At 35.2% G+C, this 1,153,433-nt stretch overlaps 1 protein-coding gene, 1 long non-coding RNA gene and 1 pseudogene across 4 annotated transcripts; all 3 read left to right on the top strand.

The window, feature by feature from the left end:
- Window positions 1–12,183: 12,183 nt before the first annotated feature.
- Window positions 12,184–29,549, top strand: LOC129136980 (uncharacterized). The gene is made up of 3 exons (XR_008539001.2): window positions 12,184–12,283; window positions 13,068–13,181; window positions 27,000–29,549. It is a non-coding gene; the product is annotated as an uncharacterized LOC129136980 (long non-coding RNA).
- Window positions 29,550–245,457: 215,908 nt separating this feature from the next.
- On the top strand, window positions 245,458–1,078,993 carry MDGA2 (MAM domain containing glycosylphosphatidylinositol anchor 2). Of its 3 annotated transcripts, XM_001151973.8 has the most exons (17): window positions 245,458–247,005; window positions 619,212–619,351; window positions 703,710–703,884; window positions 775,050–775,246; window positions 787,441–787,573; window positions 822,230–822,499; window positions 857,845–858,174; window positions 884,103–884,396; window positions 961,395–961,664; window positions 998,897–999,045; window positions 1,035,725–1,035,902; window positions 1,040,435–1,040,455; window positions 1,043,738–1,043,893; window positions 1,044,348–1,044,506; window positions 1,062,779–1,062,909; window positions 1,072,054–1,072,159; window positions 1,075,849–1,078,993. In XM_001151973.8, the coding sequence occupies exons 1-17, from the start codon at window positions 246,726–246,728 to the stop codon at window positions 1,075,935–1,075,937; spliced, it is 3,078 nt and encodes a 1,025-aa protein (XP_001151973.1). In that variant the 5' UTR covers window positions 245,458–246,725; the 3' UTR covers window positions 1,075,938–1,078,993. The 3 variants fall into 3 exon arrangements, with proteins under 3 accessions (XP_001151973.1, XP_016781528.1, XP_063648971.1); XM_016926039.4 differs by lacking the exon at window positions 884,103–884,396; XM_063792901.1 differs by lacking the exon at window positions 245,458–247,005 and having other exon boundaries at window positions 703,715–703,884.
- On the top strand, window positions 720,718–721,424 carry LOC134808294 (large ribosomal subunit protein uL13-like; annotated as a pseudogene).
- Window positions 1,078,994–1,153,433: the final 74,440 nt, after the last annotated feature.

The following is a 1,153,433-nucleotide window of genomic DNA, read 5'->3' as shown; positions in this document are numbered from 1 at the left end:
ACCTACAAAGCCTAAAATATTTACTATCTGGCCCTTTATAGAAAAAAAAACATAGACTCCATTTATAGTATTAAATATTAGGCCAGTTTCTCATTTTTCTAAAAGTTTTTAATATAAATTTCATCAACTCCTCTGCCTTCAGTTTGTATCTATAAAGAGATGACTCAAATTTATTTAGTAAGTCTAGATGGCAATTCAGGGTTTTAAATCTATATATCCACTTGCACTTTCACTAGTTCTAATGGGATGTCTCACAGATATTTCAAAGCCCGATTCACAATTTATAATTTTGAATTTAAATTCACACACAGACACACACACACACGTTCACACACAAAACTGCCCTCATTAGCTCCTTTCCTTAGTGAATGGTGCCACCATTGATCCAAGTGCTAAAATCCAAAGTCTGCCATTCACAGCATCTCCCTTTCTCTACATTTCACCAAAGGTAAGCAGTAGCAAGTCCAAGCAATTCTACATTTTAATGTATCTCATACGTGTCTGATTGTATCTGTACATATTAACTCAATTTTTGTTATCTCTCATCAGGACAAATGCAATAAACCCTTCGCTGGTCTCCCTGCATCCATTTGTATTTCTACTCTATCTCCTTTGTATCTAAAAAAAAGAGGGGTGAGGAGTGTCTTTTTTCAAAATGCAAAAGGTGTTAACTGTTCTCTGTGAGAGGTGGTTGTAGTTAACATATTTATGGTATGCTGACCCACATGCATTTCAATTTGCTCTCTCTCTCTGACTCTTTATTTTTTGCTTCTACTTTAAAGGAATACATACAGTTTATATAGCTTAGATATTTAGGCAATCTCTAAAATATTTATGCACTGATAATCAGATCTTTTAAACTCCTACCTAATGATACATACCTATATACAAAGTTGTAAGTTCTGTGTATAGCTTACATCTCATTCCTGGCAGAATGCTTTATTTATAAAGCAGAAATACTGCTGCAAATTATAAATTTCCCAAATTAAATCTTTCTGAATTAACCTTAGCAAGTCTGCTCTTTTAAACCTGTATTTCTACAGTAAGCTAGTGCATATCAAATATGAATGTAAAAGACATAAAGACCTCCCCACCTCCCACCACACACACACACATCATTTTGTGCAGTACTGGGCCAAGCTTTTGAGCAGACTAAATCGGGTACTCAGTCCAGCCACCCCCTTATCCCTGCCTGGGTCCTGGCATGTAACTTTATCTGTGTCAGCCTGATCTTGAACTCCCACATCATTATCACAAAATGGCTGGTTTTAAGTCACACACTGAGTTCTAGGTGAATTCCCCCAGTAATGACACAAAATAATACTCCATTCTATGTCTAGTGCAAGTAAGTAATTTATCATTTATAGAATGAATTTGAATGTTTATTCTTTGTTACCTACTATGCAGGTCCATCAAACCCTCGCTCCCTTCTGTCTCCAAATTTATCCTAGTTCCCGCTAATCCCTGGGAGAGAAGTGCTGCAATATTCAAATGACATAAGCCTTTTACTGTGCCTTCAGCAATCAGTTCACTTGCCTCTCCAATTGCCTGACTTAAAATACATGCCTGGTGTTTGGAAAACCAATAGCAGCTACAGGAAGTGGGCTGGGATCAATTAAGCCAGCCATAGCAATCAGTGGCTCTAAGCCTCTATATTAGTTTAATTAATTAATTATTCATTCATTCACTTACAATTTGTATGTCAAGTTCTACTGTGTACCAAAATCCTTACTAAAATTGAGGAATGCAGCAGTAAAAATGAAAGTGAAAAGAGATAAAACATCCCTAACTTCATAGAGGAAAGGTACAGATAAAGAAACATACATAACTGCAAAATGGAGTATGCAAATTGGAATGATTGTTTTGAGGAAACACAAGACAATAAGGAAGAGGGGTGAGGAGTGTGTATTCTTAAATGGTTGATTAACACATTTCTCATTAATAAGTTTATATTTGAATAGGGATATGAAGAATAAAGGGGACAAGTGATGTTATTAGAGAAAAACATCCTGGTCAGCAAAGCACAGGCAAGCTGTGGACACTTTAGGGTGTTCAGGAATACCAAGGAGGTTGGTAAGTCTAGAGCAGATTGAGCAAGAAGGAGAGTAATGAAAGACATCACCAGAAAGGAAATAAGGAAAGAGTTTTTATAGAGCCTTATAGGGTGTTAAGGGGACTTTAGCTTTTCTTTTGAGTGAGGCGAGAAGTTATGGGGATTCTAAGCAGAAGAGTGACACAATATGACATGTTTTTAAAAGGATCACTCTAAAGTCAGTGTAGAGAAGAGAATATAGAAAGACAAGGGTGGAACCAAAAGAACAGTAAAGATGTTTTGCAAATTTCCATTGAGAGATGATAGTGGCTTATACTATGTTACAGTGGTGGAAATGATGTGAAGTGTTCAGATGAATGCCTTTTGAATGTTGGGTTGATGAGATTTGCAACCAGAATGGATATTAAGTAGGAAGTACAAACGAGTGAAAGATGTTTTTGGTATGAGTGAAGTGGAAAAATAAATTTAGCACTGAGTTTATTCTGGGAAGTACAAGCTTTAGGAACAGGGAAGAGTTTTGGACATGTTAATTTTGAGACAGCTATTAAATCTTCAGTAGAGATGCTGTATGTACTTTTGGATATGAAAGTGTAGAGTTCATGTCACAGCATCTATATGGAGATATAAATCAGAGAGTCATTAAAGTACAGTTGGTATTAAAAGCCATCTAACTAAGTGAAATTGCTGAGGGACTTCGTATGGATAAAGATGATAATGGTCTGAAGACTGGGCTCTAACCACGAAAATATTAAGAGTTTGGGGAAATAAGAAGGAACCAGCAAAAGAGATCGACAAAGGAGCAACCAATATAAGAGGAAACCAGACAAACATGGAGCCTCAGAATACAAGTGAAGAACATGTATCAAAGAGAAAAGAGCAATCCCTTCTTTTAAATCATCCGATAGGTCAAGCAAGATAACAATACAAATCACCATTGGATTTACCAATATGGAAATGATTAGTGATGAAGAGTATTTTTCTTTTTCTTTCTTTTTTTTTTTTTGAGACAGAGTCTCACTGTCTCCCAGGCTGGAGTGCAGTGGCCGGATCTCGGCTCACTGCAAGCTCCACCCCCTGGGTTCACGCCATTCTCCTGCCTCAGCCTCCCGAGTAGCTGGGACTACAGGCTCCCGCCACCACGCCCAGCTAATTTTTTTGTATTTTTAGTAGAGACGGTGTTTCACCGTGTTAGCCAGGATGGTCTCGAATTCCTGACCTCGTGATCCGCCCGCCTCGGCCTCCCAGTGTGCTGAGATTACAGGCGTGAGCCACCACGCCTGGCCGATGAAGAGTATTTTCATAGAGCAGTGGGGGAAAAAATGTCTAATTTAAGTAGTTTGTAAGAAAGAATGTCCAGGCATGACTTTGGAGGAGTATTTTCTGTACAGTGGTGGAGAATAACAGGTCAGTAGTTGCAGAATATATGGGGTATTAGGAGATAATTTTTTCCTTAAAAATACTGAACAATACGTAATTACTGATTAAAATGCTATTGTGGAGACGGAATAAATGATAATGTCAAAATTAGAATAAAGAATTCCGTTTCAGTAGGTAAGAGGGAACTAGTAGAAATATTGTCAGGAGAAATGGCAGAGTATAAGGATATGAGAGAAGATACATGGGTGATATGTGTTAATATATTAGGGGAGACTATACAAATTCCCTTCTCAGTGAAATAGGAAGAAAAATGGTCAGCTGAGGATAAAATAGGAAGAATGTATAAACAGCTTACGTAGAGAGCATATGACATGAAATGGTTTTCTTATAAAATAGGAAAGTAAGACAGTAACATTATCTCATGGCACTAAATACCTCCTGGTAATTAGTATTCGGTTTCTTCCAAGGTTGAAATTTTGCCATATGCATATGATAAAGGAAGAAAAGGGCAAGGAAGTTATTATTGTGCAAAGAAGTGATTATAATGATGGACCATGGAAACCGAGCTGTGCACAAGGGGGAAATTTTATTTTTTCTCATCATTTTACATCAAGAGTTAAAATTAACCAATTTATTTATTTAGCAATGCCATGGTGCTTATGCACTAGTAAGTTTCTAGTAGACAAAGCAAATTTAACAAAATAATCAAACAAATAATTTAAAATTACTCTTGTAATAAGTATAACAACGGACAGGTGCATGATATAATAGAGGGATTTGAACATTTTAGATGATCAGATAGTTCTTAATTAGGGAATGTAGCACTCAATTTGTCATCTGAAGAATAAGGAGAGGTAGCCTCTGGCATATGAAAGAGTTTATGCAAATACGTTGAGTGGAGAGGTAGTGTGGCATAGACCAAGGAATGAGCAAAAAGCTGGAGCTATGAGAGTGAGAAAGATCAAGATTCAGAATGAAGCTTAAGAGGAAGGGAGAAGGTAGATAATAAAGGGCCTTACAGTTAGGGTAAGCATAAAATTTATCATCAAATTTTGTACCCTTATGAATGAAAGGGCTGCTACTGAAAATTATGCCACTAAGATAACAGATATAAACTGAAACTGCCTTGGCAATGTAGTATGTACTAGTCATTTTATTCATAAAGCATTTTAAGGACTTAAATTTACCTACAAGTCACAGTGAATTATTGAACATTTTTGTGCAGGGAAGTGAGACAATCAGACAAATTTTGAAATAATCACTTTGGCCACAGGGTAGAGATTAAAATGGATAAAATTCAGATTGACTCTTTAAAGAGTAATTTAAAGAGGCCATACAGAAAATAACAGAAAGATAAATATAAATTGAGAGAAAGGATTAATTCAAGATATATTTATCAGGTGAAGTTTACCCAACTTTGCAATGTTGTGGTAATGGAAGGTGCTAGGACAGACTTGTGTATTTGAGGCTTTAATAACTGAATGGGTGATGAAAACATATTCGGAAATAGGGAATACTGAAAGAGAATAATATTAGAAGAAATATCATGGGCTCACTTTTGAATATATTAAGTTTGGAATACTCTTTTTTATTTTTTTTTAACAGTTGACTATAGGCACAATGTTCTACAGCAGACCTCTACAACCTGCTCACCTTACATAACTAAGAAATCACACTTGTTAAACAGGAACCATTTGTTTTACCCTACACTCACTCTCTGACAACCATCACTCTACTGTCTGTCTCCATGAGTTTGCTTATTGCTTATTTACCTCATGCTGTGGTTGAATGTTTCCCCCAAAACTCATTGGAAACTTAATTCCCAATGCAACAGTGTCAAAAGGTGGAACCTGTTAAGAGGTGATTAGGTCATGAAGGCTCAACTCTCATGAATAAATTAATGCTATTATTGTGGGAGTGGGTTTCTTATAAAAAATATTTGGCCCTCTCTTGTCTCTCTCTCACCTCACCCTTTCTTTGTCCTTCAGCCATGGGATGACACAGCAAGAAGGTCCTCACAAGATGCCAGTGCCATGCTCTTGGACTTCCTAGGCTCTAGAACAGTGGACCAATAAACTTGTGTTCATTAAGAATTACCAAGCTCAGGTATTTTGTTATATCACAAGACAGACTAAAACACAACGTATAACTGGATTCATAAAGTATTTTCCATGACTGACTTGTTTCACTTAGCATAATGCCTTCCACATTTACCCATATGGCAGGGTTTTCTTCCTTTTTATAGTTGAATAATATTTATTGTGTGTTTATTCCACATTTTCTTTATCCTCTCATCAGTTGATGGACATTTAGGTTTTTTCCAAATCTTGACTATTATAAATAAAACTACGATGAATATGAGGTTGCAGACATATCTCAATTTTTTTTATATGTACCCAGAATTGGAATTACTAGATCACACAGTAGTTTCTCCTTTCATTTTTTGAAGAAACTCCATGTTTTTCATATCAGCTGTGCCAACTTACATTCCTACCAAGTGTTCCATTTTCTCCATATCCTTGCCAAAATTTATTATATTTTATTTTTATGCCAATAGCCTTCCTAACAGGTATGTTGATATTTCATTGTGATTTTGATTTACCTTTCCCTGAGGATTAGTGATGTTAAAGATCTTTTCATATAACTCTTGGCTGTTCTTATGTCTTCTCTGGAGAAATGATCCATTCTAAATTGCCAAATGTTATAATTAATGTATTTGTATTAACTCTTTAGTTTTTTTGAAAAATATCAACTTAGACATTTACCTAATATCTAAGATTTTTGTAGTATATTTTTCTAAGTAAAGCTGCACAAAATTTTGAGGGAAATTGAATTGACTAGTGACTATACAGGAAGGAGTAAGTTGTAAGTTCAAAAGGGATGAAACAGGTAATAAAGATAAAAAATGGTAAATTTGACAGTAAAAATTAAAATGTAGTGTGAAAATAAAGATAATTTGATAGTAAGTTAAAATAACATTTATACAAATTATTATAAAAGCATTTTGTGAAATATAACCAATTCACAACATAAGAAATAAAAAATTTGGTATATGGTAAATTATACTGGCCATGTAACATGTAATTAAAATAAAAGTAGAGCAATATTGTCTATTACATAACAAACACAAAAATAATAGTAATAAACTTTTTTTTCTTTTTTTTATTATACATTAAATTTTAGGGTACATGTGCACATTGGGCAGGTTAGTTACATATCTATAAATGTGCCATGCTGGTGCACTGCACCCATTAACTCGTCATCTAGCATTAGGTATATCTCCCAATGCTATCCCTACCCCCACCCCACCACAGTCCCCAGAGTGTGATATTCCCCTTCCTGTGTCCATGTGATCTCATTTTTCAATTCCCACCTATGAGTGAGAATATGCGGTGTTTGGTTTTTTGTTCTTGCGATTGTTTACTGAGAATGATGAGTTCCAATTTCATCCATGTCCCTACAAAGGACATGAACTCATCATTTTTTGTGGCTGCATAGTATTCCATGGTGTATATGTGCCACATTTTCTTAATCCAGTCTATCATTGTTGGACATTTGGGTGGGTTCCAAGTCTTTGCTATTGTGAATAATGCTGCAATAAACATACATGTGCATGTGTCTTTATAGCAGCATGATTTATAGTCCTTTGGGTATATACCCAGTAGTGGGATGGCTGGGTCAAATGGTATTTCCCATTCTAGATCCCTGAGGAATCACCACACTGACTTCTACAATGGTTGAACTAGTTTACAGTCCCACCAACAGTGTAAAAGTGTTCCTATTTCTCCACATCCTCTCCAGCACCTGTTGTTTCCTGACTTTTTAATGATTGCCATTCTAACTGGTGTGAGATGGTATCTCATTGTGGTTTTGATTTGCATTTCTCTGATGGCCAGTGATGACGAGCATTTTTTCATGTGTTTTTTGGCTGCATAAATGTCTTCTTTTGAGAAGTGTCTGTTCATGTCCTTCGCCCACTTTTTGATGGGGTTGTTTGTTTTTTTCTTGTAAATTTGTTTGAGTTCATTGTAGATTCTGGATATTAGCCCTTTGTCAGATGAGTAGGTTGCGAAAATATTCTCCCATTTTGTAGGTTGCCTGTTCACTCTGATGGTAGTTTCTTTTGCTGTGCAGAAGCTCTTTAGTTTAATTAGATCCCATTTGTCAATTTTGTCTTTTGTTGCCATTGCTTTTGGTGTTTTAGACATGAAGTCCTTGCCCATGCCTATGTCCTGAATCGTAACGCCTAGGTTTTCTTCTAGGGTTTTTATGGTTTTAGGTCTAACGTTTAAGTCTTTAAGCCATCTTGAATTGATTTTTGTATAAGGTGTAAGAAAGGGATCCAGTTTCAGCTTTCTACATATGGCTAGCCAGTTTTCCCAGCACCATTTATTAAATAGGGAATCCTTTCCCTATGGCTTGTTTTTCTCAGGTTTGTCAAAGATCAGATAGTTGTAGATAAGCGGCATTATTTCTGAGGGCTCTGTTCTGTTCCATTGATCTATATCTCTGTTTTGGTACCAGTACCATGCTGTTTGGGTTACTGTAGCCTTGTAGTATAGTTTGAAGTCAGGTAGTGTGATGCCTCCAGCTTTGTTCTTTTGGCATAGGATTGACTTGGTGATGCGGGCTCTTTTTTGGTTCCATATGAACTTTAAAGTAATTTTTTCCAATTCTGTGAAGAAAGGCATTGGTAGCTAGATCGGGATGGCATTGAATCTGTAAATTACCTTGTGCAGTATGGCCATTTTCACGATATTGATTCTTCCTACCCATGAGCATGGAATGTTCTTCCATTTGTTTGTATCCTCTTTTATTTCCTTGAGCAGTGGTTTGTAGTTCTCCTTGAAGAGGTCCTTCACATCCCTTGTAAGTTGGATTCCTAGGTATTTTATTCTCTTTGAAGCAATTGTGAATGGGAGTTCACTCATGATTTGGCTCTCTGTTTGTCTGTTGTTGTTGTATAAGAATGCTTGTGATTTTTGTACATTGATTTTGTATCCTGAGACTTTGCTGAAGTTGCTTATCAGCTTAAGGAGATTTTGGGCTGAGACAATGGGGTTTTCTAGATATACAATCATGTCGTCTGCAAACAGGGACAATTTGACTTCCTCTTTTCCTAATTGGATACCCTTTATTTCCTTCTCCTGCCTAATTGCCCTGGCCAGAACTTCCAACACTATGTTGAATAGGAGTGGTGAGAGAGGGCATCCCTGTCTTGTGCCAGTTTTCAAAGGGAATGCTTCCAGTTTTTGCCCTTTCAGTATGATATTGGCTGTGGGTTTGTCACAGATAGCTCTTATTATTTTGAAATACGTCCCATCAAATACCTAATTTATTGAGAGTTTTTAGCATGAAGGGTTGTTGAATTTTGTCAAAGGCATTTTCTGCATCTATTGAGATAATCATGTGGTTTTTGTCTTTGGCTCTGTTTATATGCTGGATTACATTTATTGATTTGCGTATATTGAACCAGCCTTGCATCCCAGGGATGAAGCCCACTTGATCATGGTGGATAAGCTTTTTGATGTGCTGCTGGATTCGGTTTGCCAGTATTTTATTGAGGATTTTTGCATCAATGTTCATCAAGGATATTGGTCTAAAATTCTCTTTTTTGGTTGTGTCTCTGCCCGGCTTTGGTATCAGAATGATGCTGGCCTCATAAAATGAGTTAGGGAGGATTCCCTCTTTTTCTATTGATTGGAATAGTTTCAGAAGGAATGGTAGCAGTTCCTCCTTGTACCTCTGGTAGAATTCGGCTGTGAATCCATCTGGTCCTGGACTCTTTTTGGTTGGTAAGCTATTGATTATGGCCACAATTTCAGATCCTGTTATTGGTCTATTCAGAGATTCAACTTCTTCCTGGTTTAGTCTTGGGAGAGTGTATGTGTCGAGGAATTTATCCATTTCTTCTAGATTTTCTAGTTTATTTGCATAGAGGTGTTTGTAGTATTCTCTGATGGTAGTTTGAATTTCCGTGGAATCGGTGGTGATATCCCCTTTATCATTTTTTATTGTGTCTATTTGATTCTTCTCTCTTTTTTTCTTTATTAGTCTTGCTAGCGGTCTATCAATTTTGTTGATCCTTGCTCATCAATTTTGTTGATCCTTTCAAAAAACCAGCTCCTGGATTCATTAATTTTTTGAAGGGTTTTTTGTGTCTCTATTTCCTTGAGTTCTCCTCTGATTTTAGTTATTTCTTGCCTTCTGCTAGCTTTTGAATGTGTTTGCTCTTGCTTTTCTATTCCTTTTAATTGTGATGTTAGGGTGTCACTTTTGGATCTTTCCTGCTTTCTCTTGTGGGCATTTAGTGCTATAAATTTCCCTCTACACACTGCTTTGAATGCGTCCCGGAGATTCTGGTATGTTTTGTCTTTTTTCTCATTGGTTTCAAACAACATCTTTATTTCTGCCTTCATTTTGTTATGTACCCAGTAGTCATTCAGGAGCAGGTTGTTCAGTTTCCATGTGGTTGAGTGGTTTTGAGTGAGATTCTTAATCCTGAGTTCTAGTTTGATTGCACTGTGGTCTGAGAGATAGTTTGTTATAATTTCTGTTCTTTTACATTTGCTGAGGAGAGCTTTACTTCCAAGTATGTGGTCAATTTTGGAATAGGTGTGGTGTGGTGCTGAAAAAAATGTATATTCTGTTGATTTGGGGTGGAGAGTTCTGTAGATGTCTATTAGGTCCGCTTGGTGCAGAGCTGAGTTCAATTCCTGGGTATCCTTGTTGACTTTCTGTCTCGTTGATCTGTCTAATGTTGACAGTGGGGTGTTAAAGTCTCCCATTATTAATGTGTGGGAGTCTAAGTCTCTTTGTAGGTCACTCAGGACTTGCTTTATGAATCTGGGTGCTCCTGTATTGGGTGCATATATATTTAGGATAGTTAGCTGTTCTTGCTGAATTGATTCCTTTACCATTATGTAATGGCCTTCTTTGTCTCTTTTGATCTTTGTTGCTTTAAAATCTGTTTTATCAGAGACTAGGATTGCAACCCCTGCCTTTTTTTGTTTTCCATTGGCTTGGTAGATCTTCCTCCATCCTTTTATTTTGAGCCTATGTGTGTCTCTGCACGTGAGATGGGTTTCCTGAATACAGCACACTGATGGGTCTTGACTCTTTATCCAATTTGCCTGTCTGTGTCTTTTAATTGGAGCATTTAGTCCATTTACATTTAAAGTTCATATTGTTATGTGTGAATTTGATCCTGTCATTATGATGTTAGCTGGTGATTTTGCTCGTTAGTCGATGCAGTTTCTTCCTAGTCTCGATGGTCTTTACATTTTGGCATGATTTTGCAGCGGCTGGTACCGGTTGTTCCTTTCCATGTTTAGTGCTTCCTCAGGAGCTCTTTAGGGCAGGCCTGGTGGTGACAAAATCTCTCAGCATTTGCTTGTCTGTAAAGTATTTTATTTCTCCTTCACTTATGAAGCTTAGTTTGGCTGGATATGAAATTCTGGGTTGAAAATTCTTTTCTTTAAGAATGTTGAATATTGGCCCCCACTCTCTTCTGGCTTGTAGGGTTTCTGCCGAGAGATCCGCTGTTCGTCTGATGGGCTTCCCTTTGAGGGTAACCCGACCTTTCTCTCTGGCTGCCCTTAACATGTTTTCCTTCATTTCAACTTTGGTGAATCTGACAATTATGTGTCTTGGAGTTGCTCTTCTGGAGGACTATCTTTGTGGCCTTCTCTGTATTTCCTGAATCTGAACGTTGGCCTGCCTTGCTAGATTGGGGAAGTTCTCCTGGATAATATCCTGCAGAGTGTTTTCCAGCTTGGTTCCATTCTCCCCATCACTTTCAGGTACACCAGTCAGACGTAGATTTGGTCTTTTCACATAGTCCCATATTTCTTGGAGGCTTTGCTCATTTCTTTTTATTCTTTTTTCTCTAAGCTTCCCTTCTCGCTTCATTTCATTCATTTCATCTTCCATTGCTGATACCCTTTCTTCCAGTTGATCGCATCGGCTCCTAAGGCTTCTGCATTCTTCACGTAGTTCTCGAGCCTTGGTTTTCAGCTCCATCAGCTCCTTTAAGCACTTGTCTGTATTGGTTATTCTAGTTATACATTCTTCTAAATTTTTTTCAAAGTTTTCAACTTCTTTGCCTTTGGTTTGAATGTCCTCTGGTAGCTCAGAGTAATTTGATCGTCTGAAGCCTTCTTCTCTCAGCTCGTCAAAGTCATTCTCCATCCAGCTTTGTTCTGTTGCTGGTGAGGAACTGTGTTCCTTTGGAGGAGGAGAGGCGCTCTGCGTTTTAGAGTTTCCAGTTTTTCCGTTGTGTTTTTTCCCCATCTTTGTGGTTTTATCTACTTTTGGTCTTTGATGATGGTGATGTACAGATAGGTTTTTGGTGTGGGTGTCCTTTCTGTTTGTTAGTTTTCCTTCTAACAGACAGGACCCTCAGCTGCAGGTCTGTTGGAATACCCTGCCGTGTGAGGTGTCAGTGTGCCCCTGCTGGGGGGTGCCTCCCAGTTAGGCTGCTCGGGGGTCAGGGGTCAGGGACCCACTTGAGGAGGCAGTCTGTTCCTTCTCAGATCTCCAGCTGCGTGCTGGGAGAACCACTGCTCTCTTCAAAGCTGTCAGACAGGGACCTTTAAGTCTGCAGAGGTTACTGCTGTCTTTTTGTTTGTCTGTGCCCTGCCCCCAGAGGTGGAGCCTACAGAGGCAGGCAGGCCTCCTTGAGCTGTGGTGGGCTCCGCCCAGTTGGAGCTTCCCAGCTGCTTTGTTTACCTAATCAAGCCTGGGCAATGGCGGGCGCTCCTCCCCCAGCCTGGCTGCCGCCTTGCAGTTTGATCTCAGACTGCTGTGCTAGCAATCAGCGAGACTCCGTGGGTGTAGGACCATCCAAGCCAGGTGCGGGATACAATCTCGTGGTGCGCCGTTTTTTAAGCCCGTCGGAAAAGCGCAGTATTCAGGTGGGAGTGACCCGATTTTCCAGGTGCCGTCTGTCACCCCTTTCTTTGACTCGGAAAGGGAACTCCCTGACCCCTTGTGCTTCCCAGGTGAGGCAATGCCTCGCCCTGCTTCGGGTCGCGCAGGGTGCGCGCACCCACTGACCTGCGCCCACTGTCTGGCACTCCCTAGTGAGATGAACCCGGTACCTCAGATGGAAATGCAGAAATCACCGTCTTCTGCGTCGCTCACGCTGGGAGCTGTAGACCGGAGCTGTTCCTATTCGGCCATGTTGGCTCCTCCTTCATAAATTTTTAAATGTTATTGTGACATTAGTATATTAAATGCTGCTTGCAGAAATATAATTTAAATGTTTTTAATACATGATAATGTATATTTCTAGTTTGAACTAGTAATTTAATTTTTGTGACTTCACTAGAGCAATAGATCTAAAATATTAAAAGTTAAATGATAATGTTATCTGGTCTATACTATTCAAATTACTTTGCTATTTATTCATATTAACTTTATGATACAATATGTCACTCTTTATCAATATTCCATGTGCTTCTGAGAAAGATGTGCCTTTTTTGGGGGAAATAGAGAATTCTATATATGTTGTCCTGTCAAATGTATTGATGTGTTACTTCCTCCATACATTAATTTTTATCATTTTGATCACTTGATTTCTGAGGAGGTATATTAAACTTTTCTATTTTTGTTTTATTTGTTTTGTTTTGTACAGACAGGGCCTCATTATGTTGCCCAGGCTGGTTTTGAACTCCTGGGCTCAAGTGATCCTCCCACGTAGGCCTCCCAAAGTGCTGAGATTATAGACATGAGCCACCACACCTGGCAGGTACTATAATTTTGTAAAAAATTCTTATACTTCGTAAACAGTTTCTTCAAATGTATCTCATAACTTTGTTGGTAGTACTAAAATTTTTTTTTTGTCTCTCGTTTCTCCCTTTAATTTTTTGCCTTGACTTCTCCTCAGTCTGCCGTATTGTTATATTTCTATTTTTGTCATTCATTTAGTATGCTTTTTATCCCTTCATAGTCAATATTCTTTTCTAATTTTGTTTTATTGGGGCCCTCATCAATTGCCTTTATTTGTTTCTCTGTTGTTGTTGTTGCAAGCTTGTTGGTTTTTACTGATATAATCATGTCTACTTTTTAATAGGTGAGTTTGAGGTATTTACACATACCATGATTTGTGATATACTTTAATACATGTTACCATTTTATTGTTTTCTATACCACAGGCTTTCTTTTCATGGGTTTTCTCATTCTTGTGTCTTCTTACGCAAGTCATGTTAACTTTTTGTTCTATTACTCTACTTTCTAATATTTTAGAAGCTGTGTTTTTAATATCTATTTCCCTAATTATCCTTAAAAATATTAACATTACGGGGTCAATGAGTGTCTGATTTTTCTATTCAGAACTAGACCAAGGCTTAACATTCTTTCCATGCTCCCCGCCTTTTTCCGCTTCTCCACCTCCGATAATGATGCTATATAAATGTGGTATTAAAACTATTATTATGTTTTTATAATCACTATTTAACTTGATTTAATTGATATTAATAATTTATAATTGTTTATTTTATACCATATTAATATTGATTCATTTTAATATTTAATACTTAAATATTTATTGGCATTTATCTTCATTTTGTAATTCTTCTAGATTAAGTATGGTAAATTTTCTGATAATTTAAATGTCCAAAAGTGTCTTTATTTTGACCTCACATTTAATAGTAGAGTGAGTACATAATTTTATTTTTAAAACTAGTTTTGTTCATAACTTTGGCAATATCTTACAACATATATTTTCTCTTTGGAAGCATTTAAGATAGTCTCATCACACCTTATATGTTCTGATATTTCTCCAGAGACTGTACTGATTTTTTTAATGTTACTTATAACTTAGGAGGATTCTTCTAGTTTGAGGATGTGACATTATTTAGTTTTGAACACTTTCCCTCGATTGTTTCCTTGAGGTTTACCTTATGTTCATTTCTTGTTTTGTCTTTTGAAAGTTCTATTTGCTGGATATTGTCATTTCTAGAATTATCTCTCAGGCTCTTGACTTTCCTTCCATGTTTTCTATTTACTTTTCTCATTGTTGGCACTTGGAAAGAATTTTTCCTGTTGACATAACTGCTAATTAATTTCCTCTTCAGTTATGCCAGTTGTGCTAGTGAGCTCTTTATTTTGCTGCTGCTGCTGCTGCTGTCGCTGTTTAATTAGAGAAAATGTGAATCATGAGACAGACATGATTAAGCCACTGGAAAAAATTATGAGACCCCTATAATCCAATTCAGGAGAAGGACACAGAGAATTTCCCAAGATAACAGCAGAAAAATTTCCCAGGATAATAGGTGTGCAACATACCCCAGAGAAAGTAATTCAGATAGAAGAATTGAGATTCCCAAAGGAAAAGTTTCCAAGAGGGAAAAAAATGAACATTTATTGTTATGGATTAAATTGTGTCCCCTCCCCACTCTCAAAGAAAAATATGCTGAAGTCCTAACCCTCAGCACCTCAAAATGTGACCTTATTTAGAAATAGAGTTGTTGCATATGTAGTTAAGTTGAGGTCATACTGAAGTAGGGTGGGCCCTTAATCCAATATGACAAGTGTCATTATACGAAGAAAAGAGACACAGACACAGGAGTGGCAGGTTTGGGGGAGAATGCCCTGTGATGAAGGAGGTAAAGTTTGAAGTGCTGCAGCTGCAAGCCAAGGAATGAACACAAACCCCTAGAAGCTAGGAGGAGGCAAGGAAGGATTCTCTCCTGTTGTTTTTTCTTTATAAATTTCTGTTTTAAGTTCAGGGGTACATGTACAGGATGTGCAGGTTTTTGCATGGTTAAACTTGTGTCATGGAGATTTGTTGTACAGATTATTTCATCACTCAGGTATTAAGCCTAGTACACATTAGTTATTTTTCCTGATCCTCTCCCTCCTTCCACCCTTCACCCTCCAATATGCCCCAGTGTGTGTTGTTCCCCTCTATATGTCCATGTGTTTTCCTCATTTAGTTCCCATTTATAAGTAAGAACATGCAATATTTGGTTTTCTGTTCCCTTGTTAGTTTGCTAAAGATAATTACCTCCAGCTCCATCCATGTCACTGCAAAGGATATGATCTCATTTTTATGGCTGCATAGTATTCCATGGTATATATATATCACATTGTCTTTGTCCTGTTTATAATGAGTATTTATGTTGATTCCATGATTTTGCGGAGTATTTGGGTTTATTCCATGTCTTTGCTATTGTGAATAGTGCTGAAATGAACATACATGTACATGTGTTTTTATAATAGAACTATTTCTATTTCTTTGGGTATATACCCACTAATGGGATTGCTGGGTCAAACAGTATTTCTGTCTTTAGGTCTTAGGAATCGCCACACTGTCTTCCCCAATGGTTGAACTAATTTACACTCCCACCAACAGGGCATAAGCATTCCTTTTTCTCCACAAGCTCATTAGCAACTGTTATTTTTTGACTTTTTAATAATAGCCATTCTGACTGGCATGAGACAGTATCTCATTGTGGTTTTGGCTTGCATTTCTCTAATAATCAATGATGTTGAGCTTTTTCGATATGCTTGTTGGCCATGTGTATGTCTTCTTTTGAGAAGTGTCTGTTCATGTCCTTTGTCCACTTTTTAATGGGGTTGTTTGCTTTTTCTTTTAAATTTGTTTAAGTTGCTTATATTAGATCCAGGTATTGACCTTAGTTTGCAATTTTTCTTCCCATTCTGTAGGTTGTCTGCTCATTCTGTTGATAGTTTCCTTTGCAGTGCAGAAGCTCTGTAGTTTAATTAGATACAATTTGTCAGTTTTTGCCTTTGCTGCAATTTATTTTGGCATCTTCATCACAAAATTTTTGCCTATGCCTATGTCCTGAATGGTATTGCCTAGGTTGTCTTCCAGGGTTTTTACAGTTTGGGGTTTTATATTTAAGTCTTTAATCCATCTTGAGTTAGTTTTTGTATATGGTGTAAGGAAGGGGTCCAATTTCAATTTTCTGCATATGGCTAGCCAGTTTTCCAAGCATCATTTATTGAATGGTGAATCTTTTTCCCATTGCTTATTTTTGTCAGGTTTTTTGAAGATCAGATAGTTGTAGGTGTATGGCCTTATTTCTGGGCTGTCTAGTCTGTTACATTGGTCTGTGTGTCTGTTTTTGTACCAGTACCATGCTGTTTTGGTTACTGTAGCCCTCCCTACAGGTTTTAGAGGGAGCATGGCCCTGAGGAAGGAATGCTTGCTTTTGAATTTCTGGCCTCCAGAACTGTGAGACAATACATTTCTGTTATTTTAAGCCACCTAGTTTGAGGTAACATTGTTATGGCTGACCTAAAAAATTAATACATCCATCAATTTTCACTGGGTGCAAAGATATTGACTAAATTATAAAACAAGGCAAGTATTAGCTAAACCAAAAAGTATTAAAGAGACATAATTGCAGCACACTAAAGTGTTCAGCTATGAGTAATATTTGAGCAAACATGATAGTATAGGCATTCAATATTGACTTTACTAAAATTTAATATAACTGTAGAAGTATAATGGGAAAATAAAAGTAGAAAGAATGACATCAAAGATCTAGATACTTATCTACCATCACAGAAAGTCAATATTCTTTTCCAAAATTGATGAATCAAAAGATAACAGTATATGTTATTCAGATATATGGAAATATGAAAATAAAAAGCTGAGTCTATGCTGCAGATGAGAGGTGAGCCTCTGGAATAGTGAAAAGGCATCACTAGAACATTCTTGACTTTTTTGTTTTAAATATTTTATTTCCATTAATTTAGAAAATGCTGTTCATATATTGCTTATATTGCTTGATAAAAGTAAAGCAAAGATATAAAAATTTACTGCCTATGCAATAAAAAGTAAACATACAAAGAATGTTTAGACTCTCAGAAATTAAAAAGATGACAATATCCTTAACAGAATAAAAGATACGAGATAAAATCTCAAAACTCTCCCAAAAGTTAAAATAATATTTGAAAATACAAAATTAAATAATTAAAAACACATACGATTATTTTTTAAAGTTCATCATATCAATTCCAGAAAAATATAAAACAGATAAAAGGTACAGAAATAGATAACTAAAGATACCATAGAAGTCAAAATATACAAAGTCTTCTTTTGAACTCTTTCTCTTTTCAGGTCAGTCTCCTGAAAGCCTTCATCCTCTCATATACAACTCTATAATCCAGTCTCACTGGGTTTGTTTGTTTTTTGTTTTCATTTCTAAAACTCTCTTGCTCTTTTTCACATCTGGATGTTCTCTTATGCCCTTTTCTGTACACGGAATTTAATCTTTGATTTTGTTTATATGTCAGTTTTGATGCCTCTTCTTTCTGGAAACTTTCACTAGTGCCTTCCTACTTGTCTTCTGGGTAAGGTTTCCTCTGGGCACTCTTATAACTCTAATACCCATATTTGAGCACTTATTAAGCTCCCAATATTATATAAATATGTATTTCAACATTTTCATTTTCATCATGTTAGTCCCAAACCTATAGGTTCTTTGTGTTATACAAATAAAGAGTAATCTACATTATTAGGGAAACTTGAATGTATATGTGATTTCTGTCTAATGTTTATTGTTTAAAGGTAGACTATATTATTACAAAATAGCATCAGCCAGATGATAGTATTGTTAGACATTTATAGGTCTTTTTTACAGAACTGCCGTGAGCTATTTTTTCCATGCCATTCCTTAATTTTCAAATCAGTAGTCCAAGACCATTTGTTTGAAAATTATTCAGACATTCTATTTTCTAAATTTAAAACTATAATACTCATGTACAATTACTGAGAAAAAATATTAGAAGTGATAATATCACATATAGCTGAATCACATTCAGTATTGTTCTTCAATTCATAGCATAAAATAACATTTTTAATTTTTAGTCTATATCTAATGCATTTTTATTAATTATTCAAAGACTATGCCAAATAACCTAAGAAATACATTCAAGAATCATAATTACTATTTTCCTATTGCCTGATAATGATGAATATCATATACATATGTTTATTAATTTCTTTGAACAAAAGTAATGTAACAAAAATAATATTTTATTTTTGCATTTCTGTGAAAGCTTTGTAAGTCTGGTAAATCAGATTTAAATTCAGCGCAAATTCTTAGAATGTCTGCTTGCCAGCTGGGAATGGAACTGCTGGGGATTCTGCAGGCATACTGAAGGATTGATACAATGATAAAGTGCTCTGAAGATCTCCAAAAATATTCTTGGATGAAAATAAAAAGAAAAAGATAACCAAATGATACCTGTTTTAAAAAAAAAAAAAAAACAGCATTGAGATTGCATTTACATCCAAGCAAGTAAAATGTACCCCAATTATTTGTTATTCTTTTGCATAACTAATTCAATAGTTGAGAAACAACTCAAAAGTCTAAAGACCCAGAACTCCTTGTTTATCAGAGTTCTTTTTATTTGTTTGTTTTGTTTTTTTGAGACAGAGTTTCGCTGTGTCCCCCAGGCTAGAGTGCAGTGGCGCGATCTCAGCTCACTGCAAGCTCTGCCTCCCGGGTTCACGCCATTCTCCTGCCTCAGCCTCTCAAGTAGCTGGGACTATAAGCGCCCGCCACCACGCCTGGCTAATTTTTTGTATTTTTAGTAGAGACGGGGTTTCACCGTGTTAGCCAGGATGGTCTCGATCTCCTTACCTCGTGATCCACCCGCCTCGGCCTCCCAAAGTGCTGGGATTACAGGCGTGAGCCACGGCGCCCGGCCCATCAGAGATTTTTAATCACTATCTCTATTTCCCTTACTAGTCTGCCAATTTTTTGCTCAACACTCAAATGTATCCGTAACATGGATAGCATTTTAAGAAAAAATACCTCAAACAATGAATATATTTTTGATGATTTCCTTTTAAAGTATGTTGTTTATTTTTTAAAAGTTTTAATTATTATGAATACATAATAGTTGTACATATTTATGGGGTATATGTGGTATTTTGATACAAGTATATAATGTGTAAGAATCAAATCAGAGTATTTGGGGTATCCACTACCTTATGCATTCATCAATTGTATTATGATAGGGACATTCCAATTCCATTCTTTTAGTTATTTTGAAATATACAATAAATTATTGTTAACTATAGTCACTTATTGTGCTACCAAATACTAGATCTTATTCCTTCTATCTAACTGTATTTCTTTTTTAACCATTACCATCTCCTCTTTATCTCCCTCTCCTCATTACTGTTCCAGGCTTTTGGCAACCATCATTTTACTGTCTATCTCCATGAGTCCATTTTTTTTTCTGTTAGCTCTCACATATGAATGAGAACATGCAAAATTTTCCTTTCTGTGCCTGGCTTATTTCACTTAACATAATGTCCTTCAGTTTCATCCATGTTGTTGCAGATTACAAGATTTCATTCTTTTTTACGGCTGAATAGTAATTAATTATGTATATGTACCACATTTTGTTTTTTTCTTTTTTCTTTTTTTATTATTATTATTTTCGGTGGCACAGGTGATTTTGGTCACATGGATGAGTTTTTTAGTAGTGAATTCTGTGATTTTAGTGCGCCTGTCACCTGAGTAGCGTACACTGTACCCAATATGTTGTCTTTTATACCTCACCCCCTTCTCAACCTCCCCTCAACTGAGTCCCTACAGTCCATTATATCATTCTGTATGTTTTTGCATCCTCATAGCTTAGCTCCCACTTATAAGTGAGAACATGACAGTATTTGGTTTTCCATTCCTGAGTTACTTCACTTAGAATAATGTCCTCCAGTTCCGTCTATGTTGTTGCAAATGACAGGATTTCATTCTTTTATGGCCAAGTAATATTTCACTGTGTCTATGTACCATATTTTTCTTCAATTTTTATTTTAGATTCAGGGTTTACATTTGCAGGTTTGTTACCTGGGTATATTGCATGATACCGAAGTTTGAGAATGAATGAGTACCATCACCCAGGTACTGAGCATAGTACTCAATAGCTGATTTTTCAACCCTTGCCCCTTTTCCTTCCTTCCCCATCTAGTAGTCTCTAGTTTCTATTGTTGCTGTCTTTATGTCTCTGAGTACCCAAAGTTTAACTCCTACTTATAAGTGAGAACATGTGTGTACCAGATTTTTTTGGATTCATTCATCTGTTATTGGACACTTAGGTTGCTTTCATATCTTGACTATTGTAAATAGTGCTGCAATACACATGGAAGTGCAGATATATATTCAATATACTGATTTTCTTTATTTTGGCTATATACCCAGAAGTGGGATAACTGGATCAAATGGTAGTTCTATTTTTAGTTCACTGAGGAAGCGCCATGCTGTTCTCCATAGTGGTTATACTAATTTATATTCCCACCAACAGTGTATGAGGGTTCCCTTTTCTCCACATCCTCACCAGCATTTGTTTTTGCTTATCTTTTGGATAAAAGCCATTTTAACTGGGGTGAGATGGTACCTCATTGTAGTTTTTATTTGAATTTCTCTGATGACTAGTAATGTTGAGTATTTTTTTACATACTTGTTAGCCATTTGTATGTCTTATTTTGAGAAATATCTATTCAGATATTTTGCCCATTTATAAAGTGGATTTTTTGGGTTTTTCTTCCTTATTGAGTTGTTTGAGCTTCTTATATATTGTGGTCATTAATCTCGTCAGATGGGTAGTTTGCAAATATTTTCTCCCATTCTGTAAGTTATCTCATTCTTTTGTTGATTGTTGTATTTGCCAAAAAGCAGAAACTTTTTAACTTGATGTGATCCCATTTTACCATTTTTGCTTTGGTTCCCTGTTTTTGAGGTCCTATTTAAGAAATACTTTGCCCAGCCCAATGTTCTGGAGAGTTTCCACAATTATTTCTTTCAGTTATTTCATAGTTTAAACTCTTAGATTTCAGTTTTTAATCCATTTTCGTTGGATTTTTGTATATGGTGAGAGATAGGAGTCTAGTTTCATTCTTCTGCATATGGAAATCCAGTTTTCCCAGCACTCTTTATTGAAAAGACTGTCTTTTGGCATGTTCTTGGTGCCTTTGTCAAAAATGAGTTCACTGGAGATGGATGGATTTATTTCTGAGTTCTCTATTCTGCTCCATAGGTCTATGTGTCTGCTTTTATGCCTATACCATGCTGTTTGTGTTACTATAACTTTGTAGTATAATGTGAAGTCAGGTAATGTGATGCCTCCGGTTTTTTTGCTCAGGATTACTTTGGCTATTCTGTCTCTTTTGTGGTTCCACATAAATTTTATGATTACTTTTTCCATTTCTGTGATGAATTTGATTGTTATTTTGTTGGGACTGCAATGAATCTGTAGAACTTTTTGAACAGTGTGTACCTTTTTTTCAGATAGTGTGCATATTTTAACAATATTAATTCTTTCAGTTCATGAACATAGAATGTCTTACCATTTGGTCTCTTCCATTTCTTTCATGAGTATTTTAGAGTTTTCATTGTAGAGATCTTTCCCTTCTTTAGAAAAGTTTATTTTTAGGAATTTCATTTTATTTTCAGCTAGTGTAAATGGGATTACTTTCTTGGTTTTGTTTTCAGATTGTAAACTGTTGGCATGTATAAATACAACATTTTTTTGTATGTTGATTTTGTGTTCCTCAACTTTACTGGATTTCTGTCAGAAGATGCAAGAGTTTATTCATACTAGTCATGAAATTAGTTTTCTATAAATTTATGGGTAAATGTTAATGAACTAAATGTACACATTTACTATTATTACCTTCTAAATATATTATTAAATAGTTTGTGTTTTGAATATATTCAAGTGACATTTGTTTCCAGGATAAGACACACATATTCAACACTTCTTAGGCTATGCTTTTAATCAATTGCTACTAATCTGTGGCCAAAAAATCTAAAATCTACACTCCCTTATATGCTTATAAATACTGTGGACCACAATTAATACTGTGTTATTTCCCCAATTTAAATTGAAATGTAGCAAATAATTTTATAAGCTATCTCTCTTCAGGAAATTCTGCCTTTAAAAAGTCACATTAAATCTTATATATTTTTAGATTACCAGGCCTATTTATTGCTCCGTTACTGCCATCTTTTTATCTTATGGGGTAAAAAAAAATCACACACAAAAAAATGTGGATTCTTAAATGTGCTGCTGGCCCTTGTATATTTATCTGAAAGGTAGGGGAAAGTACAAATTGACTACTTAAATGAGCCACTTGGGAAAGCAACAGGGACTAACCTCAAATAATAAGAGGTCAAATCCTGTCAAGGAAATGTGTTTGCTATCCAATGTTTTTTAAAACTCACTTAAAAAACTGCCTGTTAGATTGGGAAGCATGCTAAGTGCGAGAGCTGCTGTGAGAGGCACAGACAGTGGTGAACTATAATTTCAACTAAATCTGTGTATGAAAGAAAACTGACACTACAACCCATATCCTTTGCCCTCAGAGGTTACAACATTTAAAAAGCACTTGAGATGTTCAGTGCAACATTTATATCAGTAAGAAATGTTAAATTGTTGAATAACTCGATTTTCTTATTGCTGTGGGAATTTAGTTAAATGCCCATTAATTCTCAAGATTTTGCGTGTGTGTGTGTGTGTGTGTGTGTGTGTGTGTTGGAGTTTCACTCTTGTTGCCCAGGCTGGAGTGCAATGGCACGATCTCTGCTCACTGCAACCTCCCCCTAGCAGGTTCAAGCAATTCTCGTGCCTCAGCCTCCCGAGTAGCTGGGATTACAGGCACGCATCACCATGCCTGGCTAACTTTTTGTGTTTTTAGTAGAGACAGGGTTTCACCCTGTTACCCAGGATGATCTCGATCTCCTGACCTCAGGTGATCCACCCACCTTGGCCTCCCGAAGTGCTGGGATTACAGGCGTGAGCCACCATGCCCAGCTGTCTGAGTTTTTAAAAAGCCTCAAACTTAAAACTCATATCCACTTACATTCCCTGGTTAATTAATCTACAGTTAGGATAGCATTTCTCATTTTGCAAAGTCATCATTTCCACAAATTTTACTTTCTTCAAAATCTATAATGTTTTACCTTTAAAAAAAAATCCTTAGCATTTGTGTACATGAGAGCAATGTAATTTTAGGGCTGAGATCTCAACTGCAGCCAGTTGTGCCATTTTCTCCTCTGTGGACATTCATGTATATAACATGTCAGTGGGCTGTATTTAGGATGACATACACTATCAGATAGATTTTCAATATTATTTTGTTCTTTATTCAGTTGTTTTGTTAATATTGATATTAATCAAGTTTTCTTCAAGCATAAATGCCTTTAGCAAAATGCAATTGGCAGATCATTGGGCTACAAACTCTCAATGATAATCCATATTTTATAAAGGTTATATATTGATCATACACATCAAGAATCAGAATGTGCTGGTTGAACCTAGTTCTTTTTTTTTACTGTGCTGTGCAAATTATGAGTAGCCCACATGTTCAGGCCTCACCAATCTAAATAAATATAAAGTCACGTTTTCATATTACAGAAGCTTGTGTTCCCTCCTCATAATTGCTGCATCTCAAACTTCTCAGCAAAACAGAATGCTCCCAAGTTATTACTGAGAGTTCACAAAAGAGAGTGTCACTTGTTCTTACAATGTAGTATGCCTTCTATATTTGCAACACAGGGTCTTCCTTTGTTGCTACTCCAGCTACACCTGCCCAGTGTCGCTTCAATCACTTGAAAGGGATGGGCTATTTCCACCTGGCAGTGGAATTTCTTAAGAGACAAGCAATGTGCTTGTCCAGCATATTCTCCCTGATACTCCAATATTCCCACTCTCTGTGCAGTGCCGGGTTCTGAGTGTAAACAGAGAGAATGGCTGTCTTCTCAACTCTGAGCTAAAATTATTCATCCGTTCCTCAAATCAACAGTACTTAGGCCCAAAGTTTCAAAAAGTTTCTCATGAAAGTAATTTTTCCTGCATCTCCCCTCAGCTGCTCAAATCCTGCAAGTAACTCTCAAAAGTAAAAATCAATAATGAAAACCACTCATTACAAAAATAACCTCTCTTATTCAAGCACACAGAAAAACATATTTATCCTGCTTCCTCACTCCAGCCCACAAGCAAATAAAGCAAACTTCTTCAGGAATATAACTCCAGCACATCTTCACCAACCAATATATGTTACCTTCTAGTATACAAATTAACTTCTGGTTAACTTCTTCCCTGACAACTGACTACATCCCAAGCCCATTAAGATGATTTGCCAAAAATGAAGAAGCATCCTGCACCAATTGAAACAGTTCCATTAGCTATGACTATGTCCCAGAGCAGAAGTCTGCCAAACACATATTTGCCCTTGAATTAGATATAATAAAACACCAGTTCTAGTCATTTGTTGTAAATGGTTGTGTTGGAATGCAATATACCTAACAACTTGATTATTTTCTGGAGGATGGTACTAAAGAAATAAAATAGTATTCATCAAATATTTAAGCATGTGCCAAACACTATTCTAAGGATTTCACAATATTAAGAAAAATTCTAAGCAAAATGGAAATGAGTATATACAGAACCCTAAATTCAAAAGGTATGAGAAATTAGAAGTATTGTCAGCATGCCAGAAGCAAGAACAACACAAATAGAGTAACTACAGAAACCAACAGAAAAACCACATGCAAGTGAACTTGTGGTTGTTGTCCCTAACTCAACTGCACCATCGGCAAATGTGCTACGCCTTGTATAGACTATGGACTATTCGCGATTTTTTTTTTTTTTTTTTTTTTTTTTACTTAATAAATGTCATACCAGCCCCCTTCCTCAAAGCACCATCTCTCAGAGCTTAACTATGAAACACTGTTTTCAGTTTGTTCCACAGCACTCTCTGATGCTCTGTTCTTGCTATGATCTTTTTGTTTTTGCATCTGTTTCTGTTTTTTAAAAGAGATAGAGTCTGGCTCCGTTTCCCAAGCTGGAGGACAGAGTGCAGTGGTGCAGTCCTAGCTCACTGCAACCTGGAACTTCTGGTCTGAAGCCATCCTCGCATCTTAGCCCCCTGAATAACTGGGACTACAGGGACATGCCACCACACCTTGCCCAGCTAATTTTTTAAAAGTCCCCTTTCTCTGTTTCATTTTATATTGGTCTTGTTGTCGTTTTCAATTTTATTAACGTTTACTTCTACGATGTCTAATTTACCACTTATATGTCCAGCATATATTTTACTTCTCCCATTGTAGTTTTTATCTTTAAAAGTTCAGTTTGGGTTGCATTTATTTATTTATTTAATTTAGGGACAGAGTCTCGCTCTGTGGCCCAGGTTGTAGTGCAGTGGCAAACAGCTCACTATAACCACAACCTCCTGGGTTCAAGCAATGTTTCCCCCTCAGCCTCCCAAGTAGCACACCCACCAGGCCTGGTTCATTTTTAAATTTTTTATAGAGATGGAGTCTCACCATGTTGCTCAGGCTGGCACTGAACTCCTGGGCTCAAGTGATCCTCCTGTCTAGGCCTCCCAAAGTGCTGGGATTACAGGTGTAAGCCACTGCGCCTGGCTTGGGTTGCTTTTAAATCTCCCCTTTCTCTACTTAACAGGTTCAAATCATTCCCCAAATTTCTTAAACATATGGAATGCAAGTATATGAACTATTTTAATGACGTTTGCTACTAATTTTATCATTGTTAATTGATTTTAATTGACTAAATTTTCTTCATGTGAGGGGTCATAATTTTCCTTTTTTGGGGGAGGGGGGCTGCCTGTAACTTTATTGAATGGTAGACATTGTAAATGTTGCTTTGTTAGGTGATGGGTTTTTTTTTTGTATTTCTTTAAGTATGTTTTATTCTTATCCTGAGATATTTTAAATTAGTTGAAAACAGTATAATCTTTTGGGATCTTGGTCTTAAACTTTGTTGGGTGGGACCATAGTAACATTTATTTGAGGCTTAATTTTTCTCCACTATTGAACATGCTACTAAATATCCTATCAATTTTGAAGTTTTCCACTATGATTTGTGAGAAAATGAACTATTTCTGGCCAAGTGTGAGCTCTGGGGATTTTCTTCCTTCTAATCCTTTCTGAACTCTATTCCAGGTTTGTTAGTTTCCTCATCCACATCCTGATTAGTGCTCAACAGAATACTCATGAGATAGTTGCATCTTTGGAGTTCTCTCTCTGTGTAACTCTCTCATCACTGATACTCTGCCCTGGAAACTCTGGCCATCTTGGCCTTCTTAGACCCCCAGTTCTGTTTTTTGTACTCATGTAGAGTAGCAGACTCCATCTTGCTTTTTTACTCAGTGCCACAAGCTAGTATCTCTCTCTAGGTAGTAAACTGGGGATATTGTAGGGCTCATCTACCTGTTTTCCTTTTTTTAGAGATCATGGTTCTTTGCTGTGATATCCATTGTCTTGAAAAGCATTGACTCATGTATTTGTATTGTTTTTGAAAATTGTTTTAGGCAGTTTTATGGACAAATTTAGTGTCTCCCCAAAATACATATGTCAAAGCCCTAACCACCACTGTGGCTATATTTGGACATGGGGCCTCTAAGGAAGTAATGAAGGTTAAATGAAGGCCTAAACATGGGGTTCTGATCTGAAAGGATTGGAGTGTTTGTGAGGAGAGACATCAGAGTATATATATTCTTTATCTCTCTCTCTTGCCTCCCTTCCTCTTCCTTTGTCTCCCTACCCATACACAGGAAAGGCCACTCACTTGAGAATACAGTAAGAAGGCAGCCATTTGCAAGCAAGAAAGATGGCCCTCACCAGAAAATGAATCTGCTGGCCCCTTGATCTTGGACTTCTGACCTCCAGAACTGGGAGAAAATAAGCCAAGACACAAATTTCAGTGATACAGAGAACATAGAAGTGAAAGCATGGAGCTAATATCAGCAAAGTCCAGTAATATTAATACTAGTAACATTTATAAAGTATTTACTCATGTGTTAGCTACACGTGTGATAAGTACATCATAAGCTAAGTGTTTCTTTTCAGGATTATGTAGAAAAGCTCAGAACTCCTAATCAGAAAACCAACTCTCTCTAGACCTCTAACCCATTATAGAAAGTAGTGAGGAGGGTTCTTGAGAACTCTGGGTGCTTCAGTGACCTAGCAAGAACTTCATGCTTGCTTGTATTTCTCCTTCTTAACACCAAAATTCTGCCTTGTGACTTAGGAACTAACATCACTGGTCATCCATTTTCACCAAATAATTCCAATTTATTTAAAAGGCCAAGTGAACATATTAGAACTAAAAATAATATGGTTGGAATTGGGAAGTCAGCAAATGGAATTAACAGCAAATTGGATACAGCAAAGGAGTACATTTGAAATCAGATCAATAGAAAATATTCAAATAGCAGTAAAAAAGGGGAAAAATGGAAAATATGGAAAAATAATACAAGACATATAGAACATAGTAAAAGTTTTATATGTATGCACATAAAAAGAGAGGTAAAAGACAGTGGATCAGAAGAATTATATAAAGGAAAAACATCTGGAAATATTCCAAAAGTCATGAATAACATCAATCTGTAAAGTCAAGAAACTGAAAGTCCTGAGAATAAATGCTCAATAAAAGTCCCAAGAAAACCATTATAATAAGCATCCTAGTAAAACTGATGAAAACCGAAAGCAAAAAGAATATATAAAAGCAGGATGAGCACTAGGCTTAATACTTGGGTGATGAAATAAACTGTACAATAAACCCCCATAACACAAGTTTACCTATGTAACAAAGCTGCACTTGTACCCATGAGCTTAAAATAAAAATTAAAAATAAATAAATAAATAGAGATGGTGATGAAAAAAGAATATATTAAACCACAAATAAAATGGATATGTTCTCTTCAAAGAAGCGAGGATAAGAAATTTCTCAATAGAAATAATTGCAGACAAAAGCTAATGGAATGACATGTTTTAGTGGAGAAAGAAAATAATTGCCATTCTAAAAGTTTATAATAAAAACAATCTTCAAAACTGTATGTAAAATCTGCATGCTTATAGCAACACAATTTGCAATTGCAGAAATATGGAACCAACGTAAGTGCCCAACAACCAATTAGTGAATAAAGACAATGTAATATAAATAGACCATGGACTACTACTGAGACATAAAAAAGGAATGAAATAATGTTATTTGTGGCAATTTGGATGGTGCTGGAAGCCATTATTCTAAGTGAAGTAACTGAGGAATGAAAAACCAAATATTGTATTTTCTCACTTATAAGTGGGAGCTAAGATATAAGGATGCAAAGGCATAAGAATGATACAATTGACGTTGGGGACTCAGGAGGAAGGGTGGGAGGCAGGTGAGGGATAAAAGACTACAAGTTGGGTACAATGTACACTGCTCAGGTGATAGGTGTACCAGAATCTCAGAAATCACCACTAAAGAATTTATCCATGTAACCAAAAACCACCTGTACCCCAAAAACTATTAAAAAAATTTTAACTATATATGAAATAAATACAATTCCAGACAAATAAAAAGTGAAAGAATTTTTTCCAGAAAACTTGCATTTAAAAACAAACAAACAAAAACCCAGTAAAGTGAATTCTGCTGGCAGGAAGAAAGTGATCCAGAAGGAAACAAGAGAATGAAAGAAGAAAAGAGGAACATAGGTAATGATAAATGTGTGTGCAAACACAGATGAATACTGACTATAAAAACATCAATAAGCATGTATTCATTGCATATGTATGTGCATGTACATGTATTGCTTCCTGGTGACTCTCAAATATTGTCTTCAACTTTGACCTCTCATCTGAAATGAGCACCCATATATTAAACTTTTGTTTCAACGTCTCCTTTTTTAAGTCTAATGTACATCTCAAATTTAGTATGTTCAAAATTCAAATTGTGGCCTTCCCTCCTAAATGATTGCATTTTCCATAGTTGTCAATTTCTTGATGAATGGCCAGTTTAGTTTTCCAATTACTCAGGTAAAATATCTTTAAGTCAACTTTTACTCGTATAGTTTTTCGTAGATAGATATACTTTCAGCAAATTCTGTCTTCACACTATTGCCAGAACCAGATAACACCATCTCCACTGCAAACATTCTGATCCATCTTTCCCTTGGATTACCCCAATTGCCTCCTGAGTGGTATCCCTTCTCCCTTCCCTCCACACAGGTTATTCTCAAAACAGCAACTAGAGACATCCTTTTCAAAACCAAAATCAGACCTTGCCACTGTTCAAAATGATCCAGTAGATTCTATTGCATTCAGAATAGAAGTAAAGTTCTTTCAGTAGTAAACAAGGCTATCCTAAATATGCCTCCTGTTATCTATCTGACTCCGTCTCATACCTCTCTCTGCCTTTTGCTAACTCTGCCTCAGCCATAATGTTTTCCCTGCTTTTTCTCAAAATTCCAAGCCTGTGCCTCACGAAGAAACTTTGTAATTGCTATTTTCTCTACCTAGAATGCTCTTCTTCCAGGCATTTGCACCTTTTCTATTTCATCTCCCTCGCCTCCTTCAAATCTCTTCTCAGATATCTCCTTATTTATCAGGCCTTTCCTGACTACACAATTTTTAACATTAACCATACCCAGCACTCCCGATTTTTTTCCATATGGCACTTACCACCATCTGATAATCTATACATTTTACTTTTTTTGTCCATATTTTTTTTTTCCCAAATGAAAGCTAAGTAACATGAAGGCAGGTATTTGGCAGATATCTTATTTCAGTGAGTGCATCCACAGCATAGAAATAGCCAGAAACATTTAGACACCTAATCTTACTTGTTCAGAGGAACATGTAGCAATACTGGACATTTAGAATACACATTTTACAGATGGGAAACAAAGTAACTACTTTTGTGAAGCTCATCAACAAATAAGTGCTGAAATCAGGAGTAAAACCCAAAATACACCAACTCTGTCCTTTCTGTTTGCCATTGAGCCATCTTCAAACCTTGCTTCAAACCACTGAGGAGGAGGATTTAATCAGTCTTTGTGTTCCCACTGGAAAGACCTTGAGCTAATGTACACAAGGAATTTTTAAGACAGCAAAGCCGAACCTATATGTTTCTTTCAATAGGTTGGATCTCAGAAAGTGATTATCTTACAGTATCTCTGGCAAAACTAATGTTTATTCCTTGGAGCCTTTTAAGATAAAATTAATAGAAAGTATTTGAGGGACTCTAACCGCCTGCTGAATTAATCATTATTTTTCACTGGGATTCTTGAACTTGAGATGTAGTGAATGGAGTCTAGAATTTTAAGTGAGAAGTCTTCGGAGAGACAGCACCCATGTTTCCCACAAGAGAAGCAAAGGGAGATGGTCTTCAGAAGCAAAGCTAATGATGAAGCAGAATCAGGAGAGGAGAGAATAGGAGAAAGAGGCTTTTGATCATTCTTCTAGTGCACTTTTTTACTGACTTTTAGTAGAAATGCATAAACATTTTCTACCATAATATAACCTGAAAGTTTTCAGCGTTTCTTTTCTATGTTTCTCTTTATTTGAAATCTGTTCTCATTGCAAGAAATGAGGATATAATTTTGTATATATGTGAACATCAACTGCCAAAACATCATGCATTGAATTGTTTCTATTTTTCATAGTGATTTGGGATCACTTAATCAAAACAATCTGTATAAAAATAACTTTAATACATTTTAATGAGATATGCTTTCTAGATGCAAGCTAAAATACTGGTCAGTAAGAATGTTAAAGATCAGACATATCCTTGAGTATAATTCAAGGGCCATTTATTGCCCTGAAAACCTCAAAATTCATGTGTAACATGGCAAAATATATTTCAAGATTACTATGCTATAAACACATATTATGAAGAACAATCCATCTTATTTCTGTGCTGTTTAATAATGAGATTATATGGTTAAATGTTTTCATTAATACAAATAGGTAGATAGTAAAATAAACATTTTTTTAAATAAATTGTATAGTAACAAATACTTCCATAACAAATTGGCAAAAACTTAGTACTTATTAAAAATTGGTATCATTCAACAGTTATATAGAAATGATAGGCTTGTTTCTATGTATAGGACTGACTTTTGATAAAATCCACATTTTCTTCCACTGGAAAAAATTATCTACTTTCTCTTTTACCAAGACATGATGTTTTTCAAGTGTCAATTATACAAGGAACTAGTACAAAGAGTTTCATATGTTCATGTATTTGGTACATATCTTACATGTTTTTATTAGAAAATAAAGTCTAGTCATAATTTTTTAAATATTCCCAGGTTTTTATAGCTTTAATATTGACACCCATTATTCTCTATTTGGAAGTGTTTACTATTATTTTAAAAAGTGGTCACATTTTTAAGAAGGAACTGTCTTTCTAGGAAATAAGATTACTTCCTACACGTCACTCAGGAAAATATTTATCTGAGTATACGTCTAATATTTAGATGACACCAAACGGTACCAAATTGGCCATGACTCATCTCATCTATAGTTGATCTCCATATCTCTTACTACTGCCTACTTATATTTTATTTTAAACATAGTAGAAGTGTATTTCAATGTTCTTAATATGAAGAACAATTGATATTCCAGTCTTGTGTGGTGCTTCTCTCTTACTTTTTTAACTTCTCAAGGGTTACATGTGTTTCTCTGTTTTTATAACATTGAATAAATCATATATTACTTGAAGATTTAGTTTCCATTTGCATCACTTCCCAGATCATTAATAAAACTTATGCTAAGATCAATCCCTATATGAGCTCCCTTTAACTTGACAGTCTACTGTTTTTCATGATTCTTTGTTTGCTGTCCTTCAGCATGTTGTCAGTCTTGCTGACAGTCCTCATGGCACAGGGACTGTGAGTTAATTTTTCAAGCAAGACAGTCTGAGAAATATGAAGCAATTTTGAAAGACTTGCAATGATGGATTCTCCTAAAGCAAAATTCTTCCATTGCTTATGAAAGTTATTTACGAAGTTATTTATCATTAATATGAGATGAGAATAATCACAATTCTTTTTTTTAATTTATAAAGGAGAGCTTTACTTCTCATACAGGGTTGCAGCCTGCAAGGTGGCCATTCTGACAGGCTGGAAAGCATAGCCTCAGGTCAGAAGCCAAAAACAGACACTTCTAAAGAGGGACAAAGGGAACTGGAATTTATGCTGAACAGGGAGGTCAAATATGCATTAATCACAATTCTGGTTTTTGTTTTGTTTTGGTGTGGTTTGGTTTTTGAGGCAGGGTCTCACTCTGTCACTCAGGCTGGAGTCCAGTGGTGCCATCACAGTTCACTCTAACCTCCACCTCCTCAGCTGAAGCAGCCGTCCTGCCTCAGCTTCCCAAGTAGCTGGGATCACAGGCATGTGCCACCATGTCCAGCTGTTTTTAAAAATTTCTTGTAGAAATAGGGTGTCCCTGTGTTGCTCAGGCTGGTCTCAAAACTCCTTGGCTCAAGTTATCCTCCTGCCTCGGCCAGCAAAGGTGCTGGGATTACAGGCATGAGCCACGGTACCAGTTATGATTGTTGATATAATGTATTTTAGTGCTGTCTCCTTTAATACATGTATAGTAAAATAGTAATAAAATGTGATTACAAATTGTATCAGGCCATTTAAACCATTATATGTAAAAGCTTTGCTCCTATTTATTTGTACTTGTTCTTAAATGAAAATCTGGATCATTTTTGTGTTCCATTTATGAACCAGCCCCAACTACTTCAATATGATTCTTCAATTATCTAAAATATTTGTCAGTTTGCTAATCGTGTATAAAAATGGTATCATTCATTCCACAGAGAGACTCACAAAAAGAGCAGTTGAAGCAATGCAGTATCTCTCATCTAGTTTATAATAGGAGATATATTTCATGATGAATACATTGACAGTTTCCTTTAAGCATTTTCTACAGCCTTCAATCAATATTCCTTAGGTTTTGTGAAATTTGTATAATTTTTTTCGGATATCCCCTTAACAGTCAGTCTCCTCAAAGATACCTGTTTTGTTAATTATAAAAGAATGTCTTTCATTTCCTGTTTTACAGATATAAGATTTGTATTAATTTCTATTTATATTGTCTAGGTAAATTTTTCTAGTTTATCAAAGAGGAGAGACACTGGTTATACTTGATTTAACGGTATTTGAATGATAGCAATGCCTAAAATCTTGATGACTTTGATTCACAAATATACAACAACAGTTTCCTGAAATCTAAATTAATGGCATTAGCCCAGGTGTTGTCAAATGTTTTACAGAAATAAAACACCTTTTTTTCCAAATGAAATCATAGGAATATCTCAAGATATATAACAGATAAAAGCAGATATCTTTATGTGAAACAGGTGCAAGGGTCTGGAAGCTTTTTCCGTCTGTCTCTAGACCCCCAGGATTTTCCACCTCACACCCTAAGTCACCTCCAGAGAATTCTAATATGGTGAGAATATCATTCTGTTAATTGGGAAAGTTGGCATGGAGATGATGTACAATCAAGAGATACACATTCAGAGGCAAATCAATGGCCTATGCAGATATTAGCGAGTAAGGGTTAAACACCCATTCCCCCACCACACACACACTCACACATGCACACACATTTGCTCTGAAAACCTGCAAGTGTTCTATAGAAACACAGGTGATCACAAGGAAGATTCTACTCTATTGGCTGAGATGTGCCAGATGTATACCAGGTTTGTAGCCTAGGAGTAGTAGGCTATCCCATATTGCCTAGGTGTGGGTAAGTGCACTCTATGATGTTCTTATGAACACGAAACTGCTTGACACATTTTTGTGAACATATCCTTGTCATTAAGTGATAGATGACTATATTTATAAATGTGATACAGGAATCCCTCTCTGTATTCTAGCCCCGGGCACCTGAAAATCAGACATGAACCTGATTACAATGACAGTCTACTTAGCAAATAAAGGAAGAAAACACTCAGGAAAGCCATCTTAATAAACAACTAATTGGAATAATTTAATTTCCAAATATTTGATTTGTTTTTAGCTTGTTTCTCCCCCTTTGGGTGAGCTGAATTGACAAGTTACCTGGTCTAAAAAAATGGCATAAATAGACACATTGACCAATTTGTCATTCTATTTGTAAATGGGTGAGAATTAAATGAATAACACAAAATAATTCTTGGTCATACACGGTGGCTCATTCCTGTAATCCCCACACTTTGGGAGGCCAACATGGGCGGATTGCTTCAGCCCAGGAGTTTGAGACCAGCCTTGGACGACATGGCAAAACCCTTTCTCTACAAAAAATACAAAAATCAGCTAGACATGGTGATGTGCATCTGTAGTCCCAGCTACTCGGGAGGCTGAGGTGGGATGATCGCTTGAGCCCGGGAGGTGAAGGTTGCAGTGAGGGTTGCACCACTACCCTCCAGCCTGGGCGACAGAATGAGACCCAGCCTGAAAAAAAAAAAAAAGCGTCGTTTTCCATTTACAAATAAGTGTAGATACAAAAATCCTGAATAAATTATTTTTTAGACAATGTTTTATATCTTTAATTTTTATAAACATACATCATCAAATATACTATATGTATGTCATACACATGACATAATATACATGTGTGTTATATCTTTTTGAGAGCCTAGTACACTTTAGAATAAATTCATCATAAATGCTTTGGTTTAAAATTCCAAATTTAATTGTTTTGATTTAAATGCTAAATGGCACTGAGAAAAAAACTGCACGTTACATGAATTCTTGAATAAAAAGGTAATATCTATAAATTTATAGTAATATTATAGTAAAAGTCTATTTATAAAATTAGGTATTACTCAAGTGTCCCAGAAGAAGTCAAGTTATCTTTTAGAAAACAGAAATTTTTCATATATTTTCTTAGAAGTTATGCATGAAGTAAAATGTTTTATTAACCTAAGAAATCTGAATGATGATGTACTTTTTTGGTCTGAAAGTTTACACATTTATATTTTTATTTCCTGCTATTTAAAAAACATTTATTTATGTTCAGGGGAATATATGCAGATTTGTGACACAGGTAAATTGCATATCACCGCAGTTTGGTGTACAGATTATTTCATGACCCAGGTGATAAGCATAGTACCTAATAGGTAATTTTTCAATCCTCACCTTTCTGTCACCCTCCACCCCCAAGTAGGCCCCAAAGTCTTTTGTTCCCTTATTTGTGTTCATGTGTACTCAATATTTAGCTCCCACTTGTAAGTGAGAATATGCAGTATTTGGTTTTGTCTTCCTGTGTTTTTTCACTTAGGATAATGGCCTCCAGCTTCTTCCATGTTGCTGCAAAGGATGTGATCTCTTTCTTTTTTATGGCTGTGTAGTATTCCATCATGTATATGTACCACATTTTCTTCATCCAGTGTATCATCAATGTGCATTTAGTTTGATTCCTTGTTTTTGCTATTGTGAATAGTTCTACATTGAAGATATGCATTCATGTATCTTTATGATAAAATGATTTCTATTCGTTTGGGTATATAACCAATAATGAGATTGCTGGGTTGAGTGGTACCTTTCTTAAACTTCTTTGAGAAATCACCACATTGCTTTCTATAATGCCTGAACTAATTTACATTCCCACCAGCAGTGTATAGGCATTCTGTTTGCTCCATAACCTTGACAGCATCTGTTATTTTATTTTTTGACTTTTTAATAATAGCCCTTCTGACTGGTGTGGGATGGTATCCCATTGTGGTTTTGATTTGCATTTCTCTAATGATTAGTGATGTTGAGCATTTTTATACACTTGTTGACCATGTGTATGTCTTCTTTTGAAAAATATCTGTTCATGTCTTTTGCTCACTTTTTAATGGGGTTGTTCTTTACTTGTTAATTTGTTTATATTCCTTATAGATTCCTGGATATTAGAACTTTATCAAATGCATAGTTTGCAAGTATTTTCTCCAATCATTTGGTCGTCTGTTTACTCTGTTGATAGTTTCTTTTTCTGTGCAGAAGCTCTTTAGTTTAATTAGGTCCCATTTCTTAATTTTTGTTTTGGTTGCAATTGCTTTTGGAGTATTTGTCATAAAATCTTTGCCAGGGCGTATGTCCAGAATGGGATTTCCTAGGTTATTTTCCAGAGTTTTTATAGTTTCAGGTTTTATATTTTAGTGTTTAATCCATCTTGAGTTGATTTTTGTATATGGTGTAAGAAAGAGGTCCAGTTTCAATGTTTTCCATGTAACTAGCCAGTTATCCCAGCACCACAATACTAGGATTTTGATGATCACAAATTATATGTGATTATATTTTTATGGAATTTATCTGAGCACCAATCTCATGTGTGACTGATTTTCAAAATGTGTTAAATGAAATATACTTTCAAGGTCCATTTATTCAAGATGAGGTTCATGTCATATAAAATATAAATAATTTCTTAAAAATTATAGAGACAAAACAGTCTTCTAAACACCAGCGTTCACATGGATTCCTAGAGTAGAGAGAATGTTTTTCATTAAATGATACAATAGTTTTAATCAGTGCTTCTACAGAGTGTGATACATAGCTCAAAAAAAGTTCAGTATATTCTTTAATCCGATTTTTCAACTTTATTTCCTCAATCAGCAGACAAGGAAAAACATTTTTCTCCAAACATTTCTGTAATGAATAAGTGTATTAAACTACCAAGTTCTCATTCATTCACTCACTAATTCATGTATACATTTATTTATTCAACAAATTTTAATTGAGAGCCTACCACATGGCAGAGACTATGCTAGGAGTTAGGTTATGAGCATGCACACAAACACAGACACACACCAATTACTATAAAAGGAAGTTAATAATATATAGAGGATGACAGATACATAATTGGATTTAATGTAGATTGCTAAACTTTGTGTTAGAATAAAAATTTCCTCCTTGAATATATCTGCTGAAGGTTAGCAAGGTAACTTTATCTCCATGCAGTGTGGACAATATGATTTCCTTCAGTATATTAAAGTTAATTCATGGTTGTATATGTTCTGTATTTAGATTCATACACCACTTCCCCCAAAACAAATCAAAATTTGGAACTAACTGACTAAGAATTGACATTAATGTTAAAATTAAGGGAAAAAGCCTGGATGAGGTGGTTCACGCCTGTAATCCCAGCACTTTGGGAGGCCAAGGCGGGTGGATCACCTGAGGTCTGGAGTTCGAGACCAGCCTGGCCAACATAGTGAAACCCCATCTCTACTAAAAAATACAAAAAGTTAGCTAGGCGTGGTGACACATGCCTGTAATCCCAGCTACTCAAGAGGCTAAGGCATAAGAATCGCTTGAATTCGGGAGGCGGAGGTTGCAGTGAGATCGTGCCACTGCACTCCAGCCTGGACAACAAAGTAAGATTCTGTCTCAAAAAAAAAAAAAAAAATCAGACAAGGACAAGAAAACAGTTATAAGAACCCTATTTGATATGTTCAAAAGCTTAGTAGAACATAAAGATACAAAAAACACAAATTTGTAATGATGAAAATTCTAATACCTGTTATTAAAAAACTAGATGGAATTAATAGTAGATTAGACTTTGCAAAAGAAAAAATAATGAACTTGAAGACATGGTAGTCCAAGTGAAGCACAAATTGAAACAATACGGAAAGAAAATTAAGACAGTAGCATTAGAGAGTTTTGAGACAAATGCAAATGACCTAGAAACTAAAATTGGAGTCCCTAATGGAGAAAAAGTAGGATGGAGGGACAGGAGAGAAAAAGTATATGCATATTTTTCTAATTGGAAGAAAATTATAAACTTAGAAATCCCCCTCCAAATCTAACAAACGTCAAGCACGAAAAAAATGAAGAAAAAATATATCAAAGCACATTATAATCAAATCACTCAAAATTGGTAATATGGAGAAAGTCCTAAGGCAGCAAAAGAGAAAAAGCACAAATTACATACAGAAAACCAAAAATAAGGAGAATGGCATATTTCTTTTGAAAACATTGCAAGTGAAAAGATAATGAAGTAGCATTTTAAAAGTACTGATTTTTTTTAAATCCCATAAACCTAAAATTCTATATCCAGTGAAAAATCTCTTTCAAAAACAAAGATGAACTAAAATCCTTTTAGATGTTGAAAAGCTGAAAGAATTACTCACCAGAAGGTCTGAACTATGAGAAATATTAAAGGAACTCCTTCATGCAGAAAGAAAGTTATACCCAATGGAAATATAAATCAATGCAAAGGAATGAATAGCACTGAAAATGGTAACTATGTAAGTCAATATATTTTTGTATTATTTATAAGTCTTTAAAAGAGAAATAATTGTTTAACAAAAATAATGTGTTGTGAGATTTAAACATATGTAGATTTAAAATGTATAACAATAAGAGCAAATGGCTTGGGGAGAAAGAATGGAATTATATTGTTGAAAGGTTTAATAATTTATATGAGGTAATATCATATCATTTGAAAGTAGACTTAAATAAGGTAATTATACATATGCTAAACCTTGAAGCAACCACTAAAATAAGAAAACAAGATTTATAGCTAGTAGGCCAACAAAAGACGTAAATGGAATTATAAAATGTACTTCCTTGATCCAGAAACAAAAAAGGCAAAGAAAGAGAAAAACAAATGAAGCATAAATGGAATGAACAAAAAGCAATAGAAAGATTATAGATTCAAATGTAACCATACTGATAGTCATGTTAAATGTAAAAATCGCCTAACCATCACATTGAAAAGGCAGAGAGAACCAGACTGGATAGAAAAGTAAGAGTCACCAATATGCTGCCCAGCCAAAAAGCAAACAAACAAAAAACACTTTAAAGACGCAATTAAATAAAAGATAAAAGCAATAAATATTATTGGCTCTTCTGAAACTCAAAGGTTTAATAAAATTAGTCCTGTTTTCCATCAAGTAACATGGAATCAGCAGTTCACTCTGGAACATATTCCCAACGGTCAAGGTCAAGAACATTACTGTCAAGCAGATAATTGTGTCCCTTTATTTATTGTTACAGGTGGAGTTAAATAGATTTATGTATATTCTGGGTTTGGCTCTGCAAACTAGTGACTGAAGCCAATGCTATTGAGATGGAGTCTCACTCTGTCACCCAGTCACCTCCCATATTTAAGCAATCCTCCCACCTCAACCTCCCGAGTAGCTGGGATTATAGGTATGGACCACCATGCCCGGCTAATTTTTGTATTTTTGTTTTTTTCTTTTTGTGACGGAGTCTCGCACTGTCGCCCTTACTGGAGTGCAATGGCACAATCTTGGCTCACAGCAACCTCCACCTCAGGGGTTCAAGTGATTCTTCTGTCTCAGCCTCCCGAGTAGCTGGGATTACAGGTGCCCACCACCACACCTGGCTAATTTTTTGTATTTTTAGTAGAGATGAGATTTCACCTTCTTGGCCAGGTTGGTCTCGAACTCCTGACCTCAAGTGATCTGCCTGACTAAATTTTTGTATTTTTAGTAGAGACAGTGTTTTGCCATGTTGGCCAGGCTGGTCTCAACCTCCTGACCTCAAGTGATCTACTCGCCTTGGCCTCTGAAAGTGTTGGGATTACAGGTGTGAGTCACTGTGCCCGTACTCTTAGTTGCATTTCATCAAATCAAGGCACTCACTTCACTTCCTACTTGGTATGACAATGGAATAACAAATATTACCTTCACTGGACCAATCATATTCCTTATTACCCTCACAGCAATGGGTTAACAGGAAATGGCAATAGATAAGTGAAAATTGGCTATAAAGGCTGGCAAAGGGGACGAAGTCACAAAGAATTAAAGAGCTGGTTCACAAACTCCAGTATTGTTTTACAACTTAACGTGAAGGCAACTAAAGATATATCTCCATTATATAAGCTATTATACTTTTAGGGGAAATTGTGAAACAGGAACTGAAAGATGACAAGGGAATTTAATAGAAATCTTTCCTGCTTTACCATAACTTTTAAATTACAAGTCTAATAGTCACTAGACTGGCTACAATTAAAGATATCAGATGCCACAATTTTTCAAAAGGAATACTTTATCTATTAAATTGAACTAGCATTCTAGATGTACCCTAATTTATAAAATAAGGCTTTTTTAAAATTTTTGAATCTAATCATATACAACACAATCAAATTATTGCTAAGTGAAGAAATATCTACCTAGCCAAAAAAGAGTGACAAAAAGTCATAACACAGCATTTTTTATGGAGCTTGGTCTGCAGTTTACACAACAGTAAAAGAGCATGGGGCTTTGGAATGAAAACACTCTGGTGATGGTTCCAATCTATCTGCTCAGTAGCTCTTTTGGTAAAAATTAAAATTGTAACATTTTATTTAGCCAACTTTATTGTCCAAATGCTGTCAGCACAGTATCTCACATTCCACATGCTTTTTCAATGTGACTTTACCACTTCCCCTTCAAGATGTAGAGTGTCATCTCTCTTTCCTTGAATCTGGGCCGGTCTTGGTGACTTGCTTGTAACCAACAGAATGTGGCAGTAGTGATGCTATATGACTCTTCAGACTAGGTCAGAAGGAGGTTTACAGGTTCTGGCTATGTCCCTTGGAACACTTGTTCCCCAGAAATGCAGTTATCATTCTGTGTGAAGCCTGAATCTCATGAAGTCACAACTGAGGGTCTCCAAGTGACTACCTTACATAGCCTAGCCTTAAATTCATCCCAGCCCAGGCATCAGACATTTGAGGTAAGTTCTTAGATGATTTTAGCCCACAGCAATTCAAATAACTCCTGCTATTCCAGTGGGAAGCCAGTAGGCTTGCAGACATGGAACAGAGACAAGCCCTCATATATGCTGTCTGAATCGCTGACTCAAGGAAATCATAAGCATAATATAATAGTTGTCGTTTTGTGTCATTAAATTTGGATAACTTTGAGGTTTGAAGAATTAAGGAAGATAAGGTATAAAGACGACTAATTTATTAAACAGTCCATTGTCAGCCCTCACTAAGGGTAAATTTCCTTCTTTTATTTACCTTTAGATCAAGAGATCAGACAATTAAACTAGAATTGATCATGTATCAAAACTTTACAATGCCCTAATTAGGAATGATAATAATGACATAATATACACCTTTGAATGAAGTATTGAACAATTTTTTGAAAAAATTGTTCAGTTGAACTAAACAAATTTTTAGTCTCATTTTAATAGCTAATATGCCTCTTATTTTAAAGTTATATAGTGTGAGTGAAATAAAAATTCAATCTAGATTATATTCAATTTTCCTATGTAGTTTAGTTTCTTTTTCTTTAAGGAATGGCTTTGCTTTCTTTTGAACGTTAACACCCAGTAATAATGATGACTTTATTAGTTACACAGATAGGGGAGTAAGTCTTGATTCATAGGAAGAGTCAGGGCTAAGTTGGGAGCCTGCAGTCTTCTCAGCATGATTTTCGTGTAGTGAACTCTTTGGGACAACAGGCTATTTCGTTAAATCATTCCTCTTCTAGCCAGTTTTTACTACTACTTCCCCACACAGCTCTCCCTAACAACGCTATCATTCTCTTACTTCCAATTGTATCTACTACTAACTGTATAATGTTTTGTATTTTGCAGAAAAAGCATATTAGGTGACACTAATTTCGTTCAGGAAAGAGCGCTAGTTCTAGGACAAACATGAATTATTCTTGCTGTAAAACAAAAGATGACTGCCTGTAAGTTTACTTGTTTTATCCTGGAGGTGCTGTTGAGTTTGCCCAGCCTGGAAGAATCTTACAGCAGATCTGAAATTATTAATGTTTTAAAAATATAAATGTTAGCATTTAAACATGTTTGAAAAACTTTAATTTCCTAAAAATGGATTAAAGGAAATGGCAAAAGATTAAAATTGATATAGAAACATATAATGTTGTTTAATAAATATTCACTTCAATTTTACTGATTCATATCATCTGGGGATAAAAACCAGACCATAATAATAACTACTATTCTTATTGATATAAAGCATATTTCAAAGAACAGTGGTAACACGAATACCTTAAAATTATTTCAAATGATTCAGAATGATACCATATGCTTTTTGGCTATGATGTGACTTCTAACTTTTCTTCTTAATTATGTCAGCTGTTATAATGAATTCAATGACACCTTTTTCCAGCCTAGATTTTGCAACAATATATGTTTTGCAACATATCTATAAAAGAGCCTTATGTATCTTTATCTTTATTGGGAATATACTCCCAATAAACAGGGTATCCATTAGACAAGTGGTAAATTTAATTTTTCCTCAAAATTTAAAATAGGGCTGGGCGTGGTGGTTCACACCTGTAATCCCATAACTTTGGGGGACTCAGGCTGGTGAATCACTTGAAGCCCAGAGTTGGGACCAGCCTGGCCAACATGGTGAAACCCCATGTCTACTAAAAACACAAAAAAATTCACTGGGTGTGGTGGTACACACTTGTAATCCCAGCTACTCGAGAGGCTGAGGCATGAGAATCGCTTGAACCCGGGAGACGGAGGCTGCAGTGAGCTGAGATCGAGCCACTGCACTCCAGCCTGGGCAACAGAGCAAAACTCCATCTAAAAAAATAAAAATAAATAAATAAATAAATGATTCTCATTTAGTTCTATCTGCACATCTAGAAGTTCATTTTAAAACAATTTAATATGAAGGAAACATTTTATCGAGGTAAAGCTCACTTGAAGAATTTGTGTCTGATTCCTTACTGTGGCTTCCTCCTTGTCTTTTCACATACTCAATAAACTTCATATTTGTTTTCCCTGTGTGTGTATAATATCTAGAGAGAGTAAAGTCATTTATGTTCAAGTGTGTGAGTTTATATTAACATATCTGTTTGGTTTATGTTTTTAAAAATATTTAGGTCAGAGTAAGTAAGAAAAGGGAAAGACCTCATTTACTATAATTTTTTGGGGGGGCCAGCTAACAAGTACAGTTGTATGTAGGTAATAAGAATTAACTACAGTTAGAAGTTTCTTTTGTAGCAGGAGGTTTCATGACTCTAATGAAGATATCCTTCTTTGTGTGTTGGTTTTATTACTTGTTTTACTGTAGGCTTACATTACTTGAGGCATTAGTTTCTTTCTGTAATTTGCAAAACTGACATTATTAGGAATCACTGTATCAGAGGTCATCATGCCTGCCCACCCGCTGTCAATACATGCATGAGCAATAAATTTAGTTAACTTATCTTGAAGCCTAGGCCTTGTTGGAAATGAGGACTGCTGAGTCTTTTGACCTCTCACAGTATCCCTCTTGCTTTAAGTTTCAGGCTATTAGTTTCTGCTAGTAAAATTATAGCTTCAAATGTTCATATTCAAAAATTTAAAATGTCTAAAATTGAGTATCCAAGTTTCTGCCTTAAACAACTAAAAAAGAAGAGTAAAATAAGTAAGTGTAAATAAGAAAAAATTAAAAAGTAAAAAATAGTAAACCAAAAAAATGAGAAAAACAGTGAAAACAAGCTATTTCTTTTAAAAGACTAATAGCATTGTTAAATCACTAGGAATAGTAGTAAAAAAAATGTAGAGAAAAGACAGGTTTTCCAGTACCAAGATTGAGTGTGGATAAATTATTATAGTTTCTTTAGACATCAAGTAATACATTGTTAACGTTATGAGCAACTTTATGCCAATCAATTAAACATCTTTGATGACTTGGAGAAATTTCTTGAAAGGCACAAGTTAACCATGAAGGTTCAAAAAATCAGTAAGTGGAACTAACTGTATATCAATTAAAAAATTGAATTCATAATTTAAAACAGTTCCACAAATAAGGCATGCACATCTGCTTACATTGCTTGGATTCTACACTGTACCGGAGATGCTAGTCAGTGCAATAAAGCACATAAAAAATAAAAGACATACAGCGTGGAAAGGAAATAGAAAACTGTCTTATTCACAGATCACTTGATTGACTATAAAATCCCAGGAGTCTACCCCAAAATCCTCTATGACTAGGACATGAAATTAGAAAGGTACAGTGTACAAGATCCAGTATATATTTTTATACTAGCAGAAAAATATTAAAATACAATATTGAGGGGAAAAGTGGAACTTACAGTAACATCAAAATTGAAACGAATTCCCCTTCCTGTGTCCAAGGGGAACATCACACACCAGGGCCTGTCGTGGGATGGGGGGAGGAGAGAGGGATAGCATTAGGAGATATACCTAATGTAAATGACAAGTTAATGGGTGCAGCACACCAACATGGCACATGTATACATATGTAACAAACCTGCACGTTGTGCACATGTACCCAAGAACTTAAAGTATAATAAAAAAAGATTAAAAAATATTGAAACGCATTTATCAGAAGGCTTGTGAGCCTCAAACTGAAAACATGAACAATTGCAAAGATAAATTAAGTAATATTTAAATGTATGAGAAATTATAGTATGTTCATGGGTGGGAAAATTAAATTTTAAATATATAAATTTTCTGCAAATAGCTCAATAGTATCAATACAATATCATTCAAAATATCAAGTCATGCTTATGGACAAGCTCATTCTAAAATTTCTGTGGCTATGAAAAAGACCTGGATAGATAAAAGTGTCTTGGGCTGGGCACGGTGTCTCACGCCTGTGATCCCATCACTTTGGGAGGCCAAGGTGGGCAGATTACCTGAGGTCTGGAGTTTGAGACCAGCCAGGGTGGCATGGTAAAACCCTGTCTCTACTAAAAATACAAAAATTAGCTGGGCTTGGTGGCACACGCCTATAATCCCAGCTACTCAGGAGGCTGAGGCAGGAGAATTGCTTGAGCCCGGGAGACGGAGGTTAAAGTGAGCCGAGATCCTGCCACTGCACTCCAGCCTGGCTGACAGAGCAAGACTCTATCTCCAAAAAAAAAAAAAAAAAAAAAAAAAGTCTTACAAAATGAAAATGTAAAATATTATTTCCACTCACTATCTGATTTCAAAACTTAAATAAAGCAACAACATTCAAGACAGTATGATAGTGGCATGAGGAAAGATAAATGTCAATGGAACAGAACATAAGAGTCCTTAAGTTAACCTCCACATATAATATAAATAGATTTTTGACAAAATCTCCAAGGCAATTCAGTGGAATAAAGAAACTCTTTTCAGGTTGTGTTGCTGGAGCACTTGCATAAATTCAGGAGATATATTGACCCTGATCTCACATCATAAAAGTAAAATAATTTGAAATTATTCATAATCCCAAATAAAAAGCTAAAACTATGAAGCTTCTGAAAGAAAACATAGTATACACTTTATAGTAAACAAAGTTTTCTTAGAAAACTGAAATGTCAGAAAAAGCACTAACTACAAAACGTGATAAAACTGAACTCCATTAATACCATAAACTTCTGCTCATCAAAAGTCACCATTAAGGAAATAAAAACATAGAAGCCACAGACTGGGAGAACATATCTGCAAACTCACATATGTGACAAAATACTTCTTTTATTCAATATATATGAACAACTCCAATAAAGCATTTTAAAAATTTCAACCAAATTAAGACAAAAAAATCAGAAAATTTAAAGAAAGACATAAATTGGAAATAAGTGTATGAAAAAGTGCTCCATATCTTTAGTCATCCGTGAAATGGCATTAAAAATACAATGACATACCACTTCTCATCTATTAGAATAGTTAAAATTAAATGTCAGCATCAACATTGGAAAGGATATGGAGCAACTGGAACATTCCTACATTGCTGGGGCTGTGTAAAGTTGTACAATCTCTTCGAAAATTGTGTTTTTAAAATTAAGCTAAACATGTTTAGCATATGACACCACAGTTTCACTTGTTAGGCTATCCCCTCAAGTAAAACATATGTACTGTTAAATAATTACAGATAAAATATTTGGTAGATTTATTATTAGTTGCCAAAAAGCCAACTGTCAATCAACAGGAGAATGGTTTTTAAAAATTCTAATATGTTCAGAGTGGAATATTATTTAGGAAATAAAAATGAATTGCTGACTTATGCAACAACAGGCATGAACCTCAATATAATGTTAGTATTATCTTAAGCATTGTCATATATGGCAAAAGTAACATATGTTAGTATAATCAGAAGTGTGATTGTTTATGGAGACTGGGATTAATCTGAAGAGAAAAAGAAATTTTCTGAGTTGATAGAAATATTCTACATTGTAACACTTGTCAAATTTCATCAAGGGGTGTACAAGATATGAATTTATCACTTTATATAAGTCTTACCTCAAAAAGAAAAAAGTTCAAGAAGTTCAAGTGTTGATGAGGATACAGAATAGCTATACTTTTTATACATTGTTGATAGGAGTGTAACATGGAATAACCTCTTTGGGACACCTGTTGTCAGTATCTACTAAAACTGAACATACATATATCCTGACAACTAGCATCTGTGCACCTAGGTATTTATCCAAGAAATATAAATGCCTATGTCCCCAGGAAGATATTAAAAATGCTCAGACTGCATTATTTATAATTGCCATAAACAGGAAACAAGCCAAATTTCCACCAAGAGGAGAAAATAATCCAGCTTATTTAGGAGTGGCAATATTGACATTTTGGATCAAATAATTATTGTTGTGGGAATTATCTTGTGGATTATAGGATTTGACAGTATCCATGGCCTCTATCCACTAAATGTCACTAGCAATCTCACAGTTATGACAATCAAAAATATCTCCAGGCATTGCCATATGTACCATCAGGGCACGAAAACTACCTCCATTTGAGACCCACTGAGATAGAATAACATGGTATATTAATTTTCTGGTATATTACTCAACAATAAAAATTAATGAACCATTAATCAACACAACATAATAAAACTAAAACAAGGTAGTGTGTTGATAAATGTTTAACAACATGTTCTCTGAGGCGAAGGTGACGGGGAGGCGGATATGGAGCATTTGCCATGGTTTCTACAACTATTTCAAAGTCTAGGTTTTAGATGGTAATAGATTTATGTTTTTTGGAAAATATTCTAATATTTAGGCTATCCCAATGTATCTGGATATGTGGTATACCTTCATTAATTAGTTTATAGGTGCCATTTCACAATGTATTAAAGGTATTATATAAAAGTTTGCGAATCTATAAACTTTGAAGTCTTCTAATGTTGAGATTCTATAGTATTTATAAGATTGACATTTGTCCTCAGAATCTATTGCTTGTTTGTGGTTTTTAAAATGAAATGGACCTAAATTTTTAGTGATTTTTTAAATAAATGTTCCTTTTGCGTTTATTTGTAAATTCAAACGTGTCTTTTTATCAGTCACTAAGAAGAAATTGCTTTATATTTTCAAAATTTAATGTATTTACATATGTATATGTGTATGAAAGATCCCTTTAATATATGCAAATAAGTAAAGGTCAGGCCTTACTTAGAAGTTAAAGATGATATTGGGACCACTGACATTTTTTTTATTGAGCCTGTGGTTCTGAATTGCTGATAATATGGATATTAAATGTGACATTGAATTCTATCGAAAGATGCACTCACAGGAGTAATTAAGAGGGGGTCAAGAAAGGAAGCCTGGCTTTTGATTCCAAAAGAAAACATTTGATTTCTAGATCAAATCAAAGGACCAACCAATCATGCCATTACAAATTCTGTAACATGGCTATAATATCTAGATTTCAAATAAATAGCACAAGTGAATTCTTGAAATTTAACTTTCTATCTTCATCCCCATTTCACTACTCTTTTTCTCTGCAGACTCAAGATGAAAGCTGATTACAGACTGTACTTGATCACTAACAAATGAGTCAGCATCTTTTTCAGATTTGAAAGATTCCTGGATTGAGTCCTCAATTAATACCTCACATACTAATACAGTCACTAAAGCTATCAACATTTCTTTGCAAAGCAAGGAGTACTTTGTTATATCACTCCAAATCAATGTCATTCAGTAATTTGGGGAAAACATTATCTGTAAACTACATCCACTTCTATCACAAAATGTACAAGTTCTTAGAAAGCAAAGGAGGGTAAACACTGGGCTTCATTCTTCCTCATGTTAGTTTAAAAATGTAAACTAAATTAGTATTAGTAAAACACACTTGTGAATGCCACTTGAACATCTCTTTTGCATCCTTCACTAGAGTTCGAGATAATTTCAAAAGCATTTCACAAAAGTTGTTTACACTTTCAGTAATGGCTTAGGTGCGTATAATAGAAGTAAGTTTGTGTCACTGAGTAACTGTATCTATTCTCATGTACATTTATCTCTAAATTTCACCAACTCCACATCAACCTTCCTGATCATAATTCATCTCAGGGACACTAGATAAAAATCCAAAATGTTTTTTAAGGAAGGAAATTGGTATTTGTCTTGGAAGCAATACTTAATGTATGTCATTTGTGAATATTTAGTTACAGCAAAGTTATGTTTGTTGTGAAGAGCAAAGCAACTGCCCCTTTCAAAAATGAGAACATAAATTACTCTTGCCCATAAATGTAAAAGCATGCCCTTGCTAAATAATACATGGTCAGTACCAAACTATAACTGCAGTGAGTAAATTGATTTCTTTGAGAAATTTAGCCAGTGCCAGGTGTTAAGAAATCTTATTTCATGTAACTTATTATAAATTATAAATATAAACTTACACTTTAGCCATTACATGTCTAATGCAATTATTTGTTGTCTCTTAAAAGTTTATAAAACTCACAATATTAAAATCATCTCCAAACATTCCCAAAGATATGAAACACATTGAACTTCCTTGTAATTAAGAACGAAATGCAGTTTGCTTTATTTAGGCTCTTTCTGCCTCAGTTCTTCAGAATATGACCATAATCTCCTATAATTAGGAAGTACTTCATACCTTAAGCAAGTTTTACAACCCACTAAAAAGCTAATTAATTTTAAGTTCGAATTGGTTCTCTTGCACTGACATTGCTGTGAGTAGTTGGCTTGGCTCAAATATAAAGTGCACTTATCTTTGACCTTATATAACTGAGTGCAAGGGTAGCTCATTAGAAGAATTGTAGCATTTCTCTTGCATGGATATATTACTAATGGTTGGTTTTCAGATGGAAAAAAATGATACGGGGCTGCAAACTAGTGAAAATTCAGGCAAGGTCAAATACCACATGCAGTTTAAGGCCTCTTTTCACTTGCTGGTGACGTTGGGAGGGAAGCAAGCATCTAGAAGTCAGATAGAGTGTTTATGCCTTCTTCGCTGTGCTAATCTTTCTAATTTTGGTTTTAAAGCATTCAACCTAAGGTTATTTAACCTTACTGGGCATCTTTACAAAGCAATGTTCTTGCATTTTCAGAGAAATATATGTATTTACCTATGTGCATAAGATGCCTCTTATAATCACCTCAAATCCTTCTGGCTCCACCGCTTCCTAAGCCATTGTTCTGGTCACCATGTCCTTGCAAGCTTTGACCAGCTTTGTGAAGATGCACTTGGAAATGCGGCAATGCCTTGGCTCATGCCAGTGTCCTGTATTTTTTCTCTTCTGCCCTCAGATACATGGGTTGCCAAGAAGTATGGAGAGTTAACAACTATGAAACTGCTCTCAACTAATGGAGATCAATGTTTCCCCTTCTTCCAACTGTACAGTTCCCTGAGCTAATTTACTAAAACTCCTTGGGAGGTCCACCTGTATAAAGCTCAGGTGGCTAGTAACAAATGCCAACTTGATTGTTTGCTCATTTTCCTGTTTTATTACTTAACTCCTGCTCCCTGAGATCATTTCCCAAGTAAACTACCTGCATGCCAAACCCTCCCTTAGTCTTAGCTTTCAGGAACCTGAGACAAGACAGTAAACAAGACATACAACAATGAACACATTGAGAGTCTTTTTTGAATATAATTGTCTCCTACTTTATAACATGATAAATATTAAGAGACTAATTTCTAGGTTTCTTAATTTCACCAACAGGCAAAATTTTTTTAAAAAATAAAGGACTAATGTAGCATTGACAACTATTTTTTTAACAAGTATGAACATTTAAAACAAGATAATCATCTTCTTATAATCCTAGGTTCGAAAATTTAACCTATATCTGGATGTAAAGAATGTGACTTGTTAGGGCATTGGGTAAGTTATTAGGACTTTAGTCAAGTTATTAATATCTTGAGCCTCAGTTCCTTCATCTGTAACATGGAGATAATAATAGCTTAATAAAAAGTTCTAATAGTAGCACAGTAGATAATCGATAATAAAGTGTATCAGATATTTCTTGTGGCATAACAAACCAGCCTCCATCTAAGTAGCTTAAAATATCAACCATTTAATTTTCTCAGGATTCTAAAATGTGGGCTGGAATCAACAGGCCTGTTTCTACTGCTTTCTCTCTCTGGGGTCTTTCATGTAGTTGTCACAATCTAGAAGTTTCACAAGAGTTAGGTAGTTAGTTCCAGATGGCCTCACTCACATATCTATCTGGTGGGTTAGCTGGGTACCTTGGATCTCCTCCAGGAGGTCTAGTGAGAGGACTGCTGGGGTTTCTTACATTGAGGCAAGCAACATTCCAAGTGGGAGAGAGGGGAATCTGTAAAAACCCCTTGAGGCTGAGACTGATAAGTAACAAAATGTTAGTTCTTTCTCATTGGATTGGTCATAGCAAATCATAAGGATTTGGAAACGAAAGAAATAAACTCCACATCTTAATGAGAGAAGCAGTAAATAATTTCTGGCCATTGTAAGGTATCTACCTCAGGAGTAGTACTTGTAAAGAACTAAGTACAGTGCCCAGCACAGTCTCTACTATTTAAAAAATAGCTTATTTTCATTACATATTGGTATTTTGTATTCCTGTTTTATAAAAGAGGAGTTAAATTCACTTTTCTTGGATGTGCAGAAAATGTATTAAGCTGAAGAATAGTACTTTATATGTAATAAATCTAGCCTAAGAGAAACTAAACATATTTATTTTTCTCATTTCACACAAAATATCAAATCAATGTATATGTAGATAAATATCACTAGTTCCAGCACCACAGCATCAGCATTTAGTAGTTACTTGTGAAAAACACCATTTTTTTTTATTTATTTATTTTTGAGGTAGAGTCTCACTCTGTCACCCAGGCTGGAGTGCAGTGGCACGATCTTGACTCACTGCAACCTCTACCTTCCAGGTGCAAGTGATTCTCTCACCTCAGCCTCCAAAGTAGCTGGAATTACAGGCACCCGCCACCACACCTGGCTAATTTTTGTATTTTAGTAGAGACAGGGTTTCACCAAGTTGGCCAGGCTGGTCTTGAACTCCTGACCTCAGGTATTCCACCTGCCTCAGCCTCCCAAAGTGCTGGGATTACAGGCATGAGCCACCGTGCCCAGCCATAACACCATTTTTCTTTTACAATCCAGTCATATGGAATCCAGTTTGCATCGTTTTTGCCCAAAAGTTCTTACCAAAATATGACCATAACATGATTTCCATGTAATTTTCTGCCCCATCAGACCTACAGCATCCAAATATAAGAACATATCTATTCTGCTTGGGAACAAATTACAAGGTTAGGATTGTGTGGTTCCCTTTCTACAAATATTCCTAAACTTCATGTGTAAATTAAGGCAGAAACTTAATTATAGCAATGGACACAAAACAAGTACAATCATCCCTCTATATCCATGAGGGATTGGTTCCAGTATTTGTATTGGAATTTGATATTTTCCCCCACATGTACCAAAATCAATGGATGCTTAAGTCTCTTATATTAAATGGCATAGAGTATAACCTACACATATGCTCCTGTATACTTTAAATCATCTCTAGATTTCTTATAATACCTAACACAATGTAAATACTGAGTAAGTCATTTTCATACTGCCGAGACCAGCTCGGTCATGGAGACCCTAACCCAGCAGTGCTAAAGGAATTAGACACACACACAGAAATATCATGTGTGGAGTGGGAAATCAGGGTTCTCACAGCCTTCAGAGCTGAGAGCCTCAAACAGAGATTTACCCACATATTTATTGACAGCAAGCCAGTGATAAGCATTGTTTCTATAGATTATAGATTAACTAAAAGTATCCCTTATGGGAAATAAAGTGATGGGCCGAAATAAAGGGATGGGTTGGGCTAGTTATCTGCAGCAGGAGCATGTCATTAAGGCACAGATCGCTCATGCTATTGTTTGTGGTTTAAGAATGCCTTAAGCACTTTTCCGCCATGGGTGGGCCAGGTGTCCAGGTGTTCCTTGCCCTCATTCCAGTAAACCCACAACCTTCCAGCATGGGTGTCAAGGCCATCACGAGCATGTCACAGTGCTGTGGAGATTTTGTTTATGGCCAGATTTTGGGGCCTGTTCCCAACACATACTGTATTTTTAATTTATACTTTTTCATCATTATATTATTATTTGGGATTTCATCCAAATATTTCTGATCTGCAATTGGTTGAATCCACAGATGTGGAATCCATAAGTAACCAGGGCAAACTATATAAAGATTTCGCCTGGGAATATATGTCCAAGTGTCAACTCCATTCTTGTTACTTCAGTAACCTCCTGTTACTCTCTTCAATATAAGAGTAACATTTTCCATAGGTGGTTTTAAGTATTAGATGAAATAATGAATGTGTATGATGCCTTAGAGCAAAAGTCATTATTTATAATACACACACACACGCACTCAAATGTAAGCTATATTTACTATGTAACAATAATGCACTTCATATCTAGTTATAAACTACTGAGTGCCAAGACTTCCACATTAGTCTTTGATTGTGCGAAGAATGTTGGTCCACAAATCACTTTCATAGGAATTTGATTTCTGCATCACTTGGTTTGCTGAATGTCACACCTCATCTCTGTATGCCTGAGTGCCTGACCACTACTCCTTGTCCTGTAGACCTACACCCTAGGCAAAATAACTAGGATTATCTGCTAGCTTCCCTTCAGTTAAATCAAATACACTTCCTACCGGATGACTTGGCATTGTAGCTGCTCAAGACCCATAGTGAAAGGATTAGAAAGTGATAATCAAAGTAGCTAACCTTGCTGCTCTACTACTTGTCCATTTTAGGAGAATTAGATCAGCTACACCAAGATAGTCTCTAAACAGCAATAAGATTCCACCAGACACTCTAATTACTATCATAAGATCTCAGTACATTGTGATCTTGGTAGGATTGACTTAAAATCTTCCATAACCCAAAGAAGCTATCCTCTAATTTCCTGATTTAGAATTTTCTCAGGGCATCTCTGCCTGCCTTCTGGAATTGATACAAGTTGATAATATATAAACAAAAGACTTACACCTATTGCACCCAGGCCTTGCAAAAGACCAAATCAGTTATGTTATTTTCTAAGGTACACTAAGTATGCTTTTTATTTTGATGAGTTACTTAGCAGGACTTGCTTATTCAAACAAACTTTCTGAAAACCCTTTAGAATTTCTACAGTTTTCAATGATTCTTATTTTGCCTAGTATATATTCTCAAAATTCACAGAAATTATATGAATCGGTTTGTTCTAAGCATAATTTGTATCAAAGAGGAAATAATTAGGAAATATTTATTATGTTCTATCCCTAGAATAATACTTATTCTAGCGTCTTTTCAGAGAACAAATGAGCAAAAAAGGTGAAAGAGCAAGGAATTCAAATAATATAAACACTCAGGTTAAGAAATCTAGTTATTTAAAATCTGTACTTGGGAGAAAATATTCACAAATTATGCATCCCACAAGGTCTAATATACAGTATCTATAAGAAACATACACAAATCAACAAGAAAAAAATATTAAAAAGTGGATAAAAGACATGAACATAATCCTATCAAATGACCAACAAATATATGAAAAAATGCTCAACATCACTTATCATCAGAGAAATACAAATTTAAAGCACCATATAATACTATCTCACACCAGTCAGAATGGTTATTATTAAAAAGTTTAAGAATAACAGATATTGGTGAGGTTGTGGAGAAAAGGGAATGCCTATTCACTGTTGGTGGAAATGTAAATTAGTTCAGCCACTGTGGAAAGTAGGTTGGCGATTTCTCAAATAATTAAGAACAAAACTACCATTCTATTTTTAGCAATCCCTGTAATGGATATATACCCAAAGGAAAATACATTGTTCTACCAAAGAGACACCTGTATTCATATGTTTATTGCAGCACTATCCACAATAGCAAAGTCACGGAATCAACTTAGGTGCCCCTCAATGGTGGATTGGATAAAGAAAATGTGGATGTGGCACATACATATCATGGAATACTAGACAGCCATAAAAAAGAATGAAATCATGTCATTTACAGCTACATGGATGCAGCTGGAGACCATTATCCTAAGTGAATTAACATAGGAAATACTGCGTGTTCTCACTTATAAGTAGGAGCTAAATATTGAGTACACATGGCCATAAAGATGCAAGGCAATAGATAGTGGGGACTCTACAAGGGGAGAGAGAGGGAAAGGACAAAGTTGAAAAACCGCCTATTGGATAATATGTTCACTATTTGGGTGATAGGATCAATAGAAACCCAAACCTCAACATCACACAATATAGCTATGTAACAAAACCATACATATAACCTCTGAATCTAAACTTTATAAAAAATTAAAATTAAAAATAATAAAAATTATTCTTGGTTTATCAATAGTGAAGTCTTAAATGGATTTTAGTTATTGAAAACAAAATAGTATTGTTTTAGTCCATTTGTGCTGCTATAACAAAATATCTAATGCTGGGTAACTTATAAATAACAGTAATGTATTCCTCACAGTTACGGAGGCTGGGAAGTCCAAGATGAAGGCACCAGCAGGTTTGATGTCTGGTAAAGGCCTATTGCTCATAGGTGGTGCTATCTGCATGTTCTCACATGGCAGAAGGGAGGGAAAGGGCAAAAGAGGACAAATGCTGTATCTTCTCATGGTAAGAAAGTCTAAGAACAAAAAGGGCCTATTTACTTCCCTCCAGCCCCTTTGTAAGGCACTAATTATTTCATGAAGACACTACCGTGATGACTTAATCACTTCCCAAAAGTCCCTACCTCTTAACACCACCACGATAGGGGTTAAGTTTCAACACATAAATTTTGGAGGGTACACATTCAAACTACAACAATTATTTAACAGCACTGTATTATTTTCTAAACCTAATTACCAAGGTAAACCAAATAATTTATATCATGAAGAGTCATGTAGTTTAATGTAAGGTGAACACATGTAAATGTGGGTGAGCAGTGGAAGATTATAAGTCAAATTTACTAATTCATCATGTTGGCATTCTTTCTAACAATCTTTGAGATGCTTATGTAAATGTTCTTTTGAGCAGAAGGTGGTTTAAATTTGAGGAGAAAAAGATTCACAGTGAAGACATTTGTGATGTTTTCAAGAGTATTTGTTTTCCTCATGGGGCTTACTCGGGAATAAGATGTTTCACTCTAAACGTTGAGGTCTTTAAAGCAAAAGAAATGATCCTTTACATGACGACTGGAAACAGAAAATAAAATACCACTACAGGAAGCAAAGTAATAGTAGGAGTAAATGGTTGTAGAATGGAAAACAAGAAATGAAAGTGAATCATAGGCTGTGTGGAGAAGATGAAAGAAACATAGAAAAAAGATTATTCAGAAGAAATGGAAGTCAAGAAAAAATGAGTCTGAAAGAATATGTTGCTGGTGTAAGAAAGTCTTAGAAATACCGGTGATAATAGGACAGTGAGATATTTGTGGGAGCAGCATTTTAGCACTTTGAAACAAGCCAAGGGGAAAGACTAAAGAAGATAAATCAATCCAATTCTTGAGGGAAAATTACCACATTCCCAATGAACAGCAATTAGAGGCCAAAATTTAACTCACCCCTGAGTGCTTATGTAATTAGATTTGGAATATTTGCAGTGATAAATAGTCTAGTAAAAATATTGATTGGAAGAATGGTACAAAATGAAAAGATCTTGGAATGTATAATATGACAAAAAAAAAAAAAACTGTGGTTTAACTTTCAGCTTGAGCTCTTAATAGCAATGTGACCCTGGGCAACTTATTTCAGTTCTATCAAGATAATTTTTTTGATATATTTATTGAGATAAACCTCAATTTCCTTATCTGTGAAAAGACATTTTAACTGTCTCATTCTGTTGTGTGTAAAATTATTAAATCTAATGGATTGTAATAATTAGAATTGCCTTATCTGGGCACTGCTTGGGAGAGAAATACTTATTTTTGAGAGACAATAATATTCCTTTAAATCAACACCCTCATGTCCAGCACTGTATATCTTCTCTTCCCTCTTATTTCTTTAAATTAGGAAAGGTTAAATAGAAATGATGGAAGTGGCTGGATCTAATATCATTAATATCGTTAGAGTAGTTAAATTTATAAAATCATAACTTCATTATGGAATTTAAGAGCAGTTTTAGCAGTGCTAGGAAAGAAACTACTTAAGCATTTATTCTTTTTATAGTTCAGCCTATAACACAGCAATTTGCTATTTTATTTTCCCTCTGTTTTATGTATTCTTAAAAGACAAGTGAGCATAAAAAATCCTATTAAATGTTGCATAATTGATGTTTGAAGGTTATAGTCCCACTTTCTTCTGTAAAACTTTTAAAATCATAAACCTTAAAATAATTAGAAAAAATTCATGTTTGTCCAAATTCATAAACCAGATTTTAGCCTTATGAAGAGTTTCTTAGAGCTTCTCTTTTCTCATCACCTATCAGTGTAGCATATTCAGAGTTCAGAGATTTTCCTGCAAGAGAAGGTACTTTTCTTTTTCTCTATTCACCACCTCTCCCAAGAACTTCCCATTGAGAAAATAAGAAACATTAGAACAAGTTTCATGCTATTTATTCAGCCATAATGGAACTTTGGTGATTTAAGAGAGATACCTGCAAAGATGATTAGGATATGACATGATCAGATCTTTATCTTGGACTATATTTCACTCAAATATAAAGTACCTTATATCATTCAAAATGAGCATCTGTTTTCAACAGTTTGTACATATAATGTTTATGTCTACCTCTATAAATATTATTCCCATTATCCCTCCTTCTGACAATTTTTATGTAAATTTGGTGACATTCTTCTAGCATTCTTATCTCCAGGATAATTCAGACTGCTTCCAGAATGGGTAAAAGAGGGCAAGAAAAGATGTGACTACAATAGTCTGGGACCCAAACAGATTAAAGTATGAGATATTTCATAGCATAAGCAGTATATTATTAATCATATTTCCTAGTACATAATAGATGCTCAATAAGAAGTTATTGCATTAATTTAACTGAAGACTGAACTAGAATTATCTGAGTGAAATTGCACAGGATCTAGGAGATTTAAGAAATGGTGGAAGGCTTGCTAGCACTATCTGACACTTGATTGGCCATACAGATTCATCAAATGGGAAAGACAGCTGATACAAGGAGGAACACATGACTGGGAGAATCATGTGAACTAAGAGACTAGGTTTTAAAAAAGAGAAATCGGAGCACATTTGGGGATGGAAGATGAACTATTTTTATTTTGAAATGTTAAAAATTAGACGCCTTTATTGCGTTAAAATATCCTTCATGGAGTTGGAAAAAGTTTAGGAGTTGGAAAAAGTTTAAGACTGTAGAAATGTCCTTACAATGTTAATTTATCTGGATCTGGGGATTTAAATCCATTTAATATGGCTCAATTCTGTTGAGCAATCTCCTTAACTGTCTTGGGATTCATTCCCCTGTTATCATGATTCGTTTCAGACTGTGAGTTCCTAACAGAGAAGTCAGAAGAAAATGGGAACTTAATCTCAAATAATATAATAGATTTCTTCAAGCTATACAACTTTCTCTCCCAAGTTTTTCTTCCTGTACCAAGTCCAAAGTATGAACATGCCTTGTTTCCCTGTTTAGCACTTTTAAGGTTTTACTCAAATATAAAGTAGCTTATATCATTCAAAATAAGTACTCTTTTTCAACAGTTTGTACTTATAATGTTTATGTCTACCTCTATAAATACTATTCCCATTATTCCTCCTTCTGACAATTTTATGTAAATTTACAATTTATATAAAGCCTTCTATCCCGAGACAAAATTCTTTACCACTCGGAGGTTACAACCACTCTGCTCTACATTACATTTAAAGATTTTTATGAACTTCAAAACTCCCATTTCCTAAAACTTCTACTTCCTCAATCAATTACTCCTGGTCAGTTTAAATAAAATATAGCAGCAATACCTTTCTCATGACTTTCTCTATCTTCTAAAATTACTGTTCTCAGAAAAATGGGTGTGGCTTCATTTGATTTCTGCTTTTGCTGAGTGTAACCTCTAGTAAACATACACTTTGCAGCATGGTACAGTGTTTAAGACCATTGTCTCAGAGCCAGACTGTCTGGGTGCAAACCTTGAGTCTACCACTGGTTTAGTAGTTGTGGCACTGATCAAATCACTTAAACTTCCTGATCCTCAGTTTCTTCATCTGTACCTGAGTAGAACAGTAGTTCCTATTTCATAAGGCTTTGTGCTGTGTATCTTATATTTGCCCACCAGATTCCCCTCTGAACCTAGTTCCAGTCTGTTCTGCGCTCAGGAGGGTCTATTCATATGAATGGAATCATTGAGTTCTCGTGCCTGATAGCTTCCAACTGGACCAAAGATGAAGGAGGAGGAGTGTGAAGTAAGAGTATTTATTCTCCTTTCTTCTTGCCAGGTTACTGTACATTGGCTGCATTCACCCATCAAGGGCTATAGCTTCTGGTTGGCAACAATTCATATAACTATAGCTTCCATTAATTCCTCCTTTCATTTGCCCTTTCAGGTCTAGGGATGGTAAAAGACTTCCACTATGCTAGCCCCATGCTATCAGTGCCCTTCTTGAGGTAGATTCAACTGTCCTTATATCATTTGTTTAAAATATGCCATTATTTTCCTGTTGGCACCCAGAGAGTAATTGAAGAAATTAAAGGAGGTAATATGTGTCCAGTGCATAGCAGAGTCAGTTCTATAGAAAGGGTTAGATATTATATTATACTATATTATTATCATTATTATTCTATTATCTCTGGATATTTGAAGTTTTTATGACATAATAACATGTATCATTTACATACAACTGGTAAGTTCAAAGTGCTTAATGTAAATCAACTAATTTAATAACCCAACCCTGCTGAGTAGCCACTATCATTATACTTTACCAGAAGAACTAAGGAATAGAGATACTAAGTAACCTGCCAAAGATCCTACCTGTAGTACGTACCAGAACTGGAATTTAACCTGTCAATCAGCCTTTGCATTATTTGCTCTTAGCAATCTATATTGCTACCTTCATATCTTCTCTTGAGCCAGTAACCCTGAAGTGTATTTTTACTCTGACCTGTCTTTAATATCACTCTGTTTCTCTCTTCTGCTCTCTTTTATGGAAATTTATTTCCATAAAATTTATCTTGTTCTTGCCCTCATAGTTGTGCATGTTTGTGCTGATATAAATTTTCTCGCCAACTACTAATTTATCTTGCCTCCTAAAAATCAATTGAGGTAAATGATGTACATATGCATTCACAAAATAGAAGCAAAATGATGTACACATGCACCAAAAAATAGAAGCAAAGTGAAGAACTTAAGTGAACATGTTTTAATGATGGAGCTTAAATAGAGCAAACAAAAATCATATAATCATAAATAATGCTAATACAGAGAAAAAATGATAAGCATGGGATTACTACATCAAGCATCATAGAGATAATAGAAAAAAGTATCCAGATACAAAACACTTTTGCCATTTCAAAATATTAAACATAATAACATAATTTTAAATGTAATCTGAAACCTAATTCTAATCCTTTACTGTTTTGAAATGAGTACCACTAAATTTAATTGGATTTAGTTTAAATAAGATGTAATCATCAAGTAATAGCATATGTTTATAGTACATATTCATCATGTTATTAATTTTAAAATATAATTCTTTTATTTCCTATGTCTTATACTATTTTTATATTTCCTAACAATGGTACTTTTCATGTTTATCTCAGGAGGAAACAAATTTATATTTTAAATATGAAGTGATACTTGCTCTTATGAAATAACACTCAGAAATATAAGTATTATTTACTTTGATTTACTATTTGATACACATAAATATATATTATTATAATCTTTAATGAAAATAAATGTATATCAAAGGCCTACTATATTCCAGATACTTTGCTAGTTACTGTGATTTGGAGAAAAATTAAGATTCTGGATCTACTCCAGGAAGCTTAATATACAGTAGAGAAGATTAGCTTTAAGAATAAAATATTTCAATAAAAAGAACAAAATATCCTGAGGAAACCCCCAAGTGAAGGAAAAGAATAGTGATTATAAGCTATCAAGGAACGTTTACAGGAGAATTAATCATTCGAGCTAGGTGTGATTATTTTAAAAGCTTTTAAAAAGGAGAGATCATGAAGTTGAAGAAAGAATCATTTCCAGTAGAGAGAAATGCTTAAGTACAGGAGAGTGACTGGAAAATTAAGCATATTTTCAGCCTAACCAAACTCATCTTCCTCTGGAGTGTACTGTATACCAAGTGTAATAGTAAAAAGTAAGACATGAACACCAGGGTGGTGGCAACTCATGTAGATTATTGAATGTTAGTCGAGGAGTTTAGACTTCCTTGTTGAAAAACTGAATGTCACTCCTTTAGAAAATGTATGATGTCATCAGCATATGGGCTAAATTTAGGGTAAGAGAAAATAATGGCAAAGAGACCAATAAGAAAGCCATTGAAATAGTGAATGTAGAGTATATTATGCATTTGAATTCTTACAATATCTTTGTGAATTTAAAGCAGGGGAAACATATAAAAAACATTTGCTGTGTCCTGTTCATGATCACTCATAGAGATTACATAGAATAGGTTCACACATTTCCTCTCAAAGGCATTTATTATTTGACTAGATGACTTTCTACATCCTTTATGAGAACCTTTATGAGTAAGTAGTTTGTATTTACTAATGTAATAGTAAAGAAAAGTAGGATAAGAAAAGAGAGCAAGCTGTTTTGGTTCCTGTGGCTTTATAGTATAGTTTGAAGTTGAGTAGTGTTATGCCTCTGGCTTTGTTCTTTTTTAGGATTGCTTTGGCTATTCAGGCTCTTTTTGCTTCCATATACGTTTTAGAATAGTTTTTTCTAATTCTGTGAAGAATGACATAGTTCGATAGGAATAACATTGAATCTGTAAATTGCTTTGGGGAGTATGGCTATTTCTATGATAGCTACTCTTTTAGTCCATTAGCATGGAATGTTTTTCTCTTTTTATTTTTATTTTTAGTTCTGGGGTACATGTGCAGGATGTGCAGGTTTGTTGCACAGGTAAACGTGTGCCATGGTGGTTTGCTGCATCTATCAACCGATCACCTAGGTATTAAGCCCAGCATGAATTAGCTATTTTTCCCAATGCTCTCCCTCCCCCAACCCCCCGACAGGCCCCACCCACTATGTGTTGCTCCCTACCCTGTGTCCATGTGTTCTCATTCTTCAGCTCCCACTTGTAAGTGAGAACACGCGGTGTTTGGTTTTCTGTTCCTGCATTAGTTTGCTGAGGATAACAGCTTCCAGCTTCATCCACATCCCTGCAAAGGATATGAGCTCATTCCTTTTTATGAATGCATAGTATCCCATGCTGTATATGTACTACATTTTCTTTATCCAGCCTATTGTTGATGGGCATTTGGGTTGATTCCATGTTTTTGTTATTGTGAATAGTGCTACAATGAATATATGCATGCATGTATCTTTGTCATAGAATGATTTATATTACTTTGGGTATATAACCAGAAATGGGATTGCTGGGTCAAATGGTATTTCTTTTTCTAGATTTATGAGGAAGTGCCACACTGTCTTCCACGATTGTTGAACTAATTTAAACTCCCACCAACAGTCTAAAAGTGTTCCTATTTCTCCACAATCTGTCCAGGAACTGTTGTTTCTTAACTTTTTAATAATGGTCGTTCTGACTGGGGTGAGATGGTATCTCACTGTGGTTTTGATTTGCATTTCTCTAATGATCAGTGATGTTGAGCTTTTTAAAATATGTTTGTTGGCTGCATGAATGTGTTCTTTTGAGAAGTGTCTGTTAATGTCCTTTGCCCACTTTTTAATGGGGTTGTTTGTTTTTTACTTGTAAACTTGTTTGAGTTCCTTGTAGATTCTGGATATTAGCCCTTTGTCAGATTCATAGATTGCAAACATTTTCTCCCATTCTATAGATACCCTGTTCTGATGATAGTTCCTTTTGCTGTGCAGAAGCTCTTTCGTTTAATTAGAACCCATTTGTCAATTTTTGCTTTTGTTGTAATTGCTTTTGGTGATTTCATCATGAAATATTTGCCCATGCCAATGTCCTGAATGCACGTACACCTAGATTTTCTTCTAGGGTTTTTATAGTTTAGGGTTTTACATTCAAGTCTTTAATTCATCTTCAGTTAATTTTTGTATAAGTTGTGAGGAAGAGTTCCAGTTTCACTTTTCTGCATATGGATAGCCAGTTGTCCCAGCACCATTTATTAAATAGGGAATCCTTTTCCCCATTGCTTGTTTTGTCTGGTTTTTGCTTGTTTTGATGGTTGTAGATGGGCAATCTTATTTCCGAGTTCTCTATTCTGTTCTATTGGTCTATATATCTGTTTTTCAACCAGTATCATGCTGTTTTGGTTACTGAACCCTTATAGCATAGTTTGAAGTCCCATAGCATGATGACTACAGCTTTGTTCTTTTTGCTTAGGGTTGTCTTGGCTATACGGGCTGTTTTTTGGTTCCATACAAATTTTAAAATAGTTTTTTTTTTTAATTCCTTGAAGAATATCAATGGTAGTTTAATGGGAATAGCATTGAATCTATAAATTACTGTGGGCAGTATGGCCATTTTTATGATATTGATTCTTCCTATCCATGAACATGGAATATTTTTCCATTTGTTTGTGTCCTCTCTGGTTTCCTTGAGCAGTGGTTTGTAGTTTTCCTTGAAGAGACCCTTCACTTTCCTTGTTAGCTGTATTCTAGGATTTTATTCTCTTTGTAGCAATTGTCAATGGGAGTTCATTCATTATTTGGCTCTCTGCTTGTCTGTTTTGGGGTATAGGAGTGCTTATGACTTCTGCACGTTGATTCAGTATTCTGAGACTTTGTTGAAGTTGCTTATCCACTTAAGGAGCTTTTGGGCTGAGACAATGAGGTTTTCTCGATATAGGATCACGTCATCTGCAAAAAAAGACAATATTACTTCTTCCCTTCCTATCTGAATACACTTTCTTTCTTTCTCTTGCCAGATTGCCCTGGCCAGAACTTCCAATACTATGTTGAACAGGAGTGGCAAGAGAGAGTATCCTTGTCTTGTGCCAGATTTCAAGGGGAATGCTTCTAGCTTTAAGAGAGAGTATCCTTGTCTTGTGCCAGATTTCAAGGGGAATGCTTCTAGCTTTTGCCCATTCAGTATGATATTGGCTGTAGGTCTGTCATAAATGGCTCTTATTATTTTGAGGTAGGTTCCTTCAATACCTAGTTTATTGAGAGTTTTTAACATAAAGAGATGTTGAATTTTCTCGAAGGCCTTTCCTGCGTTGATAATCATGTGGTTTTTGTCATTGGTTCTGTTTATGTGATGAATTACATTTATTGATTTGCATATGTTGAACCACCTTGCATCCCGGGAATTAAGCCAACTTGCTCGTAGTGGATAAGCATTTTGATGTGGTACTGGTTTCAGTTTGCCAATATTTTATTAAGAATTTTTGCATTGATGTTCATCAGGGATATTGGCCTAAACTTTTCTTTTTTTGTTGTATCTCTGCCAGGTTTAGGTATTAGGATGATGCTGGCATCATAGAGTGAGTTAGGGAGGAGCCCTTCCTTTTCAATTGTTTGGAATAGTTTCAGAAGAAGTGTTATCAGCCCCTCTTTGTATTTCTGGTAGAATTCAGCTGTAAATCTATCTGGTCCTGGGCTTTGTTTGGTTGGTAGGCTATTTATCACTGCCTCAATTTCAGAATTCATTATTGGTCTATTCAGGAATTCAAGTTCTTCCTGGTTTAGTTTTGGGAGGGTGTATGTGTTCAGGAATTTATCCATTCTTCTATGTTTTCTAGTTTTTTGCATAGCTATTTATAGTATATTCTAATGGTTATTTGTATTTCTGTGGGGTCAGTGGTAATATTCCTTTTATCATTTTTTATTGTGTCTATTTGATTCTTCTCTCTTTTCTTCCTTATTAGTCTAGTTAGCAGTCAATCTATTTTATTAATTTTTTTCAAATACCAGCTCCTGGATTCATTGATTTTTTTTAGAGTCTTTCGTGTTTCTATCTTCTTCATTTCCTCTCCAATCTTGGTTATTTCTTGTCTTTTGCTAGCTTCAGGATTTATTTGCTCTTGGTTCTCTAGTTCTTTCAGTTGTGATGCTAGGGTGTCAACTGAGATCTTTCTAGCTTTTTGATGAGGGCATTTAGTGCTGTAAATTTCCCTCTTAACACTGCTTTAGCTGCATACCAGAGATCCTGGTATGTTGTCTCTTTATTTTCATTGGTTTCAAAGAACTTCTTGATTTCTGCCTCAATTTTATTATTGCTCAGGAGTCATTCAGGAACAGGTTGTTCAATTTCCACACAATTGTGTGGTTTTGAGTGAGTTTCCTACTCTTGAATTCTAATCTGACCACATTGTTGTCTGAGATACTTTTCGTTATGATTTCAGTTCTTTTGCATTTGCTGAGGAGTGATTTACTTCCAATTATGTGATCAGTTTTAGAGTAAGTGCCATGTGGCACGAGGAGGAATGTATATTTTGTTGTTTGGGGGTGGAAATGTCTGTAGATACCTATCAGGTCCACTTGATCCAGAGCTGAGTTCAATTCTTGAATATCTTTGTTAATTTTCTGTCTCAATGATCTGTCTAATATTGACAGCATAATATTAAATTCTTCCACTATTATTGTATGGGAGTCTAAGTCTTTTTGTAGGTTTCTAAGAACTTGTTTTATGAATCTAAGTGCTCCTATATTGGGTGCATATATATTTAGGATAGTTAGCTCTTCTTGTTGAATTGTCCCCTTTACCAATATGTCTTTTTTGATCTTTGTTGGTTAAAAGTCTATTTTGTCAGAAACTACCATTGCAAACCCTGCTTTTTTCTGTTTTCCGTTTGCTTGATATATTTTCCTCTATCCTTTTGTTTTCAGTCTATGTGTGTCTTTGCATGTGAGATGGGTATCTTGAACAGCACACCCATGGGTTTTGACTCTTTATCCAGCTTGCCACTGGGTTACTGTAGTTGTAATTGGGGCAATTACAATTACTGTGTAATTGTAATTGAGGCAAATGTAACTGGGACATTTAGCCCATTTACATTGAACATTAATATTGTTATGTGTGAATTTGATTCTGACATCATGATGCTAGTTGGTCATTTTGCAGACGTGTTTATGTTTTTGCTTCACAGTGTCACTGGTCTGTGTATTTCAGTGTGTTTTTTTGTAGCAGCTGGTAACAGTTTTTTCCTTTCCATATTTAGTGCCTCCTTCATGAGGTCTTACAAGGCAGGCCTGGTGGTGATGAATTCCCTCAGCATTTGCTTGTCTGAAACAGAAAAAAAGATTTCTCTTTCACCTATAAAGCTTAGTTTGGCCGGATATGAAATTCTAGGTTGGAAATTCTTTTCTTTAAGAATGTTGAAAATTGGCCCCCAATCTCCTCTGGCCTGCAGGGTTTCTGTGGCTTCTGCTATTATTCTAATGGGCTTCCCTTTATAGGTGACCTGACCCTTGTCTCTAGCTGCCATTAACATTATTTCTTTCATTTCGACCTTGGAGTATCTTATGATTATGTGTCTTGGGGTTATTCTTCTTGTGGAGTATTTTACCAGAGTTCTCTGGATTTCCTGAATTTAAATATTGGCCTGTTTTTCTAGGTTGTGGAAGTTCTCCTGGATGATATCCTGAAGCATGTTTTCCAACTTGGTTCTGTTCTCCCTGTCTCTTTCAGGTACCCCTATCATACTTAGGTTCAGTCTTTTAATATAATCCCATAGTTCTAAGAGGTTTTGTTCATTCCTTTTCATTATTTTTTCTCTAATCTTATTTGACTTATTTCAACAAGATAGTCTTCAAGCTCTGATATCCTTTCTTCCACTTAGTCTATTTGGCTATTGGTACTTGTGTTTGCATTTTGAAGTTCTTGTGTTGTGTTTTTCAGCTCCATCTGATCATTTATGTTCCTCTTCAGACTGGTTATTCTGGTTAACAGCTCCTGTAATGTTTTATCGTGGTTCTTAGCTTCTTTGCAGTGAGTTAGACCATCATCCTTTAGCTTGGCAAAGTTCATTGTCACCCATCTTCTGAAGCCTGCTTATGTCAATTCTTACATCTCAGCCTCAGACCCATTCTAAGCTCAGCTGGAGACTTGTTGCAATCTTTTGGAGGAGAAGAGGCACTCTGGCTTTTTGAGTTTTCAGCATTTTTGTGTTTATTCTTTCTCATCTTCATGGGTTTAACTACCTTTGATCTTTGAGGCTGCTGACTTTTAGATGGGGTTTTTGTGGTGTCTTTTTCATTGATACTGTTGCTTTCTGCTTTTGTTTTCTTTTAGTAGTCAGGCCCGTCTTCTGTAGCACTGCTGTGGTTTGCTTGGGGTCCACTCCAGCCCCTATTCACCTGAGTCTCTCCCATCCCTGTAGATATCACCTGTGGAGGCTGCAGACCAGCAAAAATGGCAGCCTGCTCCTTCCTCTGGGAGCTCTTTCCCAGAGGGCCATGGCCTGATGCTGGCTGGAACATTCTTGTATGAGGTGTCTGGAGACTCCTGTTGGGAGTTCTCACTCAGTCAGGAGGAGTGGGGTCAGAAACCCACTTAAATAAGCAGTCTATCTGCCCCTTGGCAGGGTGGGTATGCTGCACTGAGGGAAATCCCCCTCTTCTGGGCTGCCCTGACTCTCCAGACCCAGCAGGCAGAAACGACTAAGATCACTGATCCAGGATACTGCAGCCAGCCCTCCTCCCAGGGGCTCCTCTCAGGGTTATCAGTGTTCTATCCATAAACCCCTGGCTGGGGATGCTGAGATTCCCACAGGGATGCCCCACCCAGTGAGGAGTGGATCTGAGTCCCACCCCATCTCGCTGGCACCAGCGGCAAGGGAAAGCAGCCACTGGAGCCATGGTGATGGCAGCCACCCCTCCCCCCAGGGAACTCAGTCTTCTTAAGCAGTTTCTAGCCAGCCGTGCTGGCCAGCAGAGATACCAAACTGGTGGGTATTAGCTTGTGGAATTCCTTGAGAGCGAGGCTGCTTGTCTCCCTGTCTTCAGCCCCCTTCCCACAAGAGTGGATGGGTCTCCTGCCTCATGGGAATTCCCGGAGCAGGAGTATGCAAATACCCCTGTGTCTCAGTGCCTGCCCAAAGTGGCCACCCGTATGAGCAGTCCACCTGAGCAGTTACCATGATTCTCCACAGCTTTGTGCTTGGGAACCAAGGCTCTGGAAGCGTGGCTCAGGAAGTGACCTCCTAATCCATAGGTTGCAAGGATCCCTGGGGAAAACCTGGTTTTCAGGGAGAGGAAGCACAATTCCTCACCGTCTCCCTTGGCTGGGGGAGAGAGTTCCCTTTGGCACCGGCAGTTCCCGGGTGGGCGGGTGGGGTCTTACTCCACCCTGTTTTTGCTGACTCTCAGTGGGTCACACCAACCACCTAGTCAGTCCTAATCAGAGAGCTGTTGTACCTCAATTGAAGATGCAAAGTGCACTCACAGTTTTTTGCTTTTTAGTGGGAGCTGCAGAATGGAGCTTACTCTATTTGAACGTATTGGCTCCACCAAATGTTTTCCCTTTGTGTTGTCCCTGATTCCTTTTAGCAGTGTTTTGTAATTCTCCTTGTAGAGATCTTTTACCTCCTTGGTTAGGCAAATTTCCTAGGGATTTCATTTTCTTTGTGGTTCTTGTAAGTGGGATTTTGTTCTTGATTTCACTCTCAGCCTGAACATTGATGATGTATAGAAATGCTACTGATGTTTGTATATTGATTTTGTATCTTGAAACTTTGCTAAAGCTGTTTAACAGTTCTAGGAGCCTTTTGGCAGAGTCTATAGGACTTTCTGAGTACAGAATCATATTGTCAGCAAAGAATGATAGTTTGAGGTTTTTTTTTTTCCTATTTGGATGCCTTTTATTTATTTCTCTTGCCTGATTGCTCTGGCTATGATTTCTAATACTATTTTGAAAAGGAATGTGAGAATAGGCATAAAAACAGACACACAGACCCAAAGGAAAGAATAGAAAACTCAGAAATAAAGCTACACACCAACAAACATCTGATTTTTGACATGGCTGATAAAAGCAATAGGAAAAGAACTTCCTATTCAAGAAATGCTGCTGAGATAACTAGCTAGGACCCCTACTTTTCACCACATACAAAAATTATCTCAAGATGTGTCCAAGATTTAAAGGGCAGGCCTCAAATTATAAAAATCCTGGGAAACAACCTAGGAAATACTCTTCTTGACATTAGCCTTGGCAAAGAATTCTCAACAAAGTCCACAAAAGCTATTGCAAAAAAAAAAAAACAAAACAGACAAGTGGAACCTAATTAAACTAAAGAGCTTCCGTACAACAAAAGAAACTATCAACAGAGCAGACGGACAAGCTACAGAATGGGAAAAAGATATTCTCAAACTACGCATCCAACAAAGTCTAACATCCAGAATCTATAGGAAACTTAAACAAATCAACAAACACAAAACACATAACCCCATTAAAAAATGGGCAAAGGACATGAACAAACACTTCTCAAAAGAAAACATACATGTGGCCAACAAACATGAAAAAATGCTCAACATCACTAATGATCAGAGAAATGTAAATCAAAACCACAAAGAGGAATCATTAAATAGTCAAAAGACAACAGATGCTGGTGAGGCTGCAGAGAAAAAGGAATGATATAAACTGCTGGTGGTAATGTAAATTAGTCCTGTCACAGTGGAAAGCATTTTGGAAATTTCTTAAGGAAATTGAAACAGAGCTACTATTGTACCCAGAAATCTCATTATTGAGCATATACCCAAATGAAAATAAATCACTCTACCAAAAAGACACATGCACTTGTATGTTCATCACTGCACTATTCACAATAACAATGACATGGGATCAACCCAGGTGCCTATCAATGGTAGATTGGATAAAGAAAATGTGATACATAATCACCATGGAATACTACACAGCCACAAAAAGGATAAAATTATGTCCTTTGTAACAATGTGGATGGATCTGGAGGCCATAATACTAAGTGAATTAACATAGAAACAGAAAACCAAATACCATATGTTCTCACTTATAAGTGAAAACTAAACATTGAGCATACATGGACATAAATATGGAAAGAATAAACACTGCAGACTACTTGAGGGTGGAGGAAGGGAGGGGGAATATGTTGAAAAACTACCTATTAGACACTGTGCTCACCATCTGGTGATAGGATCCATACCCCAAACCACAGCATCATGCAATATTCCCATTTAATAAATCTGCATGTGTGCCCGTTGTATCTAAAATATTGAAAATATTTTAGAAAAATATTGAAAATATTGAAAAAGAAATGAAAAAAAGAGCAAACTTTTAGGAATGAGGAACAGGCTACAGCAAGGGAATAATTGTTAAAAAGGAGTATTATGGAATTTACCCAAGAAATGAAGAGCTCCCTACAAAAAAGGGAAAAACTTTGCTATCAGAGGGGCTATACATTAATAGAGGCTGACCCCCATCCTCTGGCATTGAAAGTACAGCAGCCTGAAAGTTGCCATAGCACTCTGAAAGATTCCATCCAGACCTTCTGTCCATCTTTTGAACTAGCACCTCACCTTTTCACAGCTAGCAACCTCGAGCCCACATGCCCTACACAAGCCCCATGACTCATTTCGATCCTGTATGCCTGCTCTCAAAACCCACCCAAAGTTATTTTTTCAGACATCTCTTTCAGCATTTAAGCATTTGGGGTTTTCATGATAAGTATTTGGGGTTTTCATGATACCAGTCATCATAGTGGTTAATGCTTTGTTCTTAACAAGTTTTGTTAAGATATACTTAGCAAACTTACATCCTTTAAAACACAAAAATGATTAAAAACAATATTTACTATAGTTAATAGGTAAGCACATTCTTGACAACCAGACAAATTTATATTTCTCAGAAGGGCAGTATGTGGGAGTTTAAAACCGAGTTTAGAAAAAATTTTAAAAAGCACACTGCTATTTTTTATTTACCTACGCAAATTTGTTTACAATTTTACCTGTCGTTTTAGACTTACCTATGTAAATTTTTTAAATGACCCCAAACTTTAATGTTTATGGAAAATTTGTTCTCATTTTATTATACTAATAGTAATATGATGTTTGTAACTGTTTAGTCATTAGACACAATTGGTTGCTGATCAGTCTGCAAATAAATGTGAAAAACTATAGTGCTGCTTAAAGATGTCAATGACTAAGAGAATAGCATACACACTAGTATTAAAAAACCCACCAACCAGAAAAACCTCTGGACCAAATGGATTCACAGCCAAATTCTACCAGATGAATGAAGAGGAGCTGGTACCAATCCTACTTAAAGTATTCTAAAAACTCAAGGAGGGGGCATTCCTCCCTAACTCATTCTATGAGGCCAGTGTTATTCTGATACCAAAACCTGGCAGAGACATCATGAAAAAAGAAAACTTCAAACCAATAACCCTGATGAATATAGATGCAAACATCCTAAACAAAACACTGGCAAACCAAAACCAGCAGCATATTAAAAAGCTAATCAGCCACAATCAAGTAGGCTTTATTCCTGGGATGCAAGGTTGTTTCAACACACACAGATTAATAAACGTGATTTATTACATAAGCGGAACTAAAAACAAAACCACATGATCATCTCAATAGACACAGAAAAGGCCAACAAACTAGGCATCAAAGGCACATTCCTCAAAATAATAGGAAATATCTTCAACAAACCCACAGCCAACATCACACTTAATGGGCAAAAACTGAAAGCATTCCTCTTGAGAACCAAAACAAGACAAAGATGCCCCCTCTCATCACTCATATTCAATATTGTACTGGAAGTCCTAGCCCAGGCAAAGACATCATGATGAAGTCTCCAAAATCAATTGCAATAAAAACAAAAATTGACAAATGAGACTTAATTAAACTAAGGAGCTCCTGCACAGCAAAAGAAACTATCAACAGAGTAAACACACAACCTACAGAATGGGAGAAAATATTTGCAAACTCTGCATCTGACAATGGTCTGATATCTAGAATATATAAGAAACTCAAAGAAATCAACAAGAAAAAACAAAAACAAACAAACAAAAAATAACCTCATTAGAAAATAGTCAAAGGACATGAATAGACACCTCTCAAAAGAAGACAAACACATGGCCAAAAAGCATACGAAAAAATTCTCAATATCACTAATCACTAGGGAAATGCAAATTAAAACTACAATGAGATATCATCTCACACCAATCAGAATGGTTATTATTAAAAAGCCAAAAAATAACAGATGTTGATGAGGTTGCAGAGAAATGAGAATGCTTATACACTGCTAGTGGGAATGTAAATTAGTTCAGCCACTTTGGTAAGGGGTCTGGAGATTTCTTAAAGAATTTAAAATAGAACTACAATTAGACCCTGCAATCCCATTACTGGGTATATGCCCAAATAAATGTAAATTGTTCTACCATAAACACAGATGCATACATATGTTCATCACCGCCCTTTTCACAAGAGCAATGACAAGAAATCAACCTAGATGCTCATCAGCGGTGGGCTGGATAAAGAAAACTTCGCACATATTTACAATGGAGTACTATGCAGCTATTTAAAAAAAAAAATAAGATCATGCCCTTTGCAGCAACATGAATGGAGCTAGAAGCCACTATCCTAAGTGAATTAATGCAGGAACAGAAAACTAAATACTGCATGATGGAGCTAAACATTGAGTACACAAGCACACAAAGATGGGAACAACAGACACTGAGGCCTAGTTGAGAGTAGAGGGTGACAGGAAGATGAAGATTAAAAAAACTACCTATAGGATATTATGCTGATTACCTGTGTGACAAAATTACCAGTACACCAAACTCCTGCTACACACAATTTACCACATAACAAACATGCACATATATCCCTTGAACCTAAAATAAAAGTTAAAAGAAAAAAATTAAAATTAAAATAGCATGATACTAGCCACTACTAGAATATCTTACAAATAATTAAAGAATAAAATAGAAAAAGATTTTGTAAATACAGTCAGAGGGAGTAAATGCAAGGAATATTAAAAAGACAAATACATAAAATAATAGAGAAAGTACTCAGATTGGTCTAAACACTAAATCTATACACATCGTAAAAGAGCAGACCTAACCATTATAGGATTATATCACTATGAAACAAAACAGAATGAGATACTTAATGCAAATAAATTCGTTATGATACCTCCACAAGATATATTCATTGAAATTATGTTATTGAAGAAGATGTAAGGTTATAGAAAAAGCTTGAAATAGGATAAGTAAAATAGATATTCTAAAAATTATACGTTATATATGGACCGGGTGCAGTGGCTCATGCCTGTAATCCCAGCACTTTAGGAGGCCGAGGCGGGAGGATCACCAGGTCAGGAGATCGAGACCATCCTGGTCAACACGGTGAAACCCCATCTCTACTAAAAGTACAAAAATTAACTGGGCATGGTGGTCCTCACCTGTAGTGCCAGCTACACGGGAAACTGATGCAGGAGAATCGCTTGGGCGGAGGTTGCAGTGAACCGAGATCATGCCACTGCACTCTAGTCTGGCAACAGAGCAAGATTCTGCCTCAAAAAAAAAAATTATACATTATACATACAGATATTTTATTATATAAAAATATTTACTTAGATATTAGAGATGGTTAAATATAGAAACATATAGATATATATTTACAACAACAAAACCAACAAAGATACACACCAAAATATTAATGGTAATACTATCTGAATAGTCATAATATCTGAATTATGTGATTAATGTTAATCTTCAAATTTTTGGTAGTTTTCAAACTATGCCTCAAATTTTGTTTTTATAAAAGAGGAAAAGGCATGAAAAGCACAACACAAGTTTCCTTGTTTCCTTTTGTTAAAAAAGAACAAAATGACCAATTATTTGAAGAAAGAATTATATCATTATCACCTGAACTCAAAATTTCATTGACATTATTTTGTTTTGTAGAAAAACATTACCTAATATTTAAACAGTTTGAAAGAAACAAATTACATGTTGTCATTTTGCCACAAATTTTTGTATCTGAATGTTTGGGAAATTTGGATTCCATAATATATATTGCATTAACTGAACCCTCTAACTTGATCAAGATCTCTAGAAATCATATAATCATGTTGAGGTTTGAATTTTGATTTGAGGAACTGAATTTGCCTTGAAGATCTCTTCCTGCTTCAGATAGAGTTCCCATGTGAAAGAGCATCAAAAAATATGGTAATAATAGAGAATCATGTTATAAAGTATAGTTTAATATAAACCACCTCTTTAAGAATTGCCTGTAGTCAACAGATAAGTCATGTATAAACACTAATGTTTGAGGACCATTACTTTAGAGTTTCCAAAGGTCTAGCCACTCCATCAGCTTACTGAAGAACTCTAATTTTATGTAGTTGTCCTAAAATACTTTTAGAAGGCTTTTTCAGAAAACTTGGCAGGGCCTCCAAATAGATTTGGAAATGAATCTCATTAAAAGATATAGATCACAATAATCTAAGTAGATTTTACTGCTGACACTAGTCCTTTTGTGCCTTTTGTTGATGTTTTGATGTTATTTGAGAAGCTCTTCTAGGATTCAGAGCATCGATCAGCATATAGGTGATTCTGAGTTTTTAACTATGGAAACATATCCCCCCAAAAAAATATCTTCTATATGCCTACTTATATTTGTACAAAGGAACAGTCACTGTAAATGAAGAAATTTCTGTGACAAAAATTTTAACAGAAGAGCCTCCTAATAGTTCACTATTTCTTCACTATCCCCTTAAAGCAAATTGTCATGCAGAGTAGATATGTGGCATGTTTGTCTATTCCAGATAAATTGAAAGGAAGTTTAATGTAGTTTTTGTACCCAAACTTCTTTGAAGTCTTCTATTTTCAGAGAATATGGAAAACTCATATGGACATTTGGCTCCTTCCTCCAAGGCAGTCCTACATATACAATATAAATAAAAAGACATTGATGGATCAAAGAACAAAATGTAAAATTATGAACTTTTGGCGAAGAAGAAAGTCATTGTTTCTCCATGTGTGTGAAAATGGGCAGTTCAGATAAGTTCATTGGACATCTTCGATGGGGAATGCTTGGGGGATCTTTTCTCTTCCCTATTTACTAGGTAAGTCAGTGCCTCCTTAAAACTGGAAAGGTAGCTGTGATAGTCAATTTTATATATTAACTTGGCCAGGTCACCGTAACCAGTTATTTAATCAAATCAAACCTACTAGGTGTTGCTATGAAAGTGTTTTATACATGTGGTTAAGATCTACAACCTTTTGACATTAAGTGAAGGAGATTATCCTCAATAATGTGGGTGAGGATCATCCAATCGTTGAAAGCTTTCAGAGGAAAACTTGAGGTTTCCCATTGAAGAATAAATTTTGCCTCACGACTGCAGCATTTAACTGCTGCCTATTTTCAGTATATTGGACTGCCTTACAGAATTTTAGCTTGCCAGCCCATACAACCTCATAAGTCTACAACCACATGAGCCACTTCCTTATACTAAATGTCTCTCTGCTTGACCCTTTATATATAAACTTTTTATATAGTTTTACATATAGTTTTTATATTTTATATATAGACAAAGGATAGAAAATTCAAGTTTTATGTAATCTTTTATATATATATATAAGATAAAAACAATCCAAAAAGATTTATCAATATGCACACATACATCTAGATAAATTATAAATTATAGTGAAATTCAAGCAAGAGTATCTAAAATACCATGACATTTCCCAAAGCTTCTAGAGAAAGCTTTTGCCCTAAATGAGCAAGCAACCTATTGACATGAGGAATCACTTACACTGCAGGCAAGAAAACAGTGTTACATCATTTTCAAGTTATTAAGGAAAAATAACTTAAATAAATAAATGCCATAATTTTATACTAGCAAACTAATTTTAAATAAACATATAATATAAAGTTATTTTTAATAACACAAAAAGTCTCAAAAGTTTTACAACAAAAGAACCTAATCAAAATTATAAATGGAGGAAATAACCGAATAAGGATTGTGATAAATCTAAGAGGATGCTGATACGTAAATTGTGTGTAAGGGTCAGTAAATAACTTACTGAATTATACTATTATCTAAATGTATAATAAAAAAAATTCAAAAGAATGCATAACTGAATAAAACAATACCAAATGATGGTTTTGGAGGTTGGAGTACTGAGGGAACAATCAGGAAATGAATATATGCCAGGTATTTTGACAGGAAGGAAATTTTCATTATGTCAAGAAAGTAATAGAGGAAAAGGTTTTAAATGACCTTTATAAATGACATGTTAAGTGAAGCACAAAAAGTCAAACTTACACAATTTGCATATGTACAGAAGAATATTGTATCTATTCACTGATTAAAATAAATGTAAATAAGTTAAATTCATTTACCAAAAGAGAAATCCTAAAAGTTTGTAAAAACAAGATCCAGCATTATGTAACAACCATGAACACATTTTGAAAGAGGACAGTGGTAGATAAAGAAAGCTTGATAGTAAAGGAATGGAAGAAGATATTCTAAGATAAATAAACCTAAGGAAAGCAAAAGTGTAACTTCGAACACTAGGTGAAATAAAATTTATTTTAATGGAATTGTTTATTATTTATAATTGCTAAAACATCAAAAAGGACCGATAATATAAGTGGCCACTAAATATAAAACTTTTATAAGTAAACATTGGATAAAATCTTTGTGACCTTGGTGGCACAATTTTCTCGACAGGTCATAAAAATTGCTAATCATTAAATTTAAAATCTAGAGTATATTAAGAACTTCTGCAAGTCAGTTAAAATAATAAATAAATAATTTCAATAAAACAAATAGGCCACATCTTAAATGGACACTTCAAAAGAAAAGATAGAAGAATGGCCAGTAAGATTATGAAATATTGCCCAACATCATTAGCAATCAAGAAAATCAGCTAAAGCTACAATAAGATGCTACATCAAATCCACTAAAATGGCTAAAATTAAAAAGATTTATAACACTGAATGTTAGCAATGATTAGCAGCAACCAGACTCTTAAATTTATGTAAAATATCCTACTATTTTGTAAAATAGTCATTAAACAACTATTATATGACTGGGCAATTCCACTCCTACATATTTACACAAGAAATTTTTTTAATATATTAAAAGAAGATTTTAAAAAGATGCTCATAGTAGTTTTATTCATATTGCCCCAAACTGAAAAGAGCTTAAATGTCAATCAATAAGAGAATGAATAAGAAAATTGTGGTGCATTTATTTAATTAATACTATCTGGCAATAAATGGAACAAATTACTAATATATACAACAATATAGATGATTCTCAAAAATGTATATTGAACAAAAGATGTAAATATAAAAATTAACATACTGTGTAATATATCTTTGTGTGTCTACTACCTCAAGTGACATATTAACAACTTCAGACAGGAGAGGAACAATCTTGTCAGATAGGGAAGGGTTGTTTCTGCTGACAAGAAAGGCTGAGTGGAACTTAGACTTCAGATACTGAGAAATACCTGATTACACCAAAGCACCACATATCAATTCTTAGAGTCCCACTCTTTTCCAACAGATGTCCTAAATTTAAATAAGATATTTTCAGAAGCAATCAATACAACTTATTTTGTAATTTGGCAACCCAAAGAATCAGACTCTTTTCCTAATTTTTTGTATAATAGCATTGTGCCTTCAAGAGATAGATTCTACTAAGAGGCAACATGGATCTCTCATCCTCTGACAATTCATTGAGGAAGAATTTTAGTCTCTAATCTAATCATTTTATTTTTTCTATAAGTAAGTGGAAAAGAGCCTAACACACAGTCTTACATTACATGTTACGTGATAAGCACTTTATTCTAAGCAACTACACATAGAACTATAAGTACCTCTTCACAACTATGGACTATGTGCTGGGGCATTGCCTTGTTCTCTGATATTTAATTCTAGGATCTATCTAGAAAGATATTTATTACTTTCAAACCCAACCAGATCAATTTAGCAACTTAGGCCTTCCCTTTTCTTGAGATTCTCTGGCCTTCCATATCTCCGTGTAATATTTAATCTATCAGTCTGTGTTCTGCACCAAAAAAAGATAATCCCTTCTAGCTAATTTAGGGATTTATTTCGAGGTAGTAATTTAAAGGATTTCTGGAAGGGCTGATGAAACATAACAGAGTGTGAGCTGGTAGGAATGCACCAAAAGCCACCCCACAGAATTTTATCTTCAACTGTTGCTCTAACCCACATCAGGAGGCTGCCTGAGAAGTTGGGAAGCCACTTCTATGGTATCCTCTGCTATGATGAATCCTTTCATTACATGAATTAAATTATATATGAGTGCTAAATGACATAAAAAGAACATAGTGTATAACTGCATTGGTTTGTAAGAAAGCTTCCCAGTTTGTTCACCTTTTATACTAAGTAATAACATCTGAAGGCACAGTACACTAATATAGTCTATGCAGCAAACACCAATAGTTGTCACTTTCTCCCTAAACATGATATCCATTCACCGTCACCTTTCTCCTGGGCCCAGTTTTTGAAGCAACCTTGGAGGTATTTAATATGCAGTTTGAACTATATTAGAGTTTGAGTTTCCTATTTTATTATGTCAGATTGGCCAAAACATAGGGGATATGCATTTTATTTCACCCAGAGATAGGAGAGGTTTATGGAAAGCCCAAGACCTGAAGTGAGAACAAAATTATTTGCCTTTTGATTGAATCTTACTGCATACATCTCATTCAACAAACCATTTAACTTCAATGATAGACTTTCCAACTCTTCACTTGTCTCTGATATAATTATACAACTATAGCCATAGCTTCATTATTGGCAAGGTGTACTTGCCCTCATCTTGACACTGAACTTGAGCATGGAATTTCTCTGGCTAATGAGAAGTTAGTGTAAGTTACTTAAGCAGAGTCTCAAAGTGTATTTGTGGAGTTCAGTTTGCCTTCTTCAACCCTGGTGATTCACCATGAGAAGAAAATGACCCCACTGATCTTCTACGTGGATCACAGAATAAGATGCATGGAGATGGGCACATGCACTGGGTGATTGCTAGACCCAGAAGATTGAGCATCATAAGCAGCATACCTGAATCCAATCTGTAGTCTACAGCTGGAAGCCTGGAGCCTAGATGTTAGAGTACATCCTTGGCCAGCCACAATGTGGTCACCCCATGACCCATGAGTATGAAAATTACTTGCTACTATTTTAAACCACTGATTTTTAGGGTGACTTGTTACATAGCATTACTGTAGCAATAGCTGACTGATACACATTAATATTTTAATTATATACTTGTATTCCTGTGTGTAATAAATTGTTATGATTCATCTAGCTTACCCAAACTAACATATTCTAGATAAGATGTGGTTGAAAGATGTTAAAACTATTATAGAAGAAATAATTAGAAAATGATAACTTTTATAATTGAAATAAAATATATATTAAGATTTTAGCACACATCTAACAATACATTTTTTTAACCTTGCAAAAATCTTTCTTCTTTTTGCAGAATATTTCTTTTTGTTGTTAGTTTAAGGCTAGTTGAAAGCATATTCATAGATGGAGAAAAATCTAAACTAATAGAAGTAGCTCTAGGGAGGAAATTCAATGTTTGCTAGAATGAATTTTATCAAAAATAGTCTAAGTAGAACTCATTAATTACATCAATTATGAAAAATATGTATGAAGTACAAATATGGGTAAATTCCATGTATAAATTAAATTTCAGATATTATCTCATTTGGTCCCTAGTATAATGTTGAGAAATTCTTTTTTAATAATTATTCCTCTTTTACAGATAAGAAGACCAAAGTAAAGTTTCTTGTTGAAAATATTTATAAACAAAATTTACTTAGTAACTATTTAAGTAAGCTGTGCTTGTAATAAGTTAAATCAATATAATACAAATATGTAAACATTTAGGAATTGATAATATTATGTTCCCTCACCATTTTAAACCAGCTGTTTGGCTGGGCACAGTGGCTCACGCCTGTAATCACAGTACTTTGGGAGGCCGAGGTGGGCAGATCACTAGAGGTCAGGAGTTTGAGACCAGACTGGCCAACATGGTGAAACCCAGTCTCTACTAAAAACACAAAAATTAGCCCAGCGTGGTGGTGTGTGTGTGTGCCTGTAATCCTAGCTACTCCAGAGGCTGAGGCACAAGAATCGCTTGAACCTGGGAGGCAGAGGTTGAAGTGAGCTGAGATTATGCCACTCCACTCCTGCCTGGGCGACAGATCAAGACTCCGTCTAAAAATAAAAATAAAAATAAACCAGCTATTTTAGCCACTTACCTAAAATCCAATACTCTACATGTGTCAAAGTGATAATGGGTAAAATTTCCAAGGTAATCGGTTAAGTTTCCTTTAAATATTTCCTAGAAAAACACTTCAAAGAATATAATGCTTCACCTTTAAAATGAAGACCAAAAAATCAGGCTATTGAAATTAGTTCCCTCAAAAACATGAGTGCCCCCTAATGTACAGAAAACATATTTTAAGGAAATAAATACTGCTGAAGTCCCTACTCCTCTTTATTGCAAGATAACATAAGTGATTTAAAGTTAAAAAATACATTAAATTAATTAAATTTTGAAATTTATGAGAAAGATGTAAAACCTGAAGGGCAAATGACTGCAAATAGCAACAGCAGACTAATAGCAAAGAAAAAAAAGAGCAAGTTATGTAGGACTAGCATATTAGGTGTGTGTGATCTAAGAACAGTGAAGTCCTTTGCCTTTGAAATGTGACTACAGCCCTGTCATGCTCTAATACTCCACAGGGCAGCAGAATGATTGGAGTGAATATTAACTCAGACAGTTCTGGGGAGTCTCTATTTAGCAACAGCTGTATGACTAGCACAAACCTAATATTGTAGAACAGGATAGATAGTAAGACACCACATAATCTTTTGGTCATGGGGCACTGTTACATAAATACATCTGTGTTGTTCATTTGAAGACTGCTAGCAACAGTTTATTAGATTTAAACAAAAGGACTAAAGTCAAAACTACACAATATGCAATTGTAATGATCTTCCCTTACATTCTAGGCAGGTGTGTTAGTGTGAGGCATCAATCCATCTGTTAAAATCACATTTATATTTCACAGTTTGTATTTCCTTGTAAAGAAAGATATAATTCTTAGGATCAAAAGTTTGCAGAACTACAGATCTAGGTGAAATTCTCAACTGAGTTACTTAGTACTGATCTGAACTAAGCAAATATCAGCTTTAGAAACAACCATACAGTCTTCAAAGAGTGTTTGGAGATATGTCAACTAATATATATTAAACCATTAAGCCCTTAAGACAGTAATTAAAACATGGTAAGTACTGAGTATATGTCTTTTTTTTATTGTCAATATTATTGATCCATTTTCTTATGCTTTTTCTGTTCTCACTTCAAATTTTAGAACACTTAATTTGAAGACACAGTCTAATGTGCTTAGTGAAAATATGAGATGGACAGGAATTATGACAAAAGTTGGGAGAGATGGAATCATTGTAAAAAGAATGTCAGTATGATAGCCACTAAAGTTTTGCTGTGCTCAGAGTTAAGCTGGTGTAGCAGTTTAACAAGTCTAGAAATCAATCAGAGAACACGGCTTGTTCTTCCTGCTGCAGAAAGTAGAAAACTATTACTGTGTTCATGTAGATCAGTGGTCTTACATTCTCTAATATTTTCTAAAATTTCCTACACTGTACATCCTTATCAGTTCAAGCTGCTGTAACAAAATACCATAGACTGGATGCGTTATACACAACAGAAATTCATTTCTCACAGTTCCGGAGGCTGGAAGTCTAAGATCAGGGAGCCAGCATAGTTAGGTTCTGGTGAGCGACCTCTTCTGGCTTGCAAACTGTGTACCTATTACATCTTTCAATGGTGGGAAGAGGGTGGGAAGAGACCTAGCCAGCTTTCTGGTCTCTTCTTATGAGGGCACCAGTTCCATTCCTAAGGGCCCCACTCTTATGACCTAATTACCTCTCAAAAGCCATCACATTGGGATGAGGTTTTATCATGCAAATTTTGGGGGGAACACAGTCTATTGCACAGCTTAAAATCACATTTATAGGAAATATAATCTAAGGGCCAGGCACGGTGGCTCACTCTTGTAATCCCAGCACTTTGGGAGGCCAAGGCGGGCAGATCACGAGGTCAGGAGATCGAGACCATCCTGGCTAACACAGTGAAACCCCATCTCTACTAAAAATACAAAAAATTAGCTGGTTGTGGTGGCAGGCGCCTGTAGTCCCAACTACTCAGGAGGCTGAGGCAGGAGAATGGTGTGAACACAGGAGGTGGAGCTTGCAGTGAGCCGAGATCGCGCCACAGCACTCCAGCGTGGGCGACAGAGTGAGACTCTGTCTCAAAATAAAAAAAAAAAAGAAAGAAAGAGAGAAAGAAAGAAAAGAAAATATAATCTAAAATAAGTCATTAGAATAATTCAAAATCACACATTATTGATGCAAAAATCTTATATTATATTGATTCAAAAGTATCAGTATAGCTCATAACCAAAAGAAAAGAAACAAGATTTATTGCAAAATAATTAGCTATTATAAAAGACCTTATGAAGTCATTACATTCCTGCACCTTCTCAAGGTAAGTTTGAACATAAGAGAAGGAGCTTAATATAACTAGTGCAGGAAAATAAAAAAAGAGACGTGTGTCCAGATACTAACATAAAAACTGTATTAAGCTAATTAATAGTTGTCAGTAAGATAGCTAATAACAGTAATAAATAACAGTACAGCCCAGTGTTGTCTAATATGATAACCCCTAGCCTGGTGTGATTATGGAGCATTTAAAATGTGGTCAGTGCTACTGAAAATTGAATTTTTAATGTTATTTATTTTAGTAAAGTTAGATTTATATTAAAAACTAAGAAAATGTACAATATCTCAATAATGTTTACACTGATTAATTATAGGTTTGAATTACAGTTAGGAGATGCACTGTGTTAAATATAGTATATAATTAAAATTATTTTTTTCTGTTTTTTTCTACTTTTTGTAATGTAGCCACTAAAACATTTCAAATGATAAATGTGACTTACATTTGTATCTCCATAGCACAGTGTTGCTCTTGTCAAAGTGAGCGCTAGACCTCTGAGCGTATAGCAGGATAAAATTGATTAATGATAAATTATCTCTCTAATTTGTTTCAATATGTGATTTTTATAACTGAGACATATTATTTCAATATGTGATTTCTGCAACCTAGATTTATGCATGTTACAAAAAATTAAATTGCATACATATGTGTGTGCATATACATATATATAAGATTTTAAAACAATCTTTATTCATTAAATTCAGTGAGAATTCTGAATTTTATGTGTTCTGTTGAAGTTGCTTAAAGTGTGTTAAAAGGAATCTCATGTTTCCTCTGCTACACAGACCCATCAGTAATCTTGCTTTTGCCAGAATTAAATTGTAACCCTGACAGCCTTTCACCAAACATGTTCATGGAAATTCCAGAGCAAGTTAACTTTCTGCTTTCCAAAGAAGTGTATATAAGACATCAAACACCTTGCATAATTAGATTGATTAAAGTGTGCTTTGGTCCCTGAAAACATTGATTTTCAGCTCAATTAAATTTTTCAGAAAATTTTTGGCTAACAATGTTCTTCCTCTCTTTCAAATAAATTAATTACTCAGTCCAGTTTTGTAAATTAAACTAAAATTTAAAAAAACTAATCATGTTCTCATTTTAGCAGCCATTCAAAAAAAGCAATCTACTTGGATTTATCTAACTTCTGCAAAAATAAAAGCTGTAAAAATGTTTGATGCTCAGGCTACTTTTAAATAATATATGTTTGCTTAAATATCCCATGACAATTCTGGTTACTATAAGATTGATCTTATTTTCTAGCAGCTTATAAAGGATATCATTTAACTATACAAATATATAAAGATATCTGAAAGATATATCATATCATTTTGTGATATTTGAAATATGATGCTTAATTTTTCATTTAATGAATCAAAAATTTTTTAATAATTTTATATAATTAAAAATTAAATATACATTAAAAACTCATCTGAATTCCAATTTCAAATGAATGCAATTACCATTGCATAGTTGATTTTTTATTTTGTTGGTAACACTGTGATATGCTTTGGCTGTGTCCCCACCCAAATTTTATCTTGAATTGTAGTTCCCATAATCCCCATGTGTTCTGGGAAGGGACCCAGTGGGAAGTAATTGGATCATGGGGGTGGAGGTAGGAAGATGTGGGGAAATTTGGAACTTCCTAGAGACTTGTTGAATGACTTTGGCCAAAATATTGATAGTGATATGGACAATGAAGTCCAGGCTGAGGTGGTCTCAGATGGAGTTGAGGAACTTGTTGGGAACTAAAGCATAGGTGATTTTTGCTATGCTTTATCAAAGAGACTGGCAGCATTTTGCCCCTGTCCTAGAGATCTGTGGAACTTTGAATTTGAGAGAGATGATTTAGGGTATCTAGCAGAAAAAGTTCATACGTGGCAAAACATTCAAGAGGAAGCAGAGCATAAAAATTTGGAAAATTTGCAGCCCGATGATGCAATAGAAAAGAAAAACCCATTTTCTGGGGAGAAAGACAAGCCTACTGCAGAAATTTGCATAAGCAACATGAAGCTGAATGTTTACAACCAAGATAATGGGAAAATGTCTCCAGGGCATGTCAGAGACCTTCATGGCAGCCCCTCCTGTCACAGACCTGGAGGTCTAGGAGAAAAAAGTGGTTTAATGGGCCAGTCCCAGAGCCCCCCACACCTTTGCTGTGTGCAGCCTCGGGACCTGGTGCCCTGCATCTCAGCTGCTCCATCCATGGCTAAGAGGAACCAAGATACAGTTCAGGCCATGGCTTCAGAGGGGGCAAGTCCAAAGCCTTGGCAGCTTCCAGGTGGTATTGAGCCTGCAGGTGCATAGAAGTTAAGAATTGAGCTTTGGGAACCTCCACCTAGATTTCAGAAGATGTGTGGAAACACCTTGGTGTCCAGGCAGAAGTTTGCTGCAGGATGGACCCCTCATGGAGAACCTCTGCTAGGGCAGTGCAGAAGGGAAATGTGGGGTTGGAGCCCCCACACAGAGTCCCCACTGGGGCACTGCCTAGTGGAGCTGTGAGAAGTGGGCCACCATCCTCCAGACCCCAGAATGGTAGGACCACTGACAGCTTGCACCATGCAACTGGAAAAGCTGCAGACATTCAACATCAGCCTGTGCAAGCAGACAGAGGGGCCTGTGCCCTGCAAATCCACAGGGCAGAACTTCCCAAAGCCACAGAAACCCACATCTTTCATCAGCATGCCCTGGATGTGAGACATGGAGTCAAAGGAGATCATTTTGGAAATTTAAGGTTTAATGACTGCCCTATTGGATTTTGAACTTCATGGGGCTTATAGCCCGTTTGTTTTGGCCAATTTCTCCTATTTGGAATGGCTGTATTTACCCAATGCCTGTAACCCCATTGTTTCTAGGAAGTAAGTAACTTGCTTGTGACTTTACAGGCTTATAGGCAGAAGGGACTTGCTTGTCTCGGGTGAGATTTTGGACTTGGACTTTTGAGTCAGTGCTGGAATGAGTTAAGACTTTGGGAGACTGTTGGAGCGGCATTATTGTGTTTTGAAATGTGAGGACATGAGATTTGGGAGGAGGCTAGGGCAGAATAATATGATTTTGCTGTGTCCCCACCCAAATCTTATCTTGAATTATATAATAGTTCCCATTAATCCCCATGTATCATGGGAGGGACCCAGTGGGAGGTAATTGAAACATGGGGGCTGTTCTCATGACAGTGAGTGAGTTATCATGAGATCTGGTGGTTTTATAAGGGGCTTTTCCCTCCCTTTACTGCATACTTCTTGCTGCCACCATGTGAAGAAGGGCATGTTTGCTTTCTCGTCCACCATGATTGTGAGTTTCCTGAAGACTGACTTCCCAGCCCTGCAGAACTGGGAGTCAATTAAACCTCTTTCCTTTGTAAATTACCCAGTCTCAGGTGTTTCTTTGTAATGGCCTGAGAATGGACAAATACACTGAATGCAACATTCATTGATTTTGAAGCATCCCTTTAACATCCTTAATGCTTTCATATTGTCACTTAATAATGCGTGAATTACTAAAGTACCTAGAGCTATTAAAGTTGACTCTAAATCCATTTTGTTGACCCATCATTGCTGATAGCCAAGTAGTGGTCTTTGAAAGTGAATATGTTTTTCTATGAGATATTTTTTAAGGGATTTGCAAATTGACAATCTCTTTGTATCTATTCTCAGTACTTTTGAAAGTAACATTTTTTCATGTTATTTAATCTTTATGAAACATTTATAAGCAGCATTGAATCATTTTCATATAGGATACTTTCATCTGCTGTATGAAAATGTGCTTAGCTGCAGTTCATTGCACATTTTCATAGAAGTGTCAATGATCTTTGACATTTTTCACAATTTCCTCAAGCCTTCTTAATACAATATCATTGCTTAGTGAAATACAAATTTTTTTATTTGAATTTCTTTCTAACATAAAATAACAATGTTTCATACAGCTGGAAGTATTACTATTCTTTAATATTTTGGCCTTATGTATCTTATAATGCATTGTGCTATCCTGTAAGAAATAATGAGACCTTTATTTCTCCAATTAGGACATATTTAAAACAGTTTGGTAACAGTAATACAGTTTTCAAACTTTTCTCATAAATTTCAGAAACATGATATTATATCCTTGCTAATTTAATCAGTGTGCTCCTTAGAAAAATTTACATTCAATCTTGTGGTTTTATTGTTTCATTTAAAAATCTGTTGCTCTGTGGTGGCTCATGCTTATAATCCTAGCACTGTGGGAGGCTGAGGTGGGAGGATCGGTTGAGGCCAGAAATTCAAGATCAGCCTGGTGAAACCTCCTCTCCACAAAAAACAAAAAAAAATCTGAGTGTGGTGGTGTGCAACTGTAGTGCAGCTACTCAGGAGGCTGAGGTGGCAGATGGCTTGAGTCCAGGAAGTGGAGGCTGCACTGAGCCTTGATCATGCCCCTGGATTCCAGCTGGGGAGACAGAGTGATATCCTGTCTCAAAATTAAAAGTGTTGGCAGACTAGTCATATGATAAATGGTTCAATTATTAGATAAGCTATAAAACTATGTTAAATAACCAGCTAAATATAATTGATACCTTTTCTTTGTATTTGACATTTTAAAATATTTTTAAATTTATATTTAAAATTTTCATAAATATATTATAAATGCAAACATACACAGGTATGTTACATTGATAACTCAAATATCATTCGCAACTTTGACATTGTAACATCATTTTCCAAAATAGGCAACAACTTTTGGTAAAAGTTGAGCAAAACAGTAGAAAACATTCCCTTGATTTATAGATGAATTCCAGGAAAATTCAATGTATATTACAACCACTAAAAATATTTTGGTTATATGTATAATGGAGTTAGATTCTAGGCTCAGATGATTTTAAATGGCAATGAGGAAAATTCAAAATTTGTGCAGCATTGGAGAATTTTGTTTGTGTTGCAGGACAGCTCCATGGTTTATAAAATGTCTAATATTCTTGGTCTTCATCTACTAATGCAGCAACATCCCCTAATATTTTAGCAATAATCAAAGAAATGCCTCCAATAAATTTCTAAACGCCCTGAATGGTTGTGGCTCTGTTATCAAGGAGAGCAGACTCGTTATAAAATAGTGAATTCTGTTATCCATGGGAAAACCATTGCAGACTTGTGCCACATTTCCCTCTCATCTGCTATTCCGTGTCCTTTTATATTAAATCAGTAATCTTAGTTATATCATAATCTCCTTCATAAAAGCAGCTATTATTAAAAACTTAACCTTTGCAAGAGACTTTTGGGTTCATCACAGAAAGATGATATTAGGGGGCTTTTTAACAAGTTCACAAGAATTAATTTTTTTTTATATTTCTGACACGAAATTTCTGTTTCTGTATGCTAGACACATAGTTTTACATTAAACATATAATATACAGATTCATCTTTACATATCCTTTATATAAATATAGTCATTTAATAAATGTTGTAGTGACCACAATATATATTTTAAATGAAAAAATAACATAGCTTTGCCCTCTGAAACACAAATGAAAGTGATCATTGACTTGCTTTTGCATACAATATTTGTGTCTTTATTTCAAACGAAGGAAGGACTTCGTGTGCATTTAATATTATCAAAATATTAAAATACACATTTAATCCTCACAACAATCCCAAGAAGCTATTAAAGATGAAGAAACAAATATCAGATTAAATGACATTGTCAAAGTCATAGTGAAAGTCAAGTTTGGTTAAGCCTTTCTACTCTACCACCCTGCCTTCCATCTCAGCTTGTCTGTGCATGGAGTGTTCCAAACTTTTCCTTTTAAAAGGCCCACTTGTTAATGATAAATAAATATCATAATGACTTAGTGCTCCTTTTTCCCGGAATATAAAAATAATTTTGGAGTATGTTTTAATGCATCTAGTTTTTGTTTGTTTGTTTTGATACTTTGCCTCCTTATTGTCATTATACTCAACTTATTCTGTTCATTTTTAAGGCTATTGAAGCATCTTGCTATTTTTAATTATGTGCTGTTCAATGTAATGAGCATTTTGGTTATTGAATAAGTGTTAAATGCATACTTCCCCTAAAATATGTTTGCTATAGTCTGTAGACTAATAACATGGATTTTGGAAATAAACAAGCCAATGCTACTGTGTTTCATAGCTACACTGAAAGTACTGAATTTCCTTAAACAGGTAAATTTAAAAGTTGTACTTGTATGTGAGGATTTTAAGAATATTGCTAGTTTTATAATTAGAACTGTGAGAAAATCCATTTCAGAAACCTCATCAGAACTATCAGTGTGAATAAATCTATTTACTTCTTTTCAGACTCTTACTCCTCTGTAGTTTTATTTTTCTAAGACGCTTTGTATAGTCACAATTTCTTTGGAATACCCATAAATCATCTATTCCCCTAATATTAGTCTCATTGAAAAGCAGTATTTATGATGGGATGATTGGAAAACTATTTATCATCTCTCTATGGTCACTCAGGCTTTGATCCCAGTCTTACTTGTATCTGCATTTCTTCTCACTTTTAAAGAGACAGTTTCAGCCCAGCCAGGTTATTCATTAGTCTTTGATATAAACTTAGGTTTTTAAGCACTTGTTCCTGTGAAGACTTATGTAGTTTCTCTTGCAGTTTTACGTTGTTAATTGGGACAGTCAGCTATTCTCACAGCTTCGTTTCCAATCATCTCCCATTGAATTTCCCACCGCAGACTAATTTTCCAGAGTTGGAAAATAATAAGCACATTCTCTCTTTGATTCTGATGTCAGTTTCCCAGTACCTGAAATACTCCACATTATTTTCCTAGGCAACTTTTTTTTCCTTTAAAAAACTAGACCTAGCCAGGTACAGTGGTTCATACCTGTAATCCCCAAAATTTGGGAGGTGAAGACTGGAGGATCACTTGAGCCAGGTAGTTTGAGACCAGCCTGGGCAACAAAGTGAGATCCGTGTCTCTACAAAAAAATGTAAAAAATAGCCAGGTGTGGCAGCACACACCTGTAGTTCCAGCTACACAGGAGGCTGACGCAGGAGGATTGCTTGAGCTCAGGAGGTCAAGACTGCAGTAAGTCAAGATCGAGCCACTGCACTCTAACCTGCAACAGAGTGAGACCCTGTTTCAGAAAAAAAGAAAACTGGAACTAGACTCATGGGCAGTAGGGCAAGGTGAAGGAGAAAGTGAAATATTTTCTTCCTAGGCATACTGAGCTAAATATCTGCTGTTGGTATGAGTTTAAGATTGTCTGCAAAACACCTGGTTATCTTCATTATGATGCTCTCTCTTTTTGTGTTTTCTTCTCCACAAACAATACTTTCTAGTATCACAAACCCACAGTATAAATAAATGTAGAAATATTAAATGGGAAAGCTGCATAAAAGTGTCCCTCTTCTTCATTCTTATTATTGATATGTTCTAAATTTCTATTTATATATGTGAACATTATAGGAACAAATCGTTGCTTTTTGTCGATTCTTCACATCCACAAGGTTCTTTCACTCATGGATACCCCCATAAATGTTTGATTTTTATTAAGAAATTAACTTGTAGAACCATTACTGATAAAACTTGAGAACAGCTGATATTAGTTTCCACCTTAAAATAAATACATACTTATAAATTCAAGGTTGTTTATATATTTAGTTTTACTGGATGCTGTGGTGAAAAAAGAAAAGTGATAAATAGAAACTGCAGGAAAAAAGCAATACCTATAATTGTTAGAGATGAGAGAATTAATTAATTTGAAAGTGAAATTGCACTGCTTATTTTGACCAAAATAGAAAGAAAATAGCATGGCTAAAATGGAGAGAATGAGAAGATAATCAGATCACTGACCTTAGAAATGAAGTACACTATCCAATTCTCTAGGGATATGCATTCTCATGCAATTAAGATATATAGTGGAGACTAAATAGAAATTTTGAGAATTAAAATGATATTTTAAATGAAAATCTAATGTAAGGAAACTAAAAGAAAGAATCTAGAAATAACAAGTCATGCACATCGTACAAAAGAAAGGAATTCTTTAAAAAATTAATAAAACAACTTCAAATGCTAATTCGCTTTATATTTATAAACATGTATATTAGGATACTTGTTTTCATATAATCGAACATGACCTAAAATAATTTTAAAACAGTTTATGCTGTAAACAAATAGCTGCTCATAAGAGAATCCTCATAGGAAAACAAACATTCCAGAATGGAGCCTCCTTAAAAATATATTTTATAAAATCATTTCCAATTTCTATATTCAAGTTCCCTGTAGTTTTCATTAATTTCTATGGAGCAGAAATACATTTGCTTGTAAATGTATGCCTTATTACAATGACTTATAGTGTAAGGTGCTTAAACAAGCAAACATATATGACATATTTGAAATGTTTAATCTCACTAAAAAAGTTTTAAAACTCAAGTTTATTAATAATAATTATAAAGATTTACATGTTTACTATCAGAAATAAACAAATACATGTGCATTAAAACAATGGGGCTGGAGCAGAGGAGCAAGATGGTTGAACATAAGCCTCCACTGACCATTCCCTCTGCAGAAACACCCATTTTAACATCTACACACACACACAAAAAACACCTTTATAAGAACCCAAACTCAGGTGAGCCCTTAGTATCTGTTTCTAACTTTATATTTCTTAAAACGAGGCATTGAAAAGGTAGGAAGACAGTCTTGAAATGCCAACACCACCCTTTCCCCCATCACCTAGTAGCAGCAGGTGGTGCAGATAGAGAATTTGTGTGTTTGGGTGAGGGACAGCACAGCAATTGTTGAACTTTGCATTGAACTCAATGCTGACCTGTCATAGTGAAAAGAAAAACTGGGCAGAACTCAGCTGATGCAAGACCATAGAGGGAGCAATTAGACCAGCCCTAGCCAGATGGAAATTGCTCATCCCAGTGATCAGATCTTGAGTTCTGGCAAGCCGGATCAGTGGGGGTTAAAGGCCTCTGGGTTCCTAAATAAACTTGAAGGGCAGTCTAGGCCACAATGACTACAATTCTTAGGCAAATCAGAGTGCTGTGTTGGGCTCAAGTCCAGTGTACATAAGGGACATGTGACTTAGTGAAACATGAGCTGGGGTGAATAAGGGAGTGCTTGTGCCACCCATTCCCCAACCCCAGGAAGCACAGCTTGTAGCCCTAAAAGTGACCCTTTCCTTCCATTTGAGGAAAGGAGAGGGAAGAATAAAGAGGATTTGTCTTGCATCTTGGATACCAGCTCAGCCACAGCAGGATAGGGCACTGGACAGAGTTGTGAGGGTCTCATTCTAGGCCCTAGCTTCTGGACAACTTTTCTAGACACACCTGGGCCAGAAAGGAACCCACTTCCTATAAAGGAAGAACAAAATATTGGAAGATTTCATTTGCCACTCACTAAAGAGCACCTGGGCCCTGAATAACCAGCAGCAATACCCAGGTAGCATTCATCATGGGCCTTATATAAGACTCTAGATTGTGATGGCTTCAGATACTAGCTCAACCACAGTTGGGTAGAGCGCCAAGTGGGCTCTTAGGGTCCCCAATTCCAAGCACTGGTTCTTGGATGGCAATTCTGGACCCACTAGGCCAAAAGGGAGCTTGCTACCCAAAAAGTGAGTCTCAGGCCTGGCAGCATTAACCACAAACTACAGAAGCGCCCTTGGACCTTAAGTGAACACAAGAGGCCACCTGGAAGTACTCTATGTAGGCCTGTGATGGGGGTAGTCACAGGAGAGGCTCCTCTGCCTGTGGAAAAGGGAGAGAAGAGTAGGAAGGACATTTTTCTCATGGTGTGATGGCCAGGTTAGCAGCAGTAGAATAGAGAGAGCGTCTGGTAGAGTTTTAAGGTTTGTGACTCCAGTCCCTGGTTCTTGGACAGCATACCTGGATCCACCTGGGGCCTGAGAGAACTTGCCAACCTGAAGGGAAAGACACAAGCGTGATTGAATTCACCACCTGTTAATTGTAGAGCCCTATGGCCTTGAGCAAACATAAGCAATAGCCAAGTAGTAGTTACAGTGGGCCTTGGGTGAGACCCAGTGCTGTGCTGACATCAGGTCTGACTCAGCACAGTCCACATGGTGGTGGTCACAGGTTTACTTAAGTCACCCCACACCCAGCCCCAGGCAGCTCAGCACACACAGAGATATATACTCCATTTATTTGGGAGAAGGTAAGGGAAGAGAACAAAAGTCTCTGTCTGGTAATCAAGGAATTCTTCTGGATATTATCCGACACCACCAAGGCAGTACATCTATGAATATGCAAGAACCACAGTGGTACTGAACTTAGTGTGCCCCCTAATGCAGATATGGCTTAGATCAGAATGCCCACATCCCTTCAAATACCTGAAAAGCCTTCCCAAGAAGAGCAAGTACATCCAGCCCAGATTGTGAAGACTACAATAAATACCTAACTCTTCAATGCTCAGATACCAGTGAACAGCCATGAGCATCAAGTTGCTCCAGGAAAACATAACCTTACCAAATGAAATAAATAAGGCATCAAAGACCAGTCCCAGAGAAGCAGCTATATATGACCTTTCAGACCAAGAAATCACAATAGGTGTTTTGAGAAAACTCAAAGAAATTCAAGATAACACAGAGAGTGAATTCAGAATCCTATTAGATAAATTTTAAAAAGTGAATAAAATAATTAAAAAGATCAAGCAGAAATTCTGGAGTTCACAAATGCAAGTGACATACTAAAGAATATATGAGTCTCTTAATAGCAGAATTGATCAAGAAGAAGGAATAATTAGCTTGAAGACAGACTATTTGAAAATACACACTCAGAAGAGACAAAAGAAAAAAGAATAAAAACAATGAAGCATACTTACAGGATTTAGCAAATGGCCTTAAAAGGGCAAATCTAAGTTACTGGCCTTAAATAAGAGTTACAGAGAGAAATAGAAGTAGAAAGTTCATTCAAAGGGATAATAACAGAGAATATCCCAAACTTAGAGGAAGAAGTCATCATTCAAGTACAAGAAAGTTATAGAACAATAAGCAGATTTAACTCAAAGGGGACTACCTCAAGGCATTTAATAATTAATCTCCCAAAGGTCAATGATAAAGAAAAAAATTGTAAAAGGAAGAGAAAGAAACAGATAACATACAATGGAGCTCCAACATGTCTGGCAGCAGACTTCTCAGTGGAAACCTTATAGGGCAGAAGAGAGTAGCATGACATATTTTAAGTGCTGAAGGAAAAACAAAACACACTGTTACCTTTTACCATAAAAGAGTATACCCACTGAAAATATCCTTCAAACATGATAAAGAAATAAAGATTTTCACAAACAAACAAAAGCTGAGGCATTTCATCAATAGCAGACCTGCCCTAAAAGAAATGCTAAAGAGATTTCTGCAATCATAAAGAAAAAGGATGCTAACGATCAATAATATACCATCTGAAGTTACAAAACTCACTAGCATTAGTAAGTACACAAAAACCCACAAAATATTATAATACTCTAATTGTTGTGTGTAAATTACTTTTATCTGAAGTAGAAAGGTTAAAAGATGAACCAATCAAAAATAATAACTACAGCAACTTTTCAGGACATATACAGTACAATAAGATAAAAATAGAAACAATAAAAAGTTAAAGAGTGGGGAGACAAAGTTATAGTGTAGAGTTTTTATGAGTTTTTATTTTGCCTGTTTGTTTGCTTAGACAAGCAGCGTTAAGTTGTTATTAGCTTAAAATAATAAGTTATAATATAGTATTGCAAGCCTCATGGTAACCTCAAATAAAAAAAACACAATGGATACATACAGAGAAAAAAGCAAGAAATTAAGTCATACCAGCAGAGAAAATCACCTTCACTAAAAGGAAGACATGAAGGAAGAAAAGAAGAAAGAGAAGACCACAAAACAACCAGAAAACAAATGATAAAATGGCAACAGCAAGTCCTTACTTACCAATAATATCATGGAATTAAAATGGACTAAACTCTGCAATCAAAGACATAGAGTGGCTGAATGGATGAAAAAATGAGACCCCAATGATCTGCTGCCTACAAGTAACACAATTCACCTATAAAGACACATATAACTGAAACTAAAAAATAAATAAATAAATAAAACAGAAAAAGATATTCCATGACAAGGGAGCCAAAGAAGAGCAGAAGTAGCTTATACTTATATAATAAAAAAGGATTTCAAGACAAAAACTATACGAAGAGATAAACAAGGTCACTATCTAATGATAAAGTGATCAGTTAAACAAGAGGATGTAACTATGGCAAATTTACACGCACCCAACACTGGAGCACCCAGATATAAAAAGTAAATTTTATTAGAACTAAAGAGAGAGATAGATCCCAATATAATAATAGCTGGAGACATAGCAACCCACTTTCAGGATTGACCCAATCTTCTAGACAGATAACAAGGAACCATCAGATTTTATTGGCACTATAGACCAAATAGACCTAAGAGATATTTACAGAACATTTTATCCAATGGATACAGAGTACACATTCTTCTCCTTAGCACATTGATCTTTCTCAAGGATAGACCATATATTATTTTGTGCATATAGTGCACAAAACAAGTCTTAAAACATTCAAAAAACAGAAAAAATATCAAGCGTCTTTTCTGATCACAATGCAATAAAACTACAAATCAATAACAAGGGCATTTTGGAAGCTCTGCAAACATACCTCAATATGCTGCTGAAGTAATAGTGGGTCAATTAAGACGGTAATTTAAAATTGTCTTGAAATGATAATGGAAACACAATATACCAAAACCTATGAGAAACAGCAAAAGTAGTACTGAGAGGAAAATTTATAGCTATAAGTGCCTACATTAAAAAGTAGAAAAACTTCAAATAAATAACCTAACAATGCATCTTAAAGAACTGGAGAAGCAAGAACAAACTAAAGCCAAAATTCGTTGAAGAAAAAAAATAATAAATATCAGAGCAGAAACCCTCTGTTGCTGACCTCCACCTGTGGTCCTTCCTTTACTATGGCAATGAAAGTTTTTCTTTTGTTCTTTCAGCCCCAGAACAGTGTATGGAGTCTCACATTGTGAACATTTACTCCTAGAACTACCATAGCAACATACCAGGAAAACTGAAATAATTTTCAGTTTGAAATAAATAGCTTTGCTGCTGCAAACTTTGTTAGACAGCCAAAAAACTGAATGCCCAAAGTGTGAGAGGGGGAAACTTCCCCTCTGAACACACATCCTCACTGGGGAACCTGAAAATCCAAATCATGGGAGAAGGATTTAACCTTACCCAGAGCTGAAATGAATTTAGAGAGCTAACCAAAGTATAAAAGTAGAAGAACAGCAGGAAGAGCCCCATAGGCACTCCCAGTCCCCCCTGGGAAGCCATTTTTTACTTTATCTCACAGGGGTACTAGGGGAGGGCTGCCGGTGGAATTGGCGAAGGATGAAAGGGAGAAGGAAACTTTCAGCTGAACTTTGTAATAATTTTGCCCAAGAGTAAATTTTCCTGGGCAGAATCTGGGGTTAGGTAGCAGGGGGGTGAATAGGAAGTACAGAAAAGAGCACAGAAGCCATGGCAGGGTGGAAGGGGTGAGTCCTGAAAGCCCTGCTTGCTTTCTCAGTGAGAAGGCATGTAGACTGGAGCAAGATCTCAGCCAGATACCTGGATATAAACTCAGTGCTGTTGATGAAGCATGGAGGGAGTGAGACTGACCTTGCTGGTGGCATGGGAGCTGGGTAAGACCTGTCATTGCTGGTGTTATCCCCACTTCCCTGGTGACCTGTATGATGCAGCAGAGGTGGACATAATCCCCCTGGGAACATAACCCCATTGGCCTGAGAACCACACCTCCATCTCTCACAGCAGCTGCAAGAAGCCGCACCCATGAAGAGTCTGAGCTCAGACACGTCTAACCCTGCTCCTAGAGGACTTTCTCTACCCATCCTGGTAGCCAATGACAAAAGACATAATCTCTTGGGAGTTCTATGGCTCTTCCCATTGCCTGAGAAACCAAAATGCCTATCCAAGTGACCTTATGGCAAACTTGTATCCGCACTATACTACTGCAGCTGATGCTGTCTTGAAAGCACCACCTCCTGGCTGGAAGCTAAGCAACTCAAGCCATTACAGCAATTCATAAAAGAATGACCCTGCTCCAAGAAAGGAGAAAACAACAGCTAATTCTACCACTTGTAATATCCTGACTAACCAGAGGTCTTGAGTCTGTCCATGTGACAACTTCACTGCCTGCACAACTAGCGTTTGAGAAAACCAGCATACTAAACAAAACTAAAACCAAGGACCTTCACAGAGTCCAAATCACTCCCCTGCTACCTCCACTGCAGAAGGAGGCTGTATCCACAGCTGAGAGACCTGAAGACAAATCACATCACTGGACACTTTGTAGACACTCCCCAGTACCAGCCCAGGGCCTGATGGCTCCACGGGGTGGCTAGACTCAGAAAAGCAATAAAAATCACTGCAGTCTAGCTCTCAGGAAGCCCCATCTCTAGGGGAAGGAGGAGAGCACCACATCAAGGGATCACCCTTTGGGACAAAAGAATCTGAACAGCAGCCCCTGAATCCTAGATCTTTCCTCTGACATAGTCTGCTCAAATGAGAAGAAACCAGAAAAACAATTCTGGTAATATAACAAAGCAAGATTCTTTAACACCCCTAAAAGATCACACTAGATAACCAGCAATAGATCCAAACTGAAAAGAAATCTCTGATTTGCCAGAAAAAAAAGAATTCAGAAGGTTGATTATTAAGCTACTTAAGGAGGCACCAGAGGAAGGTGAAAACCAAGTTAAAGGAATTTTAAAAATAATACAGGATATAGATGAAAAAAATCTCCAGAGAAATAGATACCATAAATTAAAAATGATCACAACTTCTGGAAATGAAAGACACACTAAGAGACATGCAAAATACACTGGAAAGTTTCAACAATAGAATCAAACAAATAAAAGAAAGAACTTCAGAGCTTGAAAACAAGGCTTTAGAATTAACCCAATCCAATGAAGACAAAGAAAAAAAGAATTTAAAAAATGAGTAAAGCCTCCAATAGTTGTGATTATATTAAATGACCAAACCTAAGAATAATTTGTGTTCCTGAAGTAAAAGAGAAATCTAAAAGTTTGGAAAACTTATTTGAGAAAATAATCAAGGAAAACTTCCCTGGCCTTGCTAGAGACCTAGACATCCAAATACAAGAAGCACAAAGAACACCTGGGAAATTCATTGCAAAAAGAACACTGCCTAGGCACATAGTCATCAGGTTATCTAAAGTCAACATGAAGAATCTTAAGAGATGTGAAGCAAAAGCGTCAGGTAACCTATAAAGGAAAATCTATCAGATTAACAGCAGTATTCTCAGCAGAAACCCTGCAAGCTAGAAGTAACTGGGTCCTGTCTTTAGCCCCCTTAAACAAAACAATTATCAGCTAAGAATTCTGTATCTAGATTCCTTAAACAAGACAATTATCAGCCAAAAATTTTGTATCTAGCAAAACTACACTTCATACATGGAGAGATAAAGTCCTTTTCAGACAAACAAATGCTGAGAGAATTCTCCACTACCAAGCCAGCACTACAAGAACTTCTAAAAGGAGTTCTAAATCTTGAAACAAAACCTCTAAATACACCAGAATAGAACCTCCTTAAAGCATAAATCTCACAGGGCCTATAAAACAATAACACAATGAAGAAAATAACGAGGTCTTCCCACAACAGCTAGCAGGATGAATACAATAGTACCTCACATCTCAATACTAACATTGAATGTAAATGAGCTAAATGCTCTACTTACAAGATACAGAGTGGCAGATTGGATAAGAATTCACCAACCAAGTATCTGCTGTCTTCAAGTGACTCACTTAACACATAAGGACCCACATAAACTGAAGGTTAAAAGGCAGAAAAAGATATTCCATGCAAATGGACACCGAAAATGAGTAGGAGTAGCTATTCTTATATCAGATAAAACAGACTTAAGGCAACAACAGTTAAAGAAGACAAAGAGGGACATTATATAGTGAATGATAAAAGGACTAGCCCAACAGGAAAACATCACAATCCTAAATATATACTGTAACACTGGAGCTCCCAAATTTATAAAACAATTAATATTAGATATAAGAAATGAGATAGACAGCAACACAATAATAGTGGGGGAATTCAATACCCCATTGACAGCACTAGACAATCATCAGGACAGAAAGTCAACAAAGAAACAATGGACTTAAACTATACCCTAGAAAAGAATGGACGTTAACAGACATTTACAGAACATTCTACTTAACAACTGCAGAACCTACATTATATTCATCAGCACGTGGAACATTCTCCAAGATAGATCATATGATAGGCCACAAAACAAGTCTCAGTAAGTTTAAGAAAATCAAACTTATCTTGAGTATTCTCTCAGACAGCAGTGGAATAATATTGTAAATCAATTCCAAATGGAATCCTCAAAATTATGCAAATATATAAAATTAAATAATCCACTCCTGAAAGATTGTTGGTCAATAATGAAATCAAGATGGAAATTTAAAAAAATCTTTGAACTGAATGACAATAGTAATATAACCTATCAAAAACTCTGGGATACAGCAAAAGCGGTGCTAAGAGAAAATTTCATAGCATTAATTGCTTACATCAAAAAGTCTGAAACAGCACAAATAGACAATTAAGGTCACATCTCAAGGAACTAGAGAAACAGGAACAAACCCAACAGAAGAAAGGAAATAACAACGATCAGAGAAGGACTAAATGAAATGCAAACAAAAAATACAAAAGATAAACGAAGCAAAATGCTGATTCTTTAAAAAGATAGATAAAATTGGTAAACCATTAGTGAGGTTAACCAAGAAAAGAAGATGGAAGATTCAAATAAGCTCAATTAGAAATGAAATAAAAGATATTACAACCAATACCACAGAAATACAAAAGACCATTCAAGGATACTATGTACACCTTTATATGCACAAACTAAAAAACCTAGAGGAGATGGATAAATTCCTGAAAATACACAACCCTCCTAGATTAACTCAGTAAGAAATAGAAACTCTGAATAGACCAATAACAAGCAGTGAGTTTGAAGTGGTAATAAAATAATTTCCAACCAAAAAATGTCCAAGACCAGATGGATTCACAGCTGAATTATATCAGACATTCAAAGAAGAATTGGTACCAATCTTGTTGAAAGTATTAGATAAGATTCCATAAGATAGAGAAAGAGGGAATTTTAACCAAATTATTTTATGAAGCCAGTACCACCCTAACACCAAAACCAGGAAAGGACGTAACAAAAAAAGGAAACTACAGACCAATATCCCTGATGAATATAGATGCAAAAATCCTCAACAAAATCCTAGCTAACTGAGTCCGACAACATATACAAAAGATAAGCCACCATGATCAAGTGGGTTTCATGCTATGAATGCAAGGATAGTTTAACATATGCAAGTCAATAAATGTGATACACCACATAAACAGAATTTAAAATAAAAATCACATAATTATCTCAATAAATGCAGAAAAAGCATTTGACAAAATCCAGCATCACTTTATGGTTAAAACCCTCAATAAAATCTACCTAGAAGGGGCATAGTTTAAGGTAATAATAGCTATCTGTGAAAAACCCACAGCCAACATTATACTGAAGGGGAATATTTGAAAGAATTCCCACTGAGAACTGAAACAAGACAAGGATGCCCAACGTCACCACTTCTTTTCAACATAGTACTGGAAGCAATAACCAGACCAATAAGACAAGAGAAAAAAAGAAAGGTCATTCAAATCAGTCAATAACAAGACAAACTGTTGCTGTTTACCCATGATATGAGTGTATGCCTAGAAAACCCCAAATACTCATCAAAAAAGCTCCTAGATCTCGTAGATGAATTCAGTAAAGTTTTAGGCACAAAATCAATCTACACAGATCAGTAGCACTGCTACACACCAACAGTGAGCAAGCTAAGAATCAAATCAAGAACCCGACCACTTTTACAATAGTGGCAAAAATGAAATAAAATAAGTAAAAAAATAAAATACTTGGGAATATCCTTAACAGGAATATCCTCAAAAGGTGAATGACTTTTACAAGGAAAACTACAAAACACTGCTGAAGTAAATCATAGATGACAAAAGCAAATGGAAACACATTTCATGCTCATGGATGAGTAGAATCAATATTGTAAAAATGCCAAAAGCAGTCTACAAATTTAACTCAATTTTCTCCAAATTGCCACCATCATTCTTCACAGAACTAGAAAAAACAATCCTAAAATTCATATAGAACCAAAAAAGAGCCTGCATAGCCAATGCAAGACTAAGCAAAAAGGACAAATTTCAAGGCATCACATTACCTGACTTCAAACTATACTATAATGCTATAGACACCAAAATAGCATGGTACTGGTATAAAAATAGGCAGATAGACCAATGGAACAGACTAGAGAACCCAGAAATAAACCCAAATACTTACAGGCAAGTGATCTTCAACAAAGCAAACAAAAACACAAAAGGACACCCTATTCAACAAATGGTACAGGGATAATTGGCTAGCCACATGGAGAAGAATAAAACTGGATCCTCACCTCTCTCCTTATACTGAAATCAACTCAATATGGATCAAAAACTTAAATCTAGGACCTGATACCACAAAAATTCTGGAAGATAACATCAGAAAAATTCCTCTAGACATTGGCTTAGGCAGAGATTTCATGACGAAGAACCCAAAAGCAAATGCAACAAAAATAAAGATAAAGAGATGGGACTTAACTAAACTAAAAAGCTTCTGCACCACAAAATAAATAATTAGCAGAGTAAACAGACAACCCACAAAGTGGGAGAAAATCTTCACAAACTATGCATTCAACAAAGGACTAATATCCAGAATCAATAAGGAACTCAAACAAATCAGCAAGAAAAAAACAAATAATCCCATCAAAAAGTGGACTAAGGACATGAATAGGCAATTCTCAAAAGAAGATATATAAATGACCAACAAACACATTAAAAATGCTCAGCATCACTAATGATCAGGGAAATGCAAATCAAAACCACAATGTGATACCACCTTACTTCCACAAGAATGGCCATAATAAAAAAAATCATAAAATAATAGATGTTGGTGTGGATGTGGAGAAAAGGGAACACTTTTACACTGTTGGTGGGAATGTAAAGTAGTACAACCATTATGGAAAACATTGTGGAGATTCCTTAAGGAACTAAAAGTAGATCTACCATTTGATCCTGAAATTCCACTACTGAGAATCTACCCAGAGGAAAATTAGTCATCATATGAAAAAGACATTTGCACACATGTTTATAGCGGCATAATTTGCAATTGCAAATATATGAAACCGGCCCAAATGCCCATAAACCAATGTACGGATAAAGAAAATGTGAGATAGATAGATAGATAGATAGATAGATAGATAGATAGATAGATAGATATACATACACACCATGGAATGCTATTCACCCATAAAAAGGAATGAAGTAATGGCATTTACAAGAACCTGGGTGGAGCTGGAGACCATTATTCTAAGTTAAGTAACTCCAGAATGGAAAACTGAACATTGTATGTTCTCACTTATAAGTGGGAGCTAAGCTATGGGATGCAAAGGCATAAGAATGATACAATGGACTTTGAGGACTCAGAGGGAAGGGTGGGAGGGGAGTGAGGGATAAAAGACTATACATTGGGTACAGTGTACACTGCTTGGGTGATGGATGCACTGGAATTTTAGAAATCACCACTAAAGAATGTATCCATGTAACCAAACACCACTTGTTCCCCCAAAAACCTATTGAAATAAAAAAAAATCAGAGCAGAAATAAGTAAATTTGAAATTATGAAAACAATCCAAAAGATCAATGAAACAAAAACGTGGGTTATTTTTAGAGATAAATACAATGAACATATCTTTAGTCAGACTATGAGAAAAGGAGAAAAGACACAAATAAATAAATCAGATTTTAATAAGTATACATTACAATCCATACCACAGAATTTTAAAGGATCGTTAGTGTCTACTATGAGCAACTATATGCCAATAAATTGGAATATCTAGAATAAATATATAAATTCTTAGACACACACAACCTACCAAGATTAAACTATGAAGAAAGCCAACACTTGAACAGACCAATAACAAGTAATGAGAAAGAAGCTGCAATAAAAATTATTCCAGCAACAAAAAGCTCAAGACATGATGGCTTCACAGCTGAATTCTACCAAACATTTAAAGAAGAACTAATAGCAGTCCTACTCAAACTATTCCAAAACATAGAGGAGGAATCACTTCATATCTTACTCTATGAGGCAACTTTTAGCCAAATAACAAAAGCAAACAAAGATACATCAGAGAAAGGAAACTAAAGGCCAATATTCCTGATGAATATTGATGCAAAAATCCTCAAGAAAATACTAAAAAAACCAAGTCAACAACAGAATAAAAAGATCATTAATTGTGTTTAAGTGGAATTTATCCCTGGTATTCAAGAAAGATTTGACATATGCAAATCAATCAATGTGATACACATTATATCAACAGAATGAAGCACAAAAACTGTACAATCATTTCAATTGCTGCTGACAAAGCATCTGATAAAATTCAACATCCCTTTACTATCTAAATCCCATAAACTGGGTTTAAAAAAACATACCTCATCATAAGAAAAGTCATCTACAAGAGACCTACAGCTAGTATTGTACTGAATGGGAAAAAAACTGAAAGCTTTTCCTTTACGATCTAAAATACAACAAGAAAGCCATCTTTCACCACTGTTATTCAATGTAGTACTGAAAGTCCTAGCTGGAGTAATCAGAAAGATGAAATAAATAAAGTCCATTCAAATTGGAAAGGAAAAAGTCAAATCATCCTTTTTTACTGATGCTATGACCTGTTTGTACAAAACTAAATACCCCACCAAAACACTATTGAAATTGATTGACAAATTCAGTAAATTTGCAGGATAGAACATCAATCCACAAAATCAATAGCATTTCTATGTACCAACAGCAAACAATCTGAAAAATAAATCAAGAAAGGAATCCCATTTACAATAGCTGCAAATAAAATATTTAGAAATTAACTAAAGAAGTTAAAGATACCTTCAACAAAAACTATAAAACCTTGATGCATGAAATTGAAGAGGACACAAAAATTGAAAAATATTCCCTGTTCATGGATTGCAAGAATAAATATTGTTAAAATGACCATATTACCCAAGGCAACCTATAGTTTCAATGCAATGTCTATCAAGGTATCTGTGGTATTCTTCACAGAAACAGAAAAAATAATTCTTAAAATGTATATGGAACCACAAAAAGCAGAATAGCCAAAGCTATCCTGAACAAAAAGAGTAAAACTGGAGAAATCACATTATCTAACTTCAAATTACACTGCAGAGCTATAGTGATCAAAACAGCATGGTACTAGCATAAAAACAAACACATAGATGAATGGAACAGATTAGAGAACCCTGAAATAAATCCATCCATCTATAGGATACTCATTCTCAACAAAGACACCGAGAACATATATTGGGGAAAGGATAGTCTCTTCAATAAATTGTGCTGGGATAACTGGATATTATAGCAGAATAAAAGTTGACTCCTATCTCACCTTGTACAAAAATCAAATCAAAATGGGTTAAATATTTGCATCTAGGACCTCACACCTCACCCTATGAAACTATTAAAAGAAAACATCGGGTAATCTCTCCAGAACATTGAATGGGGCTGGAATTTCTTGAGTAATACTTCACCAGCACAGACAACCAAAGTAAAAGGGAACAAATGGGATGACATCAAGTTAAAAAGCTTCTGCACAGCAAAGGAAACAATCAACGAAGTGAAGAGACAACCTACAGAATGACAGAAAATATTTGTAAACTACCCATCTGTCAAAAGATTAATAACTAGAATATATAAAGAGCTCAAACAGCTCTATAGAAAAAATCTAATAATCCAATTTAAAAATGGGCAAAAGTCTGAGTAGACATTTTTCAAAAGAAGACATATAAATGACAGACATATGAAAAGGTGCTCAACATCACTGATCATCAGAGAAATGCAAATCAAAACAATGGGATATTATCTCCCTCCATTAAAATGACCTTTATCAAAAAGAAAAGCAATAACAAATGCTGGCGGGGAGGTGGAGAAAAGGGAACCCTGGTACACTGTTGGATGGAATGTAAATTAGTGCAATCACTATGTAGAACATCTTGGAAGTTCCTCAAAAAAACAAAATTAGAACTGCCATATAATCCAGCAATCTCACTGCTAGATATATACCCAAAAGAAATGAAATCAGTATATCAAAGAGATATCTGCACTCCCACATTCATTGCAGCACTATTCACAATAGCCAAGGTTTGAAAGCAACCTAGATGTTCATTAGCAGATGAACGGATAAAGAAAATGTGGTATATATACAGAATGGAGTACTTTTCAGCCATAAAAAAATGAGACCCTGTCATTTGCAACAACATGGATGGAACTGGAGGTCATCATGTCAAGTGAAATAAACCACGCACAGAAAGACAAATTTCACATGTTCTCACTTATTTGTGGGATCTAAAAATTAAAACAATTTTACTCATGGAGATGCTTGAGGTGGCAGATACCCCATTTACCCTGATGTGAAATGAGAGGTAGCTATAGAAATCCTGAGTAATGATTTCCACATTACATGCCTGTATCCAAATATCTCATGTACTCCACAAATATATGTACCTACTATGTACCCACAAAAGTTAAAAATTAAAAAAGAATGAGATAACAATGAATGCTATAAAATCAATAGAATTAAAAATATAAGTTAGATTATTGAAATTATTTTAATATATGACTCTACATAATATATATTTAAAGTATTATAGCACAATATTTCCATTAACATAAAAAAATTAAATGTCAAATTTATATTATCAGAATAATAAACTGAATCTACAAAATTCATGCCAATGAAAATAAACAATTTTAACATATAATCTAACTGAAAACTATGAGAAAATTATGGTTCTTAAATACATAAAAATAAATTTTAATGTTGCTAATTAAGCAACTCTTTCTTGAGAGAACTTACTTTAATACAAAACAGACTAAAAAACTTTGCAAGAAAAGCCCATAACATCAAACACTTTCTCTGTCTACATAAACCCTGGCACAGAGTGAAGAGAAAGTGATTTCGACAGCCTTTCAGGTACTTCTCGTTACCCCTAGTGGCAAATAAAATTTACCAAATATGTCATGTGCTTCCATATGAAGAGAGAGCCATGAAACTAATTCTAGGCAATGAATCTAGAAGTGAATCGTGCCGCTTCCGGGATAAGAATGGACATGAAGGTGTGCTTTCTGTCTGTACACTTCTCTGACCCATGTGCTCTTCTGAATGGTCTCTCAATGGCTGTGAAGCAGAGCCCCACCATGATGCACATTGGACATGCATCCTCAGAGAACATTAAATGTTGTGCTGACACATTGCAATTCTGAGATTGTTGCCTATCATGAATCAGACTCCCGAAATGAGAAAGGTTTGAAGTCTGCATATTCAGGCCTGCACTATTTCACCAGCCTCACCAACAGAAATGCCTGGCCTCTCCTCTCAAAATACAACACCTTCATAGAGAAGCAAGATAATTGAGATTATTACTATTTCCAGAGGTAGGGTTAGGATTAGACATAAGTTTGGGGTTTAGTTTAAGTCTTAGGTTGAGGTTCTCATTAATTAACATGCTCTCAGGGAGCCACAGCCTAAGAGTTGTATATTATCTCTGAGTCTGGAGATAGCTTATGATATTAAAAATATACATAGCTCAGTAGACAAAATAATAAATGTTGGAGTCAGGGAAGTATGAATTCAAATACTTGTCATTTACTGACCCTGTGAGTATGGACTAGTTACTGAGTATCTGCAACTACGCTTTGTCTGGAAAACAGGATATCGAATCTGTTCCCATAGACCAGTTATTTTGATAGAATATAATACATTATGAAAATACTTAGCACAGTATTTGGCATATGATAATAACTGGTAATTATCATAGGCTTACTAAGTGCTCAGTAAGTAAAAGTTATTATTAACTTGCCTTGATTCTTCTCCAATATCATTCTATAACTCATAGTGTATATGTTGTGAAGAATCATTGTTCTAATCCTGTCTTTTTCTATTTTCTTCTCTTTAAAAATTTGAAAAAATTTGTTCTAATATTCATTTTTATATAATTATTATCTATACTTTTAACCAGATTATAGCATACTTATGATTTAATATTAAATTTTATCAAATATTTGTTTGTTTGTTTGTTGAGACGGAGTCTAGTTCTGTGGCTAGGCTGGAGTGCAGTGGCGCGATCTCGGTTTACTGCAACCTCTGCCTCCCGGGTTCAAGTGATTCTCCTGCCTCAGCCTCCAGAGTAGCTGGGACTACAAGCATGTGCCACCACGCCCAGCTAATTTTTTTTTTTTTAATAGAGACGGGGTTTCACCATGTTGGCCAGGATGGTCTCGCTCTCTTGACCTTGTGATCCGCCTGCCTTGGCCTCCCAAAGTGCTGGGATTACGGGCATGAGCCACTGCGCCCAGCCTATCAAATATTTTTATAAAAATTAATAATTTCGGTGTTGAGCTTCATACCTATGTCTAGTCCGTAGTATGATTCAAAAAATGTAGTTTTATAATTTTGTAACAAATCTTGCAATGTTTTCATTGGCATGCAACTTTAATACATTGACTAGATAAATTGACCTAAATTCTCTTTCATCCTTCATCCTGAACTCAAAATCTCAAGCAAGCTAAGCAATAATACCCCGGACTTCAAGGATGAATGTTGGGGCAAGCAGGAATGATGGTGGAGAAATGAGAGGTAGCTGTAGAAATCCCGAGTAATGAATTTAGTCTCTAATTGTTTGTCCTTTTTTCCTAAGACATTTCTCTCACTGCTTTCAATTGAGCTTACTCTTAAGTCTTGCTCCCCCTCAGAGACCTGGTTTACAACAAACTGGACCTGTCCAACTCATTTTTGTCTTCCTCGCATGCTATTTCCATTTTTGACATTAAATTTTCAGTGAAACGTGCTCTCTTTTTTCCTACAAAGCTAGTTAAATTCCTGCATTATTCTAAATGGTCTTATTTCTCTTCCACAGAACATTTCTCATATTTCAAATGGGGTCTTTGAAAGGGAAGGGTCACAGAAATCCTATTTTCTTCTTTTTCTTCCTTTTTTTTTTTTTTTTGTTAACTATAAAAGCACGTGGATTCTAGATGCCAGTGCATCCTCTCCTGAAAATGTGTTCTATATTGGAGAAACTTAACATCATACAATTTTGTCAACAGAAACTCGCACCACCCTGGGCTGTGTTGGGTGATTGTAGTGGAATACAGTTCTGACACATTTGCAATCACTTGTGCATTGTCTGGCCCAAGCAGCCTGCACTCCATTGGCCCCTCTGTCTCACAGTGCTCACCTGCTGGCTGTCATTTTATGAAGGGCCTTGATTGCAAGTGGCCTTAGCTTCAGGGTACTCTGGAGCTATATATTTTTCTGTTTTTAGCTATTTTTTTAATCTGCCAGTTGCTTTTGAGTCCTGAAAAAGAAAAAAATACAAATACATACATATATATATAAATGTATGCATATATATGTCCACATTATATTGAAATATGATACATTAATATAATCACTGACAAAAGTTTTACTCTTTTTTTCCAGTTTTATAAAATCAAGGCTTTATTTTGTTTGACTCACTTAAACCTGAGTTATTTCACTTCTCTTTTAATACCTTTAGAAGTCACAAAGCTTCCCAAATTTCCCTTAACATTTTTTCAAGACTTTTATGTAGAAAACCTACTCAACTCTGTAGCATTGCAACTAGGTCAGATAGAAATTCCCTGGAGGAAGTAGGGAATGTATCTATCATTTTCATATACTTATTACTAGGAGCTCATCTGAAATCTTATTAGGGTTGAGTACAGGGATTTATTTATTTCCCTTCCCTTTGGCTAATGACTTATTTACATATTGACCTGTTCCATGGGATTTTGGAGGGAATAAAAAACAATAAATAGGCATTTGTCTCGAAAATGAAATAGTATTCAAAATTATATTTTTATGAAAATCCTTCTTTTGTTGCATTAGGGAATTTGAAATGATCATTGTGTCATGAAATAATCACTAAATGACATATGGTCCTTAATCAGCATTGTTCACTGCTGGCAGGATCATAGAGTCATTGGACTTGCAAATTCAGGTTTTAACTTATGGTGGCTTAGTGTATTGTATGAAAATCGGAGATTGGGTATTTTAAGCCAAAAATATTCAACTCTGATTTTATATACGTGGATACTACTGGCCTGCATAGCAAAATGAAGTTTATTATCTGCTTTTATTCCATTATTGTGAGGTTTGCTTAGGATATTTGTGTGAGATTTTATATTAAATGAAAGATACATGCTGCACCTTTTTTTTAAAAAAAGCAAATTGTGTATATTTAAAGATAATTCTGCTAATGATGTAGCAAACCTTATTACAGTGTTGATCCTAAACAACATTCCTCATATGATTTATAGAAATGTATCTCTCTTCAGCAAATATCAGCTCACAAAACTGATCTGCATAAGGACTAAGATTATCATAAATAGAAACACTATTTTTGATTGAAGATGTTATCTCCACAAAATCAAAAATTTTAATCTGGTACAGTAAGAATTAGAAGAAATTAAAATATTATCCTTCCCTAATTACATGGTGCCAAATACAGCATTGTTAATTTTTTAATGACAAGTATATTACTGATATCAATAGCTTTTACTAATAGATATTATTGAGATAGAATATATAATGAAGATTATTTTAATAAAATAGCATTGCATATATATTTATTATGGGTGAACAGAAACTGCTAAGGCATAGATTTCTCTCTATTTACAGCAGAAAGTAAGTTCCAAGATAAAAACCAACTGGCTCTTTTTTAGCATTATATTATGTATCACTGAATTTTTATATATATATAAATACTTCAGGTTATTAATCTACTTTGATGTTACTAAACCTTTGAGGAGAAATAGGAACAAGTACAATATTGCTTCTTTTACAGATAGAGCAAACAAGATGATAATGCATAATATCACAAAATTGCCCAAATAAAATTCTTGTCAAGAAATTTTTTCAGATATACCGGGTATTCTGAATATATGCTTGCTTTCATTTGTTTATCTTATCTAAATTTTAGTTATAACAATCTGAGATTGTTACTTTCTATTTGTTTAGGAAAATAAACTGTCTTATGGAGGTTAAGTGACTTTCAGAAATTCCAACAACTTGTCAACAAAAGAGTTAACATTATGATACTGTTCTTCTGTCTTCTATTCTAAGGTGTATTCCATGTCTATTGCAAATGGAAAAGAATAAAATTAATTCATAATAAGAATATATCAGCTATTTCTATGATAAACAAAGCCTATATTTCCATTGTCTTCTCTAAGAAAAATATTTCTGTGCAGTGAGACAAATTTTGTCTCTTCTGGCTACCTGATTTCCTGGATTACTTTGTTGGAATGGATCCTAAGAACACAGTTCATTGCCATGATTCAGAGTAAGTATTTGGACATAGATGCTGCTCCCTGGATTTGTTTCAGGGCTACAGTTTGGCAGTCTCAGCCCTACCTTTGACTGATAACAAATCAAGATGGCTACTATAGTAAGCTTTACTCCTAAACTTAGGGAAGACAAAGAAAAAATAAATCTGTGAACTCATAGCTTTATGTTATTTATATTTATTTCTAACTAATAAATACCATACTTCAAAAAGATTGATCTTATCTCCAGCAGCACTTGTGCACACAAATCATGGAGTACTGGTTATGTGCTCCTTACAAAGCCTTTCTTTTACCAGTGTCTTTTATCTTTTTAGTTAGGATCTGAGCTTTTTGATACCAGTGATATATTTTATGCCCTTTGCCATTCATAGTGCACTAAGTCAAAGCCTTTACATAGTAGATTCTGGAATTTTTTAAATTTCCTTTTTGATTATTTAATTTATTGTGTTTGACTCCACTTAATATTTGAAAATGTTACAACTTTAGAAACATTGTTATTTTCTTTTTAATTTTGTATATCCAGATAAAATTATTTAAATAATATCCTCTATTTTCCTGATAATTATCTGCATCTCATTTAATTTAAATACTTTTTTATTCCTAATTTTCTTAATGTTAATAATAAATCCTCAATTTAACATTCTTTTTCTTTACTAGTACTTTAGTCACGTAACAGTTCATCAAATTCTGTTAGAAATGAATTCTGTTCATTTATAAAAATTTTTATATGTGTCTTCAGAAATCAGATTTTAATTAAACAAATCACTACGTTCTTTAAAAAAATGCATCTTAGTGCATATTTTTATATATTGTAATTATACATTTTCAAACCGGTATTCATATTTTCTTTTATTAAATGGATTCATATTTATTTATAAACCATTTCTTACAACTGTATTTTGGCATGTCTTTGGAGAAATTACATCTTTTAGAATATATTGTCACAGAAGGGCCTCTCAGGGTTTCTCTTTCTCCTTCTATTTTACAAAATAAAGTGATATTTGATTTAATGTAGCTAAATGTCCAGTGATACTTTTTGAGTCTCCACAAATAATGTCATGAAGATATTCTATTTTTGTCCACAGAAGTCTTTTACTTTTAGCTTTTATGTTAGGTCTATTATTCATATTCTATTAATTTTCAAATGTGATATGGAAGTCAAGGGTTCATATATATATGAATGTGTATATGTGTGTTTGTGTGTGTGTATATATATATAGTTGTTTAAACACTATTTGTTGTAAATAATTTTTGTTTCCCAATTGACTTCTTTGGCTACTGGGTCAAAATCATTTGAGGCTTTTATCTGGAATTTTTAAAAACTTTTTCTTCTATGCCATACCATTCGTGGTCCTTTGTTTCACCAATATCACAATATCCTGATGATTATATATTTTATTGATAATGAATCTTGAAGCGAATTAGAGTAAGTTCTCTAAATCTGTTCTTTTTCTCAGAATTACTTTGTTGTTTTTCTATATAAATTTTTAAACAGTGAGTTAATTTATTTGTAAATTTTTGCTAGGATATTGAGATTGCATTAAATCTATATATCAATTTGGGGAAAATTAAAATATTCATAAATGAAGTGCTTTAATCCATACACATGCTATATATCTTTATTTCATTACTCATTTCCCACCCAGCAGGAAGCTCTGGGCACACAACCACCCTCAAGTGCCAGATGTCTCTTGCCTGGTCCTTGCTATGAGACTCAATGTTAGGCAGATCAAGATATGGGAGATGCAGACGAGGCTCCTGCTTTTGAATCTTTCCAGCCACCAAGATGTTGTAGCAGATCTGAGCTTTACACCCAGTGGCGGTTTGATTTTAGTCTCTGTGTCATGGGGTAAGACACTTCGCATCTGGAACCTGAAGAACCATGATATGGAGGTGAAGGAACTACTTGGCAATTCCAAAAATACTGTATTTGCTCCTTTCTCCACTTTACCAGTGTCATTTTTACCTTAGAAAAAGGACTTTGTTCACTTCTTTTCTATCCCTAAAATACTCTTGGAGTCTACTCAATGAGCTTTCAGAGAAGAAGTCTTAAATATTTTTCATTAAATTTACCATAAAGTATTTTATGTTTTTAAATGTTAGTGTAAATTGTTCTTTTAAAAATTTTGTTTTCTAATTGGTCATTGCTAATGCATAGAAATTAAGTGATTTTTTGATACTAACTTAGTGTCTTAATTCGTTAGTGCTGCTATAACAAAACACCATAAACAGGATACCTTATAAACAAAAGAGATTTGTTTCTCACAGTTCTCGTGGCTGGGCAACCCCATGATCAAGGTGCCAGCAGAGTCAAAGTCTGTTTAAGGCTATTTTCTGCCTCATAGAGGACACCTTCTAGGCGTGTTCTCACGTGGCCGAAGGGACAAGGCAGCTCTCAAGTTGTTCTTTCATGAGGGCACTAATGCCATTCATGAGGGCTCTGCTATCATGCACTAATTAATTCTCAAAGGCCCTACCTCCTCAAACCATCGCACTGTTGATTAGGATTCAACATATGAATAAGAGGGGAATGCAAACACTCAGACCATAGCACTTAGTGACCTGAATTTTTGTGGAATTCACTAATTGCCTCTAGTAGATATTTTTATAGATTTCCTTAATTTTATTTTCCATCATTTAATTGATAGTATTAAAAGATAGAATTAACTTTTGCGTATTAACGTGTTCTGCAACACTGGTATATGTATTTTTAGTCCTAATATGTATTATTTGGTAGATTCATTAGAGTTTTCTACACACAAAAGAGGTCATAGGAGAAAGACAGTTTATTTTTGTCTTTGTAAGCTCTATATCTATTTCTTTTCCTTGACTTATTATATATACTAGCCAGTATCTCCTCATATGTTAAATGAAAAAGTGAGAGAAAAATCATTTGCTATGTTTTTAACTTCAGGGGGGAAATGCACTATGTCATATTCAGTATGATACTAGCTACAGAAATTTTTAATAACTTCATTCATTAAAGATATGTCCTTCTGTTTCTAGTTTGATGAGATACTTTTCATCAGTGGATATTAAATTTAGTCATATTTTTAATACTCTGAAAGGATCACATAATATTTTTCTTTTTTCTATTAATGTGTTACACTAAATAATTTTTGTATATTTTTGTATCTTAAATGAATCCTATGTTATTGGGATAAGCCATATATTTTTTTTAATTTATTAATTTATTTTTTATTATACTTTAAGTTTTAGGGTACATGTGCGCATTGTGCAGGTTAGTTACACATGTATACATGTGCCATGCTGGTGCCCTGCACCCACTAACTCGTCATCTAGCATTAGGTATATCTCCCAATGCTATCCCTCCCCCGACCCCACCACAGTCCCCAGAGTGTGATATTCCCCTTCCTGTGTCCATGTGATCTCATTGTTCAATTCCCACCTATGAGTGAGAATATGCGGTGTTTGGTTTTTTGTTCTTGCGATAGTTTACTGAGAATGATGATTTCCAATTTCATCCATGTCCCTACAAAGGACATGAATTCATCATTTTTTATGGCTGCATAGTATTCCATGGTGTCTATGTGCCACATTTTCTTAATCCAGTCTATCATTGTTGGACATTTGGGTTGGTTCCAAGTCTTTGCTATTGTGAATAATGCCGCAATAAACATACGTGTGCATGTGTCTTTATAGCAGCATGAGTTATAGTCCTTTGGGTATATACCCAGTAGTGGGATGGCTGGGTCAAATGGTATTTCTAGTTCTAGATCCCTGAGGAATCGCCACACTGACTTCCACAATGGTTGAACTAATTTACAGTCCCACCAACAGTGTAAAAGTGTTCCTATTTCTCCACATCCTCTCCAGCACCTGTTGTTTCCTGACTTTTTAATGATTGCCATTCTAACTGGTGTGAGATGGTATCTCATTGTGGTTTTGATTTGCATTTCTCTGATGGCCAGTGATGATGAGCATTTTTTCATGTGTTTTTTGGCTGCATAAATGTCTTCTTTTGAGAAGTGTCTGTTCACGTCCTTCACCCACTTTTTGATGGGGTTGTTTGTTTTTTTCTTGTAAATTTGTTTGAGTTCATTGTAGATTCTGGATATTAGCCCTTTGTCAGATGAGTAGGTTGCGAAAATTTTCTCCCATTTTGTAGGTTGCCTGTTCACTCTGATAGTAGTTTCTTTTGCTGTGCAGAAGCTCTTTAGTTTAATTAGATCCCATTTGTCAATTTTGTCTTTTGTTGCCATTGCTTTTGGTGTTTTAGACATGAAGTCTTTGCCCATGCCTATGTCCTGAGTGGTAATGCCTAGATTTTCTTCTAGGGTTTTTATGGTTTTAGGTCTAATGTTTAAGTCTTTAATCCATCTTGAATTAATTTTTGTATAAGGTGTAAGGAAGGGATCCAGTTTCAGCTTTCTACATATGGCTAGCCAGTTTTCCCAGCACCATTTATTAAATAGGGAATCCTTTCCCCATTGCTTGTTTTTCTCAGGTTTGTCAAAGATCAGATAGTTGTAGATATGCGGCGTTATTTCTGAGGGCTCTGTTCTGTTCCATTGATCTATATCTCTGTTTTGGTACCAGTACCATGCTGTTTTGGTTACTGTAGCCTTGTAGTATAGTTTGAAGTCAGGTAGTGTGATGCCTCCAGCTTTGTTCTTTTGGCTTAGGATTGACTTGGTGATGCCGGCTCTTTTTTGGTTCCATATGAACTTTAAAGTAGTTTTTTCCAATTCTGTGAAGAAAGTCATTGGTAGCTTTATGGGGATGGCATTCAATCTGTAAATTACATTGGGCAGTATGGCCATTTTCACGACATTGAGTCTTCCTACCCATGAGCATGGAATGTTCTTCCATTTGTTTGTATCCTCTTTTATTTCCTTGAGCAGTGGTTTGTAGTTCTCCTTGAAGAGGTCCTTCACATCCCTTGTAAGTTGGATTCCTAGGTATTTTATTCTCTTTGAAGCAATTGTGAAAGGGAGTTCACTCATGATTTGGCTCTCTGTTTGTCTGTTGTTGGTGTGTAAGAATGCTTGTGATTTTGGTACATTGATTTTGTATCCTGAGACTTTTCTAAAGTTGCTTATCAGCTTAAGGAGATTTTGGGCTGAGACAATGGGGTTTTCTAGATATACAATCATGTCATCTGCAAACAGGGACAATTTGACTTCCTCTTTTCCTAATTGAATACCCTTTATTTCCTTCTCCTGCCTAATTGCCCTGGCCAGAACTTCCAACACTATGTTGAACAGGAGTGGTGAGAGGGGGCATCCCTGTCTTGTGCCAGTTTTCAAAGGGAATGCTTCCAGTTTTTGCACATTCAGTATGATATTGGCTGTGGGTTTGTCATAGATAGCTCTTATTATTTTGAAATACGTCCCATCAATACCTAATTTATTGAGAGTTTTTAGCATGAAGGGTTGTTGAATTTTGTCAAAGGCTTTTTCTGCATCTATTGAGATAATCATGTGGTTTTTGTCTTTGGCTCTGTTTATATGCTGGATTACATTTATTGATTTGCGTATATTGAACCAGCCTTGCATCCCAGGGATGAAGCCCACTTGATCATGGTGGATAAGCTTTTTAATGTGCTGCTGGATTCGGTTTGCCAGTATTTTATTGAGGATTTTTGCATCAGTGTTCATCAAGGATATTGGTCTAAAATTCTCTTTTTTGGTTGTGTCTCTGCCCGGCTTTGGTATCAGAATGATGCTGGCCTCATAAAATGAGTTAGGGAGGATTCCCTCTTTTTCTATTGATTGGAATAGTTTCAGAAGGAATGGTAGCAGTTCCTCCTTGTACCTCTGGTAGAATTCAGCTATGAATCCATCTGGTCCTGGACTCTTTTTGGTTGGTAAGCTATTGATTATGGCCACAATTTCAGATCCTGTTATTGGTCTATTCAGAGATTCAACTTCTTCCTGGTTTAGTCTTGGGAGAGTGTATGTGTCAAGGAATTTATCCATTTCTTCTAGATTTTCTAGTTTATTTGCATAGAGGTGTTTGTAGTATTCTCTGATGGTAGTTTGAATTTCCGTGGAATCGGTGGTGATATCCCCTTTATCATTTTTTATTGTGTCTATTTGATTCTTCTCTCTTTTTTTCTTTATTAGTCTTGCTAGCGGTCTATCAATTTTGTTGATCCTTTCAAAAAACCAGCTCCTGGATTCATTAATTTTTTGAAGGGTTTTTTGTGTCTCTATTTCCTTCAGTTCTGCTCTGATTTTAGTTATTTCTTGCCTTCTGCTAGCTTTTGAATGTGTTTGCTCTTGCTTTTCTAGTTCTTTTAATTGTTATGTTAGGGTGTCAATTTTGGATCTTTCCTGCTTTCTCTTGTGGGCATTTAGTGCTATAAATTTCCCTCTACACACTGCTTTGAATGCGTCCCAGAGATTCTGGTGAGTTGTGTCTTTGTTCTCATTGGTTTCAAAGAATATCTTTATTTCTGCTTTCATTTCGTTATGTACCCAGTAGTCATTCAGGAGCAGGTTGTTCAGTTTCCATGTAGTTGAGCGGCTTTGAGTGAGATTCTTAATCCTGAGTTCTAGTTTGATTGCACTGTGGTCTGAGAGATCGTTTGTTATAATCTCTGTTCTTTTACATTTGCTGAGGAGAGCTTTACTTCCAAGTATGTGCTCAATTTTGGAATAGGTGTGGTGTGGTGCTGAAAAAAATGTATATTCCGTTGATTTGGGGTGGAGAGTTCTGTAGATGTCTATTAGGTCCGCTTGGTGCAGAGCTGAGTTCAATTCATGGGTATCCTTGTTGACTTTCTGTCTCGTTGATCTGTCTAATGTTGACAGTGGGGTGTTAAAGTCTCCCATTATTAATGTGTAGGAGTCTAAGTCTCTTTGTAGGTCACTCAGGACTTGCTTTATGAATCTGGGTGCTCTTGTATTGGGTGCATATATATTTAGGATAGTTAGCTCTTCTTGTTGAATTGATCCCTTTACCATTATGTAATGGCCTTCTTTGTCTCTTTTGTTCTTTGTTGGTTTAAAGTCTGTTTTATCAGAGACTAGGATTGCAACCCCTGCCTTTTTTTGTTTTCCATTTGCTTGGTAGATCTTCTTCCATCCTTTTATTTTGAGCCTATGTGTGTCTCTGCACGTGAGATGGGTTTCCTGAATACAGCACACTGATGGGTCTTGACTCTTTATCCAATTTGCCAGTCTGTGTCTTTTAATTGGAGCATTTAATCCATTTACATTTAAAGTTCATATTGTTATGTGTGAATTTGATCCTGTCATTATGATGTTAGCTGGTGATTTTGCTCGTTAGTTGATGCAGTTTCTTCCTAGTCTCGATGGTCTTTACATTTTGGCATGATTTTGCAGCGGCTGGTACCGGTTGTTCCTTTCCATGTTTAGCGTTTCCTTCAGGAGCTCTTTTAGGGCAGGCCTGGTGGTGACAAAATCTTTCAGCATTTGCTTGTCTGTAAAGTATTTTATTTCTCCTTCACTTATGAAGCTTAGTTTGGCTGGATATGAAATTCTGGGTTGAAAATTCTTGTCTTTAAGAATGTTGAATATTGGCCCCCACTCTCTTCTGGCTTGTAGGGTTTCTGCCGAGAGATCCGCTGTTCGTCTGATGGGCTTCCCTTTGAGGGTAACCCGACCTTTCTCTCTGGCTGCCCTTAACATGTTTTCCTTCATTTCAACTTTGGTGAATCTGACAATTATGTGTCTTGGAGTTGCTCTTCTCGAGGAGTATCTTTGTGGCCTTCTCTGTATTTCCTAAATCTGAACGTTGGCCTGCCTTGCTAGATTGGGGAAGTTCTCCTGGATAATATCCTGCAGAGTGTTTTCCAGCTTGGTTCCATTCTCCCCATCACTTTCAGGTACACCAGTCAGACGTAGATTTGGTCTTTTCACATAGTCCCATATTTCTTGGAGGCTTTGCTCATTTCTTTTTATTCTTTTTTTCTCTAAGCTTCCCTTCTCGCTTCATTTCATTCATTTCATCTTCCATCGCTGATACCCTTTCTTCCAGTTGATCGCATCGGCTCCTGAGGCTTCTGCATTCTTCACGTAGTTCTGGAGCCTTGGTTTTCAGCTCCATCAGCTCCTTTAAGCACTTGTCTGTATTGGTTATTCTAGTTATACATTCTTCTAAATTTTTTTCAAAGTTTTCAACTTCTTTGCCTTTGGTTTGAATGTCCTCCGGTAGCTCAGAGTAATTTGATCGTCTGAAGCCTTCTTCTCTCAGCTCGTCAAAGTCATTCTCCATCCAGCTTTGTTCTGTTGCTGGTGAGGAACTGCGTTCCTTTGGAGGAGGAGAGGCGCTCTGCGTTTTAGAGTTTCCAGTTTTTCTGTTCTGTTTTTTCCCCATCTTTGTGGTTTTATCTACTTTTGGTCTTTGATGATGGTGATGTACAGATAGGTTTTTGGTGTGGGTGTCCTTTCTGTTTGTTAGTTTTCCTTCTAACAGACAGGACCCTCGGCTGCAGGTCTGTTGGAATACCCTGCTGTGTGAGGTGTCAGTGTGCCCCTGCTGGGGGGTGCCTCCCAGTTAGGCTGCTCGGGGGTCAGGGGTCAGGGACCCACTTGAGGAGGTAGTCTGCCCGTTCTCAGATCTCCAGCTGCGTGCTGGGAAAACCACTGCTCTCTTCAAAGCTGTCAGACAGGGACATTTAAGTCTGCAGAGGTTACTGCTGTCTTTTTGTTTGTCTGTGCCCTGCCCCCAGAGGTGGAGCCTACAGAGGCAGGCAGGCCTCCTTGAGCTGTGGTGGGCTCCGCCCAGTTCGAGCTTCCCGGCTGCTTTGTTTACCTAATCCAGCCTGGGCAATGGCGGGCGCCCCTCCCCCAGCCTCGCTGCCGCCTTGCAGTTTGATCTCAGACTGCTGTGCTAGCAATCAGGGAGATTCCGTGGGCGTAGGACCCTCCGAGCCAGGTGCAGTAAACCATATTTTCTTGTAATATGTTTTATATGTAGCATTCAATTTGCTGATATTTTTAAAAGAAATATTTGCCTCTTATTCATGAGAGGTATTTGTCTGTAATACTTCTCTGTTTGAGTATCCTTGTCTGGTTTTGGAATCAAAGACATACTTGCCTAATAAAATAAGTTTTAAATACTTCTTTTTCTTCTATTTTCTAATATAATTAGTATATTATCATTTTCTTAAATGCCTAGAATCCACTAGTGAAGCAAAACAGTCCTAGAGTTATCTTTGCAAGAAGATTCCATCATTAAAATTTTATTTTTTTAAATATAAATAATACTGTTGAGATTTTTCTGTCTTGTGCCAATTACGTCTTTCAAAAAATTCAAAACAATTTTTTTCTACTCCATTCACGTTGTCAAACTTATTCACACCGAATTATTTATTGCATTTTCTTAGTAATGTAGTACTGAGAAATGACATCCATTATTTCATTTCTTATTTTGGTAATTTGTAGCTTTTCTCTTTCCAGAGGATTACAAATTTTACTTGTCTTTTCAAGTATTGCCTTTTTACTTTGTTGACATTCTTTACTTTTTGTTCATTTTCATTTTTAATGACTTCCACTGTTATCTTTAGTTTCTTTTTTCTAACTTTATAAATTTGAGACGTATATTATAAATTCCATGTATTTTTGATTTGTAAAGATAGTTACTAAATTACCTTGTAGTATACACTTTAGCTTCATCTCACACATTTTGAAAATTCATGTTGTTACTAATATTCATTTCTAAGTATTTCCTAATACTGATTTCTTTTTTTTTTTTGACTCATGGCAATTTAGAGTATGTTGAGTAATTTTCACAAATTTGGTGTTTGTCAAAATTATCTTTCTGTTATTGATTTCTATTTTAATTCCCACATGGTCAGAGAACATACTCTGTTGATTTCTGTTCTTTAAAACTTATGTTAACATATTTTGCTATATTTATGTCTATGTGCTTCAATGTTTATGCTACTATAATTAGTATTTTTTAAGTTTAAATTTTTTTTTATATTCAGCAATGAAAAAAAGAAAGAATTGGAACATTCCATAATGTTAAGATGTTAATTTTTTCCCAATTCCATCTATTAATTTAACAGAATCTCAATAAAAATCCCAGCAAGATGAGAGGCTGAGGTGGGCGGATCGTGAGGTCAGGAGTTCCAGATCAGTCTGGCCGACACAGTGAAACCCCATCTCTACTAAAAATATAAAAATCAGCTGGGTATGGTGGCGGGTGCCTGTAATCCCAGCTACTCAGGAGCCTGAGGCAGGAGAATCACTTGAACCTGGGAGGCGGAGGTTGCAGTGAGCCGAGATCGCACCACTGCACTCCAGCGTGGGTGACAGAGCTAGACTCTATCTCCAAAATAAATAAATAAATAAAAATCTCAGCAAGCTTTTTGTAGATGTTCTGTTCATAAGATGGTTCAATATTTATGTGGAAAGGTAAAGCTACTAAAATAATCAGAACAATTTTTCAAAAAAAAAATTTGCAAGACTCCTATTACCTGATTTTAAAGCATGTTATTAAGCTTCAGTAATTACAACTGTTTGCTATTAACAAAAAGATAGAAATACCGATCACTGGAACACAATAGAGATTCCAAAAATATACTTACACAAATAGGGTCAAAACACATAAAAACTTACAGCAAAAAGAGTGAAAAAGAAATTCTGCATCTAGAAGAAAACATAGGACAACAATCTACATTACCTAGGGCTTGACTATGTGTTTTAAAGTACAGCATTAACAGTATAACTCATGAAAGAACATAATGAAAAATTAAACTTTAAATAAAATTTTAAAATATTTTGCTCTGTGAAGGATGCAGTTGCAAGAATGAAAAGACAAGTCATAAACTGGGAGAAAATATTTACAAATAATATATCTGATAAAGAACTTGTACTTAATTAATAACAAGGCAAAAGATCTAAATAGACTCTTCACTGACAATTCCCAAACCTGGCAAGGACTCAGAGCAGCAGGACCTCTCATTCATCGCTGGTGGGGATACAAAAAGGCACTTTGCAATGTAGTTTGGCAGTATCTTACTAAATATAACTTAGATTTATCATCCAAGGTAGCAAGCATGTACCTGAATATTTACACAATTGATTTGAAAATATATGTCTAAAAAATACATGCAGATGAATGTTTTTAGCAGTTTTATTCATAATCACCAAAAATTTCAAGCAATGTTGAAATAATATCCTGTAGTTGGATTAATGGATCAATAAACAGTGGTACATCCATATAATGGAATATTACTCAGTAATAAAAATAAATAAGCTATTAACTCATGGAGCTACTTAGATGAACTTTAAGTGGATGTTGCTATACATAAGAAGTCAGGCTGAAAGTCTCCATGTTGAAGTCCATTTGTATGACATTTTGGAGAAGGGAAAACTGTTGGACTGAAAGACAGATCAGGATATTCAAATGACTGTGGAAGGGAGAGTATTTGACTAGGAGAGGCACTAAGATGTTTCAGTTCAATGGAATTAATCCATATTGTAGTGTAGTGGTGGATATAAAATGCTATGCGTTTGTTGAAACCCATAAAGATGTACCACAAAAAGGCCGGGCGCAGTGGCTCACACCTGTTATCCCAGCACTTTGGGGACCGAGGTGAGCGGATCACGAGATCAGCAGTTTGAGACCAGTGTGGCCAACATGGTGAAACCCCATATCTACTAAAAATACAAAAATTAGCTAGGCATGGTGGCGGACTGCTGTAATCCCAGCTACTCCACAGGCTGAGGCAGGAGAATTGCTTGAATCTGGGAGGTGGAGGTTGCAGTGAGCCAAGACCACGCCATTGCACTTCAGCCTGGATGACAGAGCGAGACTCCATCGCAAAACAACAACAACAACAACAACAAAAAGATGTACAACAAAATGAGTAAACCTTAATTTATACAAATTAAAGGAATTAACCAGAAGACTGTATTGTATGCAATGAACATAGTGACGAAAAGATTCTAGCTGTATCACAAATTTATGGAAAATCCTCACTGAAAAGGGTGGGCAGAAAACTAGCTGACAAGTAATTTTGGAAAACGGTGCTTTGATTGGAAACTCTAAGACTAGAAACAAAAGGAACTGTACATAAACACTATACTCTAGTTGTTTTTCACAGCCACCTGGGTTAACAATTCTGAAAAAGCTGTATATGTAGAGTAGGGTTGAACGAATATGTAAATACATGGTGGATGCTGTGAGGCAGGTTTATTTCTATTGGGAGAGCAGTTTCAGATAGGCAAGGACAGGGGAAACTAGAATGAACCATGTGGTAATGGATTAGAGTTAGGGACAGCTGTATGAACTTATGTCTAGCGTAATACAGATACAAATATATAAGTAGGTAAATGATTATATATATTTGTGTAAACATGAGTTAGTACACATATATATGTTCTCTAGTTCTATCAGTTGAAGACCTAGAAGTAGCAACACTACAGTAAAACTGACACACTCAACTACCAGGTCTTTGTTTCTAAAACTGTTCTCCAATAAAATAAATCAAGATTCCTTGGAGAAATGGCCTAATCCAAAGATGAGCAGGGAATACACAAGATGAGCCTAGAGTACAGCTACTCTCAAAAAGATGAGAAATAACGACTCTTGGTGAGGATGTGGAGAAAGAGAACCCCAGTACACTGCTGATGGGAATGTGAATTGGTACAACCACTACAAAGAACAGTTTGCAGAATCCTCAAAAAATTAAAAATAGAACTATCATTTCTGGGTATATATTCGAAGTAAATAAAATCATTAGCTCAAAGAAATATCTGCACTCTCTTGTTCATTGCAGCATTATTTATAATAGCCAAGGTATGAAAACAACTTGAATGCTATCAACAGATGAATAAATAAAGAAAATATAGTACATATACACAATGGAATACTAATCAGCCATAAAAAAGAAGAAATACTGTCTTTTGCAACAACATGAATAAATCTGGATGGATCATGCTAAGTGAAAAAGCCAGACACAGAAAGGTAAATACTGTGCAATCTCACTGGTATGTGGAATTCATAAAAATCCAACTCATGGAAACAGAGAGTAGAATACTGGTTGCTAATGGACAATGGCCTGGGGGTTAGGGGAAATGGATGCATGTTGATGAACGTGCACAAACTTTCAGTTATAAGATGAATAAGTTCTGAGGATCTGGTGTACAGCATGGAGACTAGAGTTAACACAATACTGTATTGTATACTTGAAATTTTGCTAGGCCGGGTGCAGTGACTCACCCTGTAATCCCAGCACTTTGGGAGGCTGAGGTGGATGGATCATGTGAGGTCAGGAGTTCAAGACAAACCTGCCTAACATGGTGAAGCCACATCTCTACTAAAAATACAAAATACTAGCCAGATGTGGTGGCAGGTGCCTGTAATCCCAGCTACTCAGGAGGTTGAGGTAGAAGAATCGCTTGAACCCGGAGGTGGAGGTTGCAGTGAGATAGCTGCCTCACCCCATTCTATCATCTAAGAACACAGCAAGAAGGCGCCCTCTATGAAACAGAAAGTGGACCCTAACCAGACATTAAATCTGCCAATACCTTGAACTTAAGAGTTCCAAGACTCCACAACTGTAAGGAATAAATTTCTGTTATTTTTAAGCCACTCATTTCATGATATTTTGTTATAGTAGCCCAAATAGACTAAGACACTGTCTCTTGGGTTGTAGCAAATAGTGACTTGCTTTCAAAAACTACAGTGTGGAAGAGCGGAGAATGCCTTTACAGTTGAAAAAGCTGTTCAACACTACTTTGGTCAGGTAATCAAAGTTAATATCATCAACAATAAGTCATGCTGTTAGCATACATCCTTATTACAAGTTGATGAAAAAGATACTTTACAATCTAAAGCTCTTTTTATGCAATCTGTTTTCCTTCTCTTTCTAGTTTTACCAGTATTAATACATTGGCAATAGAAATGTTTTCCTGCTATTCCTAATGACCCTCGTGTTTGTTATTCACAGGTGTTACCGTGAGAAAATATCTTGAACTTCTGCTCTGTGTGAGTAAACTTTCTAGAAGAACCAAATGACATTTACTTTTAATGTAATAATTACTATGTTTGAGTTTAAGTCTACTAAAATGGCATTTGTTTTTCATCTCTAGAGTGAATTGATATTTTTAGTATTCCATTTTATCTCTTCTTTTCATTTTTAGTCATGTTTCTTTGTGTTATTTATTTTGTGGTTTCTCTTATGTATCTTTAATTTATAACAGTCTAGCTTCTAAAATAATGTACTACTTTATAAACAATAAGAATTTTACAAAAATATAATTTGAATTATTACCTTCCTGATTTTTGTGTTCTCATCATATATTTAATTACACAAATGTTACAGGATATCACAGTTCATTGTTATATTGCTTTAAACAGTCCATAGTATCTTAAAGACATTTAAAGAGATAGATACAAATATTGATATAAAGTTATGAACATAGATGTAGATATTTAAAAATTTTTTGTAAATATGTTCTTTATATTTACATCTTTCTGATGTTCTAGGTTTATGTGTATTAGATTTATAGATATTCACTTTCTATAGCCTGAAGAACTTATTTTAGTCTTTCTTGTAATGCATTGCTGCAAATTCTTTGAGCTTTTATTTAAACATACCTTTATTTTACCTTTATTTTACAAGATTATTTCTTTGAATATAGAAATTTTTATGCATAATTTTTTTTCCAACAGTATAAATATTTCATTCTAATATTTTTAGGTTTCAATCATTTCTGGTAAGAAATCAGCAATTCTCTCAATGTTATTCCACCTTAAAGAATGTAATGTCTTTTTTTCTCCACCAGTTTTTACTGTTTCCTCTTTCCTTTGTTTTTCAGCAGTTCCACCATGATATGTCCACGTACAGTTTCAGCATACACATTGTGCTTAACCTGTGAATTGATGTAATACCAATTTTGAAAAAACATTTGCTATTCTATCTTTAAATAGTTTCTTCTGTGCAATTTTACTTCAACTTCTTGAGCTTCAATTACTATGTTTCATATTATGTTTTAATTTTTATTCAATATTTGTATTTTATAGCATCCCTTTAATCTTGCAAGCTCCATTTTCTTTTATTTACTCTTTGATATGGTTTGGATTTGTGTCCCCACTCAAATCTCATGTAGAATTGTGATCCCCAGTGTTGGATGAGGAGCCTGGTGGGAAGTGATTGGATTATGGGGGTGGATTTCTCCTGTGCTGTTCTCATGGTAGTGAGTGAGTTCTCATGAAAGCTGGTTGTTTAAAAGTGTGTATCACCTCCCACTGCTCACTCTTCCTTCTGCTCCATCCATGTAGGATGTGCCAGCTCCTCCTTCACCTTCTGCCATGATTGTAAGTCTCCTGAGGCCCCCCTAGCCATGCTTCCTGTACAGTCTGTGGAACTTTAAGTCAATTAAGACTCTTTTCTTTATAAATTACCCAGTCTCAAGTAGTTCTTTATAGCAATGACAGAATGGAATAATACACTCTTTTACTTTTGGTGTTTCAATTTGAACAGCTTCTACTTACTTGCATGTTGGTCACTGACTCACTGATTCTTTCCTCTGCTGTGCAGTCTTCCAATAAGCTAGCTGATCAGAATAATTATTCATTTCTGTTGCCATATTTTTAATTTCTAGCATTTTCCTTTGACCTTATTCTTTATAATATATGCCTGTGCTAGTAGTTCCCATCTGTTCCTGCTTGTTGTCATCTGCTTTTTGCCCAAGGTCAGTTAACATATTCACATAGTTACTTTAAAATAGCTGGCCTTTCCTTAAGACCGTTTAACATTTTTATTACAGTTATTTTTAAGTCCCTGTTTGATAATTCTCACATCTCTTGACTGCTTCTCTCCTGAAGCATTTTCTTTCCTCTTCATTTGTCTAATAAATTTTACTTACGTTCTGGACAATTTGTGAAAAAAAATAGATGCTGACGTAAATATTTTTGGCTATAAAAGGGCATGCTCCTTGTGAGTGAACCTAGCCTATAGTTGACCTAGGTCTAAACTCTGTTGTTGCTTCAGTTAGATTTAGTTCCCTACAGGTTTCAAATTATTTGAGGGTAGTTTTAGAACCTTTATTTTAATAAACTTGGGATCTGAGTGTCTGAGCCATTTATTTTCATGTCATCAGATCTCATGCTCATGCACTTGGGATAGTTTTATTTCATCTTTCTTTCCCCACACCCAGCTACAAATGGCATCTGCCGCATGCTTATTGTCAGACCCAGAGTGCATATAGGGATGCCCTCCATTTTTTTTTTCTCATGGTCCTCAGACCTCAGTAATCTCTGTACCTTTGCACCTTTAGAAGTCATTCTCACCTGTTCTCTAGGCACAGAGAGGTGCTTTTCCCTATTAAGTGTAAGGCACCATGGCCTAAGGGCTTTCTCGCAGTTATACTGCTCTGCCCTCACATTTTAGCAGGCTCATCACATTACCACATGATGAGTATCTGAAGTGTCCAGAGGTTTCTCTCAGTCCTACTTCTTCCCCTCAGACTTCAGCAGCCCCTACACACCTGAACCTCCCATGGAATCTGTCTCAGCTCTCCTGTGCTGCCCACAATCTTTCTCATGAGAGCTCAATAAGGCTTGTGGGAAAGAGTTGGCGGATAGTTGCAGATATTTTTCATCTATGTCTCCTAGGGATTCTGTCATACCAGTCTGTTATTAGTCTTTAACAACTCATTGAGAGTATAACTGTTTTCTTCTTGCTCATAGCTTTGGTGGCTTCTTCATTATTCAGCTGTTTGGCTACAGATTAAAGCATTTGTGGATCACTTCTATTCTAAGCAAATCACTGTGTGGGTTATAATTTAGTAGGTTTCTTTGCATGCTCCCATCTCTAATGAGCTTAAGAAACTATGACTTTAAGTTTCTCGTGGTTAGGATTGAAGAGACAATCCTCTTGCAACTCTATGTTCTAAGTGGAAGAAGAAGATATCACCCATTATTTCTAATGGACTAATTCTCCCAGTAGTATCTTTGTAAAATGATTAATGAAAAATGTTTTGAATTTTTTTTTTAAAAATTACAATTTTTTTATTTCTAAAAGCTTATTTAGGAATAAAAGCTTTTAATTTTTCTAAAAATATTGAGATGCCCATGATATTGGAATTTCTCAGAAAAATAGACAGTTTCAGCCAGGCATGGTGGCTCACACCATAATCTCAACACTTTGGGAGGCCGAGGCAGGTGGATCACCTGAGGTCAGGAGTTCAAGACCAGAGTGGCCAACATGGTGAAACCCCGTCTTTACTAAAAATATAAAAAATTAGCTGGGTGTGGTGGCGGGCACCTATAATCTCAGCTACTCGGGAGGCTGAGGCAGGAGAATCACTTGAACTAAGGAGGCAGAGGTTGTGGTGAGCCAAGATCGCGCCATTGCACTCCACCCTGGGTGACAGAGCGAGACTCCATCTCAAAAAAAAAAAAAAAAAACTCTCTCTCTCTCTCTCTCTCTCTCTCTATATATATATATACTACATATATATATAGTATATATATATAGTGTATATATATAGTATATATATATAGTATATATATATATACACACACACACACACAAACACACACACACACACACACACACACACACAGAGTTTCTATGTCCTGGGCTTACTAAATCCCAGGCATAAATCCAATTTAGAGTAGCTAAAATAACAAACAAACATGGTTAACTGCTAAGAAAATATCATGGTTTTACACCACAAGTTAAAAGCAAAATTCTCCTGTATGTAAAACTAGAACAATATTGCTATGGAACTAAGAATCCTGAAGTGTAAGTATAAAATTCTAGGTGAGATTAAGATAGTTTTGGGAACATAAAAGTCGTGTTGAATACAAAGATTGATCACTTAATAAATTGATTACTTAGACCTTATTTAAATCAATGTTTAAAGCTTAAGAGAGGCAAAACAATATTTTTTACAAAACGTGAATATAAAATATTTGCATTTTAACATACAATCGCCTTGAATATAAATTTGAAAACTCCAGGTTAATATATTCTAAAGTACTAATGAATGGTTTAATCATAAAAATTACTATTATTCAATAAATTCAAAAATGTGCACACTCATCCAAATGTAGTAACAAATTGGTATTGCTCTATTTCAACCATGTATTTCTTATTTAAAAAATGCATAGTTGTCCAATTAATCAGAAAAGTGCTGAGTTACAAATTAGCAACCAGTTAACTCAAGAACAAAAACAATAAAAAAAATTATTGATTAAATCTGAGTATACATATGCAATAAATGTTGACTGAAGACTATATTTATTATTAAAAAGTCCATTAGTTCTTCAATACAAAAGGACAAATTATAACTGCAATATGAGTAAAAGGGAAAGAGATAAACTGAAGTTTATTAAGTAGTTACCATGTGACTGGCACTATTACATCACAACTTTATTTTTTACAATGTGCAGTTTGTGGAACTTGTGGTAAAGAGGTCAGTTTCTTAGCCTTAGTCAAACACTAGTGGGGCTTAGTTTCAAAATCAGGTATGACTGCCTTTTAATTCCATCTCTAAGAAAAAAAAAAACTGGAGGTGATAGGATTAGAAGGATAAGAAGATGAGGCCTAACTTCAAAGATAATAAGTTTTGTGTAAAACCACAGACCGTAGAAAACAGAATGAGGAGGGCCATCAAACAATGAAATTCTCTCAGGGAACATTAAGTCAGTTCTTGGCCACAGAGAAAGGAATACAAATATTCTGGCAGGTCTACACACTGGTTATCTAATAGTGAAACAACTTAGGCAAGGATTTAAAGTATTACCAAATCACCGAGGGCTACGGCTGGAAGAATCAATCAAAGGAGGCATAAAAATGCCTCATAGTTGCAGCTAGGGACTCTTTATAAAATAAAGTTTGGTTAAAACGTAGCTAGAGATCAGCAAATAGCTTGAATATCCTCCAGCAATGCTCAAGGCAATGAAAGAGTTGACTGTGTTCATATACACAGCTCCAAGATATTCAAGTGGTAGAAAGACTGGCAATTTTAAAATACAAAATGACCCTGAAATATCAACCAGCTGGAAAAAGCAACAACTTTCTACTTTTCTGAACAATTGTCTTCTTCAAGCTACTTATTGTCCCCTGGACATTCTTTATGAAATTAACTTAGAATTAACTTTTTACGTATTAATTTACTAAACTCAGTCCACTAGCCATGATCTTTAAAATATGTAATATCTCCAAAGAATGCTTTATATTTGGATGACAGCTTTTATTTAAGCATTAAAGTGTAGATGTTTGAATGACAAAAATTAAGAGCTTTTTATCTGGGCTTTATCATATCACAAAGGGCAGAATTGTGTTTTTGGAACAATTTTATATATTAGAATTTAAACACATAGATAAATACACATACACATATATTAAGTCAGGTATCAAATTAAATAGAAATTGTACTATCATGCTATAAAACTATATTATAGCTATGAAATATGGAAATGGAAATGCTATGTTATAAGGGAGATTACTTTCTTTAAAAGCTCTGCCTATGAAAATCAGCAACAGAGGTCAGTAGGTTTGTTTTCAAATATGATGCTTCAAAATGTACCCCAGAAGTATCAATTCTGTAGGTTATTGGCAGTTCCTTTTCTCCTCACGTAGAGAAATTAATATAACAAATAAGGATAATTATCAAATCTATGGCTATATCTGTGAAGTCTTTATTTTTTATAGTGAACACTTTTCCTATAAGCAACAGAAAAACCAACCATGAGGTAAGAAAATATTTCACTTAACAAGAACCTAAAGTTAAGCAGTCACGCTTTTCCTTACTCATCTCACAAAAATCAGGATTCTGAGTCAACACCAGTATTAGTTAAGATTAGTTTTGGATTTAAGGGACAGAAAATTCAAAATAAAAACTGGCTAAAAATATGGAAATTTAATTATTTACTGTGTAAAAGTTCAGATACATGAACCATGGCTGAAAGATGCCCTACAGAATTGGATATCTAACATGTTCTTTTGTTGTTACATCATTTTTATTTGGAATTCCATTTTCAATTCACCTTAAGGTAAAAAAAAATTGCTTTAGCTAGAGCTGTATGCAACAGGATAAACTAGAAAGAGGAAAAATATCAAAAGTTGCATATCTTTCGTCAGAACTTAATGACCTGACTGCAACTAACATCAAGAAAAGTTGGTACATATATAGACGTTAAGCTGTTTCTATTATAATTTTCTTGTTTTTCCCTGGGAGACCAAAGGATTGTCACAGCTTCAGCCACTGCAGAGTTAGGTATTATTCAAGGGCAGGAGGCAGAAGAAGCAGGAGCTATCTCCATCTGTTATCCCCTTATTATCTAAGAGGATATTCTTTTTCCAATTGCTTCCTCAGGATATCTCCAGTTACAACTCATTGGACAGAACTAGGTCATATGCCCAGCTCTAGCATCCAGGACAGTCATGAAAGCAAGGATTTATCAAGGAGAATAAGATTGGTTTCTATGACCAAAACCAATGATAATGAATCCTCTGCGACTGGGAACTTTGGAGTCAAAACAAGGAGTTTTGTTGGTATGCAAAATTGGAGAACACCTATTAGCTAAGCAAACCATAGTGTTTGCCAGTATAACAATGTTTTGGATTTTAAAAATCCAACAACATTATAAAGCCAAACACAAAAATATTTAGCACAAATTGTTCAGTTTTGGAAAGTGGTATTAGAAAATTGAAAGGAAAAGAAAAGAAGAAAGGAGGGAAGGAAGAAATGGAATAAAGATCAAATGTTTTACATTTCCAAATATTTATTCAAATAAACAGGAAATCAAAGTATGTAATAAACTAGAATTGAACAAAACTGAGAATACAACATATAAAAATGTTACACAATGCAGCTAAAATTTTTCTACAAAAATTAAAAGTCTTAAATGTTATGAGAAAGTAGGAAATAATAAAAATACATATTATTAGATTAAAAAAGAAAACTACAAATATATTTTAAGATATGAAAAAATAATTTGAAATCAGTATGCATTTTTAATTTTTAAAAAACAATCATGTGACAAACTAAGAATAGGACACAAGATATTTACCCTATTGAAGAATATCATGAATCAATAGAAAACCCCTTATTAACAGAGAACAAAGAAATGATGCCCAATTGAACAACTATTATTTATATTATTATTTTAAGAAATATAGTAGAAAATTGAAGAATTTAGTCATCTTAGTAGTGGAATGTTAATAATGATAGCTTTTATTATTAATAATACATAGAAATATAGGTACATTAACATTATATTCAAATTTATGAGAGAATACAGTAACATTCAAGACAAGATATATTATACCTTATGCCATATCCCTGCTGTATACTGTAGTTCTATAATATCAGAAATAAACAGATTTTTTAAAAGTAATGTAAAAGTGTTGATATGGTTTGGTTGTGTCCTCACCCAAATCTCATCTTGAATTGTAATTCCCATAATTCCCACATATTGTGGAAGGGACCCAGTGGGAGTTAATTGATTCATGGGGGCAGGTTTTTCCCGTGCTGTTGTCATGATAGTGAATAAGTCTCATGAGATGTGATGATTTTATAAAAGGGCAGTTTCCCTGCACATGCTCTCTTGCTTGCTGCCATGTAAGACATGTCTTGCTTCCCCTTTGCTTTCTGCCATGATCGTGAGGCTTCCTAGCCACGTGGAACTGTGGGTCAATTAAACCTCTTTCCTGTATAAATTACCCAGTTTCAGGTTTGCCTTTATTAGCAGCATGAAAACAGACGAATACAAGTATCTTTCCCACAATACAAATAAAAGAAGGGTTAAACAACATTAATCTGCAAGACTGTTATGAAGAAAGTAATAAATCTCTACTTAAAAATGTAAAACAAGACCTGAATAATTAGAGAGATATCACATATTCCTAGAAAAAAAGAGTTACCATGGAAAATATTTTACTTATATTCAAATCCAAATAAATACAATACAATCATGTTTCTATAAACCAATAAAATCTGAGTCAATGGACTTCCCTAGAATATTATCTATATAGGATTCTGAAACTCAAATCGGAGGTGCTAGGGAGACCTCAGCTGATCTGAGAATCAACAAAAAATCTACTGGCCTGCTAAATTCAAAAGATATGCATTAAAATACTGTCATTAGGCAAAATAATTCATGGTTTCTATCATCACCCTCACACACACAGAACAATGAAAACCACAAGCTCCACTGATCCATACATATTACATGTCATAATTTGAAATAGTGCTGCTGTTCATGTGAATTATGATGACGTCTTTGGGCCACATGGTATCCATTCAACCTCCAACAGTCCATAGACTAGAGGTCAGCCATGTGGGCAGTCAAACATAGAGTTCCAGTAAAATATCTGGAAACTAAAGTTCTGAGGAGCCTCCTCGGTTAGCAATATTCTCTGCATATTGTCACACATTGATGTCAGGAGGGTAATGCATCCTGAAAATAATAGAAGCCTCACATTTGAAACACCCACACCCCCACTTCATTGAACTCCACCCTGTGCACCTCTTCCCTTGGCAGATTTTATTCTATATTCTTTCTCTATAATAAACCATAACCATGAATATATCACGGCTTTCAGTGAGTTCCCTGGGTCTTTCTAGTGACTTGTTAAATCTGAGAGTGATCTTGGGAAACCCCCAAACATACAACTGGTATTCAAAGTGAGGATGGTCTTGAGTACCGTGTCTTCCAACTTCACAGAAGATATCTCACGTTTCCCCTTACAGATACTCCTTCTTTAATGACATTGTACAGGACACCAAATGCTTGTAAAATCATGACTAACATGAATTTTTAACATGGAGTCAAGAAAGTAATAATGAGTTGTGTAGCTACCAAGAGATCATAAGAGATAAGGAGGTTTTCTCAGAGGTATTTTTCCTAGAAGTACCAGTTACTGAAGGAAAGAAGAAATTCTGGGTCATCGAGGAGACTAAAATAAACTGCTGCCATAACCGGTGCTGCTGGTGTTTGTTGACTGGGGTATCCACTGGGAGGATGTCAATGTGGAAACACACTATGGGCTAGAGGAGCCTGGTGGCCTCTACTATTCCAAGGTGTGAAACCATGAACATCCGGGGGAAATGGTAAAGATGCTTAGTCTATGAAATATTGCATCACAGAGGGAAACCTGACTCTCCAGTAAGCCTGATGAGCTCAGATGAATTGTACACAACCATAGAGACTTGAGGTTGTAGATTATCTCTTAGGTAGCAACAGAAGATGTGGTCTGCTAAGAGAATACTGTAGTGCTATTTTCCAATTGAATTTTATATAAAATTAGAAATTCATTAATCCGGAAAATAATTTACTTCTAAGGTTTACAAATTATTTAACACCTTTTAATTAAACTAAAGTTTAAAATATATATGCATATATACTACATAAATGTCAGAATATAATTTTAATAAATTTGTAACAGTATTTATGATACAGTGTGAACTGTACATTTGGCAGAGTTGCTTAAACATCTAGGTAAAACAATATAAGCTTAAATATAAAAGAAAAAAACACTAAGTTTGTTTTAAATTACCTCATTTACATAACAGAGTGTGACCATAAAGCTCAGTCTTTGCTTGGTCATGTTTAATTGTTTCTAAAATGATTGGTTTTTAGTAAGAAGCAGCTTACCTTGGGCTTAGAGGGGAAATCAGAATGTTGTATCAACAGTAAATAATAAGATGCTAGTACGATAAAGGAGATTAAGGAAAAGTATGAGAAACACTTATTAAAAAACATATGCATTGGCTGGGTGCATTGGCTCACGCCTGTAATCCCAGCACTTTGGGAGGCTGAGGCAGGCAGATCACGAGGTCAAGAGATCGAGACCATTCTGGCCAACATGGTGAAAACCCGAATCTACTAAAAGTACAAAAAAAAAAAATTAGCCGGGCGTGGGGGCACACACCTGTACTTCCAGCTACTCGGGAGGCTGGGGTAGAAGAATCGCTTGAACCCGGGAGGAGGAGGTTGCAGTGAGCCGAGATTGTGCCACTGCACTCCAGCCTGGCGACAGAGTGAGACTCTGTCTCAAAAAAAAAAAAAAAAAAAGCATTTTAAATATGTAAAATTAACCCAAGCAATGAGTATTTAATCAGTTCGCTGCTTAAAAATCTTGTGACAATGAATCCCTTATCATTGTTTCTATATAATAAAGAACACTTGTACCAGTGTTCGTGATAAATTTTTAAAGTGTGGAGACACTAATGAAAGTCATATCAGCTTATTTTCAAAGAATCCCAGAGTATCTAGGCTGAGTGGGGGAAAACAGCCACTGAACTTGATACTCAAGGACATATCAGGAGGGAAAGGGCCGAAAATACATTGGTAATCAGCAGTAGTTGATATTTGAAAATAGGCTAGGAGGCCCTGTACTAAGTGCATTCCATGTGTTGCTTCACAGGAAGCAAAAGCTGATGTCAATTATGATAACTGATCAAAATGGTGAATTATATGAAGCCCGATTTAGTAGCACAGTCCGACCCTTTCTACCACTCTCCAGTGTCAGGAAGAGGGTGTGGAGAGTTTGTATTTGCATATTTAGGAGTTGGAGGTAAAATGATCTTTGTCCTTTGATAAAATTAAGAACTGTATAAATTTCAGTGATACAAGGGATTGCAGCTACCATACCCTGGCTGCTGGAAATTGGTTTATTTTAATTGTGAGATCATATCCAGACATAATACATGTTCCTGAATGAGCATAACTGATTTTTGCCATGTTCTCATACCTAGAAATATAATGCTGTGAATGACAGCAGAATGACAAGGGTGGCTAAAGAATAGCTCACCAAACACGCTCAAGGCAACTGGTGAAGAAATGTGACCCAATATTTTCACCAGGTTCTTAAATTATTGCAGTTTGGCAGTAGACCTGGGGGAGGGAGTGGGCAGGAAAAAGAGGTTTTTTAAAAAAAGAAAAGACGAGAGACAACACAAAGATCTGCAATAATAAAGCTACAGGCATTTCAAGTGATTTAAACAACTCTTTTATCAAATTGCACCTGTGTATGCAAGGCAGTGTTGTTTAACATAACGGTAGAGGAGTAACTGGGAATTATTGATAGCTGTTCAGGCTCTTTCAGAGGAAGGCAGAGCTGAGCACTTCTCCAACCTGCAGCCTTATCTCTGTGTAGCAGCAGCTGTGAGAACATAGTTCACTCCATCTGTGTTATATTCTCTGATCTTAGCAGCTGAGGAACAGCAGGTGATAGACTCCTAACGTCTAGGGAGTTGGAGCAATTAGACAGCAAAGAAATAAATACTCCACACAAATAGCTCACTGCATCACCACTGTTTACCTATACAGAGCTCTTTGGAAATTATTCGTTATCAGTTTCAAATCATACACCTTAAGTTACCTGATGTTTGAAGATGTTGTAATATTTGGCTGGTAGCCTGAATTTTAGTGGGTTATAGATTCCAAGTGTTTTATGAATATTGTGCCTTTGACTCTTGTTTCCTTTCATTATAATGGACAATGCTTGTTATTTAACATATTGCATTATGCAGTTTGTCCTATGTCAGTAAGCCTGATGTTTTGGTGAACATTTTTGTGAACAGTAGAAGGAAAAACTTTGACAGAACTCTGTATTGAAATTTCATATTATTATTTGTTCTGTTGCTATTGTTGCTTCAACAAGCTTGAATTTGGGTTTGTTTGTTTGTTTGTTTGTTGCCTATTGTTTGCTCTGCTTAATGGAAAACAGGAACAGGTAGTTTTACTTCCTACCTAAGTAGCCTGATAAAGTTCTGGTCTGCAACAGGGAAAGGATATTGGATCTCTTGGAATTGATGAGGAATCTATATAATTCTCTAAGGCACTCATTTTACTGAGGTTTACATGGCGTGTAAAAACAGCCAATGTTTTTAAAGGGATACAGATTGCTATTATGTTACATAAAAGTTTTGCCTCCCAAGTCATGGAAAATTAATAAATTAACAAATGAGAAAGGGAGAGGAAAAATAGTAGTGAACTATAAGCTGGTGAGTAAAGAATGTAGTAGCATATGTTAAGAATGTGGTATGGGCTGGACACAGTTGCTCATGCCTGTAATCTCAGAACCTTGGGAGGCCAAGGTGGGTGGATCCAATGGACTCAGTAGTTCGAGATCAGCCTAGGCAACATGGTGAAACCCTGTCTCTACCAGAGACAAGATTGTGCCACTGCACTTCAACCTGGGTGACAGAGTGAGATCCTTTCTCAAAATAAATAAATAAATAAAAAGTGATGTGTCAAGTCTTTTCTCCAGCTGAATATGTGTGTCTCACCGGCTTTTCTGCATGTGCTATCTGTGAAACTGTAGAGGAGAAAAAGCTATTTTTTTTCCTCACCCATCACTAGGTTCATGACTGTGACTCCTGTAACAAAAGACAGATTACAAGAGAAAACCATACAACGTATTTAATATAAATTTTATGTAATATGGAAATTTCAGAGGTGAAAACCCAGAGAAACAGGGAAAACTGTGTATATTTTATGCTAAGCCTGATGAAGAAGTAGACAGCTGTGGAGGAACATGATTGGGAAAAAGGAAGATATGATCTAATAGCTATAAACTGGGAGAAAATTTAGCAAGACCTGTTTGTTCTGACAGAAACCAGGATATTTCACCACAAAATATACTTCTTTGGCATATTTCTATATGGCTATTCAGAAGGGCTGCAACCCACAGAAATACCTCTGAAAAAATTGCCCTTTTGTGTGGGAGATTTGCATTATAGAGAAAATCTGCATTAGTAAAAAAATACAGCAACGCAAACAGACTTTTTCTGAGGGTCCTCTTATCCAGATCCAGGAAAGATTAACTCACAGAAAAAGAGACTAAAATCTAATACCTTCAAAGAAGTTTTGACAGAAAAATGTTACTGCAGGCCACCATGTATTCTTTCTGAGAGTTGCTATCTGTGAGATTTCTGCAATAACAAGTCTGCTTTTGCTCACCATGCCTTTCCTCCTCTCTCCCTCCCATATCCTATCTCTCCCCTATTCCTTCTGTAACCTCAAGATGGTACAAAAACTTCAGCTATCTGGCACTTCCTTTGAGTCTCATACTCTGGGCATGGCTCCTATATCTATATACATGTCAGTAAAATTTGTATACCTTTTTGTTCCTGTTCATTTGTCTTTTTTTTTTTTTTTTTTTTTACACAGGTATCCTAGCAAAGACCTTGTGAGGACTCAGAAAAAATATTTATATTTTCTCCCCTTCAGATTTTTCTTGGTGTTCCTGTGTGACATTCCTTTCTTCTGGGTATATTTCAAAAATCCCCTGAAATGAGAGTCTTATGACCTATTTTCAGGGGAAGCTCAGCTAGGTTTTATGGTCTGCTTCAGGAGACAAGGTCAAGGTGAATTCCTTTTATTAACTGTTTCTATATCCTGCTTCAGAGACATCTTCCTGTTTCTGTTGTTTGATCAATTCCTTCAGCTTAAAATACTCATTGTGTCAAGGTGCTGTATTTTGGATAGCACGTCCTGAACCACATCCCTGTGTAAACTTGGGCAAGTTCCATTATCTTAGAATATACTTAGTTTTCTCATATGAAAAATATGCAAAAGGAGATTAAATAGGACTCTTGTGAAAAGTAAACAAATAAACTATATTAGCAGCCTATTATCATGCCTGGCACATGTTAAGTGCTTAGAAAATATCAATTATTGTAACTACCTAATTAAGTCACCAAGTAAAAAGCCAGTGTATCTAAATTATAAATCCAGTCATTCTAATTCTAATTCTTGAGATTCAATCATGGAAACTGTCCATTTTGTTCACTAAAGATTATTTGTTGTGCTATTAATAAAGTCTGCACATAATACCTATCACTTTATGTTTCTTATATTTTTCAATGTTAGTCATTCAGGTTTCAGGGAATAGGACATGGCATTCACATAGGAAATGAAATCTGTACTCAAATTGGGCAACATTTGGCAGATGAAGAGACTTTTGATGTCTTTTGTAGTGTTGGCACACATTGCCTATTTTGGATTTAATTAAGACTTCAAAAATTTAATTTTCTTGGAAGTAGTCTTTTTAATGTCCACATCCAGAGACATTGTTTTGTAACTAAAACTGTTGACCTTTTTGAAAAAGTTGTTCTGTGTTTTTTTTGTGTTATATATATATTAAAACTGGTTTTTATGTGTAGTTTAAGAAGTAATTGTTAAAAATTTTAAAGGGCTATTGAAAGGTTTCACTTCTTCACCCATGAGTTAATACTTGACATTTAACAGCTAGTGTTTTATTTTAGCTAGCAAAATTTTAATTTTTGTAAAACAGACACTATTTCTGTGCAGTGTGTAGAGCCCACTCAGCTGATTTAAATTTTTTTTACCTCAGAATGAGTTAATTTATTCCACAAATTTCTCAAATGTTTTGAGATGATAAAAAGGTAAAATACTATGAATGTCAGTGAGTGAAAATGGGGGCATACTTTGAAAGGAAAATGATGTAAAGTTGGAAATTGAAGTACTACAGAAACATCTTCGCTTACTTCAGAATTCCCTAGGATCTTATTTCTTTACTCAGCAGGACTTTAAAAGTCAGATTAGGGAATGAAGACCCATGAGGTTATTGTGCAGAGACAGTGCTAGGCAAGTTCAGTTCATTTGGGCCATCATCATGGAGATAGAAAGGACTAGGAAACCCCAGAGTCAAGAAGAATAAATCTCTTCCTCAGTGCCATGACAAGCCATGTCTGAGCCTGATGCAAAGGAAGAAATGGGCTCTGCAATATACACTTATGTAAAATATCTGTAAATTTCATTTGTTGAACCAAATCGAAAAAGGTAATAAAAGTTAATGAAAATCAAAAACCATGAGTATACATAAAGGCCTTCATTGCCTCACTTGTTCCAACACTATTGTCAACCTTTATTGGCCCACCGCATGGGGGATGTGACAGTTTTGTGGCCCTGACTAGGACCTAGGGCTCATTGGGAACAACTTTTTCTCTTGCGCAAAGCACAGGGTTGTAAAACAAACAAGAAACAATAGCCTGTCTTTATAATTTTCTTCACCATGGATTTTTTAAAGTATTTTTTTTAGAACAGTTTTATATTCACAGCAAAAGTGAGAGGAAGGGTCACAGCATCAATGTACCTACCTCCTGTCTCCACACATGCATAGTGTTTCTCATTATCAACATCCCCCACCAACGTGGTACATTTCTTATGACTGATGAACCTACACAGACACATTATTATCACCCAGAGTCCAAAATTTACATTATTGTTCACTGTTGGTGTTATACATTCCATAGGTTTGTACAAATTTGTAATGACATGTATCCATCTTTATAGTATCAGACAGAAGATTTTCACTGCCCTGAATTTGCTCTGTATTTCACCTATTCATCCATCCCTCCCCTCAACACCTAGAAACCACTGTACTGTTTGACTGTCTCAATACTTTTGCCATTTCCAGAGTGTCATATAGTTGAAATGATACAGTATGTACCTTTTCAAATTGGCTTTTTTTTTAGTAGTATGCATTTACGTTTCTTCCATGTCTTTTCGTGGATTGAGAGCTCATTTCTTTTTAGCAATAAATAATATTATATTGTCTGGATATACAACAGTTTACTTATTCATTTACCTACTGAAAGACAACTTGGTTGCTTCCATGTTTTGGGAATTATAAATGAAGCTGCTTTAAACATCCATATGCAGATTTTTGCTTGGACATGTTTATAGCTCCTTTGGGTTAATATTAAGGAGCATAACTGCTGAATTGTAGGATAAGAGTATGTTTAGTTTTGTAAGAAACTGCTAAACTGTCATTCAAAGTGGCTATACCATTTTGCATTCCCCCCAGAATGAATGAAGGTACCTGTTGCTCCACATCTTCATCAGCATTTGGTGTTGTCAATGTTCTGGATTTTGGTTACTGTAATAGACGTTTAGTGGAATTTCTTTATTTTAATTTGCATTTCCCTCATGATATAGGATGTGGAGCATATTTTCATATGCTTATTGCTATTTGTGTATCATATTTGCTAAGGTGTCAGGTCTTTTGCCCATTTTAAAAATTGTTTTCTTATTGTTATGTTTTAAGAGTTCTTCGTATATGTTGAATAACAATCCTTCATGACATATGTCTTTTGCAAATATTTTCAGTCTATGATTTGTCTTTTCATTATCTTAACAATATCTTTTACAGAGTAGACATTTTTAATTTTCATTAAGTTCAGCTTGCCAATTCTTTCTTTCATGAATTATGCCCTTGCTGTTATATATAAAAAGTTATCAGCAAATCCAGGCTCATCTGCAATGTCTCCTATGTTTCCTTTTAGGAGTTTTATAGCTTTGCATTTACACTTAGGTTTTTGAACCTTTTTGAATTGATTTTTGTGATGGGTATAAGGTTAGCATTTAGATTTAGTGTTTTGCATGTACATATCCAGGTATTCCAGCACCATTTGTTGAAGGGACTATCTTCTCCATAGTATGTTTTTGATCCTTTGTTTAAGATTAGTTGAGTACATTCATGTAGCTTTATTTCTGCATGCTCTCTTCTGTTCCTCTGATCTGTTTATCCTTTTGCAAATATTAGGCTACCTCAATTACTGTAGATTTAAAGTAAGTCTTGATGTCAATACTACCAATCCTCCAATTTTGTTCTAGTCTTTCAATATTGTCTTGGCTATTCTGGTTCTTTTCCTTTTGCATATAAATTTTAGAATAGTTTGTCAATATCTACAAAATGACTAGTGAGATTTTGATGAGGATTGCATTGAATTTACAGATCAAGTTTGGAAGAACTGACATCTTGGCAATATTGAGTTTTCCTGTCCATGGACGTGGATTATCACTCTAGTTCTTGGATTCCTTTCATCATAGCTTTGTAGTATTCCTTGTACAGGTCTTGTATATATTTTCTTGGATTTACACCTAAGTTTTTATTTTTGTGGGTTCTAATATAAATGACATTGTGTTTTTAATTTCAAATTCAAATTTTTATTGCTGGTATATAGGAAAGTGATTGACTTTTGTATATTAACCTTTTGTCCCACAACCTTGCTATAATTACTTATTAGCTCTAGGAGGGTTTTTTGGTCAATTCTTTAGGCTTTTCTACATAAATGATTACGTCATCTGTGAACAAAGTTTTATTTTTTCCTTTCCAATCTGTATACCTTTTATTTCTTTTTCTGTTTTATGTCATTAATTAGGACTTTGAGTACAATGGTGAAAAGCAGTAGTGACAGGAAATATTCTTGCCTCTTTCTATTTTGGTGGGACAGCTTCCAGGTCCTCATCATTAAAGATGATGTTAAGCTGTAGGCTTTTCATAGATATTCCATTTCAATTTGAGGAAGATTTCTTCTATTCCCAGTTTACTGAGAGTTTTTGTCATATGTCAGTGTTGGATTTTCTCAAATACCTTTTCTGCATCTATTGATACAATTTCATGACTTTTTAAGCCTCTTGATGCAATGGATTGCATTAATTGATTTTTGATGTTGAACCAGCATTGCATATCTGAGATAAATCCCACTTGGTTCTGATGTATAAATCTTTTTATATATTGTTGGATTAAATTTGCAAATACTTTGTTGAAGTTTTTTTTTTTTGCATCTGTACTCATAAGAGATATTAATCTGCAGTTTTCTTTTCTTATAAAGTCTGTCTGGTTTTGATATCAGGATGATGTTGGCCTCATAGAAAGAGTTGAGAAGTACTCCTTCTACTTCTATTTTCTGAAATAAATAGTAGAGAATTGGTATAATTTCTTCCTTCAGTCTTTGTTAGAATTCACCAGTGAACATCTTTGGGCCTGATGCTATCTGTTGTGGAAGGTTATTAATTATTGAGTCCATTTCTTTCATGGATATAGGGCTATTTGGATTTTGTATTCCTTTTTGTGTGAGTTTTGGCAGATTTTGTTACTTAAGAAATTGATGCATTTCATCTAGGTTATCAAATTTATGGGCATGCAGTTGTTCATAGTATGCCTTTACTATCTTTTTGTTGTCAATGGAGTTGTAGTGATATTCCCTCTTCCATCTCTGATATTAAAAATTTGTGTCCTTTGTCCTCTTTTTTTCAGTTGGCCTGGTAGAGGTTTATCTATTTTATCTATTTTATTTACCTTGCAAAAAATCAGCTTCTGGTTACATTGATTTTATTTATTGATATCTTACTTTCAAATTCATTGATATCTTGCTTTCAAATTTATTGATTTTTTGCTCTAGTTTTCATTATTTCTTTTCTTCTGCTTATTTTGAATTAAATTTTATCTTCTTTTACTAATTTCCAATGGTAGAAGCTTAAATTATTGATTTTAGATTCTTCTTCTTCTTCTTCTTCTTCTTCTTCTTCCTTTTTGATGGAGTCTTGCTTTGTCGTGTAGGCTGGAGTGCAGTGGTGCGATCTCGACTCACTGCAATCTCTGCCTCCTGGGTTCAAGCAATTCTCCTGCCTTAGCCTCCTGGGTAGCTGGGATTACAGACACGTGCCACCACGCCCAGCTAGTTTTTGTATTTTTAGTAGAGACAAGGTTTCACCATGTTGACCAGGCTGGTCTGGAACTCCTGACCTCAAGAGATCTGCCTGCCTCGGCCTCCCAAAGTGCTGGCATTACAGGTGTGAGCCACCTCACTTTTCTAAAATATGTATTCAATGCTATAAATTCTAAGACCTGATTTTACTATATCTCACAAATGTTATAGTGTTTTCATTTTCATTTATTCCCTTTTTTTGTTTTTCTTAACTTTTTTTTATTTATATGTTATCTTGAAATGTGTTATTTTGAGATTTTTCCAGTTATCTGTCTGTTATTGTTTTCTAGTTTAATTACATTGTGGCTTGAGAGCAGACAATTCATCATTCTTTTCTAAAATTTTTCTTAAAGTGTGTTTTATGGCCCAGCATGTGTTCTATCTTAGTTAAGGTACTATGTGAGCTTGAGAAGAAATGTATTCTGCTGTTGTTGGATAAAGTAGGTCTATAGATGTCAATTATATTCAGTTGATTGATGATGCTATTGAGTTCAACTGTGTCCTTAAATTTATTTTCTGCTTGTTGGATGTGTCCATTTGTGATAGAAGGATGAGGTCTTCAACTAAAACAGTGGATTCATCAATTGCACCTAGCAGTTCCATCAGTTTTTGCCTTCCATACTTTGATACTTTGTTTTCAGGCACATATGCATTACAGGTTGTTATGACTTCTGGAAGAATGAACCCCTTTGCCACTATGCAATGCTCCTCCTTTTAAGTTAATATTATTTTTAACTGACAAATCATAATTGTACATTTATAGGGTACAATGTGATATTTTGATATGTGTGTACCATGTGAAATAATTAAATCAAGCTAATTAATATACGCGTCACCTACTTTATCCATCATTTTTCTGGTGAGACATTTGAAATGTACTCTCTTAGTTATTTCAAAATGCAAAATACATTATTGACCATAGTCACACTGCTGTGCAATAAATATCAACACATTCCTCCTAGCTGAAACATTGTACCTTTTGCCTAAAATCTTCCCATTTTCTCTATCCCCGTCACCCACCCAGCCTCTGGCACCTATTATTTTAGTCTCTACTTCCATGATTTCAGCTATTTTAGATTCCAAGTATAAGTGAGATCATGCCATATTTGTCTTTCTGTGTCTGGCTTATTTCATTTATCATAACTTCCTTCAATCTCATCTATGTTGTTTCAGATATTTTTTCTTTTTATAAGGCTGAATAGTATTCCATTGTGTATATGTACCACACTTTCTTTATCCATTCATCCATTGGTGGACATTGAGGTTGAATCTATGTCTTAGCAAATAATGTTGCAATAAACATGAAAGCGCAGATAACCCTTTGACATACTGACTTCATTTCTTTCGGATATACATTCATAAGTGAGATTGCTGAATCATATGCAGTTACATTTTTGGGTTTTTTTTTCTTTTTTTTTTTTTTGAGATGGAGTCTCGCTCTGTCGCCCAGGCTGGAGTGCAGTGGCGTGATCTCCGCTCACTGCAAGCTCTGCCTCCTGGGTTCATGCTGTTCTCCTGCCTCAGCCTCCCAAGTAGCTGGGACTACAGGTGCCCACCACCACGCCTGGCTAATTGTTTTGTATTTTTAGTAGAGAGGGGTTTCACCGTGTTAGCCAGGATGGTCTCAATCTCGTGACCTCGTGATCCGCCCGCCTCGGCCACCCAAAGTGCTGGGATTACAGGCGTGAGCCACCGCGCCCGGCCTAGGTTTTTTTTTAACAGACTAGTCATACTGTTTTCCATAATGATTGTACTAATTTACTTCTCATACCTCTGTTTGCTCTGAGGTCTGCTCAGTCTAAAATTAATATAGCTATTCCTGCTTTTTTATTAGTGAGATCATAGCATGTCTTTCTCTCTCCCTTTATTTTTAGTCTAATGTCTTCCACTTTTTTACACTTCTGTGGTTTTAACTGAACATTCTATATAATTCCATTTCTCTCCTTTCTTAGCATTAGTTATACTTCTTTTATTCCTGTTTTTTGGAGGTTGCCCTAGAGTTTGAAATATACATTTACAAGTCCACTTTGAAATAACACTATACTACTTCATGGTTAGTGCAAGTACCTTATAATAATAATTTTTAAATATCCCAATTCCTCTCTCTCATCTCTTTTATCATCACTGTCATTCATTTCACTTATATATATGTGCACACATGCACATATACACATACATAATAAAGTACATTATTGCGATTAATATTTTGAACTAATCATTATTTCTTAGATCACTTAAGAATAAGAAAAATAAGTCTCTATTTTAGCTTCACTTTTTAAAAATGCTCTTCCTTTCTGTTTGTAGATCTGAGTTTCTGACCTATATTTATTTTTTATCCTCTGAATTTGTCCATAGAATTTAATTTTTTTTTTAATTTTGGCAGACTTCACCATACAAGAATTGAGCCTGGTGTTTTCTTTAAATTATTTTATGATTACTTAAAGCCATTCTTTATAAATTTTGGTAAGTTATATTTATCTATGTATTTGTTAATTATTTTTCTCTTTTCAAAATTTTTAGCAAAGTTTTTCACGGTTCTATTTATTCTAATGTCTGTTTTGGTAAATTGTGTTCTTCAAGAAATATAATCTTATTATATAAGTTGAAAATTTTATTGGGATAATATTGTTTATAATATCCTCTTGTTATATTTTAACATCTTTAGGGTCTATAGTGATATCCTCTTTTATTCTGCATATTTTAAATTTGTGCTTTCTGTGTTTGTTGATCAGTCTTCCTAGGAGTTTATTACTTTGATTCATCATTTCAAAGAATTCGTTGCTTTGTTGATTTTTCACTTTTACATGTTTGTTCTCAAGTTTTTAATGTTGCAAGTTATGCTCCCTGGGAAGCAGACTATAGGTAAAACATAGCACAGTAGGTTGATTGGGTAGTGTTCTTGGAATTAACACCAGGAAGGAAAGGAAAGGAAGCAGAATTGAAAGACAAAGAAGTTTGACTTTGATCGAGACCACCCTGGCCAACATGGTGAAACCCTGTCTCTACTAAAAATACAAAAATTATCTGGGTGTGGTGGTGCACACCTGTAGTCCCAACTACTCAGGAGGCTCAGGCACGAGAATCACTTGAACCCCGGAGGCGAAGGTCGCAGTGAGCCGAGATCATGCCACTGCACTACAGCCTGTGCTACAAGATGAGACTCCGTCTCAAAAAAAAAAAAAAAAAAGTTGGATTTTTATTCATTCACAACAAAAGCTTCTTTTAGAGTTCTGGAACTGGGATAACTTTTTAGCATTTCTCTGATTTATTGCAACCGGACCAGAACTTTTTACTCCTGTATCCACCAGTATTGGATGTGAGATGCTTCAGTAAAAGATGAAAAGATGAAGGACTTCCAGGAAGGCAGTTCTATTAGGCAGCAGCACTCCAACAGTTTATATAATAAGCAGCTTAGGAAATGGGTAGTGAAGCACAGTGTCCACTTCAGTTAATCCATGCTGCTCGAATCCATGTGTACATATATGTTGGGAGCAGCTTCTCCATGATTCTGGTATGTGTGTATTTTTTTCTTTCTCTAGTGGAGACTTATTAAATGAAGAAACCACACAGCTTCCAACTCTGCAGTAGATCTTGGGCTGTAACTGATATTCAACATTACCATCCTTGTTGTAAACTGAATATCATATCCCTCAAAATTCATATGTTGAACCCCTAACTTCCCCTGTGATGGCATTTAGAGGACGAGCCTTTGGGGCATAGTTAAGTTTAGATAAGATCATAGAGGTGGGGGCCCCATGGTGGAATTGCTCTCCTTATAAGAAGTGAAAGACCAAAGCTCTCACTCTCTCCCCACCATGGGAGGACACAGCAAGAAGGCAGCTATCTGATAACCAGGAAGAGGGCCCTCACTAGGAACTGACTGCCAGCACCTCAACCTTGATCTTTCCATCCTCCAGAACTGTGAGAAATAAAGTTTTGTTGTCTAACCCACCCACGGTATTTTTTACAGAGGCCTGAGCTAAGATACTTCTTAGTTACGCATTTTCACCCTCTTGGCCCTTAAACAGCACCTCTGCTGGTCAGGTGGCCTAACTTTGGAAGACTCAGACCTTCATCTGTGACAGTTCTATAGTCACAGTCGCTATGCCTTCTCAGGTCCTGGCTGCTGTATTATTACATTGATTCTCAAAGTTGTACAAGAGAATATCAAAAGACACAAAAGGGGATTAGGATTAGTTACTGTTAAAAATATTCCTCCTGCTTTACGTTCTACAAGAGCTCTACCTTTTTCCGAAGTTCAGGTCAATTATCCCTATCAGGATAGTGACTTCTCTTCAAGTCACTTGGGAAAAGTCCCCTGAAGTACACTGGAAGAAGCCATAACTTAAGTTCATTGAAATTTTTGCAGTGTCCCAGAGTCGATGTATTCTACCTTTGTCAACCAGAACTTCTCCATCATACAGTCCAAACTTGTGGGTCTGGAAAGCGCAAACTCTGTAAATGAGAAACTGGTGATGATGTTAAGTAAGTTATTTATATTTTAAGTCCCTGATTTTAGACTCATGTATTTTACCTACTCAGAAAAAATAATATTATGGTTGTTGATTTAGAATACACATCCTAAAAAGGGACATCCCATCTTTGTATGGTCTGATGTCTGAGCTAGGCATCCCATTGAAATCTTTAACTTAACATGCCATTGTTCCACTACGCACCACCCAGCAGCTAATTGGTCTCCACGCAGAATGGTGCTATTAGGGGGACTCAGTGATTGTCTTGTATGTATGGACATCATGCAGTAACAGGAGATAAATTTGTGTTGGAGACAGGGAACCCATGCTACTGATTTTATGCATAGTCTTCCTTACATCACCATGGTTACCATGTCTACATGCACCTCATGCTCACACTTGGGTTGTGTGATGGTTAATATTGAGTGTCAACTTGATTGGATTGAAGGATGCAAAGCATTGTTCCTAGGTGTGTCTGTGAGGGTATTGCCAAAGGAGATTAACATTTGAGTCCGTGGACTGAGAAAGCCAGATCCACAATCAATCCGGGTGGGGACAATCTAATCAGCTGCCAGCATGGCCAGAATAAAAGCAGACAGAAACACGTGGAAAGACCAGACTGGCTAAGCCTTCTGGCCTCCATCTTTCTTCCATGCTGGATGCTTCCTGCCCTTGAACATCAGACTCCAAGTTCTTCAGCTTTTGGATTCTTGGACTCACACCAGTGATTTGCCAGGGGCTTTGGGCCTTCCACCACAGACTGAAGGCTGCACTATCAGCTTCCCTACTTTTGAGGTTTTGGGACTCGGACTGGCTTCCTGGCTCCTCAGCTTGAAGACAACCAATGGTGGGACTTCACCTTGTGATCCTGTGAGTCATTTCTCCTAATAAATTCCCCTTCATATAGACACTATCCTATTAGTTCTGTCCATCTAGAGAACCCCGACAAACATGGGTTGCTATCAACTGGACAAATCATTGTCAACTAAGTTTTTTAGTGCTTCAGCACTTCTACCATAGTTAGTGTGCACTAATGAATGCAGACATTTGTATTACCTAATACATGGTCTGGTACAGCATCCTCAGATGTGAACTATGCTGCCTCCTGTGTCCAAAAAGGATTACCAAATGTTGTACTTCCATCTTATTGCAGTGCAGTAAGAAATATTTTGTCCTTTATTTTGTAGATGTCCCATCGTGCCCTCAACCACAAAACACCTAAATTTTACGGTTATAATCGCTGTCAGTGGTTGTACGTTGATATTCTATTGTTCCAGCACCATTCTTTTCCTATTAAATTACACTGGCAAATTTGATTAAAAAAAACAACTGACTATATATGCATGTAAACATTTCCAGATTATGTTATTCTTTTAATCTAAATATGTGTCCTTATGCCAATACCCCACTCCATCTATTACTGCAGTGTATGATAAGTCTTGAAATCTAGTAGTGTTAAGTTCTTCAACGTTGCCCTTAATTTTTAAAATCACTCTTGCTATTTAAAATTGTTTGTATTACATGGAAATTTTATAATCAGCTTGCCAATTTCTACAAAAGTCCTGCTGAGATTTTAATTGGGATTTTGCTTGTTCTGCAGCTTAATGCAAGAAAATTATCTTAACAATATTGAATTTTTCAATCTATTAACATGTTATATATTATTGTTTACTTAGGATTTTTTCACTTTTCCTGCCTTGTTTTGAACTGATATTGTGGTTAAGTATTTTTTTTTTATTTCTACTATTGGCTTAGTAACTATGCCCCACTTTTTGATTTTGTAGCACAGTTGACCATTGAACAACACAAGTTTGAATTGTGCATGCCCAATTGTCTATGGATATTTTTCAATAAAAGTTACACTGAGTGCATCAGCCTCTCTCCTTCTTCTCCTTCTACCTCCTCCAACTGTTCCACCTCTGCCACCCCAAAACAGCAAGAACAACCCCTCCCTTCCTCCTCCTCCTCAGCCTACTCAAGGTGAAGCTGATAAGGTAAGGATGAAGGCTTTTATGATGAGCCACTTCTGCTTAATAAATTGTAAACGTATTTGCTCTTCCTTAGGATTTTCCTAATAACATGTTCTTTTCTTTAGCTTAATTTATGTTAATAACACAGAATATAATACATGTAACATACAAAATATGTGTCAATTGTTTATGTTTTTGATAAGGCTTCTGGTCTAAAGAAGGCTAATAGCAGTTAAGTTTTTTGGGAGTCAAAAGTTATACGTGGATTTTTCGACTGCATGGGGGTCAAGTTGTTCAAGGGTGAATTGTAGTTCTTCTCATGTTTACAAACTTACCATATTATGTATTTGAATAATAGCACACTAATATCATATATGTACTTACAACATAAGAATCTTACAATTTTATGCTTCTACTTCCTACCTCTCATCCTTTTTTTTTTTTTTTCGTGCCAGCTCCACCTCCCGGGTTCATGCCATTCTCCTGCCTCAGACTCCCGGGTATCTGGGACTACAGGCGCCCACCACCACGCCCAGCTAGTTTTTTGTATTTTTAGTAGAGATGGGGTTTCACCATGCTAGCCAGGATGGTCTTGATCTCCTGACCTCATGATCCACCCGCCTGGGCCTCCCAAAGTGCTGGGATTACAGGCGTGAGCCACCGTGCCCCGCCTCCTCATCCTTTTATTGTTACAATTGTTATTGTTGACATTCCCTTTATTTCCACTTGTTATAATCTGTTTGCTTTTAACAATTTCTAAATATTTTTAAATGAGGAGAAACAATGCATTTACCCACATAAATATAAACCATATACTTTCATTGTTTTCTGGATTGTAATATTTCAGATGAGAAATGTGCCAATATTCTTATTTTGGTTCCTGAGTAAGTAATGTGTAATTTTTCTTTAGCTATTTTTAAGATGTTCTCTTTTATCACTGATTTTTTCAACAATTTGGTTATAATATGCCTCACTGTGATTATCTTTTTCTTTACATGAGGGCAAAGGTGTGTTAAGTTTTGAAAACTTAGTTGTCTATAGTTTAATTCAAAATGGGACAAATTTGTGGTAATTATTTTTGCAAATATTTTTACATCTTCGTTTTTATATCATCAATCATGTAATGTTTGTGCCACTTGAAATTGCTTCACACATCACTGAGACTCTGTTCAGTGGCTTTTTATTATTTTTCTTTGTGTTTCAGTTTGGATAGTTTTATATCATATGTGTGAGTTCATTGACATTTTCTTCTTCAGTGTCTGGCTACTATTAAAAATCAGGACTTTTCTATTTTATGTATTTTACTTCTTAATTCTAAATTTTGCATTTGCTTCATTTTTATACCTTCCATATCTATTTTTATTCATGTTTCTTTTAAAATTTTTGAACACATTTAAAACAGCTTTTGTGAAGCCCTACTCATATAAATCCACCAATTCTTTCAGTTTCTGTTTCTCTTCACTGATTCTTCTCATGGTAATGGCTCACATTTTCCTGCTTCTTCTCATATACAGTAATTTTAAATTTGGCCCCAAACTATGAGAGCTATATTGTTGATTGTTTGGATTTTGTTGCCATCCTTTTACAATGTCAATTTCATTTGGCCAAGTAAGTATGTAATTGTGGATCAGTGTGATTCTTTAGAGGTTTGCTTTTAAGCTTTTTAGGCTGGACTTAGAGAATTCTTTACCTCGGGACTACTTTAGCACTTATACTAAGGCCTGAACCTTCTCATGTTTCCACTGAATGTTGTAGATGTTCAATCTATTCTAGTTGGTTCAAAAGTAAACATTTCCCCGCCCTACCTGAGCTCTGGGAGTCCTTCAGCTTAAAGCTCCCAGCCCTTTGACTTTTCCCATGCATGTACAACTTAGTACCTAAAACATTCTCAAGGAGACCCCTGTGCATATTCCTGGAGCTCCTCCTTCACCTACTTTCCTTCTCATTGGTAATGTGTCCTACACATTCAATATTCCAGGTAAGTCAGCCTTCCCTAACTCTGATCTCTGTTTACTCAACTCAGTGAGATCATGCTAGTGACCCCCTCTGCACCACAGGTTGGAAAGTAATTCCAGGCAGTTAATAGAGCTCACTTTGTTTCCACTTCCCTTGGACCATAATCCTAAATTGCCTAATCTCCTATATCTGAAAGAATTTGACTCATACATTTTCCAAGTTTTCCAGATATTTATAATGTTAGGAAAGCTCCTGTCTCTGTTAATCAGCATGGCCAGAAGTAAAATTCTGTGTCTGTTCATTCTTGACAACATTTTCGTGTTTACTGATTTTGTAATTTCACCTATTATTTATTTAAACATTTCATATATAGTCATTTTACATTCAATTTCTGATAATTTCTATATCTGAAGCCATTGGGAGTCTTAATTAGATGTTTGCTATTTGTTGTTTCTGCTGTCTCACTCACCATGGCTTTATTTCTTTACTCTTAATCTTTAGGTATCCTAGGGTCAACTTTTTCTCCAGGGTAGAATCTGAAATTATCTCTGCTAGGAGTTTGATGTAGTAAGACCTGGGACCAGGCTTGCTGACATAATGCCAGGTTTCCAGGATCAGCTCCCTCAAGCTTAGTCTCTGGAACACAATGCTAATTTCAACACTTGTCTCAGGCTAGCTCCAACTTTCCCATTTGTGTCTTGCAGGTAGTGCACTGTTCTTTGATTCTATCTCAGGATTCAGGTCATTTTTTGCATGTTTATTAGGTTGTTTATTTAAGGGGTGCTTGGAGATTTACTTATTTCCCTGCAACCACAGCAATGCATTGAAATGTAGATTTTATAAAGAAGCTAGTAGTTTTCCTCATAGGTTATTTATGTTGATTCTGAAGATCTTCTTTATGTCTTGGGTGTTTGGTTTTGGTTTTAGCACTGTGTGTGTGTGTGTGTGTGTGTGTGTGTCTGTGCGTGTGTGTGTAATTTTATCTTATTTTGCACCAGATCTAGTGTGCTTCTCAAATATTAGGTTCATGCTATTGATTTTGAAAAAATCATCATTACCATCTCATTCCCTCTTATTCTTTCATTGAATCTATCCCATTTTAATCTATTATCTTATTTATCACTTAAACTTGCTTTTAGTATCTGTAAAATCCTCAGCTCTTTCTCTCTGTTAATTGCCTGTTGAGAATTATCTGCTTTTTAATCATCGTGTCGGAGTCTATTATTTGCTTTCTCAATATCCATATATTTCATGTAGTAATGCTATTTTTAGCTGAATATGTGTCCATTTACCTAAGTATAACATTTTTCAGCACTTTTTGCAGCTACTTTGGGTCAGATAAATGGTATATACGTGAAATTGATGTACAACATTTGGATCACAGTTTTAAAAGGAAAAGAGTAGGCCTTCCCATTCTTCTTTCCCACTACAATGGAATGTATGTTTGTGGCCCCCTAAATTCATATGTTGAAACCCTAATCCCTAATCTCAATGTGATAGTGTTTGGAGGTGGTACCTTTCAGAGTCAATGAAGTAATACTGTTAGTGCTCTCATGGATGGGATTAGTGCTCTTATGAGAAGAGGCCATAGAGTAGCTAGCTCTCTTCCCCTCATATGAAAATAAGATCTTGGTAGTCTATAAACCAAGAAGTGAGCCTCAACAGACACATAATCTGCCAGCACCTTTATCTTGAACTTCCTAGCCTCCAGCACTATGAGAAACAACTGTTTGTTGTTTAAGCCACCAGCCTATAGTAGTTTGTGACAGCAGCCTAAACTATTAGGTTGGTGCAAAAGTAATCACTGTTTTTGCCATTACTCTCAGTGGCAAAAACCGCGATTACTTTTGCACCAACCTAATAACACCTTCACTGTGGGGGTGCAGACATGATGGCGGATGTGGAGCATCCAAGCTGGACTCTGATTAAAAAGCTAATTGAGGAAGTTACAATAAAGGATCTGGTTTGTTGACAATGTGGAAATGTCTTATCTATCATTGAAGTCCTGAAATGCTTACAATTTATGAAAGAGAAATAGGCCGGGCATGGTGGCTCACGCCTGTAATCCCAGCACTTTGGGAGGCAGAGGCAGGCGGATCATGAGGTCAGGAGGTCGAGACCATCCTGGCTAACACGGTGAAACCCCGTCTCTAACAAAAGTACAAAAAATTAGCCGGGCGTGGTGTCAGGCACCTGTAGTCCCAGCTACTCCAGAGGCTGAGGCAGGAGAATGGCGTGAACCCGGAAGGCGGAGCTTGCAGTGAGCCAAGATGCATCACTGCACTCCAGCCTGGGCGACCAGCGAGACTCTGTCTCAAAAAAAAAAAAAAGAAAGAAAGAGAAATAAACATCTATCTTATTTGAACTACTGTTTATGTGGAATTTTGTCAAAGCCACCCATATCCTGTTCAGGATTTATATATATTATATATATAAATCTATATATTAGAAGGTTTTTCTTATTTAATATATTTTTCATTTTATAACTTCTATTTGGCCTCTTTTCAAATATATCTGCTTTTTATGTCACCTTATCTCTTACAGTAATTGATTTCCTCTTTCCTGCTTCATTCAATTTAAAGCTACTTATTTTATAGTCTCTATGTCAGAGTCTGATCTGAGAAGCAGTACCACCAGATTTGTGTATAATAAGGGATTTGTAATAGGGATTTGCCTTATATATTTGTGGAAACTGTTGAAAAGTCTTTGTGAAGCTATTGTTTCTGTGTCTAGTGCTGAGCCTAAAGTCATCAGCGCACGCAGTCTGAAAGATAAAATGGACGTAAAATGAGGGAAGCAAGACAAACTGGTACCTGCAAGAATAAACCCAAATCTATCAGGACAGAGTTGCAACCCTGCTTCCATGTGTCCAACTTTAAAGTTGGGGTAATCTGCAGGAGGAGCTGCTATGAGCTAAACCATACCTCACTGAAAGTCAGAGTGATTGAAAGTGGGTGTCTGGCAGCTGTGGCATTTCTGAGGGCACAGCTACTGCCCTACTCCAACAACGTGATCCCACAGACAAATGACACCTGTGTGAGCTACAACAGTACCATGTGCCCAGTGCTGACTTTCTGAAATTAAAAAGAATATAGATGCTGTTTCATTTCATCCTTCCAACTCTCATACAAAGTATCTCTCATGGCCCTCACTAACAAAGATGATATGGTTTGGCTGTGTCCCCACCCAAATCTTATCTTGAATTCCCTAGTGTTATGTGAGGGACCTGGTGGAAAGTAACTGGATCACGGGGGCAGGTCTTTCCCATGGTGTTGGGTGGGTGTCATGAGATCTGATGGTATTACAAGGGGGAGTTTCCCTGCACAAGTGCTCTCTTTCTTTGCCTGCAGTCATCCATGTAAGACATGACTTGCTCCTTCTGCCGTGATTGTGAGGCTTCCCCAGCCTCATGGAACTGTAGGTCCATGTTAAACTTCTTTCTTTTGTAAATTGCCTAGTCTCAGGTATGTCTTTATCATCAGCGTGAAAATGGACTAATACCAAAGAACTATGCTTGGAGGGGAATTCTGGGGAATGCAATTCCAGTTTAGTTCATTTGGGATGATACAAATCCACCATAGTCTCTGTAGTAACCAACATTCAATATTTTCCTAGTAAACATTGGCTCCTGGTATTCACACTCCTATCTAATTCCATCCCACAATTAATAGGACTTACATATGTGACAAATAGAATATTGTTGAAGTGAAAGTGTGTGATGTAAGAATTAGGTCATTAAAAAGTTTACAGCCTCCTCTCTGGTCTTCCATTTTGCTCATTTTGGGAGGAGTTAGCTACCGTGTTCTGAGGACACTCAAGTAGCCATGTAGAGAAGATCATATGGAGAAAAAACTGAGGCTGACTGCCAACAGTAAGCACCAATTCTCCAGCCATGTGAAGTAACATTAGAAGCAGCTTCTTTATCCCCAATCAATTCTTTAGATAATTCAAACCAGTCAGCCCTCAAGTCTTCCAGCTGATACGTCAAATAATGTGGAAGTGGAAAGAAATCACCCATCTGCACTGAGTGTGTGACCCTTAAAAACTGAGAGATAATATGATTAGTGTTGTTTAAGCCACTAAGCAACAGTTAAATAACACAATGTTTAGTGCTAGATACTGCTTTGAATGGATTATTTCTTCTCCTGGTTTGCCATTTTGTATTTTGAACTCATTTTGGAAGAGTTTTATTTGGAATGACACTAGATGGTTTGGTTTTAGAGTGTTTACCATCAGAGTGTCTTGCATTTGTTTCTGTCAGATGCATGAGGGGATCCACTGATCTAAGTATAATTTGACACCAATATTTTAGCTTGAGGATGCCCACATCTTATAGACAATTGAAAAAAAAAATGAAGCCCAGATTCACATGACATGAAATGCATTGTCTTAATTTGTATTTTCCTGAAAGCATTGCTTGATACAATGACTTATGTATAGGTGGCATATTTGGGAGGGGGGTCTCAGTAATTCAGAATGAGGCAGGGAAGAACATGATACCAATAAAGAGCATGCTACTGAGCTGTCATCATCGCTGGAGGGAGATGGGGCTCAATCCCTCTGGGGTGTTCTCAGAAACAATATGAAGTATCCCTCAGAATCTTCCTTTGGAAAGGAGTTGAGAAATGTTTTTCCTAACTCCCATCCTCCATTGATTGAAGACTGTCCAAGATGTGTTATGGGCTTTAGAGAAAAGCTGGGGGGTGGGACAGTTACATGAGTTGAGGACTCCACTAAAGGCATAGAAAGTCTCTACTACAGCTGTAGCAGGAATTGAAGATGGACACAGAGCATGTGATATAGAACCTCAATATCATCCGATTACAAATTCTAAGGAGGATGTTTTTTACTCTTTACCCAGAGACCGAGTCACAATAAAAAAGCTTACATGTATATATATATACATCACAATATTATTGTGCCACTGCACTTCAGCCTGGGTGACAAGGTCACCCTGTCACCCAGACTGGAGTGCAGTGGCATAATAGTGGCTCCACACCCTCACATCTCCCTCACATACCCTCAACCTCCAAGGCTGAAGCCTTTCTCCCACCTTAGCCTTTTGGGTAGCTGAGACCACAGGCATGCATCACCATGCCTAGCTCATTATTGTATTTTTTGTAAGGACAAGATCTCTACATGTTGCCCAGGCTGGTCTCAAATTTCTGGCCTGAAGTGATCCCCCTGCCTCAGTCTTCCAAAGTGTTGGGATTACAGGCGTGAGCCACCACGACTGGCTTAAGTTGTCTTACTGTGCCAGCAGGAAAATTATGTTTTCTTATTCTGTCATTCCAGTGAAGGTCTAGCACTTTTGCAGATCTAACACTTTCTGCTTTACCTGAAAAACTCAGTTCCAATTCACTATCAGCACTCTCTACTTCATCTTCTATTCTAATGTGAACATTGGAACCAAGCTACTAAAATTTCTTTCTTCCCTGAGAGTAAAGCTGCAGCATCACCTCCTAAATTTATCGCTCTAATTTTCCATCTCATCATCAATCTGAAACATAAATATTTTATTTACTTTATTGAGAGTTTAGCTGTCCATTTGTAATATTTGTTTTTCAATGTTTTATCCATAATTTTAGGTGCTTTACGATAGAAAGATATTCAGGGTATCTAGTCAAACACATTAACAAAATGGAAATCCCTGGCCTTCTTGCTTGATTGCAGTGTGGAAATTCTCTGAGGAAAGAGATGCTAGCCTTTCTGTCATTAAATTCTAATCATTCTCCAGTGAATTCTCCAGAAGGGATTTTGGATACAATGATCCTTGATAGGATCACTAAAATATGATTTGGGAACTAATGAGATTTGGGTGGGTAGTTGGGAGGGGAAATGCTATTGGAATGCAAGACAAGACTGTGAGCTTTGGCGGCAAAAGTAATTCCCCAATGTTTAGCCTAAGATTGAAACCATTCTTAGTTTCAAGCTAAATTAAGTAAAGCATTGCAGAAATCATCTAAATAATTCATGCCAAAACAAGACATAATTATGTTTTGCCAATATTTTGTAGCTATTTCAGATTGTTATTTATTTTTAGGGAGTAACGAATGGCAAGGGGTAAAACTGTGATATCAGTCAGAATTTCTATAATTATAGTCTGAACATATTATTATATTTTATATGCTTCTATCAGGATATAAACTAAAGAAACATTTACTCTTCTCCACTTCATTTTACATTTGCCTGGGCTCTTTGGCAAGTGCCCATATTCCCCTTTTCCTTCTGTAGTTAAGGAAACAAGTCTTTTTACTTTCTTTGAGAAGTTAACTGATCTAAATTGTTAATCACAGTCGAGTCTCTCCTTTGAAGAAATGTATACATATTTCCTTGATCTTATAAACTGATGTAAATCCACTTATCAGAATTTTTCTACTTCTTACTGCTTCTTAGGAAGTCCTACTGTTCAGAAACATCCAGTGGTTCCCAAGACTGGCCATGCATTACATATCAACACACGAAAGCTTTTAAGAAATAAAGATTGTTCACTCCTGATAGGATTTAGGATTTACAAAGGTGTGGATCAAGTACTGATAATATTAACAAACTTCTCCAAGTGATACATATAAATTCTGCTTAGCCCAGATTCTCAGACTCCAGTGAGAATCACTGAATTAGAATATGTCAATTATTTTCCTCCAGGATTTAGACAAGATCTTCTAGCAACTAATGTACCCTTGAATGAACAAGGAAACTATGGCTTAGAGAAAAGGAACGAAAATTACTATTGTCAAAATGGGATCTGATTACTAATGAAAAGTAAATTGTTTAGAAGAAAACAGTAATGGGCATTTTTAGACAGAGGAGTTAATTTGCTGTTTTATTTATCTCTACCTCAGTAAGACTGAAAGAAATTTATTTTAAATTAGACAAGAACATAAGGAAATACTCCTTCAGAGTAAAGCTACAGGATAATGTCCAGTTATTTTTATAAGATCAAACTGGTTTTATATGTGAGCCCAACATATGAATGTAATTTTTTAGAATTAAAAGGTTTAATATTTTTATTTTCATTGTTAACTGAGGTATAATTGATGTATATCAGTTACACATACTTAAAGTTAAAACTTGAGAAGTTTTGACAGATCCGTATACCTTAAGAACCATCATTACAATTAGTGTAGTGAACATATTCATCACCCCCCACCAGAAGATGCTTCCTGCTTTTATGCAATCCCTCCCTCCTTCTGTGTAATTCCACCCTCCATCTATGTATATCTCCCTCCAACTTCATCGCAGCCCTCCACAGGGAATCACTCTGATCTGCTTGCTGTCTCTATTAATTGATTTACATTTTCTCAAATTTTAGATAAATGGAATCATGTAATATATAAAGATTGTTGTCTGGCTTCTTTAATTTAGTATGGTTATTTTTAGATTTATCTACATTGTTGTTTGTGTAAGTGGTTCATTTTGTTATTGCTGAATAAGATTCCACTGTATGGACATACTACTATTTGTTTATCAATTCACCTGCTAATAGAGAATTGGATCATTTACAGTTTGGGGCTATTACAATAAAGCTGTTATGAACATTTATGTGTAAATCTTTGTATGACTATAGGCTATATATTCACTTGCATAAATACCTACAAATCAATAGCTGGATCAAATGGTAGGTATTTCTTTTTTTTCCATATATTTTTAAAAGCTGCCAAGCTGTTTTTTTTTTTTAAATGATTGCACCATTTTCTAATCTTATCAGCAATGGATGAGAATTTCAGATCCTCCGCATTCTTACAAACAATTTGTATGGACAGTCTTTAATTTTAGCCATCTAATAAGTATGTAGTAATCTCTTATTGTGGTTCCAGTTTGTATTCCTGTAATGACTAATGATACTGATTATTTTTGCATGCTTATATTTTATTCATATATCTTCTTTAGTAAAGTATCTGTTCAAATTCTTTTTTATTTTTATTTTTTGGTTGTTTTCTTATTGAGTTTAGGGATTATTTATATTTTCTCTGTATCTTCTAATAAGTCATTTACAATTTTTTTTCCTACAAGTTTGTAGTATTGGGAACAGGCCCCCCAAAATCTGGCCATAAACTGGCCCCAAAACTGGCCATAAACAAAATCTCTGCAGCACTGTGACATGTTCGTGATGGCCATAACGCCTACGCTGGAAGGTTGTGTGTTTACCTGAATGAGGGCAAGGAACACCTGGCCCACCCAGGGTGGAAAACCGCTTAAAGGCGTTCTTAAACCACAAACAATAGCATGAACGATCTGTGCCTTAAGGACATGATCCTCCTGCAGATAACTAGCCCAACCCATCCCTTTACTTTGGCCCATCCCTTCATTTCCCATAAGGGATACTTTTAGTTAATCTAATATCTATAGAAACAATGCTAATGACTGGCTTGCTATTAATAAATACGTGGATAAATCTCTGTTCAGGGCTCTCATGTGAGACCCCTGATTTCCCACTTCACACTTCTATATTTCTGTGTGTGTGTCTTTAATTCCTCTAGCGCCGCTGGGTTAGGGTGTCCCAACCCAGCTGGTCTCGGCATTGCAGTTTTTCTTTTTATTGTCCTAACAGTGTCCTTTGAAGCACTAAATATTTTAATGTTGATAAATTCAAGTTTATCGATTTTTTATTTCATTATTTTTGCAACATATAAGACCCGAAGTCACCGATATGATTTGGCTGTGTTTCCGCACCCAAATTTCACGTCTAATTGTAATTCCCAGTGTTGACAGAGGGAGCTGTTGGGAGGTGATTGAATCACGGGGGCGGACTTCCCCCTTGCTGTTCTTCTGATAGAATTTCCACAAGATCTCATCAGTTGAAAGTGTGTAGCACTTCCCCCATTCTCTCGCCCTCTCTCTCCTGCTGCCATGTGAAGAAGGTGCTTGCTTCCTCCTCACCTTCCGCCATGGCTGTAAGATTCCTGAGGCCTCCCAGACATGCTTCCTATTAAGCCTGCAGAACTGTGAGTTAATTAAGCCTCTTTTCTTCATAAATTACCAAGTCTCAAGTAGTTCCTTATAGCAGTGTGAGAATGAACTAATACAGTCACAAAGATTTTTTTTCTTTTAGTTATTTTATTTTATTATTTTATTTATTACTATTATTTTTTTGAGATGGAGTCTTGCTCTGTTGCCCAGGCTGGAGTGCAGTGACACAATCTCAGCTCACTGCAACTTCCACCTCCCAAGTGGAACATGATTCCACTTGAATCATGTTCAAGTGATTCTCCTGCCTCAGCCTCTTGAGTAGCTTAGACTGCAGGTGCCTGCCACCACGTCCAGCTAATTTTTGTAGTTTTAGTAGAGACAGGGTTTCACCATGTTGGACAGGCTGGTCTTGAACTTGATCTCAGGTGTTTCCCCAGCATTGGCCTCCCAAAGTGCTGGTATTACAGGCATGAGCCACCAGATCTGGACTTTTTTAGATATCTTATAGTTCTATATTTTACACTTAATTATAAGATCCAATTTGTGTTAAAATTTTTGTATTCATGTAGACATGAGTTCATTTTATAAGGAAATAGGGATGATATTGAGTTTTAAAAAAATTTGTTGTCCATTTCTGAACTCATGTTCTGACCCATTAAACTGTTTGTCAATCTTTATGCAAGTATCATACTGAATCCTATTAAATATTTCAGCTTTATATTTTGAAATCAAGTAATGTTAGTATTCCTGCTTTGTTTCTCTTCAAAGTTATTTTGACCATTCTTGTTTTTTTGCATTGCCATATGCATTTTTACAATAAGCTTGCTAACTTCTACAAAAATAAAACTGATAGGATTTTTATTGGAATTATGTGGAATCTACAGATCTATTTTGAGATAAGTGTTATCCTAACAATACTAAATATTCTTACCTATGAGCAAAATATGTCCCACCATTTACTTATGTTTTCTTTAATTTCTCTCAGCAATGTTGTGTTTTTATTCAGTGTTCAAGCATTGCATATTTTAGGTCAGATTTATTTAAGTATTTAACAGTTTGTGATGCCACTGTAAATTACATTTTTTAATTTTTATTTTTCTATTTTTATTGCCAGCAGATAGTAATACAATTGATATGTTTCAAATCAATATTTTACACTGAAGACTTTCTAAACTCCATTATTAGTTTTAGTAGATTTGTTTTAGATTTCATCAGATTGTTCATATGGATGACTAGGTTATTTGCTAATAAACACAGTTTAACTTATTTTCCCATTTGTATGCCTTTGATTTTATTTTCTTGTCATATTACACTGGCAAGAACCTCCAGTACAATATTAAGGAAAAGTGGTGAGGGTAGTCATTCTTGTCTGTTTCCTGATTGTACGGGAAAAATCAGTCAGTATTTTACAATGAAATATAACATTAGTTGTAATTTTTTCATAGATGCCATTTATAAATTTTGAGGAAGTCTTTTTCAGTTTCTATTTTTCTGATAGTTTTATCAGGATCAAATATTAGATTTTTGCCAAATGCTTTTTCTATATCCATTGAGATAATCATACAATTTTTCTTTTTCAATTTGCAATTATGATAGGTTTCAATAGCTGATTTTCAAATGTTTAAAAGAACCAGGTTGGGGATGGTGGGTCACGTCTGTAATCCCAGCACTTTGGGAGGCCAAGGCAGGTGGATCACAATGTCAGGAGATCAAGACCGTCCTGGCTAACATGGTGAAACCCCATCTCTACTAAAAAATACAAAAAATTGGCCAAGTGTAGTGTCATGCACCTGTAGTCCCAGCTACTCAGGAGGCTGAGGCAGGAGAATCGCTTGAACCTGGGAGGCAGAGGTTGCAGTGAGTCGAGATCGCACCACTGCACTCCAGCCTGGGTGACAGAGTGAGACTCTGTCTCAAAAAAAAAAAAAAAAAGAACCATGCAAGTCTGCATAAATTCACTTGCTCATAACATATTATACTTTTAAAAATATCATTTCATCTGACTTGCTGATTAAAATTTTTGTACCTATGTTTATAATGGGTATAAGTTTATGAGAATATAGGTCTGTGTTTTTGTGTGAGTTTGTTTCTTGTAATGTCTTCGTCCCTTTGGTATTAGGAGAAAGCTGACCTATAGAACAAGTTGAGAACTATTTCTTTCTCTTCAATTATATGAAACAGTTTGTGTAGAATTAGTATTATTTATTCCTTAATGTTTAATAGAATTCACTAGTGAAGGAATATAGGGTCAGAATTTTCTTTATGGGAAGATTTAAACTGCAAATTCAATTTCTTTAGTCGATATAAGGCTATTTTGGTTATCTGTTCTTGTTTCATGACCTTTAGTAGTTTGAGGTTGTTAAATAATGTGCCTTTGTTATTGACATTGTTGAATTTATTTATATATTATTATAACATTGGTTTTAATATTTCCTTAATATCTATAGAATTCGTAGTGATGTCACTTCTTTAATTCCTTCTGCTGTTAGTTTGTATCTTCTCTCTCTCCCTCTCTCTCTCTCTTTCTCTGAACAGCCTGGCTATAGTTTAGTTTGGTTAATATCCAATCAATTTAATGTGAACAAAGTGTTTTACATGTGAGCACAACATAAGCATTACATTTCAGAATTAAAAGGTTTCAGACCTTAGTCTGTGCAGCATGGCCACTGTGTCTGGTCAGGAGGTGAAGCATCTAAAGTTTGGTATGAAGTAGCTTATTAGTGCTGTTATCTCCTCTTTCTAGCCTATCCAGGCTTCAGGATTTTCTCAGCAGTGTGTAAAGAGAAAGATCCAGAAAGGGTTCATTCTAAGGTTTAATTCTTGGAAGTCAGGATTTGACTGGTTACTCATCTGGTTCATGGAATGAAAGGCAAGAGTATCTAAGTTTGTCTGGAGCCACAATTTGCTTCCATGAAGGTAGCCGATCAAATATAGGAAGAGAGAGTTTAGTTTACTGATTACTTTTTGGATAGGTTTTGAGATATTTATATTATGACATTAGTCAGAGCTTTTGCATATGTTTCAAAGCAAAGCCTAGTATTAGGAACAATACAAGTACTGATATAAAGGAGAAGGACAGAAAAATTCCTAGAAGCCAACAAACATTTTGGAGGGTAGTGCTGAGGTATGTGAAAGGACTGGTAGTGAGAAGCAGCTTCAGAGCCTGATTGCCAGGGAAGAAAAGTCAAGGACAAAGAAGAAGCTCTAGTAGGTGGGAATTGAACCACTAGAGACCAGGAAATCTCACTTAACAATGTACCTTAATAAGTTTGCAAGGAAGACAAGAGAAGAAAGGCTAATAGTATTGTCACTATTAATGCCTTGGCAGGCATTAATTTTAATAATTGAATAGGAATTTAGAAAAACGTATGTTGAAGTAAGCAGTGAGAAATCTCTGGGGAAAGCAGAGGCAGGCAAATACAGTAGGACTTGAAGAAATGGATTTTCGAAGAAAATTTGAAAGCACATTGTAGTATTTTGAAAAAGTTGATAGGATTTCATAAGACTTCTGGTATTGTCCTTTCTTAGTAAAGGTGAAGGTTTGGATCAAGTGGTTCTCAGAAGTTCTTCACGGTCTGGTGCTAAACTATGCTGTTCATAAAACTGCAGATATGTTCAACGCCATGAATGATTTACAAAGTATTGTAATATTTCCTTACTTCAAGGTTGGCATCACAAGATTATTTTGAGCAACGAATATTTAAAATTATGTATATGGCATTTATTAGAGAGTTACATTTTCTACCTGATATTATGTTTCAACCTTGCACAGACATGCTTTAGAAATAAAACACTATTTTTTATTTAAGCAAACTTTCAGTTGATCAATTCATCAAAAAAACTCTTCATCTGCTTAATTATTAGATAGCTGCTACGATCATTTCCCACTAAATGTAAAGAAGGCTCTGTGATATTATCGATCCATTCTGTGAAAGAAAAACAAAAACTCAGGATTCCAATTCACTACGCCAATAAATAAATAAATCAAGCTGAAAACTGAGTCATAAAAGAAACTGCCTTTCCTTTTGTTCCTAAGCAGATAGCTACAGATAAAAGGTTAAATGTCTCCATAGGTAGCTACTCTATGCTCACCTTATCTTATGTAAAGTGCCAATTTACTGAGCACAAGATGAATATATAATGGAATATTGCCCTACCTGCTCCTTTTCCCTGACAACATGTGAATTACCAGACCCACCTTATTTCTCCTTCAGCCCATTTTTCCCTTTTACATCTTGAAGCACTCAAGGTCATCTATGGAGAAAGGCACAGACCACAGACTGTTTCTGTGATTTCAGGTTTATTTCTTCCGGGCATGCCCTTAACCTTGGCAAAATAAACTTCTAAACTGAGTGAGAGCTGTTTTGGATACTTTTTTTTTCATTGAGATGGAGTCTCACTCTGTCAGATAGGCCAGAGTGCACTGGAGCGATCTTGGCTCACTGCAACCTCTGCCTCCTGGGTTCAAGCAATTCTCCTGCCTCAGCCTCCCGAGTAGCTGGAATTACAGGTGCCTGCCTCCACAACTGGATAAGTTTTGTATTTTAGTATAGACGGGGTTTCACCATGTTGGTCAGGCTGGTCTCGAAATCCTGATCCCAAATGATCAGCCCACCTCGGCCTCCCAAAGTGCTCAGATTACAGGCGTGAGCCACCGCGCCCAGTCACAATTCTAACTAAATTTTTTATTTAACAAATATTCAGTATGATTCATACTATTAAATTTAATCATTGTTTTTCATTTGTCTTTATCTCTGTATTTCATATAATCATTTCAACTATAATAGTTTTTGAACATATATTTCCAATTGAAAAACACTCACATAGAAAAATCAACAATAATGACAAATATAAAGAAGAATGTTAAATATGTACATGTGGCTCTTGAACAACACGGGAGTTAAAGGCTCTGACATCCCAATGCAGTTGAAAGTCTATGTATAACTTTTTACTCCCCCCAAACTTAACTACTAAGAGCCTACCATTGACTGGAAGCCTTATGAATAACATAAAGCCAATTAACACATATTTTGTATGGTATATTGATGTGATTCTGTATTCTTACAAAAAAAGTAAGCAAGAGAAAATAAAATGTCATTAAGAAAACCATACAGAATAGAAAATATAATTACTATTCATTAAGTGTAGGTGGATTATGGTAAAGGTCTTCATCCTCATCATCTTCACCTAGAGTAGACTGAGATGGAGGAGGAACAAGGGTTGCTCTTGTTGTTTCCGAGGTGGAAGAGAGGGAGGCAGGTAAGCAGGCACACTGGGTGTGACTCTTATTGAAAAAAGTCTTATGTAACTGCGTCCACATAGTTCAAACCAATTATTGTTCAAGGGCCAACTAGAAATATAAGAAATAGTGTTAAAACCACTCAAAATCTCACAAGACAGAAGCAAAGATTTTTAACAGTTTTTCTGTACACATGAACTCTGTCTAGAACCACACTTCTATAGATAAAAATGCAGATGTCTTCCTTTGTACTTTTTTTCCTTCTTAGGGGCCTCTGTTAAGTTTTCCTGTAATCAAGCACATGTTACAACAACAAATATCAAATACCACTTAAAATGTTTTAACGTCTACTGGGGTGAAAATGAGTGTAACATTCCCAGTTTAGAAGTCTTTTGACTGTCCCAGATCCGTATAGATAAATAAGAGGTGAACCTCCAAACGAATTCCACCTATTCAGATAGCATCTCAAAACTGTGCCTGGGAAATGGGGGTAAGGAGGAACTAGAACCATTATCCCCTTCTCTCCTTTTCCCTTCACTACTGAGAATCTCCACCTTTAATTCTCTTGAAGTGTTTTCAATGACTGAGAGTTAAATAAATTTGTAGGTTGCAAATTTGAATCTTGCATTTAACAACCATTCTTCCAAAAGACACCACATTTGAACAATCTTCATTTTCTTTGGATGTTAATTTTAAGCATAAAAAAAAGAAGCTTTCTGTTTTGTTCTCTAATTATAACCCGAAGGTTTGGACAATTTTCCCGAAAGATGTTTATTTTCTTTGGAAAATAAATTAAAGGGGTTTTTCTCCTTAGTTATACACACAAAATCTGTTATTTAATTTATGTTGAATTTAATGAGAAATTAGCAAATATGTTATAACACAGTCTGCACTTAATGGGGAATGGCAATTTCTGTTTAATGATTATTAAATGGTTTTATTGCCAAAATGCATCATTAATACACAATATTAAATTGGCATGGAATCTGAAACACAAACTGCATTAATGGTTTTCTTTTCATCCTCTCCATATTTTCCCTCTGCACCACTGCACACAAGTGACACCCACAGAGAGCTGGTTGCAAAGTCACTAACTTCTTTGAAGCAGATGTCCACCACAGCTTGGTGGGCACAGCATCACTCAGCTTCCCTCACATATAACATTCCAGAAATTAATCACAGAAGGAGGGAAAAGAGATTATGTTTTTTTTCTTCCCTGGAAGATTTAAGTTCAAAACAAGAAAGCCAATGTCAACATTATGCCTTATCCCTGCAAACTAAGAGGGAAGACTAATAACTACATATGCGGTAGAAAGTGAGTTGATTCTGCCCTGCAGCATCATTGATACCAATTTGCAGAAAACTACGTCAAAAACACGAGAGTCAGAACAAAAGGGAGTTGAAATACTAATTTCCTTCTTTTTCCTATTGCATTATCGGTACTTTGTTAGAATTCTCAGTATTTTTCCCAGGGCTGTCATACTTCCATAAAATGAAAGCAAATATGATTCCATCATAATAAAATAAGCAGAACCAAAGAGGGTAGCTAAAATGATATATCAGGAGTGACACAGAAATGTGATTTCAAAAAAAAAAAAAACCTAACTTGATTTTAAGCAGTCATTGCAGAATGTGTTAGCAAATGATGACAGCTTTCCAGTCCTTTTCGTAACTCCCATTATAAACTTTATATGAGCTCTCTAACACTCCCAGTTTTTTCCATTTATTGTTATTCAGGATATTTCCTTATAATGAAAATGGTTTGACTGTATACGACTCTTTATTTTTTTTGAAGATGTAAAAGTACAAAGATAAGGTTATAATTATTTTAAATAAAATAATATAGATAATATTGAGAAACATTTCCTTTTAGGATTCAAGCCTGAAATCCTACACAGGACAAAAGCAGCAGTCAAAAATTGATTGCTGGATAATGGCAAATTATGTGATACTTCTCAGTATGTGTGTGTGTATTATACAGATATATATATAGCACATATGATATATAATATATAATTGTATATATAATAATAACTGTATATATATATATAGTTTCTAACAGTGCTTTCTTTTTATTTGCATATTTCCATTAAAATGAACTAGCATTTTCCCAGAAGACTTTATAGCTTACTAGGAGCTCATAAAATTAGAGACTAGAAAAAATAAGAAAGAAATGAACAGAATTACATTTAGCTTCCATGTATTGCCCATAGCACCGTCACATAATAACAGTGATGAAATAGTGGCTCTTATTTTGATCTCCTGAAATCCTATGTGTGTGCTCTATCTCAGCTTTAGCAAACATGGTTGCATTTGCTAAAATTCATTGGATTCTCTAGAGTAAGTAAATACATTAATTTTGCCCAAAATGTTATGTTACTTTTATTCAACTCTTATTGTCTTCAGTGATATTCTAAAGCCAAATTTTGGAAAGATTTTTTTTGGGGTCATGAATGTCCAAATGGGAACACAGAAAATAATGGGCATATTTGGACATGAGGTCCAGCTCAGTGATTGTATTTCAGATGGCAAGTATACCTTTTTGTACAGAAGATAATATAACTTATCAATGTTACGAACATTTTGATATATAGTTAGCTTAGTTATCATTTTAGACCAGAGATATATTTCTATCTTTAAAAGTAAAATTTGTCTCCTGAGTGATAATCATGTTCTAACATAAAGTAAAGGGAAAAAATTGAAAAAGTTCCTTATTAAGATGAATAAGTGTGATTTTGTATTTACATATATGATATGTACGTACGTGTGTGTGTGTGTTTCTAATCAGTTTTTCAACTTGGTCACTCTAGAATTAACTGTCTACCTGGGTTTAAGTTATTGATCCACATATTGAGATGAATTGAATTGCAATCCAGTGATCAGACTTACCATTTTCCCATATCTGTTTTTGACTGGTATGCTAAGAAGTAGATACTGCTTTGTCCTGGGAATTAAATACTGACTTGGAGCCCTATATTTATGAATGGAGAGATTTATTAAAATCTCTCTTGGTTTAACACATGTCTTTCTGTTGTCAGGCCCTGACAACAGAAATGCTTTTCTCCACCCATGTCAAGGACATCCTTGTTGCCTCCTGACTGATTTGACCAACCTAGCAGCTGAGATTCCACTTAGATCTTATGATTCTCTTTTATTCAGTTGCAGATTGAACCATCCTTTAGAATGGATGTTTGTAGTTTGTTTGTTGAGCTACTACTATGCTTGTTATGATCGTCTCTTATCCTACAAATATGTTTGCCAGAACAGACCTAATGACAATGGGTGATTATGTTAACTATTTTGATTTAAATTATAATTTATTTTGGACAAAAATTTTTTAAGGGTATAATCCTACTAGGGAAGTTCTTAATATATTTGTATGCTTTGTCTCCATATTATATTTCTGCAATTTAAATATAAATACCTTCAAAGAAGAGACCAGAGCAACAGAATATTAAAAAGCACTATATTTTTAATTGGGTTGCATGAAAAAGCAGATTTCAGTTCACATAGGAAGATACTTCCTAATTTAACCTTGAACTACTCCAAAAGTAATTAGATAACCCAAGAACAGAGGAGTGAGTTTGAAGATATTAAAAAACAAATTAGCCTATCACTAGATGGTGATGTCTTATATGCCGTAAAATAACAGAACCAAAATAGTTTAGAATATGATCCCTAAGAGTACTCCCAACTCTACAATTTTATAATACTGTGTAATGGTACAAGTCCAGTGTAACTAAGGTTATAAGCCCAGCTCTTTCTACATGCCATAGGCCCTCATCCAAAATGCTGAACCTTTCTGATCCTCATTCCTCTCAATTTAAAATGAGTATAATAATGTTTTCAGGGCCATGGTGAGGATTAAGGAGAGTGTGTGAAGCTCTCCAGCACTTTATTTGTTGACAATGTTATAATTTCATTATAGTTATTATTAAAATGATGTTTGATAAGACTTTAAAAGCTGTCCAATTCAAATACTCTTTCAAATGCTTAAATGTTCTCTACAGCATTATTGCCAATGCAATTCTGTGATTGTAAAATTTTAAAACATAGCTTTATTATCTTTTCATCTTATAAAATCTGGATATGTAAAATACAAAAATGTGGAGTTGTTTTTCTTAAGTTGAGGTAGAGGTCTCTTGTCCTACCAATTTACCTCCTTAGCCAGAACATCCTCTAAGCCTGAAAATCATGAATTATTAATACGTTTTTATAGCTGCATAAACATCATTACTTTTAAGATAGCTCTTCCCTTATCGAATATCTACCATTATTAGAAAGCTCTTTCTTATAATAGAAAATAAAACTGCCTCTCTGCCCATGCCTATGTCCTGAATGGTCATGCCTAGGTTTTCTTCTAGGGTTTTTATGGTTTTAGGTCTAACGTTTAAGTCTTTAATCCATCTTGAATTGATTTTTGTATAAGGTGTAAGGAAGGGATCCAGTTTCAGCTTTCTACATATGGCTAGCCAGTTTTCCCAGCACCATTTATTAAATAGGGAATCCTTTCCCCATTGCTTGTTTTTCTCAGGTTTGTCAAAGATCAGATAGTTGTAGATATGCGGCGTTATTTCTGAGGGCTCTGTTCTGTTCCATTGATCTATATCTCTGTTTTGGTACCAGTACCATGCTGTTTTGGTTACTGTAGCCTTGTAGTATAGTTTGAAGTCAGGTGGTGTGATGCCTCCAGCTTTGTTCTTTTGGCTTACGATTGACTTGGCGATGCGGGCTCTTTTTTGGTTCCATATGAACTTTAAAGTAGTTTTTTCCAATTCTGTGAAGAAAGGCATTGGTAGCTTGACGGGGATGGCATTGAATCTGTAAATTACCTTGGGCAGTATGGCCATTTTCACGATATTGATTCTTCCTACCCATGAGCATGGAATGTTCTTCCATTTGTTTGTATCCTCTTTTATTTCCTTGAGCAGTGGTTTGTAGTTCTCCTTGAAGAGGTCCTTCACATCCCTTGTAAGTTGGATTCCTAGGTATTTTATTCTCTTTGAAGCAATTGTGAATGGGAGTTCACTCATGATTTGGATCTCTGTTTGTCTGTTGCTGGTGTATAAGAATGCTTGTGATTTTTGTACATTGATTTTGTATCCTGAGACTTTGCTGAAGTTGCTTATCAGCTTAAGGAGATTTTGGGCTGAGACAATGGGGTTTTCTAGATATACAATCATGTCGTCTGCAAACAGGGACAATTTGACTTCCTCTTTTCCTAACTGAATACCCTTTATTTCCTTCTCCTGCCTAATTGCCCTGGCCAGCACTTCCAACACTATGTTGAATAGGAGTGGTGAGAGAGGGCATCCCTGTCTTGTGCCAGTTTTCAAAGGGAATGCTTCCAGTTTTTACCCATTCAGTATGATATTGGCTGTGGGTTTGTAATAGATAGCTCTTATTATTTTGAGATATGTCCCATCAATACCTAATTTATTGAGAGTTTTTAGCATGAAGGGTTACTGAATTTTGTCAAAGACTTTTTCTGCATCTATTGAGATAATCATGTGGTTTTTGTCTTTGGCTCTGTTTATATGCTGGATTACATTTATTGATTTGAGTATATTGAACCAGCCTTGCTTCCCAGGGATGAAGCCCACTTGATCATGGTGGATAAGCTTTTTGATGTGCTCCTGGATTCGTTTTGCCAGTATTTTATTAAGAATTTTTGCATCAATGTTCATCAAGGATATTGGTCTAAAATTCTCTTTTTTTGTTATGTCTCTGCCTGGCTTTGGTATCAGAATGATGCTGGCCTCATAAAATGAGTTAGGGAGGATTCCCTCTTTTTCTATTGATTGGAATAGTTTCAGAAGGAATGGTACCAGTTCCTCCTTGTACCTCTGGTAGAATTCAGCTGTGAATCCATCTGGTCCTGGACTCTTTTTGGTTGGTAAGCTATTGATTATTGCCACAATTTCAGATCCTGTTATTGGTCTATTCAGAGATTCAACTTCTTCCTGGTTTAGTCTTGGGAGAGTGTATGTGTCGAGGAATGTATCCATTTCTTCTAGATTTTCTAGTTTATTTGCGTAGAACACCAAAAGCAATGGCAACAAAAGCCAAAGTTGACCAATGGGATCTAATTAAACTAAAGAGCTTCTGCACAGCAAAAGAAACTACCATCAGAGTGAACAGGCAACCTACAAAATGGGAGAAAATTTTCGCAACCTACTCATCTGACAAAGGGCTAATATCCAGAATCTACAATGAACTCAAACAAATTTACAAGAAAAAAACAAACAACCCCATCAGAAAGTGGGCGAAGGACATGAACAGACACATATCAAAAGAAGACATTTATGCAGCCAAAAAACACATTAAAAAATGCTCATCATCACTGGCCATCAGAGAAATGCAAATCAAAACCACAATGAGATACCATCTCACACCAGTTAGAATGGCGATCATTAAAAAGTCAGGAAACAACAGGTGCTGGAGAGGATGTGGAGAAATAGGAACACTTTTACACTGTTGGTGGGACTGTAAACTAGTTCAACCATTGTGGAAGTCAGTGTGGCGATTCCTCAGGGATCTAGAACTAGAAATACCATTTGACCCAGCCATCCCACTACTGGGTATATACCCAAAGGACTATAACTCATGCTGCTATAAAGACACATGCACACGTATGTTTATTGCGGCATTATTCACAATAGCAAAGACTTGGAACCAACCCAAATGTCCAACAATGATAGACTGGATTAAGAAAATGTGGCACATAGACACCATGGAATACTGTGCAGCCATAAAAAATGATGAGTTCCTGTCCTTTGTAGGGACATGGATGAAATTGGAAAACATCATTCTCAGTAAACTGTCGCAAGAACAAAAAAACCAAACACCGCATATTCTCACTCATAGGTGGGGATTGAACAATGAGATCACATGGACACAGGAAGGGGAATATCACACTCTGGGGACTGTTGTGGGGTGGGGGAAGAGGGGAGGGATAGCATTGGGAGATATACCTAATGCTAGATGACGAGTTAGTGGGTTCAGTGCACCGGCATGGCACATGTATACATATGTAACTAACCTGCACAATGTGCACATGTACCCTAAAACTTAAAGTATAATAATAAAAAAATTAAAAAATAAAAAATAAAAAAACTGCCTCTCTGGCACTTCCTCTCCATGAGAGTGTTGCAACAATTCGCAGCCAAACAGAACAAGTCACCAACAGGCATTCTTAAACATTTGGAAACAAAAGTTAGTTTTACCACTCTTTATTTTTCAAAGGTAAAATTTCCCAATCTGAAGGAACACAGTTTATATATATTTTCAAATGCCTCCAAATCCATTGACACTCTTATCTTATTTTATTTTATTTTATTTATCTTTATGATGTTACTCAAACACCAAGGGTTATTCTGACTAGGGGAAAGTGTTATAAGATTGTGACCTCCCTTATTCTCAGAATATAACCTAAATTTGTATTTTCAAGCAATCATATCCCACTAATGACTAACATTTAGATTTCAGCTGAATAAAAGTTCTAAGGCTTTTTATACACTCTGCTGCTAAAATCAAACTGTCTCATTCCATATAGACAGGTTATTTTTTTTTAATTTTGAACCTAGCCCACTTGATGTTCTCTTGTTAAATCTGTAATCTAATAGGTATGACAAATCATTCATCTAAATTGTTGATTTGAAGTATTGAACAAGATAGATGTAAATACAAACATCATAGTGAAAACCTCTCTCCAGACTGGCAACAAATGATTCTTTAAGTGTCTTCAAATGCAGTAATTCTAGTCAATCCAAAAATACCATGAGCATTCAGTCACTACTTCTTTGTCAAAGGTAATATAGGAGGACATATTCACAAGTTAATTTAAAAAATCGTATATTAAACTGGTTGTCTTTAGCCCAAGTAAAAGCTACTTGTTAACGCTTCATACCTAAGACTAGCACACAGTCAACACATTTATTACAATAATAAAAAGTAAATGTGAGGAACTTTTAGAATATGTAGTATTTGAGGAGATACTACTGGATGATGGTACAAATATATACTTTGCATTACAACACCGAATTTTAAGTTTAACAATTTATTCTTATATTAATAGCTTTGATGAGAAAGGTATGCTGTTTTTCATATGAAGGAATAATATTGCAGTTTGTTCAACTGTAATAAGAACTTCAAGTGAGACAACTGACTTGTTAAAAACATGGCTAAAGATAATTCAATAATAAAAGTTTTTATCAGCATAAAAGGATTAAAAATTATAGAAATGATGGTCATTATGATGTACAAAACAGTGATCAAGTTAACTCTAGTACTGATGAAAATATCAGAAATTTCAGATCTGAATTCTTGAGTAAGAAAATAAGCTATGAGAACAAAGAAATCTGAATTTAGATCTATACAACTAGTTCTCAAACACCATGAACATGTAGAATGTTTTTACAGAACACAGTGCTCCACATTTTGAGCAATAAACATTCATTCTTTATTCTGAGAGAAGTAAAGCAAGCATTTCTACAGAAAATAGTTGTCAGGGCAAAGACATAGGTGTCTGGGCATATGCAAAAATGTATGTCAAAAAGCCAAGGAGAAAAATTAAAGATGTCTGATATCCAAAAAAGTTGTATGCTTTAAAATCATAAGAAGTCAGTGGGTTGATTTAGATTCTCTTTATGCATAATTCATTTCACTAGATCAAAATATCAATCAAACTTAGTATATAGAAATTCTATATTATTTTAAAAATTCAGAATGAGAAACTTTTATAATTTTCAAATCTATATTTAACAAGAATATGTCGGAGATTCTGAATAGAATTTTTTTTTTTTTGAGGCAGAATCTCTCTGTCACCCAGGATGGAGTGCAGTGGTGCAATCTCGGCTCACTGCACCGTCTGCCTCCTGAGTTCAAGCGATCCTCTTGCCTCAGCCTCCCAAGTAACTGGGATCACAGGCATGTGCCACCACACCTGGCTAACTTGGGTATTTGTAGTAGAGATGGGGTTTCATCATATTGGTCAGGCTGGTCTCGAACTTCTGACCTCAAGTGATCTGCCTGCCTTGGTCTCCCAAGTTGCTGGGATTACAGGTGTGAGCCACTGCACCCAACCCTAATATAATTTTAATTAAAACATTTAAATGGTAAATATATGTATTTAATTCATTATTGTTTTCTTTTTCCAAATGAGCTTTAAGAGCAGAAGAAGCATATTTTGAAGAAGTGAATAGTTTCAGAAGTAACTAATATTTGACAACAGTTACCTTTTAATTATACAAGTTTCTGAAAAGTTTTTTTTAATTATTGGCATTATTTTTCAAAAGTCTACCAGTTACTTCACAATTTTTAAAAAGTAAACACAATGGCCAGGTGTGGTGGCTCACACCTGTAATCCCAGCACTTTGGGAGGCCGAGGCCTGCAGATCACTTGAGGTCAAGAGTTCAAGACCAGCCTGGCCAACATGGTGAAACCCCATCTCTACTAAAAACACAAAAATTAGCTGGGTGTGGTGGTGCAGGCCTGTAATCCCACCTACTCAGGAGGCTGAGGCAGGAGAATTGCTTGAACCTGGGAGGCGGAGGTTGCAGTGAGCCAAGACCACGCCACTGCACTCCAGCCTGGGCGACAGAGCAAAACTCCATCTCAAAATAAATAAAAAAAACAAACAAACAAACAAAAAACATAAACACAATAGAATTTCTAAGACTGACTTAATTATTTCTACTATTTTTCTTTTATTAATTAATTTAGATTGAGTCAATAATTTACTTGCTCTTATATGGCTATAAAATTTGAAAAGAATCTATGTCATTTAAAAATTATGGGGCTTTGATAACTGCTTTTTTATTATTTAAATTTTTAGGTGGAATTAAGTATATTAATAAACTTCTTAAAGTAAGCTTTTAACAATTTATCTTTTACCTATAGATAAAAATGTCAGCATATTAATTATTCATCTGGGGTTTCATTCTAAATTCCATTTTATTATGATGGACTATCAATATTAGGTCAGATAAATTGAGTTTTATTAATAGATATGTATATCTTCATGAAACTAGGGTGGCTAAAGGAATAAATGTTATGACATGAATATATGATATTTATATGCAGTAGTTTCAAGTAAACTATTTTATAACCAAAGTGCTTCAAATCGTTCTACTTTGTGGTCTTTTTAACTCTATAAGTAACAATGTAGTATAGTGGACATAGAAAAAATATTTCAGTATCAGAGTACACTTTTCTAAAAATGTTATATGCTTGTGATAATTGATTTCATAATCAATAAATTTATCTATTTAATTCATTAAACAAATATTATTCCTGTCTACTAAGTGCCAGACAATGTTTTAGAATCTGGAGATACCCCAGTGAAGAAAACATTTTAAAATGTCTTCCATCTTACACTGTAGTCTATATATTTGAATAGATGGGCTGAAAGTGGATGTCAACTTCTTTGTGCACAGTAAATATTTTGATGCTGTTGACAACTCCACCTTCTTGATATATTCTATTTTAGTTCCACTTCTTTGCCAAACTACTTTTCTACCAACTTAATGTTAGTCTCCTTTGCCAGCTCTTATTTCAATACTTTAAATATTAGTGTTTCCAAAATTATGTTCCCTGGTTCCTTCATTTCTTTGTTGTCTGGCCATGAATATTAACATTCCCTTCTAAGACTTCATCCACCATCTTTATGTATTTAATATTAACTTCTAATCTCTGATCTATGCCACGCCTTTGAATTCCATACCATTATTTGGAATATGATCATTTCAAATAATGATTATATTCCTGATCATATTCCTGTCTCTATCCAAAGTAAAGTTCAGGCACAAGCATTGTAAAAGGCAAACAGGATAATTTAATTGATGTATAATAACATTAACAGAGCATTAGGTACCAAATAACAGCTTCCAACATAAAATGAAAGTATTATTAGTATTGAAATTATTGTTTTATATACATAAACAAACACAGCAGTACAGATAGCCTTTAAAACACACCTCATTGGGCTACGTTGCAGTGATCAATACAGTTAAAACATCAGAAGACATTAATTAATTATTAGAAAGATGTAGATTTGTCTAATACTGTAATCAAATGAAATTACATGTAAAAATCAGTAACATAATTTTATTATAAAAATTTAAATATTCTTCTAAACAACATCAAAACCATTATCAGGAAACTACAATAATTAATATAGAAAATTTTATATTGAATACTATAAAATTTAACTTGACAAGAATTTAAAATACTAACAGCATCACTAAATAGGGTTCATAATTGAAGTAAAAAAATGTATTCTGTGACAAAATGAATAATAATTGTTGATCAACATGTTTGGCACATCTCATCTCATAAAGTGATGGCTGCAGTCTCTAGGAGTTGATTTGCAAATTCACTAGCTGAAGGAGTATTTGGAGCATCCCAGCCTGGACAGGAAACATAGAGACTGAAAAATGGTGTATTGTGGAGAGTAGCCCCCTCGCCAGGCATCATTCATGCTGAAATATCAAGGAGAGAGACCCTGAAAGCTGAATCTGAGCTTAGTCTTCAAGGGACTCTGAAATACAAGCATAGGATTAATGCTTCATGACATGGGAAAAATGTGTGAGGAAGAGTGAGAGAGTAGAGTTGTTCATGTTTATGCAAAAACACACACACATATATACATATATATATACATATACATATACATATACATATGTCATGTTCTTAGCAGATTGAGAACTCTTAGTGTTTGTGCATTGTTTTAATATCTTAAGATCTTAAATTTTGCAAGCAATAGTAGACAACATTCTTGGCCAGGATGGCAATGTTGTCAAAGCAGACGTTAGACAAAATAGTGGAAGTTAGCACCTATCAACAGCTTCCAGTGAGAAAAAATCATAGCAAATGATATAAGAAAGCTGTAAAACTTTATGCCAAAACATTTTAAAACTTAGATGAAATTTACAATTTCCTACAGAGATTCCAACTAACAAAACTGCCTCAAAAAGAAATAAATAATCTGAATAGTCTGTAACTACTAAAGAACTTAATTCGGCAAGTTTAAATTTTCCCACAAAAATACACCATGCCTAGATGGTTTTATTAGTAAGTAATAAATATTACATAATAGATGATAAAATTTTTTACAAATAGAAAAGAGGAACCATCCTACAACTCATTTATGAGATTATATAACATTGATACAAAAACAGATAAGGACATTATGAAAGAGAATTTTTTATATCCATTTTACTATTTAATATAGATATAAAAACACAGAAGAAAACTCAGAAACAATATATAACTTACTGAAGAATTTGAGATTAACCCAGGATTTCAGTTAGTTTGATGCCAAAGACGATTAATGTAATTTGCCACCTTAGGAGAGTAAAGGTGAATATCTAAATGATCATTTTGATAAACACAGGGAGAAAAATATAAATAAAAAGTCTATAATCTTTCATGTTACCTCCTTCAACACAAGGAAGAAAACAAAACTTTCCAAATATGATAAAGAATATTTACCCAAAACTCATAGTGAAATATATTAAAATCATGTATTCCTTTTAAAATAGAGATTATATTATAAATCGAGACTATGCATACTGTGAGCAATTTTATTCCATCTTTTACAGGATGCTAAAGTCAGTGTAATCAGAGAGGATAAAGAAATAAGATGCAAGATTTAAAAGGAAGAAACAAGTGTTTCATAATAAGCATATTATAAGATACTCTAAATAGCAAACCCCCCAAATCTGTAGATATATAATTAATATATAATTCAAGGTACAGTCAGTTAAAGGGAAATAACAGACAAGAATTTAATGCCAGTAATTGGGTTACAAAATTTCTACGTGGATTAGAGGAACAAAACAAAGTGAAAATAATAACGAGATTAGGAAAAATGGGGGAAGAAATCAGGTACTATAGGGAGATCTGGTGGTCTATGCCAGGGCAGGCACTACTGCAGAAAACTTCAGCCCTTTGCTGGTTACCAGCCTCCAAAACCTGTGCTCTTCTGAACTTACTTCCTTCTGTCCCCAAGTATGACCTAGTCACCACAGAAGGCACCATTCGTTGCCAGTTACCAGCACAAACACCATGATTGCCATAATCAATTGCTATAACCAGTTGCCTAAAACCACCTCTGCTATGGCTGCTGATACTGTGAAAGCCACCAGTTGCCTGTGGAAGCCACAGGCCAATGGCTTCCATCTTCCTCTTCTCTCCTCCTCTCTAATCTCCTGAGAGTGTTGACCTTTGGCAGGAATAATCCCAACCTCGTTCTCAAGGAATTCTAGAAATTCTCAGTTTTAAGTATCTAGCTTCAGCAGTAGAAGGATAGAATTGAAGGTGAGTGTGGGCCTCAGAACCAACAGAAAATATCAGGTGAAATTAATACAAGAAATGGGCAAAATTTCTAAATGCAAAAGCTAGATATAAAATCATTATACAAAAATAAATTAAATTTTCATATAAGTTATCAATCAGAAATTAAAATAGGCCAGGCTTGGTGGCTCACACTTGTAATCTTAGCACTTTGGGAGGCTGAGGCAGGAGGACGGCTTGAGCCCAGGAGTTTGAGACCAGTCTGGGCAACATAGCAAGACCCTGTCTCTAAAAAAAAAAAAAAAACTTAAAAATATTAGCCAGGCATGGTGACATGCACCTGTGGTCCTAGCTACTTGGGAGACTGAGGCTTGAGGATCACTTGAGCCTAGGAGATTGAGGCTGCAGTGAGCCATGATGGTGTCAATGCACTCCAGTGTGAGCAACAAAGTGAGACCCCCATCTCAAACAATAGTAATAAATTACTATGAATGATTCTAAAACAACTAAAATATCTATGACTGAAACTAAAATTATAAAACTTTATTATAAGACATTAAAGAGGCTGGGCGCGGTGGCTCATGCCTGTAATCCCAGTGCTTTGGGAGGCCAAGAGGAACGGATCACTTGAGCCCAGGAGTTCGAGATAAGCCTGAGCAACATGGTGAAACCCTGTCTCTATAAAAAATGCAAAAATTAGCCGGGCGTGGTGGCATGCACCTATAGTCCCAGCTACTCGGGAGGTGGAGGTGAGAGGATCACCTTAGCCAAGGGGGACTAAAAAAAAAAAGACATTACAGAATATGAGTTGCAAATCATAACCAGACTAAGAAGACTCAATATTTCCAATATCAAATCTCAAATTGATATATAAAATCAGAGTACCTCCAATCATCATCACTATATCATCTGTTTTGTTTTTTATGTTTTTGTTTTTTTAACACCAAAATGTATATAAAATGTCTAGCTCCAATATATACCTGAATGACTATGAAATTGCTCTACCATATGTAAAGCATAAGCAATGAGACAATATATATACATATAGTAATTAAGACTGAGTAATGAATAGATAAATTACAGAGACTATAGTACCCAGGCTTACACATTATATCCCAAATGATAAAACTATCATTGCCAATCAATAGGAAAAGTATGGATTGTTAAAAAAAAAAATTGTGCTAACAAAATTAGTTGATCTTATTTTTAAAAATTAAATGAGATTTCTATTTCACATCTTATACAAATCATTTCCAGGAATACTTAATATGTAAGTAGTAAAAGCAAAATTTAGAACTTTTACTTTTTAAAAGTAAGGAATTATGACACCTGTTAATCAAAAGTCACCATAAAGACAATATACAAATTGAAAAAATTTTTCAGCAATATTAGCTGACAAATACTTGTACCTAGAGACTACAAATTTTTTTTTACCATATTAAAGGCAAATAATTACTCCAATAGAAAATGAAAAAAAATACATATTTCACAGAAGAAAAAATTCCTGTCCAATAAAAACATGAAAAAACAATCAGCCTAACTAGTCATTGTAAAATACTTTTTTTTTTTTTTCGAGACGGAGTTTTGCTCTTGTTGCCCAGGCTGAGTGCAATAGCGTGATATCGGCTCACTGCAACTTCACAGGTTCAAGCGATTCTCCTGTCTCAGCCTCTCGAGTAGCTGAGATTACAGGCATGAGCCACCATGCCCGGCTAATGTTGTATTTTTAGTAGAGATGGGGTTTCTCCATGTTGGTCAAGCTGGTCGCGACTCCCGACCTCAGGTGATCCGCTCATCTTGGCCTCCCAAAGTGCTGGGATTACAGGTGTGAGCCACCACACCCAGCCGTAAAATACTTTTTCACAATCACAATATAATATAATTTTACACCCACCAGAGAGGAAATTTTTAAGTCTAACAATACTAAGTGTGAGAATGTGGAACAATTGCTGGTATAATGTAATTTGATATGATACCTTTGGAAAATGACTTGACATTATCTGGTAGAAGTAAGAGATATGTATATCTTATGACACCATAATTCAACTCCTGAATAAATCCTTAAGAAACTGTTGTACATATACATATAAGGAGAAATTATAGTAATGTTAATCATAGCCTGATTTTTCTTAGCAACACCTGAAAACAACCAATATGTTTTCTGAAAGGAGAGCAATTAACTATGTGTTTGTATATTTTAAACCAGTAGATGAACTTGTCACATTTGTTCAAACAGATGATACTGTGCTACAGTGCATTCTATTCACACATTCATTCTAATATAAGACATTACTATTAGGCTTACACAGTTTAAGAAAATAACAGAATCATCACATATTGTGCACTTTTTAATGTATGCAAAACTCACAAAAAGTTCAATATTTTGCTCACAGTAGTGAAAAATATTCATATGTTTGTTTGTTTTTTATAGATAAGAGAAATAAGACCTATATAAGTTATCAAAAACAGAAATGTTTAAATGGCTAGTTGAGAACAAAATTTTATTTTATTTTTTTATTTTTTATTTTTTTCTTTTTTTTATTATACTTTATGTTTTAGGGTACATGTGCACATTGTGCAGGTTAGTTACATATGTATACATGTGCCATGCTGGTGCGCTGCACCCACTAACTCATGATCTAGCATTAGGTATATCTCCCAATGCTATCCCTCCCCCCTCCCCCCACCCCACCACAGTCCCCAGAGTGTGATGTTCCCCTTCCTGTGTCCATGTGATCTCATTGTTCAATTCCCACCTATGAGTGAGAATATGTGGTGTTTGGTTTTTTGTTCTTGTGATAGTTTACCGAGAATGATGATTTCCAATTTCATCCATGTCCCTACAAAGGACATGAACTCATCATTTTTTATGGCTGCATAGTATTCCATGGTGTCTATGTGCCACATTTTCTTAATCCAGTCTATCATTGTTGGACATTTGGGTTGGTTCCAAGTCTTTGCTATTGTGAATAACGCCGCAATAAACACACGTGTGCATGTGTCTTTATAGCAGCATGATTTTAACCTCTGGAAAAAGAGTAGCATTCATCTGAGAATTCTGAAGGTTCTAAAGTACAAACCTCTCAAAATAATTAATAGGAAATATAATCATTTTCTAGAACACTGGATGTTGTGTTTGTCCTGAACTTTTAAAAGGATGTTTGTGGCTATACAGGGAATTATGGACCAGTAGGACTTATATTATATCCCCTCCCCACTTAAGACAAATCACAAGGTAATTGATGAAAGAAATAAAGCTAGCCATAAAATATGTAAATAAGTTTAATTCCTTGGGAATAAACCATTATATTTTCCATGAAAGCATAATAATCTTTGGCCTCTGTAAGTGCAAACTAGTGCATTAGCAGTCTGAAAACTATAAGACATTTGAAAGAGATCAAAACAATTATTGATCAAGAAAGTTCGCCTTTTAAAAGTTAAAAGAAATTTTACAATTCCTTAATGAAGAGATGAAAAAATAATTAACCTTGGCATTACAGAATAGTCTTAACTTGAATATGAAGTGAGCTAAATACAAAACTAAACAAACATTTCTCAAACAAAATAAAATGCCATGCTAACTTTTATAAGAGGGGATGTTCTGTGGATGTCTCAACTTCTGCTCAACTCACTGATAATGAGAAAAAGAGCATAGAGACATATCTCAGTGCCACCTGTCTCTCCACATGGTCACTCAGATTCCACCCCTTCACTGCCAGCCCTACAGACCATACAGTTCTTGCCACCTCCCAAGTTGACAATGCTCACCTACTCTCCCTGGGCTGATCTTATTTTGTGCTTATTTCCCATTAATCAAAGAACATGACTTTTTTTTAATCTTCAAATACATATTTTTCTCCCAAATACTTTTTTAATCAAAAGCTTTGCTATTCAGAATAATTGTACTCATGTGGCCTTCAGAAGCTATTTTGGAGTTCTGAAACAGATTGTTCATTAGGTCTTTCTCTTTGCATTTCTTCCATAATGCACCTTGTTCTTCTACAGATGATGTAGGTGTTTCTGACAATACAGGTAAAGAAAGCTCATAAATATTTCAGTTTATCATCTTACTACACACATATTAACTGATATGGTTTGGCTTTGTGTCCCCATCCAAATCTCATGTCAAACTGTAATCCTCAATGTCGGAGGATGATGCGGGAGGTGATTGGATCACGCAGGTGGACTTCCCCTTTGCTGTTCTTGTGACAGTGAGTTCTCACAAGATCTGGTTGTTTAAAAGTGTATAGCACCTCCTCCTTCACTCTCTTCCTCCTGCTCCAGCCACATATTATGTGCCTGCTTCTCCTTCACCTTCTGCCATAATTGTAAGTTTCCTGAGGCCTCCTAAGCCATGCTTCCTGCACAGCCTGCAGAACTGTGAGTCAATTAAACCTTTTTTCTTTATAAATTACCCAGTTTGAGGTAGCTCTTTATAGCAATGCAAGAACAGACTAATACATTAACCTAATACCTACTCTATGCGAGGGGACTGGACATGCATTGCAGGAATGCCTTCTCAATGAGTTTGTCCTCCTTCACTAACAACATCAACAATACTTATGTGGATCACTTGAAAGGTAAAAGCAGCCAGCCTGCATTTGCCCTACAAGTCACACTTAGAATATGAATAAATGGAATACATTGAGAGTATTCCTCCAAAGAGAAATCTAAAGATCATGTAAGTTGCCATAAAGAGAAATAACTTTAATCACTAAGAACATTATATTTACATTATGAGGTGGTATGCTTTGTTTTTTTTTTGTATTAGCTTCATTTTAGACTTCATTTCGCATTCCTGCCTGTGTTTTACATATCTTTTCCTGTATCACCAATTTCTTCTACAGGCTATTGTTTATTTTATATATTCCTATGAATTGTAAATTTTCTTTCTATCTTTTAGGAACAAGATAGTGCATAAATAACTACACCTTTGACATGTTCATAGGTTGGTTTGGAGAAAGTTAAAGGTATACTCATGCATACTAAGAGTAGAGGAACAGATGGGTGTCAAGTATAACACTAACTAACGTATCTTTGGCATATATTATTCAAGTGATTATTGTCCGTAGGTAATCTATTTATTCCTTCATAAAATGTATTCTCAACCAGAAGTTCTCAGTATGCATAAAAAACAGATTTTGACAAATTCATATGTTCTGAAGCACATAAAATAGGTTGAAGGAAAATGTTTCCACATTGGGACCTTGACAACATTATAGTTGTGAGTATAACCATTTAGATGAGAGTTTAAGTCATGGAAAAAGGGAGGAAAATGTTGATATCAGAGAATTAACAACAGAGAGATCGATGCAGGGAATATACAGGAAGAATTAAATGAGATTCCCAAACTTCTGGCCAGGAGAATGCACAGACTGTAGCTGTTATTTAAAAGATCAGAGTAAGTAGAGGAAAAAAAATCAAGTTGAAATAAGACTAAAATCTCTATTTCTGTGTATTTAATCAAGTGTGGGAGATGTGACACATGCTTTAAATTGGCAATTAGTAATAATTCAAAATATTATAAAGATTGCTGCAAGAAAATGGAAGGAGAATGCAGTTAAAGAGAGAAGAGCATGGGAGAAATATCAAAACCAGCTAAGATGCCACAGGATGCCAGCAGTATGAATAGGAACAAAAGCCTGAGGACACAGTGAGGTCTTCCAGTTGACAAAGAGTTCAAGAAAGCAAACAATATTTTTTAACCTAGACTTGCAGAAGGCATCAAAAAATTACTTCAGTAACAATAATTTCCCTTGAGTGATGCAAGATGTAGCCAAGCTGAAAAAAATATTGTAACTCTGAAAGACATTTAGACACACAAAGCAGGAAAATGGAAGTGGAGGGAACTGCTATTTATTGAGTAACACCTATCTGTCAAGTTCTATGCTAGCTAGAAGCATAGAAGAGTACTTCTTGTGTTCTCTGATTCCCCACTTCAAATATTGTAGCAAGAAGATTTGCAGCCAGTGGAATAAAACAAGGACATATACAAAGCAGGTAAACAACAACAAAAAAGACATTTACAAAGTACAATACTTCAAGTCACCAATCAAGAAGGGATTTAATCATTTCACAAGAAATTTCAGACAAGCAAGGCTGAGGGTCTACAAAGCAATTGGCATAGATTCTTCAAAATGTTATGATGATAAAAGATAAAGATAGACTAGGGAACAGTTCCAGATTTAAAGGGACTAAAGAAATATGACAACTAATAGTATCAGAGTGTGATAATGGAAGTTAAATTAAAATAATGGTATTTTTCAAGATTGTATGATAATGCATATTTCAATCTTTAAAAACTTGTAATTTGTATGATGACTTTTTATTTCTGAATAAATATTGACTGTCATCCTTTTTTATTTGTAATGTTATATAATGTACAGTATAATAATATAAAAACATGCTATTTCTTTTTTATGGGGCCCCTAAAATTGTATGAATTTCAAGCCCCACGAACCCCTGAATTTTCTCCTAGAAGCAGAGGCAGAATTTATACTCAGAAATGAAAGAAAAAGGGGAAATTTTTTTTATAGAGTAAGCATGTGCTATATAGTAAAGAAAAGAGGTAGGAATATTCATCTGAAATGTGCAGTCATCTTCTGGTTGAAGTGATCTCAGACCACTTTAGATGGATATGTTTACATTCCAATACTTAAAATCTATACTCAATATTAAAATGATCAATTAATGTGTACAACAGATTTATGCACACAACAAAGACCCAACTATATTTTTATGATCAGAAAGTGATTTTACAGAAAGACTGGCATTTCCACTGAAGCAGAATGAATCTGCAGAACTCCACTGGAATGTTTAAACTGTGAAAGAAAACTCATTTACGAAATGCTGGAGTTAAAAATGAATAACCTTAAAGCTGGATTACCCTAGATATTTGCATTTAATTCCCTAGGCTCCTTCTTCATCCTGTTCATCTGTTATTAGCTGATTTTATGATGTCAATGTGCACATCTATACGAACAGGCCCCAGTACAAGGGTCTTGTCACCTAATGTTTGAAAAACTTAAAGTTCTCATCAGTGAGTACAATGATCAGGTTCCCCTTTTTATACACGTGTTTGAAAGAAGCAGTCCTGGCTTTCAAATCTCAAGTATTTCATTAAAATCATCATACATGGTCTTTAACCATTTTGGTTCCAATATTGCTCAGTATTTTTTGACTGTTTGGATTCTCAAGCTGGGCCTTGGTGCTGTTGTCCTCAAAACTAGACACTATTTATTACTCATTTCAAGAATCACAAACCTCATAGTATAAAATCCACAAATGTAGGTTATATAGATTTTATTCAATTGTATATTTGTACATAGACTTCCATGTTCCATCCAAGTAAGTAAATATTTTGAGTGTCAGTTGTCACTTCAGTGCTTCAGAATGACATGTAGGCCCCAAAGCAAATTCTTACAAGATATTGTGTGCTAGTCACCTACAGGAGTGTTCAAAAGATTGAGTATAATTTCTTGGTAACAGTTACCGTCATCTTAAATACATGGCGCTTAACTTTAAACTCATCAGCCACTCCATGAACGCTGTGTTGTTTAAAGAATATCTTGTCCCTGGCTTTTCCCCTGAGTTAATACGATATTAACAGGGTATTAGTTACACTTATCTGTGACATCAGCCCGCAGACTCACCAGCCAACTGTGACTATGAAGCAAGAGATGAGCTTTCAGGAAACAAAAACAAAAACAAAAACGTTAAAAGCCTGTCAAAGATCTATCAACTACCGAGTTCCTGTGGGAGAGTTTCCTTCTTAGCATCCATTCCCTGACATTGATTAGAAGCATGGGATCAGAAAGCAGCTCACTATTAGCCCCAAAATTACGCTCTGGAAAGATACACAGCATCTGGCTGAATATGCTGTCAGACATTCTTTTATAGCAGGGCCAGAAAGAGAGAGATTTTGTATCTTATTTCTGTGGCCAGCACACTGTTAATTTCTAATCTGGTACAAAGATCTGATTAGTCAATGAACATATTTTGTTGATAAAAGCTCCAGAAAACAGTTAAAATGCAAACTACTTTGTTTTGGGAATTATTGATACTGTCCAAAAGACTTGCATCTGGCACCCTAGACATTTCAGCTTTCATCAAACTCTGCATGTCCTAGTTTTTGGCCATCCCCGTTCATGATTATTCCCAATTTTTTTGGAAATAACCAAAGGACTAATTAGGTCACTTGCCGCTTGGCTTCAGTGCCAGGTCCAGGATCCCAGCTGGAAGTGAAGGCGCTTAGGAGAGCAATCACCATGTCTAACACTGCTGCTTGGCTTTGGGGATAATTGACATTTCAAGAGCTGAACAAGCTTAACATTGAATGAAATGCACTGAGGCAGAGCTGACACTAGGAAATGAACACATTTGTTTTACAAATATTCTCCAGGCATTTGCTATGCGCCAGCCATTGTGCTAGATGCTGAAGACAGAAAGGTTAAAATTAAATAGCACCAGCCCAAGGAAACTACAGCCTATGGATTTAGATAAGTTGTGATTCACAATATAGTATGATGAATGCCACAACTGAGGCAAAGTAGGAGCATAAAAGGGGTTATAAAGGAAAAAGAAGGAAGGTTTTGAGGAAGAAGAGTCATGCTAGGGGTGACTAGGAAATAACAGCAGATGTAAAAGAAAACATTATAAGTGGAAAACAGATTGTAAATTGAAAACATGGCACCTTCTCAGAAATCAAAATATTTAGAATATAGAGTGCACGCTCATTCCTATGATTCTTAATACTCTGCATTATTACCTGCTTCTTACTTTTTTAGCATTATTTAAATGTTCACTATTCTTTAGTTTCTCATGCTTTGGTTCACATCTCCAACACTCTAAGCTCTTTACGGGTTTATACTCTTTGCCCATTTGGTTCTGCCACGACTGGATCAATCTTAGCCTTTTTCTCAGCTTAGATCTCATCTCCTTAAGGACATATTTAAGTGACCACATCTCCCTTATATTACCATCATGAAAACCTATAGAATCTCAATATTAATAGTTGTAGCAATTTATAATCACTGACTTTCATCATTACATTAGGCCCCTCCTATCCACAGAGGGGTATGTTCCAAGACCCCCAGTGGTTGCCTGAAGCCACAGGTAGTATAAAACTCTAAAAACACTGTTTTTTCCTACACATATATACCAAGGATAAAGTTTAAGTTGAAATTAGGTACAGTAAGAGATTAATAATTACATCTAATAATAAAATCGAAAAACTATAACAATATACTGTAATAAATGTTATGTGAATGTTATGCTCACTCTGTCTTTCCAAGAGTAATATAATACTCTTAGACCACAGTTGATTGCTAGTAACTGAAACATTTGGAAGTGAAACAGCAGATAAGGGGGCACTACTGTATTTGTTTATTGCCTATATTTGAGCATTTCTATCTCTGTTTCAATTTTCATTGTTTGAATGTTATTTCATCAGTATCTAGATCAGTGCCTGGTATATTATAGAGTCTCAACAAATATGTGTTAAACAAGTGAATGAACATTTCCCTCCTCTTCACTCTACGTTTCAAGAGAACATGGATAGTTGGTCATATTTACCTTTGTATCCTCACAGTTTAGGTCAGTTCTTGACGCACAATCGATACTCAAAAGATAGATGTTGATTGATTAAATAAATGAATGCAGGGTGGAGAGCTGTAAGAAACTGGGTTGATGAGGTAAGTCAGAAGCCAAATCCTGAAGGGCTCTTTAAGCCTCATTAAGGAATTTAGATTTTTCTCTGAGGGCAATATAAGCAAATGAATGGTTTCAAAATTGGGAGTGACATAATCAGAATTGTTTAAATAATAAAGGTGTCCCAGATGCAGTGTCACAATGAATCAAAGGGATAAAACTATAGCAAGTCTGGGAAATAAGTCTATAGAAACAATCTATATGATTCCATCTCTGTCCTAGGGATTAAATATACCGGCATAAGAAAGATAATGCTATCAAAAGATATTCTCCACATGGGCCTTTTATCTTTATTTGGTCTTACAAAGCTGATGCTATTTCTTTTACATTTGTGTCCAAATGTTCCTTTTCTTGGACATTAAATGAGTGTTTTTTAAACGAAGCTCATTTATCATTAAACTATGAGGACATATTAGGAGGAGAAAACTTATTTTCTCAGAATCTTATTCATTTAACAATATTTAACATTAGCTGCCTTCCTTTTTTTCAGGTTTTGAGATTTTACTTGAAAATTTATAAAAGCAGAAAACCGTAGCATCTTACAAAATATGTTGAAAATGAGGTTGTATTTACCAATCACTGGGGGAATATTAATTTACAAGAGAGATACAAAACTGAATATGCTGGCTTTCAGTAGTGCACCTCAACCAATTTTCTAAATGCTTCTAACTTAGTAGTATTTAAATAAATTTGGGAACCAGTTTAAAGGTTTCAGATAAAAGCAATTTAATGCCTTAGGAAGTCTGATAGACAAGACATTTCAGTTATATAGTTTACTTAATACTATACGCATTTCATCATTCAATATAAAAATAATGATAGATTTCCAGAAAGTTTATCAATTTTTGAATATCTAGATGATCATGAATAGAAGAGTATAAAGACTGTCATTAGTAATTTCTCTTTAGGAGACAATGTATGTACCACATACGTGCAGCTACCTAACCATAATTACATAGCGTGTCAGCAGCAGACCTCAGATTTGAAAACACAGTACTTGTGCATAAACTTTGGGTTGGTCTGAAACTAGGCTTCATTTCTCTTAATCTCTCTTTGTCTCCCGGATCTCATCAGATGAAGGATAAATAAACGTGTCTCTCAAAGCCATCTTTATTCGAAGAAGTTTCTTTCGCGCTACAAATCTAAAGTTCTTTCTATGAACATCTTGTATGAATTGATACCTGATTAAGCCGCATCTAACTACATATTTGTATATGTGTCTCATTGCCTCATAAAAATCCAGATGTCTTTAAATGTGATTCAAAACCAACAAAAAATCAAATAAACATTTAAATAAATTAGTGAGAAAATGTGATGTAGCAAGTAATAAAGAGTAAAATGTGAACTGCCTATCTAAAACAGGATAAAACTGAAAATGTGTTTAAGAAAATAATATTTTAACAGATTTTAAGGAATAGAAATTTTCTGCTAACTAGAGATACTTATAAATTTATTTATTTGTACTCCTATGATCCATAAAACTGAAATCTGCATTCCTTAAGCTAAAAAGAGACAATAGGGCATTAAAATGCTATGACTGTGCACTTTTGATGTCTTATGACTTCATTAGAACATACTAATTCTAACGGGTCATTAATTTATATTTATTTCTCTTATTTATACATCATTGATTTCACTTGTCAAGATCAAATTCATTGATAAAAATCTTTGCAGAATGGCTGGGAACTTCCTAAGAAATAAAACCTGAAGTTCATCCTATAGTTCTAACACAATGCATATAGAGGAGAGACTGTACCTAAATGTTTAAATATCTTATCCCAGGAACAAAATATCAGGAAGCAGTTTTTCTTGATCTACTGAAACAACAGACCAACTATATTATCCTTTTATACAGAGAGTCCACATTTTATTCTGCCCAAATATCTATGGAACAGTCCACAAGAACAATAACCTCAGTTGGGATTTATGATTTCTTTTCTTTTTTGTTTTCTTTTTTTGAGACAGGGTCTCCCTCTGCTGCCCAGGCTAGTGTGCAGTGGTGTGATCTTGGCTCACTGCTGCCTCTGCCTCCTGGGTTCAAGTGATTCTCCTGCCTGAGCCTCCCGAGTAGCTGGGATTACAGGCATACGTCACCAGCCTGACTAACTTTTGTAGAGACTAGGGGGTTTTGCCATGTTGCCTAGGTGGTCTCAAACTCCTGGACTCAAGTGATCTGCCTGTCTCAGCCTCCTGAAGTTCTGGGATTACAGGTATGAGCCACCATGCCCAGCCAGGATGATCTATTTTCTTATTACATTTATTTTCTGACTTTTTTCATGGTACAATATAACCTTTCAATTCCACTAAATGAATAATAACCTCCCAACTATTTTTAGGAAAAACAATTTGCTGAAAATATTAAGCAAAAGTGATTTTCATTGGATAATTATTTTTCTATGTGTTTAATAATCTTCAGTGTTGTTATTTCATTGAGTATTTAAAAGACACTAGGAAAATCAGTTGATGATGTGGCTTATTCAGGAAGAAAAATCTTAGCATGTTCCTAAAGCCTGTATTATGAGTTAATTTATATGCTACAGTAAAATGTTGTAACTGACAGTATTTACAACTGTTAGTAGTAGAATCTAAGGAGACAGAAGGCAACAACTGGCCAGTCTTCCTGTGAAGTCAAAATTCCATTCTCTTCCCTGGGGAAGAGGCAGAGTCAAATAATGGAGGTGCTCAATTTCTTACTCTCTGGGGTTACTTAATTTCTCAGCCTCGCAACCAACAGAGTGCAATCAAGTCTCTAAAAGAACAGCTGATGCGGCTGAGCACGGTGGCTCACACCTGTAATTCCAGCAGTTTGGGAGGCCGAGGCAGGTGGATCATGAGGTCAGGAGATCAAGACCATCCTGGCTAACATGGTGAAACCCCATCTCTACTAAAAATACAAAAAAATTAGCTGGGTGTGGTGGCGGGTGCCTGTAGTCCCAGCTACTCGGGAGGTGGAGGCAAGAGAATCCCTTGAACCCAGGAGGTGGAGGTTGCAGTGAACCGAGATTGCACCACTGCACTCCAGCCTGGGTGACAGAGTGAGACTCCATCTCAAATAATAAATAAATAAATAAATAACAACTGACGCACATGCACTCCTTTCACAACTGCTGGGCTTGGATGGTGGCTTATGCTGAGTACTCATGGAAACATTAATGTTTACTTCCATAATAGAAGGATTAATAATACACAACCTTCTTTAACTGACCAAAATCATTCTCTTCTTTCAGTATTGAAAAAGCCTAATGGTGAAGTAGAAACAGAGCTTTTTATTTTTTTTTTTTTAAGCAAAAGGAGCATCTGTGACTATCACTTCTGTATTGCTTAATATCAATATATTCTCTTTCTTCCCAACCACCAGCACCAGCACAACAAGAAGAAAGTATACACACATGAATACTCTGTACTATTTTATGACTCATCTCAGATCTCATTAATCAGAATTTTAATGTGGGGCCCAGGGAATCTATAATTTTTTCAAGAAAATAAAATTTTGAAAATGTGCTCTAAACTCTTGATAAACACCACGTTATCTGCCCATACAGATATATTTACTACCGGACACAGATAGAAGCATAATCTTAAGCTCTGAGAACATTCTCAGATGTGTATTACCAATGAAAACTGTAGCAATTAAGCCATGACACAATCAAATTAAATGTACAATTTTAATAATAGCACTACATACATAGTATATATGAAAGTTTTCCCCAAATCATTATTTAATTACATGCCTTTTAAGTTATTAGAAATACAACAGCTAAAGTCTGTCCTAGCTCCTAATGCCTATAAACTAATAAGTGCTTGTCGATTTTTTATTTTGCACAGTTAAATGTGATCACATCCTTTCATCTATATTTCACTATCCACCCCCAATGCAATACACCTAAATGAGCAATGTAAAAATATTATTTTAAATATTTTACCATCACAAAGACTGTTCTATTTGTAACTAGGTTTGTTTTGGTGGCTATAGAAATATCTGTTAGTAGAGATTCAGGATTTCGTAAAACACAGGGCAAATGAGAATTAAAAAAAAACTGGCTTTACATCTACTTGATTTATTTAGACAAATAGGGTATAGTTAAAAATGTTTTAATGAGTTTTATATTTATGTGAATTGACAGACGAGGTAAAAGTTATCTGACATGTTTATCCTCCTTTCTGAAATAGACTGAAAATACGTTGTAGTTGGAATTTAGTATCTGGCAGTTACAACAGGCTCATAAACTGGGGATGACTTCAGTGCTTCACTTAAAGACTGCAAATGGTAACATAAATGTGAACTCTCTTCAGATTTTCAATTTAGACTATAAAAGAGATTAAGAAATGAAAACCACAAATTATATAGGAAGAGAGCAAGAAATTGTATTCAGAAAAAAATCTATTTCAAAGCAAAGTGGATAACTCTCCAAAAAAAGAAAGTGCAAGGGAATAGTTATTATAAAATCAGATAACAGTTATTGCAAATCAGATAACAGCACTGCATATATTATATTTGTGTAATATTGCTTTATTATGTAGACTGCATATTACTGAAATGATCTTTCAGGGAATTGTCATCTTACTTTATTCACCATTGTTCTTTGCTTATTTTTTGTTAGTGCAACTGAGGAAAATGATTGAGCAAACTTAAGTCATTCAGAAATTCAGTAAAAGAACTAAAAATAGAATAGACTTTACTGTTGGAACGTGTTTTTGTTTTGTTTTGTTTGAGAAAGGGTTTCACTCCGTCACCCAGGCTGAAGTGCGTTATCTCAGCTCACTGCAAACTCGGCCTCCCAAACTCAAGCCATCCTTCCAACTCAGCCTCCCAAGTAGCTGGGATTACAGGTGCACAATCCCACACCTGTCTAAGGTTTGGTTTTGCCATTTGCCCAGGCTGGTCCCGAACTCCTGGGCTCAAGCAATCTACCTGCCTCTGCCTCCGAAAGTGCTTGGATTACAGGCATGTATCTTAATTCCACTGTTGGCATTTCTTTTTAACTGTTCTTAAAAAGAGTCAAAATTTGGAAATTGTCCAATTTAATTACAGTATAAAACCATTATTTTGTTCTGAGTTATAAAATTGTGGGTATAACAAAGAATAACTGTGATGCTTGGATTCCTACAAAATCATGTGTTAAAAAATTTTGAAGACCTTAAATCATAGTAGAAAATGAGTAACATGAGAATTATATTTTAGTTTCAAGCCTTACACATAATAAACTTTTCCAATAACGACACTCAGTAGTCAATTTGATTATCTCCCCTTGGTTTGGAGGATATGTCACAGTGCCATCAAAAATGATCCCAAAACATGATCCACATGTGAAAAACAAGTAAATCAGGTTAGCTATTGGTTCCACGTTTTGAAACTCCACATCTGCAGAACTTCAGCCTTCTTTCAAGAAGCTCTCTCCATCTAGAATGTATACAGCCTTGGATTATATGCCCATTGGACCTAAGACTCATCAGGACCAAGGCCAGCTTCACTCAGATTGCTCTCCATAGACTGCCTAGTCCTCTCCTCCAAGCCCTCTGTTTCCCACTTAGACAACTACCAGAATGCCATCTAGGCTTACACTTGTGTTGTTGCTGCATTGCCAACAGATAAAGGTGCTGTTTGAACTCTCTGAAGAAAATAGTCAAATGTCTCCTTTTTATTCTGCTTCTCAAATTAATACAGACTTTAATGACACAACTCTTTCAGCATTTCACACAGTTCTTTATCCCCACAGCACATATCTGCTTCTAGAAAATCTAGGTCAAAGCTGTCACGCAGTACTAGGAACCTCAGGCCCTGTCGTTAAAGCTGTCTCATCATGCCACACTTCACAAGTTCCTTGGTGACATTTTCTCTGATAGCTCAACCTCCTGCCAATTGTCTCCATTTTTACATGCCAATCCATACACCTAATATGTCTAAACATGTCATTCTCTTATGAGGCATTTCAACTTCCATGAAAATCAGAAGATAGATATATATTTATATTTATTTATATTTATATACCATATATAAATACAGTTCTTGGCTCCTACTATATATAAAAATATAGTCCTGGTTCCTACTCTCTCTCTATATGTAATTATTGTATTTATAATATATATAATTACAAATTTATAATATATTATAAATTTATATTTATAAATAAATATATTTATATTGTATATAATTATACAATTACATAATCATATATAAATATATTATATAACTGTCTATCCATATATATATATATATATATATATATATATATATATATATATAGTAGGGGCCAGGGAATGGGGAAGAGAATGATGTTACCTATTTCTATAAGCTATTCATAACATTGAACTTCTCAGTATAAAAGGACTTAGTTGCCCCAGTACACAGAGAATTACTAACAATTGAGTGACATCAGTTTAACAGCGTCCACGCTGTTATATATACACTTTCATAATCTCCCACAAAAAATTCTTTCACAAAAATTCACCTGAAAATTTTGATTTTCATGGTACATTATCATGATCATGATTTTGATCATTGTCTCCAACAACAACAATAAGAATCACAATATCTCAGCCTCACTTTATACTCTGTTCTTTTCATCCATGGTAGTAACATTCTACAGACATTTCATAATTTCCAGGATGCTTCACTTCATCCAACCATTCATGCTAAGGCACTAGGAATGTATCTGGAGTAAAGTGGAGAATTGCGGTGAATATTCGTTGAATAAATAAATGAATAAATTAGTCAGCTTGGGCTGCCATAACAAAATACTGTATAATGAGTGGCTTAAACAACAGAAATTTATTTTCTCAAAGATCTGGAGGCTGGAAGTCTAAAATCAACGTGTTGCCAGGGTTGGGCTCTCCCAGGGCCTGTCTCTTTGGCTTGTGATAGCTGTCCCCTCATTGTGTCCTGACTTGGTCCCTTATTTCTCCATGCTTAAGTCCACTGCCTTTAGGTGTGCCCAGATTTCTTCTTCTTATAAGAACACCATTCAGATTACATTAAGGCCCACCCTAAAGACTTCATTTTAACTTAATCACTGTTTCAAGGCCTTAAGCTCAAATATAGTCACATATGAAGTACTGGGGATTAGAGATTCGACATATGAATTTTAGGGGAACACAATTCAATTCATCTCCTGAACTATAAACACTTACATCATCCACTCAAAACTCAGTATTACAATAAGACAGGCAAATGCCAATTTATGTGAAAACCCCATTGTTATCTGTTTAGTCAGTAAGTATGCATATCCTATAAAAAATTTAAAATAGTTTATTAACGGAGAAGAAACTCAGTAAAAATAATAAATTTTAATAGGAAAAAAATCAAGAAAAGAGTTACAATGTGTGATGGTTAATACTGTCAACTTGATTGGATTGAAGGATGCAAACTTTTGTTCTCGGGTGTGTCTGCGAAAGTGTTGCCAAAGGAGATTTACATTTGAGTCAGTGGACGGGAGAGGCAGACCCACTCTCAGTCTGAGTGGGCACCATCTAATCAGCTGCCAGCACAGCTGGAATAAAGCAGTCTGAAGAAATTGGAAGGAGCAGACTTGCTGAGTCTTCTGGCCTTCATCTTTCTCCCATGCTGGATGCTTCCTGCCCTCACATCAGACTCCCAAGTTCTTCAGGTTTCAGACCCTTGGACTTAGACCAGTGGTTTGCCAGGGACTCTCGGGCCTTTGGCTGCAGACTGAAGGCTGCACTCTTGGCTTCTGTACTTCTGAGGTTTTGGGACTCTGATTTGCTTCCTGGCTCCTCAGCTGGCAGACAGCCTATCGAGGGACTTTACCCTGTGATCGTGTTAGTCAATTCTCCTTAACAAACTCCCTTTCATGTATACATATATCCTATCAGTCTGTCCCTCTAGAGACCCCTGACTAATACACACTGCCAATGTTTGTATAGGGAAACTAGTTAACAGGTTGTGGCTGTTCTTATACAATCCCTTCACATGTGTATTAGGTAAGTAAAGAGGATGTGTGATGAATGAAAAGTACAAGAGAAAAGAAGAAAAATAAAAACAGAACTCTAGAGTTCTAAACCCAAGGGCAACATTTTTAGTTTAAAATTAATTATATTCATGGATTTTGTTAAAAAAAAGAAAAAGAAAGAAAAGAAGAACAAATCGTAAAAGTATTGTAAAAGAGAAGCAGAATTCTACAGTGGTTAAAAACAGAAGCTGGAAGCAAAGCAGACCTATGTCTCTCCCTAACTGTGATTTGAACGACTTATTTAACTTTCTGAATCTGTTTTTTCTTCAGTAAAAAGTATTAATTGGGGATTAAAACAAGGCAAATGAAGAGCTTTGCACAGTGTCTGGAGAACAGTCAATATTCAATAAATGACAGGAAAAAGAAGAAGGATATACACGAAACTGAGTGCTAAATAGTCAACTTACTCGCATTAATATAGGGTTATGGATATGTGATTCATGTGGCACATGCTTAGTTTCCAGGTCAGAGCTAGAAATATAAGATCAAATCATCATCTTTTTCTTCTTGTTCATTATCAACTTTTTGGTAGTTCATATTTGCTGAATGCTGACTTTGCAAAACAATACGCTAGACATTTTATGAGCATGGTCTTATTTAATGTTCCCTATACACACACACACACACTCACACACCCCTAGTATTATTATCCACACTTTACAAATGAAACAAAGCAATTTTTCCAATGTCATGCATTTATATTTAACTTAGGTATTTATAATTCTAGAAACTAAATTTTAGCCCAGCCTACTTATTGTCAATTGTGGTTGCTATTCAGATTGTTTCCAGAGAAGCCAATTGAAGCATGTTAACTAAATTATTTAATGTATATAAGATTAAAATATATTAAAATTACCTATTTATTGCAAATCTCAACCAAAAATAAGGTCAAATGTTTTCTCTTGCATTCTATTTTATAAAGAAGATATGACTACCGAGTAAACAAGTTAACTTTGGACATACATGGAAGAAAGGGGCTCATCTGTAGTCCCTTTCACTTGATAGATATGGGCCATGGGAACCTGCTTCATTGCTCACTTTTCAAAAGAGAGCTTTTACTTTGATAAACAGATGACTGCTAGAAGGTACCCCATGCCCTATCTTCTTGCCTGCCTTGGTCACTGATGTGGAAAGACAGAATTCCTGGAGCAACATGACTGATTTTGTTATCATGAAAATAAAGCTAATAGCCTCTCAGAGGTGTCGAATTTAACAGCTCTGGAACCACATTAGAGCTTTAGGGTATAATTTTTGAATTAGTTGTCCGTATTGCTTAAGCCATGTTTAATTGAGTTTTCTCATACTGAAAGCCAAAAGCCTCCCTGAATGATCCAAGTTCCATTCACTGTGCAAAAACCTTGAATAATCAAATGTGAATTAACTGTGACAATTCCTTATATTGATTTATTTTTTTCTCTAGTACACATACAAGATTACTATTTTTTCCCTGAGGAAAAAATAGATAATAATTTTAGACTAGAAAATATAGAAAGCTGTTCTTACACGAAAACTATTTTTATGTATGACTAAATTAACAAAAAGGCCTTTGGCAAAAAACGAAAAATTCTAGCAAAAATAATTTCACAGATGATATGAAGATTTTCCATGTAGCTCTAATTATGTGTATATTGCCCATAAAACAATTGGCATTTTCTGTATTTAGATCAATACTGGGCCAAAAAATTACAAAATAAGAAATACCTCTTGTCGTCATTGTAAATGTTCGTTTTGCTAAAATATCATTGATTTTTGTTTGTACTGTTTCATCATCAGTGATATAAGAATTCTATCTTTCTTCAACAATTGTAACACAATATATTTTCAGTGCAGACCATTTATTAGGATTTTGGTTGCTTGTGAACGGTAAATGATGCTGTTGCTGATGCTCTCCCTGGTGCTTACTATCCCTGAAACACCTTCCAAAGTTTTCGAGTTATCATCATAGAATCAGTCCACACTAGACTCCAGTCATCTGTACCATCATTGAAATTTCTTTTAAGGGTAATAGAAAGGGCAAGAGAAAACATTCAGAAGCCAAAAAGACTCTTCTGGTCTCCTAAGAGGTTGATGCCACAAGATTCTCAAGCAGAACTGGGTATACACAAATACATAACCTCAGAAATGCAGCACAGATTTGAAGTGTACCTGTACTCACAAGTTAAATAAAATTATTTTTTAACATATGCAATTAATAATATAGTGTTACAGATTAGAAATGCATAAGAATTTGGACACTTTCTCACTGTGTGAAAAGGGCAGACCTTCTTCTCTCAAAACTCTTCACAAACCATATCCATGAAATACTATAAAATCCCTGAAGACAGGTGATATCCTGTAATATAAAATAAAATGTTGTAATAACCTCTCTGCCATAGACATTAAAAAATTTTAGAATATAATTTTATATCAAAGTTTGTCAACTCAATCAAAAAAGGTTTTTCTTTTTCCTATAATTATATTTTCCTATTATGTATTCAAATATAATTTCTCTTTATGTTAATAATGGCAATGCTCGAAGATAGTTTAAGGGAATTGAGGCTTGCTAATAATCAGGTGAACTGATCCTTCACCGCTAAGCCTCAAGATGACTACACGTCTGGCTAACAGCTTGACTACAATGCCATTAGAGACTCTTAGCATAAATCACTCAGCCAAGCTGCTCCAGGATCATGGATCTTCAGAAACTATATGAGATAGTAAATACATTAAGCTGCTAAGTTTTGGAGTAATTTGTTAGAAAGCAATAGATAACTAATACAGATACAAACTAAACAGGAACTATTTATTTGGCCATAGTAGTTGATAAATAAAAAAGGGATTTGAAGACTGATCAGAATCCATTCGCAGGACCGGAATCCACTTGCAGCATCTGCAATTCATGGTGTATGGGTATTGTTAAAAAGTATGTATTTCAAACAGTAGGTTAAGTCATTATTAATGTGTAATTTGCTTTTTTTTGCAACAAAGCCCAAGTTAGCAGGCATTATATATATGCTTATCCATCTAACTATCCATCTATCTTTCCATTGATATACTTAACTATCTAGAGATGGGACTAAATGAAGCCTACTTAAATATTAACAATCAAGGTTATGGGGCCTTAAAAGGGTACAATTTGTTTTACGTGACCAATTCTGTCTTAAAGAGTTTAATTTATTTCTTAATGTGCTGTTTATTCTATAATAATGATACTTCAAGGTATTGAGTGGTAAAATCTTATAGTACAATCTCAGGCAAAGAAAATGAAGAAAGCAATTAAAGGCAAAAACAACACCAACAAAAAAAAAACATGGTGATGGCAGTGATGGCCCATCTGGAGGGACCACTGCAAAGATGCTGACCGCAGCAGGGGAGGTGCAGTGGGGATGTGTGCTTAAGGAGCCAGTGGGGGATGGGAACAGGTTGAAGCCCCACTCCCTACTGAGTTGGTGGGTGCAGCTGCAGCTGCCCAGCCATAACTCTGAACTCAGGCACCCATACGCTCTTGGGGCCCAGGAAGCCCCCCTACCCTTGCAGACTTGGCAGTGCCTGCTCCTGCTCCCTGGCCTCTCCCTGCTCCTGGCACCTGCTCTGATTTTTAAGGAAAGTTGAAGCTAAGCCTGGGCACTGTCTTGACCTGGACAGGTGTGTGTGCGCTCAGGGTGGCGCTGACATGCCAGGCCCCTTTCCCCTTCTGAAACTTTGGGCACTGATGGGGCACCTCCAGGCATGCACTGAGCCACCCTCAGTGCCCCCACCCCGAGCCTCCCTCCCTGAACTCGTCAGTGCCTCGGCCCCATCTGAACCTTTGGGCATTGACAAGCTCAGGGAGGGAGACTCGGGGAGGGGGACTGATGGTGGCTCAGTGCAGACCTGCAGGTGCCCCTCAGCACAAATGACCTGGTCACTGTGGACAGCATGTTGACAGAGGCAGGAGGAGGACAGGCCCCTGGGTGGAAAGAAGTGGGTCCCTGCTGAAATCTCACCTTCAAGCCAGGGACAGCCTGAAGCCTGCCAGTTCTAGGTGGAGTCTGGTGCCCACAGTGAGAACCTATACTGTTTTAAAACCCAAAACCATAAAATCCCTAGAAGAAAACCTAGGCAATACCATTCAAGACATAGGCATAGACAAAGGCTTCATGACGGAAACGACAAAAGCAACTGCCACCAAGGCCAAAATTGACAAATGGGATCTAATTAAACTAAAGAGCTTCTGCACAACAGAAAAAACTATTATCAGAGTGGGCAGACAACCTACAGAATGGGAGAAAATTATGCGATCTAACCATTTGACAAAGGTCTAATACCCAGAATCTACAAGGAACTTAAACAAATATACAAGAATAAAACAACCCCATCAAAAATGGGGAAAGGATGTGAAGAGACACTTCTCAAAAGAAAACATTTATGCAGCCAAGAAACATAAAAAAAAACTCAACATCACTGGTCATTAGAGAAATGCAAATCAAAACCACAATGAAATACCATCTCACGCCAGTCAGAATGGTGACAATTAAAAGGTCAAGAAACAATAGATGTTGGTGAGGCTGTGGAGAAATAGAAACACTTTTACACTGTTGGTGGGAATGTTAATTAGTTCAACCATTGTGGAAGATAGTGTGGCGACTCTTCAAGGATCTAGAACCAGAAATACCATTTGACCTAGAAATCCCATTACTAGGCATGTAACCCACCCCCCCCCCCAAAAATAAATCATTTCACTATAAAGACACATGCACATATATGTGTATTGCACCACTATTTACAATAGCAAAGACATGGAACCAACTCAAATGCCCATCAGTGATGGACTGGATAAAGAAAATGTGGTACACATACACCATGGAATACTATACAGCCATAAAAAAGAATGAGTTCATGTCCTCTGCAAGGACATGGATGAAGCTGGAAGCTATTATCCTTAGCAATCTAACACAGGAACAGAAAACCAAACACCACATGTTCTCACTCATAAGTGGGAGCTGAACAATGAGAGCACATGGACACAGGGAGGGAACACACACCCGGGCTAGTTAGTGGGTAGGGGGTGAGGGGAGTGAGAACATTAGGACAAATAGCTAATGCATGTGGGGCTTAAAACTTAGATTACAGGTTGATAGGTGCAGCAAACCACCATAGCACACATATACCTATGTAACAAACCTACACGTTCTGCACTTGTATCCTGGAACTTAACATTTTAAAAATAAAAATAAATAAATAAATAAATGTTAAAAATAAATAAGGTACAATAAGAGTTTAACAGCAGTAGCTAGTGATAAAATAGAGTAATAACAATAACAATTGTTATGGTAGTTCCCCTTATCCAATAAAATTGAGCAATAGCAATAACAAAACTATAACAATATAACACAATTACGTGAATGTGATGTCTCTTTCACTGTTTCTCAAAATGTCTTATTGTACTTAACTGACCCTTCCTTTTCTTGTAATTTGTAGGTCTGGTAACCAAAACCGCTACTAAGTGACTAAGAGGCAGGTCACATATACATCATGGATACACTGGACAGAGGGGTGATTCACATCCCAGGCTGGATGGAGTAACAGGGCACAAGATTTCGTCATGCTACTCAGAATGGTGCACAATTTAAATCTTACAAATTGTTTATTTGTGGAATATTTCCTTTAATATTTTCAGACCACAGTTGGCCACAGGTAACTGAAACTCCCTAAAGTGAAATTGTGGATAAGGGGACTACTGTATTAATACATAACCAGAGTACACACAAGATGCCTTTTTTATAGCTATACATTGATCTCCAAATATTGTTATTCTCCAATACATACTCTACTGTATCTGCAGAGCTATTGCCCAACTGTGACGATTTTTTTTACAAATCTCAATGACTTTTTTAGTAGTAATCTTAGATGAAAAGACTTTCCTTATAAACTAGTAATCAACAACTGAATTTAAGGAGAAGTTCTATAGCAAGACATAAACTCAAAAACAATAAAAATCTTGATTTATCCAGATATTTAGGAAAATAAACATTCAAGTTAGAATTTTATAGAAAGCTGAATATTCATTCTTTCAAAACACACAAAAAAGATTGTTTTCAAGTTTATTCAAAAGTATAATAAATCACAAATGTATAGGCCAGTGAATTTTCACAAAATTATCAGATTTCTGTAACCAGTACCAGAAACAAAAGAACAAGTATTACACCTACAAAACACCCTTCATTCCTCCTCCAAATTAATTTTTATCAAAAGGAAAAGCATTATTTGACTTTTAATAGCTCAGATTAGCTTTGCCTGTTTTGTACTTTATATAAATAGAATCATTTATTATGTACCTTTTTGTTTCTGGGTTATTTTGTGCATGCTTATGAGATTCACCCATATTATTATTAGTAGTAATTACTTCATTCTTACAACTTTTATATAGTTCATTGTGTGACTTTTTTTAATTTTTCTACATTTTTTTAAATTTTGGATTTTTCTAAAAAAATGTGTTGCATTGTTTATCATTATAAATAATATATACTTAGAGTATTTTCTTCCTGATGCAGGTTCCTAATTTTGAAGATCAGTTACTCTCCTGTGAAGTATATGCTTTTAAGAACACTGAAGTAGTGCAGGGATTTTGGCCCTTCATCCATATTTTCTTTTGATTTTAAGAATTTTGAGTCATCGTCCTTATTTTCATATTCTATCTTTACTTATTTTTTCCAGTTCTCTCTTTTTATCTGTTATGATTTGGGAAATAAGAATTTTGAACTTAATGAAAGTAATGTCAACTCATTTCAAACAGAGTTAACTGAATATTTACAATGGCCTATAAAAACTGGCCCTGGGTTTATGAGGTGGATAAGATAAGAAAGTAATCGGCTTACTCTCAAGGGCAGGGTCTCTCCAATCATGTTCAATAAGGGATGGGTTTTTATTTTTCCCCAAATCCTTGTGGACTGATAGTTTTGTAAAATAAGACAAAAATAAGATACTAGAAAAAAATGAAAAAGTATATAAAACATAAGCCTATATTATTGATTCAACAGGTATCAAATTACTCTGTCAAAATAGTATGTAGTTTTCTAAATATATACTATCAATTTCTGTATTTACATCATTGTAAGTCAGTAATAAACATTTTACAAATCATAACAGTCCATGGACCACTACACCAATCAGTAAATTCTCCACAAAATATTCTAGGTGTAATCCTTGATTACTTCTGGGTTTGTGACTTTATTGATACAGTCATTAATTAAATTTTTATCTTCTTCCCTATTTGACCAAATATACATGAAAAAAATGAAATTTTGCTTCATCAGTATTTCCTTTGCGGCCAAATATAAAGCCTTAAATAACTGTTTAGTAAATTAATGAAAAAATGAATAAATGTATTGATGGGTAGATGGAATGAAATTGCATGAATCGTAAATTCCCTATTAACTGTTCAAAGAATATTTAATTTCAGATTTTTACCTGGGTCCCTAATAACTAACTGATATTGTTGTGTTTTATCTATAGGTAACCTTGTTCTATAGCCACGTTATAGTATAAGTTGTTATTTGTAGACAGGTTTATGTAGTGTATGGTGCTGTTGTCTCCTGCTCAATAGAGACCCTTTCTTTCCCTCTAGCCACTCCTCTAAAGCCATGTACAGTGGAGATATGTATACATCAGTTAGTGCTTTTAACCTTCCCCCAGCAAGTCAATATTTTCCTAAGATTTAAAGAAGTAGCTGTTTCCTCCAAGGCTTTTTTTCTTAGTCTCTAAATCTTAAGTTGCAAATAATGGAATCTAAGTTTAAAACCATGCTTCATCGGAAATACTCTCAATGTACTAATGGAACACATTATCATTGCTGATTATTATTTTCTATAATACCATAAAACCTCTTGATTATTTCTAACACTCATATAATAAAATATATTTTATATTGGTAACATCAGGTAAATAAGTTGTTATGGATATCAAAAGTATGACAAGTACAAGCCAGCGTTTTATATTGCCTCCCACCTTAAAAATTACACTGTTACACATTGATATCCCTGAAAACAAATGTGTTAATACATATCACTCTAAGTCATTCACAATGATATTACTCAATTAATTGTTTATTTAATTACCCTATTTGGTAATCAAAACAGGTGTACAGGAACCATATCATGCAGTGATTAAGCTGCACCCCTGTTAATAAGTGTGTCTAAAGATTTTTTCACACTTTGTTATTTGACTAAGGCTATATCTTAGAGACTTAAATAAAATTCACTCAATATTTCTGTAAAGCTTTTTGAAAATAAATATATTATATGCATAACAGATATTTTTGTATTTGGGGGCCTCCCTAGTATCTGTGCCTTTTCCTATGTTTGGAGACTTCTCCATTATATAAGTCTTGACTGGAAGGAAATTTCTACCACAATTAGAAAAGCCGAAAGCATAAGATTCTAACTTACCAATTTCTTCTGACAGATAGGATTCCAGAATGTTAATCTAGATTTGGCCAAGCTTATGAAGCTCCTCGGTGTGTGAGTCTTGAGCTAATACACAAAGACTTGGGCATCATAAAGAATTCTTTATAGCAGAGACAGTAAGCATAAGGTTTTAAAGACAATAGCATTTGCTGCCCAGTGCTTTTATTTTTGGCAAGATGAACTGTGGAATGGTGTTTTTACCAATGAAAGTAGTAATTCTGTTAGGAAAGAATTTTGGCTCTTTATTCTTATCAATTTTAAGACCCTAGGCTTCTTCTATTCTGGTATTTATGTGAGATCCTTGACATCCTTCCAATAAAGTTATTTTTTATTGTTATTAAGTTGCCAAAGTCAGATTATGATGGTTGCACATAAGAAACCCAACTGATAACTTGGTACCTAAAGTGATGCAGCAGAATCCGAGGAAAGCAAGAGCATCTTGGAATACTTATTTGGCTGGACAAAAGTAAAAATATGGCAGAAGCGACACTGTCTTTAGGCATAGCTCTTGACTGCTTTGAGAGATCTCATTTTCCTTTTGAAAGTTTGCTTTTAAGATGATACCTCTGGGAACACACCTTCCATACTGGAAGCCCAGAAGGTCACATGTAGATACTGTAGTTGAGAGCCCTAAATGCACTCCCAGCATCAACTACTACCCCTGTGAGGGAGCCATCTTGGACATTCGGCACAGTAAAGCCTTCACATGACTGTAGCCACGTGGGAAAAAGTGACATTCCAAGAGGGAATCATCCACTGATGTTGTCAAACCATGGAATACTAATACATTGCTGAGTAAAGCTATGTAGTTTGTGGGTATTTTGCTATACAGCAATAGATACATAGAAGTGACATATCAGTTAGCATCCTACAAGAGATAGAAACCACAACATCAATTTGAACAGGGAAAATGTAATATAAAATCTGTTCATTAGTAAAAAGTGGTTAATCTCAGCTCACTGCAACCTTTGCCTCCTGGATTCAAGCAATTCTCCTGCCTCAGCCTCCCAAGTAGCTGGGAGCCTGCCACCATGCTTGGCTAATTTTTGTATTTTTAGTAGAGATGGGATTTCACCATGTTGGCCAGGCTGGTTTCGAGCCTTATTTCACATTGGTTACGTACATTTCAGGCAAGGAGACAATCTGCAAATCTAAAGCAGTCCTTATTTTTGTTATTGCTCATGAAGAGGTATCTCTGACTTGCTTATCTTAATCTTATTACACATATTAAGTTAGATTTCCTTTCCAAACTCAGCTGGTTGTGGTGTTTTATCTAGTGGGTGAACCACCATTTCTGAAAGGTTTGAATCCTTAATGATTTTGGCTTTTTGATTTTATTGTTGTCATTTTCTATTAACACTTAACATTGGACATGGAAGTACTTAAAGGCACCTGCAAGAATCCCCTGGGTTCCAGACATAATCCTCATTGGCCTATTGTGCAGCAACAAATTCATGTCCCTTGAATTATTAGGATCAATCACTGCACCTAGTGGAGTGACACCATTATTTGTTTACTCACTCAGCAGCATGAAAAACCCCCAAAATATGCAGGCAACACTCTATGCTTCAAAGGGAATTGAAAGCATTGTTGTGTTCCCTGATGAAAGCATTCCCTTTTTGGGAATTAAGACCTCAAGGTTTCCAGGGTGGGAAACAAACATTCTGTGTCTGCATAATTAGGTAAAATCATGAGAGACACCAATCCCTAGCTTTGATATTCCAGCCTATGTTTCTGGCATTAGGGGAAACAGAAATACGTAATATTGTCTCTGACCTAAAGTATATACTTCATCCTATGAGACCACATTTTTTCAGAATAGTGTCACACATTATTACTATAAATGACTCTTCAGTAAAGCATTCTACCTTTGTATTTGGCCAACTACTTCTGAGTGAGAGAGTATGTAACAAGGCTGATGAACTCTGTAAGACCATTGTAGTTTATGTTGAGAAACTAGTGCCTTGATTAGAATCAATGCCCTGAAAATCTCATAACATTGATTAACATATTATGAGACTGCAGATAGTGGTGCTAGGAGAAACATAATGAGCACTGAGGGCAAAGCCATATCCAGGAAATATTTTTGATTATGGTGAAGTTAAATTTCTATCTCCTCCCTCATGTAAAAATGTAATATATCTGCTTCCAAATGGCATGCTGGTCCACATGAGGAAAGGTGCTCTATAGAGAACTCATTGTTGGTCTATGTTACCAGGAGATTAGGCACTCAGCAGTGGCATTATTCATGTCAGCTTTGGTGAAAAGGAAGCCCTCTTATTGAAGTCCATATTTCATCCCTACTGCTATGATCTCTTTGTTCACGGGCCCATTGAGTGAGTACTGGGATGGCTAGGGAAGGAAGCTACTGGTAACCATGGAGTTATTTGCCTACTTTGTAATTTAAGGTATCTTCCAAAGTGCATGCCTTTTGGTAGGCATTCACAAAAAGCAAAAATATCTTCACAATATGTTCCTACTCGAGATATCTGTCCACATGTCTTCCCAAGAATTTCTTCTAACCAATTTGTCACTCCTTTCACATCCCTAATCATCCAGTCAAACTACTAACAGCTATATATCAATCATTGTAGTCCTTAAGTCTAGATATCTCCCATTCCATCCAAAGCAGACAGCAAAATAAATTGCTTGAAGTTCTGCCTAATGGGAGGTCACACTTCACAGCTGCCCTCCAGGGTCATCTTTGTGGGGCTGAAAGTCTGCTGCTGGTCACTTTTAGGTGCCATAAGCATATCATCCAAAACCATCCAAAAAATACTGTTTTCTTGCTTTTAACCCCTCAGTCCATGGATCATAAGTAACTCCTCATGAGGCCAGAAGTGCGGTTTGAAAGAGAGGAAGCAATGCTGCAAGAGTTAGTTCCAAGTAAGTGTGAACCACCTGGTCATGCAACTTATTAGTACCTCTGGGACCTGCCTGAGCCCAGTTTCTAATATACTATGTCCATTTGATGATGATTGCTTTTTCTCATGCCCAACCTTTAGTCTGGTAGATCAGAAAATGACTAGTTCATGATTAAAAGTTCAGACCTCATGGTACCTGATATTCCACACTTAGCACTGAGTCTTTACCAATGCTAAGTAGCAAGCCAGAAGCTCTTTCTCAAGAGGAAAATAGTTATCTGCCAAAGAGGGCATGGGTTTCCTCCAAAATCCTTAAGGAATTTTTAATCCTTTGTACTGCAGTTCTCCAATAGGTTTTTGCCAGGTTCTCCATACAGTATTCCTATTTGCCACAGATGATTAGAGCATCACTGGATTGCCATGATTATAGGCCCAACAGAAAAGTCGGATTGTACTGAAGGGTAGATTGCAACAGAGCCTTCTTTTCCCCTGGGAGACCAAACTTACAGGTAATTTGGTACAGAAACACAGAAATGTGGCACACATTTATTCCAAATTAAAAACAACAACAGCAACCCCACCAAACACTGCCTTGTGTATGTGTGTTGGTGGGGTGGGGGGTGGGGGCAGGGGGTAGTTAGGCAATGTGAAGTAAAGTAACCTGTGTTTCAACTTGAAGAATATATCTTGTGCCCCAGACCATTTGACTTACAGAAACTATACTGACGTGAGAAGCCCCTGAAATTTTGTGGGGTTTATCTCTGTCTCTCTGGCTCATCTATGTATTACTAAGATATCTAAAGAATTTACTGCTTCCAGCTCATCCAATCCAATATGAACAATAACATCAATTTGTAGAAACAATGTGATATTTTGTGGAATCTGGTGATCAATACCTCTGAAGACTGTATTATGCACAAAGGAGGGCAAGAGACGTAACCCTGAGGTATGGCTGTGAGAATGTACCATTGATCTTACTAGATGAGACCAACTTCTGATAGTCCTTGCAATTTTTGCATGGAGAAAAAAGGACTGGTTAGGTCAATATCTGAAAACCAAGTTTTAAGTACTATATTGATTTTTCTACTAAAAATATTATATCTGGATTATTGGCTGCAAACAGAGTCATCAAAGTCATTCTCTAAGATCTATCCAACTTTTGTGTAGGTCAAATAGTCAAGTTAAGTGAAGATGTGATAAGTATCACCACCCTGCATTTTTACAAGTCTTTATGATGACAGTACAAACATTTTCAAAGCCTTCAGGCATTGTTTGTTGTTTAATATCTGAATAGGGAGAAAAAGGCCCAGTGGCTTTCATTTAGACCTTGTTACTATTGTGGCCTTTATGCATGGGCCACAAAGCTAGCATGGATTTTGCCATTTACCAAGTGCGTCTTTTCTAATACATATTCAGAAACTGGAAAAATAGCTATGGAATTGATCTGTAGACCAACTAGGAGCCCACTGTGACAAAATGGGGCTAAGACTTCAGCTTTCCCCTAACTACCATTACCTCCCGCTTTGTCTGGTGAACAATGGCAACAAATTTTGAAGGGTTCTGGGCACAATGGAGTCGAAAAGCTGCTAGAGAAACTTGCTAGAAGGCAAGGGCTCGTAGCCTATGAAAGTTGATGCTGTGATGAATAATAGTAGGCTCCCTCCATAACAATCCACTAACTTTTATGTGGGACAAAGTGTATAGGGAAAAGGAAAGTTCTTTCCTCCTGCTCTGATCTTGCAGTGACCTTCTAGTGGCATCAAGTCAAAGTCTAAAATCTCAAATCCAATCAGCTCAGTAGTCCCCCCAAATCACATCATCTGAATCTGTTAAGTAATCCATTAGGTATAGCACCTGGGAACAATTCCTCTCCATCTATGAATAAGTGACATTAAAAAGACATTTTCTCTACCCAACCACAATGGAGGGACAGACATAGCATAACAGTTACAGACATTATGGTTCAAACAGGGAGGAAATGGAATATAGTAAGCATTCTAAAATAGTTTCAAAATCAAGCCCAGCAAGCTCCATATGTTCCACGACCTGGAGTAATTCTTTGTGGCTCTTGACTCGGTCCTCTGGTCTCTGCTAACCTCACAAATTATCCTTCCTTTTTAGTGATAGTTAGCAGGATTTGCAGGTGAATAGTTTGTTTGTTTGTTTTTTTTAATTCAAAGGTGTAGAAATTTATTTTTAAATGTAAACACAGTCCTAATATTATTTAGAAACTACATGGAAAATGAAAATCACAGAGTGTCAAAACTGCTTTGCAAGTGTTAGTTTAATTTCAGGACTAAAACATCAGGCGAATCAATCAAAATACATGATTTGAAATTCACATTCATGTATTTCCCATGACTTCATTATGAGACTGTATCAGTCAGGATAATCTAGACAAAAGATTAGCAAATAAGGCTCCATGGACCAAACCTGACTTGCCAACACCAACTTTTTACTTTGCTTTTAATATTTTTGTTGTGGTAAGAACATGTAATGTGAGATCTATTATCTTAACAAATCTCTAAATATACAGTATAGTATTGTTAAGTATAAGCAAAATGTGCAGCAGATCTCTAGGACTTACTTACTCATCTTGTATAACTGAAATTGTATACAACTTGAACAGCAACTCCCCACTTCTCCCTATCCCCAGCCCCTGACAACTACCATTCTACTATCTGTTTCAATTAGTTTGACTATTTTAGATACTTACATAAGTGGAATCATGCAGTATTTGCCCTTATGTGACAGGCTTATTTTATTTAACATAATGTCCTGCAGGTTCAGTCACATTGTCACACATGGCAGATTTTTATTTATTAATGGTCAAATAATATTCCATTGAGTGCATATACCACATTGTATTTATATATCCATCCATTGATAGATATTTAGGTTGTTTTTAAATCTTGGCTATTGTGAATACTGAGATGAACATAAAATAAAAATAAATTTTTGAGATTCTGACTTCAATTCTTTTTTTTTGAGATGGAGTCTGGCTCTGTCACCCAGGCTGGAGTGCAGTGGCATAATCTTGGCTTACTGCAAGCTCTGCCTCCCAGGTTCAAGTGATTCTTCTGCCTCAGCCTCCCGAGTAGCTGGGATTACAGGTGCATGCCACCACGCCTGGCTAATTTTTGTATTTTTAGTAGAGATGGGGTTTCACCATGTTGGTCAGGCTGGTCTTGAACTCCTGACCTTGTGATCCACCTGCCTCAGCTTCCCAAAGTGCTGGGATTACAGGCATGAGCCACCGCGCCCAGCCGGCTTCAATTCTTTTAATAAATACCCAGAAGTAGGATTGCTGGATCATATGATAATTGTATTTTTAATATATTTAGGAGCCACTATACTGTTTCTCATAGAGACTACGTTACTGAACCATGAGAGGTTTGGTCTAGGTCCTGCTGCTCCCGCACAGAAAGCCAATCAGAGACAATGATTATTGCCAAGGAAGGAGAATTTAATTAGGTGCACAGTGAAGGAGATGGGAGATCAGTCTCAAATCCAACTCCTTGACCAACTAAAATTAGGGGTTCGTATGACAAGGAAGAAATTAACTATGTATGGAAAAACAGGAACTCAGGAGGAGTAAGAAGGCAATCATAATGAATGAGGGGCCTGGTTCTCATTGTCTAGCTGGGATGTTTCAATTCTTTGATAACTTTTGAGAGGTCTGGTTTTTCATTGTCAGGATCTGCTAAGTTTCAGGCTTAAAACCAGAAGGGTCAATTTCTATGTTTATCAAAAACAAAACAAAACAAAGCTGTCTATGGGACTACTGGGTCGGTTTCAGTCCCCTCTTTGTATTGATTGATTCCTTAGATGACTAAGGGGAATCTGGTTGTTGATTTTTCTGGCTGCTTTATGCTGAGAAGGGGGTGTCCTTTGCAGCTGCATACCATGGATGACCACGTGACCACCCAGGAATCAAAGGTTAATCTAATACTGTAGTTTTCTTCTGAAAAACAATCTTTCTCTCTCTAGTCCTCCACTTCTACCAAAGACTAATCACAGCAGGACTAACTTACTTACCAAATAATCTTCAGTCTCATATACTTGGACTGATTACCCACACAAAGTGCAGCAAGAATCATTGTCCACAAAGGCTCTTCTAAATTGGCTTTGCTGGAACCTCTCACAAGGTCATTTCAGTTAAAACCATGGGAAAATAATCAGTTCTTTTAGCTGTGTCCCATTATAAAAGGAAACAGATTCTTATTAAATGTATGCAAACAAACACATTGCCATAAATTAAGAATCACAAATAGTTTACAAATTCTGGAGAAATTAGGCAAAGAGAGATAAATATGCCTCAAATTCTGTATACTTTACTCAGTATACCTAAAGTGTATTTAAAAGCTATAAATAGCTCAAAAAAAGTTCTCCAGACCCTGAAAAGCAAAACAAAAATAATCACCGATATTTCAAATTTAAAAAGCCATAAAAATTATTTCAGTTCTCCATTAGTTCAGTCTATTTAACAAACTCCTGCTCTGCTTCATATTGGTTTAGTAGTCTTTGTGAACACATTAGTCTTTTAATTAGGGTCCTGGAAGTTTTCTCTCTAATCCAGTGGCACAATTTCCAAAGTTAGGAGAAACTTGCATTCAAGAGTCCTTTCCATGAGCTCCCCCAAAGAAGCAAGCTCTGGACTGTAATTGATTATAAGTCACTTTTGGGAAGAATCAACACAAAACAATTGTGGATGACAAAAGTCTTAAGGCAGCCATAAGTAAAGACACAGTTAACAAGGAAATTTTGTTATTTCTGTTGGCATACAACAATTTAAAATAATAATTGTAATCATTACTGACAATATAAATTAAGACACATCAGAATTTCAGGAATGTTACATAATCCTGGAACATATATTAATAACACATCTATATAAATATAACTCAAATGAAGCTAAATAGCACCTCACATTTGACAATGCTTCCTGTATAATTTTTACATACCAAATAGCCTAATATGTTTCACTCGGACTTCAGGGGACCCAATATCCAAAAACAGTTACTTTGAGGTCAAAAAGACTGAATTTAAAACTTAATATTTTGCTGCTGGAAAATATGTCAAATATTAAAGTTTTAAGATACTTGATACCACAAAATAGAATCACAAGTTATTCTAAAATAGTCATTCATTTAGCCAAGATGATAATATGAAGACATTTACCCTTTGATAGTGAGTAGACTCAATTTCCCAAACAATAAGATCTAATAAAGATAGCATGAGGCCAAATAAATCTTTTTCTCCCCCATCCTCTTTTCTCCTCTGAATTTTACTCATAAGGTAAACAAAAATCTCTTATTATCCCTTACATAAAAATTTTTTTCAGAAAAGAAAACCAAATTGTACCTTTGTATAGTGTATTATTAATGTTAAAGCTAATTTTAATAAAATCTTATAAACAAATTATCTAATTTTAATCAGTTTGACCATAAGGTAAGATTTCCATAAACGTTTTATAAACTTTTACAACTTGCTATTAAAGAGTAGATCAGTGCTTCAAGAAAACCCTGTTATTCTGACATATGGGCTCCAACACTGGCTTTGCATCAGTGTGCTTTTGATATTAATATTTACTTTATAGAAAAGCTCTGATCTAATTTTACCCCTCAAAATTGACCCTTACAATTTTACATGCCCACCTCTTCTGTGATAGTCCCTGAGCCTAGATGGATTGAATGGTTGTAATTTCTGGCCCTGTGTCTCACAAGAGCAGTTCATTTTTATTGTCACTTTCTCACAGGTTTGAAGACAAGACTTTGACTTGTGTCAATGCTCAAGATTTATCTGAAGTAGGTGACTTTTTCTGACCCGGAAGTCAAAGCCTGTAACTTAACAGCACAAGAATTAGTTAATAGGATATTTATATTATAGAAAGTCCTATAATTCCCTCTAACATGTTACAAGTTAAAACATTGTAATTTGGAGTGCAGGAGTTACTGCCTGCAGCACTTCAAATCACTGTATGAAAGCAATTAGGTTACTCATTGCATATATCTAATTGCTAGCATTCTAGTAACAGGACTGTGACAAAAAACATAAAAAATATGATAGGTCCTACGCCAAACTTAGCAAAGTAAGACAACTAATGTTTCTATCCATCATTAAAAAATGGCAAATGCAAATATCAGCTTTGGAAATTCAATAGGAAGATAAATAATCTTTCATTTAAATACCATACAACAAAATGGGGATGAAGTAAGAACAAGCACATGGTAATTTCTTTTCAGCTATTTTGAAAGAGCATCATCACACATTACCAAGATTAGTTTCCAGATACAGTACTGACAACTGATTAGGCAATTTCCACCATTAAAATCTTCAAACCAGTGCAACACTTGCATATATTTTGTTTTCAAGTACATACATGAAGCCACATCAGTGATAAATGTCTTGGGATAAAAAAATCACTAAAAGTCTCACATATGTTTATTACTACTTAATCCAAGTGAACATCACTACATTTCAATATTAGCAAAGACAACAAAATCAGTTTGAGAGAAATCCCAATGAATATAATTTCCTTACAGACAAGGCCAATCTTTGCAGAACACTAACACTGTGTACTTACATCACAGATTTTCTTCATTACTTAAAGGAAAAGATTCAAAAACAACTCAAATTATTGATTAAATTGAATTATCTTGGAAATAAACACAATTTAAACATTTTTATTCTCACCTAACAAATAACAAAATAATGTACTATTTTGGCTTAGAACTTGTAAACATAAGTCTTTTATTTTTATTTTACATTTTGCTGGGAACCTTAAAGCTCATACCCTCTAGATCACCAGAAGTAAACAAAATCAATCAAATTTTAAGTGGCTGGTGTCGTCTATCAATTTTTTGCAGGCTGACAAAGGTAGCTTAGGCATTTTAGATACATAGAACCACTGAGAAGTTGCTGAAAATGCAAAGCGAACAAAATGGCTAATCATAAATAGAACCAAATAAAAGCCTTCCATTAGAACCTAAAAAAATCAATGGTTTCATATATATGTACATGTAAATAAAACTCAAATGATTTTACCTATGCAGACAATCAAGTATAATATTAAACAATGCATTGCAGACATTTATGTGAAATTTGGCTCCATGTTAAATCTGGCTTCATGCCTAACTATGTTTAAAAAGAATCTCCAAACTGCCAATGTATTTTATTACAGTATTTCTTAATTTACCTTCATCAAGACTAAGAGCTTTAGCTATAAGCAGGGTTAATTAGACACTTCTCCAATTTTCTATCAGGTTTTAAGTAATATTTTACTATCTAAACTTTTTCAACTTTTATTTTCTCTGAAAGTGCACAGAGATACACATACAGAGAAACAGGAGAAAAACTACATATGACTTATACAAACTATCTATAACATTCTTGGACTTTTTGTTTTGTCCTAATTTTTTTTTCTTTACAACCTTCCATGCCAAAAATACATCTTCATATCCATAACTTTCTTCACCTCTCTCTCCTCTTTCCTACTGTTTTAATAAATAACCTTTTCAAGTCTGTAATGTGAATTAATCTTTAGATAACTTCTGAATTAGAAAAAAAATTCTTTTTCTCAATAAAACACATCTTTCTGGCACATTTCATATACAGAATTATGTCTTAACTAGAATTCTTATCTTTAGTAACCTTAAATTTTAGTGAAAACCTCGAAGGGAAGAGATCCTAAACTATCAGATGTTCTGGGGGCCTCTAAAACTGTGTATGCATCTTCTCTGGACTTGTTCATGTAAATTCTCCATTAGAGAGATTGTCCTGTTTCTTTTTTCAGAAGTTTGTAATGGCTCCCTCCCTCTGGTGTGCCTCTGCTGTACTGTGGCTTCTGGAGCTGAAGCAATCCCTAGGCTCTCTTATTTCATTATTAGTAGCCTCTAGGCATCTAGATTATGCCAGGTCTTGTCCACATTCCAATACAGGTGAAAATAAAACCAGTCCTCTGGGCAGTCACCTTAAAAGTCTAAACACTGGGCAGATGTTCCAATTGTTTATTTCCCTCCCCTGCGATAAGCCAGGGGCTGAAAGACTTTCCAAGCATGCTACATTGAGCTGGACGTTGGCATGTGAACATGTACTTGAATAAGTCTCCACCTTTGTTCTCAGAGGCCCTCGGGCATCTAAATTTGCCAGGTACTATCAGTTCTCTGTGAGAAGCAGACAGATGTCAGTTTCTTGGGCAACCTCTTGAAAAGTTGGAATATTGGACTCATACTTTAACTCTTTTCCTCTCCAGGGAGAGGCTAAGTTTGGGGAGTTTCATGTGCTTTCTCTGTACTGAGCCAGGATAGGAGCTATGGCAAGGTTGTCCAACCCATGGCCCATGGGCCATATGTTGCCCAAGACAACTCTGAATGCAGCCCAACACAAATTTGTAAACTTTCTTAAAACATTACAAGAATCTTTTGTCACTTTTTTTTTTTTTTAGCTCATCTGATATTGTTAGTGTTAGTGTATTTTATAAGTGGCCCAGGACAGTTCTTCTTTCAGTGTGGCCCAAGGAAGCCAAAAGATTTCACACCTCTGGGCTATAATGAGTGCCTGTGTTTTAGTCCAACTGCTGTCTTTGTTCTCAGCCGTTCCCAATATGGGTCCTTTCCTGTCAGTGTTCAGATTCAGGAAAAACAGAAATCAGTTCCTCATGCAGCCGCCAAAGAAGACAATGTTGGATATACAATCTAGCTCTTTAATTTTCTCTCCAGGAAGAAGCTGAGACCTTGGGATTTCCTCTGGATTTCATTGTGCCAGTGGGATTACAGTACGAAGGATCATCAAATTTTACTAAAACTTCGATCTAACTAGTTTCATTCTTTTCTGGAGTGCTGGAGCCACTCAGCTGGTTTCTTAATTTCTCACCAAGGAAACTGGTTCACGTATTATTGTTGAATCAGTGTGCCCATGGGGAGAAAAGGGGGAGAGAGCCTCTTATTCTGCCATCTTGCTCCAAACTCTACAGATGACTACTTTAATCAGCCTGGTTTTTACCACTAGAGTTTTTGGGGTGAAACACTCTTTCATTTTTTACTCTCTGTCACTTTTAGTCCAACCAGGTAGTTTTACTCTAGACATAAAAATTTGAAGAACTTTCTGTGCCTCCTGTGTATATCACAGGAATTTGCTCCATTATACAAGATACTTAGTGAGAGATCTTACCTAAATAATCCCTTCGTGATTTTTGCTTCTATTGATGTTGCTGAGGAACATTGCCCTTAAGTTTTCTAGAGGTCCTATGGTTTAATTGAGGAGCTCTGTGAGTCACACCCTTAATCTTAAAAAAAAAAAAAAAAGGCTTTTGTGTGGCTAAATACTCGTATCTTTTGATCTTTATGAGGTTTCAGGAGAGAGTTTTAATGTCATATCCCAGCATTTTCTATAGATCACACTTTCCTGATTGTAAATTTCTTCTATCTTACCATAGTTGCAATGTGGATTGGCTGAGAATTTCCAAAAATCATCAGTCCTTTTCCTTTTAGTATAATAATTCTTCTCTCAATTTATCTCTCTCTTCTCAAATTTTACTATCCCCTCCAAGCATAAATCAGGTCACACCTTCAAAACTTAGCTTGGAAAACCCCTTAACTAAGTATCATACCATAGTTCATTGAATCAATCCCTATTAATGTATATTTGCACTGTGCTATATTCTTTCTTTTACAAATAGTACTACATTTTGTTTCCTGTACACATGCCTGTTTGTATATTTTTGCCAGTATATGTTTGGGATAGGAAAGAATTTCCAGATACAAGGGAAAATGTGTATGTGATATTGTCAGGTTGCCTAACTTCTTTCCTTACTTGTTGCACTATCTTGTGCTAAATGAGAATGCCTATTCCCCAAGTCTTACTAACATAATCGTTTCAAACTTTTAAAACTTTTTCCATTACGATAGATGAGAAATGACATTTAGTGCACATTCATTCTGCATTTTTTGCTAGTGCGCATTAGTCTGTTTGCATTGCTATAAAGGAATGGCAACCGGGTAATTTATAAAGAAAAGAGGTTTATTTTGGCTCATGTTCCTACATGCTATATAAGCATGGCACTAACATCTGCACAGCTTCTGTTAGGGGCCTCAGGAAGTTTACAATCATGGCAGAAGAGGACAAGGAAGCAGGTGTATCACACGATGAGAGAGCAAGGGGAAGGATGTCATACTCTTTTAAACAAGCCAATCTCACATGAACTTATACAGTGGGAGCTCGCTCATTACCATGAGGACATCGCCAAGCCACTCATGAGGGATCTTCTCCCATGACCCACACACCTCCCACTGGGCTCACTATCAATTTTGGAGGTCACAACACAACATGAGATTTGGAGGGGACAGAACATCCGAACCATATCATATTGTGATTAAGAATGAGCACCTTTTCCTCTTGTTCACTTCATTTGTGAAGACTATTTTCTCTGTGTATAGAATACTTAACTTTTAATATTTTGAAGATATTATTTCACTGCCATCTGGCTTTAATTTTTTTCTGTTGAGGAATCTGGCTTCAATCCTATTTTAAATTCTTTGTAGGTAACCCATCTTTTTTCCGGGTGCTTTAATGATTTCTCTTTGTTTGTTTTGTTTAGTTTTAGAGCATATTAATCTTATTATGTGGAAGTGCACTTTCTTCATTTGACTTCTTCCTAATAAATATAATGGGTAAATATAATTTCAACTTTTTATTTTACATTCAGGGGGTGCATGTGCAAGTTTATTACATGGGTACATTGTGTGATGCTGAGGTGTGGGATACAAATAATTCTGTCCCCAGGTAGTGACCATAGTACCCAATAGTTATTCAATGCAGAGCCCCCAAGTTCCCTTCCCTCTCTAGCAGTCCCCAATGTCTATTGTTGCCATCTTTACATCCATGAACACTCGATGTTTAGTTCTCACTTATAAGTAAGAATATGCAGCATTTGGTTTTCTGTTCCTGCGTTAATTCTGTGTTCATCCTGTGCTTAGGATAATGGTTTTCAGCTACATCCATGTTGCCTCAAAGAATATAATTCCATTCTTTTTTATGGCTATGTATTATTCCATGGTGTATATGTACCACATTTTCTTTTTCCACCATTGGTTCACACCTAGGTTGATTCCTTGTCTTTGCCATTATGAATAGTGCTGCAATGAACATACAAGTGCATGTGTCTTTTGGGTAGAACGATGTATTTACTTTTGGATATATACCCAGTAATGGGGTTGCTGGGTCAAATGAGAGTTCTGTTTAAAATTCTTTGAGAAATCTAAAAACTACTTTCCACAGTGACTGAACTAATTTATATTGTCACAAACAGCGTATAAGGATTCCTTTTTCTCCACAGCCTTGCCAGCATCTATTGTTTTTCAAGTTGTTTATGATAGCCATTCTGACTGGTGGTGAGATTCTCATTGAGTTTTTGATTTGCATATCTCTGATGATTACTGATGTTGAGCATTTTTTCATGTACTTGTGACTGCTTGTATGTCTTCTTTGGAGAAGTGACTGTTCATGTCTTTTGCCCACTTTTTAATGGGGTTATTAGTTTTTGCTTGTTTAATCATTTAAGTTCCTTATAAATCATTTTTTAGATGCACAGCTTGTAAATAGTCTCTCTCATTATGTAGGCTGTCCATTTATTCTGTTAATAGTTTCTTTTACCGTGCAGAAGTTCTTTAGTTTAGTTAGGTCCCATTTGTCAATGTTTGTTTTTGTTGCAATTGCTTTTGAGGACTTAGTCATAAATTCATTCCCAAAGACAATGTTAAGAATGGTGTTTCCTAGGTTTTCTTCTAGGATTCTTAAAGTTTGAAATCTTACATTTAAATCTTTAATCCATCTTGAGTTCATTTTTGGATATGGTGAAAGGTAGGAGGAGTCAAGTTGCATTCTTCCGCATATGGTTAGCAAGCTATTCCAGCACCATTTACTGAAAAGGGAGTCCTCTCCCTATTGATTATTTTCATCAACTTTGTCAAAGATCAGATGGCTGTAAGTGTGCAGGTTTACATCTGGGTTCTCTATTCTGTCCCACTGGTCTATGTGTCTGTTTTTTGTACAAGTACCATGTTGCTTTGGTTATGGTAGCCTTACAGTACAGTTTGAAGTTGGGTAATGTGGTGCCTCCAGCTGCATTCCTTTTGCTTAGGATTGTTTTGGCTTTCAGTTTTTTTTTGTTGGGGGGTAGTGACCCCGTTTTTGTTTTCCTTTTGTATGACAGATCTTTCTCCAACCCTTTACTTTGAGTCTATGGGTGTCATTATGCATTTGCTTCTTAATCTGAGGCTTTATATTATCATCAGTTTTTAAATTTTTCAGTTATTATATCTTTAAATTTTAATACTTTTTTTCCTCTTTGGAATCCAATAATGTATACATAGACTATTTTTATTAATCTCGTCTCATATGCTCTGTTCTGTATTTTCTATTCCTCTATATTTTTTTGCTATATTTGGGAAATTGTCTTCTGATCTATTATCCAGTTCAATAGTATTTCTTCATCTATATCAAATCTGTTATTAAATCCATCTTTGAGTTCTTGATTTCAGTTTCTCAATTTTCCAGTTATAGAGTTTCTCAGGTTATTATAATAGTTTCCATTTCTGTGTAAATCATTTATTTTAGTTCCTGGAATATTTTAGGTATAGACTTTATTTCCCCTATATATAGACCACAACTATCTGTCTTCCCCATAGATATTTCTATTTTATGTTTCCTTGGGCTTTTATCACTATATTAGTATAACAGTACTGTGATGAGCAAGTACCAGTCAGGTGGCTAACATAACAGAAATATATTTTCTCACAATTTTGGCTTGTAGACGGCCATCTTCATCTGATGTTTTCACATCATTTTCCCTCTGTGTTTGTTTTAATATCCTCCTTTTATAACAACATCAGATAATATTAGATTATAGCTCCTCCATTGTCCCAATTTTATCTAAGTCACCACTTTACAGGCCCTATCTTCAAACAGAATCATTTTCTGAGGTACTGGAAGTTAAAACTTCAACATATGAATTTGGGGGCAGAGGTGGCACAATTCAGACAATAGCAATCAATTTGCCTTATTTCTTCATACATTTGGATATACTTGATTAGGCCACCAGTATTGCTTATTTTAAAATGAATTGTAGAACTTCCAGCCTCAGTAGCATGGACGTATAGTCCCAGCTAGTTTGCAGGCTGAGGTGGGATGATGGCTTGAGCCAAGAAGTTCAAGTTCAGCCTTGGTAACACAGCAAAATCCCATCTCTAAAATATTAAAAATTTAAAAATAATTGGAAAATAAATAAATTGTAGAACTTATTTGAGACTTGAGGCAATATGATATTATCTGGATTACCTTAATCAAATAAGTGCTGGAGTTGATTTAAAGCTGTGATTCAGACCCAGTGAGAGCTAGTCTATTTCAGTTTCATCTTTACTCCTAAATTGCAGATCTTTCAGCTTTCAAATTAAACTTGGTATTTTACCATGCTTTATTTGTTTAGTGTGGCCTAAATCACAACTTTACCCTGCTAGGCCCTTGAATTTGTTGAAATATTCTGCTTTGCTTTTCAGCCTCTTGGCCACATCTTCAGGAACATGCTCATTCTTTGTGTTGAGAGAAAAGGGAAAGTGACCTCAATGCTTGGGTTACTATACTAGGTTTTTTTAATCTCTTAAATATTGGCCCCACAATTCTCACTGGCTTGTTAGTTCTCTGTTGTTTAGATAAACAGACAGACAGACACGTAGATTGATGTCGATATATAGCTATACAGAAATTCTCGTTACAAATTACTGATTTTTCAGTGGCAATTTTGATCCAAATTACATAGACTGTCATTACCAGGAAGAAAGCTCCACCCCACTGATACTTCTTAATGAGCTCAAATTAGCTATGACAGCAAGGATACTGGAGAAAGAACAAACTAAAAATGAGTTTTATTTTTTTATTACATATTTCAAGTGCTTTTAATTATTATTTGAGAGGTAAAACAATTAGTGTTAGAGACATTTACTGTATTACTTCCTTCTTTATTTTTGAAAGCATCCCTGGAAACTTATGCTTTTAAGTATTTTCTTCAAAAATTGATTTAGACAAAATAAATATCTTCGAGCCAAATAATTTTAAGAAATGCATATATTTTAAATGTTTGCTAAATTAGAAAAATAAATGGCAATTATACACTATCTGCAAAATAAAGAAGACAGGTAATTTTCAATTCTGCATGCTGGAAGTCATTGTTTCTGAGTGCGAATTCTTCTGGTAGTTTAAAAATTAAGATTAAAAATAACGGTCATTATAAGCCATATGCAGTGGCTCATGCTGGTAATCACAGCACTTTGGGATGCTGAGGTTGGAGAATTGCTTGAGGCCCGGAGTTCAAGACCAGTCTGGGAAACAAAGTGAGAGCAAGTCTCTACTATATATATATATATATATATATATTTAGCCAGAAGTGATGGTGCATCCCTATAGTCCTAGATAATCTGGAGGTTAAGGTGGAAGAATATCATGAGCTCAGGAGTTTGAGGCTGTGGTGAGCTATGATTACACCATGCACTCCAGCCTGGCCAACAGAAAGAAATGCTGACTTTAAAATTAATAATAATAACAGTAATATTCACTATAAATTATTTTAAATAATCTGTCACGACCTTAGATTTCTTGTACATAATTTTATTTTATACTTATTAGCTTTCAACATTGTGTGAGAAATCAATATTTTGTGTTTACTTGAATGTTTTATTAACTAAATGTGATAATATTATTTGAATAGTGATACTATTTATTTGCACCGTATCATTGAAAGAAGGCAAATATATTGTATTACAAACCTAGACTTTCTCAAAAGTGATAATTACCCAATTATGTTTTCACAATTTCCTGTTTACAACTCTTTCTAACATTATTAATTCAATATGGAAAGTAAACATGAGACTCACTTTATTTTGAAATGTAAAGAAGTAACTTGAAATTCACTATCAGTTCTTTATTTCTTTTTTTTTTTTTTTTTTTTCTTGAGACGGAGTCTCGCTCTGTCGCCCAGGCTGGAGTGCAGTGGCGCGATCTCGGCTCACTGCAAGCTCCGCCTCCCGGGTTCACGCCATTCTCCTGCCTCAGCCTCCCGAGTAGCTGGGACTACAGGCGCCGGCTACCACGCCCGGCTAATTTTTTGTATTTTTAGTAGAGACGGGGTTTCACCGTGTTAGCCAGGATGGTCTCGATCTCCTGACCTCGTGATCCGCCCGCCTCGGCCTCCCAAAGTGCTGGGATTACAGGCGTGAGCCACCGCGCCCGGCCCAGTTCTTTATTTCTATGCTAACAAGAGGAAGGGTTACATTTCAGCAGAAAAGGCAATACACCGAGTCAGATAAGCAATAATTGTATCCTTCGGGCATTTGTTTATCAAATAGAGAAGCCTTGAATAAATATGGAATTACTCTATATTGTGGGGAAAGACAACATATTTTTAAAATATATTGCATTATGTCATCATCAAAATTAATTATTTTAAGCATTTGCAAATTCAAAGCTGGATTTTAAATTAACAGATATGTCCCAAGAAAAAGAAAATTATTCTGAAACACCTCTAGTCATCCTAAAATAAGACTTTCAACATAGATTATGATTTACCCCCAAATAAAATAATTACTTGAAAACTTGGGTTAAAGTTAGGATGTAATGGTATAATCTAAGAATACTATTAATAAAATTGCAGTTTCTTAGCAAAGTGATCCAATTCAAGCTATGAAGAGATAGCAAGTCTCAAAAGTCAGTGTGTGCCTTTCACAATCTTTGAACCTGGGACACTGTTTTTCTGCCTAATTCCAAACCTGTAGAGTGAAAGCATGTATTTTACTCTCTCATTATATATTTTTCTTCAATTAACTAAATCCAGGTTTTGTTCATGTCTAATTAAAGCATTTTTCAACAAAATTTTTGGAAAAATAGTATGCTTGTTAGGAAGGTAAAGCATGGTGTGACTAGAGAGTGGTTTGTCTTTAGATTAGACTTAATAATAAAATGACAGGATGAGTGTTATTTGCTTTAAAAGACTCTTGAACAATAGAATAATATAATATGTTCCTGTGTTGGTGTGGTGAGTGTTAACTGAAAGGAACGTGAATAGGGGAGGAATTTGAAAGTGCTGACAATATTCTGTTTGTTTTGTCTGTGTGCTGGTTACATCAGTGTGTTCAGTTTGAGAAAATTCATTTTACTGTACACTAATGATATATGCACTTATGATATATGCACTTTTCTGTGTATATTACAATTCCATGAAGATTTTAAAAATTAAGTGGGATAGGACACATTAAAATGTATAGCAAATGTTAATATTTATTGAAATTGAATGGCAGGATATATGGGGTCTTATGCTCTGCTTTTAGAATTTTGAAATATTTTGAGATTTTAAAAATAAAAGGATGTTTAAAATAAAGTAAGATGATGCAAGATGGATAACTGGGTTGGCAACAATTACTGACTTCCTGGAATGAAGCTTTTACATGAGAAACTAGCACTATTATATTTATGTAAAACAATGGCTTGGAACAAACATTGTGGTGATGTTTAATTGAATAGAATAAATTTCTAAGAAATTACCTCTTGGACATATATGCATTGATTGACACCTCCAGTAATGATTTGGTATCATATATACAAAGCTTGGAGGTGAATCTGAGTCTAAGAATCACATCTAAGAAAGGGAAATGCTCTCTAAGAAAGAAGGGCACTTCTTAGGTGATGTTTCTCCACAAGTAGTGCCTGATCCCAGAAAGCACGGTTAGGGAAATGAGATAAAAAAGGGGGTAAAGTCAATAAACCGTGTGCTAATAAATGGGCATTGCTGTGAGCAACTGGAGACTCAGATTTGCTGATTTCATACTGAGAGAATTTCTCACCAATGAGTGACAGAGCTGAGGTTTTATCTAACAATCAATATTCGTTATAGTTGCTCCTATGGGCATTAATTTTCCAACACCTCTGGCCTGCTCCTTAAGCAGACTTCATGTGCTTCTACAACTACAGAAAGCCCTCAGGTTGAGGTGTCTGAGGTAGGAAACCATTGGCTTGTATGACATTCTTTACTGAAACTGCAGGTGACCTCCAGGGTGGACCAAAAGAGTAAGGTCAGGGCATTATAAAAATGCTACACATTCCTGAATGTATTTAACCAATGTTTCAAATGTATTAATATTACTACTCATCTAATAACTTTTAATTCATACTTTGTGGTTTTGCTTCCTTTTATTTCATATAAAGTTGATAATAAAAATAATAGTAAGATGCACAATGTATTTGGTTCAGATGTTTTGTATGGGTTCAGGGTTCTAAGAATTTTCTCTGAGATTCTGAAGCAAGAGTTCTTCCACTTTCAAAACAGGTGACCTGTGCTAAATCCATTTCAGTTTAATTTCTGTTGCTGTAGAATGAGATTTATTTATAATACAATCTTATAATTATACTTTGTGATTCTATCATTCTTTTCATCGGTATTTTGTAAGCAATAAGGGAAATTTAACAAAATTCAAAATAACCTGAAGAATACAAGCAAGGCAAAATTTATGAAGGCTACCAGGTAACAATATGCAGAATGGCTGGATTGTTTACAAAAATGAAAGTAAAGATGATGACTTAAACTAAAAGTTTAGAAAATTTAATGTAATAACTCCCATTTTAATGATATGTGGCTATGAGACCCCTAATGCAGCCTTCTCCAGACAGGAAAAAAAAAGAAAGCACAGAAAAAGACAAAAACTAATAAGGAAAAGAGAACCTTAGCCTTAGGCTATAACTGGGGCACAATTGACATACTTAAAATACACAGAAGTAGTTGGAGGGAGAACACAAGAAAGAGGGAAGAAAGGGAGGAAGGGAGGGAAGGAAGAAGGGAAAGGTGGAGAAAAAAGGCAAAGAAAATGAAAGAGAGAAAGAAGGAAGGAAGGAAGGAAGAAAGAGAAAGAAAGAAAGAAAGAAAGGAGGGAAGGAGGGAGGGAGGGAGAGAGGCATGCAGCGAGGGAGGGAAGAAGGAAGGAGAAAGGAAGAAAAAAGAAAGAAGAGAGGGAGGGAGGGAGGGAAGGAGGAAAGAAAGGAAGGAGGGAAGGAAGGAAGGAAAGAAAGAGGGAGAGGAAGAAAGAAAGAAAAAAGAAAGAAAGAAAGAGAAAGGGAGATAGGAGGAAAGAACCTATCTAATTCTGGCAATAGCCTCCACTAAAGTCAAGAGATTGACTGCAAAAAAACACATGAAAGATGTTTTTTTGCATGCCCTAATTCAGAAGCTGTACTAACTAAATATTAGGCAAGCATGCCTCTACCTTTCAGGTGCAGTTTGCAAAGGAAGTCACACCATGCACACTTTCTGGAAAGTATAGTTAACTACAAAGTGAGCACTGAAGAGGTGACAGACATTTTAAAAACCCTGTTGCAGCATGCTGGAAATTATGGAATTTATCTACTATATTGGTTTAGAACCAGAAAATCAGATTCTGCATGTAGTAGAAAAAAAGCCTGAAAATAATAGAGAATTGCGTGGCTTGCTCCTTGCTAAGGCTAAAGCAACTTACCCTCAGCGATCACTCTCAGAAGGGAATTTTACCATTGCAAAAATAATAAGAAAACAGGACCTAAGACAATTCATTTGTTCTGCTAACAAAAATTAAATCCTCATAGATCTAAACTCTCTTTTAAAAGAAAAGTAATTAGCATCAGGCTAATACAAAATTCTGCAGCAAAAGAGTAAGGGAGTGACACTGAACAGAGCGCATCTCTGACAATAATTTACTTCAGGATCTAGAAGAAAATTATAGTTACTTATTTAACAAGGCTTAGGAGCTCCTGAGTGTCAGGGGAGGATATGAGACAAAAACAGGATGAAGAAAAGAAAGCAGTAAGTAAGTTATCAAAAACCTTCAAGGAAAATTATAAATCAGTGATAAAATCTCCATTTGACTCTTGAGCGGTTATTCACTGTTGTGGAAAATCACAGCGGTATATAGACCAGAATCATTAGAAGATTTTTTTTTAAGTATTTGCTTTATACTAAAGCCTCTTTCATATATATATGTGTGTGCCTCTGTGTGTATTCATTTGTGTATATAATATATAATATGTATATATAATATACATGTGTGATATATATACATATAATATATGGGGAATATATGTATATATAATACATGAAGATATATTATATATAATGTATAATATATGTCTTCATATATATGAGGCGATATATATATGTATGTGCTCATTTGTATATATAATATACATACACATGCACATGCACACACGTATATATATGAAAGAGGCTTTAGCATAAAGCAAATAGTAGATGCTCCCAAAAGTGTATGACTAGAATAAACAAGGAAGACATAATTAAGAGACAACATTTCAGAGATGACAAAGGGCTTATTATATTTAAAGTATAATTTCTTAGAAAGTATATATATATATATATATCCTGATGAAATATGTGAATCACAAACACAAAATAAAAACACTGAAAGAATCTGGGGAGAAAAAGCAGATACCTATAGTGGATGAAAAATCGACCTGGCCTCAGATCTCTTCTCTACAATAATGAATGACAAAATAAATTGGTGCAGAAGGCATCAAATTACATCAAGATACAATGCACATAAATAATCTAATTAGGGTTTTTTATATTTATATTTACAAATAAAATTTTTAATCTTACACTTCAGATTACTCACTATTTTTAGAGTATAGAAAATATTTACCTAGAAGAACCCTAAAAGGCCACAATACAAATTTCAATGAACTTAAAAAAGCAGAAGTAATATAGTCTTCATTTTTGTCAGTATGCTATATTTAACGGGGCAGTTATCTAATCAAAAGGTAATTTTTAAAAATTCTTCCTGGCACCCCTAGGTAACCCAGAATTCAAAGCAAAAACTGTACAGTCTACGTGGGAACTAAAAAAAGATAACAGAATCTGTGCAAAATAGAATGAAACAGCAAATTCTACACTCAAAATCAGAGGTATAAATCTAAACATTTCATAAGTAAACACATAAGGATACAAATAATAAACTAACTCCTCAATTTAAGAAACTATAATGGGAATGCCAAACTTAAGGAAACGAAGAGATAGCAGTAATTAGGGATAAAAACAAAAGAAAGACTTAATTAATTAGAAAAAAAGAAACAGGGCCTGGCGCGGTGGCTCACACCTGTAATTCCAGCAATTTGGGAGGCCCAGGCGGGCAGATCACCTGAGGTCGGGAGTCAGAGACCAGGCTGACCAACATGGAGAAACCCCGTCTCTACTAAAAAATAAATGGTGCTGGGAAAACTGGCTAGCCATATGTAGAAAGCTGAAACTGGATCCCTTCCTTACACCTTATACAAAAATTAATTCAAGATGGATGAAACACTTAAATGTTAGACCTAAAACCATAAAAACCCTAGAAGAAAACCTAAGCAATACCATTCAGGACACAGGCATGGGCAAGGACTTCATTACTAAAACACCAAAAGCAAGGGCAACAAAAGCCAAAATTGGCAAATTGGATCTAATTAAACTAATGAGCTTCTGCACAGCAAAAGAAACTACCATCAGAGTGAACAGGCAACCTACAGAATGGGAGAAAATTTTTACAATCTACTCATCTGACAAAGGGCTAATATCCAGAGTCTACAAAGAACTGAAACAAATTTACAAGAAAAAATCAAACAAAACTGGGCAAATGATATGAACAGACACTTGTCAAAAGAAGACATTTATGCAGCCAAAAGACACATGAAAAAATGCTCATCATCACTGGCCAACAGAGAAATGCAAATCAAAATCACAATGAGATACCATCTCACACCAGTTAGAATGGCAATCATTAAAAAGTTAGGAAACAACAGGTGCTGGAAAGGATGTGGAGAAATAGGAATGCTTTTACACTGATGGTGGGAGTGTAAACTAGTTCAACCATTGTGGAAGACAGTGTGGCAATTCCTCAAGGATCTAGAACTAGAAATACTATTTGACCCAGCCATCCCATTACTGGGTATATACCCAAAGGATTATAAATCATGCTGCTATAAAGACACATGCACATGTATGTTTACTGCAGCACTATTCACAATAGCAAAGACTTGGAACCAACCCAAATGTCCATCAATGATAGACTGGATTAAGAAAATGTGGCACATATACACCATGGAATACTATGCAGCCAGAAAAAAGGATGAGTTCATGTCCTTTGTAGGGACATGGATGAAGCCAGAAACCATCATTCTCAGCAAACTATCACAAGGACAGAAAACCAAACAGCGCATATTCTCACTCATAGGTGGGAACTGAACAATGAGAACACTTGGACACAGGAAGGGGAACATTACACACCAGGGCCTGTTGTGGGGTGGGGGAAAGCGGGAGGGATAGCATTAGAAGATATACCTAATGGAAATGATGAGTTAGCAGGTGCAGCACACCAACATGGCACATGTATACATATGTAACGAACCTGCACGTTGTGCACACATACCCTAGAACTTAAAGTATAATAATAATTAAAAAATTAAAAATAAAAATAAAATAAATAAATAAGTAAAAATAAATAAATAAAAAATACAAAAATACAAAATTAGCCAGCGTGGTGGCACATGCCTGTAATCCCAGCTACTCAGGAGGCTGAGGCAGGAGAATCGCTTGAACCCGGGAGGTGGAGGTTGTGGTGAGCTGAGATTGTGACACTGCACACCAGCCTGGGCAACAAGAGCGAAACTCCCTCTCAAAAACAAAAACAAAAACAAAAAACAGAACAAGAAACAGTATAATCAACAAATAAATTTGAAAACTAGTTGATTGTATAGGCCAAAAAATACATCAAACTTGTTAACTCACAAAATATGTATATTAATATACATATACACAAAGAAAATAAAAGTACTAAATTTTGAAAATAAGAAAAGTGATACCAACATATTTAGAGATGTTTATTAAAATTTAAAACTATATTACTTATAAAACTTGATTTAATAAATGTAAAGAAATACATGGCTATGATAATATAAATTGAGTAGACTAATAGAGAATGCCCTTCAAAAACATTCAAATCCAGATAACTAACACGTAAGCTCTTTTGAACCTTTTTGAACAGGTAAGCTTTTTGAAATTATGTAACTATTTCTATAATATTCTGGAACTCATAAAAATTATAAGCTTTCTAATTAACCTAATAAATATGGCACAAAAAATTTGTGTCATATATTTCAAATAGAAATATAAACACAAGAAAATTATAAATAAAATTACTAGTAAATTCAGCACTTTACCAAGGCCTAATGTATTATTATGTGTGGGATTTTTTTTCAGAAATGTAAAGATTTTTCAACATGATAAGTGTTTTCTGCCTCAGTTTCCTCATTTACAAAGTGAATAATGATAAACTCTACCTCATATGGTGATTAGGAAAATTGAATGTATTAAGTTTAAATGCCCTAGAAATTTTGTTACATAACATCTTAAGTAATAGTGTCTATCCATACTAATATAATAGCAATGAACATTGATTAATTACATTAACATTCATCAAAGTGGTTTTGGATCAGACGGATTTGTATTTAGAATTCTATCTAACAATGAATTTAACCTCTTTAAATGTCAGCTTTTTATAGATGCAAATATACAATTATGTTTTTCTTCTAGATTTATTGTGATTAATACATTATGTTTTCATCATAATTTTCACTACAATGAACCTATGTTTAAAATCATTGTGAAATGATTATAATTCATACCAAAATGGCATTGATTAAATTAATTAGCCATGCAGATTGGGTGAGCTAGGTGGGAGAATAGGAAAAATGACTGCAACGAAAAACAACACAAAGAAACCTTTTTTTTTTTTTTTTGGTGACATCTCACTCTGTCACCTAGTTTGGAGGGCTCACTGCAATCTCTGCCTCCTAGGCTCAAGCAATCCTCCCACCTCAGCCTCCCAACTACCTGGGACCTCAGGAATGCAACATAATGACTGGCTAATTTTTTGTATTTTTGGTAGAGAGCAGGTTTCGCCATGTTGCCCAGGCTGGTCTTGAACTACTGAGCTCAGGAGATTCACAAGCCTTGCCCTTCCAAAGTGCTGGGATTACAGGTATGAGCCACCACGCTCAGTGAAACCAATCTTTTATTAAACCAGGAATTGTACATCCATTTGAAACTAACAGTCAGTGTTGTTCTGATCTGTGAAACATTAGAAGCAGTCCAATGATAATCTGAAACATGTTATCAATACCATTTTTCTACTATATAACAGAAATTTCTAACAATAAAATTTTGCAAAAACAGAAGGGTGGAGACTCATTACTACTGGAAAGAAGCAAACACAATTGTCATTATCAGCAGATTATATGATTGCCTCCCTAACTTATAAACTCAAGATAATCAATGAAAATGAAAGACTTAACAAAAAAATTCATCTAATTAACAAATGATTATACAAAAATCAGATAACTTTGCTACTACTATGGACTGAGCTGTGTCCCCTTAAAATTTATACATTAAAGCCCTAACCTCCAATATGGCGGTATTTGGAGATGGGGCCTTTGGTATATAATAAGGTTTAGTTGAGATTATGGGGATTTGGACCTCATGATGGCATTAGTGTCTATTTATAAGAAGAGAATCCAGAGAGGAGGTTGTCTTTCTCTCCCTCTCCCTCCTTGCCCTCAGCTCTCTCTCTCTCTGTCTTGCTCTCTCTTTCTCTCTGTCTCTGTTTCTCTGTCATGTGAGGACTTAGTAAGAAGATGGCTGTCCACAAGCAAGGAAGAAAGCCCTCACCAGAAATTGATCGTACTGTCACCTAGGTCTTGGACCTCTAGCCTCATAACAGTAAGAAAGTAAATTTCTATTTTTTAAGCCACCCAGTCTATGGTATTTGGTTATGGCAACCCGACCTAACTAATACACCTATATACCAACTATAATCAATTCAAAAACGTAATTTAGAAGTTTAGTATTCCTAGAACTAAGGTATAATTTTATAAAAATGTACAAAGCATATACAATTAAAAGTATAAAATAATATTTAAAAACTTATAAAACCTAAGTGAATTTGAAAATAATCCACATTACCAGGTGTGTGTAAATTGTTTTCTAAACCCTGAAATTGACTGTATCATATGCTGATTTCCCAAATCAATTCATTCATATCCATATCCAATATACCCACCGATTATAGGCTGTCTCCTCTCCTGAAGATAGTTTTTGTCTCTCCTCTTCTGGGATGGTTTCTCTTCTGTCTCTACTCTTTATATCTTTATATATCTCCATTTTCTATTTTTCTTGATACTTAGCAGGCCTCTTTATTTTATTTTATTTTTTTGAGGTAAGCTTCTTTTTTTATTATACTTTAAGTTTTAGGGTACATGTGCACAATGTGCAGGTTTGTTACATATGTATACATGTGCCATGTTGGTGCGCTGCACCCATTAACTCATCATTTAACGTTAGGTATATCTCCTAATGCTATCCCTCCCCTCTTCCCCCACCCCACAACACCCCAGTGTGTGATGTTCCCCTTCCTGTGTCCATGTGTTCTCATTGTTCAATTCCCACCTATGAGTGAGAACATGTGGTGTTCGGTTTTTTGTCCTTGCGATAGTTTACTGAGAATGATGATTTCCAATTTCATCCATGTCCCTACAAAGGACATGAACTCATCATTTTTTATGGCTGCATATTATTCCATGGTGTATATGTGCCACATTTTCTTAATCCAGTCTATCATTGATGGACATTTGGGTTGGTTCCAAGTCTTTGCTATTGTGAATAGTGCTGCAGTAAACATACATGTGCATGTGTCTTTATAGCAGCATGATTTATAGTCCTTTGGATATATACCCAGTAATGGGATGGCTGGGTCAAATGGTATTGCCAGTTCTAGATCCCTGAAGAATCACCACACTGACTTCCACAATGGTTGAACTAGTTTACAGTCCCACCAACAGTGTAAAAATGTTCCTATTTCTCTACATCCTCTCCAGCACCTGTTGTTTCCTGACTTTTTAATGATTGCCATTCTAACTGGTGTGAGATGGTATCTCATTGTGGTTTTGATTTGCATTTCTCTGATGGCCAGTGATGATGAGCATTTTTTCATGTGTCTTTTGGCTGCATAAATGTCTTCTTTTGACAAGTGTCTGTTCATATCATTTGCCCAGTTTTTGATGGGGTTGTTTGATTTTTTGATTATTTAATTATAAAATTATAAATGAAAGTATAATTTCTATTTGATTATTCTCTCTTTTCTTCTTTATTAGTCTTGCTAGCAGGGCCACAGAGCACTATCACACACCCTTAGGACAGGTTCTTTCTTCTACCACCACTGCCACTGCTGCCACCGGGGCCAAAGTGTGTTCTCACCAGTGCCTGAAAGCCACACACATGTATGCCTGGAGTCGCTCCCACTAACAGCAACCTCCCCCACCACCAAGCAGTACGGCTGCTGTGCACAAACATGCACTCTGCGAATAGGCTCCTGGTACACTGCTGCAGCTGTTACAAGTGGCCCAAACACACTCTCCCCAGAGACTGAAAGCCTCCCAACTACCTGGGAATTCTCCCATTGGTAGAATTCCTCCAACCCCCACCAGCAGCAGGGCCATTGTACACTTGCATGTGACCTGAGTCCATGCTCTCTCCACCCACCACTATAGGTTGCACTGCTCTACCCATCATGGTCTCTGCCCCTCTGCATCACTGTGGGACCTGATGACAGGTGTGCCCCATCTCGCTGTTACCCACTGCTGCCACTGCTGGCCCTTGAACAAACCATCTAGAGGCCAAAGAATAGACCCACCTTGACCCACCAACAATGGTGCTAAAAATTGACAGGGATAACTCCTCACATATCAATAATAACCTTGAAGGTTAACAGATTAAATTTTCCACTTAAGATACATAGATTGGTTGAATAAACAACAAAACAAGAAAAATGAATCAACTATCTGCTGCCTACAGAAACTCATTTCACTTGCAAAGACATATAGAGTCTAAAAGCAAAGAGATGAAAAAAAGATATTCCATGCAAATGGAAACCAAAGCAAGCAAAGGTAGTTATATTTATATCCAATAAAAGACTTTGAGTGAAAAATAGTGAAAGGACATAAAGAAGGACATTATGACAAAGAGAGAAATTCATCTAGAAGATATGACAATTCTAAACATATAGGCACCCAACACAGGAGCACCCAGATATATATAGCAACTGTTATTATATATAAAGGTTGAGATAGACTCCAATATAATAATAGTGGAGACTTCGACACCACACTCTCAGGAGTCTAGAAAATCAACATAGAAACACTGGATTTAAACTGGACTTTAGACCAAATAATCCTAACAGACATTTACCAAACATTTTATCCAACAGCTGCAGAACGTACATTCTTCTCATCAGCACACAGAACATTCTCTGGGATATACTACTACATGTAAGGCCACAAAAGAAATCTCAACAAATTTTTAAAAATCAAAATCATATCAAGTATCTTCTCAGACCATGAAGGAATAAAACTAGAAATTAATAACAAGAGGAACTTTGAAAACTGTAAAAACACATGGAAATTAAACAACATGCTTCTAAACAAACATTGGTTCAATGAAGAAGTGAAGAAAGAAATTTTAAAATTTTGGAAGAAAATGAAAATGGAAGCACAATATACCAAAACCTATGGGATACAGTAAAAACATTGATAAGAGAAAACTTTATAGCAATAAACACCTACATCAAAATATTAGAAAGATTTCAAAGAAACAACATAACAAGTCACCTCAGGAAACTAGAAAAGGAAAAAAACACAAAACAGAATTAATAGAAGGAAAGAAATAATAAAGATCAGAGCAGAACTAAACAAAATAGACCAATAACAACAAAGGATTAATAAATGAAAAGTTGGTTTTTTGAAAAGATAATTAAAATAAACCACTAGCTATACTAACCAAGGGAAAAAAGAGAAACTCAAGTAAATAAAATCAAAAACAAAAACTTAGACATTACAATTGATACTACAGATATGTGAAAGATCATCAGAGATTATTATGAACAACTATACACTCAAGACTCTCTCTTGAAAACCTAGAGGAAATAAGCAAATTCCTGTATGAATATAACCTACAAGATTGAATCAGAAAGAAATAGAAAATCTGAATGGACCCATAATGAGTAAAGAGACTGAATCAGTATTAAGAACTTTCTCAGCAAAGAAAAGCCCAGGACCCAAAGCCTTCACCAACAAATACTACCAAACTTAAAAAGATGAACTAACTCGAACTGTCCTCAAAGTATTCCAAAAAATTAAAGAGGAGGAAATTCTCTTTAACTCATTCTAGGAGGCCAGCATTACCCTGCTAACAAAGCCAGATAAGGATACAACAAACTAAGAAAAGTATTGATCAATATCCCTGATGAATATAAATACAAATATCCTCAACAGAATACTGGCAAAATGAATCCACAGTACATCGAAAAGATAATACTCCATGTTCGAGTGAGATTTATCACAAGAATGCAAAGGTGGCTCAACATATGCAAATCAATAAACATGATACATCACATCAAGAGAATCAAGGATAAAAACCATATGATCATCTCAGTAGACAGAGAAAAATCATTTGATAAAATTCAACATTGCTTTATAATAAAAACCCTCAATAAACTAGGCATAGAAAGAACATCCCTCAATATCATAAAGGCCTTATATGATAAACCCAGAGTTCACATCATACTGAATGGGGAAAAGCTGAAAGCCATTTTTTTTAAGAACTAGAACAAGACAAAAATGCCTACTTTCACCACTCCTATTCAACATAGTTTTAGAAGTCTCAGTCAGAGCAATCAGACAAGAGAAAAATAAAAGAACTCTAAGTTACAGGAAGTCAAATTGTCCCTTTTTGCAGAAAACATGATGTTATAGTTAGAAAAGCCTAGACTCCACCAAAAATCTCTTAGAATAGATAAACATATTCAGGAAAGTTAGAGGATACAAAATCAGTATGCAAAAATCAGTGGTCTTTCTATACACTAATAATGAACTAACTGAAAAGGAACTCAAGAAGGCAATTCTGTTTACAATAGCTACGATAAAATAAAATACTCAGAATAAATTTAACCAAGGAGGCTAAAGACATCTACAAAGAAAACTATAAAACACTGATAAAAGAAATTGAAGAGTGCAAGAACAGCAAAACATCTCAGGCTAATGGATAAGAAGAATTAATATTGTTTAAATGACCATACTACCAAGAGCAATCTACAGATTCAATACAATTCCTATCAAAATACCAATGCTATTTTTCAAAGAAATAGACAAAAATTCTGAAATTCATGTAGAACCACAAAAGACTCAGAATAGCCAAAGCAATCCTGAGCACAAAGATCAAAGCTAGAGGCAACACATTACTTTGAAATATATTACAAGGCTGTAGTAACCAAAGTAGCACTGTATTAGAATAAAAACAGACACACAGACCAATGAAACAGCAATGAAACAGATAACTCAAAAATACATCCATGTATTTACAGCCAACTGATTTTTGACAAAGGTGCGAAGAATATACATCAGGGAAAGGATAACCTCTTAAATAAATGTTGCTGGGAAAATTAGATATCCATATGCAGGAGAATGAAACTAGATCCCTATCTCTTACCATATACAGAAATTAACTCAAAATAGATAAAAGACTTGAACATAAGTTGGAAATTTACTTAAGTGTAAATTTATAAAACTACAAAACTACTAGCAAAAAACATAGAGGAAATACTCCAGGATATCGATGAAGGCAAAGATTTTATGGTTATGACATCAAAAGCACAGGTGACAAAAACAAAAATAGAGAAATGGGATTATATTAATCTAAAAAGCTTCTGCACAACAAAGAAAACAATACAGTGAAGAGACAACCTGATGAGTGGGAAAAATATTCACAAACTATTCATCCAACAAGGCACTAATATCCAAAATATACAAAGAACTCAAACAACTCAACAGCAAAATAAACCCAAATAATTTCGTTAAAAAGTAGGTAAAAGATCTGAACAGACATTTCTCAAAAGAAGACATTCTAATAGCCAACAGGTACGTCATCAAATGCTCAATATCACTAATCATTAGGAAACTGCAATTCAAAACAATTAAATATCATCTTGTCCCAATTAGAATGACTATTAACAAAAAGACTAAAAATAACAGATACTGGTGAGGATGCAGAGAAAAGAGAACTCTTATGCACTGTTCGTGGGAATGTAAATTAGTAAAGCCATTATGGAAAATGATGTGGAGATTTCTCAAAAAATCTAAAAATAGTACTACCATATATTCTTACAATCCTACTACCAGGTATTTATCCAAATACTATTGGGTATTTATCCAATCAATACTACTGATTAAGGAAATCAGTATATCAAGGGAATAACTTAATTCCTATTTTTAATGCAATACTATTCACAATAGCAAAGATATGGAATCAACCTAAGTGTTCATCAGTGTATGAATGGATTTTAAAAACTGGCATATTTACACAATAGAATACTATTCAGCAGTAAAAAAGATTGAAATCCTGTCATGTACAACAGCATGGATGAAACTGGAGGACAATATATTAAGTGAAATAAACCAGGCACAGAAAGACAGACATTAAATGTTCTTATTAATATACAGAAATTAAAAGAATTGATTTCATGGAGGTAGAGAGTAGAATAATAGTTACCAGAGGTGGAGAAAGATATGTGTCAGCAGCAGGTAGGGGGCGGGACGGGAGAGGTTGATTAATGCATACAACATACTGTTAGATAAAAAGAATAGCATCTATTGTACAATAGCAGAGTAGAGTGACTACAGTTAACAACAATGTATTCTGTATTTCAAAATAGCTAGAAAAGAGGGCTTCAAATGTCCCCGACACATAGAAATGATAAATTCATGAGGTGATGTATTCCTAAATATCCTGACTCGATAATTGCACATCCTATGTATGTATGTATCCCATAAACATGTACAAATATTATGTATCAATAAAATAATCTTTATTTCTTGTCTGCTTTTTTATTATTTGTTTCCTCTCATTAGAATGTAATCTTTTGAAACAAACCAAATGCTAACAAGGGAGGTTAGTTAAATGATTACATTGCGTTTACACATTGGAACGCTATTCAGTCATTAAAAATGTTGCTGGAAATGATCACTTATTGCAATGGAAAGATGTCATTCTGTATTAAATGAAAAAATGAATATAAAATATGTAAGAAAAAAAGAATGTCATTCAACATATATCTTTAAAGCTGGGTGTGGTGTTGCATGCCTATAGTCCCTGCTACTAGGGAGGCTGAGGTGGCGGATCACTTAAATCCAGGAGTTTGAGGCCAGCCTGGGAACATAGTGAGACTTTGTCTCTGATATATACATATATATTAGAGATATGCATATGTTTATATATCTCTTTCTATATATATCTCTCTATATATAGATCTATAGATATATAGAGAAATATATATACATATATGTTAATATCTCTCTATATGTCTTTATATATATTGATATATATAGATATAGATACATATGTATATACATATATACATATATCTCTATATAGAGAGATATACAGATATATATACATATAGATATATACCTTTATAGATCTAGATCTATATTACATATATATATATATGTCTATACATGTAGGCATACACACACACATACACAGATATATAAGTATCCCTCCTCTAAGGCCTAAAAGATTTATTACCTCAGGGCAGAGTGAGGATAAATGTTAAATGTTCTCTTCAGGCTTTTTAGATAGAGGAGTTGCTTTTTTTAAATTTATTTTTGTTTTTTTGGATGTGCACCTCAGCATGCCCAAAACCAGGATTTTTTTTTTTTTTTTTTTTTGAGACGGAATCTTGCCCTGGCACCCGGGCTGGAGTGCTGTGGTGCAATCACAGCTCACTTCAACCTTCACCTCCTGGGTTCAAGCAATTCTCCTGCCTCAGCCTCCTGAGTAGCTGGGATTACAGGCACCGGCCACCACACCTGCTAATTATTTTATTTTTAATAGAGATGGGGTTTCACCATGCTGACCAGGCTGATCTTGAACTCCTGACCACAGGCGATCTGCCTGCCTCGGCCTCCCAAAGTGATGGGATTATAAACGTGAGCCATCGTGCCAGGCCCCAAACCAGGATTTTCACTTAGCATAATCTATGACATACTAAATAGTTATAGAACATTTTTAATATGTTCCAACCACACTTTTTAAAGATAATGCAGAATCAAATGGAATGAATAGAAAGAAACATATCAAAATACTTTACACGTGGTAAGGGTAATTGCTTTGTGAGGGAAAAAATATGTTCTGGATTGTGTGTGCCTGTGTGTGTGTGTGTACTGGTTCACAATATTATTTGGGGTTGAGGTTAAAAAAAATGGCAAGAAAAGACAGTTTGAAAGCTTCTACTCTACATAAATTTTATTTAAAGGAGACAGGAAGAAGAGGGAAATTCCCCTCTTCTGGTCAAAGGAAAGTAAGAAAAAAGAGGAGAGGGCTTGTGAGATTTCCTCAGACCTTTTCTAAGTAAAGTGGTCTTCATCAGATAGATGCAGGGGAATGCTGAGGACAGGGGCACTGCTGCCTTGATTCTTCTCTAGGACATCTCGGGGTACTACACCCCTATCTGGAGAGCAGCCTCATTGAAGTTAACTTGGGCATAGGAGTCCTTCAAGTCTAGTTTTCCTGGTTCTTTCTGGTTCCCTGATAGAGGGAATAATATGTCATCTATGTTTTAAAAAGCGTTATTCCACTGAGCTCTCAAGATATTTTTCTGAAGTACGTTTTACAGATGCAGAAACTCAAGTGCTATCGATTTGTCTAAGCTAGGCAAGTGTGATTCCATAATGATTTAAAAGAAAATTTCCTAAAGACAAGGAACTGGGATAAAGACCCTAGTTATTTGGTCTTAGCCAAATAACTTCTGTGTAGACTCTCACTTAAGGTACAAAATGAGCTCTTGTATTCATTTCCTAGGAATGCTATAACAAGCACCTCAAACTGGGTGGCTTATAACAGAATTTTTTTTTTATCTCACAGTTCTGGAGGCCAGAAGTATGCAGTCAGGATACACAGCAGGACCATGCTGTCTCTGGAGGATCTGGGAGACTGTGTTCTATGCCTTTCTCTTAGCCTCTGGTGTTGCTGGCAAGCCTTGACATTCCTGAACTTGTCAATACATCACTCTAATCTCTGACTCCATTGTCACATGATGTCCTCCCCTGTGTGTGTGTCTTTTGCTGTGCCTTACTAGAGCATGTTGATCCCCATCTGTTTCCTTGCTCTGCTAAGCAATAAAACTTGAAAATGAAAATTAAAAAAGACATCAGTCCTATCGGATTAAGGGCCCATGCTACTCCAATATGACCTCATCTTAACTAATTTCATCTGTTGCGACCATTTTCCAAATCAGCTCACATTCTGAGATTCTGAGAAGGCTGTGAATTTTGGGGGGAAACTACACCCTCTAGTACAGCTCCCTTTGCCACATTTCTTCTTTCCGTATCTATCTTGTCATGTTCTTGCTTGTTGGCCTACATCAGGTGACTCAGCTGCATAGGTTTATTTGGCTGGTCTTATTTTCTTTACTCTTCCAGTTTGATGAGATACACTGGGATACCGGCCTCTCCAAACTCCTAATAATCAATTTCCTTGCTACAGGTTCTTTTCCCCCTTCTTCAAGGTACTTCTTTTCATTGATTCCTCTGAAATCCTCCTACTCCAGCCCTGCATTCCTGTGGATCTCCCCCTGACCTTACAAAAAGAGGTTTTGCCTTCCTAGGCCACCCCAAATAGACAGGTCCTGGTCCTACCACCTTACTAACTTATTTATAGAGGGTTGGGCAATGCAGCCATAAATTGAAAATATCTTATATTCAATTTATTTCTGATTCCCTGTAATTCCTGCTGCTCTATGGTTTCACATTTATTGAAGTCGAGCATCCCTTCAGGGAAAGGGCAAAAGCCAAGGGAAGAAAAAAATGTGTCAGAGCAGATATTTGAGAGAAAAAGGTTTTTTAGGGGAACTCCCAGACTTAAGCTTTAAATTATTAAATTCTAGCTCAGAGGATTCAGACCATGGCAGTCTTTTGTAAACCAGAGAGTAGGGAGAATGCAAGGTTGAAATGAGGTCCATTTTTCCCTATACAAGGAAGGTAAAAACTGCCCTGGTGGGAGGCTTGGGGGACAGTGGAGGAACAGAGAGAGAGAGAGAAAGAGAGACAAAAGAGACAGCCAAGTTGGAAGATAGGTATATGCATGTTCCTTACACTTTAAACATTCTGTGGTATAGAAAGTCTTTTTGCAAATCTTGCCTTAACTCTGATGAAAATGCCTCACAGAGTATAAATTAGAAAATATACAAAGGAGTAGAAATGTCAACATGGTATATCCAGGTACAGAGAATGAAAAGTGGAGCCATTTGGTTTCCCAATGTGGGTGATATGCAAGAGTTCCAGAATTTCTTGATGGCCTCAGAGGAGAATGGGAAATGCTTCCATGGCTGGAGAGCTGGGAAAAGCCTGATGTTTGGAAGAGGAGGGAGCTAAGTCCTTTTTACTCAAAGCCAGTGGGCAAAGATGTGAGCTGTGGGTATAGCAGGGTAAGTGGCAGACACTCACAGATCAAGTGGAGGCCAGAAATATTGGACAAAAAAGGACATCCTTCCTCATTGTCAGGACAAGGGGAGAGGACAAGGAGAAGACTGTGTGAGAGTAACCCAGAAAAACTGGGTAATTACATAAAGAAGACTAAGTTGTAAACCCAGAAGATATTGTGTTTCTCTGACGTCCAAACATTAGCTGATATGAGTAGCTCATTAGCAGACTGAGTTTAATTATGGAGGATGTTAGAAGTTACATTTCTATAAATATCTGTTGTGATGGCAAATTTCAAGCCTATCATCTGGTTAAGACGCAAATATTCTTTTATTTCCTAGTACATGCACATCTGTAAATTGCTCCAAATACAGAATCTTGGAACACATTTTTCAACTCTCTTCTAGTCCTTTTTATCTGCGGGTTAATCAGATCATCTCTTTGTCAGAAACAATAGATGTTTTAATATTTACATCACAAAATTTCTAATCCAACTTTGATGTTGATCTTTAATCTGGTCTATTGGCAATCTAAACGTGTGTGCATTGCTTCATACTGACATGCTTTTAAAAGATAGTAAACCAAGCATAGTGATGAACGGGAACTTCTTCACATTAATATTTAAGCTGTCGAGTTCTCCAAGGCTACATCCAGGGATGTGGCACTTTCAAAAATAATCTTGAAGCAGAATTGCACTCTCAAATTTTCAAGTTTCCAGAAGATATTAAGTGATGCCTAAGTACTGAACTGCCAAACCATTACAGCTAAACCATGGAAAGACTTCAGTATTCGATGTGACTGGACAGAAATGGGGCAGATGAAGTTTGAATGAAAGAAAGTAAAGTAACGCTTTTAGAGAAAAACATGTCATCATACTTATAAAACTAAAGGTTCTAAGCTGTCAGTTCATCCCCAAATGGAAATTATTCAAGTTATTACCCCTATATATTAATACCCTTTAACTAAAAATATTATCAATAAAAATATTAAGAATATTACTTGACCACTATGTGCTAGGTGATGAGTATATCTTACATGTATTATTTTATTTAAAATTCTAGTATTCTTTTGCTCTTTTCCTTTTACGGGATAAGGGGAATGTCAAGGTCATACTGACGTCAACGATCCAGCCTAGGGCAGTCTGATGTCAAAGCTCAGACGTTTACCTACTATGTCACACTGCCCTGCACTGAACATCTTCTACTCTGGAACAAATCAGCCTTGTGTCTGTTCCTGAAATAGTGTCAGAATTATAATAAGAGTTCAAGGTAGACATGCCAGAATAAGAATAAATCTAGGGCAGGGCTACTAAAATTACCCAGGATATGGTATCTAAGGGTAGCCTTTTAAAAAATAATTGTAGGTTCAAGATACAAACTGTATAGAAATCATGAGTGGTACACAAAATCCTGAAAGTTGAAATTAGGGACTAGCGTGTCTGGCTTGAAAAAGGGATGGCATTTACAAAACAAGTAAAAACTCTCAGAAATGTGCTGCTACTTTTAAGCTGAAGATAGAATATCTAGAATACCAAGATCCTTGCCTCATGCTTTCTGCCTCTCCTTCTTTTCTCAGCTAGATACTCTTCACTGGCAGCCACAATATATCTGAGACCTCAGCCCCATCATCTGGTTACAAATTACCTTGGCATCCTCTCAAACAGTATCCAAATATACAGCCTTTCCTGGGTACCTCCTTTTCTATTTGCACCCCCGATTTGCTATTTCCAGGGATTGTTCTTTGGGTATTTTGTTGCTTCCTCAAGTTGAATATCTCTCCTGGACCTCTCTCAGTCCATACAGTGGGGATCTGGGATTTGACCTGCCTCCTTATTTCTAATATTAGAATTAACCATTCTTATTCCTCTCTTTGTTCTCACTAAAGCCCTCTTGAGAGATAATTCTGTTTCCCTAAATGAAATTTTCTCATACCTAACAGGAGTGTCTGCATCCCACTGCTTAGGAGCAACTGCCCCCTATCTGCCTCCTGGAAATAACCAGCACCTGGAATCTCCAGTGCTATTCTGTGCCTCATGGCCTTCACTATCATCTGAAACAGCCAGTTCTATGTGATGCTTGTTAGACTTCTAAAATTAAGTCTTGCATGCTGGAAACTATTACTAAGTACAAAGAAAGAAATGGGTGAACAGGGATTTGGCTAGAAATAATTTACCATCATCACTGATAATTTTCACATTCTTGTTTGGCAATAGTGTGAATAGGAGTTTGTATGACTTAAGGGGCCAGCAGGGAAAATGGAAGTTGATGTAAACAACAAACAGGACCTGAGATTTGTGTTTTGGGATGAGGCTAAATTGGAAAGAAAGACAGATTTGTCCCCAGTGTTCTGAATTTGCCTTACTCAGCTGTATCTCTGGAGATACCAGTTTTTCTCACCTCTGTCCCACTACCTTGGTTGAATCTTGTGCCAACCTGTGACTCTTTCCATGAGAACGTCTCCCCCATGCTATGGAGGTTGGAACATCAAGCTCATACTGGAGAATGGAGACAGAAATTTTAAATAAAACTATAGTCAATAAAATGATAACAGGTTATGTGGAATTTTTTATGCTCTATGCAACACCCATATTCACTGTGAAAAATCCAAGAAACTTGTGATCTCTGAAATTATTTACACTGTTCCTGAAGAAAACTGCTCTAATGGGAGATATAAAGTGTGCTGGGCCAGATTTCATAGTGTTCTCTGGGCCTGCCTTCTATAGCTTTTCCCTTCTCTCTGATGTGAACCATCTCTTGCCTGTCCTTAAGCTTCAGCTCAGGCTCACCACCTGGAGGCCTTCATTAGCCAGTGCTAAGGTGTGGTTATATATATTACGTCTGGTTGGTCAGTGCAGCCTGAAGAATGTTGAATTGCAAGAAGCAAAAAACATCGTTTGATTAAACTGACAATTATTTCCATAAGTAATCTATGTAGTATTTTCATAGGAACAGAAAACCCATATTAAATACAGTGCATTTAAAAAATCTGTTATGTAAGTCATTTAATGATTGCATGTAAAAGTTGCCACTTTGTGGCCTAGGACTTTGTTTATCTACAGCACTTACAGTATCAGTAGAGGTAACGGTGCATATGTTGACCAATGCACTCTGCCCACTAGATTGTGTGCTTCTTGAAGGAAGGAAATATGTCTCATAAAATCTTTAAGTGTACAACAGTCTAGGATAAGGCCCAGCAAAGAGTAGCTGCATCTAGCTATTTCCTCATTTTTAATTTAAACTACAACTGGAATAAATTGTAAATTGACTGGGTTCTCTAAGTTCTCTAAGTTCAAAGATTTCACTCAGGCATTGCTGAGGGCTCACTGGGTGCATGTTCCTTCCTCTGCAGAGATGAGCATTATACAGAAAAGAAAGGTCCTGGGCTCCTGAGGCTCTGTTCTAATGTTGAAGGTTAATAAGAGTAATCTCCATACTGAGTCTGGGCTCCTTTAAAATGATACACCGACGTTTGGGGATGACAAAGTTTTCCAATCTAGAGTCCTTCACACACTCAAAGATCCTATGATTCCATAACTAAGCATTAAAAAGTACAGTACAAATATGGGGGGGGAAGTACTACTTGAACAGAACATGATAAGCTGAAATCAGGAAGAGCCTCATGGACAAGATACATTATGTATGAGCTTTGATCTGAGAAAGGAGGTGCAGTTTATTGCCCCATGAAGCTACTGTGCTGCAAGTGTACGGGAATGATCTACTCATAAAAGGCAGATTTCTAAAATCATGAGACAATTTTTACCCCACAGGTGACCAGTAAGTGAGTGTCACTCATTTTTCTTCAGAAATGGCACATATTGACTTTACTTATAGTATGACGCTTAATTCCATCTAGTTAAAGTGGAATTTCAAAAATAACGGGTTCTCAACACTATGTGAATGATCCTCTGGGGGACCTCTCAAAATGTTTGGTTTTTCATGTCTTGTAAACCCAGAGGGTAAGCACTAAATCGCACCCTATAAAAAATAATATGCATAATTCATTTAAGTGAGGAAAAGGACCTTGGGGGAAAGACTGGGGACTATACATTTTCCAGTGCTTAGGGTCCCCCACCCCCAGCTGAAGTACAGCATGGGGAGAGGGACCTGCAGTGTGTCCTACCAGCCTATTATGGGAGCAGATAAATGAATACTGTGCTCCAGATTTCCCATGGCAATTACTTTTGTAACTCATGTATAAATGTGCGTTTTAAACCAATCACTTCCTACCCATATGCTGTTTGAATAGTGAAGCATATATTCAACAAAGTGGACTGCGTACAGGAAACATTATTATCTCGGTTACAGGAAAAAAAACACTACTATATTCCCAGATGTTCCCTATTAATTTTTAGCGAAGTATTTCCACACTTGTTGCAATGTAAATTAAAGATGCTTTAGATTTTCTAATCCTTTTGTACTTATAAGTTTTTAAAGCCCCTGAAACATTAGAGCTACCTCTGCCCCAACAAAAGAGCCTGTCTTTCACACAAGGAAAAGATTTTCCAAGCAGTTAACTTTAGTAGGAGACATTGCATATAAAATAAACTAATCTTTGAACTCCTAGTGTTTCTTCCCCCAGTGCCTTCATCTACTGTAATGACCATATTTCCTTTAAAGAAGACAGAAATAGAGAAGAAACGTTGCCACTTCCAAATGCTGTGGCCTGTTCTGCCCTCTAGCCAAGCATAACGGATCCTGGAAGACCTTGGGCGGCGGAGAGGGGATAGCGTGTCATGTAATTACCCTGGGTCTAAGGTGGTAGCTGGCCCTTCAGCGTGCAAACGCAGACGGCGGCATCAGAAATACATAACGGGCATTCGCCACCGCGGAGCTCCCCGAGAGGCGAGGGAGCGCTTTGGCGGGGGAGGTTGGAGGCCAGATGCCGCCGGCCTCGCGGAGCCTTTCGGCGTTGTCCATACTGATGAGCTCGGCTGACACAGGAAGGCAGAGCAAAGGAGGGGCAGAGGAGGCGCGGAGGCAGGCGGCAGAGCCGCGCACCCGGCTTTGACGTCGCCCGGCTGCGGCTAGCAGCTCGCGCTCTCAGCACGTAGCGCACAACGTGACCACACACAGCCTTCCTCCCCGGCAGCCCAGCAGCCCAGCAGCCCGGCCGCCGGTCCGCCTGCGCTCCGCGCTTGCCGCTTCGCCCTCCTCCTCCTCCTCCTCCTTCTCTTCTGTCTCCTCTTTCTCCTCCTTCTCCTCCTCCCTCCATTCGCCTCCGCGGCGCGCATCTCCGCGCACACCCAGGGATCCCGGCCGGCGTCGAACCCCAGGCGCCCAGCCGCCCAACCAGGGCACCTCTGCCGCAGCGGCGGCCCCAGCGGACGCCACGCAGCCGGGTGCCCTCCGCAGGCGGCCGCTCCCGCGTTCACCTCTGGATGCCACCACTACGTTAGCTCAAGCGGGGAACCCCTTCTGCGGCTCCCTCCTCTAAACTCCCGCCTGTCCCGACCGTCCCCACCCCCTCCACCTGGCGGGGGCGGCGCGGAAGCGAAGAGGACGCGCGCAGTGCCGGTGGGCACGCGTAGACGTGTGTGCGGATCGGTTATTTGCCTGGCATTCTCCCTCTCTTGCAAGTGGCGGTGCCTGGACTCTGCTTTCGGCTCCGGGAATTGGTGCGGCCGGCCAGAGCACCTCTACGCTGGCGGGGCGCTAAAGGCTATTTTGGAGAGCGGTGGCGGTGGCGGCTGGGCTGGTGTGCCCAAGCGAGCTCCAGACGCACACTCCGCTCCCTGTTGGACCCTTTCCTCCTCCTTCTTCCCCCTCCTCCCTTCCCTCTTCCCCACCCCCGTTCCCCTAGCCCCACTCCTCCTCTTCCTCCTCCTCCTCTTCCTCCTCTCCCCGTTCGGCGATGCGAGTCTGTATCGTGTAACAGGATTGGCGTTGCAATGGCAACTGATGGAATGGGGGAAGGCAAGACAGCAGGGCTGGGGGCTTCGGACTGCGGGCGGGCGGGCCGCTGTCGCCGCTTGACGCCCCTCCGGGGACCTTCGCGAGTTACTTTGTAAAGGCGAATCCAGGCAAGAGAGCCCTGCTCGGTGTCCTGGGTCAGAGGCCACTTCCTGCTCCTTGGCTGTCCAAGCCAGGCTCCTACCGCGCGGCAACCCCGGCCCCCTGCCCGCGCCCGCCGCCGGCCCAGCGCGCCGCCGCCGCCGCCGCAGCTGCGGAGACTCGAGCCCGCTTCCCTGAAGAACACTTCGCCTCGCAGCTCCCCTTCCCATCACCGCCCCCTGCTCCTCCCCGGCGTCTGCGATTTTCCCAGGCACCCGGTGTGAGTGCGGCGTGCGTGTGAGTGTGTGTCAGGGTATTGTGTTGTGGGAGAGTGTGTGAGTGTGTGTGAGTGTGTGTGTGCATGAGTGTGTGGAGTGCGGGGCTCCTGCGCTCCGCTCGCGGCCGCCGCCGGGGAAGGACAGACGGACGGCGCTTCCTCCTTCGGCGAGCGGTTCCCGGGCACCTCGGCTTGGCCCGGGCGCGAGTGGAGCGCGCCTGGCTGGCCGCCGGCCTCCTGAAGGTCCCGTTGCGTCCCCCCTGGGCTGGATATGTTCATGTTCACGTGAAGATGGATTTACTGTACGGTCTCGTGTGGCTGCTGACAGTCCTCCTGGAGGGGATCTCTGGCCAAGGAGTGTACGGTGAGTGGAATCGCGACGCTATCGTGACCTTGTGATTCTTAGGCAAGATAGGCTGGTGAGCGAAAATGCACGACTCGCGCCGTTCCGGGGCCCCTCCCGGCGTGGCATTTGATTTACACTTCATCACGTTATTGGGAGCGATAAGGAGGCAGCGAGCGCGCTGCGGATTGGGCTGCGAGCCGCTCCCCCGGCGCCTGGGCTCTGGCTCGGAGTTGGGTCTAGCCGGCAGCAACGCACTCGTGCGAACGAGTGGCTTTGCACTTGATTTATCCCCGCGGGGAATCCGAGCTCCAGCAGTCTTTGATTTAATAATGGTTTGGCTCCTTGCATGCCACGGTGTCGGTGTCACGGTTTCCCCCCACCCCCCAGGGAAGCTTCCAGTGTGACCCCGTGAGTCTCCCCACCCCTCTCCACCCCCGCCGCCTCCTCCTCTCCACCTTTTCCTTTTTCTGTGAATGCCTACATGCCTTGATTTTCCGGCTCAGGAAGTGGGGTGACAGTTGAGTTGCGTTCTGCACCAGCGGTTGCCATGAGCACTGACTTCGGGAGGGGAAAATAGCAGGCAAGATTCTCGGTGCCAGACACAATTAAGGGACATGTTTGTGTGAATGGATGAGCAAGTGCATGAATGAACGGACTGCTAAGTCCGCGCGTCTGGGTTCCAGGGCAGGACACCAGCTCGCTGCAGCGGGAACACAATCTCATCTCCCCTCTGGAAAACCCAGATTTAGGTTTAGGAACTAGAGAAGAGCAAGCTTGTTAATTAGGAGGTTTTGAAGTCCTCAAAAGCAAATACAGGTTTTTTTGCCTGTCAGCAGTTGGCACCCTTAGCTTTCAGGATGGAAGCACACACACACACACACACACACACACACACACACACACACACACATCCAGGTCATAGTTAATAGTGGACTAAAATGTATGTCTTCTCTTGGGACAAGCAGGTGGTGCCCAAAAAATAACTTCTGTGTTTTTGAGGTCTGGTGGGAGGTTAGAGGTGCACCCCTTGAGGGGACATCAAGCCAAGACCCGCCCACAGCCAGTCCCACCCCTCGCCCCTGAGTCAGTGTCCACAGAATGTGTGCTGAAAATCCAGCCCACTTGCCCTTGGTTTCACTCAGGGGTTTGGACTCCGGTGCTGCAGGACTAAGTCAATGGCTGACCCAGGGCAAAAAGGAATGAATATTTGTGGAAGTGTCAGAGCTTTCCCTGCAGACCCTGGAACTGACTGCAGAGTGGACACAGGTGCCAGTGAATCCTGAGTCCTCAAACTCTCTGGGAACGGAGTGCACAGTGGGTGGGTGTTTGGGGATGAATGCTACAGACCCAGCCTTTACTCTGTCCACTGTGTTCTGTCCAGGGCTGAACAGTGCTGAGGTGAGCTCTGGTACCCACTGCACTCCATCTGCTCCTCCCCTTTCCTGTGTTTCTAGCTCCCTTCTTGGCTCCCAAGAAACCTTCACTTTCTCCCGACTCTAAGGATCAGAATGTCCCCTCTCCCAACCCCTCCTTCCCAAGTGAAAGACAACTTGTCTGGTGGTGGTGATGGTTGTGGTAATGGGGGGACGTGTGTATGAGAGAGATGCTGAGTCTCCTGGCAGACCTCAAGGTTTGACTGACAACAGGAGGTGGGACCTGAAAAGAGTAGGAATTAACTTAGTGCTCTTGTGACTATCCTGGACCCCAATGCCCTCTGAACAGCTGAGAAAAACGGGGATTCTAGGGATGTAGGAATGCTGGAGATAAAGCCTTCTCAAGGGGCTGTTCCTTAGGATGGGAGAGTCTGAATTCTTCTCATCCCATGCCTAACTCTGTATTCCTCTCTCATTGATTCAGATCATCTTAGCTAAAAGGAATTTTTTGTTCTGGTTTGTTTTTTAAATTTGTATGTATGCATGTGTGAGTGTATGTGTGTGTGACGGGGTGATGAGAAGTGAGAAAGGTTGGGGACGTGGGGAGACAGTGGTACATTGCTGGAACTATCTGGATCAGAAGGGCATGGTTCCATTTTCCTGTCACTTTTTGTTATTCAGATTATTTGCCCTGGCAAGTCTCAGATTGGGTAGTGGAAAAGGGTAAGATCTAGTAGAGAAGACAAATAGGAAACAATTGCATTAAAATAATCCTGTGTTTATGTCTGTTAACAATAAACAAGGAGGCAGTTCTGCTACTGAGCTGATGATTGTAATGAAAGTGGGGGTCTTTTTCATTTAGTTTTGTTTTTATATTGATGTGGTTATTAGTCATGTAGCTAGGAATAGAATTGTTTTTGTGTGAAAAATATTAATCAGTATTCCTGGCCATTATAAATGTCACAGCTATGAGGTGGGTTAAAAATTATATATTACTTTTAAGATATGTTTTACCTGTCACAGAAGTTAGGTTCTCAAAGAAGATTAGGCCCCTAATCTTCAGCATTAGCATCACCCTGGAACTTGTTTGAAGTGCACATTTTCGGGCCCCTCTGAGACTTTCTAAATTAGAAACTCAGAGCGTAGGGCCCAGTGATTTGTGTTCATCACCTTGAGTGATGATTACAGTGGACACTGAAGTTGAGAAGCACTAACATAGGCTTACAGTTTCATTGCTTTGATTTTGTAAGTCATGAACTTTCTTAACCTAAAGTAGTTTTGTTTTTATTTGTGGAAGCATTTATAAGGAAGAGAACATTTTTAAAATTTATCAAAAAAAGGAATCAATTGTAAAGGACATAGACATAAGATTTAGTGTAAAGTTAAAAAGTGTGTTTTGAACATTTTATATGAATAACTTTGAGAATGATTAATTTAAAAGGCAGGGTTATTATAAACAGAAACTTCAACAGCCTAGATAGGAACTTTGCTAGCATAAAAATCTGTATTCCTTTATTTGCCTATATTTGCTACATGTAAAGCCATTCATACTACACACAAAGTAATATTTCTCAATAGTGTTTTCTAGTATCATGGTTCAAGAGGAAACACAAATGATTTTCTAGGTTACTCAGGCAAAATCACTTCACTGTAGCCTAAAATTGTTTACATGATTGAGAACTATGTCATTATAAACTTTCTTCCCTGGAATAGCTAGGGTATCCCTTTTCTCCTCTACTTCCTCACTGAAAAACTCTGAGCATGAAATTCAGATTCTATTTTTTAGTGAATTGAGAATATTTGCTGTAACGCATGGATTATGTTGTCTCAAGTATTTTAATCTTCTTCCTGTTATGCCCAATCTGTTTGACAACCCTGTGCAATACTTAAGTATAAAAGTTTCTGCTATAGACCTAGGAACTTACTGTCATTTATCTGGGAATAGTGCTTAGCAAACTAACTGCACAATAGCTAAGATTTATATATGGTGTCACAGTTGGATGAGGGAGATTATCTCTTAACTGCCTGCCTTCCACCAATAATTCTGTCCTATAAATTGTTTTAAGTGGGATTTGTACTTTATATTTATTACATTTTCAATATCAGATGTAACATTATAGTAATATAAATTATTTGAAAATATTTCTGAAGGAAAAATTGCAAGAAAACCTCTTCATAATAGAATAGCACAAACAAATCATATGAACTAACCAAGGCAATTTTAATGGATACTACCCATTTGACATATATATTTGGCAATATATATATGTGCATTTAAAAAATTTTACTTCCTTAAGCTATAGATTTTTGCTTATTGGATTTTAAAAAGTTATTTATATTAAAATAATTCTCCCAAATACTCTTGGAATGTTAAAGTTTTGTTTGAATTTTCCTTTTAGCTTAATTAAACATCACTGGATAACGAAAAGTCATTAAATGAACTGGTATCTATTTTTCACGTTATTGATTTTGTTGCACTCACATTTCATTAGATTTAGGATAACTAATCGATGTAGCTTCAAGAATTGGAATGTAAAACCTAGCTATCTGTATGCTTATTGAAGTACCTAAAGCTAAGTGATCCAATGCATTTTCTTAGTTTTGAAAGTTTTCTTTGTAAGTCATTGTATGGTAGTAAGTCATTTGGGTTAACTGTGTTTTCTAGAGATCCTATTGACAATGACATCATATCAATAATTGTATCTCCTGTAAACTTATCAGTTGGCTTGCTAAAAAAAGAAGAAGTACTCTATTGACATATTCTGTAATTTTACTTCTGGTCATCATGCCTTTAATTTCCAAGGAAGTTATTAAATATTATGAATGCATCAGCACAGACAAATCCCCACTACAAACAAAAAACAAAATACATCTCCAAGTCTGAATAGCTTTTATGGGAACCAAATCAAATGGTGATTTGGTGTCCTGAAATGGTTAATTCACTGTCCAAAAATAGCTTTCAGAATGCATTAGAAGTAATAAATAGAGTAAGCTTAAGAAACACTTGAGAATGACAAATTAGCAAGCTATATTAACTCAATTCAGGTAATATCAGTAAATCTCATACAATTTAAGAATGACAGCCCAGGCAGTAGCTGGACAGAAATGGCCTTGGTGAAATTAAGAACAAGGGCATAAGTGACACAAGAAAGCTCTGGAAGATATTTCACATGGTATTTTAGTGGGTTGAATCTGGATGGATAGGAAGGGATAAGAATGACATGGATGGTCAGTTGGCCGTTACATTCAGTCTCAGGATGTTGCCATTCTCATAGCAAAGCTATCCGAAGGTACATTGATTATGATTTTTTTTTCAGATTGGGTTTGGAGAGGCCGTGTGATGAGATACTGCCTTTGACTAATCCATATTTAGGGTGTTAGTCTGTAGGAAAAGAGGAAGAGATTATTTTAATAAATGCTGTTAAAAAATCAATGTGAAGCTCTATTACATACCATCAGCTCCAACCTCTTTTTCTTCTTCTCACTCCATTGTCCCTACACACTCATGTGCATTCTTATATTGTCACCACCATGGCCACGATCATGAAAGAAAAGTGGCTGGGCTGCTCATTGTATCTTGGGATCATTTTTGCCCATTCAAAAATTGTCCTTGTTGGTCATATTACTGAGATTTCACATGCAAAATGGGCAGATTATTTTATATAGTGTTACTTGTTCATGTCCTATATTTCCCTGGGAAAGCCCCTAAGTGGATTAATAAGTATTTTAGATTGAGCAAGTTGAGCCTAACTTATTTTACAATGAATAAGTCAGTGACAGTGCCAGGGTTTAGACAATTAACAGTCAGAGATAAAAGTTTAGAGATGAAATAATTCCGGTGAATAGATGTCACAAAAGTAATTCCAGGAAGGCATTTTTCATGATCTTGATTTCTTTGCTTAATCTTATTATCTCTGGTTATGCTTCTTTATACTTATATTTTGCCAATATTTTTATTTTTGTTTTATAGTTGTGAAACACCTTAAACCCTGGTTGAGAAGCAGGGTACAAATAAACTTTTCTGAAAGGATGTGCTCTGTACTTCTTTAAAACTTATTATTTTAATGTAACTGCAGTAGGACTCATGGGGATGGGATTATAGCATAAGCCTTGTGAGTTCAATTGTATTTTATTAAAACATTGTCAGGAACCATGGTTTTGGGTTGTGTTCCAGGTGTAGAGGCGATTCATCACTCATATTCTCTGATTTGATCCTCATGCTTTGAGAAGAGTCTTGCAAGGGTGGGGCTCAAGGTTTGTAATCTATAAAGGCAACAGCAAACAGCCAGATACACTGACCTATTCTGGGAACTGAGCTCGAGAGCTTATGCTCTTTGGTAGCTCAGATTAACTAAGGGAATGTGCTGTCATCTCAGTTAAATAAGAGAAGGTCTTCCTTAGGCTCCCTTTTGGCTATTTTGGAAGGATATGCAAAGTATATTGCATATATTTAAAGTATGAAAAGAGTGAACATTTTTAGCTTCTTTGTAATTGACATTAACTTAATGGTCCCACAAAATAACTTTTGTTTCTTTGCTTCAGTGACTGAATGTAAACACTATATTACTTAGAGCAAACAATAAAATATTGCATTCATAGAAAACTATATCCTATCTTTATTTTCAAATCCAATTAATAATCTTTTGGCCCTGTAAAATCATAAAGCTGGAGAAGAGACTTTAAGATATCATTAAATCATCTCACTAATTCAAGGCACAGTGATTTTACCATTATGTCAGGCAGATGGAGGTCCTGCATTGTTTGCGAAACTTATTTTCTCCAGGGTCCAGTCGTATTCATTAGATGGATTTGTTTTTTACAAATTACTAAAATCTCCTATTAAAATAATCTCTTATTAAAATAATGGGGCATGTACTTAATTATTTCCATTTTATACCGGTGCAATTCCATTTTCTTTTCTAACTATACCACCTTGCACTGATCCCATTTCAGCTTTTCTATATCAGTTTCTTGCTACTTTTCCAAGACACTATGCCATTTCTAATCTTATATTTTTAAAAACTGTTTCTTTTCCTGCTGATTTCATTGATTGAATTGAGTAAGATCTATGCTTTCTGTTTCAACATCCAAATGATATATTCCCTAGGAGTTACAGAAGAGGATTTCAACTATTATAAACATATTTTTGGCTATTACACATTTGTTATTTAAATACATATTATGGTATGATGAAAGGCATTAGAAATTATGAAGTAACTTACACTTTGTGTCTCTACAACTTTGCATAAACAGGAACCTCAGTTTCTTGCTGTTCCTGCTCAAATCTATATTAAGGACTGTGGTGTGGCTGAAATTTGGGGTCATGTGTATGACATGTTACAGTATCTTCAAGCAGTATATTTTTTGTCTTGTTTTGTTGTAATGTGAATGGTGGAAATAAAAATAATCAAGTGATCCTGTGGAAGGGGAAACACATCTTCCTGAAAGAGGAAGGGTTTGTTCACAGCTAGGCGTCTCTAAGTCTTAATGGACAGCACGAAAGGCAGCTGAGATCTGAAGGAGGTGAGTAGGAAGTAAAGGCTATTGGAAAAATGTATCTACCCTTTAAATAATGGCAAAACAGCAAAAGCATATATTTTTATCTGAAGCCACTAGAACTTTGTCGTAGTGCATCAGGGTGAAAAAGAAAAATGCCTGCTGTCTGCCTGAAGAAAGACCATCTTGAGGGAGATTTTTCTGGTGTCCTGAAAGGAAAGGATGAGGAGATAAAGGGCTCTTAATAGAGCCTGTGGTCACTCTGAACCAGATTACTCTTCTCACTGATGGATTGTGGGATTTGGGAACACAAGGAAAGGTTGGGTACAGATTGATCATTGGAGCATTCCGTCTTTTAGTCCTGAGTGTAACTGAGTTGGGTTTTTGCCTCACCTGTGCTGGACTCCTTACTAGGAAGGCAAGAAAATACTGGAGGAAGATGTGCTACTTTTCAGAAGTGGTGACCAGTTTGAATTCCCCACAGAAACTCTAGGCCTGTTTAGGTTCAGTTCTCATAAATTCAGTCAACTAATTAATGTATAACTGCTGTGGATGATGCATGTAGCTATGTAGTAATGTGTCCGGAATTGGTGGGTTCTCGGTCTCACTGACTTCAAGAATGAAGCCGCGGACCCTTGCGGTGAGTGTTACAGTTCTTAAAGGCAGCGTGTCCGGAGTTTGTTCCTTCTGATGTTTGGATGTGTTCGGAGTTTCTTCCTTCTGGTGGGTTCGTGGTCTCGCTGGCTCAGGAGTGAAGCTGCAGACCTTCGCAGTGAGTGTTACAGCTCTTAAGGCGGTATGTCTGGAGTTGTTCGTTCCTCCCAGTGGCTTCGTGGTCTTGCTGGCTTCAGGAGTGAAGCTGTGTAGACCTTTGCAGTGAGTGTTATAGCTCATAAAGGCAATGTGTACCCAAAGAGTGAGCAACAGCAAGATTTATTGCAAAGAGTGAAAGAACAAAGCTTCCACTGTGTGGAAGGGGACCCAAGCGGGTTGCCACTGCTGGCTCAGGCAGCCTGCTTTTATTCCCTTATCTGGCCCCACCCACATCCTGCTGATTTGTCCATTTTACAGAGAGCCGATTGGTCTGTTTTACAGAGAGCTGATTGGTCCGTTTTGACAGGGTGCTTGATTGGTGCGTTTAAAATCCCTGAGCTAGACTCAAAAGTTCTCCACATCCCCACTGGATTAGCTAGATACAGAGTGTCGATTGGTGTATTTACAAACCCTGAGCTAGATACAGAGTGCTGATTGGTGCGTTTACAAACCTTGAGCTAGATACAGAGTGCCGATTGGTGTATTCACAATCCCTTAGCTAGACATAAAGGTTCTCTAAGTCCCCACCATATCAGCTAGACACAGAGCGCAGATTGGTGCATTTACAAACCTTAAGCTAGACACAGAGTGCTGATTGGTGCATTTACAAACCTTGAGCTAGATACAGAGTGCCGATTGGTGTATTCACAATCCCTTAGCTAGACATAAAGATTCTCCAAGTCCCCACCAGATTAGCTAGATACAGAGTGCCGATTGGTGCATCCAGAAACCCTGAGCTAGACACAGGGTGCTGATTGGTGTGTTTACAAACCTTGAGCTAGATACAGAGTGCTGATTGGTGTATTTACAATCCCTTAGCTAGACATAAAGTTCTCCAAGTTCCCACTAGACTCAGGAGCCCAGCTGGCTTCACCCAGCAGATCTCGCACCAGGGCCACAGGTGGAGCTGCCTGCCAGTCCTGTGTGGTGCGCCTGCACTCCTCAGCCCTTGGGCAGTTGATGGGACTGGGCACCATGGAGCAGGGGGCCGCACTCCTCAGGGAGGCTGAGGCAACGCAGGAGTCCATGGCGGGGTGGGGCGGGGTGGGGTGGGGGCGGGGGGGAAGGGGGGGCGAGGGAGGGGGCGGGCTGCAGGTCCCGAGCCCTGCCCTGCAGGGAGGCAGCTAAGGCTGGACGAGAAATCAAGTGCAGTGCTGGTGGGCCAGCAGTGCTGGGGGACCTGGCACACCCTCCACAGCTGCTGGCCCAGGTGCTAAGCCCCCCATTGCTCAGGGCCGGCAGGGCCAGCAGTCCGCTCTGAGTGCGGGGCCGCCAAGCCCACGCCCACCCGGAACTCCAGCTGGCCTGCAAGCGCCCAGCGCAGCCCTGGTTCCCACTCATGCTGCTCCCTCCACACCTCCCCACAAGCCGAGGGAGCCGGCTCCAGCCTCGGCCAGCCCAGAGAAGGGCTCCCACGGTGCAGCGGCGGGCTGAAGGGCTCCTCAAGCGTGGCCAGAATGGGTACAGAGAGTGAGCGAGGGTTGTGAGGGCTGCCAGCATGCTGTCACCTCTCAGTAAGTGCTGTAAAATCAAAGAGGTTATGCATGAATCCAGGAGATAGAAACAAATGGAAAAACAAATAAAATAAGGCTATGAGAAATACACAAAGGTGTGTATCTAGAAGAAGAGAGAGGAATTACATTTCCTATTGTGGTTGGAGAAAACTTGAAAAAGCTCGGAACAGTTAAGACTTGAAAGTGGGTAGGCATAATATAGATAAAGAAGGAAGAAAGGGCATTGCTATTGTGTGGGTTCTAGGTGGAGGAACAGTGGTGCAGAAAGAAAAGTAGTCCTGGAATGGGTGTGTAATAAAGCCTCAGCAATTTCTTTAAAGTTTACCCCAACTAGAAAGATGTATCTGTCCTTTAACCTGTGTCATCATACAATTTTATTGTATGATACTCTGGAACTTGCTCAGATATATATGTCCATCAAGATTCTGAAGTGTGTGTGTGTGTTAAATGTGCGAAGCTAACTGACCATTTCTTCAGAAGATAGGACAGTTATCTCTAAAGTTCCTGTGGGGGGCAACTCCTTTTGGAGGTAAACTCAAAGACTTTTTAAAGTCTAAATTTTTAGAGTGCTAAAAAGAAGTGCTGTTTAGCAGCAGCAGACTATGGGTCCAGAATGACTTAAATCATTTCGTTCTTTACGAATGTACAGCCACTGGGATGAAGGCATTGCCCTTGTGAAAAGAGAGGTATGTGCTTTCATTATTGTTTTTTATTACAGTGCAAGACAGCATGATGTAGTTGAAAACTGTTGGGTAACGTGGGCTTTCTTCTTATTCAGCTGCTGCTTTACTGTGTTACTTCAGGCAAAAATCTTGATCTCTATCCCTCAGTTTCCACATCGAGTAAACTCTTAGGAGAGTGGGCTGATGCATAGAAGAAATGTAGATATTAGCAAGAATAAGAAACTATGGCTGCATTTTTATATCTGGAGTAGAAGGGGGAGGGAGCATGGAGAGTTTCCCTTCTGTTCTTAAAAATCTACACTTAGATGCTCTAGCAATTGAACCTCATAATAGGACTATCATTTAGTTTTTAGACCAGAATAAGAAGCTAGGAGGTAACAGAGACCACGTAATTTTTTTTCTGGAAAAAATATTCTGGTTGTGTCAGTCTAGTGGAAAATGACAGAAACTGAGTATTTTTAAACACTTTAAGTATTATAAATATGTGCATGAAAATGCAATTTGATATTGTATTTCGATGCACGTGTAGTTTATATTGTTGCTTATGCTAGTCTCCCTTTCTCAATCCACATAACCCAGGAGTTTCTCCTTCTTCTCCTTAACAGTGGTGGTTAGCAAGGAGCTGGCATCCTCCCCCTCATTTAAGAGCTCCAGAGAACATTAATGTATCCTAAACCTTATGGTTATGGGTAAATTTATGCTTATATAAATCTATAAGTGTGTTCAAATACGTGTATTGATCTTGTTTTTGAATCAAGGAGTAAGAATATTCTTAATATTAATAGTCTTCAAGACTAATTAATAGTCTTCATTTCAAGACTAATTGGAAAACAGCAGTTTATAAAAATCAGCCACCCAATTGGAAAAAATAACCTAGGGATATATTTATTTATAAGAATACTTATAATTGGTAGTTAATACATAAAAACAGAAAATGAGGATAAACCATTAAATGGGGTCATCACACAATTACTGTGTCACATCTTCTAGTTTTGATCCAGAAGTAACCAGAATTGGTGTTTCCCACCCAGTCACCTAATCATTTAAAACATTTTTAAATTAGAATTAACTGAAAAGGACTGAGTGGGACTTTACTCACCATTAAACTGTAACAGCCACATACCTAAGAAAGCGTTTTATACATAATGCAATCATTTTCTTTGGCAAACACTTTCTATTTTTGGAGGGCGGAAGGTAGTCCACTTCCATATTCTCTATTCATATAATTAACTAGATGGCTGTAATTGCTTAATTCAATTATTCTTCTCCATGTCTGAATATTAACTCAATATTAGTCAAGTATATTGGTCAAGTATCTCTTTAACCACATAGAAGGCAATCTTTACTCAGGACTGTGAAAGACAACAAAAATTGTTAGTTGAGAAGATTTTTCCCATTATGTGAAATGAGCAATATTGACTTTGCTAAACAAATCACCTTAAGCAAAGACACACAGTACTGTGTAATATGGACAGATATAACTGCCAAGTAATTTCACAGTTGTCAGTCTAACTTGGTATCTCAGAATGAGTTAAGTTATTATCAAGAATTGGCATAGTTAATGCTTTTATTTCAGTTCTGAACTCGTTCCTTGTTTTTCATGGGTTATTCTACGCCATTATTGTGACTCTCTCTCATCCTTTGAGTAACTTATATTTTTCATTTGGTTCATGTTTCACACTGGTTTGTACCACCTGTACAACAGAGATGCTGTATGCATTTTAGAGTTTTAGATCTTAGTCCCAATTAATCAAAGCTCAACCTTTGACTAATTTTGTTCTTCCTTTGTTGTGCATAGATTTATCTAAATATACTTGTCTAAGGAAGTGCAACCCTTTTCCATTTTGACCATTCCCTACAATATTATAAACTCCATAATGACATCATTACTGTGAAAATCGGGGTTTAGAAACCTCCCAGTCTTTCCCCAAGACTAGAATAACTCCCAGTGGACTGCAGCCTGAAATAATCTGTCTTGTTATTCAGAGTCTGCTTACTCTCTGATTATTTCCTGTGCCTCACTATCAAACATCCCTCCAATTGCAGCAGCTGGTGTGGAAAGTGGCCTTCTTCTTGCTTCCTGTGATTTTGCGGTTGAACTCTATGGTCATTATATCTTTTTGATTCATATTTCAAACAGTGTTTCAGTTTTATTTTCTGTCGTCATTGATACTAATTTAATGCCTTAATTCTCTAAGCTTACTTATGCAAAGAAGTACTTTGACACCCTTATGTTTAACCACCTTCCCTCTTCCAGAGAGAGCTAAAGAAGATACACACACACACATGCACATGTGCATATACATACACACATTCATAATACAAATATATGTTTGTATATAGAGTATTTGCATGTATACTATAAAAAATACATACTACACGTTCAAGTAGAAATCGATTAACTATGTTAAGAGTATATAAGAGTGCGTGTGTGTATTCAAAAAATGCATGGAATAGTAGCTAAACTTTATTTAGGCTAATCCCAAGAAACTGGGTGCTTTTCCCACTTCCCTTGCAAAGCTGACTCTAATTCAGTGTTGGCAGCAGAGTATGCAGTCTCTCACCTAATACTCAGTTTGTGTTTGAATATTTGTGATACATTCATGTTTCTATTGTTCATGTGTTTACAAAATTACCTTTAGAAACTCCAACTACTGTCTGGGTGCGGTGGCTCACTCCTGTAATCCCAGCACTTTGAGAGGCCGAGGCAGGCGGATCACCTGAAGTCAGGAGCTCGAGACCAGCCTGCCCAACATGTGGAAACCCTGTCTCTACTAAAAATACAAAAAATTAGCCGGGCGTAGTGGCGGGTGCCTGTAATCCCAGCTACTCGGGAGGCTGAGGCGGGAGAATCCCTTGAACCTGAGAGGCAGAGGTTGCACCACTGCACTCCATCCTGGGCAACAAGAGCGAAACTCTGTCTCAAAAAAAAAAAAAAAAAAAAGAAACTCTGATTACTTCGTTTTTTGCAGTTGACAAAAGAGAAATATTTCTTAGCTGCCTAACAGCAATGCATGTGCAGTTTATTCTCCCTGCATTACAGTAATGTGTATATTTGAAGCTTAGCATCCCTTGCATATTCAGAAGACCATCCCTGCCGTTCTATTAATCAGGTCTTTTAAGTTGTATTTTATTCTTTATAAGTGAGCTTTCAGTGCACCAGGCATATCTATATTCATGTCTGGATTCTAAAATACATGCACAAACAAAACTTAAGTAACTTGGATTATCTTTCATCTTTTTTCACCTATAATTGAAAAATAATTAAAGATGAGATATAGTAATTTTTCATAAAATAATTGCCATTTATCAAGTGCCTACTGTATGCCACACCTTGTATTAGAAGTTTTATACACATTGTACCATACACTAATCTTTGTATGAGATAGATGCAAAATCTGAAGCTCATGAAGTTTAAATAACCGCCATATAGTTACTGGTGGCTGAATTTGGAATCAAATATGAAATGTATGTAAAAGTAAATACTTGTATTTATACTTATTTATATTATTAAAATTATATTCAGATATGTGTGTGCTTATACTTATTCTAATTAAATCATAAAAGTTAGGTAGCTTACATTGTGCTATGCATGAAAATTATCTTAAACAGTATATACTTGAAATGCAACTTGAGTAATATTACATTTTAGCTTGTCGCATGAGAAGTATATGTAGGTAGCTAATGTCAGCACTTTATACCATATGGTTTTCTTTCTTAGAAAAGAAAGATATGATTTATAATTCTTTTTTCTTTTCAGTATTGAAATGCCCATACTGAGGACTCTCTCTCATATAATTTATTTTTGGAATGATAGGATATTTTAAGCTTATTCATAATTAGTAACCTGTAAAAATGAAGAAATGGTTCTACTACATATTCTGCAGAAGTAGTTATATTCCTCCATGTAAAATAGTAGGTATGTGCTTATAAAAAATAACCACTGTCAGGTGTACTACTTTATTTCTCCCTAGGCTGATTAACAATCCCTGGTCTTGGAAAGATTGATAGTTAAATGTCATATTTGGCCTGATTTTTGTTGAGTTCCCTCCGGGTATTGCTTGGGCATTTTTCGCACAGAGTTAATTGAGGAGACTCTATCAGCGGATTTCTTTTCTTGAAAATCTTGTTGTGTTCAAGAGGACAGTTGATTGCGAGCTCTGCCCTTCTCTTAGCTGACAGTGAGTTCCTCAGACCTCAAAGCTTACAAATTAGTGCAGTTTAGTGATTTGTTTTAGGCTTTTAGCTACAGTATTTGCCACTATAAAAGTCATTTTTCCTATGCTTTTTGAATGCTGTTATTGTGTCCTATAGTATAACCCGGTATCATTGTGACTATTGTGTGATTGATACAGAAACTGCTTCAATAGGAAACCATTTCAAGAGAGAACAGGAAAGGTATTATATTCAGCTGTAGCGCCATGCATTTCTAAGCAGCTGATGTTTTCTTTAACTGATAAACATCCCCCCTCAAATTTTCAGAGGCAATTGAGTCTTTAGAACTTTAACTCTTAATTCAGTCTGGCTGCAAGAGCACTGCCCTGAAATTCATTATACATTCACTTTTTACAATTGGGAATTCATTAATTCTGTAGTATAACTGTTGTTATTGTATTTCAAAGCCAGATCTCTTCTTTAAAAAAAAAAAAGCATGGAGAAGCACTGATTTTGTGAATTCCTTCTTTAAACAATGGCTTTCTAATATCTGACCAAATGCTTGAAACTAATGGGATATGACTTTTTGCACACTGGAAATAGCGCTAATGTTAAATGGTGGAGCCATCATGCATTTTGTAACTAAAAATTTCAAATTAAACTGGAAGCCTTTGTAAAGGATAGAGTAAAAGATGAGTCAAATCCAAGTTCATAAGAGTTTAATAGATTTTGTGATTTTACAATTTACACATTTAGTTCTATATTTGGGAGTACTTATAGAATATAGTACACCTTTTTAAAGTCTTTCTCTGCTTCCAATTTTTGCATTTTGTGATATATTAGATGCATGCTCTATTTTGAGTGAGAGTGGATAGTGACTTCATAATTGAGGTATACACTTATACACCTAAGATTTAAGTACATCTCTATGTTGTGGTTTATCATTTAATTTCACCAACAATAATTAAATAATATCCATGAAACCTGGAATACAGTTTCTTAAGTAAAATAAAAGGTAAAATATCTTATGAACCTAAAAATGCCATTTAAATGTCTTTGGCTGTGACGAAAGCTAATTTAGACTTTCTTAAGATATTTCTAAGTTTGTTCTAAGAATATTTTTAGCGGCTTAACTATTGACTGTTTCTCATTCATTTTACATAGCTGTCACCCTCCCAACAATTATTATGACATTTCAGAGGTTTTCACAGTAGTAATGAAAGACTCAGCATTTCTACAGATGGAAAGTTATTTATAAAGCAAATAATGAAAATAGTAAAGCAGAATTTCAACCTACTATTGTGCTCTGCTCTGGGGATTAGACTTGAAGTTGCATGGGTAGGAGCAGATGTGTTAGCCTGGTCATAATCTTAGCCTAGAGAAATAGGAATAAATTTATTGACATAGCAGGGTGATAGGATTTCATGTCATGAGGATTAATAGAATAGATCAAAGCAGAATGCAGTGTGTTCATGTCATAGGTTGACTTCTCCAGGAAACCGACCCCAAGTGGAAGGTTTACATGCAGGTGGTTTATTAGAGAGTGATGTTGGGAAGAACACCTGTAAGGGAAGAAGGGAGCCTGGGAAGAGCAGAGGGAGAAGGTGAACTCTGATTCACTTGCAACAGAGTCCTAGGCTGAGTGCATGGGATGCTGTAGAGTTGGGATGGACCTTCAGAGACATTCCAAATAGAGAAAGAATTCTGTTTACTCTCTTTTCTACCACTCCTTGGACGTGGGTTGCCCCTTGGGCAGAGCCAATATATTTGGGTTAGGCAGCTCCCTTTACTGGAAGGGAAATTCTGGGAGGAACTCAGTTGTGAGCAATCATCAGGTAACACTCTTGGAAGTTGGGAGAGTGGATGTCTTCTTCATGCAGAAGGAGTTCTGAATGTTACATCCCATCTTAGACAGCTTGTGTTGCTCATATCTGCTTGCTTATCCTATTTGAGAACTGGCCCTCCAGGAGCTGGCCTTTTATCTTAAGGAAACTTACAAAAGAGGATGGTTAGCAGGACAAACGTCAGCCAGCCCTTATGTCTGGTCTCAGAACCGTGTCTGATACTCATCATTCCTCTTTTCTACTACTTCTTCTAGAACCCATTACCCTTAGCTAGCAATTCTAAAGGATTAGATTGTGAACTTGGCAAAGTGAGCTGAAGGGCCTAAGATCTTGGTCACCAAGATCTTCTCAGGTCACAGCTGATGGATTTATCAGTTTTCTACCAGAACTAGGTAAGAGAGCATCAACACATACTTAAAGTGGGTCACTGGGGTGCCAGAGTTCTTCTCCCCTGCTCATGTTACATAACAGCAGCTTTGCCTCCTCCAGACAATCAGGATTTATTATCCCTGCCTGAAAAGTGACTTTGTTCTTGGCCTGCTTGTCTTTTGCATAAGGAGCCCAAATAAACAGGTGACAACTGTCACAGGAGTTTGAGACTTTTGCTATTGTCCCTAAGAAAAGTGTTCCCCCTCTGGGAACCAACACATCTTAGCCACACAGGCCCTGTAATTCTGGGGACAGGAAGCACAGGTACCCTACATATGTCATGAGAGTGAAGATAACTGAGGATACTACACTGTCTCCTCTTGGTTCTTGGACTTATGTATTCTGCCTACTGGGGACACAGCTACATATAATAGTCATTAATTTAGGACTGTGTCATATCCTGCAAGTGTGGGGTCCAACTTTAAGAGTATCATCTCCAAGCTGCTGAATTAATGCTGCTCCTTCAAAAGTTTTCTATTAGATGATGTGATAGAACCAGTAAATTCCATTATCATTGCAGCACCTTCTTTTCTGTTCAGTGGATCCCTTTGGTTAGTACAATGTTAGGAGAGATCCTGTTTTAGGTATATCACATATTCTGAAATCTCTTACATTGATGTGTTTTATGGGGCACTGTAGGCACAAGGTAACTGTCAGTTCCAATCAAGATGAATTTCTAATCTTTCATTTGTAAATGGAGTCCATTGTACTCAATTTCTACCAAATGCCTAGTTAGTTTCCTTGAGGAATGGGGTACATCAGGGTCCCTCCTGCTAGCAGGTTGGACATTTAGCAGCAGCATTAGCTAGTTCAATGCTGATAAATGGGAGCTTTTGCTATTCAGTATATGGATAATGTCTATAATTTTCACTATGGCTTCTTCCCTTTTGTGTCTATTGATGCAACATTGGAGTAGCTGATGGCAAGCTGACTAATGTCAATAAATCAAGTTATTCTGTATTCTGATTCCAATTGCTATTGCTCTGTAACAACCCACCCCAACGTTGTGGTATAAAACACTCCCTTTATTATATTCGTGGATTCTGTGGGCCAATAATTTATATGAGGGATATTCAGAATGGCTTATCTTTGCCCCGTAATTTCTGAGCCCTTACCTGGGAAGACTTGGAGGTGGAGGATGACTTGACATCTGGAGGCTGGAATCATCTGCTGGCATCTTCACTGACATATGTGATACTTGAGACTCTGGCAGATAGCTGGGACTTTGGCTGAATTGAAAAGTTTGGGCTTTCTTACAGCATGGTGTGAGGATTCTAAGAGTAAGTATCCTGAAAAGGTACAAAGGATCGCTTTGAATTTTGCCTTGGAAGTTACATGCATCAATTCCGTGATGCTCTATAGTTTGAGGCAGAGACAAAGGTCCACCAAGGCTGAAAGAAAGGGATTATATATCCCACCTCTTTACACCTCTTTATGGGAATAATGTTAAGTTTACATTTAATGGAGGACTTGTAGAATTGGAGAAATTGTTGTGGCCTTTTTAAAAGAATACAATCTGTCACATGCCTCTTTTGTGGTGGATGCTCTCTGGGGGACAATAACATTGTCTACAAAGATCTCTCTACTTTGTGCCCACTCCCATAGGAGGTACATTTGCATGCCTGTTTTTCTGAGTTATTGTTGCTGATTTTCTGTCACTTCTCTTTGCAGGCATCCAGCCAACAATCAGCTAAGTTATTCACTGCTGCCAATAAGACTATGTTTATTTTTACCGCAGCCACTTCTCTTTCCATACAACTTATATGGTCCCTGAAGCTGTACCCCATTGGGAATATTTTCTCTCATTGCACTCTTTGAAGGCACCCATTAGTGGGGCTGCAGGGCAGGTGCAGTACCTTTTTGGTTTATACCACATGTGGAGCTAACTGATCTGTGAACCTGTCTTGAACTTGGTGGTTAGACAGGACTGCCCATGCAGTCATAGGGATGAGCTGAGGGAAATGAGGCAGTGCAATAGGAAAGATGTAGGGGTTTGCCATTTCTGCATATAACTTACTTGGGCTTTCTCTGTCTACTTGTGCTCAGTCCCAAATGTATCATTTTTATTTAATAATGGATTGCTACAGGACCTACTTGATCTTATGACTTGGCTGACAAAACCTAGTTATAATGGACATTTTTGGCACCATGGTCTCTTAACTGCCTATTTTCAGGCATTCTGCCTAAGTAAGTTCCCAGTAGTACGCCATAAACTGTTTGTCAAGTGATTTGTAATTCTATATTGCAAATGGCACAGGCTTGCTGAAAAACCTTCAGTGGCTAACATTGTGATTTTTCTACAGGGACTTGCCGTAGACTTTACGTGTGGCTTGTCACACTAAAGATACTTCTAATATCATGGGGTGTGTGGGATTATATGGTCTAAGCTTGAGGAATTAATTCTTCAGTTGAACCTATACCTCCTCCAAGGTCTTTAACTGCCCTAAGCCACAGTCCAAGCCAGCATCCTTCTGTGGCACTGGTAAATAGGTCAGAACAGTATTCCCGGCATGGACTGTGTTCTCTCTTAGATCTAAAGTGTTCTGTTATGGATTGTGCTACCTTCTTATTGATGGGGAAAGTGAGCTAATTTGTTCTTTTTTTGGAAGATTGCTTTTTATTTTGGAATGTGCATCAATTTGTCTTTCTCTTTGGAAAGATTGTCTTTCCATGACTCAGGCCATAGACTCCTACAACTCACTGAGGAGGTGTCTATTTTCCATCCTCTGAGCACATGTCTTACCCAGACTTCCAAAGTACTTGCCACTTTTTGCTTATTCGGTTCTCTTACATGATGTCATTGATATTATGTAATGGACCAGGGTAATGTTCTTTCTAATATCCAATACATTCAGATTCTTTCAGACTGTATTATGGCAGAGGACAGAAAAGTTATTATAATCCTGGGTCAGGATGGAAGATGCATACTGCTGTTATGTCCATGTGAATGAGAACTGCTTCTGGTTCACCTTCTTGGTAGAGATGGATAACAGTGTTTTTGCTAGATCAATTGCCAGGTACCATGAACTAAAGTTGCATTAATCTGCTGTAGCAAAGATACTGCAACTGGCCAAGCACTTGCAACTGGGGCTTCTACTTGGTTGAATTTGTGTAGTTCAATTCCAACTTCCAGCATCTATCTGCTTGTTTATCAACAAGAGTGGTGAATAAAATGGAGGGCACAATGAGGACTATAAAATGTGCCTCCTTTAGATCTTTATAAGTGGTACTGATATCTTACATTTTTTCTAGAATGCAATACTGTCTTTATCCTAGCAACATTATCATCAGGGTGTTATTAAATCCTGTATCCTGGGAGGGTCCTCCCACATCAAAAATGCCTCTCTTATCCAACATTATATTCGTTCTCATCTTAATCTAGCGTCCTTAGAATCAATTCATATACATACTCTTCTAACTTCTGCCAGTACTTATTGGCTAAATCTACCTCTTTCAGAGCATAGTCTTTTTTCTTCTTCTTTTCTCCCTTGGTAATCTCAGCACCTTCATTGCTGGGTTAATTTGTAACTCAACCCTGGTGATGAGTTTGGCTGCCAGTAGGAGAGTTGGGGATATATTCTAAGGGGAAATATACTGTCTTGATAGGTGGAGATCTCTTCATAACTGGAACTCTCAGTTATTCAACTTTATGTTCCATTCTCTGGTGACCCAGCATCTTCAGAATTGGTTCCAAAGTTATTCTACTGATTCTACTGGAACATATTGGCTGGGTCCTGTGGCTCTTTTGGGCCATTGTCCCTGTCCTCCTTTTGAAGGGTTAGCACTTCAGCCAGTTGTGACTTACCGTTAGTTATTAGCCAGTTGGCCAGCAGAGGAGGTGGTGGAAAATCCCGGGTGGGACTTACATTCTTTTTCAGGGAAGAGTCATCTTCATTGTCTTCAAGCAGGAAACACTAGTCTCTTAACAGGGAGGAGACTTCTGTAGGCACCTAGTGTCCATAGGAACCTGATGATCGAGATTATTGACTGCATCAAACTAGATTTTGTTATCTCTAGGGCTCTTTATTTTCCTAATTTGCACCCTTACTTTCATGTAGCAAACTTTTCAGGTGAATTCAACCATATCTAGAGCTTTGCTCTTATAATTAAGTTCTGTACCCGAACCTGAGGAATTTTTACGCAATTTGTAGAGGTGAATTTCTTTTTATTTACTCCATGGGAAGATCTTTGGCCTTAAATTGATGGTTGTGTTAGTTTTCTTTTGTTTTTGTAACAAATTACCACAAACTTAGTGGTTTTAAGCAATATTAGTTCTCTATGTAGGTCAGAAGCCTGACATGGGTCTCACTGAGCTAAAATCAAGGGGTCAGCAAAGCTGCACTTCTTTTTGAAAGCTCTAAGGGAGAATCCATTTCCTGACTCTTCCCAACTTCTACAGCCTCCTTTTATGTCTTGGCTTGTGGCCTGTTTGTTCCGTCTCCAAAGCTAACAACATCACATCTCTCTGTGCCTTTCTTCCATAGTTCTGTCTCCCTCTGACTCTCCTCTTTTTCCGCTGTCTTGCACTTTCTGAGACCCTTGAGTACATTGGACCCACCCTGATAATTCAGGATGTCCTCTCTATTTTAAGGTCAGCTGATTAGCAAGTTTAATTACATCTACAATCTTAATTCCACGTTGTCATGCAGTCTAACATATTCACAGTTTCCGGGAATTAGGATGTGTACTTCTTTTGGCGAGGTTTGGTTTGTTACTGGTTTATTACTGCTTACCACAGTAATACATCAGTGTCATCTTTCCATTTTCCATTGGCTTTCTCAAATGCGTGGGTAGCCTCCAGAGATAAACATCTAATTTTGTAGTCCTTGTAATTATTACTTCCCCCAACTCTTTAAGCCCCAGCGACATTTCACATACCTTCCTCTGGTATATTATCCCAGTTCACCTAGAGAAGACAGAATTACATAAAGCTCAAGAGCAATCTCAGTCATAGATCTCAGCAAATCTCAGCAAAGAACTATTGCTTCCACAGTATTCCCTGGATGAATGAAATCTATTCTCCTGGAAAAATCATTGCTATTGTCTTGTTCGTATTTCCTGAGTTTTTTGTGTTCCATAGAAAATTGATTTTTCTATTTTAAAAGACCTTAACTGTGGCAATTTCACATCTTCTTATGGTGAGGATTATTTCTTGTCCATCTAAGATTCTTATGGGATATTGAGGTTCTACTGGGATGGCACTCATATCCACCAGTGGCTCCATGAATTGGTTTTTGGAAGTTAGCAGGATAAAAATGGAGAGAAGATAGTTTGTCAGACAGTGCTTCAGCCTGAATCTGTCTCAGACTTTCAATTACTTCCCCATGGTGTAGTAAGAATCTGGGCCACACAGGTCAGTTCGTCAGGGATTTTGAGATCCTGATTTCTGACTCTGAGTTATAGTTCTTATTCATTTTTACTTTTTTGAAAAAATTAAAATGATATGTTTTCTTTCCACTATTAATTATCAGTTGCTGGATAAATATTTGTGTGTGCCTGGGGGGAGGGGAGCAGCATTGAAATGATCTTTGCAATTTTAAAAATTACTAAAGAGTTATAAGGTACTAATTTTTTATGCAATATCCACTTGCCTGGTTTGCTGATGTTTTACAGTACTTGTTTTAACTCAGCAAATAATTATATAATCCCGAAACTTTAATGAAATTTTAATATCATCTTTATAAGCTTGTTACTTGTGAATCAAAGTTTAATTCTATTTCAACACATATAACAATTATAACTTGAACAAATCAGTATTTTCAGATAAAGGAAACTGACTTTGTAGTTTTGCCATCATTGGAGTTAGTCTCATTTATATAACATTTAAGAACATTCATGTGTTTCTGATACTTTTATTGCTGTTATGTATGTATAGTAAAAGTTCCGGTTTCTCTGTGAATAATTTATAATGTCTATATAAAACTTTGTTCTCAGGAATAATAGATGAGAGGAATATGGGCTGTATATAAATTTTGTGTAAATAATCTTCTTTATTCCAAAATAACTGCTGATGTTCTGATAGTACTTTATAGCAAAAGAAAGTAATAATACTTTCTAGCAGATAATTATATTTGATAACTAATGCTTCTGTATATCTTTTGCTAGTTCTTCCTGTTCTCCTCAATCACGAGTAATCAAGATCCTTATATTTCTGTCCTTGTCCCTCTTTCTTTTCTCACCATGCACCCTCTTGCCTTAGGCAGTTTAAATACCATCCCTGTCTGCCAACTTTTAAACTTACACTTCATATCAGATCTTTGTTCTGAGCTCCAGATCCGTATGTGTAACTGCCTCTTTCACATTTTTACTTAGAGAGCTCAAAGGCATCAACATTAATTTGTCAAAAGCTGGACTCTTGGTCTACCCAACTCTTTCTCCTCATCCTACCTCTTCTCATTAAGTCACCCAGGTCCACATATCATTCGCCTGAAAGTCATGCTTGACCTTGACCTTTCGTTTTTATCCCTGAAAGCAGACCGTCACCTTTATTTGGGGAGAAGTTCTGCAAAATAGATCTCAGATGTACCACTGCCACCACCGTTATCCCTTCCATGTTTCTATTTTGTCTCATCGAATGTAGTATTCTCTTCATTATTCTCCCATTTGCCCTGTGAGTACCCCTTCCTCATGCTTCATATAACTCCCTACATACATCCATACATCAAGCCTGTGTGATGGCTAACAAAACCAGCAGATTACGTCACTCTTCTGCTTTGAAAGCCATTCAGTGGTTTCTCATTCCTCTGAAGATAAATTTGAACCTCTACTATCATTCTCACACACTCCAGATATGGCCCTGCCCACTCTGCTGCCTCATCTTGAATTGCTTCTCCCTTTAAGCACTGTGGTGGAGATACAGTGATTTTTATTTCATCCCACGGAAGCGCTAAGTTCTTTCGTGCCTCAGAGTCTTTGTGTGTGCTTATCCATTGCTCCGAAAATGTCTGCCCTGTATTGGAGCTCTTCAGAGAAACAGAACCAATAGGATATGTGTGTTTAGGTATTTATGGGTATACACACACACACACACACACACACATATGCACACACACACAGAATCTCCCTTAAGGTCATCTACAGGTTCTTGAAAACTGTGACTTTAAGCAAAATGACATATAATGAAACAGACTTTACCATAGGCTAGTTAACATAAATGACAGTTAAGTTCCTGTGGTATATTTTTGGTCACAAAATCATCACTGAATTTCTAAATAAAGACCCAAAAAGCTTCTAATATTAAACATTGAAATAAATGTTAGTTACACATACTTTTAAGAAATAATAACACCGAGTAAGATAATTATTTACCCCATTTTTGGTGAATCATTGAGTGACAGCAGTCATAGTGGCAGTGGGTCAAATCAAGGAATAAAAGTTTGCAAAAAGAAAACTGTCACTACCTACCATCATGCAATTCAAAAGAAACAATAACAAATATGATGGGCTTGCTGAGTGTGTTCATTCCACATTTTTTTTGTGCATTTGTATGATTATCATCTGCTTCACATATTTTTATTTTACAATAATTTGTGTTAATTCATTCATTTATGCATTTTTCCAACCTGCTTATTCCAGTTCAAGGTTGCAGGTGGCCAGACTCTATCTCAGCAGCCCAGGGTGCAAGTTGGGAAGCAACCCTGGACGGGTTGCCTTTCCATCACAGGGTGCATTCACACATACCCATACTTACTCATACTGGGACAATTTAGACATGCCAGTTTGCCTAATGTGTATATCTTTGGGATTTGGGAGGAAAGCTGAGTACCCAGAAAAAACCCATACAGATATGGAGAACCTGCACACTCCACACAGGCAGTGGCTTCTGCTGGGAATTGATTTCTTTTTCTCATCAAAATTATAATGAAAAGATGTTGAAAGAAACAATGTTATTCAAGGACCTGCTGCATATGTAAAATAAGGAATTGGCTCACATGATTATGGGGGCTGATAAGTCCCAAGATCTGCAGTTGGCAAAGTGGAGACCCAGGAGAGCTGAGGACGTAGTTCCAGCCTAAAGGCTGGCATGCTTCAGGCCCAAAAAGAGATGTTTAAGCATGACTCCCAGAGCATGAAAAAACATGATGTCTCAGTTTGAAGGCAGTCAGGCAGGAGGAATTCCCCTTTATTTGGGCAAGGGTCTGCCTTTTGTTCTTTTCAGGCCTTCGATTGATTGGTTGAGGCCCACCCACATTAGAGAGACCATGTGCTTTAATCAGTCTGTTGATTTAAATGTTAAACTCATCTAAAAGCATCCTCATAGAAGCACTTAGACTAAAGTTTGACCAAATATCTAGTATCCTATTACCCAGTCAAGTTAACACATAAAATTAACCATTACATTCTCTACCTCTCTCCCAAATTTTTTAGCCTAATTCATCCTGGTTTTTCAATATTCAGATTAAAAATAGAGCCGCCTCAATAATCACCATCCCCTAAATTTAAATTCAAATCCACTGTTATGTCTCCTATAGCATTACATATTTTCTCTCTGAGTACTTATTATAATTTATTATGCTCTATGTATTTGTGGGTTTTTTTTGTTTTGTTTTGTTTTGTTTTTGAGATGAAGCCTCACTCTGTTGCCCAGGCTGGAGGGCAATGGCATGATGTCGGTTTACTATAACCTCTGCCTCCCAGGTTCGAGCGATTTTTGTGTCTCAGCCTCCTAAGTAGCTGGAATTACAGGCACGTGTCACCATGCTCAGGTAATTTTTGTATTTTTAGTAGAGACGGGGTTTCACTGTTGGCCAGGCTGGTCTCCCAGGCTATGCTGTATACATTTGTGAAATGATTTGTTTAATGTGTAAAATTGGATGACCAAAAGGACAGGAACTACTATGACTTGTTTGCCATTTATACATAAAGCACTTAGCAGTTTGCCTGACACAACACATTTATTTTACTGGAGCCACAGACTTAATGGGTAGATCCATGAACAAACGCTTTAGCTTAAATTTGTCTATAGATAAACTTTTAAGCAGTTGCTACAGTCTCTAAATAATAGAACAGTAAGAAAGTTTTCCAGTAGTAAGTTGCAATTTACTCCCTCATTTATTAAGAAGAAAAAAATACCCAATAGGTTTTTTGGCAAAAATGTAAAGTTACTCTTAATCACTATGACTATGGAAATAATAATTAAAACATTTAATGAATATTCAAATATTTTATATGATGAATTTTAGACATTTAAAAATGTATTGATATTACTAAATAATTATTTCCTCTAGGTACTAGACATGAGGTCAGAATACATATATAAACCATCATTTTTAAGTGTTAATGTGATAGCTGCAGGTACAATTGATGTTAATATAATTTTAGGTAAAAATGTATTATCTCTTCTCCATTTCTGTTTGTATTCTAAAGAAGATCTGTTTAAATATGGTTTAAGAAAGAAGTGTTGAACACACATGAAGAAATTCCAAAGTTAAGTGATTTTATGAACACTTTCTTATGAACTTTATTTTAAGAACACTTCATTAGGTCAAAATATGCTTCTGAAATGTATTCTGCAGAGAACATTGGGTGATTTTATTTATCCAGTCTTATGCTACCTATGAAAGGCTTTTACTTCCCATTCCTGGTCCCCTGTCTGCCATAGATCTTTCTCTGACTATACCAGCCCACTCAGGTATTCTTTGCAGCTGAACTTTGCTTGTGCTTATATTTCAGTACCTTATGGTTTAGCACTTATTGCCCTCTATTTATTTTTGATTACGATTGTTCTTTGAGCAAATCATTATTAGACATTATGTATATAGCAGGCTACTTTCTAGTCATTGAGGGAAACACTCAAAGAACTATAAAAATGGTTTTTGTCTTCAAATGGCATATACTGTCATTGGAAAGATAAGGGAATTTATAATCATGCCCATAATAATACCATTTACTGAGAATATACTATATAGAAAGAACTTGATTTCAAAAATTCTCAACATACTTCTTTAATAGTATCCCAAAATTCAGAGGAAGAGGTTAAGTCTCAGACTGCATAAATAGTGAAAGTTTATGTAACTAATAAATGTGAAAGCCTAGATTAAAAACAGAAGTGTCTCACTTGACAATCTGTATTCATGTCTCTTAACAACAATATAAAATGGCACAGTATGACATAGGCAAACCATTGGAAGATTCACAGGAAGCAAAGTCTGAAGTTGTGTGTGTGTGAGTAGATATTTGCCTACACAATTTGAAGTGGTTAGTCATAGTTTATTGTTGTTTTGTAGGCATTTATTTATTTGTTTGTTTATTATTGATGCATAATAGATATACATATTTTGGTGGCATCTGTAATAATTTAATACATTAATATAATTTGTAAAGATCAAATCAGTGTATTTGGGATAGCCGTCACCTTAAATGTTTGTCTTTTCAAAAATGGATCTATATAAGTTATAACAATAATTTTATAGAATTCAGAAAAAATGACAAAGATACTACAATGTATATAGCTGATTTCATGTTTTATATTTCATGTTTAACCTTCTAAAACTTTTAAAACAGCTATAAAACACATATATTTTGGACATAAGGGTATTAATATTTCCATGTTATTTTGTGGTGGGCGAAAAGTGGCAAGCCACCTGCCCACCCTAATATTACTGTACTGCACAGAATAAGTTAAGTATCAACATGGGTAATGTGAACTACTTTTTTCTACAAGAGGAGATCAATATTGTATACAGTGTTTATAAAAGGTTATGGTTTATGTCTCCAGTTGGGTTTTGATCAACTAGGATGAAAAATCTTATGACATTCAGTCCCTGAGCCAAATGGAGAAGTGGAATTGTGTTTCACATAAATTATCATATTGTTTTTTGCCTTTTTAAAGCTTGTGTCTAATGTTAATGCCTACTATTATAAGGAAAAGTCATCCCAAGGATGACATTACAAAGATTCATACAGTGCAATAAAATGAATAATTCACTTGAAATAGGCCATGTGTGTTACTGCTTATAATCTAATATAACATGTTGCAATTAATAGAAAACTTTTGAAGTTGATTTTGTAAGGTGAGCCTTCAAAATGTTTGAACAGACCTAAAATATGCCTGAATAATTAAAATCTTAGAGTGTTTTTAATCTTCCTGACTTAATCTGCATGACACGTATTTGGCAAATGGATACAAACATTTATTTTTATGAACATTTGACATATTAGAATACCATATATGATGATAGAGCTAAAGATTAATCCAAACAATATTTAGTATAGACAGTAACAATTCATAAGACATGGCAATGTGTTTCATTAATAAACTATCTCTTAGATATTCATGGAAATTATGGTGCAGTAGAATGCTCCTAAATAGTTGAGTGAAACTTGGTCCAAGGGAAGCAGAGATATTAATCACACAAAGGACTATTTACACACACTAAAGAGTGTGGATTTAAGGAGCAAGTAAATCTCACTTTCAAATTACAGATTCACAAACAATTTCATTTTACATAAAATGACTCTGATCAAAATTCAACCCTAAAATTAAATTGTCATCTAATATTTGTGCAGAATGTGCCATATTTTACGCTAAGGGTTGTAGGGCATTAAATGATGCATAAGAAAAACTTTTATTCGTAGAAATTATGCTCATGATTGGGCAAGTATTTCATATGCATTCTCAGCTGCACACCATAATGAAGAATGCACTATTGTTATCCCCACTTCACTGATTATTATACCAAGCTTAGAGAGGATAAATAACATATCCAAGTTCACCCAACTAGTAGGTGGCTGACCAAGGATTCAAGGATCCAGACCCAAGAAGAAAGACTCTGAAGCATGCATTTTCAATCACTTTTCCACTATTTTGGCTTCAGAAGTAAAATTTAAACTGAAAATCTGCTAAGAATTATATGTATAATATATATGCATCTATATGTATTATATATGAGTATTATATATGTTATATGTGTATATGTGTATATATATACATGCATATATGTATATGAAAAGCTTAATGAAGTAATTGTATAGATTCTTGAAGTATGCTTGAAGAAACTAGTTTGGTAATCTATCCTAGACAATCATTAGTAAGTGAAAAAAGCAAAACCTATTGGTATATTGTATATATTTATATCTTTGTATTTAACATTGAGTATATTTCAAAAATGAAAGTTTACGTGACGTAGTAAAACTGAGAAAAATTTTCTTCCTTTTTTTTTTTTTTTTTTGAGACGGAGTCTTGCTCTGTCGCGCAGGCTGGAGTGCAGTGGTGGGATCTCAGCTCACTGCAAGCTCCGCCTCCCGAGTTCATGCCATTCTCCTGCCTCAGCCTCCCGAGTAGATGGGACTACAGGAGCCTGCCACCACGCCCGGCTAATTTTTTTTTTCTTTTGTATTTTTAGTAGAGACTGGGTTTCATCGTGTTAGCCAGGATGGTCTCGATCTCCTGACCTCGTGATCCACCCGCCTCGGCTTCCCAGAGTGCTGGGATTACAGGCATGAGCCACCGCGCCCAGCCAGTTTTCTTCCTCTTTAATATTGGGTGTTATTGTTAATCTGTTTTGTTAAATAGTTACATTTTGGTTAGAGCTTCTTTTGATCAGTTGTAAGCATTTTTGTTAGTGCTGGTACTAGTTCTATGAAATCTTTAAAAAATGTATAATAATGAAACAGTCCGTAATTATAATATTTGTAATTATAAGAATTATTTTTATAAGAATTATACGAATTATTTTTATAAGATTTATAAGAATTGTGAATCATAAAAATTGAATTGGGCCGGGCGCAGTGGCTCACGCCTGTAATCCCAGCACTTTGGGAGGACGAGGCGGGCGGATCTTGAGGTCAGGAGATCGAGACCATCCTGGCTAACACGGTGAAACCCCGTCTCTAATAAAAATACAAAAAAATTAGCTGGGCGAGGTGTCATGCGCCTGTAGTCCCAGCTACTCGGGAGGAGAATGGCGTGAACCCGGGAGGCGGAGCCTACAGGGCGCCGATATCGCGCCACCGCACCTCCAGCCTGGGAGACAGAGCGGGACTCCCTCTAAAAAAAAAGGACTGAATTATAAGAATTGTGTAAAGATGGTAGCTGCATTATTTTTAGAGAAACAGTGTCTTAGTTTCTTATTGCTGCTGTAATGAATTCCCACAAATTCCGTGGATTAAAGCCATTCAAATATGTTATCTTAAGTTCTAGAAGTCAGAAATCTGAAATGAGTCTTATAGGGCTAAAATCAGTCTGTCTGTAGGGCTATGATTTTTTCTGCAGGCTCTAGGGGAAAATCAGTTTCCTTGCCTTTTCCAGCTTCTAGTGGCTGCCTGCATTCCTTAGCTCATGGCCCCTTCCTTCTTTTCCAAAACCAACATGGTAGCATTTTCAAATCTTTCTCCTGCTCTGAAACTCCCACCTAATTATTATTTTAAGATAGATATATATTTTTAAGATTTATTTTTAGTTTTGATTGACATATAATAATTGCATAAATTTATGGAGTAGAGTGCAATGTTTCCATATACATGTGTAGTGATCAAATCAGGGCATTTAGCATGTCCGTCATCTCATACATTTATCATTTCTTTATGAAAAGAACATTCAAAATCCTCTCCTAGTTTTTTTTTTTCAAATTTACAGTACAATATTGTTAACTATCTTCACCCTGTTGTGCAATAGAACACCAGAATTTATTTCTCCTATCTTGACTGTAATTTTATACCCGTGGATCAATCTCTTCCCTTCTCCCTCTCCTTCCTACCCTCTCCAGCGTCTGGTAACTTCTCTTCTGCTGTGTACTTCTGCAGCTTTTTTAGATCCCACATATGAGTGAGATCATGTGGTATTTGTCTTTCTGTGTCTGTCCTATTTCACTTAATGCCCTACAGATTCATCCTTATTCAAAAATGACAAGATTGTAATCTTTTCTTATGGTTAAGATTCCATTTTGTATATATACCACATTTTCTTTATCCATTTTGTCCATCCATGGACACTTAGGTTGATCTTATAAGAATCTTTGTGTTTCCATTGAGCCCAACTGGATGATCCAGGATAATCTTTAAGTCTCAAGATCTTTAATGTAATCACATTTTCAAAGTTCTCTTTGCCATATAAGGCAACATATTCACAGCTTTTAGGGATTAGAGTGTGGGAATCTTTGGGGGCCATTATTCTGCCTACCACAGCCAGATTCTAGTATGTAGACTGAAGTGACTGTTTTTCTATGAAAACCTATCTTTATATATCTTACTGTATGCGTATAGATGCTCTAATAAACTAATTTCAAATTGGCTGTGGAAAAACTCACCTGGTGTACACTCTGATCCACTGAATGACCTTTCAATGGCTTATTTCCTCCTTTTCACTATATAAATTATACTGAATAAGGAGAGTGCTCAGTAATGAGCTTTTAGCTTTTACTGTATTTTTAAGAACTGATTTAATCAGTAACCCTCACAAAAATTTTTCTCTTCTATTTAAATAAAGAAAAGTGGAGAATCTATGCCATTTAAAAATCCTGGCCTTGGTTGTTCCTAAATTTATCTTTGCAGGTAAAATGAAAAAGTAAATACATTTTGTTATTCTATCAAATGAAGATTATTACATAAGGAATGTGTCAGTCAAACTATGACTTCTTGATATTTTTTATGTACACAGCAGACCTTTTAAGAAGAGATTAAGAACTGTTAGGTACGTTAACATTTGGTGCCTCCTTGCTTTCCTACTTGTGAATGGCTGGTGATAGAAAGATGCAAGGTTTTATTTCAGGAACTAGGATGCTATTCTCTTGCATATGAAACTACTACTAGGGGATGGGTATCTAGGAATCACTGGGAAGAAATTGCCATATGCTATTTATATAGGTAATTTCCACATAGCAAATCTGATGGTGTAGAGAAATCATTAATTTACATATGCATGTCCAAAAATGGTGAATGTTAGCGATTGCTGCATCATTTAAAAAATGATTGACAAGAAGCACCATAGATGCTAAAACAGGCTGCTCATTAAATATGTTGTCAACTTTTGATAGACATTTTATTAAAAATGGTATAATGTAATACTTTAAAATATTTTCCTTTTAAAAATTTTTTGCTTATGAATAGAATTAAAAATAAATGAAGATTTACAGAACCTGTTATGTATTTGGCTCTTCCTTTAAGAATAGAATGTGATTTCTCATTAGTATAAGGAAGGAATATAATCATTGTGCTTTATCCAGAATAACAACAGTAATGCTAATAGCGAATGCTTACATAGTGGTTAGTATTTGCCAGGTGATATTTTAAGTGCCTTACATACATACATACATACAAAATACTCTGTTGTTATCCTTATTTGTTGACATATGAGGAAAATTAGGCAAAGACACATTAAGCCCAAGTCCCATTAGTCTTAAATAAACAGCTGGAGTTTGAACCCAATCTATCTCCAGCTCATTAAGAAATAAATTATATTGGATTGTTTAAAATGTTATTAGGGAGTAGTCTTGATGAAATGCGAATAAACCAATCCACTTATTAATCTTCTAGAGGCTAAATTTACAAAGTTAACCTTTTTTAGTTAACAGAAGTTGGGTTATGGAATTTACAATGTTTATGCTTTAATACAGATATTATTATCTGGAGATGGATAGATGATAAATAGATAGATAGATAGATACATAGATAGGGGCTGGTAGAATTGAGGACTCTAGTACTTCTATATAATATGGATTTAGGAACACAGTTTGTTTGCTTGGTAGGATATGAAGCAGTGTTTGCCAAGCAATATGTGTGAGGCTGAGAAATGTAAATTTTTGATCCAAATGTATCTGATAGATAATCTGTGGGAACTAAAGCTCTCTCGAAGCCCTCTTTTGGAATGGTCAATGGATGTATGTTATCGTCTGTTTTTAATATGCTGCAAAGTCATGTTTTGAGCTCATTTTATTGTCTTAAAATGCATACATATTTGTTCAGCATAAAGAGTTATGTACTGTTGATTTATATATCACGCCCTTTTCTAAGTGCCTTGGGAATACCGATTCAGTTAATTCTCATAAGAGTCCAATGAGATAAGTACCAAAATAATTCCCATTTTACTGGTGAGGGAGCTGAGTAGTAAGAAATGGGTACATAGCTGAAGGCTACTGAGATAACAAGTGGCAGAGCTGTCTCCAGAGTTCATTCCTTATTCATAAATAAAGTAGTTCACATCTGTAAGAGCAAGTTCCCCTAGGGAGAGAATCTTCTCCCCTCCTTATTTTACCCCACTTTACAATTTTTCCTACGTTACACATTTGGAATGAGGTAATTAAGCACTGTAACACCCAGTTCCCATTCTTCACCACTTGGGTTCTAGCTTATTTTCATCTGCAGATTGTACTGATTCTCTTCTTTCCCCTTCACTCTCTGCTCTCCTCTTCTCCATTCCTATCCTTGCATCTCTTCCCTATCAAATGAGTTCAATTGATGAATGAACTGCTAAATAAATTAATACACTTCTAAAATGGCATTTTATATGCAGTGCCTGACAACCTTAGCTAAAGCTATTACATGCAGATGAGGTATTACAGCAAAACTTTCTAATTATTTAATATCAAATTGTGTTATCACAAATGTTCAACCTAAAATATATTCTAAGAGGTTGATATCCTCATTATGATAAATAGCAGCTTTTTAGAAGATAGCCACTACTTATCAATCTTTCTTTTGATTTCTTATTGGCTCTCGTCTGGACTTTTGAACTCCTAGCCACCATTCAACTCCCTATTCAAATGCTATTTCTTTTTGGTATCCTCTCTTTCACTGGATCTTCTCTCTCCTTTCCCTTTTTCTCTAATACTTGGATCCTCATTATAGTATTTTCATTAGTCTACTTTTTACAGTCACATTTGGACCTGGACTCATGTAAACAGAAATGGTGAGATGTCTCTAGAGACATTCATTGAATCAGGGATTACAATTGTCCACAGTGGGCAGAGTTGACAATGTAAATGAAGTAACTGATCATGCTTTGGAATCAGACTTGCATATACTTGACTAAGGAACCTGTTTTATCCTTTAGACCAGACGTGGTCATTTAGGAATCAAGCTAATGATCTGTATCCCTGGCAAGCCTATGGACTTCTTGGCTTGACTTCAAGTATAACAAGTTGAGACATACTTAATTTGCATTGAATACATACATATGTATAGGTGTACATATGAATACTTCTGTATTTTTAATTAAATGAGTAATTTAATGAGTGTTTCATTCACTGGGAAGAAGAGGAATATTGCTTCTTGCCATTGAGGAGCTACTTGAGTAGGGAAAACAAAAAAAAAAGGTAAAGAAATCATTGCAAACTTGTTTATTCAGGAAATGGTTGATACGTACTTTCTTGGTGCAAGTCATAGTAAGCTCTGTAATACTAGCTGTGAACCAGAAACAAGTGCTCCTGCCTTTATCAGCCTTACACTGGGATCTTGTGTATGACAGAAAGCAGAAAGGGCTTGATGATAACATAAAGAAAGGAAGGCTTCTTAAAAGAAATTATGTTTAAGTCTTTGTAAAAGCATCAGAAATATTGAGGGACGTGAGGATATTTTGTGCAGAGGGATAAACATGTTCAGTAAGCCACAACTTTTGACACTTGGATGACTAGAAGTGGGACAACTATTGGAGAGTAGATGGATCTTGGAAGGTGAGAGAACAGTCAAGTGTCAAGGAAGATGTACAAAGAAGAGGTAGGATTCTTAACATTTGGGGGTTTTATGATATGCTAAAAATTTAATTTATATGCATTCTAGAGTGATACAGAAATCCCTCCACAAATTTTTAGAAAGGAATATGATATGATGATTTTACCATTAAAAGCCAACAACCACAACAATAAAGAGCAACCATAAGGAAGACTAGTGGGGTAAAATTGGAGGCAGGAAAGACAGTTCAGAAGTCATTGCAGTACATCTGGTAAGAAATAATGAGGGCATGAATTGGCATAATCATGTCAATGTTAAATGAGGGAAGACTCACTGAAGAGACATTTAGAAGAAAAAACCTTCAGAAGTTGAAAACTGGATATACACCATCAGGGAGCAGAAATGATTCTCAAATCCTTGACTCAAGATATAAACTATCCAAGAAGGGGACCATTTGGCATTAAACTTGAGGGTGAGGAAAGAGGAGATGGAGAAATATATGACTTATGTTGTGACCATGTTGTGCATTAAATGTGCGAAGACGCTCCCAGTCAAGAGAGCATATCTAATAGGAAGCTTGCTATAGTTCTGGAAACAAAGGCAAGATGTTACCTAGAGTTACACATTTACTTGAGAGTTCTCATTCATTCAGCAGATATTTACTTACCTTCCATTCTTTACCAAGTACTGGGCTTAAAGCTAGTGATGCAGTAATGAGCAGGTTAAGGCCCCTTTTCTCAAGGAGCTAAGAATGGAAAAGTGAATAATGGGTATTTGAGAGTTTAAGCTATATAGATATTTGAGATTGTCCAGGCAGTGTTTCTACTGTGCAGAAAGGCACATGTGGAGTCTTATACAGTGTTAACATTTTGACGGATTGTTGTTGGAGGAGAGGTACTTGAATGAGAGACTGGGAAGCAGCAGCCTCTGGTAGGAGCTGAACTGGGAAACACATGGAAACATAGAACAGTATACAATATGAAATGCCATAAAAGTCTTAAATAAAAGAAGAATAAAAATAGCATTTTTATTTGAAATCTAAGAGGTTATCTGTGCCCCTTTTGTAAGGAGTTATGACGTACTTGTGAGCAGAATTCAACGTGTAGTGCTTTGATGCAAAAATGCAAAGCACCGTATGCTGGAGCCCATGAGTAATTGTAAAAGCAAGGAGGGCTCATTTCTTAGACAAAATAATTTTTTAAAAAATTACTGTCTCTGTTGTATTCAAAGGGGAAGAAGGTGGAGGAAAGCCAAAGGATTTATCTGTGTCTGGGACAGAGTTTTTCAGAGAGTGAAGTTCATGGCGGATGAGGCATGGTAAGGCGGTAGTGAATATGTTTGTTCATCAAAATTTTAATCAGATGACATTTTCAAAAGATATAAATAGCTGTTCACATGGAGCTTACATTCTAAGAGGGTAAAATAGACAACAAATTTATATCTATATCTATACACACACCTTTATACTCACACATATCAGGTGGTGATAAGTGCTATAAAGAAATATAAAATAAGATGAGAAGATAAAGAAAAATGGCAGGAGGTTCCTAATTAAAGTAAAGTAGCCAGGGAAGACTTTCTGTCGTGACATTTCATCAAAGACCTAAATTATGTGATGAAGTTAGGGTAGAGTATTGCAGGGTGAGGAAATGCTGACTGCCAAGACTCTAATGTATGTGAATGTCTGGTATCTTCAAGGAATGCCAAGAAATTTCACAGAACTAGAGAAAGTAATAGAAGGTGAGACCAGAGAGGTAACCAGGGCCCAGTTGTGTGAGGCTTGACCATTTTAATAATGAATTGTAGGGTCTGAATGGTGATGTGAAATAATCTATCACAGGTTTTAAAGGGATCGCTTTGGTGCATGGGTAAAGACTTGACTATAAAGGGTTAAACCTGTATGAGAGAGGCCTGTTAGAAGGCACTTGCCATAGTTAAGGGGAAGGATGATGTGGTTTGGACTAGGGTAGGAGATGATGCAAAGATTCATGATGCATTTTGAAAGTAGAGGTTTAACAGTTTTGAGTACTGGGTGAGGGGTATGGGAGAAAGAGAGGCGACCAGAACTACTCAGGAATTTTAGTCGGAGTAATGGTGCAGGATTAGGCTGAATAAATACGAAGGTGAAATTGTTTGGGAGATCTGTAATTTCTACTTCTTACCTAACACTGGCAATTGCGTGTTCCGAAGAGCCTGCACATGGTATATATTTAATGAATGTTGGCATTAATTCCATCCAAAAGTAAGGATGGAGAGGCAGTTTTTGTTTGAGGTGCACAAATTACTCTAGGTACTGTTGTTGCTAAGTTTTCTCATAGCAAAACTGGGTTTCTAATTTATTATCTTCCCATGAATTCTCTCTGCCTGTTACTCCTACTGCTCAAATTAAATTTATTTTGGTTGATTTCAACTGCAAAATGGGTTTTATATTTATATCTAAACATTCGTATGTCTGCACACACACCCGTAATGCACACGTGTATTCTGTGGACACGTACAGACTTAGCATGGACCCCTTTTCTACTGAGTATTTCTGACTGTGGATGTCAGGGGCCTCATCTAAATTATTTGCTTTAGGCATCATTAAACCAGCTTCTGTGATTCTGTTGTAGCTTTGAAGACTATAATCACATGTTCAAAGCCTGGCAGGATTTGATTGAGAATGATGGTGACAAAGGAGACAGTAAGCAAATGAATCAGAGTTGTGTCATATCATCTCTTTGGGTAACAGCGTAGACATTTAATCTTAGTGTGTTTTAGTTTGCCTCACCAAAGCCAGTGTAGGAACAGAGCTGTGCAATTAGCATGAAAGTTCATCCAAGAAGAACAATGAAATGAGATCAGCTAAAGTTTAGTATTACGTATATCATATCTGAAATCTGACACTTGACACTATCTAAAAACTAACTTGCACTTACAATTTGGATAACATTTTCTATGGTGAATTCACATGAGTTTTTATTTCTTATAATGTGTTACATGAGGGCATTTTTATGCAGAGCTACATGTATTTACAATATGCAGAATTTAGATTTTTAAGAGGTAGGAGTGGTACAAACTTTTGGGGAGATATTTAAACCTCCAAAAATTATTTCCTTGAAGTTTCACCAGGATATTATTCTTGGAAAATTGTTTACAACTAAATTTTTGTACTAGTTATTTTAAGTGACAATTTGGCTGTATTATCTCAGGAGGAACGTAGCCATTAGGAGAGTGGTTTTCCTCTCAAATTCATTTTCTTATATTTATGCGGAATTTAGTTATTTTAAATAATTTGCTGCCAAAGTTAAATAGTTTTTATTCATAAAATTAAATAACTGTGGGTATCTTAACAACCAACAAAACCAGCATCTCATAATGGTTAGAGTTAGAAGCGCTCGAGTTATTCTACTTGGATTTGTATCCTGTTTGTACCCCTAGCCAACTGGGTGATCTTGGTCAACTCATTCCACTTCATATACATACCCATATCCATAAGTATGTTTTATGACACTCGTGTCCTTATTTATAAAATGCAGATAAAATAGCGGGTCTCATAAAGTTGTTTTATATGTTGAAATGTGAAAAGGGGTGTACATATTTATTATGATGTTTAAAACATTGTAAATACTTATGCACTTTTTAAACTGCTTCAAGTATATGCATACATTTATTCATTTTTTTTTTTTTTGAGACAGAGTCTCGCTGTGTCACCCAGGCTGGAGTGCAGTGGCATGATCTCAGCTCACTGTAACCTTCATTTCCCGGATTCAAGTGATTCTCCTGCCTCAGCCTCCCGAGTAGCTGGGATTACAGGCACGCTCCACCATGCCCAGCTAATTTTTGTATTTTTTTTTTTTCTTTTTGAGACGGAGTCTCGCTCTGTCGCCCAGGCTGGAGTGCAGTGGCACGATCTCGGCTCACTGCAACCTTCACCTCCCGGGTTCACGCCATTCTCCTGCCTCAGCCTCCTGAGTAGCTGGGACTACAGGCGCCTGCCACTACGCCCGGCTAATTTTTTGTATTTTTAGTAGAGACGGGGTTTCACCATGTTGCCCAGGCTGGTCTCAAACTCCTGACCTCAGGTGATCTGCCCACCTTGGCCTTCCAAAGTGCTGGGATTACAAGCGTGAGCTACTGCACCCGGCCCACTCATGCATTTATTAATGCTGGCTTCTGGATGCTAGATATCTTCAGTTGATGTAGCTTTCTGTAGCTACAACAATTTTAGTGTATTTTGCTCTGATGATTAATTCAAACCTGGAAACCAACAAAAACTGCCTTCTTCATTTGCATGAATGAAGGCACAATTAGACAGCTTTGAGGTTTCACACAGTTTATTTCCAGTTATACTGAGAAGTTGTTGCTTTTAATAGTAAAATTAATATTCTTTTACCTTTTTTGCTTAAATTCAAGTTATACCTTATGAAGATATATGTGTTTTAGGAGTTTTTGAGTCTGGGGGGATCAATATTCTTCGATATTCACACACTGCTTGTATTAAACCTACACTCACTGGAAGATAACAAGGCATGAATAATTTTCCTGACAGCAAATCAGCATTATCGTTCCTGAAAGTTTGAGTTGCAAGATTACAAAACATTAACACTTCTGATTTTAAGGACCATTGAATTTGGGGGGTTAATTGTTTTCTCTGAAGACAGATTTAAATCAGATAATGGCCACAGTCCTTTGTACCCAGAAATTGATATTTTTCTAGCCTTGTAGAAAGGTATTAGCACTTTGGCATCAAAGTACATTTAATATGTAAGGGATGATGACAACTCATGGCATTCAGCCTGTTGAAGTTAGTTTTTATAAATTAAATTCATGTCTACTGGAGCAACTTTTTTCGCACAATTATCCCTACTTTTAAAAAGTATTATTATTTGTAAACCATCTGCTCTGTGTTAGATACTACGCCAGGTCATATAAAAATTAGGAGAGAATAAATTGATGATATCGTATTCAATTCTGTTGTATGTCTCATTTAATCATATCTAAATCATAATGTAGGCATTTATCTGATTTTATTAGTGATGAACCTGATACTCAGATAAATAAGTGACCTGCTTAAGGTCAAAACTTTGAGATACAGAATCCTTGGACTTTCTCTTAGAAAAACAACATAAAATTTATTTCTTGCCATGCTTTGTAGAGTACTTTAATATAAAACCTAGCTGTGATTAAAAATGAGTGACGATGATACAACTAATAAATATTTTTTACCACCTGCCATTTACTGATCTAAATGTTTTCTGTCTATAAAAACATTTAATGTTCAGCACAACTCTATTGGGTAGGTATTATTATTATTACCCATGATAATAATCAGATGAACAATTTGAAGCACAGAGATGTTAAGTCACTTGCCTGAGGTCACACAGTTTATTAAAGAAGTGTTAAATTATGATTTTTTAGCCTGCCATTGAAATAGTTTTATTTCATACTAATGTGCTCCTTTGAAAGTGATTCAGTTAATGAACCTGAACATGGTAATGATTGAGATGGAAGACTCTAAGAGCCATAAGCCTTTTGCCTAGCATCCTATAGATTTTTCATTTGTCACAAAGTAAATAAAACAAAAATATTCTTTGTCCTATAGGAACTGGGGCTCAAGAACTCATGAAGTCAGATTAACTGCTACTAAGATCAATCAGTCTAACTAAAGTTTATGGTTTAGGCATATGAAATACAAAGTTGATCATTTTATTTAAAAAAATGTAGCACAAAATATAGCTTAGAAAAGCTAAAAAAGAAAAAACAGTTTTGTTTACTGGAGGCCAGATTTACAAGCGATTTTTCTTTTAGAACAGACAACATTAATAAAATTCTAAGACAGTGTTTTTACATTTGGGGAATTTTTTTAAATGGACACATATAAAAACATGCATATTACACAGAATTTATTAAGTGAGCTTACACAGTTATACAACAAATTATTATTTGTTTTCTTGTCTACTTCTTGATATGATTATATAATTTTTACATAATTGAAATCAGTTTATATCAAATATTTTATATGATATTTTATGATAACATGAAAAGTGCTTATGATATAACTAATTTTAAGGGCTGCATTTGATGTGTCATAATATACAAAATTCATTTTGAATCTAGATAGATTTTAGTTTTTCCCCTCTATTTTGAGAAATACCACACTAAGCAAAAAATTACAACAAATGGTGCATTTGGCTTTTTTCTTTTTATATTTAAGGTGAATTCCTTGAGAGAGGATTACTGGGTCAAACTATACAAACATTTTTCCAAACTACCTCCCAAAAGATATGTACTTTATTTACTTTCTTAAAGGATCCACTTACTGGCTAGATACACTTTGGTCTGTACTTCATCCTAGGAAAGGACAGTCTATTTTTCAAACCTTTCACCTTTATAGTATTTTAATGTAGGGAGTTTGTCATCTAAACATTTCGGACCCAGTTAATAGAGTTTGCACCAATCCTTATGTTACAAAACTCAGGATCCTTTAGCTAACCTACAGGAAGTATTTTTGAAGGTGCTTAGACCCAGGGAAGAATTAGACCCAGGGTAAATGGTCTATCATATATTTAAAGTGGACTACAAACTAAAATTTGTGTTGTCTTTATAGCAGCATCAGTAGAATTCTGCAACTTTCGCACAGCATTTGTAAAATAAGCAAAATGTGCAGTGTAGTTCACTGGAAATTACTGATGTGATACCAGTATTTTGGGATGTATCGGAATTCTTCAAACTGAAATTTGGCGTTTTTTCTTATATGCCCACTTAGTTTTGTCATGTTTACCTATGAATTTATTTATACTACATGTTTACTAAAGTGTTTACAACATAAACTAACATCTCACATTTTAAAAAAGTAAACAGTGTTAGAGATTATCCCTGAATGGTTCAATTTACACACTTACACATGCACAAATACTATGATTATTCCTTCCAGGAGCAGCTTTTAAAAGTGCACAGCCTGTGTAGTTGGAGAGTTCTTTGGAATTCCAAAGCCCCCTGCTCTTTATTGAACTAAGGTTTAACTGGTGTTGTTATGGGCTCATCTCTGTGTCAGGTGTCCGGAATTCAGCAGCAAATAAAATGGGCATAGTCCTGACCCTTAAGAGCTTCAATATAGTGGAAGATTTGGAACAATAAAAAAAGACATCGTCGTTCCATGTAATGGGAACAATGACAGGAGCAGTAGGGGGCATGATGAGAGCAGTTAGGATACTGACCAAAAACATTTCTAGGGTCAATGAAAGTATCCCAGGTGCATGAAAATAATATTTATTGACAACATTTGCCAGGCAGCATGCCAACCACTTTACAAGCATTATCTCATTTAACATTTATATAGTTATATGAGATAACATATTTCCATTATCCTCATTTTAAAGAGGAGGTGGTTGCAAATTAGGGAAGTTAAACAACTCCTTCAGGTTCACACTGTAAGAAATGATAGAGTCCCAGTTCAAACACAGGCCGAGTTAAAAGTATGAGCATTTATTGTTGAAAAAAAACTTGAAAGATAAGTGAAGTGTTAATCAGAAGGAGAGAGAGGTTGGGGAAGGAAGGAAAGGAAGAGCCCCCCCACCAAAAAAAAAAGAAAGAAAAGAAACTATGCCAAGTCTTAGAAGCCAGAAAGAGCATGACAAACTCAAGGAAATTTAAGAAGGTCATTATTTATGTTTCTTTTAATGTGAAAGACAAAATCACATGCTATAAGACCATAAAGGAAAATAATGATCAGTTCATGAAGGATCTTTTAAGATAACAAGTTTGAACTTTATTCTGAGGGAACTGTAGGACCACTGAAGTTTTATTAAGAAACATGACCTTTTACAGTTTGCTTTTTACAGTGTTTCTCATCACTACCATTTGTGTATTGGAGTAGAGGGAATGAACAAAACTGGGAACAGTTAGGAATAGTAATTTAGGTACTAGATAATAGCAGCCAGGCTGGGAAAGTAAGGATGATATCAAGAAGACATATTTAAGGATTAAAAAGACTTAATGATTGGTTTGGACTCAATGATTGGATGTTTGTGTAGGAAGAGAGAGGTTTCAGGAATGCAGGTATGTTACTGGGATGGGAGTGAATTCATGGCACCGTTCATTTCTGTAGGGAAAATGGATGATAAAATTTTGTGCGGGAGGATGATGAGTTTGCCCTTGGACATATTAAGTGACTGCAGACATGTCTAATTTATAGTAGGACATATGAATGCACAGTTCAAGAAAGATTAAACAGGGCATCAGGATTTGTGATTTACATCCCATAACAGTATTCATATGGTTTCATGTCCATGCATAGGTGTCCAATCTTTTGGCACCCCTGGGACACATTGGAAGAAGAACCTTCATCTTGGGTCATACATAAAATACACTAACACTAACAATAGCAGATGAGCTAAAAAAAAAAAAAACTTAAAAAAATCTCGTAATGTTTTAAGGAAGTTTACAAATTTGTGATGGGCGGCATTCAAAGCTGTCCTGGGCCACGTGCGGCCTGCAGGGTGTGGGTTGGACAAGCTTGCATTAGATATTATGAGAAACCCTTGTCTCGCATCAATGTATGCAAGACAAGAAGCTTGCAAAGTGACTAAGAAGGACCTTACAAATCATAGGAGAAAAAGCCTGGAAAGTGCAGTGTTGCAGCAATGAAAATAAACAATTGGGAAAGGAAAATATTAAGAGTCAACTACTGATAGGAGAGATATTGGGTGAAAAGTAATTTTGGTGTGAATAGATTATATTGAGAGTTGAGGTAGAAACCAGGCTAACAGGGTAATGTATGAGTGGCAGGAAATATTGTCATCCGTTATGGATAATTTGGGGAAGAAATTTGGCTTTGGTGGGATAGGATGGGCTGAAAGGTTATGTGACGACAAAGAGGGCTTTTCGTTTTTGTTTTAAAAAATAAGAGAAATTTAATCATTTTAAAATAGCAATGGAAATGTATTCAGGGAGGTTCCTGGAAAGGAGTTTGGGCTGGGGGAAGAGAAGATTCAAAAATTACTCTCCAGTGTAGACCAGAGGAAGGGGATGTGGATAGAAAGTGTCCATTACATAGCATCTACTGTCCTTGAGAAATGAGAAATGAGGTCATCATCTGGTTACACTGATGGGAGTAGAAGAAAACAAGATTATTTAAATGCTCCAGAATAGTGGTTTTCAGCTCTGGCTATGAAAACCAAATATCAGACAATTTATGTTAGAATCTCTAAGAGGTAGCATCTAGGAATTAGTACTGCAAAAGCCTTCCAGGTGATCACATTGTGTATCCATGGTTGAGAACTATTAAGAGGATTTTTTACCTATCTTTTCAGAGGAAAAAAGGAGCTGTCTTGCTCTGTGACCAAGGATGGATTTCTTAGCATTTCTGTTTTGCTTGCAAAATGGGGATAATAGGGCTTAACCTCACTAGGTTGCTGTGAGGAATAGCTGAGCAAAGAGATGTAAAGCAACTACCATACTCTCCGGAATATAGGAAGTACACAATGAATATTGACTGTGTTGTTTTTTGTATCCAGATAGAAAAGAATCTTAGAAATGTGTTTCATTTCTAATATCTGGCTGTTCTATGTACTCAGGACATTGGGATAGTTGTATTGACTTCATTGGAATGCAACAGGTAGAGAATAGATACTCTAGATGTCCTTACTTCCTTTTGTACTATTATAATAATTCATTCTCAGAGTTACAGGATGCATAGCTGCATATGGCTTATTTTGATGATCGCCATTGTTTTTAATATTTAGACAACTGAAAGTATAGGATTCTTTCCAGAAAGAAAGTCTCTGTATTGTATGGATAATTCTGTAAGCACAAAAAGTAAGATTTTTACTGAAGAAACAGACATGAAACCAAAGTGTTTGGATCATCAACTTGTGTTATCTGTCACTGAAATGCATTACATAATCTTTGACATACAAAATTTGAATCTGTGTATGATGCAAACACACACACTTATACACATACATAGACACATACTACATACATATATACTCAAATTACAAGCTAAAGATTTAGTTTCCATAGTATAAAAATAACCTGTTGAAACTTTTATTGCTCCATGTAACCGATACTTATAAAAATATATAACTTTTTGAGGTATGTATTGCAGAAGTGATTGCTAACTAGGCTTTAGTCTATGTGTTCATTTTATAAGTACAACAATTAAGTGCGTGTGACTTTTTTAAAACTTATGCTGTGTGTGTGTTTGTGTGTATTTTTTCCTTCACAAAAATGGTATACATCCTTTTTTGTTTTAGTATCAGAAGTACTGCCTTATATCTAAATCATATTCTGTGAGCCCTCCCCACAAGTTATGTTTTTATACCTTGCTTTTATACCTTGCTATTCAGAGTGTGGTCCATAGACCAGCCGTATCAGTATCACCTGGGTGCTTATTGGACATGCAGAATCTCAGGGCTCACCACAGACCCCCGGAATTAGAATCTGCATTTTAATGAGATCCTTTGGGTGATTTGTGTTCACAGTAATGTTTGAGAAGCCCAAGTGCCTCAAGGGAAGGCTTTTCTTCTCTAGTAGACATTTTCTAATGAGCTGCAGAGGAAGGAGAATGTTTATTCCTTTAGGAAGAAAGGATGCACCTAATTTTAATTGCTTAACTATAAAATATGCATAACTAATGTATAAGGGAGAAAGTAATAAGGGTTACATTTTAGCTAGTCGGCTGCAAAATAATAATTCCTTTATTTTAATAACAAACAGTTGTATCTCCTTTTGTATAAGGCATCTCTTCTTACCCTGAACTAGTTACAACTTCATTCTCCAGTACTTACTGTCTGAACCAATGCCTTTATATGGAAGATCTCCCGTTTTCAGAGAGGTAAACAGAAACCGCTGTGGTATGGCACAAATAGGGCATGCCTGCCCTCCACTATTTCCTTTTTTTGGCATACAACTGTTTTCAATAATGTATTACTTAGCCTGTGTTTATCAGGCAAATGCAGACCATAATAGTTAATAAATTTTTAAAAACCAGAACAATAATACCAATATATCTGTAAACATCCACTCAGCTCAAATGAATCAGAATTGCTATTAGTATAATGCTGTTGTAAGAATCATATGCTGTCCTTCTAGTAACTTATTTAATAATAGCATGTACATCCCCACAACACAGATATGACACAGATTATTTATAAGCCGTTTTTATTCACATACAACCCTAACGTTTTTTTTCTTGTCACCAATGGGAAGAGTTACCCTGGATGTGAGGCGGGCCCTGAGATGGAGGTTAGCATGCAGGATGTTTGTTAGGTGTGGTTATTAGAATCAAGAGAAGTGAAAGAACAGAAAAGCAGGAGTGGGTACAGGGAGGAGTTGAGTGAGGCTACAGTGCCTGTGACAGCCTCTGTGTACTCCATGGAGAGCTCTGGAGGTGGGATGGCTCTTCAGCCTTGTCTCAAGTTGGGATATGGGGCTGACCTTTATATATGTGGAGTATGAGTGTCCCTGCAAGGAGGAAAGTCCTCAAACGCAGCAGTTTCCTTCGAGACTTTCTAAAGCTACGCTTAAGTGTAGCACAAAGTGAGCTGTAACTCTCACACCAGCTGGGGGGAAAAAATCTTCATTCTTGAAGGGGAGTCTGGCTGGTGCATCATAGTATCCGTCATATTTCCCCTTGAGATGTAAGTCTAAAGAAATACAAGGTCCTTCAGTATATCTTGATACTCAAAAAGAGGTTAGTACTGTTCACCATAGTTTTAGTCTTAGGAGTTTTGGTTGGTCTTTGAAAATTGCCCATTTATTAATCTAATACTTAGTGAGAACCCTCTATGGGCAGTTCTGTATTATACAATTTCTTAGTGTTACAAAGTTACATAGAAATCACAATTTGTCAAGAATAATGAAGCTTAATGAAAGAGACTTTAAATTCATTAAACAAATATTTCTAAGCACCAAATGGTGCCAGTCACTGTGCCAGGCCTTGAGTTTAGGGTGGTGAACAAAACCAACGTGTTCTCAGACCTCATGGAACTTATGGAGGATGTAGAGGCAGATATGAAACAAATAGTCATGCAAATAGGCCCATAATTACACATTTTGATAGGAGCTATGAAAGAAAAGCAAAATATGCCATGCAAGAGCAATGTGCATAAAAATGGATGAGGAGAATTATTGAGAAAGTGTCAGGTAAGATGAGACCTGGAGATAAGTGATGGCAAGAGTGGGGAGAAGAGAACTTGAGACAGTGGGAAGAGAATATGCTAAAGCTGGTAAAGAGTTCAGGTTAGCTCCTTTTCTACCTACCTACCCCACCAAAACCCCAAAACTATGGCAGGTGGTACTGTGTCCGGAATTGGTGGGTTGTTGGTCTCACTGACTTCAAGAATGAAGCCGCGGACCCTCACAGTCAGTGTTACAGTTCTTAAAGGTGGCGTGTCCAGAGTTCGTTCCTTCTGATGTTCGGATGTGTGCGGAGTTTCTTCCTTCTGGTGGGTTCGTGGTCTTGCTGGCTCAGGCGTGAAGCTGCAGACCTTCACAGTGAGTGTTAGAGCTCATAAAGGCAGTGTGGACCCAAAGAGTGAGCAGCAGCAAGATTTATTGCAAAGAACAAAGCTTCCACAACATGGAAGGGGACCCCAGCTGGTTGCCACTGCTGGCTGGGGCAGACTGCTTTTATTCTCTTATCCGGCCCCACCCACATCCTGCTGATTGGTCCATTTTACAGAGAGCCGATTGGTCTGTTTTACAGAGAGCTGATTGGTCCGTTTTGACAGGGTGCTGATTGGTGCCTTTGCAATCCCTGAGCTAGGCACAAAAGTTCTCCAGGCCCCCACTAGATTAGCTAGATACAGAGTGTTGACTGGTGTATTTACAAACCCTGAGCTAGACACAGTGCGATTGGTGCATTTACAAACCTTGAGCTAGATGCTGAGTGCTGATTGGTGCATTCACAATCCCTTAGCTAGACATAAAGGTTCTCCAAGTCCCCACCAGATTAACTAGACACAGAGTGCCAATTGGTGCATTCACAAACCCTGAGCTAGGCACGGGGTCCTGATTGGTGTGTTTACAAACCTTGAGCTAGATACAGAGTGCTGATTGGTGTATTTACAATCCCTTAGCTAGACATAAAGGTTCTCCAAGTCCCCACCAGATGAACTAGATACAGAGTGCCGATTGGTGCATTCACAAACCCTGAGCTAGACACACGGTGCCGACTGGTGTGTTTACAATCCCTTAGCTAGACACAAAGATTCTCCAAGTCCCCACCAAACTCAGGAGCCCAGCTGAATTCACCCAGTGGATCCCGCACCAGGGTGCCGGTGGAGCTGCCTGCCAGTCCAGCGCCGTGCGCCTGCACTCCTCAGCCCTTGGGCGGTTCTGGGCGCTGTGGAGCAGGGGGCGGCGCTCGTCAGGAGGCTCTGGCGGCGCAGGAGCCCACGGAGGGTGGGAGATGCTCAGGCATGGCAGGCTGCAGGTCCCGAGCCCTGCCTCGCTGGGAGGCAGCTAAGGGCCGGGGAGAAATCCAACACAGCAGCTGCTGGCCCAGGTGCTAAGCCCCTCACTGCCGGGGCCGACGGGGCTGGCCGCCGCTCCCAGTGCGGGCCGGCCAAGGCCACGCCCACCCGGAACTCGCGCTGGCCCGCAAGCGCCGCGCGCAGCCGCCGATTCCCGCCTGCGCCTCTTCGTCCGCACCTCCCTGCAAGCTGAGGGAGCCGGCTCCAGCCTTGGCCAGCCCAGAAAGGGGCTCCCACAGTGCAGCGGCGGGCTGAAGGGCTCCTCAAGCGCGGCCAGAGTGAGTGCCGAAGCGGAGGAGGCGCCGAGAGCGAAGGAGGGCTGTGAGGGCTGCCAGCAGGCTGTCACCTCTCAGTGTAGCGGACAGGAAGAAGAATGTTGCCAGGCAGGTAAGGCTGAAGACTTAAGCCGGACTATCTCAGGTAGAGCCTAAGGCGGCTGTTGTCCAGAATTCAGGAGACAAGTATTGACTGTTTTTAATGATATGATTAGTTTACCAAAACAAAAAAACCAAAAAACCAAAACAAAAACCTGTCTGCCATGTAGAAAATGGATTCAGCCCAGATTGTTGATAGATAGAATGCAAATATTCAGAGGATGCAGTAAGACCACCCAAGAGGGCATCTAATCAAACAGAGGGTCAGTGCCATGCTTGAGCAGAGACTTAAGTATGAGTGAGTCTCACTGTACCATTGATGGGAAGCAAAGGATTCTAGGTCCAGGAAAACAGTAACTTGGAATTAACAGAGACTGGAAACTCTGTCTGGTGTCCTGAGGTTCCACTTAGAATAATTAGCTGTATAAAGATAGCAAAGGAACATGGGGCAAAAGAGAGGGCAAAGGCTAAGTCATTGGGCTCCTGAGATTAAGGTTAAGAATTTTTCCTTTTTTCTGAAAACTAAAGCACTAATGAAGTCTTTAAAGCAGAAAAATGACCATCAGCCTAATGAGCATATTAGAAAGATAACTTTGTTAGTCCTGAGAAATAAAGTTTGAAGAGTGATTGGTAAGACTTGACGTAGGGAATTGGTTAGACAGACATTTCAGTAATCCAGATAATAAATAAAGAAGGCTTATTTTGAGACATTGAAAATAAAGATTGAGGAACAGAATCTAAAAATGTTTCATGTGAATCTTTATATGTCTATTTTTATTTGCCAGTTTTATTTGATAATCCAAAGTCATGGGGCAATTTTGATAGTTGGAAACCACAGTTACCCTATTTTAGACTGAAAATACAAATATGAATTTTGTGTAACATTGCTGTTAGGGTGATATTGTGAGCATCAGCATTGGTATGTGAGTAGCAGGTACAATTTAATATAAGTTTTAATAGGAGACTAAGTAAAACATTGTTATATAAATATTTTAGTAAAGAATCTTGTATTCTGAAGTTAAATGACATACTTTTTTTTTGTTTTTGCATAAACATTGTTTAGGATCATCTGTGTCCTTTATCATTTCTCTCACTGCAGATCTAAGAAGTTTGACCAACTTTTAATAGAGGCCCTTACAATATGCTAAAGAAAAGCATTCCAAGATAAATAAAAACTTGTCACAGAAACAACTATACTGTAACCTGTTGTGTAAAAGGAACCATAGATTTGTCACTTACTACCTATACAATCTAGGGCAAACTGTTCAATTTTTAGGGCCTGTAAGTTGGTCAGGGCATATATATTGCAGCATTCTACAACATAAAACTTTAAAAATGAGAGTTTCAGTGATTTTTTTAAAATTTAGATGTCAAGTGAATAGTAGAACCAGGTCTAAATGAAGGTTCCATTTAATTATGATACTAATAGAAATATCTATATGGGCAAAGATTAAAATCATATATTCAAAATTCACTTATCCTGCATTTGCAGAGTGTAATGGGGTGCCTGACATACAGTCTCTTTATTTCTATGTACTACAGTTTTTATCTGAGAAGCATTTCTTGTTATGAAGAAGATAAGCAGAAATGTTATGTTTCCCTAGGTTGAGATCAAAGGAACTAAATTGGTTTTGACTTCCACCATTTCAGTGTGACCTCAATTTTAATTTAAAATTAGAAGCACATAGGGAAATTATTTGCCATCTATCTTACAGCCTGGAGCTTAAAAAAAACTGATTAGATATAAGAATATTCATTTATATTCAGGTTCTGGAACCAACCCTTTGGCTCTATTTATATCCTTACAGTTTGATAAAATGTAGAGTTGTTTTCTCATGGGTAAATAGAAAAGAGTTATCATTTATTTATTTGTTTGTTTGTTTGTTTACTTATTTGAGATGGAGTCTCGTTCTCTTGCCCAGGCTGGAGTGCGGTGTTGTGATCTCAGCTCGCTGCAACCTCCACCTCCTAGGTTCAAATGATTGTCCTGCCTCAGCCTCCTGAATAGCTGGGATTACAGATGGCCGCCACCATGCCTGGCTAATTTTTGTGTTTTGAGTAGAGACGGGATTTCACTGTGTTGGTCATGCTGGTCTTGAACTCCTGACCTCAGGTGATCCTCCCGCCTCGGCCTTTCAAAGTGCTGGGATTACAGGCGTGAGCTACCGCACCCGGCCTAGAAAAAGATTTATCAGACAAAAGGAACAAGGACCTTCAACTTTACTACGTTGTGAGCACATCTTTTACAAATTACAATGATTAAATTAAAACAATACTTATAGGGGTAGACATTAAAGGAAAATCAGTGCCTCAAAAAAGGGGATGGCAAGGCTAACATAGATTAATAACCTCCTGAGCATACAATGTAGCTGAACATTTTTCTCACTGAAATTACCAGAAGAAGTCGGCCATTGTTCTTTGGTTTGGGAATTAAACAAAAGAATTTGTTTGAAGTGATGGATAATTTCAGTATATACTTGGGTTTTGCCATATAGATAATCAGCTAATGCTTCTGACTTTTCTGCATAGATTGTTTAAGTGGCACACATCAAAGGGGTAATAGTTTGGGTTTTAATTATAATCCGTTACAAACTCACATTGGGATTTTAGGCAAGTGTTAAAATTTGCTCAAGCCTCAATATTTTTTTTTTCAGTTATAAAATGAGGATATTAATACTGGTTTTCTGTAACTCACACAATTGTAATGACAATTAAATGAGGTGTTTATGATGAATGGGAAAGCATTTGAAATAAAGGGAAGTGCTATGCAAATAAAGTAGTAATACCCCCTTAGATCACTTAAGACATACCTGCCTCTGCTGGTTCACAGAGAGAAGTATTTAATATATCCTGATGATATAGGCTGACAGTACTGCATTAGATATTGTATGTGACCTAATTTTTAAAAAAAATCTATGCATTAGTTTCATTGAGACCACCAGTCCCTTGAAACTTCAGCTTTTATAGTTTCTTGTCAGTAGAAACATCCTGTCTTAGTTCAGTTTTTGTTGCTGCAATGGAATATCACAGACTGGTTAATCTATGTAGAAAAGAAATTTATGTCTCACAGTTTTGGAGAATGAGAAGTCCAATATCAAGGTGCTGGCATCTAGTGAGGGCTTTCTTGTTGCATCATCCCATGGTGGAAGGGTGGACGGGCAAAAAAGCATGTGTGAGAGAGAGTGGAAGGGGACTGAACTCATCGTTTTATCAGGAACCCACTCCTTCAATAACAAACCCATGCCTGAGATATTGGCATTGATCCATTCATGAAGGCAGAGCTCTCTTGATCTAATTGCTTCTGAATAGTCCCACTTCTCAACACTATTGCGTTGGGGATTTTTTTCCAATACGTGAACGTTAGGGACGCATTCAAACCCTACCACACCCTCACCACCATCCTTTAATTTTCCTGACTTAGATAGAATAGTCCACAATGACAGCTACACCCTGGTCAACATCCACAATTCATTTCCTGGTTGGCTTCAGTGCAACCATCTGGCATCAGAAGCTACTCTGGAACAAGCCACCTATCTACTTCCCTATGACTATGACCAATCCTAGTGTTGCTATAGAAAATCGCCCAACTCTGAAGATTCATGCCATTCTGATGACATTTTACAACAGGCTAGCAACAACACCTAGAAGATTTCCGCATCCATGGGTCAGTTTCCCTACTTATTTTCTGTAATGGCTGCATCAGACCTCATGCAACTTCCTAAAGATCAGCTTTCGTCCCCCACCACCTTTAATTGACAACAGATGGTGTTATTTGTTTTCACTGGGAAATCATCATCAGCTGTCTGCTCTACCTGAAACATTCTTTCCATATCAACTTTGTCTACTTCATCTACACACCTCCCATTTATTCTTGAGGTTACAACCTGAGGAAAATGTCCTTGATCCAAGTCAATGTGTTTTCTCACACTGGAGGACACATATGCTTAAAATTGCTGCTTCCTTTTCATGATTTCTCTAACTCAATGAAGGCAGAATTGCCCCCTTCACAGTTGTCTCCTTAATGCCTATCACTGTGTCTGACTCATAGTTAAGTGTTCAATAAATGTTTATTGAGTAAAAAATAGTGATGTCATTCATTCTCCCATCCCCCTCCAAATCTTCTTCTTCTCTCTTTTGTGGCTCTCTTCAGGTTACCTTTTTGTTACCTTTAACTTTGCCTTAATGTAATATGTATTTATTAAGTACCTGTCACTCTTCTAGGCATATCAAGAATTTATAAAACACATAGATTTGTTCTTTGAAGGATGTTAGAAAATGAAACAGATATGTGTGGAATATGTTATAATAGCTCATATGAATTTAATACTTACTATGTTAAAAGCACAGTGCTTATCACCATGCCCATTATCTCATTTAATCATCACTATGTTTAACCAACATTACATGTTAATTCCTATGTAATAATGTATTAGTTTTCTCTACATCATGCTCTGGTGACATAATGCCAGAATTTCAGTTGTTTAGAACAATAAAAGCTTATTTTTCGCTTACAACGTATGTTGGCTGTGGTTCAGCTGGGATTCTGCTCTGTGTCTTCTTCACTTTGGGAACTAAACAGAATGAGCAGCCCCTACTCAAGATATGTCTTAGTCCTTCTTAGGGGTTACCAACATTCAGACCACAGTAGGACTTGACATTCTTGTGTCAGAAGGAAAAGAAAGAAGTGGCAGAAACAGTTAACATCATCCCTGCTCACATTTTGCTGGCCAGAGGAAATCACATGGCCACTCCTAATGCCCATATTTTGATGTGTTATACTTATGAAGAGATGCTGTTTGCTCTGGGGGCATGATCAAGAGAATTACATGAAAAGAGGCAAGAATGTATTATTAAGGAGTGGGAAGCCAATCACAGTGGTGAGCTCCTGTAGTCCTAGCTACTTAGGAGGCTGGCGTGGGAGGATCATTTGAACCCAGGAGCTCCAGTCCAGCCTGGGCAATAGAGCAAGTCCATGTCTCTAAAAAAAAAATTTTTTTTTAAGAAATAGTAAAAAAAGATGAGGGAGGTTGGGCAGAATCTCCCATGCATGTTTGAGTATTAAGAAAAGTGGCATGGAAAGAAGGGAGAATAGTAATTCCTAAAGACTAGACCTTAACTGTATTTAATATAGGGTTTAATAATTTGTGAAGGGACTTGGAATTGTAAATAAAAGGAAAATCAAGTTCTAATATGCAAGAATATGAGTGGTGGTAGTTAATGAGAGTGCTCAGTAATGCCAAATGCATGTATTCAGGCATAAAGATCATTAATCTGGCCAGTGGAAGGAGGGTGACCAAAATTTCAAAGGATTTGCTCTGTTTAAGTAATCTCCAAATATTTGTTATGTTGAAGTATATTACAGGTAAATGGCTGGATCTGATTTTCAGCATTGGAGATGCTCAGTGATTACAGTCGTAATTGGGCTTCCGGTGACAAATAGTGGGCAATTTTGCCAACTCATGCTTTACCTTGTCTTAATTAAAGTGATGTTGTGCCGTTGTGCCTCAGCCAGCCTGACCCAGTCACGGTGAACACAGATACCCAATCATTTACTGCTGGGGAAAGTTCAGGTTTGCTATTCCAAAAGACTGAAAGCCCATTCTTTCAATTTCTCCCTTCTTCCCTCAAAGCTTTATACTGTATTTGAGCCATACAATGGCAACCAGATTCTTAATCTTATTTAAAAATTGTTGATACTCTGAAGGGCAGTGTATAAGCTAATTTTATAATTTGGAAATTGGAATAGACAAAATTTGGGGGCAAAGTTTATGGCCCAATTAGGGAAACAATTAGGTTATCCTGCCCTCTCATCAGTATTTGAAGAAGTATATTTGTACGCATCTACAATATACATCTATTATTAGATGGAAAGTATTCACGTGTAATCAAATCTTTATGATTTAAAAATTTGGAATTCAAATTGAAGAAAGTTTTAACTTGCATTTGCCAAAGATTTCGTCTAAACAACAATTTTCTAAGAGTATCTTTATATATGTTAACAATATCACAGTGGTGTCCACTATATATCATTTTGTTCCATGTGTCCTGGCACAGGCCACACAGTGTCATGACTGCTAGTTATTGCTGTCATTCAAAAACTCAGTTATTAATGTATTCTTGAATCAGAAACAGTGATTCATAGTTTGATAAAATATTCTGTTGCCATTGAGCATTCCTTTATTTCTAAAATGTAGCATCAATTCGATGCCTTGGTTTTCATATTACATGCATGATTAGGTCCTCATATCCATCCTTCAATATTTAACTTCAGATTTAATGTATGCCGGCATTAAGCCAGGGATTATGTGTGCTCCTAGCCAAGAGCTTCCTGTGAACCTTTCATTGGAGCCTCTTTGGTGGCCAAGATGTGAAGGAAAGTTTGAGCTATCGGAATCAAGTGGATGGCTGTGTGCTGGGATGAGGACAACAACAGATCAATCTGTGAGTCAGTCAGGCTCCACTGCCAAGAGTAGAGCAGCCCTGGATATCTAAGTAATAAGTTAAATTTCAATCGCATTTAGAATCAGTGTTAAAAACCTATTCAGATATTGTCTGTGGTGAAAAGTGTCCAACTGGATGACTGAGTTTGTCAAAGGAAACAAAACATAAAATTCACAGCCTTTTAAAACGTCAGTACCAGAATCAAAAAGAGCAATATAGCTCCTTATGCTTGACCTGTGAGTACAGGGAATTACCTACTCATCTGTAAGTTGTGCTACGTGCTCCCTTGAAAGCCCTTAAGGCTTGGTCATTCTGAGATTCCATGTTTGCCATCCGAAAGCTGGAGAGATGTGTCACTGTGCCCTTTATCTGCCTCCTCAGATGCTTTCTGACTGAATACACAGTTCTGAGTCATGGCTACTTCGACCCTTCACTTGATGTATGAAGACTTTGACTTACCTGTGAAATTGTTAGTATTAGTTTTAATGTACTTAAAGCTGTTTGCTAATTCATTCAAAAAAATAAGCTATCCATTTCTTTGTTAGCAGCCCACCTCATTGTGATGATGATGCAGCTAACCACTATACCATAAAGAGTACAATTTTTATTCATGTGGTTTATATTTGGAATATTATTATTGGGCAGTAAAATTATTAGGTACTATTTATGATTGTCTAGTTAGTAGTATCTAACACAATGCTAGGTGCTGTATAGACATTGTTTCCAATCATATTAGCAGTTTTGTAGATAATGTATCTCTGTGTGTGTGTGTGTGTGTGTGTGTGTGTGTATATAATTAAACTGAGGCTCAGAGATGCTATTATATCAATGTATCAAAATCATTATAACCTAGAGATTTGTACTTCAGGGCTGTGTATCAAAACCTTGATTCTTCCATCCTTTCAACCTATAACAAAAAAAAAAGAGGCCTGCGGAAGCTAGAGTCCCTGGATGGGTCACATCTGACCACCATGAAAGGCTTTTTTATTTCCTCCAGTGTGCCTTGTATGTGTGGCCCTTTTCTGTGATTGCTTTGAAGAGAAAATTTGGAAAACTCTAAAGTCTACTAAGTTGTGGTACTGGAATTTCAGCTCAAGTCTGCATGGATCCAAAGCTGTGTTATTTTGCGTCATCATGGCTTAGTTTTTTTGTTTTTGCTTTTAAACTCAATCTAATTTCGTTCATGTTCCAAGCTTACGGACATTTGTAATTTTGTGGCCAGTTAAAAGTACTAGAATAGACATTGTAGAAAAGTAAATGCAAAGAAGAAATGCAAGGTAGATAAAATAAAATATTAGATGCAGCATTCAGAAAAATTGCAAAAATGAGCGACATACAGTGCCTTCTTGTAACACATTTAGAGAACTTAACATGTATTGCAGTAAGAAAAATTGAAGTAGAGAGTTTTAGAGAGTCTTGAGAAAGGACGGGTCACATTCAGGGAGTAGGGGATGATTGAAACATCCAGATAGACATCCACACAGACTTGATGGACAGGTAGGCTTTTGATAATGAGGAGCATGCAGATGGACACTTGGCAAAAGGAACAGATAAACAGAAATGGAGGTACAATGCCTACCAACTTTGATAGAATTCACTTATCTTTCATTCTGAATTTTGCATCTGCAAAAAGTGCACCAAGATAGGTCCTCACTACTTTATAGGCATCGGAATGATATTTAAGACTGACTGTGATACAATTTATGAGTGGAGCATTTTGCTTGATTAGAAGCAGCATCTCAAGCTAGTACAGTTATTTGTATTTATGCATATGTTTATCCTTGTCTCCCTTTTGGCCATAATGATGATAATTATGTTTCTCAAAATTCCTCTGAGTTTTGCCATTTTCACCCCTATTGAACACTGATAGGATGTAGCTAAGAGATGCAAAACCAGTGAATTCTTAGCTGAATTCAGACTCTCAGATTCAGCTTATATTGAAAACTTTTTAATTAAAAAGTTATTTATTAAGAAGCTGTTTGGGTTTTTTCTAAGTACTGCATTTTTTAATATAAATCTTTTATTAATCCACTCATTTATGTACAATGAACATGAATTTACCCACCATTCCCCAATTACATTGTTCTTCAAGCTGTCTCTATCTCCATCTTGGTCTACGTATACTATTTAGTTTGCACATAATATGCTATAGGCAAATATATAAATAATATGCATGTAACCTAAGGAAAAAGCAATAAATATAAATTAGTTTACCAAGCAACTCAGTTATGGTTTTGTAAGACATCCATAAAGAAATTGTGTTAGGAGACAGTTAATAAAGAAACTATATGAAACCTAAGAACTGTAGCAAGCTGGTAGGTTTAGTGCAGAAATTGTTTTTTAAAACTGTACTGACTTGACAGCAGCATGCAAGCTCACCAGTTTTTCATTTAAAAAGGACTAATAGGCTGGGTGCGGTGATTCACACTTGTAATCCCAGCACTTTGGGAGGCCGAGGTGGGTGGATCACCTGGGGTCAGGAGTTCAAGAGCAGCCTGGCCAACATGGTGAACCCCGTCTCTACTAAAAATACAAAAATTAGCCAGGTGTGGTGGTGGGCACCTGTAATCCCAGCCACTCAGGAGGCTGAGGCAGAGAATCGCTTGAACCTGGGAGGCAGAGGTTGCAGTGAGCCGAAATTGGGCCACTGCACTCCAGCCTAGGCGACAGAGCGAGCCTCCGTCTCAAAAAAAAAAAAAGACTAATAAAATTTAAGTGATCTTAGAAATGCTTTATTATTCACCCAGTTTACCAGAATATTCTACTCTTCACTATATATGAGACTGTTAGATCTTTTGTAGGCATATGAGTTGAATCCCTTAAAGTTCTTTATTTAGTAACAAGATCATACCAACAGTGGTGCTCTAAAATCATTGCTGTCCGGTAGAACATACGTGAGTGATGGAGATGTTTTATATTTGTGCTGTCCAATAGGACAGTTGCTAACCACATTTGGTTTTTGAGCACTTGATATGAGGCTAGTAAGAATGAGGAAGTAAATTTTTACTTTTGTTTAATTTTAATTAATTTTAATTTAAATAGTCACATATGATTAGTGACTACCTAGTATATAGCTCAGTTTTAACTGATTCATGTCATATTTCTAATGTTTTTGGACAAATGTATCTTGTGAACATTTTATATATGAGCTCATACAAATATGGAAAATGCATTTATAGTCCATTATCTAAAAAATTGTTCTATTTTTATGTTATGCTTTCTTAGGTGCAAACTTTAGAAATTAGTGAGATTTCAGTTGTCCCTTTTGTGTGTGACAACTTCTAAAAGTAGCCTAAGGAACCATTTGGCCCATTACTTTGTGCTTAAAGCAGACCCAGTAATTCACAGGAGAAGCATATAGAAGAGCGTTTGGAAACTCAAGACAGGCCTCAAGCAAAAGGTGTCTGAGATAAAGAAGTACGTGCTCCAAAACTGTACTGGCAGGTAAGTAATGAGGAAGGAGAAGTTAACATCATTATAAAATTTAGGTCTTCTTCTTTTTTTGGCATTTTAACCCAATACCTAGAACAATAATAAAACAACAATTATCTTACAAATTATATGAGTAGCATAAATGCATAAGCAGACACTGTTAACGTATCTCTTCTAATTGGCTAATTTAGAGTTTACTGCCAGGAACAAAGTAGTCTGGAAATTTTAGCAGCATATCAGAGGAGGAGCAGACAATGTGCAGACACTTACTTTGGTTCTCCTGTCAAATTTGACAGTAATGGCCCTTCATATTTTACTGTCTGCTTCAAAATTGAGAGTCAAATGTATTTTAGTTATAGCACTGAAACTCACAGTGCTTATTGGTCTTATGCTGAGATTTTGTGGTCCTGATCTCTCTTCCTCACTTTCTCTCGCTCCTACTCATTCCTCCCAGGAGACGTGGAGTAACTTTTGTTCTTGGAGAGATTGGAAGGAGGAACAAGGCCTCCCCCTTTAGTATTTCCAGCCCCACCCATGCTAGTGCCAAAGACCCCATTGAAGGGCTCAGGCTCGGATTGTTCCAGTGTGTCAGTGCTGAATGGACATGGTCAGTCCACTCAGTTCTGGGGTCAGTATCAGGAATCCCATTTGCTCACAGATTTCAGTCATACTTTACAATTTCCACTTTATTAATAATCACGGTGAGGTGGGGAAGAGGTTTGTTATTTATTAGACCCCTTTGAAACCTAATAGTTCTCACCTAAGCTGGTGATAAATGAGATTGAGGCTTTAGGATTGCCTATTAGAATATCTGGGGGACTGTGTCAATGTGCATTTGTCCTCTTCCTTCTATCCTCTGTCTAACTGACCTAATTCAACTGCAGTCCCTGTAAATATCTCCACTGAGAACTGGCTTAGGATATTGGAAAAGCCCAGTTACTATTCTACTTAGTGTAGACTTGCACATTCCACATTTCAGACTTTTAACTACACCAGGCTACTATACTGTGAAACATTGTTCTGTATGTGGCCTTGGGCTAGAATCATACACTTTACATTTATCTTGGTCAATCCCTCAATGCTTAACATAGCCATTGATCTGTATAACTGGAATTACTCTTAATATGTTCATGAATTTCAAATTTTATATTAATTTTTAGTAAAATGTTATTATAGAATGGTTAAAATCACTATTTTGGTAGAAATTAAAAGCACCACTAAAATGTTATTTTTAAATTTTCTGAATCTTTTTTTATTAATTCAACATCTGTTGCTCAGGAGGTCAAGGCAAATAAAATAAATGTGTTTGTCTTTTTTATGGCCATACATCTATGAGAAAGAATATAAAGGCAAATAATAATAATAATAATACCACATCAGGAATATGAATCAAATTTGCTATAGGATTTTTAAAAATTAAATAATGAATTCTACCCGAGAAAAAAATAAAGCAAATAGGTGCTTACTAAGCCCACCAATTATAGAATCTACTTTGTGACTGCCAAATACTAATAATAAAGTTAAACTTATGGAACATTTACTGTGTACCAGATACAGAGCCAAATCCTTAATAGATACAATATTCTAAAAATCCAAACCCCACCTGAAGTGGGTACTATTATTGGCACCATATTATAGAAGAGAAAAGTAAGAGATAGAGAAATTATGTAATTACTAGGCCCTGGAAACATGTACCTTAACATCTTACAATGTGGAATTGGTTTAAATCTGAGATGCATACAAATTGCTACACTTCTCATTTTCCCTTTTCTTCAGTAGAGGTTTTATCTGATCAGATAGCAATTTAGATCTTTGTCCCACTGGAGGGTTTTAAATCAGGAAACTTGGCCTTTTTAAAATCTCTAGCCATTTTTAAGAATCACTCATTGGTGAACACTTCTAATTTATATGGCTTCATGGAAGAATGTTGTATTAAAATTAATCTATAATTTATCTGTGAGTTAGCACGAGTATGGAAATAACATTAATGGAAGGCCAGTATTGGGTGTAAGAGAGGTAGGCTTCTGCTCTATAAAACTGAGTGAAATGCATCTGAGAGAAATCATTGATTTAAAAGGTGAAAAAGTGGCCGGATGCGATGGCCCATGCCTGTAATCCCAGCATTTTGGGAGCCAAAGGTCGGTGGATCACTTGAAGTCAGGAGTTTGAGACCAGCCTAACATGGTGAAACCCTGTCTCTTCAAAAAATACAAAAATTAGCGCAACATGATGGCAGGTGCCTGTAATCCAAGCTACTTGGGAGGCTGAGGCAAGAGAACCATCTGAACCCAAGAGGCAGAGGTTGCAGTGAGCTGAGATCGCACCATTGCACCACTTTTTTTTTTTTGAGACACTGTCAAAAAAAAAAACAAAAAAGAAAGAAAAAAGAAAACAGGAATAACCAATCTCTGGGCAAATTTAAACAACATTTTTTATGGGGAAAATTGATTTTTATCCGGGAAAAGTTTATCATAACTTCTAAATAATCTATATAAATTTCTTCTAGAATGGCACAAATTCTGTTGTCAACCCCTCCAATAGAGCTACATAGTAGCCATATTTAACACAACTCCAAATATTGCAAAGATGTTTTAAATGTGTTCATAACTGATGAAAGAAATTTAAAATAGTTCATATAAAAGTATAGGTAAAATGTTTAATAAGTGAATGGGGGTTTATTTTTAGTGTGACATGAAAAGTTAACCACATGAAATCTTTTACCAGCAAAGAAAATTACATTGTCATCACGTGTGATGAATGTTGATAGGACAGATATGTATCATTCACAAAGGAAATCAGGATAGCTATATATAAATGTATGTGCAGATAACGTATTAAATCCATATCCTAGATTGTTTGGGTGTTTTCAGCCCTCATAATATGAAGTGAATCTCTCTTTCACAATAAATAATATTTCTGCAAGTTCAGGATTTGTTTATTTCTGGGATGGTTGGTGGGTGTGCGTGTGCGTGTGTGTGTGTGTGTGTGTGTGTGTGTGTGAGAGAGAGAGAGAGAGAGATAAATGAAGTAAAGTTGCCTGCAAAGAGTAGATTCACTACTTCCTCCCCAAAATATGCATTCCCCTCTTCTGGTAAATGTCTGAAGTCTACCTTGCAGCTTGTTTTATTTCTTTTGTTTAAAACTTTGCTAATGTGTTCAGGTGTAGAATTCATTTGAATAGGATATGTTTTCAGCAGTTTGCAGTCTAATGAACAACGGGGCTTTTGGGGTCAGACAGAGCTGGAGTTGACCCTTGCCAGTAGCTGGCTGAGTGGCCACAGGGAAGTTATTTATACCCTAAGGTCTCCTCAATTATCTCTACAGGAAAATAAGGTAATGGTAGTTACTTCAGAGTTGGTATGAAAAAGAAATGAGAAAACTATAACAATGATCACAATGGCTGGTGTTTGGAAGGTGCTTAAAACTCAATGTGAACGGCTTTCTGAGATTCTTCTCTAACTTCGGTTTTCAATACCCGCAATAAGGGAAAGAAAATATGGTATCAGTAGGTCTCCAGAGGATGCTAAAGTGTTGGAGAGGTGAGGAAGGGGAAATATTAGGTCCTGCTAATAAACTTGATCAGCTTTTAAGTATTGTCAGGTTTAGATGACTGGAGCACATTTGCCTTATCAATAAGTACCATATTTTAAAATAGATATGAATTTTATTCTGTGTATTTTTACCTGGTAGAATATGTATAAAGTACACTTAATTTCTTGTATATAACACATTTCTTATAGAAATGCTATTTTAGCACCTCATGTGGGAAAAAAACAAAGTATAGATAGCTTTTAAAGAGTACCAACAGTGGCAAATTGCTTGGAGAAGGTATAGAAGCATACCCAAATAGTTTCTCATAGCCAGTAATTTAAAAAATTACATCATAAATGCTGTTTAAGAAGTTGAAAGACAAATCACCTTGGAATACTAATAAAATTTAAAATTGAGATGACGGAGGTTCTAACCTTGGACATCCAGAACTTTGAGCAGCTTAAGAAAGTTATATGACTCAAGTTTTTGTTATTGTTGTTAAAGCTTGTATTTGAAAAAAAACATTTTGAAGTATTAGAAACATAACAACTTATTATTTTAGATTGGTAGTTTTTCCATGAGTATGTGTAACCTCCTAAATTACATGAATTCTATTGAATAAGCTTTTATACTGTGACTGTGGGGTGTCACACTTTATGCCAGATGACAGCAATGAATAAAACACAGAAGATCTATCTATCTATCTATCTATCTATCTATCTATCTATCTATCTATCTGTCTATCTATCTATCACATTTGAAATATAATTTGGTGAATGCAGTGATAAAGTAGAATTTGGGTACAGAATAGGGAAATCATATTTCTTGGATTCAGCATCCATTTGGAAACTTGCGAAGTATTGCCAGATAAGATAGCCGGAGTTTCTTCCCTCTAAACATTTTGTTTGAGTCCCAAATAATTTTTTAAACTTGTGATTCTGTGGTATCTCTGCCTTGCTAAACACAACTTTCCACTCTTGGAAAGTAATAGGTTTTAGTGTTTCTCTGTTTACTGAGCAAGTGCTTCACATAGGTGAGTTACTCTGCTGTTGCTCCCCATAATTGCTTTTTGATGTGTTGTGTTATGCTGTTGGCCAATAAAGTGCTTGATCAATATGCGCTACATCCCAGATAATCCCGTTATTTTCATTGGCTCTACTATGCTTTGTTTGGCATGTGGCTTTCCAAGCACTTAAGATTGGGAACATCTCAAACGTAACATCAGAACTGAATGCCTACTGTTTTTTTATTTTTTGATTATGGCCATTTTGGCAGGAGTAAAGTGATATCACATTGTGGTTTTGATTGGCATTTCCCTGATCATTAGTGATGTTGAGTATTTTCTCATGTTTGTTGGCCATTTGTATATCTTCTTTTGAGAATTGTCTCTTCTTGTCCTCAGCCAACTTTTCGATAGGATTGTTTGGTTTTTTGCTGATTTTTTTGAGTTTGTTGTCGATTCTGGGTATTAGTCCCTTGTCAAATATATATATAGTGAAGATTTTCTCCCACTCTGTGGGTTGTCTCTTTACTCTGCTGACTGTTCCTTTTGCCATGCAAAAGCTCTTTAGGTTAATTAAGTCCCAGCTATTTATCTTTGTTTTTATTGCATTTGCTTTTGGGTTCTTGGTCATGAAATCTTTGCCTAAGCCAATGTTTAGAAGGGTTTTTCCAATGTAATTTTCTAGAATTTTTATAGTTTCAGGTCTCAGGTTTAAGTCCTTAATCCATATTGAGGTGATTTTTATATAAGGTGAGAGATGAGGATCCAGTTTCATTCTCCTACCTGTGACTTGCCAATTATCCCAGCACCATTTTTGAATAGGCTGTCCTTTTTCCACTTTATGTTTTTTTTGCTTTGTCAAAGATCAGTTGGCTGTAAGTATTTGGGTTTACTTCTGGGTTCTCTATTCTGTTCCATTGGTCTATGTGCCTATTTTTATACCAGTACCATGCTGTTTTGGTGACTGTGGCCTTATAGTATAGTTTGAAATCAGGTAGTGTGATGCCCCCAGATTTGTCCTTTTTGCTTTGTCTTCCTTTGGCTATGCGGGCTCTTTTTTGTTTCCATATGAATTTTAGAATAGTTTTTTTCTAATTCTGTGAAGAATGATGGTGGTATTTTGATGGGGATTGCATTGAATTTGTAGATTGGCTTTGGCAGTATGGTTATTTTCACCATATTGATTCTCCCCATCCTTCACAATATTGATTCTCCCCATCCATGAGCATGGGATGTGTTTCCATTTGTTTGTGTCATCTATTATTTCTTTCAGGAGTGTTTTATAGTTTTCCTTGTGGAGGTCTTACACCTCCTTGGTTAGGTATATTCCTAAGTTTTTGTTGTTGTTGTTGTTGTTGTTGTTGTTGTTTTTGTTTGTTTTTAGCTATTGTAAAAGGGGTTGAGTTCTTGATTTGATTCTCCGCTTGGTCACTGTTGGTGTATAGGAGAACTACTGATTTTTGTACGTTAGTCTTGTATCCGGAAACTTTGCTCAATTATTTTATTCTAGGAGCTTTCTGGAAGAGTTGTTAGGGTTTTCATGATAAACGATCATATCATCAGCAAACTGTGACAGTTTGACCTCCTCTTTACCAGTTTGGATGCCCTTACTTTCTCTTGTCTGATTACTCTGGCTAGGACTTCCAGTACTATGTTGAAGAGGAGTGGTGAGAGTGGACATCTTATCTTGTTCCAGTTCTCAGAGGGAATGCTTTCAGCTTTTCCCCATTCAGTATTATGTTGGTAGTGAGTTTGTCATAGATGACTTTTATTACATTGAGGTATATCCCTTTTATGCCGATTTTGCTGAGAGTTTTAATCATAAAGGGTGCTGGATTTTATGGAATGCTTTTTCTGCATCTATTGAGATGATCATGTGATTTTTGTTTTTAATTCTGTTTATGTGGTGCATCACATTTATTGACTTCCCTGGTATGAAACCCACTTGATCATGGTGGATTCTGTTAGCTAGTATTGTGTTAAGGATTTTAGCATCTATGTTCATCAGGGATATCAGTCAGTAGTTTTCTTTTTTGGTTGTATCCTTTCCTGGTTTTAGCATTAGGGTGATGCTGGCTTCATAGAATGAATTAGGGAGGGTTCCCTCTGTCTCTGTCTTGTGGAATAGTGTCAATAGGATTGGTAGCAATTCTTCTTTGAATGTCTGGTAGAATTCTGCTGTGAATCCATCTGATCCTAGATGTTGATGTGGATGCGGTGATTGGGGAACACTTCTACACTGCTGGTGGGAATGGAAACTACTACAGCCACTATGGAAAACAGTGTGGAGATTCCTTAAAGAGCTGAAAGCAGAACTACCATTTGATCCAGCAATCCCACTACTAGGTATCTACCCAGAGGAAAAGAAGTCATTATACAAAAAAGATATTAGCACACACATTTTTATAGCAGCACAATTCACAATTGCAAAATCATGGAACCAACCCAAATGCCCATCAATCAACAAGTAGATAAAGAAACATATATATATATATATAATATATATATATTATATATAATATATATGATGGAATACTACTCATCCATAGAAAAGGAATGAATTGACAGCATTTACAGTGACCTGGATAAGAGTGGAGACTATTATTCTATGTGAAGTAACTCAGGAATGGAAAACCAAACATTGTATGTTCTCACAGATATGTTTCAGCTAAGCTATGAGGACGCAAAAGCATAAGAATGATACGATACAATGAACTTTGGGGACTTGAGAAGACGAGTAGGAGGGAGGTGAGGGATAAAAGACAACAAATACTGTGCAGCGTATACTGCTCGGGTGATGGGTGCTCCAAAACCTCACCAATCACCACTAAAGAACTTACTCATGTAACCAAATACCACCTGTACCCCAATAACCTATGGAAAAATAAAAAAAATAAAAATAAAAAAAGAACTGAATGCCTGATTTTCCCTCACTGGACCTGCTCTTCTAGACTTTTGTTTTTTTCTCATTAAGTGATAAATTCATTCTTTTAGTTGCTCAGGTCAAAAACCTTGACTCCCTTTTTTCTCTCCAGACCAAATTCCAACCTGTCAGCATAGTTCTGCTTCTACAAATATCCAGAATCCAGCTGGTTTCCCTGCTACTACCCTCATCCAAGTCACATGTCATCACCTGTCAACTGAATCACAGACAAGATCCTAACTAGTCTCCTGCTTCTTCCCTGTGCCCCTCCAGTCTGTTTTCAGTACAGCAGCCAGAGTGACTCTTTTAAAACTTACTTTTACATCTTTCACCTGCTTAGAACTTTCCAGTGACTCCTTGTCTCATTCAGAGAAAAGCCAAAGATCTTTACAGTGGCATAGCAGTTCTATATGATCAGGCCCTTGTTGCCTCTGAATTTCCTTTTTACAGTGCCTATCTCCTACTGCTGTAGCCACCTGGACTTTCTGCTCAGTGTTCTTCATATATGGACGTGCATTCACCCATTTCACAGCCTTTTTATTTGTATTTGTTATTCCCTTTGTTTGAATGTTCTTCCCTACGAGCCTCACTTAGAATTTTCTCGTGAACATCATATGCTCTCAAATATTTTTGCAAGAATGTATGGATTTAGTGGGACCTACACAAAAGTTGACATATAAGTTGCCTTACTGATGTCTGTCTGAGGATCATGTTACATAATTAGGATTATTTGTTTCTCACAGTTCTGTCCAGAAAAAAGTGGAAAAGTCTTAATAAAAGACGCCCAATTCACGAGGAACTACTTGTGCTTATTCCTAAGCCAGTGTCTATGAGAAATGATACATGCTATGCATCATTCAGTGATATCTTTCCCACCTTGAGTTAAAGGTATTACTCAATGGAGATTAAACTGTTATTTTATTGGGCTTACATTATGTCTCTCAAACCATTACCAGTGACATTGTGGTCATGGAAATGTAAAAGAAAATCATAGTAATTTAAATAATGACAAGTCTTTTAGAGCTTTGTATTTTTTTTTATTAGGAAAAAACAATAAATTTAAGTTTATCAGAAAAAAAAACATGGCTGTGATGCAATTCAAAGTATTACCACAATGCTTGCTTTTATCATATTATGAACACTTTTCCTGTGGGGCTGGATTAGGCCATTTCTAATATACACAAGAGTATTAACCTCTTTTAAGTATTCAGATAGCCATTGACTACTTATTTGAACATACTGAATTAAGTTTGCTTATTAACCAGTTTTATAAAATACATATCCCATATCCCCTCTGGCCTACATGATGCAATCAAAACCACTTACTCTGGATGCAAGGAACTTCCTGCTTTGTCCATTGATCTGATGACCTCACTACCCTATTGCTTGCAAGGACCCTCTAACCCCCTGCCCTCTATGCCCTCAAAATTCAGCTCATTGACTTGTATGTTATGAACCAAAACTGCTGCCATTGATCTTTGGTGTCCAACCATACAATTTGAACCATTTCCCAGTTTAAAATGTTTATTTTAAAACTAAAGGCACAGAAGATTGTATTTAAATTTTTATTTTGCCTAAGGAATAGTTCTGTTGATATATAGCAACTAAAATAACCTTATATTTTCCTTCTTAGCTGCAGTAAAATTCAAGAAAGGTGAAAAATAAGTGGATGAACAAGGTTCATATATCACTAGTTGTAATGTTTTCTTAAACTATAAATGAAATTGAAATACCTATCTTTGTAAATATGCACTTTATTTTCTTCTTTTCCCCACGCTGATCTCTTTCATAGGAGAGTAAAGAAGTTACAGAGATTTGGAAGCAGCACATATCTGGAGATGAATGTCAGGCAATTTGTGTTCTGCTAAAGTGTGCAATATAATAGAGAACCATAGGTTTTTTTCCTTGGGTATTTATATCTTATAACAAATCTTAACTTTCAAAGTAATTTGACTCTTGCTAGTCATTGACCAAATAATCTTTAGCAAACAATAATGCAAATTTTTTAAAATTAAGGTGTTGAAAAATTTTCCTCTACCATTTAAAATTTAGAAGAAATTAGTTACACCAGTGCGTGTGTTTTCTTTATTCAGGCATCCTAATGTTATAACTTTTACCTATACAGGACATTTTTTGTATTACTCATTAAGCTGCTAATAAAATGGCAAAGTTTAAGCAGTAGGGAAAACTGGTGAATTATTTTACAAAATTTTCTGTGCTTCATGGAGCGAGGCATTTCAGTTTTACAGAAGATGCATGCTTTCTGACTCACTCACAGCAGCTCTTTTTGTCCTACAAACCATTTCTTCCCAGTGGGAAACAAATCATATCATACATCTTTATAAGTATACTGTGCACTGTAGGGAAGGGTGGTGCATTTTCAAAGTAATATGGTGGATCTGCTGACACAAGGCAAACAGTACCTTTAGTATTTAGCCTCAGATGTAAGTTTTTAGCTGGAGGCCATGATTCCAAGATTGCTACACACAGTCAGGTCTCAATTACCCCTACTGATGGAGAAATGCAGGTATCTTATGTTCTGACATGTGATAAATATAATAAATACATTTAAACATATAGAATATATATTTAGCTTTTGAATTAAATTGTGTTCCACACAATAGATACAATTTAAAAAGTTTCATTAGGCCCATGTCAAAATTTAGCTTTCTTTTTGGAGTACTGATGTTGATAGAAAAGCAAGAGATTCCAAATTATGTGGCAGGAAGAAATTACGTGGGATTAAATACTTTAGCCTGGCTGGTAGATCAACTTTGCACTTTCTATATCTAGTTCATTTGTCCAGTTCATGCAACAAACACATATGTTCTAGATACTAAGGACATAATAGTGAGTATGGAAAGGAAGGTCCTTGATCTCATAAACTATTAATTTAGTTGGAGGGAAATAAATAATAAATAAGTCAACAAATTAAAATGCAAGGTAATTTCAGCTAATGATATGTGTTATGTAAAATAGTTTATCAGATTAATATTTAACACACTAATTTGGGCAACAGGCACCATTAGATATGGTGTTTGAAGACAGCCTCTTTGATTCAGCACCATGAAGGAAGAGACTTGGATGATGACCAGGAGATGGCCCTTTGTGTGGACTGAGCATATTTGAGATAAACCAAGGCCACACTAAAGAGTGGGAAAGGAGATAAGGAGAGATGGGGAAGGAATTGGATTACTGGAGGCATTACATTATGAAATATGTGTATACCATATGATCAAATGGCAATAGAGATTTTGAAAACCTACTGTAAAATCAAATTTGCCTTTTGTGGGGAATTATCAGTCCTCAATTTTTGGAAAGGTATTCCACAAACGTCCTTCAGAACTTAAAGTGATTTTGAGGAATTCTGATTAATCTTTTTTTTTCACTGTAACCATTATAAAGCTTATCTATAACACTATGGGAACATTGGGCATTGCCTTAATTTTCCTGCCTTGAATATTTGCTGGGCTGATTTGATGTGATTTTCTCCATTCTGGCAAGTGATCTTATTCTATCTGTAATGTTTATAGAAAAATGTGAAAGATACAGCAGTTTCTGATCTTCCGTTTACCAGCTGAGTCATCCATTCCCGTGTGTCCATACATCTCTCTTGTAGTTAGGACTTCTACATTTTAGTACATAAAGTCCTTGTAGCTATAATAAAAAGTGTGTGCATGTGCATCCATATGCACACGTATACAAACACACATATATTGCCACTTAACTATTTTTCTTCTTATCTATAAGTGAAAAAGAATGATTGCCTTCATCTGTCTCATTGAAAATTTAAATGAATTCATGGGGTCCTGGTCAAGTGCTGTGTTACTCATTGAAAAAAAATGATTTGCCAAAGGCAAATAAATAAACCTAAGGGAACTCTTATGACTAGACAAATGTCTGTAGCATTGGTAGCACAGGGCATTTTAAACTATGGGGGAAAAAAAAAGAGAGAGGAGGAGTAAAAGAAAATGAGACACTGAAAATGGAGTCTATCAGTTATGTATGCGTTCACAGCATACACCCCCCCAACCAAGTTTAGTGGTTTAAAAAAAAACCATGAATTTGTGAATGGTGTGGTGGTTCTTCTGCTGGTCTTGCTTGTACTGTGTAATGAGCAGTCCTGTGCAGGCAGGTCAGCTGGGATGGCTGGGCTTTTCTCTATGTGGCATTTCAGCCTCAAAAAGAAAGCCAGAGCAGGCTTCCTGAGAGCAGGTAATCTCAAAGTACCAAAAGGTTGAGAATGAGGTCTTTTTGGAAATTGCAAGATCATTTCCACTGAAAGTCATAGAACCAGCCCAGACTAAAAGGATGTGGAAATAAATTCCCGTTCTTGACAAAAGGGGCTGCAAAGAATATGTGGTCCTTTAAAATTTGAGAGAGAGTAAAACCAAGATTGAAGACTAGGTTGGGTGTGGTGGCTCACACCTGTAATCCTAGCATTTTTGGGAGGCTGAGACTAGAGGATCACTTGAAGCCAGGAGTTTGAGACCAGCCATGGCAACAAAGAAAGATCTTGTCTTTATAGGGGGGTGAGGGTGGGGGGGTGGTGGGGAAGCTGTGAATGGTGGAACACGCCTATAGTTCCAGCTACTTGGTAAGCTGAGGTGAGAGGATAGCTTGAGTCCAGCAGTTTAAGGCTGCAGAGAGCTAAGATTGTGCCACTGAACTCCAGCCTGGGTGACAGAGCAAGACCCCATCTCTTAAAAAAATAAAAATAAAAACTAAAGAAAAATAATAAACATGGGATGAGAGTGGTGGAGGGGAGAGAAAGGGATGGAGGTGGGAAGGAAAGGAGAAAGTGACATTTGAACTGCCAACATGAAGGTTACAAATATTCCTTCCAAGTTTTATTCTGTTAATCAGCCATATGTAAGTTAAGAAAAGTCTTCCAAAGGCTTGGAGGCTGTGTTTGGCTGTTTTCATATTGCTATAAAGTAATACCTGTGACCAGGTAATTTATAAAGAAAGAAAAGACATTTATTTGACTCATGGTTCTGCAGGCTGTGTACAAGCATGGCACCGGCACCTGCTCAGCTTCTGGGGAAGCCTCAAGGAAGCTTTTACCTAAGGTGGAAGGTGAAGAGGGAGCAGGCACTTCACATGGCAAGAGCAGGAGCAAGAAAGAGAGCAGGGAAGGTACCACACACTTCTAAACAACCAGATCTTGCGTGAACTCACAAATAGAAAGCACTCATTACCAAGGGGATGGTGCTAAACCATCCACTGGATCTGCCCCTGTGATCCAATCACCCCTCACCCGGCCCTGCCTCCAAAATTGGAGATTACATTTCAACATGATATTTAGAGGGGACACATCCAAATCATATCAGAGACTATGGGTGCTGGGTAGGAGAAGGAAAGGAGGAAGGGAAGAGAGCAGAAAGAGAGAACAAGAGAAACAGAGAGAGAGAGAGACTATGAGGGATAAGTGGGGGAACTGGAAACAAATCCTCATTCTAATTTTAGTTCAATCATTGGACAAAATAAAAGTATTTTCTAATCAGCATTATGCAGAATATAGGTATGTTGTTAGTTCGGTGGAATGACAGGGCATAGCACTTTGCAGTGTGATATCAAATATGACCCCCTTTGAAGAAGCTAGTCTTTTGACAGTGATGATTTTATGTCTATGGTATACAATTTGAAGATGTACTCTGATGTTTTGGACTGATACATCATTATGTGGAAGTAGTGCAGACTGATCTATTCGTGTAATAAAGCATTCAAATGAAATCCGATAGTTTCATTAATGACTAAGAAAGGATTATAAAAGCAAAGTCAATTAGTAGTGAGACAGGAAAAATTAGGATTCCTTTATTTAAATCTTTGAAGGTGGAAAAAGTAAAAATATTGCATGTCTCTGCATCTTGGCAGACAGACTGTGTTGTTACTTAGAGAGCTGTGGTCCCAATTCTTATTGGGGTAGATTATATATAGACTCATCAATTTAAACCCCTAAATTGGCTAGATGAACTTGTAAGAAGAAGCAGGCTCCCAAGGCTTTGTGTGGGCAACAACTGGAAGTCCTATATAGGCTCTACTTAATGTAGGACTGATGGTCCATCTTGTTTCCTTCTTATTGATAACTTTAGCCATTCAGACGTACCAAGTACTTCACTTGGACTCCAGTGATATATTCAATCAGAACAAAGTTCAGAAGTGTTATGCAGGACTAATCCTAACATTCCGCACTGTGGAGCCATTTCTCTATATAGTACAACGTATTTCACAGTCCTTGAGCCCTGAATAAGGGAAATGTATATGTTGGGCTACTTTTCACCAAGCTCTCTCTTTTGTCTGGTTTGCATGCTACAGACAAACTGGTGGTAAGTTTTCCTGCCATTGGAGGCCTCAAGGAAAAAGTCTAACAATTTTCTGTCTGTCACTTTTATCCTCCAAGGGGGCAAAAAGAAATTCCTGTGCAAACTCTTCCTTACTGTAAATAGTTTTTGATAGAGACATTGCAGGAAACTAAAAATATGCACATTTCAACCTAAAAAGAGAAGGAACATAGGTGGTCTCTTTTTTCCTGTTGTTTTTAGAAAAATTGTGATTTTTTTTTAAATAAAGAGCTTCAGAGCTCTGTAAACACCCTGTAAAATAAAGTTGAATTATTCTACTGTTTTAATGAGTGATTCATCTGATCAGAGTTAATGCTGTTCATTTCTCTTGGCTCACCATGATCTGGAAGCAGGCATTAATTAGTGCTTTTAGTGCACTCACTCCATGCTGGGACTCTAGGTCTTACCCGTGTTTTTGGATTTTAGAATGACTGGCACTCATAGGGCACTTTTGTGATTGGGTCTGTCGATTGGTTGTTTAACATGGTCATTTCATAGAAACATTACATTGCTGGTAGAAGATGGAAGCAAAATATGTGTCACTTACTTTAAAAAAATAGTTTGTTAGCATTCAAAATAGTCACAAGTTTTCAGTCCCGAGAGGAGCTTTCTTAGGTTAATAATGTAGCGTAGATTGTATCATTTATTCTGCATCATAAATGTATCATTGTTTCTGAATGAGTAAATTTCCTATAGTAGCCATACATAAAACAGTGCATAGCGACTCCAGGAAAATAAGCCTAAATCAAAACTCCGAAGCTGGGGGAGAGAATATAATTTTTGTACTTTTATGGATTCAATAGATTTCCTTGTAGTTAAATCAAGTTCAACTTTCATTAAAGAATGTCTTTTAGCATAGGCCCATACATACACAGACTCGCTTTCATATGCACTGGGCTAACAGATCTAAACACTATTCACTAATGTAGCTAAAACATGACCCTTTGACCTTGTCTCAGATGCCACTGAAACGGGAATGAAAAAATCTTTTACCCATATTTTTTAGGAACAAAATTTTAGTTTTATCTCAACTATGTATATAACTCTGACATGCTATTGTCTTTCTTATTTAAAATAAGAAATGTTTTAAATAAAACCATTTCATTTCACTGTTGAATAATGGAAAAGGAAATGAATAGAGCTGTTTTATCCTACACTAGTAATAGAAAATAGCTTTATATGTAAGCATCCTTTATAGTTTAAGGGTCATACCTTAAACTATTTCTTTTTAATCCTTTGTCATCTTCCAGAAAGATAACTGCCTTTGATCAATACAGATTTTTAAAAAAAAATTTGCTTCTAAACCTAGGATGTAGAGACTGGTGAAGAAAGTCACAAAAGTATTCACTTCATGGCCTGTCACCTCAAAGGAGTCCTTGATCTTGCCCTATAACCACAGCTGTTCCAAACAGCCTCTCTTCATTGTTCTCTTTAAATATTAGAGACCTTCACTACTTTCTTCATGCCTCCTATCTCACTCCTCATCTCTATTTAGCTGATGGCACTGACTAGTATTTATTCAACAGAGCAAAAGGAGGTTGCCAATATACAACATAGTCAGCGCTCAAAAATATTTGTTAAATTAAGATGCTTAGGATTTCTGTTTGACTTCATATAAAATATTTTGTCAGCCTGTACTCTAAAAAACTTCTGAAAACATACTTATACTGTTACTCTAGATAGCTATACAGTCTTATAAACAGTAGATATTTTGTACCACATATCTCTGTATGTTGTAAGAAAGTGCTATATTAACAGCATACAATTTTGGCATCACTAAATTTAAAATTCTTGTTAAAGTTGCTCATTAAGTCATGGGAAACCTACTGGCTAACATTACTTTTTTCATTACTTGGAGATGACTTCTGAGCGATCAGACAGAGAGTTGAAAGCTGCCTTTTGGCAGTAGGGATGGATTGATAATTGAAGTGCAGTGCGCTCTTCCCTACTTTTTTTTTTTTTTTTTTAATGATCCGATGAGAAGAGACACAACTCGTGTAGTTTACCAGGACAAGGATGACTGAGGTTGGAGTTGTGAAACATAAGCATCCTCACCTGTGGGTTTGGATGCATTCCTTTTATCTCAACAGCATAGAACTCCAATAAATCAAGACTACAGAGAGTCCTGGAAAAAGTTTGGACACAATTCTTACTACCTTTAAAAGGAACCATGTAGACATTCATTCAATAAGAATTAGGTTAAGTATTAAACTATTTTCCTGGGACAACCATATATGATATTTTGTAAATTTTTTTTGAGACAATATCTTGCTCTGTCATCCGAGCTGGAGTGTGGTGGCGTGATTGCCGCTCACTGCAAACTCTGTCTCCCGGATTCAAGTGTTTCTCATGCCTCAGCCTCTCTAGTAGCTGGGATTGCAGGTGGACGCCACCACCTGAAATCCCCAAAAAATACAAAATACGAAAAAATACAAAAAGTTGCTTTTTTTGTATTTTTAGTGCAGACAGGTTTTCACCATGTTGGCGAGGCTAGTCTCAAACTCCTGAGCTCAAGCAATCCACCTACCTCAGCCTCCCAAAATGCTGGGATTAGAAGCGTGAGCCACCGCGCCTGGCCCATATGCAATATTATAGAAGAGAAAATTCAATGTAGCCATGTCGTCTATATGGCTATAAGTCATGTATGTCACATTTCCTTGAAAATTTGAATTACACTTCTTTATTCTGTATAGTGTAAACTAACAACCAAATCAGCTCTTATTTTGGCTCTGTGGAGTGACATTATTGAGGATATATGAAATATGCAGTAGGTTGTCTATATAAATATATTAAATCTTTAATTTGTATATATTTTATACATTCCAAAAAGACCTCTTCTTCATTTTAAAACACAGAGTTGAAGGGACGATGACACAGAATAATCCATCAGTAGACTTGATTCTGAGCCCTGGCTCTAGCACTGACCCACTCACTGACCAGCAGAGCAACCTTGAGAATGTCATTTACACGCTCTTGTCCTTATTTATCTGTGAAAGGAAGAGATGGGGACACACTTATTTTTAAAAATCTATTCTAGTTCTACATTAGTATAATTTTAGACCAGAAACTCCCAAAATGTATGCAGGAAATGTTGTCAAATGGGGAAATGGAGGCAAAGTCAGTAACTTTTTTAAGGCCTATTGTTTGGTATGGGATCAAATTCATTGGTGGGGTCAGATGAAAATCTCATGACTCCTTATTCTAAGCAAGTGCTACTTTCTACTACTACTTGGAATAAATAAAATATTGAATGCAGTAAATAGCTGTGTGTAAGTGCTTTGAGTTCCATATATTGCCTTTTCCTTTTGTGCCTAAGTATACATCAGTAATTATCTTAATTTGATTTGCTGCCATTTGAATAAAATGCAAAAAAAACCCAGCATTTGTCTTAGTTTCCAACTGACTTCATTCTTTCCTGATAGCAGATTTTCTGTCTAGTTATGTTTTAGATGGAATGGCTTAACAGATTCGTTTTAAGTTAAAATAATTGACTCAATTACAGAATATCTTCTTTGTGCATAATGATATTTTGAGGCATACTAGAAGAGGACAGGCATAATGTCTTCCCAAATGGTCTTAGTATCTAGTTTAGGAGATGAAATAAACTGATGGGAAACAAATAGAGAATGACATATGGTGGTTGTAGCACGCGAGATTCGTAATTTGAACTCAGATACTTTCTACTAAACTAGGTATATATTCACTAGGTATTGTGTCTAGATTTTTAAAATAACACTTCCTTACAATGTATCTCATATCAGTTCTCCTAATTATTGTTTCTGTGGAGAAAGTCTTTGAACCTTATTTAGGTGGGGAAGAGTGTAGAGACAGTTGTAGCTTGAAATACATAGAACATACTGTTTATCATTTTAATTCTTTGTCAGTATACAGATTCAGTGGCATTAAATACACTCACAGTGTTGTGCAACCATCACCACTATCTATACCCAAATCTTTTCAGAAATTATCTCTAACATAAACTGTACCCATTAAACAATAACTTCCCCTTCCCTTTTTCCTCCTAGCCTTTGGTTATCTCTATTCTACTTTCTGTCTCTGTGAATTTGCCTATTCCAGATACCTCATGTGAGTGAAGTCACAGAATATTTGTACTTTTGTGTCTGAATTATTCACTAAACATGTTTTCAAGGTCTATCCATGTTGTCACATGTATCAAAATTTCATTATTTTTTATGGCTGAACAATACTTGATTGTATGTATATATCACTTTCTATTTATCCATTTATCTGTGGATGGATACTTGAGTTGTTTTCAACATTTGGCTATTGTGAATAATGCAGCTACAAACACCAGTGTACAAATATTTGTTCAAATTCCTGCTTTCAGTTATTTTGAATATGTACCTGGGAGTAGAATTGACAGGCTATGTAGTAGTTCTATGTTTAACCTTTTGAGGAAGCACCAGACTGTTTTCCACAGCAGCTGTAATATTTTATGTTTTCACCAACAATACATAAGGATTGCAATTTTTCAATATCCTTACCAACATTTGTTATTTTCTATTCTTTTTAAAATGATAACCTTCATAATAGGTGTGAATTTGTGAAGTCCTAGCTTTGTGGCTCTGGTTTGCATTGCCTTAATGAATAATGATGTTGAATGCCTTTTTGCATGGTTATGGCAGCTTGTTTTTCCAGCATGTATACTAAAGCACACTTTATGACTATGTCTTATAGACACTTTACTTGTAAAGGTTTATACGCACGCTCAATGTCTTAATCAATCAATATTTTTTTCTTGGGTAATTATATCTAGAAGTGGCAAGTCCAGACTCTGTGTTTTGTGTGTGTGTGTGTGTGTGTGTGTGTGTGTGTGTGTGGTGTGCGTCTCTGTGTGTGTTTAAGGAATCTTCCATATATTTAACTCTCTCTAAAATAAACTATAATTGACTATATTTTTTAAAGGAAGCCATAGTAGCAACTACTAAACCCAACCAAAGATGTGTGAAAGTATTTTAAAGTTGTTATAATAATTAGGAGAAAGGTGTTTGGCAAAGGTCTATTGTGATTCAAATGACTATAAACTTGTCATATTTATATTCATAAGCAATGAATATAAAAGAAAGGGAGATATTATAAAGTTATTTTTTACATTTTCCAATTTCTGAGATATAAAAATACAAAGTTAAAAGACTTAATGTATTCCATGACACCCCCGGGGCTAGTCATATTATAGTTGGAATATTTTACCAACATTATTAACTTAAGTTCATTATTGAAAAAGAATTTTGGTGAATTTGCTGGAAAGAAAAAAAATACAGGAAATTGTCACCTATAATATTTTTCCCAATTGACTTCAGTTTTACTGAAGAAAAAAAGTAATTTCTTTAATTAAAATATTCATTTTGTTTAAAAGTTGGATAGATTACTTCATATATATCATTTATTGATTACCCAATCTTGATAAATCTGTGATAAATAATCTTGAATTTATTTTAATGATTCTCTTAGATTTTTTAAACCGATTACCCAGAAAATTTAACCTTTAAGGGGAAATTTTCATGACCAGAGTTTAGTAATGAAAGTGTCTCATAACTGCTTGAACATACCCCTCTAGAGTTTCTGAGACAGAAACTCTCAGTCATCTATATAGTAAGAAGGTTTTGATGGGATTTTGAATGTATGGTCTCAGTGTAGTAACACAGTGAGTCGCTAACACCTTAGCATGAATCCTTGATTTTATTTAGCTACTGATTAAGGCAGAGCAGGGCTCTTACAGAATGGGCTTATCTACCAGGATATATTAGTTATGGATACAGGCTCTTGATTTGGACTTGAATCAAGACTCCATGACTTATTAATTTTTAGGAGTTAGGAAAGCTTCCTAACCTCTACAGGACTAGTTTCTTCATCTGCACAAAGGGGAATAACAAAATACTAACCTCACAAGGATATTTTAAAAATTAAATAAACCACTCCACTTAGCAGAATGCCTGGGAGATGTTACATGTTTAGGTAGTATTAGCTGTTAATCATATTGGTAGTAATTTTTGGTAGGGGTATGAGGATAGAAGGAAAACAGAAAAGTGCAATTTCTAGGCACTTGCTGTTTATTTATGTCACAAGGAGCCCTTCAGGACAGCCAAGGATAAAATGGGCTTCCTGGGAGGAGACAGAGTGGGGAAGGTGAGGCTGAAAGTGAAGCTGGATAATGGTCAAAAGCAAACGTCACGTGCATGATAATTTTACTGTGGTCCCTGAATATATGAAACATCAAAGAAAAACATAAATATGGAAATAAGCCTCTAAAATGGACTTTCCAGAATGAGTCAGAAATGCTTTCTGAAGATGATGAAGAGCTAAATCTTTATCTGTTTTCAGGTTTCAGTTCTTAGGGTGAGTCAAATGCTTAAAGTTAGTTAATTCTCATGAAAGTCCTACTTCTTGACTCTAGAATTACTAGAACAAAACTGTATGTGTTTTGGCTTCCTTTTTATTTAACTTTAAATTTCATTTAGATATAATTAGCATGCAATAAAATGCACTTATTTTAAGTTTGTAGGCCCATGAGTTTTGACAAATGTGTACATCTGTGTAACTACCCTCACGGTGAAAATATAGAATACTTCCATTATATCCCCAAATTATCTAGCTTTCCTTTGCAGCCAGGTTCCCCAACCTGGCCTCAGGAAGCAACTTACCTACTTTCCAGAATTATAGATTAGTTTTCTGTGTTCTATGATTTTATAAAAATGTAATTAAATAGAATATAACCTTTCATATTTGGCTTGTTTCATTCCCTATGGGGATCTTATTAAAGTCAGATTTGTTCCCATAGAAAAAGCATTATACCTTATGCAGATGTCTGTTTCTTTACTTGGGGCTTTGAAAGCTACCTGATCATATAAGAACATTGAGTTATGGGGCAGAGATCACTATATGTCACTATATGCCTATATGCCTTTGCCTAGAGTGGGCACTTTCCCAGTGACTCATTCCAGGTAATAAACATTTAAGATTCATGGCTGAGGGTGACTCCTTCAAAGAATATAATTCATGCCTCTCACTTCATTATGCTGTCATGTCCTTCAGTGAATCCTTCACTTCGATTCAGCTAAAAACATAGTAGGATGAGTTTTTATGGGTTGCTGGGTTTTTTTGTTTTTTGTTTTTTTGTTTTTTGGTTTTTTAAGAAGGAGTTTCACTCGTCACCTAGGCTGGAGCGCGATGGTGTGATCTTGGCTCACTGAAACCTCCACCTCCCAGGTTCAAGCGATTCTTGTGCCTCAGCCTCCCGAGTAGCTGGGATTACAGGCGCCCACCACCGTGCCCAGCTATTTTTGTATTTTTAGTAGAGAAGGGGTTTCACCAAATTGGCCAGGCTGATCTCAAACTCCTGACCTCAGGTAATCCGCCCGCCTTGGCCTCCCAAAGAGCTGGGATTACTAATTTCTTAAAGTATATCAGTTTTTCTTTTTTTTATCTCTCTCTAATGCTATAGATCTGCAAGAAAAATGGCTTGAAAATCTCTCCCCAATTATTACATTAGTCACTTGCCATGTCCAAATACAACAGGCCTTTATAGTATGCAAACTTTTTGTTAGTCTCTTTCAGGGATGAGAGAGTAACTTGTTACAGGCTTTGTTCTAGATAAGCACATGTATATCAGTCTGGGATTTGTGAAAAAAATGTTTAACTGTACCTTGAAAGTGGGGAAGGTTTTAATTACGAGGAGTGGGGAAGCATTCACTGGTGAGGAGAATAAGTACTAATAAAGGCCAAAAGGTTTGAGGGAGATGGAGGAAATCAGGGAGATGATAGATAATTTGTGATCTACACCATACAGTCTTTCTTACCCATTGTGCTACAAGCAACTTAAGAACAAAGATGCTTTTTGGCTCCATTTGATCACCAGCATCTAGCACAGTTCTGGTTACACAGTCGGCACTGAATACATATTGGTTTAGAAATGAAAGGGTGCATGGCGCCTCGCAGTGGGAACTAGGCCTAGTGGGAATGGCTCTGAATCTACAGTACCTACCTGGTGAAGAATCATGGTTAAAGAGTCTTTAAGTAACTAGCACAATTGTGTCTGACTTCTGAGAATACCAGCAACACTTAGGGGGCAGTATTTTCTCCTCTAACTTTTGAGGAGCACTGGACCTAGAGTATTTGATAAGATGAAAGAGTCCTCTTTTGCTCAAACTGAAACTTAATTTGTCTATTAATTTATTATACCTTTCCAATGAAAACAACTCTGTGGGTCCTTCAGAGAAATCTGTACATGAAGCTTTGCTTTCATGGGACTGTTGAATTTATGCACATGCTCTCAAGACATTATGCTAACACTTAATGATGAAAATCACAATAGGATTAGTTATGACCAGCAGTAGCTATTATAAATGTATGGGAGAAAATATGTTAAAATAGAGGAAAATATTCATCTCCATCTCCTCACCATGTTCTAACAAACTGGGTCTTTAACAGTATGACCACCTACTCTAATGTTTGTCCTACACAAAATCAGAAATTCTTTAAAGGGAGCAAGCCTTAATTTAGGAATTAATTATACTTTGTACGAGGACTATTGCTTCACTCTATGCTGAATCTAAATTCTTTTCTGAGGGAGAAAAGTGCGCTGATTGATTTATTTTGAAAAAATTGTAAGTTTTATCCTGAAAAGTCCTAGCACTTCTACAGTTTTGCTAGTCATTCAGTTATATTTTAAATATTTAAAATGTGAAAGTCACTGACACAAATCTCTCTGCAAGAAATATTTGCAGTAACTAACCTCACAAATAGGCAAAGTTTTGTTTTTAACAAGTATTTTTTGTTATTTTATTTTATTTTAAATTACGGGATACATGTGCAGGACGTGCAGGTTTGTTAGGTAGGTAAACGTGTGCCATGGTGGTTTGCTGCACAGATCATCCCTTCACCTAGGTATTAAGGCCTGCATCCATTAGCTATTTATCCTGATGCTCTCCCTCCCCCATCCCCCAACAGGCCCTAGTGTGTGTTGTTCCCCTCCCTGTGTCATGTGTTCTCATTGTTCAGTTCACACTTATGAGTGAGAACATGTGGTGTTTGATTTTCTGTTCCTGTGGTAGTTGGCTGAGAATAATGACTTCCAGCTCCATCCATGTCCCTGCAAAGGACATGGTCTCGTTCCTTTTCTGGCTGCATAGTATTCCATGGTGTCTATGTACCACATTTTCTTTATCCAGTCTATCATTGATGGACATTTAGTTTCATTCCATGTCCTTGTTAATGTGAATAGTGTGGCAGTGAACAAACGCATGCATGTATCTTTATAATAGAATGATACATTCCTTTGGGTATACACCCAGTAATGGGATTGATGGGTCAAATGGTATTTCTGGTTCTAGGTCTTTGAGGAATTGCCACACTGTCTTCTACAGTGTTTGAACTAATTTACATTCCCACCAACAATGTAAAAGCATTCCTATTTCTTCACAGCCTTGCCAGCATCTGTTGTTTCTTGACTTTTTAGTAATTGCCATTCAGACTGGCGTGAAATGGTATCTCACTGAGGTTCTGATTTGCATTTCTCAAATAATTAGTGACGTTGAACTTTTATTCATATGTTTGTTGGCTTTGTAAATGTCTTCTTTTGAGAAGTGTCTGTTCATATCCTTTGCCCACTTTTAATGGATTTTTTTTTCTAGTAAATTTGTTTGAGTTCCTTGTAGATTCAGGATATGAGCCCTTTGTCAGATGGATAGATTGCAAAAATTTTCTCCCACTGTATAGATTGTCTGTTCACTCCAGTGAGAGTTACTTTTGCTGTGCAGAAGTTCTTTAGTTTAATTAGATATCATTTGCCAGTTTTTGCTTTTGTTGCAATTACTTTTGACATTTTCGTCATGAAATCTTTGCCCATGCCTATGTCCCAAATGGTATTGCCTAGATTATTTTTCCAGGGTTTTTATAGCTTTCGGTTTTACATTTAAGTTTTTAATCCATCTTGAGTTGATTTTTGTATAAAGTGTAAGGAAAGGGTTCAGTTTCAATTTTCTGCTATGGCTAGCCAGTTTTCCCAGCACCATTTATTAAATAGGGAATCCTTTCCCCATTGCTTGTTTTTGTCAGGTTTGTCGAAGATCAGATTGTTGTAGATGTATAGTCTTAATTCTGAGATCTCTATTCCATCCCATTGGTGTGTCTGTTTTCATACCAATACCATGCTTTTTTGGTTACTGTAGCCTTGTGGTATAGTTTGAAGTCAGGTAACAGGATGCCTCCAGCTTTGTTCTTTTTGCTTAGGATTGTCTTGGCTATACAGGCTCTTTTTTGGTTCCGTATGAATTTTAAAGTTTTTTTTTATTCTGTAAAGAATGGCAATGGTAGTTTAATGGGAATAGCATCGAATGTATAAATTGCTTTGGGAAATATGGCCATTTTCATGATATTGATTCTTCCTATCCATGAGCATGGAATGTTTTTCCATTTGTTTGTGTGCTCTTTGATTTCCTTGAGCAGTGGTTTGTAGTTCTCCTTGAAGAGGTTCTTCACTTCCATTGTTTGTTGTATTCCTAGGTATTTTATTCTCTTTGCGGCAATAATGAATGGGAGTTCATTCATGATTTGGTTCTCTGCTTGTCTGTTGTTGGTTTATAGGAATACTTGTGATTTTTGCACATCGATTTTTTATCCTTAGATTTTGTTGAAGTTGCTTATCAGCTTAAGAAGCTTTCGGACTAGGATTATGGGCGCACTTCAACTTTCTCTTTCTATTTGAATACACTTTATTTCTTTCTATTGCCTGATTGCCCTGGCCAGAATTTCCAATACTATGTTGAATAGGAGTGAGAGAGGGCATCTTTGTCTTGTGCCGGTTTTCAAAAGGAATGCTTCTAGCTTTTGCCCATTCAATATGATATTGGCTGAGGGTTTGTCATATATGGCTCTTATTATTTTGACATATGTTACATCAATGCCTAGTTTATTGAGAATTTTTAACATGAAGGGATGTTGAATTTTATTGAAGGCTCTTTCTGAGTCTATTGAGATATTGTCTTTAGTTTTGTTTATGTGATGAATTATGTTTATTGATTTGCATATTTTGAACCAGCCTTGCATCCTGGAAATGAAGCCGACTTGATCATGGTAGAAGCTTTTTGATGTGCTGCTGGATTCGGTTTGCCAGTACTTTATTGGGGATTTTCACATCGATGTTTATCAGGGATATTGGCTTGAAGTTTTCTTTTTTTGTTGTATCTCTGCCAGGTTTGGGTATCAGTATGTTGCTGGCTTCATAAAATGAGTTAGGAAGAAGTCACTCCATTTAAATTGTTTGGAATGGTTTCAGAAGAAATGGTACCAGCTCCTCTTTGTACCTCTGGTAGAATTCAGCTATAAATGTCATGCTGTCTTAACTAAACTGCTGCCTTTGCATGGCAGTGAGCTTTTCAGCTTGTTTGAATTTCTGCCAAACTTTAACAAATAAGTGTGAGAGCATGAATGGGAGATGTACAATCCCAGAATTTAAACCTGAATTTTCACATCAGACATTAGCGGTTTTCTTTTGCCATAAGGATGAGCAGAGAGAGAAATTCTCCTTTGTAAAGCTGGTACTAAAATGTTATAAGATTCCATAGACTAGAATCATTTCTTTTGACTTATCAAAGTTCTATTCATTGCCAGTTTAAAGGTGAAATGTCCTGTCCTGTTCCAGAGGTAGGCTGTAATTGGGTTAAATTGACTTTTTTTCTCTAACAATTCATCATTATTTGTTGATTAGTCATCAAATTTAGAAAATATTACTTTGTGAAGTCAATGGAAAATTATCCTTCTGACTGTGGTTGATCAGTGAACATACTGGAAAATATTGTTTAATGCAATGCTAATATAATTCTCCTGAAATACTGCTTATGAAATTTATTTTATTCTATTCAGAACAATTTTTGTGGTTACATAGTAGGCATGTATATTTATGGGGTACATGAGATACTTCAATACAGGCATACAATGTACAATAATCACATCAGCCATCATCTCAAGCATTTATCGTTTGTTTTTGTTACAAACAATCCAATTATAATATTTTAGTTATTTTAAAATGTACAATAAATTATTGTTGACTGGAGGTACCCTGTAGTGCTATCAGATATCTTGACTTAAACAATCTATGTTATATTCTTGGTATTTTAATAATTAAATTTAATAAAATGAAGACAGACCTCCAATTTTTCTGATCTGTAAAAACTGTACCTAATATTCATAATCATGCCCTATCTTTTCTTTCTAAATGTATTTTTTTACACCTTTCCCTCTGCCTAGAATGCGTCTTACTTTGTCAAACTCCAGCTCATCCTTAGGGATCTAGGCCATGGTCTTTTATTTCTACTAATAAGTGATAACTACATCTCCTGAAATGTCTAATTGCATCTTTCTTTTGGCATTTTTTATGTTTTGCTTTTTACAATTACAATAAAAAGTGATATCTGCTCCTACTACTTCTGGTTAACATTATACTGTAGGGTCTGGCTAGAGCAGTTAAGCAAATAAAAGAAAGAAAGAAATTGTATCTAGATTGGAAAGGAAGAAGTAAAGCTATCTCTGTAAATAGACAACATGCTTTTGTTTATAGAAAACCGTAAGGAATACACACACGCACACACACACAAATACACACACACAAAATTAGAACTAATAAACTAGTTCATTAAGTTTGTAGGGTACAAGGTCAATACACAAAAATCACTCATGTTTTTATACACTGGCAAATGAACAATCCAAAAATGGTATTAAGAAAGCAATTGCATTTATAACACCATGAAAAAAGAATAAAGTACTTAAGAGTAAATCTCACAAAAGTGCAAGATTTGTACACTGAAAACTACAAAACATTATTGAAAGAAGTTAAAGAATACCTAAATACATAGAAAAATATCTCATGTTCGTGGATTGGAAGACTTACTCTTATTAAGATGATACTAATTCTCAAATTAATTTATCTATAGCTTCCATATCTACATCAAAACCCCCTCTGCCTTTTTTGCAGAAATTAACAAGCTAATTCAAAAACTCAAATGAAAATTTGAAGGACCCAGAGTAGCTAAAACAGTGTTGAAAAAGACTAACAAATTTGGAGGATTCATGTGACCTGATACAAAAACTTACTACAAAACTGCAGTAATCAAGAAAATGTGATATGATACATAGCACAGATCAATGGATTAGAGTCTGGCAATAAACTCATATATTTTTGGTAAGCTGATTTTTCATAAGGGTGCTAAGACAATTCTATGAGAAAAGCAGTCTTCTGAACTAATAATGGTACTGGGACAAATGGATGTGCACATGCAAAAGAATGACATTGGACTTGTCCTTTACACCATATACAGAAATTAATGCCAAATGAATTATAGACCTAAATGTAAGAACTAAAACTATACGACTTTTAGAAGAAAATGTAGGCCTAAATCTTCATGAGTTTAGGTTAGGCAATGATTTCTTAGAAACGACATCAAAAGCATAAGTGACAAAAGAAAAAATAGAGTGTGATTGTTAAAATAACTGCCCCACAAAGATGTCCACATTTGAATCTTCAAAGCCTGCAATTATCTTACATGATAAAAGGGACTTTGTGGATGTGATTAAGTTAGGGATCTCAACATGGGGAGATAATCCTTGATTATCTAGGTGAGCCCAATGTAATCTCAAGATTACAAGAGAAAAAACAAGGCAGGAGAGTTGTAATCAGAGGAGGAAATGTAAAGATGGAACCAGAGGGTGGAATGATGCAGGGCCAAAAGCCAATACATGCAGCCTCTAGAGCTGAATGGACAAGGAAACAGATACTTTCCTAGAGCCTCCAGAAGTCATGCATTCCTGCCAAATTTGAGTGAGATCCATTTTGCCTAGAACTGTAATATGATAATTCTGTATTAGTTTCAGCCATTAGGTTTGTGGTAATTTATTACAGCAACAATAGAAACCTAATATATATAGATAAATTGGACTTCATTAGAATTGAACCATTTGTGCTTCAAAGGACAACATCAAGCGAGTGAAAGGACAACTTCAAAAATGGGAGCAAATATTTGAAAATCATTATCTGATGAGGGACTCACATGTAGAAAATATAAAGAACTTTAAAACTCAACAAGAAAAAGATAAATTACTCAATTAAAAAATGGTCAAAGAATTTGAATATCTTCTTCAAGGAAGATACACAGATTGTTAATAGGCATGTGGAAAGATATCCAACATTATTGTTCATTAAGGACATGCAATTCACGCACTAGGATGACTGTAATGAAAATGATGAACAATAGCAATGTTGATAAGGATGTTAGAAATTGATACCCTCATACATTGTTGGTAGAAATATAAAATGTTTTGGCCATTTTGGAAAACAGTGGTTTTTCAAAATGTTAGTCATAAAATTACTTATGAGCCACCAATTTGTGTGTGTGTGTATATATATATATATATCTCCAAGAGATTTGAAAATATAGTTTTACACAAAATTTGTATATGACTGTTCATGACAGCATTATTCATAATACTTCAAATGTAGAAACAACAAAATGTTCATCCACCTATAAGTAGATAAATAAAATATGGGCCATTTATATAATTGAATATTATTCAGTAGTAGAAAGAAATGCAGTAATAATATATGCCACAATATGGATGAACCTTGCAAACATGTTAAGTGAAAGAAACCAGACATAAATGGCATTTCTTATATGACTTCGTTTATATGAAATGTTTGGAATAGGCAAATTCATAGGAAAAGACAGTAGATAAGAGGTGCAAGGAGTGTCTAATGGGTGGCAAGGGAAATGGAAAGAGATTGTTATTGAGTACGGAGTTTCTTTTGGGATGATGAAAACATTCTGGAATTAGATTGTGGCAATGGATGCAGAATTCTGCGAATATACTAAACAAAGACTCCTGAATTGTACACAAAATTGTGAAGTTTATGGCTTGCAGATTGTATCTGAGTAGAGCTGTTATTAAAAATATATTAAAAAATAAAATTCAGGGCAATGAATACTTTGAACAGAAACATGCAAGTATTTCCATAACTTAGGAGTGCTACCTCAACATGACTCGGGTTGTTATGAAAGACTTCTTTATAGAAGAGATATCTAAGTAGGAACATAAAATAATTTGTTTACTCATATTCTCTTGTAGCCAGTGACCTCCCTAACAACAAGAAGTGCATTTTTGGGAGACACAGTGTCAGATAAAATAGACAGTTCAAGGGTGTATAAATGGCACAGTGAAGCCAACAGGAATAGCTAGATGCCCTCATTATATATATTTTTTCAATTTTAACATGAATATGTTTATTACTTTTTAAAAAAAAGTAATAAATGTATATTCCAAAAATATCTCAGGTTTTTATTTTAAGTTTTATTTTAAGTTCTGGGGTACACGTGCAGGTTGTTTCGTAGGTAAACTTGTGAAATGGGTCGTTTTTGTACAGATTATTTCCTCACCCAGGTATTAAGCCTAGTACCCATTTGTTATTTTTCCTTATCCCCTCCAACCTCTGATAGGCCCCAGTGTATTTTGTTACCTTCTATGTGTCCATGTGTTCTCATTATTTAGCTTCCATTTGTAAGTGAGAACAGGCAGTGTTTGATTTTCTGGTCCTGATGCCTTCATTATTGTAGGAGCACATAGCATAAATTCAGCTGCGTGGCCAAAACTAAAAAAATCCAAGAATTAATAGCTATTTGTAGTTAAGTCTAAGGTACTGACCTCTGAAAGAAAGACAATGCAATGGACAATGACTACTAAGGAAGTTTGAACATCACTGGAAACAGGGACAGATGTTCATGATGAAAGAGTGCTTGGACAGAGCAAAGCATGTGGAGACCACTTATAGATGATTTTGTGTGGTTCAGCCCATGTCTGCTAGGTACTCAATTTCCTTATGTTGCTGTCCTCCTGCAAGCTTCTGTGACTTTGGCTTTTGAAGTCACCCTCATGGAGGGTGGGTGTGAGGAAATGCTTGGGGACAGACATACCCTAGAGCTGCCCTCAACCACTGCCAAATGAATGCTGGAGGATAAATATTCCCTGATTTTCTATTCTTTGGAAACAACAACTCTCGGAAGAGTGGTAGACCATTTCCCAGATGTGCCCAGTGGACTTGAGTCCTGATGTCTGCAGATATAACCTGTTCTTTGATGCCTATCATGTTGGCTGACTTGCATTCATTGTCTTGCTTTATTTTATTCTAAGCTTTCTAAGATCATCCTAGCAAAGACTCAGCTATACTCAAATCCCAGTATTTTGGGTCTGCATCTGAATAAAAAAAGTTTTAGATACCACTGAAACAGGAACCATGAGTGAAGACATTACAGAACAATCAGAATGACAAACTAAATCTCATTGACTAACATAGGTGGTCAGGTAGAGTGTGAAGACATTGTGTTGTTGGTCAGGGTTATGGTAGTAGTAGTATTAAGTGCAGTCTCGTGTTAACGGTTAATGCTATACACCAATTCTTTAGGGAGTAGTCAATTAAAATGAATCATTGAAACAAGCTTAATTTAACTAAGACCAAGTGGGAAATGGAGATATTATTAAGAAGAATAAAATAATAAATACTATTTTCATCTGTCCAATATACCTCCTTTCCCGTTCTGGTAACAGACATCAGCCTCCAGAACTCAGGAGTAAACATGTGACCTAGGTTGAACAAGTTGTAGTTACTTTTCCTCCCATCTGCAATAATTGCTTCAGAGCTGACCAGTCAGAGGCCTTCCCAGAGACTGTATATACTGAGATGAAGGAAGAAAATGTTTCTTGCCTCTTGTTTTGCTAAGATTGAATGATGTGTAAGCTGAGAGCTCCCAGACTGAGGAAGGTGATACACAGTGGAAGACAATTGGAAAAAATGTACATAGGAATATTAGGAAAATATATTTATGTATAAGGGAAGGATGAAAGGGGAATAGGTAGAGAGAGGGAGATGGGTAGATCGAGTCTGAAAGTGAAAGAGAATTAAGAAATTATGGCAGCCTATTAGACGCCTTATACTTCCTAGTTATGGGAGCCGGTGAATCACTCTCCTTTTGGCTTCTGTTGGCTTACATTGAGTAATCAGTTGCACCTGAGAGACTCTTAACTGTCAATATCTCTCTTTCCTGCGCATTACCGTACGCCATACTTTCTTATAAGCCCTGTGTTTGTATTCTCATGTAATCCTTATAGCACTTTCCGAAATGTGTATTGTTATTATCTCAATTTTATAGATAAGAAAACTGGGGTTAGAGATCAGTAATTTGCTCAAGTTTTTTTGTTGTTATCAGTAGAAGCAGGATCTTAAACATAAAGTACAAGTTCTGTGGTAACCCATCATTATTCTGGAAGCTGAGTGGTGCTAATGCTGCAGAGAAGCTATTGGGTGAACCAACATCTGGAGAGTTGGGGAAAAGGCAGCCATCCTATTTTACATATATTTTTGTTTCCTACAGGACCTCTATACTGTCTTTCAAATAGTCACTCAATATATTTTCATTTAGTGCCAAATTACCTCTTTGGAATAAACAGTTAAGACTGTAAACCTTAGCAAATTATATTCAACCAGGAATAGATACTCCTGTATGCATATATGTTTCTAAAAGTATGTTAGAGTCTGGGCATTACAACTTAAGTTGATATTAACTGTTATAAGGAACATTAAGTAGGAAATAAAGTTTTGCTTGAATGGGGAAGTGGGATTCAGAAAAAGCTTTATTGAGTGTCATCTTGATATGAATAAATGTGTACCATTCAGGTTGAAGAGGAAGGCATTCTAAGGACAGGGAGCAAGTGGGAAGGGTATGAAGCCATGAAACAAAATGAGTGTTATGGAAACTGTAACAGCTTGGCTGAGTTGTGGGGTATTAATGGGATGTAGGCAATGATTAATTCATGGAGGAACTTCTATGGGATTATAAGAAGTTTGAATTTTATTAGTAGGAAAAAAGAAATCACTGAAGATTGGGTATTCACAAAGATGGCATAAGAAGATAAACCTTTAAAAATGGAAGATGATTTTGATTTATGCAATAGGGGAGATTTAGGAGATTTTGTGATAATCCAGGCAGGAGGCTCTAAATTTCTGAATCAGTGCCATAGCAGAAGGAATGGAAAGGATGCGTATGAGAGTTTTTAAGATATTTAAGAAATATGAAATTTGGTTATCTGTACTACAACGACAGAACAGTGCTTTTCTCTACATAAAGCTCTGTCTTATTTATGGTTCTGCTACTTAAATTATATCTACATAACAAAATATAATCAGTCATCAGGTATTGATTGAACAACCATCATGTTCTCAGATTTAAGGTTAATCTGTAGCAAACAGATAGTTATTCACAAGTGTGATCATGTTTTACATTGTATAACATATTACATTAAAAAAATCAGTGACTTTATTGCCAGAAGAGAACACATTTGATTCACATTTGTATCCTCAGTACCTAGCACAATGTGCAGATAATAGAAGGTACATAGTAAATGCTTGTTCAATGGGTGAGTGAAATATTAACAAATTTCATGGAATCACTGAATTAAAAATTAAAGCGTTTTATAAAATATGGATGATTTTATTATTTAAATAAACATTTATAAGTTTCTCAAATATATTGTCATCAGAGGGATAACTGGCTAGGTGCTTACTTTTTACCAGACACTTTGTGACCGTGAAAATGCAGGAGATAGAGTAATCAGAATAAGTAACTTAATTGCCTAGTGCCTCAGTTTACGCATTAGCACAGTAGTGATAAGATTGTCTTCCCTTTACATCACTAAAATGTGTTGAGGATTATGTGGATTTAAAGTAATTAAAAATAAAAGACTAAAGGGACGACTAAGCTCTTCGGAGAAAATGCTGTTTACACATAAGGTAATCATTTCAAATTCTAAAGACAGCTAATAAAGAAGTTGTCTTTAAAAGTAATCACGTATCATCTGGGGACCAGATTCCAGCCTGAAGACAGAAGGAGTTTTAGATGATTTTAATCCAAGATCCAAATACAGAGATTTAAATAAAGAACAGGTAGTTATTAATAAACAGACATAATGTAAAATTTATCATTTTCTCCATCCTCCAGAAAGTTAAAGGCAGATAATTAGCTTTATTGCTGGGTGTTAAGATATTTATCAATTTTTCAAGGTTGAGAGAACTCAACATGCGTATTTGAAATATATTTCAAGAAAATCTTGATTATTCAACATCCCAAAGTCTGACAGCTGAAAGTCTCTGAAAATAAATGAGAAATCAATTAAATGCTTTTAATGAGAATTGTCAAGGTGAATCAAAGGCTCATATTGCCATTTAAATCAGGAGTTGCAAAGTTCTCTGTTCTCACTGGCTAGCTGCTTCTTGTCATTCAGAGCTCAGCTTTAATCTCATCTCCTGATAGACAGGTCCTTCCTGACCATACAGTCTAATCTAGCCATTCTCCCTCACGTCATTCTATCTTAAGTCTCTGCATTACACTACACTTGCTCATTTATTTACTTGCACCTTGTCTGTTTCACCTCAAGCTCTGTGAGAATAGAGACCTTTTCTGTCTGGCTTACTTCTCTCTCTCCAGTGTCAAAAACCATACATTATGTGTTCCCAGTAAAGTTTGATTGAATTAATGAGTTATGAATCAAAATCATAATTTGGATTGTCTTTAGAAGAAATATCTTAAGCTTTTACAATTTGGTGTTATTTACCCATCAAAGAGAGTGCTGTGGCATTCACGATAAGATGTACATTTGCTCACTTGCAGTAATTAGAAGCTTATGCAGTGAGAGACTGAGTTGAACCTGACAAAGAGGTTGAAGTTGTTACTAATTCTGGATTAAGAGAAGATGTTTTGAATAATTCTATATCATCAAAGAGTACTGATGAATAAAGTACAATTTTATTGAGAATATAAACAAACCCCAAGGAAAACTGCTGCTTCCTTTGATTGATTTATCTGGGTAGAATAACGGTTATGTAGCACTGTAGCACAAGCCTAGCATCGATACATCCTGCTCTGATATTTAAGCTAAACAATGGAAAAGATTGTATATGATTTGATTTAGAAGTAGAAGCCATAATGTTTGCTCTAGAATCAGTACTGACACTCTATATTGAAAATACAAAATATTATAATCATTAAAAATTAATAAGAAACTAAGACATGGAGTCATCGAAGATGATTAGGTTTCCAAAAAGTCCATACACTGAACAAGCAAGGTTTAGCATATAAATTAGAGACATTTCCATCAAAAGGACTGAAAATAATTTCAGTGTAAATATCAGATTCAGCCACATGTAAAAGCCATTCTCATCACATTTTTAAAACATGAATTGATTGTGATTCCATCTTTGCTGTTGCATGTTTTATGAAAAATCTTGAATGAAATATAGAGGTCCATTTTCATGACACTATTATGGAGGACTGGCCGTTGGAAGAGCATTCCTTTCTTCCTCCCTCTTTTATGTCTCATATCCTACTTAGACCTTTAAGAGCAGTGTGTGCCATAATACTGTGTCAGGAATTAAGATATAAGTAATGAAAAAACAACAACACCATAGCTAATGTTTAGTGAATCTTTACTGTATATCAAACACTGTACTAAGAATTTTAAGTCTGCTATCTTACTTGGCACTAACAATAACAATATGAGATAGATAATATTATTATGTCAGTTTTACAATTGAATAAGCTTGCAGAAGTTAATTTACTGAAGGTCCATTTTATTTCAGAACTTGCATGCTTAACTGCTGTTTCTTTACCTACAATAATGAATGCAGCACTGGGCAGAATGAGGGAAACAGCTATGTAAAATAATTTTTGAAACCCAGTGTGTATTAGCCAGGTTATATACTAGAAAGCACTAACTAACAACAAAATTTCAGAGACTTATAATGGTAAACATTTACTTTCCTGCATAAATTCAGGTTGTTGTGCCTGTGTTTTCATTTTGGGACCATTGGCCACTGGGGCATGTTCTTTCCACGAAGAAGCAAAAGAGAAGAAGAGTTTTATACCTACTAAAGAAGCCTTTACTCTGAATTGGCAAATGGTCACCTCTGCTCAAGTTCTGGTTATCAACACAAGTCATGTGACCGAGTCCAAAATCAATGGGACAACAAAATATAAGGATTTAAAGTGGGAATATGCACTGTACGTATTTCATACGGTAGAACTTTCTATGTTCTTTCCACGTTACTCAGCTAAGTTCATTCTAAAGTGTATCCCCCGGATTATTTGATTCTTTTTAAAAGACTATATTGGAACATATTTCCATAAAAACTTGATTGTTCACAATTCCCCATTCTTATATCCTCAAATAATCAAAACAGTCATCCTTAACCAGAGCTTGGATTATTGAAAATGAGGATTGAGTGAAGTTAGCAGGCAGAGGTAATGTGGAAATGATGCTTTTGTGTCTGACTCTTATTCTCAAATCCTGTTGAGAACTACTTTCTAAAAATACTACTTTTCTCCAGTCAGTAAGTGAGCTCAAATGCAGAAAGTAATATAGGAGAGGTTGGAGAGAGAATTCTCTTTCCTGTATGTTCATGAAAATACATGCTTAGGGCTTTCATGAGCTTGAAAGCTGGATGAAGGGATAAAAGCTTTTAAAGCAAATTATTGAAGAAATTTAAGGCATTTTGATAACTTGTAAGTGTTTTCCTGATTTCACGTGATTAAAATTTTGCTTTGCTCAGTGTGGTTGAGCTATTCAAACTTATTAGCAATCATTTTTCTTTTCTAAAATGACACAAGTTAGAGAAATCTGGTAAGCCAGCCAACTACTGTTGATATATGCTCCTTTGATGTGTAACCTGTGGAGACGGCCATTGTCACCAAGTTGGCTAAGAGGAAACAGGCAGCATGTTATGTAGTGGAAGCATTATTTCCCATAATTGCAAACCATAGAGTAAGAAAACCAGTGCCTTGTTCTGATGTAAAGCCTCAGGAAATTGTAAATACATATTGTTTCAAAGAAAAAAAAATGACTTCCAAGAGACATACTGGCTTTTTTTTTCTTTGTGCTTTCAAATATATAGAGACTCCATGTAGTCTCCTCTTTTCAGAGATTACTGGCAGGTGGAATATTTCCCCTTTAAATTTCTGTTTCCACAATCTCAGATCTTCTGTTGATAGAGCTTAAAATAGTGGCTCGAATGGAATCTTGTTGATATGTTGACATTTTGTAAAGACTCACTGCTGTGGTCTAGATATTTGTATACCCTCAAAATTGATATGTTGAAACCTACTACCAAATGCAAAATGATTAAGAGATGGAGCCATTAGGAGGAGATTAGATCAGAAGGGCAATGCCCTCATGAATGGGATTACCTCTTTATAAAAGAGGTGTGAGGGAGCTTCTTTGCTCCTTCACCACATGAGGACATAGAAGGCAAAAATCTATGAGGAGTGGGCCCTCACAAGACACTGAATCTGTTGGGTCTTGATCTTGGACTTCCCTGCCTCAGAAACATGAGCAATAAATTTCTGTTGTACATAAATTACCCAGTCTAAGATATTTTATTATAGTAGTAGGAACAAACTAAGACATTAATTTACATGTAAAAACTTGAGCTTTGGAGAGTATTCAATAGAGCTGGGTTCAAGTTTTTGCTCTACCATTTAATTGGGGTGTGAATTTGACAAAGAAAAACAATCTCTTTGGATCTGCTTTCACATGTGTAATATAAGAATAATAATTCCTCCCTCTTTGAACCTACTATGTAAATTAGATGTAAATACATATATTCACATAGCATAGTAACATGTAATAATACTAATAATGGGTATCCAATAGTTTTAGTGATTGCTATCTCTTTTTAAAAAATGTTTTCACCTGGAAAATGGATATGTAGCAAGGACTACCTTCCCTCTGTATAGCGTTGAGTCTACTGGATTCAATTGTAGATTTTAGTGTCTTTTGAGAGCAATCCTAACTTTCTGTAAAGATTGATGTGTCATGATTTTTATTATTTTTAGATGTCTTCCAAAGCACAAAGAGAACACATATTTCATTTTAAAAGTGAGAATAAAACTTACCCTATCTTTTTAAGTTATCATATCAGTCCATTGGCCCTTATTATAAATTTAAGATATATTATGGGATTTTAGCGGTATCATTTTTCCTGTATCTTGAAACACATTGCTGTTTCATCATTCCTAGGGATTATTTCTTTATTCATCATTAATGTTCGACTATCATAAAAATATTAAAAAATACAATTAAAAGGGAAGATAATCTGCAATTATTAAATGAGTGAAAAGAAACAGCAGCACTATAGACTTTGATTATGTTGCTGAAATTTCTAAGCAAAATCTCAAACCATGAATCTTCAGATTACCATATCCTAGATGAATTTTCTCAAAATCAAGAATAAGTGGATGAATAATATCTTTTTAAGGACAAAAATAAATATGGCATTCTCACTTCATTAGTCATTCAACTGGAAGGACATTATCATGTCATACTTTACTACAAAAACTTGATCCATTCTATTTTGATAAAAGGTTATCTTTTGTAATATTTTTATCCAAGAATTCATTTGGAAAAGAGGTTAGTATGTTTCAATATTTTTACAAATTGTAACTTTTCAATTGTCTTTCCTGTTCTATAAATTATTCATAAAACTTAAAAATATATTTAAGATATTTATATTAAAAAATTCAACCCAAATAGCAAATGGTGATGATTATTTTTCCTGGAATGCTAAGGGTAAAATATTCATATGCTTTGACCTAACATGGTACTCCCAGAAGTTTGCCTTAAGAAAATCTTTCAACTAAAGCAAGAATAAATTCATTGCAGTACAATATGTAAACAAGCTAACTGGATAACATAGGGAATGCTTTGATAAATTGTGATGTATCAACAGCATAGCACATCATGTAGCCTCTAACAATGATAGTTATGAAGATCATGCAAACTTAGAAAAACACTTCTGATGTTGACTAAAAACAACATTTAAAGAATCCAAAAGAACTTAATAAGTCAGTACTTTTTGTAGGAATTATGGTAGTGGATGAATTAAAAAGAAAAATATTAACTCTGCTGTTTTTCCATTATTTGAGAAAAAAGACAATTAGTAAAATTAGCAAAGCTTAATTTTGCCCTATTTTGGTGATGTCTCACTATCATCATTGCTTGGCTGGGGAACTGAATTTAGATTTTGATAATTTCCTTAGAGTAAGATGGAAATTCACCATACTTTTGGGACATTGTGTATTGGGACATCATTTTGCTCAAGCAGTTTATTTCTTTTTTTTAATTTTTTATTTTACTTTAAGTTCCAAGATACAAGTGCAGAATGTGTAGGTTTGTTACATAGGTATATGTGTGCAATGGTGTGCTGAGCCTATCAACCTGTCGTCTAGGTTTTAGGCCCCACATGCATTAGCTATTTGTCCTAATGCTCTCCTTCCCCTCAACCCCACCCCCTGACTGGCTCTGATGTGTGTTGTTCCCCTCTCTGTGTCCATCTGTCTCACTTACGAGTGAGAACATGTAGTGTTTGGTTTCCTGTTTCTGTGTTAGTTTGCGGAGGATAATGACTCCCAGCTTCATCCATGTCCATGAAAAGGACATGATCTCATTCCTTTTTATGGCTGCATAGTATTCCATGGTGTATATATACTGCTTTTTCTTTATCCAGTCTATCATTGATGGACATTTGGGTGGTTTCTATGTCTTTGCTATTGTAAATAGCTCTCCAGTAAACAAGTGTGCATGTGTCTTTGCCGTAGGATGGTTTATATTCCTTTGGGTATATACCCAGTAATGGGATTGCTCAGTCAAATGGTATTTCTGGTTCTAGATCTTTGAGGAATCACCACACTGTCTTCTGCAGTGGTTGAACTAATTTACATTCCTACCAACAGAATTAAAGCATTTCTATTTCTAAACAGCCTTGCCAGCATCTATTGTTTATTGAATTTTTAATAATCACCATTCTGACTGGTGTGCAGTTTTGATTTGCATTTCTCTAATGATCAGTGATGTTGAGCTTTTTTCCATATGTTTGTTGGCTGCATAAATGTCTTCTTTTGAGAAGTATCTGTTCATATCCTTTGCCTACTTTTTGATGGGGTTGTTTTTTCTTGTAAATTTGTTTAAGTTCCTTGTAGATTCTGGATACTAGACCTTTGTCACATGGGTAGATTGCACAAATTTTCTCCCATTCTGTAGGTTGTCTGTTCCCTCTGATGATAGTTTCTTTTGCTGTGCAGAAGCTTTTTAGTTTAATTAGATCCGATTTGTCAGTTTTGGCTTGTATTGCAATTGCTTTTGGCGTTTGCATCATGAAGTCTTTGCCCGTGCCTATGTCCTGAATGCTATTGCCTAGGTTTTCTTCTAGGGTTTTTATGGTTTGGGGTTTTACATTTACGTCTTTAACCCATCTTGAGTTAATTTTTATATAAAGTGTATGAGGTGTAAGGAAGGGATTCAGCTTCAATTTTCTGCATATAGCTAGCCAGTTTTCCCAGCACCATTTATTAAATAGGGAATCCTTTCCCCATTGTCAAGCAGCTTATTTCTACTCTTTACTCTACTTTTGTCTCCTGTCTCATATATCTTCCTCCTTTACAGAAATATGCACAGTAACATGATTAACTTTACCATCTTTCTTTAAGAATAGTCTAGGCTGGGCATGGTGGCTCATGCTTGTGATCTTAGCACTTTGGGAGGCAGAGGCAAGAGGGTTGCTTAAACATAGGCGTTTGAGACCAGCCTGGGCAATATAGTGAGACCCCATCTCTATAAAAAATAAACAAAATTAGGGGGGTATAGTGGCACATGCCCGTGGTCCCAGATACTTAGGAGGCTGAGGCAGGAGGATTGCTTGGGCCTGGGAGGTCGAGGCTGCAGTGAGCTGAAATCGCAGCCTGGGTGACAGAATGAGAATCTGCCTCCTAAGGCACTGATACACTGATGCACAGACTAGAGATAGAAAATATATCTTAGATTTTTGAGATGAGCTAAAGAAGTTATCAGTTAAATGAGTATTTGGCCCATAGTAAGTCATTTATACTATTTTTGTTATTATCAATACTAACATTTGTCTTCACCCACAGTAATAAACTAGTATATTTTTGCAAGGCTCCCTTCTCATGTATGCACCTCATTGGCTCCTTTAAATTTGTACTCTTCCAATATTGCCAGATTGACTTTGGAGATTGAACACTGGGGAAATATGGCTGTTTGTTTTTATAATGATTGATTTGACATTTGCACCATCATGCATACCTTAATTCTGAGATATGACAAAAGCAGGGAAATGAAGAGCCAAATTCATGTGGAAGGAATCTCTCTATTTTTAGTTGTTTTTAAAATCATACCAGTAATTCACATTAAAACTCCATTATGGAAGCAGTTTTAACAATACTGGTCTATACTGTAGAAATACATATTGAATTCTTTCTAGAGTAAGCTGATTTTTATGTTTTTTGTTTTTGCTTACAGCTTAAATATTTCATAAAAACTTTGATACTGGTTTAAAAATAGTATCTGTAATGAAATGGGAAAATAGAAATTAAGTTAGAAAATCTGTTTCAAATATATAGAAGCCAAGTTATAAGCATACATATAAACAGTCTCTGTGATTGACATTCAGATTTGTACTTCAGCTTCTAGGAAACTGGAGTTGGGGTTAAGGAGAAAGCAAACATGATGTAATTATGTAATTTATAACACTGATAAAGGAATATATATAATAGTTCTTCAGAGGAAGCCCAGATTTCTTTAGCACTGAATTTCAAAATGCATCATGTGGGTTTTTGTGTGCTAAATATAAATTGATAGGAAATGTCCTAAATTATATTTTTACATAATATCAGTATTAAATTTTATGTATATTTTATGTGACCTTCAAAATTAGGAGCACAATATTAAATTGTCTTTTAGTAAAGTTGATTCTGTGAGGGACAAAATTTATGTAATTGAAATTCAAATCCTTACAGTAGCTGATCTTGATCTCTGATAAAATTTAAAGTACCAAGGGAAAGGGTGGCTCACACACATGTTCCCTAAACATTACTTCTTGTCCTTCATGGATAGTAGATGGCAAAACATCCAAAGTTTTATTTTCTAATGATTACCTATGAGGTTGGCATGGCAAAAGTAATTTTTGCCTGGAAATACTTTAAAACTTGTATTAATAGTCACCATGTTCGGCCAGTCAATCAGCAGTTCCAAGTGACATGGTGGAATTTCTCTCAGAGTCTACACAGTTTTAAAGATAGACCAGATGGTTTTGGTTATTTGCCAGAAAATATGTTTATGCTTTTGATAGAATTAATGTGTGACTCATTTCTTCAAATATTTAGATAATGGGACCAGATTTTTTTGCTTGCTATTTTATATGAAAGCTGTTCATTAAAATGATGAAAATCATATCATCAGTATTTAAAAGGAAATTACTCTTCACTGTAGTACTGGGATTTGATTTTTTTCTGTTTTTCAATTATCTAATAAAATGTCCCCTCCATTATTTTGTGTACTACAGTGGTTCATTTGCAAAGTTAATATATTGATTGCGTTTTGTAAAATGGACACAATGATTAGAAATTATCTACTCAGAAAAGTAATCTGGAAGAGTAAACTCAGAAGTCACTCATACTAAAATAAGCCGTGGGTGTTCCAAAAATAGAAGACACCTACCTATATAAACTTTATACACACAGACCCATGTACACTTTATACACACAGACCCACATATACTCATGCACTTATGCCCCTTAATGATAGAAGATAGAGGGTGTGGGTAGCCCAGGGCCACATAGCAGCTGGAATAGAGCAGTGAGGAGCACAGACTCTGGGGCCAGACTTGCTGGCTTCAAATTCCAGCTCTAGTGACTGGCTTCATAACTTTGGGCAGATTATTTGCTCTTTAGTGCCTCAGTTTTGCCATCTGTAAACAGAGCTAACAGTAGCAACTACCTTACAGAGTTGGTGTTCAGGTTAAATAATTAGTATATGTAAAGTATTAAGAAGTTTTTCTCATTCATAATAAGCACTGAATAAATTTTATCTATTATTTTTATTATTAGTAATAATAGCAGTGGTACTAGACATGAAGGCAAAGAACATTCTTCATTTTAAAGGCAGAAATCAGATATTACAATTGACCTGTCATGACTGGATTAACTAGAATTAGGGTACAATTCATAGTTAAGAATATGAAAGCAAAAAGAATATTTGAAAATTGTATTTAGTCCATCAAACTGAACTAAGAAATACAGAGTTGGAATATAAGGGTGGCTGAATATAAGGGAAGCCAGGGACAAAGCATATGAAAGTTCTGTTGCTGGGCCAAGCCCAGGAACCCAGGAGAGGAAAGATCCACTTGCAAAGCTGGCCAGTGTATAGGATTCTGGCATGGGGACCTTAGCAAGCAGCCCAGGAAGTAAGACCGCAAAGGAGTAGTAAAGTACCTTTACTTAGGCTCGTGATATGGATAGGGCCACAATTGCTGATCTTCAGCAAGGACAATAGTGTTTGAATCGCCTAATACCTACTTGGGTTTAATCTGCTCTCTTCCTTGGTCTGACTCTAGCATGTAAAAAAAGCCACGATCCACAGAACCCCTTTTCTTCTCCATAAGAACTTGCCATATATAACCTAATGTTTTTGCTTGTACTTATATACACCATGTGAAGTTTATTATCAGCATAACAAAGAGAAAAGAGAATAGCGAATAAAGACAAAAAATGTTCATTTTGATTCAAAGCACTTTTGATGCAGTCCATAGAATTGAAAGTATTTTTTTTCTATTAACTTTGAAGTTTTACTCTACTGTTTCACCTTTCTGGAATTTCTGAAAACAGCAGCATTCTACAATGAAATCACTTCTTAATTTTTAAAATAAGGTTAACAAATGCATGAGTTGTAAAACACTCCTTCCATGTCATTTCTTCCAATCAGCTCTTCATATGCTTTTAGCTGATTTTCTCCTGCTTATTAAGAGCAGCTGTGTTTAAGCAGCTGGAGCACAAGTTGGCCAGTAAATGCATGCTATATAGACATTTAATACCACTTGGTGCTTTATCAGGCTTTACAACCTCTAATTAGTTAAACCACAGAACACCCGAGCACATTAGGTAATTATTACTTTTCCCCCATTTCACAGATAAGGAAACTGAGCGTGAGAAAGATTTGTTTTCTATTAGACTCTAATGGTTAAAGACGTGTGTAAGATGAACACTGGGTTTGTGAAAAAACGTGCTGTCTAGTGATATGGCAAGTCCTCAGGGCCCTGGAAATGAGAAATGTAATAACATTGCTGCCAGTATTATCCAAAAGATTATAATGTGGCTGATAGCAAGCTACTTTTTCAGAGCTGGTAATAGTCTATGTATATTATGCTGGATTCTCTAACCAACAGTTCATACTCAACTGCTTGGAAAACACTCCCCAAAAGAATAATGCTCATTTCTTCAGTGTTGTTATCTTAATCAAGTCTCATCTTTTCATTGATATTTTGATGGAACGTATATCTGTTAATGTTTCCAGGGGTGTAAAATGAGTCAGAGAAGCAAATTCCTTAATGGATATATTTGGTTACGGGATTATGCATTAAATTAGAGAAATAATCAGTTGCAGAGGGGTTGGTCGTTGGTATTGTTTCATAGGGATCTGCTAAAAAAAAACAGAAGACTGTGGTAAATGAATTAGATTGTCTGTTTCTTAGCATAATTTATGCCTTTAATTATTGCTTTACACTGAACTAGAAAGAAAATATTAAAATAACCAAAAAATAAAGAGCATTTATATTAAAATTCTAATCAAAGTCGGGTAAATTTGTTTCATATATGAAGTTTAAATTAGTCTGCTGTTCTGATTGGTTTACGCTATTGGATTGTGCTGCTGAGGCCAGAATTTCTGGTTCCATTTATATATGGGCCAGTTAATTTTCCATTGTGAAAAAATATATTACTGTTTCTGAGGTCTGTATTCCTAAGTCCAGCTAGTTGCCTTCCCAGAAACTTGGCTGCCTCTCTTGAGTAGTACCAATGGAGGTAGAGAGTTCCTCCCAGAGGACCTAGAGAAGACATGCTGCCTATTTTAGGATTTGGTGGAATTTCTACCTGAAATATTTGGTCCTTTGTAAGCCAACTCTGCAAAAACCTGAGTATTGACCTAGGGGATACCACCAATTCATCCCTTAAACATTTTTGATGATCGATTCTTATGTTTGAATCGGGTCAGAATTTGTTTAAAATTATGCAATCAAAGTTTAATAGCCTTAATCATATTCAAGCAATTGTTATAATTAATAACATGATCCCAAATATTTCTGATTTAAGCAAAATGTACAGCTAGCAGTTAATCTAATACATAAAATATGGCCCATGATTTAGATAAAGTTTGTGTGGGGACATTAAAAATATACAAGCGGCTTTTATAAAGTAATAAGAGAGCACATGGAAGTCAAAATTGTTGTTCATAGTCACTGTATACACACATACCTTGTATTTTGTAGAGAAGAAAAATCAGCAATGTAATAAATCATAAATGCCACAAGCAGTGCAACAATTTGGAACAGCAAGGGATGGGATTGAATAGCCTCAGATTCTATTTGGAACTTCTTTCTGCAGTAAAACAGACGTGGAAGACATGCTATGTGGAAGGAGTAATAAGAATAAATGGTGGAGACCAAAAACCAGATTCTGTATTCTGACTGCATATACTTTTATTTAACAAATGAGCAAAGTATGTATGTGTGTGCATAAGAATGTACTGTTCAGGTGTGTTTGTGTGAATGTATGCAGTATTTTTTTAATTATACTTTAAGTTCTGGGATACGTGTGCGGAACTTGCAGGTTTGTTACATAGGTATACACGTGCCCTGGTGGTTTGCTGCACCCATCAACCCGTCATCTACATTAGGTATTTCTCCTAATGCTATGCCTCCCCTATCCCCCCACCGCCCCCCGACAGGCCCCACTGTGTGATGTTCCCCGCCTTATGTCCATGTATTCTCATTGATCAACTCCCACTTATGAATGAGAACATGCAGTGTTTGGTTTTCTGTTCTTGTGTTAGTTTGCTGAGAATGATGGTTTCCAGCTTCATCCATGTCCCTGCAAAGGACATGAACTCATCCTTTTTTATGGCTGCATAGTATTCCATGGTGTATATGTGCCACATTTTCTTAATCCAGTCTATCATTAATGGACATTTGGGTTGGTCCCAAGTCTTTGCTATTGTGAATAGTGTCACAATAAATATACGTGTGCATGTGACTTTATAGTAGAATGATTTATAATCCTTTGGGTATATACCCAGTAATGGGATTGCTGTGTCAAATGGTATTTCTACTTCTAGATCCTTGAGGAATCGCCACACTGTCTTCCACAATGGTTGAACTAATTTACACTCCCACCAACAGTGTAAAAGCATTCCTATTTCTCCACATCTTCTCCAGCATCTATTGTTTCCTGGCTTTTTAATGATCACAATTCTAACCAGCATGAGATGGTATCTCATTGTGGTTTTGATTTGCATTTCTCTAATGACCAGTGATGATGAAGTTTTTTTCATGTTTGTTGGCTGCATAAATGTCTTCTTTTGAGAAGTGCCTGTTTATATCCTTCACCTACTTTTTGATGGGGTTGTTTGTTTTTTTCTTGTAAATTGGTTTAAGTTCTTTGTAGATTCTGGATACTAGCCCTTTTTCAGATGGATGGATTGCAAAAATTTTCTCCCATTCTGTAGGTTGCCTGTTCACTCTGATGATAGTTTCTTTTGCTGTGCGGAAGCTCTTTAGTTTAATCAGGTCCCATTTGTCAATTTTGACTTTTGTTCCCATTGCTTTTGTATTTTAGTCATGAAGTCTTTGCCTATGCCTATGTCCTGAATGGTATTGCCTAGGTTTTCTTCTAGGGTTTTTATGTTTTTGGGTCTTATGTTTCAGTCTTTAATCCATCTTGAATTAATTTTTGTATAAGGTGTAAGGAAGGGATCCAGTTTCAGCTTTCTGCATATGGCTAGACAGTTTTCCCAACACCATTTATTAAATAGGGAATCCTTTCCCCATTGCTTGTTTCTGTAAGGTTTGTCAAATATCAGATGGTTGTAGATGTGTGGTGTTGTTTCTGGGGCTGTATATTTTTAAGAGAAAATATACCTTTGGTTGATAATATGAAATGGAAATACAGAAAAAAGTATCACTTACAAAGTAATATATCATTTAATCTTCTAACAACTCCATGAAAGGAAAATTATTATCCTCATTTTGCACATGAGTATACTGACTTAAAGAGGTTAAAGAACTTGTCTAAGTTGAACATATATCTCTAACTCCAAAATCTGTGCTTATTTGAATATGATAGTAGCAGCTTTGGTTTAGAGAATGTTCACGTTAGGTTGGTTTTGCCATTGAAAGTAATGGCAAAAACCGCAATTACATTTGCACCAAGAATATAATATATTGAGGATACTAAGTGGGTCCTATGTCTATTATTTCTTTAAGTAGAAAAGCATTCTTTCTTTTAATTTTAGTTTTTGTAATTAATTCTGTGGCATATTTGAGAAAGAAGATAACATTTTTAAGGTTAATATTTTATGGCATCTTATCTGGACACATTCTAATATTATATATTGATTTTAAAAAAACCTTTTCCTTTATTCATTAGATTTGATCAATGTGTGAGGTTACACTTAATTCCAGTTTAAATATTTTCCTATCTTCAACAATGAAGATTTATTTTGCCTAAACATTTTATTCAATACTTCATTAAAGTTTTTGCTCTATGAATGTAACCATAGATCTTTAAAAGCAGATTTACAGTTCCTCATGCTTAAGATGAACCTTTCTTTAAAAGTGACCTTTTTGAAATTAAAACATTAGAAGTTATTAATTGTACGTAAGTGGAATACAAAACAACAAATGAATAATCTGTACCTGAAATATACTTAAGTTTGATTTATCCATTGGATTATTCTTTTAGTAAACTGAATGAATTAGGACACTGTGAGCTGTAGTAATGGAAATTCTGACAGGACTGGCCTAAATAAGAAGAGAATTTCTTATCTCCAGAATTTCTCAGTGCTCGATAATTGATTGTTGACTGAACCATAGCATCAGGACCTCTCTACTTACTGCCCTACCATTTTTGGTGTATAGTTTCTTCCTTTGGCTGGTTTCCATTGTGCTTGCAAGATAGCTGAGAACTTGACCTGGGACTGTGTTGGGTTTTTCTTCATAGTCAATGAGAGACAGAAAATCTGTTCCCCAATCACGAAATGTAAATAATTTTTTTAACCTGACTGGACCAGATTAACTGCAGTTGCCATGTTAATACCATGCACTGGTGCAAGCCAGCAGTACTCAAGATCCATCCCCTGGAGGCAGTTGTGGGGAAGATGCATGAACAAAATTGTGGATTAAAATGAGGAGAATGATTATTAGATTTTGGCCCTGGACACTAAAAACACATATTATTTCATAATCCAGTATTAATGTGAGTTTCAACCTTAGTTTTTATATAAGATCTCTGATTATCAAAGAGTTGAATTTTGTTTTGTTTTTTCTCACCCTGTCTTATGGTGCTGACAGAGAGTGTTATTTTGAAAAGCAAATAAAGGTATTAAAAACAAAAAACTCCACAAGTTTAGATATATTATTTATTTCAGTAATCAGCCGATTTTTTATCAAAAATGACAATAAATGTGATACTAAGTTCAAAACTAGCCTGGGCAACATACTGAGACTCTGTTAAAAAAAAAAAAGACATTAATTTTATGTTTTAGTAAGATGTGAGGGAAGAAATTACCCTACCAAAAGAAAGTTAAAAACTCTCCAAATAGAAGCTTACTTCATAAACATCAGTGCAAACTTAAAAAAAAATTGGAAGTACATGTTTTATAGCCAGCAAAGTAAATGTCATCAAAAGTTGATCATGAGAAAAATTCTGCATTAAAAAATATTCTGACCCCAGCAACAATTTACAGTATAACAGGATTATTTTTTATATACTATAACGATTGGCAGAAAGATAATTTTACCAATCTACAAATATTTCTTAACAGAAATTATTTAAATACTCTTTAACTTTATTCTCCTTAGAGAATATAAGCTTAATAGTGTTTGGGGCAATATCTATGAAATTTAAATTGGAATAAATGATCAGTTAAACAGACTTTAAGTGGTGTAAATCATCCATGCCACCTTCTCTAAAGACATATTTGAAATTTCTCTTTACTGTGAAGAAAATGCTCTTTTATCTTGGTGATGTATTTTTGCTAAAAATTGGTTATTAATCCGTAGTCCATGCAGTCATATTCAGTATTTAGATGTACTTGTCAAAAAATGAATTCCAAAATAACTGCATTTTGTTATATTTGTATGATTCATTAAGTTTTATATGTTATATTAAAAGAATGACTGCTGATGAATGCTTTAAGTGGACAGGAATAAGGGATGCTGAAGAGCTTTAACATTCTTACTTGCGGTACTGGAGTAAAATCCCCCAGAACAGCAGTTGGTTGATGACTTTAGTCTATATAGACAGCATGAGTTCCATAAAATCCACATGTGATTTTAAAACTTCCAACTTTAATAACCTCACTGTGTCATAATTCAGGCAAGCTGGAACATAATCCATATTATTAGGGCCCCAGCAGTACTGACTAATGAAGAAAAGAAGGAAAATGGGATTTGGTGGACACATGGGAGTGAGCCCAGGAAACCTGTAAGGCTAGATTCTTATTGGGAGCTAGCATGGGAGTAGCCCAGAACGTCCAAAAACATATCCAGGTGTTTGGAACATGCCAGCAAGCAGAGGAATACGAGGTTTTAGACAATCTGACAATTCATAGTGAATTTCAGCCATGCCTGGAAGTACAACAAATAAAATTTTGTACTTTTTGTTGATGAGGTGAAAGTTAAAATCAAAATAAACAAAAACTATACATAGAGTTAAGGCCGTAGTTTAGTGGAACACTCTTAGATCAGGTTCCCTGGCCCAATAAGAAACAGGGGTGTTAGGGAAGTGGAATTGGAAATCTAGGCATTTTCTGGGTCAAGCAAATGCAGATGATAGCAGCTACCCCAGAGGAGCATGTGTTCAGCCCTCCCACAAATGCTGTAGACACTGGATCTCATAACGGAAGACTTAATTTTACCTTACCTACAAGTGTTTTGCATATGAAGGCATTCTCTGTCATCTTTCATAGCTCAGAAAGATGAAATTTAGTTTCTAGACAAACAGTATTGCTGCTTGTTTGGGCAAGCAAATGTTGAATGGTTGCTAGAGTGTGTCATTCAACATGTAGCATTTCTAGGATAATGTATGATAAGTGTTTTTCCTTCAGTTGTTATGTTCCTCATTTTAGCTTGCCATAAGTAAAGCTTACCATCTTATTCCGTTACAGATACTTTTTGTCACAGGTTCTATAATAAACATGAATTGCAAATAATTACATATGATAGATGTTTGGATGGATATCTTCTAAAATATTTTAAAATAATACTTTATTGGGCTGGGCATGATGACTTAGGCCTATAGTCCCAGCACTTTGGGAGGCTGAGGTGGGAGGATCACTTGAGCCCAGGAGTTCCAACCTGGGCAATATAGTGAGACCCCATCTCTACAAAAATTAAAAAAAAAATAGCTGGGCATAGTGGCACATGCCTGTAGTCCGATTTACTCAGGATGCTGAGGCAGGAAGATCACTTCCAGGAGTTTGAGGCTGCAATGTGCTGTGATCACGCCACTGCATTTCAATCTGGGCAACAGAGCAAAACCTTCTCTCAAAAAAAAGAAAAAAAAAAAAGGAAGATGGATGACTAGATGCAACAAGGAGGAGAGTCTACCACCAAGGAACTGGGACACCAGGAAGACTAGCATACTCCAAGCAGATCTGCACACGGAAGGCATTGAGAGTGGACAGAGGGAGGACACAGATGCTGGGCTGAAGAGGGAGGAAGCTGGGAACTCTGCAAGGGGCTACCACACACTAGGACTAGTTCCTGGCCCCCAGTGACTCCTGGGGAATGAGTGTGTTAAGCAGGCATGGTGCAACCTGCTCATGCCACAGACCTCTGGAACCCTGGCAGGAGAAGTCTCCCCAACCCCCATGGAAACTTGAGGGAAACTGGCAGGAAGAGCTACTTAGAGAAGTGACAAGTGCAAGACTCCAGCCTGTGTGCAGCCCAGAGGGTTTAATGTGGGAACATGTGCCGGGGAGCACATCCAGGGACATTCATCCCCTAGGATTGCCTTGCTCCCCTGGGATACTCTAGCTTTAAGTGAACTGTCAGACCTGAAGAGACCAGGGTGATCTTGCCTGTGAGACAGGGCCAGTCTGACCTGAGCATGCTTCTGTCTGCTGACCTCTCCTGGGACCCCAGCCTGGATGTGCCTGCTTGCTGTACAGCCTTGGATGCCCAATTGAGGTGCCTTTCAAGGGCATACATCATAGCTCCTGTACTAGCAGACCATACCTTACCATCAGAGAGCTCTAGTAGAGCAGCCCCTGCTGACACACACCAGCCTACACATGTCCTTCTTCCACCGCAGCTGCCCGTGTTACTTCACTGGCACACACTCATCCACAGTCATCACCCATCACTTTGCTTGTGTGCATATGTGCAGGCAAACCTTGCCTCTCCTTCCCTGCTGGCATGTGGATGTATGTGCACCCACCATGCCATTGCTGCTGTTGTGAGTGCACCACCTGCCCTGCATCACGATGCTGCCATTGCTGGCGCAAACACATGCACAGACACCAGCAACACCACCCCCACTCCAAACTACCATTGCTGCCAGAGTGAATGAACACAAGGACATCCGCACCCCCATTCCCTGCCCCACATTGTCACAGCTGCTGGCACGAACGCCTGGACAGAAATTGCCAGCCCTACACCTGCCAATGCCCTGTCCCCATGCCAGCACGGCCATGGGTATGAATGTGTGCACATGGACCCCAGTGGATTCAGCCCCCAGGGCTGCCTATGCCACCACTGCCAACAACCTTATGGAGACTGGTGCCCAGGACCCACCAGAATCTCACCCCATCCAATGAGCATGCACTCTGTCGTATGGCCACAACTGGTGGCACAAGAAGCAAGGAAGTCAGATCCTGCTGCTACTACTCAACAAAGAACTTTGTCTGGCACCACCCTCAGAGAATTGTGACCAACGGTTTGGGAATGCGGACTCACTCGGCCCCTCCAGCTCAGCAGGTTTCCAACCTCCAGCCAGAGAACAAAGCTAGGGGCCTGATAACAGCCCCCCAAAGTTAAAGTACACAGCCCAATAATACTGAGCTGAACCTTGGCCCTCAAAAACCTACAAGAAACAAAGCCAGTCAACTGGACCTACCTTATGCCACAAACTGCCAAGGACATCAAAGAAGATAGAAAAGCAAACAAAACAAAACAAAATAACAACAACAATCCAAAAGGCAGCAACTTGAAAGATTGAAGGAACATCAGCCCACACAATGAGAAAGAACCAGCACAAGAACTCTGGCAACTCAAAAAGCAAGAGAGTCTTCTCACCTCCAAATGACTGCACTACTTCCCCAGAGCAGTGGTTCTTAACTAGGCTGAAATGGCTGAAATAACCAAAACAGAATTCAGAATACGGATAGGAGCAAAGATAATCAACATCCAGGAAAGAGTTGAAACCCAATCCAAGGATTCTACAGAATACAATAAAACTATACAGGAGATGAGAAAAAAAAAAAAGTGGCCATTTTAAGAAAGAGCCAAACTGAGCTGATGGGAGTTGAAAAACTCAACAAGAATTTCAAAATACAATCACAGGTATTAACAGCAAAATCCACCAAGCTGAGGAAAGAATCTCAGAGCTTGAAGACCAGCTCTCCTCGATAACTCAGTGAGACAAAAAATAAAGAATAAAGAAGAATGAACAAAACCTCTGAGAAATATTGGATGATGTAAAGAGACCAAATCTGTGACTCATTGACATCCCTGACAGAGAGGGAGAGAAAACAAGCAATGTGGACAACATATATTGTTCATGAAAATTTCCTCACTACAGAGGCCAGCTGATATGGTTTGGCTCTGTGTCCCCACCCAAATCTGATCTTGAATTGAACTTCCATAATTCTCACATGTGGGAGGGACCTGGTGGGAGATAATTAAACCATGGGAGCAATTTCTGCCATACTGCTTTCATGGTAGTGAATAATTCTCCTGAGATTTGAGGGTTTTATAAGGAGAAACCCCTTTTGCTTGGCTCTCTTTGCCTGCTGCCATCTGTGAAAGACGTGACCTGCTCTTCCTTGCCTTCCACCATGATTGTGAGGCTTCCCCAGCCTTGTGGAACCATAAGTAGATTAAGCCTCTTTCTTTAGCAAATTGCCCAGCCTTGGGTATGCCTTTGTCAGCAGCATGGAAACAGACTAATACATCAACAGTCAAATTCAGAAAATTCAGAGAACCCATGTGAAATACTACAAAAGACCATCCCCAAGACATATAGTCATCAGATTCTCCAAGGTCAAAGTGAAAGAAAAAATGTTAAAGACAGCTAGAGAGAAGGGGCAGCCACCTACAAAGGGAACCCCATCAGGCTAACAGTGGACCTTTTAGCAGAAAACCTACAAGCCAAAAGAGATGAGGGCCTATATTCATCATTCTTGAAGAAAATAGTTTCCAACCAATAATTTCACAAACAGCCAAACTAAGCTTCATAAGTGGAGAGAAATAAGATTCTTTTCAGACAAGCAAGTGCTAAAGGATTTCAATACCACTAGAATTGTCTTGCAAGAGATCCTGAGGGGAGTGCTAAACATGGAAGGGAAAGAACATTACTCACTGCTACAAAAACACATACAGTACATAAACCAGTGATACCATAAAGCAACCACACAAACAAGTCTGCATGATAACCAGCTAACAACATGATGACAGGAACAAATCTGTATATATCGATATTAACTTTTAATTTAAAGGGGCTAAATGGCCCAATTAAAAGGCACAGAATGGCAAGTTGGATAAAAAAGCAAGATTCAGTGGTATGTGAGACCCATCTCACGTGTGGTGACATCATAGGCTCAAAGTAAAGAGATGGAAAAAAGAAATCTACCAAGCAAAAAAAAAAAAAAAAAAAAAAAAAAACAGAAAAAAGCAGGGGTTGCTATTCTAATTTCAGACAAAACAGACTTTAAATCAACAAAAAATTTTTTAAAGGTGAAGAGGGGCATTGCTTAATGGTAAAGGAATAAATTCAACAGGAAGACCTAACTAACCATCCTAAATATATATGCACCTAACACAGGAGCACCCAGATTCATAAAGCAAGTTCTTAGAAACCTATGAAGATACTTAGGTAACTACAAAATAATAGTGGGAGACTGCAGCATGCCCATTGACAGTATTACAGATCATTGAGGCAGAAAACTAACAAAAATATTCAGGGCCTGAATTTGACATTTGACAAAATTGACCTAATAGACATCTAAAGAACACTCCACCCAAAAACAACAGAATATACATTCCTCTTATCTGCACATAACACATATTGTAAAATTAATCACATAATCAGACATCAAGCAATCCTCAGAAATGTTTTTTTAAAAAATGAAATCATACCAACCATGCTTTCAGACCACAATGCAATGGAAATAGAAATTGATACTAAAAAAAGACTCAAAACCATAACATTATATGGAAATTCAACAGCCTGCTCCTGAATGACTTTTGAGTAAATAATGAAATTAAGGCAGAGATCAAGAAATTCTTTAAAATTAATGAGAACAACGATAAGATACAATATACCAGAATTACTGGGACACAGCTAAGGCAGTGTTAAGACGGACATTTATAGCACTAAACTCCCACCAAAAAAAGATAGCAGAGTCTCAAATTAACAACCTAACATCACAAGTGGAGGAATTGGAGAAACAAGAGCAAACCAACCCCAAAGCTAGCAGAAGACAAGAAACAACCAAAATCAAAGTTGAACTGAAGGAAATTGAAATGCAAAAACCCACACCAAAGCAACAAATTCAGGACTTTGCTTTTTGAGAAAATTAAGATAAACAGAACACTAGCTAGACCAATAAAGGAAAAAAGATTCAACTAAACGTAATCGGAAATAAAACATGAGACATTACCACCAATCCCCCAGAAATACAAAAATCCTCAGAGGCTGTGATGAACACCTCAATGCACACAAGCTAGAAAACCTAGAAGAAACTGATGAATTCCTGGACACACACAACCTTCCAAGACTGAACCAGGAAGAAATAGAATCCCTGGATACCAATAATGAGTTCTGATATTGAATCAGTAATAAAAAGCCTGCCAACCAACCAACCAAACAAACAAACAAACTCCCAGGACAAGATGGATTTACAACCAAATTCTGCCAGCTGTATCAAGAAGATCTAGTACCATTCCTACTGAAACTATTCCAAAATATTGAGAAGGAGGGAATCCTCCCTAACTCACTCTATGAGGCCAGCACCATGCTGATACCAAAACCTGGCAGACACAACAACAAAAAAATACAACTTCAGGCTGCTATCCTTGAAGAACTTAGATGCCAAAACCCTCAACAAAATACTACCAAACTGAATCCAGCAACACATGAAGAAGTTAATCTACCATGATGAAGTAGACTTTATCCGTGGGATGCAAAGTTGGTTCAATATTTGCAAATCAGTAAATGGGATTTATCCTGTAGACAGAACTAAAAACAAAAATCACATGATCATCTTAATAGACGTGGAAAAGGTTTTTGGTAAATTTCAACATCTCCTCATGTTAAAAACCCTCAACAAACTAGGCATTGAAGGAACATACTTTAAAATAATAAGAGCCATCTATGACAGATTTACAGCTAACATCATGCTAAATGGGCAAAAGCTGGAAATATTCCCCTTCAAAACTGGAACAAGACAAGGATGTCCTCCCTCACCACTCCTGTTCAACATAGTACTGCAAGTCCTGGACAGTGCAATCAAGCAAGGTAAAGAAACAAAAGGCATCAAAATAGGAAGAGAGGAAGTCAAACTATTCCTGTTTGCAGACTATATGATTCAACACCTAGAAAATCCCATGGTCTCTGCCCAAAAGCTCCTTGACTGGATAAACAACTTCAGCAAAGTTTCAGGACAAAATCAATGTACATAAATCAGTAGCATTCCCATACACCAACAACGTGCAAGCTGGGAGCCAAATCAAGAATGTAATCCCACTCACAAAGCTTAGAAAAAGAATAAAATAACTAAGAATACAGTTAACCGGGGAGGTGAGGGATCTCTATAATGACAATTACAAAACACTGCTGAAAGGAGTCAGCGATATGAACAATTAGGAAAACATTCCATGCTCATGGATGGGAAGACTCAATATCGTTAAAATGGCTATGCTGCCCAAAGTAATTTACAGATTCAATGCTATTTCTGTAAAACTACCAATGACATTCTTCACAAAACTAGAACAAACTATTTTAAAATTGATATGGAAACAAAAAAGAGCCAGATTAGTTAAGGCAATCCTAAGCAAAAAAAAACAAAAAAACAAACAAAAAACAAAGATAGAGGTATCATGCTAGCCTATTTCAAACTATACTATAGGGCCAAAGTAACCAAAATAGCGTGGCACAATACAGAATCAGACATGCAGAACAATGGAACAGAATAGAGGGCCCAGAAATAATGCTGCACACCTATAACCATCAAATCTTCAACAAAATTGACAAAAACAAGCAATGGAGAAAAATTCTGTATTCAATAAATGATGCTGGGATAATTGGCTAGCCAAATGCAGAAGATTGAAACTGAACCCCTTCCTTACCCCATATATAAAAAATCAATTCAAGATGTACTAACAACTTAAATGTAAAACCTAAAACTGTGAAAACTTTGGAGGATTACCTAGGATATAGGACCTGGCAAAGATTTCATGATGAAGATGCCAAAAGCAATTTCAACAAAAACAAAAATTGACAACTAGGATCTAATTAAACTAAAGAGCTTCTGCACAGCAAAAGAAACTATCAACAGAGTAAACAGCCTACAGAATAAGAGAAAAATATTTGCAAACTGTGCACCTGACAAAGGTCTAATATCCAGAATCTATAAGCAACTTTACAAAGCAAATTTACAAGCAAAAAACAAACAACCACATTAAAAAGCGGGCCAAGGACATGAACAGACACTTTTCAAAAGAAGACATAAACATGACCAAGAAACATGAAAAATGCTCAATATCACTAATTATAAGAGAAATGCAAATCAAAACCACAATGAGATACCACCTCACAGCAGTCAGAAAGCCTATTACTAAAAAATCCTAAGATGGGCTGGGCGCGGTGGCTAACGTCTGTAATCCCAGCACTTTGGGAGGCCGAGGCGGGCAGATCACGAGGTCAGGAGGTCGAGACCATCCTGGCTAAAACGGTGAAACCCCGTTTCTACTAAAAATGCAAAAAAAAATTAGTCGGGCGTGGTGGCGGGCGCCTGTAGTCCCAGCTACTCGGAAGGCTGACGCAGGAGAATGGCGTGAACCCGGGAGGCGGAGCTTGCAGTGACCCGAGATAGCACCACTGCACTCCAGGCTGGGCGACAGAACGAGACTCCGTCTTAAAAAAAAAAAATCCTAAGATAACAGATGCCAGTGAGGTTGCAGAGAAAAGGGAACACTTATTCACTGTTGGCAGAAGTGTAAATTAGTTCAGCCATTGTGGAAAACAATGTTGCGATTTTTCAAAGAACTTAAAACAGACGTGCCATTTGACCCAGCAATCCCATTGCTGCATATATTCCCAAAGGAATATAAATCATTCCACCATAAAAATACTTGGCTGGGCATGGTGGCTCATGCCTGTAATCCCAGCACTTTGGGAGGCCTAGGCGGGTGGATCACCTGAGGTCAGGAGTTTGAGACCAGCCTGACCAACATGGTGAAACTTCGTCTCTGCTAAAAATACAAAAATTAGCTGGGCGTGGTGGTGGGCACCTGTAATCCTAGCTACTCGGGAGGCTGAGGTAGGAGAATTGCTTGAACCCGGGAGGCGGGGGTTGCAGTGAGCCGAAATCGTGCCATTGCACTCCAGCCTGGGCGACAGAGTGAGACTTTGTCTAAAAAAAAAAAAAGAAAAAGAAAAAAAAAACTTGTACTCATATGTTCATCACAGCACCATTCACAGTAGCAAAGACAGGAGATTAACCCAAATGCCCATGAATAGTAGACTGGATAAAGAAAATGTGATGCATATACACCATAGAATAGCCATAAAAAAAGAACAAGATCATGTCCTTTGCGCTTTGCAGGAGGAACATGGATGGAGCTGGAAGCCATTATCCTAAGTGAACTAACACAGCAACAGAAAACCAAATACCACTTGCTCTTATAAACCACAGCTAAACATCAAGTATATATGGACACAAAGAAGGGAACAACAGACTACTGGGACCTACTTGATGGTAGAGGGAGGGAGGAGGGTGAAGATTGAAAAACTGTCTGCCGTGTACTATGCTTATTACCTGGGTGAAAAAATAATCTATACACCAAACCCTTGCAACACGCAATTTACCTATGTAATAAATCTGCACGTGCACCCTTGAACCTAAAAGTTTAAAAAAAGATTAAAAATTCATCTCAACTTTTCATCTAAGGTCTTATTGATTAATGTTTTAAAGTACTTTATTATTTGAGACTCCTGTATAAAATCTCAAACAATTTAATATAAAGCTCTTTTGCAGAATCATATGTGTATCGTATGTATATATTCAAAATTTTAAGAAAATATAAAATTTACAGATTATAGCTGCCTATTTTACTTCTTTAAAAAAAATCAAACAGGAATGATAGAAAATTATCTAATCAGCATTCTGTGAGAAGCTCTATTGTTAAAAATAATCATTTCTCATCATAAATACACCCCCAAGATTTTATTATAATTGTCATTATTTAATATGTATTTCTTCTCTGCCCTTGGTGAAAGGGTTAAATTTATATGCACTTATAAAAAGGATAAGCATGTTTTCATTGACTGGCAGGAAACAGTTATTTCATAAAAGGCAGAAAACTTGTCAAGATGGACAAAGAGGATGTGCACGTGTGCTCTCCCTGAAAGCAGAGGCTAATTATGAAATCCACTACTTAAAAGCCTGTTTTATTTTGTCAATTTACATCACTTATTTATTTCTGAAATCCAGAGATGTTTACTTATTATTTTTGGAAACTTGACTGTTGTTCTTCATTTGTTGAGGTACAAATAATGTACTCCCCCAGAAAACTGCAGAGTGAGTCAGTCATTTTCAGTAAGCATTACTTTTATATTGAAAATATAACTTCCTCCAGATGCTGGGTTAAAATCAAAACTAACATTATATTAGCCTAGACCTAAAATTTCTCCAGGATATCAAAGTGGACTAATTCTTTTCTTACCCCTGCCCAACCCTATCACAGGTTATTTTAAACCAGGATTGGATACTGTTTGAAGAGTAATGTTATTTTTAGAAAACATTACATTTGTATCCATAGGCATAGATGGGAATAGAGTCTTCACCCAACCATAGTCTTTTTTTCTAGGTGCTCTGGCATTATGGTGTCAGTCATACCTTCTTCCTGCCACACTCCCCACTTGCCTTCATTTTCACTGTCGACTATTCCACAGGATTCTACTTTTTAAAGTCATGATGACTCATATTTATTAGAAAGTAGACTATTCACACTGATATCTCAACTATGTAAGATAAGTAAAGTATTTATAATGACAAATGTGGATAATCCAAAAATCTATTTACCCATCTTATGGATCTGTTTGAAACTCTTTTGTATAACAATGTGGAGAGGTGAGTTTTGAATGTACAAATTAATAAAGGGAGGCCAAATCAAATGTTTGTTAAAGATGACTCATAAGTCAATCATATACATTTATAATACAAGTTATAGACATAGGGCTAAGGATACTATTCCTAACAAATCTTTTATTCACATTATATCTATAGTGCCTGACGTAGAACATGATGCCATATAGCAGGTACTTAGTAAAAGGTTTTTGATTGAGAAATGGATTTAGTTTGATGCAATATAACATTTGTGAAAATTTTTCTCTATTTTGAACTGTTGAATGTTGACTCAAGCTTTTTAACATTGTATCTGCCTCCCCTCCCTTTCCTACCAGATGTTGGAAATCTCTCACTTTCTCTGGTTCTTAAAGACCTGTCATGAAAGGGTCTTTTCTCACAATTGATTTGTCAGCCTAGACTACTGGGATGTTCTGGAGACCTAAGGAACTGTAGAACCAAACCTATTTATTTGATAATTGCAAATTACACCCTTAAATTTTCCCAGAGATAAAATGACACACCAATTTCTGACATGTTCCTGATTTTATCATGATCTTTAGAATCATTTGAATACTAAAACGTGCCCATCCTCAAAGTTCTGTAAATTTTACTTCCATTAGATTTGTAAATCTTGCCTCCCTTATAGTGCCATTTTTCTTCCTTGGTTAAATTAGTCCAGGAAACACAGTCATTCTGGGGATAGTTCAATTTTACTCCTGAATAATAATTTGTGAAATGTGTATTATGTACCTACTTTCTACAAAAATAAAATGAACTATGCGCCCTGGGGAATGGAAAGATTCCAAATGCATGGTTGTTCCCTCCCAAAGAAGCTATGCCATTGTGGAGCTTGCTGAGGCTAGTGTCAGAGAGTGTGGCATTCACTGGATACATGTGTCTTTGGATCAATCACTTTGTCTCTCAGTCTTTTCTTTATTAGCAAACTGGGGAGAAATCCTCGATTACAGAGCTATTGTGTGCATTAAATTTTTAATGCAGAAATTTTAGCAAATAATCAAACACCACATAAAGATACTAAACATCCCAGAAAAGCTTACAGAAGGAGCGAGGAACTGTACCAATTAAACGTTTTAGTTTTATTTTAGTAAAAGTGCCATAGAGCTATAATAGCAACTATTTACTGAGCTTGTATTATATGCCAGGCACTTTTCATTTTAAACTCAGATAATTTTCCAATAACTGTATGAAGTTGCAACTATTATTTTCTCCATTCTGCAGACTGGGATGCAAAGGTTAAAGAAACTTAACTTGACCAGGCTGTTCCAGCTGGTGTATTAGGGATCCAAACTTACATAATCTAGTTTCTCAAGGTGTTCTGCTCAAGGTGATGAAATTTTGGAAGCTGAGTTTACTTCTGGCTGTAATCCAGAAAAATTGTGTTTAAAATGCAACCCTGGAAAATACATAGAATTCTAACAAGTGCAGATGAATTTCTGAGAAGATCATTCCTGACCCAGGGGATTGTGTGAAGAAAGGATAAGGAGTGGGAATGTATTGGGCAGGATTTGGAATGACTTTTGCAGATGTCTGGAGAGAAGTGAAGAGGCAATTAATTACAGGTTCTGATAGTTGGGATAGATCAGATTGTGGAGTCTTAAATGTCACTATCTGGAGTTTGTGTTTGATTAAGTGGGCAACAGGGTCCTATAAGCTGTGCTATGTGTCACTTGCAATGACAGAACCAACTTAGAAGCCAGGCACAACCTAAGGTCTGATGCTGGGAAATTTGAGTGAAGCTACCCACCCGAATATAGCCAGAAAAGCTTGAGCAAAAGAACTGGGGGTCAGGTGTCTGGAAGGGAGTCACTCAGTAAGAGTGAATGTTAAGAACCTAGCTCAAGATAGGCCCTAAATTCAGAAATGTCAAAACTTTTAAGCAAAGGAAACTTTAAAGCCCAAGCAACAATTTTGTTTGTTTGCAGCCTGTTTGAAGAACCAGTTTGCTCTCACTGATGGCTAGGGGGATGGAGGAGCTTTCTCAGGGTTTACAAGCAGGGCTTACATGGAAAGGAATGTAAATGATAGAGTTGTGTTTGTGGAAAAAATAATTACCAAAGGGTCGAGATGGATGGAAGAGACTGAAGATAGAAGGAGCAGTTTAAATGAAATCCACTGGAGTTTTTGTCAACTTAATTATTTAATTGTGGGAGGTGGAGAAGATCTAGTGACTAATTTTTGCTGATTCACTATTGCTCTATTTTCTTATCTTCATTTCTCTGGGAAAATGTCTCTTGCAATGTAAATATTTTTAACTCTTAAAAATATGATTGTGGTGGATTGTTACTTACATTCCTGCCTCTTGAGTCTTCCTCCTGAGGATATGGGATGATTATGACTTTAAGTTGAACATACATGGCAACTTAATGACAACATTGAGTATGGCATCATCAAATATCCCCAGCACACATATTGGTCAGAATAAAATGCTGTGTCTTTCCCAGACTCAGGAGTGTATAGTCTTAGTTCCATTCTATGTCCAGTTTCATCAGTCTCTCTTATACACAACTTACAAACTCTCCACAGCCACACACTCCCAGTTCTTATAAGAATGAGACTCCAGTGACTGAGAAAGTTGCAGCTTTGTTGAATATAAAGCAATTAAAAGTCAAAGTTTCTGAGTTCTAATTCTAGTACTACTGCTAGATAGTTGTACGACCTTGGTTAAAAAAATTGGAGAGATATTTGCCTTCAACTTGGCGAAGAAAGCCAGAGAAAGCATTGGTAATGCTTTTTTTTGGTCAGTGAGAACACACACAATAGGAATTGTATCTCTTGTTGCCAGCTTGTACTTTGACAAAGGTAGCCATTCTGTTCTAATAATCTCCTTTCCCATAACATTTATAGGCCACAACTCAGGATTCAGAATGTCATTTTGGCTTAGTTGAACTTATTTGCTTGTCTGGACTTTGCCTTATTCTGTAACTCCACTGGGAAAAATTAGAAAAGAGAAATATGGGAATAAGGAAAAGAGAGGTCAGATAGGTCCATAACAGCTAGTGGTGAATAACTTTTGTTCTCAGTTTCCGCACTGATAAAAGAAAGCATTTGAAGGAAGTGATTGCTAAAGCCAAAGTGTAAAGACTCTGTATTCTAAGTCTTCTAAGACTCTGTATTTGAATGTAACCAAAGTTTAGAGGTAGTGGATTAGAATAGAAAGAGTCCAGTCTCAACCAGAGACTCTTAGGTGACATGGAAAACTATTTTTTGTCATTAAAATTAGGAAATTGGATCAACTCATTATTCAAACAAAACACGTAACATTAAAAATTATTTATCATGAATACAATTAGGGAAACAGATTTATTAAAAAATGTACTAGTAATAAAATTACCCTGTTCCTTGGAAATTTTCCCAAGAATTATTACCAACTTCTAAGCTGTTTAGTATTCCTATCCACCAGATATTCATTCATCCAGAATGAGTTAGTTCTTATGTTGTCAGGGTAGTCTCTGAAGACAAGATAATTTTTCAAGGTTTTGCCATTATTTGAGTGCATCACACAAAAACATAAGAGAAAACGAACAAACATGCATTTCAAAAAATATCTTCAAAGTTATTTTTCCTAGCAGCAAAATTCATATCCATATATTTGCTTTTCTGGGAAATAAAATAGAGACAAACTACTAGGTATGTGATATACTCATCATCAGAGACAGTCAGATGGCAAATGCAGACTGCAGCTCAGAGAAAGGAACACAGCCCAAATCAGTATCACCTCTAATGGAACTCCCACGCCAAAATCCAGGACATAGGCATCCAGAGAATCAAATGCTCTTCCATAATGGAGAGTGATTTCAGCAACTGAACATTCATTGAAAGAAAATGGATTTCTTAAATGATAACGGGGGGTGGAGGGGGAAAGGAGGAAGGATTAAAACAACAAAACCCAGACAAAAATACATAGAACTGCTGTTTTCCCACCTGAAAAATAAACAGAATGCTTCATTTCATTTCACCTGTGACTTAGCTATTAGGAAAGTATAGGTAGTTAGATATTATCTTCATTACTGATAAATATTTATTGAACACCTAACGTGTGCAAAATATTGGCAGTTTCAGAGATGCAATAAAATATAAGACAACATATATACTTTTATGCCATATTTTTTCTTACATTATGAACTATATCCTATAGTATTGTTTTTATAAGTATATATACACATACACACATATATAAATACATTACAGTCACACACATATGTATACACATACTTGTATGTATGCAATGTATATGTAGGAAAATATCAGGAATAAATATTTCAAAATGTCAGTAACATTAAAATAGAGGTGACATTTTCTTTTACCTTTTAGTGTTTTCCAAAAGCTTTCAGATGTCCACACTATTATTTGAAAAAATTAGCTATTTAAACATTAAATAAATAATAAAGATATAATTCATTTCAGATATTACTTAATAAGTTAATTATCTATTCATGTTACATAATAATAGAAATTGTTGAATGCCTAGAAGGAGTTCCAAGGAACTGACCATAATATACTAGTTGATTTCTAGACATCACATGTCATAGCCATAGTTATAATGTTTTTTAGACATCTATTCTGGCCGAACACTTTTCTTGTTGCCAGAAGCAGTGAAAAAGTACACAAAATTCTTTGCCCTCAGAAAGTTCACATTCTAGCGGGGAGAGTTAGATAATGATAATAGAAGCCAATAAATATGCAGTACATCAGATGATAATAAATGTATAGATAAAATAAATCAACGAAGTGGCACAGAGTGCCAAAGCAGAGGTTAGGGCCGCCTCAGGTTAGGGCCGCCTCAGGTTAGGGCCGCCTCAGGTTAGACCTGCCTCAGGTTAGGCCTGCCTTAGGTTAGGGCTGCCTTAGGTTAGGCCTGCCTTAGGTTAGGCCTGCCTTTTAAAATAGGTTGATGAGTGAAAGTCTTCCTGAGAGGGTAATATTTGAGTAAATATCTGAACGAAGTCAGGGAACCAGCCAGCAGATAGCTGAGGGAAAAGCAATCCATGGGGAAGGAACGTAAGTACAAAGATGATGTAGCAAGAGCTTGCTTAGTGTGTTTGAGGTATACAAAGGAGTCACATGGAGACTGAAAAAAGGCAAGATTAGGGGTAGTAAGAGATGTTATTGTGCTTTTAGTAAGAAATAAAAAATTTGACTATTACTTTGAATTTAAAATTTTTTAAAAAGCCATTGGTGGGTTTTTACCAAAGGAGTGACATGATCTGACTTTTTCTCTTACATTTTTTTTTTTTAACAGAGAGAAAGAAAAAGACCAGTTAGGAGGCTGTTGTAATTCAGGGGTGAAAAGATGGTGATGGTTTGGACCATTATAAAAGTGGTGGAAATTATGAGGTGTGATCAGATTCTAACTGTATTTTGACATTATAATAAATAGGATTTGCTGAAAGATTGGATACTGTAGTATAAGAGAAAGTAATCAGAAACTTCCTCAATATTTTTGGCCTGAACAATGGAAAGGACATAGTTGCAATTTCCTAAGGAGGGTTAAACTGTGGAAGAGCTTTAGCTCAAAGCCAGTTTTGGACATACTAGTTTGGAAATGCCCATTTAATATCCAGGTGGAGTCATTGAGTAGACAGTTGGATAGTCAGGTCTGGAATTCAGAAGAAAGCTTGAGGCTGGAGGGATACATACGACAGTCAAAAGTGGTATTTAAGTCTGTGGACCTAGGTAAGATCTCTGGCAGAGTGAGTGCTTATACAGTAGAAATGAAGGTCAAGGGCTAATCCTGGGAGAACTACAATATATAGGGTCGCTGAATTGAGATAAAAGCAGGGTAATATGAAATGGCAAGGGAGGAGGAAAGAAAACTAGAAAAGTTGATATCTTGAAATATTATTTTTAGTCTGGTTTAAAATAAGCCCCAAATGATCATAAATCTTTCAGAAATAAAGTATCCTTTCTTGCTGGAAAACAGAAAAATAACTGGAGTCCTTTTCTAAATACTATTGTTGATGTTATTTCTCCTACTGTTTTTCACTTTCCTCTTTCACATACATAATTTCCTCTTACCGCTCCAAAAATAATAAAGATAAGATCTACCGGGAAAGGACTAATGGGAATTGATTTGTATCTCGTATTACATGAAAAAAAAATTCTTAAATATGGCTACAAATTCTTTCGAACTTGTTTGTTTTGTGTTCCAATATGTCAAGGAATAGATATCCACATGTAATACTAAGGTCTTGGGAGACCTGGCTTTGCATCTATTAATATTTCTATTGCTTTTTATTTTGTGTGAATTCTTGGGAGATGCAGGATTGATATATAAAATGTCTGATAATGCAGAGATGTCTATCAGTGATTAATAAGAGATCAAATTGAGGGAAAGGTTGAAATTATTAATGTAGGATGGCATGGACATCCTTTATTTAAATAAAATGTCAGGGTGTTTCATGGAAACCCAGAAGAACAATATGTACGTATTTAGGTATGGTGTGAAGAAGTGAGAACATCATGATATTTAGCCTGAAGTGCAGCTGCATGCAGTAGATATGTTTTGATAGAACAGAAAAGCATAGAAAGCAAAAGTGTTTATCCCCAGGCAAAGAACAGGCTTCAGTTATTTCTGAGCTGGTCATCAGAAATCACCCTAATAAGTTAAAGGCTGGTCTGTGATAAAAGGCTAAAGGAAAACCACCCACCTAAGCAGTCTAGAGGCAGAATTTAGAGCTATGCATTTCAAAATATTTTTTTAATCAAAAACAATATTATCCTCTTAATTATATTAAACAATTATTAAAGTTGATTTGTATTTTAACTTAATATTTACATATATACTAATACATTAATATTACACATATCTTTCTCATTTTAATAAGTACTTTCACCTTTATGAATGCCCTTCAAAAGTGCAAATTAATAAGACTCTATTTGTGCTTTAAAAAGGCTAGGTTGGTTTGCCTCCTACATGTTCCATAGAGATCAATTCAGCCTGGTGGCCGCAACTTGACTTGGACTCTGCCACTCTCTCAGTGTGAATGCTGGGCCAACCTCTGCTCTTTAAGTTAAACAAGGGAGTGTTTTCCTGTGTGTTACCCGGTTATCAAAAATAAGACTCCCCTAAACAGAACTGATTATAACTGGTAACAGAAGCAAAACCATTGTCCCATCTGGCAATATTCATATAATTTCAGGAATTCTGCTTTATTATTAAATGCAGGGGCAGTGTTTACAAAGATGCAGTCTCATATAGTGAGACAAGAATTTGGTCTTTTCTTTTTTTCAGGATAGTGAATTTAAAAGTGAAAAAAAAAACAGTGAATGAATCATGTATTAACTTACATAACATCTAAGAATTTCTGTGATTTTCTTCACCAAATCATCTACTCTACTGATAGGTTGTTCAACAGTACTGTAGAGTCATTTAGTATCACATACACATTCTCTGCAATATCAGTGTCTGTGATAGTGGTTTTATATTTATAGAGCATGGCTTTTATATGCTTGATACTGTTGATTCCGAAATAAGTGAAGGAATATTAACATATTGAAGTGGTTTGCCAAACATATTGTACTGTATCCTATAGCCACAGCCACAGTAGGATTATAATCATTTTATTCACAAAGAAGTCACTAGTAAAGAAAATAAAATGCTATTTAGCCTTAAATATCTAGTTTAGAAATTGTCACTAAATATCTTTGAAAGACATTTTATAAAATTAACTTTACTAGAGTATATGAACCTGAGTACCTGGGAGTGTGAATCATTAGCTCAAATTAGGAAAGACGCGGGGGCAGGGGTACTGATTTAGTTATGAGTTCTTTTTGGAACTTGTTGAAATTATGAGGACAAAAGAACATCAATGAAGCAATACCCAGCAGAAAGTTTTTTTAAAGTATGCTAACAATTCACAAGTGAGCTTAGGAGTTGAGAAGGAGATTTGGGGATAGTAGCTGTGCTTGTCAGCTTGGGCTGCCATAACAAAATACCACAGATTAAATGGCTTAAACAACAGCAAAATTATTGTCTCACAGTTCTGGAGGCCAGAAGTCGCAGATCAGGGTGCAGCATAGTCGCTTTCTGGTGAGGGCTCTCTTCTTGGTTTATAGACAGCCACCTTCTTGCTGTGTGCTCATAGGGCCTTTCCTTAATGCATGCATATGTGGAGGGTTGGCAGTATGAGAGCGAAAGAGTGCTCTTTGGTGTCTCTGCTTATAAGGACAACCAGTCCTATCAGATCAGGGCTCTTCACCCTTATTACCTCATTTAACCTCAATTACATTCTTATAGGCCGTATCTCCAAATACAGTCACATTGAATATTAGGGGTTCAACCTATGAATTTTGGAAGGAACTTAATTTTGTTCATAATAGTCAGCAAAGCCAAGGAATAGGTAGAATTGCTGATGCTTTGCATACTGAAAATATAAGAGTATAAGAGCCAAAGGAAAAGTCTGATAGTAAAGAATGATGAAGACTAAGGGAAACCATTGACTCTGGGTAGTAAAGTGCCATCATGAGAGAACCACACTGGAATGGTGGAAAAAGGACCTCCGAAAAAAACTGTTCTTCAGAGAGAGAGAGAGAGAGAGAGAGAGAGAGAGAGAGAGAGAGAGAGAGAGAGAGATAATACTGGTGAAACCTATCAACATGAACTTTTTTAGAATTCTAGAAGTAACTCAAAAAGCTGCAACAATCCAGAGTATTTATTTGAGAAAAATCATTGAATTTCAAAAAGAGCAAAGAACTTTGTGGCATTTTTTTGCTTTCTCTATGTTCATCCCACTCTCCCTTACCAACCAGCAGCTTCCTGAAAGCAGTAGCTATGGAAACCAGCAGGGTATCATCCATTGGTGAGAGACAACAGATTTGGAACCCCTCAAAAAACTCCATCCTCACTGATTTGTCACTATTTGACCGGTCTGGCAGATCCCTGAAAAAGCCCCATTCACAAGTTCTATGTTTTTTTACCTCACGTAGAGCTCATTCAGTGAGGAAAGGCCTATCACTCAGGAGTTTGTTGAAAAAAATAAATAACCTCAGCTGCAGTTGTGAACATTGTTGCTGTCTGAAGTAGTGATACCATTTGGGCCAAACAATAGACTGACCACAACTTTAAAGGAAAATTTAAGGAAAGAGAAGACCATAGGAGATATGATAATCTCCGCCATACTTCTGGAGATCTAGAAGGCCGCAGGCATGTGCACGCTGGCCACATTCAGGGTTGTGTGCATGCCCAGAAAGGAATTCAGAAGACCTTAATTTCTCACCCTTGACTGATCTCGAGGCTTTGCACAAACAAGAAGTGAAGTCTAAGACAGTTTTTAAATGTTAGAATTTTGAAAACACACCTCCAATACACATAGAGAGCTCCTATTCAAAAGCTAAGAAACTTACTGGTTCAATGCATTTAAGAAATCTCTGTCTCATCATTTGCTGCTCATATGCTAACTAAGCAGAGACTTCTATGGATGCATGTAACAAAGTATATAGACTTTCTGGATTAGTCCTTAAGCAAAAAAATTAGTCATTAAGCAAACAGCAGCAACAACAAACTATGGGGATGGAGGAATCTGTTTCTTAAATTGTCCCGTTTTCAACCAAAAAAAAAAGAAAAAAAATCGCAAGAAACAGGAAAGCAATGCTCATACAGAGGTTTAAAAAAAAAGTCAAAACAAACTATTCTTGAGGAAGTTCAGATGATGGGTTCAATTGAGAAAGACTTCAAGTTAGTTATTTTACATATGTTCACCAAACTAAAGGAAACTATGTAATAAACTAAATGAGAGAGCTCTAGACACTAACCTGAGACCACATGAAGAAATAAAGAACGCAGGTAAAAGTTACTCTACACATGCATGTAAAAGAGAGTACAAATATATTTTAGTTTGTAACTTTTTTATCTGATTTAAAAGGCAACAGTATAGTTTTAGAAATTGGGTTGGTGGATTTATCATATATAAGGATGTAATTTGTGTGACAATAATAGCAGAAAGCAGGGGAGGGGCGAACATAGTTATATTGGATCAAAGTTTTTGCATGGAAATTAAGTTGTTATTAATTTTAGCTAGATGGTTAAGATTTTAGATTAATCGTATTTAATAATAACAACCACATCTAAACCTAGGGATATAATTTTTATGCATTTACAAATGCTCAATTGATGCTTTACAGAATTTACAGTTATAGAATTTAACTAACTTGTTCGTGGTCATACCAAGAGTAAGCACAGAGTCAGATTTTAAATCCAAGACTTCTTATTTGAGAATCTCTGTGTTTAACATATTTTAGGCTTTGAAAGAATTTTATAAAGCAGTAAGCAACTTTTATGCTTTTACCTGGACAAACCTGGGAATGTCAAGTAGCTGTGAAAAATGCTATTTCTGTCTTAGCTGCAGCCAGTTTCTCTGACTGTCACCCTTACTTGGCATGACTGATTCCCAACTCCTGTCCTCCCCACTTTGTATTCCGTTCAGACCAAACCCTGGATGGAAACACATAAAACCTAGGAAAGGAAAACAGGAAGATGAGGAAGTTGGAGAAATCATGTTCTTAGGATCTCCCCTTCAGTTTTTGATTCTGTTGAGCACAAACAGTGATACAAAATAGAGGTGCAAGGATGAAAAACCAAGGGGCTAGTGTTCAAAGGTTTCAAAGCCTGTAATGAACGCATGTGGCAACTGATGACTGCAATTCTGCCCGTTACCTTTTATTGTTGCCCTGGCCCTCTTCTGTATATATACTGGATGCAGTCTTTCTTTCATGTATAGAAGAGTCTTAATTCAATCTTGTTGTGCTGTCACTGTCTTATCAATAATGAAAAAATTAGGTTAGGACTAAAGTAGAGCTGTTTTAGTCTAGATTTCCTTTTGGTAATTCATGTGAGACACCCTCATTAAAAACTGAATGGGCCTAAATAACATGCTTCAGGAAAATATACACTGGGGATAATTTTTTTAAAAAATCAACTTGTTTTGTTCCTTTGTGAATCATGGAGGATAAATAACCTTGGTTAAAATAAGTTACTGACAGCTTTAACATTAATTCATTCCATTTACTGTGTGCCTAAAATGAATCAGGTACTGTTCTAGGCATCAGGCTCTAAAGTGAACAAGATTTAACTCCCTGACTTTCTGGAGATCCACTGAAGGTAAAAAAGGGAATAACCCAGGAGCTAGAGAGACCAAGAAACATTCTCAAGGTTTTAAATTAATATGAAATCCCAGACACTCAGCCCCTGTTTCTGGAGCTCCCACAACCCTTCTTTGATGGCCAGATCCCTGGTCAAAACCAAAGGGATTTTCCTGTGTGTCTCATTTTGGAGACTTTCCATTTCTCATGTTCTTTGGATAGAGTTAGTGGCAAAGCAAAACTTCTACATTTGTATGGAATTACTTCCTGATGGTCCAAATACAGTCCTTGAATTTGTTTTCCCATAGAAATATGATGGTTCTCTTCATATTCAATATTCAGTAAATATTGTAGCCTGCTTCAATAATACTATGATGGGTAGATTCTGTAGGTAAACATATACCTGTATGTGTGTGGATATTACACAAAATTAGTCCACATTATTAGTTGATTAATAACTGTGTCTTCTAATCTTTCCCCAGAGCAACCACCTGACCCCCTTGAGTGTTTTCCAGCAGGACTCCTTTCTTCGCAGCATACCTAGTTACATGCTGCTGTCACACTGTATCTTATTAGTTTCTATTTCCTATCCTTACTAGATTCTCATGCCTGTTAAGCTATATCATTCTGCTTAAATCATGTTTTCCAAGTTCATGTTAAAATGAAGCTTCTATATAAAGTATTTTTCTCCCCATCTGTAACTTCTCTTCTTCTGAATTATCATAAAATTATGTTTGGATTTATTTTAGCATACCAATATACTACTTGGCATAATAGTTTTGTTTTTCTCCTAAATACAGTACTTTTTTCTCCATTCCACCATTAAACCAGTCATTTAAAAGGCAGAAATTCTGCTTAAAGCATCTAAATATTTCCCAAAAGTGCTTAGCACAGCACTGCATACTGAGATGAACACTTAAAATACAACCTGTTCATAAAGTGGGCTACATTAATTCCAGCCAGGCATCTCAATAAACACTATTTTTAAATTGATCAGATGCACTTGAAGGGCATTGCTTTCACGCCCCCACACTATCTCCTTGATTTCTTTTTGTAGCCCACCACTGTACATGAGACTGCTGCTGTTTTTTTTTCTTATTATCATTATTAAATACTTGATGTTAGAATCCAAGCAGCTTCTTTTTTCCTTTGACCATGACGATTTCTTAAATGTCATTGATTGAAACCACAGAGTTGAAATGTGTTTTAGGGAATAAAGCTTTGTTGGAAGAAAGTCACCTGTGTAAATAAAACATTATAAGTAGAACCCTGCATAGTTTTCCTTTGCTTTTGGTATGTGCAGACCTTTAATCTATAGCTTTCATTCTTCTTTATAATGTATATCAAATCATGAACATGTTCTTTTTTGAGAAATAAAGTGTATTCTACCTCTCTCACATGATCCCTGCCCCTCTTTCTAATCTTTTGTGATCTATAGAAACATGAGATGTTTTCAAACCAAATATTGAGTCTATCTGACCACAAAATGGAGATTTCTTCTTTAGTGAAAGTGTGTGTTGATGGATTTTATGTTGTGCAGTTTAAACTGCTTCTCAACCATTAAATATGGACACTTAAATGCATTTAGGATTTAGACATCAGCTTTTAGTGGCATCAGCCTTCCTATTTTGTTCTCTTTTTTTGCACAAGTATTAAACACAGCCAACAGTGACTTCAGATTAATTCATGGATATGAAACTCATTTGTCACAGAACCTGACAGATTTTCACAATACCAATAGAAGGCCAGCATTTTTCATTTAAATATTGAACTTGGTGTTGCATAGTTGAATAATGAAAATGATTCTTCTTTCTTAAAAAATTAAAATTAATTTTGGTTGGCACAGAATTTAGATAATAATTTTATACTCACTTATCTTGGTATCATTCTGTTAGTAAATTAGATTAAATTTAGAAAAGATTGTTTTACTTTTAAAAATAAATCCAGTCTGAAACTGCAGCCATCTTTGGTGATCTAAAGGGTTCTGGGAATAAGCTATTTCATATTGGCCCTGTAATATTACTGTCATGGTATCTACAGGTTTGATCCCATTAGACAGTCTTCTTTGTATTATCTAGTACAGACTGGATGGGAGAAACAATGTGATTGGCTTTGCTAATTAACCTCACCTCTGGTGGGAAGACAGAGTCCTCACAGCCCAGCACTTCATAGGTCATTAACCAGTTGACCTGGTATTCAGTGTACTCCTCTGGACCCATCAGTGACTACCCTCTGTACAAAAAATAAACCAACCAATAGCATTAACAACAAAGCAAACACACACAAAAAAACAAACAGCATAGCACTATCTTACAAGGAAGCATCTTTGCTGGAGAGGGGAGTATTAGGCTTGGCAGACACATGATTGACATATCCCATCCACCCATTCATTCAGAATTGGATTTGAAGAGGCAATGATTACCTCACATTGAGCTTTCCTGGCGATTAAAAAAATATGCAATTTAGGAAGCATATATTTTATTATAGTTGTTAGCCCATAACTACAAGTTTTAAATAGGAAAATTGTATATTTTACCTTAGGAAAGCAAGTTAGTAAAGTGCACTTTAACCTGCTAATGGCTTTTTTAAAAATCAGGGAGCTTACACATGTAGTCTTATGACTGGTTAGGCATGAACACAATTTGACTTTTAATAACAGTTATTTTCTCACTGGTGATATTAATCTTAACATTTAGTCTCTGACATACTTTCTATAGTCTTTATATTTCAAATGTGTGGACATTATCTTTAATTCTTTTGACTATATTTAGTATTAGAACTTTATAAGACCCGTTCTCAAAGCTTCAAGATATGCCTGAGGAGGACCAAAGAAGTTTGGCTAAATGTTTCCTAGTAAATATAATGGAAAGACACTGGATTAAACAAAGTTAATCAGGTTTTTTGCAATACATGTTCTCAAAGCCTTTCTATGTTACATATTTTGGCACTCTGGACTCTGGCAGAGAAGGTTAAGAAACCAACCCCTGCTCTTCTTTATACTTAGAAAGCTCACTGGACTAATGCTCTGTAGTTTTCACTTTGCCAAATGATATTTTAGTGCTTAATCTCTTAGATAGCATCTTTCAAAACATCTCCCTTGATGATTTATAGATTTTTATGAAGTCTGGTGACTAGATTAGATGATTTATGACTATACCTCTAGCAGGGTGCATGAGTGAACACAAGATATTTTTGAATTATCTGAGTATATTCATTTGAAGTGGCAAGAACAAGGGTCATTAACTTATTAACCATGGGGAAAAACTAGAAAATTGATGGTGTCATCTGCTCAGAAGTTATATTCAGTTCATTGCTTTGGATCATGCTTATGTCCTAAACTCTTTTATACTGAAGTGTCAACGATTTAACCAGCCATCTCCTTATTTCAAGGTTAGTGTTTACTTTCTGCTTGTACATCTTAATAAGGCAAATTATAATAATCCATGAGACAGTGAACTCCGTGCCTGATGTTGTTTGTCACACTTTGATAATTGCAATTATTATTTTCTGCATTTTAAAAATATTTTTCTACTTCCCATTCTTTTTGTTTTTTTAGAGTGCGTGCGTTACTCTATAACCTAAAAGATAAAATACTTTTATAGATCTATTTTCTTTGTTGTTGTTGCTGGGACAGGGTCTTACTGTGTTACCTAGGCTGGAGTGCAGTGGTGCAATCATGGCTTACAGCAGCCTCGACCTCCCAGGCTCAAGTGATTGCCCCACCTCAGCTCCCAAGTAGCTGGGACTACAGATGTGCACCACCATGCCTGGCTAATTTTTCTATTTTTTGTAAAGACAGGTTTTTGCCATGTTTCTCAGGAAGGTCTCAAACTCTTGGGCTCAAGCAATTTGCCTAGCTTGGCCTCCTGAAGTGTTGGAACTACAGGTGTGAGCCAGTGCACCCAGCCTATACATCTATTTTCTAATTCAACACAGTGTCTGACACATCTTTGTATTATCCAGTTGTCAATATCCACAAATTAGTTAATGCCAAATATAAGAAGCAATTATTGCTTGTTAATTAAAATAAAACAATACTAAAATGTATATAAAGTAGCATTTTTATAATAGCACCTTAGAATTGTTTTGTCAAAATTTTTTTAAAATCTGATTTAACTGGTTTATTTTTACTCCAGTTGACTTATAGGTACATAGCAATTTTTCTTAAACCTTTTTCGTGAACACAAATTTATTGTTGTTAAACAAAACCTAAATGATATTATTATGTCTTCAACCTACTAATGACTTAAAATACTGTCTCTCTTTAAACTATACTAGAGTGTAAAGGATATAGTAACAGTCTTGACTCTGAATTTACCAGTAAGAGTATAAATATCGCTAAAATTAAATAAAAACTGAAAAAGCATCAACTACACTAATCATAATCAACCTCTGACTTATATTGTGTACCAACCGATTCATCGAATTGCTTCTCAGGGGTTTTTACAAAACTCACAGGAAGTTGTCCAAATACAAATCTTTTCAGAAATAAAGATGAGTTTTTAAATGTCTGTGAAAGGCATAATAACAGAAGATATTGTGAGTAGAATATCCTAAGGAGAAATATGTGCTTTTCAAAAAATAAATATTTTGGTTCCCTATAAAATACAATCTTAATTATTTATTATGACCATGTAGTCGCAGAATCATGGAACACAAGTGGTGCTTTAAGATTATGCTTTAAGGCTACATCATCCATTCTTTTGCCTTGAATGAGGGATAATTCGTAACAAAATAATAATTGTTTCTTATTCCTTATCCTCCTCCTTCATGGTTTTCCTATCTTTGTGTCTTTCTCTTTTCCTAACTCTTTCTCTCTCTCTGTCTCTATATTAGTCAGTTTCTTCTTCTTTCCCTTTTGTGTTAGACGAAGTAAGGAAAGTAGATGATAATGCGTTGAGAGAGCAGTTCAGTAATCCAGAATAGTATGTGGTAAAATGAGTGACAGCACCAGTATTTTACTTTCCGAAGAAGACAAAGGAGCCTTGTGTGATTCTCCCTATAAAGCAGAAGACAGATTCAGGCTGCTCAGGGGAGGAGCAGCCAGAGCCCTGGAGGACAACCTAAGAACAGTATTGGGAAGTGATTGCAAGGCTTAAGAAGAGGATAAAATGGAGTGGTTTCCAGGGGAACTCAAACACTGTAAGAAAATTAGAGATTGTAGATGAAGACATTTCTCCAAGCTCTCAGAGCGATTAAGAGGTAAAACTATAATTCAACTGTCCCCTCCCCACTTTTTTTCTGATTCCAAAGCAGATGTTCCTTCTGAAAATTTATTATGTGTGGGCTACTGGCAGAAAAGGCTGAAAGAATAGAGAATATAAAGAGGAAAAAGGGAAGAGACAGTGACGTCTTTATGGGGACAAGAGCTTATGGGTAAGAGAGAGAACTGCAACATTAAGAGTTTGAGCATCAGTACAGAAAGGGTAAATTTAGAAACCAAACAAGGAATTAAATTAATATACCCCAAGCATGGGAAAATTATGTGGCCTCCTAACTGCTGTGACTGCTTTCTGCCTCTGGACATATTTCGTTTGTCTTGCAAAGTGTTTTGGTTTTATTTTTGGATTCTTCTTGTTCTTAAATTGAATTAGTGCCTACATTTACAGACTAGATTATACCCCAAAGTGCTCATTTTATTCCACTTTTGAAAAGTCTGAAAATGACAATACATGATTCTTATTCCTGTATGGTCACAATTTTCAGTAGAGATCATAAATAATTACTCTTTTCAGACACACATTCATCACTTCACTCAGGGACTCACCCCAGCCTGCTTCAGTCATTTGTCTGCCTTGGTATCTAGGTGGATTTGAATTTTTTGAAATCTGAAGTAAGGAGCAAGCAATAATCTAATCTTAGATTGTAGGATGAGTCATTTGACATGTATTTACTGATCAGGCAGTAATCTAGGACATAAAATATAATATAGTGAAGAAACCAGAAAAAAATTCCTTCATGGTGATTGTGTTTTAATGTGCATGGCAGATAATTACCAATCAAATAAAATATATAGTGTGGTTGGGTGTAGTAGTTCATACCTGTAATCCTTGCACTTTGGGAGGCCAAGCTGGGAGGATTACTTGAGATCAGGAGTTCAAGACCAACCTGCACTACATAGTGAGACCCTGTATCTAAAAAAATACATGTTTTTAATTAGCCAGGCATGGGGGTGCATACCTGTGGTCCTAGCTTGGAAGGTTGAGGCAGGAGGATTGCTTGACCTCAGGAGTTTGAGGTTACAGTGAGCTATGAGCACACACTGAACTCCAGCCTGAGTGAAAGAGCAAGATCCTGTCTCTCTCTCTATGTGTGTATATATATATATATATATACACACACACACATATACATATACAAACACACACACACGTATACACACAGAAAGAAAAAGTAGGGGAGGGACGGAGTGTGTGTGTTGGTGATAAATGCTTAAGAGAAAAAGCAGGAAAGGGGACAGGAAGTATCAGTGGCTTGCTATTTTAAATAGGATAGTTAGGAAAAGCCTTACTGTGGAAGTACCACTTGAGTCACTTTAAAATAAGTGGATGGGCCGGGCGCGGTGGCCCACGCCTGTAATCCCAGCACTTTGGGAGGCCGAGGCGGGCGGATCACGAGGTCAGGAGATCGAGACGATCCTGGCTAACACGGTGAAACCCCGTCTCTACCAAAAATACAAAAAATTAGCCGGGCGAGGTGGCGGGCGCCTGTAGTCCCAGCTACTCGGGAGGCTGAGGCAGAATGGCGTGAACTCCGGGGGGCGGAGCCTGCAGTGAGCCGAGATCGCGCCACTGCACTCCAGCCTGGGCGACAGCGAGACTCCGTCTCAAAAAAAAAAGAAAAAGAAAATGAGTGGATGATCCCTGTGGCTCTTTTAAGGAAAAGTGTTCTGAGCAGAGGGCAAAACCAAGGGCAGATGCCCTGAATGGATTTGCTAGTGTGTTCTAGGAACCTTGACGAGGCCAGTGTGGTGAGCATGGAATGAACCAATGGGAGAAGTAAGAAGGGTCCAGATTTGGAATGCCTTACAGGTGACTGCTGCTACTTCAGCTTTCACTGACTGTGGTATGAACCATATATAACTGTAAATATTAGGCTGTAAAGAAAGTGAGTTTATGCCAAATCTACTCTAAGCTACACCATGACGCTGGATATGATTTACCTTATATAACTATCCCCCACTTCTCTCAGATACAAGTAAGGGTAAACTGTGCTCTTTAAACAATCTGTATAGTTCACTGTGATCGATTGTTTGGAAGAAAGGATGCAGGTAGGTCCCAAAAATAACAGAATAGAAATGATAAGGTCTTAAAATGGGTGCTTGTTGAGTACAAATTCCTCTTTTGATTGTTGAGTGATGTTCTGGGTATCTATTCACTGCCTGTCAGCTCCATAGCCACCCTTCATTATCTGCTCCGCTGTAATGGAGTTAGACCCTCCAAGTGTTTCTCCTTTGTACATCTTAAAATTAAGCTTTGTCAGTAGAGGGCACTAAAGCAACATTGCAGAAGGAAAAGGGTTTCTCTTCCTGGTTCTGGTGTGATTTGGTTTTGCTTTTTGCTACTATTGCAAGAATGCCTGCATGGGAACATCCGGTGGCACTCTGCTTTAGCCACACACCCAGTGCATGCAGTCCGGGGCACCAGGTTCTTGCTGTGGCTGTCCCTGGTTTATAGATGGTCTCCTATGTACAGTTGGTCTCCTGCTGCTCTGCTGGTGAGCAAGCTCCAATGCTCTGACTCCATTTGTGTGTGCACCAACCAGCCCTCACCAGCCTGTACCCTGAGGGAAGTTTCCACTAGTCTAGACAAATGTGGATCAATTCTGGTCTGGACAATTCAACAGACTTCTCCACTATCTACCGGGCTGCAGCCATACCTTCTCCAGTGATCTGAATCCTAGACTTGGGGAGGTCTCCCACTTACCCAAGTTGTTCCTTCTTAGGTACTCCGTTACCCCTGAGATATATAATGAGCCCTGATTTATATAATATATATGGGAGAGAGAGAATATGTATATGCATACGTGTGTATCACTAATTAAGTGCTGGCACCCAGATACGTGCTGTATAATTGCTATGCTAATCACATAGGGTAGAGTAGACAAGGGGATTTTTACCTTTCAAATATCTTAGAGTTCAGTAGGAGAGAGAGAGAAAAAGAAAGAAACATATACACACACAATCACATCATATGGTAAGACCTATGATGGAAGTGACAGAGTAAATGTAATAGGAAAGTCAAGTACATCTGACAGGGAGAGTTAGAGATGTTTTGAGTGTGAGAAAACGCTGCCTTTAAGGACCACCCAATCAAGAGTTGTTGTGTTGTTATCTTTGTATATAACACGAATTCTCAACACAAAATATAATTTCTAAAGATGCTTAGTCTTGTTATAGACTGAAACACTTTGACTTACCCATTATTGTTCCAGAACTATAATTTACTGGGAATCACCTGGTAGTTGAATAATGAAGTCGACTTTTTAGATGCTTACTTAACACTCATGAAATTATGCACTGACCAGATTCTCCTAATTGTAGAAAAAATAATAATTCACAAATTTGAAAGCTCATGTCAATTATTTAGTCATACTTTAATAAAATATTGGGGCAGGAAAAGCTCTCAATTTTATTTTATCACTAAGCCATATATATCCAGGGCACATATTTGCATATGGTTACAACGTGCTAGCACAGATTCAAAACATCATACATTTGTTTAACTACTGCTTCTTTTAAATAATTAGGACTTAAAAGAGTCTAGCAATTATAGTTTAAATTGCAAATGGAAAAACATAGAGGTTCTATTTATCTGAATCTGTATTGTCTTAAACATCAGTGCTGGTAGAATTACTTTGCATTTAGCAGTATTTTTCCTTATCATATAAATAATACATTAAGGTATAAAACTGCCCACCTGTGCTGTACATGGTTATTGTTCATTATGTTGTCCTTGGGAAGTCTGGTTCCTAAATATTTATTACTATGAACTCATCCAGTTGCTTTAATTCATAAGGAATATGTGGAAATCCTAATCTTGTTCTTTTGAAATGCAGCGAACCCTGGAATTAATGTGGTAGCTGAAGTAGGGGGAAGTTTAAACCACAATTCTTTTGCACAGGATCAATGGATCAGTTCCAGTGTAAACAAAGGTTGGTTTAGTCAAATTAGCCATCTGTCTCTGATGAATTTAAACAGTAATGTGACACATTTAGTACTGTAACAAGCTTCAAGCTTTTGCTTATTTTTTTTTTTTTTTTTTTTTTTACAGAGAGAAGGTAACAGTGGATAATAGCAGCCCTGGGTTTCCTCTTTAGATTAACTCTTGAGCTGCATAGTAGCATCTTTCTTTCATGTACAACAGTTGGCAGAATTTTTTCTTATTATTATACTCTAAGTTTTAGGGTACATGTGCACAACGTACAGGTTTGTTACATATGTATACATGTGCCATGTTGGTGTGCTGCACCCATTAACTCGTCATTTAACATTAGGTATATCTCCTAATGCTATCCCTCCCCCCTCCCTCCACCCGACAACAGGCCCTGGTGTGTGATGTTCCTCTTCCTGTGTCCATGTGTTCTCATTGTTCAATTCCCACCTATGAGTGAGAACATGCGGTGTTTGGTTTTTTTGTCCTTGCGATAGTTTGCTGAGAATGACAGTTGGCAGAATTTGTAACGGTTGCATGTTTGAAGGAACTTCCATTTCTAGCTGCTACAGTTCTCAAATTTTTTCACAGTCACTTGACATCTGTTCAAAGTCTTTTTTTCTTCATGGATTAACCAGTTAAGTCTGCCATTCTTCCATGAAGTGGTCTATAAGCTTTAATTACATGCATGAATTTAGTGTCGTATTTTACTTTTGAACAGACAGAAAGATGTCTACTTCTTTTGTTATGTGGCTAACTTTAAGGCAAGATCATATATTTAGGGAAATTGAACCTCTGAAATCTCTTGATGGCAAGGCTATATGGAATATATATGCTTAGCTATTAAAACTATTGGTTATTTAACCCATTTCCTGTTTAGAAAACAGTGCAGCCTGCTGCCAGTACTCAAATTTATCAGGGCAAAGGGGAAATGGTTTAAGTAAAATCCTTTTACTATTCATAGAAGTTAGTAGTAGTGCAATAGAGCGAGACTCCATCTCAAAGGAAAAAAAAAGTTAGTAGTAGTTCTGGATTGTCTTGCTGGATAATTTTCACTTCATTACAAACTCTCAATTATTTCTTACAACGGTATAAATATATTCTGGTACTTATTCTTCTCCAATGTTAAAGCTGGTATGATGGTTGATTGGTGTGATTAACAAGTCAATAGAGGACTTGTAAACTCTTAACTCTTAAGTGACAAAATGCTTCGAAACTCCCATCTGCTGCAGCAATGTAAGACTCAAAATTACCCCCATACTTCAGAATAGACAGAACATAGGACAATTATTACTTATTCACTTCTTTGTGCTAATATTTACATCACCTTTGTACATACAATCCCCCAGATCACAGATGTGCTCTATAAATACACAACCACCATCTGGAGGAGAAATATACCTTTAAGTTTGTTTTTAATGATTCATTTGTACATATTTCATTTGGTAATTAGTATTTGCTTGACTGTGTCTTTGTGATAGATTGAATTTTCCACCCTAATTCTTCACCCTACCTTACATCCACACCCATTGTTTTGGGTCTTTGTAGTTTCTCCACCTAGAGGGAGGGTTCCATTTCTTGATTTGAGTTCAGCCATGTTACTTGGTTGGATCAATGAGATGTTAACAGATGTGGACACACTTAATGACTTTCAAGGTGTGCCTGGGCTTGCCCTCCTAGGTTCTGCCATTGCCATGAGGGCTCAGTTAACCTCTTCCGCCAAGAAGTAAAAGAGATATGTGAAGCCCGCTTGGAAGGCAAGACTAGCTGACAGCAGCCTGGACCAGCCAATCCCCAGCCAACTGGCAGTCATGGGAGTGAGAATAAACAATTGTTGTTTTAAACCACTGAGTTTGTGGGTGGTTTGTTATGTATCACATTTGTGTCTAAAATTTTGATTGATTCAGTGGCTTTTATTATGAAGAACATTGCCTTTAGAACTATTGTACTGGAAGTTAAAGAAGATGAAAAATTTCAGTCTGCACCTATTTCATGTTTATTTGTGTCCTCCTTTTTGTTTGAATTTATTTATATCAAACATCACCACTTCTAAGTTCCATTATCTGCTTCTATTTTTAGCCTGTCACTTTATTATTGAAATGCACTCCTTCCCAACTCAGAGCCACTTCTTCCACGTCCTTTCTAACACAGAGCTGACTAAACCCTGGCCTGTAGTCTTGGAGAAAAATGGCAAACTCCTCACAATGACTGCCAGTTACCTCTCAAAGTCTTTCACAAAAGCAGCCCCTTTGCTTGACTGCTAATATAAGACATGACATTACTTCCATTCCATTTAAACTGTTTGCATTTGACTTAATTTCCCAAAGTTAGGTGTTAACCTAAATAAACTAGTACCTAACTTACATCTGCATGCCCAAGAAAGGAAAACAAAATGGCTTCTTCCAGAACAATGAATTTGCCCTAAAAAGGACATCGTGTTTCTGCTCTTAGAACCATCAAAAGCAAGTAATTGTCCTGTTATATGAAAGAAATTGTGTAAGTGATATAAATGGAATGTACATAGCTGCTTTTTAATTTTTTTTTCATTTTGTTAGGAATTAAAATACAGACTGAATACCCAACACCTGGAAATCCTAACGATGACAAATAGGTTCTGAAGAAACAGAAGTAAAAAACATGTTGACGTATTAAAATAGAACTTTTCACAATTCAGTTTCTAATTTTGAGACACAATCTGGATTTTCCTAGGATTTAGCTGAGTGGCATTCAAAAACAGCTGCAACAGGAGCAGCAATATTGTGTTCCCTCAGCTCTGTCCAAACGGATCTGTGAGACATTTAGGTGCTTCAGTTTCTCTCCAGATAGTCTGGGAGTTACTGGGGAGGTTTTCCATTATATGTTTCACTGTAGTTCTAAAATTTGTCATGTGTTATCTGATATTGTCTACCTTTTCTGCTGTTGGTGCCCCAATATACCAGACTTGGTTCAGAGTGCCAGGACAACCTGTGCTTTTGAAGCTACTGATACGGTTAGGCTCTGTGTCCCCACCCAAATCTCATCTCAAACTATAACCCCCACATGTGGAGGGGAGGACTTGGTGAGAGGTGATTGGAGCATGAGGGTGGTTTCTCCCATGCTGTTCTTGTGATAATGAGTGAGTTCTCATGAGATCTGATGGTTTCGTAAGTGGCAGTTTCTCCTGGCTCTCTCTCACTTGCTGCTATGTAAGACATGCCTGCTTCCCCTTCCACCAGGATTTTAAGCTTTCTGAGGCCTCCTCAGCCATCCAGAACTGTGAGTCAATTAAACCTCTTTTCTTTATAAATTACCCAGTCTTGGGTAGTATCTTTATAGCAGTGTGAGAATGGACTAATACAGCTGCTATTGTTGTTGGCACCAAAGCTATTGAATCTAAAGCCAGCCCTTTTCATTGTTACTTGATCTTTTATTGAAGCTACCAGCTTCTCCCTCAATCACACCTTTACTCCGGGGTTTAAATATTATGAGTTCATGAAGACTGGGTTATAAATCAACCCGAGTAATAGATGTTTCCCCTATTTTAAAGCACTCTTACCTAACCAAAATTAGCTCACTGTCTTTGAACTTCTATTGAGCCCAATGTCTCACCCATTGGATGCTTTTTTTCCCAGTAGTTTTCTAAGTTACACGAGGCTCCCTACACATATCCAGACCCATTTAATTATTCTAGTGGAAAAGGTTTAGGCTGCTTAAACTAGGACCTCATGTAGATTATAAAGAATATTTTATAGTGATGAATTTGACCTTTTAAGCTGCATTTATCATGATAAGGGAATGCCATATTTGTACTTTTTGCTTACTGTCTTTACTAATCAAGTAACAATATAATAATTAATGCTATTTAACAAATAGATATTTGGGACCTACTGTGTACCACATCTTTTGCTAAACTCTGGAGCTAATAAAATGATAAGTCAGAAGTTACTTATTTTTTCTAAATAAGTGTCCAGTCTACTAAAGACACACATATCCATTAAAAATACACAGGAGTGATAGGAGGATACCATGACACAGTCAGTGTAATGAGGTCACTATTCTTAAAATTCCAAATTAGGACATAGGCATGATAGCATATGCTGATTTTAAATTATATTCTAATATGTGGTGGTGTTTTGAGCCTTCTCCATATGTGTGTGGAGGCAGACAATACGTGTGGAAAGAGACATCATCTCCTATTTCTGTATCTTCCAAGCCTCTTAGTCCTAGATGAATTTATGTAAAATGTTTGATCCAATATGTGTCTTTCAGATTGGAATATTACTTGTTGATCAATCAATAAATCCCAACATATATACTAAGAATCAGCTGGTGGGTCTTCCACAGTGCTGGATATTGTGGGAATGGAAGGGCAGACAAGAATAAGGAAGACTGGAATGTATGCAACATGACCTGTGCTCAGAGTTTGTAATCTAATTGGCACATGTCTCAGACATATGTTGCTTTCTTTCCCAGTGCTTATTTCTCCTTCCTCCAGCACCCTGATATTCCTTTGAAGGATTCATCCTGCCACCATTCTAAGCTATGTGTAGTGGGAAGATTTGAGGACACCACTGACTCAATAGAACCATCTCTGGTCTCAGTGATTGACTTTAATGATGGATATCTGACCTAAATCAGGACAAGAAATAAATAATCCCAGGATTAAGTGGATGCTGTCAGAAAAGATGCTGACTTCAACGGAGCTGTAATATGGGGATTGGAGAACTAGGGCTGATGCAGCCATGTTGCTACCATAAGGGAAGGCATGATGTTTTGGAGGCCATAGGATGGAGCCTAAGATGCAGCCTATTCCAAGGAAGGAAGAACAGGAAAGCATAGCAAAATCAGATCACTGATAACATTGTTTGAGGCACTGGATAAAACCTAGAATTGAACCTAATCTGTACTACATCTGGATTTTAATTTGCTTGAGCTAATTATTCCCTTAAAAAATGACTTTGGATTGGTTCTACTGTTACTGGCAGCAATAAAAAGTTTTAACTGATACAAAGAAAAAAATATTCAGTGGTATGACTTGTGAAAAAGAGCTCAGTAGCAAGAAAATTAGAAGAAAGTAGTATCACTGAAAAGCACAGATTAATTCTAATGCGATAGTGCAAGGAGGTGAATATGATGTAGTGGAAATATACTAAACTTGATTTGCTCTATTGGTCCCTGGAATTACTGGACTGAAATAGAAGAGAGAGCAGGGCTAGAGGTATGGCCCTATGGGTAACTATTAAGATGACAGTTAAATTCATTAGAAATGAACTCACAAATAATAAACAGTAAAATGCAGTGGACTTAGTGAGAAAAATTTATTGTTAGGGCAAAATTGGTGGGTGAGAAGATAATGAAGGCAATAATAAAGAAGGAAAGACCAAGTCAGGACCTGTCAAGGTTATAAAAACCAAAGAAAGAGAAACATTTATAATGCCAATTAAAATGGATAGATCTAATGCATTTCTTTAATGCTAATGACTGCAATCATAATTGACTTGGAAGATGAAAACTGGAAATTTTTCTCTGCCTTTAAAGGGCTTGGTAATTAATCATAAATATGTAGAGGCGAAGACTGCTGTTTGATGCAATTATAAGAGTCTGTAGCTCATCTCCCCTCACTTTGCACTGTTAGCCTCAAATTATGTGAAAGACTTAGCACTCTTATAAGGAGCTCCTGAGGTGGACTAGAGACTCTAGATGTGGTGGTTTCTGTTGAATAACCCTTATGGTGGTCAATTTTCTACAACATTTGCTTTGATCGTAGTAATATGTTTGTTGGTCTTTTCCTCATTAAATTATTTTCAGAATCTTTCTCCCTTGATTTTATAGACTTCTAAATATAAATGCACACAATTCTCTGAACCAAATAGAATACATGTTTTCAAATTTATATGGTTTTTACCTACATAGAAATAAGTGCTTCAAATAAGAAACCATTATTTCCTTAATTTCAAAGGGTAAATGCATTCAGTGTTGCAGTCAACATTTGACAAGTCTTTACCAACATGTCTTAGGTTTAAGGAAGATTCTCCCCGACTAAGATGAAAGAATACTGCTTAGTTTAGTGCTATAGAATGACAACAGTGAACATGCTATGCTCCTAGAGATAAATTCATTTAATTCTCGCAACAATTCTATGTGCAGATGTTATTATTATCCACAGTTTACAAGCAAGGGATTGAAGTTCAGATAGGTTAAGTCACATATATAATAATACTACATTTTCTAATGGCTGCCTAAAATAGGTCAAATACTTCCTCTCCCTTTTAATATGAGCCGCTGCTAGTATTGTCTTTTGAAGGACCATAAAACACATACACATTTTATGTGATTGTACGTCTTGTATCCTCATTTTGAGAGTGATCATATTTGAAGTCTTTCTAAAAGAGAAATACCAGATCCAAAGAATTATATCCTCTACTGGGAATGTAATGTTAATTAGGTGGTTTTTGTTTGTTTGTTTGTTTGTTTTGAGGTGGAGTCTCGCTCTGCCGCCCAGGCTGGAGTGCAGTGGCATGATCTTGGCTCACTGCAAGCTCTGCCTCCCGGGTTCACGCCATTCTCCTGCCTCAGCCTCCTGAGTAGCTGGGACTACAGGCGCCCACCACCACGCCTGGCTAACTTTTTGTATTTTTAGTAGAGACGGGGTTTCATCGTGTTAGCCAGGATGGTCTCAATCTCCTGACCTTGTGATCCGCCCACCTCGGCCTCCCAAAGTGCTGGGATTACAGGCATGAGCTCCTAGGTGTTTTTAAATCTTATACGGTAAATTAACTTTAGTCTAAAAACTTAAAGGTGTGCAGATTACATGAACTTAATTTACTTATAATTTAGGTAAGGTGAACACTAGAAAAAATATTTGTTTTATTTTACCTATCATTTTGATGTTGCTCATTCATGTTTCTAAGTAGCAAAAAATTCAAGTGAAAATGTGATTTGTCTGTGGGATCTAGCCAGCAGCCTGCAATGCAACATGACTCTTTCTTTGTTCCCAGGCAGATTGGCAGGTCGAGAAGTAACAGACACACACAAGATAGTGGGTCCAGGGGGGTCACTGCCTTCTGGTCCTGCGATGCCGCCAGTGCACTTGGTATACCGGCATTTATTATTAAGTTTAGTGAGGATGGGGGTAGGTTAATGAGGGATTTAGGATCGTTTGATTATGAGGTGAGAAGTTCACATGGGGATGAAGTAATTCTTTAGCATAACATCTGTATGCAGAAGTACAGTATACAGAGATAAGAATTTACAATATAGTGTGTATATCAGTAATTTCTAACAGAGCCTTAAAACAGAAACAGACTTTCCATAACCTATGATTAGCAAGATATTAATCAGCAGTAACAGTGGCAGCAAAAGCTGGTTACAAACAATCAATAGAAACAGGACGTGAAGCTAGACAACTGGGTAGACCAGAAATTCTCCGAAGGGAGTATGCCTTAACCCTAAAGAGGCCTAGAAGAGCCGTGGCAAGATGAGGGCATTTATAGCCCTATCTTATCCATATGAACAGGTGCCCCTCATGCATCTGTTTATAGGCTCTCCACAAGGGTTGCATTCCATTCCCAGAGCTATGAACATCTGCTTTCCTGGGATAGGAATCTTGGTGATGTGAAACCTCCCTGACTACACGTCTGTTCATAGGCTCTCTGCAGGGGGAAGCACATCATGCACTGTTGGCTCATTCTGGCAGCCCAACCTGGCATTGTTTTTACACAATCCTGCATGCTATTTTGTATTTACAATAATCAGGAGCATTTCATCTTTTATTCCATAGCAGTAGTTTCAGGGGGTCTCCCTACAGTCTAACCACTATGGCAAACAGGAATGGTGAAAAATGCTTGGAACTGTATAAATGTCATATTCATACATATCCTACAACTTCTAAAAAGTCTTCAGGAAAGTTTCTGACTGTGACATGCATAACGGCATTTAGCCAAACATGTAACTTACCCCTACCCATCAAAACAACTGCTTCTCCAGGTATAGTTCTAGCTGACCATTCTCAGTATGTTTCATGAAATAAAATAATTCAGCAGTTTAAGTCAAGGGTTCAGAATGCTGGAGTAGAGTTCTTTGTTAATGATCACTAAGAATGTTTAAAAAAAATTAGAAAGGGAGATTTTTAATTTTACCTTTACAAGAATACATGTTTTTCTTTATTATTATTTAATTAAATCTTCTCTATTAGAATAAAATAACTAAAAGTATATAATTGGATTGTTTGTAACACAAAAGATAAATACCTGAGGGGATGGATACTTCATTTACTCTGATGTGATTATTATGCATTGCATGCCTATATCAAAGTATCTCATATACTCCCATAAATATATGTACCTGCTATGTACTCACAAAATTAAAAATAAATTTAAAAAGTGATAATTGCTCATGATAGAATTTCTAAGAAAGGATAGAGTTGATATCTGTCTATGATTTATAGAAGTTTTTCTGTGATGGTTATCTGAAAATAAACTCACTAAAGTTATGCATCAATGAGTTTTATTGCAGATGTAGTTTATAAAAAAGTTTGTAAAAAAAAAAATTAGCCAGGTGTGGTGGCGGGCACCTGTAGTCCCAGCTACTCAGGAGGCTGAGACAGGAGAATGGTGTGAACCCGGGGGGCGGAGCTTGCAGTGAGCCCAGATCGTGCCACTGCACTCCAGCCTGGGAGACAGGGAGACTCCATCTCAAAAAAAAAAAAAAAGTTTGTAAAATCTCCCTTGACACTCACTATAGGAGATAATGATCTATGTCCCTTTCCTAGAAAGTTTTCTGAAATTATTTTTTGGAATATATATAGTTTGTACCTGAGAGTAGATATTTAGATTATTTTCTTGGTGTAGTAGATAGATTGTTTTACAAGATAAAATATATTGATGATCTTATTCATGAGTTTCACAATCAGATGCAAAAAGAGAGAATTTATTTAAGGCTATGTAAAGTTAGAAGAGAATTATTTGATTTGATCAATTTGGTCTAAAAAAACTAATGCACCCCAAAGCAAATAAATATTAATCTAATCAATACTTTCCGTTATATAGATCATTTAAAAACTGGTTAAATGTAGCTTTTAAAACATTTGTTTTACTTAATGTTGTTGCCATAATATGTCTATACTTTTTGTGGATTATTATTTTCTAGTCTTATTTGCAAATCTACTGGAAATCTATTCTCAGGCAATGACAGAAGAGACCATGATCTCCTTCTTTTATTGGAAGGTGGAAAGTTGTCACAAGTTTTCACAGCCACTGACCAAAGAACTTCCATATTTTGGATTCTTATCAATATGTATGATGACTGTTTGATGAGATAATATATCATGAGCTGTAAACAACTAGAAGATAAGCTCTCAGAGGGCAGAAACGGCGTTCATTTTGTACTGCTTTATTCTGCATGCTAACATCATGCTCTGCCTATGATAAGCACTGATTAAATTTGATTGAATGAGAGCATGGTGGGTCGGAGGTGTGACTGTTAGCAGTGCCGTGTTTAGGTACAGGAGAAAAGCTTCTAGAGGACTTAGGCACTGAGAAGAACAGGCCTGACCTGGCCTCAGTTCTTGTGAAAAGGATGTGGTGGTTTTATTTGGCCTTAAGTTTCATGTGTGCTTGCTCTGAAATGTGGATACAAAAAAGGTCAAGGGTAATCGTATTACATATTATAACATCTAAAGAAGGAGTCTTATTTTGTTAGCTTCATGCTCTTGCCAGCATTTTCTGTTTCTGCCTTCTGTTTACTCCTTGCCCTTAGTGTGTAAACATGCTGAAGTTTCTCCAGCATTAAAACTAAAGAACTTATTTGGCTTTTACCCACTCCTTTTATCTCTTTCCTCTCTCTCATGTCCAAATTATTAAGGAGGATAATTGGTAGTGGATGTCTTCAATTTCTCCTTTCTCATTTCCGCTTAACCTCTCTGCAGTCTGGCATTGCCACCACTGCTGTGCTCAAAATAGTTCCATTGAAGCCTCCAAGACTGATGTTATGAGGGTCAAATGCAGAGGGTATTTCTAAGAAATTCTTGCTGCATTTGAGGCTTCTCCTCATATCCACTTCTTGAAACTCTGTTCTCTTGCTCCAGACTTCAGAGTTTCCTTTTTTCTAACTACCCAACCTCACGCCACATCACTCCTGCTGTATACTTTAGCTTTCCCCAAGGTTCTGCCCTCAGTTTTTGGCTCACTTGTTTTCTCATGTACACATGCTTCACAGATTATCCTTTCCACTGCAAGTATTTTTAACACAACCTCTATAATAACTGTCTTTTCCTTTCTTTCCTACCTCCTGCCCTTCCTTTTTCTACTCCTTCCATCCTCCTTTCTTTTGTTCCTTCCAAGAATCCATCTATAAAATTCTTGACAGATACACAACAAAACAATGGCTGTTTCCTAGTGGGAACCAAGAGATTGTGTCTAGTTTATTTTTATAGTTTTATTTATTTTCTGATTTATTTTACAATGAATGTGAATTAGCTTTAAAGTCAGAAGTAAAAAACAAAATTATTTCCAACTAGAAACAAACAGAAATAGTGATTATTCTCAAGAATAAATACCCTGTTTGACTCTCCCGTAATCATCTCACACATTTGACCTTACCCTCTGTGTGAATTAAGTGAAGGGCAGGAACCATGTCTTAATCACCTTTGTAGGTTGTTCAGTATGGTGCTTGGGACTTAGTAAATACTCAGTGAGCATGCTGATACTGTGATAAGCTCACTGCACTCTCTACAATTAAAATTACATACCAAAATCTTGGGAGACGTGGGTGAAAACTCAAAGCAGATGGGGCTTGGAACAACATTCTGGAGAGGAGAGTGCACCATGGTGATCTCAACAATTGTTCTACTTTTTTCTTACCAAAATCTGTCTATTTTCAGCATTAGAAGAGAGCCTGAGGAGGAAGTATAAAGTCAGACGCTTACAACAGACTTGCTGGGTTGGAGAGAGAGACTGTCACAGCCAGGGCTGCCAAGTAAATCAGGACTTGAGGGTGAAGAAGAAATCTCAGAGAACTAAACCAGAAATAATATGCAGTAGGTGATTTCCTCTGAAGGCATTTGCCAATTCTTACACTACACAAGTGTAGGGTGAAACTCCTTGAAATCAAGCAGAAACCTGTTCCCGGGAGACCAAATAGCTGAGCAAAGATATCACCGTCCAGTCGTCCTGGGGAGAGAGAAGTTAGAGTTTAGTGCCTAGGAAAGTGGAGTGGTCCTTTTAAATACCACTAGCTTACAGTTTTGATCCCAAAAGTACTATGATCCAAGAATAAGAGCAAACTGGAAGAAAACACCATCCCTAACAAATCCCAAAACTCACACTTAACTGAAGATATCAGTACCTTACCTGCCTTCTAGAATAAAATAAAATTCTATTTGGAGAAAAATCAGACCAACCAGAGCTTTTGTGCAATATCTTGTGTACTATTTATAATATTCATTTAAAATTACCTGGCATGCTGATAAACAGGTTCAGATGACCACAAATGAAAAAAACATATTTAATAGATTATTTAGATTTTGGAGTTATCAGGAACGCCTAAGTATGATTAATATTTTCAAGAAGTAGAGAAAAAGATGGAGAATTTTCTTAAAGAACTGGAATCTGAAAAATGCAGTGATTGAAAATTAAAAATTCAATATATGGATTCATAACAGATTTGGCAAGTCAAAGGAGAGGGTTAGTGAACTGAAAGATCAGTGCCTAGAAATATCCAGATTAAAGCTCAAAGAGGGAAATGCCTAGAAAATGAAGAAGAATATTTAAAAACTGGTGACATGTGCCTACATATATATAATTTAGAGTTCTAGAAAGTGAAGAGCAAGAGAATGGGACAGAATCAATAAAAAATTTAAACTGAAGATTAAGCCACAAATCCAAAGTCTGTACATTCCAGGAGGGTAAATATAATGGAAAAAAAACACATCTGGACACACCATAATAAAACTGCTGCAAAAAAGAGAGAGAGAGAGAAAAAAAAAAAACTTAAAATCAATTAAGCTTTTTTTTAATTATTTTATTTTATTTTATTTTTTGAGACGGTGTCTCACTGTCGTCCAGGGTGAAATGTAGTGGTGCAATCTCGGTTCACCGCAACCTCTGCCTTCCGGGTTCAAGTGATTATCCTGTCTTAGCCACCTGAGTAGCTGGGGCCACAGCTGTGTGCCACCATGCCCGGATAATTTTTGTATTTTTAGTAGAGGCAGGATTTTACCATGTTGACCAGGCTAGTCTCAAACTCCTGACCTCAGGTGATCTGCCTGCCTTGGCCTCCCAGAGTGCTGGGATTCCAGGCTGAACCACTGTGCCTGGCCAGCCAGGCTCTTTTAATTTTGTTCATTTTGAGTTCCACATTTATAGAAAGTGACTGAAAAAGTAGAGAATATCCAGTGGCAAGTGTCCAGAGATCATAAAAGACCAAGAGACTGGACCTGGAAACCAGAAAACCATAAAAAAGTGAGAGATGTGGGAACGTTAAACCAGAAACGAGTAAGTGAGACAATTACCGTAGTCTTAAAAAATTTCGAGTGTTGTCAGGATGAAAAGGCAATTTTCTTGTTCTGTGTTATCCAGAGGACAGAGTTAGGATGCAAGCTGCAAGGAAGCAATTTGTGACTCAACATAGGCAAGTTTAACAAATGAAGCTGAATGAAAATGGAACAGTGAACTTCCAATCATTGAGATTTTTAAACTGGGATTTAGAGGACAAAGCTTCACAAATGTAGAAGGTATTCTTAACTTGAATGTGAGTTTAATGAGCACTCCGGTAAGACTCCTTGTAACTCGAAGGTTAAATAATTCTATAATGTGCATTCTAGTGACTGATGGTTGTATTTTCATGACCACAACTCGCTTAAGAAATCATTCATTTAGTCATTAACTTAGCAAGTGTTACTGAAGACCCACCTCATGGAAGGCCCCCTCACAGGCATTGGAGCTACCAAGAGGCATAAGACACAGTCCCTGACATTATTTTGATTGTGCACATGAGAAAGCCTATTCTGGAGAGTTTATAACTTATTCAGGTCACTATAATGTAACTTAGTACGAGAGAAGACAGGACATATATTATTAAAATGGAGCTGAATAGTGTAAAAGATAATTCATCGCCACTAAATGGGTATTTTATTCCTTTTTACAGAGGAGAGTACATGCTGTTTGTCATATATTGAACAAAACTGCTATAAATGTAACCCTTTTCAGGACACTCAGATGATCTTAGCATACTGTAGCTTAATTCTCTAGAAGCCATACTTGGAGCCTCAATGTTCTTATCTTAAATTATCTTTCATTTCTTCAATGATCTCTACTTTCTGTTTCAGTTGTCAGTGTAATGATTCCAATTTTCTGGCGTGAAGTGATCAAATAAGTCTTTATGTAATGGTAGAAGAAAGATGTTATTAATAGTAATTTTTAAATGTATTTTCTGTGCCATTAAAGTAAAATCCTCTGCACTTATTTCCTGCCCCAAACATTTTCTCCTACTCAGTCTAATAGGTTTAATACTCCTTGATCCCATTATTTTAATAATCTAGGCTGAAGGGTTGGCTTACATTGTAGTTTGAAATAAGGATACAAATCTTCAAAAATATGCTTTTCATACTAAAGTCTATTTTAAAAACTATCATCTAGTAGAAAAGATGCTTTACATTTAAAAGCACCTTTAAACTGGAGGAGGAAATAAAAGAAATACCACATACCTCAGTTCTGTTCTATCTGTCCTTGATTTTGCCCTCAAGCGTTACTGAAAAGTATTGTCAGTTCCACTGCCTGAAGATCGTTTTTGGAGGAAAATAAATGTTTCAACTGTAACGCTGTGTTCCCATTTGATACACCTTTCAACTTGCAAGCTGCTGAAGGAAGAAATAGGGACATTTTGTTTCAGTGACAAACTAAGGCAAAAGCAGCTTCTAATATGATGGATAGCAAAATAAAAACAGATATCTCTGTTGTGATCGTGTGCTGAAGGCTTAATGAACCCACCCCTAGTCTAGCTATAAGCTCACATACAGGCAGACAGACAGGCCTGGAGTCACCTGGAGACTGAGCCCACCTGGGGATTAGAGCAAAGTGCAGGTGCCTTTGCTTCATCTGTTTCCCTGAATGGTCCTTACCTGTTGTCATCCCTCACAGTTTCATTTGAATTTATATCGAGACAACCTGAAGATTCCATGGATCGATTACAGATGTTAACCTCTAAGTATTCTGAATTCCAGTCTCTTTGTCATCACTTTTTCCACTTCAAATAGATTTTGCTAAAAGCATACTAACACATAGAACTAAGGGCATTCTCCAAATCACTTTAAAATTTAAAAAAATTAAAATTAAAATAATAGATAATAATTCAGGGTCAATATCAATTAAATTGTATTTAACCTCTATTTTTTGTGTTGAACTTCTAATGTATATCCAGAACTATTTTGGTGATTCTAATTAACGTAGGTTTTACCATAATAACTTGGTGTACTTACTGGGTGTTTTGTGATGTGAAACCTGAATAAGCAAGAAATATGGACTTGATTATATTTTCATTATTTTTCTTTCGTCCTTCTTGGCCTTTGCTTATTTGGCATGCCTAGATAGGGAGGACAGGCTGTTTCCTATTTCAAGAGCATGTTGTTAATGTTTGATAACTATATAAATGTACACAACAATACTGATGAGCCAAAGAAATTAAGCTTTGCAAAGGGCAGCTTTAATTTGTTGATCTGGAGCTTGGAAATGTGGGTTATTTTGTGATTGAATAACGTTATTGAATGTTTAATGCATGGCCCTATTTACCTTGATTAGCTCAGCAATTCGCGACACATTATTTCCAAAGATGCTAATCAATTTTAAATCAAAATAGATTGAATTGCCTCTAAAATTGTGGAGATTACCCGAAAGTGTCAATCTTTTTGGGAAATTAAAATTCTGGCATCTTAATGAATGCAGCCTAGTTATGGAAGTACTGTATAAGAATAATGGGTTTTCGAAATACTATAAAGTAGGGATAAACTTCTGAATGTAATAGTTACTTTTAAATTAATTTAGCACTAGAATTATTTTATCTATTACATTTGAAGGAAATACCTCTGCTATTATTGCTGATTCTATTCCTTGTAACTGTTAAAATTTGAAACTTAGAAATATCACCCTCACTAGTTATTATCTACCTCATTCACTTCTTCTGGATTGTTCTAACTTTATAGTTTCAGACATTCTCTGTGGTCAGATGGTAGTAAAACTACTCAGAACTGCATGTATAAAATTATTTAAAGCAGAAAGAGAAGGCAGTTTCTTTAGAGAACACTTCCAACTGAACGTAGCATTTCTACTGATATTTAATTGTGTGTGTGTGTGTATATATACACATATATACACATATATACATATATATACATATATACACACATACACAAATATATACATATATATACCCACACATATAAATATATTCTAGATATTTAATTAAAACACAACATTATGTTGTTTTGATTAATCTATTTCACATGTTAACTTGCATTTCTATTGCAAGAGAAAAATCATTGGCATACCTGTATAAAGAAACTGAAATGCAAAGTTTTCTAACCATTGGTTTATATTAGTTAATGTGTTTAATTTTAGTTCAGTGGAGTATTTAAAATAAGGAGAAATAGAAAAGGAAAGTGTTTTCCTTTTAGAGTCATTCAGGGGCTTAATATATTGAGAACTAGAAGGACAGTTTTTTGTTTCGTTTTGTTTTGTCTGAAAAGTAAGTATAAACATGCCTATGGGCTGGGTGCGGTGGTTCACCTTTGTAATCCCAGCACTTTGGGAGACTGAGGTGGGCGGATCACCTGAGGTCAGGAGTACGAAACCAGCCTGGCCAACATGGTGAAACCTCGTCTCTACTAAAAATACAAAAATTAGCCAGGTGTGGTGGTGGGCACCTGTTATCCCAGCTACTCGGGAGGCTGAGGTAGGAGAATCGCTTGAACCCAGGAGACAGAGGTTGTGGTGAGCTGAGACCGTGCCATTGCACTCCAGCCTGGGTGACAGAGTAAGACTCCGTCTCAAAAATAAAAATAAAAAACAAACATGCGTATGGAGATAAAAATCACAATTTTTAATAACATAAAGATATTTTGAAGAGTGGTCATAGCATTTTGGAATTTGTATGATCCCATCTCGTATTGAGCTCCTACCATTACTACCTTTGGTGCTTTGGACAAATTATTAAACTCTTTGAGCCTCAATTTTTTCATTCATAAAATAAGCCTAATTACTACTGCTCTGTAGAATTTTCTGTTTATTTGTTTGTTTGTTTTTTGGAGAGGGCAATGGCAAGGTCAGGATTTAATAAGATATATGTAAATAACTTAGCAGTGCATCACTGCACCTGGTAAATGTTCTTGTTAAAACTGCTCTTAATGCATGAATGATGAGTCAGGGAACTTTGCAAGGTACCCTGAGAAAGACTGAAAGAAGTACATGTGATATCATCTAAAAACTGATCACCCACATCCAGATTCTAGTTTCTTATTCAATAATTGAATATAAAAAATTACAGTCATTGAACCAATGACTAAGATGCTCTGGAAGGAGGAAGCCAGTCTTCCCTTAAAAAGACTGGGGTCAGGGAATGTGGGAAATCAATTTTAATTTCTGTGTATGTGTGTGCCTTCAAAGTGGAAGTTATTTTCACTAATTATTTTATCCATGACAGGTTTTGCTATCCTTGGATTTAAATCAATGACAAAATATCAATGTCTTCAATAAGCATTAGAAAAGAAATAAAATTCTCGTGTAAGTTGAAATTCATCCTGTACTGATATTGTTTGACAAATTATTGTTCCTTAATTCTGAATGACACCATTCCTGTACTTTGAGGAAGGTCAATATTAGTTTAAATCTGAATTTATCTTTAACTCAAGTGAAGTTTATTCAAGTTTTTCATGTAATGAATCTAATTGATTGGAATCATATTTCAAGGAGTGGTCACTGGTTCCTTCAGTGTTCTAAAGTGTACATTCATTTCCAACACGTCAAGTGCTTAATTTAAAACACTTATTGATTCTTGATTTTTTCTTGGACGTGAGCTCATTTATTTTAATGGAATTGTTAATAAAATGTCAGCTTTCTCCTGTTCTGTGTTCTGTATCTATTTTCTGACTACACTTACTTGTGATGTGTCATAGAAAAAAATGACTAATATAATTTCTCAGGCCTTGAAAAGTACTTACACTTTAATGTCCATATTATAGATTTTTACGTTAGAAAGTTCACATGGGTTCATAATATGCAGTTTTACTTATCATTGACATCAGCCTCTTCTGGGAAATCAATCTCATGAGTTGCTTGTAGTGGGATAATAGCAGCAACTGTGCTTTTGGATGATCATTTTCAGTGTTTTATGATTTTAGGCAGCATTTTTGTTGCAGGTATCCATTGCATTTAGCTTGATTTCTCAAAGTGTATATTTGTTGAGTCAGAAGGATAGAGTGACTTTTCAAAAGAGAGGAAAGCATCATTAAAGAGAGAATAGTACATTGTGAATGCAAATCCTTAGGGAGCTCATAGTGGCTACTGAGAATAAGTGAAGTAGGTGATTTAATGATGTGATGCTTCCTAGGGAATATGGCTCAGAGGTCTGCACTTCATAATATCTGAGATCTGGAATTACTCTATCTGTTAAGCCAGGTGTATAGACATGGCATTTGCCAAATAAGAAATGACTTTAAAAATATGAGGTTGTTCCAAAATAGTTCCCCTTGTTCTCAAGCAGTGGCTCTACTGATTTATTATCTGGCTTCATGGAGAGGAGAGAGTTTATTATCAAGAAGCATAATGACCTTCTAGTTCAGTGCACTTTATTTACCTGAAGTAATACTGAGATGGGGGAAAATGTCTTTGGACTCTTGGTTTATCTCTTAATTCCAAAAAAGAGGAGAAAATAGTCCTTACTCATTTGGATATCATTATCTCACAAATTATAGCTTATTAAGGTAAGAATGCCCATATATGGTGTAAACTCATAATTTTTTTTCCAAATGAAAAGATGACTCCAGAAGATTAAAACAATGTGACTTAGAAAGTAATTAGGGAGGGTAAAGAGGGATAAAATCTTTCCACTTGCCTCTGACAAAATAATCAAATAAAAACTTGGGAGAATTTAACCTTTGCCGTTTTTATACTTGCGTTTACTCATCATTTTTAAAAGAAAACTGTCAACTATTTCCATTAAGCATTACATGTAAATTCAAACTCTCTAAGATAGAGTAACAATGTAATTGACCACATGAGTTGTATTTTTGAGTCATATGCTGCATACAAAATTGCAATTTAAAATAATTGCATGGAGGGGAAAACAAAACAGGTGACTTAAGACATGTGGACCTTCCATCCTATGAAGAGAACTGTGGAGAAACAAATAACAATCAGCTGCTTAAATTAGAATGTAGGTATGCATGAAATATAAAATAGATTAAGAACTAAAAACAAAATAAAAATATTTTAATTGGTAGTGTTTTTTATTTGTTTGTTTGTTTTGTTTTGTTTTTGAGACTGAGTCTTGCTCTATCGCCCAAGCTGGAGTACAATGGTGTGATCTCGGCTCGCTGCAACCTCCGCCTCCCGGGTCTAAGTGATTCTCCCTGCCTCAGCCTCCCAAGTAGCTGGGATTACAGGCACCCACCACCACTCCTGGCCGATTTTTGTATTTTTAGTAGAGACGGGGTTTCACCATGTTTGCCAGGTTGATCTCCAACTCCTGACCTCAGGTGATCTGCCCGCCTCAGCTTCCCAAATTGCTGGGATTACAGGTATGAGCCACTGTGCCCAGCCTATAACTTGATTTTTTAACAACCAAGGGCATATGGCCTCCAAAAGAGGCAAAAGTTGGAAAATGAAAACAGTAAAAATTATGATAGCCTAGCACTTAGCTAATTATCTATGTCTCCTGAATGTGTGTTTGACAGCTTCTAGTGTCACCAGACTTTATATAAAGCAGACTGATGCTATAGATGGCTTATGGCTCCTAAGTAGCTTTATTGTCAGATTCCTGTAAGAGGCTTAAACATGTTAGTCATCCAACTTTCTTTTTAAAATGTTTCCCTATAAAGATATCTAATGTTACAGAATATTAGATAAGAAGAAAAAGCATAAAAGTAGACATAAAATAACAAAATGTTTTTTGGCAAATGCTTTTTGCATATTGTTGCAAATTATGAGCATATTCTTATCTGTTTTGTGTGTGATGTGATATGTAGATCAATAATAAAAAGCTTAATGTTTTGTTTTATTCTAAGCAATTAATTAGTATCTTATAACAGTTTATACCAAGTTTTATATATTTATCAACACACATATGCATATATAACATTAACGTGTGTTTTTTTCAGAAATTATTTATCTCTATATAGATATTTTTTAAATTGCATTATTGTTTTCTTCTTATTAAAAAGAAATTTAGCACGTTTGTTTTCCTGCAGTATCTGTGAAGCCTGGTGAACTCACTACCACCCGCCCATCCTCCACCCTCGCAAATTTAGCAAGTTTTTCTGGTTACAGTATTCTGCGTCTAGAAATCTAGAGTACCATCAGTCAGTTGCTGTGAAAGAATTATTTCTTTGCCTACCTTAGTAATATACATATACATGCCCAGTTAGCACACCCATACCTCTTCGCTCTTTACTGCTCCAGTCACCTACAACATAAAAAAATCTCTTTATTTCTATTACATAACCACCCCCATGACCACACACGATAAAGCATATACATTTTACTCTCCTCATCATGGGCACTCATCACTTTAATTTTTTACACTATTGATATTTTTAAAAGAAAGAAGAATTACAAAGTGAGGAACTTTAAGACACACAACATTTAAGACACACTTTTTCTTTATATTAAAATTTTCAGCTTTCTAGTTGAAAAAACAGTTTCATAAATAGGAACAAATGAACTCATGTAATTAGGTTATTAAACATTTTTTGTCAGTTTCGTGTATTTAAGTATAAGCTATTCTTCATGATGTTTGAGTAATGTCAGTTCACTCTAGCCTTATGCACAAATATGTGGGTAACTGAAGGACGGAGGTGTCTATGAGCTGCCCAAGTTCATTGAGTTGATTGCATGGGAGAATCTAAGAGTACATTGCCTCTATCTTTCTGGAATAGACTAATTTTATACTGAGTCATTTAACATCATATTTTGCATTTAATATAAATTTACATATATATGGTTTTTTTTCAAATCTCATCTGTGATTTGCATATTGCTTTTTTAAAATGAAGATTAAAAATAGTATTTTTGGAAGTTATAACTTACTTTCTAAATATTTTGCTGTAAATATCCTTTGTTTTCTTCTGCCATTTTGTACTTTTGCTATGAGTGTTCACATGATGGCATGCTAATATCTCTGCGTTAACTTTTACTGAAGGATATATTTTAACATCATAATTTTCCTTCGGAGCTCTGGGGTGTTTTAATCTTGACTTCTCTTGATTTTAGTCATCAAAAGACTCCCACATTGAGAGTTAAACTATAAAAGTCAGATGAAAGCATTTTTTGCAGGCATGATATTTTCCTTGCACTAATTTAAAAAATTCAATCTAAGATTCATTTTATCTGACTGGTATTTTCAGTCTAAAAGGAGGATAAATAATCATATGTGAAAACATTTATTGACATATATAAACTATTTGTTAATAATACAACTATGCTGAGTCTCAATCTGTGATTCCTTCCAATTGTTTCTTCTGATTGTTTCTCTAATGAATGTATGTATAGTGCATGGGGCAATTTTTTTATTATCAATAAAGTGTCCACTTTTTTTGTTCTTATGGATAACAATATATTTTCTAATCATTTTCTAGCTTACCCTTGAATTAGAAATCTTTCAGTTACATGTGGTAGAAAACTTAACCAAAATGGGCTTTAAAAATTAAAAGATCATAATTCTGCCTGCGTATCTGCAAAATAAGATTTTTCTAACTTGATATACATCTTGATCTAAAGGTTCCTGATATCATCTTTGAAGTTTGGCTTTGCTTATCTGCAGTGCTTCAGCTATGCCCGACCCTGTGACCAGGGACAATGTCCAGGTCAGCTTCCCACATGGCAGCTGAAGTTCAGAGGAAGATTAGCATTTCTTCTGGTACTTCCCCTTAAAAAGATGGTGAGATTACTCTACTGCAAAACCCAACAAATATCTTCTTATGGCTTATTGGCTTCATCTGAGATACTCATCCCTGAATCAAACTCTGTACTCAAGAATATATTCAAGTCTATTACTCAGTAGTAATTTAGTACCTGGTTTAAACATGTGTCCCTTTGAATCTAAGGCTTCACACGCTAAGAATAAGTTCAAAGGAATGCGGCAGAGGAATATCTGGGTGCTACTGGTGAAAGAAATGGGGATTACATGCTGAGAAGGTGACAATAAATGTCTGCTACAGGTCATTTGTAAAAGACCATTTTACAACACTCCTTATGAAAAATGATCACTGGTTTGTTTTTAATTTCCTGTAAACTCATGGTTTTACTTGGTAAAATTTAATGCACAGGAAGGATATGGTTCCAGGATATGTGCTATAAAGGACTGATGAGTATGCAAACAGGGGACATAAGCATCACCTGCAAGTCAGTTCTTATTTCCAGAAAACTATGCATAAATTGACTTTGTGCCTAAGAAAATGTACTAAGTCTTTGAACTGGGGCTAATGATTGAACTATGGTTATTTTCCACTGGCTTTAGAAATAAAGAGTCTCATTCTCTTTGATATAATTTCCTGACAGTGGAATGCAGGCAGTCTTTAACTTAATAACTGATTATGATTCAAAAATGTATTTGTTGTTTCAGAATTTGAAATAAACATGTAGATGTTGGTTCTGTACTATTTGCAGATGAGAAAACTGAGGTGCAGAAAACTCAGTGAATTTGACCAGGGCCACACAGCCAGTAAGTGACAGAAATGGTATTTATACCTGTACAGTCTGTGTTCTTAATTGCTGCATATACTGTCCTTCAAAGTTGGGCCTTTTTTTATTCCTAAAAATATATTGTGGTACCTGATAACTTATGTTTCTAGACTTGCCCACCGTGGCTTATTTATCTTTTTGTACTGCTGAGCATATTATTCTGAGAGTTAAAACTAACCCCCTTAGTTTTAACTAGGGTGTTAGATTAGATTCACCTCTCATCTCTGTCTTAAGTACTTGTTGATATTTGGCACCCAGCCACTGGATAGTCATTGATTCTATTTTCAGTGTGTGAAGATTCCAGAAGAATCAGGAAGCAATGCCCCACTGATCTCTATACAAAGATAGCAGACACTCTGCTCACTGACTGCAGTGATGTCAACATGCGACACAAGCTTGGCCTATCAGATGTGAACTTTACATCTTGATATGTGCAGGGTACTCACAGGTTATTCACAGTAGTGGTAACCAAATGGAGAGTCCAGCAGCATTACTGAAAATTACTGTGATGTTGCCAGGGGAAGCATCTTAAATATTCATTGCTGTGGCATCATCTTTATAATCAACTAGCCAGCCCCTCATCCAGGCGTAATTCTCTAGTCTGCTGTGCAAGTCTAGGAGTCACTCTAAATGCTGAAATAAATTCCTTTTCTGCAAAAGCTCTTTACCATTACTTTCTAACTATGACTGGCAGAGCCACTTTTCTACTCTGTTCTTCAACTAATTTGTTTATTCAGTAAAGTTTATAAGAAAATACAAAGTGAGCATAGGAACAAAGGTAGAACTTTGTGTATATGAAGAGACAAAACATAGTTAATCTATATTTTAGAGATAACTAGGCTTAAATTACACAGAGCTTCTTATCACAGGAGATGGGACAGGGCCACTGGTCCCCTGCTGGCATACGAATATCTAGAGAGGTGGGAAAGAAGAAAGAACTTAGCATTGTCATGATGTGACCCCCTTGTAATCAGATGTTTTGGCTGACAAGCAGTATCTAAGAGTATCAAAGAAATAAATGAGTTGTCTTTTGCTAATCATTGGAGAGGAGGGATAAAATAAGGGGAGGGATAGGAAGCACCCTTAGTTGGGACTATTATTCCTATGTGATCTTTCAAGTATAAAGGACAATTTACTTTATATGTGTATAAAATAAGACCCCGTCTGTATAAAATGGACTGCAAGGCATGAGATATAATGGAAGTATACTGATGGTAGAATTACTGGGTATCATTCTAGTCCCAGGGCTGGTGTCAATAGGTTTGTGATTTATGGAAAAACATCTCAAGAGTTTCCTGTGTTCTTGTTTGTAAAACAAAGATTAGAGACATCTAAATGCCCCTCCTTCTCCAATTATTACTACAGAAAACTCAAAGGGCAGAATTCCAGGAGTTAATTTTAGTCTAGAGTGGCTTTCTGATCTAATTTTACTTGCTTCTTAAGCCCAACTAGGAGGTCACAAATGAAAGATGGCTCGTCAGTGTCACATTTCTCAGGAACTTGGGGGCATTGCCCATCTCTCTTTTAGACTTAAAAAATGAGGCTGGTTGTTTAAAGGAGAAAAAAAATACGCCAAGTGGAGTTTTCTCTTCAACTGCAGCTAGTAATTGTAGTAAGTCTTCCCTCCACCTTTCTCAAAAACAAAACAAACGAATTGAAAACAGTAAAAGGCTGTCAAGGTGGTCACCTTGTTAAAACCAAAACTCCTTGTTGTTAAGTCTGCTGTTGGTGGCTTTGTTGTCAACTTTTGAGTTTCAACTCCCCACTCCGGTGTCACTACATTCTACATAATGTTTTAGCCTACTAGCCTATTCCTAGAAATCAACAAGATTTGTTGAGCTTTTGCATTATTTCAGATGTTACATATTCATCTTAGACTATTCCAATAGTATCTGAGTTCTTACGAGGGAAGGTACATAATAAATGTTGTTGAATTGATTCATATGTGAGTTACTTACTGAATTTGGAGAAACCATTTAATATTAATTTTTACAGCATTAGAAACAGAGGTCAATTAATTTTTAACTCAGAATATATGATAGGGAATGCCAATTTAATGTACTTTTAGTTTCTTAAATTTCACTCTCCAGCTATCATTTATTTATGGTTCTTAGCCTTAGGAACAATATGTATCAGAATTTATATCCTAAGAAATGTTTACATTGTGATTGATTCTGCTATTACTGGTGAAATGCTTATTTACCCATTCATTTTTCCAGAATGGGTAAATAAAATTATGTATTTTTCTATGTGGGTAGAAAAAAATCACTAAAAATTGCTGGTGAAATGCTCATTTAGCCATTCATTCTTCCAGATGAATGAGTGGGTAGGAAAAGTCACTAAAAATACTCGTGGGAAAGAATTAAATGATTCAACATTTTCCACATCAGGAGATCTTGCACAAAATATTAAATTGTCCCATGTATATATTAAAGTGATTGTTTAGAATATTTCTTTCATTGTAAGCACCATTAGTACATAAACTATTACTGCTTTGTTCACTACAGTATCAGCCATATAAAAAAATGAAAGAAAGTCTTCAATAAACATTTGAGCAATTAGACTGAATACTTCTCCTATATAATTTGTAATAGTTCCTATTTTATTAAGGTGATGCTTTCTTTCATCATGAGCTTTACTTCAGTAACACTGCTGTATAAGAAACATTGTTTCTGTAAAAGTCATCAGTATTTTAGATTTGTTAGAAAAAAAGCATAAGCTATTGACATGGAATGACTATATATAATAGCAAATGGTGAAACAGTTCTTATCTTGAAGATGAGGTACATGAAGTGTACATCAAATAAATAATACAATAACTAACTTTGGGAATGTAAGGATATTATTAAAAGTTTCCTTGAATACTATTTAGTCAATTTTTTATGGCATTGTGTATAAACGCAGCAGAGTTTTGAAGTTCACCTCTGAATGGTGGTTGAGAGCTAGAAAAGATCGTGTGTTAAATGAGGATGATAAAACATGGGACCTATTTTCTTCCCATTCTTTCATCTAGCTCAAAGATGGCTGACACCCTCACAGTGAGAAAAAGCCATGGATTTTGAGTGGCTCTATAGGGAATCTACTTTATAAGAGACTGACATCAATAATTTCAAGATTATGCTGTCATCTCCTAAGAAAATCATTGAACTGTGGATTTAAATTAGTATTTCACAGTTAAAATACTATTAAGTATGGACCTTGGCATGGACTACGATAGATTTATGATGTCGATAGAACAAAGCTTCTCTCAATAAGTCATTCAAATCTTTGGCATTTGAAAGGTGATATCATTTCAGTAAGTAAAATGGAGAATATGATTTCTGATTTTATAGTCCCCCAACTCTGGGGTCTATTTGAGTCATTATGAGTGATTTTGAACTACAGTTGAATTGAGATCACATTAAATGTTTATAATGAGGAAATTATCATATATACCCAAAATTTTACTGAAAATTTCCTAATGCAGAAAAATGAGAAGAAAAAGCTACAATGGGTAGTTTCAAGGTCACTTTTTAAAAATTCTGACACTTATTTAATTTAAATTCATTGTTGGACATCAAAATCAGATATAAACAGGAAACATTTTACACTCTAATATGTTTATGTGTCCACATATGCCACCTGAACTTAGAAAGAAAATAAAATACTAAGTCAGTTGATATGCATGGTGTTCAATGGGCAGTTTTCAGTAATTCTCATGGTGCCCCATGAGACAGTAGCACATGCCAGCTCTGTGATCCTTGACAAAGACTTTACTGAACCAAAGTTTACTATTTGTGGGTTACTGTGCTTAGGTATACAAAATGGCTAGAGCAATTTGGAATATGTAGGCCTGCAAGTGTTTAACATTAAATACACACACACACAAACCCCTGTTTCTTTGAGCGGTAGACCTGACTCTCTGTTGCCATAAGTTGTTCACCTTCACCATTCCTTTTTCACTGTCTTCCTACTCTTCCTTTCTCCTCAATTCAATGAAGATAGACTTCCTGCCTGAACTGGCTGCCTTACCAGTTGCATTGATATTTCTAGTTTAAAAGTGTTTTTGTCTGTGTATCTGTCTTCATTTGCTACCTTTCCTCTCTTAGGTGTGTGCAATATACAAAAATTTTAAATAATAACTTGAACGAAACAATTTTTATACTCAGGAAAATATAAGTCCTGTTTTAAGTCCATTAGAATTGAAACAATAGAAAAAGGGCAACAAACAAACAAAACAACCCTCTTGCACATTAACTGTTTCCACAAAAAGAAACTTTAAAACAGTTTAGTTATTTAATAGATACTTTCTGTATTATAAACAAAACAATCTCTTCCATGTATACTATTTAAATATAAAATAATTTTAAATGTTTAATTATTTAATAGATTCAGTATATAAATACAAGAACCTCTTATGTGTTAGCTGTTTCCACATCATATAAATTTTTAAATGTCTAATTATTTAATAGATATGTTCTGTATTAGAAGTGGTTATGTTTTTTTCTATAAACATATTTAATGCTGAACTTATGACACAGTCTTTCAAAATTCAATTTCATTTCCACCAGTAATGAGGTTTCTTTTGGGCCAAAGTGTAAGTTGTCTTCCTTCATTCATTAATTCGTTATAGTAAGGTTTGTTTACTGAAGGTCTTCTTCCTGATAGGTACTGTTCCAAGATCTGAAGGAACACTAATGAATGAAACATAGTTTTTGCCTTCATGGAGTTAACATGTGTAGGTAGGTTGGTAGACACAACACAAACCAATAAAAATAAGAAAACTGTGGATTACAATATCTGCCATAATAAAGTTGAGACAGGGCAACAGAATAGAGAACAACAACTTGTAGGGTAAGGCTGTTTTTGCCAAGATACTTAATGAGGCCTGTACTAAAGAAAAAACATTTGAGCTGAGATCCACACTATGGGAGCAAAGCACTCCCATTCTGGGCTGAGTAAATGACCACTGCAAAGTCTCTCAGGCAGGCATATGTTGGAGCAGGACAGAAAGAATCACTATTGATGGGAGGTTAACTGTGATGAGATCAGAGAGACAGGAGCCAGCTCCTGTAAGGACTTATTGACAACCACAAGCAGTTTGGATTTTATTGTAATCACAATGGAAAATCACTGGAAGGCTTCCCATTTATCCTTATATCACCTAGGTGATATCAGTCTTCCATTTCAGGAAGAAAAGGGAGGGGAGGAATAACTAAAAACAGCAACATGACTATTCAAGGATGTTCTGATTACCTCAGATTTTTTTTAAGACATTGAGTTAAACAATCACAATAAATAAAATTAGGCAGAACTCTCAAGCTAATATCCAAAGGCTAAAGGCCAAGATAAGTTAAGGTTTGTAGAATTGCTTAAAAGGGCTTTTCATGTCTTATTTAGAAAATGTTAAACAAGGAGAACTCTCTTTAGTTCTCACTGTATATTTCTGTCTTAGTTTGGGTTTCTATAATAAAGTTCTATAGACTGGGTGGCTTATAAACAACAGGAATTTATTTCTCACAGTTCCGGAGGCTGCAGGCTTGAAATCAAGGTTTTAATATGGTTTCTGGTGAGGGCTCTCTTCTAGGTTGCAGACTGCTGTCTTCTTGCTTCATCCTTATGTGGTAGAAAGGGTGAGGGAGCTCTCTGGGGCCCCTTTTATGAGGATGCTAATCCCATTCAGGAGGGCTCAGCCTGCATGGCCTAATCACCTCCCAAAGTCCCACCTCCTGTTACCATCACAATTGAGAGTTAGGAATTCGACGTACGAATTTTCATGAGACACAAATATCAGACTATAGCATTACACACCTGTCCCCCCAAAATTCATGTTCTTCACATATACAAAATAAATTAACATTCCCACAGCCCTAAAAGTTTTAACTCTTCCCAGCATCAACACTAAAGTCTAATCTAAACATCATTTGATCAGACATGGATGTAACTCAAGGTACGATTCATCCCTAGGCAAATTGCTGTCAAGCTGTGAATCTGTGAAATTAAACATGTTATGTTTCCAAAATACAAACACTGGAGGCAGTCATAAGATAGACATTTCCTGTCCAAAAGGGAGATAGAGAAAAGAAGACGTAATGGATCCTAACTCCAAACTGCAAGACAAATTTCATGAGATCTTAATCCTTAGGAATAATCCTCTTGATTTGATACTCTGCTTTCCAGGCCCACTGGGGTGAAAATGTCATCCACATGGCTTGGTAGGAAGGCCCCCGACCCCAGTGGCTCTCTGTCTAGGTCCCACAGCTATTCTGGGCTGCAGTCCCACACCTGTGGCTGTGCCAGGTCGTCATATCCTTTGAAAGGTAGGTGGAGGCAGCCATGCCCCCAGTGCTCTGCTGGGCACAGCTCCTTTTGCCTACATACTTCAAATAAAAGAGCTCCCCACACTTCCCCCTTCTGTGCTTTCATACCACTTTCCTTCAATGATCCGATCCACTTTCATGGATAACCACTTATGATCTCCAAACTCATTTTTTAACTCATTGTCCTTAGTTCCAGAATAAACATTTCAAGGGTTTTACAAAATATACTCACGCACAATACTATCCCATCCCATCTCAGCAAAGGTGCTTCTAGCATTCTATCTTTTTTGTATTATAGTTTACTTAATTACTCAATGTAGACTAAATTCTGTCATCTAGACATGTCTGTTTTTCACGGCATTCTGGTACAAATGGCAGCTACTTTCTCATGTTCTCTTGTGTGTGTGTGAAGTGTGTGAACGTTGAGTAACCCAACTTTCTTCATAGAAACCTGTCTGTATCTGCAACCATCTTAACTCTTTGCCTATATTCTCATAAGAAGGTGTGTTCCTTGGCCGGTTGCAGTAGCTCACGCCTGTAATCCCAGCACTTTGGGAGGCCGAGGCGGGCAGATCACGAGGTCAGGAGATCGAGACCATCCTTGCTAACACGGTAAAACTTCGTCTCTACTAAAAATACAAAAAAAATTTTAAAAATTAGCCGGGAATAGTGGTGGGTGCCTGTAGTCCCAGCTACTCGGGAGGCTGAGGCAGTAGAATGGCGTGAACCTGGGAGGCGGAGCTTGCAGTGAGCCGTGATGGCACCACAGCACTCCAGCCTGGGCGACGGTGTGAGACTCTGTCTCAAACAAACAAACAAACAAACAAAAAAGTTGTGTTCCTTTATGCACAAGACTTATTTTCATGTCTGTGTTTATCTTATTGCCTCCTATATTGTTCTAGTCAGGATATCTAAGCTACGCACTAGATTTCGTATCCATATGGAAATAACCACCAAAAACAATCAATGCAACAGCAACAAATAACCTTTCTTACTTATACGTGGAGACTTTGTTTTTATAACAACAATGGGAGTAAGTGTTATTCTTTTTTTCCCTTCTGTTTCTCATTCATATTTTTAAAAATTCAGAAAAACTACTGGTAGCAAATATATATATATACAGAGAGAGAGAGAGAGAGAGAGAGTCAATCAACAAATTAGGAAATATGTGGCTGCCACTAATTAACTCTACATTACTCAGATATTTTTACAGGAAGCATGCTCCTTAATAAAGGACCAGTATAGTAAAAATAGAGCAAACAGCTATATAAGAAATAGTGTAAGGAACTGGAAATATTTAGTGTGGAAGTAAGATTTATAGGAGAGATAACTTTCTTCGAATATTTGAATTGTAGCCTTGTTGAAAAGTAGCTATCCTTATGTTGGAAGTCTTCCATAGAGAATGGAAATGATTACACTACTATATCAGGAAGACTTCCTAACAAATAGAGCCATTCAAAAATAGAATTCTTTTTCACTGATGTCAGGAAGTACCCAGTGATATTTAGATAGAGGCAAGACTTGTCAAGAGAGGCATAGTGGGATTCATGTATGAGGATGAGCTGGACTACATTAAAGTTGCAGTCGTTTTTTCAGTCCCTGCTTCAGTTCTCAGATTCTGTGTTGCAGCAGAGTATAAAGAGTAACCCAAGCAATCAACTGAAAGATCTTAAGCCCAAATTTAATTTTCTTCAGTTATTGACATAATCTCAGCAGAAACAAAATTTTGTATGAATTGTTTAGGCAGTTCTGACACTGAAGATAAGATCCATAGAAGTATTATCTGGGAGGAATTCTTTAAGTATAAAGAAAAATACTAAGAGAATAATGCATTACCTATATCACTAGGGACAAGTTGAAATCACTATTCAAAACCTTTCGTTTTCTAGTGTCTGATAATTTATAGCCAACATGTTATAGCTACTTGAAAGGGACTAAAAGTGAGAGGTTTATCAGCTCTTTTTTAGTTAGGATCAAACATGGCTATGTGAAATCTTGTTCTCTCTCCTTTTCAGATCTGGTCTGTTTTGTACACTCTTTACAACTGATATTACATTGAGCTTATTTTCCCAATTTATTTTTATGCAAATGGCTTTCTAAACTGATGTGTCAGTCCTGCTCTCCTGGTAGTTCATCTTCTGAATGTTTAAATCACCATTGAATGTATTTTTTTTCACAAACCATATTCATAATTCTGTCTTCTAAATCCTCTTCCTTATTCCATTACCTAATTTGAAAGTAACCAGTCTCCATTATCTCCTAGGTTACTATGGCAGCTGGATAGTCCTTTGTTATAACCATGATTCTACATTCTCTGAAATTTATCTCTCTGTTCTCTCTTTTATATTTTCATTTATGATATTAAGTAGATTTGATATTATCATGTATCCTCATTTCAATCCATTATATGCTCAACTGCCAACAAGTGCTTCTTATCAAATTCTAGTGAAGTAACTTGGAAGAGCACAATGATGGTACATGGTAAGTGTGCAAAAAAAAAAAAAAAGTAAGCAGCCTTTTTGTCTCTTCTTCCACTACCTCCTAGTGACCATAAAAACAGAAAAAAAAAGTCTAAACTCACGCTGGCATCCAGAGCCATAAAATAAACTCTGGATTTTAGAGATCTAGGCTGGCTCTGCTGCAGGAAACCATCCAGGGACCTCAGTTCCATCCTTTGTTTGACTTCACACCTTCTGACCTCAAATGATCCTCCCGCCTCAGCTTCCCAAAGTGCTGGGATTACAGGCGTGAGCTGCCCCGCCCGGCCTGCATTCTTTTTTCATGCTAAGTGTTGGAAATTCCTGTGTGTATTTTATATTTGCAACACATCTCAATTAGGACTTGTCTTCAATAGCCACCTGTTTGGCTAGTGGCTACCATACTGGACAGCACAGGACAGGCCTGGAATGGTGGCCACTGTTGCAGAGGCAGTGACCTTAACGCATTGTTCTCACATGCATAGTGAAGCCTAGTCAAGTGTCAGAAACTTCCAGCCTATAAGGGAAAAGAGAGAGAAACATACGAAGTCCAGGGCAAGCAATTTAATTTAAAATACTGAGAAGAAATTTGCACACGACACTTGCATTTGTGTACCATGACAAGAAGTCGTTCATGTGGCCATATCTGGGTGTAAACAAGGTTGGGAAATAAAGCTTCTAAATGGGTGTTTGTAGGAAAAATAGATTTTTTTTAGAGGAAAATTAGCTGTTTTTTTAATCAGTTCCATTTTTTCATATTTATTTTATCTTATGTGTCAGCCTTAGTTATGTGCCTTTGCTCAAACTGGTTACCCCATTTGGATGTCTTCTCTGACATCCAAACTCCATTTGCCTAAACACTTTGTGCTCAAAAAATTACTTTCTTTATAGAGAAGATGCTGATCATTCCAGACAATAGGAACTTACTGAACTCTCATAGCTCTTTATCTATACTGTCATCACTAGTAACTGTATTTTAGTAGTTATTTATGTGCATGTCTTATCTCTCCTACAAACTTTTTGTCCACAGAGAATAGGACCTGTGTCCTATTCATAATTTTCTCCTGCTTCACTGTGAAGAATGTGCTTTGAGCATCATTTCTTCTCAGTACTCATTTGGTGAATGTGTGAGTAAATTGATTATTACTTTTCTAAATTTAGGTCCAACCAAGTAAAAAAATCAATAGACAAGACTCATAATGGATATATGCCGAACACATGAAGGTCTTACCATAGATTATGAATTATTCCATAGATAAATTAACTCTGGATTTCAATTCAAATTATATTTTTTATTGATTTTGTATTATTGTTGCAAGAAATGGCAGTGTAAGTTGAAATTTGGGGGTTAACTGAAAACTAAGGGAGAATTAGGACACATTTTGCAAGTAATGACATAAAAATAGTGTATTTTTTACTAGAATGGATTATTAAAAACTTGATTAATTATACATTAATTGGTTCATTTCTTCATTTGACAAACACTTGAGTACATAGTGATGCAACACGCATTTAAAAAAAATATTTTGACACATCTTAATTGTACTTATTTATGAGTATAATTTGATGTTTTTATACAGATCTATGTTGTGTAATGAGTCAGTCAGGGTAGTTAGTGCATACATGACCTCATGCAGTTATTTTTTTGTGGTGAGAACATTCAAAAGCCCCTTTTCTAGCTATTCTGTAATATACAACATTTTACTGCTAATCTTAGTCATATCACTATGCAATAAAACACCAGAATTTATTCCTCCTAATTGTAAGTTCACACCTGTTGAGCAACCTTTCTCCATCTTTCCCTTCCCTCTCCCCTATCTGACAACCACTGTTCTACTCTCTGTTTCTGTGATGTCCACTTTTTCTTTTTTAAAGATTCCACATATGAGTGAGATTATGTGGTATTTGCTTTTCTGTGTCTGGCTTATTTTACTATTTTACTTAACCTGATGTCCTGCAGGTTCATCCATGTTATTGTAAATGACAGGATTTCATTCTTTTTCATGGCTGAATAGTAAGTCCATTGTGTATACAGCACATTTTTTTTATCCATTAATTTGTTGGTGGACAGCTAGGTTGATTCCATGTATTGGCTATTACAAATAATACTGAATGAACCATGGGAGTGTGGTTATCTCTTCAGCATGTTGATTTCATTTACTTTGTATGTGTAGCCACTACTAAGATTGCTGGATCATATGATAGTTGAATTTTTAGTTTTGTGTGGAACTTCCGTACTGTTTTCCATAATGGCTGTACTAGTTTACTATCCCACGAACAGTATAAACAGTTTGTTAGTGTTCCCTTTTCACACATCCTCGCCTGCATTTTTTTTCTTTTTTTTATAATAGCCCTTCTAAATGGAAGGAAGCTGTATCTCATTGTGGTGTTGATTTGCATTTCCCTCAGGATCAGTAATGGGCATTTTCGAATATACCTGTTAGCCATTTGTATGTCTTCTTTTAGAAAATGTCTATTAAGATCTTTCTGCAACAGACATTCTCGAGACTTCGGATATAGCATGAAGAAGTCAGACATCATTTTTGTACTCCCTCTTGTAATATTACAATATAATTCACTATAATGTGATGGAGAAGAAAAGCATTGAAAAAAATATATATATATGTAAAATTACCCACCAAGTGTTGTAAATGTTATCAAAACTGGTCACCTATAGCAGGTTCCTAGTCCATAGCTCAGTATTCAAAATTAACATCTGCATCCAAGGAATAATAATGGAGAAAATTAACAACGGCATACAAAGAATAATTATGGTTTAAAAAACCATTTTTAGAATGAAAATATGGCAATATGGATTACTGAGCAATTAAAACACCAAAGTTTTGAAAGAGTTCATTTAGATTTTTTTAGAGCAATTTGATCCTTGGTCTCCCTTCACGTTTAACCCCAGATATATTCGTTTTATTACAATGTAATCAATAAGTATTGTGTCACCTAGCTGTATAAAAAGCATCATAAAGTTGCCGTGTATTCTAGGTTATTAAGGAGATATTAGGGTTACACATTTTATACATCTATTTTTGGTACTAGGCTCTATAAAAGACGAGAACCCTTACTTAGAGAGGGAAGCTAGGACTAAGCATTCACAAACTAGATACAGGTTAACCACATTTTAAAAGAATGTCACAGGTACATAGTGAAAAAGGAGAAAGTAAATGTCATCTTGAACATCAATACCACTCAACCATATTCCAGAGAATATGCATTGGTATTGGCAACCAGGAAAATTGTATTGGTATTGACAACAAAATAAAGGGATAAGAAGCAAGGGTAAAGTTAAGATAGTAGATGAGGCCGGGCGCGGTGGCTCACGCCTGTAATCCCAGCCCTTTGGGAGGCCGAGGCGGGCAGATCACGAGGTCAAGAGAGAGAGACCATCCTGGCTAACACGGTGAAACCCTGTCTCTACTAAAAATACAAAAAATTAGCCGGGCGTCGTGGCGGGTGCCTGTAGCCCAGCTACTAGGGAGGCTGAGGCAGGAGAATGGCGTGAACCTGGGAGGTGGAGCTTGCAGTGAGCCGAGATCGCGCCACTGCACTCCAGCCTGGGCAACAGAGCGAGACTCCGTCTCCAAAAAAAAAAAAAAAAAAAAAAAGGTAGTAGAGGATAATGTAGTGAGAGAGTGGTGAATCAATTAATTTTGCTAATCATATGACTTATCTAGGACTGCTTTTACTCAGCCACCTAAATATGCCTTTTTTTAATGATACCTAAAGCATGTTTTACTCTCTGACCTCTTGGCTTTTCCTATAACTAATTTTGGACATGGAACCCAGCTATATCCACTGTACTGATCATCAACAGATTTATATTTCAAGTACATGTTTTTTAAAAAAGTAAAATGGTCTAAAGTGTCTCATTGCAGTCCATACTATAATGGAGAAACATCAGATAACCAAGTGCTACTTTGAAGGGTGAATTTGAATTTTTAAATGTTAAACGGGGCATTTGTGTATGTGTGTTTAAACTTTTTCTGAAGCAGGATGATTTTAATAACATAATGTATATTGAAAAGTATCGTTTAGCTGGACACAGTGGCTCAAGCCTATAATTCCAGCACTTTGGGAGGCAGGAGGAGGATCACTTAAAGCCAGGAGTTTGAGACCAGCCTGGGCAACAAAGCCAGACCCCTTCTCTACAAAATAATAATTAAAATAATTTACTCAGGCATGGTGACAAGCATCTGCACTCCCAGCTGCTTGGGAGGCTGAGGCAGAAGGATTGCTTGAGTCCAGATGTTTGGAAGCTGCAGTGATCTATGATCACGCCACTGCACTTCAACTACAGACTGGGTGACACAGTGAGACTCTGTCCCCCCCCAAAAAATACAAATAATAAAACAAAAAAACCCCCAAAGGATTATCTTTGAGATTTAAAATGTTATACTGGATTCACAAACTATTTCAGTTCTTTGTGTAGTATTTAATAAAAACCTTCTCAGAAAGTTAGTTATTAGAGTGGGCTTATCAATATCCTAAAAGGTATGGATTGAGATACAAATCTTCATGATAAAACTGATGAGTGGCATTTCTCTGGCTAGATTCTTTGGTTTATGTTTTGGTGTTGTACACATGAGACAGAATTTAGTTCTGTGAGGGAGCCTTAATTTCATCAGTGTGATCATTGAGTATATGCATTTATTCTTTCTTCATTTGTTGGTTTATTTGTAATTTTTAGAAATGAGGGTCTCACTCTGTCACCCAGTCTGGATTGCAGTGACATGATCGTAACTCAAACTCCTGGCTTAAGAGATCCTCCTAAAAGTAAGGGATACTTTTTAATATATATTATGTAATTAAAAACATTCCTGGATGCTTCAGAAAAAGTTCCTTAGCCTCCTGAGTAGCAGAGGCTACAGGCCCAGCTATTTTGTCTTTTTTTAAACCTTTCAAATGGACCTTTTAAGTCAATTTGTAAATTAATATAGCATAATTAATTCTATGTATCCATAACTCCAGTAATTATGAGGCTCTCATCTTATTTCTTCTCTTTCACTTTTTTGCTAGATAATTTTACTGGAAATCTTGCACATGTTGTTTCATGTATAGATACTTATATAATGTATTTCCAACTAATATAGACAATTGAATGGTGTATTAGTTTGCTAGGGCTGCCATCAAAAAGTACTGTAAACGAGATGGCTTAACAGCAGAAAAGTATTGCCTCACAGTACTGGAGTTTACAAATCTGAAATCAAGGTTTCAGCAAGGCCATGCCACTTCTGAAAGTTCTGGGGAAAGAGCTGTTCCTTGGATTGTAGATCGCTGTCTTCTGGTGTCTCTCCACATCATATTACTTTTACTTGTGTCAATCTTTGTATCCAGATCTTTCCCTTTATGACATCAGTCATACTGGATAAAGGCCCACTCTAATGACCTAATTTTAACTTGAGGTTAATTGACCTCATTTAACTTTACCTCTGTAATGACTTTCTATCCAAATAAGCCCACATTCTGAGGTATTGAGAGTTAGGACTCAAATATATCATTTTGGGGTGAGACAGTTCAACTCATAATAAACATTAATTCTATCTAACACCATTATTTACAAAATCCTTAACACTATCTAATACCAGTTCTTATTCAGGTTTCCTTGATTTGCTCTAAAATATCTTAGTAGATATCTGAAATATTGGAGCCAAAGAATATCTGCTCATTATATTTATTTGTGATGTCTTTTTCATTCTGTAAAGGACTCTATCTCATCCTCTTTTTTGGAAATGCCCTTGAGTTGTCAAGAAACTGATTTACTTGTCCTATAGAATGTTCTGCATTTTGAATTTGACTGAATCATTTCTTATGAAGTCATGTAACCCATTCTACTATCATCTCTTACCCGTAAACTGGTAGTAATATTCAGAAGTTTGATCATATTTAAGTTCAGAATTTTTAAATGTTACATCATATCATGAAGCACATAATATCTGACTATTCCACTTTCAGTGAGGATAAAATTCATCAGTGGTTTCAGGGATGGTTACCCTTATTTTTGCATTATAAAATATACATTAATATGTAATCTGACAAAATTCACTGATGATCATTACCTAGATCTATTATTATTTCACTGGGGTTTCAAAATAGTAATTTTTATTACCCTTTTTGTATTTTTAGCTATAATCTTTAATAGAGAAGAACTCTCCCAAATTATTCAGAAAAAGCAGGGTGAATGTTTGATATTTTTTCTTTTTTTAACCAACTTTGAATATAAGTTGCTTCTAACTAACTACAGTTGTAATGAATTGGTTCTATTAACTTTCGTTAGTCTCCTTGTGAATATATGGATTTTAAAATGTCTGATGTGTTTTGATCAATTGTAGTCATGATTATTTCTAATGCTAAAATTGTTGCATTCTGGACCCATTGGAACCCCTTCTGCTTGGTTCTGGCAACTTCCAAGCCTGTCAGCACATGCCCCAGGTTCATCTTTTATGTATCCTCCCAAGAGTCCAAAAGTCAGCTATTTCTCTGGGAAGCGCTGGTTCAAGTGAGAATTAGTATTTGGATACCACAAACTTGATGCTAGTTGTTAAATTTTGAATTTTAATGAAATTTCATTTCAGATTTTCTGGCTCAGCTATCTAAATCAGTATATATTTTTCATGACCAGTTTTCTTTCTGTTCTTTTGTAGTCTTGATTTTCTTATTACCAATGAATAGAGAAGACCCCTGGTTACAACTGTAATCATATACAAAATAACCTAAATAGGGAAAGAATTCCTGTTACTGGCTGAGGCCTCTAAATGGTCAATTGTTCAGTCACAGGATTAATTGACCTTTTGAAAGACTTTTAAAATATCCAAGGAGTTCAGTCAACAGGAGCAGATGAGGAAATGTGTTCAACATAGTTTTGACCGAATTGAAGGGGTATGAGCCACACAGATTCATGTGTGGAGATTATACATGTTTTCAAGTATACTTTATCATACTGTTTTGTGAAAATATGCAAATGATTTTTCAGGGGAAGTAGACATGCAGTTTTTTTTTAAATCGCTTTAAACACTTTTAGTATTGGTGTATTTTCCAACAATGTCTACTACTAAATTTCACATTTTTTTCATCTTCAAATTAAATATAGACACATATATCTGTGGTTATCTGGACGAAGATAAATGCCTGGACACAAAATGAGAGAATGCACAATTATAGTAGAATAAATTAGATCTGATTGAAAATGAAAATCTATTTGTAAATTCTCAAGCATGGAATCGCAGTGCCTACGAACTGCCCCTTCTAGGGAGACAGAGCCTGGATGTCATGATTTAGTAAGTACAACAACTCATCAAAAGATAAGTTCTGCTTCTGTTGTGCCTCTTATTCCTCTTATTATCTTTGGAATAGCCAGTCTTTGCTCATCTCTATTGCTGGAAGCTGTAGGTATATAAGCTGATAGTGGTAGGGAGCTATAGGACAACTGCACTGTTCAGATTCTAGCAATGCACATAAAAATAAATTAATTGCCTATTTACAATTTATGAAATACTTTCTTGGTCTAGAAGAATAGGGAATAACAGTGTTTATGTATATTGTGACTATTGGTAGAAGGGCATTAACCTGGTTAAATTTTAATTCTGTATCAATGGGGGGAGAAAGAACTATATTTGCATAGACATATAAACTAGTTTTCAATGATTTTCCAATGTTAACAAATATATAGGCAAAATCTACAATAAAGGATAAAGCTCACCTTTATAGCAAATCCTGGAGTATTGATATCTCCAATATGCTAAGATTTGCTCGGGATTTAAGATATCTCAGTCTAACAAAGACCAGTAAGTGGGAAGACAGCCAGGTACATTTTATGCAACTTTGTTCCATTATATTATATTATGGACTAGTTCCAACTGAAATAATTAGGAAGAAATACACCTAAAAAATGAACACACACCTTTGGTTTCAAATATGGACTAAGATTAGCTGATTAGCTATCCTGGAGTGATATGAACATATTGGCATATAATACAAGGAAAATAAATATTGTACAATAAAAAAGTGCCAGAATAGCTAAGTATTAAAATATTGAGTGACTACTTCCCTGCTACATGATTTATAAACTGTAGTTTCATAAATTATAAATGGTGATGTCAGAACAATAAATAAGGAAACTGCTTTTATAAAAAGTTTTTGGACCAAAATATCTAATAATACACAGGGTATATATATATGCCAAAAACTGCTATGCCAAAATCCTTCCCATTAGTACTATATGCTTTTCCTTTTCAGTGCAAGAATTGAAATATTTTTTCCTAATGTTTTTATTTTGTTAAGTGTTGGGCCCCTTTATTTCATATACATTGCTAATGTGGAAATACTTGTTCCAGTGCATTCGATAACAATTTAAGTAATGCCATTATTTTTTTCCTGACTTGAGTGTGTTAGAAATATAACCTTTGTTGGTGAATTCCTGAAGGAAAGTTTTCGTGTGTTCACTCAAAGTACGATTTCTCTTGTACCTATAATGATGGGAAAGACACTGTGAGCACATATATATACTAACAGTAGATTAGAATGAGGATGCCTTCATAATAGCACAGTCTAACAGCAAAAATCAAGGTCTTCTATGCCTGCCTTGTTCCAGTAACAGCTTCATGAAAAAAAAATATTTATCCTTTGCTCAGCATTTTGTTGTAGGAATATTAGCTCAGTGAACAAGTTGCAACACATATAATTAGAGTTGATAAGAGAGGGTAACTGCCTCAGAATAGTCTATGGAAATGAAAAGAATTATATTACAGCAAAGAAAGGTACATGAGGAAGATTCTGGTATCTGGATATTGATAGAAAAGTTAGATATTTATAACTAACATGCCAGGTTTCCTGTCCAGTAGACCTAGTTTCATCTCTGCTCCTTCTGCTGTTTGCTTTCTGCCTCCCATGTGGAGCCTGTTAGATGATTACTTAACTTTCAGAAAAAGTACCCAAAATAGAGTATTATACCTAATCCTTACTTAAAGGAATATTTATCAGAAAGTAACATACAAAGTGAATTTTTGTGAATTACATTGTATTTTTCCATTGACTTATGTTAACATTTCAGACATAGTGTTTGTGATTTATTTTTAAATTTCAGTAGCCTCTGACAGTGCAAATTTTATTGCCTCCCAAATTTGTAGACGTCAGAAGTTACTGATTGGGTAACAGAAATTTCTTAGATTATAGATAATCACAGTTTAAAGGAAATGTTCTGATAAAGTAGTTATAAAGGGAAAATACCCCAATAACACTAATAATTACACACTAATATGTTTATTTTTAAATTTTATTATGTTACTTTAACTAGAGCATAATCTATTTATGTAATGTTCAATTTTTAAACCCTCTATTAAATTGACATACAAGCAGATTCAGTAAATTATCCAGGATCTCTCACCAAACCAATCAGCGGTAATGTTTAACTAGTTTATTAACTGAATTTGTGTATTAAAAGACTCAATATTGGCCAGGTGTGGTGGCTCATGCCTGTAATCCCAACACTTTAGGAGGTTGAGACGGGCAAATCACATGAGGTTAGGAGTTCGAGACCAGCCTGGCCAACACGGTGAGACCCCTTCTCTACTAAAAAATAGAAAAATTAGCTGGGCGTGGTGGTGCATGCCTGTAATCTCAGTTACTCAGGAGACTGAGGCAGGAGAATTGATTGAGCCAGAGAGATGGTGGTTGCAGTGAGCCGAGATTGGGCCACTGCCCTTCAGCCTGGGCAAGACAGTGAATCTGTCTCAAAAATGAAAAAGACTCAACATTGAAAATCTTAAGAGTAGTTAAATCTCGTTCTCAATGAACATTTTTAATGGTTTCTAAATTTATGAACATAAATAACCTGTGGAAAAAATAACTGATGTGAACTTCAGTCCTTTTTCAGGGGTCTCCAACCCGCAGGGTCACAGATTGGCACCAGTCCATGGCCTGTTAGCAACTGGGCCCCACACAGCAGGAGGTGAGCAGCGTGTGAGTGAGCATTACCACCTTAGCTCCACCTGCTGTCAGATCAGCACAAACCCTATTTTAAACTGCACGTGCATGAGAGGGGTCTAATTTGCCTGCTCCTTATGAGAATCTAATGCCTGATGATCTGAGGTGGAACAGTTTCATCCCCAAACCATCCCCCTGCCAACACCAGTCCATGGAAAACTGGTCTTCCAGAAAACTAGTCCCTGTTGCCAGAAAGGTTGGGGACCATTGTTTTATTTTACGGAGCATATATGTATAATATATTATATATATTATAGTAAAATGTATAGGTTACTGAGCATATTATACATATTATAGTAACATATATGTATGCTCAGTAATATATATATATTATAATTAATTAAACAGTATATCAGCATACTTAATCTCTAATTCCAACACCAATCAGATATCTTTCTTTTAAAATTTCTTTGGTAAATTCTTCACATTCATTTTTCCACAACTGAAAGTTAAAATTTTGTATAAAAAAGGTGGGGAATCAGGGGCCTGGGCAAGGTGGCTCATGCCTGTAATCACAGCACTTTGGGAGGCTGAGCCAAGGGAATTGCTTAAGACCAGGAGTTTGAGACCAGTCTGGGCAACATAGCCTGACCCCATCTCTACAAAAATATTTAAAAATTAGCCAGGCTTGGTGGTTTGTGCTTGTAGACCCATCTACTTGGGAGGCTGAGGTGGTAGGATTGTTGGAGACTAGGAGTTAGACATTGTAGTGAACCATGATTGCACCACTGCACTCCAGCCTGGACAATAGCATGAAACTCTGTCTGTAAAAATAAATAAAATTTTGTAAACATATGGATAGGTACAAAAGATATTATTTTTCCTTCTTCCACCTGCTTGTGGAAAATTTATCACAGCATTAACTCATTCATTCATTTGGTTCAAAAATTTTTGGTCCATTATAAAAATATGACAATCAAATTATTAATATATTCAGTGTGTAGAATGAAAAAATATATTTTAATTATTAAATGTACTAAGTATGTGAAGAGTCAATTTACCCAAAAATGCAAATATCCAATAGCTTTGAAAAAAATTCAATCTCACTGATTTTCAAAGAAATTAAAATAAAATTAGGGTGAAATAATTTTTCAAACATCAAATTAAGAAATGTTTTTAAATAAGAGATAACCTAGTGATTTTGAAAGAACAATGAAATGGGTATTTATGTATACTGCCACTGAAAATGAAAATTTGTTCTTCTTTGAAAAGCAACTTGGAAATATCTGTGTGAAGCAATGATAATTTCTGTCCTTCTATTAAATGATCACCATCCTCAATACACATGCACTGTGAGAAATACTTGAATAGTTATTCAACAGCATTAGACATAACAATAGCGTTTAATCACCACAAATAACATTCCTTGAAGGTAGGTCTATCACATTTTGCAGATAGAAAATTGAGGCTACGAGGAGTAAATAAAACTGCTCAAAACCATGAAGATGGCAAATAGGGGATATATAATTTGAAAATAGAGTTGTCTGAGGCCAAACCTGGTTGATTTGATTTATTAGACTATTACCTGTGGGGGAATTATAAATAAAGTAAAAGCAGCATGATTTCTAATTTTCCATAACAATATTGCCAAATTTCTTTCTTTTATTTTTTTTTCTGGATTTAGGGATACAAGTGGAGTTGTGTTACATGGATGTATTGTGTAGTGGTAAAATCTGAACTTCACACAAATAGTGTACATTGTACCAAATAAGTAATATTTTTCCCCTCATGCCACCCAACCATCCACCCACCTTTTGAAGTCACCAGTGTCTATTATTACACTCTGTATGTCCATGTGTATGCATTATTTACTCCCACTTATAAGTGAGAACAGGTGGTTTTTGACTCTCTGCTTCTGAGTCATTTCACTAAGGATAATTGCTTCCAGTTCCACTCATGTTGCTGCAAAAGAGACAATTTTATTCTTTTTATGGCTGAGTAGTATTCTATGATGTATGTATGTGTGTATATACCCATACAAATATCTAATCTATTATCTAATGTATACATACACTATAGAATACTACTGAATAAATGTGAAAATGTGACGTGTGTATATATATGTGTGTGTATATATAAAATATATATACACATATACACAATATATATAATATATTATATATATATATATATAATCACATTTTAAAATCCAGTCAACTGTTGATAGATGCCCCATACCTACAGCCAACTGATCTTTAACAAAGAAAAAATATACACTGGAGAAAGACACCCTATTCAATAAATGGTGCTGGGAAAATTGGATAACCATATACAGACAAATGAACGTGGACCCCTCTCTCTCACCATATACAAACATCATCTCAAGTTGGATTAAAAAACTAAATGTAAGACCTGAAACTATAAAAATTCTAGAAGAAAACCTAGGAAAAACTTTTCTGGGCATTGGTCTAGACAAATAATTTATGGCTAAACCCTCAAAAGAAAATGCAACAAAAACAAATGGGACTTAATTAAACTAAAAAGCTTCTGCACAGCAAAAGAAATAATCATCAGAGTAAACAGACAACCTACAGAATGGGAGAAAATATTTGCAAACAATGCAAATGTGTTTCTAAAGGCTTTGTTCTGCATGCTTTGAGGGAATGTAGCTTTGGCTGTTAGCCTTAATTTTAAAATAGTAGGATAGCAGCCAAACTATGGTGATTATAGAATGAGTTTCAGGAAGATTAAGTTTATATACCAATCCCTGCACAAACATTTCTATAAAACTCAATTTCATATGTTACACAATGTATTAGTCTGATCTCATGCTGCTATAAAGATCTTTCCAAGACTGGGCAATTTATAAAGCAAAGAGGTTTAATTGATTCACACAGTTCAGTATGGCTGGGGAAGCCTCAGGAAACTTGCAATCATGGTGAAAGGGAAAGCAAACATGTACTTCTTCACATGGCGGCAGGAAGGAGAAGTGCAGAGTAAAGAGAGTTAAATCCCCTTATAAAACCATCAGATCTCATGAGAACTCACTTACTATCACAAGAAAAGCATGGGGGAACCAACCTTATGATCTAATCATGAGGTCCCTCCTCCAACACTTGACGATTACAATTCGGGTTATAATTCAAGATGAAATTTTGGGTGGGGACACAGCCAAACCATACCACACAGCAATCTATATCTATATCTATCTCTTGAATGACTGCTAGAATGACTTTCTAGAAGTTATATTATATTGAAAAATTATAAATCAAAAATTCCATTTGTTATATGCATTGATAATGACAAAAATAAGACAAATGTTTAAATAATATACTTAATTATCTATGGGAGAGAAAAATACTCCAAAGTGGAATTTTAAAAATATTCGATAGTTACTTTTTGGGACATAATATTATTCAAACAGATACTTAAAAACTATTTTAGATGATTTAGGCCAGGTCCGGTGGCTCACACCTGTAATCCCAGCACTTTGGGAGGCCGAGGTGGGTGGATCATTTGAGGTCAGGAGTTCAAGACCAGCCATGGACAACACGGTGAAACCTCATCTCTACTAAAAATGCAAAACTCAGCCCAGGCAGTAGTGGTGCGCACCTGTAATCCAGCTATTCAGGAGACTGATGCAGGAGAATCGCTTGAGCCTGGGAGGCGAAGGTTGCAGTGAGCCAAGATCACAGCATTGCACTCCCATCTGGGTAACAGAGTGAGGCCTTGTCTCAAAATATATATATATTTTATATTATATAAAATTATATATAAATATATTTTACATGATTTTGTTATAACAGTCCCAGAAATATTTTTAGTTAATAATATTGTACATGTCTATTCAATTCTTTCAGAGATGGGGAATAACTGGATGGCTTAAGTACTATATATCTGCTTATTATTACGGGTCTTACCTTAAAGATTGCAAAGATAGTTTAAAATGTAGAATTAACAAATGTTAGGAAGCCACATTCATGATACCTATGCACTGTATTATTTTGATACTGGTAATAAGTATTATTAGAATGATTTTTTAAATTTTCTTCAAGAATATCAACAATAATTAAAAGATAGATGTAGCATTACAGAAAATAATAAAATGAAACAAAATTTCCCTAGATGCATGTAAAGTAAGTATTCTTCTGGTTTTTGGCTTGATACTTTTAAGATATAACTGTCTTACCTTGAATTATGAACTAAAAGACTGTATATATTGCACAACTCTGTCATGGAAATAATACTTTTATTGTTGCTCATATAATTTAGCAAGGTCATGGGTGGGGTTTGGGACAGTAAAAAAAATTTCTTGTATGTTCTTGATAATATTACAGACTGAACTATATTTAATGCAGTGCTTTAAAATACTTAACTGTCCTGTCAAAGTAAAAATTAGCACAGAAAATGTGATCTGAAATTGATCATATTTTAACTTGTCTATGGTGATGAAAATTAACTTATAAGATTTATGATCTTTTCCTCTGCTAAAGTACAAAACAGTTTCTCTGAATTTCTTTTGTCATTTTTCTCGTTTTCTGTCCTGAATCATAATTTTAGATATATATATGTATATCCATATATATATCCACACACACAAACACACACACACGTATATAAAATGAGCACTCATTATAAACTCATTGAGAGTGTGATATCTGTCTGATTAATGTTTTCATTGTCTGCAGAACCAAGATTGAACATTGTACTTAAACAGAGACTTAAATCTTTGTCTAATGGATGATTGAGTGAATATATCATCTCCACCTTCTGTTTATGTCCATTGTGTTAGTTGTTGACACCAAAAACCATGGCAAATTTGATACGCACTTTGGGTTCATTCTGCATCGAAATCAACTTCAACATATTAATAGTGGAAAATTAAAGATTAATTAAAGTTGTAAGCAAATGCACAATTGGGTTCATTTGAGGGTTCTTGGAATGAGGAAGCTTTGAAAGAAAAGAAGAATTTATATTTGTGTTACGTGGTTCAAAGAGAATAAATGTTCTCGAATGGTCACAGATTGCTGGAAGCTCTATAGACAAATATATTTGCTGACCAAATTCAGATTCTAGGCAATGTCATTGCCATAAATAGAAAAATAATTTATTTAATTATAGAATGAAAAGTGTGTATTACCAGGATGTATGAAAACACTACCCCAACACCGTGGTCAAATGTGATAACTTTATGTTAGAATTTTTTTTTAGGAATAACTATTGGACACTTTGAAAATTAATAATAGCTTTAATGTCTTTTTTTTTTCAATCAGATTTGTCACATAACTACCGTGGCGTACACGTAAAATAACAATTGTCCAAAGTTAGTATTTATTGTTGACAGGTATTTATCATCCTGGTGGTATTCTTGGGGAGAAAAAAGATAATTATTTCTTAATCATGGCTGTATATCTGGGATACCAGTTCAGCTTAAAAAAGCAAAAACAAAACAACTACACCTTCTCAGGCCTCCATTTTGATCTTCATGGTTTTTATTATGAGTTCTGCATACTTTGGCTAAGGAGTAAGTCTTTTGCTTAAGCAGAGATTCTGGGAGATAAAGTACTATCTAGTCTTTCCTTCCTATAGGCATTCTTAATCTTTATTGTTGATATCTTGGTGCCTCTTTCATATGGCTTCAAATAGGATAAAGTTCAACACGCCCGTTATTCTTATAGAGGAAAGGAAATCTTTAAAATGTTTGTGATTTTACGGCAAAATCTGTACTCCTAAGACCTTCAGAGAAACTCTCAGGAGGGGTTGGTTTATTGGTGTTCAGTGGTTTTAGGGCCAGTTGTGCCCTTCTTAATCGATTCTGTAGAAGGCATTTGGTCACAGCTTGAGGGTCTCACACATTGCTTTAGGATGTAGACTTATTAATGAATTTCATGTTTAGCTATAAGCCTTAGTGATAATTTTAGGATAACAAAAAAAAATTCTACTTAACATTTTGTTATAATTATTTCCTAAAAATCCATTTGTCCTTGGCATGTGATTAGATTTGTTTATCTATCTAATCCTCTATCTGTTCGTCTACCCACTGTCCGAGTATCAAAGGCCAATTCTTCCAGTTCTTCAACAGGCAAAAAAGAGGACTTTTGACAGCAATCTTGTCACAGGTTCTGTGAAATGTTGTTCCCTCTTATTGCATATACACAGCTCATCACTGAAAGAGATACCTACACCAGGCCTAGCCAACTGATTCCCGTAAGAAAGTGAATTCATTCTACTGGAGGATCAGGGAATCATACAACCCTTGGAGGGGATTCTTCAGAGTTCCCTGTAACTAGATGACATTTCACTTATTACAGCTGATATAATATTTTTTATTATCACTTATGTTTTTAGATATTCAAAGTTTCTTCCTTTGTAAATTCTTACATCATATTCCTGTTCTCTTAAAATTCTACAATTTAACACCTTTAATGTTACTTCTATTATAGCTTTTTAGCACCTCCTTTTTGCTCACCAATATGTATACGATTGTGAAAGTGAGACTTGGCAATTACTGAGTTAATGTGATATGTGTAGAGGAGACAGACTACACCACCTGATTTGATTTCAAAATGAATCTTCATTTAGTCCTCAAAGAGTTATTAAATGATGCTGTCAGTCACTAGTTATTGAACAGCGGCTTATTTTCTTGAAGTGTCTTCAGAATAAGATTCTTTTCTCAAATATTTCATTTAATTAGGTTCTTTGGTAGTATTTGCTTTAAATAAAATGTTTTCAAGTTACTGAAAGTGATTTCTCTATATATGCATACTAGTGCTGGGGTAGTCAGTAGAGTTCAACTTTTCTGCAAGTAAGAAAGTGATTTTGAATAAATAACAGTAACAAGCACAGAAAACTAGAATGCAAAAATACTTTATATGAGCTAACCCCAAGAGTTGGAATCTTTACACAGTTTATTAGCAAAAAGGCTGACTAATCTCACTATTGTAGGCATTCACTTGGGGAATAAATTTTATTCTACTGCTGACACACTATATCTCATTAAGGCAGCAATCACTGTCTCAATTTTGTTGTTCAAATTCAAAGTAGGTGCATATAGTCATTCTTTATTCTTTGTTAGAATCCTGTAGAAAACAGGCTTCCCACAAAAGTATATATGAGTATGAAGACTACCAAGTAACTTCTGATCTTGAGAGTAACCTTGTTTTCAGAAAGTGATTCACTAGTATGCAAAGGAATGCTGGTGATTAGTTTGAGCTATGTAAGAAAAAAAAAACTCATGGGGAAAAAGTGAACTGAAGATATATTGAAATGTAATAAACTGTGAAGAGAACCAAGTGCTACCCAGCTCTTTCATTGAGTACTTGCATGACATTGGCAGCATTCCATTTGCTGCCTTGATTTTCCCTTTATAAGATGGTGATGGCAACAGTTCTGAATGCTTAGAGTTTCTATCAGATAAATAGCATTTTAAAAACCTTGAACAATTTAAAATTTTATCATGCAAATTTTATATAGTCCATATACTGTTTGGATTATCAGTGCCATTTGCTTCTTTTCTTTTGACTACCTGGTTTATGCATTTCACAGACCACTATGATCTCCCCCAAATAAATGGGGAGCAGAAAGTAAAACGGGCCACCAAAAAAAGATAGCATGTAGGAAATATCTTGTTTATTCCTGTCAGTTAGTTTAATTAGCTGTCAATTCTTTGAGTACGATGTTCAGGGATAAAACATAAACTAAAAAGCCTATTTCATTTAGTAATAAATGAGTGCCATGAAAAAGTTATCATAAATTCAGTATACAACCATAACTTAATGAATTTCATTTATAAATTTGGAGAGAAAAACATTTAAAATGTGTTTGAGAGTGCTAGTTGTGATTAAGATTTTAGTTCAAATTTTTTTAGTGTCAGAGAAGCACTAATTTCTCTTTATCCATTTATATGTTTATTAAATCTTTTCAGTCCTCAAAATTATTATAGACTAACAAGGAACTTAAATTGTCCACATCTTTTTTTTAGAAAAACCTACATCATCATAAATACCAGGACTGATATGCATAACTGAGAGGGCCCTCAGAATGGTATACAAGAAGATTAATTTTTTAATTATGTTGTTTAATTTTAATTATGTTGATTAATTTTTTAATTATGTTGTTTTGCAAACTATCAGATCATAACTTTGTCTTACCTGTTATATGAGGGACACTTCCTCTTATCTAAGAGGAAAACTATAGTAATTTGTCTGTTTCTCCTGGTTATGACAAACATGTTTCCCATAGCACATTTTTCTTTACTTTTCTAGTGAACCTCTGTTGTGCAGAGTGTTATGAATTATCATCCTTGATTCCTTGATTTATTACATACTCTCAATAGTTCCATACGTGGCCTGCTTTTATTTGTTTATTGTTTACTAACTTTTGGATTTACTTATAAATCTCTAATAAACAATCAATAATGACAGTTAAAATGAAAACTAAGATCTTACTTGCATTTATGTGGTGTTTCTTCATCCATTCCTTGCTTATGCTCATTTTTCAATTGCTCTTTTTTATACAGTTTTAATTCATCAACATATATCCCTTAAAATCTATTATGCTAATCATTGTTAACTTTATAAAAGAAGTGGCATTCATTTCTATGATACATTGTTAAGACTAAATCAGTCACAAAGCACACAAAGTAGTAGAAATATAGGAGGTGGGATGTCAAAGAGTATAATAATTTCCCTGAATCTGGTGCATGAACAAAATGCACAGACCATTTGCTTCCTTGGGAGAGGTAGCTAGTCAGCTTATGTCTCTTGCTTTGCAAAAACTGGTTTTGTAAAGAGATTTTACTTACTGTAGTTTGGATATTTATGAGGTTCTATTCGTTCTCTAGCCTAAGTACATCATCTTAGTTTGAAATCTCATATGTCGACTCATACATCTAACTGACAATACTCCTTATAGGGTGACCTACTCTATTCAATAAAATATTCATTTAAACTTAAAATGCCCAATGATCTAACCAGGGTCGAAAACAAGTGTCTTGGAGCATTGAGATAACCCAGAGAGCCCCAGGGCTGTGTAGCATTAAATAGTTCCTACAAGACAGCCTGCATTCAAAAAACCATTCCTAACCCACCAATAATTTTATTTTCCTACTGCTTCGCAATGCTTCATAGGCAAGAAAATTCTGGTATGATACATAAAAATAAATGATAATTTAAAATCTAAATCATTTCCCAAAAAGCCACATAAATATAGACTTGTTATAATGGACATTTTGGGGGTTATTGCCAAGACTAAGAAAAGGAATAATTCTTGGAAAATCTAAGAAGAAAAGTTAATTTTCAATAAATTAAGATTTATTAAACAACAAGGAGGTATTATGCATTATCTATGTATGCTACTGCTTCCAAATTTAGAAATAAGCAACCAATAAATTTAAAACGTAACATTAAGAGATGTCAGGCTCAAATAATTACCTGATATTCTTTTCCATTCTTCCATTCTGTAAAGAAGTCATTTAGATGACATAATAATAAAGCCAAAGTGCTAGGAATATTGAATATTAATAATTATGACTATTCAGTGAAGATAGTGATAATGAAAGTTTTCATTTTCTGTGAGTCTTCTCTGTGCCATAGTCTTTCACTTTATTTCATTCAACTCATACAACTCTGTTGCTTATGGTTTATAATTTTTATTTTACAAATAAGGTGTAGAAAAATTTGGTAATCTGCCCAAGGTGTTTTATTAATGTATGACTCATATTCCTCATTATGGAAAGATACTAAATCTTCTTTAAATCAGATCCAGATGGATTCTAGTTTTTTATCTGATTGAATGTGGTCTATAAACTCTCCATTGGGATTATCCACAGTAATGTTGATACAGCTGAACATACATCAGGAAGATATGAATAAAGCAGTGTTTCATAAAATACCTATGTCCCTTGTTTCGAACGGGGCCTGTGATACTGCTTGTTTACTCAAGGTTTGGCTAAGGAAAAGTGATTGCAGTGAAATTAGGAATCATTCAAAATGAGCAGTTATTTTTCATAGCTAAGGGAAGAGATTTTTGTGTTTCTGATATTGTGAATTGATAATAAATGCATAAACTATCTGAAACTTATTTATACATAAGAATGATAAAGGAAAACAACCCACAGTATTAATTTGCCGTCCCCTTGTGTATTAGTCTTTTTTCACGCTGCTGCTAAAGACATATCTGAGACTGGACAAGGTACAAAATAAAGAGGTTTAATTGGATTTACAGTTCCACATGGCTGAGGAAGCCTCACAATCATGGCAGAAGGCAAGGGGGAGCAAGTTATGTCTTACATGGATGGCAGCAAGCAAAGGAAGAAAGCTTGTGAAGAGAAATTCCCATTTTTAAAACCATTAGATCTCGTGAGGCCCATTCGCTATTATGAGAACAGCATGGGAAAGACCTGCCCCAATGATTCAATCTCCCTCCCACCGGGTCCCTCCCACATGTGGGATTTATGGGAGCTGTACGATGAGACTTGGGTGGAGACATAGAGCCAAACCATATAATTCTGCCCCTGGCCCCCCCCCCCCAAATCTCATGTCTTTACATTTCAAAACCAATCATGCCTTCCCCACAGTCCCCTAAAGTCTCAGCTCATTTCAGCATTAACTCAAAAGTCCAGAGTCCAAAGTCTCATCCAAGAGAAGACAAGTCCCTTCCACCTATGACCCTGTAAAATCAAAAGCAAGTTAGTTACTTCCTAGATACAATGGAGGTACAGGCATTGGGTAAATACAGTGATGCCAAATGGGAGAAATTGGCCAATACAAAGGAGCTACAGGCCCCATGCAATTCTGAAATGCAGCAGGGCAGTCAAATCTAAAGTTGCAAAATGATCTCCTTTGCTTCCATGTCTCACATCCAGGTCATGCTGATGCAAGAGGTGGATTCCCATAGTCTTGGTCAGCTCTGCCCCTGTGGCTTTGCAGGGTATAGCCTCCCTCCTGGCTGCTTTCACAGACTGCCATTGAGTGTCTGCAGCTTTTCCAGGTGCATGGTGCAAGCTGTCCGTGGATCTACCATTCTGGGGTCTGGAGGACAGTGGCACTCTTCTCACAGCTCCACTAGGCAGTGCCTCACTAGGGACTCTGTGTGGGGGCTCCAACTTTACATTTCCCTTCCACACTGCCCTAGCAGAGGTTCTCCATGAGAGCCCTCCCTGCCCCTGCAGCAAACTTCTGCCTGGACATCCAGGGATTTTCATACATCTTCTGAAATCTAGGCAGAGGTTTCCAAACCCAAATTTTTGACTTCTGTGTACTGGCAGGCTCAACACTAAGTGGGAGCTGCCAAGGCTTAAGGCTTGCATCCTCTAAGCCATGGCCCAAGCTCTGCATTGTCCCCATTCAGCCGCAGCTGGAACAGCTGGGACACAGGGCACCAAGTCCCTAGGTTGCACACAGGGACCCTGAGCCCAGCCCAAGAAACCACTTTTTCCTCTTAGGCCTCTGAGCCTGTGATGGGAGGGGCTGCTGTGAAGACCTGTGACATGCCCTGGAGACATTTCCTCCATTGTCTTGGGGATTAACATTTGGCTCCTCCTTACTTATGCAAATTTCTGCAGCTGGTTCGAATTTCTCCTCAGAAAATGGGATTTTCTTTCCTATCGCATTGTTAGGCTGCAAAATTTCCAAACTTTTGTGCTCTGCTTCCCTTATAAAACTGAATGTCTTTAACAGTAGTCAAGTTACCTCTTAACTGCTTCGGTGCTTAGAAATTCCTTCTACCATATGCCCTAAATCACTCTCTCAAGTTCAAAGTTCCACAGATTTCTAGGGTGGGGCAAAATGCAACCAGTCTCTTTGCTAAAACATAACAAGAGTCACCTTTGCTCTAGTTCCCAACAAGTTTCTCATCTCCATCTGAGACCACCTCAGCCTGGACCTTATTGTTCATATCACTATCAGCATTATTCTCAAAGCCATTCAACAAGTCTCTGGGAAGTTCCAAACTTTAGCACATTTTCCTGTCTTCTGAGCCCTCCAAACTGTTTCAACTTCTGCTTGTTACCCAGTTCCAAAGTCACTTTCACATTTTTGGATGTCTTTTCAGCAGCGCCCCACTCTACTGGCACCGATTTACTGTATTAGTCTGTTTTCATGCTGCTGATAAAGACATACCTGAGGCCGAGCAATTTGCAGAAATAAAAAATAATAACAGGCTTAATTGGACTGACAGTTCCACATGGCTGGGGAGGCCTCACAATCATTATGGAAGGCAAGGAGGAGCAAGTCACATCCTACATGGATGGTGGCAGGCAAAGAAAGAGAACTTATGCAGAGAAACTCCTGTTTTTAAAACCATCAGCTCTCGTGAGAGCCATTCACTATTACTAGAACAGCATGGGAAAGACCTGCCCCCACGATTTAGTCATCTCCCATGGGGTCCCTCCCACAACATCTGGGAAGTATGGGAGCTACAAGATGAGATTTAGGTGGGGACAGAGATGCAAACCATATCACTGTGTGAAATTCGAATAGCTGTTTTGGACTGTAGAAATCTCCATGAATTTTGCACCAAGCAGGAGAGCAAAATTAATCGATGATATTGAATCCATTAGCAATTTTAAGAAAATCTTCAGTTAGTGAATCCTCCCTAACATTAACAAACATCTCTGCACTTCTGATGAATCTTTCCCCTGCTTTTAAAGCACTAATTTAGCAATTATTCATTTCAATTATCCCATTGTCATCAAGGGCTGCTCTATTGGATGGACTTGACTTTATTTTGCAACCTTGTAAAATATCCCTCTATACTTGTATGAAAACTGAAGACCAAATGTATTTCACATCTAGTTGTGTCCGTGGAAGTAATTCCTATATATATATATTTTTTTAATTCCTGGCTTATAATTTTTATATCATAATTCTGATATGGCTTTATAGTATAAAGCTAAACCTTTGTAAAAAATAGCTATCTCAAAAAATATCAAAAAGTGATAAATCTGTGAAGGAAATAGAAATATGCATGTAGCCATATACCTACTATTAATTTTGAGGTTTCTCCAACTTATTTACCCTTGAATATGTTTTACTAAATTAATTAGACAAAACTTATTTTTAAAACTATGAAAATGAGGATGAAACAGTTTCTGATTAGAGAAAATTTGTATCTCAAGAGTTTTGACACCACAGGTACTTTTTACCAATACTGGGTAGACAAAAGTAAAAATTGCTGAGGAGTGGGAATACTCCAGCACTTCTTGGGGGTTAGAATATGTCCTCAGCTCTTGTCTTTATAATATCATGCTGTTTAGAAAATGGAGACTCAATAACTACTACAAGATGAAAATAGATGCCAACCACTCACTGCCTGCTGAGATTTGCCAGTGTGAGTGGAAAGTAGAGAGGAGTACTTGTGGGAAAATGAGGTAAATATGAATATGTTAACAGATGGAAAGCCACTGTTATTTTGACTTCTGTGATGTACTCATGAGCTTTCAGCTTTGTCTGTCACCATCTGTACTTCTCTTTACATACATGGTGGACCTTGATGCTGTGTGAGACAGGATTTAGAGCAGTTTTCTGTTGCAACTGTTGGAAATGTAAGGTCTCAGATAAATAATTAGAGTGAGTCTCAAAATTGAAGCCTCTCAAAGTTGAAAGTCAGCTTTGAACATGAGAATGACGGGACAGGAGGAACGAAAAGAAATAAAAAAGGCAAGTCTAGTGATCATGATTATGATGATTGTATGTGTCTCTTTGAATGAAGCAGGCTCTTGCTCATCAAAGTTTCTGATTGAAAGCTTGACAAAGGCAGGGAAGTTAGTGGAAATGGAAGAGGAAGAACAATATGGAATATCTGAAATATATGATCACTTAAAGTAAAAGTAATGTAGAATAGCAGTAAGTACAAGTTACCAATTTTAAACAATAGATATTAAATGTTTTGGAATTGTGGAAAAGAAAAGATAGGGTCAATAAAGATACTCCAACTGATGTTTCTGAGTGTCATGGTCTGAAAAAATATAAATGAAAAACTTTTTTTAAAAAAGATTACTTATTTTTTAAAACTTGAAAGTATGTCATAAAATGTCAGTTCAGTAAAATGTTTTCACTGTGGTATTTTAAACTTGAACAGGAAAAATAAGTGCATTAGAAGGGCATGGTATAAGGATGTAGAAACAAAAAATGCAAAACGTCTCTTTCCTTCCTTTTCTCTCTCTTTTTTTTTTTCATTACTCCACCATCCGATCCTTCAGAAAATCTTCTTGCCTATATTTTTAGAATATATCTAGAATCTGACCTCCAGAATACATCTAGAATTTTTATCACCTCTGCTAGTGACATCTTGGTACAAGCCAAATCTCTTAATAAGTCTCTCTGATCTTACCTTACTTACTATAACTTATCAACATAGGAGTTAGAATGATAATTAGAAGGTGGTCAATAATATTGAGTGAATAAATGAATGAATGAAGAAGGAAGAGAGAGGTTTCATGTCTTTGACACAGGTTTCCTTGTAGTATAATCTAGAAATTTAGATTCAATTCAGTTTTGTAAAATAAACATTAGGTTTTAAAATTAGATACATCTGCATTTTTCAGAGTCAGAATGAACTCTAGTCCATTGCTCTCTGTGCTGAATGAGGCAGCTGAAGCCCGGTGAAAGACAGAGGTTATATGTTCTATGTCGTAGTTTTACTTAGACCTGGAACTAATTTCCGTTTGGTGTTTCCTCCAGTATGAAGATAAAAACTGTTGAGAAGAAATTGAATGATGTCCAGAGTCATGCAAAATGCTGCTTTTTGAATGGCCCTGTAGCAGAAACTTTGTAATTAATTCTTTGCAACCTTTTTTATATTAGGGAAACTTCCCTCCATTCCTCTTTTCCTAAATTTCTATCATCCTGGGACCATATAATTTTCTCCCACACCTGGGAGTCTAAGAATCAAGAGCTAAAGCCTCCTTTTTTGTTTTCTTTTCACCTGGAAATTACAATGTCTTTAAGAACGAACTGTGAAGCTACATTTCACTCACTGTTGTCAACCCATGATAAATTCTAACTGGAAAATCTAGCTTCAAACTTCAGACTGCTGATTATTTACAATATCTTACTAAAATGTCAAATAAGACTTCTATATCACGGTGCCTGTGTACCTGTAACATTACTGAATTGGGGGTAACAATATCCTCCTGTTTTTAACTGTTTCTTTACTTCTGACTACTTAAATAGTAACTCAAATATAGGACACTTTGGATAGTTGGGATTTTTTATTTTTCAGAAATAATCTGTGGTGCTTCTAGTGAAAACTGCATTTTTTTGTAGCATTTTAATTTTCACCAATGGAGAAATAAGCGTGATACGATAATTTTACTGCCAAATTTCCAAGTCAAATATAAATCATTTCTGGCCCATAAATGTTTTTGTCTTTGAATGCCTCCTACCTAGGATGGAGAAACTAAGCAAAACATCATTTCTCACATGTGACTTAATTTAGTGGATCATAAAAAGTCCTCGAGCCATTTGGTCACTGATAAGTGATTATATGACTATGGTATAATTTGATTACTTTTGTCTGTAGGCAAAGATTGGATATTTTTGAAGCAGAGCTACTTTAAATCTGTAGCAAGACACAGAGAAACATTACATTAGCAGTTCAGGATATTAGTGTCTGTAAGAACTCATTCCTCTTCGCTATTAATATGTTGGACAAAATACCTTGCATCTATAAAACTTATTTTCCATTACGAGCAGACCATATCATTTGCAAATTTCATTTCCTGTAAACCGGTGTATCACGTAAATGTTGTCAAACAAAACTCTGATAGTCTACTCAGTTAGATGTTGGTTTAAAAGTTTCTAAGTTGAAATTATTTTTTTCCTCTCTGGAAATAGTACTGATTCTTTGCCAAGTCAGATTTCCTCCTACGCTTATCACTTTATATGTGGAAAATGGAGTAAAAGAGTAGGAGGAATAAGGCTGGTATCTTTTCTTAGCATCACAATAACTTAGGCAAGAACTGGATCTGGTTAACTCGTATTTGCTATGGCAATGTCATTATTTATGTACTGTTTAGCGATATTACTTGTTCTTAAGTGTTAGCGTGTTCTTATATAAAGACATAATTTCTCGGGGATTTTTGCCCCTTCTTTCTCCATTTCTACTCTCGTACAAGATGAAGATTACCATTATAATAGCAAGGTAATTATTACTATCAGAACAATTCTCCAGGGTGCTTCTCCCTATCAGTGTAAAAATGAATCATATAATCATTCTATAATTTGAGAATTTTTACAATAGCACATTGTCCTGACTATTACGGAAGAATTTACAATATCTCATTCTTCTTAGAGATTCATATTATAGCACACCACAAAAATATTTTGCTGAATCTTCAATGCTAGGTTTCAGAAGCCGCTAGAGGTATCTGAGGACCACTTCTGGTGGACTAAGTTTATTCTTTCTTCTTTTGTGAACAATAATTAGAAAATGAAGTGCATCTTCATCACTTTTGAAAAAAAGGCAAAAATGCAAGAAAATAGTATTTTTAAAAATAATATTAATGTCTAGTAAACAATATGTTGTATTTTAATAGGAAAAAATATGGAATTATTGATATTTGTTGCTTGAAATCTTAATTCTTGTAATTATTTTTGCCAAGTCATAAAAGCAATTGGGAACTAAATGTTATTGCTATTGGTGAAAATTGCTTTATTGTAGATAAATCATTAAGTATTACTTTTATAGTATTATTGCTGCTTAGACTTAGAAGACATGCTAGGAACAATTTCTTTGACATATTAAAATAGTCATCCAATGCTTATGTAAAATACCACTAGAAACTATTTTAACATTGTGCAGTTCTTAGCTTAACTGTAAGCTAAGAATTTGTAAACCTTGATATATTTAGTTCTTCCCTCTGAAAATGTTTGATTTTGTGTGATTATGAATTAATTTTACACATGCCAAAGTTTGAGCTATACATTAGAAGTTTTTAAATAAATATTAAGGAAAAACTTAGGTGTGAAATAATTTCTAAATAATCGAAACATTGAATTTTTTTGTAAAGGAACCACATTATTTATGATATTTGTGCCCAGTTTAGCATATGAAATTTGAAAGGGATGAACCTGGAGGAAGAGAGAATAGAAAGGATATTATTGCATAACCTTTGGAAGGTAAGATGTGAACCTATACAGTGGCAAGGAAAGTAGAAATGGAACAGACATGATTGACTTAAGAGGTATTGTAGGAACTGGAAGCAGTAAATTGTTGGTGTAAATATAACTGAGGTTTTGTGTGGTTAGCTGGGAAGGTGATGCCATCACTAAGGGAATGAATATAGGAGATGTTATAAATAATCAGTATCTGGAAAAGCTTGTTTTTTTTTTCCTTACTCATCAGATATTGAATGATTACCAATGGTTATTTAGAAAAACATTTCACCAAAAGTAATCAATAAATGTGTAGGTCACTAAGTGCCTCTATGAAATATCCCTGTAATGAAGGTTAGATGCCAAGAAGAAGCAGGAGATCCTTCATTAGATTGCACAGTTTACACCTTTGGGTTTATGGACTATAGCATTAAAAGTATGTAAGTAGTCTTCACTGTAAGTCCTTGGTTTTGAAGTGATTTAAGCCTTCTTTGAAAATTAAGCAATTATGTTCAGACTGAATGTTATTATTTAAATCATCATCATTTCACCCTGAATCTCAAAAGGGAAGATGTTACCTATTTCAAATTATTTCTGACTTTATATCAGGATTTAGTAAGGTTAGATGCCAAGAGGAGGCAAGAGATCCTTCATTAGATTGCACACTTTGCACCTTTGGGTTTATGGACAATAGCATTAAAAGTATGTAAGTAGTCTTCACTGTAAGTCCTTGCTTTTGAAGTGATTTAAGCCTTATTTGAAAATTAAGCAGTTATGTTCAGATTGAATATTATTATTTAAATCATCATCATTTCACCCTACATCTCAAAAGACAAGATGTTATCTATTTCAAATTATTTCTGACTTTATATCATGATTTAGTAATTATTATATGCAGATCACCTTGCAAATTAAGTTTGAGAAAAAATTTAACATGTTTATAAGATTGTTACCACAAAGAGTCTGCTACTGTTACTCTCAGAACTAATTGTTTTAAAATAAGCATTGTGGATATTTTCTTTTGATGGAACTATTGCAAAATCTGACTTGCCCATGAAAAGCCCAAAGTGAGGCTCCTCATAAACTACTTATCATTTCAAAGGCTTCAAGATGTCAAAAGATTTCTAATTCTTCAAAGCCATGTCTTTCACTCATCTATTTAGTGTTATCTGTCATCCATTGGTCAAACATTCTCCACTTAATCTCTAACTCACAGGAGATTTTTCTCAATGTGTTTTCCCTCATCAGAGAAGGGTCACTAGGAGAGATACTGCTCTTGTATATTAAAACATATATAAAACAATGTTTGCAGCCAGGTGCAGTGGCTCATGTCCGTAGTCCAAGCACTTTGGGAAGCTGAGGCAGGTGGATCGCTTGAGCCCAGGAGTTTGAGACCAGCCTGGGCAACATGGTGAAACCCCATCTCTGCAAAAAAATACAAACATTAGCCAGTCATGGTATCGGGCACCTGTAGTCCCAGCTCTCAGGAGGCTGAGGTGGGAGGATCACTTGAGCCAGGAGGTGAAGGCTGCGGTGACCTGTGATAGCGCCATAGCACTCCAGCCTGGGTGACAGAGAGAGATCCTGTCTCTAAATAATAATAATATTTGCAAATACAATTTAATTTTTAATAAAAATATCATGGAATACAACATTTGATATTGAATAACCTTTTGTTTTGGCCATCAATGTGTTCTTTTAGAATACATGCAATATGTCTGCATGTTGAAAATATGTCTCCTTCAAGTAACACAAGAAAGCTCTGCACTGAAGTTTGGCTAATAAATCATATTGAAGACTAAATTTCTACTAGTCAACTGAAACTTTTTAAGGTTAAACTTTTATTTTCTTTAGAAAAAGTATGTAAGGTTGAGTTTTGCCTTTGGCATTGTGAACTAGAATACAAGAAGTCTTGTCCATTTTAAGAACAAAAATAATATGTTCCAGCAGCACTGAGTCTATTTTTAAGTACCTTAAAAGCAGCAAGATACGGTGGGAAGGGCAGTAGTCTGGGAATAAGAAGGTCTGAACTGAGTTCTTTTACTAATTAGCTGTTTTGGCATGGACAGATGCCTTAACCTTCAGGGGCAAAGTTTTCTCCTCTATAAAAGAAAGAGGTTTGCTTGATGATCTGACAGGGTTCTTGACACATGTAAGTGGGAATCTCTCTGGAATGTCACAGTTTTTTTTCTCGATTAAAGCTAGGCAATATCCTTCTCACATATTTATTCTATTAGAATTTCTCTCTTATGAATGAATGAATATCATTCTTATATCTCAGACAGAGGGTTAGCACAAAGAAACTGAAATTGTCATGCTGGAGGGCCTTTGGTCAAATATTACATATAATTTGGCATTCAGGAATAACTTAAGTCCAAGATAGAAATCAAAGTTGAGAACCAGTAATTACTTAAATCAGGTAAAGACAAAAGCTCCATAAAGCAAAAATCAGAGTTAGATTCATAAATTAAAACATGGGTAAGGACTTGGCAAAATCAGAAGAATCAGCGTATGGACTCTGGTTGAGACATTAATGAAGTGGGAGCTTGCTTTCCATATCGTGCGTTCAGTCTTCTTTCCATTTCACAATGAATTACTTTCTACTTGACACTACTTTAGGTTCCAAAGATATTAAAATTGAAATACATGTTTTCTAACATCTTGAATCTTAAAGCTCTTACAAATAAAATGACTAAAAACTGAAAAAAAATGTATTTATTGAATACTGATTGAATATCAATCCTTGTCTCAAGCACTTTACATGAACTATTTCATTTAATATAATAATTTTGAAATGTGGATGTTATTTTTATTTATTTATTTTGAGACGGATGCTCACTCTGTCACCCAGGCTGGAGTGCAATGGCACGATCTCGGCTCACTGCAACCTTCACCTCCCGGGTTCAAGTGATTCTCCTGCCTCAGCCTCCCCAGTAGCTGGGATTACAGGCGTGCACCACCACGCTCGGCTAATTTTTGCAGTTTTAGTAGAGACGTGGTTTCACCATGTTGGTCAGGCTGATCTCGAACTCCTGACCTCCGGTGATACACCCGCCTCGGCCTCCCAAAGTGCTGGGATTACAGGCATGAGCCACCACGCCCAGTGAAATGTAGATGTTATTATTAGATGAAAACATTGAATGTTAAAGAGATTTAGAAGATCGTTGATGTCAGAACTGGCTTTCAGTGCTAGATTTGACTGTGTACAAAAGTCGTGTTTTTATATTTTCAATTATATTTTCTCTATTACATACCCATACACGTATGTCCATATTTGTTACTGAAAATTTATAAAACATGAATTAGGGAAAATAAGACTAATTTAAATATATATAATCTCATGCTAAATGATAAACTCTGTGTCCTTCAGATTTTTTCTAGGCACACATTTATATAAAATGTATCCATAAAAAAAAATTTCACTGTGTATGTTTTCTATTTTTTTTCTTCACTCAGGAATATATTTATAGGCCAGTAAATACTTTTGAGATCAAATTCAATGACATCATATGATATTTGATTAACAAATATATTCATTTCCTTAACAAATTTCTTATCAGTAAGCACTTATTTTGTCTCAATCTTTATTTTACAAAAAAAAAAAAACTAAATTGTTTATGTGTGTCTCTAAAACTTATTTAACATTATTTTATTGTTTAGGATATTCTAGATTAAATTTATAAACATTTATGAGAGTTTTGTTACGTTTTGTTGAATTGTGCACCCGAATATTTTTGACATTTTATACTCCTAGCAAGTGTGACTGCCCTTTTCTTCATGTCCAACACTAGATTTCACATATATGTGCATATTGTTATACTTTTGATAATTTGGCAAGTTGTTTATATTCATGGATCTTTGCCTAATACTCAGCTTGAACATTTTTATGTATGCTTTTTAGCTATTAAAATTTGTTAAATTGATTTTAAATTGATTTTTTTTACTTTAAGTTTATTCTTTTATTTTATTTTTATTCTTAAACTTTTAAGTTCCAGGGTACATGTGCAGGATGCACAGGTTTGTTGCATAGGTGAAAACATATGTCATGGCTGTTTGCTGCACAAACATGTCAAACATGACAAACATGATATATGATCAACCCATCACCTAGGTATTAAGTCCAGCATGCCTTTTCTGTTCTTTCTGACGCTCCCCGATCCCTGACAGGCCCCAGTGTGTTTTGTTCCCTCTACTACTGTGTTCATGTGTTCTCATGGTTCAGCTCCCCCTTATAAGTGAGAACATGCAGTGTTTGATTTTCTGTTCCTGCGTTAGTTTGCTGAGGGTAATGGCTTCGAGCTCCATCTATGTCCCTGCAAAGGATGTAATCTCATTCCTTTTTATGGCTGCATAGTATTACATGGTGTCTGTGTACCACATTTTCTTTATCCAGTCTATCATTGATGGGCTTTTGGGTTGATTCCATGTCTTTTTATTGTCAGTAATGCTGCAATGAACATACACGTGCATGTATCCTTATAATAGAATGATTTATATTCTTTTGGGTATATAGCCAGTAATGAGATTGCTGGGTCAAATGGTATTTCTGCTGTCTGCATCCCTGAGGAATTGCCACACTGTCTTCTATAATGGTTGAACTAATTTATATTCCCACCAACAGTGTTAAAAGTGTTCCTTTTTCTCCACAACCTCGCCAGTATCTGTTGTTTCTTGACTTTTTAATAATTGCCATCCTGACTGGCACAAGATGGTATCTCATTGTGGTACTGATTTGCATTTCTCTAATGATCAGTGAAGTTGACCTTCAATATGTTTCTTGGCCACATGAATATCTTCTTTTAAGAAATGTCTGTGCATGTCCTTTGCTCACTTTTTAACGGGGTTGTTTTTTCTTTAAATTTGTTTATGTTCCTTATAGACTCTGGATATTAAACCTTTGTCAGATAGATAGATTGCAAAAATTTTCTCCCATTCTGTAGGTCATCTGTTTACTCTGTTGATAGTTTCTTTTTGATGTGCAGGAACTCTTTAGTTTAATTAGCCCCCATTTGTCAATTTTTGCTTTTGTTGCAATAGCTTTTGGCATTTTCGTCATGAAATCTTCACCCACGCCTAAGTACTGATGGTATTGCCTAGATTTTCATCTAGAGTTTCTATAGTTTTGTGTTTTACATTTAAGTCTTTAATCTATTTTGAGTTAATTTTTGTATAAGGTATAAGGAAGGGGTCCAGTTTCAATTTTCTGCATATGGCTAGCCAGTTATCCCAGCACCATATATTAAGTAGGGAATCCTTTCCCCATTGCTTGTTTTTGTCAGGGTTGTCGAAGATCAGATGGTTGTAGGTATGTGGTCTTATTTCTGAATACTCTATTCTGTTCCATTGGTCCATGGGTCTGTTTTTGGACCAGTACCATGACGTTTTGGTTACTGTAGCATTGTAGTATAGTTTGAAGTGAGGTAGCATGATGCCTCCAGCTTTGTTATTTTTGCTTAGGATTGTCTTGGCTCTACAGGCTCATTTTTGTTTCCATATATATTTTAAATTAGCTTTTTTTTCTAATTCTGGGAAGAATGTCAGTGGTAGTTTAATGGGAATAGCATTGAATCTATAAATTGCTTTGGGAAATATGGCCATTTTCATGATATTGATTCTTCCTATCCATGAACATGGAATGTTTTTCCATTTGCTTGTGTCCTCTCTGATTTCCTTGAGAAGTGGTTTGAGTTCTTCTTGAAGATGTCCTTCAGTTCCCATGTTAGCTGTATTCCTAGGTATTTTATTCTCTTTGTATCAGTTTAGAATTGGAGTTTATTTATGATTTGGCTCTCATCTTGCCTTTTATTGGTGTATAGGAATGCTAGTGATTTTTGCACATTGTCTTTTGTATCCTGAGAGTTTGCTGAAGTTGTTTATCAGCTTAAGAAGCTTTTGGGCTGAGACAGTCGGGTTTTCTAGATATAGGATCATGTCGTCTGCGAACAAATATAATTTGACTTCCTCTCTTCCTATTTGAATACCCTTTATTTATTTCTCTTGGCTAACTGCCCTGGCCAGAACTTCCAGTACTATGTTGAATAGGAGTGGTGAGAGAGGGCATACTTGTCTTGTGCAAGTTTTCAAGGGGAAGGCTTCCAACTTTTACCCATTCAGTATGATATTGGTTATGGTTTGTCATATATGTCATACATGGCTCTTAATATTTTGAGGTATGTTCCTTCAATATCTAGTTTATTGAGAGTTTTTAACATGAAGGAATATTGAATTTTATTGAAAGCCTTTTCTGTGTCTATTGAGATGATAATTATGTGGTTTTTGTCTTTAGTTCTGTTTATATGATAATCTTATTCTTTTTTTATTGGAGTATTCATTTTGGGAATTTTCTTTGTAAGCCTTTTTACATATCATAATATTAATCTTTTCACTCTTTATTTTGCAGTCCCCGTCTTTTGCTTTTCAATTTTCTTCATAGTGTTTTTTACATTTAAAAGAGGTTAATATTAATTTATTGAAGTTTATTGGTGCTTCTCTTTTTTACTTCGGCCTTTGTTTTTAAAAAATTTCATTTTAAAACACGAAAGGCCTTGCTCTCTCAAAAATTGTTTTAGAGAACAATATATTCTCTTAGGCACTGCTAAGGCTATGATAAATCCAAGTTGTTTATTAGTATTGTTATTGTTTATGTAATAAGTGAGAGTTGTTATATCCATGGCATATTGTTGGAGCCTGTCATACTCTGTGACTTGGAGGGAGACCCCTAGCTCTAACAACTCAAAATGAGTGGAATTAGAACCACAGAGCAGGGCTGCCAATGGACTGGGCCAATGGGGTCTGTGCCCCTGTGACCTCACACTTGCTCTGATTGGTGACTCTTCCTATTGTAGCTGCTTCTTCATATCCTTCTATTTATCCTCATAAACTCAAGGCACACCTTGCTCCCAGGTGTCCTCTATTATGAATAACCTGGATCATGCAGGTTTTTCCTCCCATTGGGCATTCATGTGCTTCTACTCGCATTTCCCCAAATCAACCTCCTGGGTTCTAACCCTCAGTTATACAGCTGTAGAATTGTCTTTTTAATTGGTTGGAGAATACTATCAACAACAAGTAACATTTTTGAGTTTTTTTAAAAAAATGCCAGACACTCCTGTAATCACCCTTCATGTATAAACTCATTAAGTCATACAACCATTCCATGAAGTAGGCATCATTATAATTTTCTCCATTCAACAGCTGAGGAATTGGAGGCTCGGGCTTTTAAAGTTATCCAGCTGGTAAAAGAAGGAGCCCTCTCCACAGCTTCTTGCGTTAAACATCTTCACCCCTTCCCTCTATACTTCATGATAGTCAAGTTCCCCCACCTTATTTTCTTCTTTCTTTGTTGCCACCATGTCTAGGACATGGCTGGCTAATATACGAAATCCACTCCAACCATTTCATTCTAACCTCTACTGGCATTAACTAAACCTACATTACCTTGTCGTGGAAGCAGACAAGGTCTGCTTGTGGTCCCACAAGACAGTGGCCTCATAAGATTAGAATACAGTATTTTAGTATACCTTTTCTTTGTTTAGATATGTTCAGATACACTAATGCCGTTGTGTTATAATTGCCTGAAGTATTCAGTACAGTAACTTGCTGCACAGATTTGTAGCCTAGACATGATAGGCTATGCCATATAACCTAGGTGTGCAGTAGGCCAGACCATCTAGGTTTGTGTAAGTGTAGTCCATGATGTTTGCACAATGACAGAATTGCCTAGTGATGCATTTCTCAGAATGTGTCCCTGTCATTAATCAACACATGACTGTATATACTATGAATATGACCATTTATTTTATAGCTAAAATATGTATATAGGAGTAACTCAAAATGCAATAACTAATAATGAATTAATTGTGCTGGGGTAGTGGATTGTGTATACTTTTTCTCCCTTTTTCTGGATTATCATTAGTTTTGATATTTTACTCTTACAATTAAAAGGAAGAAAAAGAATCACATAGTTCACATTATTGTTTTCTATTTATTTCCTGTTCCCCACTGTATTACATTGCCTTGAATGAAAAGCATTTTATCCAGTATTCCCTGAAAATATAATAACACCATAAACATTCTATTTGTACAAGCCTGGTCTTGTAACAAGCTTAAAGTTATTTGGAAAGTGATATAAATGATTTTTCAGCTATTAACTTCCAATTTAGTTAATTATTATTATTATATAAAATTGGAACTCTTAAAGAACACAAGAATTATTTTGCTTTCCAAGCTTTCCATGTTTTTTTGCTTTCATAGAGTTTATTACTAAATTAATTCCCAATGAGTAAATATGCCACTAAGAGGATTGAGGCAATGTTGAAATTTAGAATTATTTGCACACTAACCAAATAACAACATCTATTATCAGTTATTTTATTTGAATTGAGTAAATCCATGTAAGCAAAACTAGATGTTTTAAAATTAAAAATAGAAAGCATTTTGCCAGAGAAGACTAGTTCTAAAAATGGGGGAAAAGGCTGTCATGATATAATTGTTCCTTGAATAAATAAACATTTTCCTAAAATTGTATGTCTTAGATTGGTTCATATAATAATTTTTCTTCCACGTTTTGATTTACTTGATTTTAAAACATGTGTAACTAGTTTAATCTAGAGTAGAAATAAAGTGCTATTTTTTAAATGTCAAGACAATTTTACAACTTTCTCACTACTAAGTGATTTAGCATAGACTGTGCAAAAATGGTAAGGTGACAACATCCAGAGTCTGTCAGTGAAAAAAAAAAACTCCATTAATACCATTAGTCACAAGAACAGAAGAATGCTCAAGAATATCTCCCCTTCATCTTTAATTTTTATTCTAACAGCCATCTACCACGTACCTGGCAAGATACAAAAGAAAAAAAACGGACACACTTGTTTCTTGCACTATCAACTCACAATATTTGGGGACACTAAAACAGTGGTGAGTATAATTTACAACCTCACCTCCAATACCACCCCAAGTAGAGAAGTCCATAATCTTCCCATATTTCTGCCCATTGCCACCAACCTTCAGATAACACTTATAAGTGAATCCACTGTTTCTGGTAAATCATAATATGTAAATTCACTCCTGGTAATACATAATATGTAAATTTATATGATAATTTCCTATAAACTTTAAGGGAAAAATAGTCTCATTACTAAGCATAAAATCAACATCACTTCCATGCTTTCATTAATTGATGACAATTTGGCCACTGGAAATAGCTACTCCTGGGATAATTTTTCATTCTTAATTTTGACAGAAATGGTGGGTAATCCTTTAGTGGAAGTCCCATTAAACCTATCCCACAGGGATTGTAAATTAGTTCAACCATTGTGGAAGACAGTGTGGCTATTCCTCAAGGATCTAGAACTAGAAACACCATTCTACCCAGCAATCCCACTATTGGGCATATATCCAAAGGATTATAAATCATTCTACGATAAAGACACATGCACACGTATGTTTATTGTGGCACTATTCACAATAGCAAAGACTTGGAACCAACCCAAATGTCCATCAATGATAGACTGGATTAAGAAAATGTGGCACATATACACCATGGAATACTATGCAGCCATAAAAAAGGATGAGTTCATGCCCTTTGCACGGACATGTATGAAGCTGGCAACCATCATTCTCAGCAAACTGTCACAAGATCAGAAAACCAAATACCGCATGTTCTCACCTATAAGTGAGAGTTGAACAATGAGAACACATGGACATAAGGAAGGGAACATCACACAGTGGGGCCTCTCATGGGGTGGGGGGCTGGGGGAAGGATAGTATTAGAGAAATACCTAATGTAGCTGACAGGTTGGTGGGTGCAGCAAACCACCATGGCACGTGTATACCTATGTAACAAAACTGCACGTTCTGCACTTGTAACCCAGAATTGAAAGCATAAAAAATAAATAAATAAAAATAAATAAATAAATAAAAAGATGAAAAAAAAAAACCCTATCCCACAGGAAGCCTCACAAAATCTCCTAGCTGCCACTGTGATGGAGCTGACCTTACAGTGAGCCTGCCTGTGGGATTACTGACTGTTTCAACTCCTTGGACATTGTACCTTTCTTTTATACAGAGAAGAGATGTGGAGAAGGGGATAGCAGATACCCAGTTTCTGTATCTTTATAGATTTTAGCTTTCAGGCTGCCCTTCTAATATAACATGAAAGTGCTGACACCAGTTAGAATGGCGATCATTAAAATGTCAGGAAACAACAGGTGCTGGAGAGGATGTGGAGAAATAGGAACACTTTTACACTGTTGGTGGGACTGTAAACTAGTTCAACCATTGTGGAAGACAGTGTGGCGATTCCTCAGGGATCTTGAACTAAAAATACCATTTGACCCAGCCATCCCATTACTGGGTATATACCCAAAGGATTATAAATCATGCTGCTATAAAGACACATGCACACGTATGTTTATTGCGGCACTATTCACAATAGCAAAGACTTGGAACCAACCCAAATGTCCAACAACAATAGACTGGATTAAGAAAATGTGGCACATATACACCATGGAATACTATGCAGCCATAAAAAATGATGAGTTCTTGTCCTTTGTACGGACATGGATGAAGCTGGAAACCATCATTCTCAGCAAACTATTGCAAGGACAAAAAACCAAACACCGCATATTCTCACTCATAGGTGGGAATTGAACAATGAGAACACATGGTCACCAGGGCCTGTTGTGGGGTCGGGGAGTGGGGAGAGATAGCATTAGGTGATATACCTAATGTTAAATGATGAGTTAATGGGTGCAGCACATCAACATGGCACATGTATACATATGTAACAAACCTGCACGTTGTGCACATGTACCCTAAAACTTAAAGTATAATAAAAAAAGAAAAAAAAAGAAAATGCTGATTTCTTTCCAAATCTAATCCAAAATAATGTTAAATAAGCCTCTTGACTTAGCAGTTTTTGAATATTTATATTATGCTATTATGTAGGTCATCATATATAATTTTCATATTTCTTTGGAGTATATCATGTATATAGCAATCAGATAGAATAGAATCATACTTATTTCTAGAGTTTCCCCATTCATGTAAAACCTGAAAAAATATTTTTTTCAAATTTTCAGCCCTCAGTATGGAGCAGATTTGACATTTTAAAGGCAATTTAAATGATTATTATTTGCCTAGTAAATTCTCAAGATTCCTTGTATGCTCACACAGTTTGCAATGAGATGAAATCATGTGAAAAGCAATGCACCTGGCATTTATATCCATTATATCCAAAAGAGGTGTCGAATTTAACTAAAATAGACTTTAAAAAATTTCCTCACTGGTTTAAGCTTGATTTTAATACTATTTAACTCCTTATTTAAACAAAAAAATAACCATAAGAAATTCAATTTATGAGGTCTGAAGAAGTTTTGCTGGGCACAGCTAACGATTCCAGCCTATCTTTGTGTTCGCTGACTTATTAAGTGTCCTTTAGAATTGGATTAATTTTGGTCTCAACTCTTAGTCCTCATCACAATCAGAGTTGCTATTCACATAAGTCTTTCTTTGAATAGGCTTCAGAAACAAAGACTACTTATTCTACTCAGCTCTGATTAAGAATTTTATAGCACACAGGGACAAATAATTGGGGTCAGACTTTTCAACTGCAGCACAGGATGAAGAGCAACAAAACCAACATGTGTCCGTCTACTTTGAAGCTGCCATAATTATATTCAGTTTTTAACTCCCATAAAGAAGAAATCTATTCATTACTCTTTTCTTTCTTTGAGACATTTTTTACGATTACGGATAGTCAGGACCTTAGATAACTGGAAAAGGGCCCACGAAGTTGGTTTGAGGCTATCCTAAGACTGTCTATGTCACTGTTACTCACCTAGAAATACTTGGATTGTTAGAGGATTGCAACACTGTACTGATTGCCTTCCACTCCTCAGCTGTCTCTGTCCTGTACTTACCTTGTAGAAATGCAAAACCCACATCACTGTCAATGTGTCACTTCTGTAAGCTACTAATTTCCATAACTACCCATTATTATAGGACAAGGTCTTGTTTCTTTAACTTCTTACCCAGTGTTTCCCATTTTCTGCTCCATCTTCATACAGACATTTCATTAAGTAATGGCACTGTGTTAACTGATTTTTCATTTTACTGTTGTTTTAAGTACAGAGTTAAAATGTATGGGTCATTTTGTATAAGACCAGTCAACAAGGTTAAAATATTAAATAATACAAAATGATGTATTGGCATCAAAAATGCACTAGGCTCTGTTTTAAACACACACACACATACTTATTGAATCATCAGAACAACTTCATTTATCCCTCATTTTACAGAGAAGGAAACGGAGGCACAGAAAACTAAATGATTTTCCCAAGGTCAAAGAGCTGGTAGGTAGAAGAGTGAGGATTCATACCCAAGCAAAATGGCTCTCAGAGACTTTCAATGTACCCACTACATTCTGCCGTCTCTTTATCTACTTCTGGGTGTTGAAAATTATGACAAGCTATCAAAACCTTTAAAGAATGTCCTCATTCATGCAATTGTAGGGCATATTAATGAACGGAGGAGGGTGAAAGGTGACAGTCTCCTTCCCCAGAGGCCTTATCAAGAACTTTTATTGGATATCATGCTACAAGATTTGTGTCTCTCTACTTTCAGATTTCCTTTTGCTTGAAACTTTTATAGTTACTTTTTCATTCCTGCAGCACATGCAGTTTGCATTCTAGCATAGCAATCTCAGCTACCCATAGTCAGCCATTGGTACATAATAATGCTTAGTCTTTGATGAGGGTAAAGGAAACCTTTCTCACATACTAAGAGGCTCTATTTTTCCTCCTCTAACTTCCAGCCTTATTTTGGCTTCTCCTTTTTAGTGTTTTGGCAAGCATTTGTCATAAATCTTTGTGACTTTTGTTGAGAAAGTAGTAATTTATGATTCTGGTTCCATTTTAAAGAATAGAGTTACTTCCTTAGTGGCACCTTCACTATCTTCCTTAGTTACAATTACTTCAGTTCACTGCCTCTGAGCTGGTGGTGTGTCTCAAACACTTGGCCTTGTTTTTTCTAGAAGTAATTCAATTACCCTTCTTGTTCTCTCTTCAACTCCTTCTATTACTTACATTGTGCCCGGTAAAGTGCAAGGGTCAGAAAGCGAAACTGAAGGTACCCGCAGAATGAATGAATGCATATATAATTTTGTATTATAATATGTTATTAACATGAGAGTGATATATTATCAATATATTAATATCCAATATATCATGTGTATGTGTATGTACAGAAAGCCTCACCCACCCCGCTGCTCTAAACATCTATTTCAGAGGAGGATTTTGTAGACTTCACTTTGAAATAACAGTCCTCTTGAAAGGTATCCCTGTAATTCAAAGAATGAGAACGCATTCATTACAATGTGAGTTGAAAGGTGGCATCAAGTTATCCCATGGACATCCCTGTATTGTAAATGAGGCACAGCTTTGTCACAGAGAGGCTGGAATTGAAATTGGAAAATTGGAAAAGAAGTTTCTTCTCTGTTTCTTGAGGATAAACCTGGTGTGTGTTGTCTCCCTGTCTCTCTCATCTGCTTATCTCTATTTTATCTCTCTCCATCTGTCAATTCAGTATTCACATAGACCCAAATAAGGATGTAAATCCCAGCCTCAGTTATATAACAAGAATCACTTAATTGTTCCTAATCCAATTTTTTTTTTTTTTACTTTTATATTCCGTGTGGGGGTCCTGCAAATCTTTGTTACGTGGATAAACTCATGTCACATGGGTTTATTGTACAGATTATTTTACCACCCAGGAATTAAGCCCAGTACCCCGTAGTTATATTTTCTGCTCCTCTCCCTCCTCCCACCCTCCACCCTCACATACACCCCAGTGTCTGTTGTTCCCTTTTTGTGCTTATAAGATCTCATAATTTAGCTCCCACTTATAGGTAAGAACATGCAGTATTTGGTTTTCTGCTCTTGTGCTAGTTTGCTGAGCATAATAGCCTCCAGCTCCATCCATGTTCCCACAAAAGACATGATCTTGTTCTTTTTTATGACTACATAGTATTTCATGGTGTATATGTACCTTGTACAATCTGTCATTGATGAGCATTCAAGTTGATTCCATGTCTGCTATTGTGAATAGTGCTGCAGTGAACATTCACCTGCATGTGTCTTTATGGTAGAACGATTTTTATTCCTCTGGGTATACACCTAGTAACGAGATTTCTGGATCAAATGATAATGCTGCTTTTAGCTCTTTGAGAAATCGCCATACTGCTTTACACAATGGTTGAACTATTTTCACTCCTAGTAACAGTGGATAAGTTTCCCCTTTTCTCTGCCACCTTGCCAGCATCTGTTATTTTTTGACTTTTTAATAATAGCCATTCTGTCTGGTGTGAGATGATATCTCATTGTGGTTTTGATTTGCATTTCTCTAATGATCAGTAATAATGAGCTTTTTTTCATATGCTTCTTGGCCACATGTATGTCTTCTTTTGAAATGTAAGTGTTCATGACCTTTGCTTACATTTTAGTGGGGATGTTTGTTTTTTTTCTTGTAAATTTAAGTTCCTTGTAGACTCTGGATATTAGACCTTTTTCAGATGAATAGATTGCAGAAATTTTCTTTCATTCTGTAGGTTGTCTGTTTACTCTGTTAATAGTGTCTTTTGCTGTGCAGAAGCTCTTGAGTTCAATTAGATCTCACTAGTCAATTTTTCCTTTTGTTGCAATTGCTTTTGGTATCTTTGTCATGAAATCTTTGCCTGTTTCTATCTCTAGGATGGTATTGCCTAGGTTATCTGCCAGGGTTTTTGTGAGTTTGGGGTTTTACCCTTAAGTCTTTAATCCCTCTTTATTTAATTTTCCTGTATGGTGTAAGGATGGGGTCCAGCTTTAGCCAGTTATCCCAGCACCATTTATTGAATAGGGAGTCATTTCTCCACTTTTTTCTGTCAGCTTTGTCGAAGATCAGGTGGTTCTAAGTGTGTGGACTTATTTCTGGGCTCTCTATTCTGTTCCATTCATGTAGGTGCCTGTTTTTGTACCAGTATCATGCTGTTTTCATTACTGTGGCCCTTTAGTATAGTTTGAAGTTTGGTAATGTGATGACTCTGGCTCTCTGGCTTTGTTTTTATTTTTTTGTTTGTTTTGTTTTGTTTTGTTTGCTTAGGATTGCTTTAGCTTTTTTGGTTCAATATGAATTTTAAAATCGTTTTTTCTAGTTCTGTGAAGAATGTCTTTGGTATTTTGATAGGAATAGCATTGAGTCTGTAAATTTCTTTGGGCAGTATAGCCATTTTAATGATATTGATTCTTCCTATCAATGAGCATGAAATGTTTTTCAATTTGTTTGTGTCATCTCTGATTTCTTTGAGCAGTGTTTGGTGATTCTCATTGTGGAGATCTTTCACCTCCCTGGTTAGCTGTGTTCTTGAGTACTTTATTCTTTTTCTGGCAATTATGAATGGGATTGCCTTTATGATTTGGCTCTCATTTGGCTGTTGTTGATGCATAGGCAGGCTGATGATTTTTATACATTGATTTTTTATTCTGAAACTTTGATGTTTTTCAGCCAAAGGAGCTTTTGGGCCAAGATTATGGGGTTTTCTAGATACAGAATAATGTCATTTGCAAAGAGAGATAGTTTGACTCCCTCTCTTCCTATTTGGATATCCTTTATTTCTTTCTCTTGTCTGATTGCTTTAGTTAGGATTTCCCTTAATTCAAATATTAATTTATATATTTAATTCAAATACTTGTGAGAAAGAGAATTTGATTAATTTTTCCTATCCCTTGTGTTATTTTATCCTGGATCTCACATCCACCTTTGGTCCATCTCAGGTCCAGTCAGCTCTGATTTATGTCTGCTGATACCAACAAAGCAACAGAGGCTCTGTGTGTGTGTGTGTGTGTGTACATAGTAAGTGAGAAATGAATTTTAAAGCTAAATTACCCAGTTTTTCTTTCATTAATTGTTCTAGAGAGGTTTGTGAGTATCATAATAACATTCTTAGATTATACCCATTGGTAATCCATCCTAATCAGTCCTCTCAATGAGTATTTGGCCATTAATTATACTGTGATGAAGTAAAATACTATATTTAAAGTTGTATCCATTACAAACTAAAGTAATGCCATTACATAAGGAGTAATCAGAAGAACCTTTGAGCCTCTACATTATTATAGGAAAGCAATCAAAACAATAACAAAAAGCAAAAACAAAAATATGATGATTAAATGAGATGAAAGGTGCCTGCCACAATGTTTGACACCTAACTGGTGATTTTAAAATGTTATCTATTATTTTAATAATACTAAGTATATGACCCTGTTCCCAGAAGTTTGCTTGGAAATTAAGAACTCTTACATCCAGATAATCCCCTACCCCTCTCTTTACATATGTGAATTTTCTCATTTTTCAAAGTTCTCCTCAGTCACTACTTCCTATGTGAAGGTAGAGCTTATCAATCAAGGCTCACACATGAAACCCAATTGACTTTATTTTTCATCAGGTGCTTCATTTGCATGATACACAATATTTATATGTTGTAAGATGTACAATTATTTGTAATCTTGCATATTATTTATTTTATTATTTGCTATTTTATTTTTTGTATGTCTGTGACCCCTCATTCTATACCTAAATTGTGAATATCCTGTAAACAAGGGCTAAGACATATAGTCCACACAATATCCATCATTGCACTATATGTTTGGGTGCAAGCATTCATATGATTTCTAGCAGGAATTTGTAGATAGCTAATTTTAAAAGGAATTTTTTCAGTGGAATGGGACAATGAAATAAAGTAATTTTAATAAAAATTTAATTTGAGATATAAATTTGCTAAAAACTATTTTCTGTGACATAATGTTTGTTGCCCTCAGTTATATAGCTGGGTTTTTAGGAATTATAGGACTACTGAATAACTGAATGCTCTTGTTCCTTTCCAAGTCTTAGATTTTAGTTTATTTCTGCAATACACACACATGCACACACACACACACACACACAAAGATTTCTTTTCTAAAATGATCATTAACTCCTCCACAATTTTTGTGGCAAGCCACAATGATACATAAATGTCTCAATTTTGCTAGTAAAGTTCAATTTTGAAACTTTATGTGCTTTGATCATCTGATGTTTATATGTTGCTAACGTGTTCAATCACTTCCATATGAGAGATGGATGAAGAAGAAGTCCAAATAATTATTTAGTTTTGAAACATTCTAGGCAAAAATGTCACTTATTTTAGTCATTTGTTTTTTTATGTTCCATTAAAAAAAAAAAAGCTTCATTGTTCGCATGACGTCAGTGTTTCCAAAACTTCTACATTGATAGTAATCATTGGGAACACGGAGTTTCCTGTCTTTCCCTGGGAGATTGTGAGTCAGCGACTCTTAGGTGGAAGTTGTAATTTTAACAACAGTTTGTATTTTTAAATGTAACTTATATTCTGGCAGAATTTTAAAAAATACCTAAGGCAATTGTTAACATCCAGGAAGTTTGGAGAAACATCCGTATGAAGCAGTTATTCTTTTTGTCTGTTTCCATCATTCCTAGTTACCAACCTTTGTGGGCTTCACTTAACATAATCACTAGTTGTATTGAGAACACCTTTTTTTTCTTTTTTTTTGAGACGGAGTCTCTCTCTGTTGCCCAGGCTGGAGTGCAGTGGCACGATCTGGGCTCACTGCAAGCTCCGCCTCCCAGGTTCCCATCATTCTCCTGCCTCAGCCTCCCGAGTCGCTGGGACTGCAGGTGCCCACCACCACACCCGGCTAATTTTTTGTATTTTTAGTAGCGACGGGTTTCACCGTGTTAGCCAGGATGGTCTCAGTCTCCTGACCTCGTGATCCACCCGCCTCGGCCTCCCAAAGTGCCGGGGTTACAGGCGTGAGCCACCGCACTTGCAAGTTGGATTTAAAGGTACGAAAGCAATTAGAGTGTATTAAGCTTCTTTTAATGGCAAAGAAAATCACTCACCTGAAAGTATTGTTAGCTGTTGAATTGTCTTCATTGCTTTTAAGATATTTCTAATTAGAACAATTTACTGTCCTCAATCAATTACGTAGGGATCCTACAGATTTTATTTCAGGGACTATCCTGAAAGCACATTACTCATCTATGGGTTTCTTTTGTTATTGTTGTTTCGATCCTTTCAAAGTGCACTTTGAAATTAAATTGGGTTTCTGGGAAAAGTGGAAAGCTTTGAACTTCAGTAGTATCGTTCATGTCACATAAAAATAAAATGGGGATCATATGTTGCTCAGTTCTTTTCAATACATACCTACCTCTGGTCTTTTTTTGTTTTTATTTTTTTCGTTTTCATTTTTTTCATTTTTGATGCCTACTTATGGTTCACTCTGTAATCCACAATCTTTACAGGTATTCTTGGGGCTTGAATATATTTGAACTGCTGAGCACAGAGTCTGTAAAGGAGAGGATGCTCACAGTGGGAAACCATTTTCCTGAGAAATAAATGTACTACAGAAAATTTAAATTGCTTCCATTTTTTCACAGTGCTATTCTGTTAGTAAAACTAAGACATGTTCTTCGTTGTTATTTCTAGGTTTGAATCCCCTCTGTTCTAAGAGCTTTACAATTCTCTTTCTTATTTCTATTTTGAGTAACAAGTTTGACCAAATGTTCTTCCTGGTGCAGCTGCCTGGACCCTACTGTTTTGGCTTTGTGCTTCCATCTCACAGTAGATATATAAATATATACACACACACACACACACACACACACACAGACACACACACACACATTTTTTTAACTTGGACTACATGGAATGATGAGAGTATTTAATTTTGACTCTTTCATTGAAGTAATTAGGAAACTCTAGGGTTATTCTGATTTGACTCCATGTCTAGCCTCCCTGGTCCTATCCTCTTAGCTGTTAATGATTGCCATTTGTGTAAGATGAGTTCTTAAAACAGAGTTGTTACTAATAAGCAGCTTTACACTTGTACAAAATTTATTCCCTCGGGTTTCAAAAAACAATATTTGAAGATATTCTTTTAAAAAAATCAAACTGAAAGGAATTCCTTTATAGGATGTAAAACTCTGTGAAATAAATAGCGTTCTATACCTTTCTTATTTAAAGGTTTATAATTAATGTGTTTAGACAACAATGCACAACATTAATATATGCTCTCAGGCTTGAGCTGTCTGCATTTCTGATGATGGGACTTATTGGCCTGTATGGTTTTAGAGTCATTCCAAGGCGAACAGTGGATCAGGGATACTCATATTATCCTTTGTCATAGTCTATTTGACAATCACCACCTAGAACCAGGGGCCCCCTGGGTTCTGTTTTCAGTACACCATGGCATGTCATTATGTAATATCCCATCTTCTAAAGAAGACACATCCTTGGATGAGCCTCATGAGTTGCCAAAATATTACTGTATAAAATTATATATGTTATCTCCCAACACTTACTACAACTTTCTTTTTCATCTTTCGTTATGAATTTTGCAAAAATTTATATATCTTTTTCCCTTTTTTATAGTAATTCTTTCCCCTCTCTTCTCTGTGTCTCATCTAAATAAGTAAGTCTAATGTTTTTCTAAAAATAGAAAGGCAAAAATACACCAGATTGTAAATGTTGTAATACAGTGCTTATGTTTTACATTTCTTCTCTCAATTATAACCTTTCTTTTGTTTCTACTTAATCCTCAGACTATTTTGAAATCATTTCAAACCTTCTTTACTCTTTTTTTCCTTCGTGTGTCCATGTTTACAGGCAGAGCAGGAAAAGTATTTACTTATGACTTATCATCATTTAAAGAATCAAAGTTTGTAATGCCTAAAACAGGAACAAGATGTCCTCAGAATATTTTCTGTATTAGGCATATCTAAAAAGAGAATTAAATCTTTTAGGAGTCAATTTTAATAATGATGATGACTGAGAATGAAGAAAATGATATCACCTTTCGTCGTTAAATATTAGAATCAGATCAATGAAAATATTTATTTTGAAATTTTGAAGTTAAAAATAACAGATACAAATTAAGGTAGACAGCCACTACTATATTGAGAAATCCACTCTTTTTTATTATTATACTTTAAGTTTTAGAAATCCACTCTTGATCATTCAAAAATAAATTGCCTGGTTTGAAAAATTTAATTCTATTCTTCTTTTCCTATTTCTGGTCACTACTCTGAAAATAATTCTACTTCATAGCATTTTTATAGAACTTGGGAGAAGCAGCTACCATAACACATAAATCAGTACATTTCGGTATTAATTCCATAACAATTTTGATAAGACTAATAGTGTTTGAGACAGAGAATAATGAAAGAAAATGCAGTTAATTTGAAGTTTTCCTTTCAATATGTAATTTCACTTTAAGAGTTTAATATATCCTGTTACAACTGTCTCCTACTGATAAAAATAAAAAAAAAACCCACACCTGCACAAAGGAGAAAGCAGAAAAGAAATAAAACAGGAAAGAAGGAAGGAAGGAAGAAAGAAAGAGAAGGGAGGGAGGGAGAGAGGGACGGAGGGAGGGATGCAAGGAAGGAAGGAAGGGAAAGGAAAAGATGGAAGGAAGACGACTGATTGAAAAATCTATCTCACAATTCTGAAAAAAAAGGTGAAGCTAATGGTTAAACACTAACCACAATATGAGAGGAATTCTTCATGCTTTAAAATAGTACAACCCAGCCTCCTATATTCTTGGGGATGCAGGACCTGTACTATGGAGAAAACCAGGCCACTGTCTTATACCCCAAACCTCCAGGACCTATGCCAGCCTTCGGAGGTAATCCTTCTTGAGAAAGTAAGAGTCGTTTTCCTTTCACCCATCATCAGTAAGTCAACAATTCAAAGACATCAAGAATAATGGAGGGGGAGTTGATGGCATCACATTTCCTTCTGGAGGTGTATTTCCAGCATAAAATGTTCTGCGGAACAGTAGAAATAGGCTGAGCCATAGGGATTTAGAGATTTTTCTGGTCAAAGAATTATAGACTGCCTTAATTTCACTAGGACATAAATACTTCTCTCCCTAGTTAAAGAATTATTGAAGGGCAGAAGAAAATATACCTTCATCCCACAGAACCATACTAGATAAATTTCTGGCCATTGCTGGAAATTAAACTGGAAGCACTGCATCTCAACCCTGCCATGAAGTGGTATATTCTTTCAGTCCCAGAGGACAAGAGTGCAAAGATTAATTCACACATTCCTTTCTTCAGTTAGAAAATTTTTTCTTGTTTGTTTATTGTATATATTAAGGGTGCACCTTGATGATTTGATATGTGTTAATGTTGTGAAATAATCACCACAACCTAGCTGATTAACAGATCCATAACCTCTCATAGTTACCTCTCAGTGTGTGCTGACAACACTTAGGATCTATCCTCTTAGCACGTTTCAAGTATACACCGCAGAGTTGTTACCTATGGTCACAATGCTACACGTTAGATCTTCAGAACTTACTCATCCAGCATAACTGAAACTTTGTACCCCTTCACCAACATCTCTCCATTTCCCCCTCACCGCAGTCCTTCGTAACCACCAGTTTACCCTCTGCTCTCACCATACACAAAAATCAACTCAGAATGGATTGAAGACTTAAACATAAGACCTGAAACAATAAAACTTCCAGAAGGAAACATGAGGGGAAAACTGCTTGATATTGGTCTTGGCAATGATTTTTTGCATATGATGGCAAAAACACAGGCAACAAAAGCAAAAATGTAAGTGGAACAATATCAAACTAAAAAGCTTCTGCTCAGCAAGGGATACAACCAACAAAGTGAAAAAGGCAACTGAATAGGAGAAAATATTTACAAACCATATGTCTGATAAAGAATTCATATCCTATATATAAGAAACACGTGTAACTCAGTAGCAACAAAACAACCTGATTTAAAAATGGCCAAAGTGCCTGAATAGACATTTTCTCAAAGAAGACTTACAAATGGCCAGCAGGTATATGCTGAATATGTCATTAACCAGGATATCATGACAAGATTAAAAAAAAAAAAAGATGGGGAAGACATCTTATGGAAAAGATAAAAAATTAAATTAATTGCATAAAAATGAGCACTATCCTCTTAACCACTTGGAAGAAGAATGAACTTGTGAAAATAATAACAGTAAATGATTTTACAAAATATGTGCTCTTGTCATTAGAAAAATAATAAAAGTTAAACAAATAAACAAACAAAAAAACAGAAAAAAATGACTCTGTGGCCTGAGAAGGAAAATCATTAATAAAAGGTTAAAATTATGTTTAAAGCACATAGACAGACTCAGGCTAAGATTTTTTTAAAAAAGGAAATAAACTAAATTTTTTTTAAGTAGCTGAAAAAGAAAACGAAAATGACATAATTAACTCCAAATTCGAGGCAAAGAACAGTCGAGTTAACACTGTAGAATACAAGTCATATTGAGGAACACTGTTAGAAGTTAACTCAGAATGTCTTCTTTGGAGACAGTATGTTATCTCCTCTCTCTCTAAACATTTTTGTTTTCTAAATTATTGTTTATACCATTTCAGAATGGCTTACCACATAGCGTCTTGAATTCAAATTTCTTCATGCCTTAATTCTCAATTGTATTTTAATTTACGAAGGGTAATGAGTTTGTACTAGTGTATTTCTCATTGCATTTATTAAATATTTGCAGAAAGCGTGCCTTTTAAAATGCATGCTCTCAAGCAATATACCTGTCTAACAAACCTGCATGTATATTCCTGAATCTAAAATAGGAATTGAAATTATTTTTTTAAATGCATGCTGTTTGATAATATGTGACTAATATATCCTTTTATGGGAGAATATATTCCAAGAAGAAACATTAAATTTTCTCATTCAAAGTTGGTAGTAAAATATGTATGTTAAAATATTTACCATCAGTACAATTATCTAACTCCATTAGCTAATTCAGACCTTTTGACTGTGTGTGTTGGCTCATATGTGCTTTATCAGAATATTCCTTCATTATTCTCTCTAACACCAAGTTCAGCCAGTTGTTGTAGTATGTCAGCTTTGGTTCTAAAGATCTTATTATACTGATTAATGTAGAATATCTGAGGTGCTGACCAGAGTCTACATAGAGCATGAGGGTTTTGTTTTTTTTTTGAGTATATTCCAAGTGCTTCTCTTAAGTAAATTTATTCAGTAAGACCTAGTGCTACTTGTAACCAGAACATATTCACACAGAGTCACTATATTTCTATTGCTCCTATATCAGCAACTTTGAGAAAAGAAGCCCTTTAATTTCAAACATCGTATTTCTTTCTTCAAAGAATTTATTCCATTTAATCATGTGCATTTATTTATCTCTCACAAACGGGCATTCTAACATCCCACTTGTCTAATGATTTGTCCACTATCTTATAGTTTCACACCTATATAACTCTTTTAAAAGGTAAACAATTGGCCGGGCATGGTGGCTTATGCCTGTAATCCCAGCACTTTGGGAGGCCGAGGTGGGTGGATATCCTGAAGTTGGGAGTTCGATACCAGCCTGACCAGCATGGAGAAACCCCGTCTCTAGTCTCTACTAAAAAAAAAAAAATTAGCCAGGCGTGGTGGTGCATGCCTGTAATCCCAGCTACTTAGGAGGCTGAGGCAGGAGAATCACTTGAACCCAGGAGGCAGAGGTTGCGGTGAGTCGAGATGGCACCATTGCACTCCTGCATGGGCAATAAGAGCGAAACTCCTTCTCAAAAAAAAAAAAAAGGTAAACAATTTTCTTGCTCACACTGACTCAATTGTCTATTTTAGGATAAGTATTATAATTCTTGACAACTTTTCCATTATCTCTTAATAATCTAAAATATTATATCCCCTAAAGTCATATAAAAGGCAATAGAAATAGAGGGCTTGTCCTTCCCTCCTTTCCTTCTTTCACTTACAATGCTTGTTACAAACTCATTCAAGTAATCTCAGTATTTTTTTCACAGCCCATTCTCACTCATATTCTTTCTTTCTTTATTTTAATTTTAATTTAATTTTATTTTATTTTACTTTGTTTTTTGAGACAGAGTCTCACTTTGTTGCCCAGGCTGGAGTGCAGTGACATGATCTTGGCACACTGCAGCCTCCACTTCCCAGGTTCAAGCGATTCTCCTGTCTCAGCCTCCCGAGTAACTGAGATTACAGGCATCCACCACTATACCTGGCTAATTTTTGTATCTTTAGTAAAGAAAGGGTTTCACCATGTTGTCCAGGCTGGTCTTGAACTCCTAACCTCAGGTGGTCCACCCACCTAGGCCTCCTAAAGTGCTGGGATTACAGGCGTGAGCCATTGCACTCAGCCTCTCACTCATACTCTAATATTTAACCTTCAATTTACATTCACTCATAAGTATTGAAAACCAAACAAAACTACTGTTACTACTGTTTCTTTGTCTTATATTCAAGATTACTTGGTAAGTCATTTTTTGTTATCTAATATTTACTATGCCTTTTTAGGTTGATCTCTTTAATGTGCCACTCTTTTACATGCTTCTTCCCCTATGCTTTTTGGAGACAGAGTCTTGCTGTGTCACCCTGGCTGGAGTGAAGTTGCATGATCTTGGCTCACTGCAACCTCTGCCTCCTGGGTTCAAGCGATTCTTGTGCCTCCGCCTCTCAAGTAGCTGGGATTACAGGCGTGTGCCACCACAGCCAGCTAGTTTTTGTATTTTTAGTAGAGATGGGGTTTCACCATGTTGGCCAGGCTGGTCTCAAACTCCTGACCTCAGGCGATCCGCCCACCTCGACCTCCCAAATTGCTGGGATTATAGGCATGAGCCACCGCACCCGACTGCAATGCATTCTTAAAAACTAGATAATATATATTCATACACACCTTCATGTTCATTTTGGCTTATTATTTTGTACAACAGAAATGTTACAAGTTGCTTCATTATTCTCGTCTATATAATGTCCATGCTTTATCATCTAATGTTCATATTTTTTAAAGGTATTGCATGATATTGTTTTCTCATCTTTCTAGACTATTTAACAAAGTTGAATGAAGTGATTATACATATATAAATGCCTTTCAATCACACTGTTACATCCACTTCTCCACTGTGGTTATTAGTGTTCATTTGTGAGTGCTATCTTCCCAACAGTCCCCATTTCCAGGAGTGAATGTCTCCTGGTTATTCATATTTAATCTTTTCTCAAAGTCATCTTTGCTTGGAAGAATGTGGAATTATCTCACTCAAAAGAATGGATTCCAGGTCTGCAGACATCCTGAAAGAAAATTTTTATCATTCATTACTTGAGGGAATCATTCAACACACTTTCAGGTTTTTAATTCCAGCCATTATAATAGGTGCCCATAAGCTAACATCTCAAACAGAATCTTTTTATCAAGACACCACCACTGTTAAACCTGAGAAATTATTATAAGCTCAGAGAATCAGGTACATGTGTAAAAGCTTATTCTTACAGAATGTGAAAACTATATACACAGTTTTAAAAACAAAACAAACAGAGAATGAATAATAATCTTTTATTGATACCTTAAGGACATTAAATAGTACTATCGAATTAGCTTGTAGATGATTTTGGTCCTATGTTTTATGTATTTAAAGTATTAAAGAAATATTGAGGTTATAAATATACCATGGCCCAGTCATTCCTCTTCCTATAAGGCAGAATGTAAAACATCATTATTTATGATAAACAATACTGCTTTTTTTTCACCCAACTTCCCCTTCATCGTAAATAAACATTGATGCAGTTCAGAGGGAAAGAGAAAGTCTGTCACAAGAATGTCATTTGCTCTGTCAGACATCAAAAATTAGAGTTGGCTGCCTATGACACTCTCCCACCTCCCTGGATGAGATGAAGTGTCAATCAATCACTTGGATCAGCAGCCTAAAGAACAAAGAGGTTACATTTATTAAGCTAAACCTCCCTATTGGGGGCCGTTTTCACAATTCTAGTAGCAGAGGGAGTACATAATCTATAATATGACAAATCAAAGATTTCAAAGTAATGTATGCTATAATTTTAGCATGACATTTAACATCTGCTACATCATCTTTTAACATGTTCATCTACATGGCTTAATATTCCATGAGATTAGAGGACTCACAGGAGCAAAGATACCCCTTCCTATTTCATCAGCTAACTCTAGTTCATGGAACTCACTGCACCTGATAGGTGTCAGTGCTCACCCAAAATCAGATCTCATCAGACGTTTCCAACTGCTTCCACCTCTTTAGCTCCCTTTATAAACTGGCTATAGACTAGTCAATTATTCAGAGCTTAACAAAGAATTTCAGATAATTCTATAATTAAAACAACTCATCAGAATGACTGCTCTGAAATTTAGTTAACTAATATCCATAAGATCTTTACTTTTTTGGCTTGAAATTATGAGATTTCAAACCTTGTACTTTTCAATTTGGCTCATAGATGAGGATTAGAGTTGGACAGTGGTCTGATCAGGAGGTAAGAAATTACCAAGAAGAGTGAGAAATGAGTAAAACAGACTTCTAGACAGTTCAAGATTTACTCAGAATTTACTATGTGAGGGAGATGATTATGATACTTATTTCGGTTATCTTTCACTGAGTAACAAATCACTCCCAGATTTAGTGTCTTAGAATGACATAAATTTATTATTTTTCACAAGTCTGCAATTAGAGCTTTGAATTTGTCAAAGACAAAAGACTTTAATATGCTTTGAAACTCTACAGCACCCCTTTGTAAGGAAAATTTTTATATTTAAATATGAGAAGGAAAAGGAATTTAAGAAATATGATAAAGCTGGAATAATCAAAAGTAAAACTCAGGCCTAATCATCAGTTGATCATACTTGAAAAGGTAGCCTTTACTTAAAGTTACTCTTTCGACATTTCTTCCATTTCTATAAATGTATATATTAATAGAGCATGTAATAAATTATAATATTACAGAGCCAGACCATATGAAATACTTTAAACTTTATTAGAAAATGAGAAATTATTATAATTTTTATAACTTAAGGTAGACTGTTATAATTAACCCCAAATTATTAGTGACATAATATAATAAAACTATATATTTCCCAGCAATATAACAGTTACTATAATGTGCCTGTAAAGTTGGTGGCCTTCCACAATGTGACTCATGGTCTCAGATGCCTTCAGTCTTATGTCTCTACCTTCCACTAGAACAATGTAATTTTTGCCTTTTAACCAGAGCACAAAAAATGAGAGCATGGTAAAGATATAAAAATTTCTTAGCTATTTTGTCTTAGTACTAATAAATATCCCTTCTGTTAACATTCTATTGGAGAATTAGTTAAATGACCCCATCTAGAATGCAATGGGACTGGGAAATATATCCTTGGTTAGACTAGTGCTAAGGAGCAACAGTTCTGTTTTTAAAGGAGAGCACAAATCTTTGGTAGATCACTGGTCATTTCTGTTGCAGTATGATAAAAATCTGTGTTTTGGAAGAATTCCTAAAGGTCATCTGTTATAACTATATGTCTGATAGTTGACAGTCCTTTTTATGAAATCCAGTACAGTGGCCACCTAGCCCAGAAGGTCTCAATGTGTCAGAACATAACCGGTATATATCCACCATTTAAGAGAGAAGTTGAAATTTTAAAAGTAACTAAAAAATAATGTCTTAAAGTTTTCATAGGATTTACTTTTGTCATGATATAGTTGATTTCATTCATTGTTACCTTTATTCACATTCAAGTTTCTTCTGTATTCAAGTAATATGGCAAAATACTACATAATCTACAGGCCATCCAATCTATTTATTGGATCCCTTCAGCAAAATGTGGGGAATCTTATGAACATGTTTTGAATGTGTACATCATGCATCAATATGTGTAAGTTTGTGTGTGGGGGGAGGGCACTGAGAAACTTTTGACCTGCCTATACATGTGTGATAGCCTGCTTATTACCACTCAATGCTGCTTTTCCCATCTTTAAAGAATCCTGTTCAAAATATTTCTTTTTAGCTATTAAAAACATGTCTTCTTTAAGATTTTGCCCTTGAAAGTGTGCACCATATTGAGCAAATCTAGTGCCTTTCCATAATGGCATCCCTCAAAATGTACCCAAGGAAGTTATCTATCTACAATTCCTTCAAACCAGTACAAGATATACTTTCTGACTATTCATATCATTCTCCTCTAAACATTACTGAGTCTTTCAAAGGAATTCTCTTCTTTGCCTGTATATATTTCCATTTGCTTAATTTGTGTCAGTGTGGGGAAATGGCAAACATTTTATTGTAACATATATTACTACATTTTCATTTACATAGAGGAGGATAAAAAAATCCACTGGGCAGGACAGAAATCTCATTATATTGAACAGCTAGCTGCCTAATGTATTCACTGTTATCCCTATGTAGTTAACAAAGATGCACAGAGAAATCTTGTGACTAAAACTGTCTTTATTACTACGTAGGTTTTTGGCCCATTAAATGCATCTACTTTCTCATCTTGGTAGACTGTCACATATACATTAGCCTCAAAGATTCCTTTAGTTTATGTTAAGATTAGAAGGAAGCTTTAGCAGTCAGTTCCACATTCTCTTTTCCCAGAATCATATCCTGTTATCTGTGTGGCTTCCAAAGACAGGGAAATCTAGGTTTCTCAGAGTCCATTTTAGTATACCAGGTATATATGTTGGAAATGAGCAAAGTGATCAGGAAAAAAAATCAAAACATTCTTTTCCATTCAAATCTATTTATGATCACTTCATTCCTTTCACAGATTCACTAAAGTTTTTCCCTTATCCCAGTTTCCTTCTTTGGGTATTCTTAAAGAACCCTTGATAGACTTGGTTCAAATTAGAGATCTTCTTCCCTGAGTAGGAGAGAATGACCTCCAGCTACTTCCTAAGGTTATAATATATGGTGCTTAGCAAGTCTTTAAAACCTACAGGTAGTAAGCCTTATTTCAGTGATTATGAAGGAGGATTCAGAGGGTTGTAGTAGTGGAGACAGACAGGGAAGAATCCACTGAGGTACCTTTTCTAGGGAGTAGCTGCCATTTTAGTATCCCTTTTGTGGTGAGCCATGGTTACTGGCATGTGTCATCTCTTTCAGAAGAGTTAGAGAATAGAAGAAGTTGAGAGCACCTGCCCCATACAAATGTTAATTTAATAGTGCCTCAGCTAAGTAAGAATTTTTAATTTGAATCCTTCAGGTTATTTGAAAAGCAAGTCCTTCAGTTCTCTATTCATTAACCTTTATTATAAATTCCAATCACAATCACTTGAAAAAATTAAACTACTCACCATTTTTTGCAACAATTGCACTTCCCTTCAGCTTGAAAATAAGCAGTCCTTATTCATATTAACTAATACAACTTTTTTTCCCGTTATTATAAAGGCTATATGTAACTGTCCTGAAGATCCTAATGCATCACATTGTAGTCAGTTCTCAAAAATGTCTTCATAAATTCTCATAGATGCAATAATAATAGTTCAAAATGACAGTTGATGAAAAACAGATGTTATCATTTGACATTGAAATTTTTTAATTTTATCCTTACATTTCATTTGGAGAGTCTCTTCAATATCTTTAATAATGTTAATGATGTCAGTGTCAATATAGCACTGCTTGGAAGTTATTTCCCAATTTCTGACTAGCAACTCCTCTGCAACTCATTTGAGGCTGGAAATAGATGATGCTCATTTAAGTCTGATCTGTGAGATATACCTTTCTTCTGATTGCTTTGCCTTGGGGGATACTATTTTATGTGTTTCAAAGGATTTTGCTGAGAGAAAATAAAGAGAGAAAAGTGACAACTCTACAAAGTTTAATATTTAAATGCACTGAGGGTCTAATATTTGTTACCACATGCTATGTCCCATTTTAAGAAAGGAGTAAACCTCAAATCCATTTACTATATAAAAAGCTATCTGTACTAAAAAAAAACCTTCAAATGAAGATAGATATTAAGAAAAAAGAATATATGTGGTAATGCATGTGTTAGTTAATTATAATGAAACATTGCACTATATATATATAGAAAACATCGTGCACAATAAATGCATTACTTCTATGACAGTTTTTAAAAAGTAGTGACTAAATTGTAGCAAAAGAACATATAGGTTGTCTATCTGTCAATGATGACTGCAAAAAAAATGAAACAATTTGAATTTATGGAGTCTGTTTAGGCTATGTAAAATTTTTTTCACATTTTTAGGTAGCAACTCTTTTTAAATGACGAGTTTTTGTTTTTGTTTTTGTTTCTGTTTTTGCATAAGAAAGCACATTCTGACCAAGATTCTGGAATATTTTCACAAAGCATAAAAAAGTTGGTCGATGTCTGCCTAGGTAGCTTTGCTTTTGCTCTGCATGATTATGTATATTTAGAAAACCTGAAACCATTTTTTTCTATCTTTCATGTTATTTTTTGGCTATGTAGTTAGTTACAAAATGAGATACTAGTATTATATGGCTCTCTCTAGCTATAGTTTTAATGTTAGTAACCTCTTAAGTGTGTTTAACTGTCTCTGTCAAATCTATGTAATTTAAGAAGGTAAATTAAATGATTTCTAAGTTGACTTTTATTTACAAACAAGAAGTTATGCTCCTTTGAAATAAAACAGTCACTGTGGCCAATTCTCATCAGTCCCTACTTATGAAAAGACTATAATAGGCACAAAAAATAGTTAAGAATATGTTCTAAATTTATTTATAGTAGAGGTGAGTCTAATAGTCTACTTTGCTCCTTCTGTAGCAAAGTCCCCATTTATTTCTGCTTGAGACCCATAAGCAACTCGAATTTAAAATATGAAATATGCTTTTGTTGGTATAATAGTGTTTAAATGAAAGTATACTCTTCAGACACAAATAGGATTGAGGAGTTTCCAAAAGTAAGGAACAAAAAAATGCCATATGCCTTCACATTTTTAGGAATGGTGCTGGACTACTGTTGCAGGACAGGCAAAGACAAAATGCTAGTTTAATGAGTCCTGGCTCTTGTAATTCCAGTTGAGGCATGAGAATTGCTTGAACCCAGGAGGTGGAGGTTGCAGTGAGCAGGGATCTTGCCACTACCCTCCAGCCTGGGTGACAGAGCAACACCCAGTCTGAAAAAAAATAAAATAAAATAAAATGAAATAAATAAATAAATAAAGTAGGCCTCAAATAAAGCTTCATCTTTCTGGAAACCAAAAGCTATCCTTCTCACCAAGAGTCATCTCACTAGAATAAGAGGGATTGCTATTACCCAGAAAATTCCAAGGAATTCAGGAGCTCTTTGTCACTCTGAAAGACACTCTTATCACCCCACTCAGGAAAATACAAGCGTTTTAGGAGCCTTCTGTCAGGAACAAGGGACCAAGATCAAATACATATGTCTTATTTTACCACATATCCTCCAGTCAAATGAGAGAATTTTAGAGGAGCCTAACGCCCTGATATTTTATTTCTGCCTGAGAAATTTAGAGACAATAAGCTTTGACTGGAGCTGTGTCCTCATCTATGAGAGAGCTCACTGCATTAGGAGTGAAATCATTTCTACTGATGGTAAGAACAAAAGTCTACATTTCCCATGGATGATAATGGATCACAGGACTGGGAACCATCTACAGTGAACTTAACGAGAATTTTGCTAGGACTGCTGTCCGGAGGCACCAAATCTCTGTAGAGTTGACTACTGTATGCCCCCATAGAATGTTAAGAATTGCCATCATAAATGACCAGCTTGAGAAGTTTATTGCTGTGTCTCCTGTCACTGTGGAGATTTTACATATAACCCACATAAGCATCCAACAACAGAAAACACAGCATTAGTATGGAAAAACTACCATACAAGGCAGCCCAATAACCCACTGGCACCTGAGGCAACGAAGGAAGCCTTCTCCTTTTTCTTTCTTTGTCCCATTTCTTCCCTGCACTAACTCCCTAAATGGATTCAGAAACTGTGGCCAGGAAGCAGAGAGAGGCATTGGGATAGGCGTGAGATAAGAGCCTGACCTTTCTCTTGTCTTCAGCAAGAAACTTCCCAGGCTAGCAGTACCAAGCCAAGCCACAGTAGGGTATGCGGGAAAGTATTACCTTCTGTGAAGTCAGTAGCTCCCTGGACTAAACAGTTTTATTGCTAAAATGGTGATATTTAGCATGTGAGAGCAACATGAAGCTATTTTAGTATCAAGAAGTAATAGGAAAATATTTCATCCACGGGTTAAGGAAGAATGAGTCCATGGGTCAGGTTTAAGAGAATAGTGTGGGAAAAAAAATAAATTGTTTTCTGATTCTATACCATTGTGTTCAGCACATTCAATATAATGATTAGAGTCACTACAAGAATGCATGAGATTCATTCATAGTATGTGAATAGAATTCTGTTGTGCCACACTTAAGTCTGCAATAGAGGGGGGCTGAAATAAATATCATGGATATTAATATCACCAATTTAAATTTGACTTTAGAAAGTGGGTGCTCTCTGATCTCCCACACCCTGTCTTTTACTTTTTTAAAAATTTTCTACGCCCACATACCCTGGCTTAGGCTTTTTTAAATTTTACTTACTTCTGGGATCTAGCTAAGGAGATGCAGAATAGGAGAGTGGATGATCTCACTGACAAGTGGGAGAACTATCTTTTTGAACGTTATGTAAACTTCAGTCTTGCAAGTCTTCATCATGCAAGAATTTCTTTTTCTCTTTTTACCCTTATACCCCAACAGCACTCCCCACTTTCGTTTTTACAAAGAATTTTCTATTAAAACAAACCACCCACCAAAATATTTATAGTATTTTCATTTATTTCACAGTGAACCATACCCTAAAGGAAGGGGAAACCTATAATATGACTGTTTAAGCTGTAGCTCTCTGTTTAGGCTTTCATGAGCTGTAATGAAACCAGGATAAATTCTGGGTCACAAACACATAATCATTCTTGCTAATAATGACTGATTCTGTAATCTTCCACTCAGATTTCTTGTATAATCTTCTCACACATAATTCCCAATGTATGAATATAACATTTTCCCCTGCTTCTTTGTGAGTAGGTAAGAAGACAAAATTCCCAAGATGTTTTTGCTTTGTTACCTCCAACCACGTACTCATACACATCTTCATGTAAAATTTTGTCTTTAATAATTACACACAGGGATGACTCTCTGATAGAAGTTCTTAATTTTTTTAAGGAAGTGAGTAAAAAGTTGTACATAGGCGTGGGTTTGTGAGAATCTCTTGAAAAAATAATAGTTACACAATTTTGCAGGCTAAGACTACAAAGCTATGTGCTTGTCACATAAAGTATTGACCCAGACTGCTTTGTGTGTCCCTACAAGAGTTATGGAAATAAATTATATTTTGTTCCATTGTTTCTATTTTTCAGCCATCGTACCTCTACTATTGTGGTATCAAGAAATTGAATTCCATTTCTGACTCATTGGTTTGCTTTTTCTGTTTGTGCTTGTCTTGTTCCAGACAATTTACAAAGGGACTACATGACATCCAATGAAGTTGGTGTGCAGCAATTTTTCTCTTTGTTCCCTCCCCTTCTGCTTATCCCTCAAAGTATTCTTCATTTTCTTATTGTCACTATTTCTTACTGCTGTCCCTCTCTGGATTTTATTTTGTCTTATGAGTAAGAGTGGGTAAGAATACAAATTAAGAAATTAGTTACACTTGGGTTTTTTCAATAATTTTTTTCATGAAGTTTTTCCTTGTTACCTAATAACAAAGAAAGTTGGCGAACATGAACTCACAAATTAAAAAGAAAAAATAAAACTCTCTTGTTACAATTTAAATAGAGTATGCAAGGTGTGATTTGCAACTTAAAAGTTGTACTTGTTGTTTTGAATTCTGGGGATATATGAGGGAAAACATTTACTTTCAGAAGCTATAGATGCTTATTCTCTGAACAATGTGTGTAAACAGAAAAGGTCGCTACAGCCAGGTGATGAAGGTGGCCAAAAGCAGACATTTTTCCACGATCTTGCTGCTGTTTCAAGTGTGTTTTATCTCTTCCTTCCTTCTTTCTTTCTTCTTCCTCCTCATAGTCAACATTGATCTTCAGTGTGGGAATCAAATGCCCTACCACTGAACTTCACTTATCTTCAAAAATGGAGAAAGCATACCAGGAGACTTGAGGCGACAACCAGGATCAGTGTTTTCTGTTCTTACTTTTGTCCACCCATACACCAGGTTTAGCACTTACCTTTACACTAACCATCTTTTCCACTTTCTCTCTCCATGCATATCCTACAGAGTCTTACCTCAGAGAAGATACTGTGATAAAGTCTTAATCTCTGACTTATTAATTTTCTCAAATGCATCATTGTACATTTCATAATACTTTGAATATGTAGTCCTTAGAAGTAGGTATTATGTCACTATTCAATTAGGTTATGGTATATGAAGATTTCAATGTACAACTCCTCCCTTTAAACTTGAGAAAAGTAAGGTTTAGCTGGTAAATCCAGTCTTAGTGACCTCTCATGGAGTGCATGATTCACTACTACTACAAGCTAAGACTATGAGGCTTAGTGACCCTTACATCTAATTACTTACCGTCATCAAGTTCACCCTTCCATTTTTTTAAAGGTCTGGTGAATAATCAAGGTTTTAATACAAGATGACCCTTTTGAAAACCCAGAAGTCTTACCTGCATGCTTTATGAATATAAGGTAAAAAGTTTTACTCCTTAGCAGGCGGCCTACAGGCAATCAAATCACCATTCATTTAGAAGCAAGATGACCTCTCATTTAAACATGTACTTCTGTCCTTTTTCCACCATCTTTCCATGCCACCATAATGGTGCTCATGATTGTCCTGGCTGATGCTCTCAAGAGCAATAACAATCCTAAAAAGAGAGGCAAACATCAGGTTCTTATGGGGCCGTGCTCCAGAGCCATCATCTGGTTTCTCACTGTGATGATGAAGCGTGGTTACACTGGCAAATTTGAAATCATTGATGATTACACAGCTGGGAAAAGAGCTGCGAATCCCTCAGGCAGGTTAAACATGTGTGGCATGATTAGCCTCAACTTCGATGTACAACTCAAAGACCTAGAAAAATGGCAAAACAGTCTGCTCTTCTCCAGTCAGTTTAGTTGTATTGACAACCTCAGCTGGCATCGTGGACCACAAAGGAGCAAGATGAAAGTGCACAGTAGGGAAAATCCTGGGGATTATTTTTCTAGGGATGTAATGCTTACAAATAAAATGCTCAATAGACAATAAACAAAAATAAAAGTAAAATAAACGTGTACTTCTTTAGTGTTTCTTATGTGCAAGAGCCTATGCTGTGGAAAAGATAGATATATACCTTCAATAAAGTTATAATCTAGTAACTATGTTTTAGCAAAAAGGATGTCCCCAGAACCTATGTAGGAAGGAAAAGTACAACTTTCAGGGACAAGCCTAGGATTGAAGAACATCCTTGGGAGTTTCCAGGCAGAAGGCCTTGGACCCTCTCTCTTATGGATGCCGAAATTCCAACATTCACCTGAGACCTCCCTCTTTAGGGACATCCCTAGTCATATACAGGTGAAAGGTGTCTTTCTTTGCAAGGGGCAGCTTACTGATATCTCAATTTTTATTCTGGATTTATTATTATTTGAAATATTACAGGAATTTGAGGATGAACTTGGACAATTAGTACCATATTTGATATTCTTTTATTATAAAAACAAAATACAACATAAATGCATAATTTATGAACTGAATTATGCAATGGTGAAATGCAGAACAATGAATATTTATATAGTAAATATACGGAAACAAATACATATATAGAAAAGTCTAATTCTTTTAATTTTGTGAGCCAGTCAACACAATTACCATTTCTCATCTGTTTTGAAGCTAGAGCTCTCCTAGTGTCATATAGTAGTTCTCCATATCCAAGGGGAATACATTCCATCATCCCCAGTGAATACCTGAAACCTTGGATAGTACCGAACACAATTGCCACCAATTGGAACACATGTCTGTTTGTGTCTTCTATCCACAAATTTAATGCCTTTTGTATCTTAATTGAGCATTTATCATGCACTCTGGACATAACTTTGGCAGTCTGAGGTGGAACAGCAAAACTGGCATGAATTTCTTTTTGCCTCTTTACAATTTCATGATCTCAAGATTTGTTCTCACCGTAGATCTTAGCAAGTTCAGCATACAATTTTTTGCTTTCCTTAAGTTGAGAACGTGCACCGTTTCATTTAAAGAAAGTACTTTATGGCATATCTTAATTGCTAGCGTCACTATTTTTGCACATTGCGGCCATGATTAAGTAAAATCAGGGTACTTGAACACAAGAACGGCAATTCAGTGACAGTCCATCTGATAACTGAGATGGTTAAGTGACTAAAGGGTGGGTAGCATAGACAACATGGGTACGCCGAACAAAGGGATGATTCATATTCCAGTGCAAGATTTTATCATGCTACTCAAAACAGCATGTGATTTAGAAGTTAGGAGTTATTTCTGGAAGTTTCCTTTTAATATTTTCAGACCACAGTTGACCAAGAGTAAATGAAATTGCAGAAAGCAAAACTTTGGATAAGTGGGGGCTCAAATACACAGATGTGGTATCCGCAGGAAGGTGATGGATGTGGGGATTAGAGTACATGCTGGGCTTCATGGTGCCTACATTCCGTTTGCTGTGCTTCACTATTTAATGCCTTTAAACTTTTGTTTGCCCATGTAGGAAATGAGGGGTATAATAATACCTATAAGGTAGAATCATTGTGAGGATAAATTTGTTAATACTCTGCTCCTGCCTTCACTACTGACCTCATCTCCAGTGAGATTTCCTGCTTACATCACCTCAGTGCACCAGCCTCCTCTGGCTAAGTCCCTGACCAGGTCATGTGCATCCCTGACTCCTGTGCTGGAAACTCCTGTCCGATCTCCCTCTGCTGGAAACACTGAGCCTACAGACAACTGTTTGCCTTACTCTCTCATGTAGGTCTCTCTTCAGATGATCAGAGAAGCCTTTCTTGCTGTTTATTCACCATTAGGTCTGTACCATCTGGGACACTACCTGACACTAAACAGACACTCAATAAATGTAAGTTCAGTGAAGAAATAAATAAATATGTATACATACCTTAACCGACTACTTATCACAAAACAAGAACTCAAAGTATCCTCTCCATTGCCTCTATTATCAATTATATTGTTAAAAATTGATCCCAACCTATGATAAATCACATGACAAGTAGTGTTTGTTTGAGCCCCCACATTTTCTACACCACAAGCCTGTTTATCTTTTCTTCACTAGACTGCAGTGAAGGGTTTTTTTCTTTTCCTGAATAGAACCTTAAATCATTATACTTGACTGGGTTATCTATTTTCTGAAATCAAATAGGAAAATATTTGTTCGTTGCACAGAATGTGTGCATTTGACACTGATTCTATCCCAAGATACATTGTGGCAGCTGTTTCTAATCATTCTCAGCTTTGTACTCATGATATTTGGTCTAATTAATAAGTTTCACTAAAACTTCAAGTACTGGTTTATATTTCTATTAACAGTATTCTACCAATTGGCATAATAGCATATTTAACTTCTATAGTTTATCTACCAAGTATATGTTGTGATACTCTGCTAGTTGTCGTATGTTGTTTGTACCCATGACAAATCTGATTTTCAAAAAACTGTCAATTCCATGAGGAAAGGGAGTCTATATGGCTCCATAATATAACCTTGTACTTATTGATGCTTAATGTAAGTTTGTTGAGAACATATTTATTTATATACTTATTTTGGTAATTAGAGTTAGATTATCTCTTAATTTTCCTACTATGTCCTTCAGAATGTTTAAAAAAATGCTTTACTTCCGTCACTTATTTGACTTTTTAAAAATTTGCGCTTTTGCACAAATGTGCATTTTGAACAACCTCAGTTGGTCAGTGGAATTTCAGTCAATGAAATCCAGCCAGCGGGTATTCATTGTGTTCCTGAAACCTCACCAGTCTGCCTGCTCCCTGTCCGGCTCAGTGCTACCTGCATTGTGAGCCCATTCTATTTCTGCTCTCCACACTTGGTTTCCGTGACCAGCTGCCCTTGTTATGTTGTTCTCAGTTTGGAAGTCCTTGACTCTGCTTGATCAAATCTTGCCTATTAAAGGATCTCATCAAGAGCTTTCTTGGCTCTGCTACTTTGCCTGATCACTCAGCTCAGAGTTCATCGGTCTCACCTTTTGGCTCCCATAGACTTGTATTTATCATTCTATTTGTGGCATGTATTTCCTTCCTTGCTTTATGGTTGCTTTGCACAGATCTGTCACTCTTACTGTATTGTAATACAGCTGAAGGTATGGAATGTTTGTTTGACTGTGTATTTGCAGTCCCCAAATGAAATCAGTACTTACCATATATTCAGTTATTAGCTGTACCCTTGAATTTAATTCTACCTCTGAAAAGGGTAAAGGGCAGAGGTAAGAGAAGTAAATTTTTTTTACGTAATGATACCTTGGATTCCAGAGGAAATAATCACATATTTCCCTCATGAAAGCATAACTATGGGGACAAAGGGCACCCCTAGAGTGAGAGGAAGATCTCACTGTTTTTTATATTTTGACAATTCCCTTTCCAGGGAATTTCTAGAAGCCTACAGAAAGTGTAGAATCATGCTGAGTTAGACTCTGGGGTTTATTTTAGCTTTTCTTTATTACTTTATGGTATCTACCAGAGATACCAACTAGAAGAATTTCTTTTCACTCTTCTCTGGAAAAGCGTTTATATAAAATTGCCCAGTGATTCTCAGTTTTGCCAATCCTAGGTTTAACAATTACGTATGACTTAAGTTGCCATCACTGTCCCAATAAGCAGACCCTAAGACAAGGTTTCATGAGACAGTGATGTACTAGAAAGCATTCCCATGAGTGAGGAAATGGCACAGGGAAGGACAGCAAGTAAGGATGTGAGATAAACAAAGTCCCATGGACATAGTCCCTCAGGGGAACTCTGGTAATAGTGGAGATCACACTTCAGAGATGTCAGATCAGGGGCCAGATATTTATACGTCCTCATTAAGGTCTGCCCCAAATGTGCGTTTTTTCCTGTGTGCAGGCAAAGCAGGCTGCAGCAGCTGAAGGGCTGCTTTCCTCCAGGGATCCTCAGGGGTATGCTGTTGGGAGTGAGACACTGGAGCCGACACATGTGATGGGGAAACAATCCTAGAGGTATGGATGGAGCAGTGACATTGTCTGCACTGTGCTGCCTATACTCCTGCAGGTTTCTGCTGAGAATCTTGGCACTAGCAAGAGAGGTGGTAGGAACAGTGCACCCCAGGTGCAGGCAATAAGAAGGTACATTTTCTGTAAAGAATTTACAAACCAAAAAAAAGAAAAAAAGGCTAAAAGTCAGTCTGCTTTTTATTATCTTCATGCACCAACAATTGTGGAAACTGACTAATAAAATACTTCTAGCCCTCATATGCATACACACTCATACACACACACACACACTCACACACACACTCCCTTAGTGAATAACTGTCCTGGCCCACTCTTAGGTACTCGAGTACATACAACCATAATCCCTGCCATGATTGGACAACAATATTTAGACTATACATACATACATAGACACACACATACGCACATATATGTAAAAAAAAATTTAGTCGGTCATTATCCCTGTAGGTACAAATAATTTGGTATTCTTTTTAAACCACATGAAATCAACCACAAAAAAAGAATTTTTCTACAGCTATGAAGTATAGATGTGTCTTTCTGCAACTGAATCACCACAAGCATAGAGGGAGTAGGGACAGCAGAAGGGGAGGACCACTGACAATGGAGAATGTTAACCTAACATTGCAATTCATTCATTTTACAAATGTTTCTTGAATGACTACTAGCTGTTGGATACTGATTGCTATGCACATTTTGTGATAAATGATTATGTAAGTATAAATTATTCCATTAACTCATTTAGGAGATAAACATACACACACATACACACACAAACAGAGGCACAAAACATATCTTACATATACACACATCAGCTGTGCATATATCTATTTATATCATGGTTCATTTCCTTATTTGACTTAAGTCATTGCCATATCTCTCAATATAACCTGCTATATATATCTCGATCATAACTAACTATTCTAAAGAAAGACTCTTCATGTGTTTGGAATAACTTCTCTTCCTTGCCTTTCTTTTTTTTTTATTATTAACCAGAGCACTACTGCAGTTTATTACAGCATGCTGAGCAAGACAAAAGGACCTAATTCACTACAGAAGCCTAATGCATAAATTCTGCAGATTATTTGCTAGTGAGTCAGCCTATTTACCAAGATAATTCAACTTGCAAATTAGTCATGTAGAAAGATTTAGTTGGCGAAGATAGAGTAGGCACATTTGCCCTAAAAATAGACACACTATGCTTGTTCCTAAGGCAGTACAGTAGCACCACACATAAGAGACACAGTGAAGCAGAGAGAGACTTTTTTTTGTTTCTTATCCAAATGATCAATTCCTTTCCCTGATAGAGCTTGGAGCACATTGCCAAGCATTTGTGCCAGTTTTTTCTACACTGGAAAATAAACCCTTGCCCATGCTAATGAATCAGGCCCTAACAGCACCAATTGGTCTGGTTCTTCTTTTGCTTTTTGCATTGCTGACATTTCCTCCTTCCAGCTTGGGAGTTGCAGCTGCAGGGATAGAGCTGCAGCATATTTCTGGCTCCTGTCTCTTGAAAATGTCATAATGGAGCTAGAGAGGGAAGTAGCTATACTGGTTCACACATATGAGAAACAGGAGCTGTTTAGAGCCTGATCACGAATATTTGAAATTATTTGAAAAATGACTAGGGCTCTAAACAGCTCCCATTTCTCACATATGTAAACCAGTGCTAGGCTGCAAGGTCAGAACACAGAGTTTGCCTATCAAGTTATATCCATATTTCTTTGAAGGTGGTGGGATGGTTAGATATATGTGCCACTCCTTTCTGGAGAGGACAGTAACTTTCGATATGCTGTTGAGTAGCCTCCCATTGCAAAATTGCAAAATCTTACCTTGTGTATTGAAGATGAGCTAAAATCTTTACCTTTAGGTTATTCTATTTTTAGACCTCAAGTTTGCAAATGTAATAGGAAGCTAAATCAATGCACAGGTGGTTAATAAGAATACAGTTCAGTAATGGATAGGTTGTACCCAATCCATCCACTGATGTTTCTGAATCATACCCTAATGTAGAATGGATTATAACAATTAAGTCTAAAGGTACTTCAGAATGAGGTCTTGAGAAATACATGGCTTCATGTATATTTGACAAGCTACCTATAATGGGAGAAATTCTTGACTAGAAAGACTGGTACTGTGCTTCATGACGAAAGATACCACACATAAGACTTGACCTTATGTAGTGCTCAGAAAAATGTTGCCTTTATTAGAGTGTAGCATGACTACTCAGAATAAACTAGTGCTAGAGCTCATTAATGAGGCTTATTCAGCAAATTACCCCTACAGTGGATATGCTTGCATATTGCTGGACTGAAATACCAAAATTTGCATGTGTTTTTCCAGCTGTGCTTGTTTGTTTAATTTAAATGATCAGCTGCAGATGAAATTCTGATCATATTCTTAAATTAGGAGATGGCCCCAGTTCCCTGATCACATTTGAAGGCTGATTTGTTTCACACAGTAACTTCCTATCATTTGTTGCCTCCACTCTACTCTGTACTTCATTTGAAATTTGGCAACCCTTTCCATTTACAAACTGTGGGTGGATTTGAGTACAAGACATGAGGAAATACTATAGCCACTAAAGAAATGGAGGCACATACATTGTCTTCTAGTAATTTGCAATCTTTCCAGAGTTGCAACATATAAGCAGCATGGAACAACTGGAAATATATCAAAGATATGAAATGGAATACAAATAATAGCTGTTATTTACTGAGATTTACCATATGCCCTTGACTAGGCCATGGTTAGGTGCATTATCACATTTAATTAAACCTCTCAAACCTGTAGTAGGGAGCCTTATCATCTTTATTCTCCAGTTGAGATATCTGAGGCACAAGACAGTTGAATATTTTGCTTTAAAATCTGAATGCTAGTTGTCCATATAGTTAGCCATTATTTCATACAGTTATATGCTTACTTAACTGCTTTGGGATGGAGAGGAGTAAATCTGACCTCATTTCTCACAGAGGTGAGTTTAGAGGAATTGCCCCCCTCCCCACCACCAAAAAAAAAGAAAGTACAATTCTAGGCTAAAAAGAATGAAGTAATGTGCCTGCTCTTTAAGTAGCTTTTTGTATGGTGTTAGAGAGAGACAAATCAACCAAAAACTACATTGCAGAATGGGAAGTACTGTGGTAGGTATATGTGCATACAACTTTGATGAACACACAGAGGAGAACTCAAGGGTGGCTAGATATCATTCTTTTTTCTGCAAGGTACAGATGCAGTGAGCATGTATCAAGAACTTGGATCCTGAGCTAATGCTTTCCTCAAGAAATGAACTGGCTAGATTGCAAGCTTGTCCAACCCGTGGCCACCGGGCTGCCTGTGGCCCAGGACAGCTTTGAATGAGGCCCAACATGAATTCATAAAGTTTCCTAAAAAAATGTTTTTGTGATTTTTTTTTTAGCTCATCAGCTATCTTTAGTATTAGTGTATTTTATGTGTGACTCAAGACAATTCTTATTCTAATGTGGCCCAGGAAAGCCAAAAGATTGGACACCCCTCGGCTAGAGGGTACTTTCTATGGTTTCCCTAAAAGCCTGGGTATTATAAAGAAATATGTTGTGTTCACCCAGAGAGTATGGCATACTCCATCAGGGGAAGTTCTTTCCCCTGCCATTCTCCTAGTTTATGAACTCCAGTTGGGGTCCCCTTTTTGTACACCTTGAAAAGAAAATGCCATTTGTTCTGCTTATCTGTACTACTGAAGACTAGCTACATGTAACATTATGAAACTCAGTTTATACATAAAGATGATTCTGTATAACTTAACTTGAAACCTATTTCTAACCCTTGCTACACTAGAATACACTTGCTACACCTGAACTATTATATAAACTTTAGCCATTTAAAAAATCTTGAATTTCTTTTCAGCTTTCATTTATCCCTGTTAGAAAGACAACTTCTCAAATTGAGAAATGAAAACACTGGGAATATCAGAGATGTATTTATGGATGAGTTTTCCCTGAGATGTCCCAGTTTGTAGACAACTATAATCTATGGACTTTACTATTGAAGTTTTGGGTGCACAGAATGCAGGAGTCAAGCTTGAGAAGGCATTTAGTCATAAGGATGGCCTCTCTGACTAGAAGCGACCAGCTTGAGAGAGAGACAGAAAAAGGAAAAGAGCCCCAGAAAAAAGCCCATGATTTTAGGTCAGTTGGAAACAATGTAGATTTTCTAGAAAGAAATTGAATGATGCAAACTGTTTGACAGCCACGTTCTGCCAGATTCATAGGGAATGGATTTGAGAGAGCTGAGCCCAGAAGCATAAAGTCCAGGGGGCACTTTTTCAGTAACCTGGTCATGAGGGAGTGGAGTCATCCATCACAGTATTGTTGGCAGGAACAAAAAGCCATGTGCCTCTCAGTACAAGAGAGGTTTGGCAGGACTAGCATTTTTCAATAAGCCTTTAATACTTGTGAGTTGTTACCATGAATGCAAATGGCCATTTATGATGACTCTAGAAAGTTTTAGAAAACAAATTAAACATTATTATGAAGGCCACAGTAGTCACATGGCATAGGTCCTAGACAGTGCTAAGCCAGGTGGTTAAAATGTGGGTTGAGGGTTTTGTTAGTGAAAGCTGCTGATGCTCAAGAATGCCAATTTCTAGGTTATGCTCAGACATGCTGCTGTGGTCCATGCCTCAGACTCACTGATGTGTGGGTCCAGGTGAAAATGTGCACAATCCCTATTTAGGAAATGATGGGTAATTGTGGAAAAAGTATACAGCAGCCAAAAATATTTGCATTGCAGAAATGCATTTTAATGTCTGGCAGAACACAAAATCTTGGTTTAGTTAAAAATTAAGAGAATTGGGTATATTTAAGAGGGTGCAGCAGCTCTTTCTCATGAGTGATACTTTCACTAGAACTAAGCATGGTAACTAACTGTATTTGCCTACATAAAGTGAAGTTGTATATTGCAATGTTGGTTTGTTTTGCTTTGTTTTGTTTTTGAGATGGAGTCTTGCTCTGTCTCCCAGGATGTAGTGCAGTGGCGTGATCTTGGCTCACTGCAACCTCCACCTCCTGGGTTCAAGCAATTCTCCTGCCTCAGCCTCCTGAGTAGCTGGAATTACAGGCATGCACTACCACACCTGGCTAACTTTTGTATTTTTAGTACAGACAGGTTTTCGCCATGTTGGTCAGGCTGATTTCAAACTCCTGATGTCAAGTGATCCACCCACCTTGACCTCCCAAAGTGTTGGGATTACAGGCATAAGCCACCGCTCCCAGCCTCAATGTTGGTTTTAATTAAAGCATTATAAACCACCATCTTGAAATAGTGGGGTTCAGATTAACCAAATCAAAATTTATGCACACCACACTTAAATGTTGATTGTAACTATAACTAAATAAAACTAGAAAGTAACTACGAGGTGAAAATGATATTAGCCCATTTAACACAAGCTATATTTACCACTTCCCATATATCTTTGTGATGTACTTAACATCTCAGACATCCTTAGGGTATCTTATCATTATCTGTAAAATACTTTATTTTAGGCAATAAATACAAAAGTCCACACTGGTTTTACATACACACTGAGAATGATATTCTACCTTCTTTGACCTCAGAGAAATAGTCTAGAATTAGTAAGAATCACTTGATCAAAGTGTTAGCTTTCCAACTGAAAAGTCACTCAATAAGCTATGAACTCAAAAGACAAAGTTTCACAATGCTACAAATTATCCTAGTTCTATGAGATGTGACATTTGTTGTCTGTTTTTCAAATAAATTAAAGGTAACATTACTATTCTCAGTAGCACAAAACACCTATAAGTAACAAATTACTGGATAGTTTTTAAGTAACTTTTTCAAGGGGGTCTGTATCTGAGTATTATTGAAATAGTTGAATTTTTGTCAAAATTGGAAGTATCACAGAAAAACACTCATATGGCAAGAATAAAAAAGGGCACCTATTCAATAATTGATAAGCTATTCTTAAATGATGATTTCCTAAAATAGAGAATCTTAATGTGTATTTTTGTCACCAAAAGTCTTATTTTTTTGCTATCAGACTGACTTTTTTCAGATATGAAAAGCTTTTATCTTTTAAGAGATATATTCTCTTATTATTTAGCAATGGTTTAAAATTAATTTGAGAATGATAATTATGGATACATATGCTAATATCAGATATGTCCACCACATGATTAAATTTTCAAACACATGCAAAACTTTACAATGACTGATAATTGTTTCACTGACCATATCTCAAATTATTCTCTGTGAAGCTTCAACACATTCCTGAATTAGCACATGTATTAGTTTCCTGCATAGCTAGATGAGATATTTAAATAGCAGATAATGCTTTGTCTGCTTTGAATTACAAAGAGATGATTTCATTTTTCTCAGTGTGCTTACAATTGAAGTCTACAGCTTTATTCCATTTTCATGGAATAACAATGTAAATGGCAGCATCAGCCCCACAACACTTCATTTCCCTGATGTCGTGAATCCAGAATTTCTAATTTCCCTTAGTGAATAGTTTTTCAAATGTCTCCTTAGTCCTGAATTAGATTTCATAAAGCTTTAGGGAATATCTTCATTAAGATATCAAGCTACTTGCTTCAAAACTGGCAATAGTCATCTCGATTATTTTATAGGGTAAAAATATTTTTCACAGTGATTTTAAATTATTTCAGTTCTCTTGTCTTCTCTATTTTTCTATGTGTTTAGTTTTGGTAATCAAAGAGTAGTTTCTCCAAAAATTCAGGTGGATGGAGGAACATCACGTTTTTTCTTAATCAATACTTAGTGTTTCCAGAAGACAGTCCTAGCCAAGAAACCAAGTAGAAGGAAGAGAGGCCTCTGTTTCCCAGAAGGACAACTCTGCTGTTTTAAGGTTTCTATGTCTAATAGTATTAAAATGCTTTTAATAAAAAAAAACTATTGACTGTGGTTGTGACCATCTTATAACTACCCAAATTAATATTTCCCCTCAAACACTTTTTTCTAAAACTTCCTATGCTTTGTTTATACCCTGCCCTTTCTCTTTTAAAAAGGCAGTTATATCTATCATTACTGGCTCAGTGCATGCCTTCCTCATGTGACCACAGGGACAGCTCCCGGAGAGTCATTCCTCTTCATCTTTGTGTCCCAATATTTGACACAGTTCCTGGCACATGGTAGGTATTCAATAAATAGGAAAGGAATCAATGAAATTATATTATTGCCTGGGTTCTGATATGCAACCAACTTCTAAACTAATTATTCTTCTTCAAAACTCTAATCTTCATCTACCTAGATCATCCAACAAAATAAAATAAAGATGATTGTTTCAAACTAGAGTTTCCAAAATGTCATCCTTCAGAAATTCATTGCTTAGAATATATTTAGACTATATTGTACAAATTAGTAATATCAAGATTGGAAGATCAATTTTTCTAACATTCATATTTAAAATTTTCTTTTTTTCAAATTTTATATTCAAGGCAACCATTCTTTTTTTCAGAAGGACACAGAAAGTATAAGGTAGTTAGTTCATAAGGCCTTTGTTCATATAAGTGAAAATATAAATATACTGGTGGACTGAGATCCTATCCTGTTTTCAACGAAATATACCATGGAGAAATTTCAGCTAAATATTCCATGGAGAAATTTCTTCTACATGTGATGGAGGTAAAATAGGAGCCAGAAAGTGCATATAAGTTATTAACTTTAATATACAGATTGTTATCCCAAGGACTTATAAATCTAATTTAGCGGATATATATGAGGTAACACAATATGACACATTTCAACTGCTAGACAAGAGCTGTGGCCCCACATATAAGTGTGAGATTCCCTTAATCATCAGAAGTGGACATTAATTCAGTAATATCTTTTAACTCTGGACATTAAATAGACGTTTATCTTGTGCCATAGATTTTTAATATTTTTTAACCACAAAACTAAGAGCGAAAAATCCCCATGTGAATCTTAGTTATTCTACAAAGTCTTTAAAAAAACAATCAGAGCTTGACATGTGCACAGCACCCATAGGTTAGCACAGTCATTTAGAGTATTTTGATCTAATAGACATAGTCTTTCAAGAGTTGGTCATTTATGTTAATCTCCATTGGATAACCAAGTCGATGTAAATAATATGCTATCTATATTTGTGTCTCTCAGACTTTGTTCCTTCAAGTAATAATGCTTCAGGTTGTTCATAAGGGTCTTTGAAATAAAGAGTGCTTGTAGTCAAATATGTCGTGGAAAGCTATGTTAGGCAAATTTAAAGGTTCCCTTACTGTGGCACTTTTTAGACTCTTTACTGAAGTATAGCATGAACTGCCATTTAAAAAAATGTAATGTAGACAAATCTCAATGTTTTTAGTTACTAAGTCTCTATTTTAGACTGTCTTCATCTATTTTTCACCATGAAGTTTCAAAAACGTGTGCTGTTAAGTATAACTTATTTTTGTAATAATATGATACTGTTACTCCCCAAACCCTCATTTGTGCAAAGGAAAAACAGCACTCTGGGTAGGATTTTAAACATGATCAAATTTCTTCAAAGCACAGTTAGTAGTAAAGCCAAGACCTGGATTTACCTCTTGTAAGTGTTCTGCTTTTTCCATCATAACAATACCAAAGGCGTAATATTTAACAAATTCTTTCTGTGTGCCTGGGCATTGGGATTAATATTTTATGTATCTTTCCACGTATGAGTCCCATAACATTCCAATGACATGACTATCATAATTTTATTTTTACTCAGGACCTTTGAATAAAAAGATTAATATAAACGACTTTTAAGCAATTTTTTTCACTAAATTTAGAAAATTTTATATTTTTCCCCTCCCTAAACTGATGACTAAAACTTACACCGTGAGTCCATTTTCAAAGCTGAGTGAGTTGCCATTGCCTATGGTGATACTTGTAACATCTGATTAATTGTTTAATAATTATTCATTCTCTCTAAGGATTCATACAGGAATATGAATATATACTTATATATTCTCATATATTCATATGTACATGAAAATAAAAAGAGGAATGAACCTATCCAATCACACATTATGACATGGTCAGGGCTAACCAATATTGCCTATGTCTGCAGACAATCCCCAATCAAAACAGATAATGACATAAAAACTATAAGGGCTGCAAATGCCTAATGAGTTCTTCCTGCATGCACAATTTTAAGGCCTTCACATGGATGAGTGTGCACTCAGTCAATCTTCAAAATAACCATATAAGATAGATACCATTTTACAGCTGATGAAAGTGAAACTGAATTAATTAACTTGCCCCTAGTCAAACAGCTAGACTGGTGGCACCAGTATTTGAATTTAGATAATTCTTATACTTGGTCATTTTGTGTACTGTCAATATTTAAATGAATGAGATGCCATCATTTGAATGAATAAGACTTTCAATTGCCATGAAAAATATTATTCCAAGTGCTTACTTGATATAGGATCTTATATGTTTAAACAGAAACAACTTAAGCTGCTCTATTATTGGTATTACTGGTAGGTTGGAGCAGTATTTGTAATTGTGATTCAATAAAGTAATATAATGGTACCCCTTTTTTTCTTTTCCACAGAGAATAAATTTTATTTAGGTATTTAAAATTTCTTACACCCCCAATAAAGTGTCTTCCCACTCAAATTAATTAAGCATGCACTTTCTTCAATGAAGTATGAGAAACGCAGATCGTGGCAAAGGGATCATATGTAAAATAATCCTAGAAAACTACCTGGCTAAAAACACAGACATAATCTTGATATTCTCTGTCTTGGCACCACTATCTACTCAATTGCTTAGGAAAACAAACAAACAAAAAGAATTGTCCTCTTCTTTTAGTTTATAATTTCTGATCAACTCATCAGCCTGTTTTAGTGGCTTTACTTCCATTATCTCCTGCAACAGTTCCCTAAGTGCTTCTCATTGGGAAAGGGTCTTTCACAAATATGTCTCGGATCACAACACTGCCTTGCTTAAGACTATTACCATTGTTGTTATAATCAAATCCAAAGGGTGCAGAGGAGTCAACAAGGCACTGTAGGAACTGTACCTGTAGATCTGTACCTCTCTGATTTCAACTCCATTCTCCCATGTATTCATTACCTTCTAGAGACACTGTCCTCCTCTCTTTCCCACCTCAGGGACTTTGCACATGCTTTTCCATCTAGAATGCCGTTCTCGTTATCATCATCCAGACCTCCTTTTCAGTCAATTTTCAGATTATGTAATGTTATGGTCCCCCCACTCCTTGTTTCCCTCTTAGCTACTGATTCTATCACATTATTTTACTGTCTTCTGAAGATTCCTCATTACATGAAATTACTTGGTATTACTCCATCTTTCCCACTAAAATACAAATCTTGTTTCTCTTTTTCACCGATTTGTCCTCAGTACTGAAAATGGTGCCTCGGACTTTGAGGAACTCAATAAAATGTCTTACAGTGAATAAATATACATCACATCATGATTAATAAGTGAAGCAGGCACTAAGCATTTGCATGAAAAAGCAAGTCTACCAAAACTGATTTAGGAAGATTGTACCTAATGTGAATTTTCAGCATTTGATAAGTCACAATGCAGAGATGCAGATGATGATGGATGCTTTATAAAAAGAATAAGACTTTCCCAGAACAGAATGCTATGAGAGAAGAATGCCATGGAAAAGACAGAAAGTCTGCAGACCATGAATAAAGTGAAAGAGAAATCCAGAAGATACAAAACCATTACCTGTGTTATATTTGCTAAGGATTGTTATAATTTTCTAGGTGAGAAAGAACTGGAACTAAATATCAAAACTGTCTTTCTCCTTTGACATATATGCATATATAAAAATATATATGTGTGTATATATATATATCTTCATATTTGTTAGTTATATAAATTTCCTAGGGGTTTGTTTGTCTTTTGTCTTTGAGACAGTCTCACCCTGTTGCTCAGGCTGGAGTGCAGTGGCGCAATCTCAGCTCATTGCAACCTCCGCCCCCTAGGTTCAAGTGATTCTCATGTCTCAGCTTCCCAAGTAGCTGGGATTACAGGCACCCGCCACTACGCCTGGCTACTTTTTGTATTTTTAGTAGAGACGGGGTTTTACCATGTGGGCCAGGCTTGTCTCGAACTTCTGACCTCAAGCGATCCACCTGCCTTGGCCTCCCCTTAGTTTTTTTATATAATAACTTGTGGATGATCCTATTATCAGTTTGTGATTTGATTCTGTTCAACAAAGCTTTTAGTATTTTGTATAAATAACTATTCCATGTAGCATTTTACAAAAATTTGGTTCTTAAGGTGAAGAATTTTGTATGTGTGTGTGTGTTTATATATATATATGTATGTATTTTACATATATACATGTATATTTATGTATGTTTGGGTATGTATACATAAATATATGTGTAACACGTATATGTGTGTATATATACATAAATATGTATATATGTATGGAGAGAGAGAATGAGAGACAGAAATGATAGGGAAAAGCTCTTCTTAGAAAAGGCTGTCCCACTAGGGTTTCTTATTTGGGTTTGATATGATAATGAGATAGTAGAATACAAAACATATATGTAGAGAGAGTTCTGAACTTAGATGATTGAAAATTAATATTTTAAGGTGACATTTTTATTGTGAAACAGTAGCACATTCCAAATGTTAAAGATCAAATATATACCTGATTTTGAAAATTAATCTTTATGTAGACTAATCAACATTTCCCTAGTTTATGGTGAGATTGAATGATAACTCACTATAAAAACATCTGTACTACTGTAGTGTAAAGATAAAATGCCTAATTAAAATCTTGAAAGCAAGCCACAGCAACAATTGCAGTAAAACACAATTGTACTTTAAAACTGCACATTAATCTTTTCAAATATGAGAATGACTGAATGATACTAATATGATATTCTTCAGAGTAATTATCCTTATTCATTAATAATACATAGAAAAAAGTGAGTAAAGAGTTTCTTTAATTTTTTCCTGTTTTCTAGTTCTGTATCAGATTTGAAGTGGGATAAAGAATATAGTGATATATTTTTAATGCAGTGCATCCCTAGGAAAGTTTCCTTGTGAACAGATCATGAAATTAAAATAGCTATGCAAAAAAAGAAACGAAAAATCTGGCAAGATCAATAAATGTGCTTTAGTGAAATCAAGGAATAATTTATCTTTCTTAGGAATTTAGCACCAGTTTATTTTTTTCTCAGGTTGCAGCTAATCCATAGATCTAGACTAACTGCATGATAAATTTTAGTCCTAGCATGTTCAAACGATAGATCTCTTAATAATGAGAAACACATCTGTCACACAATCTGCACTGAATCAAATGTTTAGCAGAGCCATGTGAGGCTTCCCCTAACTCACTGTTCATTGGCACTTTCTAAGAGAGAAAGATTTGCTAGATAATTGAAACACATTCACCACTTGAGGAAGTATCTGGCATTAGATGACATCCCAGGAAAGAGAAAAGTGGTTCTTCTTTTTTGACCCTGTCTCTGTCTCCCACCACACAACCTAGTGACAATTACTCAGTTGCAATTAATTCTTGCTTCTACTGAGAATGTTGCAAAAAGATAGTAGGGCTACAGAGAATGAGGAGATTGTGTCTGTGTTTATATTTGAATGAATAATTACAAAATGACATGGAGAACCTGGTCCAAAAACTTTTTTCTTGTCACTACTGATCAAATTGGTGAGTACTCTGAATATTTAGAATAGTGTTGAAAACACAGTATCTGCAAACCGTGGCATTTGAAGATCATAGCCATCCTTCCCTCTGTTTTACCTGACACCTCTCAGTTCTCTCTTGCTATTCCGTAGCTAAAAAGGATTTATCATTTTCCTTAAATCCGTCTCTGTGTTTTCAGCTTTGGAGGTGGATGTGGGAGGAAGGGAGCAGGAGGGTGGTGTTTTCTTTTTGCCTCAGACGACACATTAAAGCCATTTTTAAAACACTAAAGAAAAGTAATGGCTTTGTATGCCATTTTATTTTACTGACAATAATGGCATGATGGCAGTTTACGGGAAGTTTATACCTGTTTAGACTGAGATGTATTTAAACACTGTCAATTTAGAAACAATCTAGTAACTAGTAACATAAGTTATTTAAATTATCACATAGTTGTAAAAATCACCTGAAACTAATTAGTCCTTGCTAACTATTATTACTTTGATGTGTTACTTTCCAGACATTTTTCCTATGATTTAAGAAAGTAACTCACAACTCACAATATGCAGAGAATTCCAAAGCTTGCTCTTCTTCACCAAGCAGTATATTATAAATGTCCTGCCTCCTCTGAAAATATGAATTTATATCAAATATATTTGATTTATAAAAAATATATTTAATTATATTAAAGTCTTTATATCAAATACTACAATTTAGTGAATCCTCTATTGTTGGATAACTATGTTGTTCACTGTGTGAGATACATATATGTATATATATAAATGATATATAAAAATATTTGATATATATAATGTGTGATATATTTACATATCACACACAGAGATGCTTTTTCAAAAAATATGTTTTTTACAAAATATTAATCTGCATATTTTCTAGAAAATAATTTTTGGTGCTATTTTTTAATTGTATTATCTAACTAGTAATACTAGTAACTTCCATATTTTGCATATTTCATAGTTAAAATGGTTGCTATCTTTTTGTTAAACGAACAGTTATACCCAGATCATCTTGTGGTGTCAAAAAAGTAAGAACGTGCTTTAAAGAAAAGAAAGGGCTCAAAAAAAGTAGGGGCATACTGAAAACATATAGGGGTCCTTCTGAAAGAGATCCCAATGACCAAATTTGGAATAACTTGATCAACAAGATAAATAATAATAGAATTTTAAAAAATCACCATTAGATCACCACTGTAATAACTGCCATAGGCTAGATCCTCCGATGGGAGTCAAATTAGCAAAAATTTAGGAGGCAGAATTAGTGGGCAGAAACGTGATATCCTCTAGCAAATACTTTGTGAAGTATACAGAAGAATGTAACCCCGCCAAAATGTCCATGTTCTCATCTGCCAAAACTCTATGTTATTTTATATACTCTACGAAATAAACAACCAGTACTCTTTGAAAACATCTGGGCTGTGTAAGTCAGAAAACGCTCCCAGACTGGAGGACACAAAGAAGACACAAAGAAACTAAGTTTGATAGGGGATCCTGGGATGGATTCTGGAACAGAAAAAGGGCATTCATTAAAAATCCAATGAAATCTTTAAAAAAAAACTATACATTTGTGAATTTAGTATTGTACAATAGTTAATTTCGTAGCTTTGATAAATATTCTGTGGCTATGTAAGATTTTTACATAAAGGAAAGCTTGGTAGAGGGCATACGGGCACTCTCTCTTTTGCAAGTCTTTTAAAAGTCTAACATGTCAAAATATACACACATATATATTTATACACACAGATAATAAAATGTCTCAGGAATAGTATATCAAAATTGAACTCAAATGAACATTACTTTCTGAAACTCTCTGGAGAAAGTAGCCTTTAAATTACACTTCAGTGAAAAATATCCTAACACTCCTTGACATTCCTGAACAGAAAACAATTTACTTCCTGTTCCTAGAAGATTATAGCCTCAGTGGCTTTTCTCTGTGTGCGCGTGTGTGCGTGCTTAATATTTCCTTTACTCCTAGACATTTAACTGACGTCATATTCACTAGTTCCCAAAGGTCTTCTGTTAGAAAGCATTCTTAGGATTTGATGGTAATGGATGCTATTATTTTGTGCATTTAGGTAACTGTTTGTACATGTATCTCCTACTGAAATTAAATGAGGGTGTATGTATCTGATTTCATTTTATTGTCTGGATCGATAGGTGCACTAATATTTAAAACCTGTTTTACCAGATAGTGCTAAAAATGAATATCTCCAAATCTGAAGTTTGTAATGTGAATATCAAACTTGGTGCAGCCTCTCCCAATAAGACATTAACATTGAACCACATTTTTCAAGGACAAGGATTTCACAAATTTACAGAAATACACCAGGGATTGTGGAGACTTATCAGATAGGCTAAATTTAAATTGCCTGATAACTTTAAATGAGAAATTCTTTTTGAAGGTCTACCTTGGGAGCTGCTCCAATTCCCATCCCACTTGGGCTACTTCTTTACTGGATTTCCCCTATCTACCTTCCTTTTCATCATGCCCCACCTTTCTCTCCACTTTTCGGATTGCCTTCTCCTGCAACGTACCAACACAAGATGCCTTTTCCATATCTCTATCCTTTAGAGTTAGAAAAATAAAAACTATGAGATTATGGATGGTTGTTTGCTTTGGATTATCCATAGCTAGGCAATGGGAGGGTAGGTGGAGAATGAGAACTTCTATCTTAGTCTACGAAATCAGTATTTTTCTTATGGAAAAGAGAAACATGAAGAGATCAGTTACCTATGTCACATAGATACATATTGCTCCTGTGTAAGACTCTCTAGCTCCACTCTGAATTAACTAAATAATATACAATCCATGTCACATCTAGAATTTCGCTGTTTGCTTAAATAATAATCAGAATCACAAGTAATAATCAGAATCACCGTCCTCATAATTGTATGTGCCAAGGAATGATGCACTTCTAATATACAAATGAGTATAAGGGATATAGTTCTGACACACATGAGAAGATGTTGGTGGAGTATTACAAAGAGTACTGAATTCAGTCACTCTGAACCTCAATTAAATATGTTCTTAAAACTTTTTTTTTTTTTTTGAGACAGAATCTCACCCAGGTTGAGGGCAGTGGCGTGATCATGGTTCACTGTAGCCTGCATCTCCCAGGCTCAAATCCTCCTCCCACATCAGCCTCCCAAATGGCTGGAACCACAGGCACAAACCATCATATCAGCTAATTTTAAAAATTTTTTTGTGGAGACAACGGTTTCTCCATGTTACCCAGACTGGTCTCAAACTCCTATACTCAAGCAATCCACATGTCTGGGCATCCCAAAGTGCTGGGATTATAGGTGTGAGCTACCGTGCCCAGCTGCTCTTAAAAATTAAATGAGGATTAAGGCCGGGCATGGTGGCTCATGCCTATAATCCTAGCACTTTGGGAGGCCGAGGCAGGTGGATCACCTGAGGCAGGTGGATCACCTGAGGTCAGAAGTTCGAGACCAGCCTGGCCAACATGGTGAAACCCTGTTTCCACTAAAAATACAAAAATTAGCCAGGTATGGTGGCTCACGCCTGTAATTCCAAGCTACTTGGGAGGCTGAGGCAGGGGAATCGCCTGAACCCGGGAGGCAGAGGTTGCAGTGAGCCGAGATTATGCCACTGCACTTCAGCCTGGGTGACAGAACAAGACTTAGTCTCAAAAATAAAGTAAAATAAAATAAAATAAAATAAATAGTTAAATAAAATAAACAGTGTGTTAGTTCTCAGAACACTGACATATCTTTTGACTTTAACAATCTTAGTCACTAGAAAAATTCAGTAGGAAATAATATATTAAGTTCTATCACATGATTCTTAAAAAGCTACATAAGTAAGAAAATAAAGCATCCTAATACATGAAGAATACATACTAAATTTCAGTTTCCATCTAATTACCATATTGAAATTAAAGAGTACACACACACACACACACACACAGGCGTGGGGATAGGGGAAACTGAGTACAAATAAAGACTGACAATTAGTAGCTGTGTCATCTGGGCAAGTTAACACTTCTGAACTTCACTTTCCTCTTTTGTCAAATGAGTTGCTCTGATGATTAAATTAGGTGAACAGTGCGCGTAAAGCACCTAGTATCTGGTAGATGGATATCAGCATTAATAAAGGTTAGTTTCCCAGCTTTTACTAATAAGTATTGGGTATAGTTACTTAGTATGGAAGAGGAAAAAAGTTAACTCACAGAAGTGAATTACTTAGGAATTTAAAACATTTTGCAAATGCTTTTGACTTTTTAATTATTTTTATGACCAATAAGAAGAGTAATGAATTTCAAATTTAGCTCATGATACTATCAATGGGGATAAAATTTAATATATCATTATACAGATGTGTGACATGTTTAGAGTCCCTAGAATGAAAACAAGAAGAGAAAGCAAGGATTGTACATCTAAACACTGCAAAATAATTTGCCTAAGCATAAAAATATCTTCCACATACATAGAAGAGAAAACAACTGGTTATTTAATTATGGGTAGGAAAAAGGAAATTAATAATCGTTTAAGATTAACAGGTAAAATCTGTCGTCTGAATATCTATCCACCTATCTATCTATCATCTACCTATTTAAAATCCATCTATTTATCGATCATATGTTTCTAGGGTTTCGAGTGTATAGAATCAGAATGTTAACTCTATACTTAGTCCTTAAAAGTGAGCTGACACAGAAGAGACATGTATTGTGGCTTTCATGTTGATGGCATTTGAAAAAAGGAACAAACAAATTCTTCATGAAAAATTTCAGCTGATTATTTTTAACTTTATTTTTGCACTGTCACCAGCTCAGTCGATACCTACGAATAGGAAAGGAGTTAGAGAAAGAAGGATGGCAAAAATAGATATCATGAAAATTATAATGTAAAAAGTTAAAAAACTTCAGACCTAATATTTGAATGATGGAAACAAAACTTTATTCAATGTAAATATACCTTTAATTTAAGCTTTTTCACTTGATCCTTGCTTTTAAATGGTTCTTAGCTTGAATTTCGGGAATATCCTGGCAGTTCTCTCATTCTTTGGAAGACATGTTTGGTTAACTCATTTTCCTTTTGTTAACCTGGAAGCTGGAGGAGGCAAGAGGGGGTCAAGAGAGGTCTGCCACTCCTCTTTGGAGACAAGAGAGGTCTGCCACTCTTATTCACATTTGCCTTGCTAATTAAAACCTAAAGAAAAGCCCAGGACTTACTAGGAAAAAAAGTAATTGGGAAGTCAACATTAGCACTCATAGTTCCTTTTTAGTCTATGGAGAGTTTGCTCATGAATAAACTCAAATATTTAATGTATTGCTATTACAAACTACTGAGAATGCTTAACCAAGGAAGAGAGTAGAAAATTTATGAATTTGGAAATAAAAATCAGAAAATGCTGGCCTGGAAATTTATTAAACAAAACAGAGCATAAATGTCTATGCCATAGCACACTTCTATATTTTATAAAAGTGTCTTTTTAGTGGCATTTAAACTTCAAAGAATATTGTTAACTTTGTACAATACTTTATTACAGTCACCAAAAGTTCAAAATTGTCAAGCACGTGATTTTTTTTAACTTGAAAAAAATGAATTTAAAAGTCAACACAATTAGCAGATGATCTAACACCAAAACAAACTAAACAAACTCAAAAAGAATGCATTCTTGTATTTTTAAAAAATTAAGAACATTTAGGAAGTATAATCTAGTTTTTGCAATGCAAGAGTTCTCTAATTCCATTACTATTATCCTGTTAGTAATAAACAGCTTTAGTCTTCATGAGAGGTTTCTTTTAAATTTGATTTTGTTTCCTCACATGCATCGGTTGTATATTGGTGTTCACTAGTAGTTCAGTGATCTACTAGGGATAATTACAACTCTATTTATGCACCATTATACAAAATAAATATTTTCCCTGAATATCAACACAATATGGTTGTACTTTTTTGTCCTTAAATAACAGACTCAAAGCATTTGCAGCACAATTTTGCTTTTGTTTTTGTTTCTGTTTTGCTTTTCAGCTGGTCCACATATTAAAGGATGGAAGTTACAGAAATGTGTCCCACTGTCCATCTTTTTCTGAAAACATGAACCATAGTGTTCAAACTTTGTTTTGTTTGACCATCTATGATGCCAGCCAAAGAAGGCAGGATTCTTCCCCACAATTTGCAATTTGGTTTGTTCTGTTTTGTTTTTTCTTGGCTGATTGACTTACCTAAATTAAATGCCTCATGAAATGAGCTTTTAATCTTTGACTCCCTTTGAATAACATCATTTGAAAATGTAAAAAACATTTCAGGTAGACGTAAGTAGAGACCCCAGAGTGAAATTCTCCAGATACGTTACATCAAACTGACCCAGAAAGTAGGTGCCTAGATTATATTAGGGGTTATTGATTGACCAGGTAAAATGTAACATTTTGACATAATATGTGTGTTCTACTCTCTGGAAAGAACACCGGCACTCTTCCTATCTTATTCTCAGCTCTGAAGTCTATTTGCTGTACTATATTTCTCAGGTTTTATGCTTGAAATAGGCATGTTTTCTTTGCATATAAATGAATGTAAAATAACAAGAATCAAAATGGTCCTCTGAAAGGGTGCACCATTTGTGTTTGCTCTTCCTGATAGAGGAAATACAGTTTGTGCTACGATGCTTTATTATTATTATTATTATTAACTTACTCTTTTTCTCTCTCTTTATTGCTTTCTTTTAGATATTGCTTTTGAATCTAAGGAAAATGGGAGTCCTTATAAAAAATTAGTGTCTGATTTTAACAACAGTAAGGGCCTTTTTCACCAGTCAAGGTCTGTAATACCTATGGCTTCATGAGAAAAGGATTACAGTGAGAAAAAGAGTCCTACAGTGCTCAGAGCTTTGCATGCAATTGAGCCCATCTGGCCACATGTGTCCATTTTCATCAGCTCCAAATTTTAGAATTTGTGTTTTATAGCACCAAGAAGAAAATGGCAACACATACTTAGATAACTTCTTTCTTCTCCTCTACTTCCTTCTTCTCTTTTCTTTTTGCTTTTGCTATCTTCAAGTTAATTAAAAGACCTTTTATATTAAATTGGTATGTAAGATTTTCCCAAATAAAGAATTTATTGGAATTACAACAGATACTGCTGTTTCCAAAATAGAAGACCAGGAAAGATATTAGACATAGTCTATCTCATTCCTTCCACATTTGAATTCTTTATCATTCATCTTTATCTTGTGACATGAGTGTGTTACTATGCCAGAATTATTTCTGAAGAGATTGATGTCAGTTGGTGTCTTGTCAGTTATTACAGTTAAATTGAGTAACTTTCAATTTACAATCATTATTCTGAAAGTAATTTTTTTAATTAGCTAAAAATATTAAGCTACCATATGCATTGTATGTGTGTATATATATATGCATGCATGCATGTATTGTGCATATTCCTTCCATCCAAACCCCACACTGGCATAATTTACCCAGTAATCCTTATTATAAAGCTGACAATCTTTTTAATTACTTGGATCATTTTTACTACTAGCTTTTATTCACACTACAAGGCTTATATCTTGTTACCTTTTAATTTTTGGATTATTCTTCTTTGTATTTGTATATACCACGTATTTCCTTGAAGAAATTTCAACCTTTGATAAGTATGACTACCTCAATAAAAAGACCTCTCCAATTAGCTCACAAGAAAAATGGTCCACTTAGAAAAATATTTTATCCCCCATTGAATTATCAAACCAATTCCACAATTATCAACTTAAATATGAATATGCAGTATATTTATAACAATAATAATATATTGTATATATTCAGAGATATAGTATATTTTCTTTACATGATTTTAACACAAATTAATTAAACAAATTTAGCTAATGCTAGAATTATAGCTGGCATATGTAAATAAGCAGCAAACCTGTATAAGAAATGTATAAGGAAAGGCCATTAGTAGTGTAGTTAAAAATACAAGGGTACTAAACATAATAAATCAAGTTTATTATTATGTGCTAAGATGTGTTCTGTAAAGGAAGGCTACTGTAAGAAATATTTTATACATTTTTCCCATGATTACTTGACACATATTTAAAGATTTCGAGGATCTTACTTTCTTTGGGTCATGGCCTATGACTTCTCATGGGTCAATCAGCCTACAATAAATATCATTAGGTATTTCAATAACTAAATCTCTGATAGAACAAAAAAAAAGCTTCCTTTTATGAATTCTTCTTTCAAGTGTGCAGTATTGATAAAATGAGGACAGTCTGATTATGTCCCTGTGCCTCTGCATTTAGTATCACTTCAGTCTATAATCCTCCTTTCTTCTTGGTAGTCCTTTGCCATTCCCTTTACAAATATTCATTTATACCATGGAAGTATCAACTTAAAATCTAGTTCAACCACTGGCAGATGGATAACTGATATAACAGTGTGAAGTGAATGACTTGCTCAGAGTTGTGCTTCTTAAAAATAACTCAAAATTATTTAGTTTCGTCTGAATACTCTTTAAATTTAACCTCCATTTAATCTGTCTTTAATCCTTTCCTAATCTACAATCTCTCTATATGGCAAGAACTGAAAAGTATTCCACTTTTTGTCACCAGAATTCATAGAGTACTTGTAGTAGTATCAACAGTGTTTACTGAACAAATAAACCCTTTCCAATGAGCTGACCTTCTTAACAGAATTTCTGACCTAATGTTCTTCTTGTTCCCTTAGACCTGGGTTCTATTTCTCTCATACCAGTTAGATATAATGCTTGGAAAATGAAGTAAGGAAGTAAATTGCAATAAGATGCTAGCAAGTGATGTCTGAATATGTCATTCTCATTAAAACCATGTGCTATGGTCTGGATGTTTGAGTCCCCCCAAAATTTATATGTTGAAATTCTAACTCTCAGTTTGACAAGGGGTGGGGCTTCTGTAAGGTGATTTGGTCATGAGGTTGGATCCCTGATAAATGGAATTAGGACCTTCATAAAATAGGCTCAAGGTAGCTTGTTTGCTACTTCCACTAAGTGAGGACATAGTAAGAAGCCATCATCTAGGAATCAGAAAGTGGGTACTACCACAGCCTGAACTTTCAGCACCTTGATCTTGGACTTCACAGCCTCCAGAACTTTAAGAAATAAATTTGGGCTGGGCGTGGTGGCTCGCACCTGTAATCCCAGCATTTTGGGAGGCCAAGGCGGGCAGATCATTTGAGGTCAGGAGTTCGAGATCAGCCTGGCCACCATGGTGAAACCCCATGTGCACCAAAAATACAAAAATTAGCCGGGTGTGGTGGCACGCACCTGTAATCCCAGTGTAATCCTCAACTCGGGAGGTTGAGGCAGGAGAATCATTTGAACCTGGGAGGTAGAGGTTGCAGAGAGCCGAGATCATGCCACTGTACTCCAGCCTGGGCGACAGAGCAAGACTCCATCTCAAAAAAATAAAAAATTAAAAAATTTAAAAGTACCCTAATTTTTATAGCAGCCCAAACAAACTAAGATAGAAAATTTGTACTCGTCCAGGTGCAGTGGCTCACACCTATAATCCCAGCAGTTTGGGAGGTCCAGCAGGAGGACTACGTGAGCCCAGGAGTTTGAGGCCAGCCTGGGCAATATAGCAAGAACCCACTTCTATAAAAAATTTAGAAATATGCCTGGTATGGTAATGTGCACCTGTAGTCCCAGCTACTCAGGAGGCAGAGGTGAGAGGATTGCTTGAGCTCCAAGGAGGCCAAGGCTGCAGTGAGTGATGGTGCCACTGCAGTCCATCCTGGGTGACAGAGAAAGATCCTGTCTCAAAAATAAAAAGAAGGAAAATTGGTACCAGAAGGAGTGAGGTGATATTGTAACAAGTAACTAAAAATGTGGAAGCAGCTTCAGAATTGGGTAAAGGGTAGAGGCTGAAAAAGTTTTGAGGTGCATGCTAGAAAAAGCCTACATTGCTGTGAGAGGACCATTCAGGGTGATTCTGGTTAGAGCTCAGAAAGAAAAGAGGAGAGCTGTAGTAGGTAAAGCCACCATCAACTCAAAGAACATATGAGTAATCCTGGAGAGAATGTTGGTCGAAGTATAGATGGTAAAAGCTATTGTTATGAGGTGTCAGGTGGAAATGAAGAATATGTTACTGGAAACTTGAGGAAAGGTGATCCTTGTCATAAAGTGGCAAATAATTTGGCTGAATTGTGTTTGTGTCCTAGTGTTTTATGGAAGGTAGAATTTGTGAGTGACAAAGTAGAATGTTTGAAGAAATTTCCAGCAAAATGTTGAGTGTGTGGTTTGGCTTCGCTTGAATGCTTCTAGCAAAATGTGAAAAAGGGAAATTATTTAAAGACAGAATTTTTAATCAAAAGGGAAACAAGTTTAAAATTAGGAAAATTCTCAACTTATTTATATAGAAAAGAATGAGAAAGCACAGATAAGATTAATACGAATGTGCCATCTCAACAGAAGCCAAGAGTTACTCATCAAGACAATGAGACCTCATCACAATAGTTTTTATCATCCATGCTTCTACCAGCATTCTCTTCAAGATTACCTATATGTTTTCTGAGATGATGGTGGCTTACTCTACAGCTCTCCTCTCTTCCTTCTGACCTCCAAAGGACATTTCAGAAATTATGCCCTTTCCATTACAAACCCAGAGTGCAAGTGCATGGGGAGGGTGGGAGCAGAATGATTTCATGGTTTTGTTCACTGTACTCTGGCATAGTGCTCTTTAGCCACCTCAGATTTTGCTCCAGTAGGCCAAGGTGGGGGCACGGGATGCAGAAGCTCTCTCCAGAGGGCACAGGTGGTGAACCTTGCATAGTGCCATCTCTCCTGGTGCAGCTCATGCATGTGCTGTGAGAGTGTACCTACCTCCACCTAGATTTCAAAGAATAGAGTCACTTGGAGCCTCACTCAGAGGGCCATCCCAAGGGCAAGGCCACTTCAAGAGTCCCCACTAGGGCAGTGCCTAGTGGAGTCATGGGGATGTGGGCACTTTTGTGACTCTGGACCAGCAGGGTAGCCTTCATGTGATTCTAGCCTGGAAGAGCAACGTGTCCCTAACTACAACCCATTAGAGCTTCAGAAATGGCTGTGGGGGCAGGACTACAAGCAATGTTGGAGGTTCTCCTTGCTTTAGTCTGTCTGGGAGGCTGGATATCAAGTCAAAGAAGATTATTCTTGAAAATTAAGGTTTTGGACTCACTCAGGACCTGTAATCCCTTACATCTTTCCTATTTCTTTTTCTTTTTTGGAAGAAGAATATCTATGCTATTCCTGTTTCACTGTTGTATCATGGAAATGCATAACATGTTTGATTTCACACATTCACAGCTACAGATCAATTTCCCTCAGGATGAAGTATACCTTTCGTCTCATCCATATCTGATTTAAATGATATTTAGATGAGACTCTAAACTTAGGTTTGTGAGTTGACGCTAGATAAAATGAAGACTTTGGGGGCTACTGAGATGGAATTACTGTATTTTGCGTGTGAAAAAGTCACAAATTTGGGCAGGTGGGAGATGGAATAGTATGATCTGAATATTTGTGTAACCCCCAAAATTCATACCTCGAAATCCTAAACATGAAGGTGATAGTATTTACAGATTGCCCTTTAACAGATGACGAAGTCATGCAGGTGGAGTCCTCATGATTCGCATTAGCACCCTTATAAAAGAGGCCCCAGAGAGGTCCCTCAATCCTCCCACCATGTGAGGATGCAGCAGGAAGACAGCAGTCTGCAGCCTGGAGGAGGCCCTCACTAGAAACCATGCTAGCACCTTCATCTCAAACTTCCAGCCTCCAGAAGTGCGAGAAATAAATTGTTGTTCTTTATAAATAACCCAATCTGTGGATATTTAGTCATATACCTTGTGTGTATTCTGCTAAGGTTTATACAAAAATTCTCTTGGGGTTAGCAGGACTGCAGATAGTAATATACTATGTTTTTTTCCTATATACACATACTATAATAAAGTTTAATTTATAAATCAGGCACAGTAAGAGATTAACAATAATAGTAATAAAATAGAACAATTATAACTATATACTGAAATAAAACTTACATGAATGTGATCTCTCCCTCTCTAAATATTTTATCGTACTCTGCCATGGGTTTCTGAAGCCATAGAAAGTGAAACAACGTATAAGGGGGGTACTTGTGAATATGTGTAGATATCCAAAGTATATGTAAAACATATTTTAAACAAGATAGGATGATTAAAGTTGGTTAAATTATAGAATATTGCTAGTGTTTATTGTCTGAGACTATGAGGCAAAGATGGGTTGCTGAGTTTGTCATTCACGAAATATCTCTATTGATTAATCCATGTTTCTTCTTTATATGTTAGCAACCAAAATTATATCTGGTACAAAAGGGTTACTGATATAGAAATTACTCTGCATCTGGATCCAGTTTTGTTCCTCCAATTAAGATTTTTCCGAACAGTCTTCATCACATCAGAATAATAACTTTAGTTTACTGGTGTTAAACGAAATGGGTGAACTAAACAACCTGATGATGAAAGATACTCAAATTTATATTAAATATATATAATGATTTACATTTTCACTATTAAGATTGTTTGAACAGAAATGAATCTTGTTTTTTATTTGCAATAGAATTATATCTAAATCTTTACAGTGTTAGTAAAAATGATGATTACATTAATTTTAAGAATTTTTTGCTTGCTTTTGTCTTTCTTTAAATATCTGTTTTATTACATCTAAATTTTTGTTGGGTTCTTGGTGACATGGTATAAATTTAAATCAGGAGAAAACATCACAAATCTTAACAATGATAAAATGTTCAACATAGTAGTGATATATACAGTAAAATATGAATCAAGGAAAGTAACTTCAAAGACCTCAACCTTGGCAGGTTTCAGATCCACAAGTACAATGTATGTTAGCGTTTTTGTAGAGCTCTGGAAACTCAACATTAATTTTTAGCTTTTACTTAAACTAATTAATCAGCAAGTGCTTAATCTCATACTATTTCCCTTTTCTTATCTATCTATATCGCAAGAAATTCATTTTTAGATACTCATTTGTAATTTAGCAAAGGCTATTATTCTTTACATTAATAGTCAACATTTACTGAGCACTTTGGCATATACTAGCTATATTTTATGAATTATATAGTTTATTTTTCATAACTAGTTGATGAAGTGGTCATTTGTTATCTCATACTGTAATAAAATACTCAGTCGTAGAAAGATTAAGTTATTAGGCCAAAGCCATACAACCGGTAAGCATGGCTCTTGGGTTATAACAAGGTGCTGCTTGTTTCTAGTCAGTGCTCTTATCTGCAATGTTCATGGACATTATGGAAATGAAAGTTTCATTTGGGATAAGTAGCTGGATAATAGTCTAGGGCTATAACTCAATTTCACAGCAGAGTTTTTCCACTGTATCTCACTAGGACTTCATATGTCCCTTAATTCCTGAGTGACATTATATCTCTTTCATTCTCTTGGCCCTTAAGAAAAGCTAGTTATCATTTTATAAATGTGATCTTCTTCTGAATAGACTCTCACATCCTAGAAAGCCTGCATCTGGTACTCTTCTTTCCTTGGAACTTAAAAGAGCCTGAGACATAGGCACTGTGTAGTTTTAATGATATTCATAACAGAATTGAAGGTTGATTTCTGTTCCTCTAATTCTAATAAATTTCTAACCATGCTGTTGCCATGGCTGATTAGCTAACTCACTCTATTCCCTTGTTTTCATAACGTCCTTTTGTAATTTATGTTTCATTGTATATAGAACATGTCACTTGGTGTTTAATCCCAATGAGGGATTAAACAAATGTCCAGTCCCAAAAAGCTGAAAAGTGTCTTTGTTTTCTCAAAGTAAAAAAAAACAAAAAACAAAAACTATTACTTATAATAAATATAGCATCAAGAGGGAGAGGGATGGCCAGTCTTTTTGTTATATAGATATTTACCTTGAAAATGTCCATTTCAGACATTTTAACCAGAATAGTAATCTGCGTTTGACTCTTTCCAATTATTTAGCAAAACAAGATTTGAAATTATTCCCTTAGAGGATTCTTGAAGACCCAGGCAATGCCTTTAGTTACTTTTTTATTCCCCTTTTTCATGTTACTTCTTTCTTTCCCACTGCCCTTCCCCTTAAAAACAGAGATCCATTTTTAGAAACTCAAACACCTAATGCAATGCATGAGACATAGTATAGAGACTTAGTAATTTTCTTGGCTTCATTTTATTAAAGGACATGCTCTTAACTTCAGCAATTAACCAAGTACAGGTTCCAGCCTATATACGAGTAATTAAAGCATGTGCTTTCCTTGATGTCTAATGTTTACTTCCAGTCAAATATTTTGCAGCCTGGTAAAAACTTTTGTCACTTTATAGATATTTAATAGTGATAGGCCAGGTTTAATGTCAGTTTGAAATACTGAAATATGGCTCAAATATTAATTAGCCTGATGGAATGATTTTATTTACATGGAATTAAAAGGTTTAGCAATATACACTTTTCTAGACTAGAGCAAAAATGGTTCTGAAAAAAACAAAATGAAATTTTGATGAGATTTTGATAGTTTTCAAAAGCACATTAATAAATCTCTGAGATACATCCGTTTCCTTTATTTGTAATATATTCAGCCTTCAGTTAGAGCGTGGATTAAATTTGACTTCTGATTAAGGATGAATGCAAAACTGTTTAGCTCAAAGGCCCTTTTCTGAGAATCTCACCTTGAAATTGCATGGGCAACATGTGGTTTGTGTGTGTACCTCAATAGCATCTGAAAACCATGAGGCTCTTTCCCAAGGAAATGAAGCTGATGTTGGTGATAGCCTGGAGCATTTCTTTCATTCCAGCCTCTCCCTCCCTCTGTAAATCTACTGTCAAAATAATTTATTTTGTCACAGAATTTATACATTATCTGTAATCTACAACATTTCAAAAGTATTTTTGCAACTTGAAATATTTTCAGCAGGACACAGTAGCTCATGCCTGTAATCCCAACACTTTGGGAGGCCAAGGCTAGAGGATTGCTTGAAGCCAGGATTTCGAGACCCACCTGGGCAAAATAGTGAGACTTCATCTCTACAAAAATTAAAAACATTAGTTGGGTGTTGTGGCATGCGCCTATATTCCCATCTACTAGGGAGGCTGAGGAGGGAGGATTGCTTGAGCCCAGGAGAAGTTGGAGCCTGCAGTGAGCTGTGAGCACAGCTGCACTCTAGCTTGGGTCGCTGAACGAGACCCTATCTCTTGAAAAAAATAAAAGGAAATAATTTTTTTATTTCTGTTTTGTTTTTCTTCTAAATAGTTGTCTGCAGAGTTTCCTGTCTCAAGGTTTTTTGTTTGTTTGTTTGTTTTTTGCCTCACATTATTCATTCTTCTCCTTTCCCATGAAGATTGACAGACATTTTATATCAGGAAAACTGAAGACAGTTGTGAGTGTTTTGATGCCTACACTTTCCTTCTTCTTTCCAAAAAATATTACCAAACTAAATGGGTGCTAGACTTCACTGGGTTACTGACTGTGAGACTTTAGACAGGCTTCTTAACTTAACTGTGATTTTGTTTCCCAATTTGTAAGATAGCAGTACTCCTAGTAAGAGTGACTACTTTTCAATGTCTTTGTGAATTGTTAATATTTGCAAGAGTATCTGGCACATAGCACTCCATAGGAAGTCTTACGGGTCTTTGGGATTATATCAAATGATCTAATATGGCTAGGGCCCTTGTTCCAATATAGGAACGGATGCCTGATGATCCATTTTAGAATATGCATTGATAAGCAGAATTTGTGAATTTGACAGACCAGTAGAGCAGATGGCTGTGAGCTGCCTGCTTTACACATAGGTTAATGCTAACATTTTCCTTATGTGCTCCTTCATGCGCCTACTGCCAGTTAACATTTTTCATTTCCATATGCTTTATTTTCCTATCTTCTGGTCCTATATAACATTTTCAGCTTATACTTGTAGTTTTTTGTTTCCCAAGGCCAACCGTTATGATCCTAGTGACGTAATAAAATTTAAATAATTGAGAGAAAAATATGAGTAAGCTTATACTTAATTATTTAAGGGAATACAAAGTTTGGCTACAGTCTCCCTATCTGGACAGTGACATAAATGGCCTTAGTTCTAGGCATGATAATTTGTCCAGAGTTTGAGGACATTCTAGAATGTTCAAACCCCACCACATTAGCCACTTATATACATGCCTTAGTTTTCTTTCCCTCTTTTAATATTATACTCTGTAGTGTACTCTGAAAGCTTGGGAGTTTTTTTGTTGTTGTTGTCTAACCACTAACCCCTTCACACTGGATAGAAAAAAAAAGGACGTTTATGGTATTCCTATTATAATTATAGGGGGATCAATTCATATTATCTTGCCTTTCTTTTTGCAACCTACAAATCATCCTTTTCTGATTACTTCCATTTGCAGAAGAGATATACTTTTCCTCCCTCATAAACTGTGATGTACCTGTCTATAGGAAACAGATTAATTCTACACTAAGCCAGTGGCCTGCCAAACACATTATGGTGAACTTTCAAGCCCTAGAAGACACAGATTCAATCCAGGGTTGAAAGCCTATTCAACAGACTAAAGTTGAATTAGAAAAGTATTTGAGAGTCTCAAATGTATGTGTCTTAGACATCTTTTATTTTCAATAACTAGCAGTGATTGATGAATAGTAGATACTTTATAAATACTTGTTAATTCGATTAGTAAAAAAGTAAATTTGATATTAGACCAATTTTGTTGAGCATAAAATACTTATCAAGTTTAATTTAGAGAGAACTTACGGTAAAAGCAATAGGCTGATTTACATAGAAAAATTAGGAATGTGGACATTTTGCAGTTATTTTTAGAATAATAAGATTTGAAAAGTTATTGTTCTGTGAAATGGCGTGTTTTCTCTCTCTCTCTTCAGCCATGCATTTGATTCATTTACATGTTCAAAACTAGAAGAATATCTCAAATATCTCTTTTATGTAAGTGATTATAGTTGCTATGTCATTTGTTGTCTGAAATCACTTGTTATAAGTTTGTTACAAAGACAAACTTTAAGAAGAGTGAGGAAGTAAACCACAAGTATGTAAAAACAAAAAAACAAAAAGAAAACTGGCAAATACCAGGATCAAATTAGTACAATAAAAATTAAAGGAAAGGATATAAATGATTTCTTGGTTTCCTTAAATGACTTTTAACATGCTTGTTAAAATTTTCCAAGACTAGAAAAACAAAGTTATCACTACTTCATTTTTCTCTCACTCTCCCATATTTTATCATCCTCTTAAGTAAACTACAAGACACAAGGCTCACTCCAGGTTAATTATGCTTTTCTTGGTGCTAAATGGTTAAAGCCTTTAGTGCCAAAGATTAACTTATAGGCATGTCTTCTAACCAGTGGTTAGAATGCAAAACGGTCTTTGCTCTTATCCTGACAAGCTTCCTGTCTGAAGACAACAAATGTTAGTTGGCTCTTGTTAGTATGTGGACCAATTAAAAAAAGTTTTTAAAACAAAAATTAATCTCATAGCCTGTAATGATTGTGGTGCTTATTATGGAGCAGAAATCAGTTATCATACATACTTCACAGACTTTGAAGTTTTTTGCACTTTACTCCTCAGTGATATGTGAACATGGTGTCACTGCTCACGTTTTTTTCTTATTGAATTGGTCCACGCTGTTTCTTTAGAATGCTCCAACCCACAAAGCGGGGGACGTAAATTAAAATCCAAGAAGCAATATTACAAATTGACTGTCTTTCTGCTGATGATTATACCATATTCATGAGGTTTTCTTTCTTAAAAAAAATCAAAATAATATGAACGTGACTTTAACCTCTAAGTGTCATCTGGGTGGTTTGAAGTGATACAGCTTCTGAGGGAAGTGGCCTGAAGGACCTCTGCTGTGTCATAAAAGATAACTCTTCTTAGAAAACTGAACTGTACCTACAGTACTGATTAGAAATAGGGATGGCAGCATGTAGCTTTTTATTAGGCTCACCTGAAAATACACAGTTGCTTTTCGTAGAGTTCAATTTGCAGTCTAGAAGAAAAGAAAGAGTAAACAGGTGATTTCAGACAAGTGTGATGAATGTTTGATAATAGTGTGATATATTTGTGATAATTAAGTGAAGCCATCTAGGAATGCTATGGTGGCTACCTGGGAAAAGAATCTCCGAAATTTTATATGTACATTTAAAAATTATTTAGAGAGCAGAGTCCCTTCCCATCACCTCCATCTTTAAAACCTTAGTTAAGTTCCCATTATCTTTTATGTGGTTTGGCGAAGTAACCTCAGAACAAATCTCTTGGCTTCTTCCCATAACGGGCTATGTTCAATACAGCAGCCACATTGGCTCTTGAAGCTTTTAAATCATATATTATTTGCTTTCTCTAAATCTTTCAGTGTCTTCCCATTTCACTCATAGTAAAAGTTAAAGTTTCCAAGGGCCATGATCCAGTCCCCCCGCCTTTCTGGTTTTATCGCCACATGCCGTCTTCCACCAATCCACTCCAGACACACAAGGCTTCTTGCTGTTCTTCAGAGATGCCTGTCTGCCTTGGAGTCTTTCCTCTCTCAGGTCCTTTGGCAGCCAAACTGAAAAGACTTCTTTCATGTGTCCACCTGGCTAACATTCTTACCTCCATCATGTCTTTTCTCAGATATTACCTTCTTGATAAGAGTCTCAATCTGGCCATCCTATTTAATCCTCTATCTGCCCAGTCTCCTCAAGTAGGCATTCCTGACCCCTCTAACCTTACACTAATCTTACTTTTTTAAAAAGAGCACTTAATAATATCTCCTAATACTATCTAATTTAATTATTTTGCATTTAGAATTAGGTTTCTACTGATCTGAGGACAAATTACACAAATATAGAGGCAGCTTGGAGAAGAATAGACTTCCTAGCTTATTCAGAGTGTTGATAAAACTTTGTGGAGGTTTCATTGTCCTTGCTGATTTCCGGCTGATGGCCGCCCTTAGCGCTTAGAGTCCTTTCTCCATTTATTGCATGTGGATCCCTACATCTCAGAGCCAGCAATTGCTCATTAAATCTTTCTTAGGCATAAACTATCTCTGATTTCCCCCTCTGCCTCACCTCCTTTACACTTCCAGCGAGAGACAGTTGTCTACTTTTAAAAGATCATATGGTTAGATTGAGCCTACCATGCATATAAGAATAATCTCAGCTGGGCACGGTGGCTAACGCCTGTAATCCCAGCACTTTGGGAGGCTGAGGCAGGTGGATCACAAGGTCAATAGATAGAGACCATCCTGGCCAACATGGTGAAACCCTGTCTCTACTAAAAGTACAAAAATTGGCTGGGCATGGTGGCGCACACCTGTAGTCCCAGCTACTCAGGAGGCTGAGGCAGGAGAATCACTTGAACCCGGGATGTGGAGGTTGCACTGAGCCAAGATTGTGCCACTGCACTCGAGCCTGGCAACAGAGCAAGATGCCATCAAAATAATAATAATAATAATAATCTCCCTATTTTAAGGCTCACAACATTAATTACATCTACAAATTCCCTTGTGCCATGGAATACAATAGTCAGAGGTTTTAGGGATTAGGGTAGGGACATCTCTGGGAAATCATTATTCTTCCTACTACATGTGTTATTTGTTATCTATCTCCCCCTGTTAGAATGTAAGAAAGATTCCTGCAGTCAAGAATCTGCACCTGTTTTGTTTAACTAATGTATTCGGTGTCTGACGGGAGGCCTTTTTAGCCAGTGGCTGCTCAAGATACAGTATTAAATACAGGAATGAATAAACAAATAACTCTCATTTTCACTATAATATTAAGGTATTGCCCTATTGATTAACGATGAATCAGAAAAAAATAATTAACATGTGGAAATTCTAACCTTACTTTGAATGTATATTTTAGGTTAAATCTGATTACATAAATGCATTCCCATATTCTTCTCTAAGAATATACAATATGAGAAAATCTACTAAAAGCCAAAGGACAAATTAAGAACTATATTTTCATGGATATAAATTGCTACCTTTGGTGACATTTGAAGATATCATGGAATTCTATAAAGAATTCACAAAGATTCCAGTTGAATAAAGGCAAAATATATGAATAAGCAAACAGAATAAAAAGATATCTAATAAAAATAATGATTACTGCATTATTAGTAAAATGATTGAAAATAAAACCAAAGAGTCCATTTTAAGCTTGAAAAGTAGTAAATAATTTGTAAATGATTATACTGAATGTTGATTAGGGTGCAATGAAATGGACATACATATACCACCAGTGGAAGTATAAACTGCTGCATTTTGGAAAGTGAAACAAAACAAAAAACAAAACAAAATACACCAGAATCTTAAATTAGCTCTTAGGTTTTAGCCTATAATGCACAATGGAGAAATCATGCCTAATGAAACAGAAACTTGGTCCAGAATTAATATGCACACCTATTCATTGCAACCTTAGAAGAAACTGGAAACAACCTACATAATGTTTTGATAAGGGAATGGATTGTATTTTACAAATAATACAATACTTTTTAAGAAATGAGAAAATATTCACAATATATTAAATAAAAAAATGAATAAAAGTTCATACTGTACATAGCATAGTATATATTTCTATATTTGTACATCATATAATTAAAACATCAAATTGTCAGTGAGTGGCAGTCCCTAGAGAGTGAGGTTGTATGCGATTTTTGTGTTCTTTCTAACTTTACAAAACTTTATAATTCTCTTCAGTAAGGATGCAGTGCTTTAATATTGAGGAGGAAATTATTTAAATCATTATGGGAGAATAAATATTATGTTCAACATAGGATTAAAGGCTGAGTCATTGAACCACACCTATTTCTATCAGTAGCCATTAAGTCCAAAGAATAGAGAAATGAAGAGGAAATAAGCCAATTACTACTTTAAATATTTCATGTCTCTTTCTGTCTGTTCTTTCTGATTTATCCCTAGAGGAAGATAAAATTAATAGGATGTAAATACTAGGATATGTCATGTTTTCTCTCTTTATCCCAACCCTTCCCTGGTAAATGCTGCTCCTCAGACTTTTATTTTGTTTCCAAATCTACTGCTATTTTAGTGTCTGCTTAACAAAGCATGCTAAATTTGTACCATAATTAAGTACATAGTTACCATATTGCCAATCACTTGTACTGCATTTAATAAACACTTGTCATAATTCAGAAATTTGTATTGTTTTTATAATTTTGTCATTTTAAAGGATGCTGGAATGAGCTACTTAATTACATAGATTAGTTTGTGATTATCTCTCCGGGATAGATTTCTGACTTAACTGGAAAATTGTATTAGTTTTATTAAAATTTATTTCCAAATTTTTTTCCAAAATGAAATCTAATTTGCACTTCTACCAGCAGTGTGAGAGTATAACCTTTTACATATGTTAATTCTTACAAGTAGGAACAACTCCTTTCTTGAATTAAACCACTTGCATAGTATTTCCTCATAAAGAGATCAATTAATTTTCGTTTCTCTGGACCAATTCCTAGGTTTAGACATTTATACTTTATAGGAATATTTTAGTTATACTGAAAATGATTGAAAAGCTTAAACTCAAATAATCCTTAAGGTTTTCAATTGTTTCTCTTTTATTCAAATATTAACTGTACAGGTGCTACTTACAATGTTGAGTCATGCATGAACATAAATAATGTTTTAGAAATGTTCTTTGTAGAGGTAAATCTTTTGATTAAATTTATATGATTGCTTCATGTGTCATTTATACTGTAGCAATTCAAGCACTTTAAATCTCCCTCTTACTGCCTTCATGCCCCAAGTGCTTGGAAGATTATGCAAAATTATGTGACAAAGGCACAGATTCTAAAAATAGAAACTGTAACTGTCAAAGTGATTTTGCATTTCATAATTCAAGAAAGGTATTTGGAAAGACTCTGAAATTGGACAAAGTATTGCACCTTCAAAGTCAAGTGCATAGCTTTGTTTGGGGACTGATAGTTTCATTTTTTTCCACCAGTGAGGAATAGTAACATTGCTTAACATTACTACTCCCCTTATCTTTGAGAAACAGGCAAAACATAAAAGATATGTTGAGAAAGAGAAATGAATGATTAATTCTCAGACATTTTAAAAAGCACCATGTAACCATCTTTTTCATGGCTGAAGACTTTGTGGAATTTATATATATGACAGAATGGTACACTCTAGCAGTAATACATCAGAGTTTATATTCATCAGGAGAGAGCCAAGTGAAAAACATAAAATGAGGGTATGGCTTAAATTTTATTTAGAAATTCAATTAAGAACTGTAAGATGAAGGGCACATTATAGTTTCTTGATTTAAAAAGGATTTTAATTAATTTCTTTGTACTTTTGATAAAGCCGCATTGAGCCATCTTGTTATTAATCATTTTTACATAAGCATAATGCATATATTTATTAGACAAGAAATACATAGAAGAAAATACTTTTGAGATATTGCTTAGAAAGCACCGATTAATTATTGCTATAAACATCATTCATTATTTCAGACTCCAAAACTTATAAATTACTTTTAATATTTATCAAAACTGAGCTGCAGTTTTTCATCATTGTTTTCATGGGTAAAGGCTTTATGACACAGACAATCTAAGATTCATTTAAGGGTAAGATGAGAAATTGTCTTTAAATACTTAAAAGATACCTGTCATAATCACTCCCTCAAAATAAGGCAAATAAACCAACAATCCTATTATAGCTTAAAAATGATAGGTAGGCTGGGCATGGTAGCTCACACCTGTAATCCCAGCAGTTTGGGAGGCCAAGGCGGGAGCATTGCTTGAGCCCAGGAGTTTGAGACCAACCTGAGCAACATAGTGAGACCCTATCTCCACAAAAAATAAAAACTTAGCAATATGTGGTGATGCACACCTATAGTCTCAGCTTCTTAGAAGACTGAGGTAAGAGAATCACTGGAGCCCAGGAGTTTGAGGTTCCCGTGAGCCATGATCCCATCACTGCACTCCAGCATGGGCAACAGAGTGAGACCCTGTCTCAACTTTTTTTTTTTAAACTTGGTATTGGCCCATTGCTGTGGCTCACGCCTATAACCCCAGCACTTTGGGAGCCCAAGGCAGGCGGATCACTTGAGGTCAGAAGTTCGAGACCAGCCTGGCCAACATGGTGAAACCCCGTCTCTACTAAAAATACAAAAATCAGCTGGGCATGGCGGTGCAAGCCTGTAATCCCAGCTACTCAGGAGGCTGAGGCACGAGAATCACTTGACCCCAGGAGGTGGAGGTTGCAGTGAGCTGAGATTGCACCACTGTACTCCAGCCTGGGTGAAACAGCGAGACCCTGTCTTAAAAAAAAAAAAAGGTTGGTATTATAGAAGAAATTTCTTTTCTCACCCATTGCTATGTTCATGGCTGATGACTCTCTATAACAAAATAAAGATTTAACAGGAGAAAAACATACAAATTTGTTTAATATAAATTTTACGTGACACAGGAGCCTTCAGAAATGAAGACCCAAAGAAACAGGGAAACATGAATTTTTATGCTGAGTTTAATGAAGAGCGGACAATGGTGCAGCTGTATGGTGAGACGAGGGTATGTTCTATCAGGGAGGCCTTAGCAAAGCCCAATTTTTAGATACATCTGTGAGTCCCTGTAGCTTCAGAGATAAGGACATCCCTTTTCTCTGGGTATAGAGTGGGCTTCAGAGGAAAATCAGATAATTTTTATGGCCTGTTTCATGGGAGAACAGAAGAAAGTTCAGGAGACCTTCCTTTTTTTGCTATTTTCTCAAATGCCAAGGTGCTGTATTTTGGCATAGCATGTCCTGAACACCATCATTATGGAAAGCTAAAGCACGCAAATTCAAACTCCATTTGAACTGGTGATGGTGATGGTCATGGAAATGATGAGAAACAGCAGGAAGAACTGTTAGCAAACTAAGAGTCATTCAAGTAGTAGAGGGTGAGGACATGAGTTGAGACAATGGCAGTGGAGATGGAGAGAGTAACTTGGCATTTGCCTGTGATTTGTCAGTTTAACGGACAGCACCTAGTGATCAGTTCATTGCAGGCAGAAAATAGAGAGGGAAAAATACAAGAAGACCGCAATATTGACCATGAATGTGATCATCCAACATTCATCTAGACAGCATAAAAGGGAAGTTTACAAAGAAGACTGATAAGGAATGGACAAGAGGAAAAAATCTTATTTCCAGATTCCAGAATGGCAAATAAGAGAAGATTTTTAAGGAAGATGACAGTGTCAAATGCAGCAAAGATGTTAATTTGGTTAAGAAAAGAAAATGCCCAATTGAATGACCAGGTAGGACATCTGGGACTTAACAAGAGTGCTTTTATAGGATTGGGGGAAATTAGACTAAGTTGATAAGTTGCTAGTGAATGCTGTTGGAAATGGAAAGTGGTGACTAGTAATAAGAGGAAAAAAAGGCCACTCAGCATGGACGCTAGAGAGAGACAGTGTGGAGAGAAAGACTGCTGTTTTTAACATGGGAAAGATCTTAAGAATGCTTTTGTGTTGAGGGAAACAACAAAAGTCAAGAGGGAGAAATTATATACTGAAGAGAGTTAAGCGATGGTGCCAAATGCCTAAAGAGACGAAAAGGTGGAGAATTCAGATAGGTGAGGAGGGAATAGTCCTTCACAGGACTACAGACTCTTTGTGAATGGAACAGAAGAGAAGGATTTTGAAAAATTAACTATAATACTTAATGGGTACATTTTTAATGTTAATGTGTGTGTGTGTGTGTGTTCCAGTATCCTCAGTTGTAATTTCCCTATTCCATGCAAATTTTAGGACAAAGATGAAACATACATGCATATGATATTTTGTAAACTACATAATGCTATACAAATGCAAAAATTTAAAAAAACACATTTTTAAAGGAGAACAGTCTATGCCCTGCCTTCTCTTTTCTTCTTTTGCATTCTCCTCTTCCACTACCTTTTCTACATCGTTCAGCAACATTACAAAATACGCATGCTTTGTAGACTAGAAATGGAACTTCTGTATCATTTATAGCATTTCATTGGAAGGATAATGTATTCCTTAGTGAGCTGGAAATGTGGCACCTGAGGACAAGTTTAGCCTTCTGATTGTAGCAAATAAGACTCTGTTAGAGAATCATGGCTTTATGGCTTTTCTTTTCTCCTTTTGTCTCTCTCTCTCTTTTTTTTTTGGGGGGGGTGGTTTCTGGGGTTTCTACCCTAGCATACACCAGTCATTAGTTTCTGAGTCTCCTAAATAAGGTTTGTGAAACGTAGTAGTAACAATACCACTTGGTTTGCCAGTGTAACATTCTCCTGTTTTCCAAAAGCTCCTCGAGGTCTGAAATTCCACTTTTAATGCCTTTTAAAGATGTGCTAATACTACCTACACAGAGCTACGAATATAGGCATTGAGCAAAATTTAATTTGGTGAATGAGAAACAAACCATGAAAGTCTTAAGTATTTCTCCTAGCCCACGTAAGATAGACACCAATGAACTACATGCTTGTGCTAACTTTTGACCACAAAATGGAATTGTATTTTCATACTTTTAGATCCCATGTCCTAAAGCCAAAGCTTTACTTGTTACGAGGCATTTGAATATTGATTATTTACTGTCTCTCATCTGTCAACCCCTTGAGAATGACTGTATTAATTCTACTTCACAATGAAGCAATCTTACCACTCAATGGACATCATAATTTATCACTTAATTTACTCAGCAAAACTGTGCAATGACACTAGCTGGCATGGGGTTTCCATAAGAGAGCTTTCAGGTGATTGTGCTGGCGACATGGCCTCAGAAGATGTAGCATAGACTTCTGAGTGAATTGATCTGATTGAGTAGATAGACAGGATCACACAACAGCTGTAGGCTATGGGTTGGCCAGTAATTTGCTGCCAGGTAGCCTAGTACCAAACAGATCATCACCCAAACTCACAGTTTTATTTGATTTAATCATTCAGTGTTGATGTGCAAACATAACCAAACTATAACAGAATTTGTTGGTAAAAATTTAAGCATTTTGGTGAGTACCTCATTTCTAAAGTTGATCATGCTGGTTGTACATAATTAGGCTACATTATCGCCCTTTTCTGGCAAGCAGAACAAAACATGGTTTTCTCTCCCCCTCCCCTTATTTCCCATGTAATAGCTCGGAATCTTAATCTTAAGGCATTCTAAGCTTTCAAAGTCTGTTTTAATTATACATTTTCCTGTCATCTTCCCTAAAGACACTTTTACTGTTTTCAAGGCTGGAATTCCGTTCTATTTTTTATCCCTATAATGCCTGTTGAAATAAATGGAGGTAAGAATTAATGATAAATTAAATAGATAAACAAAAATAATGAGCAATTGTGTGATTATTGTTTTTGGTTGTTAAATTATCTATTTGATGTGTTTTTATTGAGATTCTACTGTTAATTAGACAAATGAAGCACCCAGAACAGTACTGGGGACATAAAGAAAAAAAAAAATGCCGGCCGGGCGCGGTGGCTCACGCCTGTAATCCCAGCACTTTGGGAGGCCAAGGTGAGCGGATCATGAGGTCAGGAGATCAAGACCATCCTGGCTAACACGGTGAAACCCCGTCTCTACTAAAAATACAAAAAAATTAGCCGGGTGTGGTAACAGGCGCCTGTAGTCCCAGCTACTTGGGAGGCTGAGGCAGGAGAATGGCGTGAACCCGGGAGGCGGAGCTTGCAGTGAGCCGAGATCTTGCCACCTCACTCTAGCCTGGGTGACAGAGCAAGACTCCGTCTCAAAAAAAAAAAAAAAAAAAAAAAAAAAGAAAGAAAGAAAAGAAAAGAAAAAGAAAAAAAAAAAGCCTTACCACTAAGGGTTTTGTTTGTTTGTTTGTTTCGAGACGGAGTCTTGCTTTGTCGCCCAGGCTGGAGTGCAGTGGCACGATCTCAGCTCACTGCAAACTACGCCTCCCAGGTTCAAGTGATTCTCCTGCCTCAGCCTCCTACCACTAAGGGTTTTAAGGCTTATGTGTTGTTTTTCTTCCAGCGTTTTGTTCATTGTTGGTGTCACTGATATAAATCCTACAAAGTATATTTTAATATTCGCTAAACAAATGTAACTGGTAGATTTTAAATCAGAGCCAGATACAAATGCCTAAGTATAAGGGGATAGAGAGAACAGTCAAAATGTTTATTCTGTATAAATAGTAAGTAGAGGAAGATAAGTTGCAGAAAACAATAAAGAAAAAATAATAGTCATAAAAAGAAGGGAATTAAACATTGAATGTACAGTTTTGTGAGTTTGAGAGAGAATTCAAATGAAATGTTACCTTTGATAGCTTGGGACCATGAGTATACACATTGAAGGATAAAGATTTTGACATTAAATTGTGAAGGAAACAAGAAAAATCATAGTACAGGAATATGAGTGCTGCAGTATAATTTCTCATAATAAATATATATTTTTAAATGTTCTGCACCTTGAATTTTTTTTCTGTTTATGATTGCTCTGTCAACAAGGTTATTTTTACCAGAACATTATGCATTCAAACTGGAAGAACATTGTCAGGGGAAAAAGGGAAGTAAATTGGAGGTAAGTGCTATTCTTATACCATATGTAAGCCTTTTAGGTGTCACTGCTTAATTATATATTCTCAGTGCCACACTCCAAGTGTGCACTTGGATCCTCTTTACAGATACCTTCTCTGACCACATCAGCTGACCCATGGTGACTTTTCTTTCCTCTAAAATCCTAGAGCTTGTTATTTTTATATCCTAAATTTGATAATTACCATGCATTGTTATACAGCATTTTTTTAACAAAAAAACAGACATGGATTTGTTTCCTGATATTTTGGTAAACTCTTTAGGAAATCTTTTAAAAATCAATTATTGAGCATTCAGTGTTTGCTGGGCACTTCACTTTATTCTTATACGCATTTATTCAGTCTGCTCTAGCAGCTATAAATGTGTTATGTGTGCTCCTTAGAATTTAACCACGATGCCATGCCATGCTATGCAGGGTGTTTTAGAATCTAATTCAATCATATTAAAGGTCTTCTGAGGTTTCCGAAGAGATTGAAATAAATCTTCTTCTAAGATAATGAAGCAGCAGTAGCTAGTTATTTTGAGAATACAGAAGCAGATGTTGGACAATTATTCCTCGTTCTCTCTTCCAACTATGCAAATAGATATTTCCTATTTCCAGTTTCTGTACCTGCTTTTCCCATTTTGCAATTTCTGTGGGTCCTTTATCTTCTCATCAAGTAATTGGGGACAATGAATTTCAATGTCAGACCCCTTCCTCTTCCTGTTCCTTCTCCTTTTTCTTTTGTTGTGGTGTTGTGGTATACTTCTTTAAGATGGATGCTTCCTTCTTTCTTTTGTCTAATCTTTGACATTTCTCTTCTGTACATTCCCTTGTTTGTTGCCTATGATATTTGCAAGTATCTTTCAATACCAAAATTTCTACCAGGTTTTCAAGAAAGAAAACCTGGTTTTCTTTCTTGGCTGGAGAGGAAATAACTCCTAGAGAGGCAGAGGGCTCATCAAATGAATACAAATAGACCCTAAGTATTTGTTGAAAGAGTAAGCTTTGTTCTATAATGAAATCAAGTAAAGTTACTTATTGAGTACACAGGGTACAGGTAGATACAGTTGTGTATATATCAATTATTCTGTCCTCAGGCAATTTGAAATGTTTTTGAAGAAGCAACAAATACAATGCTAGAAATAGTTAAATACTAAATTGTATCTTACAAACTTTGTACTACATAGAGACTCAAAATCAAGAAAAGGTGATATGAATATGAAGAACTAAGGGAAATAACTGAAAAAATGAAGTTTGTGCTACGTATTAGGGAATTTTTAAAGCAGGATGGTGCCCTGAAATACATTAAATTGCATGAAATGCAGCACCACAGAACCTGAGTTCAAGTCACACCTCTACTACTTAAACGTTGTGTGTCCATAGAAAAATCCTTTACATTCTCTCATCCTTGATTTTCTCATATGTAGCTGGAAATAATCATGATAGTTTAACAATAGCGATCATTTATAAAGCCCTCATCAAATACCAGAAAATGTATAAATATATAGGTTTTATAATCCCCATAACAACCTCTCCAAAAAATAGTTTTTTCTTCATAGTGTAAAGTATAAAATGAGATGGAAGATGATTAAAACACTTACCTAAACTCTCACAGGCAAAAGTTAGTAGAGTTGGACTAGGACCCAGGTCTGCCTGGCTCAATACTGCTTCCTACAAGACTCTTGAGAGAATTAATGCAGATGAAACTGTAACTCTCAAAATAATATTGATTTCTGTACTTCAGTATTTTTTGAGTTATAAGTAACCTGGGCATACAATATTTAAGCTATAGTTCTATATCATGGAAAATGTGGGCTCAGGCAGTTAATTGAAGAGCTGTATAGTATCATGGTAGACTCTGAAGCCAAACCACTGTGGGTTTGATACCTGGACCAGACAGCAATCATGTGACCTCAGTAGCGTCATTTCATTTTATGGTGCCTCAATTTATCTTCTGTAAAATTAGGTTAATAATGGTTCCATTCTCAAAGGGATGTTGTGAGGATAAAATGAAAATATATGAAAGTTCTTAAGACAGTGCCTGGTACATAGTAAGTGCTATGTAATTGTTAGTCACCAGATGTTTCTAATTCTTGAGGTATCTAAAAAGGTGAGGCAAATGCACTAGATAATGAGAACTTTACATTCTCTGTATTTTACCTCTCTTAATCTGGGTCTCTTCAACTAGCCCCTAAGGTTACCTCCTTGTATCCAGAATACAATTATATAGCATTTCTTTCTGAAGTATCTCTGTATGTGTGTTTACATGTATTTATATATAAATATCTCTATGTTTGCATGTATTCATATATGTGCTCTTGTAATTTACATTTATAGAGATAATCTGTTTATAAAGATACTTATCTATTGATCTATAAAGAAAAGAAAATGTCCAGATTTGCCTATGCTTTCTTTTATTTTGGCTTTTGAAAATTTCCTAGGTAATTCTTCCTTCATAATTCAATGTTAGGTCTTAGTTTTTTGGGGTTTGTTTGTTTGGGTTTTTTTTGGTCATCTTTTTTTATGTTATAATTTAAGCTCTGGGATACACGTGCAGAACGTTCAGGTTTGTTACATAGGTATACATATGCCATGGTGGTTTGCTGCACCCATCAACCCATCATCCACATTAGGTATTTCTCCTAATGCTATCCCTCCCCTAGCCCCCACCCTCCGACAGGCCCCAGTGTGTGTTGTTACCCTCCCTGTGTTTATGTGTTCTCATTGTTCAACTCCCACTTATGAGTGAGAACATGTGGTGTTTGGTTTTCTGTCCTTGCAATAGTTTGCTCAGAATGATGGTTTCCAGCTTCATCCATGTCCTGCAAAGGACATAAACTCATCCTTTTTTTGGCTGCATAGTATTCCATGGTGAATATGTGCCACATTTTCTTTATCCGGTCTGTCATTGATGGGCATTTGTGTTGGTTCCAAGTCTTTGCTATTGTGAACAGTGCTGCAATAAACATACGTGTGCATGTGTCTTTATAGTAGAATGATTTATAATCCTTTGGGATATACCCAGTAATGGGATTGCTGGGTCAAATGGTATTTCTGGTTCTAGATCCTTGAGGAATCGCCACACTGTCTTCCACAATGGTTGAACTAATTAACACTCCCACCAACAGTGTAAAAGCATTCTTATTTCTCCACATCCTCTCCAGCATCTGTTGTTTCCTAACTTTTTAAGGATCGCCATTCTAACCGGCATGAGATGGTATCTCATTGTGGTTTTAATTTGCATTTTTCTAATGACCAGTGATGATGAGCTGTTTTTCATATACTTGTTGGCCACATAAATGTCTTCTTTTGAGAAGTGTCTGTTCATATCCTTCACCCACATTTGGATGGGGTTGTTTTTTTCTTGTAAATGTATTTAAGTTCTTTGTAGATTCTGGATATTAACCCTTTGTCAGATGGATAGATTGCAAAAATTTTCTCCCATTCTGTAGGTTGCCTGTTCACTCTGATGATAGTTTCTTTTGTTGTGCAGAAGCTCTTCAGTTTAATTAGATCCCATTTGTCAATTTTGACTTTTGTTGCCCTTGCTTTTGGTGTTTCAGTCATGAAGTCTTTGCCCATGGCTATGTCCTGAATGGTATTGCCTAGGTTTTTTCTAGAGTCCTAATTTAAAAAAGAAAAAAGGGTTTTCATGATTTTAGGTCTTCTAGGGTTTTTATGGTTTTAGGTCTTGCATTTAAATCTTTAATCCATCCTGAGTTAATTGTTTTATCAGATAATACATATAGGAGTCTAGAAGTACAAATGTGACTATAATAATGAAAGCCTTCTGCATTACATAAAGTAGAACAGAAAAAAAATAAAATTCCTCAGCTTTGAAAATATGTTTATTAGGAAAAGTCTGTTTGTTCACTTAAAGTTACAGGCTAAGTTTGTTATTGAAAATTGATTTGTGCACTCGCCTCATGACTATTAGTGCACAGTCTACTATTTCTCCTCAATTTTACCCATTCCAACACTTATGAAACACATAGATTCTCTTGCTAGTCAGAAAATATGAAGACTTGGGTTTACTTTTTGTTTTTCATGCGTGCTACACACGAAAGTAAATATGAGAACCTGTGGCATAAATTGCTAGTTAAAAGAAAAATGGTCCTTTACTTACTTTCTAACCTAACACATATTTAAACATTGTGAGTATTGTAACAAACTTAAACAAAATGGTGACTATACTGTTTTTATATATGAACATGATTTAAAAGTTATAATTATGTATGAATTCATTCTCAGCTCCTATACTTTATTAAGAAAAACCTACTAAATATATATGTTTTGTCTGATAATATATCATAATTATTAATATGTTCATTGTCTATAATTCAGTCATGTTTATTTTCTAGGAATCATCATGTACATTTTTGATTGCCTTATAGTTTTCATTGTAACTCTCAAAAATCAAGTTCATATTGAATAACATCATTTTCCAATCACTAGGTATTTACTTTAGTAAATTATTTAAAAAACATTTTAAAAATTATTGCTTTCCAATACGTTTAATGTTATGTTTGGCACTTGCCATAAAGTCAGAAATTTAAGTATATTAAAGACCAAATATTGTATGTAGATATATATTATAATATGACTCATCATATTTTTTATTCTAAGAAGAACACTGTGGGGAAGTAGATAAACATCAACACTCTGGGATATGACTACATATTGTGAACTTATTTTCAAAACTGGTATAAACTGTTGAAAGTGTTCTTTTCATTCTGCATCAAGCTTTTTTCTTTTTTAAATTAGGACTCTAATTTGTTTAGGTGTGATATTTATGTTGCAATGTATGAAAATCTAAGCGTATCAGAAATAGTTTTTTTGTGTCTGTTTTTTGAGCTGGCTTTTCACTCTTTGTCACCTGGGATGGAATGAAGTGGCACAATTATAGCTCACTGCATCCTCGAACTCCTGGGCTCAAACTGTCCTCCTTCCTCAGCCTCCTGAGTAACTGGGACCATAGGCATGAGGCCCCACTCCCAGATAATTTTTAAAATTTTTTTGCAGAGACGGGGGTCTCACTATGTTGACCAAGTTGTCTTGAACTCCTGCCCTCAAGTAATCTTCCCACCTCAGCCTCCCAGATTGCTGGGATTACAGGGATGAGTCACCACACCTGGCTAGACATAGTTTTAAATCTTTAATACATAACTTTATATTTGTTGTCAAAAATTATTCATTTTAAAACTTTCTAATAATTGTGGTTTTGAGTGTAATTCATGATCATAATATATTTTTGTTTTGATTTGACACTTTACGTTTAATCATGTGAATAAATCCACACATTTTAATAGTTATATAGTTATGAAATTCTCAAATTAAAATGTTACAATTTTAAAGAGACCCAGTAACAAATATAGAAAGGCATGTATACTAGCATATATAAAGAGAAACATTAAGTCTTCTTTGTATTCTGTTTTAGATACATTCATTCAGAAAGCAATACAGTAGTCTCTCTGGCTTGTTTAAACTTAAGACCGTTTTTTGCAGATAAAATCAAGTAGCCACGCCTATATGATACTCTTTCTGATATGGTTAAATTGCTATCACACTTGAGGTTAAGTTTAAGATGGTTTCTTAATGGTAAATATTGGGAGTCTAGGACCTTTTACACTAGGTTACAGATGCCTTCTTGCTGATTTACTGTGTTCTAAGTCAAGAAGCTTTGGTTTTGGTCCAGGCTTAAAAAACTATGTCTCCTTCAGTTGTTTATGCAAAACCTCAGTGGCTTAGTTCTTTTATTTTTTTAAGTGAAAATATTATTCTTTTGTGGATAGTTTAAAATTTCAAATGAATGAACAGATAAAAAAGCAATTAAAGGAATGCCACATGCTAACAAATGTGTAGCATTTTTATTATAAAAATTTTTTATTGTGATGTTATTTATATTCATGATGGTGGAAGTGATGAACTGGCATTTTCATTTCATAAGGGGAAAAAAGGGAGCCAGAATATGCAGGTTCACAAGCAATTTTGTATTTGGAGAACATGATTAAACAAACTTAATTGTCCTTCTTCTTCTGACTAAGCCACTGTCCAACCCAAACTTCCAGTGATCAGTTGTCCTGGTTTTGGTACCAAATGTTCGTTTATATTTGTAGTCAAAATACAAGGTTTTCCAAGAAAACCTTAGGTTCCTGGTAAGCCAGTATGATTAGTCAAGTCACAAATACATTTCCTCATTTCCTGTACAGGCACAGGTCACAAGATTTTCTTACTATTGAAAGATGGAAAAATAGCTGGTGATCATATCAATGTAGAATGTTAACTGATTATCAATATCACATTCAGATTTCATTGGCCTTTTAAGCTTATAAAATTTTGAAGGAAGGAGGAAGGGCTTCTAAATGAATAGAATATGAAATAGCAAATCAAAAACCAGAGGCTGGTCCTTGGAAACAGACTGTGCAAATAAGGGGCCTTAAGCTTAAAGGTGATGGGAAATTAGCTTCTGCTGATTATAAATCCACTTTTCTCTTTCTCTATACCCACAATTTAAAAGAAAAAGCTGTTATCTGTGGTATTTTAATTTTAACATGGCAAATATATTCATGCATTGAATGTGTAATTATATTTTTATTTTTTTAAATAATTGCAATTTTAAAACTTTAAAATTTTCCCAAAATTGAAGAAAAGTTTGAAAAAAGAAAACCTAAAATAAATAGGGATTCTGGTTTTAATATAAAGCAGTATGTTTGGAAGTAAGTTATTTTGCCACAGTAAGGACACAGATTCTCATCGATGTGAAAGAAATGAACGCTTTAGATTCCCCACTTAAAGCAACTATAAAGTTTTTTAATTTCTCAAGCCTGTCAATCTCCAGATAACAGGGATGTTTGACACGGCAAGCTATTTGTATCCCTTCTTGCAATTATTATTATTATTATTATTATTATTATTATTTTAATTATCTGGCTTCTTTGGTTAGCAGTAATTCAAGGTTCATCTAACAAACACTTTAGTTTTTAAGACTTTGGAAGATTACTTTCTTTTTTAGCTGCAAAAGCTTCTGAAAAAATACTGGTCTGATCTGATATTTCCTGCCAGAATGTGCTTGGCTCATGAAGAAATAAAAGTAACAAGATGCTCAAATTTATATTATTCCCATGCTTCTGAGCTTTTTCTTTGCCCTAAATGTGATCCTTATTTCCATTTAGGCAATAACAGACTTATGTGTTTTATGTTTAAATTAAGAAATCTCATTCAACAGATATTTTTTCTTTATTTTTTATTTTTTGGTTTAAAAATATGTCTACCTCTGGACAGCAAGTATAAGTGGGAATGTAGGCTGAGCCACATTGCCATGTAAAGCAGCTCCTCATCTGTTCCTAGCAGATGTTAGCAAAGTCTTGCTTCCTGATAAGGTTCCAGAAACATCACAGGATATGTGCAGCTCAGTAGGGTCTCTCTGGACTGTTTACCCTGAAAGTTCTCCTGCTTGTTGAAGGCAGAGTCTATATTTATCTTCCACTCAAAGATATTTGTTGAATAAACATAGATTTTTCTTGAAATCTGGCTAGGACTCAAAGGCCTACTTGTATGAGTCTGTATTATAATAAACATTTTTATGTGGGTCAAAATTTTTATGTGGGTCAAACATTTTTATGTGGGTCATGAGACATCAGCAAAACTAGATATTTTATTTCAATGTACTATGGCGACAGTTTTCCACCACTTTAAATGCTGGATCATTTGCTTCATGAAATGATAAAAGTTAATGATTTCTAAGCTTCATTTTTGTCTTTGCCCCTTTGACTTCAATAATTAACTATGTCTTTTTCCTTTCCTCAACCTCACCTTAAACGATGTTATTTATCTATTTATTTATTTTCTTGTACATTCATTATTCACTCAGTTCTTTACATACGCCTTCCATTTGATGCGGTCTTCAGGAGATCTGAGTGTTAAAAGTTTGAAATTCTGAAAATTTGATAAGATAAAAGGGAACTTAATTTAAGGTCACCCTGTTACAGACAGAATTACAGGGATGTGCACAGCTTTGCCTCACAGCATGCCAAAAGTCGTCTCCTTTAGCCCTCTATTTGTTTGAGTGATGCATATGAGAATAATTAACATAAAGAGGTGTCAGTTTAAAATAACTTTTAATTAATGCTTCTAAATTGCTTAAATCAAATCTTTGAGATACTTATATTAAAGGGGGTTTATAGACACCAAAGCTCACCAAAGAGAAAACGGAATGTCTGACACTAATCAAATGTAGCTGTGTGTTTCTAGTATTTGCTGTGTTGACATTGAAAATTAGAAAAACATTTTCAAATTCATGTATTTTACTGTGAGAATGACTTTTAGAGATGATCAAGATCAAACCTGACATTTAATAATTGATAAAACCAAGATCAGAGAAATGAGTTGCCTTGATTAGTGTGTTATATTTATATGCATACCTGTGACAAGAAAAAATACAATTTAAACAGATGTCCAAAGTGAGATGGGGTTGACATATAACCAGGGAAGGCCGACTAACCAGCATCCACAGAGTGCTAATGGCTGCCATTATATTGTGTCTGACTTTCACTCCCTCAAACCTCAGAAATAACTCTGAATGGATCATCCCGTTTCTTAGAGGCAGTTTCACACTTGTCTATTCACAGAAACTGATTCCTAAAAACTATGGCAAAACAATGCCACCCTATTTATAATGAGAAATCGCTGTCACTTGAGCAGGAATTCTGGAGCAGATTTGTGCATTTTCTCCCTTCGGCAAATCTACAGTACAGGCAGTCACAATCAAAAAGTTGCTAGGGCAGCATGAAATCACAGCAGAGTTTGCACTGAAAGGAAGTAAGAAGTGTTACCAGAGTTTGGTCCAGAAGAGCTTCACAGAGGATATCATACCGGAGGAGGGTTATTATGTGTCTGCCAAGAGAATGGAGAATATGATTCCAGCCAGAGAGAACAGCACCTTAAAAGCATAGCATCAAAAGTAACATGCTATGTCTCTTGTCTAGTGTGTTACATTGTAAAGTATGCAAGGGCTGGCTAGACAGGAGATGGTAGGAGTGGAAACAGCCAGGATAAGGGTTGGAAAAATAGAAAAAAGACCAGACCTTGAAAAATTTGGTCCATTCTATGGTAGGAAAAGAATTCAGCCAAGGAGATCAAGAAGAAACATTTAGAGAAATAGGAAAAATTCCAGGAGAAACTGGTGTCCCGGAAACCAGGAGCAGATGTTAGGGAAATAAAATTAGAAACAAAATCTCCCAAACTGGAAAGCCTCTCCCACAAAAGTAAAGGAGAAAGAAACCGGTTTAATTATTGAATAAGCATTAAACTGGAATGTAACCTGCATCACAGAAATCCACTAAAGAGATTGCGAAGATAGAAAGAAATCACCCTTTTATGTGTCTGAGCAGGTACAACTCATTTCCTACATGTTCCCAAGATAAACAATAACTAGTTCTCAAGTAAGAGAACTTGACAGCATCATTTGTCACACATAATTCATCCTAACTTAATTTGGTAATTGGGGTGACCATGCGTATTGTCATATTAGCTAGTTGGCTTTATCCAAAGGAAAAACGATTGTATCTTTACGATGGAAGGTTGTTTTGGCGAGAGGCACCAGCCAAAGTTAGGCTCCTACTCTTCCTTAGGAATTGGGTGACAGAGACACTATCTTCCCTGATGATTCCATTTCAAAAAGTTACTTCCCTAGTCTTTGAGAAAGACATTCTGGGGTTGTAAAGCTGGCTTATTATCTTTTAAAAAGAGTTACATATATTTCAAAGAGAAGAGGAAGAAGTGAAAAGTTTTCTAAATAAATGCTTTAAGAAAAGGACAGAGAAAGTTTATTTCCTTATTTTCAACAGGGAGAATTAAGCCTCTCATATTTAATCTGTATTTGCCTTTAGGGACCGTTTTAAATTGAGAGTGATCAACACCTCAAATGCTGAAGTTCTACGGATTACAGGAGGGGCACAACTAAGAGTCTAAGGGAAGTCATATTGCAGCTCAAAGAGGCCTGTCCTCTACTTGCATGGGTAGCCTCTATTTGTAAGAGCATATTCAAGGAGCCAGCCTGCATTGTTTCTGAGAGTCAAGATATTCACCACTAAATAGTTAAATGGCTTCTCTCTTACTATCCTTTTAAAGTCCTTTGGCTCTATGCTTAAAATGTTGTTTGTATGTATTTAAGGGAATTATGTTAGAATCCTCTACCCTTGGGCATTTTAAAGTACTTGACTCTGGCAACAGGTTTTATTCACAGCTCTCTGGGAAATCCCTCCCCCCTTTTTTCACCCTGAGGCCCAAGTACTGCAAAGTAGGGCGGTATTTTGCCTTCTCACTTCTGCAGCTGCAGGGGGTGAGTGAGGCTGCTTTGCTTTCTGAAGTGTGTGTGTGTGTGGGTGTGTGTGTGGGTGTGTGTGTGGGTGTGTGTGTGTGTTTTCCTGCAAAAGGGAAATTGACAAGTTCTCTGTAATTGTTCAAATAGCTTTTTATTTTTCATTTATTTATTGTCTAAAGACATTCCTAGAAAGCAGTTTTCAAAAAAAGACCCTATAGATTAAAAATAAGTATTCCACATGTATGCCATTTAAAATTACAAAAATTAGTAAGGTCAGTCTAAGAAACACACACAATATATTATTACACACATTTTTAGTCATTATATGTCAGTTTGGGGACTTTTTGTTATTTAATTTCATGATACATCATCTATTTTAGAAGTCAACATGTTTATGTGTTCACACCTATATTTTGACCATACAGCATTTGTATAACATTTATTTTTTCATTTCATAGATCCAAAGTATACACTGTGTTAATCAAAGCTATTATGAAGCACCAGCTATTTGCTAGTACTGTGCTGGATGTATTTGAAAATTTTTTAAAAAGTAAAGACTTGGTGCTGATCATAGGATTTTGGTGGTGAAATGTGACTAACAAATACAGATAATGCATAACTTTGTATAATTAGTACAGAATTTTGTGGCACAAAGCCTCTATTGCAATGGAATTTTTAACATGTAGACATCAATAAGAAATAACCAGGGAAGATGTAATACAGAAGGTAAAATACGACCTTTAGTTTGAATGATAGTCAGTGTATCCATCGGGACATATGCTTGTAACTGAGAGGTAGAAAGCACTTTATACTGCAAGGAGGCTGAGTATGTCATCGTATGCTGAGGAGTTAGACTCAGGCCAAAGTGGCGTTGCTTTGTCTTTCTCTTTTTCTCTGGGTCAATTCTCCTCCTCCCTAGGCTTCTCTGTGTGCACCTGCATCACTTTCCCCTTTTTCTCTGAGACCAGCTTTCTGTACATTTCTAAGCATGATAGAAGAATATAACTCACACTCCAAACCCCTGATTTTCTACATCTGTTCAAGATGCTACTTGGCATCTCAGAGTCCTGATTTCAATATCCTGAGAAAAAGAGAATCTGACTTGGTCAAGTAAGGTCAGAAATCTTCAGTCAAAAGGGCAACCAGTTAAGATAGATGAACTGATAATCACTTCCTAGACAAAGAGTAAGGTAGGCAGAAGACGCAGCATTCAGGTGGAGGTAGAACAGATTGTGGGAATGCGCAAAAGCAGAAGGAAGCCTTGGTTTGTGAAAGGGAAAATAGCACTGTATTTGGGATAATAGAGTCTGAAACAGTTGATTTAGTGCCAGTAAGGAACTATCCGAGGATTCAGTTTACTTTAATATACTATTCTCAACCTGGATAATGGTGGACAGTATTTAATTTCAGACTAGATTTTAGAAAAGGAACTCAAACTAAGAAATCACTTATACCATTATTTCTTACTGTTTATGTCTCCATACCTAGGATAATTTCAACAAGCATTCTGGCAATACCTAACAGAAGAAAGGAAACAAAATACAAATAATCAACAACAATAAAGACAAAAACAAACTCCTCAGAGCATCCAGGAATGAGTTTTCAGGATTAGATAGAAAGGAAAATATGGAAATAGTGTTTGTCATCATTTTCGTCTGTGATTTCTGAGTAACCATACATTAGGATCAGAGGAACCAATGAAAATAAATGTAGTGAATATTCAAAAGTGAGATTTACTAGCCAAAAGGGATTTCCTATTCACATATTGTCATTTTCCTTTATATCAAAGGCTGTGCTTGTCTGACCCATCCCTTAAATACGGATAGGTTTGGACATAGAGAGGGTCTTTCTTACACGTAAACGTATCCTCAGTCCAGAGAGATGGTGAGATCTATGACTTTCAAAGTTGTCATATCCATTCTATGCAGGGTCTAGAGTATGTCAGTTAAGTATATTTATCCTGACACATGGATATTTAAAGTATAAATATGTTAAAAATAATTATGCCCACATGCTGAATTTGGCAAAGAAGTGTTTTCTGCCTCAAATGTTTCAAAACAATTGAGTATCTTGGTTGATTTACTAAGCAGCATAATTTAGAACAACTTCTGCAACTTCTAATTTTTATCTTTTTTACTTTATATAGCTGAAATTGCTTACATCAAAAGAGTACAAAGGAGAGTAATAGAGGAGGGGTTGTGTGGGCATAAGAGGTACCTGGTAGACAGTGAGGACAGAGAGAAAAACACCCAGCTGTTTTGGTGTATTCCCCACAAAGATCCGAGTGCGTGATAGGGTCATAACAACTTTAGTCTCCACCTCCAGTTTCCATCCTTTCCCTCTAAAAGATAGAGGGGTGGGTTTGGGGGTGGGTGGAGAATAACCCAACCATGGTACCAAAGTAACCCACTTTACTGTTTGTCTTGGTCTCAAACAACCTGTTCGCGAACTGAAGAAAGGATGCTGATTGTAGAACCGATTTGGCCTATGAAATTTTGAAATAATGTTAGAGAGATCCTTAACGTTTCCTGAGATTGTACAGCAACCAGTTCCTAGTGAGGTATTCTAAAAACAGTATCAGAAACACGAGTCATACCCTCTGAAGATAACCTTGAAGAAGAACAGTCATGGGGCTGTACAGTCTGATCATATTTGCTTTGGTGCTTTTTAAAATTCATTATGTATCAAGAGCTGCCATTTGTTGAATATGTACCATGTGCCATATATACTATTTTAAATCCTTCATATTATCCTCATAAAAACCTAGTGAAGTAGATATTAATACTCTCATTTTGCAGATGAGGAAAATAAGACACTTTCTAAGATGACACAACTTGTAAATGCAGAGCAGAATCTGAAGCCAGGCAGTCTGCCTCGTGAGTTTATGCTCACAGATAGTCTGTTACACTGAGTCATGCTGCAGCCCATGTATAGTCCCTGAACGATATAAATACCATAGTTGTGGAAGTGGATTCTTCTTCTTCTTATTATTTATTATTAGTTTGACAAATTGCCAGAGGCTAGCTTCAACAGGTATTGATAGTCTTGGTACTTGTCTCTCCATTTTTCCTTTTGCTCTTCATATGTTTTCACTCTTCTTCTTAACTAATCAGTACTTTTCAGCAGGGCTCACATTTTATATTACCATTTCCTGAGAACACTTTTACCTTGTAATTGTCACTTTTGTTAACATTTCTTCTGAAATGATTACCATGTTCACGTCTTTGAGGAGTGGTGGCCATTTCATTGTGAAACTGATGATGATTATGTCTTTGGTAACTACGTGTAATCAGTCAATGGTTTAATTTTTTCTCTGATAAAATTCACCATAATGAGTTTTTATGAAATCAAAATCATTGAAAAGATGATAAATGAAATCTATACTTTATTCTTTTCTTTCTTTCTTTTTTGGGTGGGGTTTTGCTCTTGTTGCGTACACTGGAGTGCATGGTGCGATCTCGGCTCACTGCAACTTCCGCCTCCATGTTCAAACAATTCTCCTGCCTCAGCCTCCTGAGTAGCTGGGATTACAGGTGCCCCCCACCATGCCCGGCTAATTTTTGTATTTCTAGTAGAGACGGTGTTTCACCATGTTGGCCAGGCTGGTCTCGAACTCCTGACCTCAGGTGATCCACCTGCCTCAGCCCCCCAAAGTGCTGGGATTACAGATGTGAGCCACCGCGCCTGGCTGAAATCTATGCTTTCATAAATTAGAAAAATACTCTAATGGATATGATATAGGTTTCCTTAATGCATTATACCATTCTGAATTACAGCTTGCATTTATTACTTTTTCCCTCTGTCATGTTAGTGATTACAGTTTTGGGATTTATCAACATTATAAAATAGGTAAGCAACTGCCTCAGTTGCTATCATCACCGACTTTCCTTAGAATATCTTAGAGATAATTTGTTCATTTTGCTCACACAAAAGCTACCCCATTTCCTTCTTTCCTCCAAAGAGAGCAAATGTGTGACTTCTTTGCTCCTGACATTTAGAAAGAAACAGTGACGGCATTGCTAATGGCTGGGGAGGAAGGAGGATGGAAAGAGGGATCATCGATGCTCACTCACCTTTCTTTTGAACTACTTAAAACTTTGAAAGAAAAAAATAGCTTTTTAATTATCAGTGTCCTAATATCAGTGTTCTTCTCTTGAATAATAATATTATTATTCCATATTTAAAACAATGTCCTATTTGCCATTCTTGAAAATATTTATGATTGTGTTTCAATTTTTATTTTGATAGATAATTTCATATACAAAATGTATGCTAGCTAACATGGCTCTTAATAAATTATATTTATCACTTATTTCAATTATTTTTCAATTTTTACTAAAATAATTTTACTGTACCTAAGGGAATGAATGTCAGTTTCTAATCTTGGTAAATGTGAGCCTTCATAATAAATTTTGTTTGGATCCAGAAACGATCAGTGTCATAGTAGATATTTATATTTATATAGTTATAATTATTAGACTTAATATGCAATTTACTTAAAACATAAATGAAAACATTTTAGACATAGTGTAATTTTATAAATCTAATTGGTTTTATTATTAGATATACATCATATATGTAAAATTGGTCAGTATTATGTTCAACTAGGGCTCATAGACTGTTCGGCTGCTTCACTCAGGATTATATAAGCAGGTGATAACACAGTTAGAACTTGAAATCATGTCTGCTCACATCAAGAAAAATGTTTGCTCCCTTTTATGAAACCCTGGCAAGACAAATTTGAAATAGCTGAAGGCATCAGAAGTATTCGTTGTATGGTTGCTCCATTGTTATAGGCTCAGCTATCTTTGTATTCTCTGGTTGCATGGTTTCCTGATTAGCTCTGCAGTGTTCTGTTCATCTGGGCCACCCTACTGGGCTTAACACCCTCATTTGTTCAGTGACTTTCAATTTGTTTTTGCAATATTTTGTTCTCCACTGGAGAGTCTCTTAAGTGGGTATATCAGGTGGGATGGAGCCACTGGGAGCTGTATGGAAGTACTGTGGCACCCACCCAAGCAATCAGGAGCAGTGATTTGGATGGCAGTATGTGGTAAAGTTGCCCTCTCAAGCCATACTGCAAAACATAAAAGTATGAAATATACTGGGTTGGAAAAGAGGGAATGCAAATAATGGTAAATCTCTGTAGTTCCAAGTGCAGCCCATATAATACCAAGAAGAAAATAGAAGAAATCAAGAAGGAAAGGAAGAATAATACAAGATAACAATTCTATGAGGAATGATCCTGGAAAATTGCTGCTTGAGGAAAAATAAAATAGAATCTGCACATTCACTTTTGTTCTAGACTTTAAGATTATTATGAGGTTTAGTATCAAAATGAGGTTGTATAGTATGCAGAACATTGGAGTCCCCTGGATACTAGATCCCCTCATGTGGCTCAGCAGCAACTCGCCTAAGGGTCCATTCTCTGACTCAGTCCCTTTGCCTCCATCGATGCTGCCAAGTATTGACTCTCTACCTTCCTTATTGCCTCCTGGAATTTTTAATGTTATGTCTATATGATTATCAGGTTCTATTTTACAATACTTTGTAAGCCTCTGGATATATTTTTCATATTAAATTATAGGAGAGAGTATTTGATGGTATTCATTAGTTACTAACCAATATGGAATATCATTATGTTCTATTTATCTCTTTATCTAATCTATCTATTATCTATCTATCTATCTATCTATCTATCTATCTATCTATCTATCTATCATCTATCTATTTAACTCTATACATAGAGACTTTATGCTAGGCTGCCTTAAGCACCATGCAGTCCATAGATGACAATTTTTTTGTCTCAGGCATGATCAAAATCGTCATACCATATATTCACAATTAGAGTGCTTTGTGCATTAGCAATTCTAATGAACCATCCGGGTGTGGTGGTTCACGCCTGTAATACCAGCAATTTGGGAGGCTGAGGCGTGTGGATCACAGGAGGTCAGGAGTTGAAGACCAGCCTGGCCAACATTGTGAAACCCTGTCTCTACTAAAAATACAAAGATGGCAGGTGCCTGTACTCTCAAATACTCAGGAGACTAAGGCAGGAGAATCGCTTGAACCCAGGAAGTGGAGGTTGCACTGAGCTGAGATCATGCCACTGCACTCCAGCCTGGGTGAGAAAGTGAGACCCTGTCTCAAAAAAAAGAAATTAAAGAAATTCTAATGAGTCTCCATTCAGAAGAATGGTGTGATATGTGTCATTTACTTTCCACACAGAATTTTATTAATATTTCTTCAATGAATCACATATTACATACAGTAGTGATTTAATACATGGACCTTATTAGGCAAGCATTTGATAGGCACTACCAAGTAATCCAGTATATTTTTCTTTTCTTTTTTTTTTTAATTGTACTTTAAGTTCTAGGGTACATGTGCACAACGTGCATGTTTTTTACATATGTATACATGTGCCATGTTGGTGTGCTGCACTCATTAACTCATCATTTACATTAGATATATCTCCTAATGCTATCCCTCCCCCATCCCCTGACAGGCCCCAGTGTGTGATAATCCCCATCCTGTGTCCAAGTGTTCTCATTGTTCAATTCCCACCTATGAGTGAGAACATGCAGTGTTTGGTTTTCTGTCCTTGTGATAGTTTGCTGAGAATGATGGTGTCCAGCATCATCCATGTCCCTACAAAGGACATGAACTCATCATTTTTTATGGCTGCATAGTATTTCCTGGTGTATATGTGCCACATTTTCTTAATCCCAGTCTATCATTGATGGACATTTGGGTTGGTTGCAAGTCTTTGTTGTTGTGAATAGTGCCACAATAAACATACATGTGCATGTGTCTTTATAGCAGCATGATTTATAATCCTTTGGGTATGTACCCAGTAATAGGATAGCTGGGTCAAATGGTTTTTCTGGTTCTAGATCCTTGAGGAATCGCCACACTGTCTTCTACAATGGTTGAACTAGTTTATAGTCCCACCAACAGTGTAAAAGTGTTCCTGTTTCTCCACATCCTCTCCAGCACCTGTTGTTTCTTGACTTTTTAATGATTGCCATTCTAACTGGTGTGAGATGGTATCTCATTGTGGTTTTGATTTGCATTTCTCTGATGGCCAGTGATGATGAGCATTTTTTATGTGTCTGTTGACTGCATAAATGTCTTCTTTTGAGAAGTGTCTGTTCATATCCTTCACCCACTTTTTGATCGGTTTGTTTGATTTTTTCTTATGAATTTGTTTAAGTCATTTGTAGATTCTGGATATTAGCCCTTTGTCAGATGGATAGATTGTAAAAATTTTCTCCCATTCTGTAGGTTGCCTGTTCAGTCTGATGGTAGTTCCTTGTGCTGTTCTGAAGCTCTTTAGTTTAATTAGATCCCATTTGTCAATTTTGGCTTTTGTTGCCATTGCTTTTGGTGTTTTAGTCATGAAGTACTTGCCCATGCCTATGTCCTGAATGGTGTTGCCTAGGTTTTCTTCTACGGATTTTATGGTTTTAGGTCTAACATGTAAGTCTTTAATCCATCTTGAATTAATTTTTGTATAAGGTGTAAGGAAGGGATCCAGTTTCAGCTTTCTACATATGGCTAGCCAGTTTTCCCAGCATCATTTATTAAATAGGGAATCCTTTCCCCATTTCTTCTTTTTGTCAGGTTTGTCAAAAGATTAGATTGTTGTAGATGTGTGGTATTATTTTTGAGGGCTCTGTTCTGTTCCATTGGTCTTTATCTCTGTTTTGGTACCAGTACCATGCTACTGTAGCCTTGTAGTACAGTTTGAAGTCAGGTAGCGTGATGCCTCCAGCTTTGTTCTTTTTGCTTAGGATTGTCTTGGCAATGTGGGCTCTTTTTTGGTTCCATATGAATTTTAAAGTAGTTTTTTCAAATTCTGTGAAGAAAGTCATTGGTAGCTTGACGGGGATGGCATTGAATCTATAAATTACCTTGGGCAGTATGGCCATTTTCACAATGTTGATTCTTCGTACCCATGAGCATGGAATGTTCTTCCATTTGTTTGTGTCCTCTTTTATTTCGTTGAGCAGTGGTTTGTAGTTCCCCTTGAAGAGGTCCTTTACATCCCTTGTAAGTTGGATTCCTAGGTATTTTGTTCACTTTGTAGCAATTGTGAATGGGAGTTCACTCATGATTTGGCTCTCTGTTTGTCTGTTATTGGTGTATAGGAATGCCTGTGATTTCTGCACATTGATTTTGTATCCTGAGACTTTGCTGAAGTTGCTTATCAGCCTAAGGAGATTTGGGGCTGAGACGATGGGGTTTTCTAAATATACAATCATGTCATCTGCAAACAGGGACAATTTGACTTCCTCTTTTCCTAATTAAATACCCTTTATTTCTTTCTCCTGTCTGATTGCCCTGGCCAGAACTTCCAACACTATGTTGAATAGGAGTGGTGAGAGAGGGCATCCCTGTCTTGTGCCAGTTTTCAAAGGGAATGCTTCCAGTTTTTGCCCATTCAGTATGATATTGGCTATAGGTTTGTCATAGATAGCTCTTATTATTTTGAGATATGTCCCATCAATACCTAGTTTATTGAGAGTTTTTAGCTTGAAGGGCTGTTGAATTTTGTCGAAGGCCTTTTCTGCATCTATTGAGATAATCATGTGGTTTTTGTCTTTGGTTCTGTTTATATGCTGGATTACATTTACTGATTTGTGTATGTTGAACCAGCCTTGCATCCTAGGAGTGAAGCCAACTTGATCGTAGTGGATAAGCTTTTTGATGTGCTGCTGGATTTGGTTTGCCAGTATTTTATTGAGGATTTTTGCATCGGTGTTCATCAGGGATATTGGTCTAAAATTCTCTTTTTTTGTGTGTCTCTGCCAGGCTTTGGTATCAGAATGATGCTGGCCTCATAAAATGAGTTAGGGAGGATTCCCTCTTTTTCTATTGATTGGAATAGTTTCAGAAGGAATGGTGCCAGCTCCTGCTTGTACCTCTGGTAGAAATTGGCTGTGAATCCATCTGGTCCTGGACATTTTTTGGTTGGTAGGCTATTAATTATTGCCTCAATTTCAGAGCCTGTAATTGGCCTATTCAGGGATTCAGATTCTTCCTGGTTTAGTCTTGAGAGGGTGTATGTGTTGAGGAATTTATCCATTTCTTCTAGATTTTCCAGTTTATTTGCCTTGAGATGTTTATAGTATTCTCTGATGGTAGTTTGTATTTCTGTGGGATCGGTGGTGATATCCCCTTTATCCTTTTTTATTGTGTCTATTTGATTCTTCTCTCTTTTCTTCTTTATTAGTTTTGCTAGTGATCTGTCAATTTTGTTGATCGTTTCAAAAAATGAGCTCCCGGATTCACTGATTTTTTTAAGGGTTTTTTGTGTCTCTATCTCTGTCAGTTCTGCTTTAATCTTAGTTATTTCTTGCCTTCTGCTAGCTTTTGAATGTGTTTGCTCTTGCTTTTGTAGTTCTTTTAATTGTGATGTGAGGGTGTCAATTTTAGATCTTTCCTGCTTTCTCTTGTGGGCATTTAGTGCTATAAATTTCCCTCTACACACTGCTTTAAATGTGTCCGAGAGGTTCTCGTATGTTGTGTCTTTGTTCTCATTGGTTTCAAAGAACATCTTTATTTCTGCCTTCATTTCATTACATACCCAGTACATTCGGGAGTAGGTTGTTCAGTTTCCATGTAGTTGAGCAGTTTTTAGTGAGTTTCTCAATCCTGGGTTCTAGTTTGATTGCACTGTGGTCTGAGAGACAGTTCGTTATAATTTCTGTTCTTTTACATTTGCTGAGGAGTGCTTTACTTCCAACAATGTGGTCAATTTTGATATAAGTGCGACGTGGTAGTGAGAAGAATGTATATTCTCTTGACCTGGGGTGCAGAGTTCTGTAGGTGTCTATTAGGTCTGGTTGGTGCAGAGCTGAGTTCAATTCCTGGATATCCTTGTGAAGTTTCTGTCTTGTTGATCTGTCTAATGTTGACAGTGGAGTGTTAAAGTCTCCCATTATTATTGTGTGGGAGTCTAAGTCTCTTTGTAGGTCTCTAAGGACCTGCTTTATGAATCTGGGTGCTCCTGTATTGGGTGCATATATGTTTAGGATAGTTAGCTCTTCTCGTTGAATTGATCCCTTTACCATTATGTAATGGCCTTCTTTGTCTCTTTTGATCTCTGTTGGTTTAAAGTCTGTTTTATCCGAGACTAGGATTGTAACCCCTGTTTTTTTTTTTCTGTTTTCCATTTGCTTGGTAGATCTTCCTCCATCCCTTTATTTTGAGCCTATGTGTGTCTCTGCAAATGAGATGGGTCTCCTAAATACAGCACACTGATGAGTCTTCAGTCTTTATCCAATTTGCCAGTCTGTGTCTTTTAATTGGAGCATTTAGCCCATTTACATTTAAGGCTAATATTGTTATATATGAATTTGATCCTGTCATTATGACGTTAACTGGTTATTTTGCTCGGTCGTTAGTTGATGCAGTTTCTTCCTAGCATCGATGGTCTTTACAATTTGGCATGTTTTTGCAGTGGCTGCTACCAGTTGTTCCTTTCCATGTTTAGCGCTTCCTTCAGGAGCTCTTGTAAGGCAGGCCTGGTGGTGACAAAATCTCAGCATTTGCTTGTCTGTAAAGGATTTTATTTCTCCCTCACTTATGAAGCTTAGTTTGGCTGGATATGAAATTCTAGGTTGAAAATTCTTTTCTTTAAGAATGTTGAATATTGGCCCCCACTCTCTTCTGGCTTGTAGAGTTTCTGCCAAGAGATCTGCTGTTAGTCTGATGGGCTTCCCTTTGTGGGTAACCGACCTTTCTCTCTGGCTGCCCTTATCATTTTTTCCTTCATTTCAACTTTGGTGAATCTGACAATTATGTGTCTTGGAGTTGCTCTTCTCGAGGAGTATCTTTGTGGCATTCTCTGTATTTCCTGAATTTGAATGTTGGCCTCCCTTGCTAGATTGGGGAAGTTCTCCTGGATAATATCCTGAAGAGTGTTTTCCAACTTGGTTCCATTCTCTTTGCCACTTTAATGTACACCAATCAGACTTAGATTTGGTCTTTTCACATAGTCCCATATTTCTTGGAGGCTTTGTTCAATTTTTTTTGGTCTTTTTTCTCTAAACTTCTCTTCTCACTTCATTTCATTCATTTGATCTTCAATCACTGATACCCTTTCTTCCACTTGATCGAATCGGCTACTGAAGCTTGTGCATGCATCACTTAGTTCTCCTGCCATGGTTTTCAGCTCTATCAGGTCATTTAAGCTCTTCTCTATGCTGTTTATTCTAGTTAGCCATTCATCTAATCTTTTTTCAAGGTTTTTAGCTTCTTTGCGATGGGTTCAAACATCTGCCTTTAGCTCGGAGAAGTTTCTTATTACCGATCGTCTGAAGCCTTATTCACTCAACTCATCAAATTCATTCTCCGTCCAGCTTTGTTCCATTGCTGGCAAGGAGCTGCGTTCCTTTGGAGAAGAAGAGGTGCTCTGATTTTTAGAATTTTCAGCTTTTCTGCTCTGTTTTTTCCCCATCTTTGTGGTTTTATCTACCTTTGGTCTTTGTTGATGGTGATGTACAGATGGGGTTTTGGTGTGGATGTTGTTTCTGTTTGTTAGTTTTCCTTCTAACAGTCAGGACCCTCAGCTGCAGGTCTGTTGGAGTTTGCTGTAGGTCCACTCCACACCCTGTTTGACTGGTATCACCAGCAGAGGCTGCAGAACAGCAAACATGGCAGAACGGCAAATGTTGCTGCCTGGTCCTTCCTCTGGAAGCTTCGTCTCAGAGGGGCACCCAGCTGTATGAGATGTCAGTTGGCCCCTACTGGGAGTTGTCTTGCAGTTAGGCTACTCAGGGGTCAGGGACCCACTTGAGGGGGCAGTCTGTCTGTTCTCAGATCTCAAACTCCATGCTGGGAGAACCACTACTCTCTTCACAGCTGTAAGACAGGGATGTTTAAGTCTGCAGAAGTTTCTGCTGCCTTTTGTTCAGCTATGCCCTGCCCCCAGATTTAGAGTCTACAGAGGCAGGCAGACCTCCTTGAGCTGCTGTGGGCTCCACCCAGTTGGAGCTTCCTGGCTGCTTTGTTTACCTACTCAAGCCTCAGCAATGGCAGATGCCCCTCTCCCAGCCTCACTGCCACCTTGGAGTTCGATCTCAGACTGCTGTGCTAGCAGTGAGCAAGGCTCCGTGGGCATGGGACCCTCAAAGCCATGCATGGGATATAATCTCCTGGTGTGCCGTTTGCTAAGACTGTTGGAAAAGCACAGTATCAGGGTGGGAGTGTCCCGATTTTCCAGGTACCATTTTGTCACTGCTTCCCTTGGTTGGGAAAGGGAATTCCCCAACCCCTTACACTTCCCAGATGAGGCGATGCCCCACCCTGCTTCGGCTCACACTCTGTGGGCTGCACCCACTGTCTGACAAGACCCAGCGAGATGAACCCGGTACCTCAGTTAAAAATGCAGAAATCACCCGTCTTCTGCATCACTCATGCTGGGAGCTGTAGACTGGAGCTGTTTCTATTTGGCCATCTTGGAACGACTGTAATCCAGTATATTTTTCTTCAGCTTTATCACATTTAATCTTATGAATCCTCTGCTTCATCAATGGATTATACCCTAAATTTCAATTTTTGATAATCTACCTCTTTGCCACTTTATATATCATCTCATTCTAAGTACCCATTTCTCCTCTCCACAGAAAACCACAGCTTTTTAATGTTAATTTCATTTTTATTACATCCAAGGCTTACTACTCCAAAACTTGCCTACTTCAAATCCAAAGAATTTAACCTTTTCTTTAACAAGTTCTTTATTTTTTCTATAGTCCACCAGCACTCTTATTGTTACTTTACATGTTGAGTAGATAGCATGTCAATCTTTTCAATTGTTTGTAATTAATCTTTTGGAAAGTTTGTGCCCCGCCTTTCCTACCTTCAGCAGATTTTGAAACCCCTCAAGGCTATGCATTTTTTCCTGCATTTTTTCTACAGTGTCTTAGTTCCCTGTACAAAATGACTGCTCAGTAAACTTTTGCAATGTAACTAATTACATTGTTTTGCTGAAATGGCATGATACCTATGAGGCATGAGGTTGTATGTCAGTTTTTAGATACACAATGAAGACAGGAAAATGGAGAGTAAGAACAATAACTCAAAATCAAAGGGGTTGAAGAAAATCGGCAAGTATTTATCAGATTTTAACCCCTACTGAGGTGAGAAGAACTAAAGGCACAGAAGATAAGGTTTAAAGTTAGCATTAAATGAAAATTGTTCTAAAAATAAAGTTATGCTTGTAGAAATTTATATTGTTTTTGTTTTTTTACAACTTGAATAAGACAACAAACCTAGATCTGAGATTGACCAATAATAGTTGGATTATACAATTTAATTTTTCTTTTTGTTAGATATATTGGCCTGTATGTATACTGGGCATGTAAATATGGATACTAATGATATTTTCCAGAAAAACAAGTATAGAATAAGTATGTGTAAAATATTTGGCTCATTTGCAGAAGATGAGCTCCAGCATCAGGCACACTGTTTTGCAGTAACTCTTAGAACTATTCACACAGGTTTTCAAAATTAAATGATCAAAAATCCCAAGCTGATTAAAATGTAGTAGGTATAAAATAAAGACTGATGAACATGCTTTGGGACAGAGACGTTGAAATAAATTGTGTTTTCTGTTTAAAGGAAAATGCTACAAAATATTGTTTATAGTTTTGAAGTAAATACAGTGGGAGTTAATTTTCCTGATGTTTCAGAAACATGCATTACATGGAATAATCTTGTAAATATATGTAAATAGAGTATCATTGGCTGACTGGGTGGAAACTAAATAAGAGCAAATCAAGTTTTCCACGTGGTAATAGGTAATAGATTACCCATTGTGGGCCAGGTTCTTTTGGGAGGGGCAGCTGTGGGTAAAATATAACTTTACTTATGTTGTACACATAAATGATAAATCACAGCAAATAATTCCTGAACATTCCATAGAAACACAAAATAGTTACATTGTAAACTCTAAATCCATTGTTCTAGAGGTTAGAAAATGGTAGATGTGAATTGTAATTAGAATAATCAGGAAAAGTTTTATGAGGTAACTAAAAATTGAGATCTGAATAGCTGCGAGGAATGGACAAGTAAGATGTCATTAGATGGTTTAATGGAAAAGGAAACTGTAAAATGTAGTTATAGAATCAGAAAAATGAGTTAAAAGTTAATATTCTTTTTTTTAAGGTCTGACATTAGAAAATGGCAGATTTAGGGAAAGCAAGTTATTTAAAATATCATGAGTACATCAGTTTGGAATAGAAGAAAGATGAGGCCAGATTAAGGAGGATTTTAAAGGTCAAGCTAAAGCATTTTGAGTTTATTTGGCAAGTTATTCCCATCACCTGCCATTGAAGATTTTTAAGGAGTGAAGACGTTAAGTGGGTTTTAGGAAGATAAAGCTGGCAGCAGTGTTCTGTATAGAGATCAAACAAAGCGATAAGGGCTTTGATTAAGATGGAAGTTGTAGGCTAAGCAGTTACGAAAAAGAAAATTAACTGTTACTAAATGTTTTTTTTTTCCTAAGAGGCACTGTATATGAAAGTCTTTTTATTAATGATGACTAGTTGAACCCTCTGAAGAACTAGGAAGTAGATACTATTTTTATAGTTTTCTAAAAAAAATTTAAAAAAATTTTAAAAAACAGGTTTTGAAGGGTTAAGTAACCAAGTAAATGCTTAGAAATAAATTAAGCCAGAATTTAAGATAAGCCCTATATATAGCTCTTACGACTATAACACACTGAAAAAAATCTTTGAAATATAAGTAAATGATCAGTTGTAGGGATAAGGTCAGGTTTAAAGAAAATCGAGTCAAAGCTCACACTTGGATAAGTAATGAGTTTTATATTTAATCTCTCTTAACATCTAATAATTTAGTTTGGATATAAATTTTAGAAGGCATACCATTACAAATACAAGATTGGAACAGAAAGGATCACATATTTCTAATTCTAAATAATAACATTCATCCATTTGAGAAAGAAATGTACAGAAAACCACAGAAGCAAATCCAGTCTGTGTTTTTCTTGCTCTTGTATAATACTCCTAAATTGATCTGTCACAGAATTTGAAACCATTTTGATGTTTCATTTCAAAATGTTAGTGGCTGCCTTCATTGATGACAACCGCGTTTGGCAAACTCTGTACTGAAAAAAAGATATTCATGCTGTGATTTAAATCACCAACAGGATAAAAATAGATATGAAAATCTTAATAATTTGAGCATCCAAGAGTATCAGGAGCCCTGCCTAGATTTAAAATTGAGATATTAATATCACATGTGTCTTACGGTCTGGCAATCTTGCTTATATAGAACAGAGTGAATAACCAGAAATCGAGGGAAAAGATCTGAATGGCCAAAATTTATCTCACAATATGTAAGCATTTAAGGTCAGGTACATTATTCATGAGAACTCAGGACTTCTCTTAAATGAGAGTTATTCTTTCACTCTTATTTAGATGTATATTTAATGATCTTTACCATCAAAGGTAATTAGTGGGAAATCCTGGGGGAAATGTTGGTGTATTATATTTAAACTACATAGTCATAACATTAAAGATGATGTTCCTATTATTGACACCTATTTTCAAGAAAAATATGGCATATTATTATTAGACACTGCTTAAAAAGCCAAGTAGGTTTATAACAAAGACATTTTCCCATCCCAAATATGTAAAATTAAGAGAAAGTGTTGACATTTTAAGTGGGAATTTTTCACTAACAGGAAATTTTACTTATATGGAATACCTTATTCTCCTTTGATGGCTTATTATAAGGTTTTTAGTTAATGAGTATAATATTTTAAAATGAATTTGTTAAGAAACAGTTTACATGTTCAAAAAATTGGTCATAGGTTTTCTTTCAGCTACATCGAGGTATTATTCTTATGCCATACAATTCACCCATTTCAGGCCAACACTGAATGTTATTTAGTAGATTCACAGAGTTGTGCAGCTATGACCAAAATCTAATTTTAGAACATTTTCACCTCCTGTCCCCTCCAAAAAGAAACCCCCTATCCATTAGCAGTCACTCACCATCTTCCTCTTGACAGCCCCACAGCCCATCCCTAGCCAACCCCTGACATACTGTCTCTATCTATAGGCCTCCTTTTTCTGGGGGTCTATATAAACGTAACCATATACTATGTGGTCTTTTGTGACTTGCTTCTTTCATTTAGCTTAATACTTTCAAGGTTCACTGATGCTGTATCATGTATTACTAGTTCATTCCTTTTTATTACCAGAAATATTTCATTATATGGATATGCCACATTTTAAGTTAATAGATTTTTTTTCACCTTTTAGGTGGTATAAATAGTGATGATATGAATGTTTGTTAATGAGTTTATGTATGCATATAAGCTTTCATTTCTCTTGGATATATACCTAGGATCACAGATATTTTTAAAGTGATATATTGGGATTTATATACCTTATCCTTTACTGATCTTAATTGTCACAATTTTTCCCAAAGCTAATTGAATGAATTAGTGTTGCTATATTTAAATAAAACAATTAAAAATCTCTCCCACCCTTTCTTCTTTTCATAACTCTCCAAATGATCAAAGATAATAGCCTAGTTTATGTCATTCCATATTCTATACTGTTCTTAAATGCTTATAAACATATAAAACACATATACAAGCTTATACAAGTGCAAAATGTATCATATACACATATGAGGTTTGTTATATGATTTTTAAAAATGGGATAATACTGGTATTTGCATTGTTTTACAATACAATTTTTTTTATCATTTAAAAACATACCATGAGTTTTCCTCTAGGCCAAAAGAGATAGCTCTGACTCATTCTTCCTAGTGACACAGCATTCCATAAAATTATAATAAAAAGTATAATAAAATGTATATAAACATTTGCCTATCATTGGATAGTCAAATTTAATTATTTTCCCTCCAGTTTTTTTGCAGCTACAAAGCTACGATAATCATTTTTACATATGTTTTTATAAGTAATACAATAATTTCTATAGGCTAGATTCCCCAAATTAGGATTAGGATGACTGAATCAATAGTAATTCTTTTTTTTTTTTTTTTTTTTTTTTTTTGAGACGGAGTCTCGCTCTGTCGCCCAGGCTGGAGTGCAGTGGCGCGATCTCGGCTCACTGCAAGCTCCGCCTCCTGGGTTCACGCCATTCTCCTGCCTCAGCCTCCTGAGTAGCTGGGACTACAGGTGCCCGCTACCACGCCCGGCTAATTTTTTGTATTTTTAGTAGAGACGGGGTTTCACCGTGTTAGCCAGGATGGTCTCGATCTCCTGACCTCGTGATCTGCCCGCCTCGGCCTCCCAAAGTGCTGGGATTACAGGCGTGAGCCACCGCGCCCGGCCATCAATAGTAATTCTTAAATTTACTATATATTGCTAAATTCATTTTCACAATGGTGGGTAGCAATTCATACTCTAACCAATAATTCATGAGAGTAACTATTTCAGTCTCTCCACCAGCACTGGATGTAGTAAATCTTTTTAAGTTTGCCAATTTTATGTGTATTTCGTTGTTGGTTTAATTTGCATTTCTCTGACTACAAATGAGAGAGAATATCTTTTCATATGTTGATTAGCAATTTAAATTTCCTCTTCTGTGAATTGCTAATTCTTTTCCTTTGCCCTTTTTCTATCAAATTTGTTTGTTTTCTTCTTACAATTTATTGGAGCTCTTTACATATTAGGAATATTAACATTTGCTTATCATTTGTGTTGCAAATATTTTATCACTTGATTTTTGACTTTTTTTTTGTTTTTTGCCATTATTGTTTATAATGTATGCAAATATATCTATTCTTTTTTCCCCCAGTCATTGTGGTTTGCTCAGAAACACTTTTTCTGCCTGTTGGTGGTAGAATATTTTCATATGATTTTTAAAGCATTTCTTAAGTGCATTTCAACTAATACTATGTTTATACAAAGGACATAATGTTTCTAAGGTATTCAGTAATATTCCTGATGTTAATGCAATGTCCAACATTTTTTGCTTAGTTCCTTTTCTAAATATCAGATGCTTTATATAATTTGAGAGTATTTTATAAAATGAAATTATATACATTTTATTTTTGTAAACATATTTCAAAATAATAATTGAAAGATTACAGTATATGTTGTAAATGTTTTCTTTAAAAAAAGGTAGTTATAATGTTATCAGATATGAAATGAAAAATAATGCTAATAGATATTTTTATCAAAAAGGTAGGAATACTGATTTATATGATATTATAACATAAATCATCTCAATTTATAAACCTAGAAACTTAGAATTTGTAAATCAATATAGAAACTATCTTGGTGTTTCTTATTTTCTGGTTCCCTTTCAGTAATAATGAGAATCTCTTATTCTTACAGTTGGAAAATCACTATGACTATGGAAAATTTAAAATTCATATAATACCTCTTAATTACTACATTTTGGGGATGAGAGAATTTCAGAGATATTCCATACAGGAAACTACTTTTTGCCTTATCATCCTCAAACTATTTAACTGGTTCTGTGCTTCCCTTACTTTTATTCGGAATATAAAAATGTGCCTGGGGTAAGGATATTAATTATCATAATGTTAATATTTTATGAGAAAATATATTAAATCATGTCTTGAATATAATTCATGACTGGAGAGTCAGTACATTAATTTAGATGACTAAAAGAGATTGATACTTCCAAATAACCTGAGTCTGTATTTGAGACTTTAAGTAGTACTTTAGGTTTTAAAATTTTACACTAAAACTTAAAAATTCTTTTGGTGCATTAGAAAGATCAGCATTTGAAAATTGCTTATGTTTATTTTTAAAAATATCATAATTGTTGCTTAATAATAAACTATCTTCAACAAAACTTCCTATAACACAATCCCATGTCCTAGCAGGGAATCCTGGCTTGCAGTTTTAAAGTTTGAGAGAAAAATAAAAGTATCATTTATTTTTCAAGTGTATTTCAATTTGTAAAATTATTATTATCTTATAGAACTCTTTTTTCACCTCGTTTTATTAGTATGTTTTTAAAGAAGTTTTTCAAGTCAAAGGATATTTTAAAATTCCTTTTGTGCTATCAACTAGGTGTAGAATATATTCCCTGCTTTTGATGAATTTGTAATAAGGTTCGAGACATAAAATGTACATTCAGGACAGTATTAATCAGAAAAATATAAGACAAAATTTAGGAAGTGGTTAGGTAGTGCAGTATCAACTAAACAAAATGGGAATACAGAAGAAGATGTATTATCTGAAGTTTGAAAGTCATTGGACACCTAAAGCAAGTGTATGATTTGTATTATTTATTTGTTTACATAAGGGGTGGTTTACAGAGAGGATATTGACAGAGCAAAAAGAGAAAAGAAATAAATATAAGCTGTGCTAGAAGGAAGTTTAATGAATTTGAATTATATACAATATAAACAAAACTATTTCAATAAACAACACATTCTTACATGTGGATACTGTTTAAAATAGAAAAGTCTAACTTTCTAAATTTCTCTTTGAATGCCCAAACATAAAAATCTTAAACACACACACACACACACACACACACACACACACACAAAAACAATAAGTAGACCTAGAAAATAGTAATTCAAATACAGGTCTCTGATGAACTTTCTTTTCATAAGAGAGGATTTTGTAACCTATGTTAAATCTCTCCCTCCATTCACAAACATTTAGTCCTCTCTTTCTCTTAATCTACTTTCTTTTTATTCAAAGCCTTGTTTTTCTGCAGTACACAGTAAGTTATGTAATCATTTGTTATTTTCTCTTCCCCTGGAATGCAAATTTTCTAAGAGTAAAGTCTTTGTTTCACCACTGGATTATATCACTCATAATAATATTAAGTTCATGGCAAGAATGAGTAACTGTTGAATGCATTATTGAATGATTGAATTCATTATTTATTGAATGATGTTGAAAAAGTAAGGTTATCATTTGAGAAAAAAATGAAAAAAGAATATGTCTTTTGCCTTCATGTTTCAACATAAATGTCAGAATTATTGAAGATTTATTTTTTAAAAAGATGGCTGAATAAGGAATAACATTTTAGGCATTAAATAATAGAAAATGTCACAAAGAAAGTTCTATTGAAATGATTACCTAAATGTCTAAAAGCTTGTATATACAAAAATATTATAAACCTATTAAAAACTAAGTGCCTAGTTATATGCTACAAATATATAAATGGGATAATATTCTTAATATAAAATTAGCTCACAAATCATGATGAAAAATATTCAACTTGTTAATGATTAATCATTAAAAAATGATTAATCTAAAAAAGTTATTAAACTTCCTAAAAGAAAAGCAGATGACCACTATATTGATGGGAAAAAATCATATTTTATTTATAATTAAATGAAATGCAAAATAAAATGCTAGTGAGCATTATTTTTCATCTATCACTATGACACTATGAGAACATCTTTTTGTTGGCTGGTGGTGTCGGGACCGGGGGGATGGCTGGAGGACTGCAGGGTGGAGGGTGGTGGTAAGAGGATGAAAACCCTGAGTTCTCATACATTGCTGTGAGAAGGAGTTATAATGATTACTACATTTTTGAAAAGCCATTAGGAAATAGTGTCAATCTTAAAAACTATTCTTTCTCTTTAAGTACTTCCATTTCCAGAATTTTTTTTAAGGAAGTTTTCAGAGAAGTGGACAAAATTATATGTACAAAGATCTTCATCTCTGTATTATTTTTTGTTCCTAAAGTTCTAAAAATTGTTTACAACTTGGAGAGGAATTAAATAAATGATATCATCATAATATGGATATGTCATTGTTTTAAATTGAAGTTATCAGAGGATTTTTACTGTCATTGGAAATATTTAATGATATATCACTAAGGGGGAAAAGGTGTATTGCAAAACTATATATCCAGCATGTTTTCTATCTACCTATGTAAATAGATATCTATCTAGGCATAAAACTCCAAATTGTATAGTAGTGTTTATCTCTAATAATGTTATTATTCATTAATTTTAACATTTATTTTTATAATTTTTGTAGTATCAAAATTGTTCTGCATTTTATATTATTATGCTTATAATCTAGAAAAGAAGTAATAAGTATTTAAAATTCATGCAATGTGTTTAGGAGTGCATGTATGGCATAAAAAATGGTGGAAGTCACTTGCTGATTTTTTAAGGTATAAATTTAGGTTAAATTTTTTAAAGTCAGAAAGCAAGTTAACATGACTTTTCTCCAAGCATATGTTATTATTATATGAACTCTCTAATTATGCGCTTTCTAGTAAAACTCTTTCATTCTGAACTCAAAGTTTTACACTAATGACAACGTAAAACCTGAATAAATATAAAATGTGATGGTATTCTTTAGAATAGATGGTGTCATTTAGATACTATTTATGAAAATTAGATACAATAAATGGAGTTATATATCTTACATCCTAATAACAAGTGACATAAAATTGCCATCGACTAGCAGTATTTCATGTTCTTGCCCCCGCAAAGCATAACCTTGCAAGCACAAGACTAATGCAGAATTTTAATTCTCTCTTGCTTTCAACTATAGGCAAAGTGATCCAATTTTATTACACTGTATGATTATTCAATTCTATTCTCTAATCTAGATGGTAGTAGAAATATTTAATTTGTAAATATATTTTGTTAAAGTTAGTGTTTACTGGGTCTATACAATCATTTATTTCTTTCAGTTCCAGATTCATGTAGCGTAACTTTCTTTTTTTTTATTTTTATTATTTGTTTTGTTTTGTTTAGACAGAGTTTGGTTCTGTTGCCCAGGCTAGAGTGTAATGGTGTGGTCTCAGCTCACTGCAACCTCTGGCTTCCGGGTTCAAGCGATTCTCCTGCCTCAGCCTCCTGAGTAGCTGGGATTACAGGCATGAGCTACCACTCCCGGCTAATTTTTTTGTATTTTTAGTACAGACGGGGTTTCACCATGTTGGCCAGGCTGATCTCGAACTCCTGACCTCAGGAGATCCACCCTCCTCAGCCTCCCAAAGTGCTGGGATTACAGACGTGAGCCACCGTGCCCGGCCATATCTTTCTTTTTAGAAAGTGTGTGGCTAACATAGGGTACTTTACTTTGATATTTTTAGGGGAAAATAATAAAATTTATACTTCAAGAACACTTTGCCTTTGGAAAAATACATTTTTACTTACCCAGATAGATACAAAGAACATCGCTTTAGTAATAGATAATCTTATTTAGAGTCACCTGAAGTAAGGTTTGGAGAAAGGCCAAAAGAGATATTAGCCAAGTAAGGAAATTAACGAAAGCAGAGAAAACTGAATTTCAGAAGGGAGGTAGGAGGTCAAGAAACGTATGTTGGTAATTGTTGCTCTTGTGTAGATGAGATTTGTTTTGATTTTGGCAAATTGTGGAAGAAAAAGAATAGTACAGTTTTTAGAATGGCTTGCCAATGGAAACCTCTGGTAGTTTATGGCCTATCATTCTATAGTTTTATTTTGTGATAGTGTTACTCAAAATTAGAAAATTGGCATTTGGTTACCTGCGAAACAGTATTTTTGGTCGTTGTGACATCGAATTTATTATTACTTTATAGGAAAATAGAAACAAATTATGACTTTAAAGATATTTCCTGGATGCTATTGAAGGGTTTGTTGTACGTTAGTCTTTTTTGAGCATTTTGGTTACATGAACTCTTAATTGGTTTCATACTCTTTTTTGGTACAGCCAGAGACAAATATTTTTAGGGATAGCAATCTATAGGAAAGATTTAAATTGTTTAGAAAATTCCAAAAACTTATCATACCCTGAAACAAGATGGATGATTGCTCTTGCAAAGACAAAGAATACAACTTCCTGTGAAATTACTCATAAGAGTTAATGGATTACTTAATCCCAGTGTATTTTAACTGTTTATTATAAAATAAAGAATAATTAAGATAGCTCAGTTATATTTGCATTACTCTGCCAATGTTAACAGTAGTTGGCTAATGAACTCAGATTTTATTCACTACTGTCAGTCTTTTACTTGATGACAGATGATTAGTCTATGGAGCACATTATTAGTTCTAACAATGTAGATTAAGGTTTCTGCTCATTACTTTTTATTTTCACATACCAATTCTATTTTTTTGTTGTATGCAAAACTAGTAGGCCAAAGTCAAACTAAAAGTAATTGCATTATATCTAACTTTTAGTAAAACATAGTATCAAACATAATCTTTAAGGAATTTAAATCTGCTTGGAGATAAGTACTGTTACGTGACTTGAAGTTCATGTAATATTTTAAGTGCTTCTAAAGAAATAATAAATTCACTTGAAAAAGGCAAATAATAATAACAATAATAAAAACTGTACTCAATCTGTACTGATTTATAATAAAGAGCCAGAAGACAAAATTTAGTATTATATACTTTAAAAATATAGTACATATTTTTTGTAACAGACGAATATGTTATATTGTCCATTTTATTGAGTGATTAGTAGAGCACTTACTGAACTATAACCTCCTGGTAAAAGTAGCCAGGTGAAGGGCGAAGAAAATAATCAGGTAGGCATCCTCATGTGGCTTTTATTTTGGCTCTTGCTAATAGAGATCATGGAAAAGAGGCCTAGTTCACCCTGGCTCATCCCAAAAGGACTAGAAAGAATAATCAACTCTCTAAGGAAATTCTAGAACAGCCCCCTTTTCCTTGTATTTTTTTTTTCAGACTAATACATCAGAGCCAGATGTCCTTAGGGGATTTACATTTTAAAATTCTTCCTACTCTTTCTGCAGAAAAGACACTATTATGTAAAAGGGGATTGGTATTTGGGACTTTCTAATTCAGCACTCTTCCAATAGCCTTCCTGACCTCCCTCCAACAACAAAAGTCCAAAGCCCTCCATCTGGGGAAGTTTGAGCTATGTGAAAGAACGCTTGAATTTTTCTTGCCCTGTGGGAAGAATAGACCCTGTAGTCAGAACTGCAGTTACTGGAAGTATGACCTATAAAAGTGCTTTGGAGCTAGGATTTTCCGCCTTTTCTTTTTCCCTTCATACATGGTTATTGAGATTGTCTTTGTGATTGAGTTCTGGGCACCTTAGCTCTAAAAAAGATTTAGATAAATTAAAAGAGCTTCCGAGAAAAGCCACAAAAATGACGAAAGAGTTAGAAGTATTGATGTATGAGGAAATATTAAAAGAATGAATATGCCTTGGCATGGCATTAAATGAGGACATGTTGCCATACTATAGCTGTAAATATTTGTAAACAGAAGGAGGAGGAAAAATTATTTAAATGGTCCAATGAAGCAGTATGTTATGCAAGAAAGAGAAGGTTAAGACTGCGTATTAATGTCCTTCCTTCTGGATTTCCTCTCTAAATATGTTGGCCACACCTTTACTTGGAAACAGAATTAGTTACCATTTACTATCTAGAACACCTGAATGCCTCATACTGCTTAATGTGGGGAAAAAAAGGAGAATAAAATGAGAATATTATTTCCTTATCAGTTTGAGAAATGTCGTGCAATGTTTCTGAGCTGTCTAGGCCTTTCCTAGGTTTCTGTCTACCAGTACTGCTCGTGGCCACTGAGTAGCTTACGAATGGCAATGGGTTGCGCTGCCAGCAGCATAGCTGCAGTAATTCTGCCCATCCCAGTACAATGAACTCTTTGTGTCCTATGCAGTGAAGAGCTCCCTTCATTTATTGTGGGAAGAGTTATCTCCGCCTTAGCAGCTGTGCATACTGCAAGCTTCAGCTTCCATGGGAGAACCTTAACAGAAGGGAAAGGCAGGGGTGGGCCCCCAAGATGCACATTTTCCAGCTGTGCTCAGAAAGGCATGTCTTCCTTCTAATCCAGAAGGGGAAGAAAAACGAACCCCATCTTAAGTCTTTCAGAAATAATATACTATTGAGAGGCGGATGGAGATGAAAGTATTGAGTTTTATTTGATTTATATGATAATACGCTTGGGCAACTGTTTAGTTCCCCAATCCCATTGAAGGGTGTAGAAAACAAACTACAAATTTCCCCAAAGGAACTTTATTTTGTACAGTTGGGTTTTCTTCAAATTGACTTAAATTGTTTCTTGGAATTCATACATACTATATCATGAAAGCAATGTTATATTGGGTAATTCAAATTTAGATGAGACCATGAAATTCTATTTTACCTATAAACTACTAATAATTCCATTTTGGCTCTGCTAGGCAACTCTCCTCATGTTGTTTATGGGGGAAAATGAACTCTAAGCTTCAACTTAAAATATCAAGAGGACATACTCGTGGAGGACAAATTCCCTCAGTGGAAATTTGCATAATGCAGATTAGCATCGCTCACTTTTAACTATCTGTATTTGCTTTTGTTTTTTAGTTTGTTGTTTAAACATATACCATTTTTATTTAAAACAACAACAACAAAACAAAGTGAGTATATCTGCATTTGCTTTAAAGAAAAGACTTTATTTGGTGCTTATTTGGTTATCATTCAACAGGAGAGCTGTGCTGTATCATTTAATTTAATTCTGGGGCCGTCGCGGTGGCTCACACCTGTAATCCCAGCACTTTGGGAGGCCGAGGCGGGTGGATCACAATGTCAGGAGATCGAGATCATCCTGGCTAACACGGTGAAACCCCGTGTCTACTAAAAATACAAAAAATTAGCTGGGCGTGGTGTCGGGCACCTGTAGTCCCAGCTACTTGGGAGGCTGAGGCAGGAGAATGACGTGAACCCGGGAGGCAGAGCTTGCAGTGAGCAGAGATGGCGTCCCTGCACTCCAGCCTGGGCTCCAGAGGGAGACTCCATCTCAAAATAAATAAATAAATATAATATAATTCTGGATTAACAAATTAGCATATTCAGTATTGTGTCATTACATATATACTTACTCTTTAGATATGACTCATAGATATTATTAAAAGTAGAAACAATAAACTCAGAGGAAATCACTGCAATGATTACCTGAAATAAAGATGGTGAAGCCACACTTGAGACTGTCCAGATTCTATCTGTGGTTCATCTATAATCATGTAATTTGGTGTAGGTCCTCTTTTATTTTTGTCCTTTAACACATAACTTTTAATAAGCTCATTTTTATTTAGACAGTTACTATCTATACATTTATGAACACTTTAAGGTATATAGTTCAAATTTTTAAAAATGCAAAGTAAAAGCATACATGTTAGACATGCAATATGTATTTAAATACATACATTCTACAGTAAATTAGATGCTATCTAGAAATAGTCTTTGCACTCATCTATTTTGGCTTTCTCTTTCTCTCTTTCTCTCTCCTCATTTCTCTCTCCTTCCCTTCCTTCTTTCTGCCTTCTCTTCCCTTCCTTACTTATTTGCTTTCTCTTCCTCCTGTTCCTTCCTCTCCCTCTTTGTCTCTTTCTTCTTCTAGCCCTTGTTTATAAAAGAAAGTAAATGATTACCAATCCATTTACCATACTGTGTGACTTTTTATTATAATTCAATGAGCAGAAGCTGTTTGAAATTTGTGTCAGTATTTGGTGTGTATATAAATTTGACACAGGCCAGGTATGGTGGCTCACTCCTGTAATCTCAGTACTTTGGGAGGCTGAGGTGTGCGAATCACTTGAGGTCCGGAGTTCATGACCAGTCTGGCCAACATGGTGAAACCCCATCTCTACTGAAAATACAAAAAGTAGCTGGGTATGTTGGTGTGTGCCTGTAATCCCAGCTACTCAGGAGGCTCAGGCAGGAGAATTGCTTGAACCCGGGAGGCAGAGGTTGCAGTGAGCTGAGATCGTGCCACTGCACTTCAGCCTGGACGACAGAGCAAGACTCCGTCTCAAAAAATAAAAATAAAAATAAATAAATTAAACACATAAATAAATAAATAATTTGATACAACCCAGATAGTCAAGCATTTCTTAATAAGTTAGGAAGTCTAATAGTATGTATAAAATATATTAAAATAAGGATTATAAAAGTGAAGGAAGACATCCTCACTAGATATTTATATCATTACCAAGATGATAAACAGAGACATTAATATCTTCAGCTACTCATAAGGGAAAGAAAAGAGGCTGCTTTTGCAAGGATAGAAAATTGTGTTAGTATGATCAAATTATAGACTATTTTCAAAAGCTTTACTAATTGCTTTTGCATCAAGGATGCATATATTCAATTCAAAACAAAAACTATCAAGCATTTCTAGTTCTAAGTGCTCCTACGGAATGAGATTTTACTGACAGTGTTCAATACACTAATATGGTAGTTTTTGATTCATTTATTTTGAAGTAATTCAGGATAAGTACAATAAAATAATACCTATTGTCAAAACTGGTGAGAAAGCTTCCATCTTGAGTATAGTAATAGCAAGCAAAATATCAGACTGATAAAAACATAGCCAGATTTGAAATGTTGTGTTAAATATGGTGAAATATTTCTTCAAAATGATTGGGAAAACATAGAAACTGATGACTTTTAGTTTTTACCAAATAACTTTATAATCTTATATATTCAGAGTAATCTTTTTAGAAAAAAATGCAATGTGGTGAAAATATATATAAGGCACAAAAGAAAGAAAAGTAAATGCAACCAACGCAGCAAATAGCTGGATAATATTAAGCACATTAAAAATATCAATACCTCAAATTTCCATTTATTTGGCAGAATACTTATAGCAAATCCATGCATTTTAAAGCCAATAAACATTATATAAATGATAACCCAATTAATTGAAAATTGAGTAAATTGATGTGCTACTGTAGATATACACACTCAATACCTTCAAAATTATTTGATTTTTATTATTTTTAGAGTCTGAGTATTTATAACTTCATTTTAATATGTATGTGGAGAGGAGTCTTCTTTGAAACAAAGGGAAAATGAAGGTACTTCAAAATCCATGAAGATGTCTATATTCCCTTTATGAGATTCAATCAGTAATGCAAATTCATTTGAGTGAGAAAGAATGAAATCCAAGGCCACTTGGGATAGAAGGCCAAGCCAGGCTTCTAGTTCAAGATTCCGGACTCCTAAATCAAATGGAAGAGTGATATATATGCAAATAGATGTATGCTGTCTCATTGGAGGTTACAAACTTTCTATTTTGCAAAGTATAATGTTAAAACAAAACCCACTATCATTTCCATTTAAAGGAAGGACATATTTTACCACCAGAAAATCAAAATAAAAGTGAAGGATAGTAACACAGAATGAAGAAGAGTGCTTCGAATTAGGTAATTCCAGCTTTTTGAAAATCATACTCTGATATCCTTATATTATTCTAATTTTCCTATATTCTGGTGAAAACTTTCTCATAAACTGCCCAGGTATGCAGATCAATGATCAACCAAACAACTGAGTCCTCAGTTCAAACCCAAAGGATTCAAGAATGGAATCCTATGTAAGCAGTCCAAGAACTCATCTGGTCCAATCTCTTATTTTTAAGGGTAAGGAAACCCACATTCTGAAGCCCATTAGAAGGCACTGGATAATAATCATGCTTTAAATCTGAAGGCATAGAGGAGAAGCAGAATTAGTTATTTGGGGGTGAAAGCAACATACTTTAAAAAAAACAACCAGAAATCAGAGACAGCACTAAGAGTTTTAAATAACCCTAAAGTTTTCTCTGCATTTAGGCATGGTATAGTAGTTTGCTGGAGCTGCCACGACAAAATACCACAGACTGGATGGCTTCAACATCAGAAATTTATTTTCTCACCATTCTGGAGCTGGAAGTCCAAGATCAAGGTGCTGGCAGGGTTGCTTTCTTCTGAGGCCTCTCTCCTTCGCTTGCAGATGGTCACCCTCCTGATGACTCTTCACATGGTTGTACCTCTGCGCACACAAGCACTCTGATGTTTTTTTTGTGTGTTGTAATTACTACTGCCATATATATATATAGAGAGAGAGAGAGAGAGAGAGTACAACATGACATTTTGAAATACATATACATAGTGAAATGATTACTACTGGCAAGCAAATTAACATATTCATTCACATAGTTATTATACAATTTTTTGGTGTGGCAAGAGCACCTATAATCTGCTCTCCTAGCAAATTTTTGTTATGCAATGATTGACTATAGATTTTATGTTGTACGTTAGATCTCTAGACTTATTAGTCCCATATAACTACAACTTTGCACCCTTTGACCTACATCTTCCCATTTCCCCCATCATCCCTGGTAACCACTTGTTACTCTGTTTTTATGCATTCAACCTTTTCCTTTCTGTATCTGATTTATTTTACTTAGTCTCATGTCTTTCAGGTTAATCCACCTGACACTTAAGTTGTTTTCATTTCTGTGCTATTGTGAGTAATGCTGCAATGAACATGGCAGCACAGATATCTCTACAAGGTGCTGATTTCATTTCCTTTGGGTATATATCTACAGAGGGATTGCTGGGTCAAATGAAAACCCTGTTTTTAAAGTTTTGAAAAACCTCCATACTGTTTTCCGTAATGAATATACTAATTTTCATTCCCACCAACAGTATACAAAGGTTTCCTTTTCTCGAAACCCTTGTCAATACTTGTTATCTCTTGTCTTTTGATAATATTCCTGACAGATGTAAAGTGAAATTTCATTGTTGTTTTAATTTGCATTTCTCTCATTGGGAAAGCACCTTTTCATATACCCGTTGCCCATTTTTATGTCTTCCTTGGAGAAATGTCTATTCAGATCCTTTGCACATCTTTTAATTTTTTATTTTATTTATTTATTTATTTATTTATTTATTTATTTATTTATTTATTTTTTGAGACGGACTCTCACTCCTGTTGCCCAGGCTGGAGTGCAATGGCACGATCTTGGCTCACCGCAACCTCTGCCTCCCAGGTTGAAGCAATTCTCCTGCCTCAGCCTCCCGAGTAGCTGGGACTACAGGCATGCACCACCACATCTGGCTAATTTTGTATTTTTAGTAGAGACGGGGTTTCTCCATGTTGGTCGGACTGGTCTCGAACTCCATACCTCAGGTGATCCGCCCACCTCAGCCTCCCAAAGTGCTGGGATTACAGGCATGAGCCACTGCACCTGGCCCTTTGCACATCTTTTAATCAAGTTATTTGTGTTTTATTTTTTCTACTGAGTTGTGTGAATTTCTTACATATTTTGGTTATTAACCCTTTATCAGCTATATGGTTCACAAATACTTTTTCTTAATCTATAAGTTGAGTTTTCATTTTGTTGTCTCTTTTGATATGCAGAAGCCTTTTAGTTTGATATATCCCTACATGTTTATTTTTGCTTTTGTTGCATGAACTTTTGGTGTGATACCCAAAAAACCATTGCTAAGGATGGTATAAAGAGACTTTTCTTTCATCATGTTTTTTTTTCTTTTGTTTTTGTTTTTTTTTTTTTTTTTTTTTGAGACAGTCTTGCTCTGCAGCCCAGGCTGGAGTGCAGTGGCGCAATCTTGGCTCACTGCAACCTCCACCTCTCAGGTTCAAGTGATTCTCCTGCCTCAGCCTCCAGAGTAGCTTTTTTTATGTATGGTGAAAGATAAAGTTCTTAAATTCATTCTTTTGCCTGTGGATATCCAGTTTCCCCAACAGCACTGGAGAAAATATCCATTCCTCATTGTGCATTATTGGTGCCCTAGTTGAAAATTAGTTAACCATATATGCTTGAGTTTGTTTCTGGGCCCTTTATTCGGTTGTGTTAGTCTGTGTGTTGGTTTTTATGGCAGCACAATAGTGCTTTGTTTACTATATCTTTGTAACATAATGTTTTTTTGTTTGTTTGCTTGTTTGTTTGTTTTTGAGACAGAGTCTCGCTATGTCACCAGGTTGGAGTGCAGTGGTGTGATCTCAGTTCACTGCAGCCTTCACCTCCCGGGTTCAAGCGATTCTCCTGCCTCAGTCTCCTGAGTAGCTGGGACTACAGGTGCGTGCCACCACGCCCAGCTAATTTTTGCATTTTTAGTAGAGACAGGGTTTCACCGTGTTGGCTAGGATAGTCTTGATCTCCTGACCTCGTGATCCGCCTGCCTTGGCCTCCCAAAGTGCTGGGATTACAGGCGTGAGCCACCGTGCCTGGCCAGTAATATAATCTAAAATTAGGACATATGATGTCTTCAACTTTGTTTTTCTTTATCAATATTGCTTTGGCTACTTGAAGTCTTTTGTGGTTCCCTGCAAATTTTAGAGTTTTTTTGTTTGTTTGTTTGTTTAAGTGAAAAATGCCATTGGAATTTTTATAGAGATTGCACTGAATCTGTATACCACTTTGGATAGTATGGACATTTTAACAATATTAGTTTTCCGAATCCATGGGCATGGAGTATCTTCCCACATGTTTGTGTCTTCTCCAATTTCTTTCATCAGTGTTTTACAGTTTTCAGTGTAAAGATTCTTCAACTCCTTGATGAAATGTATTCCTAAGTAGTTTATTATTTCTAATGCTGTCATAAATGGGATTGTTTTCTTGACTAATTTTTTGCATAAGTCTTTATTGACGTAAAGACATGCAACTGATTTTTATATGTTGATTTTGCATCCTGCAACTTGACTGAACTCATTAATTCATTCTTAAGGTTTTGGTGCTGTCTTTAGGGTTTTCTACGTATAGGATCATGTCTTCTGCAAATAGGGATAATTTTACTTATTTTCCGATTTGAATACCCTTTGTTTCTTTTTACCGTCTGATCGCTCTTGCTAGTACTTTCAGTACTATATTTGATACCCGCACAACGGGTGGGTTTGATTGCTTGGCAGGTGACAGTCTAATGACCACAACCAAGAAAGGTTTAACAAGGGGATTTTATTACTTTTAACAAGTACAGAGAACACTAGGGAAGTTCCCAAAGCAGTGACTCTCCAAAGAAAGATGAAAACAGGGCTTTTATTAGGCTGATTAGCTGAGTCATTGCATACAGAGGTGGAGTAAAGGCAGCACAGGAGCAGTTGCTGATCATGCTTCCACATCTGTGCTTAGAAAATGGTGAATAGACACCTCTCTGGGTGAGGTTTTTAGTATACTAATGAGGAGAGGTCACCAAAGTTCATCTCCAATTCAGGCATGTATGGATCCAACTGGTTTTCTGGGGCAGAGCTTCTTCCTGGAATTTTTTGAAACAAGACCTCAAGGTGCGACAGTTGCAAGTAGGCACATTTTCACAGTGTGTACCAGAAAACCCAGGGACTATGGGTTACAAATCCCCCTCTGAGACATTCTACTCCTCATTCTTAGAGCTGGAGGTCATTGGTCTGTAACTACTTCATGTAGACCAGGGGCATTGAGTCCCCCTAAAGTTAGAAGAGTGAAACTCTTGGGCTACTGAGTTCAAGTAAGTTTTGGGGTCACCTGGAGTTGTTCAAAGGGGCTGATATTTTTGTTGTAATACAAGCTAGAGATGAAACTGTTGAAGTCTGGAAGACACAAAGTTTGCTATCACTTTAAATATTCAAAGACCAAAAAGTAACAGGGGAACAGTGGTCACTAGTATCCCCAACAGAGGAAGAACCCAGGTGAGGTGAGGTATAGTGGACTTGACTGTCTTGCAAACCTTGTTGCTTGAGCTACCCTTCTGGTTGAAGGAATGCAGCCATTCTGTGTATCTGAATATTTCTTTTACGTTAACCTCTGTTTTCCCAGAGGTGCTTACCCAGGTGCAACAGAAGGTATTGGTGACTGCATATACCCCTCCCTGTTCTGCTAGTAAATAGTCTAAGGCCAATTGATTGTCCAACCCTACACTGTCTAGTGAATTTGGAGAAATATGCACATTTTCGAGAGCCTCCCTGTGTTAGCTGCCAAAGTGTTGGATGATAGGGTGAAATTTTTTTAGGGTGATCTCATGGCATGCAAACCCCCCAAGGGGCAGCCAGCCCTACAGCAAGTCTGGTGTCTGACAAGATTAGTCCAATAGTCCTTTTGGGTCTATTATAGTGGTTGGTTTCATTATGGACTATTATCCAGATGAGCCCCTGTAGGCTCTCAGTGCACTGTCCTAGGTATATTACATTATGTACAACAGAGTAATCCACTGCAAGTTGTGGAGGGGAGGAAACGGCTTAACCAACCAAGTAATTAGGGACCCCAAAGGGGAGAAGTAGTCTCATAACACTGAGAAGATAAGGATTCTCCATAAATCTCCGCTAAGTAAAAGTAAAATCTCCGTTAAGATTTATTTTTCCAATGGAGCTCTTCCCACAGCTCGAGGAGTGCTATATGATAGTCTGCAATATGCAGGGGGTTGTTTATCTCTTACCAAATTTTACATTGATTGTGACATTTGGTGTTAGGGTCTATCAAGTCCCCATAGCTGTCTGTGAGGGCACACCAATGGGTGGTGTTTAGAATGCAAAGTTTAGTGAGGTCAAAGGCAAGGAGAGTAGACATCAGACTTGCCTCCGTTACCTTCTTGTTCTGAATGCATTTGGTGCTTTTCTCTTTTTTCTGAACAATTTAAATAAATGAGGTCTACTTTCATGGTGACATTGCCCTTAGGGGTGAGGTCCACACAACCCACAGACAGGGAAGGGCCCCTTTATGCTGAGATAGGTTCAGGCAGTATTTTGGATCCCCTTCTTTCCACCATGTTGTTAATGTTCCCCTGCAAAGGGTAAGCAACAGGCCACCCCATCTGAGTCTGGGGATACGCATGGCATATTCAACATTCAGACAGATTATCTCTACCAGCTATAACATGGGAGAAGTTTACTATTGCACTGGCCTCCCAGAGACCACTGGCCACGGGAACTAAGAGGCCCAAGAAGCATAAGGAAAAGACAGGGTTCATTTTAAGGTGTCATATGGAGGGCTTTACTATCAATTGAGGACCTAACAGAGTGAAAGAGAGCGATAAGCATAGGGGTTCCTACAAGGGTGAGAAAGATGCCTAGTATGTCGAGAGAATGGCAAGGGCACATTTTAGTTATATGAGCCTTTTCTTCTGAAAACCAATTTGATATCTCTGACAGGTTCACAAGTGTGTGCTGGGGAGGGGTCCTCTAGGGGCTCCTGGGCTTTCTTCTCTCTTGAGTGATGAATCCAAGGTGTTACCCTTGGAGTTTAAGGGAAGAATAAATACCTAGAAGCATTTGGCCAGGCCTTGTCCATGCAGGCTGAGCTGGTCCAGGGTGAGGCCAATCTTTCAATTCTTGATGTATACCCAGTCTCTTGGCTTGTACAGGTCAAGCTTACCTCAGTGGGGTTTGGGAGACCGAGGTTGCCTTAATGGTTGAGAGCAGAAAAGACACATGCACTCAGATGAAATGTCCATTCCCATTCAGAAACTGTCAAAAGAGAAGCATCTGCCTCCTAGCTTCTGAGAGTTCCCACTCAGGGTTGCGCTAACTGGGAGAGGAGGATTGATGCTGGGAGTGGGAGTAGGAAGCCCCTGGTGCTTTGGCTGTGGAAGTGACTTCTCTTGTAGAGGTGGGGAAGGCCCAGGTGGTTGGGATGACAGCCGTCCTCTCTCTGTCCTCTTGTTTCCTGAGGTTTATGGAGCAGAGGAAGTCCTCCTCATCTGGGGGGGCTCTCTAGGATTGGGAGCACTTTCTCCGGCAGTTTAGTGGGAGATCTGGGTGGTCCCACCTAGAGAGTGCAAAGCCTGCACTATATCTATAGGGTCCTTTTCTGGTACAGGGCCATAAAACACTGGACATAGGGTATCACATCCCATTTCTCTTATCCCTTACAGAAAAGATCTAGCTGTAGAATGATATGGTAATTAAATGACCTGATATTCCACCATGGTTCCTTGCTAGGGCCCACTCCAGCCAGGCTATATTGCAGAAGAAAATCATCTGCTTTTCAGTCATTGGGGAATACCCAAAGATCTTCCAGCATTAGCGAATGCACCCTAATGGGCCTTTCTCCGGGAGAGAGGTTGGGTTCCTGATACCTTTGGGTCCTCATTCAGGGCTGATCATAGGTCCCAAGGGGTTTAAGTAAAAAGGTATTGGCTATACTGATATGCGATCATTACTTCTCTGATGTGTAAAAGAAAAGTAAGCAGATGTGTGAGGGTAAGCTGGTGGGGCCCTAATGCAGCCCTGCATGCTCCCCACAAACTCCAACTGTGCTGCCTACCTACCCAGGCATCGGGCACAGTAGCTGCCCCTTCTTTTAAAAACATATCTGAAAACATACCCAGAATGTACCCAGGTAGTAAGAGCCTCTTCTCCTAAGTTAAAATTTTCCCAGCCTGTCAAGGTTGAGGGTTTCTGGGCATACTTGTGTCCCTTCTGGTTTTGGGAAATGTCTCGCCCACCACACACACCTAAAGACCTTAAACCCATCTTTTTGGAAAAAAAAAAATTATCTTCACAGTTAATTTCACTGTTTGTTACCCAGATCTAGATTACCAGTGACCACAAGGGATATGTCTCTCAATCCCCCAGGGCACCAACCAGCCAAAGACAGGGTTTGTTTGATCGCTTGGGTGACAGTCTAATGACCACAACCAAGGTGGATTTAACAAGGGGTTTTATTATTTGCAACAAGTAAAGAAAATGTTGGGGATAGTTCTCAAAGCAGTGCCTCCCCGAAGAGAGGTGAAAAGAGCCTTTCATGAGGCTGGTTATCAGAGTCATTGCATTTAGAGGTGGAGTAGCGGCAGCACAGGCACAGTTGCTGATCATGCTTTTTCATATGTCACATGTATAAAAATGGACAATAAACTCCTCCCTGGGTGGGGTTTTTAGCATGTTTAGTGGTGAGAATTTGCCAAAGTTTATCTCCAAATCAGGCATCTCTGGATCTGACTGTTTTTTGTTGTTCTGGGGCTGAGCTTCTTCCTAGAACTTTTTGAAACAACAAGAACTCAATGTGCAGTGGTTGCAGGTAGGTACTTTTTCACACTGTGTACCCCAAAACCCACAGACTATGGGTTATATGTTGAATAGAAGAGGTGAGAATGGGCATCCTTGTCTTGCACTGAATCTTAGAAGAAAAATTTTCAAATATTCACTATTGATTATGATGTTAGCTGCGGGCTTTTCATAAATGGCCTGTGAGGAAATTTTCCTTCTATACCTAATTTGTTGAGAATTTTTCTCATGATAGGATGTTGAATTTTGTCAAATGCTTTTTCTATATCTATTGAGATGATCATATAGTTTTTGTCCTTTATTCCATTAATGTAGTGAATCACAGTTATTGATTTGGGTAAGTTGAACCATCCTTGTATTCCAGGGATATATCCCACTTAATTGTGGTGAAAGATCTTTTTAATTTACAGTTGAAAATAATTTGCTAGTATTCTGTTGAGGATTTTTGTACCTTTATTCATTAGTAATATTGGCCTGTAGTTTTCTTTTCATGTAGCGTATTTTTCTGGCTTTGGTATCATGGTAATGATGGCCTTGTAAAATGAGTTAGTATTCCCACCTCTTCAGTTCTTTGGAAGAGTTTGAGAAGGATTGATTCTAGTTCTTTAAATGTTTGGCAGAATTCAGCCATGCAGCTTTCTGGTTCTGGACTTTTCTTTGTTGCAAGCTGTTTACTGCTACGGTTTCTTTTTTTGTTGTTGTTATTGGTCTACTCAGGCTTTCTGTTTCTTCTTATAAGTACACCAGGCAAATTGGATTCAGATTCCTTCTTACAATCTCGTTTTAACTTAATCACCTCCTAAAAGATATTTTCTCGAAATGTGATTATATTTTGAGGAACTAGGATTAGGACTTCAACATACAAATTTTGAGAGAACACAATGTAGCTTGTAACACATGACTTACTGAGGCAGGAGAGGTAGTCAAGGAAATGATCATGTTTCCTGGCAGCAGCAACTGTGGTGACCATACATCCGACACAATAAACCTTAGCATTCTCATTGTAATTGAGCTCATTCAAGCAAAGCTATCTTCAGTAGGGACTTTCCCTTCTAGAAAGTATATGCATTTTCATTTCACCTTTCCTCAAACCGACTTTTTGCTCATTGTAATAGTAAAAGACACACCCCTGGGTGGAGATTTAAGATGCTAATGAAATATGCCACGTATGAGCAAGCATGTACAGCTACTGTGCATGTGCACCCAGAAGACCACCCAGAACATGCTTGCTAGTAACACCTCTTGCCACCTCCTCTTGAATAATCATGTAAAACTCCAATAAAGGGAGTTTCTCAAGCAATAATTAATGTTGCCTCATCCTTACAAGCAGCTCACCCTGAATCCTGTCTTTCAGGGTGTACTCTCTATTCTGCACCTAACTTTCAAAATATTCTTTTTCTTTTGCAGTGAATTATCCTATACTGCATCTCCTTTGCTGTGTGTCTCATTTAAATTCTTTTTTTTTTTTATTATACTTTAAGTTTTAGGGTACATGTGCACATTGTGCAGGTTAGTTACATATGTATACATGTGCCATGCTGGTGCGCTGCACCCACTAACTCGTCATCTAGCATTAGGTATATCTCCCACTGCTATCCTAAGAACCGAGGTATCACAACAGCCATCAACATTTCCAGACTATTCACTAAAGCATGAAGCATTGTAAAGTAAAGCATGTCCCCTCCTCAAATGCTCTCGAAATAATCACCACAAAAAAAAGATTAATGACAAAATGGGAGATATTGAAATGTAGGGAATAGTATTGTAGTAACTTTACTGAAAATACTCATTACTATCTGTTTAGTAACTTATGATTTACAAAAACCTTTTGCAAATATTATGCCATGTTTTTTCTCACAAAAATCTTGCAAGGAAAAAATGAGATTAGGTGAGAAAGTCATACTAAATGTAAGAACTGTCAGTTGCGTCCATGTGAAGATACCACCAAACAGGCTTTGTGTGAGCAATAAAGCTTTTTAATCACCTGAGTGCCGGTGGGCTGAGTCCAAAAAGAGAGTCAGCTAGGTTTGCTTTTGTGAGTTTATACAATGGTTTAGTCAGGATGGTAAAACTAGGTATCCAAAGGCAGAAGTACCTAACCATGCCTAGGAAGGAAAGCAGTTGTTATTTTGTAGAAGGGGTTGGAGTTTGGGAGATTAGCTGGACACGATCAGCAGGGAGAGCACGTGTGTTTTCATGAAGAATTATGCTGAGATAGGTAACCGATGAGGAAGAAATTTGGGCTTGACTAAAGTAATGGGGGCTGTCCGTGAACCCTTGCAGCAGTACAGCCCAGGTAAGTTGCTGAGGCTGATGGGTGTCAGGGTCAAGAACAAATTGCATTTAATTTTTGAAATAATCATGTGCCAGGTATTTTATAAATGTTATTTCAATGAATCCTGATAACTCCTTTTGCCTACTTTATATAAGAGGAAACCAAAACTCAGGATAGAATAGGAAACTAATTTCTTTCTTAAAAGATCCTTTCATGATAAGTCTCATGGAATTATATATGCATATGTGTATATATATATGTTTGTGTGTGTGTGTGTGTGTGTGTGTGTGTGTGTGTTTAATTTAGAGAGCATATAACATCTGTAAGTCCTAGAATGAAATTCTGCTGAAGATACAGTGAGGCTTTACTAATTATTCTTATTATTTGTAACTTCAAGTATTTGAGGTACTTTTTCTGGTTTCACTGAAATCATCTGTGAAACGATTTCTGCTCCATATCTATTAGCAAATTATAATAATTAAAAGGATGATTGGCTTATTTTCTTAGGTATTAACATGAAACTTATAATGGAATAGCATAATTGATGCAGACCTTTTCAGTGAATAAGGTGGGGTAATGGATATACAAGAAACTCATTAAAGGCTAAGAGTCCAGATAGACGATTTTCAGACCCTGTATCTCAGTTAGCAAGTGCTTATTGAGCCTTAACCAAGAATAGTTATAATCTTAAAGATGTTGAATCCTGGCCCTTGAGTTTACAGTTTGCTAAAGGGTAAAGGATAAAAATATAGTTATAATTATTGATATTTTTGGCAGCTGTCAGTTTGGTGCCCATCATGAAATTCAAGATGTGATCAGTCCAGGTGCGGTGGCTCATGCCTGTAATCCCAGCACTTTGGGCGGCTGAGGCCGGCAGATCACTTGAGGTCAGGAGTCCGAGACCAGCCTGGCCAACATGGTGAAGCCCCGTCTCTACTAAAAATATAAAAATTAGCGGGGCATGGTGGCAGGCGCCTGTAATCCCAGCTACTCGGGAGGCTGAGGCAGGAAAATCGCTTGAACCCGGGAGGCAGAGGTTGCAGGGGGTGAGACAAGATCGTGCCATTGCACTCCAGCCAGGGGGACAAGAGCAACACTTCGTCTCAAAAAAAAAAAAAAAAAAAAAAATTAGCCGGGCCTGGTGGCACTGACCTGTAGTCCCAGCTACTCGGGAGGCTGAGGCAGGAGAATCGTTTGAATCCAGGAAGCCGAGGTTGCGGTGAGCCGAGATTGTGCCATTGCGTTCCAGCCTGGGTGTTGCAGCGAGACTCCGTCTCTAAATAAATAATAACAATATTTGATCACATAATAGAAATCCACCTGCACAGGCAACCACTGTTCTTCCTTTGACTATCCTTTTCCCACTGCACTCAGAACTCCCTTGTCTTTTATTGAAACTTTGTATTGAAATCTCTTCATGCTCCCTGGATCTAGCTACCAAAATCACTTAGGTACTTGAGAGCTATTGAAATGGAAATTTATTAAAATGCTAGGGTTACGTGTCTCTGCCTCTAAGATACATTCTCCCAGTGGAATTCTAGATTTTAGAAATTCTTTCAGAAGTTTTTTGAATGAAGGCTTCAATTATTTATATTGTCTTACACTCCCACGTGTGCGCGCACACACACACGCGTGCACACACACGATGTCTGTTACAAAAATGACCAATTCATTTTGAACATGCTGTATTTTGTATATTTAGAATTTAATATACAACATTTATGTTTAAATAGGTAACGGTATAATTCAGATATGCCCCCAATGTTTTGGCTCCCACTTAGAGTCCTAATCTTTCTACCTGCTATTTCCATATCCCTGTCTATGCTGTAGCTTAACTGGACAGTTCTCCACCCTTGAAAATGCCCTGTATTATTTTACTTTAATATTACTCCACCCAGAAAATGAGAGCAGCATATAGAACTCTTACTTTTCCACTGGGCCAGGAAATGCGCTAGTGCCCTTGGGTGAACTTACACACAATACAGTTGCAGATCATGGTATAAAGTGGGGTTAGTTACAGGTGACTGTTTAAAAGAAGGCAGATTCTGTCCTGGGGGAGTAGTAAAGTTAACAAAAAGATTTCCAGAACATCGTTGGAGCATGATAGGGAATCGAATTCCAAGCAATATACAGAGATCTAAATGGACACAGTCAGTCATATGCTGACTTCAGGGTTATAAGGTCCCCGTCCTATTTCCTGAAATGAAGCTTAAGCCAGGGCAGGTCCTGCCTTCGAGAAATGGATGTATCTGATGTGATAGCTCTTGCCCTCTCATCTCCTGCCAGTGCCTCTCACTGGCTGGAGCCACATGGAAGGCAGCAGGCAAAGGAGGGCCAGGTTAATGCATGACTTTAAGGATGAACCTTCTGGGGGTACAAGAATGAGAAGAAGAGAGAATGGACCTGGAAAGGTCAGCAGTTAATTTGCAGCTCAGAGAAGAACAGAAAGGACTGACTCTAGTATCGATTGCCTTTTATCTCTAAACATTTCAGAATCTATTATTAGAAGGTAAGATCTTTTCTTTTTGAAAACATAATTCATGTTTTTTTTAAAAAAATGAATGTTTTCAAAGACAATTTAAAATGAAAACAAAAATGCCAACATACTCCTAAAAAAAGCTTTGTGCTAAAGAAAGATAAGTTTATTATTTTAAGGAGATAGTATAGTTGCTTTGAAAAGTCACATATAATTTTGTAAATAGGGAAGCTTATTTCAACCTAACTAATTTGCATTTGAAGATATCTATTATGTGGTATCTATTAAACATTTTATCTTAACTATAAATATTTGACTTTGTCAATAGCAATAATGATGGTTATCATTTGTTGAGTATTTATTATATGATAAGTGCATAACTGTTACCTGAAGAGGTTAAACCCATTTGATCTCTTTAAATGACTCAGCCCAGGTTAAACATGTAAGAAACGAAAAGGAGGCATTTGGACTCATGTCTAGGGCAATCCAGTGCCGGTAAACTTTACTGCCCTCTGACAGACCTTTTCTATTAGCACTTGTCTCCCTATCACGTTGTATTTCTTCGTTCATCACTTCAAGTAGGCTCTAGGGAATACTTTCAATTCCAGTTCCCTTTTGTCTCTCTGTTACAGTTGCTTGTCAATATTTGTATCAATTCAACTGTTTATTTTCTTTACTCCTACACCACAAATTCTGTACACTGCCAAAGAAGGCCAAATAAACAAAAAGATTGATTTCACTATAAGTTTATTTTCTCCATCCTTTCAATCTCCACTGGATTCTCAGTACATAGGAAATATTTCATGTTTCTCAGTAATTCTCTCTCCATTTCTTCTTGGGAGATGTTTTAAAATTCAACTTTTCTCCACTTGCAAACTAACTCCCTCTTCTACTCAAAAATTCAGCAGTGACTTTTAGATTAACAGAAGCCGCTAAAATAAAATTTTCTTAAGTTCTTGCCACCAATTTCTACAAAGATTTTTGCTTCTGCACTCATTTTTTTCCACTCTGCCTTTGTCTCTCTGTCTCCATCTCTGTTTCTGGGTCTTTCTGCTACAGTTAAGGAGGTGTTCTGTTCCTTTCTAAGTCACATCCCTCCAATGTGCAAAGGATTTCATCCGTTTTTGCCTTCTCGAGAAACTGTCCCCCTCTCTCAAGCAATTATATTTAATTTCTAATTCTCATGAATTTACAATAAGCATTTAAATATGTTAAGGGGCCTGATGCGGTAGCTCATGCCTGTACTCCCAGCATTTTGGGAGGCTGAGGTGGGCGGATCACCTGAAGTCAGGAGTTCCAGACCAGCCTGGCCAACATGGTGAAATCCCATCTCTACTAAAAATACAAAAATTAGCTGGGTGTGGTGTCACACGCCTGTAATCTCAGCTACTCTGGAGCCTGAGGCATGAGAATCGCTTGAACCTGGGAGGCAGGGGTTGCAGTGAGATCACACCAGTGCACTCCAGCCTGGGCTCCAGAGTGAGACTGTATCTTAAAAAAAAAAAAAAAAAAATTTAAGGATTTTCCTATTTTAAGCGCACACACACACACATATACAGAGAGAGAGAGAGAGAGAGAGAGAGAGACAGAGCACAATACAATTATTTTCTTCAATTCTAAGTATTCCTCCAGCTACTGCAGCTAAACTTTTCTCTTTATAGACAGGCTTCTTATGAAAAAGTTTATGAAAAAGTTTATACTCCTGACTTTATTTTCTCATCTCTGAATTCAGTCGGCCTTCTCCACCTAAAACTTCACTCTTGTCTTCTTCCTGGGACCTTTCTCAATTCTGATTTTGCTTGACCTTTTCCTAGCACTTGATGTTATTGAACATTTCCTTATATTTTGGCTTTTATAACATTGCACTTTTCCCATTATATACCAATATGTCAGGTTATTTCATGTCAGTCATTTTTGTGGAATTTGTCCATTTTTACATATTGGACATCGTAATGATGTCCTTCACACTTTCTTCTGCTGCTTCCTACACTTACATTGGATTATCAAAATTCCCATGACTAATTTCCACTGTATGCTGATGATTCCCAAATCTTTATCTCCATTCCATATCTCTATCCTGTGTTTCATGTTGCAGTGCTCCAAACATTTCAAACTTAACATGTTGAAATCTGAACAAACAATTTTCCAAAACCCATATTTCCTCTTGTCTTCTCTAGCACAGTGAATGACAATAGCAACCACCTGGAAGTTCGAGACAGATACCTTAGAGTCATCTTGTCTATTAGACTAGTTACCAATTCTTTCCATTCCTTTATGCCCGTTATTACTCACTGGCAAATAAAATGCCACGTTTTTAAAATTCTACCATCAAAACATGTTACATTTATCACCTTTATCCATTCTCATTGCCATGTGTTCTACCTTTTTCTCAAGTACATACCACTCTCAAATACTGGCATTATTGCCTCAGTCTCCTCAAGGTACCCATTCTTAATCCATTCTGAACACGTTCTTCCCTATTGAAACCATTACGTGTGATTGCTTTTACAATGACTTTTAAAAATGAAAATCTGGCCATGTCGCTTGCCTGCTTAAAATTCATTGTTCATAAATCAAAGTTCAGGCTTTTTAATGTGGCTGCAGACCTCTGTTTAGTTGGTCCCCTACTTACGTCTGATCATTTCTCAATCCTTGTTTTATATACTTTAGAACCAGCCATGCAAGAGTTTCACTTCCTTAAACACAGTGGTTGTGTTTGTGGTGCACTCCCCCGTCCCAGTTTTCCTTCCATTAGTCTCATCTTTCCATTTTCAGATAGGTACCAAGTTTTTTTCAGCCTTTCTTAAAAGGACACACTGAACCGTTCCCACTCTGTCTACTTCACCATCTAAAATCTTACTGCTTTGTAATTGCCTGCTTTTCTATCTTTATCTGCCACGAATTATATTGTTCATGGATTATATGCTTTGCAAGGGCAGAAATCTTATCAATTTTATCTATTATTGTATTCCCAGTACTTGGAATGCTGGCAGGCACAATAAATGGTAAATAAATGTTTCTTGAGTGAATTAACAAAAATAGAATGTGTGCCATAAGAAAACTATAATTAAGAATATTTACTCCAGTTGGAGGGAATATTAATATCTAATATGTAAAGTATTTTCATAAACATGTTATGCAATACTAAGAACAACTCTCTGAGTAGGAAGGACTATTGTTTTATGCATGAAAGAACCAAAACAGAAAGTTTGGGATTTGTCCAAGGTCAGAAAGAAAAGGATTTTTTAAAATGCAATTAGGATAACCTCTAACCTCTGCTTCAGTTTTGCTTTTTCTGTCCCACACTGGCTAAAATTTTAAAGTGCTGAAGTATAAAATCTGCATTTTTTTTATCAGACACAAGATTATATGATGCCTAGCAGATTACAACTAACAATAAAACAAGAATAATAGTTACCGCTTATTGGATGTTTGCTATGTTACTTACTAGCTGTCCGTTAACTGTTGTTAGCTTGACTATTTGTTTTGTTTTTAAATTTTTAATTTTTAGTTTTCAAATTGACATAATCATTCTACATATTTTTGGGGCACATAGTGGATCAATATAATAGTGATCAGATCAGGATAATTAGCATATCCGTCACCTTATACATTCATTATTTCTTTGTGTTGGGAACATTCAATATCATCCTTCTAGCTATTAGAAAATATATAATATATTATTGTTAACTATAGTCATTTTACGGTGGAACAGATCACTAGAATGCATTCCTCCTATCTAGTTATAATTTTGCATCCTTGAAGAAATCTCTCTGCATTCCTCCCTTCCCTCTTCCCTTCCCAACCTTTAGTGTCCTCTGTTCTACTTTTTATTCTATGAGATCAACTTTTTTAGCTAAAAAACTTGACTATTTGAAAAGAGCTACTTTTGACTCCACTCACTTAGATACTATCCCCAAATGTATTTGTGTTTATAATGAAAACAGTAAACACATGCTACACTTCTGTGAATATGAAATGTCTAGTATTTCGGTTAGCTAATTTATGACTATTCTTTAAGCTTCATTGTGATTCATCTTCAGTCTTACAGTGGAGAAATCCTCATGCTGTGGAAATTGTCAGATTTCTGTGGTTTTATTGTTTAACCAAGTAGCTTTTTTTGAGAGTTGGAAGTAGGGGTGGCGGTATGGATATAAATTTTCAAATTGTACAGGCACTAGATAGTTGAGAGTTGTCACCCAGAAATTGCTAAAAGTAGGAATTTAAAAACATCTTTGAGTTCGTTTTTTTCTTCGTCTTTTATTCTCTCGATACTTCACTTGCAAATGGATATGAAAACTTGTTTGGGGAGATATTTATTTGCATAAATAATATTGGTGCAGTCCTTTAACTTTCATTATTTTATAGAACCAGATTGTAATTCTTACCTTCCTATTTATAGCATGTGTGGGAAGTATATTTTATTATAAAGGGGACAGGCTGAAGACCATCTTTGTTTCCGGTTGGGGCATTTCCAGATTGGATAAAATCGAAGGAGAGCCATCTGTTGAACATTTAGTATTCAGAACTGTAGAACTACTCCTGGCATCTGAGTTTGCCAAGTCCTAGCTAAAAATATATATTAAATGGGGTTTGCTTCCTTTTTTTACTGGTTTTGAACTCTTCTGGCAGAGGTTGTATATTCCCTAAGGAGAGAAATGTGAGAAAAAAAATGTAGACATTTATTTATCATTTTCATTCACAAAACATTTGGTTGAAATATTAACATCAAATATGCCCAGACATTTCTACTTTCATTTCTATGTCTCTCCTGTAAGTTTTTTTAGAAGTTGTTATTAAATAATGATTACCAATTCATTGATTTTGTGTATGTCATAAACACACACACACGCACTCTCATACACACACAGAGACACCCCTGTCTGTAGTCACATATTAAGTTGCAATTTTATGATAATGTAATAAAAATGTTAAATTATACTATTTCGCCAGCTCTTGGGAAAGTATTTTTTTTGCATGTAACTCATCATCATTTACATGTGAAAAAAGAAACAAACAAAATATTTTTATATAGGTTAATAAATATTAATATTCTATCCACAGATATTAATTAATAAATGTCTTCTCTCATGGAGCCAAGGGACCAGTATACCAAAATCAAAACAAACAAACAAACAAAAACCAAGAAAATAACAACAGAGATTTGTTATATTTCTGTTTATTTAGAACCTACCCAAATACCAAACTCTTTTTACAGCTTATTGTTATTAGCCATCATACATCTTGTAAAAAATGTGAGAAGCTCACATTCTTTAATAATAATCATTCTGGGACAGCAAACTAGTGTTTAAGGGAAGAATCAACTATTTTAATAATTGGCTCTGGTTTGCCTGGCAAAATATTACATCAAAACTGTTTGTTTGTGAATTATGGAAGGGAGGTTTTAATACAAAGGAATGTCAGTAGGCCCCACCCTGGCCAGTCTTTAACAACAGGATGAGAGGCAAAACATTTGTCCTGACAATACAGCATTATGAAAAATATTTGGCTTATGCACATGCCAAAACTAAAGATTCTTTCCTCTTTAGGAAATAAATAAATAAATCTCTTCACCCTCAAAAGAAATATTTTTGATAAATGCCAAGAATAAAGAAGGCAGAAGGAAATTGTAAAGAAAATGGGGGAAACAACTGAGTAGTTGAGAGTGATTGTGTGGTAAACAGTGATCAGCTGTTTGCACTCAGAGGGTCAAGAATGACAGTTCAGTTATTTCTAGATGCACAGAGGTATACACTCTTTTCCAAGAGTCAGGATAAATCAATGAGCCTTAAAGTAGTAGATTCCGTTGTTGAATTGAATAGTGAATAGCTTTGTTGGTTTTCAGGGACATATGGCTATTTTATTCTGAATTAATGCATATTACCTTAACTGTTTTCTTTTTTAATGCATTTTAAAATGATAGAGCTCATATAATTGTGAATGTTTGAATACAGAAGAAAAAAAAGACCTAGAGCACTAGGGAAAGCTTTAAGAAATCAATTAACAGAGCAATATGAAATTATAATTAACTAAATGAAAACTTTTTAAGGAGATAAATAACTTTCCTTTGTATCTTTATGTCATTTTATTTAGATAATTAATGAAAATGGCATCTTTGTTCCTTTGGGTCTTCCTTTTTGTTAGAGAGAATATTTTTACTCTGTGGCAGTTAATTATGCTATATCAACTGAAGATAAAGCTAAAAAGAAGCCATCGTGAAAACCATTAAGGGAAAAATGACAAAATGAATGGAAAAATGGAATGGCTGCCTATACATGAGACTGATAAGTGAAATGTAGTGACATGATACAAAGAACACAAACATATATTTATGTTTGGTTCAGAGTTAGGCTTTTCACACCACTTTCTGTCCTCCTTTGAGCTGTGGGAGTATTCAGTTCATAATAGACTCACAGCGTCTCATTACTACTTAGAACTTAGTTAACATTGCCTTCCTGATGTAATGCAATGCCCGGAATTCGATAATCTTTCCTGAAAAAAACAAACAAACAAAAAAAATCACCATTCCTTTTAATAGCTTGAGCCTGTACCAGAATGATAAGTGGAAATTAGTCCTCAAAGTAACCTCAGCTGTTTCATTATTGTGTGCCTCGAGCATCTGATTATTCAAGGTGAGGCTTCCATGTTCAAGTATGAATCCCTTGGGATCTGCCGCAGGACTCACGGTAGTGCTGCCTGCTTCTCCCACTCTGTGGCTGACTCCCCTGAGGTAGCATTCTGCCAGGCAAAGCTGCCTTTCCTTCCTCCTACTACTGTGACTTCAGAAGGTATGGTTTTCCCTAATTTATCCCAAGTATGAAATGAGTTCCTTTCCTCTTTTTTTCCCCCACATGGAACCTAGCCTTTAAGTGTTTAAGGAAGTTTTCTTTGTTTAATAGAAGTACAACATGGAGAAGAATTTGCTGCTACTTTTGTAAGTGTTTTATCTGCCTAAATCTAGGACAATTTATCTCCTCTAAGAATATCCTCAATTGAGCACCCTTTCTCCAGACTGTAGGCCTACCTGAAAAACATTTCTCCGTTTTTCCGGGTCAACATCTTCACAAGACTACGCATTATTTCTATGCTGTGCTGGAATTCTTCTTAGTAAAATATATAGCTGCATTTTCTACTCCTATCACAGAAAACTATCTACTGCTTCCACAGATATAAGAAAACAATATTCTGAAAGGAGTATATTTTCCTAGTTCTAGGTTTTTAAGTGGAAGGTAGTAAAGAATATAAGAACGTGGGTTGTGAAATAAGAGATACTAACGTTTGAATCTCAGTTCCACCATTCACTAGCTATGAACCTCTGTTTTCTCATCTGTAGAGTGGGAATAATTATTGTTCATTTCATATAGAAATTGTAGAAGATATATATACACACATATTTATATATGTTATATATATATACACACATATTTATATATGTTATATAAATATATATACACACATATTTATATATATAACATATATATTATATATATATATAAAAACATTTTGTGCTGGACATAAATTTTCAGTAACTGTTAGCAAGTTTAAATAAATAAAATCCCGATGTAGGAACTCATAGGCCTAGCTTATGAATGGAAATAAGCCAGGCCAGGCGCAGTGGCTCACGCCTGTAACCCCAACACTTTGGGAGGATGAGGCAGGCGGATCCCTTGAGGTCAGGAGTTTGAGACCAGCCTGGCCAATATGGTGCACCTGTCTCTACTAAAAATACAAAAATTATCCGGGCCTGGTGGTGCTGGCCTGTAATCCCAGCTACTTGGGAGGCTGAGGCAGGAGAATTGCCTGAACCCAGGAGGTCAGAGGTTTCAGTGAGCTAAAATCAGACCACTGCACTCCAGCCTAGGCCACAGAGCGAGAGTCTGTCTTGAAATAAAAGACAAAGAAAGAAGCCAGGTTCAGGTTCTAGGCACACTCTCTCCCACAATACCATGCTGCTGTTTTCTCCACTTCAGCCCTCTGTCTTTTGCAAATAGCTGCCGCCAAAATAACACAGATAACTGCACAAAAATATTTCAATTACTTCTAGGGAAAGGAAAACACATAACACTTTTCTTCCAAGGAACATAAAAACTTACAGAGATCATTTTTAAATTTTAAAATGGATTTGTCTTAGTCAAATATGTATTATCAAAGAAAATATTATTTGCATTGAAGTAACTTCCTATTTTCAGATTTTCTTGAACAACTGAGTGTATTTGTTTTATTTTTGCATTAAAGAACAAAACCTGGACTTAGAATTTACTCCAAATTAAGAAATTACGTACCAAAGAGCAGATATTTCTTACACTTTAAATAGTTTTCATTTTACACTTTATCGTCATCAGTGTTGAAAAGAGTAATCCAGATATAGTCACTTCACTCTATGACATGTGTAAAATCAGCTTATTTGGCCACATACCATTGCATCAGGAAGCCCAGAATCCTTGGATTTTGTTATGGTGAATATTATTAATTTCACTTGCATTTTCTTAAGAAATAGTTTCCCAGCCAACACTATTATGTGAAATTCAACTGTTTCTTTGCATGTTACTAACTGCAATCTTCCTTAAAAGGACTGTTTAGAGTAAGATCAATGTGGAGGGAAATGTAAGTTAGCCACATTATAAGATAGCAGATGAAACTGAATGCAGTTTCTTATATAGAAAGCAACAACAAGCTGCTGTTAAAATGTGAAGATAAGGCCTTCATTCAGAATGAAATTATAGGAAATTAAATATAGAGGGTGGGACCAATCATTAGTACAAGAAACCAACCTGAATCAATATTCTCTTAAGTGTTGGGTCTAAAATCACAGAAACAGCATAACAAAGCGGGATGAATTTTATGACATTGGATCTTGAGTGTCTGAATATATAACATGACTGAAACTTAATTCTATCTCTGAAATAAACAAATTTCATTTAAAATGTCAATTATAATCAACGTGTAGTGATTGCCTGGTCTGAGAATGAGTTGAAGACTGAGTCCAGATTTATGAGAAAAGAGGACCTTAATTGACATTTGCCATGCTATTGCATTAAGAAATGGCAGCAAACTCTTTGCTGATGCTCTTGTTACTCTGTCTCATAAAAGGCTACATTCACAAACCCTAAGAGGTCAGTAAAAATTTTTAAGACAATTTTGAAATGAATTGTTGGTTTGGTTTTGGCACTAACAAGTGACAGTGCCACCAGTATCAGAGACCCATCTGGAAATTATATCTCTGTGATTGAGATAGATTCTCCAGAGTAGGATAACTAGATGGCACTCGTTATTGATGTGTTCTATATAATTACCCTGGATCCTGAAATTATGAGTAAAAATTAGTATTTTGGCTATTTTTTATTTTTCATTTTGGTTTACTGACTGGGAAAGACCACAGTGATAAAGGATGTTTGGTTTGTTTGGCACTCCTATTTTTCATTATAAATTGACAAGTAGGAATTCTATTTATAAGTTGGTTTATGCATTGATGTCTGGAGAGTTTAGCTAGCCAGAATCATTCCAATTGAGTATATCCTGCTGTGATCTCTGGTTGTGCTGAGAAAATTAAATGATTACCTGTGAAACTGAGGACTCCTAAATTATGACTATCAAGATTGTCTCCGGAAGGCCTCTCCGAGTAGCCAGCCAACAGCACTGCAATGCGATTTTTCCTTTCTTCTTCTAATTCTAATATGAGTCTAAGATCAAAAGCAATTTCTTACTCATATATCTATCTTTAGAGCATACATATTTGATAAATTCTATTATTATTTTTTAGGACTACGTAAGTCTGAATTTGTTGAAAATTCAGAATAGGACTGGCATTACTAGGGAAAACACCTGTGTGGATACAAACTCATGATTATATAATGTATATATACATATGCTTATGTAAATGTAAGTTAGCCACAGAAATCATGCTTTCTGTTATAAAATTTTTAAGTATGTCTTAGTCTGTTTGTGTTGCTATACAGGAATCCCCGAGACTCTGTAATTCAGAAAGTAAAGAGGTTTATTTGGCTCATTGTTCTGCAAGCTGTACAAGAAACATGGTGCCAGCAATTGCCTCTGGTGAGGGCTTCATGCTGTTTCCACTCATGGTGAAAGAGGAAGGGGAACCAGCATGTGCAGTGATTACATGGTGAGAGAGGAAGCATGAGCAAGTTGGAGGTGATGCCTAGTTCTTTTTATTATAACAACCAGATTTCACAGGCACACAGACCAAGAACTCACTCATTACATCCAGGAAGACACTAAGCCATTCATGAGGGAATCTGCCCCCATGACCCAAACACCTCCCACTAGATCTCACTGACCAATACCACCACACTGGGGATTAAATTCCTACATGAGATTTGGAGGGGTCAAACCAACCATATCCAAACTATAGCAGTATAATTTACAGAATACTATTTTTAAACTTTTATTAATTATGTTCTCTTTTCTTGAGAAATATAAAATCTCTTTTTGTATTATTTGTAATTGCAAATAAAATATTACTAATATTAAATAAAGCCATGCAAAAAATAGTGTTTCATTTTCTAAATACTAATGCCAGTTCCCTCATTCTTTTATACCCCTAAATATGACATACACACCCTTGTACTTTGAAGAGTATATGATTATAAATGAAGACATGATAGTCCATTTTAAATAGACTCCCTGTAAAAGATACAAATTTATTATTAGTGATTAATTTCAATCAGTATAAAATAGACACATTTTTTTCTTTCTAAATACTTAATAGGCCCATAGAAAATTTCAAAATGAGCAGCTCCTGATGAAGGTAATGGCTAATAGTACTGTGATAATTAAATTAGAATTTTGTGAGCCAGTTAGAAAGGACTGTACATCATATGAACAACACTACGTATCCTTAATGTTGCTTAACATCAAGTTTCAGAAGTGAAAATATTCACTACTGGGTTTGACATACTTGCAAATATTTCAGAGTTGAAGAAATGAATCATAATATCTCATAGCTCAAAAACATGCCTTCTGTGAAATAGCCTTATTTGAATCTATAGATACCTTTTATTTCCAAAGAAAGCAATTGTTGTGTTGTGAGTAGAATGTTGAGGTGTCCATGAACCTACGACTACATCTTTGCAGAATTCTTAACTTGATGGATTGACTAAAATGGCTACCACTGTTCACCAACCTACTTGAACAACTATTTTCTTAGAAGTGCTGATTTAGGTATTATGTGAACTCTGCCTTTGGTTATGATTCCAAACATACAGCTGAATTGATAATGTGCCTTTTAAAAGAGACTAATATTCATGTCTCTCAAAAATAAACATATCTATATATATTTCATATATATATATGAGGACATTATAGCCCATGATACTAGCAAGATATGTAGTCTATCCAGATAGACCTTTTGTGTTTTTAGCATCATGTTTCTTCTCTCCCGTGGCATAATAGAGTTCTTCAGAGGCTACATATTTAATATATCCTATCTAGACAGTAAAATGATTTCCATAAACATGCACAAGCTGTTTAAAGCAGACCATATCAAATACAATGAAATCTCATTCACTCTAATCCTCATGATCTAGTTTGATGGCATGCTAATTAAAAAGAACAAATACACAATTAAGGTATAACAGCTATTGAAAACCAGGCTTGTCTCACCTAGATTAGTAGAAAGAATAAAGTAAACATACAGATTATTTTTAGATACTTTCAGAACAAAATCGTTCTGTTGCACCATACAATTATTTAAAAACTCTCAAAGGGAAAATCAGACTATGTAGTAGCAACTGCAGTGCAGTGTTCTAGTGTGTGTGTAATTCAAAACAACATATCATGGGAAACAAGATATTTTCAAAATAAGGGGTATTTATAGACTAGCTTACACTAAACAAAGTGGGCAATGCAGGTGTGACATGTTTTCTTCTTGATGTTTCCTCTAATGTAAACATACATTAACATACACAGTCTGGTCATGTGATATTGAATACTGTATAATTCTAAATGCTTAATATCATATCATACATTATGAAACTAAGGGTAAAAATTATTAATAGCCATCATTTGAACAACTTATCCCCCCCATTTTCTCTTTATTGTCTCTTTCTCCTCTTTTATCAAATGTCTGATTTCTTTTGATTTTATTTTTACAGCTCTATTTCTAAAAAACATCACTGTGCTGTCAGTCTCTAGTAGTATTTATATCTGAGAAATTTTAAAGTGCCTCTCCTCTTTCTCATTCTTTACCTTATATCTACATTTTTCTATCTTTTTCTCTTTTAATTCAATTGACACAAAAGCCTTGTTGTTCTTGCCAAATTAGTCAGATAGACGGGAGCTCTAATTTATAAACAGATTTGTATCAACATTTCTCAGAAAGAAGAATAGCCAGTAAGGCAAGTTGGTGCCCACTTTTCTCTTAATCTTAGGCTTTTGATCTGTCAGTGGCACCCACATCACCTCTTGCAGCTGTGCTGTTACTGAAGGGTCTTTACAAACAATTTTGAACATATAGAATTTTTAACATACTTACAGATTTTACCTTCCTTGAATTTATTACTTTATGTCATTGGTAATTTCTGTGAGAAACTGAGTAAAGAATACAGTTTATATAAAAACGGTATCACTATAATTTAATGTAAATTACAGTTATAGTTAGTATTAGGGTTGAAATGTAAGTGGAATCAGATTTGAAAAGAGAACTAATGAATATTGGTAGTTTTGTTGTTGGCAAGATGTAACAATATTCAAGAAGGCAGGTACAGATACATATTTATGTTTTCCACATTGGCACGAATGTGAAAAGAAGAAATGAAAGAATGGTAGTCATTCATTCAACAGATAATTATTAAGCATACATTGAACATATACTACAATGGGCACTGTGCTGGGTACTGTGGAAAAAATGGTGAACGAGTCAAAAAAGATGCCTGAACTCTTCTACACTCAGGAAACTAAATAAGTAAATAAAAAATAAATAAATAAATGTAATAACTACTTTTTTTGAGCACTATTAAAGAAGCATACCATGTGATATGATGGAGATCTTGAGGGGGTCTACTTTTCTTTGAGGGAGGTGAAATTTAAGCTGAGATCTTACTGCATTATTAATGTAAAAGCTCTTTCCTCAAACCCTAAGATGCTAAGACTCTAAATAATTAATCTAATGTAGTGACTCAAAGTGGGTACTTTAATTTAAACAAAATAATTTGTGGTTACATACTATTGCATCTTACTAGTTTTGTGATCTAGGGCAAGTTACTTATACTTCATAAAATAAGAAAAATAATGCCAACTTCAAAGAATTATTAGGAGGATGCAATTATTTCTTCCTCTTAAACATATCTTCTCAGTTCTATTTTCTCCTTAATGCCAGTCTCCATTTCTTTCTTTCTTTCTCAGCTAAATTCTTGAGATGGCTGGGTACTTGCTGAGGCTAATCTCTCATTCCATTCTTCCTCAGAATTACTAGAGTCTCCCCCCTGCCCTGCTTCCCATCACTCTGTCCACCAAAACTCTTCTGTTGTGGTCAGTGATGACTTGTGTGTTGTTAAAGGTAAAGATACATGAAGTCTACAAGACATCTCCTAAATGTTGATATTTACAATTCCTGACCTTTTCCTGAGCCTCAAACCTTCCACTCCTACACTTTTTCTTGTATAAGTTAGGGGCAGCTCCGTCACTCCATTCAGGTAAAAAACTTAAAGTCATTGTCGAATTCTTTCCAGGGCTTCACACTCAGAAAAGTTCTGTGCTTGGTTTATTGCTCCACTATCACTCTACTGAAATTCCTAAATTTGTATTGAAATTTGAACAAGGGATCCTACATCATTTTTCTGTCTTCACTAGGACCCACAAATGTAGCTCTCCTGCCCATTTCTCTCCTATACCCTACATTTGAGTCCTGAAATCCACTTTCTCCTGAGTTAAACTGAAAGCATCCTAACTGGCCTTCCTGCTTCAAATTTTGTCTCTCTTCAGTGTATTTTCAACACAACAGCCAGAGTGATCCTGTATGTGTGTATATATATATATAATATATATGTGTGCATGTGTATGTATAACATATACATGTAATCTGACACAAATACATACATCTATACACACCTATATGTATTTATGTAAGATTACATTATTTCATTGTTTAAAATCATCAGATGACTTCCTACCTTACTCAGTGTAAACACAGAGATTAAAAGCCCTACACAATCTGATCTCCTGTAACTGTTGACCTTATTTGCCATGACTGTCCCCTCAGTCTGCATGATTCTCTGAGCTGCATCTCAGGATCCCTCCCTCTCAGGATCTTTGCATTATTGCTTCCAAAACTTGGAAGGCTTTTCGCCTACATATCCATATGGCTCATTCCCTCGTCTACATCAAGGCTTTGCTCCAATATCTTCTTTTCAGGAAAGTATTCCCTGACCCAATCTATTTAAAATTGCAACCCCTCAACCTACGGAAACCTTTTTTTTTTTTTTTACCATATACTTTTTTTTTTTTCTGTGTAGTGCTGATCACCAAATAATGTTGCTTACATTTTATTTAAGTTGTATCTGTCTTGGCTACTACAATATATGAATCACGAAGGCAAGAATTTTGTTTGCTTTTTCACTGCTGAACCTCATCATTCTAAAGAGTAAGGGGCTAGCATTTAGTAGGTATTCAGTAATAGCTTTAAATTAATGACATTAAATAAGGAAAGATACATAAAGTGCATGCTGTTGGTTCATGGATAGCCTGCAACAAATAATAATTTTACTGCTATCTTACAAACCACCCAATTTCAAAGCTACTCCAGATTACCTTAGCAGTTATGCAATTCACATTCCCATTGTTTCATCTGGAAAGCCAAAGCTCAAAGATTTTAAGTGCTAATTCAACAGATATTGCCCATTCAGTGTAAAGACAGAGCTGATCTGGACCTCCACCTCAGGGATCCTTCCACCACATTAGATAAACTTTCTGAGCAGTCACAGTTGCTTGTATTTTATTCTACTTGAATTATCGGTCATGCCACAGCCTGCATCTTTACAATATTGAAAATCTGGCCAGAGAGATATCAATAACATCTTTACTTTGCTTACAGAATTGTCAAGAAAAGATTAACAACTCACATAATCTAATTTTCATTTGTGTATAACTTGAAAGAATTAAAGATATTAAGAGCAATATATTTAAATAAAAATTTAGATATAACCACTATTTATTCACTGCATGTGGTTTAAAGAAATTATCCCACTAATGGTCAGAACAATCCTGTGGATGTATTATAATCCCGTTACAACTGAGAAAACTGATGCTTCCGGAGGTTCAGTGATTTGCCTGTGATCGTGCAAGTAGTAAATAAAGTATGAACTAAAAGCTATGCTACCTTACTCCAGAAACTTGCTTTTAAAAAATAACACCACACAAAACAGACATGATCCACTGAAAATGCAGATTTCCTACGAAAAGGATTTTTAATAATGAATGTATAATTGTGTTTCATTGTGGTGAGTCAAAATCACAAGACATAAGGTTTGAAAACAGGTCTGATATATCTCAACTCTAGATATTTTTTTTTAATTTTTGCTTTTTCTGTACTAAGTCTGTGCTGTAGAGCACCACAAAAAAGCCAAGAAGGTTTTTTGCTTTGTTTTTGTTTTTATATGTCATTTGAAGATTTCAAATATTCTATATATCACCTTTTGAGTGTGATGAGTCCTAATTCCATTATAGACTTATTTTTAGTTTGTCATTATCATCCCTGTTGAGAGCTATATTTCCTCCAAATTCTGAATGCCAACATTTTCCTAGAGGAAATATCTGAACCATATTTACAATATATAGGGATCCAGAAATCTTATTGTTTATCACTTGAAACTGAGAAATCATTTTAATAAAACTACTACTACAAATATATTTTAAAATGTAGGCGCAGAGTATTTTTGTTTCTCATCTGTCAAGTCAAAATAGAATTTAATATCAACATACATTACTTAGTAAAATAGATTTGAGATCATTTTTATCTGTGAAATTATCTTCTTATTTTATTAAATGATGACTTATTAAATTTGTGTGAGTATGAAGGTTGAGAGTGGAAATTGGGAGAAATAAAGGAGAAAGACTTATTTGTGTTGTGTGGCTTATTGTTGATAGTGGAACTGTGATTAAATTTATAACTTTAAAAATTATTTCTGTATTATATTACTAACAAAAAATAATATTATGAAACAAATAAAAATTGTCTGATCATTTGGATTATAGTGATCAAGACTTCATAGCCGAAATAAAGATTTTCATATTTTTGGTAATTTGGGATAAAATATTAATCTTTACACACTGTTCATCTACTGTGACTACATATTAGAATGTAACTGCATTCAAAATAATTGGAAACATGGATTTTCTACTATTGTGATAGTTTGTGGAAAAATCATCATACACCAGTCAGGTTGGCTATTATTAAAAAGACAAAAAATGACAGAGGTCGGTGAGGCTGCAAAGAAAGGGGAACGCTTTTACATTGTTGGTGGGAAATGTAAATTAGTACAGCCTCTATGAAAAACAGTATGGAGATTTCTCAAATAACTAAAAATAGAACTACCATTTAATCTAGCAATCCCCCTAGTGTTATATATGCAAAGCAAATCATTATATCAAAAAGTTACCTGCATTTGGTATGTTTATTGCAGCAATATTCACAATAGCAAAGATGAAATCAACCTAAATGCCCATCAACAGATGACTGGATAAAGAAAATGTGGCATAGAGATACAATGGAATACTATTCAGCTTTAAAAATAATCAAATCATGTCTTTTGCAGCAACATGGATGGAACTAGAGGCTATTATCTTAAGTGAAACAGCTCAGAAACAGTACCACATGTTCTCACTTATTAGTGGAAGCTAAATAATGTGTACACATGGACGTAGACCATAAAATAATAGTTATTGGAAACTCAAATGGTAGGAGGTTGGGAGGGGGCGAGGGCTGAGAAATTACTTAATGAGTACAATGTGCACGATTTTGGTGATGGTTACGTTAAAAGCCCAGACTTCACCATTAGCAATATACCCATGTAACAAAACTGCACTTGTACCCCTTACATTTTACAACTTAAAAAAATTGTTATTTAATTTTTATTTTAAAATATGAAACTAGAATTATTTTCTGAAAGATGTTTTACATTAACAGTGAGTTAACTTAGTGTTTAGTTTTGAATTTTTTTAAGTGCTTTACATCTTTTTCTTTCAATAGGACTTGATGATGACCAAAGTTCCCTCTCAGCTGCATAGGCAGACATGTGCTATTCTTTTTTTCTGATAGGGTTATAGTTTTGTGTATTAACTCAAATTGGCTGTTTAATTTTTTCTTGTTGCCATTGTTTTAATGTTGTTTGGATTCAACAGCATGTCTGAATTCTGCCAATGTTGTGCTAACATGCTGTTGCCAAAAGTGACTGGAGTAAGGCCAGTGTGGTCACTTGGCCAGTTTCTGAATGCAAACCAGTCACTAGTTAACAGAATTTGAGAGCTTGAGGGAAACTTCATAAATGACTGTCTTTCAGCTTTCCAGCTGAGAAAGCTGAGACAATGAATATGATCACCTTGTATGGAATGACACAGAGAGTTAAAGAAGTTTAGATTTGATCCAGGACTTAATGGGATAAAAGTAACAGTTCATGTAGTAAAACTCAATATTATTATTTTGTGTGCATAGACATATCCTAAATCACTCTGCAAGTTTTTATTATGACTAGACATGTGAATAACTGGATATAATTTCCTATTCTTCCATTTTTCTGTATCCTTGGTTAAATTGTTTGACTTCTTTATGCCAGAATGTTCGTACGTGCTAAATGAGAGTTGTTTTATTTGATTTCCTTTTAGAAAAACATGCAAGTGGTCAATTATTGAAAAGGACTGTTTTTGAAATGTTTGAGATTTAGAAATGAAAATTCGCTAATACATAAATTTAATTATTGACAGCAAAGGTGTCCCTGATCTAGTTAAACTAATAAGTGAGTGCAAAATAAGGCAATTGGTCTTTATTAATCCTATTATATAATCTAATAAGCTTCTCTTTCCTTTAGTCCTGATAGGCTAATTTGGAAGCAAAAACCAAGCAATGCTATGTAGCTTTCCAGACAAGTATTAAAATAACCAGGAAAAATATCAAGTCGTTTGAGAAAAAGAGAGGAAATATGTCTGCATGAAATGTGGTATGAAAGAGTGGGAGAGTCAGTAAAGAATCTGCGTCAACAGAAGCATTGTGAAAGGAACTTTTTCAGATGTCTATGTGTATAAGCTAAACTAACTACATATAGATTAAAATACTAGTTTCTATAGTATAAATTTTATTTGAGTACCTTCCTATTGGCATAATGACATGTAGAGTAATTTTTCTGTTGATTTTTCTTTCTTGCTTCATACCAAAGTGCTCAAGGCTAAATACAGGAAATTATATTTTTCTTTCTAATCTCAGCATTTGATTGAAGAATTATGTCACCTACCATTTTATAAAAAAGTATTTTGTCATTAAAGTACGTTTTCCCCTAATGTTGGAAGTAGTGTTGCTTTTCAATATTTTGGGGGGAATTTATGTATGTTTATGTAGATCTATGTATTTATCTTTAAACTTAACTTTTCATTGATCTCTAATAAAATTCTTAATGGAATGGTACAGCAATTTACAAAACTTTCATTATAAAAAAGTTGCTGGTTTAGTAAACCTAAGAAGAATTGGATTTTTAAACACTGATAAAAGCAGCCTACTCAGTCTGAATTTCATTAATAGTGTCCAAGTTCTACAGCTCTAGACATCACAGAAACACAGAGATAACACAGTCTATTAATGTCTAATTTTTTCATAGAAACTACCTTTTGACTTTATTGAAACACACAAATTTAGATAGACAAAGGATCTGAAAAATATTATGGAATGCAGCTGTTTAAATGGATTCTTCATTTTACTCATATATATTTCAACTGTCAAAAAGGAAATGGCCTTTGTGGTTCTTTGAGAAAGCATTTGCTTAGGTTTTTGAGCCTAAGTATCTCATATCTTTGATTTCTTTTTTTTTGGTGGCTGTAGAAAGATGAGAATCATTATGATATAGCTTTATTATAATATTTACTGTAGTATGCTACCTGTCATGATTGAAATTGACTTGGGAATACAAGTTATACTGGTTATGCTCATCAGAGATAAAGAAACATCCTCTGTATATTTAAACCTCTCTTTTTGAAGACACAGTTTCACTTTACTATCAGAGTTCTGCTTTCCTGGCTTAAAATTTACCAAATATTTGTAGATTACTTCCTCTAATGGTGCATTGAATTATGAGCCATGTCATATAAATACTGTTTGAAATATATGTCCTTCTTTCTCTGCATTTCTTTGTATATCCCAGTTATTTAAAGCACAGACACATAGCACAAACTATGGCATTTGGTATCTCAAGTAGAAATTTTGTTATAGATTAATATATCTAAAATATATAAAGGAATAATAATTCTTGAAATGTGTATCAGCTTTAGATCTAGGTATATACAAATAAATCAAATTGACATACAAAATACCTGATATAAATTAAAATTTATATTAAGTGACCTGTAATTCACTCATAAAAATTAGAGAAATGTAACCTTTAAAATTGCTACTTGTGAAATATACATATAGGTGTAGATACAAGTGATTTTGCACTTCTTCCTTTTAAATTGTTATGCCTTAATATTTCCAGCCCAAGTGGTTTCCTTGCAGCTATTTTAAGAAAATAAACATCAGTTTGAATATTATTAAAACACCTGATTGGTTCATTGAAATTATTTGCTTTCTTTCTCTTTTTCTAAATATAGAGGATTTTCCCCCCCACTTTCTATTCTATGATTTGGGCTAAATTTTAATGTTGAAGTCTAAAGGTGTGGCTTTTGGGTAAATCACTTAATTTTTCTTTAGTTTTCTCATTATAAAATGATTGCTAGATTACCTAGAGTTCTGTGATTATTGATTTTTGTATGTATTTTTCACTATCCCTTCGTGTCAAATTGTATATATTAACTAGCAATAATTAGTTCACTATAGTCAACACCTGGCATTTTTATTATAAAAATTTGAGACTTTCCAAATATTCATGATATATAGTTTAAAAAATTTCTTGGAGAGCAGAAGATAAAGAAAAAAAGAATTTATTAAATGATCATAATCAACTTTACTTTTGTTTCTGGAAGAAAATAAACCACACTTGAATCTTACAGAAAAGCGATATGCTCATTAATAGGAAGTGAGAAGCTTTTGAAGAATATCAACTTTGAGAAACTCAGGCAGAGCACCTATCGTTCTATGCTAGGAACTACTAAGGTTCACTTGGGCCCTCCCTATTAGAGTGATACCCTCTCATATTCTTTTCTTTTCTTTCTTTTATTTTCTTCACTTCCCTTCTTCCTTTTGTCTTTTTTTCTTTTTTACAAATAAGGCATGTTTAAGAAAATAAATATCTAGTCTAACAAGCTAAGCTACATTGTTTGTCTTCAGATAGTTCTTCAACATAATAGAGACTACGGGCTGAGCATGATGGCTCACACATGTAATCCCAACACTTTGAGGGGCCAAGGCAGGAAGATCACTTGAGTCCAGGATTTCAAGACCAACCTGGGCAACATGGTGAAACCCCATCTCTTCTATATATATATATATATATATATATATATATATTTGAATTTTCCCCCAGTTTATAACAAACACATTGTTTTAAAATATGAATTAGCTTTATGTGCTTTCACATATATGGTATTTATTAAATAGGCAATTAAGTTTAAAAGCAAGAACTAGTTAAAAATTTTGTGACTCCTGCTCTATTTACTGTATCCACAATGTGAGAGCAACCAAATGTTGCTATGATTCTCATCTTTTTTATTTGGGGATGCAGTGCCTTCCAAAACGCTTATATTCTCCGCAATCTTAATTGGCTTATTGGGCAGCAGGTCCTAAAAAGAATCCACAACTTATATTTTAAAATCACTCAGTTTGCTTGCTTCTCTTCGTTGTCTCATATTTATAATGTGAATTTCCTTCAGTGAAAGGCTTTTTCTCTGAAGGTTGTTCTTACTTCTCACATTAGATACCTGGAAAAGTAAAAACAGAAATAAATTAAAAAAAAATTCAAAACAGTTGGATATGTACACAGGGACACAGTTCTTTCAGACAGACTTACGAATTCACACTTGCCAATTAGTTCCAAGAGTACAGGCTGTGAGCACGTACAGTGTGAATGAAGTTTCTTCCAAGAATGCATAAGACGTGCAAATTGTAAAAATAGGTTTGTATTACTTAGGATCTTTAAAATGCAGCATGATATTAGCTTAAATTTTGGTTGTATGCCCTGAAAGAAGAAGAATAGGTTCTTTAATATGTAGTTTTCTTCTCCGAACACTTCTTTTTTGTACTTGCTCCAGCTGATCATTAAAGTTTCCCTGAGTTAGTAGAAATATACGATTTCATAGCAGTTGACAAATACTGTGTGGAGAAAATCTTTCCCTTTCTGTTTCTTCAGGAATTTGTGTCTAAATCCACATTTGTCTTCCAGTGATTTAGTTTATCCCCCTCTGCCCAATATGGAGTGCTCAGACCATAAAATTATGTGATGTCAAGTGATGGTTAAAAAATCACCTCAATCTTTTGATCATGAAGAAGCTTCAGAAAGAGAATGACCTTGTTAAGATTATCATAGGAAGAACAGTGTTTCTGTTTGTTTCTCACAAACACAATGTGTGATAGTACATTACTCAACATTACACAAAGAAAATGTGTAAGAGTACATTACTCTACGTCATTCAGCAATTGTAGGCAGGAAAACTTTGTCACTGAGAGTGAGACACTTTTAGATTCCTGTAACTTGCATTCTAGCTTCCACCTTTTCCTTAATATGTGAACTCTTGGTATTCACTTACTTTCTCTAAGCTTTAGGATTCTTCTATGTAAATGATGATGAGACAAGTATCCTAGGTTGTTGAACTTTAAATGAATAACTTTATGTGAAACACACAACAAATAGCCCAGTATATTTAAAATCATGGAAATACACACATGTAAATGTTTGTACTGTATATGCATAACGTGTGTATGTTAAATTTATAATTTGTGTAGTAATTTACATTATACAATGTGAATAAATCATAATGAGAAGCAATTCTAAGAGCCAGGAAGATGAAATAAACTGTTATTTCTGGAAGACGAGTGCAATAATCTGGTCTTGCTTTCCATTAGGATTTATCAGCAGTAAGGATTTATTCATGTCTCCACCTGTCAAAATCCTTGCAATAAGGCAGTGGGAAATGGAAGCCCAGAAGCCTTCTTGTTGTGGAGAATCAGATGATATCCTTGTTTCTTACACTCATGTAGGCCTGAATTCATACAATTTAATGTCAAAGACAAAACTGTTATATATAAAGGCACACAAATGCGCTGGATGTTTCCGATTGGTGCTTCCATACTCACTCTCTAACCCTGTCTACCTGGCTTTGTTCCTTGATGGGCTGACTCAGCTGAGCTCTCATTGGATTAGGCCAATGGAACAAAGAGGGAAGAGATTGATTTCTAGGAAGAGAAGAGGTTGGGGGTTTATTGCTCTAACTTCCTCTTTTAGGGAGCCACAGTTTGTCAATGGCTGTGTTCCTCTGTCCAAGTAATGGCTCCTGCCTGGAGGCCCTCATCAGCTAAATGTCTGGGCAGATCCAGACTTCTTGTCTGTTCAGGCCCAGGTGGGGAAGGGGCTTCTAGCCCTACTAGTTCCAGAGTCTTTCACACTCCTCGCTGTTTCTCAACTCCATCCTCTCCTTGGTAAGCAGCCTCTTCATTAATATCTCTTCAATCATGATTTTGAGTGTGCTATCTGATTCCTGACAGGACTTTGAATGATGAAAAAAGCTTCAATGAAATAAAATTAATGATTTCTCTGTAGAGAGGAAGGAACAATACATTATTTAACTCCAGGGATCAATAGCAATTAATGTCTCTGTTTCTAAAGCCAAGACAAGCCGTAACCAATTTGCCTGAATTTCTCTGTGTGTGTGTGATTAAGAGTTTATAAAAATGATACAATTGTGTGTGTGTGTGTGTGTGTGTGTGTATACTATCTTACTGGCTTAAGGGTAGAGTGATGACGTGACTTGCATTTTAGAATGACTGGGGCAACAGCATAAAGTAGAGTGACTTGAGAAGGAATAAAACTGAAGGCAGAAACATTATTTGGAGACCTTTGAAATTTAGATAAGAGGTGAAAGTAACTTTTAACTAGATCAGTAGGAGGAAAGTTGTACTAGAAAGGAATAATTGGAAAGCTATTTGAGGGGTGCTATAGTACAATGCTTAAGAATGCTCAGATTCTTACTCCCTTTGTGACCCTGGGCAAGTTATTTAACCTTTCTGAGTCTCATTCTTCACCTCTTCAAACTCAGGAGAATAGTAACTATCTCATAGAGTGTTTGCTTGGATTAAATTGGTATGAGTAAAATGCATAGAATAGTTCTTGGCACATTTTAAGCATAATATAATATATATTTTAAATCTTATTAGCAGTATATTTATGGATGTGGAAAGATGTTGGCAGAGAGAACATGTCTAGAATGACTTGCAGATATAGGATGTGACAGTGTGTGATTTTTTTGGTACCATTCACTGAAGTAGGTAATTTAGTAGGAAGTTCAGATCTTCAAGTTTTTCTGTTAATTCCATGCACATTTTTTTCCTCAAATTCACACTGCTGTCATCTTAGATTAATGTCTAATATTGTCATCCTCAACATGCTCAAATAAACCCCCTTGCATGGAATCTCAAGTGAATTCTGGGCATCTTCCACTATAACTGTCTTAATTTGGTCCCGTTATCCCTAGTAGAGTCCTCCGTAATGATCCAATGCATCTTTCTTTCAGTTCATCCTACCCAAAGTGGCCTCTCTATAATTTTATCTAAAACCAACTATGGCTCTCTGGTATTTCCAGAATAATCTACAATTCAAAGCTCTTGCTCGTTTGGCCCACCTATTATTATATATTGCTTTATTTCTTCACTGTACTCCATTATTAGATATTTCTGAGCCTTGTTAAAATTTATTCCCTATACCTGGCATATATACTTCTCTCCTGCACATGCCTAGTAAACTTCTAATCATCTTGCAAAGCTCAGGTCACATTCAATTTTTGATTCCTTCTTGTGATCTTAGTTGTGTTCTATCAATCCCTCATGTCCTCATGTCATATTAAGTGATGATCTATTATAGTACTTTTCAAAGTATTTTTGTATTAAAAAAGAGATCCTCAGATTATATTGTGAATGTCATTAATGCAGCTCCTTGGGTACCCTGACCCAAGAGATTCTGATCCATTAGGTCTTCAGGTTTTAATGCAGAAGCTTATTTTCTGACAATCAATAGTCAAAGAGAAAATGATTGACACTACTTATCTACATGTCTATGGTGTCTCCTCTTGGTATAAAGTTATTATTCCCTCATGGTTGTGATATCTCCTATGGGATAAGTGGATGGAGGCAATCATCCCCGTTACATTTGATGCATGACTTCGGTGTTGCTGAATTTTCTATTTCAGTTTCATAGTTTAGTTGAGAGATCACTCAGATACTGAATATCCAACCAAAACAATCAGAATATACCACTTTTCATACCCATATCTTCAATGCTATTTCCCACTTCTCTATTACACACTAGTTCTAGTTTTTTTCTCTTTCTCCTATGCTTATCAACTTTTACTCCTAAAGTTGTGCTACAACACAATAATCATTTCCTGTTTTTTACTTTTATTATAGCACCGTTCTTCTACTTTTTATTCAGATATATGGGCCTATTTTCCCTTGATCAATCTTTCCCCATTTTGCTATGTCATATATGGAGCCTACAGCTTTTTGATTTAATTACTCTGAAAACTGCCTTATCTCTCTCTCTCTCTTTCTCTCTCTCTCTCTGTGTATACAATACTGAATCACAACATTTACAACACTTTTTTCTGTTTCACGAGGGTGAGATAATCACTAATAGAAATCAAGAAAACCTCTTGCATGTTTAAATTTTAAAACCATTTATAAAAGATAAATCAACTGATATTAGAACCTGAACTATTAACACATAGACAAAGGTTCATAGTCAAAAAGAAAACATGCATGAATTTGTGATCTTTGCATTTTCATCACATTTTTCAAGGAAACTAAGATGGGAAATAAATATGAAAAGAATATTATTGTGATAATATTGATAAAACAGTGAGTTGGCTCAATGGTTCTGCGACTAGAAAGATACACAGAGAACTCCAGAGTCTGGATGAAATTTTACCAAAGAAAAAAAAGTTCTGAGTTTCTCTAAATGGAAGGTAACTTTGATATTTTCAGCCTGATTAATCAAATGTGCATTTTTTCACATCTATATTTCCAGTGATTCTGGTGCAGTTGGCTCATGGGTAACACCAATGTATCTGACTCTCCTAATTATACTTTGTACTTTAGGAAGAAATAAAAACTGTTTTTTATACTTTTGCATCACTCAGAGATCTTTTTTTTTTTTCTTTTGAGATGGAGTCTCACTCTGTCACCCAGGCTGGAGCGCAATGGTGTGATCTCAGCTCACTGCAAGCTTCACCTCCTGGGTTCACGCCATTCTCCTGCCTCAGCCTCCCTAGCAGCTGGGACTACAGGTGCCTGCCACCACGCCTGGCTAATTTTTTATATTTGTAGTGGAGACAGGGTTTCACTGTGTTAGCCAGGATGGTCTCAGTCTCCTGACCTCATGATTCTCACGCCTCGGCCTCCCAAAGAGCTGGGATTACAGGCGTGAGCCACCGCGCCTGGCCCACTCAGAGATCTTAATACAACATTTTGTATAGAGTAGCTACTCAATTAAATATTCATCAAATTGAATTAAATTGAGTTACTTAAGATTTGTTTTTTCTCATACCGATTTCTTCCATGCTATTTCATGCTTTCATAATTATCAAATTCCTTTCTAGTTTAAGTTCTTTTCCCTCTTGTGCTTTTGCCAGCTTCCAGTTTCAAAGTTCTATTGCAAACTAATTCTAACTGAAGACGTCATTCCAGTTGAAAATGTTTAGTAACTGTTCTATAGTTAAAGACAGTTTTATTTTCTCTGTCATGTTGTTTTTTGTTTTGTTTTGTTTTGTTTTTTGAGATGGAGTCTTACTCTGTTGCCCAGCCTGGAGTGCAGTGGCGTGACCTTGGCACACTATAACCTCCACCTCCCAGGCTCAAGAGATTCTCATGCCTCAGCCTCCTTAGTAGCTGGGATTACAGGCCTGCACCACCATGCCTGGCTAATTTTTTAAATTTATTTTTTAGTGGAGACAGGGTTTCTCCATATTGGCCAGGCTAGTCTCGAACTCCTGACCTCAAGTGATCTTCCTGCCTCGGCCTCCCAGTATGCTGAGATTACAGGTGTGAGCCACTGCACCTGGACTGTTTGTCTTTTATGTAGGAAATGAACCATCAATTTCATCACATCTACTAATCAAGTCAAGTCACAAGTCATTTAAAAAATACCTGTACTTGAGCCTTTTATTAGCAGTTTTACATACAGTCACCGAAATGTCATCTGTAACTATATACCATATATATATATATATATATATATATATACATATATATTCATGACTCTTTTTTCTCTGGGGCTTATTCAACACATAACAAAGTTCATTCCAGGAAAACGGGTGGTTAGTCTTTAAAATGGGGAGAAGAGTTCCACTTTGGAATTTGTGACTCTGCTTCTCTGAAAGAGCCTTAGGCACCATCTCTCCTTCATTATGTATGGCAACTACAGAATTTCTATTAATACCATGCAGCTGTCCAAAGGAGGAGGATGTATGTGTGTGTAAGAGAATATGGCAGTGGCGATTCCAGTTATGGTTGGAAGGGAGAGGGAGGTTTACGTTAGCAGATGCAATCCAATGCTGATAAAATATTTCCTGCATTTGCATTTTGGCTTTATGATTTTGAAAAAAATATTCAGACTTCAGGTAAATAAACTTTAAAGAATAGTAATAACAACAGGCTACTCTTCATAGAAGCTAGAATTATTACACTGTCTGAACCCGAACTGAGAATCTGAATATCCACACATGGTAAATAGAATCTGAGATGTGGATATACCACAGAAGTTACGTTACTTATGTGCAGGTTGCGTTTTCTGGGTCGTGTCATATTAAAAGTCCTGCCTGCTCTGTCTAGCACTGCTCCTGAAGGATAAAATCTGATTGAGCTCTGTTCTTCCAGGGTCTGTATCTCCTCGTCAGATTGTTTGAGTTCAAAAAACTTAGCAGTAATTTTTATTTTTTAGGCTTCCTTATTTTCTTGCTAGAAAGCACTGATATTAAAATAATAATAATAATAATAAAGCACGAAATGAAATACAGCACAAAATTACTTCCCAAGACTGTTGTCAGAGGATAACCTAATTTTCACACTTTAAAGCTTGTCAGTAGAATACCTATTAAAGAAGAGAAAATGTTATTTTATATGTGGAAATCTTCAGCTTCCCTGCTTTACAACTGTTTACTCTGCTGTTTAAGTTATTTCTGCTAAGGTTTAAAAATGTATGCTCTGTGACATATGGCCCATGTCTGTTAGTCTGTTTCTCCACTGATAGGAAATCAAATCCAAATATAACACTGTTAACAGGAAGTACTTTTTCTATGGAATATCTGGGAATCGCTCTGTCTCTGTCTCTCTCTCTCTCCACTCAGTTTCCTCTTACGTTTGAAGTTGAGTATTTTTAAAGAAGAGCCATTCTTAGCATTTTAATGACAAATAAACTAGCTATTTATTTCTAAGTGGAATGTTTTATACAGTTGTAAAATAGTAAGCTCCAGAACTGAAAGGGACTTTCTCAATATAAATTATTAAAAATGAATTATTAAAAATGAATTATTAAAGAAACATTCTTTTTTTGAATGTTACCAATCAATAGTTATTAAGGAGAAAGAAGATGGAAGTAAAGGCATAGCAATTTTCCAGACAAAAAGTTTATGGAAATTTAGTAATGCAATGTGACTGCATTCTTATTAAGGTCACTGCACTGCTCTTGGTTTGTAAGCATCTTTAACTTGTATAACTAAACAATCACTTACGAACAGTGTTGTAGTTTTTCTTTTTTCTCTGGCTCAGATAAAAATGCAGTAAGTTGAGTATCACAGGGTAGTCTATGGCCATTAATTAGCTTTAATAGTTCCTACTAAATCTGTTTGTAGCACAGAAGAAACCACAGAATAGCAGATGGTAATCTCATTCTCTGGTGGGAGACAACTGGCATTGAATGTTGACAAGCTGAGCAGGTAGAGGTTAGGTTTCAATTACCAGCCTTTAGGGCAATCAATGTTTGATAGTCAGAAATAGAATGCATCTTTTAGTCAAGACATTTCATTTGATAAATAAAATCTATAGGAACTATTTTTTGTGATGTTAACGATGCTCTATTAAACACCAGCTGTGTCAAAAAGCTATTAATTGAAAGGCAAGGAAAAATACCAACCAAGCTCTTTTCTTAATCCAGTGACCAAGGTCAGGTCTGCCACATAAGAGAATCTCAAGAGCAAATGCATAGGGTTACCCAGAACTGAGTACAGAGTCACTTTTGTGTGTGTGAGTGTGTGTTTCCACTCTCAAGCTAAGACAGAGCAGACAGCTAATCATTCAGGAACCACAATCTACTCTGTCTGCCTTCATTCACCTTCAAATATGTCCTGTGTAGTCACCTATATGCTTTACATGTGTTTCCTAGAACGGTCATATCCTTGCCATAATATACGATAGGATGTCCTTGAAACTCCTCTGCCGATGAAGCCCTTGCTCATGTCTTCTTTACCCATAATCTCTTACAAGATTTTGGTTCAGTTTAATCTGGGGTACAATGTTTTTTGGGTAAATGGCAGAGATTGATAGATTTCCCCTAACTTTAGGGCAAACACAAGTACTCAAAGCATTCTTAAATCTCTTTAACCCAGGCTCTTCCCCTCCAGGAAAAATAGAGGAGGTTATTGATATAAGTTCAGATTTTATAACCATCCTTCACTTAAGTTTACTATATGTAAGTTTAAGATACAATAAAATTGGACTTCTTCACTTGGAAAATTCAAGTTTCTCTTTATTAGTATTTGGAAGGTTGAGGGCATCATTATTCATCACACTAGTCAAAGGAAGAAAGGAAGGGAGGAGACAGGATGGAGGGATGGAGGAAAAGAGAGAAAAATATTGAAGGAAAAGAAAGTGGTAGAGAGAGGAAAATGGAAGGGAGCATGAAGGAAGGAAGGATAGGTAGATGTATCGGATGCTATCATTCCTACTCACCTACAGGTTTGGTAACTATATTCTCATATAATCAGGGAGAAATGCCAAACTATAAGCATCCCATCTTTCTCACAGAGTTTTTGTTTTTGTTTTTGAGACAGTATCTCTGTCACCCAGGCTGGAGTTGCAGTGGCACAATCGTAGCTCACTGCAGTCTTGAACTCCTGGGCTCAACCGATCCTCCTGCCTTGGTTTCCCAATGGGTTAAGATTACAGGCATAAGTCACCACACCCAGCCACAAATTGTTTAATAGTGTATTTGTTTGCTAGGGCAGCTGCAACAAAGTACTGCAAACTGGATGGCTTTAACACATTTATTGTCTCACAGTTCTAGAGACTCTAAGTCCAAGATCAAGGTGTCCACAGGGTTGGTTTCTTCTGAGGGCTGTAAGGAAGAATCTGCTTCAAACCTCTCCCCTAGTTTTGGTGGTCCTTGGAGATGCAACGCATCCATCTCTGCTTTAATGCTTATATGGCATTCTTGTGTGCTTGTCTGTGTCCAAATTTCCCCCTTATACAAGAACATCTGTATATGTATTAGGGCCCACCCTAAATATTTCAATTCAACTTGGTTACCCTTGTCAAGATCCTAACTCTAAATAAAGTCACATTTTGAATTAATGGAGGTTGAGACTCCAGCATTTCTCTTTTGGGGGAACACATTCCATCTATAATAAATGACATGTCCTTTTTTGGTAATATTACAGAAAAAAAGTTAATCTTTAAAGTATGTTTCTCCTATTGCTGCCATAAGACAAACAAACAAAAGATTCAAGGTAGTAGAGCATAGTGTACTTTCCTTCCATGAAAAAATAGTAGGTGAAATATCTATTAGGAAGTATCTCTATCATGGAAAATAAAGCTTTGATAATTTTTATCAGGTCTATAGAAAATATGGAGATGAGCCTGAAGAGATTAAATACCCTTGTCACCTTCTTTCTATAGGTTGGAGTTCAGTAGCATGTGTTAGCTGAAAATGGGATATGCTTTTAATCATTTAGTTTACAAGGTGTTGATGTAATAGGAGGAACATATATTTAATACTTTAAGATGAATAAAGGTCTAGAAATGGGTAAAAACAATTTCATTATTTGAAAAACAAATATAATTTTGCAGATTATAATAGATGTTTTACAACTTGCCTGCAAATCAGAAATGTACACTCACAGAAGAGAAGATTTGTTTGAATTTGTTCAAACTCAAGGATGTTATTTACAAATGTCAGTATCTGTGACTTGCCTACATAAAGCAGATAGTCTACTGTTCTAGTCCAGAATAATAGGAGGTGATTGACGATCCACCAACCAGTAAGAATATTATAATATGACACCTCGGGAAAATATTGTAATACAATCATAATGTGCATTTTAAGCAGCACACTTTCAGACATTTTTATATGTAAAAGTTACCACATAATAAATAGAACATAGGAAAGGCAATTAGTCTTTACTCCTCAGGTTAAAGGAAAGTATGATATAACTTATCTTACCATAAGAGATATTGACCTGAATTAGTTTCATTTGATCAAGTGACAATCAGTTAGGAAAAGATAGAATTTAGAAATACAACCGCAAGTAATTTGTAAAATTAGAGTTAGTGTTTGCACATATTCAAGAATTATGTTCAGCTTCTCTATTTCCTTCCTTCCTTCCTTGCTTCCTTCCTTCCTTCTTTCCTCCCTTTCCCCCCTCCCTTCCTTTCTCCCTTCCTCCCTCCTTTTCTTTCTACTATAGATCTAGATAGGCCTTTTTTTTCTGCTGCATTAATTCATTCATTCGGTAAGCATTGAATGAAAACACAATGTGCTGGTCACATTGCTTGGTCCTTGGGATAAAATGCCAATAAAATCAGGTGCCGTTCTTGCTTGTAAGGAGTTTATTTTTAACAGAAGGTGACTGACTGACTTTAACAATCACAGATATGTGTGTAAAACTGTATCACGTTAAGTAGTATGAAGAGCTGGTTTATGGAGCTCTGAGTACCCATAAATGAATGATTGGATTTGTTCACAGGGGTCAAGGAATGTGTCCATGAGGAGGGGACACTGGAGCTGAGTTTTAGGTAAGCAATTAGATTAGTGGAAAGGATTTCGAAACTAGGGAGAACAACATGCATGCAAAGGCCTTGGGCCAGGATTAAACAGAGCAAGTTAGAAAGACCGGAAAGAGAGAGAAACGAGTTTGAATACCCTGAGGAAGCAGAAGAAGAATTTCCAGGGTTTTTAAGGTCATGTTAATGACAATTTTACTTTTAAAGTGTTAGAAAACCATTGAAGATTCTTGAGTAAGGGATTAATATGGTCATTTTGAAAAGATCACTAGTGTTCTCCCTGGAGATTCAATGGGATAGGTACCATCAGACTGCTTTTGCAGTAGTTGGAGTGAGAGATGATAGTGGCTTGCATTGGCATGAGAATGGCAAAGATGGAGGAAATGGACAGATTAAAAGGGCGAGTTCTTATGTTTGTGGTATATGAAACATTTCCGATGGTATTGCCATTCAATGATGTAGGAAAGGCTGAAAAAAGACACCTTTTTTGAGAGAAGAGAGGTGTTGAACGTGAATTCAATTGGATATATTGGGATATATTTAAGACATCAAGAGAAACTGTCAAGTAGACAGCTGGGCACAGGGGCCTAGAAGACAGGGCAAAGTCTGTGTGGAAAATATAAATTTGTGGGCCATATAGATGGTAACTGGGCCGTTCTAAACGTGATGTATGTGTTCTCCAGGTAAGAATGGATGAGAAAAAGCTAGAGTAGCATAGGGACAGTCTTATGGTTTTTTACTCTTTTCCCTATACAACCAAATTGGGATGAGCCCTAGGTCCTCTCCCCATATAAATCACTAATGGGAGAACATGATCTTTCTAGGGGAAGGCTTATTTAGTGTTGACTAGCATCACAGGAAGCTTTTCTTGAAAAGATATAATCAGAGCTTTAGGTAAACTCTTCCAAAAAAAGGTATAAATGCCCTTAGCTTCACAGCACATTGTCAGCAGTCTCCATCTCAAGAAGATACAAAATAATTCAAAACAAATATCATGACATAAGTAAGTATTTTTGATTTGAGGTTTTCATAAATATACACACATATATCATGTGCAAGACAGTCCTTAGGTTTCTCAAAATTAATGATTACTTCTCTGTTTATTTAAAGAGGAAGTTTATTTCCAGAATTGAATTATGTGATCTTTGCACTAAATCCTAAGTAAAAAAAGATTTTGAGTACCTGTACAGCTATTTATTATTGTATTTATCTTTTCTTTAGTGTCACTTATCAAATGAGTAATGTAGACGCAGAAATATTTGTATTTCATTGTTACTGAGGTGCTCTTCTAAATGTTTGGCTAGAGACTGTAATCTGAATTAGGATCATGTGTAACCATTAATTTGCTGTCATAGTTTGATATACTAATGTAGGTCAGTGACAAAACACCACTTTAAGGTACTAGTAGCTAATAGGAGCTTATCGACATGAGAACTTGTCAAAAAGGCCTTTCAGTGTAAATTAAGGAAAGTTTGATATATGTCAAAATAGCTCTGAAATTAGATCCTCAGGTCTCTCATTCTCAACCATTAATTAAAATAGAGTCTTCATCTGCATAATAACATTTCTGGTTTATGTTACTTTTTGACTATTCATTTTAGGTATTGAAATTTCAGTATGGAAAATGCCATTTTATAATAGCTTGTTTGGATATTTCTTTTAATTTTCTACAAATATTTGGCTCCTTTTGAGATTATAATAGGGAATCAAATACATACTTTGCATTCTAAATATTAAAATGTTATTTCTAAAAATGCTGATTCTAGTGATTGATTAGACAGAAGCCTACCAGAATTGCTTCTCTGTTGATAAGCCTGCTAGTTAGTTATTAGATATTTCCTTATTTTTATATATTTAAGTTGTTTGTGATATTAAGTAAATGAAATAGTACTCAATTAAACAAGTTATTTTCCATGTTTATTTTTGAAAAGCCCAGTTTCAGTTGAAATTTTCAGCAATAATTTTCCTTCATTTATTTGATGAACTGACCTCAAAAAGAGAACTTTAGATTTGTTGACAATTTTGATCATTTCTTTACATGGGCAATATACATAAAGTTGCGGTTTATTTTTACAAATGTACTTATTTTTGGTTTCTTTGGATTTTGTAGAAATTATTGAGAAGAAAATGTAATGTTTTTTAGTAATGAGCAATAATATTACTTTTCACGTTTGCTCCATACATGGAGATTTCAGACTCTCAACAAAAACTAAAAATTTGAATGGTTAATGCCATGAGCCAGAAAGTATGGTAAGTCCTAGATATGAATTATATAACATGAGTGCTACAACAGTATGAGGTAGAAAGCCATATCATCCCCATTATATAAATGAGGAAAAGGAGATTACCTTAGATTATGCTAGCATTTCCAACTCAGCAAATCCAACTTCACACACATCACAATAAATTAGCAACATTGGGAAGATTTAACTCTTTTATCATTGGAGACTTTATAACTAGAGGAAAGATTTTTTTGTTTGTTTTTTGTTTTGTTTTTTTGCCAATACCATTAGGCAGATGTGAAAAAAAAAAAACTTGTGGCAGAAAATTATTATTGAAAGAATAACATTGCTTTTTTTTCTTTGCTTTAAATTTTGACTGTTTTAGTTACTGCTCTAAATTATGTTGATATTGTAAAATTGTAATGTTGGTATTTGGGAGATAAATCCTTAGGACAGTGGGCCACTAAAAATGGCCTTGCCAAGTTGACAGAGACGGTGACCTAAACCTTAATGAGCTTGGTCATTCCTTGGATTTTTATGTATTGTCTTATTTGCTATACAAATGAATTGAAAAGAATTCAAATGAGATTGGAAGAGTGCAAGAAGCTGTTGAGTTTCATTAAGGAATGTGGGAGGAGGAAAAGCAAAAATCTACACTGGCATCTTGGAAAATGACAAATACTTGTTATGCTCCAATGATGACCCAAGATTTATACCATGTGATGCCTACTGAGACCCTGCCAAGAAAGTCACTTACAGTAACACAATAAGTGAAAAAGGCAAACTTCTTAGAAGTTTTAAATAGAGGTGTTGGTTTTGCTTCAGGCAGACTTGGTAGGGCAAAGAAGAGGGTGAGTTTTCTGAAGTCCAGAAACAAAATTTAAGACAAGTCAGAAGATTCTAAGTCCATAAAAAATGTCTGGAAATTCACAGAGAAAAATATAGTGGATCCAGATAGATAAGTGTTTCCTTTATCCATCTGGATTAAGAGAACCAGGGTAACTGTAAAGTAGAAGTAGAAAAAGTATTATAGTCAGGGAGATAGAGCTTAGCTTAGAAATAAACTTAGATATGAACTACAGAATCATTATATTAGCTCTGGGGGAAAAAATGTGCTCATTGTACAAAAAAATTGAAAAATACAGAACCATATTAAGCAAAAAGCAAAGATATCAGAAAATTAACTGCTCCAAGCATCATCATTGTTAACATTCTAGTTAATGTCCCTCTAGACAAGTCTCTAGGTACACAATATGCAATAGTACATTAATGGGGTCATACTATGGACATTATTCTTAGCAATATATTATGGATTTCTCGTCATGTCAATAAACTATACCATTTTTGTATTGGTCATATTGTAATCTATTTATGGATTTTTCACACTTTATTAATCCAATACTTTATGGCTTGATATTTATAATTTTACCAATCATTTAAAAAATAAAACCACTTTAATGATTATACTTGTTCATATCTTTTCCCTCTTGTATGATTATCTCTGTTATCACTTTTTTTTTTGAGACAGAATCTTGCTGTCACCCAAGTTGGAGTGTAATGGTGCAATTATAGCTCACTGCTGCCTCGACCTCCTGGACTCAAGGGACCCTCCCACCTAAGCCTCACAAGTAGCTAGGGATACAGGCTCATGCCACCAAGCCCAGCTAATTTTTTTTTCTTTTGTCGAGATAAGGTCCTGCTATATTGTGCAGGGTTGTCTCAAACTCCTGGCTTTAAGTTATCCTCCTGCCTCAGCTTCCAAAAGTGCGAGATTACAGGCGTGAGCCACTGTGCCTGAAAAATTATGTTTTAAGAAAAAATTTTGAGAGCATCTTTTTAGAGAACTCTTATGTGTACATACTATCTGTGTATGTACTAAGTTTACACATAAACTAGAAAATATTAATGGTGTACACCTGCGGCCAGCACACTATGGGTGGGACATGGTTCCATTAAGCATTAATGATCACATCCTCATAAAATCTTTTGTGGAAGGTTAAATTATTAATCAACTTTACAGATACAGAAACAGAGGCACAGAAAGGTCAAACCATTTGCCCAGTGTGACACAGTTAAGTTTAGAGCTCTTGCTGAAAAACCACAGTGCTTACTCAATCTCTATACACTTCACACTCTTCTCAAACTGTGTTTTTAAAAATCAAATAATGTCAATATTTTTCCATGCCAATGTAATATTTGGAGTTACAAGTGTATATTTTTCCATATATGCTGTTATTGACAGTTTCTCCCAATATAAATATTATGGTGGGCATACTTGTATATGTATCTTTTGGCAATTTGTCGTCTTATAGTAATTTTTTTAGAGATGGGCCAAAAGTTAAGTATATTTCATATTTGGATCAACATTGACAAACTGCTTCCCCCCACAACTGTACTGACTCCATCCAGTAAGTATGGAGGTATATATTTCTTCACACTTACTCCAGCTTTAGGGTAACCAATTCATTATTTTACTTATTACATTTACTAATATCTCAGGCAAAAACAAATTATTGAATTATGTAAATTTCTTTTAAAATGATTTAGATAGAACAACATTGAACATGTATAGACCACTTGTTTTTGAAAGTACATTTTGAGTTGGGCATGGTGGCTCATGCCTATAATCCCAGTATATGGGGAGGCAGAGGCAGGAGAGTTGCTTGAGCCCAAGTGTTTGAGACCAGCCTGGGTAATAACAATGAGACCCCATCTCTACAAAACAAAACAAAACAAAACAAAACAAAACAAAACAAAACAGGAAGAAGAAATTAGCCAGTCACAGTGGCTTGTGCCTGTGTCCTCAGCTACTTGGGAGGCTGAGGCGGGAGGATTGCTTGAGCCTGGGAGGTTAAGTCTGCAGTGAGCCAAGGTAGTGTCACTCCATTCCAGCCTGGGTGACAGAGCCAGACCTTACCTTATTTTAAAAAGTAAAATAAAAAGAAAGTACATTTTGAAAGGCACCGATCCATGTGTTTTACAACTTAGATTAGTTAAAGTCTAAATAGCTTATTTGGTTTGACATCTAACAAAAACATGATCTCATCACTTCTTCGGGGTTAAAATAGAATAATTTCCAAGATAACATTTAAAATTAAAGTTGTGCAAATTTTGGTGTGAGAATCTAAGCAAAATAATTTTACATTTAACAATGAGAGAGTATGGCTACAAATAATGCTTAGTTACTTTTTATGTATTAATATTTCTTCATTAGTTTAAAAACGGCAGGGAAATATTAATTAGCAGTTTGTATTAGAGAAAATAGGTTTATATATATATGTATATATATAATTAAATTTAAAAATCTTGTATATTTAAGTGTTGTGAGTCATCCATTTGATTTTCCATTATTATTAAGATTCTAAGGTTCTGTGATAGGCCAGGCATGGTGGCTCATGCCTGAAATTCCAGCATTTCAGGAGGCAGAGGTGGGAGGATCATATGAGGCTAGGAGTTCAAGACCAGCCTGGGCAACATGGAAATACCCTATCTCTACAAAAAAAAAAACAAACAAACTAAAAATTAGCTGGGCATGGTGGCATGACCTTGTAGTCCTAGCTGCTCAGGAGGTTGAGATGGGAAGATCCTTTCAGCTCAGAAGGTTACAGGTTATGGTGATTTGTGATGGTGCCACTGCCTTAAAAAACAAAAAGGACTGTCATGACAATGCAAATTTCCTATATTGTTTATTTTATTAACAAACTCTAACATTATTAATGACACTTCTTAGAAGAGGTGTTTATTAATTTATTCAGGAGAATGAAGTATATTCTCTTTACCACTGAAAGCAGGGTCTTGCTCTATGGCAAGCCAAAATGGTAAAAGTGCTTGTGGAGAGGCCAGAGTGTGAGGCTCAGCCCTGGGAGCCTGAGGTTACAGGTAATCTGGAAGATGGCAGATATAAGAAGGTTCCTGGGAAGTACCATGCCACATTGCCACATATGTGAATCACTGAGATACATACTTACAGAGCGAATTTCAGAACTCCATCCTCAAATAAATGAAAATTGAATTGTTTGAGCAGAAATTTTGGATAATTCAGCTCCTATATATAAATCTATGAGATTGTCAAAGCCTAATATTTTAAAAATTAGGAGCTGAATTGTAATATGTACTAATAATTGCTTATGTTTCACATTGTATGGTTTAGACAAATGTTTTTACTTTAGATTCTCATGGCACCAATTAACTTAATAAGAGTATCTTTTTATCAGAGTATAAATGATTTATAATTCTTTTTCTGTATTCTATTCTTGCTCCCCAAATCCCCAAAGACACAAAGGACTGTCTAGACTTTTAAAAATGGGAATGCAGCAGGGTAAAATGAAATTATAATATATATAAAAAATCACAAAATGTGTTTCTAGCATAAGGCAGAATTGGCATCAAAACTAAGCTTTGGCAATTCACAAACCTTCACTGGGGATATTAATTTTGTTCAAATGGAAATTAAAAAACACATGATCTTCAGGGTTTTAGAGAGGACTATAGATCATCAAAAAATAACATGAATTACACAGGTGCTTGATATTTACTAAGTTTACAGTCCATGAGGGTATTGCCCCAGTGGAGTCTGAATCATTTCTACCTTGTGGTAAACTGTTTTTCTGCCTTTTGTAGAAGGAGAAAAGAGCCAGACTTGGGGTATGTTCCATTATCTCACTGATCCCTGTCTCCTGGGATCCAAGATGTTTTTTTTTGACAGGCTAAGAAACTTGTCCATGGGGCTAGTCACAGGCAGTGGCAGTGATTTCTCAATGGAGAGAAACAATGGGGACATTGGCAGGCCAGATCCTCACAATTCTCTGCCTACTATTGCTACTCTTGGAAAAGCAAATTGAAGTTTTCATTGTTGTCATATTTCACAGTAAATTTCATTTGTTTTCTTGATGAGTTAGGCTGGAAGAAATAACGTCTCTCTCTAATTACCCAATTTATGCTTAAGGTTGGAGCACAATGATAAGACTAATTTCATTTTGGTTAGTATTTGCTGGGGCTTTGTGGATGTTTCCAAGAAAACTGAAGAGCCCTTAATTTTAGAGAAGGATTTAAGTATATATTTCAGTCCAGAGAGATTAAAAATGATGTCATTAGTACCTCTGCCTTTAGGAGTCCTGATCTCTTAAGGTGCTGTGATAATTTATAAGAGGCAAGGAAGATTTGGTTCAAAGAACCTTGAAGAGTTCATTGACCACATGATATATGGCTTCTGACACTATTAACAGGATGCCATTTCACAAGTTTGATTTAGAGGGAAAGACCTGATCAAAGATTTTAAGGATTAAATGCCATCCTTTCCTGCAGTGTTATAATAGCTTCTCTCCCACTTTTACTATATTCTTGTACAAATTTCAAAATCTATTAAAAGTGGTACCATAAAGGCAAGAGGTAAGCTCCATTGTTTTTATCTCAGCTTTCTTGTTTGTTTGTTTGTTTTATACTCTATGACCTAGTTGCCAAGATTTCTGGAATATTTATGGGGTTTTTGGTCTAAAATTTACTGATTTGGTAAATATCTAATTTAACCTTTAGTGGGAGACAATTCAGGATGTAGCATAGGATCCAATATAAAAAAAGGAACATATATATATATTCATTATGTGATGTTACATTCGTACCAAAGAAGAGGAAAGCTTAGTTCCCTACAATATTTACCTTCAAGTTGGGGTATTCCACTTAGTCTATACAAGTCGTTTGAGCAACATATGAGATTAGTTAAATATTTGATGGATTTTCAAATATCTTCCAGGTTCAGGTCAAATCTACTGGGAAGAACATAGTGAGGGACTTAGGGCGGGAACAGCCAGGTAGAGACAGGGAACATGGATGACCGATGGCTATGCGTGACTGCCTGGACTTGATGGCCCATGGTTCTTCTCTGGCATACTTGTCAGAAGTTGTCAAATGCTATATTTGAAAAGAATGTTATGAACCTTAGATTCAGTGTAACTTTTTTTTTCATCTCTAAAACATGCAAGGGTTTTTGAAGTTTTAGGCTTAGATGCTAATAGGCAACTCTTCTAGGTGAAAACAAATAAAGGTAATCCTGATGAAATCTGAAGCTGCAAATGTGGAAATCTTCATGAAATAACATTTTTAGAATTGATATTGCTTTGTTTTAAAAAATAGGACACTTGTTGTTTTGTGGAAGATAATTCAGAATAATATTTTGTAATTTTGTATTCAATTTTTTATAAAGTTAATACTTGTCAAACAAGATAGTTTTTACACAGAAAATATGATTGCTTTTTATCATTGTCTTACCATTAGAATTTAAATTACATAATTTATTTTTTGTTTACCATTAAAATTTAATGTACATTTAATGTAAGTTTAAATTGTTATTGAATGTCATTGCTCTCTTTTGATGACAAACTTTCATCTGTCTTTCAAAATAGTATACCATATACTGCACATAAACAAGTAATTTGACTTTAAATGACAAATTAAATTAAAATTTAACTTAAATTAAATGTTTAAAGTTTTTACTTTAAATTCTTGGTTAACATCAACCTAAAAAATTATGTCAACTTTTATTATTTAGCAAACGTTAATAATTGCCATCTGAAGCCAGAAGCTTCTGGATTTAATTTAATTGCTTTACTTTGGGCTTTGTAAAGTCTCTTAGAGTGGTTCAGTTACTTTATAACAATGCTACCCAACATGTACTAAGGAAATAATACAAAATATTAAAAACCTTTAATAATCAAGGCCTTTCAACTAAAGTCATATGAGAATGATATAACCTTCTCTTGATTAAATCCAGTATATCAATAGGATCTTACTACTTTCACTTTACAACTCATCAAATTAAGGACAAAAAAATATTTACCTCTAGTGGACAGGAATACAATGTTAACCAAACATGGCGGTGGGAGGTTGGTAGAGGGAGTGCAGAAATAAGTTTACATTGATGTGGATATTGTAGTTAGTTTAAAATAACCAATGGAATCAAACAAATAAAATGATCTGCAGTCTGACTTAAAATAATATATATGTTGTTTATGTATCAGAATATTTTTCTATTTGGGATTACATAAATGACAATTACAGAAAGATTTTAACCATTTTTTGAAGAAAGTATTGAATAGATATACAAGTTGAACATTTAGCTTATGTGCATGTTTGGATATGTGTTTATGTTCATGGGTGCAGGGAGTATGGCAGTGGGATAAAAGAATAGTCTTTATTGTGTTATAGTATAGGACAAGTATGTAATTTCAAAGATCTTTGCATAGAAGTAAAAGCAAGTAAGCTAAGGCTGAAGGAGAGGCAAATGATCACAATAATGACCAAAAAAAGAAATAGCGATTTACCAAAGTGGTCTTCTATTTTCCTGCCCTGTTCTTTTAGAAATACAAATGATAGGCAGAGCCAGACTGTAGTAGACAGAGGAGGGCAAAGCACATGCCAAGGATGGCTGTGAATGTGTTATCATTATTTCTAATCACTAGACAGTAAAGGAAAGACAAGAGGAGTCCTGTTGATGGGAGGATAAATGTTGCTCTTTTGTCTCTGTTTTTTTTTTAATGGGACACACTAAGCTTATTTATATGCTGTAGCATATTTAAATGCTGTGAGGATTAGCCTTGATTGTTTTACAGAAGATATTAAACAGCTTTGAGAGATTCCCTCATATGTGGTCCTGAAGTTGACAGAGTTGAATTTGTAAAAAAAATAAACTAACAGAAAGAGAGGGAAAAAAGAAAAGAAAGAAAGTGGCCTTTTAGAGAAATTTATTTTTTAAGAATGTGGAAGGATACTAGAAAATAATATTGTAGTGGCAAAAAGTTGCAGTTGTGCTAGAAGTACAAACATGATGAGTTGCTGTTTCTTATGATTAAAGTAATTATTCTTTGTAATCCTAAAATGCTGGTACAATATTGTTGAAATATTCAGTTTTTCACTTATCACTCCTTTTTACATATGAGTAAGCCTAAATAGCAGTTTTACTATTTGCTTCAAGCTTGATTTGACCTACTGAGATCTTTTTCCTCAGTCAAACCACACATCATTCATCTTTTGACTCCAATTCTCTGCAGCCATTGCTCAGTCAAAATTCACTAATGCTGCCTTAATTCCCAAAGGCAATGACCTTTTGTCTGTGCTGCTCCTAACTGACAACTCCATGGTATGTAATATTTTTGGACAGTCCACTGTGCTCGGCTGTCTACTCATGTAACTTCTAAAGCACCTCATTTTCTTTGTTCTCCTTCTACCTCTCTGACTTTATAATCACACTAAGTCTCTTTCTTTAGCTTCTCTAGTTAAGAATACATATTTATCATGGTTCTATCATAACTTATTCTCACTCTACATGCTCTCCTATAGAACTCTCCTCTATTCTATGTAGCATCAACTACCATTGAAAGCTCTAAAACTTAATGTCCAGCAACAACTTGTCAACTATTGGTGAACTCACCATCAGCATCCAAAACTGAATTCTCCACCTTCTTCTTCAAATCTTCATATTTTTTTCCTGCCTTTTTTTTTCCCCCACAGAGTCTCTCTCTGTCACCTAGGCTGGAGTGCAGTGACAAGATCTCGGATCTCGTCTCACTGCAACCTCCGCCTCCTGGGTTCAAGCAATTCTCCTGCTTCAGCCTCCCAAGTAGCTAGGACTACAGGCGCCCACCACCACGCCTGGCTAATTTTTGTATTTCCAGTAGAGACTGGGTTTCACCATGTTGGCCAGGCTGGTCTCAAACTCCTGACCTCAGGTGATCTGCCTGCCTCGGACTCCCAAAGTCCTAGGATTACAGGCATAAGCCACCACAGCTGGCCCTGTCAAATTTTTTGATAATAAAACATGCAATGTAACTAGGCTAATGAGGAAGATGTTAGGCAATGGAGTTGTCAACAACAGGAGTAATATGGACTAGGACTATATGCACAAAAAATATATAAAAATAAGTTTAGAATATCATTGTGAAAAAGGGAGGTGGGGGAGATCTCATGTAATATATTAAACCAGAAACTCAGATAGGAAAGAAAAGAATGGAAGCCACCATATCCTTGAAGTACTATACATGTGCTACATTGAACATTTTGAGATAAACAGAAGAAACCAATCATTGACAATGCTGATTAGCTAAATGTAACATGTTGTAGAAAACTGAGAAGTGTTTTATGAAAGCATATGATCACTTAAATCAATAGAAAGCTGGGAAGAAAGTTTGATTATTGTTATGTTTGCTTTACAAGCAAAACTGAATGACAGCTAAGAGAATGGTATAAGTAATACATACTGACTCTTGGCCATGTGAGAACAGTAAGGTATAGGCTGTCTGTCTGTCTCTATCTGTCTATCTGCCTCTCTCTCTCTCTCCCTCTTTCTCTTTCTCTGTCTCTCTATCTCTCTGTCTGTCTTCAAAATATCAATAGTACATGAGTAATGCTGGCACAGCATGGTTTGCTGAGCTGTTCACTAGAGCTTCTAGGAGAGGGACCAGTGAACATCCTTCTCTCCACACTACTTAACTAAACAGATCTGTTACCTTAACCAAGAACATAAGTTACATTGACCTAGTGTGGAAGAGTAGCAACATGCCAGTGGCAACTTGAATTCCCAGAGAATAGCTGCGTGAGGGATTTGAGGGATTTAACTAAAAAACCAGGCTCTTACTTGAAGCTCTTAGCAGAGAGAAAGCTCCTTGTACCAAAACCATAAATGCCTGATAGCAGCACGTTTTTCAGGAAGCATTGCCATTACTGAAAAAAGTTTCTTCATCAGAAACATTTCTCATCTAAGCCCTCATGCCAACAACCGTCCACCCCCAATGAATTGGGCTTAGGGCCCCTCATCTCAAGATTCCCCCAATGGTGGGTAATGTGAGTTCCATGGCGATCAAGAAACTATCTCCTATTAAAATAAAAAATTGTCATCTTTCACCTAGTCAGGGTATAAACTTCAGTGTCATCTTAACTTTTTCCCTCACCCTCAGATGCAGTTAATTGTCATGTCCTTTCTAACAAGACCTCTAAAATGCATCTCTCCTCCATTATCCATTCCCAGGCCTCTCCAGTGTCTCTCCTATGTCTGAGACATAGTGGCATGCTGATAAGGCTGTACAGTGGCAAGGTATGGAGTAAATGATAAACTACAGGGGATACATTTTTACATGGTTATTTCAGAAACACAATAGACACTGGCATATTACAAAGGCATATTTCAGATTTGCCTTTGAGCACACTGTTTTCTCTCTCTGAAATCTCCTTCCTCTTTTGCTCCCAAGAGCATCTCTCCAAACTTAGGTTAAATGTCACTGACTTTGCGAAACTTGTTAGACTCCCCCAGGCAGATTTAGCTATCGTCTGCTTTGTCTTTGTTTAGTACTTTTCATTTTCTTCTGTTAGAGTGTCTATCCTATTCAATTATCATATAATTTTAAATAATTTAGTCAAACCCAGTAGGCTGTAAGCCTTTAGCAGGTGCAGCTCATGGCATTAATCATCATATCCCCAGCACAGAGTCTCATGCCTGCTATAGCAGCTGCTCAATAAATATATGCTTGAAAGTCTATACATGAGGTGAAAGGATTAAAATGCCCCTGGTTGTTGCCATTGTAGAATAATTTATTTGTACTATTTCTCCAGAGTGAATTTGGTTTAACTTTCAAAAGTATATTCTAACAAGATAAAAGAATGTCTCTCTTTTGCCCTTTTAGGCTGACCTCTTCAACCCAAAGCCAAAATGTCCTCAGATTAAGACAGTTGATATGATTAGTGTTAGGAAAGATTTTACATAATGAAATTTGGTTTACTTCAAGAAAATTTGGATGAATATGAGTCTCATGCAATATTTTAACATTGTAATTCATTGCTGACTCTACAGGGCAAAGGAGATCTTAACCCTTAGTCCAATTTAAGGATGATGAATTGAGGTTTTTTACCAATAAGGCAGAGGATCAGAGATGTCTTGCTTCAGGTATAAAACTGCAAATTGCATTTATATTTAAAGTAAGCAAATGCACTGCCATAATAGTTGATATTTTGCTAAAGTAAGAAGTTGATGTCATTATAGTGATAGTTGCTAAAATAGAAACTAAAACTCAATTAGTAAATAAATACCTCCTCTGTGCTGTGAATTATGTGATATGGGGATGATGCCAAAAATGATGCTCAGTCTGGCACTGAGATGCTTACTATCGTGTTTGAATGTGGAGAGAAAGGAAAATCACAAAGCAATAAATACATACCTCATGGAAGAAAAGAGAAGATAATCATTTATAAGTAATCCAAGAAGGTATCAGGAACATGGGTCCAATTATTGGTATGGGAATCTTAGATGGGAGAACATTATAAGCAAAGACACTTAAAATCTCAGGGTTCTTTGCATTCTCACCGAGGATAGCCTGATATTACAGAGAAATGGGACTTCTAGTTGGATGGTAAGCATGAGGACCCTTGACAGAGGGCCTAAATGCCACCTATGCACAGCGATTAGGACTCTATGAAATATCATAGGGAGATATTGTAGGTTCTTAAGCAGAGAAACAACATAATGTAAATAGAAATTTCAAAATACTATTTTGATCATTGTGAAATGTCATGGATTTGGCAGGTACTAGAGGTAGGATGATGAACTGGGACAACATTCTATTGTGAAGTTTGGTTAAGTTTGGAGCAATTCTGCTACTTACATTCTTAATCTAGTTTATGGTGCTCTAACTGCTTTATTAATGGTTTCTCAATAGTTTTTTATACCGCTAGCCTGGTCTAGGTCTGGGTCTAGTTTCGGAGTTATTTAGAACACTAATTTAACTATGACAGACATAGTTTAAATAGACAGCATCAAGTAATGAAAAGAACAATAGGCCAGTGGCTTTGGTCTCGTTTAGCCACAACTAGCCACAGGATTGTGACAAAGTCATTTGATGTCCTCAGGCTTTTCTTTCCTAATCGGGAAATAAGAGTGCTGACCTATATGAACTCTAAGGTCCTTTCAAGTGAGCTTTGTGCACACAAAAGAATTAAGGGAAGCTTCCAAAATACTCTCATTATCATTGAGCAGCTAAAATATTGAGCACATATTTTGATGAATACTAAAAGGAAGACAACTTCCACACTTAAAATTTTATGGAATATTCCACCCTCCTACAGGATAGGTGGTAGGTTCATGATGACTGCAGTATGCAGGCAATTACCTTTTCCAAGAATGTGTTATAATATAGAAGAAAAATAGCAGAAAATTAACCCTTGTAAATGTCACAGTGTGCTTACTGTATAATTTAAGTGGTTTAAATAAAGCTACTTATTTGCATAATGATGTTTTTGAAAGATATACCTTAAAAATAACAATACTAAGCATTGATTTGAAATTAAAACAAAAATAACAAGTGTAAATTAGTCTGGAAAGGATGTCATGTCACTATATAATTAGATATATTAATAAACATGTGGGCTATCACATATGAAGCTAAAGTTAGCATGGAAATATATTTTAAGATAATAGATCTGTATTTTCTATTGAACATTTATTTTCTTTTATTTTGCAAGCATTTATAGATTTTCATCAATTCGTTAACCTCTATAATATGGATATGACTATATTAGACAGATGCCTAAAAATAAGTACTTCACTAGTATTACTTATCTAAATTGAAGTCCAAATTTGATCACTGCCTGAAATGATTTGTAGGAAATGTGGTGTGAAACATATCAGAGCACTAAGAGAAACACCAAAGATAAGGATTTCTAATGTCATAAAACCAAACGAATTATTACAATGTCTAGACAGAGTCCAGAGACATGATGGAAAATTTTTAATAAATTGGTTTTATAGACCAAACTGGACATATGACTTAAGCATCATTTAATTTTTCAAATCAGATAAAATGATGCATAGCAGAAAGTTTAGTTACTTTAAAAAGACAAAGGAAAAGGATATTTTATTCCTTGGAGTATTTTTCTTTAGCCAACGAATATAATACCCAGAACCTAGTCTAACTAGCTCTGTCATTGCAGCTATCTGAGTGTTTGGTAAAAATGCAGATTCCTGGGGATTCCTGCAGATATATCAGGTCTCTGAACACCTTTGAAATTTGTATTTTTAACAAGTTCTTGAGGGGTGTTTATTATGCATATTTAATGTCAAGACCACTTTTCTAGAAGTACTGTTTTGTTCTTATTCTACTATTGGAAACTTTTACCTGTCATTTTGATGATGGATATTGGAAAGCAGGGTTCTGAGTTTCAAGGTTGAGTAACAGGATTATGCTTTGGTACCTAGAAAGAGCTGGACATAACCAGTTGTTTTATTAACATAAGCGGTCTTTTCCATCTTCCAGTTTCTGCCTGAAATTGAGAAAGATAATGAAATACACCCTGATGTCAATTATTAAGCTCTATGGGTAGACTGTGCATTTATGTTACATAAAACAAAATAGTAGATATTGAAAACTATTCTGTTTTACTTTCAGAACACAGCTTTTCCCAGAATGATTTTTTTCATGAGTTGGCCTTATAATCTTTTTTTCTTCCATAGAATCACCAAATTTATTTTAAAATTCTATAAGATTCATTGTCTTTAATGTTAGATAAAACATTCCTAATATGCTGGCACTGGCGTTAATTTTTAAGCAATCACAACCTCTGCTAGTAATACTACTGTTTAGGTTGAAGATATCTATCAGGAAATTCTTGAGATCACTGTCCTTTACATGTAGATATAACCTTTCCACTTGCCTTTAACTGAAATGATTATTCTCTTTCACTCCCAAATGTATGACAAACAAAAATGCTTAGTTCACAAAAGGAATTGATCTCCAATTTGAAGCTAGTAGCTGTCAATAATTTACTTGATGGCAAGCAGCATATCTTATTAGCTAAGTACTTCTCATGACCCACAGAAAGTTTCCATGTAGTTGTCCCCAACGATGTGTAAGTCAAGGAGTGTTAGTTAAATTTTACTGGCCCCTTGGCACTGAAGTAGGAGAAAATTATATTTAGAAATTTGGGCAGCTTTATGCTAATGAAGTTTCTTTTGAATCAGAATTTTAGACTCAGGCGACAATGGTATATTGTCTTCTTCCATGGCTTAATCAAGAATCATACTTTGTTTACATCAATACAGATGTCTATAAGTATGGTAAATTAAGTTGGTTTTCACTTCCTGAAAACCAAATCATCTTATTTGTGAGCTTCTTAACTTGCGCGCTACATGACTTAAATAATTAATAGACAAATGTCAATGTCTTCCATTCAAATTCCCTTTTCTCCTCCAATTGTCTTCTTTCTTTTGCACTACATATTTTTGGTGCAATATTCCTTATTATGTTAAAGTTTGAACTCAGAAAGGAAGGGACTTCCTCACATTTTAACAATCAAATTTTATCTTGTGGTCTTGTATTGATGGTGATTTCCTGAGGTTCTTCCACTACCTTGTTCCCCTGGAAATGTGTTGGTCACTGTTAGATAAATTTGAAGATTTCTTCCAGCAAAATCTTTAATGCCTTGGGGAGGTGTTAAGACTGATGAATCTGACTAATCTGACTATGGTGAAGTCTAATAAGAATTGATTTTATAGTCAAGATGGTTCATGAGAAGATCACTGACTTACCTTTTCATATATCTTGTCTCTCTTCTTCCTGACTCGACAGCTCCTCCCACGGTTCGTATTGTGCACTCAGGCTTGGCCTGTAACATTGAAGAGGAGCGCTACTCCGAAAGGGTCTACACTATCCGGGAAGGAGAAACCCTTGAGTTGACTTGTCTAGTCACAGGACATCCACGTCCACAGGTGAGTCCCGAACTGTGACACTGGAGAAAACATTCTCTGACTTTTCTCAGAAGTCAAAAAGTGTATATTTTAGAATATTTAGCTAAAACTGTGTGTGTGTGTGTGTGGGTGTGTGTGTGTGTGTAACTCAAGTGCAAGTGTATGTGCAACGCAGGACAAGAGTGGGGATTTCGGAACATTCAAACTTGAGCTATTCTTTTGTATAAGATGAAAAAAGAAATTTTTGTTTTGGTATTGTGGGAAATGTAGAAGACACTTCTAAGGAAGCTGTTAAACAGACAACTACAAAAATATCTCAGTAGGATAACAATTCATATGGCAATGAGTTTATTTTAAAACGTGGAACATGATTTCATGATGACATAATTGCAACCGAGAGGTATTTGCTCTCAAGAATGTGAAGCATGAGGTCACACATACTTTTCTTACTCCTTGTCATTTTATTCATAGAAAACCTTGAAAAACAAACAGTTGCAGATACTGTATGCACTCAGGCCTTCAGAATCGTCATCCACAGCTTTCTTAAACTAATTTAATAGAAGCAATAAAAATGGAGACTTTTAAAGGGCACTAAAATTACAATATGCAAAGGCAAAGCCCATGTGTGGTGGCTCACGCTTACAACCTCAGCACTTTGTGAGGCTGAGGCAAGGGGATCATTTGAGGCCAGAAGTTGGCAACCAGCCTGGGCAACATAAGAAGACTGTGTCTCTACAAAAAAAAAAAAATTAAAAAATTAGCTGGGCCTGGTGGTGCACACCCGTAGTCTCAGCTACTCTGGAGGCTGTCGTGGGAGGATCACTTAAGCCCAGGAGGTCAAGGCTGCAGGTTGTCATGATTGTACCACCACACTCCAGTCTGGGCAACAGAGAGAGACCCTTTCTCAAACAAACAACAGCCAAAAGAAAAGAATAAAAAATTTGTAGGAACAAAAGAAACAGTTATATAGAAGATAATATGTTTAGGTTATATATATATGACGCAGCAATCTAATTTAGATGCAGAATATTGAGGATGTTTAGTTTATATATATATGACGCAGCAATCTAATTTAGATGCAGAATATTGAGGATGTTTTACTCAATAATTGATAAGTCTTATTGTCAATAACCTTACTAGCTCAAAATTCACATTTGTAATCAACACAAGCACTATGGTAGGAAAAGTAGTCTCACTTAGTAGACAAAATTACATATTTTAAGTATTTGTGTTACAGGAAAAAAGAAATCCAGCTAACAAAGCTACAGAGGGAAAAGCGAAGAGTAATGTGGAGATTTTATGAACTCACCATTTTATCCCTGTTTTTAACTTCTGCCATTCTTAACTCTTACTGACGGATGCTTAAGGATCTTTTTATTTACCATTTTGACTCTGAAATGATAAAAATAGGCATATAAAACATCACAGAATGAAGCATTAAATAGATAAGACCATGGCTAAAACAGAAATGGTAAAATATGTTTAATAAAACTCATGCTGTTGGTAAAATGAAAAAGAACAAAAGTAATCTAGAAAGAATAATTATTAAAAATGTTGAAAAAGGAAAACTCACGATAACTGAAATTTCGAAGTATAACATTTGCTATTAACTGAAAATGGATTAAAGAATAAAATTGTCATAATGAAATTTAGAGAAACACAATTTGAGCCAGGATAATTACGCTTGATAGAAAAAAAAAGATTCCAAAAGACAACATACAAGGACAGACTGATGACTGATAATTGTTAAAAATTGAAACAAGGAAAAAGATATGTGAAACATTTTCATTTTAAAATTTATACAGAAAACAATGAAGTCCAGTGAAAATAATATTACCAAAAATTTAAACAATGATAGACTTAATTCAAGGTAATATTAACTCAAAGAAAATACAGTGTTGTTATAATTTGATTATATTTTTTGTTTTGTAGACATAGAATAGAAATTTCAGAATCAAAAGTTGGGATCTAAACAGGAGGGTCCAAACACATCCAAAAAAAAGCCTTGAAGAGCTTTATGAGAGGCAGTTTATGGCAAGAGAAGACTCATTGAGGTTCCCATTAGTCCCGCACAGAGTGTACTAAATTTACACCTTCTGAACTCCAAATTATATTTTAAAATGCAACTTCTTATCTCTGTTTCTAACACAACCCAGGTGTTGCTCTGCTGCCTCTCTCTCCATCCTCCTGTCCCTTTAATATTAGAAATTTCCTATTTTATCTATACATTTTCCCTTTTTATCATTCACAATCAGGAGTACAACCTTTGACCTCTAGACAAACCAGATTAGGTTCTGAAACAAAGTAGATCATGCATTTTTATTTTTTTCCTAAGCAATTCCATTTTTTGGAAACATTTCAATGTGTTTTGATCCTAAGAAAAATGTATTGTTTTGGTATCAATATTTTTTTATTCCTAGAATTAATTAAGGTGTTTGCAGGTGAATCAGTTTCAGCTTATATTGCCCATTGAAAAATTAACTGGGCGGCTGGGCGCGGTGGCTCACGCCTGTAATCCCAGCACTTTAGGAGGCCGAGGCGGGCGGATCACGAGGTCAGGAGATCGAGACCATCCTGGCTAACGTGGTGAAACCCCGTCTCTACTAAAAATGCAAAAAAAATTAGCCGGACGTGGTGGCGGGTGCCTGTAGTCCCAGCTACTCAGGAGGCTGAGGCAGGAGAATGGCGTGAACCTGGGAGGCGGAGCTTGCAGTGAGCCGAGATCGCGCCACTGCACTCCAGCCTGGGCGACAGAGTGAGACTCCGTCTCAAAAAAAAAAAAAAAGAAAGAAAAATTAAGTGGGCCTCTTCATTGTCAACAAACTGTATAAGGAAAGCTGACAGAACACCTGGGACCTGGCATCCCGGCCAAAGTCTAAAGGGCAATGCTGTTGGCAGCTGGTCCTGAGGATGATTTTTCTTGGCTGATATCAGAAAGCTCGAATGACTTTCTCGCTTGGTCTAATCTGAGTATAATAATAGTTGGAAATGCAGTGGAAGAGAGAGGTTCCTCATTCACTCATCAGCAGATTTCTTAATCTGCTGCCTATTCTTGTAGCAGTAAGAGTCATAAAGATTGTTTATTTCCAAAAGTATTGTAAAGAGCATTTTTTCTAGCCTCTTTCATTTTTTTTATGGTATATTGTTTAGTGATGGGTAGTGGCCTGAGAGTATTGATGTATCCAAAGAAAATAAAACAAGTGAAGGAGAGGTCAGTACGATGCAATGGTTAAGAGCATGATGCTGGAACCAGATTGTCTGGATGTAACCCTGGCTCCACCAGGACTAACAGTGTGACCTTGGAAAAGTTCCGTAATCTCCCAGCTTTCTGTGCCTCAGTTTTCTTTTTTATATATTAGGGATGATAATAACTATCTTATATCATAGAATCCTTTTGAGAGTTAAATTTATATTATGGATATATATACACACATATATTCTGTGTGTGTATATATACACATATACATACATATACAAACACACACATACAAATACAACTATACATTCTTGGTACATAAGCATTATGTCAGCATGTAATAGAAACATATGTTGGCTTTATTATTTTTCAGTAATTTAGGACCATCAACTCTAAGATCTAGATTTGGATGTGTAGGTATGAAAATAAGTAGATTTTAAAAATGGTTTTAGCATTCCTATATCCTGCTTTAAATTAGATGCATTTAAATCAATTTCAGTATTTGTTGTGTTTTATTGCTCTGCATAGCCTATACATCTCTGTTAATTAGCCTTTTTAGCTTGCAAGGAATAGAACTATGTTCAGACTACCTTGTTTAATGAGGGTTTATTACAAAGATACATGAAGAAGTAAGAAAGAAAGAAAGTAAGGGTTTACCAGTAAATCAAACAATCTAGTACAAACTCTAGATGTCTACAGCTTCAGGATTCAGCTACCCTTTTTCTTTCCTTCCCTGCCCCCCTCCTTCCCTCCCTGCCCCTTCCCTTCCCTTCCCTTCCCTTCCCTTCCCTCCACTCCCCTCCACTCCCCTCTCCTCCCCTCTCCTCCCCTCTCCTCCCCTCCCTTCCTCTTTCTCCTTTCTCTCTCAAAATTGTCACGTCAATAATTTAAATACATTATAAATATAGTCTTCTTGTAAATGACTTAAACAGTAGGATATTTAACATAAATGTTTCTCTTCTCAATCCTACCTGCCCTCCTTCCCAGAAGTAGATATTAAATAGTTTGGCATATCACCTTTCAGTTCTCGTTCGATGCATTTCCTTAAATATAATTATTTATGTTCATGTTCCATTTTCCATTTTTAATAAATGAAATAATGAAAAGTATTATTCTATGACTAGAATTTTTCACTTGGCCATGTGTCCACAACACCAAGTATGGGTCTAGGCTGGTAGTTCTTAATGTGTGGTTTCTGGAGATAATTGATTAAAAATGAAAATTCTCAGATCCCTTCACATTAGAAACCCCTGCATTCGGGCCAGCAATTCATGTTTTAGCAAGCCCTCCAAGTGAATCTGATGTCCACTAAAGTTTGAACCAGTGGCTTGGATCATTGTCTTCACTCAGGCTGAATAGTTCTTTGTATGGGTGCACTGAGTTTTGCTGTGAGTACTCTCAAATGTGTATAATTGCTGCTGTGTCCTTCATCATGAAATTACTTACAGATGGTCACTGTTATAAACAATCCAATGAATACTTGTAGGGTATATGTTTGTGTTGCCTGTATGTACATCTTTGTGAAATGTATGGTAGCATTGCTGTAGCATAGTTTCCTTCCTCAAAATGGAATTATTTAGCCAAAGTTGAAAGGGACCTGTTACTTGCTTTCTCAACGGGAGTGTATTTTTTTTTAATTTTTGTCAATTTGATGCAAGAAACTAAATTACACTCTATTGTAGTTTAAATTTGCATTTTAAATCACTAGCCAATTTGAACATTTTCCCACATGTTTATCAGTCACTTGTACATCTCTATTTACTGGTTGCTGTTTATCTTCTCTTTTCTTACTAGTTTGCTGCTTATCTTCTTGTAGACTTGTGACGACAAATATACTACATAAATAAATTCAATTGCTGATAAACATGTTGCCAATTGCACCTCCCAGTGTGTTACTTGTGTTTTAAGATTGTTTAAGATACTTTTGTTCTCAAGTTTTTGTTTTTAAAAGATGAATTGTTTTTGGCTTCTGAGTTTTGTGGCTACTTTAGCAAGATCTCCTTATATCCATTTCTTTTTCTAACAGCTTAAAGTCATTTATGTATTTGACAATTTAATCATCAGGAAATCATTTTGTCCTTAGTATGAAGTGTTAGTCTAGTGTTCTCTTTGTCTCTTTCTTCTCTCTCTTTCCCTCTTGCCCTTATACAAACAAGATGGTCAATATTCCACTGCATAGCTTCAAAATGCTATTTTTAGCATTAGCAAAATTACATTAGTCTGCACCTTACTGTTATTCTTTTCTGTACCAATTCCATTTTAACTTCTACAGCTTTAGTATATCTATCTATCTATCTATCTATCTATCTATCTATCTATCTATCTATCATCTACCTATATATGTATATTTTTAGACAGAGTCTCACTCTGTCATCCAGGCTTGAGTGCAAGTGGCACAATCTCGGCTAACTGCAACCTCCGCCTCTCGGGTTCAAGCGATTCTCCCGCCTCAGTCTACTGAGTAGCTGGGATTACAGGCACGTACCACTACCCCCTACTAATTTTTGTATTTTTAATAGAGACCCAGTTTCCCCATGTAGGCCAGGCTGGTCTCAAACTCCTGACCTCGGGTGATTCGCCCGCCTCGGCCTCCCAAAGTGCTAGGATTACAGTTGTGAGCCACTGCGCCCGGCCTATAATACATTTTGATATATAAATGAGCAGGTCATTCCTTTATAGTTGTTTTAAAATATTTCCTCAGTTGACCTCAAACATTTTTTATCTACCCTATGAATTAGAAAATGATTTTCATGTTCTCCACCCAAATAAATGTTGAGATTTTAGTTACATTGCATTATTCTTGCAATGAGGTCATAGGTATAAAGTATGACCGGTTTTTAAAAGGAAGTTCTCAGTAGGAATACTGAACATTTGAACTCTTAATATTTCAGACTTCTCAGATAGCAATACAATTTAATTGTAACCAGTATAATGTGTGGGTCTTTGAATTTCTTTTAATAATAAACATAGGTATGCCTGTTTGCAAGGTTGGAAGATACTGACCTCCTTTCAAAAACAAAACAAAGAAAGAATGTGCATCAATCAAAGCAGCTCTGCTTTTCTTCTTTTTATATGCTGGCTTTCTGGGTAAGATTTCATTTGAATAATATTTTTCATCACTAAAATATTTTTGAAAGCCACTCTTTAAAAATAATTATGTAAATCCAAAACACTAGGAAGCATTAAAATTGTCTAGTAGTTTATTACACCTTAACCTTAGTGAGCATTTGCTTTTTGCATAAAAAAATTTGGCTGGGCCATTTTTCAATTTTGTAATAGAATTGTATTCAGTCATTTGATTGTTGTATAAATGCATTTTTAACTACCAAGGCTGTTGCAGAGTTATTGATGCTTTTGTCCTTGTTAATCTTCTATGCAGATTCTCAAATGGTAATCTTACCATGATAAAAATCTTAGCAAACATTAGTAGCCAGTTCTTCAGTTTGAAACCATTAGTGCTACATGTATTGTTCTTTGCAGATATTTTATACATCTTGATTCATATTTCTATACTTTTTTCTGATTTAGTCTATTAAATTTTTTAAAAAATGAGAGTGCATGCACTTGAATAAGAAACATACTAGATTTTTGGATTTATCTCCAATTAATGTGGGCAGGTTTAGGTTCTACTATAATCAAATATTATATTAATTCTTTTTTGTGTTTTATAAAATTAATATAATTTGCTTTTTTCATCTGTGATAAACATATCTAGACTGAATCTGTCTGCTGTATCATGTTAGAGTTTCCAACTAAAATAACTAATACTTTTTCAAATAATCTTTGGATAAGATGTAGAAAATGTTTAGGATAAGCATCCAAACATTTATTTTTTAAAAAATTCCACATCAGCTGGGTGCGGTGGCTCACTCATGTAATCCCAGGACTTTGGGAGGCCCGAGGTCGGCAGATTGCTTGAGCTCAGGAGTTCGAGACCAGCCTGGGCAACATGACGAAACCTCGTTTTTACAAAGAAATAAAAAAATTAGCCAGGTGTGGTGACATTTGCCTGTAGTTCCAGCTAGTCGGGATGCTGAGGTGGGAGGATTGCTTGAGCCTGGGGAGGTCAAGGCTGCACTGAGCCCTGATCTTGCCTGGGCGAAAGAGCAAAACCTGTCTCAAAAAAAAAAAAAAAAAAAGATTGCCATATCAATGGCTGCTTTCACAATCCCTGCCTCTGCCTCATGTACTTAGTCCCATCTCCAGGTGATGTACATCTTTATTAAGTTCATGGTTACATGAGTAAATGTATTAGCATAGCTTGTTTAGGAGGAAACACTTACAGTCTTCCTTATAGTCTTCAAACAGTTTTGTTTCCATTGATTTTTATATAGAATAAGAAAGGCTTTTTGGGGTCAACACTTTAACATACTCCTAAATTGCTAATACTTTTTACTCTCAGTGTATCAGCATCAACCAAAGATTTTTAGAAATTTTATTAAAATTCTCAAGAAAAGTTATTTTTGTTCATCATATTTACCTACTATTCTCTCAGAATTCATCTTTTGTTTAATTTTATAAACAATCTAAAACATCTCATTCATTCCAGATACTATCTCAAAAAAAATTAGATCATTTAACAGAGTGCCTAGCACAACATAAATGCTTAGTAAATGATAATCGTATTTGTGATTGAGTCGTTGATACTAAATAATAATTTATTTACAAACTTAATAATTATAAGCTATTACTGTTATCACTATATACTTACATTTAACTCAGCAAAGTAGGTGGAGTATTCTTGCCTGTGCCATTGAAATTTGTCTCTTCTCTATGCCTGGATTTGGCTCCTGGACTTTGAGTAGAGGTAATGTGGGTCTAGAGTGTGACGATCCTGGGCTAGGACTAATTTAAAAATAAAGTACTCTTCCATGACTTGGGTTAATTATGAGTAAGAATACCTGGAGCTAGTCCTAATATGCCGTTATGATAGTTCTTTGAAATTTAAACATCATGAGGACTTATAGTAAGTGAGCTAGAGATATAGGAGCTATCTTCACAGAATATTAAAACTTAGAAGACTCAGGGAGGTGGGAATGTTAGCACATATTTATTATATGAGACTCATTTTTAGAGAGTTCCCAAGGCATTCACTGTGAGAAATGCAGTAGTCAGATGGACACTGGCATCTCTGAGAAGCTCAGGGTGACTGTCCTCTGTATCCCAGGGTGTAGTAGGAGATGCTACCATAGAACAAGGATTTCTAAACTCAATGGTCTGACTGCCATTTTCAGAAATGGCAGAAGTTTAGTAGTAACACTTCACCAACAGACTCAATATAGATATCAATAGTGTGAAGAGCAACAAGGTCAGAATAGCAACCAGAATTCTTTTATCAACAAGGGTTTATGACAAGGGATAATATATCATAGTGTTTTTAGGGATGAAATACAAGGGTAGCTGACTAGAGTGGTACTTGACTTATCTAAAAAGACAAAAATGACACCTTGAGGAAGTAGGCATTTTCCGCTATAATGGAAGATCACAATCATTCATCCAGTTTCCAAATTTAAACTACTTCATGGAGCCAACTCTTACTGGTTGAAAGGGAAACCAAGTTTTCTTAAAGAAAGACCTAGCAATATCCCTGAAAGTTACACAAAAATGCTGTCTCAATCCTTCCTTCAAAGGATGTATGGCCATTTTACATAGCAACTTACACTGGAAAAAGTGAACTAGCAAAGCCTTTTGAGAGCTCTTAAAGGTACAGAGCCTGAGCTAGCACTGACATCAATGGACTTGTAATGCTAATGGAGGCTTATGAAAGACAAGCGATAAATGGAGTTCTAGCCTGGGTAAGTGGATTGATCTACGGTTATTTCCCCAGACTCCCAAGTACATAATTGGGACCAACATACTTAGCAACAAGCAGGATCCTCACACTGGTTATATGACCTGTGAAATAAGTCAGAATCATTTTAGTAGAAAAGACCTAGTGGAATCCTATAAAACTGTTCTTCCCAAACCAATGTATGAAATCATCAGTAACACTGCTTCTCAGGAGAAACTTCAGAGGCTATATGCTACCGTCAAAGCTTTAACAGTGAAGGAGTCATAGTCTCCATCATGCATCTATTCATTTCACATGTAAAGCAACTAAAAAGTCAGGCGGATTATGATATATAATAGCTTATGGTAAACAACCAAATCAACACAGCTGCTGGATCAGATGTGGTATGTTCACTGGAACAAAATCACACCCCTGGCACTAGCTGGTATGCAGCTAGTAATCTAACAAATGCATGCTTTTTAATTCTTATCATGAAAGAGAATTTAGAAGTTTGCTTTTATGTGGGATAGACAGTAATCCACATGTACATATCTGCCCTAGATCAGGGCTAACGCTCACTCTCTGTAATATTACAGTGCACAAGGAACTTGATTGTCTTGGTAACCTAGAGATGATTACACAGATGGTCTCCTAACATGATTGTTCAACTTTACAATGGTGCAAAAGTCATAAGCATTCAGCAGAAATCTTACTTTGAATTTTGAAATTTGACTTTTTCCCAGGCTAGTGATGTGCAGTACGATACTCCCTTGTGATGAGGTGCAGTGGCAGCGAGCTTCAGCTCTCGGACAGCCACGTAATGCTGATAATCTACAGCGTACTGTGTATCCAGATGATTTTGCCTAACTGTGGGCTAATGTAAGTGTTCTAAGCATGTTTAAGATAGGCTAGGCTACACTATGACATTTGGTAGGTTAGATGTATTAAGTGCATTTTCAACTCACGACATTTTCAAGTTGCATTGGGGCTATCAGGAGATAACCCCATTATAAGTTAAGGAGCATCTGTACTGGTCCATTGCATTGATTACATCATGGCATTTTTTACCTAGAGAACAGGAAGCAGCGAGTAGTCTGGATGCCATAGTAAGATTTGTGCATAACGGAAGGTGCTAAAAGTTGTTGCTCTTCACAAGTCCTATCACTAAGAATGGGGTGCAGAATAAGATAGACCTTTGGATTCTATGGGCTGCACATACTACATTTAAAATATTTCTCCAAGTCATTTTATCAGTTAATTTTGAAGGCTGGCAGTTTCGAGTAGGGCTAAGAGCAAGAAAGTGTTCTGCAGCAAGTCCAGCTTTGAGTGAAAATCGCCTTACTGCTCAGGCAATACAATCTAGCTGCTTTGATGTTGGATAAAGATGCTGTGTAGATTCTTCAGTAAGTCTAAGAAGCGAATCACAGCACAGAACTTTAGATTTTGGAGCAAGACTAAGCTTTCTGCAGCGAAGTACTAATTGCTGTTTGAAAAGCATCTGTTTGGTTAATTAAAAGTAGGTTTTAGTTGATACATGCTCCCTTTGTTGTCCCTTGGTCAGGGAGTTCTGGGCACATTCTACCTGCCTTCTCAGAGATTCACAGTAGAATGGAGTCTGTTACTCTAAGCAATGACCAAAGGAATCACACTTTCTTATATTGTGTTTTTTTTTCATTCTTTGTATCACTGTTCTAAATCCTCTACATGGTTTCCCTGGGATTATTTCCCAAAATAAACTCCTTTTTATATAATTTTCAAGCTCAATGAGGAGTGTATCCATACATGTGACCTTAGTATCTTCTTCTTTGCTGCTGACCTGTGTTGCTTAAGTGTGATTCAGAATTATTGTACTTTTATTTTCTTATAGACTTGTAAAGAAAAGCCGTAAGTCATTAGCCAGGGTATAATGTTTAGTGAAATTTTGTTTTTATTTCTTAAGACCTTTATGTAACATAATTAGCATGAATATATTTCTAAGTCTGTCTGGACTGCTATAACAAAATAACATAAACTGGGTGGCTTATAAACAATAGAAATTTATTTTTCACAGTCCTGGGGGCTGAGAAATCCAAGATTAAGGCACCTGCAGATTCCATGTATGATGAGGGCTTGCTTTCTCATACTTGTTCTCCTTTTTATTTTAATCTCATATGGCAGAAAGGGTGCACAAGCTCTCTGGGGTCTCCTTTTTAAGGGTACTAATCCCATTCATGAGGTCTCTACCCTTGTGACCTAATCACCTCCCAAAGGCCCCGTCTACTAATACCATCCTACTGGGGATTAGGATTCCAAAATATGAATGAATTCTGGGGAGGGACACATATTCAGAGCATAGCAGTATAGGCTATATTTTCCTTGTTTGTTCTTCTCATCTCTTAAAAAAAGTATTTTACTTGAACTAAATCTAGGCATTTTACGTTTGCAAGTTCATGCACAAGGAATTTTGTGTGATAGAGATTTATGATATAAATGCAAAGTAAGGATTTGTTTGGTCCTAACAACTTTGCCACTCACATTTTCTGATGGTCAAAATTGGATCATGTGGGAGCTCAGAAAATGGTTCTCAAAACTCAGAATCAAAATAATTAGATATACAACTTAGTTGAAAATTTGAAATTAGATGTCTCTCTGTGAAATCTATGTATTTTAATGAAAAATATTATATAGGTAGAAGGATAAGGTCAGAACCATTGTTTTACTACAAGAGTTGATATGAAATAAGTATTTGAAGATTATCAGGGCATTTCAAGAAGAAAGAAATACCATCTGTCAACACAGAATTGAGAATCTATTGATTGCATTGCTCATAGTTATAAATATATCATTTTAAGGAAAACAGTTGCAATTTTTTTAATGTGGAAATTCTGAACAGTTACATGAACATCGATGAATTGGATTTTGTATTTTTATTATTTGAAGACTCTTATTGACATAGTTCAGAAATGTATTATTTAAGTAGGAAGATCACCAAATGGTAGATATTTCACAATATGTTTTTGTTCCTCAGATTAACCAACTTCAGCATAGCCTGAAGAGACTTTTTTAATCATGAAATGATAATCAAATTAATTGATCTAGTTTATGAGTCTGTATTATGTATATGCCTTAAGTATGAGAGTGTGTGCGTGTGTGTGTGTGTGTGTGTGTAAGTACAGAAAGTATGAGTTATTTGTTATATCCACCCCTACTATTTTAAAAAGGTAGCATGAAATAAATATAGTAGCAATCTACTTGTGGTCCTATTGAACACAGTTTATCCTTTTCACTTTTGGTTAGCACATTAAAGATGCCAATTAAGACAATTAATTTACTTGAGTTTTCAAATCTCTAATCTAATGAAACACTCATTAAAATGACTTTAAAGGAGGTTTCAGACTTAAGTTTAATAACTTACAAATATAGAAAATACTGCCTATCTGCTTCTATGCTAAGGAATATGCCGTCAGTGGTAATTAATAATCTATACAACTGCTGGTTGTAAACATGATACATTTATTCTAAATTACGCTCATCACAGCCATTTTCTGAAAAGCTGCAAGATGCTTCAAACAAAATCAGTAAGGAATAACAATCTTTCTGTGATCTGAAAAAGTTAACTTATACTACACAAGGAAAGTGCCTATAAAATGTATTTCCAGAACCGAAAAATAAGAAAACAGTTATTAAGAATGATTCAATCAATTCTTTTTTTAAGGAATTGTTAATCTTTTATTTTGACTTCCTTTTAATGCCAAGGTCTTAACAAAAAAACTAAAAATAACATTTATTTTCCTGGCAGTTTTATCCTTTTCCATCAGCAAACATTGATTTCTTCCTTTTTCTGCTTCTTGTGGTACATGAGAAAACATTATCTTCTACAACCTGGCCCCTTCTTGTTTACTTACTCGCCTTTGGCAGAAATCATTAAATGATGCTGGATAAGCTTGAGCAGAACATGATCCTTGGTTAATTAGTGCCTTCACTGGTGGATTTCATAGAAATTCTGTATTTTTAAAAATTAACTTTTGTGCATCTGGGTCTGCAATATGGTATCAAATTGATGTGATTTTTTTGTGTTGATACGATACATAATCAGAACAACTCTCCATTTTGAATAACTCTTTGTGATGTCTTCAGGAAGATGTACTGTAGTCAGTCAAACTTACAGGTCATTTTGAAAAGAATTTTCTGAAATAGCACAAAAGCATGATGTCTGCTACTGCACAGAATGAATGTAAACATATTTCATGAGATATGTAAATTTTATATCTGCTAACATCCGTGGAGTCTAAATGGTTCTCAAATTCCAAAATTGGGCAAGTGCCTGAATTGTGTGATAGTGCCTTGTATTACTTCCCTTGGGCTTCCATAAGAAAGTATCACAAAGAAAGTGCTTAAAACAGGAATGTATTCCCTCTCCGTTTGGAGGCTAGAATTCTGAAATTACGGTGTCAGGAGGGCCATCATCCCTCTGAGATTCTGGGTAGAATCCTTCCTTGCCTCTTCCCAGCTTCTGGGGGTAGCTGGCAATCCTAGGTGTCCCATGGCTTTCAGCTTCATCACTCCAATCTCTGCCTCTGTTATCACATGCTTGTCTTCACATGGGGTTTTCCTCTTCTTGTAACGACACTGGTGGATTGGATTAAGGGCTCACTCTATTCCAGTATCCTCATCTCAATTAGTTATACCTGCAACACCTTATTTCCGAGTAACATCACGTTGTGAGGTACTAGGAATTAGGACTTCAGTGTATGCTTTAGGGGCACATAATCAACCTGTAACATATATTATTTATTCATTGAAATTAGATAATCCATACTTTTACTGAACAAATTCTAAGGCTACCTTTAAAGGGTCTATTGTACAGCATTGTGACTATAGTTAATAATAATATGTTGTATACTTGGAAATTGCTAAGGAGGTAGATCTTATATGAAAACTATGTGAAGCTATGGATATATTAATTAACTTGATTTAACCACTTTACAATGTATACATATATCAAAACATCACATTGTACACCATAAATATATAATTCATATTTTCAACTATTTGTTGATAAAATATTAATAAGTGGAACATGATAAATATGACTGGTATGCATCATTAATATTGAAGGAAGCGACAGTGCTTTTCCTACTGACTATATTTGTGGTCCCTTGTATTTGTTCCCACCCCTTCCTCTTTGCTAACTAAGTAAACACCTTGTTTGTCACCTCTTCCCAAAAGCTTTGGTTGGTTTAAAAGACTTGGCTAATTGCTTCTTCCATGTGGCCACAGAATGCCTGGCCACTTCCCTACTATCATATGTCACAGGACACTGTTTTGGGGAGTGAATGAGATTATAGGCTTTGGAGTCATACAGCATGGTTTTAAATTCTACTGTCTCCACTTTCTAGCCCTGTGAATCTAGTTAATTTATTTAACCTCTCTTTTACTTGTTTTCCTCTTGTGTAACATAAGAATAGTTACAGTAAGTATATAATACAGTTATTTAATGATCAAATAAAGTCACATAAGGAAAGACTTAAAACTCTGGATAATAATGATTATCGTAGAATTATAAAAGAGAATAATCAAATTATTTTCAAATTTTCTGTCTTTCAGTGAACTACAAATTCTTAGAGAACAGGGACTTCATGTTGCATTCTCATTTTCTATCATAGTAAAGTATATATATATATATAATGATATGCCTGAGATAGTCCTGGTTTGTGGCTGTAGTTCCACTATACTTTTCAATAGCATTCTCTCTCTATTTCAAAAAGTGTCCTGCTCTGGAGGGTAAAATATATGGGATCTATTGCAGCACCATTCACAATAGCCAAGATACAGAATCAACCGAAATGTCCTCCGGTGGATGAATGGATAATGGACATGTGGTGTAGAAACACACAATGGAATGTTATTCCACCACACAAAAAAGAATGAAGTCACATCATTTGCTACACCATGGATGGAACTGGAGGTCATTATGCTAAGTGAAATAAACCAGGCACAGAAAGACAGATGTTACATGTTCTCACTAACATGTAAGAGCTACAAATAAACTAATCTCATGGAAGCAGTGAATAGAATGGAGGTTACCAGAGGGTGGGAAGGGGAATAGGGAAGGCGGGATAAAGAGGGTTTGGTTAGTGTGTAAAACATACAGTTTGATAGAAGGAATAAGATCTAATGTTTGGTAGCACAATAGGGTGACTATGGTTCACAATAAATTTTTCTACATTTCAAAACAATTCAAACCGTAGATTGGGAATGTTCCTAACTTAAATAAATGATAAATGAGGTGATTGTTACTTCCAATTACTCAGCTTTGATTATTACATACTGTATGCTTGTATCAAAACATCACGTGTACTCCACAAATATGTAAAAGTATTAGGTATCCATAAAAATTAAAAAGAATTAAAAGTTATATATATATCACACACACAATGCAAACACACACACACACACACACAGACACACAATATAGGACCCTAAACATAAAAGCTTCACACGTAGTAGGTCTCAAATATTTATTTAATGAGTGAATATGACAGGCATTATTACTTTTCAGTCAAATGGCATGGTTTTAAAATCTAATGTCTCCACTTTCTAGTCCTGTGAATTTGGTTAATTTAGTATTTTAATTAATTATGCTGCTTTTGGAAAATACTGAATTGTATTTGCCTGTGCTTCTGCTATTTACCTCTAAGAATTAAGCATATAATAAGGAAATCTTCCGATTTACTTATGTCCGTGAGGCACTGTTGGAAGCCATATACCTCAATGCTTGTAGGAATGTATTAAATGCTCCCTTGATGGCTTAGAAGACTTAATTTGTCTTCTTATTTTACTACCCAGCTTGGACTTAAAGACACTTGGGAAATGGGACTCAATAATATGAAGCTATTAAAGCCCTTCAGTCAGAGAAAATTCTAGCTTTAAACCCTCTACATTACTTTTGACAACAGCACACAGTTTAAAGTACAGATGTAATGGTGAAACATTGGGATCTCAAGTCATTGGAACATATTCACAAAGTAATACATTTTTAGACAATATCTCTAAATTTACTGCTTATAATTTATTGCTTACACCAAACTTAAAAGTTATAATCCTGTGTCTTAATAATACAGAGATGATGAAAGCTTTTTTTTGTTAGAAAAGGAACAAAAATCAATTTAGTAGAAAATAAAACAGAGTTACAAAAAGTGTATGCTAAAACATTCAACTTCATACTGACAACTAGCCATAGTTAATTTTGCTAGAAGGCTTTGAGGGAACATTGTCTCTGGCACAAAACAGAAAGCCCAAGGGTAAATTTAATTCCTTTAGAGGCAGAGAGAATTTGGATGCATGAAATAGGATGCATGGGTGATCCGTAAGTCATACATTCTATGAAGTATAAACTTCTCTAATATATCTTTGGATCCCCTCTCTGGAGAGCAACATATTGACTTGGCCAATATGTTAGTTAATAGAGTTGGTAAATGTTCCAATATTGTGATGGCACTCTGTAACATTATGTTTAGCAGTCTGAACATTGCTAAGCATTCTAGTCCACCTCTGTAGAGATTTGGTATGTTCATGGATTAAATTAAAAACTATATTTAATATACTATTAGACATACCGATAAGCTAAGTCAGTAGCTGCCTAGGTACAGGCAGACAGTCAAAGATATATCATCTGGGTAATGCTGGCTTGCTTCTTAGGCAGTTTTCCACAGGAGAGCATTAACCTTGGTAAAATAAGGCCACTCCAGGTTCTAATATTCATTTTACAAGTTCATAAATATGGTTTTGTTAGTATAATGGAGTAGATCAGAGATGGGTTTGCATTTTCCAGACTCATAAAGGCTGACACATGTACAGACGATCCAAAAATCAGGTTGGGGACATTTCTCATTATGTTTGAGAAATAATGAGAATGCATGCAAGTCAACCAAGAAACCAAATAGTAATCAGGTTGACGAGCAAAAACTTTCGGCTGGGGTACCTGAAGGCCATCTTACCTACTATGGAGTAGGAAACCATGGGCTTGAGTCCAATAGCAAAGAGTTCCTCTCTCACACAGTTCTCAAATAGGTACTACTTGCCAAGCTATCCACCCACAAGTTTGTTTTTCCATTCTCAGGGCTGACCAATTACTGTTTTGATTGACACATTCTTTCTTTAGCCATATTAATATTAATACATTCAGTCACATTACACTCAAGTCCCAGAGATGTGTTAAACAATTTGGCTTCATTAAGCTGACTTTGCATGTCTCTATTCCAAATTCTGCTTAATGAATCGTAACTGCCCTCTCTGAGGATAGTCTCTTTTAAGTTCTTTAGGATGGGTGCTTCTTCTTATATTTTATTAGAAAAACAAAATTTTGATGAAACTTTGATTTTACCTTATTTGTTCCTTTGCATTTCATGAATATGCAGACTAAGGCTAGAAAAATTAAGTGACAAGACCAAGGCCACCTAGATTGTTGGGGACAGAGGCTACCAAAGTGCTGACTTCAAGCTGCTTCCACTCTACTGCTCTATGTCTTCACACGTTTATACACTTTGTCCCCTTTTTAGGATTTGCATACTTTTCAGCTTTGTAGATTGAAGTGATCTTACTTGACTTGTTCAGATTTTATTATTGTCACCCATCAAAAGCACAGCCAATGTAACTAACTCCAGGACTTTTCCACTGTCTTGCTGTTTATTTATTAAAACGACTATAGAAAGGAAAGCTGGTGGTTAATTTTTGTTATTATTTTTTAAAAATAGCACTACAGGATTATCATCATTTCTTAAAAGACAAAGCAAAAACAAAAGTATATTCTCCTGAAAATGGCGTTTGAGAATTTGACAATGACAAGCACCGAGCATCAAAAAGATTTAAATTTATGGCAGAATGCATAATTGTTTCTCTCTTTGGAATTTTATTTACAGTTTACCTGGTTGCTTTTGTAACTTGCATCAAATGTAACAAAATGGTATTCATGTAATGTTTCTTCCTAACTGCACTGTAGATGCATGAAGTATACATATGTATAAGGTTATGTTCTAGGTGACATGCAAAACACACACAAAGTGTACCGTATCACCAAATATTAAAATTTTAAATTTTATTGCATTAAATAGCAAAAAATAGAGTTGAGTGAAGCATCTTCTCAGAAGAGCATACCAGTATTCATGCTATCCCTTTCCAAATCTCATTTTAATTTACTTTTCTTGAAAGTAGAGGACTGATTGAAATTCCATTCATTCTTTGTGAACTTTTGCCCTCATCTACCAACTTATTGCCCTTTCCCTCAATATGTTTTCCTCTCTTTTGCTTTCTATTTCTTTCCCTAACCCTCACTTCTCCTTCCTTTCTCTGTTACCACAATCTATACATTTAAAAGAAGCATTCAATATTTGCCCAAAATTAATAGCCATAAGCATAATAATGTAACAAAGACCTTTGATATGTGATGACTTCATCACTAAAGAGATTTTTGGAGTGTACATTTGAACAATAGACATTTTCACTGCCTTTCCATTTAAAAAATGTATGTTATTTATTTATTTATTAAAGACAGGATCTTTTCTCTGTTGCTCAGGCTGGAGTGCGGTGGCATGATCATAGCTCATTGCAGCCTCAACTCCTGGGCTCAAGCAATCCTCCTACCTTAGCCTCCTGAGTAGCTGGGATTACAGGCACAAGCCACCACACCCAGCTAGTCCGTTCTTAATATTCACATGTATTTTACATTTTTAAAAAGATGACAGGTTGTATAGAACTGATTACCTGTTTGTTTGTTTGTTTTGACACACATTCTTGCTCTGTCACCCAGGCTGGAGTGCAGTGGCCCTATCTCGGCTCACTGAAGCTCCACCTCCCTGGTTCACTCCATTCTCCTGCCTCAGCCTCCCGAATAGCTGGGACTACCGGCGCCTGCTGCCACACCCGGCTAATTTGTGTGTGTGTGTGTGTGTGTGTGTGTGTGTGTGTGTGTGTGTGTTTATTTTTAATAGAGACGGGGTTTCACCGTGTTAGCCAGGATGGTCTCAATCTCCTGACCTCGTGATCTGTCCGCCTCAGCCTCCCAAAGTGCTGGGATTACAGGCGTGAGCCACCACACCCTACCCTGTTTGAATTTTTGTAAACATCTGTCCATGAACATTTAAGTGGGAATTTCTAGCTCTTCAGGTCAACTATTTATTTAGTATTATTCCATGGAAAGTTGCATGAACCTCAAGTGACTGCATTAATGTCAAATATATCAGTATCTATTAGTATATAATAACACCAGCCCATGAAAACAACAACAACAACAAAAAGAATGAATGGCCACATTTAGAATGCTTATGCATATATTCGTTTTTCAGAAAAATGATAATAAAGACTCTAGCATTTTCCTGACTTTTCTATACAAACATCATTTCAAGGTATCCAAATAATTGTTGAATAAAGTGTCTTTTTTTTTTTTTTCCCGAGACGGAGCTCTGTAGCCCAGGCTGGAGTTCAGTGGTGCGATCTTGGCTCTGCAACCTCCGCCTCCCGGGTTCAAGCGATTCTTGTGCCTCAGCCTCCCGAGTAGCTGGGACAACAGGCGCACCGCCACACCCGGCTAATTTTTGTATTTTTAGTAGAGATGGAGTTTCACCATGTTGGCCAGGTTGGTCTCGAGCTTCTGACCTCAGGTGATCGGCTCACCTCGGTCTCCCAAAGTGCTGGGATTACAGGCATGAGTCACTGTGCCTAGCCGAAAGTGTCTTCTTTACAGATGAATTTCAATTAATACATACTGAAGAAATTACAGAATTCAAAAATCAGCATTTTACAACACCTAAAAAATAATGGATTTATGCCGTGATCATCAATGACTGCTAAAATCATTAGTTGAAATATGTTGAGGAAATTAAAAATGGATGGATCAGTATGACAATACCTAGATTCTCTGATAAGTCCTAACCTAAGAATGGTGCAACCAGACAGTATATACCTCTACGTGCCTCTTGATAAGCACTAAGCACTAACAGTGCTATCCATGATTTATTCATGCTCTGTTATCAAATACATTTTAAAAATGGAAATAAACACAATTAAGCCTCTAGAATGAATTACAAATTCTGGAAAATACCTGAATAGAGAAATGTATTAATTGGCATCAAAATATAATCACTAAAATACATAATGTATGAAAATCTATAAGGCAAATCACCTAATAGCTGACATGGGATGGGGGGAGAGGGGTGAATTTTATAGATTAATTAAGATACTTAATGGTCATGTCATCCTTATGCAATGGATAGACCTTGTCCAGATTCTAATTGAAAAAAAAAATACTTAAAAAGATATTTTGAGACAATAGAGGAACACAACTTGGTTATATTAAACTATATTGGTTATTTCATATTACATTAAATTATTATTTCATAGCATATTTAATTATATTTTATTTTATATTATATTAATTGAACACAGCTTGTTAATTTTATATTATATTAATTATATATTTTATTATATATTATATACCATATATAATATATTAATTATATATTTTATTATATCATATATACCTTATATATTATATTATTTTGTTTATATTACAAGGTTTAAAAATGGATTATGGTGGTTTTAAAAAATGTGTTTGTTAGAGATTCATACTGAAGTATTTACAGAGAATATGATATGATGTCTTGAATTTAAGACCAATAAAATAAAAATAAATTATTTAAAGGTGAGAGGGAGGATAGGGTAACTATAAATGGCAAATTATCATTTGTTGAAGCTGTGTGATAAGTATATATGGCCTTACTAAACCATTCTTTTACTTTTGAGTCGGTTTACAGTTTTTCAGGATAATATGATGAACATGAAAAAGTAGCATTGGATTGGCTGTAGCATGCAGATGAACAGGTGATAGAGCATCCAGAATCCTGTCCCATAGAGCTCTCCACAAATCTCCACAGTTGGAGATTTAGTCTGGAAAACATTTTAAAACATTGCAAGCTAAATATCTAGAAAATCATATTTTTAATCATAGTAAAACACCTATAAAAAGTTTAACCTTGAATGTAGTAACTTCCTGCTACAGCCACTATAACATGGGTTATACAATATTTAATGAATTGTACACAAGAATTAACTTGCTTTTTTGTTTGAGTAATGAGATAGATCGATGTCTGACAATCTCTCTTTTTTTTTTTTTGAGACAGAGTTTCACTTTTGTTGCCCAGGCTGGAGTGCAATGGTGCGATCTCGGCGCACCGCAACCTCTGCCTCCCGGGTGCAAGTGATTCTCCTGCCTCAGCGTCCCGAGTAGCTGGGATTACAGGCATGTACCACCACGCCCAGATAATTTTGTATTTTTAGTAGAGACAGGGTTTCTCCATGTTGGTCAGGCTAGTCTTGAATTCTCTACCTCAGGTGATCTGCCCACTTCGGCCTCCCAGAAGTGCTCAGATGGGATTATAGGCGTGAGCCATGTGCCTGGCCTGACAATATCTATTAAAAAAAAAAAAAAAATCAAAAACTAGGAGGCTGAGGCAGGATCTCCTGAGTCCAGGAATTCGAGGTGGTAGCGAGCTATGATTGTGCCACTGCACTCCAGACTGGAGCCTGGAAAATAAAGTGAGATCCCATCTCTAGTCCTTTTAATTGTGAGCAGTTAAATACCAGGACCAGTTGTCTAATAAAGCCATATTTAGGGGATGGTGGGGGCAACATATCATTTGAATTTTTTAAAAAAGAAAAAGTGTGTGTGTAGGGGAATGGGTAGGTGTGTGGGTGTGTTTGTCTGTTTGGAAGAGATCTAGAGTTAAACATAAAAAAGGAATGAAAATACTAGAGGAAAACATGATTTTTTTTTTTTTAAAATCACAGGATAGGGAAGCCTTTTTAAGGATGACAGGAAACTCTGAAGCCATAAATAACTAGTATGTTTGAATACATTAAGTAGTAACAATAATGCAAAATATGTCTAGGGAAAATCCTGAATTACATTAAAGGCAAATGTCAAACTGGAAAAGAATATATAAAATATTTACAGCTTATATCCAAGAAAAAGAGATAATGTTTTCAACAAAAGAAAAGCACAGCATATTATAAGAAAAAGTACAGTGCAAGAGAAACATGGTCTAAGAATGTGAATAGGCAGAAATACACACACTCAAATGTCTCTTAGACCAAAACTAGCTTAATCTAACACTTATTAATAAGCCTGATAAAAATGGAAAATAGAGACTTAAAAATGTTACATTGTAGAGAAAAAAGTAATTGATAATATACTCTATCAGTATGCATACCCTCAAAATTTGCTGATGGAAGCACACATTTTTAATCAATTTGGAAATATCGATTAAGACTAATGCACCTAGATTTTGACCACAATTTCATTTCAGTGTATTCATACTTGCATAAGTATATATGTGTATACTGTCATTTATACTATGTACATGTATAACAAGGGTTTTCATTGCAGCATTATATACTAGCAACCTAATTGTCAAACTTTAGGGAATTAGATACATAAATCAATCAAAAGCAGAATACTATGCAGTTTTTAAAAATAATAAAGCCTTCCTATATATTCTGATGTCAAACTTTCCCCAAGATATATTATTAAATTAGAAGGGAAAATGACAAGGCAAGTGGAAACACAGTGCTGGCATGTGTATGAAAAATTCATGGAATAATCCTGAAAGAACATACAAAAAGCTAATAATAATGTAGGGGACAGGGGATGAGGAGGAAAGATACTGACTTTTTATTATATACATTTCTTGTTTCTTTTGAATTGTGTGTCATATGCGTGTATTATCTATTCCATACCTTAAATTTAAAAATTGAATAGTACTCAGTTTTTAAGTACTGAGAGGTTGGTGAGGACTAGAAAAAGAAAAATAATCTCATTCTAATCTGACATCCTTCACTAAGCCCTGATACTTAACACAGGTCTTTAGATGACTGGACCATAATTTTGGACCCGGTTTGAGGTCTCTGCCTGGGGATCCCGGGTGCCTGAGTCTGTGGCTTGGCTCCTGACAGTTTATGGTGAAAGCTGGTCTCGCTGAAAACACAGAGGACCTCTAGGGGGCAGTGTTTCCCAGAGCTATAGCCAGCTTCACAGTCTGAGTTCTGGCTTCATTACCCTGATCTGATCACTATACATTGTATGTATCAGAATCTCGTTGTGGACCCCATGACTATGTAAAATTATTATTTGTCAATTTAAAAATAAAATTGAAAAAAATTTAAAATATTCTCCAAGAGTAACCTTTTTACTACTCTTACTTTATGTATTGAATTTGATCCCTGTTATTGCGGTAACTTTTCTGATTTTTTTGTGTGTTCATTTGTTTATTTTTATTTAATTAATTAATTAATTTATCTTGACTCTTCATCATTCAACTTGAATTGTGTATCCATTCTTGCAGCCATGGAAATTTTAAACCTCAGAGGTTTTTCTTTCTCTTTTCCATCCTTTACTCCCCTCTATAGCTACTTGGGCTTTCCCTCCCTAACTCTTTTTCCCCTCTGCTGGCTGATGCCTGGAATCCCTTGCCTGTTTTTTGCTTCCTCTTCATCTCTGGGCTCACTTTGTCATAGAGCAGAATGATGGTAAAGAAATTCTTACTTAGGGTGAGGTTCCTAGCCATCAGCATTTCCAGGAAACTGGCGGGGTTGGGCAATTGTCAGTAAGTACTCATAAGTTTCAGTCCTGTTACCAAGACATTCAAGAGAAATGCATTGACAATTTAGCCTTCCTGAGATTTTAATTATCTCAGTCCAACTCCCACTGTATTTCTTAGCCCTATCATTTTGGTTGGAGAAACATTTCATAGTTTTGGTAGATTAGGTCCAAGTGACCTATATACTTTTCCCCAGCTGATGCTTTCAATTTCTCATAGTTAATATTAACCCTGTTTTACTTTCTATCTTCAATTAAGTAAATTTCTTCTCTAAAGTCCTTCTTCGGTCAATATTGTCCAATCAGATGCATAAGAATTAGACAATGAATATATGTATTTTATATTTGTTGCTTAATTTAGTATTTATAATTGTTCACTCAACACATATTTAGGGAATATCTGCTGGAGCATTGCTAGTTAAATCAAGGTGATAAAAATGGTCTAAATGTGCAATTAATTATTTAAGCCTGGCTCCCTTGAAAAATAGAAGGATGTCTTGTTCACTGTTTATCCACATTGCATATATGTTTTTAATTGTTTATCTTCTATAAGCAAGTCTTAGGTCAGGTTTCCTGGAAACAGTTTCTGAGATGAGGATTAACATGAAAGAGATTTGTTAAGGGAAGTGCTCATAGGAGATTGGCAGGGTCTGAAGAAAGCAGGATGGAGCAGGGAAGGAAGCAAAACAAGGGTGTGAGCTCAGGCAAAGGCACTGAGAGAATGGCTTCAGCCTGATCCTTCATAAGAGCTTTATGGCTCAGAGCTTCCCTGTCCCTTGTAGATTTGAGTCCACTGCACTGTCCGCCGTGGTCAGGCCCTGTTCCTAGAAAAGAGAATTCCCAGGCTGGTAGTGGTGTGTTATGGTATTTTAGTCATGGATTTCTGACTTTGTACTCCACACAGTAACCTAGGACTGCTAAATATATATTTGTAAGAGAAATGAATGGAAAATAAACTAGTAGGGAATATCAAGGAGCTTAGACTCTAGTCAGAAGAAGATATTGAGGAGCGTGATGAAAGCTGAAAAAATAAATTGCTGTTGTAATTCAGAGGAAGAACAAAAGATGTGTACTTCAGACCAAGTTGACCAAACTCATTGACCACTCCAAATAACACATTTCTGGGGCACAGAATAGTCATCACGTATTAATTGGCAGAGACATTGGCAATTGCAGAATTACAATTTGTTTCTTTGCTAGTGTCTTTTTTAATTGGAATTTTTTTTTATCAGAGGTACTTCCATTGGAGACAAAATGGAATTATAGTATGACCCATTATCTCTTTTTACTTAGAATAAATAAAAATGACCCATTTTTATAAAGGTGGTTTACTCAATTAACCAAAACACCTCCATCAACATTTGGTGGTTTATCTGACTACCTTAATATATTAATCTATTATTGCCTGATACACATTTTTCTGGATTTTAGATTTAAGAATAAGGTAATTGCACAAGTATTTATTTCCTTTCTGATAAGTAATCTGGAGAGATACCAGGGATTACGGCTAAATAGTAACATGTTTTTTAATCAATTTATCATTTCCAAGGCTTAGTTTCCTCATTCATCTAAGGAGGTTCTGTAGGGGTGGGTTGCCCCTACACACCTGTGGGTGTTTCTCATAAGGTGGAACGAGAGACTTAGGAAAGAAAAAGACACAGAGACAAAGTATAGAGAAATAAATAAGGGGACCCGGGGAACCAGCGTTCAGCATATGGAGGATCCCGCCAGCCTCTGAGTTCCCTTAGTATTTATTGATCATTTGTGGGTGTTTCTCGAAGAGGGGGATGTGTCAGGGTCACAAGACAATTGTGGGGAGAGGGTCAGCAGACAAACACGTGAACAAAGGTCTTTGCATCATAGACAAGGTAAAGAATCAAGTGCTGTGCTTTTAGATATGCATACACATAAACATCTCAATGCTTTACAAAGCAGTATTGCTGCCCGCAGGTCCCACCTCCAGCCCTAAGGTGGTTTTTCCCTATCTCAGTAGATGGAACATACAATCGGGTTTTATACCGAGACATTCCATTGCCCAGGGACAGGCAGGAGACAGATGCCTTCCTCTTGTCTCAACTGCAAGAGGCATTCCTTCCTCTTTTACTAATCCTCCTCAGCACAGACCCTTTACGGGTGTCGGGCTGGGGGACGGTCAGGTCTTTCCCTTCCCACGAGGCCATATTTCAGACTATCACATGGGGAGAAACCTTGGACAATACCTGGCTTTCCTAGGCAGAGGTCCCTGCGGCCTTCCGCAGTTTTTGTGTCCCTGGGTACTTGAGATTAGGGAGTGGTGATGACTCTTAAGGAGCATGCTGCCTTCAATCATCTGTTTAACAAAGCACATCTTGCACCGCCCTTAATCCATTTAACTCTGAGTTGACACAGCACATGTTTCAGAGAGCACAGGGTTGGGGGTAAGGTTATAGATTAACAGAATCTCAAGGCAGAAGAATTTTTCTTAGTACATAACAAAATGGAGTCTCCTATGTCTACTTCTTTCTACACAGACACAGTAACAATCTGATCTCTCTTGCTTTTCCCCACAAGGTTCCCTTTCACCTCATAGACTGGATTAGAACTTATAATTTGGACTCTGGTAGTGTTATGCATTTTTAAACCAATGCCTGATTATGTTTAATTAAGAGATGAATAGCTGGAAGATACTTCTGACAGACTGAACTGGCACTCTCAAATAAAATCGTATAGGTGACAAACTACTACCACTGCATGTCTACACTGCCTTGACAGAGGTATTTATCACTGGCTTCACCAGTAGTTTCTGTTTGGCCACTTCATCCAAGAAAGTCACAGTTGAAAAGACTGTCTAGTCAAACCCTTGAATTTTTCGCTTGAGACAATGGGAATGTAGAGATGGCAAGTGATGTTTCAGAGGACACAAAGTTAATGCAGGGAAGAACAGGAATTGTGTGTCAACTCTTAGACCTTGGCTCATTACATTACGCAGGCTGCTCTCATGCAGAAGTGAAGTATTTCTCTCCTGTAAGATAAGATGATCAGGCGCTTGTCTACTTCAGTTCGATGTACTAAACTCTAAAAAAACTAAGCAAAACACTTCATGTTTAAAAATGAAACTGGAAATAAAGATTTGTCTAAAGCAAAAAATATTAACATGAGTGCTATAGTTAGCAATATTATTAAATGTTTCCCCCTTTTTTCATAGAATTATAGTATTACATAAAGCTCTTTAGGTATATTTGACAGTTATCTAGATCTAGTTTAAAGCTAGGATAGTAACTAAAATATTTAAACTGGACTTTGCCTTAGGGCCTCCACATGAGAGGCATAAATATTTTAATTGTGCAATTGTTATTTTAATTATTTAAAGAAATATAAATATTTTTTAAATGTTTACATTACATTGGCCTTCTTTCAGCACATATACTCTTTCAACTGAGCTTAACCTGTAACTAGCAATAGCATAGTGTGAATAATATCCATCTGGGAACCACATCGTACATTAGAAAATGTATATAATGGTATGCCAAAGTTGTTAGGTATGGCTCTGTGGGACTCTACCCTGTTCTAAGCTAACAAAAGAGGAATTCACAGTATATCATGTTTACATGACATTGCTTGTTCGCTATCGTCTGTCTGGAATAAGGTTCCACTATTCTTAATTTGTTCCTTCTTACTCATCATTCAAACCTAAGCTGAGGTGATTTCTTAATATGGCACCAAAAGCACAAGCAATAATCACAACAAAAGTAGATAAATTGTACTAAATCAAAATTAGAAACGCTTGTGCTGCAAATGGGACCATTAAGAAAGTGAAGCAACACCTCACAGAATGGGAGAAGGTATTTGTAAATCATATATCTGATCAGGAACTTGTATACAGAGTTTATAAAGAACTCTTACAACTCAATAGTAGAAAAATAATGCAATTTTAAAATGGGCAAAGGATCTGAATAGAGATTTCCCCAAAGAAGATATGCAAGTGTTCAATAAGTGCGTAAAATACATGCTCAACATCTTTAGTCATTAGGGAAATGCAAATTAAAACTACAAGGAGACACCACTTTATATTCACTAAAATGCCTATGAACAAAAATAAGGTCAATAACAAGTGCTGGGGAATTGGAATCCTTATACATTGCCAGTAGTAATAAAAAATGATGCAGCCACCTTGAAGAACTATTTGAGAATTCCTCAAAAAGCTAAACATAGTTACAATATGACCCAGCAGTTTTACTCCTTAGCGTACACTTGAGAAATAAAAACATACCTTCGCACAAAAACTTGTACACATAAATGTTCATACAACAGTGCTCATAGTACCAAAAAGTGGAAACAACCCAAATATCCGTCAGTTGATGAATGGATAAATAAAATGTGGCCTATCTATGCAATGAAATGTTATCAGCAATAAAAATAAATTAACTAATAATACATACTGCAAAAAGGAAGAACCTTGGAAACATTATCCTAATAAAGAAAGTAGTCATAAAAAAAAACATCGTGCATACTTGTGTTTATATGGAATGTCCAGAATAGGTGAATCCATACAGACATAAAGTAAATAGTGGTCGTTTAGGGCTGGTGGGGTTGGGGAAAGAGTCAATGGCAAGAGATGATGAGTGATAACTAATGGCTACAGGGTTTCTTTTAGAGGGAACCAAAATGTTCTAAAATCTGATTTTGGTGATGGTTGCGCAACCACGTGAATATATTAAACACTGAATTGTAAAACTCTAAATGGGTAGGTTGGATGGTATGAATGAAATTTCAGTAGTGATTGCAGTGAAGCCGTTAAAAAAATAAAAGCCCTACTCTTAGTGTAGCCTCTAGAATAATTTATCTGAAACTCAATTTGAGCTCATTTTCCTTTCTTTTGGTTGCTTATGCTTATATTTATGTTGACATAAAAATTCCTCATATGTCAATCTTTATAGCTAAACTCAAAGTTCCTCATGATCGGAGACAAGTTCTTCTTTATTATTATTGTTGTTTTTTTAAATTTTTGCCAGGGTCTGGCATAGGTCTTCATGCATAGGGAGCATACAACTGGACTTCACTATATTATCCTTTACATTCAAACAGGCTTTTGAAATTATTTTTAAAAATGTTAATATTCAAAGTTGTTATGGACAGGAAAAATCTCTCTCTAAATGTTTGAAAATAAATATAAATTTTAATAAGGCAAAGGTTTCACCTTGAAAGTGTGAATGATAGCAATAAATTGTAAGAGAAGACAATCAATATTTACATACTGAAAGTGACAAAATGTACCAGGCCATTAATATGATTTTATGAAGGAAAAATCAGATCAGCCTCCTTTTACTTTCTTCTTGTTATAAGGATCTTATAATTCAAAAAATCCCTTATGACTATTTTATCTTTCGTTAAAGCACCATTAAGCTTTTCAAACATTGTGAGTTTGCTCTGACTTTTCCTTGCCTCAGTATACTTGAGCAAAAGAGCTGGACTGAACCACTAAAATCTTGTTATTCAAATATTATCATATGGTTTTACTGAAAGATTCCACTGTCATCCTGGCTTCATTAATAATATCAGAATATAATTTGACATGAATTTTGAAGATGGCTTTAAGTAACAATTATGAGTTGATTTTATGTTCAAAATTATGCTTGAGAAAAATAGAAAGTCCCTTACCTCAGTGATTTGCAAGATTTTTTAAACTGAACTCTTTCTTCCACCAAAATCTTATTCAAAATCCAGTATATAAGTCAGAAGAACAGAGTTGTTCTGCTTATCAGGGACTAAAAAGGGGGTCAAGAGACCCAACCCGTGGCCAGCGTCATCCCCTGGGATACCTCCAAAGATTGCTTTAGGCTCCTTAGAGTAAAAAATCACTGCCTTAGTTAAGTGGAAAGTAGGCCTATGCATTTCCCTGCATCTAAGGAGTTGTATTTTTTTATAGTAACCAATTACCTTCAGCTAAGCTAATTTAATGGCATTTCGCTAACTGATTAGCAAACACCTACCTCATATGTATATTGTTCTATAGACTTTTTAAAAATGGAAAGGTGTTAATAGGTTAACCCCGTGAAAACACACTGGTGTGATGAAAATAGCTATGGAATGAGTTGCATGAAATTTGTTACCAATAATATTTAAAGTGTCAATTTTTGCAAATGGTTTCCTTGGAAAAAAACCTGAAGATATTTCTGTAGTCAAATTATTTGTATTCCCTTTTCTTCTTCGTTAAAAGCCCAACTGGAGTACTAGGGAAAAAGTGGAGTAACAGCTGATATGGGGATTGCTTCTAACCCTGGATATGAGTTTAAGAGTGGGTGAAGGGAGTGAACAGGTCCATCCTAGAAGGGCAGAGGATAGGTGAGAACCTTTCCTTCCCTTCCTCTTTCAACTCCCCCTCCCATCTTCTTCTCTTGACCATGATTTTAATCTCTATTTCTATCTTGTTCTCTCTCCTTTCTTCTGGTGTGACATACCTGGTATCAGAGATAGCTTGGCCATTCACCCACAATGAAACCTTCAGTAAGACCTTTAGCTTTGACTTCAGTTTCTTCATCTGTGCAATAGAGATAATCATGATGCCTCCCTCGTGGGGTTGTGTGATGATAAGTGAGGCAGCCCGTAGAAAGCACCTAGCAAAGGGCCTGGCAGGTAGTTAGGTCTCAACGAAATTAACAATTGCTCTTTCATTAGTTGTTTCCTTTCCCTCGTCTTCCCTTAAATTTCATTTTAATACTTAATGTGTTGTATTTCTTATTTATACTTAACTAAAGAAAAAAATGCTAAGCATTTTCATTTGACTTTGTGAAGCTTTTGGCTTGAGGATACTTTCATGAAATAATAGCATGTAAAGGAAAAGCAAAACATTGTTGTTTATGAATATCTAGAGTGTCAAAACTGGGGTGTACACAATAGCAAACTATCAACTTAAAAGTGATTTTCAGCATACTGTGACTTGTCAAGGGTGAAGTCCTAGATTAAAACAGTTTTTCTGGAATTTGGTCACCACAATTGAGAAAGAAAATTATTTTAGAAATCCAGAAGAAAATAAGGAATGAATATTTGATATTTGAGAAATTATTTATAAACAAAATTTTACTGATAAAATTATAAGTTTTTAAAGTTTTTTAGCTATTTTCTAACATTATTGATGTTTTATGTCTAAAGGGAGAAAAGAATGGTCTCTGTAGCTTAAATGACTTATTCAAGGTCAGGAGGTGCAGAGCCAGCCACAGGAATGGGACGGGAACTCTGACTTTTATCATTCCTACTGCTGTTTGATGACTCCTTCCAGGGCAATGAGCACTCCCAGCATCTTTCAAATCAGTCTGTTTTTCCCAGGGTTCTACTTATACGCAATTCTCATTCTCTGCTGCAGAGTGAACATTTGCAAAAGAACCTGGAACCACATTTTAGATTTTTACATTTCAACTTTATTTTCATCTTTTTCAAAAAGAAAAAACACATGCAACTCTTAGTTGGCCAACAGACTTGCTCGCACTGTACTTTTGTAGGTATTTTCTGTTCAAAATTAGTCGTGGGGAAATAGGACAGAATTGCATTAGGGATTTTCAATTAATTGTGTTTAAAATATTAAAAATAAAAAGAAGGAATTCGAAGGTGAAGCTGTTGCTAGTATTGGAGCAGCACTAATGCAAAGGCAGGTAGAGCTAAGACTTTGGGGGCAGGAAAGGTTTGGGGTGCAGATATGGAGGTCTGGAACCATTTTTAAGTTCCTCTCTCTGATAATAAGACCCTAAAACCTTGCATTGGCTACTGCAGAGCATATGCATTCAAGACTAAAGTTAGTAATCCTACACAGGAAAGAAAATGGCAAACAGACAGAAGAGGAGGAGTGACTTCCTTTTAACTTTCCCTGGAAAGCTTCTAGGGACATCTTCAATCCTGCTAAGTATAGATTTTCCCTGCAGGATTGCGGTTAGAGGAAATCACGTGAGTAAACAAGCCTCTTTTGTTTTGAAAGTCAAATGAAGACATATATTTCTACGTCTTTCTATTATTTTGAGAGCATATTCACACGTGTGCTCACGTGCCCACACACACACACAAACAGTGCACGCTTACATACAGCCTATTCCAAGCATAAATTAAAATGTATTTGTAGTTTTCTTACAGTGATGATTACTCTCCTATAAACTATTTAAGAAGTTTTTGTATTTTTCCATCACTATATTTTGTCCTAAAAACACCGTAAAAGAGCTTCCTCACATCACCCTCCTCATCTCATGCCACCTTGTCATTCGAGCCACACATAAACCAAGAAGAGATGTAAAGTGGTATTACCATTCCTTTTCCCCATTAACATTAATCTATATGTTTTGAATATATTTGGGTCTTTTTATTTTATGTTCTTCTGTTAAATCATAGCAACTGAAACTACTTTCTCTCCGAGTTCTTACATGGCATATACAAATATTACCCACATGAATATTAACGCTTCTCTTCTCAGTTATGCCACTTCAAGATGACTGGCAGTCTCTAGTTTATGGAACCGCTTGATCCTGTTCTATTAGACACAATCAGGATTGCACATACATGCAGTAGAAAATTCTGGTACTCTGGAAAGTAGGTAGAAAAAAAATCACATTACCTTTTTTGGAACACAAATAACAGTGTTTAAGTGTCTGGTATTGCTTAATGGAAAAATCCATGGTACAGTTCAAACTAAATGAAATAATGATGTAAGTTAGGGTGCTCCTTCAAACAGCATCTTAAGTAGATAGTTATGCACTTCTGAGATCAACCCCACAGCAGCCATGCAGCCTCAGAGCTTGTTATGGAATTTCATATTCCTTTAATGGAAATGGCTCCACGCTGTGCTTTCACTTTTCCAACTGTGGCAGTAATAGTTAGTAATCAAGTCATAATGTAATAATCACAACTACAGGGAAATGCTGGCTGATGTAATGGGTTGCAAGGGGAAAAAATATTGGTGTTTTTCCAGACTTTATTTCATCAGTCTCTTTTGTCATATGTTGAAAGAATCTAAGAATATAGATGAAAACAGACCCTCAAAGGTGCCTACATAGATGATGCTATATCACTTGCTTATTTCTACTGAATTTTTCTCATCTCAGTACTCACAAAGATGTCACAAACTTGAAATTTTTATGTTAAAATCTGAAAAAACATTATGCTCTGAGTAAGAGCCTAGAACTTACCAAATTCTAGAGTCTGTCATATACTTTACTGATACTTTAATGAAGCAAGGATCAACAAAGCATATTTATGTTCTATAGCTTGCAATTACTTGAATTTTTTTCAGAACCTGGTTATTTCTGATGTTTCAGGAATTTTCATAAAAAATGCTACTTGCTGATTAGAATGAGTTATTACTACTGCTTCTTTGATTAATTATGGTCTCCTAAATTTTCAATGAAGACACAAAGTCCTCTGATTTAGAAATACAAATTATACACTCATTCTATGAAAACTGTCCTGTCTAGTCTTTTTACTTTTTGGATAAGGAAACTGGTACATGAGAAAGTAACTGATTTTATGTTCTTCACGTACAGAATGGTATAAATGAATATAGTTAATGATGACCATGGATCGTTTCGAAGGGCCTATAGCTTCCCTTTTATAAGAATACATATATGATATAGCTTCACCAAACAAAAATGCTTAGGGAAGGGCCCATGAAGTCCTACTACGTATAGTACTAGGCAGTGATCTTAAGGATGACAGAATATTTTCCTAAACTATATCCCTCAGCTAAACCTAACTACTGTACTTAAATGCCAAGTCCTACCATTGGAGGCTTCCTCAATCCACAGAGATTTTTTTCTCCTCTTCAGTTTTACCCAGGTATGAACAAGTAGGACTTAGCTCACAGTGAGCCTTACTTCACAGTACTCTGTGAAAACTTTATAATCCCAAAAGTGTTAATATGCTTACAGAAAAATTAAAGCATATTTATTTAAATCATATTTTGCTATTATTCTATTGCATATGGCAGCATTTATCCTTAAACACTGATTTCCATTAACATTGCCAATAATTTATCTACTCATAGAATTCATGCTTCATTAATGCAGAGAATGTTTCAGACATAGTTTGCAGTAGAGTTTCATAGTATCATCAGATCATCACAGGGTAGACATAACTGTGCAACCCAAACTGCATCTTTGTTTCTAAAGGTTACATAATTATAAGGTTTTGGCACCAAAGAGATCAGAATTGCATCTAGACATATGACAGTAAAACACTTCAAGTTTTCAGAAATGGAGAGTTTAGAAGCATTTGGCACCTTGCTTTCTCATTATTATAGAGTTTCAGGATGGAATGTGTCTGAATTCTAGTCCTGACTATTGTTTGTATTCCTGTCTTTTCTGTTTTTTAAATAGTCAGTAGAATCCAGCCATTTGTTCTTTTAGTATCATTCTTTTTAAAATAAATTTTTCAAAATTATTTTTATAATGAATTTGCCTGTATATAAAAAGGAAATAAGGGCCCGGCGCACTGGCTCATGCCTATAATCCCAGCACTTTGGGAGGCCGAGGCGGGTGGATCACATGAGGTCAGGAGTTCGAGACCATCCTGGCCAACATGGTGAAACCCCGTCTCTACTAAAAATACAAAAAAATTAGCCAGGTGCGGTGGCGCATGCCTGTAACCCCAGCTACTCAGGAGGCTGAGACAGGAGAATGGCTTGAACCAGGGAGGCGGAGGTTGCAGTGAGCTGAGATGGCACCATTGCACTCCAGCCTGGGCAACAAGAACGAAACTCTGTCTCAAAAAAAAAAAAAAAAAAAAAGAAGAAAAGGAAATAAGATGTTTTGAGGCTGCATGAGTAGATTGTAGCCTTTGTCCTATTGTGTTAGGTACTTAAGCCCGTAAACAAAATAATGTTTAAAACTCAAGGGAAGGGCAGAAAGAACGTTGCTCAGTACTACCAATAAATGTTTGTTAATCAAACCATAACATTTTGACCCTAATGTTGAGCACCTAGAAACTATAACTTTGACTTACTAAAGGGCTTGAAATTATTTTAAGTGCTTTATATTTTGTTCAGAAAAATAAATCAAATTATTAATCATTTATATCATTCATAATAAATAATACCAGTAAAAATAACACAAAGCAAACAGTGGACAAAATTTAAGTTTAAAATTTGTAGAAGAAAAAAACAATTGAGAGAAGATTGTGTTTTCTATGGGATTTTCAAATTGGTATGTGTGTGTTCATTAGAAGTAACCTATAAAACAGATATTGTTCAGATATGCATACACTTAAACCATTATTTCCAGAAAATAATGGAAAAATTAAATTATTGTGACAAAGTTTCTATTTGCCATTTGTGACCTGAGAAATTAGGAATCAACAGTCACAGTGACTGGAAAAGAAAAAAAAATGACATAAATAACAATTAAAAATTGGATATGGACAAAATTAAATCAATGAGTCAAATTTTTTATGTCATTAACATTAGTTATGATGAATACAAATGAAAACATTCAACGAAATGAATTTTAATGGAATTTAAAATCATTTCATTTCCTTCCCAAGTCATTAAATTGCCTTTGTGATCTTAATTTTAAAGACTGTTTTTTTCACTTAGAATATTTCCACATTCATATAATTATGATTAAAAACTGTGTATTTACCAAAAAAAGGATCATATTTTGAGATCAAAGTGGAGAGGTCAAAATAGCTTTTACTGTGTCATTTCCCTTTTCCACCTTTGTATCTATAGACATGGTTAGATTCTTAACAAGGACAGTGTTACCAGGTACTTCATGTAATCATCCCTCATTAATCCTCCGAATAAACTCATCAATTCATTCAACAAATGTTTATTGATTACCATTACCATGTAAGCCACTATATTCAAAGTTAGGTATATAGACAAAAATAAGACAGACATAGTTTCTGACTTCAGAGAACAGGAAAATTATGAATTAGTGTGCTAAGTGTTTTGAATGGGGGTGTTCTGGATAACATGAAGGCAGAGCACCTCTCCTAGACTTTGAGAGTCCAAAAAGGCTATGCATAAAGAGTGAAGTTGAAAGTTGAATAATTAATCAAATTACAGTGGAAGTGTTGGAGAAGAGTAGGAGCAGAAGATTAGCACCTCAGGCAGAGAAAATTACTTGTTCAGAAGCTAAGTGGTGAGAGCTTGACACCTTCAGAGAACCAGAAATCGGTCACTCTAAGAGGGGAAAATACAATTCCAGAGACTGAAGAGATTATAGGGAACAGATCCTGAAGAGCTGAGGAAAATCTACATAAGGACTTTGGAGTTGAGTCCTCTCTGAAATATTTTAATTAAGATATTGACAGAATCAGATTTTAATTTTAGGAAGATTATTCTAGCTACATACTAAAGAATGATTGAGCATGAGGAGGCAGGGAATAGTGGCAAGATGGAAGAGAAGGAGACGAAGTAGAAGACTCATAGTTACGTTGGTCAGGTATGACAGTGGCCTGACCAGGGTAGTGGCAGTGGAGATGAACGTGTCTGAGACTTATTTTGGAAGTATAGCCTATGGGATTTAGTGATTGAATATATGTAGGGAGTGAAGGACTAGACAAAATTAAATAAGTCTGGGGTTTCTAGTTCGAACACTGGGTAGACAGAGGACAGGTGAGTAGAGATAATATGATAATAAATGTTCTGGAATAAAGAATGGGCTTGGGAGTTAAGCAGACCTGGGTTTGGGTTCCAGCTTTATCCCTGCGATAATTTGGGCTAGTTACTTAGTCTATTTAAACTGCATCTCTTTGTCCACCTATACATTGAAGATAAGAGGTACCTCCCTATTTCGCTATGAGGATTAAATGAGGTAACATATGAGGATTATATGACCTCATTTAATCCTAGACCCATGCCTTGCTCGTAGTGTTTGCAATCAATAGCATTAGTTGTAATAATAGTAGTAAAGATTTGTGGAGGCTAGAGATTATGATTTCTGTATATCTTATGTGGTAGGCGTTGTGATTTGTGATTTGCTTTTTGAAGGTCTGAAGAGAGCTTGATTGGAAAATTTTAAACTTCTGTGTTATTGGGAACTTGGGCGCATTAGTTTATTTGGTATTAACATGGAAGGCCTCTAATGTGAGATAAGATTATAGTAATGTCACCACTCCTTACAGTGGAGTTGTGATTTCTCTAGGAGTTTTCAGATTTGGCTAGTCAGTTTTTAAATAAAATAATTTTATCCTATGATAAGCTAATGAGTTTTTTTTTTTAAATGCATTCCCAAAACGAAGTTAAACACTGGCTTCCACAATAATGTCAGGTTTATGTCATTACATTTAGGGTCTTCTCCATGAACTTCAAAGCAAATAAGATAGTAACATACTCAAACTATCATGAATAGAAAATAGACCAACTAATGAAAACTCTCTAGAATGTTTTTATATGGATATTTAAAATATGAATTTTGCTATCATGGCGATACATATATTATTAAATCTTGATTAACTTTATAACATAGGGAGTGATGTGCTAAAGCCATCTCTTCATGGCCTGTGAAAGATTATTCTTAAACACAATGACTATTACAAATTAAATGACACGGTGTTACAATTAAATATATTAAAACCAAATGTAATACATACTCAAAACTAATCACTTCATAATTCTTTGACTCTATTACAAATGCTCTTGAAATTATTTATGTCTACTGAATCCATATGTTGGAAATGCTATATAATGATGTACAGTGCATCTCTTCCTAACTCTGCATTCAATGCCATTATAGTGGTAATTTGAAAACTGCCCTGTTGAGAATATTTCATCATAGAAATTGGCAAATGCTACAAATCGAAGCTTTTTGTTTTGCTTGGTTTCATTTGTTTAGAGAGCTAGTTGTTAAACATTTACCAGTGTAACACTGAACATAGGTACCTTCTTACAGCAACATTAAAAAATAAAATCATGTTCTCACACATAAGTGGGAGTTGAACAATGAGAAAACACTGACACAGGGAGGGGAATATCACACACGGGGGCCTGTCTGGGGATGGGAGGCTAGGGGTGGAATAGCATTAGGAGAAATACCTAATGTAAATGACGAGTTGATGGGTCATTTACCCATGGCACGTGTATACTACCATGGCACGTGTATACTACCATGGCATGTGTATACCTATGTAACAAACCTGCACATTCTGCATATGTATTCCACAATAAAAATAAAATAAAATAAAAATAAAATCATAAAATAAAATAAAAATAAAATCATAAAATTTTTAAAGAAAAAAATCACAAATATTTTTTAAAACTGAAGTGAAAGATATTGACTAGAGTCAACAGAGTGAAAAGCCCTAATTACTAAGAAAATATTTTAAATTATTTGACACTTCCTTAGAAGGTAAGACTTGGAATGTAGAAAACTTAGTTCAGCCCTTTAAAAAAGACTTTCGATGTCCAATGCACTCTGTCTTTTTTAAAGGTATCCTTTTTGAGTAATGCCATAGAAGACTAATTGTACTGTGTTCCAAAAATATGCTTTAAGAAATGGTTGAAAAATTGCAGTCAACCCAATACTTTTAGCCTACCTGGAGCAAATAATTATGAATTTTAGTTGTTTGGCTCTATTGTTTTTTGTTTATTATCTTTTACTAATGATGTCTATAATGACATGTTCCATTTGCCAAAGATTTTAGAGCAGAAACACCTGTGAAGAAATTTTCAGTAGTATGTGATTTATTAGTGAGTTCATTATAGATGGGTCTCAGAAGTACAAATATAGGACAGATTTCAAAACTAATGCCTCTCTGCTTCTTGAAAACAATTGCAGTTATTAAATTATTACACAAGGACACACTGACTTAAATAGCTTTAACTTTCTTCATGGGTTAAAGAAATGGTAATAGGGGTAAATTCTGTGATATAAAAAATGGTTTGAATATCATCATTTTGGCTAAACCTGTTACAAAATGGAACATGACTTTGAAAGCTTGTACTGCTCCATAGATGTAAGTGTGGTCACAGGTTGGTTGGTGCTTGTTGGAGTTTTTGAACTTAGAGTTCAATTGTTATTTTTCTTTATGAAAATGGTAAAAATTGTAAATGACAAATGGTAAAAATTAGGATAAAATTAATAAATTAATTTTTCATTTTGATATAAAGAATGGCTAAAAATGTTGACTTATAAGTGAATATTTGTCAAGGCAAAGCATCTTCTGCCAACTGCAAGCAAATGTGATGCTTTTGCTATTCAGATGTGATCACCACCATGGAATGAAGCCTGAGAGTTGGCCTAAGAAAGTCCAATGCAGATTAATCTATTGGTTTCTAGCTCTTTGCATGTATGACAATCACAGTAATGGTCAGAAAATAAAGAACATCATCAGTTGTCCTACCCTATAACAGTTTTTTAATGAGGACTCCACTGAAACACTAAAAAACTAGTAGTAGATCAAAGACTTTTCTAATTCAAAAGACAGTCCTTCAGCCAGAAAATATAAATCACATATTTTCTAAGAGAAGCTTGAAAAATATGGCTTCATATTACTATTTAGTTGTGTCCTGAATACTTTTCTTAGGTGATGAGATCATAAGGCTTTTGGGGATGGAGGATGGGTGGCAGTGGTGGGGGTGGTGGAAACAAAATAACAATTTATAATTTGAATCCACATGCCTAACTAAATCCACGTTCTTAAGATTGTGAGACATGAAAACCTAAAGGAGAAATTTCCAATTTATTGACCCAACTATGCAGTGCCAGATTGAACTTAGAAAACTTAAAGTAGTAGCATCTTAGAAGCCAGATGTCACCAGGACAATACAGCCAGACTGGCAGGCAGGCAAAGGCAAGAATTACCCTGCTAAATTTGCCTTTGTGCAGGATCTACCCCACAGCCCGATAGGCCCTAAAACTCACACTTTGCAATGAACTTGGGAGGCTGACTCATGCTGAAAAAACTCACAATAATGTTAAGTTTATAAGCAGAATGATGATTAATTTATGTATTATGATACATTTACCTGCCAAAGAGGTAGTATCATTCTTTGGCTATGACATTTTTTCCTTGTTAGAAAGCTGTAAGGAAAGCCAAATTTTCATAAAGAGAGATAGATATAGGATTCACATATAATGATATTAAGCTTTCAAATCTACGCTCTTCATCTCCATGAAAGTGAAGTCCAAGATACCAGGGCCTGTCAGGCCAAATATTATGACCTTTTGGTCTTAACTTTCCTGTTCTGTATTTGAATAAGGTCTGCCATCTTTGTCTTTTGACTGTACTTTGCTCAAAACTTTCCCTATTGAACTTCTATTCTTCAGATTGATGGCCTAGATGGTGTTGCCCAAGCAAATTCATGGAGTAAGAGAGAAAAACATCAGAATTTCCACTGGTGCCTATTTGCATCATTTTTCTATCTTATATGTATTTTACAATGCACATACTATTTAATAATAACATCAAACAGTGTATGGTGTAAATTTTGTGTCAGTCGCTGATCTAAGGGCTTTAAACACATTTGATATTTGGGATAGCCTTGTGAGAAAAATACAAATAAAGCCAAGATTAAGTCATGTTAACTCATCCAGAGTGGAGGAGCTGAAAATTCAAAACAACGTTGTCTGATTTGAAATTCCATGCTTTTAACCACTACACCATTCCCACAGTGGTCCCTAAATATAATCCATAGATGAATGAATACACATATATTAGTGAACAATATGTATTGATAGGGCTGTATAGGTGAATCCATTTGTTCAGCCTTAGCCTGTTCTTTCTGATTTGAAAAAGTCTTTTGCATGTCTGAGTGTCAGCTCTCTGATCTGCTTGTCGTAGCCTGGTTTTGTAGTTGAAATGTCTGTGGGTAATCACAGCTCCCTGTTTACAGCCACTACTGTGTGTCTGGATTCTGGAAGTGACTACCTGGCATTACCTTTATAATCTTAAGATCACTCTAGCAACATTTAGTGTCACCACAGACTTAATGAGTGTTGCTTTCTTTATGACTAATTCAAAGACCAATGAGTTCCCCACTCTCCTTGTTTACTGTGCAAAAAATTATCTGCAAGACTATACAGTATAGTGCACTCTTTCCTAGGTTGCTGGTTTAGTTTACTCTCATTTATCTCCATCACACAGGTGGGCTCATAAGACAAGGAGGCCCTCATTTAAGGAAAGAGGTTAGTTTCTTTCATCTGGGCATGGTGAGCACCCAGATGCTTAAACATATGCAACAGACCAAGAGTAATTCAGAAAATAGCATCAAGTGTAAAGAGGAAAAGCCTTTCTTGAAGTGAGATTTCTTCCTAAAGGTATTTTTGCTGCTGTACTTGGCATCTTGTTAATAAAAATATTACTTAGGCTATTTCAGTTCTAGTCTTCATACTTGTGTAATGTAGCACTGTGACTTAGGCCATCTGCTTTAACATCTTATGATATGCCATTCTTTGCTGCTTTTAGCAGATGAATCTTTCAAACAGCAGCTTATAAAACTTGATCCTTACTTACTTATTGCATTACCTTTTTCCTTGTTAAAATCTTCTGGATATCCAAGATCTAATTTCACATTTCACTCTTGACCATGTGCTTGAGATGGAAAGGGGATAATTAGTAAATGGAGATCATGCAGTTGTAAAAGATTCTAGCTAAATGCCAATTTCTGTTCCAATTTGACTTTTTGTTTTGTTTTGTTTTAAATCTGAAGGCTTGAATTTTAAAAAGCCTGAAGAACATGATATTGAGGAGGCATCAAAAATGTGCTGCTAGTTATAAATAAGACTGTTTATATTTTTTGATGGATTTGTCCTTCCTAACGATGTTTTTCCAAACCCTCTGAACCCTCTTAAGCCTACACAGCTTTCATTGTCATTGCTATGTGATATGACATTGAGGTAATTTGCTTTTGCTCAACTTTTATGCCATTCTTGTCCATATTATTAACTCAGTGGGCTAGAATGCTAACCACTTTAAATAACCCATTTGTTGTCATAGTAACTGATATTAAAGCCAAATATAATCTGTCTCTTGGATTCCATATTTAAATCTTTGCTGGTAGTTGCATTCTTTAGTAATGCTATGGACTGACCATAGTACAACGTACTATGTACAAAGGGGATACATATTACAAAGGTATCCTGAAAATGTAGGTTTGCTTGAGGAGTCAATTCAGTGACATCCAGTATCAGCTCCCAGTTTACAATGTGTTCAGACCCAGTCCAGTCCTGTCAAATGTATGTTCAGAGAACTCTAAGAAGGATGCTGATCTAAATATTACAGGGACTATATAGACAAAAATTGTGTTTTTTCACTGTGGTTGTTGTCTATGCTGTTCAGTTTTTCTCCTTTACTTATCTTTGTAATTTTTTCTATGATGTTTCTAAACCTTTAAAAATTACACTGTGGGTACTGAGAAGAGAACAGGTACATTATAGAAAGCCTTTCAAGAGAGACACCTTCTGGACACACCTTATTATCAGCTCTGTATCTTTAGTGACTTCTGTGTCCTTTAGAGGCTCCGTAAAGATTCCACCTCCTGCTTAAAGCTTGACTGTCATCTTTCACTTCTCTTATGTCACTTTTTTTCCCCAAAATATATGCACTGCATTGAGCACACAAAATTTGATTATAGTGCTAGGGTATCTCAGAGAGAAAGCTGTCTATATACGAAAAACAAAACAAGTTAAATTTCCCTCATTCACATATTAATTCATCTGCATCCATTTAAAGATTCATTGCTCTCATCTGGACTTTGTACCCATTTTCTCCAGGCAGGTCAGTTTTTCACATATTCTTATATTTTGGGCCATGCTATCCTTTTTCTCCTCCTCTAAATTACCATTTTTCCATCTAGCACCATTTGAGACTGAATGAATTTTCTTAACTCCCTTGATCTCTGGAGATGCAGAGTTATTTTTTGTCTAGGCTCCCCATCCGCCCCCAGCTTCAAAATGAAAGAATATTCTCAGCAGCAGCTTATCTGTTGAATATGTATGAAATATCCTAGATGTTAGATCGTCTTGTCAAAGTCTCTTATATAATAGCTTGGTGGCAACATTGAGTCTTCTCCCTTCCCCCATATTTCTTCAACTAGCCCTCTTTCTGTTCTAAATATGCAACATCCTGCTCAGCCCCTGGGTCCCTCTCTACTCTCTCAGATTCCATAGTTATCAAAATTCACTTTCCTATGACTTCAGCAACCAGTGTCATTGAGCCCTTATTTTCTAAAGCCACTTTTCTTCTGAGTTCCTATTTTATATATCGCCATTCTTTTCAGTAGCCACATCTAGTATAGTGCTACATGTGTACCAATGGAATACTAGTACTGTGGGTTGTCAAATAATGTCACAAGAGAAAAGTGTCCTGTGTTCAAATTTGATTTAGAAAGCCTGTGTTAAACAAGCCAAACAGGTTTCTTTACCAAAGAACACCCATATGTTCATTATATGCCAACAATGAACATTGTGAGTTTTTTAAGGGGAAAAGCAAAAGTAGCATTTCTCAAACATATCTTTTTGGTACACATTTTAGGACACTTATTTATAGGATTGGTTATTTTGATTTGCTTGTTTTAAAGTACAAGCTTCAAACAAGGGTATGCAAGTAGAAGGATATTTTTAAGGAATCAACCTAAATATCTACAAAACCTGTATGTGTATAGTTTCCTAAAATCTGCTTCAGAAAGATTTGATGAGATTTAAGTTCTCCTCCCCCACCCATTATAATCACTCTTACCTCTTTATAAAAGAGAAAAAAATCCACATACTGAGCAACCTTAATCATATTACTGGTACATTACTCCTCGGAAAACAACAACAAAAACGCTCCAGGGCACTAAACAAACAAATGGAAATTGGTCTTGGTGTAGAAAACAGTGAATAGCTTTTAGGTTTGAGTAACAGATTCTTCTGCAACTAAGGTGGTTTTCAATTCTTTTTGTTTTCAACGTAATTAAAGATATACCTAATAGAGTTTCAGCTGACAGGTTATGGGAAACCATTTTTGATGATTTAGTATGGCACTGTATATTCTTTTTGTAGCTTGGAAGAATTTCCAGGAATTAAAATTTCCATATTCTTATTATGTGAGCAAATTTCTCAGTTCTTAATTAGAAAAATGAAAAAAAAAATAAGCAGCATACTGAACCCTCTGTTCCATTCCAGCAACAACTGATGATCTTCCAAGTACATGAATTATTAGAAAAAAAATAGCCTCATCCATCTGATTAACAGATGCATTTCCAATAAATACTTTTCACATTATATAATACATTTATATTGTTTAAATCAAGTCTGTACTAATATAATTTTAGTGATAAGATTCTCAGTCTCAAAAAACCTACATTTTCCCACTTCCCATGTGATTATGGTTTGGATTTGTGCCCCATCCAAATCTCCTGTCGAATATAATCCCCAGTGTTGGAAGAGGGGCTTGGTGGGAAGTGATTTGATCATGGGGCAAGTTTCTTCCTTGCTGTTCTTGTGATAGTGAGTGAGTTCTCAGATCTGGTTGTTTAAAAGTGTGTAGCATCTCCCCCTTCACTCTCTTCCTCTTGCTCTGGCTATGTAAAATATGCCTCCTTCCTCTCCGCCTTCCACCATGATTGTAAGTTTCCTGAGCCTCCGCAGCCATGCTTCCTGTACAGCCTGCAGAACTGTTAGCCAATTAAACCTCTTTTCTTTATAAATTACCCAATCTCAGGTAGTTCTTTGTAGCAATATGAGGACAGTCTAATATACCATGTAATATGAAATCATAATTAGTAAATGATTTTCCAGCAAATGAACATACTACATGAAGATAAAATTCTGTGGGGAAAAGTGTCATGGAAAATGATTCAAGGAGAAAAAGAAATAGCATAGCATTTCTATTAAAGAAGGCAGTGTTTTCATATTTTTCAGTGAAAGATATTGAGTATCAGATTGTATATTCCATGGACCTATTTAAAGAGGTGATGTAACCATTTTACTTTCAAATCTCAATAGCTAAAATGCATCGTTGCAACTAGTTAAAACTTAGGAAAATAATATTAGATGTCAATAAAAAAATACATGAGAAGTATCTGTTTTTTCAAAAGTCACCTAGGAGGAATATGAACAAAAAGTATGTGGAGACCAGTGCTACAAAACACTCTGGAAAGAACGGACCTAAGTCTTCAGGTTCTCTTTCTGAGGCCCAGACTCCTCTGTTCTTCCTGTCTTTTCAGGCCAAGTGACGCTTTCTGGGTAGAGTTCTTGGACTATAAAAAGTGATTCACTAATCAAATTATGTAGTCAGTTTAAAAAATTATTAATAGTTTTTGTGTTCAATAATTACAAAAATTGCGTTAAAGTAATTCTATAGGCCAGGCACAGTTCTAGGCAAACCACTTATGAACAAAATGATGCCAATTCCTGTCCTCATGAACATTCTAATGAGGGGATGCAGACAATAAACATATATAAGAAAATATAAGAGTAGTAGGTGGAGAGAGCTGGAAGAAGTTGTCAAGGGGTAAAGAAGATCCAATTAAATGTTTAGGAAAATCTTTGTAAGAAGCTGATATTTGAGCAAAAATCTAAAGGAGGCAAAGGAGTGACACATGTAAATATCCGAGGCAAAACAAGAGAAAACAGCAAGGGAAAGGTCTCTGAGGTGAGATCACACAAATATTACCGAGGAAAATGTCATTGTGAGAGGACTGGTGTGGGCTATGAGAGTGTAGGAGATAAGATCTGACAAGCAAGCGGAGCAGAAACACAGAGCCATGGTGTCTATTGAAATGACATTGTCTTTTATTCTAAGCCGGGAAGCTATTTAGAGTGCTTTGAACAGAGGAGTACAAATACTGCAAGCCACAACAAAGTAGTGTTGTTACTCACAACTAAGCTAACCTTCAAACTTGGGCTCTCTTAACCTAACTGTTCCTGTATATATCCTTTTCTTTCCCCATTCCTATCCCCTTCCTTTTTCATCTTGTCCCCCCTCTTTTCTCTTTTTTTCTTTCCCTTTCTTCCATTCCTTCCTTCCTTCATTCCTCTTTCTTTTTCTTTCTTTCTTTCCTTCTTTTTTCTTTCTTTTCTTTCTTCCTTTCTCTCTCCCTCTCTGTCTTCCTGTCTTCCTTCCTTCCTTCTTTCCTTTCTTTCTTCCTTCCTTCTCTCTTTCTCTCTTTCTTTCTGGCTCTAATTTTAATTAAATTACCATTTTATGATTTGTTACATTTAATAAAAAGTGTTATTCGATTTCCTTCCAAATTACAAACCAACTCAATCAAACTATAATAAAGAAGGAAAAAGTTATATTTAAAGTCACAACTATGTAAAATCACCTCTTCTCCTAATGGAGTATCAGAATTTCCTTCCAGAGAAATGACATTTTGTTTAGCATGTCTTCTTTAAGTGTGCAAGATGCATACTTCTGTGCATGCTGTGTTTGGAAAGAAAGAAGCAAATAGATAAACTGGATAAATGTACTACTACTACAAGTAAGGAGGACCAGAGAAATGTAGGCAGAGAAATGGGGTGAGACAGGAGAAAGAAAGGGTCATAGGAGCAAAGGGTACTGTTGGTGAGTGTCACTCGTGGATAAATTCCTGACTGGAGTGGAATGAAAGTGACGGAAAGACATTTAGGGACAGGCATATTGAATATTTTATTTTTTGATTGGTAATATTGATAATCCTATGATGTAATCATAGCCCCTTTCTCAAACCATCCCAAAATTCAGTAGTCTCCTACACATACTCCATGTTAATCATGCCCTGGCCACGTCAGTTTTAAAGGAAGGTATTATAGGTTGCTGTGGGGCTTGAATAAAATAGCCATCAGAGTGAGATATAAGATCAGGGCTTCAGAAAAAAAAAAAAAGGAAATTTGATTTAAAACCAAAAAAGGCCCATTAAAATAACCCAAACTTTGAGGAATTTGTAGGAATCTGGAGGTGGGCATCAAACTTCCCACTAAATGTAGAGAGTGGGGTAGGGGAAGGGAAGATGCAGGAAATGGGTCAATTTAATTTTATGTAAAAGTCTCAAAAGATGGGATAACATCAGTTAACACCTGGACTATACAAATATGCCCAATACTTGTTTCCAGTAATACTTATTCTATGATCTCATTTACCAGACAAGCAGGACTAACATGCCTACACTGCTCAGATATAAGAATAATATCCTGGAAGCTTATTTTATGTTAGAACTGCATTGGGTAGGACCAAGGAATGTGAAAATATGAGGTACTATGACAAGCAGATGACAAAATAAAAGCTTATGCACCTATTAAACCAAATTATCATTTTTAAGTAACAAGGCAAAGATGAAAAATTTAATTTCAGTGAAACTTCATCCTATGGAAATTGGGGAAGCTGAAAAGAAAATGAGGATTAAAAAGAGGAGGGAGAAGTTAGGGCCTAGGAAAACTTCCTGTGAAGAAAGTAGTTGCATATAAATTTTGAAAAGCTTCTGAAGATGCAGGCATAGGGCCAAGGGACAAATCTAAGTGTTAACAACCTGAATCTGAACACCTACAATGAACACACAAATCTGATCATGTTATATCTTACATAAAAGCACCTGTTGGATCCCACTACCTGTAAGGTACACAGTCAGTCCCCTGCCACCACTCTTTCATCTCCCGTGACTCCCTGGAGGGTTGTTTGTGTAGTCAAACCCATTCCAAGCTCTTCCTCTGAGATACTGTTTTCCTTCATACTACCACGCTTTGCCTAAAATTTGGTATATCCTTTTTCCCTTTGTCAATTTACAATCTCTTTAATGTCTTAGATACTTCAACCTTTCAGAATTCTGTTTTCTGTTTTCTTGCAAAATTAAAATGGGTAATATGTCACATGTTAATGTGATTTGGTTGTGTCCCCACCCAAATGTCATCTTGAACTGTAGTTCCCATAATCCCCACATGTGGTGGGAGGGAACCCGATGGGAGGTAATTGAATCATGGGGGAGGTTTCCCTCATGCCATTTTCGTGATAGTCAGTAAATCCTTATGAGATCTTATGGCTTTACAAGGGACTTCCCCCTTTGTTCAGCTCTCATTCTTCTCTCTCCTGCTGCTATGTGAAGAAGAATATGTTTGCTTCCTCTTCCATCATGATTGTAAGTTTCCTGAGGCCTCCCACCCAAGCCTCTTTCCTTTATAAATTACCCAGTCTTGGGCAGTTCTTTATAGCAGTGTGAGAATGGACTAATACAGTAAATTGGTACTGGTAATGGGGCTCTGCTATAAGAATACCCGAAAATTGGAACTGGATAACAGGCAGAGATTGTAGCAGTTTGGAGGGCTCAGAATAAGATAGGAAAATGTGGGAAAGATTGGAACTTCCTAGAAACTTGGAGGGCTCAGAAGAGAGGAAGATGTAGGGAAGTTTGGGACATCCTAGAGACTTCTTGAATGGCTTTGACCAAAATGCTGATAGTGATAAGGACAATGACGTCCAGTCCGAGGTGATCTCAGATGAAGATGAGGAACTTGTTGGGAACTGGAGGAGAGGCAACTCTTGCTATGCTTTAGCAAAGAAACTGGTGGCATTTTGCTCCTGCCCTAGAGATCTGTGAAACTTTGAGCATGAGTGAGATGATTTAGGGTATCTGGTGGAAGAAATTTCTAAGCAGCAAAGCATTCAAGAGGAAACACAGCATAAAATTTTGGAAAATTTGCACCCTGACAATGTGATAGAAAATAAAAACCAATTTTCTGAGGAGAAATTCAAGCCAGCTGCAGAAATTTGCATAAGTAACAAGGAGCCAAATGTTGATCACCAAGACAGTGGGGGAAATGTCTCCAGGGCATGTCAGAGACCTTCATGGCAGCCTCTCCCATCACAGGCCTGGAGGGCTAGGAGGGAAAAATGGTTGTGTGGGGCAGGCCCAGGCCCCCTCTGCTCTATGCAGCCTCAGGACATGGTGCCCTGCATCCCAGCTGCTTCAGCTCCAGCCATGGCTAAAAGAGGCGAATGTACAACTCGGGCCATTGCTTCAGAAGGTGCAAGCCCCAAGCCTTGGCAGCTTACATGTGCTGTTTAACCTGTGAGTATACAGAGGAAAATAATTGAAGTTTGGCAACCTCTGCCTAGATTTCAGAGGATGTATGGAAATGCCTGAATGTCTAGGCAGAAGCTGGCTGCAGGGGCAGAGCCCTCATGGAGAACCTCTGCTAGGCCAGTGTGGAAGGGAAATGTGGAGTTGGAGCCCCTACACAGAGTCTCCATGGGGGCACTGCCTAGTGGAGCTGTGAGAAGAGGGCCACCATCCTCCAGATCCCTGAATGGTAGATTCACCAACAGCTTGCACCGTGCTTCTGGAAAAGCCACAGCCACTCAACACCAGCCCATGAAAGCAGCCTGGAGGGATCTGTTCCCTGCAAAGCCACAAGGGCTGAACTGCCCAAGGCCGTGGGAACCCACTTCTTGCATCAGCATGCCCTGGATGTGAGACATGGAGACAAAGGAGATTGTTTTGGAACTTTAAGTTTTAATGATTGCCCTACTGAATTTTGAAGTTGCATGGTGTGTGTAGCCCGTTTGTCTTGGCCAATTTCTTTCATTTGGAACTGGTGTATTTACCCAATGTCTGTACCCTCTTTGTATCTAGGAAGTAATTAACTTGCATTTGATTTTACAGGCTAATAGGAGGAAGGGACTTGCCTTGTCTCAGATAAGACTTTGGACTTGGACTTTTGGGTTAATGCTGGAATGAGCTAAAACTTTGTGGGACTGTTGGGAAGTCATGATTGTGTTTTGAAATGTGAGGACATGAGATTTGAGAGAGGCCAGGGGTGGAATGATATGGTTTGGCTGTGTCCTCACTCAAATCTCATCTTGAATTGTAGTTTCCATAATCCTCACATGTCATGGGAGGGACCCAGTGGGAAGTAATTGAATTATGGAGGTGGTTTCCTACATGCTGTTCTCATGATAGTAAGTTCTTTTGAGATCTGATGCTTTATAAGGGACTTCCCCTTTTGCTCGGCTCTCATTCTTCTCTCTCCTACCTCCATGTGAGAAGGATATGTTTGCTTCGCCTTCTGCCATGATTGTTAAATTTCCTGAGGCCTCCCCAGCCACGCTGAACTGTGAGTCAATTAAACCACTTTCCCCTCTAAATTACCCAGTCTCAGGTAATTCTTTATAGCAGTGTGATAATGGACTAATACACGTGTACATGTTATTTTCTTCCTTTATTGAGAAATCACTCTCACCTTTTCCTTCTCCTCACCCCTTTGCCAGTTCTTGCTGTATTCTAACATACAGATCTGTTTAGCATTTTCATATCTGTCAAGCTTTGAATTCAGGTTGTTACTCCCAAACTGTGCTCCTGTAAACACTTGTGTTTCATCACCAAAATGGTATAATGTCAGTGTGTCTCAATTTGCAGTAAAAGCATAGTAAATTAACAGATTCAGTTTTTTAAAATTCTGCATGTTTCTTGCATAGTTTTAAACCTTTATTGCTATCAGGAGCTTACTAGATTATGAGAAATGGAATAGCCAGTTCACATGAACAGAAATATGCAAAGTTGTGATTAAATTATTCTTTTGTTCTTTTTGAGAAGGGACTTGTGTGTGTATTATGATTATATTTTATGTGAAAAGATGCTGTCACAATTAAATATATCACAACCCTATTCTGTTCTGAAAGTGGTTTGCCTGAATAAAATTAGTAATTTATTTCTTATTTATTATAAGATTATCTTATTGTTAACAATGTTTGTGTACTTCATGAGAATCTAGTATTTATGAATTCTAGATTTTCTATGTTGTATCCTACCTTTAATCAAAGTATGTTCCCTATCCACTTTCCCTTTAGCTGTAAAATGGCCTGATAAAGTAAAAAGTGACCACTATTTTACCATCTTACAAATCTGGATTGAAAGTGAGGTTGTCCAGATCATGGCAGTAGAGGAAGAAGGAAGAATAGCTGGGGTGAGGGAAAGGTCACTCTGGGAAACTATAGCCTCTTCCCTTATTTCCAATAGCACCTTTCCTGCAAACCACCACCAATAATAATAATAATAATAATAATAATAATAATAATAATAATACAAGAGAAACCAACCTTGTTCTGAGTCAAATACTATTAACTTCCCTATTTTTTAGTTGGAACAAACCCAATAACAGGTTAAAGTTCTTGTCAAGGACACCCAACTAATAAGCAGTGACAGCATTTTCTTTATGTTGATTGTGTTTTTTAATCTGAAGATTTTAAAGAAACGTTCTTTTGTCTTGAGTGAGATTGTTTTACTTCCAAACAATTTGGTATCTATCCAAGTGTGAGTGTGAATGATTTATGGGAAATCTGAACATCTTGGTGTGCTTTTTGTGAAACAGCAAACAAGTGATATTTATTTGTGGTAGCTGTACTTTTAATGACAGTAACAACAATCTAAGAATTGTACGATGGTTTATTCATCTCCCATATATCAATGTTCAGGATGTAGTACGTATACTTTGGGGGTAATGAGTTATATAGTAGACAACGTCAAGTGTTTTTTTAAAAAAATTATGTACTAAATATAATAAAGTGCTTACACTGTAATAGGACTGTTCTAACTTTTGAAGATACAACAGGGCATGAGATGGATCAAGTCTAACCTCTTATGAGGCTTACATTTTAGTGGAGAACACAAGGAATACAGACAGAGTTATCTTGCTGAGATCTGAATGATGAGAAAGACCTGATCCATGTGAAGATTTTGGTGAGATGTATGAGGCAGGAGATAAAAGGGAAATTTTCCAGGTAGATGGAAGAGTAGGTAAAAAGGCCCTGAAGCAAGGACTGCAATGAAGAATTCTAGGACAGAAAACCAAACATATATGAAAGTCAAAGTTTCTGTAGGCATTTTAAAGCTCCATAATAGACAAGAGTAGTGGGAAGCTATTAGAGACTTTTAAGCAAGGATATAATTAATGTACTTTGACTTATATTTAAACATTATTTTTTATCTTGTAAGAAAAATAGACCACAGGGGAAGAAAGAATGAAAGCAGATCAACCCAGTAAGAAGTGACTGATATATTTCAGGTGAGATAATAATAGTGGCCTGGATGGTAGTGGTATCCATGGAGATGCAGCTCCTCCCAGATTCAGATGATGAAGACATAAACCCCATCTTTCAATGGACAAAGGGCCAAGGAATTTGTGCCTATGCCTTAAAATTGCCACAATATCTTAAATTCTTCTTCTCTTCTTCTTTTTTAACAAAAGACACATATCTGTGTGGAAAACTTTCTTTGTCTCTTCAGGCTGCTACAACAAAAAACTTAAACTGGGTGGTTTATAAGCAAAAGAAATTCATTTCTCACAGTGCCGGAGGCTGGGAAGTCCAAGATCAAAGTGCTGGAAGATCTGGTGTCTGGTGAGGGCCCACTGTCCTCTCACATGGTGGAAGAAGAGAACTCTAGTCTATTCAGTCCCTTCTATGAACTTTAATCCCATTCATGAGGGCTCCATCCTCATGACCTAATTAACCTCTCAAAGGCCTCACCTTCTAATACGATCACATTGGGAATTACGTTTATACATATGACCTTTGTGGGTACATACACATTCAGTCCATAGTAAAGAGTGTATTAACTCATTAAATTATAAATAAGTAAGTAAACAAACAAATAAATAATAAAACCTTAAAAATACAGCATAATCCAGAATTCACCAACGGCAGTCTTGCTCCCTGAAGCCAGCTTGGATTGTACCATGTGGTCTGTTCCAAGTTTTGAGTATTTTGCTCCCTGAAAGTTCCAGAGAACTGTTCTGCCTTTAGCAGTAAAGTATTCTGATAGATGGCTCCATGCTGGTGTTTTTGTCTTTTGCTATAGTCCAAGGGTAGGAATACATTGACTCAGTGTCTAATCTAATGTCAAGCTACGCTACAGATACAATGAATTAAGACCTTTCCCACACTCCAGAATTTCCTTCATAATCCTGTATCTCTACCCATGTCATTCTGATGCTTTTTAAAGAATTTCTTCAGGACTTCTGGATACAATCATAATAGTCTGTGGGTGTTCTCTTTTAGCTTTTCAATAGTGTGAGGGTCTGTTTCCTTGCCATGTTAGTGACAGGTTACAGATGTATTGTCTCCTATTACCTTCTCTAGTTATCAACACTTTATTGACAGGATCTGCAACACAAAAGAAATACAAAGAAGAATCTTGTGAACTTTTTTTCAGTAAATAAGTGAAATAAGTGTCTTACTCCGTAGGACTTCAGCTTATTCCTGTACTGTTTACAGAAAAATCTAAAACTGTTTCTCTAAAAAAAAAAATGTAGCCTAAAGTTACTCTCTGTCTTGTCTTAACAATAAACTCTGAAGAAGGTAAAGAGGCCATAAGAATTGTGGTCAAACATGAGTCTGGGCATGGTGGTTCATGCCTGTAATCCCAGCACTCTGCGAGGTTGAAGTGGGTGGATTGCTGAAGCCCAAGAGTTCAAGACCAGCCTAGGCAACATGGCAAAACCACATCTCTTTAAAATATATATATATATAATTTAGCTGGGTGTGGTGGCACATGCCTGTAGTCTCAGCTATTCAGGAGGCCGAGGTGGGAGGATTGCTTGAGCGCCAGTGGTGGAGGCTGCAGTGAGTTGTGATTGTGCCACTGCATTTCAGCCTGGGTGACAGAGCAAGATTTTGTGAAAGAGAGAAAGAAAGAAAGAAAGAGGCCAGGCGTGGTGACTCATGCCTGTAATCTCAGCAGTTTGGGAGGCTGAGGCGGGCAGATCACGAGGTCAAGAGATTGAGACCATCCTGGCTAACATGGTGAAACCCCATCTCTACTAAAAAATACAAAAATTAGCTGGGCATGGTGGTGCGTGCCTGTAGTCCCATCTACTCGGGAGGCTGAGGCAGGAGAATCACTTGAACTTCAGAGGCGGAGGTTGCAGTGAGCCGAGATCGCACCACTGCCCTCCAGCCTGGTGACAGAGCGAGACTCCATGAAAACAACAACAACAACAACAACAACAAGAAAGAATGAAAGAAAGAAAGAGAGAGAAGGAAGGAAGAAAGGAGGGGAGGGAGGGAGGAAGGGAGTGAAGGAAGGAAGGAAGGGAAACATAAATTTACTTTTGGTTTTTAGGCAATGGTAATATCACCAAATATACTAATTTTTTTCTGAGTTCTTATAGCAGCATTAATTGAATTTTTTTTCAAATCAATTTTGCTATTAGAGAAATACAACAAAAATTTTAAAATTACTTTGATAAACCTAATACTCTGTTGCTTTTAAGCAAACTGTTTTTGTTTTCTAGCCACTAATAAGATTTACAATTATCTGATGCTCAGAAATTATATTAAAAAATAAAGCAAACCAAGCTGAACAAAAATAAACAAAACCCAGACAATATAGTTTGCATGATGCCAACCATCTGCCAATTTTGACTTATTTTATTACTATAAAACCGTATAAGTTCAATTAGATATTAAAGATTTGTCACATAACTTTTAAAAAATATAATTTTATATTTAGCTTTGCCCTGTCTAAATTATTACCTTGTGGCTACTATCTAGCAATGATTTTCTGCAAATTCACAGAAAAAATTGTCTTCTTTCATTAATCTATTTTCCTAAACTTTCTAACATGATATTCTCTCTTCTGTGAGGCTTATATAAGATGTGGAAAGAGGCATGCTTTTTATGTTATAATTTTCTATTCCTATTATTCCATCTGATGTTTCTCATTTTTTTGTAAAATAAATTCATCCTTTTTACTCTCCTACTCCTTGTATAATATATATTATATTTATTTTTTTTCTTTATTTTTTCACTTATTTAACAATACCATTTGACCCAGCAATCCCTTTACTGGGTATATACCCAAAGGATTATAAATCATTCTACTATAAAGACACATGCACACATATGTTTATTGCAGCACTATTCACAATAGCAGAGACTTGGAACCAATCCAAATGCCCGTCAATGATAGACTGGATAAAGAAAATGTGGCACATATATACCATGGAATACTATGCATCCATAAAAAAAAGGATGAGTTCATGTACTTTGCAGGGACATGAATGAAGCTGGAAACCATCATTCTCAGCAAACTAACCCAGGAATAGAAAACCAAACACTACATGTTCTCACTCATGAGTGAGAGTTGGACAATGAGAACACATAGACACAGGGAGGGGAACATCACACGTCGGGGCCTATCAGGGAGTAGGGGGGGCTAGGAGAGGGTTAGCATTAGGAGAAATACCTAATGTAGATGATGAGTTGATGGGTACAGCAAACCACCATGGCACGTGTATACCTATGTAACAAACCTGCACATTCTGCACATGTATCCCAGAACTTAAAGTATAATAATAATAATAATAATAAATATGTACTGATGTTAAACATCTGAAACTAGTCTGGACATGGTGGCTCACGCCTGTAATCCCAGCACTTTGGGAGGCCCAGGTGGGCAGATCATTTGAGGTCAGGAGTTCGAGACCAGCCTGACCAACATGGTGAAACTCCAACTCTACTAAAATTACAAAATTAGCGGGCATGGTGGCAGGTGCCTGTACTTCCAGCTACCAAGGAGGCGGAGGTAGGAGAATTGCTTGAACCTGCGAGGCAGAGGTTACAGTGAGCTGAGATCACACCACTGCACTCCAGCCTGGGTGACACAGTGAGACCCTGTCTCAAAAAAAAAAAAAAAAAATGAAACTATATCAGCACTATGGGATATACACACCTATTTATTTTATTTCTGTCTCCACACCCGGAGGAGTTCCACAGTTGACTCCTTCGTTTAAATACTACCCTTATCCCAAAGATGCAGGTTCAGCAGACGCAGCACCTCTTGTCCTGCAAGGTTTAAATTTTCCTTGTGGCCAAAATGGTCCTGAGACCAAAAGACACTGGTTAAGATACAGCCTGAAGTATAGCCTTAACATTACATGGTAGAAAGTAATTTTTATTCACAGAAAAACACACCAACACAGAAAAATATGTACAATGCCCATTTGATAACTGAGGATCGCACAATATAGCAGTAACTTCTTGCTTTGGCCATAGGCATCGGATAGATTATGGGGAATCTTTCTATTCTCCAAATCAAGGACTGCAGCCTCACCCTCTGCTACCTATTATGCTCCTAGAGATCATCTGGCTTTTTGTTGATACGTCCGAGTCTGTGTGTGTGTGTGTGTGTGTGTGTGTGTGTGTGTGTTTCATTACCTGCTTCAGAATTAATGGGTTTTTGTTCTTTCCTGTTAACCTTTCTTCTTATTTCCTTTGGAAACCTTAATACAGCTTTAAATACTTCTTTTATTTAAAAAATAAAGGGAGGAGTCATTTGGTTTTTGCAGTTTGTTGACCTTATTACTAGTCTTCATTCCTGGGGAAAGTGCTGTTCTTTCCAAGGCAGTTAGTAAGTAACTGGCTCTTTCCACACTTATCTGGATGAACCTGAGGAGTCATCTAGCTCAACCTCCTATACCTGTCAGTAGTCTCTTCTAACAATTCACTGTAGGTATGCATACAGTACCTATTCTAATACATGAACATTTTGAGTTGCCTGAAAGGAGTTTGGGAAATTGCAGCCTTCTGGAGGGTATTGAAGTAGGTGCCTTTATATCTCTCCCAGCAGCCTTCAAATGCCTCTTATTTTCTACCAATATTGGTGATGTTAGAAATGGGTGTGAAATGACTAGATCAGGATCGGGAGAAGGACTGATAAATTTTGGGCTAGCTATTACTGGGAACAAACTGAAAAGCTGGACTTACCAATTACTGGAGATAAAGTTGTGTTTTGCACATAATTGGTGCTCAAAGCATTATTTGTAAAATACATGGATAGAAAGTAAATATAAAATCAAATTGTTGATTAGCATAAACATCAGGTTAATGTTTGGAGTGGGCTGCCGAGGGAAGAGCATAGGGCAGCATAGTGTAGGAAGCGAGCTTGGAGAAAACTGGCCTCTGAGCCAAAGAATCTATCTGTGAAGCTCAGCTCCACTAATCATTAGCTCTATGTGACTTTGAGCAAGAAAGTTGCTTTTCTTACCTCAATTTCTTTGTCTGCAAAAAGAGGTGATAATGACCATCACTTTGTAGAGTTGTTGTGAGTATTAAATGAGTTATGTTCCTAAAAATGCTTGAATGGAGCACTCTATAAGTGATTACCATTATTTTCTTAAGCAAATGGTTGCAATTACAAATAGGATGTTCCTATTTGAGTGAATTTCCAACTAGGTAATGAACGACTTTAACATTTTGTATGTTTTTCTTTAAATATTAGAAATAAGAATAAATTTAAAATCTTGTATGTTTACAAAAAATACTACCACTATGTACCTACAGTTTTACAACTTACTTTTTTCACTTAAAGTATGTCTTGAACAATTTTCTGTGGTCAGGACAGAAAAATTTTTCTCTTATTTCATAGTTGTTTAGACTTAGGAAGGCACTTTGAAGTCCTTTATTCTACCCTTCTAACTCCATATCATGAATTAATTGTGCAGTTGGCCCTTGAAGAACCCAGTGGGTAGGGGCACTGAACCCTACACAGTCGAAAACCCTTGTATAATTTTTGACTTCACCAAAGCTTAACTACTAATAGCTTACTGTTGACCAGAAGTCTTACCAGTAACATAAATTGTCAGTTAACACATATTTTGTATGTTGTATGTATTATATCCAATAAAGTAAGATAAAGAAAAGAAACTGTTATGAAGAAAATCATAAGGCCAAGAGGGGAGGATCTCTTGACCTCAGGAGTTCGAGACCAGCCTGGGCTCGTCACAGGGACACCTCATCTCTACAGAAGAAAATTTAAAAATTAGTGAGGCATGATGGCATGTGCCTGTAGTCCCAGCTACTCAGGAGACTTGAGTTGGGAGGATTGCCTAAGCCTGGGAGGTCAAGGCTGCAGTGAGCCATGTTTGTGCCACTGCACTCCAGCCTGGGTGACAGGGTGAGACTTTGTCTCAAAAACAAACAAATAAAAAAAGAAATGAAAAGAAAGTCATGTGGAAGAGAAAATATCCTTACTATTTATTAAGTGGAAGTGTATCATCACAATGGTCTTTATCTTTGTTTTCTCATTGAGTAGGCTGAGGAGGAAGAGAGGAGCACTTGGTCTTGCTGTCTTAGGGATGGAAGAGGTAGAAGAAAATTCACATACAAATGATCTTGTTCTAAGAGAACATGGGAACAAAATACCGTTTCGGTATGTGTATATAAAAATATACAGACACAGAACCCACATTTTCAAAGCCTTTTCACAGGATAGCATCTTCTACACCTTTAATCAAGATGTCATGTCATTGAAAAATACCAGCTGGTCTGTGTACTATAACCTAGACAACAATATGTTTGCCATAAAGGCTGACTCTATTTTATGAAACCTTTAGAAATCTGTATTGACATAGATCCAAGAGTCAAATGAAAAGGATATAAGCAAAATTAATTTTGAAGAATTAAGACAATTATATTTGTAAGTATATAATTGAGATTCTTTCAATGGAAAATTGTAGAGTATTCTAGTATATGTGGCCAAAAAAATATGTTAGATACCAGAGGCCAGAGATAGGCCTTCCAATAGCTAAGAAGTTCTAGTAGAAAAGACAGATATATAAATAAAAATGGCAAGAGTGTAATATTGGATACATAGGGACTTATTCACTTAATTCCAGAGGGTACATAACTTATACAGAAAATACATTGCTTTAGGGCAAATAGAATTTTATTTAAATACTTTAAAATTAATTAACTTCTATTATCTTCTCTATAATAATACATTGGGTATTATTCATTTGTTAAGCCAATACATTACAGTTCTGCAGGTAGTTTTTAAGAGACTACTACATGTCAGGCACTGTGCTAACTGTTGGAGATAAAATAATTAACAAAACAGGTAAGTTTGTCCCCTTAAAAGCAGAATCTCTCGCAAGAGAGAGCTAAATAAAGAAGCAATTATCAAGCCTGCTAAATGCCAAAAAAGGGAAAATCATCAGGGGTAGGAATAGATTATTTATAGATCATAAATTTTAGAATTATTAAGCTAGAAAGAATTGCAGTGGTCATCTAATTTTTTACAAAGCCATAAACTAAGACCCAGAGAGAATAATGGTGTAGCTATAGGCAGAAATGAAACAATCACACGTATGTCCTATCACCATTGGTTGCCAGTCGCCACTTAAAATTGTTGGAGCGTTTGGTTTTGTGTCCGGAATTGGTGGGTTCTTGGTCTCACTGACTTCAAGAATGAAGCCTCGGACGCTCGCGGTGAGTGTTACAGCTCTTAAGGTGGCGCGTCTGGAGTCTGTCCCTTCTGATGTTCAGATGTGTTCGGAGTTTCTTCCTTCTGGTGGGTTCGTGGTCTCGCTGGCTCAGGAGTGAAGCTGCAGACCTTCGCAGTGAGTGTTACAGCTCTTAAGGTAGCGCGTCTGGAGTTGCTCGTTCCTCCTGGTGGGCTCGTGGTCTCGCTGGGCTCAGGAGTGAAGCTGCAGATCTTCGCGGTGAGTGTTAACAGCTCATAAAAGCAGCGTGGACCCAAAGAGTGAGCAGTAGCAAGATTTACTGCAAAGAGTGAAAGAACAAAGCTTCCACAGTGTGGAAGGGGACCCCAGCAGGTTGCCAATGCTGGCTTGGGCAGCCTGCTTTTATTCTCTTATCTGGCCCCACCCACATCCTGCTGATTGGTAGAGCCAAGTGTGCTGTTTTGTCAGGGCGCTGATTGGTGTGTTTACAATCCCTGAGCTAGATACAAAGGTTCTCCACATCCCCACCAGATTAGTTAGATAGAGTTTAGACACACAGGTTCTCCAAGGCCCCACCAGAGCAGCTAGATACAGAGTGTCGATTGGTACATTTACAAACCTTGAGCTAAACACAGGGTGCTGATTGGTGTGTTTACAAACCTTGAGCTAGATACAGAGTGCTGATTGGTGTATTTATAATCCTTGAGCTAGATGTAAAGGTTCTGCACGTCCTCACCAGAGCAGCTAGATACAGAGTGTCGACTGGTGCACTCACAAACCTTGAGCTAAACACAGGGTGCTGATTGGTGTATTTACAATCCCTGAGCTAGATATAAAGACTCTCCACGTCCTCACCAGAGCAGCTAGATACAGAGTGTCCATTGGTGCACTCACAAACCTTGAGCTAAACACAGGGTGCTGATTGGTGTATTTACAATCCCTGAACTAAATATAAAGACTCTCCACGTCCCCACCAGACTCAGGAGCCCAGCTGGCTTCACCTAGTGGATCCCACACCGGGGCTGCAGGTGGAACTGCCTGCCAGTCCTGCGCCGTGCGCTTGCATTCCTCAGCCCTTGGGTGGTCGATGGGACTGGGTGCCCTGGAGCAGGGGGTGGTACTCGTCAGGGAGGCTCGGGCCGCACAGGAGCCCATGGAGTGGGTGGGAGGCTCAGGCATGGCGGGCTGCAGGTCCCGAGCACTGCCCCGCGGGAAGGCAGCCAAGGCCCAGCGAGAAATCGAGCGCACGCCGGTGGGCCAGCACTGCTGGGGGACTCAGTACACCCTACGCAGCCACTGGCCCGGGTGCTAAGTCCCCCATTGCCCGGGGCCAGCAAGACTGGCTGGCTGCTCCGAGTGCGGGGCCCACCAAGCCCACGCCCACCCGGAACTCCAGCTGCCCCGCAAGTGCCACACGCAGCCCCGGTTCCCGCTCGTGCCTCTCCCTCCACACCTCCCTGAAAGCTGAGGGAGTGGGCTCCGGCCTTGGCCAGCCCAGAAAGGGGCTCCCACAGTACAGTGGGGGGCTGAAGGGCTCCTCAAATGCCACAAAGTGGGAGCCCAGGCAGGGGAGGTGCCGAGAGCAAGCGAGGGCTCTGAGGACTGCCAGCACGCTGTCACCTCTCAGTTTCATGAGTTTAATATCCTCTGTGCAAGGCAATATTTTTCAAACCATTGAATAACTACGTAATTATTGAAAAGCACAACTGCAAGCGTGTATGTGTGGGGAAGGTGTTACAATCTGTATGAACAATGATTCTAAATGAAATAGTAGCAATCTTCATAGGTTATTAGGATAAGACACTTAGTAGGTTTTATTAAGTGCCAGGGAAGCAGAAAAGATACTAAGGAAAATAAAAACAACACCTATTCTCATTTTCTATGCACCATCTCATTTTTTCTTCACAATGGCCTTCTATGTTGGATATAATTGTCTCTATTTTACTGATGTGGAAATGAAGTTCTAGAAAAAAGAGTACCTTCTTCAGGATCACAAAATGATTTCATAGTAAAGAAGGGATTTCAATTTAGCTATTTTGTTTTGTTCCCCTATGCAAAAATATTCTTGGTAGGTAAACATCACTTTGCCAATTGAATGTTAAACATTTTTTTTTTTACCTCAGTGGAAAAATCATAAAATATGTGCTAGGGTTTTATGATACAATGAAACATTCTGGAATGCAGGACAGTCAGAGGAAAAGAGTTGGGAGATCAAAGTGTTTGGGACAACATTTCTATTCTTTTCACATAATTATTCATATAAATAATTTGGGCCACAAATAATTCACTGGCGACTTAAACTTTTGGTTCAAGGAGTGACCTTTAATTAAAGAAAACACCTTTGCTAAAGCAAACAACTAAAACCTTTCTAAAATTAACAAATTTTTACAATGGAAAGAAACACACACAAAAAACAAACACAATAATTTTTAAATTTCTTCTATCCTGTGAAGGAATTGACATTTTAATGGAAAAGATAGGATTTTTCTAAGTCCCAGGGAGTTGGCCCTATGAAAATAGCCTGAGGCAATATGAGGATGTTTGGATGTTTATCTAAAAGTGCATGGAGCCTGAAGAAGAGCAATGGTTTCACCATTTTGCCTGCATGTGCCTCCAACCATAAAGCACAGACTTAGCTTTCGTTAGGATTACTTAAGGTATTTCCCTTCCCCCAGGCCATCTTAAGCTTCCTCAGAGTTGAATCAGTTACACTTGTTTTAAGGAAGTATTAAAGTAACCTTTTAAATGATCAACTTTGCAACATCAAGTGACTCTGAAAGCCCATCTCCTGGATTGGTCATCCACTCCTAAAGATTAAGTTTTCAAGCAGAACATGAAAACCCTCAATGATTTCAACAAACATATCTGGAGCAAGTTTCCTTCAAATAACCCATTTTCTAAAATCACACATGTGCCTTTTTATACTCTTGGATGGTATGCATAACATTTCCAAATTTAGCTGATTCAGCCAAATGTTATGAAGAAACCATCTGATTAAAGTAATTGGTAATAAAATATGAATAATTAAGTGACACCCTCCTTAGAGGTATTTGCTTTCCAGAGAGTTGGCTAAGTGCTCACTAATTGGGAGATCAGGAGAGGGCAACAGCAATTTAGCACACTGTTTCTGCTTTACATTTTCCTTTCTGGGTAATGTATTTTTTGCTAAAACCCCTCAGTTGTGTGTGCAATATTCTAAGACATGCACTACTTACATAGTAATAATCATTAATTATTTTCTATCCATGATTTCTGAGACTTCTTTTCAAATACTTCTTTTTCTCTCCACTCCCATACCACGTTCCTTTTCATTTCTAATTTGTACCTTTTCCTAAATGGAGTATCCACAAAGAAAGGCACATTTGGTGTTGTTTTCCCAGACACTGACAAAATACAGTGCTTCTTGAACTTTTTAATAATCTAGTTACTCTTTATTATTATGATTGTTGTTTTATTGAATGTTCATAACTTAACACACTCCTATAACCCGGTTCAAGAAACTGAACATGACAAGCACAATATTCTTCTTCTTAAAAAATGTTTCTAGCTGGGCGTGGTGGCTCACACCTGTGATCCCAGCACTTTGGGAGGCCGAGGTGGGTGGATCAGGAGGTCAGGAGTTCAAGACCAGCCTGACCAACATGGTGAAACCCCCATCTCTACTAAAAATACAAAAATTAGCCGGGATTGGTGGTGCACGCCTGTAATCCCAGCTACTGAGGAGGCTGAGGCAGGAGAATCGCTTGAACCAGGGAGGCAGAAGTTGCAGGGAGCCGAGATCGCGCCACTGCACTCCAGCCTGGGCAACAGAGCAAGACTCTCTCAAAAAAAAAACAGCAAAAACTGTTTCTAACCAAAAATAATGTCTATCCTTCCATTATTTTTGGTGAAATCACTTTGTGTTGTATCAGCTCTTTGAGTGACAAGATTATAACACTGAATGTACACAATATGTTTCAAGGACTGAAATATATAGAGAAAAAGATTGCTACTAAACTCTGGAAAAAAAATGTATGCCTAAAAAAAGATATAAAATTTTGATATAAAGCCCGTTGTTTCAAAAAGCAAGGATGCAATAACATTTGTGTATGTGGAGGAAAATAACTTTTATTCAATCAAATATTTATTAAAATAGTGTCTTTTCAGGCAGATAATTTAATTTAGAATGATCTCATTTGTTAAGCATTGAAAACTTTTTTTCCCCAAAGGAAAATTCATTATCTTATTGCAAGGTAATAGTAAAATAGCCAAAGGTAATAATAAAATAACTGACTTACAGCTCCTTTTGGTATGTGTTCCCTTGAAATATTAAGAAGTAACAAAAATTCTCTTCAATTAAAATTGTATGCCTGGTATCTGTTTTCTATGAAAGAAGCTTTTTATGTTTCACATCAAATTGATCAAAGCATATTACTTGCCTTTTGCAATGCAAACACATCTTTTTGAGAAGGCTGATTTTCTCATCCCTTAGAAAGTTTATAAATTATTTTACACAATGTACAGTAATTTATATTAGACATGTTAAAGTAGAAGCCTATAGTGAAATATTTATGATTAAAATAATGATATGTTTCAACTCAGTGATACTAGTCCAGGAAACTAAAGCAATGTGACAGAATTTGTCCGTAATTTAATTTAGCACTTATCAGAGCCCTTTTTTTTTTTGTAATAAATTTTGACTTTTGTAAAGGTTACGGTCGTCAGGGTCACATAATATGTTTTGTTTCCCCCAAGCTAGCATGAGGTTCATATTAGGCCCTCAATACAACTTTATGATGGCGATAGTAGCACTCAAATTTGTGGAAGATAATTTACGTTTGATAGTTATCTGAGAACAACTAAACCCAGCTACATAAACACCAGTAATGGAGTTTTTGGTAAAGAATAAAGAGATTCTTGCAGAGCCGATCACAATTTACTTACAACAAAAAATTGAGATATTTCTTCCCATTTTAAACTTTCTACCCTTAGCTCATCCTTACTTTCTATTAATTTAAAAAATATTATTATAAATCATTTTGTATTATTTGGGGTCCTCTGCATTAGTCATAGTTTTACTAAAAACAGTGTATTTTGGGTTGTTTTATTTTGTTTTTACATCATTATATGTGGAGAAATTAATGAATATATCTCCTTTTTGTTCCTGAACTTTTACTTTCTATTCTTCCTAACACTGCTAAGCTTTAAAGTCTTTTCATAAATCTTATTCTCTGAGTAAATGCCCGTCTGGGAACATGGCATTTCCACATTTTTTTTGAGCGGTCCATAGGGTAATTTATAACACAAACATTTTAATTAATAATGTTGATGTTTTTATTATTCCTAAATAGGTAATCTGCGTTTTGTTTTGTTTTGTTTTGTAAGCACGTAAGACCTTGAATTTCTTAGAGTACAGATTTCCCTTAGAATTACATGGGGGCATTACCGAGATAATTTCTGCTTGTCAATGCTTACCCAGAATATTCTAAAGAAAGACAGCAGCATGTCATAGAAGGGAGGTGAGTATTAAGCACCTACTAAGTGTGAGGCACTGTGCTGGGATAAAGCAATCAACAAGATCTACACAATCTCAGCCCACATGAAAGTTATATTTTTTAGGGAAAAACAGGTAATACACAAATTCATATATGTTCTGATTTCTGATATTGGTAAGTGTGCTGAAGAAAATTGGAGTAGATGTGGTGATTGGGAATAATAGGAACTGCTATTTTTAATAGAGTGTTCAGGGAAGCCTACTCCAATGAAATGACATTTAGGCAGAGGCTTGCATGAAGTTAAAAGAAGAGAGACAGCAAAGAGTACAGGCTCTGAAGCAGGAGGACTCTTGGTGTCTTTCAGGAAGGTAGGTTTGCCTTGAGTTCAGTGACTGGGGGTGAGTGACAAGATATGAGGAAGGATATAGGGCCTGGTGAACAGGAGTGAGTTCCATTTTCTGGGCAATGGGAAGCCAAAAGAGGATTTAAGCAGTTAGAATGTGACTTGTGTTTTAACAGGATCACTCTGGCTGCAATTTGGGACATAGATTAGAGGGGTCAAGAATGGAAGCTGGACCTTGTGTCTAGGGAGAGATGATGGTGACTTGGGCAAGCAGATGAATATTTAGAGTAGTAGAAGAAAGTAGATCAAATGTATTTTGAGTGGAGAATTTTGTTGAGGGACTGCACATGGAGGTGATTCACGAATTTCGATATGAGGAACTGGGTGAATGGTGCATGCCATATACATGGATATGGAGTTTTAATTTGCTACTTTTTGACAGTACACTTCGACATCCACTATGAACAGATATATTTGTATAACAAAGATTTTATTTCTAATATTTTTGTGCAGCTAAGTGATAATCTGTGACCATTCCAGAAAGAATATCTTGATTGTTGTTTCCATTTTGCCCCATTTCAGTGACTGAGAAGAAATATGCCATCATTTTTACCTGTAAAACTATGTTTAAAAGTCCTACTCATTATTTAGAATCATTTCTACAGCATTGTCTCAGGTGAATTCAGAGGTATAAAGGTAAGTTTGCATTAAGGGCAAGGCCTGGGAGACCCAGGCATAAAATGCGGCTCATAAGTGTTGCAAATCATTTGATTATGTTAGAAGTTAGAGTTCTCCAATTTGCTTAATGTGATTTTATTTTATTTTTAAATCAGGGAACTAAGGTGTTTTAGATTTTAGGACCTTACCTTCTTGGTTCCTGCCCAATAAATGATTTTTTTCCTTAGCAAGGCTTTCTTTTTTAATGCACTAGATTCTCTGGCATTATTAATCTGAATTAATAATGTCTGTCTAAATTAGATTTAGGTTGTGGGATAGGGAAGACTTGCTCTACTCTTGGGGAGGCAATAGCTATTTTTATAGGAACCTGAATATTATAAGTACTCCACATTCAGGATATTTGCACTAGTAAGTTATATTAATAGGTAACTTGATAACATTTCTAAGAACTGGGTCAGAGGGAGATATTAAATTGGTGCCTTACAAGGTTTCTAACAGCTTGGCTTATTTTGCAAGCAAAGTTACAGTGCATTTTCATGGAGACTTTTCTTTATAGTTTATGGCCCAGTTCAGGAAAAAGCTTCTTGAAAATAAACTTTTCCAAAATCTAAAAGCTGATATTTTATGTTAACTTATTTTAGACATTTTCAAACTAGTTGATTATTGGGTATTTTAATACTTTGCTAATGTATAAAGACACAGCATCCTTTTATCTGCTCTCAGAAGGCACTGAAATGGTTCTTTATTTATTTAGCAATCACTTATGGGATGCTATCATTGCTTCATCTATCTTTGCCCAGAAACTAGGGAAGCATTTGAGAAGACATCACTAGCAAAATCAGGTTTTTTGTTTTTGTTTTAAAAGGTCATTCGAAGAAAGCATCCTGCCTACTTAACATTTCTTTATCACAGAAATAGCATGTGAATCTCAGTCTCTTTATGTTACCTCTCATGACTTTCCTCAAACACCAACTGCTCCTACACATTTCCTACTAGGCTTAAGTGTATCCTTCAGCTTTGGTCTTGGAAAAGTATCTTGTAATAACACTCTTGCCTCCCCACAGTGTTGTGTTTTTTTTTTTTTTTTTTTTGAGGCGGAGTCTCGCTCTGTCACCCAGGCTGGTGTACAGTGGCCCAATCTTGGCTCACTGCAAGCTCCGCCTCCTGGGTTGACGCCATTCTCTTGCCTCAGCCTCCTGAGTAGCTGGGACTACAGGCGCCCGCCACTATGCCCGGCTAATTTTTGTATTTTTAGTAGAGACGGGGTTTCACCTTGTTAGCCAAAATGGTCTCGATCTCCTGACCTCGTGATCCGCCCACCTCGGTCTTCCAAAGTGCTGGGATTACAGGCCCCACAGTGTTTTTTGCTTGTAACACATTTTCTCTAACCATACCTTTAACTCTCTGCTTCTTGACCCTTGGACTCACGCTTTGGCATTGGTAAAGTGTTTAATTCCCAAGGCCAATTTTAGCCTTCAGATATGGCTTCCTGAGCAGCCACTGGGGTCAGCTAATGAAGCTCAGCCATGTGGGAAAGTTAGTTCCTCTCGGCTTGAGTCTAGATATATGGGAAACAGGAACAGGAAGGGATAAGACAGATAATTTATTATTATTTCTCCCCTCAGGGAATGGCAATGGAAGTATGTTTTCCCTTTGCAAACCTTCCAGATAATCTGGTATGCAGAAGAAAGGCATATCACGAACAACACATCCTTTGCATGTCCTCACATTTTTCCTTGCCACAAGATTGTCCATCCCCTTTTCTTCTCTCATCTTCATTTCCTGAGCTTGCACCTCTCAAAGAAAATGTCAGTACTCTAATCCTTGCTTCAGGCTCTGGTCTTTTTAAAGGATTCAGACTAAGATAACTGTTATTAATCTACTCATTTAGCAAAGATTGTGAGGAACAGAAAGGTTTTTAAGATCCCCTCTGCCTACACTGTCTGAATTGCTATTAGTTGTTCACATTATTCTTTCGAGGATGAGTTTCTAAAAAAGCCAAAACAATAAAACCTCCTCCTTCAAAAGACACTGAAACTGTTTTGTATCATAATTCCAGGACTAAGAAAATTTCTTTCCAGTCAAAACTTTTAAGTAATAAATGTATTATAAATTAATAAATCGAATGATTGAACCAAAGAATCATCAGCTATTACTAATAGGCATTTTGATATGTCATAGGATGTGATAAGCAAAAATTGTTTTATGACCCAGTAGGATACGTGACTTCTGTCATTAGCTTCTCTTTGTCTTTCAAGTCTTATTAACTTTGGAAAGTAAGCAATTTGGAAGACAATATTGTAAGTGATGCTTGAGATGCTTAAGAAATATCTCACACTCTTTTAAAATCAATAAGATAATGAAGATTTTGATCATTTCAACATACTCTAATTATATAATTGGATATCATAATTACATGTTCAAATTGTTACACATATGAACACTAATTTCTTAATTAAAGACAAGCCAGCTTTGTAAATATACCGTAATTGACTGAAGTGACAAAATTAAGTAAATACTTCCATCAGAGAATATTAGGGAAGGATAAAAATACATTTTTATAATACAATGCCTTTCTATGAACTCTAGCATCTGCTATTTGTTGCAAGTCTTATGTGTATTGTATTCATTTTGTAATGAGAGTTGCTGTGAGACTGTTACCTAAAATAATGAATGTATAAATGTATTAGGTGAGGCAAAAATCCTTATCATGAAGTGCCACAGTAGCGTCTTGGAATGTATGTCATTTCCTGTGGCCTGATAAGTTTAATATGTATTTATTTCCTCTTGGTGTTGTATCTTTAACAGGTACTCTTGCCAGAGAAATTGATATTTGAACATATTTAATATCCCGGGACTTCTTGGGAATCAAGTATAGAAGCTGCAGTGGTAGATGTGCATTCGGAATACTGAGATCCTAGGTTTTTATCATTTCCTTTACTTAAGGAATACAGTATGTGAAAATTGCTATGATAAACCAAAATTTCAGATATGTCCAAACCTTAATTGATAATTGATAAATGGTGTCTATAATTTACCTTATGGTATTTTGTATACTAGAGGGTTTGTTATTATGCTAGATGACTTATGATTATGGTTTCACATATATCTACATATATGCATTTATATAATATATAATATGAATATTTACATTTAATATTTATAATTTAATGATATAAGTATTTATAGCATATATGCACACACATATATTATTAAGACAATATTAAGTTACTGTGTCTGGTTATTTTATTTTTATTGCTATGTGATTGTCGGTCTTATTATCTGAATGTAAAAAGTAAGTTCAGTGACAAGAAAAATAAATATTTAAAAAAGATATTTTGCTGTTTTTAATTTGAACTAGCCAGGTAGATGAAAACATTTTAAGGGTTACCCTCAGTAGTTCAGGAGGCAACAAGCAGGCTGAATAGTTTCAATAGTGTCACCTATTTTCTTAGAGGACCTGAGTGCAAGTTGTGAGGCTAATAGAGAGATCCATTAGTAGGGGTTCTAATTCATAACTTTTAAAGGTTTGAGTTCTCTCTCCCCAGTCCTTGTGGTGGGAGTGAAAATGTTCTCAGAAATGTCTAAATGTAGGTTTGAATTGAAACAGTCTAATATACTATCAGGTCAATACTTTGCCTTTTAGTTAACCACATAGCATGGTTTCTTTTATAAACTGTAACAAAATGTTGTTTTCCCGCCCTTTGCGTAAAATTTTCTATAGTAACATCTTTTTCTTTGAATTTTAGGGCCAGTAATTCCTCATGTTTATTCTCCCTCTGCCATCTTGCTTTAATGACCCACCTTACTCATACTACATATCACATGAAGAGTATTCAAAGCAATGAGATATCCTTAAGAAAATGACAACCAAGGCTAAAGTACAAATTTGGACTTTTTAAGAAATGAAGGACAGTACACTGATGCAAGTTGAATATATGTTCACATAATTGCTAGCTTGAAAACTAAGTGCGTAAGGAGAGACGACCAAATCTTTATCATACATATTGTAATTTTGACATAGATTTTAATATATCGGTTTTGTAATAAGAATTTTATTTATATTTTACCTAACATATAGTTTACTGTTTTATATGCAGTTCTCTCAGTTATAAGGTCTAATGATTGTAAATATTGTGAAATATATCTTCATTTATGTCAGGATGAAACTAAGTATTCATGGGTTTTTGCAGATATTGGTTTTATCTTTACATGGATAGATGAACTGGTGACATAATTTACTATCAAGCAGTAAACTTTTAGTTTTAAACTTTATAAAGTTATTTATTAAAGTGTAAGTACACTGATAATTTAAATACTGAGTGTGAAACTCTTTTATAATAGCAGTTACTTTCAGTTGAAGGCACATTAAAGTCTTTATGAATTACGCAGAGTAGCTTCTGCATGGTTAAAGTAGTACCAAGTAATGTTTTCATTTAGCAGAACGTAACTTCTGATTGTTCACACTCTGTTGATGGTGCCACTTCTCTCTTTAGTTACCAATGCCCTCCTATTTTCCATCATTCCTCTTTCTGTCACTAAAATTATAGAATTGAAAGCCATCATTTAAACTCATGGGTTTACAGATAATACTTAGGCAGCTAAGAGTATCTGTCAACAAATAAATTTCACTGGGCAGTTAGATTCTATGGTGTTGATTTATCATTTTGGAATAAAGCTGCGGTTTTCTTTTATAGGTACCACAGGTAATTCCCTGGAGGGAGCATACTTTTGGAGAGTGGGGGCTCTAGAGGTGGCATAGTAGTACTGACTTTACACTTCACTTTCTTTGGCCTGGCTTTCAAGGTGAACCTCATTGAGGTTGGTGGAGAGTGAAGGGAGAAAAGGTTTATCAGTCAGGGTTCAATTGCAGACAATAGAATTCATTTAGCTTGTTTAAACACAAGTGGATTACTCTAGGTAATTAATTCCTTACAAAACATAAAGTCTGCAGAGAAATGTCCTAAGGCTATGCCTGCAAGAATAACATACAGAATAATATCACAGCACTTGCCCACCAAGAGAACTGCTTCTTCTATTAGAATCCAAAGTAACTCTCCCTACCAAGGTCCAAGAAAAATGTACCTTAGTTATAATCAAAGGATTAAGAAGCCTGCCCTAAAACTGTTGGATCTGTTTCTTGACTATGTATACTGTGATTTGCACCAACAAAAACTGATGCTTTACAAAGCACATCTCTTCCCACTTAATCTGGTTCTGAATTCTTCATGATATAACCCAAACTCTGTCTGCAAGCTTAGAGCAAGGGAGTCTGGTAAACATAGATGTTAGCTTTCTGGCCCCTGAATTGAAAGAAGACTTTCTAGTCAAAAGTGGAATGAGATGATGAGTGTCCAGGAAACTGTATCCTGTGGTCATATGGGGCAATCATATGGAGAACTTTCCTATCCATCTACCCCCATAACCCATTTGATCTTACCATCTTTGTACAAAAGTCAAAATATCTAATTTGCTACTCAAGACATATGTCTGGAAGCTGCCAGTATGTTAACAATTATATCCTATCATTTCCCTGCTGTTTGTGGAGAAGAACACTCTGTTTTCGGAAGATTCTCAGACCTTTTTTATTTTAACTTTTGAATTCTCCATCTTCTCCCTTTTTTTTTTTTTCCAACACGAAGGTTCAATTTTTTTTTCTTTTTCTTATTTTTTCCGTACCAGGAACATTCAGTTCCAAGAAACCCAGGTAGTGTTATTATAGGATAACTTTGTGTTTTATTCTTCATTGCTATTTCAATTAGGAAAAAAAATCTGGTAGAAATATAATATGTATAGGAAACTTTACAATGGCTGAGTAAAATTTAATAATGTGTGCTCACTTTACCAAGAGTTACAGCAGCCTTCCATTTTCACTTGTTCTTGGAGAAAGGTTTCCTGATCTACCTAAATTAAAGCTACTGGAGTCAATGTCTCTTAACATCAAAGTGAGATTGAGCACAGGCTCTGGACTCAGATGGTGTAGGACTTCCATCCTAGCTTGTTCATGTACTACTTTGGGATCTGAGAAAATCATTTTCCTTTCTGATGCATCAGATTCCTCATCTGTAAATTTAGGATCTAGTACTTAGTTAGTGTGACTCTTAGGAGGGTTAAATGAGATGCATTAATAAATAATTTGGCCGAATAAGTCTTTAATAAATATGTGTGACTTTCAGTAGAAAAACAGTCAATACAGATGCTTGTTGGAACCCTGGAAGCACTATTTACTAATTGTGCGGTAGTAGGAAAGTTAGTTAATATTTTTGAATCTCAATTTAGTCATCTGCAAATTGAAGACTACAGTATATTTACTGCTGGGGTTTACATGAAGACGATTATTGAAAAATCCCCAGTAGAAAATCAAGCACAAAATTAGTTTACATTTCTTATCTTTTTAAGCTTTATTCAAAATCCAAAGAAGGTAAATATAAATTCTTGCAATATTTAACCCTACATTAATCTAGTGGGTTGAAATATTTCAAATATGTGTAGGAATAGTGTACTGTTAATGCTCTCTGATTCATTGGTCCTAAATTGGGCTACTTACATGAACATTTAAAATGGTCCTCTTTAATGTATATTGTTTCTTATGCCTCAGTTTAGTTTCGCATATCTTATTGATAGCTTTCAATCACCTGGATGTTGAATGGAGTTTAAATTGTAAACTGACAGATGTAAAGGTCATTTACATCTCCAAGTGTTGCAAGGTACCCATGTAATGTGTTGTTGTTCTTGTTCCTATTTTTCTAAAAGTCGTTCAAATATTATAGTGGCAAAATATGAGGTAAAAATTTGTCCATAAGATTGAAAATGTACCGATAGGAATTGGAGATGTTAATTTTCTCTTTCCAGTTTCAGATGCCTGGAAAAATGCAGAGGGGCAGATGATTCACTCTATAATATTCCTTAAGCCATTTTAATTTAACTTGTTTTGGGGGGGATTTTAGATGAATTATTAGAAAACACTGTTAGAATTGCACTGTATTATGTATTTGGTATAGTTTGGCTAAATTTACCTGCTAGAATACTTGAATACTGTAATTACAAACATCTCTGTCAAACCTATATGCCTTGGAAGCATCCTATTTTTCTATAATTGTGCTGTTGTATAATTGTGTTGGTGTTTAATCCCTTAAATAGCAGGAGTTCATTTGGTTACCTTATGAATAGATGTAAATATGACTGTAGTAGAGCACGCTGGAACAGAGCAATTTATTTTTATTACATTTCTAATACTCTGCAGTGTTTGCAATACTGTTAATTTAGATTATATTCTATTATAAAAAATCATTAAAGGAATTTCTGCTTCATTTTCAACAAGATTGAGAATAATGGTGAAAGAAATTCCCATAAGAAACTTTTAAGGAAAGATGGAAATGCTCTTCCACAGCAACACTTAAAAAAAATCTTCCATTTGTAAAATTTGTGATAAATCAATATTGACTATTAAGTGTAAAAGTGCCAAATTTACATCAGGGAAACCTTTTGAAGCTATGGGAAAAACATTACAGCCAACTGGAATATCCTCCTGTATTTATTAACTCTCATTACAAAAAAGGGCTTGGAATATATGGTATGTCATTATAGCATCTTTACCTACATAAAAATGACATTCTGATGATTCAGCTGTGATTTCCTGTTTTAGGCCATTAAAGGCCCAGTTTAATTTTTTTTTAATGAATAGTTTATTTTTTCTCTCATGAGCTGCTACTCAATATTTTTTTTTAGATTTTTAAAATATAGCATTTCTAATGAATGCAGTTTTCTTTATTTCTTTAGTTACTTTTAGTTGTTTCTTCAAGGGCATTACTTTTATTATTTTGCATTTGATTAACAGAGATCTTTTATTTATAGGGCCTTCACATTTTAAAAATGTATTTGTGTATTTTTATTAAGTAATTTTTTATTATAAATTGTTTGCCTGCTAATTCTGAATTTAGAAATAATAACTAAAGATAAGCATCAATTCTGTCTCACAGAAAAACAGTCTAGTGATAGAGATTATTGAGATGGTATAGTGGCTTCATGGTGTCATCAGGGACCCATTCTTAGCACATGACTTCTCTCTTGAGGTAGGCCCACAATTTAAACTGGATCCTGGATTCCCAGCTATCACACTTGAATTTCAGAGAATAAGGAAGAAAAGCTAGAAAGATAAGCTCCTTTTAAGGAGCTTTTTCAGAATTCCCACATGACACTTCTGCTTATGTGGTATACTATGTATATGTAAAAAAAGAAAATAGTTAATTTAGCAAGCTTGAAAATACCATACCTGCTTGCCAGGTTAGCCTTTGGCTGGCATCTGTGAATCTGGATTTCAAGAAATGTCCCACCATTCTCCAGCTGATAAGAGTGGCTCACTATGTCTATTTCTTTCTCTTTTTTTGCAAACAATATAGTTTATGCTGGAAATTTGCTTTAATTTTGGGAGACTGGAATTTTGATATATTGGGCAGAGGGTGCCTAAGTGGCCAGCCCCCAGCAAAAATCTTGGGCACTCAGTTTCTAATGAACTTCCCTGCTAGACAGCATTTCACAAGAGTTGTCATAATTCAACATTAAACATATCCTGTGTGACTCCATAGGGAGAGGACTCAGGAGCTTGTATCCTTTTTTCACCAAACTTTGCCCAATGCACCTTTTCCTTTTACTGATTGTGCTTTGCCTTCTTTCATTATAATATGTCATAGTCATGAATATTACTATACATATGCTTCTTGACTTACAATGAGGTTACATTCCAATAAACCCATTGTAAGCAGAAAAAAATGCATTAATTTACCTAACCTACTGAACATCGTAGCTTAGCTTAGCCTACCTTAATGTGCTAGCTAAAGATGCTCAGAACAGTTACATTATTATACAACTGGGCAAAATCATCTAACACAAAGCCTATTTTATAATAAAGTGTTGAGTATCTACTGTAATTTATTGAAAAGATCAAAATTTGAAGTATAGTTTCTACTGAATGTGTATTGTTTTCACACCATCATAAAGTCAAAAATCAAGTAGAAAAATCATTAAGTCAAACAAATCATAAGTGAAACAATCAGTCAGAGACTGTATAATGAGTTCCACAAAGTCCTCTGTGAATCATTGAACCGTGATGGGGTCTTGGGGATCCCTGACAAACAGGAAATTTAGTAAATGACTATTTTACTACTTTTCAAGTTATGAAACATGTTTTAAAGTCTATCACAGATCCAGTATATTTTTTTATAACTAAGATAAATACTAGTATGTTGTGTTTTTATTAACATTCTCTTTTCATCAAGGTGGACTGAAAAGTTTTGGTTTAAATAACTGGAAGGATGGAGTTACCAGTAATCGAGATGGGAAAGACTGGGAGAGTTGGTTTGGAGGGGAGATCAAGAGTTCATTTTGGATGTGTTATGTTGGCGATGGAGAGCAGGCACTTGGTGGCTAAAAGTCTGGGATTCAAGGGAGAGGCCTGAACTACAAATACTAATTTAGGAGCCATCATTACATAAATGGTATTTAAAGTACTCCATGAAGTGACTGAGGAAGTGAATGTACAAAGAAAATGATGAGGCTTTAAGGCAGTCAACTGTTCAGAAGTCAAGGAGATAAGTAAAAACCACCAAAATAGACTAAACTCATTCTATTTTGGGTGCATTGTGGAGTGAGATTTTGTCTAATTCATAATTGTATTCTCAGCAGAATTATATTGCCAGGAAACAATTCAAGCAACAATGATTTTTTTTTTTTTAATCGTTACTGTGTCTCAGGCTCAGTTATTTGGGCTGGAGATACCAAGTTTACGAATAGTCCTTGCCTTAATGAACTTACCATTGGTTAAGGCAAAATTATTATATTTTAAGACTGATTCTTTAGAAATGGAGCTTGAGATGAGGATTCATGTGCAAGTGATTTATTAAGGAAATGCCCTTAGGAGAAACTGATAATGGAGCAAGAAAGCAGGAGAGGAAAGGGAGGAAGCTGGGCCAGGATGTGGTTTCACGAGGTTAGCGTCAGCCTGACACTGCAAATAAATTGGGGTGTAAATTATGCTGCAGAATCTATCCCATCTAGAGGCACGGGAGCAGGGCTTTCATATCCCACAATAATCATTCATCGGCTAAGAGTCACAGGGGTAGGGAATAAACTCCCAAGATTTCCCAGGCTTTCCCTCTGAGTGCAAGTAACTCTGAATCCCTAGTACCTTATTTCATGAGAAACAAAAAGTCCTAGTGAGGTAACATATAGGAAGGGTAAAGGGCTCTAAGGGAATCAGGCAGAACACCTATTATCTCCTACAACATATACACAGCTGATTTCTAAAGCATGTGATAAGAACTCTCACAGAGGGAATTTCAGACTGCCATGGCAACAAAGGGGGCAGGACATAATAGAGCTTTATGAGAGAGGGAAAGCTTTCTAAAAAAATGATATCTGGAGGACCGGAGGGTGTTAACTAGATACTAAATGAAGGAAAAAGGGAGAACTTTCAAGTCAGAAAGGATCCCAGTATATAATAGCACATAGTCCCACGGTCATGGAAGGACTGGAGCTGTAAAATGGGGAGGAAAAGTTTTCTTACCTTCTAAGCTTGTTGTGGCATTAAAATCAGAGGATGGAACAATAACATTTTGTAAACTTTTAAAGAAATCGAATTCTGATAATGGTGGTTTTGGGGCCCAAGAGTAATGTCTTGGCAGTGCTACAAAATCAAACTTCTCTATGATGATTGCATTAATTTCCAGCATTTTATATTTATAAGCATTTGCACCAAGATGTACCCTCCTCTGTCACCTCTAGTGTGAAATAGTGGCAGCAGGCCCTATCGTAGTGCTCCACATGCATATAGGAAGTCTGATGCTGTTTAAGAGAAGTACTAAGTTTATCTGTTTTCTCCGATTGTTTATTCACAGAGGTGAATAAATTCCTCAAAGGTTAAATTCAAAGAAAAGACAAAGGGGAAAAAGGATCCGAAAACCTATTGCTATCTGCTTTAAGGCCCATCTAGTGTTCAGAAATATCATGTCCTCGCCCCGCTATTTTACCTCTGTTTCTTACTTGTCTACCGTGATGAGTCCCTCTTCATCATTCTGTTTTCTGCATAGTGAGTAGACCTACTTTGTGAATCCCTTATTCTTCAGACTCCTCCCATTTATTTATTTATTTATTTATTTATTTATTTATGGTGAGACAGTGTCTCACTCTGTTGGCCAGGCTGGAGTGGTGCCATCATAACTCACTGCAGCCAGGAAATTTTTTTATTTTTATTTTTTGTAGAGATAGGGGTCTCCCTATGTTGCCCAGACTGCTCTCAAACTCCTGGCTTCAATCCATCCTTCTGCCTCGGCCTCCCCAAGGGCTGGAGTTAACAGGCGTGAGCCACTGCTCCCGGCCAGGCTCCCTTTTTCTATTACTTCCATGAGCTTCTTATCTGCATATATCTTGCAGAAATATTTTAAATTGCATCTTAGTAGTAGTAGTGGTGGTGGTAATAGTAATAGTAATCATGGTCCCTAATATTCTGGATATACTAGAAAAATGGGTTTTTATGCATTGAGTAGAGAAATGTTGTTTTTTTTTATTATTACACTTTAAGTTTTAGGGTACATGTGCACAATGTGCAGGTTAGTTACGTATGTATACATGTGCCATGCTGGTGTGCTGCACCCATTAACTCGTCATTTAGCATTAGGTATATCTCCCAATGCTATCCCTCCCCACTCCCCCCACCTGACAACAGTCCCCAGAGTGTGATGTTCCCCTTCGTGTGTCCATGTGTTCTCATTGTTCAATTCCCACCTATGAGTGAGAACATGCGGTGTTTGGTTTTTTGTCCTTGCAATAGTTTACTGAGAATGATGATTTCCAATTTCATCCAAGTCCCTACAAAGGACATGAACTGATCCTTTTTTATGGCTGCATAGTATTCCATGGTGTCTATGTGCCACATTTTCTTAATCCAGTCTATCATTGTTGGACATTTGGGTTGGTTCCAAGTCTTTGCTATTGTGAATAGTGCCGCAATAAACATACATGTGCATGTGTCTTTATAGCAGCATGATTTATAGTCCTTTGGGTATATACCCAGTAATGGGATGGCTGGGTCAAATGGTATTTCTAGTTCTAGATCCCTGAGGAATCGCCACACTGACTTCCACAATGGTTGAACTAGTTTACAGTCCCACCAACAGTGTAAAAGTGTTCCTATTTCTCCACATCCTCTCTAGCACCTGTTGTTTCCTGACTTTTTAATGATTGCCATTCTAACTGGTGTGAGATGGTATCTCATTGTGGTTTTGATTTGCAAAGAAATGTTAAGGTTAAAATTTTGTTGCTTTGTTAGAAAATTGTGGTTCTTTTTTTATAAAAACAGATTCAGAAATAAGTGTGACATATTGCTATAATTGTAGACTGATACAATTTATTAAAAATTGAACCTGTATGCTCTAGAGTCCTGTGCCATTCAGAATTCCACTTATTCTAATAAGTAATTCAAAGAGAATCTATTTCCTCTGTAATTTTCCCTGATATCAGTGCAGGACAAAAGGATAATTTTTATTTTGAAAACTCTAATAAACTGCCTATTAATAATTACATACCATTGATAGTTCTTAATATTCTTGCAGGCTGGCACTCTGTAACCTTTTTAGGTTCAGTTCCCAAGTCTCTGGTGGCAGATCATCCCAATAATTATAGCAGATCAGGTGATGTTTATGTAATTTTTTTCTCAAGGATTCTCTTACCGCTAAAGGATCTTCCTTCAGAGTACAAATAATGCTGGGACAATGCTCACATTAACATGAGTACATCTGGCTGAACTCCTTGGCAAACAATAGAAAGGAGCTTCAGTGTACAAATCCTCATTCACTAGACATTAATTAAATGGGGCAACCTAGAAGTCTCAGGTCAAAGTTTTTATTGAGTTTGTTGCATCTACACAATATACTTTTTGGATTCAGCCAAGTCTATCTATGCTTCAGGTTTTTAATATTTTCCTAAGATTATCTCAGTCAATACTGATTTAATTTAAGGCTATGTAAAAGCAATGATGTTTTAGGAAATATCTATATATCTATATCTATATCTATATCTATATCTATATCTATATCTATATCTATATCAGACTCTATTGGGAATTGAATAGGCCTAAAATAAGAGAATCTCCATGTTGTTTCTTCAGATTAGGAAGAGAGTTACCAAGAAAAGTATTTCCTAAACTCTAGTATCATTCTTTTTCTGTTAATGTTATTTTTACAGAAATGAGTTTAATGTTAAATTGTAAGAGGATTTAAACACAAATGTAATAATGTAGCTGATATGGTTTGTCTGTGTCCCCACTCAAATCTCATCTTGAATTGTAGCTCCCACAATCCCCGTGTGTGGTAGAAGGGATCCAGTGAGAGATAATTGAATCATGGGGGTGGTTACCCCCATGCTGTTCTCATGATAGTGAATCCTCATAAGATCTGATTGTTTTTTAAGGGGCTTTTCCAGCTTTGCTCGGCACTTCTCTCTCCTGCCGCCATGTGAAAAAGGATGTTTTTGCTTCCCCTTCCCCCATGATTGTAATTTTCTTGAGGCTTCCTCAGCCATGTAGAACTGTGAGTCAATTGAACCTGTTTCCTTTATAAATTACCTAGTCTTGGGTATTTCTTCATAGCAGCATGAGAACGGACTAATACAATAGCATAGCTGAAGTCTGGATGTATTTTATTCACATTGTGAAACCAGGGGTTGTCCGAAACATCCACTCTTCTGTTTTTCCAGAGTTAAGTAACTATCAAATTTTAGCTGGGGGATAGGAAGAAGGTGCTATTCAGAGTAAAGAGTATATTTCCTAGCCTTTCTTGTAACTAAGGAAGAATAACCATATCATATAAGCAGTGTCATGAGGCAGCTTCTAGAACCTTCTGTAAAAAACAAGTAGCAGCTGCTTTTTGCCTGTTCCTCTCTCCTAAACAATCTTAAGCAGTAGTTTACGATACAGCCCAAACCAACATTAAATTAAAATAAATGCTGATGAGTACTGAATTAAGTTAAAATAAATTCAGATGAGTTTTTTATTCATTCATTCAGTCATTCCTTAATATGTAGAGGGTACTTAAGGTTTATATTTTCCTGTGTGTATTCTTTTCACTGTTGATATGGTTTGGTTGTGTTCCCACCCACCTTAACTTGAATTTTATCCACTGGAATTCCCACATGTTCTAGAAGGGACCCAGGGGGAGGTAATTTAAACATGGGATCCAATCTTTCCCATGTTATTCTTGTGGTAGTGAATAAGTCTCACAAGATCTGACGGGTTTATCAGGGGTTTCCGCTTTTGCTTCTTTCTCATTTTCTTTTGCCACCACCATGTAAGAAGTGCCTTTTACCTCCTGCCATGATTCTGAGGCCTTGCCAGCCATTTGGAACAGTAAGTCCAATTAAAACTCTTTTTCTTCCCAGTCTCAGGTATGTCTTTATAGGCAGTGTGAAAACAGACTAGTACAACTGTATTCATAGATTTTAGTATGAAATGGTTTTCTATTCATCGGCTTCTGGATACTTAGCAATTTTCCTTTTAATTTTCTCTTTGAACAATAACAATGTGAATAAAGGTTTCCATGTATTAGTCATCTTTTGATAATTTATTTATAGCTGTATTGAACTAAGTTTCAATAGCATGCCTGTCCTACCTCTAATTTTTGATTAGTGAAGGTTTACTTTGCTGTCAACTACATGATCAATTTTTGTAAATATTTAATGGACATAAGAAAAAAATTACCTTGTGGATAGATGACTTTCTGTATATTTATTAGTCTTATGTGTTTATTGTATTTTTTTAGTTTGTCCTGTATTTCCTCTTAACTTAAAAAGTTGCACTATCAAGAACTGCCTGAATCTCAGAAAGCTGTATTGTAACTTTCTACTGCAATTGCATGTTTGTCAAATTCTTCCCTTTTTAATTTTGTTTGCTTTTTGTCTTTAGTGGCTCTGTACTTTACTGAATACCAATTACAAGTAATACATTTATTCTTTTGACTTTTAATATTACAAAAAGTGATGCCTTTCTCTCCCTGTTAGTTTTTAACTGCAAATTTATTATTAATTTAATCTTATTATATATAAATATTATCACTCCTAATTGGTTGATTGATTTTAGTTTACATAATTCCATTACAACTTTATCCATGCCTTCTTTTCTCATCTTGGCTTCCAATTTTCTATTGTTCCAATCATTTATTGTTATTAGATGTTAACTGTACGCAAGCTTGTTTTAACTTTTAAATTCAGTCTAGTAGGCTCTTTCAGTGGATAAATTCAATCTATTCACATCTAGTCTATGACTGATATAAATGTTGTATCTTACTGTATAGTGGTCTATTGCATAGAATGGTGACTCTAGTTAATAATAATGTACTGTTAACTGGTTTCAAAATTAATCAAAGAGTAGGTTTTAAATGTTTCACCACAAAAAAAAATTTGAGGAGATGAAATTGTCAATGGGCTTGATTTAATCATTCCACAATGTAAACTTATATTAAAACATCACATCGTACCCCAAATATATATACACACATATATATATTTGCCAATTGAAGATAAAATAAAAATTAAATGTATATTTATTTGAAATTATACATTTTTCTTTTACCTTTGCCCTATTTTTTCTCATCATTTTATCAAGTTTCTATTTTTTCCACTCTCTTCCCGTAATCTCTTTTTTTTTTTTTTTTTTTTGAGATGGAGTCTCGCTCTATCACCCCGCCTGGAGTGCGGTGGTGCAAACTCTGCTCACTGCAAGCTCTGCCTCCTGGGTTCACGCCATTCTCCTGTCTCAGCCTCCCAAATAGCTGGGACTATAGGCGCCTGCCACCACTCCCGGCTAATTTTTTGTATTTTTAGTAGAGACAGGGTTTCACCATGTTAGCCAGGATGGTCTCGATCTCCTGACCTCGTGATCCGCCTGCCTCGGCCTCCCAAAGTGCCGGGATTACAGGCGTGAGCCACCGTGCCCGGCCTTCTTTATCTCATTTTTCCTTCCTTTAATGAAACTGATTTTTTTGTGATACTTTAATTGACATTTATGCTTTTTAAAATGTATAAACAAGATCTGTTTCTCCCACAGGGACACATTTTCCCCTTTCAACTATCCCAAGGTTTAAGATTCCAGAGTAACTTTTTTCTCTCCTTTCCTTTCCTTCCATCCCTACAATGTTACCTCTGCTTTGCATTACATTCCCACCCAAACTTCTAGGTTTTGCTAGGTTATTACAAATCTTCTTATTCTATGTCCTTTTGGTTTTAAAAAACTTTATTTAGTATTTAAATTGTATACTAACCCAAGGAAATCCTCCTTATTCATTAAATGAATATCTATTAACTGCCCACCACAATGTGCTTTTCTATATCTTCTCACAATCCCAGACTTCAGATACAATTCGTTAGTTGGGAGTTAGAGTATTATTTCAAATATTTTCATCATGGGGGGCTATTTGAACCCTGAGGTTAATGAATGTTTGCATATCACTGAATATTTTTATTTCACACAAATGAGCTCTTGAATGGATATGGGATATTGGGAGATAGCCCTTTCCCTCACCTTTTTCAGTAAATGTGGACGTTATTCCACTGTTTTTGAGCTTTCCGTGTTGGAGATGAGAATGCTGAAGATAAACTGACCTCCATACCACTCCAGGAAAATCAATTAGAATTGAGTTTGGCTATCAGTCACAGAAAAATCTGAATAACAAGTAAACAAAAATTTTATTTTTCCCCATATAGAAGTCCAGGGCTATAAATAGTTTAGGTTAGGTAGGTATAACTCCATGGTGTCAGGATTTCAGATTTCTTCTATTTTACTACTTCTCTGTGCTTGATTTTTGTTTCAAATCGGCCCACTGTTCAAATGGAAGCTACCAAAACTGTGCAAAACATGAAGTGCTGCTTCCCTGTAAGGACATTTCTGCTTGAAACAGCAAGAATGTGGCTAAATGGATGGCTGGGAAATGTCTTTATCCTGGGCAGCCATGTGGCGATTAATAATTTGGGGTTTAAGAATAAGGAAAGACTTAACATTAGGGAGTGACCGGGCTCTGTGACATTACAAGTTTGTCCCTTTTTCCTGGAAGCCTGAACAATTTTCTTTGTAGACTTTGAGGTCACAACTTTTATCGGAGTATGTATGGAGGTTTCTTTTCTCATCAGTTAGGCATATGACTTGGTAAACTCTCCCAATGTGAAAATTTATGTCTTCCTACCACTTAGGAATATTTTATTTCAGTATTTATTTCTTAAAAGTAGAGAATAAAAAGGGAGGAAAAATTTTCTAAGCGATTATTTGCATTTCTTTCTACTTCTATTGTCTACTTTTCTATTTCCTATGTTTCATTTGAGAATTGTTTCATTTTTAAAACTTCTTTACAATAAACAATATTTGCTTCTGGTAAAGTAAATTAAGTATAAATAAGAATTTAAAATAAAACTTAAGAAAAGAACATATTTCACTATCCTCTTTTTACTCCCAGTCCCATTTACAGAGTTTTGTATGTTTCCTTGTGTAATTTTAATAAACATTTAGTAATATGTACACACATGAATACACACATATGCTATTTTTACACAGACGAGACTATTCTCTTCTGTTTCTTGCTTTTTGTCTTTTTTAACTTAATAATACATTTTGTATTTTATTTTTTCTAATGACTGTATTCAGTTCAATTTTAGAGTCAATTTATAACCACCTATCATTTAGCATTTATATCATTTCCAATGTTACAGTTTTACACATACAGTAGGCTAATTTCTATGCATTATTTTGCATATATGTTAGTAAGGGAAATTTTAACCAGATAATTGCTAAGTGAAAGTGTGAGTATGCTTCCATTTTTGACATAATTTACAAATTTCTCCTTTTCTTCTTATGGGTATGTCAGTAATACATTTATAAACTACTGGAAATCAGAAATTATGCCATTTGCATCTTTGTGTATTCCATATATATAGAAGATTTTGAATAAATATTGATATTTCTTTTTGTGATTTACAGATTTTTAAAATTCATCTCTTAATAACATTTTTATTCCATTCACAATTAAGGGCAAACGTGGTTATATTTATATAGATATTTTAATTATGTGGATAACTTTTAAAGATACTTTTTATGCCATTAGCTCATACATTTTAATTAACTTCATATGAAAATAGGTATATATAATGGCAATATTATAGGATTTCTGTTTTGATGATTCAGTATTTAGTTTCATTTTCCACGTCACAGCATATGTGTTTGAACAGAGGATTTCTATCAGCTGTTTCTCAACCTTAAAATAAAAACAAACTAAAATATATAGCAGGGCACAAAGGGAAATAAAATCAAATTATTTTTACTTTCTATTTTGTATCACTTTACAGTATGAGTATGTGGCTTTTATTCAGGTTTTATACACTAAAATACACAAAAGTTGAGTTGAATACCAGTCATTATTGCCAGCAAAAACGAAGTCTGTTGTAGACAGCTGTGTTTAAAATAATGGTATTGTTTATAATGAAATGTTTTAGATATTCAGAATGTTTTGGCAGTTTAGTAGAAATGTTCTCCTTGAAAAGTTTACATTATTTTTTAAAATAATTATTGATGTAAAGTGAATACTGATGATCAAAATAGACAAATCATTTGTGGGCTTATTAAGCAAAGCCATCAAAGGAAAAAAAAACTCTTAAACAACCAGGTGTTTAAAATTATACATAATCTCAATAAGCCATTATGGTATTATGTCTAAACTATTCAAATCAAATAGAAAATTTCAAATAAAAGAATGAGGCATGTCCAAAAATAAAATGAGACCCTACTTGGACAAAATAAGTAAAATTATCTCACAAGGTTTGGAAAATATGAAAAACAGATTTAAATGTCCAACAAAAAGAAAAGTTAATCTATATTTTCAATGTACTACTGATATTTAACTCCCTTTATGTTATAGTTTATATTGCCCTCCACACTGACTAGGCAATTGATGAATTCTATGCAATTGAATTCAAATTACACACACTGTACAATGATGACATTACATTAAAAATTTTTTAATTCAATCGTGTCTGTAAACTTTAATTTTTTTTCAATAATTTGATGGGAGAGGCAATGTAGCAGCTCTAAATGCAAACTCTTCAAATGAGTGATTGCTATTTGATTTCTCTGTGGGAAAACCAACCTAAAGTAACAATCTTTGTTGATGCTTGCTCAGATCAGGTGGACCAAAACAGCAGGAAGTGCCTCTGACAGATTCCAAGACTCAAGTGTCTTCAATGAGACTTTGAGGATTACAAATATTCAGCGACACCAAGGAGGCCGGTATTACTGTAAAGCAGAGAATGGCTTGGGGTCTCCAGCGATAAAGTCAATCAGAGTGGATGTATACTGTAAGTAAATTTTCCAGAAAACTATAATTAAGCCTAGTATGGATTTCTTTTGTCTTACAAGTCTATGGTTTTCTGAAAAACCATAGCGTTCTGTTTAGCTGAGAATGAAAACTGTGTAAAATAATGATAGCTCCCTTAAAACGTTCCTGAAGAAAGGAATCTTCACTAGAAACTTTCATAACTTCTATGATATAATACATATTCATTATAGAACACTTAGGAACAATATTAACAAGAAGACAGTAACCATTGGTAATCCCACTAATAACTAGGGTTTTAATGTACACATTTTTTATCTTTATATATAAAGATATAATGCATTTTTATATTTTTATTAAAATAGGATCATGCTGTATATTCTTTAACTTATGTTTATTTATTTTACCTACATGTGAATACAGCTATTCTTTTTTTTTTTAATGTACATCATACAAACAGAGCATTATGAATTGGCCTGTAAATGACCAAAAATCTCTACGTATAGTCTGCTTTTGGTCCAATTCTGTTAAAAGTAATCAGCACCAACCCTGGACAATGCTGTGCCACCTGAAAAGTGTTTGTTGATTTATTTTTGTTCTTAGTCTCATTTTCCTACATTTTGCTCTTGACGATAATATTTTAAATCTTTTTGGTCTCCTTACTTAATTCCCCACCGAAACAAAGCAAGGGCCTACATTTAATTTGGTCTTTTGCCCAGGTTTTTCTATCACATCATTATGTTTTTACAAGAATTTGCATTTTAATTTTTAGGTCTCTAATGTAAAATAATTATTTTTCTTTTCTTAAAGTAATTTAGACATAAGCAACAACTGAGAGATGTTGTTTTTCTGCCTATCTTCCTTTCTTTCCCCTTTCTTTTCTTTCATTGCAGGATAGGATGTTACCTAGTTAGCAAGGGGCTTGAAATTATACATGGTCTACTTGTCAGATGCTCTGCTGAATCTCATTTAGTTATTTAGATGACTGAGAAGTGGGTGATAAAGCAGCACTTGGAATTTGCTTTCCACATTCAGATACCTGCTTTCCTTCTGGAAAGGATGGGGGAGAAATCCTTGTTTCATCCTCTCCAGTATCTTCTATTTCCTGAGGCCCCCTGCCCCTCATCCCTTAGCATAATTCAGAAACCTTCATCCCCTGTACCACCCTTTCCTTATTATTATGGGTGCACAGGTTGACCACACCTGTATACTTCCCAAAATAATATAGCCCCGGCTTCCATTTTCCTGACTAAATATTTTCAGTATTTTTGTTCATATACAATTTTAAATTAGGTTAAGTTTAATTTACATGAATTGAATACTTTTTGTAATATAATAGTCTAGAGTACATACTTCTGCTGTTTTAGTTATTGTAGTTTAGGTCATGAAATTTTAAAATACACCTCTTCAATACCTTAAACACAATTGTAAAATCTAAAAACTTCCGAAAATCAGTGGGTATGTTTTGTTTGTAACTTTTATAAGCAAAACTTGATGTTAACTAGTGTGGTGTCAAAATTTGACCTGAAATGACTTGAATAGAAAAATAGAAAAAAGCTTTACACTCTTTATTTACCAGACTTTGAATAATCACGTTTTGCCCAGGAAATGTGTTTGATTATACAATATAGCCAAATATCCAGCTAAGTTTGTTACGTAATAGGTGGCATGTATACTATATAACCTTTCTAAAATGTGAAAATTTCTGAAACACATACTCCAAAGGTTTTGAATATGGAATTTTTGACTTGCATTTCTGCAACAATAGGTCTGATAATTTAAAAAGCTTATTGCTGGGTTAACAAGTTAAATATAAAGGGGGAAATTCACATTTTTAGAGACTTAAAAAATATTTTTCTCTTTTCCTTTTACTAGAAAGCCTTTTTCTTTGCTAGTCTGCAGTATCCCTTCTCCTTTCTACCTGCTCATATCTCTTGCTGGGCAGACTGGGTTGTGCCTGAGTATCTCATTCATATCACACACCTTACTGGAAATAATAGCACTGTTATCTCCAGATTTCCCAAACCCTGCTAGCCTTCTAAAGTTTGACTCCTCTTCCATTCAACCACTTCTGAAGACATTTATTTTGTTACCTTTCTCTTCTTTGACTTCCTTTGGGGTTTTCTCATGCAACCTCGACTTGACAAGCATCTCGTTCTATGTTATTTCAATGAAACATCACTGTGATGCATACCATGTTGAAGTACTATTTTCAGTACTTGTTTGGTGGCTAGGCTTTGTTAACAAGCTGTCTACAATTATACCATTTGAGAAAATAACATGATGTTAAGTTCTATACTCTATAAATAAACATGACATCTCTCTAATATAAATTTCCCAGAGAATGCCTTACCTTTAGCACCAATGATCTTTCTACTATGCAGATGTAAACATATATTTAAAGTAGTTATTCCTATTTTTGAGAGCTTGAATAAATTAATTCCTTCAGATAGTAAATTTTCAAACATCCTTTGAGTGATAAGAACATTTAACAATAGAGACCACTAGACCTATCTAAGGAGTCCATGTGCTCCAAATACAACCTTGATTGAAGACCAGAGTTTTTAGGTTCAAGTACATTTTCTCTACCTGAGTGTCTATAATTTAAAACATGCTTTATCATTGTTGATAAAGACATGACTAGTGTATTCATGTTATGTTTAAATCTGGCAATGTTGGTGTCTAAAATTGAATTATAATCCTTAAGATTTATTTGTGCTCTAATTTTGATTGAATGTTGGACAGCTTAGTTGAATAGATATTCATTTATATAAACTATAAGCAAGTGAATGACTTAATTTATTTCAGGTACTTTTGCTTTAACTATTTTAGGAAATGCTAAAAAAAAGGACTGTTTTTATCTGGAATCTTGCCTTTAAAATCATCCACTGCATTGTAGGTTTCTGTTTCTTTTTCTAAACTGATTTCACATGTGGAACTTTCATCAACATCAGTACAACTTGGAAGCAGGATATGCATAAAAACAAAATAAACTCATGCAAAATCAGCAGTAAAAACTATTTTTACAACACCAAGCTGAGGCAGACTATGACTTGGTTTAACAAAAAGAATAATTAATAATGTTAGAATTTATTCTTGAATCCCTTGTAAAAGATTGTCTCTAAAATCTGCCCCATAATCTATTGATGTATAATAACACATAATGTATATATTAATGTAATACATCAGTAGTCTTAGGGAGTTTTTATAATAGTGAAAATGGGTACCTCTCAGTAAATCCCACGTTCTACAAGTTTCTACCTTTAGAGCTAAAACCTTCCTAAAATAAAATTATGTGCTAACCAGTCATTATTTTGATGAGGAAATGTAGTTTCAGGAAAGGAATTTGACACAATGGTGAATAATGTAAAATGAGATGACTTTCTTTAGATATTTTGAAATCTTTGTAATATCTATATTAACATTTTGATCACTTTGAGAAAGTTTATGTATCTTTATTGGCGACTTTTTCCCACATAATTTTCTAAAATTTAGTAGAAAATATTAAGCTATATAGATTTTATAAAGGAACTACCACATGCATTTTTTTACTATGTTAATCAAGAATACGGTTTGAAAAATTATTATAATCATGTTCCTCAATTTATAGGACCTATAATTTTATCATTTAAGAATTGTAAAAGCATTCCAAGAGTTTTAGGAAATATAATTTATTGATAAAATATGTTTATAGGCTGGTAGATTTTATAACCACACAGTGACTTGAATTTCCCGAATCTGATTTGGTTATTTATGCAAATATTTCTGATCAAAAGCTAACCAATTACAATTTTTGTTGTTGTTGTTGTTGTTGGGGAAAATCGCTTCTGAGTGTCTTCTGAGTGTCTGAACATAGTTTCCCCCATGCCCACACAAATCTCATCTCGAATTATAATCACCATAATCTCCACGTGTCAAGGGAGAGACCAGGTGGAGGTAATTGAATCATGCAGGTGGTCTCTTCCATGCAGTTCTCGTGATAGTGAGTTTTTACGAGCTCTGATGGTTTTATGAGGGACTCTTTCCCCCTCTTCGCTCGGTACTTTTCCTTGTGAAGAAGCTGGCTACTACTCGCCAAAAAGGGACTCTTTCCATTCTGTGCTCAGCACGGCCGCCTTGCGAAGAAGGTTCCTTGCGTTCTCTTTGCCTTCCGCTGTGATTGTAAGTTTACTGAGGTCGCCCCAACCATGCTGAACTGTGAGTCAATTAAACCTCTTTCTTTCATGAATTACCCAGTCTTAGGCCGTTATAGTGGTATGAAAATGGACTAATAGTATTCTCAGAAAAAAAAGGAAAATGCTGTATTCATGAAACAAGAACAGGAAAACACAAACAAGGGACTTTCAGAGAATATAAAATAGCTCTTACATATTAAAAGTGATAACATAAAAATCAGCAGAAGGGCTGGAAAACAAACAGTAAAACAAAATTTTACAATCAAGTAGATACTACATAAGAAGATAAGAAAATTAGAGTATCTATCTAGCAGATCAAACATTTGAATAATAAGAGTTCCAAACAGTCAAAGTGACTTTTTTTTTTAATTAAGAATTTCCTATCATAGTTGGACATGTGTTCCTAATTATAAAGCTACCACTGGATCCTTAACACAATGAAATAAATCTTCAATGCACATATCAGCATGCAACTTCAAAACATTAGGAAAAAAACGAAGCTCTTTAAAATGTCCAAACAGTTTTTATTTTTTCCAAAACTCTCACATGTAAAAAATTAGGAATCAAAATGGCACAGGTCCGCACAATGGAAATCTGGGGCTAGAAGGCAACTGAGTAAAGCTTTTGAAATTCTGAAGGAAAATTATTTCAACTAGAATCTTCTGTATGGCCAGGCTATTTTTTCAAATATCAAAGAAGAAGAAAGACATTTTTAGACCTATAAGATTTCAGTTTTCTTTGGCTAATGCACCCTTGCTGAGGATACTACTTTTATCTATTTTCCTCCAAAACTAAGAAGTAAACAAAAAAGGAAGAAATATCATCCCCAAAATAAGAGGCTATGTATAGGAAGATATTGAAGTTAATCTCAGAATGATAAGGAAGCAGGGCAGCACGACAATAGAAGCTTGTCATACATTGAGCTTCAGAAGCAACCAGGACAGATTGAAGCTGGAATAATGGATGCTTACCTGATATTTTAGAGACAAAATCTCATGGAAAGCTTAATAATATGGTAATGATAGGTGGATACAAAATTGAGTATACAAAATACGTGAGTTATTAAGGGAATGTAAAAAGCTGTATGAAATGAAATGTAATCCAAATATACTACAAGGTTCAGCGGTAAAGATCGCTTGCATAGTCATAATAGCAACACTTGATTTAACCAAAAGCACGCTATAAATATATAATGGACGAGAGGAGGTTAGTATAAGAGTTAAATGCTTCCTTTCTGTAAGAAGAAATCAGTAAGACAATGGGAAAATGAAAAATAAGTCTATAAATAGAAGTTGAACACTTAAAAATATGAAGGCAAAAGCATTTATAAATAGTTAAGAGGAGATGCATTAGAAAAGTTGCCTCTGGGTATTGGAAATACCTAGGGTTGTTTGATGTATCATTATTTGGCTTTTAAAACTGCACTTGCATAGTTTGATTTTTAAAAAATTAATAAAGTACAGATTTGATGATTTTTACCTTGGAGGTTCTTGTTACTAAGCTCCATGAAGTCAAAACCAATTTCATTCCAAATTTTAGCAGATCATTATTAATTCAAAAACTTAAAACTAGATTTATACTCACACTTTATTTATTCATAAGAATTGGTATTCCTTTATATTCAACACCAAATAAAGTTAACTAAAAACATATTATCTCCTATATAAAAGATAGGCAAATAGCATAGGGAATGTTGGTACTACATTGTGATAACTAATTTTTCTTCTAAACTTTTTAGAATAAAACTCTTTAGGTTAATTTCCACTACAATTTTCTTACATGTTGTTTAGAATAAAATATTTTAAAAAATAACTTTGACTTTTATGTCATTCATTAAGTGTCTATTCAAAATATAGCTCCACTGAATTTTGTGGGCTAAAAAGGAACTTATTAAATAATTTGTACCTTCAATGGGTTTAAACTACTTAAGAAGACAAAGTGACAATTTAATTCATTTAAATGGTTTACAAATGTTAAGTAATAAGGTTAATAACATAAATTATGCCGCACAACAGTGAATGATATGCTAATGACCCTGAAAATATAGTGCTGGAAGTAAAAGTTTATTGTGGCCTCTTATGAAAGAAGTAGGATTTACATTGCAATTTTAAGGATGGGTTTTGAAAGAATTCTCCCTGGCAGTTCTACACGTTTTTTGGCAGCTTGTGTTCAGAACTCCTTTTTTCAAGAGTGTTTGTGTAACAAACAGCCTTGGACAATAGAGATAGTGTCTACCTTTAGGGAAGAGGGCAGATTTGTTTCCTGACCAAGATAGTAAAGATAATATCTACCTCAGGGGCAAAGATTAATCAGGCTTTCTTGCAGGACCTTTATAAGATGGGGAGCTTCCTGAGCTCAGGGTCTCTTAGCTGTGTCAAAAACCAATGGTGTGCCTGACATTCACCTGGGCTGCCCAACACATTGTCCCTATGAAAATTAAGGCGGGAAAACTTATGAAGACAGGAAGCACATATTTTTGAGGCTTCAGTAATGAGGTCTTTTCTCTCAGACCCAGGAGTCTTGTGTTTTTGGTTAGCATCCATGAAACTGTGGCAGGCTAACATATTAGCCAGCAAGTAGGGAAAATATCAGACCTCTCACCGTTCTTAACACAGTAGTGGGGAAGGCCAAAGGTATCTTTTAATGGGTGAGAAATTTGATTAAAGGCACGAAATAAGGGAGAATAATCCCACAGAGTTTAGGGACTAGTGGTTAAGATGGTGGCTTTGGGGGAGAAATGAGAGCTTAAATTGAAAGATAGACTTGTTAATCATGTCATAATTATGTTGAACTTTTACTGCCTATGTTTTTACCATATGAATGATGATCTGCCATTTATGTAAGATGCAAAATAAATAAATTGTAACTTTCTTATTTTTTTATGTTTTATTTTTTTTTAGAGACAGGGTTTGCTGTGTTACCTAGGCTCCAGTGCAGCAGTGCAATCATAGCTCACTGTAACCTTGGACTCCTGGGCTCAAGGGATCCTCCTGCCTCAGGCTCCTGAATAGCTAGGACTACAGGCATGCATAGTGGGGTCTTGCTTTGTTGCTCAAGCTGGTCTCAAATGCCTGGCCTCAAGCAGTCCTCTAGCCTCAGCCTCCCAAAGTGTTGGGATTACAGGCGTGAGCCACTTGTGCCCAGCCCCTGCAATTGTAATTTTATAACTGCAGAACTACTGATGAGGGTCAGCATTCTAATACTGATACTGTTTCATTTGTCCTAAGAAGCAATGGCCACTTATTGAGAACCCTAAAATCTATCTTTGGAGGAAGAAAGAGTATATCCTAGGTAGGAAAAAAAAACGGTTTCATAGAATTTTGATGTGCTTATTCCCAAATATATTTGTTACCTTAAGATTCTTGAGGACATTTAAACAATTTTCTAAGAGTGTGTTCATCTAATTTTTTCACTTGTTCTTAGCCATGACTGTGTGGTTCATAGGGTAATAGAGGCCATATGACTTTAAAGGTTAGGGTTTGATTAAAACTTATTTTTAATTCAAAAAGAAATTAGACTGAGAGGCATTAGCTTAAGTTTTTATGTGTACAGACACTGTTCACACATGAGACCAATCTTTTCCAATGTCCATTAAACATGTTGTAAGCATTCTTATTTCTGAAGCTTATCCCCTACTTTCATGTCACTTAGGTAGATTGCTGCATTTCATTATGTTCAGAACAAGCAGTGATATTTTTGGTCCTTGTCTGATAGATTTATTACATTTTCACCTGGGAGATTGGTATAACATATCAGTTTATTTTACAAGTACAATTTACCTGTGTTAGAATTATAAACCAAACAGCAAAATATTATTGACAATGAGTTTATTTTTATTGGAACCATCAACTTGATTTTTAGACAGAAAAGTTTAGGAAAAGGGCTAGAATGACTAATGGGAATTCTGGAAACGTGACAAACCCTGGAAAGAAAATCCTATTAAGCAAAATTTTCTCACCCACCACCCATCCTCCCAAAACATCAGCCTTGGGTTTGGAAGGTCTTAATAATGTTTGATGTGGCAATTACAATGCTTATTAAAATGAGTTGCTGTCATGCAAATTGCCCTATTAATAAAATTTGAGACAGGATTTTGCAATTTTCTGAATTATACCGATGAAGAGTACTTGCTTATCAGTGTTATTTACAAGTGGGACATACAACCAATCTAATTTCCAAATAGTATTAGAGTTCCTAATAAAAGAGCTTTGTCAAAAATCCTATTACATACCTGTTTACTGATTCGTGTTCAGAAGACATTAGAGAAGAATTACTTTTAAATCAGTTTAGTCCTATCTCAATTATTATCCATTCAGTACTGGTCAAATGCACCCTCTTAAGATGCATTCACAGAGCACCTACTGGAGTCTTCCAGAATCTCACAAATACATCATCAGAATGGCAACTGTCAGCTTTCCCTCAGTTGCTCTGCACCTGTTCCTACTGCCTTTAGGTCCCTCATTCAACCTGATTCTGAAAATCTCAAGCATTCTATAAGCCTTCTGAGCTGGAGGGCTGGGAAGGCCACTTCAATTAGTCTGTCAGTTTGCAATGTTAACTGATGACCTACAATATGAAAACCACTCTACTCGAACTACTGGTGAGAGATCAAACAAAAATACAAGGCTTTTGCCCTGTAGAACCTTATAATTGGAGACATGAAAAATAGACCTAAAAGTATTTTGGTTAAAAATTAGATAAGTAAATCTAAAAAATTTGTTTACATATCAAAAATACTAAGGGAAAAGTGATGCATGACATTCATTAGCCCTCTCACTAAATATGTTAAGGAATTAAAAAAAAAAAGGATATAATCATTACATCAGTGTGCATTTAATTTCTAGGTTGTTACTCTTATAAAAACTATCCATTCCTGAGCAAACATATTCTCAGGAATACATTTGTAATGAAAGCTTGTAGTGTTTTTCATAAAGATAGAAGGCTATTCGAATGTGTGACTGTGTTTATACTTTTGCTCTTATTGTTACCAAGAGATCTTTTAAAATGTTCACATCTAAATTTCGTAAAGATTCTCTTTCATCTAAAAATTATTTATAAATTTGGTCATTTAAAAGAGGTAAATCTATGGTTAAACTGAATAAAAGGCCCTTAAGAACACAGTCCATTGTCTAGGTGGGATTCCCTAGCCAAAGGTTATGTGGCAGGCAGATGCTCCTGCTGAGTCAGCCAGAGAATGGACATTGGCATCCAGCGTTCTGATTTCCAGGCAGTTCATGGAGCCCTCTGAATCTAGCTTTCTCCCTGAGGGCAAAGTCTGCTACCGTCAACTCTGTATTGCACAGACATTGCATTAAAAAAAAAAAAAAAAAAAAAAGAGTTTAGAGAAGGAATATAATTTGTACGAGTAAAGTGAGCTAATAAAATGGTTTGAATATAAAAAAGGGAGGATGTTTAATGTGTTTTTTTCCCATGTATTTTAAAGTCCAGCAAATTCTGAGTCACACAGAAGGTAAAGTAAAAGTTTGAAAGGTAAATTATTGCATACTTAATTATTTAGCACTTGAGGCCATAGTTTCTCTGAATGTATTCAGAATACATTATACTATCGAATTTAAATTTATAACAGTTTCAAGGAAACCTGGCTACCTTTGCTTTTGCTGTTTGGTCTATACCGTGTGTAAGGTCAAGTACTTTAAATATCCATTGTTGACTGGCATTATAGGATAAGGTGGACGGATTCTCAGAGAGAGTAAAAAAGCCATGAGATTCATACAAAATAAGAAGCTCTTTAAAATTCAAATGATTTCTACCTCCAACTTTAAGACAAGAGTTTATTTTATTTTTTCCCTTTGACAATTGAAGGAAATGATTCTTGAGAAGGGTGTCAGAGAGTACATCTGACCTTGCTTCGATACTTGATATTTTCAAAAACTTAGCTCTGTTCTCTCTTGATAGAGGGAAAAATTTAATACGTCTTAGCTTCTGAAACATACTGGTGTGATTGATCCATGAAATACTGAAGTATCTGAAAAGCAGCCTACTTTCAATCTCTTAAACTGAAAGTGAAGTGAAAATTTCTGCACCCTACTAGAGGGCACTGCAGTGTGTTTATTCATGATCTCTTGAGTTTGTCACCAGGCTTAGAATATAAAAATCCCTGTTTCATGAGGTAACGCTGAGGCAGATATGCAATCAAGACATCCAGATGGCTGTGAATGAAGTAAATGAAAGGGTTTGTTTCAAACGTTTTCAGGTGTCCATCCCTAAGCGCTGTATTCTAAATGTAGAAGGGAACATGTGAAAAAAAGCTTTTAGAAATATTCCAGTTTTCAGAATGAGCTAAAATAGAGAAAGGGGAACAAATTCCATTTTTTAATCCCACTTCCACTATCTTATTCATTCTCTCATCACTTCACACCTGGTTCCTGCAAAAGGCCTCCCAGCAGACCTCTCCCTCAATAATAGTTCTCTCCTTAAATTTATTCTGCAGATTATTGCCAGATCAATCTTCCTTAAATTCAATGCTTATCACAGTACTTGCCGCTAAAAATTTACATTCTTTCTATGTTTTTGATTAATACAAATCCAAGCCCCTCTGCTTTTTTTTTCTCCTATTCTGTTGAAATTAAATTCCTCATCCTCCTAAAGCAACATCCTTCGACCTCACCTCCCTGCTCCCCATCCTCTATCATGCTTCTTGACCCCCATATTCATAGCTATACATTTTGTTCTCCCAAAGGTCTTGTAAACTCCTACAGAGTAGAGGTCATCTTATGTCATTATTTACTGTAACTATGTCCAAATGAACAACTCAGTGACGAACTTAGGGTATGAGAAACACGTGTTGCTTAATTACTCAAGGGCACTGGAGATAAAATCAAACTGTTTGATGTTATCTCTTTTAAAATGTGCATTTGAATTTTTATCTTCATCCTTCTTTAGACTTGTGGACTTTCATGATCTCTGACTTCTAAGAAATGGTCTATCAGTCATCTATCTATCATCTCTCCATTTTTTAGGACAAGGTCTCACTCTGTTGCCCAGGCTGGAGTACAGTGGTGCAATAATAGCTCTCACTGCATCCTCGAACTTCTGGGCTCAAGTGATCCTCTCACCTCAGCCTCCTGAGTAGCTAGGACTCCAGGTGCACACTGCCATGGCTGGCTAATTTACTAGTTTTTTGTAGAGACTGAGTCTTGCATGTTGCCCAGTTTGGTCTTGAACTCCTGGCCTCAAGCAATCCTCCAGCTTCCACGTCCTAAAGTGCTGGGATTACAGGTGTGAGCCACCGCACCCAGCCCTACCTATATACTTATTTTATTTTATTTTTATTTTTGAGACAGAGCCAGAGTGCAGTGGAGTGATCCTAACTTACTGCAACCTTTAACTCCTGGGCTCAAGCAATCTTCCCACCCCAGCCTCTTGAGTAGCTGGGACTACAGGCAGGTGCCAACATGCCAGGCTATTTTTTTTTCTTTCTGTACAGACGAGGTCTCACTCTGTTAACCAGGCTAATCTCAAACTCCTGGACTCAAGAGATTCTGCTGCCTCAGCCTCCCAAAGTGCTGGGATCACAGGCATGAGCCACCAGGCCTGGCCTCTCTATATGTTTTAAATTAAAGTCTGTGATAACTCATTCTCAGTGATAACAACTTACTGCTTAAACATTGTGTTCTTATAAATTTCCTCAAAGCAAGCATTCAGGCAAAGACATGATGGCATTTGTCCATATGTATATTATGAAAAAGAGAGCAAGTAACTAATAATCTTAATGGCAGTTCCCTGAGGGGTCAGTATGTTTTTTTTGGAAAACCCAGTGTTACAAATTAGCTATCTTCTTTCTTTTTTCTATGAACAGCAGTATTTTCAATGTGAGACTGAGATCTGCAAAACAATGTTTTTGAATAGTGCCCTTTGTGGGAGTAAAATTCTACTTCATATGGTACAGTATATAGTGAAGCATTCAGTATTCATTCAACAAACCATTATCAAATGACTTCTGTGTCGCAGATTTTGTGTGACTCAGTGCTGGGAACACAGTGGTAAACAGAGCCAGCATGGTTATATCATCAGAGAGAGTAGAATCCAGCATAGCAGAGTTAAGATAATTGTTGTAGTAGCTGAAATGCTAAGCTAAGATTAGAAGATCATGGTTCCATTTCTCCTTGTGTTAGCTCTCAGACTTGCAAAATTGTGAATTTAACAAAGAGACTTACTTTTCTACGTCTAAGCTTGTTTTTTCCTTTCTAAATGAAAAAATTGGATGAAACATCCTTAATCATCTGCAAAAGTTTTAGATTATTTAATTATGAACTTTTTTTCTATTGAAAGGATATTTCACATTAAGCAGAAATCATCTAGAATGAAGATTTTTGAGTGTTTTTTGTAGTATAGAAGGAAAAATAGACCTCTAATAAACATATATTTACTTTCTTTTTCTAAGAACACTTCTGAATAATTTTAATAATGTAGCAATAAACATTTTCTGAATACCCATTAGGCTTGGAGATATTAAAATGTATAAAGCATATTATCTACCCAATAATAAATTATAGACTCTTTGAGAAGTAAGAATAGACATAAGATCATAAGCACAAGGAAGAGATATTACAGAAGCTGAGGGGAATAAATAGTCGCTAAAGACCATCATGATCAAAGGAAGTGTTGAAGTTGTCAAGAAAGAGTTGACTTAGCAAGTCTAGGTGAGAGGGAGATATTTTTCTGACAGGGAGAATGGGGCTACATATATATGCATACATGTGCACATATATATACACATATGCACATATATATACACACAAACACACATATACACGTACAGACAGAAACGAACTATATATGTATGTTATGTATCTATATATATCATTTGTCATTTGAAAAAATTTGCTAGTATATGTGTGAATGATGAAGGGGCTGAGAGAGAGAAAGCAATCAATAGAAGCCCTCTTGTCTACATTTGTGACTTAGGCCACTCCAATTTAAATAGATTGTTCATATCTTCACAGCATGTTGTTGGCAAAAATAGGAATTAGAAATTAAGTCTTGTAACTGTGTACCCACAATTGGTACATAGTAAAATTGTTTTAGAATATATAATGTTGGTAGTAGAAGAACTCAACATTAGAAATAGAAAACTAGCACATTTTCCTTTTTAGCATGTCATTTAGCAAATAACATGTTTTATTAATAACATAGTGAATAACAAGTTCATTATGAGTCTGAACTGTTGTAAACTATTGTCAACAAGCTAATTCATTCAGTGAGCACACCTTTTTGAAGTTCCACTGTTAACAGAATAATACTAGGTATGAAGAAGGTGTTGCAACCGATGGGAATTAGAGGAATGAGATAATGTATTTTTAAAAACCCATGAATATAGTTTCCGTACTCTAGCTTAGAAGAGAATGCAAAGTATACCTAAAATGAAGTAACTGATTATTATATACTTTTTCAGTAAGTGCATTAACCTTTTGACAGAGAAGATTTTAGTTTTTCACTTCTATTTCAGGATTTCCTTTCCCATTGAATTTGTGTTTTATTTTACTTGAAAGACATATATGCATAAATCAACACATTTTCTGCATAACTTTATAATAAAATCATTTTACTAAATTGTTGCTGCTTAATTTTCTCTCCATGGTAAGTCCATTTCCATTCAGCTTTGTCTACCATATATCTTCTCTTGTAAGTTAAACATGTAGTGTTGTTCTAAGACAATAATGGTAATATTGGTAATATTGACTGTAACTGCTGGATAAAACAAAGTAGAATGACTCCAGTCTTAGTATGCATAAAAAATTAATTAGCAAGCCTTTCAATTAAGATTGTATAATCCTTTCAAAATGTTCACTGTGTATATGCTCATTTCTAATTCTGTTTGAATTTTTCATCTTTGTACTTTTCTAAATATTATTATGTGCCAACTCGAATTTTTCTTATTGACACCTGTCAGATCTCACCACCTCTTTTACCTTGCCTAAAGACCCCAAAGACAGTTATCTGCTCTGTTGCAATTAGAGTGTATCCTCAGGAAGTATTTTTAGATAAGTTTCCTTCTCATAGCTCTGAAACCATATTGCAGGTTTTAACTCTGGTTATATATCCTAATCTCTTGTGATTTAAAACATTTGAAGACTCTTGGTCTAAGCCCAAATCTCTTGAATCAAAACTAGGTGTGTCATTTTAACACTCTGTCAAAAGTCTTCCCCCAGGGTTTCTGAAAATTACCCTGGTTCACAAAGCCTTCTGCCTCCTGAGCTTCTACTTCTCTTTCTCTGTCACTGTGCAGTCTTGCTTGGGCCAATCATAAAGCATGGTGCCATTTGTTTTCACACCAAAACTCCGCTACCACCAAGCCTCCATGAGCCCAGAAGACTTAATTGAAAATTGTCCAGATATGATTGAGGCTCCCAGCAATAACTAAAGCTCTACCTGGACCTGATGGAATCATTGATCCTAGTTTCTTGTGTTCCCTCAGTGTATTCAAACATTCTCTGTCTTCCTGGCACCATTCATCCCTGCATGCTTCTCTTTCCTTCTTCCTTTCAGGACCCACAAAACAAATCTCTTTCCCCATCTGTCATCAACTCCCATGTCATGACAAATAGCATCCCCCTTCTCTAATACCCGATAGGCCCTCCCTCCTGAACTCCCAGCTTTACCTTCACCCTGAACACCTATAAATGTGTTTTTAAAGAGTTATCTCTTTGGGGAAACTAGTGCCAAATATTAGATTAATGAAATGCTTCTACCTTGTTATAGCCAAATAAGAAATACCTGGATTCCTGTTACTGCAGAGTGCCCAGGTGGTGTTCGTGATAGGATCTGTAATTGCTTTTACTCTTCTTCTCCTTTTTTAATGTCTAGGTATATGTTAAGACCATAAACACAAATCCTTTAGCTTCAAATTGAACATGAGAATTGGAAACTCTTTTTAGGTATTTAAAACACCAAACTGGAGAGAAAAGTTATTTTCCAGTATTTCAAAGATCTTCCTTAACATTGAATTTAGCTATGTGTTATATAAGTTCTATAGCATTAACATTTGTCCCACAAGTATGTATTCAGTATTATGTGCTACTAACTTGGGCATTAAGGTCATTAGAGCACCATTGTGAGTAAAAACATGAGCCAAGCTGCTGGCTTCTCATCCTGGATTTACACTTTGTCACTTGTATAAATTTTTATAATTCAGATATTTTCACTGTCTGAACCTCATGCAACTAAATGCTGCTCATTTGTAAAATGGAGACAATAATAACAATTCCTCCCTTATAGGATTGCTGTAAGGATAAAATTAGTCAGGGCCTGTATAGTTATTGGTTCAATGGCTGACACAAAGTCAGAGCTCAGGAAGGTCAGCTCTTAATTCCTATCGACAAATGGCATGCTAGGTTATAGGAGACAAAAGCTCCAAGAAGGATTGTTGTCTTTGACAGCCGTTGTGACCTTCACATGGGTTGGTGCCTGATAAAAGGCCCTTTTTAAAAAAAAATCAGGAAGTTAATGGAAAGCTTCCAAGGGTAGGTATTGTTAAGCAAATGTGTTAATGAGTTAATCTAATTGCAAGCATGCATCTCCACCTTTTACTAGGTTTATAGCCTTGGACAATTTCCCTAGCTCTTTATCAAAGGCCCATGATGATATCTATACAGTTGTTTTTATTATCTAATCATCACAACTACTTTTACTAACATTAATCAAGTACTTGCTATTTGCCCCCAAAAGTGTTAAGCCCATTATAAGGATTTTAAGTTTTACAACTATGGAAAGGTTTAAAATGATGAATGACATGGTAAGAACTCAATAAAGGATGCTAAGAAGAAAAAGAGTAAGAGTGAAAGGAAGAGGCAGTGGGATATGTCATATTTAATTTGTTTATATTTAGGTGTAAAAGACTTCATGTATATTAAAATTATATCACTATCTATTAATACTACTGGTACTCTACTAACAATAATAAAATAACATCTCATAGCATTTAATATGTACTGTACGTGTGTCAAGTGCTTTACATATAGGATTTCACCTAATACATTAAATAGGTACAAGTCCCATTTTACAGATGATGAGTGGGAAGAAAGATAAATGATGTAAAGCAGAGAGGATATTTGATGGAATTGAGAATCTGGAGGGACTGGAATAAAAACTCAGATAACTTTAGGAAAAACTGTCTTTGTAATACAAAGGTAGACAAGAAGGAAATAGAAAAACAGATAAAGTAGGCTGGCAGTGGCTAGGAAGTTGAAAGAGTTCGTATGTGTTGTCCATTTTGAGACACTAAAATAGAAAGTTATTTTGGTGAGAATGTGAGCAACAGTTGGGTTAGAGGTCTGAAGAGAATTCTACATATTTGAGACAAGTATTGTGAAACATAGGACATGCCATTTACTTGGAGGAGAGAGGCTTGTGAAACAGCACTAAGGTTTCAGTCAGGTTGATGAGTAGGTGCACCAGGCAAGACAGAGAAAGAACAGGAGATGGGAGGCCAAGGTAAAAGGGAGAACAATCTGGGTTTATAATTTCAGAGCTAGGATGTCTTTGTGTGATCCTAAGGTCTAGGTAATACTTTTGTGAGAGTGTTGACGAAGTGAAATGGAAGTGACTGTCCTTTCAGTAGAGGGTATTAGGGAATATGGAGTTAGGATGTATTGATGCGGATATTGAAATCACAGCATTTGGTAGCAGGAATCATGTAAGAGAGAGGGGTTATAAACCAGGTGAAAAATGTTCCTCAAGAAGTTGATGGAGCAGGTAAACTAGCAGCTAATGCAATAAAAATAGAAAAAGGGGCTTTCCCAAGCTGCTGCCGAAGATGGCGGAGGTGCAGGTCTTGGTGCTTGATGGTCGAGGCCATCTCCTGGGCCGCCTGGCGGCCATTGTGGCTAAACAGGTACTGCTGGGCCGGAAAGTGGTGGTCGTATGCTGCGAAGGCATCAACATTTCTGGCAATTTCTACAGAAACAAGTTGAAGTTCGGACCGAGCGAGGCTTGCTGCCCCACAAGACCAAGCGAGGCCAGGCCGCTCTGGACTGCCTTAAGGTGTTTGACGGTATCCCACCGCCCTATGACAAGAAAAAACGGATGGTGGCTCCTGCTGCCCTCAAGGTCGTGCGTTTGAAGCCTGCAAGAAAGTTTGCCTAACTGGGGCGCCTGGCTCACGAGGTTGGCTGGAAGTAGCAGGCAGTGACAGCCACCCTGTAGGAGAAGAGGAAGGAGAAGGCCAAGATCCAGTACTGGAAGAAGAAACAGCTCTTGAGGCTACGGAAACAGGCCGAGAAGAACGTGGAGAAGAAAATTGACAAATATACAGAGGTCTTTAAGACCCACGGACTCCTGGTCTGAGCCCAATAAAGACTGTTAACTCCTCAAAAAAAAAAAAAAAGAAAAGAAAAGAAAAATAGAAAAAGGGAAGTGGTTGCATATATGAGTAATTAAAAACTAATGTCATATATTGATGATGGCATTAAACTCTTACTTGATTGCCTCCAGTGAAACAGATTTATTCTATAAAAAGAATAGTTTTAGAAATATGATATTCTTTTAAATTGTTTCGTTCATTCTGTTCTGTCTTCAATAAATATTTCTAATTATTTTAGCTCTATTGTATTTGATTACATTTTACTTCAGCAAAAAATAAATTTAAAATGCCATATATGGTGGTGATAATTGGTGATTTTTTTGTGCTAAGGCTTCTCCACTATTAGATTCTTTCTTCTTCCTTTTTCGTTCTTTGGTCATCCTTATTACTATATAGAATATACATATATAAACACATATATACAACATACAAGTAAATATATAAATATATATAAAGCATGTATTCTGTTTTCTTTTTCCATTTTTTCTCTATTAACAGCTCTCTTTTTGTTTCAGTCTCCTAATTTTCTCTTTCATTTACCCTTATTCATTGCATTTGGTTTACATATTATTTCTCGGTTCTTATGTCATCTGTATTTTATGTTACTGAGATCCATATTATGGTTTTATACTTTTAAATTTACTTAAGGATGCTTTTTACTATTGGTCAGCCATTTAAGCCAAAACTTGCAATGAAGTAGAAATGTCATAGATTATGTTGTTCTAAAACTTCTGACTATCAAATCCATCTTTGTATTCTTTGCAAATTGATCTGAATTACTATTCTGTAAGCTGAAAAAATAGTGGAGGAAGAAACTGTCCTTGTTTTTCCTGTTCTTCAATTATGTAACAAATACCTGTCTGCTTATTATTAATATTTATTCCACATAATGTATGATTGTTTTTCTTTGAGTATTATATCAATGTAGTATCTTATTAGTAGACTTCATCCTGTTATGTTATTTGTATGACCTCAGAGCAACAATCACTTTGAAATGAGGGAGTTGGAAGACGTTTTTCTCAGGTACACTCTAGCACTGACATTTTACTACAATCTTCATTTGTGATAAAAGTTTATGGTTTTGAAGCAACAAATTAGTGAAACCAAAAAATTAGTAGAAAGTGAATATTTTAAAAACTAATTTTATTATTCTTTCAGAGATGCTTGCTTTAACTTTGTCATAATGATTTGTTGAATTAATGAAAGTGTTTCTAGGATAAATAGTCAAAATTGTTGGAATGTTGAATTGGAAGATGGGAAGTTACCTAGACATCAAGTTTTATGTGTCTTTATTTAAAAAATCAGATGTGAAAATACGATTTCAAATTATATATATGACATATATATGTATAGAGAGAGAGAGGGAGAGGGACAGAGGAGGAGATTTATTTTAAGAAATTGGCTCCCACAATTGTGGGAGCTAACAAGTCTGAAATTTGTAAGGCAGGTCAGTAGGATGGAAATTTAGGTAAGAATTAATGTTTCAGTCTTGAATCCTGACTTCACAAAGCAGCAGGATGGAAACTTAGGCAGAGTTTTTATATTGCAGTCTTGGAGAGAATTCCTTCTTTTCTGGAAACCTCAGTCTCTGTTCTTAAAGTTTTCAACTTTAAGCTTGTTCACATTATGAAGAATAATATGTTTTATTCAACGTTTATTGATTAAGATATTAGTCACATCTAAACAATAACTTCCAAGTACTAATGTTTGACTAGGCAAATGGGCACCATAACCTAGGCAAGTTGACACATAAAATTACTCATCACATCTCTTTCAGTTATTTGAGAGTTTATTCTTCATCCAAATGTCTAATCAATTCTCTTTTAAAATAAAAGGCATATAAAATAAAAGTTTGAAAACATTACTAAATGAGTCTGGTTGAAAGCTTTAACAGAATATTCATAGCATCATTGCAATGTTTTCATCATAATTGTATTCGTTTATAGCTAGTATTCATCCTATCATTTTATCAATTTTTTTTTTTGAGATGGAGTCTCGCTCTGTCGCCCAGGCTGGAATGCAGTGGCACAATCCCCGCTCACTGCAAACTCCACCTCCCGGGTTCACGCCATTCTCCTGCCTCAGCCTCCCGAGTAGCTGGGACTACAGGTGCCTGCCACCAAGCCCGGTTAATTTTTTGTATTTTTAGTAGAGACGGGGTTTCACTGTATTAGCCAGCATGGTCTCGATCTCCTGACCTCGTGATCTGCCCGCCTCAGCCTCCCAAAGTGTTGGGATTACAGGCATGAGCCACCATGTCCAGCCCTCAATCATTTTTTAACAAGTTAAAGTAGATATCACTAGCCAAAGTTTAAGAAGTAAAGACTAACAATTTAATCTATTTTAAACAAATTGCTGTTTTGACCAGTTTGTTTTGACTAGGTCACACAAAAGTAATTCAATGCAAATGTATGAAGACAATACACGTATTGCTCATATGCACATATCTGTAGCTAGAGATATAATTACATGGCTATGAATATTTTTTAAGTAAAAAAAATACATTTTTTACTTAAACAGGATTGCTGCAAAAGTGCATATGAATGGTATCATTTTGCAGGAAATCAAGGACTGAATATGTTACCATAACTCCATGGTGCTAAAATAATATAAGCTTTCTTGGCTGTTATGGTCCTTTTTTTTTTTTTGAGACAGAGTCTAGCTCTGTCGCCCAGGCAGGAGTGCAGTGGTGCAATCTCGGCTCACTACAACCTCTGCATCCCAGGTTCACATGATTCTCCTGCCTCAGCCTCCTGAGTAGCTGGGATTGCAGGTGCGCACCACCATGCCCAGCTAATTTTTGTATTTTTAGTAGAGACGGGGTTTCACCATGTTGGTCAGGCTGGTCTCGAACCCCTGACCTCGTGATCCACCCTCCTTGGCCTCCCAAAGTGCTGGGATTACAGGCGTAAACCACCGGGCCCAGCCTACGGTACTTTTTTCTAATCTTGTTGTTTCGGATTCACCAACAAGAACATTTCTGACAAACATGCCTGAGGGCAGTTGTCTTAGTCAATCAAGTTACCAAACAATACCATAGATGACTGGGCGGCGTAAATATCAAACATTTATTTCTTGCAGTTCTGGAGTCTGGGAAACCCAGATCAGGGTGCTGGAAGATATGGTATCTAGTGAGCCACAGAGCACTTTCTGCTTTGCAGATGGCTGTCGTCTTGCTTTGTCTTCACATGGTGGAGAACAGAGAGTGACAGCAAGCGTCTATCTCTTAAAAGGATGCTAATCCCATTCATGAGGCTTCCACCCTCATTACCTAATTGTTGACCAAGGGCTCCACCTCCAGATACCATATCATTCGGGGTTAAGATTTCAACATATAAATTTTGAGGGAACATAAACATTCAGTCAATAGCAGCAATGAACCCTTATAAATATGTATTATGTATTATAAAAATAGACACATGCACTTTTGTGTTCATCATGGAACTATTCACAATATCAAAGACAGGGAATCAATCTAGATTCCCATCAATGGTGGACTGGATAAGGAAAATGTGGTACATGTACAGCATGGAATACTATGCAGTCATACAAAATAATGAAATCATGTCCTTTGGATCAACATGAATGCAGCTGGAGGCCATTATCTGAAGTGAACTAACACAGGAACAGAAAACCAAATACTGCATATTTTCCCTTATAAGTGGCAGCTAACCACTGAATACACATGGACACAAAGAAGGGAACAATAGACTGGGGACTGCTTGAGGGTAGAGAGTGGGGAAGAGGGTGTGCATTGGAAGGCTACCTATTAGGTATTATGCTCACTACCTTGGTGATAGGCTTATTCGTATACCAAGCCTCAGCAACACATAATTTACCCATGTAACAAACCTACACATATTCCTTTGAACCTAAAATTAATAATGCCTATGTTGTAAATGATGATACATGAATCCTAAATTGAGAATATACTTTTAAATAATGAAAATAATTTTTAACTTCTTAAAATGTGAAGCTCTTATAAAGTAGCTTTTTAGGGTTATGCCACTATTCATCTGTTTATATTATAATGTAGCTTGTAAGACCTGATGTTATATAAAGTTAGTGGGCGGCGTTAAATCACTGCAAAAAGTATACGCTTAGGAAGCAGCTAGTACTTAAAATTCTGGCTCCAATGCTTTGAAGTTGTTTAATCTTACAGTATTTAAAACCTCTGCATCATTCTCTTAAATAATAAATGGAAATAATGATTTCTTCATCCCAGGATTCTTGTCACTGAGAACCTCTATACTATTACTACTACAGCTACTTATACTCTCCTATAATATGTTTAATGTGAACCAATTATTTCACACAATGTTTTTGGTGCTTTACATAAATTTTACAACTCAAGGGAAAATTATTTATCTTATTTTAAGGTATTCCAGTTCCATTTTCCCTGAAAACAAGTAACTAAAAGCAGAAAACACTTTTTAAAAATGACTGCAATATTCTTAGAAATTAAGTAGATTACAAAGTCATTACATAAATGTCTCTTTGTTTTGAAAACTCTTCCTTATAAGTTTACTATTTAACTAGTGATATATATATGTATATATGACTAAATGCCTGGACTAAGTGCCAAAATAGGATATATTTAAAATGTAAATCAAATTAAAATTAGCTAATACTAGAATGCTCAAAAATCATAATTTGCTGCATTTTCTCTTTGTGTCAGTTTTAACTTTATTTCAGACGTGGCTTTTAATTATTTTTCTTTATTAGGCATGGTTTTCAGATGACTTTCTATAAATGCACTTCTCAGGCACTTAAGATGTTATCCACAGATTGAAGGGAATATGTAATCTATTTATAAATTCCTCAGCTGCCTTTCTTTCAATTGTCAGTTACAGACTTAAGCAAGTTTTAAATCTCTGTTGCAATAGTATTTTAAATTTCTATTTAAGATACACAACAAAAGTCAATGAACTGTTTGAACTTATCTCTTTTTATATGGTTTTCCGTTTTGCAAATCACCAGGTTATTTCTTGATTTGAATATCAAAAGAAACCTTAATATGAAGATAATTAAACTTTGTAGATATAAGCCTATATTAATTATTTATCATTTCCCCATGGCCCAATAAAACCAGTTCATCAAACACATCCAATACACCCTGCATTGAGATATAGTAGCTGGTGGGCCTTAATGTCTTTGCATTTTAATAAAAGGTATTTTCAAATTTTAAATAAGGGCTTAAAAGTGCTCCTTGGAGATTTGAGAATATTTTCTCTATTTTCTAGTAGATTAGCAATATTATTAATAATTTTGTTGAAAGAGGATGCTTTTCATGCTAGTTAAATAAATCTAAAAACTATAGCTAACCTTGATGGAAACTAAAAACAAAATACAATCATTGAAACTTGAAATATAAGTAAAGTGCACATGAAAAGAATATAATTTGAAGTTGAATGAAGAAAAATTTTTATGCCACTGGTTTTAAATAGAATATGTACTATCATTATTTAACAGATACACTGAATTTTATGCCTAAATATGAGAATTGTACCTTATTGCACAGGAGAAAAAAAGTGAGAACTTGTGTTTAAATCAAACACATTCATATTACAGTCATTCCAGAATGTATAAAATAAGTAAGAAAATGATACATTGCAACAGAAAACACAACAATGCATTTGGTCCTGTCTCTATATTTTATAGCTAAATGGCTGTGGGAAAGGCATGAAGTGTCTTTAAACTCAGATTTCCTATTTTAAAAAACTAGTGTAATAGTAATAATCTTGCAAAGTTGTGATGGGGGAAGAGAGAGAAAGAGAGAGTGAGAGAGAAAGAGAGAGTGAGAGAGAGAGAGTGAGGTTCACCTAACTTCCTATTTGTAATTCTAGGATAACTTAAAGCATTATATCTCTGTGACATTCCTTTATGTGAATCTTCAGTTCAATACTATAGTTTTATTATTGGTTCCTGGTTTATTATTAGCTGATTGCTTTATTTTGTCAGATCCAAGTGCTTATCTGGAAACTGTGCTTCCTAGAGAGGGCCCAAGGGTCCAGTTAACCTAGTGGAATGAGAATTATTTACTATTCCTCTTATGCAAAGGGATAATCCCTATTTTTAAAAGGCTCAACAACTTTGAAGTGTGGATACTGTAAAAATATATATATATCAAAATGGGTGAATTTACTACAATTTTTCACTGAAAACGTACTGATGATTACATTTGTCTATGTTATATATGCATCAAAATGAAGCTACTTTGAAAATAGTTTTTGAGAAAAGCCTTTATTATTGGTGAGTCAGCAGAAGAAAAATGGGAAATGAATGACTCACATTCTTCTGGATGAACTTAAGCCTGAACCTTCTGAATCTGTTATTATTTAATTAAATCAGTCTTGTCTCTCAAAGTATTTAAGAGCATTGTTGCTGTGTCTAGAAAATCTCTTTCAGTTAAATTTCAACACTATTATTAGAATGTGATTTTGCTATTTAGGATACAGTATAGTAAAATAGAAATATAATTATGGGAAATACGTGGAAACATTTCTTAAACACCTCTTTGAGTTATAGTGCTGCGGAAGTGATTTTTGAGTTACTTGTGCTAAAGGGACTTCAGAAAATTTATTCTGCTTTTGATCTTAGTAGCTAAAGAGGTAAGTCTGACCATTTAATAACTATACCATACGACTAAATTAATTGAAGACCACTATAGGAAATCTTTTTCCTACTGTCCTTTATTGTTATAGCATGTTTAATGTAATTTTATAATAAATGACAAGTGGCAAACGGCATTTTCAGCAGCTGTCTGAAGGACGCCTCTGAAAAGCACCCGAAGAAAGGAGCACAATTTTATCATTCTCTGAGCTCTAGGTGTGCTGTGAATCCAGGCTAGGACACCTCAAATAATGCCATAATTCACTGACTTTGCAGACACTAATTAGTAGCTTTCTGTCTGCTAATATGAGAAAGCTAGTGTGCTAAGCCCTTTATGTGCATTTTTCTATTTTTGTGCATTTTCTATCATGAGAACCACAACTTCCCCATCTTAACTTATACATTGAGAGATCAAAGATAAACAGGATGACATATTCTACATCTTCAGAAAGTTCATAGGCTACTGCAAAAAAATTCAGAATAATGAGGAAGTATTACATAGTCACATGGTTAAGATCCCAGACTCTGGGACAGATGGGTCTGATTCCTAATCTACTCTATCTATGAGACAATAGGTAAGATTCCAGATATTAAAGTAGTTAATAGTGGTATGGTACCTACCATACAATGTGATGACAAGTATTAAACAATATAATATGGTAAGATGCTACATTCAGTGGCAAACAATATTAGTTGCTGTTTCTGCTGTTACTGTTGCTATTATGACAGATCCTGCCTGGAATCTAGTTATTACAGAGGATAAATAAAGTTGCATTCTATTACTGAAATCTTACTTTTTTGAAGAGGACTGAGAAAGTTTTCCAAGAAAGATAATAGTTAAGATAAGTCTTAAAGTATGATTAGGAATGTCACCAAATAACTTAAGAATAAAAAGGTTTCCTGAACTTGGGATTTTTAAACAATACAATGATATTCTTTCAATGAGATTCAGATAGCTCTAACGGGAGGTTTACATGTAAACTGTGCTGATAGCACCTGCCTTTGAACACAAGACTGCACCACTGGTGAGTTTTGGGGAAGGAGTTTTATAGCAGTGAATATCAATCTGTTTTTATACATGACTGGTTAGAAGACACCCTTGCTAAAGTTAACAAGCATATGTGGTTGGCCTATTTAGCTAACACGTTTAGGAGCTAACTGAGAATGATTGAACACATTCTATAAAGTAATAATTTTGTATAACTTGTTTTTATAGCTAAATTCAACAGAGTTTTGTACAGTAAACTCTGAACAATATATTGTGAAGATGTACTATTTTTCCATATCTTGTTTACTTATTTATTTATTTTTATTTATTTATTTTATTTTTGAGACAGGGTCTCCCTGTGTCACCCAGGCTGGAGTGCAATGGGGTGATCTCAGCTCACCTCCCAGGTTCTCTGCCTCCCAGGTTCAAGCAATTTCCATGCCTCAGCCTCCCAAGTAGCTGGGACTACAGCTACGTGCCACCACACCAGGCTAATTTTTGAATTTTTTGTAGAGATGGGGTTTTGCCATGTTGCCCAGGCTGGTCTCCAACTCCTGAGCTCAAGCGATCCACCCACCTCAGCCTCCCAAGTTCTGGGCTGACAGGCATGAGTCACCTCGTTCATCCCCATACCTCCTTTCAAAGAATTAGAAAAGCAATTGTTTTTCTTCTGGTCTGTCCCAAATTTCTCTTAGTCCATCTCACACTTTCTGGGCTTACAGGCATGAGCCACCTCGTTCGGTCCCATACCTCTTTTCAAAGAATTAGAAAAGCAATTGTTTCTCTTCTTGTCTGTCACAAATTTCTCTTAGTCCATCTCACACTTATCTCCACTGCAATTGTCGTTGCCTTGCCTTTATTATCAACTACTAATTGCAGAAATTTCTTATTGTCTGCACTGGAGCTCAGTTTAGATTTTAAATGCAGGGGCTTCAGTAATTGCTTGGCTGGGGTGGTTGTTTTCTCCAGTATGCTCACTAAGGTGCAAGCAGTCAGTTACTCATTCTCTGGGATGGTTTTTCTCATTTACATGAGCTGTAGTAGTCTGCACTTGATTAGCATCCAGTTTTTTCTGCCTTGGTATTCCCTCCCTATGTGCTCATCATGGGCGGGTTCATTTTACTCTGTTCTGACTCTGAGAAGAAAAGCTAAACAGTAGATATGCAATATTACTCTTTTCTGACTGCGGTACATCAGGAGATTTATTATTTAACTATGATGTGTCCATTAATTGCAAAGATTGGCCAGCCGATGAAAAAATGGGTAGAAAAGTAGCAAGTCATTATTAGTGGGAAAATTTATATTATTCTTACTTTGGTAATCTTGTTTTCATGGACATAGGGTCATTTTTCTACTAAACAATTTTGTTTGAAAAAGTAATCAACACCTTAATCAAATCAAGATGTTAAAACAACTGATATGACAACCGAAACTTTTTGAAAATATAAAGATAACCGTAAGATGGCCTTTTCTAATAATGGGTACTATAAGAATTGGTGATAATATTTCTAGAATTTTCATATATATATATGTAAATATATATGAGATATATTTCCTAAATGTATATATTCAGAAGTTAATGTATTTTGTAGAAAGAAATTTTTGCTTTCTTAAAATGAAAGAAATTATACTGGTTAATTTTATTGAGTCTTTAAAAATATAGATATATAAAAGAAGTATATGTAAGAACATTATGGTAGGTTTCTAGGGTCTCCATATTGTTTTCAAATATTTGAAGTGTTAATATGCATGATATTGTAGTCCTAAGGGGGGAAAGTAGACACATACTTGTGTACTCACACACACACACACACACACACACAGATATGTATATATATGTTAGAGTGGCTAAATTCAGATGCTACAAGTACTTTCTGAACTTAAAAAAATTTAACATTCAGTTGAAAAACTATCCTTCCCTAAATCTAATATAAGAACCATAGGGCAAGTCTCAACTTGATGCATTTTCAAATAGTTGAATGAATGAATGTCTCCCGAAAAACTGAGCTTATATAGAGAAAAAAACTGCACTAACTGACCTCTAACTATATTGTTTCAAACAAGGTAGTGTAATAAGATTGAAAATCCAGTGCACATACAAGTCTCCATATTGGATTTTCCACTATATTACCCCAGCCAGTTATAGCTGTATTCAACTATGAATATGAAATGAAAATTGATTTAGGTAGTTCCATAGTGAGCTACTTTCTCTTTTTTCCCCTCCTGGAAATATTTCTGTTTATAAAACTGATTTTATTAAGAGAGGAAAGAAAAATACCGAATAATTTATATGGGATCATGATTTTCTGAACATTATGAGACTAAATGTTACATAATGTTGTACAGGTATGGCAACCTTGTAGAGATGCACTTTTGCTTTTATTTTGTTGTTGTTGTTATTTTTACGTAGCCAAAGATAATGTTTTAAGGTCTATTTCTGGGAACTTTGACCTTACATTCAAGTCAATCTGTGAAGTAACTTAATTGAATTTGCTGTTTTTATATTTCCTCCGGAGATTATAAGAAAAATTCCAAAGGACACATACCTTGAAGGTCAATGTGTTTATATAATACAGCATGTCCTGACTTTCTAATATTTCAGCCCAAAGGACAAGAAAGGCCCTTCGACCCAAGTCATTGATTTTAATCTGGCTTGCTCTCCTGGGAGGCTGTGTATATTGCTGTCAGTGAGACTGGTTACACATTCATGCTATTTTACCACAGCAGCGTTGCAAAGGGTAATTAGTTTCCAACTCTTAGATCAGCAAAGTGGCCATGTCCAAGAACTATACGGAAACAAAAGGAAGATCTGGCATGTTTCAATTTGCACAAGTAAATTAACTCTAGCCTCATTTTGGGTGTAGTGACAGATTTGAATTTATCATGGACTGTTTAGTAAATAGCCAGGAACCTGAGCACTTCTGTAAGATGCTACCACTACCCTACAGCTAAAATAACAGATAAATGAGACAAATGATGGGATTTGGCAGACAAATTCTGGAGAAGTAATCAAAAGAGTGACATTTTACTAGGGCATTGTAACACAGCCTCATTATTTCTTTTTATTGCTACATGAAGGTGTCTTTTAGGTGTTAATTGTCACCATCTCAGTGAGAAAGACCACCAAAAATGATTTTAGATATATTAATCCATCTCCTACCTGACAAAGTGATTAAATACCTCTTTAATTCTGTACTCTTCAAAAATCATGTATCTAAGTTCTGTCACATTAATAATTTAAATATACATTGAAATTTAAGATTTGTTTTTATGATTTAGGAAACAATTATGGGATTAAACTTTTAAATGATGATTGTCTAACAGCAAAAACATGCTTTCAATCATCATGAAACTGCAAATCAATGACAGCATTTTTGTTTAAAAGGTGATGGGGAGGAGGAAAAGTAAATGGATTCAGAATACCTCAATTTTTTTTTAAGGAGGAATAGAAATGACACCTGACTCGATATCAGCAGCTGTGGTTGCCATAAATAATATTTTTCACCTTTATCTTATGATTCTTAAGCAGAGGTACTTAAACCTACTATATTCCGTGGCTGAGGGGCAATAATCTCTATGGTTTCTTGTCAAGTCACTCTAGGAGGAATCTTTTCACGAAAGAGCAACATGATGGCTCTAAATTGTCCCTGTATCATGTGGGATTGCAGTAGCAGCACCGATAAAATTGTTCATATAGTTTAGCGTGTGTTTGTGGCTGAGCATGTATGGGTATTTCTATATATGGGTGGGGGAGGGAGGGGATGGTAGGGTGAGAAAGAGGTAAGGGTAAGAGAGAGAATGTGTGCCACAGGATAGAGTGAGATCAGGGTTGCAATCTCAGGATACCAGAGCTGTTGGCTCTTCTGTCTGCTTGTTTTTAACTGAAAAATACCTCAAATTAAGTGAGCTGTCACCAACAACAACAGCAAAGCTTCTTGTTTCTAAGGACTGCTTAGACTATTATACAGACAGAACCTGGTTGGGGTAGAGGAGTAGCCACAAGCATAAACACCACACATTTTCATGCTTTTACTTGAAGTTCAGTAAATATTGGGAATAAGTGTTCACAAAACAGTTTGTTGTATGTTCACAGTCATTCTCCAGCATCTTGGAATGTTGGTTTTCTTTTGGGGAGAGTATTTGAGGATTTTTTTGATCTCTTTGCTCTGACGTGCTAGAAATGAATCTCCTCCAATCATCTTTTTGAATATGTCAAGACTGTTTCATTTTTGTTCTTTGTAATTTTACTGCTACAAACATTTTTTACATTTCATAGCCTAGTTTATAGTATTTTCCTAAGAAGAGAATCTTATTTATTACTGTGGAATAAATTACCCCAAAATTTTATGGCTTAAAATAACCAACATTTATTATCTCACAGCTTATGTGCATCCGGACTCCCTTCATGGCTTAGCTAGGTCTCCTCCTTAGAGTCTCATGTAAGGCCATCATCAGTGTGTCATCTAGGAGATGTTTGACTCGGGGCAGATTCACTTTCAAGCTTACTCACGTGATTGTTGGTGGGCTTCAATTGCTGTTCCCTCACAGCCTGTTTGCCAGAAATATCAGTTCCTCGCCATGTGGCAGCACACAACATAGTAACCACCTTCTCTTAGAGCAAGCAAGCAAGAGAGCAATAGTGGACACCCAAGAAGGAAGCCACACTGCTTTTGTAACATACGTTTTGAGGTGAAATTCTATCACTTCTGCTGTATTCTGTTTGTTAGAAGTCAGTCAATAGGTCCAGCCCACATTCAAAGGGAAAAGCTTATGCAAAGACATGACTATCAGTTAGAGGCAATCATTGGGTTTTTGTTTTAGGAGCTACTTTTCACAAATAGTGACATGCAACCAACGATGTTACCAAACAAGCAAACAAAAAGAGACAGTTTCCGGAGTCATTTTTATAAAATCTCTAATGGGAAAATATCTTTTCCTTTAGACTATTTTTACATTCATATTTTTACTACACTTTTTGTATTTTGATGGAGTATTTGGAACATAAAAAATGTAGAGCAATAAGACACACACACACACACACACACAACCTACTTTAATAATAAAACATGAACAATGTAGTTAAAATCCCCGATGTACCCTTCCTTTCCTGGGGATGACTGACATCCTGACTTTGATTTTCCTTCCGATATATTTACTTGTAATTTTGCTAGATATATGCACTATTAACAATGTGTTATTATTTTGTTGTTTTAAAACTTTAATGGTATCTTTATGTGTTCCCATGAATAAATGTTAAAGATTGTTGGAAAGTGCATTGTTCATAACAGCCAAAAAATCTAGAACTTTTAAAGAGGAAACAATCAACATATCTATTAATAGCAGAATGGATATATAAATTTTGGTGTATTCATAAAGTTGAATATTATGCACCGTGAAAATGAATGAACTAGAGTCACATATTAACATGGATTCATCTCACAAGCATTAAATTGAAGAAAATATGTTTAATACTTAATACTTAAAAATTTCAATGAATTTTTAAGTGGTTCAAAGTTACTTGCTAAAAATGCATGTAAGTCACCTTTCCTGAAACTGAAGAAATTATATCTTGCACTTTGTTTTTTCGGTTTGCCAATTGTTTATATGGGGAAATTAAACAGAATATTTCTGAAAACTCTTATAAAAGTTTAAACTTTTAAATTACTAATTCCAAGCCTATCTTATGATTATGCTTATTGTATATATTAAGTGTAGCTGGGATTTACATAGGTTTATTCAATTCAAAGTTTAGTGTCCTGGAAGCAAATGATTATTTCTCGTTTTTTTTTCTTTCATATTTTATTCTGAATGCCTAGAGAATTGATAGATGTAGTTGTGCCCCCATTTCCCCACCTAATTTCGCTTTCTTACAATTGGGAAAATTGCAGCAGCTGTGGCTAACTATTTACATTTTAAATAATAACATGTGTAAATAGCATCTTTCTAACTCTTCATTATTGGCAGCAGAAATAAATGGGAATATTGGCCCAGGCTCATTGTAGAAACAGAGCCACATTCAGAATGAGATAAAACAAATGATTATAAACTCATAGCAAAACAAGAGAACAGATTGTCAAAAGAGGGTGGTAATAATGATAATCAACAATACATAATAATCCTAGAAAATCGAAGAAATGCAGCAGATATATTTCTTCAGAGAGGATTAGATTCCATCTGTTGATTCACAAATGTCGAGTAATTTGAGAAGTATTAAATTACTAGAGGTTTCAATGACAGTTAAAAGTCAACTGGTGTTTAAGGCACATTGGTTAATAGCATGAGCTAGACTGTCTGGATTTGAAAATCAGCTCAATTACTTAATAGCTATGGAATCTTGACAATTTCCTAAACACTCCAGTTCTGTTTCCTTACTTGTAATCCTCATATGCTTCATAGGATTTCTCTGAATATTGAGTTAATTTTCACAAAGCATGTAGAAAAATAATTAGGCTATAGTAAGCACCCTATAAATGTTAGCTTTTACAAGTGAAGCATGTTATGTGTGCATTTGTGATTATTTGAAAATAATTTAGTACTATAGGTTTATAAGAAATTTGATATTTAATAGGGCAAGCCCTTCTACTCTTTTTTCAAGTTTGTCTTATTATTTTGGCAATTTATTCTTTCATATGAATTTTAAAATTAGTAAATTAAAATTAATAAGCCAAATTCCATAAAATAATCTTTATGTAACCATTGCATTACATTTATAAATTGATATGGGGTGGGAGTTGTTGCTTTACAATAGTGAATATTTTTATCTGTGACCATATGAATTGTTTCAATTATTTAGATATTTTTCTCAAGAACTGCAATAAAATAATTCTATTTTTTTCTTAATAGTTTTGAATTTATTTTGTTTAATTTGGCCCCAAATTTTTTATGGAATCTTGTTTTATGAATGGATTTTCTTCTTCTTTTTTATCTAAATGAGTATTGATGGTATGAACATATGTACACATATTACTGATTTTTATGTATTAAGCTTGCCTATAGCAAGCCTTCCATCCTAATTATAAATAGGTATTGAAATGTTTGAATGTTATTTTCTGTCTGCATTGATTTGTCATCTATATTTGTGGGTTTTTTGTATCTTTTATCTTAATGCGACTAAATATAGTACTCAATTTCCAAACATCAAATTTTACCAATATTTCTGTGATAAATACAATTAAGAATGATGCTTGCTAATATTTAAGATTTTTGAATATGTTTATAAATAAGATTTATACTCATAAATTAGATTAGCTAAAAGTCCTTTCTCCTTTGGTGTTAACCAGTTTTACGGTTAAGATTATGTTAGCCACATGAAACAGATTTTTTCTTTCCTAGGTAATTTGGTAAACATTCTCTGTAAATTGTCTACATGTTTCTTTTTACAGTTTTGACTCTCATTTAATTTTATTGAGTTATAATTCTATTCATGTCTTCTATTCCCTCTCGAGTCAATTTTGATACTGTGTACAAATGTTTATAGTATATATATTGCCATCACATAATAATGTGTAATAATAGGCAAATTGCTTAAACTTTCTGACCTTTAGCTTCATTAACTACAAAATGGGAATATTAATAGTACCTAAAGCATAGGGGTGCTTTTAGGATTAATGAAGATAATACATGTTAAGTGATTAAAGAACACCACCTGGCATATAGTTTTTCATTTTTTCCAGAATAATTATTCTGTATTATAAAGTAATGACACACTTTATAACTATTGCCTTATTTTTCTACATTAATAGTGCTTTCATAATATTATTCTGGTTAATATTTTCTTTTTCCTATTCATCTTTTTAATTTAAAATTCTATTCATCTTTTTAATTCAAAAACTTTATAAAATTATTTTAACATATTTTATGTATGTCTCTTGTAAAAGATAATTAGACATTTTGAAAAGCAAATGTTTATCTTTTATTATCAAGTTAAACATATTTGACATAGTTCTAGCATATTACTCATTTATTTCTATTTTATATGGTTTATTTACTTCATTTTCTTTCTTTCATTCCATTTATTTGTTTTCGTTTTATTCATTATTTTAATGGGTTTTAAATTCACACACTCTATTTTTATATTTTAACAACTAAAATTTTAGCATGCATATTCAACCTTATATGTTAAACATTAATCAGTGTCTCAATTCCCTTCATGATATATATGTTTTAAATATCTTTATTCAACTCAGTCCTCTATGTGCTACAAGTCTATTAGTATAATTAAAAATTTTTAATATGGTATTGTTACTACTAAAAATTAAAGAGAGAATATTATGCTCTACTTTTGTAAAACAATTATTTCACCTTAAGTGTCATCTAATTAGTGGTATTTTTAAAGAAGTGTCATAGAATATTTGTTCTATATAGCCGTATTGGTATCAAATAGCAAAACTTCCTTTGAAAAATGCAAATGTTGCTAGTCTTATAGGTGATGAAATAGCGTAAGAACTTGGGAAGAGAAAGAAAGAACATAAAAATGAATCTGGGCTACATGGGTATTTAATAAAATAACCCAAAGTTATACCAGTATCAATTTATAAAATTTGTCATTATCTGGATTGATTTCCAGTTAACTACATGGACAAAAAAAGTTCTAAAATATCCCAATAGAGTTCTAATTTGCAGCTGGTTGATTGTTTTACCCTACTATTATCTACAAAGCAATCATTCATGAATAAATACATCTTGACTAGCTTTCAAGGAAATATTGACCACTAATACATTTTAATTAAGGAATATCGAAGCAAAAGAGTTTAAATCAATAAGACAATATGAAAACAGTGTGAAGTTTAAGCAGTAAACAATTATAAAACTTAAGAAAATAAATGTTTTTGTTCCACATTCATACATACACACATATACACATACACACACATAGATTTTAAAATTTATTTATTATACATAGTGAATGTGTAATAGAGGAAATACAGTCTTTCCTCTAAATTGCATGGAAAGAGGATTTAAGTCAGTATTTGTTAACGGGAGGAATTATCATGGAAGACATATTCCTGGAATTGATGTCTAAGTTGAGACCTCAAGAACTATGTCAGAGTTATGGATGCAAAAAGGGAGGTGGAGATTTCTATGTAGAGGAAAGTATAATATATAAGGCACAGAAACAAGAGAGCCCAGGGGACTTTCATGTCAGGAGGACCTGGATTTGAATTCTGGTGCTGAACTATTTTGTAGAAGTCATTTTATTTCAAATACTGGTATAGTCTCTAACAATAATAACAATCTCGAATTTATGTTTTAGAGATTTGCTATGCATATGTATGTGTTTGTGTGTATGTTTTACGCAATTCCTAGCCCAAAGTAAGTGATCAATACATATGCTATTATAATTATTGTTGCAGTGTTTGCTATAATTATTACTGTTGCTTATTTAAGATGCTATAATTATTTCAACATAATTTGAGCTCACTAAAATGAAAGAGTAGTAAGAATTAAAGTAGGAGGAAAAGGTAAACTGTGGCAGATCATGAACCATCTTATCAACCGCATTAAAACATATGAACATTGTGGCAGTAGGGATCTATTGAAATGTCAAAATTGATATATAGAAAGCTCTTTCTCGCTATACTGTGATGAATGAATGTAGGGGCAGGTGGAATGAAACCGAAAGGAGAAATGCTTGTAACGTAAGAGATGATGGGCCTAAATTGTGGTAGATGCAGTAGAGAGTGATAAAATTGGAGAGATACTTAGAGGTTCAACTGTGCTGGGCTTAGTTATTAGATCCAGCGGTTGAACCAGAATACATCAAGGCTGATGTAGATGTCTCAAATGTAGTAAATTAGATAGATGATGATACAGTTCCCTGGAAAAACAGAAGGATGAGCCCATATGCAGAGGAAGATAATGAGTCTAATTTTGAACATGTATACATATAAATGTTCAGAAAACAACCAAATGTATGTGTCTAAGCAAGCAGTTGTTTGAGCTGGATTTCAGTTTAGGAGATATGTCAGCTAAAAATAATTAGACATTATCATCAACATTTAGATTAAAGCTAAAATCATGTAGTGAATTAAATTGAATTGAGTTTCTGTAAAGAGTGAGAACACACCTGAGAAACACCCAGCCATATTTAAATATCAAATGGAATAAAAAGTTTCCCAAAAAAACCCAGAAGAGCAGTCTAATTTGTTTGAGAGCAGATTTGTATATGAATTTCATTAGGAAAGCAGAAAATATAAAACTGTATGAGTTATAGTTCTTGTATTTGTTGGTGTTATTTTCAACTAATTCAAACTGTCAACTACAAAGACCAATTTTGCCTTAAAGCATGCATCTTTGGTTACTGTCTTAGTCTGCTCAGTCTGCTATACAATACTGCAGACTGGGTATAAACAATAGAAATGTGTCATCTCCCAGTTCTAGAGATGGGAAGTTCAAGATTAAAGTGTCTGCCCTGTAGGTTTCCAGTGAACCTCTCTTCCTGGTTTGCGATTGGCTGGCTTCTTTCTGTGTCCTCTTCTGCTGGTCTTTCCACTGTGTGCACACACTCCTAGTGTCTCTTCCTCTTCTTATGAGGACCCCAGTCCTATTGGATTAAGACCCCACCTTTATGACCTTATTTAACTTTAATTACATCCTTAAAGACCCTATTTCCAAATAAAGCCACATTGGGGGTTAGGGCTTTAACATATTAATTTGGGTGTGGGGTACATAACTTAGTCTATAAGAGTTACAATATCAAAATGAGTTGAAAATTCTAATCTGCCGTAGGATTAAAACTGCCTCAATGAAATGATTATTACAAGAAAAAAATCTAGCCCTTAAGAGTATTCTATATAAAGAGATAAGAATAATTATCCTGATATCATAGATATATAGAAGAATCAAATATTAAGGGTGCCTGCTCCCACACATACTTGGAACAACTCCTAGCATAGATTAACGTGTTAAACTATTAAGTTTTGAATGAACAGTAAGTGAAAAAGTTACTATTTGATTAGTTCATCAGCAAGTAAATGTAGACAATTAGAAGTTTATATATAGGAACAAAGAAATAATTCAGTTTCAACTTTTCAATATAAATATGAATAAAATTACAGATCAGTCTAAATACTTTTCAAATGTCACATAGTTATTTAATGGAAAAATTGTGTTTAGGACATAGCCTTTTTAATTTTTATTTCACCCACACTAGCTCATGATGTATATTGGTTTTCAGGAAAAACAGTATAATGTGACTTGCAAAGCAAAGTATGAAAATAGAAATCAGGAGAGAAAAAAGATCAAGAGACGTGATGTTCACTTATTTAGTAGGAAAAAAATAATTGAAAAGATAAAACTAAATTTCAACTAAAATGAACTTTCATCTATGAATCTGAAGTGAGAAGTAGTAAACCCTTGTTTCTAAAAAATCACAAGCTAAGGTTATATTAATGTATTTGTGATTAAGTAAAAGCATAGTGATATAAATGAAAGGATTCAATAACAGAATAATTTGCTGATGATGATGGCTTCCAGCCTCATCCCTGTCCCTGCAAAGGACATGATCTCATTTGTTTTTATGACTGCATAGTATTCCATGGTGTATATGTACCACATTTTCTTTATCCAGTCTATCATTGATGGGCATTTAGGTTGGTTCCAATGCTGCAATAAAACACAACAGAAAACCAAACACCACATGTTCTCACTCATAAATAGGAGTGCAACAATCAGAACACATGGACACAGGGAGGGGAACATCACACACCAGGGCCTATTGGGAGGTGGGGGACAAGGGGAGGGAGAGCATTAGGACAAATACCTAATGCATGCAGGACTTAAAACCTATATGACTAGGTGCAGCGAACCACGATGGCTCATGTATACCTATGTAACAAACCTGCACATTCTGCACATATATCCTGGAATTTAAAGTAAAATAAAGATTTTAAAGAAATAGAATAAGAGGAATAACTACACTGTCTTCCACAATGGTTGAACTTACTTACACTACTACCAAGTATATAAATGATCGTTTTCCTCTGCAATCTCGCCAGCATCTGTGTTTTTGTTTTTGTTTGTTTTATTTTTTTGTTTGTTTTGAGTGGAAGTCTCGCTCTGTCGCCCAACTGGAGTGCAGTGGCACGATCTCAGCTCACTGCAACCTTTGTCTCCCGGGTTCAAGCGATTCTCCTACCTCATCCTCCCTAGTTGCTGGGACTACAGGCGCATGCCATCATGACCGGCTAATTTTTGTATTTTTAGTAGAGACGGGGTTTCACTATGTTGCCCAGGGTGGTCTCGAATTCCTGACCTCATGATCCACTGGCCTCCCAAAGGGCTGGATTATAGGCGTGACTTTAATAATAGCCATTCTGACTGCTGTGAGATGGTATTTCATTGTAATTTTGATTTGCATTTCTCTAGTGATCAGTGATGTTGAGCTTTTTTTCGTGTGCTTTCTGGCTGCATGTATGTCTTCTTTTGAAAACTTTGTCCACTTTTTATGGGGTTTTTCCTTGCAAATTTGTTTAGGTTCCTTATAGATGCTAGATAGTACACCTTTGTCAGACGCATAGTTTGCAAAAAATTTCTCTCATCTCATAGGTTGTCTGTTTCCTCTGTTGAGAGTTTCTTTTGCTGTGCAGAAGCTCTTTAGTTTAATGAAATCCCATTTGTCAATTTTTGCTTTTGATGCAATTGCTTTTGGTGTCTCTGTCATGAAATCTTTGCCTGTGCCTATCTCCTTTTACTTAAAAGTGGGAGCTAAATGATGAGAACACATGGATGCTTAGAGGGGAACAACATACATTGGGGCCTAACAGAGGCCAGAGGGTGGGAGGAAGGAGAGGATCAAGAAAAATAACTAATGGGTACTAGGATCAATATACCTGGGTGATGCAATAATCTGTACAACAAACCCCCATGACGCAATTTTACCTATGTGACAAACCTGCACCTTTACTCCTGAACTCAAAATAAAAGTAAAATAAAAGTTAAAGAATAGAATAAGAATAAAATAATGAGTAAATAAGTCAAATTTATTAGAACACATTAAGATATATTAACATAACTAATAAAAGTATGTCTAACAATCCCAAAACAGTCACTAAGAAGATATTGGCAAATTAGGGAAATATCCAAATTTAGTTCTAAAAAAGATAATCTGGTTAAGATAGAATAAAAAATAGAATAATTCAGTATCATGAATCTGTGAGTAACTACTCCAATAGAATATTTTGGTGAGAAGAAATATGTGAGTTTGAAATATTTCAATTTGATAATTAATTTTTTATAATTGTTAGTTTAACATTCTTCACCTACCTCTGTGAATCATAGAACCTTATAATTCTCTGCTTTAAATACTTTTATGTGATGTGTATATAATTAAATCTCCAATATCACAGTAGCCTATTAAAATATATAATAAAAAAATGATTTTACAAAGAAAACCCAAAACCTTTAATTATGTGTAAATGGGACTCGAATTAATACAGGGATGTGTTGTGAACATGATTTTAGGAGTTGAATAGTATGAATATATCAGGTCTTCAAAAATATATAATAGTTTACTTGCAATAATACAAATATTTAAAAGTCAAAGTTATGAAAAAAATGAGGATGTTTGACCTTAAATATTAAGCTACAGTAGAAAGAACTATGTAGTGTAAATATAAATAGAAGAAAAATAGTAAAAGTCTCAAGTAATGATTCTATCAAAAGTAGAAAACATAAGTATAAATATTTTTATTACATATGAAAACTTTGTTATGAGTGCTGTTGATTCGGCTCCCCATATAATATTGTACACATGTAATTATTATTTAATTATTATTATTTGTTTAATATTTGTCTTCCTCATGAGGACAATCACTGAGTTTTGGTCACAATCAATTGTTTGTCTTCTAACAAAAGGCTAGGCACAGTAGGTTGTCAACTAAAATTGTTTACCAAACAAGTTAACATTCTAATAATATATAGACCCGTTATCTACCAAAGTCCCTGGTGGATCTTCATTGCTTTTAAGACCGATACTCCCATATGTCGCTCTAATGGATAGCTCTTTGCAGTTTCCTGAATATACCTTGTTCTCTTACACCTACAAGTATAAGGTACTTGTATACTGTATACAACAGTATACTATTCCCTCTATCTGGAACAGTGCTCACTTTCTAAACTCAGGTAAAGTATCCTTCTCTACATTCCTTCAGGCAGAATTTGTTGCTATTTCTGACTGAGTTTCTATATACATTTGAATAGGTTGTGTAGTTAATCACATTTCTATAACATAATTGTTTCTGATAGTTCCCATATCACCATGACACAAGACGATGATGGTTTATATTTCTGTTTCTTTCTGCCTCATTGAATTGTGAGTTATTCCAAAGTAGAAATGTTCTTTTATTTATTTATTCTTATACCTAGGTCAGTGTCTGGTACATAAATGGTAAACATGAAACATTTTTATATAATAAGTGAATTAACTGAACAATGCATTTTGTAAAACTCTTAAAGAAAATGGACTGGAAAAAAGGTATTTTGTATCTCCAAGAGCCCAAAGTTAGAAACAAATAAAAGGCAATATAGTCAAAGGTTTCCAGGCATAGTCCCAGCTTTAAATATCTATTATGAATAGTGAAAAAAGATTGATGTCAGCCTTGTGGCCCTCGACCGAGTAGAGATGCTCTTGAATGCTTTTTAGATATGGAAAGAAACAATGGCCTTAGAAAAGCCCTGGGAGTTTAATGAGTTGCCAAATGTGCGTTTCTTGTTTTAAACCAGAAAATGACAGTGCCATGTCAGTTACTTTAAAACACCATGGTCCTTTTCAAATGAATTTTAATATTACTTAATGCCTTTAACATTTTTTTTATCAAAATGGAGCTGTCCTTGACTATATTTTTGGATTATGAATCTACAATACCCAACCCCCTCAATGTGTATATTAAGTAATATATCCCTGGGATGCACTCCAAGGGGAATCTTCTTTGTGACACTATTAGCCATGGAACAGAATTGATTATGATGAAATATTACTATATATATTTGCAGTTAATCCTCTAAGCATTTTTATTAACCTTTGTTCCTCAACAATTCACAAATGCAAAACTAGTACAGCAGGTTTAATATATTATGTATATACACACACCACATACATAAAATAAATTGACATAAATTTTCTTTTTTTTAATTTTAATTTTATTTTATTATACTTTAAGTTTTAGGGTACATGTGCACAATGTGCAAGTTAGTTACATATGTATATGTGTGCCATGCTGGTGTGCTGCACCCATTAACTCGTCACTTAGCATTAGGTATATCTCCTACTGCTATCCCTCCCGACTCCCCCTACCCCACAACAGTCCCCAGAGTGTGATGTTCCCCTTCCTGTGTCCATGTGTTCTCATTGTTCAATTCCCACCTATGAGTGAGAACATGTGGTGTTTGATTTTTGTCCTTGCGATAGTTTACTGAGAATGATGATTTCCAATTTCATCCATGTCCCTACAAAGGACATGAACTCATCATTTTTTATGGCTGCATAGTATTCCATGGTGTATATGTGCCACATTTTCTTAATCCAGTCTATCATTGTTGGACATTTGGGTTGGTTCCAAGTCTTTGCTATTGTGAATAGTGCCGCAATAAACATACGTGTGCATGTGTCTTTATAGCAGCATGATTTATAGTCCTTTGGGTATGTACCCAGTAATGGGATGGCTGGGTCAAATGGTATTTCTAGTTCTAGATCCCTGAGGAATCGCCACACTGACTTCCACAATGGTTGAACTAGTTTACAGTCCCACCAACAGTGTAAAAGTGTTCCTATTTCTCCACATCCTCTCCAGCACCTGTTGTTTCCTGACTTTTTAATGACTGCCATTCTAACTGGTGTGAGATGGTATCTCATTGTGGTTTTGATTTGCATTTCTCTGATGGCCAGTGATGGTGAGCATTTTTTCATGTGTTTTTTGGCTGCATAAATGTCTTCTTTTGAGAAGTGTCTGTTCATGTCCTTCGCCCACTTTTTGATGGGGTTGTTTGTTTTTTTCTTTTAAATTTGTTTGAGTTCATTGTAGATTCTGGATATTAGCCCTTTGTCAGATGAGTAGGTTGCAAAAATTTTCTCCCATTTTGTAGGTTGCCTGTTCACTCTGATGGTAGTTTCTTTTGCTGTGCAGAAGCTCTTTAGTTTAATTAGATCCCATTTGTCAATTTTGGCTTTTGTTGCCATGGCTTTTGGTGTTTTAGACATGAAGTTTTTGCCCATGCCTGTGTCCTGAATGGTAATGCCTAGGTTTTCTTCTAGGGTTTTTATGGTTTTAGGTCTAACATTTAAGTCTTTAATCCATCTTGAATTGATTTTTGTATAAGGTGTAAGGAAGGGATCCAGTTTCAGCTTTCTGCATATGGCTAGCCAGTTTTCCCAGCACCATTTATTAAATAGGGAATCCTTTCTCCATTACTTGTTTTTCTCAGGTTTGTCAAAGATCAGATAGTTGTAGATATGTGGCGTTATTTCTGAGGGCTCTGTTCTGTTCCATTGATCTATATCTCTGTTTTGGTACCAGTACCATGCTGTTTTGGTTACTGTAGCCTTGTAGTATAGTTTGACGTCAGGTAGTGTGATGCCTCCAGCTTTGTTCTTTTGGCTTAGGATTGACTTGGCGATGCGGGCTCTTTTTTGGTTCCATATGAACTTTAAAGTAGTTTTTTCCAATTCTGTGAACAAAGTCATTGGTAGCTTGATGGGGATGGCATTGAATCTATAAATTACCTTGTGCAGTATGGCCATTTTCACGATATTGATTCTTCCTACCCATGAGCATGGAATGTTCTTCCATTTGTTTGTATCCTCTTTTATTTCATTGAGCAGTGGTTTGTAGTTCTCCTTGAAGAGGTCCTTCACATCCCTTATAAGTTGGATTCCTAGGTATTTTATTCTCTTTGAAGCAATTGTGAATGGGAGTTCACTCATGATTTGGCTCTCTGTTTGTCTGTTATTGGTGTATAAGAATGCTTGTGATTTTTGCACATTGATTTTGTATCCTGAGACTTTGCTGAAGTTGCTTATCAGCTTAAGGAGATTTTGGGCTGAGACAATGGGGTTTTCTAGATATACAATCATGTCATCTGGAAACAGGGACAATTTGACTTCCTCTTTTCCTAATTGAATACCCTTTATTTCCTTCTCCTGCCTAATTGCCCTGGCCAGAACTTCCAACACTATGTTGAATAGGAGTGGTGAGAGAGGGCATCCCTGTCTTGTGCCAGTTTTCAGAGGGAATCCTTCCAGTTTTTGCCCATTCAGTATGATATTGGCTGTGGGTTTGTCATAGATAGCTGTTATTATTTTGAGATACGTCCCATCAATACCTAATTTATTGGGAGTTTTTAGCATGAAGCGTTGTTGAATTTTGTCAAAGGCCTTTTCTGCATCTATTGAGATAATCATGTGGTTTTTGTCTTTGGTTCTGTTTATATGCTGGATTACATTGATTGATTTGCGTATATTGAACCAACCTTGCATCCCAGGGATGAAGCCCACTTGATCATGGTGGATAAGCTTTTTGATGTGCTGCTGGATTCGGTTTGCCAGTATTTTATTGAGGATTTTTGCATCAATGTTCATCAAGGATACTGCTCTAAAATTCTCTTTTTTGGTTGTGTCTCTGCCTGGCTTTGGTATCAGGATGATGCTGGCCTCATAAAATGAGTTAGGGAGGATTCCCTCTTTTTCTTTTGAATGGAATAGTTTCAGAAGGAATGGTACCAGTTCCTCCTTGTACCTCTGGTGGAATTCGGCTGTGAATCCATCTGGTCCTGGACTCTTTTTGGTTGGTAAGCTGTTGATTATTGCCACAATTTCAGCTCCTGTTATTGGTCTATTCAGAGATTCAACTTCTTCCTGGTTTAGTCTTGGGAGGGTGTATGTGTCGAGGAATTTATCCATTTCTTCTAGATTTTCTAATTTATTTGCGTAGAGGTGTTTGTAGTATTCTCTGATGGTAGTTTGTATTTCTGTGGGATCGGTGGTGATATCCCATTTATCATTTTTTATTGCGTCTATTTGATTCTTCTCTCTTTTTTTTTCTTTATTAGTCTTGCTAGCAGTCTATGAATTTTGTTGATCCCTTCAAAAAACCAGCTTCTGGATTCATTAATTTTTTGAAGGGTTTTTTGTGTCTCTATTTCCTTCAGTTCTCCTCTGATTTTAGTTATTTCTTGCCTTCTGCTAGCTTTTGAATGTGTTTGCTCTTGCTTTTCTAGTTCTTTTAATTGTGATGTTAGGGTGTCAATTTTGGATCTTTCCTGCTTTCTCTTGTGGGCATTTACTGCTATAAATTTCCCTCTACACACTGCTTTGAATGTGTCCCAGAGATTCTGGTATGTTGTGTCTTTGTTCTTATTGGTTTCAAAGAATATCTTTATTTCTGCCTTCATTTTGTTATGTACCCAGTAGTCATTCAGGAGCAGGTTGTTCAGTTTCCATGTTGTTGAGCAGTTTTGAGTGAGTTTCTTAATCCTGAGTTCTAGTTTGATTGCACTGTGGTCTGAGAGACAGTTTGTTATAATTTCTGTTCTTTTAGATTTGCTGGGGAGAGCTTTACTTCCAAGTATGTGGTCAATTTTGGAATAGGTGTGGTGTGGTGCTGAAAAAAAATGTATATTCTGTTGATTTGGGGTGGAGAGTTCTGTAGATGTCTATTAGGTCCACTTGGTGCAGAGCTAAGTTCAATTCCTGGGTATCCTTGTTGTCTTTCTGTCTCGTTGATCTGTCTAATGTTGGCAGTGGGGTGTTAAAGTCTCCCATAATTATTGTGTGGGAGTCTAAGTCACTTTGTAGGTCACTCAGGACTTGCTTTATGAATCCTGGTGCTCCTGTATTGGGTGCATAGATATTTAGGATAGTTACCTCTTCTTGTTGAATTGATCCCTTTACCATTATGTAATGGCCTTCTTTGTCTCTTTTGATCTTTGTTGGTTTAAAGTCTGTTTTATCAGAGACTAGGATTGCAACCCCTGCCTTTTTTTGTTTTCTATTTGCTTGGTAGATCTTCCTCCATCCTTTTATTTTGAGCCTATGTGTGTCTCTGCACGTGAGCTGGGTTTCCTGAATACAGCACACTGATGGGTCTTGGCTCTTTATCCAATTTGCCAGTCCGTGTCTTTTAATTGGAGCATTTAGTCCATTTACATTTAAAGTTAATATTGTTATGTGTGAATTTGATCCTGTCATTATGATGTTAGCTGGTTATTTTGCTCATTAGTTGATGCAGTTTCTTCCTAGTCTTGATGGTCTTTACATTTTGGCATGATTTTGCAGCGGCTGGTACTGGTTGTTCCTTTCCATGTTTAGTGCTTCCTTCAGGAGCTCTTTTAGGGAAGGCCTGGTGGTGACAAAATCTGTCAGCATTTGCTTGTCTGTAAAGTATTTTATTTCTCCTTCACTTATGAAGCTTAGTGTGGCTGGATATGAAATTCTGGGTTGAAAATTCTTTTCTTTAAGAATGTTGAATATTGACCTCCACTCTCTTCTGGCTTGTAGAGTTTCTGCCGAGAGATCTGCTGTTAGTCTGACGGGCTTCCCTTTGTGGGTTACCCGACCTTTCTCTCTGGCTGCCCTTAATATTTTTTCCTTCGTTTCAACTTTGGTGAATTTGACAATTGTGTGTCTTGGAGTTGCTCTTCTCGAGGAGTATCTTTGTGGCCTTCTCTGTATTTCCTGAATCTGAACGTTGGCCTGCCTTGCTAGATTGGGGAAGTTCTCCTGGGTAATATCCTGAAGAGTGTTTTCCAACTTGGGTCCATTCTCCCCGTCACTTTCAGGTACACCAATCAGATGTAGATTTGGTCTTTTCATATAGTCCCATATGTCTTGGAGGCTTTATTCGTTTCTTTTTATTCTTTTTTCTCTAAACTTCCCTTTTTGCTTCATTTCATTCATTTCATCTTCCCTCACTGATACCCTTTCTTCCAGTTGATCGCATCGGCTCCTGGGGCTTCTTCATTCTTCACGTAGTTCTCGAGCCTTGGCTTTCAGCTCCATCAGCTCCTTTAAGCACTTCTCTGTATTGGTTATTCTAGTTATCCATTCGTCTAAATTTTTTTCAAAGTTTTTAACTTCTTTGCCTTTGGTTTGAATTTCCTACTGTCGCTCTGAGTAGTTTGATTGTCTGAAGCCTTCTTCTCTCAACTTGTCAAAGTCATTCTCCATCCAGCTTTGTTCCGTTGCTAGTGAGGAACTGCATTCCTTTGGAGGAGGAGAGGCGCTCTGCTTTTTAGAGTTCCCAGTTTTTCTGCTCTGTTTTTTCTCCATCTTTGTGGTTTTATCTACTTTTGGTGTTTGATGATGGTGATGTACAGATGGGTTTTTGTTGTGGATGTCCTTTCTGTTTGTTAGTTTTCCTTCTAACAGACAGGACCCTCAGCTGCAGGTCTGTTGGAGTTTGCTAGATGTCCACTCCAGACCCTGTTTGCCTGGGTATCAGCAGCGGTGGCTGCAGAACAGCTGATTTTCGTGAACCGTGAATGCTGCTCTCTGATCGTTCCTCTGGAAGTTTTGTCTCAGAGGAGTACCCAGCCATGTGAGGTGTCAGTCTGCCCCTACTGGGGGGTGCCTCCCAGTTAGGCTTCTTTGGGGTCAGGGACCTACTTGAGGAGGCAGTCTGCCGGTTCTCAGATCTCCAGCTGCGTGCTGGGAGAACCACTGCTCTCTTCAAAGCTGTCGGACAGGGACAGTTAAGGCTGCAGAGGTTACTGCTGTCTTTTTGTCTGTGTCCTGCCCCCAGAGGTGGAGCCTACAGAGGCAGGCAGGCCTCCTTGAGCTGTGGTGGGCTCCACCCAGTCGGAGCTTCCTGGCTGCTTTGTTTACCTAAGCAAGCCTGGGCAATGGTGGGTGCCCCTCCCCCAGCCTCGCTGCCACCTTGCAGTTTGATCTCAGACTACTGTGCTAGCAATCAGCGAGACTCCGTGGGCATAGGACCCTCTGAGCCATGTGCGGGATATAATCTCCTGTTGCACCGTTTTTTAAGCCTGTCGGAAAAGCGCAGTATTAGGGTGGGAATGACCCGATTTTCCAGGTGCCGTCTGTCACCCCTTTCTTTCACTAAGAAAGGGAACTCCCTGACCCCTTGTGCTTCCTGAGTAAGGCAATGCCTCGCCCTGCTTCGGCTCACGCATGGTGCACTGCACCCACTGTCCTGCGCCCACTGTCTGGCACTCCCTAGTGAGATGAACCCAATATCTCAGATGGAAATGAAGAAATCTCCCATCTTCTGTGTCGCTCACGCTGGGAGCTGTAGACCGGAGCTGTTCCTATTCGGCCATCTTGGCTGCCCTCTCCAAATTGACATAAAATTTCTAAAGTAGACTAGCTTCTGAAATGATTAGCAGCATGCATTCAAAATGTATATTTTCAGGAAAGAAACTACTTCCCTTTGAACAATAAGAAATCACCTACATTGATTTGTGCCATTTGTCAGTAATGAGTAATTGAGAAGAATCCTAGAAAAGTAGTTACATTTTTCATATAAATTGCCTCTTCCTTGGTTAGTTTTTCTTCCAGTTAATCCAAAGGAACTTCTCAATTCTCTCAATCGTAACAGTGTGAAATTGTTTGATATTTTGTATTATTTTTACTTGTTTTTATGGCATATTCAGTTAAGAATTTATATAATATTCATTATGTTTGGGCCTTAGTATTATTAAAGCAAAAAAACTAGTTTGTATTATGTAGACTTAGAATTCTCTCATTGTACATTCTATATTTAGAACCTTCAGTATTTTCCCGCAATCTCTTCAGAGATTATGGCTTTCTGGACTATAAAAAACATAATATTTCTAATAAAAATAAGCAATTTTTTTAAAACATTAATTATACTTGGGGTTGTGAGCCAATGGCTTATGAGTATACGACTTTACTTTTTCAAATGTATATTTGAATTAGCCTATGTTTATTAAGCCAATATCTAATGTGTCAGACATCCTATCTTTTGATATTTCAATTTAAGTATATGTGAAGATGCTCTATAAACCACAAAGCAAAACATTTAAAGTTTATGACAATTAAAAAAATCACATCCTTTTGTTCACGTCGTTAAGTTAAAAAATATTCTTCTTTAGGTTAGCCAACTTTCATCTAGGAAAATGAAAATACAACTGAATCAAAATTGGTTTTGAAATTAGTCTATAGAAATGTGTTTCTTATGTACACTTGTCAGAAGTTTTTATAGGAAACTTCCTAGAATGTTTTATCCTTTTGTCCTTTTAATATGATAACTCTGTATCTAATTGTTTTGTATAAACTTGTAATAATGCATTAAAGTTCTAATTAAATATATAGAGCTGTTTCCTCCTAAACAAAACGTTCATAGTGGCTCAACTTTTTAATTCTTGCAGAAAGAGCTTTGAGGTTCAATAGACTAATCCTTGAATCTTTGCTTGACTTCTTAAGTCACTCAACATCTCTGAGAAACTAGCAGGTGAGTAGTTTCTCACCTATAAAATGACAATGATAGCACCTTTGTCAAAGCATTCTTGTAAAAGTTGGGTGAAATGTCAAATGCCTGTACAGTTTCAGACACATAGTTGGCTCTGACAAATCATAACAAATAATTTAGTATTATTTGTTATTATGATTTATTTCCTCATTATCAGTTGTTTCAAATAAGCATTTCAAAATTTCAAACAATTTCTTATTGGTGTTTCTTAGTTTCCTTCTTCTCATTTGCCTCTGGTTAACTGAGAGTTGAGCAATTAAATCAAGGAGCAATTTATTAATATATCTAAAATCTTGGAGTGAGACTAGAAGCCAAAGGCAAGGTGCCAACCCGTGGGATTAAAGGGCATGAACTTAATTTGTCTAGTCAGAAGAGCTCTGTGTTCATGTATGAACTCCAGGAGTTATTCTGGTGATTGACAGTATAGGCAGATTAACTCCGGATTGTTGCAATATTATATTTAACATTTTGTATTTACTTAGTAATTCATCATATTGTCTTGGCCTAACTGGAATGTTGTGAATGTGGAAGGAGAGTAGAGTGTGTCTTTGACAATATAGGTAATTTTTTTCAATTTCTGGGTGAGTTTTCTCATTTAAATATATTTGATTTATATTTTAGAGGAAATTATCATTTAAAAACCTTTAATCAGTAGTATCTAGTTAATAAGCTGAGAAACAAAACTACAGAAATTTTCAGTTTTAATAAACTACAGAAAAGTTTGTCTATTATGCCATTGTTATTTTATCATAACTGTCAAGTAGAAAAACTGATTATGTATTATTAGTAAATATAAAAATCTCAGTTTTTAAGCTAATGCTAGGCTTACTTTTGTTCTAATTAGATCTATAAATTCATGCCTTAGTATTAAACTTTTTGTCATATGTAAGTAGTAGTTTATTTCCATGTTGACAATTTTTGGAAATTCTTAGCAAAATTACTGGTTACCAATAAATATGAATTTTTTTGTTAGTATCTATAGATAAATGAAGGCAACATGATATATTTTGAGAAGTTATAGGTACAATTATATCTGACACACTACATATTGGCTTCATGCATACAACTTAATTCAAATTTATATATATACATATATATATGAAAAAGTAACATCATATAAGCCATTGGCTAACAATTCCTTGTATAATTAATTAATTATAGAAATATCTATGAATATTTTAACAACAAGAAATGAAAGAAAATATTCTGAAAAGAAATTAGTTGTTAAAGTTGTCAAATGTTATATTTGGTCATATCGAACTCATAAGTAAGCTGAGATTCAATATACTCAGCATGCCTGTGTTGAAGGGTGTATGTAAATAAAGCAAAGTGGCTTTTGTTTCCTGTCACCTTACCATGCCCATTTGGAAGGGGAATTTTGGTAAGTTCATATGAAACTCCTTAATGCCTGAGAAAGACCAACTAAATGAATAAATTAATTAAATTTCTATCTATCTATATATCTGAATTAGCCACTTAATTTTATCAATAATGAGACAATAAAAGAGTACTGTTTAAAGTCTCATGTTATTTTACTTATACCCAGAAATATCAGGTCTAAATGTTGCTAAGGTTTAACAGATTGAAATACTTTAGGTGATTTAGTTCCCAGTCAAAAGAAAAATCATTGAATTAGTGTCTTGAAGGCAGAATTTCTTCCATTAGCCTTATTAGCATTTTATTACTTTGCTGTGAAATTTCAGCTTCTTTAATTTAACATATAAATGTAATTTAAGGTGAATTAATTTGACTTTGAGGCAGTTTCTTAAAATGAACTTGGTTGATAGCTCTATCAGAATCTAAAACTTAGCACACGTTTATTCAGCTTATCTTTGTTTCTAGAGCTCAGTACGTGCCATGTAACTGCTCTAGATTCTGAATTATGTAATATATTATTAGTTTTAACACTCTCTTTAGTAATAACTTTTCATCAATTATCCAGTGAGAGACAGGTAGTTAGGGGAAAAGAACTCGAGCAAAAGAAAAACAATAGCTTATATCAGTTGAGAATCCCAACTTAAAAGAATCTGAAGAGTTGTGTATTAATTTAGCAGCATTTTACTCAAATTATGGTAATGAAATTATGGTAAGTTTATGATGAAAAATTATATAGAATATAGATGTTATTGAAAACAAAATTAACCTGGCATTTAATTGAAGTTAACTTGTTAAGCTTTTTTTTTTTTTTTGAGATAGAGTCTCGCCCTGTCGCCCAGGCTGGCGTGCAGTGGCATGATCTCGGCTCACTGCAACCTCTGCCTCCTGGGTTCAAGCGATTCTCCTGCCTCAGCCTCCCGAGTAGCTGGGATTACAGGCACACACCCCCATGCCCAGCTAGTTTTTGTAATTTTAGTAGAGACGGGATTTCACCATGTTGGCCAGGCTGGTTTTGAACTTCTGACCTCGTGATCCACCCCCCTCGGCCCCCCAAAGTGCTGGGATTACAGGTGTGAGCCACCATGCCCAGCCTGATGTTAAGCTTTTATGGTGAAACTTTTTGCTAACATAATATAATGGGTGGACTACAAGACCTCCTTCACAAACCTGCACATGGACAAGCTTGACAATTTCATTTCATCTGACAACTTAAGCATGTCCATCTTGCCTTTTTAAGCGGAATCATGGAATCATGGCTCTGGTTTCTAATCTGAAGGAATTTTGTAAAATGTCTCTAAAAAAGAGATTTTATTTTATTTTTTTTTTGGAACTTAAGGCCTTACCTTCTATGTCTGCTTTTGATGATGCCACTCAGTGTTGAAAGTGAAGGTCCTGAATTTCAGATAACTCATTGTTACCTGAAGTCCGGCCAATAGCTGACCTTATTATTGCTCCCATGCTAGAAATTTATTTACAAACTAGTATGGAGGAATCCTAGCACATTTTGACAATCATGAATAAGTGGCCATTGATCATTTTGATTGAGAGCCCCTAGTTCTGCAGAAACGATAAATCTGACCCAAATAAATTATGTGGGTTCCTGTTGTCACAAACCTTAGAATGTTTTAGCATTCTCAACAGCAGGAAACCAGTTCCTGACTCCCTTTTCTTTGCTTTTTGGTGGTGGTGGTCTGGGGGAGGTTTGAATGCTGGATTTAAAGACAATCACACAGCAGATGATATGTCATAAAGCAGGACATTGACATGCGGTCACCCTAAGCTGGTAATACTTTTCTCTTGTGTATGGTATTCTTGCTGAAATTCCCATTATTTTGATTAAGATTTCTATATATTGTTTATTTATAACCTATATATATAGAGAGAGCAGCATTTTACTCAAATTATGGTAATGAAATTATGGTAAAGTTATGAAAAATTATATAGAGTATAGATGTTATTGAAAATAAAATTAAACTGGCATTTAATTGTGGTCAAGATGTTAAGGTTTTTTTTTTTTTTTTTTTTTGAGATGGAGTTCCGCCCTGTCACTATGGATAAAGAGAGAGAGAAGCAGCAAGTGGTTGCTTTTAGGCTTTTTTTTTCTTTTTAAAAAATATTCTCAGAAACTCCATAAGAGGAAAAGCAAACTCCCTCGTGGCAGAGAAGGGAAGGCAGTGGTCAAATAAAGAGATGTAGACCTACTCCCATTGCATCCAGGCCGTTACAGATACACAGGTTTTCTGTAACAGATGTCTAATATGTTGACAATGGTCAGTTTAAAATGGGGAAATAGAAATATTTATCCATAAACAATGTGTCTATGGCCAAATGTAATGGAGTTGTACATTTTATCAAATGGAAATATGCAATAAAAGAGATGCAGCTGTGGTTGAAATGCAATTAAGTTATATGCTTGGGACATTACACAGGCAGCAGTCACTCATTATTGCAAGGCTGGTCTACCAAGATTCTCAAGTTTTACCTGATTGAGACTATAAATGAAATAATTGTATTTAGAGTAAAATATCATTTTGTTCATATAACCACTCACTTGTCAAATTAGATATTGAAATATTTTTCTAGGATTGACCTTCCTGGATATTTCCGATAACTCCCTGAGATGTTTTCCATGTGTAGCTGGAATGTGCTTTAACTCTTGTAATCTAATATGCCTGAGAGGAGTGTCAATCAGAGCACTCCCTGATGCTTGGAAGTCCTTCACTTTTGCTATTCTTGCCTCCCTTCTGCTCCTTTTGGCCTTTGTAACTTTGTCTCTTGTGAAAAAAACACTACTGCTACTGATTTTTTTCTTCCTGGAAAATTTCTATTGCCTTTCTCCCTATGCACTCAGTCAGCACATGCTTTATGTTTTTCACAATCAACTGGCTTGGAGGTGCTTCCCACAGCAGAGCCTTTATAAGGAGAAGACATGACTACACAGAGAGGTTAAGTATCTTGCCTTAAACTGCATTATTAATTTTATGAGAAGAGCAAAGATCTTGGTGATTACTTAGTTTACCTTGTAACCAGTATGATAAGCTAATTCTTATTCAACTTTAATGAGAATTTGTTTTATCCAGTTACTTTAAAAAATATGTATCAACTTCAGCAATAATAGTCTGGACCAAAAAAAAAAATATGGATGGTCACATCTGCATTTGGAAAGCTAATTCTAGAGCAGCATTAAAAGTATATATAGAGAGAGTTGGTGGACTCTCCTAAGTTAGACATACCAGTGGTGACTGGTCAGAGTCTACATTTGAGAGTATTGTTAATTTTTCCCAATTTTCTGAGTGCTAAGCCCAGACCAGAGATGGCAACTGAGAGCAGAATCCTATCGTCCGGATACTTGGCTGTATTGTCTGATTATTCTAGCTGACACACACACTGTCTTGTCAGCCTGGAGGCCCTGTTTATCAGTTTTAAAATTAATAATTAGAATGAGGAGCATTTGGTAATCAGTGGAAGGTACAAAGTTGGTTATGCTCTTAGTACTATCAGGCTACAACTGGAGTCGTGTGTAATATGCTCTTACACCAGGTGAAGTTTTTGTTGTGACGGTTCATATTTTTGTTTTGGCTTTTGTTTTTCATTTGATAATCATTTGTTTCAAGTTGTATTCCTCCTATTCCTTCAAGCTTTGTAGACTGGAAGTCTAGAGCTGGAGATAAAGTTCTCTCTTGGTTGTATCTCTTTTGAGGACTACTCTGAAGACCTATTCTTAGAAGAGGTGCTAATAAAGATATCTTGCCTAAGACCAGATAATGCTGATGACTGCATTGTGGATGAGAGAGCCAATGTTGTTAAAAGAAAGAAATGCAATTATGTTTCCTTTGAGTAGATAGAGAATATAGAAAATTATATATCTATAAATATTTTTTGAACTGATGAAATAAATTCTATATATGTTATTATTGGTATTAAATCTGTTGAAAGTTTTTAAGAATGAATTAAAGGTTAAAATAGTAAACAGTGGTGGGGCGCCATGGCTCACGCCTGTAATCCCAGCATTTTGGGAGGCCAAGGCAGGCAGATCACGAGGTCAAGAGATCAATACCATCTGGCTAACACGGTAAAACCCTATCTCTACTAAAAATACAAAAATTATTAGCCAGGCGTGGTGGCATGCATCTGTAGTCCCAGCTACTCGGGAGGCTGAGGCAGGAGAATCGTTTGAACCTAGGAGATGGAGGTTGCAGTGAGTCAAAATCACCCCATTGCAGTCCAGCCTGGGCAACAGAGCGAGACTCTGTCTAAAAAAAAAAAAAAAAACGTAAACAGTGCTGCTTATAAAATGGGATAAATCAAAACAGAGAAAAGGGTGTATAGGTGTATATGAGCCTTCAAAAAATGGAATTATCTCATATTTAGCCACCAATTCTTTATTTATGCAAATCAAGGTAGAACAAAAATGTGTGTTTTTATTCTGCTTATCGGTATGCAAGAGATTAGTTTGGGACAAGGGTTTATTACAAGAGCCAAAAATATCTATGTATGAGGACTTATAGTTCCATTATTACTACTAATTTGTTCTGAAAATATTATTTTTAACTGAGTTTCTTTGTATATCAGTTTTGGCAAAGGCCTAAAAAGTGAAATCATTTTAAAAGACCATCCATACCAGCATTGGAGACCCTTCCACTTTGGTTTATATAAGCAGCTGAGAGTGGAACCTAGAAATGGAAGCAATTGAGGGGTCCTTCAAGAGTTCCACCCTAAGATCTGTAGACTATTTCCTCTACAAAGGATGGGGTACCTTTATCCCTTACCTCCCCTCCTTCTATCATGACTTCTACAGTCCTGAAGGAGTTATACCCTATGGCTAGTGAAAATGGAAGGGTCAAAGAACAAAGCAGATAAAGAGGGAAGAAAGGCTAAGTAACACCACTTCCACTCTTTCCCCCTCAAACTTTCGGGATATCAAGCCTGAACTAGAAGACAGCTGGGAAGAATAGAGAAATTTGAAATCAGAAACTTCACAGGTCTTTTACAAAGTTATTGAACTGGATATTTTAATTACAGAAATGGGACTGTTCTTTTTTTGTATTTTTTTTATTATACTTTAAGTTCTAGGGTACATGTGCACAACGTGCAGGTTTGTTACATATGTATATATGTGCCATGTTGGTGTGCTGCACCCATTAACTTGTCATTTACATCAGGTATATCTCCTAATGCTATCCCTACCCCCTCCCCCCACCCCACAACAGTCCCCGGTGTGTGATGTTCCCCTTCCTGTGTCCAGGTGTTCTCATTGTTCAATTCCCACCTATGAGTGAGAACATGTGGCGTTTGGTTTTTCGTCCTTGCAATAGTTTGCTGAGAATGATGGTTTCCAGCTTCATCCAAGTCCCTGCAAAGGACAGGAACTCATTTTTTATGGCTGCATAGTATTCCATGGTGTGTATGTGCCACATTTTCTTAATCCAGTCTATCATTGTTGAACATTTGGGTTGGTTCCCAGTCTTTGCTATTGTGAATAGTGCTGCAATAAACATACGTGTGCATGTGTCTTTATAGCAGCATGATTTATAATCCTTTGGGTATATACCCAGTAATGGGATGGCTGGGTCAAATGGTATTTCCAGTTCTAGATCCCTGAGGAATCGCCACACTGACTTCCACAATGGTTGAACTAGTTTACAGTCCTACCAACAGTGTAAAAGTGTTCCTATTTCTCCACATCCTCTCCAGCACCTGTTATTTCCTGACTTTTTAATGATCGCCATTCTAACTGGTGTGAGATGGTATCTCATTGTGGTTTTGATTTGCATTTTTCTGATGGCCAGTGATGATGAGCATTTTTTCATGTGTCTTTTGGCTGCATAAATGTCTTCTTTTGAGAAGTGTCTGTTCATATCCTTTGCCCACCTGTTGATGGGGTTGTTTGTTTTTTTCTTGTAAATTTGTTTGAGTTCTTTGTAGATTCTGGATATTAGCCCTTTGTCAGATGAGGAGATTGTAAAAATTTTCTCCAGAAATGGGACTGTTCTTGTGATTGACTCAGGGAACTGGGAAAGCTGTGGAATGTGCCTAAAATTTCATCCAATAGCAGGATAAGAAATAGCCTATCACATAGGCTTTCAGGGCCAGTGGGAGAGGGAATGGAGTTAATTTATAGCTATATCTATTGATTAATACTCATTTAATAAACTGTTCCATACAAGCAGCAGACTTCAAAATTGGCTGATTTAAATTAACCAACTAACTTACTGACTCACCTATCAACTAAACAAATAAATAAGTAAAAGTGAACTTTATAGAATTGCTTTACGATCATAGAATGAAATTTGGAAAACAGTCTGTGAGCTAGATGACATGGAGAAGCACAGCCCTCAATCCCTCCACAAGCCAGTGAGGACATGGCTGCCTCTTTTGCAACCAGGGTGTGCTGAATTTCTCAATGTGTGCTGTTGTGCTCATATTAAATTCAGGGTGCTGTAATTAGCACAATTGCTCCTGCTTCCCAGGAAACAACATTGTTGTCACTACTGTCACCATATGCCACTGGAATGGGTCCTTCCAATTCAAAATTCGGTTCTGGATGGAGTAAAGACTTCATCTGCAATCTAGGGGAAAACTAGCCATACTTTATTATACTTTGCCAACCAAAGCTATGCAAGAAAAGACAGTCATATCTTACTATATAAAAATTAAGTTATATGGCTATGAAATGATATTTGCTGAACAAAATTAATAGAAAAATAACCAAAAGATTATCCATAATATACAAAGATTTTTTAAATTTTTAAAGAAAAAGATAACTAACCCAGGATAAAAATAGACAAAGGATCTAAGTAGACAGTTCAAGGAAGCAAAAATCTAGAAAATCATCAAGTGAAAGCCCAATCAAGTTCACCAGTCATCAGGGAAGTGCAAATATAAAGTAACAATGAGCTATCACTTCACACAATCAGAGTGCACAAAAATTTAGAAGAGCAAAAAAGCCTGTTACGGCTGAAATTCAGGAAGAAGAATACTCATATGCTTGTGGTGAAATGTACATTCCTTTTGGAAAGCAATCAGGCAAAATTCGATACAACTAGTTACAAACCAGGTTCCTTACAAGAATTTAAGGACAATTAATGGGAGTTTAGAGACAATTAATGGGAATGATTGACTAAATTAGAAAACATTCATGACGAGGGATATTATACAACTATTTTTAAAAGGGTGGAGAGGATTAGAGCTCTACCTTGGAGGAATTTCCATGAAGTAGTTTGTGTGAGAAAAGATTTTTTTTAAGTGTTATATTAAAATTCCCATGTACTTCCTCCTCCATGCATGCACAACCCCTCCCACTACCAACTTCCAGTACCAGAGTGGCCGATTATAATTGATGAACCTGCATTGACACATCATTATCACCCAAGTCCATAGTTTACATTAGGCTTCACTCTTAGTGTTGTAAATTCTGTAGGTTTGGACAATGTATCATGACACATATCATTTTAGTATCACACAGAGTAGTTCCACTGCCCTAAAAATCCTCTGTGCTCTGCCTATTTATCCCTCCTTCCCTGCAAATGTTTGGCAACCACTGGCCTTTTTACTGTCTCCATTGCTTGCCTTTTCCAGAATGTCATATATTTGGAATCATATCATGTTGCCTTTACAGATTGGCTTCTTTCACCTACTGATATGCATTTAAGATTCCTCCATGTGTATTCTTGGCTTGAGAGCTCACTTCTTTTCAGCACTGAATAATATTCCACTGTCTGTATGTACTACCTTTTATTTATCAGTTTACCCACTGAAGGACATCTTAGTTGTCTACAAGTTTTAGCAATTAGAAATAAAGCTGCTAGCTGGGCATTGCTCACGCCTGTAATCCCAGCACTTTGGGAGGCCGAGGCACGCTGATCCCCTGAGGTGAGGAGTTTGAGACCAGCCTGGCCAACATGGTGAAACCCCGTCTCTACTAAAAATACAAAAATTAGCCAGGCAGCTGTTCGGGAGGTTGAGGCAGGAGAATCACTTTAACAGGAGGCAGAGGTTGTAGTGAGCCGAGATCACGCCACTGCACTCCAGCCTGAGTGGCAGAGTTAGACTCCATCTCAGAAAACAAAACAAAAAAAAGGCTGCTATAAATATCAAAAAAGTGTTATATGATTTAATTTTTACAAAAAGACAAAAATCTGTATACATTATATGCGCACATGCACACACACACACACACACACACCCCAGGGATGTGTTCTGAGAAATGTGCCCTTAAATGATTTCATCATTGTATGAACATTGTAGAGCATACTTACACAAACCTAGATGGTATAGCCCACTACACACCTAGGTGATATGGTATAGCCTATTGCCCCTAGACCACAAACCTCTACAGCACGTTACTATACTGAATGCTGTAAGCAGTCGTAACACAGTGATATATATTTGTGTATCTAAACAGAAAAACTGCAATAAAAATGTGGTATTATACTTTGTGGAACCACCATTTTATATGCAGTCTGTTGTGACTGAAACACAGTTATGCAGCACATGACTGTATGTATAATGTATGTGTGTGTGTGTGTGTGTGTGTATAGATACTGTATTAGTCTGTTCCACACTGCTATGAAGAAATACCCAAGACAATAATTTACAAAAAAAAGACATTTAATTGACTCACAGTTCTGCATGGCTGGGGAGGCCTCCAGAAACTTAAAATCATGGTTAAAGGCACTTCTTCACAGGGCAGCAGGAGGGAGAAGAATGAGAGCTGAGTGAGGAGGGGAGCCATTATAAAACCACAAGATCTTGTGAGAACTTATTATCACGAGAATAGCGTGGTGGACACTGTCCCCATGATTCAATTACTTCCCACTGGGTCCCTCCCACCACACATGGGGATTATGGGAACTACAATTCAGGATGAGATTTGGGTGAGGACACAACCAAACCATATCAGATACACACACACACACACACACACACACACACACATATATATGTACATAGTTTAAAAATTTATATCCTTTGTTATTTTCATTTTTCAGGAGTTTGATAGAAAATGAGTGAGGAAGAGATAAAAGAAAAATCCTGGGACAGTTTTTCCAGGACATATCAAGGTTCAAAAACTCTTTCTCTAGAATAATATGCAAAACCATCAGGATAATATTAGCAAAGATATATAAAACATGTAGTTGCATATATTTTAAAAAACTTATTGAAGATGCAATGGATTCTAATTTGTGTAAGTAAATGAGTAAAAGCAAAATTTCACATTAGAATGAATGAATCTAAGTTTTATAGATAGCCGCATTCTTAGAAATGTCCCATTTGAGGAAGTTGGCTGTAAGTATTCATTTTGTCTTTTATTATGAATGATCAAATAAGATTACCCGTTATTCAAAAATTGCTATGTAGGAAAGATATGAAACATTTCCTGTCATCAATATTTGAACAAAATTTCCCATCGATTTATCAAAGAAAACAGTGCTTTTGAATTGATATCTGCAGAATTACAAATCATTTATATTGATGCTTTGTTCTTAATTATTGATGTCTAACAATGATTTAATTTCTCTTTTGCATAGCTTCACAGTAACCATTTCAGTCAGGTTGTGGTCATTGACAGACATATGCATATAATTAGCGTTATCTATTGTTATGAGCTATCACTCATATAGTGCATTCATACTATAGTTGTATTAGTAATATAAATTCTTGTTCATAAAGTGAAAAAATAATATGCTTTTCTAGCTTTAGTGCCTCCAAGTATATTGAGCAACTATTTTCCTTAAGGAACCACATTTATATATCTTCTGTATAGGATTTTTAAGATTTCTGGAACTTTCAGAGAAAAAGATGACATCCAATATGGTTTTTAGTGTGTCTTTCCATCTGGGTTTTCAGATTAATTTGGTTTAATTCAAAGATTAAAGACAGAAAAATTGGACCAAATGGTGGAATAAACTGCTGTGGAAAACATGCTTCTGCTGTGAATATTTTTTAGATTAATTGATTTTTTAACTTGTGACTACATCCTGTGACTTCAGTCACAGTTAATAACTGATTAATCATAAGCCTATGGATTAATTGTACCAGTGCATGTTGGGAGGTGAGTTAGCTGGTTTATGTCACCAGAGAAACTCGAGTGGTAGTGGAGAGTGGACTAAACAAATGCTTCCATAATTTAGTCAACTGAACTCAAACGAAGCTATTTAGTGTATAATAACTAACTTTGGAGTTTTTGAGGTTAAGAAAGCGTATGCATTGATGTAAATATAAGGAAGGGTCAAAAATAATTTTAAGTTTTCTAGCCTAGAATCCTAGAAGCTTAAATGAAAACCTTCTGAAAAATAGGGACACACAACTGATAAAATAAATCTTGGCCAGGTGTGATGGCTCATGCCTATAATTCCACACTTTGGGAGGCTAAGGTGGGCAGATCACTTGAGGTTAGGTGTTTGTGACCAGCTTGGCCCAGCATGGTGAAACCCCGCCTCTACTAAAAATACAAAAATTAGCCGGGGTAGTGGCACGCACCTGTAATCCCAGCTACGCCGGCGGCTGAGGCACGAGAATCGCTTAACCTGGGAGGCGGAGGTTGCAGTGAGCCGAGATCGCGCCACTGCTCTCCAGCCTGGGTGACAGAGACTCTGTCTCAAAAAAAAAAAAAAAAAAAAAAGAAGAAGAAGAAAAGAAAAGAATTGTAAAAAATTCATATAAAAAATGTCGCAAGACCCTTGGGGTGTCGCTTTGCCAGCCAGAAACCTCTGTGGCCAGTGGCACCTTTGCCCAAGTTTTGCTCAGTTTCACTGGGTTTGTTTTGCCCTCTCGGCCTGTTAGGCTGTGCTCAGCTTGCGCTACTGGCCTGGATCTCACACCTGTCAAGGGTGAGCCAGCCATGGAACGGTGAGGGCTGTTTGAGCAACCACAGGGTCTGGCCACTGTGTACAGCCAGGCATGCCAGCTGTAGCGGGGTGGGCAACTCCCGGCATGGGCGTTGGCTCCCTGCTAGGCCGCAGCTGGAGCAGGCGTACTGCAAGCGGCTTTCACTGCAGACACTGGGGAACATGGTGGTGCCCAGAATCTTGGAGACGCGAGGAACTGCAGAGCTCCGAAGAGAGTGTCACAGCTCTGGCTTGGGGAGCTGCTAGGTCTGGGTTTCCCGAAGGACCATGGCTCTTCTCTGTTTCTGTCTTCTCTTCTTCTCATCATCCGCAATGTGGCAAGCAGGGAGGCATGTTTCAGTCCTGTTTGTGTTATAGCTCTTTCAGTCCTGCCATTCAGAAGGTCCCGAGTTCTTGTCCTGCATCCAGTGAGCATGAGGTACAACGACAACTACAGGCGTGAGCAAGGCGAAGAGGAGCTTTATTGAGCAATAGCACAGGTCTCAGGAGACCTGAAGTGGGTACCTCCTTTCGCAGGCAGGTCATCGCAGCATCTGTACGGCCCTCAGCAGAGAGGAGACTCAGAGCCGGTAGCTCCTATCTGCAGGCAGGTTGTCATGATGAGTGTACAGCTCTCAGTGGAGAGGAGACCCACAGTGTGTAGCTCTTTTCCCTAGGGAGGTTATCCTGTTGTCTGTCCCATTCTGGCTGAGTCTGGGATTTTAATCGGCTTCCGAGGGGAGGAAGTGCTTGCTGATTGGTCCATGGGCAGCCATGGGCAACCCTGGAAAAAGCACCGTAAGTTCTCACTTTGGTAGGGGGAACTGGCAGCCTAGGCCCCATGCTACAGAGTCCATGGTTTGAAGGTGGGATTTCACAGGGTTCCTGCCCCTTTCCGCCCAGCAGCCTATCTGCCTCTTCATGGCGCCCTGGCTGTTCATGCTAGGGAGTGCCTGCAGGCCGGTGCCGAGTGGCCCTCAGCCCCATCTTGGCCTCTCTGCTGTACTTGTCACCACCTAAAGTCCGGAGGTGGGTGAGGTAGTAAGAGGCTGGTGTGTCAGTACCGACCCTAGCATCCACACACCAGGCCTGGTCTTGACAGCGCTTGGGCTGGACCACAACTTTGCTCCATAATTGGAGCCAGTGCTGGGAGCCGGGAGAGGCCAGGCAGTGGGAGCAGGCACTTCCAAGCATGCAGGGGCAGGGGGGCTTCACAGGCCAAGAGCACAGGGATGTCCGGGTCCACCGCTGCGGCTGGGTGGCTGCAGCTGTGCCTGGGATCACAGGGCTCCCACCCCACCAACTTGGAAGGGGGCAGTAATCCTGCCTGTTCCCGGCTCCCGCAGTTTCCATGGAGTGCACAGCCTTAGCTGCATCTCCCCCACTGCGGTCGTCGTCTTTGCAGCAGCCACTCCAAATGGGGCCACTGCTGCCATCAAAGTATAACACTAAAATAATAATTATTTACTAAAAAATAGCTATTTCAAACATTGGGCATTTTCCTAATGCTCCTTATGTTTTATTTTATCCTAGGAATTTAAATGCACTCAGCTTAAGGAAAAACAAACTCTCTCTGCTTAATGAAAAACAAAACAGGAACAAAACAAAACAAGACTCTCTTGATCACATGTTGTCCTCTACTCCCCTAACTACTTTTTTAATTTTTTATGTTTTTGTTAGAGCCAAGTTTCTTGAAAGGATTATACCCATTAATCTCTCCATGTTTTTACTTGACTTTCACTCTGTAAAGTACAGGAAAATGCTAGACCCATCACTCCACTGACACAACTCTGGCAAAGGTCCCCAGTGATCTATTACTTGCCAAATTTAAAGTCACTTTCCAGTTCTGTTGTCTTTTCACCACTTATTCTGCTCTCCAACCTCTCCATGGCTGTGGAAGTGCTATTTTATTTACTATTGATTTGTTTTGACTCTACCTCTCTTCTTCTTTATCATTTTTTCCTTAGTCTTTTACAAAGCCCTCCCACCCAACTGTTTTTTTTATTTTTTTATTTCTTTTCTTTTCTTTTTTTGCCTGTACTTAGTGCTGCCCGGCCTCTCTCACTGGTCCTTCCCTTTTTCCATTCTGCATATTCCTTGAGTGGTCCATTCCCCTCCACAGCATACTGATGATTCCCAAATCCATATCTGTAGCCCAGACTTATTCTGGCTCTAGGTCATGTACATTGCAACTGGAGGAGCTGCGTCAACCAAACAGAACTCAACTTTCTTACCTTTTACAACTCCCATCCCACTCCACCCACAGCCAGGTAAAGTTCTCTCTTTACGTTTCATGTTTCAGTTAGTGCACTGTCTACCCAACTGCCAAATCCAGGTCCTTAGAGACCTTTTTTAACTCCCACCTTTTGCCTAGCCCGGTTTCTAATCACTCACCTAGTTCAGTTCAGTTAAACCTCCTCTCCATGCCCATTTTCACCCTTATTTCAAAGCCCCTGTCATTGTTCATCTCAGTTGTTACCACAACCTTCTTACTGATCTCCTTACCACTCTTTTTGCCACCCCCAAATCTCTTCTCCAGAAGGAGCTAGGATGATCTTTCTAAAGCGAAAGCCTGGCTAAAAAAGTAATGGAATGGATTTTCTTTAGCATAGATGGTGCTACTAATGATTTGGTCCATTTTTGTTTCTCAAACATCATACCAAATTACTATTCCTCAATACCCAGAAGTCTTTTCTAGCTTTGCTGGATATCTGATATTGGCTCTGATATCTCAGAGCTTTATGTGTGCTACTTCCTACTCTTCACATGTATACATTACTCTATACTTGTGAAGAATTTTGGCCCCTGTTGAATAATAAAAGTCATATGCACTTAAAATAACATTTTGTAATTATTTAATTTAATATATTATCTGGCATACTCTCTTCATAATTTAGGATTTATTTCAGGCATCATCTTTTCAGGTAGCCTTTACTGTTCTTTCCAGAAAGAAATAGTTGTCTCTATTTGGCTTACATCTCTATAGGATCATTTAGTTAATTGTGTTGTGTTTTTTTTTCATCTTATTCATTTATTTGCCTTTTTTTGACTCATGAACTGCAGGCTACTTGTAAACTGAGTTATTTACATAATGCTTACCATATTGTAGACATGTAAAATATGCATGAAGATAATGAACATAAACATTTTAGATTAAGATATATTTGATAATACTCATCATGTTACATATATACTGGCAAATTACTTCATTTCTCTGAAACTTGACTCCCAGGACATTAAAAGAGATGAGGTGTCTATAAAAATGAAATTAGTTGGCATATGTAAAGTTTCTTCCAAACATCCTGGCCCAAAATAGGTATTCAATAAATATTAGGCATAGCATTCATTAGTTGATTATTTGTACACCATGTCCTGAACACCTACATGTTGAGATTAATAGAAACTCAAAAAAATATTGCAAAGTAAAACTGGGCAAGTAGATAATTCTTATAGGTATACAAAGAAAAACCATGGAAAAGTTCAGATTGTCTTGGAACATTTCTCTTACCATTACATCAAAACCTATGTCAAATTTTTCATACCACAAATTCTTTTGGGAGACAATTGGGAGACAGTTATTTCTAGAGTTGAGGAAAACAGCATATATTACATTAATTTTCTTAAACTGACTTTAATCTACTAGTGTTTGGCACATTTGATCAGCCAAAAAAAGTTTCAAGAAAATTAATTTAGTTATAAAGGGGTAGCTACTGCATTTAAATGAAAAAACAAATTTTTCTTAGATTATTATTATGATACATATCAATTTCCTTGCTGAAAACTGACATTGACTATATTCATGACAGGTTAGTCTTCCTTTATATTAATTTATTAGATTATTGAGTGTGCCTATTATATTGGTTTTTAAGAATATAAATATAAGGTATGAGTCCTATACACATAGAAATATATTTTATAGGAAACCATATTGTTATTGAAATATATTTAAATTAAATACATATCAAATAAGATACTCAATTATTTACATTACTGTATATATGTGAAGAATTTTGGCCCCAGTTTAATAATAAAAATCATACACTTTTAAAATAATATTTTGTAATTATTTAATATCTAGATATTTGAATTTCACACATTTAGCTTATAAAATTAAATTTATTTTAAAGAGATAAATATAAATAAAATAACAATAACAGAAGAGAGTTCAGTGTCGTTAGGTAATATTATCAGGGTCATAAATTATGAAAATTGACTGTTGAATAAACATAGAGACATATTTTATGCTCCCTGAACTACATTTAAAAGCTAGAGAAAATTATGAATAGTAACTTCAAGTTCTTATCATAAAACTGTGTAGCAGGTGCTTTTTCTTCCTGGAAGCGTTGGAAGATGTTGGCTCTCCAGTCAGCCCTTCTAATGGAATTGTCCTCAGCTGGCAAGAGCCACCTCACTGTGGGAAATGCTAATGCAGTGAAGCATCAATATCCTTTGTAGGAAAACTCTGCAGGGCCACTCTGAAAGGCCTTCTCAACTGAACAGCTCCATCTGACCTATTTGGAAGTAATGCATCACAGTTGAACTCATTCCACTGCCTAATCCCTCTTTTTTTAAAACACTACTACATGAGTTGATTCTGAGGGCACTCTCCAACAAACTTCCGAAATGCATGTCTTCGTCAAAGAATCAGATTTCCAAAGAACCCATTCTAGGTGATCTGAGGAAGATAACTTTAAAATGGAATTTTAGAGGTGGATCACTCAGCAGCCAACTAGCTGGCTGCAGTGAGGGCCCCATTGCTGTTGGCAGGTAGCTACTGATAGCTCTTTTTTTTTTTTTTGAGACAGAGTCTTGCCCTGTCACCCAGGCTGGAGTACAGTGGCACAATCTCGGCTCACTACAACCTCTACCTCCCGGGTTCAAGCGATTCTCATGCCTCAGCCTTCTGAGTAACTGGGATTACAGGCATGCACCACCATGTCCAGCTAATTTTTATATTTTTAGTAGAGACGAGGTTTCACCATGTTGGCCAGGCTGGTCTTTAATTTCCTACTTCAGATGATCCACCTGCCTTGGCTTTCCAAAGTGCTAGGATTACAGGCATGAGCCACCACGCCCAGCCAACCACTTATAGCTCTTGATTGCTATAGTGGGAAGTTGTTAAAATCTTCACCTGTGATAAGGATAGGTATTGATGAAAGGTAATGCCCTGTGAGTTCAATATTTCAGGCTTCTGAGGAATTCAGAGGAAAGTAATAATTATAAGGACAATGGAATCAGGTTCTGCTGGGTTCCTTTTATGCAGTGGAGAAAAAAAAATGAAAGGCTGAGTGTAATTAATCATCACTTGACTGTGGTATGTGAGCATAAGACCTCTTTGGCAAAATACAAAGAGATTCTTATCTTCTGCAGTCAAAGGTCATAAAAGCAGATAATAAGGCTTAGGACTTATTTAAAAGTATAACAGAATTTCAAGAGGCCTGCATCCTCAGCTATGCCAGAGTCTGAACCCTGGTTGGGAACAAGGGGAATCTTACGGGAGGTTACATCTGAGTTTATGGACTCCACAACCTTGAAGTCTCAAATTATCCTAAACCATCTGGACCTATGGAAGTTGCCTATTCCTCCCAGTTAGAGGCAGTCATTTCCATCTTGCTTGAAGATGATACAGAAACCTCTTCCCTTGGAGGTAACTCACACCCTTCTTGGGATATAACCCCACTTCCATTCTGGCCACCAGATCCATATAGTGTCAATAGATAACATTACTTGGCTCTGGAATTGTTGGGCTTCTAAGACAGGAAAAAGATTATGCTTTAAATTAGCTATAGACCTCAGCCAGGAGTTAGGGAAGTATGTATGGAGCTAGATGCTGAGGCTGCTGGATGAGATGGGATGGAGAATAAGAGATTGAATAAAATTGAGGATGGAAAATAGGATCAAGTGAGGATAGTGACACAGATTATTGATATGGGAACATTCCACCATGATACAAGATTTAACGCTTAGACAAGGACAGCAGGAAATAGTGTTATACACTGCTAGGATGGCTCTTGGAAGCTTGGGGAAAGCAATGGTCTCCACTAAATAAAGTATAAATGCCCAAACTGCTGTGCAGACAATGAAAAAAGGACCAAATGACTCAGAGAAGTGGGAATGCTAAAGTGAATATGTCATATAAGTTCCAGAAATATCATCAGCTCACTTTTTCTTTGTAAAGGCTTGGAGAACACCTCCTTGACTAAAGCAGTAAGAATGTGCTGATGGCTGAGACACAAGCATCATTAAGAAGCTCAGTGGTGACTGGACTGTCCTCTGTAGGCAAATGTTGATAGCAGTAGATGCTATTATAGAATTGGCCTCTCTCGTAACAGCGGGGATGACAGGTTTTCAAAATAATGGAGGCTAAGAGGTAGTTCTTAGTTGTCACAAGAAAAGGAGGCACACTTATTTTTTGTTTTTTGTTTTTGTTTTTGAGACAGAGTCTCACTCTGTCCCCCAGGTTGGAGTGCAGTGGTGTGATCTTGGCTCACTGCAACCTTCACCTCCCAGGTTCAAGCAATTCTCCTGCCTCAGCCTCCTGACTAGCTGGGACTACAGGTGCCTGCCACCATGCCTGGCTAATTTTTGTATTTTTGGTAGAGATGGGTTTCACCATGTTGGCCAGGCTTGTCTCGAACCCCTGACCTCAAATGATCCACCCAACCTCGGCCTCCCAAAGTGCTGGGATTACAGGCATGATCCACTGTGCCCAGCCAGGCACATTTATCTTAATGAATGGCTTGTTCAAATATATCTAAGACTCCAGAATCACAGAGAGCTATGGAGATGGTTAACAGAACACAGCATCTCTAGGGGAAAATAAGTGGACAGCCAAGAAACTATTGCACAATCTACACAAATTAAAAATGGGTGAGTAAGAGTCTGCATATGGCTGTCTAATGAAAAGCCACGATCCTTGTCCAATTTCTGTACGTGAGGCAATTTTCAGATTTTGAGCTCGTTGACTGAAAACTTCAACTGAATCACCAGAAAGAACCCCGAAACACCATAGCAAATGTATGTGGTAATTATTCTCTCATTTCTTTCTATAAAAAACCTACATCCATTTACTTGAATAATCATACACTAGGGAGAATGGACTCCTGAGATACTTTGAGAAATGTCATACACAGGATCCAAATTGACCTGGATATCAGGATTCTGGAGTGGGCACATTGCCATGGATTATCTGGTCATACGTACTACATCAACTAAAAATGCCAACTTAATAGAGCGATAGAATGGCCTTTTAGAGAGGGCAATTGAGTCTTACAGAGAAAATATTCAGTAAGGAGTGGGTGCTACCCTCCATGATGCAGTTAAATTCTAAATCAATGACCATTATTATATGCTGCTTTTTCTCCTTATAGAATACCAGGTCCAAGAACCAAGAAGTGACCTCACTATCATCACATCTAGTGACCTACTGGAGGATTGCTTTCCTTCCCGCAACTCTGGGCTCTGCCAGTTTAGAGGTCCCAGTTCCCAGAAAGGGAAAAAGCTTCTATTAAGTGACATAGCAAGAGTCCCATTAATCTTTAAGCCATAGCATCAACTCAGTAACTTTAGGCTTCTGTGTCAGGAAGCAGCAGACAAGAGGAGTCACTATCCTGGTGGGAGTGACCAGCCTATATGAGGCTGTTGGTAGGACTGTTGTTACATAGTGAGGCAGGAAACAATATGTTTGATACCCAGTTAATGCAGTGAGTCATTTCTCGGTATTCTCTTGTTCAATTTTGGTCATAAACAGACAAGTACATCAGCCTTGGTTTGAGAAGATATTATGATCAAGGGCTCAAATCTGACAAAATTCTAGTAATGCAACTAGGTAAGCTACCTATACCAAAAAATATACTAGCGCAGGGTGAAAGGAATCTAGAATGGCAATAGTAGAAGGAGATGATGGATATAGTCCTACTATAGTTCCTTTTGAAAGTTTTCCCAGAAAGAGACTAACCAGAGTCTTGGAATAGCTTTTCCCAGATAGATTTATCACACCTAGCAAGTAGATCTGACTGGATACTGCAGTGCACCAGTTAGATCCCTTCCCCAGAACTGAAGCACTCATTCCTCCCGCTGCTGAGAGTATTAACAGATGATTGCTATCAGGTAAAATTGCTCTCTCTAGAAATAAGCCAAACAGAGCAGGCCCTCCCAAGGTTATGTCTCCTAGCGAGGAGTAGCACAAATTGAATGACCTGTTGATAGGGGAGGTGGTCGGTGTATAAAGGCTTAGCCCCTTTGCCTCAGGGCAGGGCAGCTTTGAGGGGATATCACAGCTCAGAGAGTTCTGCAAAGCTACTGACACCTTTTGTAGTTCAACCCTCCCCTTGATCAGTCCTACTTCTTTCACTCTCTCATATGTGTTGATCTATAAGATACTTCCCAGAACCATTTCTGCGCACACATCTCTGAATCTGTTTTCTCAGAAACCTGTCCTAAATCAAATACAAATATTCAATATATATTTAGTAATATAAAGAATATATATTAAAATAGATTTAAGTGATATGTGTGTATAAATTACATTATATATTATTATATATATAAGTATGTATATCTACACATGGGCATACATGTGGGCACACACAAACATACATATATAATCTCCCTTAAAATTGTATATTTTTAGCTGTGCTATCATTTCACTTTTCTTAAACAAATCTTGTTTTGGCATGTTGTTTTTAAATCTGAAATGCAAAAAACACTTAGAAATTTCTAAACATGGGTCAATTCAACAGATAACCTAGCCAATACTATAAGCCATTGTCACAAAATTAGAATCTTGAAAACCAATGACCCAAAAGTCATCCAGACCAGGGAAGAACAGGTTTGGTTTATTCCTGACTGAGTCTGTTGACACCACCACTTGACAAGAAAGAGCTGGGGATACATCAAGAAATGGGTGTTGGAAAGTACAAACCTATTAACTGTTTGGAAGTCATCATTGTTACACTGTTTACCATCAAATTCTGTTTTGTTCCTGAGCTTTCTGAATTCAGAATTTAATTTTTACAACATATACAGCTCATAACTTCTAAAAATGAGCCTGTGACTAAAGAGATTATGTTTTGAACAAGAAAAAAAGTAAATTGTTTACAATTGAATCAGAGTATCTTTTATCAAGTCACTAAGGCTAAATTCAATTAATCAATATATATGATGTATATGAAAGGCTAATCACCAAATTAATGAATATTTGATAGATTTTTAAAATCTCAAAACATTTTATGATAATGATGCTGGTATCCCTAAATATCCGAACTTAATAAAACCAGACAGCATATATCGCTGCACAGCTAATAGAATGAATTTAAATGGAAAGTTCCTTTAAGCTTTACCAAAAAGCAGCAGTTGTTCTGTAAATTTAAACTACTAAAATTAGAGGCCTTTGAGGTAGCTGTGAAAATATTCTGATGTTGGAAGAAAAAAAGCCCTCAGAATGTTGCAAAACTAGAAATCAAAGTAGGGCTGTCAAGCGAATCACATTTGAAAAAAAACTTTTTAAAAAATGGGGAAATTTTGGATTCTGTTCTTTACTTTGATTCTCTAGGGTAGCTATTACTTCACTACTTTGGTTGGCATTTTATTATGTTAACACATCAGAGAGAATCTTTTCTAAGGAACAATGTCTTTTAAATATTCAGGGTAGCATATGCTCACACACTTCACTATTCTTATGTCCATATAAATACTGTAGGTTATTTCCAGGCCTTTGTTAAAGTTTTTGTCATGTAGAAGCATTTGATAGTCTGGACAATGGGCAAGTGGCATTTTACCTATTTATAATAAGAGTTGAATGTATTATGAATTGGTGAAATAAAAACAAGAAAACAGCATAGAATCAATAGGAGTTTAAATGAGACTCCAATAATGATAGTAATATTATTATTAATAATAGTAATAGCCAACTTTTATTAAGCATTCATTAAAAGTAATGTCAAAAACTGAAATTACTTTTGCACCAACTTAATACTATGTGTCCAGGGCTTTATGGACTATCTCATTTAATCCTTCAACAGCCTAAATAATATGGTATCATTATCATTCCGATCTGCTGACAAGGAAATTGAAGACCCCAAAGTTAAGTAACCTTTCTTGGTTATAATTAAAAGGGGTAAAGCTGGGTGAAGGTGGTAATGAACACACCAGGTTTTGCATCATACTTAAAGTATATACGAAGTTTATACTAGCACATGGAACTAAAAGCTTGCTGCTTTAAGGGAAGTACACTTTTAAAATTTATTTTTCGCTTAAGAAAAGAACCTGGAATATGCCATATCAGGGGTTGGCAAATTATGGCCCATTAGCCAAAGCTGGTTGAGGAGTGTCTGTATTTATAAATAAAGTTTTATTGAAACTCAGCAACATTCATTATTAATTTACCTATTGTGTTTTGCTGCTTTCACACTGCAATGGTAGAGATGGGTAGTTGAAACAATCACTTGAATCACAAAGCCCAAGGTATTTATGAATTGACCTTTTTCAGAAAATGCTGAGCCTCTACTGTACAGTCTTTCTTTAGGATACATGCAAAATAACACATAATTAGTTCCAATATCCAGTAATAGAAACAGGAGTGCCTTTTAATAATGCCTTTTAGCACTCTTCAAATTAACAAATATAATCTGGAATATAAAATTTGAGATAACATTTAGTCCTGTGCAAGATCATATTTTGGTACTATACATATTCTAATCATTTGTAATTTTAAAATTATTTTTAATATATCAGTTATAAATAATTGGAAAAAGAAGTATATTAAGACAAAGAGGTCTAGTATAGTAGTTCACACCTGTAATCTAACACTTTGGGAGACTGAGGTGGGAGGATCACTTGAAGCCAGGAGTTTAAGACCAGCCTGGACAACATAGCCAGTCCCTGTCTGTACAAAAAAAAAAAATTAGCCGGGCATGGTAGCACATGCCTGTAGTCTCAGCTACTCAGGAGACTGAGGTAGGGGGATGGCTTGGGTTCAGGAGGTTGAGGCTGCAGTAAGCTCTGATTGCGCCACTGGACTTCAGGCTGGTTGACAGAGCAAGACTCTGTTTTAAAAAAAGAAAAAAGAGAAAGAGTAAGTCAAGCAGCCTGATATTAATTTTTTTTTGTCACTGAGGTTCATTGTTTTGGCTAAGCTCTTGAATTTGAGTGTTTTAAATTTTTATCTCTCTCATGGAACTCTGTTTTATGTGGCTATTGACAAAGAGTTAGAAATATACAAGATTAATTTTACTATATCAACAAATAGAGATACTAATATACTTCTTATCATTGGAAACGTCTTTGTAAATGAATTCAATAAGCTGAGTGAAAAAAAGAGTACCTAGTGGTAAGTAATACAATCAATGAGGAATATGCATTTTTGGTTGGGTTATATAAGCACAATACTTTAAAAGTCATCTATCTCATAACATTGCCATTTGGTTGTTTTTATTTCCTCTAGATTTGGATGATCCAGTAGTAACTGTTCATCAAAGTATAGGTGAAGCTAAAGAACAATTTTACTATGAGAGAACAGTGTTCCTCCGGTGTGTTGCCAATTCCAATCCTCCTGTTCGGTATAGCTGGAGACGTGGCCAGGAGGTCTTGCTGCAAGGATCTGATAAAGGAGTTGAGATTTATGAACCATTCTTTACCCAGGTATGAATTAAGGTACAGTATTTCCACCCTACTCTGCTAGGATACTTTCCTAATTCAGGCAGCATGAATTCATAGCTATTTGAAAAGATAGTTTCTCTATTCTGGCCTTTCAAAAACCAATGTGTGCTTGACTTAAAGATTAGAGAACTTAAATATAAAGGACAACTTATTTTTATGTGGTTAGTTAAATTTAAAATGTTAACTTTTGAAAACATTTTTTAACTTACTATGTCCTAACATTTTTTTTAATCTAAAAGTTTTCCTATGTTTCACTATAATGTACATAGTTATACATTTTGCTAGCTGATTTGGGTGTTGTGGAAAGTATTTCTCAAAAGGAGAGATTTTGATTTCTCCATTTGCAAATGGTGAATAACTATTAAAAAAATGAAGAAACCTGTTTGAAATTTATTTGGCTTTAGTTTTAGGAAAGATATGTCTTTAATTTCCTTTAGTCATGTTTGTTTTTGACTTGGTTTAGAAATAGAGCTTTAATTATGCTAAAAATGAAAATATTTAACGAGTCATTAAAATGTATTTAATAAAAGTTGAATTAATTTTACATAGAGTGAGCGTAATATGAAATATTCTTGTGTAATACACAAAGAGTAAGGAATTAATAAGTCCTGAGGAAGATATTGAAATTCGTGGGAATATTTGCATGCTGTTATTATAAAGGGTTTTTGATGAAAGAAGCATAAACCTAAATTAACAATGAAAAAGTTTTAAATAAAAAAAAATTTGGACAAATGTTCAAAAGTATTGTGACAATGAAAAATAATTTTTAAAATTATATAAATTGGCTAGGCGTGGTAGCTCATGCCTGTACTCTCAGCATTTTGGGAGGCTGAGGCTGAGATGAGGTCAAGAGATTGAGATGATCCTGGCCAACATGGTGAAACCCCATCTCTACTGAAAATACAGAAATTAGCTGGGCATGGTGGCACGTGCCTGTAATCCCAGCTACTCAGGATCCCATTTTTCACCATTGAATATATTTCCTTATATGGTAAACTAATGCCTGAGCTCCTTCAGATTAATATAATTGCCAATATTTAGACATTAACTGTGGAATAATGCAGTGATTATATGATAACATCTGCACACATCATATATATTCCTGTTTTGCAAATAGATTGTAAATAATAATATGTATTCTTTATTTTTTAAAAGGTATAGAACAGTTTTAACTTACCAAAATATAAATCTCTGAAAATCAGCATCGCACATGTATTACTAGTCAGTTCACCATAACATAGTACTGAAATGAAGCCTGTTCTAATCTGATCGTCTCTTGATTTAGGCCACTATGACACTAAGTGTTCTCTGCCAGCAGGCAGGACTGAATTTTCCCCCATACATTCCGCAATACTTTAATGCATTCTTCAGTTGTTTCTAAAATGATTTTTTTAGTTTAAAATATTATCCAGATAAATGATCATCTATTACATATTTTATTTTTCTATTGTCAATTTATTTTTAAAATATGGACATTAAGACTTAGAAAACATGTTTTCCTCTAGAATCTTGTAAAACATGATAACATTTATAGATAATGAGGAAATTCTAAACATCTTTTCTCTATATGGCTATTTCTTTTTGTTTCTTTGTTTGTTTGTTTGTTTTTGAGATGGAGCATTGCTCTGTCACCTGGGCTGGAGTGCAGTGGCATGATCTCCACTCACTGCAACTTCTGCCTCAGGGTTTAAGCATTTCTCATGCCTCAGCCTCCTGAGTAGCTGGGATTACAGGCACCTGCCACCACACTGGGCTAATTTTTGTATTTTTAGTAGAGGTGGGGTTTCACCATGTTGGCTAGGCTGATCTCAAGCTCCTGACCTCAAGCAATCCACCTGCCTTGGCCTCCCAATGTGCTGGGATTACAGGTGTGAGCCACCGTGCCTGGCTATATGGCTATTTCTAACCTGCAAATGGGTCTAATCACTTGGAAATGAACACATGGGCCTTGGCCAGATTTTGGAAAATCTTTCATACTATCAAAGTATTTAGGAATTTATTTTAAATTTATTAAACAAGCACAATCAAACTTTTAAAAAATTGATACATTGTAATTGTCCATATTTATCTGGGATGGTGTGATGTTTTGATACATGTCTACACATTGTATCATAATCAAATCAGGGTATTTAGCATATCCATTACCTGATACATTTATCATTTCTTCATGGTGAGAACATTCAGAACATTCTCGTCTAGCTGTATTGAAACATACAATACAATATTGTTAAATAGTCAACTTATTCTGCGATAGAACACTAGAATTTATTCCTCCAAAGTGTAACTTTGCACCTATTAACCAATCTCTGTCTATTCTCCCTTCTACCTCCCTCTCTCTAACCACTGCTAACGATTATTGTGCTCCCTAATTCTATGAGGTCAACTTCTTTAGATTCCACACATGAGTAGATAATATAGTATTTGTCTTTCTGTACCTTAATTATTATACTTAACATAATGTCCTCCAGATCCATCCATGTTGCTGGCTCTGGGACAGACCCATCATTTGCAGCAATGTGGGTGGATCTGGAGAACATTCTATTTGGTAAAATAAACATTCATTATTTTATAGCTGCATTCATTATTTCATAGCTGAATAGTATTCCATTATGTACATATTCCACATTTTCTTTATCCATTCATCTGTTGATGGACCCTTAGGTTTATTCCATATTTTGTCTATTGTGAATAGTCCTGTAATAAATATGGAGGTGCAGGTATCTCCTCGACATACTGTCTTAATTTCTTTTGGATCTATCCAACAGTAGGATTGCTGGATCATATTATAGCTCTATTTTTAATTTTTTGAGGAACCTCTATACTGTTTTCCATAATGGCTGTACTAATTTGCATTCCCGCCAACAGTGTATAAGTGTTCCTCTTTCTCTGCATCCACACCAGAATTTGTTATTTTTTGTCCTTTTGATAATAGCCATTCTAATGGGAGGGAGGTGATAGCTCACTGTGGTTTTGTTTTGCATGTCCCTAATAATTAGTGATGTTGAGCATTTTTTCACATAGCTGTTGGTCATTTGTATGTATTCTTTTGAGTAATGTCTATTTACATCTTTTGCCCATTTTAAAATGAGATCTTTTTTTTGCTATTGAGTTGAGTTCTGTGTATTTTCTAGATATTAACCTCTTATCAAATGCATAGTTTGCAAATATTTTCTCCCATTCTGTAAGTTGTTTCTTCACTGCGTTGATTGTTTCCATTCCTATGCCCAAGCTCTTTAGTTCAATATAATTCTGTTTCTCTTTCTGTTTCAGTTGCCTGTCTCCAGACCAATGTCATGAAGCATTTCCCCTATGTTTTCTTCTAGTAGTTGTGGTATCTCAGGTCTTACATTTAAGTCTTGAATTCATTTTGAGTTGTTGTTTGTATATGCGGAGAGATAGAAGTCTAGCTTTACTTTTCTGCATGTGAATATTCAAGCTTCCCAGCACTATCTACTGAAGACACATTGTCCATTCCCTAATATGAGATTTTAGCACTTTTGTTGAAAATTCATTGGCTGTAAGTGTGTTGATTTGGTTATGTGCTGTCTATTCCATTCCATTGGTCTATATGTCTATTTTTATGTCAGTACTATGCTGTTTTGGTTACTATAGTATTGTAGAATATTTTGAAGTCAGAGAGTATGATGCCAACTTTGTTGTTTTTGCTCAAAATTGCTTTGGCTGTTTGGGATCTTTTGTGGTTTCATAGAAATTTTGGATTGTGTTTTCCAATATCTGTGAAGAATTTCATTGGTATTTTGACAAGATTGGATTGAATCTGTGGATCACTTTGGATAGCACAGACATTTTAACAATGTTAATTCTTCCAATCCATTAACCTGTGATATCTTCCAATTTAATTGTATCCTCTTCAGTTTTTCTCATCGATGTTTGATGGTTTGAATTGTATCCATCTTTCCCCTCCTTGGTTAAATTTATTTCTAGGTATTCTTTAGTTTGATAATATGGCAGAGGCCTTCTTAACACTGAGGACTCATCATCTCAGAGAAGCCATCTATGAAAAGCTGATATGATGTCTCATTCCTTCCTTTTTATACTTCCATATTGGGTTACTCTTTCCCTGTTTACTTTATCTTTTGCTTATTGTGCTAGTGTTTTTATGCCTCTCTCTCTCTCTCTCTCCATATATATACGTATATATGTATATATATACGTATATATATGTATATATATATACGTATATATATACATATATATTTGTGTGTATATATGTATATATAACCTTATATAAACATATACATATATACTTCTTAGATGTTATTGATTTCTTGAACTACTGTTTCCCATACTGCCATGTGTACTCTATAATGAAAAAAACTTTTATGTTACTATTGTTTGTATTGGAGCACTTCAATAATATTTTAATTTTTAAATTTATCTCCTTAGGTTGATAGTCATTGACCTTTGTGGCTTCGTGATGTAAATAAGATTCAGTTAAAATAAGATCTAGTATATTCAAGATATGGGCATACCTTTTCCAGAGACACAGAGGTCACTAGGCAAGGCTCCTCCTCTAATGTTTGTTGATATATAAAGGAAAACTTAAGGTGATCAATAATTATGATATAAAATAAAAATCATTGTCTAAATAGAGCTACACAACACTGCTATGGAGGGAGCACGCAAGGTGGAGACATTAGCACGTGCAAGTAATGCAGAAGAAAGACAATGTCTCCAAAGAGCATCTGTATCTCTGGTTAGTTAGAACAATAATTAATATGTGTGGAGAACAGGGAACTGTGAAGCTGGGAAGGCATACTGGGTATATATGGTGGAAGGGTTCAGATAATAGATCATATGTCTACTTAAGTTTTAATGTTAGAAAATGAAACTTCTTTTGAAGATATGTTTTCAATAATAATGTTATTTAATAATAATGTCTTGTTTTTAATAAAATAGAATTTCTAAGATGAGATATATCTATTTTGTATATCCATTCATAATATGTTAATAACTATAGCAATTTGAATTGAATATTTATTCCTGAATTCTGTTGAGTGACAAAAATCTTGTTTATACCTTCTTATAGACAGTGTTTCCAGAAAAAAATTGGTCTGTGTTCCTAAAGCTGATATGAATTCATAAGCACATAATGCAGTATTTCTAAAAGGAATAATTATACTTTTCGTCCTTCCACTCACTTACTACTAAAAGACATAGGCCAGCATATATCATTTTCTATTTATAAATTTGTAATAAATTAGTCATTAGAGCTTCATAAAATGAATCTAAATTGACAGACTTTAGTTTTTACTGATATCTAAGTATCAAAATGAATGAATATAATTTTTTTAAAGTTCTAGTTTATTTTATAAGTAATATGGAAATACGGCTTGAGGCTGCTTCATTACAGCAATGTCAGCATTGGTAAGGGCCACTAACTAATATACATTGTATGTCTTCCTTTTATTTCTTTTGTTAAAAAATAATGTCAAAAGTTAAATATATGTATTGCAGATAATTTTGTAATTGTTTAAGAAATGTTAAACAATTGCTTAAATCTTACATATTGAAAATTCACTTTCCATTTGTCTAGAACTTTTGTAAAGATGTTCATGACATCATCTTGTGTATTGTAATTATACCATCTAATTACAAGACTGAACATATTTACATCAATTACCTAATTAGTTATAATTAGTCTAATTAGACTAATTATACAATTAGACAATAATCAACTCAAAATTCCTTTTTACAAATCATGAAAATTCACTTGCAAAAAGCCTCCCGACACCCAAAGTATCAAATTCAAATGATCAACAAAATAAAATTAATGTTAAAGTAGTTATAAATAGTAAAGCCTAAATTATACTCATTATCACAGGTATACATATATGCCATTTGATAACATTAATCTGTGTGTGCACATATTCTCTACTTTCTTATACATTCTGCTGTATTGTTTTAAAATATTTTTATTATATGCTGACTGTCATGAATTAAGAAAGTAAGGCTCAAAATTTTCCATAATTCTGTTATTTTAAACAATATTCCATTAACAGACTTCATCTGTATTACCCACTCTCCCATTGGCATGGTATATAAATTAATCTTACATATTAACTTAGAGACCATGTTACCTGGGCCCTCTAGGTTCACATATCTTGGTATCTTGTTTTCTGACTGCAGGAAATCATTTTAACTCACCCAGAACAACTCTCCAATCCCATGATAGCTGAACCATTGGGAAATCATGGATCTAGAGGCTTTTCTTTCTTTTTTGTCTGTTCTTTACAGTCCGTTTTGTTATTGTGTTCTGTGTTTTGTGTTGCCATAAAGGAACACCTGAGATTAGGTAATGTATAAAGAAAAGAGATTTATTTGGTTCTCAGTTTTGCAGACTGTACAGGAAGCATGATGTGGCATCTGCGTCTGGTGAGGGCTTCATGCTGCTTTCACTCATGGCAAAAGGCAAAGGGAAGCTGGTATGTGCAGAGATCACATGATGAGAGAGGAAGCAAGAGAGAGAGGGGGAGGTATCAGATTTCTTTTTAACAACCAGCTCTCAAGGAAATTAATAGAGTTAGAACTCACTCACAGCCCCCCTCAGGACATTAATCTATTCATGAGGGGTCTGCCCGCATGACCCAGATACCTTTCATTAGGCCCTACCTCCAACATTGGGATTAAATTTCAACATGAAGATTAGGGACAAACATCCAAACTATAGCACCTTCTCCTATGCCCATTTTGTTGCTGTGTTCTGAATAAGAATTAACTAGGATATGGATGTGCATACCATTGTATTTATAGGGCCACACCTGTAGGTCTTTAAAGAATAGAAATCATCTCAAACAGTAGCACAAATTCTCTTTTGTAATATCAATATTACCACCAAATTCATATTTTTTACCTTTAGATAACATAAATACCAGCAGTGTCCATGACCAAAAAAATTCAGGTATACAAAATATTTTAAGGATGCATCGTTTACAAAAGCCACCTCTGCATTTTAATGGCCAGAGCTGCATTGATGTTGATTCTCTGTACTTGATTATTGTATATATTTCCCTTGGAGCTTACCTTTCTTTTACATTCTCTTTTCCATAATTGACTGTTCAGCTCTGCTATGGGTGGCCCCAAATGCAGCTTCATAAATCTATCTTGCAGGCTACCCTAATGTAAAGATTTTTAAAGTCCCTATTACTACCATTAGAGTCAACATGGTTCAGGAAGCTTACTAAAACCTTACTGTGTGCAATATGATGAGCTGGCTCTATTCCTATCTAGTCAGCAATCTTTTCTGAGTTGACAACATGCAAAACACTGCCCAAATGGTAGGGAAGAGAATTTGAAGTGATCTCATTAAATGGAAAGGCAGGATCAATACATAGACATAATGTAAATGATAAAAACATATATAAATATATACACAAATGTGACTGATATAAATAGACAAAAGCATTAACTCAAAAAGTAAAGGAGAATACATATAGGAAGAATACACTTTTAGAGGATGGATCAGAAGTAAGAGCTTTTAGGTTGAAATCTCTTCATATTGAGGCTGGTGCAGTGGCTCATGCCTGTAATCCCAGCACTTTGGGAGGCCAAGGCAGGCAGATCACTTGAGGCCAGGAGTTCCAGACCAGCCTGGTCAATATGGTGAAATCTCGTCTCTACTAAAAATATAAAAATTATCCCAGTGTGTTGGCATGCGCCTATAATCCCAGCTACTTGGGAGGCTGAAGCATGGAAATCGCTTGAACCTGGAGGCAGAGTTTCAGCGAGCCGAGGTTGCGCCACTGCACTCCAGCCTGGGTGACAGAGCTAAACTATGTCTCAAAAAAAAAAAAAAAAAAAAAAAGAGAAAACACTTTCTTGAAATAATGGCTGTCAGATACAATTCAAAAAGACTGGAGAGTAGAGTTGTTTGGTGAAATGGAGAATTAGGGTTGGTGGAAATCAAGTTTGACGTATCTTCCAAGAGGAGAAAGCAAGCCTTGGTGAAAAAAATTAGAAAGAGGAGATTAGTAGCGTTAAACACAGAATAAGTAACTTTAGAATAAATACAAATCTGCGATCATAGCCCCTCTAATATGACATTTTCCAAGCTTTGAAATCTTATCTCATTTTATGCTCTTTGTTGCGCTGCACTCCAGTCACAATATATTTTTTGAAGTACACATCAGTTCAGATAGGAACAAAAAATGACTCATAGCAAGGAATGGGGAGCATTAGGAAATCATAAAGAGATACCTCAAGATAGTGACATAACTAATTTGATGAGAATGAAGAGTTTATGTGAGGAATAAGGAAAAAGTGTTTTGCTTAGACTGCATAGAGTCTCAAATGACAAACTAAGGGTTTTTGAAATGACCTTTCAGTGAAGGGGAACAATTTAAGGTTTTCTAGCCCTTAAACCTTGACCCGGCCCACCCCCTGAAAAAAAAAGAAAAGAGAATTAGAAATGCAGCATAGATTATCTTAAGAGCTCCAAAAGGATAAGAGACTACATTTCTTCTTGGGGAAAATGTTGAGTGGGATAGACCAAAATTTAAGTATGTCCTATAATGTATGCTAGCAAACATTGCAACTCCAAGGACAAGAAAAATTAGGATAATCTAGAATTTATTAATTATAATACTATTGGTGATTTTTAGTAGGTTTGCTTTTTTTCTTTTTGTCTAGAGATTTGTCAGTTATCTATACATTAGTGCTCATTGGAACCATGATAATGGATCAGATTTCACTAGGAATATATTAGTAAAAGGTTGCAGACTTCAGTAACTAGAATATTCAATGGTAAAACAACCAAGAAATGACTAAATTATTATATCTGTAATTAATTGCCTATATACGAGGGGCTGTCACAGTAGTAAAGGTAATCTAAAGTGTTAGAAATAAGCAGAGAAGTATGGAAGCATACAAAAGAAAGGTTTATTAAATTTTAACAAGAGATCATCATCATTAATGAAATTACTAGGTACTATTTCAGTGGAATGTTGGAAAAGTATTATTCAGAAAATGCAAATTGAAACAGAATTTGTCAGTGGAAACAGAAACAAGAAGGACTGACAGAGTATAATTAACTCTATGTGAGTAAAGAGACTTTATTATTAAATATACATCTAAATGACAATGTTCATTATTTGTTTATATCTGAGAATCATTATCACTCTGTGGTTGCTTTTAGAATATTGACTACATGCAATAAATCTTTCAGAATGATTAGAGGTTGGTTATTTTTGGAGTAATTTTGTGTGTGATATATATATATATATATATAGTGTGCGTGTGTATATATACACACATAAATATGTAATTGCATGTATTATATATTATTGTTTCATTATATCATCATATATATGTAACTGCATGTATCTGTACCTATATATCATCAATATCTATATCCATGTGTTTTTTCACTTGTAATTCTACTGATTTTCATTTAAGTTTTATTTCTTTTGATATGGCTCAAGTTTTGTCTTGAGTTTTGTCCTGATAATTTGTCTTCAGTTCAAATTTCCTTCCAAACCTAAAAGCGCAATCTAGATAAATCATTACTAGAGTAACAGACCCACTTTCTTTTTTACAATATGCACAAATATCTATTGATTATGTGTAATAATGTAAGGGAATTTTTCTCTTAAGTGTATTTAGGCTCTGATTATATTTTACTCATTTAATTATATTGAGTTTATACCAGTGCCAAACAAATAGCAAATTCTGGAGAAATAAATATATATAAAGCAAACCTTGGGTAGTTACAGTACTATTAACTGAAAAAGTATTAACTTAAAAATTGTCTCCTCTCTGCTAAGCCCTGTGTCACGTGCCCAGAATATAATGCTGAGAGCAAGATAGACATAATCTCTACTCTCTGGGTACTTACTGGCAAAGGGAGAAGTCTGGCAAGGAGATGGCATAATTAGATTTCATGTATTTAACAAGTGAATAAAAATAATTATGTGAGGTTATGTATATGTTAATTAGCTCGATTGTGATGATTATTTTACAATGTATATCAAAGCACAGTTGTATACCTTAAATGTATACAATTATTTTGTCCATTATACTTCAATAAAGCTGAAAAAAATATCGGTTAAAGTGTAAATCATTGTGGCTTGCTTGCATTCTTAAGCTATACTAAGTACAATCATGAGTTTTTTAGTTGATTGTAGGGTTTAGAGCATTATGATTAAAAATAGATACAAAGAATAATTGGGATTGAACACGAGTAAAGATCAATAAAAGGATCTAGCTGAGAGACAGAGATACTGAATGTATGAATAAGAAGTTATAATTGGGTGTAAATTCCCATTATTACAGAAGGAGGAGTAGGTTTAAAGGAATATATTTGAAGTTCAATTTAGGATATGTTGAGTTCAGATGTGTCTGAAGTATCAGAATGGACATATTGACAAACATTTGTTATGTGTATCTGAAACTTAAGGGAGAATTCTGGAAATGGGGCTTAGACTTGGGAGTGGGGCAAGAAAATAGAGCTTGTAGTAAAAATTCATCAGCAAGGATAATGCCACCTAATGAAATGTTATAAAGTGAGGTTAACTATGGAACAAGTAGAATTCCAAGGAGTAACACTAGTCGTATTGAGAGGAGAAAGAAAAGCAAAGAAATTTGAGCAATACGTGTGACAAAGGTAGGAGAGGTAAGACGTATCACTTTATTTAAAAATTATCTGAGTTGACTAATTCTAGCATATCATTTTCTTTCAACTGTTCTTTCTAGCTAAGCACACTTTCTAGGCATTTTATATCATGTATGGGAATTCTGTAACACGAGAATAGTTTTATATATAAACTCTAGAAACATATAGATTTCTGTGTATACTTGTATTGGATACATTTATATTTTCTTGTAAGTTAAAAATTCAGTGTTTCTTCTAAACAAAAATTGAAAGGTAGTTTTTTTTGTTTTTTGTTTTTTGTTTTTTAACCACTGAGGAAAATGCTAAAGGGGTGACTGATTTAAGACTGAATTTGGACAGTGAATGAAAATACTTATGGCCACAATTCCATGCACACTAGAATAGAGATTCATTTGACAGATTTGCAAAACTGTGTGCCTATGTCTGGGTAAGCTTTCTTGCAAATGAACAGCAGTGTTTTTATGTAGTAAGTCACTAAGTATTCCAGTCCTCCTCTATAACATATGAAAGTATTGCAAGTTTTACAACTCAACAAATGTTACCCAGGTAAAGTGATGAAACACATTGTTCCATACACACGTTATCTGGAAAAAATAAACATTTTGAATTTTTATAGTATCCCTAATACTATAAAATCATTGAGACACTGTTTTGCCATCAAAATAAGTAAGTTATTTATAAGAAGAACTATTTTGAGATGATGCATTAATGACTTTAGAAGGCAAAGAAAACCTAGGGGACCTAATTTGAATTGGGCGGGAGACTACGTTTTGTTGTTTGTTCCTTTTTTCCTTTCAACAATTTCAATCCAATGTTTTTACAAAGTCTTTCTTGGTTCATCAGGAGTTTGTTAGATACTTCTGGCCACTTGCTTGATTTGCATCTATCTACAGTTGTGCAGATTTACCTGGAGAGTTAGCCCTTAAACTCTTGAACATGAAATAACAAGAACAATAATAATATAGAAACACTCATGAATGCTTCTTTCCTTCAGTTTTAGATCTGTCACCTGTCATTGCTCCATATACAAAATATTTATGTTTATAAATGTACTTACCTATCATTAGATTTATGTAATTAACTTTGTTCTAACAACCGTGTTTCATTTGTTGGCTCTTCTTCAGATTCTTTTCTTTTGTCTTCTCACATCGATGTCTGAATAGATTGCAGTGTTTGTTGAACGCACTCCATTATTAAGTACACTGCTCTGATCTTTGCATAATAATTTGCATAACTACCACCAGAAATAGACTTTTCCCCTGAGGAAGCTAGTTTGCAAAGAAAATGTTATGAATTTTCATTGTAGTCTGTTAGTTTTTATCTCCAGGCATACTTAATATTACAGTATTATTTTAAAATGCAGTGTTGTTTTAAAGTTAGTTCATTTAAAACTTATTTGAAAGATAGGACATTTCCCTTAAAAAAAGACAGTCTGTCATATTCTGATAATAATATGATTTAATACAATGTAATGTGATGTGATGTTTCATTCATTCTGGTTGTGTTGGCTTTTTCTAATGACTTTTATTTTTGTGTACATTTTCAGGGTGAAACAAAGATCTTAAAACTAAAGAATCTTCGACCTCAGGACTATGCTAATTATAGCTGCATTGCTTCAGTGAGGAATGTATGTAATATTCCTGATAAGATGGTGTCGTTTAGACTGTCCAATAAAACAGGTATGGAATTATCTCTGTATGTTACATGTATCTTATCTACAACTAATGTTTAAAAACTCTCTTTAACTTTTTTAAAGACCAAATGATCTCTATGGTGTATGTAGGAATAAGCACCTTTATTCCCAGAAAATCCTGGGATATCTGAAAAGCTTCATACATGGACACAGTAAAATGTCATTGTAATATACTCCATGTAATATGTTTACGTGTATAACATACAAAATTATAGCTCTTTAAAGTATTGCATTCTAAAATGTCACTAACGAGCATATATCCTGTTCAAAAATATTCTTGAGAAATACTAGATTCTTCATATAAAAATTCGTGATTGAAGTTGCTAAATGAGTTTTGTGCTTTCAAAGTTAAGTAAAAGAAACTTTCTTTTACTTTGTGTCAAGTCAAGAAAACTAATAGGTAATTTCAGATAGATGTTTTTAGAACAATATTTTTGTAGAAAATGTTAAAACATTAATAGGATTGAAATTTAAGTTAGCCTTTGTTCAATAATATAGACCCCAGAATAACGGTAAACATATTTAGAAGAAATTGATAAATGAAAGAGCAAAGAGAAGGTATATGAGAAAAACATATTTTGTATGAATGTGCATAAAGAATCACTTTAATAAATTAAAATTTGAACTGGTTTTGAGAAACTCCAATTTTTCATGTCAATATAAATTTTTACTTTTATATATATATTTTATTATACTTTAAGTTCTAGGGTACATGTACACAACGTGCAGGATTGTTACATATGTATACATGGGCCATGTTGGTGTGCTGCACCCATTAACTCATCATTTACATTAGGTCTATAAATTTTTACTTTTAAGTAACTATATTAGACTAAAGATTTTTAAAGACCCTTTTCGCATTAACAAAAATCTCTAAAAGTGTGGGCTTTTTTTGTGTCTGGGTCTAGACTCTGCTTGTGCCACTTACTAGCTTTTGCACCTTGTTGAGCAAGTCATCTCACTCTTCTTTGCCTGATTTCCTCATAAACTCATGAAGTTGTAGAAAGAATTAATGAGTGGATACGTATAAAGCATGTGGAACACACTTTATTAGTTCTTCCGACAAAGAGCTGGTCGGCAAATCCAACTAACTCAGTTGGTAAAAAGATTAAACCTAGGAATTTATTGTAAAATATATTTTAAAAAGTCAACTATGGCATTGGTTCATCAACATATGTTCCATCGAGTTGCCAAGATTTCAAAATGTTCATTGTTTTATACATTTATTTTTCTATTCATCAGAAACTTATTGGGACCCTCCTATGGTTCAGCAATGGTAGGAACACTGATTTTGGCTAAGATTTAAATTGTCTTAAACTAGAGAATGCTCGAAAAACAAGCAATGGGGAAAGGATTCCCTATTTAATAAATGGTGTTGGGAAAATTGGCTAGCCATAAGTAGAAAGCTGAAGCTGGATCCCTTCCTTACACCGTATACAAAAATCAATTCAAGATGGATTAAAGACTTAAATGTTAGACCTAAAACCATAAAAACCCTAGAAGAAAACCTAGGCATTACCATTCAGGACATAGGCATGGGCAAGGACTTCATGTCTAAAACACCAAAAGCCATGGCAACAAAAGCCAAAATTGACAAATGGGATCTAATTAAACTAAAGAGCTTCTGCACAGCAAAAGAAACTACCATCAGAGTGAACAGGCAACCTACAGAATGGGAGAAAATTTTCGCAACCTACTCATCTGACAAAGGGCTAATGTCCAGAATCTACAATGAACTCAAACAAATTTACAAGAAAAAAACAAACAACCCCATCAAAAAGTGGGTGAAGGACGTGAACAGACACTTCTCAAAAGAAGACATTTATGCAGCCAAAAAACACATGAAAAAATGCTCATCATCACTGGCCATCAGAGAAATGCAAATCAAAACCACAATGAGATACCATCTCACACCAGTTAGAATGGCAATCATTAAAAAGTCAGGAAACAACAGGTGCTGGAGAGGATGTGGAGAAATAGGAACACTTTTACACTGTTGGTGGGACTGTAAACTAGTTCAACCATTGTGGAAGACAGTGTGGCGATTCCTCAGGGATCTAGAACTAGAAATACCATTTGACCCAGCCATGCCATTACTGGGTATATACCCAAAGGACTATAAATCATACTGCTATAAAGACACATGCACACGTATGTTTATTGCGGCATTATTCACAATAGCAAAGACTTGGAACCAAACCAAATGTCCAACAATGATAGACTGGATTAAGAAAATGTGGCACATATACACCATGGAATACTATGCAGCCATAAAAAATGATGAGTTCATGTCCTTTGTAGGGACATGGAAATTGGACATGAAATTGGAAATCTTCATTCTCAGTAAACTATCGCAAGAACAAAAAACCAAACACCGCATATTCTCACTCATAGGTGGGAATTGAACAATAAGAACACATGGACACAGGAAGGGGAACATCACACTCTGGGGACTGTTGTGGGGTTGGTGGGGGGAGGGATAGCATTGGGAGATATACCCAATGCTAGATGACAAGTTAGTGGGTGCAGCGCACCAGCATGGCACATGTATACATATGTAACTAACCTGCACAATGTGCACATGTACCCTAAAACTTAAAGTATAATAATAAAAGAAAAAAAACTTAAAAAAAAAACAAAACTAGAGAATGCTCTATTTTGTATAGTTAAAAGTCATTAAAGTACAAGAACAGTGAGAGAAAATTAAACTTTATCAATAATCATAAGTAATAGTTGATGGAGGTCGGGCACGGTGGCTCACTCCTGTAATCCCAGCACTTTGGGAGGCCGAGGTGGGTGGATCACGAGGTCAGGAGATTGAGACCATCCTGGCTAACACAGTGAAACCTTGTCTCAAAATACAAAACATTAGCCGGGCGTGGTGGCAGGCGACTGTAGTCCCAGCTGCTTGGGAGGCTGAGGCAGGAAAATGGCGTCAACTCAGGAGGCGGAGGTTGCAGTGAGCTGAGATAGCACCACTGCACTCCAGCCTGGGTGACAGTGAGAGACTGTGTCAAAAAGAAAAAAAAAGGTGATGGAAATTATGTTGCAGAAAAAAATAGAAATATAAAATCTTAGTGGACTTAGCACTTATAAAAGTTAATCTCATCTGACTTAAAAAAGGGGAAATTGGATATTGAGAAACAAGAATAAACAGGTTAACATATAAGAACTGGTTATAATTATGTTATTCTTCATGGCATGAAATGTATTGTGCCTTATAACTAATTTTGTTTTTCTTAGCTTCTTTAATTTTTTTTAAAATATATAGATACAGAGAAAATTAAAAATAAAATGAAAGTATGGCCTATGGGATGAATAAAAGAATTACTATGGAATGAGGAAGAAAAAAACACTAGTATATATTATTACTTAAGTTACCACTTTGCACTTTAGCAGTGCCTTATTAATTTTTAAAATCTTTAGTGTTTTTTTATCTCAGTTTATTTTTATAACTATAGGAACATAAACAGGTAGATTTTTCTTGTCATGTCTTTTTCTATCATCTGACACATAATGAACCGTCCTGCAGCAACTAAAGCATCCTCACTGGATTGTTTTGAGAATGAACTAAATTGACTTATGCAAAAATTCTTTAAAGACAAAGATAACCAATAAAATTATATTTAATATTTTTATGTTGTAGATGTGATTTTTATCATTTTCCAAGGTCCCACAGCTCATAAGGAATGGGGACTAGATTGACTCCAGTGTTTGAAGAGTTATTCTAAATAGGAGACTGACAGCTCTTCTTAGTTTTCACAGAGATGGAGAAAATGAACTTAAATCTCAGCCAGAGTGTTTTGTTAGGAATAAATAAGGACTTCATACCTTAAAGCCAAAAGGGGAAGATTACCAGGGAAAGTGATAGAATTCCTGAGATCTTTTAAAGTAACTGGATGACTTTATTTCTGTGATTATTAAAAAAAAATATTTGGCTTAGAAAACAGTCTTTGAATACCTGTTCTATGGAGGGCACAGGAGTGCTGTACTAGAGATACTTTATTTAACCTTTCAGCTTTATGTTGCATTTTTTATTTTTCAGCTAATATGTATCTAGACTGGGCAAACATAAAAACCTATTATTCACCTTTATAAATTATCTCACAAAATTTTTGATTGATGTTCACTGCAAAATGAGTATTAGAATTATGGTAAGTAATTGAGTTTAAAAATATAAGCTAGTACCTATTCAACTCTTCAGTAACTGTAATCAGACATGTCATATGCCTCATACTTTACACGTTCAAACTGGGTTCACTTCAGAAATTTTTCCATCTGGTGGTGCTCATAGTTGGAAGGGTTTGTGAATTTCAAATAGGTGAAATAAATGAGGTATCTTTCAAAGTACACAGGGTATAAATTAAGCTTAGAACATCCTCATGCAAATAAGTCTGTAAACTACAAATAATTGCATGCAAGATATTTCATTGCTCTTTTAATAGTGGAAGAGGAACATAAGTTACCATTGCTATAATCAATGTGAAAGTCAGTTGCTCCTAGTGATTCTTAATGTTTTGAATCTCTAAGTGATGTACGTAAAATTACTGTATTTTAAACTCTTGGTTTGCAAAATGTCAAGGAAAATGTGTACCTTATTGAGAGAAGAAAGTTATACATATTGTAATATGTTTGGTTAATCTTCTCTGTAAACCAATATGTTTATAAAAGTCTTACTTTACTTTAGAAATTATTCTTTCAATGAATGTCAAATAATGGCTAATCAATGTACTTTTGGTAGAGACAAAATGCCACTGGAACATCTCCACAATCACATCAACTTTTTAATTGCAGTCAGTCTATGGACCTGATTTGCACAATGCCCAAATGACACAGGATGTAAAGATGGAAACAATGTGTACTAGTAGTAAAAATTTCTAAAAAGTTCTTACTGCAGAACAGTTACACCATGGAGTAAGTTTTCTGGCTCCATCCCATACCTGCTGAATTAGACTTTCTGGCAATGTATACACTTTAAACAAGTTTAAATAATTACTTTGGATGATAATAATATGTAGTCCTTGTTATCCTACTGTTTCCATGAGCCCATTCCATTTTGTGAATAGAAATTAATTTTCTAGAACTTCTTCGAAAGGCAGTGTCTAGGTGTCATGATAAAGTCAATGTCATCTGTAGAATTCCAGTGATGTGGTTTCTTAACTTTCCTACTGTGAAATAGCATTGTGGTGGAACTCATAATTGTATATCAGCCAGAGAAAGTGTTAATTAATTTGTTGACTCCCATTTCTTGTTTGGCATGCTATGAAAATGTCTCCTGCCACAGAAGTGTCATTATGTATCACACCTAATCTAGCTGTCTTAAAATTTATCAAGACAGTTCATAGAATTTTATAAAAGATAAAGTGACTTATTTATTTATTTATTGTCATGCACCCTGACCAATTGACACAGTGCTTAGGAGGGTCTAGAAGTTGTTTTGGTTGTTTCCCTACTCATATTTGGATGAAGAGGGGGCTTACCTCTTGATTGGTAAATTATTTTTAAAATTTATATATATATTTAACCTGGGAGCATAAATTCAAATTGCCATGAATATATACTCCCTTGATTGGTAAATTCTTAATGTAGCTGTATTTCTCATAGTTTATTAAAATAAGCCTGTTAAAATTTATAAGTTTAGATGGTAATATAGGTGTATTTTGAAATTATCATAATTAGGATGAGTATAAATTAATTTAAATTTCTTATATTATGTGTGTTACCAACACTAGGACACATAGAAATTATGATAAAACAAGTTTTATTTATTTTAATGAATTTCAAGCACTTATGACTTGATGTCTCACAACTTCAAAGGCAAATAAGAATTAAGTAGGTTACCTATATCAGGATGAAAAACATATTTTTTACCTGCTTGAGAGGTTATGATGAAGTGTATAAAAAAGGGATAGGTGTGGCTCATTTGGCCTAATTATATAAATCCCTTGATTTAGTCTGCTCTACCTTAGCATTTATAAACATTATCTAATTAAGATATCATCTTTAAATGGGATTTAATTCAAGGAACCAAGCCATAAAAGTATTACTGGCTATAGAAATAGAGGGAAAATATGTATCTTTCTCCTCCCTCCCTCTCTCACTTATTCTTCAATTTTTTTTTTCCTTTCTCTTCTACTCTTTTTTTTTTCTTTTTGTCTCAATAAATTTTCATGGAAAAAGATAGAGGTCAAGAAATGTCTTTGTTTCCTATGTTAGGCAACTATTATCTCTTTTTATTATTTTATATAGCTCTTAGGAAAGTTATAATATAAATGTCCAGCAATTGTTGTGAATTTCAGTGTAAAACCTTTGGTATACTGTTATCTATTTATGATAGTTCTCCTCATGTTTAGAGGGATTTCACTAACTTACTTAAGCCTTATGAAAAAGAAAATATCTTAGTTATATAAATTTTGATAGCTGTGGGCATGAAACAAAATACAAAAACAATTTCTCTTGCGATATGCTACACCTATGGTCATAGACAGCCAGTGTAAGTGCAAGAAGAAGTAGCAGCAAAGATTTTGCCGTAACCTGCACCTTAGTACTAACATCAGCCATTTTTCTTAGCCATATGAATTTCTCTAGCCTCTTGTGTTTAGATGATCTTCATAGCATCTAGATAATCAAGAGAATCATTTATTAGAATCTAGATATGCTAGTTAACCATCAATAACAGTTTTTAAGGACTATTTAGGTTTGTGAAAATAGATGGTATACGTATGATGATGTCCTATGTTAGTCAGCTTGGGCTGCCATAGCAGATCACCACAGACTGAGTGACTGAAACAGTAGAAATTTATATTCTCATAGGTCTAGAGGCCACAAGTTTACAAGGTGCCATCAGGGTTGGTTTCTGGTGAAGGCTCTCTTCTTGGCTTGCAGATGGCTGCTTTCTTGCTGTGTCTTCATATAACCTTTCCTCTGTGCATTCATGGAGGGAAAGAGAGAAAGCTCTAGTGTCCCTTCCTCTAGTGTCCCAAACATGGACACTAGCCATATTTGATTAGAGTCTCATCCTTAGGACCTCATTTATCCTTGGTTACCTCTCTGTAAAAGCCCTATCTCCAAATACAGTCACACAGACAGGATTCAGGATATGAATTTGGAGGGAAAGACACAATTCAGTCTATAATACTCCCAAATTACTGAATGTGGACTTTGCATTTAGGATTGCTTTTCCTTAAAATTTCAGACATAAGTTTATAATATATGCTAAATCAAAGCAAGAAAATGAGTCAGATATGTTAAAGAGCCTATTCCTCACTGGGAACTCAAATTAAAGAAGTGACTCTATTGAGAGCATTTATGGCCTTGTATTCTTAGCTTTGGGGAAATACAAAGAACGCAACTCCAAAGGAAGAAGGTAAGATGAAATTTTAGGGAGAGACAGATATCACTCCTGTAATACATCATGGATTTTTAAAAGCATCGTCAAAAGATTACAGCAGGGACATAAATGACAAGTCAGTGAACTTGTGCATTATTCTTGGATTTTTTTTCCTGAGTTTCTTTTTCAGTGAGGGCAAAGCTAATATGTGAAATGGAAGAAAAAACATTGGACTTTTCACCTTTCATGCTCTAAAATATTGGAAATATGGGTGCTTTAATAATTTTTTATCATAGATAATAATCCAGGTTATCTGAACAGCAGTGTTTACTACTACAGCCAATAATGGAACACAACAAATGTTATTAGAATATTGTAGATATAGAGAATAAGATGTTCCCTGTAACTCTTTTGCATAAGTTTTAACATTCAAAAGTATAAGGTTTAAATTTTGGTTCTGAAATCTTTTATGATGTTACTAATAGTTAGCTTCTCTAAACTTATTTTCACCTTCTTAAAAATGAAGAAAACATTTTTGTTTTCAAAAATAATAACACATGGGCATCTTTTGGGGACAGCATTGTTCTGCCTACAGGGTATAGCTTCAATCATGGATGATTAATCTTGAAATAAGTTCATGATCATTTTATGGATGACTTTTGTCACTGCATATGTTAGATATTAGTATTTCCCACTAAAATATATAGAAATGACTCATATTCTAGGTATATTTATATCTAACCTATTAGGAGAACAAATGTTTAACATAAATACAAAATATTTTTTATGAAATTGATCATGGTTTATTAGGAAATAGAAGAAACTTGCAAGGTTGTGGTTGTTGATATTCAACAGATTCTTCATTTCAGTGCTCTGTCATTTCCTAAGGTAATCAAGCACATATATGACCTATTTTCACTAATGTAACTTCAGAAATGTAAAAATATAGATGATGATAAGGCAGCAAATCTTGAACAGAAGCAATGGTCATTAAGAGGTTTCAACTTTGGTTTTCCTAAGGCAGTATCCAGAGCAATAAGATGACCCAGATTTTTAAAAATTCTATTACTGTCATAAAAGGAAGTTTGCATGTTGCTGAGATCTCCCTACATCTGTGCATTTTGTTGTCCTAGCAATGAAATTTTTGTATTTCTTTATTCAAATGTATCTTGAAACTATGGGTTCTTAACATAAATATACCCCATAAACTAGTAACTCTCTCAGAAGTTATCATAATCCAGATACAATAAACAGCCTTAGTCAAATGAAAGACAACACTAAAAGCCATCTCACAATACAAATACTTTCGACCATATCAAATAATCTGTGTTTTAGCAAACATCTAGGATATTCATTGATTATATTTTTCTAACTTTAAATGTGTATTATTTTTAATATGCTGTTGGATTATAATTGAAAAATTTAAAATAGTTATTCATTAGAAAATCTTGCAAAAGTCCAGACCATGTATTTTATATTTGTTTCAGTAGATTGGGTCGAGGATATGCTAAAATAAAGTAATAGGATTTTTTATACTCCTAAGAACAATTAATTTTTAATTTTCAAACTGTTGCTAGATTATGGATTTGTAGACCACAGCTTGGTTCTTTTCAGAGTTTTACTGGTCTAGTGAAATACTAAGAATTGCATTATCATAGGCAATAATTCAGTTGGTAGAAATACATTTTACAATTTCTTGATGATTTTTGAGCTAGCCACATATAACTTGTGGCTTAGAATAGCTCCATGATCATTTACTGACAATTTGCTTTTATATGTTACTGGCTCTAACAAAGGAGATACAATAAAATACAAAATATTATTTTCTTAAGTTCATGTGGCCAGTCATATTGCTTATTCACTCCGAATACTAGGATAGATTATGTCAAAATGTCATCTTTAGGCAGGGCAACCATCCTAATTTGCCTTGGACTCACTGGAAGTCCCACATCCTGGGAAACCCAATAGTCCCCCCAAAACAAAACAATTGGTCACTCAATGAACTAATCCACTATCCAGCCTACATCCATGTAAGATTCAAGTCTTAATGTCAATTATTAATGTTGGTGCGTATGGAGCCTTAAACAACTCTACCTAAAGAAGCATTATTGAACAAGAGCTGGGTGTGGATTCTGGTTCTCTCTACAGTAGAGTAGTATGATCAATTCCTTCAACTCTGTGAATTTGCTTTCTGCTAAATCATGTTTATGAGGTGTTCTAGGGTAGGTAACATAATGATGGGAAGAGAATGCTCACAATAAAATTTCACATTTATTTAGCAAAATAATGACAATAACAACAATAATAAAACACAGAGGAAATGAGGTTGCTACAAAGGAGTAGATGCAGCCCATAAGTACACAGCTGCCCTTGAGCCGCAAGGTCCATGCAAGCAAAGTTTAGGCGTACAGAATTTGAGAAGATTAATACCTGATTGTGCTATTATCCTTTTATACATGGGGCTTACATGATTATTTCTTAAAAATTAACTGACAAGTTATTTCTGGACCTAATGCACATATTTGAGTGACTCTTTGCAAATATTTGTGCTATCAATATTTCTGGTAGAAAAAGTCACTGTCAGGAAGATTTTATCCTAACTTAAGAGAAGATGCATACCTAGCCACTGTTCTTCTCTAAGCTGTAAGGCATTTACAGTACCAGTTTCCCCAGATTCATACCTCACTACAGATATTGTGAAGATAAAATTAAATTATATGTTTATAGTGCCTGGCAAATAGTAGGCTCTTAGTTATGGTGGTGGTAGTGGGTGTACTGAAAATATCCTTTGTGAAGAAAGAAAAGAGGCTTTCTAAAATATCATCTAGCTCATCAATTTTCCTTTTTCTTTCTTATTTAGTGAAAAGTATCAATGATAGAAGCTATCTACTAATATATATATTCAGAAGTAATATTAAATCATAGTGAAATTCCAAAATTTTGTCAATAGTTGGCAAAATAAGTAAATATAAAATATTGTATATCCATTTAATGTAAATTATATTACTATTATGCATGTTAGAGTGAGTATGTTTATTACATTAGTTCTGCTGAACTTTCTAAAGCCTTTTTGGAATATTCTATATTTACTTTCTTAATGAAGAAACCTAAACATGTTCTTATTGTGTCTGAAGACCAAGCATACTAATCAGTGCCAGGTAAATACAATTTTTAAAAATATTTTAGTAGGAAAATAGAAACTGGTTTTTATCTCACCAAAGAACGCTTATAGGATACATCTCTAAGTTACAGACAAGGCAAAATGCAAACAGCTCTCCTTTGGCTTAGTTATAAATGAGTGAGTTTTTCCCCCTGATATTCTGATATGACGAAATACATTTTTGTTAAATCTTCATGCTAAAATATTTATGCTTTCAAAACATTTTTCTGATGTTAGCTACACTCATAGGATTTAATAATGTGGTATAGCTAAATTTAGCCTTGGGGCCACTGTTAATATTACAGAGGCATGTGTACCACAGCTCGGCATGATTTACAACATCCACATTGGTTTACGTGGAGCTTTTAATTAAATCAGAAAAAAATGACTCTATGTGGTAGTTCATATTGTAGGGATAGTGTATCCAGTACATTGTTATAGGGACTAACAGGAGAGAAGATTGGTATGCTGGGAAATAGTGAACAGGTCGAGTATCAGAGATATATTAGCATCTGCCTTTAACTGTACATCTGGATGCAGCATGTACTTTTTGTCTGCAGTTGTGGCAATTATTTCCAAAGCATCACAGTAATTTCAGCTGTTCCCTCAATTTCCAGCTTCTGCAAAGTCTCTTCTAAGAGCCACCTTTATATTTATTTTTTTCTTGATAACAACATACTCTTCTTGCTACTCTTCTGTTCCTGAAGAAAATAGGTATGTCTAGTTGTTTAGTAATATGCTTTAGTTCATATTTCAAAGGTATTTCTTTCTTCTACCTCCTTTTAGTCATTCTGCTTTAGTTGCTGTATTCTACTGTTTAATCATTTATGGATTGCGTTTTCAATCACATTCTATCCAATAAATCTGCAGTTAGTCAGCAGTATTGGTTTTTGATAGGCACCCTGTGTCACAGGAATTTTTTTATTGGAACCTTGCCCTCATGTTCTGGGGACCTATTGCCTTAGTTTCACGAGCATGGAAATAATCAAGAAACAAGGTATTGGATTTTGGGCACAAATAGGTGTGACAATTAAAGCTACTCTTTACGTTTTTACTTTAAGAAGCTCCTCTTAAAGTTTTTTCTTTGATTTGGCATTATGACATTGTACTCAACCAAGGAAAAGGTAGGATCTGTAGTCTTCCCGGTGAAGCGTCACTGGGTAGTGTTGTGTCTTTTTAGAAAATTCTTCAAAACCAATTTTCTTTGTTTTGCTGGCAAATGTTTGTAGTTCTGAAATGACCAAATAGAGGTAATTTTATATAGCTTGATTTAACAAGTAACAGTAGATGAGAATCCTTCAAAATGATTGTCACATATTAAGTGCAAATTAAAATACCTATGTCCAAAGTGAAGAGAGAAAATATCAGGCACCACAGGAAAAATATAAACAAAGCTATTGGAAAAGAAAGCAGGTAATATGGGTTCTTTATTTATCTGGTATTTAATATACAAAGACAATTGTCTTGAAGGGGAAAAAAGGAGGAAAAGAGACTAAATTCTTTCTATTCTTAATATGTCTTTCTAATTCCCTTGATCAGGAATACTTTATAAAGTCCTGTATTACTGCATATTTTCTTTCAAATTTAAACTTAGTTCAATGTGAAGAAAGCCGTAATGTTAGTGGCTTTGTTTTTTCATTTTGGAATCATCAGTAAAAAGCAATCTGATGTGATAGCCACATAAAATTATGATACTGTGAACTGTACAAAGATATTATATTACATTTTAAGGAACTGAAATATTCACTGAATATGCATGGTCTGCACACTAAACATTGTGTGTTTAAGCAAAATGTTAGATATGAATACAAGTTTAATAAAGCATTATTGTATGTGTACAGATCCACAGTTAAAGAATATGTAGGGCCGGGCGCGGTGGCTCACGCCTGTAATCCTAGCACTTTGGGAGGCCAAGGCGGGCAGAGCACGAGGCCAGGAGATTGAGACCATCCTGGCTAACACGGTGAAACCCCGTCTCTACTAAAAATACAAAAAATTACCCGGGTGTGGTGGCGGGTGCCTGTAGTCCCAGCTACTGGGGAGGCTGAGGCAGGAGAATGGCGTGAACCCGGGAGACGGAGCTTGCGGTGAGCCGAAATTGCGCCACTGCACTCCAGCCTGGGCGACAGAGCGAGACTCCGTCTCAAAAAAAAAAAAAAAAAGAGAATATGTAGGCTGGACATGGTGGCTCACACCTGTAATCCCAGTCTCTGCTTTGGGAGGCAGAGGCAGGAGGATTGCTCAAGGCCGGGAGTTTGAGACCAGCCTGGGCAATATAGTGAGACCTCATTTCTATGAAAAATAATTTTTAAAATTATCCAGGTATGGTGGTGCATGCCTGTAATCCCAGCTACTTGGGAGGCTGAGGCAGGAGAATCACTTGAGCCTGCCAGGTTGAGGCTGCAGTGAGCTCTGATCACGCCGCTGCACTCCAGACTGAACGACAGAGTGAGAGACCTTTTTTTTTTATTGTTGTTGTTGTTGTTGTTTTTATTAAAAAAGCGTATATAATATGGGTCTAACTTTCAAGTCATTGGAGAGTTAAATAGGCAAATCAATACATATATACATTAAGAACTTGGAAAACATAAATTAAAATAATTCTATATTGAAAACAAATGGTATTTTTTGTTTTTGCTCTACAAGGATATTTCAGTAGCTCATTAATCAGATAAAAAAGAGAAATGTGATGGTACCAAAATCTGTATTGAAAATACCAGAACTAGAATTTGAAAGCTGTATTTTCAGTAGCTTCGAGAAATAAAATATTGACAGAGAGGAAGTGAATTCATAGGTGATCCAATGTTTTATGTTTCATTTAAAAATAGTATTAAAAAGGTTTTGTTGCTTTTTAATATTTCTTTAAGCAATATTCAATTTTGTGTAGTAACCTATTTAGTTCTTCTATATGTATTCCATTACAGTATTATCTTATTCAAAAAATAAATACCTCCTTTATCATGTAGGAGCATTGTCCTAGAACATGGCAACAATCTGCTCTGAATGTCTGAAATCCCTGATAAGAAATGTAGCTCCTTGAATAGTTAGGCTTGAATTGGCTCTTGTTGAAATTAGATCTGTGATAACAGTACTAAGCAGCATTAAGTATTTATGGTAAGTCAATAAGTAATGACACCTACTACAAGGTCTGTAGTTTAAAATTGTCATTTTATTCAGGTAAAACACTTTTTTATGGCTTTGTAATTCAGTTCAGTAAATTGGCTTCTAACTGCATGCAAAACTTGGAACTAAATCCCTCTCCTTGGCACATTTATTTTTTAAAACATGGTTTTTAAATTTTGTTTTATTAATTGCAGTAAGAACTCAACATGAAATATATGCTTCTAAAGTTTTAAGTGCACAGTACATTATTGTTGACTATAATTGCAATGTTGTACCACAGATCTCTAGAGCTTATTCTTCTTGCTTGACTTAAACTTTATGCCTGTTGATTAGTAACTCTTCATTTCCCTCCTCACTCAACCCCTGATAGCCACATTTCCACCCTTTGATTCTATGATTTTATGAATTTGACTACTTTAGGTACCTTATATAAATGCAATTGTGCAATATTTCTCTTTCGGGCTCATTTCACTTAGCATAATGTTCTGAAGGCTCATCTATTTTGTCACATATTGCAGACTTTGCTTATTTTTTCAGGCCAAATAATATTCCATTATATGTACATACCACATTTTCTATATTCATTCATCAGTTGATGCACATTTAGGTTATGTGCACCTCTTGACTGTAGTGAACAGAGCTGCAGTGAATATAGGAATCCTAATATATCTTTGAGATCCTGATTTCATTTCTTTTGGAAAAATAAGCAGTCCTGGAAGTAGGATTACTGGGTCATATGGTAGACACAGTTTTAATATTTTGAGGAACCTCTATATCGTTTTCCATTGCAGCTGCACCAGTTTGCATTGCACAAAGCTTCCAGTTTCTTCACATCCTTGCTGACACTTATCGTCTTTCTTTAAAAGTAGTAGTCATCCTGACAGGTGTGAGTTGGTATCTTATTGTGATTTTGATTTGCATTTCCTTTATGATTTGTAACACTGAGCATTTGTTCATATACTTATCCATTTGTGTGTCTTCTTTGGAGAATGTCTGTTCAAATCTTTATCCCATTTTTGAATCAGGTTATTTGTTGTTTGTTTGTTTTTTGCTATTGAGTTTTGGGATTTCTTTAAATATTTTGAAATTAATCTCAATTGGATATATGGTTTGCATTTTGTTTTCTCCCACTTAATAGGCTGTCTTTTCACTCTTTTTTTTTTCTGTGCAGAACCTTTTTTTTTATTTTGATGTGGTCCCACTTGTTTATTTTTGTTGTTGTTTTCTATGCTTTTGTGTTATATCTATGAAATCATTCCCAAGATCAATGGAATGAATCTTTTCCTCTATGTTTTCTTATAGTAGTTTTGTAATTTTGGGTCTTATATTTAAGCCTTTAGTCCACTTTGAGTTGTTTTTGGTGTATTGTGTAAGTTAGGGATCAGATTTAATTTTTTTCTTTGCACATGGATATCCAATATTTCCAACATCTCTTGTCTTTGTCTAGGAGACTATCTTTTTCCCATTGTGTTTTCTTGACCCACTTGTCAAACATATATTTGTGGATTTGTTTCTGGGCTCTCTATTCTGTTCCATTTGTCTATTTGTCTGTCTTTATGCCAGTGCTCTACTGTTTTGATTACTATAGCTTTGTAATACAGTTTGAAATCAGCTAGTGTGCTAACTCCTGCTTTGTTCTCCATCCTCAAGATTGATTTGGCTATTTGTGGTTTTTGTGGTTCCATATGAATTTTAGAATTTTTTTTCTATTTCTGTAAAAAATACCATTAGAATATTAAATGAGATTTCATTGAATCTGTAGGTCACTTTGGGCAGTATGGACATTTTAACAATATTAAGTCTTCCAATCCATAAAATGTGATGTCTTTTCATTTGTTTGTGTCCTGTTTCACCTCCTTCACCAATGTTTTGTAGTTTTTAGTATACAAGCCTTTTGCTTCCGTAGTTAAGCTTATTCCCAGGTATTTAATTTTTTTGGTGTTATTGTAAATGTGATTGTTTTTCAAATTTTCTTTTTAGATAACTTGTTGTTAATAGTACAAACAGGACTGGTTTTTGTACATTTATTTTGTATCCTGCAATTTTCCTGACGTATTTTTTCATAGAGTTTTTAGGGCTTACTATAAATAAGATCATATGTTCTGCAAACAGGGACAGTTTTACTCGTTCCTTTTCAGTTTTAATGCCTCCTATTCTTTTTTCTTGCCGAATTACTCTGGCTGGGACTAACACTACTGTGTTGAAAAGAAGTGGTGAAAGCAGGCATCCTTTCCGTATTCCAGACCTTATAGGAAAACCTTTTTGATTTTCACACTGAATATGTTATTATCTGTGGGAGTTACATATAGGCTTTTATTAATATAAGGTAATTTCCTACCATTCCTAGTTTGTTGAGAGTGTTATCATGAAAGGGTGCTGAATTGTGACTAATGCTTTTTCTACATCTATGAAGATAATCATGTGATTTTTATCCTTTATTCTACTAATGTAGTGTATCACATTAATTGATTTTCTTATGTTGAATGATACATTTCTTTTTAACAAATGATGCTCTGAATCTTTTTCTTTCTCCTTTTCCCCTCTTTTTATTTAATTAACCATGTGGAAGGCATATCAATATAAACATAGAAATTTTAAAAACTTGATATATCTGTGCCTGAAAAGCAAATATCTCACACAAACATTTAATACAAAATCTATATATTTCTCGGGTTTCTTAGGGAAGGCCTTAATTTATTGAGGCATGTCTGCCTTCTAGAATTAGTCTCCTCATCCAGACATCTTCAATGCACACATATCCATTAAAGGGTAGAGCAGCAATCCCAGACATGAGCTAGTAATGAGTATTTGGTAAGATTTGAAGTATATATGACACAGTACTTGTCTGAGTTGTGACCCAACTCAAGCAATCAAGATATGATATTCTTATTGTATTTTATAAAATTACTTCTGGAATTAAAAGTAATTGACAATTGTAATGCTTGAATGTGTTAAGTATGAATTTATATGTAATTTGAATGCTTTTATCTGCCCTTTAGTCTAGAGTGTATTCAGCAGAATGTTGATCACTTTTGTCATTTTGTCCACTTCTTATGTTTTACATTATACCGTAAAAGCATAAGCAAAAATTTTCTTCCATTTTGTAGGTTGGCTCGGATGATAGGCATTTTTTTTTTTTTGGCTGTGCAGAAGCTCTTTGGATTACTCGGGTCCCATTTGTCAATTGTTGCTTTTGTTGCAATTGCTTTTGATGTTTTTGTCATGAAATCTTTGCCCATGCCTATGTTCCAAAAGGTATTGCCTAGATTTTCTTCTAGGGTTTTTATAGTTTGGGGTTTTACATGTAAGTCTTTAATCCATCTTGAGTTAATTTTTGTATAAGGTGTAAGGAAGTGGCCTAGTTTCAATTTTCTGCATATGGCTAGCCCATTCTCCTAGCACTATATATTAAATAGGGAATCTTTTCCCCATTGCTTGTTTTTGTCAGGTTTGTCGAAGATCAGATGGTTGTAGATGTGCAGTTTTATTTCTGAGATCTCTATTCTGTTCCATTGGTCTATGTGTCTGCTTTGTACCACTACCCTGCTGTTTTGGTTACTGTAACCTTGTAGTATAGTTTGAAGTTGGTAGTGTGATGCCTCCAGCTTTGTTCTTTTTTGCTTAGGATTGTCTTGGCTATATGGGCTCTTTTTGGGTTCCATATAAATTTAGTAGTTTTTTCCTAATTCTGGGAAGAATGTCGATGGTAGTTTAATTAGAATAGCATTGAATGTATGAATTATATTGGGCAGGATGACCATTTTCACCATATTGATTCTTCATATCCATGAACATGGAATGTTCTTCCATTTGTTTGTGTCCTCTTTGATTTCCTTGAACAGTGGTTTGTAGTTCTCCTTGAAGAGGTCATTAACTTCCCTTGTTAGCTGTATTCCTTTGGTATTTTATTCTCTTTGTAGCAGTTGTGAATGGGAGTTCACTCATCATTTGGCTCTCTGCTTGTCTACTGTTTCTGTATAGGAATGCTTGTGATTTTTGCACATTGATTTTGTATCCTGAGACTTTGCTGAAGTTGCTTATCACCTTAAGAAGCATTAGGGGTGAGATGATGGGGTTTTCTAGACATAGGATTGTGTCATCTGCAAATAGATACAGTTTGACTTCCTCTCTTTCTATTTGAATACGCTTTATTTCTTTCTCTTGCCTGATTGCCCTGGCCAGAACTTCCAGTACTATGTTGATTAGGGTTGGTGAGAGATGGCATTCTGGTCTTGTGCTGATTTTCAAGGGGAATGCTTCCAGCTTTTGCCCATTCAGTATGATATTGGCTGTGAGTTTTTCATAAAAGGCTCTTATTATTTTGAGGTGTGTTCCATCAATACCTAGTTTATTGAGAGTTTTTAACATGAAGGGATGTTGAATTTTATCAAAGGCCTTTTCGGTGTCTGTTGAGATAATCAAGTGGTTTTTGTCTTTAGTTCTGCTTATGTGATGAATTACGTTTATTGATTTGTGTATGTTGAACCAGTCTTGCAAGTTGAAGCTGACTTGATCGTGGTGGATAAGCTTTTTGATGTACTGCTGGATTCAGTTTGCCAGTATTTTATTGAGGATATTCGCATGGATGTTCATCAGAGATATTGGCCTGCAGTTTCCTTTTTTTATTGTATCTCTGCCAGGTTTTGGTACTAGTATCATGCTGGCCTCATAAAGTGAGTTAGGGAGGAGTCCCTCCTTTTTGATTGTTTGGAATAGTTTCAGTAAATCCATCCAGTCGTGGGCCTTTTTTGTTGTTGTTGTTGTTGGTAGGCTATTTATTATTGCCTCAATTTCAGGCCTTGTTATTGGTCTATTCAGGGATTCAACTTGGGAGGGTGCATGTGTCTAAGAATTTATTAATTTCTTCTAGATTTTCTAGTTTGTTTGAATGGAGGTGTTTATAGTATTCTCTGATGGTTGTTTGTATTTCTGTGGGGTCAGTGGATATCCAGAATCTACAATGAACTTAAGCAAATTTATAAGAGAAAAATATTCCCGTTAAAAAGTTAGCAAAGGACATGAACAGACACTTCTCAAAAGAAGATACTTATGCAGGCAACAAGCATATGAGAAAAAGCTCAACATCACTGATTACTAGAGAAATGCAAATGAAAACCACAATGAGATACCACCTCATGCCAGTCAGAATGATGATTATTAAAAAGCCAAGAAACAACCGATGCTGGTGAGGCTGTGGAGAAATAGGAATGTTTTTACACTGTTGGTGGGAGTGTAAATTAGTTCAACCATTGTGGAAAGACAGTGTTGTGATTCCTCAAAGACGTAGAACCAGAAATACCATTTGACCCAGCAATCCCATTACTGGGTATATACCCAGAGGAATATAAATCATTCTATTATAAAGATACATGCACACATATGTTCATTGCAGCACTGTTTCCAATAGCAAAGACATGGAATCAACCCAAATGCCCATCAGTGATAGACTGGATAAAGCAAATGTGGTACATATATACCATGGAATACTATGCAGCCAGAGAAAGGAACGATGTTCTTTGCAGGGACATGGATGGAGTTTAAAGCCATTTTATTCAGCAAACTAATGAGGAACAGAAAACCAAACACTGCATGTTCTTACTTATAAGTGGGAGCTGAACAATAAGGACCCATGGACACAGGGAGGAGAACAACACACACTAGAGCCTGTCTTGAGGGGTAGAGGGAGGGAGAGCATCACGATAAATAGCTAATGAATGCCAGGCTTAATACCTAGGTGATGGGTTTATAGGTGCAGAAAACCACCATGGCACACGTTTACCTATGTAACAAAGCTGCGTGTCCTGCACATGTATCCCAGAACTTAAAATGAAATAACACATTTTTTAAAAAAGCATAAGCAAAAAATTTTCTCATTCTGTCTCCCTTTTTCTCCTCAGTCTTTCTCTTATCTCCCCATTTCTTTTATCTTTCCTTCCTCTCCCGCTTTTTTTTTACTGTTGAATAAACTTTGCCATTGTTTTGCATTCCAGGTTCCTCATCTCAGTCCTTTCAACTTAGCCCATTTGTTGTTCATATTACAGGTCCATGATACAGAGTTAGCCTGGGCAGACTGTAAGAGCATGAGCTCTGCAGTCAGACAATCTACATCCTTGTCAGGCTCTTCCTTGGAGAACTATGTAATTTTTGTATCTCAAAATCTTCATCTTATTACTAACGTCTAGCTGCTCAAGTGTATTACCTCTTATCTTTTTTAATCTGGCATTTTGGGGTGATAGTTGAAACATATGGAAGATAGGTTAATATTGTACTTTGTGACCCCATTTACTGTTCTATATTAGATAGTTGTTTCTTTCACTCTTTTCTTGCTGGCAGATTACCAACTGCTACTGTTGCTCTCCGTTTTCCTGCCTCAAGAAGTCTTTCCATTTTAAATTTCTCCTCGTTACCTCTTAGATTCTGAGAATTTAAATCACTGAGCCAATTAAAAAGTTTTGTATGTGTGAGATGTGAACATATCCAGAGCAATGGCTTAAGAACCTCTTCCATGGACACTTCAGGATTTAGGCTTTGTAATTATGAGTTATGTGGTTCACAAATCCATTTCAACTTCTATTTTGGATGGTGAATATTTCTGCAATTCTGACTAGCAAATCAAGTTTGTTTTTACTCTATCCAATTTTTTCATAATATACTAGATGGCATCAATGCTATTCCTTCTTTCTGTTAGAGAGGCAGCACTAATTCTTCTCCTGGCCTAAATATCATCAAATATTCAATCAAACTTGGAAATTATGAATTTTGTTTATTTTGCATTAGAGTTTACCTACAGCCTTTTACGTTCATCTTAAGCCAGATTCCCTAGAATAGAATCCCAGCTTCACCTTTCACTAGCTGTGTGACTTAGGGGTTATCAAAAGTGTTTCTAAATGGTTTCTCAGTTTGGTAAAAAATAAAATAAAGTAATAATAGTACCTACCTCCTATAATTAAATGAGTTAATATATGCAAAGCTTTTGGAGAATGTCTAGGACATTTTAAGGGCTATAATTGTCTCCTTCTAATTACAAACTCCACAAGGGCAGGATTTTGGCCTGTTTTTTTTCTAACATCTCCAATGCCTGGTATGCAATTGGTACTTAATAAATATATGTTGAATTAGGATTTTTTCTTAAAATAGAACATACGTACATCTCTAAATTTACAATGAGTTTATTTGATAGTAATTGTTGGCCTAGCTAATTAATCCCCTGATGTGATTTTTAGTCTTTGCTATATCATGGAACCAATGTAGACATTTGAGTAGCCAAACATAGATATATCATAGATTAAGAGGCTATATGCGCAGATGTTTTCCTAATCATGATAAAAACTTGCTCTAAGCAATCCTTTAGAAATTATGTACCAGAATTTTCTCACTTTTTAGAAGAGCAAACAGAGGCCCAGCAGAGTTAAATTTATTCAACATTATCCTTTAAGATTGGCTATAAATAAATGTTAGCCAAAATTTCTATAAAATAAAGTTACAGAGTCATAAAGGTGTTCAAAATATTACACTGTGATAAAGTGTCCCCTGAATGGATTATGAAAAAGAAAACTAATCTTTTTCAGACAAAATATTTTTCCCAGTAGGAGAGTACCTTTCCATATGGTACAAAATGAAAAAGTAAAAACTATAGCTATGAGATCAACACCAGATGGTCTTAGAGGTGATGTCTTTATCTCTTCTGCTGTTGCTATTTTACACTCAGAAAAGAGCTTTAAATCTTGACTAATTTGCTAAATCCCCATTAAAGTGTGTACATACTAGCCCTCTTGTGAAAAAAGCCACCTAGCCTTTATTTTGGTTTCAGAGTCAACATTCGGCTGAGTTACATGGTTTATTAAAAATAATGTTCAATGGTATAAATGAACAAATAAGTACAAAGGAGTGCAAACAGTACACTGTATTTATTTTTTTTGGGAGTGGTGCATTACATTTTGATAAATGCTTTGCCATCTCCTTGTTAGTAATATAAAACATAGGTAAGTTTAAATGGGTAGAACAATGAAATAACTTGCAAGTTGTCATAACTAGAATTTGTCAATAAATGGCTCATGAAATTCTTATCATCTGTCACACTATTTCACAGTGTTTGTAGGTTTTTTTGATTATTTTATTTTACTTTCTGTAGTTTTTGAAACAAAGTCTCGCTGTCTCCCTAGGCTGGAGTGCAGTGGCACAATCTCGGCTCACTGCAGCCTCTATCTCCCGGATCCTAACAATTATCGTGCCTCAGCCTCCCAAGTAGCTGGGACTACAGGTCTGTGCTACCACACCTGGCTAATTTTTGTATTTTTGGTAGAGGCATATTTTTGCCATGTTGGCCAGGTTGGTCTTGAACTCCCGACCTCAAGTGTTACTCCTGCCTTGGCCTCCCAAATTGTGGGATTACAAGTGTGAGCCATCATGCCTGGCCTTTTGATCATTTTAAATTAAGTTTGATGAATACTCAGAGCTTAGATGGAGTTTTGGTTTAATAATTTTTAAATTCAACTTTCTTTTATTCAGTAAAATTTTATTGAGCACCTATTCTTTGTCAAATATTCTTCTGGGTGCTGGTGGTACAAAGATGAAAAACACTACCCTTTTTACTCTGATGTCCTACTCCTAAATATCTCACAGTGAAAGCATAGGGGCAAATGTCCTAATGAGGGGGTATTATAAAGAGCTATTCTCACACAAAGAAAGAAGCAACTCAGTTGGTCTGGACAAAAGCTGCAAATTTTGGTGAAGAATTGTTATTGTTATTTGAGCATGATAAATTGCCTGATGACTGGTTTAATGAGTGGACAAGCACTGGAAGAGAATTCCAGGTAGAAGAAATAGAAAGTTCATGCTCTGCTGATTTTGTGGTGAAAGTGTCTTTACAGTCTAGTACTATGCTTAAAATTCTGGTGTTTTCCATTAATAACAAGAAAATTTTATGGACAACAAACACTTCAGTTGGAAATGCTTTGCTTGGATTTTTCTCTCTATGGGAGCTGACCCTCTGGGATTCTGCAGCAAGTGAATGCTCAGCTTCCTGTAAACTTGAATGAGACCAAGTTTGCCAGGACCTCACCTGTTGGAAAGAACAGTAAAGGATTGTTGATCAAGGGAAGGAGATATGTGTAGTGCTAATTTTTTTCTTCATCATACCTTGTCAATGTTTATAAAGACCTTTCAAGCTGCTAGGTATTAGTACCCCAACTATTGGTATAGCTTATACACGGGGATCATCTTTTTTGCTTCACTGACTTTTGCTCACATTCTATTTATATTGTTCAGTGAATAGATTTCAGCATTTTCATGCGCGTCCGTGTGAAGAGACCACCAAACAGGCTTTGTGTGAGCAACATGGCTGTTTATTTCATCTGGGTGCAGGCGGGCTGAGTCCGAAAAGAGAGTCAGCGAAGGGAGATAAGGGTGGGACCGTTTTATAGGATTTGGGTAAGTAAAGGAAAATTACAGTCAAAGGGGGTTTGTTCTCTGGCGGGTAGGAGTGGGGGTCGCAAGGTGCTCAGTGGGGGTGCTTTTTGAGCCAGGATGAGCCAGGAAAAGGACTTTCACAAGGTAATGTCATCAGTTAAGGCAAGGACCGGCCATTTACACTTCTTTTGTGGTGGAATGTCATCAGTTAAGGTGGGGCAAGGTATATTCACTTCTTTTGTGATTCTTCAGTTACTTCAGGCCATCTGGGTGTATACGTGCAAGTCACAGGGGATGCGATGGCTTGGCTTGGGCTCAGAGGCCTGATATTCCTGCCTTCTTATATTAATAAGAAAAATAAAACAAAATAGTGTTGAAGTGTTGGGGCAGCGAAAATTTTTGGGGGGGTGTTATGGACCTTAAATGGGCTGTACCCTGTAGCATTCCGAGGACAGGCCTGAATTCTGAGAAGGGAAAGTGGTAAAAGTATTGTCCAGTCCTTTTTAAGTTGGTGGCTGAGCTTGGTGAGGTGTGTTTTTAAAAGACCTTTAGTCCATTCTACTTTTCTTGAAGATGGAGGACCATAAGGGATATAAAGGTTTCACTGAATACTGAGAGCCTGAAAAACTGCTTGGCTGATTTGACTAATAAAGGCTCGTCTGTTATCAGACTGTATAGAGGTGGGAAGGCTAAACTGAGGAATTATGTCTGACAAAACGGAAGAGATGACTGCGGTGGCCTTCTCAGACCCTGTAGGAAAGGCCTCTACTTATTTTGAGGGCCTCTAAAAGTATTAAAGCAGCGGCAGCCACTGCACGCAGACATGAGGGCTAGGCTAAAACAGTAAGGTCAAGTTATTTGGACAGAAAGGCTACAGGGTGTGGTCCTGGCTCTTGTGTAAAAAGTCTGACCGCGCTAACCATGCCTAGGAAGGAAAGGAGTTGTTTTGTAGAAGGTGCTTGGGTTTGAGAGATCAGTCGGACACAATTGGCAGGGAGAGCACGTGTGTTTTTATGAGAATTATGCCGAGATAGGTAACAGATGAGGAAGAAATTTGGGCTTGATTGAAGTAATGGGGGCTGTCTGTGAAGCTTTGCAGCAGTACAGCCTAGGTAATTTGCTGAGCTTGATGGGTGTCAGGGTCAGTCCAAGGGAAAGCGAAGAGAGGCTGGGATTAAGGGTGCAAAGGAATAGTAAAGAAAGCATGTTTGAGATCTAGAACAGAATAATGGGTTGTAGAGGCAGGTACTGAGGATAGGAGAGTATATGGGTTTGGCACCACGGGTTTTATAGGCACAACAATTTGATTGATAAGGCGCAGATCCTGAACTAACTTGTAAGACTTGTCTGGTTTTAGGACAGGTAAAATGGGGGAATTGTAAGGAGAGTTTATAGGCTTTAAAAGGCCATGCTGTAGCAGGTGAGTGATAACAGGCTTTAATCTTTTTAAAGCGTGCTGCGGGATGGGATATTGGCGTTGAGTGGGGTAAGGGTGATTAGGTTTTAATGAGATGGTAAGGGGTGCATGATCGGTCGCCAAGGAGGGAGTAGAGGTATCTTATACTTGTGGGTTAAGGTGGGGGGATACAAGAGGAGGATGCAAAGGAGGCTTTGGATTGGGAAGAAGGGCGGCAATGAGATACAGCTGTAGTCCAGGAATAGTCAGGGAAGCAGATAATTTAGTTAAAGTGTCTCAGCCTAATAAGGGAACTGGGCAGGTGGGGATAACTAAAAAGGAGTGCTTAAAAGAGTATTGTCTAAGTCGGCACCAGAGTTGGGGAGTTTTAAGAGGTTCAGAAGCCTGGCCGTCAATACCCACAACAGTTATGGAGGCAAGGGAAACGGGCCCTTGAAAAGAGGGTAATGTGGAGTGGGTAGCCTCCGTATTGATTAAGAAGGGGACGGGCTTACCTTCCACTGTGAGAGTTACCGGAAGCTCGGCGTCTGTGATGGTCTAGGGGGCTTCCGAGGCGATCGGGCAGTGTCAGTCTTCAGCCGCTAAGCCGAGAAGATCTGGGAAGGAGTCAGTCAGAGAGCCTTGGGCCAGAGTTCCAGGGGCTCTGGGAGTGGCTGCCAGGTGAGTTGAACAGTCCGATTTTCAGTGGGGTCCCACAGAGATGGGACGCGACTTAGGAGGAATCCCGGGCTGCAGGCATTCCTTGGCCCAGTGGCCAGATTTCCGGCACGTGTAGCAAGCTCCTGGGGGAGGAGGTTCTGGAGGAACGCCAGGTCAGTGCGGTTCAGGTGTTTGGAAGTTCTTGTGTGCTGGAGATGTGGCTGGGGTTTGTCTCACAGTGGAGGCAAGGAATTGCAACTTTTTTCTATTATTGTACACCTTGAAGGCGAGGTTAATTAAATCCTGTTGTGGGGTTTGAGGGCCGGAATCTAATTTTTGGAGTTTTATTTAATGTCGGGAGCAGATTGGCTAATAAAATGTATTTTGAGAATAAGATGGCCTTTTGACCTTTTAGGGTCTAGGGCTGTAAAGTGTCTCAGGGTTGCTGTCAAACGAGTCATGAACTGGGCTGGATTTTTATATTTGATGAAAAAAAGCCTAAACGCTATCCGATTTGGGATAAAGAAAAAGGAGCATTAACCTTGACTATGCCTTTAGCTCCAGCCACGTTTTTAAGAGTAAATTGCTGGGCAGGAGGGGGAGGGCTAGTCACGGAACGAAACTGTAAGCCGGACCAGGTGTGAGGAGGGGAGGTGATAAAAAGATTATAGGGTGGAGGAGCAGAGGCTGAGGAAGAATTGGGACCTAGCTGGGCCTGGTGAGGAACAACCTGGGGAGGAAGGGAGAGGTCAGATGGGTCTGTAGAAAAGGAACGTTAGAAAGACTCAGCGACGCTTGGGGTTGGTACTGAGGGGACAGGCAGGAGGGAAAGAAGGAAGATTTGGGACGAGTTGCACTGGGCACAGAGATTAGGAAGGGACTGATGTGTAAAAGAATGCCTGGACATCAGGCACCTCAGACCGTTTGCCTATTTTACAACAAGAATTATTTAGATCTTGCAGGATGGAAAAATTCAAAGTGCCATTTTCTGGCTATTTGGAACTACTGTCGAGTTTGTATTGGGGTCAAGTGGCATTGCAGAAGAAAATAAGGCATTTAGGTTTTAGGTCAGGTGTGAGTTGAAGAGGTTTTAAGTTTTTGAGAACACAGGCTAAGGGAGAAGGAGGAGGAATGGAAGGTGGAAGCTTACCCATAGTGAAGGAGGCAAGCCCAGAGAAAAGAGTAGAGACACGGAGAAGGGGTGGGGGGTTCTTGCCCTCCAGAAAAGCAGAGAAGGGGTTGGGGCATGGAAATAAGGGATTGGGGCACAGAGATAAGAGGTCAGGGTGCAGAAATAAGGGATTGGGGCACAGAGATAAGAGGTTGGGGTGCGGAAATAAGCAATTGGGGGCTTCTTGCCCCCTAGGAAAGCGGGACTTGCCGCTAAGGGTGAAGGAGAAGGGGCTGAGGGGTACTTGCCCCTGCCCCAGGAAAGCGGGACTTGCCGCTAAGAGTGAAGAAGGGGTTGAGGGGTACTTGCCCCTGCCCCAGGAAAGCAGAGAAGGGGTAGAGATAAGGAGAGAAGGGGTTGGGGTACTTGCCCCTTCCCCAGGAAAGCGGGACTTGCCACTAAGGATGAAGGACCAAGGCAGGCGTCCCTGCGTGGTCTGACACCCTTGAAACGTGAGTGTATAATCAGAGAGGCATCCCTCCAATGATTAAACACCAAGGGAAGGCTGCCTTCCCAGTCCGTGACCGGTGCCGGAGTTTTGGGTTCACGGATAAAACATGTCTCTTTTGTCTCCACCAGAAAATGAAAGGAATTGAAATTAAGAGAAGGGAGAGATTGAAGTGTGGCGCCAAGATTGAAAGGAGAAAGAGGTTGAGGGATAGTGAGGGAGGTTGGAGAAGAGAGTAAAAAGAGGCCGCTTACCGGATTTGAAATTGGTGAGATGTTTGTTTCTTGGGCTGGTCGGTCTGAGGACCTGAGGTCGTAGGTGGATCTTTCTCACGGAGCAAAGAGCAGGAGGACAGGGGATTGATCTCCCAAGGGAGGTCCCCCGATCTGAGTCACGGCACCAAATTTCATGCACGTCCGTGTGAAGAGACCACCAAACAGGCTTTGTGTGAGCAACATGGCTGTTTATTTCACCTGGGTGCAGGCGGGCTGAGTCCGAAAAGAGAGTCAGCGAAGGGAGATAAGGGTGGGGCCGTTTTATAGGATTTGGGTAGGTAAAGGAAAATTACAGTCAAAGGGGGTTTGTTCTCTGGCGGGTAGGAGTGGGGGTCGAAAGGTGCTCAGTGGGCAGGAGTGGGGGTCGCAAGGTGCTCAGTGGGGGTGCTTTTTGAGCCAGGATGAGCCAGGAAAAGGACTTTCACAAGGTAATGTCATCAGTTAAGGCAAGGAGCGGCCATTTACACTTCTTTTGTGGTGGAATGTCATCAGTTAAGGTGGGGCAAGGCATATTCACTTCTTTTGTGATTCTTCAGTTACTTCAGGCCATCTGGGTGTATACGTGCAAGTCACAGGGGATGCGATGGCTTGGCTTGGGCTCAGAGGCCTGAGAAGCATAAGTGTCACTTACTATATTTTGCAAAGTCTTAGTTTACTGAAGAATGTAACTTTTGGCAGTTTTCTTTGCTCACCGTGCTCTAATGACATAAATATCCCAGTCAAGCCTGATAAATGCATATGACTTCAGAGAACAGGCAGGTGAAGTAAACATACAAAGTCAGTTAAGACAAGGAGAGTCATGCAGAGTGTGCTGTTTCTCTTCTTGTTAAGTTGTAAACTTCTGACTGCAGGGATTCTTTGACTCTTTTGTTCGGTGATACATCACAGCTTACTATCACAGGGCCTGATATCTAGCAGATGCTGTAGAAATACTTATGAATGAATGGGTAGGGAACCTATTGCACTAGGGAGAACAAGCAATGCCTAAAGGCATTCATTCACTGTTGATAACAACAACAACAGATACTGTGCCAGGCAAACAAAACCCATCTAGGGAATCTCTCATTTAGGATCCATGGTCATATGAATCGCATCTCTTCCTAAAAGTTATGCAATTTTTCAAAAAGGAACAGTATTCTGCCTTTGCAATCATTTCCATAAATGTCTGTCCTGTGAATATTAATGAGAAATGCATGTTGGCTTCAATATCTGTAGCAAAAGTTTACTCCTACATTAAAAACTGTTTATGAATACAATTTCAAATATTGTTATTTCCTAGAGCATCATTTTAAATAGAATTTCCCAGCATGATACCAATCTTGGGCTTCATGAGAGTCAATCAATATGTGAAGGATAGTATTTGAATAATAACTCCACATAAATGGGTAGATTATTTTGAGTTTTCATATCAACTTCTAATATATTATCTCATCTTTATTTTGTGAAATATTCACTGCTACTTATATTTCAATGAAATACCTGTTGAAAATGAATTTCAATGAAATATATGAAAGTACAGTGATATCTTCATCACAGTGAAGTGACTAGTTCTTCCAAGAGAAATATTTTTCTATTCCTTGAATCTATAAGCACAGTTTAAGCATGTTTCTCTACATACAAGCTGGATTTAATTTGTTTAGCATATGTATATGTTCTATGGTTTAAATAATGTAGAGTCACGGAACAGAAGCAGAAACTTAATTGTGTATTTTTACCTCGTCTCTCTTAAATTCATACTGTGCTCTCATTATTTCATTTTTCACCCATATCTTGATTGATAAGGGTGCTTTCACTTACCACCTACCCCTTCCTTGTTCTTTCTTTACTCTTTACACATCGTCTCCATGTAGCCACTCGTTGATCACTGGATTTACATGGAAACAAAGTCATAGCAGACACAGTGGGTGTCTTGCCTTTCCTCCTGTCCTGGCCTGGAGGTTGCTGCAGTTTCTTTGGACAGATTGCATATTTATTCTTCGATCTGAGAACTTTCACTGAATGCAGGAATGTGTTCGGCCAGGGCATGAGATGGGAAAGTTAAGGCCCAGAGAATAATTCCCAATTAATGAGGGACAGGAGTTGATAGATAAGCACCTGAGCCAGGCTCCTTGTTCTTCAGATAGAGAGCTTTGAGGTGCCCTTGACTTGGTCTCTCAGAGGGTTCCTAGCAGCAGGGAGCCAAGTTTCCCACAGTGATAACCTGCTCATCAGTGACCCTTTACTGGCTTTTCTTCCTTCCTTGTTTTGCCCTTTTCTGCTTCTTCAATATGTTTCCTGTGATCCCAGCCCAAATCAACTGCTGTGCCAGGACCTGCTTTCAAACTAAAGCAGATATTTCCTACCTGAGCATTTTAAAATTGGCGTTTATTCTGTTTTATTATTTATTTAGTTAGTTTGTGTGTGTGTGTTTGTGTGTGTGTGTGTGTGTTTCTCCTTCCTCACAATCTTCTCTGTGAATTAGGTTACTTTATAATACTCAGACTATTTCCATTCAAAAAAAAAAAAAGTCTTGAGCTTAAATTAGAATATCTCTAATTCAAGGCAATTGGCAGGTTTATACAATTGTTAACTGCTTTATACTAAGTTGCTTAGAGTCTGGATGGAAAGCTGGGTTCCTTTTTCATAATTAAATGCTCCAGATCTACAGAGAGCCAAAGTCTGTAAGAATGTAAAGATGATTAACACTGTATCCTGCTTTCAGATTTTAAAAAGGATGCTTATCTTCATATTTACCTATTATGTTAGGTAGTGGCAAAAACAAAGCACCTAAGAAGTCAATGACCTGCTAAAATAGTATTTTCTTTCTACATAATGTATTATTACTTAACCCCAAATTAAATATTTGTGTCACACACCAAGAAGACATCATGAGGAACTGAATCACTACAATTTTTAGTGGGCATGAACCCCAGTATACATACTTGGGTTTGAAAAATATGTATCTGTCTCTACTATTTCATAATTCAGGATTATTTTTTCTTTCAACTCTTTATTCTGCCATAACCTCAGAAAACTTTATCAATTTGGAATTCCCACTTAATTTAAATTCTAGGAGATGCTGTTGTACCAAGGCCTGGAGCATGATATCTGAATCCTTTGACAGGCATATATTTCCTGAGACTTCTCTCATTCCTATTGTTTTTGGCACTTTTCAGTGCTAGCTGGTCTCTCTGCTCCCTCCATTCCACCATTATGGGACTGGGAGCTGTCTCCCTGGAACATGGAGTCTTTTCCATGACATGACTATGTCCTTGTCTATATAGGCAGCCACACTCAGTGACCTCAGATAGGAAGGGACAAACTGATCTCCTATGATCTTGAATATCCACATGTTTGGGATTTGGTGTGGGTGTCAAGAGGCCAGTTATTCCTCTCTTGGACCCACTGAAGTGTCTGTTGCTCAGTCCAAGAAAACTTTGTTTGCCAGGAGAAGAGGTGCTTATGGGGAAATAGGAAGAATTCCTTTTTCTCAAAGATATTTTCTAAAATATACTTTCTATGTTGCAGTTATTGAAATTCTATTGAGAGTTCATGATTTTGGAAAATAGAAACCACAGACTTTTTGTTCCCCTTTCCCTTCCTTTCTTTCCTTTTCTTTCTCTCTTCTCTTATTTTCTTGTCATTTGAAATCACTATGCCTCTCCAGGACCAATTTCTATCTATCTATCTATCTATCTATCTATCTATCTATCTATCTATCTATCTACTGTCCCTCCATTCATCAAGTATCCCCACTGCAGAGCACCTCAAGCATGCTAGAACATTGGCATCCTGATCTTTACGAGGAGACTCAAATCTCTGTGGCAATGTCTATCATGACCTGTGCCTTCCATTATTACATGTTGGAAGACTACCAGCCTGGTATTCTGACTGGCACCATAGTCATTTTTAAGCACTGCATACATACAGAATGTTTACAGCTGGTGGTGTAGTTGGAATTATTTTAATGTAATTGGAGCCATGATTTGACACTAATTATAAAACATTTAAAATAATCTATAATTTAGAATATAAATGCTCTGCTTAATCAGAAAGATTCCCTCTTTTTTACTTTACGTATTTCACCTTTTTCATTTTTCATTTTGGTTTGATGAAGATCTCAAATAAATATTTCATACTGTCTCATCCAGTGTTTCCTTATCCCATTTCAGTTTTCATGTTTAATTTTTTATTGCTTATCAATGAGAATAAACTAATAATCTATCTCACATGTTGCTGTGATGAATCAATGGACATTTACATTCTGTAATTGTTTTTTAGAACAGTGAACTTTTTTCATGGTAATAAGGGAATTTATAACCTCTATGACCTTCCATGTTTATCCTTATATAGTAATGAGATAATTCAATTAACACATGCTGTAGACGTATGCTAAACATGTACATGTGGCTATGTACATGATTTAGTAAAATGAACTTTATCTTTCTTCATGTCTTATATACCCATATAAGTGCAGAAGAAGAAGCTTGTAATGGATAGAATGAGGGTGGTTGGGCAGTTTCAGGACATTGTGAAAAAGTATCACTTACCTACACAAGTGCTAACATAGATATAGTACCTTTTGCCCATGAGCTTTTAAATGTCCTGGGAAAATGTTGAATCTTGAAAAACAATAGTTTCAATTTCCAAATAAAAATATTATAAAACAAAATTAATAATTATTTATTTGAAATGTAGAGATGTATTTAAATATGTTTTATATATATGGTATAGGACTTTCAAAAGTCAAAATGGTGGAGATATTTCTGCAGTATGCAATCAGAATAACTGTATTCTATAGTGACCACATATTTTATAGTAGTTACTCACTTATTCATTTTCCCATTTACTGCCTCGTGTTACTAATATTTATTAAGCACCCACTAAGTTCCAAGCACTGGACTAGGCTGTGAGGGTAAATAAATGATAAAAGAAAACACTTTGTGCATCCTTCGTACTAGCTATTATCAAAAGGACTTTAGATTACGCATGTTAAATTATCTAAATACTTCAAGATAGTTACAATTATTTTCCCCCATTTCAACAATGGGAAATTGAGGCCCTCAGCTGAAAACAAAGAACTTGCTCAAGTTCACACAGGTATTAAACGGCAGAGTCAAGACTTGAACCCAGGTACCTTACTCTAGAATTTGTACTCTTACCACTTAACTATCACATTATATAATACTTCAGAGAATGCAATCATGACACTTTTCATCTGGCTGAAGAGTCATATTGGTAGCCTGGCTAATATACAAGGTAATATGAAGAAAAAATTGGCAGGGGTAGCTATGGAAACCTATAAGAAGAGAATGACTAACCTATAATGTTTTATGTTACTCTTTGTATACCCCCAAATTAGCAAATGATTCATCCAATATGAAATATTTTCCTTAAAATATTTTAATGGACAAAAATATTTTTATGTTTTTCCTATATCAGTTTTTACTCAACGACATGATTTACACTGAAGCTTGCTTGATAAATCTGAATGTCTCTGGTTCTTAAGCAAAGCCTTATGGTTTTAAAAAGCTGATATTTATGAAATAAAAAGTAAAATACTAGAACAAAATGACAATGATTTCAACTTTTTTTTCTATTTTGAAATTTAAAGCTAGCAAATTTTGGTATTAAAATATATACAAATATTTTTAAAGTCTTGAAATTGTTAGCTGTTTTGTGGTCTATCTGGGCTATTTTTAGTTTCAGGTATAATCAGATAAAATAAGTGCCACCATCAATAAACGTAACTTGAGCAATACTGTGTTTCCAAGTCAAATTTGGAAGAAAACATTTTTAACAATGTTGTGAAGGTAGTTCTAAAATGTATTATAGTTAGAACAGTGATCTTGTTATATATGCATTATTTTTTGAGCTTTGAAATTATCTTAAGCTTTTTTGCGTTAAATAATATCTAATAGAAAACAACTCATCCTATACAAATCAATTTCAGGGGCAAATATTCCCGGACTTAATGTCACCATTGGGTATGTCCATAGTCCAAATATATGCTGTTAATGGCCTTTAGGCTTTGGGCCTTTTAATTTGACTAAAATGTGATGTAAAAGAAATTAATCTGTTAATATGATATAAATGTTGAGATCTCTATATTTTAATCAAATACTTGTGTATGATTATGCTATTTACCTTAAGTCAGGCTATAGAGGTTTTCTTTACCTCTTCATGATGATATATTAATAATTAAGTATAATATCTATTTTCAGAATATTTAATTAGTACTGTCCTCCATCAGTTTAACATTATATAACTCTTTGAGGTTTTTTTCACCAAAATATGGCAACTTTTGCATACTTTTTTCATAATGTGCATTTACCAACAGATTTTTAATCATAAATATTTATAATTTCATATTAACTCCTCAGAAGGGCTAATAGTATGACATTTTAAAAATTCCCATATTATTTAAAGTGATGTTAGAAGACTCAACATGAAACATTGATGCTTAAGAAGGTCATACAGGCACTTCATGTCTTTCCCATAGAACTGTAATGTGAAATTATTTTCTTGCCTTTTCTGGCTTTTTTTTTTTTTTTTTCAAACACGGCAGACAGTTTTGAACTTCACAAGTAGTCTAGCTTTTATTCTGAGTAAAACACTCCTCAACTCTAAGCTGAAGTTAATATATTTTTAAAAACACAGTACAATTGAACAGTTTAAATATTTCCGATATAGATTGATTTCATACAATACAGCTCTAACCTTGACAAAATATTTCTGAATGTGTCACTTGAAATGTCATTATAATGTATTTCTCCTGTTTTTATTTAGGGATGCATTATTTAGGCTAGCACGGCAGTGTAAGCAGAAAAAAAAGTGCTATATGTGAATAAAGTTTTTGTACAGTTTCTATTTGGAGTGTTTGATGAAAAGGCTGCACACAGCTTTTTCTACTGAATGAATGTTTATCTTTGTATTTTTTAACCTAAAAGATTACAAAAGACTTGTTTCAGTAAGGGATTTTTATAACCCAAACAGTAGTGGCAAGCATGGTTTGGTGGCTGTTTGAGCTCTTGAATGTTTGTTTCTAAGTTTTAAAGCTGTGTTTATAGGAGCTCACTGCCTAGACCTTTGTAAGTGAAGAGGTTAGAGATGAAGTATGGACACTGCATTAGAATTAGATGATTTTATTTTTTTCTTTCGAGAACAAAAATCAGGCTCACTGAATGGTAAAAGCCTGGGTGATCTATGACTTTATCTGTCACTTGGTTGTATTCAGATTGCAAAAATTTATCATTTCATCTCAGAATGATCCAAAAAATAAATAATTAACCATCTTCACCATGAAAATACAAGGACTGAATATCTGCAGTATCTGTACTGGGAATGACAAAAACAGAAGATGATTGTCAGCATTAAAAAAGAAAGGGATATTTTGTTTTAAAACCTTAATCATGCTTATTATTCCAATTTCAGAACAATAATCCAGGAAACATAAATTTTATTTCCCCTTTCTATGTGTAAGATTCTTAATATAGTTCTACATGTTTATACCATTTAATTAAAATATGAAACCATTAAATCTTGTTTAAATTTGAGTAATACAGTATGATTTTGGCAAAAGAGGACTATATTTCATTTTAATTTTTTGAATGAACTAATATAATGCATGCTGTTGAATTCTAGTTGTAGCATATCTAAATAGGTGCACGTTCTTCTGTTTATGTCTTTTAGCATCACCGTCAATTAAACTCTTGGTGGATGATCCTATAGTTGTAAATCCTGGAGAGGCCATAACATTAGTATGTGTTACAACAGGAGGAGAGCCTGCACCTTCTCTCACCTGGGTCAGGTCCTTTGGGACTCTGCCTGAAAAGACTGTTTTGAATGGAGGAACTTTGACCATACCTGCCATCACCTCAGATGATGCTGGTACTTACAGCTGCATTGCCAATAATAATGTGGGAAACCCTGCAAAAAAGTCCACCAACATCATTGTGAGAGGTAAGTTTGCTGAAAGAATGTTACAACGTAGATCCCTAGGTTAGGCTCTCAAAAAGCAAATAATGGTTGATATAAAATTACCTCCTCAAAGATTGCATGTATCTGTAAAATACAGATAAAATCATGTATAAATAATAATGGTGGGTAATTATAAGTGGAACTTAAACAGGTTAAAGATTAATAACAGTGCTTTATATATGCGTTGAATAGCTTTCATAACATATTCTTAGTGATACCATCAAATGCTTTTTATAATATGTTGTTAGCTAAAAAAAGATTGAAAGAAAAAATGTGGCTTGCAGCATAAAACATTCACTGTGTAAAATATACACTGATGGTATAATAGTTTAGGAATTCAGTAAATTTATCAATTTAATAAACTTTTATTGGGCCCCTATTACAATCATGGCTTTAAATTGTGAGGTTATATAGAGATCTATCAAACATTACCCTGTACTCAGGATTCCACTGTCAGATACTGAAAATAATATATATCAATAGTCATATGATACGGTGTTCTAAAAGAATAAACAAAAGATATAGAAATTAAAAAATGTATAGCCACTTCTGGCTGAGGTTATTAGGGAATATCTAATAACATTCGTACTAGGTCTTATAGGTCGAGTAGTGTTTTGACAGATTGAAATTGAGAAAAGACAGAAAAGTCAGAGATAGAAGACGCAATGCTTATTTGAGGAACTGAAGCAAAATGTAAGTCACTAAGTCAAAGTAGCAATGCTGTTCTAATGTGGTCATTACCAGCTAGTATGCTGGCACCATTTAGGCATGTTTTCTCTCCATTTTGGAAGATGGAAAGAAGTTCTGAGGCAGATGTACAAAGAGACCATATGCTTCTTCATATCTCACTTCACCTGGTATGGTCCTGGGTTGGAAGTGGAGGGTGGACACTGAGGCCTCTGAAGTTAAAAGGGACATCCATATGCTGAAGATGACCTTTTGAACACGCAAATGAAAATTACTTATGATGGAAGCAAAACATAATCAAATGTATAGAGATAAACACTTGTGATTTTGTGAATATAGATTGTGGTGGTTTTAGTTATCTGTTATTTTGCAAATTATTAGGAATATGCTATTTGACAAAAGTATACTCTATTCAAAACATTTCAAGGTACAGTATAAATCAAAACACTATGAATAGCGTACCATCTGCCACAAAATTGTATACCATACAATATTTATTATATGTACATATGTACATATATAACATGTACGATTATTTTATATATCAAAACAAAATAAAACATACTGCCAGTTAAACTACCATAATGTCTTATGAGATAGAAGATTATTGAAAAAGCTCTTCTAAATTTGTTTATACTTTGATTTTTTAAAAAATATGTCATTTATTGGCCTGCATAAAAAGGCCAATAAAAGCAAAATAATTTAATTTTTTATAATAGTTCACACTCAGAACTCGACTTCTAAATTAGTTTTTATTACAGGGTCATTGATGATCATGGTTTTCTATACAATATTGTTCTTGTGTCATTAAGAGCATTAATAATTCCAAATTATGGAGAAATACTGCCTCTGAGATTTTATTTTAAGTCAGGTCATGATTACTAATAGCAACCATGACAGACTATTGAATGTAAGAGGCATTCTGATCTCAGAATTGTTAAAATGTAAAAATAAAGATGGATTTTAGAATCAATGAAATGTGCTCTTTATTTCAATTGTTTAATGAACTTCTACTGCACAACTACCATGGGCTAAGGACTCAGCAAATGTAAGGAATGCATGAGTGTGACTGCAAAGATCAGTGACTAAATGTCTGCCCTCAAAGGAGTTACAGTTCTTTATGGAATACAGAAATACAAAGTAATCGTATATGGAAATATATAGAAAACAAAGAATTCACAATGGAAGTATCCAACTTTTATTTTTAAAGTATTAGTATTGAGAAATGGGGCTCATTTTAAGCCTTGAGTCAGTGAGCAACCAGATTCTGTTCTCTCTCTACCCCATTTTTTTAAAAGAGAAATAGAAAAATTGTATTGTAATCGGTGTTTGTTTTATTTCTATTTTTTGTTTGTTTGCTTTAAAAATACTTGCTTTTCTAAGTAGGCATAAAACAGTCTACCAAATCTTGCTGTGATTATTAAAGTATTGAAGTATGATGATTAAAGCATTGAAGTATTGAAGTATAATGATTAAAGTGTAATATTAAATTACTGCAACATCTATCCTTAAGTGCCATGAATACAATGCAGAATCTTTTATTCCATTAGTTTATCAAGAACAGTAACTTGTTAGAGAAAAATGATGCATTGAATTTAATTTTCATAATGGGATCATTTGCAACTATATTGAATCCATGTACAACTGGCAAAATGTCCAGTATAAAATATCTGTGTTGCTTATGCACCCTTTGTAAGGGACTAACCCAGTGAACAACAAATATGTGTCTAGAGGATGATTTTCTCCTCTCTACCCTACCTAACAGTTTTCACCTGTATCCTTACAAAAGAAAGTTTCCAACTTTGACATGAAAGACCTGAAATAAACAAAGCCTTAAAAATTTATTTCTTCAATCTTATGATTTCTTTTTATGCCTTTAATTTGTCTGATGTGTACATTTGCATAATCATATTATATTGCCAGTGAGACTTCTCAGCAGTGGCATTCACATAATTCATAAAATCAAGTTTGTATATAATCTTACTGAATATAGAAGTAGCCTTGGTTTTAAAGGATCCTAGATTAAACTGTGGGGAGAAAAACCACTACAATAATATGAGGCATCTGATTTCTGGTCTACAGAAGTCAAGAAATTCAGTCAAGGAAAACAGTTTTCTCTTTATTACATCAAATAAATTATTTTCAAGGCTTCTGAATGTGTAGACCTCTGTGAGTCTTAGATTAATTGTGTCATGGATACAGTAGATATAGAAATCTAGGTTTATCTCCTCTCATTCTTCTCTGTAATTAAATCAGGATCCATGGACCAGGTTTCTGAGTAAGCACAAAGATATTTTGTGCATCGAATTCCCATCCTCATTTAAGAATGTCCATGCACAGAATAAGAGTGTAGAGTGCTGATAGAAATAAAATTCAAGAAACATTTCAGAATTCTTTATTCTACTTTTTTAAAAATAGAGAAGAGTGTAAAGTAAATAATGGAGATAACACTCTATGTAGATAAGAAGTAGAAAACTGAATACAAATCTCACATGGTTTACTACTTTGGGAGAACATTTATTAATGTAGCATCGATGCCTTTTCTTATAGTTTTTTAAGAAATTGCAGTGTCTGAGCTACATTTCTCATAAGTTAGGAGAGAAGCAGTTGCCTAATACACCTGAAGGGAATGTTACATTGATTTCCTAGCCACGTGTTGTACGCCCTGAGCTCAATGCTTTCCAAACTCCTGTTAGATATGTCACTTCCATGTAAAGGTCTCTGTTTTCATGATTCATTCTATTTAGAAATGCCTACATCTCTCTTCTCTCTTGAATTAAATCACTGTGTTGAACATGTATGGTTCAAAATACCAAAACATTACTGTATTTTAGTGTATAGTGGCCTCTTTGAATGTTCTGTAGTATATTCAAATCACAAACCCACATTTAGTTCAGTGTTTTGGATGCATGGTCCAAAATAGTAATAATTCTAAACCTGATTTAATGCAAAAATTTCTCCCCTCCCCAACTGGGGTCCACTTTGGCTGGAGACCTGAAGTAAGAAAGGGAGATGGAGCACGGTTGGCTTTTTTGTCTGTTACCTCTCCACCTACCTCTCCACTTAACCCAACCCCAGCCTGATAGATAGGTTCTGACCACCCTAGCTCAGAGTGAGCTATGAAGATCTTCTCTATATAAAGCTTCCCCAATTCCTTGGTGACATGTTAATGGACCCTTAGAAAGTTTCTCTACCTAGACGATATATACATCTATGTAGATCAAAGAGAGGTGTCCAATGATGGGCGTTTCCCTGAGTCCATGAATATGCCACATTTCCTGAACATCTTGTGCTGTACCCCTACTCCTTTTCTGCTGACGGCTTCTCCCTTTTTCCTCTAAGCAGCCAACTAAACAGAGCCCAATACATGGTCATGTCCCTTCCCTGTGAGACTCACATCTGTCTGCTGGAAATGCTTACCAATAGACTATGAGAGCACATAAATTTCAGTGTACTACCTCTGTTCTCTTGCCACACAGGTTTTAGTTTCTTCAGATATGAGTCAGGCAACATTGGAGGGAAAATATTTCAAAGCTGACAGGTCCCATGGAAAGCTCCTCAGTATGATTCAGATGAAACAGACAGGTTCTCCTTTCTCCACCTTGGGTTTGGAAGAAGTTGCATCTCACAGTTTTCTCTAAAGATATCCTTCTAATTAAATTTGGTTTCTTACTCTTCTTTTACCTTTAATTGTCTATAAAGTCTAAGAATCATGGCTTGAGATTTCTTCCACTTTCTCCAAAAATTCTGCATAAGAAAGAGGTCTGTTTTGCACTTACTATGGAATTCTGTGTGTTCTATTTTCAGGTAAAAGTGAGCCAGGAAAATTCTATCATCTAGTTTTACAAAAATGTAGAAGGATTAGAGGAATTTTCAAATTTTCTTACTGCATTCTTGAAGGTGATTTATCAGCCAGTCCTTCTGGTTCTATCTTCAAAATATACTTTTAATCGGATCCTATCTTTCCATGTTCACTGCTACCACACATGTCCAAATCATCAATGTATCACTCCTGGTTGATTAAAATAGTCTTTCTATTGTTATTCTTTCCACTGTAGCCCCTCTTTTAGAAATTCACCTGCTATATTAGATAAAGTAGCCTGGGCTAAGTTAATAAATATACCCATACATGTAATTATTCAAAAGAACTTCAGATTTTGTTCATGAAAGAGTACAGAGTATTTACTAGTTGATAATGCTGCTGAGTGTACTTGTGTGTGTGTGGTGGGAAGGTTGTTCCATGTGGTCATTCAGGTATCAGGGCTGATCATGTCTCTGCCATCTTCAATTTGTGGCTGCTAAGGTTACTATGGATGTTGCCTCCATCCCTGTCATCGGGAAATGGGACGGAGCTTGAATGGGCATACATGGGAGATTTTTATGGGCAGATATACATTAGTTCCAGTCACAGTCTATTGACTAGAACTCAGACACATGCCTATACCCAATGGCTTGAAGGCTGGAAAATTCTTACTATGCACTCAGAAATAACAAAAAAAAATCTCATTATCCTGATCAGATTCCTCCCATGGCTTTTCATCTCACCCAAAATGGAATTAAAATTCCTCATCATCATTTCATATGCCTCCCATTTTTACTTGCTCTACTTTAGACGCATTGGTCTTTCTGCTTTGAATGTTAGTTTTCAAATACTACCCTCTAGTAAACACCTTCTCTGATTCCCCTATCTTAAGATAGCATATCTCTAATTTCCATACCATGATTTATTGCTTCTTATCACATCACTACCTGGAATTATTTTATCCATATTTCCTTACTTATTGTCTGCTTTTTAATAGGACTATAGGGGTAAAGAATTTGTCTGTCTGTTGTCTTATTTAGTGATGTAGTCTTGGAGCCTAGAATATTACCCAGCATATAGTAGATGCTCAATAAACATGTGTTTAGTGAGAGAATCTCTTTTTTAAGTTCATCAGCTCATATTAGATTTCTTTTCTGGATATGACTCTTTGATAACCTAAGTAAGTATTAAATGATTTTAAGCGAAGTTAGAAAATTCCATGTCCATACTCAATCATTAAATAATTTGTGTGATGTGACCAACTTGTTTGAAAGGTCACATTGTTCTGATTATTCATTGCTATGTAACAAACCATCCCAAAAGAGTAGCTTATAACAATAATAATCATTTGTTTTGTTCACAAATCTGGGAGTTGAGAGGCTCAGCTAAAAAATTCAGGGTATCCCATATAATTGCAGCTAGAGGGTGGCTAGGTCTGCAGTAATCTTCAGTGCTTTTTTATTCAAATAACTAGTGCCTGGACTAAGAAGCTCCTACAGCTGGGCTCCTCGGGGCTGTCTGTCTCTTCTCTTTGTCTCTCTCTCATTCTTGTCTCTTTACATGATTTCTTCTCATGGCAGCTTCAAGGTAGCCAGACTTCTATAAGACTGCCAGGCCAAGTGTTCCAAGAACTGCATGGGTTTTTCTAATGTAGCTTCTGAAGAACTACAGTATCATTATTGTATTCCATTCTTCAGTGCAGTGACACAATCTGGCCCAGTCTCTGGAAGGGTCAAATATCTCTACCCTGTTATGGAACAGACACGTTTTAAAGCCACTGTAGTATGCAGTATACTTCATAAACTATATTCTTCACATCATGCTCTCATGACGTCTTGATACCCATTTAGGCCTTTACTTTTTCCATTTTTGAACCCATGGCCTCTGCAAAATGACACTGTAAATGATTTTAGAATCAATGAAATGTGCTCTTTATTAATTTTAGAATTATTTCAGCATTTTTTTTTTTGTGGCTAGGATCTAAGAGTCCTAATATAAAGAAGTAAAGAAGTATGTCAATATTGAAATAGAGTTAACCTTTGTGGAAGAAGTCAATGTGTATTCAGTGAGGCATGAATTTCACTTTCCTAACTGCACAGAAATATGCTGTAACCTCCAGGAACATTATAACTCTCTTCCAAAAAGTGATGATTTAACTAATTCTAGTTTATCAACATGAAAGGATTGTAGTCTTTAAATATGAATTTTAATATTAAATAATTTGTTCTGAACTTATTTGACTGAAACATGCCAAATATTAGCACTGCTAATATTTCTAAATTATCTTTATGCTTATTACAAAAAGACTTATAATTCCAAAGTTTTATGATTAAAAGTTCTTAACATTTGAGTGTACCAGTATGTTTAGAGAATAGTAATAACTAACATTGATTGAGCATTTATTGTGTACCAGGCTACCAGTAACGCTATATGCATTAACTTTTTAACCATCTCAATACAGTTATCAGGTAAAAAATTATTATTCTCTTTTTTTTTTTCAAAAGTAAAACAGAAGGCCGGGCGCAGTGCTTCATGCCTGTAATCCCAGCACTCTGGGAGGCTGACGCAGGTGGATCACAAGATCAGGAGATAAGACCATCCTGCTTCATCCATGTCCCTACAAAGGACATGAACTCATCCTTTTTTATGGCTGCATAGTATTCCATGGTATATATGTGCTATACATATGTAACAAACCTGCAGGTTGTGCCTGTACCCTAGAACTTAAAGTATAATAAAAAAATACAAAAAAATAAGACCATCCTGGCCAACATGGGGAAACCCTGTCTCTACTAAAAAATGCAGAAATTAGCCTGGTGTGGCAGCACGCACCTATAATCCCAACTACTCAGGGGGCTGAGGCAGGAGAATTGCTTGAACCCAGGAGGTGGAGGCTGCAGTGAGCTGAGATCACCCCACTGCACTCCAGCCTGGGAGACAGAGTGAGACTACATCTCCAAACAAACAAACAAACAAACAAAAAAGAAACCTAAAACAGAAGAGAGAGCATTAAGTAACTTCCCCAAAGCAAGCTTTATTTAAATAATAGAGCTGGGATTCAGAGACCACACAATAAGTTTCCAGGGCCATTTTCTTAGCCAAGGAGCCATTCAAATTTTAGCCAAATTTTTACAAACATTTAATTTTCTCCCAAATATTTGAACTGATAATAGTCCTTTTCTATTTCCTCTATTCTTGCATTGCCAAAGATGTACTAGGGATTCTTTCCAGATTCTGAATCCCTTCTTTTTATACTCAGGAAAAAAAAATCTCAATAATACTCAGTCTTCAGACATTTTTCTTAGTAACATTGTTTTCTTTCCCAAATATACAGCCTCTTTTAATTGAAGGAAATTCTGTTTTTGTTAATCAGTATTTTTCCTCCAGTAATGGTGGACATAATCTTACTTAATGTCAAGTTCTAACTAACATAGTGTTTACAGTTTATGATTTTCTAAATATCATTATATTTTGAAGGACTTGATAGAACTGACTGTCACTGGCTTTCTTACAAATGACTGTACAAAACTTTTAAAGAATTTGTAGTTACTGGAAGATATCAATGGGAATCACTAAAGACAAAGATACAAAATATCCCCATAACTAAAACATTCAGCATAAGCAAGAAAATACAATGTATACTTATCATTGGGCGCTCACTGTTTTTGTTGAAAGGTATATATCTTAAGTTATTAATCAGAATGTCAATCAGAGTTAATTGGTAATTTCCCAGAATGATTTGATCAAATATAGCCCATATGCGTTTCTGAATATAAATTAGTGGTGAATTTCCAGTTACTGGGCCAGTGTAGTTCTTCCCAAGCATTTAGATTCATCAAATTTAATTTTTACTCATCAATAGCTTTGTTACACAATCTTTCATTATTAAAACTATAATGATGATGGCTAAAATTGTAGAAAACCAATGCCTTCACATTCCCCAAAAGCAGAACTGTCTGCTGTGTGCAGGTGTCCCAATTATTCATGCAGATTAAGTGCTTATTTCTCTTTTCCCAATTTAATATTCTGTAGTAATTACACCTCCCCAAAACACCAGAGAGAATTTTATTTTATTACTTTGTAGCTCAAAAATGGTTTCATTATTATCTTTTAAAAATTAATCAATGCCATATAAAATCTAAAAATTATCATTCAGGAGTTCTCATGTGAATTTAGGTAGCTGAGTTTCCTTTTGTAAGTAAAACTAACTTATCCTTGTTCATTAAAATAATTTATGAAGAATTATAATTTCAAATAAAAAATTTTGTCTAGATATTGAAAAATCTTATAATTACTTTTATGTAATGATATTCAGGCAGCTTAGTTATACATGGTTCTTTTATTAAAACTTTTAAGTTTTCCTACTTAGTAAATGGAGTCTCTCATCATATTTACTCTAGCCAAGAGAAAATCTTTCAATTTTCTTTTAAAAATGATAGTAGTGCTCTAAAAGTCAGCACTGGTTAGTGTCCAGAAAAGAGGGATTTTCTTCAAATATTAACATTTTTAAAATTCTTTCATTAGTTTCTTTGAGACTCTTGGTAGTTTTTTTTTTTTTTTTTTTGATACCCTACAGTTGTAAAACAGTGCCAAGACAATGAATACTAATATGAAAACGCATAATTCAGCATTTTTTCCGTTGTTGTGGCAGGTACTTAATTCCCAAATTCACTGGCTTACCAGATTTAGTTTGGACTAAATGATCTATAGGCAGGAAGGTGTAGGACAAGATATCTGTGATCTGGTTCTGGTTTTGCCTTAAATTAGCTCTGACATCATAGATATGTAAATAGGCCTTTAGTTACTTCTCTGTGATACTAAGAAACTGCAGTACATAAACTTTAAGATAGATTTGCTCTAACCATCTAACTATCTATAATTCTTTTTTTTTTTTTTTTTTGATGTGGAGTCTGCCTCTTGTGTTTAAGCAATTCTCGTGCCTCAAACTTCAGAGTAGCTGGGATTACAGGCACCCGCCACCATGCCTGGCTAATTTTTTGTGTTTTTTTGTAGAGATGGGGTTTCACCATGTTAGCCAGGCTGGTCTCGAACACCTGATCTCAGGTGATCCACCTGCCTAGGCCTCCCAAAGTGCTGGGATTACAGGTGTGAGCCACCGCACCCAGCCAACCATCTATAATTCTATAAGAGCAAAATGCTCTGTGATCCATGCCCATTACAAATGCAGGAGGACACATGTCTTTATGGATTCACATGTATTAACATATAATTATTGAAGAACACTAATTTCCTGATGAAGTTCTACTCTAAAAAATTATGTATTGGTTATTTACATCAGGATATTAAACCAGGAAAATAAATGCAAGTGATGCTTTAATAGGTATTTTAAAAATTTCTGCTCTATGCTATATCTGTGTCAGTTGCTATAAGGGAAAAGTCCCTGAGGCCATAGAGTTCATACACTTATGCACAAAGATATCAGGGCAACTCTCTCCATATGGCATGCAAAAGAATAAACTAACATCACAACTGAAGAATAGGCAATGTGTTGTTCAAATCTCAGATGAAGAAACAATTAATTCTGATTAGGGAGATGGAAAAAATTCCTCAGAGGATGGTGCCAATTAGCTGGGCTTTGAAAAATGACAGTATCTACATATTCAGAAATAAAATGTCTCTTTCATTTGCTGCCCAGGATGGTGATATTAACTAGTTTTTTGAACTTGCTTCATTTTCTTATTTATGAAGTATTAGAAACTATTGATAATTATTTAAAGTAAAAAAAACTATGTTTAACTTCTATCTTTAATAATAGAATCTTTTCAAAAAATAAGTAATGTGTACATTCTATTCTATGATTTAAAAGTAATGCTTAAAAATTATTTTTGCAATTTTGAATTGCATGAGATTTTACATACAATTTTTAATTGAATTAGCAACCTGACAAATTTTCTGTTTGCCGTGTTTTTCTGTCTCTTTGAATTCTGTTCAAATTCCTCCAATGCCAGTGCTCATTCTAAATGCTTCCAATGATTTCTAAATAGATTTAATCAAATATAATTCTTTAATTGTTCCTTTTCTAGATTCTATAGGATAATTTCTTAATTTTAGTTTTCAAAGAATCTTCTCTTCTTCTTTTTACTTTGTTGGCTCAACAAATACACTTTTCTGAAAACTGTATGAGAATGGAAATCATCAACCCAGTAATTCAAATCCATCTTAGCCAAAACAATCTGTTAAGATGAACCAAGAATTAGTGACTGCTTAAAAAAAAACAAAAAACAAAAAGCAAACAAAAAAAAACCTTACGCATTGAAAGTCCATAATCACGGTAGTTAAAATTGATTAAACTATACATTTAAGACATCAACATTTCAATGTATGTAAATTATATTTCAATATTCAAAATAAGGTAATTAATTTAAAAGCATTGAGATATATTCTTTTCTGCTATCTTAAAGTTTATGTAAAATCAGTGTTACTTTCTCTTTAATTGTTTTAAATAACTCAGGAGAAGCCATCTGGGCTTACAGATTGCTTTGTGCAAAGATTGGCAATTTTAGATTTACTTTTTATAATAAATATAAGACTAGTCAAATATTTAGGAATAAACATTTTTACATCTTAGTTTTGTTTTTCTAGGAATCTGAATATGCCAGTTCAGTTGTCAAGTTTATTAATATAAAGTTGTTGTAATTCCTGTAATTATCTTTTTTAATTTTGGGGGAAGGGGGTCCAGGGTGTGCTGGTAAACCAGCTCTCTGGAAAAAAAAAAAATACTTGATTTATAGTATTTACCAATTTTCATGGCATGTATAATCAGATGATGGCCAATATCCAAGTTTTGTAGTTGGAAAGAAATGCATATAATCTGCTGTCATGAGCAAGAATGAAGTGGTTCCAACAAACCACTGTTGTCATCTATGGTGAGACCAGACTGTGATATTGATCATCTGTGTCAATATCATTCAGTTTTTCTCCATTAGTTTTACTAGAGGTTATTCAAATTCCTTAGTTACTTTAAAGAGCCAACATTTGAATTCTAGGTTTTCTTGATTGTTGTACATGTGTTTTCTATTATAATGATTTCTGTCCTTGATTATTCCTTCCTTCTATACCATTATATTTCAAATGCTAATTATTTTTCTAATTTTTAAAGCAGTGATTTGATTATTGATTTTATTATTTTCTATTTTTCCTCATGTAGGCTTTTAAGACTGTAAATGTTCCTTTAGGTATGCTATTAACTGTATTGCAAGACTTTTGATATGTAATGTTTATTATTATTCAGTTTGAAATACTTTCTTATTTTCACTGTGATTTTTTCTTTGACCCAAGGATTATTTAGAACTTTATTTCTGAAGTTTCAAACACATGGGTTTTCTAATTATATTTTTGTTATTGGCTGTAGCTTAATTTCATTTTGATCAGAATTTAGATTCTGAATCTCTTAGTTAGCACGTGTTCCTGTAACAAAAATACCATAGACTGGGTGTTTCTAAACAACAAATAGTGATGTCTCACAGTTCTAGATCCTGGAAGTCCAAGATCAGTGTGTTGGCATGGTTGGATTCTAGTGAGGATACACCTCTGGCCTGCACACTGCAAACGTTTCATATCCTCACATGGAATAGAGCAGAGAGGGAAAGCCAGCTCTCTCTGTAACTCTTATATGGGTGTAACCCCACTCATGAGGTCTCCACTCTGATAACTTTGTCTAATCCTAATTCCTTCTGAAAAGCCCCACGTCCTGATACTATCACAAATGGGTTAGGGTGGGGAAGTAGGGTTACAACAAAAGAAATGTTGGGAAAACACATGCATTCAGTCCATAACACTGAATTACTTTTATTTTTTACTTTATTACTCAGCATGTCAGTTTTTTTGTTTTTTTTTTTTTAATTTTTGCTGTTTTTTAGCTTCTTGAAGTGGGAATTAGATAATTTACTTGAGACTTTTCTTCTTTTCTACTGTAGGCATTTAGCAGTGCAAATTTCCCTCTGAGCACTTCTTTAACTGTCTTACAAATTTTGATATCTTCTGTTTTCATTCAGTTCAGTGTGTTTGTTTTTTAATTTCCCTTGGTACTTCTTTGACCCATAGATTATTTAGAAGAGTGTTGTTCAGTTTCCAAGAATTTGGAGATTTCCTATAATCTCTCTGTCACTTATTTCTCTTTTAATTCTATTGCAGTTAGAGAACAATTGTGGTTTAAAAAATATGTTCAGGTTTGTTTTTAAGCAGCATATGGTCTATCCTATGTTCCATGGGAACTTGAGAAGAGTAAGCATTCTTCTGTTGTTGGGATAATGCTCGATAAATGTTGATTTGATACTATTAGTTGAGTTCTATAATATCTTTGTTGATTGGTTATGTAGTTTTTCCATCTATTTAAAGGGGGGATATCAAAGTCTCCAAGTATAATTGTGGATTTGTCTATTTTTCCTTTCAGTTCTATCTGTTTTTGCTTCACATATTTTCTGCTTTTTTTTGGAGGGGGAAGGGTATATACAGATTTACAATTGCTGTGACTTTTTAGTGGTTGGACCTTTTGTCATTGTATATGTCCCTCTCTGAATCTGGCAATTTTCTTTGCCCTAAAGTCTACATTATCTAGCCACCCTGCTTACTTTTGATGGTTGTTTGCATGATATATATATTTTGTCCTTTTACTTTTAACCTACCTATATCATTATATTTGAAATGAATTTCTTATAGATAATATATAGGTGAGTCCAGTTTTTTAAATCCACTTTGCCAATCCTTGTTTCAATTGGTGTATTTAGATTATTTACACTGAGTATAATTATTGAAATATTAGAGGTTTTCTGCAACTTACCTTCTGTTTCCAATTCTCTGTTTCTTATTTCTGTTTTCTTTGTCTTGACTTCCTATGGGTTACTTTAACATGAAGAACTTCTTCTTCCTAGAATATGGAGTAGTGTACTTTTCCCTATTCCTTTCACTAAGTATAATTGCATATTTCAGGTTTACATTTTGATTTATTTATAGTATTTTTAAGTGTATGTTTTTATATAGCTTTCCACCTTCCACCCCACCCCTCTAGGCCCTAGCTGTATTTCTAAGAGTTTCTTTGTTATCTTTAGACATTTTATAGTAAGTGCTTAGATGTGGATTTTTTGTGTGTTTATTGTGCTTGGGTTGTTATGAGCTTCTTGAATACGTGGATTACAGTTACATAAGTTTTAGAAAATCTTGGGCCAGTATTTCTGCAGATATTTACTTTTTCTCATTCTTTTTCCTGTCTCTTTCATTAATTTAATTTTTCTTATGTTAGACCTTTCACTGAGTTTTACGTATTTTGTGCTCTGTCCTAGTTTTTCCTCCTTGTTCTTCTCCATCTGTGCTTCAGTCTACAAATTGCTTATGGTTCCATCTTCTTGTTCACCAGTCTTGTATTCTGTTGTTTCTAATCTACTACTAGACATATTTATTGAATTCTTCATTTCACTTATTTAATTTTTTTTCATTGTAAACTTTACATTTGATTTAGTTTTATAGGTTCCAATTATCTGGCAAAATTTTTCATCTTTTCATTTAGCTTTTCCCAGCTTTGTATCCTATGTTCTTAAGTATTTCTATCATAGCTATTTTACTGTTTTTATCTGAGAACACCTGTTTTGATCATCTGTGGTCTGTTGGCTTTGCTCTATTTTTCTTTGTCTTCTGTCTTGACAAGTCTTATTTTTTACTGACTGCCATTTATTTTGTATGAAAAACCGGCTCAGGATTAGGTTATCTTTCTTCAGAATATTTTTCTTTTCTTTTTTATATTACTTTATCTTATAATAGATAAAGTACAGTCTTATTGTTTCATTCCAATCAGTGGCTGAGCATATTGAAGACTGGCTTGTTAATGCTGTATTTGTCTGCTATTTGCCCCATTCCTAGGACATAACCTTTCAGTGTTTCCAGTCGAGTACTCTGGACCATTCACTGCAGATTTTTGCTTGGATTTTCAGCCTACAGCTGTATACCTGAAATAGACAATGACTTGAAAGAAAAATAGCTATAGTATGTGAAGCTCATTTTTTTTTTTTTTCCTTCCCTGGAATTTGATCTCTCAAGTTCAGGTTGCCTGAACTGATATCTGATACTTTCAAAAAGGACTTTAAAAAATCTCATTGGTTTTTCTTTTTTCTCTATGGGAGTGTTGATCAGCTGCCAGTGACCCCAGAAAAGTCAGAAATGGAAATGCAATTCAGTGTACTTTGAACTGAATATATTTGTAGTGAGACAGACTAACTTTGTATGAGTATTTGAAGAACAATGATGATAGAACACAGAAAACTCAAATTTTGTGAGTAAAATAAAACATAACTGAGTAGCTTAAGTTGGTTAATTTTTCCAGCATAAATTTGATACTCCCTTAAACATCTATAGTTAAAGGAGCTTTTGCTATCTCCTAATTTTGAGGAGCAAAAAATGTAACAAAATATCAAAAGACTTATAATCTGAGGTATTTACATAGTAAAGGTGATAACAGTAGCATAATTTTACAATGTAATGATCAACAGCACTGAAACAATAATTGGCAAATGGTTCCATCAGAAAATGATGACAAAATTTAAATTGAGCAATAAATTCACAATTCTTTCTTCCCTAATTGGATATGTCTGAATTGCAGTCACTGCATACTAAAAATAATATGGTAATGGATATGTCTTTTTCCAGTGATAATTTAGGAACCATTCATACTTACCAGTTAACATATGATATATGGTTGTATGTAATACAGCAATTTTATTTAGGAAACATGTCATTTCCAAAAGTAAGCTCATAATAGTATTTTCTAGATGAATAAACTCTAGTGTTTTTGTTTTGTTTTTCTAAAAGCACATGTGTCCAAATTTTCTGCCTAATTTTCCTGACCTTGGAGAAAAAAACTAAAGGCACAGATGTTATATGTTTAGAAGTTGCATTATAAGTGGGTAGTATATTGTTTTACAAAAATAGTTCTGTGAAATTATATTTAAAATATTACTTAATTGGAAAATATTTGATTTTTATAATCTTGATACTTTTGATACTTAGAGACTTCTTATCATTAAGTTGTTCGTGTTTCCGTTTCATCATCTATAGACTAAAGATAACATGGTATAAATGATCTGGAAATGAACTTTTGAAAAATATATACATTTAAGAGCTACAACTTTTTTTTTAATTGAGAAAGAGTTGTTTATGAGTAAAATGAGAACCAGAAAATAATACTATTTTAAATATTTTTTAAAGGAAATTTTAAAAATGAAGGTGTTGTCAACAATGTAAAATACCAGAATGAGTTAAGGTAGATGAAGACTGAAACATGAAAATAATGCTGCTGGTATACTGTAACATAGAGACACGAGTAAGAAGGCACATTTTGGCAGATCATGGAAGTAACTAGTATTTAAGAAATAAAGACTCTGAAGTTGGATGATTTGAAGAAGTTGACCATGAATAAAAGTAAAAGTAGGATATGTGAAATAATGGTTTTTAATATAACGGAGACTTGAGCACTTGCAAAAGCTTGAGTTAAGTAATCAGCAGCAAGATGGAGATTGAAAATTGAAGAGAGGAAATGAGCAGAGTGCCGGAGGATGATAGATGCAGGCCCAGGTACAATAGCAATAGGACAAAGAATGGATCATTATGAAACACAACGGAAAAGGCTAGAAAGAGGTGGAACTATAAATGCGCTTTGACGTGGTATGGAATTCACTTTGGGCATTTATACTTAATGCTGTTTTAGTGAAGTAAAAGGCGGTAGCTTTTGCTGACTGTGACCAGTAGGCTCAGGTATGGTTTTGAGGATAATAAGAACAGATTCTTGAAGAAAAGATAAGAGAATGTGAGGGAGGATGCACAAAGCATCACTGAGCAACAGAGAGATTGTTGCATATTAAGTGGCCATGTTCTTAATATTTATTAATAACAAACAAAATAATTTAAAACTAACTCATATATATCTCAAGATTTGTTTTCTAGAAAAATATTTTTAATTGACAGTCAAAAATTATATTTTCTTACTGAAGTAAAACCTTTCCAAAGTCTCCGTGGAAGAAAATTAGCTTGATCTTGCATTATAAATTGTTATAAATTTCCTCCAGAAATAATTGAATTAAATGTAAGTGAAATATAAACTTATTTTTACTACTCTTAGTCTCTAGCATGTCTGAATTGATTTTAGAATCATTTCTTCTACCCTATCTGTAATGACAGGACTATATCCCACTAATGCCTGAATTATGTAATTGACATTCAGTATCTGTTAAATTGAATTAGACAAAGTGTTAACTTTCACCTTCCTATACTTTCCTCATTCTGTTTTACTGAATTTCAGGTGGACTGCAAATAGAAATTAGGAGAAAAGGCCAGGCACGGTAGCTCACGCCTGTAATCCCAGCACTTTGGGAGGCCGAGGCGGGCGGACCACGAGGTCAGGAGATCGAGACCATCCTGGCTAACGGTGAAACCCCGTCTCTACTAAATATACAAAAAATTAGCCGGGCGTGGTGGCGGGCGCCTGTAGTCCCAGCTACTCGGGAGGCTGAGGCAGGAGAATGGCGTGAACCCCGGGGGGGCGGAGCTTGCAGGGAGCCAAGATTGCGCCTCTGCACTCCAGCCTGGGCAACAGAGCGAGACTCCGTCTCAAAAAAAAAAAAAAAAAAAAAAAATTAGTAGAAAATCGGCTGAAACAAATAACACAGTATATTTGACAACATTCATATTTTGTCAACACAGCCTAAAACTACTTATTACCACATAACTACTGACATTTGGATGCAATAAATGTCTTTCTAAAGTAAAACTGAGTGCAAAGGGATAATTTGGCTATTCTTGTCACTAAAATTTTTGCCAAATTTTAAATAATGCTATCAGAAATTATCTGTATTTTTCATATTTGATTTGCCTGCATTCCAATATTATTTCATTCTAGCTTGTACCCCAAATAGTGTTAAGAACAAGGGAATACTTAACAAAAATATAATTCCATGCTGAATTTTTCTGATATCTAAAAGGTTGAAGTAATGACATTTCATCAATGCTTCGGTTTTGCTCAATTTTGCAACAAAAATGTTAGAATCAAGGACAAAATTAAATGTATGGCTCCATTGTTTTGAGCAGTGAGTAGTTGTGGATCTCTCAATCTATTAATGAGAAATTATCCACATAATAAATGAGAAATTATCCACATAATAAATTGCCCTAATTTATGCCTTCTTTGGATGACTAAAAATATCACCCAAGTAATCTGTAAATTACAAAGGGTATTTTATTAAGGAATTTTTATGTCAAGTGAAGAGTAAGTAACTGTTGATGTTCAGAGAGTTTTCCTCACTTTGGCCCTCTCTTCCTTTCTTCCTTCCATCCTTGTTTCCTTTTTTTTTTTTTCATCTCACTTACATGTGGAATCTAAAAAAAAGTTGTATTGATAAAAGTAGAAAGTAGAATGGTGGTTACGAGAGACTGCGGGCATGGCGAGTACTGGGGAGATGTTGGTCAAAGGATACAAAATTTCAGTTAGATAGGAGGAATAAGCCCAGAGAGGTCTCTTCAGCATGGCAAGTGCTGGTCAAATATTAGTAGCTTCCTAGAGAACTATGTCCTGAATAAATTATAGGTGTTATCAAGCCTGGATAGGAAGGACTGTTAGGATCATTTTTCAGTAATAGTTATAGGTAGAGAAAGTAGAAATGGAGATGTTATATATTTGCTGTGCTTAGTAGTCAACATTTTCTTTCCAAAAGTTTATTTTTGAAAGATTATTTTATTTCTCTAGTGAAAAATGTGTGAATGAAGTTATCTCAGTTTTTTCTTAATAATTTTCCCCCAAATTTGAGAAGGAAAAAACAGGTACATAGGTTGGTGAGTTGTGCTGTCCTAATGTCTAAATTGGATTTATATTTCAAAAATTTGATATGGATATTTTCTTTGATATGTTGACATTCTAATGAGTTTGTGAGAGATTCTAGCTCCATGGTTTTTATGGGAGGCTGTCTCAGCTTGACTAACTGTTGAAGCATATGGTTCTGTACTTAACTGTCATTTCAGAGTTACTTGTCAGGGAGTATAAACTCGGTTATTGCTACAAATATCTTTCAAAGCCTTAATTCAGGATATTGATATATATGGAGGAGAGCATGTACTATATTTTCAACTATTCTAGGTCAGTAGATCTCATTCTGAAGGATGAATCAGAATCTTTAGTAGACCTTAAAAATCTAGATCCCCAGTCTCTACTCTAAAATATCATACTTGGAATCACTAAGGGATGTAATTCAGACATTGTGGTCTGATGTTTACCTTTTGTTAAGAAGAACTGGCTTCAATACAGTAAAATCTGTCCCTAATTGACATATCCTATCATATTATATTTCCTCATCCCTCACGTATTAGAATTCCTTTTGCTGATTTCTCTTGGTCTGATGTTTTAAGCCTACACTAAGCAGTTTTTAAATAAATAGTCCCCCAAAATTGTTTCTTGTTTGTTGTAAGAGAGTTTTCAAAGATATTATTCATCACTCTATCTTATACCATTTTTCTGAGAACCATAAAAGAGAAGTTGTACTTCTCTTGTACAACTTTTTTTTAATCTGCAAGAACTGTCCATTTTATAATTGACCATGTTTTCCTTATTATTTTGGTTGCTGTAATGTTTACTGTGTAATATATGACTTACCATTGTAAAATATATAGAATTTATTGCACTTTTTTTTCAATCAATGTCAGTTCTGGCTTTGTCTTATTTTCCTAACTGGATATTATCATTGCTTCTTTTTTTTTTTTTTCTGCAGATGCACTATGTTAACAATAAATATGAACACCTGGTAAAATGTTCTTAGAACATGGCTAGGTATAAGTAAATTAGTTTCAGCTTCTACTTAGGTTAAGCTTAACTTAGGTTAAGTCCCATTATGTAGAAAATGCAAAATAACATCACACATATACAGCGATCATGCTGAGACCAGAAGAACACAACTAAGAACAGGAAAACAACAAAAGAAAACAAAAAATAACAGTAATATAACTATGAAAAGGGAGAGAACAACTGCATGTGATAAAGTTCATGTACATCTTTCACAAAAGAGGCAGCATAGCAAATTAGGAAAGGAATAAAGCTTTCACACTAACCCTATGGTGATTGTAAGGAATAAGAGCTGATAGTTACAAGCAAAGAAAATGACCAAAACCAAAAGCAACTGACACAAAGTAAAAAATGCATGCCTGCCTGTAGCCATTTAGTGAAAGGGGAAAAGATGGTGTTTCTGTCATAATCAAAAGGAATCCAGCGCCTAACTGTGCTGTTCAGTAGTGTAAATTCATGATGCTGGTGCCTGAAAATGCTTAATGTTTAAAGTTGTGGTCTTAGAGTGATGTTTTCAATGATACTAAAAAAAAACTTGTTTTAAGTTCATGATGAGTTGCCAGCCAGACAAGTTTTAACTTTGCTGCAAAGCCCTATTAAATGAGAAATGATTATCTTATTAAAAAAATGGGTGAGTAGAAATGTGCAGGATTTTCACATAAGGAAATATTTTCCAGGTCACATAAATTTCAATTATGACTCTATTTTGTTTCCATGAATAATAATGATGAAATAAAACATATGAAGCTAATGTATTGCACCATTGCCTAAGTCAAGGGGGTGGATTCAAGAAAATTAATTCTGATATAATCTTCTGAATAATAGCTTTATAAGATTCTCATTGGTTTGTTCCCAAGTTTCATGTGGACTTCCAAATAAAGGTGCATGGTTCATATAGTACGATTTCAAATATGTAGATAAAATAGGAAGTGAAAAAGGAGAGTCAGAGTAGTTAAAGATGTTTTTAAAAAATAATGCTTATTGGTTGGGTAATATACACACACACACACACATAACACACACTCATACATAACACACGCTCATACACATATATTGAAATACATCGTAACCTGATAAAATGTGATGGAACATGGCATTGTACTTTCAGCAGCCCCATTTATACATCTTCATTTGGCCTAACTGAGCTTTCAGAGAGTCATATGTTAAGAAAAATGTGTCATTTTGATTTTTAACCACAAGAAATTATGAATATTAATGAAAAATATTACATATGGTATATATTGGATGGCTCCACATTTTATATTTTTGTTTTTTTCAAAATATCTAGAAAGTTCATGTTAAAGAGTATTAAGTTTTTTTTCCTCTGCATGTTTTTTGGAAAGATAGTTCATCTGTTATAATTAAACTTAAAAAATATTGTACAAGTTTCTATGAGATTTTGAGTAGTAGTTTACAAAAAGCATATAGTATTTATCAGGCACCATCACTAATCGTACCCATTTGTATAAGAAGGATTAATTTATTTGCTTGACAAATATTTTATTGAGTAAAAGTCAGTTTTCTTCACTAGTTTTATTTGTTAGTTATTCTTTGGGTTTTTTGTGAGTATTCGATACTAATTTTTATATTGGCGATGGTTTTCAAAGGGTCATAAATGTTTAGCTCAATTCGAGGAGAATAGTTTAATAGGATGAGGATAATCTAGAAATGTAAAAATGCATAGTCCACTGTTATCACTGGAGGGTACAGATTTTGTATCTGTGGATATAAATAACAACAATAAACCAGCTGATTTTTTAATATTAATTTCTCAACTTCTTAAGAAAAAATTTTTTAAATATCAAGAATAGTACAAAGAACTCTCATATATAGCCTTTACCCAGCTTTGCTGTTAGTTGAGTTTTTCTATTAACTTTATCATTCTTTATATAAATGTGTATAAATGTTTTGAGTCCTTTGAGAGTAGCTTGGTGATAATAGTGCTCCTTTACACAAAACACTTCGGTGAGCATTTCCTGTATAACCACAGTATAGTTGTTAAAATATGTAAATTTTATCTCGACAAAATACGATTTCATTGATAGCCCATTATTCAAATTTTGTCAGTTGTCTGGTAATTGACAAAATGGAACAAATTTGTTCAGGTTGATGATTAGGTGACAACAATCAATCTGATGACTACTTGGTAATAGCTTCAGATATGTCCCCTCTGGATGAAAAGCTTTACATGTGTTGTATCTTCCATGTCACCAACCTAAGTGCTGTGACAACTTACTTTGTGGAAGTGAGGGTGCTCAGGAAGACAGCAATATGAAGTACCTCTGTTTTCAGGAAGCTTGAGAGTCCAGAGAATACAAAATATCTGGAAGAGAGTTTTCTTATAGACAAAGAATAGTGGCAATTCTTCAGACTCATTACATGAATTGGGGAAAGCATTACAAAAAAGATGACATTAGATCTGGGCTTCAGTGACTGGATCCAATGTGGACAGAGAGCATGGACGAGATGTCATACAAGGCGAATCCAACAGTAAGGGCACATTCTGGGAGACTGAAAAGAGTAAAGGAAATGTGGGAAAAGGTTTGATTATGTGGAGAGTGTGTCATAAATGAAAGAGTGAGAAGGAAAAAAAAGATCAGACATACCTTAAAGTAGTGATACAATAAATTTAATTGAGGAACATTGATTGAAGTGCTGCATCACATAAAAATCGAGCGGACAATGGGAAATAAGCAACTGTATCTCAGAGAGTTGAGAACAGAGGGTTTTACTAAAATGGCACCTGTGCTGAGATAGAGACTATGGATGTAAAAGCAAGCTGTGAAGAAGTGATAGTGTAGACGGAGAGGAGACAAGAGGTGCCCAGATTCAGGACAAAGGAAATGGAAGTATAATTGGTCTGGGAGCTATAAACAAAAGATCAGAATAGGTTGTATACAGCAAATGTAGCAGGAGTTTGGACTGAGCTGCTGCTCCTCAGAACATATTCTCCCTGGCAATTGTTAAAATTTCTGGGCTGGGCGCGGTGGCTCACGCCTGTAATCCCAGCACTCTGGGAGGGCGAAGCGGGCGGATCACGAGGTCAGGAGATCGAGACCATCCTGGCTAACACGGTGAAACCCCGTCTCAACTAAAAATAGAAAAAATTAGCTGGGCGTGGTGGCGAGTGCCTGTATAGTCCCAGCTACTCCGGAGGCTGAGGCAGGAGAATGGCGTGAAGTCGGAGCTTGCAGTGAGCCGAGATTGCGCCACTGCACTGCACTCCAGCCTGGGTGACAGAGCGAGACTCCACCTCAAAAAAAAAAAAAAAAAAATTCTGTTACTGGTGAGAATCAAAACTATTGAGAGGTTAAAAGTGAGTGATTTATATATACTATCTTGAGAGTGAGAAATAAAAAGAGAGTAAATAAGAAATAGCTTCAGAAGATAAAGAAGTTGAGGAAAGACTTTCTGTATTATATAGTTGTTGTTGCTTTGTTTTAATTAATGATTAATTAAATTAATTAATCATTAATTATTTAATTATGATCATGTTAATAATTTAATTATGATCATGTTCATAAATACATGGGAAAGACTTTACTGTGAGGAAAAATTTTAAGAGAAAATTGATGATGTGTGAGTGATATTCAATGCAAAGCTGGAGCTGAGTTCAGGAGCACAATTTAAGAGGTCAGCTTTAGAAAGATCAACCCGGCATCCTCAGAGACAGGTGGGAAATGAAAGCGAATGTTTGAAATTATGGAGAAACACATTTTGAAGGAACGTGAGAGGATTGTCTAGAGTGATTTAAAGCTAAGCTAAAACCAAAAGTTGGCACAGTACGAATTCCTATTCCAGTACCCATGAAGCTGCCACTCTCTGGAATGACCTTTCAGCATCTTTAACTGTCTGCCTTCCTTTTATCCCCGAATTTTCAGGCACCACCAAATACATGAAGTCTTCTCTTACCCTTTCACAATAATGAGTTGTCTTATAATAAAATACTGTCAGTCTTTGTCTTTATCAAATTTTTGGTTTCTATACTTTTCCCCATCACTAGGCTCTTCATCTGTGCACCTTTGGCAGAAAGAATAGTGATAGACATGTTGTGAGTGCTCAGAAATACGGAATAAAAAGCAGCTCACATCTAGTTTTGGATATTCTGTGCTGGAACTAGCATACTCAGAGCTTCATGGATCAATTTTATGCTTCATAATTACTACCATTTTACAGATTTGGGAGATTTAGGCTCTATAGAGCTAACCGTACAACATTACACTGCCAATAAATGATGAAATCATATTAGAACCAGGCAGTCTGACCTCAGAATACTTGCTCTTCACTGTTTTCTATATTTACTCTCCCAGAAACCATTGCCACTCACCAAAAACTTAATAGGCTGTTAATCGCTTACCCTTAAATTATGACCATATCAGGTATTTAGATATTCCCTCGTGATAGTTGGTTACATTCTTAATACTCAGTGTTAGAAATTCATAGGTAAAGAAGGTTGACTTTAAGGTGCTTAATATTGAGCCCTCAACATTTTTATCATCTTCTGAAGAGATCTGGAAATAATAAGTGTTTTTGTGAAACTTTTCTCAAGCTTTGGCCATGTGGAAAGGAAGTAGTTCCATGTTAATCTATGTGAGATCAGGTTAGACTCTTTTGTTATTGATACTTATGGGAGTTACGTTTAAATAACATTTCAAATGTTATAATTAGGATTAACAGGCTTTTGAAGATCCTGTAAAGTAAAAAGATATGCTATGGCACTTTTTAGTTTGTGCCTTAATATCTCAATAATCCTTCTGGGTGAGCTGATGACCTGCCTTCTCTGTCCGAGCCCTGTATTTCTAAAGGATGGCAGCATAAACTTTTTCAATAACAGAGGCTCTCAAACCCGAGAGTATATCAGAATCACTCAGAGGGGTTGTTAAAATGCAGATGGCTGGACTCTATACCAAAAACTGAGGATTGGGCCCAGGGTGTCATCCAATAACTTGCCTTTCTAACAAATTCTTAGGTGATGCTGCTGATATTGGACTAGGGTTCATACTTGGAGAACCAATACTTTAAACTCTCACTATCATAGTTTCACTTTCAAAAAGTAGAAATAACTTCAATGAATTACTGGTCTTATCATCAACTCATTTTCTTTAAGAATGAATTTAGATCAACTCCTCCAACATAATAGTCATTGTTTCTCTTAGATGTGTCTTAACATTAGACTGACTTATGTCCAACAAGTCTCTAAGAAATGCAAACAATTGAACGCAAAATATTTTGAGGTGCTCACAGATTTTGCACTTAAAAAATTGTATTTTCACTGTGTATAGGTACAATATAAGCTTTCTATAATGTCTCTATCCACATGTATTCTTCTATCTACCTCACTACAGAGTCTAGGTCCCAGTTTGGCTTTTCTCCTTTCTTAGAATTTGTGACTCTTATTTCTTATCAGTTAACTATTAATGAATACAATTTCATGTACCTGCAACATATAATACCTGCAACCCCCCCCCCCCCCCCCCCCCCCGCCCACACACACACCGCAAACAACAACAACCAACAACCTTCCTGGGTCATTTTCATAGAATATAAACTTGTATTCACTCTTGTTTAATATTTACCCAGACAATGTCTTTGAATTTTTCCTTAAATTGAGCCTGAACAACTATACGATGGTGACAGACTCCTTTGGTTCCTGTATAAAGTTACAGTAGTTAGCTCACCTTGAGGTATAGATTGACAACTAGAATTGTGAATTTTATTGTTATGATCACTATAAAGAAGTCGGTAAAAATGCTGCTTGTTTCATGTCTCCTTTATGCAGGTGCAGAAAATACATTTGATTCAGATCTCTGAAACAGGAATAGCAATTTTTGTTTGTTGTTTATTTGAGGAATTGGAGTATTTTTACATCCCAGATACTGTGAATTGTGAAATTAGTATTTCCCTCTTTGCCTTTCTTCCTGTAAAGAGTAAAGCCAATTAAATGGCTCAACAAACAATTGTACAGGATGGAAAAGTATGTCTATACCACCAGCATTTTGACTTATTTGCTTGTTTGATAGAATTCTCTCATTAAAAAGAGAAAAAAAAAAAAACCCCACAGACACTATAGTATGTATTTTAAAAATATACTTTAAACACACCTAAGGAAAGGTAGGGTATACTTTTTCAAAAAGAAAAGATTATACATTTCTATTTATAATACATATAACATATTATAGCATATTAAATTTATTTAGTTTTGAGTCTCTTCACACCTCAGCACCCTGCCATCTTTTAATTAACCAACACATCCAGATCTTTGTTTTGTGGTTTATTATCAGAAACTCTATACCTGCAGGGCATTAAAGATTAAACAGAGCTTACCACATTGGAGAAGATAGCTTTATAAAGGGATTAAATTAACCTCTTTAACTCTCAAATACTGTTGTACTTACATGGCATTCCATCTTTGAGCAACATACTGGGGTGTGTGTGTGTTGTAACCATAAGTATTTCTTTGACATTTGAAATTTTGTAGCAACGAATTTCCTAGACTGATCCTATTTTCATCTATTTTAATAATGCACATGACTAAATTTAATGTTGTGAAAGAAAAATTACATTGGATGCTTGTTAAAAATGGCAAGGAATATTTAAAACCATTCCCATGTGGGGAGAGAGATTTAACTGAACTCAGATGAAATAAAAGCAGGAGGATTTTTAAATGCTGGGTGAACTAATAGGAAGTACTGGAATAGGCTGGGTGCGGTGGTTCACACCTGTAATCCCAGCACTTCGGAAGGCCGAGGCAGGTGGATCACTTGAGGTCAGGAGTTTGAGACCAGCCTGGCCAACATGGTGAAACCCAGTCTCTACCAAAAAAACACAAAAATTAGCTAGGCTTGATGGCACATGCCTGTAGTCTCAGCTACTCGGGAAGCTAAGGTGGGAGAATTGCTTGAACCCAGGAGGCAGAGGTTGCAGTGAGCCAAGATCACACCACTGCACTCCAGCCTGGGTGACAGAACGAGACTATGTAAAAATAAATAAATAAATAAAATAATAATAAAAAAGTACTGGAAGACTTTATGGGAGAGGTTGGTCAATGTGATTAAAACATCTGTCTTTGCTGTTTGTCTCTTTTCACATTTCAGAGTTAGGCTCTAGGCTCTTACCCTCTACAGAGAATGGGAGATAGGGGCAATGTCTCAGGAACTTCAAAGATGACTATTATATTTCAAAGGGATGGCTCCCAGATACTTGAGAAAGACATTTTTGAGTTTCAGATTATTTACAACTCGATGGAGCAGAGGAAGAATTTACAATTTCTCTAAATTTTCAAGTTTTCTCGTGTAAATGCTGTATGAAAATGAGGACCAGGGGCCTATAGTAAAAAATAAATCTATGTAACAGAATAGAAGGATGATTACCGGAACAGGGGTGGGATTGGGGGAGGAAGGTGGGCATGGTTAGTTGGTATAAAAAATAGTTATAAAGGACGAATATGACCTAGTATTTGATAGCACAACAGGGTGACTACAGTCAATTATGATTATTTAATTGCACATTTAAAAATAACAAAGCGTATAATTGGATTATAACACAAAGGATAAATGCTTGAAGGGATGGATAACCCCACCCCACCCAAAAAAAGAAAAAGAAATAAATCTATCTAAAGTTTAGTTAAAATAGGGGGAATGGTTAGATGGGCCAGATCAATAGTATTCACTCTTCATCTTCTTAGCAGATAAGGCAATTAAGATAATTTACATAAATTCTCAGTAATTAAAGATATTTCTCACTTAGTCATTCAATATATCTAAGTTATTTTATTTGGTCTGTAGTGTTAAAATGAAAACATATTTAAATGATTTTAACACATTTTTCTTTTAAATTGAAATATGCATGGATCTGGTTGCAATATTCTACATCTCAAGAAACAAAACAAACAGACAACTATCTCATGTTCTAACATGGGCAGCAAAAGGAAAGAGAACATCAAGGGAAAACTCCATGGCTTCCAATTACGGCAAAATGATTTAGAAAAATCCTACCTTTCTCAACAAACCTGACTTTACAACTGCTGTTTGAATGATAGAACTGGGACAATGTCATGACAATTGTGATGTGAATGAGAACAGTCCACTAATTTATTTTCGAATGTTAGAACTGTTCAAGTGATAGATAGAACCCAAATGAACTGTTCAAATGATAGAACTCAAATGAACCAGGGAGACTGTCATGACAATTGTGATGTGAATGAGAACAGTCCATGAATTTATTTTCTTAAACGTTATATCCTACCAGTTATAGAGGCCAGTATAAAAGAGATGTTCAAGAAAGAAGAGCCAATAATGTAGTGACATGAAGTGGAAAGTGTAAATAATACAAACATGAATGGGAACTAGAAAATATTGGATTAATTGATTAGGAGATCATTGCTAATCTTTGAGCCCTCACTGCCAGAGTAGCATCAGTGAAACCCAGCACATAAAGTGTCCTAGTGAGTGAGTGCAACTGGTATTTCACCATTTTATCAAGCAATATGCCACAAATGGTTTGAGGGATTATTGGGGTTAAGAGAAATGTTTTCAGTTTAGAAGTGACCTAAACAAGTTTCAGTCTGAGAGAATACAGTATGGAAGAGGAAATACTGATATTTCAAAAGAAGTGGCCAACTGGATGTAGGACCTCAGGATACCGTGAGAGAGGTTGGCAGAGGGGGCAGAATCACTTTGGAAAGGGAAAGGGCACCGCTTACGAGACAGAAAACAAAAAAGCTCAAGAAAGGTAACGAAAGATTTTAGATTAAGTTAGTCTCATTATCTCATCTAATTTTCACAACTACTTGATCAATTTCATAAATATTAAGGATGTACTATTTTCAAAAGGATTTCAGATGAATTATATTTTGTACCAATCTTTCTAAACTGCCACTCATCTGATAGCTGTTTCTAGTCCTAGGTCTTTAGCGACTGATAAAAAGTATAATATACCTGAACACATTCTCATTTCTCATAGTGAAAAAGTATTATTAAATTTGATAGAAAAGGTGAGCTCAAAATACCCACTAATTTTTAACATTATAGGGCCAGCAAAGTAGTAATCTTCTATTCAAATAACTGGTGCTAAGGTATCATGCTAATTCAAATACCATTTACATGGTAGCCACATGTAAATGTTTTCATTTATGACACCGATAAAGACATTTTGGTAATTTATCAGCAATATATATATATATATTTTTCTTACTTAAAATAGGACTAAAATGGTAAGAATGGCAAAATAATAATGATAATAATTATATTATTATTTTAGTTCACTTTTTCCCCCTTCTTAAGAAGAATTTACCCCAAAAAGCGTACTTTGTGCCTTCCTAAAACGTCCTTTCTTTCTCTAATTCTTACCCAAAATGCTTACCTGCTGATGTTCTATTGAGAAAGGATATTCAAGAGACATTTATAATTCAACCATACTATGCTTAAACAATTCAAATGATTAACTGTACTAATTAGCTTTGAGTAAATTCACAAAATAAATAGAGCCTTGATACTTTACAATTAAATAGAACCCCAACTTCATTTCATCGTCTGACTCTACATTTAGATTATCAGGGGCGCTATGTTAAACCACTTTCAGGAAGGGTGTAACGTATTTTTGTTCTTGCATTATTAATGAACTTCCATTCAGACTAGATTGGCAATTGGAGTTGTTAGATACAGAGAAGTGAGTATAAGAATACTTAATAGCATATCAGAGAAAACAATTTAAAAGACCTCCCTGCTCATATCCATTTTCCAGAATCTTTAATACTTTTAAGACTAACACTGCATATACTTTTTATAATAACATAAGATATAAATAAATTAACTCAAATTATTATTTCTTCAAGCAAATGAGAAAGATTAAGTCTTGTTCATATCAGTGCTTAGAGTTGTACAAAAGCTGATGCATTTAACTCCTCTTTAATGCTGTTTGCATATTGCAAAATGTACCTTTCAGAGACAGGAACAAACTGGTAAGTTAATTTTGTTTTCTAAATTGTTGGTTGGAAAGAAAGAGGCACGCGGCTCTTAGTGTAGGTGAGTTTATTAGATGAATCTCAAATATATTTTTATAACTTCAATGTACCATTACTTATTAACTTAAAAAATTAAGATCATTCCCAAGCCCTTTAGCTTTTTAAATAATAAATATTATTTTCACTAGAGAGTCACACCTTGTTGATTATTTCGTGATGCTCATAAGGGAAATGCCTACAATATTAAGAATGGAATCTAATTTTACAGTCTTTTCAATGATTCTCTTCGACTGGCAGATTTTCTTAGGTCGTTGTTTCCCAAACTTTATTCTCTGGGATGCTAGTCCTCAGAGATGTTCCCCCTTGGTAGATGCAATCAGCCTCTCCAGTAATGTGACAATTTGCATGTTAGCATGTTCAAAGCTCTGAAAAGTTTGGGAGAAATGCAAACTTTTTTTCATATAGTCAATTTTCAAACTTTATTTGTTACACTTTGGTTGTTTGTTTGTTTCTTTGTTTGTGGTGGAGTTTTGCTCTTGTTGTCCAGGCTGGAGTGCAGTGGCCTGATCTCGGCTCACTGCAACCTCCGGTTCCCGGGTTCAAGAGTTTCTCCTGCCTCAGCCTCCCAAGTAGCTGGGATTACAGGCGCCTGCCACCACGCCTAGCTAATTTTTTGTATTTTTAGTAGAGACGGGGTTTCACTGTGTTGGACAGACTGGTTTGGAACTCCTGACCTCAGGTTCTCTGCCCGTCTCAGCCTCCCAAAGTGCAGGCATGAGCCACTGCACCTGGCCTACACTTTGTTTTAATGTAACCTCATTAACCTTTTTCTGAAACAGGTTTTAGCAAATACTATTTCAGACAATGTAAATGTGCGTAGATGTCAGTTTTTTTTTTCCTTCTTCCATCTTTCTTCAGATTATCGACTGATTATCAGTTGAGTAATTATCCATATTTGCTCAGAAATGATTATTATCTGAAGCATATAAACAAGCCCTTTTGGATGAAATCCTCCTTTACAAAGAGAGTTGTCTGATAGCCGATGTCCCATACACATAGCTAACTAGTCAGTGGATGTGCTAGAATGAGGTCTCTTGTGTTGTGTACAGAATTCTCTTCCTCACATATATTCCCATGTTGATGCTGTTTGTTCATCAGTGTTATTCTGTTCCCACAACAAAATCACTGAATCCTTGAGGACATCAAATCTGTGCCTTTTCCTATTCTATTTCCCCAGATGCATCTCAGGACACAAGACTGCAACACAAAATCAAAATTAACAGGAACTTATCATACTGACTGGAAACAATTGGCATCTGTAAAGTTAATGCTTTGAAATGTCAATTATAATTAAATTCAATAAAGAGTATTGAGTACCAACTATAACAATGCACCATATTCAGGATTTGGGGGCAATGAAGAAGAGTAAGGTGTACCCACTCCAACCCCAGGTGTTCACAGCCCTATTGAGGAGAAAGATAGGTTCCTAGTTATAGTAGGACAGATTATACATACTATCGTTTACTATCTTTTAAGTTGCTTTGCTGATGTAACCTATTTCCAACTGCTTATTTAATTGGCATTCAGTGGGTCAGGAAAATACTTCATCTTTCACACATAGATATTTTTATTCTCTTCAGCAAAGAATAAATAGGAAATTGATTTTTATTTATCTGGTTGCACTATTAATGGTTTCTGTATCCACATCTCAACAAGGTTTTGTCAGTTCTTTAGGTTGTCCAGAATCCTACAACCTGATTTTAAAACATAATCGATTTAGAGAGTCTTTTCAGCAATTTATCAACCTGAAGTGGTGATCAGTGGTCACTCGTATCTTACATTCTTCTGAAATAGATACTTAACAGAAGCTAAAAAGCTGACACCTCATATTTATTATCTCCAAAGAGATGCTTTTCACATTAAAGTATAAGACTGTTGTCTTTTTTTGTTCTGTCAATAAATTTTAGTTTATTATTGAATTACTATGTATTGCATACTTCATGGAACATTTGACCAACAAAACAATGTACGTTATAATTTTAAATCTAAAACTACAATCAAGATACAATCTCACAGCCTCCTCTTTGTGGAAACCACAAGCCTAGACTTCTCTGAAGGCAGTGTTCCCTCTTTCAAGCCTATGCTCAAGATGTAATCTAGTTTTACATAACAGGAGTCTTCCATTGAACCATTGACATTCACATTCACAGGCATGGACTCTTATTTCTAGGGAAGGTGAGCAACAAACCCTACCCAAATTTTTGCAGTGAGTAGCCTCTGTTTCAATACTTGGGTTTCACTCGATTTACAGAGCACATCTGTATAGCCTGAAGAAGAGGGATTTCAGTAAGTGCAATTAGAATGTCCTTGCAAGTAAACTGTTAAAAAGTGAATATAGGCCAAGCCTGTATTCAATTCACAATATTAAAAAAGGGAGGCTATAGTTACATTGCAATGTTTCCAAACTGATTATCTAGAACAGAGGTTCAGCTTGATGCCAATCTTTTACATGCACTGCCAGACTAAACAAGTACCTTTTAAGGTTCATCTATCACGATTTATGATACATTAAGCCAAATCTAATGTTCTCTCAGGCTGGTGTCAGGGGATTTTCAATATTCAGACTGAGAAATTGCATTTGGGGAAAGGGATTTCTCCTATCCTTTTTCCATAGAATTTGTTTAGTTCTATAGAGTCTCAATAAGTCTATTGGACCTCTGTTATACTCCAGTACTAATCACAGATTGATTTTAAGAGTTTAAAATCTTAACTGGTAGCAGGAAATGACTTTAAATTAACAGTACATGAGCTACTATAAATTGTTCACGGAAAAAGAGGGTGTTTAATTATAAACGAAGGAACCTGCTGCCCAGTTGATTAACTACATCAAACACTTTATATTTTCAAAACTCAGGCACAATTGTTAATAAGCTATTTCTCACAATGTGTCTGTAAGGGAGCCTAACTCTATCACCTTCTATTTTCATAAATGAAGCATTTGATCCATAAAAATTAGATTGCCCATCTTGGACCACGTAGACATGAAAAACTGGAATTAGGTTGCAAATTCTCAATGTACCCAGACCTAGTTTACAGAGCTATGCTCTTAGTTTTCTGAGCTAAGTAAGAAAACAAAATTTCTCTGTCCTCTGTTAGTATATATGAGTACACGCACACACACCTTTTATCTGAACATTTCTTTTTTGTATGCAAAACCAGTTATTTTGTTAGAGGGACAACATAAACAGAAATGACTCTATTAAATAATCTGTTACTTATTCTGATATTCCTTAACTTGAGCTCACTTAGCAGACTTGTTTCTCTTTTTCCCTTTAGATTCTGTGTCATTCAGAAGACTAGTACAATTGACTTAGGCCAAATCATAGAATTATCTGATATCTAAGATTCACCAATGTTTTTCGCTATGAGTTCATTCTTAAAAGCATGCTTGATTATATTGCTTTTTATTAATTTGTCTAATTGTATATTACATATAATCTTATGTATTAATTGATTATGGGTTTATAATCTCTAATATTTTTTCTTTGGGTTTTAAAGTTGTTTTTATGAATAAATATTCTATAACATAATACAGATACTGATTTCATATTTTTATCAGTATTTTTTGAGTTGTTTAGTATTTTAAATCTAATTTGGCTGGTAAGATTGCAGTTCTCTCAATATCACTTTAATATGTCACTATGCAGAGCACAGAAGTGGAAAACAATAGCTGCATGGTAAATAAATGACAACCACTTAAACATCTCAGTTTTGTGTGTGTTTACATATGCAACCAACATATATCTTTGTAATGAAAACTATTATAAAAGATATCCCATATGAACCCTGATATTAATCATATGGTTATTAATAAATTAATATATGCAATAATAAAACTTTCAGAATTATAATCTTAAAATTTCTCTTTAAAAACAGGATAAAGAAAATTCTTAGCAAATGAAGGGAAACTCATTTAACTGTTATGGTGCTAATAAAAGTAAATGCTCTTGACATATTAAATTACATCTGTTTTTAACAGAAAATATATTTTATACTCATATGATTTGCTTTGTACTGTAAAACTTCAATTACATTGGCATTGTATGAGCACAATTATTATATACCAAATATGGAAGCCAGATATGGACATTTTCATCACATTTCCCTTCCCAAATACAATGTAAAGTCATAGGTCAGTGCCTGTGAAAATATGAATATATGATTCTAGGTAACAGAATACCAAAATGTATCCTAATTTCACCCTAGACTAACTTACTGATAAAGATATGGTTAGGGGTAAATAAGATTCATAAGTTGCATTTTATTATGGAAAAATGTAACAAATGACAGTATGAGAATGTGATTTAAGTATTTGTCTTCTCATGTTTTCATTAAGATTAAAACTTAGTGCATTTTCTAAACAATAATTCAGGGAGGCTCTCCTCTGAGATTGAAACTTCTTCAGGCATATAAAACATTTCATCGCTATATATGTCTGTGGTTTTTCTAGACATAAGTATCATAAATGTTGTGTGAATAAGTTGGCCTCTAATCTATGAATATGCAGGCTGCAGTACATGAGGGCCATGGTTATGTCTATTTTGTTCATGTCCTGTAGTCAGAACCCAGCCTAGTGGCTAGTCTTGAGGATATGCCCTTCAAATATATCTTAAATGAAAAAGAAAGACACAGACATTGTTTTTGATATCTATTTATATCTTCCTATTAAGATGCCAACAAGAAAGCAGATGAAAATATTTGAGGCTAAAGAGTTTTAAAACTTAGAAAAGTTTTTAAGACTTAAAAATATATTCATCTCTGGTTCATTCTGCATGATTCTATAGATTTTTATAGTGCTTACTGGTTTTTATTGGACTAACTGACAAAAATATGGTTAAACTAAGGAGGGGCTATCCAGAATGCTGTTAGCAGCCTTCTAGTGTCTGCAGGTCCTCTAAATTCATGGCATTTTTGACAATATCATTACATATTTAGGCTTAATGTTAAAAGTGGATGACCAATATTTTATCCTGATAATTGCGTTTCACTATGTATGCCACATTTTGTCATGTAGGGATAGTCATTTTAAAGGAGAGGGAAATGGGGAAGATGATGAAAAAAAAAAAGAAAAATCTGTGTATAAGAGAATCACTGTCACAAAAGAGAGAAAGCTTTTCCATATTGAGTATTGTGGTGTCATTCAAAGTTCAGGCCCTTAGTAGAAAGTCTATAGATGCTCCCTTGGCAGCCTTTTGGTAGTCATTACTACTGACCTCCTGTGAAAACAGCACTGCCTTTAGACCTGGAAAACACTTCTGTTAGCATACAAACCTGTTTTCTAGGCTGTCTGTGGAGAGGTTCTTTTGGTCATCTGCATTAGAGAGCCAACAAACAGTTTTAACTGGAAACATCTATGTATGGTAGAATATAAAAATTCATAGTAAATGTTTTGAAAATGCTTTTTTCCCCAGGTTTTCTTTTTCAGTTCAGATTATTTCAATGTATGAAAATGTTTCATGAATGTGAATGGACTCAAATATTACCGAACTAGTGTTGATCAACATGTAGATACAACCTTAGGAGAATGTTCATATGTCCTTTGTGTAATATTTGAGTTGTTTGGAAAATTATACAATAACTAAGTAGTGACATAGGGAAAGTATTAGATTAAATGAGATCCATATTCTTACTTTTAATTTTAATACGCTGTGACTACATAGAATCTGTCATTTGTTCAAAATTCAATGTCAATATTTAAGTATAATTGCACATAGAATTAAGGCATTACTTTTGATATCACTGGAAAATCCTACCAAATTTATAAAAATCAGTGTTCACAGTCTTTAATTGACTTAGTTTTTTTTAGATTATTTCTGGATACTTGAATGAGGTTTATTGATGTACACACAACTTGGATATAAAAAAGAAATATATGTACACTTTATTTGGTTTTACTTTATTTCAGCTCAGAGATGATTATCTAGGGTGAATGAATCCTTAAAGTTATGAAAGTAACACTAACTCCTTATGGAATTTTTATGTTGTAGCATTAAAAAAAGGACGATTTTGGATCACACCAGATCCTTATCACAAAGATGACAACATCCAGATTGGCCGTGAGGTGAAAATATCTTGCCAAGTAGAAGCTGTTCCTTCTGAGGAGCTAACATTTAGTTGGTTTAAAAATGGTCGTCCATTAAGAAGTTCTGAGCGGATGGTCATTACACAGACTGATCCTGATGTCTCTCCGGGAACAACAAACTTGGACATCATTGATTTAAAATTCACGGATTTTGGGACGTACACATGTGTAGCATCTCTGAAGGGAGGAGGAATATCTGATATCAGTATCGATGTTAATATATCCAGCAGCACAGGTAAGAGGCATATATTTATGATGTAAAAGATGTTCACATTTAGAATGATTGAAGTTTAACAGATCAAGTAGGTTTTAGTTAAAAATATTTTTTCCCTTTTAAGTTTCCTAAAAACAAAATTATAATGTTCTGAATGCTCAATGAATACTAGGTTCTGAAACAGTTTTATCAGTTTTGATTTAGATTTACATAAGATTTTACAGAAATTATCCAAATAAAATTAATAGCATTGACTAAGATAGATATAGGCTTATAAGTTAAATAATACTAGTATTTCATCAAAATACTCTGAAGAGTCTAAAATTATATTAATAAAATTAAACAACAAATGTCTAGAGTTAAGACAATTTTCAGAAATTTTAAACAAAGCGTAACTATATAGTGCTAAGAAGAAAATACTGAGAGATAATTTAAGAGTGTTCAAATGCAAAATATGTAAGAAATGTACTCTACACTAACAAAAATTGATATGTTAAAGTTGTAGTCAGATGTGATTTTTTTGCAGAATCATATGGTAAAATCTGTTCATAATGAAAATAGTTAAGTACGAAAATATATTGGAGTGAAATTCTTTCTTTTAAAGTTAAAAACGAAAACATGTTATTAGTTTTTTCTTGATTAAATGTACATCTGTTGACAAGGAAAATTACAGGGATTTGGTGGAGGAGGGTTCATTCAGATGCTTTAAAGCCCTGTGATTCTATGAGGCACAATCAGCACACATCCAGAGTTTCAAAGTAGCTGTATTTGTTTTGCCAGCTTGTTACCAAATTGAATTTTAATGGCAGATTCTTACATCATGAAAGATAAATAATATGTGTTGAAAACATAGAGACAAATGTAGTAGACACATGATCAGGCAGCATTTTGTATCTTGTACTTTGAAGTATTCACCTATAATTTTGTGCCTTCTCATGGTGCAGTGAACACTGGATTGATTTTACTCCTTAAGAATAGAAGTTTATGATTCAGGCCAACAAAAATGTGCTAACTTTGCACAATTGTGCTTTGTTCCTAGAAGATATTCAATTTTTATCATCTATCACTAAAACAAAAGGAAATTAGGGTGATGAGGAGTACTTATGTTTGGACATTATTTCTTTTCTAGCTTAAAAAAAAGCTAGAGACAATAAAAACATTTTTTAAAAAATTCTAACTGATATTTAAACGTTGGTGCTAGCACTAAGAGATGGATTCTTTTAGGATATCTGAGGGAAAACTGTTGATACACACAGTTATCACTTGTTTATGTATTCATTCAATCAACACATATCCATTGATTCTTCACCTCAGTGTGCTAGGTGACACTGTACACTGTACTGTATGACATTCCAATATAATATTCCCTGTAAGAGAGTAAGACCAAATTTTGTAGATCCAGGATAATTTGTCCTCATTTTCTGAGGGATAGTTTCCCATAAATGTTCTAGACTTAATCAAAACCATTTCTTTGTTTGGTTTGGTTTGGCTGGGGTTTTTTTTGTTTGTTTCCTTTACAGAACCAGTGACACAAAGCTCAGATCCAAAGAATCAATGCTTTTATCTAAAAGAACTCAGTTCTTTTAAAAGAGCACAGTTTATATACCATTAAACTTAGACAAAAGATGGAGCACAGAATGGAGACAAGAAAGCAGCATTATATATAGGGCTCACAAAACGAGCCCTAACATTTATTTTTAAATATACTAGTTATATTGCCTGTTTGAAACTATGTGTTATATATGACAAAATAGTAAAGATGACCAACATTGATTTGTGAAATTTCCACCAATCCTTTAAAGAAAATTCAAGATTAGTAATAAGAGATTGGTTGTAATCATTAAATTTTCTTAACTATCATTAATTTGCCTGGCTACCCAAGGTAACACTATTGGAGATAAAAGAAATATATTGTCTTCTTCCAAAACACTACCCCTGGAAAGTACCCACTTAACTACAGATAGATGTGGTTTCTCCATAGAGTGGAAGCTCCACGAAGTCTGAGACTTTGTCTGCATCACTCATTGCTATAATCTCAATAGCCGAAACAATACATGGCACATAGAAGGTACTAAACAGATAATTATTAACTAACAAAATGACTAATTTATGCATACACCTTTCATTTTAGGTTTTCTTCCCTCCCATTGTCTCTATAATATAGACATTTGCTGTGCCTCTTACTGCCCTTATTGTAATTCCCTGCTGACTTAAAGTTATTTGTTAGACAAATTTATAGTGACTTAATGTTTTATCACTCCCGAAGACAGGAGCAGCTCCTCAATTTGTGGTGTCCAGTGAAAATAAAAATGCATGCACCTTGTTCAAAAATTAATAAATTCACTATGGCAACAAGAAAGCATTAAAGCAAATTTGGGGCTGTTCTAAGTGTGGCTACACAGATGGCAGGCTCTTGAGGCTAGATGGCCTAGGAGATTTTATTGTGATAGAAGGCCTAGAGAAGATGATGCCTAACCTAAAGAATGAGTTACTGAAGATGATTACATATTCTGTCTTCAAGCCAAAACTGACCTTTGATGTTCCAATTTGCTTACAATAGAGTGGAATACTAGAATGCAGTATAAAGTTCTATAAATCTGAGATTGTATGATTCAACTGACATCATTAAAATGATATTTATCCCAATACTATTGAAGACTAAAGTGCTTTAATATGAAAATAGGTGTATTCTAGGATATAGTTTGAACAGTGAAAATGAATAAGCTATAGCATACAAGGAAATCTTGGGTTATATCAATTTTATGAACCCTGGAGGATACTGAGGAAATTCACACAAATGGGATGAGTGAGTCAAAGAAAAGGAAGCAACAATGTAAGACATAAATATATATGTGGTAATGTGTTAGATTCTTGGTTTTGCTACTATTTCTATTATAAGAAATTGAGCATTGACCAAATGGTCAGTAGCTGACTTGTGGGCTAAGCATTTCTTTATGTTAAATATAAGGCATTTTAGGGTGACATTTTAAAACATTTTGAAAATTTCTGAGCTTTTTGTTTTTCATATAAAATCTTACATCGAATCTCAATTGCTACTGTGTTGTTTCTTTTTCCTCTCTCTTTAATTCTTCATCATTCAATTTGAGTGTTACTGTGTTTTAAGAGTCATATAATGATATTTTTTAAGTAGAGGCTGAGGTACCACAAGGCATTTTTACCTGAGACAGAAAATCATTTTTCTTAAATGACAGAGCCACATTTCAACATATGTTTTTGATGACTTTTAAAATTGAAATACAAAATATTTCAGGGAAGTAAATCCTAATTTACAGAACTATTCATATTCTCAAAAGACAATGATCTGATTTTAGAAGACAGTTTAGGGCCAGGCATGGTGGCTCACACTGTAATCCCAGCAATCTGGGAGGCTGACTCAGGAGGATCCCTTTAGGCCAGAAGTTTGAGGCTGCAGTGAGCTATCATGGTACCACTTCACTTCAACCTGGTTGACAGACCAAGACTCTGTCTCAAAAAAGCAAGGCAAGGCAAGGCAAGGCAGGGCAGGGCAGGGCAAGGTAGGGCAGGGCAAGGTAAGGCAAGGCAAGGCAGATTGGAGAGGAGAGAAGAAGGGAGGGGAGGGGAGGGGAGAGGAGGGGAGGGGAGAGGAGGGAAAGAAAAGGAAAGAAAAGAGAGGCCTCCTGTGTTTTGGAGTTTGAATTTGATTGAATGATAAAAACTATGATATATGTGATTATAGCTTGTCTTACTTTCATCTTTAAACATGCAAATTGTTTCATTGGGAGTATTTTTTTTTTAATTTAAAATTATTGTTTCCTTTAGATTTCTTTCCTGTGTTATTGCTACGTATACACTCTGTGTTATACGGTGATAGTACAAATAGGCCTTGCCCTTAAGGAGCTTACAATCTAAATCATCAAGACAGATTACGTAGAAACTAGGCAATATATAGTGGTTGCATACTGTGCTTAAAGCTTGATCGGACTTCTGTAGAAATTGTGAATTTTTGTTCATGTGGGTATAAGAAACTTTCACAGAGAAATGACATTTGAGTTAAAAGTTGACAAAAGTAGCATTGCGCTAGTGACAGTGGAAGGAGGATATATTTGGCAGAATATAGAGGTTGAAGAAAGTCTCAAGAATATTAAAGTGATAATTATTGTTTTTACTGTAGGGCTGATATTTATTGATATGAATATAAGCAAATTATATTGGTTTATTACAACTTTATAGTTTTTTATTACTGAAGCTATATTTTATCTGGCTAGACTGCAGGTAAGTTAAAATTGTTATAAATGTTTCAATTAAAAAATTAAATATACTATATGCTATAATTAAATATACTATATGCTATAATTCAATTTTACGAAATAAAAAAACTGCACATACTTGCTGAAAAATGCATGTGAATTTTAGCCTAAAATTTTGATGAAAGTTAAATTCTTAATTATTGTCACTTGATTGTCACTCATTTGCAAAAATATAATCGTTATACAGCAGTAGACTTAATTTTCAGAGGCATTGTTGCAAAATATCTCATTGCTTCTTCCAGTATTATTCCATGGTAGAGTCCTTGGATGCTCATTAGCTTGCACTTATTTCTTTGCATGACTTGACAAACTTGTAGGTTTATAGTAAACTCAGAAGCATCTGCATCATGCCTCGAAAACCTAAACAGTGAAACTGCTGATCTGTGGAATTCCCATGATGAGACATCTGGTGGACAAATATAGCAGAAGACTCAATACAGATTTTGATGATTTTTTTTCTACCTTGTTAGAGTACATGGACATTTTATAGGCAGAAAGTGGATCCAAATTTTGAAGTTTAAACAAGAAGCTGAAGCATAGGCATAGGTGCATAGTGGTGACCAATTGAGAAAATCTGTTCAAAATTTTAGTTTGCTGCCACCCATCTAGTTACTATAATTATTTTAGTTAACCAGTGTCTGTACAAGTATTCACATCTGCAAAATGAAACTTGTTGATAACACAGGACTACAGTACACAAGAAAGAAGAATAGTTAACAAACAGGAGGGCAACAGAAAAAATGACTAAGTCCAATTAATTGGATTTGCTTCCTTGTCCTTTCTCCAATTAAGGAGGAATAGAAACTCATGAAATTCTGCTGATTAAAACTGAAGTTCTATAGAATGGCTATAGTAAGGAATAGGTTATTTTATGTGAGTAGAAGTCATAAGACTGTCACATAAAATACCCTGACAGAGCTTTGATCAGAGGAAGCTACCCTGCAATCAAAAGTTATGTAATTATCATCTGAGGTACTGAACAGAGAAACATTAATTTCTTTCCTTGAATCCAAAATTGTGAAGTAAAATCCATGACCTCTGAATTAATGATGGACATCAGAGACTGGCAAACATTTTGTAAAGGGCTGGATAGTAAATATTTTCAGCTTTTCAGGCCATATGGTTTCCGTCACAACTATTCCACTCTGCTATGATAATGGGCAAGCTGCCATAGGCAATAAATAAATGGGCACAGCTGTGTTCCAATAATACTTTATTTACAAAAACAGGTGGTAGCCATATTTTGCCCACAGGCTGTAATGCATTGACCTCAAACCTACACTTTTGATATCCTATTAATTCAGAAATAAAATAATTACAAAGCTAAACCTCATGGGCTTACTAGCAAATTAAACTCACATGTAACCGTTACTTGTCTATACAAACATTAATACATTTTATAAGATTGAGGTAAAATCTTATTAACAGATATAATCTAGCATTTGCTTTAATAAACTATAGAAGTTATAGGGGAGCACACAGAATAATGTTATTGAATCTGGTCAGCAAGAGTTCCATAGAGCAGCAGGTAGCATCTGAGCTGGATTAAGAATAAGGCACTAGATCTTAGAAGGAAATGAATCTCATTCGATCTTATTAGCTCACATTCACACAATCAAGAATGACCAAAGTATTTATCAGGGAGGCAATATGATCTGATTTGTGCTTTGGGAGCCAATTCAGTTGGTGAATCTGCAGAGTTCAGAAAAGAGACAATTAGAGAAATGATGGTGGAGAAATAAAAGAGAGTTTCAGAAGATATTCTTAAGGCTTAACAATCAATCTGACAAAGACAGCTTTTCTTTTTTCCCATACAGTGAGACTACCTTTGCATTGTGACAGAGTAGTCAGTGAATTATTTGGAGATAATGTAACAGAGAGAGGCAAAACACTTTCATTAAGATAAAAATTGCCTGGGTGACAGAGTGAGATCTGTTGGGGAAAAAAAAAAAGAAAAGAAAAAAAAATTGGACAACGGGGACAAGCAATATTTTATGAATAGTGGCTAGATAAGAAAAAAAAGATACAGAAAGCTTAGCCTAGTTTTTCTTCTAGGGTTTTTATGGTTTTAGCTCTAACATGTAAGTCTTTAATGCATCTTGAATTAATTTTTGTATAAGGTGTAAGGAAGGGATCCAGTTTCAGCTTTCTACATATGGCTAGCCAGTTTTCCCAGCACCATTTATTAAATAGGGAATCCTTTCCCCATTGCTTGTTTTTGTCAGGTTTGTCAAAGATCAGATAGTTGTAGATATGCGGCATTATTTCTGAGGGCTCTGTTCTGTTCCATTGGTCTATATCTCTGTTTTGGTACCAGTACCATGCTGTTTTGGTTACTGTAGCCTTGTACATCATTCTCAGCAAACTATCGCAAGGACAAAAAACCAAACACCGCATGTTCTCACTCATAGGTGGGAATTGAACAATGAGAACACATGGACACAGTAAGGGGAACATCACACACCAGGGACTGTTGTGGGGTCGGGGGAGGGATAGCATTAGGAGATATACCTAATGCTAAATGATGAGTTAATGGGTGCAGCACACCAGCATGGCACATGTATACATATGTAACAAACCTGCACGTTGTGCACATGTACCCTAAAACTTAAAGTATAATAATAATAATAATGAAAGCTTTGAGACTCAGTCAGGAACAACATCTGAGAAGTCAGTTAACCTCTTTGCATGTTAGATTTCTTATCTCTCCACCACAGATTTGGAATATTTACAAGGCAAAGTTTGAGGAAATAGAATGAATGAAAGGGAGCGTAAGAAAACATTCTGCAGATTGTGTGTGAAGGGTACCATTTATTCAGTTGGACGGATAGATAGGAATCAGATAAGGTGCTGGGTAGTACTCATAATCTCTCTCATAAAAAGGCAGTTAAGTCAATGACCAATGTTCTTAAGTCAATTTAAGAAAAAGCCTGATTGACATCAGGCAGACTAATGTAGTGCAAAGTCCAGGCCCAAATTTACCTCCTAGTAGCTTTATGACCTTGGTCTGCCTGGGCCTCAAAACTTTTCATCTATAGAATTATGGGATCAGCTGGAGAACTGATTTCCAAATCGTGTTTTAATGGCAATTTGGAATATTTGCAAGTGCTACCGAACTGCAGAGAGAAGCGAAATAACCAGCAGGGAATTTTACTCATTTCTTCCCTTTTCAACTTCAATCAGAGTAAAATATGTTTCTCTTGTATACATAGGACTTCTATGTAAGATTATATTTGGACAAAGGATTCTGATTCTCAGACATATATGTGTGTGTGTGTGTATATATGTGTGTGTGTGTCTATATATATATATATATATATATACAGACACATACACACTACGAGTATTTACTACTCATAGTTGAAAGCCATTGGCTTAGATGAGTTCTTCCATTCCTTTTAAGTATGCTGTTTTGCTTCTATGATCCCAAACTATTATGACTCAGTCATTTAGAATACAGTAATGTCACATAAAGGATGTATGTTTGTGAGAAGGTTTGAGAGAACAAAATGGTTTGAGATTAGTTGTAGCTGAAGGGATGGTGAAACATCCTCATGTTTCTGGTGAGCAATTAGAAAATCAGTTCTGATGATCAGGAAAAGGTCAGAACTAAAACATAGACTTCACAAGTAATTGTATTAATTTGAAACAGATGGGCTCACCCAAGAAGAGAATAAGAAGCAAAGCTATTACTGTCCAAGGAGATGATAGAAAAAAGAAGAAACTATGAAGCAAATGAGAATGACTGATCAATGGAAATCAAGGAAAATAAGCTCTCTAATTTGAGTAGAAAAAAAGAATATCCATGCAGTGGAAAGCTTTTTGTATTTAGAGCATCTTCACAGCCTTCAGTACTTCTTCATCGGCATGAAAATAAATGTGAATGATTGTATTTGTCCCAGAAACCATAATATTGATGCAAAAAATTTTGATAATGGAAGTGAGCTCTTATTTTCATTTAAGTGAAAGGATTGCATATGGAAAGAGTGAAGGAGTGTGAAAGAGACCGACAGAATGAGACAGAGGATTAAGAGGAAGAGAGGAAAGGAGAGGGGAAAATGGGAAGGTCAAGATAAGAGGTCATCAGAGTTTAAATAGAGTATTTTGGTATGAAGAACATCCATCCTCAGATTATGTGGCATCTTCTTAAACAAGCCACAGGTAGCATTATAGACACTCATAGAAGGTGACAATTAGATGAATCCTCTTTTCAAGAAGACCATTGAAAGGAGTGAAAGGGATTATTTAAAACATCGTGAGCTGCAAGTTGTTTTGAGAAGCATAAGTTATATCAGTATTTTACTAGTTATATTTTGAGGGACATAAATATAAAAATGGGGAGTATTCTATTATTTCCTGTAATTGTTCCATAAACATTAAACATGTTTTTCTATTAGAATTTTTCACATAAAATTGAATCTGTATTACTATGGAAAGAACATTGGATTTATAATTTCCCTCCAATTATCATCTGAAAATACTCCAATATTTTCCCCAAATATCAGAACAAAGGTTTGACTTTACAACTTATTGTTTAACAGTGGTTAATTAGCTTTTGTCTAATTACTGTCCCATGTGTTTGGGACTTTCTTCATTTGATAATATTAAATACTTTTTCAAATTCTCAGGTGATAGGAAAACAAGAGCAGATCAAAGAGAAATGAGAGAGTATACCCAATATATGCTTCCTATGCCCTTCATTCTTTTCTGACGCAAGCAATGGGAACATAGAAACTATTTGAATTTTAAACGACTGGATATAAAATTCTCCAATCCAATGAGGACTGAAAATAATTTTTAGCTTCAAAATTTGCATTTAAAATGATAACAGTGAGTAATAATATATTAGAGTTAAAGAAACACTTGTGACAGATATCTCCATTCGCTGATAAAGAATAAATGCTTCCACCAGATTTATAGTTAACAATGGAATGTACATTACAGCATATTATTTTAAGGCTATAATACCAAGACCAATCCTGAAGTTTTTTATTAGAGGAGAAGATAGAGGTATAGGAAATGGTATGTTCACTACTAATGTAGTTATGATCACACTTCAGATTTTTATGGTCACAGATGACACTACTAACCTACCATTCACAATTGGCAAAAAGAAAATTAAATAGCAATATTTATGATGATTGGATCCACAGGCTAACAGTTTCATCACCATTTTCTTCTATGTGGTAGTGAAAACTCTAGAACTCTAGACCTCTTAGCAACAGAGAGAACAGTTATTAAAGTGATTTAATTTGTATGTGGTGTGTTTAAGTTTCATTTTACAGTTGGAATGTCTTAAAGCTCTTTCTTTCAAGGGTTCCAAATAGCTAGAACTATGATTAGTGCAAAGAACTTCTCCCCTCAAATCTGCTTGCCAATAAATATCTTTTCAGTTTTAAAAGAACCTAATTTTCATAATCTCTTGATTATTTTTCATTCAACATTGTTAGATATCAGTGAGGTTTGGAAAAGGGATGAGAAAAATTTAGAAAAACTTGAATTTGGGTTTTGATGGTGCCTTTATGGAACATGTGGTGTGTTCTAAATATCTATTCTTAATTTAAAAAGAAAATAAAAGATTACTGGGACAGGTCTCCACATATTTGTTTCATAAAACAATTTTAAAAGATCCCTACATGTCTTAATTATTAGCACGGATTTAAAATACTGAGGGCTTATTGATGACCTAATGCCTTTCATTTTGTAGAGAAGGAAATAGACCCCAGAAGCATATATACTGTGTTCACTTCCTAAAGCTTTATCCTGACTTGAGCTTGAAATCTCAGATTTCAAATCCAGTATGAAAGCTTGCAGCATGCATTAAAATCTTAGAGTAAATGAATATTTCCCTTTATTATCTCAGGCATTTCAAATATTCAGTCATACCCCTTTGACAAAGGCCTTGCAAGAAATGGTCATTGTTGACAGGTGTTGCAATATTCTAGAAGTGATTCAGGTAACATTCTAGTTGGATCATGTGATGACTTATTCTGTTGATCATGGGGCACAAGATTATCAGAGCCATATTCCAAGGATGCCACTCCAAAAAGTGTTAGGAAGTTAGAGTCTCCTTGCCAGTCCCATATCCCACTCCCAAAAGTTGGGAGAGATCTTACTTATTCTAACCAATGCAAGTATCTTTAATAGTATTTATTTCACCATGGAAGACCATATTCAACATCATGCTACATTAAAATTTCTTTAGTTCAGATCAAGATGATACTTGCGTTCTCCTAGCTGCCTGAAAACAGTGGACCCATGGTTTGGGTTTCTAAATTGCTATCTAACTGCAACTGGAGTGGATACACATGAGTAGCATAATATTAACAGCATCACTAGAATATACAATAAAATTTACAGCACACAAATGAAGGTCACATTGTTTATGGTGAATTATTTTTTCAACTCTTATTACAGTGTATAACAGAAACACAGAAAAATGCATAAATTGTAAGCATGCAGTTTTGTGAACACCCATGTCAACACCAAATTTAAGATACAAAGTGTTGCCATATGCTGAAGTATTTCAAAGTAAGTTACAAATAGACAGAAAATCTAAGGTGTTTGGAATGCTTCTTACGTTCTCGTTGCTAGGTTAAACACTTTACAGTTGGTATTTCACTGACTCCTCAGGACACCATTTAAGCAGATTTTGTGATTATATTCATTTTACATATGAGAAGCTTAAACTGTAGAAAGCGTAGGCCTGACTTCTATTGACACCACAGTTACTAAGTAGTGACATAAAATGTTGAACATAGGTGAATTCTGGCTGAAGAACCTTGGTTCTTTACACAGAACACACAGTCTTTCAATGGAATGGGCTCACATAATGAGATTTTAGGCTCCAGAGATACACTCTGAGAAATGTATTTTTGATGAGGGAATCCATTTTAGAAACCTCACATCACATTGTATCTGCCTTCTGACCTATTTGACTAAGGAATTGGAGCCTGGCAAGTCCTTTTGGGTGAAATTTAGCCCAAGAGGATGCTGAGGATCAGGGCCAAAAGCTTTAGAAAAGGTTGCAGAGCAATGATTTGCAGGGGAGGGAAAGAGTTGAGAACAGTGGAATCCTCTCCAAGTATGTGATGGGTAAAGAAATCAGAATTTCCCAAATTTTATAGATGTTCTGTCAGCAAAAATGACTAGACCAAAAATATGTGAAACGAGAAGACTGCCACTGCACTTTTGAAAACATTCTATGCAGAATATGAAAGGAAATACAGTCAGCCCTCTGTATATAGGGTTTCTACATCCATGAATTCAATCAATCTTGAACTGTGCTCACTGTGTGACAGGATCATTCCTACCCCAGAGATCAGCATCATGGAATATACTCATGTAACAAAACTGCATATGTACCCCTAGAGTCTAAAATAAAAGTCGAAATTATAAAAAAGTATTCAGAAGAAAAAACAATTAAAAATACAACAATAAAAATTATACAAATAAAAACTAATATAGTACTACTATTAAATAGCATTTACATTGTATTAGATATTATAACTAATCTAGAGATTTTTTAACATGTGTGGGAAGATGAGATAGGTTATATGCAAATACTATGCCATTTTATATAAGGGACTTGAAAACCTACAGATTTTGGTATCTGATGTGGTCTGGAACCAATACCTTCCCCCACCTCCATCTCCATGTCCTGTGAATATCAAGGAAGAATTGTATCTGTATGCTGGTAATTTAAATATGTGAAGTAGAAATAATAAAATGACAAGCAGTTTAAATGTCGATGTCTAAAATGCATTTGGCATGAATGACAGTCCACTGTAAATGAAACGTAAGTAGTCCACTTTTACCATGGCTTTCTAAATAATACTTGTAAACAAAATAGATATAGTTGACATTTAAACAGAAATGTCCTTTCTTGGGAATAAAATGCAATGTAAAACCATATTTTAAAAATTGTATTAAACTCTTCACACATATTAGTCCAGAATGAGTTATCTATCATTCCAATCAATCACATTATATAAGTTTGTATGTGATTTTAAAATTAGGTCCATATGTTTATTGTAGACTTCTATATACTTCTACAGACTAGCAGAATGGTTTGTAGAATGCAGTCATGCTTCAGTAGAATATTTATTAATAAGGCCTTCATGCAGCTATAAGAAGACACTCCTTTTTAAATTAGTTATCTATTAACGGATCTGTTAATTAAACCTCATTTGCTCTAAAGAACATGTGACCCTGATCTGTTGATGGAATATTGTGTTCACTGGTTGTTTCAGTTTGCTCTTGACAAAAGATGAGAGAGCCAGCTTCGTTTTATGTCAAAATGTTTATTAAGGTGGCAGTAGTGTCTATTTCCACAGGATAAGGCATATTCAGTGGTATACAATCAGTGGTGTAATTAGGGAATTTGTAAAACAGGCATTGTCCAGGGTGATCATTTATAAGAGAGCTAACAATGTCACATGGGTTCTACAAGGAGACAAATGGCCTTTTTATTGCAGAAGTAATAAAATTTTGACTTTTTCTGGCTATTCTGCATTGAAGAGTTTACCACTGTGAGCAACAGTTGTTCCAGAAGGTAAAATAAATTGTGAATTACTTTAAAGCATCTTTCTTTTTCAATGCTTTTATAAAATGCCTTTGATGTATAATTTATAGCTTATCTTCCTTTTAATTTAGAATTCCTTTATCCACCAGAAAGCAATAACATCATTAACATGATCAGACAGTTCCTTATAACTTACTAGTCCCTGGTTTTCATGGCAACACCCTGACCTTTGTAAAAATGGACAGCACTGACATTTTGCTATCCTTGTAAGGGAGGAGTAGGTGTATATAGGGATGTCCAAAACTCATTATTTCATAGAAATAGAATGAGAGCTGAGATATCTGTATTATGTGCCATTTTGTTATAGTAACCAAACATATAGATCAAATTATTATGTCTAATGGGAGACAAATGCAATCTTCTTTCCTTGGATGGCTTTGGGGAATGCCTCTGACTATTCAGATTAGAAAAGGTTTATTCCTGTCTTTTCTAAAATGTCATTTTCTTCAAATAGTATCCTCATGTAAAATGCATATGTGTCTCCTGGACAACAGACAATAGCAGTAAAATTTATTTATATAGGTATAAATATATTTATATATTTGAATTACATAAACCTTTGTTTGACCGTGTAAGTACCTATCCTCAGTACTCGAGACATCATAAGTATGAATAAAACAAAATCTATATAGAAATGTATGCATAATAATAAAGTATGGTTATTGATACTACACAAAGTACAGTGATAAGAAAACATAATAATAACTAACATATTAATATATGGAGTGTTTACTATATGCCATACCTTGGCTTAAGAGGTTATGAGTGTTAAAAAATGTGAAGTAGGTACGATTATGCTCACTTTACATAAACTGAAAGGTGCAGACTTGCCTACTTTCCCAAGTACACCCAGCTAGTAGGTGATAGAGCTAGGAACTGAATCTAGGCAGCCAGACATAAGCCTTGCTCTTTACAAATATATTACAAAAATCAAAGTGTTTAGAGGACACTTTCATGAGCATTGTGCCATTTTTTCATTACTCATTAAATTCTTCTTTTCATCAGCTTAATTTGCAGATAAGAAAACTAAAATTAAGACATCCCTTTGCCAAGGTTACACAGCTAGTATGTGGATTACAACTTGAGCCCAAGTCAAATTTCTAATCTTGTAAATTTACAAGTCTTCCAAACTCTCCATGGTTATTAAAAAAATCCTTTAATTTGGAAATAATAATTAGCAACTTTCAGCTACAAGAAGCCTTACTTCTTGTGAAGTGTAGGTCTTGTGAAATATAAATATATGTTTTCACAATATATAGTGTAATTCTTGAAGATAATGAATAGCCAAATGTATCAGTCTTGCCCCTAGTCCTAGGCATATTTGTCTATTGAAGGGACTCAAAAATGTATATTAAAATAAATTGGTATTATCTCTAACATTGGGTACAAATTGTAACATATGTGGCTCTGCTTTTGTTACTCCCAGAGTAGTTGCTATTAATTTAAAGGATAACGCATTTGTGTAAATGTATATAAGTGTATTTGGATAAATCATGGCACCATTTCTAAGAGCAAGTAGGCAAGGATGCAAATATATTATGGAATATAAGAACTGTAGGAATTTGGGAATCGTAGTTGGCTTTTTAGCTATAGGATCCTCCTGCCTATTATTAGTAGTTTGTATAATAAACTGTTTGGAGTGCAGTATTCAACTTTTAAGGTTAAAATTCTTTATCGACTGCTTATACATAAATAACTACAGTTTTCCAGATTTACTCTGCATTATTTTATTTATATTTATTTATTTATTTATTTTTATTATACTTTAGGTTCTAGGGTACATGTGCACAACGTGCAGGTTTGTTACATATGTATACATGTGCCATGTTGGTGTGCTGCAGCCATTAACTCATCATTTACATTAGGTATATCCCTGATGTTTTCCCTCCCCTCTCCCCCAACCCCATGACAGACCCCGGTATGTGATGTTCCCCTACCTGTGTCCAAGTGTTGTCATTGTTCAATTCCCACCTATGAGTGAGAACAACTCTGCATTATTTTAAAAAATAACAAACATGAACTAAAACTTGATTAAGAAAGTTAATTTGAGGAATTGGTTTCTAGTTCTCAGAAATGGTTATAGGTTGACTAGTTCTTCATCGAATGACCTAGCCATTTCTTAGTAAATGAATATCTTAGCCCTTTACTTGATGTTTTGCATCTTATCATACCACCTTTCTTTTATTTACTTTATTATTATTATTATTATTATTATACTTTAAGTTTTAGGGTACATGTGCACAATGTGCAGGTTTGTTACATATGTATACATGTGCCATGTTGGTGTGCTGCACCCATTAACTCGTCATTTAGCATTAGGTATATCACCTAATGCTATCCCTCCCCTCTCCCCACACCCCACAACAGTCCCCGGTGTGTGATGTTCCCCTTTTTTTTTTGAGACCAAGTCTCACCCTGTTGCCCAGGCTGAAGTGCAGTGGCACAATCTTGGCTCATTGCAACATCTGCCTCCCAGGTTCAAATGATTCTCCTGCCTCAGCCTCCCAAGTAGCTGTGATTACAGGCGCCCGCCACCACGCCCGGCTAATTTTTGTATTTTTAGTAGAGACAAGGTTTCTGCATGTTGGCCAGGCTGGTCTCAAACTCCTGACCTCAGGTGATCCACCCACCTTGGCCTTCCAAAGTGCTGGGATTACAGGCGTGAACCACTGCGCCTGCCCCCCCTTTCTTGTTATAGCAAAAAAATCCAGTGTTTCTTTTATAGAGTCCCTATTCCCTCCAACATTCTCAATCTAATACATATTTGTTGCTTACTACAATTTTGACATAATTCTTTAACAAGCTGAAATATCTTGCTCCTGTTTACTTAGTTGTTTCAGAAAAAAAAAGTTTTCCACATGTGAGACTTTATATACTTAATTAGTGTTTATTATTTATTTATGTATTTTAGTATATGAGAAACATACAAGTCATGGAGGTCAAAAAAAGAAAGAACTATTTGCTTTTATTTTTTTTTCCAAAGAGTTTAGGACATTCTCTTAAGAGATTTATTTTAATTATTCTAAAAAATATTTTATTATATGCTCAAGCTAGAAAACCAAATTATATGAAAATCATAACAATTCAAGATACTTGAAATCTTAGCCAAATCGTACCTTAGCAACCTTAACTGAAGTCCCATTCACTTATCTGTTCATGAGGCAGCAAGAATAGAACCTGTGTTTATTTGCAACTGGTCTTGTAGCTTGAGTAGCAGGGAAAATATGAATGCCATGCAGAGAATGATTTTCTATTTTGTTCTTTCATCTTACACTTTGTGTTCTATTGAATCCCTCAGAGACTATTCTTATGCCATAGCAACACCTGCTGGGTGAGGGAAGTTGGAACAGCCACAACTGTTGCCTGCCAAACCTGTTTTCCTGATTGAATGGCACTGCATGCTCCCCATCTCCAATACCAAACCTTTTAGAGTTGCTACCCTCAAGAAACCTATTTCTCCCCATATGTTTCAAGTAATGAACAATGCCGTTCTAATAAGATTTCCCCATTTCTTTCAAAAATAGTCATTATGTATGTGTGTGTATGCATGGACATTTCCCCTTAGAACTTCCAAATGCACATGCTGTGATATTTTAACCTCATGTTTGTTTTTAATGTGGGCTTTCTTCCTGTTCAATTGCTAGATTTGTAAACATTGTCAATCCTGTTTAGTTAGCATTTTCTGATTTACTATGTGTGAGGTACTTAAAAGTGTGTGTCAGTGTGAAAAAAGGCAGTTTTTATTTACAGAGTGTGATAAGAGATGTATTATGCTTATTCATATTATGGACAAAAACGGTAGGCATACTATCTGGTGTGAAGACATATTTATAAATAACTGCTTGTTTCATATATGAAACATTTACACACAGGACTGCAAGTAATACAAGTCTTAGAATATAGATCCACATGGTCATTCTATCATAGGGCCAACTAGCCTTTCCTTTACTGCTGATTGAGGAAAGTCATGGAGTGGACAAATTACTCAGTATTACCAAGTGCTTCCAATATTTTAGTGTATTATTTCTACCTCCTTGCATCATTACTGTATCCAAATCAAAGTCTAGTAGATGTACTAACATTATAAAAATCTATTGTTTTTTGGTGGATGTTTAAAATTAAAAAATAAAAGAGTTCATATATGAAAAATGATCTTGAAATTTATATGCTTTATAATTAAGCCTTGGATAATCAAGAGCTGATTATTAATCAATGGTTTTCTTACTTTGGTTGCTTAGTAACCTTGATTGTGCTCTATCAATCAATCAAGAACTTATTAAGCACCTTGAAAAAAAAAAACCTTTAAAATGTTACATGATGTGGGAGCTACTGAAGAAATAGAAAAACCCTGATGCTTACATCAGGACATTTTAGTTACATATGTAAGTGCACATTTCGGCATGACATATACAGAATAAATTGGGCATGCTCTAATTCAGAGACATGGAAGATGAATAAAAGATGCAGAAATCAGAAAAGACTAAATAGAACAAGAAACTTAAATTGGACCTTAAAGAATGTAACAATCATTGGTTGGGAGGTCAAACTCATTCCTGAAGAGAAGAAAGGAAGGAAGGTGAGGCAATGGGAATAAGTCAAGTATGTTAAGCAGTTGAAAAGACCAGCCTCAATTGAATAGAGAGCTTTCCACAGAAGCACTGTGGCTTATTAAGGTTTGACAAATAAGATGGAAAACAAGCAGTGGGATTTAGACCTTCTGTTCTGGTAAATGGGAAACTACTGTAGATATTGAAATAATATAGTGACATGATTTTTAAGAAAGATTAATTGAGAAATGGTAAATAATATTTTTTAGATGAAGAAGGGACATTAGTCAATCAGATCTTAGTAATTCATTTAAAAGAGGAAAGACAACCCAGAAGGACATGTAACAATATAATATTATTATATCAACCTATGGCTCAGGGAAGTTCTGCATATTTTCAAACCACCACCACACACACAAAAATTTAGGTGCTGCATATTATGTAACTCAACATGTTAACTTCATATTTTTATATACTAAGAATTGTTTCTAGTAAGTATCCAATAGCAACCTTTATTTCTTTAACAAGAAATGAGCTGTAGTTTAGCCCCCTTCCATCAAACCGTGTGTTGCCTATCATGATCTCTAAAAGGAAGCAAATATCAGCAGGTCCATTAATAAATGAGGAATGTCTAGCATGTTGGATTTTTTTTTTGTCATCCTGAACATCTCGCAAGCACACATTACTGTATTTTAAAAATTGACATGCAGTTATAATCATACTGGAAATGGGTCAAGCATATTAGTTTAAAAGGTCTTATTCAGACTTGGAATGGAATTATTTTTAAATAGAATGAAATTCTCAAATTTGCCTTGTATCATTATATGAATATTTTCCAGTGGCCACTGACAATTGGTGTTCTTATAAATTTTGTATTTTAAGGCAGTTCTTCTAAATCTTAGTGGTGTGTTCACATCAGCTGTGAGGTATATGATAATTATAATATTTCAAATATTAATGTATGGAGGTTTTAAAATACAGATTATAGTCATGACATTATTCTCACTTACACTGAATGTACTTTCTTGAATGAAAGAGAAATGAGTGGAGTCACAACAAGCATACTGACAATTTCACTTAACCAGAGGCTTATCTTACTTATCCTGTTGTGAGCTATCATTACTGATGTGCCATTGACAGTTGTTGCAAACGCAAATTATTTAGTTCTTTGCTTCTATGTAAAACTACTTTGTGACTTCTCAAAACTTCAAAATCCGAGTATATCCATGTGCATGTCTCATGCTTATGAAGCCAATCTGTAAATGTGCTAGCAAAGAAGAGATGGAGGACTGCTGACACAAACACTGAAACAGCACTCAAGTGTGATAGAATATCTTTCCTTTAAAACTGTGCTCTGAAATGAAGATGTTGCTTACCTTGGAGTCTCAATCAGATCACCAAAGATGAAACTCATCAAATCTACAGCAATTTTTTTAACCCATCTCTTGTTTTGAAGAAACACACCTGCACGCATGTGCATACACACACACACACACACAACATAGATTTGGTTCATTTGGATTATTTGCATCTACAAATTTACTACTTACTTTAGTCCTACTTTTTTACATTTGTTTATATCCGGTCAGGATGAGAATTATTGAATTCTGTTCTCTAAGGGTAACTTTCATAAACATAGTATCTCTGAAGTTTTATTTATTCATATGTTAAATATAGACTATACATCCTACTTGAGAACATACATATCTTTTATAAAGTACTTCCCTCCAAAATTCAGGTATAATTGAATTAGTGCCATGCTTATTTTAAGATTCTTGGAAATATGAGTCTGATTGTCTTTTGGAATAAAATTCTATTATTTATTACTGAGCTTCTTATGATTCTTATATTGAAAGAAATATAGCTTTTGTTTCAATATCTACTATTAAAGTGCACTACAGTCATATTTTTAAACCAATAATTCCATTAAAAGCACATTCAGATGTCTTTGTTTCAGACAGCATGATATTTTTCCACATAGTTCAAATGAACTAAACTTCTGCATTCTTTTAAGCCATTTTCTAAGTAAAGAATAAAGATAAAATTTTCTCAGCTGCCTTCCCAATGAAGAAATGAAAATATTTTCTTTTTCTATATTTGCTTCATTTTACAGTCTGTGATCAGTGGAAAAGTTGACAGAAAAGCAATGTGTTCAAATCATTTGTCTATTTATTTACGTTTGGAATGAGAAACTTTGGTGTCATATCATGTTTTTCCAGTTTCTCTGATTATAACATCTCCTGCAGTAGCATTTCAGGCAAAAAAATATCAAGGGCTGTGTATAGAGTATATACACATATATACTCTAACATATACACTATATGTTAGAGAATGTGTCTGCGTTTTTATTAGGAGTGACTTCTTCTAGCAAGTACATTGCATAAATGTGGATCTTACACGGTATAGACATTTCAAATATTTATGCTAAATTTGATACGTTCTCATTATGAGACAATTTTTTTTTAAATAATTTGATTTACGACCTAAAAACCAAATGATAAAATTAAATTTCATGTCTTCAAATTGCCTCTTTCCTCTGTGTCTTTTTAAAAAAATAATTCATAACTTATCTATTCAAATATTTAAATGAAAGAAAAAAGAACTGGAAGAGTCTTTTCTTGACTTCCTTAACTTTTTCACACACCCACACATCTCAAGATCTGCATCAGAAGTATATTCTAACAATATATTTTGCATAAGATTATGCTACTTGTAGGAGCTACTAATTGTAGAATTACTATATTTCATTATTATTTATCACATTTGTTCCAAAATATACATGATTCATATCGATTATGTTTATCTCATTATCTATTATTTTGATAGCTTTTTATTTTCCTATGTTCCTGCCATCTTCTTCTGCTCTGCCTTTCTTTCTTTCTCAATTATTTCACAACTTTCTTATCTGTGCCAAGCAGGAAAGCAAGACACTAGACTTTAGAGACAGATTAAGGCTCTGTGCCCTTAAGGAGCTGCCTGGTCAGGGATATAAACATAGAAGAAAATACAGGACAAAGTCACAAGGACAGGTTAAATGGGTAAAACATACAACGTAGTGTGTAGTCAGGAAGAATAAGTAACCAGCTCAGCCTGCATTTACAAAGGGAATAACATTTGAACTGAGTTTCAACACATGGGGCAGACAGAGGGTGCTAGAAGACAGCAAGAGCCAGACACTCTGACCATGGAAAAGAACTGCTCATTTAAGGGCTCAGAGGTTAACTAGTTGGTGAAACTTCAGTAAAGGAGTGTTAACAGGAGTTAGTGATTTTAGAAGAGCGTTTCTCAGTCTATGTTTTTAGAACATCATTTCCAGAGTGATACATTTGTGTTATAAAATGTGACGTTTTCATTGAATGAGTTTTGGGAAATAGATTGAATTAACATTTTAAAAATTTCTGGGCTTCTTGGGCCCTGTAATATGTTATTATGCACTATATATATTGTTTAAACAGTAAAAAAAAAAAGAGGGAAATAAAATAAAATTTATCAGTCATCCCACACTCTAGAGAGAACCGCTCTTAGTGTTCTGGTATAGTTCTTTCTAGGATTTCTTTTCCTCTAGACTTTTCCCCATGTAAGTCTCCTCTTCCCTGAATTAGTGCCCAATTACCTTGCTATTTAATGTATATATTAGGTGTAAAATTTTGTACTGTGTTTCTCTATGTGAGAGATGGTGTGCTAGATGGTAACAATATAAAGACAGAGCATGTATAGCCTACCCTTCAAGAAGCTCCCTGTTAACGTTCATTGAAAATTTTTTTAAAATAAATTTTATTGTATATATTTGAGGATTACAACATGATATTATGGGATACATATGGATCGTAAAATGGTTGCTATAGTGAAGCAAGTTAACATATTCCTTATCTTGCATAGTTACTTGTGTGTGTGTGAGAGAGAGAGCCAAGAGAGCTAATATGTAGTTATTTAATATATAAAAATTAGATACAACTGTTTATACTGAACGGTAACATGTTTTACACACTGAATAATAGTCGTTATAGCTATTTATACTACTTGCTAACATGCTTTTCCCACTTAATATAAATGTCTTATCAATAAATATAGGTCTATTACATCATCATTTAAAAAGACTGTGTCATATTCTATTGTTCAACTGTTTTATGATTTATTTAACAACTCCATTAAGCTGTTTTCAGGTTGTTGTTTTTTAAATTAAACCGGTGTTGTGACAAGCACTCTCATTGAGGTTTGTAGTCTTCATACTGACATGAACAAAACTGTTTATGATGATAAAGCTTAGGGCAGCAGGAAGCCTGGAAGAATGAGGCTAGTGACAGAGAGACCACTTAGGATGCTGTCACAAGAAGATAAAATGATGACTTCTACTGAGAAAACTGCCTATGGCCATGAAAAGGAACAGGCAGATATGAGACATAGTTTTAAATAAAGAAATAACAAGATTTGATGGCTGTTTTGAAGTGGTGGACAAGAGGAAATGGTGAAACAAATAATACTGTATGGTTTTCAATTAATAGATGGAATCTGTTGAAATTAACTATTAACCAAGTCAAGAAATAAAATGGTGCTTAGGCTTGAAAGACTTTTGGAATATAAAGATAGGCTGCAATTATGAGCCATTGGAATAAAGTTATAATTTGTTATTATCAACACGTAAAACAGAAGTCTATGAGAACAAATGAGATCTCTCAACAGAAAAAATTATAAGAACAATTAAGAGAGTTGAGTAATTCTTAGAGATAGAAAATTTAGTGGGGACAGAAAGATAGAAAAACATATAACAGCTTTGAGAAATTATAGTCTTTTTGGCCAGGAGAGTTGTAGGGAAAGGTTAACCCTGACTTCTAGATTTAAAATCTATTTTTTTTTTTTTTTGAGATGGAGTCTCACTCTGTTGCCCAGGCTGGAGTGCAGTGGTATGATCTTGGCTCACTGCAGCCTCCACCTCCTGAGTTCAAACAATTCTCCTGCCTGAGCCCCTGAGCCTCCAGAGTAGCTAGGACTCCAGGCGCCCACTGCCACGCCCGACTAATTTTTTTTTTTTGTATTTTTAGTAGAGATGGGATTTACCATGTTGGCCAGGATGGTCTTGATCTCCTGACTTTGTGATCTGCCCTCCTCGGCCGCCCAAAGTACTGGAATTATAGGCATGAGCCACCGCATCTAGCCTAGGAAGAGACAGATATTAAATAATCTTTTAGCTAGATTTTGCTATTTTGTAAAACCTGGGCTAATTTATCTAAAAATCAATTTTTATGTTATTGAGATTAAAATTGAGGTTTATATTTCTGTAACTTTAATTCAGCAGGGAGGAAAGTTTATCTAAATACATGAAAAACAAACAAAATTTAAAAGGGATATTTGAAATATTTAGCATGGTAACATTTTAAAAAATTATAGATAGTCAATAATCTATTGTGATTTGAATGGTCTAATGTAATAAGTTGTTTAAATATCCATTTTATTAAGTTAGGACATAAATACTATCTTTTGACACCACTTCTCTTTTTAACTTTTTACTATTCATTCTTGTAATCAGAACATCAATAACGTTGAGGCTAATAAAGTACAAATTCTTAGTTTCAAAAATGGTAAGGCTGAGCACGGTGGCTCACGCTTGTAATCTCAGCACTTTGGGAGGCCGAGGAGGGTAGATCACCTAAGATCGGGAGTTTGAGACCAGCCTGGTCAACATGGTGAAACCCTGACTCTACTAAAAATATGAAAAAATTAGCTGGGTGTGGTGGTGCACACCTGTAATCCCAGCTACTCAGGAGGCTGAGGCAGAACAATCGCTTGAACCCGGGAGGCAGAGGTTGCACTGAGCAGAGATTGCACCACTGCACCCCAGCCTGGGCAACAGAGCGAGACTCCATCTCAAAACAACAACATCAACAAAAGGTAAAATTAATACAGACGGTGTTTTGGTTGGCCAAGGTCAGGTAGCTTGTTTTTGGAACAGATATGGATTGTATATTTCAAGTAATAACCCTCCATTAGTCTTTAAAGTTATACATTTTTTATTTATTTTACACAGATTTATCTAAATTTGGATATTTATTTTGAGGTTGGTATATCTTATAAGCAGTTTTGACATGTGAAACATATTCAGATATAGATAATTGATTGAGGTATTTATTTAGGAAATATAGATATTGGCCTTATCCACTGTGATAGCAATAATAAATGACTAAAGAAATAAATAAGAGGATAAAAGAAAGAAAAGATAATTTGCAAAATACTTATTGTATACTCCCTCACATTCATCTCAACTCTTTCATATTTGAAACAGTGACCAAGTGACAGGCAGGGATTTTGTCCAATTTGTCATGAGCAGGAAGAGAGGAGTCTATTGCTAACACTCAAAAGTTATTAATTCCAGATACCATTGTTTATTGAACCTGCTTCAGTATTCATATCTTTACATTAGCTACCTGCTATAAGTTAGTTTTTGTTTGTATTCTGTTCAAACTGAAGTATTTATTATCTCTTATTCTCAATGTTCTTAATTGTTTATTTTAATATTAAATATTTGGTCCTTAAGATTATCAAGGGGGTTTAAATGAAAACATAAAATCCTTAATTGTGCCTATCACATAGTAGGGGGATAATAAATGTTAAATGCTGAGGTTATTCTGCACCCTTTCCCATGGAGGGTGAATAAGTGTCACAGTTCCATTCCAATCCCATTGTCTGAGCATGCTGCTTAGATTTTAATTACATCATTCACTTCAAAAAGAACAAATACTTTGCCAAAATTATTTAATTGTTTATGTATACCAGAACAAATTACCCATTTGGGTTTATAAAATGAAGCCGTTTTAAACATATATTTTGTTAATGTCAATTTCTAGGATGTATATATCTACTTCAAAATGGTGGTGGTGAATATTTCATATTGTTTAAATTCTAAGACGTTATGCATTATGTAATTAGTGTTTTAAACAATAAGTAAGTGAAGGAATTAAATGAAAAAGTGAGTTGAAGATATTCGAATAGGAAGATAATTGTCATATCACTTTGAACTTGAATTTATTTGTCTCTATAATGAGGAAAACAACATTTCAAAATTAGTTGAAAAATAATTTTAAACATAATTATGTTTGGTTTTGTACCTGGGCACTGGGGCATAATCAAACTAGAAGGAAGAGTAAAACCTTTCACTTTTCATTCATGTGCAGTACTACTTCCAAAGGGAACATATAACATTTATCGGAAAGATAGAATTATTCATGTTTCTGGTTATTCGTATTTATAGCATTCTATTTAGCTTGCGCTTTTTTGATAGATGTTCTACTGCACAAATGCATTTGAATTCATATACAATTGTGTAGGAAATAAGAATCTTCCAGTGGAACTAGTGATGTTTGTAAGAAAGATCGTTGTATAGTACTTCCCTCATATCACTTAATGGTTTTCACTAAATTCTAACATAACTATATTTCAGCACAATAAAGTAAGTTACAGTAAAATCAATCTAACTTCTCATAAATATTCTCTGTAAATCAGAAATTAACTTTACTTGAGAAAAATTATAATTTTTTTTTTTTTTTTTTTTTTTTTTTTTTTTTTTTTTTTGGAGACAGAGTCTGGCTCTGTCGCCCAGGCTGGAGTGCAGTGGTGCAATCTCAACTCACTGCGAGCTCCACCTCCCAGGTTGACGCCATTCGCCTGCCTCAGCCTCCCCAGCAGCTGGGACTACAGGCGCCCTCCACCACGCTGGGCTAATTTTTTTGTATTTTTAGTAGAGACGGAGTTTCACCATGTTAGCCAGGATGGTCTCGATCTCCTGACCTCGTGATCCTCCTGCCTCATTATCCCAAAGTGCTGGGATTACAGGCGTGAGCCACCGCGCAAGACCAAAATTATAATTCTTATATTCGTTGAAATATATTTTGAAGATTTAATTAAAATTAATTTTGTAGAAATATTGGCAATATTATGGCAAACTATTTACAATGACATCAAAATATTATGAAGTGAAATAATAATAAATTCAAATATCACAAAAAATTAAAAGTCCAAAAATGGAGAATAGAATGGATTGTCAAATTGCTTGATTTCACGCCCACTAGGCAAAAAACAAATCCTAAATCTTAGCAATTTGGCAAGTTTTAAACTAGTCAAAACTTTTGATTTTAGATCAGAGGTTTCTCTTTTTCCCTTTCTGACTACTTGCACTTACTGTGACTACTAAGTCTACACAGCTGAATGCTACTCTTCTATGAAATGCAAATGTTAAAGCCCCAGTTAATGGCTAATTATTACAGGTCATTGAGAAGATTATTCTTATATTGACCATTTTTCAATTGAATGCCTTATTTATTTTGCTAATGTTTGAAGTCCTCATTTTAAAATATACAGTGAAAACAATTAAGAATGATTTTCAGTGAGAGTATATTCCATTTATTCCCAAGGTTTTTGATCATCCGAATTGTCACATTTCTTCAGCCAGCAGAAATTGTTTCCTTATGATTTTCTGTATCTGAATATGCTTTACCAGTTTATACTAACCTTGAAAAATTTTCTTTTTCCCATTTCAAGTTCCACCCAATCTGACTGTTCCACAGGAAAAATCACCATTGGTCACCAGAGAAGGAGACACAATAGAACTGCAATGTCAAGTAACTGGCAAACCTAAACCAATCATCCTTTGGTCTAGAGCGGATAAAGAAGTTGCAATGCCTGATGGATCAATGCAAATGGAGAGTTATGATGGAACACTGAGGATTGTGAATGTATCTAGGGAAATGTCAGGAATGTACAGATGTCAGACCAGCCAATACAATGGATTTAACGTGAAACCAAGGGAAGCCTTGGTGCAGCTCATCGTTCAGTGTAAGTAAATTCCCTTTTATGCATTTCCATATAGGGACAAGGGAAGAAGTGTTACCATTATTCTACTATTAATATGAGGTGATTTTTGTAACTGGATTGAATGAACTATTTCTACATTTCTACATTGGACTGAATGAACTATTTCTACATTCTACATTAATGATACACAATTTAAACTATAATCTACCCTAAATGTGCTTTTTGCATGAGCGCTTATACACACTAATAGAAAGAGTTGTTTTAGTGTGTGTGTGTCTGTGTGTGTGTGTGTGTATATGATAATTATGATGGTGTTATCTGGTTGATTCATGCCAAAGAATCAACAAACCCAATGGTGAGAAACTGTCCATGTGCAATAAGCAAAGTGGAGACTGGAAGTAATTGCTAATTCAGGTTGTAATACATGTTTGTTTTCACAGTCCATGTTTTTACTTCAGGCAATTGCATGTCCTTTCCCCAAATTATCTACCTATTTCAAGCATCTCTTTGCTTAAATTATGGAGATCTAATCATTGAAATGTTATATTTGCATACCTGAAGTTGTAATAGTGAATTACATAATTATCTAGTAATATAGGGATAATTCAGGAAAGTCTTAGATGCTGAATTTTTGCCTGATTTAATCTTAGCGGGTAATTGTTTTACTCTGAGAATTGAATAAGATACATTTTAAACTATTTTTATATTTTTACTGAAATCACGGTTATAGTTCTAATTAAAAATGTAGATATTATGGACGTTACATTTGCTTTTATCATTAAAAATACCTAAATCCACACACTTAAGGGTCAATAAAATGTACCAGTGTTACTATTGTTTGGTTTTTATAGAATGCCCTGGTAACTGGGCTGCCCAATGGTAAAGACACTGCTGAAAAAGAAGAAAACTGAACACAATCTACTCAACCTCTGATAGTGCTACTGCAAATTTTAATTGACATACTATTTGTTAAATATACGATATAAAGTTTTCATTAAACAGATGAATTAGGTGAAACCATGCACTTCAATAAACGATGTCATTTTTGTCTGACTCTTTTGTAACTCAGGAAATTGAAAATAGAATTTAGTCCAAGAATGTCTATTTTTATATTAGACTTAAAGTTGTTGGCAGAATGAATGAACTATTTCATATTTGAGAGAATAATTAAAGTATGAGACAAATGTATTTATGTATGAGATATGTGAGTGTGGGGTGAGAGACAAGGTTCTGGGTGCTGCTTAACCATTCCCTGCCCCTCTTCTATAGAACCTCAGATTCCAGATATGCTATTTGTCTTATAAACATGCAAACTGATATTTGCAAACAAATGCCAAATAACCTGGCTGATTTCTAATCGATTATGAGTTTTTTCTCCAAATAAGGCAAGTTTTAGATGTCAGGTTTCATTCAGCAGTTTAATATTGCCTTTTTCTCACTGGCCTCTATACTCATGACAGTTTGTTCATGGGTATAAGGATCATGTGAAAACAGGTTTCAGAAAAAAAGAAAAGAGAGAGAAACTGCTTCCCATTTTCTAAAAAAATGAGATACCGTTAAGTGACCACAAAGGAATTTGATATAATTTGGAACACCTCAATCGTGTTGGTAAACACAGGATTCTGAGCTGCTTCGAGTTATGCACAAAGCTTCAGTGTTCCTGCAGCTATTAGTGCAATCAGTTTTCACTCTGCTCACTCCTTTCTGCAGAAGCTTTGATACTAGTAACACCTACAGAACCCAAATGGCTTTAGAGAACTTCAAATTAGAGTTTCAAGAAATCAGAATATACTTAACTCCATAGAATATACTTAACTCCAGAATTCTATTGATTAACTAAATTTCCTATTTTTTCCTTTCTCCTGCTTCTTAATTAGTCCCCTAGAAAATAAATTCAGCATAAGATTTTAAAATTCAACTCTATAATAGGAATGACAATAAACAGTGGCACAGTTGTCTCTAGTGTGACAGGGATGAACATAATTGAGTAAAAAATACCGATAGACACAGGCAAAGTTTAGTTATTTTAATGTAGGTAAAATGATACAATTTGTTTGCATCCCAAGGTGACTTCCCAGAGCAGGGGTTATAATCCAACTGCATTTCCTCTCAGAGGCAAACTTCCCTGGCCTGCCCAGGAAGGCAACTGGATGCAGGCAGTCTTGCCAGCTCTAGGTGAGGATCACATTATCATGGCTTTCAAGGACCTCCCTTCCATATATTTCCAAATCTTCTGAAGAACTTGGTTATATGTCACTATTTTTCAGGTACAAATAACTGGTAACAACTCCAGAATATTCCTGAGTACATCAAAGGTTCATTTTCCAGGCATGTAATCTCTGCCAGCAGATCTTGCCTACATGCCTATCTAAGGCTTATTCTTGCAAAACTAATAGTACAGGAATTCAGATAATGTTTTTAAATTGAAAAACAGTCTAACTTTTATAGTGATTTTTTTAAGAGACAGGGTTTCACTCTGTTGCCCGGGCTGAACTACAGTGGCATGATCATAGCTTACTGCAGCTTTGTTCAGTAAAATCAGGCTCAACCGATGCTTCCACCTCAGCTTCCTGAGTAGCTGGGACTACAAGTGTGTACCTCCATACCTGGCTAATTTTTTAATTTTGTGTAGAGACCGGGTCATGCTATGTTGCTCAGGCTTGTCCCAAACACCTGACTTCAAGCGATCTTCCTGCCTCGGCCTCCCAAAGTGTTGAGACTACAGGTATGAGCCACCATGTTCATCCTGATTTTTTTTTAATTGGAAAATAATTTATTTTTTGCTTAACTTGGATACCTGTGCTACATGTAAGAAATATTAATATGGACTATTAAAAACTAAGTTATATCATTCATATGTGGACATACATATGTATACCTCTCTCTATATATTTTGTATCATCCTTAGCAATTAAGTCCATCATTGCAGATAACAAGCTATGCTTTATATATTTTGTATTGCCAGCATAATATATTTTACATGATAGCTGTTCAGTAAATTTGTTGTGTAAACACACAAAAAAATGCATGCCTGGTTTGTTAGTCTATTGTTGCACTGCTATAAAGAAATACCTGAGACTGGGTAATTTATAAAGAAAAGAGGTTTAATTGGCTTACAGTTTTGCAGCCTGTATAGGAAGCATGATGCTGATATCTGCTTCTGGGGAGGCTTCTGGAAGCTTACAATCATGGGAGAAGGTGAAGTGGGAGCTTGCACATCACATGGCCAGAGCAGGGGCAAGAGGGCAACCTGGGAGGTGCTACACATTTTTAAATGAATACATCTCATGAGAACTCACACTATCCTATCGCAATGGCAGTGCCAAGGGGGAATGGTGCTTAACCCATTCATGAGAAATCCCACACCAAGATCCAATCACCTACCACCAGGCCTCACTTCCAACACTGAGGATTACATTTCAATACGACATTTGGGCAGGGACACAGATCCAAACCATATCAGCTGTTTTTTTAATTACTTAAGTATCAGGGATAGCTGAGGATTTGCTGCATACAGATTTCTTCCATAAGATGTTTATTACATTGACAAATTCTGGAACTGCCTATTTTACACACAAGCACACACATGTTTATGTATAATTTTATCTTTTAAGACATAAAAGAATGTAAAAGAGGTGGCAATAATAAATAAGATAGAAAAAAATCCAGTATTTTCAAGACATTTTTACTTGCTTAGTTTTACTTGCGTCCAATTAAACAATAACCACTGAAAAAAACTAAAGGAGCACAGAATGAATTGTATGTAGGACATCAATGAGTGTAGGGCGTCCATCCCTAAAAGGAAATAGTATATATATATATTTCTAAATAATGTAAATAATGGAACCATCCACTTATAGTTCTAAATATCCAAATGAGGTTTATTCTTAGCTAATGTTATGTTTAAAAGGAAGCAATATAATTTATAAAATTATAATGTTTATACAAACTTTTTGAATTACTTACTCTCACTAATTAATGCCTCTTGTTAAAATTTGTACATAATGAGGGACAGAAGCCTAGAGATATTTTAGACCATTCTATATCCTGTTAAGAGTAACATAGTCACTACAGTGAAATAGTTTGATTAATTCTTGTTCACATTGCTAATTTTTAGAAAACAAAAGGCTTTTTCTTTATGACTTTTAACTTCTACAATTGCCAGTTAAACCACACAGATTATGGACCAGAGTATGAAGTTGAAAATATAAGTGTTTTGAAACAAAAGTATTTTAAAATTAAACTTAAAAGGTTTTTCTGGGTAAAACTGCAAAGTACAATGTAATGTTTTAATAACATTAAAAAATTTTGTCCATTGTTTAATTTATTCCAATTTTTTGGAATGATAATACAATTTTTTTGAATATTTGGCTCATTTTTATTTGAAGCAGCATTAGAATAGCATAATTGAAAATAAAGATATTACATATATTAATTTATTCATAGTATTTAAAAATCATAGTATGTATAGAGCTTACTGAACAAAACTGAAACAACTTTCTTTTTTCTCTTTTTTTTTTTTTTTGAGATGGAGTTTCATTCTTGTTGCCCAGGCTGGGGTGCAGTGGCGTGATCCCGGCTCACCACAACTTCCACCTCCCTGGTTCAAGCAATTCTCTTACTTCAGCCTCCCAAGTAGCTGGGATTACAGGCATGTGCCACCATGCCCAGCTAATTTTGTATTTTTAGTAGAGATGGGGTTTCTCCATTTTGGTCAGGCTAGTCTCGAACTCCTGACCTCAGGTGATCCACCCACCTCAGCCTCCCGAAGTGCTGGGATTTGACAGGTGTGAGTCACTGCGCCCGGCCAACTAAAACAACTCTCTAAACAAAGTACCTGATTGTTTGAATATTAATTAAATAAAAGTTCCATTGGATTTTCAAATATATATGTTAAATAAGAAACCAGGATATGTGGGCGGGCGGGTGGCTCACACCTGTAATCCCAGCGCTCTGGGAGGCTGAGGTGGGTGGATCACGAGGTCAAGAGATTGAAACCATCCTGGCCAACATGGTGAAACCCCAACTCTATTAAAAATACAAAAATTAGCTGGCTGTGGTGGTGTGCACCTGTAGTCCCAGCTACTCGGGAGGCTGAGTAAGGAGAATTGCTTGAACCCAGGAGGTAGAGGTTGCAGTGACCCGAGATTTTGCCACTGCACTCAAGCATGAGTGACAGAGCAAGACTCATCTCAAAAAAAAAAAAGAAAAACAAAAACAAAACAGGATACAGGATATGCTTATTGTCTTCCTAAAAGAAAGTATTGTTTTTTATATCTGTATTATATAAGTATACTTACACTTATAAAATTATATGCTACAATTTTAATTTGATAAACTATAACATTTTATTTTTTATATAAGCTGTCCTTTAGTTTCATCTCAAAGCGCTATTAAAGTCTTTTAGTAATGTGAGTATATTTCAAAGTATACTTCCTTGAAAATTAACTGGAGAATATATTGCATTGAATGTCACTTTTGCTGTTAAATCTCCACCATGTATATGCACATTTGTTGTACCTTCATCTAATGACATGATATTTCTGTTAAGCGGTATAAAATATATACTAAAAACCAAAGACAGATGTTAGTGTTAGATTGTGTTAAGTAACTGCCTTTTACCTAATTCCAAATCGAATTAATATACTCCTTATAATTTGTATTTTCCAAACAAAGAAAAATTATGAAAGAAAATAATCAGGGCTATTGATAAACCCATGTTCCTCACCTGTTTCTGTTTCCCAAGCAAGACCAAATTAGGTGAAGGAGAGAGAGCCAGAGATCAGGGTTTTATTTTTGAGGCTTTTTCTCAAGAAATCTAATGAAGAGAGTATGCTAGTTACTTTTAATCTAAATTAATATTCAACAAAAGCAAAATCTCATGAACCTGACAAAGCAAAATAAAATTAAAGGTAGATTGGAAAGTGCTGTAACACATATGTTCACTATTGTTAGACAAGTTACTGGGTAATATTCTGTAGCGTTGAGATAGATAGAATTAGTGTACTGAGATAATATAACAATTTTGTGATTTTCTAAAAGCAAAATTGTTCTGGAAATATCAGTGTGACTAGGGATTTATCTAAAACTGATATCAAATACAAGGTAATTATTGATAAAAGAGGAAATACAAGAGGATCTAGGCCAGGCAAAAAGGCTATCCAAAAATTTTATAAATGAATGAATGAATTTTTAATTTATTAGGAGGGTAATAATGACTTTCAGCTCAGTAGCCTGAACAAGCTTTACCTGTCCAGCTCTGTTTCTTATTTTCTGTAATATTTCAGTCCATCTCTTCTCAGTCCCATAAGCATGGTAATTCAATATTGCCTCTCTGGCTAGGCTTTTATGCTCCTCTTCTGTTTATAACAATTCTTCCAATCTTTTTGCCATTTAAGTCCTAGCTAAGTAGCAACCCTCTATACTGCCTCTTGGTGATGACGAAAGATCTTTATTGATAGCTCCATGGACACTAGCATTAGTATGTAGAAGACAACTTAGAGCTTCAAAGTAAAACTTCATTTTGAAGACACACATTAGATGATATATTTCTTTCAAAATCACTAGGTTTTATTTCAGTATTGCCTTTCTCAGAACTATCCTGTAATATTGGCTATATAGATAGTTTGGGAAATAATTCTGATGGTTGTATATATTTACACTGAACTGTTATTATCTAATTGGATTTATTTCTTATGCCAAAATGACTTGATTCTAACAGCCTTTGGTTTCCTCCCATAATATAAATTTATACTCAAAATTTGAGGACTTACCTTTGAGATTATTCCAAAGACTCTATTAGAAACATTAATGGTAAGTTCAAAGTTATTTTCCAGATGTTTTTGGTGATGACTGCATTAAGACTATATATCCATTGCCACTATAAGGATAATGACTTCGAAGAGAGCTTTGACTTGGAGGATTTTCTTTGACTCATAGCATCTTAGTTTTACCACTTATTTACATTAATATTTCTATTTTACATATTCCATCATCTACCTCTTCTCTGTAGTTAAGATCTTATCTTAAAAAAGAAGAAACAATGTATATAGAAACAATGTATTGTAATGTCCAATTTAAACTCTGTACAAAATAAGATCTAGGATTATTATTTCCAGTCAACATATATCTTACTTTATCTTTCCATGGATTTACATTACTCTTGAATATTTGAAAACTGAGCTTCCCACAAATAAACGTTATTTTCCAGAATGTTTCTAGGATGAATATACTTTAGTTGAACTGCTTCTGACATTCTGGGCATTTTCCTTGCTCTCTATATTTTCATTCTTCCAGAGAACACAGCATGATATATAACTAAGGGGCAAATAACCATCTAAGGAAATTGTCCAAGAAAATAGAAAGAAATTCTCCGTCTCTTAAGGACTGAGTGCATTGCATATATATATATATAATATATAATATCTTCAGATAGAGCAATTGACTATACATTATCTGAAAAGAAAATCAGTTTATCAAGTATGTGGCTCATGTAAGGAAAATAAGCGCATAGTTTATTTTTCTGGTTTCTTCTCTGCTGCTACCTTAAAGTAAGTACAACCATAATTTAATGTTTAGAGAAAGTGTATGTATGAAAAATTTTATTTTTCAGCATCTATGCAAAGAAGTGGGAGAGTGACCAGCTAGTTTTAACAGAATGATTAAAGGTACAAATTAAGCCAGGCAAGACTCATTTTTATTGATATTGTCAGCTAGGTACTTCTGTCCATCCCAACTGTGCAAAAATGAATTCAACTGGATAATATCATTATATCATTTGAATAATACCATAAGGCCGTAAGGATATTTTCTCCTCTTGAAACCCTTCACATATGTGATTAAGTTAAATTTATTTTATAGGTTTTTTTTTTTTTCCATTTTTTGAGACAGGGTCTCTGTGTTGCCCAGGCTGGACTGCAGTAGCACAATCATAGCTTATATAGCCTCAACTCCTTGGCCAAGGCGATCCTCAACCTCCCAAGTAGCTGGGATTACAGGTGTAAGCCACCATGCTGGGCTAATTTTTACATTTTTTTTAAGAGACAGAGTCTTGCTATGTTGCCCAGCCTGGATTCAAACTCCTGGCCTCAAGCGTCCCTCCCATCTCAGCTTTCCCAAGTGCTGGGATTGAAGGTGTGAACCAGTACGCCCCACTGAGTTAAATTTTCAATAAAAAGTTTACATGCCTCTGCTCCAGGGGGCTTTTTCCTTTCCTCCCTTTTTTGCTTTATGCAAATATAGTTTCTTCTAAGAAAAATGAACATAAACACATATGTAAATATATAAGTATGACTATAAAAGTTCTGTGCCTTCATAATCTTTCTTAGTTAAAAAGGAATTTATCTTTCTTCCAAAACCTAAATTCTTTCTTCCCAAATACAGAATTTGGGCATTTCACACATACTATGATCATCTCCCCTGTAACACAAAGGTAATAATAATAAATGATTATAATAAATCACACATAAAGGTGAACAATAATATATGAACATTCCTGTGATATTATCAATTTATTTTAAATATACCAACAATAATATGCTTAGTGCTAAGGGAAATATAAAGTGCTACCAAATTAACTTACAGAGTTTAAGTTAATTTTTTCTAATCAAAGACCCATGCCTTTTGGTCTTTGATTAGAAAAAAATAAATTCAAAGAACTTCAGAAGTTAAGCAACAATGTAAGAAATTGATTGTCAAAAGAGTACTTTAATTAATGCATGATAAAGCCAATCTGAAAGTGAGAAATCAAAGGCAGTATTTGAGAGAAAGACATAACTTCCTCTCCCTCCAGCAAGAGATACACATTTACTAGAGTGTTTAATCCACCTACAGGCAGTATTCATATAGAATTTTAGCTTATATGTTGTTAGCAATTGTATCTTTATTATCAATTGTTTGATGTAATATCATATTTTAATATTTAGTACTAGCCACACATTTTTTGGTTTTGCATATATCATATTACGTTGGGTTATATTATGTGACACTAATAACTTTACTTTGTAGTAAATTCCTGTATTGAATAATCTACCAAGGGTCTTAGATTCCACTGCTTTTAAACTTGCGGGACTACTAGAGGCATATTTGGTATCAAATTCATACACAAGGGTATAAGACAGAAACAATAGCTTGCCAATGTGCCCTTCCACTCCTATTCCCTGCAGATCTTTGAAAATGTCTAAAAACATGTTTTAATTGAATCAGTGGAGGAAAATGAATGCTCCTGGCATCTAGAGAGTAGAGACCATGGCTACTGCTAATTGTCCCAAACACATATGGCAGTCTTCCAACACAGAGTTTTCTTGCCCAAAATATAATTTTTTTTTTTTTTTTGTGGTGGAGAAGGAGGCTCTAGCTTGTTTATTGTATGGTGTTTAGAGGCTACTTAGGCTTGTAATCTTTAGATTCCAGTAATATGTCCTTCTCCCCTATGTCATGACAATAAAAACTGTCTCCAGACATTGCCAAATGTCCCTGACTGGCAAAATCACCCCAGGTTAAGAACCGCTGCCTAGATGATGACTCATAGACAAGGAGACAAGGTCTACATAATTTGGGGATGGGAACTCTGGCAGAATCCTCAGCCCCACAGGAGCCAAAATCTCTGTTGTAACAAATCTATAGGCAGAATTTCCAGGGTCCTTGAAGAGACATGCCAGTTACAAGAGCCACTGCACTAAGCTCAAAGCCATGGCTTCCTATTAAGTATTAACATTCCTCTCAAATCCAGAAGCAATTTAATGTAGAAATGTCACCTAAGATTATAGTTGACATTCTTCCCTTGTCAGGTTATCAGGGGATCAGAGCTAGAATTTTAAAAGAAGGTCAAATTCTTGTACAGTAGGGAAAATGTTTATTCCTTTAATTGCACCTACTCTTTTCATCTGCCATACTAAACTCTTAGCAATTCTTTTACTCTTATATTTTTCTGCATTTGATAATAATAATTATAGTTTCATATATTAAGAAAGCATGTTTCCAATATATTTTTGTTTTTTAACTTGCCTTTTGATTCATCTTTTGTGAACTGCTGTGCCTGTATTCTTCCTTCATAGGCCTTTTGGCTTTGTGTCTGGGTTTGGCAGGGAGTAGCTATATTTCATGCTGTTCCATGAAATCATTTCAATCTACCTGTGAGTTCCTTTCTCCTGGCAAGTGAGTATTTCCTTGAAGCCTTAAATATTATAATAAGCAAAAATAAAGTTTCTTCAAAAGGACACCTCAGGACTTAAACTGACCATGCATTATAACATTAAAATAAAATCTCCTTGATTATATACCATTAAGACTTATTTTAAATGTGGAAATTACTCTTTCTTCTTAATTCAAACTATTTTCTTAAAGAAAGAAGTCAAATACTTTTCTTGAAATTTAGTATGTGTATTGTTTTCTTTGATATTGTTTCTCATTCAATGAAATACGAGTTTTAAAATGTTTTTCCAGAAAAAGATTATTATTTAACTTGAGTAGCATTTCTTTTTAAGACGATAATTACACTAAATTAATCAAGGGAGGAAACTATTAAAAGCTAAGCAGGAAACTGAAATGTATTTAAGAAACATAGGAAGTATTCATTCTTATAAGTTATTTGCCTTGAAATATATGGATGAAATGACAGAAGCGATCAGATGTTTCTTGAGTATTCTGTTTCTTTGTGCCCATCAGTTTCAACAGTTTATCCAGTGTTTGAAGCCATATGTTCATAAACACAACATAATTGCCTTGTGTACAACATAAAATGATGAATATAGTGCTTTATAGCTCAGTTAAAAGATGTAAGTAATTTCAGTACACAAAGTTTTCACTTTAAGTCCTCACTTGAAGCTCTAAGTTACAATCAATCATTCAATCACAGATATACATAGATATAGAGGCAGATGATGCAGATATTTAGAGAGCTATGTATGAATGCAGTGATGTATCCCTATCTACTCATCTATCCATCCACCTGTCTATCTGTCTATGTCTGTGTTATCTTCATGCAGAGGATATATTTACTGAGTGAACACTCATTCCTGCTAATGCATTTTTCTTCTTTGTCTTTTATGATATTGTAAATGCTAGTTCTGTTTTTACTTTTCAATCTTGTTTTGGCTGCTATTTATTCTTCCTATCTGTATATCAGATTTTGATCCTATTGTTTCCTTACTCTATACTCTCTTGCTTGGCAATATAATGACTCAAACTGTCATTGCTAAGCAGATCTTCCCCAAATTTGTATCTGAAATATTCAGCTACTGCAAAATGTCAACTTAGTTTCTGTATGAATAACTTAGTTTCTGTATGAATTCTAAAATCTAATGTGACTAAAATTAAAAGTATAGTAATTCCTTTTAATTATTTTTTTCTCCTCTTGAATTCCCTGTTTCACCAAAAAGATTCCTCTCCTCTCTATTATCAAGAGCAAAGTCATTCTGTCTTTCCTTTTTCTAGCATACATTTCAAATTAGGATATTGTATTCTGAATTAAAGACCTGGTTTGAATTCCAGCTTTGCTGTGTATTCATAATTTCTATAAATATTCACTTTCTTATTTGCCATGATGAAAAGAAATCTTGTTATGATGGATTTCTCTGAGGATTAAATTAGATGATGCCTAAAAAGCATTTAGACCAGTGTTTGACAATGTTAGTAGTACTCCTTAAGGTTACCTCTTTTTTCCAAAATCCTCTGAATTCTTCCGTGCTTTTCCATTCCAGCGCTTTTTCAAAGGTCAGACCCTTTTACCTCCTGCAAGAAATTCCTACTATTTTTGCAACCTTTGATCTCTTTCCCTTGGCAACATTGCTGCATTGCTGTCAGATGAACTTTTTTCTTTCTTTCTTTTTCTTTTTTTTTTTCTTTTTTTTTCTTTTTTTTTTTTTTTTTTTTTTACGAGTGGGAATACTTTCGGTTGCAGTTGATGGAAAATTCTTGTCTAACTGTTATAGGCAGGAAAGTGTAGTGGGTTCCAGGAATGTAAACATTACCATCTTCTCAACTATCAACTCAGTTCTTTCTGTATTTGCTTCACTGAGTGGTTCTCATTTCCAGTCCACCTGAAAAAGCTTGCCCCTTTGTCTCTCACCCGGAGATTAACTACAGAGATGCGATTGGTTTGGCTTGGGTAACCACACTCCACAGCAGAGGCATAAATGCAAGCATTGTTCTATTTGGAAATTCTCTATGGCTACTCATCACCTGTGATTCAAAGTTTGGTATCCTAAACTGGCAAATAGCATTCCCTACCCTTTGTGAGATCATATTTCATGTTCCAGTCAAGGTGAACAGTTTATTCTCTTATGCACATTTGAACTCAATGCTTTTTGTCATTTCATTCCCTATGTCATGAATATCCTTAAAATAATCTTTATGAGCCCACTCTTTACAATCTGCAAGACATTACTCCGATACCATTTCCCCCCTGCTATTCCCTGAAGTCTCCAGCCATGTGTGATTTTTTAAAATTCTAAATCTGTACCTTTTTAAAAATTTTCTGAACTTAGCAATTTCAGTCTTCAACTCCTAATATACGGAGACATTTTTCCTGTTTCTTTTTTTCTCTGTCTCTCTCATAAGAGATTATAAACTCTTTCCTTCATGACATAATTGCATACTGTAAAAATGCCTAGATCAGTAAGTGCATACATTGGTGAATTATTTGAAATATGGTTATGTTTTTCATTTATTTCATTTTCAATGTTTATTTATTTGGGCTGGGTGTGGTGGCTCATACCTGTAATCCCAGCACTTTGGGAGGCCAAGGTGGGCAGATTGCTTGAGTCCAGAAGTTTGAGACAAGCCCGGGAAACACCCCATCTCTGCAAAAAACTACAAAAATTAGCCAGGCATGGTGATGCACACCTACAATTCCAGCTACTTGGGAGGCTGAGGTGGAAGACTTACCTGAGCCTGTGGAGGTCAGGGCTGCAGTGAGCCGTTATTGTGTCACTGCACTCCAGTCTGGGAGATAGAGTGAAACCCTGTCTCGAAAAAAATATATTTTAGATTCAATTGTTTTATTTTCAAATGATTTAGATTATATTTTTCAGTTACAGTGTTGTCAGTGAAGTTATAACTCTACACATACAGTTTTCTGATACTGCAATTCAACCTAGGTGACAGTAAAATAATAATAAATAATAAAATGCAAAACAGGTTTAACCATAACTATAAATACGGTTACAGTCTGGAATAGGGGCATGATAAGGAACTATAAATATGGAGGATCGATTCTAAGTCTGGCTCTGGATTCAAATTCTAGCAGTGCCAATTTTAATTGTGTGACTTGTGTCTGTTTCTACCATCAAATTTTCTATGCAAATAAAGGGCTTAGTATGATGGTCTCTAAGTAATCTTCGAGTATGGAAGTTACTACCAACAAAATTTTCTGATTTATACAATAATGCATATGTAACAGAAACCATACTCTATTAATTGTTTCAGAAATCTCCTAGAAACTGCATGCTTGAATTAAAGGATGCATGGATGACAAAATTGCATTGCAACAAGTTATCTGTGTTAAAATAATTCAGATATGTGTTATAATGAAAGACAAGAATAAAAAAATAAGAGATTGAAGGCTAGAGGCATACATAATTATATATACTTGGCTTTGCTGCATCTAGAGAAAATGCAGTGCATTTGCAATCTTATTAAAAGCAATTCTTGCTATACATAATGACAAAATTTCAGTGCCCGATGAATTAAAATTTTGAAAGTTTATAAAGGATGATGTCTTGTGAATTTTACCTTAATCTTTCCCTTTCGTTGTTTTGTGGTTAGCTTCTGTTTAGAATGAAGATGGTTGCTAGGTACACTACTGGATCCATATATCATGCATCTAAACATATGTTATTTTACAATTCCTTAGTTTTAAAGACTGTGGATCTGCTAACTTATGAAGGATACTACTATATTATTTCTTCTTGATGTAGCCAAACTTTTACACAAATACAAAGAAAAAAATCACAATGCTTGATAAATTGACTTAAATTATTTTATTTTTGTCTGCATGTCTGTTTCTTTGTAGATATTCTTTGCAGCTTATCTGTAAAGAAGATAAATTTTACAAAGCAATGGAAAAATATAGTAGCCTGGAAATTCATATTTCTCTCTCAAAAGCCATTTTTTATCAAATGCTTAATTTAAAAATTATTTTCCTTTTCTTTTATTGTCTTTTTTAAAAAGCTTCTAATTTTTTTTTTCTTCCTGAAAGTACGCTGTCATAAAGGTTTGCTTCCAGTGTTTTACATGTATTAGTTCATTCGGGTAAGAAAAACTAATTTGTTCAGCCCACACAAATACATTTGTCTGGAGTTGAAAAACATTTGAATTGAAATGACCATTTTGATCTTTGGCAACACACAAAGTAACTTTTAATAAGTCACGTGACAGTGCCACCGTAGGTGTGTTAGGTTTCCTTCAATAGTCTTGGGAAAATATGATTATTTTCTTAGGCTGCTTTTGAATATTCTTAGCTTCAGACATTTTTTCTCTCTCTTTCCTCTCTTCCTCTCTCTTTCCATACACACACATACATTCATACATACTTTTAGGGGATTGTAATTTGAGCCTATTGCTCCTTGAGTGAAGATGGAACATATCTGTCACTTGTTTTAAACAATCAGATTGGTTTTCTCTAGAATTCTACATAAGACATTCCTGATCTTTTTTCATTTTTGTACTTAAGATGGGTACCATCCTATGAAATATGTTTGGTCCCAAATTGTAGCTTGACCATAATTATAGAGTTTTGACATTGATGACTAAATAAATGTATTCTAGTATTTACTAAGAATCACATCTGATCTTGATCTTACAATTCTCAAATGTAGATTCCAGTAATTTCATATTTTTATATTTTAATGAGCTCATCCACAGAATTCCTTAACACTGATGCGTTTTCATTGTTAGATAAAGCGGTTCCCATAGGTGGAAAAAGATTGAAGATCCGCATTTACATTCTTTTTGTTGACACTTGATCCCAAAATGTCTGTGCCTTGAATTCGCAGCTTTAGTTTTGAGTGGGGACCTGTAAAGTTGTGCACAATATGTCTATAAAATGTATGTATGACCCTACTGAAAGTGAAGTTTCTGCATTCATCCAATTACACTGAACCTAATACAAATATAAATGCATACTATTTTCCTTTTAGCAATAGTAATGCTACACAAATCCTTTTAAATATGATGCTGAGGTTTTAAAGTGTTTTATCTCCTTTACCAGGTAGATAATTTTTTTTTTTTTTTTTTTTGAGACCAACTCTCGCTCTGTCGCCCCGGCTGGAGTGGTGCAATCTCCGCTCACTGCAAGCTCCGCCTCCCGGGTTCACGTCATTCTCCTGCCTCAGCGTCCTGAGTAGCTGGGACTACAGGCGCCCGCCACCACGCCCGGCTAATTTTTTTGTATTTTTAGTGGAGACGCGGTTTCACCGTGTTAACCAGGATGATCTCGATCTCCTAAACTCGTGATCCGCCAGCCTCGGCCTCCCAAAGTGCTGGGATTACAGGCGTGAGCTACCGCGCCCAGCCTACACCAGGTAGATATTATTTTGACTTGAAATGTTGATTGTTCCAAATCCCTTTACACGTTGTTATTAGGTTGGTGAGAAAGTAATTGCGGTTTTGGCCATTACTTTTAATGTCAAAAACCACAATTACTTTTGCACCAACCTAATAAAATAACAGCAACAACAAAAATAACAATGAACTGACTTTTTAAAAAGCCAGATTACAAAAGAACATCTGCTTATAGTGTATCCTCTGTATCTCATTATTATTGTTTTGTGTACTTACGTATTCCTTTAATTTTGTCAAAATTATGATGATTCTTCCTACATTATACTCAAGACATCGGCATTGTTTTCATTCTTGGCTTAGTGATGTTTACTTTTTAATGCTTCATTCTTTTCAAGGTAATGAAACTATTTTTCATATTTTTTGACTTTAATCAGTATTCAAATTTGAAAGCTGTGAGGAATTCAGTCAATAAATATTTACTTCAATTAATTCATTCAATAAATGTTAATTCAGTCAATAAAATTTTACCAATTTCTCTGCTAGATGAAGGGAAATTCAAGTAAGAATTAAAGGTAATCTGTATACTAGAAAGATTATAATCTAATGTAGAAGCAGACAAAGACTTTTAAGGTAGGTTTCAGAGGTGCCATGTGAACACAGAGGATGGACGGTGTACGCTAATTATGCTTTGTCCTGACAGCCATATGTGTCTGGTGTGTGTTTTTACATTTGAGTTCAACAGCATCAATAGGTATAGATGTGAATGTGTAAAAAGATTTCCCCCTATTTTCCCACTTTGTTTTGATTCTCTCAATGGAGACTTTTTTTTTTTTTTTTTTTTCGGTAAAATGGCTTGAGCCTTACAGTTCGGGAAGTTGCTTGGCCTGCCTTCCTAATATTTCTGAGAATTTCTGGAAACTCCAAGTCTCCTGTGAATCTCTTGCTTTGAATTCTTCCTGTGTTCTCAGTATCTACTTTGCTATCATCCTTTAGCAATTATAATTTTCCCCTCACATTACTTCATTTATTAGACATAATCTTTTTATAATTTTTTCAAAGCAGTTTTAATCTAAGGCCAAGAGGCAGAACAGATTATTGAAGATTTCTAGAAGCTAAGAGGAGGGGAAGTAAAAGAAAGAGATACTCTGAATGAATTATCAGTGTTCCCAGATAGCCATCATTAGCCTTTTTCTGCAGAAGCAACTTTTCTTTGGTAAGCCTTTTGTTAATTCCCATCTGAGTGAGATCTTTACTTCTCTTTATCCTTAGTGCTAAGCCACTAGCAGAAGGCACAACTCATAAATATCCTACTTATCATGTATAGCAATTTAGTTTTTTCATGGTAATGTTCTCCTGTTTAGACTCCTGTCACAATCTAATGGACTAATAAAGGCGTTTCTTTAAAAAAAAGAACGCGGGGGGGAAAAAAAGTCAATTACCCCAGAAAAAAAAATTATGATATTTCCACAACATAGGGTCAATTTGGACTTTAAAACAGTACACTTTTTACTTCTCTTTATAGTGTGTGAGTATATATGTTTCTGCATGTACTAGTGCTCTTGTGTCTGTAGGAAGGACTATCGAAGATAAAACAGGCAGAATGCACTGGGAAAAAGAACAGAGAGCAATAAATACCAGAAATATTAAGTCTCAAATTCAGCATAGTGATAAAATAAAAATATCTAAGCAAACAGACATTTTGCATGGACTCCTCTTAAGGGTTTGACATCATGTTAGTTTCATTTCTTGCAATGTGTTTTAGATCATTAGAAGCAATATTTAGAACACAAGATGGTAGCATAGATTTATATGGGATCTCTGAAATTTGAGAACATATATTTTTCACTCACTAGAGCAGGAAGATAGGGCCTATCTGTCTAATAAATGAGGGCAATTTTTTTAATCTGTATTTTTCAGCTTTATGTGGAATTTTAAAACAATTTTCTTAAGAAATCATGTGAATATTTTCTTGTATTTTTCCCCCTGAATGTTGAAGATTGCATATATTTATATAAATGTTCCTGCTCTGATTTCAGGGTTGGTTAAATCCTCAGACTGTGTCATACTTTGTTCCTCGACTCTTCTCATTTCCCTTTTTATGGCTCTATCTCTTTGTAGCTGGACATAATATAGAATTGGAATGTATTTTATTTCTTATTATATGTATTTCCTACTCAGTTTAAATATCATTCAGTGGAATATGTTATATCTCTCACTAAAGACAGTACAAAAATAAAACTAGATTTAAATTTTCTTCTTGTTTTTTTTTTTTTTCAATGTGGGCCTTGATGAATTCTTTTTGACCCTCTGGGTCAGAGGCCCTTATGGAGCAATGCTTCCCTTTCTAGATCTAAAATAAAACCTGTCTCTATGGACAGCAAAGGAGCATGAAGTCAGGAAAATGTTTTCCTTTGATAAGCTTGAAAAGTCAATTTCAAGGATAAAGCATCTTGATAAAAGTCAATCAGACTAGATAAACACAAATGGAAACCAAGAGAAATAGAGACATAAATAGATATGCAATATCATATACTTTTCCTAAATAGGAAAGGAGGTTACACATAAAATGCAAGTATTTTGCAAGCTGGAAACACAACAAAACAGAAAATAAGATAGAATATGGAAAAAAATAATAAAAATGACTATGAATAAGAGATATAAAAATATTTTGAGCAAATGTTTTAGAGGCTTTTGCAGGTGAGCTGCATAAACGCTCCATAATTTCCTGTTAACTTGGATCTATACGAGGTGGATTAACAAAGAAAACAGAGTTTAGACAATTGTATTTAATTTTTTGATTATGAATATATATTTACAATAAATAATAAACTTTGCTTTAAAACATACTCATGTTAGTTATATTCATTATGAATTTGTTTGGTAAAACATTTTCACAGTTCCAAAAGCTGTGTCCATGTTGCATCATCATAGGTTTCAAATTAGTAGAGTAATAATGATGGTTTTGAGCTGTTTCCTCATATATGCATATTCAGAGTGAGTCACGGAAATTCATATGATCATAGCTTTTTCAGTGCATTTATTTTTTAAGTGTATATTTGGAAATACTTTTCATATAAAGTTATAACTTTATGTTGACTATACAAAGTGAAACATAAAGAACAAATTGTGAATGATAAAGAAATGATCTCAGCTAGTTTTCTTTGTTAATCTTAAAAATCTAGCAGACTTAAGGATGTAATATAATAACTAATACTACATTATTTGGGAAAATATTTGAAGTGCTATTAATGATTTAATGTAATTTGGACCTCATGTTATGAAGGACTTACTGTTACTCTTCAGAGCAATCCTATGAAGAATGCATACCTACTCACCATTTTTTAAATGGCTAAGCCATTAAAAACCATGCAAATATTGTAACTGAGTTGGCAATTGAATCAACTAAAAGAGATGGAATCCACAGGACAGCTTGCAGACTCTTTCAACCTAGATACTTGTAAAAAAATACAATTAAAGAAATAAGTTTTAAAATTTTTAAATATATTTTTGCCTGTATTCTAATAACATAGTTATGTCTCTACCAAATAAACAGACAAGCATTACCAGTAAAGTAATGCTTTACTGGTGCCACCTTAATGGTTAGTCTGGGAAACTACTTCCAAATGGTTTACCTTTTTCTTGATCATTATAACTCTCCAAATTCTTATTTCATTCTTTGTTTTTGTTTTTTACATCTGGGCTCCTTAGATTTCTGTAATTCTGCATTTTGGGGGTTTATTTTTTCTCCTCTCTAATTTTATCAGTATCTTTCTCAGACTTCTTATTTGGAAGCATATGTTACATTCTTGTTTTCACTTCCAAAGTCCTAGTTCAGACACTCCTTGGGTCTTGCCTACCCTTTCTTGAGTCCTGACTTCATTTTTTGATATTCTCTTTTCTTGGGATTCTGTGATTCTCATCCTCTTATGAATGAATTGCAAATCCTTTAGCCCTGGATTATTGGCACAACTTAATTGGCCTCAAGCCTTCCCAGTCATGACTTTTCCACACGTACTCTCCATTGCAGCCATAGATAGCTCAGTTTTCACTTCCCCATGTTTTCATATTGCCACCTTTTTGTTCATGTCTATTTGATTTACATTTCTCCTTTGCTTTTTTTTTTTTTACCTGAAGATAGTTAGGAATACTTTGTTTTATTGTCCTTTACTTCTTTGACCTTTCACATACTGTGTTTTTTATAAATTGAAGGTTCGTTTCCAGCAAGTCTATGGTGCCATTTTTTTTTTTTTTTTAACAGCATGTGCTCACTTTATGTCTCCATGTCACATTTTGGTAATTCTTGCAATATTTCAAACTTTTTTATTATTATTATATCTGTAATGGTGATCTGTGAGCAGTGATCTTAGACATTATTATTTTAATTGTTTTGAGGTGCCATGAACCACACCCATAAAAGATAGCAAACTTAACTGTTAAATATTGTGTTCTGACTGCTTTACTGACTGGCTGTTCTCATGTCTTTCTTCCTCTCCTCCTTGGGTCTCCCTGTTCACTGAGACACAACAATATTACAATTAGGCCAATTAATAACCCTACAATGTCTTCTAAGTGTTCAAGTGAAAGGAAGAGTCTTACATCTCTCATGTTAAATCAAAAGCTAAAAATGATTAAGCTTAGTGTGGAATGCTTGACAAAAGCTGAGAGGGTGAAAGCTAGGCCTTTTGCACCAGTTATCCAAGTTGTGGATGCAAAGGAAAATTCTTGAAGGAAACTAAAAGTGCTACTCCAGTGAACACCAGATGATAAGAAAGCAAAATGCTTTATTTCTGATATGGAGAAGGTTTTAGTGGTCTGGATAGAAGATCAAACCTGCCACAACATTGCATTAAACCAAAGCTTACTTGAGAACAAGAACCTAAATTCTCTTCAATTCTATGAAGGCTGAGAGAGGTGAAGAAACTGCAGAAGAAAAGTTTGAAGCTAACACATGTTGGTTCATGAGGTTTAAGGTAAGAAGCCATCTCCATAACATAAAAAGTGCAAGGTGAAGCAGCGAGTCCTGATGTAGAAACTGCGGCAAGTTATCTGGAAGACTTAGCTAAAATCATTAGTGAAGGTGGCTAGCCCTAAACAACAGATTTTCAATGTAGACAAAACAGCCTTCTATTGAAAGAAAATGTCAGTAGGATTTTCATAGCAGGACAGAAATCAATGACTGGCTTCAAAACTTCAAAGCATAGGTTGAATCGCTTGTTAGGGGCTAATGTAGCTGGTGCATTTAAGTTGAAGCCAATGCTCATTTGCCATTTCAAAAATCCAAGGGCCTTTAAGAATCATGCTAAATCTACTCTGCCTGTGCTTCATAAATGCAACAACAAAGCTTGGATGGCAGCACATCTATTTACAGCATAGTTTATGGAATATTTTAAGCCCACTGATGAGACTTACTGTTCAAAATATTACTGCTCACTGACAATGCACCTGGTCACTCAATAACTCTGATAAAGATATACAAGGAGGGCCGGGGGCAGTGGCTCAAGCCTGTAATCTCAACACTTTGGGAGGACAAGGTGGGCAGATCACCTGAGGTCAGGAGTTCAAGACCAGCCTGGCCAACATGGTGAAACCCCATCTATACTAAAAACACAAAATTAGCTAGGCGTGGTGGTGCAGGCCTGTAATCCCAGGTACTTGGATGGCTGAGGCAGGACAATGACTTGAACCCAGGAGGCAGAGGTGCAGTGAGCTGAGATCATACCATTGTACTCCATACTCCAGCCTGGGCAAAAAGAGCAACACTCTGTCAAAAAAAAAAAAAAAAAAGGAGAGAGAGAGAGATATATATATACAAGGAAATTAATGTTTTCATACCTAATAACACAACATCCATTCCGCAGCCCATGAATCCAGGAGTGATTTTGACTTTAAGTCTTATTATTTAAGTAATACATTTTATAAGGTTATAACTATCATAGGTAGTGGATCTTCTGATGAATTTAGGCAAAATAAATTAAAAACCTGGAAAGAATTCACCATTCTAGATGTCATTAAGAACATTCATAATTCATAAGAAGAGGTCAAAATATAAACATTAATAGGTGTTTGGAAGAAGTTGATTTCAACCCTTATGGATGAGGGATTCAAGATTCCAGTGGAGAAAATAACTACAGAAATATTGGAAATAGCAAGAGAACTAGAATTAGAAGATAGAGCCCGAGGATGTGACTGAATTGCTGCAATCTCACGAAAGAACTTCAGTGGATGAAGAGTTGCTTCTTGTGGATAAGCAAAGAAAGTGGTTTCTTGAAATGGAATCTACTGCTAATGAAGATGCTATAAACATTGTTGAAATGACAACAAAAGATTTACAATATTACAAACTTCGTTGATTAAGCAGTGGTAGGGTTTCAAAGGATTGACTCCAATTTGAAGGAAGTTCTACCATGGGTAAAATGCTATCAAACACCAGACATGCTTCAGAGAATCCTGAATGAAAAGATGAGTTCATTGATGCAGCAAACTTCATTGTTTTCTTATTTTAAGAAATCGCCACAGGCCGGTGGTGGTTAACAACCACCATCCTGATCAGTCAGCAACCATCAACATCAAGGCAAGACACTTCAGCAAAAAGAGTACAACTCGGTGAAGGCTTAGATGATCATTAGCATTTTTTTTGCCTTAGGGTATTTTTAAATTAAGGCAAGTACATTGTTTTTTTAGACTCAATGCTGTATAGACTGCAGTATAGTGTAAATGTAATTTTTATATGCACAGGGAAACCAAAAAAATTCGTGGCTTGCTCTTCTGCAATATTTGCTTATTGCAGTGCTCTGGAAATGAACTGCAGTATCTCAGAGGTATGCTTGTACATGCCAACTCCATCAAGATACCTGTACTGAACCTTCCCACTGAAATATGACCTCCTGCCTCTACACCCAGGTTAACAAACATAACATCAGTGACAATGAAAACAGTATTTGTGGAACACTCACTTTATGCTAAACACTATAGTAAGTGCTTTATATGCACTATTTGGTTTAAACTTTAAGTCACTCTCCAAATGTACATGTATTTTTATTTGGTTTTGTGTTTATTTAAGCCTTCTATGTTACTTTCCTAACCTAGGAACTAAGCTTATTAAGTTTGTTAAAGCTAAAGTGGTGATTGATTTATCTTTGTATTTTCTGTTATAGACAGTTCAGTAGTTGACACTAAATTGGTATTTGAAAATGAAATATTAATAAAAAATTACTAAATGATATAATAAATCAGTGGAAAATGTTCACTCTGAGAATGCAGCACCTGAAGTGTACGTTTGAACTGATTTACCATTTGCATCATGGAGGTTGATTCAACTGACTATTTTACAGACAAGTCAAATCATTTTATGCAAACAAGTATATTCAGTTTATAGAGAAGAGATTTTTCAGGAGACATATGAGTGAATCTCTATCCTTTATACCAATCTTTGATTTTTAAATTAATTCACTTTTGCATTTTTTTCTCTGATCTTGTCATCATACACTATTTTAATTAATATAGTCCTGACATACATGGAGATTGAGGAAATCATCAAAATCTTAATGTAAAAAAATGTAAATGCCTAAAAGCTAACGATGACAACACAATTCAGGAAAGTGCTGATGACAATAGCACATACTCAACTGAACACTTTGACATTATGTTTCTTCTTTGCTGGTGAAGACTGAAATTAAGAAAAACAGCAAAGAGAGAACCTGAGAAAAAATGTATACAATTTCATTATTTCTACTTTTACATGACCTATGAAGTATATTATTGTTTTCCATGGGGGATATCAGAGCTATCTACATGCTGATATTCTCTACTTTCCTTTGGATCTCTTAATGTAGATTGTCCTAATTGTTATATAGTATCAGAAATAAACTGTAAAAAATAACCTGTATATATAAGAAGCAGCCTATTACAAATATGCATTTAACAGTGTCATTTTTTGTCAACATGTCATTAAATAAATTTAAAAATATATGCTAGAGTGTGAAACTAATAGACTCTACATATACAGTTAGTGGAATTTATGAAAAATTTATTTCTAGAACTCCCAGTGTACTGCTTTGAAACATGTTTTGATGAAACATTCTATGGGTAGAATTTATAGGTTCAACAGAACCACCCAACTGAACTTGTTACTTTTGCTTCTCAACATATGAGCAGAAAAGAGATTCATTAGATTATCTTATAAAAGTTCACTTATAAGGCATTTATTTAAATTTTAAATTTAAGAACACGCATTCACATAGAAAATAATGTGATGAATAGTATGTACATTCTTACGGCCAACCACAGATTTATGTAATGTTCATGAATTGTAGCAAGAACAATGTTATTCCAAGGTCATAGTTCTAATTTCATGCTATGTGGGAAGTCATTTTTTTTCTCCGAGCTCTAATTCCACAGTAGAGTGAGTTTTTGTGTGTTTGTTTGTATGTTTGTTTGCAATTGTTCTACTTTTCTTCTGATTATCTTTGCCCAGCTCCAAATTCATTTTTCCCTATGATGCTAAAAAGTTTACTTTCTTTATTCTCCAAGTAAACTTCTAATCATTAACCTTAAATACTCTCTGTACATAAACATAATGTGAAGTATGAGTTAACAAAATAAAACGCCATTCTCTTACTGCAAATGGATATTAATGGAAAATAAATCTGATCTAATTAATTCATGTCCATCTGTCCATGACTTATATTTATTTAATTATAATGAGATACCAAGTTTAATTAATACAGTATTTAGTTGGTTAACAAAAGGAAGCTAGACATTCAAAGCACTGAATGAATTAGATGAAGACATTTCTATGCAATTGTTTATATTCAATGACTAGAAAAACTTAAATTTCACATTGTGTTAATTACATAGGTGGGGACACTTACCCATGTCATTAATGCAATGCAAAAAATTAATGACATTTTGTGGGGACACTTAGGCGAGTCAACAATACAATGCAAAATTTATGTGTTTTGCATTGTGTTAATGACTCCCCTAAATGTTCCCACCAAATATTTAAAGTGGGGTAGGAGACAAAACTGGGAAATAAAGATACAGTTATGAATTTAAATAATCAGTTTTATAATAGGCATAATTAAAGAAAAAAATGATTACTTTATTGGAATATGTCAGAAAGGTGAATAAGGTACCCATATGTTAACCAGGTAAGTCCACTAATATTTTACGTCAGAGTGTATACATTCAGCTTTAATAAATTAGAATTTTATGTTTTTTTATATCTATTTTTTTCCTAAGATCTTAAATCCTTATCTGATTACCTTTAAGCTAGCACTTAGATTATCTCTAAGATTTCTTTGGATGAGTTCAAAAAGCATCTATTGACTATATGCATGCCAGCAATTGGACTAAATGCTGAGGATCCAAAGATTATTATGATCTAATTTCTATCCTTACACAATTTCCAACTGTCCAGGAAGTCAGAAATATACATGGATCATTTCCATGCCAGTCAGTAAAGGCAAAGATGCCACAGGGACTTGATGTTACAAGATCATTAATGGAGGAAGATTCAATCCTACATAGTAGAAGGAGTAATCAGAACTCTTCCGTAAGGTGTTGTCTAAATTGAGTTTTGAAAGATGATCAGACTTAATAGGTTGGGAAAGGGGGGTAAGGGACAGAGAAACCAGCATGCATGAAGATTCAGAGGGCTAGAAATAGCATGATGTATATGGATGACAGAGATAGGCTGATCATTTGTAGAGTGGAAATTAAAGATAGAAAAGGCACAGCTCGGACGCAAGGGGTGTGTAGGGATCAAGTTACGGAATGCTAAAGTGTTGTCTGTCTCTTCCTGCTGCTGCCCTCTTTCCCTGAGAAACTAAAAGTTCAAAATTCTTACCTACATCTAATCTGATTCAGTAAGTATGTCCAATTGAGGAAATTAAATGCACTGCCTCACTGGGAGAAGACAGAATGACAATTTAGTGTTGTATACATAGTGTTCATTCATTGTGTCACATTGACCATAAAAAAGTAATTCTCACATCCTAGTTGCTATAGATCTGCCTTTTTTCCCTTTGAGTTTGTATTGCTGATAGAACTTAAATGTGCTTGGTTAGAGAAAAGTGGATACTGATTAAATTTTAATAATTGGGAACCAGAGGGCTAGGCCAGATAGCATGTCAGGATTCCATAATTAGGTAATGAGGTAAAAAAGTTTCAGGTAATCTGATTTGCAAAGAGTTGTCAAATTGAAATCAGCTGCATTTATGTTTTATTCTCATAATAGTTATCTTAGGAGAAACTATAGCATATTAAATTGGCTAACTTTTTTAGAACATCTAATCACTGTATTTGAGTATTTCTATCATGTATTATTGCTTTAATGTTTATTCCAGAGAGTAGAATAAATTTATATATAAGCAAAAAACTTATTGTAGTACCAACTTGATTTATGTGGAAAATGTGAACTAAACTATAGGACTATTTGGAGTGCTATACTGTACCATTTTATTTATCTATCGAATGAGGGCTACATTACATTGCACTGCTTAATTAAATATCGTAAACCTGGTGATACTCACTAGGAACAAATACACATTATTTTATTTATGAGTTGGGCAATGGGAATATTTTCTTGTACTTCCATGCTCTTATTTTAAAAATAGAAAGAAAGGATAATCACTTAATTTGCTGAGTAAGATTTAATGATTGAACAGCTAAGATGTGCTCAGGGAGAAATAAACATTTGAATGAATTTTTTTAATAAGGACCTTACCTATTTTTAAATAGCATAAATGTTATTGCAAAAATAAATAAAAATACTGGAGTGTGAGATCTGATAGAATGATTGTTAATTATATTTATAAAGCATTTTAATTTTTAAAAACCCCTCCAAACACATTATTTTAACTGTACTTCCAGGGCAGATATTTTATAGACAATGACATTATAGCTTAAAAGTTTAAGTGACTTAACTAAATCACACACCTGATTAGTGACAGAACTGGGGCCAAAATTTCTAGAGCAGTGCCATTTCATCCCATTCTGTCAAATCCTATAAAGGATTTAAATATTTAAGTCTTGTCTAAAATAGCTTTGCTGGGCAGAAATGTAAAATACATCATGCTTCTTAACTGTAGAAACCAAGGGATATCAGTCTTAGAAATTGCAGCTTGTTTAGCAAGGTGGTCCAGGGACTATTTGGTTTCAAAGACTTACTGCCGTATGCCAGATATATTGTTTAGCTGCTTGTATGAGCCAATTAGGAGAACAATAACATTAGGCATTGGCTTGTTCTGCCAACACTACCTGTTAGGAATCTTTTTATCCACCTTTAGCTTTGAAATTGTATTTACCCTTTATGCTTTTGTTTTTCTCATAGTATCTTTGCCCTTCTTCATATGTATTCGGAGGACCTCTGAAATGTTTTTTGTTTCTCTAACATACACATTTCTAAAACATAGGTCCCCTGGTCCACATAATTTATATATAGAATGAGACTCAGTATATATTTATCCATTATGGAATATTCAAACTCATGGTTATCCAGTAGTTGACTACTGGTTACCATTTGATGCTTAGTAAACTCAAAAGTAGAATTGTAGAAACAAATAAAGGTCACAAATGAAACAAATGCATTTGGAAATTGCATGCTTTCCAAAATAATTTTTATCATTACAATACACTCTGTGCTCATTTTATTTTCTTAGATCATAATTGGAAATGAATATACTTGAGTATTTTAGAATTTGTTCCACTCTAATATAATTCTAGCAAAGGAAACAACTCATGGCATTAAAATGAGTATCGCTTACATGAGAGGCAAAACAATCTGATACACATTTATATCAGTAAACAGATAATTGAGGGACAAGAGAAATGATTGGATGATCATTGAAAAGTATCAGTGCTTTTGCACTGTATTTAATTTTCCTACCTATCTTTAATTTTCTAATCTTGGAGGAAAAACAAATTCACCTTCTCTAATCGTTGTTACATTGTAAACAGGCTACGTAAAGTTTTATTCCTTACTTCTCAAAGTAGCAAGGTCATGTTCATGGTGTCTTCATTTAGTTATCTGTGTTCATCTCACACATAAGGAGATATGGTAAAATTTTAATGTATACTAAAATAGCCTTTATGAGTAGGTGTATGGTGAGCACTTTCCAACAATCAGACTCGTTCTTGTTACCTTCACTTACCAGATGCATGAAACCCTACAGCAAACATATCAAGCCATGGTGGACACCCAACATGAAATCTCAAACTTCAGTTCATTAAGTAGAATCAATGTGAAAAATTGTAGGGCAGCAATTTATGACTGAATGTTTGGATTTTTTTCCTTAAGCATTTGTATTTGATATTTATTACTCTGCTTGTTCAATACATAACATTATTCACCATCAGGTATCTCTGTTCATTAGTCCATCGTTTCTCTAAAAATCTTGACCCAGAAGTGGAGATTAAACCACAAGACCAGATTATCACTCTTATATGATACAAATTCCATATGAAGCCCTCAATGTATCCTCCATGGATGTTACCACAGTTTATCAGTTACCTGGAACTTGGAACTTTTAAAACGAAATATTCTTAAAGTTTTTTGGTATGTACATAAATTTGTGGAGGTAATGAGTTGCAATGAGAAAGAACATTGCTTAAATTAGCTTTCAAAAAGTTTATCTAAGTCTCCTGCCTGCTCCAGGACAATAATAGTCTGTTAATACTATTCTCCGAGAATAATGCATACTTTTCTGTTTTACATCTACCTAGTTAAAATGAGAGACCTAGGGGGTTATTTTATGACACAGGAACTCTGTTTAAAGATCAGTTTGCATCTTGCCTTTTAAAGGGAAAAAGTTAGCAAATTTTAAGTGGAATTCTTATAGCTTAAAAAATAATAGAAAGTAAAAGTTCAGTGTCCATTTCCTCATCAGCTGGTACTCCAAACAAGTCAATTCTGAGAGAGAACTAAATAATAGACATCATCAGCTTCCCTAACATGGGGGATTAAAGGCATTTTCCTTTTCTTATTGTACACTTGATTTATATTATTTAAGTTATCTGATATGATAGAATAGTTGACTGGGTGCTCACGAATTCACATTTTATATTCAAACTGGATTTCTGTTTGCTCTTTATGTTATTAATGATATTTTATATATTTTAAAATTATAATTATAATTAAAACATTATATAAATATAATATAATTATAAATATAATTTTTAATTATATAATTATAATTATAATAATTATTTTATTTTTAATATATGTTGTAGTGAACCACTTTTACATCTGTTTTTGTGAAATGGAGACTGAACATTATTTCAAATTTAGCTACTGTAAACATTAATACCACAAGATTCTGAAAACAACATGAGACAAAATGAATTGCATCTTGACAGCTGAAAGATACCTGAGATTAACTGACCATAACAGTCCTTGCAATGTATGCTCAACACTTGAAATAAAATAATTATTATTAACAAAATTTTTTTGAAAACAATTCCTCATCATACCATTTCAAATTGGTAAACAGAGGTGAAATAGTTGAACTTACTGTTATGTTCCAGAAACAACCATGTTTACTGATGACCACAACATAGGACTCCAGATAAACTAGTGCTTCTCAGAAAACATTTTGAAAAGTGTAATCCTCTGACAATCAGCTTAAAGTGCTGACAGCATCCATTTGTAATTGCAGAATATTATAATACAGTTGTTAATTTTTAAAAAAAATTTTAACAATAGATTTGCATAGTTTTAAAAATACTACACGTGGCTTATAAAACATACAATCAATGTTTAAGTATACAAATAAAAATATAGACAAAGCATCATAATTCTTACCACCCAGCACTTAGTATCGATAGCATTAGATTGGTATCAATATACATATAGGGAGATGAAAAATAGAAAAATAACTGTATAAAATTTTAATATCAAAATTAGGTCATATTATACACATTTTTTCAGAAAACCAAAGTGTAGAGAATACTTCCCAAATCATTCAATTATGCCAAAATTATTCAGATATATAAAAAAGTAAATAACCATACAAGAATGTAAAAAAATCCCTACCAACCAATATCCTTCATGAACATGGACATGAAAATTCTAAACAAAACTTTAGTAACTGAATCAAGCAATATATAAAAATAATAATACATTATGATGATGCAGAGTTTATCCTGAGAATATGAAGTTGGTTTAACACTCAACAGTGAAGCAATATAATTCATCATGTTGATAAACTGAAGAAAAAAGTCCATATGCTTCTTTCAATAAGTGCCCCCAAAATTTGTTGAAATCCAACAACAGTTCCTAGAGAACAAAAACAACAACCAAAACCTCTTAGATAACTAGACATAGAAGGGAACTTGCTAAGCCTGATAAAACTAAATACCAAAATCCTAGTTAACATCATATTCTATGATAAAAGACTGAATGCTTTCATCTAAGTTAGGAAAAGGCAAGGATGTCTTCCCTTATTATTTCTATTCATTAACCTACTAGAGGTTCTAGCTATTACAATAAGACAAGGAAAAGACATAAATCGCATCAATATTGCAAAGAAAGAAATCAAACTGTCTTTATTCACAGATGATCTTATCATCTATGTAAATAATCCGATGGAATCTACAAAAGATACTAGACCTAATAAATGAGTTCAACAAGGTTGCAGAATAAGGTATCAATATGCAAAAATTAATTGTAATTCACCCCATATCTTCTGTTTATCTTCTATATATGACCAAAGAATAAACAGAATTTAGAATTAGGAAAGAATACCATTTTAAAAACATTTAAAATGTGATGCTGTATGATTGTCAGGGAAAAATCTGTGAAAAGATGTGAAAGACCTGCACACTAAAAGCTATAAAATACTGCTGAGAGAAAAACATTAACAAAGACCTAAATAAATGGAGAGATATGAGTTATTGATAAATTGTGATATTCAATATTGTTTTCAATACTCCTCAATTGAATCTATATTTTCAAAACAAGCTCATTTGAAATTCTAGAAGTTTTCTTTGTGTTTTTGGATTTTGGTGTGGCAAAAGTTGACAAGTTAATTCTAAATTTAGATGGAAATATAAGGGAACAACTATGGCCAGAGTAATTTGGAAAGGAACAACAAAGTTGGGTGACTAACACTATCTGATGGCTTATTGCAAAAATAGAATGTGGTCTTGGAATAGATGGACTTAGATTAATGGAACAGAATAGAGATCCACAAATAAACCCACATATATGTGGACATATATGGTTATTACAAAAAATGCTAAGGCAATTTAGCTGAGAAAGGATAGTGTTTTAAACAAATTATACAATAACAATTGGATTTCCATACACCAAAAAGTGAACTTTGGTCCACCTATTGATCTATATACAAAAGTTGACACAGAATTTATCATTAATTTGTATTTCCCTGATGACTAATAATGTTGAGTATCTTCCGTGTAATTATTAGTTATCTATATATCTTTATTGGTTAAGTGTCAATTCAAATTTTATCTATTTTTAGGCCATTGTTTCATTATGCAGTTCTGAAACACCTTTACATATTCTGAATATATATCTTTCATTAAATGTATATTTTGCAAATGTTTTCTCACAGTCTGTAGGTTGTATTTTCATTCTTTTAAGTGTCTTTCAACAGAAGTTGTTTTATTTTTAATTTTGATACAGTCTAATTTATTGTTTCTTTTATAAATTCTGTTTAGGGCATTGTATCTAAGAAATCTTTGCTTAATCTGAGGTCACAAATATTTTCTTCTACAAGCTTTATGATTTCATAATTTCTTAAATGTAGCACCCAAAATGCAATCCACAAAAGAAATAAATAGTAAATTAGACACTACAGAATAAATGCCATAAACTTCTGCTGTTTGAAAGATACTGATAAAAGAATGAAAAGACAAGCCATGGTTTGGAATAAAATATTTGCAAATTTAGATTATGTAAAGAATTTTCAAAACTCAGTGATGAGAAAATTATTTTTAAAAATGAGCAATATAGACACTTCATCAGAGAAGATATATGGATGGCAAATAATCACCAGAATGAGTACTCAACATTATTACTCATCAGAGAAATGCTTTTTAAACCACAGTGAGATACCACTACTCACTTATTAGGATGGCTCATATTAAAAAGACTAGCCATACTAAGTCCTGGAGGGTATGAATAGGCGATGGAACTTAACATGCTCTGCTGTTGAAGAATGTAAAAAGGTACAAACCACTGTGGCAAACAGTGTGGTAGTTTTTTTTTTCTTTTTGTTTTGGAATTAAACATTCACTTATTATAATCCACATCTAGGTATTTACCAGTGAAAAATGAAGCCATAAGTCTACTTAACAACTTATACACAAAGGTACATAGCATCTTTGGTTGTGATAGTCAAAAGCTGGCAACAACTCAAATGTCCACAAATAGATGAAGGAAACAAACTTCAATCCTGGACACACGCAGCAACACATATGAATCTCAAAATAGTTATTCTTCATGGAAGAAGCCAGCTTTTTTTAGAAAAGTACATATTGTCTGATTCAAGTTGCATTAATTCTAGAAAATGCAAACTAATGTACAGTGAGAGAGAGTAGGTCATTTATTGTCTGGGGACAAGGTGAGGAGGAAGGATTGAAAGGAATGGATTACCAAGGAGCATGAAGAAACTTGGGGTTGATGGACATGTTCTCTAACTTAATTGTGGTGATAGCTTCACAGGTTTGTCAAAGTATATGTCAGTAATTATCAAATTACACACTTACATATGTGTAGTTTGTTTTTTGTCAATTATACCTCAACAAAGCTAAGACAGGCTTACACAAAATGCATATATTTATCTAAAAATATCATATTAATTTATCAAATATGTTAAATTCAAGTATAAATTAATTTTTTTTTTAGATAGAGTCTTGCTCTGTTGCCTAGGCTGGAGTGCAACAGTGTAATCTCGACTCACTGCAACCTCCACCTCCTGGGTTCAAGCAATTCTCCTACCTCAGCCTCCCAAGTAGCTGGGATTACAGACATGCACCACAATGCCTGGCTAATTTTTTTTCAGTTTATTAGAGACAGGGTTTTGCCATATTGGTCAGGCTGGTCTTGAACTCCTGACCTCAGGTGATCCACCCACCTTGGCCTCCCAAAGTGCTGGGATTACAGGCGTGAGCCACTGTGCCTGGCCTAAAAATTTTTAATGTAAGAGATAAGTTATTGAATTTCTTAATCCATGAGGAATATTTATTTCCCACAACAGATATTTTGTCCTAAACCATTTCTCTAAACTTAAAAAAAGAAATTATGAGAAAAATTAAGACACATAAACCATTATATATTTTTAACAGTATATAGGACTTCAGACCATATTCATGAATTTAAGCCTTCTTATTCTTTATTCAATCTGATTTTCTATCCTTGTTTTTGTAAGTTTTGGTATTAGTTTTACATTGGGAAGGTTTATGAAATTTACATTGTTTTATAATTATTATTTTTTAAATTTAGTGTTAGTCTAATATTTGCATTACATTAATTTAGTGCCCACCAGTCCTGTTTACTCAGCACCTCTCCATTCCCAGCATCTTCAATTCAGTTGCCCCCACTCCACAACCTGGAGATAACAGATACAATATATTTTGCCTTTAAAAATATGTAGTTGAGAATCTTAATTCTTGCTTTCATAGCTTAGCACCATTTTGGCTGGAGATCTCTCTTGCCTGTGCTCTCCCTCTCCCTCCCCACTCCATTGATTATTGCTGTGAAAATGTCTAGAATGTATATACCACCACTGCTGCTACCAATACTTCTCCCAGGCAATTTATTCTGTCCGTGTGAATTGCTGAAGAACTATGTCTTATATCCTTGCATTTCAGTAACCTAACCAGGATATGTACCAGTGTTGAGTATTATACATCATTTTGTTTTTCTCTTGGGATAATGTGGTTTCTTTATTTTAAGAAAAAAAATTACCTTTTGTGTAGTTTGCAGTTTCATTTGTTCAGGTCACTACCTCAGGAATACTTTATTTTTGTATTGAGTAGTGTTTGATTTCTCCATTTATTAGTTCCTTTCTTATTTGAAAAGTCTCTTTCTTTTCCTATATGCATGTATCCTGGTTACATCAAGTCTTTCTACCATGTTAGTAACAACTTTCAGCCACGTAAGTTTTGTTCCCTTTTGTTTCTAATTTATCTTCTTGGTTGTTTTGGTCCTCGAATTGTTTTCATAGTGCTTAGTGTTTCTTTTCATCCTGTTTTGTTGCTTTAACTCCTCGTTTATGAACACCTATTTTACAGAACTCAATTTCTTATTAAGATATCCTATTTCATAGAGCACTTATGTAAAATTTTCTTCCATACCTTCAATTGTGATTTTTTTTTATTCAGCTGGATTTCTTTATTTGTACATCATATTCCTTTTCTTTTTAAAATTTGCTTATATTTTGTATTCCTAACCTGGCTGCATAAATGGCTTGAAATTTTTTCCATCTTGTTCCTGATTTGACAGGTTAAAAGAGACAATTTACTTGCTGTGATATAATGCAATTGACTTCCTGACTGTAGTTCCACTGTTTCCTCCCCTACTTTAGTGTTCGAAGTCTGAGTATTTTATGTTCTGTCCACATCTTGGGCTGATGATGTAGTATTTTTTTCTCACCTAAAATACTTTGATAAGCTAACCTATTTTCTTTGTGTGTCATATTGAAATAATATGTAGTTTTCTTAGTTTTAGAATCAAACTATGCTTACTTTAATAATCAAAGAATTACTTAGGTTTTAAATGTTATTATTTTCTTCTCTATGTTGATACTTGAAGGAACATTATCTCTGAAAAGTCAAATATTCAAAGCGTAGCTTCCTTTGCATGCTAAAACACCACGATTATGAATCTAAGCTATTCAGTTCTCTTCCCAGGTCTGCTGCAACCTTAGGCAATTTACTTAACTGCCCTATACCTAATATTTGAACTTATGGATTACAAAGGCCTAAAAGATCTCAAAAGCTTTTGTTTTATATTGGATCCTAAAACTTTATAATCATTCTATGCCATTTGCTTATAAATTTGGGAGTTAAACTTCCTCTTATATTTAAATATCATGATATAATAGCCAACAATGCACAGTTAGCAATTTAACTTACAAAGATCTTGCACCCTGTTATACATATATATATTTATATATATATTTATATGTATATTTATATGTATATATATTTATCTGTGTATATATAAAATATATATATATATATATATATATATATACACACACACTCACAGCTGTCTGGAACCTAAGCAAGAAAGCTATTATTATCCTTAGAGCAGTTACAGGCTTTGAAGTCAGGCTTTCTACCCTTTAAATTCCTTGTGTATTAAATAGATATAATTATGTCTAACTCACAGTGTTGTGAGAATTAAATATATCTGGCATATAGTAAGTATCAGATAAATGGCAACCACCAATATTCATGTAACTTTTTAGCTATGATATTTTTATTTTTATACATATAATTGCAGTTTTTTTTAGGCAAGATAACTAAAAGTTGTAAAGGGTAAATGACTTGTAAAATGTGTGCAGCTATCAAAGGACAATGCTGGTATTTCAATCCAGGTGATTCACTTCAAACTTCACCATAATTAAATACTATGTGTTACATCTAATGAACATGTATCATTCTTGTGAAAGCCAACCACTTAGACATGTGTGAAGGTAGACAGAGCAGATAATCTTACATGTCCTAATTTGTTAGGTATGTGTGCCCTTCCAGGCTATTTCTTCATCACTTGAAATATTAGTCAGGATGATTCGAAATTTCAGAATGAGGTTTGATACCCACAAAGATAATCCAGAGAAAAGTGGGTGGAGGAGTGCCTTTTTTTTTTGTTTTCCAAGCTGTCAGACGAGGGAAGATATGGCTGCCGTTGTTTCCTTACAGCCCCCTTCTTTCTTAGTCAATACTTTAAATATTTAAATAATGATGGATTCATGTTTATTCAGTTATACTTATGACAGTAAGTTTACTTCACTGCGAATACATCTATCAATAAATTGCAAAGAGGAATATCAGGGGAAAGTTTTTTCTACTCTTCAATTACAGTGCAAAAAATATATTTTCTTTTTGAGATATTGCACTTCATTTAGAATCAAGTAATTTTGTGCCTATTTGGGCTAGTAATGATGAATCTAGTTTTGCAATACCTTTCCAAACACTTGACCTTAATTTAAAAACCAATCAATAGTATCTGCAAATACTGCTTTTTTGCTAGTGCTTATGATCTCAAGAATTGGAAAAAAAGGTTTTTTTAAAAACTTATTACCTTAATTACATTTTTTAGCATTATATTGTAAAATAGGTGGACTGCATTGCTTTACAGCTTTTTTTTTTACCTGCTGTGACAACAGTAGAATTTTTGCCTTCTGATTCCACAATTTATACTTAAATCGTATTTTAAGATGCTGTATTTTAAATTTGACTAAAAAAGTCAACACTATTGATTGGTGAATAAAAATAATAATAGCCAGTGTATGCCAGAGATAATATTTTTCATCTACTGTATTCCATTCTGCATTTCTATTTCACTTTATCATTTTATTGACAAGTAATTTAGTCAACAGTGGATTGTTTCCTACTGGGAAGGGTAGGTTCCTGAGATTTCTTATGATAGAACAATTTGTAGTTGAACAACTTAACATTATATAGGAAAAATAGAGCAAGGGAAATTAAGGTTAGAAATGAAGGCATCAAATTCCTTGTCCAATTTGTAAGTACCTTGAATAAGATAAAAGTTGACCCACTAATTAAGATTATATAAATAAAATCATACACATATTTAGTTAATAATGATGGGTAGTGGATAATTAGTGCTCATTTAGTATTCATAATTGGCAACATAAACTTTAAAATTCTCTGAGAGGTTTGAAAAATGATTTTAATTATTTTTATTTTGCAGAGAATAGCTATACTAAAAAGAATTTTGTACGAGTATCAGACTTTCCACGAGCTTTTCTCATTTTGTTACTCAGTCTTATTGGCTTTCAACTTCTGGGTCTCATACTGGATTCAGAAATGCAAAAGAGCTTGATATTGGAGTTTTAAAATTAAATACAGAAGTTTATGTAACCTTTATTTAGCCTACTTAGCTTTATTAAACATGTCCAGATAATATATTTCTAAACTTTCCTCTAATACATATGTTTATATAACCCTAGGTTTCTCAAGATAGCTTCATTAGCTCCACCCTTCTTACAGTTGACTTGGTTTCCTCACTCTTCATAGACAGATAAATTATTATTTTTTCTTTTCATCTGTTTTTATAGAGACTGGATCTCACCATGTTGCCCAGGCTAGTCTCAAACTCGTGGGATCAAGCAATCCTCCTGCCTTGGCCTCCCAAAGTTCTGGAATTTTAGGTGTGAGCCACCATGCCTGGTCTAGATAAATTATTTTCTAAGCCCTATGATATTTCACTTCATTTCCCTTTTCTTCTTCAGGGCTCTTCAAAAATAACTCTTTTTTCCTTCTCTTCCATCTATTTCTTTGTCTAAATGTCTGACTCTTGTTTCTTATTTTTTTCTGATGATATTCAATAAGGATTATTCAAAAATCTTCAAATAACAAAATCACCATTGTCCTGATAAAGCACAATATACATAAAATCCTGTATTCACAGGCCTTTAAACTTAAAGTGTCTACAGAAGTTTTGATTGTTGATGATTTTGAAATCAGTCACACACAAAACTTGTTCACTCTACTTCCTTCCCATTATAATAGAATTTCATTAGTAATACTCATAAATTTAACAAACATTTTATATTCTCTTTTGCATTTTTTTTACAATACAACAGTTTTATTAAGCATGTGAATGCACTTATTTGGTACAAAATGTAGTCACATTTCTTCCTCTCCTCTGCCCCTTGAGGCCACCACTCCAGAACCTTATGTTCCTATAAACGCATTTTTGGCAGCAGTAACAACAAAAAAGTGAAAGAAAATGCAATTCTGACAGTAATGCTAAATAACCAAAGTGGGAAACACAAATAGGCAGGGGTTAGTGGGTTTCTTAGCTAGCTCTTTAACCACAGGCTTTAGTCCTGCTCATTTTAAGGAAACATTTTAAGAATAACAAACCCCCAAATGTTATTTAAGTAATACTGCTTACCTCTGTTGGTGGCACTTTTCTTCCATCTAACCTGATGTTTTAACAAGCTTATTTGTAATTTCTTCGGGAAATTCTGCCTAGTATATACATCTCTATCAATCTCCCTTTGAGCTTAAAAAAGTCAAGAAGCAAAAACAAGACTAGGAAATTTCATAAGGATGCCAACTGAAACTTTCATGAGACCTACTTCTTAGAAGTCAACTGGCCAAATACATACACAGCTGTAGCCAATGGATTCTGAAAACAGATCCTGCTGGAAAATATCTCCAATACCCAATTAAATCTAGTTATTTGTGTCTATAGATTTTAAATGATCATCATTCACAGTGGGATAAATGTATCCCTGTATTCTAAGAAAAATTCACAGCTTCCTTGATTGAGGCTACAGATGTGTTGGAGCTGTTTCTTAAGATCCTGAAAGCTCAATCTTTCAAATCTTGGGCAAACCTTAATCAAATCCAGCACCTAGTTTTTGGCCACTGTAAAGCTATTTCCTGGCATGAAGCTATTCCCACCAAAGTTCCCTACTTCACCCATTCCTAGGTTGCTGCTAGGTGCTCTCCCTTGCTGTTAGATTTGCTCAGTATCATATGCATTGGCTACTTCCAGAATATGTGTGGAAAACTCATTCATATCCTTGAGGGGCATGATGTTAAAAGCTACTAGGCTCTTTTTGTTCTGAAAAGATCTCAGATGGCCATCACTTTCCCATATGTTTTTGAAGGAACCACAGTGTGGTTACCACTGACACTGTCTGCATTAAATCACTGGTGAGCCCCTATTGATGCAACTGTTGTGTCATCCATTTCATCAACAATATTGGCTGGAGTCCTCTCCGCATTATCTAAATATCTCCACAGTATTGATTTGAGAAATCTCAGCATTCCAAATTTTGAATATTTCACCCACAAGAATGGCAAAAAGACGCTGAGATATGGTACAGAGTACAATGTTCTGGGCTTGAGCTCTTGATTTTTTTCTGAGACGACGTCAGTGTTCCAAAGCCCCAGAGGACTCTGCACAACCACTGGCTATTCCATAGCTGGAGTAGCCATGGATTTCCAATGCACTATTCCACATCTTGGTTGTGGTTCCATCAGGAAAGAGGCCCAGAAGGCTTAGGTCTGGTGGGTTTCCAAGACACCTCAGAACCCTGTTGCTCCTGCAGCAGTCTACCCTTTCACTGGTTTTCCTTGGCATTTTGGATACGAACAATGTTGAGTAGAGATTTAGAAAGATAATTCAAGTATGTAAGAATTTAATTTCCTATCAGCAGAAATTTAGTGCTCTTTGAAAGCAATGGCAAAACTTAGATAATAAAAAGCTTTTCCTAAAACCTATAAAAATAATGGCACTTATCTCATATCTCCCAGGATGCTGCTTAAGGACTTTACAAAACTCTTAACATAAACTTACCATTTTCCTCCTTTCATGACACAGGCTTAGAAGTGAGTAGACACTGGATGGATATAGACCACTGGATATAGACCAGTGCTTTTTTTTAAATGTAAAAAATAAAATGGGGTCTTCATTTTTTTCAACCAACTGAATTAAACATGTCACCTTTACACAAAATATATTATATAATATACAGAATTTAAGAAATTTGTTGTTTAACTTGCTTTAATTCTAAATATTTTTATCCTGTTAGACGAATAAGAAATAATTTTATATTAAAGAAATGAATATAAATGTTTATTATTGTATTAAAAACATTTGATAATTTTCTTATACTAATCTTTTCCTTATTTTAAATGTGTGAACTGATTTTTCATATTTATAAAAGTATACTGAAGAAGTTTCTGCTGAAAAAACTTTGATATAAATATTATCAAATGAAACATTAAAACATTCAGAACAACTGGCAAGACTTATTTTCTTATAATGGATTCAGCAAAATGTATAGTCAAAAAAAAAGCAATGGTTATGAAATAGTTTAAACACATTGATTACCTGTCAAAAATGACAAATTAATTTAGAAATTGTAATTCATTAACTTCCTAAAATGTAATTAATTTAAATTCTGCCATATTTATTTAACACAAAGCAGTGTGCTAGGTCCAGTCCTTCAACCTTTAAATTATATTATCAGTAGTTCTTAAACTTTGGTCTGCAACAGTACTATCTAGGAGCTTGTTAAAATGCAGAAACTCAGGATTCTGCCCAGTCTATCAATTTGGGATAGCATGAATTAGGATCTGAAAATCAAAAAACTCCCTAATTGGTTCTAATGGACATTGATGTGATAGCCAGTAATAGTAATTTAGTATAACAAAATGGAATTAAGGTAAATAGAAATAATTTTTGTTTTGTTTTACTTAAATTGTTTTTTGATGCCTCAAATCCTTTTCATAAAATATTTATCGCCATCTCTGATCAGAGAAATGCTATTTTACTCATTAAATTTTAGATGTATGATTTTACTCTGTACTAAACAAGATAAACTTAGAATTCAGAATTCCAAATTTTTTATTTTAATATTGGTATTGACCAATATGGGTGTATCCACAAGAATGATACTTGTGGATAAAGTAATGAGCAAGGTCTGAAAATGATGTCTTCAGAAAACTGATTAAAGGAGCTATCCTTTGTGTTTTAAAAAAGGAACACAGTATAAGGAATTATATTTAATTGCATTTCCACTATCCTATGTTATTACCTTTTCATCAAGACAAACAATTAATGATTTAATATTTTCAATTTTAGAAGCTTTATACTTAAGGGTGTTTTGCTCTTATATTTAAGGCTGTTTTGCATCAACACTTGAATTGACTATTAAAATCCATTTATAGTGCAAGAGGCATGAGAGGAAGTAACGTGGCACTGACAGTAAGTTATTAAAATATATTTATTAATCTACGGTTTGGTCTGTTGATGTTCATTTTTATGTGTGGACTGAGTTTCTGTGTTTATGTATTTGAGTGTTTTGAGTGTGTGTGTGTGTGTGTTTGTATGTGTGCATGTTTGCCTTTTAGTTAATTTGTCATCCAAGCACTTCTGCCCAGGAGTTAGTCCAGCTGCAAAGCTTGAGGACAAAATCCTTTGCAGACTGCCCTCACTCCTGACACCAATTGCAGTCCTGAAGGTCACTGTTAGGTTTGATAACTTGTTAGAAGGATTCAGAATTCACTGAAAGCAACTGTACTTAAAGTTACAGATTATTATAGGGAAAAAATACAGACTAAGATCAGCCAAAGGAAGAGTCATATAGGGCAGAGCTTGGTAGGGTTCCGAGTGTGAGGCTTCCATCCTTTTTCCGGTGGAAGCAGGATGGGCATTACCTTCCGAGCACTGATTTGTGGCAATATGCGCAGAGTATTGCCAACAAGTAAAACTTATTCAAGCCTCTGTGTTCAGATATTTCTTTAAAGGTCCATTATATAGGTATGATTGATTGATCAATTACCCCGTGGTTGAACTCAGGTCAACTGATATGGTCTGACCCAAAGCCTCCTCCCTAAATCGCATGGATGGTTCTTCTGGCATGTCTATGCTACAATCTAAGATTGTTGAGTGTGACCAGTTCCCAACCTAAGCAAAGACACTTGTATCAAGTATAACATGGACACCTCCCAGAAGCTGAATACAAAGGCAATACCTTTCTTTGGGCAAGACAAAATCTTATACTACATAGTTTTATAAAGCAGAAAGATTAAATAAAAAGATAGCCAGTATGGATCCTAGTATATAAGAACAACATAGGGGCCAGGTGCAGTGGCTCACGCCTGTAATCCCAACACTTTGGGAGGCCGAGGTTGGCGGATCGGTTGAGACCAGGAGTTCAAGACCAGCCTGGCCAACATGGTGAAACCCATCTCTACTGAAAATACAAAAATTAGCTGGGCGTGGTGGCATGCACCTGTAATCCCAGATACTCGGGAGGCTGATGCAAGAGAATCTCATGAACTCGGGAGGCATAGGTTGTAGTGAACTGAGATTACACCACTGCACTCCAGCCTGGGCCACAGAGCAACACTCTGTGTCAGAAAAAAAAAGTCCCCCTCAAAAAAATAGAAAAAAAGTGATAATTTTGTAAAATGTATAATAAGTATTATTTATCATCAGTGGTGTAAATGTTCAGGATTTATAAATAGTTATTAATTATGAACTATTGAGAACCAAACTAAATTTGAAACCAAATTAGGAAGTAAATAACGTTTCTGGAAGTAAAATGTTGATAGAGAAGGCAAATTGCTTCCAGGTGTTTTCAAGCAATCCCTGTTCAATTATGAATAATGGATAAAATGTGCTTAATAAACAATGCTATTTTATTAAAAGCATGCCTCGCATCATCACAATGCTAGAATAATAAAATGTATTTATAATTCTAATAATCTGTTAACATTTTTTCATCAGAGGTTACTTTCCTAGTGTATGAGAAGAAATTTTTTTTTAAGGATAACTATTTACAATGAATAACTAAAGAGCCAAGTAAAGCTCAAGACTGTATAAGTTATAGTTATTGGGGAATGAAGTATACAATTTCAGTACTTTTGGTTGAAAATGTTTTCACATCACTCATTTTCACTTGTCAATATTAAGTGATATGTAAGCGATTAGGTTTAGTCGAGGCATATTGCTATGCTATTAATCAACTTCATGCAAAGCTCAGGAATCATCAGGGCAGACATGGATGCTATTTTTGCTCACAATTCAATTTGTAGCACTGAGCTCAAAATTTAATTTCTCTACATATCAAAGTGAAACAATTTACACAGCTATGCTCATTTTATAGGAGCTTTTGGCAAAGTGCAAATAAGTATATGATTACTGGAGAATTCCGGTGTCTATCAAATTACTATGAAATAGTACCATCAAATGATCCGAATGATAGAATATTCTATTCTTGAGTGAAAAACATTATACAAATAAAAGTCACTACACTGTACTATTCTAATGCATAATAAATTCAAGCATAAATGATTTCTACCAACTGTTATAGTATATAAATTACTAGTAAATTGTTCTGAAGCATTTCATTGTAACAAACATGGAGCTGCCAATAATTGTCCCCTTATGGGAAGAAGAAAACTGAGATTTAAAAAAAAAAAAATTGTTCAAAACTTAACTAATCACTTGAATGGTAAATAGTCCTGAACTTCTTCTGGTAACATTGGTAGATTTTAATCTACGTTTTACTTTTGCTTTTGAATAAAAATATAGATTTAATTTTACTGTGGACATTTTAACAATTTAGCCACCTCCAAATTTAAAATTCCAAATTAGATTTACTACAGATTATTGTCACTCTTTTCTTTCTTTTGCTTATGTTCATATTGTGGATAGATTTTAATTGAGAATTTCTTAAGCAGTGTCAGTGGAAGCAGTTTTATTGTCGTGTTGTGTACCTCAACTATTGAAAGTATCTGCTAGTTTTGATCTTTTGACAGAAAGAGTGTATTGTTAGGCGTAGCTTTTATTATTAAATCATGAAATTATGAGTTGGAAGCCATTATTCTCCTCCTAGTGAGATCATACAACTGTGCAATTTTCTGAGTCCATGACAAAATGCTAACCTATAAACAAGTCTCTTTTTGTATTTCAACCTTTGGATGGGATCCAAGAGAGTCTTATCCTGAATTCTGTGTTATTACAGATAGTGATCTAGCTAAGTTCTAGCCGTGTGATCTAGCTAGTGTATTGAAGGAACAAAATATTTGAACATGAACTTTTAATTTTAGGAGTTTATTATAAAACACAGTTGTATTAACTATTTTGTTTCTCTTGCAAACATTAGGGAAAATGACCAAGTTTTAGTTTCAGTGAATGAAGAATTTCATATTTTTCCCTTAGAAACATTCCAGTCTGAGAGGAGAAAAACTGATTAACTATTGTTGTAAGTTTGGAAATGTTTTCACAGACATCATTAACTTTTTCCATAAAAAGTATTGTTTTCATATGTACCATTTAGTAGATATAAAATTTCCAAATAATTTAAATGTCCAAGCCATAGATGCCTAAACTTTGCTGCTTTGACTCTTAAGACACAAATGACAAAAAGATGATACTAGGGACTATTAAGGCAAATTATCCAGTGACAGCTGGTATTGCTCTTTAATAAGTGTTCTCTTTGATAATAGAATGGACAAGTCAGTACTTAAAAATAAAAGTTGTTTTCTAAGTCCCAAGATGAGCATAATATTTCTTTTCTTTCTGAAAACTATAAGATCTTCTTTACATTCTATAAAAGATTTAAATAATCCTCAGGAAATGACCTTTCTAAGGCAGAGGATGTCTTCCCTTTTATTATTTTGTATCTTGATGCTCCTGTCAAACTATGTGACATTTCCACAGAACTTTAAATAGAAATATGAAAGGACAGAAAAGGAAGTACATTCATAATAATAAAAAATGTCTGGCCATATGACCCCAATAAGACAAGTTAAATATATTACCACTACTTATTTCATATTGAAGGACCAGATGGTAGCCAGACAAAATCATTGAGGATAAAGCCTAATTCAGAGGGTGTGTTCTGATACTTGCACTGTAATCCCATAATCCTTTAAAGAAACAATCAATGATCTCTTGCTTCTGTATTTTCTAGCTGTGTCTTATGCGGGGTGTGTGTGTGTGTGTGTGTGTGTGTGTGTGTGTTCTAATCCATATATGATTATTCAATAACTAGAAGCTTGATGCTTATACCTTTTTGTGTTTAATCAGATTAGTAAGCATATTGCTATAACCAGCAAAGTAACGTTTGACATATTTACCAAGAAAAATTTGTATTTTATTATCTATCTGGATCTAGGAGCCTTACTATAAATTATTTTTAATCTTTGATCTTGCTTTTTAATAAATTACACAATGTTCAAAGACTCCTATTTTCTAATGTGTAACTAGACATTAGCAGAACCTCAAAAATAAAAGGAGATAAAAGGAGTGGTTAACAATTTTTTGAAAATGTGTAACAAATGTCAACCTGTTTCTTTACCTGTTTCCTGTATATGTTTGCAATACTTCTCAGAACATTTTTTTCTTGTTAAAGAATATCATGGATTTTCAAGAGGAGAATAGAAACTGTAGCAGAATTTTTAAACAAATTTTACTATGAAGATTTTAGTTTTCATTAAATGCTCATGATTTATATCTAGTAATTTATTTAAGAAATATTAAATGAGTACTTGAATTTCTATAGTAAACAAAGCTTTACAAGTCCTACTCTCACAGTAAACTAGTCTCTTATGACTAATATTCCATAGAAACTTTGTAATAGCTGAGAGGGAGTAAGGGACTGTAATAAGTGCTTCATATATGATATCTCATTTAATTTTCAAGACAAACCTAAGAGTTAAGCACTGTTATCCTCATTGAAATTGAAACCTAAGGGAAATGAAGTTAACACATTTCAAGGTCATATGTCTAACAAGTGATAAAGTCTGGATTTGAACCTATGAACTCTTAGGAACATTGTATTATATAGAAGAGTATTCTTTAGTGACAGCCTGTCCTATAAAAGACAAAAGCAAATACTTTGTCGTATACATAAAAATTGGGGCTGTTATTTTAATTTCATAATATGGATAAATTGAATGCTGGGATACTAGTACCAGAAATTTCAGTTCAACTAAATGGGCTGTTGAAGTGCTAGCCTCCTCTATTGTTCTTTCAAATTCTGAGAATTCTTTTTGATTTTATGAAATATTCATGATTCACTTGGTGGTCCCTGCCAGCTGTCTCCTCTGCCATCTGGTTTGGTCCTGCCTAGATAGCTAATTGTGTAGAATATATATAAGTGCCTGTATATAGTTCAATCTGAAAAAAACACAATCTATATGGAAGTCATTTTAGAAGTAGAAGCAATCCATTATCTCATATTGTCTACATATTTTCCTTTCCCACTGGGAAATTACTCAGTAGTTTACTGAATCTTTATTGAGTAGCTATTGCCAACAGAAGATTAAAGTTGATGTAATATTTAGTCTTTCCTATGATAGTACTAGCATTGTGTAATTCTAGCCATGAAGAAAAAGATGGATTAGTCACATATTGTCACCTGCCAAGATGAAAAATTATGAGCTTTCCACTTTGTGTTTAAATGTACCTGGAGTTCACTCTGATAAGAAATCATGTTACCCAAGGCAAGTCTTTTTTATTGTCTTCACAAGGATACCCCTTTTTTTTTTTCCAGTGCAGCTATCCTTTTCTGATATGTGTTGGGGGAGTTCCATTTTCCTTCCACTATCTTGCAAGTATTCCTAGCCCATATAAATGGAGCAAGCCACTAAGAGCTGCTAGCAGAATTGGGGAAAACTACATAGACACAGAAAGTGGAAGTTTGAAATGGTATTAGAACTCAGAGTTGTGTGGACAGATACAAAGAAAAGTGATAACCAAGCAGAGAATTATGAGTGCATGTAATGAGTAATTTTTTATTCATGTAAAGTACTGAAATCTGTGACTTGGTTTGTTTATGTAGATATAAATGAAAAGAGATTATTGCAAATTTGAGCTTATGCCATGGATATGCTTTCTTTAAAATGAAGGATGGAGTTTAGCAGTCCAGAAACTGTACTTTGCACATAGTCTTTTAAAATCCTTGTCTCTAGTCTGAGAACACATGGGATTCTGTTGCGCATAGTACTATTTTCCAAGCGTCATGATGGAGAAACAGTTGAAAATTACTCTTCTAAAAGAATCTATTCTGAAATACGTCTCATTCCTGCTGGTAGAATCATTATAGAACACAAATTTCAATTCTACCTGAGAAGAGATAGATAAATGACATCTCCCTAAGATTCCTTAAAGCTCTACTCCATCCATCCCTCCTTCCAGCTCACACAGGGCATCCTCACTGATGCATATGAAAGCTGCACTTATTTATTCTCTTCATTAAGATTTGGTTTTCTGTGAGTCCTTCTGCCACTCATTAGCTTCTTCCTGACCATAATATGCCTACCCTGGTGTCCAACCGCTACACTAAATCTTCTGAAAACTGAAACACAGCTGTCACCATGCACCACGTCAGCAGCTTCCTATCAGCAAACATGTCAGAATCTAACCTTTGCTTCCCTGGTGTTTCAGTTTTTATTAAGTTGCTTATGTTCAAATTAAACTTTATGGCAACAGCTGTCTCAGTTGTCGAATCAAAATTATGCTACTCTTATTTGATTTTTTCCATCAACCCTTCTTGTTTCTATCCAGTCTGTAAATATAAATTCTTAGTAACTCTGCTTCTTTTTATTTGACTCTAGTTTTCTATTTCCTTCTTCATAATTTATGGAATAATCGGCATGATTCTCCCATTTTGAATCTGAGGACATAATAATAAACCAGAGAGAAGAAAAAAAAATACAACCCTTCTCATACATTCATGTATGGCACTGCTAGCTAGTACCATCCTAAGAAGCCATGTTCTCCACTCTTTACTACTATTTTACTTTAATAATATTAATTTCAATATTATATTACTCATTTTTCCTTTCACCATAACATACTATACTCTGTACTTTACATAATAGTAACATACTTCTACAGCAAATTACAACATACACACACGCGCACACCCCCCCACCCCAGAATATTCAGTCCCAACTCTTTTTGGCATATATAGTTCCCTTACCTTACTAAATATAACAGTTTATTAGTAAGGAAGATGTCCCCTTCTGAGGCCCTTAACAGTTTTATATTATTATATTTTGAATTAACTTAATCCAGGTTAAATTGCTTTGCACATAGAAGCAACATAGTAGTTGCCTTTCACATAGTTGTAAGTTTCAGTGTCATTCCCTTCCCTTGAAGATCAGGGAGGCATTGTTCTAACTTTTTGTTAGTCTTATGCATATTTAGGAGCTTAATTAAACAAAAACGGTCAGATACAGGAGTGTTGCTCCTTAAAATGATTTTCTATTTTCATATCACCAAGGTAAATTCCTTCTCAATATTTCAATGTGATGAGTGACGCGTGGCTGCATCTGACTTCAGAAAAACTCAGAACACAGGCCTTCTGCCCTCTGCATAAAGGAGGAATACCTATAAAGCTGCTCCGTGGTTTCTGATAAAGAGTAGCTCTTGTGGATATCATGAATAAATAGTGAATAACAACATTCTGTACATTAGACATTTTTGTGTCGAATTCTCAGTTATGCTTTGGCAGGGCAAATCACAAAATATTTTGTGACAATGCTTCAGTATTAATCAAGAGGACTCATTCATCACATGGACAAACAAACCAGTGATGAAAATCCCAGCCCTGTTTGCTTGACCAGTGTGATCCCAAAGAGTCACCGTGGGCATATTAGTGTTCATCATTTACTTGAGAGAACTGTCATTTGAAAATAAGTTTTCTATCAATAAATTTATTAAAATAAGTTGAGGTAAATGCACATTCTATGTTATGTGTTTTAGTGTCACTATCATGAACTGTTATTACTACCAATATGCAGACACATACATACACACATGCATACCTACATGCCTACCTACATAAAACTGGTACAGAGTTGTGAGTGTCACTGTAATGACATGAAATTGAGCTAGGGCCACTTTGAATAAATGTGAAGAGTTGCCTTCATGAGTTATAAAGTCCGTCTCTCAGAATGGTCGTGAAAATCAATAAGCATTGTTAACCAAGCTTTCTAAGTAATTTCTGATAGAAAATCAGACACACTTGGCAGGTTATGCTGAAAAGTGTAGAATAAGTTACTCAGTTCTACTGACTTCAATAATTAAATCAGTCCTAGGCAATAAAATATAGCTTACTCTTGATGCTTTGGGAAAAACAATTTGCCAGTGTGTTTATAAGACAGCATGCTAAGCAGCTAGTTGTGTCTTTTGGGTAGTTGATTTCTGTTGAAACTAATTTCCTTAAGACATTTATCTTTTGGAAATTTCATCAATAGCCTGTTTGAGACTATCTGGAATCCAGCAAAGTTAATTATGAATTTAATCAGCCTGTACATGAGAATCAGAAAGAAGATCTAACATCAGTATTTTGGGGGAATATGATTGGGATATTCTGGGATCAGTGTCGGCAGATGCCCAGGTTGTCAGCCTTCAATATTGTTTTCCCATTTTATGTGGTCTTTAATGTTGAGCAAATCACCCTGGTGCTTTATAATTAAAGGGAGTAGCTTTACCTCAGAAAGAATTCCTGAAGAGGCTTTGTTGGTATAAATAATAAAGGCACAGATGTAGAGGTAGCTGATAAAACTTCTTGTACAAAGGGCTTCTGTATCCATATGTGCATAATTGAGTTCTGCGTGTGACACTGTTCTTGAATTGAGAACAATTGATATATTTGTGCCATCTGTTATGTTGTGTCTGTGCCGAGTGCCAACACTATAAGCAAAAAAACAGTGGTCTGTGAGCACTATAATATACTAGTTACTAGCTTCCCTTGGAACTTGATATTTTAGCAAGATTCCTCAGGCTGTCAAGGCTAACAAACTACAATGGCACTTTTTTGGTAGGCAAAGATAACACTCCTCATGTTTGCCTCTTGCTGAATCACATTCTTGCAGCAACCTTTGAAACCTTAGAAGTCTTGAAGTTTTGTGTCTTTTTCCTAGAAAAAAAATGACTCAGTTGTAAATCGCTAATGGTGACTCTCAATAAGGTGAATAAGGCATTATTAATGCAGCAAGATAAGTTGAAGAGGTCTGTGATTCTTAACATTCTTTTCACTTGATTAACCTGTTCATTGAAATTATGTAAGGTCCGTAAAGGTGTTCTTTGACTTTGCTTTGTGTTATTTTCATGATCAGTAGATGTTACCATCCTGAATGTGCAACTCACTGATGCTCGACTTTATCAGCTCCACAGTAAACCATTCAAGCAAAGGTTTGCTCAGTTGTCAGGATAAGTGCCATATTCTATTGCTTAATTTTGAGAGCAGATTTTTCTACTGTTGTTTGGATTCTTTTTAAGTACTTAATATCTTTTTGACAGCACAGTATTTGGGGTAGCAGTAACTCAGGTAAGAAATAAGTATGCCCCCACAAAATTTACTCTTCTCCAAAAAATTGATAAAGCAATTCAGCATCCCATGGGACATAAAAACTTACATGTATGATTACATATAAATGTGTAATCCACTAGGTTCGGTTCAGTTCTTTTCAACAGACTCCTACTTATACTTAAGTACTTGTGCTGGATTCCTTACACAGATGAAACAAATTAGTAGTAGAAAACAAAATTGATACTACTAGATTATCCCTTGCCAAGGTATTATTTTATATTTTTATCACTTCTTTCTAGCCACTTTCATGTTATTTCATTTAATCTTTATAAGAACTCATTGATAAAGACAGGAGAAATCTAAATCTAAGATTCACAAAATGCAAACTAGGAATTGAATCCCACAGAAGGTCAGTAGTTTGGTCCTAGTAACTGAAGCTATCAGCTTGAGCAATGGGAGGAGAGTTCTCTTTCCATGTCTGTAGCTCTACTCTATTCTTCTTTTACTGCTGTCTAATTCTCTTCTGAAGATTTAAGGGAGAAAATGAATATGAAAAAAATGTACTGATATTTAAAGAACAATTACTAGTTAAAAGTATTTTAAGGGAAATTCAGCAAGTGCCTACTTAGAAATTTCAGGATTAAGTATAATTTAGAATGACTGTTATTAGGTCCAAGCTTAAGTTTTGCCACTGTTAGCAAAACTAGGTGTTAAATATGAAAGGGCAAAGTGGAAAATTAAGTATAAATTTTGTATTTTTTCTTAACAGAAAATTAGAACGTGGAAGTAATTGTTAATTCTTTTGCAAATTGGCAATTCCAACTAACTATTCATCTATCAGTACTTTGATATGATTACCAGAACACATCTAGTTAAATAGTTGAGGACAAACTGTAGTACTATAAATCCATTGTGTAAGATTATAACTGTGGAATTGATGGACAAGGTAAGTATTCTTGAGAAATGTAATGGGGACAGCTGGATACAAGAGTCCACTGGAAACCACTATCATGATTTTGATATAATTGCACTGATTTTCTAGTTAGAGATGTGTGAGCAGAAAGCATCTATTTTCTAATTGGAAATAGTATGGGTGCTTTGATTATATAAAATATAATCAAAAATAGAATTTCATAAAATATACAAAATATAATTGAAACACTCATAATATTTCCAATTAGAAAATACTTTCTGCCCACACACAAGTGAAAATAAAATGAATGCTTCCGTATTTGTATGACAAATAGGAATACTTCTACTGAACATTATTAAGGAAGAGGAAGTGAAACAGTTTGAGGAAGTAGAAATTTACACCAGATACTCATTTGGAATACCAGGAAAATGAAATACTGAGTATATGATTTTCTGTGTTTGATAACATAAGTAAAGAAGCAAGACTGATGATGCAGATGTAGAGACTGGTACATATGCCCTGGGGGTTGGAATCTAGAGTTCTGAGATATCCAGTGGAATCATGTAAAATATTTGACGTATCTTTATTCAAGTAATATAACTATGTTTTATTACTAATATACTTACAGCACTATATTTGCACTTGTAATATCAATCAGATTAGTTATAATTAACATAATATATAAATATACTTGTAATATTCTATTCATGTTAATTATAATATTAATTCTATGCACTTAAATAAATATTCAAACTAATTTTATTGAGAGTCCCAATAAGTATTATGAGGTTAGCAGTTTGTTAGATGGAGAAGAGAATTAATCAAAATTCTCACTGTCTCCCATCTGTTTTGAACGGCAAAGACAAGAAATATGTTAGTGAAAAGTTACCACACAGCTGAAACTATTCTCTTTTAATGTGTGAAGTGCCAAAAAATTTAAATTTTGACACTTTCAACACCTTGATATTACTGAAAACCAGGTCTGCAACCAGGAAGATATTGAAATTCAACCCTACAGAGCAAGGAGACTAAACAAATTAAACAAGTTCTCAAATGTATGACATTTAATTTTTAATTCTCCAGTGGCACTTGGGATATCTCAACTTTTGGTAGGAATTTTTTGATGATGCTTTGCTGGAAGCACACTTAAAGGCATTATTTTATTAATAGAATATTTCGGTTGACAGAGAAAAGCCAATTGAAGATTCTGTTAATTTCAAATTTATAAGTCATAAAATATAACTGTGAAGAAAATTTCAAAAAATTTTATTTAAAAATTAAAAATAATATGACCACATTAGAAAATATATTTATCAGAAAAATATTAATGAGAATATTAGAGAGATTCAGCTAAGCCACTGAATATGGTACATGATTATTTGCCAAAAGCAGTTTTGTTTATTTTATTTGTAATGCTCCTTTAACCAATACAATGTAATTTAAAATGTTTCTTTAGGAGTGTGCATAGATATGGGCTATATTTTACTCTTTGAAAATATTTTTGCATCAGTTTTTTTAATCAATAAACGTAATCCAGCATATAAACAGAACCAACGACAAAAACCACATGATTATCTCAATAGATGCAGAAAAGGCCTTTGACAAAATTCAACAACCCTTCATGCTAAAAACTCTCAATAAATTACGTATTGATGGGACATATCTCAAAATAATAAGAGCTATCTATGACAAACCCACAGCCAATATCATACTGAATGGGCAAAAACTGGAAGCATTCCCTTTGAAAACTGGCACAAGACAGGGATGCCCTCTCTCACCACTCCTATTCAACATGGTGTTGGAAGTTCCGGCCAGGGCAGTCAGGCAGGAGAAGGAAATAAGGGTATTCAATTAGGAAGAGAGGAAGTCAAATTGTCCCTGGTTGCAGATGACATGATTTTTTTTTTTTTTTTTTTTTTTTTGATGGAGTCTCCCTCTGTCGCCAGGCTGGAGTGCAGTGGTGTGATCTCGGCTCATTGCAACCTCCACCTCCCAGGTTCAAGTGATTCTCCTGTCTCAGCCTCCCAAGTAGCTGGAATTACAAGCATGTGCCACCACACCCAGCTAATTTTTATATTTTTAGTGGAGACGGAGTTTCACCATGTTGGCCAGGATGGTCTCTATCTCCTGACCTCGTGATCTGCCTGCCTCAGCCCCACAAAGTGCTGGGATTACAGGCATGAGCCACCATGCCCAGCCAGCATTTGTTTTTTAAAGGAACTAATTTTTGGTTATACCAATATATTAAAACTAATTTGTCCATCTGCAAATAAATATTTTTATTTTAATATATACCATTTTAATAATACTACTTTTACACCATTTTAATCATAGTATAATACTATTTTAATAATTTATGGACCTCCTTTACACAGTTTGGAAGATACATTATATGGTTACCATACTAGTCTTTTCATGTTAGTACTCGTATCATATGGTGTCTTTTATTGTGGTCACTTGTGTATATAGCTGAAACACTGAGGAAAATTGTAAAGTTCTTGTTACAACACTTGTATCTGACATCACTCAAATACTATGTCTGAAAGAGTATTTAATATTTAGGTGATGCTCAAATACTTTTGAATGTATGATTGGACTCATAAATCCGATTATATGCATATCACATATTGCTCAACTTCTGAAGCTCTAAGTTGAACTGATGATATCCTCCTATCCATCACTTCTGTCAATATGCTTTTGGTTTGTCACCTCTGTGATTTTGTTTGTAGAATCATTCACTTCTGTGGCCAGTCCATATCTTTTAGTTAACCAAGACCCGTGTATATTAAAAATGCAGACTCAGAAAGTGTACAGTGCTCTGATTTTTAGTCCCAGCCCCTCTCTACTGTGAATGCTACCTTCTCACAATTTTCTCGACTTCTTTCTCTCTGTGTGATCAAAAGCTTGTTTACAAAACAGGTCATGATAACCTGGATCACTTCATCCTACAGTGATGCGCTCTTCTTGTGAAAACTTACAGTACTGGAACTCTATATCACTCTTTTCACACCTACCACTTGACATTCTTAAACTATTAAACTTATCTATTGTATTATTTAAATGTTCATATATTTACACCTTATCTTCTTTAACTTAGCCATAAGCCCTATGAAAAGAGGGACTTTGTATTATTTCTCAAAATGCCTGAAATGCTGACTTGCATACAGTAGTAATAAAAGCATAAATTTATATTTTAATTTATTATATCCTAGTACAGACTTTTTTTTTTCTTGGAGATGGAGTCTCCCTCTGTCACCCAGGCTGGAGTGCAGTGGTGCTATCTCTGCTCACTGCAACCTCTGCCTTCTGGGTTCAAGTGATTCTCCTACCTCAGCCTCCTGAGTAGCTGGGATTACAGGCGCACACCACCACAGCCAGCTAGTTTTTGTATTTTTAGTAGAGACGGGGTTTCACCATGTTGGTCAGGCTAGCCTCGAACTCCTGACCTCATGATCCGCCTGCCTTGGCCTCCCAAAGTGCTGGGATTACAGGCGTGAGCCACCGCGCCAGGCCCAGACTGTTAAAAAGTCTCTTGAAAGGTGTCTTCAATCTCAATAGATATTTATTTATTGTCATAAATATATGCTGTTATCCAGAGACAAATAATAAAGGCTTTTTAAAGTCAAAGATGGTCAAAAGTCAGAACACAGGTATTCCTCAAAGATATTGGGAGTTCAGTTCCAGACTACTGCAATAAAGCAAATTCTGAAATGAGGCAAGTCACACAATTTTTTGGTTTCCTAGTGAATAGTAAATTTATAGTTACATTATACTGTTGTCTATTAAGTGTGCAATAGCATTATGTCTAAAAAGTGTACATAGCTGAACTAAAAATACCTTATTGTTAAAAAATGTTTGCAATCATCTGAACCTTTAGTGTGTCATAGTATTTTTGCTGGTGGAGGGTCTTGCCTTGATGTTTATGGCTGCTGACTCAATGCGGTGGTGGTTACTGAAGGCTGTGGCAATTTCTTAAGATAAAACAACAGTGAAGTTTGCCACATTGATTAACTCATCATTTCATTTCATGAAAGATTTATCTGTAGCATGTCATGATGTTTGATAGCATTTTGCCCACAGTAAAACTTCTTTCAAAATTGGAGTCAATCCTCTCAAACCCTGCCACTGCTTTATCAATGAACATTATGTAATATTCTAAATCCTTCGTGGTAATTTCAACAATGTTCACGGCATCTTCACTAGAAGTAGATTCTATCTCAAGAAACCACTATCTTTGCTTCTCCATAAAAAACAACTCTTCATCCACTGAAATTATTTTGTGAGATTGCAGCAGTTCAGTCACATCTTCAGGCTCCACTTCTAATTTTAGTTATCTTGCTATTTCCAGCAAATCTGCAGTGATTTCCTCAACTGAAGTCTTGATCCTCTCTGTTTTCCATGAGTGTTGGAATCAACTTTTTCCAAACTGCTGTTAGTGTTGATATTTTGACCTCCTCCTATTAATCACAAATGTAGATTGTAGCATAATTCATAATGTTGATTTAGCATAATTCTTAAGGGCCCTAGGATTTTGGAATGGCAATTGAGCATTGACTTACACTTACACTAATGCACTTAAACCAGCTACATTAGCCCCTAACAGTATAATCAATCTGTAATTTGAAGGTTTGAAGCCATGCATTGACTTCTCCTCTTTAGCTATGAAAGGTTTAAATGGCATCTTCTTCCAATAGAAGGCTGTTTCATCTACATTGAAAATCTGTTGTTTGGTGTAGCCACCTTTATCAATAACCTTACCTAGATCTTCCGGATAACTTGCTGCAGCTTCTACATCAGCACTTGCTGCTTCATCTTGCACTTTTAAGTTATCATGATGGCTTCTTACCTTTAACACCATCAATCAACCTTTGATAGCTTCAAACTTTTCTTCTGCAGCTTTCTCACATCTGTCATCCTTGATACCATTAAAGAAAGTTAGGACCCTGCTGTAAATTAGGGTTTGGGTTAAGGGCATATTGTGGCTGGTTTGATCTTCTATTCAGACAGCTAAAATTTTCTCCATATCAGCAATAAGGTTGTTTTGCCTTTTTATCATTTTTGTGTTCCCTGGAGTAGCACTTTTAATTTTCTTCATGAACTTTTTCTTTGCTTTCACAAGTGGGCGATTTGGAGCAAAAGGCTTAGCTATTGGCTTATCTCAGCTTTCAATATGCTTTCCTTAGTAAGTTTAATCATTTTAATCTTTTGATTTAAAGTGAGAGATGTGTAACTCTTCCTTTCATGTGAACACTTAAAGGCCATTGTAGGGTTGTTAATTGGCCTAATTAACATTGTTGTGTCTCAGGGAAGAGGAAGGCTTAAGGAGAAGGAGAAGATGAGAGGCGGGGAAACAGCTGGTTGGTAGAGCAGTCAGAACACAGACAACACATATTAAGTTTGTCATATGTGCGCAGTTCCCGGTATTCCAAAACAATAATAGCAATAAGAATAGTAAGATCACTGAAAAAAAGGTTACCATTTTGGATATAATAATAAAGAAAAAGTTGGAAATATTTTAAGAATGACCAAAATGTCACACAGAGGCACAAAGTGAGTACTATGCTGTTGGAAAAATGGCACTAATAAATTTGCTCAATGCAGGGTTGGCACAGATCTTCAATTTGTAAAAAATTCATTGTCTGTGAAACACAATAAAGTGTAGCACAATAAAACAAGGTATGTTTTTACATAGTTACAATGTTGAATAGCAACCTGTGTTTACATGAGCAGTCAATTCATCTATATATTGAAAGTCTATGAAATGACCTTTTTGCAAACTCGGTATTTAAGAAAAATGTAGTTACCATAATACTGAATGTGAATGGAGATATAAATATTATCTTGCCTCTCTGAGTCATTCAGGAAAGATTTAGCATTTTTTATAATAGGGATTCTATAGTATTTTCTCAATGTGTCTAAATGCAGCAACTATGACTTGGCAGAGGCAATGATAACAGTCTTTTTCCTGTTAACAACAATAATCTCCAAAAGCTGAAACTTCGTATTTACAGTTACTTGATATAAAGGAATTTATGGCACATTAAAAAGTGCATTGCTTCTTCTCTCAGTACCTGTATGTGAAATATAGTGAAAATATATATTTTTATAGTTATTGACTATTTTGAAGTATATCATGAGAGCATCCACTATAATGCCTGGTAATTAATATCAGCAGCAAAACACATTACTGTCTAAATTAATGCCCATATTCTTTATTTCATTTCTTCATTTAATTCAGCACTTCAATATTAGCATATATGTTAAATATCTTCCTTAAATTATAATAAATGAAGAAGCCAATTTTGAAACCTAATTACAGTGATGTATTAAAACATTTTCTAAATATGAATGGTTCCTAACATATTTTTCATCCGAATGTTTATCTTTGTTATAATAGACAAAAGAGTAAATTAAGACAATGTGATCACTATGCTTGATATGACACAATTTTACAGCTACTGGAATTATAATCATTTTAGTTTTATTTTCTTCCTTTGTTTTGTTTTGTTTGTTGTTTTGTTGAAACTATTATACCTAGAACATAATGAATGTCTTTAATCCTCAAGAAAAATAAAATGAGAAACATACTTGTTCAATATAAAGATACTCTGAAAAAAACTGTTAAGCCATAAGCAAAAACTGGAAAGAAAACAACCTCTACTCACTCTCATTTTTGGAGATGAAATTTATTTTTATAGTCCCTTACTACTGAGACTAAAGCAACACATTATCTACTTTTTTGGCCTAAGATGAGCCTTCACAATTTCTCCAGCAAGATTTTCAAGGATATTTTTTTTTATCGAGTCCCCCTATATTATCTCCCCAATTTCTGTTGTTGTGAAAAAATTCTTTATTTCTGAAAAGTTTTATACCTACTAAGTTTACTACCATGTTATTGATCAATATTATATCTGTAACTGGTTTGTAAAAGATGATCAATTTATATTGCATTTGTCAAACTATTTGTCTTCTTAAGTAAAATTCTGACTTAATTAGAACTATCAGCATATAAAATGGTTAGTTATAATAGACTTCCTGGTGCAAAAGGCAACATTTTAACTACATTTCTGGGAGGCCAATATTTGCCTAATTGTGGCTATTATCAAATGACCATTTCATATCTGGATGTAAAAATGTGGACAATAATAAAATAGATTGTCTAATTGTGATTACTTACTAATATAGTTAGGGTTACTTATTCTAGAAAATGAAGTCTCTGTTTTCATCTTTTATTTTTTTTTTCTTGCATTAATGTTTGTCAATCCTTGTGACAGGAAAAAAATATTAGAAATTTAACCTCTTCTTATTTCAACCCCTCCCATTCATATCATCCTTTAAGAAAAAAGTGAGGGCCTTGAATCCTAGAGTCTAGTGAAAGTGTTTTTTAAAAAAAGAGAAGAAATTTGAAAATTGGCTTTTTTTCTGATATGAAATTTCTAGAGTTAATTTTTACTGTTGGAGCTTGATAATACATATGTCATATAGTCATGTGTACTCTAATATGGTATATCTATTTTATAAAGCAAAACTGTAAATAATAAAGAATTGAGAATTTGGTCTCCATGTCATTAGTAACAAAATTTGGATAAACAATCTTTTTTGACTTCTGTCTTAAATTCCATGAGAATGATGAAGTTTGAATAATATAAAATGGTATGTTTACATTCCAAGGCATAATCTTGTTAAAATTACAATTAATCTGCAATTATCTACTCATTAGTTTCAATAATGGTGCATATAATTTGAGAGCAGATGAGTAAGAAAAGCACAGTTCCTTTCTATCTGTGAAATTATATTCCTGAAAACTCAATTCTAGAAGAATTACTTTTAGAAAAATATGAGAAAAAAGTATGTTAAATAACTGAAGAAATGTCTGAACGAATGAAAGATCTTGACAGTCATTAAATAAAACAATGAAGACAGCAAACTCAATTCAATATCAAATTAATAACATATGTACAAATAACGGATATGATAGCTTCATTCTGGGATCAACCTTTTTATATTTTCAAAGAATTATTCATAGATTGGTTTTTATGCATGCTAGATAATGTAAAATAAAAGCAAATTTCTGCCTGAATGTCTAACTAACTGTTAGAAAAAACAGCTCTAACCAAGCTGTTTTCTTACTTCCTGATTCACAAGTATGAAGTCACATCAAATAGTATCGTTTGTTCTAGAGGTAAAGAATGATGTCTCTGTCCTTTTTCAGTTTTATTTTTTAAACTTTACAGTAAACTTGGTTCAATTTCTGTAACAGTGGTTCATTGATGTTCTGTTTTGTTCTTTTTTGTTTTGTTTTAAGCCACTGTGTTTTTGTTTTTTGTTTGTTTTAAGCCACTGACTTCATTTTTGTTATTGTGGTAAAATACACATAATATAAAATTTACCGTCTCAAATATTTTTAAGCATATGGTTTAGTGGTATTAATACATTCCTAATGTTGTGTATCCAACATTATCATCCATCTTCATAACACTTTTCATCTTGTAGAACTGAAACTCTCAATATATTAAACAATAACTCTCCATTGTCTCTGAAAATTATTCCACCATTTTCTCTGAAAATAAACCACCAACGTGGTTAGGTATTAGAAGGTTGATCCTTTTGGGAGGTGGTTAGGTCATGAGGTCAGAGCTCTAAAGAATCGGATTAGTGCCTGTATAAAAGAGTTCAAGATTGTTGTCTTGTTCCTTCCACATGCGAGGACATAGCAAGAAGCCTTATGTCTGAACCAGGAAACTGGCCCCCCTCAGACACTGAATCTGCTGGTTTCCTGATCTTGAACTTCCCTGCCTTTAGAACTCTGAGAAATAAATATTTATAAGCCACTCAATTTATGGTATTTTTTAATAGTAACTCAAACGTACTAAGAAATCTCCTCCCCCAGCCTCTGGCAACCACTATTTTATTTTTGTCTCTGAAAGTTTAACTTCTCTAAGTACTCTATATGAGTGAAATCATAAAGTATTTGTCTTTTTGTGAATAGTTTATGTCACCTAGCATAATGTCCTCAAAGTTCATCCATGTTGTAGCATATGTCAGAATTTCATTCCCCTTAAAAGCTGATTGATATTCTATTGTATGCATAGACCTCATTTTGCTTATCCATTCATCTGTTGATGAATACTTGCTTTGATCCCATCTTTTAGGTGTTGTGAATAATGCCGATATGAACCTGGCTGTACAAATATATCTTTGAGACTCTGCTTGCAATTAGATATACACTTAGAAGTAGAATCCCTGGATCATGTAGTAATTCTTTTTTAAAAATTGTGAGAAACAACTATGCTGTTTTCCACAGTGGCTGTACCATTTTGCATTCCCTCCAACAGTGCTTAAGGGTTCTAATTTCTCTACATTGTCACCAACATTTGTTATTTTCTTTTTTTTTTAAGTAGTAGCTCTTCTAATGGGTATTAAATGGCATCTCATTGTAGTTTTAATTAGCATTTTTCTAATGACTAGTGATGTTGAGCATCTTTATGTGCTTATTGGCCATTTGAGTATCATTGGAGAAATATCTATTCAAGTTCTTTGCCCATTTTTGAATAGAGCTGAGGCTTTTTTGTTGAGTTTTAGGAGTTTTTATCCATTCTCCATACTAATTGTTTATCATAAATCTGAGTTGCAAATATTTTCTTTCATTCTGTGGGTTACATTTTTACTCTGTTGCTATTTTAATGCACAACTTGAAAAAAATATGAATTCCATTTGCTTTCTGTTGTCATCCATGCCTTTAGTGTCATACCCAAAAAATTACTGCCAAATTCCATGTCATGAAGTTTTTGTCCCACATTTTCTTCTAAGAGTTTTATATTTTTGAATCTTACATTTAGGCCTTTGACCCATTTTAAATTAATTTCTGTACATAGTGATCTAACTTAATTCTTTTGCATGTGAATATCCAGTTTTCACAACACCATTTGTTGAAAAGACTATCTATTCCCCATTGAATGACCTTGCCTCTTTTGTACAAAATAATTTTACCATATATGCAAGGGGTACTTCTGGGTTCTCCATTCTGTTTGATTGATCTATATGTCTATTTTTATGCCAGTACCACGCTGTTTTGATTGCTGGAGCTCTGTAGTGACTTTTGAAATCAAGAAGTGCGAGTCTTCCAGCTCTGTTTTGTTTTTCAAGATTTGTTGTGGCTATTCAGGGTCTCTTGAGATTCATATGGATTTTAGAATGGGTTTTTCTATTTCTGCCAAAAAACATGCCATTGGGATTTTGATAGGGATTGCGTTGAATCTGCATGTGTCTTTGGGTAGTTTTGACGTATTAACAATATTAGGTCTTCCAATTAATGAACATGTGATGTATTTTCATTTATTTATGTCTTGTTTCTTTCAGAAATGTTCTGTAGTTTCCATTGCACATGTCCTTTAATTCCTTGGTTAAATTAACTCCTAAGTATTTAAATGAATTCTTACATATTTTACTACTTTTGATACTATTATAAATGGATTTTTTTTGTAATTTCTTTTTCAAAATGTTTATTGTTAGTGTATAGAAATGCAGCTGATTAGCTGGGTGTGGTGGCTTATGCCTGTCATTCCAGCGTTTTGGGAGGCTGAGGCAGGAGGATCACTTAAGTCCAGGAGTCAGAGGCTGCAGTGAGCTGTAATCATGAATAAAACTGTATCTCCAAAAAAAAAAATAACAATAATTTAAAAAGGAAGAAATGCAACTGATTTAGTATGTTGATTTTGTTGCTTTTTTACTTTTCTGATTTCATTTATTTGTTATAACAGCTATTTAACATGGAATCTTCAGGGTTTTCTGCATGGTTTTCTATCATCTGCAAACAGAGGTAATTTTAGTTTGTTCTTTACAATTTGGATGCCATTAGTTTGGGGTTTGTTTCATTGTACCTGAAACGTCTTTAGCTGAAACATTCTTTTGCCTTTTAGAAAAAGCTGCCTACATTTCACTGATACCTACATTTTTAAATGCATATATTCTAAATCTCCATTCATTTTTTTTATTTCAAAGCAGGCTGAGTCCTGTCATGACAGTTTTGCCTTCCATACAGACCTTCCTGCATTGTCTGTTAAACATTGACCAATTATTTGATTAAGGCATGGAGTCCAGGTCAGTGTTTCTCAAAGGGGCTGATCTGCAAGCTTTTTGTATAAGCTGCACAATAGGATTATGTTGTTTGTATTAAAATTTAAGTTGATGCACTACTTCCTTTATTGAAAAAGTCTTCCTCAAAAAAATTACCAGCTGAACTTAACTGCACTGTCATGTTGGTTGTTTTTTTAAACATAAGTTTTCAACTCCTTTGAGTAAATACTAAGGTCTATGATTGCTGGATCACATGGTAAGAATATGTATACTTTTGTAAGAAACTGCCAAAATATTTTCCAAAGTGGCTGTGCCATTTTGCATTTCCACCAGCAACGAATGAAAATTCACATTGCTCTACATCCTTGCCAGCATTTAGTGGTGTCAGTCTTCCGGATTTTGGGCATTCTAATAGCCGTATCATGGTATTTTATTGTTTTAATTTGCATTTCCTTGATGACATCATGCACAGCATCTCCTCATAAACATAATTTCCATCTGTCTTCTTTGGTGAGGTGTCTGTTAAGGTCTTTGGCCCATTTTAAAAATCAGGTCATTTATTTTCTTATTATTGAGTTTTTAGAGTTTTTGTATGTTTTCAGTAACAATCATTTATTAGTATGTCTTGGCAAATATTTTCTCCCAATCTGTAGTTTTTCTTTTCATTTTCTTGACTGTGTCTTTGCAGAACAATGAAAAAATAATTTCAATAGAGTCCCGCTTAAAAGTTACTTCTTTCAATAATTATGCCATTGGTGTTGTATCTAAAAAGCTATCACCAAGCCCAAGGTCATCTAGCTTTTTTTCTATGTTAGTTTGTAGGAGTTGTGTAGCTTTGGACTTTGATGTCATGTGATTTGGATTTGGATCTAAACCTGTTATCTGGAATGTGTGGGTTGCTTGAAAATGTAACTTCTCAGATTTAATTTCCTTATCTATAAAAAGGAGATAGTGATAATACTTTACACATTTGTTATAAATATGAAATGAAGTAATAAGTATATGAAATGTGCTAGCACAATTATATACTGAGTTAACCTAAAAAATGTTGGCCATCTCAATCCTTTTTTTTTTCTATATACATTCAGACAGATCCTACAAACGTCTCAATATCTTTTCTCAAGTAGACGATTTCCATATAGTTCTCTACTGAATAAATTGGATTTATTTAAAAACTTGATTGGCAGTTCTTTTGTTCTTTCTGACACCAAATACCTGGTGTGTTTTCCACATCAATTCTCCAGTTCTCCAGCACTAACTGGGTATTCAACAATTCAGTTTAATTCTCACAGTAAATATCCTGAGTTAGCATACATCCTACAAGTTAAAGGACTCAGCCCCACTAGATTGGCCCCATTTCAAATGCCAGTTACAAATCCCTGTTTGCCATCCATACTTCTAACCTACCAGCTATAGATTCTGAGGTTCCCATGATAACCCCTGCCACCTCAGGTTTGATAGTTGACTAGATGAACTCATGGAACACAAGAAAACATTTTAATTACATTTACAGGTTTATTATACAGTAGGTTTTACTTTCCATTGTTTCAGCAACCCAAAGTCAACAGTGTTCCAAAAATACTACAGGATTTTAAAAAATTGTACTGATAACAATATATTTTACATATTTATGAGGTACATGTGAGGATGTGTTACATGCATAGAAGGTGGAATGATCAAGTCAGGGTATCTGGGCTATCCATTACCCTGAATATTTATCATTTCTATACATAGCTCTTTTAGCTATTTTTAGCTATTTTTTAGCTGTTTACCTCTTTAACTATATACCTGTCTTTTAGCTATTTTTATTATATAATACATTGTTGCTAACTATACTCTCTCTAATCTGCTATCAAGTGTTGGGGTTTATGTCTTCTATCTAACTGTATATTTGTATCCACTAATCAACATATCTTTATCCCCTCCTCCCACCCATACACCTTCCAAGCCTCTGATATCTATCTATACTCTATCTCCATAAGATCTAATTTTTTAATCTCTCACATATGAAAGAGAATATGTGGTGTTTGTCTTTCTGTGACTGTCTTATCTCACTTAAGATAATGTCCTCCAGTTTCATCCATGCTACTGCATGACATGATTTCATTCATTTTAATTGCTGAATATTACTCCATTGTGTACATATGCTACTTTATCCATTCATCCATTGGTGGACACATAGGTTGATTCTATCTTTGCTATTATGAATCATGCTGTGATAAATGTGCAAATTCAGGTATGTATCCCTTTGATATATACATTTCTTTTCCTTTGGATAAATATCCAGTGGAATTGGTAGATTGTGATAGTTCTATTTTTATTTTTTTTTGAGTAATTGTCATAATGATTTCTGTAGTGGGTATACTAATTTACTTGCCCACTAGCAGTGTATGAATTATCTTTTCTCTGCATCCTCACCAGTATCTGTTTTTTGTGTTTTTTGTTTTGTTTTGTTTTGTTTTTTGTCTTTTTAGTAATAGCCATTCTAACTGGGGTAAGGTAATTGGTAAGGTAATTGTGGTTTTGATTTGCATTTTCCTAATGATTAGTGATGTTGAGCAGTTTTTCAGATACCTGTTGGCCATTTTTTATGTCTTCTTTTGAGAAATATCTATTTATGTCTTTAGGCCACTTTTAATGAGATTTTAAAAAAATTATTGAGTTATTTGGGTTCTTTGTATATTCTAGATATTATCCTTTGTCAGATTAATAGTTTGAAAATATTTTATCCCATTCAGCAGGTTGTCAGTTCATTCTGTTGTTTCCCTTGCTGTGCAGATGCTTTTAAATTTAATATAGTCCCATTTGTCTATTTTTGTTATAGTAGCCGGTGATTTCAATGTCTTAGCCATTAACTCTTTGCCTAGACTGATGTCTTAAAGTGTTTCCCCTATGTTGTTTTCTAGTTGGCTTTATAGTTTTAAATTTTACATTTAAGTCTTTATTCCGTCTTGGGTTTGTACATGGGTAGAGATAGGCATCCAGTTTTCTTCTTCTGCATATGGGTATTCAGTTTTCCCAGCACCATTTATTGAAGATAGTATCTTTTCCCCAGTGTATGTTCTTGGCACTATACAAATTGTCAGTTGGCTGAAAATATGTGGATTTATGTCTGGACTCATTATTCCATTCCATTGGTCTAAGTCTGTTTTTATATGACTACTGTACTGTTATTGTTACCATGGCCTTGTATTATATTATATTTTGAAGTTAGGTAATATGATGCCTCTAACTTTCTTTTTGCTTAGGATTGCTTTGGCTATTCTGGCTCTTTTTTGGTTTCATACAAATTCCAGGATTGTTTTTTTCTAATTCTGTGAAAAATGATATTGACATTTTTGTAAGGACTGCTTTGAATCTATAGATTGCTTTGGGCAGTAGAATCATTTTAATGACATCAATTCTTCTTATTCATGAAAATGGAATGTCTTTCCAATTGTTTGTGTCCTCTTTAATTTATTTCATCAGTTCTGTAGTTGCCCTTGCAGAGACCTTTTACTTCCTTTGTTAAATTTATTCCATATATATATATATATATATATATATATATATATATGTAATACTTTAAGTTCTAGGGTACATGTGCACAACGTGCAGGTTTGTTACATATGTATACATGTGCCATGTTGGTGTGCTGCACCCATTAACTCATCATTTACATTAGGTATATCTCCTAATGCTATCCCTCCCCCTTCCCCCTACCCCACAACGGGCCCCGGTGTGTGATGTTCCCCTTCCTGTGTCCAAGTGTTCTCCTTGTTCAATTCCCTACCTTCAGAGTGAACAGGCAACCTACAGAATGGGAGAAAATTTTTGCAATCTACTTATCTGACAAAGGGCTAATATCCAGAATCTACAATGAACTCAAACAAATTTACAAGAAAAAAACAAACAACCCCATCAACAAGTGGGTGAAGGATATGAACAGACACTTCTCAAAAGAAGACATTTATGCAGCCAACAGACACATGAAACAATGCTCATCATCACTGGCCATCAGAGAAATGCAAATCAAAACCACAATGAGATATCATCTCAGTTAGCATGGTGATCATTAAAAAGTCAAGAAACAACAGGTGCTGGAGAGGATGTGGAGAAATAGGAACACTTTTACACTGTTGGTGGGACTGTAAACTAGTTCAACCCTTGTGGAAGTCAGTGTGGCAATTCCTCTGGGATCTAGAACTGGAAATACCATTTGACCCAGCCATCCCATTACTGGGTATATACCCAAAGGACTATAAATCATGCTGCTATAAAGACACATGCACATGCATGTTTATTGCGGCAATAGTCACAATAGCAAAGACTTGGAACCAACCCAAATGTCCAACAATGATAGACTGGATTAAGAAAATGTGGCACATATACACCATGGAATACCATGCAGCCATAAAAAATAATGAGTTCATGTCCTTTGTAGGGACATGGATGAAACTGGAAACCATCATTCTCAGCAAACTATTGCAAGGACAATTTATTCCTATATTTTTTGTAGCTATTGCAAGTGGGATTGTTTTCTTGATTTTTTCTCAGCTAGTTCATTATTGGTATATAGAAACACTACTGATTTTTATGTGTTGATTTTGTATCCTGCAACGTTACTGAATTTATTTATCAAATCTAGGATTTGTTTTTTTTTTTTTTTAGACAGAGTCTTGCTCTGTTTCCTAGGCTGGAGTGCAATGGCACGATCTCAGCTCACTGCAACCTCTGCCTCCCAGGTTTAAGCAATTCTCTTGTCTCAGCCTCCCAAGTAGCTGGGACTACAGGCACACACCACCATACCCAACTAATTTTTTTTTTTTGTATTTTTAGTAGAGATGGGGTTTCACCATGTTGGCCAAGCTGGTCTTGAACTCCTGACTTTGTGATCCACCCACCTTGGCTTCCCAAAGTGCCGGGATTACAGGTGTGAGTCACCGTGCCCGGCCCAAATCTAGGAATTTTTTAAATGAAGTCTTTATATTTTTCTAGACGTAAGATCATGTCATCAGCAAAGAGGGACACTTTGACTTCATTTTTTTAATGTAGATGCCTTTTATTTCTTTTTCTTGCCTAATTGCTCTGGCTCGGACATCCAGTACTATGTTGATGTGCTGCTGAATTCTATTTGGTTATATTTTTTTGGGATTTTTGCATCTACCTTCAGGGATTTTGGCCTGCTGCACTGTAAGCCTGTCTCTGGAGAGGGTGGAACCACGGTCAGTGGGAGCAGCTTAGGCAGGCACCTGTGGAGCAGGTGATCTCCCCTTGTCTTGGTCCCATAATAGCCTGCAGCATCAGCATCAGGGAGATTTGTCTTCAGGGTGTGTGAAAGTGCCCAGCCTCCTGCCCTCCACCTTGGCCAGCTGCACCAGAGGTGGTGTTAGCCCCAGGGCAGGTCACAGTTCTGGAGCAATTCCTCTACATAATATCTAGGCAGCTTTCTGTGTTAGTCTGGAGGCCCCCAGAGAGTCAAGCGGTTTTCTCATGCTTAGGATTATTGAAGTCATTGGTGGGGTTGTGAAGCCCTGGGGGTCAGTCACTCACTCTTTCCCGGCATCTGCAGCTTCTTTCCTTATTATAGTATTTTAAGAGAGAAGAGGAGGGACTATATTTACATCACTTTTATTACTGTATATTATTATAATCATTCTTTTATTATTAGTTATTGCTGTCCATCTCTTACTGTGCCTAATTAATAAATGAAAATTTATCATAGGTATGTATGCATGTATAAGAAAAAAACAGTAAATATAGTGTTCAGTACTATCTGCAAGTTCTGTCATTTGCTGGGGATCTTGGAATGTATCTTGCATGGATAAGGGGGGACAACTGTAGTGAATACAACTCAGGAACAGCCAAATAGAAAAGATGCAGTGGGTAAGGATTGATGAAGGTGAAGTATAGATCTTCCATGCTGTCTTCAGGCACACCACCCTGCCAACACTTCTATGTGTTCATGGAGAGGGAGGTTGTCATATATTAATTGTAGCAATTTGACTCTTCTTAATGGGCAATGGAAGAATTTAATTCCCTGACCTAATACTCTAACTCCTAGATTTTCTTTTATAAATATTGCATTTATAAATAATTATGAGCACAATTTTCCTTAAATGACTTTAATCCCAACAAAGAACCAGACAACAAGTATTTGGTTGGGCATGCTTTTGACTTGGGAAGATGTGGCTCGAGAGGAAATCACTCTAATGAGTACATATTTCTCAGTGCTCCTCTAATGGTTAAATAATTAAGATTGTACTTATACGAAGTCCTCCAAATAGACAGGACTGTTTCAACTCCTCTTTCAACTGTACGTGATTGAAGACAGCCCATGCATATTTAACGTCCATTGTCTCACACTCCCTTAAATATTTAAAAACAGGTTATATTAATATTTTTAATATTCATTTGAAGGTTCTATTATTTATTTAAATATCTTTTATTGTTTTTAAAATTAAAAACATTGCTTTGCTTACAGTTCTGGTACTCATTGAAACTGTCATTTTTTTTTTCAAGAAATAAATGCAAAATTTTATTCATGCTGTCAAAAAAATGCATGAACTACTTACTCTCTCATCCCCTTATTAAGAAATACACACAAATAAACATTTCCCTATAATCTGGTATTTTCATGCATTATTCTTCCCAAATAAAGTAGATATCTCTATATGGATTTAAATATTAGAACTAAGTATTTAGAAACCTTGCTGGACATCTTGAGCCAGTAGATACAAAAAGAAAATGCTAAAATCATTAATCTTGGGCACTTGTTACTTAATAACTTTATTACAACTAAAATCCTTAATTACTTTGAAAGATTACACTTTTACCTTCAGACATTTAATGTTCTACAAACACTTGTATAGATTATAATATATGGGTAATACCAAAATTAATTTACATGAAGTACATTGCCATATAAACTGCAGTTTGAATTTGATTCAAAATTCTGTAACATTTTTCTTTAAATTAGTAGTTTTGTTGTAATACTTTGATGCTTTCCACAAAGCATGACTTTTCTTCATTGCCTTTGTAAGGTTGTGAATTTTAAATGATGGTGTGAGTAGGTCAACCTCTATTTTAATTGATAACTTTAAATAACAAGTAAGGCAAGATTTTCAAAGTCCTCTTTTAGGGAGAGAGCTAATTCATGAACCACTGGTAGTATCTGCAATTGGAAATAATGTGACATAGGCTGTTTTTAAGAGCATGCATTCTGAAATCAGATTGCCTTGTTTGATTCCTTAGTCTGCTACTTTTTAGCTGGGTGACTTGCTTAATTTTTCTGTTCGTCTTTTCTTTTTCTTCTATAAATGGGTTATTGTTATAAAAAGATAATCTGTGTGAATATCTTAACACAGTATTTGCATTTAGTAAATATTCAGTGTCAAGAAATATAATCTTTATTTTTATAATCATCATCCTTCAGTATACATGTAGTGTGGTTTCATAAATAGACTTTTTAACCAACTATCTTAGTATAAGTGAAAAAACTTGTATAATATAATAATATATCATAAGAATCATATATTTTAATTGAACAAAACACAGGCACCTACTTTTCTTAAGAAATCCTACTTTTAAGCATTTCAGAATATGCTAAGTAGATTTTTCTCATAATATTCCTATATATTTCATTTCCTTCATGTTGAATACTTCATAAAAACATTCTGAATAAATTTTATGCCATAAAAAACTGATTCTATCACAATAGTGAGCTCTAACTTTTTTTAACACCTGAAGATTTCTTTCATCATATTCGAAATTTTCACACTATACATTTCATCATAACTGCAAAGGCCTATCCTTCTCACTGGATATTCCAAAGAATGAAATGTCCAACTATCAATAGCTAGTATGCTTAAAATGAACCATCTATCAGGAGAAAGTTTCCATTGGCAGACTTGAGTGCACTATAATGAGTGCGCTTGTTTTCATATTATTTAGCTTTTTTGAGGTGAAGAAACCACCCTGGAATCAAAGTAGTGTGGGCAGTCTTTTAAATAAAAGGCCTTTTAAATAGCCTTTAATTTAGGGATGCTTTGCAACTCAGACTCTATTAAACTTTATGAAAATAGACAATGTTTGAAGAATTTTAACCCAACATTATCATTCTTCCTTACAGGCCATTGAAAATTGAATGGGCTGAATCTTTCAGGTGTGGACAAATGACATTCATATATAGAGAGAGTCTAGAAAAACCCCCATTGCTGGTGATAATTCATTAAGTCGGATACTTTCAAAGAATTCTCACAAAAATCATCTATAAAAAAGTAAATATATATTTGGGGATATGTTCCCATTAGGTATAATGAATTACACTGAAAACCTCTTCCACTTAAAAGGAAATTTCTCCTTTTGTAAGAAGAAAAAAAATAGCTACAAACACGTTAACTTTGCTAGGCAAATACAAATATAACTTGAGAGCAAAGACTGTATTCACTTAACTTAGTAGCATTTGACTGTAGTATCATTAATCTCCACTTCAGTATTACATTCCAACGGTCATATCTTTGATTTTGTAATCATTCCAAACTTCTCTACCTGTGAGCTATTAAATTGCAACAATATCCTGTTCATTAACTGAAACATTCTGGCTCCCGGATACCTTTGTCCTCAATGTATTTGCTTTTCAAGTTTTCATGTTGTTCTAGCAAATCAATCTGTTGGCTGTCTTCCCCCATGAGTTTCCTTCTGAATTCTTTCCTTCCTGAACCAGCTTAGACTGTCCCTTAAACTGTGCCTTAATGTTTTGCCTCCTTGTCCTTTTGACTCCACTCATAGTGTCAGACTCCTGACCTTTGAAGGATAGAAGGCATCTGTTTCAGTTATTTCTTGCTATGTAACAAACTACTCCAATACTTCAGAGCTTAAAAGAACCACATTTTATTATATCTAATCATAGTAATTCTAACTAGTGGATAGCTGATCTGGTCTCTAATGTCCAAGATGGTTTCTTGTGTCTGGAACCTTGCAAGGGACAAGTGGAAGTCTAAACTAAACTCTGCCCTCTCCTTCTCCATATTGTCTCTGGGCCTCTTCACATGGTTTCTGCAGAGGAGAGGTTGAAGTTTTACATGGGGTTCAGCGCTTCCAGAGTGGGTGCTTCAAAAGATAGGAAGTGGAACTGCCAGACACTTGTGTCCTGGTCCCAGAAATTGGCACAGCATCACTTCTGCTCTGTGTTCTAATAGTGAAAATAATCACAGAGCCCATCCAGACTTAATGAAATGAACATAAACTCCAGGTCTTGATGGGAGGAATTTTGAAGAGAATGTGTACATCTTTACTCTTTTAACACCACTCAAGTATTCATTTATTCAATGAATAATGATATATCACCAATTATAATGACAGATACTGTAATAGACACATAGGATGCAACAATGATTGGAGAATTTTAGGTCCCTTTGTAATGGAGCTTACATAAACAAGATATGAACAAAGAGTGAACATATGCAGAAAATATATGCAATGATAAATAAAAATTAACCAAGGGAGAAGTTACTTTACTAACTTGTCATCAAAGATGGGCTTCCTAAAGAGGTAAAATCTGAATGATGAGAATGAGCCAGCTATTATTGAAAGACCAAAGGAAAAAACATCTCAGGCAGAAAGAACAAATTAGAGGTCTAAAGTCTACAAAAGACTTGTCATGTAGAAACAAGAAGAAAACTTATGTGTTTGGGACATAGTCATCAAGACAAGAATAGTTGAGAATATGGCCAGAGCCAGAACTTGCAGGACCTTGAAGTCCTGAATAGCAAACAAGGGTGAGTCCATAAAGTTTTTTGAACAGGAAAGTAACATGAGCTGATTTTTCTGTTAAACACGCATTTGACAAATCTCAGAAGAATGAGAGAACAAAAGAAGTACATTGACCTATTACAAGTATACTGCAGGGAATTTGTTGTAGTCCATGTGAGAAATAATAGTAGTGGTAGTGGATATAGTGACAAATTTATAAGCTCCTAATATATTTTAAGGTAGAATCATCACAAATAATTATCTTTTAAAATCATGGACAGTGTTCTTGAACAGTTATCACTCATTATTTCTACAGTTTAACCATCAATTCACATACCCCAAACCCAAATTACATATAATACACAGAAAAAATGCTTTCACTATATTCCTTAATGGTAATAAACTTGTCAAAGAAAAAATATATATTTTACATATCTTCAGTCTTAACTTGTTTTTTGATAGCATTTGGTACTTTTGACCACTCTTGTTCTCTAAAACATGCAGCTCCTTTAATTTTTGTAACACAACACTCTAGATCCCCACATCTCACTGATCGTTTATGATTATTCTCCTTTAAAAGCTTTTATTTTTCTCTAACCCCATAAGTGATTATATTCAAGAGTAAAGTTCATATTTGGCATTTTACTTATTTTTGTCTATACTCACTCTGAGCTATATTAATAACTGTAACCTTCAGTCAGCCCTTTCTTCTGAGTTTAAGATCCATTTTTTCCCTTGACAATCAGATACATGTTTCTAGGCATGTAATAGACAAAATATTATGTAAAACCTCTCCAATGTAAACAACTAAAATCTGGACAATATTGTAAAATTAATATTAAAAACATGTAAAATGTTTATTTGAAAAATACTTTGTCAAATTTAATGAAAGAAGTACAATGAAGTTACATTTGCCTTGAGGGTATTTGCTGAATATGGACAAATTTGAGCTTCAATTCTGATGGCATCTTTGGGCAAGGGGTGCAGAACTTCAAACCCAGAATATTCACTAGGGGAGGGATCTGTTGGTAGAACTGTCTCCCAAGAAGTTGGAACTCAAAGGATTATATCTGTAGGGTAGGAGTAAAGCAGAAGTAAACCGAATCTACACATTCCCACTCCCAAGGGAGTGCAGGAAATGTGTGACTTTGAAATGATCAGGATGGGATGATGTGGTTCTCCATTCTTGAAATTATAGTTACAAGTTGACCTTTATATGGATTTTTAACTCAAATTCAAGTCACTTGATAATTCAGATCAGCCTCAAGTCATGCACTTAAATGTGATCCTAGACAGTGATGTCTGTAGTTGCCCGTGGACACAAATTTTCTCTGGAGAAAGAAACCATCATTTTAGTCATCAGCATATCCTATAAATATTTTTAAAGGGCAACAAATAGCATAGAATCAAATTGATCAAAATTAATCAAGAACACACAGGAAGACAGTACTTTGAAAGAAAACCAACAGAAAAACTTCCTCAAAACTTCAATTGAAATTATCAGGCAGTGGCCCAGTGCGGTGGCTCACGCCTGTAATCCCAGTGCTTTGGGAGGCTGAGGCAGGTGGATCACGAGGTCTGGAGATCGAGACCATCTTGGCTAACATGGTGAAACCCCGTCTCTACTAAAAATACAAAAAATTAGCCAGGTGTGGTGGCAGATGCCTGTAGTCCCAGCTACTCGGGAGGCTGAGGCAGGAGAATGGCGTGAACCTGAGAGGTGGAGGTTGCAGTGAGCTGAGATTGCGCCACTGCACTCCAGCCTGGGTGACAGAGCGAGACTCCATCTCAAAAAAAAAAAAAAAATTATCAGGCAGTATAAAACAATTACTTTGTTTAAAGAAATGGAAGATAAGCTTAACTACTTTTTCAGGTAGTGGAAACATACAAAAAAGTGGTGTGGCAGGTATACAAAATAACTATACAGAAAAACAATAAATGAAGTATACATTATTGGAATTAATACACAATATATGTTTCGCAGATTAAGTAGGATTGGAGAAAGAATTAAGAACTGAATTAGCTCAGATGAATTTATTCATAATGCAGTACAGAAAAACCAACAAGTGCAAAATTTGAAAAGGGGTTAAAAGACATCAAAAGCAGAATGAACAGGATCATCTAATAAGGCTATAAAGAAGGAAAAAGAGGTGTTATTTAAACAGCTAATGATGAGAATTTTCCAAAATTACCTCAGATGAAAGACACCAAACTTAACAGATTTAAGAAGACCAACAAATTTCAAACCCATAAGTAAAAAGAAACTCATCACTAGGAACCATATATTGAAACTGCAGAACAGCAATGACAAAGGTATTTCGAAAGTGGCTGGAGGAAAAAAAAGACATTCACGTCAAAGTGTGAGACTTTGAGTTGACCTCTTTACACCAACAATGGCCATCTGAAGACCGTGGAATTATATAATGATGCGCTGAAAGAACAAAGCCTGCAAACCTACAAGGAAAATACCTTTTAATGTTTTATGTGTGTGTGTGTGTGTGTGTGTGTATATATATATACGCATACACATATATGTATATATAAAACATATATATACATATATGTATATATAAAACTTATGTGTATATATAAAATATTAAAATATATAAGTATTTTAATTTATATGTACACATATGTATGTGTATACATAATATGTATAATTCTATATATGTATAATATGTACTCAGAAATTCTACATATGTGTGCATATACACATATACATATAAAAATGAAAATTATATTTCATGTACATATGTGTATATATACACATGTATGTATATGTGTGTATATATAACATAAAAATGTGTACACACACATACATACAGACATACGTACACTTTGAGACCTTTATTTACTTCCCCACATCACTAATCATGGATTATTGCCTGCTTATGAGTGGCTAAGTCTTGGATCTCCTTAGGAAAACATAGCACTATTTCGTGTGTATGGTGTCCTATAAAGAACTTCAGTCTTTGGGTATAGCATTAAGAGCTCTTGGTTTCCCAGCCCCACAAACTAAAATATATTTTTTAGAAAATCATGATCAGAAAGTTCACTAAAGATATGATAGATCTAAATGATAACTTCAGACACAAGGAAAGTCATCACAGATGGAAAGTCTACAATGAAAGAAGGAATGAAGGGCAAATAAGCTAGCAAATATCTGGACATTTTTAAAAATACTATAGGTATACCATATTATACTATAATGTACAATATAATTTTTTTTTTGAGGCAGAGTCCAGCTCTGTTTCCCAGGCTGGAGTGCAGCGGTGCAATCTCGGCTCACCACAACCTCTGCCTCCTGGGTTCAAGCGATTCCCCTGCCTCAGCCTCCCAAGTAGCTGGGGCTACAGCCACACGCCACATGCCCGGCTAATTTTTGTATTTTTAGTAGAGACGGGGTTTCACTATGTTGCCCAGGCTGGTCTCAAAGTCCTGACCTCGTGATCCGCCCTCCTCAGCCTCCCAAAGTGCTGAGATTACAGGTGTGAGCCACCACACCCAACTATGTACAATAGACTTTTTATTTAAAAAAGAGGATTGAAATTCATGACACAGTAACACGTTAGAATGAGAATAAAAGGAACAAATTATCCTTAGATTATTGTGTTCTTCAGTAGTATAATAAGGGTATTGATTGATGTTTTTGGATAACTTAAGTATGCATGTTGCAAGCTTTGAGACAATCGGAGTAGTAGAAACAGAGTAAATAAACTTCAAGTAGTAGTGGCAAAAAGATCAGAATGATAATGTAATCCATCCATCTAAAAGAAGGCAATAAAGAGTAGCAGAAAACAAATAGTACAAAATAATGTTACAGTAAATTTAATACAAAAATGTAGTAAAATAAAAGTACAAAATAAGTAGTTACAGTAAATGTCAATGAATAAAGTGCTAAGTGCTCTCGGTTAAAAAAAGATTGACAGACTTAAAAAAAATCCTAAAAAATAAAGCATAAGCTCATGATGTTTAAAAGAGGTGCTTGTAAAATTTAAAGATACTGAAAGTATAAGAATAAAAATACTTATAAAGATATTAAAAGTATAAGATTAAAAGGATGGAAAAATATCACATGCAAATACTAACAGAATAAATGCCAATGTAGCCATAATAATGTTAGACTATATATATACATGTATGTATCTACACACACATACACACACACACATATATATATATAGCATTGCTGGAGATAAAAGAGATTATAGTGATAAATATTCAATATTCAACTCATGGACAACATAAAACAATTCTAAATTCATATATACTTAATAGCATAACCTCAAAACAGGTAAAGCAAAAAGGAGGCAGAACTACAAGGAGAATTTTTTAAATTAGATATCTAAAACTTTTAACTTTTTTTAGAGGAGTTTAACATACTCTTATGAATTAATTCAACTGGAATAAGTAGGCAAAAAATAAATGAATAAACAACCATATAGATGATTTGGACAACTCCTCGATATTAGAGTTGGCCCAATAGATACATATCAATCACACTTCAAAAGTGCAGACTATTCCTTCTTAGCGGGCACACCCAGAACAGAAATCTATTATATATTGTGTCATACAGCAAGTGTTAACAAATTCAGAGGATTGAAAACATGTGGACTATTTTATCTGAGTACAATTCAGTTAAGCAAAAAATCAAAAGCAAAGAGAAAATAAAACATTACCCATATGTTTGGAAATGAAGAAACACTGCTTCTGGATGTGATTGACAGGTGCATGAAATTGACACTTTCAACACACACCAATCTACCTCTCCTTTTCCTCACTGTCTTCATGACTGACACTATTATCCACTTCATTGCCTAAGGCATCATTTTTGGTCCCACTGACCTCACCTTAGTTCAGGCTTTCACCAGTGATTTAATTTTTTTGCAACTTGTCTCTTCCCTCTGTGGTTTATGCTTTTCCTGTCTACCACAGTGTTTTTCCAAAAAAAAATTTATTTGATCATATAAATCCTTTATTTAAAAATTTTAGAAGACCTCCTCAATACCAAGAAAATGCATTCCTTGAATAGAGTCTCTTTCTTTTCATCTTTATTTCCCCCCAAGCGCCTATGGTCTTCTTTTGTGCATCAGCTATGCTCATCCATCTGCATTTCTCTGAACATCCCTTCCTCTTCAGATTTTGTACCTTTGTATGTACCCATTCCTCTACCTGGAATGCCTTCTCTTACTGCTTACTCACCTGACCATTTCCTATACATTCTGGAAGACACAGCTGAGCATTATTTTTGTAGCATACTTGCCTGGTCAACTCTCATAGTGTCATTCACTTCTTATTTACTTAGCACTGTAGAATTATTTTTCATACAGTTTTGTAAATTAGCTTTTTAAATAGTTGCCTTCAGTATCAGACCATGAAGTAAATGAAGAAAGGAATCTTTTCATTGCATATTAAAAAAAGAATTCTTACCACTTTTAGACAAAGGACCCCAAACAAACAAAAAAGGAATATATTGATAATATTAGAATTAATAGGAAAGTTTAAAAATATTTGCTGAAAGAGGTACGAAGGATCAGTCAGCTCTAGTAGTTTCACCTGCAAATGCATTTGTAAAGCAAGGAGGCTTATTTACTTCCTACCCTCAGGAAATCACATTTCCCAACCCAAGCTAAAATTTCTGGGCTTAAATATGTTCTTCATTCACCTCCTACACTCCTCCTCTATTGCTGCATGTGTTACTGAAGATGGCTTCTTCTAATAAGAGTAGCTTTTGGCTTATTGCAAGTCGCATCTTTCATCTGTTTTTACATATCTTTTCTACAGATCCCCCTGCAGTGGAACCAGCATTCTTGGAAATCCGGCAAGGACAGGATCGAAGTGTCACTATGAGTTGCAGAGTACTGAGAGCCTATCCAATACGGGTGCTGACCTATGAGTGGCGCTTGGGCAATAAATTATTACGGACGGGTCAATTTGACTCTCAGGAATACACAGAGTACCCTGTGAAGAGTCTTTCCAATGAAAACTATGGGGTTTATAACTGTAGCATCATAAATGAAGCTGGAGCTGGGAGATGCAGCTTTCTTGTTACAGGTAGGATTCCAGATATTTTCTTTTTATACATTTTGTTTTATTAGACCAAGAGATTTTAGACCTATGTCAATATAAGAATGAAAACATTTTGTAAATCAATGGAGCATAGAACAGCTTGACTCCTCAAGTTAGAGCTTCTACAAATTTATTTTTAAGTCAAGTTTATTTTAATAGTTAAAAGAATGCACAGGCCTACAAAATTACATAGAAGTTTATCTGAATTCTAGTAGAGTTAGTGAGGAGGAAATTGGTTATTATATTAGTCAATTCTCACACTGCTATAAAGAACTACCTGAGACTGGGTAATTTATGAAGAAAAGAGGTTTAACTGACTCAGTTCTGCAAGCTAAACAGGAAGCATGACTGGGAAGCCTCAGGAAACTTACAGTCATGGCAAAAGGCAAAGGGGAAGCAAGGACCTACTTCACATGGTGGCAGCAAAGAGAGAGAGAGTGAAGGGGGAAGTGTCACACACTTTTAAACTATCAGATCTCATGGGAACTCACTCATCATCACAAGAACAGCAAGGGGGAAATCCACCCCCATGATCCAATTACCTCCCACTAGAGCCCTCCCCGGAGAAGTGGGGATTACAATTCCACATGAGATTTAGGTGAGGACACAAGAGCCAAACCATATCAGTTATTTTGAGTGTTTCAGTAATAATAAGACATACTGTAGTGTTGGCTGGCTTTAATTAGACCAAGTTGCAAACATTTTTTTTTCTATTCAAATCTCATGTGAATAGATAATTGCTCTGGTTTTCTTATTACCAGAATTTTTTTTCTTTTGTTTATTTGCTTATTTATATATGTATTTATTTACTACCTGGCAATATATGGTGACTTTCAATTTTGTCTTTGACTGGCCATATGTTTACAAATATTCCAAGAAAAAGCAGCAGAGTTGTATCTGACAGATAGTAAATTAGGGAGAAGTATTGACTTTTTATGTCATTGTCTTTTAAACATTCCCTCTGAATTATGTCTTATGTAATTATTTACATTATTTTTATAATCTATATACTGCACGTTATTTATGAGTGACAAATTAGGAATGCATTAAAAGAAAATACTCCTCATTTTCTTTGTCATAGGTAAGGTTAGTTGTAATAGTTGAAATGTTCATGGTAGTAAAAAAAGAAACTGGACATTATGTGTTATCTAAAAAGAAGTCATAAAAATGATTAAAATGTTCCAGACTTAAAACTTATTAATAGCATAAATTCTAAGTGGTAATTTCTAACTCATGAGGGAACTCTCTAATTATGAACTGCCTTTCGCCATTTTTGCTTTCTGAAATGTAATATTAGCTAGTCTAATCTAGGAAAGCATATCAGATGTCTGGATGAAACTTTGAAACACCAATCAGTTCATTTACTAAAACATATCAGGATTAGTATTCCTTATGAATTTCTCATAACTCGAAACTTTGAATCTAACGTAAGAGACCCAGGGAATAGAAGTATACAAAGATCCATATATTTTTAATGCACAAAGCAAATCTTTCAAGATAATGCTGTTTACTTCTGAGACTCAACTTAACCAAAAACATTTTAAATTTTATTTTTTCAATTATTTTACTCTTCCACTTACCATGAATTTTGTATAGTCATCCCAAAGTAGACTTGATCTAACTATACACCGAAATGTACGGAATTGAACTAAAAGGCAATGACATCTATACCTGTATTAGCTCACAGGAAATCTTAAAAGATTATTCCTCTTTTCTTTCTTCTTTTAAAATTCTATGTTTATGATGTATGTTAGAGTAAGGGGCTGAGAGAATAGAGTTGTGTTCACTTAAATGTCAGAAGGGGTGTGAAAATAGTTTCCTGCTAGGAAAAAGAACAAAGTAAGCAAAGGTATTTTGGAAACTGTGATGAGCCTAGCTTGTAGTATATTATCCATGTTAAAGATAATTAACTATAATACTAAAAAATACTTTGCATTTGCATGTATTTTATTTACTCGTATTTTAATGGTGAAGTCATAGCAGTTTTATGAGGTTTAAGTGAGCTTCATAAGCTTTAGTAGAAACCCAGATGCCATTTTTCATCTTCTATGATGGGCTATTTTTTACAAGTTCTAAAGGTTAAGGTAGCATATTGATTTATTAGAATAAGCCCATTTGTAAATTTGAAATTCCAAGTATTATCTATATTACTTATATATTAATATGTAGACATAAATACTTCTATTTTAATAGTTCTGTAATATTATAGCACAGGATTTAACTGGAGCATGCATTTCAGTTTATCAAAGATTCAAAATGTCTCAATATTTAACTCTGGAAAAACATATATTTCAATACTTCAAAATATCTGGGCTTATTTTTTCATGGCATGACTGAATATCATTCTATGTTATACCCCATTATGTCCCATCACATTTCTTGATCTAGAAAAGAAAACCAGTAAATCTAGAGTGATTAAATAGATGGAGGATGAACAAAAGAGTTAATGATTCAATGAAAGAAAATTTCTGAAAATAATTTTTAAATGAGAAAAAAGTGAATACAGAGAGGGTAAAAGGATGGCTTAAGTTGAAAATAAATCATATATATTTTAGGAAGCTAGCTAGTGCCCTCTGAAAAAGATACGTCTATGTTCTAATCCCTGGAACCTGTGGATATTAACTTATATGGCAACATATGTAATTAAGTTAAGGATTTTGAGAGAAGGAGCTTATCTTGAATTATCTGGGTGGGCCTCAAATGCAATAGCATGTATTCTTATAAGAGAGAGGCAGGGGGAGTTTTGAGAGAGAAGAGGAGGCAATGTGAGTGTGCCGTAATGCAACCACAATCTGAAGAACCCCTAGAGCCACAAGAAGCTGGAAGAGCCAAGGAATATATTCTCCCCTAGAGTCTCTACAGAAGTAGGAAGTAGGGTCCTGCCAAGACCTTGGTTTCAGACTCCTGGCCCTCAGACTTGTGAGAAGATAGTTTTTGTTCGTTTGTTTGTTTAAGCCACCCAGTTTGTGGCTGTTTGTCGTGGCAGTCTTAGATAACAAATACACTTTACAACTCACTATTTCAAAGAACCCTGCTGTTAAAAATTATACGAGATGAATAGAACAGTTTTGTCAACTGTCCTCAGTTTTATCACACTAAGCAGGCTAGACCCTGGAGACGTGGGTGCACGTGTCTTACAATTCAGCAAAGTTGTGAGAAGGGGTTGCTTTTGCCACCTAAAGGGCTAACTGGAATAAGCTTACAACTGCAAGAAGCAGTCAATGAGGAAAATCAACCTGCGAGGTTTCAGGTCACCTACATCAGTAGACTGTGTAGGTTTAAGCTACACATTGGCTTAAACCAACCCCAAGGGATGCTTCAACATTGAAATGTTATGCCCATTACACAATATAGCAGAGAAAAGATGTTTCCAGCAGCTTAATTATATAGGAAACCAGATGACAGAATCTACTGGTAGATTCGGTTGACAGCACCAGAGATTAATGAAGATGCACTTTTATTCTTTTTTTGAACGTGAAGATACAGGCAATCTGCAGCAAAATGCAGCATTTATTTATAAAGTTTTAAATTATCTATGTCTTTTAAATTGTTCTAATTGATATTCCTAAATATTTAGCAATCAAGATGTTAGTTCTAAGCTATTCTAATTATGTTCCCACTAACTACACTTTCTTCATATTTCTTTACTTTAACAGACTTGTTTCTGACATTATGTTTTTATTGAGATGTTTATGGGCATCAGGAGACTAATATTTCTTGACAAGTCAGGCAAGACAATAAATAATGTGAAAAAAAGCATAATTTTTATATTTAGCTTTTTTGTTTTGTCTAGTTGCTTAAATGCAATAGTCTAAGCATATGCATTTATTACATGGTTTTAGATCAAAGAAAATAAGAGCAAAATAAAATGGTAATCAATGTTCCCTATATAATCCAGGAGATAAAAGTAGAATGCCCTTCTAACTTCCAGAAAGTGCGTGTACACAGTTATATATACTTAGAGTTGTAAAACATTTAGGAATTTTATCAATGGAGACATTTTAAGATTCTTTTAAATGAAAGATACTAAAGGGGTGGTGTTTTTTTTTCAAAAGGTAACAGTGTATATATATAATAGATTTTTTATTGCATAACCATAAATTATAATTGAGTATAAAACCAACAATATGTACTCTCAACTGATTTTTTTTTTTACAATCAGGAATGTATTTAACAAGTATTTACTGTCTACTTACTAAGTATAAGGTACAAGATTAAACATCAGAAAGAGAACAATAAAAACTTTCTCTGAAAAACTTTGCCAGTTTTACATTTGCATAGTATCTTGAAGTAATTTTGGTTTTATATCTATTGCACTTCTTAAGCCTTATATTCTCTTCTGGGATACTGCAGTTTCCTTTTATCTGATCTCTGAAATTTTCATATTGTTGGGCTTTATTTTCCTAGAAAACCTAGCTTATCTTAAGTGAGAAAGGTTGATTCTGTTCATTGCCTATAGGATGATATGCAAATTCTTCATTGTCATAATTCTTCAAAGCATTCATTAATATCTAAAATAAAATATATAGCATAATCTCTATTTCAGTTCTACCAGTTATTCCAAATTCAATTCAAATTTGACTATGCTGCCTTCCCCCAAATCATCACACATTTGTGGGACTCTGCCTTTCTTTACATGTTACTTTATTCTGAAATACTAGCCTTTTGTGTATCTCTATGCTACAGTTATGGTGACTGTACATAACCCTGGTATGATCAACATTACCAGGGTTATGTTGATCATTATTCTTCAGCCAAATAGAAAGGTGCAGGCTGTGATAATATTTTATGATTCACAAATTAATGATTACTGCTGTAAATGCTTTTCTCTGAACGTGTAAATAAACTCCAAATAACCAGGATTTAAATATGGCTTAACCATTATTTAAACAGTCTAGAAAATTATTTCACTCAGGTTAAGTGATGTATCATTTCAGAAAGTAACACGATGGTTCTGTTCCACAAAGTCCTTGGGAATTCAGGCTTCTTCCATCTTAATCCTCAACCACCATCAATAAATGGTACATCTTATAACCCTGACTACTTAAACTCCAGCTATTAATTCCACATTTCCTCCAAAAGTAAAGCATGCTTCTTCTTTTTGAGGAGACTTCCCAATAATTTTAGACACTTTTTTTTCTGCTTGGATTTCATTGAAAATAACTTTATTGTATTGCTTCACCGTCAATTAATGTTGTGGGTATAGATTTTATTTTAAGAAGATTAAGTTGCATTTATTATATATTTAAGTTTCCTTTATTGAAAATACTGCAATGAAATTAAAATGAGATTGCCAAGGAAAATCCTTGAACTATGGTTTTATCTCTGTAAACCATGCACCGTTACTATTGTATCCCTTTTTCAGAGCCACGGACATTTAGTCTCAGAATAATTTCAAAAGATAGATGATATGAGGTTTAATTATTGACTCAAGATATTTTAATGCTAAACATAATAAAATTGATGGTGCTGTGTTGGTTATTATTTCTGCATAAAGAATTACATTATACAAAGTCAAAAGCTTTAAATAACATATTTATTGTCTCACAGTTTCTATGTGTCAGGATTCCAAGCATGGCTTAGCTAGATCCGCTATTCTGGGTCTCACAAGGCTGCAATCAGACTGTTGGTTGGGCTATGTTCTTATCTAGACGCTCAACTGGGGTAAAATCCCTTCCAAGCTTATTCAAGTTATGTGAATAATTAATTTCCTTGTGTTGTATGATAGAGGCCCTGGCATTTGCTGGTTATTTGCTGGAGCTACCCTGAGACCCTAGAATATGCCTGCAGGTCCTGGAAGCTACCTGCAATAGTTTGTCCCATGGGCTTCTCAAAAGTGACTGCTTATTTCAAACCCACAAGAAGAATCTCTAGCTCCAGTCTGCTAAAATGGAATCTTATATACATAATACAATCACAGAAGTGACATTCTGTCACATTTTTCAGGTTGTTAATCAGAAAGAAGTCACGGTTTTTCCCTGACACTGAAGGAATTACAGAAATATATGAAAAACAGGAGACAGAAATCCTTGGGAGTCATCTTAGGGTCTTTCTGCCACAGCATTTCCTGCCACTAGGAGTCCTTTTTGAACATAGCCTACATAAGAATGAAACTGCGGTATCTATTGAAATATTAACTGAATAAATCCTTCATAGTTTAATCCCTTTCCTTAATCCTGCCAAATAGGGTTTTACAAAGCAAAATTTTGCCTGTAACTGCTATTCTAACCTCTAGTTTGGAAATATTTGAGCTAGGATTTCACATCCTGTATTTTCCTTTTGGCATATTACAATATTCATATTGACATATTGGAACTACCAGTTTCTCCATGTTCAGTATATAAAGAAATTCAAAATGACTGAGGACTTTAATATCACCTAAAACAAGATGTTAGAGGAATATAGCATTTCTTATTCCTGAAGAATAAATAGGAAGAAACAACTACTAAAGCACATTTGACTCCACATCAAAATGAAGTATTTTATCTTTTTTTTTTTAATTTGGACTGAATTAACAGTGACCAGATAGAAAATATATTTTAGTCTCTGGCAATGTTTTTATTTATTTATTTATTTATTTATTTATTTATTTATTGCTATTCAGCTAGATACTTCTTTCTTAATAATGTCTAAAAACAAGCAACATAATATTGTTAAAAATCATTAATCACTATCAGAAGTAAGAGCAGTCTAAACATCTTTGAAAATGAAAAATAATTGCCAGTAAAATTGTGATAACTCTAAAAGGCAAGAAATTTCAATGTCAAATCAAAGTTTCTCAAGGCCAGAATTTTGCTAAATTTATTAGAATTTTATTTATGATGATAACAGATGGACTAGTGGATCCCAATATTTTAGCCAGCTTATGAGTTGCAGTTGTATTGAAAAATAACTTTAAGCAGAAAATGATATCAATTCTATGTACAGCCTTCTGTAATATACGAAGTGATTCCATACATATCCTTATCATCTCCAACAACCCTACTACATGTGCAGAAGAGATGGTATCACCCTCCTTTGACAGATAAACTAACAGAGGTCCAGTAAGCCAATAATAACATAGTTCAAACTCTTTTTGACACATGTCAGTGACTCTTTTAGTAGTGATGATAAAGGAATATTTGAATAATCAATCTAGATAAAATATAGGGGAATCCATGCAAAATCTGAAAAATTAGGAATAAAAATGTAAGTATCACTTAATGAAGTTAATGCTATCACTTATTACTAAAATGTATACCTTAATATTCGATTTAAATTCATATAATCTTTTAAACAGTTATTTTTCTCCAGTAAACATATAATGAGGAATTTATATTTCATATCATACTTAAATAAAAACTTCAATTAAAATTTTCATTATTTTTACAGCAGTTTGATGGCTCCTTAAATTATTTGCATTACTCATTTTCTTCATTATAAAATCATTTAATTTCTCCAATAAAAGATTCAGAGCAATGTTGCTATCAAAAATCTACTATTTAAAGTGCCACTGGCATTCAACCCTGCCATCCCACTGCTGAGTATCTACCCAAAGGAAAAGAAATAATTATATAAAAAAGACACCTCAACTCCTATGTTTATTGCAGCACTATTTACAATAGCAAAGTCATGGAATCCAACTAAGTATCAATTAATAGGTGACTTAATTTAAAAATGTGGTATATATATGAGGAATACTATATAGCCATAAAAATTAATGAAATCATGTCCTTTGTAGCAATATGGATGGAGCTGGAAGCCATTATTCTAAGTGAAATCACTCAGAAACAGAAAATCAAAACTCAATGTTTTCATCTATAAATGGGACCTAAACAATGGATACACATGGACATAAAGATGGGAATAATAGACTCTGGGGATTCCAAAATTGGAGAAGAGAAAGGGATGTGAGGTTTAAACAATTACACATTGGTAAACATTTCAATGCTCGCTATTTGGATGATGGGTACACTGGAAGCCCAAACCTCAGCATTATGCAATATACCCATGTAAAAAACTACACATATGCCCCAAAAATCTTAAAAAATAATAAAAAAGAAATCACAGTATCAAATTACAGCATGGAGCAAATTACGTGAACTCCTCTAGTCCACATAGAACTCTTCTGGGTGATGTACTGTGGGTATGGCTGTGTTTTATTCTTGGTCAGTATGTAAAGAAAGTTCTCCCATGAATGGAAGATTTTAACATCTTCTAACAGATTAGCTCTGCGCAAGCCATTTAATTCTTTGTGGCCTTGCTTCCTCTATCTGTAGAATGGGAGATGATAAATCTGCTTCCCATGGCTCACATAATTTTAGGATTATCAAATAAGCTAATCAATTCGAAAGTGTTTTAAAAACAAAGCAGTATGATCATAGAAAAGTAAGATGAGAAGATTTCCAGATTTAGCCATAGGTAAGCTACTTTCTGCCTGAGTAACACAACATTGAAAATGCCCCTCCAAAAAGGCAGAGATGGAGAGGATGACTGATTTCAGAGATAAAGTAAGTAATCAATGCACAATTGAGCTTTGGTTGGAAGAGAAGTGTGGTAAGAATATTAGGCTGGAGCCAATGAGGCCAGTGACAATATTTTGTGGCTAGTCTGAGAGATAACTTTGCATTTTAGGTGAGCTTTTTCCCCTCTGTATATTATTCTGGATGGCTTATTGCCTGACATTACCAAGGAGCAGAAAAGCAGCAATTCTAACTTGAAATATTAGGAGAAACGTTGAGAGAGAATCAGAGCTGGAATGGACAGTGTATAGAAATGAGGGCAACAGGGTGGTTGGCTCTCAGAGTTTCTACTGTTCTTCCTCTCCTCACATCTCCATCCACACTCCCTCAAGCTAGACCACACCCAAGAGGCAGGCCAACTTAGGGTAAGAGCAGTGCCTGGACCTAGAGTATTTCAAACTGAGAGAACTGGAGGGAGAAAACTGAAGAGTAGAGGGAAGAGAAGATAGAGAATGGTAAAAATGATACTGCAACCAGATCTCTCCGTCCTGAAGCACTCCTTCTCTTTACCTAAGGAACACAAGCAAGAGCCTAGGTCATCCTTACTCTCATAGACAGCACTGGTCAAGACATTTAGGGATCTCACAGGAATAAAATATGCAAAATCATGAGCAAAACAATTATGAAAGCAAGAAGACAAATGGAATAATCTATTCCACATTAGGTAGGAGTATTAATAATCAGAAAATAAGATTTTTAAATACATAAAATTTCATTCTCAAAGAAAGCAGGGAGGATATAAGAAACATGATGAAGAAAAAAGAGCATTGCAGAAAAGAAATTTATGACAATGGGTATAAAAATGTAACAGTTGATATAAATAACTATATTACTAGACTAAATTGCAGAATAGGCACAAGGCAGGCATAAGTACTTTGAAAGATGTCATAGAGGAACTCTCCCAGTAGAGGACACAAAGATAAGTAAAGTCTTAAGAGGTGTGAAGGACAAAATAATAAGTATCTGCTTAGCAGGGAACCCATAAAGAAGTAAAAGACCAAATGCAGAAATAAAATTAAATGAAAAAAATAATAACAGATTTTTTTTTAAATTAGAAAGTAAAAAGGACTACTGTATTAGTCTGTTTTCACACTCCTAATAAAGACACACTCGAGACTAAGAAATTTACAAAAGAAAAGGGTTTCATTGGACTTACAGTTCTGTAGCTGGGGAAGCCTCACAATCATGGTGGAAGGCAAGCAGGAGCAAGTCATGTCTTACATGGATGGCAGCAGGCAAAGAGAGAGAGGGAGCTTGTGCAGGGGAACTCCTCTTTTATAAAACCATCCGATCTCATGAGACTTACTCACTATGATGAAAAGAGCATGGGAAAGACTTGCCCCCGTGATTCAGTTACCTCCCACCAGATCCCTCCCACAACGCATGGGAATTCAAGATGAGATTTGGGTGGGGACACAGCCAAACTATATTGGCTAGACTTCTGAGTGATGTGGCTCATGGAGTGACAGCAACAATACGTTGGGGGGAAAATTTACATGCTCTGATAAATTTAAATGAATTTTAAAATATCAAGTATAAAAATGTTTGAAAAGTTATTTATAGAGATAAAGCAGATAATTCATACAGAATTTAGAATTATATAGACATTAAACTTTGTGCAGCTTGACATGCAGAGAGATAATGGAGTTATGTCTTTAAAATATTAAAGTAATTGAAAAATAATTTTGCATGCACATAAATATACAATTAATTGTGAGGACACAATGAAAATATTCCTATTCTAAAAGGTTATCTTACAAAAATAATTTTAAAAAGAATTCTTGTTGTTGGAATTAAGCAAGAAAGAGATGAATCTGGGGGAAAAGAATGGAATATGAGAAAGAAGAAAGAATGAGTAAAAACCTAATCAAGTCTGTTTTTTGTACACAAGTAATGTTTAAAATATTTTATTCATAATCATTCAGTATTAAGACTTGAGTCAACGCCAATATGACATAAGGGGCAGGTCTTATGAGGGTATAAGGGGAGGGACCTGGCATCCTTCCTATGACCTGTCAGTCATGGTAGGGAGTTGTTGACACTGAAAAATCAGTGTTTCACTGTACTGTCAGTTTTCCCTGGGCCTGTGGTGTAAGTAAGGTGGCTGGAGGAACTTAGGGGTAAAAGAGAAAATTCTAGTTTTGGAATCCTCTTCTCTGGTCTTGGTATGACTAGCTCTTTCTTGTTCTACAAGTCTTAATATATGTCATCTCTCAGAGACTGTCTTCAGAATATTGTCAAACCCAGAAATTATGTAACTGTTTGTTGTCTACATCCACATCATAATGTATGTTCCATAGGAGCAAACATCAGTCCATTTATTGAATGAATATTTCAGGCCATTAATATTTCTCTTAACAAGCACTTATTCCTGCTTGTTAGCCTTTCATTTACTGCTGTATTGGCAACACAACTCCAGTGCAATATCAGTTCACAAGCAAATGCATTCATTCATTTCAAAGTACAGAAACCTTTGAAAAGGTCATTTTTTTTTTGCAGGCACATTAATAGATTGTTTTGTGAGTAAACAAGGGAGAATACACCAAGTTTCAATAATTATCATATAAATTGGCATTATAGCTGTAAAATCAAGCAATAAAGTTATATCATATTGAGCTCATTGCCTACAATCTCCCCTCCAATATCTGTAGGAATTCCTCATATATAGAGCACTACTAATGAATACTTATTCAATGAGTGAAACTATAGGAAGAGAAAGGAAATTTAGAAGTTTAGATCTCATACCTGAATTTTTATTCAGATTAAATTAAAACATCATTTATAGTTTTAAAGATTTTTGTCCACTTTTTGACTCAGTTTATCTGTGTTATAGCATATTATTTGTTTTTTTCTTTGTGCTAATTTTCTTTGATTTTTAATTTAAGCAACACTATCTACTTAACCATATTTGTTAACCATGTCTTTAAAATACATGCATTATACAACTCATGTCTTCCTTAAAATCTTTTGAATATTGTGTTGTAGCTTTGCTAAAATCTTGGAAGTTATCTGGAAAATACTAATGGAGCCAGCCTTTCTACTACAAACAACCATAAAATTGGACAAACTACATGAGGTTACAATTTTAAGGAATAAAAACAGACAGTGCAAGACTGCATTTCCTGTGAGGGGGAAACCCATGAAGTGAGCCCCATGATTATTCTAGCTCTCCATTTGGGGGAATTTGCTGTATATGCGCATAGCAAGGTAGATTCCAAGCCGAGCATGGATTTCTGGCTAAGCTTAAGAAACATATATTAAAACTCAAAGCAGCAAAAGCATCTATCTGCAGGACAAAGTACTGTATAGTAAAAAACTCTGTAGAAGAAGGGTCATAGGAGTTAGTGTGAATCCTTACCTAAGGATCAGACTCTACAAGGATGAGGTGATTTACCATTTTCTTCTCTATGGGATTTTTGTGAGTAGAAAATTGATAATAGAGTTCTAGCAATGCTTAAAGGAAGCCAGAATTTCAGCTCATCAGGTAGATTATACCTCCTTAAATTCTAAACATCCTGATGAGACTCCAAAAGGATTAAGTCAGAGGAATAAAAACCATGTCAGAGTAAAGACTTATTCTAGGTACTCCTTAACAAAGACTAACACCAAGCTCTGCTAAAATTTAGAGGGAGGCAGAATTTTAATGGTGAGTCCCACCAAGTTAGAAGAGCTTAGGAACATCCTTGGATTTCCACAGATTTCATCACTTTTTACATTAAACGTAAATGGCAAACAAAGGTTCAAAAGGGACAGCAGGTAATTGAACTGTCTACTAAACTAAAACTTGGCACTCTTTACAGGGTGAAAGAGAGCACAGTCCAGTTATTTATCATATATTATTCATAATGTTCATTAAACAATAAAAAATTACCTGACATGAAAAGAAAATAGGAAAATGTTACTTTTGGTCCAGAATAATAGTAGTTTATTAAAAACTAACCTTAAGGTAGGCCAGATGTTGGATTTAGCAAAAAGCTTCAGGTAGCTATTATGAATATTTTCAAAGTATTATGGGAAAATATGTTCAAATAATTAAAGAAAAATGCAGATTTTGTGAGCAAATGAGTAAGAAATTTTAGCATACAAAAAACCCTAAAAAAGAACTAGATGCAAATTGAACAACTAAAACTGCACAATAATTGAAAGAAAAATTCTATGGGTGGGCTTAATAGTATATTGGAAAAGGCAAGAGGACTGGTAAAATTGAAAACAAATTGAAAGAGCTGATACAACCTGATAGATCAAAAAGTAGAGGGATTGAAGAATAAAGAGAAGGGACCTAAGAACATGGGGCACAATATAAAATAGTTGAAAACAAGTGCACTTGAAGTTCTGAAATAGAGTGAGAATGGGGCAGAAAAAATGGCTGAAATTTTCTACAAATTTACGAAGCAAACCCACAGATCCAAGCATATCATGGTGCACAAAGCAAGAAAAATACAAGAAAACCACACGTAAGAATACCATAGTCCAATTGTGGAAAACTAATGATAAAGAGAAAATTTTCAAAGCAGCCAGAAAAAAAAAATGATATTCTGATGATATGTATGACAATTACTTTCTCATTAGAAACAATACAGCCTAGAAGAGAATGGGACATCTTTAAATCTTTAAATATCTTTTGAAAATACTGTCAATTTATATTTTATGTCTAGTGAAAATATACTTTAAAAATTAGTCAAATGAATATATATATTCTGAAAAAGAAAAGCCAGAGAATTGGTAGTCTGTGAAACTGCAGTACAAAAATATGCCAAACAGTGATCTTTATACTTAAGGGAAAGGCTATCAGTGAAAACCAGGATCTATAAAAATAAATGAAGAGGATTAGGTATAGTAAATAAGTGGGTAAAGATAAAAGACTATGTTTATCTTTCAATTTCCCTAATAAACATCTATATAAATGGGGTCAACAAATAGCAGCCTGAGGTCAGCAAACTGTTTTTTGTAAATGAAGTTTAATTGGAACACACCTTTCCTGATTTGTTTATGTATTGTCTAAAGCTGCTTTCACGCTACAGCCACAGAGATGAGTAGTTGCAACAATGACCATATGGCTCGAGCCAAGAATATTTACTGTCTCACCCTTTACAAATAAGTCTGCCAATCAATCTCCAGTTTGAAGAAAAAATAATAACATTGTAATTTAGGGTTCACAGCATATTTAGAGCTAAAACATGCCAATAGCACAAGCGATGGAATTAATTTGAATTATACTGTTGTAAATTTATTACATTTGTGATGTGGGAAGTGAGAAGTAAATAGAGACCTCAGAGAATCATGAAGTATGGAATGTGATATGTTAACTGGTACAATATTGACTCTAAGTAGAATCAGTAAGTGAATGTTGCATACTTTAAGCCATATAAAAATCCTTAAAAAGTTTTTTGAATTTAGTCAAAATATACCAAGTAACAGATGAAGGAAATATTGAAGAGACAAAACAAAGAGCAAGATGGTAGACTTTAACTCAGTCATGTTAATAATTACAGTAAATGTAAATGAGTTTAAGATTCCAATTAGCTGTCAGAAATGGTAGAACTGGATTGAGAAAAAAAAATGCACTATCTACAAGATACACACTGTTTTCTACCAAAAACGCACTTCAAATACAAAGACACAAAAAGACTGAAAGGAAATGGGGGAATACATAGCATTCAAACAGCAGACATAAAAATGCTGGCATGGCTGTACTATTACCAGAAAAAGTAGACTTCAAGATAGAGTAATTACGAGAGTTAAAGAGGAACACAATAATACTACAACAGGAATTTATAGGGAAGACATAACGGTTCAAATTATGTGAACATCTATTAATAGAGCCTTAAAATTCCCAAATAAAAAATACTACAAGGAGTAACACACTATTCCATAATTATAGTTCAAGATTTTAATACCCATTTATTCGTGATTGATAGAATATGGAGATAAAAAACACTAATATTTTAGAAGATTTTAAGCATACTATTAAGTAAATTAAATTAATTTACCCAACAGAAATGAAAGCACATGTATACACAAAGACTTATGCACAAACTTTAATATCAGCTTCATTTGTAATAGCCTCAAACTAGAAACAATCCAAATATCCATCAACAGGTGAACAACTTGTGATCTATTCACGAAATGGAATTTTACTCAGTGTTAAAAATGGAAAGAACTACTGATACATGCAAGTGGGTGGATTTCAAAAACAATGTTGAGTGAAAAGAACCAAATACAGAAAGTGCATATTTTATGATTTCATTTATATGAATTTCCTGAATAGGAAAAACTAATCTTTAGTAATGAAAAGTGGATTTTTGTTTGCCTGGGTCAAGGGTGGAGGTGACTAATTACGAAGGGACAGGAGGTAACTTTCTGCAGAGATGGGAATCTATATCTTGATTATGGTGGTGATTACATAGCAATATATATTTCTCCAAACCCATCAATAATCACATTTAAAATTTATGAATTTTGTTATATGTAAATTATATCTGAATAAGGTACTATTGTGTTGTAAATGAATAAAACATCTGCTAGCTAAGGTAGGCTTCGGAATAGGAAGTGTTTCATAATGTGAATGACATTTGTTCCATGTAATGTTATAATGTATGTAATTTTTCTAATGCATATTGTAGTAACATATGCAAAGTAATTTAGCAAAATTAATTTTTCCTCAAGAATGATTTGTTCCTTTTTCTCCTCCACTAGCCTTCAAAATTCTTTTAGTTGGGGAAGCTAAAATGGTTATTCTGCACAGTATTTCCCCTCTCCATATCAATGTTTCTCTCTTATATTTCTTGCATTAAGAGACAGCGAATGTTACATCAAAAATATAGAAAGACCCAATTTGTTGGTAGCAAAAGTCATATATAAAAGTTAAATCAGAAAGATATCAGTCAGGTTTGGAGTATTACCATTTTGTAAGCAGAGACAGTCACTGCTGTGTAAAATAATGGAAAGACAGAGATATCAGTCTCGAACAAGCTAGGGTGTAGGGTTGCAAAACTGTGTCTTACAGCTTGCTCACATTACTTTTGAGTCTGCATTAGATCTAATTTGTAAATAGTAAGAAACAGCCTAAAAATTCAAACAGTTTCCTCTGAGAGAAAAGAAACTTTCTAATATTTACTGACACCAGAGAAGAATAGAACAAAGAAAACTGAATACAGAAAAGCACATCTATGTATATTAATATCCTATGTTTAGTACTGCTATTCTTAAGGGCCTATTTGCCTCTTAGCACATTTAGATTTTTCAGTAGAAATTGAATGGTAATAAAACCAATCTGTGAAGGAATCACAGAACTTTTTAGTTCAGTGGAATCAAAGCCATCTCTCAAACCTCCCGGTGTCTGTTTAAGCACCTGACCTCTGTCCTTCACCCTGAAGGAATGATTAATGGATGAGAACAGTGCAGAGTGTGTTCCAAGGGCATGCCTGAAACTAGACTTAGAGTGGTCAGGAGAGGGATTCCACAGATGATAGCCCACAGCCTGATCTGGCATCTTTTATCAAGAGAGATTTTGTGACAGGGCTCTAAGTTGAGAAAGTCAATAGACGTTTTCTTGTTACAAATTCTGTCAAGGATTCAGACCAGAGGTTATAACCACAGTCTTATAATTTCACATTACTTAAGTGAGCATTACTTAAGAAATCTCCTTATCATTCTAATGACTTTGTCTATTTTAAAAGAATGTATGACAAAGACAGTTACTAGGAGCCTCGGGATCCAACTGCAGGCAGATAGATACCTGCTTTGCAGTCAGATCCAGTCCAGTGATTCCTTGCAAGGTGATAAGAGCAGTTATTTGTGCTCTATTCTTTTTCTTGCTCTAGGATTCAAATTCAAGACTTTTAGTTATTCCTGGAGAGGCACAGTGATGCAGGTTCAATTACCGGTTTCCTTTATTCACATCTAAATCTACTTTATTAACTCAAGTTATATGTTTTGCAGAAAATAAATGTTCCTAGAAGATAAACAGCATACCTTCTGGGCTTCTCTCCAACTCACTTGAACACCTCTTGCTCCTTGCCCAAATGATATTGAGCACATTCATATTCAGCGATGGACCACCCACATGTGCAGCAGCAGCACTTGCCAAGAAGTTAATGTGGTCTATAAGTACACCATTCATTGAACATTCAGTTCTTTCAGCCTTGGGAGTCGCTGGATCAGTTCATCCATCTGTTCCCCTCCACGCACACACTCAACCAATGGTCCTTTAAATGAATACAAGGCTTTTAGATATTTTGGAACTATTAAGTTTAACTTTTTTTTTTTTTTTTTTTTTGAGACAGTCTCGCTCTGTCACCCAGGCTGTAGTGCAATGGCATGATCTTAGCTCACTGCAGCCTCCACCCCCCGGGTTCGAGCAATTCTTCCACTTCAACCTCCTGAGTAGCTGGGATTACAGGCGCCCGCCATCATGCCTGGCCAGTTTTTATGTTTTTGTAGAGACCAGGTTTCACCATGTTGGCCAGGCTGGTCTTGAATTCCTGACCTCAGGTGATCCACCCTCCTCAGGCTCCCAACGTGCTGGGATTACAGGCGTGAGCCACCGCGCCTGGCCGGAACTATTAGGTTTTAAGGAAATATATAGCTTTAGTCAAGACTAAATACATTTATATGCAGCTTATAGTATATTTATTATTCCTGAGTTAAATATTTAACAAAGTACTTGTAGTTCTTATTCTAGAGATTTAGTCAATCCTTATCTTTGTAAATTCCTGAGTCGACAATACTTTCAAATAGTGATATAACATAGCAAATACGGTTGAGTCCTAGGGATAAACTTGTAGTTTAAGTTTCCATACTCACAGAGGCAAAGTGGAGACCCTTTTGCAATAAGTCCTCCATCCTATCAGAAAGTCCACTAGCCTATACAATAACTCTGTAAATTAGGAGGAGAGAAAAGCTCCTTTCTTGAAGTAGATGTAGTTCCTATACCAGGGTAAGAGTCGTAGCAAGAGTAATACAGCCTGGATTTCAGCCTCAGTCATGCTTTCAGCCAGGCATGCACTTGGTTGTGAGCAATCATACCCAAAGGTATTGGAAATTAGTGTAAAATGGACTTTGGACAGCCTGAGTTCAAAATGTAGCTTCGTGACTTGATGGTTGCTTACTATAGGGCAATTGGCTTAAGATCTCTAATCTTCACTTTAGTCTGTGAAAGGACAAAATGATAAGGATATTGCCATCTTGGATGAGACTGAATATTAAAAAACATATGTATGCAAGTTGATTAGCATGGTGCCTGACAAATACAGCAACTAACAACAAAAGTGCCTTAAAACATTTTGTTCTGTCTGGGAGAGATTAAACACCAATTCTTCCTTAGGCCTAGAAATAATTGTTTTATCAAAGATTAAGCTTCCAAATAATGCTTTAGAAACTGCTATTTTTAGTATTTTCTATGAACAGTGTTCTGTGGTAGAACACTGGAAGCAGGTTTACAAGGTCATGAATAGAAAGATCTCAGTGGAAAGCATTTCATGAGAATCTTGTTAAAAACTTTTTAAGTGACATATAATAATTTTACTTATTTATGGGGTCCAAAGCAATGTTTTGATACATACAATATGTAGTGATCAAATCATAGTAATTAGCATATCTACTATCTCAAACATTTATTATTTCATTGTGTTGGAAACATTCAATATCCCATCTACTAGCTACTAGAAAATATATAATATATTGTAAACTATAGTCATCCTACAGTGCTATAGAACACTACAATTTATCCCTCCTATCTGTAATTTTGTATTCTCTCAAAAATCTCGCCCTATTCTCTCCTTCTCAACTACCCCCCCACCAGGCTCTGGTAACCTCTGTTCTACCCTTTACATTTATGAGATCAACCTTTTTAGCTTCCATAAATGCATGAGATCATGAAATGTTCAACTTCCTGCTCCTTGCTTATTTCGCTTAACATAATGCCCTCCAGGCTTATCCACGTTGTTGCAAATGACAGAATTTCATACTTTTTTATGGCCAAATAGTATTTCATTGTGTATATATAGTACATTTTATCTTTCAAGTCATCCCTTAATGGATACTAAGGTTGATTTCATATTCTGACTATTGTGAATAGTACTACAATAAATATGTGAGTGTAAATATCTCTGTACTGTACTGATTTCCTTCCCTTTGGATAAATATCAGTAGAGGGATTGTTGAAACCTATGGTACTTTCATTTGTAGTTTTTTGAGGAACCTCCATACTTTTCTCTGTAGTGGCTATACTAATTTACATTCCCACCAACAATGTTTGAGTTCCCCTTTCTTGCCATCTTCACCAGCATTTGTCATATTTTGGCTTTTTCATAATAGCTGTTCTAATTGGGGTCAGATGATGTCTCTTTTTTTTTTTTTTTTTTGAGATGGATTTTCGTTCTTGTTGCCCAAGCTGGAGTACAATGGCATGATCTTGGCTCACTGCAACCTCCACCTCCAGGGTTTAGGCGATTCTTCTGCCTCAGCCCTCCCGAGTAGCTGGGATTATAGGCTCCCGCCACTACGCCCAGCTAATTTTTGTACTTTTAGTAGAGAAGGGGTTTTACCATGTTGGTCAGGCTGGTCTTGAACTCCTGACCTCAGGTGATCCACCCACCTAGGCCTCCCAAAGTGCTGGGATTACAGGCGTGAGCCACCATGCCCAGCCGGATGGTATCTTACTGTGGTTCTGATTTGCATTTCCCTGATGATTAGTGATGTTGAGCATTTTTTCAAATATTTTTTGGCCACTTATATGTCTTCTTTGATAAATGTCTATTCAGATCATTAGCCCATTTAAAAAATTAGATTGTTTATTTTTGTGCTAGAGATGTTTGAGATCATTGTATTTTCTGGATAGTAATTCCCTGTAATATGAATAGTTTGCAAATATTTTCTGCCATTCTGCATTGTCTTTTCAGTCTCTTGATTGCTTCTTTTGATGTTCACAAGCTTTTTGGTTTAATGTAATCCCATTTGTTTATTATTGCTTTTGTTGCCTGTGTTTTTGAAGTCTTATTCATAAAATCTTTTCTCAGCCCAGTGTTCTGAAGCATTTCCCCTATGTTTTCTTCTAATAGTTTTATAATTCCAGATCTTACATTTAAGCCTTTAATCTGTTTGGAATTAATTTTTATATAGAGTAAGAGATAGATGTCTAGTTTCATTCTTCTGCATATGGATATCTAGTTTTCCTAGCATCATTATTGAACAGACTGTCCTTTCCCAAAGGAATGTTCTTGGCACCTTTGTCAAAAATCAGTTGGCTGTGGAAATGTCAATTAATTTCAGGGTTCTGTATTCTAGTCCATTTGTCTATGTGCCAGCACCATACTGTTTTGGTTATTATAGCTTTGTAGTATATTTTGAAATTGGTAGTATAATGCCTTCAGCTTTGTTTCTTTTGCTCAAGATTGTTTTGGCTATTTAGAATCTTTTGTGGTTCCATGCAAATTTTAGGATTTTTTTTCTATTTCTGTGAAGAATGTCATTGGTACTTTGATTAGTAATTGACAGCAATTGCATTGAATCTATATATTGCTTTTGTGTGTGGTCATTGTAACAGTATTCTTCCAGACCATTAACATGGGATGTCTTTCCACTTCTTGGTGTCTTCCTCAATTTTTTTTTAACCAGTATTTTATAGTTTTCCTTATAAAGATCTTTTACTTCCTTTGTTAAATTTGTTTCAGGTATTTGTGTTGGGGGGGTGTGGGGGGAGCGGTGTGCCTGTTGTAAATGGCATTGTTTGCTTTATTTCTTTTTCAGACTGTTCACTCCAGGCATATGTAAATGCTACTGATTTGTGTAAGCTGATATTGTGTCCTGCAACTTTATTAAATTTATTTTTCAGTTCTAAGAGTTTTTTTGGTAGAGTATTTAGGTTTTTCTGCATATAAAAGTATGCCATCAGCAAACAGGGACAATTTGACCTCTTTTCCAATTTGGATGCCTTTTACTTTTTTCTCTTGTCTAATTGCTCTGGCTAGGACATCTAGTACTGCGTTGAATAAGAGTGGTAAGAGTGGGCATCCTTGTCTTGTTCCAGTTCTTCGAAAAAAACATGTTTAGCTTTTCTTCATTCAGTATGATGTTAGCTGTGGGTTTGTCCTATATAGACATTATTGTGTTGAAGTTCCTTGTGTTATGGGCCTTCTATACCTAATTTATTGAGAGCTTTTGGTTTTTTTTTTATGAAGGAATGTTCAGTTTTATCCAATGCTTTTTCCGTGTCTGTTGAGATGATCATATGGTTTTTGTCCTTTATCCTGTCGATGTGATATTTGAGAAGCTATCCATACCACAGTATATGACGGGAAGAGAAAAGTCCTTCAATATCTGATATTACAGAGATGAACAAAAATAAATTAAATTTCTAATATATTGTAAGTGAGATTTTTCCCTTGTTTGGTTATATATGCTATTTCAGATTTTGTATGTTGGTATTTTTTCACATATTATTTTACTTATACAATTCAAATTCATATAACATCTCCCTACATGTACCAATATACATGGACCACCATTCCGCTAAATAAAGATATTTTATTTAATAATGGGAGGTGAAAAATAGCAGTTCCTCATGGGAGAAGAGAAGGCCCAGCAGAAGAGCAAAGATGATGTAAGGGAAAGATGTATATCTGTTCTCTGATTGTCCCTTTGCTTCTGGTTTGCCCCTATCTTATGGGCTGGTGTCAGAAGCTGACAGAACTTTTCAAGAACGAAATTGTAGACATGAACAGGAGCTCAAGTGATTGACTGGCAGGGACAAATTATGACTTTTAACCATAGGCACCTTTGTCTTTGTGGACCACTTCCTTCATTAAAAAATAAAGTAATACATCAAAATTTAAAATTATATATGTATGACTGTATTTATATAAATAGGATCTACAATCCCCATTATTATTATTTATTTAGTATTATTATGTTCATTTTTCTTCCAATTTTAAAATGAATTAAATTTAAAACATTTTCTTGGACCTCTGAATTATCATAGGTCCTAGGTGCTGTGACTCCTGTGCCTAATGAATAAATCAGTTCTGTCAAGTAAAATGGAAGTGTCGCAACTTCTCCCAACTCTCCATGTCAACCCAAACACTTTCTGCCAAACCGATCCCCACATTCCACACTCAAGGAAGTGTTGGAAGCCTCTGGAGATAGAATACCTGGTAGTGGTGGCGATGGTGAAGGTGAAGACAGTGGTTAGCTTTGTCTAGCTAGCTTTGTGGGCATTTATCATGGACTGGTGGAAGATGGAGCAAGAAAGGAAGGGCAGGAAAACCTGATGTTAAGTGGCTTTGTGATTACATGTGAGAAATCTCTTGGGGATTCCCAGAAAGAGGCAGGAAAAGGTTTTCGGGCTTGTAAGAATGTGGGTTCTACTAAATAATCACAGTTTTGGGTTATTTTACATATTGGCTTATAAATGCTTTTGTATATCTTGTGTATTTAGGAGGAGTACAGATAACATTTATGTTTCTTTTATGGCCCACATGCAAATAAGCAATTGAGTTTCTATATGATTGACTAGATACTTTAGGGATTGAGTCTTCAGCAGAGAATCAAGTAGTATTTCTTAGGTGCGGGATATGTAGGGTGAGCTGGATTGGTAAGAGAACTAAAGTGTGCTCACGGTGCCTATAACATGGGAGATTTGTAACAAAGGTGCACTCACTACAAAATGGGCGATTTGTGCTGATCTCAGGAATTGGGCATAATGTACATTAATCATTTTCTGCTTCCATCTCATTAAATAACATCCATGGAATTTCTTCTGCACTCCTGATAATATCTGTGCTCTCCATGCCACCAATTCACATACTCTACAGTTGGTTCAGTAAAACATATGGTTGTGAGATTTGAAATAAGTGGCATAACTCTTTTTTTTTTTAATTCTGACACTATCCACCTGGAGATGAAGTGGCATAACTCTTGAAGCAGTAGTTTGCAGAGTATTATGTACAAGCAAAAGAGAATCACAAAATTGACCCAGAGCCTTAACTGTGACAAAAGCCAAATGCAGCATGTCATAGCTATTTTGACCTTGTGCTTTCCTCACCCACTAACAAAAAAGTAGTAATGACAATTGACATACACCGTGTATTAATGAAATGATATTTTTAATATAAAATTAAGCAAAAGTAGGTTTGTGTTCTTTCTGCGTTCTTACAGCATTTGCTGTAATATTTCCATAAGGAGGGATTTCTGATTGTTTCATTTTACCATAACATTCCTAATAAAATATACCTTAAGGAAGGTAGACTCAGAACCTCTCAGTTTGAATGCCAGCTTTCTTTGTATGTTTAGGTGAATTATGCAACTTCTCTTCCTTCTGACAAAATATACATTTGGATCTTTTTGAGGTAAGATTTGCAGACCAGACAAGGACAGTAGTATGCGTCAGTTCAGTAATTATGATAGTCTTATTAACTTTTAAGATTTGCAGTTCAAGCCAAGAAACATGCCTCTGTGTATTTGACCTCCCTCAGCTCTGTGAAGACTGAACTAAGTTAATATTTGTGAAAGTTCTTTGTGAGCTGTAAATTCCTATATAAAACTGAGATACCATTTTCATTTATCAAGGTTTTTCTTGCTCCATAAGTCCAGGTTTTTAGTTGTAAATTATAAAAGAATAATTTATAAACAGCAGTGCAGGACCATAATTCTGGTATGTGTCTTAAATACTTGCTAGAGTAGTGGTGAATGAAAGCCCCTTGGAAATCTCTATAATAGACAAACAAGAGGATAGAGAATTTGAAGATTCCAAGTATAACATAAATGAAAATATAGTTTTTATTTCCCAACATTTTTTAAGTCCTAGGCAATTTCCTACTTGCATGCCAAGTGTAAAAACTATCGTTTCATCAAATTTAAATAATCTTTTTGAATTTTTGGATAAGATTCTTAACTAAACTTATTTTGAGAAAAAATTTGACATGTATTACTCATATTTTTCATCATTTTTTTGCAAAGTGTATCCAGGATTTCAGAGTCAAGGAGTTATTCATTTAAGTTGAAACAGTATTTATCTGTTAAATGCAGGAATTTATTTTATATTGCCCAAGAAAAGTATATATATATATATATATATATATATATATATATATATATATATATTTGTTACATAAACCAGTAGAACTTTGTATAGTTCTGTAGGACAATGTCAAAAAGAAGCCATGGGTGACACAATTGTGTTGAAATAATGCCTCATTAAAGTTTCAAGAAAATAAATGCAAACTCATTTAAAATTGTCTAATTAATTTTCGAATTCCCTCAAATTCCTGTATATGTTAACAATAATCAAATTAACTTATGGAAATCTTCCTAAAGAATGTTATTTGATTTGATTTTCTTTTGTTGTTGGGGTGGCAAGGGAAGTGTAGTGGGAGATTAATATTTATTAAACACTTATATTTTGCCCAATGTTCTGATAGGTATTTTATATAGACTAATCAGATAATTTTAAAAATAATAATTTGTGTATTATGATCCTTTTGGATCTTCAGATATGTCTTTTTATTCTAGCCCAATTCATAAAGTACTTGTCATTTTGAGAACCAAAAAAAATTTTTTTAAAGACTTCTTGCTAGTAATGAAATCAATCTATTGCTATTATTATTTTGCTGATTACCTATATTTATTAATTAATTTTGTGAGTAAAGTCTCTTGATTTTCTATGACAGAACTCTACTCAAATGACATGAACTTTTCTGGAACGTGTCTTAAACTGGGGGAGAAATTTTACAATGGGAAATATATCAGGTTAGCATTCAACTGATGTGGAGTATGTGTGGAGTGAACATTTGATGGTTTGGTAAAACAGATATGTTTTCACCTACAAGTACTGTGGGGGTTTTGTTAGATTTATGCCTAAGCATTTTATATTTTTAATGAACATAAATTATATTGTATTGTTAATTTTAATGTCCATATGTTTATTGTTGATACATTCAAATACAATTGATTTTCCTTTGTTTATCTTATTGCTTACAACCTTACTGAACTTATTAGTTCTAGAAATCTTTTTATATATTTCTCGTGATTATCTGTGCTGATAATCGTGTCATTTGCAAATAAAGACAGTTTAATTTCAAAAAAAAAAAAGACATGATTTTGTAAGGATGAAGTAATTACTAAACCATGTTATTTCTGAAAACCCAAGTAGTTTGCCCACCTATTTCAGTCTGAGTGACTTGTTTCCTAATAACCAATGGCAGGATTCTTGGTGAATTATACAGTCTTGGGATCTGATCATCATTTTTCTAGTTTCTAATTCTTAGCAGTAAGCCTGGAGGGCATCATCGTGGGCCTTATTTTAATGATCTTTGCCTTTCTAGTGGTTATAAAGTATTAATACAGGAAGATGATTTTAGGAAAGGTTATAAAACTAGATTTGTGTTCATCCTATATTTAAAATATTGAAGAAAAATGATTTTTAAATTTAGATCATTTTAACTCATTATACTTAAATAACTTTTCAAGTATATATTTTTATAAACATACATTCTGTGAATATCTAAACATTTAAAAAGTATCTAAAGGAAATTAGTTTATATAATGTAATATTATATTCATGTGAACTTACATTATTGAAGCAAATTATAAAAAGACTAAGTTACAAGTTTTCATACAAGTCTAAAGATCTTCCTTTCTTTTTTTTTAATTAGGAAAAGAAAATTGAAGTTGCCATAATTTTAATTACTATCGTTCTTTATGCTATCGTTCTTTATGCTAACACATATTAATAAAGGAAATGAACTGTATATCATGAGAATCCTGCTATATGGCATTTTCTTTAAATGCATCTCTGAAGATTGAGTACTGTAAAAAACATAAAGCTTAATTGAAGTTTGTCGAATTATGGGTTATGTACACACACATTATTCCATTTTGCTCTATATTACTTGTTGTTATTCCATCGATATTTTTTGATATTCTATGGATTACTCCAGTCATTTTTATTTACTTAAATAAAAATGTAATTAAAAATTTAAAAATGTTTTTATTCATATGACTACAATTAAATTGATTACATTTCTCAATTATAGTAACAAAAGTAGGCTGGGTGCGGTGGCTCATGCCTGTAATCTCAACTGTTTGGGAGGCCGAGGCTGGTGGATCACCTGAGGTCAGGAGTTCAAGACCAACCTGGCCAACATGGCAAAACCCCGTCTCTACTAAAAATACAAAAATTAGCTGAGTGTGGTGGCTCATGCCTCTAGTCCCCGCTACTCAGGAGGCTGAGGCAGGAGAATCACTGGAACCCAGGAGGCAGAGGTTGCAGTGAGTTGACATGGCACCACTGCACTCCAGCCTGGGTGACAGAGCTAGACTCCATCTCAAAAAAAAAAAAAAAAAAAAAGCAAAAATAAACTAAAAGCAATTGGAATGAAACACATTTTTTTTTCTAAATTATAACTAAAAATTATAAAAGAAATTGTCCTCCAAAGTTCTACTGAAAAACGTGGTACATATTTGAGTGCTTTATTCAGGGGAGATATTTTCCCTGATAATATTAACAAATTAAAAAATATTCTTTCAATTGACAAAATTTAACATATTTCTGATAACAACTCTGTAAGAAGTAAGTACCTGAATTACTCCTTCTTTCCTACCAGCTGCAAAAGACTATCTCAATAAAAAGATTTTGAGTTTTTTTTTTTTTTTTTTTTTTGAGATTTAGTCTCACTCTGTCACCCATGCTGGAGTGTAGTGGCGCGATCTTGGCTCACTGTAACCACCTCCTCCCTGGTTCAAGCGATTCTCCTGCCTCAGCCTGCTGAGTAGCTGGGATTACAGGTGCGTGCCACCATGCCCTGCTAATTTTTGTATTTTTAGTAGAGACGATGTTTCACCATGTTAGTCAGACTGGTCTTGAACTCTTGACCTCGTGATCCGCCTGCCTCGGCCTCCCAAAGCATTGGGATTACAGGCGTGAGCCACTGCGCCTGGCCCAGATTTTGAGATTTTTAAAAAGAGTTTTATTTTAAGTACAATTGATTTCCTTTCAGATCCTCAATCGACGGGACAATATATGAAGAAGAGATATTTGCCATCTGGAGCTTATAATTTATTTAAAAAACAGGAAGATAAATTAAGACAATTAACTATTGAAAGGGTGATAAAATATAATGTGGTCATTTCATGGAGGTATTGTATTTAGTAACAGCAGTTGCTTTATCAAAATGAAGGTAGTTATAAGGATAGGGATTTTATGAATAATCCTAAGGAAAGAAAAGATTTGCCAGAGTGATTAACTCTTTCTCATTTCAAGTACATGTGATAAATAGAATCTTCTTAGTCATTATTTGTCATTAAACCGGTCTTATATAAGATTATTTAAGCAAGGAAAATAAGCACTTATTTTAGCTGAAGTTTTCTTCTAAGGGTTTTTAAGTTTGTGATTTTTAAAAAGTCCATTAAATGTTCTAAATATTACTGTTTTTATTTACCAAAGTTTGTTTTTTTTACTGATGTTGGTATATGAAAGAATAATGCGTAGAATACCAAAAAGGATATGAGAGTAATTTGGCTTTTAAAAAAAATACGCTGATGACATCTTAAATCTCTTTTAATTTGTTCTAGAGAAATTTAAAAAGTATTGCTTGTACTGCATCTACAAAGTGCAATTGGGACTAAGTTTTAATTATCTATCTGTGGGAGACAAATTCTGTTAAACTTTATTAAACTTTGTTAAACTTATTAAACTTTTGCCAACATTTGGGTATTACATGTTAGAAATATTGAACTTCTCAATCTTTTCAGTTTTTTTTTTTTCTTCTTTGGGTGTTGCATACTCATGAAATAAATAGTTTTCAGTTGTAAATTAATACTTACAATTGGAATGACATGGTCAATTCCGAAAATAATAAAAATAGGAGCACAAATAACCTGTCAACTCATTGCATGATTAGGTAACTTTTGCATTTGTCACCCTCTCAAATTATATAATCATGGGCCGGGCGCAGTGGCTCATGCTTGTAATCCCACACTTTGGGAGGCTGAGGAGGGTGGATCACCTGAGGTCAGGAGTTCCAGACCAGCCTGGCCAACGTGGCAAAAACCTGTCTCTACTAAAAATACAAAAATTAGATGGATGTGTAATCCCAGCTACCCTGGAGGCTGAAGTAGGAAAATCACTTGAATCTGGAAGGTGGATGTTGCAGTGAGCCAAGATCGCACCATTGCACTCCGGCCTGGGAGACAGAATGAGAGTCCATCTCAAAAAAAAAAAAAAAAAAAAAAAAAAAATATATATATATATATATATATACACACACACACACACACACACACACACACGTATATATACTTGATATATATACATTTGCCCTACCAAATAAATTCTGTTGTCAAAACCAGATCACATAAATCATAGGCCTTTCATAACCTTCACCTTGAGGAATAATTAGCAAAGTTTCCAAGCAAGTAATTCCATAGACCCAGTATTCATATTTAGGAGTTACCAAATCTATCAGATGTAACTTCCTAATATTCATTTTCCCTTTTTAGGGGTTTGATGTAACATAAATGTTAAATATACATCATTCAAATTAGCACAGGGAATCTCGGCTTGGGGTCTTTCAAGTTTTATACTTTGCTAGTTAGAGATTCTATGTGGCTAACTTTCACTCTTCACCAAAGCTATGGTTCATACATATATAAATGGCATATTTGTTTAAAATAACAATTCGTCAGACAGGTCAAGCCTAAGAAAGACACTTTTTAGATGTAAACTTAGCATATTCTGAACTCTCAGATAAGAACCTAGTAACAATACACTGCAAACTGTAACATCCTGAAATAATTTAGAGCAGAGTTTAGCAATCATGTGACCCCAGAGCCAAATTCAGCTGGCCAACTGTGTGTATATGGCCCATGAGCTAAGAATGATTTTTACATTTTAAATAGTGTGGTTGCTTTGTATTGTTCAGTACCCTCTACTGGCTTCAACTTTATTATGTCTAAATCTGGGAAAGGACCTCAACAAGAAATAAAAATGATTTTATAGAAAACATTTTCCAGAATTCTTACATATTGGGATAAAATTATGATATGTTTTTGTAATTAAACGCTAAGTACTATGATGTAAATAATTATCATAGAACAAAGAGTTACTAAAGGAAGGAAGGATAGTCGTGATTTTGGTATTAAAAGATAGATAACAATTGGAAAGCAGAGAGGAACTGCAGGAGGAAAGTATTTTAGTTTATGGGATCAAGGTGTGTGAAGATGAAACTGGGGCTTTAGAAACATTCAGTTTATTGGCATGCTGAGTCACTAGAAAGTGGATAGGAGAAGTGAAATCATGTGGAAAGTTCATTGATTGATGTATTCAATAAATACTGAGTTACAAAGCTTTTGTTGGTGTGAAGTGATAAGAGTGAGATTCAATGTTATTAGAATAAACTCTAATAGTTACAAAGAAGAGGCAATCTAAAAGATGAATCTATAAATGCAAGAGAGGAATCAGAAAAAGATGAGTGGGCAAGACTTCCTTTTATAAGTGAATTTAGCCATAAATTCCATAAAGCTTGTTCCCAGTTTCTCTTGGTATATGTTCATCATAAAAATGCTTTAGACATATTATTACAAATTTATCAGTTCATAAATTCATATATTGGCTGAATGTATTGTTTTTGTGACTGAATTTTTTTTAAATAATGCTAAAATTGATTTTCGTAAAAAAGTTTTCCAGATTAATAATAGGAAGACTAACTTGATACAGAATGTTTTAAATAAAATCATTTCTGGGAAATGAGACATTTATTTTTTCAGCAGATTTATTTTGAAGAGGCATAACCTACAAGAGAAATCATAATATTGTAACCAAAGCAATTGTACCTTATGCCCAAGCAGATTTAAAGGCTTTCTTTAAAGATCCCAGTGATTTGTAAAGACTGACAATATATCAATAGTTTTATTATTTAACTAATCAGTAAACCTGCTTTCCAGGGCTATAAATTCTTAGGAAGCTCTTGAGTGCTGAAGTGTGGTTGCAGGGTAGTCTGCCTTAATGTGATGTGTACAGCTCTGCCTCGAGCAGAAGAAAATGAATTCAAGTAAGGGATGAATACACCAGCTATATTGCAATTTAAAAATAATGTTGTGATAATGACTAGTCATTGAAAAATATATTTGCTGTTACTAAATGGGAAGACATAGTTTTGATAAACACTTCTCTGTCTCAAGTACAAAGGCGCTTTACCTAAATGATTTAGTTGGATTATAAATTGTTACACACATCTTGCATTCATTTTAAAAATGAATCTTCAACTGAGAGATGTTGTCATTGACTTCACTGTTGTATTAATTAGTTGTTATGTTTTTATTTCCTGCATACATATTGACAAGTTATCACTGTTGAACAAACTATTAATGACATTGAATTTTATTGCTGCTATGACATTCATCTTAATTCCAAGATATGGTTTTAAAATCAAATACAATTGTTTAATTTGTTAAGTACTGCTTGTATGTTTAACATTTTTAAATTCCTTCTTCATATTAATTTAGTATCTTTCAAGCCAATGAAATAGGTAGAACCCATCAAATTGGTAATAATTCCTCTATTACTTACTTTTAATATGATAAGACCTAATATTAAATACCCTACAAATAAATGCCAAATATAGATAACAGCGATGAGTATATTGCTATTTTTTAGAATTTTCTTTTGACTTGACAGAATTAAATCTTATTTTCCTCGAAGTATTCTTTATGCTCCCAATTTCATGACACATACTTTTATATGGCTTTGAATCTAAAACAATAAGCCTTCAGAAGGACAGAATCTCAAGAGGTAATGAAATTTTTGACTCCTTTTCCAGGATGAGATACTCACAGTCATTTTCCCTCTCAGTTAGAGACGCTAGTGACCATTCTTCTCTCAAGACTGAAAATTTAGGAGTCTACGCTCAGGATCCGGTCAGAAGACACATGTTGATCAGCAGTATGCGCAATCACTTTTGAATTCATCAGCTTTTCTTCTTTTCTCAAATCACATATCTTTTTTTTTTATATAGGCAGTATTTTTTTACTAGTTTCCTGCCTAAGGTTTCTCACTCATTCAATCCATTAGCTTCTTTCCCAGCAGTTATTGTTGTAAAACATAAAATAAATTTATATCATTTCCCTGATTAAACATTTAGAAAAATGCCTGTTTCTGTAGCAACATTTTTTCTCTCTTCTTTTCTGATTAATATTACTCAAGATTCATTAATTTGAAGATAATGTAATTTTGGTTCCAATAATTGCATGTTCTGTTTTGCCCTATGGAGGAATGACAGAGAGCTGCATATATTTTTATTGTGTATTTTACCTAACATTTTAACACATAACCCACCGCCTTAGCCAGTCTATGTATGTGAACACTATATGACTTTGATTCTCAAATCATTTGGCTATATTGATTAGCTTCTAGAGCTGTGATTTCTGATTTTTAGAAGGCTTTTTTTTTTTTCAAATCAGTGCATCATTGGCGTTTAAGTTCACCTTGGATTTCAGTATACATTTAAATTAGGTTTTAAATGAGAAGTTTTAAATTAGGTTTTATTATTTTTGATACTTTGCAAGTGTGTCTTTTGTGGAATTCTTTCCTTACCACCATTTAAATTATTTGGTTCCTATCCAATTATTTGCCATCACTCAGTTCTTTTCACACTAAAAAAATGAAAATCAGTGGATTCACTATAAAATCTTTTCTCCCATTTACATGAGGACTGGTTAAAATCATTTCAGAATAACTGGACTTTAGAGTAAATATTCAACATCTTATATCACTAAGATGCTTCACAAGTTAGCACTGACATATTTTTCCTATATTCTGCAAGCACATGGATTACGTCAGCCATTGTGGTGAGAGCTGATGATATCATCCCTGTTCTTGAGAAGTGCACAGTTTGGTAGGAAAGGTGGGCACTGAATGTTATAACAGTACCATATCCTACAGTAGTTTCTAAAGTATCTATAACATATTCATTTTTCTCCACCTAAGGACATGCTTTATTTCTTCTCTTTTTTTATCCCTTCATGAACCAACCTTTTCTGTATGAGAGATTTGATTTTTTCTTCTTTAAGATCAGTTAAAATGCCAGACATTCCTCTTGTGAAGCCTTTCTTTGGTCCCAGTAGACAGTATCAATTATTCTTTCATAGAATGTTCCATGGTGTTTGTTTATATTTTTCTATTGTATGATTTCAGTCTTATTAAGTATACTTATAAATTCTATTTTCTTTCTTTTTTTTTTTTTTTTTTTTTTTTTTTGAGGTAGAGTCTTGCTTTGTCTTCCAGGCTGTAGTGTAGTTGGGCAATCTCGGCTCACTACAACCTCTGCCTCCCGTATTCAAGCGATTCCCCTGCCTCAGCCTCCCTAATAGCTGGGATTGCTGGTGCCTGCCACCACTCCCAGTTGATTTTTGTATTTTTAGTAGAGATGGGGTTTCAACATGTTTGCCAGGCTGGTCTTGAACTCCTGACCTCAAGTGATCCTCCCGCCTTGACCTCCCAAAGTGCTGGGATTACAGGCGTGAGCCTCTGTGCCCAGCCTAAATTCTATTTTATTTTTCTATTATCTGAAGTCTAATCTTACTATTTATTTACCTTGTTAGTCTCTCACAGTGGAACGTTTTCTTGTGTATTTGTGTATTCAAAATGTTTGTGAATTTATAATCATTGGGATTTAGAGGAATTCTCTGCACTTTAAGTTGACAGCATGTCTTTCAAGATCAATTTGGCATTGGCTCTTTTCAAGCACTCCAGCAGTATCAAAAGTCAAAAAAAATTTATGGTAACATAAATATTTTTGTCATCTTCCTATACTGGTGAGAGTCAAATGTTTTCTAGTATATCCTATGTCTGAAACTATAACTTTTCTAGATTTTAGTCATAGGTGGTGGCCTCATTACCAACTTCTCTTCTTGCAGTAGTCTATTAACCTTATCTCCCATGGGCCTGAAAATCCATCTCCCAATGGTAAAAAAGACCAACAGCACTCTATTTTTCTCCCCAAACTCTTATTAAATGGCTTGTTTTCAGCAGTGTTTTTTGATCCCTAGAGACTTCTTTTTCTTGCTTGCAAACATACGTCTAAAAAGAGGTTTGGCATAATTTCATCTAGCATTTCTAGATGAAAGATACAAATTTGTTCTTGTTTTGAGTCAGTTACGCCACCAACTGTATCAGAATTTGTTGTCTGTATGAGTTTTTTTTTTCTGAGATTGTGCAATCTGATAATAAAATGGGCTCATTTTATTTATCTAGATTTTCTCAGCACCTCGTAGGAAAGCAATATGTATTAGCTATGTATTGTCTGTTTTACAAAGTGAAAAATTAATAGATATCCCTAAATTTGCAAACATGTCCTATAAACCTGTGTAATTCTTTTAAGTTTATATTCATACAGTCTATTTTCCAAAATGTGAATTATATTCAAAAGCAAGATATGTGTGGTCTTGATCACTATTATATACCTTCTTTTGTTTTTATTTCAAAATCTGTATTGACTTTACTGAAATCACTTCCTTTATCCGAGCACATTTTAAGTGTTCATAGTGGGAATAATAATTGTTTTTAATTTATGTTTGAACTTTATGCATAAAATTATATTTTGCAATCTCAATGTAATCATTTTTCAAAACCATTTTGCAAAATGAAATACATTTCTATATAAATCTATAAAAATTTTCAAAAACAAATTTTTTCTATATAGATATTTTAGGGAGATTTTTTAAATCCAAGATTTATATATAATCATACATGATGATTCCAAAATTTACCTCCCAGTTCAGTTAATGAATATAGTTCTAGGTCAGTTAATCTGAAAATATTTACATCGGAACAACATTGTATAAGAATAAAACTAGAATGTGAAAAGTTAGATTGGAACAACATTGTATAAGAATAAAACTAGAATGTGACAGAGTAAGAAAATTTTCTTGGTATGCTTATTGGAAGAATTAAAATGCCTGAGGCATTAAAAATATATATATTTATGAATTATTTCCCTGTTCAACCAGTAGATGTCATGTTTGGATGTCAAAGCCCAAGATTATTATAAGGATATTTCTTTGGTTTTACTGTGTCTTTCTTATGAATGAATATATAAGCATAAAGTATAATTGGCCCTGAAATTAGAGGAGAAAATTAAGTGTGTCTCGTTTCAAAAAATTTAAGATGCCCTTTTCCAATAAAATCAGGAAGCATTTTTCCTTTTTAAAGCTTTTCCACAGTAGGCTCAGTAGAAAGTATGCTGTGAGGCGTAAGTAAGCATGCCTATATTTAATCGTAACAACTGAAAATTATTTCTGATTAGCAATTACTTATTACAAATCATTACTATTTATACACCATCTAAAAACGTTTTTTACCTTTAATTCCAAGTAATATGATTATTCAACTAAAAAACCCTTCATTTTCTAATCTCATGATTCTAAGTAAAAAAAGTAACAGATCTTATTGTATTTGATTATTTATTTGTATAACCTATCATATGTTATCCCCATCTCCATTCTGCACCTTCATTTATTTATCTATAATATGAGATTTTGAAATAATCTCTAAAGTATTTTCTAATCTAATCCTCCATGAAAAAATATTACCTGTGATTTACCCAATGCAGATAAAGCATTTAAAAAAATACATTGGAAAGTCTTTGTGAGAGCCTGCAATTAAATATAAAGATAAGATTTTATAGTGAAATTTGATCTATTTGTAATATTTTAATGGGTTAGATTGGAGCTTAATTTTTTACTACCTTGAAAATGGATCTTGGTAAACAAATTCATATTACACAAGATCATGAGGATCTGTTTTTTAACTTCAGGGTAAAAGTATTTCAGTAACTTGAAAAGTGTTCATTTAGATAAATAATGTTCCTAGAATAATGGCAATTTGTATTCATGGCATGCAGCCAGTTATCCTCGTGGTAGTCAACAAAAGTCAACTATAATAAGATAGCTACTTCCTGAAATGCTTCGAATATTTCCTGTTATTATTCTATCCTACTTCGCTCCATCCGCATTATCTGATGTCTCTCAGTCTTGCCCCAGAGAGATCCTGGCTGTTGGATCAGGCATGCTGCTGCCAGTCTCGGAGGAGGAAGAAGACCAAAGAGATGTTTCTTATAACTTTAGGATAAGTTTTTACATCTTTTGTTATATAGACTTGGAGGTAATTTCAGAGAGAAATTTCAGCCTCTTTAAAGCATTCCAAATTGTAAGGTCTGTATTTCTTTGCATCAGAATTACCTAGGGTATTTGAGAATGTCTGGATTCCTGGTCACCACCTTAGAGATGAATTCATCCTTATGAATACTATATTTGGAAAGACCTTATTCTTTTTAATAAATATGGCCTTTCAAGAGGAACTTTTTTAATGTTATGAGATAATTTTGAAGTGCCAGTTCCTCCGTATTTAAACCATATTTAATCTAAAATTAGTTAACATATCAAATCCAGTTTGACAGGCAAATGTTTTATAGCAGCCTACACAGTTCAGTTTCGGGACTGAAAGTTATTTTAAATGACCATCTTGTGGGCAGCTACCCATCTCAGTCCTGCTAAATGGCTGTTTAAGTGTTGACTAAATAACTCGAATAAAGGGAAATTTATAGTCTACTGAGGTAGGCCATTCCATATTCAAAGGTCATTGGTAGAACATTTCTAAGTCAAAATATTTACCGTTTTATTCGGAAATCACTGGTATTCATCTTATTTCATGTATCTGTTAACATTTATTCTGATTTTTTCTGTGATCTATTTCAACTCCTAAAGATTCTGTTTGCCCCCCCGCCTTTTTATCCATGCTAAAAAAAAACCCCTAGTTGTCCCTGTATTCTCTTCTTGATTCTCTTTGAATGAATTGTTTATTTTATTAAGAATGGGCTACTTAGAACTGAATCAATCACCCTTAGGTTTCTTCCTTGATTAAATAGCAGAAGCAACCCCTCAGTCCTCATAGAAAAGAAACACTAGATTTTACCTCCCCAATTCAATCTAGATACCACTCTGTAATGAAAACACTCTAGGTTTATGTTACTCATCTAAGCAGCTCATTACTTCTTTAGTAAATTTGTAGGTATTGGATGTGTATTTTTAATTAAAACCTCTAGCTGTCTAACTCAGCTACTACTAAATTCACCTCCTTTATTTCATTTTGAAAAATTTTGTTTCAAATACAAATTATCAAGAATGTTTTGCTTGTTGATTCCTTCACTCAGTATGTTGTTTTCCTCTCATCTGAGACTTTTCTTTTTTTTCTTTTCTTTTTTTTTTTTTTGACAGGGCCTGGCTCTGTCCCCCAGGCTGGAGTGCAGTGGCACAATCTTGGCTCACTGCAACCTCTGCCTCCCTAGGCTCAGGTGATCCTCCCACCACAGCAAGTAGGTCTTCCTGAGTAGCTGAGACCATAGGTACACTCCACCACACCTGGCTCTTTTTTTTTTTTTTTTTTTTCTGGTAGAGACATTATTTTGCTATGTTGCTCAGGTTGGTGGGTCTTTAACAACTAGGTTCAAGAGATCCGAGCACCTCTGCTGCCCAAAGTGTTGGGATTATAGGCACGAGCCCTACAGCTGGCCTAATCTAATTAAAAGAAAGAAAAAAAGAAAAGATGTTAAATGAGTGATGATAAAAATACAGCTTTTAACTTATTAAGAATTGCGAAGCTACATGAAAAGTCTGGAAAAAAAATGTAATTAATTTCCATGAATGAGGAGGCCATACCTGATTCATTGTGTTCTTAATACGTAGGACAGTATTTTTCATTGAATAGGTTATCATTAAATATTGTATTATTAAATAAATATGTTATTTGTAATAGAAAAAATTATACTTCAGAATATTGGGAAGTTGGATCTATAATTCCAAATGGTGTGTAAACTTTTCATTTTGGCAATTAAGAAAAACTGAGATGGTTTGTGTGTGGTATATACACTATATGTAATTCACATTTCTTTAAAAATCTAAATATAAGCTAAATATTGACCAGATCTTTTATTAATTAATTGTTTTAAGTTTTATTAAGTTCACTTTATTGATGAAAGCTGCAGGTAATACAAACACAAATTTTCATTTCCACTAATTGTTTTCTACACAGTGGATCACTCACTTCCCGAAATACCTCTTTTGACCTCTAGGATACCACATTTTTAGTTTTCCCCAAATTTATGGTTGTTCCCTCTCAGGCTTCGGTGTGGTTTTTATCTCCTCCCATAACTCTTAACCTTGGATTGCCCCAGTGTCAGACTTTCACCTTCTCTATCTACTCACACTCCCTTGGTGATATCCGTCTCTTGGCTTTAAATTTAAATTCTATCTGCATGCCTATGGTTAGCAAGATTATATCTCCAGTCTTGATCTCTCTTGTATTCCAGACTAGTTATATCCTACTGCATACTTGGTGTATCCATTTAGATCACTCAAATTATTTAAAAATGACTTTGATCTTCTTTCTCCAGATTTCATCCTGCCATGGATTTCCATTTTGGTTGATGAAAATCCCATTCCTCCAATCACTTAGGCCAAATGCTTTGTGTTCTTCCTTCTTTTCTCACACTGCCCATCCAATCAACCAGGAAATCTCACATCTGTTCTCAAAACATATCCAGAAAATTTATTGGATTTTATAATTACTAATGAAAAATATAGTAGAAATGGTAAAAGGGCCAAAGGGAATAAGTATGCTTACACTACAATATGTCATCATTCAAATTTAAGCACACTTTCTGTTTTCAGGAAAGGCCTATGCTCCAGAATTCTATTATGATACCTACAATCCAGTATGGCAGAACAGACACCGTGTTTATTCTTACAGTCTACAGTGGACACAGATGAATCCTGATGCAGTGGATCGGATTGTTGCATACCGGTTGGGCATCAGGCAGGTGAGAAATCTAACTGATGTCCTTTTTTCTTTGTGGTCCTCTGTGAAGACCTTGTTGTTATCATTTTTCTAAGAGTTTTGCATGAATTCCAAAATATATTTTATGTATATGTGTTTCTGTATATAGATAGACAGAAAGATATGTTTTCACCCTATGTATATTACTCCACATAAACTGTTCCGACTTACTTGAAAAATCTTTGAAATTACACATTTTTCACTATGACAGCAGACATACTAAAGTGACAGCCTTTGAGCCTTCTAAAATCCTTCATCACTAGATATGAGAGATAAATTACATGGTATAACTTCATAAAAGGAACTTATTTCAGATGTGCTCACACTCACCTATACTGCATAACCATTTGTCTTGTTTCCTAAGAAGCCAGAAGTTGTACATATTTTTGCTTTAGGGGTTCAAGACATATACAGAATGTTGCATAAGCTAATTTAATATGTCTGAGAAATAGAAATACTTTTGTAAAATGAAAAGAAATTAAAGTATGATAGTTTCTTAAGGGAGCTGAAGATCAAGGGTTATGTGGAGAAAACTGTATCTTTTTCAAAGGGTTAAAATGTTAAATTCACGTATCCTTTGTTTAAATGATATTTTTGAAATTTAAGTGGAGGTCTTTACATTGTTTCTTTGTTAGCATATTATCTGGATGAATTTCAGCATAACAAAACATTTTTGAAGATTTATTTGATCACCACATAATCTATTAGCTCTCTCCCAAAACCTTGTATTATCCCTAGATTGGCAAAGTGCATGTTCCACTTCCTTAACTGTATCACAGAAAAATCTTTTGAATTGGGATGGTAGAGAGGATAAAATTTTCATCGAGTAAGACTGACCAACCTCCAACGGTTCATTCAGCTATTCTATCATAAAACCATTGTGTTTTACAATAAAATACTTGTGTGACACATTACTCACATTAAGATACACTGTGGCCGGGCGCGGTGGCTCACGCCTGTAATCCCAGCACTTTAGGAGGCCGAGGCGGGCGAATCACGAGGTCAGGAGATTGAGACCATCCTGGCTAACACGGTGAAACCCCGTCTCTACTAAAAATACAAAAACATTAGCCGGGCATGTTGACGGGCGCCTGTAGTCCCAGCTACTCGGGAGGCTGAGGCAGGAGAATGGCGTGAACCTGGGAGGCGGAGTTTGCAGTGAGCCAAGATCGCGCCACTGCACTCCAGCTCTGGGCAACAGAAAAAGACTCCGATTCCAAAAAAAAAAAAGATACACTGTATGTAGCATATTCTTATTCACCCTGTTTAAGATTCTCAAAAAAGTGAAAGAGCTTTTCCTAGTGAAAACATCCTGGCCTTTGATAATTACTGGATTCTTCTCTAAGTGCACACAGGCTACCGATACAGCAGACCATAGTGGATCATTCACAGTGTTTCTCTGGTTATCCCTCATTGAAAAAGGACTGTAGGTAAATCTGAGCAAAACCGAAATCTGTATTAACATCGTTCTACCCATTCTAATTTGCTAATTTTCTTAAACAGAGAAGATAGAAACAATAGCAGCAACAAAACAAATTAGCAGTTCTTTCTCCCTCAGTTTGTGGGCTTATTTCTTTTTTCCTTAACACAGCTAATATTTTATAACCTTTCATATTTGGAGTATCTATAAGGATTGTTGACTTTACACACTTCATACTCTTTTTAAAAATCCTTACTACATTGTTTAATCATTCATATTCATTTTTTTGTTATACATGCTTTGTAAAAATGTAAGAATCTATGACTAAATTTTCATTTGTAAAATCAATTGTTTTCTTTAGGTAATTATTGTGCTATTTTCTGGTTATAGGTCTATTTGCAAAGATAGAGTCATAATTGTATCTTTAGTTTCTTACTTTCTTCCTCAGTTACGTTTTCTTGGAGTCTCTGGGTAACTTCCCATTACTAGCTGTGTGTTTTAAGTTCATAGAATTTACCCAACCCTTCTCATCATCTTCTTCTTTTACTTTTATGCACCTCAAATACTTTGTTTCTACTTAGTATCTGTGTTGTGGATGCAAATCAAAATCCTTACCTATAAGCGAAATTTAAGTGAGTTAGAATTCCTCCCAAGAGAGATCCCGTCATTTAAGCCTTCTCTTTCTCATCCATATCTTGTACTCATTAGCAGACTATCCTCTGTAATATTTTTTGCTTGGAAATGCTACACCATTTTCCAGTGACAAAGTCTTCTTTTATTTTCCTTTCCTGACATGAACATCTCCAAATTCAATTTTTTATATTTTTTATCATAAAACTGGTGTATAACTCCCTGATACGCAGTGACACACATTTCTCAGTCATTGTATTGTTCCTTTTGAAAAATTAGTGAATTTTCTCCTACTCTTCCTCTTTAGAATAAATTATATATGATTCCATATGTATGTATAAATTTCCCTTTTTTATGTTTTTTTTTAAATAATGAATTCCAGACACACTTGGCTTCCAATTCTAGCCAATACGGCCTCATATTTTTATAGCTACATAACCTTGAGCATGTTTCTGAGCATATCTAAGCCTGGGTTTTTAATCCTGTAAATTGAAGATTATACCTGTCAGGCAATTGGAATATGAAGTGGATTATGTCCCCTACTTGTTCCACAGGCCAGGTACTCTTGTGCAGGGCACTTCTTGCACAAACAGTTATGGCAATTCTTATACTCATCTGTCAGTGTTGTATAGATTTTTTAAAAGAGTACATTTCATGAGCTGAGCATGTGTACTATTTTTATTATTTGAGTTTTATTTAGTATACTCTATATTCTAAGCCTAAGCAGTATTTCAAGTCATGGTTTTCACAAAATAATTTCAAGACCTTTTTTTATTATGTCTCATTTTCATTTCAAACCTATTGTCTTCTGTAAGATTTATGTTATTGATTCACATTTTTCTCTTCCACTTTGAGTTTCATTTCAAGCCTTCTTGATTGGATCAGTAAGTCTGATACTAATACTGTTCTTTCCAGGTTTTGTAAGATGCATGCTATTCACTAGGGGAAAAAAAACATATTTCTAGTGTAATAAACCATGGTGCAGAAAGCAAATATTTCCCTTACTCAATTTTTGAAGCTAACTCTTTACCTGCCACTGTATACATTCTTTTCTGGACTCCTTTGTTCTTATGATTTTCTTTTATATTTAGAAATAAGTGTTTTTTTCTAGGGTGCTTTTTATGATGCCGTATTCTAATTGGTAATTTTACTCTTTGCATGGGAGAGAAAACTTTGATGTATCTTTCAGGGATGTCTCAATAAAGAGTAATGACTGTGCTATTCTGCCAATGTGAATAAGATGGTGCTGTTTGTAGATGGGGTGTAAGAAGAGAAGGAGCATGTAGACACACACCTCTTTTTTTCACAACTGTAACCTCCGCACTGAACTCTTGCATAAAACATCTCTACATGCAAAATGGCCCCAGCAAGCAACATTGCCTTTGAAGATTCACTTACAAACAAAAGTTTAGGATGATAGGGCAAAAGTATTCTAGATACAATAAAATCGATGTAGTTCTTTTTTAAAAAATTCCTTTTTAATAACAGGAAACAAAGGCATTAATGGAAATAGGTGCATTTTTATATTATCTCAGAAAATTTAAATTTCTCCTTTACCAGGCATTGATATTTAAATATCAATATTATCTTAGGACACAATCAGATACTAACTTCTAAAAATCACCTTTGGATAAAGAAATCACTCTTGAATTCTGAACTGTTTATTATTTTAATGAAGATTTTATATTACATGCATGTAGCCTTTTTCATCTGCCAAACTGTTTCAGAATCCTAAATCAATGAGCTTTTGAACATAGTAAACAGAACTTGGATGGTTTAAATACACTGAGTTAGGCATGTGGCCTAAGCAATATACATTTTTAAATACATGGATTTCTGTCCTAATAACTATGGTTCATGTATTTTACTAGAAGGCCAAATTTTATTCAAAGGATTATTAATTTATGTTACATATTTTGTGATTTTTAAAGTCTTATTATTTTAGGCAATATTTCTATTTTTAGCCTATACATGTAAATGATTTCTTCTATCCATAAAATACCTAGGTTATCTAGTACAAAAATCTCACCTCTTAATATCAAACATTGCCTTGATTACATAATGCATTTGTGTATGAGATGAAGTCTGAAAACAAATTTGATTCTTTAAGACTAATAGCAAATTCACTTCCTAAGACCTTACCTTATTTTTAATCCAGAAACCTTTAGAAATCTTATTAGTAATTCTTAAACTAAATAGGATTGTAAAAACCATTGCTGTGTTATTAAACTCATAGATGTAGGGGGTTGATAAATTGAACCCAGCATTCCCTTTTGGTTAAACTGTATGGTCTGTACTTAAATTTGATTAGGAAACTTGTCTCAGATTTCAGTATTGACTTACACAATTTTCTTGTAAAATAATGCATTATATCTAGAAAAAAAGCACTGAAATTCTGGAATCACTGCTTTAAGAAACTTAAAAAGAGAACTAATATATAATGAGAAGCTAAAAAATTAATTTGTGGAAAAAAGTTTTCTCAGAATCTTTATGTCCTAACAAAGTTGTACTTTTTAGGCTCAGCTAAGCAATTGTTTAATCTCCTTAGACAGCTATTAACCTCCAATTATTTGCTTCATTTGTTGCTTAACAGGAAAGAGAAAAAGATTATTTGAATATCTACTTTCCTTGGTATCTAAGGAATTAAAAAACAGGAAAAATGTTTCTAAGTTATCTAAATATACCAAGCAACGTAAACATCATTTTACTTCATTTGAAATGTACACAATTACAGTTTTAAATAATACACAATTTTATACAGTTTCCTTTTTTATATTCAGCCATAGAAATACATAGTGATGTGACTTTTTGACTGTATCTTTGGAAAGTAGGATATTTTATTTAAAAAAATCCATAATTGACCAATTCCTGTCTTTTTAAGTCATGTTGTATTAAAATATTTAGAATTATCATACTTATTTGCTCTCCCATTCAGTCAATAAAATTTTGATTAAATTAGTTATATGGTAATTTCCAGGAATTTAAAAACGAAGTATTGTCCTCAACGTCTTATAAAAGTAAGTGGTTTGATAGAAATAAACAAAGAGTATCATAGAAATCGATGGGGGCAGTTAGTACTGCCAGGTAGTGGGGCAAGAGACAAGATCACTGAGGTGCAAACTTCATTTGTTTGTTAATTTTATAGGTTTATTCCTAAACTTTCTTAAACGGTGACCACTAGTAATCACTAATTACTAATAAAAAGTAATAAGCAAAAAAGATATGTTTGATACAATTGATTGTTGGATAACTTTATTACAAATTTAATTTTGGTCTTCAGTAGATGTGACTATAATGGTTGAGCTATTGCTTATTTCTCCTTCCAGTTAAAACATTTTTAAAAGTTATTTTAGTGAATAATTTTTGCTTATTGTTGCTTGTTTTATGCTTGACTTAGCCCATTTAGATAGATTTTATTGCAAGAACTGTTTGGAGGAACCATTTCATGCCTGTCCAGGAAAATCTGTGGAGATTTGATAATCTGGATTCTTTGTATAATCTTAAATCATGAATAAAATGACATCTTGCATAGATTAATCTTATAATACCATACTGAGTATACTGAATGTTATTATAATAGAGACAGGTACAACAGTTAGGCACATATTTGGGGCATGTACTGATGATTTAGATTAGAATAGTGAAAGGGGAGAAGAAGAAAAATGGAATTAAGAAAACGTTAAAATAGGCAGAACTTGAATTTTGACTTTGTTTTGGGGAACAATTTTGAAAAAGATAGTGACCTTATTTCTCTGTCATTCACTTCAATTTCTTTAGTGAATGCTCTGGAAAGCATTAAACATATAGAGATGAGAGAGAATGAAGGACTCAGAGAAATGTAGAGAAACCATTTTGTAAATGGTCTCTCTGGCTCTGGAAAAGAAATAAGCCATATGTCAGTTGTAAAAAGTGAAGTTTATCTTCATCTTCCAAATGAAGGACATTGCATATATCTGCTTCATTCCTACAAACTAATTTTACAATGTGTTTATGAGAAGGGATATATAAATGGTAAATTTGAGAGACCTGGGTCAGGGATGGACCCTTGACTGATGTAGAAGGTTCTGTAAAATAAGGGTACCTTGTCTTGGAAAACTCCAAATACTTCTTGAGGATTTTCTCTGAGTCTGTTGCCTTTGTATAGATTTAATTCTGTTTAGAAATATGGTCTGAGAAAATTAATTAGAAATGTGGAGGAAACAAGCAACCTCAAAGACACTTAAAAGAGTGAAAGAGGGTTAAATTATTGACATAAATAAGATTTTTAATCAATGTTTACAAGTATTCCCATATTTTCAGATGTGGACTTGTTAGGCTGGAGTGATAGGGGAGCATAAAACCGTTATCCAGATTAGAAACATGCTACTAGAATTTGGGTGAACACTTTTTCTTCGATATGTTAATTTACAAGTCAAAAGCATTAGATATGAAACTGAAGGTGGTAAAAATTTAGGCATAAATTTTTCATCTGAAGACAGTAGTAGTAGAATTTCCAGCAAAAACAAACTGAAAGATAGAAAAATCTTATATTTGTATGGACACTGAGAAGACAGTGTGTGAATGTGCATTTGTGTGTATGTTTGTACTTACAAACAAAATTTTAAAATATGAAAATGCAAATTTGCTTATGAGCAAAGTACAGCAGGTCCTTGAATAATGTCATTTGTTTAAGGTCATATGGTTATAATGTTGATGAGAAAAAAATTCAGTTCCTGGCTGGGACCACTATCTGTATGGAGATTGCATATTCTCCCTCGTCCGTGGATTTCTCTGGTTTCCTTTCACATCCCAGACATGTGCCATGAGGTGAATTGGCATGTCTAAATGAATCACTCCCAGTCTGAGTGAGAGTGGGTGTGTGTCTGAGTGTGCCCTGCAATGGGATGGAGCCCTGTTCAGTGTTGGTTCCTGTCTTGCACCCTGGCTGCTGGAATAAGCCCTGCCCCCACTCCATGACCCTCAACTGGAATTATTGGGTAATAATTATCTTCCTTGTTTGTATTAATATTTCTTAAATGTACATATAGCTCACATTTATTTTATGTTTAATATTATAAGTGTTTGGGGCTTTATTTAGAAGTTTCGTGATGTTTTTATTACCAGAAATATGCCATGGGATCTTTACTCTTGTTTAGATATAAATTAACTTAAGGTAAAATTGGTTTCCTTATATGTCATTTCACTTAAACTTGCAGTTGATTTTGAATCAATCATCATTTTCAATTGCTTCTTATAATTTTAATGATAAATGACTATTAGTTTAGCTTTATCATTTTCAGTTGTAGTTAAAGTTTCTTAAATTATCTTGAAATGTGGCGTCATCCACATCTTTACATGACTTTTATACCAAAAACCTGACTGCTTTTCAACATTTAAAAGATTTAACTAAAATAGCTGAAACAATATTTATCTTTGAATAATAAATGTTTGACATGACAGATGTCAATAAAACTACGTAACTACTGCTGTACAACTACTCAGTAATGGACTATGTTTTCCCAGCTTCTGTTTTCTGTTTTAAAATGTTCAAGAAAGAAATGCAAAATATCATTGATGTTTAAATTGCTTTATCAGACTTCAAGTTTTGGAAACCATTTGTAAAAAGATGGAAGCAATAATCTGAGTAGAAATTTGAAGGTGATAGTTTAGATATCATAGGCATCACTTATCTTTTTTATTTAACTTTTATTTTAAGTTTAGGTGTCCATGCACAAGTTTGTTATATGGGTAAACTTGTTTCATGGGGGTTTGTTGTGAAGATTATTTCATCACCCAGGTATTAATCCTAGTACCCACTAGTTATTTTTCCTGATTTTCTTCCTCCGCCCAACCTCCACCCCTTCAATAGGCCCCAGTGTGTGTTGTTGCCCTCTATTTGTCCACGTGTTCACATCATTTAGCTACCAGTTATAACTGAGAACATGCTGTATCTGGTTTTCTATTCCTGCATTTATTTGCTAAGGACAATAGCCTCCAGCTCCATCCATGTCCCCGCAAAGGATATAATTGCATTCGTTTTTATGGCTGCGTAGTATTCCTTGGTGCATATGTACCACGTTTTGTTTATCCAGTCTACCATTGGTGAGCACTGATGGCTGAGACTATGGGTTTGCTAGATATAGGATCATGTCATTAAGTCTGATAGTTTGACTTCCTTCCTACCTATTTGAATGTCCTTTATTTCTTTTTCTTGCCTGATTGCTCTGGCCAGAACTCCCACTGTTATGTTGAATTAAGAGTGGTGAGAGGTCATCCTTGCCTTGTGCTGGTTTCGAGGGGAATGCATCCAGCTTTTGCCCATTCAGTGTGATGTTGGCTGTGGTTTTGTCATAGATGGCTCTTATTATTTTGAGGCATGAAGGACCATAGGAACAGTTCCAAAGAAGTTAAACTTTACCTTGAAAAGTGGGGAGACACTAAAAGAGTCAAAAGAGAAAAATCAAACAGTCGTTAATGCGGTACTAAATTAATAGGGGACAAGCACAAAGTAAAAGCTGTTCTTTTTTTTCAAATGAAATAGCATGACCTGAATCTGATGCTGCATTGGAAATTTGAGAGAAATATATGTGGCAAAATCTGGAGGATTTGATGATTGAATGGAGGCTAGGGGAAGGGAGAGAGCAAAAAGGCAGGGATGAAAACAGTGTTCACTATTTACATGCTTATTGTCTTTAGATAACCTTATGTCAATTCATATAAATATTTGTCTCATTTCTATATATTAAGAACATACCCTTGAACATGATTATTTATATTAAAAATGAAATTTATATGAAAAATGAAAATTAACTGTCATTGAGATGGATGTTAGGCACAGGTTTAATGGAATATTTTCAAGGAAATGTAAAATTGTAACATTTATAAACAAAATAGGAAAGCTTCAAGTTAAAATATAAAAATATCTGCAATGTACTAATATATCCATGAGGTTCTTTTGTTTTGTGTTCTAAAGATCTTAAGCTAACACTTTTCCTCTAGAGTTCCATATCTTAGCAAAATGACACAATACAAAATTCATAGGTAGTTTTCTTATATTGAATAAGCAGTTTCTCTGCTTAGAGAAGCTGATTTTGAAGATATATGTGTTTATGCTATAATATAAGGTACTGCAATGATAGGTCATAATTTTTATAAAGGAAGAATTTTTTAAAATAGTTTCAATTTAGATGTATTTTTGTCCTTTACAATATCTCCTCTATAATTTTTTGATTATCCTTTCCTCATATTAGAAGGTATCTTAGTATCCCATTAATGTTAGTGAACTCAGTTAAGTGCCTCTGTGTGTTGATATAAAATTATCTTTGGAATGTCAACTGTATTTTGGAGGGAGCATGTTGATGCAGGTACCAGGCCTTAATTTCTCCTTTTGAAAGGGACATACGGTGCTTCTGCTCACACTTTCTTCACCCAAGCAGCCCCTTGACTTGATCTGAGGAAAACATGGGAAAAAAAATGTTCTTCCTTGAACTTGTAAGAAATAAAAGAACCAAATACTTATGAAGATCTCAAATTACTAAGTTCTGCCTTTCTGAACAGCAATATTTGATTGAATATATTAATAGTGCATTTGATTTTCTAAAAATATAACCTCAAAAAGATCTACTTTTTATTTGTAGAATACTAAAGGAATAAGAATAAAGATTTGATTCATCTTTTGCAATTAAATGTATTATGTTCTATTATGTGTACATGAGATAGGAAGTGCACCAGACAGAAAATATCCATGATCTCATGAAGCGTATAGTTTGGTAGAGTAGGAAGCAGACAAAAAATTAATGGTTAGAAAGCAATTAATGCTATGCAACAAATAAAACAGACATAGAGGGAAAGCTGGCATCGTTAAAATTCATTCTGTATGCCAAATGATTGAAAATTTGGGAAGGTAGCAGAAGCTGATCTTTACATTTCCCACATGTTCATTATTTTGGGACAATTTTCAAACCACCTTGATGGAAAGTGGACTTATACTTCCATCTGGGGAAAGAAGGAATCTAATTTCAAATAATCAAGCACACTAATTGAAATGAAGCAATAATTTCTCTCATGTTCATTTGACATTTTACTTATTCTTAAAAACTATATGAGGTAAGGTAAATTACCTAAAAATTTAGTGGCTACATTTATAACCCTAAATTATGTTCAGGAGTAAGAAATTAGAAATCTTCAGATCTGGAATACAGTTTAAATCTATATATTTTGAGGATGTATTATGTCTGGTGGATATGTAAAACCTATGGACAGTTTATAAGACAGATCACTTGCACAGCAAACTCTTGACGAATAAGAACTTACGAGGATCCAGGAGGCATTGTCGTGGAGGCAATTAGTCCTGCTTTAAAAGTGGTTAAGACTCCTAAATGTTTCAATCAATACTACATTTTCATGCTTACTTAAATAATTATTTTAAATTTTCTATCTCAATAATCACAATTTTAAAATAGGATGGAATAATCCTAAATAGCTCCAAAGAATTGATCAGGGTTAGAGTGCCACAAAAGCTAAGAGAGAGGTGGCAGAAGATAAAATTTGGTCCAGTTAGCATATAAAGTACCAGGAAATCAAGAGCTAGAGCTTTAGCTATTTCCATCCCCTTTCAGTCAGCCTACTCTAGGCACTGCAAATAGCTTTTGTTTTACATTTTTAGCCTCTGAAATTTTGAAAGAGGTTTATACCACTCCAAATTGTTAGTTCATATTTTGTAATAAGCACCAGAAATTGTAATTTTAAGGATCATTTTGGTTTTATTTCTGATATGATAGTGGTGTGATGATATCTGTGAGGGTTATTGTCTCTTTGTGGGGACTTATATCAATGTAACACAATGGTGCCTGAAACTCTTTTTGTTGCCTTTAAATTGGTACATAATATGCTAATTCCTAGGACAAAGACGTGCCTCTCACTCTGAGCTAAGGAGAAGACAGAAACAACCTTAACTACGTACTCAGGAAAAATTCCTACTTTGTGAAACTTTCCTTTTTATTTAGGAAGAAATACTAATACTGTATACAAATAAACAGTTACTGTGGTATCAGGTACTAGCAATTTTTTTGAGGGGTAGAATACAATCAGATAATGGAAAAAGAGTAGCATTGCTTTTGTATAAGATATTGTGGTCAAGGAATGCCTCTCTAAGGAGATGGCATTTGAGTAGAGACATGAATGATAATGAAAAATGGTGTCACAAAGTAATTCAGCTAAGAAATGAGAGCAACACGTTAAGTATGTAATAGGAAAATAAAAGCCTAAGTAAATTATACATATGTAAATCAAATACATATGTATAATATCTATTTCTGTAGGCACTGTTTCATCAAAAGTCTCTTGGACAAAATTTACAGTGGTATATTATGAGAACAATAGAGGTCTAAATTCAAAAATGTCGTGTGAATCTAATCATTAGAATAATATAGAGGTCAACAGGAGAGAATTGGCATTTTGCAAATTAGATCAGCAGGTATTCTCAAATTGTTAGAATGAGAGGACTGATAGAACACTTGTTAGTGGAAGATGAAAATGCAAAATCCACAACTGATTTGCTAGAAAGCAAGACAAGCAGTCCAGGTGCAGTGGCTCACGCCTGTAACCCCAGCACTTTGGGAGGCCAAGGCAGGAGGATCACCTGAGGTCAGGAGTTCGACACCAGCCTTGCCAACATGGTGAAACCCCAGTCTCTACTAAAAATACAAAAATTAGCCAGGCATGGTGGCATGAGCCTGTAATCCCAGCTACTTGGGAGGCTGAGGCAGGAGAATTGCTTGAACCTGGGAGGTGGAGGTTGCAGTGAGCTGAGTTCGTGCCACTGCACTCCACTCTGGGCGTCAGAGCAAGACTCCGTCTCAAAAAAAAAAAAAAAAAAAGAAAAAGGTAAGCAAAGAATGCAGTGTTGTAATTGAGATTGCTTAATGGCAGTCAATTGGTAATTAATCTATGTATTGGCACATTTTTAATGTGCCATTAAATTTAAATAATGGCACATTTTGTCCGGGTGGGCAAAATGATTTCCTTCTGATCCAGAAAGATACATCTCTCTACTGAGTAATTGACTCTATTATGGTTATACATCATTTTAATAAATACTAGTCTAGACTGTGGGAATATTACAGTGATCCAAACAAAGAAAATTATCTCCCTTCCTAGAGTTGTATTATAAAGGATATATTAACCTATTGTTAGACAGTTATGAAGTGTAAAGTTCTAGCTAACAGATGGCAAGTAAATATATACTCTAATTTATATCAGTGATAGAATAGTGAAATCTTAGCAAATTTTAAACAGAACTTGTGCATAATCATCTTTTTTAATTAATGGTTTTACTAGAAAGTGCCATGATAGATTTTATTTTATAAAACAAGGCAATGACAAGGCTCAGTGTTTCTATCAATATGCAGGTTTATTCAGCATGTCCTAGGCACCTATTTACTTCCAAAAAGAAAGTTCAGTAATTCTGGTCCCAACTATTACTTCCTATTTTAAATATTTTAGGACTATGAATTTAGTAGCACACAGTAAACTCTCAGTAAAATTATTATTATTATTATTATTATTTTAAGGACTCATCTCATTTTAAGAAAAGTAAGCTTAAGCACTCATTTTGGGGGTATACATTGTACAGATAAATTTATGAAATCATTTCAAAAGCAAGAAAAATGTCATTCCTTTCTGAAGTACATCTCCCTCTCCCCCTGCTTATTCTACAGTACAGTATCTAGCACAGAGTGGCTTAATATGCAATATCAATACTAACTGTATAATATTAATACTAATTATATGCTATTAGTAAATTATTGATGACTCTTTTATAGAATGACAACATGCCATTGTAAGTTTTGAAAATTTTATGAGTTTAACATTAATATAACAAAATATGTTTATTTAAATTTTCAACAATTTTATCTATACAGCTATGCATATTTTCAGTGCCCACTATATACCTGTTGACCCTCAGGGATTTATGTTTAATTTGGTTACTTTTACTACTTCCAGAAAAGATTAACTGTGGCTGCTCACCAAAGAGGAGATTTGTGTTTCTTGTTTTGTTTTGTTTCAGTTATCTAATTTTCAAAGATTTCAATGAACATGATTTTTTCTTTTTGTCATCATGAATTGAACTTTATGCTTATGAATATTTCATTTTTTTCTGTCACGTAGATCATCAGTCATATTGATGCTCAAAGCATCTAGCAATATAGTAACTCTTTTACAATATTTTTGTAACATATTGGATACCCAGATAATAACTTGATAAATTTTAAGATTTAAGAAACATTACATAGTCTTTTTCAATCTGTTTGCATTTGCATGCATTTCAATATGTGCATTGTTTACTGTGCATATGCATAATACCACAAATTGGTATCAACAATTATGTATGAGCTGGTTTGCACGCAATCTCAAAACGACTTAAATAAAACTGTAAAATGGAATTTGGAAGCATAATGAATACACTTGCCAAGTGAAAAAAAAATAGAAAGAAATTGTTTTATTTGTGCTCCTGCCGTGGTTAGTACTTATTTTGTCACAGGTTTCAAGAAGTCCCAACTGCTTAAAAATAGCCTTTTCTAACCTTAAAATTTCACCATTGCAAAGTTCATTGAATATCTGAAATACTTTCTGTCCACACCTCTTCTTGTATAAAATGAGTTTTCCAGGACTCACTTTAAGGACTTAACTTATCTCATGGGAACTTAATAATGATATTGTGAGAATGAAATATGAAATAAAAGATAATCATCTAGGTACAGAGTCTTGTGCAACATTAAAAATGTGCCTGGTTGTCTGGTTTGAATAGGGCTGTCCCTGCATGTTCCATTATTTCTGTTTTAATAGAATGTGACTTCCATATCCTTTCTCATAGTTACAGAGATTCCCATTTATTTTCATTGGTTCCACATAGACTACCCTGATAATACAACTTCAGAAACTGGAGGTGGCCTTCTAATAGTACAAATGTGAATTTTCTAAGAAACAAGGATGTTGAAAGCCTGAAGGTGGACATATCAAAAGAGAAATCACCTGAGTTTGGGGTTTCTAGTCGAGTTTCATCTTAGGAGTTTAAGGATTAAGAACTATATAAGTTTTCATTATTTATGGACTTCTACTTCTTTAAATGTAAACATGTGGCTATGAACACTGAAACACATTAGCTTGTGTAGTACAGACATAAAAATGTTTGATAAAAATAAATGGCTTTGGTATGAATTTTCTCAGATATTCTTAGTACATTTGAACAATCATGAGTAATAAGCAACGCTTTTTGGGTTGCTCACGGGTGGATTGTATTAGGCACATAAAAGTACTTAGCCTTATCAAAGCTCTGGATAGCTACATATTCTTTTGTAGATTAGACCCAATTTTGACCGAATTTTCCTAATTAGCACTTCTGCTATTAATGCCAGTATCAATAATAATGGCCATATGAATTATAATTTCTTAATCAAATATTTAAAATAAAATTGGCTTGTTTTTTTTTTTATTTTTTTGAGACAGAGTCTCCCTCTCTCTCGCAGGTATGATCTCGGCTCACTGCAACCTCTGCCTTTTGGGTTTCTGCAATTCTCTTGCCTCAGCCTCCGGAGTAGCTGGGATTACAGGCACATGCCACCAGGCCCAGCTAATTTTTAATTTTTAATATTTTTAGTAGAGATGGGTTTTCACCATGTTGGCCAGGCTGGTCTTGAACTCCTGACCTCAAGTGATCCACCAGCCTCGGCTTCCCAAAGTGCTGGGATTACAGGCATGGGCCACCATGCCTGGCCCAAAATTGGCCATTTTTATATGTTTTCCTTTCAGTAACAAATGGATACATTGAAAACACCCTTGTTTATAAAGCAATTCTAATTGACTCGACATTGTTTAAAAATCGTCTTCCTTTATAAATGACAATTTTATAATGTGAACTGGATTTGACAATTCAAATTTGATGAACACACAGAAAGCATGAATACATTGTTATATATTAAGGTATTCAATTTCAACTTGAAAAAACTGTTGCTTGGAAACCAGGCAATCATAATAAATGACACAGTCATTTTTAGTAAATGGGCAAAGGCACAAACCAAGATAAAGTAGGCTTTTTGCCATAGAGTAAAACAGGCATTCCAGTATTCCACGTATTACAAATAATGTAACCAGCACATATATTAGACTAATATTAACTTCAACTGGAATTTTTGGAGAAAAATTAAATTATATTGATGATCTATAATAAATAGAGGTATAATAATTAATTATAGAGCAATGGCTCTATAGTAAAGATCAAGAGGGGAAATGCTTTCATCTATTGGAAATAGAATGACATTCTCTGAAGTCAAGTATAGGATTAGACATTTTGGTTAAGATTCTAACATAAGTCTTCTAAATCATCCAAATAAAATTTACTGTTTTGAGGTAATAAAAAGTCAAGGTATATAAGTAACTGTCATTCTTACATTCTGACCTATAAAGGTTACACTAGACTAATTCTGCCCTAACAATAAAATTAAAAGAATGTGGTTCTTGACATGAAATGACCCCATACCCCTTTCTGCTAAAATATATTCTAAAAGGGAGATTAGTGTTGCAGAATTTCTGTTCCTTAGTTCAGCTAAATCTGGGTTCTTATGTCACAACCAGGAAAAGTTAGGCATGCAGACACATTGAAAGGTGACAGGAACGGAATTTATTGGACGAAAAGAAAAAAACAAAACAACAACAACAACAAAAAGCTCTTAGCAAAATGAGAAGGATTCCTGCCAGCGCTCCCATCTCACAGATTGAATAACAGGCCACAGCACAGGAACTGAAGAGGCGAAGCTCCTCCCTGCTGCAAATGGCTCAAACTTCCCGTGGCTCCAACCCATTCTTGCAGTGTGTAGGCCAGTGGGAGATTCTCTGGGGCCCTCCCGCTTTTTGCCTCCTGCATCTATCATTAGGTTATGAAATAAAGAAAAGAAACACTGATTAATCTGTATATTTAACTACATCTGTGTATTCCTGGTGCCTTAGAAATTATAGCAAATGAAGCATTGTCACATTAAGTAGTGTAAATCTTGAGAAAATGCTTATATTCTCTACCATAAAATTCTAGATAGCATTACCTTGAACATACAGCAGATTCTTAGATATTATTACTTGAGAGTGTGAAAATATCATGGCCATATATGAAGCAATAAAAGTAGACCAATCGTGGGAAGGAACTCACTGTAGTCCTTGTATTATATACATTCTGCATCAATAAAATGCTATGCTTACCTTATTTCAGCTGCTTAAAAAACAAAACAAAACCTTAGTTGTAGAAAATTTCTCTTAGCATAGAAAAGAAAGCAAATATTTTGGAAGGAAATAAGATTTTTTCCTTCAAAGAGTGTAATTTCTATGTATTCAAATATATGCTGGAAATGTATAAAACCATATTTGGGAAAAGAAAAAAAAGTACCTACTGTATATAGTTCTTCCCTGTAGTGAGGGAGGGAGGGAACAGGTTTGAGAAAAGATAGAATGTGGGTTCCATATATCTGCAAAGTTTTATTTATTTTGAAAAGAGTTCTGAAGCAAATATACAGTTCCACTGATTACCACTTACGTTAACATTGGGAAGTAAACAAAAATAGTAATAACAATTCAAATGCAAACACTTTCAAAATTGAGGTCATGGTGGTACTGTTGAAAAAAATCAACTAAACTAAAAATAGATGTATTTATATAAAGACATTACACTTATTCTACGGTGGCATATGGTTTGCATAAAACTCCTTCTTGTAAAACAAGGGGAAAATGAGGGCAAATAATAAGTCATGCTTTTATATCCCTAAAAGGGAGGGAACAAGAAAGAAGGGTTCATCGGTGACAACTGCACTTAAACCTAGTGGCATCTGGATATACCTTATGAAGTAATTGCTTAAAAGTCATCCTCATTCCCAAGCAATATTCCTCATGATGATGAATAATTAAGATCTCCACACAAGCCACAGTTTTCCTTTTTGAGTTTACTTTCAGACGTGGACATAGCTCTCAATTAAGATTGCCATGCCAATGTGGTTCAGAGAATGCTCAGTTTTGGTCACAGGCTCAGCTCACCATCCTTAAACCCTAGCAGTGAGTCTCAGTTGTTAAAGGAAAGGAAAAGGTTTGAACAAAGCTTTCCAGAGTGGTTGAGAAATGTGGAGAGCATTATAGGTTAATTAAATTGCTTTTACAATTGCATAAAAGCATGGAATAAGATATTTTTCTCATTTTATTTTCTGCATTATCCTCAATGTCTGGTACTGTTTGGCACATGGTGGTCGTAGAGTAAATATTTGCTGAATAAATGAATAAATGCATGTGGGATACTTTAGCTGAATATTTATTCTAGGTTTGATTTTCTTCTCCTTTAATAGTTTGAAAATATTGTTCCATTGACTTTTGTATGCACAGATGCTATCAAGAAGCATGCCAGTCCGATTTTCCATCCTTTGTGCTTGAATACTCATGCTTATTAGATTTTCCAATATTTTATATTTCTTTGATACTCTTTTTAATTTTATTATTATTATACTTTTAAGTTTTAGGGTACATGTGCACAACGTGCAGGTTTGTTACATATGTATACATGTGCCGTGTTGGTGTGCTGCACCCATTAACTCGTCAGTTGGCATTAGGTATTTCTCCTAAGGCTATCCCTCCCCACTCCCCCCACCCCACAACAGTCCCCGGTGTGTGATGTTCCCCTTCCATTCTTAAAATTTACTATAACAAGTTTGTGTGTAAGTATTCATGTGTGTCATTTGTGTATCTTTTTCTCACCCTTACATATCCCCTTCAGTACTTTAAAAGCCTTTTCAATAAGCAGTGTTTTTTTTCTTTTTAAAATCATTTATTCTGAAATAATTACAGATTCACAGGAAGTTACATAGAAATGTACAGGAAAGTTCCATGAAACCTTCCCCCACTATGCCCACTTCAAGCCAGAATCCTACACAAACACAAGTACATTATGAAAACCAAGAAACTGACATTGGTACAATCCATGAAGTTTAATCAGAGTTCACCCATTGTACATGCATGCACTCATTTGTTTGTGTATCTGTGTTTGCATGTGCGTAGCTTTGTGTAACCATAATGCAAAGAAGATACTGAACTGTGTCATCACCATAGACTCCCTGATGTTACTCTTTTATATCCCTTATCCCTGGAAACCACTAATTTCCTCCTCATCCCTATAATTATATTATTTCACAGTTGTTACATAAATGGAATTATGCAATACCTATTTGTTTGAAATTAACTTTTCTATTTAGTGTAATTTCTTTGAGATTTATCCAACTTGTTGCATGTATCAGTAGTTCATTCTTTTCATGGTTGAGTAGTATTCTAATGGTATGGGTGTCCTACAGTTTGTTTAATAATTCTTTCTTTAAAATACATTTGGGTTGTTCAAGTTTTTAGCTATTAGCAGTAAAGGTACTATAAGCATTCATGTACAAGTTCCTGTGTGAAAATAAATACTTGTTTCTCTGGGATAAATGCCCAGCAGTGCAGTTGCTGAGTGGTGTACTAAGTCCATCTTTAGTTTTAAAAGAAACTGCCAAACTATTTTATGAAGTGGTTTTATTCTTTTCATTCCCACTAGAAATATATGAGTGAGCCACTTTCTGTATATGTTTATCAGGATTTGTCGTTTTCACTATTTTCATCTCAGCCATCCTGATAGGTGTGTAGTCATATCTATTTAGTTTTAATTTGTATTTCTCTAATGCCCAATGATATTTCAGATGTCTATTTTCCATCTGTATATCTTCTTCAGAGAAATGTCTGTGCATGTCTTTTGCCCACTTTTAAAAATTATGAGGTAATATCCTAGAAAATTGTACCATTGTATTTTCAAGTAGTGACTACTTTGTTTATTTTTTTCTTTTCTAAGTATATATGGATATTGACACATTTCTTTCCTACATATTTCTTTACTTCTTTTGTAATTTTTAAACCATAATGATACTCTACTGATGCCTTCTGAGAGCATTGTTTGACATAATCTGGTTCAAAACCTCTTAAGTTAGATCTATGTTGCAATTCAGCCTATCTGTTGGGTTCTTTATTGCAATTAGTATTGCAGTACCCAGTATTTCTGAAAGGTTTTAAAACTATATTTTGCCAAGTAGCAACTTACAAAATCACTTCTGTTTCCTAGAGGATAGTTTTGTTGATTTAAAATTTTTGTCTTACATTTGGGTTAAAAATTTAACATTAATTGCATCCTCAGCTGGTCTAGGTTTTTTTTTTTCTATCATTATTTATCATGGTTGAGCTTTTCTGTGAGCCCCATATTCTTGGTGAGTGCATATTCTTTTGGTCAGCACATATTCTTTTGCCCATGTTAATTGTCTTGGGCAGTAATATATTTCTGTGAGATAAGCTAAAGCTCAAATCGTAACTTCTTTCTAACCACCTGAGTTCAAGAATCAAATAGAAAGTGAATGGTACAAGTGATTCATCTCAGAGTATAGCCTTTGGCATTGCAGACTGGATTTGACTCCTCTCCATGTATTATCATAACTCTCAGGGAAATTTATTGTACTTCTGCTTTGAAAAGACTCCTTCACATGTAATCATTTTGGGAAAAAAAGGGTGGGGAGGAGAGAAAACACTCAGGTTGCCAGTTTGCCTACAAATTTTATCTACTCCTGACCTATTACCTGGTATAATTAATTTTTGTTTTCTCAGAAGAAAAATCTTCAGTAATGACCGACTTATAAAAATGATGTGGTGTGGGACAGAAAAAATAAAATATCATATGCCAACCTATTTCCTGTTTGTGACATAATCCCCTTTCCATTAGCAGCTGCAATTTTCCCCTTAGGTTCAGGAATCTCCCTCTAATTTTATAGTGTCTCCAAGGTTGAGTTTGGGGAGGGGCAAAGATTCTGTTAGTTTTTCTTGTTTTTTTTTTTTTTTTTTAATTGAGAACTGCAGTGTGGACAATTAAATACTTTCTTTGCTTATCCTAAGCTAATATTTTTATACTGTTTCATTATTTTTGTTGATGCCATCTATATGATTAAAAAGATTGACACCCTTTGTTCTTAGTCAGTTGTCTGACCTTAATGAAATATTTCATTTTCCTGCCAAACCTCATGTCCTATCCAGTCTTGTAGTCTTGTTCTGAAGTAAATAAATCTCTTATTTTCCTAACTTCCTTTCTTTGGTTGTGTTCTTTAAAGGAGCCAACACACAATATGTGATTGCCATAATACTTCAAATTATTTGTCAAGTACCAAAGAACATGTTGATGAATGAAGTTGTCAGAGTTTTCATGTTACCTCCCTAGACCTATTTATTTGAAAAACCTGTACTTGGATATCTCAGTGGCCTCCCAAACTTAATGCTTCTATATTCTACCCTATTCTATCTCAAACATTGTCCTCCTCTTGTGATCCCCATTAGACTGAATGGCCATTATCTGTCCCATTGCTCAAGCCAGCAAGAAATGTACCTTGACGCCTTTCTCTATTTTATTCTCTATATCCAATTAATCAATAATTTCTACCAATTTTATTTTTCAATATTCTTCAAATCCTTCAACCCTTATTCATATCTACCACCATCACTAACTTCAATTTCTTACCAGAGAAATTACCAGAGTCTCTTCCAAAATAAACTCTTGTTCTCCAAATTGTTTTCCATTTATATTTCATATTTTTAACTGCTAATATTTTTCTTACTGATTATACAGACCCTTTATATATTAAGAAGGATTATGTCATATGTTTTGGAAATAGTCCTCCATGCATTTATCTTTTCATTTATTTGTTATTTTTATTTTTCATATTTTTACATTTTTATGCAATTGTTCCATTGTATGGTCTCTGAATTTCAGATCCTCTTAGAAAACATAATGCACTCAAAAGTCTAAAAACATTCTCAAATATTTACTTGTAACACTTTATAGTTTCATTTTTTACTTTTAAATTAGGATCTATCTATCATTTATATTGGTAAATTTTCTGATTTCCAAAAATAGATAAAGATTGTTACTATTTCTAAGCAAGGTCATATCTCCATGTTTTTCATATTATATGTTCCCAGATTATTATACATTTTGAGTGACAATTAAATTAATTGCTCACTGCACTCTTTCTACACATGTACCAATTGCAACCAAGTAATTTTAGTCATAATGGTAGTAGGAATAGAAGATGTTATTATTGCATTAGCTAACACTTGTATAATGCTTACTTACTGATAAACATCTTTAAGTGCTTTATATATATTCTTTTAATCCTCAGAATAACTCAATGAGGCAGGTATAGGTTAGACTTTAACATATAAGGAGAACAAAGATTCTGTCTAATTTGTTTAAGTAATAGGCTCTCAACAGATGGCTTTCAATGACTGAATCAATCTACGATATTGTGCAACATTTTCCATTAAAATAGAATGTTGTAGTTATTTGCCATTCAAAATATCAAATGACCTTAACGTACATCTTTGTATAAGACATCACGTGTTTCTCCAACTGTTAATTTCCTAAAGCAATGCATTAAGAAATCTTTGATGATTAAAAAACATTTTTCTAGAAACTGACAGGAATATACAGTACAAATATGAGGTTGATTATAAGTTAAAATAATATTTAAACATAGGCATACTTCAGTGGAGAGTGATACTAGATTAGATGCTTAGTAAATATAAGTATGTTAGTAGAGAACAATAATCTAAATATGGATTTCATATAGGAATAAATACGGATATCACATTAGGGCTTTCTGAAAAACATTTAAAATATGTATTCTGAATTGTCATTGATTGGTTCAATTATCGATTTACTTTGTGCCATTTGGGAGGCATGTTTATGGTATCTCTTTAAACAAAGAACCCTAATGGATATATCACTATTTCAATAGTTACTACTGAAAAGATGTAGGCCTTCCCAGAGGCCTCACACAGCACCTACACTTACATGTCATTGGCCAGGACTAGGTCATATGACTACACCTAATTTGGAGGGATGCTGAGAAATACAGCACTGCTAAAAATTGTTAATGAGTAAGTGGAGTGGGAAAAGATTAGCAAGTAGCATTTCTTGTCATATTGTCCTATATATTCATTAAGAGAAAGTTATTGTGTTTCATTGGCCATAAAATCACTAAAATACAATATTGTATTTCAGATAATTTTAAATTTTGAATATTCTAAGACTCAAAGAAAATGTATAGAGAGCTTGAAGTTATATTAAATTATATTTCAATATGTTTTAGATAACATCCTCATGCTCATGTCTGTTCTCCCTTACACTTCCAATTTTAATGCTCATATTAAAATTGGGATTATAAATATCAAATATATAACAATAATATAAAAAGTTTACTCTGCTTGATCCTTCATTACTTTTATCGTGCCAACATAAATTAGATGATTTTAAATGAATGAATAAATGTATCAGGTAATGTTGTACAATTTCTATGAGAAGAAAATATTACTGACATTTTAAATCCAAAGTGTAGTAAGTGATGCTAATCTCTATTTATACATTTGTGTAAGTATTCACAACAAGAAGCATTGCCTGTTTTTCTTACTTTTGTTCTTCTATGTCTATAATTTTAGGACACTTTGAGAATTAAATTTTTTATCATTGTCAATAATTGAATTAAGGCTACGGTACGTCAGTATGTTTAAATTTATATATCAACATTCTCTACTGTGTAAAGTCTATGAAAATATATTAACCAAAATGACTGCCCAAATGGATATTTAAGAGACATCAAGCTAAAATAGCCTAACAAAACTTAGAAAATATCCATGGTAACATTATACATTTTAACCCAGTTAAACGGAATAATCCATCAAAGTGTATAATAGCTATTATTATAAGTAATTTTACAAAAGAGCAATGACTCAAATAATTTTAGCAGGAGAATAAGATTGAACTTTAGTAGCAATACGTACTATGGACAGTAATCGGTACTCACCAGAAGCAAGAATTTCAGTTGAAAGACTGTGAAAGGAAGTTATCAATGACACATGGAAGGGACAGGCGGCATTGCAGAATCAAAATATTAAGACTATTAGTAATAAATCCGGAATATAGCATATAGCAGTAGTAAAATATCCTGTAGGTTTATAGAAATATACCTAGTTATTCTTTTTTTTTTTTTCTTTTTGAGACAGGGTCTTGCTCTGTCGCCCAGGCTGGAGTGCACTGGCGCAATCTCGGCTCACTGCAACCTCCACCTCCCAGGTTCAAGCTAATTCTCCTGCCTCAGCCTCCTGAGTAGCTGGGACTACAGGCGCCCGCCACCACGCCCAGCTAATTTTTGTATTTTTAATAGAGACGGGGTTTCACCATATTGACCAGGGTGGTCTTGAGCTCCTGACCTCAGGTGATCCACCCGCCTCGGCCTCCCAAAGTGCTGGGATTACAGGCATGAGGCACCGCGCCTGGCCAACCTAGTTATTCTTAAAAATAATTGAAGGAAGTGATTATGATTCCCCTTATATAAAATAGATACTGTATTAGTCCATTCTCGTGCTTCTATGAAGAAATATCTGAGACTGGGTAATTTATAAAGGAGAAAAGTGCCTAGCAAAGGGGTAGAAGCCTTTTATAAAACCATCAGATCTTGTGAGAACTCACTCACTATCACGAGAACAGCAGTATGGGGGTAACTGCCCCCCTGATTCAATTACCTCTCACTGGGTTCCTCCCACACCACGTGAAGATTATGAGAACTACAATTCAAGATGAGATTTGGGTGGAGACACAGCCAAACCATATCAGATACCAAGATGAATAAAAACTAAAAACTCAAAACCTAATTATTAATTTATTACTACCTCCTGGATATTTTTGTAGTAGTCCTTAGAAAACCTACCTGATGAAGAAAGATGCTGACTGAGCTGCTTAATTCCAATTTATCAGGGTTGAAATCTATAACAAAATTAATTTTTAGGTTGAGGTGTCCTTTCACCTGCTGATCCAAGCATGACAAGAAAATAATTAGAATGTGTTTTTTCCAAACTTGATAGGAAGCAAGTTTTTCTTTCATAATAATTTATCAGAAGCTGCTAAAGAATGATTATTTTTACTGTTACACATGGTCTCTTGGGTGGTTTTCAATGTTGTTTTGCTTTAACAGATGGGAGTAATAAATACATGGTAGGGGGATATGTCAGTAATACATATAAATTCTTTCCTGAGGCACTATGAAATACCCTGTCATTTAATGATTTATGTAACAGTTATGAGTACAAACTCAGCACAACCAAAGCACACATCCACTGGAGTCTCTAAATAAAATGGAAAGCAGAATCAGAATTCACCTTAACTGTCAGGTCTCACAAAATCAAAAGCTTTTTGTATGACTAACCCTTGTCCTAAAGATAAAAGCTAGATTTGTTATCTTCCTCTGTTGCCCCTTGCTATGTAATTGAGTTCAACATAATTAGGCCTTCCCAATGGTGAAAAAAAAAATTATAAATTTCTAAAGGAATGTAAATAAAGCACACATTTGTCAGGAAAAACTGAAAGCAACACATTTGATATAAGAAGAGGAAATGGAGAATAGTGGTTAAGATTACAAGAGTAGCCTGGAAATTGGACAATATTGGGTAATAATATTTATATTATCTTCTGCTTCTTACCAACTGTATGACCTGGGAACGTTTATTGGTTTAATCTACTTCTTCAACTGAGGAAATGAAGATAATAATACTAACCTCGATAGATTTTTTATAAGATTTAAATTAAAATAATGTGTAAAATATTTAGCAAAATATCTGGGAATAGTGAGTCCTCAAAAATATTATAGTTACTACTTTTCGTTTTTCTTAGTAAACAAAAATACTTTAGTTGAGTATTCTCAACTGTCACCCCAAACTGCAATTCTAAAAATTGTGGAAAATGAATCAAATGTGCCATTAAAGGCTCAGCCTTTCTGATGTCTGGTGGTGGAATTAAGGGACATATACATAGAAGTCTAAAAAAATTTATAAAATATCCATGGTGACATTATAAATTTCATATTTAGGCACCCTACTGGCTGAAATCACAGTGAATTTAAGGGAGACTGACAGTACAATTTGTACTAAAAACACAGAAGATAATTTTTAAAATAGCTCAATCTCCTTGATTACATTTTTAATTCCTATGTAAAGAATACTGTAGTCATCAAAATTGTTCCTAGAAATTTGTAGTATTAAAATATGAATACACTATTAATAATTTTTAAATTTGTCTTTTTTAATTGTACATTTTTAAGGTATACAACATGATGTTTTGATATAAATATACATAATACAATGATTACTACAGTCTCGCAAATTAACCTATTCATTCTCTTATATAGTTCTCTTATGCTTGTCCATATGTGGGTGTATGTGGTACAAGTACCTAAAATCGACTCTCTTAGCAAATTTATATTATGTAATACTATTAACTGTGGTCCTTCTGTTCTGTGATTAATCTCTATCCTTATTTATCCTACATAACTGAACATTGTACCCTTTGGCCTCCATCTCTCCATTTTCCTCACACTTACACCCCTGGTAGCCACTTTTCCATGTTCTATTTCTGTGTATTTGAGTTTTTGTTTCGTTTTGTTTTAGATTACACATATAAGTGATATCATGCATTCTTATTTATTTCTGGGTCTGCTTTATTTTACTTAGCTTAATTCTTCTAGGTCCGCCCTGCTGTTGCAAATAGCAGTACCTTGTTTTTTCAAAGCTGGGTAATATTCAATTGTGTAATTTGCAATTTCTTTATCCATTTATTCATTCATGGACATTTAGGTTGTTTCCATATCTTGGCTGTTAGGAATAATGACGCAATAAACATGGGTGTGCAGTTGTCTTTATAAGTTGGTGATTTCTTCTGGGTAGGTATCTAGAAAAGAGATTTCTGGGTCATATGGTAGTTCGATGTTTAACTTTTTAAGGAAGCTTCATACTGTTTTTCACAATGGCTGAACCAATCTACATACCCACTAATAGTGTAGAGGTTTCCTTTATCTCTAAACCCTTGCCAACACTTGTTATCTCATCTTTTTTTTATAATAGTCATGCCAACAGATGTAAGATGATATTTAATTTTGGTTTTGATTTTCATTTTCATGATGATTAGTGATATTGAACACCTTTTCATCTACCTGTTGACCAGTTTTACTTCTTCTTTAAAGAAATATCTATTGTCTTTTGCTTATTTTTGCAGGGTCAGATTATTTGTTTTTTTGCTGTCTAGTTGCATGAGTTCATTATATAGTTTGGACATTAACCCTTTATCTGATAATGTGGTTCACACATGATTTTTACAGTTCATTGCTAGCTTTGCATTTTGTTAATTGCTCCCTTTGTTGTACTGAAGCTTTTTAGTTTGATGTAGTCCCAATTTTTTATTTTTTATTTTGCTGCTTATGCTTTTGGTTAAATATCCAACAATTTCTTGTCAGAGCCAATACCAAGGGGCTTCCATCCCTTTTTCTTCTAGGATTGTATAGCTTCAGGTCTTATGCATAGATCTTTAATCTATTTTGAGTTAATCTGTGTATGGTGTAAGATAAGAGCCAGTTTCATTCTTTTGCATGTGGATATTCATTTTGCCACACTATTTACTGAAGAGGCTACTCTTGATTCATTGGGTCTTCTTGGTGGACTTATCAAAAATTTGTTGACTGCATATGCTTAAGTTTATTTCTAGGCTCTCTGTTCCATTTGTCTATATGTCTGTTTTTATGCTAGTCCAATATTGTTTTGATTACTATTGCTTTGTGAACACATTTTTATATTATTTTCTTTAAATAAGCTTATTTAAAAAACATTTTTAATAAAGTTGTCACTTGTATGTTAAGGATTGATGTTTTCCATTAGAGGCTCATTTCCCCACAGATGAGGGTATGTTAACCTGACTGTGACCAAAGTGACTATTATGAGCCAGAATGTCTCATATTAACTTCTACTACATAACACATTTACTTTTGTAAGTTTAGATAGGAAACTTGCAAAAGTTCAAATATCATTTCATTTTTAAGTCTTAAAATATTTATTATGATATTTATTATAAGTATTATAAAAAAGTCGTCATTAAAAAAAATCCAATAATAAGGAAATGCTTTGGTGATAAAATTGTAGTTACTAGAATTTTATATATGTGCTAGATTTTAAATAATAATAACCTATTCTTTTAGAAACTAAAATAAAAAATTATTTAATGTATCGAAATTTCACCTTAAGTCCTATTCATTAAATGTCAAATGTTTTAAACTCTACCAAATCATGAATATGAACAGTATTATTCAATATAATTTACTTAATCATGATTATAATTCATTATTAAACGTATTGCTAACTATATAAAACAGGAAATAAATTATATTAATATAATAAGATAAATGTGCTCTGAAAGTTAAAAACATTAATCATTCCCTAAGGTAAGTGTTAGCAATTACCTTTCAAGTATTACAAAGGGGCAGGAATAAGAAAGGCTAACAAGATTCATTTGAACATTATTTATTCTGTATGTTTTCTGAGATACCATATTTACTCTTTTCTCTTCATTTTTATCATTTTATTTTTTCTAGAATTATTATATTTAGAAACAGTAATTCTACACATTTTAATAGAAAGAGTTAAAATATAAAAATATAGAAACAATTTAAAGTTAATGAGCTATTTCATTGATTTGCTTGGGATTAAAAGAACATAGCAATCACTCAATAAATATTGGCTATATTTTAAATATTCTCACATATCCCTTTAATATACTTTAAACTGACACATTAGGAATGTAAAGTCACATAAAATATGTACTAAATATTAAAGACTATGTAAAATGACAGTCTTTGTTTTCATCTTCACTTCAGCTTTAGCTACTGTGAAAGGAATAATTTTTTTCAAGTTACTAAAGAACTTACTTTTTTCCAAAGTTCTGTTTTATTGTATGTGTCATAGTTGTTTTGGAACTACATATTTAACTTTATCATAACACCCTTAATATATGTAGGAAGTTTTAGATTCAATGTTTTTTCAACTTCAATTTCTACTTTTTCTATTACTTCTATTTCTGTGATCGCAGGGCAAGAATATTTCCCTTGGTTGTCACTAAAGACCTTGTTCTCTGTGCTTACTGCTTAGTTTTCTTTAAAAAGATCCTTGAAGTATATTTGCAAGGCCTTTCATTTATTTACTGGTGAGCTTTACCAGAGACTCTGCTTGCATAGCCAGTTCACATCTCTTCAGACAGCAGTGGCTCACTAAGATAGGTGAGGGAAGAAAACTTGCTAAACTGCATGAAAGACTGAGAGACCCACTGATGCTGTGGACACATTCAATGCTGTCTTTACCTGAGGGCTGCTGTGTTTGTTTTGTTTTATAATCAGTAACTGATGCTAACAGAAATATAAATAAGAAATACTGTAGGGAATTATTTTCAAGATACTCAAAGCTAAATGCAAGTTGAAAGTAGTTTGCTATATAAGTTAAAAACTTTTTGAAAAGGTCAGTTGAGAATTTGACAAATTAACAAATGCATTTTTCTATTCTTGTAATTTTCTTTATTAACTGCTCTCTCATTACTTAAAATTACAACAGAGAAGGCTAAGGCTTATGGCACAAGAATGGGAAGACCAACCTACACCTGCACAAAACAAGAAAGGTGACAAATGAACTTTTAATAGATTGTATGAAGTCCAAGCAAAAACAGTAGCCTTGAAAACCTAGTATTTAAATCAAATAGAGGTCATGGTGGTGGAAGTGAGCAGGAGGTGGCTAGGGGAGAAAAAGCGTTGAGTTCTGAAATGCTTTATGTCAGGAATAAAAAATATCAGGAGCAATTCCCAAAGCAAATACAGAGTTCCAGGCATGGGAAAGAGGATTATTTTAGCATAAGTGAGAGAAGAGCAATAGAGTGGGTCCTATATTCCCTGATAAAGAAGGGCAATAGAGTGGGTGCCTATATTCCCTGATAAAAGGCATCTACAACCCACCAGAGTAGGAAAGAAGGATGCATGCTCACTTCCCAACATGTAGTTGAGGAAGATTGCAAGACTTGCCGAGAAGTTCTGAGATCTGGGTCCCACTTGGGGGAGCCCTCAAGTAGCATAGTAGGGTAGACTGAGTCAAATTTTCAAGGAATGGGGCCTGGTATTTCTTTGCCTTACTGTAGTTCTGGGGAAGCTCTCGGGATTCACCAATCCCACACCGCTTCAAAAGAAAAGGGAAAGATAATGATGTTAGGCTCAAGGAACTTGTGATTTGCTTAAGAAAAATGCAGACTGAATAGAACTGGTGACTAAAAGCCAAGACAGTTCCAAGGACATAAAAAATAAATGCTATGCATGCTAGACGCTAGAACACAACTAGAAAAAACAGTTGAAGTTGACTGAGTTCAAACAAGAAGTATTCTCTCCTATACCACACCAGGATGCTTTCAAGGAAAACTCTTTAATTTAGACATAATTCAATTAAGAAAAATAATACAAGATTCCAAAGACCAAAGGCAGATAAAAACTTATAAATTTCTGGATATCTAAAAAATACACAGTCACTTCTAAAGATGTTAATAGCATGAGCAAAGTATGATAAGCAAAATATTTCTATGATGTGAATTCTTATGAGTGCCTACTCAGAAGAATTCTTGCTGAATGTAAAGAAGATGATACTCAAATTTGTGGTAATGAAAGAAGAAAAGTTATATAATTAGTTGAATAAATGTTTGCTATTACTAGTAGAAAATAAAAATAAGATTCATTTAACGCCATGTTAGTTATTATCTCCTTTCCCTAAAAGGGGTTATTAAAACAACAGTGCATCTTAAAAATCAGTGTTACATTTTATTTGGGATTATAAGACAATTTGATTTTAATCCATGAAAATGTCATCTTCCTGATTTCTTATGCTGTTGGATAATCATTAGTGTGAGTGATTTAGGGTCTGTAATACCTGGATTTTTAATGTCAGCTATTATTTTTACTATCAGTATGGTTGCTGAACATGAATAGGAGTTTCCTATAAAATGTATATATCAATCTTTTATAGAGTTACATAAAAATAAATGAAATAAACACACATATATGCCTTGTATTCAGTTGTTGCATTTCCTCTTCTGTTTTAGTTTTTACTTACCTGGTACTTTTCAATGGAGCTCATTATAGTGGTTAAAAAGATTTATAGTCCAAGAAAAAAAAAAGAGGAAAACATGACCACTTTTATTCCCTTCACATTTCAGAATCTGTTGCAGCCTTCTGCTTTTAAGTTAGTCAATTTTGTTTCTTATAAAATTAAGAGAAAAAATTAACATGGTTTTTCCTCCTGAGACCTTTTCAGCAATAGCTTTTTAATTATCTTCTGTGGTAAAAATAACAAATTATAATTTTTAATAAAAAGTCTCACTTTAGGGTACTTGGGGGTTTTTAGGCTAACCTCTAAATCATCTGAATGGAATATACCTCTTGGGGATAAAAGAAAAATTAAATGGATTTTTAAAATTGACATGAAGAAAATGGTTTAACACTTACTTACATATCATCGTGCTTATAAGTATGATCTGGGATTGTCATCTGCTGTATTGTTTAGAACCCATCTTCTCTGAGGGCTTTCTGGTATTACGTTCAATCAGTGGAATAATATTGCATCTCCTTTTATGTATGTGCAAACATTGCATTTAGTTTTCCATTTTTACATTTTGCACAGCTCACTGAGATACAATATGAAGTATTTAATTGCTTATTCTGCCAACTGCTGAAGTATACACTTTCATTACAGCTTAAATTAAAGACTTGGAATCAAAGTTATTGCTTTTTTAATACACATATGAAGTTATGGACACTGGAGTTTGTAATAAGTAACAACATCAACGTATCTCCTGACTAAAATTACTTGAGTAGAACACTCATTATAACAAGAGGATACCTGCAGTGTCCCTTTGTAATGTACTACAAATTTTCAGTGGTATTAAACTCTTATTTAAACTTATGTTAACATCAAGGAAAGTACACCTTGATTAAACTTGTGTCTTTAGGTAACAGTAAAATGTCAAATAAATTATTCTGTATATATTTTTGTGTGTTTAAATTGATTTTATCTATCTTTTAAAATCATAGCACTTTGCCTATTGTTCATATATATATATAAATCTAAAATTAAGAGACAGTAAAAGTGTCATCATTTATATTATGTTATAGTATTTTAACCTACCAAACTAATAGAAGCTTCATAATACCTAGTATTAACTATGCATGCTTATCTGAAAGATAAGTGCTTTCTGTGGAATTAGGATTTTTATCCTTCACCACTGTATGTAAATTCAGTGACTGTATGCAGTTTTCACTTAAATAACTTTGATTTTCTGCCGTACTCCTTGGAGGCCAGTTAAAAATACGTTGTATGCTGGCATTTAATTTCATCATATTTTTATCAAGTTAATGACCAGGCATAGTGTATTATAACTAAATATATAAGGGCTCTGGTAAAAACAATTAAGGGAGCAGTATATTCAGGGAAAACAAAGGAGGAAGTGATACCAAAAAGAGTCATTTTGGGTCTAACCACGTTCTGAAGCTGCCACTTAAAAGAGTTACCTTAACCTGTCTCTGCCTCAGTTTTTTCATTCATGAAATAGGGCTAAATATAGTTACTACCTGCTAGGGTTTGTGGGATATTACATATAATGATAGGTATAAGACAGTTAAAATAGTGGCACATGGTAAAGACTAATATATGGATTTTTTTCTTAATTTTCTGAGCTGAAAATATAAGTTAGGAAGTTATCAATGTAGAGATATTAGAAGAAGCTACTAATAGTAATGAGGTGGTTTAGCAGGACTAATCTGTGCCTCACTAAATGTAGCCTCTGGATTATTTGTGTCCAAATTACTATGTGGGAGAGGAGATGCTTTTTAAAGATCGTATTTTTAGATCTCATTGAACCATAATTGCTGATGGTTGAGACTTAGAATTTTGGTTAACAGTGTCATCTAGTGATTCTCATGCATGCAGAAATATGAGAACCACTAATACAGAGTACCACAAACGCCATATACAAAATTCTGGAGAACATCAACATTTAGAACACAGGAAAAGAAAATAAGGAGTAGCCAAAGATGCAGATGTGGGAAGCAATATGAGAGAGAGCACTGTCATAGAATTCAAGGGAGAAAGAGTTTTAAGAAAATTCAGAATTCCTTCTCTCTCTTATTCTCTAATTCTCTTTATTAAAAACAAAGAAACATTTCAGGCCTACACAAAATAACATAATCATAATTTTTACATCTACCATTAATCTAAAACAAAACAAAACAAAAATCACGCGGTAGAGCTGAAGTCCTTTCTTTACCCCTCACAACTGCATCATCATCTCTTGCACTCTCCTAACCTATTTAAACACTATCTTCAACTCAGTGTTTATTATTTCTCTTCATTTCTTTATTCTTTAATATGTACATATCTATACATCCTCTTTAAAATGCATAGTTTAAAACTAAATTTTATAACATATCTACTTCAAAATTAATTTTAGTTCAATATTTTGTGAAAATTTTCCATGTTGATGTATGTTGCATAGGTTCCTTTTTCATGCTATATTTTATATTCCAGTTTATGAAGAGTCTACAATTTCATTATCACCTCTTAAACGATTGAGGTATAGATCATGTTCTATTTTCTATGCGATGAATATACTTGTTTCCAAGTATAAGAATTTACCTGTTCTCATTGTAACGTGGCTTTTAATGCAAATTACTCTCCAAACTTATACCAATTTGCATTTTCATCAAGGATACATGTTTGAAAGACAATTTTTCATGGATTGCTTTTATTTCTTTGTGTCTTGTGCCCAGAGGCACCAGTTGCCCTTTTATTACAGCCTGTGTTTTCGAGTCATTAGCATAGCAAACGTCTTTTGAATGTGGTGTCTTCTTCTGGAACAGAGGGGAGGTTTGTTTGATGTCCTGTGATGTCTCCTTTCTGGGCAATGGTTGGACACATTTGGTTACTATCAGTTATAAAGACTAAGGTTTCTTAAACTCACAGTCCTTCAAATGTGACGCACAATCAAGGCATGTGCAGCGTCCTCCTTGGCACATCTGCAGTACTTCTGTGGAACTTCGGAGGTAAGGAGGATCAATGCTAAAATAAAGCTTGGGATTTATGCTGAGTCATGAGTCATTTTCTCTGACCAAGTAGTCTCCAGTCTTCTGCTAATATTCATGATATTGTGGCAGGCTAACTTGTTAGCTTATACGTAGGATAAAAGTCTCATTTGTTTCCCACCCCAATCCTCTGGTTCTGACATGCACAAAGATTCTCATTGTTTTACATCTATACAAAGCCCTAATAGTTAATTTTTAAAAAGTTTCTGCCTACTTGATGGTGGAAAATAAAGTTGTGGTTTTAATTTCCGTTTCCTTGATTCATTGTGAGGCTAAGCCTCTTCTTTAGTTACTTACTTATTTGGGTTTCCTCATCTATGAATTACTTGTTGTTATTTGGCTCAATTTGCTACTGAATTCTTTTCCTTGTTATCAAAATAAAGTCTAGTTAACTGTGTATATTAACATGTGTATAATATCTTCTTCAAACCTCTAGCTTGTATTTTTCCTGTTTAATGGTGAATACTGATGAGAACAAATTTTTTAACTTGAAAGTTTATATTTAATTAATTTTAAATTTGGTAGACAAATTTCTCAATCTTTTTCTTCATGATTCATCCTTCCCTATTCTGTTTAAGAAAGCAATATATTGGCCAGGCACGGTGACTTACGCCTGTAATCCCAGCACTTCAGGAGGCTGAGTTTGGTGATCACTTGAGGTCGAGAGTTTGAGACCAGCCTGGCCAACATGGTGTAACCATGTCTCTACTAAAAATACAAAAAATTAGCCAGGCGTGGTTGTGGATGCTTGTAATTCCATTTACTCAGGGGGCCGAGGCAGGAGAATTGCTTGAATCCTGGAGGCGGAGGTTGCAGTGAGCCGAGATAGCATCATTGTACTCCAGCCTAGGTGACAGAGTGAGACTGTCTCAGAAAAAAAAAAAAAAAAAAAAAGTAATGTATTACCTGAGATCATAATAACATTTTTTCTGTATTTTTCCTAACTGATTTAAATTGTATGTTTTAAATTTAATTGTTTGATACTCCTGAGACTGAATTTTATGTGTAAGATATAAGGTTCCAATTCAAGTGGTTTTTTTCCATATGCATAACCAATTGAATGGTATATATTTTTCTCTCTTCTGTGCAGACACTCTATATATTTTATATTTGGGCTTTCTTCCCATGCCATTATTTAATTTGTCATTTGTGTAGGACTGTGCTGTAGCACACATATTGTAGTTTTTATTTCCAGAAATGTAGCAGTCAAGACTGTATAATTAGGACTAACTTAACCTTCAGAAAACAAATACTTATGAACATATAGTATGTGCATATATGTGAACATATGTGCATATTATGTGATATGTGTATGTGTGTGTACCTGTGCATATAATGTGTACATGTGTATGTGTGTGTACATAGAGAAAGTACTAGGTAAAAATCCAAGGGAAAATGGCATTCAAAAGTAACAGAATTTCTGCCCAAACTACTTTTGCCCTCAGCTGTTTGCCAACCCAGACAAACTTGAACTTTGATTCTTAATAGTTTGGCACCATTGAGGCAGACAGCAATGAAAACTCAAGGCCTTCTCAAAGCAAGGGATCTTCTCCACTCTAATTTGTGACACCAAAGAGTTTCACAATCAAAGTAAAAGTAGGCCATGTTGTTGATGACCTTAGGAGCATGTCAGAAACAATGGTACATCTATACAGAATATGTCTTTGTCATAGGCCACAGATAACCCCCAATAATAGAATTTTAAGCCATATTATCAGCACCAGTGAAAAATAACCAAGCAAATAAAAGGAGAAAAGCCCCATGAAAAAGGATACCATAGATTTCAGCTATGAAAAATATCAGACACATATTACAAGGCAATGATGCATACTATATGTTTAGATACATATAGAAAGAGGACTGTATTTGTCATATATATATATCTGAATTAAGGAGAATAAAAAAATCTGTCACAATTGTATAAGCCAGCAAAATATTAATAGCTTAAAAGTTACAATTTACAATAGCAAACAAAGCTGTGGATTACCTGTTATCTCATCTAATAAATTATATGCATACATTTAATAAAGAAAGCTTCAAAGTGCTTGTAAAAGACATTCAAGTGTATATGCATATGGAAGGATAGAGTGAGAGAAAAGGAAAGAGAGAGATTCCTACGTAGACAACTCTATAGATCTATTTTGGTTTTGTTTTTCCAATTATTATACACTTTATTGTTACTAAAGTACAATTTTAAATAATGTTGAGCATTCTCACTTGTAATTCTAAAAAAATTTCTAATATATAAGCATTAAAAATAAAGCATCCTCTACCTTTTTGTTGGATCTTCTTTATCAGATTAATCAAGTTCCCTTTCATTCCTAGCGTGTTCATAGTTTTATTATAAATAGGAGTTGATGTTTCCCAAATTTTTCTCCATCTAGTAGAAATATGTTTTTTCTTCTTTTGCCAGTTAACTATGTTAACATATTTTCTAATGTTAAGCAATTCTTGCATCCTTGCAAAAGAAACAATACTGGATGTAAAACTTGATGAATTTGATAACAGTACTGTATGATGAATTTGGAAACAATATTGTATGTTAAAACTTTATGAATTCGGTTTGTATACATAAGTTTTTCTTTCTTGTACCATCCTTTTTGGTTTAAATTAAATAACATAGCTGGAGAGTTATTGTTTTTCTTTTTAAAAATATCTGCAAGATTTTGTAAAAGATTAGAATTCTTTCCTGAACATTTTGTTAACTGTGCTGTGAAATTATCTGAGCATTGTGATTTTTTAGTGAGGGAAGCATTGTGAAACTCATTCTTCTTTTAACATATTACAATCACACTTTCATCTTCATTACTCTGACACCATTTATTTCAAGGAGACCATCGCTTCCATCTTGCCAAATCCCATGGTAAATTCCTACCCTTCATCTTAACTTCCTAACATTCTTCTTATGGAGATGTCCTCTGATTTAACTAAAGAGTGCCCCTTTCCAGCCTTCCCACTATGACTTTCAATCTCCTTGTGGTTTTTTATTTTTCTCTATTGTACATATGACTAACTGAAATTTTATATTATACATTTGTTTATTGTGCCTCTCTTTTTAATAAACTTGAAAAGTTAAGGATTTGTCTTTGTTTTATACTTTTAATGCCCAGAATATATGGGAACTGTTATATATGCAATGCATATGTTTGCTAATGTGATAGAGTTGTAAGTATTCAAGAATCTCGTATGCCATTAATATGTTAAGCAAGAAGTAGCTAAACTTTGATCACTCCCGACTTCAAGATCAGAGACACTTCGGAATTTTCTGACTCTTACTAAACATTAGATGATATATTAAATCTATTAAATACCTCTGATCATTTGGCAATTACCTGCAAACATATGCATGCAAACATCTCAAAATTTGTTTATCATTATAGAAACTTGAACTTTAATAATATGTATTCATTAATATACGTACTTTTTGATTTAATAAAATTTCAAAATTTGTTTTCAATTTTCTTAGTACCTCTGAAGAACATACTGGGGACATTATTCTATTATTGTTTTGATTTCAGGCTGGACAGCAGCGCTGGTGGGAGCAGGAGATTAAAATAAATGGGAATATTCAAAAGGGAGAATTAATTACATATAACTTGACAGAGCTAATTAAACCAGAAGCTTATGAAGTCCGACTGACTCCTCTCACCAAATTTGGTGAAGGAGATTCAACAATTCGTGTGATCAAATATAGTGGTAAGTAGCCTTTCATTTAAAATTATTTATTTATATATTTAACTATGTGGAAAATTTTGGTTGCTGCTATCTACCGAATTTAGACACAAAGTAAAACTTAGCATATTGACTTTCTGGATCATTAGCCAGTTAACTAAACAAAAAAACAAAAACCTTAATCACCATTAATGTGACATTTGATTACAAATGTAGAGATATAGAATAATTTAGTTAATTGTGAACCTATGTGATATAAGCAATGTTTCTTTATTTTTGATCCTACAAGTTATAATACAATATTTGTCTGCATTTTATCTTTTCAAATTCTTGATGACTTTAAAACTTTTTAAGAAGTAAAAAAAGATCAAAATTCATTTTCTGTTTTTTAAATAAAATTAATAGATTTCAGTTTTTGAGCATTTTAAGGTTTACAGAAAATTGGCAGGAAGTATACAGAGCCCCGTCTCCCTGACACAGTATCCCCATTATTAACGTCTTATATTATTGTGGTACATTGGTAAAAATTGATTAACAACTACTAAGAAATTATTATTAAAATCAATATTATACATTACAGTTATTTGTGTTGTGCAGTTATATGGATTTTGACAAGTGTATATAATTTCTCCACCATTACAGTATCACACAGAATAGTTTCACTGCCTGAAAAGTTCCCATGCTCTACCCATTTATCTCTCCTTTCTCCAGTCCGGGCAACCAATGATATGTTTACTCTGTCTATAGTTTCTCCTTTTCGGGAATGTTGTAAATTTGGAATCATAGAGCATGTAGTGCTTTTTAAACTGCCTTATTTCACTTAGAAATTCATAAGATTTCTGTATGCCTTTTTGGGCCTTCATAGCACATTTCTTTTTATCATTGAATAATCTCCATTGCATAAATGTACCAGTTTATTTATATACATATCAAAAGACATCTTAGTTGCCGGATTTTGGTCTTGGTTGTTGGTGGCCATTCATTTTTCATTTTGCTAATGTTAAAAAATGCTAAATGTTTGTGTGTGTGTGTGTGTGTGTGTGTGTGTGTGTGTGTTAGTGATAGTTTTCTTTTTATTAACTATATGCATAAAATATTTCTTCACTACTTAAATGTCCTATTTGGAGAAAAATAGAAATTAGTGCAGAACTTTGAAAAAGTTAAAAGTGGATCTAAAACTTTTATCTAGAATTAATATCTCAAAGAGAAACAATGGCAATTAGATATATTTATTCTTTCTTTTTTTCTTTTTTCTTTTTTTTTTTGGAGACGGGATTTTGCTTTTGTTGCCCAGGCTGGAGTGCAATGCCGCAATCTTGGCTCACCGCAACCTCCACCTCCTGGGTACAAGCAATTATCCTGCTTCAGCCTCCCGAGTAGCTGGGATTACAAGCATGTGCCACCATGCCCTACTAATTTTGTATTTTTAGTACAGATGGGGTTTTTCCATGTTGGTCAGGCTGGTCTCGAACTCCCGACCTCAGGTGATCCACCTGCCTTGGCCTCCCAAAGTGCTAGATTACAGGCATGAGCCACTGCACTCAGCCTAGATATGTTATTTTACTGTATACTAAAGAGATAAATATTTCAAAAATTGAAATTTGTGTGCATTTTAGAATTTTAATATTCAGTTTTAGCTGTAGAATTTTCAATGTATTTCAGGTTTGAATGAATCATTATTTAAACAGTTCGTATTTATTGTATTGCTTCAGTAGAATATTATTATTACTATATATATATTTTTGAGATGGAGTCTCACTCTGTCTCCCAGGATGGAGTGCAGTGGCATGATCTCGACTCACTGCAACCTCCGCCTCTTGAGTTCAATTGAATCTCCTGCCTCAGCCTCCCCAGTAGCTGGTATTACATGCACTTGCCACCACGCCCAGCTAATGTTTGTATGTTTAGTAGAGAGGGGGTTTCTCCATGGGCAGCCTGGTCTCAAACTTCTGACCTCAGGTGATCCACCCACTTCAGCCTCCCAAAGTGCTTGGATTACGGGCATGAGCCACAGCACTCGGCCAAACGGGATTCTTTTTGTCATTGATTATCAGAGCCTGAGTTAAAAAGATAATAGAATGCTTTGTTTGCAGCTGAAGTACTCCATTGTGTTTACCCTTAAGTATACGTTTCCTGCTTAAGGGGAAAGTAGTGAATACTGTCAAACGTGAAATATGAAGTAAAACTATTAACAACTCATTAAAGTTGTTTGTACTTACAGTTTTTACCAAATAAATAAGATGTATAATGTAGAGTGCATTAATATCAATATCTTTAAAAGATGAAGATATTCGGACCCAGAAAGTTTCAGTGTCCTGCAAAGTTAAATGACTGTGAAATGACAAACCTGACTAGAATTAGGGTTCACCACTCCATTAGAGAAGATCTTTACTTCTTTGCTAAAGTTAATTGATCATTATGACTTTCCTTAAGAGATTTTAAAAAGTTAATTAGCTTAGTAGTTATTGAAAACTCTGAGGCAACAAACTAAAATGAAAAACACATGCAGGAAATAGATATTACTTTTAATAATAAGTTTTCAAAATTGTTTTTACATACTTAGGCATACATATTAAGATCTCCAACATTTTTATTAAAATTATTTTTATGTGATATAGGTTTGGGCAATGTATACTTTAATGGTTTAGAGGCAATGTATTAGTCTGTTTGGGCTGCCATAACAAAATACCATAGTGGGAGGCTTAAACAACACAAATTTATTTCTCACACTTTTAGAGGCTGAGAAGTCCAAGATCAAAGCACTGGCATAGTTAGCTTCTGGTGAGAGCTCTCTTCCTAATTTATAGATGGTCACTTTTTCACCATGTCTTCTTCACATGGCGGAGAGAGCTCTCTGGTGTCTCCTCCTCCTCTTATAAGGACACCAATCCCATTGGATTGAGGCCAAGATTAATTTAATCTTAGTTACCTCCCTAAAGGATTTATCCCCAAATACAATCACATTGGGGATTAGGCATTGACATATGCATTTTTATGGGGACACAATTGTCTACAATATGCATTTATAAAAAAATTATACATGCAAGTTCAAATGAAAGAAGAAAAAACTGGACTCGCTGAACTATTTAGAAGTTAGATGTGCAAATTTTCACAAAGTTAACTGCATTATGTATAGTGAATTTGGTGACTTAAATGTTGGAGGCGAAGTCTCAATTAAAATTCAGTCTGGTAAGAGCTTTACATGTACATACAACATATCTTAGAACTAAGTTATAATTCAAGGACGCTTACATCTTTGAAAGATAGCACATAATTTTTTAAGAATTTCATATTAACTGTGAAATAATTTTAATTTTTACTAATTTTAAAATTAAAATACATGGATATCTTGCCATAAAATTAAATTGTTATTTTTAGTTCACTTTCAGTTCCTTTTCTGTTATTCTTTTCATAATTTGCAATGTGGAATGTAGAATCAGAAAAACCACTACAGTAATGGGAATTGTGTTCTGTATGTAGGAATAGTGGAAATCATTGAAAAAGTTACTCTGTTAAAATTTATCATTTGTATACTAATGTTACAATTATATATGAATATTTTTGCCCATCGGAGTTTATTACTATTGCACAAATTTAACAAAGGTGGTTAATGACAACCACTAAGAAAATGACAAATCAGATAAGTTCTGCACTGTAAATTAACTGCCAATTGTAATCCTGGGAAACTACATTCTGCCTATTGAAATCTTGGGGAATTACATCAATGCTGTCCTTCATCCAGACTGGAATATTTTCTCAGAGTGATAAGTGGTTAATTGATACATACAGATACAAATTTGGCCCTTAGATGAGAGATATTTTTGTTGTTGTGTTAGTAATATTTAAAGTATTCATTTCTCTTTGGGTGGAAATTCATTGGCACTTGTATTGCAAATATAATTAGTTCTCGGGGAAAAAAATTCTTTTGGTACCCCAGAACACAAAATGTATTGCTCATCATTTTAAAATTCTGTGTGCATGCACACATGTGTATGTATGTGTATATTTTACTGTAATTAAACAAAAAGGCATTGATGTAGCTATTCGTTTTAGTACACATATTACAACATGATATCAGGATTGCTTTATTTTCATCTGTGCCATGAACTTTCTACTTTACTCTCAGTAGAAGTAGAAAACAGCAAAAAACAAAGGTGGAAACTCTGCTAGATAATTGTTTTCATTTTTAAATCACCTAGATTATAGGTTGGCCTAGTTTCAGCCTCAGTTTTGATATCTGAGTATTTTTGTTTAGCACTAGTTCAGATATTTAAGAGGTCAGAAACTATACCTTGAAAAGGGAACATTTCCTGTGCTATTTAGCATTGGTCTTTTTGGTAATTTGAGGCTGTTATTGCTGAGCTCCAAAGCAGATTATATTCAATCCTCTAAAACAAAATGGATTGCAGATATTAATCTCAATGGCCACAGTGGGAAAGATCATTAAGTTTTGGTAAGGAACTATGAGACACTGATTAGACTTTTATTTATAAAAGACATTCAAGCCATGCTAACATTGTTTTTTTGTTTGTTTGTTTCTTTTGCTTTTCTTGTAGCTCCTGTAAATCCTCATTTGAGTAAGTATATTTTAACTTACAAAATGGCACTATATTTAATAAATACAAAAATAGAATGTTTATAAATATACAAAAATTGTTTAGTAACTATTCTTAGTTGGTTTAAAACACAATGGTTCAGAATCAGTAAAATTGGCATTAAATGTAGATTTTAAATTTCAAAGGATAGGAGTATAAATACAATTTTTTAATACTGATAATTGAGGTTTATAGATTTTCCTAAATATTGAAATATGGAGCCATTTACCAACCTGCTTAATATTTGCTATTTCTGCAGCTGTGGGATTATTTTTTTCTTTTGTGGGATTGCATATCATTTTTATCGTTGTTACACGTTTCTTTGATTTTCCTTCTTTGAATGTCTATATTCCACTTATAAAAGAGTATGGTTACTTAGAAAGTTGGTATTTGATGGGTTTAATTGAGACTTTCTTTTATAGAACACTAGTTTACACGCCAATGTATTTGGTCTAATTTAGGTTATGAATTCTATAAAATTGTTAAATTTGGGGACTTCTGGAAAGTTTTTATTTTGTTTTATATTAAATGTTATAAGATGATATGTATCTACCTGAAAAATATTCCCATATATGAAAACTTCTCTCTCCCTGGAAAATAATATTAAATCAACAGAGGATTTACTATGAAGACATATTCTAAAATCAGAGCTATTTATTTGTAATTTAAGGTTAGATTTCTTACAAGTTTAAGGACTAAAGAGCATCGTCTCTGGGTGCAAAAGGACCACTGGGTATCAGGATTCTTGTTCCTGAGTTTTTATTTTTGTTTTTTCATCATATTGAGAAGGATTCAGGGAAAATTCTGCAGACCAAATAAAGCAAAATTTTGAAGACCACATCATGGAGAATATTTAAGATATGTTTAATTATTTCTATGTAGCCCCAGAAACTCTGCTAAAATCATGTTGAAATTAGAAAACCAGTGGAAAATTCAAGATCCACTCGAGTCTCAGTTCTATATCTTTGTGAAAATCCTGGACTTTATTACTTATTTATACTTATTACTCTTTTAGTATTTTATATTACATTGGCTTTTGAAAAGTTTGTACAGCTCATTGCGTTATCATTATCTATCAGATATTCTTTATTCTAATAAACTTTTTAAATGAATAAATGTATTTGCACATATTTATAATTGTCTCTTTTTAAAGTAACAGGACAATCATAAAATTCTTGGGTTTTGACTAGTGAGTTTTATTTTCATTTTACCTGCCAACTTTTTATAAATTTTCTTCAGTAATAGGCTTATTAATTGTAAAGATATATGTCCTTAGAAGGAATCAAGAGCTATTGATGTTGCTTAAGTATCTTTGTTTGATTTGAATTATTACACTAGTTATAATACTATAAACAACTTACACCATATAAAATAACCTAAACGATGAAAAATTTTAGACACAACTGACATTTTTTGTAGTTTTCATAAGCTGCATTATTGCTTAATTTTACTATGAAAGACTTAAATATTTAGGTCTCAAAAATTATTGTATAGATTTTTAAAGACAAGATATTTTCTCTTTTTAACCAAGTTTAAATTACAAAAAAAATGGTCCAACAGTGTTACAAAAATTCATTATACATAATTTTAAATAACATATAAAAAGTAAGACTTGGCAGTAGATAAACTGAAATCCTTAATCTTTACATTTGTTCTGTGACTCTTTTTTGTGCATATGTAATATGTAATTAAATAACTGAAAACATTCAAAATCAAACATTGCCTTTATGGTATTCAAAACGCCAGAGTAGCAACTAATGGAATTTCATGTCATACCTAAAATATCTTTAAAGAAATACATGCATGTATGTAAATGCATACACTGCTACACTGCTGTTACCAACATTATTTTTCCAACTGATAGCATCAAAAGGTCATGTCTTGTTTGGTATAAGGTCTGTGACATAAATATGTGTCTAATAAATATTTTATGTACAATAATGTTTATTCAGAAATTTATTGATTTATTTATTTAGACTCCCTTAAATATGTATATTTCCTGTAACATTACCTACCCAGAATATAGAATATAAATAAATACAAAGAGATAAAGCAAGTGTTTCATCTAAAAAACAAAAACAAAACATAAACTCATTCCCTAAGTTTAAAGGAAAAGCCTTCTGTTTTATTTTTATTTGTAAGTACCAAAAATTTTCAATTAATTCAGGTACATGATCTCAACCAGGACTCCATTTCCAAGGATATCTGATAAATCTAACCCCTTATGGGTAGGTTGGAGAGAGACTAAAATGGAAGTCTCTGTTCTTTAAGTGTTTATATCTCTATGAATTCCAGGGAATTTGGATTCCATTTGACATTATCATTTAATAGCTGACCTTTGCCAAAGTTTTCTCCTCTGTAAAGCCTCATGAGTAAGGATTATTGTGATTTCATAGAGTTGTTATGAGGCTGAGTGAAATAATATACATTATGTTTATTCTTTCTCAAGGATACACACTCTTTAATAATGTATCTAGTGGACCTTACCAACTTATTTATACCTATTTTTTTCAAGCAGTAAGAAAACCTTTGATACTTAGAAACATTACTACTACCACCCACATTTCAGGGATAGTTGAAAAAGTCTTTCTCTGAACTTGTGTTGGCCCTGAACTCAACATACGTTAGGCATCCGAGAAATCACAGTCCTTCAAAGTCTTTAAAAGGTCTTTTAATTACTTCATTTCCATACTGAAGTTCAAGTATCTGGGAAACCCACATTCGGATAAAGTAGGAAGGATAAATACTTTTCAAAATAATTTGCTATTAGCTTGCCCTAAACACACTTCCATTTATGCAAATGGATATTTAAAAGCATCTCTAGACATGCATGAAAAATTATAAACTTAAAGTATACCAATTTAAAACTACCCTCAGGTAAATTAATAAAGGTAATTTTCCAATTGACAGTTTTGTTTTGATTGTTTCTATACTGACAAAATGAAAGTTGGGAAAATTCTTCAGCAATAATTCAAGCATAAATTGTATTCTTTAATTTCAGTTATCTGGATATTTTAGAGAAAAATTGTTTGAGTCTTAATTATTCAATAAGATATTAATTTACATGTAAAATTCTTTTACTTTTTCATTAAAATTAGATTGGTTTTATGTTTAGTTGTAACCTTCTGCACTATTATGGCTCTCATACCATTGTCACAATCTTGCGTTATTATTGCTATGTAATATTTTACATTTTTCTTATGAAAATGTTGCAGTATGTGTATTAATTTAATTAATATTAATTTAATTAAAATTTACCAACAGGAGAATTTCATTGTGGATTTGAAGATGGTAATATTTGTTTGTTCACTCAAGATGATACAGATAATTTTGACTGGACAAAACAAAGTACAGCAACAAGAAATACAAAATATACTCCTAATACAGGACCTAATGCTGACCGTAGTGGCTCCAAAGAAGGTATGGGGGTATGGCCTTTTGTGTTCATAGCAATCAGAGACTTTTAAAAACTGCTATAAATATGAAATACTAATATTTAGCCATATATTTGAAGATTATGGAATAAAATATTAAATTTTCTGTACAGTATCAATTTAGATATTTACAAAACTTTGTAGACATTAATTTTTTCTCAGACTTCACTGATACGTATAGTAGAGAGAATAGGAATTTTTTGATAATTCAAGTCTAAATTTCAACTTTTTATACATTTTATCTTTAATTTGGTAGATCATTTATTCTTTGTGTTACAGCCACTATTAGTTACATATACACATAGAGATTTTATAAATGAGATGCAAATCTTCCTATCCATCTTTATTTTGTATGAAAACTATAAGACTTCTCAGTGATTTGAAATTTCATTATGCGGTAAGAATAATGTTTTTAAACACTTTATTTTGTCTGTTTTAAGGTTTTTATATGTACATTGAGACATCACGACCCAGATTGGAAGGCGAAAAGGCTCGACTTCTCAGCCCTGTTTTCAGCATAGCTCCCAAAAACCCTTATGGACCCACAAACACTGCATATTGTTTCAGCTTCTTTTATCACATGTATGGACAACATATAGGTGAGATAGCAATAATTACTGATTCTTACAAGATTAATGATAACTAAGAAAGGTTCATAAACACACAGCATTAAAACAGTTTTTGGTCAAAGAATGCTATAATTTACTTTTTAAATGATTTATCTGCAAATTGCAAAATAAGATAGTAAGAATTTTTTCCCACCATCTAATTTAGATTTGGAATTTGACATTTTAGATCATCACCTACCTCCCTTTGGAATCCTAAATCAGGTAGACAATCAATGAGTTAAATTCTTTGCCAGGTCTCATGGACTTGACACAGCATAATTTAGGCTGCTTCTTTCCAAAGAAACTTGCTTCGACAGTGACTGAATGCATATTAATCATGATGAAAAGTAATATTGTCATGTTGCTATATTGACAGTTATTTTTAGCACCATCCACATATTTGAAACATTGGTGTGGTTTTTTTCATGTTTTTAAAGTATGCCAAACACACCCAGTAAGATTTAAGAACATTCTAGGTCCTGCACAGCATACAAAGATAAAGACACATTTCCTTCCCTTGAGACCTTGTACAGTAATAGAGGATAAGATCAGATGCACAACTGTGCTAGATAGAGCATGACATTACACTGAGAGTAGACCTAGTAAACTCTGTGGGGAAAAAGATCATGCAGGTCTACCATTCTTTATGTGCAATTCTGAAATCCTGAGAACTGAATATCAATTTTTAAAATTTAATTATTTGACATTACATGTTAGCCTGATATATAACCTGAACTGATATGAACCTATGTATAGTCTCTATCCAAATGAATGTGGACATTTATACCATTTGCAGCAAAAATATTACTGTTTTTAATAATATGATTCTACTCCAGACCATTCCAGAAGATATCACATAATATAAGTGATATAATCTCTCACCTTTCTAACATAAGACAAAATTCTGAATAATGAAGTTTATCTAACCCCATAGAGCTTGAACCAGGGATTGTGGATCTTTATCTAGTTAAGGAATGAGTCACTGCATCAATACAAACGAGAACATTTCTCTGGTATGCAAAAGAGGTATGTTTTCAATACGCAGAGATTAGCACAGGGAGGGTTAAAGCACTGGTAATAAGGAAGTAAAATTTGAGAAGTTAGGATTACATTAGTGTCTTTATATAAATTAATAAAATGATAGTATAAATATATGTGATGTAAACTAATACAATTGGACACATAATATGTATCAGTCACCATATTATTTAAGCTAAGTAATACTCTCAATTAAGTTTGTAAAAGTGAACGTCACTGTCCATCTTTTACCGTGGAGAAAACTGAACCTCAAGAAGTTTGTGTGAACTGCCAAGTAAATGGTTGTGCTGGGATTCAGACTCATACCCAACAGTATTAACTAGTATTCTTCACAGTATACTGACAAGCCTAAACGGATAGCACTTGGGTTTTTTTGTTTTGTTTTATAATTTATTTTTATTTTTATTTTTTATGAGACAGGCTCTTGCTATGTTGCCCAGGCTGGTCTCAAGCAATCTTCCCACCTCCGCCTCTCAAAATGCTGGGATAACAGGCATGAGTCATTGTGCCCAGCCAGAAAGCTTTTAAGAAGTTAAACTACTATAAACTTGAAGTCAGGAGACCTGGGCAGGAACTTGGCTGTAGCACTTCATCACTGTAATACTTAAGAGAAATCACTTAAAATGTCTGAAGCCTTGGTTTCCTTATCTGTAAAATGAGAATAATAACTCTTATTTCAGAAAGCTGTAGTTTAAGTTAAATTAGGCAACATACATAGTATCTTCAACCAGATGGCAGACACTCATAATCTTAGGTTACTTTGAATCTGAAATAGCAATAATAATAGCAATAATAAAATAATAGTTGACATTTATGCAGTACTCATCATGGGCTAGGATACTTTGTGGATTATTTCTCTTAATTTTCACGATCAACATTTGTGCTTATTAAAATCATTATCCTGTTTCATAGATAACAAAATTGAAATACAAAGGACTTTAGTTACCATGCCCATAACATGGCTAAGTAGTGAAGCCATAACACAAACATGGGAAGCTGGACAGAGTCTGCCTGTTTTATTACTGTGCAGGAACACTTGTTGGAAGATTTTGCAAGCCTAGCTAAGTATGTGACAGTTACTTAGTAGTGGTGTGAGTTATTAGATTTTCTGCAATCAAAAAGCATAATGAGATAGTTGATTTAGGAAAATAAACATAAAAATAGGTAAAATCATTCAGAAACAGAATCTAGACTGGGAATCACTTAAAAAACCAATGAAAGGAAACAAATCGCATAATTGCCAAGCCATTTTATTTATTGTGGGATTACTATATTATTACTAATGTAGGATTAGCTCAACTCTAATTCTTCCTTTTTGTTAATAATGTGTAGTCTATTTCCTCTTTGTTTTGATATGTGTCATGTACTTTCTTTCTCCTCTTCCAATTTACATTGGATCACATATTTTAATTGATTTTTAAATAAATATTTCCAAGACCAATATTTTGAATTACTTTAAGTCATAAAATATGTTCACCTTATTTATGAGACTAGATTTTAGGGCTTTACTTTAAAATAATTTTAAAAATACTTTAAAAATACTTTTAATACATCATTGTAATATACTTTTAACTTAATAGTTGTTAGTCTTATCTTCTTTATTGTCAATGGATGTCCAGTTGACATTCTGCTAGTTTTATTCTGATTATTTTGGGATAAGGGAAAATTAGGAGGACACTTCTCCATTTCTCGGCAAACATTTACATTTTGACCCCTGTGTCATTTCTTTGCTTCATCAGACTGAAGGTTGCAGTCTGGGTATCAGGTCTATTGCTTGGGTTCCTCTCAGCAAGCTGCAGGCATGCTGCTTACTAAAATCTAGGCAAAAATACCTGGTCCAGACATTGAGTAATCAGTTAAAGCTAGATGAGATAGTTCATTAGAGAGATCTGCTGGTAGTTAAAACATTCCCTCTTTGCATATATTATTTTCAGACTTTCATTCATCTGTAAACTCAGGAGGCATTTATAGCCACTGGTTTTACAAACTGTATTTTCAGTTTTAGTCATTCTTTTGGAAATGCAGATTCAAAGATGCCTTGTCCTGAATTTCTAATAGCCTAATTAAATTTATAACTTCATGAGTAATTGTAAATAAATCTTGAACTTTTAACTGTGACTAAAGGACGGTATACCATTGAGAAGGTTCATAATTATCTGATACAGAAATGAGCAATACCCTACTAAGAAGAGAGATTCCTCTTTGAACTAAAGTTAAATATGTTGCATTACTTATCATTTGCAATATAACAAATTTCCCCAAACTTTTGTGACTTAAAACAACAAATATTTATTATCTCACAGTTGCTGTGGGTCAATACAAGTATAGCTCAGCTGAGTGCCTTTGGGTCAAGGTCTCTCCTAAGGTTATAGTCCTTCCAGAAAAGGACTCCACCATAATTTGAAGACTCAGTTTGGGGAGGATACACTTCCAAGCCCACTTGCTTGATTTTTGGCAGGCTTTGCTCCCTTAAGATATTGGACTATAGATACTGATTTCTTGCTGGCTGTTGATTGGAGGCCTCCCTCAATTCCTCACCATGTGGACATCTCTACAGGGCTGTCGCATAACATGGCAGCAGGCTTTCTTCAAAGCAAGTAATCCATTAAGAAGAGAGAGAGAATGCATGCCCAGGATTTTTCATAACCTAACCCCTGAAGTGATATCCCATATGTCTGTCTGGTTCCATTTAATGTGACTGAGTTGATAATTCAAGCCCATACCCAAGGGGAGAGAAATGCCCAAGAGTGTTCATGCTAGGACCTAGGTTGAGTTGAGCTCTGCCACACTGGTACAATTTCTTTTTCGTTAAATGTTTCATCAAAATTGATTGAAGAAAAAAACATGTTTCCAAATGAAAACTATAATGTTATCCTTAAAGTACCTGCTGATTTATATGTAAGTGATACAACATCTGGCCATGATAATAATAAAAGATTCTTTCAGCATTCCTGTGACTACTAATGGACATTTCAATTCTCGATGAATCCACTGAATTTCTAATGTTCTTGCAAAAAAAAAAAAAAAAGAATCTCATAGGAGATCACTAGATATGACAAAAGTGTATTAAAAATAAGTTAAATGCATCATTCATTTCTTTAAAAAAAATGTGCAATGTAAAGGTCATATCATATCAGGAAATTAAGGCACTTATGAATACATTCATTGTACTTGATACGAATGGTTCAATAAAGTTGTGTCTCTAGAAAGCTAATTCCACTATGGAGTAAACAGGAGGAAAGCAAAAGGAGTTCATTAATGAAGAAGCAGGAGACTGTAAAAGAACTGATAAATAGAGATGTGGGATTGTAGAAGGGCTTATTTTAAGAGGAAAAAGAGGTAATAAAAAGGGTAAGCTTAGATGGGAATTTAGAGCTCTGGCTGGGGAATGAGACTTTAAGAGAGAAACTGATGCCATTTCCACTAAAGTGGTAAAAAAAAGAATTCAGTATTAATAGTAACATGGCTTCTGATAGATTTCTAGCTGCAATAACAGCAAGCTGACATGGAAGTTGCCTTCCTAACAGTCTCCATTTTCTCTGCAAAACAGATACAGAGGTACATGTTCAAAGAGGAGATAGCTTTAGGAGAGTGGTAAATGGGAGCACAAAGTAATTGACAATATAGAGACAGCTGGAGAGGTTGGAGATGAGGACATCAATCTGTAGGTTTCTGAAACGCATTTTGGAATATAATGGCCAGTTTGAGTCCCCATCTGTGCGTAGTACTGCATTTCGCTTGCTAACTGATTTTCTTGCTGTCTTTTTTAAAAAGTCCATAGCTTCCAGGGTAAAGATCTTTCTCTAAAAGCAGTAACAGGACCTCAAGGATATATGCCCCTCTGGCTTTTCCTTGGGGTAGCTTCATAGTCTGTTCCAGTCATACTTGAAGTTTTTCGGGTAAAGCTCTCTTGTGCCTGAAGCCTCTTCACAGGCTGTCTCTTTTGTCCTGCTGAACTGTAGGCTTGATAGGAGTAGAAATGATGTCTCTTCTGATGACACCCTGCCCTGCATGTAAATATTCAAGTACCCCCCCAAAAAATTAATAAATATTTGTTTATCTAATTGAATAAGTACTTTTTCTCCTATTTAATCATCTAAGTCATGCATAACCTTCCTTAAAAAAGCAATTCAGAGATATATGCTGAAATTCTTTCCTATCTTCTCTGCTCCTTTTGTTCCCAAAACTCCTGATATGTATACCTATCATAATGTTTATCACACTGACCTCTGTAAAATTGTAAACTCCTTGAGAGCAGTAACCATGATTTATTTACATTTGATTCTCAGAAACAACATTTACACAATAGATTTAAAGAATGAACCAAACTAGATTCTTTTGCTTCTGGATATACTAGAATAACAAAACAAGGGAATTGAAAGTATGCAGTTTAGTTTGGAAATAGAAGGTAGTTTCATTAAGACATTATAGATTGTAAAAAAAAAAAAAAAAAGACAGAAGATGAAGTTTATTATTGACTTAACTTGAATTTTCATCTATATGCTCTGGCAACTAAAGTAAAAAGAAAAGCAAAAGTGTCACATATTCTTAACAATTAATGCAAAGAGAAATGCATATTATAAAATTACACTTGAGTAATGTTACCAGCAATATCTTTACTTACTAAGATATTCATATAAAGGATAAAGATATAAAACTTGTTCAAATAAAAATTTAATATATTGATAAACCATAATACAGGATAAAATAACATTTTTGTTTTCAGCTGAAATGTTAAGGACCAGGTATGTCACCTTATGATCTAACTTAATGTAGAGAAAGAATGTAAAGAATCTGAAATTAACTACGCATTAAGTTTCTCTTTTTTTATTATTATTATACTTTAAGTTTTAGGGTACATGTGCACAATGTGCAGGTTAGTTACATATGTATACATGTGCCATGCTGGTGCGCTGCACCCACTAACTCGTCATCTAGCATTAGGTATATCTCCCAATGCTATACCTCCCCTCTCCCCCCACCCCACAACAGTCCCCAGAGTGTGATGTTCCCCTTCCTGTGCCCATGTGATCTCATTGTTCAGTTCCCACCTATGAGTGAGAATATGCAGTGTTTGGTTTTTTGTTCTTGCGATAGTTTACTGAGAATGATGATTTCCAATTTCATCCATGTCCTTACAAAGTACATGAACTCATCATTTTTTATGGCTGCATAGTATTCCATGGTGTATATGTGCCACATTTTCTTAATCCAGTCTATCATTGTTGGACATTTGGGTTGGTTCCAAGTCTTTGCTATTGTGAAAAGTGCCACAATAAACATACGTGTGCATGTGTCTTTATAGCAGCATGATTTATAGTCCTTTGGGTATATACCCAGTAATGGGATGGCTGGGTCAAATGGTATTTCTGGTTCTAGATCCCTGAGGAATCGCCACACTGACTTCCACAGTGGTTGAACTAGTTTACAGTCCCACCAACAGTGTAAAAGTGTTCCTATTTCTCCACATCCTCTCCAGCACCTGTTGTTTTCTGACTTTTTAATGATTGCCATTCTAACTGGTGTGAGATGGTATCTGATTGTGGTTTTGATTTGCATTTCTCTGATGGCCAGTGATGGTGAGCATTTTTTCATGTGTTTTTTGGCTGCATAAATGTCTTCTTTTGAGAAGTGTCTGTTCATGTCCTTCGCCCACTTTCTGATGGGGTTGTTTGTTTTTTTCTTGTAAATTTGTTTGAGTTCATTGTAGATTCTGGATATTAGCCCTTTGTCAGATGAGTAGGTTGCAAAAATTTTCTCCCATTTTGTAGGTTGCCTGTTCACTCTGGTGGTAGTTTCTTCTGCTGTGCAGAAGCTCTTTAGTTTAATGAGATCCCATTTGTCAATTTTGGCTTTGGTTGCCATTGCTTTCAGTGTTTTAGACATGAAGTCCTTCCCCAGCATATGTCCTGAATGGTAATGCCTAGGTTTTCTTCTAGGGTTTTTATGGTTTGAGGTCTAACGTTTAAGTCTTTAATCCATCTTTAATTGATTTTTGTATAAGGTGTAAGGAAGGGATCCAGTTTCAGCTTTCTACATATGGCTAGCCAGTTTTCCCAGCACCATTTATTAAATAGGGAATCCTTTCCCCATTGCTTGTTTTTCTCAGGTTTGTCAAAGATCAGATAGTTGTAGATATGTGGCGTTATTTCTGAGGGCTCCGTTCTGTTCCATTGATCTATATCTCTGTTTTGGTACCAGTACCATGCTGTTTTGGTTACTGTAGCCTTGAAGTATAGTTTGAAGTCAGGTAGCGTGATGCCTCCAGCTTTGTTCTTTTGGCTTAGGATTGACTTGGTGATGCGGGCTCTTTTTTGGTTCCATATGAACTTTAAAGTAGTTTTTTCCAATTCTGTGAAGAAAGTCATTGGTAGCTTGATGGGGATGGCATTGAATCTATAAATTACCTTGGGCAGTATGGCCATTTTCATGATATTGATTCTTCCTACCCATAAGCATGGAATGTTCTTCCATTTGTTTGTATCCTCTTTTATTTCCTTGAGCAGTGGTTTGTAGTTCTCCTTGAAGAGGTCCTTCACATCCCTTGTAAGTTGGATTGCTAGGTATTTTATTCTCTTTGAAGCAATTGTGAATGGGAGTTCACTCATGATTTTGCTCTCTGTTCATCTGTTATTGGTGTATAAGAATGCTTGTGATTTTTGTACATCGATTTTGTATCCTGAGACTTTGCTGAAGTTGCTTATCAGCTTAAGGAGATTTTGGGCTGAGACAATGGGGTTTTCTAGATATACAATCATGTCGTCTGCAAACAGGGACAATTTGACTTCCTCTTTTCCTAATTGAATACCCTTTATTTCCTTCTCCTGCCTAATTGCCCTGGCCAGAACTTCCAACACTATGTTGAATAGGAGTGGTGAGAGAGGGCATCCCTGTCTTGTGCCAGTTTTCAAAGGGAATGCTTCCAGTTTTTGCCCATTCAGTATGATATTGGCTGTGGGTTTTTCATAGATAGCTCTTATTATTTTGAGATATGTCCCATCAATACCTAAGTGATTGAGAGTTTTTAGCATGAAGGGTTGTTGAATTTTGTCAAAGGCCTTTTCTGCATCTATTGAGATAATCACGTGGATTAATCAAGAGTTTTGCAAGAATGGATTAATGCTTTCTAACAGATATGCTGGCATTCAAGGATTTTAAACTAGGAACTTAAATATTTTTATACAAGATATTGAGAAAGCAAAGATGGTATTTTGCATGATTTTATGAGTTTGATTTTTATTCTCATTTTGGTCAAAGACTGTATTTCTTCTGATTAGAATTCAAAATGTCAAGATTCTTGCTTACATATCAAATATATTCTCAAATAGGAAATCAGCTCACATATTGGGATTTTTTTTCCCTTGGAGTTAAACGCCATATGAGAAAGAATGTTAAGATAAGGAGCCATTATTTTAAAGCCTTGATTTCACTGACTCTAGGAGAATCTCAGTGGAATAAATATAAAATATTAAGGTACTTGTATTCTGATAAATTCTCAGAATTAAGTTCCTTGAAGAAGACAACTCTTAGGTGGCTGAGGGGATAGATAAGGCTCCTTAGTGTTCTCCATTTAGATATTAGGGAATAACTACCAAACTGTGAGCTGTTTGATAATAGTTGATATTAAGTCACGCTTTCTGTTAAGAATTAGTCTATGCTCTCAGTGAAGTCCTGTTTGTAGTTAATGCTGATAATGCCAATGCTGTAAATGTGAAAATAATGCTATAGATGGAAGACATTCATTCAGTAAACTGCTTTGTTTTTTTGTTTGTTTTTTTTTTGACACAGGGTTGCAACAAACCTTTAATTTGTAAAAAAAAAAAAAACAAAAAACAAAAAAAACCAGCAATATCTGCAAAGCGCAACAAAACAAGATATGTCAGTATTTGTGTGTTTACAACGCTCAATTTGGAGTCTAGAACATCCTTTTACAGAAAGCAATAGAAACCAGACTTATAGGAACTAAAATGTAAAGAACTAAAATGTAAAGACATAAAAATAAGGCAAAATAGTTAAGTTAGAATGTTTGAAGTATTAGATTGACTAAGCATCACTTCTAGTTTTGTAAGTCAACATTATTTAGAAATAATTTACATATAACAAAAGGTACAAATTTTAAGTGAAGTGTGATGGGTTTTGACAAATGCATACACTCATTTAACCACCCTCACATCAATGCATACAATATTTCTACCATTCCAAAACTTTTCTGTCCCTTTCTCCAATCTCCTCCCACCACTCTCACCCTAGGGAAGCACTGGACTGTTTAACACTATTAATTAGCTTTGGCTTTTCACTGTTGTGGGGTGGGGGGAGGGGGGAGGGATAGCATCGGGAGATATACCTAATGCTAGATGACGAGTTAGTGGGTGCAGCGCACCAGCATGGCACATGTATACGTATGTAACTGCTTTGTTAAATGAGATGAATTTAAAATTGAGGAGGTGGATAGAATCTAGCCATGACTTATGACAATGTATAATAAAACTCTTTTTACAGGTACTTGTTATAGACCTGCTAGTAAAACTATATGTAATCTTTAATACATTTATCTTTTTAGAATCCAGGTTTGAACCACTAACTACTTCTAAACTCATTTTTTTTTCTATTCTTCATTGACGATGGTCCCTTAGACAATGTATGTAATAAAATCTAGTGTGTTTAAGCAAAATTAATGATATGAACTGAGTAAGGCTGAGAACACAGTAGCTGAGAAAGGCTGCTACTTCAAACCATATAAGTCTAATTTTCAGTATAATTAATAGACAATATTATTTCATCGATTGAATTGATGGTAAGCAATTGAGTTAACTGCTTCTGTTTCTCATCCAGTGTACCAAACTTTAAAACTAATTTCATTGACATTAAGGATTTATTATAATGGGTATTTTTTTACCCTTAGGTTTGAATTCACTCATTTCTGTTCAATAGGATGAATTGCACAGGCTGTGTGCCTAATCCTAGTGTTTAGAATTCTATAGAGAATAAATGACAAATATGATAAAAGTTTTTTATTCATCAAATAGTTCATCATCTTTTTGAGGTAATAAATTTCTGAATAAAATAAAAGTCAGAAAGTAATATGTATCCAAATGTAGGACAAGCCCATGGCGTGGGTGAACAAGGGAGAGAAGACTGAGGGGTACATTAAAATAAAAGTGTCTATGGAAGAGAAGAAATATAAAGCATCCTCCAAAAGAGGTAATTATATAGGAGGTGGAGAACAAAGGCCAAAGAATATGAGAAATGGACAGAGCCAATGTATGACAATGGAGAATACTGTGCTTATGGAAGAGTAGAGAAAGTGATAGAACCAAAGAGGGAAAAGGTCAGCGAAAGGGATCTGACTTACATCAGAGAAATAGAAAGGAAAGCTATAATTTAAAAACATTTTGGACTCTAATGTACAAATTCACCTGTGCACCAGAAGGAATGGTAATAACTGTAGAAAATAAACTGGCATTTTTCATTTAGGATAGCGCTGCAATTATATGTTGAAAAAATATCAATGGACATGGGCAGCTGTTTTTATTCAAGCAGAAAATAATGATTTTATAATTTCTCACTTTGTATGTATGTATAAAACAAATGATGCTAGCAATTACCTATCAATATACATAGATCTTGCCTAGAGCTGGATGATTTTGGCACATCCTCATTTTACATGAAATGTGAAACTCAGTAAGTCTGTGTTACTGATTATAACAATGCGATTTGTATGCAAGTGATCTCCAGACCTCAGAATATACCAAATTGCAAATTAATTCATGTAAATGTGGCAATTTCAAGACTCTATGGGGAATATGTATGCACATTTTAGGACATATACTTAAATTATTTATCTAAAATATATAATACATATTTATAGTACAATAATTAAAAGTAAAATTATGTTAAGAACTTAAGAGAACTAGGTTAACAGTAGTGATAAATATTATTTATGCAAATTATAGTTTATATTATAATATATATTAAATAATCTTAAAATAATAATCAGGCTATTGCATAATGCCATGAATAACCTCAAAGTTTTGGCCATTATTCGTGAGATAAGACAGCACTTGTGTCATTTAGCCTTTTTGCCTGTAGTCTTTAAACATAAGAGCTGACTAAAGTCCTCTAAGCTCTAGCACCTGATTTTTGGAGAGTGGTGACCAAAAGATGAGAATTAAGAAACTAAGGAAAAGAAAAAGTTTGAGTTTTGCTTAGCTTCTGCAAACTTATATTCTAGAACTATAGAATTTGAAAAATCCTATAAAATTGAAAATCCTTGGAGATGATTAAATTTATATGTTTTGGTATCTGATGTCTACTAAAGCATGAACACAGTGTCTCTGGGGATTTAAACTTACTTTTAAGGAGTATTAACACAATCCATCATATTCACTTCAGAGTTTTTTTACTATAATACTATAATGTGCTGAATCAGCTTTGCTGAATCTAACTTCTCTTGAATAGCTTTATTCTATTTCACAAGTTCTAATTTTGTTGACTAAGGTGACTTGACATAAGTTTAAATATCTTTTGGCACTGATTTCTCTTTTATAAACTTAAGAACTAGAAACTTCCTGGGAGAAAAGTTCCAAAATCATTTGTTGATTAACACTGCTTTTCTCATCACCTCTAAAATATATCAGTAATAAGTAGTTTGCATTCACTGACTGGGATAATCATATAATTATTACTATATATGTAAAACATTGAAATTATATTTGAAAGATTTATTTCAATCAGTTGTAGTTCTTGTGTCTTTTTCTTATCAAACAAGTAAAATTTACCTTTTTAAATAACACCTAGCCACAATTGAATACACCTTGTTTAGCCTATTCTGAAACCTAATAAGACCTCTGGGATAATTTACACCTGGCTTCTTTAAACCTAGGCAAAATATTTTTTTACATATTATGTATTCAACAAACATAAATAGAAATAACTCAAGTTTGAATTTATATTACATATGTAAAAAGAAAATGTTAAGAAATATAAACATAATTACAGGCAAACAGAATTCCCTTAGTGAGAAACAATATTCAGTACTGACACGATACTCTATCATTATTGATATAAGAAAGATAAGTCACAGATATTAATATGTTTTACTAAATCATGTATTTATTAAAATGCATGAATTCTGAAGGACATATAGTATGCACTATTTTGTTAGCGAACTATAATAGGTCTTAAAAATATTCTTTTAATGTTTTTTAAAAAGTGCATTTCTTGATTGAATGTATTTCCTGTCAATTAAATCAAAATAAAAGGTCATGCAACCCAAGAGAAATAAAACTCTATATGAAAGGGTATAAGAGAAGCCTCAAAAATTGTCTGGTGAAAAATGCCAAAGGATTACTTCTTATTATTCAAGAATGAATAAAGAGGAAGAAAATGGAGAGAGGAAAAACATGAGGTTCTAATGAAGATTCCATAGAATAAAAACTGGCTCACATGGCACATAGTAGAAGAAACATATACTGGTGAAAAAGACTTACTGAATTACTTCAAGTGAAAGTAAAATGTGTACAGCATATGCTTTATATATTTAACAAAGCATATAAGAATATGAACTTTACGAAAGAATATAAGAGAACAGTGGACCAAGAAAAAGATGGAACTGGATAAAGTCTAGATAAAGGAGAATTCTGTGAGGTCACAAAAGAGTGATACACTTTAAATAGTATAATAGCAGAATAAAGGTGACATTGGAAACAAAACAACAGAAAAAAAACAATATGGTATGGAAATTAAAGTCAGTTCTGTGGAAGACGAGTTTGAGATTCTTTCTTACCCTGAAGAGGAAAAATGATAGAAGGTAATTTTGAAGCAAAAAGTGAAAATGCAACACTGAAAGATAAAACCAAAAAAGAAAACTGGAGAACCATAAGGACAAATATACATGAATTATTCCAAAATAAAATACTAGCAAATTGATTCAGCCTTATAATAAAAAGTCAGTGGTCTATTATAAAGTACATTTTATTTCTGTAATATACGATTAGTTCAACATTATGGAATGCATTAATATAACCTAACACATCAATAGAGGAATAGAGAAACCTTAGTTGAATATCTTTATATAATAATAAATGTAGTGCTGATTATATGAGAAATAATATATGGTTTACATACTTTAATTCTCACTAAAAACTTATGCTAGTTATCATCATTTAGTTATCATTTGCCTGATGAGGAAGTTGAGGGAATGAGAGATTTAGAGATGAAGCCAGAGTCATCCAGCTGTGATATAAAGAATGCAGTTTTTGCTTAAAAAGTGGATACCCATATTTATGTACTTCTATTTTATGCATACATGTGGTCTTATGTGTAAATAATTAAAGAAAATTTCTTTAAAAAGTTGAAGGATAAGCTACTCTATATCATATAACGATACATAAGCAGGTAAATATTTTTTAAAGGCTAAAGAAACATACACCAAAATGTTAAGAAGGCTACCCTCTGAATGATTTAATGATAATGTTATATTGTCTTTTTTGTTCATTAGAATTCATGTAGCATATTCATATAAATAAGTTTATATACTACATTATATGTAAAGTTTATATGTATATTGTGAAGCGTATATATTAACATATTACTAATTTATATCATTATCTGTAATCAAAATGAGATCATCTTAAGGCCAAGGAGTAGTAAATGATATCAGATAAGTCCTGTTGCCCTAAACAAGCATAAAAATGGGCAAAATATATTAGAAACCATTTTTTAGAGAATAGACCAAAAAACAGGGTAGGACTGCAATGGATGAGAAAAGAGAAACTAATGGAGTGATCTCCATGACAGTCAAGTTCTCTGCCTGAGGAAAATTTCCTGACCTTGCCACAGATCCCAGAAATTCAAGCAGAATGTGAAGATCCCAGTCAGTCAGGAAACAAAGATTAGTGTACTGTACAATTGATGTCATTGGAATCTGTGGGTCAGGGTAACAGAAAGAAAAAAGATATGCAGGGTTGAATCCAGAAGTCTGTATGGGGTTCCCTCATGACTATTTGCTGAAGGCTAGACTGTACATGTAGAAAACTAGAAAAACCAAGACTTATAATACAGCAACCTTTGTGAGATTGACAGCACAACAAAGGTGGGGAGAGCAAGGAGACCTGAGAGGAGAGCAGCATGGAATATTGAAGTCTCAGCCATGAAACGTCATGAGAGTGTAGAGATCTCATAAAACCCCTGGCAGCACAATGAAACCAGAAAGGCTAGAATCATACTTGGGAGAAAGGCCTTCTCTAGACATTATCTAAAACAGCCTAAATGCAAGCCCCAATAAGATTCATAGGTAAGACAGATTTAGAGATTGAGTCCCATAAAGTTAGAGAATTTAGGGCAACAATTTTGGCTTTTCACAGATCTGCATTAGTAGTGGAAAACCAAGCCTATACAAGTTCAGCGTGGTCAATTTATAACTGAACATTTTGCTATAACAGGAGCCAATAGCCTTCTGAGAAAGATTACAGCTGAAGAGTCTCTATAATGTTCTATCTACAATGCCCATTACTCACTGAAAGTCACTAGATATACAAATAAATAGAATATATGATTCATAGCCATAAAAAGTTAACATCAGTTCATAGAAACCAAACTTAAGAAAGTTAGACTTTGGACTTAGCAGATAGAGGCTTTAAAGAAGGTATTATAGGCCGGGCACGGTGGCTCATGCCTGTAATCCCAGCACTTTGAGAGGCCAAGGCTGGTGGATCACGAGGTCGGGAGATCGAGACCATTCTGGCTAACACTGTGAAACCCCATCTCTACTAAAAATACAAAAAATTAGCCGGGTGTGGTAACAGGCGCCTGTAGTCCCAGCTACTCGGGAGGCTGAGGCAGGAGAATGGCGTGAACCCGGGAGGTGGAGCTTTCAGTGAGCCGAGATCGCGCCACTGCACTTCAGCCTGGGAGACAGAGCGAGACTCCGTCTCAAAAAAAAAAAAAGAAAAGAAAAGAAAAAGAAAAAGAAAAGAAAAAAAGTATTATAAATTTGTTCCGTGAAATAACAGAATGTGCTGAATTAAAGGAAATAAAATGCGTGAATGGATAAAGAAGTTCAGCAGAGAAAGAGAAACTATACTAAAGGACTAGGACTAAATAAGAATTATACTACAAAGTACAATAAACAAAAAAAATTACTGGGTGGGCTTAACAGAAGACTGGAGATGACAGAAAAAAAAAAGTGAACTTGAAGACAAAGAAAATTTTCCAATTTGAGAAAATAGGGGAAAATATTGAAGAAAAATAAACAGAGCCATAATGACCTATACAAGAATATCAAGTTACATTATATATAAGTACTTTTTTATATGTGTACTTTAATATACATATATATTTAAGGATTTATATATAAGTTAATTGTGCAAAAGAGAGGAAAGAGACATGTGGCAGAAAATATTGTTAGAAATAATGGGACCAGGCGTGGTAACTCAAGTCTGTAATCCCAAAAACTTTGGGAAGCCAAGGCAGGAGGATTGCTTGAACTCAGTTGGAGATCTACCTGAGTAAGATGGAGAGACCCCATTCATAAAAAAAGATAAATAAATTAGCTAGGCATGTTGGGGTGCCCCTGTAGTACTAGCTACTTAGGAAGCTGAGGTGGGAAGATCCCTTGAGCCCAGGAGTTTGAGGCTGCTGTGAGGTGCCATGGCACCACTGCACACCAGTCTGGGTGACAGAGCAAGACCCCATGTCTTAAAAAAAGAATAAGATAAAATAAAACAAATTTTAAAAAGAATTAATGGAAAAGACTTAGAAGAAACTCAGCATAACCCTGAGCAAGATGAATCTAAAGAAAATCGTATTTACATTCATCACAATCAACTACTGCAAACCAAAGACAGAAATTCTCTAAAGCAGCCTGAGAGAGAAAGAAAAGCATACTATATACAAGACAAACAAAAATAAATGATGGTTTACTTCACATTAGAAATAGCATGCAGAAGATAATGGAACACCTTTAATATGCGGGAAAAAAAAAAACCCGCCTGAATTCTAAACCTCACAAGAAATATGAGAGAAATGAGAATATTTTTACTTAAAGGAATCAGAGAAATATTGTCCCTAGAAGCTCACCACTGCAAAAAATGCTAAGGGATGCCCTTTGGGCCATGGGTGCCAGATTGTAACTCAGATCTACAGGTAGAAATGTAAACCACCAGAAATGGAAATAAGTGGAAATTGAAACGCCATATTTCCTTTCTTCTTATAATTTATAGAAAATATATTCATATCTGGCTCTTAAAAAATAGTACCGTAAGGTAAGGTTTACAATGTAAACAAAAGTAAAAGATATATTTGATTAAAGAAATGGGGCAGATAAATGAATTATAATGTTGTGTAAGGTTGTTACATTTGTGGAGTGAGATATAGAAAGTGAAGTGAATAGGATAAGGTAATAGTGGAACATCTGAAGGAAGTTTGAATTATGACTTGTAGATATGAAGAAGTAAAATATTGACTCTAATTAGACTCTGAGAAGTTATATCTTGTTAACTCTAAAATAATCACTAACGCATAGTAAAAGGAGATAAAGTTAAGTCAGTAGAGTAAATAAATTGAAATCTTAAATTTTTATTTTTTTATAAATCCTGAAAAAAAATCCGTTCCTGATAAAAAGGAATGGAAGGAGAGAGGGAGAAGGAAAAACAGAAGAAAAAAATGCAAACCAACAGGTTGGTATATTTAAGTATAAACACATCAATAGCTACATTAAACATAAGTAAACTAAACATTGAATTTAAAATGACTAAGAAAACAATAACATAAATATCATCAATATTACGCTTAGGGAAACTCACCAAACACACAAAAATTATATACTGCCTAATTCCATTAATATGACACTCTATAAAAGAAATCATTGATTAGTGATAGAAGCCTGATCACTAGTTATCTAGCAAAGGGAGGGTGGCTGGGAAGATAAACTACAGAGGAAAGTGAGAAAATTGTTTGAGGAAATGGAAATGTTCTGCATCTTGAACATTGATACAATCAAGATGCATTGATTTTATCTTGATCAAGTACTAACATTGTAGTAGACATTAGTCTAAAATTATTGGCCTGAACACATAGAAATGAATGAATTTTATTGCATGTAAATTTTGCCTCAATACAGTTGATTTTTAAAATTATCTAGTAAAATATTGATTGCCTAGTGATTAAGATGTAAGACTCTGAAACTCCCTGAGTTCAAATCCTGCTTGTGCTATTTTCTTACTGTATGACATAGAGCAAATTGTTTAACCCCTCTAAGTTTTCTCATCTATAATGTGGGGATAATAATAATAAGTACTTCATAGGATTGTTGAGAGGATTAATTCCTCATCTGGAGTAAGTGTTTGGTATATATTTATTGTATTAATATCATTATCATCATTAATATCATTACTGTGTACAGCACATTAAACTATTGAAAGAGAGATATCAAATAATGAGATAAAAGCTATCTTCATTTTATTTTCCAATAACTCTTTTAGAAGAAAAATGAGACAGGTAAAAATCAAACTGAAAAAATAAGATGCTAAATGATAATATAAGACGACAGAATTAGAGTCCAACTCTCAGCAAGTTATTCAGTACATGATTACATGCTATGTTAATTTCCTCTTGCTACTGTAACAAATAACAAATGATCACCAACTTCATGACCTAAAACAACACAAATTTATTAGCTTATCATTCTGGAGAACAGAAATCTAAAAAAAACATTCTGGGCCTAAAATCAAGATGTCAGCAGGGCTGACTTCTTCTGAAGCTCCAGGAAAGAAGCCCTTTCCTTTGCCTTTACTAGCTTCAAGAAGCTGCCAGTAGTCCTTGTAGCCCCTTCCTCCATCTTGGAAACCAGCCATGTAACATCTCTATCTCTCATGGCCTTCTTTCCTGTATCAAATCTCCCTCTGCCTCTGTTTTATAAAGCTATATGTAATTGCATTTAGGACTCACCCTAATAATCTAGAATAATCTCCCCATTGCAAAATCCTTAAATCCCTTTTGCAATATCAGGCAACATGCATATGTTCTAGGGAATTAGGACATGGTTACTTTTGGATCAAATGTCAAATGTCATAAGAGCAAGATAGGAAATGAGAGGAGAAGAGAGGACAAGACACTAGAGTGTTCTGTAAAATTTCAGTTTAAAAAGTTTACAAGTGTTTGGTCAAGGAAAAACAAATTTGAGGTGAAAATGAATACGCAAAATAAAATTTTATTGTCATTTTTAGGTGTCTTAAATGTTTATCTACGTTTGAAAGGGCAAACAACAATAGAGAATCCACTGTGGTCTTCAAGTGGGAATAAAGGACAAAGATGGAATGAGGCTCATGTTAATATATACCCAATTACTTCATTTCAGGTAAGAAAAGTAATTTTGGCTAATTAATTGCTGTAAATGAGCATAACATTAAAGGTGGATCTTGAGCAAATATTAAAATATGAATATTCAGAAATTCCACGATATAAGCATCACAAAAATTATATGATTAGGTTTTGCTTTAGTTCTAAAAGCTGTTTTATAAAGATAAATGCGCTTTTCCTTTATTCATTAATACTCATCAAGTAATTGGTTTGAATAATGGTTTATCAAAATTTAAATGATTTGCCTGGAAAAAATGTAATCCATTTCTATAAAATCACATGCTTATATTTTACTCCCTGAAAAAAAAAATTATTATAAGTTTCTATAATAATGGAACTTGGTAATCAATTCTCAATCTGTTTGAATTTTTCTTGATTAAATTTTGGATACTTACAACAAAAGGTTCCTTCTGATTTAATGCCATATCAGTAATTGATCAGTGATTATTAAAATTAAGATGACTTTAAATAAGTTATTTTTCTTTGTTTCTATATAGAAAAGAAGTAAAGCTTAGAGAGTTAGCTAAGAGAGTTACCAGTAAAGATATAGAAATTGTAAAGACTGCCACACTGGCCATGATAGCTAGAGACAACAGATCATTAAGCTATTTCAGTGGAGTTAATATACTGTTTAATGATTTTAATGTGTATAAACATATATACATATATAAATATATACATATCCAAATATTTTTATATTTTAAAAATATGGTAAAATATCTTCAAAGTCTATGACATATATCTTCTACAGCTCTATGCTTTATTTCAAAAGAATTCAAATCTATTTCATGACATTATATTTACAGCATTGAATCTACTGGTGATTTTTTTTGATGCATTTCATGGCATATGTTGTAAGGGTATAGAAAATCGTGCCAGTTTTTAATTGGTGGAATGACCTTTTCTTGTAATCTAATCTATACATTCTAATTGCTTTGGAGATTGCACTTCTAAATCAAACCAGGATGATAAAAATACATAGTCATTCACAATGATAAAGAATCAGAGAGTAAGACTAGCTAATTATCTACAGATATATAAAAGATTTATTCCCATATGATTCTGAAAAATAAAAGAATCATTTTGTTTCTATGAAGAACAATACAATTGTGAAAATGAATGACAACATATCATCAAACTAAATTAAACTGGGAAGACAGGATTCCAAAGTATTACTGATAGAAGTAACCTTAATATTAAGATGTATATACTGATATTGTCATTAAAAAGCAATTTTTTTCTAAAAAGTTGATATTATTCTAGATATACTTTAACTTTCCACATGACTGCCTCTCCAACACAAAATTCCAGCAAAGTTCACAATAAACAAAAATACCAAGGTCATAATATACCACACATTTTTTGAAAGATTTCCACTGATTATAGCATCCTTGTTGTTTTTTTTTTTAGAACTTTTCAGATATCGTACCATACTCTTCTTGTTTGCATTGTTTCCAGGAATAAATCTGTGGATAGCCTTAAATTTATTCTTCTGTATGTAATGTGACTTTTTCTCTGTTTGCTTTTAAGATTTTCCTTATCATTCGTATTTATAAATTGTATTGTGATGTGCTTTGATATATTTTTCTTCCTTCTATATGTGCTTTGTGTTCACTGAATTTCTTGGATCTGTGGATTTATAGTTTTCATAAAATTTGAGGTTTTTCTCCTCTTCTCCTTTGAAGATTTCAATCACACATACGTAAAATTGCTTGAAAGTGTCACACAACTCATTAAGGCATTTTCATTTTTTTCTATTTATGTTTAATTTGTGATAGTTTTTATTATGTCTTCACATTCAACAATAGTTTCTTCTGCAATGTGTAATTTACTTTTAATTTTATTCAGTGTATTTTTCATCTAAGTCATTGGATTTTTCATCTCTGTAAGTTCAATTTGAATCTTTTAAAAAATATTTGTATGTCTTTAGTTAGTATTTTGAATATATGAAATCCAGTTATAATAACCATTTTAAATCATTATCTGCTATTGCTAATATCTGTATAAGTTCTTGGTTGGCTTCAGTTGATTGATTTTTCTTCTCATAATGGATCACTGTTTTCGTTATTTTTTTTACAAGTCTGGTAATTTGATTGGGTACCAGACATTGTGACTGTTACCTTGATAGGTGCTGCATATTTTTGTATTCTTATAAGTATTCTTGAGCTTTTTCAGGGAAGATAGTTGAGTTACTTCAGAAGAGTTTGATTATTTTAGGTGTTGCTTTTAAGATTTCTTAGGCGAGACTAGAGTAATGTTTGGTATAGGGCTAATTATTTTTCATGATGGAGGCAAGACTACTCTGAGTCGTCTACCAAATGTCCCATGTATTATGAGGTTTTTCCATGTGGTGGATGGGAACAGTCACCATTCCCAGTCCTGTGGATGCTGGGCACTATTAACTCAAATTCACCCGTCTGTTTCTTTCCCAAGTATTGGGTAGATTGCTCATTTCATGTCCTCATCAGTACTCTGCTGAATACTCAAGGAGGACTCTCTGCAGTGCTCTATTTCTCTCTCTCTTTCTTTTTCTCTGCCACTGTTTTTCTCTGGTATTCTGCCCTGAACATTCCAGCTTCCCTTGTTTTTTTGAACTCTCATCTCCCCAACTCAGATTTTCTACCAGGTTTCACCTTCTTTTCCTCTACTTGCACCATGGCCTATAAACTTTGTATTGGTCAAGAGAATTCACCTTATTTGACTCCCATTTCCCAGGGATCACACTTCTTCATTATCTGATATCTAGTATCCTGAACACTGAGGTTGGCCCAGTTATTTGGTAATTTAAAGTAGAAATATAGCCTTGTTCCTGTTACTCTATTTTTCATGGAAACAAATGCAACAATCTGTATTTGTAAATAGTTTGAATTGATGCATTTCTAAGCTATTTAAATTACCAGTGGAAAATAAAGATAGATAAAATCATCTTTTCATTTTGATCGACGCTCTTTCATTTCCCAACATATTTCTAGGTCTGTTGGCTAAGGACTTTATTTCATTAATCTTGATTGTTCAAGGAAACGTGAAACACAACTAAATAATCCCATGCCACTTTTGTTGTTTTTGTCTCATTTCATTTTAGAGAAATTTGTTTTGAATTGTTTTATACAAAGTATTTTTTTTACCCAAAAATCTTTTATAACTTGTCAAACTTCTCAAAAATACTTTATTTGGTATGTAACGTCTTCTAGGAACTCCTGATAACAACAATGATACCAATATATTACTATATAAATTAAGTTTTGAGAAGTTTTAATATTACTCAAATGTAACTTTCTGGTATTTGAGGATGTATTTACTTCAAGTGGAAGGCACAACTTTTACCTCTTGAAATTTTACACAGAATATAAGTGACTTTGAGTCTCTTTCACTAGCATTTACACTGCTTTATTTGTTTTGAGTTGCATGACTTTAAATTAATTTGATCCATAAATCCTTTATAAAATTACTTGGACAGTCCTTTGTTTGAGTGTGTCCAATTAGTTTGCTTAGCTGAAAATAAAATTATTGCTTAGTACTTTCCAAGACAAGTAGAAGTTTTATTCTATTGAAATTTATGTTGGGTTCATTTACTAGAATTAACTTAGCATGATCAGTGCTTGGGATGAAAATAGATTTTGCTACATTGGGAAAAATTAGGGCAACAATTCCAAAGAAGCAAAATGGATATATTCTTATAATGTCAATGAATTTTACATCATATACCAGGGAAAATATTTAACCATCCCCTTTTAATGCTTTACTTCTTTCATAGTATATTCCAAATGTTTTCCAGGGGTAAAGTATACAACTAGATTGTGAGACACAAGATGCTCTTTAAATTTTCTTAGTTTAAGAGAAAGGGATTCTGGAAATCTCCTGCTCTTACATATTCATTTAAAGACTTCGAAACAGGTTTTGAGAAATTTTTGAGAAAATTAAGATACAAATGCTTAACACTGTAACAGGGACTGGAAAAGAGACTATACTGCTCTCCTTACATCATGCTGCCTTATGTTCCAACTAAGAATAATAATAAGCTAGAAAATATTGTCCTCATTAGTAGACATTACATGCTCATGTAGCATATCTGGCATTCTAAGCCACATTCCAGGGCAATTATATGGACACAATGGTGGCTCCTGACTTAACCATTGAAAACATTTACCAATTGCAGCTCACAATTTGATGCATTTCTTTGTCTTTCCCAACAGTCGACTCTCATGTTATTATTTAATATTAGAAATGTTGACAACTAATTGACATTTGTCCCACAAGATGAACTGGCAGAGTATTGTTAAGTTAAACTCACTGTTCATATTTGGGTAGTTTCCCCAGGGAAAAAGCCAAGGCTACCCACTATGTCTATTATGCTGTCTCTCTTCAAATTTGTTTTGTAATGGTTGAGGATAGTTCAATTATTTGCTAAACCAGTGATAAAATAAAGATAACATTATTAATGCTAATGGTTATTTTTAAATATATTTATATCCTGAAGTTTTTCAAAGTGACATATACTGTCAATTTTCAAACTGCAGTCTTAGGGTTTTGCATTTGCCTTAGCAGTAATGATTAGAAGTGATTTGCCTTTTGTCAGGAAGAAACTATGTTGTAAATATTTGCAGAAGTCACCATTAACAATGAAGGCAAATCATCAGAAGTGCATTGTATTATTTAATTCCCCCATCTACTTTTACACATTCGTGATTCATGTAGCTCTTCTTTTCTTGCTGAGAAATTACATTTGACACATACTTTTATAGCATCATCCATATCTTTATTTTGACATCTATATTTATATGTTTTAAAGCATTATAATGTGTGTAAGAAACTGTCAATTAATGAAACAATTTTGTGAGGTACAATTCTAATACAGAAATCGACATTAATTTTTTAGAATTCCTGTTTGAATTTACTTACCAAAAGTTAATTTTCTGATTAGGCAATATTTTTTATATGTTAAGTTTGTGGAGTTGCATGAACACACTGTGAAAACATTTCAGTTTTAAACTTGTCCCTTCAATTAAGGGAAATAATTTTAAATAATAGTGCTATTGTGCGGGAGGAACAGGTTTTGCATAATTTTATCCCTCTTTTAGGAGACCTAAACTTTCACATTTTCTCCATGGGTACCTAGATGCTGTTAGTTCCTTCTTCAAGTTAGTTAAACCAAATGCATTTCAGAAGTACTGAAGAGGAAACGAAAATGGTTTTATCTCTGTAATGTAATAGTAGTCAAAATAATGATGGAAATTCATAAAAATATGACAATTTAACTCTTTAAACTAGAGAGTCTTAATTCTCGAGATAAATATAAGATTTTTTGTTGTGTAAAGATCACATCTTCTATGGCTAAATACATCATATTTTAATGCACTTATAATTTCTCATCTGTATATTCTAGAAAACGTCAGCAAAGATTTATTTTTACAAATGCTTAAAAGTTTGGCTAAGGCACATTACTTAAATTTAATATCTACACTTTATATTTGTCTAATCTAACTCACACAGAAACCATGTCAAGTAAAACATGCTCTCTCTAGATCTTAGTCTAGGAGTCACTTATGAATCTGTTTGAATCTATAAAATTTAATTAAAGTAATTCAGAAATATAATTATAGTCAAGAGCTCAGAGCATAAATAAAACAATGCAATAAATATTTATTGGTGAAATTCAACCAGTTAAAAAATAATCTACATCTTCGTAATAGCAAAACTGTGGAAATTAAAAGGAAATAAATAAAAATGCTACACAGGACCTTTCTTTTCCTTTCTGTTCAAAAAGGTCCTTGTGGAAGACTGCAGATTTCTCTGGCCTATTAAAATAGATTCTTTATCATCACAAGATTACAAATAAATATTAAAAATACAAATTATGACTGTACTAAGAGTTTTATTGCTAGAAATTATCTTTATCATACCAATAAATAACTAATTAGATTTATTTACACAAAATGTCTAAAATTCCTGCTATGCTTAAAGAAATTACCTTGCTTTATCAATGACAAAATGTAGTATCAATAATTGTAAGTGTAAATGTAAATAATATATTTGCAAATCAGCCTACTTTTTTTACTGTACCACTTCATTCGGTATCACCAAGGGGTGAAATATTCATATAGGGTAATGTTCTAAGTATAGGAAGCCCTCTGGACACGTGACGCTTTGATTTTTGTTGATTGCTATTTTTGTTGTTCAGCAAACCACAGACTTACAGTCAACATATTGCCAGTAGGTAGGTAGCACACATATTAAATTACATTAGTCAATCTGCTTCCTGATGTTTACTATAGATGGTTTCCCGACACATTCTCTCAATCTGACTACAAAAGGGTCTGTCTTTCACAATTTCACTGCTCTGGGACTTTTTTTTTTTTTTTTTAGCACAAGCCTAGGTCCAATCTTTTGATTTTGATCAAGCTGCACAGGGAGGCAGGAGGACAGGATGAAAAAGAAAATTAATAGAAAAAGGAGGATTGTTTAATCCTTTAAAGGCAGTAGCAGGAGAAGTTTTGAAATGCTTTGAGTAATGGCAGGATCATTGTAATTAAACTATGGCTTTCCCAGGACAGCAGCTTTGAAAAGTTCAGAAATGACTTTGATGACATGTATGTTTTAGTTTTGATTTTTAAAGAAATCTCACCATTTTATATGACTCCCATCTGGAAGTAACAAGAACTTACTAAGTGAAAGCAATTGTGTACTTTGAATAAGAAAAAGTATATTTTCTTCAAACTTTTTACCTTTACATAGCTAAGACAGGAAATCCATGTACTGCCATTTTGTTTTGGCTTCAGTGATACAGAACATTGTGGATGTTTTTCAAACACCCTTCCTAATAAAAGGATTTTGACTTCAGCTTTATCTGTGTAAATTTCAAGTGCGAGCAGGTGCAGAGCATTTTAACCCACCTTTATTAGACTCTTCACCACATCTCACTTCCCCACATAAAGCCCATGGGAATGCAAACCCCTTATCTTTGCTATGGCTACATTGTAAACCCTGTATTGCACTCTACAAGCAGTATTTAATATTAACTATTGATTTACTCTAACATTGACTCTCTATCAGGTAAGGGACACATATCAAAGAGGGAAAATATACCCCAAGACTTAAAAACCTACTTTTTGGAAAAAGGAAAATATTTTCTCACAGGTAGTTTGCTCATACGGGCAATTTGTAAAGACCTTAAAGAACAATGTGCTTTAAATAAGTATGAATAATAATTATTTGAAACGTAGTCACCTCAGCCTTGTTCATAATAGGAGACAATAGTTTTAATGTCTAACAATGACTATAGGGTACTGGTTAAATAAATTACATCCATAATGTGGAATATTCTGTACCTTAAAATGACTTCCCTTTCTTCATATTCAATTCTCTCAAATGTTCATACCGTTCATTTTTTTCTAAATCCTTTCTCATAGACCTTTTAAATAAAGGACTGTTAAAAAGTCTTCTGAGACTTTTTAAAGCCACTTCCCAGTTACCTTTCCAGACACCATCCTATCTCAAATGGAAGTCATCATTTCCAAGCAGCCAAAATAATACTTCATTGTAAATTCTATCTGAGGACTGAGAATTTGCTAAACTGCTAACTTGGTTCTAAATATTTGAAATACAGCTGCCATTTTGTTTTGGCTTCAGTGAAAACAGACCATTTTAAATGTCTTTCAAAGAGATGGCTTTGGAGAATCTTTAAGAACATGCTTATCTTAACATAGATAAGCAGGAAACTCCATATTTATCATATCTGTATATCAGTAAGAACTCAAATTTTTCTCTGCTATCAAATCATGAAAATTATTATTTGTTTGATGAACTACATTTAAGTGAAGGACAGGGTCTCAATACAAAAGTTGACAACTGATGCCTCTGGTTACTACCTGGAGATTCCCACTGATAATATTATGAGAGCATATCAAAGAACATTGGATAAATTTCTCAAAAGTAGCCTAAGTTCTCTCAAAATCATCATAATTAAGCTATGGCTTTCCCAGGACAGCAGCTTTGAAAAGTTCATAAATGACTCTGATTTGCCTTTGAGGAGATGTTTTCAAATAAAAACAAAAACAAAAACTTTGGCATTGATAAAAATAAACATTGTCAGATTTGTTGTGATGACATAAGTCTAGAAATGTTATTAATAAAGCACATTACCAGATTGATGTTAGAAACAGCTGTTTATTAAACTATTCTTTGGAATGACCAAAGTAGATATTTCCTTTTAACATGTAAATATTTTTCTAGAACTGTACACCCACCACTAAATGCATGAATTGCCTTACAGTATCAAAAAGATTAAAAAGTTTTGCTGAAAGCAAGGAATAATTTGGGAGTCATAAAGAAAATTCTAAAAGAGTCCTGTTTCTGTAAAAATAAAAAATATATAAATTTGCTAATTGTGCTTCTATTGTCATTGTTTTAAGTATTTAATAATAAAGGATTCTGATTGTACTCATTTATTCTTTCAATATTCATGCACTGAGCCTCAGTGACCACCATTGTTATAGACACCATAAATTCAAAGGTATACCATGAGATATTCAACATAAATAGACTGATAAATATCTTCAAGTTTAAAAAAAATGGAATATCAGCAGTGAAATCATGGAGGTAAATTATAAAGTCAACATGGGAATATGACGAACCTATTCAATCTATTTGTGAGAAATCAATGTCAGAGATAAAAAAACTTTGTTCCGGGCTTCAATATACATATTACTGTTGTAAAGAATTCAGAATTGATTCATTCGTTAAAATATTTCTAGAAAACTAATGTTATGAGTTATGTTCAGATAAAACCAGAAAGAATCTATTTCAGAGAAAGACTTTTCAAATAAAACATTTTTTCTTATCCTTAAAAATTAAAAGAGGATGTGTAGTCATTGTTTTTTTAATTGTATTATTTAATTAAATTTAGTTTTGCTTTAAAATCGACACAGAGCTTTTGATGTGAAAAACTAATACAATGCAAGGAAGATCCAATTACTGGTTTTGGGATGAAAGTTTATGTTTTCTGCAAGTTTTAATTTTGAAAGCCATCAAATATAAAAGATGCCAGGATTACTGACAAGTTTATTTTTGTCACCTTGATTTCTCAAGAGAAATTGATCTGCAAATCAAAGCTCCACATTTAGGTTTGTTTCATTCATATTTGTAGCTCATTTTTGAAGGTATCCGAGGTCCTGGAATAGAAGGTGACATTGCTATTGATGATGTATCAATTGCAGAAGGAGAATGTGCAAAACAAGACCTAGCAACTAAGAGTAAGTATCTTTGCTTGAGATTGGTTTGTTGTAACGTTAAAGTAACATTACTATTAAATTAACATTTAATTTAATTAATTTTAAAAACGGAGTTATTTTTAGTTGGTTTATTTAGAAATTTCTTATATCTAATACCCTAAAGTTTGTTCAGTTATTTTTAAAGTATTAAATTCAATTGTAGACATATTTGGCCTAAGATAAAATAGAAGTGAGATTTTGATTTAGATCTACGTAAGGCAAGTACACTTTGATTTTTAATTAAGATTTTAAAACACTTTGATATTATTTGTTTTAGAAGATTTAAAAACTTGTATTAAAATATTTGATGAACCTATATACATAGCACATATTTACAATGTAAATTGTATTAGTCAATCTTCATACTGCTATAAAGAACTGCCCAACACTGGGTAATTTATAAAAGAAAGAGATTTAATTGACTCACAGTTCAGCAAGGCTGGGAGGCCTAAGGAAACGCACAATCATGGCGGAAGGTGAAGGGGAAGCAGAGTACCTTCTTCACAAGGCAGCAAGGAGAATTGCTGAGAGAAGGGGGAAATGCCCCTTATAAAATCATCAGATCGGCCGGGCGCGGTGGCTCACGCCTGTAATCCCAGCACTTTGGGAGGCCGAGGCGGGTGGATCACAAGGTCAGGAGATCAAGACCATCCTGGCTAAGACGGTGAAACCCCGTCTCTATTTAAAAATACAAAGAAAAAATATTAGCCGGGCATGTAGTCCCTGTAGTCCCAGCTACTCGGGAGGCCGAGGCAGGAGATTGGCGTGAACGCGGGAGGCGGAGCTTGCAGTGAGCCAAGATCATGCCACTGCACTCCAGCCTGGGCGACAGAGCAAGGGTCCGTCTCAAAAACATAATAATAATAATAATAATAATAATAATAATAATAATAAATCAGATCTAGTGAAAACTCACTTTCATGAGAACAGCATAGGGGAAGCGCCCCCATGATTCGGTTACCTCCACCTGGTCTCTCACTTGAAACATGGGGATTATGCGGATTATATTTCAAGATGAGATTTGTGTGAGGACACAAAGCCTTACCATGTCAGCATAGATGCTTTTATTCGTCCAGTTTGTGAATATAGTGAATATATTTCCTGATTTAGCCAATTTTTTTTTTTTGAGACGGAGTTTTGCTCTTGTTGCCAACAGTGCAATCTCTGCTCACTGCAATCTCCGCCTCCCGGGTTCAAGTGATTCTCTTGCCTCAGCCTCCTGAGTAGCTGGGATTACAGACTCGCGGCACCACACCCCGCTAATTTTTTGTATTTTTAGTAGAGACGCGGTTTCACCATGTTGGCCAGGCTGGTCTCGAACTCCCGACCTCAGGTGGTCCACCTGCCTCGGCCTCCCAAACTGCTGGGATTACAGGCGTGAGCCACTGTGCCTGGCCTTTTGCCAGTCATTTTAACAGATTCAGCATTGTAAAGAGCCTAAATACATATATTAAGTAATGAAGTAGACCTAATATTTATGGTCTAATCTCCTATCTGCACCACAAGCTTGTTTAATAATTTGATTTTCACTTTATACCCTTTTTTGAATATTATAGTTTAATGATATATTTAATTTTATTTTTTTGTCACAGGTCCATTTTATAATAGAAGAGATATAAATAAAACATGATGAATAATGCACAAAGATTTAGAATTATGTATTTAGCTGCTTCTTAAAATCCTCATCTCCATATTTCACATTCGAAGCTATGAAATCTAAAATCATTCCTGTTAAAAATGACTGCAATTGAAGGATTATCTTAGACTCATCTGGAATCTTTTATTTTGTGGTCATATATGGAGAAAGTAATCAAACTAAATTTACACAAATTACTCATCAATTATTTAGCACATACAAAAGCATGAAAATCTATGTTGTATAAATCTAGAGCAAATCAGAGTCTTTGGTAATTTTCTATATTTAGTGAGAAACTATACCAGTCTAGATGTTGAAAGTTGAATGTATACAATTGTCCACTGATTACTCATATGAACTGAATTGACTCAATTCTTAAGTATTGTCAAAAGACAAAAACTAAGATTTTTATATAACAATGAGCCATTTTGCTCATTGTTATATAAAATGAAAATATATTAAAAAGTCATAAACTTAGTATTTCAAATAACATATTTAGTAAAAATGTATCCTTGTGTCTGTCTAGTTCTGCTTTAGAAAACCAGTAGCTATACTCTAAAGAACAGTTTTTCTAATGCACAGGAAAACATGTATTCTCCTCAAAGGAGAATAGGATTTCTTTTGAATTTCATACTATGACTGAGTGGCAGTAACATTTTATTAATTGAAGGCAGTTACAACTATATACAGAAATTTTACATTTTCATAATGTAAGCACAAATATTATAAATAAATTCAATAAATTGAATTAAACTTTTCAAAGGAAGAAAGCAAAGGAAATTATTTACTCCCTAGTGCAGAAAGAAAGCATAACTGATAAAACTAGCCACAATAAATGCCTGTGAAAGCCCATAGGGACTTCATTACTGTACAAGTTCTATTACAATATAACATTTTTATAATTAGTTTTTTTCTCTTAAACTAGCAAATCCAAGAAATGTGTGGCAGTTTTAAATATGAAAATACCCCCTATATGTATTGGGTGTATTTATATTTAAACTCTATAAATTAGGGGAAATAAATAATCTTAATTGAACACAAATAATCTATTTGGCATCAGAAAGTTTTCTGTTACATTTGTGTCATTTAATTACCATTTATTAAGTTCATTTTATGACTAGCATTTGATTGATTGATGATTATTAAATGAATATTATATTCTAAGTACAGACCAGCCTGAAGGCTGAAAGCCTCTTCCTGATTCCTCAGGCTGCCAATTCTTTCCAGGCAATAAATGGAACTATGGTCCATACCATGCAGATATAAGATTGTATGTCTCAATTTTCAAACTCAATTCTCCCCTAGATACAAGCCACTTTGCAACTTTAGCTAGGTTAATGAATTATACCTGTGTTATCCCTCCACGGTAAGGCATGCATTCTAAGAGGCATCAACTGGACACTAGGTTTTAACAGAAATCCCAATTACAGTAGGACTTTCCAGGCCGATTGGTGGAAGGGATTTTTTAGTTTGAATGGACTTCATCATGCCTCTAAAAGTTAAAATAAAGAGAAAATGATTTGTATAATTTATAGATAATGGACTGATCTAAACATGGATCATCTACTAGTTGCAATGGTTAATTTCTGTACACATAACCATCCCTTTCTGGTTTTCATTAAGATAGATTTTCTTTCAGTCTTCAAGCTTATCCACTTCAGGAAGCTTGAAAAAAAATCTACTTTTTGAAGTATTCTGATAATTTTCTCCATGTTCCTGCTTTCCTGTGGCTAGCAGAACTCTTAAGATTGAGCTCAACCACAAACCTATGTGAATATGTTATGAACAAGTATTCATAGCATATTATATCAATTCAAAATCTGTAAATCTTTTTATCAAGTGCCTTACCATATATTCATTTTCCTTTTCACTTCCCTTAGCAATGAAGCTGATAAATAAAACAAAATAAAAATAAATATTTTCCAGAAATATTTTCCATATACTTGTTTTATTATTCACCAAGGTTGTGTTAGTAGCTATGTGGAATGCTTATTGTTCTTCTTTTTTTGTTTGCATTTATTTTCCTTATATTTAGATTCCGTTGATGGTGCTGTTGGGATTTTGGTTCATATATGGCTTTTTCCCGTTATCGTCCTCATCTCTATCTTAAGTCCTCGAAGGTGACCTTATCCTGGCAGAGGCTATAAAAGATTCACCAGGCACTGGCATGAAGAAAGAGTCTTTGTAAATGGACGTTGAACAAACAAACTACCAAAGATTCCTCCACTGACTACTGACTCAAAAATAAAATAATAAAAACAAATTTTTTTAAGCACTGGGGATAAAAAGACATCATGGAAGTATAACTTATTCCAAACTAAACATAAAAGATAATCTTGACCTGAGTAGAGAAGAGACCTTCAGGTGCTTTTGTGGCTAAAAAGATTACAGCGTCATCTGGTTGAACTCTGGAAAAAAAAAAAAAATGAAAAAAGAAAAAAAAAAAGAGCTATAGAAATCCTTGTCAAAGCACAAAGTCATGGCTGGTTTTGTTTCAAATGAATAGTTTGCTTGTTACCATGGAAACCTAATGGCCTGCCAACAAAAACCTCACTGTAAACAGGGTACGTGAAGAGCTGGCATTTATTTTCCTTTCGAGAAGGTTTTCATAGAGAATTAAATAAATGTAGGCCCTTTTACCTTTGGCTGTTACCCTTCCTTGAAAATAACCCGAACTCAGAATTATTTAAAGCATTCATGTTTCTCCCCACCTTATCCCCATCCCACCTTTATTATTATTATTTTTCTCCCATGGCTAAGCTAGATTAACTGTATGCTGTCTCTTTTTGCATGCACTACTATCCAGGATGGTAAACCTGGGCTTACATATTACACAGGCTTATCGGAGTTTGCTTGCGGCCACTTGAACACCCAAACTACGTCATCTGTTCCAATGAAGAAACCAAACCACCATCTTTTATAAATTGCCATGGAAACCAAGTGCCTTCAATGAAACAAGCCTGAATAATTTTCAACTCAGAAGCTTGCACTGCTAAGAGTGGTTTGTGTAAAACTATTTTATAAACAAACTACAGAGCCTAAATGTGCAAATTACAGGCAAGACAACAAAGCCGCTTCTGAAGAAGAAAGGACCGAAGCTGCTGCGTAAGCCCATGCAGACAAGATATTTGTTGTTTAACCTCCTAGACAGCCATGGCCTTTCGGCTTATTGTCCATTAGAAAATCACTTCCATTGAGACCAGACATGGAGCAACACTTTTTTTCTTCCAGGTTATTAAATGGGTCAACCAGAGCAAAAGGTTATTAAGAATACTTAGTGCAGAAGGTGGTAAAACACAAAAGTGATTTTTTTACTCTAACCTCCATTTGAAATGAAATTGGCCCTAGCTTTAGAGGGAACAAGAAAATGTTTGGGATTGCAGTGCATACTAACTCTACAGTGGAACTGGGCCTGAAAAATCTGGCTTTATTCTAAACTCTGAGGGTAATATGCCTCTGCCCTTTAGTCAGACTCTGTGCAAATTGTGAAATATTATTTTATTATTTTACCAAGATTATAAAAACACTTTTACAAAAAAACAAAAACCTGTAAAAATGATTTTGAGCTACCTGAGGACAAATCGTATCTTTAACCAGCCAGTTTTCCAATGCATTGTAAATTTCACTTAAACCTGTTGGTTATGAAAATTTGAAGATCCTTTTCCTTAAATTATCTCAGCTTTTAACTTCATTTAAAAAGACTTTTGTCTAAGAAGAATATTATTATTATATGTTCTTTCAACACCCCAGGATTTAAAAAACTGATTATGCAAGTAATTGGAATATAAGCATTAAATTATAACATTTGCAAATATTAATATAAAAGCACAACAAAATGTAGTGGAAAATGACAAAGCTTGATTTTTTAAAACAATTCTGTAGAAATGTTTGTGCAAATTCAGTAATTCAACTTAAAATATAATTTTACATCTATGTTCAATAAAGCCTCTTTCCAGGTAAGGTATGACAAGCAGTATGTGTGTTTGTTGAGCAATGTTCACTTATCACTAAAATGAAATTAGTTATACAATTTATTGGTTACCATGGGATAAATCTTCAGTGCTCCACATACGTTAACGTCTGCAGAAAGAAATTTTAATAGGAACTCCCTGATGCACTCCCCTATATTGTAATACATGCAGAAAGCAGTTAAACCTTTGAAGGTAAAATATGAAACATATATGAACCTGGAATTTAATGTGTATTTTCAGTCAGTTCAAAAGGGGACCAGTTTGAATATTTAGGTAGTGATGGAATTGATCTGAACCAAGTCCTTTAAATTAAACATAATAAACAAATGAGTTTCGTAACTTATTTGAATGAATTAGACATCTTAAAATTTTTTCAGAGTTTCACAGTAACCCATATACTTTATCAGACCAAAGAGATTCAAGTACACAATATCTGGGGCATTTCTTTTACGTTTTACAAAATTTCTCTTCACCTTGACTTCCATTTTGTGGCAACTAGCCCCTTTTCTCCACTATCTCTTATCAGTAGATCACCCTTTTTAATTGATTTTCAGCACTCTCATTCCTGATAATAGCAATGAAAATGTTTTAGATCTAAAAGGAGACTCTTAACTCATTGCCTCTCCCTCACTTGATCTTTAAGTTGATTTCAGTGAGGCTTTTGCAAAAAAATAAAAAATAAAAAAGACTATATTCAGAATATTTGAATATACATGTGTTCTTTTCAGGTAAACAATCAAATGTCCTATTATCCTAAGTAATCCTGCACAAAGAAGTAACTGTAAGAAAAAGTTTCAATCCTACTACTAGGCATTTATAAAATACTAAAATCTTTCCTAACCTCTCAAACAGTAAGAATACACAATGCTTCAGAAGTTGATGAGAACTGGCTGGTACCACAAATTAATTTTGATTAAATTTTTTAAAAATTGCAGATGAATGTGAAGAACAAAGGGGCAATCAGAAGAAGTGCAAAGCAATCCAACTTATTGAGATGGTAATAAAATGTATATCTCAAGTGGGTTCTGGATCATTCACGTAAACCAACAAACAATTTGAATCAACGTTTTTCACTACAGATCATATGTTCAGTTGCTTTAATTGAAAGTAAATGGATAAAATGCAGAAATTTTAAAAGATTGGGATAAGTGAAATGTAAATTTTGTTAAGTAACCTCTTCTTTAATATTAGTAAAAATAATGAAACTTTTAAAACACTCATTTAGCAACTGCCTTCCTTTTCCTAATATTTTTTGTATTTATTATGAACTGGACTCACCAACATATTTTTCTTTTTCCATTTTGATAACATATTTAAAGTGTAATTTATGCCAATATTTTTTGTTCTTTTATAGAGAGGCACCAGGCAATGGAGTTTTTAATGTTGTGGAAGAAAGAATATACCATTGTAATCTCTTATTGCCAGTAATTGATCCCAATTAATTTGGAGTATTATTCTATTTCATGAGTTCAAGAATGCTTGTCTCTCTACGTGTTAACATCTCTGCAATTGGGCCTATTTTAATTGCAATTGGCAGCATTTCTTTGTAGTGATATATAAAATGCATCATAGATATAATGAAATTCACTAAAGTCACTAACATTGCCAGAAGTGCCAAACAATGCCTAATATTACTACTTTTCAACAAGCCCTAAACTGAGAAGAAAACACCCAACCATATTTGTAAGATTTACATCAAATGCTCATTGACTATGCAGTATTTAAAAATAATGCAATTTTTATTTTGTCCATTTTAAAAATCTGAGTCCTCTCTTAAGTACATTATATACATACCCAGGTACACTCTTTTTTTTTTTCTTTTTCCTGCTACGTGTTTTTTAATTCCACCACAAATCACAATATGCTATATATCCCTGTTTAAAATGTTTCCTCCTTCCGTGTTATTCACAGTACTTTGTCACAAGTTTGGCCTGCCATTAACTTTTCTTTAAGAGATTTGAAAGATGCATGGTACACCACAATGTCATGCAATAGGCTAAACTAAAGGTATTTTATTTCACACATATCACAGAATTGACTTCGGCATGGCAATGAATTATGATAGTTATAATATTGAGAATTACAACCCAGCTAGTCAGTTACATCATGTAATAGAGTAAAAGCAATTCAATTCTTTTGTATTTTAAAATATGATGAAATACAAATTACAATTGTATTAACTTTTCACCGAACATGCATTTTTATTTTAAAAACTTTATAATAAACATATATGTCAATAAAATGTGTAACTTGAAGAACAATTAATTCATTTAGTTATGTAATTAAGACTGTATGAACCTGGCTGTGGTGTTTTACATGATCGATTTTTCTTTGCTCTGATTAGTGATTTGAAAGATGATGATGGAATAATCTGATTTTTATAGATTGATTTCCAAGTATTCTTGTGAATGCGTATTATTTACCACAAAACTTTTTTTTTTAATGTGCCTTTCAAAGATCAGGGCCAATCAACAGACATTTAAACTGGAAAATCTTTACCCCAAATTAATTTGCTTCTTGGTTGATGACTACTTTTTACTAATTGTTTCATCTGTGTCTCACCAAAGCAGAAGGTACACTCTTCTTGCAACTGGGTAGTTGATGTCAATGAGGAGTTATTGCATTTTCTGTGAAAACAATAAAATCATAGGGTTCAATCCCAAGCTATTTCATTTCCTACAATGTTCCCTTTGTGGCTAATCAGTTTATTAGTTTTCTTAGCACTTATTTTTAAAAAGCAATGTCTGGCATTTTCCACTTCTATGTAGGAGAAAAGCTACCACAGAATGATCGGAACTTTTTTCAAATCTAATATAAAATGTTCTTTGCCGAATATCCACAATATTTATCAGTAAACATGTGTGTTGTTATTACATAGAAAAAGAAAGACTAAAGACTTGAAATCTGTATGTGAACTATGTCAGTTCTGAATCAATCCATATGTTCATGTCTGCTTAGAAAAAGAAGCGAGGCTTAGAAAGGGAGAAATATTCCATATATTTGTATATGGATGACTTTATTAATATATTAATTTAAAGCTTAATAAATTATGAATGGTGATATCACTACCCTGAACCTACATTGAATATATTGAAATTAGGGAACTGGAATTCAAAATGTTGAGTAGGGCAGAGGTTAAACTCTGGGTAGAAACTGAAATAGTTTTCTCGAGGAAATATTTACAACTGATTGAATTTAATTTCAATTGTACTAATTTTCCATGAGTTGAGCTAAAGTGTATTCTTATTTTTCAATAAAACAATGGGAAATTCTATAAAATAGGGATTAGCTTGTTAGTTTCAGTTCGTTTTTGTATGGCTCTTAATCGTTGTCCTGGGTTTCCAGGATATCATTTTTATTTCTTGAGTCTTATCAATATATTTAAATGTGTAAGTTTAATCAAATATACATTGTGTTAAATTTATATTGAATATTAGTTTCATTTGAAATCTCAAAGTTTAGTTTTAATTTCATTCCTTTTGGTATTTTCTTCCTGCTAAATAGTTTCAGATAGCTGTATGTTATTTTCCCTTGGATTTTTTTTCAATAAATGAAATTATGTTAAATACTCTATTACTGTTTTGGGGAAATTTCTGCTCTCAATAGCACTTAAGTTAGAAACAAAAAGATATTTAGAAAAGCAATTATGTTTGCAATTTAAGATGAACATGCCATCATTTCTTTCACTATTGAAAAGCTTTTATAGACTCAACACTGCAGTGAGCACAATTAGCCCATTAAGATATGTGTGGATTTTTACATCCTTTCTAAGGGATTATTTATAAGATTGTGTTAAACAAACAGGCACTAAAATCTTCCTGAATTAATGTGATTTAAGAATTATAACTCAGTTTAGTAACTCTGGGCTTCTGTATGATATGTGAAATAATTGCGGTTTAATGGTGCTAATGTTATTCAGGAAGATAGTTTTAATCACATATTTCATGGGGACACTAGGCTAAATGTGAGTTTTCTGGGAGAAACAAATAATATTGCTTGACAGTGATTGAATGAACCAAAGTATAAAGGGAATTCTAAAAATTAAGTTGCTTATCATTGTTTCCCTACTGACATTTTAGCTTAATTTTATCTTTATTTTTGGTATTATATATCTAAATAAACCTAAGAAATTTTGGAAATGCAGCTAAAATTAACATTAACAGACTCATTAACAGTGTTCAAAAATCAGCCCCCCAGCTGCCTTCTAACTATGTTTAATTGCTGTTTATTTTTCACTGTATTTTTTAATTGCTATTTTATTTTATTTTTTAATTCTATGTTTAATTGCTGTTTATTTTTCATTTCATTGATGTTTATTTTTCATTTTATTTTATTTTCCTTCTAACTATGTTTAATTGCTGTTTATTTTTCATATGCTATTTTAGCTGAATTAAGGATCTTACCTATATTTGTATTTCCGGTAGTCTTTAGTTGTCTACATACTTGCTTCCCAAATGAAACTGTAACCTCTTCCATCGCAAGGATGTGTCATTCACATCTTCAGTAGTCTTTATTGAACCTAGGTAAACTGTAAGTCACGGTTCTATGGAGACTACTGAATTAATGATTATCGAAATAATTTATGATTTAGAGCCATATTTAGACCAGAACTTACTCAGTTAGCCTAGAAATGAGCAGCAACTTCATCTTTCACTAATAAAATCAATGTAATTTCATAGAAGAGATCTCCTATATATTGAGAAAAAATGAGAAGCCAACTGAAGAAACAGTTTAACCATTTGCAACATAATTTTCTAGCACTTCTTAGTTTTACAGAAAACAATTGTATTTCTTAATAAAAGAGCAAATGTTAATGTTTCTGCAAAGAAAATCATTATATGTTTAAACTAAGGAAAATTAGACAAATTCTGTATATTTTGTGTTAGATATCATAATTATACATGAAAATAATACTAGGGAATCTCTATAACTAAAATGTATTAAATATAGAATATTATGCTTCATTTTACATCAGTAGGATCATATAAGCTCCAGCTAAATTCAAAATCTTAGCTCCTTTCTAGAGTTTGCTGCAGTATATATTTCTTGGAATCTAAACTTGAAGTGTAGTATACTCAGACATGCAAATATTTTTCAGAGTTGTATGATAATTTGAATTGTAAAACAAAATTTTAAAATTCAGACTATTTTAGGTAATAGTTCATGTAGCAGAAACTAGATTCTTACGAATGGAACAAAATAATAAGAAACAAATTAATTTTCAAAATTGGGAACAGTGTTGAGTAGAGAGGACTGTTAATTTTTATTATTTTAACTTGTTTCTGCTTTGAATTACACTGTTTAATTTTCAAAACTAACACAATTTAACAGGCCGATGAGTCCAAAATATAAGGATGGTATGGTGCTAATATATGGCAGCCAAATAATAATTATTAAGTAAATGAAAAATAAGTACTACAATGTCTGTTGTAAATTTTTAATGAAAGAAACATAGATCTTTCTTTTTTCAGATTTTGGTAATATCTTGTACAAGACTGAGATTTTGAATGTATCCAAAAGGCTTTTTCCAATGCAGTCATATCTGGGGGTGCTGGAAGGGTACCCATTCTGAATTAGTCCCCCCACTCTAGAATATGATGCAATTATTCTGCAGTTTGCCATTCAGTTATCCATTCCTTCATCCTTAGTGCTACTTTTTTCCATTTAGTATTCCTTTAAACTACAAATACTTTCATAAGAGAAAGATATTAGTCCCTAATAATATGGGGTACATTTTATCCGATCAAAATCTTCCCAATAACTAGAATAATAGGCTGAGATAACTTACCAGAAAGGACTATGAAAAAGAAGGAGAAGCATGCTAAAAGAAGATGTATAGGACTTGAAAGACTACATTCATTTCATAGTTTTCCTGAGAATAGGTTCAGCTTGCATGCGCAATACAGAAAATGTAGATAGAATGAGAAGAATGTCCAACTGTCAGATATATGCAGTGGATCAAAGAACAGAATTGCAGAGTTTATAGAGCAGAATCATAGACAATGAAGTCACATAGATGGGGACAATATGAATAGATATGGATAATGTAGTTTAAAATGAAATTAGTTAAATGAGTGCTCACATCAGTACAAGAGAGACAAAAGGAAAATTTTGTAATCAAATTCATTTGGTAGAGACATAAAATCTAGAAAGTGAAAATAAAGTGTTCAAATCAAGTAAGTTTGAAAAGGAGTTGCAATAAACACATTTGCAAATATTTTACCTCATGTTCTTCTTGCTTTCTCCTCTTTCCTTTTCAGTGACTATTTACATCTTGGCTTCTCTGTCCACTTTCTCTTTCCTGTGTTATGTGAAGTCACATAATGTAGGTTAGTTTACAGTAAATTTTACTTTAAGACATATTTCAACAAGCAAATTCCTGTCTCAGAGTGCTTCTGCTCACACTTTTACTCTAGCACTTTCTCATTAAGTAATTTTAATCAACTTATTTAATGTTCCTACAACTCAGTTTTTTTCTCCTGTAAAATAGGGATAATAGCTACAGTAATAATATGGTATTTTACAGGATTCATGGGAGGCTCAAACGAGATAATCTGTGAAAAGCACTTAAATAATTTCCTAGAGTATAGCAAGCATTAAAGAGCACTCTTTACTGATATGCTTCCTATTATTAGAGAAAGAAAAAGAAGAATGTTGAAAATCATGATGTCTGTTACAATGCACATGTGCCAAGTTTGGAAATGAGCATCAAGTTATTTCTACTTTCTCTAATAATATTACTTCAAGCCCATGCTTATGCTTACATTCATACACACACAGCATTTACATAATGATTTATCATTTTCAAAGTGTTCTCAAACTCATTATTTTATCTGTTCATGGGTTAGTGACTTACACGTAGTATATGTGATTCTACATATGTTGGAAGACTTACGATTTTTTTCCCACAACCCTGACTCTTACGGCATGTAGAAGGGCACCCTTTCACATGTGACCCAGGAGCAAAAAAAAAAAAAAAAAAAATATATATATATATATATATATATATAGTGCTTAATAAGCAGTGTCCCTTGTATTTTAATACCCAGTGAACCTGCATACATTAACAAATCTAAACCAACATTATTTTACGTAGCATGAAGAAGAAAAAAAAACCTGTTTTTATTGTGATTACAAGAACCACCAGTTTTAACAGTCAGTCCTATTTCAGAGATGTTAAAGTGTTTTTAAAAATTAAACATTAACTGGCCAGGCATGGTGGCTCACGCCTGTAATCCTAGCTCTTGTGTAATCCTAGCTCTTTGGGAGGTCGAGATGGGTGGATCACCTGAGGTCAGGAGTTCGAGACCAGCCTGGCCAACATGGTGAAACCCCATCTCTACTAAAAATATGAAAATTGGCTTGATGTGGTGGCAGGCGCCTGTAGTCCCAGCTACTCTCAGGAGGCTGAGGCAGGAGAATCGCTTGAACCCAGGAGGCGGAGGTTGCAGTAAGCTGAGATTGTACCATTGCACTCCAGCCTGGGCAACAGAGCAAAAACTCCTTCTCAAAAAAAATAAATAAATAAAAATAAAACATTAAAATTGATAAAATATGGCATCATTTATAATTATTCCAGCTATTCCGTTTGAATCTCATAGGAAACCTGCTTTGTGTATTAGAATGCAGCCAGATTGGGAATTTAATGTTAATCAAAACCTCCTAGGATGGTTATTGACAATTGAGATTCCAAGGTTTTGGCACCAGAGGTTTACAGTCAATAGAGATGAGGGAAGGGAGAGGGCCTAGGTTTTAAACAAGCTGCTTAAATAATTCTGGTGTATATGATCAAAAAATCAGAATTTGGTAAACATTGGTGTAGTGGAAAGAATGTACGTTCAAATCGTGATTTTACCATTAGTAGCTGTGTGACCTTATGTAGATGGTTTAAATTCTCTGTTCCTTAGTGTCCCTTGGACACACCATAGAGCAGTCTGGAGCCAGACTGCCTGGATTCTTCCTACACAATTTCCCTCCATTCCTTCATGTGTAAAAGGAGGTAGTATATTGCCTAATTTATGAGCTAATATATGTAAAACACTTAGAACATTACTGGTAAATAAGAAGTGCTACGTAAGTGTTTACTCACCTGTAAAAAAAAAGGCGCAGCAATAATAATACCCATCTCATGATGCCATGATGATTAAATGAGGTAATGCATATCAGGTATAATATTTAGCAAAGAAACCATTTTGGATTTTTTTTTTTTCAAAATAATGGCTTAATGCAGTAATCTGTCTTCTAAATAATTTTAAATTTTTTTCATGAATAACCCTTTTTTTAACCTTGTTTTATCTTGAGGATAGACAAGGAAGAATTTTCCACAATATTTTAATGATGCAAATAATTTAATATTGTTATGTAACTGACATAAATTATATTAGCCCTCAAATGAAGTAAGTTCTCTGGTATTACTTTCTAATATAAATGACTTTTGAATAATCATGCTTATTTTAGAATGTAAACAATTAGAAAAATTAGACATTTATTAGTGAATAAGCACAAGTTTGGCATTCTTCAAAAGTTAATCATTAATATTTATATATGTACATATATTCTAGACAGAAATGTTGCTAATTTGTAAAAATTTAACCTTTTATTTTGACATAGATTTACATGCAGTTGTAAGAGATAACACAAAGGTTTCATATACACTTTACCTGTTTTCCCCCGATGATAACTTTTAAGACTGTAGTACAATATCACAAACACATCGACATGGATACAATCCACTAATCTTGTTCCCCAGTTTTATTTGTGCTTGCGTGTAAGTGTGTATTTAATTCTGTGTATTTTAAACACATCTGTAGGTTCATGTATCCATCACCACAGTCAATACACAACAGTTCAATCACCACGAGGATCGCTCTAGTGTTGCCTTTTGACAATACATCTCCCTTCGGCCAGCTAATTCTACACCACTGGCAACAATTAATCTGTTCTCCATTTCTACAGTTTTGTCAATTCAAGAATGTTACATAAATGGTATTATACGCTACATAAATATTGGGGAGTTGCTTTTTTCAGCCTAATTTCTTGGAGATTTATCCAAGTTGTGGTATGTATCAATAGATTGTGCCTTTTTATTGCTGAGTAATATTGTGTAGTATGCACGTACTACATTTTGTGTAACCATTTATCCATTGAAGGACATCTGGATTGTTTCCAGTGCAGGGCTATTATAAATAAAGCTGCTACAAACATTAATGTACACATTTTCCTGTGAACTTAGATTTCCATTACTCTGAGATAAATGTCCAGGAGTATAATGGCATGCAACATAGTAGTTGCATGTTTAGTTGTATAAGAAACTGCCAAATTGCTTTCCAGAGTGAGTATATCATTTTGCATTTCTGCCAACAATGTATGAGTGATCAAATTTCTGTACATTCTCACCAACATATGTTATTGTCACTGTTTTGTTTTTGTTTTAACTATTCTGATAGGTGTATAGTGATATCTCATTGCGGTTTTAGTTTGCATTTTCTTAAAGGCTAATAAAGTGGAACATCTTTTCATTTGCCATCTGAATATCCTCTTCTGTGAAATGTCTAACCATGTCCTTTGCTTGTTTTATAATTGCATTTTTAAATGGTTTAGTTTTGAGAGCTCTTTTTATATTCAACATCAAAGTCATTTGCCAGATGTGTGGTGTTCAAATATTTTCTCCCTGCCTGCACCTTGTCTTATCATCCTTTTCACATGGTATTTTGCAGAGAAAAAGTTTTTAGTTTTGATAAGGTCCAATTTATTTATTTTTCCTTTATGGATTGTGCTTTTTTGATGTAAAGTCTAAGGATGCTTTGTCTAGGCTTAACTACTAAATATTTTCTTGCCATTGTAATTTTCAAATCAACGTTGCCCTTAAAATAGAAAATAAAACAAATTTTTAGACTTGTATTATGTTAGGTACATTTATTTTAACTCAAAGTACTGGCTTTTTTCATAGCAATGATGAAATATGTAAAATTATCAAATAAATGTGGCTAAAAGTTAGATATTTTAAATATTAAATCTAAATTTAGAAGGTAACATTTAAAGTTAATTATATATTATCTGACATTCCATAGAAACATTCATTTAAGAAGAAGAAAGTTGCCTCTCTTTATCCCAAAACATACCCACAGATTACAACCTTGAATTTTTTGTATTACCCTTTAATATCACTAATAGGAATTATATCATGTAAAAAATCAGTCATACAAATAATTATGTATAAGGATATTGTGGTAGTTCATAATGTTGAAAGAAATGGAAACGATCTAATTGCCCATCAGAAAGGGAGCATGACATAAAGCATTTGTGCTCTTATATCTACTCCAGCTTTAATAGCACAGTGCATCCTGAGGACAGCTGATTGCATGTGAGATTTTTTTCAGGAACTAGGACCTATCCATGATTGTAATTCAAAAGTGTCAGACATTTAACACCACCACAACCACTCTCCTGTTTCCCCACCCTGCACCAGCAGCCTTGGATCAACTCCTCAGCTTTCCATCCCTGAGGGAGAATAGCTCTGAGGAGCCTGTTTTATAGACACCCAGAGTTCTCCAGTGAGACCGAGTTTATTACTCACCATGGTCTCTGGATCAAGAGCAATCCTTTATTGGTTGTCTTAACTTCCCTTTCTCATTTCCTCACATCTCAGAATTTACTGGCATCACCATCCAGATAAAACACTGCATTGAAACCCTTGTCTCAAACACTACTTATGAAAGAACTGAAAAATGATTTATTTGTAGAAGAGAGAAGCAAGAATCTGTTTAAGAAAATGGGCTCAAACTTAACATAGGATATATGTATTAACATATAAATATGTCCACTATATGTTGTTAGGCTAAAAAAATACATAAAGTTATATGTCATCTGATATATTTATAAAAACATGTATACCCTAAACTGCTAGGATTCTTCCTGTCTGGTAGATATAATGAAGCAGTTTCATTTTTTATTCATTTTCTATTTTCTTTCTGGGTACTTTTTTTTTTTACATTGAACATATGTTAATTTCGTTGTTTTAAAAAAAAGAAGAAGGAAAACACCTGATGAGAGAAAAGGAAGAAAATGGTTTAGTGCAAGGAAAAGTTTTCTTTGGGGTTTTTATTTTTCAAAAGTGGATCTTTTCTAGATTTGGCCCAGAAAATAAAGCTTTAGGCATTCTACAAGGGAAGTATAATACAGTAAGGAGAACCACGTCTGCCCAGTGAAGTCCTAGGGATGTGCTGGGATGCTGAAAAGAGGATAATTATCAAAGGCAAATATTACTTAATGGTGCACATTGGCAGAGGAAATCAAGTAGGTTGAAGAGTCAAAATATGCTCTACTTGGTGAAGATACTTAATTCAAAGTTTAGGCTGGGAATATTAGTTGGAAGAAAAGAAAAAATCTTGATTGTGAGTTCATGAAAACTATAATATATGTATTAATGATTGGTAACAATGATGAGCTTAAATGCCAGAAGAAACATGCAGAATTTCTGTGTTGGAATATAATGGACATGTGCTTTAAGACTATTTTCCCACTTTTATCCCTTCTTTCCAGTACACTAATTATTTGTTGATCTCAGTTATAGCCTCTCAACTGTATTTATTTGTTCTGGAAAATAGTGCACTGCATATGAAAGTAATCGCCATCACAGTGAATGCATTCCTTTTCATCTGTCTGGCCTGGCTAGCTCTGTTGATTTGGGCATGTGGTAATGAGGCCAGTGCTGTAGACTCAAACCCCATCCTAATTAGCTGTACATGGAGAGATGAACTCCATGGACAAACCTGCTACTCTCAACCAAACATCAGACCAATGCTTATTATCAGTCAGAAACGGGACTAAGATTGTGCAGCTAAATTGACGGTTTTCATTACCTTTATTGAATAAAAATGTTAAAACTTTGTTTTTCACTGGTGTATTAATACCCTATGCTTCTCCAGTATTCCTCTTGTCTGGAATGGCAGCAACAGTCACTAAAATTTAAGCCAGAAAACTGGGAATCAACCTTGATACCTCCACATTCTTCACTCCCTCTATTCAATCAGTCACCACACCTATTTGTTTTGCCTCCTGAATATATTTCAAATCTATCTTGTCATGTCTAATGTCCCTACCCCAGACTAGGTTACCATGTACTCTTGCTAGGATACTGCAATAACTTCTTCTTGTAGACCTTTACATCCAATCCTGCTGTCTCTAGTCATTCTCTATGTTATAGCTTATGTGATTGTCCTAAAATGCAAGTACTATACACATTCTCCTTCTTGCAGCCTTTTAAAATATCCCAGTTGCTCACCAAATAAGGACAGAATTCCTTAAAATAGGACATAAAGCCTGCATGACCTGGTTTCTTCTCACCAATCCAGCCTTACAGCTCCTGTTTGATGGGCACTGGTACTCCCCAAGACATATCATATTTCATAATGTATCATCAGATTTAAATAAAGAAATGAATGATTATCCTACCACCTTCACTCACATTGCTTCAGAACTTTTTTTTTCATTTCCCCAGTGCCATCTCCATACTCAGGGTTGTGCCTGCTTTTGTTTTGTCTCTTAATGCTCTAAGCCCCTCTTCCTTTGTCCAGTTCATTCCTGGTCTCAGCTTATACATACAATCCTCTGAAAATCCTTTCTTTATCATTTAGGCCAAATAGGTTTTCTCTATTATATTTACCCTTTTCCTTAGAACATTCCTCAACAGTTTAATTGAATATTTGTGTGTTTTATTATTGTCAGTTAATTACTAGCCTATTACACTGTAAGCTCTAGGAAGCCAGGGGAAATATGCTTGTTTTGGTTACCTTTAAAAAAAATTCATAGGAGGGTCTCAAATATTTGCTAAATGACAATGAATGACTATATTTCCCCTCTATTGATCCCTTACAAGCCAAGTCAAAAGATTTCCCCGAAGATTCATTCTCTTCAGTCATTTTGTATTGTTCATCACACTTTTTAATTTTGAAATTAAAATGTGTTGGTGTTACTGTGTTTGCTGGTTTTTCCTAATTGTTTTGAGTACTATCTATTGCTTCACATGCCACCTATTTCTTCTTTCATCTTTAACTGTAGTTGTTTTCCATAGGTCTATGTTCATCCCACCCATTATAAGAACTACATCTCAATGGATGATATCAAACTGACTTCAATCTCCCAGACTATATTTTCTTATATAGATTCAAAATGTATGATGAATCATACACTCTGCAGTCCAAATCAGAAATCAGTTTCCTCTTCATCACTAAAAAACATTTTTTCTCCTGAATTATGATATTCTTCTGAATTCTCTATCTTGGTTAATTTGGTCACCATTATGCTCCCATTTTTCTAGTCAACTATGTTCAAATATATTCAAAACCCATAGAATCATCTTTGCCTCCATGTGTTGTATCCAAAACTTAATCAGTATTGCTTCCTTATTCTGTCATCTCTAAGCCTTTTAAAATTTCATTCTGCTTTCAAAGAAATTCAGACAGAACCTGTCTTGACATTGTAATACATACTAACTCATGTCATTACCCTTGTACCCGAGATTCATCATCATAACCATGTCAAATTTGTCTTCCTAAAGATAATTGTACTCCTTTACAAGAATGTGGAGCCTCAAATATTTTGGTACCCTGCTCAGGGATCCTTAGTATCTACCTATTGTATGCTGACAAAGGTACAAAATCCTAAGTGTGTACCCAAATATTTTTTAAAATGTTTATAATATATCTTGCCAGATTACTATGCATTGCAATTTTACTGAAAAGCATACTCTCTCTAGAACGTATTCACACTTTCTAAATTCTTTAAGCTTTACCTTACTATTCCACTTGACTTAAGTGACTTCTAGCTTATGATCTTGAGGTAGGAGTCCTACTCATTCTTGAACATTCGTGTCAAGTGCTACTTTTTATTCTGATAACCTTCTTGGACTCCATAACACCTTTTGGCACCCCTTTTATGGATATTTTGCTTTATATCATAACTATTAGGTCCTTGTCTTACTTCCTTAATGGAGACTGTAAGCTCCTTAAGAGCAGGTATTATTCCTTGTTAGTTTTATGTTCCCAGTCATGCAATTTCAAAGATTGGCATATACCAATATGCCAATATTTGTTGAATTAAACTAAATATGTAGGAAACCAAACTAATAAAAATGTATATATATAGAAAAAAATTCAAGAAATCATTAAAATTTGTACATCAGAATGTATAGAATAAAGACTTTATTATTCCTGCTGTATCATTTGTTTTATTATAAGATTTAATATTATTAACGCCTATAGGATTTAATTGTCTTCAAATTATCTAATAAAACCTTAATGTGATATTCCCAAATGTTCTGTGAGATAGTCAGAATAAATAATAGAATATTCATTCTAAAGATCCGTAAACTGGAGTACAGAGATTTTATAACAGACCTACTAAGACTTCATAACATAACACACCTAGAACTAAAACCAGGGTCTTTTAACATTCATCACCATAATACACTGTCTCATAATCCCAGTAATATTTGTTTGCAAATATAAAGTGAATTAATGTATTAATGGTGTTTGATAGTTTAATTTTTTTATCTAAATGTATAATATATGTAAACATATTCTGGATATTCTTAAAGATGATGAGAAGACTGACAAAACTAATGAAAAAATAGGAAATGACAATAATTAGAACTTATTAGTTACTTATTATTATATATAGACACATGCATAAAATTATGAATACATGTTTATGCATATAAATATATGTACATGTATATGAATATATATACACACACAATTTGTTATATATGTATGTAGACAGACACATAGATCAGCACATATACATATATAGCATATGACTGAAAATTCTAGGTACATAATTATTTCTCCCAAATTATCTTATAATTTAGAATAAATGTTGTGGGGATGATCTCTCAGAAGCTAAACTAATCTCTTGACAAGGAATCATGAATCTGTATATAATATAGAAGTTCAAAGGAGAAAAAATTGGAAAAGATTTACATTCTCATCAAAATTTAATCATGTTCATCCTAGTCTGAAATTATCTGTAATGTATCAGCATAAACCAAAGTTCACATAACTGCAGCCACTTCAATTATTTTAGTGTTATTTGTACACAGCAGTCTTCACATGAATAATCCATATTCAGATCCCTTGTGACACTTTGCATTTTGGATTCAGAGTCATGTTGAAAATTGTATAAGGAAGATGTAATGTTTAAACTTCAATAGTCTTCTTCATTCATCCTTAGCACTGAATACAGGCTCTATAGTAGAACGGGAATTTCCATGGTAATAATATGAAATGTTTTGATATCAAAAATATATAAAAGACTTTTCTGACACGCTAAGTACTTGGTGTGACTAAGAGGTTTAAGTGCAAGTGCACTGATATTGCTAAAGAAACGACATGACTTAGTTGTAAGGAAAATCTATTTGTAATTTCCCCTTCACCCCTATAAAAGAGTTTGTTGAGAAGTACTATGTCTGTTTCCAACTGGCTATAAATATTAAGAAGGAATTTCTAGAATGTTAATTCTATGTTGAAATTGAGTAGAGATGAACTTCATAAAGACAGAATTCAAGTAAGTCAGTCAAATAAACAGGATTATTTTTTATATTTATAATGAATACACAAAGGAGAATGTCATGCCTCTTCTGAAAAGATTTCCCAGTAATGCTACTGCCAATTTATTTGAATAAATTTATTTTCTGTCCCAAAGAATAAGCTTAGAAAAATAACAATTTTGCAACTTGATAGTATAAGAGCAGTGTCCTACATGAAATATAATTTCTGTTAGAAAGGAAAAGTTTGTTCTAAGAAATACTTGCTGACAAAAGACACATTTAGTTCTTTTAAAAGTAGTTTAAATGATATCATTTGTCTTGTCATATTTCTCTGAGATTTTTTGTGGGTTTTTTTTCTACATTTGGATTTATATTCTTTTTTAATTGTGAGTTGGTTGGGTGCTTAGTATTGAGGGAAAGGCAGATGTGTTGCCTGTACTAACTAGAGTATAGGCCTTACAACTTAGTCATGCTGGAGTTAGACTATTCTGCTTCCTTTTTACTTCTGAATTCATTTCTTCAAGCATGCATGAATTCCACAGAACTATAGAGTATGCTATTACAAGGTAGGTATGCTGCTTAGAACTGGGAATGCAATGTGAACAAGATGTATGACACTGCCCATTCTCAAGTTAGTATCATCAGTTTAAGTGAGCTTTTGCTTTTTTATATTTAAGGCAATCTAGCCTCAGTCTTCTTGGTGGGAAACAGTAATAAGTCTTGAATGAAATATTTACGTGCATACTTGCAGTAGCTCTATTCAATTCTCAGTAAATATTTCTTAAATATATCCCACCCACCCAGTATTTGTGAATGTTGGTTCTACTCTTGGTTTTGCGTTGCAAAATTAAGGAGAATCACGTTGAAAATAAGATAACACTCTGCCTCCACAAACTACTCTCAGCCCATGAACCCAGTATCCCTTTGCTTTGTGAAACTGCTATAGTGACCAAAATATGGTGGTCGTGAATGGAGAGAATGCAGACACTCTGGAGAAAGGATGCTGTGAGGCTCTGCCAAAATCAGTTACTCAGAGCCCTCACTTCTCTCAGATCTGATATTTTGCAAAATTATTAGTTACAGCTATAAAGCAAGTGTCTTAAAAACTCTGGGGCTATAACATAAGCAAACTATCTTTTTGTGAAGTTAGCTCTGACCCAAAACCTAAATTTAATTTAAAAAAAGAAATATACTTACCAGGAACTTATCAAAATCTGTGATGCTGTGCAGTCAATTGAGAAAGAAGCTATATTTAAAGAGTCTTTGGGTAAATATGCCCATTTCTAAAGAAGCTATTACAAGCCTGACTTTCTTTATCCTTAAGTAAATTAGTACTTATCTGGTTAGCTATTGCAAGCAAACCTTCCAGGGTTGTGTTGCAAGTATAAAGGAAGAATAACCTAGAAATAACATCATTGGATTTAGAGGATTACCTGTATTTTGTTTCAACCATATTCTGTCCCCAATCAATAGAAATTTCCGCAGATTGAATGATTCTGTAAAACGACAACTTTCATAGTGATATTATAGTTAAAGTTGTTTCATTTTTGTTTAATCAGTTTCTAAGTTGTAATAAGATGTTTCTATTCACAAATGTAATGGGCTTTTTTAAAGCCATGGGTTCAAGAATGTATCTGTCTCTCTATTCATTTGATAATAAGAACAACAACAAATCAGTGACATCTATGAGCCAGGCATTGTTCTATGTATTAAGAACACAACACGATAAACGACAAAAATACCTGCACTTAGGTAGCTTATGTTCTATTAGAAGTATAAACTGCCACCACAAACAAAACAAAATAAACTGCTTTATACATTGAATTGTGACAAGTGCTATGAATAAAAATTAATAATAAAGCCGGGGAGAAGGAAAGCACTGGAATTGTAAGATGTTGTAAGATGATCTGCTCTTCATAGGTTTAAGAACAGTTTAGGAAATGAATTGAAATGATGTATGATAAAGAAATAAAGAGAAAAAAACATTCGTTTGTATCAAATGAAATGAATGAAAATTACCTAAGAATTAACCTTTTTTCTTTCTTTCTCCCCTAATAGGAGGAACAGAAAAAATAAAAATCAAGAATTGCACATATATAGAATTAATTCGAAATCAGATATCTCTCAAACAATTATGCTAGGATTGAAAACTATAATTGATTTTTAATAAACAGAATTTTAAAATATAACAATTGTGATATTAAAATTCATATGAGATGTGTTGATTATTGTACACATCTCATTCCTCCTATGCACCACATTTTGTTTTAGAAGATGGATGAAAGGGGCTATTTGCAGGTAAGGTCTCACATTTTGGCTGTAAAAAAAAATCAGAGATGTATTTACCATCATTTACAACTTCTGATATGTCAAATACCTTTAGAAAGAAGAAAATCATTAAATCAAAAATTGAATTGCTGTCTATAATAAGTAGCGTGAACATTATAGTTAATATTCAAGCAATTACCTTACATTTAGAATATTTAGATCTTTATATTTCTGTGTGGGTTACTTGCAAATTAACTCAGTTTTTGTTATATATTATTTATCAATTCAAAGCTGGGTGTTCAGATTAGTTACTTAATCTGACCAGTGTTTTCTGATTTTGACTCCTTGTCTCTCTCTCTCTAAAAGGCACATACATATGAAAAATAAGTTTCATAATTTAAACTCTAATTGACTTCTAAATATAGAGAAGTCAATTGCCTTACCTTTAAACTTTTATCCAATCTATATTTCCAGAGAAAACATCCAAAATTTTAGAGTCCAACTCCTATCTTTCTTTGCTTGATTATCTCTCTTGAATCTGATCAGTAAGCAAATTCTACCAATACCTTCTTCTTCCCACCTCTTTGCATTACTGATTTTATTAATATATCCTTTGCTCTCTTGACTGTATAATTTTGCTCATGATGTCTTCCTTTCCAAGATACCTTCTTTTCTTTCTGCACAAAATGGCCTCATGCATACTTTACTCAATGTTTTCTCAAATTCTAGTTTTTCAAGATGCTGTCTTTTGCTGTTTTACACTAAAATCTCTTTATTATTTTATGTTCATGTGGGCTTGTTCCCTCATCACTTTATTAGCATGGCTTATATTATTTTGTCTTGCTCTAACTTAATATTATGTTTTATTGATTTGAATCTTGGCAAATGCTGAGCATTTTAGGAAAATAAAGCCCTAGAATTCTTCCTGTCCTCTGAGATGAGTGGGCATTCGGGGAGACAGCTATTATTGAAGGGGTCAAAGTTCAAGCTAGCAACTCAAAATTTAATCACCCTATTGATAAGACCCATTTATGTGTTCCCTCTTCCATGATACACTTCTTAGCTGAGTTAGTTTTGGCTTCCTCAATTTTCCCCAAATATACTGTAACTACCTAATTTGTTTATAAGTACTCTTTAGACATCTGTCTTCTCTCTCAAACTATGAACTCCTTATTTAAATTTATTCCTAGTACATAAAGTGTCAAGCACAAAGCATTTACTAATTAATTGGTTATTAAATTAAATTCCATTGAATTACAGCAAAAACAAAGATCCAAATGGCAAGAATGTTAACTTGGGGCTAAGCCCCAAAATTTTGAGTCAGGGTTCCTTACATCTTTCTGTCTAATATTAGCTTCAGATGGGGCTGAGTTTAGAATTAGTTGTTTTCTGTTGTAGAAAAAGGGGACACTCCAGAGCAGGTATTCTAAAAAATATGAGAAGCTACAAAGCTGGGAAAAATATTGATGGTAACAGAAAGAGAAAAAGCAGTTCATAACGTCTGAGAGAAGAGAAGATGTGGGGAGACATGCTATGTCATATAGATGATAGAACCCCACATATTTCTCAGGAATGGTGGGCTGCAGGTCCCGAGCCCTGCCCCGCGGGGTGGCAGCTGAGACCCGGCGAGAAATCGAGCGCAGCGCCGGTGGGCCAGCACTGCTGCGGGACCTGGCGCACCCTCCACAGCTGCTGGCCCGGGTGCTAAGCCCCTCACTGCCCGGGCCAACAAGGCTGGCCGGCCGCTCCGAGTGCGGAGCCGGCCAAGGCCACGCCCACCCGGAACTCTAGTTGGCCCGCAAGCGCCGCGCGCAGGCCCGGTTCCCGCCGGTGCCTCTCCCACTACACCTCCCGGCAAGCCGAGGGAGCCGGCTCCGGCCAACGCCAGCTCAGAGAAGGGCTCCCACAGCGCAGCGGCGGGCTGAAGGGCTCCTCGAGCACGGCCAGAATGGGGGCCTGGACGAGGCCGTGGAGGCACCAAGAACGAGTGAGGGCTGCGAGGGCTGCCAGGTCCGCCAGCACGCTGTCACCTCTCAGTTTGAGAACCATGAACTGAAGGTATTGTTCACAGCTCTTATTGATGAATAAATAGGGCCAGGTACGTGGCTTATACCTGTAATTCAGCAATTAGGGAGGCTGAGTTGGGAGGATTGCTTGGGCCCAGGAGTTTGAGGCTGCAGTGAGCCACTATTGGGCTACTGCACTCCAGCCAGGGGGACAGAGCAAGACTATGTCTCTTAAAAAAACAAACAAATACACAAACCAGAAGAGTGAATAGTTAAAAAGTTTAGAAGCATCAATCAACCAGAGAAGCACACACCTGAGGGCTGTGAGGTGTCATTTCAGCCAGGATAACTTAATAATACTGTGAGACTGACTAACTGAAGACTATCTCTGCAGCGTAGGTTTCTGAAAGGTAGTGAAGATAGATCTCTGGTGTTTGTAGCCCCCCCAGATGTGGGACGTAAGAAGTAGGTGAAGTTTCTAGAGCAAGTTTGCCTCACTTATTGCAACATAGAGCAATAGGATCCACACAGTAGAATGCAATGTAAAGCCCCCAAGCTGGGGAGGCGACTGAAAGATGCAGCCCAAGCCAAAATAAATTCCCCATGCCTAGAGAGACTATTTAAAATAGTGTCTTCTCAATGAAGTTTTTGCCTTTCTTCTCATTGATCCTATAAACTACACAAGAGATTGCTGTAGGACGACTTTCTTCTTGCTTCTGCTAAAAGCTGGATTCTTGTCACACAACCAGGAAAGATTAGGCTCACGGACACATAGAAGGGTGGGAGAAACGGAATTTTTTGGGCGAAAAGGAAAAAGGAAAAAAAAAAAACAACACAGCAAAGCCAGAGAGGGGTTCCTGTTAGCAGGCCCTCATCTCACAGACTGAATCCCAGGTTCCCATCCTGGAAAATGAGAGGCCAGGCTCCTCCCCACTCCAAAGGGCACGAACTTCCCGCAGCTCCACCCGGTTCACCCAGTGCACAGGCCGGTGGAGGATTCCCCAGGTACCCCTTTATACTTGACTGTCTCAAGATAATGACCACCATAGAAAGGACCACAACCTTATCATCTCCAGTGTGTGGCTGCTTGTGTTACGTATGATTGATCATAAGATTTAGATAAATTGCCACAGGCATTAAAAAACAGTTATCTTTCCCTCTTCCTTTTTGTCCCACCCCCTGAGAGCAAGGACAGTGGAAAGACCAGTATGAGAGAAGCAGACCAAGTTTACCCACCCTACAAAGCAAGCTACTGGGCTTTACTGACCCTGGTAGAGGGGAAGGGTAAGAACATTAAGTAAACATGAATCTGCGTTTTTAAATCTGTAGGATAGAATCTCAGTAACTGAATTACATTGTTGTAATAACCCAAGGTGAGTAACAAGTCATGGAATCAGACTAAAATATTCAAAAGTGATCTTGATACTCAGCAAAAATAATGGTAACAGAACAGAGTGGGTAAGAGTTACAGGTAAAATAAAGCCATTTGATGTTTATACTTGACAGAGATGAAACTCTTCACAGAGTACAGCAGAAAATTTACAGAAGCAAAGCATAAACAAAGTGGTTTCATTATCTGGCTAATAAGCTGACTTGATCAATATCAGCTCATTGAATGACACCAGCATGATGGAGGGACACCATATATTTCAGGATAACAGCAATTTGCGAGTGATTTTAAACGTCCAATTAAACACTGCCCTTACATCAATTCCTCTCAGGATTATAGAGCTTGGTTTACCTCTCACCAACTAATTAAGAAGTGAATGCCAAGAAATTAGGATGCCTGAAAACACATGGTGAATTCTGCTGAACTTTTATAATTGAAACATGGAGGGTGAATTAGATCTTCTGTAACATGTGCTTATGCTTTGGAAAGTGCATCATCTTAGAGATGCTGCTTCTCTGATTGTTACATTGACAAAGGTGAGCGGCACCATAGTGAGAGATAATGGGTGGCTTTAAATGAGCCATAAAGGAAGTCTATTGACTAAAGCTAATTGCTTGTTACCCATGGTTGCCTTTGAAAACTAAGTAGTCATTTCATGCAACATAGAAAATTAGAAATATGTGATTATGCCTTCAATTTGGATAAAAACTAGCCATTGTTTTTTCAATAAAAAATTTTGATGCTTACAAGAAAAAAAAAAAATCCCTGTAGAGTTTTAAATGTGGGATTCTGCATTATGGTTGGGAAGGTATACTCTTTCAGCTATTGGAAGGATCTGCCTAATTCCTTCTCATTCTGTGATATCATTTCCCTCTAACCTTTAATAAGGTATAATTGACAATGAAAATTATATGTATTTAAGGTGAACAGTATGACTTTTTGATATACATATATTGTGAAACAAATACCACTATCAAGCTAATTAACGTATTTGTCACCTTTTTATGTGTGTGCTGAAAAGATTTAAGATCTACTCTCTTAGCAACTTTCAGGTATACATAGTGTTATTAACTATAGTCATCATGCTGTCAATTAGGTCTCCAGAACTCTTTCATCCTACATAACTAAAACGTTGTACCCTGACACTTCTGTTTCCCTTCATAACATAGAATATATTACTTTACATGAGGTTTTTTTTACAGTGGTGATGCAGTTAAATATAAAGACAAAATGAAAATACAGCACTGAGTTATTTACTAGAGTATAGGTATGTGGCTTCTTTTATTGCATGGAGGAACATATTTTGCATTTTGAGAAGAAAAAAAGTCTTTGGCAGCGTCTTCTGAAGTATCCATTATTTAATATTAGATGGCAAAGGGATTTATTATAAATTTTAAAGAGCCTATATAATTCTAATGGCCAATCATGTAATTCTTTGGGCACAAATTCTTTTTTCATAATCATTACTATGAGAATCTGAAAGCAAATGTACTACCATCACTGGCAATTACAAGTGCCAAATTATTAAGTGCATTAACAATTTTAGGCTACTGGAGTTCCACTTAATGCATTGGAGTAGCAATTTACTAAATGGACATAAGTGGCCTGAAAGATCTAATGCGCCCCACAAAGGTAAGCACTCAATCACTTCATTACCATTGGATCATCTGTGTATTCAAGGATTGCGGGAATGAAAATTATCATTAAAAATGAAAAAGGGGAAAATGCACCAAACATAGGCAGTTTAGGTATTGCATGTTCTTAAGAAGTTAGAAATTTTAAGAGCCTTTTTGGAATATTAAATGGATTAAGTTTGATGTGACAAATTGTAGTCCACAAAGTTAGTTTTCTCTCAATACTTGAGATTCAAAGTAAGAACTATCCTGAAATCTTACTGCAAATGCTAAACACTATATTGTGAAGCTGTTCAAAGGAAAAAGGGGAAAAAATCTGTTCCTGAGTAGAGAGCTAATTATTCAAGGTTATTCAATTAACAAGCAAAAAATGTATCTGACCTTATAGACATAATGTTAAATTACATAAGGACATGAAGAACACAAGGGTATAAACATGGTACATATATTGAAAGGTTAAAGAAGTTTTGATTAATTGGTTTGTTTTATTTTCATATTTCAGCCTGGCTTCAAAAAGAACACCACATGTAATAGCCCCTGAGTTTGCTTTTTTGAATAAAAATAAGTTTGCTCTAAGAATTATTGATTCTGAATTTTGCAACTAGCTATCTTTATGCAAGTCTACTTTAAAATGCTTTTATAATGGATGAATATTAATGAATAGATTTAATAATCAAGTCTTTTATATGAATACTACTCAGTTATAGATATAAAAAACCCATGATATATTGAGAGCCGAAATTATTTTGAAACACATTTTGTAGATGCTTCGTGTCATAGTCTAGGATATTTTTTGTTTGTGTTTTTGCTTGGCATTGTTGATCACAGTAACAGGTTATTTCAGGTAGTGCACAGTAGAAGTAAGGATTTGCATGGGTTTAAGAGAACCTGACTTTTACAACATCGATGAGGAGGAACTGTTACTGGCTGGAGAATAGAATTCTTTTTAAATCTAAAGCTTGTATAAGCAACAGAACATTAAGAATGCGCATGATACAGCTCCCCATTTACAGTGCCTCAACTGTCTCTGTATGTTTATTTCTATCTGAATCTATTTTCCTCTCTTTCTGTTACCAGTTGGCTTTCCTATGCTTGCAATAAATGTTTACTGAGTGCCTACTATGTGCCAGATTATGTTCTTCGCATTTGGAACTTGAACCTCAGTGAACAAAACAGATACATATCGAGATTTCCTGAATGTTTCTTAGTTGCGGAGAGACTGATGATAAACAACAAATATAATTTTGAAAGTAAATTATGTGAGTTGGTGATTCGTGTTATAAGGAAAAAATAAAAATGTAAAGCAAAGCAATGGTAATTTGAAACCATAATTTTTAATTTTAAAATTAAAAGATTATAATTTTAATAAGAAGTTTCTGTTGATAAGGTGAAGTCTGAGCAGAGACTTGAAGGTGGCGAAGAAGTTAGCTCCATGAAAGTCTGGGGGGAAAATGTTCCAGAAAGAGAGAACTGGTAGAACAAAGGTCAGAGGTGAGAGTGTGCCTCTTATGTTCCAAAAACCATAAGGCATCCTCTGTGGCTAGAGCATGTTGATCAGGGACCTTAGTAGGAGGTAAGATCAGAGAGATAATGAGGGAAAGAAGAGGATGTAGGGCCTTTTGTGTTTCCTGCTGAGTGAAGCATATTTTGAAGACTTGAAGAGGATACGATCTACAATGTTTGTTTATTTATTTATTTATTTATTTTAATTTTAGATTCAGGAGGTACATGTGCTTGTTTACATGGGTATTACATGCCTAATGGTGGGAATTGGGCTTCTAGTGGACCTATCACCCCAATACTGGACATTGTACCTAATAGATAATCTTTCAAACTTTTCCTCTCCTTCCCACCCCCATTTTGGAGTCTTCAGTGTCTGTTCTCTTCAAATTTATATCCATGTGTGCCCTTTCTTTAGCTCTCACTTATATGTGAGAACATGTGATATTTGATTTTCTGCTCCTGTGTTAACTCACTTGGTGTAATGACCTCCAGCTCCACCCATGTTGCTGCAAAGGATATTGTTTCATTCTTTTTTTAATGGCTGCATAGTATTCCATGTTGTATCTATACACCACAGTTTACTTATCTAATCAACTAAGTATCTTTTGGTGGACACTTAGGTTGATTCTATGACTTTGCTATTATGAATAGTGCTGTGATAAACCTATGAATGCAGGTGTCTTTTTTTATATAATTATTTTTTATCCTTTGGGTACCTACCCAGTAGTGGAGTTGCTGGGTTGAATGACAGTGCTATTTTTGGTGCTTTGAGATATCTCCGTATGTTTTCCCATAGAGGTTGAACTGATTTGCATTCCCACCAACAGTGTATAAGCATTTTCTTTTCTCCACATTCCTGCCAACATTTATTTTTTTGACTTTTTAATAAAAGCTATTCTGACTGATATAAGATAATGTATCAGTGTGGTTTTATTGATTATTGATGTTGGGCATTTTTTCATGTGTTTGTTGGCTGTGTGTATTTTTTTTTTTTGATAAGTGTCTGTTCAGGGCCTTTGCCTAGTTTTTGATGTTTTTTTAAAAATAAATTCTGAATATTAGTCCTTTATTAGAGGCATAATTTACAAATATTTTCTCCCATTCTATAGGTTATTTGTTTAGTCTGTTATTTATTATTATTATTCTTATTTTGCTGTGCAAAAACACGTTAGTTTAATTAAATCCCATTTGTCATTTTTTTTTGTTGCAATTGCTTTTAGGGTCTCTGTCATAAATTCTTTGCCTCGGCCAATGTCCAGAAGATTTTTTCCTAGGTTTTCTTAGATTATTTTTATAGTTTAAGTTCATACATTTAGGTCTTTAATCTATCTTAACTTAATTTTTTATATGGTGAGAGATAGGAGTCCAGTTTCATTCTTCTGCATATAGCTAGTTTTCCCTGCAACATTTATTGAATAGGGTGTTCTTTCCCCATTGTTTATTTTTGTCAACTATATCAAAGATCAGTTGTGAGTAGATATGTGACTTTATTTCTTGTTTTTCTATTCTGTTCCATTGATGTATCTGTTTATTTTTGTATCAGTACCATGCTGTTTTATTTACTATAGCCTCATAGTAAAATTCGAAGTCAGGCAGTTTGATGCCTCCGGATGTATTCTTTTTGCTTACTTTGGCTATTCAGGCTTTTTCTGGTTTCATATGAACTTGAGGATTTTTTTTTCTAACTCTGAAAAGTGGCATTGGTAATTTTATAAGAATAGTTTTGAATCTGTAGATTGCTTTGGGTAATATGATCATTTTAACAATATTGATTCTTCTGATCCATGAGCATGGTATGTTTTCCATTTATTTGTGTCATCTACAATTTCTTTCATCAGTGTTTTGTAGTTCTCCTTGCAGAGTGATTTTTCATCTCCTTGGTTAGCTGTATTCCTAGGTATTTTATTATTTTTGTAGCCATTTGTAAATGGTATTGAGTTCTTGATTTGTTTCTCAGCTTGAATGTTATTGTATAAAAATGCTACTGTTTTTGTACATTGATTTTGTATCCTGAGATTTTACTGAATCAGGTCTAGGAGACTTCCAGGAGAGTATTTAGGGTTTTCTAGGTATAGGATTCTGATATATAAAATCCACCAGGAAATATTACCACTGTCTTCAAAATATGTACGAATTCAATCACCCAACACTATTTCCAGTGTTTCTGGTCACGATTATCATTTAGGGTTTTCTAGGTGTATGATTATGTCACCGAAAAGAAATAATTTGATTTCCTTTTTCCAATTTGGATGCCTTTTATTTCTTTCTCCTGCCTGATTTCTCTGGCTAGGACTTCCAGTACCATTTGAATAGGAGTGGTAAAAGCAGACATCCTTGTCTTGTTCCAGTTTTTAGTGGAAATGCTTTCAACCTTTCCCCAGTCAGTATAATGTTGGCTGTGGTTTTGTCATAGATGGCTCTTATTATTATGAGGCATGTTCCATCTATTCCTAGTTTGTTGAGGAGTTTTATCATTAAGAGATGTTGGCTTTTATCAAATGCTTTTTCTGTGTCTATGGAGATTATCATATGGTTTTCGTTCTTAGTTCTGTTCATGTAGTGGATCACATTTATGATTTGTGTATGTTCAACCACCCTTGCATCCCTGAATAAAGCCTGCTTCAACATGATGAATTAGCTTTCTGATGTACTATTATTGGATTTGGTTTGCTAATATTTGTAGAGGATTTCTGCATCTATATTCATTAGGGATATTGGCCTATAGTTTTATTTTTTTGTTTTCTCCCATGTTTTAAGTGGATCGTATTGACCGCTTTATTGAAAACAGACTATAAAGAGCAAAGGTGGAAGTAGAGAATCAAATCACAAGGCTACTGTAGAAATCCAGGTAAAATATAGTAGTGACCAGAACCACTGGAAATAGTGCTGGGTGGTTAAATTTGTATATATTTTGAAGATAGTGACAATATTTCCTGATAGATTGGACATGTGGTATGAAAGTAAGCTAATAGTTAAAAAAGACTCCAAGATTTTGGCCTGGGCAACTGGAAAATAGAGTTGCTAATAAAACAAGAAATTATATAGGTAGAGCTTTTTGGGGTGCAGGGCTGGTTTGAGGTCAAGGGTTCTTTTTTTGCATATTTTGTCTTTTAAAATTTTAAGATATATCTTTTTAAAATAGCAGATACGAGCCTAAACTTTGGGAAAGAATTCTGGTTATAGATCCAAATGTAAAACTTCTTAGATTCATTTGCCTACTTAACAACATAGGTAGTTCTAGCATGAGTTTGGTCAGGACTCATCTATGTTTTATTAAATCTATATATTTATTATATTTATTTATACACACACACACTCACATACATAGTTATACCTATGGACTTACAGATATATCTGTATATCTCTTGCCTAACATGGTGCTTTGAAGCACTCCCAATAAGCAAATTGAATGCATAAGTGTAATGAGATAAATGAAACAAACTGAATGATTTCTGGGGCCTTAGCCTTTCTGTCCTTCTAAAAGAGCATAACATGGTCCTCACTTCACAAGATGCTTTGAAGAATAAAAGAGGTATAAATATTATAGATCCATAGGGTACTATTAGACTTGCTTGTGGACATTTATTGATTCTTCTATGCTGAATTATGACCAGATTGCTCTCCTGTATTATTTTAGCATGACTGCCACCACTTACTGACACATTCTTGCCATCATTCCTAAGTCCACATGAGCATTCTGAGAGTTTGAGATATTAGCATAGCCTCTTCCAAAGGTTTATACCAGAGCATGTGACAGAACTCCATCTATCATGTGGATACACATACGGAAACGTATATATAAATATATCTATCTTTACTTGATAGCAAACCAAGATTTTCTTCATTCTATTCTCATGACCATGAAATCGAGAACACAAGATGTGCTAGTTATGTTACAATAATAATATTAATAATAATAGCTATCATTTACTGAGGTTTGCTGTATATCTGGCACTGTGCTAAGTTATATCCAATGACTCATTTACAATATTATCATATATATGTGACTGAGATGTATTCAGTCTTGTTTACTGTGTGCTAGTTAGGATGAGAGTTTATCATATGAACTGAACAGGACAATATGCGAGCAACAATAGGCATGCCAAAATACTGTATACATACTCACTCCAAGGCCTTATTTAAATTTTCACTTCACTTTATAAGGAGAGGTACCACTAGTAATAAGATTACAAAGTATGCTTAATCCTCAGCCCTTACTGAAACAGCAGTGTGAATCTAGACAGAGAAATATTCCCCAAAATAAGAAGAGGAAGCAGAATAAGATATCTAAAAGGATGACATGGGCAAAAAGGCCAGAAAAGAAAATACAATAAAAAAAATCTTAAAAGGAGAAAAAATAAAAACAACTAAAAGGGATGTTTCACTGAAGCCTTCACTATACCCCACGAGGAAGCAAAACCACTATAAGCAAGAGCACTACAATTATTTATTTTTCTTGAAAATATGTGCATCTGAGCATTAAAACCCAGTTAGGTCTCCTCCCCTTTTATCAGTGGCAAAACTCCTCTTCCAGACCAGAACATTAGTGGCTATGGTGGTGGTGGTACATTGGTTGGGGTCAGTAGATAAGGACCCTTCCCTTGGGGATAAGGTGTATTGCATACCTAACATACCTAAGCAGGATTCCCTTGTACAGGACTTGTCAAATAAACCTATTGTAATAGAAAGGCTAACTCAATTTTAAATGTTAAACTGCAGACAATTTCAATCCTCCCCTCTCCCTCTTCTCTTCTTGCCTCACATTTGGGCAAACCAATCAGAAAGCTATATGCTATCTCCTGTGGCACTGGCAAGCAGTTCAAATCACATGGTCCCTGGATTTCATGAGGAAACCATCACATTAGCCCCACCCTTAACCCCAATAAAAGCCCAGACTGGTCATTTCTCCTTGCTCTATCCAGCCATTTTAGCACATGCTTGGGAGCCTCCCCTGCTTCTCTCAAAAGCCTCATTATGTTATGGATAAATCTATTGATTAATTTTGGTATGTGTGTTGTGTCATCAATCTTGATATTCTAACCCATTTTCGATGAGGATTCATTACTTCTCCAAAGGGTGAACATATAATCTCTGTTCAACCAGGGGCATATCCAAGACTCTCATTTTGTGAGTCACCTTTTCTTTCATTTCAGACAAATTAGGTATTTATGTCATTATGAATATCTCTGATCATCCCCAAACCACTGAACATGATCAGGGCATTACTTTGATTATGTCTAATAACTGTACTCTATCCTAGTAGAAATTATTTTCTACTCTTTGGCCCATGTTAGATTATATTTGGTAATGTTATCAAGGCGTATTCTTTAGGGAGGGCTATAAAATGTGCTAAACAATGAAAAACTGGCAGTGTAATCTGCTCCCAAATATATCCCCTACTTTTAGCAGCTTCTAACATTTCTATAGCTTGCTCCCTAAGAAATATTAACATCATAAGACATTTGTAAAAATCATTTTATTTCATCCATTTTCTTTTCAGTCTCCTTAAATGGGAGACAAAAGAGAGATTTCTTGGATGCCTGATTAGAGCTAAATTTTTTGGTCATTTCATTATTTGTTTTTTTGTTTTCCCCAGTAGTTGAAGAATAAGACAACTGCCATGAAAACTGATGTTGTCCCTTCAACATCTCCCAGGCTGAAACAGTCCAGTCTTAAATTTCATGCATTTCAATTCAACATTGCAGATTTCCAAGGAGAAAATGGGATACAGAACAATACTATATAAATCTACCATTCACAGCTGTAAAAAAAAGAAAATCACAGCCACATATGTAACAGTTACCATGTACCACATAATTGATTGAAAAACTTTATAACATGCAAGTGTAAATTATTTCATTAATAAGAGTAATGCTTTGCTAAATTATAAATTTTTCACTATCTGGGAATCGAGAAAAAGAAACCCGAGGTATGTATTCTGCCAAAAGACTCAAACTAACAAAAATAAATTAAGCGAGCTAAAGTCATATATATCTTAAAATATAATTTTAGAATCATTTTGGAAGTTTGCCTATTGCATATATATGAGTATAATAGTTAACAGATATTTTAGGAAGTGAGTCAACTCTGCTTTAGGAAGCAGTGGATTTTTTTTTCTTTTTTTATTTCCTCCAAAACCCAGTATAGTTCAATATTTAAAGACAAGTTTATTATTCAAACTCTCCCTCATTTATGACCATATGATATAATAAAAACTTCTTTCCTAGTAATTATCATTTATTATAAACCATTCTAACCACATTTTAAAATTCCATGCCTGTGGCAAAATAAAGAAATATATATATTTGGGCTTAGTTCCTGTTTACTGGCACCTAGCTTCTTAAACCCGTGGAATCTTCTGAGTGAGGAGTGACTTTCCTAGGCTAATGATATGACTTTTTGGCTGAGGTGCTTCTAGATAGCTTCAGGATGGAGTTTCATTGCCAGAAAGACTGTCTTGAGTTGAAGCTTAAAAATTTTAGCTGCATCCTATAACTACCTATAACTACCAATGGCCGTTGATGTAATCAGTCATGCTTATGTAGTGAAACTGTCAGTGTCTTGTGAATCAGAACAACTGCATCTTGAATAGGAGCTGGGTAAAATGAGGCTGAAACCTATTGTGCTGCATTCCCAGATGGTTAAGCCATTCTAAGTCACAGGATGAGATAGAAGGTCAGCACCAGATACAGGACATAAAGACCTTGCTGATGAAACAGGTTGCAGGGAAGAAGTGGCTAAAACCCACCAAAAGCAAGATGGCCATGAGAGTGACGGCTGGTCGTCCTCACTGCTATACTCCTATCAGTGCCATGACAGTTTACAAATGCCTTGGCAACATCAGGAAGTTTCCCTATATGGTCTAAACAGAGGAGGCATGAATAATCCACCCCTTGTTCAGCATATAATCAAGAAATAACCATAAAATGGGCAACCAGCAGCCCTCGGGGCTGCTCTGTCTATGGAGTAGCCATTCTTTTATTCCTTCACTTTCCTAATAAACTTGCTTTCACTTTACTGTATGGACTCGCCCTGAATTGTTTCTTGTGCAAGATCCAAGAACCCTCTCTTGGGATCTGGATCAGGGCTCCTTTCCTGTAGCAAAACGTCCAAAAAACAAAAACAAAAACAAAACAAACAAACAAAAAAACACCCTAAACAAGGGTATTTGTAGAACTTCAGAGCTGGCAAACACATCCACATGCCGGGAGTGTGGCACACCCAAACTCCTGTACTCAGGATCCTTCCAGACCTAGCCCAGTGTACCTCTTAATCTGGCTGTGTTTTATTGTATTCTTTATAATAAACTAACGACAGTTAAGTAAAGTGTCTTCCTGAGTTCTGTGAACCATTCTAGAAATGATTGAACCTGAAGGAGGAGGTTGGAGGAATCCTCATCATTATAGCCAGCTCAGACAGAAGTGTGCCTACCCTAGGCTTATGATTCTTGTAACTTGTATCTGTAATGAGGACAATCTTGTGGTATGGATCCCTTAAACTGGTGGAGTCTGACAATTACTCCGGGTAGTTGATGTCACAGTTGAACTGAATTGTGGCACATCCAGTTGGTGGTCCAGAGAATTGAAGAAGTGGTTTTGGTATGGACAAAACCCACACATATGATGTTAGTAATGTTGTGAGTAAAAATAGATTATAGCCATTAAAATAATGTTAATAATTTTGTTAATATATAATTTTCAATCATGTGTAATTATATAAAATATAATTTTATTAATATTTATTGAAGATTTATTATGTTATATCCTTAATATAAGCACTGGGTATAAAATGGCTGCAAAGAAGATGCCTTGAAATCCTGTGGGGAGGCAGACATTTATCAACTGAGCCAAAAAAGAAAAAAAAAAAAGGAATAATAGGAATATGTAATCTGGTTGGGTGGTCATAAGTAGAGGTGTCTTGAAAGAAGTATTGGTCAGGGTGAGATATTCTCAATGAATAGGCAAAGGGAGGCATCCCAGGTGGAAAAAATAGCATAAACAAAATCCTCAAGCAGGACAGGATATGGTGTATTTGAAAGAGTGAAAGAACTGTGGGCTGAAGTTTAGAGAGTGAAAGGGAGGGTGGCCTCCCTAGTCTACTTTAGGCAGTGACTGGCTGATTATGTTATAAACTGTACCTTTACCCCCTTAAACAATTGGAAATTATAAAATGGCTTTATTGAGGAAAATGTCATAACCAAATTCATAAAGTAATTTCATAAACATTATTCTTCTTTCAGGATTCAAATACTTATAAATAACAGGAAACCTAAATAAAGTTGGCTTACATCATTGAAAGTGCAGATATAGAATGAGCTTCTGGAATTATCTAATTCAGTGCCTAAATGGTCACTAAAGAATCCCATTTCTTTTCTTCACTATATGGCTCACTTTTGTGTAAGGCTCCTTTCTTTCATGATAACCAAATGACTACGGCACTTCAAGGCTTCATATCACATATACCATCACCCAAAAGAGAAGAGGGAGTTATTCTTACAGAATATTAAATAAGATATCTGAAATTCATCCTAATGATTTGGTATATATCATATATCTACCTCAGAAATAGCTACTGAAGTTAAAGGAATGAAATCTAATGTCTTAAGTAAAAAAGTCCAGCCCTATAGGTTATGCTGGGATCAGTTTCTTCTGAAGTGCGTTAACTGGTGGAGGAGAGATGGATATGATGTAGGAATAGTGCTGTATGGTAACAGGACGATGGAAAAACCCAAATGACAGTTGAAACAAGAACTAGACAAAGAAACCATAGGATAACAGAAAGCCCAACTTAAGGGAGAGAAAATGGCCAAAATCCCGATCAGGGTGACATGTCCATGACTCAGGCAAACCCAAAGAAGGGGAAGTGGGGTCAGCAACTGAGGGTCCTTGAAATCCCCTCCTTTTCTAGAGTATCTAATGACTATTCCACCCCCTAATTAAAGAAACACCTATAAAATAGGAATGCTGGGTGGTCACAGGAGAAGTGGGAAACATATCAGCAGTAATTTCACATAACAGCAAGAAAGGGGTTGTTAACATTAGCTACAAGGACGACGATGAGCCTGGGCTGATATGATCCTAACAAAACAGGGTGGGGATATGATCCTAACAAAACATAGTGTTGGGTTTGACCCATGCCATATCACAGACTTAATTACGTGCTTATTACCATACTAAATCACACATCCACGAGTATCATGACAGATCCGAGCATGCCCATATTGAGTATAAGAATTAGTGGCATCTCAATTGTAAGAAATCTCCACCTTTTCCCTAGAAAACCTCATGATTATTCCACTCCCTAATTAGAAGAGCCCATAAAATTAGAAACCCAAACTCCACTGTGCATGACTTACTCTCCCAAATACACCTGCGTTCCCACTCTTGAGTGTGTACTTTTGGTTTGCAATAAACGCTTCTTGCCTTTTGCTTCATTCTAACTTGTCTCTGAATGCTTTCTCGTGGCAGTTTCAAGAACCTGGAACACCACGCTGGGGTTAGTGATCTCACCAGTACCTGGAGACGCACCTAAGCCCTCTGGCAACATATACGTGAAACAAAATCCCTAAGTTAGTAATAAGGAAGGAGATAATGGATGCTGAATAACATACCAAACTACATATCAGTGCATTTGATAATCACAACACTCTGAGCTGGTGTTTAGGTAAACTAGTAATAGTAATTTTAAAAACCTACTCACTTAGTTAAAATGCTTTATTTTTAGCATTTTCCTTACTTAGTATTCCTAAAATATAACATTGAATTCCCTAGCAACAGAGAATCATATCTTTAGTATTAAATAAGTAATGAAAATTGGAATTTATAAAACTTGCAGGTTATTTCTTTTAAACAACTTTGTATGACATAAGTGACACATTGCCGATTAAAGGAGTTTTTGATTTTGGCAAAGATGTTGCCCTGTTAAAGCTTAAATATAAGTCTAACATTAGAAGAGAGACATGAAGTTCAAAAATAAATTATTCAAGAATGATAAAAATATATTATAAGAAAATATAACTACAGGGTTATATAATGGACATAGACACAAAGATTACAAACAACATGTCAGGAAGTCCAATCTACCAATGTATAAAGGTGTAATACATCCTGACAAGTGGGTTTATATAGGAAATGTAGAGTTGATTCAACATGTGAAAAACAATATAATTAAACATACAAAAAAGGAAAAAATAATAATAATTTCATTAAATGCAGAAAATGTCAATATCAACTTATTATAAATTCCTCAACCTGATAAAGGCTATCTGTTAAAAACAAAGCTTATAGCTCACATTATAGATAACAGTGAAACCCTTTCTCCCAAAAATAGTAAACAAGGAAAGAATATTCAATTGCTCCACTCCTATTCAACATTATCCTGGAGGCTCTGGACTGTACAATAAAATACGAAAAAGGAGTAAAAGGCATACATTTGGAAAGGAAGATATAAACTGTTTCTATGCACAGGCAAAATAATTGTCTGCATAGAGAAATCCAAAGATACAAAAATTAGTTACTACAAATATTGTGAGCTTAATGAAGTCAATATGTTTAAGATATATATATGACAATCAATTATATTTCTACATAATAGCAATGAACAACTGGAAATTAAAATTGAAAAAGCAATAATATTTATAATAGTGCTGAAAAACATGAAATAGGTATACGTAGCACCAAAAATGTAAACATCTCTATGCTGAAAACTACAAAATATTCATGAAAGAAATCCAAAAGATTGAAATTAATGGAGAGATTTGTAAGTTCAAAGATAGGAAGACTCACCATTCTCGAGAAGTTGTTAAGAAACTAAATTTTTGTACAAATTTAATGCATTACAATCAAAATTTTAGGGGGACTTCTTTTGTAAAAATTTACAAGCTGATTCTAAAATTTACATGAAAAATAAAAAACTATAGTAGTCAAGACAATTTTGAAAAAGAAAAAAATGAGAGCACACACTACTTCAAGACAATGTTAATCAAGACAGTGTACTATTGGTAAAAGTGTGGATACATAAATATGTGTGACAGAATAGAGTAACCTACTATAAACCCACACATATAAAGTCAACTGAGTTTTGACAAATATGCCAAGGTAATTTAATAAAGAAAAGACAAATCTTTGCAATATACAGTGCTAGCTTCTGGTGATAAACTATTTATAATCCTATCATATGCAAAATACATTCATCTCTTTCCAAGTTTCCAAAGTCTTATCCCATTATATAACTAACAAAAAGTTCCTTATCTTGCCATTTATATCAGTTCCATATGGAGAAGCTGCTGCCTCACTTTAGTTTCTTAGATACAGTTACTGAAGTATGACCTAAGGTATAAACAGACGTGATGCCCACCCACTCTCCACACACAGTAGTGGGACAGATATACAATAACTATTATAGACATTCCTGTTCACAAAGGGAAAAATGGAAATAACAAAATCATTAATTCATGCTCATTTTGAAAGTCATCCAAACAAGTGTTAGAAGGTCCTTGATTATAACTCATGCTAGTCTTTCTAAGAAATAATGCTTCCTGACAATTGTCTTTGCCTTCTGGGGCTTTTTATTATGCTTTTTTGGGCTCTTGGTTTCTCCCTCTCAATCATCCTTCTTTTCTGTAAAAGTAACCCATGTTTGCTGGTGCATAATTTACTTAGGCTGCTTCCTGCCGGTCAAATTTTGGGAATCCAAAAACTTTTCGCTTTTTACCACCTTCGTGTCTTAATTGTAAATTCACAGTGTTTAGTGAATGTAATTGTTTTCAAATTTCATAGGTCCCGGATGAATAATACTGGGGTTCACTTCATTCTCAAAAGTTATACTCACAAATTTCTTCAAGATAAGTCTTCTCTACATAGGACTTCTACTGTGAGAGCAAGGACAATGCCTTTAAGCTTCTTAGAAAACCTATCATTTGTTTGAGAGGATCCATGAGATGATTAATTAAATTCTTGAATGGATCTTGTGTTTGAGGCAAGACCATTGATATTTCTGAGATCCTAACAACACATTTTACATTCATGCCTTTGGTTTCATATTTAGACAAGGATTTTCTTACAGTGAACTGTATTTGACCATTTCTTGGAAGCCATTGCTTGATTTTTAACATGTTTTGCTTTTTGGAAAGTCTGATAATTTTCAATGCTATTAAACGTCTAATTATTATTGTTTTAGAGCATTTCCATTGTTTATCTCTTTCCTCTCACATTTTACTGTAAGCAGTAAGAAGCCACCAGAAAGCATGTTCAACACTGAGAGTGAGAATGTCCTTAGCTAGGTAATCCAGTTCATTAGGAGTGTTTTTTATGTTAAACATTATTAGAGAGGACAGTATTTCTAATTTCCACCATGTAACAAGTATCTAGTCTCCTCCAATTTTAAATTTTTCCCACTTTCCTTTAAGTCCTCATTTATAGCCTCCCAAAAGTCCATGGTGCTTCTACAGACACTTTATTCTAGGCTTTTTCAGCTTTTATAAACCCTCTCAAATGTTCCCAGCTTCTTCCCACTGTTCAGTTTAATAGTCATTGTCACAGTATAGGGTTATTTTGTGGCAGTTCCTCACTTTTAGGCATAAAAATGTGTATTAGTAATATATTGCTGTATAATGTGTTATTCATGTTATACTTTATCAATATCAATTTATTATAAATTCCTAATTATAAATTCCCAATATATTATAAATTCCTAAATAAAAACTAGCAGCTTTAATAACTGAATATTATATCATTGTTTCTGTGAGTAGGAATTCAGAAGAAGCTTACTGGATAGTTCTGAATCAGAGTCTCTCATGCGGTTATAGTCATTTGTTGGACAGGGCTGCTGTCATCTAATGGCTTATCTGGACTAAAGAATGTGTTTAAAGGTAACTCACTCACATGACTGTTGGCAGGATGCCTCAGTTCCTCAATTCTTGTTGGCAAAAGGTGTTAGTTTTTTAACAGGTAGGACTATTTTTACAACATGGCAGCTAATTTCTTCTCAAATGTGAATGACTAAGAAGAAAGCTATGGTACCTCTTATGACCTACTCTCCAAAGTCACACTCCATCATTGTCACTTTATTCTTTAGAACCAAGTCATAAGTCCATTTCACATTCAAGAGCATCAATACAAGGCTCCATATATTAAAAAAGGAATATCAATGAATTTGTGGTTATATTTTAAAACCACCACACAGCCCTCTTGTGGAGACTTCAGTTGCTTTAATTATACACATATTAGTCTGCTTGAAGTTGCCCACAGCTCTGTGATAATCTATTCGTTTTTTCTATGCATTTCCTTTTGGATACTTTCTATTGCTATGTCTTTAAATTTGTTACTTTTTTTCTGCAAAACATAACCTTCTATTAGTTCCATCAAGTGTATTGTTTAATCTTAAATATAGTTTCATCTCTAGAAGTTGATTTGTGTCTTTTTGATTCTTCTATGTCTCCATTTATGATATGGTTTGGCTGTGTCCCCACCCAAATCTTATCTTGAATTCCCACATGTTGTGAGAGGGATCTGGAGGGAGGCAGTTGAATTATGGGTGCAGGTCTTTCCCATGCTGTTCTCGTGATAGCTAATAAGTCTCACGAGATCTGATGGTATCATAAGGGGGAATTTCCCTGCCCAATCTCTCTCTTTGCCTGCTACCATCCACTTAAGAGGTGACTTGCTCCTCCTTGCCTCCTGTCATGATTGTGAGGCTTCCCCTGCCATGTGGAACTGTAAGTCCAATTAAACTTCTTTCTTTTGTAAATTGCCCAGTCTTGAGTATGTCTTTATCAGCAGCATGAAAACAGGCTAATACAACTTAACATCTTCAATCTTTCTCTAGGTTCTTGAACATATGGAATATAGTTACAGTCACTGTTCTAATGTCTTTTTCTATTCCTTTGATCATAGTTCTATTAATTTGTCATTTCTGGGTCAGTTATATCTGATAGATTGTTCTCTTTATTATTAGATAACAGCTTATAATACCTCTCCATCATGTGGTAGTAATTGATTCCTATAAATTGCTTTCTGAGATGTTTTTATAAGTGATTTCATTTTGGAGCATATTGATTGCTGAGGAAATGAATTACAGCTGTCAGCACTAGTTATTTAGCTGACTTCTTCACACCTTTTAGTAAACTGATGCCATAAATTTTGTTACTATGAAAGTAAAAAAAAAATTTATCACAAAAAAATGAGGGTAATGATAAGAAAAGAGTGACTCTTAAGAAGATGAAATAGGAAAATTGTTATTTTTTCTCTCCTGGGAGCAATTCCAAAAGTAATAATGGTTTGCAAATTGATCAGTTCTATGTTGCTCGTGTGGAAGAGTATTGCATAAAAGTAAGCACTAGACAAGTGTTCTTCACATCAGTATCGTTCCACAGCAAATGTCATTAGTACAAAATAGAATAAATGGGACACAGCATAAACAAAACCCTCTGAGTCTATGACACCATGATTTGGCCAATTATGAAAAAATATTTATTTTCTTTTAAAGTAAAGCAGAGCTAGAGAAAGAAAAGCAAAAGTTTCTTTGAAAGAGGAGCCAGCCTGAAGTTGTTATAAATTAAAACTTCACCATATTTTAGAAATAAAGCTATTGTAGCATGAGAAAATTGACTATTCTTGAACTTCCCTCAAAATCTTGAAACAGAGTATGGGGACAACCAAGCTTATTTACTATTTTAAAAACATGTTGGTAGAACAGAAATTAATACCCTTTAAAATAAATAAATAAATAAATACATTCTAGGCTGTCAGAAGTATAGCATTGACAATATATAGCATATAATACAGTTAACACAGATGTTAAAACTAGCCAACAAGGAATTTGAAGCCAATTATAAATGAGGTTGATGATTTAATTAAAAAAAGATGAATATGATGAGTTAGGAGATAGGAATCTCAGTAGAGAAATGAAATAATGTAAAAAAGAACCGACTAGAAATTATAGAATAAAATTATTATCTATAAAATAAAGAATTAGTGAATATGCTTAACAGTAGATTAGGCACTGCAGAAGAAATGATAAATATATAAAAATTATCTTAATTGAAGCACATAGAGAAGGAGTCTGTGTGCAGACAGTTATTCTAAATTGTTCTAAACATGTTTAGATTTTATAATTACTTTCTTCTTTTCCATGTTTTTCACATATATACACATGTAAGACCAATTCTTTAAAAAATAGATTATATCAAAGAATCTAATAGATTTTTAATGGAAGAGAAGAAGAAAACTAAAGAAGACAAAAATTGAGGAAGAAGAATATTTGAAGAAATAAGGTCCCAATATCAATTTTTATCAAGAATATCAACTCATATGTCCATGAAGCTCAGCAAATTTAAAGCATGATAAACCCCCCAAAATTATAACTAGGTACATAGTAATCAAATGTTGAAAATTGAAGTAAAAAGGCAAACCTTAAAGTCAGCCAAAAAGATATATGATACATTTAAAAGAGATAAAACTTTAAAAATCTTGCTTATCACAATGATGCAATTAAGGCAAATATGAAAAGCTATTCTTAGAATGTTCAAAGGGAAAAATAATCTGTCAAAGGAAAATTCTACATCCAGCAAAAAGATCCATCAGTGGTAAAGATATAATAGTTTCACTCTGTTTAGGACATGGAAAGACCCAAGTGAATGTCATTATTCCAGTAGCAGTAAGAAAATAGCTAAACAACATACAAAACTGTGTTGTTTGTTTTAAGGTAATCAGAGATATGAAGTCATATAGCAATAAGTATTTTGAATTCCAAAGGGTGACAAATTTCTCTTGGAAAACATGGAACACGGGAACTGTTTCACCTTTGGCAAAGTACTGGAAGAAAAAAATGAGGAGAATAAAATCATGTAAGAAAAAACAACAATTTTAACACATTCTTAAAGAGCAAGGCTGGGTGTGGCAACTCAATCCTGTAATCCCAGCACTTTGGGAGGCTGAGCGGGGAGGATTGCTTGAGCCAACAAGTTCAAGACCAGCATGGGCAGCACGGCAAAACCCTGTCTCTACAACAAATGCAAAAAATTAGCCAGGCATGGTGGTACATGCCTGTAGCACCAGCTACTTTGGAGGCTGAGGAGGATTACCTGAGTCTGGGAGGTCAGTGTTGCAATGAGCCTAGATCTTGCCACTGCACTTCAGCTTGGGCAACAGAGCAAGACTGTGTCTCAAAGGAAAAAAAAAAGGAAAAATTAAAAGAGCAAAAATAAGGTAGCATGGCAATTTAGAGAACTGTGAGTATTTTGTAACAAGATTATTTCACACACACCCTCAAGATCTTTTCCATGGGTCATCACTAGATGCTCTTGAGAAAGACTGGGAACTGAGCATGGAACAGGAGAGGGATATTCCTGTTGCAGGCAAAATTATGCAGTGGGTGATTTACTGCTTTGGCGTTTGCCCTGGAAATCTCACACAGTTTTCCAGAGTATTCTCACCTATGAAGCAAATATTAGCCACTAGAAGAGAGGCAGAAAACCTCCATAATCCCAGGTTTGTGCAAAATCCATCACCTGAAGAAACTCCTTTAACATTCTTAAATTCTAGACCTATTTCTGATAAATTATCTCAATTTTTGTTTACTTAAAAAGACTTCTTAGGCTAGACTTTAAAGAGCAACACAGCATCTCTCCTCCTTTCTCTCAGTAGTATTGTCCTGGGAACCCAGTCACTGCTGTGGAAAAGCCTAGATCACATGGAGAGATTTCCAGCATCATTTGCCTTACATATGGATGAGGATGACTTTGCAATGATTCCAGTCCTAGCCATTATCTGACTGTAACCTTATATGGGATTGTGAGCAAAACCCACCCATCTGAGCCTAGTCAGCCCCCTGAGCCATATGACCTAAAAATAAAAATAACTTGTTTGTTATTATAGCAACCCTGAGTTTAGGATGGTTTGTTAGGCAGCAATAGGTAACTAGAAAACTTATCTAGTGTGGTTTATTCCAAAAATGTATGCTGGGTTAGCATTTAACAATCAATCTTATTCACCACATTAATAGAATAAAGAGCTAAATTCATCATCATCTCAGTAGATACAGTAGTCGAAACTACAAACATATACCTAAAGCAAGAGACATAAGAAGACTTCCATGTCTTCTTATTAATGTTAAATGTTTCCTGGGAGAAAAGCAGTATTTTATCCAGATCAGAGTTGCGAGCATGCAGTCCTATTGATACAAAAGTAAATGCTTCTCATTTTTTCAAGAAATACAGTTAAAGGGAATACAGACAAATATAGAAATAAGAATTAGAGGGTGAGACCTGAATGCATTTTAATCTGAAGTTCTCATAACCATTATCTTTCCCTTAATTTTCTTATGTGCAACAATATACTATTTCTATAATTTTGTTTCTCATCAAAGACATCTCAGGTCAAGTCTTTGCACTTGCAAACAAAACTCATTCTTTCCTATGAGCCTCTTCTAATTTTAATCTTATGTTTTAATAATGAATCTACTGAAAACAGGGACCGAGTAGGAAACTGAAAAAAGGACAAGTAACAATCATCATGACAGTGTAAAGTAATATTGTTACATAACCAAAAGATAATATTAGCTGTGTAGACAAAATATACACAAAACTAAGGAAACACAACTTATAGTTGTTTTGTTTTGTTTTAGGGTTTTTGTTGTTGTTGTCGTCATTTTGTCTCTGAGTTGAAAGAAGCCAAACTAAAGAAAGTGCTGGGCCCTGAAAAGATAGCATCTTTAAGGTTGTTCTTCTTGAAACTGAAAAAAAGAAAAAAAATATGTAGGAATGTTAGACATATTACAGCACATTTCTAAAATAAACATAACCTTTATTTTTTCTCCCAAAGATCAGCAAACACAGATTAAAGAATAATAAATTTGTGATGGCAATAATAAAGCAAGAGAATGATGAACAAAACAAAGGGGAAGAAAAAGTGCCAATACTTCAAGAGTCTCGAAAAAATGTTGCAGTAAAACTTAGTATTAGAAGGAAAGTAACAAGTGCAGAGGTTAGAGACCTCAAATGGCACATTCCTTAAGATATACACTCAAGAAGGAAAATTGAGGAAGGCCATCTCAAGTCTGAGGGAACTCCAATGGATTAATCTTAATTGCTGTGTATTAAAGCATGGACTTTTATTTTTGTTTTTGCTCTTTACAGTGTTTCTAAATTTTCAGTTGTCTGCTTTCCTTAATTTTAAATAGACTCATACTTTGTTAACTTAAATGAATTTATTTTTAAAAAATGCTTTATTAATCTAAACACTTCTGAAGCTTTTTGACACTTCTGAAAGCAAAAGTGAATAGTACTCTTAATACTTATTCATACCTTTATCTCATATTTGTCATATTGTTTTATAATTTATTTTACATGATTTTAGTGTGTCTGACTGTGAGCTGCTTATGAGCCAGGAATTTGTCTCTTTCCCTTTCTCCTTTGTTTAAATCATTGCAACTCTAAAGTCTATTACTTCTAACAGAATTAATAAATAAATTACTTCTAATAGAAATAAACAAAAGCAATGACTGCATATCCTTGCAATGGATTGTTAGATCATGTATTATAGATACTTCTAGGAATAATCTGATTCAAAAATAATGTGAATTATGATAAATTTCAACATCCCTTCATGTTAAAAACTCTCAATAAACTAGGTATTCAAGGACTATACCTCAAAATAATAACAGCCTTCTATGACAAACCCACAACCAACATAATATTGAATGAGGCATTCCCCTTGAAAATGGGCACAAGACAAGGCTGTCCTCTTTCACAACTTCTGTTTAACATAGTATTGAAATCCTGGCCAGAGCAATCAGGCAAGAGAAAGAAATAAACGGCATCCAAATAGGAAGAGAGGAAGTCAAACTCTCTCTGTTTGCAGATGACATAATTCTATATAGAGAAAACACCATAATCTTGGACCAAAATCTCCTTCAGCTGATAAAAACTTCAGCAAAATTGCAAGATACAAAATCAATGTACAAAAATTACTAGCATTCCTATACACCACAACAGCAAAATGAAGAGCCAAATCAGAAAGGCAATCTCATTCACAATTGCCACAAAAAGAATAAAATACCTGGGAATACAGCTAACCAGAAAAGTGAAAGATCTCTAAAATGAGAATTGCCAAACACTGCTCAAAGAAATCAGAGAAGACACAAACAAATAGAAAAACATCCCATGCTCGTGGATAGGAAGAATCAGTATCATTAAAATGGCTATACTGCCCAAGGCAACTTACAGACTCAATGCTATGCCTATCGAACTGTTAATTATATTCTTCACAGAACTAGAAAAAACTATTTTAAAATTCACATGGGACCAAAAAAACAAAAAGAGCCCAAATAGCCAAGGCAATCCTAAGCAAAAAAACAAAGCTGGAAGCATAACGTTACCTAACTTCAACTACACTGCAAGGCTAAAGTAACCAAAACAGCATGGTACTTGTACAAAAACGGGCACATAGACCAATGGAACGGAATAGAGAGCCCAGAAATAAGGTTGCACATCTGAGACTATCTGATCTTTGACAAAGGTGACAATAGCAAGCAATGAGGAAAAGACTCTCTATTCAATAAATGATGCTGGAATAACTGGCTAGACATATGCTGAAGATTGAAGCTGGGCCCTTTCCTTACACCACACATAAAAACTAACTCAAAATGGATTAAAGACTTAAATGTAAAATCCAAAACTATGAAAACCCTGAAAGACAACCTAAGTAATACCATTCTGGATATAGGAACAGGCAAAGATTTTGTGATGAAGACACCAAAGGCAATTGCGACAAAAGCAAAAATTGACAAGTGGGATCTAATTAAACGTAAGAGCTTCTACACAGCAAAATAAACTATCAACAGAGGAAACAGACAACCTAGATAATGGGAGGAAATTTTTGCAAACTATGCATCTGACGGAGGTCTAATGTCCAGCATCAATAAGGAACATAAATTTACAAGAAAAAAACAACCCCATTAAAAAGTGGGCAAAGGACCTAAACAGACACTTCTCAAAAGACAACATATGTGTGGCCAACAATAATATGAACAAAAAAGCTCAATGTCACTCATCATTAGAAAAATGCAACTCAAAATCACAATGGGATATCATGTCACACTAGTCAGAATGGCTATTAGTAAAAAGTCAAAAAATAGCAGATGCTGGCGAGGCTGTGGAGAAAAAGGAACCCATATACACCGTTAGTAGGAGTGTAAATTAGTTCAACCATTGTGAAAGGCAGTATGGAGATTCTTCAAAGAGCTGAAGGCAGAATTATCCTTCAACCCAGCAATCCAATTACTGGGTATATACCCAGAGGAATACAAATCATTCTACCATAAAGATACATGAATGCAAATGTTCACTGAAGCACTATTCACAATAGCAAAGACATGGAATCAGCCTAAATACCCATCAATGAGAGATTGCATAAAGAAAATGTGATACATATATACCATGGAATAGTATGCAGCTATAAAAAAGAATGAGATCATGTCTTTTGCAGGAACATGGATGGACCTGGAGGCTATTATCCTTAGCAAACTAATGCAGGAACAGAAAACCTCATGTACTCACTCATGTACTCACTTACAAGTAGGACCTAAATGATGGGAACTTATGAACACAAAGAAGGAAACGACACACTGGGTTCTACATGAGGGCAGAGGGTGGGAGGAGGGAGAGGAGCAGAAAAGATAAATATTTGGTACTGGGCTTAATACCTGGGTGATGAAGTAATATGTACAATTAACCCCCGTGACACGTGTTTACCTATGTGACAAACCTTCACATGTACTCCCCAGTCTAAAATCGAAGTTAACAAAAAGAATGTGTATCTTTTGTTATTTTGAGCAGGCTATTTTGCATTCCTGAGTGATAAAACAACTTAGTTTGTTGTAGAAAATTGATGGGAGTGCAAATGCTTCTTGTGTTTATTAATGCAAGTATATAATGTCCAATGTCCAATAGATAATATGTATATATAATACAGGCATACCTAATTTTACTGTGCTTCACTGATGTATTTTTTACAAATTGAAGATTTTGGGCAACTTGTGTTGAGCAAGTCTAGTGGCACCATTTTTCCAATAGCATATGCTGACTTCATCTGTCTATTACATTTTGGGAATTCTCAAAATATTTCCAAATTTTTCATTATTTTTATATTTGTTATGATGATCTGTGATCAGTGATTTTTTATGTTATTATTGTAATTGTTTTGGAGCACCATAGGCTGCACTCATAAGATAGCAAAATTAATTGACAAGTGTAATGTTAGTGTTCTGACTGCTCCACCAACCAGCAGTTCCTCTCTCTGTCTCCCTCTGTCTCTCTCTCTGTCTCTCTCTCTCTCTTTCTCTCTCTCCTGGCCTGCCTATTCTCTGAGACACAGCAATATTGAAATAGACCAATTAATAGTCCTACAGTGGCTTCTAAGTGTCCAAGTGAAAGGAAGAGTCTCATATCTCTCATGTTAAATCTAAAGCTAGAAATGATTAAGCTTAGTGAGGAAGGCATGTTGAGAGCTGAGCAGCCAAAAGCTGGGCCTCTTGCACCAAACAGCTATATTTTTAATGCAAAGTTGAAGTTCTTGAAGGAAATTAAAAGTACTACTCCAGTGAACATACAAATGATAAGAAAGCAAAACACCCTTATTGCTAATATGGAGAAAGTTTAGTAGTTTGGATAAAAGGCCAAATCAGCAACAACATTCTTGTAAGCCTAATATAGAACAAGGACCTAACTCTCTTCAATTCTATGAAAGCTGAGAGTGGTGGGGAAATTGCAGGAGAAAAATGTGAGGTTAACACATGTTGGCTCATGAGGTTTAAGGAAAGAAGCCATCTCTATAACATAAAAAGTGCAAGGCAAAGCAGCAAGTGCTGATGTAGAAGCAAGTGACCCAGAAGATCTAGTTAAGGTCGTTAATGAGGGTGTCATTAAAACAATAGATTTTCAACGTAGATGAAACAGCCTTCTATTAAAAAAAAATATGCCACCTTGGACTTTCAAAGTAGAAGAGAAATCAATGCCTGGCTTCACCACTTCAGAGGGCAGGCTGACTCTCTTTTCAGGACCTAATGCAGCTGGTGACTTTAAGTTGAAACGAATACATGTTTACCATTCTGAAAAGCATAGAGCCCTTAAGAATTATGCTAAATCTACTCTTCCTATGCTCTATAAATTAAACAACAAAGTCTGGGTGACAGTAAATTTGTTTGTAATATGGTTTACTGAGTATTTTATGCCTACTATTGAGAGCCATTGCTCAGAAAAAAGATTTCTTTCAAAATATTACTGCTCATTGACAATGCACCTGGTTACCCAAGAGCTCTAATGGAGATGTACAAAGAGATTAATGTTGTGTTCATGCCTGCTAACAAAATATCCATTCTTTAGCCCATGGATCAAGACTTGACTTTCAAGCCTTATTATCTATGAAATACATTTCATACAGTATTGCTGCAATAAATAGTGATACCTTAATAAATCTGGGCAAAGTACATTAAAAACTTTCTGGAAAGGATTTATTATTCTAGATGCCATTAAGAACATTCATGATTCATGGGACAAGGTCAAACTATCAACATTAACAAGAGTTTGAAAGAAATTGATTCCAAACCTCATGGATGATATTTTAGGGATTTAAGACTTCAGTGGAGGAAATAATTGCAGATGTGATCGAGCAACGGAGTAGAATTAGAATAGGAGCCCAAAGATGTGACTAAATTGTTATAATCTGATGATAAAATTTTAACTGATGTGGAGTTTTTTTTAATGGATGAGGAATGAAAGTGGTTTCTTGAGACACAATATATTTATTAAATATTCAAAATCTGTTGTTGTCATTTCAGTAACATTCACAACCTGGCGAAGTTGTCAATGTTGTTGGAATGACAACAAAAGATTTAGAATATTTAATCAATTTTGTTGATAAAGCAGTGGCTGAATTTGAGAGGACTGACTCCAATTTTGAAAGAAGTTCTACTGTGGATGAAATGTTATTGAAGAACATCGCATACTACAAAGAAATTTTTCATGAAGGAAGAGTCCTTTGATGGAGCAAAAACTTCATTGCTGTCGAATTTTTAAAAATTGCCACAGCCACCCCAGCCTTCAGCAACCACCACCCTAATCAGTTCGTAGCCATCAACATTGAGGAAAGATCCTTCTCCAGTAAAAACATTACAGCTCTCTGAAGGCTCAGATGATCATTAGTTTTTTTAGCAGCAAAATATTTTTTAGTTCAGTTATGTACATATTTTTAGACATAATGCTATTGCACACTTAATAGACTAGAGTATATTGTAAACATAACTTTTATATGCCTTGGAAAACAAAAAAAATTGGTTTTAGTGAATGAAGCAATCACCTTATTTCTATATTCACTTTATTGTGGTGGTCTGGAATACAACCTGCAATATCTCCAAGGTGTGCAAGCATATATTGTATATGTCCAATTTTTATTTGAACCAAAACTGGTTCCCTCAATAAGTATGTATACAATCTTTGACATGCATTAATTTTATATCTGTATTAGAATGGTGCTTTTACTTTTTTAAAAAGCATATTTTATCAACTCATATACATCACAAGGAAGAGCATTCTCTGTGAAGGCCATTAACTTCAAACAGAGGCAAAAGGGGGTCTTATTAAGGGAAAGTCCAACATATTTGATCAGAAAAAGTGATTGTTCTGTTAGTCAAGTCTGTCTTTGACAACTGAGGATTGGTTGGCTGCCAGGGAGTACTATGTTGGCTGATTGCTGATCTATGAACTAATTTAAGGAGTTATTTCTCTTTCTGTACACTTTAGGGTGGCTAAATCAAATTGTCACAGTGAATCAAACCAAGATGGAGTCCAGTACTGTGGTCAAATATTTTTTCTCATAACTCTTTCTAGTAAGAGTTCTCATAATACAACTCATCTACCATTGTGAAAAACTGTTGTGGGAGAAAAACTGTAGTTTGAACAACTGAAATTTTGAAATTTCAGCATAAACAGTATACAAGGATAAATAATTAGATAAGTACTTTATACTTTTGTATTGACTATAAGGAGTTTAGGAATCTGGAGGAAAATCAGCATTTGTGTTCTTTGGCAAGGTTTTTTGCAAAAGATAGACTTTAATTGAATCTATAAAAGTAAAATAGACAAAAGAAAATGGGAAAGCATTTTATAAAAAGAAACATCAATAGGGGAAAGCAGAGGATGCAGCTGGTTTGGAATAGCAGAAGCAAGAGCTAGGAGCCTGGGAAGAAGGGAAACACTGAGGAGTAGAAAATGGGTGGTGGTGAGGCAATGGAAAGGAGCTAAGCATGCGGGTGGGTATCAGGCAAAGGAAAAAAGGAGATGTTGGGGGAAGAAACCTGGACTGATGGCTGGGATATCAACAGTTAGAAATCCCAAGAGGCTTTCTGTAAAAAGCAGGGCAGAGATTTTCTTTCATGAAAAAATCTCTGGAGACATTTAAAAGTAGAATCACAAAATGAATGAGGCATAGTAGAAGGGAATGCTAAACAGCTCTAGGTAAACAACAACCATAACAACAATCTGAAAACAAGGTTGTTATATATATATATATATATATATATATATATATACACACACACACACACACACACATATACACACATATGCACACACATATATATATACATACACACACATATACTTGTGTGTGTGTGTATAATTTGAAATACATAATGCACTTTTGAGAATAGGGAGAATATATACTTAACAGGCATATGGTTTTGAATTCCAAACATTGTTAAGACAGATGATTATATCTGTGAATAAATTTTCAAGTTAAATTAAGTCATTTCTTTAAAAATTTTAAGATAATTATAAAAGAGACATGCTACTTTTCATCTAATTATGTTGTTAAAGTTGGTGTAATTTTTCTATTAAATTATTTTAGAAAGTGTATGTATACGAACCTTTCTCATTCAAAATATCAGAATAATATATTTTGTTTATCTCTTAATGTTTTAGATATGCACGTGTTTGTATAGAGTAATTAAATATATTAATCTGAAAGCAAAGGGTCCAAAAACATGAAGGAAAATTAAAAATTTTTTGAATTAATATCTGGGTGAAAAAATGCTGGCTTCAAAGGTTTCTTTGATGTTCAAATATATTTGCATCAATGAACACAAGCCAGTGCTTCTAAAAGCTGTTAACCAAGCTTTTCTGTTTGTGATTGCCTCTCTCTATTTCTCATTAAAATAGCCATGCAAGTGTCAAAAAAGTTAAGTGGCAAACAGATAAACAAACTGTGGAAGTCCTTTTTTCAAATAAAGATATCTGTTATAATTCTACAAATGCACACTTGAAGCAGGATTGAGAAAGAGCCATAGCACCTGTAGTACATGTGAGTCTCTGGATTGGTAGGAGGACATTGACTGCACTCTAGGGACAAAACTGACAAAGTCCTGATCTCTTACCACATTCTCTGGAAGTATCTGTTAGGTGGTTGTGTGATGGTCAGGAAAATAAAGACATTAGGATGATTATAACTTTTCCTTTGTACCCTTCTCCCATGCCACTTAGGTTTGGATATCAAACGATGGTGAGATTGGAGGACAAAACAGGCAGAGGTTACACATAGCTGTGATGCATATATTTGAATCCACTATTCAAACCCCAAAGTGGTATTTAGTTTATTACAACTTCATACTTTTCCCCAGACCACAGACATGAGACACTGGCCTTGAAGGCTTCAGATTCAACATTATCAGCCTTTGGCACATCTGTTTTCCAAAATAAAGAAATCTCTTTTAAGTGTACTGACGAAAAGCATCATTAGTCCCTGAGTGAAATGGACCTGCTGTCAGTTATTAAGAAACAATAAGGTAAATTGCATGAATCAGTATTTACAGAATACAAGATGTGTGGTTGCAGGGTCTTAATTTAAAGTCTTTCATTTGTTAGCTACAAAACCAGCCTAGGAAATTTACTTAGAATATCTGTCCTTCAGTTTCATCAATTGAAGGGTGGGTGCAATGACATAAATTTTTATAGAGTTCTTTTAATGTAATAAAATAATGCATATAGATTACTTAGCACTTAACCTGATGCATAGTATATTAATATACCTAATTTCTAATAACAATATAACTGCAAAAAAAAGCAAAATGAAAAATTTATGAATCTCCATAAAATCATCTAATATATTTTGTAAAATAAAAAAAAAATGTAGAAAAATCTCAGCCCATAAAACTCCCACAGGGAATTTATGACTATTTAGAAAAATTAATTATTTGTTCATATACAAATAAAAAAATCATGAGTTATAAAGAAATAGGTTTAAATTTTGCTTCAGAATAATTTGATGAATATAAGAAATAACAATTGAAACAGTAAAATTTGATTTGTAAAACAAAGCAGACTTGCAGAATGTAGAAGGCATTAACAAAGGGACAAAATTCAGCTAGACTATGACACACTGAAAACATGCTTGGCAAAGAATGGAGGTATGCATGGTGAATAATAGAAATGCTTTTACAGAATAGCTAAACAAACAAAAAATGCTAAGTCATGGAATAAATGAAGTGTCTGGAGGCTACAGAAGTGAGACGAGGAATGGGAAGGACTAATTGTTTTGGGTAAAATTAATTATGAGAAAGCAATACTGAGACATCATCTAGATAAAATTCAGTTCACCATAGCAAACATTTATTAATTACAAATCATTTCCTTATAGAATCAGTCATCATGAAAACAAACTTCGTTCATTTCTACATGTTAGTAACTCATCATTTCCAAGGAATATCAGGTTCTATTAAAATCACTTCAAATTTGTTTTGATTTAAAGATGGAATTGGCCAGGCACGGTGGCTCATGCCTGTAATCCCAGCACTTTGGGAGGCCGAGGTGGGCAGATCACGAAGTCAGGAGTTCAAGATCTGACCAACATGGTGAAACCCCATCTCTACAAAAAATATAAAAATTAGCCAGGCATGGTGGTGTGTGCGTGTAGTCCCAGCTATTTGGGAGGCTGAGGCAGGAGAATTGCTTGAACCTGGGAGGAGGTTGCAGTGAGCCAAGACCGCCGTTGCACTCCAGCCTGGTGGCAGAGTGAGACTCCATCTCAAAAATAAATAAATAAGTAAAAGATGGAATTAAGTAAAAATGCCATATATATTATAAAAATAGTTCCTCACTAAATATCATCGGCTATAAACTGTTTTAGGATTGACTGCAAAATACCACTAGGAACATGTCCTGTTACGAATGATTTTATTTCTAAGAAATAGCTTGTGTTTGAAACTTTGGATGTTGAGTACTTGTTTTTTGTCCTCATAATACTTATGTTGAATAAATTCCAAAAGGACTTGATTGTCAGGCCTATATTAGGTTCTTACCCTTAATGTCACATATTTGTACTTATTAATAATTGTTTCAATGAAAAGTGCATTAGCAGTATGAACTTCTGGTCCAGTTGGAAGTGCTTCCATTTGAAAAAATGTGATATTTGCATGGGACTGTTTGAATCTTTTCTATTTTCTAGTCCTCCTCCCCTACACTGGGTAGAATTTAAGCTAGAATTTTTCTGTTTTGATAAAAGAACGAAAAATGAACATGTTATGTGTAAATTGATGTTTAGTAACTTGTGATAAGCTTGAAATATGAGAATACATTATAAGCCTTAATCGTAGGTAGTCTTATGAAAACGAATCTCTTAACTATCTTTTGAACCTATAATCACATTGGTTTTCAAGATATTTTAAGTTGATGGGGTTGTTTGTTTTTTTCTTGTAAATTTATTTGAGTTCTTTGTAGATTCAGGATATTAGCCCTTTGTCAGATGAGTAGATTGCAAAAATTTTCTCCCATTCTGTAGGTTGCCTGTTCACTCTGATGGTAGTTTCTTTTGCTGTGCAGAAGCTCTTTGGTTTAATTAGATCCCATTTGTCAATTTTGGCTTTTGTTGCCATTGCTTTTGGTGCTTTAGACATGAAGTCCTTGCCCATGCCTATGTCCTGAATGGTATTGCCTAGGTTTTCTTCTAGGGTTTTTATGGTTTTAGGTCTAACATTTAAGTCTTTAATCCATCTTGAATTAATTTTTGTATGAGGTGTAAGGAAGGGATCCAGTTCAGCTTTCTACATATGGCTAGCCAGTTTTCCCAGCATCATTTATTAAATAGGGAATCCTTTCCCCATTTCTTGTTTTGTTTTGTCAGGTTTGTCAAAGATCAGATAGTTGTAGATATGTGGCATTATTTCTGAGGGCTCTGAACTGTGCCATTGGTCTATATCTCTGTTTTGGTACCAGTACCATGCTGTTTTGGTTACTGTAGCCTTGTAGTATAGTTTGAAGTCAGGTAGCGTGATGCCTCCAGCTTTGTTCTTTTGGCTTAGGATTGACTTCACAATGTGGGCTCTTTTTTGATTCCATATGAACTTTAAAGTAGTTTTTTTCCAATCTGTGAAGAAAGTGGTAGCTTGATGGGGATGGCATTGAATCTATAAATTGCCTTGGGCAGAATGGCCATTTTCACAATATTGATTCTTCCAAGTGGGCAAAGGATATGAACAGACACTTCTCAAAAGAAGACATTTATGCAGCCAACAGACACATGAAAAAATGCTCATCATCACTGGTCATCAGAGAAATGCAAATCAAAACCACAATGAGATACCATCTCACACCAGTGAGAATGGCAATCGTTAAAAAGTCAGGAAACAACAGGTGCTAGAGAGGATGTGGAGAAATAGGAACACTTTTACACTGTTGGTGGGACTGTAACCTAGTTCACCCATTGTGGAAGTCAGTGTGGCCATTCCTCAGGGATCTAGAACTAGCAATACCATTTGACCCAGCCATCCCATTACTGGGTATATACCCAAAGGATTATAAAACATGCTGCTATAAAGACACATGCACACATATGTTTATTGCGGCACTATTCACAATAGCAAAGACTTGGAACCCACCCAAATGTCCAACAATGATAGACTGGATTAAGAAAATGTGGCACATATACACCATGGAATACTATGCAGCCATAAAAAAGGATGAGTTCATGTCCTTTGTAGTTACATGGATGAAGCTGGAAACCATCATTCTCGCAAACTATCACGAGGACAAAAAACCAAACACCGCATGTTCCCACTCATAGGTGGGAATTGAACAATGAGAGCACATGGACACAAGAAGGGGAACATCACACACCAGGGCCTGTTGTGGGGTGGGTGGAGGGGAGAGGGATAGCATTAGGAGATATACCTAATGTTAAATGATGAGTTAATGGGTGCAGCACACCAACATGGCAGATGTATACATATGTAACAAACCTGCATGTTATGCACATGTACCCTAAAACTTAAAGTATAATAAAAAAAAAAAGAAAAAAAAAAGATATTTTAAGTTATATTTTTTCCTCTTTTCTTCAGAGCTACTTCTTATTTCAGGGCTACTTTTTTTAATTGTGTAATTCACAAGGGACTGTATTTTTTAAAATAAGGCTTTAACCATGGCTGGATGTTTTGCTCTAGTCTTCTAAGAAGGGCCATTTTATTTTTTATAGTCACTTCTAAAGTCATGTGGTCATTAACTTTGGAGACTGTTTTGCATATGAGTGCTAATACAAGTTGAAACCCAAGTAGACCTCATTACATGTCACCCTATGAATGCTGACAATGGAGGGAATACTTTGCCTGTAGTATACTGTCATTTCTGGACTGAAAAGCTGAGGAAGAAACTTAATTTTCTTTTATGCATGAGTCAGAAAATCTACAGTTAATGTTCCCAGTTTCCTGACTGACCTCAGCAGATGAAGTGAACAGATAGTGTTAACTCAGATTGAAGAAATTATCTGAATCTTGGTTTGTGTAGATTTACAATCTACATGCGATATTAACTAAATCAGATAACTTTTAGAGTTTCACATGTGTATATAGGTTCCCTCCCAGTCCCTTCCATACCCATTAGTTATTGAACTTTCTAAACTGGCATTAAAACATTACAACAATTTTTTGTTGTACCAATTTTACAAATTTATGCAGAACATTACTTGTTATTTTTCTGAGGCAAACCAATGGTAAATTTCTCAAGGTTCTTGCTGCCTTCTTTAGCAGCATTTGATGGAGTATCTCTTATACATTTGTAATAGACAAAAATAAACCAGATTGCAAATCCTTTTTAAGAATCTTAAACCATGTACCAAGTTTTTGGTCCAAATTTTGTAGGATAAGTTAAACTTAAATTGTACTCTATTAACCAATATGAGTGTATTTCTGAAAGCATAGTTATGTTGAAATAAAGTTTTAAAAAGCAAAAATATGAAAGAAGAATCAGTATGAAAAATATCTGTACTTTATGCATTTTTATATATCCATGGCCACTCTAGGAATGTTTTAATAAGGCATAATTTTGTTTAATCATGATATGTGTTATGATAAAATATTTGCTCTCAACCAATTCTAAAACATAAAAGGAAATTTCCCACTTTCTATATTAAAAGTCAAAATATAAAATAACAAAAGAAAGAGTTAAAATTAAGCAAAAAATAATATGATACATGACCAAACCGTGTAACAATTATATATACCCAACTTTAGTAATATATTTGTTTACATTTATTGTGCACACTCTACGTGTGAGAAATTATATGGAAATTATATGTTCATTTACTTTTCACTGTTTCTTTGCTTTGCATGTGGTAGTAACTGTCTATAAACTTGAGGGCACACAAACACTTCATTTAAAACTTTTTAATTTGAACTAATTTTAGACTTACGGAGAATTGCAAAAGTAGCACAGAGATTTCTCTTACATCTCTGACACTACTTCCCCTAATGTTAACATCATTCAAAATCATAGTACAATTGTTAAGAAGTGTCTGAAAGTAAAAAAAAAAAAATAGTCCCAGACGAATAGACCAAAATATTTTTTCCCAGTTTTATCCTTAGAAGAAATTAGCATTCCCGACAAAGTCTTTAAATATTTTCTGATAACTTTTCTTGGATTTAAGATATGCTCTGTCAAAGAGTTACCCACTCAGCTTATTAAGTCTCAATTATCAGGTCTTTAACCATTATTTCTTGTGTGTTTAATCTAATCATGATTAAACACATGATTAAGCTTCTCTTGCCTTGTGGAATGCCCTATTAATAATATATCATTATTTATTAATCGATGTTATATTATTATAATCTATTAATTGTAAATATTTTAATTGTTTTTCTATGGCTCTTATCCATTGAATGTAAGATTGTGAAAAACTTGGACACATACCAATAACTAAATTTCTGAATGATTTTTCTTTATTAGAAGAAGGGAAATAATTTTCCAGTTCTTCTATTCTATCAGTACCATTTCCTGGATTTATATGCCTTAGGAATCAAGGCAAGGCAAGAGAAAGAATAGTGTATATGTTTCCTCTAGGTGCAAAATCTCTGAGATGGCCAAGTTACTGAGTGACGAACATTTTGCAAGTCTAGTAGTTTCTTAATCTTTGCTTTTAGCAGTATTGGAGAATCAGTATTGTTGGATAGTCAACCACTAATGATAATTTAATAATAAATGGGCTTTATTAATTGTATAAATATGACAATTGGTTAATATAATAATAGATTACTATGTTATTTTTGACAACTCTAAAGCAGTTAAAACAGAGAAAAATGTTGATTTAACAAATCTCTTCTTTAATGTGAATGAGTTTTCTAAGTTATTACATCTATAAAAATATACAGGAATAGAACTGATGGTGAGCTTAGTCCCATTTGTGCAATTATAACTTGTAAAATGTCAAATTACGACTCTCAAATATAAAATGAACACTTGTCAATTTTTTTTCAACTCATTAATTAATGAGAGAGCCAGTAACACTCTTCACTTGAGAATTTGACTAAAAATATTTATGTTCTTTACGAGAAAACATACTTTTTCACCTCTTTGGACACAAATTGTTTGCATTGCCATCATTTAAAAAATAATTTTAACTTCTGATCCTACAAAGCTGTAAAATAACCTAGTTAATAAAAGCTATACAAAGTAATACACCACCATGGAACTAGACAATAACTGGATGATTGGCAAGAGAACAACATCTCTCCTTTGGTAGAACAGACAGTAATCTCTTTTGCCTATTTCTAAGTCTTAAGAAAGCTTTTTATGACAGATGCTTGCAAGAAGTAATATTATATCAATAGATAATGATCTAGAAAAAAATACCTCATTCATTTAAAAGATGTATTTCCAGTAAAATTTTGCTTGATCTCTTTTATAATTATCAAACAATATGCCTATGTTGCTTTGATCAAATAATTTTTTAAAATTTCTGACTAATGTTTTTGCCATCCAAGAGTTACTCAGGAGCAAGTTGTTTAATTTCCATATATTTGGGTAGCTTTAAGAGCCATTCTTGATTTATATTTATATTCCACTGTGATCCATAAATGTGCTTGGTGTAATTTTGATTTTTTTAAATTTATTGAGACTTGCTTTATGATAGAACATGTGGTTGATATTACAATATGTTTAATATACAGATGAGAAGAATGTATATTCTGTGGTTGATAGATGGAGTAATTTGTAGATGTTTATTAGGTCCAGTTTGCTCAGTGTCATGTTTAAGTCCAGTATTTCTTTGTTAATTTTCTGTGTTTGATGATTTCTCTAATACACTCAGAGAGATGTTGAAGTCTCCTACAGTTTTTGTGTGGCTATCTAGCTCTTTTTTATAAGTTGAGAAGAATTTGTTTTATGAATCTGGATGCTCCAATGTTGGGTATGAATATGTTTATGATAGTTATGTCTTCTTATTGAATTGAACCCTTTATCATTATGTAATGCCCTTCTTTGAGCTTTTTAATTGTTGTTGGTTTAAAGTCTATTTTATCTGATATAAGAACAGCAATTCCTGCTATTTTTTAAATTTTCATTTGCCTGGGAGCTCTTTCTCCATCCCTTTACTTTGAGCCTCTGAGTGTCATTGCATGTGAGATAGGTCTCTTGAAGACAGCAGACAGTTATGTCTTGTCTTTTTATCCAGCTTGCTACCCTATGCCTTTTAAGTGTGTCATTTAGACTGCTTACATGCAGAGTTAGTATTGATATGTGAGATTTTGATCCTATCATTGTGTTGTTAGCTGGTTGTTTTGTAGACTTGATTATACCGTTAGTTTATAGTGTCTGTGAGCTATGTGCTTAAGCATGTTTTTGTGACAGCAGGCATTGTTCTCTTTTTTCTATGTTTAGCATTCCTTGAAGGATTTCTTGTAAAGCTGGTCTAGTTATAACAAATTCCCTTAGCATTTGCTTATCTGAGAAGGATTTTAGCCCTCCTTAACTTATAAGCTTACTTTGGAAGGATATAAAATTCTTCGTTGGAATTCCTTTTCTTTGTGGATGCTGAAAATAGGCCCTCAGTGTCTTCTGGCTTGTAAGGTTTCTGTTGAGGGGTCTGCTGCTAGCCTTTATGGTTCTCTTTGTACATTACCTGACCCTTCTCTCTAGTTGCTTTTAAGATTTTTTTCTTTCACATTAACCTTGGTGAATCTGGTGACTATAGGATGGTCATTTTGGATTGTATTTTATAAGGGTTATCTGTATGGCTTGAATTTGCATGTCAACATCTCTAGTGAGATTGGGAAGTTTTTCACGGACTGTATCTCCAAATGTGTTTCCCAAGTTTCTCACTCTCCTCTCTCAAGAATGCCAATGAGTCATAGATTTTGTCTCTTTACATAATCCCATATTTATAAAAGATTTTGTTCATTTTGTAAAAATTAATTTTTTCCTTTATTTTTGTCAAATGAGTTGATTTGAAGAACCAGCCTTTGCGCTCTGAGATTATGTCCTCAGTTTGGTCTGTTCTGCTGTTAATGCTACCAACTGAATTATGAAATTCTTATAGTGAACTTTCCAATTCCAGAAGTTCAGTTTGATTTTTTTCTTAAAATGGCTATTTCTTATGTCAGCTCTTGGATCATTTTACTGGATTACTTGGGTTCCAAGGATTGGGTTTCAACTTTTTCCTGAATCTTGATGAACTTCTTTGTCATTCAGACTCTGAATTCCATTTCTGTCATTTTAATCATTTCGTTCTAGTTAAGAATTATTGCTGGGGAGCTACTGGGCTCATTTGGAGGTAAGGGGGTACTCTGGCTTTTAGAGTTGCCAGAATTCTTGAGCTGATTCTTTCTCATCTGTGTGGATTGATATTCCATTAACTTTTGAAATTGATATTCTTCAGATGGAGCTTTTAGCTGTTATGTTTTTTTAATGCTGTTAAGAGTTTGACTGTGGTATACGTTGGGCTTAGTTGATTGTCTTTGTTTCTGACACTGATGCTTTCAGAGGAACAAAGCTCAGTTCAGCCTTCCTAGGCAGAATTCTTTAACTCTGGGGTACTGGGACTGGGAACACAGCTTTATTCTCTGTCCCCTTAAGATCAAGCATTTGCTGCACTGGGGGTGTGGGAGGATGTGGTGCTCCCAGCCTGCTGGCAACAGTGCTCTGTTGGAGGTTTCCAGCAGAAGCACTCTGTTGGGGCTGTTGCGTGGCCTTGAACAAAACCTCTCTGATGGGTGTCTGCCAGCAAAAGCACTCCAGTGGGATGGCAGGGGTGGCCAGTGAGAGAGCTATAGTGGTGGCTCTGGTAAAAGCGCTATAGCAGGTTGGGTTTGGGTTGCTGCAAGCAAGTGTGCTTCAGTCAGGCAGCGGGCAGGCCACAGGCAAAAGTGCTCTGGCATGGTGGCTGAGGATTCGTGGGCGAAAGGACTCAAGCAGGTTGGCAGGGTGGCCATGGGTGAAAGATCTCCATTGCAGCAGCAGGGACACTGCAGATACTCTGGTGTGAGTAAGCACTCTGGCAGGGCAGTGGATAGGTTCTAGGCAAAAGCACTCTGATATGGGTCCCCTATTTCTTTGCAGTAAACATTTAAAAATAAACTTTGGGGTCAAAGGAAAGGTATACACTATAGAGTTTTTAGTGGAATCTCATTGTTTTATTGTATATTGTTTTATATATTTTCAAATAAAAATCTTCATAAAACAGAAACATACAGAACAAAATAAAATTATATGTAACAGTGATAACTAGTGTTAAAATTTTGATGTGTCTTTCAGAATTTCCTTTCCAAATATATATGAACACTTATACTTGGATTAAGTTTTAATTAAAAATCATCCAAAATATTTTAAAGAATCAATTATATGCAACAATATAACTGAGAACAAAACAGAATTTGTGTGGGGCTTACATCGAGAATAAAAATAATAGTTAACTCTTATGAGTGTTAAGCACAATTTGATGTGCATTTGCTCATTTGGTCTCAACATTCACCCCATAAAGTAGAAATAACTTGCCTAAGTTTACACAACACAGATGTGGAAGATGTAGAAAATAAATGAACCCAAGAATCCTGGGCTTGAGGTCTTACCCTTAACCTTAACTCTGTACTATGAGAGGTGCACACCACATCACTATTCACATTGTATTGTATGCGAATGGTGCCTCTGAAATATTGCAAATCAGTGGTTTTGAGTGTCTCTCATACTAAGCATACTGCCTATGTGTAACTTGATCTTTCCCTAATCATACATAATAAATATAATCCTGTAATCCTGCATCGGTTTTGATGATTTTAATGTATTTCACTTTAATATAATTTAATTAAAAATAAACACTAAATAATTACGTTTGGTAGGAACCATGCGTGTTATACATATTTGAACATATATATTTGTACTTGTTTTTTGTTGCTTCCTTAGGATAAATTTTTGCAAGTAGAATCACTGGGTGGAAAGATATATACATTAAAATTTTTATACGTATTTTTATTTTTCCTCCAGAAAAGCATTAATATATAGTCATCAATAGAATATTATAGCAGCAATATAACAAAAGCCATTGTAATACTGGATATTATAGATCTCTTTAATATTTTGCAAATATTTAAAATTTGCTTTTACCTCACAAACATTTCTTAAATGTCCCATTTTTATCAGAAAGTCAATACCTACTTTTGTAAATATAATATTCCTGTGATAGTTACATTTAAAAATACAATTATAAGGATATGGTTGCTATTACTTAGTAAGTAACAGCATGCAACAATAATTTTGATACTTTGTTTACACAATTCCATCAAGCTTTTTGGAGATCTTAAACCAATGAAAAGTTTATGTATGATGAAATGAACATATCTTAAATATTTTTGTTATCTTTTAAACACCTGTAGGATGTGTAGTAATGTCACCTCTTTCATTTCTAATAGTGTCAATATCTGTTTCTGTCAGTGTTAGTAGAAGCTTGTCAACATTACTAATATTTTAATATTTCAACTTTTGTGTTTGTTGATTTTGTTTGTCTATTCTACTTGATTGCTACTTTTATTTTCACTGTGCCTTTTATTCCTCTTATTTAATGTCTTATTTGCCTGTTGCACCCTTGCATTCTTTGAATAGATTCCACTTTTGGTTACGTTGTTGTTGTTTGTTTTAGTACATTGTTGGATCAGTGTCCTAAAATTGTATTTAGCATTTTTGCATCATTATTGATACATGAAATTGGTCACAGCAGTAAGCATACCTAATACCCATATGCCAGTTTCTACAATAATTTTTCAGTAAAATACCCTAAGTCTTGCATAAATGGCTGCTGATAAAGCAAACATGGCAAAATTTAACAATATTTGAATCTAGTTGAAAAGTGGGTGGGTGCTCATTGTAATATCCTTCAAATTTTGCTTTGGTTAAAATTTTTAATATAAAGAGTTTTTAAAGTGTGCTCTAATTTTATCGGTTTGAAAATATGGTAAATAATGGTAAGAATTATTTTATTACATTGTGCAAACATAGCTTAAAAAGAGTCGAAAATTTCATCAGGGCAATTCACTAGCTATTGTTTTAATTTCTGATATGCATACTAACAATAATTTTAACATGATATAAAGAATTGGCTCTATTCCAGTATTACTTATGTATTGGTTATTTATATGCAAGTGATTTTATAAAATGTAGATTCTGTTCTCCAGTAGCATCAGTTTCATCCAAAGCTGTCACCAATAGCCTGAGAATCATGAAATGGAAAATAAGAACTTCAGTTGCCATGACTTGTTCCAACATTCATCTGTGGGAATTTGTTCATTTATGTTTATTAAATGCTACTATGAACAGGCACTGTTCTTAGTGCTGGGAAAATACAAACTAAAAAGTATTAAAATTAAAAATTCTTGCTCACAGGAGCTTATATTTTAGTGGAAGGAGAGGCAGGTTAAATATTTTAAATGAATAAATTATATTGTAGCCTCTGTGTTAATAAGTGCTCAAGAAAAAAAGAACAGAGTTAAAAGAATATGAAATTCTGACGGAAAGTGAAATTGAGGTAGGGTTACTATTTTAAGTAGGAAGGTCACAAAATGACTCATTAAAAGTAATTTTATAACAAAACTCAAAGAAGGAGTATTATAGGATATGTTTATCAAGGAGTGAAATGGCCTATTAATCTACCTGTCCAGGTCTTTGTCATCTCTATGGAGTTTATGTGGTAAACAGGTGTGCAACTATCTAAGTGACAACATTTATTAGTTGTTTTTTAAAGTTCTGCCTTTAGAAAAAAATGTAATGCTCTTTAAATTCTTTAAAATTCTTAAAGAGAAAATGAAAGAAATGCATGCTTGTGGATAATATGTTATAACAAGGGTAATTACAATAAAATCTCCAAACTTTTCAATATATTTTTAGATACAAATACAGAACAAATATTGCTTCCCCTCTTTCAATGAAAACTTTTTATTTCTGTGAAAGTCTATTTCAGAATTCTCAATAGAATTGCACTTTTTACTTAAAGTATGTTCACAGGATGTTCACAGCATGCTGAAGAGGGAAATTTTTATGAATTTCCCTTTTCAAACTGAACAACAGTGAATACTACTAGCAAATCCAGTGTGCTCCATTGATGCATTAATCCTCTTAGCAAGCTCAGGTAATAATTTTAAACAAAATAAATATTTTTGAAAAGATTGTACCACTTGCCCAGTATTTCAGAAACTCTATAACAATATTGAATTAATGTCCTTCTGTGTTTCTAGTTTGAGTTATCAAAAGTAATAATAAATAAAACGTGAAGGGCCATTCACATTTTTGCATGCATTTTTATTCCTTTGGAATTCTGCTAATGAAAATTAGTATTAAAAATCAAGTTTCACTGAAACTCTAATTTCATTTGTGAGTCTTTGTAAAATTCTGTAGATTCACTTATAATATCAGTATTCTGAAATAAATACTACCTAATTTCTATTCACTTGAAAAGACATTTACAGGTTGTAATGTGCTTGAATCTAAAAACTGAAATGTGTTTGTATACATGTAAATTATTATTTTTCTCATGGTGCTATCCTGAAATGACAATTCTTCTGAAAATGTGGCAGTTACAAGTTTTCTTAGAAATGTTTTAAAAATGTAAAAAATTTTCTTTCCACCCCTAAAAGTTAAAAAGTTTTCAACAAAATTATTTTTTCACTTTAAGAAATACAAAATAGATTCAACCAGACATCATATGCATCAGACACCAACTATGAAGTAATCTTGCTGAACCATCTATACTATCCATGAAGTAACCTTGTGGAAGTATCTATATTTTCCATAAATAACAATTTATAGAAAATAAATTTTAGTAGGCAGAGAAGCCTACTAAATACCACCTGGAGGGATGCAATAAACAAAACCTAAACTGTGAATAATTTGCCAGAGCAAAAAACTATTTCTTCTACCAATATTTTTCAGAAAAAAAGAGAGAGATGGGAGAAATTATATTAATAGATTAGTAAAAGACTTACTCTGAATACTTTATATGGATCATGATCCAAGTGAACAAGCTGTAAAAAAAATGACACTTGTGACACAACTGGAAATTTGAAAAACAGAAGTATATTTAATGAAATTATTAATTTTGGTAGCTGAGCAAAATGTATTGAAATCTTTTTTTAGGATTTAGAGCAACTTATTGAGATATTTACAGTATAATTATATGAAATCTGAGGAAATAGGTGGAGGTATACAAGAAGAAAGATTAACATTACTTGACAATTGTTGAAGATAGTGATTTGTTCATAGCATTTATGATGCTATTTTTTTCCCTTTGGTATATAGCTAACATTTTTATAATAATTTTAGTGTAAATTAAAGCCTTTAAATGAGAAAACTATGCCATGTCATTGTAATTTGAGAAACTCACACAATAATTGAGACTCTACTATGTTATACATGCCGAAATCAAACAAAGTAATTCAATAGTAAATGCGTATTTAATATATGTTTATTTAATATTATTGACCAAATGGAACTTCTCTTTAGGAGACTGCCTGTAGGACAATGCATCTCAGAAATCCCTATTATCAGATGAAAAACTTCCTAATTAATTGTTTTTGAATATACCTTTGGATTGGTTACAAGTAGTTGTTTACAACATATATTTTTGAGTGTTATAGATTATACACTAATTTTATTCATTACCTATGTGATTTATTTATACCACATGTGTATTTTATTGTCTAATAAGAATTCATAAGAATATTGGGTTCTATGGGTGTAATAAATTTATGATTACATAAAATTAGCTGCATTAGTTATCTGTTGCTAAGTAACAATATTATCATAAACTTCATGACTTAAAACAATGCATATTTATTACTTCACAGTTTCTATGGGTTAGGAGTCTAGACGCTGCTTAGCTGGGTCATACACAAGGCTGAAATAAAGGTTTTTGCCTGGGCTAAGATCTCCTTTGATGCTTAATGGGAAAGGGTTTGTTATTTTACTAATATGTTTTTTTACAGCATTCAGTTATTTGCAGACTTCCAGACTGCACTGGGAGGGAGCAAATTAGGGTGTAAACATCAGAAAGTGAAGATCATGGATATGACCTTAGAATCTATTTACCTTATTAACAAAGTCAATAATACTTACAAACTGTAACAACAAATTTATAATAAGGTATAGAACATACTAGCCTCTTTTTTTGCTAATTAGATGCCGTTATCCAACGTTTCACATTAAATTGACTATTAAAGTAATTTCACATACTCATATATTACTCAAATATTTTATGAAACTTTCTTTAATCTTTTTTCTTTGATTTTATTTAATAGAAGTGAAGAGAGTTGTTACACATCTTGTTTTTTGTTTCCCAACAAAATTATTGTATTTTAAAATGAAAGCAGTCTCATTTATATCTTTTATCAACCTGTGATCAGGACCATGAATTCTTGGTTGTATTCGGATTATGCAAATTCAATATTAATCTTAGATATTTAAAGGTGAAATTCAATGCTCTCTTTCACAATATGCCACACATACTTAGTTGTAAAACTCTAAGGAAAACAAGCACATATTGTATTTGATAAAATAATAACTTCTTACTCTTTGGCTACATCTTTATAAGGAAAAAAAACGGAAAGAATAGCCATCAAATGTAGTTAAATTTTTCTGGAGGGTCTGCAATCCTCTGCTAAATGTTTCATTTCAGTTTGTCTATCAGATAGCAAATGTGATTCTATTGTGCCTTTATATAAACCCACAAGTCACTTTCTATCAGAGAAATTTGGAATAAAATGGTTTATCACAAAAAGTCATTCAATGACACGTAGGTATCAAAATACATATTATCTCTGAATTGCTCACTTTTCAGAAGATGTCAACAAATCCACTCTAGCTAGTGTTAACAAAAAATTATGCAGTATAGAAAATTAGGTGCTTATGCCATCATTTAAAGGCACGAAGTAAAAAACTTAGAACTCTCTAAGCCATTTTGCTTTTGCTACAATTGGGGAGGTTTCAAAAGCTGTTGAATTGGAAGCTACCTGTTGAAAAGGAAGTTATTGCTACAGATTCTTGCTTTAGAACATTATCACCTTACTTAGAAACTACATTCCATATAACTCAGCTATTTTTCCATCTGACTCAGTCTGCTTGCATCAACATCTCTTATAGATATACGTATTTGCTGGATAAGGATGGTAATTGCAAAAGAAAATTGAGTAAATGTAATTTTTAAGTTATCAGCTAAGGGAATTTCTATATGCTAGAATGGAATATTGAGTTAGCTAATTTACATACAAATATATATCAATATCTTTATCTATATATGAACCAATTCAATGTAATAAGAAAATAAACACTAGTTGTGTCTTGTATTCCAATTTCAAATAGCCTCACTTTTCATTGACAAAAACCTTGAAATAATTAATTTATATAGTTAGACTTGTTGAGAATTGTCTAGGGTTCCTTGAAAATAGCAATCATTATTTATGTAATAATACCTTGTATTATATGTTAACTTTACATTTTAAAGTGACTCTATCTTATCACTCATTCTTGTCACCATTTATAAAAGTCATGAAGTTTAAACAGTCACTATAAAATCTATTCTGAGCATGGGAATAGATAGGCATCAAATCACCCAAAGTAACTTGCCTAATCTACTTGTAACCTAGTAGGGCCTGTATTACAAGACTCCTAAAACACTACCCTTTGTCTTAAAATATGTTCTCTCATATGGAGAAAAGTATCGTTAGATACTAAAGTCCTGCTGACAAGATGACCTTTGTCAAACAGGGTTTCAGAATTCGTCTACATGGGCAAACTATATATTAAAAAAAAAGACTGCAATAGACAGTGTTACCTCAATACAGTTTCATAAGTGAGGCAAATATAAGGATAATATCATTATAATTATGATGAGTATGAAATTTACAATCCAAATCTGAGGAGAGCAGGTGTAGCTTTCTTAATTTGTCTATAACTGAATTTCCCTTCGCTCTGGGGTCCCCCTTTCTGCCAACTGAAAGAAAACACGATTTTGGTACTTTTATTTAACTCAGCAATTTGAAGTTTAAAGATTAGCTGATCTATAGGCAATATTCAGTTAAAAGTTTATTGCCTATCCGCTGTCATTCCTGACTGGAGCATTATTTTCTATGATGGTCCTGTGAGCCAAGACATTGTTTCTTAGATGCTCATTTACCTTGGCTGTGTGGTAGCTCTATTTCAATGTATTCGAATTAAGACATGAGTTGTTGGGAAAGAACAAATAACAGAACCTTTGCCCCTACTGAAGCATCAGCTGATTTTCAGTTTCACCTGATCATCACCAGGAAGGTTACCAGATATTCAGTATTGTAAAAGGGAAAGCAGTTTATTTATTTGAAATATTATTATTTTCAAATGTTGGCTCACTATTTAAAAAAAAAGGGTATATGCAAAACATGTAAAATCTACATGAAGATTGCTATTGATGCCCAGGATACTGGTTCACAATATCTGACACTTTATTGCATTTTCAGGTATTGGAACGTTAATAAAGTGCTGCAGTATTTTTTCATTTAACACTGAAAAGATTAACTTCTTTGTGATAATATGAATGCTACGATTCCTCTTACAAGCTGTAGTACATGTTTCTTGAGTTTCTATTGTTGGTCTCACTAGCAGTCATCTGTTATAGTAATCTGTTAATTAAGATTAAATGGTTCTGAGGAGTGACTTTCATTTCCTCCCATCTATAGCTATACTTTCCTGGCAGAATCTATAGCTTGTTTTTCATTGAGAAGATTTTTTTTAAATACTATTCAAATTTTCATTCAATCATGATAGATTTAATCCATGGACATCCCTCTGTTCTCTCTAAAATTCATCACAGGAACAGCAATGGAATAATAAAAACATTTTGATCTAATACAGAAAGAAAAGGATAGTGGACAAGAACAAGAGAGGTCAACATTTTTTTTGGAAGATGAGAAGAGGAGCATGAATGTAATAATTAAATAATCGACACAGCAGAACAAGGAATGAAAGCAAGTGCCTGTAGAGGAGAAGCCAATTAAAAGCCAGCTGCTCTGCCTTACAGAAACTAAGAATGAAATCATTGCAGGAGGAGCCAAAGTAGGTAGGGGTGAGAGTAGGGGCTGAAAACTGGCATGATGGTTTAAAACATTACAAGGAACAGACCTCTAGTTTCCCTTTGCAACTCTTTGTTGGCCGAAATCACCAATATCCCATTTCTTCAGGAGAAACTGAATGTGAGACTCAGCAACAAAAGATGTTGAGGAACTTTGCTGCAAATGATGTGTAAGTGAAAGGCAGCATACTGAATGTTGATACCCTTCCTGCAGCGCTGTCCCTGGCCCAGTCCATAGTAATCTAATAGTTAAGGATGCAAATCTTCAGATAAGAGACTATAGGACTCATCTCTAGAAAAACTGAAAGGCCCTTGGTGGGGAAAAGATGTGCAAATAGTGTAACTTTGCAATGTCTCAATGAAATAGAAGGCAATGAAATACACGGTAGCAAGCTACCATGAGCTCTCTCACATACATATCTATATCAATAATCTTTTCAGAGTCTCACTTGAAATGCAAATGTTAAGTATCACCAGATACTTAAAAGAGAACACCCAACATAAAAAACAAATTAAAGGAAATTAGAAGGGACAAAAAACAATGCGAGAAACAGGCAAAAATCTCAAAAGGCTGTCATTAGTGTGCTTAGGGAGATAAAATAATGAATACTATGAGAAAAAGAACATTTAGAGCATAGAAAATAGCCTTTGAAAGTTAAATATGTAAGTCAGAAGAAAAAGGGATTACAGAAAGGTGAGACAAGAAGTTGATGAAATTTTCCACAAAGTATAGCCAAAAAAAAAAAAAAAAGAGATTGAATACTGAACTGAACAAAAAGATAATTGGAGCCCAAGTCTAGGAGGCCAACTATCCGATGATAGTGTTCTCAGAAATGGAAAACAAAGAAAATGAATGGGGGTATAATGTGCAAATAAAAACAGAAGAATGTTTCTCAGAATCCAGGTAGAAAGGTGTATGTATCATTCAGAAAAATCATTTAAAAAACTAAAGAAAGAGCACAACTGTGAAATATCGGATAGCCAAGGACATTTAAACTTGTTTGTGTATGTGTATGTGTTGTGTGTGTGTGTGTGTCTCTGTGTACCTGTGTCTAAAAGAGAGACACAGAGGCAGAGGAATTAGAATACTGAGCTTCTCAAAGGAACTCTCTGAAGGTCACTGTAATGACACCTTCAAAATTCTGAGAAAAATATTATAATTAATCTATGGAAAATATTAACCTATATAGAATTCTTTGTGCAACCAAATTATCAAACATGGCAATGACAGAATAAATATATTTTCTAATGTGTAAGTTTTCAGGAAATTCCTCTCTCCCTTGTACTGTTTCTCAGGGAGCTCTTAGATGAGGAGCTTAATTTTGAGAAAAGAAATCTGGACTGTAAGAAACATGGGATCAAACACACAACAGAATAGAAGGAATTCCAAGAATAAAGATAAAGGAGCATTCCCATATGGAAGATTTCAACATGAGAAGCAAGCAACATGGCTAAAATGGATTGGCAGAATGGAGAGTTTCAAGAGGTAGCTGTTGTGTAGAAAAGTGTTGTTGATAGATTATCTGATACATTTTACAGATTGAAAATAGTATTGAAAGCAGTTGTATCAGTTAAGAAGTGGCAGGTTTACATAATTTTAAAAAACCCAGCAAACAGCAGCCTTAAGTAATAAAGGATTATACGTCTCATGTCTCACACAACAGTACTGGATAGGAGCTAGACACTCTAGGTCTCAGTATCATCAGAGACTCATGCTTCTTCCAGCATTATGCCCTGATGTTTTAGTTTGCAAGGGCTATCATAACAAAGTACCACAAACTGGGTGACTTAAAAACAGACTTTTTTTGGTCTCAGTTCTAGAGGGTAGAAGTCCAAGATCAACACTGGGTCTTTCTGAGGGCTGTGAGGGAGAATATGTTCCATGCCCCTCTACTAGCTTCTGGTGGTTTGCTGGCAATCTTTGTCAATCCTTGGCTTCTGCCACATTACTCTGATCTCTGCCTTCATCTTCACATGGTGTTTTCTCTCTGTGTGGGGATCTATGTCCAGATTTCAACTTTTTATAAGAACACCAGTCATATGGGATTAGGCGCCCACCTTTAACTAATTTTATCTACGATGAGCCTGTCTCCAAATAAGTTCACATTCTGGTACTGGCAGTTAGGAGTCAACATATGAATTTGGGGGTGGGGTGGGGAAGGGTACAACTCAACCCATAACACCTGACATCCCAAGAGTATAAATATTGATCTCCTTATTGTCTCATGGTTACAAACACAGTCAGGCATCTAATTCACTGCTTTAAGCAGGAAGACAAAAAAACAAACAAACGAAATGTTTGCTTTAGACAAGAAGGTAAGAAAGCAGAAGGTCAAAGAAGTACAGAAATCAAATCTCATATTTTACAGAAAATTCTTGGAAGGTCTACCCAGTAAGTTCCACCTACACGTCACTGCCAAGGACTGGGTCATATTACAATGTATTCTGTGAAGATGAGAATTTGTTTTCTAGACTCTAAATTAAAGAAAGCGTAGGAGGAGAGGACTTAAAAGAGTTTTGGTGTATTCTATCTTTAGTGTCCTCTACAAAATTTTAAATTTTTTACTGCCAATTTGGGAAAAAATAGCATTACATATATAGAAAATTAAGTCAATGAAAGAATGATGACAAACTATTGACTCTAGGGAAAAAATGATTTTACAAGGAAATAAATGTAATTGTAGTGCACTACTTAAATTCTAGTTACACATTCATAGTTATTTTAAATTAAATATTGACTTGATTTTTGATATAACTTCAGGAGATGGTGCAAGAAAAAGTGCAGCATACATATGACTTTGCTTAGAGTTCTAAATCTTTATCTTTCACAGGATAAATAGGTAAATACTCAAAATTGATAACTTGAAAAAATAGCAGCATAAAAATCATGAGAAATCTGAAGTTAAATATTTGAGGAAAAAAGAGTTTAAAGAGTTAAAAGGAGGTGGCTTTATGGGGACAAACTGTAGAGGTTGGTGGGGGAAGGCGCCTGTGTATTTCTGTAAGACTTGTGATTTTTGTATTACATATGTATGGATTACTTTGATGAAAATAAGCTTCATTTAAAAACCATCCTAGTTAAAATACTATGTGGGGTGGATATTTGGCTATTGTAACCGTAATCCTTCCGTTAATTTGCACAGCTGGCTTGTTGAGGACCCCCTTCTTTATCCCCTCTTTCATGGTTTCTGCTTAGGTACTGGAAGTGGAAACTTTCACCCTTTAAAAGTTCTGAAAAGGGTTTTATGTTTGGGGGAATCAGAGACATTATGCAGACCTTGAAATTGAAAGTGGTAAGTTTCACTATTACTCAGAACAGCAAACCTGAGCTTTCAATAGGAGTCCGGGTTAGAGAAGTCAACTGACTGCTTTTAACCAGTGAAACTAGGCATATGAATTTGTATAGCATCAAGTGGGAAGAGAAAGAAGGAACAAACAGTCAATGCTTCATAATCACATCAGGACATCCCCTGTAGAGTCTTAAAATACTTCAATCTGTATCACTACTCAGCAGAAATAGCATAGTGATTCTAGAGGGAATGAGATAAACACAGCATGGCCTTATTACATGCCTTAAGCTATAAATCTTTCAAAGAAGTCTCTTTGCATGGGATTCTGCTACTTCAAGGTAGAAGATAAATAGCCAAAAGAAAATATGCTGCTTTAAGTTAACATTTACATAACACAAAGTCAAACAATGAACACAATTTATTCATTTTATTTCATTTAATAAAAAGAAATTCTTCAATGTTCTGCGGTTTGTTAATTTATTCTAGCACACCACAGGCAGAGGCCTTCAATTTGTGTACTATACTTCTATACATTTATTAAGTAACAGTTTTAAAATTATAGCTTTATTTTATCATAATATAGCTCACAATAATCTGAGACCAATCAAATGAAAAAGCTATAGATATTTTTGTCATGATTTTGCTGCATTATTCCTTTCAGCACAATTCGAGAATAAAGTCATGAATGTTTGTGTACTTATTTAAATATTAGAAATTTTTATATTCGAAGATATTTCTCTGCAGTTTCTGTTTAAACAAAACCCGACACCAAAAATAACTGCCCAAGGATACTTGAAACTATTACAACTGAGACATCAAGGTTGCTTTGCCCATGAAGAACACAATATATACTATTTAAATTGCGTAAGATTTTTAAAGGAATATTTTATATTTTCTTCTTTTTAAAGAAGATTGAATAAAACATAATAAAACAAAGGAATTCTATTTTCTTTATATTTACATTGAGCCTTACAGAAAATTTACTGTATAGTTAGTCAGTACAGTTATATTTTAAAGGTTGATTTTCTTTGAACTCGTATCTTGGATTGTTTGATCAACTGTATTTAATGAAAGACAGACTCATTCATTCATCCATTCATTCACTAACAGGTGTTTATTTTACACCCACTATATGCTACACATAAATTTTATATAAAGTTTTTGAGGAGGTGAATATATACATTATTTAATTTAATCCTGAACACAACTTTTGCTAAATGCCTGCTGATTGCTAAGCACATTGCAAGCCACTGAAGATACTTTCCTGAATTTACAGCATTGGGAAGACAGACAATTACAATAATTTACTGTGAGAGGAAGGTCAGGGTCCTAAGAGAGAGCACAGAAGTAGTCGCTGAATTCAGGGAATTAGTGAATGCTTTCCTGATATAGTGATGTGTAATCCCTGAACTGGCAGATTGCTAGGGTATAGCCCAGCAGAGACACGTTTAGAAAAACGTTTTCTAAGCAAAGGACACCATAAGTGTAAAGATATGAGATGAGAGAATGCTGAAGGGTAGTTTAGTGCTCAGAAAAAAAAAAAAAGTTTGGGAAATCTGGAGCATTTAAGTTCATGGGACACAGTGTTAGAAATGAGGCTGATATGGTGCGTAGTTGTTGGGAAAACTTAAAAGAATTTGATGTTTATCCTGAGGTATATGAGAAACCCATTTTCTTTGAAGTGGTTTAAGTTGAATATAAAGATAAGGAAAATGGCACATATTTTTTAGAGGCCTATCACTTGCTACATGGCAAAATGATATTTTCTTTAAGGCTGACATACAATGATTTTGCCTTCTGTGCTTGCCACCAGAGGTTTGGCTACAACTCAGCTTCATGTCTTCCCTCTGCTCAAGAAGTCTTCAACTCCTGTGTGTTTCCACTGACCCTCTTGCTCCACAAACTGAGCAGCTTGGGAACACTTGACAGGTTAGTTCTCACATAGAGGCAGACACTTCCAAGAGAACACTAAGGAAGATAATTTCTGTGTTTTAAAACTGTTAGATATAACATTGAAACCTTCTCTTTACTCAGTTCCCCTATGTAGAGTGGACAACAAGACTTAATTTTAAAATTTAATTTTTTATTTTTGAAAATTTAAAAGAAAGCCTGTTATCTCAGCACTTTGGGAGGCCAAGGAGGGAGGATCACTTGAGCACAAGAATTCAAGATCAGCCTGGGCAACATTGGGAGATCCTATCTCTACAAAAAATAAAAAGAATTAGCTGGTGGCACATGCCTGTAGTCCTAGGTAATCAGGAAGCTAAGGTGGGAGGATCTGCTTGACCCGGGAGTAGAGGCTGCAAGTGAGTCGTGATCATGCCACTGCACTCTAGAATGGGCAATGGAGTGAGATCCAGACCCTGTCTCAAATAAACAAACACAAAGAAAATTTAAAGGAAGTACAAACGCAGAAAAAGAGTGAAATAAGATCCTACACATTCATTTTCAGCTTTAACAATTATCAATGAATCACCAGCTAGTTTTACCTATACCCACCCAACCACTTCTTGCCATCCTGCATTATTTTATAACTGATTTCTTTAACAACTTTATTAAGATATAATACATATATACCATAAAATTCACTTGTTAAAAGTATACAAATCAATAATTTTTAGTTAACGAATAGAGTTGTGGAACCACACCACATTCTAGTTTAAGAACATTTCCATTATCCCCAGAAGGTTCTCCAAATTCATTTGCAATATTCTACACTCACTTCCAGCTCTAGGCAACCACTGATCAGCTTTCTGTATACATATTTGCTTTTTCTAGATATTTCATGTAAATGGAAGAGTGCAACATGCACTTCTTTGCACTTGGTTTCTTTTATTTAGTATAATATTTCTGAAATTAATGCATGTTGTAGCATAAATGAGTACAGCATCTCTTTATTGCTGAACAGTGTTCCATTGCAGAGATATATAATATTTTCTGTATCTTTTATTAGTTGTGGACATTTGGATATTAAGAATAATGCTCCTATGAACATTCACATACACAACTTTGTGAGAGAATGTGTTTTCATTTCTCTTGGGTATCTTCTTAAAAGTCAAACTACTTGTTTGTACGTTTTTTTAACTTTATAAAAACCTGCAAAATTGTTTTTAAAGTGGCTACATCCTTTTACATCCCTGAGCAATGTTTGAGAGTTCTAGTTTCAACATGAACTTGCCAACACTTGGTATTACCTCCCTTTTTAAATTATAATCATCCAATGCATGTATAGTGGTGTTTTGTAGAGTTTTACATTTTTATTCCTCTAATGGTAAGTATCTTTACACTTAGGCTTAGCAGTCATTCATATATCTTTTCTGATGAAATGTCTACTGAAATACTTTGCTCACTTTAGAATGCTTGATTGTCCACCAAATTTGTTCTCTTAAGAAAGTGCTCTTGCTAGTCTAAATCCTTTGAATATTAATACAAATGTTAGGAACAGTATACCAATTTCTACAAAATACTTTGCTGAGATTTTGATAGAGGTTTCACTATATTTTTGTTTCTTTCTTTGTTTAGAAAAGTAGTAGAATTTATTTACAGTCATGTACAGCATAATGATGTCTTGGTCAAGGACAAACCACATACATGATGGTGTTTCCACAAATTTATAGTAGAGCTGAAAAATCTGTATTGCCTAGCGATGTCATAGCCATCTTAATATCATAGCACGTTTGTGCTATGTGTTTGTGGTGATGCTGGTGTAAACAAACCTACTGTATAACACATACAGTTATGTACAGTACATAGTACTTGATAATGAAAATAAACAACTATGCTACTGGTTTATCTGTTTACTATACTTTACTTTTATCATTATTTTAAAGTGTACTTCATGTACTTATTTTAAAAAAAAAACTGTAAAACAGTCTCAGGCAGCTCCTTCAGGAGGTATCCAAAAGAAGGCCTTGTTGTCACATGATATGACAGTCCCATGCCTGTTATTGCCCCTAAACACCTTATAGTGGGACAAGATGTGGAGTGGAAGACAGTGATATTCATGATCCTAACCCTGTGTAGACTAGGCTAACGTGTTTGTGTCCTAAACTTTTATCTTTATTTTATTTTATTTTTTATTATACTTTAAGTTTTAGGGTACATGTGCACAATGTGCAGGTTAGTTACATATGTATACATGGGCCATGTTGGTGTGCTGCACCCATTAACTCGTCATTTAACATTAGGTATATCTCCTAATGCTATCCCTCCCCTCTCCCCCCACCTCACACAGGTCCCGGTGTGTGACGTTCCCCTTTCTGTGTCCATGTGTTCTCACTGTTCAGTTCCCACCTATGAATGAGAACATGTGGTGTTTGTTTTTGTCCTTGCAATAGTTTGCTGAGAATGATGGTTTCCAGCTTCATCCGTGTCCCTACAAAGGACATGAACTCATCCTTTTTTATGTGCATAGTATTCCATGGTGTATATATGCCACATTTTCTTAATCCAGTCTATCATTGTTGGACATTTGGGTTTGTTCCCAGTCTTTGCTATTGTGAATAGTGCCACAATAAACATACGTGTGCATGTGTCTTTATAGCAGCATGATTTATAATCCTTTGGGTATATACCCAGTAATGGGATAGTTAGGTCAAATGGTATTTCTAGTTCTAGATCCCTGAGGAATCGCCACACTGACTTCCACAGTGGTTGAACTAGTTTACAGTCCCACCAACAGTGTAAAAGTGTTCCTATTTCTCCACATCCTCTCCAGCACCTGTTGTTTCCTGACTTTTTAATGATCGCCATTCTAACTGGTGTGAGATGATATCTCATTGTGGTTTTGATTTGCATTTCTCTGATGGCCAGTGATGATGAGCATTTTTACCTGTGTTTTTTGGCTGCATAAATGTCTTTTGAGAAGTGTCTGTTCATATCCTTTGCCCACTTGTTGATGGGGTTGTTTGGTTTTTTCTTGTAAATTTGTTTAAATTCATTGTAGATTCTGGATATTAGCCCTTTGTCAGATGAGTAGATTGCAAAAATTTTCTCCCATTCTGTGGGTTGCCTGTTCACTCTGATGGTAGTTTCTTTTGCTGTGCAGAAGCTCTTTAGTTTAATTAGATCCCATTTGTCAATTTTGACTTTTGTTGCCATTGCTTTTGGTGTTTTAGACATGAA

This window comes from Pan troglodytes, chromosome 15 (genome assembly GCF_028858775.2).
Source record: "Pan troglodytes isolate AG18354 chromosome 15, NHGRI_mPanTro3-v2.0_pri, whole genome shotgun sequence".
NCBI lineage: Eukaryota > Metazoa > Chordata > Mammalia > Primates > Hominidae > Pan > Pan troglodytes.
Note: the sequence above shows the minus strand (reverse complement) of the source record. Positions and strands in the feature narration are given on the sequence as shown.

Coding starts and splice junctions, on each gene's coding strand:
- MDGA2 (XM_001151973.8), top strand. CDS start 246,726: ATGAGTGTGTGGAGTGCGGGGCTCCTGCGCTCCGCTCGCGGCCGCCGC. Junction 787,574..822,229: donor TAGACTGTCCAATAAAACAG/GTATGGAATTAT, acceptor TATGTCTTTTAG/CATCACCGTCAATTAAACTC. Junction 999,046..1,035,724: donor ACCGGTTGGGCATCAGGCAG/GTGAGAAATCTA, acceptor TTTTGATTTCAG/GCTGGACAGCAGCGCTGGTG.